At 32.2% G+C, this 973,458-nt stretch overlaps 28 protein-coding genes, 9 long non-coding RNA genes and 1 pseudogene across 97 annotated transcripts; 18 read left to right on the top strand and 20 right to left on the bottom strand.

Moving 5' to 3' along the window:
• Positions 1–28,541: 28,541 nt before the first annotated feature.
• On the top strand, positions 28,542–521,559 carry LOC141453690 (uncharacterized). Of its 13 annotated transcripts, XM_074127180.1 has the most exons (33): positions 142,949–143,083; positions 150,078–150,199; positions 161,439–161,693; positions 205,897–206,057; positions 207,558–207,700; positions 214,788–214,867; positions 218,677–219,040; positions 219,157–223,043; positions 223,597–223,760; positions 279,786–279,851; positions 317,227–317,839; positions 347,171–347,275; positions 387,682–387,761; positions 413,558–413,656; positions 488,037–488,134; positions 504,803–504,867; positions 505,817–505,976; positions 506,551–506,681; positions 507,158–507,362; positions 507,439–507,612; positions 507,707–507,882; positions 507,973–508,087; positions 510,474–510,722; positions 510,793–510,956; positions 511,050–511,196; positions 512,586–512,850; positions 512,936–513,151; positions 513,378–513,528; positions 513,796–514,021; positions 514,569–514,698; positions 514,780–514,912; positions 515,198–515,350; positions 516,875–521,559. In XM_074127180.1, exons 11-33 carry the CDS (start codon positions 317,277–317,279, stop codon positions 517,549–517,551), a joined length of 4,482 nt encoding a protein of 1,493 aa, XP_073983281.1. In that variant the 5' UTR covers positions 142,949–143,083; positions 150,078–150,199; positions 161,439–161,693; positions 205,897–206,057; positions 207,558–207,700; positions 214,788–214,867; positions 218,677–219,040; positions 219,157–223,043; positions 223,597–223,760; positions 279,786–279,851; positions 317,227–317,276; the 3' UTR covers positions 517,552–521,559. The 13 variants fall into 13 exon arrangements, with proteins under 13 accessions (XP_073983288.1, XP_073983281.1, XP_073983283.1 ...); XM_074127182.1 differs by lacking the exon at positions 214,788–214,867; XM_074127185.1 differs by lacking the exons at positions 142,949–143,083; positions 150,078–150,199; positions 161,439–161,693; positions 205,897–206,057; positions 207,558–207,700 and adding an exon at positions 183,317–183,703.
• On the top strand, positions 53,800–55,545 carry LOC141453695 (uncharacterized). Its single transcript, XM_074127209.1, has 3 exons — positions 53,800–53,953; positions 55,036–55,120; positions 55,214–55,545. The coding sequence occupies exons 2-3, from the start codon at positions 55,049–55,051 to the stop codon at positions 55,436–55,438; spliced, it is 297 nt and encodes a 98-aa protein (XP_073983310.1). The 5' UTR covers positions 53,800–53,953; positions 55,036–55,048; the 3' UTR covers positions 55,439–55,545.
• LOC141453696 (uncharacterized) lies at positions 96,235–215,174 on the bottom strand. The gene is made up of 3 exons (XR_012458125.1): positions 215,041–215,174; positions 97,515–97,717; positions 96,235–97,020 (listed from the first exon to the last, which is right to left on the bottom strand). It is a non-coding gene; the product is annotated as an uncharacterized lncRNA (long non-coding RNA).
• On the bottom strand, positions 138,203–142,860 carry LOC141453697 (uncharacterized). 3 transcript variants are annotated; one of them, XR_012458127.1, is made up of 4 exons: positions 142,750–142,860; positions 139,806–140,026; positions 139,520–139,702; positions 138,203–138,373 (listed from the first exon to the last, which is right to left on the bottom strand). It is a non-coding gene; the product is annotated as an uncharacterized lncRNA (long non-coding RNA). The 3 variants fall into 3 exon arrangements; XR_012458126.1 differs by having other exon boundaries at positions 138,205–138,373; positions 139,520–139,734; positions 139,841–140,026; XR_012458128.1 differs by having other exon boundaries at positions 138,206–138,373; positions 139,841–140,026.
• LOC141452281 (uncharacterized) lies at positions 297,274–310,468 on the bottom strand. The gene is made up of 4 exons (XR_012457313.1): positions 308,539–310,468; positions 302,500–302,596; positions 297,647–297,701; positions 297,274–297,420 (listed from the first exon to the last, which is right to left on the bottom strand). It is a non-coding gene; the product is annotated as an uncharacterized lncRNA (long non-coding RNA).
• Positions 521,560–526,987: 5,428 nt separating the features above from the next.
• LOC141452666 (uncharacterized) lies at positions 526,988–529,494 on the top strand. Its single transcript, XM_074125044.1, has 4 exons — positions 526,988–527,143; positions 528,614–528,666; positions 528,737–528,967; positions 529,233–529,494. The coding sequence occupies exons 1-4, from the start codon at positions 527,125–527,127 to the stop codon at positions 529,419–529,421; spliced, it is 492 nt and encodes a 163-aa protein (XP_073981145.1). The 5' UTR covers positions 526,988–527,124; the 3' UTR covers positions 529,422–529,494.
• A 5,664-nt stretch (positions 529,495–535,158) lies between these two features.
• Positions 535,159–538,898, bottom strand: LOC141452364 (low density lipoprotein receptor adapter protein 1-A). Of its 3 annotated transcripts, XM_074124403.1 has the most exons (3): positions 538,530–538,898; positions 537,152–537,279; positions 535,159–536,659 (listed from the first exon to the last, which is right to left on the bottom strand). In XM_074124403.1, the coding sequence occupies exon 3, from the start codon at positions 536,643–536,645 to the stop codon at positions 536,100–536,102; it is 546 nt and encodes a 181-aa protein (XP_073980504.1). In that variant the 5' UTR covers positions 536,646–536,659; positions 537,152–537,279; positions 538,530–538,898; the 3' UTR covers positions 535,159–536,099. The 3 variants fall into 3 exon arrangements, with proteins under 3 accessions (XP_073980504.1, XP_073980502.1, XP_073980503.1); XM_074124401.1 differs by lacking the exon at positions 537,152–537,279 and having other exon boundaries at positions 538,530–538,897; XM_074124402.1 differs by lacking the exon at positions 537,152–537,279 and having other exon boundaries at positions 538,627–538,896.
• Positions 538,899–543,732: 4,834 nt separating this feature from the next.
• On the top strand, positions 543,733–554,459 carry LOC141452549 (U-scoloptoxin(01)-Er1a). The gene is made up of 4 exons (XM_074124828.1): positions 543,733–544,218; positions 549,733–549,799; positions 552,910–553,023; positions 553,509–554,459. The coding sequence occupies exons 2-4, from the start codon at positions 549,734–549,736 to the stop codon at positions 553,686–553,688; spliced, it is 360 nt and encodes a 119-aa protein (XP_073980929.1). The 5' UTR covers positions 543,733–544,218; position 549,733; the 3' UTR covers positions 553,689–554,459.
• Positions 554,460–555,771: 1,312 nt separating this feature from the next.
• LOC141452550 (uncharacterized) lies at positions 555,772–563,662 on the bottom strand. The gene is made up of 3 exons (XR_012457449.1): positions 563,229–563,662; positions 558,323–558,453; positions 555,772–556,679 (listed from the first exon to the last, which is right to left on the bottom strand). It is a non-coding gene; the product is annotated as an uncharacterized lncRNA (long non-coding RNA).
• Positions 562,729–617,696, top strand: LOC141452545 (uncharacterized). Of its 2 annotated transcripts, XM_074124820.1 has the most exons (9): positions 562,729–563,061; positions 602,311–602,344; positions 608,100–608,212; positions 608,284–608,514; positions 609,674–609,807; positions 610,245–610,519; positions 610,836–611,168; positions 612,715–612,888; positions 615,205–617,696. In XM_074124820.1, the coding sequence occupies exons 2-9, from the start codon at positions 602,314–602,316 to the stop codon at positions 617,061–617,063; spliced, it is 3,150 nt and encodes a 1,049-aa protein (XP_073980921.1). In that variant the 5' UTR covers positions 562,729–563,061; positions 602,311–602,313; the 3' UTR covers positions 617,064–617,696. The 2 variants fall into 2 exon arrangements, with proteins under 2 accessions (XP_073980921.1, XP_073980922.1); XM_074124821.1 differs by lacking the exon at positions 610,836–611,168 and having other exon boundaries at positions 562,731–563,061.
• A 1,961-nt stretch (positions 617,697–619,657) lies between these two features.
• trsn (translin) lies at positions 619,658–626,115 on the top strand. Of its 3 annotated transcripts, none has more exons than XM_074124825.1 (6): positions 619,658–622,018; positions 622,087–622,172; positions 622,364–622,457; positions 622,557–622,769; positions 622,855–622,934; positions 624,380–626,115. In XM_074124825.1, exons 2-6 carry the CDS (start codon positions 622,095–622,097, stop codon positions 624,611–624,613), a joined length of 699 nt encoding a protein of 232 aa, XP_073980926.1. In that variant the 5' UTR covers positions 619,658–622,018; positions 622,087–622,094; the 3' UTR covers positions 624,614–626,115. The 3 variants fall into 3 exon arrangements, with proteins under 3 accessions (XP_073980926.1, XP_073980925.1, XP_073980924.1); XM_074124824.1 differs by having other exon boundaries at positions 622,084–622,172; XM_074124823.1 differs by having other exon boundaries at positions 619,660–622,172.
• A 1,519-nt stretch (positions 626,116–627,634) lies between these two features.
• On the bottom strand, positions 627,635–635,010 carry LOC141452548 (uncharacterized). 2 transcript variants are annotated; one of them, XM_074124827.1, is made up of 5 exons: positions 634,865–635,010; positions 633,581–633,690; positions 633,363–633,503; positions 630,813–631,069; positions 627,635–629,988 (listed from the first exon to the last, which is right to left on the bottom strand). In XM_074124827.1, the coding sequence occupies exons 3-5, from the start codon at positions 633,458–633,460 to the stop codon at positions 629,981–629,983; spliced, it is 363 nt and encodes a 120-aa protein (XP_073980928.1). In that variant the 5' UTR covers positions 633,461–633,503; positions 633,581–633,690; positions 634,865–635,010; the 3' UTR covers positions 627,635–629,980. The 2 variants fall into 2 exon arrangements, with proteins under 2 accessions (XP_073980928.1, XP_073980927.1); XM_074124826.1 differs by having other exon boundaries at positions 627,635–631,069.
• A 3,230-nt stretch (positions 635,011–638,240) lies between these two features.
• Positions 638,241–659,477, bottom strand: LOC141452544 (uncharacterized). 5 transcript variants are annotated; one of them, XM_074124817.1, is made up of 26 exons: positions 659,355–659,477; positions 652,356–652,405; positions 651,419–651,588; positions 651,071–651,231; positions 650,229–650,388; positions 649,855–650,080; positions 649,275–649,504; positions 648,683–648,785; positions 648,327–648,457; positions 647,639–647,767; positions 647,020–647,353; positions 646,826–646,941; positions 646,598–646,696; positions 646,321–646,531; positions 645,447–645,627; positions 644,626–644,809; positions 643,333–643,528; positions 642,727–642,917; positions 642,309–642,467; positions 641,801–641,929; positions 641,582–641,715; positions 641,415–641,505; positions 641,168–641,329; positions 640,854–640,950; positions 639,638–639,751; positions 638,241–639,094 (listed from the first exon to the last, which is right to left on the bottom strand). In XM_074124817.1, the coding sequence occupies exons 1-26, from the start codon at positions 659,375–659,377 to the stop codon at positions 639,027–639,029; spliced, it is 3,849 nt and encodes a 1,282-aa protein (XP_073980918.1). In that variant the 5' UTR covers positions 659,378–659,477; the 3' UTR covers positions 638,241–639,026. The 5 variants fall into 5 exon arrangements, 4 of the variants coding, with proteins under 4 accessions (XP_073980918.1, XP_073980917.1, XP_073980919.1 ...); XM_074124816.1 differs by lacking the exon at positions 659,355–659,477 and adding an exon at positions 653,378–653,482; XM_074124818.1 differs by lacking the exon at positions 651,419–651,588.
• LOC141452546 (leucine-rich repeat-containing protein 23-like) lies at positions 656,271–659,963 on the top strand. The gene has a single exon (XM_074124822.1). It carries the CDS (start codon positions 656,424–656,426, stop codon positions 657,528–657,530), a length of 1,107 nt encoding a protein of 368 aa, XP_073980923.1. The 5' UTR covers positions 656,271–656,423; the 3' UTR covers positions 657,531–659,963.
• Positions 659,960–686,151, bottom strand: LOC141452543 (uncharacterized). Of its 6 annotated transcripts, none has more exons than XR_012457447.1 (26): positions 685,969–686,151; positions 681,468–681,517; positions 679,967–680,136; positions 679,120–679,280; positions 678,531–678,690; positions 678,143–678,368; positions 677,374–677,603; positions 676,108–676,210; positions 674,160–674,290; positions 673,112–673,240; positions 672,575–672,908; positions 672,374–672,489; positions 672,146–672,244; positions 670,539–670,749; positions 669,963–670,143; positions 669,426–669,609; positions 667,488–667,683; positions 665,874–666,064; positions 665,493–665,651; positions 664,537–664,665; positions 664,334–664,467; positions 664,159–664,249; positions 663,295–663,456; positions 662,953–663,072; positions 661,809–661,922; positions 659,960–661,091 (listed from the first exon to the last, which is right to left on the bottom strand). XR_012457447.1 is itself a non-coding variant. In XM_074124811.1 (26 exons), exons 1-26 carry the CDS (start codon positions 686,046–686,048, stop codon positions 661,024–661,026), a joined length of 3,906 nt encoding a protein of 1,301 aa, XP_073980912.1. In that variant the 5' UTR covers positions 686,049–686,151; the 3' UTR covers positions 659,960–661,023. The 6 variants fall into 6 exon arrangements, 5 of the variants coding, with proteins under 5 accessions (XP_073980912.1, XP_073980914.1, XP_073980916.1 ...); XM_074124811.1 differs by having other exon boundaries at positions 662,953–663,049; XM_074124813.1 differs by having other exon boundaries at positions 659,960–660,779; positions 662,953–663,049.
• A 4,194-nt stretch (positions 686,152–690,345) lies between these two features.
• On the top strand, positions 690,346–693,146 carry LOC141452540 (uncharacterized). Of its 2 annotated transcripts, XR_012457443.1 has the most exons (3): positions 690,346–690,597; positions 692,230–692,406; positions 692,603–693,146. XR_012457443.1 is itself a non-coding variant. In XM_074124810.1 (2 exons), the coding sequence occupies exons 1-2, from the start codon at positions 690,501–690,503 to the stop codon at positions 692,319–692,321; spliced, it is 189 nt and encodes a 62-aa protein (XP_073980911.1). In that variant the 5' UTR covers positions 690,346–690,500; the 3' UTR covers positions 692,322–693,146. The 2 variants fall into 2 exon arrangements, 1 of the variants encoding a protein (XP_073980911.1); XM_074124810.1 differs by having other exon boundaries at positions 692,230–693,146.
• A 1,325-nt stretch (positions 693,147–694,471) lies between these two features.
• Positions 694,472–702,725, top strand: LOC141452539 (protein Loquacious-like). Of its 5 annotated transcripts, none has more exons than XM_074124808.1 (8): positions 694,472–694,611; positions 694,898–695,034; positions 695,395–695,509; positions 695,680–695,849; positions 697,654–697,757; positions 699,826–699,981; positions 701,011–701,128; positions 702,527–702,725. In XM_074124808.1, coding segments are annotated over exons 1-8 (930 nt in total). In that variant the 5' UTR covers positions 694,472–694,609; the 3' UTR covers positions 702,655–702,725. The 5 variants fall into 5 exon arrangements, with proteins under 5 accessions (XP_073980909.1, XP_073980908.1, XP_073980907.1 ...); XM_074124807.1 differs by having other exon boundaries at positions 697,654–697,769; positions 702,527–702,724; XM_074124806.1 differs by lacking the exon at positions 694,472–694,611 and adding an exon at positions 694,627–694,768.
• On the top strand, positions 699,988–701,001 carry LOC141452542 (uncharacterized). The gene is made up of 2 exons (XR_012457446.1): positions 699,988–700,757; positions 700,834–701,001. It is a non-coding gene; the product is annotated as an uncharacterized lncRNA (long non-coding RNA).
• LOC141452541 (uncharacterized) lies at positions 702,563–705,467 on the bottom strand. Of its 2 annotated transcripts, none has more exons than XR_012457444.1 (3): positions 704,852–705,467; positions 702,775–703,124; positions 702,563–702,703 (listed from the first exon to the last, which is right to left on the bottom strand). It is a non-coding gene; the product is annotated as an uncharacterized lncRNA (long non-coding RNA). The 2 variants fall into 2 exon arrangements; XR_012457445.1 differs by having other exon boundaries at positions 702,828–703,124.
• Positions 705,468–705,685: 218 nt separating this feature from the next.
• Positions 705,686–721,560, top strand: E(Pc) (Enhancer of Polycomb). Its single transcript, XM_074124804.1, has 13 exons — positions 705,686–706,284; positions 707,927–708,065; positions 711,012–711,106; positions 711,255–711,395; positions 711,539–711,810; positions 711,905–712,043; positions 712,264–712,503; positions 713,652–713,809; positions 715,010–715,129; positions 716,119–716,221; positions 716,426–716,837; positions 718,179–718,353; positions 719,916–721,560. The coding sequence occupies exons 1-13, from the start codon at positions 706,132–706,134 to the stop codon at positions 720,004–720,006; spliced, it is 2,238 nt and encodes a 745-aa protein (XP_073980905.1). The 5' UTR covers positions 705,686–706,131; the 3' UTR covers positions 720,007–721,560.
• LOC141453860 (U2 spliceosomal RNA) lies at positions 710,665–710,815 on the top strand (annotated as a pseudogene).
• A 5,442-nt stretch (positions 721,561–727,002) lies between the features above and the next one.
• Positions 727,003–771,529, top strand: enc (R3H domain containing protein encore). 16 transcript variants are annotated; one of them, XM_074125572.1, is made up of 23 exons: positions 727,003–727,281; positions 736,242–736,332; positions 740,393–740,452; positions 743,446–743,522; positions 744,709–744,843; positions 744,993–745,212; positions 746,317–746,461; positions 746,547–746,717; positions 748,327–748,415; positions 750,961–751,031; positions 751,346–751,437; positions 752,452–752,591; positions 752,703–752,824; positions 753,175–753,282; positions 755,499–755,733; positions 760,976–761,343; positions 761,413–761,526; positions 762,529–762,751; positions 763,991–764,090; positions 764,471–764,621; positions 764,742–764,970; positions 765,830–765,914; positions 766,098–767,139. In XM_074125572.1, the coding sequence occupies exons 3-23, from the start codon at positions 740,437–740,439 to the stop codon at positions 766,180–766,182; spliced, it is 2,976 nt and encodes a 991-aa protein (XP_073981673.1). In that variant the 5' UTR covers positions 727,003–727,281; positions 736,242–736,332; positions 740,393–740,436; the 3' UTR covers positions 766,183–767,139. The 16 variants fall into 16 exon arrangements, with proteins under 16 accessions (XP_073981673.1, XP_073981671.1, XP_073981676.1 ...); XM_074125570.1 differs by having other exon boundaries at positions 750,961–751,064; XM_074125575.1 differs by lacking the exon at positions 766,098–767,139 and adding an exon at positions 769,718–771,529 and having other exon boundaries at positions 727,004–727,281; positions 748,327–748,411; positions 750,957–751,064.
• LOC141452965 (uncharacterized) lies at positions 744,287–745,624 on the bottom strand. Its single transcript, XR_012457706.1, has 2 exons — positions 745,301–745,624; positions 744,287–744,467 (listed from the first exon to the last, which is right to left on the bottom strand). It is a non-coding gene; the product is annotated as an uncharacterized lncRNA (long non-coding RNA).
• Positions 756,684–758,490, bottom strand: LOC141452966 (uncharacterized). The gene is made up of 2 exons (XR_012457707.1): positions 758,296–758,490; positions 756,684–756,844 (listed from the first exon to the last, which is right to left on the bottom strand). It is a non-coding gene; the product is annotated as an uncharacterized lncRNA (long non-coding RNA).
• On the bottom strand, positions 766,225–786,216 carry LOC141452962 (glutamate receptor ionotropic, delta-1-like). 5 transcript variants are annotated; one of them, XR_012457705.1, is made up of 11 exons: positions 784,787–784,934; positions 783,816–784,096; positions 781,508–781,701; positions 780,378–780,545; positions 778,780–778,947; positions 777,783–778,049; positions 775,375–775,582; positions 775,084–775,295; positions 774,378–774,482; positions 772,429–774,271; positions 766,225–768,191 (listed from the first exon to the last, which is right to left on the bottom strand). XR_012457705.1 is itself a non-coding variant. In XM_074125587.1 (11 exons), exons 3-11 carry the CDS (start codon positions 783,989–783,991, stop codon positions 773,967–773,969), a joined length of 1,803 nt encoding a protein of 600 aa, XP_073981688.1. In that variant the 5' UTR covers positions 783,992–784,096; positions 785,889–785,994; positions 786,082–786,216; the 3' UTR covers positions 771,016–773,966. The 5 variants fall into 5 exon arrangements, 4 of the variants coding, with proteins under 4 accessions (XP_073981688.1, XP_073981687.1, XP_073981686.1 ...); XM_074125587.1 differs by lacking the exons at positions 766,225–768,191; positions 784,787–784,934 and adding exons at positions 785,889–785,994; positions 786,082–786,216 and having other exon boundaries at positions 771,016–774,271; XM_074125586.1 differs by lacking the exons at positions 766,225–768,191; positions 784,787–784,934 and adding an exon at positions 784,981–785,861 and having other exon boundaries at positions 771,016–774,271.
• On the bottom strand, positions 786,168–793,060 carry Sqor (Sulfide quinone oxidoreductase). Of its 2 annotated transcripts, XM_074125589.1 has the most exons (8): positions 792,700–793,058; positions 791,790–791,895; positions 791,493–791,717; positions 791,169–791,369; positions 790,877–791,086; positions 789,118–789,304; positions 788,579–788,828; positions 786,168–786,336 (listed from the first exon to the last, which is right to left on the bottom strand). In XM_074125589.1, exons 1-8 carry the CDS (start codon positions 792,768–792,770, stop codon positions 786,276–786,278), a joined length of 1,311 nt encoding a protein of 436 aa, XP_073981690.1. In that variant the 5' UTR covers positions 792,771–793,058; the 3' UTR covers positions 786,168–786,275. The 2 variants fall into 2 exon arrangements, with proteins under 2 accessions (XP_073981690.1, XP_073981691.1); XM_074125590.1 differs by lacking the exon at positions 791,790–791,895 and having other exon boundaries at positions 792,700–793,060.
• Positions 793,061–797,893: 4,833 nt separating this feature from the next.
• ND-19 (NADH dehydrogenase [ubiquinone] 1 alpha subcomplex subunit 8) lies at positions 797,894–800,380 on the bottom strand. Its single transcript, XM_074125592.1, has 3 exons — positions 800,156–800,380; positions 799,901–800,079; positions 797,894–798,197 (listed from the first exon to the last, which is right to left on the bottom strand). Exons 1-3 carry the CDS (start codon positions 800,282–800,284, stop codon positions 797,978–797,980), a joined length of 528 nt encoding a protein of 175 aa, XP_073981693.1. The 5' UTR covers positions 800,285–800,380; the 3' UTR covers positions 797,894–797,977.
• A 3,388-nt stretch (positions 800,381–803,768) lies between these two features.
• LOC141453675 (uncharacterized) lies at positions 803,769–817,641 on the bottom strand. The gene is made up of 3 exons (XM_074127155.1): positions 815,534–817,641; positions 806,596–806,754; positions 803,769–806,500 (listed from the first exon to the last, which is right to left on the bottom strand). The coding sequence occupies exons 2-3, from the start codon at positions 806,726–806,728 to the stop codon at positions 806,196–806,198; spliced, it is 438 nt and encodes a 145-aa protein (XP_073983256.1). The 5' UTR covers positions 806,729–806,754; positions 815,534–817,641; the 3' UTR covers positions 803,769–806,195.
• A 2,773-nt stretch (positions 817,642–820,414) lies between these two features.
• Positions 820,415–823,442, bottom strand: Bap55 (Brahma associated protein 55kD). The gene is made up of 4 exons (XM_074127272.1): positions 822,677–823,442; positions 821,986–822,237; positions 820,914–821,111; positions 820,415–820,821 (listed from the first exon to the last, which is right to left on the bottom strand). Exons 1-4 carry the CDS (start codon positions 823,334–823,336, stop codon positions 820,606–820,608), a joined length of 1,326 nt encoding a protein of 441 aa, XP_073983373.1. The 5' UTR covers positions 823,337–823,442; the 3' UTR covers positions 820,415–820,605.
• A 240-nt stretch (positions 823,443–823,682) lies between these two features.
• On the top strand, positions 823,683–832,390 carry O-fut2 (O-fucosyltransferase 2). Of its 2 annotated transcripts, none has more exons than XM_074127274.1 (9): positions 823,683–824,407; positions 824,485–824,593; positions 825,508–825,646; positions 825,724–825,856; positions 827,901–828,029; positions 828,415–828,592; positions 829,933–830,113; positions 831,427–831,556; positions 832,085–832,390. In XM_074127274.1, exons 2-9 carry the CDS (start codon positions 824,543–824,545, stop codon positions 832,233–832,235), a joined length of 1,092 nt encoding a protein of 363 aa, XP_073983375.1. In that variant the 5' UTR covers positions 823,683–824,407; positions 824,485–824,542; the 3' UTR covers positions 832,236–832,390. The 2 variants fall into 2 exon arrangements, with proteins under 2 accessions (XP_073983375.1, XP_073983374.1); XM_074127273.1 differs by having other exon boundaries at positions 823,694–823,969.
• A 2,620-nt stretch (positions 832,391–835,010) lies between these two features.
• LOC141453674 (uncharacterized) lies at positions 835,011–860,947 on the top strand. The gene is made up of 9 exons (XR_012458117.1): positions 835,011–835,247; positions 836,463–836,574; positions 837,217–838,523; positions 838,628–838,819; positions 838,923–839,036; positions 839,110–839,225; positions 857,290–857,486; positions 857,583–857,723; positions 860,182–860,947. It is a non-coding gene; the product is annotated as an uncharacterized lncRNA (long non-coding RNA).
• wit (kinase protein wishful thinking) lies at positions 860,086–873,565 on the bottom strand. The gene is made up of 14 exons (XM_074127154.1): positions 872,985–873,565; positions 872,746–872,828; positions 871,915–872,026; positions 870,086–870,295; positions 868,567–868,815; positions 868,325–868,480; positions 866,314–866,496; positions 865,120–865,289; positions 864,835–865,030; positions 864,557–864,751; positions 863,173–863,283; positions 862,557–862,655; positions 862,178–862,482; positions 860,086–861,868 (listed from the first exon to the last, which is right to left on the bottom strand). Exons 1-14 carry the CDS (start codon positions 873,028–873,030, stop codon positions 861,581–861,583), a joined length of 2,403 nt encoding a protein of 800 aa, XP_073983255.1. The 5' UTR covers positions 873,031–873,565; the 3' UTR covers positions 860,086–861,580.
• A 1,452-nt stretch (positions 873,566–875,017) lies between these two features.
• Positions 875,018–891,149, bottom strand: YME1L (ATP-dependent zinc metalloprotease YME1L). The gene is made up of 15 exons (XM_074125622.1): positions 890,875–891,149; positions 890,624–890,767; positions 889,694–889,931; positions 888,147–888,332; positions 886,372–886,554; positions 886,191–886,285; positions 885,728–885,818; positions 882,882–883,034; positions 880,715–880,847; positions 880,114–880,216; positions 879,648–879,873; positions 878,957–879,108; positions 877,335–877,481; positions 875,665–875,826; positions 875,018–875,369 (listed from the first exon to the last, which is right to left on the bottom strand). Exons 1-15 carry the CDS (start codon positions 890,896–890,898, stop codon positions 875,220–875,222), a joined length of 2,187 nt encoding a protein of 728 aa, XP_073981723.1. The 5' UTR covers positions 890,899–891,149; the 3' UTR covers positions 875,018–875,219.
• A 911-nt stretch (positions 891,150–892,060) lies between these two features.
• LOC141452981 (leucine-rich repeat-containing protein 23-like) lies at positions 892,061–896,720 on the bottom strand. Of its 2 annotated transcripts, none has more exons than XM_074125625.1 (2): positions 896,601–896,720; positions 892,061–895,752 (listed from the first exon to the last, which is right to left on the bottom strand). In XM_074125625.1, the coding sequence occupies exon 2, from the start codon at positions 894,666–894,668 to the stop codon at positions 893,649–893,651; it is 1,020 nt and encodes a 339-aa protein (XP_073981726.1). In that variant the 5' UTR covers positions 894,669–895,752; positions 896,601–896,720; the 3' UTR covers positions 892,061–893,648. The 2 variants fall into 2 exon arrangements, with proteins under 2 accessions (XP_073981726.1, XP_073981727.1); XM_074125626.1 differs by lacking the exon at positions 896,601–896,720 and adding an exon at positions 895,893–896,269.
• A 33-nt stretch (positions 896,721–896,753) lies between these two features.
• On the top strand, positions 896,754–911,890 carry LOC141452980 (alpha-1,3-mannosyl-glycoprotein 2-beta-N-acetylglucosaminyltransferase-like). Of its 2 annotated transcripts, none has more exons than XM_074125624.1 (12): positions 896,754–896,895; positions 898,008–898,122; positions 899,119–899,233; positions 901,363–901,439; positions 903,581–903,775; positions 903,865–904,003; positions 904,980–905,208; positions 906,445–906,549; positions 906,842–906,932; positions 908,340–908,510; positions 909,963–910,085; positions 911,514–911,890. In XM_074125624.1, exons 2-11 carry the CDS (start codon positions 898,024–898,026, stop codon positions 910,074–910,076), a joined length of 1,335 nt encoding a protein of 444 aa, XP_073981725.1. In that variant the 5' UTR covers positions 896,754–896,895; positions 898,008–898,023; the 3' UTR covers positions 910,077–910,085; positions 911,514–911,890. The 2 variants fall into 2 exon arrangements, with proteins under 2 accessions (XP_073981725.1, XP_073981724.1); XM_074125623.1 differs by having other exon boundaries at positions 910,813–911,890.
• A 31-nt stretch (positions 911,891–911,921) lies between these two features.
• On the top strand, positions 911,922–918,206 carry LOC141452221 (uncharacterized). The gene is made up of 4 exons (XM_074124147.1): positions 911,922–911,993; positions 915,394–916,349; positions 916,421–916,510; positions 918,041–918,206. Exons 1-2 carry the CDS (start codon positions 911,922–911,924, stop codon positions 916,231–916,233), a joined length of 912 nt encoding a protein of 303 aa, XP_073980248.1. The 3' UTR covers positions 916,234–916,349; positions 916,421–916,510; positions 918,041–918,206.
• A 139-nt stretch (positions 918,207–918,345) lies between these two features.
• On the top strand, positions 918,346–943,595 carry CycT (Cyclin T). Of its 3 annotated transcripts, none has more exons than XM_074125618.1 (10): positions 918,346–918,743; positions 924,530–924,740; positions 925,949–926,072; positions 929,187–929,232; positions 930,272–930,362; positions 930,800–930,985; positions 933,968–934,025; positions 934,408–934,504; positions 934,863–936,369; positions 942,734–943,595. In XM_074125618.1, exons 1-10 carry the CDS (start codon positions 918,598–918,600, stop codon positions 942,818–942,820), a joined length of 2,553 nt encoding a protein of 850 aa, XP_073981719.1. In that variant the 5' UTR covers positions 918,346–918,597; the 3' UTR covers positions 942,821–943,595. The 3 variants fall into 3 exon arrangements, with proteins under 3 accessions (XP_073981719.1, XP_073981720.1, XP_073981721.1); XM_074125619.1 differs by having other exon boundaries at positions 940,746–943,595; XM_074125620.1 differs by lacking the exon at positions 918,346–918,743 and adding an exon at positions 920,169–920,184 and having other exon boundaries at positions 924,599–924,740.
• A 2,598-nt stretch (positions 943,596–946,193) lies between these two features.
• Positions 946,194–973,223, bottom strand: Tsp47F (Tetraspanin 47F). Its single transcript, XM_074125627.1, has 6 exons — positions 973,032–973,223; positions 951,890–952,078; positions 951,403–951,573; positions 949,539–949,781; positions 947,581–947,642; positions 946,194–947,030 (listed from the first exon to the last, which is right to left on the bottom strand). Exons 1-6 carry the CDS (start codon positions 973,206–973,208, stop codon positions 946,949–946,951), a joined length of 924 nt encoding a protein of 307 aa, XP_073981728.1. The 5' UTR covers positions 973,209–973,223; the 3' UTR covers positions 946,194–946,948.
• Positions 973,224–973,458: the final 235 nt, after the last annotated feature.

Here is a 973,458-nt window from a genome sequence, read left to right as displayed (position 1 = left end):
TTTTTTGTTGTTAAGACTTAATTCCAGAATTCTGCGAAGATTACACCGTGTGAACAGTGTCAACAATAGAATCCCCTAGCCAACAGATTTACTAAAATATACTTAAAGTTGTCTAAGAATTAAAAGATAAATTGCTGGCTAAAATTTTCTAAGTGAACTAGCATTAAAGTATCAGGTAATTATTTTCCTCTGGTTATTTAAAATTTCACAATAGATTTTGCTCTATATTTTAAGTAAAACAAGAATAAATCAAACTATTTTACCTCAGCATTAATTTGTTATAATTTAATATTTAATAATTCTATATTTAAAATTTAAAAGTCAATTCCATTTACGATTAATATTTCCTATTTGTCTTTTCTAGAGTTACTATCGTGCAATTTTAAGGGAGTTTAAATTTTCCTGTTAAATAAATAAAATAAAATTACTTGTTATTGCCATTGGTTGTGTTACTGGAAGATAAAAGGAATTAGAAAAATTGATTTACTTTTTTTTACTAAATCAACGGTTATTATGTTACTAAAAAGTCTTTATTCCCTCGTGTGAAATGTTAAAATATCATAAAAATGTTTGGAAGCGGATTTCTGCAACTGTATGGAGCAATTTTTCAATGTAATTAACAGCTAAAGAAGAAACTGTCTTTTACAGAATGCAATCTTGATTAAAAAACAAAAACTGACAGACAGGAAAACCTGACAGGAGGCAGGAAAAAACTTGTAAATATTAAATTCAGAGTTAAATTCCAAATTATGAGCATCTGACAAGGAGATTGTTTTGCATCCATGAGTTTATCAGAGTAATAATGGGGCTTCAATCAAACATCAACAAGATAGAATCTTCTATATGTTGGTTTTACTTTTTCGAACCTTTAACCAGTAAAAACTACATTTTTTGAAAATTCGGTGACATTGCAACAATTCATGTTCCCAACTATGACAATGTTCAATCAAAACTGATTTTCAACGGTGACTTCTTCCGTTCTTTAATTTTCCTTCAATTATTTTGTACAACTTTAATTTTCATTGAGTTATGTGCAACTTTAAATATTCATGCTAGGATTTTCGGTGAATTATTTATGAGTCAAGCTACCCTCCGATGATTTTATTAAAGTTACATTTGTCTACTTTCTTTAACGTTTAATTTAAGAATAAGTTCTGTAATTGTTTAAATTTAAATAAAAATAAATTTAGCGATGATTCAAGAAAACAGTGTCAATGAAATTGATGGAGAAATTGCAGTAAATGAGCATGGTAAATTGACACTCATCTGGTGTTGTTGAAGGAGGTTGGTTACTAGTTGGTATCAATCATTGACAAGATGGTCGGCGGGGAGTGTGGTGATCTAAGCAGACTGTAATCTCAAGCAATAGTTTGAAGTGTAGTGGAGGCCATAACTTAGGGCCTATATGTGCTGGAGGGTGTTGATATCTTTCTGTTATGTCCTTATCTTTCAAGCTTGATTTCTTCCCATACTTAACTCCACATTGGATGTAATACTTGCACACATTCATTTGCAACTTCATGTACATTTTCTTTTTTACTTCGTCTTAGAGGAAATAGTTTATTTATATACTATATTTATATTCTAGTAAATAAATAATGTTTGTAAAACAATAAATCAAATTAATAAATGAAAGAACAGTAAAACAATTTAAGGCAAATTAATAGCAAAAAATATTTTGTTTTGGCGGGTATGTGGAACATGAAATGTAAAAGGCCTGACCGAAAAAAACCTTGAATTTTTAGCTGAAACGGAAAAGTTTTTCTCACATGTGAAGGCAAGAAATCTCAATCACAAAAGAAATGATATGGAAGAACGAATTTTGAACAAGGATTTAAGGCGTGTGCTCGACATGAGCCAGTATATTACCACCCAACTGAAGCTTGGAAATGCATCAACAAAAGAATAATAATGGCTGTTACACTTCCAGAGAGTACTGTGAAAAAAAAATTATTGTTGAACCTGGTAAAATCCCAATGAAATGAGTCAGCAGAAATTTAAGATGACTTCTTCATGTCTTTCCAGAAGGGTAGTGATCGACGTTGGATATGCCGACAATTACTTATTGATAGGGGATCCGCAAAACGGGTTGGAATTGTTAAGTAAGTTTTGATTGGGTGTTTGGTCCTTGTGACGAAGCAAGATAAACAACATTGGAAAAATGATTCTGTAGTTCTTTGGAACCAATGTCTTTAAATTAAAAATGTTTCATTAATCCATTAAACATTTTAATATTACACTTCTCACTAATAAAAAATGGATTTGTGGAAACTTATTCCAATATAGTGGTAATTATATGAGGTTTTATTAGAAGACTCACTAAGAAGGTGGCTTTTAAGAAATTGATAACCTTGTTCTTGTTTACTAACTGTATATAAAAGTTTAGAAAAGCTAGGACATGCAGACTGAAAGCAGACTAGATAAACGGGGAAAACATTGTCCCAGTCACTCATGTAAGATTCAGAGGTATATTATACTAGCCAACCATTCCTTTTCTCAACCATTGTACAGCACATTGTAAATAATACGGCAACCTCCCTTTTCAAACTCTAACTCCTTCTGCACGAAGATCCACGAAGGCTTGCACACAACATCCTCTACCTTGCCAATTTCTTACTGTCTTCTTTATACCAAGTGAGGTTTATTGGCCCTATCCTCTTTTCGGCCGAGAGTAAATAAATAAACATGTTACTGTCTCCGTGTTGGGATGAAACCAATAATTCTGCATTTCTTAGTACTATAATTGGATAAGAATTACATTTCATTCTATGTTTTATTATTATTTGCTTATGGTTTTATGTAGTTGTTATCTATTATATTTTACTTAAATTATTAGTCTTTAAAATTAGTTTTGTGTTTTTTAGTCTGTATACTTATTGAAAAAGAAGCTTATTTAAGATACTTTTTCTACCTTAAATATTTCTTCCGGAGGCTCTGTGTTTTTTAAAAGGGTTGATTAAAATTAAGTACATTATGCGAATATTTGTTAAGGTAAGTTTTGGTGCACAAATATTTGTCATAGTTCAACTATGTTGCATGAAAATATTGACACCTTCTGATAAATTGAACTCATTCGTAAATAACGACATCTTAGTATGCAAAATCCAAATCATGATATGCTCCGGGCAAGAGTATTGCTTACAACTTGTATCTGCCAGTATAGAAACCATTTAATGAAATGGTAGTTACTTAACATAAGTTAAATGTTAGCTAGAAGCGGTTATAAATTCACTGCGTGCTAAAAGATCAATTGTAGCTCCCTGCGCTTTAGTGCATAGATAATGACTTGTAAAAAGCAATTTTTCTTGTTTTAAGCTATTTTAAACCTAAATTGTTGAAGTCACCAACTAGCAAACACTAAAATCTAGTTCTATTTCCCAAAGGGGTACTAAAAGGACATGACATTTTGTTTTAATTTCAACAACAGCGAAACAAAACATTTTTGCCTTCGTTTTTCTATAACCATTTGATTCATAAATTTAGAAAAGCTTAGACAGGAGGAGTAAATCCATAAAAGCCTAATTAAACAGTAAATAGATTAAAGGCAAGTAAATTCATAATTTAAGCTTGCCGGAGATTTAGTGTCAGATTCAAAAGGATTTATTTTGGAAGACATCTGCTGTGATATTTACGTTTGACAAACAGATTTACTGTTACATTTTCATAAAATTTCAAAGGATATATACATATACTAGTTCTTTAATAAATGATTCGTCCCAACATTTGGTTTTTACGTAATCAGACAAAACACTTATTTTGATACTTAATACTGGAAGCTCACTAAAACTAATGAAACTGAATAATATAACAAAAAGAAGACAACTAATCATCTCAGATTCTGTATTTTAAATCTTTTTTTTTATGTTTTATTAGTGGATCACTTTATGTGGATCACTTTTTTCGTATAATTTCTTTGAAAATCCAACTATGAAGTACAAGCCGCTGTTATCCAAACGCCCAGGTATTTAAATGTGCTGGGAAAGAGGAATCTTTTATGAAAGGACAGAGAGGGATTGATATAGAAATACAATACGAAGGGAGCTTCATAAAGAGAAGGCGGTAGAAGAGGCTCACGATTGTGAAGCTAGTGATTGAGTAAACTGATGGCAATATGTAGCAAAATTAAAGATTTTGTATGATCTCAGGTGGATAATATAGACTTCTTTCTTGATAAGGAGAATGTTTTTTACTTCATTTATTAAAACTGTCCGGTAGGACAGTTGTATAAGGATTGATCGTCAAAAAATGCACGAAAAAGCGTAACGTTGAAAAATAATAATAAGTTTTGATTAATACTTATTGGAATTCGATCTCTTTTGTTGTATTCCTTTTTAACTGTAAGGCATTATTGATTTTGCTCGATCAATCGATATAAATTAGCAGGATTTTAATTATTGAAATGGTTTAGACGGTTTTTTGTTTATCTGTATTTAGGTATAAAAAATAAATAGAAATAGCGGAAAAATCTACATAATTTATTGTTGTATTCAAATTATACCTTTATTTCTTTTAATATACTACGTATAATTAATTTCTTTCATCTCATTTTCTTAATATTTTTTTCTATTTTATCTTCCTTATTAAGAAGCACAACATTTGAGTATGAAATAAGATATTTTACCTTCAAATTAAATTTAACATAATAATAATAAGAGTAACTGATAAAAGTAGGGCAGAATCAAAGTATTAAAGGCTTACTCGTGAATATAGAACTGAGGGCAGCAAAACGGAGAGATCGACCTCTTTGATTTTGGCTATTCGTCCACTGAAAAAGAGAAACATTTATTATATTTATTATTATTTTTTACGAAAAGTTTTCACCATTATGTCACCGTACTTTGTTTGTTGTTTTTTTTTTTCAACTCCCTACGATTCATGTACAAAATTTATACCTGGTATCATCGATCACACGATTATTATTTCTATTCTTGTGGTTCTAACTTGCAGTTTTTTTTAATTTCAGAAATCCATTTCATTTGAAATAAAAATAACCTGTCTGTTAAACTGTACATTGTGTTGAAATGATACCTTTATCTTTCCCCATCCATCCTTAAGGATTTCCTGGAAAATGTCTGGTTCAATGAAGCATGTTCAACAATTAAAGCTGTTAATTATCAATAACTCGTCCCATATCTTACGGGTCTTAAACTGCAAAGAAGTTTAAAATAAAATGGAAACTTAAAACCACAAATAATTAAAACAAAATTTAAGTATTTAAAAATATATAAATGTATACATTTGTTAATCTGTAAGCGACATAGAGCTTAACAGTCAATGTATCCATTGTATCCGCTTAATAAATTGGCACAGCTGTGGTTACTGCCTAGTGTAAGAGGGACATCTGTCATTTTGACATATTAAGTGGCCAGAGATCTAGTTTAAGCTGGATAATTCATTTCATACTCAATCACTGTTCCCTTATCTTGACATTTGATATACCGTCACAATATGGTCCCAAAACTTCAATTGATTGTTTGTAATTTAGAAGTTACTTAAGAAATAGCTAATAATAGATAAATAATAAACAAGTTTTTATCATGTTACGCTCCCAGCTAAAATTATCTCATTATTCTATTAATTTTTGTTTTGTTTTTTAAACAGCATTATTTAAAAAATTATTACGATTATTTGATGTTCCATCTCAAAAAAGCTCCAAGATATTTGAATAAATTAAAAGATAGATTGGATAAAAAAAAATAAGTTTTAGTGATTCACAAAAAAAAAAAGAATATTGATTCAACTCTAGATCTCCTATTAAATGGATATAATTTTCGTCGATTCATCCTAGGCTCAAGGCGGAGATAAAGTACATGGGCTTATGGTAGGTTCAGGAAAAACCTTCACAAGGAGGGGATATTTAATCGAGAATTTCTGTTTAAGCTCCAGCTTCTTATATTCTGTTTGATTGTGTTGCTTTCACGAATTTGCGTTATGAGATATTTGAGACTCTCTGCTACCAGAAGAGATCATATTACTACAATAACTAGTGAGTAAGATCTCGGACCTACTAAGGAGGGAAAAATTTGCCTTCTAGACAATCTAGGGATGGCACAATAAGCCTCTTTGGCTGAGGGTACTGTGGGAAACGCTACCCGTCTCTTGTCTCAATAAAATAATAAGTCTAAATCTGTTCGTCAGTTAGACAGTTCGTCTAAATCAATAAATAAAAACACCGTAGGTTGTAAAGGCATGCCCTTACTGTCTTGGAGAATATGCCAGTGGTGCTAATTCAACTTCACTTTCTCTTACTCATAATTAATCTTAATTACTTGCACTACAATGGATTGTATTAATCATATTTTGACTACAAATAATTTTGATTTCAGTATCTGGGAACTACGACGCTTTCACTTGCCAGCAAATCAAATGAAACTGTAGTATTATCAGAACAGAATGGCGATGACAAGTTACAAACATTATAAGTGTAATTCTTCAAAATGGATTTATGAATTAAGTTAATTATAGGCTCAAGTACTTCTTTTTTATGGTTTTGTATTTTTTTTTTTTTTTTTTTTGGCGCATCAACAGCTGAGGTCATTAGCGCCCGGAGCTTTTTCCAGTGCACTGCCGGCCTCCGGACAGTGTTCTCTCGTTACAGACAACACTGTCCATCACCGGACAGTGAGCTGTAAGAAGCTGGTTTTGTATTTGTTATCCTGAATAATGATATGTATTGTTACGTGAAATTTGTATATTTTACCAAAAATATAAAGAATTGATTTAGGTTATTATTATGGCTAGACTCCCTCGCTCTATTGCACAAAAGCCAAACTAAAAAAAGGGTAAAGTGATGGAATAAAAGTATTTCCACAGAAAGCCCAGTAAAGGAAATAAAGGGAACAATATTCCTTGCATTAGGGATTCAAGTCAGAGAAATTCTTTTCAATATTGAATATCATTGGTATTCGATTGTGCCACATCACGGTCCAACCAAAAACGGCTGTTTATTTGTAATATCAGTTGTAAAGAAGGAGAGGATGGCTCTTGTATACTCACCTAATTCGGAACATGCAGGCATTCCGTGTTGAACACAAATATAAACACATCTTTCTGTACTGTTACGCTCCTACATACCTTGTGTTACGAGGAAAATGGTGTTTATATACAATAAACAACACTTTTAGGCTGAACAAAGTTGTTTTATTTTATTTATTTATTCATTTTGTTCGTAAAAGAAATAGTTCTGTTTGATAACGTTGAAATTGTCAGTTTGTGGTATAAAGCCTTTAGCACTTGGACAAAGAAAAGACGAAGCCTAAAAAAGATTGGGTGGAAGGGATTGGTTATTTCTAAAAAGTAAGAGATTTTTTTTCAAGAACTGTACGAGAAGCCGCAATAGCCTCTAGTAACAGTTAAAAAATTTCAAAGAACCAACAAATCAGAGTTTCAAAATAATTAACGAATCAATCCTTTATTACTTTCAACAGATACAAGATCTCTGTTCTAAAAAGGAATTCCACTTCTGTTCTCCAATCGTCCAATTACTGATTGGCGTCAACGACTTTGATGTATAGTACGATTACTTTTAATTCTTGTACGTCTTGACATACCAAGGGAATCAAAGCCAAGTGAAGGAAAAGGAATTTACGCAGTTCTATTCCAAAGGTGGTATAGAGCAAAATATTCAAAATTTCTTAAATATGTAATAAATTTATTTTCTTAGTTTTAAACTATCCGATGAAAACAAGTTAATCATAGTCAATCATGATTTTAATGAATATTAGTACTAATTAATTTTCATTGTTTATTAGATGTTTCATTGTTTGTTGGTAGATTAATAAACGTTGGTTTACTGCAACTAAAATTAAACTGTAAATTTGTAATGACAAGTTCCGACGAACTGTGACTTGTTATTCGCATTCATTAAATACCTAAATACATAGAGAAATGGTTTAAATGATTGCATATCAATAAAGTAAGATTCTTAATAATGATTTTATATTTAACTAACAAAAAAAAAAGCTAGTCATTAAAAAGCTAAGATATGAAAAAAGATGGAAGATATAAAAAATATAAATATAATAAACACAGATTTGATATGATGTTTAATAATGTTAATTTAATTTTAAACAGCAATCATTTGATTTACCACATTCATCATTCATGATACTCGTTATTTACTCCCAATGAGTGAAACATCATTTTAAACGTGTAATTTCTCTACTCGTAATAAAAACTAGATATATATATATTTTTTTAAAATAACCAACAAAATTTAAATGAAATTTGAATTTAGCCAAATAACATTATTAGAATTAAACCTCTTACTGTTGAAGGTATGTGAGCTCAAATAAATAAATTATGTCGGTTTCATACACCAATCACCGGTCTCATCGGTAGGTAGGTATGTACTATGTAGGTCGTAGGTAGTTGTACAACTTCATTCTATTTTAACTGCTCTTAAATAAAAAGAAATCAAGATAGGCATAGCAACCTAGAATCTAAAAGCTACAGCTCTATTAAATAGAGGTCTATATGAGAGTCTTATGAAGAAATTATAAGTTGAAGTTATTAGTTTGCTATCGGCTTCAAGAACTATCCTGCAAATACTGCATAATATTTTTTAAAAAAACAGCTGCTTGTTTTGTAATCCACTTTTGGCGAAAATTTTTCCGGATTTCAATGTGAATATTTTCAGTAATTCCAAAATCCAGAAAATCGTGGATATGTCGCCTAGTACTTGCCAAATGACAGTGGATAAACATTTTAAAAAAATGTTTGAGCGGGAAGAGAAAGGAAGGAATTTACGGTCGTGGATAAATGAAGTTAAAGAAGGTTTGATGGAAACGGTATCGTTCAGCAGAACATAAAGAATAGGTGTAGGTGGAGAAATTAAACACTTGAAAAAGAAAACGTACTAACCTAATTTCTTTCAAATAAAGTGCTGTTAGTTTTAAAATGATTCTATCTCAAGCAATATGTATGTATGTATATTTAAGCAAATTATCGTTATTATGTAAGCATATTTAGTTCATTCATAAAATATTTGAAAAAAATTCGAAGAGGAAAGTAGCACTTTCGTTGGATCGATTTTTGAGTAACTCAATATTTCGTTACCTGGTGGCATCGAATTTAAATATAAGATTCACTTTTTCCTTCCGAATTTCCGTTTTTAAGTGTACGGCTCTTAATCTTACACTCACACAAAGTCAGACAATATGGTAGAATCCACTATATTCCCTTGGGAACTCAAAATCGAAAATCTGCATGATCAAGAGAGAGAGGAAGAAGTACTTATGGCTTGTATGAGGGGCAAAGAAAAAAACGTTCTATTTTGCGATAAGTATTATTTAAATGCAACTTTGCCTTTTAAGGTTCTAAGCTAAATATTTCAAGAGAAAAATATTTCTTGCTCCAGGCCACCAATTCAGCCACTTTCTGATTTATTGCTGTAATCTTTTTCACAAAAACATCAAGGATAATACCGTTATCTATAGAACTTACACATCTCTTTTCACTACTATAATATTTACGATCTGTTTCTAAAAATAAATCTATGTTCTAAAAACACTTTTGAATCTGCTCATCAAAATTGGTACACTCACGCTTGAAATCTGATCAATTAGATCTAATGAGATCTAATTGAATGCAATTAGCACTATTTTTCTGGATATCCCTATCGTTAAAAATTTTAAATGAATTAAAAATGTAATAATTAAATTAATAAAGGAGAGATCCTAAAGTGAGGCTTTTCATCTAAATAAGACAGATTGTCAAAAAATATCCAATAAACTATTCTTTTCTAAATATGTATTTTTTTTTTTCAGATTTTCAACTGTTTATGCATTTTTTTTTTTGTAACTTTTTTTATTATGCATAAAACTTGAAGTGTTGTTTGTCTTATTTCATTAATAAGTTGATGGAGTTTTAGGTCTCTAACTGTGCTCCAAATAACTAAATGGAGAACCTCTACACACTCCAAATGCCAACAACTTTGTGTTGTCCAGTTTCTTTTGTTTTTGGGGCGTGCAATTTACACAAAAATGATAAATCGGATTTATGGTATCCAAATATTTTTGCATACGACTCAATATCGAAAATTGTGCCCAATCGCAATACCTGCTGCAATCAGATTAAACGAAAGATAAAGAAAAAGTAAAAATGGAAAACCTTTATTAAACTTAAATTTTTTATTAACATTATGGCACAGCCCCCATTAGAAAATGGTGATGATATAAAAAAAGTGATAGATATGTAAACAAAATGAAAGTTGAATAACTATTACTTTAGGCCTGCTTTCTGATTATCTACGATCTTGGACGGAGGTGGATAGTAAATCTACTTTAATTTGTTTAACTCATCGATTAAAATCCAAGGCTTAGACCTTAAATTAAACACAGTACTAAAATACATCTTAGCTTTTGTGTACATCTATGCTCGCCACTAACCGCTCGACTACCGTGGCGCCTTTTGATGGTTATAATATCACTAGGAAGACTAGCCATCCGCACCTCCCACAGAGCCCATAGTGATCAATAGAACGTTTACGTTTTTTGTTTCAAAGATTTGTATTCAAAGTAGTAATAGATTATGGCGCACTTTTATGTTTTATGGGAACATCTGAATGCTAATGTTTAATTAACATTGAGTTTAGGGGACCCAAAAAAACGATCTTATCAAGTAATATGGTTTGTTGCCAAAATATTCATTTTTCCAGTCGAGACCGGCAAAAATAATCGCGTTCAGAAAGTTACGATTTGTAATTGTTTCAGAAGTATTCTTTTTTTTGAATCTCACCGGGGAAGAATCCATTTATTCGTTCTCGGATCCAAGACGGCTACCCAAGTAGCAGCGAAAAACTGTCCTTCATTTACATGTTCTAGTTCTCCTACTCTAATTCTAAACCCAATTAACATCATACCTTCCTGCGGGACTTTTTTTTGTTGGAGTTTACAATTTTTTTTATTAAGAATACTAGTTAATGGTTAATTTGTTATATATGTAAAGTATGTAAGTCCTCCAACTTCGTCCATGATACTTTGTCCAATTAGACGATAAACCGCCTGAAAAAATATGTAATACCTTACTTAGTTTACTATTTATCTGAATGTAACTAACTACATTGAAAGGGGGCTCATTGTATGGGAACGAAAGACGAAAAGTCTTAACAAAATATGGATTTGAAGAACTCATAGATTCTCCAAAAATATAAAAATAAATTCTCGATAAAAATAAATAAAAATGAAAATTCAATAAATTAAAAGAATCCAATTGAGGGGACCCATTTTGAAATATTTTGCAGTTCATAATTGTAAAAAGTTACAATCAACTCGGAAACACCCTCGTAACTTGTAGTTAGTTTTGCTGGACAACTAAAGTACAATCAATAAAGGACAACTAAAATACTATAAGTGAGAAAAACGCGCCCTTGAGCGCGATTTATACCTCGTGATGATATTGGCTGTTAGTAGTAGTAGGAGGTGATCCAGTCGATCCATCGATATCGGCAAGAAGAGCAGCCGAATTTCAACATATAGTTCCTCTCCTTTTTTATGGCTGGATTATTTGACATCTATCTGTAATTTATGTTGCCGAATCCTTCCAGAATGTTAAACAGATATTTTTATCATCAGTTCTTAACATCAATCTATATCTTTTAGAGTTATTTAAGATTGTAATTTGGGCTGATGAAAGAAATATTTTATTTTTTAGGTACTTCTCACATTCTTCTAAAAATCAAAATTTCGCCGAAAGCTCAAAGTTGATTTTCCATTCGTCAGGCGAATGTGCGTTGCAGGCGATCTCTGTTAGCTTGGAAGACCTTTTCTAAAAGAGTTTTGTCCAGTTTAAAGCCAAAATCAATGTGGGAGCTCGATATTTCAGATAACTCAACACCCCTAAAAGGAATTTCCTTGCTAAGCAAAAAAAAAACTGTAAAGGGAAACTTGGTGATATATTTCTTCAGGGAATTTCGAGTTTGATGAAATAAAGGCGAATTTCCTGTATAGTTATAATTTTTTTCAGTTTTTCTTTTTCTCTAGATTTCCTGGTTTTGATCAGTGGAAGTAGAAGGCATCGCTTAACTTTTAAATCCGGGATGAAAATATAAAAAAGTTTGGTTTGCATTCCCTGAATCGGGTCTGTAACGAACTTTGCAAAGAATAAGTGTGAAAAATGTTCTTCGGCTCACATTTGATTCTTCACAAATATTTTAAATCTTAAATTACGTTATCTTCTAATTCTTATATTATAATCATTTCAATGACTTTAAAAAAGTAAATTAATCTAAATTAAACTTTTATAATTTTTATTACAGACTTCCTGAAGATGTATAGATGGATAACAGAAGACCATCATGTGCCAGTTCACTAATGGATCACGCACCGTTGCTGGGGTCAATAGTTTCTCAGGAAAACGAAATATAAAATCTGCGAAATCCAGGTAAAATAATTTTTCAAGATAAGTAGGTGAATAAACATTTCTTAAGAACTGTTTATAATTTTTAAGAAAAGTGTTATAAGTCTTCAAACATGAAGCTCTAGATACGAAACTCAGTTACTAAGATAAGGAGAAAACATAAGGTAAAAACTTACACAAAAAAAAATTTAAAAAAAAAAGCGCAAACAGTATATAATTTAATAAAGCTGAAGATTAAGTAGGTTAAAGTCACGAACCGAACTTACATTTACTAAAATAAGGTCTTGTCTGTACTAAATTAAATTTTGTATGATAAAGATGTTGCAGTACGGGTAGGGAAAATAAAGGTACCCAGCAATATCTTCGTGAAGGAGTGTCCAGGAGTGTGAGTAAGTGGTCTTATGAAACACTCGATTCATCACTCTCTGGTATCACTGGAATCCATATCAAAATTCCTTTTTTACTCACTCATGCAAAGATCTAAAGGGTTCATTGATTTATTTTATTTTTTTCAGATAAATATAAGGTTTATAGTATCAAGTCCACATTCAAAGACATTTTGTTATTACTACAGCTGTTGTAGGCTGTGACTAGCTTAGAGCGATCTTGCAATAAATTGCGCTATAAACAAGGATGATAAGCTATTATTTTACAAGTTTGCAAAAATATACCGTCGCAGTAGCTGAGCGGTTTGATGCAAGGCCTCCAAACCTAAATATTACCTAAGAAATATTGTGTAACTAGATTTTATTCACGGTCTTAGGCTTTAGATTGCTAATCGCTACCGTACACACCTAATTTGGTGATTGGACGTAAAACACGCTAAAACATTTTTGCTTCGCTACTTTTGTTAATTGTCCAAAACTTCGTTGAATACCAAAACATGATTAACTAAAACATATTTTTGCAACACTACAATATAACATATGCTGTAAACAATATCTCAAAGAAAAAAATGCAAATATTTGTTGCCTTATTTAAGTGTACATAATATACTACTTATTAAATACAATGCAATTCGAATATGATTTAGATAAATTTTATATCATAATATAATTTTGCTATAGGGTGCTTTCTTCAGGATAGAAACTCTACCAAAAGTACCTATCATGCTAGCTAGAAGCTATTGTCAGAACTAAAGTTTGTAGTGAATTACAGTAAAGCCGCTAGATGGTATTAACGTTTACTTTTTTATTTTCATTGTCCAAATAATGCCTGTTAATCCCCAAACATTTATATTTTTATCTTAAAGTTCCTTGACAACTAAGTTGGTAAATCCGAAGCAACAACAAAAATTAAATCTTTAAAATGTTTTGGATTAAATCAATCAATAAACTCTAGTTATTAAGTTCCTAAAAAATTTGATAATCCATTTTATACTTTAGAATCAAATCATACATACTGTCGTCGATTAAGATTTCTTGCTGATCTTATCCAACTGAGGTGAGCCAACAATTTTTTTTTTTTTTTTTTAAGTTTTAAATAAAGGAAAGAATTAAAAATTGTTTTTTAATGTAAGACAGTTTGCTTTTTTACTTATTTTGGTGTTGCTAAGTACATCGTCGTCCATCTAAAATCCTAGAACGCTTTTATGTCTTAACTTTTTGAAATTTATAGTTTTTTCCTTATGATGTAGATGAAATATGGGTGAACCTGTCTCTCCATACCTTTGAAAGCAGATTTGTAAACAGGAGTTCTTTCCGGCAACTAAGAGATGTCTCAAAAATGCTAAATTCAAGGTGGATTTTTTCCAGACTCTTCTTTGATCGTAGTGAGATAGGTGGTGAAGTGAGTAATGTTTATAGATATATGTAAAAGTTAATCTAATTATTTTAAATTTTACTGAGAAAAACAGTTATTAGTGATTTTATTTGAAAATATTTATTTTGAATTGAAATTCTTCAATAACATGTGAAATTCGAAATTTCACTATTTCTGTTAGTTAGGAATGAGGTGTTACATAAACGTCACTTTTTCTCAGCTTCATAAATTAATAATGAAAAAGGGAGGCAAATTTTTCAGACTTAACTTAACGTGGTTGAAAGTGGTTAGCTATTAGTCTGTGCAACACACATGCAACATTGAGAACGTGGTTGGCACATCGTTGGTCTTACAGTTTGTTACTCTGTCTTGCACGAGTTTAGAATCAGGTGGCTTAATAAGAATTACTTACTAAGGAAGAATCAATTCAGCCACCTGAACGGAGTGTATGGCTGTCGGAATTTATACAAATTTACTGTTCTGGCTTGGGTTAATAGATTATTTCTATTTAATGAATGCACTTTTTAAATATAAATTTATTACTGTTTATTAAAAATTCTTCAGTTGCGCATTGAGAAAAATGTATGCTGTAAATACATAAAGGAAAATTACGTTTCTCAAGTTTTAAATTGAATTGGTAATGAGAGCCTAACTTGCCGTAACTTTTATTTTTATTATTACTTTTTTTAATACTGCATATTGAATATAATTATTAAAATTTCTTATTAAAACTGTCTGGTGTATTCGTAACAAATAAATTATACAAATTTCATGCAAGGGTAGCGTGGCATACAGACCATAATCGCATTAAATAAGTTATTAGTAATTTAATAAATCACATTTATTAATAAACATTTTTTATTTGAAGGTTGGTCAAACCTGATGTCACCGGCGCAAGGAGCTGTTTTTAGTGCACTGCCATCTTCCTGTCAGAGTTTCCTCGTTATGGATGAAACTGTAGTTATTCATGCAACTGGACAGTGAGCTGTAAGAAGATCTTACTAAGAGAAAATCTAAGGGCCAGCTGCTGAATTCGAACCAGGGATCTCCAAGACGGAAACTATAAACCATTAGGTGATTAAACCATTAGATACCCCACGTTAATTTTTACTTCTCCCTTAAATATTTCATTTTCTGCAGCGCTCAAATCATAATTTAACATCTTAATCAACCTACTTTTAGTCTTTAGTTTATACATATATATATTTTTTAACAAATTTTCCGAAAATACCTAAAATTTTATGTACTGCTACCCCTAATAAGATCTATGGACCATCTCTAGTGCTAAGTGAGACCAACGAACTCTGGGGTGAACCCAGAGATCCGATGATGAAAAAAGTCACCCAGGTATTCTGGGGAAGTTCGAGGAGAAGATGTCGAAGCTGGCAACAAAGGATAACTTCTTCATATTGCTGACTATCGCTCTTACCATTGCCTTTCCGAAAGATAATGAGGAAAGCTTCCCAAAAGCATCCGCTCAACCACCTGGTAACAAATAAACGAAACCGTGAAAGCTTATGAAAGCAATAAGTTTATATAAAACTGGTATCAAAACTTATTTTTTTTTTAAGTTTGAAGGAAGTAAACAGTGCTGTATTGATAGGTGATTAAATAAAAATTCCAAATTTACAGCCCTAAAACCTTTCATAATTTAGTTACATTTAAGCAGAGAATTATTTCAAATTTCCCATAGATTCTGCCTGCTCTATTCGGTCCTTTCGTTACAATTGGACTACTATTTTGATAATTAGGAAATTGCTTTGTCTTTTCCTGGGATCTCTTAGATTCCTGTTTGGATTCTTCGCTGGGTTTTGAGTTTTCACAACTAGATACATCTTCACAATGTTACTCATTTAGTCAATTTTTGTCAAGTGTAGGAAAAAGTGGTTTTCCCCAATGATCTCTGACTTCTAGAGATTTGAGAATATCTGACTTTAGTATCTCTGACTAGCTGATTACCTTAGCAGCAAGAGTATCTGAATAGAACAACTTAATATTGCTTGTAATTTGGATATCGTCTAGCTATCTTCATTTCCAAGAAAAATCGATATTCATGTACCTAGGGAAACCCTGTTCTTTCTACATACATATTTAAAAAAAAAAGTATACTTACTGCAATTAGATTAGTGTATCAACATGCTCTGCATTCTTTTAGAAGCAGTCTAAACTAATAAATCAATAAGTTAGTGTTATAATTTGCACGTAGATGTCGGATGAGTGCATTAAAACAATGTTCTTGTCAAAATTTCCAGAATCTTCCTGTACGGTAACCTGTTGCCGATTTTCTAAAATCGGCTGGTATGGAACGTTCTCAATTTTTAGGGCCTCTTGATAAATATAGCAAGGCTTGCAATATGTAAAGCACCTATTTTGCTGGTAAAAGTAACACTGGATAAGATTTTAATATTTTCATCTAAGAACTAACCACCACAATTTTCAAAATTATTTAGGTATAATAATAAGTCTATCTGTATCTATCAAATGATACTCCTCTAATAAAATACACTTACATTTCAGTCGCAAATACGTGCAACTACTCATTTTATAACGTCCATTTTACGAAATTAAGATATTCCAAATAAGTGAGTTCAAATAGTGTGCTCCTTTTAACAAAAAAAAAAAAAAAAAAAAAAATCAATTTGTAGTCAGTTATCGTTCAATTCTAGTAAATGCTTTAAAGCAGCACATTTTTATGTTCTCCTAGTTTGATTCCTACTTAATGGTCTCGATGCTCTCTTTCACTAATATTAATTTTTCCTTACTCAGTAAATAAAGAATAAAATATTTTAACTTTTAAAACCTAATATTAAATGTATCCTAAACTACTCGTATTTTCATGAAAATTATTTATAGCATTGTTGATTGAAAGAAATAAAAGGGATATATTATTTTAAGCATACTTTTTAATTTCAATTTTACTTTTACTGCGTTTTAATTAATTAAATATATGTTTTAAAAAGTAATGCCTAACGCCTAACTACCAAATTAGGTGTAGTGAGCGGTAGAGGAAGCTTATACTTTGCTATTAACATTTTTCCAATAAAAAGTAGCTACACCGAGACCCGAACAGGATATCTGACTTTAGTATCTCTGACTGGCTGATTGCCTTGGCAGCAACTCAGAGTATCTGAATAATATAAGCATGAAATGAAATTAGTGCAAATAGTTACCTACTCTCTTTGGTATGAGACCAAATGCGGTTGCTGTGGTCTAACCGGCGGTATTCCTCATTTACTTTCAACTACTTCAGACTCCACAAAACATGTATGATCAAACTTTGAATGTGTTTTAATTAAAAAGTTACACAAATTTTGACAATTGATTGTGTAGAAGTGTGAAAGTTTAATTTCCAAAGAATGATGTTACTTTAGTGACATTGTTGTGGTAGTTTTGCATCAAGATTTTTTACTTTCTTGCGGGAATACAATAATGCGGTGATTTCGATGAATACACTTAATTGAATTTTAAAATAATCACTGAATTCTACAAATTTCTTGGTTGAGATAAATTCCGAGGACGTCTAGAACTGTTTTTAGGCTAGCCTGCTGCAAAGCACTGTGTTTTCTTCTGCTGTAGATGTTTTCTTCTTCCATGGTGTAACATAACAATTTCCTCCTACTTAACCATACATGTTGATTTTTGGTTGGACATATTATACTGGTGGCGATAGGCTCATAGGGAGTGGGAGAGGTTTGTACTCTTAAGTGTCCGACACTTTAATTCTACAGAGGAATCTCATCGAAGTTGGGGATAAGAGACTTATGCACAGCTACCAAACATTACCCATTTTTATATATATCCTCCATTACCCATTTTTATATATATATATATATCCTCCCAGATATATATCCTTCTGTGTCAATTGCAGCTATCATTCCTCGCGGATAGCAAGCGGGTATCTGACATTACTTTCACTACTTCAGTTCCTAGGAGGAACATTTTCATTAATATTTGTATTTTAAAACTAATAAAATTAAAAATAAATTGCCTTATCGTTTGATTTACGGCAAATAATTCTTTCCAACGCACAGTGACAAATGCAAATTTCTTATATCTTTTATTTCGTTTAGAATTCAAGGTCTGTATCGCTGTCCACTATAAAGATAAGATAGAACAACTCATAAAAGATAAGATAGAACAACTCAATGCTCATAATTTATTTCTATATTGTATACTTTGAATATATTAATATGAAAAAAAATAAAGATTTAATAAGTCAGAGTACTAGCATGGATGAACAACGCGGTAATCTGGCAGGTGAAATATTAGTATTGTTGAAAAACTACTCATACTTATGTGGTAAGATTTATAATAAATCAGCAAGGAAGGTACAAGAAGTGGTAATGTGCACCATTTATTTGCAAGCCAGATAAAAACATGTAGGACTTAAATCTCTCTGATGACCTGCGATGATGCAAGTTTACTAACCAGTTACAACTCTTCCTTTACTCTTCTTTCCTTACTTTTATTTTTAAATTTTCTCTTTGACTCCATCCGCATTGTTTTTATTTAGTTTTTGTTATTACCATATACATTTTCCCTAGTTCTTCTTGCAGTATGTTGGATTGTTGAACCGGAGATTTCCCTCATGAAAACACATAATATGTCAGTAAAAGGTATAGTTCTTGTGTAACTGTAGATAAGTTTGGTGTACTAGGATAAAGTGCACCCTTCCATCCAAATTTTTTTCTTACAATAATGAATTTATTTAAAACAATAATGAATTATTATGATCAGTCATGAATGTAGAAGATCTTGCATTTACAGTTCTGAAAACATTTCAGGGTTTTCTGTTAACTTTAAAAACCTTACCTAATAAAATTTCAGTTCAAAAAAATTCTGAATTAAATTTCATCACTTAGTTACCTGATCCACTTAGGATACGTATGTATATTTTTTCTTCTTTTCTTTTATTTTAAGTATGTATAAACGTAAGTAAATGAATGAAATATTACTGGAGATAAAGCATGTAGATAAAATTCCGAGATTGAAAAAAAAATCGCTGGTGTGGAAGGGAAAATCTCTTGGACCTATTTCTAGATTTCATGATTTTTTTAATTTCCTAATAATGGCGCGAACAAGTTTCTTTATGCTTTTATATATGTACCTCCTTTACTGCAAAAACTGATTTGCATTTGGGAAGAACTTTATTCAGGGTCAAAAACTTGAAGGATTCTGGAGAAGATAATCAGCTAAAAACTATTTCTGAATTACGAGTAGTTTCGGTTATCTATATATTCTGGAAGGAATATTTTTTTTTTTTTTTTTTTTTTTTTTTTTTTTTTTTTTTTTTTTTTTTTTTTTTTGGCGCATCAACAGCTGAGGTCATTAGCGCCCGGAGCTTTTTCCAGTGCACTGCCGGCCTCCGGACAGTGTTCTCTCGTTACAGACAACACTGTCCATCACCGGACAGTGAGCTGTAAGAAGCTCCTAGGAAGAGAAAATCTAAGGGTCAGCTGCTGGATTCGAACCCGGGACCTCCGCGTGGGAGTCCAGTATGCTAACCTCATAGCTAATCCCTTCCCTAGAAGGAATATTAAGTAATTTACTAAAACTTCCATCTGAAAAAAATTTGTTTGTTCTTCACAGCTGATTTTGTTATTCTTAAACTTTTCTGATAATTATTATTTAGCCATTGCGCACTTTTGAAGCTTTATTTAAAACTAAATTGAAAGCAAGTAATTAACAAGAAATTACTAGAAATAATTAGCAAAAATAAAGGTATAACTGGTAATGTAATAAATAACAAGGATGCGAACGATTTTAGGAAGCGGTGAGACCACTAAACATCGTCATTTCGTTTACTGCCACTCTCCCTCTACCCAAAAGTTGTAAAATACAGATGTTGCAAACATTTCGGGTTTGTGGAACTTGTTAATTGGTTGTAGAGTTGTGTGAGTGTTTCGCACAACATTTCGTACGTTATTATTTGATCTTATGTGAACTTACAAATTGAAAAGTTATTACTATTAATTTTTTCAGTTTAAGCGCGATGATACATATATAAGGTCATTGGCGTCTACAGCCTTTTTCAACGTTCCTTCATTAAAGATATAACTGTTCATCAGAGTGTTCATGGTTTTAACTGTAATAAATGATCACCAGGAAGGTATTTAATGTTTCCAGAATAATACGGTTAGTTTAAACAGTCAATCTCATCATTTCCATCGTTTATTAGTTTTTATTCTGGCATCCTGCCATTAAAAAGTATTTTCTTCATAATTCTTACTTTTTTTGCCAAATAAAGGCGCCAAAGAGAAAGAAATAAAAAATAACTACCTCAAAACATCACCAGACTTTTGCTTAATTTTAACTTAATTATTATCATTTAACAGATAAAATATCTACTAGTAGTTTACTGTACATGTCTTATTATACTTAACTGATCATGGTTTATGTTTGTTTTAAATTACATTAGCAGGATAATTGTGACTAGTTACACTACCTCCACGAACAGTGCAACTTTATGGTTGCAGTATTGAGAGTTACAAACACTCCCTAATAGCGTACTTTACATTATAATAATTTAATATTAAACAGCCAAAACGTGTGTTCAAAAAAAAAAAAAAAAATTATTTGGATTTGAAATTAATTTCAGAACAAATAAGTTTAGATATGGATGTTTGAAAATTAAGGTTTTTTTTTTATTTCGAAATTTCTGTTAATAAAATAAACCACTTATAATAATTTAGGATATTTGTAACAGATATACGATTCAGATAGAGCATGATTGTATCGGAGACTATCATGAAACTCATGATCTGCCATGACATAAATTTAATAATTAAAGCAGAGATAATAATTGAATCTAGTGATTAGGATGTGATACAGCCAGTCAGGACAAACCAGCCAATCCAATAGTATTCTCGAATAAATAGATTTATCTAGAAAGCTCTAGGTAATTCTCTAATAGATAATAATATTTTGTTTAAATAGAAGATGTATGTAAGCCAACAATTGTCGTTAATGGTCCTAAGACAGAACAGTTAATAATCAAATTCTTTCTTAATAAGAACCTTGAAACTGTACCCACTGCAGATCTAGACCCATGGTTCAGTATCAAGAATGCAGTACAGCTTTATAATTCAGTTTCCAAGGTTTATCAACAAATTTTCTGCAAAAATGTTATAAACTTTAGCCGATATAGTCACTCTTCGCGCTGAAGAAGCGAAAGGTGACCATCAAGAAATCACCTTTAAGTTGATAGCTTGATCCAAGAATAGCCCCTAAGAGTTTGGATCTTTTCCCTCGTTAGTACTCCCAATGCCACGATTTTTCCTTAAGACCTGAAAACAAAGTGCATGCAGTGAATACGATACAACATTCAACTGCAAACCTCACCTCACCTCTTACTGCCAAAACTTTGCTCTGAAGTTGACCAAGACTGAACAAAGAGAGTTTAGTAAAGCATTTGTAAGAAACTTGTTTATATTTGTTTATTGTAAGCCATTCTTTTCGAATGGAAAATTCTCCAAAACAAATAGAGAATTGATTGTAAGAAACAAGTTGGACGTGAGAAAAAGGAACAGTTGGCAAAATATAAAATTAATAAGTGTGCGAATGTGGTACAAAGTGGAGAAAATTGAAGCAAAATCTTCCGAAAAAAGGATCAATCAGTTAATAAAAGTTATATTTTTTTAAATAATCAGATCGTAAAACGTAACACTTTCATTTGGAAGCTTCTCGATGGACTCCGCTGAAAAAATGCAACTTCAGATGGTCAGGTCTACCTACTTTTATCTTTTGTTAATATTCCTCTTACTCAAAAAGTAAGGAGTATGGCAATTGTGTATAGTTTTATTTATCCACTTTTCAAAAGAAATGCAATTTTAAGGTCCTGAGAGTCTAACGATTGGTTTTTAGAATATCGATTGCTTGCATTATAAGGTGAGCTAGAGTTCTAGCTCAAAAATAGAAAATCATAGGAAAGCTCAAACTTTATATTCTGTTCGCGTTCCTTCAAGAGACCTGACAAAAACATCACGAAACAATTCCTTCACTTCCCTAAATTTACCACTTACAATCGTAAAAGATCCATTTTTGTTTTTGACTCGTTCTCTACATTTTTCATTAAGGATTTTTCTGAGGGGTGATTTGGTTTTCTTCTTAAGTGTCATCAGAAAAATTTACGGTCCTACATCTATTTAGAATTATTAAAGCTAAAATAAAGGTGAGTAGCTAAAATTCTGACTGGAGTAAAAGTGGCTGACCGGAATGTTTTGTTTTTTAATTTGACGAATAAACCGGACGAACTGAATACTTCAACTTATTTCTATGCTAATTACTCGTAGAAAAGCTTACCAATTTTGCTTATTACATTTTTTTCGTTTATTTAAGCGGGTTCTGGGATTTTATAACTTTTTGGGAGATTCCCTCCGTCGGTATTTTACCAGATTCATTTAGTGATTAAAGTTACAGAATAAGACATATTTTTAACCTAAATAATTAGGGAAAACTATTTCATTTGTTGCTCTCGAATACAACTTACCATAATTTCAGTGTAGATACTGTTAATAGACTCAGTTTACGAATATCACATATAGAGAGTGCGAATAGAATTGAATAATCTGAACAATGAAAAATCTAAAATCAAGCATGTAAAAGGTGGAGATGGCAGGAATACGTGATTAGTATTGACTTTATCCCCTGGGGACACCTTCCACCAGTAACAGGAAGCCACACTTCTGGTGTATTCAGTTGGTGTGGTGATGAGGTGGGGGAATGGGATAGAGTAGTTTGCCAGCGAAGAAAAGCCTAGAGCAGAGGAATCAGCATGGATTCTAAATGTCGATTCCAGCAATGTTTTAATAAAGAGAGCTTTGTAGAATTCTATCCTCTTCAATATATTGTTTGCCTATCGATTTACACACATCCCAAACCCAGAACATTGAACCAAGACCAGAACCTTCTCATAATACTTACGCACCACTCATGTACAAAAACTCGCTACAAATAGCAACTTTGAAATGCTGCATTCTTTTGATATATCAGATATTTGGTATTTTAATTTACGTGATGAAAGACTCTTTTTTTTTACGTTGTTTTCGATTTTATTCAACTTTGTTTCAAATACTTGAATATTTAATATTTCAACTCTATTATTAAATTTATTCAATTATGTTAAAAAAAAAAAATGCACGTTGAACTTTGTTGTAAATACACGGATTGTGCTTTTGTTTGTTTATTTGTTGTTTTTTTAATATTAATAAAAAATGAGGTTGTGCCATTGATTTCATCTGTTACACCAGACTAGTAGATAAACTCTACCACGTAGAGTAAATATCCTAGGCGTTTCTCTTAATCTCTAGTTCGCCAAACTCACGTATCACTCGCTTCCATACTCAGTCCGTTTCAAGTAAGTTGAATAACTAGATCATAGTGCAGGAAGTTCTACTAAAAGTGGCATTGGCATTGCCTACATACTTCAGGGAGCCTTCTGTATCTCTAGCAATCGTAACACGCAAAATGTTGCACTCATTTGTGCCCTTGTGGACAAAAAATAAAAATAAGAAAGTGCTTTAGTTTTTACATGAATGGTTCTCTCTTCGGAAAAAAGGTTTCCATTGCATACTTTGCTTTTTTAGTTTTGGCTCAGAGCGAGGTGCTCGTATTGGTCTCTTGTGATTATGGTTTTCTTCTGATCGTGTTCATTTCTACATTTTGTTCCTCGCTAAATCACTGAATAGAAAGCTATGAAGAAGATGCTATTAAACTTGTCCTCAATACTATAAATTTTAAGCATACATATGAAAGGTAAAACTTAAGTGTTATTGTATATATGCGAATAACTTTGTGCTCACCCTGGTAGCAATGCATACTCTGACTTTGTTGGTAACGATAACAGAGAGTTGATTTTAGAACAAGTCACGTTATTAATAATTAGGGTCCGATATGTTTACCTAAGTCATATGGCTTAGCCATTAGCGAAATCAAGTGTAAACTCAAGATAAACTGAAAGCCCAATAAGAAACTCGAAACATTTCAAAAGCATAGTATTAATTGCTTTAATAATGAAAAGCTGAGAAAACGATACGAGGGGCGTTCACTAATGCATTTCCCTGACCCACTTCTATTTATCACAAGACGCAGATACAGCACAAGTGTACTGTTTTAAGTCTATAGATTACGTGCCAATTTGCAACTCCGAACAAACAACGGTCTTGATTGTACAGTCGCTGAAGTGGTGTGAAGTTTAATAATGGACACCGTGGATCACAGAACAGCCATCAATTTCCTTTACTTGACAATCCGCACACCATAGAAGGGACGTTCGACGGGATGAAAGTGGTTTATGGTGATAATTCCCCATAATATGATGTAGTCAAGAACTGGCATCGTCAATTCAACTAGTAGTCGGACTACAGTGCAAACAGCTTCAATTCCAAGCTCACCGTATTTTGGGACCATCACGGAATAGAATTGATGGATTACCTAACAAAGGGTACCATGCTCACAGGGGCATATCATGCTTCACTGCTGCTGCGGGAATTGCGAGAGGTCATCTAAACCAAGAGACGTGACGTGCTGTCCAAATTCACAACTTACATGTTGCCCAAATGGAAGCATGTTCCTGGGGCTTTGAAATTTTTCCACATCCCCCTTATTTACCTGACCTCGCATCATCGAACTCTTTCCAACAAAGAAGTTATTTTTATAGGGCAAGCATTTTCGAGGCGATGAGACTCAGATTTCCGAAGACACAACGTGGCTTTTGGAGTAACCTGTCGACTTCTACAAGCTAGGTTTTTGCAGTTGCTTAAAGAGATGGGAGAAATGTGTGTCCCTAGGTGTCACCCATGTAGAGAAGGACTAATAACTGGGCCGTTTCATTGCTCTCAATCCACAGGGTGTGGGTCAGGGGAAATCTTTAATGAACGCTCCTCGCAGTCCAATTAAACTATTCACAAAATTTTTATTATTATTAGTAAACTAGATAAAAAAAATATATATTCTCTTTAAACTGATATATTAGCCCGTTCACCAACAAAACAGGTTGGTACGAGAAGCAGTAATTAAAGTTGGGTAAGCCAGTGATTTATACGTGGCCACTATCAGAGTAACAAAAAGTGGTCACGTCTGAAGCCAGTCACATAAACCCTATCAAGATCTTTTGCCAATATTTCAGATGACAAGGGTTTAGTTGGTCTTTTTTAAAGAAGTAATAAAAATATCTGCTCGGAGCGAACTTTATTTTAAATAAATTGTAAGATCGTCTCCAATAGGTTTGTGTCAGCAACCACGCCTTTAAAGTCAAGTAAAAGTAAACAATTAGAAATTTAAATTCAATAATTCGATTTAAAACATTTCTTCCTTAGTCGAATGGATTGTAACATATGGTTGATTCCTTCTGTAAAGCCCTTGGAAAAAAAAATATACATCACACATTCATAAAATTCAAAGGTTTTAGTTCTTTTTAAATTGTTTTGATCATTCGTTATAAATTGGCCAACTAAAATTTTTGCAATAAATGGAATTCATGTGGAATATTTTCTGCTAAGTAATCACTTGTTTTTTTATAAAGTTTTTATATTGATTGAAAGCATTAAAAAAAAAAACTTAATCTGCATTATATCTTAATAGAAGTTATTTTGGTTTCCATCCCATTTGAAAATAAATTTTTGAAAATATTTAGGAGTTTATTTGAACAGTTTTTATGTTTCCAATACAGAAAATGAAAGATGGCTAGGTTTAATCTTTTATTTATTTATTTATTTATTTTGCGACTGTAATTAATTACAATATGCTAAAGAGATGGGAGATAAGGACAGCGCGAATACACATGCATGCATTTACATTTATGTAATCTAAGAACTTTTTTAAATAAGTTCGTATTTATGAATTTAGACCTTTGTTTCTGACTCTACTTTTCACCGTATCTCCTTGATCCCTATTTTTCTGTAAGATTCTGCTGTACCAAGAGCCTCATTATACTCTAATAATTTGTTTTACTTTTTCATTTTTTGTTTTTTATATCTTACTTTTTTTCTGAATTCATCGTATTTACTGATTCCACTCTTTAATATTAATTATAAATGTATTGTTTATTTATTTTACAATGTAAAGCAGAGAATGAGTTGCTGGGAAAAAATATAATGTGTTTTTTATCTCCTTCGTTTCATCGTATGATCATAAAATAATTCTGCGTGTGTTAAACGTTAGATAAATTTACGTCTCAGTTAATGAAATAGGCAAAAATAAATACTTTTTTTAGAGAGACAAATTAAGATAGTCGTAATAATATTTCGGATTTGAAGATTATCTCTGCTGTCGCAAAAAATACATGAAAGAGAAATTCTATAAGCTCCACTATCTGTCTCAATTTTCTACAATTATCTTACACTATTTAATTCCAAACTTTTTAGTAATTATTTAGTAGAAAATTACGACTTTATGCTCCAAATTAATATAAGATTGATAAATTTTACTACCGTTGAATAAGTAATAATTAAACAGGATTTTTTTTAGAAGTTACTGAGCGGAAATTCAATGATTTGCCTGTAGATTTATTGGAAAAAGTTTATATTGAACTAAGTTCACACACTAAATACCAACCACTTTTCCTGTTTATTTTGTACAAATTAAATTCTAAACCGATCTCCACTTTTAAAGTTATTCTCTAACCCTGTTTTAGAGAACTTTGAAGTGAAGGAGTATGTGATATTTATCATAATTTAACGTTGAAATGAAGGTGTAGAAATAGTTTGTAGCCTTTTCTCTTTTGTATGGCAACTGTTCACTAATTGATTTCATTTAAAAAAAATTACTTAGTTTTAGTTTAACTTTTCAACTTCCACATTCTCCTCAGTTTAAACAGTAGTTTAAATATTCATTATAAATCATACACCTACCAAAAATAAGATTCTATCCTGGATATTTTTCAACATCATTATTCGACATTCTTGTCACTTACAAAAACCAGGCTGGCACTAAAAATAACGTAGTTCCATTGACTCACTGATCCTAGATGGAACCTAGCTTATTACGAGTATATCTAAGAAGTCGAAGAAGTTGTAGTGGGTAGCTTTCGAGCTAACAGGAATAGCCAAAATCTTTCCCTTAAACTCATCTGTCAACAACGTCGAGCTTCACAATGATTTCTTCCCCCAAAGACTTCCTCTTCTTGTACGACTGTGTCGAATGCATTCTGCAGGCTAGGATCTCTCTATTCGAAGCCCAGAAGTATGGTTTTGGTCCAAATGAGGCGACATTTCTCACCATTGTACATACATACCAAAATTCTATCCTTGAAAATTTGGTTGTTTCTTCTAGCCTATTCATTTTATTTGTCTCAGCACACATGTTTTCCTTGTATCTGACCGATTTTGGAATTTCATCCAAAAGAAGAGGTTGACTGATTAGTATTTTTAGAATAAACCACCAAGCTTTATCGCGTATTATTTTTTTACTCCCTAGTCAAAATATTTATTGTAAATAAATTTTGTAATTCGCAAGCCAATATATTTTCTTCTGGGAGGTGAACATTTTAGCACGCAATTTATAGACGCACTTACATTGTTTGATTTTTCTGCTCGTTTAGTTTGATTAAAAAGTCTCTGGAGAAATTCACAGGTTCGCGGAAAGTTCGTATCAAATTTGTTGATTAAAGTAACAATTTTTGCAATTAATTGCCTTCAATATTGAACGTCTGGTAGAACCGTTATTGCATTAATTAAAATTGAAAAACTCTCGCTGTTGCCTCGTTATTTACTGCCTACATTTTTTTAAATTTATTTGGATTTCAACAGATTTCAAATGGTTTTTACTTTTCTACATTTTCAGAAAAATCTAGGAAGTTTAAAGAGTAGCTCTTTAAATATTATCTATTAAAAACGACAATCGGATGCAACATCCACCTCCTTCTGTTCCACATATCCACCTCTGTTCTATAACGCAGTTAGGGTTCTGGGACAACAGTTTGGGAAGTTGTTTGACCAACGAATGAAAAATAATAGTAATAAAATTTGAGATTAGCTGACATTTTCCTTGGTGCTCTTTTCTTTTTATCTGAGAGATTCTCAAGCTACAGTAGCATTAAAAAGTCTCAATTAGCACGCTTTGAGTTCAGGAAAATTTTAGTAAAGTCAAGGTTGAATTATTGGATTACTTAAATAACTCTCCTATATCTTCTCCTTAAATCAGAGTACTAGGTCTGTCTTTATCTTCTAGGTAACGCAGCTCTATACTAAAAATAGAAATATCTCAAGTGCATAGTATTAGTTTGGAAGTGATGTACTTCGCAAAAAATTAAAATAGGAAAAATATTATAATAGTATTATAAAATGAGATCATATATTTAAAGATTAAAAGTGAAGAAAATTGTTGAAAGAGCTTGGAATAGAGACGGTGGCTGAATGCTGGATAGAGAAAAGCGCAAGCTCCCAGGACTGAGCGCTCAGCTTCCTACAGCATCACAGTCTCCGCCCGGACTTGGCCCAACACGCTCTTTCCGTGCTTTACTATCAACTAAGTATTAAATATATTTCGAGTCTGCTAGGAATAGCTTTCGCGAAAAACGTTTTAAAAATATTCATCTAATAATTAGAATATTATTGCTGTAAATTTATTAGTTTAAACGATTTTACTTTTAATCTTTCTAAAAAGTAAAAGTTTATTTTTAAAAAATTTATATTATTTTCTTTATTGAAAACATCAGATAAGTGACTTTTTTAAAATTCTCTTTATTGGAAATTTAAACTTAAGGTAAGTGGTGCAAGAGTAAACTTATATAATGCATGTGAGGAAAGTTTAAAATATAGTTTAAAATAAACTGTTCAATTTAAAAAATTACTAGCTCAAATCCAGAATAAAGAGAACAAGAAAATATTGTAACACATTAAATTGAAATATTAGCAAGATGAAGTAACTGCGACTTATTACTAAGAGTAGCCACTCTTAAGAAAATGAAATCATTTTACTTCTGACTTCACTTCTCAAGAAAATGTTGAATTTTATTAGATTTGTCTCATTGACAAACATGATCGTTGCTGTCAGACATGAACTTTGAATTTCTTCAACAATATTATTAATTTCACTCATCAGAATAAGCTCTAGAAAATAAAATTAAAAACTGATTTAAAATAGGCAAATAAGGATAAATTTAGTAAGGCAATTTACGACATACTCTATTTTGAAGAGCTTTATTTAGGTATAAGCTAAATAAAAATTGTTATTTTTACATGTTTATAATCAGCTACTTCTTTTCTTTTTGGTTTTAAGCAAATTTTATAGAATAATAGTAGCCGATCTCATGATGGAATTTTTTACATGTAACTGAGCAAAACTTAAGTACTTATTTTGTGCAACTTCACCGAAATTATTTATTTATAAAATCTGAGACTTCTTAAAGATTTAGAACCATTTAAATATACCAAACTATACATTGAACAAAAAATTTATGATAAAATTGTTCGTGTAAAATTTCTAGATGCAAAGTTATTCCAATATAGTTTATTAGTTTTTGTCTGATTTCAGCTGGATAAAGAGTAAATTCAAAAAAGTAATCTAATCCATAGATTCAAAGATTCTCAACATTGACGATAGTTGTTTCAGTCCTGATTCAATCTTTTATTCTGGCTGGCCCCTTAAGATACACGTTTTTACCCAAGTGCTCAAGTAATTACGCTCCTTGTAATGGAATGATCAATGTAATACCACTGTTTCAAGAGAGTAAATAAAAATCGGTTCTAAGTGAATATAAATTTTCTATATCTTCTTTCATTTATGTTATTGAAAAAATATTTTTCTGCTTTTATATGAAAAGATTAGAGCTTGGATTATTATAATAAAATTTATTTGAATAATTTTACTAAATGAAGTAAAAATAGTAAACATAAGTACTACCATCCACTAACTTCAGGTCTAGCCACTTCTTCAGGATCCTTCGCCTTATCCTGCCTAACAACACAAACCACTCTTATATCTAACTCATGATCACTCTCACACACATTCAAAAGTTACATTTGCTCCCACATCGCACACTTAAAAAACTTGAACCTTCTAAAGTAAAAATACTTGCACTTAAAAGAATCACAATAGAATTATTTAAGTTGCTGTTGAATTTGCTTTTATAAGGCCACACCCTCTTAAATCTACAAAAACTCCCAACGAGGGGCACCAACTGAACCCGAATCGTACATTAACAATGAATATATTTTCATGTATTTCTGTTGACATTGATTAAAAAAAAAAAAAACTTGTCGTTTTAATTTAAAAACAGATGCATAAGAATCAGCGATTGATTTTATTTTCGCTCCTATGTTATTTATAAATAAACTCATTTTATTATGACTTAAATTTTGAGTTACATTAAATAATATATATATGTACCTATATTCTATATATGTATTCTATATATAGTTATATAGAGTTGAAACTGTATTGACTAAGCTAATTTTGATCATTGATTTTAAGCTTTAGATTTTATCACACATTCTACATGTTACAATTTAAATTACATGTACATGATACAATCTAATTTTTGTTTATATACTTATATCTGCTAGCTACCCTTACTTTGTTTTCTGTTTTAATACAACTAATGTAATTTCAAAAATTTTAGAAACCAGTGATGAAGGGCACCAAAAATACTTGAAACTTATACTAAAAATAGAGCAGCTTACAAAAAAAAAAAAAAAATCTCTGATTGTTGACTGATTATATAGTAAAAGTAAAGTAAAGTAATCGCCTATTTTTTCAAGCGGGGCTTAACGTTCAACTACCATTTACTAGGTGTCGTGGACGGAGGCGAATAGCAAACGTACTTTACTATTTCTCATTTAACCATTAAATAAAATCCAAGGCCAAGACCAGGAATCGAACCCAGTACCACAATGCATATTAGCTTTGCAGGTCTCGCCTCTTAACCCGCTCGGCTACCGTGGCGCCTGACTGATTATAATATATAAACCGGTGATGGTTTTTAATTTGATAAAAATAATTGATACAAATTTGAAAATGAAAGTATCTTGAACAATTTCAATATTTACTGCATTCTCTTGCTTCAAGTGAATGTGATATCAGAGTGCTGTAATGAAGCCGAAATTGCATTAGTACGAAGGTTGGGAATGGATAAAAGAGAGCCAAAAGAATGTGTATAAATGTGGAGATATGTAACTTAAGGCACCAGGAGGATAAACTAAAAAAAATAATGTAACATTATTAATACTAGGTTATATTCTGAACCAAATTACTCTAAATGAGTTAAATAGATCCTTATTTATGGTACAATATGATGATATAGATAAATAGAAATGATAAATTATTGAAGATTTCTAAAAAGGGGTTTCTGTGTACACTTCATCAGAGGTGCAATAAGTAAAACACACAATTTTAATAAAGTAATTTTCAATAATGTGAGAAAGACTAATTATTGAATACCCAAATCATCAAAGTTAATTTCAACATAATTACATTTAGAATTTTTATTATCATTATTATAACACTTACTTGACTTTTGAATCTTTGAGCTTTGCATCTCTACACTAAGTAAAAACTAACGACTTTCATTCAAAATGTTTTGTCCTACTAAATTCTATCAGAACCGCATTACTGGCTTTTACAACGGTACATTTGGATCTGTTCTTCTGCTTAGAAAGCTAGCCCTTTTATATTCTAAGACAATGATCTTTTGTTTCGGATAATGGAAGAGCAGATAATATAGAACTATCTTCTGTTATATTATTCCAACATTCAAGAAATTCTAGCTAAGTTTATGTTAAATAAATTCAGTTTGTAATTTACAATTTTAAATTTTATTTTAATACATAATTTCATCTAACGTTATCAATTGCCCAAAGCATGTATATTACGTAGTGTTTCATTCGTTACCTTCAGTTACATTCTCACACTATTCATTTACATATCATTACTCAAATTACACACTTCCTCGCTTTTCTTATATATATTGCAAAGGGATGGGCGGGTGTTGGTCTAGTGGTCAAGAGCCTGGCTTTGTAAAGTGGAAGATTTCCAATTCGAATCCCGCGTATGACTACATTTTATTTAAATAAGTAGTATGGTTTTTTAAGTAATACGAATGAGTGCATACGCGAAATTCGAACAGGAGATCTCCCTAACGCTCTTGACCATTAGGCCAACATCCTGGCAAGATATTCTTACCGAAATCATAGGTCAAGAAGTCTTGCATACTGAGTGCATTAAAATGATTTGATGATTGGTTTTATTTGACGATAAAACAAATTTTATCTTGATTCACCCACGACCATTACATGACACTACATGTTTTAAAATCTTCAATTATTATTATTTTTTTACTTTGCATCACAAATAACATTTTTTGCAATCAGAGGACCTCCCAAAACGTGTATTTCTGGTGGAAAAAATTTTAACTTTGATCTTAAATATCTCGACAAATATTACGGATATCGAAACGGGATTAACGTCATTTTTCACAATTTTTTCTGTAGTTTTCATAACCATTGTCAAAACCAGTGGTCCTTATGAAACACGAACCAGGTTTTTAGCCGTAACTCCGCCAAAAATTAAGATACAGCATCGGGGGTAAAAAAATTTGAAAACTAGGCCCAAAAAAACATATAGTTTACTTAGTGGTTTTTTTCGGAATTCCGCTTTCCTAAAAAGTTATTAGCGATTGGTGCGTTTTAAATGGATCACCGTGTATGTAACAAGTATATTCAGGACATCATAACAGGATTAAAATCGTTTAAATTAATAGTAGCGTTCTTTAGTTGAGATGAAATGAGAATAAAGCTTCAAGGGTTAGATAAATATTATTGTCTTCTCTTTATTCATCATAGTTGATTTATGGAATGGAGTTTCCTCATATAATTTAAAACAGGAAAACAGACATTTTGAGTCAAAAGACTTTCGTCCTTAGCAACCTTTAGCTTCCAAGCTTTTTATTTTACTTGTTTGATTTATATTACTGTATATATATAAATATATATATATATTCCAAAATAATAATATTAAGTATTTTACCTTGTGGCCCAAACATGAGAAATAGCAAGTTTCTATTTTTTTCCAAAAACTTTGACTTCATTTTTCTCAAAAACATTTTGGGCCACAAAGTAAAATACTTAATATTATTATTTTGGAATACAAATTAGCTTATTTAAAAGGAAATTTAACCTTCTTTCTAATGAGCTTATTAAAATAGCTGTAGCTTTAATAGTTTAAGAAATATAAACATCTTTTTGCTAAAAAGTAGTAACACCTTGAACAAACATAAAATTAAAAATATCTATAAAACGGAGCCGAATCGAGCCATAGTGTATATGGAATTTTTTGTTGAAAATGATGCCCAGAATCGCCTCCCGAAGTTACCGTAGTCTTATGCTGAACACTCTGTATATATATAAATTAATGGAGGCAGTTCGTGTTGAAGAAGTTGACTTAAGAAAAACTTTTTGATGTTGAATTATTTCCATTCAATCAGTTTCTTTATCTAGGAAATGAGAGCCAATTTACGTTTAATAGCCAAATATATTAGGGAAGGGATTAGCTATGAGGTTAGCATACTGGACTCCCACGCGGAGGTCCCGGGTTCGAATCCAGCAGCTGACCCTTAGATTTTCTCTTCCTAGGAGCTTCTTACAGATCACTGTCCGGTGATGGACAGTGTTGTCTGTAACGAGAGAACACTGTCCGGAGGCCGGCAGTGCACTGGAAAAAGCTCCGGGCGCTAATGACCTCAGCTGTTGATGCGCCAAAAAAAAAAAAAAAAAATAGCCAAATATTTAATTTTCTGTTCCTTTAACGCACATCTTCATTACCAAAGTTCACATTAACGGAAATTCTGACGAGTAGAATCAGAAATTATTGCCGATTTAAATTTTATTTATTTATTTTTGTTAAGCTTTTGACCTTGAGTTGGGCATTTTTAGGCTAAAGCTGACTAATTAGTATTGCAAATTGGGTTTTGAAATTGCACTATGGATTTTATTTTTATTTTTTCCGTGGTAGTTACTTAAAAGCTATGTGCTTCAATCACAATCATAGAAACCTCCAATCTATCAGCGATTAATTTTTCAGGGTTAACCCCAGTTTTTAACAACTATATTACTTTATCCTACTTAGTCTTTAACAACAGAAAAAATTTATATAGGTAATCAATCAAAAACAAATTGCCACGATAATTAGTCAGCGCAAACCCTGAAGATAACCCATCTCTAAGTGGAAAGCTTGGCAAGAATAAATCAATGCCCTTAATTTTTTATAATTCTAAAACCAAAAATTTCCAAAAGTATTCTCAGTTGTTAGTCAATTTCCTTTTTCTGAAATTTTTTTTAATTACAATTGGCAGATAGACAAACTCACTCACCATTTTTTTATTAAACTTTGTTTTTGACGAGTCCTCAAAACGGTTTTTTTTTTTTTTTTTTCAGAGAAAATCCAAAATAAGAATGCACGATTATTATACTTTTCCTCATTTTAGTAGATTTAGTGAGAATAAAAGAATGAAATTAACTAATTGATTGAATATTTCACTCATAGATTTTATTTTATTTTATCAACTTGTTCAATTATTCTGTTAACAAATTATTCGATTCTCATTCTATTAAATTGACCGTTTTGTGATTTTCCAAATCTCAGGTTGATGCCGCCCTAAAGTAAATAATTCTTAAAAAGACAAGTGAATGACTGTAGTCAACTAGTCTGTTATAACAGACTTTCGACTTCCTATCATCTGTCAAATTTAGCAGATTCGATTGAAAATCGTTAACTGGGTGAGAACCATTCCCACTCTTTTGATGAAATTAAACTTATTCAAATTTATGCTTGAATAATGTATAATAGTGCCATTAAGTGCTGCCTTTTGCTGCATCATTTTCGTCTTATTTAAAAGCTCCGAAAATTTGCAGCAATCTTATTGTAATTTCAATTTAGCTCTTAGATAAATTGAAGGAATGAGCCAAATCACAGAACACCAATGATATACTCGTAATTATACAATAAGAATAAACGAAGTACTTAAAACCTTAATGAAATTGTTTTAGAACAATCAATATCTGGAGAAGATTATTATCAAAGAAATAATCCAATCTTGAAACATTTAGGACAAAAAAAAAAAGAAGGACATTATCACAGAAATAAGATAAAAGCATTCTACAGAATTACGATCGGGTATAATATTAAACTTCTCCATACTGCAATATGTAATAAACTTAGACATCTAGACTACAAAACTTGGAGAAAACTACTTTTAACAGAGATGTTGCAAAACGCAATATACAAACCCCCTTTCCGGCTAGTAAAACTTGTGCCGCCAGTGTCATGTGATATCTGCTGGGCTAAACTTGGTGCTTCTATATCATGGCCAGGGCCATTACTGTGAGTCCACTTCCATTTTCCCCTAGTGAAACTTACTGGACTCATTACTGGAATTAAGCTCATAGTTATGTGGGTTACTTGGCTTTTTCACCTCAATAACGGAGATAGTACTTAATGTTACAGTTCGCGAAGATATTTGCCCAGTTTCCTCTTCAACTATTCCAAAGATTTGTCCATAATCTACTGTTTGTTAGAATAACTTGATATTCTTTTTTCCTTTTATTTTTTCTTTTTTATTTTTAATACTTCGAGACATGATCTATAAGGAAATTGGAAGTGATAGAAAATTCGATTACAGATTTAAGTAACAATAAACTGAAAATCCCACAGCTAGTAAGGTTTTGTTTGTACCGTAGCAATTTCAAACAATTTCAGAGATCCTCTGAATACAAAGAAAGAGGATGTCCGGGACACAGTTTGCTTCCTAGGCTATTCCACTCTCTCCACATTTTTGGGATTTGAGCTAGGCAGCAGCCCTTGCATACAGACTTCCTCTCATCTTCAAAATCTTAATCTTATGACAGAGGTACCTTGTTCGTATTTTAAATTCCAGACGGGTGTTGTTACCCTATGTAGTATACACAACCCAGAAGAAACAAGAAAAAACATTCTAAATATATATATAATATATATATATATATATATATATATATATATATATATATATATAAACTGCTCCACAAAAAAAGTGGCGCACTTTGAAAAAAGCGTTTATTTTTTGTTTTATCACATTTTGGGCAAAGATTATTAGTTTTAATTATTTTCATAAACTGTCGGGGAACAATTAATCGAATCAAGGCCCAAAGTTTCTTGTAAATAGAGAAGCAATTCCTCGTTTAATCCCCTTCAGTCTTTTTGTGTAAACAACAACATGAACTTTACCTCAACAGTAAATAAATTTATTGACCTCTACAGTTGCGTTTCGACTTTTTTCAAGCTGAAAGCATTGCAAACTCTGAATTACTGCAGAGCAAGTGGCCCGTATTATTGCATTAGTTGAGGATGGACGGAGTCAGCGGTACGCAGCTCGAACGTTAGGGTTGCCTGAGACCACCGTCCGTAGAGCCATCCATTGTTACCAGGAGACAGGCCTCTGCACTCGCAGACAAGGTTCGGGTCGACCAAGAGCCACAGAAGCACTTGATGACCGATTTATCAGAATTCACACTCTTAGAAATCGTACATCAACTGCTTCTGAAACAGCTCAAACACTGCTTACTGTTCGTGGAGTTTCACTCAGTGCCGAAACCGTATGAAGAAGGTTAGCTGAAATGAGTTTACGCTCTAGGAAGCAAGCCACGGGACCATTGCTCACCGTAGACCATCGGAGAGCCCGTCCAGAGTTCGCTAGGGAACACCGCAACAGGTCTGAGAACGATTGGAGAAACGTTCTCACTTCAGACGAGTCCCGTTTTGCTCTCTATGCACCTGATTGGTTTACCCAGTTTACCGAAGGCCTGGGGAGCGCTACGCTCCGTGCAATATTTCTGGTAGACTACCATTCGGCAGTGCTGGTGATGGCTGGGATTTTTATGGAGGCTAAGACTGAGCTCCACGTGTTCAACAGGGCAATCTTGAATGCAGATTTGTATGTGAGGGAAATTTTGCAGCAATATGTGATACCCTATGCACCATTTATTGGGGAGAATTTTATTTTTATGCGAGATAATGCCCGACCACACACTGCCGCCTGTGTTGTTCAATATCTACAGGACACTAGCATTCGTGTTTTGAGGTGGCCAGCACGCAGCCCGGATTTAAATCCAATTGAACATCTTTGGGATGAGCTGGGTAGGCGATTAAGATGGAGAAATAATCCTCCCAGGAGCTTAGAAGAGTTGCGAGGTGCTCTGGTGGAGATATGGGAGGAATTAACACAAGATTTCGTGAGAAATTTAATAAGGAGTATGCCGAGGATATTGGATGCAGTAAGCCGAGCAATACACGTTACTAAAATTCTTTTTCTCTTTTTTAATCGGAAGAAATACATTTTTTTTCTAAACTCATATTTTGCTGAGAAGTACGTTTTTGTTAAATTAAAGGTTTTCATTTCTTTTAAATCTTTTTTTTTTTTATTGTAGCCTTCCCGTAACTTTATACTTCTTGTATTTGCTAACTAAAATAAAATGTAGAATAAAAAAGTTACAGAGAAAGAAAAATAACGCATTTTTGAAGTGTGCCACTTTTTTTGTGGAGCAGTGTATATATTTATCTTTATCTAAATATTTATATATATATATATATATTGTCTTTCCCAAAAACTTCACAGCCCAAAGTATACTCTCCATTTATCACCTACTTAATCAAAATACTTACCTATCAAAATTTTTCTCTCAACTTCGCACATTAATCAGTCAATCAATCTTATAAAATCTCTTAGGTAATCTCTTTTGACCTCTCATTCATTACAATCATCTCTTCTTAAACTAAATGAACACATTTTTATTTTCTCTTGCTGGAATCGTGCAGTTTTCCACAATAAGTTTAAAAAAAAAACCTTTTGAAAAATTATCTCGATGTTTGTGTAACAATTTTCTCCAAGATATTGGAGATTTTCTTGAAAATTATTTCCACATTTAAATTTGGTTTACATTTAAACTAAACTCTATTCATTCAGAACTTTTAATCAAAAGGTTTGTCTAGGCTATGGTTCAATTTAGTTCAATAAGGGGGTAAAACGAATTTCTCTAAATGCCATTATTACGCTCCATATAATGGTGAGGATAAATTATGTTGTTAATAAATTCCGTTATTAAAGGAATATCTTTCTGGAAGTATTCAATTCCAGAGAGTTTTTCTGAAATTTTCTCTTAAATCTATTCATTTGATTAACTTTAAATTATTACTAATTATACTAACTGCTCCATATAACTTTTATTTGGAACTATTTTTTAGACCAAATTAATTTTAGGAGAGTTTATGGGGGTTCTCCGAAGGAGTTCTTCGAACTTCTAAGAAGTGTTAATACGAGGGTCGTTTGAAAAGTCCGTGCAAAGTCAGAGAGATAGCACTACTGGCGCGTATCGAGGTTATGTTTAGTTAGTAGCATCTCTTGGAAGAACACACACCGAGTTTCAGCCAGATCGGTCTATTTCTTTGTGTTTGGCATTCGTTTGAATCGAGGAAGTCGAGTGATTTTCAAAAAATGGACGAAAAAGAATTTCGTGTGTTGATTAAACACTACTTTATGAAAGGCAAAACGCCTCAGGAGACTAAAGAGAAGCTTGATAAACATTATGGTGACTCTGCACCTTCGATTAGAACAGTTTATAAGTGGTTTCAAAATTTTCGGAGTGGCCATATGGGCACAAGTGACGCTGAACGTTCTGGACGCCCTGTTGAGGTTACTACTCCAGAAATCATTGATAAAATCCATGATATGGTGATGGATGACAGAAGAGTGAAGGTGCGTGAGATTGCTAGTGCTGTGGGCATCTCGAATGAACGGGTACATAATATTTTGCATCAACATTTAGACATGACAAAGCTATCCGCAAGATGGGTGTCGCGATTGCTCACGCTTGACCAAAAACGAAATCGTGTGAAGTGTTGCAAGGACGGTTTGCAGCTGTTCCAGAAGAATCCGCAGGACATTAAGCGTCGTTTCGTCACTGTGGATGAAACATGGATACATCACTACACTCCTGAGACCAAAGAACAATCTAAACAATGGGTTACCAAGGGGGAATCTGCGCCAAAAAAGGCGAAGACCGTTCCTTCGGCCGGAAAGATTATGGCGACTGTCTTTTGGGATTCGCAAGGAATAATCCTCATCGACTATCTGGAAAAGGGTAAAACCATTACAGGTGCATATTATTCATCGTTATTGGACCGTTTGAAAACCGAGCTGCAAGAAAAACACCCACGATTGGCCCACAAAAAAGCCCTTTTCCATCACAACAACGCACCAGCTCACACCTCAGCAGTTGTGGTCGCAAAATTAATGGAAATAGGGTTCCAACTCGTTTCACATCCCCCTTTTCTCCAGACTTGGCTCCCTCGGACTACTATTTGTTCCCCAATATGAAGAAATGGCTGGCGGGAAAAAGATTTTATTCAATCGAGGAGGTGATTGCGGAAACGAATGGCTATTTTTCAGACTTGGACAAATCCTATTATTCGGAAGGGATCAACAAACTAGAGCAGCGTTGGACGAAGTGTAAAAGGAGACTATGTTGAAAAATAAAAAAGGTTTACCCCAAAAAATTAAGTAGTTTTTATTTTTGCACGGACTTTTCAAACGACCCTCGTACGAACAGAGTTGATTATATAGAAATAGATCTATAGCACTTCTGTCATTGTCTGTCGTTTTATAAATTAGAAATTAAAATAGTGGGGGTTCGCAAATGTCCATTCTCTATACAATTACATGAGGGATGTGAACACTGATTGTTAGATACCGTAGTAATAATAGATTATTTGCTTTTACAAAGAGCCATGATCATAGATCAAAAAAGAAAACAGTAATAAGTCTCAATTGCAATAGCAAAATACATTAAACAAAAATAAATAAACATTTTAAAAAATAGCTACTTTCAAGATATTTTAAAAGTATACATTTACTTTTATTTTCTGTTATTCTATATGAATTTTAACTGTTTTAACACTCTCATAACAAAAAGGACAGAATATTTTATCAAACTAGAACTATTTACAGCGCATAAATTTTAAGTATATACATGATTTATCATTTTCTTATTTAAGTTTTCACTTTATTTCTATTTTTCTCAACTGTAAAAATTGAAAATTTAACATTTTAAAAATATCATATATTATAAACAGACATTTACTTTTATCTTGTACTTGATTTTATTTTTACTAACTTCTTTTTCCTATTTTGTATAAAACTCCAAATTACATACAACAAAACATTTTACTCAGTGGCTGTTTACAACAAAATTTATAATTAATCATTTTTATTTACATTTTATTCAATATCATTTATTTATCATTATTTCTACAAAACTCAAATGAAAAATAAATAGATTCTCTTTAAACAGTAGCAACAGGGCTTACTAGAACACATTCTCTTTAATTTTATTTTTTCATATTTAAATTTGAACTTTACTATTAATGATTTTATTACTACTAAGAGGAGTTTCATTTCCAATAGTTTTATTTAGAATTCAATATATGTTACAAATATTCGCAGTTTGAAGAAATTCGCTGTGAATGTTCTAAACGATTATTTACTTTATTTTTTCACCATACATATGAGGATTTCTTTTGTGAGAAATTATTTTCATTAAAATTGATTTTAAATATTCTTGGTTGCTTATTCTGCGAAGTCACGCTTACTCATAACGTCTATTTTATTTATTAGGAAATCTACTTTAATAATGATAGTTTATAGAAAAGAAATCTTGTTTTCAGCATACGAAAATCTCTCTTAAAGTTATAGAATTAATTAGAATATGCTAGTTACTAAGTTCTATAAATCTTAATGGAAATTTTTCATAAACGTTGCCTTGCTAATAATATTTTCACCAACTGCAGTAAATAAAATATTTTATTACGCTAAAGGTCTAAAATGAATTGTTGTACGTTTTTATTAAACTTCCTAAAGAGGGAAAACACAATATAATATAGCGTTGTTTGTTTTTTGTGAAGGATGCAAAATGTTCTAAAATTTATTGTGTCACGTCCAAAGAGATTTTTGTCTCTAAAAAGGAGTTTTCATAAAAATGCTTGAGCAGCGCGGACATTTCCTTTACCTAGAAGAAAAGAAGGAAAAGTCTCTATATCTTATTTCAACTGCTCTATTCCAGTAAGTCCCTGCCGTTTATGTCCAAGCTGGCTAGAACATTGGAAGGTGCTACCGAAAGAGGCTTTTTTTTTTTTTTTACCCCGTGTCAGCCAAGTGTGTTTACGTGAGAGTCTGTGTTTGTAAGTATGGTCTTTCTCTTGGTATCTCTTTCATTCCTGAGAGAAGCTTTTGTGGCATTTATCTTAATATTTTTGTAAGATTCCTCCAGGGGCATGACCAGCGTGAGAAAACAGTACAGTGTGTTTCTATGTAGGTTGTATACGACGACCAGGGATACAGAGCTACCTTTTTTTCGGGCATATCTCTCGCTGGGCAGACTAAAGGCCAATTTGGAGCATCTTTCTCTACGCGACCAACACCAACAAAACAGCAGCTTGCGTGAACATCTATCCCTCTACACCTACACACAAATCTACTAAACCACGCTGGAGTATTCTCCCACCTCCACTCTGTTACATTTGGTGACCCGAAACCTTTTTCTCTTCTTATCCACCTCATTTCTGTCGTATATTTTATTTTTCATCCGCTTAGTTCTTTTTTTTCTCAAAATGTAATAATGCTGGCAACGAGATTTCTAAGAGTTCATATCATCTAAATAAAATGAAGAGTAAAATTTCCGAAAAATATTCCAAGAAGCAGCAAATAAGTGGTGGATATGCAGAGTAAAATAACGTTATTTTATCTTTAAATTGATTATTGGACTATAACAATTGAATATATAATGTGTATTTATGAAGAGATGAAAATACTTGAAAGTATACCTACTTTCCTTGCGTCTTTTACATAAAAAGTGGAATGTACTTAAAATGTCTTTATATTACCACTTTTTAAAAATAATATTACAGGTTACAAAATTTACTCTCCCTCGGATTTAAAGTTTATATCTTCACTGACTATTTTATATTTAATATCGTCACACAATTATGCGATTGAAGAAAAAATTATATACAAGTTAATTTCAAATGTAATAATAATAATATTATCAATAAGCAAGCATAACTTCCTTTAAGTAATGAAGCATTAAAATATACTGGTTATTTGAGTGCTCAGAATACTTGAGAGAGTTAAAACATGATCTGTCTGTAGCAGTATCATTCGTTTATTACAGCACTAAATTAAAATCCATAACAATAGCTTTGAATTTTAATGTTTTTTTTTTTGAAAGAGACAGGAATCTATACTTCCCTCTTGTTTCATTTAAGTTACCTCATGCAAGCAAACAGTAAGTTGTTCATAAAGTAACCAGATTATTCCCTTACTAGATATATATTGGGAATCTTTAAAGTTGTAATTAACCAGCATTCAGTGACATATGTATATATTTAGGATTCCGGTTCTTTCTGAGATGAATGCTTCCACTTTAGAATAATAAATGTTATTAGATGTGAGGCCGAGCTTTTCCACTCTTAACTCTCATTGAAAAAAAAGATCCAGTTTTGTTTTCAGATCTCTATGCTGGTTTTAGTAGAAGTGATAGTGGCCGGGTAACAGAGGTAGTGGAAACTGCAGTGTTCTTAGCTTTCACCTCAAAATAAACATTGTTATTTAACAGGCTTTGCCTGGCAAACGGGTTGTTTTGAAAGAGTTACTGTTAAGCCGCGTACCGTCCTATCTCGGCGGTACCGTTTGACAGTGCTCCATCTCGCCTTTTTCTATTTCTCTCTCTCTCTCCTTATTCCAATTCTCGTAGTGCACGTTATTTTTCGTTAATCGTTTCCTTTGGTGTCGCCGCCAATATCTTATTTTTCTGCTATTTTGTAGTTTTGTTTATTTCTCAGTTCCCATGGTTTCAACCTTCCCCTTCTCTATCCTCTCTTACCCGTGGGGTTTTTCCGTCTGCTGTAGTTCAGTACGCCGCTGACTCTGTGCAAATTAGTGATGGGCAGAACGAGTCCGTCTTTGGACTCGTTGGATTTGAATCAGTTCCAGGGTTGGAATCGATTCCAACAACTCGTTCACCGATTCCGGTCTCTGTACTTACCCTATGCATTAGTAACATTGTAAAAAATATCATTAAATGTTAGCTTTCCCAGTTAATAACAAAACTATATTTCTTTAACACACATTGAGTACTATCCCTAATTTCCAATTGCACTGATAAATATAAAATTAACAACGTAACCCAAAAATTAACATAAAAATAGACTAGTCAATTATAAAAATTAAAGCAATGCTGTTTAGTCATTATCTAGCTTGACCACTGGAAGACTGGAGTTAATGTGCTTCAAGAGGATCCAAGATAGAGAAACGGAAATGGGTAGGAAATTATTCCCATAAAAAAAAATCTAACCCTTCAAGCAAAATGATAATTACTCATAAATAAAGAAATATTTATTTACTAGGACTTGTATATCAAGCTTTAAAAATATTATCTCATTATCTTACGAAAAGAAAAAGCTGTGTGCTTAATCTTTAACATAGCGCTGGACACTCTTATTCTTATCTTCATTGGGTAAGTTTAACCGTGTACATGACCGTGAGACAGTCAAAGTAACACTGAGCCAAAATTTAGTATTACCTAATTGGTTTACTTACTGCAGTATCCCTCCCACTCTATCACCAATTTCACAAACATTCATCGATTGGAAATAATTTTTAGTTAAATATTCGTTTTATTTGAATACAAAAACATTATAACGCTTTCTTAAGATGATTTTAATTTTTAAAATTTGTTTTTGTCCATTACTCTTATAAAATACGAAGAATTTCAAATAAAATATAATATACAAACACAATGATCTAGTGTGCAGGTGGAGTCAGTCCTCGTTACCATAGCAATGGAACCGTTAAACAACTCCGGTTCCAGCTCCAGCAATTTCTATTGGCTAGATTCAGTGAACGAAAAAATGGAACGAGTCCGGTTTCAAAAGGATTTAAATCACTCCGGATTCGACTCCACCAACTCCAGTGGATTTAACCAATGAAAATGCTAGAGCTGGGCCGGAGTCGTTTAACGGTTCCGTTGTCATGGTAACTACGACTGACTTCACCTGCACACTAGATCATTCTGTGTTTGTATATTATATTTTATTTGAAATTCTTCGTATTTTATAAGAGTAATGGACAAAAACAAATTTTAAAAATTCAAATCATCTTAAGAAAGCGTTATAATGTTTTTTGTATTCCAATGAAACGAATATTTAACTAAAAAATATTTTTAATCGATGAATGTTTGTGAAATAGGTGATAGAGTGGGAGGGATACTACACTAAGTAAACCAGTTAGGTAATACTAAATTTTGGCCCAGTTTTACTTTGACCGTCTAGCTGACATGTACACGTTCAAACTTACCCAATGAAGATAAGAATTAGAGTGTCCAGCGCTATGTTAAAGATTAAGCACACAGCTTTTTCTTTTCGTAAGATAATGAGATAATATTTTTAAAGCTTGATATTCAATTCTTAGTAAATAAATATTATGAGTAATTATAATTTTGAAGGGTTAGAATTTTTATGGAATAATTTCCTACCCATTTCCGTTTCTCTACCTTGAATACTCTTGAAGTAAGTTAACTCCAGTCTTCTAGTGGTCAAGCTAGATAATGACAAAACTGCATTGCTTTAATTTATATTTGACTAGCCTATTTTTGTGTTAATATTTGTATTACGTTGTTAATTTTATATTTATCAGAGCAATTGGAAATTAGGGATAGTACTCAATGTGTGTTAAAGAAATATAGTTTTGTTATTAACTGGGAAAGCTAACATTTAATGATATAATAATATAATAAATTGCGTGACATTTGTTCTTATGTTTAATCGTTCCAAACCTTCTGCTGCCTCATTTTCATTTTTATTTGCCTAAATTTTTTGGGGCGGGGCGGAATCACTTTTTTTAAAAATAGGGATTTGAATCAACTCGTTCCACCATCGGACTCGTTCCAATGGAACGAGTCCGCTCAAATAGCCCATCACTAGTGCAAATAAGTAAGTGCTCCTCAATTCCATACCGCTTCATAACGAGTCGACGTCTGGCCCTGCTCTGCATCAGATATAGTACGCGTCCGCTGGACCAACGCTTCAAGTACAGCTTTTCGTACTTCCGCAACGCTTCATCATCGGCTGCTTCCGGCCCTACGTCACTCGAGTCTGCCTGCTGGTGTACTTCTTACTGCATCTCAGCCTGCTAAGAGACACTTCCGCTGATATCTAGCACTTCGCTTCATCTGCATCTAGTGCATTGATTGTACTATTACTTCTTCCTCATCCGCATCTAGTGCACTATTACCCTTCCCTCTTCCGCTTACCTCACTACCAATTCTAATACGCCTCTTTGGGCTTGAACCCCAATATTCCTTACGCTTCTAGGAGCTCAGCTACACATTACACACACACATCTTTACACACTTGTTTACCTAAGCTCTTTAATAGTTCCTATTCCCTTCTACCGCTTAATTAGAGATCCTTCACCGCCTGGCGGATACTGTGTGCGCTCGCTTCCGGTGCGTTAAAGGTAAGTGTTTTCTTGACCATTTTCATTACTAAATATTTTCTTTGAATTTATTTATCCCCCCCTCCCGAGCACGTATCGATTTAAATTACGTTTACGTCATCTTCCCCTCTCCGCATCTGGGTGTAAGCCTCACGCGCTTACAGTTACTTTATTTTTCCTTTATTTTTGGCTACTTCGTTTCCTCTCATTCAACTTTATCTTAAATTTTAGAAAAGTGGTTAAAAATGGAAAGTCGAAGTGAATTTAAAAAATGCCAGAACATAAATTATACTATTGTTGTTCAACTTGCACCGGAATAGTCAGTTATTTGTTCTCTAGCCTTCTCATCAAAAATAATTATATACATTCTTGACGAGGACGTACTTATTCTGAGATTACAGAAGAGTTAGCATTCCTACAGCTTCTTACATCTCTTAGGATCCCTATTCCCCATACATTTCCCAAACCTCATACCACTTTTATACCAGTTTAAAATTTTCTAAAACTAATTTTTTTTTCATTATTATATTTTTTTTTTTTTTTGCTAGAACTGTTGGATTCACTTGAAATCAGTTCATTTGTTATACTTTATTTGTATTTGTATATTTGTATTTTTATATTTAAATTATTATACATTTATATCATTAAAAACAAGCTTACAAGTAACGAAAAAGCAGAATGTATGTACGAGTATTATTAAAGGATTTTTTGTTGCCAAAATATTTTTAGGAAAACCCCATATTCTGTGTTCTACTTTCATTTTTAATGACTACCTTGTTAAAAGCTAAAGTGAGACTACTTCTGAAGTAATATTAATATTTTATATCATTTGGTTATTTAATATCATTATAATTATGTAGAAAATTAAAAGCTAGATACAAGTAACAGAATAATTCAAATTTATCATTGAATAAAACAGAATTTAAAAAAAAAAAAGAAGGTTATTAAGGAGTTATGATCAATTACGGAAAGTAAATAATTTAATTTTTATAGCGCCAGATAGAAGAGAATTTAGTAAATAGTTTAAATGGAATTATATTGAATTTAATTGGAACATCAGTTCCTTATTTCCAATTCTTTCCATCAACCGGGAAATGAAAACCATTGTGGTGAGATTTGGCTGCTATTTTTAAAAAGGCACAGCAACAAAGGCCATTGAATAACAATAAAGATAAAAAAAATAAACCAACAATATAGAATTTATAGAGTACCATTAATAGAAAATCATATTCCAGTGGAAAAAGAAAGAAAAAATTATTTTCCTTTAGATTTCAATGTTGACAATGTGATTTTAACAAGGTCAAGTCGTGCAACAATGAGGAAGAAAAAGGAGTATATTTAGTAGGTACATTGATTTTGTGTGGAATTCATTGTGCAGTTTATATATTTACATAGTTCAAAAGAATAATCTCGAAGAAAATGGCATAGTTCAAATGAAGTTTTAAAACTTGAATAAGCCAGCTTCTTTAAAATGCGGTTTAATTGTATTTACATTCAGATAATTTCACAATAATAAAAAATAATGAGTTTGTTTTCATTAAAGCGCTGCACGCTTGAAAAGGTTGAACGTTTAGTGAAGGGGATGTGGCAGATTCACAGCATCTTCGTTCTTGAAGGACTTGTAAATATTTAATTTTTATACAATTTGTTTTTGAGCTTTGTTCGTCAGTTGGATGGATTATCTTTTTTTGAAATACTTTTGTGAATAAGGAGCGTTAATAATTCTACAAAGATTCTTGAAAGATAAATTCATGTGAGTGCTTACTCCGGATATTTTATCTGAGCTAAAATGTCAACTTGTTCGTAACAAAAAGGAGGACAGTTAATCAAAACAAAGTTCGTCTTCAAAGTAGCTTTTAGCTTTTTTAATATTCTCTGAGAGCAGGAAAGATGGGAGAATGTCACCCTCTTTATAAAACTTTAATAAAAGGATAATTAGTTAGAACTTTATTAAAGGCAGAAAACAGTTTATTACAGGGAAAATTTAGCTGTAATTTATTCAGAGCTTAAAATCAACATTGTTCATTCTGCCTAACGATGTCATCCAACATTATTGGCCTCCATTATAATAAAGTCACTTTAGTTATCAATATCCAATACTTCTCTAAAATTTAGCTAAAAAAACCAAAAAAAACTGGAAATTTCAATAAAAAAAATCCATTGCATTACAGATTGTTAAAAGATTCTTTAGCCATTTTTATGCTTTCCTGATACTTCACCAAACGTTTCATTACGCAATAACTCCTAAGAAAGTTTCCATCTCTATTTTCATTATTGAAATCACTACAAAACGATTACCTCATCTTTTCAAAGTTACAAGATTTCTGAAATTTATTTGCCACTACTATCTGCTGTGAGAGAAAGAGAGGGCAATTTTTTAAAAAACTTGTTTGGACTCAAGAAAACTCAAGCGTCTTTCGGTGAAAACTTAAATCGAGTCTTGTTGAGTAACTTGCAATACTTTAATTACTTTGTACGAGAAAGTAGAAAGTGATTAATAAAGAAAAGAAACAGAACTAGGGCCCTTTACTAATGAAATATAGAAAAGAAACAGATCTAGGGCCCTTTACTCAACATAATTCAAAGTGATCCTTTGAACTTTTATTTATTTTTATATATATTATAGTTTGTGGAACGAAATCGTACCCAATAGTTTTGCTATCTATTATTGGAGAATTTTCCTACCTTTTATCACTCATCCGTTCACTTGCAGAACAGTGTGAAACAATTCTGTTTTAATCAATATTTTAATATTTACTCAATTTGCTTTGTGTTGATTTTCCTTTCCGCTACATTTACCTAATTAGAGAAATAAAACAGGAATGGAACTAAAAAATTATTTCATACTAAAATATATATAAGTAAAATTTGCAACTGCAGCTTAGAAGAAATATTTATTTTTCAAGAAACGAATCTGTAATTAGAAGAAGGAAGCGAATGCATGAGTTTAGTAAATTAAAGTTTCATTTCCTCAGACTATCGTCCATTTATGCAAATACGCTCTGTGGTCTCCTATCATGTCTTATGGTAGAGCTATCGGCATGGGAACTAGGCCTACTCCGGGTCTCAACCGCAACAAGTTACCAGCTCGACCACTTGGAGGTGTGCTGTTTGTCTTGAACTGCCGAGGCTAATGGGATTCCATTGTTTGACAACTGCTGGCCTTAAGTAATTTACGTCTTCATCTTAAAAGCTTCAGTACAGTCGCCAGGTCTAAGCATAAATGTGCAGAGTGCATGGCTAATACAAGATTCCTGGCGACCACTAACTAAAGCAGTACCAAGTATTCTATATTAGAAACTTCTAACTCCTGCTTCGTGATAATAGTAGTTATCCTCTACTTCGGTTGTATTTTCAGATCTTTTTATTAATTTTTGGCTTCATAAACAGAGCACTCACTCAAGTATTCTCAGTTTTGGTTATTCTCTTTTACTGAAAATGGTCAGCCTGGGTTTGTTAGTGACATTGTTATTTCACCTGATTCAGGATTCGATAGGTCCTAGAACAGCCGGAATTGTGCCGGGCTTATAAGACGCTGAACTAGATTCTAATTTTGCTAGAAAATTTCTGAAGATAAGCGAATGTTGTACAACTATCACAAAAACATGGAGGCTGTAATGTAAAAGAAACTTCCAATATAACATAATTGAAACATGTCAACTCTGCAGAAAACTGTCAGTGATTTCTTTGAATTTAGATGCTGGTTAACTTAAAACATTTGAAATGAAATAATTTTAGTTTTCATTTAATCTGAAAATAGCCAGCAAAAGCGTTCAAACTGGAGTGTGAAAGAGAAACAGAGTTTGAAGAAGTAAAATAAAAAAGTGGAGTCACTGGTGTTTATGACAGCATTTGGTATAATAACTGTACCCTCTCGTTCTGCCATGTTGGAAAACTCGGTCCGTCCAAAAATAATTCATTCGTGGATAATATATATGTAGTAGAGGGCAGTCTAATATTCACATGCTAACGACAGCTGAATCAATTTCATTTCAATATTTCAGTGACTGAGAAGATTTATGGTAGGATCACATTGTTTTATTTCAAGCAGATACAAATTCTTCCTCTTCCATAAAGATAATAAATTCATATTTTTTGAAGACAGAATACTAATTCTTGTTTTCCTCACAATTTATAACCTTGAATGGGAAAAAAAAGATGCATCTGAATTAAAATTCCTGAAGCATTTTTTAGCCTAATTTATATGAAGAAAAGAAAACCTGTCGTGAAATTCTCAGAAAAACTTTTCTGCTTATAAATATTCAAATTAGTCACTTTTCAAGGTTGCCGCTAAAACTGGATCAGATCTGAATCAAATTCATTGGACACAGAAGTTCAAATTGCAACAACATAAAGAAGAATAGCTTTGACTTTCGTCTGGAAACATATTGAAAATAAATGATTCTTTTTGACGAATTTTGGAGCTTGGCTAGCAATGAATATCCAAAGTTAAATAAGAAGAGTTCTATGTTAATGGATATTGTGGCGGTAGTCAAGTCCAAATACAGATCATGAATAAATTTCCAGAATGATTTGCGTCTTGCTATTTCCAAATATTTGTAGATACAGTATGACGTCTTCAAGCTCTAGCATCCCACTGTCTTTGCGAAACATTAGTAAATGTGTACTTATTCACATTAATATTTTGTAATAATTTGTAATAATAATAATAATAATAATAATAATAATTAATAATGAACAGTCCATCAGAATTCGCTGGTAAGGGATGAGCACTTCTCCAATTATGCCGCATAATTCAGAACTTTGTTGATTACTACAAAAATGACAGAATATTTCACAAATATAGTTTATTAATTAATGTGATGTATATGCTGACTTGCGGTATTTCCTTAGAAATGTCACGCACACATTAACATATTTATTCACATGTTTTCTACTTTAAACGGTTACATTCATGCATCAGAACTTTTTTAATTGAAAATAACAATCTCCATAAACAATAACATTTTATAATAAACACATTGTTTGAAGTTATCTGCATACATTAATAATATAATGAAACATGAATTTGATGCATACTAGCTAGTAAGTAAATGGTTATCTCAGAGATATAGGGTAATGTTCTGTAGATAAGCATGAGATTAATAGAGCAGTCCACATGGTAATTATATCACCTTTTGTTTGGATACTGTATTGACATATTAAGACAACTAACTGCGATTAATTCAATGTATTCAGTAAACAACATAATAGTAAACGCTTCTTTCAAGACAAATATTATTGTTCGTTCATGATTAATTACCATTACTAACATATAATACAATTTAGAACATATTCTTTAAATATTATTTTAGAAAAATATGCGAACATATTTCTTGAAGTAACTACATTAACAGGAAGACAATTGTACTAATAACTTCCGATACATTAAGCAGAGGAAAAGAGAAGAGGTTCCAGATCAAAAAGCGAGCCAAACTGTCTAAGAAAGTACTAAGTTGAAAGAGTAGCGGGTTGTCTGGTATAATCGCTCCAGTGTCCATCCACCTTTCCCAACACGATCTCCCAAGATATTTCAAAATTGGTCCCAAAGTAATAGGTTTGGGAGTGATATTAAGAGGATATAGATCTCTTAAACAATGGCACCCACCCAAACGCTCTAAAGAAACACATAGGAACAAGAAGATGGCAGAATACCATAAACCAAGATTTGATTCTTAACCCCATTCTCCCAGAGAGGACATATTCCATTCTAGCTCCTGGAAACCACCCAGGGGGACTTCCAGGAAGACTGGGGAGCCGAAGGATTGGGATCACCATTCATTAAAGCCTTAACTGCCTTCTCTCAAGCGGTAGGTATATCCTCCTTCCTCTGCTATTTTAGATTTACGAAGGCTTTCTGAAAAAATCAAATTTCTGAATAGGCCAAACCCGCGTTAAGATAGAAAGACTACTTACTCCGTGGCGGCGCAAAGTGTCACTAATTCTTCAGCACGAGTCGCATGAAATCTGTAGGATATAAGGTGTTATAAATAAATAAGATATCCTGTATTTTGATTTGTAAACTTGATATCTGATATGTAAACCTGTATAGACAATGTCTAAACATATTTACCTTGTAATATGAATAGATGAGTAGACTCAGAAAGTTGAGTAATGTAGAATTTTGTCACGGAAGGAGACAACTGTAAATGTAAACTTGTTAAAGTATTTGGGAAGCCTGTATGTTTAATAGCTAATAGGTAAATCTGTAAATGTAACATGTAAACCTGGGCTTGTTGTATGTAAACCTGAGTAAATGATTTGTGATCCTCTGTATATAATTTGTAAATCAGTGTATTTAATACAACCTACGAGCTGCCCTTTCTTTCTGATGCTCCTCGGGGCCACTAGGTGGTTTCCAAGTGCTGGTGCTACTCGTCTAAAGTGGAATAAATCTGATAAGTGCTAAAGTTATTAAACCTCTTATTTGTGAGTTATCATTATTCACTATTCATTATTAGATTAATCTATTCTAAATAGAAAAGCATTATTGCTGTAATAAATTGTCCAGATGTCAAGTTAAATAAATCTAAATTTTATATTACCTTTCACTCAAGTCATTGATCTGTCTAGATTGTGAACGCCATCTGTTCTAAATTGGTGGCTCTCCAAATAGTCGATGCTAGCAAACACCTAAAACATATCGACTTCAACAGCGTGAAGTAGGTTTCCTTTTTATTTTAACTTTCTGAAGCAGCTTCAGAATAGCCCATCCTCCAGGTTTCATGCACACAAACGTTTTTTATGTTTTTTTTTTGCTATGCCTTAGAGAAACCAACCCAATTAGCTAAACCACCTGCTTATTCATTTCCTGTTCAAGCCGATGCCTTCCTGGTTCCATTCATTTTTATATCTGTGTAAATTTGTAGATCATCATTGTAAGGGCTTCAATAGTCGTTACTGGGTCGTCAAGACTTGCTGAAACAATTTCTAGAGGCAGCGGTTCTGAACCTCTTGTTCGTACAGTTCCGCAAGTCAATCTACCAAGAAACAGTACTATCCATAATACAGAAAGCAATAATAAATCTAGATGAATGTATGAGAGGTTTTAGAGATTTTCATTCTTCACTAAATTCGACGTTAAGGTTGTTTTTTCTACAACGTTAGTGTGGAGTTTTAGGAAATCAACTAATCGGCCCATGACAAGTGCTTAGGGAATTCATTGTCCGATCCAATGGCCACCTCGATCTCCGGACTTAACCCAAATGGACTATTTTTTGTGACGATGCCTATAAAATAAAGTGTACAGTGTCGTTAATCCCGTGGCTTCAGTCGATGATCTGAAACGTCGAATAACTCTAGCCTGCCTAGATCTTGACTTCACCACCATAAGTGCTGCTACAAGCAAAGCGTGGGAGTCCAGAGTTTTGGCTTGCCTATCCGTTGGTTGTGCCCAGTTTGAACAGATTCTTTTAAAAAAATAACGTAATTTTGACAGTAAACTGAAATTTGTTTTTTATATTTTAAATTACCATAACTTTTGAAAAACCTAACCGATTTCAAAAATGTTTTTTTAGGAGCTCAAATACTATAAAAATATGCAACAAAAAATATAACGTTCCATTTGAAAAACAAAAGTTGGATGCTGTATCTCGAGATACAGGGGTTTAAAAAAAATTGGTCAATCACTGAAAATAAACTAGACTAAAAATGATTAAATACGTGTTTTTTATTTTTTCGAAATTTCCCGCCGTTAAAAAGAAGTGGGTGGAGCATATAACTCTGGTCACCCTGTATATGTACGTATAAATATATGTATGTATGTATATAAGATTACTGTGTAATTGTCAAAACTGAACCAAACACCAGCTCAGTCACCAGATTTGAAACCAGTTGAATATAATATTAAAAATTATTTGTTTGCGAAAACAAAAGTAAAGATTAATTTCAAACATTTCTCTTATTTAGAAAAACTTTCTCTTTGAAAAACAAAATTCGATTTCATTGTGATTACTAGTCGACGCACAGTGCAAAATTAATTTTCCTTTAAGGAAAAAAAAAGAGAAAGTTACACAAATCAATACAAGTCGCCAAGGTTACCGTGGGGATCAAGGTCTTTAAGGCAAATAACGTATTTTTCAGAATTACAGCTTCCTATTCTATTTTTTCTTTTTTTATTCATTCATTATCTGTAAGAATAAAACATTTTATTGCAAAATGTAAATTACATTCTCCGAAAAGTTAAGTTATCTTTCATTATGTGATCTACAGAAATAAATGTAACAACCGAGTGTAATTCACACGTTGACTCTTATAAATACTTGTCTCCACTGGCCAATTCACTCATTCACGCCTGCATACAAACTATAACGAGTGAACTATAAGGTCAGTAATTCTATTTTTTATTCTACAAATTTTCTTTAATCTCAGTATTACATTTTGTATCTTCACTTTAACTAATATAGATTTTTAGTATAATTTCTTTATTTGTTTCTTATGTGACGCCCTCTGTTGTGAATACAAAGTAATTTAAAAATAGTTACTGACGATTTTTCTCAAGAAATTTAGCACCATAGTAGTTCGGAGGAGTCGTAATTTCGCTCTACGATATCGGTTTATCAGTGTAAATGTATCTTTAGTTCTTAGTAACTTTCTTCAGGATGTTTTAAAATAACATGTTTTAACGTGTTGCCTACCATGAGGTAAGCCCACCTTTTTAGGAATTACGAATGAACACGTGATATTACGCTAAAACACCTGCCAAACTACGCTACTGTTGGTTTGTGTAAATCTCTCTTCGTCACCATTTTAGGCTGAATTCTTCTCTTGTTTGATCTTCATACTCTGTCTCCTAGAAGCAAGGAGACGCCATCAAAAGAACTGTCATAAAAATATAGTTTATGTCCGAGTAGTAGAGAAAAATCTACGTGCAGCATCCTTTCTCTAGACCGCGATCTTCTCCGTCATTCAGTACCAAAGATTTTTAAAATTATTGGATAAGATCAAAAATTCATATTGAGTTTAAGGAGGAGATGCAAAACATGAAATTGATTTTAAGGATTAGCGCCATTACTAGCAGGTTTGTTGTGTATGTAGAGAAGAAGCTGATAAAAAAAAAAAAAAATACTTTAAAATTAAAAACAGCTTTTGAGGTTCGTTGGCAGGAATGGCTTCCTTAAGGCAAAACTCTTATCTCGTGATTCTCAAAATGTGCTCACAGAATTTTGAATACTCCTACTAGCTTCTAATCTAGGGTCGGAGTGAGCGGTCTCGCGAATTGATATTTGTACTGTTTGAGAATGACAATTGAGGTCTAAGTGCATTTTTTTTCCGGAGATAGATTCTGAATCTACACTAGATTAGATTAGATTTAACGCTAGAACCTTCCTTCACTTGAATGTGAAATAAGATAACTTTATGTTATGTGTAATAACGTAACTTTGATGATTTATATGTTCATTTCGCAGACAAAAAGAAAAAATGTTCAAAACAATTTTGGTGCTGGTTGTCGCCCTGAACTTGCTTGGCGCATTCACTTATGCAAGTCCGAGGGTAAGTGGTCATTTCTTAAGTAACCATATCAAATGGTATAAAAAAAAAAATCTACAATTAAATAAATGACCGTCTCATAATTTTCTTAAATAGCCTGATGACAAGAAAAATCAAGGAAGTGCCTCAGTAGACGTGCAGAGGGAACGAGGAGAAGGTACCAAAGTTGATGCAAGAGTTAGACAAGAATTGTGGCGAAGTGACGATGGAAGGACCAGAGCTGAAGCTTATGGACATTGGGATAGAACATACGGTGGACGAAACCACGGTGAAAGGAGTCACGGTGGCGGAGTGAGGCTGGAACACACCTGGGGAAAATAAAATATAATTATTGATAAGTACCAAAAATTTAATTGCTTAAGTGATAATTTGTAATTTGTTACCGCCATTAAACACGCTTAAATTTAAATAAATATGTTCATAATAAAGTTTTTTTTTTTTTTTTTTTTTTTTTTTTTCCTTTGTTATTGGCCTCTTGAGCAAGCAAATCAGCCATTATTTAATTTCTTCTTTAGCATCTTGAATATTTACAGAGTTATCCTGTTGTTTGTTATAAACTCAAAGAGCTCTGTGTAAATTCTGCCATCATCAGCTGCCAGAATAGTATTTAAATTGGCAGGTAACGGACATCCCGTCGCTATCACTGCCCTCCACAAACGCTCTCTTCCTTTAGTATTATTAGTACATTCCAGGATTAGATGGTTGGCGTCTGCTATTACTCCTGAAGTACAGGAACACTGGTGAGATGTTTCCACCCCAATCCTGGCTAGATGGTGCGGCGAATAATTGTGGTTGAACCTCATTCGAATGACAGTGCTAACAAACTTCCTATTGTGGTTTTTGTATTTGTAAAACCATGGTCTTTTGGGGACACTACATTGGATGGCTGTGTAAAATTGGCCTTTTCTCGCCTTTGCCAATTCGTATGTCCGCTGCCATTCTGTATAGCACTCCACTTTTGCATAGTTTTTAATATCGGAGACCAACAGTGAGTATGGCGATGTATGTTGTAGGGAGATCGCTTCCTTGGCTTTACGATCCACGATTTCATTTCCTCTCAGACCTGTGTGACCCTTAATCCAGATTAAATGTACCGATTTGCCTTTTCTTAGAATATTATTTAATAATTCGGAAGTTTTTAAGATTAAAGCGGGAGCATTATTTCCAGAATTTTGTAGTTTTTGGAGAACACTTTTGCTGTCTGTGAGAATTAACACCAGCGATTGGTCTATTGAATCTACATACTTTAAACATTGATATACAGCAAATAATTCGGCTGTGAATATGGAAGCGAGCTTATTTAATTTGAATTGTAAGGAGACGTCAGCCGAAAGGTCAATCATTGCACATCCCACACCGTCTTGATTCTTAGAACCATCTGTGAAGAGCTGATATCCGTTGGGAAAAAAGCGGTGTAATTTGTTAAGAAGCAGTGCGTTGTTGCAAGAATTTGAATGGTTTTCGTTGTATTGGAAAAAGTTTGTATGAATGTTCTTAGTATTTTCCATAGAAACCAACAGCTCAAAACTGAAAACAGGGAGCAAATCATAGCGTTTTATTTCTAAGGAGAAGTGAGATAGTTGGCTAATAAAGTTCATAGCTAAAATGTTTTATGTTGTCATCTAAAGTATTTTTTATTTGATCAGTCCTCTTACTTCTAACACATAAAAAATATGTTTACCATTTATAAACAATCATAAGTTACTAAATATCGAAAAGTCCACATGATCATGCTTTACAGTAAGATTAGATCGGCACCAAGGGCATAAATTTAGATTTCTCCTGATAGCGAAAAAGAATGTGTGAACCAAGAGTGGCCTATTCTTAATTAATGTTAGTATCAGCTCTTCTCTTCTTCAAAAAGGTTTCACTAATATCCTAATTATAATTTTTGTATTAATACTGCTCACTGCCTTCAACTTCGTTTCAGAATCAACCCACATTCATTGCCATTTTTCATATGCAGTTCTGTTAATATAACACTTCAGATTCTCTGACCTAACTCGCACCCCTGTTCTGGATGAAATGAAGTTGCTTCCTTGTAGCTTCATCTGTCTTTCTTTACTTCCCACGTTCTCAATGTGACTTGGGATCCAGAGAAATAAATCAATTTCAACCAATTTAATTTTCTTTTAACCAATTCAACTACATAGTTCCTCATTGATCTTACAGATCATGTGGGATCTCTTGAATATTCGTAACTGCCCCGAAAGTGCTCTGGTAATCAGAAATTATTCAGCAATTTCTAAAGTACATTATATGCATGTCTACGTAGCAAAAAAACTAGTAATTATAAAATAAATTTTGCTAATTATAATTAATATGTACAAATCACATAAAATTAAAAGGAAAGTCTATTGGAATGTATTTAAACAAAAATGAATTTCAGTTTTTTTAAAAAACTAGAGTCCGTCGAAGTCTAGAATATTGACAAATTCCAGTACAACTTTCTCCAGATTTATTTCTAAAGCGCTGTATGTCACACATTACCAATTGTCCCCAATGGCTTCAAAAATTTAGTTTTCTGAAGTTTAAACTTTGCCTATTTGAGTAAGTGGTGCCAAGTCCGTTGTTCTGAAGTGTCGCCCCTAGATTCATCATTTTGAGGAACAGGATCAGTGTCTGAAGCTTTGTTTCTTTCGTGTCCTAAAGCACCGGAGTTACTTTGTAATTTATAACTATTGGTGAACGCCAGTGAGGTTTAATTATAGGATATATCTCTTCGGTTAGCTGCCCTTTCGTTTGCTGACCATAAAACTTCCCAAATGCGTAACGTCGACACAGTCAAAATTCTTTTCAAAAGATTTTTAGAAGTTGTTGCACACGATGGAAGGGTAAATCTTGAGAAGATTCTTTAGCAACATGTCCGCTCTTTCATTAATTTCTCGCTGTACATGAGCTTTAACGTGAAAGGGGAATGTATTTTTTGATACTAATCGTGTCTGTAAGTATTTAAACTCAATACGTCAACAACTAAAAGCCGCAGAAAGCCTAAACTTTGTATGTAGTTTTGTTCCAATACTGATCAAATACGAATCGAAATCCGCAAACGTTTGATTTAAACATTTTTTATTTTTATTTTGGTAAAACCGCTGAATTTCTTTTAATTCCGCACATTCCCAAGTCTATTGCTTTTATTTGAAACTTTTTTTCCATTTAATTATTGCCATTTTTATTTTTTAACTAGTAAACATTATTTACATTCATGGTTCCAGTGTGGATTCCCCATTGACAAACCACTCTTCATAACCATTAACTAACGCCGTTCTCAAATGGTTGTGCTAATATCTATAACAAGGAATTAAAATTGTGTTACCAAGTGCTCTAGAAGATTACAAACTTTGGTAATTTTATTTATTCGGCATTGAGAAAGGATTCCCGATACTTACATAGCAAATTGGCCAACAAACTTTGCTGAGTACTTACGTGTTCTCAGTTTGTTGCATAACTGGAAGGCCGATCTATTACTACAGAATTTTGTTGAACTATGAAACATTCACCTATTCTATTCGTTATCCATTATCGTATGTTTAATTATTTAATGCTTTAACTAAATATCTGAAATATTATCTATAAATAATATGTATGTCTACTGATAATAAATTCAAATTATTCAATAAATTGTTGGTAAGATGGAGCAATGTTTCAATGGAAAGTGACACTTTGCTGATTCTTGTTTTTTCAGTACCTTTTAATTACCTCAAAGTTGTCTCTAACTGTCATCTTTTAATTTCCATAAATACATAATCATTTTAATTTTATTAATTTTCATTTTTTATTTATTTATTTCAAGAAATTCAGTATATTAAGAATTCTGGGAAAAGAAACAACTTAGTTTTTAGTCTCTTAGCTAAAGTCGCTACATCATTACATTTTTCGCACCAGGTTTTTTTATTTCAATGCTAAGAGATTTATCCAAATTAATTGATTGAGTAAGTGATTCTAAAGTGATTTTTATTTTAAGAGCATAATTTAATTTTGTATCAATCAATGTAGCTTAAAATTAGAGATTCATTCCACTTCTCTTACTTTCATTCCACAGGCTTACATCATTGACATCTGAATATTATTTGAACATTCTAATCTTTTTAAAACGTGTAATAATATTTATCAAATTTATTGTCATTCCTGTTATAGAAGGAGTTTGGTTTTACCACAAAAATGCATTCAAGTTTATGCAAATAAACTGAACAAGTATCTGGAATGCAAGCGAAATTACATTAATATTCAGAAGATTTTTACCTTTTATCATGTTCCATGGTGTTCCACAGATTTCGTGTACATCAGAAGATCTTGAGATGTTCAATATTGCAGACGAGTGCACATTAGTATAGTTTTTGCTAATACTGAGTGCACAATTGGAATAGCTGGTGATTGTATAAAAGAGTTCATGAAATTTTCTATTTTCCTCCCCGGGCTGGGGGCTGTATTTTGATTTTTTAATAAATAATTTTTTACTTAAAGTGCGAACCTTGGTAATTTTGAACCCATTTTAAAAATGTTTATGTATACTTGGACAAATAATTTAATACTGACTATTCTATAATAATGGATCTTATTTAACATTGCAAATAAAAAATAATACAGGAAAAATATTTATTTAACCTAGGTTATCGTGGTTTTATAAACCCTTCTATGATATGATATATTAACCTGAGAAACTAAAGCTGGTGAATTTTATCGCTAAAATCAACACAACCATGGACGATACTGTCCATGAATCTGGTTAATTGATGTTAGATTTACGATTCGTTGGTGCAATGTGTCCAGTTTAACGGTATGTAATTTATTCATTTGAGTGATTAACGGCTCCTTAATCGACCAGCTGTATAGCACAATTTAGCTGTTTCGTAATACTGTTTCGATTAGCATATCTAACGGATACAAAAAATTTATTTTTAATTTTTTACTAGATTATCAATCATTTATCTAACATCAGTTACTATTAATTATCATTCAGACAGTAATTATCTAAATAATATTTATTATATTAAGTGCAATGCATGGATTGTCTCGCTTATAATGTTCCGCTGGGTTATTCTCTTTACAACAGAAAATATAGAAAATACTGGAACTTTAAAAAAGTGTGGGTACCCTTTGTTTGGCTAAGAGGACATTCATTGATTAAAAGAATGTTCTTAAAGACATGCTTCCAAGGAGGCCACCTATGTAGGATAATGGAAGATTCAAGATAACTTCTTTTATATTCAAAAGGCAAAGTTACAAAAATGACTTCATAAATGATACAAAAATTAAAAGATATAATACAGCAATGATGATTAAAATCAATTAAATTAATGAACTGTTATGAGAACTTAATAAAGAGAGCAAGATTTAAGGATTCGTTGAAATTTACTAATCAAATACCATTTTAGTAAATTTTCCCTTTTCCCTCTCCTTAAATAAAATCTGAGTTCGTATCAAGCTTCCGACCCTTTAGGAGCTTCTTACAGTTCACCGTCTTATACGAGAGTATACTATAAGATAGCGAACAGTTCACTAAACAGGCATAAGGCGCCAATAAACTCTGGGGCGACTTATTTTTTATTCTTTTAATTTTTCTTCTAAGTCTTCATTGTTTCTACGGCGTTGTTGGTATTGTCTACATTATGCATTACAGAAACGCTGCAATTTTGAGACAATGCTAAATCAAGTGGTCAGCTGAACTTCTTAGTAGAATATCTTAGTCCTGATCCAATTCTTGAGGCTGCACTTTATCGTAGGCAATAAATGCGAACAGTTCTACTAACTGACGCTAATGCTCGGAAGCCACCCAGATTAACTGTGACAATGCAATACATTATTTATGATTATCTGATAGAAGATAGCAATTAGTTTCACGTTAGAGAACTCATACGAGACCACTTAAAGTAGGCAATAACATTTCAGACTCAATTCCAGCTTTAAGATAAGATGGTAAATTATTAATCTTCAAAAAGAATTTCAATAATAAATAACCTCAAGTGAGAATTTATAATAAAAGAAACAGTTTTATAGTTCAAATTTATCAATCAAATTTTAGAAATTTGAGATTTAATAAAATGAATTTTTTAATTTCATTAAACAAAATTTAAAATTGTAAGATTTTTAAAATGTAAATACAATATTGTAAATTTATGATAATATACATAATTATGTAAATTTTATTATTTTAACATATGTGGATAGGGGTAATCATTAAGCTTGTTTGTTTACAGTTCGTAGACTATCTAAATATTATTAGTGCACTACCAGCAGAACTTACAACCAAATACAAATGAAATGTTATGTTTACATCGAATGCATTACACATAACAATTAATATATGCCATAAGCTAAATATCAAATGCATTAGGACTCTGGTTTCTACCAACTTCAAAACATACACATTAATAAACCAAATAAATAGATTATGTAATATGATGAGCCATTTCATGTCTACATCCACATTTCATCTTAGGAAATTACCAATGTGAGGATGCTTCCATTTACATTAAGCATTTTTCGTCCTAATTATACCATTTAAAATAAAGAAAGCAGCCTACGAAAATAGTTTTCTCGGCTCCTAATGACAAAACTATTTTTCAGGGCCCATTCAGAAGCCAGTCCTCCAACTCCTCGCAAATGTACGACTACTGCGATGTTAGTCTAATTAAAACAGAGATGTGCGGTAGATTTTCGACCTTTCACAAAGTAGCGATAAAATTGCTGTATCATTCAACTCCCTCTTTCATTTCTAAAACTCATTCGAAAACCCAGACCAGATAAACTAAGTTAATTCATGCCCTCCCATATGAATGTGCTCTAAAGTGAGAACATAGCTTATCATAAATACTGATGTCCTGTTTCAATTGCACAATTGCATATAGATAAAGTTCCATCTATATGCTCTACAAAATATTTATTTAAATTTTACTTACCGCTTTATTTATTGTAAATGTATCAGAACGAGTTTTTCCTTCATGACTCTTTGACAGGTCTTCTACCCTCACAGATGCAAATTTTCCAATTCTCGCCCGTAAAGAGAGCTTTCCAGTAAGAGGTTGTCCTAGTTGATCTAGGACTCAGCTTAAGATGGTGACGCTTTCTATGTCAAGACTTTTGGTAATTGCCTGCTTAGGACTTGGAAGACAGCACTCTAGTAGCCTTAGTTTTGTTTTAGATTTCTGAATGGCTGCTACTCTAACCTCTTCTTGGCCTTTCCTCAAGCCCAATTTACTCTACAGAGTCGACTAACATCCCTTCATCATCAGACATAAATAAATTATAGTAAGTAAATAAAGTAACCTCTATACTATGTTGAAGTCCACTTGCGAACAATTAGTCTAGTGAAAAGCAATACATCACTCCACCGTTTCCTCAATACTCTTTTGAGACCATAATGTATCTTTCTACTACCAGAAACCACTATGCTACTTAGCAGTTATCCCCTCCTTAGCTGTAATTTCTGTCCTTCGCACAATTGTAGTTGACTGATTCCAATTATTCAGTAGTTAGGCAATCAGATAGAGGAAAATTGTAACTCCTTCCTTCGCCCTTTCAACGCATTGTCTATAATCAGCTTCAAATTACAATTTTCCTTCAGTAAATGCATTATTACTTATGCATGCCATATGACAGTATAAATTATTGTAAGCTTGTTATCTTTTAATAAATAAAAGCCATGTAACTTAATCTAATAATTAAATTAACATAAGTTAATTTAACATAAGTAATTATTTTAAGTTGCGTCATCGCATATATACTTATAATTAAGAAAAGATAAATTAAATTAATTAGGTAAATTGAAATTTTTAAAAAAGAAAACTTTTCCGTCGTGAATATTAGTTAGAATGAATTTGCGATAAATAGTAGCTTTATCTTCAAAAGATATATTTATTACTGGACAAGTACATTTCCATATTTTCATTGTCATTCAATTGTATATACATTATTTTTTATTTTTAACGAATGTTTTAAATTTATGGACAAAAACGAAATATACAAAAAGATCTCGGTATCTACATCTGCCCTGTAGCAACAGGATGAAGAGCAACAATTCAAGAATCTTGATGCAAAGAAGTGTTGTGATTTGATTGTCCAATGTGCACGGATAATACTTTTATTTCTTTGATAATTGAAAAATCCAAATCTATACAATGAGGATGTTAACTTGAACAACATGTTTTCAAAAGCCATGTTGTATTAGCTTCACCTGTTGCAGAAGTGAAATTAAATATAGTAAAAAAGAAAAATTAATAAATAAATAACGGTACAATTTGTTACCAAAAAGTAACAATTGGTTAAATTGCACATTTTCAACTTATTCTTGTAAGACAGATACCAACACAAAGATACCACTGTTCTTGAAGTTAAAGTTTCTTTATGTGACTTTAAAAACTTTATGAAACTTTCTCTGAATATGTAATTTTATATCATATTGTTTGTAGAGCAGACAAATATTGCAAAGTAAAAGTGTTGTGTTCATCATAAACTAGGCAATATAATAAGTTGTAAATGTGAAATTAAAATGTGCCATTAATCAATAAAATCCTCTGTTTCTTGTTTGACTTTCGGGTGTTTAAAAAAAAATCATACTTCAAATGTTCTTTTCACCTTGTTAAATATGCTATTTTATAAAATCTGATTATTTCTTTTTTTATGCTGTAACAGTATCGTATTATTTGCGCAAAGCGGGCCTTACCTACTACGTGGCAAGATTCTTTAATTAACTTGCACTAATCTAAACCAGAATGAAATGTATTGAAGGTAGCTGCAGAGTGAGCACTTTGCACTTTAAAGTGTAATCACCTCACACAATTATGTTTTACTTAGTTTTTTCAAAACTTAACGTGAATGTGAGTGGGAACTATTACAATTACTGGCTAAGATTTATGGAACAACATTGGCAGTTAGGTGAAGCACTCCTGCTTCAGCCTTTTCGCTCCCTTGAATTCCTTTGTAAGCAATCAATTAAATACAGATTTCTTAAAACTCTCCAAAATTAGAATTTGAATGGAATGTAATCTTTGCGAATTAAACGATGGGAATATATATTTGCAGTTAGTATTACACACAGAGATACTCAAAACTGTGAAAACTCAGTACTTAAAATTTGACTCGTACTCAGTACTCTCAATAGGGAGTCAGAGAAAGTAAATCATTATTCAACGGAATTTCAGCAGCAATAAAGTCAATACACTTCTTACTAAAAAAAAGGACCAATTCCTTACATGATGATTTAACCATACAAAGCGGTATTGTCCAGAGCCAGGTTGGTACATCAAACCGCTGCTTTTCCAAATTTTAATCTCAGAGTATGCCACCAGTTCAAACTTTTTCTCATGTTGTTATCTCTTAGATTGCTGGAGGTACCAACTTGTAGTTGCTTCAATGCGCCGTAACAACCAAAGCGCACAAGGAAGTAGCTGTCATTCTGACCTTATCAACAACGCCTAGCATCCTGAGATTAGCTTTGGGCAAAAACAAACTTCGCCCATACCTATTCCTCAATTTCCAATTATTAAAAAGATCGTTCTAGTATTATGTATTGAATGGATTAGTAAAAAGTAATTATAATAAAAATATATGTTTAGCTGAGATCCACATTATCAGTGTGATGAATTGATCTACATTTTACTGTAAAGTTTCTGTGTGAAATATATATATAAGAAAGTACTTTTCATATATTATAAAAGATCTGACGTCTAAAAGTAGTCATAAACGTGTAAGAGTTAAGCAATAACCAGCAAGGCAGCTATTACACTTGACCGAAGCAAGTTTAATTTGTAAATCAAATTCAACATCAAATAACCATTAAAGTATGGCTCAGAATTGTAAAGCAATCACTTTAATTAAACTGATTAACCAACTTACTAATATTTAAACGCACAAGTATCACTTTAAATTATTCAACACAAGAACGCAAATTGAGAATAGATATTGTTATTAAATAATAAAGTAGCAAGTGAATATAAAGTGAGTTTTTATGAATACATTTCCTTCAGCATTAAATCAAGTGATGTAGCATTGAATTCTGTTATTAACATTTTAATGACCGATCACAGCAGTTCAAGTTGATGTATTTTGTTTGTGAGTTTGTGTTTGGTGCTTTATTCAATTTAGTGGTTAAAAGTTTGGTTTGAATCCACCCCTTTACCAGCTAAAACACTTTTGTTTATTTCCTATCTGTGTACTTTCAACGCGTTAATCCATAGATACCCACTTTTTGTTATTCCACACTCTACTGGATAAACATCATTCATTTCAAATAATGTCGGGTAATAATGATCACGATTAAATCCAAAGTGAAAAGAAAAACTATCTATAAAATTCATTAGGTTTGCAAATTCATTTTGAAGCTTTATTGGGGTGGAAAATCTAAAAATGGAAATTAAATGCGTATTTATTGATTTCCAGTTTACTATAGGGATACTTAGACCAACTTTTTAGCAGTGACTGTCTTTTTTCTTTTTTTTTGCTACTGTGTACCAAACAAAGTGATCTTGTCAAGTTTGCGAAATAAATTAAATACTTCAAGTTTTGAAAATCACTTGGAAATTAAGCATCAACTGCATTCACCGTCTTAGTACAGTATTAATAACTCTCAATCTTGCTTTATTATTGTTGATACAAGTGCCTCTTTACTCAGTATATAAATATTTATGCAAGCCGATGACGTTTTATTGTCATTGTTGAAATTGCTCTTCACAGTGGATATTATACTGCTGTCGTTTATCTACAAACTTAAAAACTCTTTATCTTTGTTATTTCATTTGTTAATAGCAAAAAGATGGGTTTTAACTGTTTATTGTCTTCCTTATTTTATAGCTTAAATCTTCTCTAATAGGAAAATAAAATATAGGATTTTCAATAGCAAGAGTGCTTAATTATTTTCTTTATTCAATAAAATAAAGAAATTTTTTTAAAGTCTTGCCGTTAAGAGTAAATTAACTTATACAACAGAGACTTGAGAGAAACTACCATTTCTAGGCGGCAACTCCTTGGGATCAGGGATCAGGAAGAAATTAAGAAGACGATATTTTACAAAGAATTGATTAAAAGAGATTGATCGGTTGGAGTAAGGTAATATTGATGAAGAGAGGGTCTCTGAATGCTTTTGGAGAGGTAGGGAAGCGTTAAACAGGAGGAAGAAAAGAATACTAAAAAAAGTTGGGTGGGATTTGTTAAAGTGAAGTTGGGGCAACAGTCTTTGAGCGAGGGATGCGTGTGGCAGGAATTTTTGGGGACTCCTTGAAATCGATATTGTTTGAGGTTACTCTCAGTTGTGAGGAATGGCTTTAAAAAATGTATGCCTTTCATCATGGTCTCTGTTGCTATAGTTGTGAAAAGAGAGAATATCATATCGTTCTAAACTGATAAAAATTCAAATTTACGATCAAGTTTTCTCAGTCGAATTCTTATTATTTTAGTTTGTGGAAATTCATTAATTAAAATTACATTCTTTTGTATAGTTTGAGAGATAGAAGAGCGAACACTAATTCATCTCATAACAGATTGTTTGGTAGAAGAAGAGAAAAACGGTTGAGTATCTTTGGTCTTGAATGGACGAACAAAAAGAAGCTTAAACTGTTTTTCCATAATATTATTATCCGATTTGTTTGGTTTGATTTTTTTTTACAAGGCTCATGTACTAAATTTATTTTTTGGTTTGTGATGGTTTTTCTCTAGAGTAGCCAGAGCCTAGAAGCTAGGTAGGATTTTGTTCCTCTTCACTGATGAATAAAATAAAATAATAACATATGCAGAAAGAACAAATTCAATTTGAAAATTCATTTCACGAAGCTGTTTACAAGTAGGAACAACTCACTCTGCAGGACATAAATATATTGTATCCGCGTTAAGCCTGAAGTGTGTGTCGTTGAGCTGAAATTCTCGCATGTACATTAAATTTCCTTAAGAAGTAGCTTTCACCATGAGGGGTAATTTATTTTACAAATTTGTAGATAAACTGCTGAATCGCAGCAAGCTAAAGAAATCAAAATCTCATATCTAAGAGAATATGATCGTTAAAGAAATTCTGTTAGTCCTAGACCTTTCATAGTTCTGACTTCTTTCTTCTCATAATTTGTCAACTGATCTTCACTGAAGTGTAAATGACTGACTAAGTGAGCAGCTGCTCGTTAGATTATTAATGCTCCACAGTTTCTATTACTCTTCACTAAATTTGAAAAGAGAATTTAGACAATTGTAGAAAGAAATACTACTTTTACATTCTAATGTGAAAGTTCTAAGTTTTAATTATAAATTCGGAGCACCGTAAGAAATTGGTCGTGTTGAGTTGTTCTAGCTCCAGATTTTTTGCATAAACTGAAACGTTGAGACAAAATTTCAAGCTTTTACTCTTCGTTCTTTTAGCTTTAAAAAGAACATGAGGACAATATTATTATTATTATTTTTTTTAATGTTCAGCTCCAACAATACTTGGTCCAGATGTGAGTATTAAAAGGCATCAGACTTATCAGATAGATGAATATGAAGAACAGTTTCCTCTTAGGGCTGACTGAATTCTGTATAACCAGGGATTCTTCCCATAGACATGTAAAAATCAAAAGGATTAACTCCTCTTTATATAAACTTTACATTGTTCCAGAGGAAGGTTCTGCCCGGTACTCTTTGCTTAATTTCAATCGGCAGCCGGTTTATCTATTATTAAGTCTAAATGCTTTTGAAGCTACTTAAATGATCTATTTTTAATTTTATTTTAAGAGGAATCCGAAGTTCACAAGTCTCTTCGAATAAGTAGAGTCATGCCCTCGGTAAGTATTTTAGAAATATTCATTTCACGGAATACCTTCCAAAGGTTAAATAAACTTAATTGAATTATTCATTATAAGTTTCCTCCTTTTTAAGAAAAAACTGTAGGAAGTTTACTTGACAGATTGAATTTAAATAAAAAATAAAACTTTGAAGTAAACAGAGATCCAAGATCTTAATTTGTGGCAGTCTCTAGTATATTAGCGCAATGTGGTCTTGAATTATTTTCTAAAACAAAAATTAACTTTTCCTTTATAATCATATTTCTTCAAAATAGTTGCGGTGTAAAAGTGGAAGAAAAACAGAATTAAAGACACAGGTAGTACTATACCACGAAAACACTGATTCTCTTAGTAAAGTAAAATTGAAAAACTTTTATTGACAAAAATACAACAAACTTTTCCATCTAAACAGAGTTTTCCGTTTTTCCTCTTGAAATCTAGATCAGCTAAACTCTGATTATCTCATTTAATAAATTCCCAAGACTATCTAACAATATTATTTGCTTTAATACTATTTTTTTTTAAATAGTTTTTACGTAAGTAAAAAAGTACACTTTTAAGTGGTATTATTATATCGTTCATCAGTAGAGAAAGTGGGAGCTTAAGAGCGAGCGAGCGAGAGACAACCAGTTTGTTGTTGTGGTCAATTGTCAGTCCATTAACTAATTTTAATTAAGGCTATGGTGTTACTAATATTTCATTTTTGGGAAGAAAAACTTCTTATATTACTTTTAATTATAATTAGTTGGACATTTGTCTTTGCATCTGTGGGTCTCTTGCTAGTAATACTAGAAAAATAGAAATAATAATCTGCTTTAAGCCAATGCAGCAAAACGAAAATAAAAAATAAATCAAAACAACTTTAAGGAAAGCATTAGTTTAGTTGTAACACTCTAGATTAGATGTCCAGGTTCCAAATCCAGAAATGCTTCTTCAGTACCCTCTACAGTTCACTAACCTGTTGTTAAACTGTTCAAATGATGCTCTGTGACGTTTGATGATTGAGTGGAGGCCAGCAGAGCACCAGAATACTTTAGGCTAGAATAGCATTACATGTTGCAGCATCTTAAATTAAAAGTAGATAAGTGCGGCAGGTGTAATTGAAATTCGATAACAAGAAAAAAAAAAGCCTTTTATTTTCGTTTCGACAAAGAAGTTTTTGGTAGCATTATAACAGAAATCTCTCAAGTAATGTTACTGTGACTTTACAAAAGTAATATTAATTTAATGATTTCCAATAGTACACCTTTGTCACCAGTCAGTAGATTTAGTTCAAAACACGAATATTCCATGTTGTAATTTATATGAGAAAAGTCAAGGTATTTGAAAGCAATGGGGCACAGAGTAAAATCTGATTGAAATAAACTGAAGCACAAAGAAATGAGCCTGAAAATGAAATTAATATTCTGTCATAAACGGGCACATCTTTTATTTTCCATTCACTAGATTACTGTAGCGGGAAATCCGATAGTTACTTCAAGGTGTGAGTCAATTGTAAAGATCAGAATGAGGTAAGAGAATAGGTGTCACTGCAGAAGTGAAGGCTATTTTTTGCTGGAAAGGACATAGATGCTGAAGTATATAATATAGAGAAGACCCAAGAATAATACCTGAGAAATGCCAGAATATCTATTGAAAGATGTTATGTCAAATAATTAATGAAAGTGGAATTGAGGTTGCGAAACTAGTAGTGTTCAGTGAGGTAAAATAGGTAGGTTAGTTATATAAATTAGTGAATAGAAAATGTTGGTGATTTGTTGGTGGAAATGAAATTGTGAAGACAAATAACGTCTTCATTTATGATCATTCCGAGGTTGACACAAAATCAAGGTGGCCATACATTTGGGGCTTGACTTCTTCTACAATTTTATATAAATTTAAAGAGGCGAAATAAACTAATCTTTACTTTATTAAGAACATTTAATTTATGATGAACACTTCATCTTGTTTACATTGAAACATTTAAAATAAGAAATACTTCTGTTATCTGTGGTATAAAATTTAAAAAAAAATAAATAACTAAACGAAGATGGAAATAATTTTCTTGTACCCAGTATCCAGCAGTTATCCGTACAATAAGAATAATCCCAGAGAAAAATAATTATTGTAGAAATTGCTTTTATAATTCTGCAAGTAATGTAGAAAATTTATATTTTATAAATAAACTTAACTTTCTTATAAATGTATTTCAACCAATAAAATTGCCTTAAAATATTTATGTAGAGCTCAAGTATTAACAAAAACTTTATCTGCCTAGTTATTGTCGTTCCTTTCCCAACACAAAAGTTTCTGGAATACTATGGTGTTTTCTACAGTAAGTTCAGTAATATAAATAAAATAAAATAAGTCTCAACTTCAGTGCTCTTTCCCTAGACTCTTGCACATTGTATTAAACCTTCTCTCTAAACTGGGCAAAAAATTGAAAAATAAATAAATAAAATAAAAAGAATTAAACAGTTTGTTAATTGAGAAATCGTTAATTTAAAAAATCATTTTTAAATATATCATTTAAGTCAGAAAGATACGTAGTTCAAAATCCTAATGTTTTTTTTTTAACAGACACAGTAATTTAATGGTAAATTTTTGACTCAAGAAAGGTCTTGAAGAACGAAGTTTTTAAGTCAAAAAATAAGACGATCTAACGTTCAATTATAAGTTTCTAAGGAATCTCATAATGGTAGCTTTTACAGTCCCAAAGCTAAGGAATCGCATCAAGTAAGTAGTACACAAGTTTGCTACCTGCTAGGAACTTTAGGAAAGAGTTATATGGAGAAGATTGACAGCAATTTCAGAGCTGAACATGCTTGGCTTATGCGCAGAGGTTAGTAACGCATTCGTATGAGTAGTTTATGTAAATAATTAATCTTTATTTAACTCAGATTGCCCCTCAGTCCCTCAGATACGATGTCTCGGGTAATAAAATTAAGTTTAACACTTGAGGTTCAAATTATGCGCTGCTTATTTTTAACAAACTTTTATTGAAATTGGCCATAATCTTTCTTACCTTTGAATTAATAAATCAGTCACCAAAAAAGATAAAGAATTTTCTAAAATAAATATTAAACGTTAAGAGAAAGTTGGTGAGTTGCAGATAAAATCGTTTTATGTTTAATTTGGCATTAGTATTCCAGAGTTAGCCTTTACTCAATTAACCCAGAGGTAGGTTTTCATGATAGGTCTAGAAAAGACAAAGAATTTGCACATTACGCAGTGTTCATTAGGTGCAAACGACTTAGTAGTTGAACACCAGGTCAAAAATTAAAAAGTTCACCAGACAGCTGTAATGAAGTGTAAAAAAATGTAACTCTACCACTCAAGGAGATGTGAATATCAAAATATCCATTCCTTTTCGAAAATATTTTTAAAACCTTTTAATAAACTAAATATGGATATTTCACTTCTCTTAGAAGTCTCTCATTTTAAAATCTTAATTAAATATATAATCCAAAAATGTTTTTATAAAAAACATTCTTTTAAAATATTTTCCAATCAGAAAACAGGAATAAACGATAAAATATTCCCACCAAATAAACCCTAAAATACAATTTTAGAAAACCTTTCGTAGACAGGAAAAGAATAAAAGCAGAGATTTTTTCTTTTTTAGTGTAGCAATTGTTTCCAGAGCTATTTGTCCTTTTACAGCTCACTTGGTACGGTGCTCACGTAAATATTTTGGAAGTAAATCCTGTTCTTTAAGCCCTCAATTTGTTGGCATCTTTCAAAAGATCAATGTTGAAAATTCATGCAAAGAAAAAGTACATTTCAGTCTTTACAATCACTTTATATTTTCGCCCATCTGACCTATTTTTTATAATTCATTTTTTATTGCTATTTTTTTTCGGTTACATTATTCTTTAGGGTCTCGTTTTTGCTTAATTGAATGGTTCAGGGTGTAGACGAATTAAGCAAATATATATTTAACAATTTATCTAACAATAAACCCTAAAAATCTTTCCCTTCATAAGCTAACTGAAAGTATGGGCCTGTTTGGAAAAAGAATCACGGGAACAAATCAATAAAATTAATTTTAAAAAAAATTGAAATAGCTCTGATTCTTATATCAGTAGTTGCAAGAATCTACTACGAAAAATACCTAAGTTATAGATTTGAAATAATTATTTATGGCAAAACTGAATGGTCCATTACTTAAAGATTTTGTTTCCTCTCACAGCTTTGTTGAGAGATAAACAAAATTGTATAAGCAAAATGGCTTGCAGTGAACTTACTTTTTGATTATAAAATCTTAATTATTCTAAAGTTTTTAATTGGTGAAATCACTTTCGGTGATTATACATCTTAATTGTAGTAATCTAGTTCTACTTGTGCACATACACCAGTGAGTGTGATTATAATGCCTGTGCTGTGTGAACGAATTCAACTTTGTTCTACTTTAACTAAGCTTTGATAATGTCACTTAGTTGTGAAACTTTCCGCACTTATCTTTAAACCGGTAAGTGATTAAGTGATATCTATAATTTTAGATTTCCACTTTGTAAAGTAATTGAAAGTCTTTCGAGAATATCATTTTATTTATTTATTTAATCAATTTATTTATTTATCAGTCCCACTTCGTTCGTGTTATTTGAATTCTGTCTCTAGCTTTATTTAACCATTTTTTATGAAGATGTAGGGCACAGTTTTCCAATACATTTACTTGTGCTTAATTTTAAATTGACGAAATATTTTAAAGCATTATGCTGTTGCTTCGAAGAAAGCAGTCCCTGGTTTTATAATATGTAGCTATCGTTTCTCATTTTTCTCTTTCTAACAAGGGACCTTCTTTAAAAAAATTTGGCAAAGTTCAGGACACTGGGAGTTTCGCTTCCTTCAAAAGTACTATGTTAATGAACACTGACTTTTTAGAGCTAAGCACTGCTTCAGTGTATTACTGCTTTATTCAGTTATTTATTGAGCAAACATGGTGACTCTTTGAAAATATCAAATATCACATCGCTCAAAGCTAGTGAGATTTTGTCAAGCCATTCCAATCAATCTGCTTTAGCTGGAAAAGCAATTATTTAACTATTCGCATTTTAATGAAATTTATAACAGCCTACCATTTATAATAGACATCCCTTCGGGGTCACCAGGTTGATTGCTGAAATGCGAACATCTCATATAATATATTTTATCAAAGTACGATCACAGAGATCCAGCCCCACAATAAATGTAAATTGTTGTGCACAACCAATAACATGCATGTTGATGAAGATTTTTATTTAGCTCAAACAATTCAATAAGAATTATAGTATTACTTCAATAAGAAATTAATATTTTAAAATGGATCTGCCCTCAGTTGAAGATAAATTTTAGTAATGAAAAAAAAAGTACTAGGAATCTCTCAAGTACAAATCTGCGCTTCATAACCTCTCTTAACATTCTTAAGTTAAATTTGTAGAAAAAAAAATTCAAGACTCAGATCAGGAATCGAATCCAGTTCTAAAAAAGTATTGTAATGTGTAATTTTCACGCAGAGTTTACGCAGAGAACTACCAAATTAGGTCATTCAAGTTCCAAAATATTTTCTTAGCTCTCCGTTCTTCGCCTATTTCTCTTCCACATTGGCGCCTAATTTTCTCTTTAATGATAACATATTGGGAAAAGTTCAGAGGTCTGTTTTTAAAGCACATAAATGATTTAATGTTAACGATTTACAAACATTTTTCCACAAAAGTTTACATAGTTTGATTCTAAGTTCATAGAACAATTCTCATAGTTTGATTTGATTTTTAAAAATAAACCACCAAAGACGGACATTACAGTTCGTTGGAAATGTTCACTAAATGAAATTAATTGACACCATTCCGCTCTGATGTACAGTTGAATTGCAATTTTCAATTAACAAATTGTCAAAGTTGGGTGTTTTTCAACGTTAGTCTTTTGGCTAACGTGCAGCTTTTGGACGATCAACCCTTACATAACTGTCCTACCGGACAGTTTTTAATAAAGCATAAAATTTTCTTTTTTGAATCAAAAATATAAATACAGAGGAATTAATTGGTTTTGATCTTATAATTCATTCATTTTGCTTTTAATATTTAAATTAGATTTAAATATTCAAAAAAAATAATTTGGTAAAATTAATATGTATATGTATTTGTTTGTGCAAAATCGGGCTGTACCAGGAAAGATTTGACTGTAAATGTTATTAAGGAAAACTTAATTAAAACAAAATTTCCTTAAATTAAATATTAAATTTGTAAAATAAACAAGAAGGGAATATTTAACAATAATTGTAATTAATGAATTCATTTTAATAAATTATTAATAAAGTAATATTTAATAAAGTAATTTAGTTATCGGTTTGGACTTTCAGTGACAGAGTAATAAGTGTGTTCGAGCGGGAGATGTTTAAAGCGAATGGTTACAGTTTAGAGCTGCCAGTTTTGAGGATTGTTTGGAAGTGATATCAACGGTTCTTTTACGTTCATTTACCCTTGCACGGTTTAGTTAATCTGCTAGTAGCGAAGAATTTCTAAGGTGCGTAAGACGTCTTGCGAGGTTTTCTATTGAGATGTAGAAGCCGTTAGCAATTTTACTATTAATAGCTGCAGTTAAGAAACTAATGATTAATCCTGGCTCAGATCAAAGCCAGTAGTCTTTCTAAGGAAGACTTTTGATTCATTTGGACGGGTTGTTGACTAAGGAAGCGAAAGAGTTATATGTTTGCTCAAACACATTCATATTACATTATATTTTATATACTTTTTATATTTTACATACTGTTGCAGAGGAACAATGTTCGTATACCAGGGGTCAAATTCAGGATAAGAAATTGAATTAAAGAATAATTTTACGAATATTAATAATTTATTTAATTAATTTAATAAAAGATATTTCTTCCTAAACTATTAACTAAATATTATCAATAAATAAAATATGAACTCTACGAATCCGGAAATAAAAGCAAGAAACGAAATAACTGTAGAGTTATTTATTGATAATATTGTTCGCCTTAACTCTCTTTTCTACCAAACTTCCATTGAAACTGCTTGTAACATAAGGACACGAATTACACTTTCTATTCTATATCTTAGATATCGAATTTATTCTCTTTTTCCAATTTATAGCGGTAATTTAGTAAGTCTTGCCCTTTTTTTTCTCTCGCTAGATTCAACTCTATCCCTTTTTTGCTATTTATCGCCAGGAGGAAAATAAACAGTGAAAAATAACTACTTCTTTTATTGACTCTAATGGAATTTGAAATTATTAATTAAAAATAAAGGTAAAGGAAGAAAAGTTATTTATGATTGTTAGTAATTGTCGAATTACACAGCAAAACAGAGTGTCGAGTTCCTAAAAAACTAATAAATAACACTCCCTTAAATTAAATTAAAATGCTTTTCAAGCAGAAAACACAAAGGAAGAATCTAAGAAAAGAATATTGGCACAAGAAGCCTGCAAGTGTGTAAGAGAAGGGAACGCAAATCGAAATTAGAACCTGTGCATTGCTGGAGATTGTTGAAAGAACGTATGATTAGACCTCGATAGAACTAAAACAATTCCGCTTGAACGTGAAGTCCAGCACTGGATTTGTCTGAGAAATTTTAATGAAAAATGCCCTTCTGCTATTCATCTTATTTATTAGATTGGTACAATAAGTTTAGAGGAAATCTTTGTGGCCGATTTAAGCAATCCATTCTTCTTCTTATTTTTGTGCTCTACTGTTGTCACAAGGCCTTCTTTAGTAAAAGTGCATAATTTTTTCGGTCCTGGACCCTTCCTTCATTATCTGAGACCTATCTCCATTAACGACATTCTATGCCCAACGAAATTATGACAAATTAGTCCTTTCTGTGGGCGTACCTCAGAAAATAGTTCCAGGAGCGTGTTAATCACTTATTGAATGTAGGTAAGCCAGCATCATAACTCCAATTCGTCTCAGTGCCACCATTGTACTTGATAATAAATTGAACTAAATCATCTTGCCGAAAGAGCCATTACTGAATTTAATTGAAAGGATTTTCTCAAAAACTACTCTAACGATTGTCTTTTAAGAACATCTTTCATTTTTATTTGAATCATTTTCCCAGGTAATTCAACATAAAGGTGAAAGCATAAATTTGAAGAAAACATCTTAAACTGAAAATGCCATTTAATGGGATAAATTTTCTAGTTTTTAGAGATTTTTTTTATAAAATAATTTTCTGCCTGTTTCATATGTTCCCTCTTTCAACCTCAATTGATTTGTGTGACTCAATTTTGAGCGATCTGGATATTTATAGGGTTTTTGTGTGGTAGGTTAGCTAGTGTGGGACCTCAATCGTGGGAATAGAACAGTTAACCACTTGTACTTGATCTATCCTCGAAACTATTTCTCTAAGAAGAAGAACATTGCAAGGTTATTACTTTTTGTTTAATGTCAACAGCTTACTGCCAGCTGAAAGAAATCAGATGATGATAATTGAGCCAAACATTTTCAGAAATGGTATGTGATTCCTTCTTAACTTTTCTCAAAAAAAAAAAATAGTCTAATGTATCCTCTCTAACACACTAACACATATTAATATAACTTAAAGGATGTACAAATGTTTGATGTTGCATTATTCCAAGTGAGTGAACTCCAATTGCTTGGTTAACAAGAGTGAAAATATTGTAGTATTCACTTTTATACCTTCTGTAAAACATATCCAATTATAAACTTTTAGGAAATTACCTTAGTTGAGATAATGTGTAATTTTAAACCGAGTGAATAAGTATAAAATGCAACTAATGTGATTAAAGAGGATATACTTTACATAATCATTAAGTTGTATGTGATGTAAAGGGAGACGGGCTGTGGCTTTAGGGAAGACAGTTAGAACAAGCTTTTATGAACCGAGTAAAACAAGCTTTTTACATCAAGGAACTTCATAAATGAACATCTGTTCCCGGGCACTCCATGTCTAGATGGTGTTCCATTAATGGCACGCTGTCTTTATAAATATAAACAGCATAACTTATTATAAGCTAATAAACAACTTTGGAATTGTCATAAACAAACATGTTTTAATATCAGCCTAATTAACAGACTTTACGTTATGAGAATGTATAATACATGTTCACTTGAGGTAAAGTATATGCAAACTTGAAGGTTTTAAGTAATTTACATATGCAGAGTGACCAAAGACATGAAGTTCTCAATTACGGTAATGTACGAAAGTTACTCCAGAGGCGAAAATTTAGTTTAAAAGAAGTAAAGTGATCGCCTACTTTTCCAGGAAGGGCTTAAAGTCGAACTACCAAATTAGGTGTGGTGGTTAGGCAGAGGTAATCTTATACTTTACCATTAACATTTTACAAATTAAATAAATAATAGCTACGCGCAGTTACCGCTAGTAAAAATAAATAAAATAAGTTATTAAAAAAAAAGTCAATAGTGGAACACTCGACCTTCTCTTCCAGGTATTATCTGATTTATCCCTTTGGCTAATTGTTCATAAATTTACATAATTACACAATAAAATATCTTTACGTGTTTTATGATGAGAAGTTTATGTGGAAGTCATGTAGAAAATATAAAAACTAAATGTGCTTACTAAACTCATAAATTTCTCTCCATGACTGCAAATGTGAGTTCTGTAATGGTATACGATAATATTCTGTAAAGCAATAGTTTCTCTTTTATTGTAAGCCATCCCAGCTTAGGTTGAGATTCTTGGAGTACGTTATAACAAGAAAGAAGATATCTTCCTCAATGAAAAACTAATGTTCTTCTTATTAATAAGGGATACTGGACAATTTCTTATGGCACAGCAAAGCAAAAGAAAAGGTTGTTTTATATGAGAGAAAGGTGACGTGCTTTAATAAAAAGGTAAGAATTCTGGAAAATTTGAAACCCAAACCCTTATGTGTTGGTGTACTCGGCTGCCAGGACCCACTTCAGGCAGCCTTAATCTAAACAAGAAGTACCAGTTACTGTAAAATATTAGAAAAAGGGCATAAGTATATCGGGGAATAAGTAGTTTTCCGAGTGATTTTCTAAGCAATAATCAAATATTAAGCTTTAGATGTTCACAAAAGACAAAAGGGCTAAAAAATCATTTTACTTCTGGTACAAACAAGAAGCTCTAATACTTTTTTGGTAATTTTGGGATAGTTGCGTTTAATTACTAAAATAAATTGGAAATCTCCTGTAACATATTTTATTGTTCATTATTTTACATTTAAAGGTTAAAACTTATTCCTTAATTTACCAAATAATTCACTTTACGCGGCTCGTGCAGCATGTACTGTGTCTTCAAAGATACCTCCTCTGGCTTGCAAGCCAGGTTAGCCAGGAGCTTATCTATAGCTCTCTGTATCTGATCTGGTGGAATGACTCTGCAGACCTCAAATATTCTTCCCCTCATCTGATGTCATGGGCGTGCATAAACCTTATTTTTTTAATACTCTCCATAAGAAAAAATCTAGCGGTATCAAATCGGGAGTCCCTGGTACGAGATTAGATGAGGAGAAGAATATCTGAGATCTGCAGAACCATTCCACCAGATCAGATATAAAGGCCAATTGAGAATGCAGATGTGCTTGCGAGTACCTCCTGGCTAACAGCTGCACGAACCGCGTAAAGTGAATTATTTGATAGATTAAGGAATAAGTTTGATCCTTTAAATGTAAAATATTGAACAATTACATATGTAACAGGAGATTTCCAATTTTTTCAGTAATTAAACGCAACTCTCCCAAAATTACCAAAAAAGTATTAAAGCTTCTTGTTTGTAACAGAAGTAAAATTACTTTTTAGCCATTTTGTCTATGCTTATGAACATCTAAAGCTCTAAACATTTGATTATTGCACAGAAAATCACTCGGAAAACTACTTATTTCCTGATATTAAGAAAAATACTAGCTTTACTGCCTTGGCAATATTTTCAGTAGAAAGGGAATTAAAAAATTCATAAAAATGACCTACACTGCTCTTGTTTCTCTTTGATAAAACGTTAAACAATTGAAATATGATTAATAAATGTCAGATTTTGAAAAGGCCAGCACCTTTAATTTTGAAGATGTCGAATTGCGGTTTTCGTTTCTTTCATAACTTTTTATACTCTTTAAAACTGTGTATATGAAAATGGGATTCATCTGCAAACCCTTACTTTTGGACGCGCATGCGGGCAGGAATCACATATTCTGAAACTACTAGGGGTGACGGGCAACAAATTTTTCCTCTACCAATTTTAGCTCACATCAACCGTTTAGCATGAAATGCATTTGAGCCGTCTTAAAATGAACACTATATTCGCATTCTTAGCAGAATAATGTGAATATTACATGAACATATGCTGAAGATATTTTGTTACTTAAGCCAAATTATTAAAGTTCTCTTACAGTGGTTGCATTCCTGCAAACGACAACGACGGTATTCCCTTTTGGATTGTTAGATAGACTCAAGCAATAATATACTAATTCTGCAGAGTTTCTCTGAAAACTTTGCTCATTTTGTAGAGAAGTTGTTAACACAATTAGATTTTCTGTACCGCATAGGCTAGACATGTTCATCGTAGAAGTGTTTGTGATAGCAAATGGGTACACATTAAGCATCTACACATTTTATTGCTATCTTGGAAATGCCATTCTACCATCTCTTTATGTAATTTAATAAGAAAAACAATATTATATATTGCTTCAAATCGTTTTAAATATCATTTCAAAAGAGCTCCAACATTATTCCAAACAATTATGATTTGCTTTGCAGGTTCTTTATACTCCTTAAATCTTTAAAAATGACTTCTTATGCTCTTTCATCATTTGGGTTCCATCGATATTCCTTTATATCTTTTATATCACAAAACTTAATTCAAACATACAAATCGCTGAATTTTCTTATTTATTTATTTTAATGTGTCATTGATAGGATGTTCTACAATTAATAAAACTATATTTCAGGAAAAATTGATTTTAGTAGCGTCGAATTCTTCGCAATCTTCCAAAAAAAGCAATCGTTTTCTTAACATACATTTACAACTCAGTTCTCAGGACAACATACTTTCCCTTAACTTGAAAATTCTCTGTAATAAAAATGATACCGAAACCTAATAAACCTTTACACCTTCCAACCTCTTACCGACCTATTAGTTTGCTACCGATTATGGGAAAAATATTAGAAAAACTTCTACTTAAACGCATCTACCCTATTCTGGAATCTGCGACTGTAATTCCAACACATCAGTTTGGCTTTCGACATCAGCACAGCACAGTGTCACAGAGTAGTAGACGCCATTGCTTCCTCTCTGGAGCGGAAACAATATTGCTGTGGGGCCTTTCTCGACGTGGCTCAGGCCTTTGATCGAGTCTGGCACCCAGGACTGTGGAAGTTAAAGAGTGCTCTTCCATCAACTTATTACTTGATTATACTATCATTTCTTACCGACCGCTTCTTTAAGATAAGTTGTGGATCTGCCTCTTCCGACTACTCTCTGGCACGGGCTGGTGTACCTCAAGGAAGTATTCTCGGACCGCTTCTCTATACTGTGTACACATCTGACCTATCAACTGACTCAAACACACTGCTCTGCACTTACGCTGACGATACTGCTATTCTCTCTTCTAACTCAGACGCCACTACAGCCTCCTCTCATCTACAATATCATCTAAACAAACTTGAACCCTGGGCCAAAAAGTGGAGAGTCAAATTCAATACTCAAAAGTGCGAACAGATAACTTTTACTCTGCGTCGTAATTCGTGTCCCACCTTAAATTTTAACTCAATTCCTCTTCCTTCTGCTAATTTAGTTCGCTACCTTGGGATGTACATCGACAAAAGACTAACGTGGAATCCGCACACTAAACTGAAAAGACTAGAACTCAACCGACGAAACAAATTACTGTTACGACTAATTGGCAGACAATCCAAACTTCCACTGGAACATAAACGACTAATATACAACAGTGTACTTAAACCGATCTGGACTTACGGACTTGAGCTGTGGGGTTCAACCAAACATTCCAATTCACAAAGAATACAGTCCTTCCAATCAAAAATTCTCCGACAGATTACAAATTCTCCATTTTATGTGTCTAACTCTACTCTCCATAACGATCTCAAAATCTCATACATAACTGACGAATCTAAATCTAAGTATAGAAAATTCTTTGACTCTCTTCCATTCTGTACCGATCCTCTTGTTCTAAATCTCGCCTCCACAACGATTCCAGATGGTCCTCCACGACGACTGAAACGCTGTTGGCCTCGTGATAATCTCCAGTAATGTAAGAAACTCCAGCGAGAGTGTTGCCGGTGGGCAGCTTCTCTCCTCAAGTTGATCCAGTCAGGAAGACTTCTTTTATCGTATTCAGTTATAACGAATTCTATTCTTTGTAGATTGTGAATAGCAAACAAATTAAAAAAAAAAAAAAAGTAGCGTCCATCACCATAGTGATCCGTTAGATGCTCCTAGGAACGGAAAATTTAAATGATGGTAAGCTTCGAGCTGGGATTTCGGTGCAGTCATACAGGGATAATATCTTATTAGTGTGTCTATTACTGTAATAGTGTAGAAAAGTGTAATTACAATAAGTAACCTAGGATTATACTAATAACATTATTTACATCTGTAACAGCTTGCATTTTTTTAAAAAAATTCTTACTCGTTTCAGATTTATAAACCAACATCAAATGGTGAAAGATGAATTCACTCATAAATATTCATTTATAACCTTTACCAACTAACTGGAAATTCAAAATGATTTTGGATTAAAGATTGAATACTGGAGATTTAAAATGGGATGGTTATTAATTCGATTAGATTGTTAGTGAAGATTGATTGTCCAAATTCTCCACACTGCCAACATGCGTGCTATTTATCTATTTATACAATTCCTCGATAGAATGGAAAAATGGGCAAACCAAGATGACCTACTCCCTAAATAGTAAACTTAGCAAAACAAAAAATAATATTATTAATAAATTATATCTGAAATTGACAATAACCTTTCTTCCTTTCAGATTAATGAATAAATCACCAAAAACGATGAACGATCCTTTTTTTATGTATTTAATAAAAATTCTAATCTGCAAAAAACAAAAATTAACTCCTATAATTTTAGATCTTTAATCACTCCAGTTATTTTTAAAAATGTTTTCTTTCACATGGTTGGCCAATCATGCTCATTTCTGTGATTCATTATTTTAAAGTGCTATACCAAATGTGTAAAATTCATTAAAACTGAACAAATGAATAAAATAAAATAATAACTGATAAGCTAATTGCAGGATGTAAATTAAACTTAATATTACAACACTTTTAATATTGATTACTGTAGTAATTTCTAGTGTGGCGAGCTAGGCAAGGTATCAGTCTAATTCATGTCCCCGAAGGGGTCAACAAGGCCTGTCCATTCCCAGGACAATGGGCAGAATATAACGAAGGTAACAGGCCCCGTTACTGCCCACTACTCTTATCACCAGTTCTAAAACCAAGCTATCAGACCTGTAGCATACAATGAATATGTTCTACAAACAGCTTTTTCCTATAATGTTTTTTACTATATGTGCTGTAAAATTAAGCCAACACATTACACCCACATGTATATATAGATATAAAACACCTGTGTGTTTTCATTCTTTAAACTTTAGAATATTTTTACTCCAATCAGTTAGGATCTTTTTTTGTTTTTCTTATCTTTTTTAAAGAAATTTTAGACCTTTTGTTTTCCAAACTATAAATTTTTTCTTTTCATTGTTGCAGCTAAGATGAAATGAAAATACCTTTTATATTTGTTGACCAAACTTTAACTTACACAGCCGAACTATTAAAATATCTGAGAAGTAAATTAAAATCCCTGTGGTATTATCTGGATCACAGTCGCTTTTAAATGTTGAACAAAAGTTTTATTTTCAAAAGAATTAATTTATTGTAAAATATTTGCGCTTACATTCAAAAATAAGTTTATTGGGTCACAATTTGGGCAATACAAAAACGTGGATTCCCAAATTATTACGATTATTTGAAGTTTTGAGAAAATTAATTATTAAAATAGGCCTAAAATCTGAAAACTATAAAGGCAGTTAATTTAAGATTTATTCTAAAATTGTGATTTGATAAAACATATTGCAAACTGTAAGTGAAAGATTCTTGTTTCAATCTTCTGCTATTTCCTGTTCACGATACCTAATTTGGTTAAAAGTAAAGCCCGCCTAAAGGAAAAGCGCTTACTTTACTGTATTTGCAAATCTCACGGGAATGTCTCCTCACACATTCCTTCTCTTTGTCCTTTCCCAAATGAACTAAACTAAAAACAATGCCTGGTGCAAAGTATTGAATCATATTTTAAATTTAACAAAATCAAAAATCGAAAAATTGGTTGTTTCTAAAAACTTGCATAAAACTCAATTCGATCCAGTAAAGTTAGATTCCTAGTTGATCAAAACCAACCAAAACCTTGTGTTTTAGTGCCTGATGCGCTTAAATGATGTATTAAAACTCAGCAATTTTTATTCCGTAAGCTACACTTACCTTACACAGATCAGTAACTGAAACTCATTTGTGAAAGTAACAAATGTTGTCTTCTTTTGGTCAATCCATAACATGAAAAAATGGAATCATATTAACTTTCACCCTTTCCTTTTAGTAGAAAGTTTTCCCCCCTTAAAAACTAAAACCGAGGCTTCCTGGCATTGATTCAAATAAAGGTCGACACTGGGTCAGGTTCTTGGTTTAGTCGAAAGTCTTTTAATATGAGCTTTACATTTCTTATCAACTAGAAATCTAACTTTACTAGATCGAATGTCTTTCTAGAGGAGCGAGAATGCGGTGTTCTTGTCGACCTGACTGAGTTGTCGAAGTAGTAAGATTTTCAAACTATTAGTAGTTGAATTCATTGAAGATGGTCTCCCTTTTTGTTATTAAGGGTGAGGATGCATTTCAACGCCATGCACACCGTGACATAATACGCACTCTGATCTATGAACTATGCTCTTGGTGGATCTTCAGAAGTTTATCAAAACCATAATTAAAAATCTTTTTCAATAAAACAGAGAGAGAAAAAATGTTCACGTTTTACATTATTGTTAACTTATACTAAATATTAAACCAAGCTGGCATTGAAATTTGTTTACATAATTTAAATTATTAAAAATAATATTAATAAAAAGTAATCGAGTTCCAAATTTAGTTCTCTTTATTTCTCTTCATTTTTAATCAAAACTTTCGTCAAAAGACCTGGAACTTTAGGAGAGTAATGAAAAAAAGTCAACTTTTTTCTAACCCAGAGAAACTTTTGTGGGTCCTGTGTTGCAGTTTCAAAAGGGACTTTTCTATTTTCCACAGAATACCTTTCTACAACTTTTTTGGTATAATGTATATAAAGGAAAATTGAGTAGATTAAATATAATACTGAACGCCCCATTGGCCGCCTTGTTTTCATAGTTACACTTTAACTTCATGTTATCAATAAAATCAGCATTTAAAATTTAAGAGTCGCAGAATATTAAACGTTACCTCTTCTGTTATCCGATGTTATTTCCCAATGTTTGACAGTTTTCGTGTGATTTAATTTCAAATTTTTAACTGGCCATAATAGTTTTCTTCATTTTCACTTAGACCATTTTTACCAAAACATTTTTTTTGTTTCTTCCTAAAAATAAACGTTTTTTAATTTTTGTTTAACATTGTTTTATTTTTTTTCTAACTAATCCTTTAAAAATATAAGGACCATTATCAAAAAGGACATTTCCAATATAAAAGCATAAAATTGAAATTTTACAAGAATGCAATACTTGCTTTTTTTTTGTACCGTGTAGGAAACCTTCTTCTTCGCAGGTCGATAGTTAAAGTTAAGGAAGATAGCTTTGGGTTTTGTGGAAACCTAGGAAGATGGAAATTCGTTCCAGATGTGTTTGGCGCCAACATCTGCATCCAAAATAGGAATCGAACTTACGTTCGGTTTGTCTTGCGCTCTTGATTGAGAAGTTGACTAAGACCGGGCTGAGATATTCATTCGTTGAGTGCTCAATGTATCCACTTGTGACCTCATCCCTCAGCAAGATTGATTAGAAATTATAATGGACAACATGAAATTTTGATTTTGTTTTACACGAGAAATAATTATAATATAAAATTTGCCCAATTGAAAGATATAACCCCCTGACATTTTCTAACAGCGACCTAGAAACCCTTTCAACTGATTTTTGTTTTTGGAAGTCACTTAGTCGCTCCAATCAATGCACAACTATTGCAGACTTTCCACAATATTTCCTCAAATACAGTCCATCTAGAAACCAAGAACAAATGGACAGTAACCAACGTTCCTTTGAATTAAATTATATAACAACAAGAGAGGGAAAATAAATTGCAGAAAATACTGTTATAATGCCGTTGTTGGTTGGAACATCACTCTGCGTGCTGCTGCGTAGACGGTGTCAAACTTGGCTTCATCCACAAAAACTCTTTCACAAAACTAAACGTTGCCTCCTCTCACTCTCTCTCTCTCTCTCTCTCTACACGTAGAAAGTTTTTTGTTTTTGTTTTGCTAACGCTGTTGTTTTTATTTTAGCCCTCAAGGGCCACGTCAAAGTTCACAGTTCAGAACATTAAAAAGTAGAACTTAAAGGTTCTTTCTTCCACGGCTACAGTTTATATCAATAAGAACTTCTTTTTTTCGTCTTTTTTTTCTCCTTTTTCTTTTTGACTGAGTACTGCATCGTTTTTCCACTTCATTTTAACAGGTAATATTTGCCATTATTTTACGCGATTCCAATTATTTTGTTAAAAGGAGTAAAGTATTCTTAAATTACAATTGTAAAATCTGCTGCTTTAAAGTTCTGAAATTTTGCTTGAGTAAATTTTGCTCTGTTAGAAATCAGACGTCTACCTAAGAACAAAATGTAAACTTCAAGAATCTCCTTTTATTTACTCTTCTTGGATGAAAGACGGAGAATAAATATTTATTAAAACTTCCTTTTTCTCATTAATTTTCTACAACCATAGAATTTAGCTTGGCTTCTAATTAAAGTTCTAGCGTTATTAAAAAATATTAATTTGAAATTTATAATTTAAATAGGAAATAAAAAATTGAGGGAGGCAAGTTCTACAAAAATGTATATAATATTCATTAAGAAATAGCTGAAATTCTGTGAAAATAAATTCAAATTATATGTTATTTGCTGCTTTGCAAGCTTTACTGAAAATATTTGTGAAATGCTTATATTTGCATTAAATTATAAGAAATTAAATATTTTAAAGAAGAATGATGGTAATATTACAATTATTATGAGATATTAAAACCTGCAAAGAAGACAGTAATTGTGAAGAAGACTAGCAGAATAATTCCATCAGGACACAGAGAAGAAATCGGGAAAAAAATCCATTTCCTTCTTAATTGGGGAACATAATAAAACTGATAATTTTCAGTTTTAGTGAGGCAAAATTAGACGAATTCAATTTATTGTTCCATTTGCCTTGATAACTTGGTGCTAGATATTATTTAATGGCATAATAAGAAATTTATAATTATGTTAGCTATCCTTCTCCGTCCATTACATCTTATCCAAAGTGGGGGATAAAGCCCTCTAGAAATGATAGGTATTTCATTACAATGCGTTATATTGTTCTAATCAAAAACTTAATATACCCAGTTAATTTAAGAACATAAAATTAAGAAAATTTTACGAGAAAAGCCCCATTTAATATCTCATGAGTTTTTGTTTCTTCATTCTTAACCGAAATTAAGCAAATTGCCTTACTTCATTATTACTTCTTAGCAGATTTTTCAACTTATAACTCAAGTTTTCAACTCCAGTTAAGGTGAAAGAGTAATGTGAGATGTCTGATGGAGAAATGCTTAGAACTTTCTCCTGAATCATGAGGTGGGGGAATTGCTTAGAGATTGAATACTTAGCAAGTCTTGGTTCAACCTTTAAATCAAATTTTTACAAAAAAATTATTTGCTCCAAATATTCAAAATCGTTGCCACCAGTTTCAAGAAAAGTGGAAAAATTCTCATTGTCTGTTTTTGCTCTCAAATCGTAATATGCCCAAAACTAATTAAATTAATCTAATGTATCAAATTTAGAGTTATACAACGAATAATATTGTGTTAGACACGAAATTCCTGACTCTCAGAGGAAACTACGATATAATACAAGAAATATTATTTTCAAAGTTTTCTTCTGAACGTGAACTGGAATACATTGACTTGCTTTACAGCTCAAACCAAAATAAAAAATTGATTTTAGCAGGATTTTGGAGGTGCTACCTCGCTTTAGAATTTCATGAGTATTTTTGGCCTGTGAGAGTTATTGAATCATTAAAACTAAAGAATGGATTAGATTTATGAATATGTATTTGGATGTTTTATGTTGTGTTATACTATTTTAACTTCACATGAACGACATGCCCATCATGTCAGATTATGGCAGGCTATGAACAGACCATGAAATAATTTACCATTAGTGTAGCAATAACTACCACGTTTCAAATACATTTATACAGAGATGAAAATAAAATAAGACTACAAAAATTAGGTGGCATTAATGAAAAAACTTGCCCTTATAAAAATAATAATAAATGTTATAGGTCTTACCAGTGTTTACTATGATTTAGGATAATGTACTCATATTGTTCATTTTAACCGTTTGGTGGGCGCGATAACGTTGTTAACTCAGCGGTTTTTGTTTTAAAAACACAGCGCAATCTGGAAGTGACTTCAGAGGATGGATTATAATATATCCTAATACAAGATGAATAAAATTTCCCAGTTACAATAACATAGCAAGATTGACGAACTATCTAATCATATAATTTTTTCCTCCAGTTATATATCTATTATCATAGAAATATTACGTGGAAAATAATATTTCCCGTATTAGATAATATCAAAAATTGATATTATATTTTGTAAATACCATTTATTTATAGCAATTATTCTGCCGTTTGTGTTTAGATTTTAGAAAAGAAGAGAATAAACTGAAAGGTCAAAGTTTAATATTTTGCTATTTTATTTGCTCCAAATGTCCGTATGGGCAGCAAGGCGTAGTACATTTCGTTTTATGTGTTAACTTTAACTCAGAGCACTTGTCAATAGTCGTTTCAACATTTTGTATCTTTGCCTATAGTCTGTCCGTTTTATTCGATAAGTGGGGATTCCAGGTAAATAGTGTGTCCAGATACAGGCCGAGGAACTTACCTGGATTCAGAATTGCATGGGGATGTTAAATTTAAAAAAGAGGTGGGAAAGTTTTGCGATTCAATTTGATCACTGCGTACTACGGCACTTGTGTGCATTTACTCTCTTGCAACTCGAAAGTTCTAATGCCAAAGGTTGAAATTTAAAGATTCAAGGGAATCCAAGACGTTAGATTTATTAGATAGTGACGTTGTTTCAAAACTACTAATCATGAAGAAAAACTAAATCATCTTGTTCAGTACTGTTTAAAATCTCGAGAGACACCGTTAAAGCTTGTTCGCTCATAGACACAAAAGAAAGATATCCTTAATCCTGAAGTATGAGCATTTTTGGATTAGAGATATGAGGACCTGCAAGCAAAAGATTGTAAAAACGCCATTAAAGGGAAGTTTTCGTTAAAATGTGGACTTCAAGCTCTTGAGACGATGAAGAAAATATTGCAGAACCTGATGAATTATCAGTGTATTCTTAGTTGCACATGAAAGTATACAAGACCAAAAACACAAAAGAGTTCATTGAGAGATTATCCTTAATCATTTAGTTCTTAGTCCTCCACTCCCTTTAAAATATTTATATACTGCAAATTATGGGTTGCAGCTTCAAATTTTTATTAATTTTCTAGTTTAATTAAACAACTGACTTCTTGTAAAACCAGGTTTTACTTGGAGCCTTTTGGGAAGTTATTGGCGATGGAGCAATCAATTACATTTTGTTATACGTATTTGGACAACATTTGCTGTCTCGAATAAAAATACAAAAACTTCATTCTAACCAGTTTTCAATAAAGTAAACTAAAAGAAACTTTTAGAATTTAATTAACAGAACCAACGGTACAGTTTGTCCAAGAAAAATAAAAAAATATATGCTATTTGAATAATTCAAGTCTGCAGACTCTTTTTTTAAATGATTTAAAATCAATTTAATTCATTTAAATATTTACTATTCAGCGTTGTTAAAGTCTTAGAATATAAATTAAAGTAAATACTATTCTTTAATGGGTTATATGCTTTCTTTTTTATTAATAATTACGTTTATAAATTCATTAATTTTTATTAGTTTATTTATTTTGTTTTTAAACTTTTTGTATCCAACCAGCATGTTGATAAATGATCATTTGCTATTATTAATGTGCCCTTTGTGAGGGACTAAGCTCCAAATTGTCCATCGCCTCTCAGGATCTAATTAACGCTCAGAAGAAAAACCACAGCAACATAAAACAAATTCCAGAACAAAAATCTTGGATAGCCGCCAAATATTCAAAGTTGTCTAATCAAATAAAGGAACAATGTTGAATCAAGAAGGGAAACAAATATGCAATATTCCGATCGAAGATCTCATCTAGTCCTCACAATGAGATGAATAGTTGGTTCCTTCTCTGACTTACCAACTCTATAAGGTTTTGGTATTAGCTCTGTAATGAAGAGGTGGCTGCTTAAACCCCAAACTCTGATAAGAGATCCGACCGTATTTGAGAGATGACCGTAACAAGCACATAATCTTCTTACCACCTGCAATCTCAATCAACTCTTATGATTGCTCAACAACTCACCGAGCTCATCCATCCATCCTCCGTCCAATCTTTCTTCTTTATAAGATCTTATAGATAAATCTCCTTTGACCATTTAAATTACAATAAACTTCCATAATTTTATTAAATGTTAACTGAAATTAAAATGTTGATTTTTAAAAAATATTTAAGTAAGATGGTGTGGCTTGTGTGAAGGGGTTGTAAATAAGGGATAGTGTGGCTTGTGTGAAGGGATGACCCTATCGAGCGACCGACAGTGCGCTGGTAAAAGCTCCGACCGCCAATAAATTCAGATGTTAACCCTCCTTAAAGTAATAAAAAAAATAATATTAAAAATAATAACATCTTTTAAACTTTAAAAAAAAAGAAAAGAAAAAAAGGCAGCTTCAAATTATTCACCAGGTGCCAGGTTACTTTGTATTATTATTACTGTTATAAATTTAAGGTTCATCAAAAATCAGTGGTCCTTGGCACCAGAAACTTTCTTCAATGCACTGCCAATCTCCAATTGGATTTCTCTCGTTACAGACCTCACTGTCAATAGCTGTCTTTGTATAATGATGGTTTTATTTATTTATTTACTTATTTGTGTGGCTCTTTGGTCTTCATCTATTGTTAATCAACAATAAATTAATAAAATATATAAAAAAAAATAAATAAATAAAACAAGTATGAACAATAAATTGTGACCAACTTTCAGTCGAGAGGGATAATTCTATGGAGGACGTAACTACATTTTGCAGCCTAAGTGGCCCCTACTGCTGAGGTGTTGCCTTTGGCTGTCCCAATACGTTATCATTACTTCGCTCAACAATGTAGTGCGACTGTCGCTAGTTATACCAGCTTCCAAAGTAGGGAACCAAAATAAACATTTTCGGGGCAAAAATCATCTAGTTGATTTTCCAAATTAGTAACCGCTGTAAAAATCCGAATAATTCCCTATTAATAGATGAAACCTTTTTTGGTTTTGGTTTGTCTTCTTGTTTTACAAAATAGAAGTTTACCATTCAAGTAAGATAAGATTGGAGCTCAGTTATAAGCACGTACGCTTATGCATACAAGTTGGGAATAACCATATTAGATAAACATCAAATTCTGTTCTCGTTTTAGTGGAAGAAGAAAATGTTTATGTACTGTTATGACGTTTAATACATAAAATGTATTTATTGATACGTTCAATAAATTAATTTTGTTATGACTTTTTAATTTTATTATCTAATAAAACTGGAGCATATTGACCAGCATCAAGAAGTAATATGTAGTTTCATTTATTTCGTTTAAAGCTGAAACCACATCATAAAAGTGGTTATGTACAAGTAAAACTTCAGTTCTTTAATAAAAAAAAAAGATAATCTTTTAAATTAAACTTACTCTAACATAATAATTTAGTAGTAGGTCTTATTTGCGTGTGGAGACACGATAGAAATATTTAAGTAATGGGTACAACGACAAAAATGGTAAAGATATAGCGAAGAATAACAGTTATCTTGGTAAAAATAATCTAGTAATTGGTGAAACTTCTCCGTTCTATCAGAAGTTCTTAGTTACCTCACTCGTACGATTTTGGTTAGACATTTTTGAAACTTTGGGTAAATGAGTATGAGCAGTAGGATAGGTACCAAAAGAAAATAAGCTTTTATTTGAGAATCTGAACCTGTTCACAAAACACCTGTGCTCATTGTTTGCTACATAATCTTATGATAGAAGTATGATAAAGTAAAAAGAACAGAACTGCATCAGCGGAGGTGATATCGACAGGCTATCAGGGGTACAGGAGAATATCTTTCACATCCTAGCTGTATTTCCTACTTTAGGTGAGCTCCGACTCCTCTAGTCTTTCTGGCCATTATATTGTTAATTTGCTGTCCATCTCGGATTATTTTCCGTTGATTACTTTTACCAGGAATGCTTGGACATAAAATCACAAATGGACATTTTAAAATTTAACTATCTTTTATTTTAATTTCAGTAAGTTTCATTATTTATTTTATTTTATTTCTTTTGTAAAAGTTTGGTTTGCTGCTCTTCTTTGATTCTACATTGTACTAAAATCCTCATCTTTTTTTTTCTTTCTTTACCTAAAAGTCAACTCCTGCAGACGGCTGCAAACCATGCAACTTCCTAATGTTATAAATTTTGTATTTTTTATTATAAATAAATAGAGAATTATTTATTAATTAATGTTATTGATAAGCGTTTGGCCTGATATCAATGGTGAATCTCAGAAAGAAAACGGTGACATTCTTGAGTTCTATGTCTAGTCTGAGAGACTGGTCAAGAAAACTAAGGATACCCCTCTTAAGGTGGATGATCTTTTGGAGGGGTAAAAGGTTAGAACGAGAAAAGCCTTTCTTATTAATGTAAATAGAAGCCATCATAATGTGGTTAGTGATGCCTTATCTTAAACAATTTTAATGAATCAATTATTTGGAGAGGATAAAAATAAAATTGAAAACTAGAGGTTCTAAAGCAGCCCAATGAACTTTAAAGAAATGGTCAAGCTTGTTCAACCACAGTAAAACAAAATGATAATAATCCAAGGGTTTATTGAATTACAGGATCCAAGACTTGAGCTTTAATTCCCAAAACTTGGTGAATTACAGGCTCTTGAAACTGACTTCCCTTAATAATCCGAGTTTGAGGGATAGAATAATTTTTCTAAAAGATGATACGGTGATATAAATAATACTCTCACTTTGAGGTTTTTCACTCCACTTCAACTTAGTCAGTTAACAAAGTTATTTTCCTATCTAATGGTATATTTCTCAAGTTAATATATAAGTTGAAACATTTCAAAGAAGGTGTTTTAATGTTTTTATTACATTAGTTTAAATTATTTATTTGTTTAATTTACTATGGGCAAAACAAAAATAGATTAAAGTGGTAGAATCTTTAGCCGTATTTTCGTTGAAGGTGTTTACTTTTGCAGGGAAAACAAGCTGAGCTTAAAATATGTGTGTACGTTTAACAGTTACTTAGAGGCGGTAAGTTTCAAGGATCTATTCGTTTTATAAGAAATAAATTGGCTCCGACAACCGTTTTGTCCGTTTTTCCCTTTGTTTAATTCTTATCCTTTCACTAATACTGGTGCTGTTCTCTTCGCCTTCTAAATAAACTTGAAAAAGAACTATCTTTAATGTGGCTTACAAGATGTAATTCTGTTAATAGTTTCTTTAATTGTTTCGCTAACTTTACTTTCAAACAGTTTCAAATCTACTTTTGATTGAAATTTAATGTTTAAAGATGCACAAAAAGAAAACCACGAATAGAATAAACGCTAAAGTTAAATTTTTTTACAAAGAAGTTATTCAAGCTTTCCATGAATTTTGGACAATTTAGACAAGTTGCTCGACGCATGTAACCAAGCTTTGCTTGTAACAGTTCTCAACATAAGATTAAAGATTAAAAATGTATTAAAAAATAATCAGATGAACTGGAACAGTCTCCTGTCAAAAAGTAAGGTCACCAACTGTTTTTAATAAATCTGGACTTAATTGCGTTTTATTTTTACTGTAAAGTTTGTTTAATATTCTTTCACTGACCGAACAACATTTAACTAACCATCTGTTGGAGAAGTCAAATGAATAATTAATTTTTTACTGTTGAAAATATTGAAGAAATATTGATTTGCTATTGATCTGATATTATTATTTAATGCTGTTAGTGATTAATACTAATATTGAAAACAAATAGTTTTGATTGTAGGGTCATTTTATAAGAATTGAATGGTTGTTTCCTTTTTGAAATCTATGCTTTCAGATCTTATGGCCTAGCTAAGATTAGTTTGTTCCTCAATTATTCAAAGAAGAAACGGCTTTGTTGAGCAAAATTTAAAACTTAAACAAATCCTTACTCGAATTTAATGTTATGAATTTTCGGTTCAGAAAAAACTAAATATTCTCAACAGTATGGTTGATGCGGAACTTTTCCCAAGAAACATAAAATATTATTTTGAGATGATTTTTTTAAAGGCTTTTGAATTATAACAAAAATAATACTTTTAAATGGGTTTTTGTGGAATTTAAAGAAGTAATAAATAATAAATATCTGAAGGAATAGAAGATAATTTCTCAGACTATCCTTTTTTTGTACACACATTACAGTAATATTTTTTATCATAAAGGAAGGTTTGCCCTATATTATAAAGAAAATTTGGATATTTTATCTTTTATAGAAAAAGAGAAAAAAAATTGTCAAAGTTGGGTGTTTTTCAACGTTACGCTTTTTCGTGCAGTTTTTGACGATCAACCCTTATACAACTGTCCTACTGGACAGTTTTAATTTTGAAAAAATTTGAGATTCTACCTTCTTTGCGAATTTTTATTAATTTCGCACGTAGATGATTTCCTAAGGTTTGTGACGGGATATTACTGGTACCGAACCAGGATCCGAAAATATCTGGAGCATTGATACTCTTAGCTCTTAGAAACTATTGCATTTGTAGGTGTGATGCGATGACACACGGGCCTGCAATAAATAAAATATGTAAGTTTAATTTGCAATTTCTAAAACTATCTTAATCGCAATGTTTACTCTAGAAAGAGAAGTAAAAGAAAAAATATTTGATTCTTCTTCTATTTTGAATATTTGGGATTAACATCATTGATTGATCCACAATGTTGCAAGGAAGAGGTCACTTTCGTGACAAACATCTCTTCACATAATAAGATACTACAGTGTACATTAGCCCTTCTTAAAAACATAATCAACGTTCAATGGCATTCCTATGAAATTGTCCCTTAGTAATTCGGTATCAAAGAAGAAACAAATATTTGCTATTTGGATGGCTAAAATTAAAAATTAAAATTAGCATATTTCAAATATAAGAAAATCGTTGAATGAATTTCATAAAAAAAAAAATTGCGGAAAATGGAAAGTCTATTTTAAAAAACTACTAAGGCATTAAAAGAAACTACTTTCTTCAATAACTAAAAAACTACTAAGGCATTAAAAGAAACTACTTTCTTCAATAACTAAAAAACTACTAAGGCATTAAAAGAAACTACTTTCTTCAATAACTAAAAAACTACTAAGGCATTAAAAGAAACTACTTTCTTCAATAACTAAAAAACTACTAAGGCATTAAAAGAAACTACTTTCTTCAATAACTAAAAAACTACTAAGGCATTAAAAGAAACTACTTTCTTCAATAACTAAAAAACTACTAAGGCATTAAAAGAAACTACTTTCTTCAATAACTAAAAAACTACTAAGGCATTAAAAGAAACTACTTTCTTCAATAACTAAAAAACACTGTTTCATTAACACAATCAAAAAATATTTAAATGAAATAAATTTAACTGAGACTCCTTAAATATTACTGCTAAGGCAAATAAGTTTCTCAAAGGTCAGGAATCTATATTTGTAGGATTGCCTGGAAGTGTTGCTCTTAATAAGCTGAAGAGTTCAAGCAGAGGAAAATACGCAGTGTTTTATTATTACTATCTATTTATTTTCACTAATATTAGAAATCCTGCAAAATATTGATCCCAAAAGCTGAAGGTGCCTTTTTTAATATAGATATTATAATTAATATTGATTATATTTTTATAGAAACAGAACACATACTACATAATATGGTTTAGGAATTCTTGGATAAAAAAGAGAAAAAGTAGAGGGTTATAAGATTAAATTTCTCTTTGGTTAGTATGCCGTCTTTTCAGCGCTCTTTTGTCATCTCCATCAAATATTAACTCTTGTTTAAACATTTTGTGATATTTTTATTAGTTTTTTTTTCTACTATCCGGAGTACACAGCATCTCTTTCCATCAAAGTATGTGTGTATAATTATTCTGCAATATTAAATATTTCAACCCCCTATATTTAATGTTTAGAAGTAAGGTACTTAGACCATATTACCCTAGCTTGGTTTTAGAGTGCAGACTTAATTACAGAACATTGTACTTCCGATTAAGAATCCTTAAAGAAGGATTATGACTAGATGTTTTGATACTTTTTTTAAAAAATTGAACCAATAAACGGAGAATCTATTAAAGTATCTGTTAAAATTAAATTTTCGTTGCTAATTAAAGTCAAGATCTCTGTCAAACAAATATTATAATATTTCCGTTAGAACTAATTGCATTTTCCTCATGATCATATCAAACTGTTAACAAACTAAATTAAGCACTAATAAAGCTTTAAAAGTTTATCCGAATTGACCATCGAATTTGCTGACAGGAGACTGAACGGTATTTAAAATTAATAAACTTCTTCAATTCAATGATACAGTTTCATTAAAGCGCCCCTCATCCTTTCATCAACTCCCTGAAGTAGCTGCCGAATCTCAAGTCTGTCAAGCAGTGTCCGACAGCTGGTGTGGACTACCAAAGGCTGCCGCAGCCTAAGTTGTATTCTTGAACGTTCAGATTTATTTGTACGTAGATCATGTAATTCAAATTGATTTTTAATAATCAAAACTGCATTTGTATGTAGTTATACAACTAAAAAAGTGGGTGGAGCGTATTTGTTAAGTCTGGTCACACTGTATAAGTGTATACTGTATCTGGAGATAAAGATTTGAGTTGGGTTCTTCTAATACTCTCATTAATATACTTCTTTTGCAATATTGGTTTTAGATATTCCATACTTCCTATCGATAAAATTTTGAAGCTGCAACAACAGTGAATGTATTGTTACTGAAAATATATTTTTAAAAAGTTTTTAGAATTTTCTTGCTTTAATTTTGTCACTTTAGACACCAAATCGAGGCTGCCTAACTGTTTTGAATTTGTAGTTACACTGCTTTGTGATACTGATATGTCTGAAGGTCGTGCATGAATTTAAAAATTATAATTTAAATTATTATTTATTAATTTAATAAAAATTCTTATCTGTTATGGAGATAAGAAAGTAGCTTATACAAAACATCACGGGTAAAAATCATTGAATTTAAGCAACTATCAACATAAGAGAGACATCGAATATAAGCCAAAACGAGTACAAGAAAATCAAGAACATCAAGACAAACAACGTAAATGATTAATTATTCCTAGAGAGTCAACCATAATTGATTCTGCTAGAGGTGACATGTTGTTAAGGTTGACTACCACTCGATCAAGGAAATTCTTCCTTAATTGGGATATGGTTTCTCTCGTTATATTCTCTTGCACATTATATTCTCTCAACCCGAAATCCTTGCTGAACCTTTCTTCGTGTGAAAGTGTACACTTGTCATTTATTTATTTACTTTGCTATCTAGATAGAGATTGGTTGGTGGTTATTGGTTGCTTTTTGTCATTACTTTCACAGTATTGATGGACTAATGATCTTTGTCTCCCTGCCATCGCTCTTAAAAGTAATTATATCAGCATACCTCAACAATCCCTATGTCTCAGCTCAAAATATAAATTTTCTCCTTCAGAAGATCAGCTATTGCATATTTTACCCTATAATGGCGGCAAACAATCAACCGCATGATTAACAAAAACCAGGGAACGTTGGTTGATGTTCACAGATTGTTATTCAGGTCTCTGTCGCATCTGCACCTTAGATATCTAACATTTCCCATGGAGTGTTTAACACTTCGAGAACTCCTGGAAATGATGAACAAATTATGAATTTATTGGTTGGAACAATAACGGATGTAAGAAGTAAATAAACAGATTTAATACAAACGAAATAAACCTATAGAATAAATCTACTTTTGTGTTTTCTTTAAAATCATTCACAGATTAAATATTAGTATGTATTGAATCTGAATTAGTTGCAAAAGTAAAAAATGTAAATAATAAGAATATTGTTTCTGTCCTTGCGGGCGCCAGATAGCCGAAGCTATCAGATACGGGATCCCTAACCAGCCTCAAATAGAAAAATACTCTTAGAGTATTAAGAGTGCCTCTGGCGGGATAGCTCACTGGTGAGAGGAGGGAGGGTCCTGGAGACAATCACCCGAGGCGATAGGGAGTAAAATAAAATTCTTTCTTGTGCTTAATGAACCAACAACAAAATACCTTTACTTAAGGAAAAATTCATACAAAAAGGAAAACTTATTCTAGATACAAAATAATAATAAATATATAGAACTCACAGACGATAGATAACATAAGTAGGCATTGGCCAGGCCGAACGTAAGGTAGAGAATGAATTTTTTTAATTTTTATTTTGGAATCTTGGCTGGAAATAGCACCTGGTCTTGCAGTCCAAAGGTCGAATTTACATTATGCAGCAGCTCCTGCCATCTACGACTATTTTTCGGTTACAACCTTACTCCAAACCTGGAATGTAATTAACCTGAAAATAATATATTATATAAATATATCTGAAGCAGAGTTTTGTAAAATCGAAATAATGATAAGAACTTAATATACATACAATCAAACTTAAAAATAATAAAATAACCACGTTATAATACTACATTTTATTTGATTGCTTTTTTAAAAATATTTTTTAACAAAATTTAAGCTTTTTATAAAATTTGAAATGAAGAGAAAAAACTGAGAATTAAATAGAAGATCAAAGGAAATGCGATAGGGTTTTTTTTCATTAGCTTTCACTAAGCAGCCTGGAACTTCTTAAGTATTTACTTGCCTCTAAGCAACAAACAAAAAAGCCCTTCTAGAGTGGTCGTTTTATAGGCCAGTCTGGCCGCTAAAATCTTTTCAGTCTTTTTTTTTTTTACGGGAATATTATTAACTTGATTTCGTAAATAAATAACCTTGAGAGGTACGTTTTTCATTGTTGGAGGAATAATTAATAGATAAGACTATATACCCTCGGGATCGTTGTTGAAGCCTTTCCGGCTAACCTTCTAGTCTAGAACCTAATAATTAATAGAATTGGATTGAATCCACCTGAATATTTGATCTAAGGAACTTGAATCTAGGATGGGATTCAAGTTTAAACGCCAAAGCTCAAACGAACTTCTATCAACTGCAATTGCCTAAAAGTAAATATTCCTCTTTGTAGAGGAGGATAAAAAGGAGGTTAATTTGATTTACCTAAACACATTCTCTTGATTACCAAGTAATCTAAAAACAAACTTAATAACCTATTTAGGGAGATGACTCCTCCACACTTTTAGAAAATGCACAAAACATTTTGTTTTATTTATTTATTTTTTTCTTTTCTAAATAAAACAATAAGATATAGAGGCTAAAGAAATAAAAAAATCTAAGGGAAGCAGGCCTGAATTTGAACCAGGGACGACCGGCTTGTTGGTCCACTTCATCACTCACTTAGAAATAATTCCCTACCCTTGCTTTATATTTGTATTTTTTACTATTATTTTTATTATTTAATTTACTGATTCAAGGCACACAAAGAGTAAGATTAATGGACACTCGGAAGCTTCTCAAAACACTACTTATTTCCGGATAGTGTACTCTAGCAAAAACTTTGTCCATCACTGGATAGTGATTGTAGGCGCTCCTAGGAAGAGAAAAACTTAGGATAGCTAGCTGGATTCAAAGATAAGACCTCGTCCACATTTCAGTGGAATACTATCTACACAGTTATTTACACGCTTCTATACATAGGAATTTTCTCTTGTTGTGAGTTCCCTCAAATGAATGTAGTTCTAAGGATTGTCTCCTATAATTCCTATTAGACACATTGTCTGCTCAGTGACGAGTACTGCTATAAGCTTTCTGCTTTGCTTTAAAGCCTTGCTTGGTCTTGCTTCACGCCACATTCAATGAAAATTTAAACAAAAACCTGAAATGGATTTTGCAAGGTCAAATTTCAGTTAATCTATCTTCTTCAAGTTGGTAAAATAAATATCAATGAATGGTTAATGAATGATTGAGGATTAAAGTAACAGCTGAAGAAATCCGAGTGAATGTCCCATTACAAGGTAGGGACTTGAATGGAGTATTGGTGGTTGAGAACGAACTTACTAAACGAACTCAACAGACACTTCCAAAAACTTAAAATCTACGTTACAATTATTTACAATCGTTTTTAAAAAATTGTAATCTATAAGTATCTTAAAGCCCAAGATTGGCTTAAAATACTGAACTCTGGAATAGGACTGCACCCTCCAATCCTTAAGCAGAACTGAGGAATTCAATCCTGTAATCTAAAATTCTTTTCCCCATATTTGACGCTCGTTTCAGTTTTTCAATCAAGCTATTTACGCAGACTTTACACTTCAGAGAATCTCTAGTAGAAATTTGTTTATTCAAGACTCCTCCAGATAATACACCTAGACGATCTTCTGAGTAAAAATGAATGTCACCCAATAAATAGCGCAGTTTTACCACTGAGTAACTTCTCCATTCTGTTTTGTCAACGCTAGCTGTGTTTATTTAGTGTGAATTTGCAACAAAATATAAATTAAAAAGAATTCTATTTTCGCCATAAATTGTGTGTTATTATTTTAGTATTGCGAACATATATCAAAAACTTATTTAGTTGGAAACAATCTTATAAGGAAGAAACAGTTTGTATTCTTTACTGTGTTGATTTAATGTCCAGATCAGTTGAGTGGAAAGTTCGGAGCGACAGACCGAGGCGCACTCGTTCGGTCGTACCATCAATCAGCCACCGCTTGCCCCTTCTGGGCCCATTTAAACCATTACTACACTTTGTTCTACCTCTTGTTATTCAACGACACACTGTTTACTGAACCATCTGCCACTGAACACTCCATCATTGGGGAGGTAATCATGTAACGTATTTACCTAAATCCATGAATAAACATGAATTTTAATTAATTGTTCTATTGAGTAAATATGTGTACTGTGAGAGGGTGTACATTCAGCCTCACCTAACTATTTTATTGCACTTAACAGTTTTAAGTGAGTTTTATGAACAATTTCTATTTTTTATATAATATAGATTAATTTTTATATTTATTGGTTATGAAGGATGAAAACTGAATTACCCAAATAAATTTATTTGTTTTCAATTAAATTAGTTTTTAAGTACTCACATACTGTAGAACACATTCTTTAAATAAAAAAGATAAAATAATCATTGGATATCTGTTTCTATTTAAAACTAATACAATGCGTACTCAAGTTTCCTATCCAAGTTTTTCGAACTCGTAATCCTTCAGTAATAATTTTTCTCATCATGAAAGATGATTTTTGACTAACAAAAATCAAATATAAAATCTGAATTTATAATCAAAAGCCCATTTTAAAGAAAAATATATATATACTTCAATATGAGAAATATCTCATTAATTAATGCAAGTAGTACACTTCTTTAGTGAGGCCTGCATTATGACCTCTTGCAGTATTTATTATAATCTGTTTTACAAAGGCGCATTGCGTTATTCTCGGCCACTCTAAACTTCTTAAGGTCGTCTAAACCCTCGCTTGTTAATATTCAAGTTGTTTAGAATATTTGTTGTTAAGTGCATTTAGCTTTCTAAAAGTTTTCTTGTTGATACAAAATTAAAAGTTTAGAACTTTAATAATTTTAGTATTACAAACATTATGTTGTAATAGTTGGTTGTTTAGAAAAATCAATTAAGCCCAAGTTTAGATAACACAAGAAATTAAACGGATTCTAGATAAATCCTATGCATCAATCATGAGGATATCAATGAAGAGAAGCCATGTAATTTTATAAGATTTTAGGGTACCATATACAGGATAATTGGTTCTCACTTACCATCACATTTTTGCAATCTCACTTCTTGAAAATATTATTGCTACATTATTGAATTTTTCGCAGTTGATATTTCTAAAAAGGCTTCGAGTTCTTCAGAAAGTAGAAATACAAGTTATTTTCAGTATTCCACTTAATTTGGAGAGGCTTAAGGAGCATTTAAGTTAAAAAAAAATGCTGATCATGGATTTAATTCTGCAGAAACTAGGGAAGCATCTAAGAAAATAATGTGATTACAGCAACTTTAACTGTATTTTCAATATGGTGTAAAATTACTGAAATACCTATGGTTTTAATCAGTCATTAACATATCTATTTGGTGAAGATATAATACAAGGCGTGTGTTTTGAAATAAAAGAAAAACAAACATACTTTTCTTTCAAAACGGCACTTCTTGTACACTCAATAATACTCTAAAGAATCTAAAGATTTATGAATTTAAACGTGCATTGGGTAGTTTTTAGCTCTAATAACTTCTAAATTAGAAAAACAATGTCTTGTACAATTCACTAGTTAAAGATAGTCAGCGGAACCAAAAAAGATTACAAAATATAGTTTGTATTTATCTATTGCAGAGTTGGATGTCAAGTCGGATTTGTAAATGAGCTTTATCACAAAACTGATAGAGGTAGCAATAGATAGATAGATAGATAGATAGATAGATAAACTTTTATTTACAGCATAGATAATTTACAAAGAAAAAATTTCAGAAAAGTAATAACTGACATAGCCATTGGCTGTCTGTCAGGAGTGCTAATTTAAAATAATAATGTATATATATATTTTTTTTTTTACATTGAACTGAAAAGTGTAATAAGAAAATAATAAAAAATAATAAAAGTGTAATAATAACAAAATGTAAATAAGAAAACAACAAAATTAAAATAATAAAAAAGTAAGTAATTTTTCTCTTTAAAATTATAATTTTTATTTTACATATCATTAGTCCAACCAGCAATTAATAATTGAAGTGGCTAACCAAAAAGGAGCGATAGGCTAGAGCAGTGTTTCCCAACCTTTTTTGTGTCATGCCCCACCTTAACCTTTATAAAATTTTTATGCCCCCCTATGTAACATATATAATTTTTAACATTAAAAAATTGATTCGTTCACTTAAGAAACATAAATGATAGGTTCTAGGAAGAAATCACTCTGAAATTGTTAACAAAACACAGTAAGTAAAATTTCAAAACATATAATGAAAAACTGAAATTCAAATTCCAAATAATTTTAATACAGATTTTTCTATATTAATTTATTATTTTAATTTAGTGAGATCCTTGCGCTTGATGCTTGCTGCACAGAGATTTTATATAAGGTTCCAATTTGGTTAGCTGCAGTCTCAAGTCTCCACGTTGTGTTATATCCAGCCGATTTCTTTTTTTTACCAGTAAATCATTTACAGCACTAAATCCACATTCAGCTAAAAATGAAAATGGAAACGGTAGCAATAGTTTTCTTGCACATTTGGTTGAATTTAGGTATTTGATTTCTGTTTCCTCACAAAGCCATGTCATCGCTCCTTTTATATTAAATAAAGTTTTAACTGACTCATCATTTTGCAATTCTGCGAGTTCTTCTTGATACTGCATATTTGATATGCAGCGATGGGCCAATTAAGTGCCAACAACTGCGCTGTTTAGCGAGTTTTTAAAACGTCCGGGGTTCCCCGCGGCAGACTGCACGCTTCGCGGTGAACCCCGGACGAAGTTTACTTGACGACGCCAATCACCCAGTTGATATTTTGGTCTCGTCAAACGGAATTATACCTAATAATTATTTACCGCAATTATTTAAGAATTTGCTTTTTTTTGTTAAATTTGGCACCGATATCTAGCATTGCATTTAAATGGCCCGGAGCGAAAGGGTTAAAGTCGTGTCGAGTCCATTTTCGAATTGCCCCCCTTAACTATCAAATTGCCCCCCTGGGGGGCGTGGGCCCCACGTTGGGAAACACCGGGCTAGAGCGTCTCTTATAAAGCCAGCCAACACCGCCCAATTTGCGCCATTCAAATACCTCAACATTTCATCTTCCGTTAAGGACTGTGCATTAAAGAACCTCAATCTTATCTTTTTAAGGATTCTACAACGGCCCAAGAAGTGAAAAACATCCTCGGCTTCCCTAGAGGTAGTAATATGTAGCAAGATGATGTAGTCCACCTTTCCCAAAGTAGTTGTAAAGCACAACGGTTTTTTAAAAATTAGTTTTGCAATTTCATTTGGTTGGTATACAATAGGAAATTGGATAGATTTTTCCATCAAGCTTCCATTTAAGAAGAAAAATAATAATAGTAAACTTTGATCTATTTAGTATAAATTTTCAATTTTTCTTTACAATTTATGTAAGTGAAGAAAGATGGCGATATCTGTTAAATTTTCCTTTTTCAACTTAAACAAAATACTCTTTTACAAAAATGATGTAATAATTCAATGCATAATGTCTAAATCTTTAATTGTGTTTTACAAACATGACAAAATTACGCACTAATTCTGCCGAGCACGATATTCTAGGTTCGCCAAAGATAGGATACTGAGACACTACTTTTAGTTGTAAATCCGTAAAAATTTATCCTTCAGTGACCCTCAAAAGGCGAAATTTATAAAAAAAAAAATATTTAAAACAGTTACTTTTGCGTGCTGAAAATAGTTTGAAAATAGATAAAATCATTTTTTGCTGTTTTACATAAAGTATTTTATAATCAGCCTTGGAGTCTATTGGCTACTGATTTCAAGCAACAAAAGTTTTAAATCAGTGATCACAAGGGTCTCATTGCTATAAGAGAGCGAAGGGAAAATTGCTTCACCAACTCCAAGAAGAAGTGATTAAAGTGTTCCCAAAAGGCAGAGGTTTTGGTTGTTTTCTGATTGAACCAAACTAACATGAATTCACTCATAATATGTATGATTTGAGCAAGTATTAAAAGAATTTTATTTATTCTCTTCTTATATATTTATATGGTCAATTATATTTGGAAAATCTGACGAATAATTTTGTACAGATATCTGAATTAGAGCTGGTTCAGTAGCAAACTACTTAAAAGATTTACTACGTTTCTCCAGGGAAAGCTTTGAACTGAATACTACTGGCCCGTCTTGGCATTCCTGCTGGCATTAACGCCCGTAATTACTCGAACAAACTTACAAACTCACGCATCACAGATAGGTCCCTGCAAAGTTGATGTGTGCCACCACTTGGGTTTTGTGAAACCGCTGGTAAATTCCAACTTCAGAACCCATCCTTTTATTAATACACTTTCAGAGTGCACTAATGTATTCTAAGTACAATCATTACAAACATTAAGACTGAAGGAAGTCATTATAAACCTTTTAGGTGGCAGAGGCCGACTTTATAACCACTCCCTTTATACGAACACATTTCATCTACAAAGTAGCGAAATGTATACGAGGTGAGTTGGCATTACAACTAACTTATTTTTAGGTAAACTAATTTTATTACATCATTACCTATTTTTTTGTTGATTAAATAGTGTGTAATTTTACATTGCTGCAGATAACATTAAGATTATGCTTGACAAGTCATAGTCTATACTCGAAATAAATTTGAAGAAGTACAATTATGGCTCATTAATTAAGATAGGTTTAGTTCGACAATCTGACGCAGTAGTATTGTTTTTCTCGAGCAGGTGCAATGATATTTCATTACATTATTGATGGTCCCGGTGTTAGGTAAATAGTCCATGTGGCAGCTGTTAAGTGGAATGCTGCAATTTTGAATCTGTGTAATAAATGTTTTAAATTTTCTACACCCTGCAACAGACTTGGTCAATCCTGAAAAAAAAAACAAAGTCAATGCATTTATTAATCTTGTCGTTTATTTAGGGGAAATACTGACGTGTTTTGCTGTGCCTGGTGAAGTTAGTCCCGTTGTCTTTCAATACCCGCCCGGTTTCTGCTTTGCCATTGTGTTTGCAGAAGATTTACAATAGTAGTTGTAGCTAAGATTAAATATATATATATATATATTTTCCCTAAAGCTTGCTTCATTCATCGATTAGTCCTCTCGTTCCTAACAGTACCTTCTTGAGCTTTAATTGGATTCAGATGGACCACTTCACTTTCTTCCAAACTCTTCTACAAGTTGATAATGAATTTAGCTGATATTTATCACATCAATAGTGAACTTACAATCGATATACTAATTAGAACTTGTTTTGTGAGGAATTCGTTTGTACATTATGATTTTTGCATTGATTTTAACAATTGCCATCATTTCTGCCTGGTTATTGGAGCAGTAAAGCTGCCAATAGAAACATTTCCTCAAAGTCAGTCAGTCAATCTTTATTCTTTCTTAATGACAACAAATGCAAAGACGAAATTTTTGTTTTCTTCAAATCCATTAGTGTATATATTGCTGGTCCACTTCTACATTTGACATGTTTTCTTTGTACTGGTAACTGAAGCATCTAAACAGTGTAATGGACGTGTCTGTCAAGGAGCGTCGGTTCAATGCCTCTCTTCCAGCGTTATTTTCAACAGTTTACATTTTTGTTCTTATAGCAGAACAGTAGAAAATTAGTTTGTGAACCATCTAGTTCAAAACCGGAGCTACTCTTATTTTGTTTGCAAAACTCTTATGGGAGCTAACCATAACGATAAAAATCCATCAATTGGAAGTAGCGAGTTTTCATATGTTGGTTTTGTTTAATGGAATTTTCCCATAAAAGCCCATAGGATTCTCTTGTACACCTATAATGTTCGATACCTAACTAGAAAATTCATTTAAGCGCTTTCAGGAAAAAAGGGTGAGAGGAGATCTACCTGGAAAGTGTAATTTTATTATAATTTATTGTCAGTCTAATCACTTATACGATTTGAAGGAAAATGGGAGTTGAAATGTAAGACTTTGAGTCATTAGAGTTTTAAATATTATTCACAATTGTTTTCACTCAGAGCAATTTGATTGAAAGATCCTTTTATTTTGACGAAATAATACGGTGTGTTGAATTTAATTTTTCTCTAGGTAATGGGCATGACTCAAATGAAATCTCTATACAAATTTATGAAAAATTAAAAATAAGAATAATTTTTGTTTCCTTAGATTCAGTTTTTAGAAATGTTCATTTTCTTTAGTTCTCACTCGACTGAACCATTCAATTCAGTTAAATAATTTTTCTTTTCAATTCTACATAATAGTAAAGTTTTTATGTGATTAAAAGGAAACCTGTGGATTGAAGATGAATATAATTCAAAAAAATGTTAAAATACTGTATGAAAAGACAGCAGCTAGCTTCCAAATTGAGCTTTCCACTTAATTCTATGAATAATACTTACAAAACTTATGTTTAAGAGCCTCTTCAAGTTACAAGAGAACATTCTAACAAGAGAAACATTTACATTGCTCAAGTATTCCTTCCCCGCAATTACAACAAACTTTTGAATATTTATAAAAACTCCTTTTAAAATTAGAGTTTAAATAATTAAATAAATAAAATAAAACATAAATGAAAAAAAAAAGCTAGAAAATATAAAATAGATCAAGTGCACGTATAAACTTTTAAACTTTAATAAAGTTTAAATATTCAGCTTATGTGTCTCATCTTAGGATTGTAAGCAAGGGTCTTTATAGTCGTACCATTTAATATTGGTCGCAGTAGTTTTCACAGTTGGATATTTAAGACCCTAACTTACATAATAAAACATGCCTTTCTTTTAAGCATCTATTTCTATTCCTTGAAAGTGATTCTATACCATCATTATTTTCAATTTTTTGGTTTTAGCTAGGCTTTATTGAAAGAATTCTTAACATTCGTGAAGAAATGAAATATCAAAACATTCCATGTACATAGTATCTAAATTTAGCGCACTTCATGGTGAATCTCGTTGTGACGTGTTGGGCTAGTAGATGAAATTCAAGATTTGAAACCAAGTGCCTAATACTGTTGCTTAGAGTAGAATGTATAAAAGGGGGAGCGAACCAAAGTAACCGCAGTTACTGTTAGCCTCAATAATCTATTGAAACATCAGAAGTCACGCAATCAAATCCAATCTCGTTGAAATAGATTTCATCCTAAAAATATGATTCTGAAAGATGTGCAAAATACCCATATACCATTTAACTGAAAACTTCCAGCCACAAATTCGTATTTTGTTAGGAATATTTGGAAATCAGAGTATCTTCAAATATGGCGAATACTGAGAATCTTTCATCAACACTTAATTTAAATTTTTCAAATCCAACAGTTTTCTCATTGTCACGCATATTTCTGGGCGGGTACTCCGACCTGATGTTAGATAATCGGTTTAGAAAGGGGCACAATTTTCGCAAATAGATTTTTAGAACTGATTTATTCAATAGCTTTTTGATAAACTATCAACTATTATTGAGTAGTGTGACTGTTGTGTAGCTTGCAATATATTACTCACTGTTCACTGAAGTAGCTTTTTTAATTGGTAATTCATAACTAAATGCTATCTTTTGTTCGAATCTGTAACGTCACCAGCAAAGATGTCAACATGTTTTGCTAGTAACCTGGAACAACTAAATAATTGGTGGCCATTTAGGACATAACAATACCACAATAGCAGTTCAGCTTCACGATCTACCCAAGAGCTCCATTTATTACTATATTATTGTCTGGTAAAGGGAGCCATTCTGGGAAAGTCAGCTTGGTCTAAGAAAATCCAAGACACATTATTATTCTGCAGTATTTTCTTCATAGGTTTTTGTTATTAATTCTATGTGTAACAATTACGATAAACATAATCCCTCCCTAAACGGAATGTATCTATTAAACGGATCATTCCATGCACTCAATCTTAGATCATATAGATCATAAACACGACTCGACTCAACTCAACTACACACCCGACTCAAAAATCTGCTTCAGGCTTTCCTTCTCCTCTACACACTCAGCGTAAACAGCTCTAATTTTGTCACTCTCTAATAAAGACTAGGTTCATCAAGATATAACAGGCCGTTTCGATCTGCTTCAGCTCAGAAACATTTGAGTTCATTCTCAGAATCGTAAAGCTCAGTTGGTAGCGTGGCGGCAAAGCATGCCAAATTCGAGACTGGATGTACAGTCTTTGTCTTCTTTTTTTAGGAACTTCTATAACTAAATCACTGGCATGGAAAGTATAAATAAGTATGCATCAGTAACTAAGCAACTAATGCTTAAGTTTTTTAAGTTAGAATTATGGTAATCACAATAAGTAGAGCCAGTTCCTCCTCAGGATATTTAATCGCAAATAATAGCTACCAGCTGAGGTAGAGGACCCCTGCCAAGTCCATATGTTTCAGGAACCACGGTTGGTTTTAACGAAGAGCCAAATGATTCACGTTGAGAAAGTTAGTTAATTTTCCTCATATGCTGTCATTGGCTTTCTAACAAAGCATGACCAGTAACTTAATATAAATTCGTTCCTGATAAATTAATCTTGGTTTCCTAACTTTCATTCAGATATTTACACGTACTATTGACAATTGATCAACCTTTTTTCCCAGCAACAAACCAACGTTTAAATAATTTTGGGTTTTTAAAATTAGTTTTAAAAACTTTAATAAAATTGATTCAACAATTGAATAAATTAATCGAGTTTTAAGACGATTTCTATGGCTAATTATCTTGCCATCCAATTAGTTAAGTTAAGTGAAATCAAATTAATTAATAAATTAATGAAGATATTTTGTATTTTCATAATCAATGTTGTTCTTTAAGGAATAAGATGCAAATTGATGTAAAACTTTAAGATACGACAGAGTTTAATAGTCTGGTGTTATCCACCCGTTTATCCATGGTAACATTCAGTTCGCTTTTCAAGGTGTTTTGTGAAGGGCGTATACATATTAATTGCCTTTCAGCCGTTAAGAGAGTTGTACTAATTAGATCAACTCTATATACGCTTTTCAGTATTACTAGAAAACTTCGAATTAATCAGTGAACTAATAGACACAACTGGTCTGGAGAAGACCTTATAAATATGAACATTCCATAGTAGGTTGACAATAATTGGCGAAGAATTAGGAAATTAAGTTGTTAACGAAATAATAAAAATTATTAACACATCCTTCACTGAACTTTGCCAAGTTATAGATTATTATTTTTATCTTACAGATCAGTCACAGAGATGAAATTGTTAGCAAGTAGTGATCGTTAAATGTACAGGTTGTTAGTTGAAGGCTCTTTAACAGAAGGCGCTTACTTGAAGACTAGCAGATGAAACTAATTATTAGTCACTTCCTTCTTAAGATGGTACTCGTAGAAGTGAGCTTGGTTAACCAAGTGGTTTAGAGTAATAACTAGTGAAACATCTTTCTCTTACTTTTGTATTTGTTCTTATGAAAGCAAAATTTCCTCCTTCTGCCACTTTTAAGCAATGTTCTCCTAGTTTCGGCTGAAGAATTTAATAGAATACAGGTGGGTTACCACATTCGCGAACTATTTCTCTTCAAATGCAACCTCGACATTTCTTCCTATTTCAAAAATCCCATTTTATCATTAATTTTTAAATTTTTGTGTCCACCATTTTCCATAAATATCCAAACCAATTTAGTCTTGTCATTTCTTTAAGATCAAAGCAGGCTATTTGCTCCTATTTATTCTCTTATCAAATCATTTCTATCACACATTCTTGTATTTTTACCTGCTTTGCGTTAAAATTTACATCTTTGTAGGAAGTATTTCCTTCGCTGTTGGAACCCAACGGTACAAATTTGGGATCCATATAACATTGTGCTTTCTAGCAGAAAGCGATAAATCAATCACTTGGCCTCCGAAAGCCTATGGCCTTCTTGCACTCATTAATCTCCTTCAAACTTCAGCTTTAGGCGAATTATTTATTTCTGAGGTTGAAACGAATTATTAACCTGAGGTACCGGTCTTAGTTTGTTCCCACTTAAAAGGTAGCTTTCTGCCAGAAGCCGAACTCACATTTAGAGTGTACTTATGTACTTCGGTCTTGTAACATGTGGGTAACATCGTGGGTGGGATTGCCTTTATCCTGTACGGTAATTATAGTACCTTTATATTAATAAATATTTATTACATAAATGATAATGTTTGAGTAATTAAATTTAAATATTTTTTACATTACAAATGTGTTTTAATCAAGTTTAAATAGTTTATAAAACAAACAGTTCTTCTTAAAAGTAATATAAAGAAATTAATTAATTAGAAGAACAACGAAAGTGTTGAGAAGTACGTGATTAAAACGTCATTTCATTTGAATTATGTAGATTAATCAATTGTAATTGCTCACCTTCTATCTGTAATATGCAGCTACTTATCATTTATAAGAGAAATGACTACAATTTAAGAGTAGTCCTAGAGAAGTTCTTCAGTTCAGTTAAAAATAAGAAAAATAGGGTTTATACAGAACAAAAACTTTGGTGAAAGAAAAATTTAGGTAAATGTAACTTTATATTAATGACTTCCATAAGAGAAAAGTGCTGGGAAGAGAGAGAGATAGAAAAAAAAAAAGGATTTTAAGTTAATGAAAGTAGAGAAAGATGAAAAATAATTTAGAAGTCAGCCGAGAGATAGCAGACTTTCTGCAAATTGTTTTACTTCTTATTTTCTTTTATATTTTCCATCGTCACTGCTTCTTATTTACGTCAAGCATTTCCATTAAAACTTAACAAGCTGCCAGTAATCTGTTTAATAAAGTAGTGTTGCTTTCTGCTGGCGCAATTTATTAATTTTCACAAAATAAAAAAGAATATTCAGATTTTGAGAAAAGATTATAGCAGATTAATGGAACATTATTGATGCAGATTTTTTTTTGCAGCAAATGTAAGTGCTCCAAGACTTTTCCTCAAGACAACTTCAACTCTTCTTGATCGTCAAGAAGATCTCTTAGATCAGATCCTTTGGAAAATACACCTACCCACCTGAAGTAAATCTCGAGTGTGGCAAAAATGACTCAATGCCCAAACATTATCCTAATATAAAAGTTGTTAAGAATATAAACTATTCTTATATTTCATACATGCATCATATATTTCAATACATTTTTTTTTTAATTTATTAAATGTTACAGATCCTTATGCTGAACATTTTCATTTCCATAATTTAAGAGAAATTTATCGCATTATTTATTGATCTGTTGAACAACAATGAGTGACTGAAAGCGAACTTGTTGGTCTATCTAGTGCTGCATTCCGACTTTTTCCTGGGATTTTTAAACAAATTTTATGACATAAAGACGACTCAGGCTGTAACTTTCGCGGCTGATCTGATTAACAGTAATCTAAGATTGTAATCATACTTGTTGGTCTATCTAGATCTAGATATACGTTTGGTTCCTGGGTTTTTTAAACAAATATTATGATACGACGACCTTCCAGTCGGCAACATTTGCGTCACTTCTGGTAAATAGTAATCTATTATTGGGATCATTCTTTTTTCTCTCTCTTCCAGTTTAAAGTTGTAATAGAATATAGCCAACCAGTACCGTCTATGCCATTTTAAAGGGTAGCCTACTTTGACATATCAGTACATAATTGACAATTTTTGGGACCGCAGTGCTAGAAAATATCGTTGAATTTACTCTTTGTAGCACGCTTTTATTTTTTCTGCTTTTCATATGTTTATTTATTCATCAGTTAGGTCAAAGACTTGTGGCTTCCACAATGTTTCTCTGTCATATTGTATTTTTGCAGTCAGCTAGTCTAGTATATGACAGAATTATAATGGAAGATTTACTTCACCAGAGTCTGAAACTAACTACAATGATGGTTGATAACCAATATAGCTAGAAACGAAAAAAAAAAGACAGATAAAATCAATAATATCAGTGCGATTTCATTATTGTTAGAATTAATTATCAAATTATTAAATTTATTATAAAATATTTTTCTTACTTAGCAAGAAAAAGTAAAATATACAAGGCTATCGTTCCGTGGAGATAGAGATTGATCATTTACTAAGCATATACAAATCTTCAGTAGGGGAGGGTTCTTATACTAGATCCAAAAAATGGGGGCTGGCCTCCTTGTGGCTGCGGTGCCGTGGGGCGTAGGCCCCGTCCCGTTTCTAATTCTAATCTAAGCATATACAAAAATAATTAAAAAAAAGTTGTATCGCTATATAGCTGTGAGTTATCAATTTCTATCGCTATTATAAAATAAAAACTAATCAAATCATTTTTTTTCAATAATTCATATTGGAACGTCGCCCATTGGTTGAAAAACACATATCTATAATTTATATCCAATGACTAATAGTTAAAGAATCATTAACTTGTTATAGAATAGTTAAAATTAACAAATAATCATTGGTACTTATGAAAACTTCTTTAAAATTGACACATTTTGATATTCTTCACTTTAAAATTAAGGAGTAAATAGTGGAATATCTTACTTAAGGCATCTTACCTGCAGTATATTTAAAATAAAAAAATAAATAATCTTACTTTAAAAAATTGGCCACCCATTGAATTTACATTTAAATTGCTAAAGTTTAGCAGATAAAATGAGTTTTTTGTTGAGCTAGTTGTATAACATTCATTTAGCTTAGTCAATAAAAAAGAGCCCTCGCTTTCTGCACTTTGATTTTTCATTTTTATTCCAGTTTCTAGGAGGTTGAAAAGCGTGATAAGGAAGTTATCACATAGTTATTAATTTAACTCCAAGTTAATTGCATTTCAAGTAATGAAAGTTTCAATAAAAGGGTTATTAAAATTTTAATTAAGTAAAACTTTTACAAAGTTCAATTTTTGAAAAATACTAATTTGTATCATGGAAACAGAGAAGGAAGGATATTAAGCTCTAGCGAAAATTGAACATGAAATAGTTTTAAACAATAGATAAGCTTCTTAAAAGCGGCCATAAAATCGAAATATATGTTCACTTAGGCTTAACTGTGTTTTTGCTATTTGAGAAAACTGTTTTTAGAATCCTATAGAGATTCTATCTAACATACTAAATATTATCTTAACTATCATTACTGCTTACTAGTTGCAGCTATTATTTTAGTATTTAAGCTTTAAGATTAAAGTCTGAAACTTCACCAAAAACCTTAGGCAAAGAAGGACTTTTTTTGTAAGCCACAAATGAATGGAGGTCTAGACAAAGTGACTATCCATACAGATTTAGTCTGCATGACCTAATTTGAAAGCAACCTTTTGTCCAACATTATTACTCTTCAACAATTCTCCATCTTACAAAATTAAAAAAAAAAGAAGTAAAGTAATCGCCTTTTTTTCAGCGGGGTTTAACGTCCAATTACCAGTTAGGTATCGTGGTCGGAGGCAAACATAGTAAACTATAAATTTCCCATATAAAGCAAAATAAAAAAAAGAAAAAGGTACATACTAATCAAGTATTGAGCATGAGAAAATTGTGGGGTTTAATCGACAAAGCGCCTTCCATTTTTTCCATTTTACATTCCTCTAGTAGATTTCCTATATTTGGAATCCATAAATAATGAAACTCCATAAAAGTTTTACTGTCAAAATACAAATATAATTTTATATGAATAAGTGTCACATCAGTTAATAGTGAACACTTTGTCAGAAGAATGGGGCAATAGCAAACTTTGTTTTCTTACTTTGTTTAGCTTTTGGTTTCTGTCAATTTTCCATGTCAAACTATAATGGGTTTGAAAGTAACTTCCCTCTTAGGTAAGCAAATATGTTCGGAAAATCCTCTACTTATACATAAACTGGTACATATCCTTCACACATTATTTCGTCATTAGCTTGTCTGCTTTGATGCTTACAAAAGAATTACAGGATTATAGCTAAACGTTAAACGAAAATTGCCAAATGTTCTACAAATTAAAAAAAATGAACATAGCGGCATAAATGGAATAAGATTACAAAATTAAAAAATGAAAATTAGTATCATTCTGATCTGTGGTTCATGATTTACTAATTATATTTGTAATAGAAAAGAAGTGCAGTTCAACAGAAAAAAAAAGGAAACCTTACTGATGTAAGACTCTCATAAACATTTTAGAGGCTTTTTTCCTAAATATAAAAATATTTAAATTGCTAAGAAACGTAGAATCACTGAATTTACAGCACTTCCATTACGCAGAATTGAAAATCGAGTGGATTGATATACTTAAATTCCCGTAAGATTTTTAAACTTTAGTAATTATTATTTTCTTTATTAGGAAAAAAAGCAATGCCAATTTTTTCAGGCGGGCTTTACGTCCAACTACCAATTAGGTGTCGCGAACGGAGGAGTATAGCAAACATACTTAACTGTAAATTTCTTTAATTAACTATAAAATAAAATCCAAGGCCTAGATCGAGAATCGAACCCAGTACTACAATACATAATACGCTAAAGTGGCGCCTATTTTACTTATTTTCTGAGGTCATTGTCTTCCGGAACCTCAATAGAGCATTTCCGCCTCTGTTCAGTGTTCTACGTTTCAAACAACACTATCACTGGGCAGTGAGCTATATAAGGCTCTTCAAAGGCAGCCAGCTCAACTTAAACTCTGTATCTCTAATCTCTTTCTATTTCTTTTGATCCAAAACAAAAGTAACGAGTTGTGGACCACCTTCTCCCATAGTACAACGATGGAGCTTGCGGCTTTGAGCTCGATAGATTACTTTTGATCTGGAGCATGACTCGAAAAAAGAAAGATGGCTCATAAACAGTGGTGAATACTTGGCGATTGAGTGGCAAAAGTGGTAACTAAACAGAACACGATGCGGAATAATATGAGTAACCAGGCTAATCAGAGTCTCATTGGTTGCAAGAAAGCATGGTGAGGTACTTCCTCAGTTTCTTCGGGCAAGGGTAGTTTACCAAACAAACACCTTAATAGAATGGGGATGATGGAGTAACCTTATAAATTATGACCTCCAACGTGCATATTACACTTTCATGGATTCGGTAGACGGGTAACTTATTTGCAAAGGATGAAATCGTTCGATTGGCAGTGTGACACCTGAAAATACCTAACGGCAAAATCTTGACATCCTTGGCGGAGATATTCTACGATACAAAAAGCAGGAGTGGGGTAAACCTGATAAAAAGTTGGTTTGGCTAAAGAGAAACAAGATTCTAAAAAAAAAAATCACGAGTCAGCGCCGAGATGAAATGCAATAAGCAGAACCAAAGTGAATTTCGTTCTTCTGAGAAAAAAAGAAGCATTTTAATGGGTAGGAGATTACATCCTCATAAAGCGTTTTTCCCTTCAGTAAATTTACATACTAAATACAGTAAAAAGCTAAGGCGGCACCCTGTATGAATATTTACATTTCAAATTTGCAAGAGTGGGCAAATCGACTTGACAATAATATCGATTGAACGGTTGTGAAGATCAGTGTGTGGAAACGTACTTTGGGTATTGCATCACTCAAAGGACAAAAATGGAGTGGGGAAGAAAAGGAGGGAAAGGTAAGCGTTGTAGTTCTAAGGTGTTTCTTTTTTTTAATTTTTAGGTAAAAAGCGTAAAGGTGTTTGAAAGAAAAGGTATTTATTAAATCAAAACTTAATTACAATTATTATTTACGATTGGTTAGATTAGAAAGAGTGTTGTGAAAGAGAGGATTGTTAGTGCCCACAGACATTTTTTATTGGTGAATACCTGAGACAGCCTACAAGAGGAAATGATTTTTGTTCTTATTTATACATTTATTAATCAACATTTTTGACTAGAATTAATAAGTATTTTAAACATTTCCTCCCAAAACTTAGTTTTTCCTTTAGATATATGTATTAGTTACTTTTAAATTCTCTTTCTTTTCTAGTACAATAAGAGTAGGTATTATGATCGAGTGGAGCACCCATTTTAGGGCCTCCTTAAAATGATATCTGTATCTGTGTATACATTTCTGTACATCTGTATATGTATATATGTATTACATCTGAGGTACGTGTACGCGTTTATCTTGTGTATGTCCCTCTGTATCCCGCCATGAGAACTAGAAATAACCTTATTAGCAAACTCATCTAATGCCACTCCACCAAGTGGTCTTACAGTTTTTGAATTTTCTCGAAAACGACTTCAACAATTATTTTAAACATTTTTTGCTCATTGCACACTTCCAGGTCTATAACTTAGTCTGTTCATTGCGCACTTAAGGTCTAAGACAGGGGTGGCCAACCCAAATCATCTTGTTGGCCACTTAGGAAATTCTTTATAGGCCTACGGGCCGCATACAAAATTATATGTACATCTATGTCATTGTGACGTCTTAAAAAACTTGTAGGAGTGAAAAATCAAATCAAAATTAATTATTATTATTTTTGTTATTATACACACATATATAATATGACAATTATGAGACAATCGGATATTTAATTAAATTAATTAGTGAGATATTTGTTTCTCAACATTTTCATTTATCTCAAATAAGTGGATCGCAATACGCGTACTTACACAACATTCTTAATCTAATAGGATGGGTGGTACAGCAATTCGAATAATCAAGGAAATGCAAAATTCCTCGACATTATCACCTTATATCTCCTACAAAAATTGAGGTAGAAAGCTAGAATCGTTTATAATAGAGGAGGTAAACGAGTACTATAATTGAACTTATTTTCGCGAGGATTACAATAATAGGACGAGAGATATACCAATTCTAATAATGAGGGACAAACAAGACCACTATAACAATAAATAAATAAATAATAATGAGAGAAACGCAAAACTCCCAAAATTTATCACCTTATACTCCTTCAAAAATTAAGATTGAAAGGTGGAATCGTGCATAAGTTTTGAGGTAAACGAGTACTTATCACATTATACATAATTACAGCTTGAATGCTGCGATTGCGCACAATTGTAAATGTAAATGAGTACTATAAATGTACATGTTTTTGGAAAGTATACAAGTAAACTTTATGAATGGAATATTCCATTTTCTAAAATAATAAACGAATCGCAGGTGCAAGTTGATCCAAATTCAGCTTTTTGTGCGAGATTTCCTAAATTAGATTTTTTTTTTTTTTTGGTGACTAATGTCGTATTAGTCTATTTTGATTCCGATGTTTTAGAAATAGGTTTTAGTTTATTATTACATTGTGAGTCAATCAGTGCCATTTTGAGATTTCGCGGGTCACATGTTGCCTGCGGGCGCGGGTTGGCCACTCCTGGTCTATAACTTTTATGCTCATTGCTCACTTATAAGTCAATAACTTTATATGCTCATGACTAGGGAACGGATTCGTATGTATTTACATATTTTTTTCTAGGCAATTTACAGACGTTTTTCAACTAGAAGTATTCATACTGACACTTTTTAAGCCGTTTGAGTCTACTTTTATTTCACATATTTCCACATATTTGGATGTTATCGCATATTTATACATATTTGATTAAAATAAATAAATATTTCTACATATTTAATCAAAATATGTACATATTTTTCATTTTGGGCATATTTTCATAATTGGGAGGTGGTTGACAGGAACTGTGAACCACAGACTGTAGGGCTGTGAATCACAGTGGGTACAATGGTTATTGTAATTTACACAGAATGCTGCTAAACAGTGACGGGCACTTGTTAGTTCTTTGAAGTTGTCTGACGTTGTCTGTTCTTTCAGCTCGTTCGTTGAAATGTCCAATTCATTTCGTTCGGTCACTTAGTGTATTCTTTTTTGGGTGAAATGCCACGAACATCGGCCTCAAACAAACAACTGGTTGCTAAATATCTTCGCGAGTTTCCAGCAGAACTTTTTCGAAGTGATGGAGACATTTTGTACTGCACAGCTTGTGACAAGCGCGTTTCTTGCTCTCAACGTTCCAAGTCATCCAACATATTGCCACCGGATCGCACATAAAGAATAAAAACAGAAAGAAAGAGAGGACGTCCTATCAAGCCTCCCTTACATCTCCATCCACGACCTTGCATTCATTTCAGACAATTGCGTATTTCTTGCACAAGCCATTACCCAACTTGAGTCCCAAAATGTTCGACTGACAGAAAACGTGTCCAACGTTAAAAAAGTCATCGAAAAGGTGGAAGGAATACCTGGGAGTAAGGGAGATCTGATCAGATCAAAACTGGTAGAAGTACTGAGCAAGAACAAAGGGTGGGAGACCATCTGCCAGATTTCTGTTATTATCAGTGGAACAGAAGTCACCTCAGAACATCGTGTACCCTTTACAACCAACGAGATAACTTCTTTCAGCAAGGCACCTATAACATCTGTAGATGTTGAACGATCTTTTAGTCGTTACAAGTCCATCTTACGCCCAGATCGTCGTCACTTTACGTTCCAACATTTGAAATTTCATGTGGTTGCAAACAATTTCGAACAGTGAAGTTTTCAAAATTGAAAATTTAACACATCTTTTTATATATAGTAAAAATGTTCTTTGTTGTATAAATCATTATAACTTGTAAAAAAACAAATTATTTTGTTCCTAATAAATTATTATAAATTGTAAAAATGTTCTTTTCTTGTATAAATAATTATAACTTGCCCCCCCCCCCAAAAAAATCCATTTTCATAAAAAAAAATGTCCATTTTACTTAAATATTCCAGAAAATATTTTAAGAAAATCACATATTTTCCCCATAATTGACGAAAATAAATGCATATTTTAATTAAATATTTGGCATTTTTAAATACATAAAAATCCGTTCCTTACTCATGACACATGTAGGTCTATAACTTTGTATGCTCATTTAGGTCTATAACTTTGTATGCTCATTTAGGTCTATAACTTTTAATTGTAATATTTTTCCAAGAATAAGGTTTTTAAGACAGTTCTGTGGGATAGTTGTTTTAAGCTTCCGTATAAATGATTAATTAAGTATAATGAACCTCATCATCTAAAATCACGTAAAACTGTTTACGTAAGTAGTAGTAAGTGAAAAGAATGTAAGAGCTTCACTGCGGAATAATGTGTTCGCCTTTTTCTTCAGGCTGGCTAAAAATCCAACTCCAATTACGTAGGGGTTTTAGACGAGGGCTGAAGCTCAAAATTTACTATAAACAATTTTTTGTAACAAAAAGTAGTCACACGCTATCTAATATAATCTAACAATTTTTAAAAATAAGTTAATAGCTTCAGTGGAATATTCATTCATTCATCATGGGCGCTACAACTCATTGCTGAGTCCTGGCCTCCTCAATCAGTCTCGTCCATGTTTGTCTCTCTTGTGCAGCCGTCCTCCAATTAGCTACCCGCAAAATGGCTCGACAATCTTCACTAACGCAGTCTTCCCATCGTAGCCTGGGCCTGCCTACCCGCCTAACTCTATCAGGTCGCGCCAGCATCAACTTCTTAGGCAGTTCATCATTGTTCATTCTGGCCACGTGTCCTGCCCATCTAAGCCGACCCAACTTGATCCATTTAACAATATCTATCTCCTTGTAGAGGGTGGCTAACTCTGCGTTCGTCCGCCTTCTCCATTCGCCATCGTCGGAACGAACTGGTCCGTAGATGCGTCGGAGAATTTTGCGCTCGAACACTAACAATTTGTTCTCATCCGCTCTGGTGAGACACCATGCTTCTGAGCAGTAGGTAAGGACGGGACGGATTATAGTTTTGTAGAGTAGGCATTTAGTCTTCCTGGAAGCAAAGCGGGTACCTAACTGCCGTTTTAGGCCGAAATAGCACTTATTCGCTGCTACGATCCTACTTGCTATTTCTGCAGAAATATCGTTCTTAGAATTCACCTGGGATCCTAGATAAACGAAGCTATGAACTGTTTCAAACTTGTAATGGCCCATGGAGATCGGAGTCTGTGGCCTTGTATCTGAATCCGTAACCAAGTACTTTGTCTTGCCCTCGTTAATATTAAGACCCATAATTCGGGCAGAGCGTTCGAGAGCAAGAAATGCTTCTTCTACTGCTCGATAAGACCTTCCGATAATGTCCACATCGTCGGCATACGCTAGAACTTGGACTGATTTATTAAACACCGAGCCTCCAACCTGGATACCAGAGTCCCTTATGACTTTTTCTAGTGCTATGTTAAACAACAAGCATGCTAGCGCATCACCTTGCCTCACTCCCCTTCTTGTCGAGAATTCTTCCGAAATACCAGCTTGAACTCTCACTGCGCAGCTAATTTCAGTCATACTAAGTTTGACCAGGCGAATCAATTTGTTCGGCACATTAAGCTCTTTCATTGCCTTGTACAGCTCTTCTCTGTAGATGCTGTCGTAAGCTGCTTTGAAATCGACGAACAAGTGATGAGTTGGTAGCTTATATTCCCATCCTTTCTCGAGGATCATTCTCAAAGAGAACACCTGATCTGTGGTCGATTTTCCTGGTCGGAAGCCGCACTGGTAGCCACCAATTTCTCTTTCAACATACGGGAGAAGGCGTTGGAATAAAACCAGTGAGAAAATTTTGTAGGCACAAGAGAGGAGGGAAATTCCTCTAAAATTTTCACATACCATTTGGTCGCCTTTTTTGTGGATAGGGCAGATGACAGTTTTAGTCCATGATGTAGGAAGCATTTCTTCTGTCCAAATGGAAAGAATTAATTCATGCAGTACTTTTTTGAGGTTATCTCCACCATACTTGAAAAATTCGGCAGGAAGATCATCTTGTCCAGGGGCCTTATTGTTTTTAAGCCTTTCAATGGCGCTGATTATTTCATCATCATCAGGGGGCTCAAGTTCATCATCGTCAGAGCGGTACATTACTTGATTATTGGTACTTCTCCCCTCCCCCATGCCGTTTAACAGATCATTAAAGTGTTCTTTCCATCTATTCAGTATTTGTCTGGAGTCGGTCAATAGGGATCCGTCCTTTGCCTTACATGCTGACAGTCTAGGTTTGAAAGGTTTCCTGCCATTATTCACCTCACGGTAGAACTTCCTGATTTGATTGTCAAATCTCAGGCTCTCCATCTTCTCAAGTTTTTCGTTTTCCCACTTTCTTTTCATTCTTTGATGAACATGCTTCTCTTCCCTCCTCAATCTGCGGTACTCTTCCATCAATGCTCTCGTCCTTCTTTGAGTTACTTTTTTATATGCTTCATTTTTCCTTTCTGTGGCTACCTTGCACTCATCGTTAAACCATTGGGTTCTGCTGTCTCTCACTTGCTCCCCAATAGTGTCGCCAGCAGCTGATTTTATCGCTTTGCAGCACTCATCCCATCTGTGATCCACGCTACTACTTTCTTCTATTTCCATTTCACGAAGACGGGTATCAATGGAATTTTCAAATTCACTTTGGATTCGTTCATCTTTTAAAGCATCAACATTGTATTTTTTAGTTTTTTGCCCCTGTTCGCGTTTAACAGCCGAGATACGTGCTCGAATATGTGCTAAAACAATATAGTGATCAGAGTCCACGTTAGCGCCTCTAAAGGATCTGACATCAAGCAGGTTAGATCTGCTCCTTGCACTTATCAAGATGTGATCAATCTGGTTGGTTACGTCGCCATTCGGTGAGGTCCAGGTGCCCTTGTGTATATTTTTATGTGGGAACAGTGTCCCTCCAACAACAAGATTGCGAGCATTCGCAAAGTTTATCAATCTTTGTCCGTTATCATTACTAACTTCATGGAGACTATGGCACCCGATTGTCGGTTGGTAAATCTCCTCTTTCCCAACTTTGGCGTTCATATCACCTGCAATAATCTTGATATCATAATTAGGGCATGAATCAAATGCATTTTCTAGTTGATCATAGAAATCCTCTTTATCCTCGTCTGTAGCTACTTCCGTCGGAGCATGAGTACTGATAATGCTGTAATTTTTAAATTTGCCTCTAATTCTAAGGACACAAATTCTGGGATTTACCGCTTTAAAATCTATTACATGTTGACGGAATTTCTTTCCTACCACAAACCCAGATCCAAATGTGTGGTGTCTCTCATCGCAGCTGTAATATATTGTGTGGTTTCTTTTTTCTAGGGATCCCTTGCCCAGCCAACGAATTTCCTGAATTGCAGCTATGTCAACTCTGTATCTATCAATTTGTTCTATGAGCTTGTGAAGAGCTCCGGGTCTATATAGTGTTAAAATGTTCCATGTTCCAAGGGTAAAGTCCGTGATACGGTTCCTAAGTCGTTGCCTTTGAGATCGACCGGATGATACATTCTGAGGTACTGTAATAATTTTGGTTTCAGGTGGGGGGGTTATTAGCCCGACTCCGCACCCTAGACTGATAGTGGGGCTGCCACCTTTGAGCATTCAGACATGCTCCCCCTCCGGGGCGGTCTCCTAGGGGCGGTAGCCCTAGGGTGTGTACTGATATTGTGCTTGTGTCAGTGTGAGTGTTGTAATGTGTACGAGATGTTCAGGTGAGTGTATGCGGTGTTCTGTACTCAGGTACCCGGGGGGTCGTAAAGCCCCAGTAACTGCGCATAACAGCTACCCCTGCGGGTGCTTCAGTGGAATATACAAACAAAAACTATATTTTGTTTAATGTAAAAGCTTTGGTGACGTGTTTTATTGTTGAATATTGAAAATTGGAAAATTAATTAAGCTATTAATTTATGAAGACTACGCTGGGATCACTTGTAGATAAAAAAAAGTTTCTAGACGCATCTAGGATGGTTCTATTTGGCGGAGGGCTAGACAATGATACGGGTGGTTACATGGCGAAAACTAAGCCCTGTCAAATGTAAGGAGGTATAGAACCGTAGAGGCGAAAATGGGAAATCTAGTAATGGAGGAGGATAAAGACCCTGCAATAGCTGATGCGCGAAGGAAGAAGCTGGGTCTAAGAAAAGTTAATAACTGACCAGGTTAAGAATGTAATAAAACAGCCAAGTCAGAGTGTTGTTCTAATCTTTTCGAGGATATGAGCGGAGAATGAAGTGCTACTACTTACAAGATAGGTTATAGAACAGGATGGATTCAGTTCTCTGAGCACTCAAACAGTTTAATACTGAGCCCTTGCAGATCTGGTAGAAGAAACGACTCCATTATGGCAGATAAATGGTTCATCCTTTAGTATTTTTCAAGTGGTTAATTTTCTGGTTTCTGACTGTCAGAGGTATCGTTCTGCAATGTAGCGTTATGGTGTTCTAGTTAGCATTATCATTGTGAACCAAACAGCCATGTTAGTAGTAGCACATTGATTGACTGATACTTTTTTCAATTTCTTAGATTGCAAGTAGTTTTTTATTTTTATTCAATCAAATTGTCAAATCAGGGTACTAAAGTTTTTCTAATGATCTATCTAGTTTATGATCTATAAGAATTATAGTAAGGAATCATAGAATAAGTAGTGACTTTTGTGAGTGTCTGGACTACGAATACTCACTCATTCTGAGTACTAAGAACAGACAAGAACAGAGTACAGAACACAATTCGTTTCTAATCATTTGATCCATCATTGAAATAATTAAAATATATTAACGAAGTTGCATGCATAGAAACTATTTTTCGCGCAAATAGCTTCACGGACATTTATCAGAGTGTCGAGTTACATTAAATTAAGATTTCCAGCAAAAAGTGTGAAAATGATACCAAGTGCCAAGAAGCCTCAAATCGCAAATTAACATTAGGATACAATTTTTGCGGATATCGTACCTTTTAAGAAGGCAAAGACAGATTAGATCGGAAACAGCATACTGCCTGTTATGTTAAAGACCCGCCTTTTGGTTGTCAGCGTGATCAAAAGGATTTGTGCCGTTTGTCTCGACCGTCTAGGTTACTAACTGCATGACGCATGCTGGCAATAACTACTTCCTTAGCTCAAAAGTTCCCAAAACCTCAAGTGAAAGTGAATCTGGCCTTCAAAACAGCCGCTAGGCCGAGTGCGTTTCCGCCCTTCAACGTCTTCCCTCATCAACCCAAAATCTGGTAGCAACAATCCGTACTGGGAATATATCTTCTTCAAATACTTATTTCTGCTACCTCTTTATGACACCACTAGGGTCATGGAAAACATCTTTGAAGGAAGTAGTAGGTTCTTACTGCCAAAAGTATGCTTTGCAGCTAGGAGAGTATGTCATTTCATCATAAATTTTGAAAAATTGGTTATGCAAATTTGAGTTAAAATGGTTCTTGACTATTTAGGAGAATTATTAATGTTTTAAAATTTGTAAAAATTAAACAAAACTGTGCAAAATTCCAATAATTTCTTCCTCGTGAGTGTTGGGATAAAATCAATATTTATTGTGTATTTATATCAAACGGTGCCAGCGTACACGTTACAACTGACGATGTAGCCTTCATAATATACTGGTAAATTCCAACCTTCCAGCCAAGTGATCAATTTGAACGGGTTAACCGTGATTGTGGATAAGCTCCTGCCTGCCTAGCTTCCATTATTTTAGGTTCACATAGTTACCCTTAACAGGGTTACTAATCAACTTTACTCCGACGATTAGGTTATTGGTTTAGAAAGTGAAAATCTTCAATTTCTTTTACAAGACTAGAGATACTCTAAGTTGCACTTGAATTATAAATTGCATTTTTGTTTTTATGTATATGTCTAGTAAGTAAAAATTTAAAAAATAAAATCAAAACCATTCTCAAGCAGTAATCTAATCAGCAATCTATTCTGTTTTTGTTGCAGGTAATCATCCTTTCTGTTCTATTTATTTTAGAAGAGAATAGCAACATTAAATTACCTGAATTCAATTAACATGCAAGGTATGGTGATTGTTTGTTCCTGCAAGTCCTGACTAAATTGCTACCATCATTTGACATATAATAAATCGTATGAAATAAACACATCTTAATACGATATTCTGCAAAGTATAGATGTCTAAAACATGTAAGTGTAATTTAATTGTACTTTTGATTTCAATTTTCTAGATTGAAGGAGTATTTTCTGTATTTATTTTAAAAGTTTTTCTTAATTTCTTTTATTAGACATGTAGTCATTTTTAAATTTGCCTTATAATATTTGTTTTTTCAATTTTAGTTTTATTAGTTTATTTTTCTTTATTCTCAAAAGATTTTATTCCTTTGCTTTTTTCTTTTTCCTAATTATAACTCAGCTTCATTTAATGAAACTAATTAAGAAAACATTTTATTCAAAATCGGTCATACAACAAGTTTTGGATAAAATCACTTGTAAAAATATTATTTGAAGCAGACGAAACCTTGAAAAAGGATATTTTCATTGTTGTAAACCTTCAATACATTTTTATAAAGCCTTATAATAGAACATGCCTATTTATATTAGTTTAGAATTATGTAAAGCGGAGATGTGCAGCGTAGAAATAATAATTATAAAAATAAAATTTGGACAGTTATAATAACGTAGAAGTAGGTGAAGTTAAAGGAGTTTTAATTTCTCTGAGCGAAAGAAAGCAAAGAGCGCAGGGGAACACAAAAGTTTTGTGGAATTTTACTCAATATTTCATCTAAGGAAAAATTAAATTGTCGGTCACATTAAATATTTCTCGTAAACAAATTTCCTAAATTACGATGAATTTGCGAAACAAGTTTCCAATCTTTTACGCTCCTTTTCTTGTGCGTTCCATTTTTTTTTTTTAGGATTCTTTGAACTAAGAGCACTAAAAATGACTTCTTTAAATTTAGGGCACCATTGCTTCCATACAGGCAACGTATTCTCAACAGACAGAGCTGCTATGGTTGCTAGAGACACAATTAATCGATAGCTCTGATGATGCTGGTTGATATAGTTTTTAACTACAGGTACAGGGCACATTTTTTTTTTGTTTATAATTATTAGCAGGAACTGTAATAAGGTGAAATTAGTGCTAACATTTATTATAAATGGTTCTACGAATGTAACAACCAATCGAATAATACCTGGATCAATTCAGAATTTAATCAAGAGACTGAAAACTTCATCCATCAAAATTTTAGTGTAGATCATAAGTTGGTGTAAATTAAATTCTGAATCAATTTGGTTGAAAAGTTTCTAAGTAATTTCTGTGGCCCCATCAGTAACTTGATACTCAAGTTTATTGTTTTACTACTCCGTACAACTCAACGAGTAGTTAGGCAATCAATACACCAAATTTTAAAACATAATTATTTTTATCTATAGTACTTACTCACTGCAGAATATTTATAAGAAATAATATTTAACAAGAAATTAATTATTAATAAGATAAGTTTGTTTTATTTTGTCCAAGTCAATGAAAACTTAAAATTTAAGTACATATCACTGGCTTCTAGAATGAATTATGCTTATGGGATGCCTGCAGCCTGCTCATTCTGTACCACCTTCGGCGAGAATTTTTTTTTTTTTAGTTGTTGACAATTGGCATAAGGTTCCTTCAATATTTATTTTAAAAGTTAGTCGTGAAACGAGTTTTTGCAAGGATTGTGACAATTCCCTCGGCTATTCGTCCTTTTTAATCAATTTCATCAATAATTTTGTACTATTTTTGTTTTTTGTTTTTAGATCAACTTTGTTTTTGTACGATCAGTGCATTTTTTTAACAACGTTTAAAATGGATCGAAGTCTACTGTTGCAGTCCAGCTACTGATGGGCCAGAGAAATTACTGGGAAACTTCTCTACCAAATTGATTCAGAATTTAATTTACACCAACTTATGATCTCCTTGGGTATAAGAAACATGTTTGTTAAAATTAGAGGTTTAGTGGTACTGGATTAAAAGGGCTGTAAGTGACAAAACGATTACAAGGTTTATCGATACTTAACGCAGAGGACGACTAAATATTCAATATTTGTGCCATAGTTACTTTACTATGTTACAAATCTATACCAAGAATTCAAAAAATTCCAGTATACTGTCGTTAATATATTGAAGAGTTATTTGAGTATGAATATTGAATTCTTTTTCTTACATAATATTTTTTATACTTTTATAAAGTGTAATAATATAGTTTTTGCCATTATTTTAGTTTGTAATAAACAATTGCAAATCATCTCTAATATTAAAAATGAAAAAGTAAATAATACATAATTTAAAAATAGAAAATGAAGTGACAATGAGATAGAATAATTTTAATTGCGTGGGATTCACAGGTCGGAGAACCTAAAATGATAAACTCATGAAACTATTTTCTGCGATTGTATTTAGCATGCGTCTAAATGATCGCGAAAGCCATCGGTAGGGATTCGAAGAAAAGATGTTTGATTGGTAGTATTGAAGTATTTCGTGTTAACGCAGTGAGACCATGTTTCTAAATTGGAAGTTAGTAATGGTTTTATTTTTGTTTGTAGTTGATTATTTTCTGAGCCATCTTTTGGTAATGTAGTAACGCAATTCGAGTTCCAAAAAATTGATCCTTGCGTTGGAAAGCTTCAATTTGGGCGTTTGTCGAGGTATAAACAGAGATATAACAAATTACGCATCGTTAGGAGAGGACTAGGAGATTAGAGAGTCTACTGAATGATTGAGATTCAGGTTTACATGTAGCAGATTATTATTATTTGTATGTGTGGAGTGTCCAAAGTCATCAGCTGTCCATAGTTTCTCTGAGGCCATGTGGCGACCCTAAATAAACCAACAGCAATATAAACCGAGTCTAGCACGTATATCCCAGTCCTAGATTGAGAGCCACTTGACAGACACACCTGCCCAAACAAAGCTATTTCACCTTAACCTGTTCCGACCTAGAGCTAGACTTAATCTGGGACTCCAAAATCCAAGCAGTACTGAGATGAATTGGAAGTTTTCTTTTCTTTCTTAATAGCTCTAATAAAGATGAACTCCATTAAAGCAATGTCTTCTTAAACATATCCACGTTGAGATCAAACCAGCTGCCTGACCGTGTATACCTAAATCCTGATACCTAAATCAGCATTTTGTATGTCGACACATTGAGTTCAAATGCTATTTTTGGAAACCAGGCAGGCACGTGTCATGCCACTCACCTAATGGAGTTTTCTCTCTCCACTTTTGTTCTTTATTCGTCTGAATATAAAAGGGTCGGATGGCAATTACGTGATCTTTGTCTAAGTTTGGTAAGTTTAGTGTTTGATGTAGGAACGGAAATTATATTTTATTCTTTTAGTCTTCTGACTCAAGTATGTGTGAAAACCAGTTCTCTTTCTTGATATAATAACGTAGTTAAAAAAAACTTAACTAGAGTTTTAATGAAGTTTTCTGATCAAAAGAAACGCAGGGGTCATAAAAACAAAATGAAGTAGTTTATATATGTACGTATATGAAAATATAAATTTTAACATACTATTCTGTTACAGTTTATACTGAATGCATTTTCAAAAGGCCTGCCAAATATCGTCGGTTGTATTTAGAATTGATAGGTTTGGGCACGTACTGAACTTGCAACCCCTCACCGACCACGCCTGGGTCACGTAGTCCTCAAATATCTGTTCCTTAAGATGGTATGGACCAAACTTTCATTGAACTTCTTTCATCTTAGTACATAAAAAAAACTTCAGCTACTATATATTTTTATATCTTATTTGAATATTATATTGATTATTTTATATTTTATATGTGTTAGAATTACGATTACTTGCGGTGAAATATTGCTAGAAATGAGGCTTAGTTAAGACCTTATCAAGAAGGATTTTAATTTATTGGGATTGAAATGAGGACTACTGATATTTATTTTGAACGTAGCTCATCCGTTTCCTGAAGTAGATTTATTTTTTTTACTGTATTGATCTTTAAAAAAATAATTGCTGTAGAATTGATGCTTTAACAAAGTACCATCACAGAATTCGTGTACAAAACTACTGACGGAATAATAAACTTTAATATTCTGTAGCAATTAACATTTTAGGTAGAAATGCAGTGAGGTGATATAAATAACTACCTCCATGTATTATGCTATCAGTGACAAAATCTAATTTCGATAATTTGATACACAGCTCATAACGCATTCAGTTCTCACTTCCATTTTAACAGTTTAATTATGCATAAACATGAAAATTCATGTCAGCAACTTTCCATCCGTGGCCTTTTTGTTGGTCTGCTCTCAATCACTCAGCAATATTATATATGTATCCAATTAGTAGAAAAGTGGAGACACTTTAATAATTCACCTTTGGCGCTAATGACCACCACCGTAATAGTCGATGCGAAAAAATAATAAAAAACAATAAATTAAAAATAAACAATTAAACAGTGTACTGTCATGAATTAGTCTCTCGGTTTTCTTACAACTTTTCAATCTTGATTTTACGCTGGAAATAAATACATTTTGAGATCTCCTAACATGAAAAAGTTAAAAGCCGGCAGTTAGATCTATCTGTTGTCAACGCATCTCAAAAACTAAAAATCTTAAGTTAAATTCAATATTTGATTTAGATTCTTCTAAGGAATCTGAAAATAATATTTTTGAAAAATCAGCCAAAAGAAATGTGCCACTTAACTTAGTATATTTGTATAATTTTCTCTAAATCACCTCTCTTAATTTTCACTAAACTTAGTGTACTGATTGCATTCGATTAGATATATCACTAAATTATAACACTCTTTTATGTGCTCGTTTTGGGCACTTTTGTGAGAGATTCGAGGGTAGCTTATCACTAAACTGACCTTTCAGGTTAATAACTACTATATTGTTAATATAAATTGAAATTTCAGTGTTGAAAAAAATAGGTTCGCCGCGAATGCCGCTTTATCAAATAGATTGGTAGTTCATTTGTTTTTGTTGTCTTTTTCTTTCAATGATTCCAATTATATTTTACAAACTTTTTATACTTACAATACGCAGATCTGTTATTTATTAATTTAAATATTTTTTAGGATAGTTTATTTAAAGGCTCGGAATTCTTCTCCCAAGAGAATTGTTTATTGTAAAAATATTGCGCATGATTAGGCTTTATCAGCATAAAATCTGTTGCCAATATTTCGTTTTAGAGATTTGCAGAATTTCTTTTTTGATTTTACCGTTATGGTTTAGATTTACAATGATTAAGAGGTTACTTTTGAACTTGGACAAGCGTATTTCAGTCATACATTGATTTGAAACTTTTAGAGAGGGCAAAGAACTTACTCTACTCGTAAGTAGAGTTCTGGAAATGTTATGATCAAGTTCCTCCAATAGAAACATTTCATTGAGTAAGCATATTATATAATATTGAAGCCGTTTAATTTTTTTAAACTATATTTCGAGAAATGTGCTCACTTCAAATTTGTGTTTGTTCTAGGATCCATTTATAGAGAACTGACTGTAACTTACATTTAATATCTTCACACTTACAAACTTTGCTAACAAATAGTTATGTTTACAGTTTGTTGTTAAGCTATTAATCTTGTTTTTACATATGGATAGACTCCCTTACACACTTCCAGTTAGATATTACATCGCAAGAAATGAATATATGGAGAATTTGTGCACATGGAAACTCTGCTCCAGTCATAAATTGTCTAAATGCTAGTTAATGGTCCTTGTTTCAGTTGGTGATGACATTTTTAGGATTATACTCAGCTGAAACGCTTTGTTATTGCTAACGCTTTTTTTAAATATTCTCTCAGAGTAATTTTCATTCGTTTTTCTTTTCTTTTTTTTTATAAGTTCATACAAAAAACAGTGGAAACTTCATTCATTTCGTTTTAATAATCAACTAAGCGGACAGTAGGTATTTCAATTTTAATTTTCTTGTCGAGTGGCATCCTTTTGTATTAAAGCACATTTACTTCCAAAATTCAATGTTTTATTGAAAAATATTGAATTTGATAGACAAAAGTTTAATTTGGTAGAAAAGCTTCGATGCGGATGTTTATAGGAGTAATATTTTAAAAAAGCTATAGCTTTGTTATTAAGAGTTATACTTTATAGATTAATGCTTAGTTCTATTACGAAAATCTTATCTATTTATTTATTAGAAATATTAAATTTGAAACCTTTTAAAAAAACAAGGTGTTCGGAATTGCTATTCGAGAAAGGCCAACTCCTAGGGGTACTCTACCCAAATGCTTCCTCATGCTGCCACGTGTTTCTACCAGTTGTGAATTGTGAATATCCGCCGATTTGCTGTGAGATAAGCAGGCATTCTCTGATGAATCAATGAGTCGCCATCACATCGGAGAGAAGAGAGCATTTTGTGGTGATGTGGGAAGCTTTAAAAAAAAAGCCAATTAACTCAATTACGTTAATGGATAATGGCGAAAGATTGTCTCTATTTCAAATAAGCGTAATTTTTGGACTTATCCTAGGCCATCAAATCCTAAGAGAGAGGGAGAGAGAAAAGCTGAACTGAAGAACTATGGTCCCGAAGATTATGGTTGGACGAAGAGTGGAAGCCCTTTAAAGCTCTTTGTTAAGAAACCAGAAAAAACATTAAAGTTAGAGTGGTTTTACGGCGATACGATGTTTTAATAGGGGCGTGAATCGTTCGTTCCTTACTAGACATATCTAATGAACTGTTAAAAGCCAAAATTGAGGTGCGATGGAAGAAGAACAGAAGCAACGAGGTTAGCAAAGGTTTCTCGGTATTCAAAGTCTGCCACGATAAGTCCTTGGAACAGGGTTCCTGATGGGTAAAAAGATAAAACCTCAAGTAATCCTCTCGAAATCCGGCACCCCAGAACATATTAACTAAGATTGTAAGGCGCATTCTTTAATTATTATCTCATCAATGCTCGTGAACCCATAGAAACGAAAACTGGTGTTGTAGGGAAGGTCGATTTCTAGGATTTGCTAGGCAAAGCGTATGATGAATCTTCTAGAAATGATACAAAAGACTTATCAGACGATTTGAACGGTCAGATTGGTAGAAAAGCCAGGATATGAAAACATTGATCCCTACTGGACAATAATTATTTTTTATTTTCAAAATCTTTTTGTTTATTTATTGGAATATGAGACTAATTTGAGAATCTCAGCCTGAAATTTGAGAGTTTAATTTAGTGGTAGTTGATGTATGCAACTACTCGATTAAGCGCTCCCATAGGGAAAGAAACTAGCTCTCTCCCCGAACAGAATTACTCACTCCACATTTGTGCCCTTTATAGGCACTTAGTACTACAAACCCAAACACCCAGGGGAGTCACAGTAGATTGATCGTGTTGGATTTGGCTTTATACCCATTCTCTGAATATGACTATATCAATTTCCAATATGTAGTACATATGTATTTATTTTATTTTACTTTTTGTTGTAAACACCGATAATACACCAATTTTAATTGGGAACAAATCTTTATAAAAAATATACATTCCTTAAAAGTTAATATTGTATAATACAATCGGCTAACTGGTTGTTAACAACTCTTCTAGACATCGTTGATGTACGTACAGGGTGCATAAAAGCATTATGCAGTTTAAAATTATTAAAAGCAGTTTGTTCGCGCTACTTTGAGCAAAACATTACCTAACACTTACTGCATCAAATAAAACGTGGCTTTTGTACATCTCATTAAAATGCTTTTATTAAAATAGACGATTTTCGTTACGCTACAATAGCGGTTATAGAAACATGTAACAAATTTGTAAAGTTACCCCATTTTAGTAGTTTTACAGATGAATGAATGTTTGGCATTTTTTTCAAAAACACAAGTTAGTATTAAAGTGGTAGATTTGATTCAGTATTCGGATGGCTTGTTCGTAGGAATTCTTTGTTCCAAACCTAGGGATTATTCATTTCTTCAGTAGTTAGTGTTCTGAAACACTTTTTCTGATGCTTAACCACGATTTTTATTGTTCTTTGTGTTTACCATGCAAAATGAAGTTTTGAAGTTCAGTGTTCTCTAAACTTTGCTGCCGATAGTTTATTTTCCTCCTCACAAAATTCACTTCGAAGGTTAGCTGAACGTTTACTTTCTTAGATCTGATTACGGTAGAACAACCTGTTCTTGACATAATAAGAAGATAAAGGTCCAGTTTAAGAAGCAAGGCACTCATCTTAGTCTTGGTCAAGATCCGCGTCATCTTGAGAGTGGTAGGCTATCTGCTAAAGTGATAATTAACTGTAGTGCAACGGATTTACAATTCATCTTCTTTTTGTAACTTATAAAATAAAGTAATGCCTATTTTTTCAGCCGACTTTACGTCCAACTACCAGTCAGGTGTCGTGGACGGAAGCGACTAGCAAACATACTTTACTGTAAATTTCTTTTATTAACCATTAAATAAAATCCAAGGCCTAAGACTGAATCGAACCCAGTACATACTACAATACATATTAGCTTTACAGGTCTCGCCTCTAACCGCTCGATTACTGTGGCGCCTTTTTGTAACTCATTATAGCTTGTTGTATAGAGATTCACCTTACAAAAAATTAATACATAAAATTAACATTCTTACTGTTCTAGGCTCATTTCCTTCAAGGCCTACGGTAATACATAAAAATTTAAAGGGAACCAAAACTGTTGATCTAGAATTATTTCTTGTAAACAGAGTAAATATATTTTTCTTCTCTCCGTTATTTTCTTTGCTTTTGTGCTCTATTTTTTAAGAAAGAGTCCAAAAATTAGCAGAGCGCCAGAACCATAAGGGTTCATAACTGGCAACCCATGCTTCAAATCAAAACTCCGATAAGCTGTTAGCAACTAAAAATCTTAAAACCAGGCCTGTAATTAAATTACAATGTAAAATGAAACGAAATATATAGCCTCTGGTGACTTATTCTCTCGTTCATAACTTTCCTTGGTAGTTCGCACTCTTCAACGTGTGCAGTCAGTCTTAATGCAAAATGAAAACTGAGATGACAATATTTTTTAACTACGAACATCAATTTTACAAAATTGTGGCAATTTTTGGAAAATAATTTTTATTTACTAATATTTTAGTTATTATTAGGGAGACGTGACTTTTAGGCTAAGTAAATATGGCTTCAACTCACGTACATTTCAACATGTAAACTTACTACCCTAAAGGACTGAATATTAATAGAACTTTGCCTAAGGGCCGAGTGACATCCTTTGTAACATTTATTGAGTTAATTAAGTATATATTAGTTCATTCATGTAGTTCTATGTTTCTTTATATACTACATAAATAACGTGTATATATTTTGTTTCCTTGCGTAAATTTAGATATTATTTAAATATTCCCCGTATGTGTTACTTAATGGAAACATTTTCTTGAACTACTTGTTATTTAAGTAAATATCTTGTAATCACTTTAATGAAGTGGCAACCTGAAATATTGATTCTATGAGAAAAGAAAACATGAAAGAACAGAAGATGAAGGAATAGGTGTATACAAAAAAAATTAATCTCTAAATTTTTTTTTTATAAATATGAGTAAAATAAAATCTATTTTGTTAGGCGAGCTTACGTCAAACTTCGGAATTAGGCTTTGTGAACAGAGGCGGATGGCAAAATGTACCACAATAAATCTTACCGCACCTCTAACCGCGTGGCTAGCGTGGAAAAAAATAACCTCTGGATTAGTAATCCTTTTTTTGGAATAAATAAAGAAGTGAGCACTTGATTCTCATGTAAAAGAAAAGCTGAATGAATGGCCTGCTAATATCACTCTGGTGTCCAGAGATAAAATTCAATAACTAACTCAATTTTGTTTGCCTCTGGATAAAGAGTATCTAACTGTGATCATTAAATTATAAACCTTTTACTATCTCATATTTCGGTGTATTACTTACGAATTGATATGTTTTGAGATATCTTATAGACATCAGCTAGGTCTTGGAAGGCACTAATTAGCAACACTTAATTAATATATCATTCACTAAACTGCTAACTGACCTTGCCAGGGCAGGGTAGAAGATTGATGTCCAATGGTTGTTTGGCATCTTAAACATTCCTCTCTCAGTAGGAGGCCTGGAAGTTGGAAATACCAGTTGGCGACAGGTTTTATTGATATGACTGCAAAACTGATTCTATTTCCTTCAGCATCTTGAAAACTTCTAATGCAGTCTTAACAGTCAGTACAAGATATACGAATGTGTTATAACAGCGGCTCGTAGAGAAGGGGAGAAGGGGAAAGTTCAGTGATTAGCGGGTTCTGGATTCCCACGAAGCTGCGAGCACTTAGTTTTCTTTTTCTCTTTCTATAAGCTTCTTTCGCTCACTGTCGGATGATGGACAGTGTTTTCTGAATCATGAGAACACTGTCCAGAGGCAGGCAGTGCACTGAAAATTTTAAGGTAATCGTTTAAGCTTATCTCGCAACGTGCATTTATGTGTAGCTAATTTAAGGGCAGTTATATTTTTATCTTTATTTTTATTACCTTAAGAACTGTTCGTATATAAGAGTTTTGAAGTTTGCTAAATAATGAATCGTGGAGAGATAATACTGATTATTCTTTGTACATTTAAAGTCTAACGAATCGAATGTCTACCTAATGGGGTGTGAATCTTTAAAATGTGATCAAATCTATGGTTTGTGTTTCTCATCGCCTCTGAAAGAATCCGCCATTTATTTATAATAACTTGGATTTTTTTTTTTTATCTAAAGTCGAGGATATTAACGCTTTAATCTTTTTCATTGCACTGTTGGTCTCCAAATATCTTCCCTTGTTATATACAACCCTGCACCTTAAGAAGCTCCAAGTAAGGAACAATCTAAAGGCCGTCAGCTGATTCGGGCCTGGAATCCTCGCGTAGAAATCCATCTAAGCTAATCTGAGATGTACTGAGTTAATTCCTTCCCTTATATAACTTAACATTTTTTTTTATTTTTTAAGTCACACATTAAAATAAAAATAAATGTAATCTTTTACCATTTTATATTTAGAATATCAATTCTGACTTAATATTTCTATCGTAGATTCGCCAGCATTATTCAAATTAATCAATAATCATATTCATTATCCATGAATAACAGCAAGAGTAAAATATTCATAAGCAACAGTAAAAGGCGACAAAATATTTCGATGTTTGCTGAATAATCGTGTTGATTTTGAATAGTGGAAACCTTCAATTGCAGAGAAAACCGCTAGAGTTGGTTTTGTATTTTAAAAGGACGAAACAAATTTACATGGCAAATACAGCAATATAATGTATTTTATTTGTGTTTCATACGACAAATTGTATATACATCCATCCTGATATTTTTTGTTTTTTTAACGAAATATTTTTTCTTGGGGAGAAGTGGATCCATTTTCTTCTTGATATTTACTCATTCTGTGGAGCATACATTATACTGTCTCTTTAATGAAATACTCGTAAATACAGGCAATGATTAATTATCACAATTTATACAGAATAATTGGTTCAAAAAATAGTTTTCTATTGAATTATACTCTGCTATCTAAGATCTCTTTTCTTCTTAAACCTCCTCCATTTACCGGAGGCCCTACAGTACTTTTCCCATTTAATGCCCCAGTTTTGGTCTATTAGACTCCTCTATTTTTGAATGCAAACAATTTCCTGTTCCCAAGTTCTTATTCCTATCATGCTGCAAACCCTCGTTTCAATCGTTTCTCTGGCAATCCTTTCGTTTTAGTAAAAATAAAATTTCCCTCAATTTATAATAATAGCTATTGTTTATTGAGAATTTCCATTTTTATTTTATTGAAAAAGAACAACAGATACTGGCGAATTGTGTTTTTATTGGGTGGCTTCTGATGATAACTTGTTGCAGGCTGATTTATGCTGTCCATCGCTCACAGTTCAGATAAATGGACCTTTAGTATGATGCGGAAAATGATCCAGCATAGTTACATTTAACAAGATCTAAAAAAAAAGCTGTGTAGCTAGTATGATGTGAAATTACCGTAAGAATTGTTTTATTCCTTTCATATATGATTTTTATTTATTTTTTAATATTATTTTATTTCTTGTATTAGCGCTAGTTACCCCTATAATTTTTTTATTTGGCTTCTTTCTACCCGTTGTTATCATAGCTCTAATGCGCTTCAATTGGCTACTATTTCTGGTTAAATGCCATATTTGGTTGAACGGACCTCATTTGTGCTTATCTTCAACTTTTCTGACTAGAACTTTGCTATCAGTTTGGTAACCTAGCAAATATTTTTGATTGGTTAAAAACTCGAAGAGTGAAGGGTGCGTCGAAAAGTGAAAGTAATGTGTTAAGATTTTGTTTCGTTCAGTTTTATGGCCCATTTTTTGAACTATTTTTCTATAGAGATTCCTATAAAGGTGGGACTGAAGGTTTCCATGTGCTGTTTATTAATGGATCTTGGTTGGTAGATCTTGGAGGAGCTTTAGGATGGGTTAGTATGTCTGAAGAGTAGATTGAGCTTGCTGCCTGGCGAAACTCCAACAACTTGAACTCTCGAGAAATAATAGTTTCTATTTCCTCTCGAAAATATCTGTCAGTCAAGTATGATTTCAAAATAACGAAATAAGTGGGTGGAAGGTTCGCTCTTGAGCTTCCATAGAAGTCCAATATGCCACTATGGATTTGAAGGCCTTCTGTACATCAAGGAACACTCCAGAATAGCACTCCTTCTCAAGGGAGATTAAAGTAACATCTAAAACGCGATGATACTGCTAAATTTTAAAATAAACACAAATTTTATCACGGTAATAAAAATTCATATCTAGTTGTCTGCAGTGTTTCTATACATAAATAATTTTTTTACTATAAATAAATATTATTCAGAAATAAATATTAATTTGGTAGAGATGGATCGAAATTGTTAGCGTACTTCTTGATGTTGCTTGTAGAAATGTAGCAGGAAAAGCGGAAATTGCCAAAAGGTTTAATACATAAAAGTTGTAAAAGACTGTTGCTAATGATATGGAGCTCTGAATGGACTTCAGAGCCGCTGAATAATGAACAAGTAACAGAAGAATCAAGCATGTCGAAACTTGTATAACAATTTTTTTTGAAAAGCCCTTCTCTTCTTTTATTTTCACAATTGAAACTCCATTTCCAGGGCCATTCTTTACTTCTATAGCTTTCATCTTGGTAGCAATGTTGATGATAACATGGAATGTAGAGATGTGTAGAATTCAAAAGGGAAACAAGAAGGGTTTTTTTATGTGCTTATGTGTGATTGTGTGTGTATACTTAGTTTGCGACTACGTATATCTACGGTACTTATATACTACATAATATACAGTGTGTTAGTTTGTAAATATGTGGCTCAATATCGAGAAGACAAAGCAGGCTGAGTAGATTTGTTCTTTCAATATTGCGAATTTTATATTTTGTGAATCTGTTTTCAATTGTAAAACATAGAGAACAACTATGACAACATCTATGTGTAAGTGAACTTGTGTCATATTGAGTTGCATCTGCAGAGAATATGAAAGCGATGTGTGATGTGCATGAAAGGAATCTTTATATGATATGTTTGTATTTGATATGTGCAATGCGCTTAAAAGAGTATGCATGTTTGTAGGTAGAAAGTATATAATAGGGCACGGTTATCTGATCAATACCATATATTTCAAACTGCGAACAAAAGTCAAAAATATCAGAAATATAAACTCAATATTGAGTATTTACCCACAAATAGAAATTAAATTCCCTTATTTAATTATACCGTTACCTTATTTATTAATTAATTGCAATAGTATATTTTTGTATTATTCATGTTTCATTTTATTAGTATTTTATTTTCTATTAATATTTTATTTTTGTAGTTGACTAATGATTACTTTTTCTTCATCATAACGCAACAATAGTACTTATGCCGGTCCCAGCCTTCCTTGACTAGTCTGGCTGTTTCCTAGATTAGGGTATCAAATAGAGTTCTTGCAAAATTCTTCACACTACGCGAATAAATTCCTAAAAACATCAAATGCTACATTAGCAGTTTTGCTCATTAACTAAATAATAACTTTTATTCAATGTTATGTATGAATTGCCTAAATGTTGTAATAAATTTAAACATTGCGGTTAACTTTTAAACATGAAAAAATGATAGTATTTTCAATTTATTAATTTAAAACAATTTGTTTAGTTAATTTTTTAATTAAATCGTTAGAAGTACAGCATGGCTGTAAGTTCAGGAGGTCAAAAAAAGAAAAATAATTAAAAATTCATCATTGTACATTTAATGTATTTTTTTTATATTTTTTTCTTATCTTCTTTTTTAACTTCAGAAGAAACTGATGAGGAGTGTTCTCGAAACTATTAGACGCATCTTAAAACCAAATTAAAATTAAAATCAGCTGGAAATACCCCCAAAAATGAAGTTTTAATGGTGTGGTTTCATTATTTCACCTGAGAATCAATGTATCAGCAAAAATTGAATGCATTGTAAAATAAATTTTGTACTTTTTAGGTTTTGTGAGTGTGTGTAAATTGAATGCGGTAGGTGAGAGTTCGCTGCAGAATATTTTATCTGCAGAAATGTTGAGATTTGTTAGCTCTGTTCGTCAATTATTTGGGAGTCTGTTTTGTTAATGAAGCTGAGCTTTTTCCATATTTCTCCTTTAGCCTACAATAAAATTTTAGGCGGTAATTCTTGAGTTTTGCAATTTTTTTGTACATAAATATTAGCTCTGGCAAGCCAAACAAAGGTTACTTTAGCACTTTAGTATTCATTAAAAAAAAAGTTACAAAGCTGTATAGTTTGCTAATATATCTGCTGTTGAACTGAACAGCTTAAAATTTGTCTCTATTTCAAAAAATAACTATATTTTAAAAATATATTTCACTTTGGGCTAAATGAGCACATAAAAAACTGCTCGAAATTCCTAAGTGATACAAAACTTTTCGGTACGAGTAAGAAATAAGAACTAATAACTCCCAATCAGAAAATTATGTATAAAATTTGAAAAGAGGACATCATGTTCCAACATTTTATGTAACAACATTGGTTAGACTAGCTAGCTGAAAGGAAATTGCTATAATACCGCTCATGCTATTGTATAATACTAAACTCCAACTTCCAATCTCACCAATACATAAGAAATTAAATCTACGTACCTATGGACGGAAGTTGTGCGTATGTGTGTGTTTCATGACCAATAACCATTGCACATTCAATAACATCCAATGCTTCCATACAACATAACAAGAGGAGGAAATTGTTCAGACACTATTGGCTCTCGAAGTGTTTCCGCTCTAATGTTCTCTGTAGATTATGTTATTGATATCTTATATTGTCCACTGCAATTATGGATATGTGAAATTCGATAAGTCTAAAAGATCGTGATAAATAACAATGTGTGACTGATTCACTCTACAAGAATTACTAGATATATTTATTTACTTTTAAAATGAAATCAAAAGTTTTATTCAGCTTACTTAGCGAAGCCAAAATTTCTTCAATCAAAAATTCTTTATCAAAATCTTTCCCTCTGATAGTAGCACTTTACTGAAAGATTTTCTTGAAAATGGCACCAATAATTAAAACAATTTTTTTGCAAGTTTCCAGAAAACCAAAAAAGAATTAATTGACAATTTTTGTCATTAACAAATTCATTCGCTGCTCTGTAAGTCGAAAAGTGAATTAGAGGTTACGTGCTCTTTACCCAAAATCGATTTATATTCTTATTAGAGAATTTTTAACTTAGGATATTCATGTGAGGGAAGTATTATAATTATTTCTTTCGATAGAAGAAAATCAATCGTGCAACTAATACTTACTACTTGGTGCTCTAAGTCCTTAAAGTAGGACCTGAACCTCCGCACCAAGTTTTCCCCACGTTGCGGCCTTAAGGCACCATCTTCTCACCCCAACTCTATGGAGATTTTACTCCACATCATCCAGCCATCTATGTCGAGGGCGCCCTCGAACTATTCTGCCTCCTGGGATTATTTTCATTTAATAGTTTTCGGGGCACCCTTCCCGCAGGCATCCTCTCCTCTTGCCCCAAACCATTTCAATCTCTCCTTCTTTATTTGGGCGACTACATCTGATTCTCCAAAAAATTCCATCAGTTCTAGATTCTTTTTTATTTTCAAATCGCCATTGGCGAACTTCGGCATGAATACCCTTCTGAATATTTTTCTCTCCCGTATCCCGAAATTATTATTATTTTTTGCTAAATACCCACGTTTCGCGTTATGACCCACGTGTGGCGTATGTAACGATGGGTCTGTCAACGGTTTTATATGCTGGGCGGTCTAAATCCCTGAACCAACTTGTTCAACTAATTTGCCCTTCTTAGCAAATGAATTATATTTAATAAGAAGTTGTTGGAAGAATAAAAAGTTGTTTGTTCTCATTGCTAAACAAACAAGTGGTTATTTTCTATTAAAACAAAAGTTTTAATAGAAAATGAAATCGATTTGAAATTTTGTTTGTAAAATTTATTTATTTTTTATGAAAACATAATGGAAGTTAATAAAGCTGCCATTTTGTTTTTCATACGTTCCCTCGGGGATTATATTCACTAAATTTTTTATGTGGAGAACGAGAGAATAGAATTGGTGTGAGATATAAGGTTTTGTTACAACAAAAAATTATAATTAAAAATCTCACGCTGCATATTTTTACGCTCTATCTACCACAATTGTTGGTGGGTAAAGCAAAAATTAAATTAAGGTCTTTTTTTTTTGTTTTTTTTATGTTATAACGTAAATGAAATGATAATTACTTTTCATTTAACTGCACAGATTATCTCTAATATTTAAAATTGTACGAAGAAGACTGATTTTTTCTTTTTCTCTCAGCTTTTTACTCAATAAACAATGGTTTTAACCGTCATAATGTGTGTGTTTTCTTTTATTATGAATGATTTCGGGTTATTATTATTATTATTTTTAAAGTTTAAAGAGAATTTGTCGGCTGTGCATTGTTTTTGTATAAATTATCTCACTTTTGGTAGAATTGGGTGAGAAGAGTTAGCAAAATACAAGTGTAAACCCATTTTCTATAATCCTGATGAACCAGCCCTGAAGGAGGTTGAAAGAATTGAAAATGAGATGAGAATTTCATCTCGCTTTGATTGAGCAAGTTGCTCTTGTTCATAATGTTTCACACTTTTTAGTTTATTTTGACTTTCCCTCTAACACTTCATAGTCAGATCAACCTTATACTTGGATTAAGAAGATATTGTTAAATATAATATATATTTACAGATAAAGTAAAACCCAAAGTACTCTTAATTTTGATAAACGATAAATCTCACGCCAATTCGGTGAAAAATAATGGGTGGTCCAATCAACAAAGTCACATTTCTCTTGATGATTTAAGAGGGGATTGTGGTCTGTATTTGATAACCTAGGCTTCACCCTTCCTTGGTGTGCAAGATATGCGTGTGGCAGCTCAACAGGTCAATAGATTCCACCTTAGCTCTGGTGGCTCTAATATACGAAAAGAAAAATGTATAATTGGCGCTAATGATTATAGATTTCGATGCGCCGGAAAAAGAGGGTCAATATAATAATAATCAATAGCTGGGTACAAATATTTATAACTGATGATGCTTTTGCCCAAACTAAAAGTCGGCTGTTGTGAAGCAGTTAGAAAGACTTGTCAGCTGGCAATTGAGATATAACAGCTGTGAAGGCTTGCGCCAGTGCTAGAATTTCAAGTCCAGCTGGAGAACCTAAATTTAAAGATGTCTTTTTTCAGTATTTATTCCTTTGTGGTGTTGAGTAAAGTGGTGACTCGATAATTTGACATTTACATTTTTAAAGCATTAATAAAGTCCATCACGGGGGACGCACTTAAGTTTACCTTAAAGTAGACAAGAACTTTTCACATCAAAGTAAAGTTAGCACTTTACTGCTTATTCATATTAAAAAGCGTTTCCGACCCCCAGTAGGTGTTTCCCTTCCAGGCTCCTGAATGTAAGGGTTTTTATTTAGATTTTTAATGTAAGGAATTTTAATTTTTATTAATTAAATTTTATTTTATGAATGCAGGGATACTGCTAAGCCCTTTGATGGATTTGTTTATATGAGTAACAAACATGCCTTGCATGGTATTAATTGTTTTGTTTGACTAAGACTCTCTGAAAGCATCCACTAGAGCATAGGTCTTTTTATACTTGAAAGAATCTGGAAATTTTCAGTTAATTCTAACCAACACTATACTCATATACAACACAATTACTCAACAATGTTTAGTGTAAATTTTTGTTTGTAAATTTTACAAATATGTCAAACAGTAAAATTGCTTGACTTTGTTTTATCACACATGTACGAGTAGTAAACCTTTTTCTTCGCTTAAACTTAACTCAGTATCTATACTATACGTTACTGACTGAACTTTATTGTCTGATCGATCTTTATTTTTCTGTTCTTGTGCATTTATTCTTCGAAGAAAATTTTCATCATTAATAAATTTTAATGTTTACAGTGCATCATATACAAATGTAACATATGTAATTAATTTTTTGTTTTAATATTTTAAACGAGTATATAATATTTTAAAAATCCTTCTACATTATTTCCATTCTTTGTTTAAACTTCAACATAAATTATTGAAGTGAGTGTCCATGAATTACCTAAAGTTAATCGTTGGAGGCCTAACTTATTGAACAACATGACTCGAAGACTTGACAGCCTGTGATGAACTCCTCCGAATTATTACATTAAGTATTCCTCTCCATTAAGTATTACGGTCAACTTACTTTGACTTTAATTTCTTTTCTTAATTTTATTATTATTATTTATTTCTTTATTTTTATTTTTTTTAAGGATTTTTTTTTTACAAAAAGACTGTCCCAAAAGAAGTTCCTCTGACGTTCTTGGTCTCTAAAGCAATTGTTGCTTCGAATTTAGAATGCAAAGTTTCTATTGTCAATGGTGAAAGCCGTTAAGACCATAAGTTCTATTGGTAGTCGTGAATTAGTTTTGCATTGGTAGTTTCAGTATTTTCATTTATCGGGATTTATAATTTATTTTTTATGTGTGGAAATTTAGAAAATTTGTAAAGATGAGCCAAGCTTAAGCTTCAGTTAGGGGCTCGGAAAGATAGCAGTCTTTTTCACAATTACTTTTATTTACAATTAGTATTGTTTCTTTTATTTTCTAGTACAGTTTATGCAGTATGTTCTTTACCAATTTTTTTATTTCATTTTATTTATTTGGAGTTCATTGTTATGGTTATTATCAAACAATTATTTCTTTTAATTTCAGCTTCTATTTGGATCTATCTTCTTCCAGTCTGTAACTGTGGATATTTTCTCGGACGCCATCCTTTCTTGGGACTGCCGTTTCTTCTTTTTATCCCCCTATCTAGCATCCTCTTAGCCATTCTTCCATTTTCCATTCTTGTTATATGGCCGTACCATCTAAGTTTCTTTTCCTCCACTTTCTGCAGCACATTTTTTGAAACGTTCATTTTCTTTCATATTTCTTCGTTTTTTACTGTTTCAAGGGTTGATTCTTATGTTACCCTTCTCCATTAATTTCGGTAGCTAGAAGCTTTTTTCTTAAAGCCTTTTCTAAAAGCCATGACCTAGGACAGGGGTCGGCGAGCCGCATGCGGCCCTTTTATCCAAATTGTGTGGCTCTTCAATAAATTGTATATTTCAATTTTATTGAAACAAATGAAAATTTCATTTATCAAAATAAAGATATTTTTTCAAAAAGAATTTTAGATATGATAGGTTAGAAATTGAATAGAATTATATTAAAATATAGTACACGTAATAAATAGGACTGTCGTCAAATTCATTCAAACATAGGTTTAGTTATTATTTATTTGTTTATTTACTTTGCAATATGTGAAAATAAATATATAAAACATTTAAATGTTATTGAATATCATAAAGTAATAATTTCTGAATACAAATGATCTACAGAGTTGTTTACACAATCATCCTTGCGGCTCTTGGTAAGATTTATTAAAATTATTTAAGGAGAAAATGGCTCTCTACTTAAAATAGGTTGCCGACCACTGACCTAGGGGCATCTCAGTGTCCAAGTATCGGGATCTTGGCATGGGAATCTTGTTCACTAATCTCACAGCTAATCCACTCTCTCGTTATTGATATTGTGGTTTTACTGCGCTCTTTGTTTTTAAAAATAATTTATTATTTACCACAGAAATAAAAGTAAATAACTCAATTATTTAAAAACAGATTATTTTCGTATACGAAAGTGCATTGTGGAAAAGTTTTGTGATTGTAAATTTTAAATGAAGTTTAGGGTAGAACTCAGCTGGTAAAGTGCATTTAGCTGGAAGCGTACTTACAGCGTTTTTAGCTGAATGTCCATTGAATTGGTAAATACAAAAAAAAAGAAAACAATGTAATGATGTTTAAGCTTGGATAATGGCTAATGTGAGAGAGCTAAAACATTACCGCCTAAACTACGAGTGCAGAAGCTGTTTTATGGTGTAAGCTACATATGCTATTTTGTTAGAACACAAGCACCAATGAATGGCATGGTACCACTTTGCTACAGAACATATAACAGAACCAACGTACTCAATCCACCAACCAGTACCTTCAATAGTAGAACAATTCCTGTTGGTCTGTGTCACTGTGTCTGTGGCAATGCGATTGGTTCTAAGCTATTGGACAAGCTTTTGCCAACATTACTCTGTATTGGGCCAACTGAACTTTTTCCAGACCAGAGTTACCTATCTCCAAACATAATATAAGCACTCCTAAATGTACGTGACTGTGTGTGTAAGAAAGAACACCCTTCTTGCTCAGCTTTGTCCTTCTTGTTCACTGCTTTGCCCTTTTCCTTCAACAGAAGTCGTTATAATAAAGCGCAAGCAGTTTGCTTACCTTGCAATATTCAAATTTTTCCCAAACTTTAATACTAAAAAACAAACAATATATGGCAAAAACGTCAACGTGGAATGTCTACTTACACATGAAATTCTTCTTGTGCTATAATTTTGATAACACCAATAACGTGGCTTTTTTAAAGTAAAACTAGCACAATCGCTTAATTAACTCATAATTATCGTTATTTTGTTGGAAAAGTTGAGTAGAGTATTTATTCTTTAATTCAAGATTTAAATACTAGTTAGATTTTTTCAGCAATAGTTTTTAATTTGTTCTTAAGTTATAGTTTAAAATAAAACAAAAATGGTAAGATGCGATACCTGATTTTATTTTAAATTAAAATAATTGAAATTCAGCCAAAAGTTTTAGAATTGTTAATTATTAACAAAATTATTTTTGTTATTACGACTTTACAAAATAAACCAATAAGAATATAAATTATAGATAAGTTAATTAGTGCCAAACAATAACTAAAAAATTTAATTTTTTAATCCCGTTAGCTACAATTGATAAGTGATTAGGAAATGATGAAAATAATATCTGAATGGCCACTGGTCTTGTCATAAACTCAACGTATATGTAGCTGCACTAAGTTTATCGCTCAGAAAAGCAATGGCGAATAGCCGTGCTATGTTCAAAAGGTTCTAATACTGTCGCCAGATCTGTGAGCTAGAGTATGGTGGGAGTGGACCACATCACGAAGCTAGCCAACTTGCCAGAGTGAATTAGTTAATCCAGTGCGGTGTTTTGGACTGCGTATAAACAGTGTAGCCCGGGCACGACTTACAAGTAACCCAGGATGAGTAGGAGAATGTGGAATGAGAACAACTACTCTAGAGAGCACTATAGTGAATAGAATTGGAGATTGTTTGGAAGCAAACTAGGAAAGGACAAGAGTCCGTCCACCATATCCCAACTTAAGGTCCAAGTCGTGGACTTTAGTGAGATCACATTGCTCAAGTTGTAGTAGAACAGAAGTATGGGCGTTAAATGCGTCAGAGAGAAAGGCCAATCTGATGGAGGAGGGTTGTTCAGCATCCTTTCAAAACAGAACACCAGAGTGTTTCGTTCGACTCACTAGGGCGTTAGCATAGCCGAGTAGAAGCCCATCCTCCTTAGAATCTTATATCTTTATTGTCTTGCTCCTCTCCTAAACGCCCACCCTTTCTCACAGAGTTCTAATTTCCGGTTTCTCTCTTTTCATCAAATTTCTATCCGCCAGCATTCTTTCTGTCGGCGCTAGAACTCTTCAACTCAACTGCATGTAAAACAACCGCCACATTAAATACCAATAACATCGGTATTGTAAACAAAAAAAAAAGATATTATATTCTTTTAATTTTCGGTTTTTTAAAATAAAACAGAATAATTTAATAATTTTTTCAAGTTACATAAATTTTAGCATTCTTATGGTAAATGCTAGGATTTGTTTTGCGCAAGGTGGGATCCGATGCCTCTATCCATGATTGAGGGTAATCATTCTCTTATATGCCACGTTTCTTCGGTATGAGGGTTGGCAGGAAATTTAATGGACTTTACTTTGTTTTAGTAAGAAGTATTGCTATCGTGTCAGTTTTTTGAAAATGTCAATTTCAGCTTTATTGTTCCCAATCAACCCGACTTATTTGTTACAGCTATAAAATTTTATAGCTAGACGGATTGGTTATTTATGTTTATATTTTCCATATTGGATAAAATATTTCATTATATCACTCCTCCAAACCATTTCAAGATCTTTACAGTTTGAAAAAAGTTTAGAATATTACTATACCTTCCAAAAGGCTAATTTTTCATAGGACAATAGATATAAAACATTTTCTATAAAATTCTTTTATTGTCGTGAGCCAAGTTTTTCCAGGTCTTAATACTGAGAATAGGAAAACTGGATTTCTTTATAATCTTTTTATCTTTTTTACATTTATAGTGAATCCGTTGATTTAATTTTTTAAACTTCAAAAAAGAGTGTTTAATAACTTAATTTTGTATAGGAGAAAAACTCCATGGCTGATGTGAAGCATTTACTTAAGATCAAACGCATACACATCTTTTACGGTAGAACGGAAAAACCATCTATTGGAAAAACAAGGAAACAATGTGATTGGAAGGATAAAATAGGAAATCGGTTTTTATAGCACCCACTAAACAAAAAAAAACAATACAGAAGTGGTGGCAATCGATCTACCCTGTCAGGGAGCAAAATGGCTAGATACAGATTGGGTCCTTGGTATACCCTGCCGATCTTTTTCCTGTTTTCTAAAAAAGTAATTTATTTTAGAAGAAATCCAAGGAAAAAAGGGATTATTTTCTACTTAAAGTAATAGTTGAAAATATAAATATTCGGCACATTATTAGGTATTAGGATATTAAAATTTCTATGAATGATTTGAGATTTTATCGATTAGATCGTCCTAGGTACGATAAGACCTTCAGAATAACTTATCAGCAATAAAGTAATTACAATGTTCTGTATTTTGTAAGTAACTCTAGTGAGTTATCACCAGATCATGTAGCCATCTAATAATTTAATTGCTCCGGCCAATTTGAGATCTATCCTCTAAAATTTCCGCTAATCCTGTAGCAGACATATTCTCTTTCCTGTTCTAGGAGGTATTTCTGTCCTTCATATTCCATATCCTTCCACCCTGAAGAGTCTCTCTCTCTCTCTGGGATAAGGTGTCCATACTATCTTCTAGCCTGTACGTAATATTCGCGTGTCGTATTCTTCAAGGGATGCTATCAAGTTAACATATCCACTTTCAATCATGTACTTCTTTGTAGATGTGATACTTATTTTTAGCAGAAGAGCGTCTATGTTGTACATGTTCATAGCAGCTCTGAAACTAATCTACCGCAGCGATATTTTCGAAACTTACATGTCCACGTCTACTCAGTTAATTCTAAGTTTCAAAACAGTTAAGTTAACTAAACGATAATTGAAATTATCGTAATAATCAGTGTCATAATTTTCAAAGATACTATTGATTGCTACATTCTCCAGTACTGTAAAAGTGGCAAAATTGTGTGCATGTTTATTCAATGATTATAATAAATTGATGTGAAGGGGCATTACATAGTTTTAATAAAGAAAGTATAAAATTTCGGAATGTTAGTAAAGCGTAATATAATTTTATGAGTGGCATACAACGGTGGCCTCGACAATTTCGTGTTAGTTGAAGAACATTTTCTGGACAAGCAGATCCCGAGACTTTATTTTTCCACTTCATTTGGAAATTTCCATTCATGTGGAAAATTAATTTCTTAACTTTCCCCAAAGTTATTATTACAACGATATCTGCGCTTTTTTATTTTTATTTTTTGCTTTATTTATTTTTTTTTTTGTTTGTTTTTAAATAACTTTATAACTTTTATTTTCAAGGGATATATTAATTTTTAACCTAATTGTTCTATAAAATAATATTATTTATCAATGATAAGGACCTGTATCTAAAGTCGTCATTACTTAGCGCTCTGCGAAATGAAGTGTGCCTAAAGTCAAACTCAGAGCACTTATAAAAAATTCAAACGTTTCAGTTGATCAGTGTATTAGAATTTTTGACTTTTTCACATTGTAAGTAATTATGTTTAATGAGCAACGTTACTTACAGGAAAATATCAGGGTTTTTTTTATATTGCTGCTTGCAAACATTTCTGCTTAACTTTACTACTGTAAATGTAAAGAATGTAATGCAGTCAAAATTTATTTGTTCCGGAAAATAAATGAAACAAAATCTGAACATGATATTATGAAGCCTACCCATTACAATTACCATAACATATGTAGGTACTCGCCAAGACAATCTCTTAAAATACTGAAATATATAAAGATTTTTTCCGCTAGTTCTTTGATGTAAATTTTTTAGTTAGAGGTTTAAAATAAAGTTAAGACAAGATTTATTTACATAAAAAAAAGTTTAATTGTGGTATCTTCATTTAATAAAATTTGTTCAAGACCTTTTTGTAGTAATTAATGTTTTCTTTTTCCTCTTCGCTTTGTTGAACTCTTTTTTTGGCCCTGGAAGCTGTGAACTATTACGATTCTTGTCTAGAAAACAATTTCTATAAGGCATTAGTTTGTTATTCTGGTTCTGAAACATTGAATAGCTAAAGCTCAATGTTCCTTCGAGGGATTGTACAAATCACAAAAAACCTTAACAATCGATTACAATATTTATGAGAATATTATTTCTTTAAAAATTTGTAACACTCAAATGGGAGCGAATCTATATTTGTGTACATATGTACAAATTCCATTGGTACATAACTTAGGGGAATTGAAAGTAGTGTTCTTCGATTTAAGGGACCCACTGCGCAATGCTTTAAACATAATTTATTAAAATCCATTTTAACTAAAAAATAATAATAAATTAAAAGAAGAGCAAAAAGTAATGTTATTTTTATTATGGTAATTCTATCTGGTTTAATGTTGCAAATTAATGGCACCGTAATGGCCACTCTTACTTAATGGATGAAATTCCCATTCCACTTAACAACTAGCCTCCACAGTTCCTAAATTACACATAGAAGTGGCGGTTGGCTGACGAACACAAGGCATGGTACAACTTTTCCATTTGCATTTAATATTTAAAGAGAGTGTCCGGTTGAATTAGCGAACTGGGTAGCGACCATGCCGACAGACCTTCAGAGATCTAGACAGTTTCGTTGTAATGTTCTAATATTTTTTTATCTCTCCTTTTTTTTCTTTTATTTTCTTTTAAGTAAGAAATTATAAAAATACTTCGTCTAACTCTATACTTTCGCATGTTTTCAATTGTTATTATTTGGTAAAGATAGTATTTCATTATAGTAATGTTGATAAGCTAATTATTGCTTTTCTTTCTTTGTAGCACTTGTGTCTAATGAAAAGAATAATCTCATTGGAGGAGCGTTAGTTACTTGAGGACCTCCAAGGTTTAATTCTTTGGGTCTCAATAAGAAAATTTTATTAGTTGACTTTCTTCGTTATCAGGTATTTGGCTGAAAACTTTAAAAACTTATCAATGATCTTAAAACTATTTTGTGAATGTGGTAGCTCAGTTATAAGAAGTTAGCTATACAGTATTTACATTAATTTATAAATATGAGGCGGCACTGGCCGCTGAAGTTGATGTTTTTCCTTTGGAGGGACACCAATCTAAAGAGCACAGTCAGCCGGAGTTTAGCTCAAACTGAATAGCTTCTCTCTCTTTAGTAACTTTAAAGTAGTGTATACACCAAGAACTGCAGAGCTGATGATTGTCCAGCAACGGACAATTAATTCATCGGAGACGGTTTTAGATAAATGAACGGAGATGTATAATTTTTGTTTGCATCTCTGGCCATAGAGATTTGTCTACGCACTACTACGTCTACGTTACGACGACGTAACTTGTTAAGGGAATAACTAGCTAATTGAGAATGAATGGAGGCCCTAGCTCAGTGATGGCGAACCTATGGCACGCGTGTTAGTGCTGACATGCGACCTTATTTTTGGTGACAAGCATCTTCAAAGATAAAAAATTTCATAATTCAAATATTTGTCTTTCATAACGGCTAGAGTTGGTTATTAATAATAGTGTCAATGAAATATGTAAAACAAGTCTCTAAATGAAAAATCATTGGTTTCATAATTTTGGTTTTTGTATTTTAAATGGCATTAAACAAATAATTAACTTAAAAAAAAGTATAAATATTGTCAAAGTTGGGTGTTTTTCAACGTTACGCTTTTTCGTGCACTTTTTGACGATCAACCCTTATACAACTGCCCTACCGGACCAGTCTTTTTTAGTCTTTACTTTTGTGATGTGTGACACGCCAACGAAAAATATGTTTCGATTTTTCAAAATTTTGACATACCGAGCTCAAAAGGTTCGCCATCACTGCCCTAGCTGATAGTGTGGAATACAAAGCTAAATCGTGGTTCCTACCTTCGGTACAGTTGGCGGAATCTGTCAGCTGGCCGAGAAAAGGATCTTAGGATTCTTACTTTCTCTTTTTGCCGTAAGTGAAGGGCATGTTTTGAGGCGTCTTTAATAATAATAATATTAATAATAAAAACTTTCGTGTAGAAAAATTAATGAAGGAAGAAATAATAAAATAAATTAAATATAAATATGTGAAAACAAATTGAGCCAAACATAAATTGTAAAATAAATTAAAATTTTATGTCACGTTGAGGAAATAACCCCACAAATATCAGATTTTATTCCTCGATTTAATTTCCCTTTACTTAAATAGAAATTATAAAAAAAAATAACTTATTTCCAAATGGACATAATGATATATTTTAGCCAAGATTAACGTGGTTCGTTGAACGTAAAATAATTATTGAAGAGACAAAATGAGCAAATTTGGAAAATTTAACTTCTCTCTTTCGATATTCTGTTAAATCAGTATAAATGGAACACTCCAAATGAAGAGTCTGCGTCATTATCATAATGTAGGGATTATAATATATGCGAGAGAACTGAGCTTTCGTACGTTGGGTAATGTATTCTGAGAAACGTCTAAATATATATATCTTTCTAAAGTTAATCTACTCTGACTCACCCCTAAGGCTTTTCCATTTTAATTGAAATTACTTAGAGTTTATTGTTTGCTATCTTATCGTCTGTTTTATTATTCATTTAGAGTGTGCGCACAAATGTTTTCTTATATAGAGATTTGGTTTATTTCCTTGTTCTCTCTCTTTTTTTTCTATAAAAAGGAAAATGTATCTTTCAAAACTTAAATTCTGTGAATATATTATTATTTCCCAGAATAAATATATTGAATGCATATTTATTTAAATAGAGCCATTTAAGATTAAAAATGCTAAAAATTAACAAATCTCTTCCATAAAAGAGTTCGCCCTCTTTTTTCAAATCTGGAATTTTGGTTACTCATTTAATTCTTAAATTTAACTAATGACAACTATTTTATTCGCCTAGAAGGGGCAGTAATCAAATTTTTCCGGGATATTCTATGATATAAAAGGTGCAGAACTACTTGGGCCAAATAATTATGTATAGATATGAGCCTTTTTTACTCGAACACTGCAAAGTGGTTTCAGTAAATTGATAATTATGTTTATCAGATTTTTTGAAACGTCCCTTGGTGGCGTCTTAAGTCAAATATCAAATTTTAAGTTTTCATTTTTTGAGTTCTATTGTGTACACACATGGACCAATGTGCAATAATCACTTTGTTGGACCCAGGGAATCCTCAATACAGATAATTCCGATGAAACTCAAATTTGACAATCTAAACGATTCCAATATCTTCTTCTTTCCAGGAGTTATTAAATCAGGGCTTATTTTTTTTCCAGTAATTGCTCTGGTTGAAATCAGTTTACTGAACAGATAATCCACAGTGCAGTGAGTATTTGAAGATATATGTTTAGAGAAACGCCAGGTGGGTGACTGCAGCCAGTTTGGAAGTCTTGTGATGTTGGATATAGTGCGGGTGCTATCGACCTGCATGCATTGTTACTACGATGTCAAGCGCCAGCTGTAAGGGTAAATAAGCTGGTCCGTATGGCTGTGTCACCTGATGTCACCCTTCAGACTTTCATAAAATAAATGTGTCCAGCATCCTCCCGATGTTGTCATTACATCAACAATATGTGACCTCCTTGGCAGCTTGCCACCGTTTCTGAATATATAGTTTTTAGTTGCTTAGAACTTTTCCAATTCTCACATTGTCGAATTTGAGTTTCCTTCCAAAATATATGTTTTAGTGTCCCGTGACTATAAAATTGTTGCATTCTTTTAGCTCTTACGTTACTTCACTGCATTACCAAAAGAAGGTGTTCTGATCGTACAGATTTTCAATTTTGTGTTTTGTCTGGGAACATCTGTTTCGAAGTCCCTTTGAGTTTCGAAAAATCGTTTTACCAACTGACTTTTGTCTGTGGCCAGCTCAGGTATTGGATTCAATCTACTAACAGAGATTGAAAAATAAGTTTTTGTCGAAATTTTATAAAATTAAATTCTAAGTTTGGTCTTAAGTAGAATTCCTGACATTTCTCTTAAAAATAAATAAATAAAAAGTAAATAGAAAAATATAAATTTTATTAGCACTCTGATCATATCCTTTGATATGATTCCTCAACATTTTTTCTGCAAATAATTTTAGTATGCTTCATTAGTTTCATGAGGTATAATTAGAAAGTAGGCATAATAATTAGATTGGTTCAGACTCGGGTGGGTCTTGTACCCCAGGTAAGACAGTTACCTTTATCACTCCGATTAGGAGGAACCTCTATTTTTGGCTAAGTCCAGGGTTCACCCACTAGTTTGCCCCATATTATTTTGCAGATCTCAAGGCAAAGGTCTTATATTGTGCACACTCATTCAGACTGCACACTATTTCTTTACACAGTCCAGGACTGCCCGTTTTTTATTGGGCTCGCAGTCCATCGGCCTCACAATTAGACGATTAGAATTAGTAATAGATTAGCATACATAGAGCGTAGTTAGTTAAATAGAGCATAGCCTTAAAACGACGATTATTCTCGATGTGCCCATAAACGCTCTAGCATAGTATCTAAGTTCGAAAAGAATGTAGCAGAAGTACTAATTTCTATCATCAACATATAATTGCAATAGCTGCAAGTCCAATTCACTCTTTTTAAAAAATATTCATAACTCATTCATGGAGTGAACTGCACTTATACAGGAGGACAAAAATGTTGATAATAACGTTCTGTTATTGCAGCGCTATATCAATTTTATTAAAGTTTTTGTCAGAGCACTCTGGGGAAATCTCATAACAGAATTAATGAATATGAAAATGCCTAGAGACTGTTCAACAACCATTAATTTTTACAATTAAAAATAGACAGTTAATAAAAGCCTGCGTTAAAAATTACATAACATCAAAGTATTAAAAATTACTGCAGCACATAATTAAAATGGAAATGTTATTTTGAGCAATTCAAAATTGTTGTAAGAGTAGTACAGAAACTTTTATTATATGTAATTCTTTAAGTGTGTATTATCTCTGAAAAGTTAATTACAAGTTTCCGCAGCTAGTTCCGCTTGTTAGTGCCAGACTTCCGTTCAGATTCTTACTTCAAAGGTGGAACGAACTCTTACCAAAGCAATTACAACTCTTCAACAAGTACTTTCAGTTTCCCAGTACTGCCCAAGAGACTCTATTTGCTTGCTTTACTTACTTTTCTTACTTTTGTGTGTTCATGTGAGTACCTTTTAGTTTAGTGTATGAGAATGTAATATTCTGTGTAAAGAGAGTTTTGCACATTGAAATGTGTTGAGAGTTAATTTCTTAAAACATGACTTAGTTCTGAAATTGCTCTCCTCTATCTGGGAGGTTTATACGTTATATATATATTTTCGAATTAAACTGCCATATAAATTAATTGAATTATTCTAACTATTCAAGAAAGGTTGCTCTCCAAAACTATTTTATACCTTTTTAAAATGGGAGAAGTAAATCAATTAAAATTAAAGCTCTGCCTCTATTCAAGCTTATTTTGAGCCATATCAGCTTTTTTAATAATTTAAATTTAAACTATTTGTGTTTTACTCAAGTTCGTTATCTAGGACTCCATCTTGACAAACGATTGACACAGTACCCTTATACTAGGCTCAAACGAACTGAATTGAATCACTGGTATACAATATTTAAGAAACTGTTAGACAAACGCTCCAAACTCACTTTGTACAACAAACGTTTACTATACAAGAACCTACCTTCTCCAATATGGACTTGAACTACATGTGCAGGTCTGCACAAACATTTAATTTATCGAATTCAATCATTACAGACCTAAATCCTACACCCCGTAGTCAATGTTCTCTTTTACATCTTAAGCAACAATGAATCAATCTAATTAATTTTTTTCTTCTTTTATGTTTAGAACTACTAGTATGAGCATCCTCCAGAAACATGCTGAGATATTATACTCAATGAGTTCATTTTGAATGTTCTGAACTAGGGGGGAGCCAGATAGTGTAGACTGATACCCATGAAAGAGAGAAAATTGAAGGTCTTCTTAGGCTTAACTTTAGAACAGAAACATATATTAACGGCAATATTCTATTTCTTTTTGTTAAATTCTCTAATTTTGGCCAAAACCTTTTTAACATTTCTCTTGCTTTCATTTAATCTCTGTTTTTTAATTTGTTTGTAAATCTAATTTAAAAAAAAGTTTAATTAGTTTAAAGGTCACCCTTACATTTTTAACTTTAATTTTAGTCTGTCTTCTTTAATACGTATACTACATTAAAGATTTTTTTTATTTTCTCTCAATTTGGGTTATCAACTTACAGAATTCTTCTTAGCTTACATTATAATAAACTCTTTGAATCTATTAGCTCGGCATGTTATGGAAAGTATTCATTCTAATGAATGATAAGTAGCAAAACCAACCTATGAGGCAGCAGTTTGCAATAAATCTTTTCTCGTCGGTACTATACCTCATTCTATAATTCGCTTCAGTAACTGTTCGCCATAAACTCCCTTCGCAGCTTTAAACCAAGTACTTTAGTTATTTAGTTTATAATGACATCTCTTTTTTTCACTTCCTGATTTTCTACTGCCCGTTACGGTAAAATGTATACATATATTAGATTTGTTATTGTTATTATTTCTTCATTTTATTAGGATGATAGTAGATTGCAAAATTCTTAAGATTGAAATGAAAGATAAATTATGAAATACATATTTATTATTAGTATACATTTTTATTATTATTACTTATTCACTTTTTTTTGAGCGATTTAACAGTTTTTTTTGGGGGGCTAAAAACAGTTTGAACAGAAAAGCAATCAGCTCTATAAAAGTGAAACATTAAATAAAAGCGAATTCCTCCTAAATGATTGACAACTAAAATCAGACTTATGTTAACTTATAACTATAGATTCTTTCACTAGTTCTATCTCCTATTCGCTTTCCATTAAGTAAGCTCTTGTTGCATCACTATGAAAGGGTAAATTTAAGTCCACTTCGTTTATTTTGAACCGAATGGAAATCATAAGCTGTGAACATGTGAAACTATATAAGACCTCTGAGTAAAACTTCCTTGTTGAATGAACGAGCTAGTGTTATTGTTGGCACCGATATCATCTCTCTAACGCTGATGAGCTGTGTGCTTTGTTTACTGATGAGCTACCGCAACCTTGTGCAGCCAATTAATTAAGTTTAATTGAGAAAGTGATTAAATGTGTACATGTATTAGGTGTTAAATTATTGTTGTAAACTAAATAGATTTTATCAAGTAGTATTTATTGTAACAGGTGTTCATTATACTTAAAGCTTGTTCACATTAGAGGTACACCAGCCATTAGGGCATTATTCAGCCTCTGCTTGACAGAGAGAGCGTGAAAAAAAGCCATCCGCTGGTTAAACTCAAAAGTCTTTTTATAAATTACATTTTTACAGTTGCATTAGAAAATGTTGTCAGACTGACATTGAGATTTCTTGTGTATTATATTTTGTAGTAAGATAACTTTTATAATGTTGCACTGAAATGGTATGTAATAAGCCATTCGGAGGTCCCGGGTTCGAATCCAGCTTCTGACCCTTAGATTTTCTCTTCCAGAGAGTGAGCTTCTTACAGCTCACTGTCCGGTGATGAACAGTGTTGTCTGTCCAGAGGCCCGCAGTGCACTGAAGCTCCGAGCGCCAATAACCTCAGATGTTGACGCGCCTTAAATCATTAAAAAAAAATATCCCATCCCATCTGGAAATGTGAAGAACTGATGTTTGCACCGATTAAGTCGCACGATTAGCTGGTTTATCAAGTTCCCATAATTAAAGACTTTACGGAATGGATGACAAACAAACAAATAACAAATATTTCTAGACAACTTGCGAATTGCAGATTTACCGGATTCTTTTAAATGATATTTTTGGGGTCTTGGCTCGTCTGTAAATTTTGCCTTTGTTTGGGAGAAAGAAACTGGCTGGGAAATATTTCTTGTCCAAACTTTTCAAACCTCGGGTCTTTTTGGAGAAAAGTACTTTTGAGTTTGGTCATTTTTTTTTGCCCCACTTTTTAAGTTGTTTATATGCCATAAAACGCTATCCATTGAAATGCCAAATTTTTAGGGTTTCTTTTATTGATTGACTCTCATTAGAGTTTTAAAACTTCTATAGCAAATTATTATTATTAATTTTGGCTTTTTACAACAGCAGCATGCCTTCCAATCTTGCAGTTGAATTTGGTAGTATTTTGCAACTCATTCAGCTTCTTTTAAATACTGAATACAAAAAATAAATGTGATGCTTACTTCTTATCATTTGATTTTTCATCCTGTACTTTTGAAATCTGGTATGATGAGTATTTTTTTTTGTGGCTATTTGCTTAACGTTTCAACACGCAGTGCTGATATTAGAGAATATTATAATACGGGAGTGGCTACTTTGATAGGAGTACGATCCGTGCAGAGTTTAAACTCTATAGTGTATAGTACAGACTGCTTGCAATAGCAGTCTGTTTGGTGAAGCCTTCTTGGTATAGCATGACGCAAAATAATAATGCAGTCTTTGTTATGTTTTGTTCAAATTTTACGAGAAGACGTTTATTATTATAATTTAAAATCTTGATATGTAGTCAATTTCGTTAGGCAGTCCTGTTTAGTGTTGCAGTATCACCTACCAGTTGTTCTTATTGATTCTTTGCCCAAGATTTTGGCTTTATGAGACCATAGAGCAGACCCGGATGGAATTCGTAGCATTTGGTGAAAAGTATGAAAGAGGCAGAGAGAAGTGTAAATGACAGAAAGCCTTGGTGTTGGGACCTTATCCATTCATCAATCTCTGTTAAGACTGTGGTGAGCTTAATGACTAAGACTACGCGTTCCTTTGTACAGAGAATTGCGCTTATGTTAAAACCAAATGTTTTCTCTTTGAGGGAGATAAGATTTTATTTTTAAGGCTCAAACAAAGCACTGGGCGACTGGATCGCTAACTTCTCTAACTCGTGTTTATCCAGCAGCCTCTTACTGAATGGTTTTTATTATCCATCTCTCCGGTACCACTTTTCGTGGTAAGGGATCTCTAATTAGGAACAATGAGCAACGTTCCTTTCCTAAATAGAGCCTTTCTTTAGCTTAATGATCTTAATAACCAGAGCATCCATGCCAAAATTCTCAACCAAACATTCACCACAACCAATCCTAGAATTGTGAGCAATGTATACATTAAAGGTGATACACCCAGGCCTCCTTCAATTAGTACTCCAACTGAAGTATTTGGCAAACAGAGAACGGCGAGTTTTCAAAACTTTCAACTAGCTACCAAACCAGAGTTTAAAACAGAAGCCAGTCAAGCGAGATCGAATTTTACCACAAAAAGGCCGTTTACAAGCGTTTTCAATTTGGTCTGCTGCTCTTTCGAAATACATAATTGTCAAAAATGCTCTTTATTAAATTCTTTACGAAGTTTTTAGAATCAAAAAATTATTTCATAATTACATTTAGTGATAAAATGTAAATGCCAATGAGAAGTAGCTTACAGAGACGGGTCCTCCTATAAGAGCAAATGGTCATTTTTCAGTTTTCCAACTTCTTTTTACATTAATCAAAACCTTCCTTATAAGTGTCTTCTTTCTTAAAAGTAGGCTAAGAATTAATCATTTTGGAAGTGGAAGAGAGTCACTGTTATCTCGTGGCAGTCATGGAGAAGAGAGAAGTGAAAGAGGCTGCAGAGCCAACTATTCCTTAAACTAACTGAATATTGGAAAAGATAGGGCTGGTGTTTTTCCGCCAATATAATGGTAAATTAAGGCGTTAGGAGCCAACAGTAGCTGTGGATACCAATATGTTGGTTTTTTCCCAGCCCTCATAAACAATATTGGTTAATGTCCAATCAAAACCACAAATACAATAAATAAATATTTATTGAATGTCCAAAAAAACAAAAAACAAATCATTTTGAAATTAATCAGATCATAATTTTTTTAAAATTTTATTTAAGTAACTAATTAATTTACTTTTAATTAACTAATGGTGAAATTAGTAAATAATTGATAAAAGTCTAAATGGAAAATAAATACTTAACCTCTAATTAGGCTAACTCCAAAATTATTTGTTTATTAATTAACTGTAAGGTGTGTTTAATGTGGTAATTACCCGCTGAATTATTTACCATTTCAAGTTAACTGATAAAAGCGAAACCCCAAGTGAATTTAAAAAACATTTGTAAATCGCGAAATAAGAGATGTGAAAATGAAATAAAAAGTAAAACAGAAAATCAACATTTCTCTTCCGTGATAATTCACTTTTATCTCCTTCCCAAGCTTCCAAGCTTCCAAACCCAACACAGACGTTTAAACTACATGCCTGCCCGGTTATGTTTTCATTCCAAATAAAATCTTTCTATTTAATACATTAAATATTACCAGACTCTGTTTTGAAAATAAATACTTTTTAATATTTACAAAAATATTAATAAATAAATATTTTTTCGTATATTTATATATCTACTTTTAAAAGTAAAATAAAGAATGAATTTGCTAAGTGGTTTAAATGCGGACTTTTCAAGCGGAGATCCTGGGTTCGAATCCTAAAAGAAGACAGAAATGTTTTCTGTACTTAGATTTGTTTTTCTTCCTAGAAGCTTCTTTCAGCTCATTGTTCGGTGATAGAAAGTGATGAAAGAACTCCGAAGACCAACAGCACTAAAAAAGGTGCCAATTCATTGAAAAAAAATACAGTTTAAAATTTACAAAAACCGTAAAGTTACTATTTTATTCATTTTCTTTCAAAAGACTTATAACTTTTAACTGTTGACATGGCTAAGTTATATATTTTTTTTATTTAAACCATTTTACTAGAAAGAATTATTTTTGCTAAGGTTCTCCAATAACTGAAAAGGGCCGTTTTATAAAAAATCGATAGTTCCATCTTTTATTTTTGCTAATAGCACTGTTTAAATTGCGAATTTGAAGATTTGAAGCAGCGTAGTTTCCAGACATGGTGCTGGAGTTGCTGTTAATCACACCTCTAATTCTCTTCCTTTATGGTTACATTTTTTTCCAGTTTTTAAACCACCAAAATTTATTCTTTGTTAATGATAATAAAATAAAATATAAAGGAATTGGCTTAAATATTAAACAAAACAGAAGAGTTGTAAATTAACAATCCCTGCAGAAACATAATAAAAATGAGCCTTTGAGTACCAAGTCTCCTAATTAAGAATCAAGGGCTATTGTACTGTTTTTAAAGTTAATGAGAAAATGTTTTTGCAAAAAAAAAAAAAAAGCAAAAGCAATTATCCTGCAGGACTTAAAAATTAAGACATGAAAATGAAATGGAATTAATTGCTATTGTGTTGTACATAATTATATCTACAGACGTTTGTTGTTTGTACGTACTTCAAATTAACCATTCACGTTCCTTAAATTAGCTGAGCTTTTTTTCGTTAATTATTTCCTTTAGCCTTCAAAGTAATCAGGTTTCTGGTGTTTCGATCCATCCAGCTATAAAAATTTATCATTTTTTGTGGCTCGGTATATATTAAACTACAAATGTGATAACAAAACAAAAAAAATTGGGAAACCAAGAGTAGAACGAACATATATCTACAAAAGAGCAACCGCAGATGTTTCCTGTTATGTGACCGGAAATATAACTGGATTTGAATTTTCTATTGGGTTCAGCAGTTTTTCATAAAACTGAGAAATTGATCATACTAGCAGTTTGTCTGTTATAGTATATTTCTTTTATTCTTCTTCACGATTAAAAACTTCTGTTTATCTTATTTTTGTGAGGTCTGAGCACCAACTTTCTGCGATTCTTTGTTAGCCTCTCAAAACTTTACCAATTTACGAAATATTCGAATAAATTTTTTTCATTAAAAATGTTCTTGTGCATACAATAATAATTGTATAAATGTAGTCTGGAACCGGCTTTGATACTTACTAATTGATCTCTTAAAAGGTACGCGGATTAGCATATTCATTTAGTACAGTTTGTAGCAGTTCCTGTGGGAATGCATTTTTTCTTTCTAAATTCAAGTATTACATTCCAAATTAAGACAGATAGATGGTCGATGAAGTGAGTTGCATAGAAAGATGGATGCGTGTCGGGCGCCAAAGAAAATCTGGCAATAACGCTGTCGTGAGACTAGAAATTTGGACCATCCTCGGAATTGATGAAGTGACCAGCAATTTTGAACGCCATCATAAATTTTTTTTTTTCGTTTTTTATGCATAAGATGTTAATTATATTTGTATTTTTTTTAGTTTACTTTTTATTATTCAGTGTGATAATTGTTGACAGCATTCTTTACCGATTTGGAGACATCCTAATTCTCGATGTTAATGATTAATTGGACTCTCGGCAAAGAGAAAGTTGAATACATACGGCCATATAAGAAGGATGGCACCAACCAGTTGTCCTAGAAAAACTTGTAAGAAGTTTAAAGAAAAAGAAAGACAAAATAAAAGAAGGAATCCTAGAAGAAATGACCGGATCTTCTCCTGTCGAGGATTCTGGCAAGCTAGAGATAAGTGGAGAATCCTTGATCAGAAATAGGTAAGAGAACAGATGTTAGTCTAGGGTAGATGAGGTATAGGCACACATTTGTACCGAAGGGGGGATCGGCCAACCTCCGAAATTAATATATTAAAAAACTTGCTTCTTTAAGTCTTTTGTGCTGTGTTGTAATTCTGTTAATATTCACAATTTTTTTATTTTTATAATTTATAATCTCATAATTTAGGTACTTTGTAGATTTTAGATTGTATAGAGTTTGGCTACAAAGCTGAATCCTCTCTGACCAAAAAGAACTATTGTGGTTCCTTTAAGTGATAGTATTTGCACAGCTGGAGTTTTCCTGGGATGTAGTTTTCTTGATTTCTTTCTATATACAGTTGAACTCTCAACTATCTCTGCTGATGGTGTGTGTCAGTATGTGGTTTTTGTTGCTTGTTTACCAAAGTCCACTTCCACGCGGGAATCTCTAGATTACGCACTTCCTTCTTCTACGATTTTTAGGTGACTTTACTTACTTCTCGTAACACATTATCTCGGTGTAAAGTTCTTTAAATGATTATTTTTAGACGACTTAGCAAAATGACTTGTTATCTTCAGTAATCTTAAATTTATTGTGTAATTGAAATATATAATTACTTAGACTAAAGCCATTTAACCAGAGGCGGAGAGACAGTCGTCAGCGTTCACTGATTCTGGAAATCAGTAATTGGCTCCCCTCTTCAACATGGCGAAGCTCAAACTGATGGCAGCAGAAAGTTATATTTATATTAGACAAATTGCTTTTTAAGAATTGTTTTGTTTATTTTGGTATAAAGTTTCATTTATTCCTTAAAAATACGAATCAGAGGAAAAAGATTGTCCAGGTAAAGCGGAGGTCTCTTAATGAAATCCAGTGCTGCTCTTAGATATTCTCTTCGTAAGGGCTTCTTTTTTAGCTCATAGTCCGATGGACTATGTTGTCTGTAACGAGAGAATAATGTCCAGAGAAAGGTAATACAAAGTAAAAGGCTGCAGGTGCTCATGACTTCGTATGTTAACGCATTTTAAATTAAAATATTGAAAAATAATGAATTGTAAATTTTCTACCTAATTTTTAAACCTTGTTTACTTTGCGTACCTCCTTTCGGAAGCTCTATTTTACGGATTTGCGCTAATCATCTTTCTCTTCTTCATTTTCTTTGCAGAGAATAAATCATTGTATTTTTATTTCCGGTTATAACTTGAACTTAAAAAAAAAATAAAAAAGTCACGCACAAAAATCGGGTTAATTAATTGATTAAAACTTCTAACTAGCCATTTTTCCAGAGTGAAAAACGTTAATTTGCATGATTTTAATTTCAGTTTAATTTTCCAATTAATGGTTATTATTATAAAAGCTTTTGGATGAAGAAAAAAATAAAATAAAATTGACTTAAAGAGGAAACAGGCATCCATTGGCCTAGTAATTAATGAAGTTTTCCTGCGTGCGGGCGAAGGTCGCTACTCTCAACGGAATGAACACGTTTACTAAGCACTCAACTTTATTGCAGATATTATAGCAACCATAATACCATTTTCCAAAATAAATATTCCAGGTCTTTAATTATTCCATGAAATCTTTTTTCATTTTTTAACAAGATATTTTGTAGCAAAAAAAAAGGAGCTTGCCCCTGTTGAAGGGTTGTTGATAAACTCGTGGAAGTTAATACCAAGTTCTGATGGAGTTGTGCCCATTATTAACCCCTCCACCCCTGCTACTATTTTTCCTAACTAGACTACAAGTCTAATAACTAGAAAGTTTATGGTAAACTCATCAAACCATCAAAGACACTGCCATATTGGATGCAGAGAAAGTTGTACTAACCAAACCTTCTACTTTCGTTTATACCTTGCTAATAATATGAAACTTCTCGGAGAAAACGAAAAGTTTTAAAAACTGGGGTTCGGTTTAAACTTTTAATTGTAAAACATTAATAATTAATTCAAGTTAAAGCAGCGCGCTTACTTCTGGCACACGGCTCTGTTTTTCAGTACACTGCGGTTCTTCGCATAGTGATGCTATTTCTTTTCCAATATACGGAGCTAATTTTAAGCGTCGTGAAAAACCATTCCAGGAATTAATTCCTAATAGTGACATAGCCAACCATCTCCTAGCTCTTACTGTTGCCGATGTATCATCCAATATGTATAATTCCAATTCCCAAGGAAGATGTTATCAAATCGTAAGACCTAGCAATCGTTAGATGCTCAATGCCGTGCTCTTTTATGAGTACCAATTTCGGTTTTACATTCTTGGGAGATTTTACTGCATCAAGTTGTCATAAAACACTGACATTCAGCTTTAAATTTTCAAATCTATGTAATTAATGTACATATGCCACCGGTAATTTTCAAAAACAGTATATATGTATATTTTGGCTAAATATATACAGTGTATATATATGTATAAATTAAGTTGTCTTTGTGATATATAACTTTACAAGAAAGTTTACCTCATTTATATGCATAGAATATTACATTATACTGATCCTTTTATAGATAAAAATTACAATGGCGTTGTGATCTATATCTTGGGTATTATAAAATGGTTGACTATTAACGCTATAGAATATGTTGATCGGTTTTCAGCTTGAATGATTCAACATGGTATGTTAAAAATAAAATAAAATAAAATACAAAAATAAATCAATCATAATAAATAAAATAAATAAATCATAATAAATAAAATAAATGTTCGGCTTAAAAAATTAACATGAAAATGGACTTTAATTTAAAAGGTTGAACAAATAGTGCCAAAGGAATCCTATTTTCCAGTAGGCATCTATTTTTGAGAAAAATATTTCTTACAAAACTTATAAGTGGAAGAGAATTCGTTTCGAATTCTTTGAAATGAGGGCTGACCGTATAGGAGGACGGCTGTTTTTGTTTTTTGTTTTTGTAATTTGTAAGGGAAATTGGCGAACCTGGATAAACCGTGACTTTTCTAGCAAGTTGCAATATGCTGCAACTTATTTTAGCGAATAGTATGAGCGTTTATACTAATATTTGAACTGAACACAATAATTTGAAGGGAAAGATTAGTTGCAAATTTCAGTCATAATTTTTTAAATTTATTTTTGAGCTTAGGGATGGGCTGATAATTGTATGATATGATTGTTATACAATATAATAATTATAATTTGTTTTTTCATTAACATTTAAGGTTCAAGGGGTCCTTTATCCTAACTATTTTGGTACTGCTAACAACCTTTAATGTTAACAATGTGAAACTAATTATAATGGTCAATCCCTCAAATAAATAATCATTATTTCCTTTTAGAATAATGAGTCAATTACAAAAAAAATAAATAAAAAAAAATATGAACATCACTGTACAGTATAATCATTTTCTATTTTAAGTAACAAATCTTCAGATATAATCGGGGAAAATTTTAATTATTTTTCTTATGCAAAAAAACTACTGTCCTATGATTCTTTCTGTTTTCTACTTATTAACTACATCAAAACTGATCTTATATCTGGAGAAGTTTTAATTCTTTAACTTATTTTTTGAAATATATGTTAGGTGAATATTTTTACTTTTGTGTTACACATAAAATCAACTGTTTATAAAATCAACACCAACTGACATCTACGAGGGTTGTTTGAAAAGTCCGTGCAAAAATAAAAACTACTTAATTTTTTGGGTAAACCTTTTTTATTTTTCAACATAGTCTCCTTTTAGGCTTATACACTTCGTCCAACGCTGCTCTAGTTTGTTGATCCCTTCCGAATAATAGGATTTGTCCAAGTCTGAAAAATAGCCATTCGTTTCTGCAATCACCTCCTCGTTTGAATAAAATCTTTTTCCCGCCAGCCATTTCTTCATATTGGGGAACAAATAGTAGTCCGAGGGAGCCAAGTCTGGAGAATAGGGGGGATGTGAAACGAGTTGGAACCCTATTTCCATTAATTTTGCGACCACAACTGCTGAGGTGTGAGCTGGTGATGGAGAAGGACTTTTTTGTGGGCCAATCGTGGGCGTTTTTCTTGCAGTTCGGTTTTCAAACGGTCCAATAACGATGAATAATATGTACCTGTAATATTTTCACCCTTTTCCAGATAGTCGATGAGGATTATTCCTTGCGAATCCCAAAAGACAGTCGCCATAATCTTTCCGGCCGAAGGAACGGTCTTCGCCTTTTTTGGCGCAGATTCCCCCTTGGTAACCCATTGTTTAGATTCTTCTTTGTTCTCAGGAGTGTAGTGATGTATCCATGTTTCATCCACAGTGACGAAACGACGCTTAAAGTCCTGCGGATTCTTCTGGAACAGCTGCAAACCGTCCTTGCAACACTTCACACGATTTCGTTTTTGGTCAAGCGTGAGCAATCGTGGCACCCATCTTGCGGATAGCTTTGTCATGTCCAAATGTTGTTACAAAATATTATGTACCCGTTCATTCGAGATGCCCACAGCACTAGCAATCTCACGCACCTTCACTCTTTTGTCATCCATCATCATATCATGGATTTTATCAATGATTTCTGGAGTAGTAACCTCAACAGGGCGTCCAGAACGTTCAGCGTCACTTGTGCCCATATGGCCACTCCGAAAATTTTGAAACCACTTATAAACTGTTCTAATCGAAGGTGCAGAGTCACCATAATGTTTATCAAGCTTCTCTTTAGTCTCCTGAGGCGTTTTGCCTTTCATAAAATAGTGTTTAATCAACACACGAAATTCTTTTTCGTCCATTTTTTGAAAATCACTCGACTTCCTCGATTCAAACGAATGCCAAACACAAAGAAATAGACCGATCTGGCTGAAACTTGGTGTGTGTTCTTCCAAGAGATGCTACTAACTAAACATAACCTCGATACGCCCCAGTGGTGCTATCTCTCTGACTTTGCACGGACTTTTCAAACGACCCTCGTAGTAATGTTTTTAAAGGGCGCCTTAATAGCGGAGTAGAGACTAGACCCGCAAAGCTTGGATGTATTGCAGGGCTGTGACGATTCCCCGGTCTTGGCGTTTTTGTATTTAATTTAAAGTATAAGTCTGGGCCAGAAATATCTAGTTTTAATAATTTTTAGTTGTATTAAATGGTGGATGTATTTAAATGAAGTTTGATTATTTACCAGTAATATTAAGTAAGAACAGAGTATTTTTTTTTTTTTGTTCAGCAGATTAGCTTTTATTGATTTCACAGAAAATATTCTTTGAAAAGAAACTTAAATTCAATTATTCATAAAAAAAGGAGTATATATATTGGAAACCTTTTCCACTTGGATAAGTGCTGTCTAGAAGGTAGCCCGTAATTGAATATATATTAGAGCTGGGCTTTGCAGGACGAGAAAGCTAGAACATATTACATAACATAACAAAGTAGAGAGGTCTAGAGGGGCGGATTTATAATATCAGAAGGTACTATCCAGTATCTAGGTCATCTAACGTTGACGCTGAAACTACCCCCTGCTGTTTCCTCCTAGTGAAAAATTGTTCTTATTAGCTGAATATAACCTCCGAGAGGAGGATATCTAGATAATAATAACAAGACCAAAAGGCGAGATTAGCCATGTATGAATATACATATATCACTACCATGAGGCTGTTTCTTATTGGTTCATTTCACTTGCTAATAGTTTTCAATTTACATACTAATATAAAATAGCAGTCTTATCTGACATTTTTTGTTCGTTTTAATTAGTAACTGTGTTCCCAATGGACTTTTTCGCATTATTTCCTCTAAGCACTTCTCCCTTTTCTTTTAATTAGCGAATATTACTTAAATCAAGTTTTCGAAATTTAATTTAAAATTTAATTAAAATTCTTAGTTAAAATTAACACATACTCGAAGAGCTGTATGTAGAAATGTCTGATGTGAATTTAGGTAAGTTGTTCATGTTAATGTTAGGGCTGACTTTTAGAAAAGATTTAACAGGAATTCACATTAATTCTCTTAAGAAAAGCTAAGATTTTTGCTACATTTTAAAAGAAAATTCGGCAAAAATCTTTTGCATTGTGGATGTACTAATGTACTAAATGAGCTCAGAAATATGAATCTGTTTGGAGAAATCCTTTCTTTGTCACTTCTGTGTTTTGTAAGTAGTTAGTGTCTTATAAAAACTCAACCTTTTAGTGCTGACATTTAGGTTTAGTATTTATTTTTGCTGTTCTATACCTCGTTTTTCAATAACACGTAGATTGATATTCCGTGGCTGGCCTTTTTTCCCCCACTAAGGGCCGCTACCGGCGAAGTTCATCGCTTATTATAGCACTTGTTGTGATAGTAAAAACCTCTCTTTCAGTGCTTTGCTAACATTCTATTTTTATTTTAGTACTTTGAGAAACGAGAACATAATTAGTTATTTAGTTGGCAATGTCTTAATAAAAATTAAAAAATTAGTGCTAACTCGAGGGCGTTGGGAAAATTAAAAGTATCATTTAGATGCACAGAAAATTCATAGTATTTCCATAACCTTATTGCTTTGAAAGATAAAAAAATTATTGCGGAAACGTGTTAGAGAAAGCACATAGCTCACGCATTCTTCTCTTGAAGGCTCTGCGCCTAAAACCAAACGCTCGACCTATCGCAAATTTTCTCTCTTCTTTTTATAGCTTTTCTACGTCAAAATTTTATAGAATATATTTTTATATTTATACTTATCTTGAGAGAGCTCCACATAATTTACTAGAGTGCAAGAAGAAATAAGGAAAACAAAACATTTAATCCTATAGGAAATTTTATTAACTAAAACAAATTGGTTACCGTCCAAGAAAATTCAAGTATGTATTTCACTAATTCAAAATGGTGTTAATACGATTTTTGGTCCCATTTTCTGTTGCTTATACAACTACTTTCATCAGTTAGACTTCTTTATATCGGTTTTCACTCGACTAAATCAGAAAAATCAGATTCTAATGTCCAACCATATTACCTAAATCTTTTAACTGTATTTCTAATGGTAATATTTAAACAAGTCAGAAGTTTGAACAAAGGGCATTTGAACGTTCCATCGATTTCAGAATTCCTCCATTTGAGCGAGGTCTCTTGCTTGAACGTAAGCAGCACTTCAGCTCTATTGTGAATCATATTATTCAGAGTGTAAACTGAGACCGACTTGATTGCCTAGCTACTTGATTGAGAAACTTCTCAGATCTCACATAGGAAACAGCCTTAATTATAAGGCCCGTAGACATCTAAGGTCATTAGCTCCCGTAGCTTTTTTTTTCAGTACACTGCTTTGCGGCCTTTGGACAATTTCTCGTCTATCACTAGACAATGAGCTGTAAGAAGCTCCTACGAAGCACATATCTCCGTACACCAAACCACTCTCTCTTCAGACCAGCCTTAAAGTAGGGGTTTTCTAAATAGATAGAACGCTGTTTTTATCTTTGTTTGCATTTTTTTACAAAAAAAAAACCGCTATTTCCCAAATTCTGTAAAAATTGTTCTGAGAAAACTTAAGGTTTTCCTAAAAAACTGTTGAGATCTTTTTGGAAAGCGGGGTTTTCTAGTTTCCTCTAACATGCCAGTTTAAAATTACACATTTCTACTGAATTAATAATGTTAATAATATACTGAATTAATTATATAATGTTCAATCAACTCAATTAGAAGTTTCGAGGTATTCTAGAATTTCTTCGCCCGTAAAAACTCTTTTTCTTTAGAATTATTTCTCAGGTTTCATGTAAAGTTCTTTACGAAACTTAGTTTAATTGAATGAATGAATGATTTATTTGCTCTTAAAAGTACAGATCTCATAGCAAAGGGTTGGCCTTACAGAACTTAGTTTAATTTTAGATAAAAGTCTAAAGTGTAGATGAGGACATAAAATAATTAAAAGTTTTTTTTATATGGGTAAAAACTCAAGCGGAAGTTACTAGACGCTTTTTATAGAAAGCGTAACAAAAGGAAATAAAATGAAAATTAACAAAGCTTTTAATGAAACAGTGTTAAATGTTTAGGAGAACTTGGGGACGTTATAGAGGACTTTGCATTGCCGCATAGCTGTGGGGGCTTTGCGAAGGGTTGATAGGCCATTAGTAGTAGAGTAAGTGAACCTTGCGATAGAAATTTAGTGAAAGAGAATAAGGGCTGATTAGTGTTACATTGCGACTGTGCAGCATCATAGAAGAAGAGCTAAATGGGAAATACAAGTTAAAATGCTCCTTTCAAACCCCCTCATTGCAGGGACATTCCCCAGGACGCTTTAGTAGTTTAAACCAACACTTCTTACAGTGCGTTGTAATTGGTGATCTTTAAATCAGTCGATCAACACCCTGATTTAAATTTGTAAGCACCCTGTTTTACTTTCTTTAAGTCCCGTGTAAGAGGAAGTAGTTGAGAACATGTACAATTTTCGAAAATTTATTTCCAACCGGAATACATGACTGAGATCACCGAAAAGAATATTTTGTCACTTTATTTTTGTGTTTGGGTAGAATATCTCTAAAACTAAAAAAGCGCAGAATCCAAAAACCAGTTTTTCTTTTCTGAATGTAATTTCAAAATTATTTTATTTAGTCTTGCAATTTTTATCGATATTTTCTAAAATGTAGTTTTATTTTTTAACTTTTATATTTTCGATATCTTAAGGTACATCTTCTTAACATACATTTACCTATAATTTTGTTTTCCCTCACTGTAACTGTACAGGTCTACCTGCCATAAATTCTAGCAAGTCTGCCTAATTGCAGACGCCCCTGTTGTTCTTGATAATAATGAATTCTCGAGCACTATGCGTTTTCCAACAGATTTATGATATAAATATTATTATTACATTACTAGTAATTTAAATGGGCCAAGGTAAAGGTTTCTGTTTTTGGTCAAGTTCTTTTTACTGAAAAAGGTAGTCTTGGTAACGGAAAGCATTGCTGGCGACTATGAGTCACAGATTCTGCCATGGACACAGTTTCCTTTAATTCGGGACTAGTTGCTTATATAGATCTTTCGTTACACAATCGATCATTCTCGCTTACAGTGGACGTGTGCCCTTACTTTTAGATAGAATGTTACATACCTTTACAACTTCAATTAAAAGAAATAAACTCATCGATAATAATTCAATCTAAATCTATCAATAGTTGCACAACAGCTCATCCAAGATAGTTCTACTTGGGCACATTTCTTTTCCATTTTTAAACATTTCTTCTGTCCATCAAAATTACTTCCCCAGGTATCAACAGAAGTTATCGCTTACAATACCTTGTCTATTTGCAACAGTTTTATCTTCTAAATCCGCTTAAATTCTATGATGTTGCCAGTTCACATGACCAAATATAATGCTTAATGTTCAAATACGAGCTAGTTAATTCTGAATTAAAATTTATTTAAACAATTTAAACTGTTTAATTAAGCCATATAAATAGTTGTTTTGTTGGTCTGAGCGGTGAACAAGAAAGATGAGTGTGTTAGGAAGTGGTGTCACGTCAGAGGCTGTTCCGCAGCCGGCCCCCTGACTGAGACACTAGCGACGGCACAGCTGCACACACTTGGACACCCGGACTGTTGTGGGACCCGGTCGTTTGTTATCGTCTAGACATCTAGACAGAGTGTCTCTTATTCTAATTTTAACTGTCTTAACTTTGCCCACTTCACTGTTGGATGCCTGTAGCCTGAGGCTTTGTAACAAATTTTAAATGAGTTTTTGAAGGGAAGACAAGCAGAATAACAACATTATATAATTGTGTTTAATTGTTCACTACTTACTTAAATGTTACTTTTATCGGCTGACCTTCATGTATAATATCGTCGACTTTATCCATTTTAGAGCTAACACGTTTTTTATTCTTTCTGACTGATTTTTTAATTTGTTTCAATCGTCAGTAGTTGTTTAACAGACGACTGGTGGTAGATGAGAATACTCATCCTACAGCACTCAAGGAGATATGAAACATCAACCTGAGTTCTCTAGGGAAATTATAAAAAGAGACTCCCAACACCAAACGCTCCTCATTCCAATGCCTTCTCAGGATATTCTGAAGAAGACCATATTAAAAGAAGCTGAAAGGTTTCTAGTTCGATATATTCCTCTCAAACACACATCCTGTTCTCCAAATAGAACAGAAATCGAGCAGTTAGCAATAATCGCTCATACTGATGCAATATCCTCCAACCTCCACAATCTAAAGAGAAATAAATCAGAATTAGGAATGTTTTATTTTATTTTTAAACGGATTACGTCCCTTCATTATCTGGAAATCATCCATGCTTTCCCTCTAGAACCACAGCAAGAAAACAGAAATCGGTAGTTTGAGATTGCCACTTCCTGGTTCCAAAATATTACTTCTAAGTCCTCCAAGAAAATACCTGTTTAACTCATTCCTTGTTTTTACTTAAGCTCTTTAGGGAATCTCTAAGAAGAGGGGTGAGTCAGCTAATAGGGGCAACCAACAACCCCTGTTGGTAAATCTGGCACCAACAAAGAAGATATTTCTTTCTTCTAACTATTGGTTTCCAGCTTGAATTCTTTTAAACAAATCGTAAGAAGAAAGTAGAGCGGCAATCATGAATAGCCAATCCCTAGTGCCATATATTCCTTCAATTGTCTTCCTCAGATGTTTCTAAAGACGGCTCCTTTTTTTTTTCCAAGTCTCATCCACAAGTTAAAGGGGTGTATGATTACCTCATTGCTGGCTAAGGGACAAGTCTTCTTTCAGCCTCTTTTGACGTACTCCTCTATTCGGAGTTGTCAGGGACAGTATGAGGAAGGAGATATCAGATTTGGATATGAAGAAGTTTTTTGCTATCAAAAAATAAAAGGTGCCATTGTTTTTCTAACAATAGCGTCTCCGATTCGAATTTCAGATATGGCAAAGATTTTTTTGTGATTGATAATAATTATTACATTTAATTCTTTTGATGAGTAAGAAATGATTAACGATTGTGATTATTTATTTACTTTATTTCATTTTTATTAAAACATTATTGTTAATATTTTCGGCAACGACCCAAAGTTACAATTATTTAGAACGAGAGTGCATTTATGCTGACTGGAACAACAACACGTTCTTACAGCTGCAAAAGACCCAGCTGACGAGACATCTTAAAGCACAATATCATTATTATTACTTAAAACAAAAACCTTTTGTTATTAAATTTTACATTTCCAGTATTACAAAGTTGTGTAGAAGTTGAAAAATAACGCTATTACGTTAGATGTTGCTGTCAGACAGATGATAGAGTATTGTTGAAGTTGTTCTCATTTTGATGTTGCCATGGAAGTATTTACAACAACTTCCACCCTGACTTATCAGCTTCTTTATCTTGCCTGAATATTTTATTTATTTGGTTTCTTATAAGCTTTAATACTGCATTTTCTTTTTATTCATTTTGTATAAACCTTACTGTCGTCTTACACATTCATCTTGATTATGCTGCTGTGGTACTCATTTTCAACTCTTTTTTTAAATAATTTTGTCTTCAATCTGTTTTTTTGAGAACAAACTAAAAGGCGGCGTGGAATACAATTCTGTATCATTTTACTTGAATCTAATTTTATTTTCTGAAAAAGGAAACTACTTCATCCTAGAACTTATTTAATTCCTTTTAGATTTCAATAAAGTTGACAAAAATACTTATTAGTTCATTACAAACTTTTTAGAGTTTTACACCATTAGCTGGGATTTGTCACTTTTACAATAAGAAAAACAATTTATCAAATGAAACTCGAAACATAAAAAGAACAATGCATGATAGTAACTCCTTAACAAAAACTTACAGTTTTAAAAGTTAAGTATAAGGGTTGATTAAACGCCAAAAGGTACACAAATCAGCAGTTCCCAACATTTCATTAATACTTCATTGATATAATTTAAGTAATTTTACTGCATTAACTTTTCCTTCACATTTTTTAGAATTTATTAGATGTCACAGACCCTTATGCTGGCCATTTTCGTCTACAAAATATTTACTCAAGTAGCACACCATTTAACTTAGATTGACTGTAATATCTATTTATCTATAATAATCAAACTATTAATCACAGGTGAAAAAGAAAACGTTATAAAAAATATAAAAAAAATAAGAGGCTAAAAAATTCATAAACTTTTTTTACATCAATGATTTTATGCATTTATTTTTATTTTTAAATAAAAATCATTGGTTTAAGTTCATTCTTCGATTAAAGTAATTGTTATTTTATGTTGTAGACAAACGTTTGTAATAATAAGTAATAAATAATCTGGCTTTATCGCAAATAATATAGTTTTCTTCAATTACATTCTCAATCTAGGTGTTCTTCCCACAATGTTATATATATGTAATATAAAATAAAGAAAATAAAGATATGCATATTTTTAGGACAGCTAATTATTCCAGTATTTTACCATAAGTAAAATTAGGGGGACTAAATTAAATTACAATTGAGAAATGAGTAAATATTGTTGAATAATCTACTTGTTATTAAATGTATGTTATTTGTGCTCACGAATATTTCGGTAAGACGAATTTAAGACTGAAATATTGTTTTGAATCCTCCGTGATTGAAATTTAAAAAGTGGCCGACTCTAACTTTGTTTTTTTCTACTTTAACATGCATGTATATGTGACTACTCAGAATAATTCATCACTCATTTTATCATAATTATAATAAAAAAATATTATGAATGAACTGGCCAGCATAAGGGTCTGTGACATCTAATAAATTCTAAAAAATGTGAAGGAAAAGTTAATGCAGTAAAATTACTTAAATTATATCAATGAAGTATTAATGAAATGTTGGGAACTGCTGATTTGTGTACCTTTTGGCGTTTAATCAACCCTTATACTTAACTTTTAAAACTGTAAGTTTTTGTTAAGGAGATTTTTGTACCTTTTGGATAGATTTTCCTTTTTGTCTATTTGCAAAGTTACGTCTGCTTTACAGATTTTTTAAAATTTGGAATAAGCTATTCTATCATTATAACCTGATAAGGCGTTAAATCGGAACCGTAACTACCACTGGAGAGATCTTTTTAAAGAATGATTATAGTTGCGGTCCCCAAACCATCCTCAATAACCATTTTTTTGAGAAAGCGTTTTGAATAAAATAGGAAGGTATTTGTACGTAAATAGCAAAATTAAACTGCGATTTCAGTACTTCCTTTTAAGAGGAGCAAGAAAAATAAACTGCGATTACAGTACTTCTCCCTAAAAGGCAAAGAGTTTGAATCGAACGACAATTCATTGATGTAAATCGGTTCACTCATTGATAATTTTAACGATTGCAGTACTTCCTCTTAGTAGGTGTAAGAGCATGATGGCACTTCACAGCCACGTAGAGGAGCTTTAACCACTTATTTGAGCTAAATTTTATCAAAATCGGACTAAGCTTTGTAGAAATATTGGTAATAATAGTTTTAGAAAGGGCCTTATTTGGGTGGGGCGAACTCCCCTCCTTATGAGGCATAGCGTCGAGACTTTTAAAGTACAAATCTGTACAAAATTTCGATTCGAATGACACTTCATTCATGAAAATCGGTTCACGTGTCGATAATTTGAAACGATTGCTATACTTCCCCTTAACAAGTGTAAGAGCAGATCGTCGCTTTATTGTTAGGTAGGGGAGCCCTAACCCTATCATCCTACCAAATTTTATCAAAATCGGGCCAAGATTTACAGAGTAATTAGTAATAATAATTTTGGAGGGGGCCTTACATAAAGGGGGCTAACTCCTCTCCCATTCGATGTACAGGGCCGAGACCCCCAAAAGGCACATCTACATAAAATTCCGAATCGAATGACACCTCATTCATGAAAATCGGTTCACGCGTTTAGGCGCTACGTTGTTTACAAAAAAGGTAACAAGAAGAAGAAGAAGAAGAAGAACAACAACAAGAACAAGAACATTTTTTGAAAAAGCCGTTTTTGCTCATTTTCGGCAACTTTTTTCTCAAAACCTATTAGATCTGGGTTGTTGCAAAAAAATTACAGTTATAAAGGAGGATTTGCCCTATATTATAAAGAAAATTTGGGAATTTTATCTTTTATAGAAAAATAGAAAAAAATTGTCAAAGTTGGGTGTTTTTCAACGTTACACTTTTTCGTGCAGTTTTTGATGGTCAACCCTTATACAACTGTCCTACCGGACAGTTTTAATAACAATTTTTATACATTTTTAGCACCAGATTTTTTTTTTTTTCTTGAGGGATGAAATCAAGAAAAATAAGTTGTTCTTCCAGAGAAAACTGTGAAGAGGAGGAAAAAGTAAATAAGAGTATTATACTATGTACATAAATGACTAATCTGATGTTATAGCCTACCTGTTAAAAACAGATTGCTTGAACTATTTGGAGCCTAAAGAGGCGAATGGCAGATCGGGTGGTTCCATGGAAGACTTGGAATGAAATGGTTGAATAATGTGGTGGACGAGCTGATTAAGACTGAGGGGAGAATGGAGAAGAATTATGAAAATTGGAAAAAGTCAGGAAAAAGAATCAGAAGGAGAACAAGATTTTGATGCAATATCTTTTTGATTTGCTTAAGAAGAGTTTATTTGACCGTAATAAAAATAACTATTGAATGTATTTTCGATGAATGAAATGTACATAATGCGGTTGGTTGTCGAATTTGAAGATAAGAATTCAAGTAGTGAGTTACTTGGAGCTTAAAGTCTTTATTTGTACTGAAATATAGCGATACATCTATCAATGTACAAACAGATCAGACTGCGGGCTCATTAGTTACATTCAAGAAAGATATATTCCAATTGATATTCAAAGATATTAGCATTTCACTTCATTAAACATCAGATAAACACGACATAAATCATTCTGATAAAAAGACATGTTCCTTTAAAATAAGGATGAATAAAATGACTGATAATTCAAGTATTAAGCTTCCGATCGATTCTCTTTTTCGATTGATTTTTATATTAATATTTTTCCGACAATTTTTATAATATATTCCTCTAAAATTTGTTTCTTAAATGTTCTGAAATTTGAAAATGGTAGTACCTATTTGTTTTCTTACCAAAACGAACATTATTAACTAGGTAAATACCAATTTACAAGATCTTAATAATTATAATTCAAGCGTATCATAACCCCGATTTACTTGTTACCTGATACAGCATTACAAAGAGAAATATTTTAACCAAGACATCAAAGCTTCCCTGATCCGCTTTGCCTTCTCAGCAACTGAACAAGTTTAAACTTAGATGGGATATCCAGAGATAAAATTACCATAGCTGAAGGTTTCAGATAGCTTTATTAACACAGATTTGCTACTATTTCACTTACGTCAGACGAGTCAAATATATTACTCTGTTCTTACAAATGTCAGAGAGTATGTTCTTAAAAACGATAATCAAGACATACCTTATTCATTTTCCTAAACTTTATCTCCTCAGTTTTTCTTGGGTGATTTGTCTCCGAAGTTTATCAAAAGGGAATTTTACTTATAAGCCATAAAAGTAAGACAATCCTCGTAAATTGTGAAAGGGAAGGGAATCTATTAGCGAAGGTTTTTCTTGCAAATATCTACTGACAACATTAAGTTTCATTTTTCACGTCAGCGCTTTAAGTTGCGGGAGGACTCTACTTGATGACAATTTTTCCTTAAATCAAGGTAATACAAGTATTAATAAATATTAGGAATGTATTTCGCTTATCATAAATGGGCACCAGCGTGAAATAAGAAAGCCTTAAAACTTCAGGTCTATCCACTACAAATTGTCACCTTAGCAAAAAAGCACAGAGATGAAAAATTACTAAATTTTCAAAAATTCCAAGTGAATTTCGACTTAAAGTCGAATCGTCATTTACGATGTAAAGTTTTAAATATACGGCGATGAATATTCTATTAGATGGCCAATTATCCTACTGCTCGAAGGTTTGTCACCTTAAATGACACGGTTTCATTTTCTAAACAGTATTTTTTAGCTTGTCTGAAATAGTTTTTCCTTTGTATTAATTACTTGCCCTAAGGTTAAAAAGTTTTTTAATTTACTAGCAGATAAAAATAGTTAAAAGGCAGAATACGAAAGAAAGAAAAGAATGGATAACAGTGCTGGCGCACTTCAAAGTGATAATAAACCTAAATACTCGTACATTTTGTTAGTATGTGTTAAGTTAACACGAAATAAATACGTGTATTAGTTTGGCAAATGTTTTTTGTTTTTACTAATACCACTAACACCCGCGCAGAGAACTGTCCTGTACAGATGATTTGTGCTTCAAAGAACAAATTTCAAAAACATGACAAGGCTTTGGTACATATTTACATTGGAAGAAGAAGAGTATGGCAGATATATGTATATATTGAAAAGAAAATGTTGAGATATATGTCACAGGAAACTGAGCCAGAAACTGCTAGCAAGAAATAAATTTCCACATTTCTGCAACCACTTGATATACAAGTCTGCAATGATTCTCTTCTTTTTCGCTCCTTATTCTATTTTTGTTTATACAAGAAAATCTTAGATTCATCTTGTTTCTTTATTTAAAAAAAATATATGGTTCTGTTCCAGAACAAATTATTCTTTGATGTCAAATTGATTCTTTAGCAGCTCGAATAAAAATTAATATTATCCTCGATCGACTATTTAGTAATTTTGGTAAAACATTGCTCTTAACAGCTATAAACAAATATCTGAATGGAAATCTTTTTCACGGGATCAGAGAAACAGTAATACTATTATCACCATTTGTAAATTTAGAATAATAATAACACGGTGCAATTTAAAAATCTTTAGCAAGTCTCTATGCAGTGTTTATATTGACGTTTTGATTGGTATTTACAGTTCAATCAGTACCATCTTCAGCAAAGCTGGCTATAAGACTAGTTACACTTTATGAACATTATAAATTTATAATAATGATTACCAACATTAATTCCTCTTCACACAGGATCTCATAATCCAAAATTCTTAGTGAACTTATCGTTCACCCTCACCTCTCACTCTCACCAACATGTTGCTCTCTTTAGCTGCGAGTTTCCTGCTGAATAGAGCTCTCATGTTGTGCACATCTCTTCAAAAGTTCAATCCACCAACCTCTCTTTGATCATTTGAACCTAGTTAGGGCATTGAAGTACTTGGTGTACAACTCTCTCTTCGGCATGCAGGTCACTTATGGTTACGAGAGATTATTTTGCTCCCTGTTAAATGTGTGAAAATTTTGTGTATTTCCGTAGCTGCTTTGTATGAACAACAAATACACTATCTTAAACACCATTTCTTTCATTAAAAAATAACATGGAGGACCTCAACTCAAAATACTTCTGCCATAGAAATAACTGAAGCTAGATTGAGTGAGAACATATGGATACCCAAAGGCTTGCCAGTGTAATTCCAGCTGGATCGTTTCCAGTTCGTGAGAAAATCTTCGGTTTAGTGGCCGGTATAAATTGCGCTAATTTTCTGCTTCGTGAAACATTATTTCACTGAGATAAAGTATTTCATATCTGATAGTAAAATTTGTGCCAGCATCCTGTAGCATCATGACACATATCTACTTATCAACTTTATATTAAAAACACATTATAGTAGTAGTATTCTGTTATAATACACTAGGTTACCTTCTATCTCGTGAACATTAATACAAGATTAATATTTCTCAGTCTATAAAATACACATCTGAGAAAGGAATGTATAGAAAACATTAACATAACTTGTACCAAACTTTCTGAAACGAACTTAGCCGTTTTAATTAAACAGAAACCCTTCTTTGTCCACAATATTTCACCGCCATTCGTTCGTTTCTATTGCTGTTTTCTCTCTCTGTCTCTCGCTGCCTTTTTCTTAATTATTTTTAATTCTTGCGCATTGTAATATTTAATGCGCAGTAAGGTCGCGTTTAGTCGGCAGCTCAGTTACGCTCGTGTGGATAACAAAGAACTATAGCTGTTAACCAGAGCACTTTTAACCATTAATCTAAACTAAACAACTATTGTAACTTACAGTTAAACCAACTATAATTAAAACTTACGTATTATCTTTGACCAACTCTAGTAAAATATTACTTTATTTTGAATCATTATTAATTTTATTTATTTCTAATTAATTTTAATTATTTAAGATGTAGTCGGACAAACGCCTAACCTGGAATCTGCATACTAAACTCAAACGGATAGAACTAAACAGACGATTCCAAATTATCTAAATGATCGAAACTTTCACTAAAAACAAACCACTTATCTATACCATGATACTCAAACCTGCCTGGACATACGGAAAGGAATTTTGGGACTCAGTCAAAGCTTCCAATATCTACAAAATCCAATCCTTTCAATCAAAAACACTCCGTCGAATCGCTAATGCTCCTTACTTTTAGTGTCAAACTCAAACTTGCACCGAGACTTCCTTGTTCCTTATGTTTCTGAAGTTGTAAGATCCTGTTGTGATAGATTCCATGCTTCAATTTCTCACATCCTAATCCTCTAGTTTCCTAACTTATACATTGCCGAGAAATCCTCCACGCGATCTTCTTAGTGAAGTACCAGTGCACAATAGTGAAATGTTCTTCTTTGGGAGTTTCACCATTGAATTCTCCTCTCAAACTACTCAAGTTCTTATACAATGTATCATGTTGAATCAGCTTCATTTATTGTAGAAATAAAATAAAAAGAAAGATCTAGTGGGATCATTGCAAATTATTACTTCTTATGTAGTTCTTCTTTATTAGAGAAATTTTAATAGCAAATAACTAGTTCTGCTGGTAACTGGCCTTCGCCCAGTTAATGACGAGTTAGGCTCCACTTTATCAACCTGGTCTTATACGCAGTATTGGAGAAGAGCTTGTACAACTTAGGTTACCTTAAGCGAGTGCAAGTTCTGGTGTAAAATTTACATTAGGAGTTGGTCTTTTTGTTAGAAATAAACAATATTGCATAATTTTTACATGAGAAAAACTATAGAACATTCTTGCTCCGCAGTTATTATTGCATGGTTCAAGCCATTCAGACCATAAAGGTGAGGTTGGTGCGTTTTAGACTGTTCATGCACCATTTCATGTACAGTTTGTTAGTTTCTTGTTCTACTATTGTTATAATTTGATGAAGATTCATGTTAAAAATTAAAATTTATACTGTTGGGAACCAATATTTGTTGGAATATTTGTAGCTACTCCTGTAACTTTTTGATTGTTTTTTTTTTTTTAATTTCATTCTTTTTCTAGAATTCAGGAATAGCTACATTCAGAGTAGAAAATTTGGATTCCACTTACATATGTAGTTTATTTCATTAGTTACCCATCAAATACATTTTTAAGAGAAGCATAACTATGCGAGAATCGTTCCTGAAAAAAGTTAAGATTCTTGATTCTTTGGAAATGAACAGTGGTAGCAAAAAGGAATATTGTAAACTGCTTATAGAACTTGAGTACACAATTTCAATTGCTTTTTCCCCTATCTCGTAGTTTGTCTATTTATTATTTTACATCGTTTAAGGTTTCCTAGAGTAATAAACTAGCCAGGCGTTCTCTCAAGCGTGGCAGCCGTGAAACTATACCTTGCCCAAATTGTGCGCAGTAGTCTGTAACTGTTAGTGCGTAGTTTGATCTATAACTATGTCATTGACTGTATTATTCATGCAATGTATTCATGCTTCATGACAGCTACATGCTAATGTACTATTCAATTCCCTCTTTCATGGACTTTTAATTGTTATAACAATTTCGGAAAGAAACAGAACATTTAATGAATATTTAACTGAGAAACCGTATATGTAACTCATTATGGGTAGAAGATAGTGCCTAATTTACATTTCTGCATTGTTTGTTTTTTCACGTATATATTCTGTCGAACATGGATTTTCTTATTATTATATTATGGATGGAAATAACGAAGCGTCGAGTCGCAGTGGATTTATAAAGTCAAATCCTCTTAAAACTAAAAGTTATCTTGAAGGATAAGGTGCAACGTTCTAGGCATGATAGTAAAAAGATTTTGTTTTTGTTTTTTAAATTTTCTTAGTATAAATATTTAAATTCAAAAGTTTTTTTTATCTCTTTACGTGTCTCAAAACTTTCCTAGTGACAATTTTTTATATTTGGCTATAGTTGAAATGTGGAGGGTGCCAAATCAGGGGAATAGAATTGCACAAATCTTTGTGTTCATATTTCAGAGCAGGTTTGGCTAGCCAGCTTTCCAGCGAGAAAGGCACAACTAAAAATTTTATTTAGCTTTCAAAGAAATAACAAGAAGCAGGATAAAGAATTAATATCTGTATTCATTAGGATTGAATTGATGGTAGTTTTTGTTTTAAATTTTGAATAAAGCCACATCATTGGTGCCACACATAACTTTATATGTTTACTCAGAATAGTAAGTCCGTTTAACTGATTCTCTATCAATGTTTTTCGAAATACGTAGTTATCTTTTGCTTGCTGCCCAAAATTGTCTTTTGCAATCGTTGCCTCTTCTCTTGATTTAGTTCATCCAATTGTTCCAGAAGATTTGGTTAGCAATTTGCCTTGTAAGTTATAAGTAAAAAGAAACTCTTTTTCATTCCAGAAAACATTGTTTATGAAGTAACTGGTGGATGCATTTTTTTTTTGTGTGTGCAGAGCTACTAGCTTCCTGCTGTATCGCTATCCTATCGCTATCCACGTTCTCACAATAAATTCAGATTGCCCATTCTTGCCAGTTGAAAATGAAACAGAAGATTCCTTATAAACTATTCACTATTTTTTTTGTTTTAATTCTTTATTTATTTATTTTTATTTTATATTATTATCACAACTGCAAAATTTTGCTATAAGTTATTCAGCTGTTATGTACAATGTTATTAATTAATGAGGAGAAAAACCACCCAATGGTAATACTCCGACTAAGAAAATTTAATAGCTTTAACCAGATATATTCTCTGGAGCAAATCACGAGATCATTGGCGCTTAAGATGTCTACGAGCATTGTTCGGGAAAGGAGAACGATAGACTGAAGGTTCGGATGTGCAGATAAGGTGTAAAATTTCTTATAGCGGATTGTTGTTAAAGGAAAAGAATATGGTTATCTTTGTGAATGGTTCGATTGGACATAGATGTTCATTGACAATTGTGAAAAAGATTTGTGATTGCAAGATTTAGATTCTTTGGAGGTTGGACCGTTTCGGAGAACCCCATAGTACGATATTGGACTATACATGCGATGTTTGTTCTTTATGATGATCTGTGGTCTAATTGTCTTTTGAGAAGTCTGCATCGTGTATTTCTTTTGTTGCGATTCTTTTCATTTAAGCTGTTCTTAAAGAAAACAGATTGGTGCATGCTATTTACAAGCTCGTAAATGTTTTTCTCCTTCATTATATCTTCGAAGTGCACAGTATGAATCATTTTGTAAGCCACTAAAAGCAAAAATTTATAATAATCTTATTATTATTTTAAAAAATAAAAAAAACAAAGAATGAAGAGTAATATTGTGCTGAACATCAGAATTTTTTATGACTCTTATTTTTCTTGGAAAAAGACTGAAGGTACTTCAGGGCTAGGCTACTGGGCTAGAAACTAAGCCTGAAGGCAGTAGGTTCTAAGCTTGAAGGGCTAGATATTAAGCCTCAAGCAGTAAGAATTCTGAACTGATAAAACGGTAAAAATAACAAGAAAAACAATTAAATAATTAGAATAAATATTTCGAAACGTGAATGAAGCCGATGAATAACAGAAATCTTTGGTGGTAATTACAGGTAAAAAAAACCACCAAGTCGATAGGGAAAACATTGTTACTAGTGAGTTGTTGTGAGAGGGGCGGTGTTATTATTGTTGTGCAGTAGTATTGGCGCGGCGAGAAGAAACACTTTTTGGTGGGGACTGTAGCCGCGCTAACTTCTGAGTAGCGCGCGATGTTTATATTTTTATTTTAGTGTTGTGTCGTACATTAACGTGTGTACACCAATGCAAGCGCTTGTTCAAGTGGGTTTGTTTTCGTTAAATCCGCGAGTGCAATAGCGTAGGTTATAGTTTGGTGGCTTATTATTTAATGCATGTGTGCCAGTGTTCAAGTTTTGTGACAAACGCCTTCTTGGGATTACACAATAGTACATCGACCTTTATCACCTTTCTTTAACAACTCAAAGTCAGCCTCTAGAGTTGTCTTTCACTTTCAGCACTTAATTAATCAGAGCTAAACGTAATCTGCAGAAGCCAACTAAAATACATAATAATTTAAACAGGTGAATTTTTATTATTTTTCTTTTCTAATGATTGGAGTTATTTATTGCTTTGGATAGAGTATTAATGATACCAATATTTATTGTAATAATCCAAGCTGAAACTATACTATACTGGAACTGCTGAAGACTATTTACCGTATTTAGCGTAAATTTCCTGCCTCCACGCAGGGAAACATTTCAATACTGACAGTTTGAACTTTTAAAATAATGGAATTAATTAATTTTGATTTGAAGAATTTTTTTTCCATCCTGTTTTCACTCACATCATATTTTGTTACTGACAGCAATATTAAATTGAATTATTTGATAATAATAATGATAATGATTGGGTACAGTTATCTGATAACTGCAAATCCAAGACTAACTGCTACCTCATTTTACTTACAATAAATCAACATAATAATTAATTTTAAATTATTTACATAATAATGATTGCCTAATAGATATAATACGTACTAGGTTAATTTAAGGCTTGGGTAATTTTTATGTTTCATGTACTAAGAATAATGACTCACTAGGTATTGACCCAAATTTAGTATAGCGTATTAGTTAAATATAAACGCTGTTAACATTGTACTCTCTCATTATGTCCTTTTTTTTAACTTGTTTGGGAAAAATCTGTTCTTTATACACAATAAATTATTATAATTTTACAAATATGGAGTTTCACAATCAAATAAAGTAATTTCACTGAACATTTAATTAGTGGTGATCACGGCTTATAATAAACAAGCATCCCATTTTATGAAAAAAATCTAATTTTTCGTTAGTATTTTTATAATAATCACTCTGCCAACTAAACAATTCTGTTTTTCATTTTCCTCAAAGAGGAAAAAGATGTGAAAATAAGAATACCAGTTAGATAATCCGTCTTTCTTTTGTGAAAACTGAAACAAATGTATTAACCATGCGGTATAATAGTAAAGAATAACTGAAATTTATATGCGGCAGAAAGGTGACGTCAACCAGACCTACCTTTATACAATCGATAATACTGTTATATATATATTTTATTGTGTTTTCTATGTTGATATTACATCAGAATATATTGTTTGTTTTTCATTAATAGTTCAATAAGAAATAATTCTTCGCAAATAAAGCTACACTGTCATTTAGTGCAAAAAAGAGGTTTTGCGTTCATGTTAAGTTTTGGAAATTGAAATTTCACCGGAACAGGAAACCCATAGTTTGAGTTCTCTCTCTTAATGCCCTTTTCTGTGTTCTCTCCTTCCTTATTAAGCAATACGTACATTGAATACATGTACATATATAATGAATTTGGATGTGAGAAGAATACTTGTTTCATGTTTAGATACAAGACCGCCTTTCAAGTTTGCGAAAGCTTGGCAAGTTCTTTAAATGAAAATCCTTTAACTCTAAACATTTAACCAGAACGGAAGGGTAGATTAGTCAGACATATGTGCAAGGAGTGGAAGTCTTGAAGATAGCGTGTAAAAAGAGAAATGATTACCGAAATTGTTATTCAGTAATCGTTTGCGATAAGAAATGTGGATTAGTATAAAAGAAGGCCAGGAATTCTGAACTGTGCAAAAAATTTATTAGGTTTAGAAGTAGACAGATCCATGTTTCAACCCTCAAATTAGTTAGGAATCAGATTATTCTGGTAACTGGCCTCAATACAGGAAATGGTATGTAGCCTCATGGCAGCGGTGCCTCCGTCCTGGTCCTAGTAAGAAGGAGTGGATTTTCTTCTTTCTGGGGATGGTACAATAAGTCTCTTGGTTGCAGTGCCTTGGTGCACAGGAATCATTTTTAAACAATTATCAGACTGAATAGTCGACAGAGCATAATTGTAACTCCATCATAAAGGGAGGGGATTGGACCAAGTCTCAGGGATCTTGACGCCTTCAGGATTCACTATGTTCACCGCAAACACTAGCTCATCATCACACACCTTTATTGGTTATACCATGACAAGTTTATTGTCTAATAATAATAATAATAATAATAATAATATCTTTATTAAGCCAAATTAGAAAGAGATGAAAACAAAACAATCACTGACAATATAAAGATAATACTCTTGGTTTAATAAACCATCAGAGGGAGCTGGCATTAATAAACAAAAATAAATAATAAAAATAAAATAAAAATAAAACAACATTCTGCATATAAGTTATAAGATGGTACTTCTGACTCGGATACATTACAAAAATACTCCAAATTAACAAACAAAAATAAAAATAAATACTACATTTTATAAACAAAACCAATGAAATACAAATGAAAGGGAACGTATAGGGATTGTTACATTAAAGATTAATAATTAAATTCCTGTACTAGGAAATACCTGTACTGCCAGGCCGTTTTGCAGTAATTAATCAATGCTTTAAAATCGGCACCATTTAAGTAGTTTATTAATTCTTCCCGTGTAAGTACAGCCTTTTTTAACCACTTCACGCGAAACTCTTTTAGTATTGGACAGATTGCAATGAAGTGGTAAATGTCCTCCTGCTGTGAAAGATTGCAAAGCGAACAGAGGGATGATGCGCTTGTTCCATAACGTTTGTAGTTCAAACAAATCAATTCCCCTCTAGCTTTTATTATCCAGGTAAGATCATTTAAGGAGAGCCACTCATTTATGAAGTTTAAATCGTATTTTAAATCTTTATAAATTACTGAGGTTTTAGACGAGGTAGCTGCATTTACGCAATCTTCCAGAAATTTAAAACTTATTTGTTCTCTTAATTTATTAAAGCTATTATTAAGGGCTTCTGGATTTACAGCACCCACATCAAATCGAATTCCGTGCGAATGAAACAATTCATTTTGAATCTTGAACCAATATAAATTTTTTTTTATAGCAAACTGGGCAAGAATTTTCGGAAATCTAAAGTCGGGCATTTTCAGTACTTTTAAAATATATTTATGATGTAAATTAAGCGTGAAAGTAAATAATGGGCAAAGCTTTGTCTCAAGATATAATAAATAATTTGGAGTATTTACTGGCAATTTAAATACTTTCTTAATAAAGAATACTAATAGTTTTTCCACATCATTAAATTTTTGGCCTCCCCACACTTGAGCTCCGTAGCAGATACTTGCTCTAGATATAGAATTAAATATTTTTAATTTACTTTCGAAGCCAATATCTTTGTTTAAAATAAAACTTTTCCAAACGGAATTTAGACAAGACTTTGAACTTTTTAATTTATTTTTAAAATGATTAGTCAGACAAAGGGTTGGCGTGATATTGATTCCAAGATATTTATAATTGTTTACAATTTCAATTTGAGTTTATTGTCTATCTCTTTACAAACTTTTGCTGAAATAGTTAAGTTAGGTATTGTAACAGCAATGAAACTGCCCTAAGTTCAATAAATATAAACTGAGCGATGTTTTATTTTGAAATTTCCTGAATGCAATACTGGAACATTAAAAGCTAGAAATACATTTCAAGGGAATATCCATTATTTTCATAACAGTAATAATTCTGTAAAGTTGAATCATTCATCACTTTGCGCTCCAGTATGGTGAAAAGGAAATTAAGCATTAACCAGTAGCTCTCTCTCTTTGAAAACACCAACACATAATATTACTACTCAAAGTTATGGATAAACTTAATAACACGGAACAATAATAAAACTGTGTAATATTTGTATTAAAACTGTCCGGTAGGACAGTTGTATAAGGGTTGATCGTCAAAAAGTGCACGAAAAAGCGTAACGTTAAAAAACACCCAACTTTGACAATTTTTTTCTCTTTTTCTATAAAAGATAAAATTCCCAAATTTTCTTTAAAATATAGAGCAAACCCTCCTTTATAACTGAAATTTTTTTGCAACCACCCAGACCTAATAGATTTCGAGAAAAAAGTTGCCGAAAATGAGCAAAAACGGCATTTTCAGAAATTGTTGTTGTTCTTGTTCTTCTTGTTGTTGTTGTTGTTGTTGTTGTTGTTGTTGTTACCTTTTTTGTAAACTACGTAGCGCCTAAACGCGTGAACCGATTTTCATGAATGAGGTGTCATTCGATTCGGAATTTTATGTAGATGTGCCTTTTGGGGGTCTCCACGCTGTACACCGAATGGGAGAGGAGTTAGCCCCCTTTATGTAAGGCCCCCTTCAAAATTATTATTACTAATTACTCTGTAAATCTTAGCCCGATTTTGATAAAATTTGGTAGGATGATGGGGTTAGGGCTCCCCTATGTAACATTAAAGCGACGATCTGCTCTTACACTAGTTAAGGGGAAGTATAGCAATCGTTTCAAATTATCGACACGTGAACTGATTTTCATGAATGAAGTGTCATTCGAATCGAAATTTTGTACAGATTTGCACTTTAAAAGTCTCGTCGCTATGCCTCATATGGAGGGGAGTTTGCCCCACCCAAGTAAGGCCGTTTCTAAAACTATTATTACCAATATTTCTATAACGCTTTGTCCGATTTTGATAAAATTTAGCACGAAGAAGTGATTAAAGCTCCTCTACATGGCTGTGAAGTGCCATCATGCTCTTACACCTACTAAGAGGAAGTACTGCAATCGTTAAAATTATCAATGGGTGAACCTATTTACATTAATGAATTGTCGTTCGATTCAAAATCTTTGCCTCTTTGCCTTTTAGGGAGAAGTACTGTAATCGCCCGTTTATTTTTCTTACTCCTCTTAAAAGGAAGGTCTGAAATCGCAGTTTAAATTTGCTTTTTACGTACAAATACCTTCCTATTTTATATAAAAAGGCTTTCTCAAAAAAATTGTTGTAGAGGATGGTTTGGGGACCGCAACTATAATCATTCTTTAAAAAGATCTCTCCAGTGGTAGTTACGGTTCCTACTTAACACCTTATCAGGTTATAATGATAGAATTGCTTATTCCAAATTTAAAAAAAACAGTAAAGCAGATATGTAACTTAGCAAAATAGACAAAAATGAAAATCTATCCAAAAGGTACAAAAATCTCCTTAACAAAAACTTACAGTTTAAAAAGTTAAGTATAAGGGTTGATTAAACGCCAAAAGGTACACAAATCAGCATGTACCCAACATTTCATTCAAGCTTAGTTGATATAATTTAAGTAATTTTGCTGCATTAACTTTTCCTTCACATTTTTTAGAATTTATTAGATGTCACAGACCCTTATGCTGGCCATTTTCATCTACAAAATATTTGTTCAAGTAGCACTGTAGATTGACTTTAATATCTATTAATCTATAATAATCAAACTATTAATTAAAGGTTAAAAAGAAAACGTTATAAAAAATAAAAAAAATTACGAGGCTACAAAATTTAAAAACTTTTTTAAAAAAATGCTTACACCAACATACATCAATGATTTCGATTATTTTATTTTTAATAAAAATCGTCGGTTTAAGTTCATTCTTCGATTAAAGTAATTGTTATTTTATGTAGTAGTCAAACGTTTATAATAATAGGTAATAATTATCTGGCTCTATCGCAAATAATATAGTTTTCTTCAATCACACTCTCAATGTAGCTGTTCTTCTCACAATGTTATATATATGTTATGTAATATAAAATAAATAAGTATTGCATACTTTTAGGACAGCTAATTATTCCAGTATTTTACTATAAGTAAAATTAAATTACAATTGAGAAATGAATAATTGTTGTTGAATAATCTACTTGTTATTAACTGTGTGTTATTTGTGCTCACGAATATTTCGGTAAGACGAATTCAAGTCTGAAATATTGTTTTAAATCCTCCGTGATTCAAATTTAAACAGTAGCCGACTCTAACTTTGTCTTTTTCTACTTTAACATGCATGTATAAGATGTGACAACTTCAGAATAAAGGGCATATTAAAGATAAATCAGAAGAATAATTTGGAATAGAGTTAAAATAAAGTACCTATTTAAAAACGAAGATATAATATACACTTTATCATAATTATAACCAAATAATATTATGAACGAACTGGCCAGCATAAGGGTCTGTGACATCTAATAAATTCTAAAAAATGTGAAGGAAAAGTTAATGCAGCAAAATTGCTTAAATTATATCAACTAAGCTTGAATGAAATGTTGGGTACATGCTGATTTGTGTACCTTTTGGCGTTTAATCAACCCTTATACTTAACTTTTTAAACTGTAAGTTTTTGTTAAGGAGATTAGTTATTGATTTCATTTTGTACCACCATATTAGTATTTCAAAATTAATTCTATTTATAAAGTTTCTGAGTCGTTGAATGTAATGGCGAATAGAATCCAGGAATTGTTTTATTTCCCTAGAAAATTAACTATCTGAATTTATTTAATGTAATCTCTATATTTACTAAAATTTAATCAAATGATTACATTTTACGCATGTATTTCTTCCAATATTTACATGGCTGTTCAAATAACAGAAATGGTTATAAAACTGATTTATTACTTAGGAAAAAACTAATAAAGCTTGAAAGTATCCCGTTTTCACCATATAAGCACAACTGTTTTATTTGTAAATGCTTGAGTTTGCCATTGGTTCGGAGCTATCAGTAAAGTGGTTTTGGGTTATTAGTTGAACATTGCCAAAGAAACTCTGGACTAGTTCATAGATAGAGGGACTGTCTGCAATCCTATTGGCGAATTAGAAAACTATTATTTGACAAGAATTCGCAGGTTCTTTCTTGTTGTTTTTTTGCCCATGAAATCACACACTTTTAGAACAAAAGTATTGATTTAAATCAAGAACGTTATTGAATCTTTTTATATCTTACCGCAGAGTGCTACGAATAAATAGTTAAAGACAGAAAATTTTATAGTAACTTTCGAGCGGTTTATCAAAATAGCAATATTCAATACTGGCAACAAGCTTTTAGAATAAATTAGGGAAATGTAGGAAAGACTGTAAATTCAACCATACAGTCTTATCCGAGTTTTAACATAATTTATTACTTAAACGTTAAGTACGCAATAAAAAAAATAGACATTTCTTGTTTTACTTATCGGGCTGCCTAAAATCACAATAGATTGTCTCTCTAATACCTAGCGATTGAAATAACGCTATTTTATAAAACTACATCAATTAGTGATTACATTAATTTTGTATGAATTAAAGCGTTGTTTTTACATAAAGTTAGTGTGTAATAATTCATTTTGTTAGTCATTATCAAACTGGGAACCTTTTCAGAACAATAGCGATTTCAATCCAAAAAAAGTTTAACACATTTAATTTAAAATAAAACCCAACTGAGGTAGACATCTGTAGAAAATTAATTATTTACCGCGGCAGTGAAAAGTAGGCGAGTGAAATCATTGTAGTCTTAGGCTCTTTGAAGCCCTGATAACAGGCTTTATGCCCTCTATTCAGGCTAAATGATTGACTCAATCAGAATACATAGTTACTTTTGCCTCGTTTCACTGATAAGGAATTTCACAAGCACATTATCTGTGGCAGAAAAGCCTTTTAATTCCACGTTAGATTACTCCCATCACAATTTCTTTCTTTTTTTTTTGTTTTTTATGCTTACGTTTATTACTTTTAAACTGTAGGGAATGTCTGGCTTCAGAGTGTCCCTGCTGGCCACTCCTGGAGAGAACATTATCCTTATGCTAACTGCCAGGGAAGGTTTAGAGAACAATACAGGCGCCAGATCGATTCATTGTTAGACTTCCAAGTTATCACTGTTTCAGATATGAAAGTCGTATTTGTGAATGTATTTGTTTCTACGAGAAATGTGAACACATTTTCCATTCGAATGAAGAATTTCCTCTTAATTTATTCCATATACACCTCAATGAAGCCTCATTAATGCTAAATTTTTCTTAAATTTTCTAGCACTAAATTTATTTCAATAAATTGCCAAACCGAACGTAATAATTTAATCAATTTAGATAATAGGAATATCTTTGGATCAACTTAAATTATTATTATTTTTTTTTTTTTTGTCAAAGCCAGGATAGAGAGTGACTGTGGGTCGAACAGGAAACAGACACAATGAGTAATGTGGGGTAATTTTTTGTGAATCACAATTCTCGCCTTCTTGGTGTGCTCTCCTAGATTGTGTGATCGATACTCATGAACTATTATAAATAAATTCAAAACAAATATGAAGCCTTCGTAAAAAATCTATAAATATATTTATATTTTTAGTGTAAAATTACCGTAAATATTATTTGTCATAATTATATATAAAAATAACCACTCTATTGAACAGGACCACGTATTATGTATACCAACTTTAGATAAATTTCCGTTGGCAATAAAACCCTCCAAGGAATAATTTTATGACGCTGGGGTAATCCAGTTTGTTCATCTCAACGAAATACATCACGTCTTAAAAAAAAAAAAAAAATAGTGGGAAGAATATTATTTGACAGATCAAATCGAATGAGACGTGTAACAACATAAAAACGATACTTCATTGATAGCAACCACATCTCAATGGAAACCTTGGCCAATAAAGTAAGGGAAATTAACGGATTAAAATGAATAAATTCTATTTGCAATAAGAAAGCAGAGGGATTTATTCAGAGATTATTAATAATCCAAGAGAGGAAAATTTTAAATATCTTAAAATTTGTTTTTCAATTGGGGTGAGGCATTAATATAAACCGCAATCATAATTGCAGATGGTATTAAATTATAATTTAAATTACAAATAATTCATTTAAAATTTCAGTTTGTTTTTGTTTAAATTAGTGAACATCTAGATTTTGCTAGAGTTCACAGTTAAATATTCAAAATTAATTGGATGAAACCATATATCTAGCTAAACCTGATGATCCAGTCCAAACAACTACAGCTTTGCTACAGGTTTCAGGGCTTTAACTATCAGAAATGGTGAAGTTTCTGTTGAATTATTGCTGCAGAATATGTTTATTAAATTTGTTTTACTTCTGGCTAAAATTGTTTTTGCAATTACGCTTACTGCAAGGGTCATATGGAACTCTTAAATTTGAAGATTATTTACCATAAGAAGTAAGAGTAGTTCTAGTGTTAAGAAAGTATTATAACATTAGTTCGTTAAGGTTACCACGATATCTTATCTTCAAACTCAGGTTGGGCGTGCATATTACAAGCGTTTGACAGTTCAAAACAGAAACAAATTGTCGATAAAATCAATATAACAAGAAACGTTTTTTCTACAAAAATGGCGTCATGTTATTTATTTCTTTTTAAATATGTTATTTTTATTCGGACAAAATGAATTTTTGAAGAAGGAGGTGAAGAGTATGGGTTCTGGAGTGACCTGCTAGGACGGAGACAAGATTTGTGTGGGAAATTTTATTCCGAACAGATCTCAGCTGGTCTTGGACTGAGTAAACATAGGCTACGCATGGTGACAAGTAATCTCACATTAGATAAACTGATTATCTGGAAGGCCCTTGATGAATCTAGACCCCAAGACGGTGCTTAGCACTATCAAATTCTGAGAGGTGATGGATGAAACTCTACTTCACCTTCTAAGATCGACTAAGCCATTATCCAAGAATAATTTTGATGCCTGCGTAATCCAGCAGGTTGTTGTAAGCTCCTACAATAACGTTGTATTCCCTATACAGCTTGGTGACTTATTCAATGAAAGCAATCAATTCCCAGTTCCAAAAAATGGAATCTGGTACGCAATTTCTGAGTAAGATTAAAGAGTTACTACTAGTTGCGGACCCTGAATGCGAATAATCGAAACATTTGCTATTCGGGTGTTAATTATAATAAAAATTGCAAGAGCTAATTTTGGGATTCCGCCTAAATACCTCCTACCTCATGTGATTTTATTTTTGCTTAGGTAGAAATCCGAATTTGTTTAGTAACAGCATTTAGGTAGTTGTAGTTTAATAAATTTTAATTGAAGCATTTTTATAGAAAAACTAAATAATTATTGGCAGTTCTGATGATATAGTTCTGAATTGTCGAGTTTAATAGGCGAATAGAACTGGACAACTGAACTAGTACTCTCTTTTTAAACCCCAATACTTGCATTAGAAGAAAGGGTTGGGGGTTCGCCATGAAATCACCTCAGCTGAAAATAAAATACGATTATAGATGAATTAGTAAGGCGGGTTTGCATTGTTATTGTAATTGGATTAGTTACTTTATTTAATTATAATCCAGTCATTAGATAGGAATTCATATTCATTTTTGTTAATGTATAACTTTTTAATTGATCCGCTTTTCTGTAATAACCTTTTAAGGTTTATATTTATAAGCACTTAAACATTAAAAATTAATTATGCATTTGGATTTTCGTTGTGCTCCAAATTATTCCCAGACTTTTAATATTTATTTCTAGGCTTTAAACGAATATAATATATTTATCCCAATGGTTGGTTCTAAATTGAAAATAGAAATGTTAAAACAAATAGTATAATGGAAGTTAGTTCGTAGATCAGAACAGCTGGCTACTACAGCCACCCTGCTCAACATGTCGTCATGTCGATCTTCATCCTCAAAATTTCAATGGGAAACCTAAATCACCTCCTACTTCGTGTTGTATTCTTAATAGTCAACATCTTACTATTCGTTCTACCTGCTAAAGTAACAAAAGTCAAAAAAGACTTGTTTTGGACATAGACTGCTAGCCTCTAGTTTTTCTTTTTCTTCTTCGTATGAGCTTCTTACAGCTCACTGTACCATTTTAGAGGGCGTGCTCTAATTTCGAAACCTGCCTTCCCACTGGCCAAAGAAACCATCTTCATTTTTTATACCACCTTATTTTATAGTTTTTTTTAAATTGTGCAAGTTTTCGAATATTAGAACCACAGTTTTTTTATTCTAAAATGGCCGCCCTTTATTATCCAATAAAAAAACTGGCTGTGAGCCACTAAATATTGTACTCTTAAAAGCAGTTCACATCTGGTGAAATCTTAAGGTAATCGATGAACAGGCGGGCTTTCTAGGCTTCAAAGGTGGAATTTCAACAATGCGTTTAATAATAAACCATATAACATGTATAAAGCGAAGAAATGTTTACTGAATTAAAATCCACTTTAGTTTGCCGTTGAACTTCGCTGGAATTTCAAAAAATAAATTTTCCTATTATGATAAAAGTTATAGGAAAGTTTAATGCAAATAGAGTTGTCTTAGATTTATTTAGATGGTTCTAAAGGTTGTTGAAATAGTATTCAGGTATTCTATCCGGATGAACTTAACGTATTGATCACCAGCTCCTATATTCCAACTATCTTTTTATAAATATTTTCATGCTCAACTACAGCTGTTATTTAGAGATTGAAGAAAATGAATAAGTTAAAACTTTTGAGTACTTCAGTTAGTGAAAGTCATGAGAATTTGACCCGACACTAACTCGGAAAACGCTTCACTTAACTCTGTAATCAATTATATTTGATAAATGTTTAGAATTACTGAAATAGTAATTTTAAAGGATTTCATCCATTTATAATTCCTATAAAAGTTAATCAAATGAATGAAATTGCGGTTTTGCTATGGTTCGGTGAGCGGAAAACATTAGATTACAATGTTGTTGGCCACGAGTAGTACCGTTTAGCAGGTTTCTACGAAAACCTTTTCGCTACATATAATTTATAAATAAAATGGGGTTTCAGGACGCTGAATAGGCACCACCTACTGCAAATTATTTACGTCAATGAGATTAGTATTAGCTTTAATTGAAATTTCTCTCAAAATTTTCTAATTATTTGCTACATCAAAGATTTGCACATTTATTTTAAGATATATTCTAGTATTTCCCTTAACTTTTCGATTTTAGATTTTGAGTTTGTGGGCGGGGGTTAAGTCCACTGAGTACGAAAATTCATAATTTAAAAACAAAAAAATCGCAATTTTCAATTTTAAGTTTTGAGGGGGGCTGAGGACTACCATAGGTTACGGCGATAAACTTTTCTACGAAATCATTTTGTTGTAAAGATTTCAACTTCACTCAGCTGAAGCAGCAAGTGTAGTGCGAGATGGTAAAGTAAGTGAAGTTGAAATCTCTACGCTAAACTGAGTAATCTACCTGAAATGATGAATGAATTTTCGAAAACGATCAGGGTTACAATAAACATGTATGCCACGACGGTTAAAGATAATTTCCAGCACTGCAGATCTGAACTAATCTTCAATACAATTGCCTTGCAGATCTCTCTAGTACTATTTCAACAATAAATCCAACTTAGCCTCAATTACTTGCAATTAAGCTTGAATAATACTTTTATCGTATAAAATTGGTAGCAAAATTCATTTCAAGTAGTTCTAGCAGATTCAAAGGCAAGCTTTAAGCTTTATTCAACTGAAGTGCACTTCATATCAATAAATGCATCGCTGGAATTCTACCTTTAACACTAAACCTACCGACATTTATGCATAACTATTCCTACCATGACCGGTCAAATGACCGCACTTTAAAATCACTTAAATTTCTTATTTTAGAATGACGATAATAATTAGTTAACAATGAAAAAGCATAGTTTCTTTTGTTTAAAAATAAATCTCGTAGATTTTACTCTTTTTTGCATCATTTTTTATAATTACAGGCTTCTCAATTGCAAATTTCCCCACATACTTACTTTTTACATTTTAGACAGCATTTTTTAGTCTTATTGCCTTTGCAGTATCTTATTTGGCTATTTTCCGACCATTTGTTCTTGTACTAGTATTTGTCATGCTTTTGCAATGGTAACACAAATTTTGCCTTGAAATTTCACTTCCGGTAGTTTTTGATACAAAATCCATGCATTTATCCCGGGGCTAAGTCTAGGATATTGAAAACTATTTTTTGAGGCCATCTCCGAAATTTTCTACGGTTATATTTCTTCCACGAGCTGTATTCATTTCTGCTAATTTCAGAGCGACAAACTCCCCAAGCGGAACTGAAGGTTTCTCTGTTTTCACGTTTTTCCAAAAATGGAAAGCCTTTTATTGCGTCGAACGCTAGCCAAGATTTGATACCAAATTTATCCGGTTTATTTGGCATGTACCGAGTAAATCTGCATCTTGACTTTGTTGGGAACAAACGTCCTTGGAAGAGATATATGTTCTTAGTTAGAACAGTTTTGACTGTTCTCAACGAATTTGTTCCAAAATTTACAAATCAAAGCAAATTTATCGGTTTGTAAACGATTATTTCTTTGATCCACTCGAATAAACCTCGAAAATTTCCGTCTACACATTTCTGCTCACAATGTTTGAGAAGAATGCTCGTCCCTATTTTTGTTCCAGTGAAAAATCGTACATTTTTCGTCTCATATGCACCACATGCAAACAATAATCCGATAAATGCATTATCAAATTGAGTTTTTGAGAGAATTCTGTTACAAAAATAAATAAATAAATAAAATAAAATATTAAATAATAAGTAAATAAAATGAAAATATTCAGCCGGTCAAATGACCGGTCGCGGTAGTTAAGAGGGACTACAAATTTTTCTCAAAAATCAAATATTAGGAAAAGAAGTGAGTATTATGAAAACAATTGTATACACATTTTAGGAAAAGTCGTGAAGTTTAATGGCGGTATGATGACGCTGTAATTAGAAAATTTAAATCAAATTTAAAAAACAGTCAATTGACCGGTCGTGGTAGGTTTAGTGTTAAAAGGATTTTAGCGATTTTTTTGAAAATGTTTTCAACTTTATGAATACACACTTGATAATTTTATTGATACTTGTAGTGAACTTTTTAAAATTTAAATTTAATAAATTAAAAGAAAAAAGAAAGCGTTCTAAAACCAATAGCTGCATCTCATGGTGCGTAATCAACCCGAATCCGGTCTTTGACTTCCACAAACTTGTGTGAAAAAGTAGTACTCCGATTAAACTTGGTGACACGAACGGGAAACTTCTTGGGAGCTAATAACCTCTCCTAAGTAAAACTGAGCGAAGAAGGTAATTTTCAAATGAGGACAGCTTAATGGAAAAAGTAATTTCCTCCATTTCAGTATTTATCCCTGCTTTAGACTGGGTAAGGCTAGCGAAATCGAATTCTAAATCATTATGTTGTCTAAATAATGAAATATATATTAATATTTAAAAGTGATCCTGGAATCCAAAGCTTTATTTTTTTATTAATATTATTTTTATTCTTTAATTCTTCTTTATTTAATTTACAACTGCCTATTGGCAGCAAGTAAATCGGATTACAATGTATAAATAAAAATGGTTTGAAACATTTAAATGAGGGCTATCCAACGATAACCATTAGGAGTCAACTAACACAAGATGCCGTTGAAGACAATTCGAAGGATGCCTTTTTTTTTATCATGCGATCAGATTATCGCGAAGCCATCGTCGCTGTTTTTAAAATTATAGTTGATTGTTTCTTTTTTTAAATTTAAATTATTTTAGAAAGGAGATTAAACTCAGTGGACAGCATTCTGGATTCTCAACTGGAGATCCCGGGTTTGATTCCAGCTGCTGGCCCCTTAGATTTTCTCTTCCTTGGAGCTAGTATTGTCTGTAACGAAAGAACACTACCTGAAGGCCAGCAGTGCGCGGGAAAATCTCCGGGTGCCACCAATAATCCTCAGATATTGACGCGCCTTAAGTTAAAAAAATAATAATATTGTGGTGTAAAATTAATAAACCTTAATAAAGTTTCAAAAACTAACAAAATGCCCTCCGCTAGAGAAAGCTTTAAGATTGATTGCTATTCATATTTTCTTATTTCCAATTCATTGATTTTATGAGAAAATTCAAAGTAGAAGTGCATATCTAAAATGAAATAAGGACTTTGCTTTGCAATCAATTATTGACGTGAACAATCTTATAAATATATTATAATGATCACTGTACATTTATCCTCCACATTGATAAACATTAAATTTCTTGAATCCGTGTTAGAAACTTTTAGACATTATCTTCATATTGTAAATGTCATCCAGTTCCGAGCAGCCAATAATAGCAAATATCTCACGAACATTAATCAGCGTACATATCAAAATCAGAGCACATATCTGATTTGCAAACTAAATCAGTCTTCATTATTCGCTTCCTCATTACAGTATTTAAGCTGATTTAGCTTAATTAAATATGATTGAAATGAGGGCAGTAAACTGTAGAATTTAGGTAAACGTAATGCTTAGATTTGTCATATTTTGCTAGAATTGTTTTATTATTATTATTAGTTTAAGAAGCGGGTCCCGTTTTCAGTAAAAAAAAAGGCTTTTTTGTACCATTTCCTGGATTGCCAAGAAGATCCAGGATCTCTCCAGGTAATTGTTGTGCTATGACCACAGAAAGCCAGTTGTCTCATATTACAACCTCAGAATAGCACTTCGCAATCAAACAGGTTGTTAAAAGACATTGCCTTCTTTCTGGGGAAAGTCTGCATAGAGTTTCTGGGTCTAAATAATCCCATCCTGTGCACAAGTTCCTTATACTAACCACTGCCTGCAAGGCATCATTCCCAAAAATCTATCTGATTGGTTAATCTAGCATCATTTTCTGGCTACCAACTGTGATTGAGTTCCACCAGGAATATATTGTACACTGTTAGTTTAGTTTTCTTTCATTTTGGTCACTCGTACTGGCTTTACTCTTATATTTTCATTTAAAGTTGCCCTTTTGAGTGTTTATTTCTATTTATTAATACAGCTGAAAATTAGAAAATTCTATATTTCTCTTTTATAAATTTACGTTAATTTTCTTTATCATAGAAGGTTAGTATTATATTAAAAGCCCCTGGTTTGGCAGTGATTCAATTTAGCTGATTAGTCGTCTACCCTCTAGCTTAGTTTCCCTTTCTCTGGGTCCACAGTTCACTAGAGCCTGTCACCCAGTTCCACCTTCTGTTCGCACAGAAGCTTTATTCCGTTCCTTTGCCACTTTAACACACAGTCTAAACTTACAAACCATTAATTTCTCTTTTATTTTTATTTTTTTTTTAATCTTCAATTTCTAATTTATTAACTAAAACAAAATTAGTGTCGGTACGGATCATTTTTTTAGTGAACATCAATATTAGAAAGCTTATTTATTTAATTCTGGAGGTCTGTGCGGAGGGTCTGAATGGTGCTCTCGTAAAAGCGACCTAAAACCAATAAAAAACAAGTTACTAAACTAAATAAAACAAAATTATTTTTATTTATATTTCTTCCTTGGCATGGCTCTCGCCGTTCAGCTGGCATCATCTGGGTGTTTACCAACAGCGACTACATATAGTTAGATATGTCACACTAGGCGATTCACATATACTTATAGTTATACCAACAAAAATAGTTACGTTACAATTAAGCAAGCAAATAGAACTGTCAAATTAGCTAGCTAACTACTTTCATAAGTTATACCCTTTACTCACACATATATTCAAGACCACTTAATACATACTCACTGGATGCTGGGGTGCCAATCCCGGCTCAGCCCACCCACCAATTTGGTGGCTAAAATTATTTTGTTTGTCTTCTGAAGACGTCATATATCCTTCGAGCTGGTATATGAAGGAGAGCTCTAAGTGAATGTATCGCTTCTAGTGTAGAGCTTGTTGAAGTGAAACTGAAAACGTGTTTGTTGCCCTACCGTCTCAGTTCAAGACCTTATTGTGTCTCTGAACATTGTGAAGATGAGATTGAATTGGAATGTCAAACACGTAGGTAAGAAAATAGTACAGCAGTGGATTTCCTAGACTCTGAATCCACGAAATTCAGCAGGCAGCTTGCGTAGCGCAGTTGAGCCATCCAAGCCTCGCTTTCTGTGTCTCTTAAAATTGGAGTGAGCAAGGTGTAATTATTCTAGAAAACTGTAATCTATAAAGCAAAATGTATTTTAAAACTAGCAATCACTCCTTCTGAGGAGATAAAAAAAAGTAAAGTCGTCTAAGACTATTGCAGAAGCGTTTATTTAGAATAGTCAGCAGTCATTGGCTCGCTTCCTAGGCCTTACAAATGAAATGATAGGAGAGCGCTAAATTTCTGACCGAAGCTGTACGACCAAGCTAGATTGGTGGAAGAAGAGAGATTTACATGCAAGTTTACAGGAATTTATTGGAGTGCAAGATGGCAAAAGATTCTTTGCTATAAAGCTTTACTTATATCAGAACAAGTTGAAAAGAGTCCTTTTACAAAGCTTTATCAAATATTTAAATTAGGAACACTTGTAGTTGCAATAAAGAAAAGATATCTTCTTATAATAACACTATCGCTGTGCAATTAAACCCATTCAATTTGCAACAACAGTGAAATGCAAATTAAACTTTTTTGCTTTTATTGTACAACTAATCTAAGAATGAAAATCGATGTAAACAAAGTTGTTGGTGTTTTGAATATTAAAGAGTTATTTAAAATATTGTGTAATAATTTTGTTAATGTCAGATTAATAGAGTTTTATGGACTTGGTTGATTTTCCATTCCATTGATGTGGGATTTTAAAATTAAAGTTCTTATTCTTACTTGAGAACTTTATTATTAATGCAATCAAATTTGCATTCATTAATTTCTCAGGAACTAAGTTAGCAAATTAAAGTGGTTTTGCCACTAGTTTGCTGTTGCATAATGAAATTGCAAGACGACAATTATACTACAACAATTATACAATTATACAACTACTGTACCCCTGCAGATCTTTCTTCGAGCTGAACAGCTAAATAAAGAACCTTATTTAGCGTAATTTTTAGAAATTCCCATTGGAAGAAATGGACCAATCTGTACTAAACCATATTCTCCAATGATTTCCTTCGATACAATTACTTTTACTTTGCACTTTCTATTCTATGGCAAATATAAATATTTAAAGAAGCCAAAATATATATTTTCGCTGTGGATTTGGTATTGTAACAGCACCCCTCTACAACTATCTATTTATCAATTGTTTCTATTCGTACTTGTATCTTATAAAAGCAAATCTCTAGGCAGAGCCAAGGAAATTTGAAATGGCTTCCTCGAATTATTGATTCATCATTGCTGGAAAGTAGGTTGCTACCGGTTTAACCCGCAACATTCAATACAGTAGAAACGTGGAACTTACTGTTGTGTTTAAACAAAATCCATTATTCATTGTAGATTTCAAAATCTCAATTTGTAAGTAATCAATAAATGAGTTTTGAAAGATATTGAAAGTTAATTAGAACTTTTTCATTTAAAATTCAAATAAGTCGTAATCATTTCTTACTGAATTTGATCAAATATATTAAAAAAGAACAATTCAATGTTATTTAGAAATCAGTTATGATTAAAGAACTTTTGCTTTAAATCCATATTGCTAATTGAAAAATCATTTTACCTTTATAGTTAACCTCACGTATTTGATATGTAGACTGAAACAAGTGAGAAAATCCTATGTTATTAACACAAATTCATTAACTTATTTAATTAAAGATCACAGAATACATTTAATATTAATTGCGGGCAAATTCATTATTCTGTACTTCTCTTTTGGTTGAATTAATTTATAAAATGTAAAATTAGAATTTTATTTTGATGGTGTACTAGATGAATGGAATTAAAAAAAGATTCCTCTTTTCAACGTTGATTTTCGAAGGATTGTATTTTGTTAGTTTGAGAAGCTTATGCTAAAATTAAATGTGAACCAACTTCTACCCTCTGTTTGAGGAAGAAAAGGGACTTTTGAAAGTCTGTTGTAGAGGAGAATATTGACGCGGATTGCTGTTTTAATGATGAGTGCATCTCAATTAACTAAGAAATTCGGTTTCTCTTTTTTAAAATTACTCTATGAAAGAAAAACTAAGCTAGGAAATCATCCTTAATCTTCCATTCCAATTCAGCTGTTTGCAAATTAGAAGGCCAGTTAACTGAAAATGGTTTTAACAGTGAGGGAATCAGTAGAAATTAAATCTTTTATAATGGGAAGAAATTCTTTCAAAGGATTTGCAAATGGAGAGGAGCAAGTAAATCCCATTCTCCGCATGGTCATGAAAGAGAAAACTGCAGATGCCAAACATTCATCCCATTTTGTAAAAATCCACAGTTAAACTTAGAAATTGAAAACAGTCGACAGATATAATTTGAAAATATACTTCTGAATTTGTGGATGGCGCTTGACAGATAGTTTCATTTCACATTTCTGAAGTGTGAGAAAATATAGTCATTGAAAAGTGAGCATTAATTGACATAGGTGATTAAAGTAAATTGCAAGAAATATAGAAGGAAGTTGCTACGACAAATTCTTAACCTAAGCAGTAAGTAAAGCTTTATCTGCATCAAGGTGTAGAAGTAAAGAAGGGAAAACAGCCTCTTTCTCTAGACCAGAGCAATTTCTTTTCGTTTCCCACCGAGGCTATCTGAAGAGGAAGCTAAAGAAAATTTAAAGGCCGTTAAAGCCTTCAGTAAGACTAATCGCTTACAAATCACTCAAACTTTCTTGAGACCAAAACTAGCATCAACCGCTCTGCTAGTCACATTCTCAGCTCGTGCAATAATTTTTTCATTCACAATGCTGCAAATAGTTATTTTACTTTTATGTATTGTCTTCTAATTATTAATTTACAATCTAATTTTTAAATTTAAAATTAACTATACAAAATTTAGTTAAATGTTATTTTATTATTGTTTTCGCTTAGTTACCTTAATCTACCTTTAGCTTAAGTAGTATTAATCTTTAAATCGTAATTCCTTTCTCTATAGAAGTAAAGTAATCGCCTATTTTTTCTTCTTCTTAACTGGCACTACAACTCGCTTGCGCGAATCTTGGCCTCCTCTATCAAAGTTTGCTAGTTGTCCCGGTCCAATGCTGCCACCATCCAGTTTCGGACACCAAGGAGTGTTCTTGAATCCTTCGAAACACCATCAGTCCATCGCGTCCACGGTCTGCCCACTCGTCGCGTGCCATATATATTTTCTATTTTTTCAGGCGGGCTTAACGTCCAACTACCAACTAGGTGTCTTAGACGTGGGCGGAAGCTCATACTATACTGTAAACAATTTTTTCTAATGAAAAGTAGCCATACTGGGGATCTTACACTTACAAAGCCACGCTCTTGACCACTAGACCAACATCCGCCTCTCCTTTCTCCTATATTTACTTTTCTTCTCATAACTTTTGCAGTATAAGTAAAACTTCCTAATGTATTAAAAACTTGTAAACTGTACATGTCAATACACTAACACAAAGTTGTGCAGAGTAGATTTTTTTCAGTATGCTTTTATTTAATTAAAATTTGTCTCAGTGTTTTTTAATGCCATTCTTTGCCGCATGTTTTTGCAAGCGCTAAGCTAGAAGTGGCTAAGCTTTTTTAGCAGAACAAAGTAAAGTGGGTCAGTCGTTTTTTTCAGCTCACTCATTAATCTGCTCTTTTTAAAAATCCTTTGATTAACTTTAAGGTATATATTTACACAGCTGAAAAACGATCTTGTTTTTTTTTTAACCTGCAACCATCATCCGATCTACGAGGGTCGTTTGAAAAGTCCGTGCAAAGTCAGAGAGATAGCACTACTGGCGCGTATCGAGGTTATGTTTAGTTAGTAGCATCTCTTGGAAGAACACACACCAAGTTTCAGCCAGATCGGTCTATTTCTTTGTGTTTGGCATTCGTTTGAATCGAGGAAGTCGAGTGATTTTCAAAAAATGGACGAAAAAGAATTTCGTGTGTTGATTAAACACTACTTTATGAAAGGCAAAACGCCTCACGAGACTAAAGAGAAGCTTGATAAACATTATGGTGACTCCGCACCTTCGATTAGAACAGTTTATAAGTGGTTTCAAAATTTTCGGAGTGGCCATATGGGCACAAGTGACGCTGAACGTTCTGGACGCCCTGTTGAGGTTACTACTCCAGAAATCATTGATAAAATCCATGATATGGTGATGGATGACAGAAGAGTGCAGGTGCGTGAGATTGCTAGTGCTGTGGGCATCTCGAATGAACGGGTACATAATATTTTACATCAACATTTGGACATGACAAAGCTATCCGCAAGATGGGTGCCGCGATTGCTCACGCTTGACGAAAAACGAAATCGTGTGAAGTGTTGCAAGGACGGTTTGCAGCTGTTCCAGAAGAATCCGCAGGACTTTAAGCGTCGTTTCGTCACTGTGGATGAAACATGGATACATCACTACACTCCTGAGACCAAGGAACAATCTAAACAATGGGTTACCAAGGGGGAATCTGCGCCAAAAAAGGAGAAGACCGTTCCTTCGGCCGGAAAGATTATGGCGACTGTCTGTTGAGATTCGCAAGGAATAATCCTCATCGACTATCTGGAAAAGAGTAAAACTATTACAGGTGCATATTATTCATCGTTATTGGACCGTTTTAAAACCGAGCTGCAAGAAAAACGCCCACGATTGGCCCAGAGAAAAGTCCTTTTCCATCACGACAACGCACCAGCTCACACCTCAGCAGTTGTGGTCGCAAAATTAATGGAAATAGGGTTCCAAAGCGTTTCACATCCCCCCTATTCTCCAGACTTGGCTCCCTCGGACTACTATTTGTTCCCCAATATGAAGAAATGGCTGGCGGGAAAAAGATTTTATTCAAACGAGGAGGTGATTGCAGTAACGAATGGCTATTTTTCAGACTTGGACAAATCCTATTATTCGGAAGGGATCAACAAACTAGAGCAGCGTTGGACAAAGTGTATATGCCTAAAAGGAGACTATGTTGAAAAATAAAAAAGGTTTACCCCAAAAAATTAAGTAGTTTTTATTTTTGCACGGACTTTTCAAACGACCCTCGTATTGTGCCTCTCCGCTTTTAGGAGAAACCCAAAAATAATCTCCTCTAGTCCAAGATATCTTAGAAATCTCAGAATCTGATAGCTGTCTAAATTTTTCTCGAATAATGGTATCGCAATCAGTTGTTTGATGATTCTGCCAGCTTCCTAGTGGAGAATCTGGCAGGTGCATTAGGTTCCAGACCTAACTTATGAGTGCCCTCAGAGTCAACTGTGGCTCCGAGAGAAAATCTAGTCATTTGGATACACCACTTGGTAATGCCCAGGCACTAGTAGAAACGTGGGAGTTCTAAATACATCGGTGCTGAGCTCCCCAACGGTTTCCTGAATTTCTGAGGTTGACTACTTCCGTCCAAAGGGAACTAGACACTCTAGGGAAGTTCTGGGCAGAGGAGGAAGCTGATAATTTCTGGTATAACTCCATGGTGGTAAAATTCACCTGATTCTTTAAAATATGATTTTAAAGTGAGGACTTACAAGCTATGTTTTTAATTATTATATTTCATACGGTAATGGCTGAATTTAGAAGATGATGTTTTAGCAGAAAGATCTTACATAACCAGAATATTTTTATTCAAAAAGTAAAAAAAAAAAAAAAAAAAAGAATTTCAATAAGTTCTGTTTTAGAAAATTACTATAGAAGTTTATTTTATGTCTCGTTCTATTTTTCTTAATTAATTATTTTATTAATAGAAACAATTTTTGTAGGTATGTCACTGTAAGCAAATAGAAAGAACTGTGCAATTTATAAGACGTGACTTGCAGGAGCAGAAAAATATAGATAGGTTAATAAATGCAACGATAAATACATATTATAAGAAAAAGCTCATTCGACTAACTGAACGAATTGTATTGGATGCCCATTGTATGTAAGTTCTCTGTTCTTTTAACTAAGGTTAATAGTTCCAATTAAGATGGCAATTGTTTCTAGTCCTACTGCTGCGGATTTTTAAATTATTTTCTTAATGAATGTCTCTATCTTAAGCTTGTAAAATAAGTTCTTGCATAAGACCACAATCTTCTCTGCAAAGTGGCCAAACTTATGCTCCTTTTTTGTAATTTTGAAAGAAATTAAAATTAATTAAACAGGAATTTTCGCGTACGCAACCCTAATGTTCCGTGGAGAGGCTAAGCCCTCAAACAAAAGAGCAAGAGGCCGGCTCCCCGAAAAATCAGTGAAAAATAAAACTTTTCGCGAACAATCAAGACTGCACTTAGTTACAATTAACTTAGGTATGCATTTCTATTTTCGAATATCGATTATCGAAAATGGGTTTTTGGATTAAATTACTTAAAGCTTGTTACCGTCCGTGGAATATTTCTAATATATAACTGAATAAACTTTGCAATTTTTTACATCATAAATCTCTTCTTAATAATAGCAGTAAGAGAAAGTAAAAATTCTGAAAAGAAAATTGAAAGATTTGTAAATCTAAACAATTTAATCCATTCTGAATATCTAAATAACACATTTTCATCGGAGGGTTGTAGTGACTAAATTTGCAATTAGGTGCTTCCACCCTTTGGTTGGCCTTACTTATTAAGCTATATGTTCTACCACTTCTGTCTTATTTGTGATTGGCATTTATTTATTATTTGTTGCCAATTATTTCTAGAAATATGCAATTTATGTTTGAATTCATTCGTAAATGAATGAATGGTTGTGTCATTCAGAACTCATTCACTTACTGGAATTTTAAACTTTCTAGCCAAACAATTGAAGGACCGACCTATATTCCTAAATAATTCTAACGGCAAAATACTCTCCTCTCTTTCAACTGAACCTTACAGATATATCAAATTCTCACAGAACTGGCCAATAAAAAATGTGAGCCAGTCTTACTCTAGGCGCCCTATAAAAAAATAGGCGGCGGGGTCTTTCAAGTAATCGATAACAAAAGAATAAAATGTTATCAGTTATATTACACATTTAATTCTACTTTATCAAATAATCAGTTCGGTACATGTTGACAATTTTAGGTTTTTGGCGTTCATGTACTTTTGTGGCTTTTTTTTTCTATTCATCTAGCTTATTTTCCTTCCCCGCAGACCCTAAAGTTCTATCCTCCATTACTGTCCTCATGGCTAATTTCCTCCTATTTTCAGGGATTATCGCTCCATTGGAGCCGTGCTCTTCATTAAGTTGAGTACGGTTCACTTTTCAAAGTTACCACGTCCGTATTTCTCATGCGCTCATATGCTTGAAATGTGAGATTTGCGAGTGGTAAAGTGTAAAGTGGTAAAATTGAGATCGGTGGCTCGGAAATGTGTTTGAATCCATCTAAATCCTTGATACGCTTCTATAGATTAATTTGACTTATCTTATTTATCACCCGCAAATGGTTTAAACAAGATTCTGTTTCGTTTAGTTTCAGCTTAGCGTGCCGTTTGGAAACAATTTACATACTCCTGGTTGTACATTTCAAAATAAAAGAACTATGATCAAAAAAGTTGCCTTTAGCCGTACATTAAACTGCGTTGCTCCACAGGGCTTAACACTTAGTCAAAAAAAGTAAATATAATATTTATTATTTTAATTTTTTACATTATATTGAATGAATTTATTAAAACATAGATCCAACATTTGTGGGGTCGATGCTTTTTCATTTTTTTGAAGTTACGACACGCCAAGCATGGTCAGTCTCCCTAGTTGATTGATTGAAGTCAAAACTAGTATGACCATATAATTGGTTAATTTTTCTTTTCTATAAACCATCTGTCCCACACCATATGCTCCCTGCCAGAACTGTAGCACCTACTATTGACGTCAACGCTTTTTGAATTATCTAGTTCTCGTAGCTGTAATTTTCTTTTTCATTGATTTGAGGTTTTGGACTGTCAGAGGTATGTTCATTGTACTTAAGACGACAAAATTTTTTATTGTAAAGGATATTGGAGCTTCATGACTGCAATCAACTTTTCTTGTTAATCCAAATAGAAAAATTATTTAAAAAAATTTGGTTTGTCCGATGATTTAATTTTATGAAATGAATTTTTTGTGGCGAATAGTCGACTAACGTTTTATTTTTATAATTATTTTGCATTGTCGACGAAAATCCAAGTCGCTTTGCTAGTCCTGAGTAAGCTTTATGTTTGGCTCGAAGTCAACAACTATTTTGAAATAAGATACAATTTTAGAATTATATTTTTATGATTGATTCTCGGCCTTTTTTGTCCTACGATTTAATTCTTTTTTTTTTTTTTAATAATCTCCCTAAAATAAAAATGAAGAAGTGAATCCAGAATCTATTTTATTTATTCAATATTTTGTTCTGTTTTTGTTAAACTTGAATCAAGATATAATGTAAGAAAAACCTTACCTAAATGCGAAGATAATATGTTGCTAAAAACCAGTTTGAAAAAAATAAAACTAAGTTATGTAATTTGATGTCCTTGTAATTAAAACTGTAAAGTAATAGTCATTGTGGGAAATGGCAGGATTGTGACAGCAGTGCATATGCACACTCCATGAATTTAGCTACTTCATTCAATTAATTCAATATTCCTTTTGCCACACATCCACTATTCAAACAGTTTACAACATCCACAGATGCAAATACTTAAGCCTTAAGGTTGGTACAGCACTCCCCATAAACCCCAAACTTACTCGTATATATAATTCTTATTGATACTGTACATGAACATCAACCAGTAAATTACTAACACGGAAGTGAAAAATAAACTAAAAATTAAATTGTTTTCAAAGGGGGGGAGAGGAGGTAGAAAGAAACCAAAAATCAATTTTACAAAATAAATATCTCTGCCAAAAATATTCAGGCCGGTGTTTATAGCTTTTACTTTATGTAGGGTAAAGAAAAACCTTTAGGGAAGGTTTAAAGGGCACTGCAAAAAAAGAAGAGCTTTTGAGAGACACAGAGTTCGGGCAGAGCAAAAAGTGGCGTTAGTTCTCCATAACATTCTTCAAAAGAAGACAAAAAATTCTGATTCCTTTTTAAAATTTTTTGTTTGATACTCTGTCAAACAAACAGACAAAAAGTAGATAATTTTAACAGAGTTTAGAACCATTAAAAGGTTTTTATTTAAACAAAAAAAAATTGTGAAAGTAAGTAGGAAGTAAGAAAGAAATAAAGATGCGTCAATCTTCAGTTTTTAAAAGTAATTATCTTGCTCTGCCTTAGTCAAACTTTTGATGAAGGTTCCTTCGTAAATTAGTTTATTAATTCTACCGGAGAGAAAATTACTATTTAATCGACCTAGATTTGATTAATATAATAGTCTACAGCTTTATGTTTTCCTTCCCCTTTTAGTTGTTCAAAATCAATTTAATTGTTCTTCCCTCAAGTTTCACTTATGTTCCCAGTGTAGGTGTAATAATATTAAAGATTTTATGAAGGTATTTGCGTTGAATGGGATTATTTTATAATGGCCTCACTAATTGTAAGCCATCAGAGATGGGATAGCTGACCGCTGGAGATCAGGTAATCCCTTCTGATTTTTTTACAGTTATAATTTATTGATGCCTTTGTTTATCTTTGGTTTAATTAAAGATTTTGTAATTAAAGCATTCATTTAAGTGGTTCCTGTTGAGAGTCTACGATAGCTTTAAGAGAATTTCAATAGCTTATCTAGAGTTAGAATTAGAAACGGGACGGGACCTACGCCCCATGGCACCATAGCCAAAAGAGGCTTATTGTGCCTTTCCCCTTTGGATCTAGTAGACGAAACCTCCCCTACTAAAGAGATTGAGGGCTTTCCCTATTAGTTCTTTTTGCGCTAGTATCTCCTTTGGAATCAAGATTCCAAAGATTTCATAGCACAACTACTCGATTGCAACACAATCGAACAACAAGTGGAAGGCCGTTTCCTCCTCTTCCTGACACAATCTGCACAACGGTTCCGAGCTAATAAGCCCCACCTTGTGCAACTGCTTCCTGAACCTACCCTGCTAATAGGCCTGTAATCAGAGTAATTTGTTTTTTACCCAATCACAGGGTCTCTTTGGCTCTTTACTTACACAGCCAAGGCATAATAGTCTTGATGTGTTTAACCCCAGGACACATCACCCACTTTTTTTCGTGCTCCCTCCAGATCCAATCTCTGATAGCCGCACGAATCAGTAGCTTATCTAAGTAGGACCTAAGTTTGTGCGTTGTAAACAGTATAATATGATCTGTTTAATTGAGCCTAATGAGAAAAACCTAATGAGATGCAAAATCGTTTTCTGGAAATAGTCTTAAGTGTTTGCAATAAATGGTAGTTTTTTCCTCAGCAATTTTGATTTATTTCTTTTTTTTAATATATGTTGCTTCGAAATCAGAAGTAATTTATGCATGCAACTCTTTTAAGTGCACTGCCAGCCTCCAACAGTATAGTATGCTTTCGTCGAAGTCAACACTGTCCATTGCAGGATAGTGAGCTATAAGAAGGTGCTAGAAAGAGAAAATATAAGGGCCTGCAGCTGGATTCTCTATAGGGATCTCCGCGTGGGAATCCGGTACGCTAAACAGCTAATCTTTTCCTTTCCCTCGACAATTTTAAATACCAATTGCTGTTATATGCGAGTACATTGACCTTCTCCCACCCCAAAAAAAACTTCATTCTTATTACTTCCATTTCCACTTCGATAAACATTTTCGCTCAATGCGAAAAAAAGTGATAAAATAATGAAATACTTTTTTTAATACGTAATTAAATTTTAATTGCTTCAAAACAGAAAAAAGAAATATTTAAAAGAATGTAAAAGGAAGGACTATATTTAAAAATGTCTGAAAAAGATGAAAGTTAAAAGCATAAAAGAAAGTACTTCGAAAAAGTGGGTGTCACATTATTTTACAGCTTTCAGGTTGTCCTGCTTTTAGGCAGTAAAGTGTCTGTGATATCGATTGAACGGTAGACTTCCTGATGCTCTTGTAACTTGACATAAACCCTGGCCAAACTTTCCTTCTGAATAGCAGGTCTTTGACAATGTTCAACCATCGATAATAATCACAATCAAATTTAACGGTTGTTGCACTTAGTTAATTCCTTCATTATTTTATTTTTGTTTTTTGAAGTTGTGTTCATTTTAGTTGCTTCGAATACAAATTTAAAATAATTTAAGTTTGCTGATGACATGGTTTTGCTGTCGGCAACTAGAAAAACAAACCTCAAGCTTGTATTATCTACTTAAACTTATTTAAGTTATCTAATAATTACTGCCAAATAATTCATTTGATCAGTAAATGTATAGAAAATAGTGGTAGTTCCATTATAAAGAGGCATGTGCTTAGGGAAAATTAATAGATAGTTTATATTTCATGCAAATTCAAAAATTGAAAACTACTAGATTATTTAATTATTCGCTTTTCTAGTTCATTGAAAGTTTTGGCTAGTTTGTAAAGAGCATTACTGTAAAATAGGCATTGCATTATGTGCGTATGTGTATGGGTGTGTTATATAACAAATAACAGGAAAAACTATAATGGCTATTTGCGTTTTCATTCATTCACATACTGGGACACCAAGAATTATGGCGCCGAAAATAGTATACTGGTAGAAGATAAGAGTCTTGGACGCGCAAGACTCTAGTAATTTATGCATGCAACTCTTTTAAGTGCACTGCCAGCCTCCAACAGTATAGTATGCTTTCGTCGAAGTCAACACTGTCCATTGCAGGATAGTGAGCTATAAGAAGGTGCTAGAAAGAGAAAATATAAGGGCCTGCAGCTGGATTCTCTATAGGGATCTCCGCGTGGGAATCCGGTACGCTAAACAGCTAATCTTTTCCTTTCCCTCGACAATTTTAAATACCAATTGCTGTTATATGCGAGTACATTGACCTTCTCCCACCCCAAAAAAAACTTCATTCTTATTACTTCCATTTCCACTTCGATAAACATTTTCGCTCAATGCGAAAAAAAGTGATAAAATAATGAAATACTTTTTTTAATACGTAATTAAATTTTAATTGCTTCAAAACAGAAAAAAGAAATATTTAAAAGAATGTAAAAGGAAGGACTATATTTAAAAATGTCTGAAAAAGATGAAAGTTAAAAGCATAAAAGAAAGTACTTCGAAAAAGTGGGTGTCACATTATTTTACAGCTTTCAGGTTGTCCTGCTTTTAGGCAGTAAAGTGTCTGTGATATCGATTGAACGGTAGACTTCCTGATGCTCTTGTAACTTGACATAAACCCTGGCCAAACTTTCCTTCTGAATAGCAGGTCTTTGACAATGTTCAACCATCGATAATAATCACAATCAAATTTAACGGTTGTTGCACTTAGTTAATTCCTTCATTATTTTATTTTTGTTTTTTGAAGTTGTGTTCATTTTAGTTGCTTCGAATACAAATTTAAAATAATTTAAGTTTGCTGATGACATGGTTTTGCTGTCGGCAACTAGAAAAACAAACCTCAAGCTTGTATTATCTACTTAAACTTATTTAAGTTATCTAATAATTACTGCCAAATAATTCATTTGATCAGTAAATGTATAGAAAATAGTGGTAGTTCCATTATAAAGAGGCATGTGCTTAGGGAAAATTAATTGATAGTTTATATTTCATGCAAATTCAAAAATTGAAAACTACTAGATTATTTAATTATTCGCTTTTCTAGTTCATTGAAAGTTTTGGCTAGTTTGTAAAGAGCATTACTGTAAAATAGGCATTGCATTATGTGCGTATGTGTATGGGTGTGTTATATAACAAATAACAGGAAAAACTATAATGGCTATTTGCGTTTTCATTCATTCACATACTGGGACACCAAGAATTATGGCGCCGAAAATAGTATACTGGTAGAAGATAAGAGTCTTGGACGCGCAAGACTCTAGTAATGTACATGTATGAGTGAAGATGGTCTATTTATCCTTCCTTCTTAGTGCACCCACCACAAATAAGATTTCAGGGTGCATTAGGCTAACAGGTCCTTGTAATGACTAGATATTAATATTCCTCGCGATGTTCTTACAGTTAAAGTAGTGTTGGAAGGATGTGGAGGGCTTTGAAAACACCAAGCTCACTAACACAATTTACACTCACTGCGTTTGTGATAATTAGTGTGTATTAAGACTGTTTTGTGTACGAGCGGAGAGTTGTAGCGATGTTGTTGGTATTGCCTCGTACAAGTGTTAGTTTGGGCAAAGTTTAATATATTCTACTTATACGGACACTAATAATTTCAAAATTTAGTAGCATATAATGTAGCTCGCTAAAACCTTCTACATACTAAAAGCTTGCTAAACGGGAAGAGGAATTTTCTTAATTTTCTAACCTTGCAAGACTGGCATGACACATGCTCATTTGCTTTAGTCAGTTTATACGGTGGAAATATTGGAATACTTCGTTTAGGATCAACCAACTGAGTAGCGGCGATTGATTTGATAACTTATTAAATGTCCTGTGACATTAGTAGATAGTAGACTTTTTTCTGGAAATTTTAAACTTTGTGTATTGCATTCTTAACAAGTAAATTTGTATTGTTTAGTAAAAATATGAATAAAAAAGTTGAAAGATCAATAGCTATTGGAGAAGTTAATTGACAGGATATCCTATTAGAGTTCATCATATAGATCGTGTGAAGGTAGTCGAGGAAGTCTGATTCATTGGTTGGCTATGGCATTGGTTGGTGTATTATATCCTTTTTAAGAGTGTTCTGACATTGATAGCTTTCATTTGTAATTGAATTACTCACAAGGATTGTAATTCTAGTTGTAAAGAGGAGATCTTTTAATACAAACAATTTTTATAATTTTTTTTCTTTTATTTTTCTCTAATACAGTTTCCGTTTCAATTCTGCCTTTTGCAGTCAACTCTTCCACTATTTTCTGTTGACGTTGAGTTCTAATTTTTCTCATACTTTCAAGAGAAATCAAATTCCTGGACATTCTCAAGCGATTTGTCCGGGCTGCTTGGACGTACATCCCAATTATTTCTGCTTTTCATTCTTTAAATCAATACAAATATATGTGTTTTTCTTTTTTTTTTTTTAATTCGATCAGAGTTTTGTGTTTTTTTGCATAATTTCTGCAATATTCAATTTCAATTAATTTTAATTTCCACAGCGAAATTTTGTTAAAATTGTTGAAAGTTTCGGATCATTACTTTATAATGACTTCAATTATGAAGTTAAAAATTGTTTCTCGAAATACTGGTAATTAAAAACAACATTTCACCTGCTACATTAACCGCACTTATTCAACCTTCTTGTAGATTTTGAGTTATATATTTGATGTTAACTGGCCTTTTATCCATGTGAACTGATACATATTTTTTATAATTTTTTTTTTTTTTGCGGTAACGGTTACAAGTAGTTAGCAGAGTGTGGTGACCTTACAATTTGCCACTGTTTTTGTGGTGGAAGTGAGGTAGGACTGCAGTGCCAGAAAATCGTAGCTTGCATGTGTTTATGGATCTCTTACATGTTTCAAATTTCCACCTATAACCAGAGGTTGATTAATCAGGTTAGTATAGAGACTATGGTATAGTTCAACTATGTATTCGACCCTAGACTGATCAAACAATCTCTGACGGTGGATTAAATTCCTAAATGAAATACCTGTCATGATAGCTAAAAATATGCATGACGGATAAATTCAGCGGTATTGCTATTCCCTATGTAATCAGCTTGTTATTGTATTATTACATTCTCTCCCCAGTGACGCTATGGTCTCTGAAGAAGGAAGTGGTCCTTGTAAAACTATGAAAGGAGGAACTAGATAATGGGCTAGTCAATACGGTAAGATATTTTTCTCAACAAACAAAGAAAAGAATAGTTATTTGTTCATCATTTTTGTGTTCTAATGTATTTCTCCTTTTTGTAATAAAACCAGGCGAAAGGAATGTTAAAGATTAGTTTAGTCAAATACATTCAGAAGAGTAGTGAAACAACAAAGTACATATACATACAACCTTAGCAAAAACACTGTAGCATTTCACAAGTTGTAGAATGAAGAGGTTGACGGCCTTGTGAGTGGAGTTAATGGTCTACTACTACGCGGTAGACCTCCCTCAATACCTGCATCGAGCGTTATCTGCACTACGGGTCTGCTGTAGCGAACATAATGCAACAATGAACTTCCGCGCCGACCTTGACTCTCCCTACCTCGTTCAACATTGGTTACGGTAACGGATATAAACCGCCACAAGAGTTTCGTCATGTTTCTTCTCCATTCGCAACATACCCGGACATTAGGTAAACTTTAATATCATAACATTATTCACATACTTAGAGTAAAAATGAATAAACACCTTATAAATGCTGTGTCGCTCAATTATTTATTTAATTGAAGTAAAAACAAAATCATTAAATTAAAATTGATTTACGAAATAATCGCCAGAAATCGCAATATTAGTGAGTAAAGAGGCATTTACGATTTGCCGATTTTCTACAAAATTTGGAAATATGGTTAAGATGGTGTTCTTACATACATTGAAAAAGCTCTCTATAGAGATGTCTAACCATTTTTTCGCTAAGAATTGCTCCCAATCAAAATTTTGAACTTACATGCGCCCATTTCGTTTAGCGAATTTAAAAGAAATCATAAAAGCTGTTTTGAAAAGTTCTCATAAAATCAATTTTTACTGGCTTTTGTAACTTACGGTTGATTAAAACAGTTATAGCACCAGAGCGACATGCCGATACCCGATTTTCTGTCAGCAGGCGACGTAAGTTTCATTTGAACCTGGACTTAAACCTTACGTTAGGCCGACCTGACACTTAGGTTTGACAATTTTATTCTCAAAGAATATTGATTTTATTGGGGGAGCGTCAAAATTATCGTTTTATAAAATACATTCTTATTAATTATACCTCAAAACGTCAAAATTCGATCTAGAAAATTTGAAATATTAAGTCTCCTTCACAAAAGTTCTTATAAAACTGGCAAATGTGTGTTTTATTTTTCTGTAAATTGCATTTTGTTTAAAAATTCAACTAAAATTTCTATTTAATTTTATGCATCCACAGAATTTATACGTATCTCTAAAGAATGTCAGAGATAAATACCTGTTTCTATTTTCAGCGGTGCTTCCTCGGAAAACCTATGTAAAACATATGTACCCTCGGGATACAGAACGAACAACCGAACTTACAAACACACCCACATAAAACTTGAATGTTTGCCCTCGTTGGAATTCATATGAGGATATCTCTATAGTTTTCCTTAACTAGTAGTGGCCGAAAAGTATTTTTTTTTTTTTAATGATTTAAGGCGCGTCAACATCTAAGGTTATTGGCGCCCGGAGCTTTTTGCAGTGCACTGCCGGCCTCCGGACAGTGTTCTCTCGTTACAGACAACACTGTCCATCACCGGACAGTGAGCTGTAAGAAGCTCCTAGGTAGAGAAAATCTAAGGGTCAGCAGCTGGATTCGAACCCGGGACCTCCGCTTGGGAGTCCAGTATGCTAACCTCGTAGCTAATCCCTTTCCTGGCCGAAAAGTAAAAAAAAAAATTATTATCAGTGATATCAAACCAACTTTTTCTTGTTTCAATTCTTCTTAAGAAAATTCTTTTATTTTTAACATTCCAAAAGGTTGTTATAACGTTCTTAAAAATTCCAAATGTAGTCAAAAATTTTACTCCCCTACATTATTGTATACTTTACTTATTTTTCAACTAAAAATACTTCTAAAACTACTTCTAAATACATAGTTTCTAAAAATATTTTTGTTTTTAAAATAAATTCAATTTTTCTTTTAATTAAAATTAAGAATAATTTCAGTTCAAGGAAGTATTTCCGGTAATTTGCCGCCAATATTAATGCCAAGTCGTAACGTATAGCCCACCATTAATTAAGACTCTAATTACTCCAAAAACCATTGCGCCATCTTATTCAAACAAAAAGGAAGTGAATAGTATATTTCAAGCTGTCAACCTACAATTAACTAGTATATCTCCTTCAATTACGCTAGTTTCTAGTCTTAATTATTCAGCAACATACTCGTACGTACATACACACCACATTCATTTTATATAGAAAAGAAAATCAGGCCTCAACATTAATTGTATACTATCTTCCATTTTAAGTTTTTTGTTTTTGTTTTAATTATTAACGTTACGTCTGTAAATCTTCATTTTGTCATAATTAATTACTTAATCACTCATTTTTTCCCGCTTAATTCACTCTACTGTGTCTAGTCTTTTTTCAACAATCTTTCCTGTTTTCTATTGCAACGCTGAGTTGCTGGTAATAATTTTATTTATTTATGTTTTTCTTAGGATCTTGTTTATTTTCATTATAATCAATTCTTTTTACACTATGCATATTTTAATGTAAGTACTCCGAATTAGAATCGTAATAAAAACAATTATTTGCTCATAAATGTAGAAAAATTTAAGGAATAAAAGTATTCTGATGGCACACATGTATATGCAAATCGCCTCTGAAGGCTTCTAAATATGGCTACCAACCACAAACTTAATCAAAACGTAAGGTTGATTATATTATACTGAATATCTTCCTGGTTTATAAGACCCTTTACGGGACCCTAAGATTCAATCTCCTTGCCATATGTCTATTATGATAGTTTGCCATTTAATATGATAGTAAAATCATCAAGGAAGAGTCGTCAGAGGCGGAGGTTTTGCTAAAAAGAAAAGATAAATAAATGAATAATACAAGAATAAAAATAAAATAAATAATTTGGTAAAATAAAGTTTTAATTCCTGAGTGATCATTTAAATTAAAAAGGTAAATTAGTATATGGTATTATATAGTTGTGACCGAATTCAGTTTCCTAGGAAAGAAAAAGCTGTCCATAGCGGTTTTTACAAGGGGATATTCCTGCACATTTTAATGTTACGAGTTTTGGGCACTATCATCGAAACTAATCAGCCAATTCCAAGCGCTAGAAACACACCATTCCGGGAAAATGCTGTTAAAACCAGGAGGGATAGAATTAGAACACATGAAGCTCCCTATAAAGAAGGTTTTAGAGTCTCTGGCATTGACACGTAAGCAGACTGCTTGAAATCGCATCAAAAAGGTTCCAGAGTAGGAGGGAGAAGTAAGGGGAAAGTTTATTTCTTAAGCCTTCAATGGCAAATAGGAGGAAGAGATTAGTAAGGGATGAGTGGAAGAAATTCTGCTATAACTCCACACTGTCTTCGCGCTAGATGAACGCAAGCGAAACATGAGCATGGACCAAATTGTCTAAATGTTCTGTGCGAAAGTTTAAAGCAAGAATTATCATACAATTACGGAATTTATTAAGGTCTGTGGTGAAGTGAATTAATATATTCTTACCATTGAGAAATGATTATGGTTACAAGACGGTAAGACTAGACGGTAGAATTGGAGTTACAGAAATACCATTAAGGATAAAATGCCTTCTATTGTGGGTCAATAAAACTGTCAAGGAACGGAGCAGCCAGGTTAAGAATAAGTAATTTCGCAATCTAGCAATGACGTTCCACTATGTCGAGGCACTACTTCACACTAGCTCAAATCCATATTTCATATTATGTATCTTGGTTCACATTGTATTAGTTTTAATTTAATTCATCACCTTATCTCTCTAATCAAATTTATCTCTAATAATCTCAGGTACAAAGCGGAATGGTTGCTTCCATGCCCGATCTCGTAGTTACCATTAAAGAAGGAAGTTTAGATGATATTTGAATGGAAATGGAAATACTACTGAAGAAACTAAACTGTGGGAAGACACCGTTCAGATCGCTTGGTTTGAGACAGGAAGAATTGTGTTCGGCTAGTTGAAGCAGAAAAAGGTATGAGGAAGGTGGTGATTAGAAGGAGTTGGGAATCAAAGGAAACCGTTGGTGGAGGGAGCTATTTGAGGAGGCCTAGCTTCTGTTGGAGGAAAGGCAGAGCAAGGGAGAACCCTGATCTGTTAGTTCTTTGCATTTTAAGCTGTAAGAAACATGAATTCGCTTTTTTCAGTCATCTATAGGTAAATTTCATCAACAACCTTCTTCATTATTTATTTGGATCATTTGTTTGAAAAATGAATTGTAAAATGAACATGAATATTTATTTCTTTATGAAATGAGAATTGGTTTATTCCAGATAATAATCTCAATAACAGTTGAACTACGGGCAATTAATCCTCATGGCGGTTCAGAATTCCTGGGATGAAGCAGTGATCTTGATGATTATATGTACAGATCACCTGCAACCTTGAGTAATAATGAGGAAATCAATAAGAGCTGACCTGTCAGTGAATTATTACTGACAGGGCTTGTTGCAGTTCACCATTTCGTTTGTCGTTTGCATCTGCATGCGCAGTAATTGGATGTTATGTTGGTGTCTGCCCTTTTGCTGTTTTGCCTTCATATAACTTAATCCCACCCACGAATTGCAAATGGCCACAATTCTCATTGGAATAATTCAATTCACCACCAACTACAGGTATAGTAAATTTCTAATGTTAATCTGCAAACTACAGCCCAAGATAGAGGACTTTTTGAGTTGGATAGCGAATAAGCTGTCATAGATTGGAGAGGTACTTCTACGACCGAGAGTTAAAGTAATGTTTCTATATTTTGTTTAATTTTATTTTCTTTAAAATTTACTGATCTGTGGTCTTTGGCTCTAATACGAATTTGGAGCTTTTAATTTGTTTGTACTTTTTGTATCCACAAACTGAAACTTCCTGCGTGATCCATCGCGTTGATGGTATTTCATGGAGCTTGGCTTGTTGATGAACAAATCCAGTCACCTAAAGAAAGACTTGGAAAGTATGCTTGATGTCTCTAACGATTGGGCAAAGATGTTAGGTTCTAAGCAATTTTGATTAGAAATGGTAAGAATATAATATCTATGCATGATAGAAATTGATTAAACATTTGAAAATGAATGCTTCTGGTTCGATTGGGATGAATAGTTGAATAATGATTGAAGTAAGAGTATATTAGAAATGTGACAGGTTATGGTTAGGCTGGGGAAAAGGTTGCTTTGAGTTTAGAGATCCAACTCTAAGACATCCACCTCTGAATATATTCTAGTCGAGACAATACTTATTAATATTATTAGCTGGATAAAGGGGCTTATAGTAGAAGAATTTTCAATTAAATAGAAGCCTAAATTAATATTATTTGAATAAGGGCCCTAGCCGCTGGGGTTACTTAAGAGCTAACTAGAGGACATCTACATTAATCGACTGGTTAAAGCAGAGTGCCCGGTCTTATGTGCAGATTCCTTTAGTCTTTTCACTACAGTAATGTTTCTAGATTTCGTTTAATTTTATTTTATTTAAAATTTACTGATCTGTGGTCTTTGCCTCTAATACGAATTTGGAGTTTTTAAGATGTTTTGTACTTTATAAGTTGTCTGTACTTGTAGAGAGGGAAAAAGAATAAAGGAATATGAAAGAATGAAGTCTTTTTATTTAAACAGCTACATCTTCTTACGTAAGTTTCACTGTTATACTTTATGCTCGAAGGTTTCTGGGAATCCAATGTGAAGGTGAAATTTCATTCGCTTATTGTTATTAATTAATTAAAAAAACATACAATTACTCAAATTTTATTAAAAGAATGGTTTAATTTACTGAATAATTAAATGTATAACCTACATATAAAATGTATAAATGTATAAAAACTGTATTTAGTTTCGAAAATAAAACTAAAATAGAAAATTGAATATGGAAACCATTAATTGATTTATAATATTTCTTAAAGGATTAATAAATGTACAAAGCGAGTCCTTCGATTAATCATTGGAATACATTAGTAATAAATCGGATTAAATAGTTATTAAACTTCTAAATCTATTCACATAAATTCACATCTAAACTGAACTAATAAAATTAGATGCAGTTTTGTGGATTTCATTGGAACAAACAGGGTGAAGTGTGAAGTTAAGGTTTTCGAATGAATTGCATTTATGTAGGAAATAAAATTGTAACACTACTGTAAGTTCCATTGACGTATTCCAGTGATTAATATGTTTTTGTAGGTCGCTATATCACTCTTTCTTTTAAATAATAAAGATATTCTTTATAAAACTAAGACGTTTTAGGATGGTATTAACGTAGCTGTATAACAATCAGCACAAAAATTCTAGTCAATCCCATATTTTCAGTAACTATGTATATAATTTAGAATCAAGAAGTGCCAAAGTTGACATTAGTACTTTTCTCTCAAATATTACTTCGGGATTACAAGTCTAAGTCATCTTTGGTTTGTCTACAAAATAAATAAATAAATAAATTAAAATATCCTAAATTTTGTCATTGTCAGTAGTAAATTTCAATTACTCAAGTTACTATTTTGAATATGGCACTTCTTGAAAGAAAACTTCTGATGGTTAATATTTCAAAATAGATTTTAAGTCATTTTTGCCAAAATCTGACATTGGCTTACGTGCACCAAGCGACAGATATGCACATATATGAATGCAAATCCTTTGCTGAAGCTTGTTCTTGGTTATTTGTTTAATTGTATGTTGTACTTTCTTTTAGTAGATTAGTAAAGATAAGTTGCAGATGCAACTTCTTGAACACTAGTGAGTTGTAGTCGAACGGACGATTCTAAGAAATTGTTGAAATGCACTTGTAATATATTACTACAATTTCTTAATTTGAAGTTCACCGTAACTGCGATTTCCTTTTTTTACGATGTTAACTTTCCTTCAACTCCAATTACGACATCTCTAATTTTCAAAATCGAGTTTTACCGGTAATATAAATGTTTTGAAGCGCCAGGGATTAGTGATGAGGCCCGCAAAACTAATATCTAATGTGGTACTGGGTTCGATTCCCAATCTATATCTTGGATTTTATTTAATAGTTAATTATGAGAATCTATTAGTAAAGTATGTTTGCTAATCACTCCGACCAAGATACCTAATTTGGTAGTTGGACGTTAAGCCCGCCTGATAAAATAGATATTACTTTCCTTTTTTTTATGTGATTTGAGGTCCTCACAATGCAAAAAATAAATTTTTGGGTCATTGATCGTGAAATTGTGTGAGTTAATGAGAGTGAAAGGGATTGTGATAAAGCAGAATATCTCAAAGTAATATTCTCTGAATCTTAAATTTGGCATTCCGTTTTGATAACCGAATTGCATCAATTGTAAGCGCCTAGCATGTGGCAGTGTGTATGAGCAGTTACTTTCTCATATTACCTATTCTACGCATGGTTTTTGGCAGAGACTGATTTAGTTATTTGGACTACTAAATGTTCACTAAAATTTAATGGTTGTAGAAAATTTGTCATAAATGACCAACATTTTATTGATTTCTTCGGAGGAGGGTTAGTAGAATAGATATGTGTTAAACGACCAGTCAGTTTTCATTAAATCTTTAAAAGTATCTGTGCTTAGAAGTTTGCTCGAATGTTCCGCTCAGCCTCGAAGTGCCACTTCTCTTTGTGCTAATTTGAAGGCAATTAATTAAATTTTGGTGATATTTAGAATTTAAAGAACATTTGCCATAAAACAATAAGAATAACAGTAACCAATAATATTTTTTTATTCAAACGAGTGAATAGAATTTTTTAATTTTTCTACAAGTAAAAAATTAAGTGAAGCTGCTATCCGGAAAAGCAACGTATCAGGCAAGAAAATTTATCTCTTATGCATTAATCCATGCGATAAAGCTAAAGATTATAATTCGGTATAATCATATGGAATACGTTTACCTTCTCTAAAACTAATATATTCTGTACGCAGGCAGTTTAACGGCATTGTCGTGATAGTAAAGGTGTGAGTGACGGTGCCTGAGAGGAAGAACAGCGGAGGTTGTGATGCGGCTGCCGCTTGGAGGCGGATAGCTGTGCAAGCCTTGAGGGTGTTACAGAACTTTGTTATTTATTCCCTGGATAGGAGCGCTATCAAACAATACATCTGACAAGAACACTCCCTCTAACGGCTAAATTACCAAGTTCTCTACTGCTAGCAGTCACCGAGCTCTTCCTTACCTTTCTTCTTCCTCTTCATATCGGCGACAAGGTGAATGTCTAATTTACTTTATATCACAAAAGAACTGGTCATTCCTATTTTTTCTATTACTACCAACAAAATGAACCCTAAAAAACAAGTAGCAAAGTTGTGGTGAGACGAAGTTTTTAACAGCTTTATCCTAGGATCAATTTGTTGATACATAATGGTTGAGCTATTGTAATATTCATTGCACAGAGTATCACTTCAAAAGCAAAATTACACTTAATTACTGGCACAAAATGTTACATTAAATTACTAATGCATTGATCTTCCTGATTTCAGTATTTTGTATTTAGTGAGAGTGGTATAATTTTTGTCTGGCTAATTAGATAGCATTTTCTTTATTCATTAATTTAATCAAATTAGATCAGTATTTTTTAATTTAATATAAGAAAGAATCGATGAGTAATTTGTTAAATATAAAGCAATATTATGGTTAGTCTAGAGAATACAGTACGTTTTGACAGTAATGAATAATGAACAACTTCTGATCAGTAGTCTACCAACTGATTTGACAAGAAATAAAGGATATATTCTGTCAACAAATTTTCAATAATTTCAGAGGCTTAGTTGCTCTAGTCGCAGCCTGTATCCTGACTCAGAAAGATTAATTCAAATAAGATGTGATCGATGGATTCTTGTTACTTCTAGCAGTAGGCTAACAATCCATTATTCACACGTAAGGAAACAGCATGAAGGAACCTTTACCTGTTAGAACTTGATTAGGTAAATATAATGACGATCTACTAATAATTCATTTTCATTTCATTATAAATAGACCTGTTAAATAAGGACTTTCGCTAACCTAGATCCGAAAGTCTAGAATAAATAAGTTTTAACCGTTCTTTAAAAAAATCTAGTTAAGGACAATCTCGCTACATTTAAGCGAACAGTAGCGAGGAGGGCTATAAAATTCACCTAGATTAAACTTTATGAACTTACTGTGGTAACCAGTTTATAATGTATGAGAAAACAACAAAAATGTTCAGTAGGCGCTAATGACCATAGACGTCGATACGCAAAAAAGGTGTGACTTGTATCTATTCTTAGTTGTTGGAATGAATTATTGTTGATATTCATTGAAGCCTATGATAAGGTTCTATATTCATTCGCTGCGGCCTAACTGCAGAAAAAGAACTTTATTAGGGCGAAAGCATCTTTCATTCCTTTTCAATGAGTTGAAAGGTATGTTTTATTGGAACGATTACTACAGCAGAAATAACTGTTAGCGACTAAATCTACTTTTCTGTCGTTGTCTAGATCTTTAAATATATACAGCCAACAGTAGGCCTAAATGAAAATTCGAGAATCTCTAAATTGTTCTTTCTGAAAGCAAGAATGATCTTGCCAATTCATTTCTTTTATCTCGGCAGTTTCTTAGAATCTAAACTTACCTATATTTTATTAAATCTCCCAATTGGAAATCGTTTAATCCTGCGATAAATTCTGATAGTTCCGCCTTTAAGTATTTGACGGACAATATTTTACAGCAATATAATGCAGACGTTGAGAAATAGCCGTCAGGCACAGTAGCGAGGAGGTCAATATACAAATCACCTAGATTAGCTTTTATTTACTTGGTGTGATAACCCGTTTAATAGTGACTTATCTATTCTTGGTTGTTGATGGATGTACGAAATCTAACTTCTTCAGGCAATGGTTAATTTATGTGTTATAGGTCATCAATAAAATACCTCTATTTCAATTCTTCAAACCAAATTCTAATGCCAAAGACTTTTCAGCGGTTTAATTTTGCTTGATCTGCCTTAAATTTCTGCATAATGTACTTTACGAGGGTCGTTTGAAAAGTCCGTGCAAAAATAAAAACTACTTAATTTTTTGGGGTAAACCTTTTTTATTTTTCAACATAGTCTCCTTTTAGGCTTATACACTTTGTCCAACGCTGCTCTAGTTTGTTGAATAATAGGATTTGTCCAAGTCTGAAAAATAGCCATTCGTTTCTGCAATCACCTCCTCGTTTGAATAAAATCTTTTTCCCGCCAGCCATTTCTTCATATTGGGGAACAAATAGTAGTCCGAGGGAGCCGAGTCTGTAGAATAGGGGGGATGTGAAACGAATTGGAACCCTATTTCCATTAATTTTGCGACCAAAACTGCTGAGGTGTGAGCTGGTGCGTTGTCGTGATGGAAAAGGACTTTTTTGTGGGCCAATCGTGGGCGTTTTTCTTGCAGCTCGGTTTTCAAACGGTCCAATAACGATGAATAATATGCACCTGTAATAGTTTTACCCTTTTCCAGATAGTCGATGAGGATTATTCCTTGCGAATCCCAAAAGACAGTCGCCTTAATCTTTCCGGCCGAAGGAACGGTCTTCGCCTTTTTTGGCGCAGATTCCCCCTTGGTAACCCATTGTTTAGATTGTTCTTTGGTCTCAGGAGTGTAGTGATGTATCCATGTTTCATCCACAGTGACGAAAACGACGCTTAAAGTCCTGCGGATTCTTCTGGAACAGCTTCAAACCGTCCTTGCAACACTTCACACGATTTCGTTTTTGGTCAAGCGTGAGCAATCGCGGCACTCACCTTGCGGATAGCTTTGTCATGTCCAAATGTTCATGTAAAATATTATGTACCCGTTCATTCGAGATGCCCACAGCACTAGCAATCTCACGCACCTTAACTCTTCTGTCATCCATCACCATATCATGGATTTTATCAATGATTTCTGGAGTAGTAACCTCAACAGGGCGTCCAGAACGTTCAGCGTCACTTGTGCCCATATGGCCACTCCGAAAATTTTGAAACCACTTATAAACTGTTCTAATCGAAGGTGCAGAGTCACCATAATGTTTATCAAGCTTCTCTTTAGTCTCCTGAGGCGTTTTGCCTTTCATAAAGTAGTGTTTAATCAACACACGAAATTCTTTTTCGTCCATTTTTTGAAAATCACTCGACTTCCTCGATTCAAACGAATGCCAAACACAAAGAAATAGACCGATCTGGTTGAAACTTGGTGTGTGTTCTTCCAAGAGATGCTACTAACTAAACATAACCTCGATACGCGCCAGTGGTGCTATCTCTCTGACTTTGCACGGACTTTTCAAACGACCCTCGTATTTATTTTTTGTATTGCATTTTTTTTTTTTTATTTAATGTATTTGCATTCAGTTTGCATTTATTTAGCAAATGTGTATTTACAGATATACATTTGGTTGTGTCACAGAGCTAGCTCAGAGCCACAACCGGGAGCAATAAAAATAATAATAAATGTAAATATACAAAAAATTAAATAAATATAAAATAAATAAAATGAGGGGTTCCGATTAACCGTTGTAATTGGGGATTAATGGTCCTTGGAAAATCAAAATCCGCTCATAATCCGTGCTTATTTGGATTAATGGATTTGTTTTTAACCTTTGTTCCCTGCAATTTTCCATTTTTTTTTTTTTTAATTAAAATTTACAAAATTTTCCATCGGTTATGTGAATAGAACAACATAAAATATACATATGTACATTCTTTTTGTTTAAAAAAAAAAAAAATCAAAATCAGAAGCTTGTTTCTTTCTTGAGAGCATTCATAATTTCCCTTACATTTTTTCTATCGTACTTTTTTTTCTTTTTTTTTTTAATTTAATGGAAAGAATTACAAAAAAATACTTAACTTATTCAATTCAAATTATAAACTTATACATATTATATGGCGATATTCATGTTCATTGCATCCAAGAAATAAATTTAAAAAAAAAAAACACAAAATTACAGAAATGTTAACTCTTTAACAGTGTAGAGTTCAAAAAGGTGAAGCTAGAAGAGAAAAATTTACATAAATAATTAGTTTTAAGTAAAGCCAAAACTGAAACTAGTTAGATAGAAAAAAAGGAAGGCTGACTAGTTTGCGTGCAATAAGAAAAATTACAATTTACATTGCAAATACAAGTAAGAGAAATTGTAACTAAAAGCGCCGCCGTTCCATTCAAATTTAACTCTCAAATATTGCTAAAGCTCACTTTTCCAAACAAATAATCCATTATTTCTCTTCTAGTTAGTTATTTCTTGCCTAAACGGAGAAAGCAGAGTTCAAAAATTAATTCCCCCAAAACTGGTTCAGATTCTCTCACGTCAGTTATATTTGTTGAAATAACACGTTTCATTATCCGGACTTTTTGTGGCTGGAAGTTCAAATGTAAGAGCTCTCTTCAAATATTACAAAAGCAGAAGCGGTAGCCCGCCTAATGACCTAAGTTGGCTATCCTCAATAAGAGTTGGTGGAGATTTTTCCAAGAATTTACCAAGGACTAGAATTTTTTTTTTTTTTAATGAAATTTTATTTTCTGTAGTTTCCTTAGCTGAAGGCTGAGACTTATAGAAAGTCCATCCACGGCTAATCCGGAGTCTGCTAAAAAATTAATTTCTTTATTTAATTACAAAACATAGTACATTTTTTAAATTATTAAAACAATGCAATTAATATTTGAGGAAGTCTATCTCCGTCAGACACATGAATTGTATGGTTGCATCTACTTAATTTAGAATTACTGATAAACCGACGTACGTTCTAAGACCAGACAGACATATTCCAAAAACCCAGCTTCACTTTACTGGTGTAGTTTTCTAATAAAGTTCAGTAGTTGCTAATCTATATCGGGCTGTAAGTAGTAAAATATGAAATTTTAGTCTGATTCAAGCAGGTAAGTAATGGGTTTGAATACAAATAATACATTTACTCTTCTTTAGAGCGACGAAATTTACAGTTTTCACTGCACAGCTTTCACAATTGGTGAAGGGGTGACCAGTCCGAACAGGATTCGAATTTGTAAGGCATTATTAGTTTGCGTATAGCTGAACTTTAAGAGTCATTAGTTAGTGGAAATCTAATTATTTCCTTCCAATTAGATTCTCGCTTTTCAATTGAAAGATCTTAATTGAAAAGGTTTTTGTAATATCTAAAAAAAATGCTTGTTTAGTTAAAGCAAAAGGTTTGCTGATCCACTCTTATTTCTACTCCTATTGGAAAATCTGCTGCATCCTTCTACTACCATTACTAATGCTACATCCTTCGAATGATGAGTCCTTTCTGTTAATTCTGTTAATCCGGCACCATCTCATATTCCTTCAGCAATGCCCTGTACAAAAATGTTCCATTACGTAATATTGTTTTAAATTGTTCTTTTAAACAATAGCAAGTAGCTCTTCCAATGAGAATGAATTTATCATCAGATTTATGATTTGTTGCTATTGACGGATTAAAGGTTTATAACCAGTTAATGCAGAAATAATTATATTTTAATCGTTCCTCCAAATGTCCGCGACGCTTTTTGGAATTTAGGTTGTAGACTATCTTGATGTCAAAACTATTGTAATCTCTAGGAAATATTGAATACTCTATCCGTTTTCAGAAATTTATATGTACTTTGTTTTCACTTCTCATTTCCTTTTGTTTGGTCGTTTCTTCTACACGATTCCATGACTCCCAAAATCCGAGTTATGGCCAGAACTATCATCTTTTTTTTTTATACAGAGTCTTGGCAAGGGTCCACTCCTATAATTGCATATTTTTTCAGCTTTGTAGAATTTATTTTAAAACTGCGCTATTATTTTTCTGTAATGTTCGTTTAGTTGCTGCATTCAATAAAACATTATAAGCAAGTAACAATAAATAAAAAAAATATTTGCTGCATTAATAAAGTCCTATCATATAGATGGATTAGATCGACTACAAGCAGAGAGGTTCGGGTTAATGTTGTTTTGAATAGATGTGCACTCCCTGCTCAAGAATAAGAGAGGTCGGCATTCATAAAATCTGATAAGAATGTAATAAATTATGTTAAGATTGTTCTTATTTATGCATTTTTATTTAATCCGTCGTTAGCATTTCAAGTCATTGGTGCCTGGAGCTTTTATTAGTGCATTTTCGGCCTCAGGATTGTGAAATGTAAAAAGTATGATTTTGTGAAAAATTGATGTGTTGAACTCATTTAGATTCGATGCCATGAGGCAAGAATCCTGGTGTTTAACAAAAAACTTTATCCAATCTAAATCTATTACCATCAAACATTTCTGCCAATCACAATTTCTTCATTTACTTCAGAATGTAGTTACAATCTAAAGTTATTTTAATTACTTTGAACTAACTCCTTGAAAGTAATGCGAGGTCGTACAAACTTATATAGTAAAAGGAATAGTTCCCTTTTAGATAAGAAGCCGCCGTACGAGGCAATGTAACCTAGTCCCAAGATAACGTTAAACACTTCAGAGTGGAATACAGCCAATTTTTGCGAAGTCACGTAGAGTGTGGTCTGTGTACTTAGCCTAGTAGCTGAGTCACTTCCTCGACTAAAATTTTGTTTGCAAAACCTTATGGGTTCCCCCAGCTTCCTATCATCAGTTCCTCCTAACATATGCGCCATATTTTTATTCATCTATTTTTTCAAGGATTGTTTACACTTGGGGAATCGTAATGTTTTTTTTTTCTCTAATTGAAGCCTTATTTGTTACTAAAATTCAAATTTCACTTTTAAGAATTTTATCGGCTTATTACTCAAGAATTTAAAAAAAATTAATTCATCTTGCGAGACCTGAAGCTTACTTATCATCTCCCATTTTTACTTTTACTTCCATGTACAAAAATCTGACCTGACTTATGTAAATTTGGTTTTGTCATCTTAAATATCCATCTTAAGGTGTATTTGGTTTGTAGCCTCTCTTTTGCCACTTCCCTCGAGACTAGTTATAGATAATATACCACTTTTCTTTTTACCTGCGGTATTCAAAAAGATAATTTTTTGTGTATTTGAAGTGCTTCAACATCTGAGGTTATTGGCGCCTGGAGCTTTATTCATTGCATTGCGGGCCTCCGGTCAGTGTTCTCTCATTACAACACTGTCCGTCACTGGACAATGAGCTGTAAGGAGCTGCTAGGAAGATTAAAATTTAAGGGCCAGAGCTGGATTCGAACCCCGTTGGTATCCAGTATCGCTTAACACTGAGCTAAACCCTGTCCTGAGGGATTTCCTAATTTGCTTTTTGAAAATCTGAAGTTGCCGTTAATGCATTTACTGTTTCTCTTATTCTTGTAATTCTAAGTTGATCCAACTTAGAAAAATTTTATAGATATCGATTTGATGAGATTTTTACTATTCTTGTTTTGCTCAAATTTAGTGGTAGCTCTTAAGAAATGTTTCCTCACCTACATTGAATGAAGATATTGGACATTTATTTTTCGTAAGTCTTCCATTTAGAGACATTTTTGCTTCTTCGGGTTTAAATCACCAGGCTTACTAATCCGCTCATTTAGATCTCCATAACACACTACGCTAGAGGTAACTTTGATGCCCCTATGGGTATCGCAGCTCAACAGTTACAACAATCAAACAACAACACACGGATCGCTTGTAGAGATGGTTGATTTCAACAATTTCGTTTTAGTGACCAACTGGCATCTAGCTCATCTCTAGTATTCACTATAAACATCTTTGATTGCAAAATTGAATGAAAAGATGCATACTTTTATGACTTTGTGACTTTTAAGGGGAAGCCATTATAGAATCTTAGGCTTCATTAAATTTGACTTCATTGTCACCTTACACATTTAACAAATCTAATGTAACTCATATTAACATTTTCATATTTTTACAATAGCTGTTTTCTGGGGGTCATATCGATTGCTGTGGCCATTATTATTATAGCATACATACATTTTCCTCAGCAGATGCATTCCAACCGCATGATCTAACCTAAATAATCCTTTATTGATTTAAATTTGAATTAATAAATTCACAATTAGTAATTTTTATTTTCTTTTTCAGGTGAGTGAATAAAAGCTTTTACAATATGTGTTCCAGACAGGTATTTTACTTATTATCTTTAGTTTTAAAAAGGTAGTAATATCTAAGGTAATCTAAGAAATTACATTTCTTAATTTTTTTCGGTATTGATACATAATATTATTGAAATAATGTAATATTTACATAACGCAATAGTTGATAAAAAAGCTAAACTTTAAAAAACAAATATGAAAGTTTTATGAAAAAAAAAAAAAAAATTATTCAGATCTAAAATATCTTAAAGCGAGCGAATATTCAGTCAAAGTAGGGTAGTTTGTCATGGTAATTTTTAAGTTTCGTGTAAATGTAATACTGAATGGTTTACACCACTAGGCTAAGGCTACATTTTTGGCTGTTATTGTTAAACTTTTGTGAGTTCGCTACAGTTCTTATAGATCTTATTTTGGGCTACCTTAGTTCAATGGATTTTAGTTTTTGACTCTCTTTCTATAATCGTTCCTTAAGTGAGTGAGTAACAATCTGAAAATAATCTTGTTCGTGTACATTTGGACTTTATTTAGGACCCTTCATTGATTGTTAGGAAAAGAATTTATTGAAATAAAATAAGTGGCTTACATTGAATACAATAATCGGTTGAAAATAAAGTAAATTTAGTATGCAGTTCATTTTATCTGCTTTTCATCAGTTTAAATACCTGTAACCACAAAGGTGATGTAAAAGTATTAAAAAGAATTGCACTATCTAATTTACTGAAGTTTTTCACTTCTGTTGTTTATTTAAAGATTAATATTTTCCATAATTATTTCTCAACATCTAAGATCATTGATATCCAGAGCCGTTTTTAGTGCAATACTGGCCTTCGATCAGCGTTCTCTCGTTGAAATTACCCTAACCATTGCCGGGCAATGACATTGTTATTTATGAGCGTAATTTAAATGTTCCTAATAAAAGGTAATTAGAAATACAATAAAATTATTTGAAAAATTTCAGAAGAATGGTAATCCTCTAGACTCTAGAATATAAATATATATTTTTTAAACCCTGATTTTTTTTTAATTTAGTTCAGTTTATAGATTTCGTGTGACTGATTTCTCGCATAATTAATATAATTTCTAGTATAATTGATTGCTCATAGCCTGGATCCAAGTTACATATTTATTTTAAACAAATCTGGAATACTTTTTGCCGAAATTCTAATAAAACCACAACATTGCCAAAGGGATGCCCTATTTTTTGAAAAATTATCTCTTTTTATCTCCTTTGCTACTTAATACTTAAATTGTTAAGTTATAGTTAAGTCAAAATAAGAAATGAGAATTACAATTATCTTTGTAATTTAGTATTTCAATTAAAACATAAAAATAATAATTATTATTATAGAAAAAGATGTGAAGAAAACAAAATTTATTAAGAAAACATTGACTAATAAGGAAGGCTGAACAGATTCACTAATTCATAAATTCACTCATTATTACTACATGCACCTTTTATAAGTATATACTCCATGTGTGCATTGAACTTATTCAATTATTTTTGATGTCTTTATTGTCGTATGAATTATCAATAATTCATGTATGCAACTATATCAACGCTCTAACTGGAAAAGTTATTGATAAAAACCGCACTTTTATACTCGCGTAGAATGTAATTGCACAATAGTGAATGACAATTGTACACAACAATGGACGCAAGTTTTGTTATACAGGTATATCTAAAAAAGTCCACTCTCCCATTTTATTACCCGTTTTGGCTGCACTGTTTGGTCGCATGAGTAGATTTCCTATGTATTATACATGCATAACGTATGATCTTCACCACTTTCAATGTGACTTTCTGAACAAAGAATGCTATTTCGCTTCTTTTTTTTTATCTTTAAGAACACAAATCGAAGTTCCAAGGCATATAAGGTTCCATTTTAGGCCCTTATACCTAAAGAAAAAAAACTCCCTTTAAAAATCGCAACTTTTCTTTATTACATTTCAAATATAACACTAAAGTATATACTAATATAGTAATAAAAGAAATCGCGGCACGTAAGGAACATTTATATTTTACGCTTTAATTTTTGGATCTTAAATAATGTTTGTTTTCCTTTCTAAAATGTCATCGGTTTGAAAAAGTTATTGTCTTGTTAATGTACACTACAGTGTCGGTTGTCAACATTTTTTGTTTCCTCGATTTAATGTTGCGTGAAACAACAATGTAGATTTTGACAAAAGACTTCAGCAGAACTGAGCCGACTCTGCACAATTTAACGCTATACGATTTGTTAGTCAGATTAAAAGAATTTACTTTTTGGTTGGGTAAATCTGTTGGAAATTAGGCATCCATTTTAAAGCGCTATTAACTATTGCGATATTTTTTTTGTAAATAAATTGTTAAAAATCTCAATCAAAACTTTTCCTTTTCATTGAAGCAATAATCATAGTCGATACAAGAAGGATTGTTATAAATCCATCCGCCTAGTTAGACTGTAGACAGCTACATTTATTCACCAACTCTTGATGAAGGCAGAAAATTAAAGTTTATAGAGAGAGCGCGTATGTGTTGTGAGGGCACGTACATGTGCGGGTTTAGTGACTATGTAAGAGTAAGGAAGTCAAATAGAAGATAATATGGTTGCGATAAACTAACTGTCACAATAAGAGAGGAAACTGTTCTGGCTGCAGAATTCCCTTCTTGGTACGTTCCCAGTATAATTTCAAGTACACGTGGCTGCGGTAAACCACATTACTTAACATATTAATTGAGTTAGCAGTCAGCTAGTGGAACAATGGGCTTGTTGACGTAGTCGTCTGCCCTTCATCGTAGATAATAGAATTCGCGTAGGGAAGACAGCAAGGGAAGTACATTTGCAGTAGCAAGTGTCTCACTGAGAAAGACAATTTGTGAATGGATGTGTCTTTCTAACCTTACTACACAATCGTACACACTTAAAACTATGGTACAAATTGACCAGCAATCCTTAGCGCACAAGTGACTATGTGGTCTCTTTAGTGACATCTACGATCTAAATTATTGTTACCTTACAGCTTAACACTTTCCATATGTGAAACTACCAGGCAATTGTTAAAAGTATTTGTCTTGACGCCTAAAAGATTATCTTGATTAAAGTTAAAAATAAAACAAATTATGGGTTTAATGTTTAGTTTTACGGAGAATTTATACTGTTATCCTAACGGTGAAGCATGATATTCTGCTGATTTGATTATTCTATTACTCCTTTATGATGTAATTTGTAAGGAGTCTTCATAAGTCCGTTTAGATTTATATGATAAAGTGAGAGTGGGATGGATGTTTACATTTGTATTCTATCGTGCATATTAGACAGTCCATTTACTATTTAATGCCGAATAGAGTCAGAGAAAGGATTGGATTGTGTACTGCTAGACCTCGAAGTTTTCATCTATATTAGCTTCATAAAAATTCTTCAATATTTACCTCAGAGACTATAGTAATCTGAAAGACGGCAGTTTTGGCGGAAAAAAAATGTATATATTTGTCGTAAAAGTGATTTATAAAGTGACCTCTAAAAAAGGAAACAACTTGGTGATGTGTTAGTCCCAATTATTATGGAAAGCTGCAAATATTTTAGAAAATACAGCTGGCGTGGCTGAAAAAGGCCTGCTGGGATAATTGACAGCGATAAATTCGACGTGCTAGCATAAAGAATCGTGAAGTCAGGGAAATACATTCTTGCTCTCAGCTTAGGGAACTTCGAAAGTGCTTTGAGAAAACGTTATTTTAAAACTTCGAAATAGCTTTATGATCAGAAAAATGAAAATAAAGGCAAATATAATGAGCATGCTTTGAATCTACAAGAAGCCATTCTTTGCCGAAGAGTGAGAGAGCAGCAGTACAGCAATAATGTCACTTAGGTTCTACCATAACCTCACGAATCCAGAACTGCAGAATTAAATTTGCATTTAGAATAAAATTCGATTAAAAATTTGATTTAAGTTAAGGTGGATTTTCCCATATTTTTGCATTATAAAAAGTTCCAAACTTAACTACTTAATATTTAACAGAAGAACACTATTAATGTTTGTCAGTCATTTTATCACGTGATACCATTTTTATTCCTCAAAAAATATTTGGAAACATTTCGTTAAAGCCCCTACCAGATGTTGGATATCGTACCTTTAAAAGAAGGACGTAAAAGAAAGAAGTTTACTGTTGATAAAAATGTATATTATTTTATGCAACCTGTCTAATGAACGGCATAAATTACTTTTATTACCCGAGACAATTATAGAAAAACGCTTGCGACCTCCTTAAGTCCAACATTGTAATAAATGCGAGTTTAGATTAAGTTATTTGTTTATTTATTGATTCTGTACTTGAGATTGGTTCTTACTCTTTTAAAGTATTAATATATTTTTATACTAAAAAAGTAATTTTATTTTTATTTTTTACATTAAAATTAACTATTATAATACTCGTTAAGCTTATACATCTACAAAAATCTCAGACCGGTTTGATTCCAAACGCATATTCAAAATCAATCAATCCTTGATGTGACCTGAAGTTCGATTGTCAGCCTTCGCGTCCAAAGCTTCTTTCCTAAGCAAAGAATTGTAAATATTGAGATACAGTTTATCTTTCCATTGGGCATTGAGCTGATTGTTATCTTTCTAGAAAGCTTTCAATACGAATTACCTGGTGTACACCATGTAAGAGTCACTATTTAATAAGATTTGTGTTGTATGAAATACCATATGATTCTTTCCCTTGCATTTTACATTTTGATGTGAGTAGTCACTAATATGAAAATTTGCTTTTTTGTTGCAGTTTAAACGGTTTAGTTATTTTCCAATAGATCCCAGTACTTTCCTTGCTACTGATTTGATTTATTAATATTTCCAGAAAGTTCCCCATTAGTGTATCAGCAAAGGATTTTTGAAGGGATCTCTCCAAAGTCAAATACTCGGCCTTGCTATTCGCTCGGAGCTCCACCGCAATCTCGGGCGTTAATTCAAGTTATTCTTAATCAAAGTTTGATGTTTCAGTAAGGCTAGATCGTCAGGCTGTGAAACCAGCGCTAGCACTGTCGATAAAAAAATCATTCAACTGCATGATTCTTTTGAGTTTTAGACAGCTAATTCCACAGCGGTTGGTTTTCTTTCTTAGTTACCTCAATCTTTATCCAATACTTCACAAGCCTTGAATAACTCGGATAAAATTTCAGCTCTAGCTTATTCTATACCAGTTCCACTCATCTAGGGAAATCTTGGAATCGTTACAATGATATCGAAACTTAACGTTTGACTCACGAATGACTTAAAAAGTACTGTTCTTCGAAGAATTAAGAATAGTTGTAGCGATTGATGAAGCGCATGTTTCGTGACTGAACAGACTACTGCTAGCGTAAATGAGATTCTATTCCTTTTGAATTTATTTTGTTTATATTAATTTTTGTTAGTGATTTTTTTTTTTTAATATAAGTTGCATCTGAGATTATTGGCGCCCGGAACTTTTCATTGCACTGCCTGCCTTTAAAAAGAGTTCTCTCGTTATAAATGACACTGTCCGCTGGAAAAAGCTAAAAAGCTTTTACGAAAAGAAAATCTAAAGGCCGGTAGCCGAATTCGAACCCATTATCTCCGATAGAAGTCCAATGCATTGGACTAATCCGTTCTCTAATATTAATATTATAAAACATTATGTATATTTGTATTATAAAAATTCCCTGTCAAGGGTTCTCATTTAAACAAAATCAAATTTAATATAGAAAAAGAAAGTGAATTAGTAAAAATAATAAGGCAATGTGAAATTGTGAATTATGACTTCAAAATCACATTATATGTGTAGCTCCTGTCCTTAAGTAGGTAGATTTAAGTCCTAAGTAAAGCCATTTTGTCATCTGCAAGTCAAATCTTGAAATGTATCAATCTTGTCTACATATAGGAATTGAGTATGCGTCTGTTGTTCATTTATGTTTGTGCCGATGAGTGTATTCACTAGCATGTGAAATTCATAACAACATTGAATCGAATCAAAATCTAAGTAATATTTCCACTAATTATTCGCTAACGTTGAAATTTTCATTTTATGATTTAACTCTATCAGCATTAAGTGTGTCAAACTTTAAACTGCGTTTATGATTAAGTTAATTAAGAAGATTGACCAATTAAGTGAAAATGTTCTCACGGGACGTTTAATTATTTAATGATTTCTTAGAATTATTTCTTCACAAATTTATTGTGGTACAATTTAAATAAAATAAATCGCTAAAAAGTTAGTAAAAAAAAGAACAAGTTTTTTGAGCTTGCGCCGATGGTCTTTGTCCGGTTTTTGTTGGGTTTCTTCTTTAACAATGTAACCCAAGCAACGCTCTAAACCTAGAACAAGCCCTTGTTTACTGCTTCAGAAGCTTTCTACAAAGCTTATCAGATTTTCATCTCATATTTTTTTACTAACTTTTTTTTTTGTTTTTTGTGTTTTCACTGGAAATATCAGTTTTCAGTTTGTTTGATTAGTTATTTTCTCAGCGGTTCAATCAATTAATTGTAACGTTGACTTTATTCGTAGTAGTGCGCATGTTTATTGTATCTCTGACCGTATTCGGACTTCCGCCATCAGATTGATCAATTTAGTGCCGTAGAATTGTGTATTTCAACTAGTTTCTGTATTGCTCTACATTAGTCAATGATATTAGCTAGCACTGCGGACCCAAACACATTTTCAGTCAATTGTCTGCTTTATAACATACTCGTAGATGCCCAAACATGGTAACATGGTTTCACGTTTCTGTAAAGCAGGTCTTCAAGAAAGTAAATGTTTTATTTGAAGCCAGTCTATGCGATAGTGGAACACAGACTGGTGTAACTTTTTTGTGAAGCAGGTGATTCTAGACTACTGCATTAAAAAAATCGTTAAACTTTGTTAAGACTACCTTATTTTATCATTCGTTTCGTTTTGTCAATTAGGTCATTTACAGTTAGTTAATTTAACACTTCTCTCGGTCTCTGTAAATTTCAACTGTTTTTGTAAGTATATTATTATTACCATCTTTCCATAGTTCTGAAGCTAAACAATTTCATAACACTTATATCCTTAATAAAATAAAAGGGTTTAAAACACCGAATCTGATAACAGATTTTACTGTTTCCTTTAGGAATTAATTATGTTTTAATTAATCTAACGTTAATCATGATTATATAGTATATAATAATTATTTATAAAATAAGAAAGTTTTTGTCATGTCTTTTGTTCAAGAAGCCCCCAAACTTTTTTTTTGTAAAAAAATGTTCATTAAGAAGAATTTTCACACCTTCGCATTCTTGCTATCTCTGAATGTAGATTACTCTTAGAATAATAGGGTGGTTGGGTCGATGTCGAAAATGAAAAGAGAATATTAAGAAACATAAGGAATAGGGAAAAAATAAAAATAAAAAATGTGCTATGCAATATAGGGATTTCAAGAAATATACAACACTGTTTATACAATCATGATTGCTTCACTTAATCTTTGAATAATTCATTTTCTCTGTGCTGTCTTTTTTTTTCTTTTAATAAAAGTTCTTGTTTGATCATCTTTTTCTTATAAATATTTGAGAATTGAATGATTCATTCCAAACGATCTGGATAAAAAAAAATTGTTGTTATTATTATTATTTTGGTTACTATTCGGATAATTATGTAATGAAATCACTTGTATCAGCTAGTGAAACTTCTAGCTGTAATATCTTAAAAGTTACCGTAGAAGATGTTGGGAAGGGGCATACTAGTTTTCCGCAAACTATAACCGCCTCTCCGATGGAAAAGGCAGTAATCGCTATCGAAGACCACAGGCTAAGTGATGGTGAATTGGCCTATAAAAGCAGGAGGAGTTTTAGGGAGTTTTGTACCTTATAGATTCTATTATCGTTCATTCTAAACCCACTCTGATGTTATTATCCTTGACCGGTCGCCTAGTGACACTATGGCCTAACACCAGGGATGGCCAGCATCTATATGTATATAGGATAGACTTTTTCTCTGAAAAATTTGTCGTGATCTACTTATTAAAATAATGGTTTTTAATACATACAAACTTTTAATAGGTAATAATAGTTCAATAAGTAAGTAATATTAAATCAGCATAATATATTATACATTATTTGAGAAGTAACTACAGAAAAAGTACCGATTTATATTTTATTTTACTGGCAAAGATAAAGATTAGAAATCTTCAGTATCCTTACAGTTACCTGTCGGCTGTGATCGACCAACAATCGCTTGTCTGGTCGAATTTGGTCTACTCCTCTTATTACTCTTATTTCCAATTATCTGAAATCCTAATCCGTACATTTTCATCCGCTCTTTTCTCTCTCGTTTTCTCTTCGCTATCAGGACCACCATTTCCAGCAGGAGATACAATTATCTTCCCCTTACACTTTATATTTAAATTTGAATACTTTCTTCATATCATAGCTCTAATTCAAACTGCATTTCATTTTTAAGTTTAGCTCCTCAGATATAATCGAAAAAAGGTATAGATTTATCAGAAATTATTTTATGATAGTGGAATGTGTTTTGACTTGACGTAAGGTCTAAAAATAGGCAAAATTCTTTAACTCTCTAATACACCGTTTACATAGACTGTCGTATGAAGAAAAGATAGCTTTATGCGCCCGCTGGGCTTTGTAATATCGGGTTCTCGCCGCAGAATGTTTGTGTCTACGGCTTGAGAACATTGGTTCAGGACTTTTTGTGGATCTGGCAACATTAAGTAAAAAGACTTCCCCTTTTAGTTATTGTCCTCTTTGAGTTTTTACAATACATCCTTAAAAATTACTCATTTCTTAAACACCTTAGATTTTTTGTTTTGTTTTTAGTTTTCCTCATCACTAGTTCAAAAATAAATTCAATAAAATTAAAAAATGCCATTAACAACCATTAGTTCAAGAAGTCAATTCACATTAAGAAGAGAAGGTTCACTTTTTTGGGAAAAACAGCCAGAGTTTAGAAAAGATTATTAGCTCAATGTTTCGTTGATTCCCCTCTCGGCTCCTGCTTCTTCAGATTCGACGGTTGTTGGGTATACATGGAAACGACTGTAAAGAAACCAATGTTAAAGGCATTAGTGTTTAATTAATCGTTGAGTTACATAAAAAAAAAATATTTTTTTTCACTGAGTACCTTTCACGAGTATTTAGAAATTACTTTTTATTGCAGTATACTCATTATTTGCTTTGAGGCACTATTAAAGTTTTATTTTAGCATCTATTGAGGGAGGGTGCATAATTTGTGTATCTTTAATTACTTATTTTTTCACCTACGATAACTTCAGGATTATCAGAGTTTATTTTGTTACGCCTATCTCAGAGTTTGACATTTGAATGTCTTTTCTTTTCTTTTTTTTCTGTTTATTAATCACTGACTTCCATCTTTTTTGCACTCAATATTATTGTGGGTTAATGCACAAATTGGCCGGTTTAATTGACGTAAATTCTATTAAAACACGGCCAATTCGGCCCCGACAACCTTAAGCGATAATCAGCAATTCTTATAACAGGTCGAAATTATTTTTAATGGTTTACTTTTTTTTAAGGGTTCCTACTTCCTTTAGTTCCCCGTAAATCAGAAATTAAGTAAAAACTGTATTTTTTAATAAATTTTTAACATTAACTCACAAATAAACTTTATCTACAATTCTTTATTTGATTGTAAGAGAAGAGTTTTTTTTTTTTATGAGTAACCAGAATTTTCAATTCTCAGCTGTTTATAACGACATGTTCGTTCATTCGGTAATTTTGATAAATTCACTTTTTTGTTCATTTCCACTCATTTTGAAGTGCATTTATAAGAATTTTTCGAAGCCCAAATTTTGAATTTCCCAGCATTGAAGTTAGAAATAAAAGCTAGAGAAAATGTAAAAAAAAAAGTGTAAAATCCTCAGTTTTAGGGAAGTTTAAAGACTTAGGAAAAACACATCTCCATCTCTTTCTCTAGTTAAGCCGATTTTTTTTCAACACACTTTTTCAAACATTCACAGAATCAACTTCAAGTATTTAATCTCTTTCCCAATAATGGAAAGAAGGCATTTTTTTTTTTTTCTTTTAACAGCTTATTTTTACCTTTTACATAAATAAATACAATAAAAAACATGATATCAGACATTTTTCTTGGCAACCTTGCAATTTTGGTTTACAGTACCATCAGTTTTATCAGCATAAATAAGGGGAGTTCAAAATTCTGATGGTTTTGGTCCTCTAATATATTGATCGAATTCATATTATTATTATATACTTTATTTAATTAAGGCGCCCCAACATCTGTTCTCTCGCTACATTGACTAAATTGAAGTTCGGGCTTGAGTAAAGATCTGGTGCACCCAAGTATGTTTTGTTTTTTTCTATTATCGTATTAATAATAATTTAAACACTATTTAATCGCCTAATTAACTTTTGGTCTTCAAAGATCTTTGTTATTATGTATTTTATAAACTTTATAAAAGTTGAGTTAAGGATATCACTTTTCACGTAGCTAGTATTTGTAGCATTAAAAATCAACGGAAATAGTAATTTTATTAGCAGTCCGCAGTTAAATTACTCTCATCATGTTAGTTGATAAATCGATATATTCGTATATCTGCTGTAAGTGTTGTAATATTTTTAGAAAATAAAACGTTAGTTGATTAGGAAGAGTTTGTTGGTGAGAGAATTCGAAAATTTGGAACAGCAGAAGAAAAATTTATTGCTTACCCGTACTTGATTAAACGGGAACCCTCCCCTCCGCCTACCATCCCTTTCTTCTTTCTCTTTTTTCAAATCCATTCTAATGTCTGCCTCTGTATCGACCTTCAAGCAACATGGATTGAATTGGTTGAAAACCTTTTGATTTGATTTTCTTTAATCTTAACATCTGCTTTCACAATATTTTTGATTTAATCACTTAGGTACTATTTTAGATAATTTCTCTCCATCAGTTTAGTTCATTAAACAAATTCAGACAATATAAAGAAATTCATTCTAAAGAAACTTGTTTGCAAATTAATTTATTCATCTATTTTAACAATTTCTTTGAAAATACAATAGTTGTAGTTATAACTGTTTCGTAAAGAAAAAGTCAGCGTTGTTGAATTTTAACTTAACATTTTCAGTCTAGGAAAAAATTCATTGAAGGGAGTAAATCATTGAATTTTCTGTGTAATCAAAATTAATTTTTATGGGAGTTCGTGTTGAGTTTGATTTTTTTAATCATACACAATCGCTAGTTTGCAAAAATTTGTGTAATACTCAAATTAGGTGTTACTCTCTTGTCAGATTGTTCATTACAAGCGCCACTTTTCAACTGTAGTTGCTCTCTACTCATCGCACTTCTTGCTGTGTTTATCTAAATGGTCTAAATAATTTTCTCATCATAGTGATGTTACAGCTCTTCAAATTGTAATGGTTCTTTTGTCTATAGTCAAGCGTTTATGCATTCCCTATAACAGAGAAGTTCTTTTGAACAGATGAGATGAAAGTTTAGAACTATGATTTCATCAAATGGCACTTCTTATTGATGGTTTTGAGGATGATCGATGAAAAGAAGGTTTAGCAAATGCCTGTTTTGTCGTAAAAAAAGAAAAAAAAATAATGGTAGATTAAAAGTAACATACACCGATAAGCGATTGAGAAGATTACTTTCGTCTCCATTATATTTGGAGACGTTATAATCTATTTCTCTTACATTTTATTTACTTTACTGATAGGTGACAGTTACCCACAAGTAACTTCTGGAATAAGAAATGAATATTTATGTATGAATGATTAGTGCTTATATAGCATCTAGCTTCTACAAAAGAAATGAGAGTAAAATATGATAAGTATACTCTATAGAACTGGATGAAATATTTTCATGAACTAAATTGTTTGGCCTGGAATACAAAATACTTCCTGTGCTCCAATTATTTGTCAGTCGACAACGTTAAAGCGGCATGTCTCCGCTACTGTAATATTAAGTATGTCATAAAATGTAAGGTACATTTCTTTTTATTTACTACTTTTTTTTAATATTCTGCTTTTTTATTTTAGAATTCCTCCGTGGGTAATCTCTTCTTTTGGCTCGTTTAATTTTATTTCGTTAGCTTAAAGTGATCATAATCTATTATTCTATTAAAAATTTGTATAATTCTAGAGAATCCCATCCGTGATTTATTCTTTAAGAATTCGGTCTTAATGTGGATCCATGCAAATCTCATCCTCTTCTTCGACCAACTTCGCCACACTTGGTAACATCATTATACTAAATATTTCGCTCTGCACTACCACTTGTATAATGAATTGCTGATTGAATATTACTTGACCGATATGTAAACAACCTGGATAGTCCTTTAAATAAGTCAATGAATAAGATTAATATTTAATAACATTTTCGACCACTGAAAGATAAATGAAATATGGGCAAGAAGAAAAATAGTAGCGTCCGCATCTACGTTATTTTAGCCTTGTCGACATTATTTTTTGTTTTTCTTCTACTTCTACTAAATTATTTATAAGCAATTTTGAGAAGAGAAGTAGTTTTCTTTACGTAAAACCTTATAATACGGTGAAGGTGGCTAAGTAGTGTGACGCCATCATCTTATGAATGAATGATGTAAAGCTAACACGTTTCAGAGGCCCCACTTCTTCGTCGACATTTTGTATTATCTAATTTAGCAAATAAGGACGTCGTAAAATAATAAAAAAAATATTGTTCTATTTCTAGTTAAAATTTTTAATAAAATATAGGTTCAGCAATTCTCTCTTGCTAGTTCATTGTTAATATGTTTTCATGCCTTAATTGAGCTTTATATTAAAACTGTCCGGTAGGACAGTTGTATAAGGGTTTCACTATTACCGTTAGCGCCGATATTCTCGTATTAGTATTCAAAATATTTAAACAATAAACCTTGTAGTTATAAACGTTACTTAAATGATACAATAATAATTAAATTTTAAACAAAATAAATTAATTTTCTACATTATTATTCGAATGGATAGGAGGTCCTCGTTAGGCCTACGTTTCATATAAATTAAAAACATCCATACTTATTTACGATCTATTTTAGTTGAGTTTGTATTCTAAAATGGATGATAAGTGGCTAAATCAAGCTAAGAAATGTGAATCCGAAAAAGAAGAAACTAAAGTGACTTCGAGTATATCGGAAAATAAGTAGAAAATACAAGAAAAGAACCAGATTCGTTCAAAACAAAAAAACATTGAATCATTTCAATACGGGTTTACTTTAAATAGTTATCACAATAAACAGCAACCGCTTTGTTGAATCTGCAACGAAACTTCGGCTAATGAAAGCTTGAAGCGCACAAAATTAAAAAGGCATTTTGAACGAAGCATCCTCGCACTCAAATAAAACAATCGAATATTTTGAAAGGCTTTTGCGAGATTCAAGAAAAGAAAAACTTAAGTTTTGAAAAATATGTCACAGTCCAGAAGAAATGCTTATTAGTATCCTACGAAGCATCGTTTGTAAACGAATAAAAAATTTGTTACAATTGGTGAGGAACTTGTAAAGGCGCGTAACAATCGAAGTTACTCAGTTGATTCATGGAAAAAAGTCTGCAGATGAACTGCGTAAAATTCTAATTATCAAATGATGCAGTTTGTAAAAGGAATACAGAAATTGCTGAATACTTGTTTCAAAGCAAAGAAGTAATCAAAGCCCAAAATTTGTCATACAGCTTGATCTATAGTTCTACAGACATTCAAGATTCAATTCTATTGTCAGTATTTCTAGCCTAATCATTAGGTGTTAGAATATATAAAGAGGTCGGCAAGAAATTTTTACTTTAAAAATGTGTCGCGGTCCCAAAAAGTTAAAGAAACACTGAGTTAGAGCAGCCAAACCTAGAAGAAAAGGAGGTTACAGTACTTTACTATTATATTGAAAATCTTGAGGAATAAAAAAAATGTTATTCAATAATTTGATAAATAGCACCACCATTCTTACTGGTCACTTTTTTGAATGTTAGAAATCAAAGACAGAAAACACGGGCAAGAATAGAATAATTGATTATTTTGTTTATCCATTCATGAATGTATCCTTGAAGTTTGACATTGTAGATAATTAAACAGTCTTTGTCTTGGCCGTCATGTTGAGCTTGCGACTAATTTATTGATAAATTTATTTAATAGTCATTGTTTACCTGTTCATACTTATTAAATAAGGAATTTTGGTTTTTAAGATGTTTTAGTGTGATTGTTACTCAATAAAAGTTATTAACTTTTACATAATTTTATAAAGTAAAATATTTTTGAATGGACAAACTGTTGAATATTTAGAAGTTAAATTATAATTTCAATATATGTACAGGCATTTTGTATTTTTTAGCGAGAATAGGTTACGTCCAGGGGGTACAGTGAGCGAATAGAAAGTTTAATCAGTTTAATGAACAAATATTTACAGCTGAATGGCGAATTTTAATAATGGCTAATTTTATTTTAATGGCAAATTTTAACTAAGAAGGAAATGGAGGTAGGAACGTAAAAAGACTAGCTGTTGACTGTTCTCGATTGTAGGCTGTTATTAAAGCGGTTTTCTTTTTCCTTGAAGCATAATTTTGTGCCCGTTTGAATACCTTACGTATGAATTATGGTTTCTTATTTTAGATAAGTTTTCAAGAAAAGTAAAATTTTGATGTCCGCTGAGTAAGAAAAAAGTGGGTAGGTAAAGTGAATTGATCTGCACGAGTACGGTAATCAGCACAACTTAAAAACGGAAAATTGCCGTATCTTCAAATATGTGATTTATTATATAACCGAACATCAGCTTTTGGACCAACTTTATCTACCAAAAGTAAACAATCGCTTTAAAGAAATAATTTATAGAATTTTTTGAAATTTTCCTTGAAAATTACGGTAAAGTTTTTTCTAATACTTAAGGTAGGGGTTGCATGTACAGAGAGTCAGTCATTTTGTGGCTGGATAAAAGTTTGGTCAGAAATTTATAACATTTTTTTTAAGATCGTTTTTGTGTAAAGCATGGTTCTATCACTAATTTAATATTATGATTAAGTATAATAATTAAAATCACGGCTTGAATAGCTATTTCCTTTTCCGAGATTTTATCTGCGATTTTCTCGAAATCCAGCTCTATCGTGTTTACTAGAGTAACATAAATCAGTAACTTCTATTTGAATACTTTATCCAATAAAATTCTTTTAGACGTTTCCAGGTTTGGCTGTGGCTGGGTTAAAAGTGTCTTTGTACATCATTACGCTCCATATAATGTTGGCCAGAATTGAATAGTTTTAATAAAATGTGAATTCTAGTTAGGGAAAGTCTATGTGTGTGTGTGTTTATACCAGATTTTTGCTTTGAACAGAGGTAAATATTGTGTTCAAAAGTAATCAAAATGAAAGATATAATTCAACAATTCTAGTTATTTTGTTGGAAATCCAATACCCTTCAGTACAACACGCTTATTGTATTACTTGAGAAATGTATTTGGCAGTCAGACTCGGTATAACATGTTAAGCCTGGAGCCCTCGCTTTCAGAGCTCCATTCATCACCAATTACGACCCACTGTGCGCGGTGGGCCGACTGGATGATGGATTCAGCAATGGCAGGAATAACACTTCACCCATCCTATATATATCCATATTTCCCACGACCAATAACGTTGTTACTCTTTCACGCACATCACCGCACTTAGCAAGTGAACGTTAAAAAAAGAAATCCTTGTTACTGCACTGTTTAAATCCTAATTAAGCTTTATAGAAAAAATCTAATTAATCGAAAATCTATTAAAATTAATTTGGTTTTCTAATTGAATGAATTCTAGATGTTCTTTGAATCTTAATCATATTACTAAAGACGTTCTGTGATGCAGTGCCATAGGCTTTCGGGTCAATTCCCGTGGAATCTCATGAAACCAATGACAGTCCAATGCAACTAATGACAGTCTCATTTTATTTCTGGCAGGGTGTATCCTACGACTAGCAGATTGTGATAGTTGCGCCTCTGCAAACGGAGGCAATCCTTCGACGTTGTAAGGATATGGTCGTTTACATTTAAGTGGTTAGAATTTACATGGAGAATGCTGTTGAAAGTTCCAATGCCATTTAAGTTTTATATTTTATGCTAACAAAAGAACAAAACAACTGGGATAGTTCGTACTGAAGCGGTTAGTCAATAATGTTTGCAGTCAGCTGTCACCTATTGTTTGCAGTCAGCTATGGCTAAAGTGTGTCTCCTACAAAGTATACGTAATATGTTTGTGGTGTAGTACTGTTGATAGTGAATGTGATAGTTCTTCTTTATCACCACCGTTTCACAACGAGAGACCGTGCCAAATGGCTTCCATGACTTAGTGTGGTGGCTGAAAAGATCTTTTATACAGTATTTGACTGCCCAAATTAATTTTCAGTGGAACCTAGAAATTCTCATATTGAATGAAACCCTTTCTCTCGTCTATTTCATTATCTAAAATGTTTTTTAAGCAAACTTACTTTGATACAACCCGAAAGAATTTTTCACGGATCGAGGACGGTCATGGAGGATGAGAAGTTAAATATTTTACAATTTATATAAATTACTTAAAAGAGATTTTTGTACGCGCTAATGCAAAACAGTGTAGTAATATATACAGATTCACCCAGGATACACTTGTATCTTCTACTCAATGTCACTAACACTCATCGAAAGGAGATCATGAACCCACTAACGAGCAAAGTTAAGGAAGAGATCTTTCTGGTTTTGAAATTAGTATGAAGGTACAGGATTTTAAATATTTTCTTATATGTAGAAGGAAAAATCGATGTTATTAAATGGGATTTTAAGGTCGCAATGGATGGTGAAGTTAGTGATAAAATATGGAGCTATAACAATGGTACAAAGGATTTTAGGGGCTAGAGATTGGTTTTGTTGAAGATTGGAACGTTTAGCTGAACCTGAAAGTTCTATACCTCTGATCCAGATGGGTTTTTAACACCGAGTTATAAACTCGTCAGTTTAGTAATTTCTGTTTAGTGAAGTCTTTTGAAAGTCGTGTAGCGTATTTCAATTATTTATTAAATTAGAACCAGGAAAACATGCACATAGGTTTCAGTTCTTATCTAACTGGCGATAGCGGAGTGCTTTCTGCCCACTCCTCACTTCCAATATTTATTTATAATTATGTTACAAAATCTTTACTCTGAATATTTTGTCTCCCATTCTTATTTATTTCACTAATGAAACTTTTTTCATAATTTGGCCAACCATTTTGACTGTATATTAATATTGTTTTAAAATACTATTAGTTAAAACTTCTTTTTAATACGATTTAATTGCGTGAATATCACTTCACTATAATTTATTGATTGATAGAATGTTATCATATTTTTTTACAAGTTCTTGAAAGTAAATCCAAAAGGTGCATTTCTCTTCTTGGCAAATTATTAGTTCTTAAGTTATATCTAAATGATTTTAGATTGATTTTTTGAAGTCTAGGTAGGTGATGTAAGTTTCATTATTACTTTTTTTTATTTATAGTACTGACTTAAGGTTTATGATCTGTATTATTAGTGACTTTCCTACCATACGGCCTTATCCAGTCGCCAATTTGTGCTGGCTGTGGTGAGTCCGATGAAACTGTGCGGCACTTCGTTGAGATGTGCCCAGTTTATTCTAAAACTAGATTCCTCGTCTTCGGTAGGGTAAATGTTTCTCTACCGGAGATTGTGGCATCTGGAAATCTTAACGAACTTTCTAGGTTTATTCAGTGCACTGGGCGATTGAGTCGTCATGCTTCCTAGTGTCCTATTGCTACTTTATTCGTTTATTATATTAGATCTGGCAACCTTTAGCCGGATTTTTTTTTAAACCCCGGTATCTCTGTTGAGATGAGGGGTTGGGCGGGGAACAATGGGCATTTTGGATTGCCTGTGTTCCTTCCCCTTTCTGGTGGAACCGCCCGTCTAAAGCAATCTAATCTAATCTAATCCTACCATGAAGATAGTCGTGAAATTTCCGAGTAGTGAATATTTAGGCTAAATATTCATTTTCAATTTGTAAGAATTGTTTTTCACTATCATAAAATAATCGCGATGTAAAAGAAATGGGTCGCAGCCTTGCATTAAACCATCAAGGTATCACTTTTAATTTCGACAGGGATGTTTTCGTTAAGATTTGTTAATACTATGTTACCTACAAGTTTTTTCTTTAATTTAAAATAATAATTTCTTTGAACTGATAACCATTTTCAGTCCAAATACTGTTCTAATTTTTTTCACTTTAAGATTGCTTATGTATACAAATTCGGAATGTACCTTCTTAAATAACTAATCATGCCTAGTTATTGATTGACTTTACATTTTGAGACTTTGGTATATCTAAAAGGGAGTTTACAATATCTTTATCACGTTGCATACCTTTTCGAGTAAAACCAAGTCAAAAATATTTGAAAGTTTCAATTTTAAATTGAATTTTGTTCCTGTTTAATTAAACACCCATCTTTCTGTATCAACAACATTTTCAAGAATCAAGTCATGCTCATGTTCCGTTTTGGTAAATATTAATATTTCGTCAAAATGAATTACCATTTCATCAATGTTAGGGAATATTTGTTTCAAAACTTTTATTTTCAATCCAATTGGGCTGGAGATTGTACAATATTCCGCTTACGGTGTATCAATATTTACATGATAAAATCGTTCCTTTAGATTTCATTAAATCAAAAAATCCGATGATATACGAGTTGAAAAATTCCCCATCTAAAAAAAAAAGAAATAAATTAAAAAAATCACAATTTGAGGCTGGGATGGCACTTGTCTTGCAAGATAGAAGGAGCCCTAGATTGGAATTATTACCCTCACTTCCACTCATAAGAGTTCTATCTTCCAGTGAAGATTTCTCTTGGGTTTAACATGCTCTGCAAAGTGGTTTAAGGCACTATTTCGAAATTATACTTGTCTTTTGCAGCTATATTAAGTCAATTGAAAAGTTTCCTTCCTTCAGTAAAGATAAGATCAAGCATCTATCTAGGCTCTTGAATCATTTTTACTCCTAGCGTTCAAAATCAAATCTAATACTGATTTCTGTTTGAAAGATCGTAAGCCTGCCTGAAGTATACTTTTTTAATAATAAAGAAGATCTGCCTGAAGTAATATTTATGACTCCACACAGAGTTAAGTGAACCATTATTAAATATTAGAGGCATGTATGTACCTTTCATTACTTGATTATAAAACCAGATTCTTGTTCTAAATCTTGCAATTAACTTTAGTAACTTAAGTTATATGGGCGTCAAAAACTGTTCAACACATAATCCGCCTAATTATTTTCAGTAATAATAAATGAACAATGAGTGGTTAGGTGGAGAGGGAATATGTAACCTTTTGCTACCATAATAGAGTGTAGTCAATATATAGGCCAATCTTAAATCTGCATTATTAATTACAGATTAATTAATTAGCCCATTCCTTCTAATTATCTTTAAGATACCAGTTTACTGATTTATTTAATGAAATAAAAATTAAGTTATTAGAAACTGTTTTAACAATTGTACAGTTGGTGGTTATCTCCTCAAAATGGTAAAAACAGAAAATTAAATTATAAAAGTTGGAACATTTTAACTCAATAATTCACTGCCTTTCATTTTGTTAGATAATATAATCCAGTAATAAATAATATTCCAAGAGAATCGTGGAGAACAAGTAAAACTCCTGTCCCTTGAGACCCTGTTATAAGGAGCCTGCTTTGCCTCCTTTTACAGACCTCTTATTAGAATAACTTCATGGGCGGCCGTCTACAAAGATTCGGTTACTGATATATATATATTAATTTAAAGACTGATAAACAAAGTTGTTCAAGTTATTCTTGATAGATTTGTAATGTAATTAAACTATTTAAACACCTGTTTCTTTTTTAATTTTCGGTATTTCTAATATTTATGAATATTACTTTTTACTTTTTAATTCTAATTGAAGGAACATTTGTATAAAAATATTTCTGTAGCATGCAAGATTTGCACACTTGAGCGCTGGCTAGAATTGACGGTGAAAAGTTTAATTTTCCTTTTAGAAAAATTTTCAGGAAATCTCTAAATTTGTACATTTGTTCATTCATTATTTTTTAATCAATTACAAATAAGAACATCAGGAAAAATATGAACATATAATATTTGAATGTTAAGAGTGTACAGGTGGGAGTTGCAGATTTGGTCTTTCAAACTATAGCTCATTGTTATTACTCAAGAAGAATGAAAAAATGTTATTGCTAACGTTTTTCACTATAATAACAAAATTGACCAGGAAATTTGAAAGTCGCAATTAGTGTGTTGTAGGGTAAATTTATTTTTAATCCTAAGAATAAACTATCCTTAGTGAGGGAAATGCTCACATGGACACTGGACCGGAACCAAAAATGTGTACTTCTACACATCTACTGGGTTATTATTTCGTTAAAATAGTGAAACAGTTGAATATGTTTTTTTTAAAAATTATTTTAGCGTTTATTTATACCAATTAAAAAAATATATGGGAGAGCTCACAACAAAGTTTCTCTGTTGAAAAAGAAATACAAGAGAAAACATTTCTAAAAAAGGGTGAGAAAGAAAGAAGAACAGAATGGTGTATGGTTACTTTTGTCGTAATTTTCACAAAAGTTTTTTATTTGATTTTCTCTTTCTTTGTAGTGGCCGAGTAGTAACCGTGGGAACAACCATAAAGTTACATGATAGTCATTGGTTACTTCAATGTCTATGTCTGGTAGAAAAGTGACTATTACATTTTAAAATATACACATTTATAGCTTGCGAGTTTTTAATAGCGGTTGTTATGAACGCAATAGCAGGGAAAGAAAAAACGTTGAAAGTATAGAGAACGATTGCATGTTTAATACTGAATTGAAAAGGCGACCAGTTGAAGAAGGCAATGCTATCTTGGAGAGGAATTCTATATATTTGGTTTCTGAAAAGTAAAACTGAAAATAATCTGTGATTGTAAACTCCGCGGAGAGTAGTTATACAGATCATTTTAAGAGAGTAGTTATACAGATCATTTTAACACTGTTACCTTTAACGGGCAAGTTTTATGAATTTAAAACTTAATCGCTTGTGCCTGTGTGTTTTACATTTGAACTTTGCAAGGCTTGGTTTGTTTTGTTACTACCTTAGTTGCAAAGGGAATTCTCTTCTTCCGCAGTAAACTTCTCCTTGCTTCCTGCTCAACTATCTACTAACTTTTCCACTATTGATGTGGCTCTGTTTCCTGGCTGTTTTCTATAAAGGAATTTATCAGCTTTTTTTTGGGAGAACATTTTTTTTTTTATTTATTTATTTATTTATTTCAAAGAATATTCATTAAATGAATACTTCATTGATCAATATTTTTTGCCTCTCTTTCTGCTGCACATAAAAACATTTATTAAAAGAGCAACAAAACTAAGTTGTTTTTATCACTATCATTCTAGATTTCAGGAGAATCATGAGCAAGTTACGGTGTAATTCGAAGTTTATACATTCATAAATAATTTATTTTTACATTCTTCTAATAATGCCGAAGATTAAATTTTTATTTCTTTAACTTGGCACTCCTGTGTGCGTTTCCTCTTTCATCACTTCTCCCAGGTTTCCTCCTAATTCTGGGCTTCTCTTTTTCTTTTCACCTCTTATCATTCTTTAATATGTTCCTTAAAATGTCGTAATTTATTTCCGTTTCTGCTGTGCTTACTTCTTCATGGTACGATTTCATGCTGCAGAAATGTTAAAAGCCATAATTTCCTCAGGGCGTAATAGTTAAAAAAAGTTGGATTATTTAAGTATTGGCAACTACCTGAGTGAAATGGAAAGAGCCTCTAACGTAATCTGATGGAATTGTGAGAATGATAGAAATTCATAGTAAATCGATGGCATATTTTATAGAAAAATCCAAACGAATTGAAAAAATGATTCTTTAAAGTAGCACTTCCGTCTGGCTAAATTGGCTAACAATCGTGGCTAACTTGGCTAATAATCGTATACTTCCGGCGGCATCGTGCTAGATATTAAATTTTAACTATTTGCGAGCTTCCGTTGACCACAAACAGGCAAACAAACATACTGCTTTAAAACCAATCTGAGGGCCTCCTCTTACAAATATGTATTTTCGGTGTAATCTCGAAATCGAAAATTACATGATAACAGTACTTCTTTGTACATAGTAAGAAAAAGTTCAAAAAAAAATAAAGTGGATATTATTTATTAGTGTTAGCTATTAAAATATTTGTAAGATAATTACCTGGTCTAGTTAATAATTTAGTAAATAACTAACATTAATAAAGTTCTGTGTGGAGAAATGCAGAGAATATTATTCCACGAACACTCTAAATGCGGGGCTGAATTTTAATAAAAGGAAGTGATTTCAGAAGATGAATGACTTCTAAAACACACACACAGACATATTGGTCGAAATTGGAATATATACGTTATAACATTGTGAGAATAAAAATGACTCTAGACGTGGGGAATATTAGTGGTGAAGGAGAAAAGGAATAAAACAAGAATATTAATGAAATATGCCAAGGAAGGTTCATTTTGGGAGTCACGATGTTACATTATTATGTGTGGAGAACTGGGTCAAAATTTACCCAACTCTGACTCACTCCACCCAAAATAATGTTTTCATATTACATATACATACATATATAATTCCACGAATTGACCAACATTTACTTTATTCTATAACAATGCAAGAAACATTTTGGCTTCTGCACTGCTGAACTCTTTAATGAACTGTGATATTCGTTACTTTGAAAGAATCCCAAGTCCCTAATTTAACTTGTGAATGAACATGTTGTTAGCATGGTATTATTGACGAATTCTATCGCTGTATTGATGGAAAATATTGCAATGGTGTCAGTGAAGTAGACTTAATTTGTAAACAAGGTTCTCAACTTTACTAAAGAACTGGCTAGTTTTTATTTACTCTAAATCGATAGTCGTTAGCCAAAAAAGTTACTTTTTATATATATTTGATTTTCCTTTAATCGACTGGCAACCAAAAAAAGACTCTGGTGCTTTTTATGTTTGGTTTCCCTAAATCGGCTGGTAACCAAAAAAGACACTAGTGTTTTTTATATTTGATTTCCCCTAAATCGGCTGATACCCAATTATTTTTTTTTAAGAAGAGGAAATGTTGGAATCATTTTTGACTTCTTCAATGGCATTGGCTTTGGCCAAATTAATGGCAAGTTGGCTCGATTAGCTTACCACAACCGTTAATTCAAATAATTCATAATATTTTTGCTTGACTGAAGATGATGGAAAGTCTAAAACATTCCATTTTTAAAAATATATTGCAGTAAGGTCGAAAAGGTTTGACATTCAACCTACCATTGTAAATAAAAATATAGTTTCTTGCCCTCAGTCTGTGGTGAATCTTCGACATCCTTTGATCTGTCTAGTGGAAATCTCACTCGTAGAAGAGGGTAACATTCTTTATCGATACAAAATTTATGTGTGCTCTGACGAGAAAAGGTATTCTGAGAAGACTAAAACTTAAGTGATTTAAAAAGTAAAACAATACTTTCTTGTTTTTAATTGTTCAGTTCAAAATATGAAGTACACAATTTTTCTAGGACATTAGGATTACTATCAATGTTGATAAGTGTCCTCCATAGTCTTGGATTTATCCCTTGAATCTCTTACGAGTCTTCACTTCAGGTTGACTGATAGAATGTCATATCGAAGGACGTAGATATTGCATTTTAAGAAATGAAATAACCTTTCACGACAAGGGATTCTGACAAGATCTTTCTGACTTCCCCAGAAACCTGACGTTGGTGGAGGATGTACCCTCCATCTTGTGGAGGGGTTGTGTAACCATCAGGAAATGATTATCTTAATCTGACGGTACCCATGAGTCCTTATTAGAATCCTGGTTTTAAGTATTTATATATATATTCTCTATGGATGCATTAAGGGGAGGAAGTCTAACACTAAGAATTGGTTATCTCAATCTGCCAGCTCCTGTTCCTTGGGATGTCCATAGAATGTTTGGTTAATTACCAGATTAGAAGGTTCGTAAACTCTTCCAATATTTTTATTTGGGTTAGCTGGAAAAGATATGGTTACGCTATTCTTTATTTATAGAACTTTCTAGAAGAGCGTGGTTCCCTCAATTCGTAAGCGTTTGGAGGTATGGCTTCAGTTGCACCAGACCACCATCAATCTATAAAAATAGTGCAGTTGTTTATTTTTTACAATTTTTGTAAGTAATAAAACTAATTTTCAGACTTTCTTCTTGTCGTATCGTTCAAAATTTTTCAGTTTTTTGCTTTTTCAATATAAATTTGAGTTTTTTGTTCACTGGTTGAGCTTTTAAAATGTTAAAATAGAAGCTTCAGTTATCTTGAAAACATTGTATTTTAATAAACAATTACACCTTAATATACCAGACGGGCATATTATTTTACTTTTAAGATAATTTAATTTGTTTCTGCCATGTTTTAACGTTGGCTTAATCTTTCTCCAAGAAAATTAGACAACACTGAAGGAATAAAGGAATTTTTAAGTAGGTCACGTCTGTTATAGAGAAACAGATGGTTTGATGACTCAGGAAGGAAGTTAGTTAATGTGGAGAGTACCTGGGAGGTGTTTGCTACGAGGAGGTAATTTAAGGGGCTATTTAGGGATATGAGAGCCCTCATTGCCCCAGCCGCTCGTGTCAACACACGAGTTATAATACTACATGTTACCTCTACCAACACGGATTACCCTCATCATCATTAACGCTCATGTAACATTAAACCTCTCAGATACAGGGATTTAGAAACGCCCATCAAGTATACAGCGCTTTTTATGGATTTTCCCTTCCCTTAGGTATTTTTCCTTCAAACAGAATTTTAAACGAAAGAATCCAGTTTCAGTATTACCTGACTTGGCAGAAGCAATTTTCTTTTAGTATTGATTAAAAATAGTTCTGGATCCTTTGGCTTTCATTTAACCCCATCGAAAACATGTGCAAACGTAATGAAAGCAATTCTGTTTTCATTATTCTTTTGTCTTGATTAAGTTGATTGCTCAGCCTTTTCCTTATGGGTAGAGGTCACTTGCCTCTTCATTATTTCAGTTAGTTATCAGAGATCCTCTTCTTCCACTATATTTGATTTGGGAATCAATCACAACAGAGCAAAAGGCCATAAGCAATATTACCACATTTGAACGCCCACGTTACTATCGATTGATAAAACATGAATTTCTATTTTATTGCAATCTTCTTCAATGTTTATTTACGTTTTCTGCTTAGTGTTATTATACATGTGAATTTTAATCTTGCCTAAATAAAGCATTCGATTAATCTATTTTAAAAAGCACACTGAAACTATAGCTGCCATTTCAAATAGATTTTTTTTTTGTTTTATGTGACAGAAATATATTGGTATATTTAGTTAGTGTAGTGGCTTACTTTGCGGTTAATCTAATTTTGCCGATGAATAAGCCCGACCAATCCCCCCCTAACGAAGTCCTATTATATACCTACATATTATTTTGTTTCTTTCTTCAAACGATTTTTTTCCTGGTAAAATTTCATTCATTATTTTTAAACGATTCAGGGCATTTTATTTTTAAAAATTTTCAAGGCAAACATTCTTTGTGATCTCTAAAAGGTTAAACGTTAATAGCATTTTGTTAGTGATAAATAAGCTGTATAATGATGAGATAAAAGAAATATTTAATAGCGAGGACTAGCAAAAGTGTACTCGTGAGGTTTTTAATTAAGGGGACGACAAGTTTGAGATATAGGTTGTCTTTTCTGTGAACTGCCCACTTCTCTCTCGATACAGACAACTCTGTTTACTGTCGGATAGACAACGATTGAGGTCCCTAAAAAAGAAAGAAAAGAAAACTAAAGAATCCTTATTTAGTGTCTCTTTTTAATAGCTTCTTTGAAAAACTAAAATAAGAGGTAGTTAAGTAACCACGAAATTTAAATTAGTAAAACAAAATAAAGCAAAAGAAATGTATTGAAAGAATGCTGTCCGGGAACTACCTAATTGATGAAAACAGCTAAGAATAATCAACTTCTAGATTTTTGTTTTATACTATTTATAAAATTAAGTATTCATAATACTGTATTTAACGAATTAGGAAGCACACAATTGAAAGGAGTTTAAAAATTTTGGAAAACTTGTTTATTTCTTTACTTCAGAGAAGGTTGAAAAGTTAGTAATACCAACTACACTTTTAGGTAAGCAATGTAGATCGTATAGAGCGTATAGTTGAAGATGATGGAAAAGTTTTCTGCTGTATATAGTCTAGATTGCCCGAAGACTATTTTGACTGTCCCTTCCTTAGCCTGTTCTTTTGCTAGAACAGGAGCAATTGCGAATTCTTTATTTCTTAGAGAAGAAAATGCGAAAGAGCTTAACTCATATTTAGCATTGTACTACCTCTTCTGTGGTAAGTAAGTGGGCTGCTACCTGGGTTCGAAATCACATTCTTACTAAATGAACTGTAAAAATCTTGAGTGAGAACAGTAAAACTAAATTAAAATGCTTTGCAATATTGTTTAATTAAATATGCTGTGCTACGCATGGAATTTCAGGCAATTATTTCGCTCATTGGATAAGAAATTTATTGGTTTAATTTGCCAAGTTCTCTACATACTCATTTAAGGCTAATAATGTTTTAGAGTAAATGCTAAACAGACACGCCTAACAAGTTCATATATACAGCGTATAGAGCTACTTATTACACAATATGTGGCCTACGGGGAAACAGGAAAGCCCTCGGCTGTTTCTGCTATATCCTTTCAGTAGGAACGATCCTGTTCTCGCTTGTAGCCTCAAACCCTTCTCAACTCATTATTACCACAAACACAAGCTCTTCGCATATACAAGAGAGTGAGAGAGTGGTTGTTTGAGAGAGAGAGATCATAGTGCTAGATGTACATGTTTAGATCGTAATGCTCTAATCCATATCTACACCTCACACATTCATACTAGAACCGTATTTGTATAGAGCGTGCTGTTGCTTACGTACACAAACCTACTAATAGCATAACCTCCATATTACGACATTCTCTTACTACTAAATACTAATTCTCAAATAATATTCATTTAATTCAGTTAATATCACTTTAATGGATCACAGAGTGGTAATGTTCATTTTGTTTTTCAATTAGTCAAAGTCACGTTAACAATGCTCCAATATATAAGACTTTTATTTTGATTATCGATAATTTCTGTGTTTGATGTATTAGATGTACTAACCCTGTTCACAGGGAAATTTCCCATTTCTACAAATTTATGTATCTATCTCAATAACTTAACAAGAAAGCCAAAAACTAATACGATTCTCTACATTATCTCCTCTGATTTTATAACAAACCTAGATATTTGACAGGGAGTTGTATCTTTAGACCCCATTCGTTATTATTAAATGTTCGCTCTGAAGATTGGTATATCAATTCAGGCCAAGTAAGTTCTCAATTTTGGTAGTTATTGACGGTATCGTTGTTTAAAGATCTATAAAAATTAGCAGGTCATTAACGGAGACTCCTGACGCAAGACAGTAAGAAAATAGTTATCCAAGATTTGTTAGAAGTAGCGTCACCCCGCAATATTTGTTTATTCAGTAGATTAACCGCGATAATGAAATAATAATTATTACCATTACTCTAAGTATACTTGAGACCAAGATGGCATCAGATTCCGGTTTGCCTACATCATAAGATATTCTTGAGCACAAGATGTCTTAAAATATTCCCATTGTGTCTCCTGAAGAATTCGATTAGACAGTATCACTTATACATCTTTCTACCTCATGCAGGATATTTATTTGTATCAATGAAATCAGCTAGTCAGCACACATACCAGCACTCTTAATTGCGCCGCTAATATTCATAATTCCTTTTATAAACATTTTATCCGAAATACTCTCTCGAGTGTGCTTCATTTCTCTCATCTGACCATCCTTAATCTCCCTGATATAAAGTGGCTTTGACAACCCTAGCTCTAGGATCTGTGTCGAGTTTTCTATTTTATCTCTTCTGCTTTTTCGTTACTTTCTTTCCTAACATGTCCTGTTACCCAAAACAGCTTAACTATAATTCCCTCTTGCTGGCTGTAGGCTATTCAGTCTTCTCCTACATTCTCCCACTAATTTGGAGTTCCAGTAATCACTCCTCAACATACAATATTACATCAACGTTATGAGTAGAATTGTTAACAGAGAACTTATATCAGTAAATAATGATTTTGCATAACCTAAATCCTTGAGCAGGTGAATAAGTGAAGTATTATTAGTACATGTTGTGGCATACTCATTTTTAAAGTTAAAAATCATGATTTACCCCTATCAGCAGATGAAAATGAAAAAGGAGAGATTCTGCTGTGAGAGGAGAGTTCAGTGGGAGGTGAAGTTTAGGTAATCTGCATCCCTTATCTCCCTATTGTCACCAGCTGAATTTCCTATCTTGGTTTTCATATTACTTCTTATTATTACTATTTTTTTTTCTTCACTATTTTTAGGTGTTTTTCCTTCAATAGTTCATTGTTCAAGTGCCATTTTGTTTTTTTTTCTCTTTCGTGGTTGCCAAATTTTTTAGATAATTATTTGCGTCCAGTTTGGTAAATTTAATTATTCTAAAGAGAAAAGAATATTAAATACTTTCCCTTCGAATGAATGTTCTGGTAAATGAAGGTAATGACGTAAATATATTTATTGCATGATTGTATTTGTTGGGATTTGGGAGTAAATACGTTCCTAGGTGAGTTATATTTAGTTTACATAAGTAATATTTAAATATTGGGTATCACTGGAATACAATGATCTAAAAATGATCCAAAGAATGTCTCTGTAGAAAAATGTTTTTGAGGTGCCTGAAATCTGTGTGGCCGAAAAGAAAATCTAGATTGTCATTCCAATTTTACTAGAAGAAAGAAAATGTTTAATTGAAAGTTTTAATATTGCTTAGAATTCTTAGCAAAACGTAGAAGTCTTCCACTGCATAATCATGGTATCAAGATGAATACTTAGTGGGTAAAATGAGCATTGTAGTGTAGTTTCTTTCAGCAACAGCAAGGAAGTTCATTATGTTTGAATTTTTTCATTATTTTTTTATAATATGTGTACTCTCCTGTAAAATTGTGTATGGATACCCACCATTTTTATTACATTCTTATTTATGAAAACATTTTCTGTACATGATAAGAGTTTATATAGAGGAGAAGAACAGCTCATTAGTTTCTTATCTACCTCATTAAAATTAATGGGAAGCAATTTTTTAAATTGAATGAAGTATTTTAGCTTCTTTGCAAACTGCCGTCCTTTGACAAATTGTTACAATAACATTTTTGCTCATATAATTTATTATTATTATTATTATTATTATTATTATTATTATTAGAAGGGAAGATTTATTTTACTTTAGTCCACAGCGCTGCCGTCAATTAACTTTATTTTAGATTTATTTTATTTGTCCTTCGTACAGTTCTTAATTATTTTCGAGACCGTTGATTGGAAACTATCGTTTGATCTGTAAAAGTTTGAAATACGTTAGATATTTATAAGTTTTTATTAATGTGGATGTTAAATGAACAGAACCATGGGACAAGCCATTTTGATGTAGAAGCTTCTTATGTCTGTAAGGTTTTTGATCAAGCCCAAGGGTGTTGGCTAAACCATTTTCCTGTGAGGTAAGAATGGCGAAAGAAGAACTAAAATATTAGTATTATAGACCAAAAAAAAATACTCAATACTGAAATTTTCAAACTCGTTATGTGAACTTTTATCTCTTTTTATGTGAACCAATAAAATTAAACAATAAAAGCAAAAATCTAAAATAACTTGAACACTCTACTATTAACAAATAATCTAGTTAATTACAGTGGATAACTTATACCGGATAAAAGTATTAAACTGTGCGGTAAGAAATGAATAGTTTGTGTTGATCCTAGGGGGCTTGATGTTGGGCTCTACCTTCGGGATTAGCACACAATAAGGTCTTCCACTCGTCCTGCTTCCCTAGCTTGAGATCCGTTGCATTTTCTGGTTCCAGTACCAGCGCTGGAGGAGAGAACCTTTGCCGGAGTGGCCTGAGCCCTTCTTAATATCCTTCTATCCTCCTTCCCATCTTGGAACTCTACTGCTTCTCCTCCTCCCTACGTACATCCTATTACCCTTCTAAAACCAACAACGATTCCAAAACCTTACTTCCATTAAAAACTATATTTACTTTCCCGGTTTATATAACATTCTATCTTGAGGTATTTTTTTTCTAGTTTATGAACAGAATAGGTAGTGAATTAATTCGGCCTCATTTTATATATATTTCTGCGTTATTACATAATATAAAACCAAATTTTTTATACTTAATCGTCTAAAAAAAATGTATCCTTTTTGTTTAGCGTTTAATAGTAATTTAAGAGCATTCCCATAAGAAACGAACGCAGTACCTTCAATTCCAAATTGTGTCAGTATCTGTGATTTTTATTTTCTATATTTCAGAGATTGTGTACTTTAACTTCGGCAGAAAATAAGTTATGATTTCCTCATTTAAATTATATTCAACTCATTAAAGAATAATAATTTACATTTAAAACGAACACATGCGAGAAAATGGTTTTTCTCTAGTTCTGTTGTTCTATATTGATTGCGCGTTATTTGTTTGGGTAATATATTTTGGATCAATATTAATGTTAGACTCTCTCCATCTTTTAATTGATCACGTTATGAGGCACTTTATTGGGTCATTACAGATATATAGCAAAACTAGAAAAGGAAGTTTTTAGCTTTTTTTTTAACCAAAAAGTTCATGTTGTACCTTGAAACGGGCCAATTTCCATTGTTTACAGACTGCCTTAGGTTCCTATTAAATATTGCAAAGCCCTGCATGAGTTTTCCGTCGAACAGATAACCTCAAATTAAACAAAAATAGCAATAGAGAACATATTGTTTTAAGGAATGAGAAACGTTAAGTAAGATTTCAACGACTCTGTTCAATGCAACCAAAGAGCATGGAAAAGAAAGTCTGCCCCCACATTAAGTGATATTCATTCGAGTTATTTCATTAAAAAGTATTAGTAAAACAATGAATCTCTAGATTAGGAAAAGTAGCTAAACTTAATTTTTGATTTACTAGATGATGCTGTAAATATATCTTCACAGACGCTCTCAAAATGGTGGAGCTGCTGCGTCTCTGTGTATTTGATTGAAACAAATGTTTATTTCACTCCGTGACAAGTGTCTGTCTCCCCCTCTCTCTTTCTCCATTAAAGAAATGCTTTTTATGGAGGAAAACATTATCACGAAATGACTTGAACATATTTCCAAATTAATGTCGCTGGCTACGATGTGTTTAGTGCTCATTTTCAGAACTCTTTATGCCCATGAAGATAATTTCTAGTTAACAATGTTAGTGTAGAAGTTAATATATGTATTAAGCTATTCTTTGTCATACAGCAAAATAAATTTAATTTGGTTACCACATGAGATGACTTTATAAAACTTTACAAAACAATTTACAAAACTTAGGAAAACTAAACTAAATGTAATCTAAGGTCTGGCAAAATTCTGGAATCTTCTTGCATCTTATATGGCACATAGATAAATTAGAACATAATTTTTCTTCCCCAGATTGCAATTAGCGAAATTCAGTAACGGAAATAGCTGAGGCCACTCTTTAGAGCCTTTCTCTTTTTACAGTTATTTCCTCTTATTTCAAGGAAGGCAAACAAGTTTCTTCAGTGTCGCGATTTTGTGGACGCAATGAACTTATTGAGGTTGTAGACGAATTAAACTTTTTGGGAAGCCTTAATATTACCTTAACGCGAATTAAAATGCGAATAAATTAAAGATGCCTACAAATTATAAACAAACGGTTCAAGAGACCCGCATTACATCTTTTAGGTTTCGGTAGATAGGCTTTGTGGCCTTTCTTTCGGCAAAAACTTGTCAACATCTGCCATTGACCGTAGAGCCTTATCAGTGTACAAAACCTCCTCTTTACCTCTCGTTGAGACAACAGTTTTCATGTTAGAAATAAAAGTCAATAGTTATTACACCTTTTTCCAAGAACTATTTAAAGGACAAGTTTGCCAAATCACACTACATAACCTTGACACTCACTCAATCACAAACTATCTAAGGCAGATAAAGTGTGATATCTTGGACTCTAACTTGACAAACGCCTCACGTAGAACCGCCTTACCCGACTCAAGCGTTATGACCCATGACTTACGCTACCAAATGATCATATGACAACTTGACAAGCGATCCAAATCACAGTTACAATTGCCAGTAGACAGTTCGTAAATTAAATAGTTTAAAAAAAACATTGAACCTTCATGAGCGAATTTGTATAACTCATCTTAATGGGAAGTTTTTATTAATTTATTAATTTCTTTGATAAAATGGTAATGGAATTTATTTATGAGTTTTATTGGTACTTTATTAAAAAGATATTTTGTGTTGTTAACAAATCTGCCACTCATTTTTTCTATACTTAGCGAAATACAATGAGAACCAGGCGTTTGCCACGTTGGAAACATTGTGATGCTTACCAATTGTGAGGTCCTTTACAGCCAGTTATTTTAACTACAACTTAAGATCAGTTAATGGATTACAACTCAAAATTTATTTTAGAAATAAAACAGTTCTATAGAGCAGTTACTAATCTTTTGAACGAGGTTTGCGTGACTAAAGTGCAATGAACACGGACGTGAGAATTTCACCTGTGTCTAGTTTCCCATCTTATTATGAAAATATATCTTCTTTTTTTGCTTTTTCTTTATATAATTAAGTGTGTTATTAGTTTTAAATTATGGAGATAACAATTGAGGAAATGACAGTAAAAAATGTAAATTAAATGTTACTTTTTCCTTCCAGGAATATATTTCTGGAATATGTAATTATTCACTGAGTACAAGTATTGCATATAGTATCGTTAGCAGTTTAAAGGAAATGCAGATGCATTTAATAACCGATTTTTTTTTTATCAAGTTTTCTCGCTTAGAAATAATCCTTTTTTGCTGCTGATTTAAGACGTGCTAACTAACATTAACAAAAGTAGCAACGAAAATTACTTGAGGATGAGCAAAAAACTCTCAATAAAAATCGTTGGACACAACAAGAAGTTGACAGTTTGTGGAATCATTCATGCCCACCAGCTGCAAATTTATCACTTCGATTCCTCAAATTAAGGATTTGCAAATAAAAGATATGTCCTCTCATTTTTTATCAATTGTCTCATGAAATCTTGAATATTTCACTTATTACTTACACTTATCCCAAACATCGTGTTGGTTTACAATTTGAGTTTTTAACGGAAATCCAGGTTTTAAGGTTCTTTGAGAATCCTTTGGTTTCTATTGGTTTGAAAGTGTTTAATTCTCTCACCAGGAGAGAGTGTTCGGACACTGTTATTCTGTCACAGCAAATCATATTTCCGAATAGGAGGTCTTCATTTTCCTTAATTCTCTTTCCTATTCGGGACATTAAATCTTTCGTGTAAATTTCTTATCGAACTCAATAGAACAAAAATGAATGAATGAATGAATAAATGTTTTTATTTACAAATTATATAAATACAATTGAATTTATACAAAAAAAAGCCTACAAGACAATGGCTTTTGCCGTCTGTTAAGTTGCCTACTTTAAGTTATTTAATTTAATTCATTTTTAGCTTTACAATTACAGTTTTTATTATTAATGCAGCAATTAATTTAATTGTTATGTTGGAAATGCTCAACCAGGAACTTCCGATATTTTATAACTGTGTTTAGGTATTTGGCGAGTGTTGTCCAGTTGGAAGTTGACCACCTCCTCTTGATTTAATTTAATTTTACCAAAATATGCCTTTCTAAATTCCTCTAGAATTGGGCATATTCCTAGGAAGTGAACCGTATCTTCAGGGACATTTAGATTGCATAAGGAACACGTAAACACCCAATTCTTATTCTATGGTTGGTAGTTTAAGTCTAACAGTTTTTCCTCTAGCTTTTAATATGAGAGATTTACTATATAAATTTATTGCATTATTGTGGATATAAAATTCTGCTTGGTGTGGATCTAGTTTTGAATTTAATTTATGAAACTCACTTTTATCAACTCTGGTTAGCATTTCCATTTCATTATTTAATTCCAGTTTATTTACTAAGTTGTCAGGATGGAATGTTTTGATAATTTCTATTTGAAACTGATTACCTAAATCTTTAATTTGCTTGTACCAGGATATTTTTTTTTCTATTATTACGTTGGCTAAAAAATTAGTGAGTCTGTTTGTGGGTTGATTTAGTACTTTACGGATATAGTCTATGTGCATTTTAAGAGTGTAGCCATACAATGGTGGGATGTAAGTTTCCAGGTATAGGACATAATCGGGTGTGTTTGGAGGCAGATAAAATAACCTCTTTAGGAAGTATTTCTGTAGCTTCTCTATTTCTTGCAAATTTAAGTAGCCCCAAACCTGTGCGCCATAGCATAATACCGCTCTTATTGCACTAATTAAAACTTTAATTTTATTATCTAATGTGATATTTTTATTCATTATTACTTTTCGCCAAACACTATTAACAGCAGATTTAGCTTTAGCTACTTTTTCTTTACTATTTAATTTGAAGATAGCACAAAAATTTAGAGCTTTCGGGAAAAAATAAATACGAATCTCCAATCAAAACGAATCCAACTTACCACCGAGTATACTGAACCAGTGAAGAGAGTAGAATGTGGAAAAATGGTTCCAGAATTGAACAGGTCACAACCACAGAATTTAATTAAATCTAATAAATAATTCGGGTAACTAGTGTATTGGTGTCAAAAATGTTATTTGTACACAAAATTTAGCGTAATTTAAATTACCATCTAACTAAAAGCGCCCCTTGTAATGGCTAAGAAGTTTTAGTTTATCCAGATCTGTCCAAATAAATATTCATCGAATGATAAAAGGGTGAATACGAAGCAAGAGAAATAAATTGCCCGACCGACGGGTTATGTTCATCCCGGCGGGCTAATATTCACCAAAGTAACTTCTGTTAAAACTAAGTGCCCTGCTGGCAATCATTAAAACTATTGCTTGTACATTGTATTTATTCATTTTGTATAATATCAGCATAAAATTATAGTCTGTTACAACATTTCAAAAAGGTATTTTCTAGGTCACTTGTAGTTTGCCACAATCTATCAATCTACTAGAATATATACTAATTATACCATTAAAAAAAAGTATCGTGAAAAGTTATAAATGTAAAAGGGAAACTGAATAAAATTAGCAAATAACCGAACTGACGGACTAAGTAATAAAGTTACTCTTCCTAAATTAGATTTTTTTTTTTTTGTTAAATGTTAACACTTAGGTTTTCTCTGGGTATTCCAGATGTAGTTTTAGTTGGCAACATGCAGTCGGTTGGGAAGTGTTAGTGAAGTTAGTCTTCAGGGAAGGGCGAAACCTTAGTGAATCTTATCCGGTGGTAGAATATTTATCTGCGTGTTTGTGATGAGCTGGAGTTGGCTAAGTCCAAACAACATACTCTTGTAGATCCTATAAGCATTATGTTGATGTGACTGTCAGTAAAACTGCATTATTACGCTGAGATACCTAAAGAGAAGTAAAGTACTCAGAAGAACTATTATAACTAATCCACTTCGACTGGCAGGATAGATTAAATAAATAAATGAAAATCGAGCTGAAAGTATAGTATATATATATATATATAATTTGGATGAGATACTGCTGGCCAGTAAAGTTCGAGTATTCCCCAATGCTGTAAAATTCACATTTCCCAACTCTTTACCAAATTGATAACGGCTAGTTGCAAACATTCCTCTAAAGACTTCTTTACCCCCTTTTTGTTTTGAAACAATAATGGCATCACGAAACTCCAGTAAAACAAAGAACAAACAGGGAACAGTGCCGCCTCCATCTATTTATAAACCCTCTGGTCGAATGATAGTTGTGCAGCAGATGCTGGTTCAGACGAGCGCAGCGCCTTCTCTGTTGGAAAGGTTGGCCCGTCTGCGTAACTTCACTTTATTACTACTACTTTATCTATCTTCCAGTTATATTAACTTCCTGTTCTCTGGCATTCAGTACTTACCAAGAACTTTTCGGCTTTCTTTTTGCTTTTTCTTTTGCATTTTATTATTATTTATTTTGCAGGATCTTACTTTCACTCCAGGAATATTTTCTTTTAGCTTTCATTTGTATTTTACATTGTGCGAATAATGTTTGCGTTAATGCCTTGTTTGAAACTTTTAAATTACTTTAAAATTACTCTTTTTTTGTACTTTTAATTACTTTACATTTTGACCACACTTTATTACTTTCTTCCTTTGTTTCCTCCCCACAAAGGAAGTATTGTTTCTATTGAGATTTTAGATTCTGAGTTTTTATTTTATGAGTTAAACGTTTCACCATTTGTTCTAGCTCTGCTGGTGTTCCTTATGGGAGCATTCTAGTTTCCCTTCTGTACACTATATACACTGCTGACGTTCCCATCTCCTTTTTGCACCCATTTCTACCATTGTTATCCTCTGGCCGCGTGACGCTTCCGTATTGATCTTTAGAAACTTTCAAAACCTTGTAACCTCTCTAGAAAGTTGATTAAAAAATGGTTAATATAAATTAATTAAATAAAAAGCATATACGTAACTATTATTCCAAAATGTGGCTACTTTACCTTTTCAATATCTAAATGGTATTTCACTGCCTATTAACAAATTAATATTCACATTAAAGTTGTTCTTCTGAAGTTGGTCATATGTGCAATAGGTTGGCCTATAACTTTAGTTTGAAACTTCTCAGGGAAAATTGATTTTAATGAGACATTGGGGAGATCTACGTATCGCTTCCTTCATCACTAGCACTTTATTGCAGTTTACTCTATAGTAAGTCAATTCTTAGTAAATTTAAGTACTCCATGTGCAGTTGGTCGTGTAAATTGTTCAAACTATTACTTTTCGATTGTTCCTATTAGTTTTATTTATGGACGTAACGCAGGCGCTGGATATAGCAATAAAACAGCATGTTCATTCATTAAGTAAATCATAAAATTTACATAGCAAATTATGCAGAGCACCATGTATTGCTAGGAAAATGTATATTTTTTAGTATTTTTCTTTTTTGCTTACATAATTTTAAATGAGTTTTAAAAAACATTAGAATATATTAATTTTACATTAATTTTATGCGATTCTCATTTATATGGATACATATTTATTTTTGGAGTAGGGATCTACTGCCACAATTTATGCGGTAGTTTATTATGCACAGAATTGTGTATTAATTTAAAGTTTTCCATGGACAACGATTTGTTTTTTGCAGCAATACAAGCGGCGTTCATGTTGGATGCATGATTGGACATTCTAAACTTTTCTATTGGCTTTGATGTAAATAGAGTTTTTTTTTTTTTGTTCAAACTTTCCTCATTCTTTTAGTATAAAATTATTTACATTGCAAAATTAAAAATTGAACTTACATTTGATTTCATTGACTGAAAGAAATATCTCTGAAGCTTTTCATGTTACTTGAAATGTTTAAAAAAAGACATATTTGTACTTAATTAAGTTGAATGTTCTATTTTCTTTTGCTTTGAAGAAAGTATCTTCAGAAGAATAAGTTCACTTTCTCCAATTTGGCTGCTCATTCGGTCTTAAATGAAAGATAGTTTGACTGTCTAACTCTCCAGCGTATTTGGAGCGGTAAGCATTAAAAAAATAAGACCTCAAAATTATTTTTTGAAGTTAATTCATGTAGCCTATTATTGTGACTGAATTTTTTTTTTTCATCATGAAGGTTCTTCGAAAGCGCAGAATTCAATACAAACTCTTTTTACAGCTCTACGTAATAAAATTTTTCCCCTCTAAAAAATGATAAGTGAATCATAGAGTAAACCCATAGTAGCACGAAGGAGCTGTAAACAGAGTGAGGAAGAATTTTAAACTTCTGTTTATTAATTTTGAAACAGTCTGGACACTAAGTTTATGGTCTTGCAGTATCTTGATGAATAAGAACTTCTTTTTCTGTTAACTATAGAGGAATGAATACTTTGGAGTCTAAACATTGGACCGCATGGAGATCCCGGGCTAAAATCCAACTTCTAGGAATGTCTTCCCTGAGGTCTGAAACTGTTGAAAAATTATTTTGGAGTTAGTTTAATTTTATATCTGAAAAGTTCTAAAAAAAGTATATTGACATTTCTTTCAGTCAATTTTACCAAGTCAGTTCTATAAATAGACGCTCGTGTCAAGTCTTCATAGTAATGCTTTTACTTGTCTTTCATGATTTTGTTTGCTTTTAATAAAACAGGGGCTCAGTTTGAGTGCATAGCATGTATCTTAAGGTTTACATTATTTTAGTGAAACTTCCTCTATGAAATAATAACAATAGTAATAATATTAATAATAATAACAGAGGGAAGGGATTAGCTATGAGGTTAGCATACAGGTCTCCCACGCGGAGGTCCCGGGTTCGAATCCAGCAGCTGACCCTTAGATTTTCTCTTCCTAGGAGCTTCTTACAGCTCACTGTCCGGTGATGGACAGTGTTGTCTGTAACGAGAGAACACTGTCCGGAGGCCGGCAGTGCACTGGAAAAAGCTCCGGGCGCTAATGACCTCAGCTGTTGATGCGCCAAAAAAAAAAAAAACAGAACCACGGAATTTGTTTTGGTGCAAAAATAAGAAATATTTTCAAAATGTTCGATTTCTATTAGAGGGTGTTACAAAATGTGATTAAAGTTTAATTCAAACAGAAGATTGTTGCTAACCAAATAATAGTATTAATAATCAAAAATATGGCGAACTGGTTGCCGAATAGTGCTAACACTTGGGAGGATATTAATGGGAAACTTTCATTTGAAGCCTGTAGTTTTTGTACAATTCTACCCATTCGTTATCAATTGAAGGCGTTTAAATTGGTTTTCAGTTATTTAGCGCCGCAGGACATCACAGTTCACTTCAAAGCAAATAATTTTTTAAACAAAAGCAGTACTACAAAACTGGACGAACCATGAACATTTCAGTAGCCCTGTTTTTTAAGAGTATTGAGAGAAAATAAAATAAAAAAATGTTAACTATCATTTAAAATGAGTCAATTTAGAATCGAAATACTTTTTGAAGTGTCATCAAGCTTTGCTCTTACAGCTGTAAGTACGATGGATAAGATACTAGAGTCTTCTGAGTCCATGTAAGTGGTTTTTCAGAAATAATTTGCTGGTATTGATTAAAAAAAAGGGAAAATCACTACGAAGTCCGAATCAGATGGAGTATGTTGTTTGCCTCAAGCAACGCGCCACCTAAAGAAGTCTCATATCGCAAACTAATATTTAAGGTATTAGGAGGTAACAGACCATTTTCTGTTCTTTATGTCAAAATTTCATACATCCTCTGAGTAGATTCGTCCTTCCCATTGAGAAGTTTTCTGCCCTGTAAAAACAGTTTAATAAGGCAAGAGCACTTCTACTCAGACTGGTCAGTGTTGTGTATCTTGGGCCAGTTGTTGGCGTGGTCTCTTGAAAGTGTGTCATTTATCTTGACCCAGCTGTGGCTTTGCGACTTACTCCTGAATAAACGTATTTCCTGTCATTCAGCTCCGAGCGCCGAATATGGCCGGATGGTATCTGTTGCCAATAGCCACCAGGACTTAACTGCTGCACTAGTCATGAGAAAATGCATAAACTGTATTCTCTAGAGAAACTTATAAATCAAAATACACCTAGTCTAACGGAAGTACACATTTAGGAAGCGGGATGTTTTTTCCGGCCGGATCTACCATTCTCTTCTGTTACAATGGTGTATGAGTTCGTTCTAACCCAATAGTGACTGCATTTAGATCATCAAGTAAATCCTGTTCCCTTTTGTATACATCTTTTATAAACATCTGGGGTTCTAATCTCAATTTAGGCTATAAAGAGTGGAAAATTTGAAAATAGCTCTGTACTGTTTGAACTACGATTCGTGCGGCTCATTTCCTATACGATATCCTTCTGATTGAATTAATATAAAGGTCTTTTCCATTTTCAATTTTTTGTTTTTAATCATTCTCTCAAGTAAGTTTATTATAAGAATGTCACGCTCCTAAGTAAGCGTTAAGTATAAAGTCTAGGAATTGATTAAAGTAAAAAAAATAATTTTATCATTTATTTAACTCATTTATTTTATTTTAAACGAATAAGGTTTAAGTTTGTATTTATTGACTGAAAAATTAATTACAATTATTCATTTTCAGAATAAACTTTACGTGGAAATTTATGATTAAAATTCAAGTACCACAGCATTTCTTCGTCATAATAATTAACTTTATAAAGCGTACCGTTAATCTATTATTATATCATAAATTTAATTTTGCAAATAAACCTGGAAATATTGTAATTTAGTTCGAATGAGATATTAATGTCTAGTAGATACATATAACTGCGATCTCTAATATGTGATTAGACTGTTACATAACATATTAGCTCTCCTTCCTCTCGCATTGTAAACTCTGAATCGTACATTATATGAATATTGAACTACCCTATGTGATGTATGTGGACTACCCTATTTTCTGAATTTATTGAATATGTTATTAAAAGTAGGGATGATAAATTTTAAATTAATAGTATTTAGTTTTTTGTTTATTTAATTATTTAATATATGCAGTTCTTCTTTCCCTACCCCCTTCGAAAGAGAAGCATTGTGATCGTGGAGAGGTTTTATTCCAATTTCTAGAATCCGAATCAACAGCAGAAATTCTCCTGAATATGAAAAAATTGTTTTGTGAGGATGTGTGTCTGGCAGTACTAACTCAAACTTAGAAGATTGAAGTTCTCATTTGACATTGGTTCAATAATAATATCGCTTATTTAATGCAAAGTATTTACATCGGATACGCAGCATAACAAAAAACACTTTTGTTTTTTTTTTTTTAGCGCATCAACAGCTGAGGTTATTAGCGCTTGGAGCTTTTTTCAGTGCACTGCCGGCCTCCGGACAGTGTTCTCTCGTTACAGACAACACTGTCCATCACCGGACAGGGAGCTGTAAGAAGCTCCTAGGAAGAGAAAATCTAAGGGTTAGCAGCTGGATTCGAACCCGGGACCTCCACGTGGGAATCGAGTACGCTAACCACATAGCTAATCCCTCCCTTGTTACATGGACTTCTATCCGTCTGCATGATTTGACATAAAAATGATAAAATTAATTTTTTTAACAATAAAATAACAGAAAGAAAATTAACTGAAGTTTACGTTATAGATACTACATAAACTGTGTGGTTAGACTCCACGCCATTCTTAGGTGTATTGCGGGTTTAGTAGATTCGAAACTTACTGGCTTATTCTTCTGTTTAATGCGCTATTTGCTGCATTTTATTATTTATTTCTTATCAACGTCTATGATGATTTGCTCCCTTGCAATTTTCCTCCCTCTAAAAAATGATAAGTGAATCATAGAATAAACCCATCAGTGGATCATGGTAGATCGAAGGAACTGTAAACAGAATGAGAAAGAAGTTTAAATTTCAGTTTATTAATTTTGAAATAATCTTACACTAAGTTTATGGTCTTGTAGAACGAGAACTCGGAAAACATACATTGTCCTGTTTTGTTCTAATACTACAGGTTAGAATCTTGCCGGAAAACATATAAAGTAAAATAATGACTATTTTTTCAGGCACGCTTTATGTCTAAGTACCAAATTAGTTGTCGCGGACAAAAATTATTAGCAAACATGCTTACTGGTCTCACAAACGTTTTGTCGATTCCAATAATCCTTATATTTTCATTAAAAGATCTCAAATCTGTAGTTTGGTAATGTTGACTACTATATGGACAGTGTTTCTACGTTTGTCAATTTTACGCATAACCGTTTGGATTTGTATTTTGGTTAATGGTTTAGTACATCTAAACAGTCATCTAAGTGATATTATTTGTTTTAATTCTTAACAATAAATCATTTACAACTAATTGGATATCCCTTTTTTAAGGATCCCTTGATTCCAACCCATAATATGACATCGTACATTCAGTACACTTATTGTACATTTTGAATAAGCCACACTTAATTAGGTTAATACTTCATTTATATTACATGCTTCGGGATGGTAATACTCTTTACTCGGGATTTATTTAGGCGTTGGTGTGGTTTAAGATGTGGATCAATATAGCAACACATCAAATAGAACTCTACCCTCGGTTAAAGCTATTTATATGTATATAAAGCTATTTAAATTATATGTGCCACACAGCAATGCTGGAAATCCCGATTATAAATTATCCGAGAGGGCGTACAAATATTATCAAGCTGGCTGCAAGCTTAGTAAGTCAATGTAAAAGCTGCATTAAGTTCTGTTGGAAGGCGTATTGCTATTTGCAGTGACTTATTCTACCACTTATTCTAGTGTCCATCCAGTGAATTTAGCGTTTAATTTGAGTCTCAGAGTTGATTTGAGCTTTCCGGCTCACTTTGGCTTAAACCTCACTAGTACCATCCAATGACAGGGCAGCAGTATTTAGAGGAAGACTGACTCAGTAGCCGGGAGTTCCAGATTAATCTAAGAGGTCCCTTTTGATCCTCTCCTTCAACGCTCTACCATTGACAATGCAGGATTACTTTTCTCATTTCACACACGTACAAAGAACATCAGCTTATAAGCGTAAGCTTGGTTTTGAGTTGTTCTTTGTTGGTCAATTCTGATAAAATTATTCTATTCACGTTCTCAGAAGTAATTTCCTGAATGAATTTAAGATAATAAACTTAATTTTTTTTTTTTTATAATAAGCCACTCCGGACTAGGAAATAAGATTAGTTACCCCCGCATTGGAAATACAATCCACTTTTTTTGTTATTTCCTGTACAGATTAGATTTCCTTAACATTATATGAATTTATTGTTCTCTTTCTACGCTGATAATTTGAAACAGGTTTCTAGAAAAGATGAAGGACGTAGCGAACACTCTTTGTTTAATAATCCTCTACAAAGTTTTATCATCTTTATAAATGCGGTTTGTTCGAGTTCTCTTGCGTAAAGTTTCCTTGAAGATTTTATTATATTATTATTTTCCTTTTTGAATTCCATCAAAAGGATGTTAAAAGCTGTATCATTAATAATGTGTAAATAATTTAATTTATACAGCTAAGTTATATTGTCATTTTTATTCTAAGTGCGTGTTATAGAATTTTATTTGCCTATTAATATTTGTCAGAGTTTGTTTGTTTTTTATGTCAGATCTCTTAAGTAAGAAATTGTTTGTTTGTTGTTCGAATTTCGTTTCTTTTTTTAAAATATTTCAGGTCAATGTCAAACCCTAATTGTGTACTATTTAAATACCAATCAATCCATAAATATCGTCAATATAAATAAATTTCTAATATTTTCCAATGTTTTTTGATTTTGATGAAATAGTTTTAACTGATACTTTAGATCTGGTATGCAATATATCATATAAAAAAGAAAAGCACCTAGTAAATAAATCCTTTATTTTATACTTTTTAATAATGAAGTTTAGTAAGATTCGGGGAGGAAATACTTAAGAAATTTGGCGCTACTGATACGCCCAAATTGTGCGGTTTTACCCCCAGCAATTCATCAGTGAAAATTAAATATTTTACTAAACTTTAGTTGGTTGGAAATGTTAATATGTTAATATAAAACAAAATTTTATTGAGCCTAAAAGATTAACTATCAATCTCCTAATCGGACACAATACACCAGTGTTTATCTATAACTTTGAACTTTAAACTTTTGTCGAAAATGGCAAGAAATTAACAAATTTAAGATCGTTTTTACAGACAGTACGATAGAATAACGAATGTAACTGGAGCATGTCTGCCTGTGCGAACGGAAAAACATTGTAAAAGCTTATCATAAATAGTTACTTAAGGGATTATCTCTTACATAGTTAAATATTACTGTATCCCGGACAGCCGGTATTTGAGCCAGCACACTCAACGTACAATATTGGCTAGAATAAGTGAGGAGAATTCCATTAAAACAGTATTGTTAATATGCAACAGCTTACCACCTGATTATATTTATCTTTATTAATAAACAAAAGTACCTAAAGTTCAAGGAATTAATCTGGGCTCAGTAATATTCACATTTATACAGATCTATCAACGAAGGGTTTCGAAAGGCATTTTGTTACATTTTTGCATATTATGTATAGTGAAATATTATATTTTAGGGGTTTTTAGAAACTAAAATTATTATTAGGGTTTTTTTAGATAATATTAAATTTAATACATGTTTCATCCCAGCTCGAGGTTCACAACGAGAATGGAAAACTTTAAAGAGTTCTAATAAACCGCCTAATTTGCTACCCGATCCCCTAGAAAAAATTAAATCTAAAAGTTTTTTTCTTTTTTTTACAAAAAAATTACTGTTTAACGAAAACAAAATTCAAATTAAAATGCATTCTTTGTTTATTTTATTCAAAACTGAATCTGCAGAAGGTGAAGTGTAGTCAACTTTCGCCGCTTGGTCCATGTATTTCTAATTTCATACTCATAAAAAACGATCGAGGCGTGCGAAGAAGAAGTAACGAGCATAAGAGATCCCTCGTGAGTTAGGTTTCATATATTTATAGTATATATGAATGTGTATAAATGTAACATTAATGTTTACTTTTTCAACATGTTAAAAGTTTGGTAAAAATTGTACTTTAAAATGGAATAAAACATTACATGTATTTCAACTTTCGCGTCCTTATTTTGTTTCTAAAAGTTAATAAATATTCTATAATAACTAAATTGAATTTTGTGCAGTTTAAATCCCTAAGCACAAAAAAATAGATAAATAAAACATTAGAATTTATGAAAGAGTATCTACTGACAGCTATAGTTTCGTGGTAGATTTCTCTGATACGAGATATTCGAGATTGATTCTATAAAATTATTGACTACAAAGCTTATCCTGAAAAACGTATTACTCAGTTTTCAACAGCTAATCGATGGATCTGATATTTTAAATTTTAGAATAAAAATGAATTCTTATCACAAAAGGTAGTGAAAGAGAAATTTACTCAGGCTCTTAAAACATGAGGAAAATTCCGCTCTAGTATTTGGTACATTATTCTTTTTTAAAGCGACATGGTAGAGACGCGGTTTAGAGCCGAGGCACGCAAAGCTAAGAGGATTATGGTACTGTGTTTTATTCCCGGTACAGGCCTTGGTTTTTATTTAATGTGTTAATATGAGAAATTTATAGTAAAGTATGTTAGCTAACTTGCCTCTGTCCACAACACCTGTCCAGTTGGATGTAATAAAGCCTGGCTGAAAAAAAAAATAGGCCTTACCTTATTACTCTACTTGAAGGGGGTCAAAGAAATTATTTCAGTAGACGGGATTTGAGATAGACCATTCGACGAAACCTCTCCTCTAGTTGATAAAATATGATTTAAAGATCTCTTGAAGAGAATAAAAATAGAATTTTAGATTTCTTCGCATCTTCATTAGAGGATTGATTTGTAATCCTGCTATCCTGATAGGCAGTAAGTGAGGACATACTTCTGTTAGTTCAGGATAACTTTTTCTGTTAGATTTAGTTAATTGATTAATTAAATTTATTAAACCACGGCCGGGTTATTTAATTATCTCTCTTTCTCTCTCTATCCCTTTTTGGTTGTGACATTGTTATGTTAAGGAAAGGGAATTTTCTCAGTAAAACTGGGACTTATTAATTAATAACTCTTATATGGATAGAGGTACAAGATTACAACCTCTCAATTAAGCTTACATTAACTGAAATTTGCCGCAAGAGCATAATGGTAACGACACTCAAGTTTAAACTAGAAGCATTTAAATATTAATGTGACCCGTTCAGACTGGTTGCTTTATAAATGTCAGATAAATATATCAATTAATATTGAACATTCTAGTTCGATTAAAATTTCATTGTATTCGCAGTTAGAACTACTAATTTAAATATATAAAAATTATTGAATTTAGATTGGTTTGGATGGTAGTCAGGTATTTCATTATTATTAGTACTTCATTAGGGAAGGCTAACGATAGCTTAGCGGTTAAAGGCGAGGCCCGCAAAGCTAACATGTATTGTGGTAATGGGTTCGTTTCTTATCTTTGGATTATATTGAGCGCAATGCAACAGTAAACCAGGTGAAGAAGAAGAAGAAATAATTCATTATAAAAGAAAACCAAAAAAGCAATGTTATGTCAGAATAAGGAGCGGCTGGTTAGGATCAGGTCCAGAAGACGCTTTAAAGTATTCTAGGATTTATATTCTATATCTACACTCTCCAAAAAAATTCTTGACCGAATTAAACTTCCATAAGGGAGTTCCGGAAGAGATTTTGGCAAACGGGGAATTACATCCTTTTCTCTGATACCTCTTCATTCTTTAACCTCTTTGCTATAACTCCTATTTGGAACGTTGGATGTTACGATAAAGAACAATTTAAATATTCCAATAATTCGAACTTCGGGGACCTCAAACTGATATTTTTGGTAGTGGTCTGAAGTCGAATGTCTGATTACAATATCAAAATTATTTGAAATAAAGTTCTACAGAAATATTTGGTTTGTAATATTATTTAATAATATTTGTAAGTCTTATTGTTAAAGCGGACTTCCTGGGTTATTCTGTTGTCTATAAAATCAGATACATTCAGTTAAACATTATAGCTATGTTTTATTGCAAAACAAGCGTAGCGCCTAACTGTCAACAACTAATTAAGAAAGTTTAGCAAAATTCTTTGTTAAAAGAGTTTTATCCTCCAAATTGTAATGGCTGCAGAAAGTCGGGTGAGTGAGCCAATCAGATTCTTATTCTGTTTTAGGGTAAGATCCCTAATCAGTTAATTCTTAATCTTTAAATATTTTTGTTATAAAATCTCGTACGTAAGAAATTGCCAGTAAGAAAGTAAAATACGAATAAAAATGCTAAAATTCATCAAATATTCAAGACATCATCCCAAAGGTGTAGTGAAGTTGAGATTTTTCCATAAATATGCAGTAAAAATTCCTCTACATAAATCATATTTGGCTTCAAAGAGTCAATAAATGGTAAAAGTTAGCCAGCTAAAGATGTACGTGCTTGGTGTGTGTAAAAATGTAATTCTTAGTGGTAAAGTGTGTATATTTAGTGTTAATGGTTACACCAGGTGGCAGAGCTGTAGCCCAGGACTGATGCCATCTTCTGAATACTAAGTTACCCATTGGAAATCCTGTAAGAGTGAAACTAAATTCGCAATTAGTCAAAATGATTGGTCAGTTGGGTTTGAAGCGAAGTGACTTTAATACTCTACTTTAATTAATATCGAATAAAATTAATCATGAAAATTATTTTTCTTACTTGAAGAAAGTAGAAGTGTTTTTGATGTTTTGCTAAAAATCTTCATCTGAATTTATCATGAATTTCCGCCGCTGCATTGCTTTAAAAAAGGCAATCGGCTGTGTTTCATTTTTGCCCTCTTGCAATTAGAAATGTCATTCGAGAAACATTGTATCAGGATTTCTCTTACAAATCCACTTCTCATCACATTCTTTTGTAGAAGAGCATGACGAATCGATTTCTTAGAGAAGCTGCTGGTAGGTTTTCATTCCGCTTGTGGTCTGATGACTTATAAGTTCTTTGGCATTATCCAATAACACTTTTTTCATCTTTTTCGTTATCATGAGGTTGATGTTAACATTATCTATAGAGACTGTCACTTTTACAAATATATATCCGACAATTCATGTTAAAGTCTCTTTGTAACCACATGATAGCTGCCAGAACATGTCTTTCTTTCGAATATCGTCTCATCTGCATAGAGTTTTGGAAAGTGAGTACTTGGCAGTTCGCTGATTAAGGACATCTTGTACTTTGCTTTCGTCTAGAGTCCCTTCTGGTATAACAGCAGCTGTTATTCTTTTTCTCCAGTTGAGATTTAAAATATTTGATATATCAGAAGTCATAGTTTTCTGAAATCGATCACAATTAAATAAATATCTGTTTGAGACACACAAGTACATTCCAAAATGTAAAATTTAATTTAATTAATAAAATTATCCACTGAGAATAAAAACAAAACGCAAGTTTCCGATGTGAGCGTTCTGACATTTGGAAATCAGAGAAGAGGATACACAATGCGACTTGTGTGGAAATCCGGGACCAAATTGAAAAGAGAATGTTTCTCCTACTAGCTGTCTAGACCTGCAGTGTATCCATACAGCTAGCCTACATTTTGCTGCATTGGCTAATGGAACAGAACCAATCTAATCTAGTCTATTCAGAATAAATTTATAAAGAGTTACCATGGAGAACTAACCAATAAACATGTTTTGAGCATTCAACTTCTAATTATGGTAATAGATAATCACAATTCACAATTTCGCAGTACCCAAGATTTATTTAACATACCTGGATTTTGGGTTTGTCCAACTCTGCAGACCAAACCATATTATCAAAAACATTTGCCCAGCTATTAAATTTTGTTATTGGACGAACATATGAAGACAGAATTTTTTTTTTAAAGGAAAGAATTATAACAGACAGTGTACCCTCACTTGGGATATTTCCTATTGTGGATTTGAAATTCAAAGGTAATATGTTCTTTTCAGCTTCCATGAATTGTGCGTAAGAACTAGTGTTCTTTAATCTTCGATCGGGATTATTATGTCCTAAGTAATCGTAATTTTTTATTGTATTTTTCTTTAATAAAAATAGGACAGAAAGGCAACTCATCCAGATAATATCGTAAGCTAGACTTTTTTGGACATAAATTATAAATCAAGCTTCAAAATGATTTTAAATGTTAAAAAGAATTTTCCAATTTTTCTTTTCCATTTACTGCGACTTCGTGAAATTAGGTTACCAGGACATGTATGTTGAATGTGCATTTAACCTAGATAACATTTGTAGTCAAGCAAAATACATAGCCTGCCGTTCTAATATAGCTCTTCTCCACGCTATCTAACATGGATACAAAGATTATTGGCTGCAGTCCAGCACATTAATCTGATAAAGTTAATATTAGATTGGATATTTACTTACATTCCATGTTTCTATGTATTATTAACAACATATAAAAATAAAATTAAGCTATTTTCATCAACTAATACCATAGAATATCAAGTAACATTCTAGTCGTTCCACTTAAAAATTTTTAAAGTTAGTCAAAACAGAAGACACTGATCCATTTATCGTTTTGTTTGTTTCAGGCTTCGCAAGAAAACTTTTCGTACTTCTCTGATTTTGGAACGGAGCCAGGGCATCACATGTTTTCTGTAAGTTTTACAATAATCAATCTAGAGATGAAAATAAAATGCCAGATAAAGAAATTAGGCATAATTTTTGGAAATCAAATGTCCAAATATTACTACTATTTACTGGTCTTGTATGTGTTTGTGTGAACAAAATAACCCAAAGACAAATATCTCAGAAAGCTAGGACTATATTTTTCGATTGAGACACTTCAGAGTTCTCCTATAGGTTTCAGTAGGAAAAGTACATTCCTGGAAGTCTATCGCGCTCAAAGTTTTGCCTAAAGCCATTTTTTTTTTTTTTTTTTTTTAAATAAATGTGCTCGTCGAATTATTCAGTTTAGCTAAATCTTATAGTTTTACTTACATTATATGGGCACATGTATTACCAAACTTCAGCAAAAAAATAAATTACTCCTCGACGAATAACTCGAGAGTATTTATTTTGATCACCATCAAAAAAATAAATCGACTGGAAGTAAAGGGAGCTTATCTAAAACAAGAGTTTACTGCTGGTCAATAAAAGTAATTGATAAATGGGATAAACTTCCAGAAATGGTGGTCTAGATATGACTCCACGAAGCAAAGCACTCTTCGTCCATGGAAGCAGAGCGTGGTCACTCCTGTAATTTCGCAGGATAGCTCTTAAAATAGAAAAATAAAAGAAAATTATTCTTGTTGTGGCGTAGTGCACAAATTATGTACAGTATAAGATGGACTAAAAATTTTTCACTTAAAAAGTGTTAGGGAACATCCTGAAATGGAGCAACAGCCTCACGCAAGGCAATGGTATCACGCAAGGCCTCCATTAGATGGCCATCTAATTAGTACCGTTAAACTCCTAAGGGTGATGATAAACTTGTGCTAAACAGTTGGTGATGATAAACAGTTGGAATTTACAAGACGAAGAGACATGATCTGTGGGTATTTTTGGGAGAATTGACGATTGTGATTTCCTAGGACTCCAGAGAAAAGCTAAATTTAGCTAAATGCTATTTGATTGGTTATAAAGCGAAGTATGCCCCAAAACATTAAGTATAGACTATAGACAAGTCTGCTACAGTTTGATAAGGTTAGTTTTGAGCCAATAATATACCTAATTTAGAATTTTAAGACATTATTTTAAAACCTATTACCAAAAATATGTAATTAACAAATAAGAAACATAATAAAACAGAACTTGACTCACCTAAGTTGTTCATTCGATTAAATATACCTGAATCAGGAGATGGGCAATCCTGACTAAAGGAGAGCTCGAGAAATAGCGAACCTTAAAATTACTTGACAAAAGCAGAAATATGCACGAATGATGCGGCAACATCAATGAATGTTCAACAGAATGATTACATTTAAATATATTTGGGAATCGCTCGGTTCAAAAAAAAAAAAAAAAAAAAAATGAGAGGCAGCTTTAGGGATTTAAATGTGGAAGATTTGTGATGCTTAGATTAGGGAAGCAAATTCATCTCCTTTTTGTTCTCCAGCAGATTGGGGTGAATAGATGAATTTGAAGTGCTTTCCATTATTTGGAGTGAACAGGGTTTGAGTTTGCAAGGTTTGAGATTCTAACGAAGACCTCAATGACGTACTCGGCCGGAAATTGCTTTGACATCCCTCACAATACTGTAGTTGAAAATTTTTATTAATTTTTTAATTAAAATATTTAGTAAATACGGTTCTTCGCTTGATAAAGATTGGAAATTGAATTAAGTTTTGTTTAATTTTAATAGAATTATAATGTTTAACGGCTTTATCAGTTTATTAAAGGAGAGAAATGATAAAGTTATGAAATGAAATACGTAAAATACTTCATTGAAAAACTCCTTAATTATCTAAATCAATTACATTTTAATGAAATTAATGCAAGAGTTAGCAGTTTTAGTTTAATAACAAATTTAGTTAAATTATGTGTTATTTAATTTAAAAAAACTATTTTAATTTTAACTTTATTTCTTTTACAACTAATTTTATCTGAAGAGGAAATTTTGTTTCAACTTATTTTTATGAGAAGAAATTTTCCATTTTCTTCATTTCCTTAAAATGAAACATTCTTTTGCTACTTTTTAATATTTATTTTTATTAATATCTTTTCTTCAAAATCAATAAAAAGAAAAGTGAACTTTCTTTTAGCTGCTCTGAGAAAGAAAAAGTATATTTTTTAGTGAAAATCCTCATCTAAAGACATAACTTTTTTAAGCATCCAAATTTCTAGCCCAAAACGTTACTGATCTTTACTTCATTAAACCTTGCTGGTGACAGCAGTAACATTGATCTTTCGAGACTTTCTAAATTTCTCCCATTCTTCTATACTGACGTCAGGTGGTTCGACCAATATATCTTTCCAAGGGCTTCCATATCCACATGTTAGAACACGTTTTATATCTGTATACACCTGCATTTAGCGTAAACTCTCCTTCGTTAATTATCTATTGATAACATGTACAGGACACATAAAGCAAATGGCCTTGAAAGGTTTTTGAATAAGATACATTTAGTGATGACTATCAGAAGCATCTAACACAGATTAGCAATAAAGGCGTTGAACAGTATCACCTCTAATACGTGGCCGTCAATCTGATAAGAAAATGTATGTGTTGCATTTTTCCATTTTTTGGTCTATGCCAATCAAATTCCATAACTTTGATTACTAATTTTAATTGAAAATTGGTCGTAGGAAAGTTTTCTTTTATTTTCTTTGGTTAATTTATAGATATAATTTGAAATATTTTCTGTTTTTTTGGAGAAGGAAGTTTTAGAGAATCTGAAAGCTGAGATTTGAGAGGGAGAAATAGGACGTCTTTGCTTCCCTGTCAATCTATGAGACGTTCATGGATCTTACAAAATTTTAAATACCATAATACTACTTGTGCTATACTTTAAATTTTATTTTGAGGAGAATTTTAAAATTTTAAATTCCAATGAGTAGAGTAAAAATGTGTCGTGTGAGTGTGTGATCTCATAAAGGTAACGAAAAGGACATTCTTTTAAATCACACATCTTAAACATTGGGGTTTTTCTAATATTATAAATTTTCAATGTTTAATTTAATTGATTTTAAATTTTTAATTCAAAGTTTATTCTTAAAACGTGTGTTAAGTTCTGTTTACCAAACATATGTTTCTCTCTACATTTTTTTTTCTAAAATATATCACAATCCGGAGGCATGATGGTTCCCTAGATACGAGTATAAACTGCTGACCTCGGCGCAGGTATTTATTAAACAAACATGTTGCGTTTTATTTACGTGTTGTTGCCAGAAGGCGAGACTGAATGTGTCCATATGGCTAATAACTGCAATAGATAAACTCAACTCTCTCAATCTTTTGTGTCCATATTAATAATAATAATAAAAAATCCAGAATTTGATTGAACAAAATGTCAACCTAATGAAGATTTATTTATTTTATAGTCACAAACTGACGGTACTCTTCATGATTGACATGCAAATAATGAGCGGAATAATTTGATAGTTCTGTTATTATGCTAAGGATACCATTCTCTCCAGTTGTCTTATTTTCCTCTTCATTGATTTCATTTGCCTTACATTACGGCCCTCAATCCTGCAAATTAATTGGTTTATCAATAAAATGAAGGTAATGGCAGAAATAGTGAATGCAAAAATTAACTATAAGATTTATTATTTTTAAAATACAGTTAACAGGTATTTCATGGCAGACCAAAGTGAGACCAATAAATTTCATTCATTTATGCAATTCAAGGCCACAACGTCTTTTTAGTGGACAAAAATAAAATCTTTTTTTTTTTTTCTTTAGTTGTGTAAAGGAAGGGAATAGCTTAGTACTAGTCTGGCGGTGTTTCCTGTATAATTTCTTTATCTTGGAGTTCGTTAGCAGAGAATACCTGCGTTTTTAGGAGAAAAAAAAAATACTTCAGCGTCTGAGAAAGATCAAAAGAACATCTAGATTGAAGATTTTTAAAACAAAAAAAAAAGCTACAATTAGAAACTGAATTCAAATGTTCAATTAGGTTGATTGAACTGGAAAAAGATAAACGGATTATAAAAGGGTTAAATTTACCTTTAAATGATTGAAAACTGTTTCAACGATTAGAGTGAAAGTAATTAGATTATTTTGTTGTAAATTAGAGTTCAGCCTGCAAAATGTTTCATGACATTTCATGACAATTCATTAATCGTAACTTCCTAATTCTAGAGTAGCATTTAATATCTGCTTAACTGTATGCGCCCCGTTTACACTGAATATTATTAGCGATTTTCATTGTCATGTATTTTAATAACGAACTCAAAAGCTAACCACATTTCACCGCAACAAAGTTTTCAACCAGTCATGTGCAAAAAGAGATAATGTAGTACTTTACAGTGGTGTAACATGATAACAAGTCGATTTAATTTTGTTTTTTTCTAAATTTGGCGCATAAGCCCGTGCAATGTAAAGCTTGCCTTGCGATAGTTTTATATTTGAACTCGTTTTTTAATAATTACTGAAACGGTGCAGCGATGGATCGTCTCACACTGTGGATTCTCTTTTCTTTCTCCCAATACTGATTATATAAATAATTTCTTGTAAATAATAATTTATTTCTAAATTATAATTTAGTATAGCACCTTTAATTTAGTTCTCGTAAAGAAGTTTTATAATCAAATACATTGACTGTAATTGGAGGTATCAAACTATTCTAATAAACTATTTCCCTTGCGAATCTCTTATAATTTTTATTAAGGAACGTTATCATCTGAAGGCTTTAGGTCCGAGGCGATGTAGGATTGTGCTATTATGTATGTAGGTTGTAGTATTATATTTTGTGAAGCAAAATACCGACTGTCTCCTCTCGCAAAGTAAGACTTCTCACTTAGTAATAAAATCTCTACTCTACAGTTATTAATGCAGTTTTACAAAGGTCAAGTTTGTATTGCTGCCTGACAATAAGTAGTTCGAACTTTCTTAAATTTACTCTTTTGTCATATTATTTATCAGTTATACGAATACGATTACGATTGCAGCAATTGATGATTTCAAGTAATTACAATTTACATGAAAATTGAATAAATGGATGCAATATATTCCTTAATTTTCTTACGACTTTATTAAATTTATTCAACCGTTTTAACAGATAATAATTAGAAATATTGAAATAATTAATTTTGTTATTGTCTCTGTTGTTTTAGTTGTGTCAGTTGGTCGGGTATATTAGCTAATAAAACAATATGTCGGACAGAAGGGAAGGCTAGTGGGAAACAGGGGAATAGAATATAGGTACGCCTTTCTTATATGAAGTAAAAGTGGAAAACAGCCAGACAATATTCTACGGACGGGTGACAATATTCCCAGGGAATTTCATTCAGAACCCCCTTCTGCTTTAGGGCTATCCCTTCATAACATCTCTTACACTTCTTCACCAACATTGTGCCTTCCTCTCTTTTATACCTTATTTCTTTAACCCTAAGCGTAAAATAGCTTTAGATGACTGCCATATCATTTTGTTTCTTAGTTGACAAAAGATGTTTTTTTGACAATGAAGTTATTGTTTTTATTACATGTTACTTTATTAATTTTATTTAGAATGATCATCAGCTTGACTGGACGATTAAATGTCTATAATAATTTAAAGAACTTTTATCTATTGTCAAGTTATCTGTAATGTAGAGAATAGACATTTTGTTTATCAATTTGTAAAGTTCTAGCTTGCTACATTAATGAAGTTTTAAAGCTGACAAAAATTCTCTACTAAACTCATTTTAGTCCCTATTGTTTTTTATATGTTCTTTTTTTATTTTTAATATTTATTTATTTTTATTTTTCAGTGTACTCATAATTTTGTTGTGTGTTTCACAGAATACAAATAAATTAATAATAACAATAATGAAATAATTGCAAACGTACATATGTGCCTTACCTTCGGCAGACTTTCGATTTATTTACGCTAAATTTGGTTGATTGGTTGCGTAGAAGAACAGCTCTAATTAAGAAAGGAATGCATCTAATACCGAAGCATCTATTAAGAACTGTCCTTCAGGAAGTCATATAAATCCTAAGTAGTTTAGTTTGATCAATTTGACTGAATACTAACTACTTTTAGCAGATTAAGAGACATGACAGATCAGTTTCCCAGTACTTAGGAGTACGAACTTAAAGAATTCATTTGACGTGACGGTCTCGGAAACGGAGACTTTTGCTACTAAACCAAAGATAACTAATCTGTTACTAAAATAAGCGCAACAATTTCGCGCTTAGTTCTCATTAAATTCAACAAATTAATCATGCAGCGTAAGGCGGTGATTGGGGAAAGACCAATTGAATAAATGGTGTACACTAGGGTAGAGTGTCCACCAACACATGGACTACGGAAGATCTGGGACCAGCTAAAAGTGAGCGGAGGCGCTTTAGCCTCGCTAAGAACTTTCCTAGCTGATGAAAATCTTTGCGGGATCTCTGCCGCTTCCGGTGTTTTTTAAGACCTCTTGTTTCACCTCCTCAGCTCTAGTTTTGTACGGAATGAGATTCTGTCTGAAGTCTTACGTGTGCACAGCTTCCTGGCTGGTATGTTTAGCTTTCTCGGTGTAACCAAGTGAGTGGAGTAGAATAAAAGTTTGGAGATAGGGTTTGCCTGCGGATTCGTTTAACCCTTACAATTGGAGCTACCCCTTTAGGTCCTACAAGTATTAGTGAATTTTCCAACTGACAGTATAATTGCTGTGTGGTTTGTTGGCCTAAGTTACTCGCAAAAGAGGTCTGAAAAACCAAGATTATTGAAGAAAGGCCAATCTACTTTCCACAATGTTGTTTGTTCCTGCGTGCTTGAATTTAATCTACGTTAGTAGATTTTTTGTTTTAATTTTGAATATTCCGGCTTTTCCAACAACATCCTAGACAGAGCAAGCATGGCTGAAGAAACTGAGTAATTGGATTAACTCGCGGTCAATATAAATTTTCAATTATACTTAGTGATCTCATTTTTCTAAATAACCTAATTTCTGCGTTTAACAAGTTTTGTTACACTAATTGATTTATCATACTTGTCATTGCCAAAATATAGCGCATTAACTAATAATATTTAAATGGCAGGTGAAATGGTCAGATGATGGTCGAATATACGTAATGTATTTGATCGGTGGTCATTACCTCAACTCCCTCCAAGTACTTTTAACAGGCTGTCGTTTTCATCGTTAATCCAATTACCAGTCGAGAGTTCTTCCCTCTTAGGTACAGTGGGTTCTTTTTCTTCCTTTTTTTTTATTCACCACCCAAGTCTTTACAGCAACATAGTCCTGCCAATTTTCTTTGTCATTTGTAAGTCTGACAGCAGATGCCCCATTTAGCTCTTAACAGCTTTAGCCTAACTTTCTACTAAAAAAGTATCCCCCTACAGCTTTCTCTGACATCGCATCTATGATTCAGGAATTAGAGTTAATACTTTCAATCGAGGTAAGGAATTAATCAAACGGTATCCCCCGATTTGGTTAATGAAATCAGCTTTATAATCGTACAGCCCTAAAAATGTTTTCATACCATGTAATAACATTTTGAAAAGGAAAACATTTAAAAAATAATTAATAAATCTTGACTAAATAACTTGTAAAATGATCTACGAGAAGATAATTTTGTTTTAATATTTTACAACTTTATGGCCAAAGCTAAAAGTAGGTTATTCTGTTTTTTTTTTTTTAAATTAAATTTATGTTTCGGCCCAACTCGGTCTTAATGATTAAAATTGACTCTTGTGTTCACAACGAGGGAAAATGAAGTGTGGACTTAAGTACCCTCTCTTTTTATTCTTCTATCTTTATTTGCCTCCATTCATTCTCTTATTAAATAAGAATATCCACTTTTCAATTTACTTTGAAATAAAAACCTTACAAATTTAATTTAAATAATTGTAATAATAACATGAAATGCTTATCAGCATTATTCCTATTTATGTTAGCCCAGATAAATGTAACTAAATAAAAACTTGTTATTGGTAAAACTGATTTAAACCTTTTTTTTTTTTGTTATGAATTAACAAAAATATATTACTATTATAACTCATTCATATCTAACTTTCATGTCCTACTTTTCTAATCTCATACGGTCAGTGTTCCCTGCATTTTTTTTTTTTTTTATATATGAAAACAATATAAGTATCTCTCTAGCTGGGCTATTCATTAGCAGCCAGTTTGTTGTTGGGTAAAATTTAAATTTGTTTATTGTTCTAATATTGGTGATTGGGAAGTGTTATAGCTAGCATGTCACTGAGTCCTCTCCGGGAGCACGTGTTTTGAGATATTCTGAATGCCAATTAGAAGTTATAAGGTTAATGAAATTGGGATTTCGGTCATAGCTTTAATTTTAATAGCATACATAACTCTAACATACAAACAAACCGCAATAAGACATTTTCTTGTATTTATAGGGTACCAAAACATGCATTTCTTATAAAAACCTCTATTTTTTTTTTTTTTGCACGATTGTAATTCATTTCATAGGCTGTAAGAGAAAATGAAAATATTAATTTATCAAACGGTCCTTAACTGGTCCTTGCATGAAATCTCAATTAATGCTCCATCTTCTTAATAATCTTTTCTTGAAGAAATAAAATCTTCTAAATTCCAAATAACTGTAGAAATATATATCTAACAATCTCTTTGGTTTATTCATTTTGGATCCAACCATCACTTAGCGGCCAAAATCACTCGACCAGATTCGACCACTTTACAAATAGGATTTTCATTGATTCACTTTTTATAACCACGGTAACCATGTGGATCTTCCTTAAAACTTCTGATTGTAAAGCTAGATCTAATACTTCCTGTGGGAAATCATAAAAGTTATAGATCTGCGTGTAGAAAATGTGCTAAATATAGTTTAAAGAAATTCGTTGGAACTGTTTTTGAAATAACTGAAAAATTGATTCACAGGTTTCTATCTATTTTGAAACGATTTGATTTCTACAATTTTTTGATTTCAAGATGTGGTGGATACATGCACATAGTCAGATAGTTTAAAGGAAGAAGATAAATTAATTTGGTTTGGAAGAAGTTTATCTTAGAATATTTTGATCTCTTGTCCTGTTTCTTCGTAAAAGAAAGAAATAAGATTGGGAAGAGCTGACAGCCAAAAGGACTGTTGATGCAGCGCAAAGAATAAGAATAGGAAGTCGGTAAATAATTGAGGACTGCGTAAACAAATTCACTTGTTTAAGTGATGAACGAGGTCTCTACATTGTGGCAAAGTTGTGTGTGCTATGATTCGATCAGAATACTGCATAATGGCCTAGATCTATAAAATATTTTCATAATATAAGAACAACATTTTCTTCAGTAAAAACATGAAATATAATTGAAGAAGCGAGTTTTGTAAAGGACATAGAAAATCTTTCATAAAAATCATCATAGTTTCTCTATGTTTTGGGTCCATTGATGGCCTTCTTAAAGGGCTTCCATCCTTCCTGATGAATTGCAACATTGCCACCAAAAACGTAGAATAACTATAAAGATTTATTTCAAAAGTACAGTTGCAATTCTCTTCAAATATAAAACTAAATTAATATTAATGATACTAAAGTTATGAAGTTATGGATTCAATATAAATAATAATTTAATTCTAACTTTTAATTTAATTTAAGTTATAAAATTAAGGACAAGTAATTTAATTTTCCATTTTAGAAATGTGTTTAAATTAATAAACTTTTATTTTTTTTGGTGGTTGTGGAGCAAAGAATGGTTTGAGTAAGTGTGGGTGCAGTTGAGAAAAAGTTTTGACATGAGATGAAATCAATCATTAGTCAGATGGAAAAGTATTCCTTGAGTGTCAGTTGTGTGTCAGGGCGGTGGGAGGGGGGAGAAGAGTAGAGAAAAGTTTCCAGATGAGGTAATAAGTGAGCTCTGAAGAAAGTAAGAGACTCCAGACAGCATAAGTTTGGCTGAAGATGTCATAAATAATACTGAAATGCGCTTGTTAAAAATCTTAAAAGTCGCATCAGGTTTGAGTTTTTATTGTTTTGTTTTTTTTAAAGTTCGGAATTTCTGATTTCTATTTTGTTTTTGTAGGACAGAACACAAATTTGCCTTTTTTAAAAACGGTTAAGCTGGGAGCAATAAAGATTTAAGTATTTATTTTCTTAATTACTGCAGCGTCAGCCAACTTTCTGCTTTGACAAATGAATGATTGCTAAATAAAGTCCATTACGTGTCATTTTTCTTGAAGTGCAAACAATTGTTTAAAGGTTATTTCCTATTGAATTGTAATTGTGATGGTATCTTATTTCAGACATAAAGTAGCTAGTAGTTTCGAACTTTAGAAAACTTTCAACGCAAATATTTCAACCAGCAACTATAGCCGTCCTTCCAGTTTTGGCTGAACTCTATAAATTAGTCTCCTCAGTGACGAAGAAGTGAAACTACTTAGGATGCACTTGACATCACTTTGGTATTTCATCATCTTGAAGATTTCTGTATCTGTAAATTTAACAATTTTTAGTAAATTTGTTGCCTTACACTATATTCATTTGGCAATAACCTCAGTTCAGAATTTTATTGATTCTCTTGCAAGATTTTGCATCTCTGATCTATTGTACCTACCTATATTTCTTCAGCAATCGCTACTGTGATAAAAAAAATTATTTTGAATTACCTGCGCTAAAAATAAACGAAGCCTTCATTTCAAGAATTACACTAATTTAGCGCTTTCGTAGTCTCCTACACTTTCTCAGTTGTCCGCTCCTGCTTGTTAGCATTGTGTATCCAGAAACTCTCCTTCTGGCACCTCCTGGAGTTGTCGGAGAGATCATTACATGCGTTTAATCTTATCACTTTGAAGAGAAAACTTTATTAAATTTAAATTTCATTAATTCCATAATAGAGTATCATGCTTTCTTGCTTATTTTAAGGTATATCTGTGAGTGTGTATGTGAGACAAAGAGAGATTGAAATTAATTTGCTTTTATAGTCAGGTAGAAAATGAAATTTAGTTCTAATTGAATTATTACATTATTTATGTATGAAAGAGAATTCAGCTTACTTGAAAACCAACATTTAACTAATCCTTTAAAATCTCTGTCTTTATAGATAAGTCTGTATTATAATTGAGAAGGAAGATATTTTGGAGAAGTTTTTTATGAATTTAAATGGACGATTCACTTTGGCTACCCAATCCATGCTTCACTACTATGATGGAGCATTCATTCACTCTGGATTAATTCACACGCTGAACATTAAAAAATAAATTATGAATATGAAAGTACACCTTTTGACACTGTTATGAGATCTCACTCCAGAAATAGTAATCTATGAAAGAAAAACAAAAATAATAAACCATTAAAACTGGCGAAAATTAGGGAAAAAAAAAGAAAAGCTTAAGCAACAAGTGATGGATTCCCTAATCGGATATTACTAAAACAAACAAGAAATGAGAAAAAACATGTCCCTTCCAAAATTGAATACTTTATAGATTTTCATTCTTTATTTTCAATGAGAAAGAAAATCCTAGTGTGTTGCCGTTAACGGAAGGGCGAAAACAAGGAACACTGACTGGATGTAGCAGGATAGCTGCAGGCCTAGGAATAACATTACAGCGGACACATGTGTTCCAATTTAGTGAAATATCAGCAGCGCAGATTATTTCACAGGATAAGGATGATTTCCTTTTATTCTTCCTGTACTGATCCACTTGCCAATAATATTATCCTACTTTTCCTTCTAGAAATCTTATTGGATACTTCGCATTTTAACTATAATCGAGTTTAAAAAAGAAAAAAAGTTTAACGTTTTTGACAGTAAAATTGACACTAATAATGAAAAATTCTAAAAATATTTTCATTGTTTTTGGTGTGCAATTATTTACTAAAAATATTCTCGATGAACGATGGAAACCATTCTCTCTGCAGCTCCTATGGTTGTTGCTGGCTGGTCGGTAATCTGATGATACATATATAGATTTGCAAACAAATTTTCAATAATTAAGTTATTTTACGGGAGAGAGGATTAGATAAGTGAAATTATTAACTCAGCCTATTGCAATCTTTAACCAGTTATCGCCAATGTGATGAACTAAAATTTAAAGCAACTAATGTTACCCAGATAGAACTTTAACTAATAGTGAAAACAGGTGATAAAAATAAATTTAAAAGAAACCTGAAAAAAATATTATTCAATAATGAAGTACTCTGTAGCTTTCAGCCACTGCAGCCTCTAACTTCCTAAATTCTAAAAAAGGGATTTGAAGAATCCGACTTGAATTTTGGTTTTTCATTCGTGAATGCAATAAACAATGTTGAAGATTACGCGTCACAATTTGGTCTCCTTTCAATTAGACCAATTTTAAAGTTAATAAATGAAACACATTAATAATATAAATGCAAATTTTCTTAAATTTAATTCATATTTTAATTAAAAAAATAAATTTCATTTTTGCGATGAATTCTTAAATGTTTTCTACCTGATTTTCGCTTTCATCATCTTAACTGTTATGGTAAGACACTATCACAGAGTTGCTCCCTCGATTTTCTCAGGTCCTGAGTTCGAGCCTAGCCGGTTAACTTTACATTTTCAAAGAGCCACTCCAGGTCACTGATTCACAATGGGCCTCTCCTGCCGTTAGGACGCTGGAAAATCCCAGAACACTCATGTCTACAGACGAAAACTTTGAATGACCATACTCTTAAATATGTTTACATTTTTAAATTAAGTATTTGGGGTTCAACCAAACGCTTAAATCTGCAAAGGATCCAGTCCTTGCAGTCTAAAATTCTTCGCTCTATAGTAAACGCTCCTTTCTACGTCACCAATCAAACCTTCACATAGACGTGAACATTTCTTTCGTGCAACACAAGTTGCAAAAACACGTTACAGAAAATTCCATATTAACATTCAATCACATCACAATCCACTTGTACAGCATATATCCTCCACAACATTTCCAGATAACACTTCTAGACAGTGGCCTCGCGATCTCCTCTCTGATGAAGAGAGTTAGTAGAATGTAGAATGTTATTGGAGTGTTACAACTGGGTAACTTCTCCACTCTGATGTGTGTGATATGTTGCTTATTGTTACTCTTGTTGCTTATAACGCAATGCGTTGATTGTAACTAAATAAATCATTAAAAAAAAAAAAAATTAAGTATTATTAATAAGCGACGTTAAAACTTTAGTTTTATTATCACATTTATATGTAGTCTAAACGCTTTTATCTAAGCACTCAATCCCTTGTCGATTGCATTTATGTTAAGTTTGTGCAGTCAACTGGGATTAGAGTTAAGAGGACAGTTGAACTAACATTACGCAGTACAAACAGCCTCAATGTGTATTTAAGCAATTGTAATTTAGGCATAACATCACTTTCCTAAAGCCATCATCCATTGTCTTCCAGTTGGATAATGTTCATTGTAGCAAGTCTCTACTGGATCCTAGAAAAACCTTAGACTGTAGTTGAAGAAAGTCTCTAGGAATTAAATGTTAAAATAATTGATTTATTGATATTTTATTATATTAAATTTAATATTTATATTTTTAATTTCTTATAAACACTTTCAATGTCTTGAATGGCAGATTGACAAACTGTGCTACTTAGCTGACGTTTCCTGTAGAGGCTGCCTCCAGAGCAAGTCCATTTCACTACCAAAGTTGGAAGCAACCTTACTCACAGGTTCCAAAAGTTAGAATGATTGACTTACGTTTTTCGAAGCATTTACAGCCTAACCATCAGTATAGACGTGGTGTCTATTTTTATTGCAAAGTATCTTTCTTGTAGATGCACAGTATGATTTCTATTCAAACTGATCCGAAGTGTGATGCGTAGTGGTTTCCTATTTTTTGGGGAACACTAGCAATCTTTGTCATATTCCCAACACCAATTATTAGGAAATTCTAATGGTTTCCGCTTAAGCTTGTTTTTTTTTTAGCTTCGATGCAAATACGTAAATTTGTCAATTGTCCTAATCGTTTTTGGCTGTCCAACTTGATTTTTAACTATTGATTTTATATCTAAGAGCGGCTTAGGTGAACATTCATGAGATGAAAAGAGAACTTTTAATCCATTAATATGAACATTCAAAAATCTTCTCAGGGACATTTACACTTCGGCTCTTAGGAGTACGTGTCCAAGTGCATGGTTTGTATTTCTTTGTTATTGTGGATGAAGTTTAAGGAAGTGCGTGAGAGGGTGTCGAGATGAGCTATAGTTAGCCTGCGGATGCTGAAACTGTAGTAGCTGCTTACGTCAACTATTCATTTTTTATAAAAATAAAATAAATAAACAAAAAATTTTGAAAATATAATTTAATTGTTCTATAGAAATTTCCAATTTTCCAACAATTACTGTTGACAGTATCGATTTATAAACAAATAGATGTATTGAACACAGACTGGCTGGCTGCTTTCTGTTGGGTTGTTGGGTAGAAGCTGCTCTCTTAAGCAGAAACGCCATTAACTACAGTAATTTGAATAGACTGTCCTCTCTCTCTGTCTTCCTTTCACTCACTCACTCATCATTGTCTAGCTGTAAACTAGCCGTTAAATTCGTGAGAGTAGATACTAATTACAGATAATTATACAGTAAATCAATTGGGATTGTGCGCTAATTACCTTGCAACAGCCAATAAGCTGTGAAAACGGCCGGCATCTTCTATGTGACATCATTTAGTACCAAGCACGCTTCTGTTCAATTACCACCATAGAAAGAAACAAAATCCTTTAACCAGCTGTGAAAGATGGTCCTTGAAAGAATCATTTCTTTAGATCCACATTTAAGGCCTATATAGATTTTATATAAAAAGCAATTAGATTGGATGCATATGTTCCTAAAAATCAGGGGATCAAAAAAAAAAAAGTAAAGGAAAGTGCTTGTTTTCAACGATTGAGTTAATTTCTGTTAAGAACTTTAAATGAAAGGTTGTCATATTTCGGACATCTCGTGAGCACGCATCTATGAACTTAATCTCCGCCAGCAATTTAGTGATCTTTTCCAATTTAATTTGCATAGTTTTTAAATAATCGAGTGTCTTTAAAAATAGCTATAGAGTGCCAGAATGGTTAATGAGCAAGCAATATCTAAAAGATCACAAAAATAATGTAGTTGAAAAAATATATAATTTATTAAAGCGAGTCAAATCTGAGCTTTTTTAGTTTACCACCGACGGTGATCTTTCGTTACAGACTGTCTCTGGAGTGTGATCTACTGGCTCCAAGAAAGAGATAGGCAGCTGGACTCGAAACCTTCGCGTGGGAAATCTGTGCTCTAACTACCGAGTTAAATCCTGTTGAGTTAAGAATTTCGTAACGTCTCATTCGTAATATTGATTTTTCTTAGCAAATAAGTTATAAAATTTGAAGTTAGTTGCCATTTTTCTCCTGTTTCCTTTACATTTTTGGCAGCTTCAGACCTTGGTTTAGTTTATTATAATAAATAATACAGTTAATTATTTTATGTTGGGCAGTTTTGTTATTTTTATTAGAATTAGAAATTTCATTTAAGTGTTTTCATTTAAACTTTACTTGTTTTTGGCCTCAATAAAGAAAAATACAGTTTACAATAATTTAATATATTAACATATATTTATTTTCTCTCCATTTTTTATTATAACCTTACGCTACTTTAATAACTCTCATCAACAATTAATTAAAAATGAATTAATATTTGATGACTAAATTTTCCAAGAAGAAAAGTCTTTTCTCCCTCTCTCTTGAAAACAGATGTAAACTTTTTCTTTCTACCATTATCAAGTATTTTCAAGTAAGTTTTTAGAATCAGTAACGCGTTCCAATTATTAATTCAAAAGATCAGTAATTGTGACAAAAGTTGATATTCAGACCACAGTCATATGTCGTTTTAATATCATACATTGAATGTACCTTTCATCTTACTAATTGACGTTAACAAATTATTGATTTCAATAAAATTAATTGCATTTTAATTAATTGCAAATTATTGATGGGTGTAGAGCAACCCTGGCAAGTTGTACACTTTACATTCACTAACCATAAATATTTGTTTTAATGAAAGTGGGTTGATTTAATTTTGGATTTTCATAAAATAAAAAAAAACTGGGAGTAAGCGCAGCACTAAAACCTGCCATTATTTTTGAATATTCGGCAAGAATTCCATAATACGAGAAATGTTGCATCAACCGCATGTCCCGTTGAGGAAATCACAACTAGGACCTGATAAAATCTGTGAAAGCCCCGAACAAGAATCACTATCAGCACTGATAGGATTCCCAATCTTGTTCTTGACTGCTGACATCCTACTGAGATTAACTATCAGAATGAATATTAAGAAAATGTCCAGGGCAAAATGACACGTCGATGGCAGGCTCGGGTTTCATGTAGAGGAGGTCGCCTGACATGGCGAACCTATTTATTTTCTCATTTCAACACACTAGTTTTTTCCATATGGATCATTCGAAGTTCGATTTGGAGGATAACTTTCAAGTACTTGTTTTTAATTCAGCGTGACTAATCGATTGGTCTACACCGTTTTTTAATGAGAAATGCAAATCCGCTAATTTGAAATTGTCTAGGCAAACAATGGTACATTCTCCAAGAAAGATCGTCTAGTGATATCCAGTGTCTAGGTATCTTCAGTCATTTTAGGTATAAATAGTTTTGTCTCGTCCTGTTCCTGAATGAATTTTCAATATAAACATCTTTCTTATTAATTATTCATTATTGTATTGGACTGAAGGAAATGGCAAACGCCATTTTATTTTGTTTACTTGGATATTTTTTCTTAGGATGCTTTTTGTCATCGAATGAATAATTTACTGGTGAAGTTTGGAGAAAGTGATATAGGCTATAGCCTGGAGAAAGATAGTGCGCTCGGTGGATGTTGAGCTTGCTATTGGTGGATAGAGTCTGAGTGGGGTTGCTTGCGAAGGAGAGGCGGCGGTATGTTTGACTAGAAGACCAAACCAAAAAGCAATGTGGCTCCGGCCATCGCTTCCTTACGTACCGCCCTGCAGCACGCCCGTACGCGCACCCCCTCTCTTGTTCACACACTACCACACAGGCACACTTTCAACCAGTATCCACTTGATATTCCTCAGCGGACATATACAATCCACTTAGCTCTCACTTCCAGATCCCCGTTGCCATCCTCTTTTCAGACAACTTCACCACCATTCCCCATTCCACATGGCTATTTCCGTCCGCGTCCAAACTACGCCACAGGGTTTACACATTTACCTAAATCCAACCCACACACGTTCGTGAAATTCGTTCATTTCAACGCATACATACACTTAAGCTTTCTAAGACCTCATGTGAAATCTCTGCTTCAAAGTGCTTCCACTATACTTTAAAAGTACACATCACTGAATCCATCCATTTCTTTATGCTGCTGTATGACATTACTTACCTTGATTTCACAATGATCTCTTATTTTTTTACTTCTTTTTTTTCCATAAATCAATCATCTTGATATCGAAAATAAGATGTATTTTTAAGAGGAATGAATATTTTGCAATTTTACCATGATTTTTATAAAACGGTTTTATTTGAGTAAATATTTCTTTATTAACAATTAATAATACGGTAGAATTATTAAATGAAGTGCAATTTCATATTTTTTTCACTTGAAATATCATCTATAGTCTAGATTTGTCTGTCCAAACGGCTCTTCTAATATATCCATTTGTTTGTTCTACAATTTATTTATATGAAAATTCCAAAAAAGATTATTAAAAGTATTAATAACAAAATTATTAATAATTAAAAATAAACTATGCCTATTACTTCAGTCTTGTTTAACGTTTAACTACCAACCAGGTGTAATGTGGGAGGCGAATACCTAACTTATTTACAATTAATTTTTTATTTTTAAGCATAAAATAAAATGCAAAAACTAAACCAGAAATGGAACCCAATACCAGAAATCATCTTGACTTTGCTGTCCTCGCCTCTACCGTTCGTCCTCCGTGGTGCCTTAAAAATGAGAAATTTGGTATTAATTATTTTGATATTGTTTTAATATCGTAATTTTGGTAGTAAAATAAAATTAGAACAATAACCATTGGGGGGAATTATTTTGTGGTTTAAATGATAATATCTCCCACTTTAAATTAGTTTGGACTTAAGGTCTTAAGCCAGAGATTACCTGGAACAGTTGGAACAACAAAAGCAATCCCTTGGGAGATGAGGAAAGTTGGTAGGGGCGAACCATAGTAGCCCTACAAGATATTGCTATAGCGTTTACGAATCCTGTACGGATTGCTATACAACTGCAAATGGATAACTCTTCTACAATAAGGAAGACTTTAGAAAAAAGTAATAAGAATATTTATAATCATAACGTGGCGGTGCAAACATAAAATTCATGTTTTTATTAATTAAAAAACAAAAATTAAACATTTGGGTATACCGACCTTCCTTCGAAACCAGTTTTATGTTTTTATAATATTACAAAATCTTAGCATAATGTGCTATATATTCTTTTTAATTATTTCATAAGTTATTATTTTAAAAAATAAATATATAAACACAAAAGATGGAGAAGTACTTGAAGCATTGAAAAATAAGTTGATATTCTTCTATCGATCAGTGTTTAGTAATATCGGCACCAAATACAGGCTCCAAGGTTTCTATGTTTTTTGATGGAAATTAAGACTTATCTGTTTTTATTGCCCGCGTCTTAAATAAATCTCTTAGAAAGAAACTGTTTAAATTTATTCTTAGAAAACATGCGGATTCCGTGCTGAGGAAAAGTAAGCTGTGAAGGACTTAGTTTGGAATTAGATGGTCTTGGAAAAGATTAACTTTATTCCAGGAATACAGGATATACGTACATCGGAGAGGCTTTCAATTTCACAAGAAAGCCAAGGAAGGGATGGAATGCTGCCTTGTAAATTTCAGGTTGGTTTCCTACATTTGAACTGAAGGTACTCTACTACCTAATTCTGGAAAACTCGAGTGCCCAACTTAAATACGTAATCATACTTGCTCCTTTTTCTCGTGAGTATTTGGAGCGAAAAATACGGTAATCAGTAATGTTTTTATTTATTGTTCACGCGTAAAATTCGCCTGCTATCATTTGTTTAATTAAGAACAAGTGAATCTTTAGCTGACAAGTTTCCATGCCTTTTAAATAATGCAGCTACTGTGAGGAATCCGTTGCAATCGCTTGATGACGGTGCTGGTAAAATATTTAATATCGTTGTGGTTTTGTTCATACACAGACTGTGAAATGAGAAGTTTCTCTTTAAATTTGTTCCTTAAACCTTTCTTGATGGAGAATCACTTTACCTTCTTTCTCAGCATTAAGGAGTTTATGAAGGAACTAGAAAGGAATAATTATAAATCGATTGAATAAGGAAAGATGAGAAGAATTGGAAGGGCTTTCAGGAATGGAGATGTTTGAAGTAGATAAGCGTGGTTCTATGCGGCCTCCATTGCACTGTTCTGTTTGCTTAATGCCTCGCAAGGCCCAAGATAACGATAACAAACCGTGGGGCCTCTCATCGCCTCTACATAAACCCTCTTCTTCCATCTCATACCGCTTTCATTACATCCCCGTCTACAGGGAGCTTGCTTGTGGCCTCCAGTGCACCATCCCATCCATAAACTTTAACCCGCAACCCACAATAACCTGCCCTATAGCTGGTTGAAATACTAAGTAGGGGACAGTATTGCTTCCTTTATTCCTATCATATAGATAACGGGATAAGAATATAAAGAGATTCTCTACTCTATACTTGTTGGCATTAACTTTATACATAAATATATGTATATTGCTGATTTTATTTATCGTAACACGCATTTTTTTCCCCCTGACGGTTTCGGGCTTCAACCATTTTCGAAGTTGATAAATCTTTCCGGTAGAAAATTTCACTTCAACTGTGCTTTGCTCTCACACGACATTCGCCAAATTTGTAGATCTTAACTCTTTGTTACCAAAAAAAAAAAAAAAAAAAAAGAAGTATTTCTTGCTTAAAAATTAATTCTAGAAGATTTTAATTTCTTATCCGAAACCAATAACTTGCTTTTTATTTATATAGGATGACACCACGTAAAAGCGTCCATACTTCTTTTACTTATCGACTAGAACGATGGGTTGAGAGAGAAAGCGGAATTTTTCCAATCACCTGGCTCGCTGTAGTATTAAATGAAAGTAGGGTGTCGGATGCCATACAAGTAGAACATTTTAATGCCCATTCAGTCTTGAATGAACTCTGCATTTGATTTACAAAAGCTGTGGGCCACTAATAACCAAGGTAGTCGATGCCCCCCCCCCCCCAAAAAAATATATATATATATATATATATATATATATATATAATAAAATCGATCAGTGTTATGTTAGCGTTGAGAATAATATGATTCAATCTGTTAATTTTTGTGGAAAACGTAAAAATAAGTTACATGAATTTAATCCTCTTTTATTAGTTCTTTAAACACAAAAAACGGAAATATTCTCAATATAAAATTCCAGGAAAGTTGTGATTCATTTATTGGTTTGGTAATTGGGGTTCCTAGGGGGTGGAGCCTGTATTCATTAAATTTGTTATCTTCTTTAATAGGCGAAATGAATGTAATAAATCAGTTTTAAGCTGATTTAATTCCTCGGACTCTACGATTCCGGACAATGCCGAATTCCCAGGAGTTATGCTCTTTCTGCATTCGTATTTAATGATGATTTCCCTTGGATTAGTGTCTCTCATATTTCATTTGTTTTATTTTTGGCTTTAATTAACATTAAAACAACTTGATATTGATCTAGACTGCCGCTTAGCTTTGAAACTAGTTAGTTCAATAGAAACGATACCCTCAATGTACGATATGTAATAGTGATGCAAAGCATAAAGCTAAATTAGAGATAAAAGCCACAATGAGACAAATAGAAAATTAGTCACCCACTGACGGAATATGTAAAATTGTTTGCTGATGCATGCAATTAAAGCGATAAACTATTTCTACGCAAAGCTAGACTTTGTACTAAAGTAACTTTGTATTAAAGTTACCTCTTTAATAGTTCACAATGAACTATTTTCAGCATAAATATATTTAGATTAGGGATCCTTAAATTTGACAACAGTATTTCAAATTTGGAATTTATCTTAAATATTGAATCCTTATGGGTTTGACTTTTTAAGGGGCTAAGTTTGTTCTAGTGACTGTAGGTAATCACGCCTAGTCATAATGGGGTTCAGAAGTCTGTCTAATTACATGAGTGAGTGTCAAAGATCAGTTACAAAACGTTGTTCTACAGTTTTATTTCCTTCTAATTCTTGTAGTTTTGGCTGTTCATTATTATATATTTTTTTTTAGTTTTGCGTTGAAATATAATTTAATTAAATATAGTTTATTATTAATTTGAACCACTTCCTTACAGTGTTATAAAGGTTGCGTGGAAAATGCGTCAAATAAAAGATTTATGCGTTTGTGTGTGAAATGGTCATAGAAACTTCAAAAAATATCGTACTAAGACAATGTAAAAGAAATGAAAAATTTAAAGACATAATGTTTTTAACAAAGAATTGGATTCAACGCTCAGTCTGCTAATAAAATTTAGTTTTATTAGCATTTTTTGCACTTATTTTCAAAGCAATAATATATTTATTTTGTTCTTTATTATCTTTATCCGGAATACTTTAGTCTTTTGAGGAAGTTTGTTTGATCACAGTGCTGGGGCTGTCATGTTTCCTGTTACCCCACAACACTTCACTCTTGTTGTTATTATTTTAAAAATTAATGACAAACTGCGCAATACATTGGATCATTATTAAAAAGTTTGTCTAATTTTAAAAATCAGACAAAACAGACATAAGACGATAATCACTTTCATTAATTTGACCAATTTTGTTGAGCAGCCTTTTTGCTTCCTTTAGATTGTGGCGTTCGTTTGTACGTCTGTGTCGAAATTAATCTTAAAATTACGTTGTAAACGTTAGGTAAAACATGAAATTTGGCGATAGTATGACAGGAATTATTTTGATTTTTCAGACTATCTAGTGGAGTGTAGTATTCATTATTATAGAAATGCCAGCTTACGTACTATTCATAAAAGCTTCACATTTTTCCAGCTAAAATATTTCAAAATATTTAGATAATAAAACGAATTTTATACATATTAGTAGAATACCAAACGTAATAAATAAATGGAAAACGAGGAAAAGTAAAAAATATAAAAATAAGAGGGAAAAATTAGATCTTATGTAAGATACAGTATAGGCTTGTTCTCATATCCAATGGCCTACAATCCACTTAGGGCACTCCAAATGTGTGGGAATCTGTAGGTCTTCAATCAATGAGTACTTCACTGCACTCCCTGCTTCGCATTTGTAGGGAAGGGTTGTTTTTAAAGAAATTTATTGCAACTGTTTATTGCAATTTAGTAAACCTATTTCAACAACTTATTTAGTAGATTGCTTTTGGAAGAAAAGTATTTCCATTCCAATTTTTTATATAATAATTAGTAAACATTTTAGTCTTTCGGTTGTTTAAATTGATTTAAAATTATTTGTCTTCAATTTTTATTTGTAAGAAGCTTTGGAAATTATTCAGATCTAGCTTGGCGTGGGAAATAAAGAAATGACATCCTTTCGAAGGAACTTTGTCCTAGAAATGAAATATTTTTATGTCAAACGATTTTATTTACTTACTATTGCTAGGTCCACAGCTTTCAAACCGATTGGAACTTTTGGGTTACCTTAAAACTATGTTCTGTGAAATTGTTGTTCAGTAAATTGGATCTAGAATAATTTATTTATCAAATTAAATTACATACCAGTTAATGTTTTAAATAAAGCAACAATTCTCCTAGACACTCCAAAGATGGGATCCTGGCAGAGAATGTTTTTTACCGCAAGTTTAAATTCATCTACCTAAAGTAAAACAAATTTTAAGTTTTTATCTGTGCAATTTTACAGTTTTTCTCAACTGCATCAGTACTGCGTATAATACAAGATATATATGTAAATTTTTACGATTAACAGAGCTGGAGTTTGCCAGCGGTTAGTTTTTGCATACATGCATTACTACCTCTAAAGGCGCTAGGTGTATAGTTTGAATGTTATAAGTGGTGCTTGCATACTTAGGCTGGGCAATTCGCAGGGACTCCAAAATCCTTAAAGAAGTGGCCAATTTCTTTCTAAAAGTTTTAAAGAAAGTCATAGTAATGAAAAGTAAAATTGTAATAATCTATATTTATATTTATTTATTTTTGAGCGTTTCCTGTGTAAGTAGCTGATCAATTTTCTAATAATTTTTGGTGAATCATGGTTACTTCCAAAAGAGAAACACAAATATGGCCATTTTCAGCTTAATTTATTTTTTGCCAAGCTTTCTACTTAGGGACCAGGTCATTTTCAGGATATTTTAAGATTGAAATTGTCTATAATTTCTCTCCCAATTTACTTAATTATTATTTATTCATCACTTTATGTAAAGCTCGTAATGAACTGGAATACCTAAGTATAATTCCTAATTTAAGTTCTTAAAGGAGTCCTTCTCATTCCCCTGAATTCTCGATCCAGTTTTTTATTGACTTTCACCCTCCCAAGCTTTACCTCGTCGAAGCCGCTTTTCCTATTATACGTACATCTTTCATTCGAAGAAAAGCCACTGAGATTGGTCTTACTAACTTAAAGTCACGTTCAATTAGCAGTAATACTTCTTATTTTCCTGCTACATAGTACTTTCTATTCTGAAGAGATGCTCCTTAATAAATTGATTTCTTAGCATAACGATCTTCTCCTCTCTGTACATGTTTTTTCGCGCTATCTTCTCCTAAAGATGGAGAAAATAATCTTAATAATTTATTTCTTGACATGCTAAGCATTATTTGCTCCATAATAAATTTTACCATTTCATGATTTAAGGTTACATAGCTTATGTACCAGTTTTCAAATTCGAACTATTTTGTAACTGTTTCTGTTCCAGGACTTAAATTTGTACACAGTATTTATGTAGAGAAACAATTTTACAAATTCCTTTTCAGTATTTAAAAATTAAGAAACAAATCGATAAGATGCCATGCCACCACTTTACGATCAGCAGTTTATTAAAAACCACAACAATCACAAAGTTTATTGGTATCAAAATTATTAAATAATAATAAGCTGTATTTTGGGAAACATTATGAAAATATTTTTTTTTTTTTTTAGATCTTTTATTGCAATTTACCACTGCAACAGTTGTTGCAACAAGCAAATACGGTGAAAGGGAAAAGAAATAACGGGAAATCATGATTGGAGAAGGCACCCAGTGGTGCCACTCCAGTAACGTGCTTAAGATAAGAGAAGATCACGAGGCCATCTTCTCTTCAATCTCCTTAGAGGATTACCTGGTAATGTGGAGGAAGATAGGTGATCTATGAGAGGGTTAGGATGAGCTGCTGTAGAGGAATGAAATTTGAAGAAACGAGTGTTAGCAAGATCTGTAATGAAAGGAATTTTGAGGTCATTATGGATAGTGAGGTTAGATACATAGAACGGAGCGTTAAGAAGTTTTCGAAGTATTTTTGACTGTAATGTCTGGAGGCGTAGTGAGTTGGAACGCTTAGTCGATCCCCATACTTCGATGCCGTATGACCAAATGGGTCGCAGTAACATTAGATATAAGAGTCTTTTGTTATGTAGGTTAAGTTTCGAACGTTTGTCAAGTAGTCTGGCGAGAAGTTTGTAGCGTTGGTTAGTTTCTTGTCTTTTCAGTCTAGTATGGGGATTCCATGTCAACCGTTTGTCTAGGTGCAGTCCAAGGTAACGTACTTTGTCCACAGCTGGTATAGGAGTTTGGTTCAAGATGACAGGAGGTAGGATTTTCCGTCTGAGAGTAAATACTATAAACTTAGACTTCGTAACGTTGGTTTTGATTCTCCATTTGAAAAGCCAGTCCTGTAAGTGGTTGATGTGTGTTTGTAGAGTTCGTGTAGCGATAAGGGGATCGGAATGTGGAGATAAGATAGCAGTATCGTCAGCAAAGGTGGAGAGGATAGTATTTGGATGTTGAGGTATGTCTGCTGTATACAAGGAGTAAAGAATAGGACCTAGGACACTGCCCTGAGGAACACCAGCTCGAGCTAGACGGATATCAGAGTCTGCTGCTCCACAGTTGACTCTGAAATATCGATCTTTTAGGTAAGATTTGAGGATGAGGTAGTAAGTATGAGGAAGAATCTCCCTCAGCTTAAACAGTAGTCCCTCGTGCCACACCCTGTCGAACGCCTGAGCGACGTCAAGGAAAACACTCGGGCAATACTGCTTTCGCTCGAGGGAGGTAGCAATAGTGTCTACAACGCGAAGCACCTGGTGAGAAGTTGAGTGATGTCTCCGAAATCCGAATTGATGATCCGGAATCATATTTTGTTCTGACACTAGAGGATAAAGTCTTTTAAGAAGTAGCTTTTCGAGGATTTTGGAAAGAAGTGGTAGTAAGCAGATTGGTCGGTAGGAAGTAATACTAGTGATGGGTTTCGTCGGTTTTGGTATCATTTTGATGATTGAGAATTTCCACAGAGTAGGAAAGTGCGTCGTTCTGAGGACAGAGTTGTAAAGCAGTGTGAGGAATAGTATGGCTTTTTTTGGAAGTTCGTTTAAGATGGTTGAGGTTATGAGATCGTAGCCAGGTGATTTTTTAGGTAGTCGGCGAATTTCGTTCATTACGTCTGCAGGTGTAAAAGGTTTTGGTGGTAGGCTGAGTTGGAGGGGGATGTCCAGTCTGTTGTTAACGTCTGCGGCATGTCGCTGGTCTAGTATGTCGATATGTGGCAAGAATATATTTGTAAGGTGGGTTGCAAATAAGTTGGTTTTCTCTTCATCGGACTTGGTCCAAGAGCCATTATCCTGGCGAAGTGGAGATGATATCTGCTTATACTTCAATATTCTTCTAGTAACAGTCCATAGAGATTTATTTTCAGTTGTTAGTTGCTCAGTGAAGTCTGCGTACCTGTCATTGTAATATTTCTGTAACTCTAGTTTTAGTTGTCTGGTTAGTCTGTTCAAAGTTCGTTTGTTTGATGGGTACCTTTGATTTTGCCATTGGTTTCTAGCTCGTCTTTTGGCTGTGATTAGCGTGCGGATGTGAAGTGGTAGATTGTGGGTTGGTAGAGTAGTTGTAGAAGGTCGTATGTAGATTGTAGAATTCCAAATGCTCTGCTGTATTGCCACTGAGAAGTCATTTACTTTGTCGTCCAGTTGTTGTGGTGTTTTCAGTGAAGTATGTAAGTCAAGTTTTTCTTCTAAGTTGGAACGAAAGAGGGCCCAGTCAATTGGTCCGTTAATCAGAGTGGGTCTACGTGGAATGGGTATAGGTCGTACGTCTAGAGTAAGTAAGACAGGACTATGGTCAGATGAGAGATCGTTAATTCCTTGTATTTCTGCGTGGATGTTTGTGAGTGAGGAACAGACAAAAAAGTCAAGCAGGTCGGGAAGTTTTCTGAGAGATGTTGGCCAGTAAGTCGGTTGGTTGGGTGAAAGAGTACTGAGTCTATTGGAAGATATAGTATTAGAGAGCGTCATACCTCGAGGATTTCTCACTCTGCTTCCCCATTGAGGATGCTTCGCGTTGTAATCGCCACCAGAAAGAAATCGAGGTCCTAAGGATTGAAAGAATCGGTGGAATTGCTCTTGGTTTATTTGGTGATTGGGTGGGCAGTAAACTGCTGAGATAGAGAACTGGAAAGGATTACTGGGTAAAGTGATGGTAGTAGATTGCAAGAAGTTAGTTGAGTCGCTAGGAGTGTAGTTGTGTTGTATAGTTCTTCTGATTAGTATGGCGGTCCCTCCGTGAGCTGTGTTGTCTGGATGGTCAGTTCTGTGAATAATGTAGTCGTTTATGAAGAAATATGATCTGCTTGTAAAGTGGGTCTCAGTAATCAGCGCAATGTCAATTCTTTTCTCATGGAGAAGAATGTCCAGTTCATGTCGTCGTGAAGTTAGTCCATTAGCGTTCCAAAGAAGAATAGTTAAGGAATGTTGAGTGTGAGCCATAGTAGGAGTTTAAGGAAGTAGTTTATTAATTAGCGAGGTGAGAAGCGAAATTAGTGGAGTTACCAGGTTTTTCAAGTCAGTGATGAAAGAGTTGAGTGTTGATGTGATGTCAATTGGAGAAGTGGTTGTGACTGGAGCTTGGGTTTGAGATTAAAGAGAAGATGGTCCAGCTGCTACATCAGCATAGCTTAGGGTACTGGTGTTTGGCAATGAAGCCTTTCTTCCAAGCTGCAGAGGAGATGAAGAATGAAGCTGAGGAGCGTGGTTCGATTCCTGTTGCCTTCTCAGTGCAGACGGGTGATTATAGACTGGTTCCGGCTTTCTCTTCTGTTGCAGTTCTTTGTGGACAGTGCATCCTTTCCAACTCGCCACATGTTGCCCAAGGCACAGAACGCATTTCGGTGGGTCTTCTGCTTTTTTGGTACATTCAGCTGTGAGATGGGCTCCTGCACATTTTACACAGCGGGGGGCATGTTGGCAGTAACCTCTGGTATGGCCGTACGTTTGGCAGCGTTTGCATTGCACGATATTGTTTTGTTTGTAAGGTTCTTCGACACGGATAATAGTATTCAATACTGCTCGAAGATTGAATATTTCTTTGTTGTTAGTTTGTGGTTCTAAGTCCACAAAGAACAGAGGCAGCGGGTACTTTGTTATTGGGTGGTAAACTAATGAGACATTTCTCACCTTATGTCCTTGCGCTTCAATTTCTTGTTTAATATCTTCAGCTGGGACACTGTGGTGAAGGTTACGAATCACCACTCTGAAGGGTTTGCCCTGTTTTAGTTGGTAAGTGTGGTATGTATATTTCTTATCTTTCAGATAATGAACAATGCTTCTGTAGGATTCTACGGTTAGCGCTGTCAAAATGGTTCCTGAGAGGTTCGTTTTGCATGTGTAGTTGCTGGCTCCAACTAAAAGTGTGATTTCTCTACAGAATTCCATATAATTCTGTAGGTTTTTGATGTAAATTGGAGGAGGTTTGTATTCTTTTTGCGGCTTTTCCGTGGTATTTGTTTCCATAGTGTCGTCGTCTTTTAAGTTTTCGAATTTATTTTCGGAGATAATGCCCGGAGGGGCAGATATTGCGGTGGCCGGTAAAGAGGTGACACTTACCTCGGTTAGCATTGCAGTGCTCATTGCAGTCGGTTCATTTTTTGTTGTCGATTTAGTTACTTTTACAGTAGCTGTAAGCTTCTTCTTTTTCGTCTTCTTTTTGGGCGGTGAGCACCCAGTCGCGCTAACTCTTTTGGCCTCTTTGGTGATCGCCTTGGTGGTCATTGATTTTTTGGTAGTAAAACTATCGTCTGATTCACTTTCTTCGTCGCTGAGGCTCATTTTGCCTACAGCTCTTCTCTTACTGTGGTTGTTTTTAAAAGGCGCTATTTTTAACTTTGTTCTTAAGATAACAATCAAATTGTCAATATAATAGCAAAGTTAATACAATAAAGTCTCAATTTACCTCAAAAAAGTAAATTAAACTCAGCACAAAATTTTTAGTGTCTAGTTTACACAATAGCTAAACATATGACTTATGAAAATATTAAAATTTGAAAGTGAAAATAATGTTTTCCTCCATTACCTTGATTACAATCAAAATTTATTATTTTCTTTTAATTAAAAAAGAAAAACAAAAATTTATTTACGTTCGGATACTTTTTCCGTTCTCGTCAGTATTTAAAAATGTTGGTTTTTCTACTTAAAAAATATATTTACGTTCGGAAAATAAACCAAAACTTTTTTTTTTCTTGTAAAAACTTGATTTCCTTTTTCACTCTATATTTTATTAATCTGTTGAATACTATTGTAAATTTGTAAAACTTAAGCCTTCGACCTACCTGTGGATACAGAGTTTTCTTTGTTTCCCATTATTTTCTATTGTGCTCTACTCATCCAGATTACTCCTTATGAGGAGGCATACAATTTGAAGGAATTCTTCGTCCCAGTTATGGGATGATCTTCCACGTTTTCTCGTTGGTTTATACTGCTTAGTTCCATTTTCTTTGCAGCTTTAATTTTCTTAAGTCAGTTGTTAATGATTCTTCCTCAACTAATCCTTACTTTACCTATCCTTTTTCTTAATTCCAATCATTTTTCTTACTATCGAGCTCACAACTTCTTTTAATTTTTTAATAATTTTTGCTATCAAAGTGCATTTTTCAATATTCGTTCAACTGAATTGTTATTTTGTCATTGCTAACAAAACAACTTCTTTGCGCGGACATAGGAATGGGCGAATATGAGAGGAAAGTACTCATGAATGAAAATTCGCAATCACAGGGTTCAGGGGAAAGGTACTCATCAATGACGTCAGGTAACTGCTGCAATGAATGATGAATGCTGATGCAATGATAATACAAGTGTACGATACGGGACGATGTAGCCTTTTCCTACACACTTTCATTTTAACACCGCAGCAAACTCCTGCAACCTTTTAAGTTTTGAAATCCACTTTGTTTTAATTTTTTTTATAAATTTCAATTCCACCATATGGCACAACAGTGTAAATAAATAATTATATGAATAAATTAAGTAAATAATAAATACAACTCAAACAGGTATTAAAAGCTCAGTACTTGTATTAATAACTTAGTGGAAAACATACTAACACCTTTATGATTTAAACTTGGCACTCCGGACAGATCTTTACTTAAAATTGAAATGATAATAGCAAATTAAAATATTGAATTCAAAGGAAACTTTTAAGCTAGCGATGTAGATTTAGAATTAGTTTCAAAAGTAATTTAGTGAAAATAAAGATAAATCTTTGAACTTTAGTTTAAATACATTACTAACTCTCTGCGACTATGCTGGTAATTTGTCTGCCGTTGGATGGATTAATTTTCACACCTTTATTAGTTCACATGAGTTTAGTTTTTATGTGCATACATTCACACAGGAATTAGGTAAGATCATCGTAATTTGCAGTCTAAAACTTAAAAATAAAACACCAAAATAAACATTACAAATTAAAAAGAAATAAATTTATTGCCGTTAAATTAAATTATCATTTAGTTTTAACTTAATTAAGTGATAAATAAAAATGGGAAACTTTATTCATTGTAGCCCACGATATTAACTATTCAAAATTTACTAACACCGGTGCAATTAACCTTCAACCTTTAATAAATTAATCCTTGTCGTTAAAATTTACTAATTCCTTCACCAACGGCTGCGTAGCATTTCGTGCTATTTCTACTTTGCAGTTAACGTTTGAAATATTCTTGGTTTTTTATGGTTTTGAAGATCTCAGAGTACTGTAGCTTCTCATTGTATCTCAACTCTATTTGCAAAGATTTAATAAGGATCAACTTAAGTTACCGGAAACGAATAAATAACTTAACCCTAAGCCAAATAAACCTCAACAACTACCGACGTCACACCGTCCTCTATAGCTGATTGTCAGGGTTGTTTGTTGTTGTTAATCTGTTTAAAAAATGTATTTAATAGAGGAAAACTTACATTACTACAGGAGATTACATCAAGGAGATTCACTTCAGAAAAATAAGAGATTTTGTATATTCTGTAGAGCTTTCCTATTGTTGAGCATGAGTACAATGCTGTAACTCTGGTCACCCGACAGTATTGTGCCATTTAAGTTTTATTTTAATTGACTTGTTAATATGGGTTCAATAAGAGGTACTACAAATAAAAATATTAATGTTGATGTGAATTAGAAAATTACTCTCATCCACCAGATGCCACATACAGTACCAAAATTATCTAAAATTATGAACGGTGGTGAACAAACACACAAATTCGAACACATGTTCAAAACCAGCCATTAAAAGTCCGGTAAATTCAATACTTTATTCCATTAAAACCAATTTTTGAAGTTGCGGCTGTTATTCGATTTCATTTATGTACTAAATAAAATAACATTAAAATTGTATAAAAAAATTGCAGTGAATAGTATGCTAGTTGTTCGATTTTCAAGCGTAGGGGCGTTTCCTGCACACGTTCGAACAAAGGGTGTATTAACACAAAACCCTAATGAATTTTCGGCAATTTTAAATATATATATATTTCTCATTCTGGTGAACTTCATGTCCTGGAAAAAAAAAAAAGAAATCCAGGAAATAAATTTAAAAACAAAACAGAAATTAGATGAAAAAGGAGGTTGTGTTATGGAGGAGATTCTCTAGTTGGTCGACGGGTTAAAACGCTAACAGTTTTGAAGTTTTAATTAAAAATTTAGCAAAAACATTGCCAAGAACCAAACACATTTCAACGTACTTGAGCAACTACATCAGTTGGGAACATGCCTAGTCTTATTATTTCCACAAGTCTTATCTTTCATTAATTGTAATTTATGACAGCCAGTCACAAGTTGGGAATGTCAGGTTAACATGGTTCTCATGCTTAATAATGCAGCTGACAATGTGAATTTATATTTATATTGTGGAGAGAGCATTTTGTATGTGGGATTAACATTAATGATTGCAAACTTGGCAGGCTTCTACCGTAAATATGTCCAAGAATTCATCATGCAATTAGATGAAAGACATGTACTGTTTTACTAAACATTATTATAAAGTAAAGTTCTGGCCTATTTCTTGAAAGGCGTAGTACCTGTTTGTGCTTGTTAAGGTACTGTTTTTATTGAAATCAGTTAATAAAAGTCTCTTTATCGAACCTCGAAGTTATTAATTCCAGTGAAACTCAAAATAAATACTCTAGATGACTACAATAGTTTCTTCTTAGCTAAGCCACCGGATTTGAAGCGCTGCCGAGAAACAAGCTTGTAATGATGGTATTTGAATACTATTTGATGCTATTTGCAATTTGAATTACAATCATGCTATTTGAACAAGCAGGAGGTCCTTCCAGTTATGCGAGAGATTCCATGAACGCGAGAATTTCTGTCATAGTAAGGCTCTCAATGTCACTCAAAATAGTCAAACAATCTCCATAATATTTGCAACCTTATTTACAATGTGAGCAAAACAAATTTTGACAAAATATAGACGCCCCGATTCTGTTATAAAAATTCGTATTCAATCCTTCATTATATAAATTCACTCTCAGTACAGAGTTTAAAGAGAATAGAAGATATTACATTATTGTTATTATTATTAATACTATTTTTTTTTTTTTTTTTTGCGCATCAACAGCTGAGGTCATTAGCGCCCGGAGCTTTTTCCAGTGCACTGCCGGCCTCCGGACAGTGTTCTCTCGTTACAGACAACACTGTCCATCACCGGACAGTGAGCTGTAAGAAGCTCCTAGGAAGAGAAAATCTAAGGGTCAGCTGCTGGATTCGAACCCGGGACCTCCGCGTGGGAGTCCAGTATGCTAACCTCATAGCTAATCCCTTCCCTTATTAATACTATTATTATTATTATTATTATTATTATTATTATTATTTAATGATTTAAGGCTCGTCAATATCTAAGGTTATTGGCGCCCGGAGCTTTTTTCAGCGCACTGCCGGCCTCCGGACAGTGTTCTCTCATTACAGACAACACTATCCATCACCGGACACGATCCATCACAGTGAGCTGTAAGAAGCTCCTAGGAAGAGAAAATCTAAGGGTAAGCAGCTGGATTCGTACCCGGGACCTCCGCGTGGGAGTCCAGTACGCTAACCGCATAGCTAATTCCTACCCTTATTATTATTGTTATTATTATTATTATACTTCATTTTCTCATGATTTTCTCTTACTTGCAACTATTCCGAGTGAACGATGGTTATTTCTTAAAAAATTAAAAAAGGTTTTGTTGAATTCAGCGACCAGGTGAACGCTGCTGAGGAAGATCATTTTCGTTCTTTAAGAGTTACTGCCAGTAAATAGATCTCAATGCGTCTATCTGTAAGACTTTTTTAAGCTTCATTTGAGGCCGTACTAGCTTCCAATGGTCAGCCTCTTCCATGATGATTTTTTCATGTAGCAGAATAGTCATTAGTTATTGCGCGAAGGAAGGTACCAAGCCTGTAAACATATTTATTAAATTCCAGTAAGGGCTTAGTTCCAGTTGTTATCGAAAAAAAAAAAGTTCAAATAAGTTAAGTGAATTGCCAGATCATCTTCGTACCGTCAAGAAAACTTATTCCACACCTACACAAAACTTAAAAACTTTGCCTACTTAAAAGGCATACAGCGTTCTTAAAAGGGGGACAAGATTATCGCACTCACTGCACATTGAACCCAACTTGGTAGGAAAGTTTGAGGTTGTTTGGCGGAACACCTGGCATGACTGGTAAAAATCGTACTTCTCCGCGTATAAAAGTAAGTTTGTGGAAGTAAAAAGAATATAATATTAGCTGGGTCTTTCCATATTTGTTGAAATATATATAATAGGATAGATTATTAACTTATTAATCACATTTTATCTCACTTATCTGTGTCCAGCAAACACGATGCTAACGATAATAAATCTGATGCTAGCGACTTTTTTTTGCGTTAAACAATAAACGCATTTATTGCGTTATAGTCAACAAGAATAATTATATAAAATATCAACTAACGCATAGTGGAGAAGTGGTAATAACACTAACTACAATACATTTCACTCTCGTCTTCAGATTGCGATGTCATTGTCTCTTAAGACGTCTAAAAGTGATAACTGGAGGTGAGACCATCAGCAACTCGATGGCACTGCTTTATGGTGGAGTGATGTCACCTGAATCCAAATCGTTGGACCGGGAGCATACGCTTGGAAGACAATGTCTAAGCAGGAGTCTTACAAGAAACCTTTCCCAACCCTGGACAGTAAGCTATATGGGACGGTGTGACGTCGGGAGTCGTTGAGTTTTATTTGGCTTAGAGATCGGAAGTATTACAGAAAATTTCAAAAAGTAATGGAAAGTAGGTGGTGCGGAGAATGGCTTTGTAAATTGAGGTTTTTTAGGGAGTTTATCTCTTCGTCGGAGGAGCCGTCATCACGACGAAGTGGAGATGCTACTGACTTGTATGAAAGGATACTTTTTTTGTATCTTCCCGCAAAGACTTGTCTTCAGTCGATAGAAATGAAGTGTATTCTTCAAAGCGTTCTTCTTTTAGTTGTCATAAGTTCGTAATTGAATTCTCGTATGTCAGATGGATAGCGCGGGTGCGTTACCATTTGGGCTAGCAACATTTAAGACATTAAAATTTATGCTAGGAAAAGAAAAAACAAAACAAAAACATAAAAAATCTAATGGAACGAGGCTGAAAGTGTACGAAAACAAAAGTACAGCAGATTTAAATTGTAATTTATGGAGTTTTCAGTACTTTTAAGAGTTAAAATATTTCTCTGTTAACTTTTCTAGAGTAATTCTGAAGATACAAAAAATACAGAAGAATAACGAAAACATATTATTTTTAAATTATTCTTAACTGTTTTAGCTGTGATAAATTCTGAAAAACAACTTTATAGAAACTTTGTATGTACATAAATGCTCTGTTTGGTTTTATTCAATATTTATAGTTACTTTTTTTCCTATCAGAAGAACTAAAGTTCCGCTGGCAAGAGCGTCGGGTTCTAGACCTCTCAACAAACTTTTACAATAAATTTTCTTTTAAAAAATTTACGAAGTTAGATTAAATTGATCTATTTTTATGGCTTAATAACAATAAATACGAGGGTCGTTTGAAAAGTCCGTGCAAAGTCAGAGAGATAGCACCACTGGCGCGTATCGAGGTTATGTTTAGTTAGTAGCATCTCTTGGAAGAACACACACCAAGTTTCAGCCAGATCGGTCTATTTCTTTGTGTTTGGCATTCGTTTGAATCAAAGAAGTCGAGTGATTTTCAAAAAATGGACGAAAAAGAATTTCGTGTGTTCATTAAACACTACTTTATGAAAGGCAAAACGCCTCAGGAGACTAAAGAGAAGCTTGATAAACATTATGGTGACTCTGCACCTTCGATTAGAACAGTTTATAAGTGGTTTCAAAATTTTCGGAGTGGCCATATGGGCACAAGTGACGCTGAACGTTCTGGACGCCCTGTTGAGGTTACTACTCCAGAAATCATTGATAAAATCCTTGATATGGTGATGGATGACAGAAGAGTGAAGGTGCGTGAGATTGCTAGTGCTGTGGGCATCTCGAATGAACGGGTACATAATATTTTGCATCAACATTTGGACATGACAAAGCTATCCGCAAGATGGGTGCCGCGATTGCTCACGCTTGACCAAAAACGAAATCGTGTGAAGTGTTGCAAGGACGGTTTGAAGCTGTTCCAGAAGAATCCGCAGGACTTTAAGCGTCGTTTCGTCACTGTGGATGAAACATGGATACATCACTACACTCCTGAGACCAAAGAACAATCTAAACAATGGGTTACCAAGGGGGAATCTGCGCCAAAAAAGGCGAAGACCGTTCCTTTGGCCGGAAAGATTATGGCGACTGTCTTTTGGGATTCGCAAGGAATAATCCTCATTGACTATCTGGAAAAGGGTAAAACTATTACAGGTGCATATTATTCATCGTTATTGGACCGTTTTAAAACCGAGCTGCAAGAAAAACGCCCACGATTGGCCCACAAAAAAGTCTTTTTCCATCACGACAACGCACCAGCTCACACCTCAGCAGTTGTGGTCGCAAAATTAATGGAAATAGGGTTCCAACTCGTTTTACATCCCCCCTATTCTCCAGACTTGGCTCCCTCGGACTACTATTTGTTCCCCAATATGAAGAAATGGCTGGCGGGAAAAAGATTTTATTCAAACGAGGAGGTGATTGCAGAAACGAATGGCTATTTTTCAGACTTGGACAAATCCTATTATTCGGAAGGGATCAACAAACTAGAGCAGCGTTGGACGAAGTGTATAAGCCTAAAAGGAGACTATGTTGAAAAATAAAAAAGGTTTACCCAAAAAAATTAAGTAGTTTTTATTTTTGCACGGACTTTTCAAACGACTTTCGTAAATCTGTTTTTTAAACTTAAAGTACTTAGCATTACTTTCACTTACTGAGAATTTGAGATATTTTTACTTTATCTTACAGCTGGTATTAAGAAGGATTGCAATCGTACGAAGTCTTCAATGGATAAAAATAATAATCCATCGGATTACGACAACTTGGTATTAGTATGTACGCGTCTAACAATCTTTGACACAATCTTCATATTGGTCAAAATCTATAAACTGGATGTACTGGAGTTTCATTTTTCAGTTTTTTCAAAAAGGCTCGAGCGATTTACTTTTAAGTTAGTGTACATTCTACTACATACATTTAGTCAGCGAGCCTCAGGGAATTGGCATATTTCGCCAATTGTAAAAAGAAAAATTCGCTAAGTTGTTTTTCCTTGAAAATTTTGAGAAAAAAAAAGTGTTGACTATAGACTTGGTACTCTAATGTCTCACAACTGGTTCTACACCTTTTAGTTTAAGAAAAAGAAAAAGTAAATTAAATATTATTCCAGAAAATTGATTAGAAACTTGCTTGCCTTGAGTAGGTGCTTAGGCTTCCACCAGAATGTCACTTTCGGTTAATCTATGGATCTGTCGCTTGCATAATATTAACTAAATGAGTTGCTATAATGCAGAGTTTGTACAAAAAATGACTGCCAAAAGTTTAAATTTTCTAAACGATTTTACCAATTTTTCACGAACTTTTTAAACTAGAACATTTTCAAGTTCTGGAGGTACAATGTACTGGATAAGTTAATTAAAAAAAACTCATCACTTCTGATTAAAACTTAAAACTTCCTTCGTGAAGATTGATTTAAGAAGTTTTTTGGGAGAGGAAGTTATCTGCTCCACTTTAAAAAGCCATTTCTAGGAAAGTTCTACGGGGTTCTAAGGAACGAGTACGCTCATGAAGCAGCGCGTGAGAGAGCTTCGTTGGTTACCATGTCCCCTCAACCCGATCTCCTTAAAGTGTTGTCGCTGAAGAAATGAATTGGATCAGTGGATTTTAAAACCTCATTAAAATAGGTTATTACCTATCTTAATGAATAGGTTTTGTCCATCCAGTAAGAAAGAGCATTAGATGTTATAAAATTGGGTCCTTGTGTAAGAAAAAATGCAAAAATTAATGAAATGTATTAAATTAAAAGAAAATACAATTCTTCTTTAAGATAAAGTAGGCTCTTTCGCAGCATTTCTAAACGCTCTATTTTGCTGGATATGTACACTTGCTAAATAATGAAGGTCTACACAAGTTTAGAACTAGGTCTATTGCAATAAATGAATTGCAAGACTTAAGAATGATTTCAGGGCTTTTCTAATGCCCAAACATATCGTAAAGTTATTACCATTGGGAGGTAGTTGAACAGAAATAAACTGCAGTAACTTAAATTACTTAAATCTTAGATTTTAAACAAGAAAAGTGAGGTGGATAACGCACTTAAGTCCATGTAGTTAATAGTTAATTTCTTGAACCAAATTGTATTTGCATGACCTGGAAGATTTTTATAATTTATGAAGGCTTATTATATCTTTTTAATAAATTTCTAATGGGCTAATCTTCATAATGCCATTATTTCTGCCGGAAGTAATCTGCCTAGATGGATTCAATTTGCTTAAAACAACCATTTCACTGCCATATGTTATCTTTAATATTTTATGAAGAATTCTTCTTGTTTCTGTTGCAGATTTTGAGAGCAGAAGAATGGGTATAGAAAACCGAAGGTCGTGTTAAGATATGGGTCTGGTGTGGTGGCTGCTGTGGGCACTGTGCTCATACTTCACGCGATGGACCCTAGCCGAAGAGGAATGCGGCGGCCTACTGACCGACAGAGCAGGTCTACTACAGACACCAAACTTTCCTAGACCGTTTCAAGTGCCATTGAAATGTCGTTGGACAATTGATTCATTGATTGAACAACAAAAACAACCAGTATCCATTGTTGTATATTTAACACAACTGTATGTGACATCAGGTCTCACGTTCACCGAGTACGCCTATTACGAACCGGACTCTTCATTTCAATTAGAACCGAAACTAGTATTCGCCGTGAGTGAAGACAATGCCATTACCACTGAATGGGTGTATACGAGAAATCAATATTTTGTAATTGAATTCACTCTGGATCGATTAGAAGGGAATCATGTACGTGTTTTGGATGATCTATTGGATGTTTATGGATTCAACATCACTTATGAAATGGTACCAGATTTTGAAGGTGATACACCTGTCAGAAATAGCTCGTGCAATTTATTGGGTTGCTCTTTGGCTGGAAATTGTTTTGCTACGGAAGATTTCACGTAAGTATCTTAGTGTAGATTTAGAAGTTTTTTTATTAGATTACTTTAAACATCTTATTTTTCTCCATCATTACACTTGAGGAACTATTTACCGAACTTATTGCAGTTAAGGGTGTTGTAAATTCATTTTGGACTAACAGAATTCGGAATAATGTTATTCTATTAAATTTTAATTACTTTCTTGAGAAAATAAAAAAAATTGACACCATAGCAAGGTTAGCTGGCAAAAATTAGTAAAGCCCATAAATTCGTCCATTTCCATCATATAAGAGGATGTGTAAAATAGTAAACTGTAATTAGTTGAATTCTTTTTTGGGAGACATGTGATGCTGTATTAGAGTGTTTAAAACAATGTTCAGCCTAGAATGGTCCGCTTTTAAGAACAAATGTTATTCATTGGTCTCCTTCAAGCTTGAACGCTTAATATCTATCAATTAACAGTCTGTGATGAAGATCTTTGCTATAAAACCTTAATTTATTCTTATTATGGTTGTTACTAAAAATATTCTTTAAAACTTTGGCCTCATTTAATGTCAATACATCACCTGAAATGGAAGTTATGAGAAGTAGCCTGAAGTCACTTCCTTTCTATAAGTATTAGGTTAAGTCACACTTGATGTAGGATTTTTTTTTACATTTTTAAAATCATATATTCTGGAGAAAAGAAATAATAAGCTAGAACTCTCTAAGAGAATACTATGCAATCATATATTCTGGAGAAAAGAAATAATAAGCTAGAACTCTCTAAGAGAATACTCTGCAATTTCTACTCTTAATTCATTTTTCTTAAAATAATGAGTGTGGAAATTTGCAAAAAAAAAAACTTTGAAAAAATTTTAAGCGTTTGAAAAAACTTTTTCAAACGCTAGTGTGCATGAAAATTTTCAGTTAGTTGAGGCCAGAAGGTGTCCTGGCTGCTTTCTTAAATAATTTGTTCAAAATTCTTTATTTAACAAAGGAATGAATGACCAACGTTAGTTTTCAAAATTCGATTATTTAATGTTGAATTTCAGAAAAAAAGAAAGGAAATTAGCTCTAACATTCTTAAATGGGGCTTCAAGGTACATAATTTGGGATTTGTTCCAAAATTAGATACGCAACTTGCTTTATCATCTCTCAGCTCGCGATAAATAGGAAAGCACAAGGTTGCAGAAAGCAACATTCCATAATTTATTATCTGTCCAGCACTTAGCCTCTGTGTACTGCATTTCCAGAAAATATAGTCGATTTCAAGCTGAAGAAGTCTCTTTTGAAGAAAATGGTTTTTCCGAACAGCTTATGCTAAACTGGCCAGCATTTCTAAAGTGCCTAGTTTAGGATCCAAAAGGAATATAAATATATACGTCAAAACACAAACTTGAATAACAATCCAATAATACAGTTTAAAGATTATTCGCAAAGAATAAGTTGTGAATGTAACAAATAGTTCAACACTTTATATACCAGTATTGTTGTACTGACATACGTCAACGGTTATCTCAATTCGTGTCACTTCTTTTTAACCTGCTGACTTTCCATGAAGGATTTCCTTTTTTAACGTGTCACAAATAAATAAAATCACCTGTTCAATTTATGGCAATCAATCATTGTATTCAGTGATACAAATATGTATAGAATAAGAGTAATATTTTTATTTACTTATTTGTGTCTTTCTTATCCGCAGTCTCTCCCTGGCAATCTTCTAAAAAAAAAAAAAAATTAAATATGTAGACTAAAGATCGAATATGATTCCATGTTGTGGTTATAAACATCCTACCACCACGAAAACACGATGGTGAAGTAAACAGCTTTATTCTAGAATAGGTCTACGAACTTGAACAAGATATGTCGGAAATTCCTAGAAAGGAATTCAGTGTAATGTGCCAGTTGTTTCCTCTCTGAGCAGATCCAAGTATGTTTTCTAAGAAGTCAATAAAATTGTCGTAAAACTTCTTAACTTGTTTGAATTTTACAGCACAGCATGCCCAGCACTATTAGCTTTAAATACGTTTACAATCCTAGAACTGGTTTAGGGCGTACATATAACTTCAAATATTTGTGTTTTAACCATTAGAACTGAACGTGCAAGTTGATAAATGAAACTAAAACAGTATGAGTATGGGAAATAATTTGTCTCAGCCTATTTGTTTGTTTTTTGTAGGCCTTGACTAGGTGTTCCTTTTTTCGCTGAACATACTTAATTACAGACAAGATGCTAGAATATTTATGAATAATTTCACTCTGTACATAAAAGAGGGTGTTACTAGAAGTAAATTCGAGGAACATTTCAGACCAGGTACCGAATTTATTTCCAAATCCTACTTTAATCTAATCAATGGCTTCAATTTTCAAGTGCGTGCTTGTGGCAAATCTGCCCTCTGTGGGAGCGATGCTATGGCAAACTGAACGCGGAGCATTTTTAGACGTTAGATTATTGCTACATTTTATTACTTTTTTCATTTTATCACAATGTTACACTGTGAGTGAATGGGAAGTGTTTTTTATTATTATTTTAAGGCGCGATAACATCTGAGGTGATTGGCGCCCGGAGCTTTTTTCAGCGCGCTGCCGACCTCCGGACAGTGTTCCCTTATTACAGACAACACTGTCCATCACCGGACAGTGAGATGTAAGAAGCTCCTAGGAAGGAAAAATCTATGGGCCAGAAGATGGCTTCGAGCCCTGGATCTCCGCGTAGGTATCCAGTAGACGCTAACCACTGACCTAATCCCTTCCCCGGAGAATTGTAATTAATAGTCGAACTGTTATTTTGAAAATTTTCCAAAAGTAGGAAATAGTAAACAGTTAGGTCATATAGTTCGCCAAAGCGGATGTTGTCACTGTTAAACCACGACTTGTCTGTTTAAGAATTGAAAAACTCGTCCCATGTGCTCCATATTCCAACTTTTTTATATTCTTTTAACATACTTTCAACAATATCTGAGATCTAGTCGCCCACAGTCTCCGTACTGTCTGTTTTCCAAATTCATATCTAATTGACTGTCCCGGAAGAGGTTTAATGAAGTCTGTAGTCATCAACATTTATTCCCCGGAATTTGCTTTCTCTTTTGTTTAAAACTTGTCCCAAACAGCTCTCTATTGATAAGGTTATTAATTTTTTTTATGATATCAAGAACCATTAACTTGAATTTTTTTTTATTATTACTAAAGTAACACTTACTAAAGTTTCCTTAAATCTGGGACTTAGATAAAAAGTGAAAAAGATAGTTATGTTAGGAAGATTCTGAGGACGATGACCTCCAAAGCGGCATCATCTTCGTAATTCCCCTTAATGTTGTTCACATTCCAAAATGCTGAGTTAGATAATTCAGACTTCCTCTTTTTCACCTTTTCTTGGGATCTGATTGATTCTCGGTAATAATTTACCTGAGTAATTTTACCCACATCTCCGGACATTCCTATCATTTGTTTAGTATATTGCAATTTAAACTCTGTATTTATTTCAAGACGCAGGAATAGATTTCCCTCATATTACTCACTAAATTGTGCCTTTATATTTATTTTATTAATTTTTTTTAAATAATGATTCACTAACAGATGATCACACCATTTTGAGAATTCTACGTTGTTATATATTTGGGAACAACAGGATTTGGTATATCATATTTTTAAATATAATAAACAAAGCTTTTCATTTGTCGATATCATATTCATTTTTTCCCCAACGCGATACTACTAAATTTTAGATTTTACTTTTAATTGGGTTTAAATACAGCTATATCTAAACTACGTTGCTTGCCTTTGCAGGTGTTTCAAATTTTAAATAAAACTAGATTTAGAGTTATAAATGATTTTCATGCTAAATGGAAAAACGAAATCATTTTTTTCCCTGTTGACAGCAAAGTTAATTTAAGTTTTTCTTAACATTGCTAAGACTCCCTGGGCCCATTGCTGAGGGAGAACCTTCTCTCTATTTATTTATTGAATGATACGGAATACATTACTTGCAAAAATCTTAATGAAGAGAAGGACTCCTATCAGGGAAGGAGGGAATATTTCTGTTGAAAGATTGATGACTTAATGGCAATGGCTCCAAGTTGGTTTAGGGCTGACACTCCCTTAATGTGATGGTTTTGATAGTGAAGAAAATTCTGAAGAATTAATTTCTCTCTTTTTTTGCCTTCTTTTATTAAAATCTTCTGTGACCCACCGACACTCAGTGTTCTCTCAAAACTCCTGTCTCAAGCAACCTGCGCATCATCAAATTTTCGAAGTCCATGAGAAGAGGAAATCCAAAATAGCCTGAAGTAGAATTCTTTCTTTTATTTAGAAGAATGTGTTTCATTTACGTGATGTTTACTTTGGGTGGATAAGGATGATTTGCTTCCTCTGCTGGAGTATATTGTAGACAGAAGAAAGAACGTCTGGAATTTAGGACAATTTCTTCGAATGAATTTATAGTTGTAACATCTGAATTATCTGCATACTTTCCAGGTTTTGATCTAGTGGTTGTAAAGGTGGCTTTGTAAGTGGGAGATCCTCAGTTCGAGTTCCGGTGTAGCAACTTTTTATTTTTAGAAAAAACAATTTAATAAATTATTGTATTGCCTTCGCCCCAAACAACGTCGTAGTTGACGTTAAAGTGAAATAGAAAAGCTAATAATGAGTGAAAATAAAACAACTGGAATAAACTAGATTGAGTAGTCAATGCTTATCTGACCTCAGTCAATGTCAATGCAATGCTGACATGAATAATACTGGTTATTGTTATAATACTGGTTAATACAAGCGACCGTAGAAAATGCAGTACTCTAGAATAAACAATACTATTCTAGCATTCACTATATAGCTAAATATATTATACTAGCGAGGTACTATGTGTAGTATACTTACATAGTATCTACCTCATCTACCTTGCAATGTAAAGGTTTAACAGAAAACACGCCATCATTCTCCTTCCACTGGCAACTTCTTCGACTCTGCCCGTCCTTATCCTAGACCATTGATTCTTCTCTTAACATTGTCCAACCAGCAGATCCTTCTTCTTCCCCTGGGTCTCCTGCCGGAGATTCCAGTCTCTAACGCCTCCCAAGGTAGCCGGTCCTCTTCTATCCTGCTTACATGTCCGTATAGAGTACATACTATAGAATATTTGGAAAATGTGATAAAAATAGAACTATATAAAGACATGCAAACCTTTATTGACATGCAGGCAAGAATCAGGGACACTATTACCTATGTATTGGTGACCTTGTAAATTTCTTTAACCATATGTTTTAAAAGAGTTTACTAATTCATAGAAATATATTCTTCTCTTTGCACCTAGATATCCTTGACCGTAGGCTCGAAATGTAGACAAAATTAATATGTTCGTGTGTTAGACTAAAACCGTCTTCTAAGCTGGAACTGATCAGCTAAATAATTTTCTTCACAGATATCTACCTAAATATGTTATGAGTACTTGATGTACAGGTTGATTGAAAATTTCAACTAAGCACCGATAAACTTCGTAATATTGGCACCAAGTATTGGCACAAAAAACTTGACATTAAGGTGTTTTTTTTTCATCAACATAAAAGAACTGACCAGACTACTTTGCAGACTTTTTCACTGCAATATATATATAATTACAAACGCTTAATTTATGTATTCGTTTCGTATTACATCAGTTCCTACCTTTTTTGGGTGCGCCTGTCCAAAGCAAAAGGTATTACTTTGCGATATTACTTATTAAGTTAAAATAACTGAAATCTTTCATCTGAGCACGCTTTTGGAACTTGTTGGAGATTAAGATTAGTATTTACTATAAGTGGGGACATTTGTTTCGATTACATTGTTTTACCTGTCAATAAACACCACCTCATTCGATCAGAAAGAATCGTCCAGATCTTCTAAGTTTAGAAAATCTTTTTTGTACTAAGACTGTAGATAGGAGAAGGGTAGCTGGTGTACCCACAGAATTATGCTTTTCCTTAGGTAATATCAATAACAATGGTCAAGACTCTTGAATAAAACTATTGAGCAGTAATTAATAATAATATAATAATAATTGTTTTATTTTTAATTAATATATAAATAATTTTAAAAACAGCAAAACATATTTACACAAAGCATGGACAGCATTCCGTCCGTCTGTTTGTCCTAATTCTATTTAAAAATTTAGAATATAAAATAGCAGCCAGAACTTATCACATAATTTCCATTACATTCTAATATACACTAAGTGTTATATTCCTGTATGAGGAAACTTCTGTATTTCCAAGCTCTAATGTGATAATTATATAGCTTATCCCAGTCGCGAACATTTAAATATTCTATACACTCTGATTCAGATAGCGCTTTCTTTCCTAACCATCTTACTCTGAATTCAGATAATACAGGACAGACACTTACATTATGAAAGGTATCTTCAATCACAGACTGGTTACTCATGGATCACAAATGTACAGTTTCATCTCTGGCAACATTGAAATTCAGATTTAACAACCTCTTAATTTGAAAATAACTTTAATAAAATTTATTTTAAATTTATCCGAAAAATAATTGTTCTGCTCTAAGTGAATATTTAGTTTTTTTATACAATGCGTGATAAGTAGAGTTTTGGGCCCTTCTAAATTAAATCATTTCTAAATTTAGTTTTAATATTTTCAAATAAACCATCAAAACCTTGTTTATTTCCATTAATTAAGTAATCACTGTTTTCCTCTTCCCAATCATATTTCTATTTTAAAGTCTTTATGCCAAAAACAGTTTCTCATAATAATTTCCTCCGCCAGGATCTTTGGCAATCTGTTATTGGGGAGTAACAGAACGTTTTGGATATAACTGAGGTGCAATTGTAACATGTATAGGAAGAGGGGGTTTCTAAATAGACTATATAGTCTGGCGTACCTAGGGGCAGCGCCAAAATCTTCTTTATGAAATAAGTATACAACTTTTCAGCCTTCTCTAAACGCGTGAAACTCCAAACCTGTGCCGCGTAACAAAGCATGAATCTACAGACGCTATTAAACACCTCCAACTTAGAGGACAACGGAATGATATTATATTTTTAAAACTTATCGTACACGGAGTGTATTCCAAATTTTGTTGTCTTTCATCCAAATGCTTTACGAAGGACAGTCCCAGAGTTAAAATGACCCCTAAGTATTTATACCTGCTAACCACATCAATTCTATTGCCATCGTAAACCAGCATTCGTTTCCTGCCTTCCTGCCTCCTTTTTTAAAAACTATAATTTGTGATTTTTTCAAATTCATGATTAAATTCCATAGTTTGCAGTAACTGGCTAATCTGTTTATCATATGTTGTAAAATGGATGGGTGATCGGCAATTATCGCAATGTCGTCAGCGTACATCAAACATCTGACATTCATTCCTGCTACCCTAATACCTCCTTCTAAGGCGTCATGCATATCATTGATAATATAAATACAGAATAACAAAGGTGACAAGAGACATCCCTGTTTAAGCTCCATCTCATTTTGAAAGCTACTTGTTGTACCTCGCGGTGTCCATACACAGGATTCTGTTTTGTTATATAATGCCTTAACAACCTCAATAAATTTTGTAGATATCCCAAGGTTATGCAATTTATAATAGAGGGCATTCCTGTCCAGCGAGTCAAAAGCCGACTTCAAATCAATAAAGAAACAAAATAATTTACCCCCATCCATTGATGAATTAATTTTAATAATGTTAGCTAAATTGAAAATATCAACAGTTGAATAGCCCTCTCTGAAGCCAGCCTGAAATTCGTTTAGTACACTATTGTTACTCGCCCACCTACTCAATCTTGACAACAAAAGACCTGTAAACAGTTTAGCAATAGAATCAAAGAAGGCTATTCCCCTGTAATTACGAACATCTCTCTTATCTCCCTTTTTAAATAGGGGAAAAATTATAGATCTGAGCAGTAATTAGTTCTGCCTTTCTTTTTCAATTTCCGATAATCTACACTTCCATGTTAGTTTACAACTTAGGATAAGGGAATAACAGAAAATGAATTTTCTAGATTGTTAAATAAACATATTTTCTTATTAAAGATATAAATAAAAAAGTTGTTCTAAAAACAAAAAAAAAAGAGATATAGAGAGTGAGGGAGGCGAGTTTAGTTAAAAAGTTATGAAAGATTAAAGAACAGCAGTTAAGTAAGGAGTGAGGGAGTGAAGCAGCAGCCGTTGCTCTAAGTAGCAGCCAGGCTGGGCCACTGTGTCCTAGACACTCTTACAATGCTTAATTAATCTGGCTTCTACTTTAAGTCTACTTCATTAGGAAAACTTGTGCCCTGGCCCATCTAGTTGGCTGGAAGAGCGGCAGTCATTCATTAGTGCGCAACTTCTGTCCCTTTATACCTTCTTCATCCCTATATATTCATTGATTACATTGTACTTCTAGTTCAAACATGCAACATTACATCTGACATGCTCCCTTCACCATTCATAATTGAACTAATTTTCTTAAATTCACTGATTATTTTTTTATATGATCATGCTGACGACGTGGTTAGTAACGTATTTTTCCCGTAGTTTGATAAAATTGGCAATTGTAAATTGGAGCTTACTTAACTATACGAATTATAGTCGTAATATATCCATCTATTTCAAAGTCTATCAAACATTTTCGTTGCCTCTTTCGTTAGTCTGTGATGATATGGCCCTCAGAAATAATAATTACAAGCTAACAGAGCTTATTATTCCGATTTTTGGATTATCATAGTTAATCTTATAAAAGATCAGATTCAATTAAAAATTCTATTCGTGGAAAATAGATTTAATTAAGAGCTAAAAAATTACCTTCGGGCTACTTTGAGCATATACTTTTTTTTTTAACTTTTTCCTACGAACAACTCTACTCAGTTGGGTTTGAAAAGAACTCATGCAAGTAAAGTAAGATAAGAGTGCTGCTAAAAAGAAAGAAAGATTAAAGGATTGGTGAAGTGTTCGCAGCAGCAATTTAAAATCTTAAGCATATCGCACCCTAGCAAGATTGATGAATACAAGTAAAGTAATACCTACTTTTTCAGGCGGGCTTTACGTCCAACTACTAATTTAGGTGTCGTGGACGGAGGCGATTAGCAAACATAATTACTTTACTATATTCAATTTCTCATATTAGCCATTAAATTAAATCTACGACCAAGACCGGGAATCGAACCCAGTACCACAATGCATATTAGCTTTGCAGGCCTCGCCTCTAACCGCTCGGCTACCGTGGCGCCTAGTTTGATAAATATTTACAACCCTGAGAGAACGTTGGATGAAATTTATGGCCGCAAGCAGAATTTAGGAACTTTAATTACTATTAATTAGGAAATTATTGCTGTTGAACTAAGAATATTTTACAATACGAATCAGTAATAGTTAAAGAGAAGTATTGTGTAAACTAGAATATTGATCAAACACGAAAGTTAAATCAATAATAAACTTGAATTATACTATTCTCATTTTATTCAGAAAGTGAAAATTAATTTTAAATTCCGATAATCATTAACTTGTAAAACAGATTGAATTGATTTATTATCATTATTATTATTATTGAAGTGTTCTTTTAAGAGAACTGCTCTCCTGACCATATTTCTTATAGAGTAGGTTTTGTTCTGTGTAGTAATTTAAAAGGTCTTATCCAGATCTTTTTAAAAAAGAACATGCCTTTTAGGGAAGAATGTCAGAGTTGTTAGATTCTAAAGGGCTTAAAATTTTATAAAATCAAGGAATTACCCCCTTTTTTTAAAAAGATGAAGTGTTTCGATTTAAATTAATTTTATAATTTTCTTTTATTATAAATACAAATTTCATGGCGACCAAATAAAATTTTAAAAAAGTAACCTTCTGGCAATTTTGACATCAACTGTCTAATTAGATAACGCTGTATTGTAACCATTGCATCTCGTTAATGTGGGAACCAATATGTTCAATTTCAGTTAATTCCTTCCGGCTGAAGCTGAATATAACACAGTCTTTAATTAACACAGTTAACTTTATTGTGCATTGATGTTGATAATTATTTTAACATATATTGAAGGAAATTTAAAAGCAAGACTGCTACATTTTTGAAAATGAAAAGAAATAATATTTAAAACAGAGGAAAAATAGTTCTCCTTGATTGATGAGTGATGATTAAAACTACCTCAATATTTTACTGCTTTGTTTTAATAATAATAATTATTATTATTATTTAATACTAGTATTTCAAAGATTCTGTCATTCAGCTGCTTCTTCGTTCTTAATTTTTCAGTAAAGTGAAGTAACTTTTTGTTTCAACCAGGCTTTACATCCAACTATCAAATTAGGTGTCGTGGATAGAGGCGACTAGCAATCATTTTATTATAAATTTCTCATATTAACCATTAAATAAAATCCAAGGCGTAAACTGCGTGGCGAGTTCTAAAGACTGCCGATCTTGTTAATAAATTTGAATATTAATTAAAGCCCTTAATTGTTTTTCCTTTGTCTTTTGAGAAAGTAATACCTAAAATATCCTATGTATACATATATATTTTTTTGGAATTGGTTGATTAAAAAGTTGGTGCAATCTGCTGATAGATTTCACTCGGTATTGAATATTTACTTCATTTATTATTGTAATATTTTAACTTGATGCAAAAAATCATCTTCAATGAGATTTTCATTTTATTAAAAAATTGAGGCTCTATATATATAGGGTGAACCAGTAACTATTGTCCATAGGCCTACTATGTGTGAAGTACATCTAAAGTGGAGTTCAATGACATATTGGGGCCAACTTCATATTTTCCACCGTTCTTGAGTGACGTCACTTCAAATTTTTTTTCCAAAATCACTACTTTTTTCCAATAAAAATGTTATTACTCAGAAAGTCCAAATTCGATCCTGATAACACGGTTAGAAAGACAGATAAATTTTCTACAAATTGATACCATTTTGAAGCATAAGTTATTCTCCAAACAGCCTCAATCTTCCTCCGAATGCTGGAAAAATAAAAGTAATCGAAATTTTTAAGAAAACTCATTACGCCCTTACGTGATCATTATCAGACCTAGGTGCTGGCACTTTTTATAAAAGTTTCCTTGTTTAATGGGCTTTCAAACGGTATATCATTTTCCAGGATTCCTTTTATCTTCGTATGAGAAATTACGTTTGTTTTACAAGAAAACGTGTTCACGAGCACTCAAGAGTGTTAGTTATCAAGTTGTTTAATTCATTGAAAACTCTTTTAGATGGGCCAGTAATCAATTTTGACAGTAGATTGTCTTAAAATAAGAAAGTCCAAGGTCACAAATAGCACTTTAAAAAAAAAGAAAAAAGTTTAAGGTTTATTCACATTCATTTCTTTTTCAACAGTGTAGTTGTGTGTGAAATTGTAATTTGGAGTAAGTACATTTGAATTTTTGTTTATAAAAGTAGTACTTGTTTAAAATATTTCCTAACATTTTCTCAAATATTTCAGAGTTTAGACTTTTTTTTTTCTTTTTTAGTGCAATTTTTAACCTTTGACTTCCTTATTTTAAGACAATCTACTTTAAAAATTGCCTACTGGTCCATCTAAAAGAGTTTGCAATGAATTAAACAGCTTGATAACTAACACTCTTAAGCTGACCCTTAGATTTTCTCTTCCTAGGAGCTTCTTACAGCTCACTGTCCGGTGATGGACAGTGTTGTCTGTAACGAGAGAACACTGTCCGGAGGCCGGCAGTGCACTGGAAAAAGCTCCGGGCGCTAATGACCTCAGCTGTTGATGCGCCAAAAAAAAAAAAAAAAAAAAAAAAAAAAAAAAAAAAAAAAAAAAAACCACTCTTGAGTGCTCGTGAACACGTTTTCTTGTAAAACAAACGTAATTTCTCATACGAAGATAAAAGGAATACTGGAAAATGATATACCGTTTGAAAGCCCATTAAACAAGGAAACTTTTATAATAAGTGCCAGCACCTAGGTCTGATAATGATCACGTAAGGGCGTAATGAGTTTTCTTAAAAAATTTCGATTACTTTTATTTTTCCAGCATTCGGAGGAAGATTGAGGCTGTTTGGAAAATAACTTATGCTTCAAAATGGTATCAATTTGTAGAAAATTTATCTGTCTTTCTAACCGTGTTATCAGAATCGAATTCGGACTAAAACTTTCTGAGTAATAACATTTTTATTGGAAAAAAGTAATGATTTTAGAAAAAAAATTTAAATCGACGTCACTCAAGAACAGTCGAAAATATGAAGTCATTGAACTCCACTTTAGATGTACTACACACAGTAGGCCTATGGACAATAGTTACTGGTTCACCCTGTATATTCTAAATTTGCAGACTAAATTGCAAATTCAGTTATGGTAATGTGAAGAATGTTCACCATTAACCGTTACGTTAATCAAGAATAGAAAAAAATAAAATGAAAATAAAAAATAGCTTTTGGATTACTCAGCAAATAGGTTTATAAAAAAATGTAAAGTATCGATAAATTTTTTTGTGATTGCTTTCGGCTGTTGGTCGCCAATTCTTCGTCTGCAGTAATAGAAAGAGAAAAAGTAGCTGGCAGATTGCCCACGCTTGTGCTTCCCCCCCCCGCCGCCGCCGCCGCTGCAAAGAAGCGTTTTAAGAGCATTGAGTTTGCTATTATCTCTCGCGAGATTTTTCGTCTCCAAACAAATGCAATAAAGAAAATTAGCGAACAAACAGAAAGTAAAATATCCCATGTTTTCAATTAAATTATCGTGTTCTATGCAAATTTAAAGAAATTAACATGAATACTAATTAATGTAATTAGCCAGCGACTTAAGTAGTTTTAACTATTTCCATTATCCGTTTGATAAAGAATTATACAGTTTCTTCTAATGTGAATCCACTATGAATCTTCAATGTGGACATGTTTTATGCTTAGATAGTTTTCTATTTATAACAAACATACCTAAACTACTTGAAATTAGCCCTAGGTAGACTTAGAACCAGAGATTAAGAGTTAGTATCATTTTAAAGCTTCCCTCTGCTTCAAACGCCACCTACATTCACTTTCTCTTCTCAGCTCATCTGACGGCCTTTTTCTTGTCTGCTTCCTCAAATCTTGCATCGAAACACTTCTTTAGTCTGGTAAGCTTCATTTATTCCGCCCAAGTTGTTTCTGCACTAGGTTTCCTAACCTATCTCTTTCTTAATTTTGCTAAGTAAAAGTATTTTATACCTGCAACTTTGGTTAAAATTTTTACGTGAACTTAAAGTCCCAGATTCGCCAGAGAATGTTAGGTGGGACTATATACGAGATTAAACTTAGAATGCCAGTTTTTTCTTTTTTTTTTTTAGTATTTGTGTTTGTGATGAAGTTTCTTTTCTCCTACCAACTTTTGGACAAGTGTTCAGCTGGCTGATTCTTCTCTTAAACGGAAGTTCATCCTTGTCGAGATTTTTCCCCACTTACTTTTCATCCAACTATATCATTCTGGGCTTCCCTCCATTTTAGCGTTATATGCTTCCAGTTGCTAGACTGAGACACCTTAGGTTGGCAGCGCAGCCTACTTTACAACGATAATTATTAGCCGACTTGATGGCGTGGCTTCTTATGGGTGGTATGATCGTTTTGACTTCCACTCCTTGTAATAGTGCATCGGAAACTTTGATTTGAGACAATTATTTGGTACTTAAGGACCTCCATTAAATTAGGTTAGAATAAGAAGAAAGTATATTCTTCTGTTGCACAGCACATTTCATAACTTCACTAACTTTCCAAAGATTTAGGAAACTTCTAACAGCTTCGAATGCCCTGCCTGCTGCTCAAGGTCTCTCGATGGTTACTTGATCGAAAAAGTCGTCTTTCTGAAAGATTTCTTTTTCTAAAGAATTAGAACTTTCTGTTATTCCTTCATTCAACCGTACGTATCCGTTGATCACTTTCATTTTATCACGTTATTATTACCCTTTATTAGCGTCGGTTCTTCTTTTAGTATCTACATTCTTTCAGAAGAGCTGTAATGTTTTCTGCTAGTAAAACCTAACCTTTTGTGAACACGAGAGTTGTTTGCCTGCAAACCATAAAGTTACATTGGACGGTCTTTACTGCTAGGATTTATATTTACAAGGTACAGTTGTATCTGTGCACTTTGACCTGCACACAAGGGAGTTTCGAGCATGTATATAAGAGAATTAGAGAGTTTACAAAGTATAATAAATTATGTTGTACATTTTAGTTTTTAGACGTTGAGAACTATTGCTAGTAGTTGAGACGGGATAGCTGGGGGTGCAGGAGGTAGGGCGGTACAATTAAGTGGCAGGAAAGGGCCAGCGGAATGACTGATGGACCCTGTGAAGCCGGAAACATTGGCAAGAAGAAAAACTAGACTGCGGTGTACATTGTGTAATAAAGCCGTCATTTTGGCACTAGTAACCACGCAAGTCCAAGATTATCTGTTTGTCTGTATGTTTGTTCACCCACAACGCTGCTTACTGTATTTCTTTTTTCGTTTGAAAATGTTATTCACTTTGTCAAGGAAGAGCTTTCATCATTTTATATGAAAGCTAGAATTTCACAGTTATCTGCAAACTTTAATTGCGTACCCTGTTAAGAAGAAAATTACTTCAAAGCTCCTTTATTACTCTATTGTTATTAAAGTTTTATAATTATTTAGTCAAAATTACTTATATACCTACTTCATTGTTGTTTTAATGTGGTTAATAAAAATAGCAACCTGATTAAAATATAAAATTATGGATTTATTTTCAATAAACTCATCGAAGAGGGCTCCTTCAAGGGCTGTTCTCCTGGCCACATTTCCAGTAGGTTTTGTTATCGGTGTAAAAATTTAAAAAGTACTTACCAGATCATTATAACATAGAACATGCCCAAGCATTGTCCGTTCTTTCAAGGAAATTCAAGAATGGGTATTACATTCTCAAGACTTAATTAGAGAAAACTAAGAGTCTAAAATTTGATTTATTTTTGTGGATTGTGTGCTGAAGGACACAGAACTGGCCTACGCGGCTTTTTCTCCCTCCTATCCAGAACTGACCCAAAAAAAGGTACTGCTGAGGGTCTTTCTATATGAGTTGGGCTGTATGTTTATCTACATTATCATGAAGTAAATCCCTGACGTCTTTCTCTTGTCCTGACAAAACTGGAAAATTGAGTTGGTAATGGTACACCGATTCCTAAAACACAGAATTCTACGCTTGTAGCGATCAAATACTCGTATTTCTATTTTGTGCAATTGGATGGTTAGACGTTCCGAGGGATTATTCTTATCTCCCGTATTCTTTTTAAATCTTTTAACTGAAGGTAACCTTCCATCCCATAAACTCATAACCGCAAATTATGAACACAGCAGTTGGGAATCCAATTTTTGGGAAGTTCTGTGGACAGGCAGTAGCTGGCAGGATCGCTAGGAGTTCAGCTGCTTTTACCTTGACCAGCAGACAGCATCGCTTATAATTAAATAAGCAGAAAGGATTTTTATCATAGTAAAAAAAATATTGTAATTGTCAGGAACCTAAGCCCTGAAGATGACCTAGTCCCTAAGTTTGCGTAAAAAGAATAATGGCTGAAATTGGCAATCATCTTTCTTCCTCTTGTATGTAATGGTGTTTGAGGAGGATGTTGGTTGTAGATGTTGATGGATAAATAACACCTTGTATTGGTATAAGATATTATATATGTATTTGACTGACTGCCAAGGACTGTATACTTTACACTACAAGAACAGAACAGACTGACTGACGTGGCTAAAACGATGTGTACAATTAAAGTGCAAGACTTTGAACAGAATCACAGAATCCTTTTTGACTTTCCTCTCGTTCTTATATACATTCGCCGAGCCTCCCTTCTCTGTGTGCCGAGGGGGCTGTCTCTTTCTCTCTGGCTAGAGTGGATGAGTGGTGGGGTTTCACTACCCCTACGCTAGAGTGGATGAGTGGTGGGGTTTCACTACCCTTACATGTATTACTGAATCAGTCACCAGAAATAATTAACATCACTCAACAATAACTTGATTGCTTAATTTAAGAAAATCTAATGAAGCGATTTGAGTGTGTGTGGCAATTAAAAGAAAAAAATGACATTTTGAACATTTTTCCAGAATACTTTAGAGAATAAGGGAACTAGAAGCCATAAAAACGCTTTTATGTTTGGTTATTTCTTATCTTAATAAGATCGCATTTTGTTTTGATGTCCCCGGAAAAGATTTTTTTTTTTCAAGTGCTAAGGTTGAAATCGTAAAGGTACACTTCTATGGTGAAAGTATGGTGGATAATATCGCCAATTTTGTCCGTAGTAGCTTTCACGTTTATTGCAACCTTGCCCGGTTCCGACTACCATCCGTAATCAGATGTTGATTGATCGTATAACCATAGTTAATATCGAATCCTCTACACCCAACAAATTAATCCACTCCTATTAACCGATGAAAATCTGAAAAACATGCTTGCTAAGGCAAATCAATGGTATAATTGTAGTTTCAGTTAATTAAGTTTCTCAACTACTACTGAGGCTCTACTGTTACTATTGTTAAGTTGTTGTTCGATTGCCATTGGCGTATAATGCAGAAAGCTGCATCGTGTGAAAGCTATTGTCTTTAGAATGTTCATTTTCAGAAATATCTTGTAGTGCAGACATCGTCCTTGGATAATAACCCTGGATAGTTGTAGTAAATTTAATAGTTCTTGAAAAGAACAATATTAATAATAATACTGCGAACCGGCGCTAATGACCAAGCTGTCGATGCGCCGGAAAAAAAAATTCTACAAACCTAAACACATTTCAGTTATAATAATGATTCAATGTCAGAGCTTTATGATAGTGTGCATGAATAGTTATTCATAAATATAAAAGATTGTGTGCATGAATAGTTATTCATAAATTTAAATCAATATAGGTAATGTACGTCACTTGCCCTCAGGCCGCGAACTGGCTGCTGGAAAGGCTAAAATTCTAGGGAAATAATAGCACTAGTATCAAATGGAATTGTCAATACCATGTAGTATTTACGTCATAACAATAGCGGCTGCTTGAGTTTTACGATTATATAACTAAAAACAAAGATAGATGGAAGCATTTAAATTATTACTAACTAAAATAATATATTTAATATGAAGAATAAGAAGAGAGAAAAATAACTGAAAAATTAAATTATGTTTTAATAGAACGTCGGTAAACCAATCAAATCCTTTCTTCTTCGTCCTTTAGAAAAAATTAGTAAGTTTGACGGCAAAGAACTGTGAGTTTCAGATCGCATAAAATTTGTTTCAAAAGTAAAACAAGTGCACTATAACGAATTGGACATTAAGGTAAATCAGAATATTTAAAATCTAATCTACCACTTTATAGCAAGTTTTATTAGATAGAGAGGAAGAGAAAGAAAGTTACACTGTATAAAGTGACGCAGCTGAGCCGAAACGTTGGAGTACAACTTTTGATTGAATGAAGCAAACTTTATTTATTGAAGAAGTACCTCATCGTCAACTAAGTCTCGGCCCATTAGCCCATTTTTTCCAATAAAGGAATTATCAGTTTTCCTTTCAGTACAGCGCACTCTATAAAACAAGCCTATTTTTAGAATGTGAAATTAAAGTCGCCAGCTTCTTTACGTATGTGCAAACTTTATTATTTTATTTTATTGTGACCGAATATATTGTGAACTAATGACTTCGATGTACATTTGCCTACTTTATCAATGTATATCAATGTCTACTTTTATTGATTGATTTGTAGTTGATTGATTTACGCGTCCTCTGAATGATCGTTCGATTAATATTGGTAGTTTTATTGAGCAGAAGTTCTGACGCAGTTTATAGGTAAACAAATGAAGTTTAGGAATTACTTTTATAAATTGCACTTCATTTTATCTCTAACTTCGTTCCATCTAAATGCCATAAATAAAACTGCTCTTCTGTTTCACTTTGATCATTAAAATTCAATTCTTCGTCTACATTTCAAGATTATTAAAGATTTGACTAACTATCCTCAGTTGGATGAAAAATTAAATAATAAAAAAAAATAACATTTTCAAACAAGATTTCATTCAAAAACCACAGAGTTAAATATTAGGAAATTCAACATATCCCTGTAGAACGACAATTGTAAACGACAGGAGTGAGATGGATTGTCAGTAGTGAAAGAAAAAGGAAATACTGACTTTAGTAAATTTCTACGATACATGAAATATTATAAATGCAGGGATTTGACTTTTTTTTGGAGGAACATTCCTAAAAGTACAGATATGGGAATAATGCGAAGGATCTTGTCTGAATACAAGATATTGTATATGTTTGCGCGAGATTGGGTATGTTAAAGTAAAATAGACATTCAATCCCCTGGAGCGACATGACCGACAGTTCTATTCTTCACATGCCCTTAAGGTATACATAATAGATCTTGAAGGACTTTACGTATTATATGTATATATTGAATAAGGAAATAGCTGGAACCCCTTCTTCAATCAGCAAGCAAACCCATCCATTCAATTGCCCAGTGGTCCAGTGATCTGTGTAATAGAAATGTATTAATCCTATTCAGTTTTTTATTCATTGAAAATCCATTTTTTTTGGATTTTTCGGTTTTTGTATTTACTTTTAATAAAGGAATTCGATTCTGAGCTTTGAAAAACATTATTCATGCTTTGAATCTTTCAGCTGAAATGATTCTTGCGGAATACCAATTTTAGTGGTAGGTTTCCCTCATTAAGATCAATTCAGATTAATGTACGGTTTCATTGCAAAATTTATTATGTTAAAAAGAATTTTATTGGAATTTGAAGAAAATGCTAAATTGCATTAGATCGTAGCGGAAGAATTTTTTTGTTTTTTTTTAAATTTCACTAATTGTTAGTAATGTGCGAGCGTGCAGATCGGGGCCCGGAGCTTTTTTTTGTGGCCCTGCAGCCCCCGGGCAGGGTTTTGCAGACATGTCCATCACCGGAGAGAAAGCCGTGGAACTTTCCATGAAGTGAAAATCTAAAAGCAGAATAAATATTTATGTTTTTTTCTCATAGTAGCGTACCCATAGGTAAAGGGCAATATCCCAACAAGAAGATAAGAGAGATGTGCTATAAAAAAAAAATGCCCACTAGCGCTGCCTCGAAAATCGAAAGTACTGAAAAAATTTGAATAACCCTATAAAAGTAAAGGATAGGGTATTGCCCAGAAAATATATATAAGTATTCTTTTCAATAACGTTTATGTCCACGAAAGATTAAAAGTTTTTAGGATTTGCCATCCATATTTTTACTGAAATATTTTCAATTTCATTTTCGTTTACCCGTTTTCCTTATTTAGCTGTAAATAACCGCCTATAATTAAACAACGTATCATTTCCTGTTAGATATAGAATTCTTTCGTTTTAACTGTTGAATGATGTAATAAATGGAAATCATTGCTATAAGATGATCTGAGTGGCTATTTTTCAACGAATGGAGTAGAAAAGTTAAGTATTAAGTGCATGTCGATTTTAATTGGTTTTTAATTATTCATTATGATGATAATAGATTAATTTATTGCCTTAGAAAACAATAATTTGAAAAAGTAATTGGAAAGGAAGAAATCAAATCAAGGTCTTTTCCTTCCTCCTTAAGTCAAATAATTGGTTCTACAACTGTGAATTAAATTAACCAGAAGATGAAATCTAAAAGCAGCTGTTATCCCATTCCAATTTTCATTCCGTCTCTAAGCTTTTTAGCGCTGATGACTTTGGGGTATTATTGAGTGCCCAGACTGCTTATGATGAAGTGAGTTTTCTCAATGTATGGCCTGTTCGGACGTTATCCCTAACTCCAAGTAATTATACCATCTATTATAGTTTCAGAGCATTTCCGTACCCACTACGGTCCTATCGACATTTTTTTATTTTGTTAATCTCTATTTTCTCTTTTCCTTTAAGAAGAGGAGGTATTGCAAGCTTGTCAAATTTTTTAAATAACACTTTTACCGAAAATACATATCTTTAGATATCCTCAATTAGAAAAGGTTTTATCACTGGTCTACAAGATTGTGCCAATAGAATATGGCGCTAAAAAGCAAAAAAGAGGCAAGACGTTTAGATTTGAAATTGTTTTAGCATGATTATTGCTTCCTACTAAGGAATCTACTGAAATCATTTGACTGTAAATGCTAAAAAATTGACTCTGTAATGATTTTTAAGGTATTTCCATTCGGATTACACCTGCTAAATACAGAACATTTATAATTGAAACACTGGAAAATTGATACTCTTACTAGTAAATAAAACACATTTGTATATAGAAAATTGGAGCTCTTTGTATACCTATGTGTAGCTCGCCGTGTTTGGCTAGAAAACCTAGAGGAATTTCCAGCCCCTAAGTTGCGGTTTAACCACTTCCACTTATGGAAAACCGTTTTACTAAAATAAATGACGACGTTAATCAGGTCTATCTTGGTAGTACTCTTTTTGTAGTATTTCACCCCTAAAAGTTGGGAGGAATTTTCAAGTCTTGTTTAATAATTGACATGAATTCTATGAATGCGCCTTAATAATAATAATAATAATTATTATTATTATTATTTAGGGAAGGGATTAGCTATGAGATTAGCATACTGGACTCCCACGCGGAGGTCCCGGGTTCGAATCCAGCAGCTGCCCCCTAGATTTTTTCTTCCTAGGAGCTTCTTACAGCTCACTGTCCGGTGATGGACAGTGTTGTCTGTAACGTGAGAACACTGTCCGGAGGCCGGCAGTGCACTGAAAAAAGCTCCGGGCGCCAATAACCTTAGATGTTGACGCGCCTTAAATCATAAAATAAAAAATTAAATAAAAAAAAAAGTTATTATTATTATTAATGTATACAAGTGAAAAAAGTACTATCTTTTTTGTATACTGAATATTTATTTATTGTGATTTTGCCACAATGTATTTATTTGGTAAATTTTCTAATGGGAACCATAAGACCTGTTGGGATGTTTTTTAACCCGTGCCCACGAAATTCACGTTCAGAATGAGCTCATAAACATATAATTCAGATCATTAAAGAATTGGACTGCTTTTCTTAAAAGATGAGTCGAAATTCCAACCTCTTGACTTAAATTCGACGTACTGAGTGTGGAGAGAGTGCCAATCCTAAGATATCAAGTAGTTATGACGGACTTTAGACCCAAATTGTGAGCTGGCAGCGTTCAAAGGCATGGCATACGTGTCCCTAGAGAAAGTTTCATTTTGATTAACCAGATTGTCTGACCTCATCGGGCTCAAAGTTCCAGGAGTTAGAATTTGCAATCCAATTAATTAAATTAATTTCAAGCAATGCAAAACTTAGAACTGGCCAATGCCAGTTCAATACATATAAGTCTGGAAATTCAAATGTAAAAAGGACAAAAAAAGGTACTACTTAAAACATAAAGTGTTATTAGGTAGCCAATACTGAGCAACCTTACTAGTTAGTTGCCTTCAAGTTGAACACAAAAGGGGCTGAGGGCTAATGAGGAACAGGTAACCGCCAATTAGTACCTTTGACTGGTCTAGCCAACAGTTTGCAAAAGCATCCCTCTTTTAGTTAATCTAATGGCGTGCATTCACTGTCCTTAACATTAAGTCTTCTTCAATCCATTTAAGTACTGCAAAGAGAGAGACTGAGTCCTCTGTTGTAAATAAATGCTTGTTTCCTTTATTAAAGCCTTTCAAACTATTTGCTAAAGAAGTTTTAGATAGGATCGATCGCAGCAAAATTTTGATGGCAACATAAATCACAAGAGTACACAGATAAATTTAATTTTTCTGTTTTGCTTCATGCAGTTCAGTCTTTTATGCTCAATTGCTCTATATGGTTTCCGTACACATTGCTGAGATCCAGTATGTACCCAACATAAATAGGGGCTCGCAAGTTTAAAGAATACCCATCAGTAAGAATAGTTTCAATTTGAATATGACGGTGTTAGGGAAGGTCCTCAAACCTAGTTGAATCCATATGCCAGCCCGCATATTTTCTGATCATAGGATAAGCAGAAATTGTTGTGTGTTTTTGCGCGCTTTGGTTATAGGTTTAACGCAAAATTTTTTTGAATTGCTTTCAGTCAAGAGCTCAGCTTTAACTCTCTCTCATGATGTTGCAACTTAATTTGATGACGTGTTCCTAATTGAGCTGCTTTAGCTTTTATCTGCTCTCTGAAATGGGGAGATAATCTTTACAACTCCAAAAAAACAAAACAATTTAGTTGTAAACTAATCTTAGCAGCGTATTTACAATCTTGGCGGAGAGAAATATCTTGCATAGTACAGAGGTGAATGTAATATCTCACTTTATTGTATTCACAAACTGTTCATTTGAATTCCACAAAAAATACATCATTTCTAAAATACCCAAATTGTTAATTACTCCTTTAGACTTTACTGCCTAGTTCAAAAATAAGTTGTGTTTAAGTACGTCCAAGTATTTTAGAATAAGTTTTTTGTTATCCTAAAATATGTGAGTAAAAAATATAGTAATTTGAATCAAAATTTTTCAAGAAAATTAAAATATATAATTACTGATGATAATTTTACCAGTGATAAACTGGGGCTAGGAAATCCAAAACTTGACACAAAACTGAAATACCTGGCCAGTTTTGTAAAGTAGAAATAATACTCGTAACAAGCGTTAATAGATTATGTGAGAAATATTACCTGCCATGAAAGTTGAATCAAATAAAACGAAATCAGCGGTGATGTCATCTAATATAGGGTACTGTTTCACGGTTTTGCGAAGCCATTTTATCTAAAATCTCTTTCTAATGGCATGCATTCATTACTCAAGTGAGTACCACTGTTAAACCTTAAGGAAGGTTTTATTTAATTCAGTAAAATCATATTTATCACGATAATGGACTGCAAAGTCTACTTCGAAATAGACTGTTTTTATATTATATACTTTATTTTAAAGCTTTGAACATTGTTAAAAGTATACTTATTATTTTTAGTTAAAAGATTAAAACTAAAGAAAGGCGTTACTCTCTGGAAGGAGGAAAAATATTCCTTAATATTTAAAAATATTAAAGGGTTGAAATCGTATCGGAAGCTTGATAACATGTAAAATTATTTCTTCATATAAAACTGTGCCTCCGTCGTTGAATGTTTTTTACTTAAGATTCACTAAAGAAAATTTCAAAAGAAAACAGAAATCGAGTATCATAAAAAAGAACAGACGAGAACTGTAAGACAGCTGCTGACCTACTTTATATAAGCAGAGTATGTGGCTTAACACTAGATAGAGCAGGATAAGCAGCGCTGTATCTATCAAACCAAAAGAAAATGATTGATTTATAATTTAACTTTTGTTCAGTTGATAAGAATTTAATGTGAAAGAAAAACTAGAATAAACAACAAAAACTAGTGCATAGACAACACAAAAAGAAGAATGATGACCAATAAAGAATGTCAGAATGTGGATCTATGCTAACTTAGACACAAATCAGTGTTTTCCTGTGACCGCCAAAAGCAAAAGAAATTGAGTAACCCATTCTGTGCGCTGTTATGCTTGAAGTTACGAGTAGTGATTAAGAGGCTTTATGTCAGCATTCCATCATTGTGTTCGCTTATGCGGAAATTTTGACGATATTTCATTTAGTTTTTGAGAGTTTAAAAAATAAAATTGACTTTTTTTCTTACCAAAATTCTTTTTATTTATTCGTTTTTGATAAATCTTTGACCCACATACTTTGCTCGGTGATGTTCGCATCTACATTTTGGTTACTTTCTGTTGACAGTTTTGGCTCCTGTAGAAGTATTACGACTTAAACTATTTGTCAGAGAGTTTGCTTATTGGCCATTCCTATACATACGTATTGGTGTGTGAATATACATATATTTTTTTGCAGTACAATTGTGGAGGGAATTGAGTGGTAAAACTGTTCCACTTACTGGATGGCTATCACAGTGGTGCGAATACTGTTATGACCTGCTATAAAAGCCAGTTATTGCCTTTATAAACTCGTGAGTTACTTGCACTTAACTAATACATATGACTGTTTATTTCTACGTCGGTCGGTCTGTCTGCAGATATAGGACTGTCTCTGTCCATCCTATCTCGTTCTGAATACCCAGAATGTTCCAAAAACTCCCCCTGCTACGCCATATATCTCTGTTAACACCATTTCTGTACAAAATAAATCCCTACTGTTTTAGCCCTATCGTTTTATGGGCGGACTAGCTATCGTTACTTCATATGTTACTTTATTTAATGATTTAATCATAAACTCTCATCACGAGTTTGATTTTTCTCTTTGAGGTACCATTAATTTCACATTTTGCTCTCCAAACGCATTTTTAAATGGTACATGTAGATACATTTATTTTGAGATAGTTACTTTTATTGATTTCAAGAAGCAATTAATTAAGAAGACCAACGGTCTGTATGTTGAAAATTCATTGATAATAATATTATTCTCTACGAGAATGTATCCTTTGTTATCCGGAGCTCCAAGCAACCAAAAGGTGACTATTTATGTGAGCAGTACTGGTGAGCTAGAATTTCCCTTTGGGTGTACTGAAACATATTAGACCAAATAGTTATGCAGACCAAGTGTGAAATCTACAAATGGCTATGTTGAAAATGCTGTTTGTGTTTGCAGGATGGATATTTGTAGGGCTTCAATATCCCTTAAAAAGGCTCCATTGTAAGATGAGAGATCCTAGGTTCGCTACCGCTACGAAAAACAATAGCATTACTAGCTAAGTATATCCTGCACCTAATCTTCTTACACTTCAAACAGATCAGTCGAGATTAATGGATGTTATCTCTCCTAGTTCACGCACGCTCTTCACAAACGGTCTGGTACCTCTTTTGTGTGGAAATATTGTACTACACAGCGTGGAAGGATTTAACCAAAAGTCGGAGAGATTTCAGGGTTATTGGTATTGCTTCTTGAGAAAAGATCCACATAGACTGGGACTAGCTGCAAAACCACCGAGTAGTGGAGACGAAACTACGTTCCAAGTTAAGTCAAAGACCTAGTGAGTTACTTGCACTTAACTAATAATACATATGACTGTTTGTCCGTGCTTCGGACGGTCAGTCTGCGGATATGGGACTGTATCTGCATCTCCTCTTTCGTTCTGAATACCAGGAATGTCCCAAAACTCGCATCTGCTCTGGTGTTCTTGAATAACACTAGGCTGATGTATTCTATGTAAACCAAAATGTAAGATTGTTGCATTTTTGTTTTTTTATCCAAGTGCATATTTTACTTCTTTAGTTATAATTTTCTATTTTGACACTTTCTGTAATGTCGTAAAAAATAGAAATCTATGTAGAACCTTCAAACTTAATCTTCGGAGACGCTGCAGTATTGTAATATTATGTAAGAGTGAATGTATGAGGTGTAAGAGGTGAACACATTTCTTACATTATTCTATTTGTGGTGTGTGCTTGGAGTATAGTATAGCATGGAAGACCCTAGAGTACGGTACGGAGAAGAAGAGTCCCGTGAGGCTTACAGAATGGTGTGGTTGGCACATAATCTGTATGGGTCAGGTAATGGTGCAGAGTAGATCCTGCAACCTTCTCAGACCAGAGCATAGACTGAGATTAGTGTTAGACACCTTACCCGCTGCTCCACTCAGTTCACTTTCCTCCATCCTCTGTCCGGTGGATATGCCAAAGAAGAGAGAGTAAAAAAATCTCTCTCACTCTGTGTGTACTTTACATTTAAAGAAATTTCCCGTCTTTCTCACAGCTACCTCTGTAATGTTATACCCACTAATAAAGAAAATCAGATAGAAAACCCTCTTGTATCCTTTAACTGGATTTCCAGGATCTCACAAGTAAGGTTACTTGTTGAGTGGACGAGTAGACAGACAGAAAGTACCTTTCTAGAAAAAACAACCGGTTGGCTTTTCTTTCCAAATCAGAAAATCTTAACCACTACAATGAATTTATTTTGGTTGTAAGTTATTAGCACATGGCCAATCATGATTGTGCTGGTGGAAAAACCACGCAGTTGTATTTTTGTCCAATCACTTACTGGGAAATCGATAATTCAAACTGGCTAGAATTTCTTATAGCAACTTATTGTGAATTCACTTCCAGAGTGACTAGTTATTTCGTATTCTCTAAACACTGAATTATCGCGTTACTTCGGCTAAATGAAAGAGCTGAGCTGTTCTCATTAAAAAAACGTTATTAAATCTAAACAAACAAAATTTAACAAAATGTATGAAACTTACTTCTTTATTAACGTGCCTAAAAGATAATAACCGTAATTGAAGCGAGTTCACATTGTTTTTTATACATTTAATCTGTATTTCTTTATAATTAATAATTTATAATTGTATAATTTGTAACATCAAATATGCTTTTTATCTGTATTTTAATAAAGTCAGGAATTTCTGAAGTTTGGGACAAAATAATCGAATATTAAGGCAATTGTTAGAATTCCACGAACTTTTGTTCTATCTGTTCAATAAGATCAAAATTAGTTATTGTAGCAGAAGCTACGTTTCCCTAATTGAGATCAAAATGTGGTTTTGAAAAGCCAATAATGCTATCCGGGTGTTCATCCAATAAGTTGTAAATCCCAGAAAGTGAATGACTCTAGTGCTATTCTGCAAAATGATTCCAAATCCAATCTTCAACTACGGAATTATACAAATATTATTATTATAACGGAGATAAAACAAAAACAAAAAAATATATAATTCAAATATGAATTTATTATATAATAAAATTCAAATTATAATAATTGTTGCCATTCAATAAATTAACCACAAAACAGAGGACTTACTAAATTTGAAGAAACAATATATATGTTATATATATCAATATATATACTCGTTAATCCAATCTAGAGTACAGTCTCCAGATTGGTCCACCTCTTACAACTAGCCATTTCATTTATTATTAATTGTGTGTGGAAAACGCTCTGTCACTTGTTGAATATAATTTATGAATATTTTCATTGAATTTATAATTATTTAATTTTTTAAATATAAAAAAAAACCACTAGCTGTTCTGTATGTATAATTAAGGGCATATTAATACAAAAAATTATGTTTCATGTTTATATTTTTAAACAATTTGAATATTATATAAATCTCGTAGGGATACCTGTTTTTATAATGGTATGAATATTAAAGCACGTATAAACTGTATCTGCATTAGCGCCCATGGTAAAAGCGCAGAATAGCCACTCAAATATTTACATAGGCTGAATCCAATCTGGAGAATGGACTGACTGTACGGCCCATCTATTATTAATTGTGTATATATATTGGAAAGCGCTCGCTCTATCTCCACTAATTGTGGAAATGTTTTCATAAAGTCTATGTATTTAATTTAATTAGAAACTTAAATTATTATTCTAATATTCTAGCGATACATCTAGAAATAATAAATTATTTTACAGTGATGGTTTGATAGATAACAGTATTATTACTATTATTTTAAAAAGTGGTTTGATCCGTCGAATCAGGCTTCTTTGTTGTATCCATGAACGGTTCCAGACTTTTATCTAATGTCTTGAGGTAGATTAATCACCATGAGGAAGAGATTTTCTCTTCAGCTAAGTTTCCCTCTCACACAACACCACTCCGATGTACACTTTCATTTTTCGGTTTAATAAAGTTACAAGAGTTTGAAGTTACAATTTTTGGTAATTTTTAGTTTTCTTTACGTTAGTAAACTTTTCTTGTTGCAACATTCTGAATCAAATCTTGGTTTACTATGTCGACGCTCAATTATTACTTTTAATTATTGTAGTTATTGATGGCAGCATATCAATTTTTATAACCTTTATTAATATTTTTCTTATTTTTTGATCTGAAGGAGTAACATCATCTAATACCTTGTAATTTTTTAATTGAAGATTGAGTTAGTTTGTTAATAAATTAGTCCAATAGTAAGAGAGATTGCTCATCCATACATGTTATCATTATGGATTTATTAATTATGAACTTGATCGAGACCAGATCTACATTTGAACCATGGGGAATATTCTATAAACTTGTTCATGAATTGTTTTAAAGTGCTTAGTCCACAATTAAAAACTTCTCCAATAAAAAAACAAACGATTTAAAAAAATTAAGCTTACAATCTTCTATGGTGAGAACTAATTTTTGCCAAAATGTTTTCTTTATAACCAGCTGGTTTGAATTATACAAATCCAATAATCAAAGGGGAGACACTTCAACAGATATATAAGTCCAAAAGTTAGACATACATAAATCAGAGACAATCGCTTTCTTACATATTGATGATAAGCCCCAACCAGGCCGTCAGTTATTTTTTATTGCGATTCAAAAATAACATTCATAATAATTATCAAAAATTAAAAAATAAATAAATAATAGGTTGTTAAATGAAGAAACTAACTAGCCAGGTCACCATCTTAAAGCCCAAAAATCAAAATTAACAAAATTATTTTATTTAATAAGGAAATTATTAATTCCATGTACATTCCAAAGTTATATATTAAACCCTGAGGCTGTTATTTACAAACCTAGAATCAGTATTCATAGACAAACATGGATCAGCTGCCGTTGAGTGGCATCGATCGTTGCTATTCCGGGCTTAAATAGGTCTGCTTCCTTTTAGCATTTTGTTAGCCAGAATCGTTATAATTAAATATAGGGGATTTGCAGATTTCACCTTAGACGATTTGTTCGCATCTTGGATCCTCTTCTTTGAATTTTTCTTTTTCTTGTCTGTCTTAAGTCACTTGTAGATCATTAAAGAAAGTCTAGTGAAGTGTATAAACAACATTTAAAACGAGTATACATTTTAAGGAGTTTTATAAAATATATGTGACAAACAAGTCTGTTTAGAAGAATTGATAGGACAAAGGATTACATATCAAGCATTCACATTGGATGAAGGTTGATAAAATGGCCAAATGACAAGGGGATTTATACTGTTTATTTAATTTAGGGTTGTACGGCCTTTGAAATTGGTTCTATTCGATACAAGAATACTTCTATTCTTCTTTCTTTGATTTTCCCTACATGGAATGCATACCAAAGATACATCATGATGATATGTAGATCAATAACTGCGGCGATAACCGACTCAACTACAGTGAAAAAAATCACCCTCAAAAAATTGTAGAATGTTTACTAAGAAAATAGTTTAAAAATGGTTATTGGGGAAAACGTTAAATTATTTTATGTTACTACAACGAACACTTACAATAACTTTTTCTGTACTTGTGTAGACAGCTAGTGGCATGGTCTTTTTTTACACAAGTAAGCTAAGGCGTCTTAAGAAGTCAACCATCCAGCTTGAATAGAAAAGAAATAAATGATTATTTGCCCTTAGAAGTTATTAAATCCAGCATAACGATACACAAGAAAACCTTAATTGGATATATAAATCTAATTCGACAATGAGGAGTTACGAAATTGCAGTATCTTCACAAATCTTAAGTTGATTGTCATATTATATAATGACGCTCCTTATAATTTCCTTAATTACAAATTCTTTGTAATAAGCAAGAAATCAAGAATAATGTATTGATTTTATATTTATTTTACAGGAAATTCTGGTGCGACTGCTTTCCTGGTTTTTCTGGTGAAAACTGTATGCAAGGACCACTTTGCCAAGATGATACAAATGTTTGTCGCAACGGTGCAACCTGCAGGTGAACAATTTTATGCATGCATTTAAATTTATTAATTTGTATAAAATGTGCACTCCAGTAAACAAAATAATTTTTAAATGTCTTATTAAGTTCTCCGAAGGAAGGATTATTTTCTGTGGCCTTTTTAAACAGAAATAAAATAGTTTATAAATTATTTTGAACCAGAGTTTGTAGTGGACGTAACATTTGTGATCTTTGGGGAAATCCTATTATTGTCCTTTCAGTTGCATTAGATTGGCAATATAGGGAGAGGTTTCTAGAAAATTGAATGCCAATCCTGCGTCTAGCTGGAGGCCCAGTCATCCGGGTGACTGTACCTCTTTTTTAGTCGTTCTGAATAAGCTTTGGCGATGGATACTTTACTGTTGGTTGTATGTCTTAGACCGGTGGTTTTGATAATACTTACTGTGCCCCAATACTTTATTAGCTTATTGTGAAACATCATGCTGACCTGAAAAAAGAGTTTCATTTCCTTTGAGTGACTCATAGAGATTCCAGCTAAATCCTTTCATACTACGCTACCATTCATTTCTTTGATTTTATGCCCACGACGTCTGGGTTTGCAAATGAGAAAAATAATTTTATTCGTTTACCAATTCATCATAAGGTCTAAGTACTAAGCACTTACTTGAATGGAAATGGCCTGTAGAGAACTAGTATTACTGGTTTACAGATTTAATACTTATCTATTAGACACCTATCGCAATTCAAGTCAATTATAATTATCATTATCATTATTAATACTATTCAATTTGCATCTGAGTCATCGACGCTGGCAACCTTTTTTTGGGTACAATTCCGATCTCCAGATACTGCACACATCATTTTTAATCTTAGTAAAGCAAGCTATAAGAGTCTTGTACGATGGAAATAAATCTAAGGGTAGGTGACTGGATCGAACCCAAGATCACCGCGAGATGGCCCAGTGCAATAACTACTGAGCTAGACACTTTCCTCATTATTAATTAATAATTTTATTAGGAAAAAAACAAAAAAAAACTATGATTCTGAAATTATATCACAATGGGGAAAGGTGATATTTGAATAGGTACAGTTAGTTTTAGCAAAGGTAAAATGTGTAGCATGAATGGTGGAGTTTAATTAAAGTAACCAAGATACATCCTGGATGTAAAAATGGGCACTACAGAGACCGTCGGGAGACTACTGTTCTTTGGTGACTCGATGGTGTTCCTAACGACACGAAAGCATTTTGTGTTGTGAAACGACAGCTGCAACTAACACAGACAGCTGAATTCGGGCTGGCAAAAGTGGGTTGGATCTAGTCAAAGGTTGTAATACCGTGAGGGTGGCTAATAGTTAGGAGATGAAGGTTTACCAGGAAGGATATCAGTAGATGTAGAATAGAGATGTAACCAACCTGCCCAGCTTCATATTGGACAAAGAGAAAAGTCCGTACATGTTTTCAAATATTTATTTTGGCTAATAGACCTCATTCCAAATCTGTTTTGAATTCTTAGCTTCCAGCTGAATTACTAATTGTGATTTATTCACTGGTTATTTATTTTATTTTCTTTTTGTTATGAATAGGCTTTTTTTACAAAATAAAAATAAAAATTTTAAATAAGTGTAAAAAGTAAATCTAATGAAAGAAAAATTGATTGATAATGCTCTCTCATAAATTATTTATTCCAATATAGTAAGTGGGTTGAAACGCCCCTCCTCTTCGTTCTATTTTCACTGCAATAATGTCCGTGGCTGTGTGGAAAATTGAAAGCTGTGGAAAATGGCGGCTGGGCCGAATGGAGAGATGATTTGGTCAATATTGGAATCTATTTGAATTATCTGATTGTGAATTCCAAGAGTGAGAAATTGTACAAGCGACCAATCAGAAGTTCTGAGGGAGGATATTCTGGGAATTTTTCCATTTTTGCATGTTTAAGTCATTCCCATTTCATATAAATCAATTTATACTTTCAATACATACTGTAAACAGGGACTGTAACTTCAGCCAGTAAGAGAAAAGCAATATTGGGGAATGGCAGGGGTTTCAAACTATTTTCACAAACGCATTTATTTCTTAGATTTGCGTTTATTTTGTTTTACTTTTTATGATCTATTTTTAAAACTATCAGTTTTTATGTTTGAATTCATTTTTATTTAACCCATTTTTTCCCAGTGTTCCATTTTTGGAACGTGAATTTTTTCTGTAAAACTAGCAGGTCTGAGCATGCTCTGAGCGTGCGATCATGTTCTGGTTTGTTTTTGGAAACCTTTAGGATTGGGGACAGTGTAGTGTGCAGAAGAGATCATTGTACTTTTGCTTTTTAGCGAGATAAGTGCGGATTATTAAACCTCATTTTTGTTGCCCGTTATGTCTGAAAGAAGGTAAGACAATTTAACTATTTAACATTTTATTTCTTTTATTATTTTATTTCTTTTTATTCAATTATAGTTTAATAATTTGAATAGAAAGTGTTTGAATCAATTTAAACTTATTTTCAATTTTTTATGGCTACATAAATACAAATGTTCCAATTCTGGAACACTAGGCTCTAATGTCACTTTTGTTTCTGTCAATTTAATTTTCATTCTAAGGTTGATTTTTCCATTTTTTATTTATTATAGGTTTGGAACCGCGGAGAAATTAATTTCTCTTCTTGAAGAAGACAAAAATTTCGCTTCAGCAGAAATTTATTTACTGCCACCTGACGATGGAATGGAAAGTGATAAGGATAGTGAGGATGAAGATGTTGGAGGAACAATAAACAATTTGTCTGGCCGACAACTTAGAAGTGAAGCTGAAGTTGAAATTGTTCGTATTGAAGAAAGCCTACCTGAGAAGGAAAATGAAGAAGAATTTACTTCCAAAAAGAAAACCGAAGTCAGGAATTGGGTGAAGTCTGATATAATGGCAGCTAAAATCCCTTCAAAGAGATTAACTCAGCCATACAGTTTCATTTCTGAAGCAAACTGGGGGGCCGAATATCTATTCGTTCAAAGAAATGGTGGTGGCCATTGTTTATTTTCTTCATTGATGCATCCACTCAAAATGCTTGGCAATACCATAGAAGAAATAATCCAAATTCACTTGATTATTTACATTTCAAAAGAAAAATAATTCAAACTTATCTAAGGAAATATGCTAATTTACCGGCTGGTGGCGTAAGCCCAAAATACAAAAGAGATATTAAGCCGTACACCTGAAGGAGTGAGATTTGATGAAAAAGATCATTGGTTGACTGCAGCAGCAAACCAAGGCAGATGTGCTATTTGTAAGAAAAATACCACTAAATTATGTGAGAAATGTAAGGTTAGATTGCATTTAAATTGTTTTAAAAGTTATCACACCACTCTTTGTAAATAATATTATTTCAAATACAATTAATTGTTGTAAATTTGCGTTTTCATAAAAAAATACTTTTTCTACTATTGAAAGTTTAGTAACATAACCAAACCCCTTTATATGCCTGGAGTTCCAAAAAAGGATCACCTGTTTTTTCGATAACTATGGACAATTTTTAATTAAAAAAAGTATAGAACACTTATTTTGGGTCAATAAAACAACAGAAACATGAAATTTAAAAAATTATTTGAAAAAAAATAATTCGGGCAAAAATGGGTTAAATTACAATTTCTTACTTATGATGGGTTACTGTAATTGTGACCCATTAATTAAGTATTGTAAAATATGTGTATTATCACATTTAATTATTCTTGAATCAAAATAAACATGTAAGAAATCATTCAAACCAAACATTCAGTTTCTGATGAAATTATCTTAAATGAATTGAAATTAGTACTCATAATTGGACATTTATTGAAAACTGAAGTGTCCTCTTTTATCCAGCAATTTGGAAGAACAAATTTCTGTATTATTAATCCATTCATCATTTCTCTCTGTCACTCTCGCACACACGTTATTTCTTTCTCTCAACTTTTTATTGTAAATGGGCTATTATTGAATGAAAAATAAATTCTTCCGATTTGCTGGACAAAAGAGGACGGCACTTCCGTGTTCTAGAATGGCCGAAATTCTAATTTAAGTTCGTTTACGGTACTTTTAATGGGCTGATAAAGTATGAATCCTAGCTGATCTTTTTATCAGACCATATCCATGACTTTGTCATGCAGTTCTCTAAAGGAACCGACCACTACAAGTTTATTGTTACGTAAGTACATGTTATTAAATAGACACTTTTTAGTGTGCTTTGTTAAACTTGGCAATAAAATTTTTTTAGCAAGCAGTTAATCTCTTTTGCACAATATTTCTAATTTAAACGTTGTATAAAAGGTTTGTGATTGTGTGGTAAGGGAGTTCGGGAGGTCTTTGATGGCAGAATTCTATCTGATCAGACACAACGGGAATGGATAGCTCATCATGTGGGGGTTTTAATGGGGACATAATATGGAGAATTGGATGAATTTTCGAAGGATTTTGGATTGTAATGTTCCGTAGATTCATGTCGGTCGCTGCAAAGTTGATAATGTGCTATAAGATCGTCCTTTAGCCTGTATTCTTTTCAGTCTGTTTTGAGGGTTCCAAATTCGATTGTTTGTCCGTATGTAAATCAAGGTTGCGAATTCCGTCTGTTGTAGAAAGCAACGTATTATTGAATTTAACACCAAGACCAAGTTGAATGACGGAGTTTAAAAGTGGTTAATCAATTCAAAGATTAAATAGGTTAATAGATTAATGGAGTAAAATTGGTATTGTTCATTCAACAACAGTCATTGAGCATAACAGATCATCAGCAAAGGTCAAAGATGCAAAGGAAAGGAAATGCTGAAAGTTCAAATGATGATAGATGATGGAAAAGTTATGGGTAAAATAGATCATCTGGAAGTGCCGAAACTATTCTTCAGTTTTACAATTTACAGCAAAATGGATTCAATGATTTTAGCTTCAACTAAGCACACATTTTACCCATCTATTATTATTGCCTATTATTTTTTGTTTATTGATTTTATGAGAGTTTCGGAGGAAATGCCACGTCCAGCTCTCCTCTGAAGTGTTCCTGCTTTGACAGTTTGCCCCCTAAAAACACAAAGTTTCAATCAGGCGGAAATAATGGTCATAAAAATGATACCACAACCAAATATTGATGTTATGTTTGATTATTAATTCTTAAATTTGTTTTTTAAGTGCACCCTACAAACATTACCATCAACAGACGGTTATAGGAATAGTAGTAATAAAAAGAATTAATAAAAGATATATCTGTCATAAAAAAAAAAGAAAAAGGAAAGCAGTTTGCCAGTTGAAAAATAATATCTTTGTCTGTGAACCGAGGTAGATATTTTATGGTCTTGAGATGGCTTAAGGAGACTAAAGGGTGGGGGTGTTCACAGCTCTCCGAGCTCATATGACATTATCTGGAAAATTCTTCTCTCGGCCAGTAGTTCTCTTCAGTGGAACTTTAGTATTATTGTTGTTGTTGTGTAGAGTTTCCGGTTCCAGGCGATAAACATTATTTCTCACAGTTAATCGTTAACAGTTCAATTCGGGACATCATATTGTTCAATGGTGGGTTACACTTCTTTATAGAATATTTCAACATTCTTTGTTTTAAATTGTTGTTTCTATTGTTTAGATTTGCAAAAAAAAATTGCTAGCAATTTGCTTTTATTTATTTTAAATAAACTTTTTCCAAACCATTTGCGTGGCTAACCAAACGAATGGTTTGAAAGAAATTACAATAATTAACAAATAAAAATTTTGCACAGAAATATAATGTCATTACTTACATTTACATATATTATATCCGTTTTATATAAAATAAAATTCATTTCGAATAATAGTCAGTAACGATTGAGAAATTTGTTATTTAATAAATAATTCTACCAAATATTTGTGTTTTTTGTTTAATGTTATAAATTCATTGACATCCAAATCTGCAATTGTAATTTGCAAGCTAAATTGTTTAACTAACTTTCTGACGGGTTACTTCGCCGTTCTCTAAACGTTTAAGATGACTCTCCCCAGGACCACCCGACGAGTTCTGTTGCATACCCAGCTCCGTCTTATATGATCAAGAAGAAGCAGAGAAGAATCAAGTCAATGTGAGAGCGTTGGGCTTAGCAGAGTGACAAAATGTGACACCGAGTTTCGACTTTGGTTCGCCGCACTCAATCGCAGATACGCACAGCCTAAGAAATATATCTAGCAATGTTGATTCAGTCGAGGAATCAGTTTATAAGATATGAGGAAGCTGAAATTTAATCACCTATAGTTCGACATATTCTCGTACATGCGAATAACTAACGCAGAACATTGAGTCTGTTAGCTGATAGTCAAATTGGTTAGCACTGATGGAAATAATTCTTATACTGGACACTAACTGGCTTTCCTCTTCTCCTTGACTTTTTTGAGAGTTCGATCCAAGACTTGTTGCGCTTTTGCAGTAAATTCCTGTGTTATTTATACCACTCGTATTCCACTCCTGAACTTGAACAATCTCTCAGAGCCAGCTTGGATTAGGTGTCCACTATCCAGGTAAATTTTATGGCTTCTTCCTTGGTTGTGAACGAGTAAAATTATATCTAAGTACCTGGTTGTAAAACTGCTTTCATATTGCTTCAGCTGCATATTAACAATTATTCTTGCTGCTACAACAGTTCCACTAGATTCATCAATGCTCTTTAATCCGTAAATAATCGGCAATTAATTAAATTGTATAAATGACAGAATAAAACATGCATCAAAACTTGAAACTCTCATGCATGTTTTGAATTGACGGATAATGAATAGGCATGTATCATGGATGTGTAAAGGAATTACGAATTAAAGGAATTATCATATGGAATAGAGCAGTTTTAGCAAGCAGTTAAAGAAGTTTGCATGGATTGGAAAATGCAACATGCACATATTTTACATCAGATCGAAAAAAGGTTTTATATAACATTCATTGGAAGGACCTTTATTGTAAAACAAAGCGTTAACCTTCCATAAAGTAAAACAATGAAATGAAACACATTATACGGCATACTATCTATGTTACAATATTCCATTTATGTTATTAAAGTGAGATTTCAAAGTATTATCTCATGATTTTTATAAATATACTTGGGAATTTTAAAAATATTTAACAGATATTAATCAATTGAATATCTGAGGTACCCGAGGGCATACCATTGAAAAATTAAGGAAACAACACATTTTAAGTAAGGCTTTATTTTTACATATATTTATTTGATTTAAAATGAATTCATTCAACTATAATTGTGTACCCAATAATTTAGAGATGAAACTACAGAAGCAAACTGCAACTAAACTAGGAGAATTAGTCTTTAGACAGTTTTAGAAATTCTTCGCCTTTCTTTTATAGTAATCAAGAGTTGCAGATTTTTGTTTTGAATGTGATCAGAACGCTTGTAGAAGTATATCAATTCAGTGGGCCTGACGATATATTTCACTGAAAAGGGGACACCAAGGAAAAGAGACTAAAGAAGAGGATATGTGGTATATACAGTCAAGATCTAGGCAGGCTAGAGTTATTCGACGTTTCAGATCATCGACTGAAGCCACGGGATTAAGGTTACCTTACACTTTATTTTTTAGATATCCCCACAAAAAGTAGTCCGAAAATGAAGTCTGTTGAGAGTCTCTCAAACCTTTTGCTGGAGGATGATAGCAGATTTGGAGGAATTAATAGAAAGAGAATTGTTCAAACAAGGAAAGTCTCTATCTCTTTTGGAATCGCCATGGAGAATTAGATAAGGATGTTCCTAGCTCCGTCGAATGTATACTCACGACAAGAACAGAGAACCTGGGCAATAACTTGTTGAACCCCTTATCGGATTAATCTCTGGAGTTAGTTAGCTCCTTAAAAGTTATAGCTCTTTGGTGGACTGAGAGAATGAAAAAGAGTTGAGGCTTCAGCTACTACAAAGAATGTACTAAATTTATTGTGTTGAAACGGTACAAGTAAGAAGATGTGTCGTGATAGCATGTAATGGTGGTAGTTCGTGGCTGGAAGGCTGGAGTAATTAAAATTATTTGGAATACCAGCTGGAAAGCTGGAGGTAGCCCCAAAAGAGGAATAGAACAAAATTTATTTTTTGATTCATTAATGTATCTTTTGTAAAAAGCCTTAGATAATCGAACTGACAAGATAACAGCTTTCTGCACTTAAAGTATTGAAGATTCATAAGATGGAAGATATTCAAGTTTAAAAAAAATGGAGCAACATTTACTAAATATAACCTAACTTTATTCTTTATAACTTATTAAGTAACATCTTTAATGTTATAAACTGCTTAAACTCATGTAAAAGTTTACTAAACTTTGCTTTTTCTCTTTTTATTTATTTTAAGCAGCTCGCGTCATTGTATTTTAATAAAGGATACAATATTACAAAACTTTTAAAACTACACAATAAATACATGCGGAAACTGATAATATATGCAGATTTTATGTGAGCTTTCACAGTTTACGTAGAGCCCATCTTTTCAAAAAAAGGAGTTGTTAAAATCACAACATTGTCACTCAGCGTTCTGACACTGGAACCGATCGAAATTTAGCTATAAGATTCGCTGTAGAAGTCGTACCCACATTAAGGAATAGTTACATCTCTGTATTCCCTCTTTATCTTTGCTAACAACCTGTTAAATATGAGGACTGGTCTTTGTTTTAGCTTATTTACCTATTTTTACTCTGAATTTGTCCAGTAGATAGATTTGAAATGCATCAAATACTCTACTCAAGTCCAAAAAAAATTCTTGTTTTGTGCACAAGTTCCAACTTAAAAGCATGCACTCTAATGAGGACCACATTCCCAAATTTACCTTTTATCGTATAATTCACATCTTTATTGTTGCAGTCTTCCATCTATTATTGTTCACAAACAAACAAACAAATTATTGTTAAAAAAACAACTTCCTAAACTGTTTTTTGTATTCTTATTGGTGCAAACGACATGATCACTCAAGTGCGTTATTCTGCTTTGCGAATTACTTAGCATTTCCAAAATATCTATTTCATAATTTAGAAGCTCGCTTTTAATTTATGGCTCATGCCAGACGTATAAACAAACTTCGCATTCCAGGTACAAATTGTCTATAATCCATAACGAAATCGTCGATTACCATTTATTTCCAGCAGTTTAGTTTATAGATTTTGACGACTTTTTCGTAGTCAGAGGTGTTGATTTTGGAGTTACCTTGTTCTAGGTGATAATGAGGAAGGCTGTTCTTATTAATTTACTTTGCATTTCTTCCTCTCCCTCCGGATATATTGAGGAACCTGTCTTATACTCGGGGTAGAAAATGCCCCTCCTAGACATAATAAAATATTTATGTCTTCTTTTATTATTTGGAAATATCACAATTTAAAATACTTCAGAAATTTCATTTAAAAGTAGTATTATTTGCAAAAACATTCTTAAAAAGAAAATATGGCTATAAATTCTACAAGATCTGAATTAAACAAACAACTTTGTTTTACAAAGTAAAATCACTACTCGGCTGATATATGCTGTATGTAAAGCTATATTAATACAAAACACATAGAATAGGTTGAACATAAAAGGATATAAATAAATGTGAAGTAAGTATGCATACACAAGTATTATAGAAGTAAGTGATATTATAAATCAGGGAGATTGGTTTAGAAATTTGCCAACCGCAGTGTCAGCCATGTTGGTAATACAACACCAACTACAACCCTCTAGCTGTATTTCTCGCACAAATTGTGGCACAGTAACAGATGTATATAACGGTCTTATCGGCTTGCACGACTACACTCTTATAAATGACATATTCTTCATGAAAATACTCATTTAGAAAAATAAATGATTATATTTATTTAATTATTATTTTATAAATGAACAATTATTACGCCCAGCTTTACTAGACAAGGTGCTCCCTCTCCCAAAATGTGGATTTCTCTGCCCAAAGTAATCCTAAAAAAATGTTGAATCACACCCTCACATAGTTCCCACAAAGCCCAACAAACCCTTTCTGTCTCTGTAGATATATTTACGTATTATTTTTATTTCTCCCAATTCCTTTCTAAAATGAAGTTTAAGTGAGCTGTACTTAAGGTTTCAACTCCCAGCGCATCCATTCATTACACGACAAATTCTTAATCCTGTTTTATGTATCTAACCTTAACAGCCATAATGACCTAAAATAACTTCCATAAAAGGATTCGTTTTCTCAAATTAGATTTTTCTACAACTGCTCATCCGAATCAAACAATTATCTTCTTCTGTTTTTCTAGGTAATCCTCTGAGGAGATTGCCTCGTGCTCTACTTTTATCGTGAGAGCAATATAAATAAATGTTCATGATTATGGAGTAACACCACTAGGTGCCTTCTCCGCACAAATAATCCTAATATTGTGTAATTATGTACCACTTTAACTTGTTGCAACCATTGTACTCGTAAATTTCAATAAAAGATTTTTAAAAACTTTTGCCACTAAAAATACTCTTACATTTAAAACAATGAACCCAAGACCTCTAAAGAAATGATAACAGACATATTACTTACCATTTCTTTGAAGAATTTTCGTAAAGAAATGATTTTAAATATGCAAATACTCTCCGAAAAGAATTTGTAGAACTTCTAGCAGATAAAAGGGATGAAGAACGGCTTTTTTTCTTTTTCTTTTTTAAGTAAGACGACCTTTTAGGGGTGTCCCAGGATGTGAGAGTTTCAAATAAGAATGAATAATACAAGTTTTTAAAGGCTACACGTTGTAATGGCGGCTGAGTTTTTAGTGGACTTAACTGAGTAGAAGCGGGCCAAATGAGTCAGTGAGTATGCTTATGTTTTGCTCGTGCGTATGAGCAAAAGGCAAAGTTTTATCTTAATGTTAAACTTTTAGTTTTAGTTGCATCCACCATGCTACACCCTTCACCTGCGCTTCTTGATAATACTTTCATAAGTGGTCATAAATTTCTGGTTTAGTAACCGCATGTTACTCTTCTCGCCTACGTTCCTGCTCTTCTTAGAAGGGTCGCCCTGGATGGGAAGTTTAACCAGGAGAGTGGCAGCAGGCAAGTGTGTTCTCTTCTGCCACCTACAATATAAATATACTCAGGCAAAGGAAGCACATGTTGGTTCTTCAAGGTTTATTCTCCGATACCCGTAGATGCGAAGATTCTTAGGCCGGATAGCTGTAAATCTACTATGGTGCGGTTAATAACTACTTTCTCTGCATGTAATTTCTTCTTCTTCCGGATAGAGGAGAGGCTCGTCTAGGACCTAAAACTTGGGTGAAAAGTTTTAAGCGGATATTGTAGAGGCGGGAAATAGATGGCGGGGAGAGACTAGGTTTTTTTGCGGCTGAAGGCATCACGAAACATTATTATCCTCTCTTAGATTGTACGCTTGTTTATGTCTAAAACAAGTTTAGTGGTAAATTAGTTTCCATACCCGTGTGTGTATCATTTATCAAACGAACGCGCTTTTGAAGCCTGATAGCCAAATTAATATCGGCCATAATCCAAATACCACGCAGGCAAAATATTTTTATTTCAGAATAGAATAGAATGAATAGAATAATTTTATTTGTTTTAAGGGTTCTACCCTATACAAATGGAGTTTGGTTAAATACAACAAAATAAAACCTTATAAAACATATATAAAAACTTGAATTGATAACTAAAAATATACATTCCAATCGAATGAAAATAAAAAGAACCAAAATTTAAAAACATAAAAAATTATAAACAAAACAAAATTATAAAAGTATTTTTATAAACTTAAAACGAAATTCCTCATTTTGAAGGCACTTGTTATAAAATAAAATAAATCATTTAATTTGTTAATATCGGCTACATCTAATAGAGCTTGAACTTGAACATCTACATCTGAAATACTAGAGATGTATTTATTCAAGTATTTATCTCTATAAGATTGCAGCCTTAAACATTTTAATAAAAAGTGCTGTAAATCTTCTCTTTCGGGAATACTGCATATAGGGCAATTGGAGGTATCTGTTTGAAAACTGTTTCTGAATCCAGAGGAAGTAATTTGAAATGAACGAGGCTGACATAACCTCATTTGACTAATTAATTTATGCTTTATAATTGGCACCCTAAGAGACAAATATTGCTCACCCAGCGTTAGACTACTTATCTTTCTGAAGTCTGGATTGTAGTTTGAATGCAGAACAGCGTTAATGTCTAAAGAAAATTTATTATTCTGAAATTTCAGAATGCTACTGCTGAGTTCATCCTTAAATTGTGACATTTCGCTAGTATTTAGCAAGCTAACTGCATCAATAGAATCCAATTTTCCTTTTAACTGAGTATACCAATTAAATTTAACCATAGATATTCTGTCAATACTGAGGGATTTTAAAATATTCAAACATATCTTTGGGAGGCGGTTACCATCCATTAGTTGAACTTTATGCCACCATCTAACCATCTTTTTTAGAACCTCAGTTTCAATAGACTCTAACCCAACTTCTATACGTACATAATGATTAGGCACATTTCGTGGCCAATGGAAGATGGATTTAAAATATCTGGTCTGAACACATTCTAACTTACTGCAATATAATGGAGCCCAAATTTCTGCGCTGTATAATAAAACGGAATTAATCATAGATTCTAATAATTTTTTTCTTGTCACTAGCGAATCCGATTTTGACTTTATTAAAATTTCTCTAACTTTACGGGATGCTAATTGTGATTTTCTAATAAAATGGTCAGCTGTAAGTGAAAAAAGGCCTGAAGAAGAGAAAAGCACTCCGAGATAAATGTATTGTTTTACTATTTCAATTTTGAAGTTATCGTAAAAAAGGGGTTTCATAGATTTCACTCTACCTCCCCTTTTAAAAATCAATATTTTAGATTTATCAGGATTTACTGTTAAAGAATTTTGGTGACAATAAACAGAAAGTGATTTTAGTTTTTTATTTGCTGCTGCCCAATTATCATCAAGTAATACAAGATCATCGGCATACATTAACGCAGTAATCTCAGTATGATGGTCAACATTAACGCCATTGCAATCACTACTTTTTAGGTGAACAATCAGGTCCGAGATAAATAGGGAGAATATTAGGGGACTCAACGAATCACCCTGCAGGACACCCTGAGTCACGTCTACAGTTTCCATTGTAGAATTATCTTTTAGGACTATAGTTGCCCGGTCATATAAACTTTTTAAAGTTTTGATAATTTTAGCGCTCAGACCAATCTCATGAAGTTTGGGCCATAACTTGCTATAATCAAGCGAATCAAACGCACGTTTGAAATCGATAAATGCTGCAAAAATATTCTTCTTATTTCTATAACCCAGACTAATATTTACTATTGAATTTAAGACAAAAATACAGTCAACGCATCCCCTTCCTGGTCTAAACCCGCTTTGTTCCTCAGGAAGTATCTTGCTATTATTTGCCCAATTCATTATACGATTTGCTAATATCGACGTGAAAAGTGTGACAATACAATTTATTAAAGCAATTCCCCTATAATTACCAGGATCAGAAGGATCACCTTTTTTGTACAAATGAAACATTAGGATTTCAGTCCATTTAACTGGTACTATTTCAGTATGCAAAATGTTATTAAATAAATTTAAGACGTAATGTTCCCAGTTTGGGGGCATTATTTTATAGACTTCGTAAGATAAATTGTCAGACCCTGGCGTTTTATTCAATTTACAGTTACCAATTGCTATTTGTAATTCTGAAAGTGTAATATCCCCATCTAAAACTGGGTCTGAAACATAGAATAAATCATTATTCAAAGTAATTTTATCCATATAAAAATCTTTGTAATAGGAGCTAAACTGTTCAATAAAAACTGGGATATCTGTTCTTTTATTCTTATTAAAAAATTTAATAGTGTGCCAAAATGTTTTGGAGTTCTTGACGTCAGATAAACAGTTTAATTTCTCATCATAAAATTTCTTTTTCACTTCTTCTAAACATTTTCTATACTGTTTTTTACTATCGGAAAGTAAGATATAATTGTACTCAGAATATCCGTTTTTCTTTAAATTTTTATAACAAGTTTTGACATTATTTTTAGCTGTTCTACACTCTTCATTATACCATAACTTATTTTTGAAAATTAAACTCGAGCATACATTTTTCTTCACTTTTATAAGACCGGACGAAAGTGCACAATACATAAAACAGTCTGCCATATTATTATACAACAATTCAGAGCAGTCAGAATTAAAGTAAATATTATTTGTTTGAGCTAATATAGATAAATAATTTTTGATATTTGTTTCATTAAAAAATAAACAATATTTTTCCATTCTGTCATGAACCTTACATTCTATTAGATGTTTATTTAATTTATTTAGAGAAAGAATTACAGGTAAGTGATAGCTGAGTTCTGGAATGGAGGAGACTTCCATATCATGCACTAACTCAATTAAATCAGGTGATAACCATACAGTATCCACGATACTGCAACCATTAGCTGTAATATTAGTAATCTGAGCTGGGCTATCACTAATTGTCCTACCATTCAACAGTATAAAACCATATTCCTCCATACATCTTACTAATTTCCTTCCTCTAGTATTACAAAATGCATCTAAACTACTCCTAAAGCCAGTAACATTATAACCTTCGAATATTGAATCTTCTATCTGATTTAAATCGCTAACCTTTGCGTTCCAGTCACCTCCAATTATTATGTGTTCCGAATTATCTAGAAATCTAATAAATTCTTCTAACATCAGAATACACTCATCCGAGTCCATCAAAGGACTCCAATATATATTTCCAATAGTTAAAGAGAAAGAGTTAATTCTAAGTTTAACAAATAAGCTTCTCTCTGAAGAAAGTAATAAACTCGCGTCATCGCAATATAGTTTGTTAACAAGAGTAATAATACCTCCACTAGGTCGGCCTTTTTTCAATATTTTAATAGCAATAGAATTAAATTCCCAAAAATTATCTAACCAAGTGGGTTTAATTATAGACTGACTAGTTATAAAAGTTTCCGTGAAACATAATACAGCACTACTCCGCAAAAAATTAATTAAGTCCGAATCTATATTAAATAGTTTGTTAAATCCTTCAACGTTCCAGAAAATTATTTTAAATTTATTACCTGAGAGAGGCTGGTTTGTTAATCCTTCTTTTAATTCACATTTACGTTGAACATTTTCCCCCTGATTTTTCCTTTTCTTCAACTTTGTCTTCTTTTCCGGATCCTCTTTCTTCCATTTTCTTATCCCCTTTTTTTTTCTTTGCTGAGAGAGGTTTCGATGTCTGTGGCCGACGAAAAGTGTGACGTTTCTCAGGAGATTCTTCTGCTTTTCTTTTCTTGAATATTCGCCTTTTAATCAATTTACCTTCTTTTAACCAATTTCGAAGGGTCCCGTCAGATAAATTTTCAATTCCAGTACTGGCGGAATCCTCTTCTGACCCACTTCCTGAAGAACAAACCGAAGTTGCTCCAAACTTACTCCGCAACTCTTCCAGACTGTAAAGTCTACCTTCCATCCATAATTTATCATATTTCATGTATTTATCATATTTTATCATTTTTATTTCAGTTTGAACTGAAAAGAGTTATGTTTTTCACTAGGTGGTTGGTTGTACATTGAACCACTCTCATACGTAACAGTGCGGTCGGTCACACTTATTTACGTTGGCTGACACATTGCGAAATATACTAGAGTTATTTCAGAAAATACAAATGAAACTTCCTAAACCTAAAAAAATAAAAAGAAAAAAAGTTTAAAAAACAAAAATAAAGTAACACTCGTGGCTGATTTACTTCTGGCTTAAGTCATACTCCCAGCTTTTCTCTTAAAACAACATTATAAAAAAAAGCTCCGCCTAAACAATGGGTTAACTTTAGAACTCGCCACAGCTAATGCTATTGCATCCTTTACAGCTCTCCGCCTTTTTATCTCTAATCGCATTCTCTTAAAAAAAAAAAAAGAAGTTTACAGAAAAGAATCGCAATGTTTATTACAATTGTAAATTTCAACTTTTTTAAATAATTCGAGGGATCGTTTTTTGATATTAAAAATCACCAAGCTTGCTGAATTGACTAATAACTAACATTGAACGTTTCTAAAATGACTATCTAGTAATATGTAGTCCCTAATAAACTTCTCACTCATATTCCTCACTAATGACACGTAGCTTTAAGATCAGTTTCGAATTATAGATTTGAACTTTGGCGTTCAAATGCTAGGAATCTGTGCTCAGCCACTGGTAAGTTTCCAGGCACCACTAGCCTAACTCAGTAACATCTAAAAACAACAATATATTTTAGTTTAACTCCAACTTGTGCCCAAATATCAGTCCCTAATGATTCATGTCTTCAGCGGGAAAATCACAGACTTAACGTCATTAAAACTTGATAATGTCTGGGTCACATCTTCTCACCGAAATAGAATTTTCTTATCAGTTCACCAAAAGAAGAAATAGCACAAATAAATAAATGCCCTCATTCGGGAAAACTAATATAAATAAATTAATAAATAAACGAACAATCGAACAAAAGCATAAAATTGAGCAAACATTGGAAAATCCCCTGATAACGAAAGTGTGTAATATTGTGCGTACTTGGACAAAAGAAGTTTGAAAATAGAAAATACCAAAGCAAAAATGGATTTCGAAAAGCCATTCAAAAGCTACAAAACCTGTTTAAACACTTTGCAAGCATTTCTCTCGCAAAGGCAACGCATTCTATAATGATGTGAAAGCCTACACAGGGGTTCTGGGTTAAATCCTACCCTGAAGATGTTTCCGGAACCTACATTGCCCTGTAAGGAGGGCCAGTCACCAGAATAATCTTGATTCTACTCAAATTTAGGTCTTCTCAGTACTGTCCTTTTCTTGTTTTGCTTTCTTTGCTAAAACATTTTAAGATAACCACTTTTTCGAGTTCTAGGAACTTCAAAACAGAAAAACGAAGGAAAATAGAGCGTGAAAGCAGTTGAAAATTGTGCTAAAAATGTTAGCCGTACAATAAGCTAACGATTCAAAAAAGAAAAAAGATGATATTTGTCGCAGAAAATTAACTACGTTCCGAAGAACCAGCGGAAGAAATCCATCAATGTCTTTCTAGAACTTGCACCACCCCAAGTTTGTATTACTTTAAGATATAGTTATGAAGACGGAATAAATCGCCGAAGAATTTCTAGTTTGCAAAAGGCTAATTTCAAATTTTAAGGAACACAAAATCTCATCACTTCAGTCGTGTCGGCGAAGAAACTTTTCATGATTTCCTTTCAGTTCATAGTTAACTAAAACTGAATCACCAAGCGTTCCGTTCAAATAAAGTAGGTTGAATGAGGTTTTTCCCTATAAAAGCTTTGAAAGTTTGACTAAAATTAATGTTCTGTGAAAGAAATGAACATGATAAATGTAACCTGTGTGCAATGCTAAAGAAACCGAAAAAAAAATCTGTTCTATATCAATGTATTTCTCTACTATTTACAAACAATTTTTTATTTCTCATTTCTCCTGAGTTTATGTTAAAATCTCCCTCTGATTCTAAAAAATTGTATTGGAAGAATCAGGAGGCGAGTTCTGTACTGCTAAAAGAGGTTAATGTGCCGACACCTTGAGTTAGCGAGAAGGAAAACCTTGTACATATTTTTCTCTAGTAGGAAAAACAGTTTGTTTTCTAGAAGGTCCATTGTTTTTCCAGCCTTTTCTTGCATTTATCTCCTGTGATTTCTAAGTACTACAGGTCTCAAATCGCGAGCTAGTGATTAAAAGTCAGCATATAAGGAACCGTTTCTGCTTTTCCAACTTAGTCTGCACAGAGGCTGGACCAAAATACTTGGGCACCTGTGGAAATTTTTTTGAGCCTAGTTTTTGTTGTTACAAAGATGAAAAAAGTCAGATTAAGTCTGCAAGGGCAATGGGCTTGGTCCTCCTTCGGCCCTCGGCTATTTACTCATAGGACTGCTTACTTGGATTGGTAATTCCTAGTGGGCGCCCTTGACTTGGCCACTGGTCTGAATGAATAGAATCTCTTTGTTGGATAACCAATGACAATCCCCCCTACACTTTGGTCTAAATTTGGGTAGCTACTCCAAAACTAGTCGCTACTATATGTCCGACGTGAAATCACAGTCACAGAAATAGTGAAGAACTTGGGCTAATTCCTGTGATATATTTAATTGCTCAGGATCACATGAAATTTGGTTTAGCCACCCTCTTTTGCAGCTGAATTAAATTTTTCAATGTTATTAGTTTCAAAATGGTAACCCAGAGAAAATGTGGTGAATTTCAGCTTAACGTTTATCTAATTTAATCATATTTTTGAAAATTTTATGTCCAAAAAATGTTCTCTGTAAAAAACCAAAACCATAAAATGGTGAAAGGTTTGTTTTCCTGCTCAATTATTACCGTGATACAACCTGGACAGACAAATCTAACGTGAAATCCAAATGGCTAGTGGAAATAACAGGGTAAAAAGCTGACCGAGCAGGTAAAGATAATTGAATACGTGACAGGATCTTCTGGTATTTATCTGGCTCACTAGAGTATCAGTTAACGTTTTTAGAGTTAATACCACGTGCACTATGTTGAAGCATTTTATCCATTCCTGCTTAGTGTGACAGATTCGTACATAATTAAATTCTATTTCATCCATACTGTGAATATGTGCTGTAACTGTTAAATATTTATCTTTTGCATTAAGGCTATTCCTCCACTAATCAAGTTAAAACTCGTTTCGATCGTAGCAAATTAGTATTCTGCTTATGTAATACAAAATTTTCTTTAAAGCATTCGTATGGAAAAATTGTCTTTTAATGGCTTCTGGCTAATATAGATTTTACTTTGAAAATTAAACAACACACTACCAGGTTTAATGGAACGCTGCACGAATTAGTAATGTAATACGCTGCATCACATAACATGTAATTAATGGCGGGCCTTTAGCTAGATGATGTAGTGTTCAAAAGAACTTATCCTAAACGTGTCAACGTAAGAAAAATGTCGGGAAAAACGGATTTCCTCTTTACTACAGCTCCCCAAACTGTGGTAAAGCTAACATATTAACATTATATAGTCTAAACAGGCTCTCAACCACATAACCACCGCAATCCACAAATGTTCACCTTCTTGTACCTAATAATTAAATTGCTTGGTTATAATTTATCTCAAGAAAGAAACTTTATTCTCCTCAGTCATTTCTACCACCTTTTATTCATCTATTTCTCATCTGAATACTATGTGTACGAATTAGTTCGGCCTGCTATAAATATATTGTTACATACATTCTATATTACTGCCTAATCAGTGATTTTCGGGAGTGTTTTTCGATTCCTAATTTCTGATCGAATTCCTTCACCTCTCCTCTGTTTTCCTCCTTCATAATCGGCTGATGTTTTTACACCAGATTTTTTTTTTTTAAATCATCTTATTTTTCCTAATATTTTCGAAACAGTAAAGTATTAGTCGCGATTCCTCTGAATGACTCAATAACTGTGGTAAAGTTTAGGTAATTTTAGCACAGGAAAATGTATATGCTCCACATTCTCATAATATTCAAGACCATTTAGTATTTTATTGAGTCATTTTACCTTATTTGGATGAAGCTAAGCTATTAAATTCGATTAATTTTCCTTCATTTCTTAGCACAATAACAAAGCAAGCGAATGAAAGTCCCTCTCTTAAATTTAGCATCAAATTTCTGTAATCATTATATTATCAAAAGAGATTATTACCGAAAAATAAAAATTTGCTGTTATTAAACTTAAATTTGATCTTTGCTTTTGATGAGATTCTGGATAGAGCTTAAAGTGAGTCAATCTAAAGAAATATTAACTTTATTTTTTATTTATTTTTAATATTGGTAACAGTTTAGGCGTGAACGAAGTGATACGATTTCATTACATACAGGGGTTCTGATTGGATTCAATATATCAACTGAAGGCTTTTCATTGTGGCCTATTTTTACGGTACGATTTCTTTCTGCTTAATATTCCTTTTAATCGGCTTAGAGCTAATCATTTTAGATTAATTTCCAAATACCTAATAATAAAAAGAATTCTATATTCACCTCCAAGGCATTAATCCGGAAGAAAAAAGAGGATCTATTTTACTCAAATTCCCCTCAGTTTTTGTTTACTTGCTGTAAATTTCAAGCTTCAATAAAATTGGTATTTGAGGACTAACAACCGAATTTATATGGGCTTAGTTCTTTGTATCCAAAAATACCAGACGATGGTAACGGAGCCTCAAACACTGCTATTGTCTAACTAGGAACTGAGCCAACAAGATTAGAAATTATGGTTCGAGAACTAACTTAAATACATCAGTACCTTTCGGAATGAGTTTTTTACTTAGTTTGCAGCTTAGAATACGTGTAATTTGTTCTAACAATCACTAATCTACTCTAAATCTAAAGTACAAATAGGTTTTTAAAAAAAAACTTTCAGAAAACCAAATGAAAAGAGGGCATTTTCTATTCATTAGGACATTCATTAAAGTTAAATTGTAGAGTAAAGAGAAGAAATTGTGTTAAAAGCCAGACCTAAAAGATCCTCTATTGTGGCTCTCTTTAGTTTCAAGGCGTTTGTGCAGAGAATAGGGAGTCGTCAAATGTGTTAATGTGAAAGTGAGTATGTGTAGATGATGTGCTTCATTTCCTATTTCCTACAACTTCCGGCAATGAGTACAGAATAATGAGCATCATATAACTTTTTCTTTTTTTTTTACTCACTTCAAATATTTGGTTTCCCTCAAATAAATTTGGAAATGGAGTTGAGTTAAAGATGATTGTTGCAAGGGTAAGCTAAAAAAAAAGAAATAATTACAATAAATTAAGGTTTATCTGATCAAAACGTGTGGTGAGTCCTCAGTGCTGGATTAAATAAAAATAAAACAACGTTATCTTGTTGCACTGTAATCCAGTAGTAAAGAAGGGCTCACATGGAACTTTAAATACAGATTCTCAATATTACAGACCATTTTAAGAGTCCAGAATTCTCAATATCACAATTCAGAAAAAGTTTAAACAAAAAATGTAAGATGTTAGTAAAGTAACACCAAAAAAAAATCGTACTATATTCCACAGAATTTAAAATAAAAGAAACTTCAATGTTGATTTAGTGATGATGCAACTTTGCTTTATACATTTTTCTCAAGCATGGATTTCCCACCTAGGCTAACAAATAATGATGAAACAATAAAAGCTCTTCGTAGCAAATCCCCTAGAACTAATTAAATTATCAATTAAACAAAAAGTATTGTAGCCCTTTTGCGGGGAAACCTGAAACATTGTTCGTATTTATATTCTGCGACATCTTATTTATTTAATCCTTTCGCTCTCCAACTTCCTTCTCCCCTATAAACAACTAGACAGAAGAATATCCTGTTAAAAACATTTAAAAAACCGAATGAAACCTAAACAATTCATTCTGCAAAATGAAAAAATATTGCCTGCCAACAAATTTAAGCTCTCCGTCGCAAACTAATACTGTAGAAAACTCCAATTACGTAGCACTTGACAATTTTTTTTATAGAAATGAATGGAACTTTTCATCTTCTTTTTTTTCAGAGGCATTTCTACTGTATAATGGTCTGCCACCAGTAATTAAGGCCATTCAAAAAATGTTAACTGTAAAAAAAAAAGCTTTGTCAGGACATTCTATAAAAACATGTTAACATTAAAAGTACAAAACATAAGCAATAAATCTTGTTATTCAAGAAAGCAGGAGAACTCCACGCTGTTAATTAACATTCTTTTATCAAAGGTTTTACTTTTAAAATATTATTCTTTTATAATTCCAAAATTAGTTAAATTCTATAATCTATCCTTTCTATTAGTTTCCTTAAATAGATCCGTGATGTCTGAGTGATGCGTCCCTGAAATAAAGTGACTGTTCCGTTATTCTGAAGATGTGCAGTTTTTTTTACAAATATTTTTCGTAACCACCAATTTATAAAAGCTATTTGCAGATGGAGTCAAGATGCCAAGCGTCAGACCATCTTTCCCCACGTAAGTTCTAATAGATTTTAATCGGAGAAAGAGAAATCAAAGAAAAAAAAAATCCTAAATCTAACTACTACAGAATTACTTCAAGATCTCAGTGAATAGGAAATCTGTTCATTGCGGATGAGCAAAACTTCGGGCTGGTATACCCCTTGCAATACATTATGAGGTAAAGCCAGAAAAATTAAATCCAAACACCTAACTTAGATAATTTAACTAGGACTCTTTACTGAAAGTAAAGAATTCAATTTTTGTTCCATTACAGCCTTCTTGATACTATACAGAACATGAAATCGCGGTAATGTGACCCACATGTGGTCCCACAAGACTGACTAAGAGCTCTGCCAGGTTGTTCACTTAATCTGTTTTAATAACAGCCAAAGGGCAAACCTCTTCCTCATGTTGACATTGTCTTCCCGTGAATGAATAATGAAAGCATTCATTTTCAGAACGATTGCGCTAAATATCCTATCAGCCTAGAAGTAGTGGATAATAGTTTTGGGTGCACAACTTTCCCAATAACGTCTACCCTTTCAAGCACACTTGTTGCCCTTCAGAGTGGTCTTCGGTTTCTTTCATTGATGTTCTGAACGAATTACATTCTTTTGTTTATGTAGAGAAATTTGATTGCCAGGTTTAAAGCGTTTACACTTTGTCTTCATCTAACTCCTTCAACTTTATAATTAGGCACTTATAACGAAGTTTTGAAGTATTTCACTTCAATGAAATAGTAAAGAATATAATAATTAGATTCATAGGTGTGCACATGAGTCACTACTTTGTAGTGATCACATAGTTAAAGTGTGAACACATTATGCTCTACCAAAGCGAGTAAACTGACACTTGTTGAGTTTACCGGTTTAATAACTGCAATATTACTTCTAAATGATGGTATTAGTTTTCTTTAACTGAACATCCGGCATTAAACAGCTGTCAATGTTATGGGCATTCAGCTCTACGAATGTGTTCAATTAGAATGGTTTGCTGATCATTTTGTCTATCTCCCTAATTTAGCTTTTATCATAAATCAAATTCAATTGTAAATTACTGCATTGTGAATATAAGAATGATTGTTTTTATGAGGTAATCTTGTATATGTTACTTCTATTACGACAACAATAATATAATTTCAGTTATGTAGTTTGGTTAAATTTAATTTGCATAATTTTGCGGATGGAGACTGGCAGTTTAATGGAGATTATATTTGCTAGTGCATTCTTGCGTGCACATAAATAACTTGCTGCGCATCCCAGTGCAGCTTCCTTGATTCCAGGAATTTCTGAAATCCAATTAACAAATTCCAACTTCTTCGAAACACCTGTAATATAATTGTGTACATGTACTCACCAATTTTCTTTTTTATGCTTTTATTTTACTTTTTGAAGTGTCTACCATTTTAAAAATCGTACTTTTTTGGCTTCATTAATCTTGGATATTTCTGTGGCTTGGTTGGTGATGGTTCATTAATAATAATCCTCCCTCGGAGCGGTGTTTGAGGGAGAAGTCCTCTCTCCTTTGACCCAATAGTAAAGTGGCCTGATCGCCAGATCATGTGAACATTTTGGGATGTGAGGAAATGAATAGGTTAGCCAAATTATGCGCCATTTTCCCATTTGATGGTCCCAAAGCTGCAGTTGACGCCTCACGGGACATATATCTTTACAGCTTGTTCGGATTCCTCACGGATGAACTCGAAACAAAGTCGGAAATGTAAAACTTTTATTTGGTTCTAAACAGGTTGGATAGATATTAATATGATAGTCATTTCATAAGACTACGTGACCAATCCCTTACTGTGCTATATGGTATAATGTGAGATTTTGAGACAAGTTAACAGTGGAAGAGTTGTCTCTCTAAATCTTATTGTAGGGTAATTCTTTGTCAATTCCTGTCTGGTTTTTTGTCCTTCTCTCTTCTTATGTTGCTGATTTCTTTTTCTTTTTTAATGTGGTGACAAAGTGACGGACGCTTGACAAGTCTTAAAATGTCAGAATGAAAGGAATTAGTATGCGGTGTTAATCATTCAGAAATTCCTATATTTCATACCATTTTTCCCTGATAACGAGTGCAGTGTGAAACATTACCTCCCCATTCAGAATAACAGGAGAAACTAGTGATAGATTCAGCAAATTTATTGATGTTTTTATCATCAAATGTAGAAAATCAAAAAAAGATAACTGAATTAATGTAATAATTCTGAGATATTATGAAATTAATGTGTAATATACAATAACAATACTCAGATTAACCACAATTTACAGCTTATATCATGATACACTGCAGGTAGTCCATAATATGTGCTATTATCTATTCTACCGTATTGTTGAACATCAAATATAATAAGATCGCCGTAATGCCAATCGATTTATCCGTTACAATACATGGTGCAGCATAATGTTCCGGGAAACAAACCATTTCAACAGCATATTATTAGGTATCAGTAATTAAATACATTGGCTACACGCTGTGTGCATATTATTGGGAGAATCGTGAAGAGTGCTCGTCCCTCATGGGTGGAGGTGGGGAGCATGATAGAGGGTCTGCAGTTCAGTTAGAACTATTATTTAAAAAAGTGTGCATTGTTTAGATGTGTTAAGTTTTTTCAGTGTGTTTCAAGTTGAAATATCTTTGTAAGAGTTAATATTAAAGAATTCTATTCTTATATAGGATCTGTTATTATAATATTTTGATAAACTTCGTAAGTATAAATAGACGCCAATAACAAATTAAAAAATGGTATTTGCAATAGATTCATCGCTATTTATTTTAAATAAATTGTAACTAAGTTTTCAATATTTTTGTAAAAAAACAAAAAAACTACCTCTTTTATTTAAAATCACACATAAATTTTGTTGGCTCGTATCCGGATAGAGGTTTAACAGAGAGGGTAGTGTTTAGTTGTTTTATTGGTAACTGTTTGATTAAATTTAAATTGTTTTTATTGAACCCTTTTTTGATATTGCCTAGGAATAGAATAACTCTTTTTTTATTTTATTTTTTTTGTAACTTTGATTAAATTTAGAAGTTTTTAAATTATTTTGTTATTTTATAGGCTTAGAAACCGTTTATTTCCAAAGAGTGGTTCAAGATTGAAAGTTGATTGTATGCTAACAAAAGAAGGCAGAATTTAAACTGAAGAAATGAGAGTAGGAGATGATTGAACTGTTTGTTGGGAAATTGGGTAAGAGAGGGGAGTGGATTAATTGATGGGGGTTGCCCTGAAAAAGAATTTTGTTGATCCATAACAAAATCTTTAATTCATCGAGATACGTGACTCTCTCCGCCTCCACGGACGCTCAAGTGGACCTGGTTACTATCCGGCTGGGCCATCATACCTCGATATAGCCCGGTGCTGCGAAAGTCAGCGTTCCCGACCCGTGTCCTCCCCCTTCCTGCCCCTAGGAACCTGTCTGAGGCAGTGTTCCCTAGCCGATTTCCCGAAATAGGGGTATCCTCCAGGTGGGGCTTTTGGATAAAACCGAGGCCAAAGACATTGTTCGGATAAGAAGCCCGCAGATTAACGTCTCCCTCAATGCCCAGGATCCTCTTTTCCATCCTAGCCCCAAAGCCTCGACACGGCACGCGAGGGAGAGATATTTTTATTCAGTCTCTTGACGAGTGTCCTTGTTCGTGCACTGAGTGTAGTCGTCTGTAAAGTGTGAATGTTAAGGTGTAGGTGAAGTGTGCGGTGGGGAGCTTGAGTTTATTTACTATTAATCTCAATCGTTACTTTCTCAGCCATCCCTAATTCAACTAGCCAATACATTCAATACGTTGATATTGATAGGTAACTTTTACCAAATGTTGGTTGGTGTTAAGTGCAATCTTTTACAAAAACAATTGATGTACGCCATAACCCTTTACGTTTAGCCATTGTCCATGGTTATGTAGATGCGCTAAATATACCAACACGTGGCTAAAAATTACTAAACAACCTGTATAGTATTCCTTTATGTACTAAATTTAAGCCGTTGGCTTATTGAAGGAAGTTACTGTAATACATAACCATGCAGATACATAGACGGGAAAAATGTATATTTAATATTGATAAAAAATTAACAATAATATGAAATGTAAAGTTAAAAATGTCAAGTGTAAAGTAGTTTAAGTCCGATATGTTCCTTGAACGAGCAATTATGTCTGTGTGCTAAATGTACTTATTGATTTGGGAAGTGGTTAAAATAAACTAAAGATTAATTACGTGCTCCATAAAGATACTTATGTGAAAACATAGTATGGTCAACAAGTCTGTAAAACATAAATTGATAAATTTTTAGCACAAAACAATAATCTGGTTTGTAATTCAAAAATTTAGTTAATCCATCACTCTTACACGAAATTATTAATGAAACGCATGCAGGTTCTTTAAAAATTAATAAGATCTGAGGCTACATTCCAGCTTTTTTATTTGATATATGTAAAACTTATAACAGCAGTCTAGATACCCATATTAGTCAAAGAAAATTTATTAAAAGACAAAAAAAATATTGTTAAGAATGAAAAGTACGTTGTTTGAAGTATTGTACAACTTGAAATTTAGTCCCGCAGAGTATGTCTATCTGTGTGTCGTCATTGCTAAATCATCTTTCATTTTCTAAGTAATTCTGTTGTCTAATTAGATCTACTATACACGAAATAATAGGACTCAATAGAAACCTGATCAGTTTAATAAGGATATTTTGTTTCTTGATTTAATATCCGTTTAAATCAATTTCATGTTTACCCGTAAACTCATTACTTTATTAAGTTTTGAAGTTAACATTAACATGGCAATAAGTAAAGTTCTCGGCATTAAAATTAAACTGTCATCCTTTCCATCCTCGTTAAACTTCTTTGGCATAATTATTATTTGTAATGGTGGGGGACAGGAAGTATATGATCAATTATTTTACAGACTTTAAGCCCATTTCCGGATTCAGAAAATTATAAAGCAAAAATTAAATATTCTCGAAAAAAATATCTAAATAATTCTCATTTTTAATTTTGGTTTTTGCAATAATCAGGCGAAGTAGCAGCTTGCTGAAATTACTTGGGATGTTCTTGTAAATTTGAATGCCGTAAAGAAGTCTAGTAATGAAGGGGCACTCTAGGGGTGATTGATGGCGAATCACCAGTTGATGTCTCACTAATAGGGGCCAACTCGACCAGCATGAAGGGAACCTCAGACTTAGAAGAAATGATTGAATTTTTTCATTTCGCGGGTTTGCTTAAGTTTATATTTGCTAATCAATCACCTTAATAGAACCGTGATCGGTAATGAAGACTCCAAAAAAGGTCACAAGTCAATCTAAGTGGAAACAAAATAGAACAGACTCCCGGTAACTTCAAAGCATTATTCTCAGTAAAAACTTTATATAGAAATTTACACACGGTTGCTGTAGTTCTCCTTACCAGAAATGATCTGGTGCAAGGAACTCTGACTAAAGACATCTTCAAGAAGAGAATTAATTGAGGATACCCACATAAATAAAGATGTTTCTAATTTCAGAATAATAAGAGATATTCAGAATCATGCCAATTTTCACTAACAATAACTAATTCACCTCGTTTTCTGTTCTGTTTTAAGCTCCAAGCGTAACTCTTTTTACATTCAAGTTACAGTTAAACAATTTCTAGGGTTTATACTTTTTTGTGCATTAAGAATAATGTTTACATAATCCTATACTTCGTATAAAACAGGATTTTTTTAGGTTAATTTGATTTCTGAGAAGTTAATTTAATAGTACTTATTTAAAACTTGATTGTTTGTATGAACCAAACCGTTGATCATTTGTGCTTTCATTGAACGCAGGCCTCAAATAGTTCTAGTATTTGAACACTGTATCCAATCGATACTGAATGAAATCACCATACCATAGGATACGGATGGACGTGTCCTCTTCAGATTCTTTACTCTTATCCTTTTATAGGACAAACACAAACAGTTTGGAGTTTCTCATGTTTACTAGTGTTTGAGTTGGTTGCCTTTTATTCTGTATACTTGACTTTATGCTACAATTTTGGAATAGATCATTTGAATTCACTTCAATCATTGTCTTTTCTTTGTTTAATCAACAAAAATAAAACGTTTCTTTTACATTGGGAAAAGATTTCCTTTGAGCTATAATAATAGTGGAAAATTGCCCTGAATTTTGGTTTTTCACAACATTTGATGGCTTCTAAGGAATACCTGTAGTTCCTTCGAAATTCCAAACTGATGGCTTTTAGGATGGTTTGTAGCAATAATATTCAGGATATTTGCCTAACAATGTAAGAGATATAGCGGTAGAAGTTATACAAGCCAGCCTTACTTAATATTGGTGGAGTCCTTCCATTACTTCCTTTATTGTGCTCCCTTCAAAATGAGTCGATTAAGTTAGAAAACTCTCGTATCATTAAAAATGTTGAAATTCAGTTTGGTCAGCTCAATGCAGTTTTCTCTTTCATGAGTACCTTGACAAACCTTCTCTCTTTTTAAAGAGGCGGCGAGGAATTTGCGCACTTTGTACTGCCTCCAGCGTAATAGTGCGAGGGGCAGGGAGACAATGATATTGAGGTAGTGTAAACATGTAACAGTAGTTGTTTTGAAGGTGCCAGTTTGTGAGTAATAGATAATTTGTAACATTAATATTTCGCTTATTATGGCATCCAATAACACAAAAGTAATTTTATCACTTATTTGCAGACCATATTATGTTGTGCCACAAAAATGTGAAGAAAATAGCTAATAAGATTTTTCCAATTGCGTTTTTCTCATTTTGAGAAGCGCTAAATAAATTTAAGTTTGTAAAACACAGACGTCGGAACTCACTTAAGTTATATCGTAAACAACCGCTTCAACTGTTTGACAAACGCTGATGATCAAAGTTGGTTTTCGATGAATTGTGGTGAATGTAAATAATTAAAATGTTTGATCTTTAACTTCTAAAATGTTAATGACAATCTGGCTTAACCAGGTTCAAAGTAGGAGCAAAATTAGAAGCTGATTTACATGGACAATTTTTTCCATCTCAACAAAAGCTTACTTTCTTCAAATAGAAGTAAATAACTAAAGAGAAATTGCTACAGATCGTCAAAACATTTAGTTTCGATTGACTGTTTAATTTGAAGAAAAATGTATTGATTAAAAACGGAAATAATTTTTACCACAGAATCTTTTAGCAACATGACTGTATTTAAAATATTAGTATGCAATAGTAAAATTGTTTTCAGGAAGTTTGAAGGTAAAATTTCAACGGTATTTTAGTTTTTCCCTTGAAATTTTTCCACGCTTTATAAATGTTTTCCAGGATTGATATCTATCCATTTTACAGACATGTTAAGCCCTTCACTGGGACCATTGGGCTCTCTCTACCAATTTCCTGGCCTTGTTCCAATTCGGCCACAGCTCGACTAAAAAGCCCAACCAACGCCTCTCATTACAGCTTTCATTTATCCTTGCCAAACTGTAGAGGTTTTTCCTATATTTTTTTTTCTTCTTCTTTATCCTAGGACCTATGACATGTGGGAGTCTATAACTAATCCCGACTTCATTTTTGAAACTCTATGCCATATTGCACTTGAAATAAGAAAATTAGGAGAGGTTCCTTCCTCTTACATTTTAGCCACTGACATAGGTGTTATTAAATCGCTCAAAAGTTGTTGGTAAATAATAATATTTTCATGTAGTATTTTTACTTTGGGCTACCTTGGGCTTTACTTAGACCGCAGGCTTTCTTGGAACCCCCACACTAGACTTAAAAGAACAGAACTGAACAGACGCTATCGACTACTTAAAAGACTCTTAGACGACAGATCAAAACTCTCTCTGGACAACAAAATGACTAATTTATACATCTATTTTAAAACCCATCTGGGCGTATGGAATAGAGCTGTGGGGTTCAACCAAACGCTCCAATCTCCAAAGGATCCAATCTCTACAACCTAAAATTCTTTGAACTATTGTAAACGCTCCTTTTTATGTCTCCAACTTGACTATACACACTGACCTTAACATTCCTTTTGTCACACAGGTCTTGCTAAAACAAGATACAGAAAACTCCACTTCAACCTGCAATCTCATATAAATCCTCTAGCTAAAAATCTTTCTTCTAGAACTCTTCCTGACAACCCGACAAGACGCCTTAAAGAGACAGTGGCCTCGTGATCTCCTCTCAAGTGAAGAGAGCGACTAATAGCCTATTTTGGAGTGTTACCGCTGGGTAACTTCTCCACTCGTATTCTTCTGTTATTTGTTGTTAATGTTATCACTGTTACTTATAGCGCCAACGCGCTGATTGTAGCGAAAATAAACGCAAAAAAAAGTATTTTTAAATAAATTAATTTTAAAAAAGTGGACTTAACTGTGATTTATTTATTAACGCTTCGTGAAGGTAAAATTATAATATATTTTTTTAAGCATTTGAGAACGCATTGTTGAATACTATCTCTTGTTTAATCCGTCAAAAGGTGTTTTATTTCTTGGATTTTGGTGAGTTACGGATTTTCGTCTAACTTCACAGAGTTCAGAAGTTCAAATTCGTAGTGTGGACAGGAAATTTGTAAAGAAAATTCAATTCCCATAGGGGAAAGAAAACAATTGGGAAAATCATCTATTTAATATGCGAAAAGTACTATATTAAATAGCAACTTGAAAGAAGTGGTAAACTTATTGCATCGGGATCAATTGTAATTGACAACCAATTCGGTAATTCATTGAAATTGCCAAATTCGGCAATTCTAGGGCATCATTATTTCATTTATAAACTTTTTCTATTCCCGTACGCCCAACTCATTATGGTACTTATTACTTCAATTGGGCATGCACTTAGTCAACTAACTCGTTTATCGAATTAATCAAGATATAAGATTTGTAGTTAAGAATGTTGTTTTAACTTTTTTATTGAAAATTTCTGCTTTTTCTAGCTCTAGCCTCCATCGCTTCTGGACTTTATTTAGAATTTGTTTATTTTTCTAAAATCGCCTTAAACAATTCTATTCTAGTAGATGGTGTGAAAATACTTAAGAAAACCTTTCTTTCAAACAAACAAATCTAGACTAGGTTGAAAATCATTAAAGTAGGTTGTTAATAATTCAGAGAAATATTTATTTTACGTGTAATTTATATATTTTATTTATAATTATTTCAGTAATTTTTAAATAAATAAAATGCCATAGCTTGAAAATGTGGATGTAGCATCCACGGCTTATAGTGATGATAGTGGGAACATTAGGGTACCCTCTCTGGTGTGCCCTCTCTCGGCATCTCTGAAAAGAAAATCCAGTAATGGAATCAGGGAGTCTGGGAGAACATGCCTAGGAGCAGGAAAATATATATATCCCTAGCCTTTTAACCGTTTTTCGCCCTATTGTACTGTTTGCTCTTTAGGGACGTTAATTGATTAATATGGTCAGTCAACAAATAGCCAATACTCGTATTTAATTCAGTACTCACTTTTTTTTTTGTTATTGGTTATGTACAGCTTAATAGTGAAATAGTAAAAATGTAGCTAGAGAGTGGCAGTATGATCCTTTATTATCAAACAGAAACACTCTAGCGATAAACAAGTCACAAACACTCATGATCACTTATGGAGGAGAGTAGGTAGACTGTCAGTACTTGTAGTCCACAGGCGGCGGCAAGCTTATTGACCTGAAAGTCATCTCACTCACAATTATCTCACTCTCTCTATCTCACTCTTTCTCATAATATATATATACAGAGAGAGTGAGAGAGCGCATAGAATCCCTGGGTTACCGACTACAACCAAAGCGCTAATCAATCTTAACCCTACCACAAATCAACATTACTCGACACTCCCCATTTCAAACCTAATGGTTAAATCAACACATTATTACAAATGTCAACGGTTAAATTTATTTATAATTCTGGGGTTTATATAACATTTTAGGAAGTGAAAAAGTACAGCCAAAATCTATCAATTGTATCCCTTGGTTAGTATTTAAGTGGTCAAGGAACAAGGAACTTATTAATTTCTCAGACAAAAATATAGTATATATCCGACTATTAAAACTGGAGATAATAGCCTACTTTATATTGCGTTGGAAAAAAAAAACTTAATTGAGATGTAATACACGTTAAATTTTGCAAACATTTGTTTTTACGCAGATTAAGTGAATTGAGTAAATTTCTGAAAATATTATTTTTAATTTTCTGGATTATTTTTTAAATGGACCTTTGTTATAAATGGATTTTTGAATAAAAACTCATTATTCTGACCTTCTTTTGTTTATTTTATTTTTGCGTTAATCTTTATCGTTGGAAGTTTTTGCTTTTTTTTAGCCGTTTCCATCTTTTATTAAAAGAAAAATGCTGATCGAACATGTTTTGTATATTTTCTCAATAGATTTCATTCTTTGGTAAACAATATTTCTTCTTTTCATTTGATTCGTTTGTAATTTAATTTAATTTCACAAGAGAGCCATAAAAATGTTAATTTTAAAATCAAAAAAAGAAACGTCCAACAATAAAGTCTAATAAAAAAACTAAAATAAACAAAATTATTCCTTTGCATGCAATCGAATAAAACATTACTGCAAGACAATCACTACATGTTCTATCTCCAATATGTCCAACAGAACAAACACGATGTTGATAAGAAGTGAAAGGGCAAGAGACCTCGGAACTGAAGAAAGAAGTTGCTATTTTGCCGACGTGCAGTTTAGAAATAAGTTGGAATCTCTCTTCCACAAACATTTCACGAGAAAGCCCCACGCTCAAATCAAACTACATGGAGACAATGAACAAAACACTACGCAACAAGCTCGCTCCCGTTGGATAATTACCATCTAGGGATTGAATTTCGTACGTATGGAATTACAAACTACCAACTTTACAGGTCTTTATCTATCTTTTGTTACAATTCTGGTTAACCTATTATCAGCTTTGTTACGTCAGACCAATAGCAGGCCGCAAGGAACTCTCTTTGTTTAAAAGAATATTTTCCTTCCAATAGAGATTGTAAAAAATCTTGAATGAAAATGTATTTGAAACAGGTATCACACAAAAAGCTGAAAAAGATTATTTAAAATACTTAAAACTCAAATTAAACGAAAATTGCTTGCGTTGGCAAATGGAAGAGTCCAAAGGATTTACGCAAGAACCATCTGTACCAGAAGTACGCTAAACAATGACTCTACAAAGCAAACCATCTGTCTATCTACTATAGTACGATACATTAAAGATATTAATTTATTTAATAATGTATTATTGTATAGATATTAATACTCTTATCTATTATTATCCATTATTCTATCTATTACTACTGAGCTGTGACTCCAATTTCTTAGCCTTTTTATATTTGTTCTCAACTTGTTTTATTTGAAATTTATTGAATAATTTTCTCTGTTATGTTTAAATCTTTATTTCACTCTAGTTATTATTCATTTTAAAGAATATCCACTTAATAGTAACATAAATTACATCCGTTTTATATCAACCTCACTTCTGGCTGTTCGAAAAACAATCTACATCCGTGTAGAAGGGAGTCAACGAGATGGAGACCATAACCCACAGAGTACTAGTGAGTAACCTAAATTCTACTTTTGCATTCCTTTTGATTTATTATTATTATTAGTAAATTTTTGAAGTTTTATTACGCATTGAAACACCTATTACCAGTAGATGTAATTTTTATTATTTATTTATGTCTGTACCGTATCACATGCACCTATTTTATTTCAGCTTAATTTTAAAATGCACTACTTTTTATTAAATGGAACATAACATCATTAAGAAATTTGTGAATGTTACTAAAGATGTGGCAGGATAGGACAGAACATTCTTCAGGATGAGCAATCAGACCATTCACATTAGACTTGTTGCTAAACCTCTTCGCAGTTGGGCAACTGCTTGGTATGTACATTTGATCCGACTGGATGAACCCAGATTCCTAAAGCAAACCTTCGAAGCTCGTCTACAAGAATGATGCCCAAGAAGTCGCCGCAGAACAACGTGGTTGTACAACATTAAAGGTAAAGGAAATATATGTTGGCCTTGTTTTCTGCACGCAATGTTGCCATAAATCAGTCTGTGTGGAGAATGATTTGGCGCCTTCTTTCGCTTGACGGTAAATAGTATTCGATTAAATAATAAAAATGTAATGTAATTAATTAAGAAATATATCTTGTAATTATTCAAAGCAACACTGCTTTGCCACCGAATCAAACTCAGATCCGGTTTATTATATTTTCTAGTAAACAGTTGCTGTGGCCGAAAATGATCAAAAACGGCCCCACAAATTTTCATTGATCTCTAAGCGTCTAAATAAATATGTTTCAATTATCAACGCTTCAAGTCAAATTCTCGATCGATTCCCGCTAGATACTAGATCTCGTTCTCTGATCTCTATATTCCCTCACATCGTACTTCATCCTTTGACAAATCTTTCTTAATTCGCGCTAGCTCTTTCTGGAACTCCTTATCTTCCGTCCACTATGCTCTTACCCTTTCCATCTTTAAATCCCTTCTGATCAATTATCTCCTTTCCACTCATCTTCTTTCGAAATGAATTCATTTATTTCCTTAATTTTTATTCGTATTTTAGTAAATATAAATATCTAAAATACAGGCCGCACCAATAGGGCCTCCAGTTGTACATGTATTTATTCCAAGAGGATAATAGTCCCAGGGTGATAAATTTATTTTCTTTCTATCTTTCTTTTTTTTAAATAGATTTTTGGAAAGAATTTGGAGATAATAGCTTCAATAATATAATGAAAATTGTATTGGTTCAATGGTGACGCGCTTTATGAATTGTATTAGAATTAGTTAAGAATTTCTTTTTATTTTATTTGAAGTGCGTCAACAACTGAGGTCATTGGCGCCCTTAACTTTTTTCTGTGCACCGCCGGCCTTCGGATAGTGTTCTCTTGTTACATGCAGCACTGTCCATCACCGGGGGCTGTAAGAAGCTCCAAGGAAGAGAAAATCTAACGACCAGAAGCTGGATTCTATCCCGGAATCCAGTATTCACTAACCACTCAGCTAATCCCTTCCCTATTTCTCATAATTAAAATTCAAATAACATCACAGGAGAAACTCGTTAAAATTTGTGCTAGAACTTGATATTTTTAATTGCTAAAGGCACTTCAACTGAATTGAGGAAACAGAAATGAAATGAAAATTAAATGGTGTAAACTTGCCAGTTTAATATAAGTGCTCTCTTAATTAAATTCATTATGTTCTTCTCTTTCTGTTTCTTGGAGAAGTTAGGCAGCTAGAATTATCAGTTAAGTAAGGTAGAATTCGGAAGAATCTCTTTTGAAATTGACTTGAGCCACAATGATCTGTCAATTAAGGTGATCATCCAGTAATAAAATCAGTTGTAATCTAAGAATAATCTGTTTTTAACTAATCAAAATTCATTGATCCATTAATCATTCGGGTCAATTTATTACATATCACAGATATATTTTATTAAGTATCACATTTCACTTGTCTGGAACATCTCCTTTATAAAATAATGATTAATGAGAATAGCTTCCTAAAAGTAACAAAACCTTCTTTTTCTTAGTATCAGCTGAGTATGGCAGTCCAGCAATATTGATGAGCACTGGCGAAACTATCTTTGAGGCGAAATACTTCTTACCAGCTCCTCTGGATTTTCATATCGGTTTTACTTTGAACTCAGTCTTACTCCAGCAGCCTTTTCAGCGATTGTAATAATTGTAATGGTGAAAAAGACGAGCTTCAGAGATTCTGAGGATACGAAGAGGGTAAGCAAACTGAGAATTCCGGATTATAAGTTCAGATGAGTTAAGTTTTCTCTTTCTCTAAATAAAGGGCTCCTAAATCTCTCTCTTTCGACGGACGAAAAACACTAAGATTCTTAGGTAATGAAACGTTGTAAGAAGGTTGCGTTACTTTTAGAATGCCATCTTTATTGGTGATTATTGTATTATAAATGATCATATATTATGTTAAATAAAAAAGAAAAACCTCTTGTCTAAAATGAAGCATTGTATTTGTGTGCGCTCTGAATACTTGAAACTAATTTCCCTTAGGTGACCCTCTACTGAGAATGTGTACCTTTTCCAAACTAGTACACAATGTGATCCCACTAGTACAACAATCATTTGAGCAGAAGTTTACATATTATAAATAATAAACTTTTTCCTCGCTTCATGGTTCAGTAGATGTAATAACAAATCCAGTTTGAAGCTCAGAAGAATGTTGTTCGTATTTAAATAATTCACAGTTTCAATTATTTCGATTGAGTGAAAACGTTGCCTCTAAAGTTGTCGTTTAATATTTATCTATATTTATACTATTGTTATTTTGTGCGGAACCTTCATGATATAAAATTTGTATTGCATTCAGGTCATATTTTGCATTTCTTGCATTTTTCTCTCTTGATAAAAGTAGAACTTATACCAGATAAATGTGCATCACTTGTCCACGCATGGTTGAAGTGAAAGTAATTCATATAATAAAGGCTCTTTTCACTCAGATGGGAATCCAGTTCTATATTTAAAGAATCCAAAACTGGAGTTGGACGTTATCTGTCTCAAAAATACCTAAGTTTAAAATGTGGCGGTTGGACTGATTATTTTACTTCGTTCATATTTACATATTAACCAACTAACATATTTAATTAAAATCCAGCAATCTTGAAATGCTTCTTGACGCGTCTGCAAGTAGTTATAACCCAGTTCTAAATTTAAAAAAGCCAATACCCTAAAGGTAAGGATTGTTTTATACCTTCAACCGTGAGAATAATCGTATTTATTTCAATTCTATAAGATCATGTTCATACAAAAGAAACACATTTTAGAAAAAATTAAATTTGCCAATTCTCATACAGTTATAAGAGAAACATTGATGAACTTGCAACAGCTTTCACTTAATTTTTGGAACCTCCCAATAAATGAAACAAATTTGGACAACACTGTCCATCCCCGGACAGTGAACCGTAAGAAGCTCCTAGGAAGAGAAAATCTAAGGGTCAGCAGCTGGATCCGAACCCGGGACCTCCGCGTGGGAGTCCTTTTGTTATTATTAATAGCAATAATACATTTAGAATAAATCGACAAAGTCAACCCTAATATTTACCGTTCAGAGTTTTTGTTTAGTTTTCCACGAATTTTTCCAAAACTAGCCTATCTTTTCTATACCAAAGATCTACCCATTTCCATTGTTAAGTGTAACGTTTTAGGAGGTTCGTTACTTTTATTTTTATTCAGGCAAAGCTACCCTTTTTACATGTCTTAAACATAACCGTTTAATCAAATGTTAGCAATTTTACTAGAGGAACAAACATTTTTTTGCTTATTCCAAGTTTATTGGAATTGATCGAATTTATAAATCCTACTAATTCGAACTATATTCGAGTAAATTTAATTGAATTTTAGGTAAATAATTAAGTATGCTTTTAAAAATGTATCAAACATTAAATTCAATTTATACCTCTCTATTTTGAGTTATTAATTTTGTTTTTGGGCAATTTTCTAAATTGAGAAAACGGCTTCTACGATTTTCTATTAGCTTTTCCCACCCATTGCACTAACATCGGTCTATACTTTTACCTATTTTTATTTATACATGATTTATGAAGCCACGGATCTTACAAATGATAGCAGGATTATGAATACAAAAAATAATGTAATAAAAAATAACTAGTGCATTTTCTTTGAGCAAGAGTTCAAAAATCAGAATTATAAGCTCGCCAAACATGGGCTTCCGAGTCAAAAAAACAAAACTACTTACAAAAATAAAATTAACCAAATAATGGAACTCTTCTTTCTCAAGGAGAACAATAAATGGAATTCAAAAATTTAGTGGATTAAAATATTTACTTTTTTTCATTCTTCTCCGTTTATTATTGATATGTTTATTTTATTAATGTATTATTTACATTAATGCAAATATTATTATTTATATGTAAAGAAGGATCTTAATTGGAGCATAATAATGAAAACAAAAACAAATTACCTATGTGTGTTCTCTGTCAAAGGCGGATAACAATCGATTTGCTTCCTACACTTAACGAATAACTCTATTTCTGTTTAACCAATTGCCTTGTTGTTGAGAATATTGGCAATTCTTACAACTCGGCTCAAATTTGTTAGTCCACCATCTGTTATTATATTTTTTTTCATGCTTGTTCCTACACGTTTCCAGAGAGGTGATAGAAATCCAGTAGACTTAGTCCAACTAAGTCCAATAAGACAGTTGTACAAGAGTAAAAATAATAACATTAATATAAATAACAAAAAGCTGAGAAGGGATTAGCTGAATTTTTAGATCCCTAGATTTCCATGCCCTTTAAATGATTCTTCCTAAGAGTTTCTTACAGTTCATTGAACGGAAACGGACGTGGTTGTTTTTTAAAAAAGCCGTCCGCATAACCCATGCATAATATGCTTCAATGACCGGGCCGAATGATGTGGACGCGCCTAAATTAAATATGTATAATAAATAAATAAACAGATTTGTATGATTTTATTGAAAAACGTGCCAAATGGTTGGAATTGGTTTTAGAGAGAATCGTAATCAATTGAAGAAATGTTTTTTTTTTTTAAAAAAAAAAACACGTCTGTTTTTGGTCAATGAGCTGTAAGAAACTTAGGAAGAATCATTTAAAGGGCATGAAAATCCAGGGATCTAGGCTTTAATAGGTATAATTTCAGTTGATGAATTTTGAAGGGAACCTGGGTGTTAAAAAGGGATGATATTGAGCCTGATAATAAATTTAGAGCCTCTTGTGGTTGTTTCTGTTATTCCTTTCTTCTCTCTCACACTCACACAAAACTCAATTAGGAAAATTTAATTCTATAGAAGTACTTAACACTAATAGCAGAAGAGGAAGTGAAACCTCTTCAACTCTAAAAACAAAAATGGCAATAACATTATGGAGTTAGAAATTGTAGAAGGGCAGCCCATCAGTAATTTTCTTACAATGTTGCTTTCCACCAGATGCTGGGGTTAGTAGTAGTGGAACACCACAATGTTCCCTGCCCACAATGTTCCAAACCACAATGATTTATGACCATCTCACCAGAGTCTCTTCAGCTGTCAAATACTCTGACCTAATTTTTCATCTAGATTTTTTTTCCCCCACATCATCACTGGCTATCAGAAAGTTGACTGTTTCACTTTATTGAAAGCTAGTTATATATATGTAGTTATTTAGTAAATATGCATCCTTTCTGGTTTCACAGTTGTGGTAATACTTGGAAGAAAAGCCCAGGTTAAACCAAATCCCTTGGTTCCACCCACCATAACATCAGCCCACAGTAATCAAGGTCATCATTATCAGCCCCTTGACTGGCTTCCAATGACCGATCTTTCCTTACTGCAGCCATCCCCTGATTGCAAAACAGTTAGGGCGTAATCATCATTAGGATGAAACTAGGTAATTCAATGAGCACCATCCAGATGAGGGTATTGTTTTACTCTTGATAATAACAGACAGTGTACACCCACCGAACCACAAATAAAATTAATTTTATGGGTTTTACTCCTTTGGCTCTACACTTACTTATTCTTCAATTTTATCCATAATTATTAACAACTGCAGGGTTTTTAAGCTCTCGTAGGAAATACTCTGCTATCTATTTAAATAATAAGCCCTCACTTTAAATATTGCCAATTTATTGGTTATAAAAAAAAAATTATATTTTAACTAGTATTCATTTAGAGCTAATATTTAATAATAATAATACACTTTATTGATATTAATTTACAAATTTTACAATGCGGGGATAAAAAACAAAAACTATACGGCTTTGTAATCCGTCAGCCGGGCTTATATTTTATATATAATTACAAGTTTGTGCGGTTATTTGTAGATGAGGTTGATGTCCTTGAGTAAAATCACGAAAATGAGATTTGAGTAGCTATTAATTTATGGAAAGGAGCGGTATATTGTGATTTGATTAGGAAGGCTGAAGGGCTGAATAGAATAAAACAAAGTAAACCGACGTAAGGGTTTAATGGCTAATATATTAGTAATAACTTAGGAACGAGCGTAAATTACAATAAATAACTAGTAAACTAATAAATATAAACTATTTTTACAAGAATTGGGTAAACTGAAGGACCAGTAGAGTATCATCGTGAAGAGAGTGTAAAAATGAATCCTCAGAGAGAGGATACATTGCCTGTATATGATTGATGTTTCTTTTCTATTCTTGATCTTAAATAGGCTGAATCCTAAAAGCTACTAATTATATTGCAACGCAAACATTGCACAAGCCTACTTTCCAGGAACAGAGTAAGTGGTTAACAGCACAAAATCGTGAACTGGGCGCCAGTTCTATTTGAAATATTGAAATAATAAGTAATTATGGTTCTGACTAAGATACCTCAGGATCATGGTAGCTGCGTGGCTATCCGTAAAGAATTCATAGAGTTTAAACAATCCTCAAAACTGCCATTATACTGTTCGGTTCTAACATTTGTGTAATTATTATGAGTGTGAAAACCAAAATCAAAGTTATTTTTAATAATTCTGTTGTCTTTGGATTAATTAAACAATATTTAAAATACTACTGTTCCTCTAGTGTTGTTTATTGTCTATAAAAGAAATTTTAGAATGCTAATTAAGATTTTTCTCAACTTTGCAGACACGTGGGAATGCTGGCTACCTGTTATTGCAGTGCTGACTACACTGGATCCAGATGTGAAGTGCCCATCATACGTAACGGTAACTAGAAGTAGAGTAGCTTATTATTTAGGTGTAAGGCGACCTCTTTGGATATACTTATAGTATATCTCATAGGTATAATCATATCCGGTCGGACAGTTGTGTAAGGGTTGATCATCAAAAACCGCACGACAAAGCGAAACTTTGTCAAACACACAACTGTGGACTTTTCTTTGAATTTGACTAGACTTTGATTTTTCTTCTTATTTTCTATAAAAGATAGTTCTCAAAATTTCTATAAAATATAGGGTATATCCATCCTTTATAACTGTTATTTTTTTACAACGTATTTATAGAAATGGGGCGGAAGTTGTGGCTATGAAGCGTGGTTTGTAATTATTTAAAAAATCTTGAACAATTTAATGCATCTGCTTAAGGTAACCTTTTATCACAAAATAAAATTTAAAAAAAATACCAAACAGAGGTAAAACTAACCCTAGTAAATGATTTAAAATTAAAAAAATTTAACACTTGGAAAAGTAGACGTGTATTAAAAACATATTCAAAACTTTGTTTAGCTAGTTTTGTTTTAAATAGTTCTGGGTTAGTGCAGTTACAGAAAAAGTTTTGTTGAGAAACAATATACTTGTGAATGAAATTTTAGTAACAAAGTTAACGTATTGACTAACAGAATTGAACAGAATTGACCGAAACGGTTCATATCTAAATGTATCTAAGAGAAGAAAATAACGAATAGAGACTGGTTTGGCTTTTGTTTTTACAAGATATATTTTTTTATATATGTACGAGACAAATCTATGGTTAAATAGGGGGTAAAGTAAACACCTACGGGAAGGACAGATTACGGTAGTTAGAAGCCTAAAATCTAGTTTGTGGATTTTGTAGTTTAAAAACGACTCACTGTCTCTGTTATGTCATTTTTACACATTGCCGAACATTCGCACTTTACGGAATAATGTTTGAAACTCCAGCGTTCAACATCGAAATCATGCTATTGGTTTATTTTACAGTAAATGATAGTTCAGTGTCTTAGTTTAATTAGTGTTAAGCTTATTTTGCTCTTACTTTATATTAACTTAAGCTATCGGTATTCACAATCTCATTAATCATCATCCTCTCCTCACACCAGTTCTTTCACTGAATGTGAAACAAACGAAACTGAAGGAAACGAAATAATTAGCTAATTAAGCTTGTTGCCTTGTGAAGATTTATAAGCTAATGGTGTCAAATGTTTTTTTCTAATCTTTTCTTATTTCCTTTTTCAAAACAAAACGCAAGTCTAATTATGAAAAATTAATTAACACAGATTCATTTGATTGTACTAAAAATAAGTTTATGTCCCTTGTGTATACCGGCTGTGAACATCACGTTTGTTGCGCGTGTGATTGTGAAGTGTCAGAAGGGTAGGTAGACAGCTTAGCCAGAAAGTTGTAGAACTAAGGAGCGAAGGGACATGTCTTATTACGCGGCCTTTAGTAAGGGTAGTAAGTCACTTTAAGGGATATGGAAGGTTGTGTAGGGATACAGTAACTAGGATATGACAGGCATGTACGTTGCTGAATCCGTGATTCTCCATCGCAAATAACTTTATTTTATTGGCAAAAAAAAGAAAAAGAAAAAGGATTGGCATCGGCTGAAAGTCAGGATTTTATGAGACAAGCGTGTAAAGAAAGGTAAACACCGTTGGAATCTAAAAACCATCCCTAACACTTCTTATACACTAGCGTAACCATAAATTTATTATGTTACTCAACTAGGATTTATGACGTCTTTCCAATTATCTGCTCACAGCTGGGTTTTTTTTCTTTTTTGCGTCACTTAAGAATGTGTTCGTGTGTAACTCTAAAGTATAATGTTTGCGGACCATCAGCGATGGAGTGAAAAGCTAGCGAGCACGGTGCATGAATGAGATATGTACCCCTTCTCCTTTCTCCCTGCCGCCGTCGGCTACATGATATATACTTGCTCTCACTCCTGCAACATACATCATTGCTATTTGTCAATTTACCACTTTACTTCTTTAAATATCAGCATTTTTTTAGATAAAAAGTTTGAATCCTGATAAAGATGTCAACTTACATGTCATATTACCGCCATTCCCTAATTATTATTGTTGACTTCTAAACGCTGATTTTATAGAATTGCCCCAGTACACCTCCAGACTAAGCCATATAGTGGAAACTTTACTAAGTATAATTTTAATTCAAATATTATATTCGGATGACGCTACCTCTTTTGATTACTCCAGCTGACCTAACATCTTTATAGACCTCCATCTTTTTCTCTCTCTTTTACCGGACAGTGTCCTTTCTTTCCCAAAGAAGCCACTCAGAGGAAGTTATTCTACAGCAGTTATTCCATATCCACTAAGTTTATATCCTTTCCAAAAGATAACCACCCTTCGCTAATGGGTGACTCTTAGTGGGAATATCAAAATTTTGAGCTTCGCACATACAAACACACTCTCACACAAACTGATCTTTTGCCAAAAAATAAAACATATTTTTCCATCTGGAAATCTCATGAAATCTGTTTCTGTTGCGAGTCGTAATTTCCATATTTTATTCAAATCTCCTTTCTCGAATATTACGGAAAACAGTATAATGAACTTTCGATCCACCTGCCATTGAAATAAAATTTTTAAGTGAGAGTAAAATGTAATTAAAAAAATCACAGGTATTATTACTCCCTATCTATGAGTTGTTGCAAAAAAATTACAGTTATAAAGGAGGGTTTGCCCTTTATTTCAAAGGAAATTTGAGAATTTTATCTTTTATAGAAAAATAGAAAAAAATTGTCAAAGTTGGGTGTTTTTCAGCGTTACGCTTTTTCGTGCAGTTTTTGACGATCAACCCTTATACAACTGTCCTACCGGACAGTTTTAATTATTTGCCAACTCCTTCACGTTTACAATAATAGAAATGTGGCAAAGAAAAGTTTTCACAAGTATGTAAAAAAAAAATAGAAGATTTGAGCTGTAAAACCGAAATCTCTTCTTTTTTTTTTAGCAACAGATGATCGTTAATCAAATATTCAAATCTTGGTAGGGATTCTACTGGTGCATATTCATGATCCAGAAGGGCGTCGCTTTCGCTTCAATAAAAATAAACTGACTGCACGCCGGACGGTATACTGGAGATGGATTCATGAATATACTCTCTCAAATCATCATATTTATTAAATAGACTTACCGCACAAATTTATTGCTCCCTTTAAAAACAAATATATAACTTTGACACTTAGCTCTTTGTCATTTCCGTTGATAAAGTATTTCATTTCAGATTTAAATTTTTGATGTAGTTGTTGTTGGTAGCAACAAGAAGCGTCCTCTAATTCACATTATTGAATATTTAATAATAATATTTTGTGAGGTAAAATGCATCATCACGAGTAGTGCGGGAGTGTTTCCCAAATCTAGGAAATTCTATTTAACAGTGGTTATTTAGGTGGGGTGAAGGGCTCTCTACTTAGGTGCCTTTTCAGTATATTTTGAGCTCTAACACTTGTTTTTTTATTTGTGAGTATGAAATATCATTCAAATTACGAGTTGGAGGAATACCAATCAACTACACTGTAAAGAACGGTTATCTATGGTTTTATTTAATTTTCTAGGATGAAACTTAAGGATTTTATTTGAACATGGGCATAATTTAGTTGAAACTTATTTTCAGAGATGACGTGTGAGGTTCCATAGAAGCTAAAATGTCTTGCTTTCTTTAACAATTTCCTTTATTATAAGTAGACATGTGAAAAACAACTTTTTTTTAAAAAATTGAGGAAATTTAATTCATAAATTAGCATAAGTTGCTTCATTTTTTTTTTTTAATATTTACAAATAGATTATAATTTATTTTGTAAATATTAATTATATTCAAGGATAGATGTCTTTTGGTTGTTGAGGTTTTTAATGTATATTGTAATTAATCCACCACTTTAAAAGTCTGAAATTAAAGGGCGTTTGTAAAATTTTAATTTTGTTTTTCATTGGAATATTATAAAACGAATATGATTTATTTATTTAACTAAAAGGAAAAATTAAAATTGGACGATGTACCACATCAAAGAGATTTTTAAATATTGAAGCTGCAATAATTTTTTTTTTTTTTTGTCTCTTGAGTCCAATATCGTTTCAGGTGTATTCCAGAGAATAAAAGTAACGTTCCCATACAATATTACTCTGGTCTCTGTTTAATTATTTTTTTATTAAAAGTACTATGTAGCTGTACTGTTAAATTGTGTAACAACGTTATTTTATTGAAACGTTGATGGCAGAGCCCCCGATTTATTATCGAATTAAATAAAAAGAATGCCCACTTTTATTTCCTTGTCTGATTAATGGAAGTCATTTTGAGGTAGAATTAATTCTTCATCCATTACCAAGAGAGATACTATTGGGGAAAGTGGATTAGTAATCCTAGTCGAACAATACTAACACAGATAGCCCCAATGATCACAGCACACTTAGGATTTGTAGAAGTAATTGAGGTCTTGTAACGATTCGTGGAATACTGAACCCTTAAACCAACTCAATTTCACAAAATCACTCACAATTCGTATGCCACGGACACAGTGAAAAGCTACGTTATGTGCCAATAGGGCTTTGAATAGCATAATAGTTCGTCCCTTTCTATTTCTACAATAGTTGCAAGTTTCTATATCTAGTTTTCACTAATAATAATTCAATAATTATTTCAAATAATAATAATCTCGTGAAGGTTCTATTGGTTTCGATTGAGGTCCTAGAATATTGAAAGAGATAACTAGTTCATTAAGCAGATTTACATTCTTTTCTACTGTCATTTCATTATTGGCTTTAGTACATATTTCAGAGTGCATTTCTGTAATGTAGGACTCTAAATACACTAAAAATTATGTCTACAATCCAAATTTTGATAGTTTTTTAAAGTGACGCCTCATTCAATTAAGAGAATGTCCAGTTGATTATGTTGAATGTGGAAAATCAATATGTGACATCATTGAGATACGATAGGTGCTACAAAAAATAGTGAATGCCGCACAAAGAAAATTATGCCTAGTTTTAGGTCATTAGTCTGAGCACGATTTGATGTTGGGGCCTGGAAGATCATTTACCAAGAATGAAATTATTCCAAGTTAGAGAGAGAGAGAGAATCGAATCCATTACCGTTTAGCAACATAATAGCAAAAGCGATCATATTTCCAAAGTATCGGCTGCAGGAGCTCCTAACAGACGTAAATAACAGTTAAATGAATTCAACTTGCCGAAGACCCCTTGTAGATAAGATGTAGGAGACAAAAAAGAAGTGATCAGATCAACTGTATTTGCACATTTAGTACTTCATATTTGTATATATTACTTATGGAAAGATTACGACAATAAAAGATGAGGAATAAAATTGAGCTGATGAATTTCAGAATAAAGGAACCAGTGGACGAACTCACCGAAAACGCCTTGAATTAATTGTTCACACGAATGAATTTACTATATAGTACAAATAACTAATTTACGTACAGAAGGTGATTTTTTATTTATCCTTTTAATGAAATTTACACCTGTACCTACAGGGTACAATAGGTAAATGTGATAAGTTTATATGAATAGCGTGTCAGACGTGAATGACGGTCATCCAGTGATGGCCGCCATTAGTCACCCAGTTGGCCACGGGGCCAACGGCGCCTCAGCCGACTTCCAGGATTGGAGGGTAGCGTAATTGAAGATAAGTTTGCAGCTAAAGGGTTGTGATGATGTGAGAGTTTTTGGTGAAAATTTTTATATCGAATTTTGGCAAGTTCGGAGATGAGTGGAATTTGGAGATCTGTATGAATTGTGTGGTTGCTAACATAGAATTGTTGGGGTAGTGAAACCCCACCACTCATCCACTCTAGCCAGAGAGAGAGAGAGAGACAGCCCCCTTGGCACACAGAGAGGGGAGGCTCGGGAATATATATAAAAACGAGAGAAAAGTCAAAGGGAGGATTCGGAATTCTGTTCAAAGTGTTACACTTGAGTTGTACACATCGTTTAGCCACGTCAGTCAGTCTGTTCTGTTCTTGTAGTGTAAAGTATAGAGCCCTTGGCAGTCAGTCATATAAATATATAAAATCTTATACCGATATTAAAAGTGTTATTTATCCATCAACGTCTACAACCAACATCTCCTCAAAAACCATTACAGAATGGAGCGTCTACTATGCGGCGGAGTATTTTAGATTGGAGAGTTTGCAGTCTATTGATGTTGGAATTTTTAGCTGTTCCGTAAAGTCCGAGTCCGTAAGTCCATATTGGTGTGAGAAGAGCTGTATAGAGTCGTCGTTTGTTCTGTAGTGAGAGTTTTGAGCGTTTGTCGAGTAGTCTGGCTAGAAGTTTGTATCGTTTGTTTAGTTCGGTACGTTTAAGTCTCGTATGGGGGTTCCAGGTCTAGGTACATTCCAAGGTACCGCACATGGTCGGCTGGTGGGATAGGTGTATGATGTAAGAAGACAGGTGGTGGAGTTTCACGTTTGAGTGTGAAGACTATGTATTTAGACTTAGTTGGGTTAATTTTTATACGCCAGTTTTCTAACCAAGGTTCTATTGAGTGAAGGTGGGACTGTAGTGAGCGTACTGCGAGGATAGAGTCAGAGTGTGTGGAGAGAATGGCAGTGTCGTCAGCGAAGGTGTAAATAGAGGTATTAATGTGATTTAAGGAGGTATTAAGGGGATTTACGTGCAGAAAAATTACAATTAAAGTTAGAAAAGAGGTTGAGATAACTCAAAAGGCAATGCCTTCTTCAAATAATTCCTGAAGAATTATATCTGGGCAACCCATTGGGGCTGATCTCTGACGAAGGCTGTAAGTTGACTTGCTATGTACGGACGTTGCTATTAAATCCAAAACCATAGATCGTTGTAGGTTTACGAGCGTTTATGGATTGTTCGATATTAGATTAGGTTTTCAGCTCCAACGCAAAGGTTTTTGACAAGTAGGCTGTTGCTATTTTTAGACCGACTCTTGTTTTGTGGTCAATCCTTAAGATTACTTTGTAAACTAATTTGTATGTAATCTGTAGGCTTTCCGGTAAGATGGTAGCTTACTTTTCTTATCTCTTGGCCAGTATCCTGCAGCAATAATTTTATTCTAAATATTCAACAGAGCTGTAAACTTGAGCGGTTTGCTATCTTAAATATGTATGAGGTTACTGGTAACTGGTAAACATACACAATTCTTGTAGAAAATGGCTTCGCCCGACAATATTATTGATCCAACGTGCCCACATTTTAGAAACATGCTTTACACACTTAAATCTAGTATGCGCTTACTAGATACAAACACAGACAAGCGCAAACACACAGATCACTTGGTTAAAACTACTTTTCCAAGGGAAACTTCAAAACGGTTTTTCCGCTAAAAAATAAAATGGAAAATCTACATGATCGCTAATGCCTCCCCCATCATATTGCTCTAAAAAAAGAAAGTAGAAACAGTTTCTAGTGCCTTACATCAGTATAATTATTTTAATTATTGTTTAAAAAGTTAAACATGTATGTAATAGGTTTTGGTGGTGGACTTCCTATGTAGGGAACTTATTTCGCTAATTACATGTTTCACTTTAATTATGAGGAAGTGAGTAATTTTATCTGCTGGTGAGTTATGGTAGCAAACAGTTCGATATTATGCATGTAAAATTAAAGAAAACTTTGAAACCTACTTAAAATCGTGTATCGTACAGTAAAGTACTGAAATGCTTAACTTCATTTTCTTTTAGATACTCTTTCCTGAAGGGCAAGGGATAATAGCTGAATAACGTTTACATTTTTGTTCCCGTAAATTTGATTGGTTATAGTTTTAATAGTATCCATGTGGGAACTGAGTAAAGCAGCTGAAAGAAAATCGTTGTGTTTAGATCAGAAAGCTAAGATACCCGAGTTCAGTGGTACCATCCTTCGCAAACAATAAGTTTGAATTTCCTGTTATTTCGTTTTTGAGGAATTTTCCTCTCACATGCATTCCAATATAAGAGTGTCCCAACGAGGAAAACCCCCCGCTACGAAGACTTCCCCGGATACCAACCTGCAGACCCAAGCCATGAACAAATGTATGTCTCAGTCTATCTTTTCACATACTAAAGTCTAAATTTCAGCTAGAGGAAATTAAAAAAAAAAAAAAATATTAAGTTGTAATGAACTTAAGCTGGAGAGGGCGTTGGTCTAGTGGTCAAAAGCGTGGCTTTGTGACTGGGAGATCCCCAGTTCGAATCCAGCGAGAAGCATCCAAGGATGGCCCATGAAGGCCGAAACCTAAAGCAAAAATAAAAAAATAAAGTCGCCAGAAAAATGTTAATGTCAGGGTGTTTGACCTCAGCGGAAAACTTGGGCCCATTTCCTCTTAGGCCCTATACCCCTTAAAAAAAAAGAAGAAAAAAAAACAACAAATTTTTCCCTAAAGATACAATGATCTGGACGTCGGTATCCTTTATCTCCCAATCCCCTAAGCATTTTTAAATATGTCTCCTCCGAGCACACTAAACTTTTAGACGGTATAATAGGACTCTGGCCTTAGTAGAGATACGCCTCTTCCCGCTCATTGCAGTGTTCACTCTCAGCACTCACCGCCTTCCCCTCCGTTTTGATAAGTGGCTGGCCACCCAAGTGTGTACTTGGAGTACTTACCAAAATTGCTGAAATTGCGACGAGAGAAGATACACCGAGTCTCCCAGCCTTTTTAAACCTTTTAGCCCTCTACCCCTTCACAATTTGCTGCTCTACGAATTATTTTTACTTTTTCATACGGCCTTAATGTCTCATAAAATAAATTTACTTCATACATTTAAACTGAATTAGTTATATAATTTAAGGTGCATCAACATATAGGTCAGTGGCGAGTACTTCGGACTGCGGACTGTGAGTGGAAGAGAAGGAAAGGGCTGTTTCAAATAGTTTTATTCATCAAATATTGCGCAATTTAGGCTAATATTTTATTAAACCATAAATTGGACCATATATGTATAATGCAAATCTAACTTTAAATGGTTTTAATCTAGCGGATCAGTGGAATTAAATTAGGCTTGAATTAATTTTAAAAGATAATACCTAACTTTTTTTTATTACTACCACAACAATTTAGATTTCAAAACAAAATCAGAAATTGTGATGTATCTGAAAACATGAAGTTATGTACACACAGACTTCATCCCCCAGTGCTCACGCTTTGGTTCTGCTTATTACATTTCCAGTTACCAAGGTAATTGTATTTTCTTGTTAATACAACCGTCAGAAATTTCAATTAAATTGATTACACACACTTCTACATGATTTAATTCCGAATGTTCCTGATAGGCACTAAAGAATCCAAGAAAAATATACCAGAAAAATTTTAATTAGCGAAAATATATAAATATATAAACTCCACTTTTCATTTGTTAGACAAAATAATGATCAGACAAGACGATTTTCATCTAGTAACATAAAAGTTTTCTGGTAAAAATTTTAGTAATAAATCTTTACTACACACAAGAATAACACAATTCAAGAATGTATCCAGCTCTTTAATTTCTACAAATGCATACTATGTGGTGCTCGTGCAGTTAAAGATATATATATATATATTTATATACATAAATGCAAATTCTTTCCTCAAATTGAAAATTTACACTCGAGTAAAAAGATATGACAACAGAATTTGATAAAAGAAAGAAATGATTATTAATTTACTTTGTTGTATATTAATGTAATTAACACCTAGTTCCTCTTTAATTTACTTTCTTAATGCAAAACGGCAAAAGTACTATTTCCTATTTTATTCTGAATTTAATATATGCACTTAGCATCTTATTAATTCTATTCTATACCTTATGCATTTTTTTAATAAAAATTAAAAACTAATTTTTAAAAAACTACCTATCATACTTTTTTGGGGGTTTCCTGAAATTCCTTATTTAAATTAATATTCCAGACAAATGTGTTCAGTAAAAGCGATAAATTTATACAAATTGTACAACATCAATTAACTAAATTTTGTTAGGAAATATTCAAAAACTAATTCATTCAGTAAATTGCCGGTCAAGATTTTATGATCTTTTAATCCACTCAAAAAAATACCTGTTTGTTTGTTGAAATTGAATAGTATTTAGAGTCAGCTTTTGAAAAAGAATATAGGCGAATTTTCATGCTTTTGGAAGCATGTTATTCTTTGAGTTAGAGCAAATTTTTGTGGTGCTGCAGGCAATGCATACATTTGAGAGGGAAATTAAAATTGATCTTTTAGGAAACATATTTCTTTTAATAATAATTTATTGTACCTCAAATGATTGCATTATTACATCGATTTTTTTTCAGTTTGTTAAATAATCCATTGGTAAACTATTAATTCAAATCACTTTTATTAATGTAAACAACAAATAAAAACACCCTACACATCAACTTGGTAAATTAACGATGCAACAAACTAATAAGCTAAAACAGAAGGTTAAATTAAATATTAAAGCCGAAGAGTACCGACAATAGCCGACTACATTCGGGTAGTTGCAGTTGAAACAGATCGTGGAAGGTAACAGCCCGCTAAGGCAGCATGGGTTCTGACCCATGTAAGATCTTTGTGTGTGTGAGGTAATTCCTAGAAAAACGGTCACTAACACAAAGATCTTACATGGGTCAGAACCCATCCAGCCTTAGCCGCCTGTTACCTTCCAATAACTGCTTCAACTCTGTACATCTACCCGAACGTATTCGGCTATTATCGGTATTCTTCGGTTCTGTTGATTTTATTTTATTTAACCTGCTTTAGTTTACTAGTATAGGGGCGAAGGAGATGTAATATGTGCATTCAAAATTTGTCTTAAAAAGACACATTTCACTAGTTCCACTCGTATTTAGATTACTCAGTTACTTAGATAACTCTCAATTAAATATTTATTAATATTTTATCATAATATTATTCCAATTACTTTTTTAACAGTGATTAGAAGATAAATAATTCCAACCCAGATAATGCTTTCAACATTTTACTTATTACGCTAAAAGAAAAACTGCTGATTATACTTTAATTTATTTGCACGTAAGTTTTTTAGTATTTTCTTCTCTATAGTATGTTTTCAAATATCAAGAGAGCTACAACGAGGATAATTAGATTAACTTATTATTGGACTTTTAAGTGACTGACTTGAGAGAATAAGAGAAAAATTAGAGTGTACTAAATAAATTTTTATTAAGGCTTAATACAAATTACTTTTATTTTCTCTCACTATCTAAGCAAAGTGTTGCAATCATACCAAATTTTCATTACCGGTAATATCCGTTTTGAACCCCTAAAAAGTGTTTTATGGTCTGCGTGTCTATGGTTTGAACAAAATATCTAAAAAAAACTATTTTTTGTAGGAAGCTGAAACTTAATACTTAAATTGGGATTTACCAGGGTATCTGACTGCAACCAAGCGATTAAAATCCGTTCTCTGGCGTAATAACACTTAACACTTAAAATAGCTTCAGAATAGCTCTAACGAATTACATTAAATACGTGCTCACACCTACTCATGGTACAGTTTATACTATGGTAATTAGGTTAAAACATGTTAAGGGCAATCCAGGGAGAGAAGGATGGGTAGGCTTTCCTAAAAGACCATTGGAATATAAAGTAAGGTTTTGTCCCAGATATACTCGTATATATATATTTTTTTTTTTTTGACAAATTTTTCAGAACAATTCCATAAAAGGGACTCTTTGTTGAAGAGGTGGCTATTCTTTCCTCTAAAGTAACATTATAGTACAATATCCAACTCGGAGTGTTTATATTATAAAGCGTAGTTTGATGACTTGATTAAATTCTGAGTTAGCAGAAGATTGTATAAGTGCAAGAAATAACATATCATTCAGTGGATTTTAATATAACAGTTCAAGATATCCCACGCCTTACCTCTCTATCCCTAGCCATTTATGGATATTTTACGGTCTCATTCGCGACACTATCCACCTTTCTCTTTTTCGACTTGTCAATCTTTCTTTTCCCTTCTGACAATGAACAGCACTTTTCAGAGAATGGCAGTTTTTCTATCGATTAACCTGCCCATTACAGTCTCGTCAACTGGATATACTTGCCAGTTGCTCGTAGTATCCTCTACTGTTCGTTTTCCTTAACTACTCGTATGTACCTTTCTTAAAATCTTTCTTTCAATGATGAGTAGCTTTAGCGATATGCTTCAGCTCTATACAACAGCATTTTGTACAAAAGGCTCGTAAATACTTTTTTTCTCAGTTTGACTGGTATATCCTGAAGCGCCAAGTTGCGTTTTGATTTAATTTTGGTCACTTATTCAAAGCTATGGAAAGTGGAGTTATAACTAATTACAGGAATTAGTTATATTTGGTCATTTTTTCTTCTTTTTTTTAAGCAGTTATTGAGAATCATACCTTTCATTCTATTGATTGCATCTAACTTTAAAAAATATTCTTTAATTTTTGACTAAACATAATAAATTTTTGAACTTCTTTTAAAAATTGTAATTTGAAAACATTTTCTTTAGAATATAGAATGTAAAAGATTACGTACGTAAAAATTCATTCTATATCTTGCTTATACAGGCGTAGCTGGAGAAGATAGTTTATACTGTATATCCGCGGATGGTATAATAAACAGAATTTAAGAGCTGTTGTTCATCCTTACATCGGATATCTGGCTTATATAAACTTCCATAATTTGTAAAGCTTCGTAAACACAATTTATTCACCACTTGTACCTTATCTATTATACTATTCAAGATATCAGCCAGTTACTATTCATTTGAAAATCGTACAGTTGATGCTTTTTTCTCACATACTATTGTTCGTTTTACTACTGATTCTTGTATTAGTTATCGAAAAAGCTTTGATATGATTTGAAGAAAAAAGAAAGAAAGTTTTTTAACAAAATTTCTGTAATGAAAGACTATTTCCTTTCGCTTCATTATCAAACGAAAATTTTTCCTCAAATGTGGAGTTTTTATTGGCCATCTTGTGTCTTAGTCTTTGTTATGGCTCGAACCTCTTAAATTTTGTTTGTTTGTTTTGTAAAGTAATAATTTAATTTTCCAAATCCTCTAGCACTCTCCAGCTTTCTCTATAATTAACTCTCCAGGAAAAGTGGTACAGCAGAAATAAGTAAATTTGGAGGAAATGTATTAGTGCCAGTATGATACAAAGTTGAGTATTAGCGCTAAATAAATTTACAAGCAAAACTTCATTGATGAACATTTTATAAAGTATAAATTTTAGAGTTCGTATATAACCACTCAGGCATGAAATGGACGTGGCAGAGTGTACAGCGTGTGGGACCAGAGACGGTGTCAGTCGGTGGGAAATATAGCTGCCGAGTTTTTCAACAGTGAGTGCCTCTCTTTTGCTCTGCACTGCCTCGTCCGGAGGCCGTTCTACGTGAGACCTAGACCAGCGTGCAACCTAACCGCGTGTAACGCTATACCTCACCTAAATACATACATTCAAATAAATACGTATACACTTCCACGGCAGTATTCTATGCTATAACTGGCTAGCTGGGGATTCCGTAGTAACCGACGCTCACATTTGCCGAGTGTACTGTCTCCTATATTCTCACATATCACGCCCTACTGCCCATCTCGTACAAATTGTATGTAGAGAGTGATGAAAACAAATTTGTTTCACCTTACTGGTTCGTGTGAAAATATACATCGGCTAAAACCAACAATTGCGTTTTAAATACCAGTTGTAGCGTAATACCTGTTTGTGCATGTACATGTTAATTTGTGTGGTAGAAATATTTCCTCCACATCCTCCATGTTGCGTTCTGCTCAACGTTACATCTGGAAATCTAAGCTTTAGTATAAAGCTTTGTATGAAGTATGATGATAAAGATAATTTGCTGACTTTAGACGATTTTGCTTGTGCATAAACAAAAGTTTATTATTGGTTTTTTCTTGTTAAGAATGTAAATAATCTTCTTGCAACTTCTTTAGGAAGTCGCTGGTCTTGAGGAAATAGTTTTTTTGTTGACATCGTGGTTTTTTTTTGTTACTGCGCATGAAACCAGTTACTTAATGTTGGAAAAATAACAGCACTGAACCTACACCTTATTTGTCCTTCTTTTTGAGTAAGCTAGCTATTAAAATTTCGCTAAACTAATGGACGAATGGATGGAAAACTCGCTGTAAGAATGGATAGATAAATGGATGTAAAATGCCTATAAGGAAGATTTCACTAAACTAAGTTTTCTCTCTTATAAAGTGATTGTGAATTCCAACGGTAAAATAACCATTGCTTTAGGGCTGGAAAAACTAGAACTATAAAAAAAAAAGTGAAAGAATCTAATAATAAATGGTAGCGTGCAAATCCCAACTTCTCAACTCTAGGCTATAGTTAACATCTTCAATTTTGCCTATTTCCTCTGAAGGGTTTCTGCAAAAAGAAAATAGTGGACTTAAAATGGCATCTAGGCTTCAGTATCTGAATCACCTTGTTTTTTGTTTTGTTTTTGGCGATGAACCTGTTGGTTATTGTGCCTGGCAAGAATCACCTTGTTGATCAAGATATTATATTTGAACGAACATCAAAGTTGTGCGGATTTGCATAAAATCTTTGGGTTAATAATATTTAAAAAACTTGAAAATAAGATCGCTGTTACTTAAACAGTAAAAAATATTGATTACTTTTTTATTTATATTTTTTTAAAGGCGCCAGCAGCCTTTTTTTTAGTGCATTTGCTGCCTCCGGCCAGTGTTTAGCCATCAGTGAGCTGTTAGAAAGAGAACATCTACTGGACGGCAGCAGGAGTCAACCTTGGATTTCCTTGCGGGAATCCAGTGCGCTAAACATTGAGCCAATCTCTTCCCTACTAGTTTTAATTCTTACTAGAAACAATGGAATTTGAAAAGAGTCAATACAAGTACCGGTGATATGAATTATTCTGACAGTAATAACTTAATTTCTATTTCAATAAGAAGTTGTACTTCTTTAATTTCTGAATTATGATAATTAGAGGAAATTCATCTGAATTTGGCTATGCGAATTTAATTTCTTAATTTCCGCACTTCGACTTAAAACTTTTAAAGAAATTCATTAGATTGTGACAGATCTCCAAAATTTTAAAAAATACTCTTCAGTATTTCTGAAAGCTAAGCGTTAAACAATTAGTTGCTAATAAGATAAATTGAAAATAGATATAAATATTGAATGAAATCAAATCTAAGAAACCTGCACAGTATCCAATACATGACTCCAGCCCAATAATGAAATAGAGTTGCTGCATGCAAACCGCTGCCAGCAGGTCAGTGGTATTCTTTGCTATCGTCTACGTCAGGTTCCATCCTAAAATCCTTTCTTGCATTTGTTTGCGTTCCTTTCCATTCCCTTCTTTCATTCGATCCTACCAACCTCGTTACTACTTGTAATTGACAGTTCTAACTCGGATTTACTGACGTGTTACTACAATTTTCTTCTTTAGATTTATTTATACCTTCCCTTTAGATTTTTAAATATTTTTCTTATGTTCAAGCTCTTTCAATCTTCACTCTATTCATGGTATTTTTAATTTTAGTGCTAACATTTTTTTTTTTTTTTTAATGGTATCTCAAATTATTTGGCGTCTCAGCTGTTGTGTTCGTTTTCGAGAAATTAAAATTAAGTGAGAAATTTCTCAAATATAGAAATGTTAACAAGCTTCATCTAAAAAGAAAAAAAAAAGTTGATATTTGCAAGCTTTCTCAGTTTAACTGCCAGATTTGAAAATTTTCAGCTATCATTCCAAAGAAATAATTGTATTTTGATGTGTGCTCTTCTGTTCCATCACTTTACCAGAAACAATCTTGCTGTTTCTGATGACTCTTCATTTCATCTGCTTATGAAATTCTCTTCTTCGTCCAACTGACACATTATTATTATTTTATTATTCCAATTCTTCGAAATGCGACGTGCGCTAAAAAGGGTTCGCTGTGGTAATAGAAATCAATATAGTAAGTAAAAGTAATCGCCTATTTTTTCAGGCGGGGCTTAACGTCCAACTACGAATTAGGTGTCGTGGACGGTGGCGGAACCTCATACTTTAATATATGCAATTTTTTTTAACAAATAAAAAGTAGTCATACAAGGGATTCGATCTGGAGATCTCCCACATACGAAGCCACGCTCTTGACCACTAGACCAACACCCGCCCCTAGAAGCCAATATAGTTTGCCTTGCATAAACTGGAGTTTTTCACTTTACGCTAAGAAACCTCTCTATCTATGCGTGCTGCATCCAACATCATAGCCCTCTACTCAATAATGAGAAAGTGCTTTCTTTTAACGGTGATCCTGACCTCTAATACGAGGAACTCAGTTTGAACCAAAAGGTTTCTCGAGATGATCAAGGGCGTCACCTGGACTACCTTCAATTAAAACTCACACTTGCGCTAATTTACTTCTGGTCTATTATTATTATTATTATTATTATCGTTATCGCTATTGTAATTACTTAATTTAAACTCACAGCTGATGAACATTTTTTGCGTCTCCATCAAGGTGAATTAAACTTCATTTTTGATTGCATGAGGAAGACAATTAATCGTAATTATTTTTAGTATAATTCAAGCATTTAGTGCTCAGAATTTCACGAATTCTTTGAATTGAATTTCAAGAATTGATTTGGTTAAGAATGCATTTCTTGGAGATTTACGTTTAAGGGCAGAAATCTATAAATTAATAGATTAATATATTAATTGTAGATTAGTATATTAATGAAATGATCTAAACGCCTTCTACGACTGTTTTATGTTACAAGTTAAGCGTTGATAAACAACTCCCTATGCCGGCGCTCCCTTTGTCGTCGGTCATGTTACAAAAGCAATTTAATTTTTCCTTTCCTTGCTTTTACGAAGCTTTTCTTTTATCTTCTCTCAGCTTCTGAGAAATTGAGACAGACTCTATTTGTTAATAAGGAGCATTAATGTTGCATGATTGCCAGTCCTTTAATCTCTTTAATCTTCAATCTCTTAATTAAAAAAATAAAAATAAAGTTACAGATAAGTCTAATATTATTTTTAATGAAGTTACATATACATTTTTTTGTAGGTTTAAATCTCGTTAAAAATCTGTATTCCCGTCTGGAGTATACCCAGTGACATGGAGGCAAGTCAGTATTCTCATGTAACAGACAACGGAGTGAAATCTTGCGACGCTCGTCTAGAGGCTGCAAAGGAGAGAAAGTCTACAGATAAAGGCACTTGGTTACTAAGAGGTTATTCAGTTTAGCAGATAATATTTACTTTATGGTGTCCTAAGATTGGAATCACCAACCTGGAAATGCAAAATGTATCATTTAAAGAACAAACATGAACCGAGATAAAAGCAAGAAGTGAAAAATGGAGAGGACCATAATAATTTAGCAGAAATACTAAAATTTAAATGCAAATGCAAAAATGTAAGTAATGTACTTTGCACCTAATTAACCAAAAAAAACTACTTGGCATGAAAAACTATCTTTGCAGAAACGAGTGGGTATTGCAGAATTAAAGTTGCCTGTCTAGAAAAACGTTATGAAACTCTGACTTTTACGATTTCCTGCTGAAGAATGAACTAAGATTGCCATTCAACTTATTAAATTTTTGTGCCCTTTGAGATACAGTTAAACACTTTAACAACTACAATCGGAAGGTAACTGAACTTATGGTAGCCTTGATAAAGAACAAAAAAAGCCAGCAAACTGTAAAAACCTAGAAGATCAATGGGTCACCTCGCAGAATACTTAAACCTGATATTGTGATCAAGTGCTATCTAGCCATTCATTAAGCTATAAATTCCTTTGGCTGCAGTACCAAGAAGATCAAATTTACGGCAAAATTTATATGTAAATTGTTAGTAACTTCTACACCATAAAGTTTTAAGATGAAGTATTATAACAGCAAGAACTTTAGAGAGTCTCAGCTCAAAAGTTCCTGGGGTTATAGATCAGAGCTATTATTATTAATATTATTATTACTATTATTATTATTAGAGGCATTCATTGTCCTCGTTTAAAAAAAGATCCATTAGAAATAAATGTTTTTTTTGGGGCCTCTCGTACCAAGCGAATCAGCCAAAATAAATGGTTAAAAATTACTAAATATCCGTGTCAGAAACTTTTCTAACTTAAGAAGTGGGTAACGCAATTTTACGTTCGACGCGATCGAATATATTGAGCTGTAATCCGTTTAATTATTTGATATAATCAGAATCAGAAATATTCATTCCTTGAAACATGAGTGAAAGAATTACTTAGAGTCAGAGTTTGGCTCTAAGTACTTACAAGAGTTTCGCGCTATATTTGGAGACCATCAATGGGCATTTTGGATTGCCTGCGTTCCTTCCTCTTTTTGGTGGAACCACCCTTTTGGAGACTGTGCCCTCGTTTATCATCCTCTTACATTGCTGGCCTGGCTTCGGAACATTTTAAGAAAAACATTGAACTCTGTGTGTGTAAGAAACAGAATAAAATAGTACATTAACTTTCCATGTCACATTACACAACTTTAGCTTCAATACCAACAACTCTAGGATTGTGGGCAATAAAATAAGTATTAATAACAAAAGAAATAGAGTAGAGGCGTGTCTAAGACGTTTTCAATCAAGTACAGAGTAGATTCCATTTTTTTTAACCTAATGTACATATAATCACTAAATCAAAATCTAATCACGAAGGGTATGACAAACCGTCATTATGGTAACTTGTAACTACAAGAAAGTATAACACCAATAATCATATTCTCCTTACTAAGCACACCTCAGTAAGATATAATCAATGATGAGGCCACACATCCTTGCAAAACATTAGAAGGAAGGTAACAAAGTAATCGCCTGTTTTTTTAGTCAGGGCTTAACGTTCGACTACCAATCAGGCAAAAGCATATACGTAACTTTTAAATTGTTTTTCTAACAAATAAATAATAGCTACATTCAAGATTCGAACTTAATTTGAACAAATCCACCCTTTAGAGAACTATGTCCAGAAGAAATTTACGAATGACTTGCATTTAACATTTCACGAAACGTAATTCTTTACATAAATCGAGCAAATTTCTGAAGTGAGAGACACTGGTCAAACAAATTGGGCCAAACTATGAATTTTTTATCTTATATATTTAATCTGTCCATAGTTCTGTTCAGTTCTCCTCAGAACTAGGGTGGACTGAGTGCGAATTTAAATTTTTGGACTCAAAGCAAATAATTTCTAAGACCAGCTTGTCTCGTTATTATTCGTCCTTTTACAATCAAGAAGCCAGGGGGAACAATTGAAATGAAGTGCGCCTTGCTGAAAGGCACCTTGCTAAAATAAAGCAATGGCTAGTGTTGTCTATAGAGGAAGAGGAAATAGAATTTTTTTAAGAATAAGTACCCCAGAGCCTTTAGTTTAAATTAGTTCTGAAAAGTAACTGGTGCGGTATGTGATTCGGGAACATTCCAAACGGAGATTTCCTTTGAAAACGGCACTTGGTTGTTCTAGGGTTGAGTAGAAGATTTTCCCTAAGAGTGACTGTAGTATTCAATAAGGGGAAACTAAGCAGCTCTTCTTAATAATCTGGAACAGTGGGGGGTGATCGTTTTATAAGAGGAAAGATAACATCAGATAGACTTGGGAAAGCAGACAGAATATTAAGTTCTCGTTCAGTGGCGGAAGTAGATGGATTATTAAGTTTTGGGGCTAAGCTAAATGTGGATCGGTCCAGTTTAAGGGAGTACACTAATACTAAACATTCTAGGGCTTCTTTTAAACATATTCACTTTTTTGAAAGTAAATACCATTTTATTGGTACATCCAAGAGAAATTTCTTCAAATAGAACTGTGCATTGTGCAACATGACGAAAAATAACTTCTGAAAGGTTTTTAGGTAAAAAATTAGAATTCTTAGTATGTTGTACTACAGACTTGAAAGAGCTGATACATGAACCAGCAAAGATAACTTTTTGAATAGATTTTTTCCCCCCTATACCTAGTTGCTTAATTATCTTCTAGAATGAAAACTCTCAAAAGAATGAAATATATTTAAAAATTATCAGCAGTTCTTCCGCCATCTATTGAATTAAAGCAAACAAAAATTTCTCTTGACAAACCATCATTTACCTATAGTCTTTTTTTTTTTTATACATTCCACAGGTATTGATGTGCCCGGTTAAATAATGTATTGTAAGGGTTATTTATGGAGGATGTGGAATTGTCACGTCCGTGGCTGCGGGTACCGCAGTCTAACAATCCGCACAATCCTTCACTAGCGATCGAAACTAATGTTCTACGCATACTGCTGTTAATGTGGTTGATACATGTATACAAAGATTTGGTTCAGCTCCCACTGGCAAATTCTCTGTCACACAAACAACAATTTCTGTTTTTTATAAACAACCAATTCAAGCAATGTATATTTAAGTAGACCATCTTATGTTTATCATTGTCCATTAACTGTTGTAATTAGTTTATAATTACTGGTTAATGATTATTAATTTTTCTTATTAGCATTTGTAATTTTTTAAAAGTAATTGTAACTATTTTGTCTCTATTTATTATGAACTTTAAATCATTAGGACCGGAAAATAAGATATGTACATTGAGTACATGACAAATATTTTATGTTAATATTTCCCTGGGAAGGGCGAAAAACCGCTGCAAGTTCACTTAATGTAAAGAGAAGCTTAAACCCATACAAATTTCAATAAACTTCTGTTTACACTTGGTTAGCTTTATGCGGCTTTTCCGCAAAATTCTGGCCCATACTATTAGCTTAGTCTTCTCATACTTACATGTACTTAGTAATTTAAGAAATATGTAGTTAAAAATACATGTTAGAAATTTACTTTAGTATGTTTTACAACTATTTAGTTGTCAATTTTTTGCGTTTTAATTTTTTTTATTATTATTATTTGAGATCAATTAAATTTTATTTTGCGCATTAAGATTTAAATTTATTGCAACATCAGTTAAAAATATATCACAATAAGATAAAAGACAATAAATACTAAATAATAAGTTTATAAATTCACAATTCATTTTCTATTATTTAGAAAACAAGAACAGGAATAGAAAACTTACCAGTTATTTAATGATAAATTACAAAGCTTGCTTAAAATTGAGCTGAAAAAATTTAGTTGGCTTTAATATGTCCGATTTTTTTCTTTTTTTTTTTTACTGATTGACAAACTTGAAAAATCTTTAAAACGTATAATTAAGGAAGGTGTTAGGTAAGCGGTAAGGGCAGTGGAGATCATAGATTCGAATCCTGCTACTTGTTTTTAAAGTTTTTCTTTTTAGGGTACTTTTTTGCTGTTGTTCGGTGATAGAAAGCGTTGACTCAAACAAACGAACTCTTTCCAGAGGTCGTCTGAGCCACTATATACGTATATACTGCTACCCAGCAGTAACACTCTACATGATACAGATGCTGATCTTCAGTCCCCAAAGAAATCTCAGGACTATTGGTGATTCAGTTGGTTAGGTGGATTGTCAGGAGTGACAGAAGAGGCGAGTCACTGAACAGATGAATTAGATGAACAGATCAATTAGTGAGATGAGTATGGAAACTGAAATATTTTGTTCTGGTGAATTATTCTACGAAGAGGATATAAAGGTCATTTTGAAGAGTAAGGTTTGAGGAGTAAGGTAGAAAAAAAGCATCATCCGCCCAAGTAGTTTATATTGGAATGTCTGTATTGTTCGTAGGAATGGCTCAATCACACAACTCCAGTTTAGTAACACTGACATTGCTTCAAAAAGAGTAATGTGTATATGTCAATCTTTTAAGGACTCTGGGTTATTAAGAACATCGTTCAAGAACCCGTAAAGAAGTTTAGTGAGGATATTGGCATATTAATTGCCCACTAACCTGCAGGACCAGTCATTTGTTGCATTTCAGGCTGATTTAAGGAAAAAATTGGTTTGTAATTATTGGATTTTATTCTTTACTTTAAAATAGGATTTGTTCAGTATTTTATTAAATTATTGTAACATTTAATATTATTTCTAATAATTAAAAAATACTAGTAAACACGGTTAATTTTTATCACATGGTCCTTAAGTAACCGAAATGAACCTAACATTTTCACTTTCAGGGCAGTTTACTGCTCTCCTGGTAGGGTCAAGTCTAAATAAAAACATATTCACCTTCTTGCGACTTTTAATTTTTGGGATATTCGGTTTAACAGGAAAACTTTTTTGAAAAATGTGTGTACAAACGGGTACTTGAAAAGAAAAAAAAAACGAATGAGAAAAGAATTTGAAATAAAAGAAGTAGATAATAGTGGTAAATAACTTTATATATTTGGTGTTTTTTTTATAAATTTCTGAGAAATTTTATAGGGGGCTCCCAGTATTGAAGGAAAATGGGCGAGGCTTCTTTGTATGTTTTTGAAAGTTATTTATTACAGAAAGTATAGAGAAAGAATGCCTTAAAATTACCTACAACTTCTTCACTCACTCTCGTAAAGTGTTTTGTCTATTGTTTGAAGTTGAAATATCTTCCTCTGGCTTTGAAAAACTTTTCGCTTCCACGGAGAGAAAAAAACTAAATAGTTGAGTCTTTTGCCAAGTAAAACTCTAATGCTACTTCCGAAATGATAGTCATCTTAGCAAAGTTTATTTTTTTAAAAAAAAAAAATGTAAATTCGTATTCTGCCGGTCATGGTTTGCTTGGATACATAAGTTAGAGGAGTCCGATTGAAAGTGTTAAGGACTAAATACGTAAGCAATTAAGATTCAACCCAAAAATTATTCTTTATTATAGTAACAGTTAACATAAAAGTTAATAAAGTAAAATATAAATCCCTACGGTATTTTCATGTAATATAAATAATTGCTCAGCTGACATAAGTAAATATGTACATAATACCTTCAAAAGGCTCTCTTCCTAAATGCGATTTTAGTACGTCTAGTTGAGTCTGTTACCCCTGTCTCCAACAAATTATTAGTTATTTAGAATAACAATTATTAGTAAATCTTTATAATTGCTTATAAACTATAGTAATGACTCCATGAATAATTTTAATTCGCATTAAAGTATATTTGTAGAAATTGCCCATTAATACAATCAAAGATATTTACTTAGTAAATGGGGTGGCGTGGAAAACCTGCTTCAGAAAAGTTCTGCTATAATTAAATCAGAAAAACATTCTTAAAGAGAAAAGTCCATATCCATGGCAAGAGCTTGAAAACGAGAGCACAAAGAAAGTGGAAATAGGGTTTTCATTTTCTCTTTGTTGTAAGGAGGGAAATGTAAGCACCAACCAACCCACTCCGTAGTTTTTCTTTTTCTATTAATATTTCTTTTACGCCGAGGAAAACCAACATCGTCCCGTTTTTAATACGATCTCCTTATCTCTTGCTCGTTAAACATAAATTAATTTTTTTTTTAAGAATACATTAAAATATGCATTCTTTTACCTTGAACTAAAAATAAAATTGAGTAACTAAATTTTTTGGAGTATTTGTCTTCTGAAGTTGGAATACTGAATGATAATTGGAGAAGTGTACGTAGGTTCTACGAGGGTCGTTTGAAAAGTCCGTGCAAAGTCAGAGAGATAGCACTACTAGCGCGTATCGAGGTTATGTTTAGTTAGTAGCATCTCTTGGAAGAACACATACCAAGTTTCAGCCAGATCGGTCTATTTCTTTGGCATTCGTTTGAATCGAGGAAGTCGAGTGATTTTCAAAAAATGTACGAAGAAGAATTTCGTGTGTTGATTAAACACTACTTTATGAAAGACAAAACTCCAGAAATCATTGATAAAATCCATGATATGGTGATGGATGACAGAAGAGTGAAGGTGCGTGAGATTGCTAGTGCTGTGGGCATCTCGAATGAACGGGTACATAATATTTTGCATCAACATTTGGACATGACAAAGCTATCCGCAAGATGGGTGCCGCGATTGCTCACGCTTGACCAAAAACGAAATCGTGTGAACTGTTGCAAGGACGGTTTGCAGCTGTTCCAGAAGAATCCGCAGGACTTTAAGCGTCGTTTCGTCACTGTGGATGAAACATAGATACATCACTACACTCCTGAGACCAAAGAACAATCTAAACAATGGGTTACCAAAGGGGAATCTGCGCCAAAAAAGGCGAAGACCGTTCCTTCGGCCGGAAAGATTATGGCGACTGTCTTTTGGGATTCGCAAGGAATAATCCTCATCGACTATCTGGAAAAGGGTAAAACTATTACAGGTGCATATTATTCATGGTTATTGGACCGTTTGAAAACCGAGCTGCAAGAAAAACGCCCACGATTGGCCCACAAAAAAGTCCTTTTCCATCACGACAACGCACCAGCTCACACCTCAGCAGTTGGTCGCAAAATTAATGGAAATAGGGTTCCAACTCGTTTCACGTCCCCCCTATTCTCCAGACTTGGCTCCCTCGGACTACTATTTGTTCCCTAATATGAAGAAATGACTGGCGGGAAAAAGATTTTATTCAAACGAGGAGGTGATTGCAGAAACGAATGGCTATTTTTCAGACTTGGACAAATCCTATTATTCGGAAGGGATCAACAAACTAGAGCAGCGTTGGACGAAGTGTATAAGCCTAAAAGGAGACTATGTTGAAAAATAAAAAAGGTTTACCCCAAAAAATTAAGTAGTTTTTATTTTTACACGGACTTTTCAAACGACCCTCGTATTTACCGTAGTAATGGAAAGCGTATTAGGTACTAATATTATTTGATTACAGTAAAAAAATAATAATAATCAAGAATATGAGGAATTAAAGTGACGAGAAACAATACATTTTGGAATTTTTTATGAAAGTGGAGAAAATTACTGAGAACTGTTGTGACAGTTTAGGTCAAAACACATGTGGTTTCGTCAGTGCAGTTGACAAAACATTGTGAAAGTATCCAACCTAAACCACAGATCTGGAGGGTTCAGACTGGGACCAGAGCTGTAAAAACACAGAATTAGTTGGACTTTTGTGCCCATTCAGAACTTATCTTCATTGTCAGTTTTTCAGTTTAGTCTTCGTTGGTCAATTTTTTTTTTACTTAATTTCTTGATTTGTTATTTTATTCAATAATTGTTTACTCGTTTGTATTGTTTACATCTTTTTAATTTTTCTGAAATCTTAAATGCATTATTATCGAAATCTGGGCGGGTCCTGAACCCAAGGAACTGTAGCTATAGAAGTTTAAATTCAAAAGCCTCATCTATTTACGAGGTCCAGGATTCCACCCATTACTAGTTTTTGGGATTTCATCTTTGGTATCATTCCATGGCCTAGCAATGGCATTGCCGGCTTCTTTAAAGGTTAGTAACCATTGTGATTAACAGTTGAGATTCTCAGTCGCCGAGTCAAAGAGAGCAATAGCTGAAATTTTGATTCATTCCGACTTTGTGGCTAATCCAGTGAACTCTACATTTTCCTTTTTTCACAAAACTCACTCATTTTGACATTTTCAGAATTTGCTACCAATTTCGTTTCCTGTTAATTATTTTTTTGTGTGATATTGTGAACTAACTTATAAATAAATAGCTGTTTCATTAATTATTAAAACTGTCCGGCAGGACAGTTGAATAAGGGTTGATCGTCAAAAACTGCAAGAAAAAGCGTAACGCTGAAAAACACCCAACTTTGTCAATTTTTTTCTCTTTTTTTATAAACGATAAAATTCCCAAATTTTCTTTAAATTATAGGGCAAACCCTCCTTTGTAGCTGTAATTTTTTTTGCAACAACCCAGATCTAATTAGCAAATCGAATGTTTATAGTTGATGTCGCTCTTACACTAAAAGGAATTTTGATTTTTGAAAATGGTGGACACGTAAAAAACATGTGAAATTGTGGGCTATATCTGCCTAAATTTAAGAGATTTTAAAAATTAAATAAATTTTTATTATATGATTTGTTAAATTGTGTAAATTATTATGTTAAAATGTTATTATTTTTCAGATTGCAAGGATGAATTGGAGTGTACCAGTCAATGCAGATACGATGGCCGAATAGAAAATGCCTGTATATGTGATCATTCTTCTGGCAGGATCTCTCAAGGTATCCTTGTCTTCATATATATATTTATATATATGAAGTTTAAATCACAATGAAAGGAGAAAATGGTTATCTTTTGTTTACTTTCTCATACAAGTTTTTATTTAAGCTAACCGAAAATTAATGGTGCTAACTCACTGATAAGTTACTTCTCTCTCGTTAATACAGCAAATTTGATAGAATATATAAAAGTAGTGCTGGTTATTGTTTCTGACCGATATATTCATTAGTAACTTAAAAACATTTTGCCCTTAATTATAGGATAGAATTGTTTTTTGTTCATCCTCAAGTGAAACTAGAAATATTTGATTGAGAATAAGATTTTTATAGTTGCGTGAAGAGCGTTTTACAGCGCATTGTGACCTACTCGTCTGTAAGGCGGAATTATTTTGTCTGATAAATGGATTTCAAATGAACGAATGAATCTCTGTTAGCTGGGTGAATGTCTAGACTGAAGGACATTAGGCAGAAGTAGCTATGTAGGAAACAATAATATTTTGGGATTTGGTATATTAATCTTGTCCAATTTTCCAAGTATATTCATTACTCAAATCAGAAATTTTGTTTTACTGTTTTGAAATCAGACTTCATTGCGTAATCTTTCATAATTATTCATTCCATCTTGTTTAAAATGTATTGAATGTAGGAGATCTGCTCTTGTAAGTTATCCCTTTCAATCTCCTGTAAATATCTGGTAATAGGGGATTGAGCTGCTAAACTGGCTTAGTGATTAATGATGTTCATTTTCACTAAACCTGTGATTCGAGCTTCTCTGGGCATTATATTTCGTTGAATAAAAAACACGATCTCAGCTTTCTCACTTCTGTATATAGTTCGTTTGTTGGCCTAAGATGATTATATATTATGATTATCGTATTTGAACGAACTTTGATGTTTGAATTGCCTAATTTCTGTGAATTAACGTGCCTCCACTGGTGACGTTTTTTTTTTTTCAAGGAACTCAGTTACACCCAAGTTATTTTAGTTATGAACATACTAATTCTTATTACAGACTAATACTAACAACTACTAAGCTTTCAAAAAACTTTAAGCTTGTTAAACTTTTGCCTAATATTATGAAGTTATAAACCAATTTTTTAAAGCAGTCAATTATGTTTCTATAAAAACATCAACATTATAGAAAGAAAGTTGGTTCTATTATTTACAAAAAGGCTGACTTCTAGAGTTCTGGGAAAACACATTCATTCAAAGTTAAATTTTCGCCTTAACAAATATTTCTTAAAATAAATTATTTAGTAGGACTTAACATGAATTTGTAATATAATTTGTTCAGTAACGTAAATCACTTCCAAGTCAACAATGTCAAATACGCAATTCTCTGCTGGGTAGGAACGGTGCTCTTTCTAACAGTACGCATCGGCAAAAAGTCTAGCTGCTGGCTCACGGCGAGCCCCAGCCTCGCCGCAGAATAAAACTGAAAACTATCTCTAATTAAAAAATCTAATTAATGTTACTGGCAGCGGAATGGCTCAACCTAATCGTTAACACCTCAATTGGGACATTCAAATCCTAGTGCATTTACAGCTATCCGTCAATAGGTGCTATTGGAGGTAGTAATTCTTAACTATTACATTTTAACAACTAGAATCATAATTGCTGGCGAGTTCTAGTAGTTTATGATTGTCCTGTTCTGGCTAATACGAAAACCACTCGCCTGTCGCTGCTTGTTTGTAAATAATATACATTCACAAATGCAGTAGGGTTAATTACTATGCTATTACTGTCTATTAATTAATTCATTTTAACCAACCTACTATCTACAATAGCATAAAGAAATAATATCAAAGCACCCGTATACTAGCTACATGTAATTGTACATTAGGTAGTTGCATCTAAGACATGTTAATCAGATATAAATTTGCTATCAAGTCCTTTTGATTGGAGTATTAAATTGCAGTAGCCTACTCTGATTGCAATCATACTAAGTAATCAATCATCTAAATGCAATAGAAGTACTTCGATTTACATATTATAAATGGAATGATGTTGACTAGAATCACTTTGACTAATTAAAGCGTAAAAATTGAAAAATGACTGGCATTCTTCCCTCTAGCCAGCTAAGCAATAAATTTTCATTAATAGAATAAAATTGCTTTTAAACATACAGTTGTAGGTAAAAGGTTTTACAAAATAAAACTTTAAACAGTGGTAAGAAATAGAAATAGAAACATTAAAGCATCTAAACTACTTTTTCACCATAGGACTTCTTATAATATCTCTCGCAGATCCAGAACGCAGTTTAAAGGGCATCTTCTAAGATACCGGGGCATTCGGAGGCCTTAAAGCTTATCTTAATCGGTCAACATTGTGGCCTATAAACTTTGATATTGACAGCAATTTAGAAGAGAAATCAGATGATTATTATTGCGTGATCAGTACTTAAGAGAGGAAAGCTATGTGTTTTCAATATTATTGACATTTATTTAACAATAATATTGACCATGATAGAAACGTATAGGGTGAAGGGAGATTTAAAATAAAAAGTTGATCTCATTAATTCAACGACGAGAATCCTAATAATCTATTTTATTAAGAAGAAGTAAAATAACTCAGTAATTGTTTTTATTGATCTATTTGTGAGAAAAGAAATTCTAACAAAATGATTGATAGAGCGTTGCTGGTTTAGAAAGTAAGCAGGTACAGAAGTAAAATTTTCTATCTGATAGATGTTTGTGTATAAACAGGATGATTACGATAAAGATTTAGCGAAAAAATTTTACTACGAAAGCTACTTATCAGTTAATTCTACGCACCACTTATAAACTGTTCTAATCGAAGGTGCAGAGTCACCATAATGTTTATCAAGCTTCTCTTTAGTCTCCTGAGGCGTTTTGCCTTTCATAAAGTAGTGTTTAATCAATACACGAAATTCTTTTTCGTCCATTTTTTTTTGAAAATCCTTGATTCAAACGAATGCCAAACACAAAGAAATAGACCGATCTGGCTGAAACTTGGTGTGTGTTCTTCCAAGAGATGCTACTAACTAAACATAACCTCGATACGCGCCAGTAGTGCTATCTCTCTGACTTTGCACGGACTTTTCAAACGACCCTCGTTTATCTACTTATAATTAATTCCTAATTCTTTTGATTAAATTATTGGCAGTTTCTCTCTCTTTTGCAAATTACAGAAATAAAATTACTAAGGTAAAAATAAGTTTCGCTTTATATCATAAAAATGTGTGGGAAGAGGACTTAGCCTCTGGGCCTGTTCTTGGTTCGTGCCAATAAATAAAGCAACGGTATGTAATACAAACATTTAGTGCAAACAACATTTGTACGTTACGCATAATTATAAATTCTTATAATTATATTGATCTAATAATGTTACTCTTAAAATTATATTGTCCAAGTCTGAATTTGTTAGAAATTGCTTTTATCTTTTCCTGAATTGAGTTTAAAATTGCGGCAGAGGAAATTAACTGTCGAGTTATTTATTTATTATCGACTGCTTGGCCATTACCGCCTACTGGCAACATTATTTTTGGCTAATATTCGTGTGAGGTGTTAATAAGTGATAAATAGGGATTATGGAGTTCATATTTATGGCATAATCACCCTTTCAAATCCTCCAAGATTACACAAATTTATCTGTACCCCGGACTGCTGAATTCATTCATAATTCAGCTTTGTTCCAATTCTGCACAATACAATCATCCGCCCTTTTGTGCCGAGTGAAGTTGCAAATTTAACATTCTATTTTTTTTTTTTGTTTTTTTTGTTTATCTCTTTAACCTTTGAATTTGGTTACTGTCTTTAGCCAACAACCTTATTAAGGTTTAAATTCTATTTAAATTGTCATTTAAGGGTAATGTACGGCCTCAGTATGTTCGGAGAAAGTCGGATAACAGTTTATAACAGAGAATTTTCCAATAACTGGAAAAAAAAGCCCTCAATCCACTTTTTCTTTGTCCAGAACCTCCAATCTTCATGACAGGTAAAATCTCAAAACAGCACAATATTTGCTCACAAAAAAAATTGTATAACGATATTAATATGCCAGTTTAAAAGAGCACCTACACCAGACCTTATATGTAATATATATTAAATGTATATTATTGTATATATAAGCAAATGTAGGATTCATATATTATATATTCAGTTTAATGAACATTTATTTCTTATCTTCTCAGTTATATTAAAAAGTTAGTCCACCCTGAACTTCCTTATCTTTCCTCATTTCATTAATCATTTTCCTTTTCTCTCTCACTATCTCTCCTATTTTCTATTTTCCTTGGGGATTTCATTGATTTCCATTGAATTATTAAATAGATTCAATAAATAATACTCTTCTCTTTTTTTTTAATTTAGAGAGAAGAGTTTGTGGTGAAAATCACATCTTTTATCTCTCCCTGGTGAGTTTTCCAGTGGAAGCACTTTTAATGTTTTATTTTTTTCTAAAACACTGCCTTTTTTACAAATTCATTTTTCCCTAGAACAGTGAGTGAATATAATAATTATTCATAACTTTATTTCCATCGTTTTAATAAATTCACTTTCCCTAAACACGAACATCTTTATCTCCTCTTTTGAAATAACGTTTAGAATAAATTTATCTGGGTAAAAGTTTTATCATTCCAGACGAGTACAAAGCAAATTAATTTTACTTTTTTGATGCTGGTAAGTAGAGGAAAGGGTATTGTGATCTTATCAAATTCTCATCAAAAATACCACTTATGGGACTCTCTCTGTATGAAATATATTTTAGCGGCTATTTATCTGTAAATAAAGTAACCGAGAATGGTGCTATCACTCGAATGATTTTCTCTTTCCTCTATTTATGAATTTACTTTTTCTCTAAAATTTAGTGCAAAAAGATAGTTGTAGGTGTTGTATGTTAGAAATGTACCAGGTAGCGTTGAATAGGGTACTTAAGTTTTTGGATTGATGTGATTGGATGCGATAAAGGTTCGAGTGAGCGGTTAGTAGTGAGTAAATACAACACAGATGTTTTTTGTTTAGTCTTGTCAGTTTCTAAATGTTTGTCTAGAAGTTTTTTCATAAGTTTTTTATTATTTAATCGTTATGTTTATATTTTCAAGCTCATTTATTTTGGCGTGTTTGGGCTCTGTTAAAATGTGGTGAGAACACTTACTCTTTGGCCTTTTCTATGCACATTTGCTTCATTTTTGGACGCGAAACCAAATATAGTTACAAGTCAGGAGTTTAATAGATCCTCTCATTTACCGCAGTTTATGTATTTAATTTTTTTTCTAAATATCGTGGATTAAAAACGTGGCTACTTAGCACTTGAACAACTTCACTATTCTTACTTCAATGATACTGTTAAGGGAAGCATAACATCTCAGATCCTCCTTAAAATCTGTTCTTTCGGAGGGAGAAAAAAAATCAAATGAAAGTGATGGCCGTAATAACACATTTCAAACCCAAAATACACCCTTAGTGGCTGTCTAAGAAATTGCAAAAAAACTCGGCCAAGCTGTTATATGTTCGCTGCAGGGAACTGATATTGTTTCATCACGGAATTTCGACAACGGTTGAAAACTAAACCATCATCATTATCAATATCACAGAGGAGAAATCAAACTGAAATAATGAGAAAGTGGGGAAATGTAAAAAAATCAAACGATAAAAGAAAATTTTGAAGATATTTTTTCTTTAAGGAATAATGTGAATGATACAAAATGGCTAATAAATAAGCAGTAATATTTCCTTGCTAAACATGAAAGAGGCAACATTCCCCAACAGAAGGTCCTCTTTTTTTTGTCTAGCAAGGAATTGATTTCTCAGGATTGATTTTCATGAACTTGTAGAACGAATGTATAAACTGAAATTTTTATTTATTAGTTTCTTATTATTGAGAGTTCTTTTACTAACTTTGCAACATGCTTTCAGTGCAATTGAATAATGATCATGGTGGAGTTCAAATGATTAGAATAATCAAGGCGTTTTTCAGCATCTCTAGTTTTATTTTTCTAGTAATTATTCATCATTTTGTGGAGAACGAAAACGGGACATGATAGTAGTTATTAATTTTACTAAGAAATCTAGAGAAATTCTTTAACAAACAGATTTTATGGAAAGTTAAATTTATTATTTCTTGAACGCTTCATTCCTTTAGAAGGCGAGCCCTTTCTTCTTTTTTTTAGATAAAACTTGTTTAGTTTGGCCCAGAAAGGAAAAGGGTCGCGGGAAGGGAAGCTGCAAGATCTTATTAACCATCCCCTCACATTATATTACGACCTGTTTCCAAAGTGAGATTTTTTTTTCCTCTCTCTCCAGATGAGTTGCTTTCCTGTAGGCCCTTTCTCTTCTATCACCTTCGTCAGCGCTTCCCCACCACTGGCCTCTCCCTCTTTCGGCAGCCATCCAAACGTCTTCTCATCCTCTCGTTCATCTTTTTCCACCGCACAGTAATTCTATCGAATCTGAAGAGCCAGCCCAACAAAGTTTACCTTCCACAGGACTGCAGGTATTAAATCATAGCCGGGGGTAATCACGATCTCGCAGATTTAACAAACACTTCTTCCACCACTAACATTTTTCCTAGCATCTCACTTTCCTCCATTTCTTCGTTCATTCTTTGATCATACAAGCTTTCTAATTTTCTTTCTGTATTTACAAAAAAATTATTTAAACATTATAGCTGTTTTAAACAAAGCAATCTTATTTTCAGTAGTTATAAATTGAATCCATTTAATAGTAATTATTACAAATTTTGCCAGTTTAGACAGTAGGTGCAATAGTGGATGGAGTAAGTGAAGTGAAAGTGAAAATTATTTCATACTTTTAATAATTACACAAAAACAAAAATTATCTGTAAATTATTTTAAATTTCGAATGCACCTGAAGGCGCTTAATGCAATGATCAGGCATGCACCTTTGCCTAGTTCAATCGTCGAATTTTTTCAGAATACTTTTTAGTGCTAGTTTTACCTTTTTAATGAAATTAACCAAAAATCAAATAAATATGATGATGAAGAAGGAAGGGATTAGCTGGGTGGTCAGAGTACTGGATTCTCGCGCTGAGTACCCGGGTTCGAATACCGTCCCTTAGAATTTCTCAATCTAAAAATTTCTTACAGTCTTGTAAAATAATCCGGTTATTATTTTATTGAATTGAATCTGAAGAATTTGTTTACCAATTTTTATCTTTCCACCCTAAAATATAGTTTTTAATTTTTCCCAAATTATATCATTTACCAAGTTAATGAAAATAAAATTTTGTATGTAAATTTACTTCTTTTGGTTAGTGCAATCTTTTCTCATTCACTTAGGTTTCGGTACAAAAGGCGGCGGATATATTGTGAATTTGCTGGTATAAATGTTATCGTAAATTTCATAAACTCAGTAATTCTTCTTCTATGAAGGGCCTTAGCTTCCTTAATTTTTTATCTGAGACATTTTAAGGTTTCGCAGGGTAGGGTTATTGATCTTACGCCCAACCGCCAATACAATGGAGAACCTTGGATTTAAAGGATTTACTCTCTTTCTCCAATTACTCATATTACTAGGAAAGGTGTGTAGTGTATGTGCCTTGGAGTGCTTGTTTACGTCAATGTAATGAAATGTATTGTGTACCTATTGGATGGTGAAAGTGCATAGAGTATGCAATATTAGGAACCAACCCGTGGGATGCAACAGCGACCAGGACTTCATACTTCCTTCAAAAAGATTTCTAGATTTTATAATAGTTATTTTTCTTTTTCGTCAGCTCTTCATAAACTTTTTATTTTTTCATGAGAAATTTGTCTGGACTTCAGGAAGAGTATCTGCCCCGACCTGCTTCCCTCGTAACGACGCCCATGTGGCATAGTATTTAAAATTATGGTAAAGTCAGTTAACATTATTTTTTTTTTTAGATAGATGGCGCTCCCTATACCTAACAACGGTACATGCAAGAAGTAAACATTAGCCCCCAGTGGAGGTTTTAAATAATTTATTTCTGCAAAAATTTTATTGTTTTTCCAAGAATGGTCTACTTGTTATTCATATCTTGAAATTACAGTTTTACTCGAGTTATATTATACTAAAATATGCGATACAATTTAATGTCTTCTTCTTTCTTACTTTCTTTGATGGAACGTTTGGAGAGGAGTAAAGAAAAGACAGAAACAGAAGAGTAGCAGCATGGCTGACAGAAGTAGTAATGCTCTAAGTGAACAAGCGTGCATATGATGGCAGCTTGTTTTTTGTTTTGTTTTTTGTTTCTTTTTTTAATGTATAGTATGTATATTTATGCTGGAGAGAATGGATGAGTGCATCAACTCTGGGGCGACATTGGGGCTGTGTCCTTTCCACATATAGCAGTTGAATAATTGCTAGTTCCGGGGATTGTGTGACTCGACGGGCAGAAGAAGAGCCTTATATCGTCAAGCAGGCGAGCTGAACCGCCCGAGTCCCGATAAAATTATAAATAGTCCCTTCCTCTCCTCCACACATAAAACACCCACACAGAGCGCAGAGTAAAATGTGTCTCGTTCCCCGCCACGTCCGAAGGAACCGTGTTGTACCATAGCATGAAGCTGCCTAACCCTAAAGAGCATCCCTTGTTGAATTTTAAAAGTGTCCCACCTCCATCACTGAGGGAGCTCTGTATTGTAGGGCATTGCTGGGTCCTGCACTATTGGAGGATGAAGAACAAGGCAACATCACCACCCGAATGTACCTCTGCCACCAGCCTTCTTTATCACTGGTTCCCTGCCTCTGACTCCCTTCTCCTGCGTCTTCTTGAGGGAAAAAAAAAATCTACCAGCAAAGCCACCATGAGCTGTAAATTTTTTCGTCCTTATAAACTTTTTTTTTTATTAGGACATTTCTCAGAACTACAAGAAGGAACACTATTTTGAATATATTACTCATATTACGACAGTGTTAGTATGTACTTCGGCAATCTTCGCAACTTTTCATTGCCATTAAATTTATATAAATAAAAATTAATTAACATTCAAAACGAACAAGTTACGCGAACGAAAGAAGAAAACATTTTATTTCATTGATAATGTAATAAAACTTTCCGATAGGACAGTTGTATAAGGGTTGATCAAGAAAAAGCGTATCGTTGAACAGCGCCCAACTTTAACAATTTTGTTCTCTTCTTATAAATCTTTATTTAAATATCAGGCCTTCTCAAATTGTGGCTTGCCGAGTTATCACTATTCACCGCCATGAGAATAAACAAAAATGCAATAATTACTTCAATTATTCAAGCAACTTTTAGATCTGTTTTCAAATTTACTGCTTCAGTCTGAACGAACCTCAGACATTAAATTCTGTAAACCTTTTTAACCGATCAAAGACGCGTGCGCCATTCCTCTCTGATTCTATAGATTTTTCCTGTTGAGGTAAGTTACCTGTAAAATGGCTTTTAGGTAAAATTGTGAATGTGTTGGCAGGGGTGTTTAAATGACAGTAGAGGTGCAGAAAACAATTAAGCTTGTGTCTAGATTTAAACATATGCTATATGGAGGTGAATCTTAAATCGAAATTCAATAATTATGGACCTGATTATTGAATCATCTTATTTGCAAGTTCTTGTGCTATCTTCAACAAAGGGTTGGTGGCCATCCTTATTGATTTATATCCCCCAGAAGTCTGTCCGGTCTTCCAGGAGGTCTCTTGACAAATATGCTCTCCCGCATTCCTCCTAGACTTGTTGCCTTGCCTTTCTTTTTTCGCTCACTGCCTTCTGGAATTTATGAATTTTTATAGGTTATCTTTTCTTTCCATTGAGCATTAAATGGTAATATGAATTCAACTTAGGAATTTCTCCTCTTCAGAACTCCTCCTAGAAATCCATCTCTAAATGTGAATAGTTTACGCTCAGGTTACCGTTAGTTGAACTGAATATCTACTCAACGAAGGCGTGACGTCCTTTTTTCTCATTGCTGCCCTACCTTTTAATAGATAACATTAATTTTTTATCTATTGTTCTGAACCTTTTCTGTTTAACAATCCTTATCACCTGAGTTCAGATTTAATTAAACCAGTAATTAAACTCTCGCAGTACACGTGTTATCTACTGTATGGGTATTTGTTCGATTTCCTGGCCTCCAAAGCCCCATTCTGAATATACCCCTAGCGATTTTCCATTAAGTTTACTAAGTCATGTTCTAAGCAAAATGGCACTTCTGAGTTTGTCCAAGATCCCATTGTATCGATTTGAATACAGACATGTGAACTGAATACGGCAACTGTTTCGCTGAAGATTAATTTCTTTTGAATTAATTTATTCTTTTGTCAATTTCAGTATAGTTGTTTAATTATTTTTGCCAAGCTTTCTGACCATGCCATTTTCAGAGCTTATGCTGATTAATTACATAACATGTTGGTTTTGATTTCTTGTTTAAAATAAATATCAACTTTTTTTAACCCGGGAGCTTGTTTGGAAACTGGTGCTTTACTCAAAGAAATAATGCCCAACCAGAAACAGTCAACTGTTAACCTTCCAGGTTAACACAGTTTTCAGACCAGCTATCGTATACAAAAAAAAAGGGAGTAAAGTTTAAATTGGTAAAAAAACAATGTGTAATTTTATTAAAGTTTTAACAATATAGATGACCTAGTCCCTAGGTCAATCTGGTTAAATAAATAATGACTGAAATTGACAATAATTTCTCTTTATTCTTGGATGAATCAATCAGTCACCAAAAAATGATGAATAGTACTCTATATCTGTCTATTATACATGACAGTTCACGCGCCGGATATTTATGTTATGGTCTAACCAGTCTAACAATCAATCTTTCGATATTCTCAGTCTACCTCAAGTACGGTCGATTACTCTTCAAACTTGGTCAAATCTGTCTTTTACATTATTGTTCTTAATTCATAATAATATTGGTTTAGTTTGATTTATGTAATTTTTTATAGCATATAGAATAATGCCGTTTACCTTATTTAAGATTAGTGTTGCTTTATGTTACATTCGTTCTTTTGCCTTATCAATGCCTCCATCGATCACCTCATCTCTCTCACATTTCATCACATACGATTGAAAAGGGCCTCATAGGCTGGGCAACTTATTTCATAAATCTTCTCTGGAGATCTGTTCTTCATTTGAATTTAATAAATAATTTTATTATCTTGCATCTAAAATAGAATTGTAGCACAATATCCTGCAATGATATTGTTTTCGAGTCGGGCGCCCATTGTAGGTAGATGGTAACAAACGGTAGATACATCAAATTGTTGTTTCCTCTTCCAAGAAACGCTCCCAGCAATCTTGTCATGGTAGAGGTTCAGAGGATCTACCTTTTTGTAAGATTATTGGTTTGGCGCAAGTTCATCTGGTGGGATAAGTTACTCAGAGTAGATTTTGATCGCATTCAACGCAAGTTATGGGTAGCCTTGCACTCCTATTCTAGAAGTAGATTATTATTGATAAGTTATGTGAATCTGTGATTTGTTTCTTATAAAATTTGAACTCCGAATGACAGGTCAGTTTAAATCTCTGCCTCAAACAAAAAAGAGTTCAATTATTGATATTTTTGCTGAGTTTAGAATCCAATGGTGTCATTAATAGTTGAATTTGACGTTTGAGGACAGCGATAACTTTAATATCACTAAGACTTGGAATCCACTCCAAGATCACGATCCATCGAACCACTAACAGTTGTGCCTTCCTAGGATAAAATAGCTTTTATGGCCGCTTGCGAATCTATAAAGATGACTCTTTCTCTACAGATCTCTGGTATTCTAAGGACAGGGCCATTTAATGGACAAAGTTGAATGCTGTTCTCCTGTCTTGTACCAGTAATTGCAAAATTTGAGGTAAAACCTTTGCGCATTGCAGCACACAAGCTGTGCTCTCAGAGTTTATGTAAATTAAGTCCGCGTGGGACGTCTCTCGTAAATCGTGGCCAGTTTAAAGGCTTTTAACATTGTTGGTGGTAACTCATTCCTACTAACGGGTTGAACTAGGTTATCCTTTCTTTTCTTTTCACCAGCTGGTCAACACGTTTATTCCACTGAAGCTTCTCGTCCTGTCGGTTTACCCATCCACTGACAGAAGTGTGTTCTTAGAGGATTGAGAAATAACTATAATTCTGATTTACCAAGATTAACAACTGGATCATTTTTTCAACCCATTTCAAGAGGCGTGCCAGGGTTTTGATTAATGCTGATTCCAGCCTTTTACGTTATTGCTGGAAATCCAGGTCACCCTTTGTCAGCGTAGAACAGAGCTGGGAGTCTTAAACAGTTTTAACAACGTTAAGGGATTGTCGGAACCTTGTGGCAACCCATGTTTTGTCTTTGTAAAGAAGGGTTGAGACTGTTTATACTTTGAACTTAATAATTAATTTTGCCCAGAATTGAAATTATTGCCTTTTACAAGTCTCCCTTTAAATTCTAAGGGTTTCAGCTTGTTGTAAAGTTTCCACCGCCAAATCTTGTCAAAAGTGGTACGAAACGTCCCTTATATACACATATAAGGGACTAATAAGTAAACTGTTGAAACAAAAAAAGTAGTGGCATAATGTAGCCTGGTAGTATGACTATTTTTAAGGGATGCCTAATGTTGTAGTTATTTTCTCGTATATAGCGAAACATTTATCAGCTTTAGAAGGGAATTCTTGTATCTTGTAAAAATACTAACGCGACTAAAAGATTCTTGCAAATCTTCACTATGCTAGTAGCATTCATACTGTCTACTGCGCTAAATTAATTTATATATACAGTTGGATATCGTAATGATTTGAACGACAGTTCGCTTTGTTCATTTCAAAACTGTTGACTATTCAACACTGTAAGGAAAACAGTAACATAATTTTGGTTTTTTTTATATTAAGGGAGAAAGTCCATATTATAGGCCCTTATTTTAAGGTTATGGAAAAAAGCATGGCATAGAATGCTGATTATTACTTTTACGAATGTCCTAAGTAAATTTGTGCATTGCCACAAACTCGAAGCGTGATTAAGTGATATTGAAGTCAAGGAGAAACATAGTTTTAAATAAATTGCCCAGAATCAATATGTGTTTTAAAATTTCCACTTGATTCATCCTTAAACTAATTAAGTCACCCGCTCTTGATTCACTTAAATCCTGCGAACATTTACTTACTCATTGTGCCGAAAGGTTAGTTGTATTAGTTTCCGGGACAAGTTCCTTGCAATTCCCTAGGATTGGAATCCATTTAATATCCACCTACACTTCTTTTCCGATCCCTCAGTCTTAGAGTCTGACTACATTTCCTTCTGCGTGATTAGTTTCGATGATACAAAACGTGAACAAGGTCTTTGTTTGCTTCACAACTTCTTCTTTTTTTATGTATGACTAAACTATTAGACTAACTATTGAACGTTTATTTTGGGTTTTTGTTATTTTAATTTCGCTTATTTATCTAAGAATAAGTGTGGCGATCGTGTCAAATGTCGAAATAGAGCTCACAACTAAATTGCGTATATGAAAAATATGGATGTGAAAATATAGCGGTTAATGACGAGGTCCAAAAAGTTCAAATTTATTGTGGTATTAAGTTCGATTCCCGGTTTTTGCCATTTAAATCATATTAAAAAAAAGAAAAGTTGTTTTGTATGTTAGTTATTTCTCTTCATCCAGGACAATTGGAAGTAAGGCCCGTTCTGAAAAATAAGTTTTTTAAATGATGTGTGCGTTAGAAAGAGAGAGAATCTACATAATCAGGATATCTCAAATATGAAGCTTAATCATCCGTCACCTGAGAGCTTTCTCCAAGTTTGTATTTTTGGTGAAAACTTTATTTTAAATTATTGATACCTTTCAATACTTAATAAAGAAGTGAGAGGGAATAAGATTATTGCCCTTTTTAAGAAGTACACTTCCATTATTCTATATATGACCGCTACTACTAGGTATGTTAACGTTTTGGCCCTATTATTAGTTTCCACCCATATATCAAATTCCAGATATAATTATACCGAATCAGTTCTAATCAAAAATTATTCGAACAATTCTCTTTATTCGGATTGATTTGCTAAGATATTCCCTAGTAGTATTTTTATTTGCTTGCCAACTTTCTTATTATTTCATTAGGGAGACCCGGCAATCCTGATTTCCGTAAAGAGATCCAAGAATCTAAAAATGTTTCTTCTCTCACAGCCAGTTGCTAGTAGAAATCTTTAATGCATGCTAATTCTAGATCAGTATTTCTGGATTAATATCTAACCCTAAAGGTTGAAAACCACTTTTCCAAGTAAATCTCTGCAGCAGAGTGAGTAGCAGTTCTAATAATTTAATCCTCACTGAAAACTTTGGGCTCTATCTATCGATTTTCTATCTATCAACTTCTTAACTCTTAGACGCTCAATTAAGGGTGTTAGTTCCATTCTTCAAGAAGTATCTTTGATTTCTCTAAAAGCGAGGGAATACACTCTAGAAAGGTATTAATCCATACTCTTCTAAGGTCTAAAAGACATAAATGTTTGTTTCGTTGCCACCTACTTAGCGAGTCTGGATGTAGCTTTTTTATTTCTGGTTAAAACTCAATTTCAAAATTTAAATATGATTCAAATTCTTAAAAATGGCCAGGCGCAAGCTGACGAGAACCGTCTAATACCAGCGAGTTGATGAGCTAAGGCGCTTTTTTTATCAGTAGTAACTGAACATTTATTTATATATTTGTATATAATGTATCCAAAAATATGAATTTAAATTAAATTTGATCGATGGACCTCACGCTATTTTAGAGCATAATAAAGAGGGAAGAATAAAAACCCCTGCCAAGTAGAACACACTTAATTGAAATTCAGTTGATATGTTCTGCTTCAGATTTTCAGTGATAATAAATAATTGAAAGTTAATGTCTGCCTTATCACCATCTCTTTATTCTATTGCACCATAAATCTCCCTAACATAAATATTAAGATTATAATTTAGTCTTTATGAGGACCAGTCTGCAGGAATGAATCACATTATCGCAGAGATTGTAGAAACTATTGCCATTTTTAAAGAGAAGGGAGTCTGCATTAATTTTTTGTGGGTAAGGGGTCATTGTGGTATAAAAGAGAATGAAATTGTTGATACACTTGCAAAGGAAGCCATCAATAGTGGGGAAATGGCTAATTATAAATTACCACACACCGATATCAAGGGTATAATTGCAAAAGCAGCACTACAAAACTGGCAGACAGATTACAATAATGGTGATAAAGGTAGATTCTATAAAACTATGGCAGATCAGTTACCTAGACAACCATGGTTTAAGGGAACTGTCACTAATAAATGGGTTGTTACGACAATAAGCAGGCTGAGAGCGAACCACGCGGTGTGCGGATCGTATCTACACAGGATCAACAAAAGGTCCTCTCCTCTTTGCGTAGATTGCAATGAGGAGGAGGATTTCAAACATGTAATAATGATATGTCCACGTTATGTGGTAGAAAGGAAACGCATGTTTGACGATATATACAGGTATTTAGATGCACCATTTCGCTACGAAGACATTATATTCTCCACCAACATTTATGTGCTTAAGTCGATAGCAGAGCTAGCAATGAAATATGAATGTATTTAAAAGCTATAGCCGAATTAGAATGAATGGAACAAAATGCTTAGAGAAGGATTACGTGATTTTAATTTTGGTTAAGCTCGTAGAAGGATGGTAGGAGCACAGAGTGCTGCTCCATCCATTAGCAGTAGTTTATGTAAATAGCGGTATATAGTAGAATGATGAATGTGTGAAGCGAATGTATCTATAAGTAAGAATGGAGAGTGAGTGATATTCTAGTGATAAGCACCTAGACGATGCTGGCTGTATGGCGGAAGCCAATGCCAAAAAATAAAAATAAAAAAAAAATGAGGTCCTTTGCATATCGATATTTGAATACTAGTGCGTATTAAAATTCTAGAATACACATAATCTGTAGTTTTCCAGAAACTCTTTGTACTGACTGCTTCCTTCTTAAATCTGATTACCAGCCCCTTTCTGATACATTTTATGCCATCAGTTCAAAACTGCCAGATTTATTTAGTTGCAAAGTTTATACGGTTATTAATTCTTAATAAATAAATAAATTTAAAATAATAACTTTATAAATAATAAATTGTTAATATAATAAATAATATCCAATAAAATCAATGTTACAAGAATTACTTGGAAGCAGGAGTTTCTTTTATTTCATACATTCTTCAAATTTGTAAAAATAGAATTTAATTCAAAAATAAAATAAAATAAAACGGGAAGTTATGGCTATAACTTAGAAGTGCTTTGCTTCCTACTGCCAATTTAATAACACGCTTTGATTTTAACTGGAAAATAATTTAATTAAAAATTCTCGCAGTTTAGAAATCAATTACAATGTACTTTAAAGTTACTCTGATGTTTCACTAGTTTTAGGGCAAGTTTTCCTTTATTCTCTCTAACCTTTGGTATAAAATCAAATGTATCTCTTTGATGAATGTTTTATGCAAATGTATTTGAAACATTCTCATTTATTGAATATTTATTTTTAAAGTTATATACCTAGTTTATTTTATTAGTGAGATATTACAGTTTTTATTGATTTGAATCTAGCTGCTGACGCGACCTGTTTTCCCTTGGGAAATTTCAATTTTTATTATGACCAATACGCTGAAACAATGTTACTACAAATCTCACGCGTGTTTTAGCTGAAAAGAGCAATTCTATAAGTTCAATAAATAAATATAAAAAAATATCTGGCGTGAAATAATCATCTTCTCCCATTCAGTATTATTACAAATATAATAACACATTTTTATTGTACGCTTTCAGGCTTATAGAAGTATCTGCCAGTTTCAATACTATGTTTCTAAAAAGTCATCGACCTGTATACTTGTAATCATCCTCAGGGAAATCGTTAGGCACGTTTTCAGATTTTTTTAAATATTATAAGACGAAATTTGCGATGATGATAACTTAATATAATTTCAAGTCTTAGTTTTCAAAAATGTAAAGGCACACTAAAAAACACTGAAAATACTTTTTGAGTTTGCTGATCTCTGAAACTTATAATAAAATAAATAAATAATTAATCATAGAAACAATCACTCGGCAGCAAAGTTAATGCTTTTCAGAAAATGTATCAAACTGAGCAGATTATCATCCGTGCTATTAATCCTATTATAGGTAGTAATCCAGCCTTTATTTGTCACCGAGTTTCAGTCGTTTACCTCAGTTATTTAGTCATCGGTTACTGTTTGCAGTTTGCCGGTCCAAACAGGTACAAACTGTGTCATTGAATTGGTAACTCTTAATACTACTTAGTAGTAGTAATTTACAATTGGAATTTCATTGAGAACATTGGTTTAATCGAATTTTGATTTATTTTATTTCCTCATATTTTGCTTTTAATGCTTCAAAGTTTTGTTTCTAATATGGATTCTGAATCTTGAATGGAAAGAAGGAAGACAAAATTCTTACTTAATCAGCACCTAAGATTTCAATTGAATTTACTTTTACAACTTCTTTATGCCATTAGTTAGGGGTTTTGGCTTTTTCAATTTGATAAATAATCCGAAACTAAGTAAAACAAACTTTACTGACTTTAATAATTGAATATATTAAGTTACGGAACAGTAGACAGTCAGGACGCAATAAATGTTCTGCGAATAAAATACATTTGAACTATGATTGTACTGTGTAGTGCTTAAATGGTAGCAACGTCGGTAAAGAAGATAGCGACAGGATCACCGTGCAGCAACGTCGAGAAAAAATACCAGCCGTCTAGAAAGACACCATAATAGAGACACGATAATAGCGGCAAGCAATAGGAAATACATGCTTCAAACTGGATTGAAAATGCTAGGCTAGAAGCTGAGTAAAAGCCGCGCTTTAAGGCCAATTTATTCCGAGTGGCTAAAAATGCATTTGGTAAGAGCCAGTCTGAAAACAAGCGAAAATCCAAACGAGAGCTCCCAAAAAGAACTGTCTAGGCTCCAAAGCCGTGGTTACCGTTGTACCAGGCAAGGCTTCAGAAAAAGAAAAATATAAAGCCAAAGCAAGGCAAAGCAGCGTTAATCACCACGAAGCATAATTATTCAGTAGTAGAGTTTACACTTCCTCGCTAAACGGTCTCGAAATAAATTTGTTATTCAAGTAATTTTAAAATACGTGAGTGAATTCATGGTTTCCAAGACAAAAATAACAACTGAATTTCTCCAATTTTTTGGAAAGTTTTTCAAATGACTTTAGAAGTTTACTTTAGATTGCGAGGTTAAAGAAATAATGAGTGGATTAGGATTAATTCTAAACTGGTGGCAAGTCAGATGATTTCTAAATCGCCGTATTGCAGGTCTTATAATCATTTTTGCTCCTAAACTATTGAAAATTTTTCAGTCAGCTTGTAGTCCTTGCTAAATTTCTATCTAAATTGGAAGCAACAATTGTCAGATTTTTCATTTGTGAAGGCAAGTTGATATTTTTAGGTTAATGTCATGATTTTGAATTTATTCTTTTTCATTTTTTTTTAATAATTCAATATAATTTAAATCATGAACACTCTTTCTGTCTCTCTCTCTCTCTCTCGTCCACCTCCATTAATGCTGTCTCTCTTCTAGAATTCTAGATTAATCAAAGAGGCCTTCTCTGACACTTTCTGTGAGGTAATAATTTTAATGAACTTATTTAAAAGTATAAAACTGTGGACTTAAATGGTGACTGAACAGTCTTTCTGAGCCCATTTTAGTAATTGGTTGAGATTTATACACTCCTCACTCCTTCATCCATTCTACTGCTGCTGGGTTTCCACCCGAGCTGCGTTGCTGTCTCAATATTTCATGGTGGCCCCAACTGAGAGTGGTATGAGAGCATTGTCACCACCCAGTCGTTCAATAACTCACCGATACAATTCACAATTTCCTTCACAATTATCTATCACATACTTTTAGACGTAAACCATTTTATTTCTGTTGATTATATTGCCATTTATCAACTTTAAAAATTCATAGAATTTTATTTTTGTGCTTTTCTTCTAGTGTTTACGAAAAATACTAACAAGAAGATCACCTGTGCTAAAAAATTATTATGTGACTGCTAAGAGAATAAATAATTAGTTACTATGTAAGGGTACAAACAAACGAAGAATAAAACTTGAAGAAATAATAAAAGAGAAGTGCCAGTCGGAAATAGTGATTCCTTTGTATACTTAATAGGTTACTTTTGATTGGTGTTCACCTAGTTATTTTTATTACCAGAAAATCTTACGCTATAGATTGGTTCTGGTATTGAAGAGAACTGCCATCTTTTATAGATTTCTCAGCCTTTTATCCTATTTACAATGTGTGCAACAGGCATATCTGAGGCCATGTTCAGTAGACTTAGGAAATAAGACCTAAGTTAAGTAGAAGTATAAGTAGACTTATATAACTTGTGATTTCCTTTACTTTCAATATTATAATTATAATTCTGTTATTATTTTAATCAATAATAAACAAGATAAAATCATTTGACAAATTTGCACAGAGTAGAAAAGTTCTGTGACTGTATATTCCCATTACTTGTCTCTCTAAGCACAAACAACAGGGCTTTGTTATTGTTAAGCACGGACTAGCAACTTACTTAAAAGTACTCGCCTACTTAAACTAAATAAAAGTTATACTTCATTTTTCTGTGAGGAAGACGAAACTAGTTAAAGCTATAAAGTGAAAACTCTATATAAAATAACTTTTTTTTATGCTGTTACTTAATGAGATTTGGAAAACTTCGAAAAGCTTAATCAGCTTACTCAAGCTCATGTCATTCAGCCAATCTAACAGAACTTACCTAACGAGCTCTTTCAAAGCCTCTCTTTCGCAGGTAATTCTTTTGTCATGCATTTACTGAAAATAAATAAAATAGCAGCAGAATTCAGATGATGTTGAAACTTTTTGTTTATTTAAAATCTCCTTAGTTTCCCCCCCCCAAAAAAAAGAATGGGGTTTTCTGCAAATTTTCTTTTTGCAATTTTGAACGTAAATAAACTTTTTGAGACCCCCCTTAATTACGTCTAGTTCTACAAATTGTAGGCAACTTAACGGAAATTTATTGTCCTTTTAGATTTGATATTTAATTTAGGCTATACGGTAATAAGGCCGTATAAAAGATTGATCAGTTTCTTTGTTTTATCGATTTTTAGTCTTTCGCTATTTTATGCAAAACAGCTTCAATATTTTCATGTACACATTGCATATATTATTATGTGTGTATATCTATAACTATTATTATTATTACTATTATTAGCCATTTATTTTCCAATTTCAGTTGATTACAATCATTTCCCTCATAATCTTAACGAACGTTACGACTACGACTACGAATCCATGTACACTGTACTAGAGATTCCTAAATTACTACATCAACTTAGCCAATCACCTTAATACATAATTTACCTTCAAACTCATTTCCACAATTTATATGTGTGCAAGTTCAGAATATAAGAAATTATTAATATAGTGCACAGAGAATGAAGCACCTAATGAAGCAACCTATTAAATATTAAAAAGAAATTAATAATAAGTGAGCAGTACATTTTTTCATGAAAAAGTTTCTTTCAGGATTGAAACTAAAAGACAGCTTTTAGTAAGATCAATTTTTTTTCTGCTTGGTCGATTAGAGAGACCTGTAGATTACCCATTCGGGTATATCCTTGTAGTCGATGAGTGTGTTGCATTAGAATCGAATGGATATCCCATTACTACCGCAAGCCAAATGGGCCAACTCCATAGTCAGTTCAAAGGAAGGACTATACTTATTACTTAGCCACTCACTATTTGCATTAATTCAGAACTTCAGTTCATGAACCTATATCATAAAATCAAATTCCAATTGCAAAACCTCATTACACTGCTTGAGAATGAGCTAGAGTACTCGCAGTCTGAACTTTTTTCAAAGTAATTCATTTCTCCTTTTACCTCATACTAACAAAGAAGACATCCAGGAGGTGGAATGAAAACCTCTCTGAATTTTAGAAGCTTCTATTCAGATTGCTTAAAATGTCGGAGTTTACTACAAAGCATATCATTAACTAAACATCTTTAAATTAAAAAAAAAAACTATACATGTGTATATTTATGTTACACTAACGGATTTTTTTATAGGAATGTTTATTATTTTATTATTATTATTAGACGTAGACATAATTTATTTGTTTCAAGATACATAATATGAGATAAGATATTATCTCATACAAAGGAGTTCGGTTTAATAATTAATTAAACAAATTAATTTTATTCCCTCAATTTTCAAAAGAAATGATAAATAAGTAAATAAAATATACATCACAAGTAAAATAATTAATTAAAATAATGGAAATAATATATATATATACAACAAATTAAATATTTACTTTTAATAGAAATAAAAAATAATAATATAGATTACTATGATTAAAACTATTCATTTCTTATAAATGCTCTCAATTTGAGCGACCCTACTATATACAAGTAAATATTATTCGCCTGATCTTTATCTTGGATTTCCAGCCATTTCGTTATTTTGGCCACTTTGTCATACACCCCATTCATATATTTAGCCAAATACTGCAAAAGTTCATAATTTTTATAGGAATGTACAACGCATCCCTAGAGCACTTCACATCGGTCTGAATACTGATCTGTATAGAGCATGTTTGCCTGTATAACGTATCGTCACGTTAGATTTTAGTTCCTAGAAGTCTGTTGATAGTTTTACTCACTAAAGTTTGGGACTGGGTTGGGTTTTCTCTGTGTCTAATGGAGAATATTGGACGAGTACAGTGCCCTGCGGCACGCCGGTTTAGAATATTAGAGGAAGGAATATTTCAACATTGCATTTCCCTCTTAAACAGAGGTTACCGCAGAGGGTAAAGGGAATTTTGTTTAATTTAGATAGATAGCCCTGGGAGCCAAATCTGGCTGAAAGCATCTCTAAACAGATACTAACCGTACGAAAAAGTAAAACAAAACTGTTTACCACTTGTAAATATTACACTTATAAAGTATAATTGCTTTCATGTTGAAAAAGATGAATAAGTTTAACGTTAGGGTATTATGTAACTTGTGAGTGGTTGAATGAATAACTTATTCAGTTTCAAGTGCATTACTAAAACTGGGCGAAGTGAAGGCTATGTTATGGTACAGCGCGCGCGGTTGAATTAAGCGAATGAAAAATGAGATTCTTTTGTTAGGTGGCGCCGAAGAAGGTAAGACTCTGCATTTACCGCCTCTTCATTGGTGGAGAGGGGTCAGCGCGGCTGGTAGGACATTTTCTGGCTTGTAAAATAAACCCTCTAACTTGTCTGGTTTAAGTCACTGATCTCTTCTTTTTTTCTCACAGACATTTTTATGAGATGCTGTTGTGCAGATGCCCAATCATGCTGCGTACATTCATCAATACATTAAGTGAAAAAGGGTTTGCTTATCTTATGTTAATGAGATTCTCTCTCTTCATGAATGTTTTTTAATTTCAGATTGGATTTTACAATATATATAATTTAAGTACTTGTAAGTAGGGATCAGTCTACGGTTACTTGTACTATCAAATATTCTATTTATGAAAGTATAGAGATGTGCTTATCTACTACGTACAAATTAGGAACAATAATGTTTATAAACTTTGATTTGTGTGATATGTTTTACTTCTTGAAGTTGTTACCGAATAAAATTCGGAAACAAAAATTGGTAACCATTTTAATTTCAAATAATGTTAAATAATTGGATTTAATGACAAGTGCATGCCAAGAATACATTTATGTGTACGTATTGATATGTACAATAGAGTATAATAGAGTAAAGTTGGACTTAGGTTTGTCGGCGAAGATGTAAACACAGCGGCGCGCGGGGGGGTGCGCGGAGCTCGCGAGAGAGATAGTGTGAGTGAAGTAGCGCTTGAGAGAAGTGGTGCACTGGATTCCCTTTTTATCGGCTTGCCGGATGTGATTTTCTAATTTTTTTCGTATTAGGAAAATTGGGAAAATTCCGTAAAGTGAGTGCGTTACTAGTGGCATAGGACAGCCCTCTGGTAAGGTTTCCCATCGAGGGGATTACGCTCTACGGAAGAAACAACGGAAAGGGAAGAAGGAAAAGCACAGGAAAATCTTCATGTGGGATCCCGAAGAAAGAAGACGGCGCTTCGGAACACTGTAAATAGTCCTTTACTCTATTAAAGAAAAAAAAGTCAGGCTTGGGGTGAGTTTTCTGTTATTTTGAACATTTAAATAAGATAATTTCCCGTGTAGGAGAAGGGTTCTTACAGGCTATTTATAGTTACAGAATTTTATTTCTTTTGTTTTATTCTGTATCATTTTTCCTAGTTTGATTTATTGTGTTGTTGTATATAATTTTTTTTATATTAGGCTTTTCTTTTAGAAAAGTAGTTTCTTTTATTATTTGTAATTTCTTTTCATTTTGATTGGTTTAAAAGTTTCAGGAAGCTTCCGGTTGTGTTTTTTTTCCTTAAGAAAGGTTTTTTTTTCCAATGATAAATAACAGTTTTCATGTAAATACGTTTTTTTTTGTAAATATGCTTTTTTTTTTATTTAGGGAGTAAGATTATTGTTTCCAGATAGATTATTAAATACCTAGTTACGTAATTAACGTAACGTTCGAACTGAACCAGTAAACAGAGCTGCATTTGTCATTATTTTTGTTTTTTTTATGCTTAATAGTTTTTTTTGTTATTATACGTATTACTTACTCCCACTTGCCTTTTTGTTTGTTTTTTTTACCTTCGTCCCCTTACCCCGTGGATTTCGCCGTTTGCTGCGGAAGTCTATTTTTAAACGGCGTGGCGCCCAAGCACCACATATACACCTATATATTTTCTTTTTTTTGTTTTTGTTGATCTTATTTTACTTTTCTTGGTTTATATTTTTTTTGTGTGTGTCTACACCTCGGCCCACCCCCGTCTCCACGGAAGCTACGCCGGGGCAACGGAGTGTAGGGTAACAAAGTAGCATTGAAAATTTTTATGGAGTAGCGCATTGACAGCTAAGTCCATTAGTGCCTATTGAAGTCATGTAGAGGCGAATCTCAAATACTGATTAAGTCGAAATATAGCCATTTAGAAAGACTAATACTTCGTCTTGTGTTTAAGATTCTCGGAGGTTTCCTTTGCCTACAGAGTTTGCATTATTTATGTCCCGATATTTATTAATAAATTCACTTTTTGAAATTCAGGTTCGTTGTGCTGGAAAGTGTCACTGATTTTATCAGTCGTAGCACGCATATTTTTTGTATTCTTGACCTGTTTGAGACTTGAGAGTATGAGACGGAACCATAGTTGAAGTCCAATTCTCTGCAGCAAACTGATCAATGGATAAAAGTCCGAAAAACCATGCTTCGATTTATAAAATTAGAGAAATTCATTATTATTTACTTGCATAGTATTTATTTTTTATCACTTGAAGACTACACTTACTTAGGCAGTCGCCACTTATTGTGTTTCTTGTCAGGAAGTAATTTGTTGTAAGTTGTTTTTAGATAACTTGTTAGCTACACATAACCAGTATTTTAACTGTAACTTTGCCTTAGAAATCCTTTTTTAATTATAAGCAGCATTGTTTCAAAAATCTGTATTTTTTATATTTTTTTTTAACAATGGCGACGCAGCATTATGCTGCTATTAAAAAGTAAAATTTTTTTTTTACTATATATTTTCATTATAATAATAAATATTTTTGTGGTAGCTGGGGCTAAATGAAAAACATTGACTTAAAGAAATATTTTATTTAGATATGGTAAATAAACCATTGCACATTGACATGATATAACTAAACTCGCTAGTAAATTATAAATTAATAATAAAATCACCTTTTTCTTTTTGTAAATCCAACAAATTACACATAATATTAAAGAGTAATTCAGGTTCCGTGGAAGCTACAGTAGTCTCAAATCTCAATACTATTTTATGTGTAACCTACTCTGTTTAATTTGAGTTTGCAGTAAGTGCCACTAGAGCGCTCTCATAACGGGAAAATTCAATTTTTCATAAAAATCTTTAAAAAAAAAGCTGGATTTGTATCAGGAAATAGTTCGTAAAAGGAGCTAAATTTGTTTAATTTGTATTTACAACCAACGTCATCAGTGCGTTCTTGTAACTTGAAATTTTTTTTTTTTTTTTTTTTTTTTTTTAATCATTTATTTAGTTACAATCAACGCATTTTGCGTTATAAGCAACAATGATAACTATAAATAACAGAATAAAAGAGTGGAGAAGTTACCCAGCGGTAACACTCCAAAAAACAATTTACTTTCTACTGACTCTCTTCATCAGAGAGGAGATCGCGAGGCCACTGTCTTTTAAGACGTCTGGAAGTGTTGTCTGGAAATGTTCTTGAAGATAGATGTTGTACCAGTGGATTGTGATGTGTTTGAATGTTAAGATGGAATTTTCTGTATCGTGTTTTTGCAACTTGTGTGACGAAAGGAATGTTCAAGTCTGTGTGAATGGTTTGATTGGTGACGTAGAAAGGAGCGTTTACTATAGAGCGAAGAATTTTAGATTGCAAGGACTGGATCCTTTGCAGATTTGAGCGTTTGGTTGAACCCCACAGTTCGATGCCGTAAGCCCAGACTGGCTTTAGTATACTTACATATATTAGTCTTTTGTTGTCCAGAGTGAGTTTTGATCTGTTGTCGAGTAGTCTTTTCAGTTGTCGGAAGCGTCTGTTAAGTTCTGTTCTCTTAAGTCGAGTATGAGGGTTCCATGTGAGTCTTCTGTCAAGGTAAAGCCCAAGGTAGCGGACTACGTTGACAGCAGGTAAAGGAATAAGATTGTAAAAGACAGGAGGAAGAGTGATGCGTCGAAGAGTGAAGGTGATATTTTGAGATTTAGTTTCGTTCAGTTTGACAGCCCATTTTTTGAACCAATTTTCTAAGGAGGTGAGGTGAGTCTGAAGGTTTCTATGAGCTATTATTGGGTCTTTGTCAGTAGATAAGATGGCAGTATCGTCAGCATAGGTGAGAAGAGTAGTTTGAGGATGAGTAGGTATGTCTGAGGAGTAGATTGTGTACAGAATGGGGCCTAGTATGCTGCCTTGCGGAACTCCAGCGTCAGCATGGCTGAATGGAGAAAGAATAGTTCCTACCTTCACTCTAAAATGTCTGTCAGTCAAGTAAGATTTCAAAATGAGGAAATAGGTGGCTGGAAGGATGGTCTTGAGCTTCCAGAGAAGTCCAGTGTGCCACACCCGATCGAAAGCCTGCTTCACATCAAGGAACACCCCAGAACAACACTCCTTCTTCTCAAGGGAGGTGGAGATTACATCTACAACTCGATGGCACTGCTGTATGGTGGAGTGCTGTCGCCTGAATCCAAATTGGTGATCCGGGAGAATGTCATTAGATTCAATTATTGGAAGAATACGTTTTAGCAGGAGTTTTTCAAGAATTTTTCCTAGCCCTGACAGTAAGCTAATGGGACGATGTGACGTCGGGAGTTGTGAAGGTTTATTTGGCTTAGGTATCGGAAGTATAATGGAAAATTTCCATAGTAGCGGAAAGTAGGTGGTGCGGAGAGTGGCGTTGTAGATTGAGGTGAGTAAAACTAGAGCTTTTTTAGGAAGTTTTCGAAGGATGGTTGGAGTAACGAGATCAAAACCGGGTGCTTTTTTTAAAGGAAGGTATCTAATAATATGTTTAACCTCTGAAGGGGTGAATGGCTTTGGAGGAAGCGAGAGAGGAAGAGGAGTATCAAGATCTTTTAAGAGCGATTCTTGGAACTGAGGATTGACTAATTCAGAGTGAGGAGTAAAGACAGAAGTTAGATAAGATGCAAATAGGGAAGCTTTATCTTCGTCAGAGGAGGCCCACGAGCCGTCATCACGACGAAGTGGAGATGCTACTGACTTGTATGAAAGGATCCTTTTTGTGGCTGTCCATAGAGACTTGTCTTCAGTCGATAGAGATGAAGTGTATTCTTCAAAGCGTTCTTCTTTTAGTTGTCTAAGTTGGTTTCTAAGTAGGTGAGTCAGTCTGTTGAATTCTCGTTTGTCAGATGGATAGCGGGTGCGTTGCCATTTCGCTCTCGCACGCCTTTTATCCGTGATGAGTGTCCGAATGTATAATGGTATGTTAGTCATGTGAGTTCGTTGTGCTACAGAATGAGTCGAGGATTCCCAGACAGAAGTCTGTATAGAAGTGGTTAAATGTTCTACTGCATTGTCCAACTCTTCAGCCGTTTTAAGAGAAATCCGTAAGTTCAACTTGTCTTCCAGTTTTGATTGGAATTGCTCCCAATTTACTTGTCCACATATAAGAGAAGGTTTAGGTATGGTAGGAAATGGCCTTATGTCAAGTGTAAGAAGAACAGGACTGTGGTCTGAGGAGAGTTCAGTAAGTGTAGAGATGTCAAAGTGATGAGATATGTGAGAAATTACGAAGAAATCGAGAATATCAGGAAGTTTAGATAAAGATGTCGGCCAATATGTAGGTTGATTAGGTGAGATGCTGCTGTAGTTTTTGGATAATAGGACATTAAGAAGTACTTGACCTCTTGGATTCGTAGTGCGACATCCCCACTGCTGGTGCTTTGCATTGTAATCTCCCCCGGAGAGGAACCGTGGACCGATGGTGCCAAAATAGGAAGCAAATTGCTCTCGGGATATTGATTTGTTTGGTGGGCAGTATACAGCTGCAATACTGAACTTGTATGGAAGAGCAGTTAAGGAAATTACAGAGGATTGGAGGTAGTCAGTTGCTGTTGAAGGAAGGCTATAGTGTGAAAGGCTGTTGCGAATTAGGATCGCCGCACCTCCGTGGGCTGTGTCGTCCGGATGGTCAGTCCTGTACGTTTTGTAGTCAGTGATGTAAAAGTGAGATCTACTAGTGAAGTGAGTTTCTGTGAGTAAAGCTATGTCAATACGTTTGTCGTGTAGTAGAGTGTCTAGTTCGTCTCTGTGGGAGTTCAAGCCATTGGCGTTCCAGAGAAGAATAGTTAATGAATGTTGAGAAAGGATATTTAAGGTTTGAGGCATGGTAGAAGTTGAGTTATAAGAGTGTTTAGTAAGCTAACTAGAGGAGTAAGAAGTGATTCAAATCTTTGGAAAAATGAGTTTAGCACTGTTGTTATGTTGTCAGGCTGTGAGTTTGGAAGTTGAGAAGGAAGTGAATTTTGATGAGTATGAAGTGAATGTTGATGTGAAGGATGTGACCTCACGACCTCCGAGTAGGGTAGTCCTCGAGTAGTAGGTTGGTAAGAACGGCGCTGCTGAGGTAGCTGTTGTTGTAGGGGTGGCCCTTGCACTGTAGTCTGCTGGAGTGTAGGAAAATCCCTTTGTGTTGGTATTTTCGAGATCGGAGCAGGTGCCCTTGAGGGAGTCCTTTGGCCACGAGCAATCTGCCTTTCTCGCTGGATTCGTTGGAGTTCTTTGTGTACCTCACAACCACGAAAGCTAGCGGAGTGCGGCCCAAAGCAGAGAGCGCATGTTGGAGCAGTATCTGGTGGCTTGTTGCATTGATCCCAGAGGTGAGGTCCTGCACACTTAACGCATCTGGGCGCCACATGGCAGTAAGCCCGCGTGTGCCCGTACTGCTGGCACCTTTTGCATTGTACTATCTCCTTCGTTTTGTGCGGTTCTTCTACTTTAACCACGGTGTTGAGCAGCCTGGTGACATTAAATATATTTTTGTTGTTGGAGTCTGGCTCCAAGTCAACAAAGAATAAAGGTAATGGATTTTTATTTAAGGGGTGACGAACGTTGGTGATGTTCCTAACCTTAAATCCTATGTATTGTAGTTCTTGTTGAATTTCCTGTGGGGGAACAGAATGGTGAATATGTCGCAGGACTACTCTGAATGCTTTGTCTTTCTTTAATTGGTAGGTGTGATATTCTACGTTATTTTGGTTCAGATAGTGAACAACTGCCCTGTAGGCTTCAGATGTATTTGTCGATACCAAAATGTTTTCAAGCCTCGATTTGCAAGAGTAATTGTCAGAACCTATTAGGTTTCTGAGGTCGTTGTTCAGACCAATATAATTATTGATTTTATAGATATATAAGGGCGGTGGCTTGTGGTCACTCATAGATGAGTCACCAACCTCAGGCAAAACACTGAACTTATTATGGGTAGCGAAATCGGAGACAAATTCTACTTCCTGTGGTTGGGGCTGGCCTTGTTGTTGATGTTGTAGGGGGCTTTGTTGTTGCTGAACCTGTTGGTGCTGATGCTGTAACTGAAGATGTTGTTCTTGTTGTGGTGGTAATAATTGTTGCTGCGAAGTTGAAGCCTGAGAGGGGTGTGAGCTTCGCAGACGAGTTTGAGCCGTTGAAGCTACTAGAGAGCTCTTCTTACCCTGCTTTTTTGATTTACCTTTCCCAGGAGATAAATTCGCCATTTGTGACGATCTTTTAGTTTTATTAAGAGAGGAAGCGGTGGATTCGTCTCCTGAGGTAGAAAACCCTGTCATATCAGTATCACTTAGACCCATAGTCTAAGCTCTACTGTAATCACTTTCTTTCCCTCTTCTGCAAGAGCAGGTGTTTAACAAAAAAAAAAAAAAATTTTTTTTTTTAAATTCAAAATAACTTACCTAACCTAAGAAAAAAGTAAATTAATTAAAGCTAAACTATTTACAAAATTGTCAAATTTTCATCTCACTTCAATGTCAAACAAAAGATCCAATAACAGTAAATAAAACAAAAACAATTTAACATTAATTAGTCACTTAAAACACTTCAAAATAATTAATAGTTTAAAGAGCAAAAATTAAACACACTGACGCGAACAATAGCGAACCAGCTGATCCTTGAAAATTTAATTTTTATTTAATAATAATTAGAAAAATGCTGGATTTGTATCAGGAAATAGTTCGCCAAAGGAGGTTTAAAAAAAATGTAATACATTTTTAAAATAATAAATCAACTTGATGTAACATTTGTTGTAGTTGTAAATATGGCTAATAAAGTAAAAAATTAATAAATCAACCATCTATTTCAATAGCTTGCACTAATTTATTGTTATTAATTATTTAATAACAATTATAATAATACAGTACTTAAGAAAACAGAATTCACTATTCTGCCCATACAATCTATTCTCACTACAAACTATTTTGTATTTATGTATGTACAATACATATATATATTTGTATCATTTTAATTTCCCGGAAGCAAAGAGATATAGAAAACTTATCTAGCACTAAAGTAAAAAAGGACAACATACGGCCAACTGCACTTGTAGCAATGTTTTTCTCGGCTTCCTCCGATATCTTGCGAAAAACATTTTAAATATAATTCACTAACATTTTAAATGATGTTGTGCCTAAATTTATGCAGGAGCACGGTTTAATTTAATAAATAACTGAATATTGTTCGTCATTTTGGAGAATCCCAGTCTGTTCTAGTTTTCTGAGTAAATTTGACGTATTTCTCGTACTGAACAGATAAAAATTGAAACACCAAGACTTTATAGCGGTTTTATTAACTCAATATTAAGAATTCGAGGAGATCGCAGTACTTGGTCTGCAAAAAAAGAGGGGGTAGAAAACCTAGGATATCGAATCTCACACTCGAATTATTGACTAGTTGACTTGTATTCTTTATTCTTGAATTTTCCTCTCCAATTATTGAAAAAAAAAAAAGCTGCAATTATCTAATAATTAATTCTAATTGTACACAGTAGGTACAAAGTAAAGCAATTGTTCCTGACTTGAAGCAGCTCTCAATCTTATTTTTCCCTTTCACTTTAAATTGATTCACAAACCAAGTTCAAATAATTTTCTCCCCAGAAAGGACTCTTTTTCTTTTCTACAGACAAACTTTCATTACAGTTGAATTTTTCCCTCAGCGAACAGCCCTTAGGGACTTTAGACTCAAACTCTATGTCAAGTTTTCATTGAAGTTTAATAACACCTGCTCCATTTGGAGGAAATTATTTCTTTGCTGTAGAAACAGTTGTTATCATCATTAATTAAAAGATTCTTTGTTTAAAAGAGAATACTGAAGAAGAAAAGAAAAACATTGGAGGTTCGCAGTTTCAGTTGAATAATTTAAACAAAAAACGAATTCATTTCATTTTAAGCGAATTTATTTTCTATCCAAGAATCAGCAAAAGTAAAAACAATGAATAAATTGTGATCTTGCTGTTTCTAAGTACCTCTCATCACGTTTTTTTACGATTCTCACAATTTCAATTAACTTTCTTATAAGATAAGATTTCTGTTAATGTAAACCGCTAAAAGAAGATAACTCCTAAGACAATCTTTAGGAATTGATAAATAAAAATGCTTTATTAACTTGGTTTTTAATGAGGTGACGCAAATAGCATTTGAGCGGATATAGGCTATCCCCGGGATAAGGCGACCTTTAATTTCCAGATTTTTTCCCCTGGAATTAATGAGCTGAATCATAATTAAATGGGAAATTATTAATAACCATTGATAAACAATATTCCTCCCTGAATAAATAATAAATCTTACCTGAGTATGAGCCTTAAACCCGAAGTTTTCAAAATAATCCCCTAGGTTGCTCGAGGACTGGCTGTTTATTCAGAGAACTTTGCGTTTCTGCAGGTATTTTAGCTTTACAAAATTTGAGTGCTGATGTACGCAGTCTCTAGTTCATCGTCTCACATACATTAATACCCACATATACCTATAGTTACATATATAGTAGCAGAGAGTGAGAGGAGATTACATTTTTACATATTATAGACGCCCACACTCTGAGAGAGAATATTGTCCTTGAAGGGAGGAGATAGTTTTTTAGCACAATAGGTGTCGCACAATAGGATTCATTTTTTATGATTCTACTCTATTTTCCAAAAATACATTAGCCCAAGTTTAGGTCTTCTCCGAATATTAGTAAATCTCCTATTAAGATTTGCAAAATTTATTAAAAAACCTCGACTCCAGCAAAAATGCTATTACCCTGAAGAAAAAATCAAAATAAAAAGATAATTTTGTTTTATTCTAAAAAATAAAAAAATACTGAGCTAATGGCCGGTCAACATCGTTCAAAAACATAAAAATTAAATAATATTTAATAATCTAAGAAAGTGATTTTGTGTACAGAAAGAAAATTTATTTCATCTTAGAAGATTGACCAAGTACTTGATGCTGTGATTTTTTTTCCCTTAAGATATCATCTCATATCCTACTACATTAACAGTCAGATTTAGATAAAAATATCTATTTTCGAAGGTGAAAACTGCGAGCTCTTAGAGCTTTCTTTATTGTTGTTGCGGGTATTTTCCAAAAAGCGAGAAAAATACTGAATACATGAACCATAAAGTGGTGATGGTTAATGTTTATTTAATAGCTAAAGGTAAAGGAGTCTAAGTAGACCATCATCACTCGGTAATATTGAAGAGCATCCTGTACTTTGGGAATTGATTTATTATTTTTATCAAAAGATAAAGACCACAGATAAAGGGGTTGATAAACTTGGTTATTTTTAAATGATTGCCAAGTTCGGTAATTTAATTGATAATACTTAAAAAGCGATTTGCAGGCGGTTCAGTGATAAATTTAATCTAGAAAAAATAAAAAAGCAAACAATAAAAAGTTCGCTTTGTTTAAAGTAAAAGTCTAAATTTGTTCGGGCTAATCTTTCTTTTTCCAAGTTTCGCTCTCTTTATAGTACAGTTTCCCTGCTGGACCACTTTTTATTTCAGAAACTCCAAGGCATTCTGAAACAGTAGAGACTGCTGCTTTTTTTTTTTGTAAATTAAAGAAAGATTGGAAGGGCGGAAAAGAACAAAAAAAAAAAATAAATAAAAATAAAAAAAGGAAACATTTTCTCCCTATTTCCTGTTACAATGGAAGTAATCAAACCGTTCCCAGTTAGTCCCCATAACTAAGTTTAAAATTTATTTCAATGGACTGCGTAGTAGTAGAAAATTACTAAAAGGTAACAAGGAGGAGAAATGAGAAAGTACTCCTGATTAAACTCTGCCTGTTAGAAAGTAACCAGCAGATGAGAAGTTGGTTACTAAAAACAAGTGTTAGCTTTTCTTTTTTTAGTATTAAAGGAAGAAAGAAAGAATTGGTTTCTTGGATGATCAGAAATCTAATTAAAAGAAAAGTAATACGTAAGCGAAGATAATACAAAAAATGTGGTTAGAGAGGCTTTTGTTTTCCAGAAGCCTTGAAGTTCGATAAATATGAAGACTGGTTTTGTGGAAACCAGTCTTGCGGCTTGTTGATTGATTATTAGGGAGCTAAATTAGTGTTTGATTCTAATTATGGTTAGGTTTACTGAAGGTTGGAAGGAATTTTAGTTTAGAAGTGGTAAAAATATTAGTTATCTTTTTTGCTAAATCCAATATTCTCTTATTATCGCTTTCATTAAGTTGTATTTCTGAATATAAAATATTAATTGAGTTCTACGTGTATTGACCTGAAACTATTGGCTCTCTGAACTCTGCCTGCCTTGGAATAATGGTTCCTTCTTAGGTTTCGGTTTTGGTGTAAAAACAGATCGACTCCACCCTTCTCTGATGGCAGGATTTACCCAACTAGGTGATCAAAAAAAATTAAATTTTGTTTTAAAAAAGAGTTGTTCCCTAACCGTTATGGATAACTTTCTCTGGTGCCAATTTGCTCTTTCATTCCACAGCTCTCGTCGCCAGATATTCTAATGCAGCCATCTCCAATACCGAAATAGGATAGAAGGTTCTAAGGATGGTATATTCTTTTCCAACACATAGTAACCACAAAAGCTTTTCAGTTAGAGTGGAAAGTTGGCGGATGGGAATAACCATTCACTGTTGCAACTCGCGCAGTCTCCTGTGACCCAAAATGACTTCTCAAAATAGTTTTTAAAATTAGAAAGAATAAGAAAATCTGCCTCTAACAGAATCGTCCATCAAGAAACCAAAGCCGGCCGATTGGTAAAACTACTCTAATGTCTAAACACCTACCGTCTTCCAAGAGAGCAATATCCTTCTCCAATAATCACGAAGGCATAAAGATCACACCGAGAAGATTGTCAAGAAAGGCTACTCTCCTAGAGGAGCCTGATGCCGTCTTTCACAGGCTTATCGATATAGTCACCTCTGAGAATCCATCTATCCTTAAGCACGTGCAGCATGAGACTTCTTGGAAAGGGCGGAGTTAGAGTTCGCTAAACCTAGTTGTACACTTCAACAATCTCTGCAGGTGCTACGCTAATTAAAAGCATTAAAAAGTGTACATTAACAGTCGTGACAGGAAGAAATGTTGTTGCTCTGTTATACCCACAAGGACGTCTACAAGGAGATATCGCGTTGGTTTTGGATTAGTAACTAACATCCGTTTGTTGGAATGCCAACTTCCGACCAAAAAATAAAATAAATAAATAAAACAAAATATTGGCAGCCTTTCCACATTAACTGCATTATTTTTCATTTAAATACAAAACTTGAATTTTATTTATCAGTGAATTCGATAGAACATGGCTCGTATAATGTAACAAAGTTAATAATTCTAAAGTAATTTTGCAGACATTGAAAGAGCAATCAAATTTCCTCGGGAACAGTGGTAATCTAGTTAGAGTGCTGCCAAGACGACCTCCCACTGGAATGGGATGTTGCCTTCATTCTTGACGAAGTTGTATTGAAATAAGCCAACAAGTGAGTCTGAGGAGGTTCGTTTTGCTAATAAAATCATGGCTCCCTCAATTCTGTTTTGGTGAATTCCCAGTTATCACACTTTTAGAAAAAGTGTATTCCTTTAGTAGCCCGTGTTTTACTACTCTTTATAATAACAATAAATTAAGTGCGCTAATGAGATCAATATTTGGGGATTTCATTTAAGAAAATTAAATAAAATGTTGTTACATTGTGACCAGGCTGACTCATGTAATCTTGGCGGATTACAATAAATAGTAATGATCTGTTGTCACTCAATTACCTTATATGGAAGGAACTAAAAATTGACTTTCAGCTTTCTTAGTATCTCCATTGGCTGATTTAATCTCGCCCAGAGTTCCCTCGAGGTACTGGGGAAGATTTCTCATTGTAAGACTATGAATCTCTTGGTCCAGTCCAAGATTCCTTGCTTATAGCAGTAAACATCGTCATAGGAGGCTCTAATAATTTGAAAATAAAAAAACCAGACTTTTAGAAGTAGATCTGTCCTAATTTAGTCAAGTAAGCCATAAGTCAGTAAAATGTGTTAATTAATACGAGTAGTAAGTCCTCAATTGAGATTGCAAGTTGATAGTGTTCGTGTGACAGCCTTCATTTCTTCTTTACTCTGCTTCACTTAAAGAGCGATGTGTGCTGTAGCAAAAACCTCTCGACCCGGCATACTAAATGTGCTCGCAGCCTCCTGTTTGCCAACAATGTCGCAGTGTATGGGGCGTCTGACTAAATCTGGCCGTAACCATATTTTGGGAAAGTGATTTGTTAAAATCGAAGACACTTCTTTAAGGTACACGTAATGTAAAACATATTATGATTGTTCATAGGTAAAACCCTGAAGTGACCTAGTTCCTAGGCGAAAACTTGGCATTATTATCTTTAAAAAAATTATGACTGAAATTGGTAATTATTTATCTTTCTCTTGGATAATAAACTCTTATGAATTACTGGGTTACTGGTAAAAATAATGTTCAAAATAAAAAGTCAGATTATGAATCAGAATATATAGCTAAGCTTTTCTATGTGGGAATAATAATTTTTAGGTTTTATAAATGGCAATCATTTTGGAGAAGTAAATGCTTACGGCCGGAGAATAAGAAAAACAAAGTCATCACAGACTTCAGACGCTCCTTTTCCTGCAAGAGGTAATAAACAGATTTTTATAAGGAGGAGACCAGAAACAGGCAGTAAGCAAAAGGGTAATGGATATAAATTGTAGATTTATATCTTCATTAGCCTTTATCTTGGCTATTCAGTGCAGAAAAAAATAATATTTTTATGGCTTTTATATTTCGATGGGGAGAAGATTATCTGTTAGGAAGACTCTATTTCTACAAGAAAATATTTTTATTTTTTGCTACTATTTAAATAGAGACTGGAGTGGAACCCCTTTATATCCCTCCTAACGATTCACTTTTTATCTAAACTTTCAAATATAACAAAATGTACTTGTTTAATTTATTAATATTAATTAACATTTTCCACGGATTGGCCGGAAATAAGCTTTGGAAAAGTGTATGGTTACAGTTAATTGATTAAATTATATTGTTTTGGAAAATGGAACATTTGGTATAGGCAGTGTAGGAAAGCAGGGTAAGGTTCGTTTTATTGAGAGTTTCGTCCATGTGAGGACGTGTTTGCATTTGCAGGAGGGTCAGCAAAATACAGCGCTGGAAAGTTAATTAAGTTAGATTGCTAGGCCTCTAGGCAGAGATTGTTTTAATACGTAATATATTAAAGATACTTCTTATGAATTTAAATCAATACAAGATTCAGCAAACCAAGTCATAGCATCCAATATGATTTTTTGTATCTATCGATGTATGTATGTATCTATGTATCTATCCGATGCGTCTGGGAAAATATCACCTTAAACATAGTCTTATTTTTGGAGCGATACTCAGGATATTGTCAGGGATCTTGGATCTATTGAAACAGCATTTTGAAATAATTGGTAGACTAAAAGGATACGAAGCCTTGTGGGGCGAAGGGGTAATTTTGGTGAAGAAGGGCAAAAGTCATTGTTGGTGACGGAGGTTAGGTGTATATTCATCAGTTTAGGAAAACAAGAAGCGCCCTAAACAGTGAGATTCTCTGTGCCATGATGTAGATAGCCAGTCGAGGAGAGTATTCGCTGTAAATCACCGACGGTTGAGAGACATCGTTCCCTTTACACCAGGACTACCAGACTGCCATGCTGATATATGCTACCTTCCTCTGCTTCTCGTATTCCAATGGCGCTTGTGTTTGTACCATCTCTAGCCAAGCGATACCAACGTTTCTAACATCTCATGAATTATTAATTTACCTTACGTAATTGTAGTTAATTTGGATGGCCCATCCAGTAGGATCTACTCTCCTTCAGCATACATCGTAAACTAAACTAATCCCCACTGCCACTGTGGGGTAAGCATGCTGTGTGATATAATATTAATATGATCTCCACACTTAGTAATCTAACTTTAGAAGCAATAAATTTATACCTATTAAAAACGGTCATACTTAAAATGTTTTCTTTGAAGAGGAAGTTCATTTTACAATTGATCAAAGTTTTAAGAAATAAATACTTTTTTTGCCATTGAAATATTACATCTTTTTTGCAACTGCATTAACAATCTTCTTAAACAACATTGGTGTAAACAAATGAGAAGAAACAAGAGTTCAGAAATGTAAAAATACTATTCATATTTAAATCATATATATACTTATTAAAATAAAAAACTATTCAAAATATCTAGAAGGGAACGCCAGGAATTCATAGAGGAGTACTTTAGCAATTCTTCTCCTCCACAACACCTGAACTTTAGTTGCATAAAATGCATTCATGGTTTTTTTTAGCCAATTCAATGTGTTCAGATTAAGTAAAGAGATATTTGTAAGTCTACTGATTTAGCACGAGCTGAAAAAGTTTCCACTTTTAGCATTTATTTCATCTACAAAACTCTGCGTAGAAACAATTTTTTGGCCGTTTTTGTATTTCTGGCTTTTATACTTATATTTCATCCATTTTCCTTCACCCAGTTGGCCATCTGCCCTTCTCACCAAAGAACCAGCGGCGTACAACAGCCAGCATGCCTTTATACAAACAAAACCATCCCAGGCGTAGACTTGATTTATTTAACAACTTTCCCAGAGATTTTTCTATTTTTCCTACACATCCCATACTAAAGGTTTAAATATAATAGGGAAATATTCACAGTTTTGTCCTTAACTTTTATATTATTTTGGACATAAATTCATGGCGAAATTTTTTAAAGTAGTCCCTAAAAGGTTTGGAACTGCACACTCCCTCTGCTCATAGTCTGAGCTTTCCCAAAGAGACGTCACTAAAGAATATGGGGAAAAACAAAATTGTGTGCAGTTTAATAAGTGAGCATAAAATATCTCTTGAACTGAAACTTGGAATTCCATTTAGGTTTCGGTCAGACAGTCAAGTTTTTTCTGTTCTTCTTATGAGTTACTTGAAGCCCTTTGGGGTACAATGATGCCTGCTTAAATTCGCTTGAACACGAAAAGTTCTTTTACTGCAGTTTTTAACAAACATTTTTACAGAAATATGGAAACGAAAAGTCCCACGTATACTGTTATCAATTAAACCACCTATATTAATAGAGTATAGATAGGATAGGTAGAATATAAAATTTGATACCAGACAAAGTGAATCCAGGTATATAGATAGGAAAACTGGCATCACTAATTTTGACTGGTATCAATAATCTCACCCGCTGTCAAAGCAGAAGCTTATGCGCTAAGCTTTTGATCATCATTCATGCGATTTTCTATTGATAGATGTTTCTAGTAATTTGCCCAGAACATTTCTGGCGGTTTAACTACGCACATTTACTTCATGTAATCCCAAAATTTACCCATATTTTAAATTAAATGATTAGGGCACTCTTACAATACTATTTGATATAAATAAATATTTTTAATTAATATCCTAAAATAAAAAGGATTTAAAATATTTACTCGTGAGAAAAAGTGGGAGAGAACCACTTTCTCTTCGTGAGAATCCAACTTCTCTACATTTACAGTCAAAAATAAGAGGATTTAGAGGACAGTATTTTGTTGGCCATGCCAGGGTTTAATAAGGTTGTCGCTGCCTCACAACTAAGTTTAAAAGTTGGGGGATTCATAAATTAAATAAATAAATACCTAAACAAAAATACAGACAAAGAGGGGTGTTGAAGTCAGAGAAAGAGAGAAGAATGGACGTTTCAGAACGATGTAATAAATTCTGTACTTCTGATTTCTTCAGCTTTAATTATTTTAATGGGCACAGACGAATGCTTATTAATTGTTACAATAATTACAGGAATGTTTATTATCTTCATCTTAAATATTTTGCTGAGACAATTCAGTGCTGTATCACTGAAATGAATTTTGTGACATTCGGTTTTAAAACTACAATAGTTCTTGGTTTTACAAGATTTGGTGCCAATGTTTAGGGCGTAGTAAACTTCTTGTCCTTTTCTTCTACCAGCGGATTCCATGATTACTTATGGTCTAATTGTAGCCCAAAATTACGTACTTAGTCCTCAGAAAACGGGAAATATTCATACTTTATTATTAATATAGATTATTGTTATATTTTAACCATTGTACTACTGAGTATCAAGAAAACCTTTGTAAGTGAATGCCGTCCTAAAATGCAAACAAAACTAGTTCCAATCCTTTCCGTTAATATTCCTTTATTTCCTGTTTAGAATGTTCAGGCTTGTCGAAATACCTCCGTAAGAACTGAGCACGCAGCAAGAAAATGAATATCGTCTTCCTTAGCTTTTAAATAACGCATGGTTATTATGACAGGTTAACATGACAGTAATAACTCTGTAAAAACGATAGGGTTTCGAACGAGATGTACCCATTCTCACGGATCATTCCTGGACATTACCTTTAGCCATTTTCTATCTCTCCATCGTAATTCCCCGCGAGTCCTGTGACAATTCAATTTTCTATTCATTAGTTAAATTGTTGGTTGGTAATCTGCTGCGGAAGCCTGGAATTAGAGAGTTTCAATATCTTTAGTATGTACCTAATGGGAATCACAGGGGAGATGTAGGCTTAAGTGGATTTTAGCCCTGTATCCAAATAGTGCATGTAATTTGTACACTAATCAGCACGCTGGAGCAAAGCGAAAAGCTTCTTCATAAAAAATGACGCTGTTATGTTTCCACTATTTCATACTTTTCGAATCCAGCTTTGGGCACCGCAAGAAAAAACTGACCGTGATACTCTGAATAAAGAATATTTAGCCGATATAGGATATAGGAATTTCATTTACACCCTTTTCTCCACGTGTAATTAATGCCGTATGCCGTGGTGGATAACTTATTATGAAAATGCCAGTTCAGTCTGAGCTGCGAAGTGACTCCTATGCCCAGGTATTTGTAATAAATGAAAATTTTAATACTACTCCACTCCCAAAAGCAATTTTCATTCCGCACAAATCAGCTACTGTTTCTAAAAATCATAATTTTGCAGTTTTGCTAATTATATTTTGAATTCCATTTACAGATGTATTAATATAAATCGGTATGTTCCTCGGTAAAATAGCAGTTTTCGAAACCAAAAATAATTACTTCGGTATAATTTAATATCGCAACTTATACGTATATTGATAGCGGATGGTGGTTGTTGCAATGAATATTGAGATTAGTTGGATGAAGAAGTCTGATATCAATATGAAAGGATTGTGCTGGCATTCTTAAAGGAGAGGATGGTATTTGTTGATCCTGCGAAATATTGGCGGTACACAACTTGAAAAAAAGTGGTGAGAGATTACTGCCCTTTGGGCGATACCCAGCTAATCCTAGAACTAAAGCAATTTTGCAGTATGTTGTTCGTATATGGAAGAAGGTATGTGGTAACCCTTGGCTTCTTCAAATAAGCCGTCACGCCCATCCTGTAAGCTTCAGGAACATCCAAAATCAAGATTTCTGGCTACTTTTCCAAAAACAACTAATGTAATATTTCTCAAAATTATTTGTACTTCACCTTATTTTTATTTTGTTTAATATTAAAATATAATACTATATTATATATTATATAAACTGGAAATAAGATGCGCCCTAAAACCTGAAAATTTATCTAGAGGAAACTAAGGTCTGAATAGAGTCAGTGCTGTGGGAAATAGTTGGTGAAGAGAACTAATAACAAGCTTCCGAACTGACACGGGTAACTACTTGGCGGAACTAGATTATATCTATTTCAACTAAGGGTTTCCTAAGTCACCTCAAATAGTAGTTATAGACTGTGGACCTGTCTTCATCTTGTTTAACAGAAGTTGGAAAATTACTTCAGTAACCTAGTCCTTTTTTTGTTTTTATAAACTTTATTTTAATGATTTTACTTTATTATTAGAGAACAGCAAATCGAGCGCTCGCTCCTTTACTCTTTGGGAGTCGATTATTTTCTCTCACACGTCGAAATGCTGTTTCTCATTCTAGTTATAGTTAGTTCATTGAAGATATTTCTCTCTTCTCCTATTTCGTTTGTAGGTTCACATTATATTACTAAATTTCCATTGATCCCGCTAAATTCATAACTTACTTTTTAGAGTGCAACATAAATGTTAACCTTTAAACTTAATATTTTGTGAATAGTAACTCAAATTAAGTCAGAATTTTTAGTGAAGTTAGAAGTCAAAGAGTTCTTCAAAACAAATTAGGTTAAATTAAACTTGCCTTGACTATAAATAAGATAACGAATAATTTGACAAACTGGAAGTGAATTCATACTGAAACAGTTCTCGACAGAAGTGCCACTTCACGTTTTTCAGCATTCAAAACAGTATAAATGACTGACTTATTTATAAATTAGACTGAATGGAGTACTTCTCGTTTACAAGACAAGCCATAACTTTATTTCTGTAGGAAATAACATTTAAGGTTGGAATAAATCAACCAAAAGTGCTCCCAGAAGTTATTAAAGCTGACTCATTTTTTGTTTTGTAGTATTCAGAATCTAACGCCTCTGTTTGTCAGACGTAATCAACTTTCTGAAGGTATGTGTAATATAAAAATCATATTAGACAAAAGATCAGTTTGGTTTTACTAATGGAAACGACCTAAATTTATATGTAGACAACACAGGCAATAGCTTTTTCCGTACTTTGCTAGCATCTAATTAATTTTTAAAAATTTATAGTATCATATGCAGTGGGAAAGGGCAGACGAAAACGTAAAATATCTAGAATATTATCTTAAAATATCGACGCAAAACTATGGTGCAAACCAAATTAAGACAGTACTGACAAACATTTGGTGATGCCCAAAACCCATTAATTAACCCCTGAATGCCCCAGGTTTCTCTAAAACAGAATTTTTATAGACACGCTAATTCTGATTGGAAGGCAACAACTAAAGTAAATTGGAAGACCGCAGTAGACTAAAGTAACTACTAATAAACATAGTCCTAGATATCGTATGTTGGTTTTTTACACGGAATCTACAAATTATTTTTTATGCAGCTGAGTACCCAAAATTTAAGACTTCAAGTAGATCAACAGCCCCATTTTCCATCTGGAGTATAATATTTCAATTGTCCAACAAAAATTATAAAGGTTAATAAATGTGCTGAAGTATTGTAGACATTCCCCTGTCTTCCAGTCTAGGTATGTATGCCACGCATTGTACTGGTGTATTGCATGTGTTGCCTAACTCTATTCACTTCTCTTTAAGAGTTCAATAAGAAAATGTAAATCTTTCTCTTGTTACTAAAAACTAGCTTTGCTTTGTGCTGTATTATTATTGTTCTTTCTTGTTTTTTTTTCTCTCAGTTTTAGCTTATGTTTTTACTTTCTCAGACTTCTGAGGAATTGCCAAGAATAGCTACAAAGATTTTCTCCAAACTTGTTACATTAATCACACACCTGTAGATATAGTAACTATTATTTAGAACTATACCCAGATAAAATCGAAGAAGGGCGGTACCGCTTCTCTCTTATGTTTTTCATTACAACGTAAGAAACTGTCCTGTTTCTTGTACGTATGTATCAATTGAATTAAATGTGAGGCTAAAAGTGTGAGTTTAAATAAAATCCTTTTCAGCAGGAGATTGGACTTTATTGTTCCTGTCTTTTTAATTACAGAATGCAAGCTAATTATTCTCTAGTCTAAAATTTCTCGAAAATGATATCGTCACTTTATCAGAAATTTTCTATTGAACCGATATTTTTCTCGCCGTGGCACGCATGATTTTTGTATCCCTGACCAGTTTCCGATTCAATACATCATTAGATTAATCAGTTTGGTGTTAAAATGTTCATTAACCTATTACTTTTAAGAAAGGGTGCGACTCCCTTTAGTGAAATTTCTGTGTGATTACAGTTGAAGTCATCTGATTCGTAAAAATTGTTTAATTTAATAAATAGTAAATTTAATAGCTTTCCCAGGATGTTTACATAAATTACCATATAATGTTTAATTCGTTCTTAAAATATATATAGAATAATCGTACATAAATCTCCCCGTATTGTGTACTTTTAACTTGTAGTCTAATTTGCGGGAGGTAAAAATAAACTACCGTCGAATATAGATATTTATTTTTGTCTTCTCCTGCTGTAAGAATTGTACATATTTACCACGAAAGGCCTTAGTATTTATAAAAGTATGGTTTAGGGTTGTTTGTTTGTGTGTTTCTCGTCTAATGTGTTGTTTGAATTGCTAACATATAAATTAATATTGAAAAGCCGCAAGAATTTAAATCCTAATAATTTAAAAAAAATTCTTCTCATCATAACAACACCCGTTTATCGAAATTTCTGGTCACCGAAAAAAAGTATTTTTATTCATTACAAAAGTTATTTGTGGAGTTACCTTTAATATAAGGCACTTGGGGCGGGAGAGGCATTGTTTTATTAGACAAAAATGGAACAAGGCTTTTGATTTCTGTCTAATGCCAAAAACCATTTTACATAAAACAGCAGACTTATTAAGAATTCATCGCTCATTATTCCGAACTCCTCCAGAATCGAACTAAAACAAGCGAATAAAAATATAGATTATAGAAGGAGCCCGAAGAAATGGAAACGTGGCAAGCACATTATACCTAATTTGTATTCTTCGGCCGAACGTTCGCTGTCATTTCATGTTCTGTTCCCCTGGCTCTCCTCCCCATTTCTGAAGTTCACTTTCTCCCCTTAAGGGGAAGTAAAAATAAGAATAACAAATAATACTAGCGAAGAAGTGTTGAATTACAATGCTCTTATAGCAATCAATTTCAATTCTTTTCATTCATTTCATCTTTAATTCTTTCTATCCAGTCGTATCTTTACGATTCTATCCGTCACAGCAGGCCAGTTTTCCAGCTTCCTTTGTACGGACGGCTTTAGATTTATCACTCTACATTTAAAGGAGGTTACTCGACTATTATACGCGTGCCTGTTTCGTAACTACTGCAGGCAGCTAAGACGGTGAAACTTCTATCAGATACAAATGTGACTCTTTCTTTGTAAAAGACAAATTTAAATGATATATGTATTATGTGCAATATTTAATGGGTATTTAATTAATATATTGCTTATTTTACAAATAAATACAATAATTTAGAAAATAAAAAATATTTAAATTTATATTTTCTCAAAATGAAGTTACGATGGTACACAAAATATTGGATATGCTAATAAATTGTGAAGACAAAGATGTTCTGCATCCCATTGTTTTCATCCTTGAATAGAAGTTGGGAATTAATAAACTTATCGTGAATCAGAATGAAAAGATACTGCTGATGAGAATTACATGGTCTCCAGTATTGATTGTAAGTAACATTTAGTACATATCGGATTCTGAACAGTTACCGCTAATTATTTTTGTTTTTGTTTGTTTATAACATCATTAGTTGCTCAAATTTTTTGGAGTTGTTTCATTACAAAATTGGTTGTTATATTTTCTTGCATATTTATAAACAAGTTTTTACTCTTATAACTTATGCACTTGGTCAGTTTCAAAGTTATGTTCTGCATCATTGTCTACACCGGTGGCGATTATTGAAGCAGATTAATGGAAAGTAGAATAAAAGAAAATGTAAAGGAAAAAGGAAATTCAAACTTTCTAATCAGGTTTTAGAAGCTTATGTAGAAAAGCTTGCAGGGGAAATGCGCGTGTGAGGCTGATACAGTAATTGGCCATGCTTAGTATGTACACCAGTGCTTACGTTGCTTAATTTGATTGAAGATTTTAGTATGCAGTTGCCAAAAGCATAAAACAGAATTAGAATTCACTGTGGCCACACTGGAGAATATCCAGGATGTTGGGACCGTGGACGTGTCACTGTTAGAAGTTGAGTGGTAAGTTGGGGCCAAGACAGTCAAGTCTGTTGACAAAGACAAAGGCGGTTTGATCTATTCTCCGATAATGTGGAAAATAATACGAACATTACAACTGACTATCAAGTTTACTAGACCAACCTGATTAAACTGTTCACCGAAGATGGATGAAAAATCCATTAAATTAAAGATAACGGAAAAGTACTGATTTGATTGATTGCCCTGCAATCAGTTTGTTGAACAATATTGATTAGAAATCTTAATTGGTTTTTAGAACCTAACCAGTTAAAATATGAAGTTTAATTTGAAACCATTTTGGAGTCGTTTTCGTGGAAATCGCAGTAAAACTAAACGAAACCTTAAAATACCATATAGTTAATAAAAGCCCAATTCCACCGTTCTGATGGGACGATTCTTCATCAAATCCAATATTAATTTTGTGTTTATTAAAATTGTTCTTTTACAATTTCTTGTTTTAACCATTTTACCTTAAATTGTTTGTACCATGGTACTAAATAGTTTTTTCATTCACTTCCAATGTAAGTTTTATGTGTAATGGATAGCGTTTAGGTGTGTAAAAAAAGGGCCTTTTGAGTTTTAGAAAATAATTGAACATTTTGTGGAAGAAGAAAGTTTTTTTTCCGTTTTCTTAAACCTGCATCTGAAATGTGACATCTCCTCGACAACTTTATTGTGGAAGGAGTCATAATAAAAGAATGTTGAATGAGGATATTTTCTCTCTCTATACCTAGAATTTATGTTTCTGCAGTTTTAAGTAAATTTTGTATTGAAATTGTGTGAATTCATGTGCGAGATGTCACAATTTTGATCAGTTTTGAAGTAAATGTAGGTTAATAAATTCAATACCAGACATTGTGTGAAGTTAAAAGAGCGATGACAGATCTGCCATCCACAAACTAAAGTTGTTCAGCTCACATTGATTGATGCCAGCCTATTCTCATCCATTCTTTTTTCAATTAATCAATTAATCGCGTTTGTTAATAGAATGAAGTAGTTCCATTGAACAATCAGAGAAATTGTTAAAAATAAAGAAAGTCCTTTAAATAAATTCATTTGCCTATACCAGCCTATTGCCTCTATCCTAGGCTTTTTAATAGAAGTCCTGGCCATTCTGTGCCAATCTGTCATTTACTTCATTTAAATATTTTATTTTAGTTATTTTATTTATTAGCAGCGATGTAATTATACGAGGGTCGTTTGAAAAGTCCGTGCAAAGTCAGAGAGATAGCTCCACTGGGGCGTATCGAGGTTATGTTTAGTTAGTAGCATCTCTTGGAAGAACCCACACCAAGTTTCAGCCGGATCGGTCTATTTCTTTGTGTTTGGCATTCGTTTGAATCGAGGAAGTCGAGTGATTTTCAAAAAATGGACGAAAAAGAATTTCGTGTGTTGATTAAACACTACTTTGTGAAAGGCAAAACGCCTCAGGAGACTAAAGAGAAGCTTGATAAACATTATGGTGACTTTGCACCTTCGATTAGAACAGTTTATAAGTCGTTTCAAAATTTTCGGAGTGGCCATATGGGCACAAGTGACGCTGAACGTTCTGGACGCCCTGTTGAGGTTACTACTCCAGAAATCATTGATAAAATCCATGATATGGTGATGGATGACGGAAGAGTGAAGGTGCGTGAGATTGCTAGTGCTGTGGGCATCTCAAATGAACGGCTACATAATATTTTGCATCAACATTTGGACATGACAAAGCTATCCGCAAGATGGGTGCCGCGATTGCTCACGCTTGACCAAAAACGAAATCGTGTGAAGTGTTGCAAGGACGGTTTGCAGCTGTTCCAGAAGAATCCGCAGGACTTTAAGCGTCGTTTCGTCACTGTGGATGAAACATGGATACATCACTACACTCCTGAGACCAAAGAACAATCTAAACAATGGGTTACCAAGGGGGAATCTGCACCAAAAAAGGCGAAGACCGTTCCTTCGGCCGGAAAGATTATGGCGACTGTCTTTTGGGATTCGCAAGGAATAATCCTCATCGACTATCTGGAAAAGGGTAAAACTATTACAGGTGCATATTATTCATCGTTATTGGACCGTTTGAAAACCGAGCTGCAAGAAAAACGCCCACGATTGGCCCACAAAAAAGTCCTTTTCCATCACGACAACGCACCAGCTCACACCTCAGCAGTTGTGGTCGCAAAATTAATGGAAATAGGGTTCCAACTCGTTTCACATCCTCCCTATTCTCCAGACTTGGCTCCCTCGGACTACTATTTGTTCCCTAATATGAAGAAATGGCTGGCGGGAAAAAGATTTTATTCAAACGAGGAGGTGATTGCAGAAACGAATGGCTATTTTTCAGACTTGGACAAATCCTATTATACGGAAGGGATCAACAAACTAGAGCAGCGTTGGACGAAGTGTATAAGCCTAAAAGGAGACTATGCTGAAAAATAAAAAAGGTTTACCCCAAAAAATTAAGTAGTTTTTATTTTTGCACGGACTTTTCAAACGACCCTCGTACTAGCAACTTATTTTTACTGATTACTGGCGTTTGTCGATATCTGGTTGGACCATTTCATTGATATGAATAATTATTTATTATTAATCACTGCTATTTGGAAGCAAGTTCAGCCACTTTATTTAGGGATTTTAATTACAATATGTAATATATAACGTAACAGCTGAAAATGTGCGGTTTAATTATTTAGCCTACACCAGCCTATTGCCTCTATCCTAGGCGCTTTAATAGGCGTATCAGCTGCTGCATAGATCGATATCCGATTTTTCCCTACCGACTGAAGGGATTGTTCACGTAATGCAACGTTCTGTTATCTACCTTAACAAAAAATAAGGTGAACGCTTAAAAAAATTAAATACACTCGTGAGTTTGAGGCACTAATAAACATTCTCATAAGTTTCTCAACAGCAATTTAGAAGTTAAGTGATGCAATCGTATCTAATTTTAGTTTTACTTTTTTAAAACTCATTTAAATATTGCAAAACTAAGCTCGCATATTAGGTACTAGCTAAAGCATTAAAAGGGTTGTAAAAGTGGAAACTAGTTTTGATGAGAAAGTCCATTACACTGAGTAATGGACAGCTGGAATGTAGCTAAATTATTTCAAAGTCCTCTTTCAAGGGCTGTAGCATGTACTAATAATAAATAAAACAGAGCTTACAGAAGCAGGCAGCTTGTAGTATCACAAAGTTCCACCTGCCGTCAAGTTGCTTGTCTTGACTACAAAAACAACCGCAACTCTTTTTTTTTAAAAAAAAACAAAAAAAAACTCTTTAACAACAAAACTGGTGAATTTATACTTCAAAGTTTCTTCATGATTACAACTAATATTAAATAATTTTGAAACAAGTTGTAAACTATTTCATTTGATGTTTCCCATTTTAGTAATAGTTGGGCTTACATAGTTTACTAACTGGTTGCAAAAACTTCTCTTCCGTGAACTTTCCGTTAACTAATTCAGAAATTGCATAAATTCAGGAATTTACAAATGCGGAATGGCTAAAAATACCTTTAAACCGTTAGTTCCATATTCGTGGAATTCCTTAGAATTGAAATTAATATAATCGGATTTAATCAATTGTTTAATTAATTTATTTGTAAACATAATTCTCGATTTTACAATTGAATGGTCTTCCTTAGAAGCTTTCATTGCTAATCAATAGAAACGAAGTATAATTTTAAAATAAATATAACACAATGTGACTTATGTTTTAGTTTTTTTCTGGTTGGCGCTACGTCCAAATTGGATTTTGGTCTTCCGAACAATTCATTCTTTCTGTGGCATTTTCAGGTGGTCACACCATCCTGGTTTTGAGCAATCTCTTCTTCTTTTGCCGGGTTAGGAACTCATCATTTTTGTCAGGCAATCGTTCTTTTAAAGGATTTGATGAAGCCTATTGTTCAGATTAAAAGGAAAGTTCCTCGAGTTTCGACAAAATTATTTTGCGAATGAAATATTTACCTAATCTGTTAGCAACCTGCTCTTTGAATGGTTTAATGTTATTTTGAAAGGTGAAAAAAAATCTTGTAAAGTGAATACGTAATCGTTTCATTTGGAGCTTTGTTTGTCACTGCATCTGCGCAACGAAAATGACCAATCCTTTAAACCTAATCGTGACTTTTAACGGAAATTGGATCCTTTAAGTAACAGAAAACTGATTTCGAACGTAGTTGGGAAAGTCTGAATCTCCCAAAAAAACTTCCCAAAGGTAAAAAACCAGTTTAAAAAAAAAAAACTTGGTCATGTTTTGATGCTGGGATATTGGTACATCCACTAGACACTTTTTAAAACCTGTAAAACCATCAATTCAAAGAATTTGCCTCAATAAACTAACAAAATTTATTGGAAATTATGCCAGCATTGAGCAACAGATAGGGTCCATTCGTATTGCATGATACTTTTCACAAAGAATTGACCAGAAATTGAATTAATAAGAGATTTCATTTTGGCCTTATCCACCATACTCCCCGGACCTTTCACCAACTGATTTACATCATTTGTTAACCTTTTCAAGAAACTAAGTAATTCTACTTATTGGTAGAATCTTTACCAATAAGGATTTATCAAATTTTCGATTCCCGGGCACTTGAATTTTACAGCGATGAAATAAATTTTCTAGCAGACAAAGTTGTGTGCTGTTAATGCTGATTTCCATTAAATTGAATGAGCATCAGGTGGTTTAAAGAGTTTTTAAGTTTACCTCTGAACTTACGAAACTTTCCTGCCAACATCATATTCAAGATTTACAGTTTGTTCCAAATAACTGAGGCTATAAACTCAGTCCTTATTTCGAAAATTTTACTCGCTACGAAATCTGAGGCTTTAATTATACTGTATTTAGTCAGTAGCAGGCAACATACAATTTTAATTAGGCCATTTAAGACTCTTCCCTTTTGCTGTTCATCCTCACTTTCAGGTAAATGATTGACGCCTCCAGAGTTTTGCATATCATAAGGTCTTCTTCTTCTTGCTGGCACCTGCCACCACCACCACATACTTGTTATTACTCAATTAAAATATTTTCGTTAAAATTTATTTTTAATATTTCTTTAATTTGAATAAATAACTCGCGCTAAAGTTATTATTTCTATTTTATTTATTATTATTGTGTACATAATCGTAAATAATAATTTGTTATTTCAATTAAAATTGTCTTCCACGCCATCCACAGTTTATATTTCAAATAAACCTCATTATTTACACAAAGCCACTACAAAAACACATCAACCTGGTATTCTGACATGTACCAGCCATAATAAGGTAGCATAGTCAAGCACCAACCATCACATTAAAATTGCTCAGAACCATTAACCAGTTGCAGAAAAAGCAAACACCAATTATGATTATAATTATTTTTATAAGAATAGAATATTGAAAACAAAATGAAACGTAATTATTTTAATTAGTTGTACAGAGAAAATGAACAGAAGAAAATTTCAAAATGGATCATTAGTTTCCCAAATAATCATTAGTACGAGTATAAATAATAATTTGGAAAGTAAGTTACGAATATTGCAAAGTGTTCCTCGCACTGAGAAAAGCGTGAATGCTATTACGATATATCGGATCGTATATCGGAGTTTCAAAGTTAAGTTTTCACGCCTTCCGAGTGAACTTCGCTATTTATAATGGTTCTAGCTTCAGGGATTCCAAAAAGGGAAAATAGATAAATAAGGACAAAATATAATTTAGTTTTACATCTTTATCAAGGGAGGTATTGTGATTCTACCGTATGCTCTAAATTAAGAGTTCATACATAATGGCCAAGAATGAGGAAGAACTGTTTCTAGCACATGTTCCCCTGTAAACTGATTTTTTTTCGAAATCTAACATCCGGTGCCCGTCATAGCGCCTAAATAATCAGATTTGATGAATACTGCCGGTTTTTTTTGCGGATACCACACACCCACCCAACATATAGAACAGTTTGTGAAGTTAATTTTCTATTTTATTGAGAAGTAATTTTTCACCACCAATGTGGAAAATGATTATTTTGCTGAGAAAATCTAGCTAGTTCCATTCTACTCCTCTAACATTCTTGATTATTTAGCTTAATAACTTAGTACTAGTCAAAGAATTTTTGATAAAACAAGAATATCATCCTTCATTTGGATAATCAAGATTACTGAAGTGAACAAATAGACCGAAACCTAATAACCTTGCGTACATGTCAATATGGGCGTTTTATACATAGTTATGTACTAAGGTTTTTAAAACATTGTTTCCACTATATACAGATTTTTACAATCTGTTGAGAAAGAAAATAAAGGGAAAATACTTTTATATTTTCTCTGAAAAAAAGAAAGAAAAACAATATAACGGTGGCAGCAGTAACTAAAGGTCGTAGTGAATATTTCCTTTCTATTTTCCATACGTTCTCTTTATTCGCCTCCGGGGCCCAGTTCGAGCATTTACACTATAAAAGTTGTTGTCGCTTTTATTGTACATACGGCCGTGACTACAGTTTCCTCTCTACAGTTTTTTTCTCTTGAAATTAATTAGATCATATGAATTAACTGCCATCAATTTTTTTATTCCGCTATTACGGCTTTTCGAGCTTATTTTAATTTGAAAAAAGAAATATACGTGTTATACGTTGAGAATAAAAGATGCATCGTTTCCATCTATTTCTGAGTTGTTACTTTCTTACTATGGAAACTTTACCTGGAGACAACTTCTGATTTGAAAGAGCCAAATCTGATTGGAGGACGCTATTGTGCTGTCATTAGTAGCTAATTCCCCCAGCTGTCTAAGGTTATTCTTCTCTAAAGCTGTTTCAAGCACGATGTAGTGACATCTACTTTGAAGGCTACCTTTTCTACATCTGAGTTGTATTGATCGGGCGCTTCATATTCCATATGTACTCCTTTTATACGACTCGATGATCCTTAAAAATATCTGGCCATTATTATCTGGCATGTTATCCTTGGCCATTTGTTCCTTATCCTGGACTATACCAACTAAAAGTATTAGCAGTAAATCGTGCAAACCAGGACAGACGTTCCTTGCCCTGAGACAATAGGGAAACTATTGTGATTGTATCATTGTTTCGAATTTTGAGTTTCCAAACCTCGTTGATCTTGGCCTATGTATGTATCTTGCGGAATCCCAGAGAATGTAATAAAAAAATTATAAGGATTGACCATAGTTTATATTAAGGTTCAATTTTACATCTTTATTACATTCTCCAACTTCAAGGAAGGGCCCAATATCCCCTTAATGGTATGTTATTATCTAAATTGAAACGAGAAATGCATGTTTGGATGCTCCAGAATGCGAAAGAATTGGTATTAGGGCATGTTCCCTCTCTCATTTTTTTTTTCTTTCTACTCCCCGTTTGCTTTCTTTTTACCCCTATTTCTTTCTTCTCTTCCTCTCTCGCTCGTATGTGTGAACAGAATATCTAAATCATAGAAAACCATAGGAAGCTCTATTATTTATGCTTCCGTGCAATTTTACTAATGAATGCAAATTATTTTTAAATTTTGTATGATTTACTCAGAAATGGATTGCTACGATTTCCTTTAAACTGGTTCATAATTTGCCATGCCCTAAATTACGAGCTATGTTTGGCGTTTTGGCTGAGAAATACTTAAAAAGAATTGGTGCTCCACGATTCGAGCAAAATATCCTTCGCACTTTTCACCCACTAAGTGCATCAATAAAAAAATGTCAGTCCAAAAGACATTCTCTGGCCGTTGCTCTGAACATTCTTCCTTCTTATTTTCATTTTCATCTTTGAATAATAGGAATATTCTTACATGAAAGCCTATTACTTTTATTTGTTAACTTATTCAAGTAAATTGTATTAAGGATTTTGAGACGGTGTAACCACTGACATTCTTCTGAAGAGCTCCATCAGTACATGATACCATCCCCCCCCAAAAAAAACTTTAAAATAATAAAGTACATTAAAACAATCCCTGGAATTCAAATTTTGACTTAAATCAAATCACCAGAAATGCGACTTCACAGAATAGGTTTCTAAGTTTCCTCTTTTCTTTTCGAAGAAAATCAACATTTAAACAGGAGTATTTTAAAGGAAATCAGATATTACTTCCCTCTTGCTTGCATGGGCATAATGGTAGCGGTGATGTAGCGACATTTACACACATTTTTGTCAGCTTTGTCCACCATCTAGTTATGAAGGATAACTGAACATTCAGTAAAATTCATTGTAAAAAAAAAAAAACTTGTCAGCTGAAAGGTACTCGTAATCGCTGCAATAAAAAAACTTCCAGACTTTTTAAAAATATCTCCACAGCTACATAAAAAGAATTTTTTATTGTACTTATTAATTAAGTCATAAATTTTACCTGATAGGGGTACTTAGCTGAAGGGCTACTTAGCCTTGGTTATGAGCATGCCAGAATGGGAACTTCTATCCGTAAATTACAAGGGCAATATTAGCTCAACTATAAGAACTTTATATTGTTTATACCACACATGGTGCTGTGAACATGCTATCCACTTCTAGTATTACTGCTAACCAATAAGACATCAGTTTCAGATCCCTGCACAAACACCTCTCTTCTCCTTTCTAGTTTATCTCAGTGGATGCCTCTCACTATCAGCTGTTGGAAGGGCTAAGCTTGTTCTGCACCCTAAGTACTAATGGCGAGGCTTACTGTAAAGGGCTTATAACTTGCTCCACCACACAAAAACATTCTGATACTCTTCCATATTCTAGGCAGCTTCTCTTATTTTCTTTAATCTATACACACACAAGTCTAATGCTTCCATCAAGAATTCTTTTTTTTTTTGTTATATATAAATCTTTAATTTTCTTGTTTCTCTATTAATTAATATTGATTGTATTTTTAATATAACCCACAAATATTAATTAGTCCATCAGCATTAGTTCATTATAAAAATTCCAATTCTACTTTATGTATAAGCTCATAGGGTTCAGACTTCACGTTATATTTTGAAACTATTCATATACGTCCTTAACAATCTCTTTAGCTCTGCTTCAACTTCACACAGAAGCGATGAAAACCTGCATTTCAGTCATCTTGGCAAATTATAAGATCTACGTCGTCAAAATACTGTAAATCAAGATCGCTGCGCTCATTTCAGGCTATTTTGACAGTGATAATATGATGAACTCTTATTGAAGTCAGACGAATGCTTCTGTCTTAAGTAATGGGATGGGTTTAGTATGGTTTGGATACATACAGCTAGGTGGCCGGGACCTGTTGTTCTAGCCTGTTTTTCTCATGGTCTATCGCCGTTATTGCTTGTCCCCAGCCATTCCTACACACTATGTAAGTTAGTATATTTAAAGTTATAAATTGTAGAATTTTCTACTTTGATGTTTCTGTATATTATTGAGATACTAACGACTTAATAATTAGTCGTTGTTGGCTCTACCATTAAAAGCGAAGACGTTTATCTGATAAATGATTGGAAAGACTATTGAAAATTTAATAAACTCTTGTTATAAACTGTGATTCTAATAAATTGCCAGCAATAATTTAATCTTAAATAGAGAACAAAATTAATAACCAGTTTTATTTAAAACCTGTGTGAATTATGTGACCCTCGTTCAAATTAGTTAATTTTTTATTGCCATCGCTTTTTACATAAATGAAGATTAAAATATTCACTCTATCTACGAGTATTGTTGTAGACGCCACCGGAAGATTGATAAGAGAAATTTCCAATAAACAGATTTAATGGGAATTCCAGTCATCTGTAAATAATGAAGGATATATATCGGGAGTAATAAAGTGAAAAACAAATCGTTATTCTGTCCCGTTCACAATGATGATGAATAGTGATGACGTTACCTGATAATATCGTCATCAAATACTTGATATCAGATTACTCAATAACTCCCTCCTCTATTTCAGTAAACGTGTTAAAAATTCAATTTGATTGTTTATGATTATTTCTACTGTTCTTTTAATTGAAGTATGTTACGAATGAAATAATTATTTATTTTAATTTAATTAATTTATTATAATACAGTATTTAAGAGCCATCATTCTAATTTGTTAAAACAATTTTAAAGAGAAAAAGTAGGCTCAGTGCTGATGGTCCAGTGTTTAGAACGCAGAATTCCAAGGAATCACTGCGCGGTTGTTCTCTTTCTAGATTGATAGAACTGTGTCCGAAAGCCGGTAATATAATGGGTGGCAGCCAATGATCATTACCGCGCCAAAATTATTATTATTAATGCATTATTATATGCAATTGTTATAATAAATATACTAAATTTGGTAATCTATTATAATCTGTCTTATCTGCATTGTAAACATTGTTGTGGTTGATCGTAATTTTTACTATTATTTAGTTGATTGTTAGATTTAAAGATACCTTTTAACGCTTCTATATTACTAGAGCAACATACTCAAAAAAATATGAACATTCAGGATATTATAATGTAATATTTTGGTGTAGTAATTCAATTAAACTTTGCAAATTATTTCAGAACAATTTTATTAGACATTTACCTACATTTTAAATGTATTTCATTTGATTATGAAGCCTCGAAATTGCTTAGAATGGAAATAATTCATACTCTTACGCAATCATGTCGCCCAGGGGCAAACAGTCACCAACAACCATTCTGTAATTAAATAACTTCAGCTATCAAATATCAACATATAACCAAGTTTAACCATTACCACTTTGTAAACGCCTGCTGTTTTAATTAATTTGTTGACATTACAAATGTTTAAACAGATTGCTCAATTTATCCAAAGGAAAAAGTTGAGTTGGTGAAATTTTAATAATTAGGGTATAAATGTAAATTACTTCCGTCTCATTTCATTCTAACGTACTATTTGCATGTTTCGTTGCTGTTCTTAAAAAACCTAACGAATATGCAATTGTGTTCGCTTTTCCTACCATGCTATGCTCCCATGCTGAATATTATTGAAACTTCACAACAAAATCTTGTTGGTTAATGACTTTGTATGTAAATTATCCTTCTGGAATGTAAAGTATGAGGAGCTATGTTCACTATTTCTGGTTTCTCTGTAAGTTCTAATCTAGCGCTTTGTTCTCGAAGGTACCCTTCGGATTCTTTAAGAAATCTTCTTTATGAAAGAAGCCCAGTCGACTTCTATAAGAGATGGCTGTTAATATCTTTGTGAAATTTATATTATCTGGTGAGAGTGCAGGATTCTGGACTGCAGGTGTTTGTTAATGGGAACGGTACTCCCTGGGTAATTGGATTTGCTGGTTTCTTTTTAGTGTAAAACCTCGTTTTATTGAATCACATTATTGCCAACATATGATCTTTGTTGAGCAACTCTTTACAATGATAAGTTATTTCGACATGTTCAAATGCTGCTGCCTACACATGTCGTGAGTGCAACAATTTGGATTCAGGCGAGTGCGGTAGAAAAATCGAAGTATTGATTTTTGTACTAGTCCCTTCGCTTATTAAACTAGCTATATCGGAACTTTTGGTTGGTTTTTTTAATATTGATACAGTTTTAATGTACGGATCGGAAAATTTATTAAGTGCGCCAGCACTCTTCTTAGTTTATGACTTGAATGAACACTGATTTAATCGGGGATTCATTTAAGTATATATTACTTTCTTATTGAGGCCTGTTTTAAATTTCGTAATATTTATTAAGTATCAGCAGTAAAAATAAATAATTTGAGAGAAGCTTTAGAATAAATGGTATGTTCAATATTTAGGAAATTATGAAGTTTTACAAAAACTTCTTTTTATACTTTCAGAGCTACTACATGCATTTAAATTATTAAAAATTACTGCTTAGGCTTTAATTTAAAAAATATTATGGTTAGTAAATTTTTGTTTAACATTGCTATCAATTAAGGCAGCAGAATTGAAGTCTGTAATATTGGGTTGTATAAGGATAAAGGTGAATAGTGAACCATTGTTTGTACTGTAATTTGCTTGGGAACTAACAAAAATTAAAAAGAAAAAAAAAGGTTATTTAGTTACATAAATATCATATTTATATGTAAAACTTTGAGTTCTTTGCTTTAATTTATTCCAACTCTCTCGACTAATTTTGCTTCTCTGCTCCTTTTCCCCTAGTTCTCGGTTCCTGGTGCAGATTACTCCTGCCTAAGTCTATTTTCAATGTGACTGTCATTTTACTGAGCTGCCTAAAGAGTCTAGTTTGCTATAAAAACTGTAAATCCATTTGTAAATAGATGAGAGATTTTTTGTTTATTTTAGCCTTAGTCTTGTCACAGCATTGTGTGATTTAAGTAGCCATATACTGACCATCTTTAATCCTTGAAATCAAATTGATGTTTGGTCTACAATTTTTTGTTCCCATTTTTAGTAAACATGATTTTTTTCTTTTTTTACTTTAAGGCTCGCGAACATATAGGTGCATTAGAGCCTGGAGATTGTAGATACTGGCTTCCTGACAGTAATCTCTCGTTACAAACGTCATCTTCCTTCAGAAGTCAGTAAGCTGTAAGTAGATCCTACGAATAAGAAGTGAAAACCTAAGATCAAAAAGTGAAATTCGAACCCAGAATCTCAGCATGGAATTCAAAGATTTAGCTTATCTTTGGCCTGAAAAGTGCTTGATAAAACAATACCTTTGTTTGGCCATTCTCAAGTATGGTAAAGTAAAGTACGAAATAATGGTGTTCATTTAATAACGAAAATATTTAAGGTATAAGCATTCTTTCATTCAGAACGAAAACTTAATATTTTATATTTAAAGCATACTGCCTCTCTGTTGCACAACCATTGTGAGATTCTCTATTGAAAGTATCCCTCTAGTGGAAAGGAAGTATTAGAACATTCTAGAGAAAATGCTCACTCGGATTCCCTGTTTTGAATTAAATGAAGATAATTAGTGCAATAAATTTTACCCTTAATTGCTTTTTCCAGCTTTTCATATTAGTATAGAAGTAGTCACAAAAGGGCAAAGCTATTCAGGTTTGTCTAATCTAAATAAACATGCATCATAAAGAAACCCCATTCTGTCCTATGTGGATCCAAATCTACTGAGAAAAGTGTAATGCGGTGAAAAGTCATTCTATTTTACGATAATTTTTTCTATTCTACATTTCTACATGATCGCTTCTGTTATTATTTGCAACAATTTCCGCTAGCGAGTAACATTAGTAAATTAGATGCACTGACATTTTGAGCAAGTATAAAAAACAACCAAGCTCTGTTTAGTTCAAATAACGCAATGTTTAAATTGTTTACTGTCAAATATGAAACTAAGCTAAAAGTAAATCACCTTTTCTATAGCTTATTAAAACTGTCCGGTAGGACAGTTGTATAAGGGTTGATCGTCAAAAACTGCACGAAAAAGCGTAACGTTGAAAAACACCCAACTTTGACAATTTTTTTCTATTTTTCTACAAAAGATAAAATTCCCAAATTTTCTTTAAAATATAGGGCAAACCCTCCTTTATAACTGTAATTTTGTTGCAATAACCCAGATCTAATAGGTTTCGAGAAAAAAGTTGCCGAAAATGAGCAAAAACCGCTTTTTCAAAAAATGTTCTTGTTCTTGTTCTTGTTCTTGTTACCTTTTTTGTAAACAACGTAGCGCCTAAACGTAAAAACCGATTTTCATGAATGAGATGTCATTCGATTCGGAATTTTATGTAGATGTGCCTTTTGGGGGTCTCGGCGCTGTACATCGAATGGCAGAGGAGTTAGCCCCCTTTATGTAAGGCCCCCTCCAAAATTATTATTACTAATTACTCTGTAAATCTTGGCCCGATTTTGATAAAATTTGGTAGGATGATAGGATTAGGGCTTCCCTACGTAACATTGAAGCGACGATCTGCTCTTACACTTGTTAAGGGGAAGTATAGAAATCGTTTCAAATTACAGTCACGTGAACCGATTTTCATGAATGAAGTGTCATTCGAATCGAAATTTTGTACAGATTTGCACTTTAAAAGTCTCGACGCTGTGCCTCATAAGGAGGGGAGTTCGCCCCACCCAAATAAGGCCCTTTCTAAAACTATTATTACCAATATTTCTACAAAGTTTAGTCCGATTTTGATAAAATTTATCACGAAGAAGTGATTAAAGCTCCTCTACGTGGCTGTGAAGTGCCATCATGCTCTTACACCTACTAAGAGGAAGTACTGCAATCGTTAAAATTATCAATGAGTGAACCGATTTACATCAATGAATTGTCGTTCGATTCAAAATCTTTGCCTTTTAGGGAGAAGTGCTGTAATCGCAGTTTATTTTTCTTACTCCTCTTAAAAGGAAGTACTGAAATCGCAGTTTAATTTTGCTATTTACGTACAAATACCTTCCTATGTTATTCAAAACGCTTTTTCCAAAAATTGTTATTGAGGATTAGTTGAGGGACCGCAACTATAATCATTCTTTAAAAAGATCTCTCTCGCGGTTGTTACGGTTCCGACTTAACACCTTATCAGGTTATAATGATAGAATTGCTCATTCCAAATTTTAAAAAAATCTGTAAAGCAGATATGTAACTTTGCAAAATAGACAAAAAGAAAATCTATCCAAAAGGTACAAAAATCTCTTTAACAAAAACTTACAGTTTAAAATGTTAAGTATAAGGGTTGATTAAACGCCAAAAGGTACACAAATCAGCAAGTACCCAACATTTCATTAATACTTCATTAATATTTAAGTTATTTTGCTGCTTTAATTTTCATTAATATTTTTTAGAATTTATTAGATGTCACAGACCCTTATGCTGGCCACTTCATTTATAATATTTTTTTGTTATATTTATGATAAATCACATATATGTACATGCATGTTAAAGTAGAAAAAGACAAAGTTAGAGTAGGCTACTGTCTTGAATTCGTCTTACCGAAATATTCGTGAGCACAATTAACACACAGTTATAACAAGTAGATTATTCAACAACAATTATTGATTTCTCAATTGTAATTTAACTTAGTCCCCCTAATTTTACTTATAGTAAAATACTGGAATAATTAGTTGCATTAAAATATGCATATCTCATTTATTTTATATTACATATATACAACATTGTGGGATAAATACCTAGATTGAGAATGTAACTGAAGAAAACTATATTATTTGCGATAAAGCCAGATAATTATTACCTATTATTATAAACGTTTGACTACTACATAAAATACCAATTACTTTAATCGAAGAATGAACTTAAACCGACGATTTTTATTTAAAAATAAAAATAAATAAATAAAACAAAATCATTGATGTATGTTGGTTTAAGTTTTTTTTAAAAAAGGTTTTGAATTTTTTAGCCTCATAATTTTTTTATTATTTTTTATAACGTTTTTCTTTTTAACCTGTAATTAATAGTTTGATTACTATAAATAACTAGATATTACAGTCAATCTACAGTGCTACTTGAACAAATATTTTGTAGACTAAAATGGCCAGCATAAGGGTCTGTGACATCTAATAAATTCTAAAAAATATGAATGAAAATTAATGCAGTAAAATTACTTAAATAATATCAATGAAGTATTAATGAAATGTTGGGTACTTGCTGATTAGTGTACCTTTTGGCGTTTAATCAACCCTTATACTTAACATTTTAAACTGTAAGTTTTTGTTAAGGAGATTTGTGTACCTTTTGGCGTTTAATCAACCCTTATACTTAACATTTTAAACTGTAAGTTTTTGTTAAGGAGATTTGTGTACCTTTTGGCGTTTAATCAACCCTTATACTTAACATTTTAAACTGTAAGTTTTTGTTAAGGAGATTTGTGTACCTTTTGGCGTTTAATCAACCCTTATACTTAACATTTTAAACTGTAAGTTTTTGTTAAGGAGATTTGTGTACCTTTTGGCGTTTAATCAACCCTTATACTTAACATTTTAAACTGTAAGTTTTTGTTAAGGAGATTTGTGTACCTTTTGGCGTTTAATCAACCCTTATACTTAACATTTTAAACTGTAAGTTTTTGTTAAAGAGTTAACTTTTTGTTTTCATACTTTAAGATATGTTCAACATTAAATATTGAACTGGAAGTCCTGAACATTTCTTTCGTAACAAAGCACTTTCAACTTCAGTACAAATTGAGATTAGGTAGATGTTTTTTACTCTAATTTCATTGGGTTCTATCGCCCTTTTCATTACTTTCGGGGTTTAGGAAGGAATACCCAAGTTTTTTCATTGAAATAACATTTTACAAAAAAAAAATAAATAAACAAGTGAGGCTGGGATCTGGATCTGGGTTTTATACTTGAGTGAGTTATAGTCACCTCACCAATGGTTTTTTTATTTAAATATATAATTTTTTTTTTTAGACGCGAAAAGAAGGCTCAGAAAGTTGTTGATAAAAAGATGGCCACGGAGCATTTAATTATTGCTAATTATGTATAATGGTACTTAAGAAGTGGATAAGAGAGAGAAATGATGAAAAGAAATCGGGAAATCTGCTGGAAAGAAAACAGGATTCAAGCTTTCCTTCTAAAGAACCTTCCTTGCATCAAATGATTGCCAACCATAGACACCTGCAGAAGCTCTTGCATCGCGTTGGGATTGTGGTCACACCACTGCCTGTTCGAAACCTTTTTTCTCCCACTTTAAGCGCCAAAGCATCTATCTGGCAATTTATATTCTCTACTATGGGTCCATCCAAAAAGATCACGCTTTAGTGGTTTTTACTTTTTTTTTTATCTCCCATTGTAAGCGTCAACTCATTTATCTGACAATTTATTATATTCTCTAATGTGGTTCCAAGCACAAAATCACGCTTTAGAGGTTTTTAAGGTTTAATATAACGGTGACACCTAACATTGATGTAAAAAAAAATAACTGAACAAATACAGGCAAACAGTATAAATTTTTTACTGGGTAAAACTGAAATTGGGAAGTGTTAGTGTAACAAGCTCATCCCCTTCAACTTCACGAAGGGAAGAAGTCCCTAAAATAATTAAAAAATAAAATGCTACTTTCAATTTCAAATGCAAAAAATAAAAATAAAAATCTTGTAAAATAGTTTCAAGCTACTGTATTTTCCTTCTTAAAATTTAACAATTGTTCAACTCCTTGATTAATTACCAGGAAGCTATTTTCAAGAAATACTATTACAAGAAAATAAAACCTTGAAAATAACGGCTTTTAAGCTCTGAGAGTCTTTTAAGATTGCGAATAGCCAGACGAATATTTTTTCAAGTTTTACTCTAATCAGTAGTTTGAAAAAAAAACAATAAAAAAAAAGTAATAAAAATGGTATTATTACTGTGAGAAACATCTTGAAATTGTTTTTAAGTGATGGCTGAATGAATAGATATTACGATGGTAATGCAAAAAAAAGGAAGTAGTTTGTACTGTCACAGACAGAAGTTTATTTAGCAAACAATGCTAGGAAAATATCTCTTAGATCTGTTTATTTCCTCACAGGCTTCTACGGAAATATTTATTTTTTGCAACTTCATCTGAAAATGTTTATTTTATCTACAATACAATTCTCGTAAGAAGGCTTTCGTAAGTAAGTAAAATTCACTGTAGTGAGAAGCCCAAAATACCACCGCCCTGGAAAAATTAAGTTTCGATAGATTTTACGCATTTCCAAAATAAATTTTCTTCATTATCAAATAATTTTTGTTAGAAATGGATAAACTTAAACATAAGTTTAAAGAAAAGCAGAGAAACAATTTTTGATCAAGAGAAAAAAACTTAACATCAAATATGAATGCACCACAATTATCCGATTTTTATTACGCTGACCAAAGACAGACCAATCAATTTATATTAAACGACAAAACGTTTTTTTGTTGATGGTGTCTCAAAAACTGTATAATACAAAATCGAAAAGCTGCATCAAGCACACTTCCTTTGATGGAAAGTTGTAATCACAGAATAATTAAAATTTTCATTTTAAAATAAAAATATAAATTATTTATTTATTATAAGTGTAGGCTGAAGCCTAAAATTGACGAATATTACAACAAATATTTTATTATGCATATACTTTAGAAATAGACTAGCTACTCGAAACATATTATGTATTAAATTTTCAATGAGCTTAATATTGATTTAGATAGTTAATTAATTTAGTTGAATAATAGTACTAAGTGGGTATTGTTTTTTTAATACCCATTAAAGTTTTACTTTGGAAAATGAAAGGGTTAAAGGAAAAAAGGATGAGCTAGGTTTCCTTGGAAGAAGCAGTTCCATTTAAAAGGATGATATCATTTTCTCTCTTTCACCATATAAGTTTTTCCTCGATGAAATTAAGTGATAAATTGCAACAGCACCGTGGCTTTTTCCTCGCACTACTACATGTACTTATTTATAATTTATATACTTTATTAAATATAAATATTAAAACTACTTCATGTTTAAATATTTATTTCCGCCCTGCGTGGAAAGTGCTGTACAATTTGAAAAAAAATGGTTAGACCCAAAAGTACGGGCCGAACTGCATCCTCTCTTTAAGTTCTTGTGGCGTGGTAAACATTTATTGTTGTATGTGGAGTGGGATAATAGTGCGGGTAACAGATGCATTCTCACAATCAGTGCAACAAAAATGTTGAGAAAGTAATCACAGTAAATAAGGAAAATAGATGAACAAGTCTTCAGAAAAAAAGAACGTGTCATTTGAAGAGATTATTCTTGTAAAGTTTTGTAAAGACAGGAGCAAGCTCTTTTTTTTAAAACCTTGAGTGTTAATAATTGAGTGGGAAGACAGGATAGAGGATAATTTACAATGAATGAGCTGGTATTATTTATCGATTTGGCTGAACTGACGATTTATTTTAGACGATTAAATAACTAAAATGAAATATTGTGAAAATTGAGACAAAACAATTAGCTGTTTTGCGAAGAACGTTTAATCCGATTTTTTTTATATTTTTTTTTTAAGTTTATAAAGCATATTTATTAAAAGGAGTAGTAATTTATAAGAATTACATGGGTCCTTCATAATATGTATATATTTTTGAAATGACTTCTCTGCGTTGTTCAAGAATTCGTTATTATTTAAACAATGATACTACCTTTAGCAAAATTAATAATAAACAAGAGCTCCCCGTATCGGCTAAAGTAAACACACCATGAAGAGTTTCATGTTTAAAGAGTGTTTTAGCACCAAAATTAATTATAATAATGTTTTATACACGTCCAGATGACAGAACATTAATTTGAACATCGTACCTCCACTTTAATTGTAACTTTCTCAAGGAAAAAATATTCTTGAATTAAAAGCACTCATTAATTAAAAAGTACGTTAAAGAGACCGAGTTTAGAGCATCTTGTTTTGAGCTTCGAAAACGAACATTTTTTGCTTCTTGTGTAAACAAATTAATGAATAATGTATTATGTACTTTTTCAGTATAGGGGCGGCATCAATATCTAAGGTCACTGGCTTTTATATGGAGTTGGGAACCTATTTCAGGGCACTACAGCTGTCCAAACTGTGTCCTTTTGTTAAGGACAGTGCTGACCTTCTCCCCAAGAGCTAAAAGACACCGTAAATGTAAAAATGTAAAGGCATGCAGAACTTTATCCTGGGATTTCCGAATGGGTGTCCAATGTTCTGAACTGTCAGCTTTCTTCTCTAATGTTACTATGATTTGTTTAACTTCTTTTTTAGAGCATCAGCTATAAAGGCTATTGCCGCTTTAGTGTTAGAATTACAGCTGCTATACATTGTGATCACTGCAGTAATCTAACAACTTCCTATCCTGTATCATTGGTGAGTCAAACCTATTCCCCTCGTCCTGCACCTAATAGCATAGCATATTTAAGTGTTCCATATTCGTCATCCGCCATCTCCATGCATTTAGGGAGCTGCTGGATTGCATCCCAGGTTTTGATTAAAAGTCACCACTCGAGACGTTAGCCGGTTGCCCAAAACTAGTTAGGTCTTGGGCTCATGTTAATATTAATGCAGAAGCAAATTATAGTTATGTGTTGGATGATGCATTAATACGACATCATACGCCCTCCTCTACGTCTAGGATTATCATTCTCCACGCACGGCAAAAACTTGGATTAGCATTAGGACCATTCGGAACCCTATCAAACCCAACTGTTGATAGGATATGCCGATTAAAACGGTCCATGTTGGTCATCCGCCGCTATCTGACCATGCTGGCTGGCACCGGCAACATAGCACGGCCCAGCGTTTTCCAGAGGGCTCCAATTGGAGCACAAACCTCACCCTCCTAATGTTATTATTATTAATATTATTATTATGGTATTATTATTATTATAAAAAGAGGTACCTTTGTAGAGTATTAAGAGCGAATATATGCTTGTGGTTTATTAGTGGATATTAATTTAGTAAAATAGCTACTTTTGGGAGAGGATTACCAATTTCAGACCCCCTATCAGTTCTAATTTCGGCCATGTCCGGTACTTGTCCATTAATTTACTATTATAGATTGGTTTATGAATAATTCACCACAAGTTATAGTAGGGCACCCAGTAACTTAAAATGTTTCTTTTCACGTTCAGTTTAGAAATGAAATTACATTTATATCTACACTTAAACTATTTTCGTGATGCGCAAAATTAGTCTCCAATAAACTTACAGTGACATTATTTTCTCTTCGACACATTTCAGATAATTTTGCTGCCATGGATATGTTCGTTAAAGCGGAGCTTTACTTCAACAACTGATCGTTGGGACTTGCTGAAAACGCTTTAAACTGTGTTTAAGACAAATTAGCACATTATATCGCTTTAAGGGCACCAATTTAAGTGTGAGGCAAAATTTTACTGAAATAATAAACCTTGTGCAATTTAAATTTGAAACATAGTGGATGCTGCAACATTTGCATTTCCTTAGATGAGTTCAATGATTCCTTTTGCCTGGCCTCAGCAAAATCCTGTGACTCATTTTTTTCAGAAAACAATCCAAATTTTTCTCACCAGCAGATTCTTTCTAGTAGTTACAATTACTCATTTTATGATCTGCCAAACAGAACTCAAGATGCGAAGTGTCCTTTGTCCTTAATTACATTGTAGAAAAGGTTGTGCGGGTCATTTATTAAGTAGTAAAGTCATTCACAAATGTAATAGAATTTTAAATCAGCCAAAAAAGTATTTTCTTAGTCATCAGTTATACAATCTTAAACACCACAGATAACGTTACAACTCACATCAAGGAGATAATTTCCTAACTATAGACCGGCCAAAAATTTTTAAAGCAAAATACAGAAAACTCTCACCATAAACCAAGAGAGTCCCAAGAAGACAAAATATAAGAGCATCCAAGACTCGAACCCGGGTTTTCCACTTTGGAGACTATTGCAATAACCAATTCGACTTTCTTTTTTTTTTTTCGAAGGCAATTAAAGTACTACCAAAATTCCGAACTTGCAAAGTGCTTACAAATTCAAATTGTTTGTTGTTCAAATAGTTTTAAATCTGTTTTCATTTTCCGTTGTTTTAAAAACTTTCGGACCATCTGGAAAAGTGTTATCCAGAACAACGATTCTACGGATTCTGGATTAATTATTCTTCGTTTTAAGATTACAGCAGCCCAAAAGTGCATTGTACACTTTACTCAGGTTCCCTTTTTGTGCAGTAGCATTGAGTAAGGGGCCAATCCTTTCGAACCCCCCTTAAAGACTTGTTTTGAAGCAGTACTTCTTTTTACAAGGGATAAAGCCTCTTTTGGCTGCGGTGCCATTGGGCACAGGTCCTGTCCCGCTATTTTAACCCTTAATCCTTACAAGGGATAGAGGGATTGAGTATGCAATAAGCTTATATATATGTACATATATATAATCCAGATATCTTCTATTATAAAACTTATTAGCTGATTATTATTCTAGAAGCAAACCACCAAATTGTTTGAGAATATTTATTACACCTGTTGCGCTGCAATAACAGTGAATCGTTGGAAAATTTAATGAGGCCTTAAGATTAATGTTTATTAATTTTCTTTACAGCACCTTTGAAATAAATGGATAACAGTTAAGTAGCAGCGGGACATTGTTATCATATTTATCAGCTGCTTGTTTTAATTTCTGAGAATGAGATTTGCTATTAACTTCCAGTTAATTCGGTCCTGAAAAGATATTGTACATAGTTTTAATTAACTCAGATACTGAACGCCGACATTAAAATAATGTCCTATGATTTTACATAGAATTTAATTACTTCAGCTTTGAATTGTGGTGTAGCAATTTTGGTTTTGAAAGACCGCAATAAACTTCAAAAATAACCAATATACAAAATATTCAAAAAACCTCTTTGGCTTCGCACAAAAGCTGATTAAGACGATTAATGAGCTACATCAAGTTTCCGGCCAGTTCTTGTTGGTATGTTAATTAATAAACAAGTAGGTAACTAGTTTATAGTTTCCAATGTACTACATGTGCGTATTATATAGCTACAAACATTTAATATTCAACCTTAATCGCGATTCATTATGGCAGATTCAGAATTTTTAATTAAAATTTCTTGTTTATTTTCTTTTTGCTTCTTTCTGTGTGCTCTGAAAGCGCTACAGAAGGTATTTATAGTTCTAAATGTAGAATGAAGTTTTTAATAATGAAGCCAGAAACGTAACAGAAGGACCAAAAGGCAAGGGTGAGAGTACAACTTTTGCCCTCATTTTGTTTCTATATTTAGTGTGAGTATAAAATACAAACTTTGTTTCATAGTTTTTGCTTTTTTAAATAATAATTTCTCAAGGACACTGTTAAGTTCACCTGCTCAATTCATTTAGAGAAAACAAAATTCTAATATTCTACTAATTTAAACTCTGTTAGTGTCGTCTGAGAAACAGTTTGTTTATTCATGAGACACTTTTTCTCTGTTAACAGTCTTAATCTGTTGTCAAAAAGTATGTGTGGGAAGTTCAGCTCTTTCGTTTAATGGGATTCCAGGTCTGCCTATTATCGAACTGTCGCCCAAATTAGAAGAGAACGGTATCAGATGTTTGATTATTGAGATGAATAAGTGTTTGGTTATTAGATCAGTATCAGAGGAAAGGAAAGAGTACCAACTGCAAGGTTGAGGTGGTTGTCTTGGATTCGACAGCTTATCTGTTACATACAATGAACATATAGGGTCAAGAAATCAGAAAGATTACCCCATTTTTTTCCTAATATAAAAACTCTGTGCTTCCGCCATTTCTTCCAAAGCAGATCCTGTTTATTCCTGCCGATTGAAGTCGAGAAATACTACTACTTCTGCTGGACAATATAAGCAGTGAAAAAGTAAACAAGAAAGTTGAAGAAATTCTTTTTTTCATACAAGAACTCCTCCAACTATATATTAAAGAAGCTATTTATGAATGGAATTTATAAGTGTAGGAAAGTCTGGCGCTGATTTTCATTTTATTTTTGAATTACTTGTTCATGTCGACAGTCGCTAATGTAATGCAGCGTTCATGCAATTTTGTTTATGCATAGGTTTCTTTTAATTAAATCAGTACATAAATACCGGAAGCGTGCTAATAATCACCTAATTAAGTTATAATTTAATTTAATATGAACACATTGTAATGTTGTAATCCCAATGATAATTTGTAATCTTAAGTGAAATGTACATAATGTTTCAACCAGGATCTTCTGCCTAATTACTGTTACAAAGTTACATTACTGAAGTTGATGTAATTAAATATTAATCTGAATTAGTGTTATTAAATTCAATCCTTCGCGTGTAAACGTCATCATGCTAATGAACAGTTAAAACTGGAGTGCAGATACCATTGGCCCTTATTTATATGAGTCCTCGTTCTAAATGAGTAAGTCACTTGTTTGTACATTAATTAGAAATAAGAGCCGTTAAATGAATGGTAACACGTGCTATAACTAGGACGTTCAAACTAAAAATGGCTGACTGAATATTTTCACTATTTTATTCTTTCAGCGAGTATGCGCAGCAGAATCAGAATCAGAAAGTACAAAGTATTTCAAACCATTCTGTTTGACTCACATCAGTAATAGTTGGGCATATTCTCTACATCATCTACGCAGCCGATTCCACTGCCAGAATCTAACCAATCCTAATCAAAGATACGGCGGTCCTTCTTTTCTCATTGATTCTTCTCCCTATTTTATCTTATTACAGGAACACTTTGAGTTCCCCAGAAATTGGACGAACAAATGGCAAATTAAACTTAACTAATCCCAATGTGAACTGATTACAATTTCCGTTTTTTCAAATAAATAAACCTGTTGACCTCTACATCAAATTCTTGTGAATGTTTTATTTGAGATTTGCCAGTTTTGTTTTTTGTGCCATTTAGTTGTTACAAGAAAGGACAATTCTACTCGAACTAATCAGCTTTCTTTTTAATCCCGATTTGAAATCCCAGTAAGAGGTAGAGAAAATCTTCTAGAGAAAAGATTTTTAAAAAACTTAAATCCTCTGCACAAACGTAAAGAAAACCGTTCTGAGACAAGTAACCACCCACCACTCCTCAGTGGAGAGGAGTTTTTGCATTTTAAAAAGAATTCAGAGGACATTAATCAAGACAAGGTGCTCCCAGTTCTGCTCTGTCTCCTCTCTCCGAAAAAGTCCTCCCTCCTACGCAATTCTAAACCTTGACAGACACACCCCAAGCTAGTCGTTTCTTTCTCCAGTTTTTCCCCACATTTTCTCTTCTTCTCTTGCTAGTTGTAATTGTGAACTCTGTTCCTAAATTCATACGCATGGAATTATTAAAACGCTAACCTTATTCCAAATATATTTACTACTTTGAAACGATTTTTGTCTGTAAGCATTGTTTAAATTGTTTGATTAATTATCATTGCAACTTTGCAATTAACTTTGAATATTTGCAAATCCTCTAGATTTAACTCCTTTATGTATTGTACCTGAGGTTACTTTGATTTGTTGTATTTCTTTTGCTACTGTAGAGGAAAAAACGTGTCAATATCAATTAATTGCCAAAAATTTAAAATTAAATAAATTTTAAGTGATAAGTTTGGGAAGGGTATAAATTGGGAATTTGGGAACTAGCAAATGCGTAAAGATAGTTAGGTAGTCGCTAATAGATATCGTGGTAAGGACTTCGATTGTTTTTGAGTGTTTTTTTTTTTCAAGTATTCCTATGGGAGCCTCAAGAAGGTTTGGTTTTTTTGTGTTAAACTTAGAGGAGTTAAATTACACGACTTAGAGGAGTTAAATTACAAGACCAGGTTTATTAAAAATGTTGCAACCAGACCAACCAATCACTTGTTAAATATTGGTAATCACAAGTTACAAGAAGAAACAGATCGAAAAATTCCTCATTTATTAGATCACTCTAACAGAAAAGATCCCATTTTGAAGAGTTGTTATCGAACTCCAAATTTACAATAGTTCAAAAAGTTCTCTGTTATCGAAAAAATGTTTTAGGTCTGTATAAGTTTTTTGCCCTTAACAATACTAACATTATGAGCAAATAAAAATAAACTAAAGCGATTTTTTTTTTTTTTTTCATTGGCTTCCGCCATACAGCCAGCATCGTCTAGGTGCTTATCACTAGAATATCACTCACTCTCCATTCTTACCTACAAATACATTAGCTTCACACGTTCATCCCTCTACCATATACAACTATTTACATAAACCTTACAACTAATGGATGGAACAGCACTCTGTGCTCCTGCCATCCTTATAGCTTAACCAAAATTAAAATCACGTAATCCTTCTCTAAGCATTTTCTTCCATTCTGTCTAATTCGGCTATAGCTTTTAAATACATTTATATTTCATTGCTAGCTCTGCTATCGACTTAAGCACATAAATGTTGGTGGAGATTATAATGTCTTCGTAGCGAAATGGTGCATCTAAATACCTGTATATATCGTCAAACATTCGTTTCCTTTCTACCACATAACGTGGACATATCATTATTACATGTTTGAAATCCTCCTCCTCATTGCAATCTACGCAAAGAGGAGAGGACCTTTTGTTGATCCTGTGTAGATACGATCCGCACACCGCGTGGTTCGCTCTCAGCCTGCTTATTGTCGTAACAACCCATTTATTAGTGAGAGTTCCCTTAAACCATGGTTGTCTAGGTAACTGATCTGCCATAGTTTTATAGAATCTACCTTTATCACCATTATTGTAATCTGTCTGCCATTTTTGTAGTGCTGCTTTTGCAATTATACCCTTGATATCGGTGTGTGGTAATTTATAATTAGCCATTTCCCCACTATTGGTGGCTTCCTTTGCAAGTGTATCAACAATTTCATTCTCTTTTATATTAAAGCGATTTCATCAAGTAATTAATTAGTAATAATTTTTCTTAGCAATGTTAAAAAAAATCCTTAAGGAAAATTTTTCTCAATGTAAATTTACATATTAATTACTATGGGAGAAAACCGTCATTACACATACATATGTTAAATGTATGCAAATTATGAAATAAAGCGAACGTAGTAATAGATTATAAAATTTTATTAACATTTTTGTAGTATGCAGTTTGACTTGAATTTCAGTACAAAAGTAAATAAAAATAAAAAAAAAGAGCGGAGTTGAAGCACATGTAAGGTTGTAAACTTGGGAAATAAAGAGCAGTACATCTTAAACAACCTAGCAAATATTGCAGGAACTTATATTACTGGACCTTGTAGTAAAGTGCACAACTTAAAATGAAAACTTTTTTTTTCTATGTATTTCAATAGAAACAATAAGAACGTACCAACCTGCAGGTCAGCACTCTAATCAAAATTCCTTTTCTAAATGTTCATACTGTTTTATTTTATTTTCTTTTTTAGTAATTAATGCTCTTCCGCCAAGCCAAATATTAATCAACAACATGCGGGTGTCGCATTTATTAAACTCTTGCTAATACCGTGGCAAGGTCTGGGTCACTGTAAAAATGATCCAACAACTCTGTCCAATTCTTTTAGACGAATGGAAATCTTCGTGAGTAGAGGCATGGATTGCAAAATGAATACATCATCATTCGTGAAGACTTGCTTTCAATTTAACAATGGGAAAACTCGAAAACTGAGGGATTTGAACCATCCTCTCAACTATCAACTTTTCCCAAATCTAATGAAATTTGTTTGGAAGAGGTTTTGTGTGAAATGAAGAGGTGTTAGTAGCCGCAGATGGGTAATTTGAACACCTTTTAGAATTGCATTGCAGTGATGGAGTTCTATACATTGGGTAACTGTACTGTTGGAGAGAAAGATTGGTTTAATTGGGTTCTGCGCAGTATCTGAAGGTTCAAATTAACAAAACATTTTCGAGCATTACCATTGAGGAGTCACATTACTAAGGGTTCTACTCCCCCAAAACATTCCTCGAGAAACGCCCACAAACGAATTTTTCTAGTATAAAAGTAATAAATTTATCTGTATGTAATGTGTACGATATATGACATTTACGGTAAAGGGTGGGAGCCATTTTTTTCTAAGGGTTTTTTGTTTTTTATTCGCTGCGGATATATTCTCTCTCTCACACACACTTCTATTTGTAAAAACAAATTTTTTGTACTCAGAAAAAAAAATTAAAATTTAAAATCTGCTTAAATACGATCCATTTTCTTACTTTCTTTTTGTTTGTATGATCTTTTGAGGCCATGGGCAATATATGTTAGAAATTCTATTCATAAATGAGAAGTAAATAATGAAATAAAAATAAGAAAATAATATTTTGTATACAAATACAAATTTACATTTCATATATGTAGCGGCATTCATCCTCACATTAACATGTGAACCGGGGTATTCAATCCCTTACTCGGTCTAACTTCTATTAAGACGGTGGCTCCCAGAATTAACACAGCACACAGCAGGAAGTAAGAGAAAGTAACTTTATCTGCCAGGCCTAGAACTTTTCACCATCCCTCGTCCGGACGAATACAATTCTCTGCACTTGATATTCCAGGTGGCATTTCTGAAATCCTAATATAATAAACCTAAATCTAAATGTGTGCTAATGACAAATGTAAAATTGATACAAACTATAGATTGAATCCAATAAAATCTTTCATAAATACTAATCAATCCAACTATTCTTCATCCATCACTAGGTACACAGGTGCTAAAGTGCCAGAAAGTTTCATGTGCAAATATTCTCCACCTGAAGCTTGATAGACTATGATGGGTCACGTTAACTGGTTTTGGGGCGTAACATTCAATCCCTGTGCTCCCTGTGATGATGGAACACAGTACCACAATACTCACCCCCAAACTGCTCGGCTACCGTTGTGTCTTTTATAAACTACTTACTTTTGGAATATATTTTCTACCCTCTTCCGCTGTTTTTGAAAAATTAAAAAACTAATAAACAAAAGTCCTGGTTCAGCTGTGGGAAATATAACTCATAATAATAAAAATAGATCTAGTGATCCCACCTTTACGAAATTTTAATATAATTATGAGTAACAATAAATGCAATGAAACATGAATTTGTAGAAGGAATTCCCATGCTGGTAAACTATACAAGGGAAGAAATTACTTTTATCTTCCAAGTACACAATGTATAAAATAAAAAAGAATTCACTACACAGTTATGTTTAAGGTACCTACTGTAAAAGCAAGTAACTACTTGGAAAGTCTGCCATTGAAAGGACAGCAGGTTGTAAATGTTGACAGTTTATTCCTTATTATTGCACATGCAAGCGTTTGTTAGAATTATTTGTAACTCTTGCTTTCTTTGTTACTTTTGTTTTTCTTCGCGATCTTTATGTTATGACTTTCTTTTACTAGTTTTTATTTCAAAATTTGACTGCATTGTGAGAGCCATCAAGCGGCAGGTCGTCCTAGAGTGCAGAACACCATTGTTCATAACCTAGAGCTGTATGGTAGTTAGAAATTTGTTTGGCAAATAACGAGTTTCAGTTTTAAGTATCTATTTTTATAGCTAAAGTGACCGTGACCAAGAAATAGAAAACTAAAGACTGTATTAATTTACTTTCTGTAGAAAAAGGGTTGTATCTGCCATTTAATGATTTGCTCTATTCATCGATTATTCCAAACAACGTGCAGAACTTTTCAGTGAGCTCTAAAATTAACATTTAGATGTAAAACTTTGTTAATTCGCTCTTGATTGAGATGATGGCGTTGCCAGCTTCCAGCTAGAAGGGAAACTTACTTTTATTTATTTATTTCAATTTATTTTGTTATTTACAATCTGTATACATTGTATACAATCAGTAAATATGGAGAACTTACTTTTATATATTTATTTCCCCAATTCCCTTAATTTTGGGATGGTGCTAGTAATTATTTATTCATCTCACTTACCTTCATATTATGAGGGATATTACACTCATATTCCTTTTAAATTTGAATAACATGCTAAAAATGAAGTATAATACATTGAAATAAGTTTTTATCTGTAGATTTTCTTTATTATGGAAAAAATTATTCTTTGGTTTCAGCAGATCCGTTGTTGGAAGCTTTATTCAGCTGGTCACAAACTTTTCCTAGCTTTCTCGTTTAATAATGTTCTGCTTTATTTCAGGATCTTACTGCTTACAGTAATGTACAATGCCCAATATTTGTTATAAATCGCTTGCCTTCAAAGCAGAGTTAGATCCCTAACATTCTGGGTTGTGCACATCTGAGATTTTTCGCATCTGAATTAGAAAAAATTTAGCCTTTTAACATTTTCCACTGTGAGCTTTCTCTAGACTTCATGAAAAAAGAAAAAAATCCATGTAAAACTCATTAATACAGGCAGTCAAGATTAGTTTCTATTAAAAAACTATCATTCACATTTTCCTCTTTCTTTGTGCCAGTATTGTGTTGCCAATTTTGTTAATAATACAGTAATGTGCAACTATAACTAAATATAACTTATAAATCACCAACACAACATGTGTATCATTCAGACATGTAAATATTTATGTTACAGACCGTTGGAGGTATGAAGTGAGAGTACGAGTGGCAAACGTGTCCGCGTTAAGCATTCAGCATCCTGGTCAGACCCTCTTCAACTTTCTGGAAAGACAGGTACTTCATCTGGCACATATAAAAACTCTAGTCAAATCTTTTCATGCACACATTGACGCTGTGTACGTTACCAGTCTACACATGTAAATGTAATAATTTATTTGTAGTTCCTTCCTTTTCTTTGATTTGTGCAGTTGCTTGGGAATAATTTAATCATTCTACCTGATTGCAGATTATTGGGTATATTAGCTAGTGAATTTAATTTTATAGTTAGGGCTTATCTTCGATCTGGACAATACGGCGCCTCTAATTTTATTCTATGCCTCGTCCGCAGCCATCTATGGCAATCTTAGACTAGCAGTATGCTTATTTTGATTGTTTAGATGTTCAGATAGGTTTGCATATTATTGATGCTTCTTCGTAGATATTTCTGTGGCGTCTTCAAACTTAGTTTCGACTTACAATCGTCATCTTGAGAGTTCTATATTGATATTAGCTCACATTATTTCGAAAGATATATTTTTTCCAAATAATATTCAGCGAAAGTAAAAAGTTAGTTTACATCCTTGGAATGAACAATGCCAGTACAAGAATTCTTCAATAACCACACTTCTCAAAGAATTGTCAACATAAATATTTTTACCAGGAATGAATTTAAACAATCATTTGAAAGGGAAATAGCTTTGTTTCCTACCCAATTCACTTAGGCTTATTTTTATTTATTTATTTTTTGAAATTAAATTAAGGGTTATCTTAAGTGAGAACTTAAGAAAGGACTAAATTTAAGAACAAAATAGAGAAAATAGCTCTATGGGGATAAAAAGAAAAGAAAAGCGGTAACTTAAGTGGCAAACTGGAAAGAAAACTAATTTCGACCGTTACTAGGGACTAAGGATTAAGGATGCAGTGCAACAGGCGGCATCGTTATAGATCTCTTCTTAGCAAGCATCCGCCCTTTTATATAGTTCTAATTAAAAGTGACTTTTTTTTTAAATTAACGATAGTATTTCATTTAAATGCAGTTTAACTTTCAAGTTGTTCTCCTCTTGAAATAAATAAATACGTATTAATTTAATTAATAAGCTAAATTCATTGTCTTTTTTTTCCCCTTATATTTGTTTAAAATGTGGTTAAGTCCGTGATGCTGATAATATCGTTGAGTTTATTTCCGTTTGTTAAATTCCTGGCTGGTTTCGGACTTTCATGCTTCATCATATGTAGTTTATTCAGAGTCAGCAAGTGCAGTACGAGGTGGAAACAGAATTGTATACAAAATTCTCTACGCCGAACTGAATTATCTACCTCTGGTAACGGATAGAAGTCCGAAACCGATCAGAGATACAATAAATATGCATGCTTCGACGGATAAAATCATCGTTTTTTATTTATATAGATAAGATTTTATCGGCTCTTCATTTTCTCTTTAGGAAAGCGTTTCTCTCAGCAGTTGGTCATGCTGATCAGCATTCGGGAGCAATAATATGGAAGATTCTACGGTGTTTATATAAGACATTGTTGCTACCGATTTAGGCAGTCCTTTTTGTGGTCTGTGATAATATTTAATTGTTTAGGAGAACTAAATTGCTGACTTGATCATTGCAATGGAAAAAGGCTGCAGGTGTTCGTGAAGTGTTGGTTGAGTTAGTGAACTGCTGTCGTTCTAAGCTTGTTGTGGTAATTCCTGATGATCTTGACATGTCCATTCTGTGCTTCCAAGTCTTCTATCATGAGGTGGATCTGACGGTCTGTGGAGATGGTGTATTCCTGGCCCCCCTATTATGCATCCCCATGGCTGTTTTGCACCCTCAATTATTTTCATCCACTTCACTCGTTCCTGATCCGCCCATCTCAACTTCTTATTCTCCAACCCCTGATGTCTTTCTCATTACCTTCTAGGCTATTATGCAAGACCTAGCTCTCCTTATTTTCATCCCGGGCAGACTCTTAGAGATTTTTCTATCCCTATTTACAAGTTTTGTTCTACTACGATAAATTGATCTTTGATTTATTTCTCTGAGAACTGAATAAACTTTCTATTCCTCTTTTATTATTTGTTTAATACTGTATTGTTGGGAAAACCATAAATATAGTATAAAGCCAGACACCCTGCTACAGCAATATAAATTGTGGGCTATACGTGATTTGCACGCACAACTTAGCCTCTCAACAATCATGAACTTAAACAAATAAAGGATGTTTTTCAGATGGTGTTTATTTTGGAATTACCAGATTTGTAGTTCATGTAGGCGACTTCTAGATAGGATAAAATTTATTTTATCACCGATCTGATTCCATTTTAAATAAAATATGTATGCCAATTTTATTTGAAAACTATATGCCAGGTAATGGTTCTTCACGGCCCATTCTTATATTATTACTCACACACAAAAATCTTTTAACTATATTTTAATAAGGCTGGAGTTGAAATAATTTTTAATTATAGAAAATAAAGGCTGAAAAATTATATTTTAATACGCCTTATAGTATATGAAACTTGTCTCTATAAAATACTGTTTTATCAGAACAAGAAGAAGTCAAATGTTCGTACTTTCCACTACGTCTACTTATTTCTGCACCCCTTCCGAATGTAAGTATTCGCAAAGGGAATATAAATCGATCTGTGAATACTTCTGGGAACACTGACCCAACCTGTAAACTTGAACGCACTCTAATATATCAACTGATATTATAAGAAAGTCGCTGCTGTTTTCTGTTTTACTTTAAATTTTTTAATTAATTCGGACACATTCCTTATTATTAATTTATTCACATGGATAAAAAATTTAAAAAAGAAAAGTGACAAGTTTAATAAATTAATTGCTTTTAGATGCTGTATTATTCTACAGTTTTGTGTTTAATATCCATTTATAGAAGAAATTGCGACACGAATAATAATTGAAAAAGGAAATAGATCAGCCATTTTTTTAGGGATCTTGGTCTGTATCCCAGCCTAACAACACATTAGTATTTTGGCCAAATATATGAAAGTTTTAAAATATTCCATTCCTTAATTTTAAGAGAAAAACTCTATCCTCTACTGGTTTCGGTGGCAAATTACCTCCTCAATTTTTGATATATTTGACGCCCTTGTTTTATTTCTTGAAATTTTGATAAAATCGTCAGCCTCTGCCTGGCAAATTTTGTACATAATAATACAAAATACCCACAAATTTACCGTGTCTCTTTGAAAATTAGTTTTGCTGTAAAAAAAACAACAAATGTTGAGTTGTGGTAAAGTTACTAAAAGTGATAGTTGTTAAACATTGTTATTATACTTGGGATTGTAGATTGCAGTTTTGGCCAGTTTATACACTAAACTATTGTTGCAGCTGTTAAAATACAATTATGAACACAGTCTAGAGGCCAATTTGGTTAAGTGAGGTGGAAACAGTGTTGTAGTAATACAGTATAAGCCAACCATATTGCGAATGGACTTGGAAGCACTGCAGCTATTGGAAGGCTGGCCGTTTGCCCTTCACCTCTTGTTTGTGGCTTATTAATGCTTGGTTAATTAATTAATGCTATTCATTTCATTAAAATTACTTTCACAAATAATTAATCATTCATTCTGCTGTCTAATATAAACAGACAGAAGTTTAATGCGGGCATTGTTTTAGATAATATGAATTTACAACTATTCATGTTAATGCTTAGTATTAAAGGACATGGTAGAAGGCGCATTTCCCTTTGCTTGAGATGTCTAAGCGATTCCAACTTAATTAACCATATTTACTTGTAAGTACTCTCGAAAAGGGTACTCGAACGATATACTCACATTAAGACAAGTTTTGTTCTGTAAGTTGGTGGGTTGCTGTATAAGATCTTGGCACAAGAGTATGCCCTTACCTTGCGTAGTAAATGTGTTTGCTGGATAAAGGTAACGACTGTAGGCAGTTTGATAGCGATTCTCAAATAATATTAGTCATCATCGAAATATAACAGCAAATCGTTTCTTTTAATACTATTTAAAATGTTTCAAAAGAACTGTGTAATGAGTGCCAAATCAGAAGCGGAGGCTATTTTTGTGGATGAGGAAACGTTGTATTTTCGTGGCTGGTCATCTGCATCTAATTTTCTAATTTGGGAAATTTTATCGACGCCATGTTTTCTTTTCACATCCTGAGACTCCGGACTAAATGCATCCTTAACGAGCTCTTTTGCTATTCTAGAATCATTGCTCTTCAAGTTAGTTATCAATCGTAATGATTCATAGTTCGGGCGTTGGAATTCCTTGTTCCAGAAATATAACTTGGGGTTCGATATCTTTCCAGGATAACCTTCTAGTCTCTAAAAGTTATGCCAAAATAAGCTCTGCGTACTGGAATAAATAGGTGTAGATGATAAAATTAATTGACCTAGTTTCTAATATGTAGGGAGTAATCTCTCTTTAAAAACCTCAATAATGTAAGTTATGGCACCTTCCTCATCGAATTTAACTGAGCTAGGCTAGCTATTTCAACTTAGAAATTATCACTACCTGTAGCTCATTGTAGGCGTTATAACTCTCTCACGTAAGGGGTTGTTTTAGAATAGAAGACTTGCACCCTATCTAGTGAAGAGAAATAAAAAGAATATCTGACTGATTCTTCAAACAGCATTTTCGATGTTTCGATTTGACACTCGAAAGTATTAAAATTCTAATTTTTTTAAATCGCAGTTAGATATCTACAGCCCTGTTTTACTGAACTTTTGAGTAGAGCACTCTGTATTTCCTAAATTTATTAAAAAAAAATAATGAATTCAGTCTTCTAATTTGATAATAATAAATCCTCGGAGAAAATTTTTTAGAAAAACAAATACTTTAATCATGAAAATATAAACAGTAAGCGCTGACCAACTGAACATACATATGTTTCATGAAGCAAAAGTTCCTAAGTCATATGGACGAATCATAAATCAGCTGAGTTATGTTCTTTCGAAAGAAATGTGAAAGGCAAGCAGCTTCTAGTATCCGTGTATATTTTTAATACAATACTAAAATATAACTGACGAGGAATGGCAGCGTAATATCTAAAAATTTTATGGTTTCAAGTTTAGTGACGGCGAAATAGACAGTCATCATGCATTGTCGTGTAACAAATCTTTCTCCTTTACGTTCCTTACAGCCCATAGGGTCTTCGCCTTGCACTAATACTACAGGAATAATAGTGAATAACTAAACAAAAATCGTGCAATTTTAATGAGCTTCCAGGAAATTTGTGAACTATCTGTGGATATATCCAGCTGTGATGGGCACCCATTCTTCAGGAATATATCCTCTAACACTATTTTTCCACTTTTTTTGAACAACAGAATGCATGTGGCTTAAAACAATTAAGAAAACTTAGACATTCTGGCTGATGGAGTTTATTTCAATTCTCATTACAGACCTTCGACTATAGCCCAGGAAAACACGAGATAGTGATTATACATTTATACACATTTATTAACAAATAACTGAATCCAGAAAGGGGGAAGTGAACTAATCACTTCTTCAGGGATCTTAACGCCCCCTCAGGGTACCCAAAAGTCATGGACCACATTTTACAGATTTAAGCTCCTAGAAAAAGATGTTAACATCGTCTGACAGAATTCTTCGCTCCGACATATCCAAATTGTCACCATTGCCTTGACTAAACCCCTAAAAATGCGGTGTATTACATATCTGGCCTCGAATTATACTGAAGGAAACTTGTTTTCGTTTTTCCTCAAAGTGTTTAAATTGCAAAAAGTAGATTAATGCAATGGCTTCCTAATTATAGGACTATGCTGAGAGGTATCAGGAGCAAATTGGAAAGAGATGGAAGTGAAGCTTGTGTAACTTGACCCCAGCAGTTCGCACTCCAAAAAAGAGAGAGAAAAGAGAGATATCTCTATATCTAAACAGTATTTGAAAGCATACAAAAAATTGGTAACTTTCTATTGAGGAATGAAGTAAATGTCTGAATGCGATGGATGTGGATAAAGTTACTTTAAAAATAAATTATGACAAAAGAAAATATGCCGTCTATATCAAGAATTCTTTACGAGGTAAGATTAAATAAGTGTTTATGTTTGGGGATAAAAGCCCTTCTATGTGCCTTTATAAAGTTGGCCATTGGTTGTGTGCAAGTCTCTAATCGTATTCCACAAATAGATTATTACTTGAGTTGTTGGGCTTGTTCTGGGCAGAGCACTTCTTAATGCAGAGTATCGCTGGGCTGCTGTTCCGCCGAGCCACAAGGTTGATGCCTCTCTCTTATTCATGTTATATTAATGCTCTACCTCGCGGCCCTCGCCAATCTCCTCCGCCCTTACTCTACACTGAGCTCTTCTCTCTTCTGCTTGTTTGCTAGCTTAACTCTTACCTCCTTACCTTTTGCATAATGGAGCTCCTACAAACACACCCACACACACTCAAAACAAACAGTGAAAACGTGCGCATATTAAACATACATACAAAAGCTATTTCACCACAAACAATCATCTCTAAAACGGAACTACGTTGGTAGGGAGGGAAGTAGGTTGAAAGTAAAAAAAAAAAAGTTAGGGTAGAACGATATGAAAGGAGTTCAAAAAAGTATGAAAAAATTATTATCTGCCTTCCAGGAAATAATTTTCTCGTACAACTCCTCTTTTTGATTAGTTTATAATTCTAGCGAAAAATTCGTTTAAACTTATTTTGAACTTTCCGCAGAAGCTGGAGCTCCAGGTCTAAGATTTTGATAACCGCAGTGCGTTCTTTAACAGAAGGTAACCGTTAGATCAAGTGGGAATTGAATCATTCCCTCGTTCCGTTGATTTCATCTTCTTAAATAACTAACTGCCTTTTGGTATGATTTGGGGAAGGAAATTGGATTGTAGAACCAACTACTGTGACAGCTCCTCTCCAGCTTTAAACTAAAATTCACCCTCAATATCCAATAAAAGTTCCCATTTCATCTAAAGTTGTTTGCACCTCCTTTTCCAAATATTATTGTGAGCTCCTCAGAGGCTCCCTGACGACAGGCCTGTTGTGTATTGAGTTGATTTTTTTGAAAATCTAGAAGCATCCTGGGGAAGTATTGGGGTGGAACCGTCCCCCTAAAAATTAAAATAAAAAATTTCCAATTATATTCTAAAATATATGTAATTGTAATGTATCTATAATATGTATATTTTATTAAGGGAATTCCTGCTCCAAGACAAGCTTAATTGCTTAACTCTCCTAGAACTAATTACAAATAAGAATCCATCTGTTGTCTGCTTTCAAAACATAATTCTTTAATATAAAAATTGGTGATAAGTTTTGATTTTATTAGATTCTGTGAAGGTTGGCCAACAGCCCAGCAGTCTATTTCACCCTGACCCAGAAATCTGTAAACGACACCCTTTATTGGATTACCTCACCACTTCTGTTTGTTTGATTAGACTTTTGAGACCTGGGTTTGCTCCAAAAAAGTGCTGAACTCTCAGCCTTCGCATGCCATTAGCACTGACGTGAAATGTTCAATACGTGAAGTAGCAGTTCTTCTTCTTTCGATCAAACCAACACTAGCTATTCGGGCTAGACTATGCGATGGATTTATATTTTAAAGGTTATATCATCGAAAGCTGCACATTAAGGGGGGTACTACAACAACTCATCCATTAACTGTTGCGAGAAGACACCCAGCGGTGGAAATCCCTAAGTAATTCGGAAATAATTGCTCGATTCACCAAAATAGAGAAAAATCGCGAGGAAAGTAAGATGTCATGCGATGATGCGAGATGACTAAGAAAGAAGAATGTAGGTTTAGTTGAAAATTTATTTAGGTGTTCGGGCGACTTGATTAGTTCTTAATAATTAAAGATTAAATTTGTGGTCTAGCTAATAGCGAAAATTAACTTCAGTCCTTTTAAATTCGTTTATTCTCGAAAGTAAATTTAATTTAATTTAACTCATAATATCTCTTGGAGTTTAAAAAAAACTAAATCGAGTGTAATTTTAAGCGAAGCTCCTAGGCCAAGGCTATAAACTCTGAAGTAAGTTGTTGGCCTTCAAAAAGAAGTTACAAATTTATTTACTTAAAGGAATGCTAAATAGTCGGTCTAATTAATTTACTTCTGAGTTATCTTTTACAGGTGTTGCTAAACTTTGAGATACTATTAAGGCCACCAAATTAAAGTATGCATTCTAGAACTTAGAATTTATTGTGGCCTAGGAGTAAGAGTGGGAAATATTAACAAATAACTGCTCCACTGAAACTAATATTAGTTACGAAAAAATAAGTTAATTAAATTTCAGCCCACATATCCGCCCCTAGCATTCATGAGATTGGTGGCGGGACGCTTGCTAACAATAAATTATTTTTCATTTTTCACTTGTTTTTCTCAGTTTTTGGTTTACTGAAAGATATGACAATAAGTTTTTTCTTCATTGTTTTGTCTTTCTGAATTAGCATATTAGTCACAATTGACTAGAACTTGGTATAGTTGCTAATAAAAAAAATTAAATCTTACAGCGGTCATACTCCCTTGATAAGACTAAAAACTTTTTGAAAGCATGTAGTTTGATTTTCAATCCACCATTACAAAATTTATCTCTCTGAGATAAACAAAACTAAAGAGAAATTAAAAGACATTGGCCTTGCGTCTCCTTTCTAACGGGTTATTGCTGTCACTAGTAACTCTAGGTTTTCTTTTGATAAGTTTTTTAGTGGAGATTTCATTGTGAACTGTGTTGCGTTTAGCACAAGACTTCTGGTTAAAACAAAATGAAAAAAATTTAAAAAGCAAAGTTGAGGGACAAAAATATTTCTATGAAAATCATCGTTCACATTTTCATTTAAGATTACAAAATGGATGCCTTAGTAATGAATGTATGAAAACTGAAGAGAAGCGTCTAAACTCGCGTCACTTCTTTACTTCATTAAAGTTGGGTTAAATTGTTTTGTGATCTGCGCGCAAGCTCCTTCCATGATTTTCTTCAGTGTCCCTGATTCGCCAGCCTTATTTCATAATCTCACAAGCTTACGCCAACAGCTTGAAAGACCCCCTCTCTCGCTAAAGCACGCTCTCTAACGAGCATCCTTCTGTAGCCATTCACGTCGTCTAAAATTAATTGTAGTCTAGCGAGTACAGCCGCAAGCGTGGCCAAGGGTAGTAACAACACCGTTTCTAGACTCTGTGCTTATGCTTTGGCAAACAACCGCCCCCGTACAACTAAGAGGTGAGTTAAGCCCGAAATGTGGTCTTGCCTCCGTCTCAACAAGCACACACCCAAACAGCAGTTTATATTGTTTACTACTTGCAAACTTACCTTGTGGTTTCAGTGCTCACCACTGTAGCAAACTAACTCATTATGGCCCATCCACCGAGCTGATGAATATTATTAAACTTCCCGTACTTATTCATTTTTAACATATCTTTATGAATTTCTTGTCCAGCTGTAATGCAATTTTACTCATTGCTCTAATTTCTATTAATACTAGTGTACTATTATAGAAATAAAAAAATTCATAATGATGACATAGTTATTCCCTACAGAGTTCCTGGATTCATATGTAGTTCCTGCCATTAGATTTCTTCTGCTTAGAATCCTTTATTATTCACTGTGCGATAGAGCAGCGTTTTCTGTGCTGAAAGAACACGAGATCGGTAATGAGCGAATAATGAAGTCACTTTTCTTAATCTATTTCCATAATTAGCCAACATCATTCGATTAATTTAATTATTTCGAAAGGAATATTATAGTATAGTTTAATCGAATGTTTCCAGTCCTAACAAGATATCGCTTCTCCTTTACTTTCGAATCCAGTAGCTCGTACAACCCAAATAAAAGTAAAAAATTAGCAATGTAATGGAAGGCCTAAAACCTGAATTTGAATCCTTCACATTCGCGTTTTATCAAACAGAATAAATACACATTTTTTATTTAATTATTACGTTCAATGTTTGTTAAAGAGGCTCAAAACATTCAAGTTTTTGTTATTTTTAAAATATTTTACATAAATAGTGAGCGCCGAATAGAGAGAGAATAACAGTTAATTGAAAAGTAAGAAAATTAAAGTGATACCTTTTTTCAGGTGGTCAAACAACCAAATTAGGTGAGGCAATAGCAATTCGTTAAATAATAAAAAAAGTGTCGCAGGTAGATTAAGTTAGAAAAAAGAGTCGCAGGTAGATTAAGTTAGAAAAAAGAGTCGCAGGTAGATTAAGTTAGAAAAAAAGAGTCGCAGGTAGATTAAGTTAGAAAAAAGAGGCTAATATGTAACGGTTAAAAAATGGTCGATCTAAAGAAAAAAATATTCAAATTATGCGTATTATTTATTTACTAGTTGCCACATTTATTGCCATTAGGGAACTTATTGGGGAGTAAAAGGTTTCTGAGATATGAAGGCAAAAAATAAAATAAAATAGTAGACAATGGGTCACACAAGATGAATTACGGGACATTACTAGGCTCCTAAGAACTATAGAAAGGGAACGCATTTAGATTTGAGGTTATTACCTTAAAGGAATGGGAACAGAATAAAAAGTCAGGCGAAGGGCAAGAGATGAAGGAGGGAGAAAGGAACTCTACCATTACTCTGCAGGCAGAAGAAGTCAATGGAAATGACGGTCTGGGACAGAGCATAGCCTTTTAGGCCAGCGTTGGGTTGGGTAATATAAAGATCATTTGAATGTAGATGCAGCGTTGTAAAAGTCAGATAAAGTATTGGCGAATGTTTTAGTAGACATTTGAAGAATAGAGATGTAGTGGACTTGGGACGGATAGTTGTTGGGAGGCAACCAACTAACTTGGACTGTTGGTCCATTGTACTCTAACATACTAATTTATCTACACACTTCTAGCACTGAAATCCTATACAGTTTTCGATCTCTTCTTTCGACCTCCAGGGTAGTCTTCCAAAGAACTGCGTCACTTCTAGCTCCTCCTCTTCGGACGCTCACTTAATAATTCAAAAGATCTAATTAGCAGTGAGTTCTCTATCTCTCTTCTTTGAAAGGATACTTCTTGTAACTCTTAGCCCATGTTACTTCGCCAGCAAACAGAAACACTCGCCAATTCCACTTGTTTATTCTACATACTTTATTTTTAGACCTGTGTTTAAAACACTTTTACAACAAACTTAACCTTCTTGTAGCCAACTTTGGCTTGCCCAAGTACTTTGTAGACCTTAGATGACGACGATTGCATTTTAAATTAAAGCAGGTGCGACTTTTTATCTTTTATAACAATAATCTATTTTAATACTTAATCGCAAAATTAGCTTTAGGACTCTGCCAGTTATGGGTATTTTGATGAAAAAAACAAATACCTGAACCGGAAGATAGGTAATAAAAAACGTTAATAAAGAAGCGTGTGTCGATCTTTTTTAAAGAAATAAATATACTGTAAGTACGCCTTTACTTTATAACTTAAATAAAATTAAGTTATACATCTTGCAATGCAACCTTTTCGCCTGATACAGCAGGCTACAATCTTTACGATGTTCTGTAAAACCTGCCACAAAGTCTTAGATTAAATCTCTCAGTTTATCTCTAATAATTTTTGACGAATCCTATTCGCTTTAAATATCGCCTGTTTAAAACAAATTTATGTCCAATATATTCTAATGAATACTTAACAGCGTTGTTTAGAAGAAGCTTCTTCTGCGATGTACAATCTCGATTTGGTAATACAGGCTTTGTTTAAAAAAATATTAAACTGAATATAGTTTATTCAGTTTATTAGCTGAAATCTTAGCTGATCCCGAAGCTCGACGGAGTTTGTCCATTAGTTTTTTCAGTTGGCCTTTTCGGAGGAAGCTGTCGGTGTCTGAGTGAGATCAAGGCTTGTTTCGAAACTCAACAATGACAACGGACAACAGACCATTTTACAATTTAGTGGAAAAAGTGATGTGATAAGACCAAGGGCAGAAGGTTGATTGAGAAAGTTTGAGTTGAGGGTCATTGAATGAATAAAAAGAAGGTTGGTCTTGATTTTGGAAAAATTAACTTTTAATTAATTTAGAAAAAAATTCTCTAAACTTTTTTTTCTAATTGTAAGAGGTGATTAAAAAAATATAATCGGAGTAGAATGAAAAAAAAACGGGAAGAAATAGTCGAGTTTTATATTCTTATCTCCTTGTTATACTGCGAAAGAAGTTGGTGTGTTTTAAATTCTGATCTTAAAGCTCTTTGGTAATTAACTTGCCCATTAGTTCGTTTTAGGTTCTTCTTATATTAAATTAGCACTCAGGAATATAGTTTTCCTTTCTTAAATAGATTGTCCGCCCGAAATAGCTTTCTTTGTCACCATTATTTGTTAAGTTTAATTCTATTTTTACGATCAATTATGATTAGATTGACTTAGTGTTTCGTTCAACAAGATAATAGTTTCAATTATTAATTTGTGTTTTCATAAAAGTTTTTTATTAAAATAATTTAATTAGTTACAATCAACACAATTATTGCATTATAAGGTACAAGGGTAATTGACATGTCATGTGAAGAAGACACCCAGAATGAAGAAGTTACCCAGTAGCCTAAAAACTTCTGAGTAAGGTGGAGTTCACTTCCCTCTACAGGTGGAATCTGCATACTGCGGCAACGGTAAATGATTCGCATGCACATTAAACACATTGTTTATTGAATGATTGGTGAACTTGAGGTATTAAACATTTAATACTTAAATAACGGCTCACCTTGTAGCGCCCGTCCACGTAAGCATGTTGCCTGCTTCTTAAAAGATGAGGGTTGGCTGTTCTCAAGTATCATTTCAACAAGATATTGATCCATCTGAACTGCATACCAAGAATGAAATGCGTGGTTAAAATGCTTCAACCAAAAGCAGGACTAAAAGCTTTTTTCAAAAAATATGCCAAAGATTTTCTTGAAAGATTTGTTTGAGTATGCTATTAACTACATTTACAACTTCAGTTTTTTTGTGATAGCTTTCAGGAAATTGGTTGGAAAATCCTTTCCAGAAGAGCTCTTTCAGTTTTCCACAGTTTTCTCGCAAAGCACTTCAGTCAATTTGTCTAAAATTACTTCACTAACTACTCTTAATTTCGGTTGAAATTTTTTCTGTGATAATTTATTTTGAGGGGGTTCTAGAACCCTTTTTACTAGTAAAAAGGGACTTTTTAACTTGCAATGAGGTGTTACTTTCAGTGCATTGTACTTTTTTAAAACTAACCATGAAACTAGAATTCGCTGTTGGAAGAAAATTGCTTGATCGAAAGTTCAAAATCTTAAACAATTTTTGTTGTTGTAGTTTTCAGTTAGACTTGTGATAATATTTGTTGATTATTTTTTTTTTTTCTAGATGAATTGATGATTTTAGCGAGTTATCTGGGAAGATGGTTGTTACATTAAAAGAACCTTTTTCATTTCACCTGTACTCACCTGCTAACATTTTTGTAAAAATTCTTAGATTAAAGGAAAAAAATGTCTAAAATAGAACTTTGGAAATTATGGCAAAAGGAAGTCTTGAGAGTGATTTTTTTATTTTACTATGAAGACCTTTCAATGGATTAATGATCAACCAAAAGTGGGCCAAAAGAAGATCTCTCTACTATACGATCCAACTATATATACCCGTGCCGTTCAGGAGATCAGATCAAAGAGATTCCTATCAATGAGATAGCTCCCTTTTTTCGGACTTATAATTTGGAACATTTTTTATTTTTATATAAAAAATGATTTATTTCCCGTGTGTTACTTGGAATAGTAAAATGAAAAGAACTTTTCCATTCATCCGAATTATCAGGGATCTCATCTCCTCTCTATTATCATACTTTTTCCAGAAGGTAAATCTTTTTATCCAAAACTTCATTTGAGTGGAGTATGTAACTTTGGAAGAATGAAGTAGGCTTTCCCCTAAGTACTTTTCAGTGGGTTGGAAGAAATAAATGTTAGCTTACTAGCAGTGAGTATAGCACGGCAGACAAATTCTATGTCTTAAGAAAATTTAATCCCTTAAGGGAAAATTTAAATTTAAATAATTAGCTGGAAGAGGAAATCGTGCGAATGTTTACATCCTGTTATAAAAAAAAAAATCGATAAATATGCAGTTACCATTTATGTTTGACCCTTAGATTTCCTTTATATCAGTTTGCTTAATGTCGGGAACAGAGCCTTACCAAAAGAATTGTTTATTAGTTCTAAATGAAATTAAATTTCTCTATCTGTATTTATTCATTTATTTTTAAACTATAAATTTTTGAAGTTTATTTCATTTAAAGTACGCAAACTTTTTACATTATAAAAGATTAACAAATATACAGCAGTGTACATTTTATTTTTTGTACTACGCCATGTAATCGTTTACGCCAACAACTCTAAGTAGGGTGCATAGTTGTTCAAGAGTGTTTTGCGTTAAAACGAGAATGAACGCCTTACAGAAATTTCTCTTGAATTGCTGTGGAGAAAGGAAGGATTATGACAAAACAAAAGGGTTATCCAGTTGGAGTTTAAACCGTAAACACTTTACTACTACACTACATCCTGGGTAAAGTGTCGTGGATATTAAATAAAGGGGCAGTTAGCCGGACGAGCAGTTAGTGTGAACCATCCCTGGTATTATAATTCTTCAGCGGTCCTACCAGAAACAGTTTCCCATCTACAAAACTCCCAGTTTATACCAGACTTGCTTTTAAGAGCAATATTTTAGAATCTCATTCTCTACTTTTAAAGAGGATCTTTTGTCCACCGATCCCCCCCCCCTCTCCAGAAAAAAAAGAAGTAAGTATTAAAGAAGAAACTAGGCTGGCTAAGTGGCAAGGATTACGTCGGGATAAAGGCGCCCCGATAAAAACATTTTTCCTTCTTTCTTTTTCAACTAAACATAAAACACTTGCTTATTTAAGACGTTCTTTGCACTACAACCTAAATATCTTCGTTTTTCTGGGTTGAATTTAAACAGCTCTCTTACCCTACTACCTTGTGAAATTTCAAAATAATCTAAACTTGCACATAAAATATTTTTCTTACTAATTCTTCATTCTACTTGATTAGTGTACGAATACGAACATGGCGCACACAATAATTTGTAGACACAGTGTTGTCGCACCACTGTAAAAGAAAACATTATAAAACATCATTTTCTCGTTTTAGAATTATCGTTATTCAGAATTCCAAATATTCTTCTAGCACTGAATGTTTCTAACCGTATTATTTGAAATTACTAATATTATATGCAAATTCCCCCCATTGTATATTTATGATAGGATTTTTCGTAACATGTTTCCATTTACAAAGGAAGATAAGAGACAACTCACACTTCGTAGAAAGGCCAACATTACTGCAACCACTTTGGGGGGCATCTCCTCCTACCGACAACCAACGACTCTGCTTGCAAGCCGCAGCTTCATATTAAACTAATAATGTTAACAATAATCGTACAAAACAGAAGTATAAATAATATCTTATTTTGAAACAATGTGTAAAGGACTAGTTTCATTAAGAAAATAATTCACTAAAAAAAAAAAGATAAAAAATAAGGAAGATTCTCTCCACAAAATTGATCAAGTCGTGAAAGCAGAAGCAACTTACCTCATATATAAGTTTTTTTGTACATGAGTCCCTAGTTGAGCTACACATGCCTGGTCTGATTTTTATTGTCTTTGTACTATTATTCCACCACTTCCTGCTTCCTCTACGGTACCTTGTCCTTGTCCTTGTCCTTCTGTCGAGGGGATTAAATTGACTTTCCAAAAGGATGTGGCAGTATTGACCACTTTCTCATTCTTGTTGGATGGCAAATCATTAGTCGCTAGCTTGTCCAAAAATTAGCTGAAATTATTTTAGCTCAGTTGTTTTTTTCTTCTTTTTTTTATTTTCACTAAAGACTTCTCAGTGACGTTGAGTCGATTTTCTTGACTACATACAGCCTTCTCTTGGTTGTTTTATGGTGCTCCATTTTTTTTGTTCTTGGGGGTAGTAAACAACTAACAGGAGCAGAAGCGTTAAACGGATCAGTTGGATATTACGGAATAAAATGGTATATCCCATTTTGTCAAATATCTATCACCAAGGAGTAACATATTTAAGACTTAATGGACTTTTATTTAAACTTTCATTTCATGTCCAATTCTCGAGAATCTTACTAAGGGAAGAATTGATTTTTTGTCTCTCTCTTACAGAATGGATGAGCTAGGTCTAAAAGTCATTTTATTTGAGCTCAGTTCGTTGCAAAACGTGCTGAAAACTTGCTGCGAAAAGAAAAATTCCAATTATTTGTTAGCGCTTAATTAAAATATGTCTTAACTACACAAGTAAACGATATCTAACTTCTTGTTTATCAGTTCAATCTTTATAGCCTTTCTGTAACGCCATTCTCTCAGGGACCTTGAAGTTCAAGAGATGAACCGAAGTAGACCAATAAATTAAGGGTATGGTATAATTAGGAAAACAGGGCAGTATTAAGAATTGAATCTGTTTTATACGCATTTCGAAAAGTGTTGAAACATTTTTCAATAATAGTAAAATAATTGCTATCTCCTTATGTTACATGTATAAATGAATACAATACAATCTGTGTATACAATAGTATACATAGATGATCAAAATAATTGTGATCAAAAATTGCTACATTCTATTTGGTGAATGCAGGTGCAATTATTTCTCGGCAGCGGTGAGGGAACCATGCTAAAATTAAGAGCTAGCTAACTGTCAAATTAGTTTGTGCCTAATACCGACATGAAGAAAGTGTATCAACTCATGGTGTTATTTAAGGCTGAAAAAAATACTGCCATTCATCCCAAAATTGACTTTTACTCGAAGTACGGTTTGTTTTTTCATAATTTTTTTTGTTTGTTTCAGATTGGGAGATATTTTAGACCTTTTTCCTTAAGAAAATTTGAGGATCTTCGAATTTTGAACATAACGTAAGTTAGTTTTTTAGAGTTAAACTAACAGAATGTTGATAGGTAACTTACAAAATATTATTATTATTATTATTGTTATTATTTTGAGTCAATTTAAAAGTCCAATCAATCAGCTTCAGTTACACTGTCTTCTCCTCTCCTCCTTTTTGGCCCTGTTTCTCGCTACAGCAATGTACTTCAAAGAAAAAAAAAATTAAAAACAAAAAAATGGTTAAATAGAAAATCTGTCCATGTTGAGGTACCCAAGTTTTTTTTTTTTAATTTATTGTTCTTACATTCCAGTTTTATAATGTAAAGTAATCGCCTATTTTTCAGACGGGGCTTAACGTCCAATTACCGATTAGTTTTATTAATTAGTTTAATAATGTATGAAGTTGTAAATTTTTCACAATAAGCTTGCTTTTTACTGCTGTCAACTTATGCACTTCTTTCGCAATTTATTTTGGTGCAGAAAATTGATTAAAATACATCAGCTGAAATAAATTTATATTAAAGATATAAACGATTAGCAGATTGTTTAAAAAAATCATTATTCTAAATTTGATGCGATCTAATGAAGGAGGATTGTAATCTTATGACAACGTTTTCTTCTTCATTTAATTCTATCCTCAAATTAACTGCCAGTTGATGAAAGCTATTTCACATATAATTGAAACACAATGGGACTTCCGATACAACACATCTCGACTTAAGTATAATACTAGACCGAGTGTAGACTGAGCGAAACGGAATTCAAGAAATTACTGTTAGTAATTTAATATTTACTGCCTTTGTACTAATTTATAAACTGATTTTCTCTTCAGTTTTCTGTTAAAGAGAAATTGGAATTTAATTTATTTCAGGCTTCTTCTTCTTTAAATGTGCCCTAATAAAATTCTACTTTGCTGCATAATCTTATATCTTACATCATATTAGTTTGTGGTATGTATGTTTTCTTGATTGTTTCCAGAGAAAGCGGTAACGTAACGTTTCATTTTTTTGGAAGTGTAATGGATGCCAGTAAAGTTCGCGATGCTAGCAACAAACTTTTGGAACGAGGAAAGTTGGGAGAAATCTCACTTTTACCTTCTGAGTATATCTTCTATCAGGAACCAGGACTTAATTTAAATGTAAATATACACTTTTCTTTTCTTATAAAATAGATTTATCCTTTAAGTAGGAAGTGAACTAAATGGAAATCTTTATTAATTAATTTTATTTATAAATTAAGTTCTCTTAAGTTCTGCAATATCTTTAAGCGCAACGTAGTTATTTTGTCTGGGTTAAGCCGCTTGACACCATTGTTACTGTACAACTAAGACTGAACTGCAATTGTTACACTCTTAGAATGGAATACAGATCCAAATAACATTTACAATTTCCTAGCAGAAATATAAAGTAAACTGTTTTTGGAAATTAGGATTAGATTTCCCATCAAGCTTCCTTAAAGAAAGATTAGGTGTAGATTATTTGTTTTTAATTTACACTTGAAGAAAGACGAAGATTTTCATTAAAATTAAAATACTTACTTACTACTCGTATATCTATTGCCCAAAAGTAGTTGTATAATTATAACTGAAAAGTAAAGTTGCACAAATTTGCATTACATTTTCTTTTAAATATTGTTCTGATTTTATCATAAGCGCACTTATACATTGGTATTTTTTATTTCGTTTCGTTAATTTAAAAATGTTATTCTTTAAGGAAGTAACTGGTGATGAGGTAATAAGAGAAGGACATCAACTGGTGTTATCATGTATAGCTCAGGGATCTTCGCACATGTCATTCAGATGGTTAAAAGATGGAGATCCTATTAATGTTTCCAAATCAGCTGGGTAAGTGAAATGGACTGAATACATATTTAATTCCAAATTAATTATTACTGAAAAAATTGAGCCATGAGTTTATAATGTGGTAATTAGATTTTTGTCAATATGTGCTCTTGACATTTGCTACGTTAATATTGCAAAACTTGTTAAAAGCTGTGTTTTTATAACAAGGAGCTCTGTTTTAATAAGCTAATTAATAAATACGTCTGCGTTTTTTATTGATTATTAATAAGAAAATAACTGTATTAAAAATATGACAGATAAAGTAGATTATTTTTAATTTGAAACCTAAGGCTCCTAGAAAAGGGTTTTTCCGCTATTTGTAGGCTCTTAACTTCTTTATTTAAAAAAAAGGCTTGATTCCATGATTAAGAAAATAAGCATATTGATAAATTTATAAAATTTATTATCATTTTAATTCTAAAGAAATTTGACTTCAATATCTTAAAGATATTAACATTTGCACCCGAACTAAATTGCAGGATAATGTGGACAAAATTAATCCCAAAGACAGATCGCCAGCAATATACAGCTGTTTTAGGGATTGAGAAAGTTGATGCTTTGGATGAAGGACATTATACTTGTCAGATATTCGATTGGGGTTTACAAGAATGTAAATCAATTTATGTTGAAGTTGTACAAGCACCTCAAGTGCAAGTATTACCAATGAGCGCTTCATTGCAGAAAGTAATTTTTTTTCAATATCCAAAGTTAATTATAACTTAATCATTTCAGGAATCAATTATTCAATTTTCCTTTTTAGGGTGAGAGTATTAATTTGAAATGTGTATCGCCAAATGAAGGCAGATGGTCGGACCAAGATCAAATTGGATACAGCTGGGCTCGGGATAAGAAACTTTTTCCTCTCAATCCTGGACAAGAAGTGTGGGAAGATCTGAAACCGTCAGGAAGTATACTCAGAGTACAAAATATTCAGGTTAAATTTAAATTTGATTATGAAGATTTCTGTTAAAAACCATATTCTGTGTTAAGTTTAAAAATTATTTTTTGTTTGTATATTTTATTCTTAGAAATCCACAACGTATACTTGCAAAGCACACACATCAGCCGCTACTAGAGAGCAAAGTGTTCGTATAGATGTGATTAACCACACATCGGTGGCAATGTGCAAAGAAGAAATACAATATGGTATAAAGTGGAGTATAGCTTCACCAGGCAGTACTGCGCTCTCTGAATGTCCTTTCAAGTAACCAATCATTTTTACAAAATGGAAAAGAAAATTCAAAAAAGGAATGGATTCCGTTCTATAATTAAAATAATGGTTTATTCTTTGCAGATATCTTGGTGTGGCCAGAAGACAGTGTTTAATTGATCAACCGGGTATTGCTTTCTGGCAAAATCCAGATTTTTCTAATTGTATTTCAGAAAGATTTGATAAAATCATTCGTGATGTAAGTTTAATATTTAACTTAAATTACTTTTTCCTTAAATATTTAAACATATTACTTTGTTTACCTTTAGGTAAATCAAAATATACGGACAATAAAAATCCAAACCTTACAAGTATCACTCATTTCTTGAATTTTGTGACGAAACTTAGATTTTTAGTTTCTTTTACTGATAAGAGAGGTTGTTAGTTGATTCCAATGAACTCTGTGTAGTTATTATTTTTATTTTTAATTCTGAACGCTATTACAGTTTATAAAGAGCAGAGTAAAAGAAGGAGAAATCACTTAGCTAAAAGTTTAGAGCTGCAGCAGTTCTTTCATTTCACTATGTTAGTTAGGGATCTACCCAAATCGCATTGTAAGATCAAATTAAAAAATAAATTACTTTTATTATTTATTCTTCATTAAGAATTAAATGTAATGACCTCCAATTTTTACTTCTGTAATAATATTTGTCTAAATGGCCGCAAAGTTTTTTTTTCTGCTCTTTAAAAAAGAACAGAAAAATCTTTAACGTGAAGTAAAGATTAATAAAAAAAGTAACAGGTAAATAAGGAAGACAGTAGGTTCGGCCATTTAAAGTCCAATTTATTTGTTTCTGTTTTCGCACCAAAGGTATCATTATTCAACTTGTACATTAAATCCACTCTGTGTTAACTAAAATCAAAATAATGTTTTTTTTTTTTAATATTGTGTCACTGAAAAATTTCAGATTGATTTATATTCTCATCAAATAAGGTAATTATTGTCTGGAATTTTGCCTAATAGTCGTCAAATGGTTAAGACAATTTTAAAAAACATTGATTCAATAGGATGAAAAAATTAATGCCAGTTTCAGCCATTATAAACTTTATTATGCCACGAGCTTTCGACCTAGGGACTAGATCATCTTCAGGGCTAATTTACAATATTCTGTTTAACATCATTAGATAGTTGGTGTGTCTTCTGTCTTGTCTGTACATGGACAAGTTTATAATGACTGAAACTGGCATTAATTTTTTCATCCTATTGATACTATGATTCAGAAAACCAAAAATAATGAACAGTAATTTAAAAAACATGTAAAAACTTTTATCCATTTTTTTCCTCATTAGAAATCCTAATGTAAGCCTGTGCATTTCTAAATGTCGAGGATAAAGTTTGTGAATGGTAAAACAAGAACTTTAAACAATAGGAATCATACTTTAGAGGTAATTGTTACTCTATTTACTGAGTGAGTTGAACTTGTTTGTAATTTGATTAAAACATATATAAAACATGATCTCTAGAGTATGATTACCATTGTTTAAAATTCTTTTTGTGCCTTTCACATTTTTTTTGTTTTTCGTGTCATTTAGAAATTTCGAATTATAAATACAGATTTCTGAAGAAGAAAGAAACTGTTACGACAGGTGTTCTGAAAAGAGCGTTTCTTACCATTATATCGTTATTTAGTTAATTTACACTTTACTTAAGACCTTCAGAGATTTGATGCTCAAAATTTAGTTATGAAAAAAAATAGTTTAAATATTTGAAATTATTCTTTTTGAAAGTTCAGTTGGACTTCACTGGGAGGTTAGAGGCGGAATTTGAATTAGCTGCAGTCTCCTTGCTTAATTATCTGCACTTCTGTGACTATGTTAGTAGTACAAAGAGGTGACAGGTACTAGATTTTAGAGTTATATTTCTAGTTTGAGTTCCCTGTTACCTAAGTTGGTCGAAGTGAAGGCGGCTGCGGTCAGTCATCGGGCATGGAACACTAAGTGTTCCCACTTTCATTATCCCATAAGAAAGTCCTGAGGGCGGCAAACCCTTCCACCTATTGCATCTTTTGAATTGAAAAAAGATATCTGCATAGGGTCAGCATGCGACTACAACCATACTACTTACCTCTGCTGGTCATACACACTTCCTCGCCATACCGCCGTTAACTGGCTGCGATTCTAGATTCGGACTGCGTTGAGTGCTCAAGCCGAGTTAACCGGATTGGCTCAGAAAGATCTCCACTGGGTTCCCCCAGTGAATGTGGCAGTTTTTCTCCCTGTGCTGAGCTGAAAGTGATAGGTGAACAGGAATGGATCCTTGTATCTTTTCTAATTGCGATTTGAGACTTTTTGTCCTTGGCTACCGGGGGATAAAAAAAAATAGAAAATAGTTCAATAATGTGTCGTGCAATGCATGTCTCAAGAAGCTCTTGTCCATGCAACCATTTGAGTTCAAAGGACAGATCTCTTTGTAAGCTCTAATCCTGAAAAGATGTGTCTGTGGTGAGGAGACGAAAGTGGGCACTAAATATTATAATAGAATGAATTTCTCTTTTTTTCATTTAATGTAAGTTTTGGTTTCCTTCACTTCAATTTTCAATGTTAGATCCAATGTATTGCATATTCATTTATTTATTTTCTTTCAGTTTAGAATATTAGCCAGAGGGTTTGTGAAAACATCCATTGAACGGACATTGTCAGAGCTAGTTCTATTCCTAGAAGAACAAGGGGAACTGTATCCCGGTGAAGGGGAGCCGATAGTAGAATTTCTTCAAGATATACTGAATTATATTAACCGTACCTCATCCTGGAATGACCTAATTGATAGTACTATTTACTTTTACAAAAGTATAAATTTAATATTAATATATAATGAATCTATAATTAACGAAAACGTAGGTATATAATTATTATTTTGTTTCAATTGTGTTACTTCAATTTATCCATGATTATTCTGTTTTTTAGAAACTTAAGGATTTGCAAATATTGGTTAATCGATGGTCATTACTGTTCGGAGAACATATGAATGGAACTATGAGTCATTTCTCATTTGATGCTTTTGTTATTGATATTATGAAAGTTATTGATGTAAACCATAACAGTTATTACATACCTACCTTGTCAAATAGGTAACTTTGTTTGGATATTGTTACCAATTTTTACGCATTAAATATGTATATTCTCTTTAATAAAAACACCATTATCACATTTATTTGTTGCAGTTACCCGTTGTGGTATAATGTCAGAATTGCTGTTCATGTTTCTACTGACGATCAAGAAGATAGTTTGTATACGACCAATAGAATTGCTATTATTAACTATAGAAATATTTCAAAATTTCTTCCTGTAGCATCAACACAAAAAACTAGGTGAGGATATTGATATGGATATTAATATTGGTGAGGATATCATGTTGAAAATGAAGGTGTGATACAGGCACAAACTTTCCCTTATCGTTGAGCACATAGTTCTTTAAATCTCACCAGCAAATGAAAATGTACATTACAATAGTCGTGCGTGATGTAGTGTGCCCTCTCAGAACTTAAAAGAAATTTGATAGCTTTAAATTTGGGAGAAATGATGATGCCTCAAATCTTGATGAAATTCTTGGCTTTATGCTAATTTCTATTAAACTGGAAAATCATTTTAATTAAGATGCAAGTTTAACAATCGATATTTATATCTTACTGGTGTTTTAAATGTATTAGTTGTTAAATACATGGATTGAACCTCATTAATACGATATGTCATGACTGAGGAAATCATTGATATTAAGATATTATTTTCGCTATCATTGAGTTGTTGATAATTCCATTTATTGTTTTTGTATGATTTATTAGCCTTTTAAAGAGAAAATCTTACGGGGAATCTCTTCACAATGCTGTCACTTAATTTATTCAATTGAATTTTGAATACAGAAGTTGCTTATAACAAAATAACTCAATGGGATGTTTGGTTGTTGAATATAAACTACGTGCCGGGAAAAAAGGCTTATAGGAAAGTTACAGGCTTGAGAATTTTAAAGTTTTTATTAAAAAGAAATATTGGAATTTATAATTAATTAATTTTTATTTTTTTTAATTAAAATAGATTTTTTTTAATCAAATGTACTACATATATCTTCCTATCTGCAGTTAGCATTAGAAATTCAAGGGAAATTGTTTCTGCCACTTTTCAAAAAAATTGCGAGAAAGTGAAAAAGAAAAAAGTAATTAAGTAAACTGCTTACAGATTCAAAGTTGTGTTTTTATAAAAATCACCATGTTACTTACCAACTAAGAATATTTATAGCTCGATATTATAATTACTAATGAATTTGCGAAAGGAGGAATATAGTAGGAAACTTTATTTCGAAAAACTTGAATTTGACGTTGTATCGGTTGAATGGGGAGTTAAAAGTTGATTGAAAATACCATTAAAAATTTTTTAAGAGAAAAAACAAAAATGTTTACAAACTTTTAGTAAAATCAAGCAAAATATGTTTTTTATAAATTCTTTCTTCAGTTCGCTAAGTGTTGAATAGAATATCTAATTTAAGTTTGTGTTACTTTGATCATACCGTAATTTCTCAACCCTGCTATTGATTTGGGTGTTTTTACTGATTATACATACAAAAAAAAAAATCTTAGCTGTTCGCAAAACATTTGTGGAGAAAATTCACTTATAAGAGTTAGACTAGCAAATTTCTCTTAGGAAATTAAAAATGACTTTGGAAGTTAGAATACCAGCGGAAGAGTTTGATTGATTTTGTGTTGCAGTGATGGAAGTGAAATTACTTACGAAATCCAGTCAAATATTATCAGTGTAGCTATTGCTGGGCAATTAACTATTCGATTAGACATAGAACTACAACTCAGAAAAGTTAAAGAGGGTTGGAATATGACTTGTGCGAATGCTCCGTCGCTCGGAACCAGCTGGGATATATCTTCTTGCCATTATTCTGCTAAAAAATATAATATTACTCATTGTGTTTGTCGATTTCCTGGTGTTTATACAGCTCTAATTACTAAACATTCCTCATTGGTAACTCTCAAATTATTTATGTTTTTTATTGTACATCTGCATATTGTTTAAAAATTGCAATTGTTCTTTCACTGATATATTTTAGAATGCTGAAGGTATCTATAAAAATCTTCGTCTAGCTTCAATAGTTGTTATCGGTTGTACCTGTTGTCTAATACAGTCTTTGTTGGCGTTAATTCTACTATTGATCAGATGGTGGTATCGAAAGACTTGTGTTTTGTTTCTCAAATTGCAATGTTGTACTTCAGTGACCGCTATCATGTCCATTTTTATATACACATCGAGGTTTGCAGTGCCACAGGTAATTAAAACTGTTGAAATTTTATTTATAGTAATTTAAATGTGTTTTGACTTTAAATAAAACTTCAAAAGTTATTTGCAAAATTCATAGAGACATTAGGCTCAATAAACCTACTTATCTCTTTGAGATTTGACAACAAATCATTGAAATTAAAAAGTTTCAGCTGCCCAAGAAAATTAAGCAACTTTTACAGTTTAACCATCACTAAAAAAATTTTTGTTTATAGTCTAGCTTTACATATACAACAGTATTAATGGAAGCATTAATGTTACTTGGAATTTCCTCACATTTAAGTAAACTACTGGTAGTTTATACAGAAGTTGTAAGATTACCTAACGTTAAAAACATAAAGAAAACTGTTTTCGGAATAACAACAGGTTGGTAAAACTTTTAAATCACAATTTTATAATTTTTTAAGCCGTAATTTAATTTCTTTCATTTTTTTTATTATAAGAGATCCATCTGGTTCCGAAACAGAGATTTTAACTAATACAGAAAGAATGATAGTTAAGATACATTTTTTTTAAACCACAAGCTACATTTTATGTCTGTTTATCTTTTCTAAAATTCGTTATTTAAAAAAAAAATTATATAAATATGATATATAAATTTATTAACTGATTTATTTTGTGGTCAATTTCTAGGTGTCACTCTTTTGGCTGTATTGTGCAGCCTCCTCGCCCACAAGATTAGTGGTAATACCTTAAAGTCTTGGTGGTTGCCTTATGATTCGGCAATATTTTTTATTGCCGTAACTTGTGGAATTTTAATCATTGTCATGTTTATATTTCTATTTTGTAACTTATTAAGACGATTGAAGTTCTTACTTTGCGTCCAAGATGCAAAAACAAATCATATCATAACTCGAAGGTAAATAACAAACAAATTTTATTAAATCTTTTTTGTAACTGTGTAATAATTTTAGAGCTTCTAAAAAATTTTAGGGTTGGTTATCTAAAAGTAATGCGAAAAGACTTCTTTTGGAATGTAAAATTTGACTGAAAAATTTCTATTAATATATATGTATATTCTTCAGTATAATATAGACTCAAATCTAAGTTCTAAAATGTGCACAAATGACAAAATTAGATAACTTCATATACAAAATTAGTCGAATAGTCAAAAATAATAAAATCATTGTTTCCATTTTTCTAATTAAGAAGAAAATAAATAATTGTAAATTTTACCGAAAGAGAGTCAGTCAGGAATTTTTTGCACAAATACATTATGTATCCAAAAAAAAAGGCTAAAAGTTGGACTGAACTTGTGAATAACTACTATTGCAGTGAAATTGACTTCTCTATTTAGAAAAATGAACACTTGTTATTTACAAACTTACTGTTCTACTTTTAAATACAAGTACTTAATATCAAATATGCTGTTATTTTTATTTAGAATCTATGTTATACTTTTTTAGAATTGGTTTGCTCAAAAGAACTGCTGTTCTATTCACTTCAGTAGTCAGTGTAGCAGTTTCAAGTATTTTATACGTGAATTCTTATAGTAAATTTTATCATTATTTGTTTAGTGCACTATGCGCTCTATTGGTAAGAATATTTCTATTGTATAATATAAAATTAAAAAATTCTTTTAAGTTTTTTTTAACACCACTTTCCATGCTTTTTCAGGGTTTCATAATATTTTTATGTTACGTATTGCACAGCGAATCTTCCTTAAACTTACATCTACTCACGCAGCTAAAATTACAGAAAGCAAAAGAACAAGAATTTAGTTCAGAATCTGATAACAATTTATTTAATTGTAAGTACTGTTTAATTAGTACTTTACTTTTATTTTACTTGTATTATTTTTTTTAAGAATAAATATTTAAAAGTTTGGACTTTTTTGAAACGTTGCTTTCATATTTAGATCCTTACACAAGATCTATTCAAAACTGCAATTAAGAACTTTCTAAGAAGAACCCTAACCAGAGACCTTATTTTGTCTCTCTTAAGCGTACTTATGTAATCTATTGCTTAAAAAATAAAACACGCCCATTTCATAGCATTAAGGATAATTAAATTATTTGTGTTTTTTTGTTTCCAGTCTTCACAAAACAGGAAGCTGAAGTTGAAAGCGATTGCGCCCCTCCTTGCATAAAGAGCACTCCAACGAAGTTAATAAGCGAATTAACACCAATGAACGAGAAACTTATTACTAAGCCAAAAATGGTTACATTTAATGGAGAAGACGTAATATGTAAGTATGATCTTTAAATAAGCCCAACCTTGCAAGACAAACCTGTTTCCCTTCACTTGTCATGTTCACACGAATTTGCAATAAAAATTAAGTTTGAGAAATAGCAAGCTCAAACGTAAAAATACCCCTGTCTTTCTCAATTTTGAAATGAGGTGACCAGAAGATAGATTTAAAAAAAAATTAAGATATTTTGATATTATGGTGCAAGATTCCTATGTTAATGTGGAATTGGATTTAAGAAACTATTGACGTTATATTCACAAACTCACTCGGGGAATAATTATGGTTGTACCACTTGTGGAAGATAGGAGGGAGAGGATTGAAGACGTTAGTGAGTGCGACTTTGAAGGAATGTTTGAATTATGTTTAGAACTTATTAGGAAGGAATCTGCACGTTCTTTAAGTAAATGGGATAATTAAATTATTTGTTCTCTGAAAGTAGATGTGTTTTAGAACTGTTATGACAATAATGTAATTTAATAAAAAATTAAACTGTCTCTCTGTTTTACTGTGCCGCTTGAAAACATATTTATAATTCAATACTTCCAAATAATTTGAAATATAATAAATATAGTAGAATAGTGTCGCTTTTTACATGATGCTGTACACAAAATCCAAATAGCAATTAAATTAATTTATGCTTGCTTGCTACATTTCAATTAATTCATTGTTTGAGGTATGAATCTAAATATTCAAATAAGAAATAGGTATTCATGCTTGAAAAGAGCATCAAATCCGCATCACCATCTCTTTATTAGCTTCTTGTGTCACATCTTTGTATTGAAGTATAAACCAGTTTTGCAATATCGTGTAAAAGTTGTCACAAACTAATCACTTCTTGGAAGAATCAAACCAAAATCTGTTATAAAAGATCCACCTTATATTCAAAGCCTTGATTTACATTCTTAGGTTAGCTTCAAGTGTGTTAAAACAAAATGTAGTTCAGCATTTTCTTTTTGCAAAATACTGTTTTCTTTTTCGAGGCACTTAGCTTTTTCTGTTGTTAGCTTATATCTATTTTCTATTAACTCCCGTAATACCGTTTGCTATAAAAGTTTGTGGTAAGCCCATGCTGCTATGAAATTAAAGAAAATCATCAGTTAAGCAGTTTAGGGCAAGCCATTTAGGGCCACTAAGATATTTAGTAAGGAACATGAAGAAAGTTATTTTAAAATCAAAATTTTTTGTTAGTCTCAAATTATTTATTATTCCTTGTTCTCTGGTTTCACCACGAATTCCAATAATAGGAGTGCATGGTTAGTAGGAATTCGGGACCTTTTCGTCATCTCACCAATGGCTTGATTGTAGATAGTTAGTCTGCCTTAAAGTAAAGCTGATTTCTTAAGGTGGAGAACTTACATTTGGTTCCTGAGTTGTTGGAAGTTATAAATGTCTTAAAAAAGTAATACAGTAACAGTTTCAAAATTAAGACTGATATTGACTGAGTTTTTCATCGATACTGTATCTCTTACATGTATTTCATGTACTTTCTTTTGACATTAATCTTACTTATTAATATTACAGGTGAAAAAAAAGAGGTAGAAGATGTCGATTTAGAAATATACCCAAATAGTCCAAAGAAATACAAGTGTATAAATTTAGCAATAATGCCAAGTTCCATTGATGCATCAAATGAGGAAAGTGAGGCTTTAAATCCTCAAGTAAAAGAGACTGCCTTTAAATTAGAAAATATTCATCCAGTATGTGATGTGCCAGATGTATTAACGACAAGAGCTTGTGTTGAACTAGATTTAAAGATGCCTAATTTAATTATAACCAGTGAAGGAACTAGCCTTCCAAATACTGGAATCATTTCACCAGTTGTAACCCCCTCTAAAGATACATCAGTTCTTCCCCAACATTGTTCAGAAGTAAGTAGTGATGTGCAGATGATTGTTGCAGAAGAAGAGGAAGAAGAAGAAGAAGATGACGATGAAAATTCATGTTATATTGATATGAAACAATCAGAGGATCCGTTACTGAATCCTTTACAAGTAGGTGAGGCCCTGCCTACAATCTTGGAAGTAGAAGATAGTGAAGATAAAGATGTATTAGATAGGATAACCCACGATCTTGATTATCTGCTCAACAGAAGACCAGATAATGAAGTGTTATCATACCAAAGACATAAAAAGCAAACCACGAGTGATACAACTAAACCAATTCCAAGTTCCACTTTTGTTGCCAAAACTACTTTATGAGTTCGCCTATTTATTATGAATAAGTATTGTAAACAGAATAGATATATAAAACTTCGACTTATTTTTCTAATGAAATGTACTCGGTTTTTAAATATCATGTTACTGTTATCGTTTTACTTTGCGGTGTGAATTTGAATGTATGTGAAACATTCCTATCTAGGTAATCTCAGAAATAGCAAAAGGGAAGTAATGTGGTTATTCATTCACTGAATTACGCAATTCAAATACGAATTGCCGACAGTTGATCGAACTTATAGTACTTCATTTATTAAGGGTCGCAAGCTTTATTGATTAATTTCTTTCTTTCCCCTTTATAACCCGCCAAAAGATAATGTTCTTCTATTATATTTTTACAAATTTAAGTATACTTAAGAAATTTTGTTTAGGCACGATTAATCTTTGATAATTTTTCATATTAACTTTAAAATTAGCTAATATTCTTTTCTATAATAATTTCTTCTAATATATTAGCTAATAGACTTTTCTTATAGGAATTTATTTGGCATTTGCCTGTTAAGTTTCAGATTTCGGTTTAATGGGGTACGAATGTTTTGTTACAAAATTGGATAATATTTTGTTTGACAATAACTATTAAAATATGATAAACATGTATTAAAACAGGAAATTCTTTGAAGTGTTACAAGTCATGTCATTTTCGGATTTACTTTTAGAGCCAGAACTGCCATAGATGACTTAAAAATAAATAGAAGCCATGATACAGTCGAAAGTCTGTTAAATCAAGTATCATCTTAATTTACTCCCCGCACCTAATAATGGCCTTATTGTTATTTTTAAAATTATTACATCATTTCATTACTTACACTTGTTTTTTAATGTAAAATTTATATTTGAGAAAATTTATTCTACCGAATACATGTGGACCATAATCGTTCTTCCAGATCTAGAATTACATTTGGTCATTGTCCCTTACTTAATATCCTTTGTACAGGTATTAAATGTAATTTTAAAACACAGGTTCCTAATATTTAAGAGACTTCTAACCTAAATTACCAATGGCTGAAACAGTTTTAATTGTGTACAAGTATTACTTGGTTAATAATGTTCCAAGCATTTTGAGCTCTAAAAACCCTTGGAATGATGAAAGTGCATCTGATCATGAAAAGCAAAGATTAAATATTTTGCAGTTGAAGTGGAAGGATAGAAAAATTCTCACACGATATGAAATTACAAACTTCCTTCCGTTTATTCTTGAGATTTCCTTTAATGTATAGCAGTATAGCTGAAAGAGAAATTCTGTTTTATGATTGTGTCTAAGGATCTCGTTATTTAAGACGCTTATTTGTAAATATTGATAAAAACTGAACAAGTTTTTAATTCAAAACCTTTAGGTTCTTGCCTACAATACGAATTATCTTTAATTAAAAAATAATTATATGTAATAATTATGTGATGCAACCGTCCCTATTTTAGTTTCAATGATTATTGTAATTTATTTGCATTTCTCTTTCATAATCTAATTCCATGTTCCTATTTGTAGTTATTTTCTTTTGTAATGTGTTATATTTAGTTAATGTTTTAGTACATCCACGGTTAAACTTGTTTAGTTTATAAGAAGTTTAATGAGTAATTTATGTTCTTATAAGAACAAATATAATTTGCACTGCCACAATAGTAAATTTTTTGATGTCACTTTAAAATGTTCTTGGCCATTTCTATCTATCTTTTTCTTTATCTCACAATGGCAACACCTCCGTCACCAACTGCTCATCGTGAGATTACCATTTATTTACGAGTATTTATATTTTGTATTTAATAAGATTCTTTAAATATATCTTTTGTACCTGAATATTAAAAGTCATCTATTTATTATTTCTAGTTTGTCAAAATGAAATGATACCCTGTATTTTATACTTCCTTTTTTATTGTTAAAGAGCCTTAACTAATTATTATCTTTATTATTTCTGTGTGTGTGACCTAAATAACGGAGCATATGTGTACAACAAATCAGTATTGAAGTATTATAATTAAATTATTATTAATATTTATTTATTTATTTATTTTAATTATTTATGTATTTATTAGCATTAAAGACGATATATTCAAGGCAAAAACAAAACAAACTATAACAAAAACAAACAAAGGTGTAAACTAAAATTTGTTACCTTAAAAAAAATGGTGTGACAATAAATTTGCTGGTTTGGACTTTTACCAAGTTTTTTTAGGTTAAAAGAGAATAATAATGACCACTTAGATAGCCTTGCGTGAAAATGAACGACATGATCAACCTGGAACTAAACTGGCTAAAAAAATGCAGACTTTTTTTTCTGATTACTGATAAGTTGTGCGATTGAACTGTTCCGGTTAGTTGCAACATGATCTAGTGAGGTCAGAACAGATGGAGAATATCATCTAATATGGTGCGATTTACTCTCTATAATCGTAATTTCGTTCGAATTCAGAATTCAAGTCTAATTGCTTTTTAACCAGCCTAGATTAGAAAATCTTCTGTTACCATAGTATCTGATTTATAATTATCTATAATAGTTATTACAGATTTTTTGTTTATCACTGCGTCTAAAGATCTATTATGCTCTTCTTTTTAAACAACACTCCCTCTAACCTGAGGAACCTCAGAATCTGCAGAGGTTCTAGAGAGAATATGTCATGTCCTCCAACTTCACCTGGGTACTCCCTTGGCTTCTTTCTTGTAAGATAGTTGGTTTTGCTGTTAGTTAAGAGGTACGTGGCAGCTTCCTTCATCTCTACAGAGAATCTACTAATGCCATAGCAAACCCAGCTTCTTTAGCCTCGCTAGGAAACAATTGCAAAACTTGTATTAATCTGGTGGCACTCCTGGGATATATTTTAGATTATAATGACCCAGATAAATATATCTTTATCTTCTTGGAGGCTCTAGTGTGGCCCAAAGCTTCCTAAAAATATTTATAAAAGTTTTGGTTACTCTACTCTGATCAAACTAATCCAACTCTCTAAAATTTGAAAACTTTTCCTAATTTGCTATAAAAAAAAAAATAGATGACTGAATGAACACTTGGTTTTGATTCCAGTCTTTCTGAATTTCCGACGTCAGCTTATAATCGAAAATTGTTAGTTTACCTAAATCAAAGTAGTATTATTGCTGTAAACAAAAATTGGTAAAATATTGCAATGTAAGTGCTGTTTAGATTCAGCCAAGAGTTGAACTTTTGTTAGCGGCTTAGTTTTTGATGGATTTTTAGTTTCCAAGACCTAATTATGATAATATGATTGCTGCTACTATTAAACATGTTACATACCCCAAAGAGGTATAATTGATAATTCAAGCCCCTACTATTCGTTTTAAAGCGTTTGTGCTTTAAATAAAACTTGTTTTCAAAACTTTGAATTGAATCCAGCACCAGTTCACTTATATTAAGGACCCTTTTCAAACAATGACCGCAATAAAAATCTATCAGAATTTCCTAACTCCCGCATGTATATAATAATTAAGCTAAAAATTGGCGAACCTTCAATTGTAATTTTAATAAAATACTTTGCAATTTACACTAAAATAATGTTATTTACTCAAATTTTCCAGAAACTTTATTGTCCATCAGTTATTGTAAAAGTAAGAAATTCCATCCCTCATTATGGCCACAAACAATGAAGTACATTTTTGACTGTACCTCTATATTTTGTAAAGTACCTCTCATTTATGATTTAAAAAAAGGATCATTGTTAAAGACAAACCAAATCATCACTAATTGGGCATGTTGCCATTAAGTAAATAATATAATGATATTTCCTCTTTTGCAAATAAGTGTAACTAAAGTAAAAAGAAAAATATATTTTTGTACAATTCTAATACATAGTTTAATTTTTAATAGCTCATACGAACTGTGTTATAAGAAATAAGATTTTTAAAAATGAGATAAAGTTTTGTAGTGCCTTATGAGAATATATGTAAAATAAAAAGTAAAAAGATGTTCAAAGTGTTAAATGTTGATTAAAAATAAAAATTGTCTTCTGATTTATAAATTTTATTAATAAAAGAGAATTTTAAAGATTTATTTCCTTTGATTTCAACAACTGCCTAGTAAAATTCTACAGAATACTTGCAGTTATTGCCACTGATTTTAGTCCATTTACTTTCACTTTTTACTCAGGAAAGACATCAGAACGAATTTAATGAGTTACGCATTTTAATACTACTTCTGATAGAATTGCAAATAATTCCAGATACGTATAGCATTTCTAGGAGGAATTTCTACATCTGGGTAATAAATAATTAGAGGTGCACTATTCATTTCTGAGTTTCACACCATGATCATAGAATTTTTTTATTTTTTATTTTCAAATGGAAGTAGGGACCTAGGTCACTTGAAGTTTTTCATTTAAAAAAAAAGAAAGACTTCAAGATCCTAATACAGTCAGGATTTTCATCTTTGAAAGGAGAGGGCTGTGTGAGAATAGCTGAGAAAAGTGTAGGAAGAGTATGAATGTCTCAGTTGGTTTAGACATGAGTTCGAGAGTGAATGAACATCTTGAATATCGAGTTCTTTTTGCTTCTTGTCTCTGGGGTATACTTAGCTTGAATCAGCTGTAATTAGTTCTCATTCTTGGAAGGAAACAGCTTGATATTAAGTCAATTGACGTCTGCAGATCAGGTTTGTTAATTTATGTATTAGACGCAGCTAACATCAATCGTCCGGTAATGTAACTGAAGTCGCTAAGATGGATGGAACTTATTCCTTTAGAAATGATCGAATAATTAATGATGAGCAAACCCAAACGTTTTCGTTCCTACATTAGGAAAAAGACTTCAAAAAAAACTGCCAGCGGAACGAACTGAAGTTATTTTTTTTTTTTTTTTTTTGGCGCATCAACAGCTGAGGTCATTAGCGCCCGGAGCCTTTTCCAGTGCACTGCCGGCCTCCGGACAGTGTTCTCTCGTTACAGACAACACTGTCCATCACCGGACAGTGAGCTGTAAGAAGCTCCTAGGAAGAGAAAATCTAAGGGTCAGCTGCTGGATTCGAACCCGGGACCAGTATGCTAACCTCATAGCTAATCCCTTCCCTATAACTGAAGTTATTGTTGATGTTTTTTGTTCCCTTTCAGAACTCAAAATTCAAATCCTCCTCGAAATTCGCAATTTCCGAGGAAACGATTGATTAATGCTCGCCCATGCAGATAGAAATAAAATGATGATAATGTTTTACAATATCTGTTGATAAAAAATTGATTTACTCTTACGTTTAACAATATCAAGCGATGAGCACTCGTAATTTATACCTACATAGCTAGTTGAATTGGTTTAAAGGAAAACATTGGTGCACATTTTTCACCATCAAACTTTGGGGTAAAAATATCCATCCTCTAGAAGGAAGTGGTTGTGTTATTTTGATTAGGATTTAATTTTCAGAGAATTCTTTTTTTTTCTCGTCATGTCCATATTAATCAAACCATAAATGAGTGATGTAAAACCAGTATTATTATTGTAATTATAAAGTTTTTCAAATTGAATCCCGATTTAGAAAAACTTTTTAATAAATAATGCTTTCATTTATTAAGAAATTTAGTTTAAAAATGCTGCTTATGCTTATTGAACATTCTATATTTTTGTTAGTTTCAAATATGCCCACAAATCATTGGCATATAATTAAAATCGTGCATGCTTATAGTTTCATAACAATCCGCTAGATCGCAGAAGCTTTTAGATTTGCAAGCTCTGAAGCTATAAAAATTTCACTTTGTGAGATAAATATATTTTTTTTTATTACAAAACAAATGATTGGCAACAGAATTGCACATCCCAACGGGAGCTCAAAATTAGTTCATGCTTCTTGTAAACTATGCAATTCTGGTACAAATGTATCTTTAATTTCGCTGACGGATTGAGTGTATTTGTCATTAACGCAACACGTATGAGTGTTGAGAATGGACTGTAGCCACTAGAAAAAAAAAAGTAGTCCCAGAAAAGAGTTTTCTTTGGCATTAACTAGTGTGCACAACCTTGGAATTTTGAGAGCAAGAATTTGAACTAAAGAGTTGATGATGTGTTTTTTAATCTTCCAGCACTCTGAGTAGGAGAATTCAGGTCCTCTACGCAACTTGCAATTTCGATGAAATTTTATAGTTTCAAACGATCACTGTACGGAACTTCTAGGACAGTGGTTCCCAACTTTTTTAAGACCAGAGACCATTTTAATATTTTTTTGTTAGCAGGTGCCACAGGTTCAATATCACAATAAACTACTTTTAGATTTTAAAAATAAACTTCAATTAACATTGTGATTATGTTTTCAATTACATTAATTTGCTTTTGGAGCTTTCTTAACAAGATGGGTAATCCTGATTGATGAGATTGCTCAATGCGAACACGCACATCGTCATTTGCTTTTAGTCGACTCCAGGACTTGTTTTTAGGCGCTCTAAGCTCGCTCGAGGTCCCACTCACCTCGCCGTCGCCGCACACACGGACGCATGTTAAATAAATATATTATTATTTTAAAAATGTTAAGTGTTTCGCGGACCATATTTTAGTTCTTGCGGACCACAGGTTGGGAACCACTGTTCTAGAAAGATAGGAATGACAAATAATAATTTACAATAATTCTTGCGCTCCCATTTTTGGAATAACAATAACAAATGTGGTTTTTACGTCACTTGGAAATCGGATTTGTTGTTTAAGTTGTTAGTCCGGGCATTTATTAGGGTTGAAATAGAAGAGGACATTTTCGATCTCATGGAATTATGTCGTCAGATGTTGAGAGTGAGTGACTGTATATTTGAGTGAATAGTATATGGACAAAGGTGAGTAAATTTGTGTAAGTGCGGAAGAGAGAGTGGAAGAATAAATTGTGTTTTAACATCGATATTTTACAGCAATCTAGAAAATTTTGCACTTATGTTAATGGTATATAATAAAAATATATCTTTTAGAAGTATTTCATATTTTTCATTTAAATTCTGATTGGGCGACCCTAATGTATTTTCCTGTTATTAGTTTAATTAAATTTATCGATTGAAATTTGAAAGACACCTCTGATTTCCTATCTGCAAATATATTACAGTCCTGCATAGTTAAAAATAGCTTCAATCGATGTGTGAAATGGTAATAATAATAAGAGGCATGTTGATTGATGTGCAAGTAAATACACATGTGCTGTCAACATGCCAACCGAGCTATGGGCCATTCTGGGTCGAACGCGGTCGGCGACCCTTCTCCAATACTTCATAACACTTTTAGCTGACGAAATCTTAATAAACGGAGAAGATCCCTCAAAGGTTCCACAGTCATAGATACTAAGCAGTACTGATCTTTATTTCACAGTTTTCCTTGTATGAATGTTTCAAAATTACAAGAATTCAGGCGCATAACTTTCCAGTGTAATAGATTCTTGTTAATAAAGACTGATAATATCTTTATCTAATAATAAGATCTTTTTAACGTGGCATTGGCCTTAGGTTTTATTTAAGTGTACTTATTTTATTTAAATTTTGTTATAACCCTTAATTGTTATTTAGTTAAATAAGAAATTAATGTGAAGTATGTTAGCCATCCGTCTCTAACCACGGCCCCTGATCTGGACTTTGAAGCTCGTCTGGAAAAGTAGACATCACTTTACCTTACTGCTAGCTAAACGAACTCGTATGTAACGGCTAGGACTTAGAGATTTGAAGCCTACTTCTGAGAATATTAAATTTAGTGTTGTTTTGAGAGGAAAGTTGTCATCACGATTCTTTCAACAGGATCATTTATTGTATTGAACATGTTTAATACTGAAGCTGTTTTCTGTAAAACTTCTAAATTTCAAGGAAATAAATAAGAGAAAGTCCCGTGAAAATTAACACCAAATTTGATTTTGTTATATTTTAACCGTTTTCTATTTTTTTTTTTGCAAAAACATTTTCTTTAAAGGAACGCCATTCCTGCGGAGTTAAGCAAGAATTTATTTCCGTAAGTGTCAACCAATGTAATGCTTTACTCACCTCTTAAAAATAGGTATTTTCTCCTCAGCTTACAGTTTTTCAAAACCTCAATACTTTCCAGAAGAAGCTGTAATAAAAAAAGTAGTTAATAAAATGGTATTGCAAGAATACATCACTCATAAAACTCCACACTTCTGAGGAACACCGGGGTGTAATGAATAGTTTCTGATAGATCAGCAATTTAAATTTGGATAAAGTCTTTCTAACAGAAATTTTGCTTCAAAATTGGTAATTATAAATGATAAGCTTTTCCCTATGCTCCAAATTTCAGCAAGCAGAGTAGCCAATTGCTAAAATTGATTACCCATTAAATGTTATATAATATTTCAGTAATACATAACATCTTTAGAAGTTTTTTACAAGCTATCTATTAGACCTAAGTAAACTTAATTTTAAGGGCTACCTTTATTTATTTATACTATTTATTATAAAATCTTTTTTGAAATTATATTTTTTTAACCTAGTATTCTACTCCGTTTCAAATTTATTAAGTATTATTACGTTTTAAGAAACCTGATTTATTTTATCTGCGCAATTTACCTTGGCAGTAGTTGATGTCATACAGAACATGTTCCGAATTTTGAATGGTTTCATAAAGAGAAAACAATCCAAATTGAGCAATGAATTTTTTATTTTGAGAGTTTACATTAAATTAGCACAGATATAGAGCTCAGGAATCTCTCGGAGATCCTGGTTTTGAATCCAGATTTCTGCTCTCAGTTATTAGGTTCTAGGGGGAATTGATTTCTTGTCTGTTACGAGTAAAGACTGTAAAGGTAGCTGTCCTCAAATTTATGCACATATAAATGGAAATTATAAATCTGTATTATATACAATTGCTTAAAAGTTTTGTCTGTCTTGGTATTTTTAAATTTATTTTTGTTTTTCGTTTCATTTAAATCTTTGATATGATTTTTCATTCCAACCAAATAAAATTTCCTGGAGAGACTGAATAAATATTACCGAATCCTCCTCATAAATCTCGATTTAAATATCTTTGAATATCGACTTTAGATTTAAGAACAAATACCTCTTTACTCACAATATTTATGAATTTTAAGTATATTTACGTTTTTATTTCATTTATAAAGTTTATTTTAACTGGTGATTTTATCTAATTATTTTATTGAAACTAATGAGCCATGCTTTATGCTATTTCTATCACATTAACCTTACAAACCTTATTTATTTTATTATTAGCCTCATTTATTAAAGATATCTTTACAATGATGTGTGAATGATAGAGAATTCTGATTGATTGCATGAATAATAGCCGATGTGGCTGTATGTGATTGGGTCAGAGACAATAAGTTTCCGCATACTTGAAGGCAACTTCCTCTGGGAAGGATTGCGTTCCAGCCAGAACGCTATTGTCTATGGATTAATCAAGTATGCTGGGGAAGCCTCTTCAGCAATACGGTCCAGACTTCTGCCACATTTTGCATACTAATTAAAAGGACCATCTAACACTCATGCATTAATATATATGACGTCACGAACACAACTCCCCCTTTATAACCACCCATACATATATATAGATTTATTTATAAATCTTGACATTGCTATGGTTTGCTGAATGTTACATAGTTATCTTACTAGACATCTTTAAAACGTGCTCAACTATTCTCTGCCTTTAAGATGTTTCAAGTACTGTCAGGTAAGCCTATTTCTTATGTTTATAAGCAACATTTGCAGTATGTATGGCATTTTCCAAATTGAATACTTTCGTAAATATCCAAATCTTAAGTTTTAAAAAAATTATCCAAAGCTTAAGTTTCTCAAAAGCAAACCAACGGAAAAGATACTTATAGTTTGCCTGCAATATTTTTTAAAATCCAAAATTCACTCATAATCTTCTCTTTTTAAACAATAAATTGATGCAATTACAACTCTTAATTTACTAAATTTGTTACTAACTCGACCCTTTAACTTGTTTATTTTTATTACATTTAGTCTCTATGTAAATTATAACAATCAACTTTGTTACTCATTTTCTTCCAAGAAATTTGTAGACTTCAGTTTCTCTTTAAATACCAATCGGCAAGAGAATCTGTCTAGGTCTCAACAACCTTTCGCTCCCACCTTAGGAATTTCACTCAGGGATCTTCCCCATTTCTAAAAAATAACTTTTGGGTTGTCAATAAAATCGGAGAACGTATAAGCAATGCAATTCTGAAATCTTAACGATTTATAATCGAAAGTTATTGTCCTATCGTCTTCATTTTGAGTCATTCACTTATTCCGGAGCTTTTAACTGCCATGATATCTATAATATATAGAATGTGTAGTGTTGTACCATAACGCATAATAAGTTTTAATTCTCTATTCTATTACTTTCTTTTACTAAGTAACGAATTTACCAGGTTCTAAAATGTATCTTCTCCTCAGGATGATCCATTTCTAAGGCCTTTAGTGAACTTAACAGATGTGAAAGCATCTCGAAGCTTTTCAGATGATTCATTTACAAAAGAAAAAAAAGAAAAAGAAAAGAAAGGCATTCGCCCTTCTTTTAAAATTTCTTCAAAGTTGACATTAATCCACTTTCCTAATGCATTGTTTTAAAAACTTTTACTGATATCTTTTTGATGTTTAAGTAAAGAAACACAAAAATTTGCGCAAGAAATTTAAAGATACTGAATTTCCCGGAATATAGTTTGGAATTGGAGCAGAACTTACAGCTGAGAGGATTCTTATCCGCTGAAAATTGAATTTTAGATAGATAGGCATCCTGTTTCAGGAATACTCACTACGATTTCTATTTTATAATTTTCGTAGCTGATATTTCAATACTCCAAAAAGATACTGTGTGATAATCAATCTAATAAAACCTTTATGGATCCATTAACACAAAGCGATAATAAATACAATCGCAGGTACTTAAAGATTTCTCCAAATATCGCTATTTGATTTCTCAATTTTCTGAACGTGAAGCCGTACTTACTCGCATGTTTGAAGAAATTAAGTACTTTTTTTTTGTTTTTGCAACACGGTGATAGAAATTGATAAAGAACTTTTGTTTAAATAAAAATAAATAACAATTTAATGAGATCGATATTTAATTAATGATCTTAACAAGTTTGGAATCCAGTGTGCTTCTTCTCTAGTAATAAAACTTTATTGCACACAGGTTTCTTGTTAATGCAGACGATACTAACATCGGCAATGGCCAGACCAAGGGTGGTAAGTTATCATTAAATAATAATGGAAACGCAACTATGCTAGAATCTAATTTAGACAATTGCTTTAACAGATCGATAGGGATTTACCAATTGGGAGGTTCACCTTACCCGACAATGCCACTTCAATTAGAGAGAACATAGACACAACATTTAGATGCACCGACCGTTCTTATGGATACTACGCAGACACTGAAAATGATTGTCAACTTTTCCACGTTTGTCTGCCGGTTGTACTGCCAAAACAACGCGTGGAAATGTTTATGTGGAGTTTCATCTGCCCGCAGGAGACTATGTTTAATCAGGTATAATGTCTAAATATTAAGAATTTTATCCAAAGTTGAAAGGAGGGAACGGATTAGTATAATGGGTAGTGTAACTCCTCCCAAGAGGAGATCTCGGGTTCGAGTCTGATAGCCTGTAGTGTAACTCCTCCCAAGAGGAGATCTCGGGTTCGAGTCTGATAGCCTATCTCTCTTCATGAAATAAAACTCATAAAGGATATCTAAACGTTTTCTACCAAAAATGTTAGAACATTGATCATTATATATAAATTCATTATCAATATAGGAACGATTCACATGTGCAAGACCAGAAGATTCAATACCCTGTCACGAATCATTTAGATTTTACAATTTGAATGATAAATTTGGCCAGCCAGAAATGGAAGATCGTCCTGCACAAGACAGTAACGCCACAGACAACACCAATGATGAAGAGAACAGTCTGGAAAGTGCTACTGTAGCAGCCAGCAGGTGACATTTATGAAATTCAAGTCTCTGTGTACAGTTATTATAGTCTATTATAAATATAATTTCTTTTGTTTAGTGTAGTTGTAAATGTTTCTTATCCATTTATAAACAAAACGAAACACTTTTTAATTAATAAGGATGTTTCAATGGTTAAACATGACTGGACGTAGACATTTCATTTCGAATTTCATGTCATTTTACAATGACAAAAAGCAAGAAAAGAATAACGAAATGTGATTGATTACCAGTTGACTTTTCGTATTAGTTAAGATTCGGTTTTTACCAAAGCTCATATTGAAATTTGTAGAGGTGTCTATTTTTATTGTTGATAGCATTCCCCCCTATAAAATACTTCAATGTAATTATGGTAATTGATTATTAATTTGAAAAGAATAGGTTTTGGTACCCGTTATTTGTGAGGAAATTGACGTTCAACAAAACTAAAGAGAATTTAAAGATTTTTTTTCTTCCTTCAAATTTCTTTATTTCCAACTGGAAGTTTTGATATAATCGGAGTAATTTCAATGGTTAAATCATATTCATTTTTTTAACCAAATTTGGACTAAGATTTTGAGAGTCCAATAATGATAAAGCTCTTGATGAAGTTACGCTAATTTTTTGAGTAATTTATGTTATCTATTTATTCTTCCTAATTTTCGTTTTCAACTTGTAAATAAAAGCATGATCCAGAAGCATGAAGAGCCAATAAACATAATATTAACTTAGGCAGATACAGATCTGCAATATGATATACAATATCATCATAAAGATGATCTATTAGAAGTGGTTGCTTAATTGATCTACAGAAGATCCAAACATCTATCAGTTGTTTCTCATCTTGCTGTTCATTGCATCCAATTCGTTCCTTTCTAATTTATTTTTCTCCTTACTCTTAGATAAGATGCGTCTTCTGGCTCAATGGATGCAATTTACATAATTAAATTTTATACTCAAGAAATGCAAGAGAAGAATAACGAAATACCATCTGGATTGTAGGAATTCGATTCCTGTGTACCATTAGTTGATCAAACAGAGGAGCAGTTCCAACGGGAGCTTCAAATAACTCGGCAAAGATGGGTCATCTACCTAGAGGTTAACTGGCACACAAAAACGAAATGGTTCCAATTAAGCACTAGGAAAAAGACTAAGAATCGAGAATGCTCAAACCTGAATAAAAATTTTGGGAAACCAATCGTTAAAATCTTTTTTGAAAACAAACACTGAGTAAGAAAGACACTTAATTTTTTTTTGCTCAATTAAGTTATGCCATTAATCGTCAAATTTAATTTAACTTATTACTAAAAAAAAAGAAAAGAAAAATTGTGTACCAAAGTAAAAAGAAGTTAGGGAATCACCTTTGTCTGGACATGGAATCCCCATACTAGACTGAAAAGACAAGAAACTAACCAGCGCTACAAACTTCTCGCCAGACTGCTTGACAAACGATCGAAACTTAACCTAGACAACAAAAGACTCTTATATCTAATGTTACTGCGACCCATTTGGTCATACGGCATCGAAGTATGGGGATCGACTAAGCGTTCCAACTCACTACGTCTCCAGACATTACAGTCAAAAATACTTCGAAAACTTCTTAATGCTCCGTTCTATGTATCTAATCTCACCATCCACAATGATCTCAAAATCCCTTTCATTACAGATCTTGCTAACACTCGTTTCTTCAAATTTCATTCCTCTACAGCAGCTCTTCCTAACCCTGCCGTAGAACATCTATCTTCCTCCACATTACCAGGTAATCCTCTAAGGAGATTGAAGAGAAGATGGCCTCGTGATCTTCTCTCATCGTGAGAGCAGTGTAGCTGAGCACGTTACTGGAGTGACACCACTGGGTGCCTTCTCCAATCATGATTTCCTGTTATTTCTTTTCTCTTTCACCATATTTGCATGTTGCAACAACTGTTGCAGTGGTAAGTTACAATAAAAGATTAAAAAAAAAATTCATTTTAATTATGAGTATTTACGGTACAAAAAGTTATCAAATTTAAATAGACATTAAGAATGGCAACATTTAATTAAATAAACCTTTAAACAAAATATTTCAAAACATCAATCAGTGTGCGCTATTTATAATTTTTTTTATTAATGAATAAAACAAACTATTTCTCGTGAGAAACAATTACTTTATGGCCAACTCAATAACTAATCTAGCCTTTACCTGTGGAAATATCTGGTAATTAAAAAGGAATAAAAATGGCGCAATGCGGCCACGGAAATTAAAAAAAACTTTGATTTCTTTTACTAAACAATCAGGAACAAGAGAATTTTGCTAATAAACTTGTCACACATTTAATTTATTTCCCAATTGATTTTCTTTTTATTAAAAATTATTTATTTTTAAGACAATGGGCATTTAATAGATTGTGAACAGTTGCAAACTTTATTTGTATGTTATTAATGAAGTATTTTCATTTATAAGCGGTATTTTATATTTAAGGAAAGTAGTCTAAGTGATTTTACTGGAGTTGGCCTGCTCAGATCCCTCCATAAATTTAAATCAATAAAGAATACAGTTTACGATAGTTGCCAAAAAAAAAAAAAATGCAGCGTGATTTTGTTGTTTGAACAACTCTCTGAAAGTTTGCAGCTTTATTTATATTAATGGTTTATCTGTGTATACTGGAATCTGCACGATATAAAATCATTGGCACGGAATAATAAAGGAAAAAACCTTTTCTATAGGTAATTGTGATGAATCGAACCCAAACAACCATCCGAGCAGGAAGTTATTTTCTTTCTCACTGTTAGGTCCATTCAGCTTCTATTGGAGCCAAGAGATTCAGAAGGATGTCTTGTTTTGTTTAGTAGCATTTGTAATTAATCTGCAAAGGGTTATTTCTTCAAAGCCCTACTATTTAAGCCCTATCAGTTTCAACTCTGTCTAAAACTGAATTTTTCTTTTACTTTAAAAGTTTATCTATAGTGTGACTATCTGATATGCTGAATAGAACAGCAAGAGCAACTTTCAGTAACATTGATGTCACTGGAACCTATGAATAATCTGTCAAATATTTGCTGTTCAATTTTTACAGATAATCAGTACATTTTTAGTTCTCGTAAACGGGCGGTTTTTGCACGTGGTCTGTATATGAATGTGCTTGTGCAAGCAATCTGGAAGTGTGACTTCAGTTTCTAGTAAAAACTGATGGTTTTGTAGGGTATTTAAAAGAAAAAACAAACAAACATGTATACTTACAGTATATCTGAGAAATTTACACAGGATTTCTCTGCAATGTTTCCTTCTTTGAAAATTTTAATGAACACTATTTTTTTTTAGATAACAACTGACAAAAATATAAATAAAAAAATGGTCGTCAATTATGTAAGAAGTTTTGGTAACCTTTTGTTTGGCCAGAGAACGCTGGCACTATTTGGCCAATGGAAGTACTCCCATTATAAGAATGTTTTGTCACGTAAGGCCACTTCGCTCTTGTTTTGCATTTACTGTAATTTATTGTTTTTCCACTACACCCAGGACTCGCTTGCAACAATTAAAAATTATTTTATCCTAATTTTCTTTATTTCGAAGTCATTTATGTTGATACATTAGAGAATAGAGTGTTTAATAAAAATCCTCATTTAATACGAACAGGCAAAACTATGGACAAGATTAGAACAAGAATTTGGTCTGCACTCTCATACTCATTCGTACTGCAGTCTTCTCAAATACACTAAAGTAAAAGTAAAGTAAAGTTAAGCGGGGCTTAACGTCCAACTACCAATTAGGTGTCGTGGACGGAGGCGACTAGCAAACATACTTTACTGTAAATTTCTTTTATTAACCATGAAATAAAATCCAAGGCTTAAGACCCAGATTCGAACCCAGTACCACAATACAAATTAGCTTTACTGGTCTCGCCTCTAACCGCTTGGCTACCGTGGCGCCTTTCAAATACACTATTTGAATTGAAAAGATAGTTGACCAAGCCCAAAACTTGGTTTATTCGTACAAAAACATTACATTTCTGTGCTAAAAACTAGAAATTAAAAGACAAGTAAAAGTTTAATTTTTATAAAAGAGCCTTCGAAGATAATTGTGCATCAGTTCAACAACAGCTTCAACTTTGGGTATATATTATATTTGTAAGCAATTTATCTCAAAACAGCAAAAACTATGTATTCGTTTGGGCACCTTTATTTCATGATTTACTAAAAATTCGGTCAAAATATCTATGCAAAATGAATCTTTTCAGTGGCAGTTATTCTGTTTAACGCTATTTTATATTTATGGAAGACCATCATTTTTGTAAAATAGTTTTTCAGTTAGATTGATCTAAGGGCAATGATCAATACAGGGAGCATATTCACTAAACCAAAGATACGAGTATTCACGAACTACCACAATTACCATTAGAATCACAATGTTTGTGTTTATCAAATAAGTTGAACTATTTGTTTATTTAAACTAAGACTGCAGTAAACATTCCAGAATTACCTGAAATTTTGTTACTTAGGTTTTCAATTCTATTTGGAATTGAAATAATCACAGTGAGAGAAAGTAATGCGAGCAAATCTTCTCATCCAAGATTGTTTTTTGGAAACTTCGTACTTCTGTTTAATTGGTTCTCTGATTTAAAATACCTACATTTTCGATTTTGATGACTGATTTATAGAATGATTTATATAATTATAAGGTTTGGACCAACAATCTTTTCAAGAAGATATTGATTATTTTCTACGGTTCAGTTTATTGAAATACTTTTTCATATGGCTCAACAGAAAACAATCTTTTATTAACCGTAGTAAACAAAAATGTGAAATTTTGATAAGATAAAATTGTAAAAAAAGGTGAAATTTTGATAAGATAAAATTGTAAACTAAAATGCATTTATTTGGCAATCAATTCCATAGAATCGTAATCAGAAATTAAAAACATCAACCGCTTATTAGTAATCCGTCGGTTATTTGTACGTCACCCTCTTTGAATTTAAAAGACCCGTGTTTTATTATTTTTTAGTATTCAAAATTGACTACAAACAGATCTGTGAATCTTAAATCAAGGTCTGTGAATTACAATAACAGCAGATTTTTTCTAGAATACTTAAATATTGAGAACTATGGACCACTTCAATTTATGTTCAATGGGTTCTTAAAAAGTATTAGAGATTTAAATGAAACTATATCAATTTTAAATAAAACTTTAAAAACAGACTTTGCTATTTATTTGCTGAAGCTTTTAGATGAGAAGAATAGCCTTTTAATTTTGTTTCTAGCTTTATCTTGGTAAGAAATGTAGCCTCAAATCCAAGCCAAAAGAAGTATTTCCTTAGAACAGATATAATTATTTATTGATTATTTTAAACAAATAATTTTTTCCTAAATATAACTATATATAAACATGTAAGATCAACATATATGGATAAACGTAAAGGAAGGGAAACTGACAGTTGGTTGGAATCACCAGGGCGTAACTAGAGCCTTTATAATTGAGTTCCGGTGGAGGCGGCCTAGAACGGAAGTTAGTTCACCCAATTTAACAATAATGTTAATTGTCCGATACTTTGTTAAAAATACACTACAAATAATTGGGTAAAATACAATAAAAAGTGTGAAACAGATTTTCATTGGCTGGCTGAATTGGTTTTATCTAAGTCACAATAATCTAATCGTAGTTATTGTAACATTATTATTTCAAAAGAAATAACTCTTGGTTCTAGGATAGTTTTTTAAGAAAAACTTCCTTCTTTACCAAGCCTTACATTGCCAATGGAAAATAACAAGAAAAATTATGCTTGATTTTATTTTTATTGTAAATTATAATACAAAGAAAATATAATAATTAAATTTAATTACAGCCAAATGTAAATACGACCATTCCATCTTAAAAATGTCAATGCCGTTCTAGCTCATCATTTGTTCAACAAAATCTAATGTAACAATGTCTTGTTACTATATGATTACCGGAGCTAACCTACATTCTCTAGTTACATAATAATTCTTTGTTTTCTTTGAGTTCAAAGAGCAATAATTTCAAAGTAGGATTGAATATATTTAAGCAATACTTAAGTTCGTCAATAGCATAAGTTTTTACATTTAAAAAAAAATCTTAAACGATACAGGATATAAAGTGAGTATAAAATTAAATTAACAACAAATATTTACAATAAAAAGTAAGTATTAAAATGGTAACATACAAGCAAAATTCCAAAAACTCATTGCTTGTTTTATAAATATTAGACTTTTTCAGATTCCTTGGTATTACTTTCGAAAATTAGATTTAACAATAAATAATCTTAGATTTCCATATTTTAAAGTTTGGAAAGCCCGTTTAGCAATAAAATGCTTCAAGCTCGTAGTGTTTGAATTTCATTGAAAAAAGTCTGCCTGAGGAAGTCTTATTGAAATTTCTTCAATAATTACAAATAATTACGCAGATTCTATATAGACATTGCAGATTCACTTTAAGGAGTTATAATCAAACCTAATAGTAAAGTAATAGACTTTTTTCCAGCTTAACGTCCAACACCGATTAGGTGTTGTGGACGGCGTTCGATTACGTGAGTCAAAATTAATATTGAAAATGACATGCCGTACTATTTCCTGATCAAATAAGCAATAATAAAATTAAAAAATCCATAAAAAATTATCAAAGAAAAAATGCATTTGGTAAACATGCAACTTGTTTTGGAATGAATGAAATAATCGCTCTTCCCAAATGAATCACACCTTAAGCTTCACTATCAGTTCTCATTTCTGCTTCAATTTCTTCCGGAGTTCTTAGATCAATTGCAAACTTAGGAGGATCCCAAACACGATCTCTCCGAGGAGCTCCCAAGCCAGCGGCTCTCACGCGCTTTGAGTACTCTTGAAACGCAGCGGCTAAACAGTAAGTCAAACGTCTGGCCGATTGTCGTGATTCACACACAAATCCATGACATTCAAATGGATTTCTAGGATCGCCTGCGTCCCTGACCACGATCATTGAAAATACCCTTGTATACAGTAAGTCTTGAACGCCATAAGATATAACTTCTATAGGAAATGGACGACGTATTAAAGTTGACGTAGGGCTGTACAATGTACAGCCTTCTGACGTGACAGTTAGTGACATCAGAGGTAACGGTGTGGCACCTGGTGTTTTTGCCGCCGACACCAATGAATCAACAGGTGCTCTGGTGTGTTTGATGCCCCATAAGCCCTTAGCCTCACGACTGCCTAAATATTTTACTGTGAACGTCTGAGGTAGCTCTTCTTTTGGTACTTCTCGCGACATTACTCCCACTGTCTCTGCAAAATACATTTATAATTTTCATCACATTAAAAAATTTGTAAATATACATTTAATTTTATCAAAAAGGACGCCATGATTTACTTTGACTAGTTTGTTCTGAGAAACGAAACTGTTCAATACACATTTTTGAGAAAGACGCTTAAAGCAATAATGACTATTCAAATTTAATTTGAAGGTTTGAGCATAAATGCTTGGTTTGTGAATTCACATCAAGTGAATTTGATCATTTCAGATTTCAGTGAACACTGAATAGAGAATTGGGATGTGAAGAAGCAAACAATTTAATGTGCATTGGTAAAAAGTTCATGAGCAAATTTTATTAAAACCAAGTAATGTATAGAACGTCCTTTAAAAATAACAAAAACCAAAAAAAAACGTAAATTGCTTTTTGCACAATTAACTCTGAAGAGTCATGGTTACTTTACTATTAATTCATCATGTGAAATCGTGTTGCTTATGCCATTCGATCCAAACACACAATTTTATACCATTAAAATGAAATAAAATCTGTTGAATTCTCCGGATGTTTGGCGTCTCAAGGTTGGCCGATAAATTCAAATTCAATACGCATTAGTTAGTGAACTCCTTCCTCATCAAAATGCGAAGCGCCACAAGTCTGTAATAATTTACCTTATTAAACCAAGAAAATAGTACGAAAAGTAATCTTGCTCAGTTAACACCCTTTATTTAGTTAAGATCAGCTGAGAATTTAGTTGGCCAATCATCATCGCAAGATTTACCAATTCCCTGTTTATAATAAATTATTCACAATTGCATTTGTCTCAACGTTGCTAAAGAATTTCACAATAAACGCACGATAAATAGTGAACAGCAAAAACAAAAAAAATAAAATAAAATAAACAAAACAAAAGATGGTCTACAGACAATGAATAACGTCTACATCGTTGGAAAGTGTATCCTGTCTATGTATAAAACTGTTATCAACTGATCGCATCTTCATCGCCGGACTTTGTAATCGCTTTTAATCTTGAAAGATGAGAAGATCTTATTCTCCCCACGAACTCTATTAGTACACATTGCCAATTGCTTCGTATTGTGGTTTTATTCATGCTTACGTTTTTGTTCTAAACTTCAAAATTTGAGCATAAACCGGAAGAAACAAAATATCATCTTGATAGGAAATTCCTTTTCTAAAAATTATCTATAACTTGGTTTATCCAACAAGTTTATTTAAAATAAGTAAGCAATTATTAATTTCTTGAAGAAAACCTTATAATCTTAAAGTTAACTTCGTTTCGATTCTATTTTATTTAGGATGGCGCTCATCACAAAGAAAAGGATACAAGAGAACAAAAGGAACCTCTTTGTATTAAATTTACAGTATTAACTGTGGTTTTGCGACCGTTCGACTACAGATAGTTTTCGTTCAGTTAGTACAATCTTACACCAGCTTCTCTTTTTGTTCCAATTATTCGCTGAACATTTGCTTTCCAAAGATCAATCGTCAATAAATACTAGGTCTCTCTGGATGTTTTTTTTTTTGAAAATTATACTTAATTATATTAAATACTAAAATCTGGTAAATTACCTCCCGAAAAATCTCAACAATTTTTTAAAATATACATGACGCTGAACCAAAGAATTTGGTGCTTACTCCTGTCTAATAATAAATTGATTAGAATTTATTATATTTGTGTAATGTATACACTTAAAGCTGAGAACGCAAGTAACAGTTACACTTCTGTTTAACGTTTTTCAGCTTAAAACTTTAATTCTCTGTTACGGCAGAAAGTTTTAATGTTCAATCTAAAGCAAAAAGCACATCCTGTTTGGATAATCTCTATGAATTACATTCTAGATACTTGCAGCATGCAGTAACATTAAGAAATCAATTGTACAACTTACCGAATCCCGAATTCAGATAGTGCAAGCCATAAATGAAAATGAAAAAGTTGTATCCTTACATGCAAACGTTACACTTGAATGTAGATTGTAGACTAACCTGTGTACAGTGTTCGTTACTTCCGTTTAGTTCGGCCGGAAATCCTTCCTGGTCACCATTGTCTGCTGCTAACTCATCCCTCCCCTTTTACAGCGGCTTATAAACAGCTTTGATGCGGCCAGAGTAGGGACACGGGTTAATTCATGTTCTCATTTTAACCTTAAAAAAACGGAAACATTAAATTCTTCAAAAAAAAACTACAGCATTTCATTTAATATCCAAGAATATCTTTCTCCTTGTTTGTAATAGTGGCTGAAAAGTGCCCTCCTTATCGAGGTAGCTGTAAATTGTTATCAGGTAGTTCGTTGATAAGACCAATAAATTTTTATCTTGTAGTTTTTATGAAATTATTAATGAATTTACCTAGTTTCGTGGGCAAAGGTAGTTAGTTGTCTTGGAAACGCATTTAATACCTCCAGATCTTCTTTTGTCAAAAGCCTTGGAGGTCCAGGGTAATCCCCAGCTAAGTGTGATTGCGTTCCTCTCAATAAATTACCCCACTTGCTCGCACTGTTACAAAATGAAAATCAATATAATTAATTTATATTTCTCATTTATTTATTTATATTCATATAACTTCTATTAGCCAATCATTGAATTCAAAGCGAGACGACCTTCTTTTAGAAGAGAAGTTAGTCTCCACATTATGATGTGACCGACAGTAATAAACACAAAAGTTATCTTCCCTCCAGATCTTTGAACGGCAACTTGGTGGAGAGAGTCGTTTATTTTAACTATTATCCACAGCATGTTGGTAGTTGAATTCCTTTCAGCGGATGCTGTTTTGAGGCCTACTTTTTTGCAATTAATCACAGATTTCTGCATCAATTTTAAAATAACCACTATTCATGATATACCTTTCAAAAGGTGATTGTATGGAGATGTTTTTCATGAGGAGTGTACGTTTTAAACTTATATAATATTTTCGAGAAAAATGAAGTCAAATTTTTTGGAAAAAATTAGAAATTTGCTTTTTCTTATGTTTGGGCCACAAAGTAAAATACTTAATATAATTATTTTGGAATATAAATTAGCTTATTTAAAAGGAAATTTAACCTTCTTTCTAATGAGCTTATTGAAATTGCTGTAGCTTTAGTAGTTTGAGAAATATAGGCAACTGTTTGCTAAAAAGTAGTGATACCTTGAACATAAAATACATAAAAACATAAAATTAAAATTATTTATAAAACGGAACAGAATCGAGCCATAGTTTATACGGAATTTTTTGTTGCAAATGATGCCCAGAATCACCTCCCGAAGTTTCGACCATTCCTCCGTAAACACCCTGTATTAGGCCCCAGTAATTGAGATAACTGCGTAAGAACTACATGTAGTTTTGCTGGGTAGTCGCAAGAGAGTTCAGGATCCCTGAAGAAATGTCTAATTCGATTAGCTGAAAGAGGAGCGACTTGTAGTAACTGAGTCTATAACTTCTCCACCCCACCCAAACAAAGATAGCGAGTGAGAGAGAAAGCGCTATTTACTGCGAGAATAAGGTTAGATTAGGTGAAATTGAATAAGTAAATCAACTAAAAAAAAAAATTACATTATAAATTAAAAATATTACATGCTACCTGTGCAATCGGTCACAGGAAACAGCTAACGGGCGGCAACAAAGGAAATGTTCCAGTAGTGGTAATACAATAATGTCAGCCTAATATCCACCAGAAACAGTGCAAGGACACGGAAAAAAAAATGTAACTTTGATTATATATGCTGCTGTTCGTGAGTTTTAAAAAATTCAATTGTTTTAACACAGTTCACATAAACATTACAACACATTTACTTCTTGAACTAATCAAAACATCTTGATGTGCTTATCTTTAGTTTTTTATCAATAGAAATGAAATTAAAGAGTAAAGCAGATGGAGTGAGAGCCGTGTGTGAGTGTTGAAGAATAATATTAGCAAAGAGTTCCGCAAAACGCAATATTTATTTAGAAAAATCTTTAAAATAACTCTAAAACCTTTCATTTTAAAAGCAAAAGACTCTAGTAATCCTCATCAATACAAACTTGTACCTTACCACATCCCGCCTTGTCTGAGGGTGTCCAGAAAATATATATACTCGTATATATTACGTTGTAAAAGAGGAGGATGCATCTATATTTCGCTAGACCAGCGGTTCCCAATCTTTTTTCATTAGTGTACCCCTTTACCTGATTGTTTCCTTAGTGTGTGCCCCTAACATATATATATATATATATATATGTATATACACATATATATATTATATATATAATTTATATATGTTAATATATAAATAAATAAATAAGTAATAATCGTATTCTTGATTTTACGTATTGTAACGTTAAATTAACCAAAACAATCTGAACATAATGTGTCTTGTAAAGAACATATACATATGATATGTTCCTATTAAAAAAAATCATTTATGAATAGGTAAACACTTCAAACCAATAACTATTTGCAGGGGTCGTAAATTGAAACAGCAAAGCGTTAATAAAGGAGAAGTAAATTATATGCGCGCCATGTGTAATATTAGTCAAAACTAAAGCAGCATTTTTTCGAATTTTTACATTTTCAAGAAATCATTTAATAATTTTTGATATACAAATATATTTATTTAAAAAAAAAAATACTGCAGTATCGAATGAGTACTTAATTCTTGTCAATTTATAAGTTATTCAGTTTTATTATAATAATTTTGTAATTAAGTTGTAGGAATCATTTATTATATAATTTTTTTCTCATTAATAATATATCTGTATAATTTTTATATCTTCCGCCCTAATAACTTTTTTTTTTGCGTACCTTTAAACAATCTTTCGCGTACCCCAGGTTGGGAACCGCTGCGCTAGACAATACAAGTCCACCAAATGCTCCGTTTGACTACCACTCATATTCGTGAAACCCCTTCACCAAACCCACCCCAATAAGCATCGTACCGTTTTCTCTCTCAAATGAAACTAACTAAAATAATTTCAGAACTGCAACAAGTTCAACTTAGATTATGTGTTCCAAGTTAATTGCAGCTACCGTCCTCTGCACACTTTTTTGGGGGGCAAAAAGGAGGCAAGAACTTTAAATTAATTTATTATCAAGTACACAAGCTAGGATCTAGCGCATTACTATAACGCAACTACCCTAAAATACAAATTTGAATTTCAATCGAGATAAATATCTGTCGTGATTTAACATTAAATTATTACAGTTTTACTATAGCAATTAATTTAATAAAAAATAAAACAAATTATGAAATAGTCAAGTTAGAAGTTACTATGGAGATAGTGTACGGGTTTGACGATAATTTCCCATCTGAAAAATATGGTGACGTAATGTCAGTAGCGATATTAAAATCTCACGGTCTGCTCCATATTTGTGTTTGCTCGTGGACAACAACACTTTTAGTGCACTCTTTGTACACAACACCGAACTACATCCCCCTAATTTATTACAAAATTTCGTTTTTTTTTGTTTTCTCTTATTTCTTGAAAAGAAAGTTTTGTAACTTGCAAAATGATAGAAATTTTGTTTTCATTGGTAATGTAATCTAGAGACTCAGGTTATGACAAATGAATTAGCGAATGTTCTGTAAATATTAATTTGTTAAATAAATATTAAATTTAATTTACACCTTCAAGAGTCAATGGTCACTGAACATCTTTACTTCGTAGTTTTAGCCAAAATCTATCATCCGAAGCAGTTTGTCTACACTAATGATATTCTGATTCTTTCGTTCTTCATGCTTATTTTCTCTTCTTTGTGGGTGCGTCATTATCCTTTACTTCCCAAAACACCTTTATCAATCATTCCTTGTGATCCCATCTACTCTTTAGCCAATGTTCACTCATTGAACTTACCTCTTCCAGGATTATCTTCCTAACTTTCTTTATTGAATCTTTTGGGTACCCTGCGTCATTCTTTTTAACTTGGTCTAAAAAAAAATAGGAAGTAATGAGAAAAAGTTTTTGCAACTTTAGAGAAACTATTGTACTTCTTAAAATCATATTTGAGAAAAAGACCAGTCTAAGTGGCTGTAGTTTTCCTGAAGATAATTAGCAACGAATACCATTCACCTTTACTTAATTAAGTGCACTTAAAAAATCAGCGCAAGTATATTGTTCAAGGACAAGGTTCATGGCCAGACAAACATTTTCCAAGATTTTAATTATTTCCTAAGCTAGAAATAGGAAAAAAAGGAAGGAATACAAGGACAAGCCTGGTTAAAACATATTTCCATTGTTTTTAGAGATCTCCTGGAATATTTGGAATCGAGAAATTGGTGCTGAAAGAAATGTATACTCAAGAGATACATTTCTTTAACAAACACTAGAAGTTTTTTTTTTTTCAAATTTACATTTGTATTTGACAAAGACATACGCGGGTCCCAGCCTCCACCGACGTAAGCTTATTCTCAAGTTTAAGGTTCTTCTTCAAAAGAAAAACTTTAAATACTACTTGCTGACCGTAATCGTGGACGGACTTCTGCCAGAGGATTTATTCTTCGACGATTTCCTTGAATTGCTTTTTTCTACACATAAAAGCAGAAGTAATCATTAATTAAAAGTGTTCCGGCTCTTAAATGAAAGGAGCTTCAGCTCCATTATTCTTTCTGAAAAAAGTCATAATTTAAATTTAAGAATAATAATAATCACAAATTTATGAGTTTAGTTACGTCAATAATATTAATTCTTTAATAAATTATTATGTAATGATTATTCATACATTTCTGCGAAAAATATTGGCTATCGGTAATCCAAGGCGTTAGTCAGGAAATGTACGCATATGTTATTTATTTGGGAAGATTCCTAATCAAAAATGAACCCAGTGTCATACATTATGCCGTGGTTTGAGACAGAAAAGATGAAAGTACTTCAACGCGGACGCTCTGTTCTCTTTGTGTTTCCTCGAAAGAAATAAATAGCAGCGGAACAGAACATAGCTAGTAAGCAGCTTTTGTACTGAGTGAACGCTATGAAGTGAAAAGAGGGACAGTCCTAAAAAGAAATAGGAACATAATTCCTCAGTAAAATTATTAGCTAGACATCACAGGGTATCTTAATCACACTGGTTGTCTTAATGGGCTGAGAACACTGTTGCTGCATAAAGAATAATACGTTGGTGCATCTTTTGAAAGGACATTTCAGGAATTTGTTATTGGCTAAAAAAGAAATTGAGGAATTACTGAGTAAAAAGTTTGCAATAGCAATTTTAAACTTAGAAACTGCGAATCACACCATCAGGTTCTTATGAAAGATGGAACGGTAAGTAATTTATTGTAAATATGTCTAAAGTTATAAAGAGATAAATGCAAACAAATATATATTGCTACATTTAGGGTGTTGAACATTAACGTAGAGGGATGAATGTAGTGTGTATAGGGTTGTGACGAAGGGGGGATCTGCGCTGGAGAGGAAGAGGTGGCACGCAAGATAATCAGGGGAAGGTATATAAGCAACAATATACTTCAGAAAAGTGGCCAATTCATTGTTCTATCCTCCAGTTCAACTGTGTTCACGTAAAACTGTGTTGAGGATTATTATCATCTTATCAACTAGCCTCGGACACTTCGGCTGTTCATCAATCGCAGGTTCAAGCAGCTACCAATATAAGCATTAACTTGATCAATGTAAGTTGTTATATTTTCATTCTTTTATTTGATTAGACCAATCTTTTAAAATTTCTTTAGAAAAAATAAGTAGTACGTATTATAATACTGAGATATATCTCGCCCTCTTAAGCCCGTATTTATTTGATTTGCATAAAGTTCCAAATATTTACATTTTTACTCACGTAATCTTTGCAATCGTAATAAGAAATGACCATGGTAAGAGAAGTTAATGTTTCGGTCCAATCAGCATATTCAGATTCTATAATAACGATTCTAATTTGCATGTATTTTTTTTTTCTAGTTTTGATCATCTCTTTTTTTATTTAAACTATTATCCGTCACAATGGGCTAAAATTAGACGAGATACTATCGGCAGCTGTAATCACAAATAATCTTAAACAGTTCATTGTTTCTCGTTAACTTCAAGAACACTGTTTGTTTATAGTTTTAGAACGGAAGTAACCAATCAATATGGAAGCGGTGCGATTTACATTTTTTCTTACCTTCTATTTAATAAATCTTCTTTCATTTTCTTTAATAGCGAAGATTATTAAAGGACAATAGGTGACCTTAATCTAAGGTAGATAGCAAACCGGCTGAATAAAGGTTCTTCTTGATCATTGTTTTCTTATATATGAAATTATTTTAGTGACGTATTTGAAACAAAATCATATTCAGATTTATCATAGTAAATATTGGTTTTTCCTTTTTTTGCTATCGCAAAGTTTTTCCACTTAAATCGGACCGATTTTTCATATTTATTTCTTAATAATCCATTCTGCTGGGCAATAAATCGCCTACGAATAAATAAGACGATTAAAGAGGCGTGAATGAAACCATTATCCAGTGAACTCTCTTCAATAACATTGTGTACTGACCTAAGTCACAAAGGATATTGATGGAAAGAATCACAGATAAGGATTTATTGATTGGGCTGCTGACTAACTGGAGAGTTTTGAAAGTATTGGTGACAGATATTGGCTTTGACGAATGGTAAAAATTCAAATCATTTGGTGGAAGCTGTTCTGATGCAGCCGAAAGTTCTGTTTCATTGGTATGGGTATTCAACCGGAATTTCACGCTTTTAAAATCTGCTAAATCCGAACGCTTTTACAAATTGTTCTGTTTGTGGACTTGCCTCTCTCTCATCCCGACTTCTAAAGGGTTTGCTAATAAGGTTAGTGAGTTGAATTTTGATATTTGTGGCCACTACAGAGCCTAAAATTACTAAACTGATCGATCAGGTTTCGATGAACATTTTGAGGGTATTCATTTTATAAATGTAATGGATTTAAAGCATCCAGTGTTGTTGGAAGGTGTTTGAGGTTGTTGAGTTCAAATAAGCTTCAATACTCATAAATAATTGCTATTTCTTATTTCAATGATTCGATATCCTAATTTGTATTTAGAAGTTTTAACAGACTGAACGCAGGCTCAACACTAAATTGTAGGGTTCATAGAATGCCCATGTAAGTAAATCTTTCCTCATTTTGGATCATTCATCACTTGAGTGAACTTTTTTTTTGCATAGAATATGAATTGCCACTCATTCATAGAAGACTATAATTACAGCAAACTTACGCCACAAAAAGTTGCTATTTTTCTAATTAGGATGAGAAGGAAAAAAGTACTTGCAGAGCACAAATTAGTAATATAAAATGAAGAGAATAAAGTTAATGAGTGAGAATAGAAGAACTAAAGTAATGAGCCTGAAGACATGAATGGGCCACTTGGCTCGGGGCTGCGGACTAAACCATTGTGCCGGCAATTAGGCAACATTTCGTCATCTCTCATGTCCAACTCGATGGAGGTGCGCCTGTTGGTTGGTCATGTTGGGCAAATCTCTGGGAATATTCTTACCATGCACAACACACAACTTGATTTAATTATTTGCAAACCTTTTCTTTTTTATTTGGTTAGCAAATAAGAAAATTATTTTTAGGTACACAGATTTGTCAGGTATATTTCTGACAATCAAATGGATCACTGACTATTCATTTTCATTCTTTTCTTTCTTTTGCTACTTACTAGTAAGGGGAAGATTGATTGCAATTATAAAAAATACTGAAAGAGTTTACTGTCCAGTTTTATGCAAAAATAAATCCACTGGATGAAGAACCAGCAATTTTATTTGAAGTTTCTTTCTGGGAAAATTTCCTTTTCGCAGATCCACGGAGTACTGCTAAGTTATAGTTTTCTGTAGAGCACCCGTACAAAATAATATGTTCCTCTGCTTTTACAATAACAAGTAATAATCACATCATTTATACCAACTAGGATAAAGATCTAAATTAGTTTTGTGTATTTGTGTGGAATCGTTTCTAATGTTTGAAAGCCCACAAGTTGAAAAAAGGGGAAGAAAAAATATAGGACACAGCTCAACAGATTAATGTAATTCCGAGTGTAAATACTTTATTTGTGAGATTACACATTTAATTTTGTAATGAAATTTTTAATTAGAATTGTAGTGACTGCAGTAACTGGAAGACATGTTCTGGCGTGTCCGTATCAGATTTACCTTTCTCTCAATTCAGTTTAAAAAAAAAAAAAAAATCCAAAATGTGGCTTAAAAGAACATTACCTCTCATTTTGAGGAAGTTTAGCGACTGCACTGTTTTTTTTTTTTTAATATCTCCGTAGTAACATTCTTCCGTAGATGAAAACCTCGAGATAAAATTCTTTCATAATATTTCCTCTTTTTGGAAATAACATGGAAAAGTATAAAAATAGCAGAATGTTAAAATTTGCACATTCCCTTCAATCTAACATTCTATCTTAGACACTTCATATTAAAGCACATTTAGAGGAGAAACTATTGAGGTAATTATGAACAAGTATATCGGATTTACAAAAGATAAGATTCCATAATTCATTTTTTGATAATAAGCTAATCCAAAGAGGTTAAAAGGTCATATTATCACAGAATCCAAGAAACAAACGTATAGTTTCATCACAAGATGATTTGGCACGAGCGTGACAAAAGAACAAAAATCTTATTCACAGAGCTTACAAGTAAAGGCAACAGATATAAAGGATGTCTTCTAAACTTCTTACACCCCCTCTGCTGTATAGCTGTACTTTGCATGACATCTAGATTTTGCAATGACCATCACACCTACTTTGTCAGTATTACTTACGACAGGATGAACTTTTAATAGCTGGAGTTTAATTTAGATAGTGTTATCTAACGTATACTCGTATAACGCTCTTCCAGAAGAAAGTTCCTGACTCAAGGTTCCACATTCTTTCCCTTCTGGATGTTTGTTCTGTTTCTGCAGTTGTAGATGATGGATATTCTTACCATTGTGAGAGAAATAACGTTTTCCTTCAATAAACTTAGATAATTTGTTGTTCTGGCTAGATTTATTCTAATGTTTTGAATATTTTGATATTTACATATTTTATATAAATAAAGTTGTATTATAAGTATATTCCATAGATCGTGAATGTAGTTAGTACCGCTTATACTCGTAGCAGTAACAGCTCATCAAACACCAAGTTTAACTTTAAGTTAACTTATTCCACGTTTTCTTGTATCCAGCGAGTAATGTTGTTAACATCGAGATGCAGATTATTATCATTGGGAATAAGATGATAGTTATGCAGGCAATGTTGATGACAAATCCTAGGTAGATGTACCACTGATTTGTTGTATAAATCTGTTTTTTGGTAAATAACGAATTTTAGTTTTATTACAAGTTTTATAAACCACTTTTATACCTGCTTCCTGTAAGGAAGTAAGTGTATTTGCTCTCACCTCATTTACTTGAGGAAACTAAACGTTACAAGAGAATTTATCCTAAATTATATTGTAATACCAAAGTAACAGAAAGGCGTATGAGTGTTAAACCAGACATCAGATTTGTGGGTTATTCTGTATATCATTGGCAACATTATGATGGTCCATGTACGCAAAAAAATATTTTTTCGTTCTTAAGTTATTGTTCCCATGAAAATTTACGTGTCGGAAGTTTTATATTATATTTAAAAATTTATTATTATATTTTCTACTAAGTTTTGCTCAAACAATTAGTGAAAATATAAATAAACGTGTTATTAATAGTCTGCTCTAGTGAATAATGCTACCGCCTTTAGGGTTCCCGTATCCCCTAGAAGTTTCTTAAGATACAGAAAGGTTGTGGGGGGTTTAAGGCGAAAAATTATCCTCTAGATGTGTCGGCCCTTTCGGAGAAGAACAATTCTTTTCAATGTTCAAAGCCAGTTGAGGTAAACGTCTTAATCTTCATCATTTCTTTAGCTTCAGAATTTCTTGCTATTTTTGCAATTATTACTATCATTATAGCGTTTGTTTTTTTTTTTTAAATATGCAGCAACAAATAACAATTAAAAATAGCTTTTTAACTTTAGTTGCGCTATGTAATTCTCGTAACAAAGAGTAAGATAAGTTATTCATACAAATACAAAACGTACAAAACACATTACAGCAGGCACTCCACAAACAATTCAATGTGAAGTTTCTTCATTTCCTTCTAGGCTTGACATTAGTACGTAACTGTGATAATAGATGGACAATCTGCTTTTTTTTATTTAAGTCTTTTTCTGCTAATGCTGGAAATAACATCCGTCGGTTAGTTAACTCTCTGTGGAAGTTTTGTTTGTTAAAAAGAACCATGAGTTATCAGTGAATTATTGCTATTTTGTTTATTTCATACATTTGTAGTAACATCATACAATTAATTTCAAATATAAAGTATAAATTACATTGCGATTGAGAAAAGTGTTTTCTATTATCATTTTATCTATTTCTGTTTAAGAAAAAAGATAGTCTTTTCATTTGTAACCCATATTTTAGCTTACTACTTTATACTTTATAATGATTATTATTTTAATTGGGGTGCCTACGCCAACAATATTGTAAGATATTCCTAAACACTAACGATAGAGTACCGATTCCTCAACTTTCAATTCTTGCACTCTGGGCTAGGTAGTCAGACAGGTGGACTTGCCTGACTAGGGCTACACAGGTACCAAAACTCTTTATTGCTCTCTGTAACTTAAGCAGAGAAGAAACTTTACTTCTCTTTGCCTCATTACTTATCCTATAAACTTTTCACTTTGGAAGCAGGCATACGTGCTTCTCAAATACTTCTCTATTTTTTCATCCTCTATTTTTTAATCTCTCGGCCTCAATGTAGTTCCTTAATGGCGACTGCTGGTTTGTAAAAAAACAGGACAATGTCCAGGTGTCCATAGTTGCCAGTTTATCCGGTTACAAATTGCCTTCTATCCTGGCACATCCAGGTACCAAAAAAAGAAAATTTCTTCATAGTTTCAAAAATATTAAGATCTTAATCAGCGGAACTGAATACAATAGAATTTCACTTCTTTTAAGTGCCCTGCGCTTGTACGGTTCAATTGTTCAGAAGAAGAAACCTCGAAGGAATGTTGTTGCAATCTTCAAGTCACTTATAATTGATGCTGAAATATATTTTATTTAGTTTAATTTGTTATAATAGTTTTAGATTATTGTTAAAAGAAATATAATCACTAATACTTGTCATTTCTTTACAGAATGACATCGACAAGATGGACAATTCTTACGTTTGGCATATTTGCCATTCTGTACTTCAAATGGACGGTAAGCACTGCATAGATGTAAACCGTTTTCTGTGACCTTCTTCCTAGAAACATTTCCTGAACTTTATCCTTGGAAATTTTGAGGAACAGTAAATAAAATTTTGTAGACCAATTTCTTTTTTTTTACAACCGACGCTTCGGAAAATTTATTGCCTTATTCAGGGTATTATAAATTTGTAGAGGTATATGTTTAGCTACATCATCATAACTGTTATCACAACAAATTTGTCTGCAAAATTTTATTGACTACTCCTCAAAATTCCCAAAGATAATCTATCAACATCAGTCGAAAACCAAACTACTAATCATTTTAGCTAATCTTCTAGAATTTCCTAGATAGGTGGCATCTTTTCTAAGGCAGTGTCCCCTCGTTAACCTTTCTTCTCAGTAACGCAACTCGACGGCTCTAATTCTGCAATTGTGCTTTCCAAGCACGACTTTAAATAGTGTGAAAATTAGTGTACTAATTTCTTTTTACCTCTACCCGTCACTGTTGTACTTATTACATGGAAATCGCCATGAATCCAGCAGCATCAGTAAGACGGTGTTCAATTCCATTAAATTACATTTTTGCATTTGTCTACATCTTTAACTAATCGTGTCCCCCAAACAATGCAGTCTCACTTCTGTTGCAACCTACTGCCTTCACTTTCCTCTTCACAACAACCCCTCATCCTACTGCATTTCCACCCTTCACATTAAACACTTTAAAGTCGTAATCGTTTATTGCAAAATTTAACAACCTTAAGTCGTCATTGTTTTCATCAAATTTTACTCCAAACAAGATAATTTTAACAAAGATCTATCTATTAGATAAAACCCTAACCAAACATAAAAATGACCCATATATTTTTAATGAGAAAAAACAAATTTTAATCGAACTTTTTTTAGAAGTATAAATTATATAAACTGAAAGAAACACGACAACAATCACTGAATCAACCCTGAACAGATCACACGAAAATAATCAACGTGTAAATGATTAATAATATATAATATATAATAATTAATATTACGAAACACGATAGTTGAGTAACCATAATCAGGGAAAGTTAACAATACTTGGTTCTCACAAATTATTGCAACTTCAAAACCTGATCACATATGCATATATTGTAAAAGTGTTGTACTCGTAAGTGCAGAGTGAGTCTATGAATGGTCACTGATTTAAAATTTGGTAATTTAACATTTGTTTTATTTCTTTTTCAAATTTACCCTTATTATTTAACTCTTTAAGCATGCATCATCTAATGATTATTTCAAATGAAACAATTAATAAATAACTGGAATAAAACAGGGACATGAATATCTTTTTCTGCTTAATTAAATGAAATTATATCGCAACTATTTTGAGTGAAAACATCGCTAAAAACATAAAACTTACTATGTAAAGTGGCACTTCAGCCACTACAAGTAAATTTCAGATTTATAACTTGTCTTTCATGTTCAATATCTATTATTTATTATTACACAGGTGATAAGCCGTTCATTAAACTAAATAGCATTCAGAGGGAGGCTTAACCCTTCTTCCCTCCTCAAAATTGCAGAATTGTTTTCGTAGGAAAACGTGGTAAATAAAGGTTATAGAGCTACTTGTGGGCAATGAACTTGCTAAACTTAGAGAAAGTTGAAAAATCTATACAGCAAGCTAGCTGTATCAGCTGGCTGAATTTTTCCAAAATCTGACCACACTAATGTAGCTTTCGATCTATTTCTACTGGAAAATGTCTATAGGAAGAGTGCGACTAAACTGATACGATAGTTCAATTTGTCTTCTTTCCCAAGAAATTGACTTCACAACTGCAATAAATAAAATGGGGCTTCAAGTAAACGAGCTACGAAAAGTAACGAGTAACATTGTCTTTTACCAGCGCCGACGTACGAGTGTTAGAGAAGAGTCCTCTGCTGGATTTATAGGCCGATATGTGACAATGCTCAGAAGCGTTTACTTATCTACGAGGAGCAGCAATAAATTTATGAAGAGGCGCACTTGGTGACCAGAGTGAAGCAAGCAAGATTGAAATGGACTAGCCACTTAATAAGATTGGAGGAGTTAGAGTGTGCCTCCAGGATAGAGAGGGGTGTCAAAAGAGAAAGATGGAGGTGTTTTAAGGACCGTTGAGCCATAGAAGAAGAAGAAGAACACCTTCAGATTTTTGAAAGTGTAAAGTTGCATCCCTGTTAGATGAAAAACGTATCTCCCTTTATTTAAATCATGTTAGGTTCAGAATCCACATTTACTTACTTCAAATACGGAAACAGTATGAAATTACATCCTTGAAAGATAAATTAACTTCTTTCTTAATTCAGTTAAAAAAAAGAAGTTGAATATAAGGCAATTATATATGTTGTTCATCATAATAAATGTGTGAAGATACAATTATAACAATGGTAAGTATTAACAATAGAAGAGTAGGCAGGCTAAATTGTCGGAGCTCACTACTGGAAAAAGTAAAACTTCCTCTCACAACCAGTTGTCCTTTCAATCTGATTTTCCATACACCAGCGATAAGGAAAATATTATGACAATTTAATTACAGGAAAAGTATCTTTAACCTCTACTGGTTATGATCGTAGATCGGTCGGAATCAAGAATTTTAATTGATCTGTTACACAGTTTAATTAATTCTCTAAAACTTAGGATGCTTTCAATAATTTCTAGAATGATAGGAACCTAATTTATAATTATTTAACTAACATAAATGTAAAAAGCTTAATTTTAAAAATGTCTGTGCTATAATTTATAAAGGAAAATTATTATTTAAAATAAATTATATTTAAATAGACACGTTACAAATTGTACTTAAAATATTAGTCATGTGAAAGAAACAAGGATGTTCTTTACATTCATTAACAGCATTCACTCTTCACAAAATTAAATAATAATATTATTAGAGATTTATTTGCTCTAAATATGGCATTCATAAGTTTATCATTTTTATCTAAAAATGACTTTATTTCTTCAAGTTCTGCCCTTCTAATGACTTCCTTATTCATTAATTTACATTTATCTATTTTACACAACAATACAACTTCATTTAACATTTAACTTTAAAGTCCCCACTAAGGCGAAATAAAATTCAAAGTTAATATTTTTGTAACTTGCTTTAGGTAAGTCAAGATGCTGTTGATTATCCCACCTATAATACAGTGCCAAAAGGTTTATCTTTCACCTGTGCATCACGACCTCCAGGATATTATGCAGATCCACAAGCTCAGTGTCAGGTATTTTAATTAATATTACCTCATACTAGAATATGAATGAAAAAAGAAGCGGAATGAAATATTTGGTATTTTTTAATTTCATCATACTTTAAATTTTCTTAGCAATCAATTAAAACTAAGAAGAATAAGGTATGTATCTAGAACAATTTAACATCCAGTACATCTCTTTCAAAACGAAATACACCCAAATGAAATATTGAAGATGGCTAATGAGATATATTGAGATAAATAGTAAATATATTGCTAATTACAACAGAGAGTTGAAAGAAAAAAAAATCATATTTTTTTTGCGTTCTAGTATTATATATAGAATTTTATAGCAATCTATGAATTTGTTGAATTCTTAAAACGAAAACAGTAATTGGATATTTTCACTTCAAGTTTAAAAAAAAAAAAAAAAATTAAACCCAAGTTTGCTGGAAATGGTGGCGCTTTTTCTTTTTTTTATAATTCTGTAATTTGTTTAATTTGTAATGTTTGTAAAGGTTTGGCACTGGTGCCTACCAACTGGAGCAATGTATTCCTTTCTCTGTCCAAATGGTACGGTCTTCAATCAACAATTTCGAGTATGCGACTGGTGGTTCAATGTGGATTGTCCAGCATCTCCAGACTACTATAAAGTGAATGATGATCTGTACAAAGATCAAAAAGGAAACTATATTTAACATCAGATGATTAAAGGGTCCTGAGTCACACTGCAATTAAAGGTGTTCGTCCAGTTAAATCATGACCTTATTTCTTCTTATTTATTTATTAGACAACAGAAAATACAATAAGCATAATATTTTGTAAGTATTTATGTGTAAAACATGTAAATATATACGGATTGTCATCTGGGATGAAACAGGATTGTTTCGTTTAGCTGATAATTTAATATGTTAATGGAGGATAATCTAGATTATCTTCTACTATAGAGGTGAAACACCAAAGATATTTATTTTTTAAACGCAGTGTTTTTAACTAATGCAGAGTTTGAGAAAGGTTTTTTTTTATACTTTTTCAGTCTGTGAACAAATGAATTTGGATGTTAGCTTAGAATTAAATTGAGAGCTATAATACCCTCGAAAAATCAAAGAAATGCTTTATTATCTCGCTATAGACCCTTCCACTTGTTCAACAATAGACAATTATTTTTTTAATATACAACAAAAGGAGCCATGTAAAACTGCTTAATAATATTAAAAAAAAAACTTTGTTTTCATAAAACTGTAGAGTTGGTAAAGCGCGAAATTGCGCATAATTTTTTATTTAATGTAAGTTATAATTAAGATTATTGTTATTTATAGTTTCCATTATTTATTATTATTTTTATTATGAAAACATAAGAGTATTGTGAATATTTGTGCACTGTAACTGTCTACAGTGGAAATCTTTTTCTTTTTTTTTTACTACATTTTATTTATTATTTTACCAGCTGCCTTCGACTTGCCAGAGTTTGCAATCATAATGTAATTTATATTTTATACTTATAAAAAAAGTGTTTGTTTTTTTTGGCAAATTATTTTCATTTCAAAAATCCTTTTATCAATCTTGTTCCCATTAATATTAAAAATTAGTCTAGGAATTGGGACTAACATCGGAAAATCGCATGCAGAGAAAATTCTGTGCACTTCTGTCCGAATGCTATCATTCAGAAAAGTTAACAGCATCATGACACAGGAGCTGAAATTAGAAATGCCTTCTTTTGCCCTAAGATTGTTGGGGAACTTAGGCTTGGTCCGGTTGCTGTGGTGGTCGCCGGCTCTGATGCCAGGAATCGCATAAACTGTCTTTTTGGTCGTAGCGTAAAGGATAGATCCACACTTTATGAAGAGCTTTAGAAAAATTAACCTTTTGCCTCGTAAAGAATGAAAAAAATACCAGAGTTAAGTGTATATATATTTTTCTGAATTTATCATCCTTTATTGCAATTTATCAATCTTAGATTGCAATACTATGCCCTGAAACTGCATAAAGATAAAAGCAATTTCTTCAGATTCTTTCCCTTTACTTCGAGAGCCTTGACTTTTTAATACCAAAAAAAAAAATACCCGATAGTGAAAATTAGTTTTTAAGGTGCAAATTTCCTATTACATAAAAAAGTAGGGCAATTCATTTAGATATAGTTTATAGAGAAATGCCTTCTATTTGGAGCTCCTTACACTAGCAGACGGGGACTACCTAAACTTCAGATCTTGACTTGCCAGCGCAAAGCCCTGATCATTAAAGCAGCCACAATATTTAAAAGAGCATTAATCGATCTGGATTAGAAAAGAATTTAAAAATAAAAGATCCCACGAAATAAAGCAGCGAACAGTCTATGCACTCAAGAAAAGTAAGGTATAGAACAGAAGCAAGAAAAGAATAATTTAGTTAAAAAGATATGCAGTTTTGACAACAATATATTGGCCCATAAAGCAAATTACAACCAAAACAAATAATAAATATGAGTTCAAAGCTTTTCTTAACCAAAAAACCAGTAGGTACATCCTATAGTGTAACTCTAATTCAAACTAAATGAAAAATTCAATTATCTTGTATAAAAATGCAATAAATTAATGTTTCAGAAATCGTTTACAGGATAATGTGAATATTTAAAATTCGTTTGATATTTTTTGTTTTATTCTGCTCTAAATTATAAATATAATTACAAGTCTGCAAGTGAAAACAAAATCAAAAAAATAAATGAGAAAAAGTTTATGGCATGCTTTTGCTCCTTATGGTATACTTTTTTTTTCAAACAAAATGAAAACTCAAATATCTTTCATATAGATGCAAAAGATTAAAGCTTTCAAATCATAACATGAAAGATTTCTACATAATAAATAATCTTGAATTTGTTCTGATGTTTTATACAGTTTGGTTTTAGTTAATTCTTCACAAAATTACAAGATGTCAGCACTTACTCGTACCTAGTCCAATTTATATTTAAAACAAAATCTGAGGTTTATTATGTAGAAATAAGATAGTTTTTCGAGCATTAATTTTTAAATTTTACAAGAATAATCTTGATCATCGCATGATAAAAAATATAAATAGAATATTTTCTAGGTTTTTTAATAGGTGATAGAATGTTAGTAGAATATTCCCAAATGAGAATCTTATGCATAGAAGGTCAATATTTTATTTATTTATTTATTTTTTATTTTATTTATTTATTTATTTTTTGAGCACAAGTAATTAAAGTAATTAAATTGTTTTATAGTTGCAATACACTTTTATTCTTGTTGTGACTCTATGCCGAAATAGTCTAATTAAACTAAACTATAACAAATTTTATTACTTCGGCGATGCTTTATCATCAAAAGAAAACTTGAGCCAATTTGATTTTTTCAAAAAACTTTTTTATCTTAGTACATTTTTGAGAGAACATATACAAAAACCGTATCAAAAATTGAAAAATAAATAAAGCACAATTTCAAAGATGCACAGTGTGCATAATTTTCAATGCATAAAATAATCATGATACTATGCTTTTCTAAAAAAAAAAAAAAGGTACATAACTTTAAAACTACTTTTTTTAATGAGCGCTTTAATTTATATAACTTTACTAAATTATGCAAGCATTTGTGGTCTAGTTTTTCATGATCTGTCAGTAATATCTAAGGAGCTAGACCAAGTTTTAATTCATTTTCCTTCCTTCTTACTGCTAATAAATATTTCCATACTCCGTCATTCTAAAAGTAATAGCAATAAGTTTGAATAAAGTTTTTTTACATCATATTATTAAAACTAGAGGAGGTTTGGCCATATAAAACCATAGAAGATTGGCAATTTATCCAATTCTTTAGTTTTTAAGTTAATAGACTTTTTACTAGACGTGTTGCAAGTAATATACCTATGTACAACTTCATACCAATGATACAATCGTTAATTTATAATATTGATCTTATTTTCCTTAATCTTCATCCCTATTAGAGTTTGTCGGAATAGGAAGTTACACTTCCAGTCTTGGTAGATCAGTGGCTTGAGTAATAATTTAAAGTTAATAGTTTAACTAACAAATAAGGGAAATTAAACAAATATATAAAAGATTGAAGAAATAGATGAGTTGGCCGAGGCACAACACATGGCGAGATGCTGTCAGACAGGAAGATCGACTTGACGATAGTGAGAGGTGTATTGTGCTGTTGAGAAGGGCCTTGCTTTCATTTCTACAACAGCACACTCAGAAAGAAGAAACAAAACAATAAAAAGCAGGCCGCCTGCCAACTTTACAGCTCAAGGCAATTATACAATGTTTTTTTTCATTCAGTTATTTCAACAATAAAAGACAAAACTAAACAACGCAATTCTCATTTATTGAATGAATGTATGATCATTTAAAAACAACTATGAAATTTAAGTTCTACTTTATAGATTCAAAAACAGTATTATTATTAGTCAAGTGAACATATTTTTTATTGATACATGAGCGCAGCGATGCAGTGAATTACAGGAGAGATAAAGATGATGCTTTGCTAAAGAGTTTCAATATTACATTATGTATAAGTGCATTAAAATTTTTCTTTTCTCACAGAAATTAATAAAAATAAAAAGAATGAAAGGGTTTATGCCAGGATAATTTTATTTTTATCTTTATGCATTTAAAAATATATTCTTTAATTACTTTTGAATTTATAAATCATGTAAGTTATCCTATAATCGGTTCTACTATTATTTTAAAGGCTATTATGGACTTATTATGAAGTTTTTTCCCCAATAAAAAGTGCAATTAAGAAAAGTACTAATTAAAAAGTACCACTTATGCTTTTAGATGATAGATTATATAGCCCTGCTGCAAGCAGTTAGATTGGCTCTTTTTGAAGTTTATACCCGTACAGCTTCATCAAAACCACATGATAGCTACCCTGAACCTTTATTTCCATCTTAGAAACATAAAATTTTGGGAACCAGTATCTAGACGATTTTCTTCTACGATTTCATTTACAGCAGACCTAGCTTTGGCGACAATAAGCATAGTTTTTCCCAGTGATAGAACACAATTTGTATATCTTAGGATTTACTCAAGGTTTAGCCTGCCAATTATGCACACTAGTTCGATGTGGATATATATGTATAACAGCCTGCAAAGTTTAGATTCTCATTAAAGGGTAACTTTTAACTAACTTCATTGTCAGATAAATGAATTTTTGTTTGTTTTTAAACCCCTATTAGAAATAAAAGAAAAATTACTTTATGATTAAACAGAAACCATAACACACATTTAATTATTGATTTACCAAACTTACAAGTCACTGGTGAAGCTGATGTAAAAAGTTAATTAAGTTAAAATTTATTTTAAGTGATGAATTGACTTTACCACTTCATTCCAACTTACCTTGTGTGATTCTTGAACTTCTGTTCTAGTCTATCTTTGTTCCATCCTCCAAAGTACTGCCTTTTAATCCAGATTTGACTAAATCCACATCTGAATTTCCTCTCAACATTATTGGTACAGCGTAGAAGGACCTAGTCAGCCAAAAACTTAAAAGATTTATGCGTTACTTGCAATGACAGTTTTTTTGTTAATTTACAGCAAGTAATGTATAAATGAATGACGCGAGAGATAAATTGGTATAATACAATGTACAAGTACTTTGGAAAAGAACAACATTTAAGTTGATTAAGTCGAAACGTAATCATAAATATTGAATAAATCTAAAACGGCAAAAGACCATAAGTAATAGGAAATTAGCTCGTATTTGCTCGTGGTTACTGGCCTTAACAGGTGCTCCAACCACTTGCTGCAACACTTCCGCTTCACTCTAACCTCCAGTATTATGTTGGCCAACTTTCTGGAACTATCTCCCAACATACACCACAACTAGCTTGTATGGTAAACAATAATTACCGCATCGAAAAAATATTTTACACTTTAGAATATGTTTGCCACAGTTGAACAGAGAACTGTGCGGTTTATTCCATACTAAGGTCTGTTGAAGAAAAATCATATCTGCAGTATGTAATGGCAATTATAGATGTAATATTGTTAAGATATGTATTTGATTTACTGACTTAATATGTTTGTTACCTTTCGAGACACCTAGCATGGCACATCGAATACTAGAGAAATCATAGAAAAAATTTACTCTTAAGTTTTAATAATTATAAAATATAATTTTTAATTAAAATTAATTCATTTTCCCTTTCTTTTTCTCTCTTTTCAGACACTCTTTTTATGATTAAATTTTAATTTTGGACTGTGATTTCATTTCCGTTTAAAAGACCGTCTTTCTTCTCATTGCCTCTTCCTATAATAAATTTATTTTCAAAATAGGTTATAATCCAGAAGTAGAAACAAAATTCTTTAAGTTTTCACAATAGAATACGAAAACTGGTTCTATTTGATAAGTTAAAGACATCAATCACTGCCACTGTACAAGTTATGCTGAAATTGGAAACCTCTATTTTGGTTGTTGATATTAAGTAATTAATTACTTACCACTCATTAATGACGCCAAGATTTGGTAAGATATTAGATCGAGAAAAAAGTTTCTTAAGAGTTTCAAACTTAAACCTCAAAATACAAGAAAGATCCGCATGATTATGGTGTGCCAAGAACTTCCCCATCCTTATTGATCTTTCACTTTATGCTTATGAACACTGGGCAGTTTGCTACTTCCGCAACTCTTAGTTTTTGGTCTTTTAATTTTAGTATAGGCTCTCATTTACCGGAACATGTTTCACTTCACAGATTTAGTTTCCTCTCTTCTTGGTCAGTGACGTAAACATCTTTTTTTTACGTCTCTTTTTTGGGGAAAAATCGTGTAGTTAATTTGGAATCCGAATCTGTACAGATATTCAAATACCATTCGAATGTTTCGGCTTTCTTAATTAGGACCTCCAGGGATGTCATCATTCATGAAAGGTTCCCCTTTCTGAATATTCCGTTAGTTTCGTTAGTGTCGGTTAGTTTCATTGGCACATTTTATAGTCTTACAAAAACATTCTTAATAAGGAGATCCGTTCCAACTTTTCTTTTCCTCTTTGAAGTTTAAGTCCTGGGAAAATTATCGAACATCTCTGTTCTTGAGGAATATAAATCTTAGATAAAAGTATAACCTTTACGTTTCGTACTCGAAAACCAAAAAGAAAAAAATGAAAAAAAAAGCACCTGACATTTACTGTAGCAACGTCGTCGTCCTTGCAACATTAGAAGGGGGTGGCCGACCTGTTTTGCAAAAAAGAAGATCCACTGACATTTTGATCTTGCGCTTGTTGGCTTGTAAATCAACCTCATCTTCATGATGCATACTAATCAGTTTAGATTCGCCTCCAGCAAAATGTTTGCTCTCAATGTAATAATACATTTTTTATAAATCCAGGGTATGATGAAACAAATTTATTCACCCCACTTCCCCTTAAACTATTCAATTTCACGATATTGATTGTTCAAACTTATTAAACTAGAGAATAATCAAATCAATCATGAAAATAATGAAACATTCAAAACAACGTTCTACATCAATACACCTTTTCTCTTTGTTTAATGTTTTGAATCTAATTTCAATTTTTCACACTTTTCTCTAGTTTATTATGTCTATTTCTCGATTCTGCGAGAAATATCAGTAACATGTGCAATAAGCAAGCGATTTTCTAAAATCATAAAATATCGCTCCTATTAATTATAAATTTACTGGTATTTATTTCTGTTTTCTGTTGAATTAAGAATTAACTAAATTAGCATTATCTATTGCTTCTCTGTTTAAGATTTCCTTCTTACTGGAGACTACCTTAGTAAAAATATCTGAAAAATTGAACATTCGTAGATTTGAGACTTTTAATTGAAAGATGCACATTCATATATTAAGTTAATGAGAGTTCTGAACAAATTGTGATCTTAATATATCTTTTGCCGACCTCAGCCTATTTTTCCTAAATTTAGTGGTATTAAATATCACTGAATTACTTATCAAATCCTGGCGTTCGTAGCAACATTTAAACACAACGTGAAATAAACGTGTTTTGTGATTCCAACTTGAAATTCTTTACTTTTTTTTATGAAATATTATTCAGTGATGATTCAGTGGGTTTTGAACTCTTTAAAAATTGGATAAAAATCTTTCACATAGAGAAAAAACACATACCTACATTGATAAACTAATCTCACTTTATTTTGCAACTTATTATTTTATTTCCATTCTGTTTATGTCTATTTAGTTTAGTTAGATCTAAAAGAAAATGGTGATTGCCACATTTTGTAAAACAATAGACAATTTGTAGGTGGGTAATTCTATTGTGTTCATGTTGAGGAGCACGACTCTCCCGAGTTAGCAGACAGTATTGAACTAGATGCAAAAAATAAAAAAGATTTGTTGTTAACACGTCTATAAGAACAGTTTTTATATTCTAAGCAGGCTGCGACATCTTTCAGCAAACCAAGAAAACTTTCACAAACAATAGACGAAATCAATTTAATATTCAATTGAATGTAAGTAAACAGAAGTATGTATTACACAACACTAACATAATTGTAATTATCTGACCAAAGATACATACATATCTTGTGTTTTCATAGCTCAAAATAGTTTCATAAAAACAATCCTCCCTAACTCAGATCTCAGTACTTTCAAAATAATTTTTCAGAGAAATAAATGTAGGCAATAAAAAAACTGTAGGTTTATGGTAGATCAGTTTAAAATAACCTGCATAGAAAACAGTTGGAGGCCTTTTTCCAGCTACTTCTGAAAAGTACAGAAAACTTTAAACAGGATTTTCTACAAAATATGATTCTCTAATGTTGCTTTTAATGTCCATAGATATTTTGTTAAGGGAAGACTATTAAATTTTTCAAAAGGTTCCCTTTAGAAGGATAAGGACTTTAGTTCATAAGTATCTCAATGAAATCAATTTTCCTGGAAAATAGTTTCAAATGGCTTATTAAGTCCACATGATTACTGATGAAAACAATGGTGAAAGAAAAGTGGAACTATTTTCAACAAGATAAGGAGTAAAAATGATGCGCATGTTATGCACGCACACCTGACCAAGGTATATTCAACATTTCAACCAGCAACCATTGCTGTCTGATAAGAAAGGGCTTTAAAAAAAACTGATTCTATTAGTGAGAAAGGAATAGGAAATCTATATCTTAGAGTCTGATTCAAAAGATGCTTCATAAAAACGGAATTAGTAAACTAATAGTATACATAGCTTTGTAAATTGCTTTTGAGAGAGCAAACCAAAGAAATCAACAACAAATAAAATTAGATTAGAACAAATATTCAAACAAACAACTATTCTATAATATTATATTTGCATTACTTTTTTTAAAGGTAACTATTTTAATAATTAAGGGTAAAGGCTTTATTGAGAATCCTTCAATTAACTTAAAAATATCTTTGGTTTGCAGGTATTCAGAGTGTGAGGGAGAATTCTCAGTTACAGTCTCAGACATTCAATATCATTCTAATCTTCAGGAAGAGAAGTTTTTTGTTATTGTTCTTGAGAACCTGTAAAATTTGAAATTCCTTTGGCTTCCTGTTCAATGTGTTTGAGTCTCTTGTTACTCACTGTTAAGCAACAACATTCTACAAGGCTAAACGCAGAGATTTCTGTTTCAATTTATAGACCATGTCCTTCCCACTAACATACCAGAACGAAATTCGAGGGATTTATCGAGAAAAAAATAAAAGGTAGCGTCTAGAAAGGATTTTAATAACAAGAGGGGGGACTGCGCGAATGGCTTTAGTAAGTAAATTGCCGAAGAAAACCGAACTGAGCCGATCACTTTAACGGTGAGAGTTCTGCAGCGAAGTCAGTCAGCTCAGGAGAGCAGCTGGATGTTGGTGTCAAAGTAGTGGATGGTAATGTCTGCTCTGTGTAGTTGTTATTAGTGCCTGTGGGTGTGATATTTATATTATTAAAGTTTATGTGAAGATAGGTAGCTACAGCAGTAGTTAACGACTGCTTTGTTGTCACTTCGCGCCTGACTAGTTCTGCGACCGTCGGCTTTTTACAGCCGCGTTGCGCCAACAAGAAAACCTATAGGTATTTTCATTAACATTATATGTATGTGGTGTCATAGAAGAAATCTTTTTTTGCATCCCTCTGCAGCCGAGCGCCTACTGTCACTACGTAAGTGAAAATGTTACTATTTATTTTAACACTACCCTAAGGTATTTCAAGTTTTTAATTAATAACAGGAGCTAAAAGAATGTAATAAAGCAGACTGATATGGAGCGTCAATGGCCCGGAAGAATTCTCAAAGTAGAATCGAGGAAGTAAGTGAACTTGGTACTTGCCAATTGAGTGTTACAGTTGATTTCTCTAAAGAAGGCGGACTGGCGATCAAATTCAAACGAAAGTTGTTTTGATATGTTATGTCCATTCTGTACCAGATGATCGTCTTATCTACCGTCTGCCTCTCACATTTGTTGCAAATCTACTGTGGTAATAGAAAGACTACAACGAGTGGGCAGTAACGTAGGTGCACAATACTTTTTATCAAGGACTACCAACGTTTTTAGATTTTCTTTCTGGTAATAAATACATTTTTAAAAGGAACATTAGGTGATTTAAGTGAGTGCTGAATAGCTGTTTCCAAAAAATTTAAAAACAATTTAAATTTTAACAATATGTTCTGTTTAAAGGTAAACTATTTTTACTAATTAAAAACTTTTAAACGATTTTGCGATAAATAAATATGGCAAATTAGTGTGCCATTATTACAATACATAGGCTGAGTAAGGATGAGTTAGAGACAGAAGATGGTGAATGACCCTGACTGGGTCATCACCAGTCAGAATCTTGGGCCCCTTCAACTTCTTCACTTAGCCTTTTCTTTGTTGACTATTCTCTGACACTTCCCCAAAAAATTGACTATATCTGATTGATTCTTAAGGTAGATATTACAATACACTGTGCTTACCAGTCCTTTTCTGGGCAGGGTAACTTTTATTATTATTATTCTTTTCAAACATAGAACATATTACCAACAGGTTCTATATTACTTCGAGACAAAATGGTTTTTGCATAGTACCTCAAATAAAAAAAATCTCTCAGATTTTAGCCACAGTTAACCAAAAGTGCTATTCGTATAAATGATTTTTTTAGTTATTAGCGATTTATTTTTGTATTCGCTGGGGCTCTAATCTTCTATTTTAGATTTTTTTTGTTGCATAGAAAAATTGACTTGTGGTGAACACAAACTTGTTCATTACAACTCCACAATTACCACTAACTTATACATTACTGAAATGCAGTAATTGTATTGCTAAAATACCAAATTTAAAGTTAAAAAATGTGAATTTGGAAGCTTGGAGCTTATTTATTCAATAGGGTAACTCTTATTGATGCCTAGCATCGCTTTTATTTCCTTCTAGTGAAGGGATAACTGCAGTTGAGCAGAAATTCCAATTTAAAAGGCAATTTGTTTTAATAAGAATACGTGGAGATTCAGTAATTTCCCAATCTGAAGCGAAGATTCATAAATACAAAATATTGCTCTCAAAACATGTACGTTCAAAAATTGTAGAAGATAAAAGAAAACTGGGCTGCTTCTGGGATGATGGTGTCTGTGAGAACCTAAAGTTAAAAAAGAACATAAAATAATGTTCCCAATTTGCTATTTCATCCTATCTTAAATACTTAGATTGCGATAATACTTGGAGCTGGTGAACCAGAGAACTAGTTGGTCAGTACAAGAAATTGAGGAAGGAAAACCAAAATTTATCAGATTAAGTCAAAAGAAATGGACAACTTAAGCAGGTATAGCTTGCCAGCGGTTGTATTAGGCCCGTAAAGGCTATGAACTTAAGAAACTGAAGGTTTTTAGTGAGGGGTACAATCTAATATTACAAAAAATTTTAATAGAGAATGTAGAACTCTTTCATTACAACTTCTATTCCTTTAAAAATTGGTATGTCTGAAGTTGTAATTGAATGTTTAGAATGTTGCAATTACTGAAGATAAGTTCTCTGTTAGAAATAGTACAGCTTTTTTGATATTCAAGTGGAAAAAGTATCATAATTGTTTGTTATAAAATGAAAAATAAAAAGGTAAAGTCAATTTGTTCTCTTCATACTCCATCTACACAATATATACTTAACATTAATTAAGCATAAGTAAACTAACTTTTTAAATAAAAGGTTAATATTACAGAGGAAAAATTACGTAACTTTTCGTGATTTAAGGAAAGTTAATAAAATCCGTAAAAAATTATATCAGCCAGGAATGTAGAGGTTGCAATGCCCTTAATGACAAACCGGCCATGGATGTCGTACGTAATGTAACTTCCCCAAATGGTGTAACCCTTTAAATCTGTTCTTTGTCGGCTTTCTGAACAAAAAACATGAACATCCTTATTTAAAAATATTAAATAATAAACAACAAAAAAGTTAAAAGCAAAAATGTGATCATTTCCTCACTTCTTTTTATCGATTTATTTCATCTGGCTGACTGTTTTATTTTTATATGCGCCAATTTGAATTCTATTTAAATACTAGTAATTGTATAAAAAAAAAACTTTCAAAGGGGCCCTGACCGACTAAGACTTTTAACACATACCAGTCTTTGAAATAGAATGTTATGTACAAACAGATTTATTATAAAAAAAAAAAAAAAAGAATCCAGTTCGCTTTGAAAGCAGCCTAAATGAACTGGTTGTTTCGAAACTCAGCAAATAGTGACAAAATACATGTATTCATAACAAATAAGGAATTGTGCATTGAGATTAGGTTGGGCCTGTCCCAGTTAGTGAACTTTTTTGTTTTACTAATGAGATGTTTATCAATGAATTACAAGAAGTTAGGATGATTACAATTAATTCTTCTTTTATTGACTTACAAAACGGCCACAGATATTTTCATTTAAAGAGAATAGGAAGAGATTAAAAACATTTTACGGGCCTTAACTGAGTAATGTTTTCATAAAAATGGTAACGGGAAATTATAGTTGGTTAAAAATGTATAGAGTATTGTGTATGCTCGCACATAAGACCATGTTTTCTTATGAGTGGGAGTGAAAACAAGATAATATTGTGCAGGCAAAATATGTTACATAAATTGTTTGAGAGCTCCACACCCGACAGTTCGTTCGGCCGTCCAGTCTGAGAGCTACCTTTCACCAACTGTTTCTTTATGCATTCCAACTCTTCAAGCAGTGTGGCCACTATTTTTCTGCTGTCGCCGTTCCCTTTATTTCCTCTAGAAACTGTTTTTGCTTTAGTTCACCTAATTTTTTAAATATGAAATCTGTAATAATATCTAAAATATAGCGAATACAGAATCAGCTAGCTTTAGGCTGTTCCTAATGCCAGTTAGACAACTTTATTTACTGAAGGAGCATAAGGTAAAACTGAGAATATCGATGTTAGAGAACCAAAAAATGCTTAACCACTATCCAACTAATACTAAATCCAACTAACATTAGTTGAAGATCAGAAAGTGTTCAGTATTTAAAAAAGAAAAAACAGTGCTGTGGTATAAAGGGAGCGGAAGGAAGCTTAATGGATCTCCTTGGTCTAGACTCTAAACTATAAAAGTTTATAGATTAATTAATATGGGAATGTTTCGTTCCTCATTGGCAACATTCTATTTGTTTAGTATAACCTTTGATTCTTAGAGAACTGGCTTTAAACTGAAGAGGATCGAGATGATCTAGTGTGGCTACTTCCCTCTGTGATGGTGATTTGTACCTTAATTAAGAATCTGGAGAAAAAGGAGGAAAATACAGTAGTAGTAGTAGAAAGGGTTTTTAATTGATAGTAAATCTTATTTCCACGCTGCAAGAACCTTTCTATTAGATTTGCGGTGATTGATCTTCAAGAAAGCAAGTCCCGTGAACCTGAAAGACTGTCTGCGACTGCAAGTGCTGCATTGAGATTAGCTGAGAAACTAAAAAAAAAGTCAGAAACTGTGTCAAGGCAGAGGGAAGATTCTCTGGTTAGTGAAGAAGTAATTACAGACCATTGAATTGTCACTAAAGAATTTCTCATTTAAAACTTGTAACAGTTAATACCATTTCATAATAACAAAAAGTGCTGTGGAGGTGGGATAGACGAATAAATAATACTATGGCCATATACATTGAACTTAAAAGAAAATTGATGAACTTATCGTGAGAAATTGAGCCTCTGGAAGATATTTCATAACCCTAACGAGTATAGAATAGTTCAACATGCAATGGTGAAATGAATTTACTTAAGATGCAACTCCATCTGAGAAAATCCCAGAATCCATAATGAAACAGTTGGTATTAATGCAATCGTATTTTTAGAGAAATTTAATCGCCGGCATGGAAAATTAACCTCCTCAAAACCATTATTCGAATTGTTAAAAAGAAATTAAGTATTTGCTCAAATTGTAATGGTCGGAAGGGGGTTGCCAAGATGTGAGGAATATTTTCTGAAACTTGTAGTAGCCGAAACGTGAATCCATAAACTCAAAGGAACCTTTAAAAGTCGACTTTCAAGCGAAAACTTTGGAGGAGGCAAACCGTACAACTTACGGTCAGAAAAGAAGTATCTATTGTTTCCGTGATTATCTAGGATTCCCGCAGGAAGCCTGAAGCCGAAGAAGGGGCTAATCTCCTTCTCTCTGTGTGGAAATTAACCTAAGATCCAATGATCTGTCGAAACTATGTTACAAATTTTACCTACTTATTTCTGAATAATAGGCAGATAGTCTACCAAATTTGCTAAAGAAGGCAAATCACAAGGTTTTATTCAATAAGTCATTAATAAAATTCGCAATGCAATTATTTTCAAGTTTTAACTAATTGATTTGCCTTATAAATCTTCTTTCCCAGTTCTTCTAAATAAAATTGTTACGAGAATTTTATTTTTAACCTTTTTCTAGCTTCAAAGGTTTACATTCATCATATTTTCTTAGATAAATCGCAGTCTCATTTAATTTATTTCTAAAATTATGCTCAGAGCATTAAATAGATTAGGATTAAAACTACTTTTCTAAATAAATAATGGTAATTTAGGAAGTCACTTTACACAGACAAGCAGAACTTAATTTCTATTAATTAAAGCTGCATAATTTCGAGATAGTCTAAAAGAGAGAATTCCCAGAGGCTTGTTGAAGGAAAAATACGAACAGAATTCTAAATGAAATGATACTAAATTGAAGGAACACTGTTTATTGTTGTTCTTAATTTTTTCACATCCTTCTGCACCCATAAATATAAAGCCTTCAGCTAAGAATAAATAAAGATCTGAAGATAATATCTTGTGGGGAAGAGGAGGGGCTGCTCATGCTGTGATCACCTGCGAGTTCAGCGGGAGCAACTCAAAGTCAGCTCTCATATGAAGGTCGTCCTTTACATTAATAGATGTAGGTCCAGCCCACTATAGGTGTGACTCGCATATTGCCTTAGCTTCAGGTTGAATTTGTCCGCGGTTGAACTTTCGACCTTCAAGCAATTTAACTAGCATTCTTAATCATCTAAGGTTACTTCTTCAGCAAAGAAACCTAATTCACAGACAAAACAGAAAGATATTTCTTTCTTTGTTTTAAAGACAAGTCTGAAACATGACATTCAATTGTACAGGTTCTAAACAAAATGAAGGATTAATATTTTCATTTAAGAAATTTCCAAATCATCGAGAAATTATAAGATTTCAAATCATAGAAGAAGAGTCATTGTTATTGTACAATAATCACCGTTTAAAATTCTCAACCATTTACACTTTTACAAAATATACCCTATCCAAAGTGTTTCGTAATGCAATAATAATTTCGTTTTCATTTTACTTTAGCTAAATTTTATCGAACTTAGATGCCTCTTGAACTTTCTGCAGTGAAAAATAGATAAATCAATAAAACGAATTATCCATAAAAGGGGCGGTGAATTTTGTACTTCATTCAAAAATCAGATAAATGAAGATATTTTGTAGAAGATCCCAACGAAAGCCATTGCCAAAGATTAAATAAATTAATACAGCAAAGTAATCTACTGCAAAAGTCCATCTTCTCCTTTAACAATGACGATCTCTCTGCTTAGAGTTAGATTTGATTCCTGGGAGTTGTCTCACTCTATTGGCTTCCTTAAGCAATCACTATAAATCATCATGAATGATCTGATCCACTGATTCCGCGAGTTTCAAGTAGAATTAGAAAACTTCTAGGTAGAATTACTTTGAGCAATCAAAACAACCCAAAAATATATCTTTTACTTTATTTAATTATTTTATCATTATTATTTTTTTAAGGCAGTTAATAACTTAGTCGTTTTATCTGAATACCTCAATTTTTTTGTCTGAATACGAAGTAACACCATTAATTATGTAGAAAATGTTTTTAATAGTTGAAGTTTAATTTAAGAAGAAGGATAATTGAAGCCTTACAGAACTAAATATTTATCAGGATTAAACCCAGAAGAGATTTATGAACATTAGCTGAATAAAATGATAGTTATCCTGGAAAAGATAAATAACGCGACAGACAATGTTCAGTTCGGGAAGTCACCACTCCTCGATGTGGATAGTCTAGTTGAGTTCACTTTTCGATTTAATGAATTTCACGAATTCAGAAGTTTCCCTCGTTATGAATCCTTAATAACTCCTGTAATATAAAAGTATGAACAACCTTCAAAGAGATTGTTTCTTTATTGTTATATATTATGATAAAAGTATGATTCCTCAAAGAGATTACTTATTCTTACAGAAAAGATAACAGTATGTTTCTTCAAAGGAGCTTGTTTCTTCATTTTACATATGAAGATAGGATGAGTCTTTAAAGAGTTTACTTCTTCATTTTACATTATGATAATACAGAAAAAGCCAAATCCCAAGTATTAAAAATGCTAGCATTCAATTAATTGGCCACTTTTACACAATGTAATTACTTCCTGTTTTCAAGATGAAAAGACTAGAAAAGTTGACCGGAAATCTGAGTGATCTATTGATAATTGTCTAGCTTAGTTAAGAGGGGGTAGAGATAATAAGGTAGTTGTTGGTTTATATATGAACAGGGAAACTGAAGTGGGAAAGGTGTAGTGGCTGACGGAGAAGTGGACGGTTCGGTGTACTCAATAATTGGTCACGGTACAGATATACTGGCATCTAGTTAGTGAACTGTTCGGCCAGTTTCACCAGGCCCTCATATGTCGCTATTGCCGTGTGGCTGGCCTGCGAGACCGCCTTGTCTCCTTCAGACCTCTCATACACCATAAAATACCTCACCTTCAAAATTACGTAACTTTTTAGTTAGCCACTACCTCATTTATAAAACGCGTCCAATTCATTTCACCTAATAGTTCCAGTTTTCTATAGTTTACCAAATCCTTAAACTCTGTAATCTACGATTGAAAACACAACTACATATTAAATGAAATAACTCGAGTCTAAGTGTTATTGTAACACTTTCCGTTCTTTGGTGAATGATAATAATTTGGTTAGTTTACACGCTTGAGGTTAGTTACCACTCATAAAGTTACCAAATAAGTGGATGATTAGATCTTACAAAATATCAGCTCAACAGAAAGATTTATTTATTTTATTGCTAAACCCGTCGGAGGTGTAATTTATTTCTAATGTAAATTTGGACCCCCTCATGGAAGTTGATTACATATTATTATTACCGTTTTGTGGTGCTTCACAACGGCTTTAATGTTTTTTTGGTTACTCTAAACTCCTGAATAATTTCTAGATATTTTCTGTAAATTGTCAAAGAGAGGCTGAACAAGTGAAACATTTCATGCTGCAATAATGTACTATCTATCTACTATTCAGATTCTAACCCATTCACACATTAGGACTACGTAAATCTCGCATTATAAGTCTTGATATATGTATCCAGCCAAGAAAAACTGCGTGACAAAAACTGTAAACATGGAAGTTGACATCACTATATGATTTTGAAGAACTGCAGCCTGAAGAAGGATGTTTTAAAAATTCATTAATCAATACAATTTAAAATGAACTCTTTCAAATAATTGCGATGGGTTTTTGAGATGTTTATATTCTGAGAAAAGCTACAGAATCTGTTGCTTTCGAACAGATTTGACACCTGTTCACTGTAGAGACTAATTTCGAAAAAAAAAATCGCTGCATAATTAAAACAAAATCTGTTCATTAAAATTGTTGTTCCTGTCTAACAATTCTCTTCAAATTTGTTACATAATTAACCCTTCAATTAGTTAAATGCTTAATAGATAATAAAATTAAATTAAGTAAACTGTCGCCTACTTTGTTAGGTTGACTTTAAGCGCAACATTTGAATTAGGCTTCAAGGACAGAGGTGACTGGTAAACTTATATTACTTTAAATTTCTCCATCAAATAAATTGTTTCCCTAGACTAGGAATCAAGCCCAGTATCACAATACATTTTAGCTTAGCGGGCCTCGCCTCTGATTGCTATCGTGGCACCATATTTAGTTGCTAATAATATAAGTCCATACATCTGAATTGGTACTTTCAAGTATGCCCAAATAACCCACTTGTCATGAAGTTCTGTTATTTTCATGCTTGAGAATTTAAAATAAAGACAATCAAATAATAACTTGTCACAGAGAAAAGAAACTAAGATATTGTGATCAAATAGAATTCCTTTGCCTTGTAAGTTCTGGTGGGTTATGTTAATTCTGGAAATGAATGGATAACTTTTTGTTGAACTGGGAAACCTTTCACTCACTTTTCCAAAAAGATTTCAGTGTTTTTGAAACAACCAAAAAAGTACTCAATAAATTGAATCGGATTGATTGAACGCTCATTTCTATTACGTAAATTGTTGTAATTATTAAAAAAAATGTTCATAACAAAAAGGCAAAAGCAAGCGAAGGAAGTAATTACGTAGCGGTAGTCACGTTTACTTGGGACAATAACCTATTGCGACTGGTGAAGAATTATAGACTTTGAAATCACAATGCTCCTTTTAACTGAATTATTTCCAACATTTTTCATTAACTTAACTGTGTCACAGATATATGAAGATCTACAAACAGAAATTTTGTAAAATGACGTCATGTATTCTATTTAACTTCATATGAATGAAAACAAGACCTGGACATTTTTAAAGGACATCTGGATTTTAAGAATGGTCATGAAGTCACTGAGAAAGTTTCTTTCAGGTGTAAATAATGATCTCTCGGCTAAAGGAAGTTTACAACCAAACATTTTCAATCTTTTGAGGAGATTGTGATTTTCTTACAGTTCCTTTACACTGGTGTCACGGAAATAACTATTGTAAAAAGATAAAATAAATTAAATTATAGGCCCAAAGACACAGTTTCAGACAACTTGTAATAAAAAAGGTCCTGCAGTTTGATTGAAAGTACTGACACCAAAAAAGTTAGAAAAATTTAAGACAATTCATGTGGGCAATCAAACACAAACACCTATGATCACTTTATAATGAAATTTTGGTATAGATTACAAGACATTTTTATAGATTATAGACAAAAAACATAATATTGCGAAAAGTTTAAAATTGATTCTGTTCATGCTACCGATTGTAAGCTTTGAACCAAATCGGATCGAAATCGAATCGTTAACCGAATTACTGAATAGATTTTCCCTTGTTTAAAGATTTTCAAAAGTACTTTGAATTTTTTCAATTAATATTTCCACTCACTCTGTAGATTGTTCCTATGAAACGTTTTTCTCGGAAAATTCACTTTTAAGTTGAATGTTGTGTAAAACAGGACTGTAGAATTTTCTTTTTAAATCTTTGTAGATGTTTACATCTACGTTTTTGTTGAATGCAAGGTTACCCTTTCTAAAAGAAAGATTTAACTCTCTAGATTTCTTTAGATCAACTTAAGCTGAGAGTAAAGAGTTGGGTTAATTGTTGCTTTAAGGGAATGAAGTAAGCGTATACCTATATATTTATTTCTAGTAACAATAGCATAAATAAGAATCTAATTATCTTAGTACTTTTCTATTATATTATCATTTTATTTTGTTTTTTAAATTTAAGTCCCGTTAGCATCTGGGGTCATTGGAGCCCGGAGCTTTTTATTGTGCACCGCCGGATTCCAGACAGTATTATTCATGTTACAAAAACACAGAGTAGGTATGGTAAGTAGCTCCTGGGAAGAGAAAATCTAAGGGCCAGCAGCGAATCCAGTGTACACTAACTACTGAGCTGTCCCTTCTCTTGTTTTGTTAATTCTTATTATGTCAAATTCATTAATGCAAAGGGAAGAAAGAATATTTCCACTTAAGACTGAAATTGATAATATCCTTTCTTCGCTTTTATAATTTTCAATAACATTTCTCTAAATTCACGAAAAATAATAAACTGAAAAGTACTAGTTCATAAAGAGGCTGCGTAAAATTTATAAAGTACATTTTAATATGTAAAAAATTGTGTTTATTTTAAAGAATTATTAAGTGGTCATACTATGATGAAGTGGAGTTGCAGATTGAGATGGTCTGGTTGCCAGCGAAAGTGAACAGAGATGCTCGCAATAAGACAGCCGTTCACCACGGGCTGGCGGCATTGCGCACCGTCTAGTTTCTATATTTTTTTCTACTTGCTGCAACTTCATTTCCATCTGTAAACTCTCAGTTCTCTTAAATTAATTGTAAAGCTTAAGAAAAAAAGAGAAATAGTAGATAATGATCCAGTGTAATGTGCTGTTTCACCGTCTTCATATGTTCTGCTCTAAAATTAACTAACATACTGAAGTGTCGAGTTTGAAGACTTATACTTTACTTAAATTTCTCATTAAAATATTAATGAAAACTCAAAGCAATGAATAGGAATCGATTCCAGCACTAAAATCAACCTCAGTTTTGCTGTTCTCGCTTCTAATAGCTCACCTAATGAAACGCCTTATATTTTAAAGTATATAAGAGAAAGCATTTAAATAATAAATGTTTCTGCATGTATTATTTCAACGCTTGGATATTGTAAAAATAATTTTAAATTTTCCTCAGATAACATTGTTAACAAATAAACACAAAAAATGAATAACAAAAATTCTCTATGAAAGAATTGGTTGGTGAAAGTTCAAATTTAGTGTAGAAACAAAAACATAGTCAATATTGCAGTAGTGTATTGTTTGTTAATGTCGCAAGTTTTTCTTGCTTACACTCCCTAGAGTGTAAAAATAAGTTTTTAGGTACGTGTTGCATGTAATTTGACATTCTTACAGAATCAGATAATCGTTTCTAAAGAGTTTGTTGTTTTGTTTTTAACCACCATTAATTAAATTTACAGTTGAGATGTTGTAGTCTACTTAAAAGTCGAATTGATGGTGCATTAGTTGTCTATTCTTTCATAAAACAATTGATTCAGCCAGATGACTGACAAAAAACTGGGAATGAAACATCAAAATAAATTCGCAATTGTTCTTTTACAAAAGTTCATGCTCTATATACACGTTAATTTCTAAATACTGTTTTATTCTGTTACAATATACAACTTACAAATTTCCTTAAATATGTTTTATATAACCGAGTGATTAAAGACGCAGACCGCAAAGCTATAATGTATTGTGAGACTGCTTTGATTTCCGGTCTTGGCTTTTGAATAATAAAATATATTAATTAGAGCTATTGAAGCAAAATTAAAGATTTTATTATGAACAAAGTATATTAGCAAATCCGTCCCCATCTGCGTCAACTGTCAGATGTAAGCCCATCAGAAAAAGTAGAGAATCCTTGAATTAACTGAAATATTGTGAATACACATTCCATTAATATATTAATTTAAAAAATAAAAATAACAATTCGTAAAAAAAACTAAATTCAAATACTAGTTTCTGTTGCTCGGAATTCTCTAAATTGGAACATTGCAATCCTCTAGCTCGGTAAGCTTAGTAAGTACGTATCTCAGACTAATATTGCTGGCAGTAAATAGTAGAATTGATGGAAACTTTTATGTGTTTATTTTTAAACAGAATTGCTAATTTTATTGTTGTTTTTCATTGACTTTCACTTTTCCATTAAGATTTTATTTAATACATTCGGCGTCAAATGTAGTCATCATTTAGAATAATTTAACGCTATTTTTAACATAGTTAAAGCGGTGTTGCAAAATCGAATGTTTTTTTTTTGGTTCATATTTAATTCCTATTTATGGTTGTAAAATAGAATTTAGTTGTACATTGTTTTTAGGGGAGGACTTCCTCTATAAATGAAGCTCCTTCATAAAGCTTCATGAAAAAGAATGATTGTGGAATCAATTAAATGTGCGCAAGTTGCTTGACAAGATAAATTATAGTAACTGCCTGAGGTAATATTAAATAATCTTGTAGAAGGAACCTCTCAGACTGGCTACAGAATACTGCTACTCAAAATTACTATTAAATTGATTAAGATTTATAGAAACGATTCTTCAAATCTGAATAAAATTCAGATGTCTCAGGTTCAAGAGTAAATGGGTTTTGGAGTTGGTGTACGTTACGTCACAGAAATTACTTTTCAACAAGAAGAAAGACCTTGCCTTTACATTCCAGAGCAGTGTGACCTTAATAAGAAAAAAAAAAAAGATTAACTATCATTAAACAAGTTTTTCTGGAAAGTAAACCTTGAACTAACGTTAGGAAAACGATGGAAAGGTTGAAGAGAAACGTGATCTGTACAGTTAATTGTTTTCTATGCAATCACATGAGTGTTTTGCAATGCAGTAGTTTGAAAAATAAATTAACTTAATTCCTCGTCTCTACTTTTTTGAAATTTTATGCATAATTCCAATGGTGGTTCTTCATGAAAAAGTTTTGATAAGGGATTCTTCAGAAATATCTAAAATACATTTTAGTTTTGTTACTATCAACAAAAGCTGACTTAATTAAAAAAAAAAGCATTTTCATTAAAACGTAAAAAGAAAAAACGAACATTTATTGTAAATGGTTGCTTTCAATGTATTTCTCTATAATCTGTGGCCGCTTGGATGGTTAATAATCTCTAATATTTCTCATCTCAGGAAGAAAAAACTTATGAACATTTTACAAAAAATTATTTCATTGCCTCGACTCCTTGTCTAATTTTAGACATTACATTTTTGCAGGAAATACACTTTCTTAGGCTTCCTGAATTCCCAAACATTTTTAGCAAATATGTCCAAAAGAGAGGTTCCTTAATGACTCTCTCACGAAGTGTGTGTACAAAATGTACATATCTTAAACACGAAATGTTGTCCGTAATTCTTGCGAATTCCTACCGGCGGCCTGTCACTTGAAAGTTTCAGTCAAAGAACCGGTTAGAAGTTTAGCTCTAATGACTCCAGATTTCTGATCTGAAAAGAAGTGTGATATCAAATAACTTTGTTTCGAGCTCCTTAGAGCTGGTTTCCATTCTGAGATTAATATTGATTTCTTAAATTAAATGTGAAACTTCCAAAAATTATTAGAATAAGTTCAGTATTTTTGGGTTGCCTAAATTAATCACAATTAATTTTGGAACTCAAAGACTTATCTCTTTACAGTAAATCTTTATTTTTTGAAATGTCTGAAACTATTGAGATGATTTTGTACTTTATTTTGTACTTTGTGCTTGATGTGAAAGTATTTTGAAATGTTTTGTAAACAAAAAATCTAATATTTGTTAGTTAGAACTTGAGAATGGCAAGGCAAGGACTTAGTGCATGCTCTCACTCAAAGCAATCGTTAGTTTATTCTTTAATTTGTATTGTTCCTTCCAACCTAATGATGACCTTTTTTTCAATCTGGAATTGAATTCTAAAGAGAATTATTTCTTCCCGGTTTCATAAAAACATAAAATCATTTAATACTTCTATTAATGCGCCACCAACCCCCAAAATAAAGAAGTTCTTTTAAAAGTCAAGATAAAAGAGAGTTTCTTAAATATAAAATTAATTTCGGGTACAAATAACAGCTCCATAGTTATTAATTTTCTACTGATAATTAGTATAACTGAACTAACTTAGCGTAGAGCAATGCCAAGAAGGAAGTTAACTAAAATTACGCGCAATAACCATGTGCGGAACATTCCTACATAGTCAACGAGGGTGTGGTACTGTTAGTACCGAACGTGTAAGATACAGTAATATTGGAACAAACAAGGACGTCCAGCGAACAACAAGGGCGTTATACCCACAAACAAATGGGCTAATTTCACTTCCTTTTACTATCAACACAACCTCAATGTTACCCCCCACCACCTCAGCAGACAATCACAAATAGCTGCGATTACCGTAGAAGACGTCATTGGAGATAGTTTTTTTAAAGAAATCTTTTTTTAAAAATGTATTTTGATTACTGTTTATTAGTTATTACGTGTTTATTGCTAAAAAGATAACCAATCCTTCAATAAGTAACTGATCTTGCTTAGTTGAATGTTACCTTTTTTGGTATTGCGGTTTGCTAGAATAAAATTGTACTTTTTTAAAATCGAGTCTTGCCAAATATCTCTCAAAACCTTTAAAATCAAATTCCTGATGTAATAATTCAAATAACAGGTATAGATATGCATGTATTTTGGAGTGACCTTATACGAACTTTGAAGAATTTCGTTTGAACCGTCATCATGAAAAGCCCTTCTTTATACAGATATTTTATCAGAACTTTATTCCTAGGTTGCATCAGTTTTTAAATTTCGGTAATTTTCCGCTATTTTATTTATTCGTTTTGAGTTTTAAAATACTTCAAAATATGGTATCAAACTCTGAATCGAAGATTTGCGTGACAACCACAGAGGGCATAAGAGAAAGTACAAAAATAAAAAATCCCCGTCTAGAGCCTTGAGATATTTCCTAGTAAGTCTTGCTTTAGAAGGCCATTCTCAGGAAACCTTTCACATGGCTTCCGCTCAGAACCCTCTCCTATCTACAATCGGATTACTGGACAGTTAATTTACTCTCATATTGGTTCACATTCGCCGCTACTTATCTCCGGCCTCAATTTCCTGAAAGGTTTCGATTTTCTCCTTTAGCAATTACTGCCTTCAGGCATAACCTTGCACTGGAACACATCCTTATTTTCTGCTAATTATTTGGCTTTATTTCTACGTTCCCACCACTAATGACCTGAATTATGATTATACCTGATGAATGTTAAGATACAATTTGCAATTGATTAATCCTTTTAAGTAAGTTCTTTTGAAGTAATGCCATTTGCTTTTTGTACAGTATCCTAGAGCACAATTACCCTTACTGAAGTTATTTTTGTTAACTCATTCGATGAGATTATAAAGTCGCATCTGCTAAATATAAACCTAATATTAATTAAAATTGAAGACATTGTTTGGAATAGAAAGAAAGTTTTAAACATGCTAGAATCTTATGAATGATTTAAATTAGAAATTAAGCACTCTGTGAAGTAATTTTATCTTCAATATTCTAAATTGAATAAACGTCATCATAATAATAGCTGAGCAGTTGTGATATCGATAAGGACAGCTGAAAAGTGTAGACCTTCTTCAAGAATAAGAGGAACCTTTTATAAAGGAAAAGAAGGCTGGGATAGATATGCAATGATTTGTTGAAAGAAACAAACTTGATGAAGGACTTTGAGTAAAATTTTTGCGTACTTTGAATTTAAAATTGTGATCCCACGCGTTTGGTTGATTCTAAAATATAAAAGTTGTTAACGATTAAATTTGTTTATCGTTTCTAACGGGATTAGGCAGAATAGTAGCGCCTAATGCAGTAAAATAAAAGTGCACAAAATAATCACTTATCATGCTACTTCAGAGTCCAATCATTAAAATTTTGATTGTTAAAGGTGCGAATTGTGATTCCATTAAAATTTAGATGATTACAAAAGATGCTATTAATACGACTTACTGGTTTTTACACTTTGACATTTTTAATAAATTGATTATTGTTGATATACTAGGCGTGCCTCTTGTACACAATAATAATGAGGGCATGGTCTCCAGAACTTGCAACATTGTTGTTCACTATTTGTATACTATTGGGAAATATTGTTTCAAAAATTGTTTTTATATAAATCATCCAATATTGATTATAATTAACTAATTCAAAATTAGAAATTTCTTAAATGGTATTTTCTTCATTTCTGCTGTTCAGGTGAAACAGTGCTCAAGTGCAACATTACTTACTGATTTTTTAGTTGATTGCAGTTAATTAAATCAGATCGTTAAACATTCGTTTAACTTATTTAAAAATGATGAATGGAAACTTCAAGAAGATCTTGTAGTGCGTAAATTTTACGGTTAATCGCTGAAGGCGATTTTGTAGTAGAGGATTGGAAGCATTGAATTAGCCAGAATTTCCTTCTAAGCCTCTCATTCAGCCTCTGAAAGCATTTACATGTTACAAAGTATTTATTTGGGATCATTTTTTTTTTATGAAAGGTAAACCACATCCGCTTTTTTAAACAACAATTATATGATATTATTTTCGAAGTAAATCTATTAATATCCGATGAACATTGGAAAAGAAGAATTTACTAAAGATAAAAAGCAACATTGATTACAACTACTTCATTCAAATTTTCGAAAAAACTAATTTACCGGAAACAGAATCTTTTGCCTTTAACTTAAACCACGTTTATTGAACTAATAATCATAAATTAAAACATTAAGATGAATAAGAACAACAAACAAAAGAGATTAAATCACAATTAATCAAATCATTTAATTAATACATCAGTTAATGTGCTTTGTTTCATTAATGATGTGCGTCAAGAGTTATCTTTATTATATTTTAAAAGACTCAATTGTAAACCAGAAAATTATTCTTAAAAGAAGTCTATATAAAATAGTAAAATCCAACGATAAATCAAAGTTGATGAATATTTTCAAAAGATTTTAGAAACAGAATAAGGTAACTTAAATGCATGGAGAAAAAATTGAAACCATAACCCAAGCTCCACAAAAATCTATTTAACCTAATTTAAAATTAGTACATTAAGCTGGGTACCACGACATTTGGGAACCTATTTCCATAAATTACTCAAATTTTCTATCCCCACTCTGCAAAAGTACAAAATCGACGCAAGGAAGATCTTTTCATTGTTAGTTTTTTTTAATAGTGACCCACCCAGCATATTTCCGCTATTACTTTGAGTAGCTTCATGCGAAAAACTTTAATGAATGGACATATTGAATGAAGATAACCTCTACTTATAAAATTAGAAGCTGAAGTGATCACATCCAGAAAGAAATATGTGGTGTAAAACCCTTACTTTACTTATCTAACTAATCTGATAATTTTTAATAACAATCTTGAGAATAGATGAAGAGTTATCCGGAAAGGAATAAAGCTTAAGTCAGCCTATGAGTCCTGAGAAATGCAAGAAAAACTGTGGGACCACCAGATAGTGAGAGTCTAGGTTACGTTCCTTGGTGTCGAAGAAAAGATAGAGCGCTAAACAATTTAAACTAGCCGCATGCTGGAGTTAGTAGTAGTAAAGAGAAATGGAAGGCTGTCCCAGAGGCGGCCAAGGGCAGCTAGTAGGGAGTCAGGCACCTCGACAGGAAAAGAAACATTTTAATTCCAGAATTTATTCAACATTATCTTTCTATATTTCGATACATTAAGCTGGATGCACAATATATTTTTTTTTATATAGATAACACTAAGTCGGCTAACTTGAACCTTAAATTGGAACTAGAGTTCGCTTTCCGAACAATCTTTGAAACTCTTCGATTGTTTCAAATTTACAGCCTAGACATCCTGTATTCTTAAAATTATTGCACATCATGTAATTGTATGAAAACAGTCTATTACTGTTTATGTCCTTTACATTTTACAAATATAGATAATGCAATATCCGAACAGTGCTATACATTCTTAGAAAGCAATGGCATGTAGGTCACACCTAAGGTAAACTAAATGCTGGAAAACCCCTAAGTAATTCACAGTTAATATTTTTAATAAACAAAACAAAAAATCATGGAGGTTTGAAGTGAAGATACGGCCTTGAAGAAAGCGGACTGAGTATGGAGGGGTATTCAGAGGAGAGATCATTGGAGTAATCAGGACAGAGAGTTCATTCGGTATAACCAGTGTCGTTTCTCCACATCAAAAAATAGATGACGTCATAGATCATATGTCCAGCTATATTCTTTTACGTCATCATTTGCATTCTCTAAGAACATTTTATAAATTTATCACTCTGTTTTGCTTTTAATTTATTGTCCCGTAAAATGTGCACATTAAAATCCTGTTTGGTAGACGTGTGCAAGATACATTTAAACGCTGTTGAGCTATAAGTTTGGAAGCAAATAGTAAATTGCTCACTTTGGGTAACTATTGTGGATACGCCAGTGAGGTAGCGGTAGAATTAAATCTATTACTCAGTACGTGTTGGACTCTAGAAATATGTTACATCATTCTTATCTTAGGCTGGACAGCTTGAATATTTTATAAACTGTTGGGCAGGAAGTTAGTTAAGGACTAGTCTCTATGGTCTATCAGAACATCCCCATCTTGATCCTCGCTTTGCAAACCTCCTGCAGTAGAAACCGTTTCGAGAGGATTCCATGTTTGAAAGCAATCTTCATTATTATTGGAAGGAGGTTCTTAACGCATTGAGCAATCACATGCATTTCTCTCTGCAATTTAAGAGAATTATTAATTTTCTTCATGAATTAGTTAATATCTGTGGGTGTTGAAAAAAGAAGTGAATCTGGTAGAAGGGCCAAAATGTAGGACATCTAAAGTTAATGAAATGATTGATCGATACCATAAACTTAATGATCTACGGTAGTAGAAGATTTATCAGTCATTCGGTACAATTATTAGTTACAGACATCGAAACAGACCAATAGCTAAACATTATTTAAGTGGCGGATATGCATAGACAATATTATTAAAGATGATTAGTATAATAATGATTATTATTACAAAATCATAAAACATGAACCAATATCTTCCTTCAGAAGACAAGATTGAAATAACCAATCTTCTAACAACTTCAGAAATAAACAAATTACAAAATATTTATAATGGTTTGTTTAAAGTTCTTTTTAAAATCATTATCATAAATATTAAATAAGTTCAAACGAGTATGTAGAACATTGCTCTTATTTCCATCAATAAAATTACTGAAAAATTAAAATATTCTTTACAGTGCGCTTATATTTCTGATAAAAGGTTAGTGGGACATTAACGGTGTTATTTTTATTAAAAAACGCTCCGTACCTTTATTAGGAACCAGAATGGACCACTATAGACCGTGTTACTTAATTTCAACATTGCCAGGCTTTCTATATTGCAGAATTATTTACAAAACAAATTATTAATTTCTAAAAGATTTTAGTGATGAAATAACTATAAACTAAACACTCCTGTAATTTTCCGTAACACCTGTAATGTTTTTAAATGAATGAAATGTTAGACTCATATCCTAAATCTTTTTCAGTCTTCATCCATCTTCTGATGTTTAAATAAGTTTTCTTATAGACCTCAAGTAAACTGAAGCACAACTTTAACATACATATTTTACTGTTATATTCTGTGTTAAACTAGTTTGAAACAAGAATAAGATAAATAATAAAATATACCTGAACAATTTAATAAGTTATTAAATCAAAGATTTCTTTGCGTCTCTACCTGTTGTTTCGAGTTTACCAGTCTTACGAAATCACAAATGAATGTGAAGGGGCTTCAATTAAGAAGAAATATCCCATAGATACAGATAAGAGCATTCTCAAACGAATGATATAAAATAACTTAAGTACACACACTGCTGAGGAAGGGAGTTAAAGGTAAGGAAAAGGTCATTTTCTCAACCAGCCTTGGAAAAACCTCATTTATTGTTTGGAAATGTAGGAAATCCCTGAGGTGGCTTTCCCGGTGCAACAAAGTAGCTGTTAAGTGGCCTCCACAGCTAACCTATAATGAACAATGTTCATGCCTGTAACTCCCTGGTGGCCGGTAGGCATAGAGAAGGCTGAGGGCCGAAATCACCGTGAATCAAATTTAGAAAATAGTAATAAAACGTGGTGAATATAATAGACTCTGAGAAAATTCTTTATGAAGTTCTGCATTCATTACACCCTGGAGATGACCCTGGAATAAGAGAAATAGTTTAGGTACATACTGCCAGCAGCACAAGAATGCCTTACTTAAATTGCGCAATATCAAAAACTAACGAATTCTCTTGCATAATTAAACATATTCAAAACTGTTTTATAATTCACAGTGTATGCTCAGCTTTGTATATAACGGTACCAATTGTGTTCAGGAAATATATTGGACATTCTTGAATGTTAAGCTGGGCATGACGATGTTGTTGGACTCTTATTGAACATTGTTAGATATATAGACTAGAAAGTAAAGAATTTATGAGTATAATTGGATTCAGCAATGGGATACCGATTGAAGGATTGAAGGCACTTCATCGCAGTAAACGAATAAGCTGAAATGGTTGAAAAGAAGGAAATCGCCGAAAGCTGGAAAGAAAGGAGCAGAATTTGAAAAGGAGGTAAAGAAGGACTGTAAAGCTCAAGGAAGAAAAAGAAGATCGAATGAATCGAAGAGTATGTGGAATGAGCAAAAGAAGCTGGATCAATTTCTACTTCGTCCAGTGAATCTGAGCCGATTGCTGCTGCAATTAAAAGAAGTACTTCTTAATTTTTGTTACAAGTTGGAAGGTCTTTGTAAAACTTCATTAGTTATAGTTTCTCTTAATTCAGATTGCAATCGACCGAGCTTTCACCACAGGAACTAGTTGAGCTTCCCTTTATTACAAAAATGTTGTTAAAACTTAACTTTAGTAAAACACTAGCAGTTTTCTGAATTTAAATGTTAGAAAAAGTTTAAAGTTGCTCGTTTAAAAAAAAAATGAAAATTGTTAATTTTTTTTCTCACCTAACTTTATTTGATTTATTAACTTAAGTTTTATTCTAAATTTCTTTCTACAAAATGGAAAGGCACAATTTCAAATTACGATTTCAATAATGGTTTTGCCATCGAGTTTGGATAAAATTTGCCTTCTGCATTAAGAGAATTTTAATTAAAATTATTAAAATCTAATAATTGATTAATGCTTTAGACTTTGAGGTTGAAGTCCAGAGTACGAGCATTTCTTAACTTTACTCTTGTTTAGGAGCTTCATAGCTCTTGTCTTGTGATGTCAGTGTTGGTTGAACACTATCCGGAGGCTGGCAATGTACTTCGGGAGCCGTTAACGCCAGATATTAACGCGTTATAGAAAAACTACATCCGTTTTTTTTCTTTTCTTTTTTTATCGCCTCGCATCTACCACTTGCAGTTATCATTTCATGCCAAAAAATTAATATAATTGATATTCAAGAAATCATTTAAGTGAACATTACATAAAAAAGAGGCAAACAATGAATAACTGGAGATTAAAAGAGTTATGCCTTGTAATACTAAATAGTTTGCCGTTTTTTTGACGATAAGATGAACGCTCAGCGATATGCAAAACACTCCTGCAAGGCGGTGCTTGCCATTAGCTCTTAAGGCGTCTAAGTAACAAGTGAAAAGTATAATAAAACATCTCTAAATGCACACAATACCTCCAATATGTGTTATTAACTGACACGTCATATAATTTTGGATTGTGACTGGAATGGGTGAGGCTCAAAGATTACGCAACACTAATCTACCCTCTCCGTACTCCCTCCGGCGCCGAAGTTTATAACAAAGGCCCCCTAACCGTGCCACTTAATAACCAAGTTATGTAAAGACCTGCAGCACTAAACTACTATACTTTATATCCACTGTCCACAATCCGTACTTTAAGAGTCTTAAGTTCTATTCTCCAAGTTGGGCTTGCTTTACTAGATTATTCCCCTCCACTTGTTTATTTCAAATATGAAAGTTGTGGGTTACCATGGTATTGCGTATCTAAGTAACTATCACTGAATTGTTCTAAATATTCCTTTCTACAGCTCTTTTTGAAGGGCGCTAACTTCCAATCGCACGAAGACCATTGGAGATGCATTAACAACAGAAATAACGTCTTAAGAACCTACAGATCGCTTCGTGTTATTTAAAGTCTTCTTCTTTCAATGGCACAACAGTCGCATATCCTTACATCTTCCACAATTACCAGCAAGTTCTATCTTAGACGTTAGCTTCAATTTTTTTTTTTTTTCAAATCTTGCTGCACGCTATCCTTCCATCTATCTTTGGGGCTACCTCTTGGTGTCTCCTCGTCAGAAGAGGTAACATATAGTTTCTTAGAGGTCCTATAATTCTTCATCTTGTGAAGGTGCCCCAGCTAGTTAAGTTGCTACAATCTAATAATATACCCGTAAACTCCTCTTACAAATCACTAATTTTCATTCGCCACGTCTCAGTACTTTTCCGGTCAAGCGAATTAGTTGACGTTTTCTTTAGCATCCAGATTTCTGATAAGTAGCTGACGACTAGCCTTATTACGAGGGTCGTTTGAAAAGTCCGTGCAAAAATAAAAACTACTTAATTTTTTGGGGTAATCCTTTTTTATTTTTCAACATAGTCTCCTTTTAGGCTTATACACTTCGGTCAACGCTGCTCTAGTTTGTTGATCCCTTCCGAATAATAGGATTTGTCCAAGTCTGAAAAATAGCCATTCGTTTCTGCAATCACCTCCTCGTTTGAATAAAATCTTTTTCCCGCCAGCCATTTCTTCATATTGGGGAACAAATAGTAGTCCGAGGGAGCCAAGTCTGGAGAATAGGGGGGATGTGAAACGAGTTGGAACCCTATTTCCATTAATTTTGCGACCACAACTGCTGAGGTGTGAGCTGGTGCGTTGTCGTGATGGAAAAGGACTTTTTTGTGGGCCAATCGTGGGCGTTTTTCTTGCAGCTCGGTTTTCAAACGGTCCAATAAAGATGAATAATATGCACCTGTAATAGTTTTACTCTTTTCCAGATAGTCGATGAGGATTGTTCCTTGCGAATCCCAAAAGACAGTCGCCATAATCTTTCCGGCCGAAGGAACGGTCTTCGCCTTTTTTGGCGCAGATTCCCCCTTGGTAACCCATTGTTTAGATTGTTCTTTGGTCTCAGGAGTGTAGTGATGTATCCATGTTTCACCCACAGTGACGAAACGACGCTTAAAGTCCTGCGGATTCTTCTGGAACAGCTGCAAACCGTCCTTGCAACACTTCACACGATTTCGTTTTTGGTCAAGCGTGAGCAATCGCGGCACCCATCTTGCGGATAGCTTTGTCATGTACAAATGTTGATGCAAAATATTATGTACCCGTTCATTCGAGATGCCCACAGCACTAGCAATCTCACGCACCTTCACTCTTCTGTCATCCATCACCATATCATGGATTTTATCAATGATTTCTGGAGTAGTAACCTCAACAGGGCGTCCAGAACGTTCAGCGTCACTTGTGCCCATATGGCCACTCCGAAAATTTTGAAACCACTTATAAACTGTTCTAATCGAAGGTGCAGAGTCACCATAATGTTTATCAAGCTTCTCTTTAGTCTCCTGAGGCGTTTTGCCTTTCATAAAGTAGTGTTTAATCAACACACGAAATTCTTTTTCGTCCATTTTTTGAAAATTACTCGACTTCCTCGATTCAAACGAATGCCAAACACAAAGAAATAGACCGATCTGGCTGAAACTTGGTGTGTTTCTTCCAAGAGATGCTACTAACTAAACATAACCTCGATACGCGCCAGTAGTGCTATCTCTCTGACTTTGCACGGACTTTTCAAACGACCCTCGTACTACCAGTCTTGTAAATTCTTATTGTATTACAGCGATTCTTAGGATGTCTCCTTATCTTTTCTAAACTGCAATCTCATTTTCAAATAAAAGAAGTTAACTGCTACTTGTATGTTCTTAGTATACGAAATTTGACGTTTGAATCTTAAAAATTAGACAGAAAGACGTATCCTTATTTCTGATTTGTATTTCTGTTTTGAGCTTAGTAAAAACAAATGTTTTCTTAAATACAAAATTTTAATTATTTTTCTTTTACAAAAATTCATGTTTGTACATTAGAATTCATTCCGTAAATTTCTAAATCAATAATTAATCCAACATTTAATAATTGATTACTTACGAGTTAAAAGTTTCCATTATTATTCATTATTTTAAATGAAATTACTTTAAAAGATTGTAGTTTAAATATTTTTGTAACAAGGACTTATTGCCAGCATAATTGAGTGTGTTCATAGATTTCTTTTGTAACTTCGTGCTTTAAAATTAAGTTTCTTTTACTTTTTTGTTCACTGAACAAATTGAAAGATATTATAAAAAATTAATTAAGTAGATGACCATAAAACTTGCTGGAATATTTAAAACATTCAAGTATAATTTTCACACTACATGATTTGCCAGAAAACATTTTTAGCGTAGCAGCTGTTGCATTAGTTTGCAAAAACAGCTAAATAGGTGTAATATTAACACTCTGGTTGATGTCTTAAGCTTTACTTTCTCTCACTGTTTTAAACGCAATATTCCTATTATAGCACATTTAGTTCTTGTGCAGGAAAATAGAAAAAAAAAAATAGAATGCTTAACTTTGTATTAATCAACGTTGGTCCAAAAGATTTCAGTAAAGATACATCAAACAAATGTATGACTTGACTTCTTTTTTGCATCTTCTCGAAACTGACTGCATATATTTATTTATAAATATAAATTACAAATGACTATTTGGAAATGTATTTGTCAGAGATAAAGCGAACTTCTCAAATTTCTATTTAAGGCCATCAAAACAATTTAGAACTATTTAAACTTACAAAGTCATTTAATTTTTTTTAGCGTAATCTTAATACTAAATTCTAGATACAAACATACTCAAGTCTCTTGTACACCAGCTTAGAGCAATCTGTACCTCGTATTTATTATGACAACTAGACGATGAAAAAAATTTGACAGATATAACCCAATTAACTGCAATAAAGAAAGCAGTATGCATTCGTTCACACCTGTCCTTTTTTGTATGAAACGTAATTCTACCAGGAACATACCTTTGGATGCAGTCTTTGTAATAAAGCAACTAGATTATTTATTGATGTCAAGCTATGATTGATAATGAGAAAATTAAGATATATATAAGCTCATTCTGATTGGCCGAAGTAGGTCTGCATTCTGATTCGTTAAGGACTGCAAAAGTATGAATGCAATTGAATGTTTCTGTTAAAATAAAGAAGTGATTAACAAAAAGTTATATTTTAAATGAAAACGTCCGGTTTATTTATTTATTAGGTAAAAAGAAAACTTAATACTCAAAATATAGCCCATCACTTCTAAGTAGTTGCTCATCTTTCGGCTAAGTGTTGGATTTTAGAAGCAAAGAACTTTCGGCTTCGCAGAAAATAATGGTTGCAAATGATGATAATCTGATGATGATAGTAGCTAAATGCAAGCGGCGTACTGCTCAAGTACCTAATTCTACCAAGTTCTTGAACGTTCTGCTTGGTTGATCTTGCTGAATCGGGAGCATTAACCTGTTGCCAAAGTAATTCTAGATTTTCCCGCAGAGATTTGAATGAATGGTCTTTACAACTGGGATGAACAATATTATTGAAAATAACTTTTTTTTCCATTATTTTATTTCTTTTTGTAACGTAAACTCGATCTTTAAAAAGGCTTAACTGATAGACCACGGCTATTGACCAAAGCAATGAAGATTATAGCAGTCTATTCATCCATTAGAAGTTACGTTGATTAGTGAAGATACTATTACCCAGTAGATGCTGAGTGGTTGTTGCTAATGAACTTAAATAAACTCATCACAAGTTTTTTTTTAATCCTCTCCAATATTCCTAAACTAGTGAGCACACTTTCTTTTTATTGGCACTATTCTTTTTAACCAAAAACTTATTATTTTCAAATAATTAAAGATAAGGTGAAGTCTGATGAATAACAAATCAAAAAGAGATAGTATATTGAGAAGATAATGAAGAATGTATGTCAGTAAAATATGTCAGCTGAAAATAAAAAGGTAAAATTACAATCGTGTAAGAAGATTCCCAGCCCTTGGCCTACTATTGTCTTCTTTACTCATATCCAGCCTATTCTAGACGCAACTTTCGTGAAAAGAACATGCCTTCTTAATTGCACATAATTACAAACGAATTAATTAGAGGTAATGTCATTTCTTTTACTAAATCTTCACGTTAAAGTTCTCTTTCTTTGAGTAGAGGTAACGATCAAAGTTCATCATTTTCATTGAAAATTCCATTTGGAAATATGACAGAAGGGAAAAATCTGACTAAACCCTCGCACGACTTTAACTTACTAAACTAAGAATATATATTAGGTTGGTTTTCACAAAGATGATCTACCTAAAGTCCCGAAACGTAAAGTGCTTTAGAGGGAAACGAGACTCCTCAATAAAATAATTTGCATTCATAAGTAAAAGTTTATTTCATAAGTTTATAGTTTATTCTACTTATAGAAAGCTAAAAAGAGATCGTTCAAAAGTTTCATCTTTCTGGTTAAGCAATTTCGATCATACTCGGCATTTTAAATACGTATGCAATGTTCACAAATATTGCAAAATTACCCAATAGAGTTTAGAAAATGACACTATAGAGGAATGTATTCCCACAACCACTTGGAAACCAGCCTAAATCGTTTCTCAGAAAATACGATTAGTTACCGAATGATTTTGAGAATCGTTTCGAATATATACTAGAACTGTCATTTTTACTTGTTATTTCTTCTGGAAAGATGAGTTCCAGAGTGGCCGTCAAATATTTACATATTACTTGCGAACGGGCCTTGAAGTCTCGTTCCAAAGAGTGTTTAACAATCTAGCAGTTGTATATTATTACACCAACTTAATACCTAAAACTATTGCCTAAGAATTTGATTTTTGAAGTACTGTATTCCAGTAAATTTTATGAGCATTACCTGGTTAAATCATTGCTAATAAATAAATAACTGTATTTTTAAAATAAAACTGTCAATAAACCATGAAGTTGTGAAACAAACCTACAATGACACACAATTATGCTGGCAATAAATAAATGATCATTTAAGGCTACTTAAGGCATGATTTTTAAGAGATGACGCTTAATTGTCAAACTCAATTGTTTTTAAGGAATTTTTTCTTTATTTAATTGTTAATAATTCTGGATTTATTGTTCATTCGTTAAAATACTGGATGAAGAAAGATTTTGAAATTTAGAAAACTATTGCAATTCCTGCTCTCAGTAAATTTATGGAGAAGTTGTGTTATGTAAGTAATAAGTTAAGAAAGATATCAAATGAAAAAGAAATGTAAACAAAATTTTATAGCCTTCACAAAAATCTGGTTAAGATAAGTGGATTATTTTATAAAAAGAAAAAGCAAAAGTTAAATCTGGAGTGGACATTCACACGACTTTAGTTCGACTAGTCGAAGGAAATTTTCTTTCAACTCCAAAAAATTGATACATATTAAATACTTACCTGCATTGCTCGGTCTTTAAAACCTTTCATTATACTGAAATCTAACTTATAAGCCAAGTCTACCTCAAACTCTCTCCAAAACTGATTTTTACTCCAAAACACTACCTATCATTTAAGAGTTAATTTTAGAACTGTTAGTTTACTCTGCAAAAGGCCAAGTTCCAGTCGAATTAGGAAATTTACGATGAACTTTTTAAGCTAAACTGAAATTTGCTTACCACTGTTAGGTACTCTAGGTACTCCCGTACTCTAGGAGAAGGCGTGACTCTAGTTTGGGAAATGCTGAATTAGTGTCAGTTTGAGAAAGAATTTAGTTGCTCATAAAGAGTAAAGAGTTCCTCAGTTATAGATTACGTTTGTGTTAGCTCAGGCGCAATTGTTAATGTGAATTATTTCAAAGTAGATTCTCAGATTTTTTCGGATCACCTACCCATTTTGTTGTCAATTAATATTAAGTGTGAAATTTCCGATCATAATTTGCTTCCATTACCGAAATTAATTTGGCGAGAAAATATCAAACAAAACTACCAAAGGAAATTAACAATCTATTTAGATAACACATTATTATATACCAATAGTATTTTCTATTAAATATTATAAAGTCAGTCAAAACCCAAATCCAAAACGTAAAATAGTATTTAGAGAGAAGTGGTTTGATAGGGAGTGCTTCGATTCTAGGAAACTTTCTTACAAGCTGCTTAATAATTTTAGGAAAACAAATAATATAACTGATAGGGAATTATATTTAGAACATAATAGAAATTTTAAAAATTTATGTCTGCTTAAGAAAAAACAGTTTTTTAATGCTATGATTAAACGTATAAATAACAGTAAAGATAGCAAACAGTTTTGGAGTGGTGTCCGATTGGTTAAGGGTGCAAAATGGGCTATACATGATGCTATAACAGTTGAGGAATGGAGAAATTATTTTATTAATTTGTATAATCCCACTATAGATGTGGACAGGATTAAGTATGCCATGCCGCTCACGCAGAATCATAAAACTGACCATCCCTTTTGTATGGATGAGTTGTTGTATGTCCTAGCCAAAGCTAAGAATGGAAAAGCTCCAGGTGTGGATGGACTTCCATACGAGTTCTTTAAGAATGCCACTTTAGATTTTTTAAATATATTATTAAACATTTTTAATGAAATTTTTGAAACTGGTAGAATTCCTTCTAGTTTTCTAAACGCAGTAATTTTTCCTCTATTGAAGAAAGGTAATGGAAATACTGCTTCCAATTATAGGGGTATTTCATTTATTAATGTTATAGCAAAATTATATACAGGTCTAATGTTGCAGAGAATGTCTGATTGGGCGAATGATGGTGTACTGAAAGAGTTCCAAGCAGGATTCAGAGTAAACTATTCCACTATTGACAATATTTTTACCTTGGTAAACTTGGTCAAGTTGAAACTTAGTGTTAAAAAACAGAAAGTATATGCTTTCTTCATAGACTTTACCTCCGCATTTGATACTATTGATCGATATTCCCTTATTTTGAAACTTCATAATTTGGGGGTTTCCACAAAGATTATTCGATCCGTTGAGGGTTTGCTGACGGATACTGTTGGATCTGTTTGGTGTAAAGAAGGAAGAAGTACTGAATTTGAAATAAAGATGGGTGTAAAGCAAGGCTGCCTCCTCAGCCCGCTCCTCTTCTCATTGTTTATCAATGATATGGAGGAATGTATGGATGGGGGAGGAATTTCAGTAGGTTCAAAAAGAATAAAAATCTTAGCGTACGCTGACGATATAGTACTTCTTTCTTCTGGACCGCAATCAATGCAGAGGATGATTAACTGCCTGGCCAGTTACGCTGCTTTGTGGAATCTAAAAATTAACATGAACAAATCAAAGATTATGGTTTTCAAAAATGGAGGAAAACTGGCAAAGAATGAGAGATGGTTTTTTAACAGAGAAAAGATAGAAGTTGTCAATAACTATAATTGCTTAGGAATAACTCTGTCGTCTAAATTAACTTTTCACAGCCATTTAAAAGAAAAACTCTCCAAAGCGAAACAGGGAATGAATACCTTATGGAAATATCTTATAGAAACTAATAATGTAGAATATAACTCTAAACTTAGATTTTTTAATGCTGTTAGTCGCTCCATAGTTTGCTATGGTGCACAAGTGTGGGGAGGTGTTTACTATGATGAACTCGAAAAATTATTTCGCTTCTTTGTTAAAAGATTGTTTAGATTACCGATGTTTGTTCCAACGGCGTTCATTTATAATGAACTTGGTTACCTCCCAATTTTCACACATACTTTCAAGTTACACTGTAATTATATTCTTAAGGTTTTTAACATGCCGGATAGTAGACTCCCTAAACTTGTTGCTAAACATATTGTTGAGAAGCAGCTCTATTGGTTTAAAGATATCTTGAAACTAATGGATCAATGTGAATTAAATTTGGAAATTAATTTAAGTAATATCAATAGGTGGAGTGATATATTTGGTCGGCTGCAAAATAGGATTAGTTTAAACTTCAAAGCGCTAAGTTATTGAACATGATTCTTATCCCTTATATAGAGCGCTTAAGTTTGATCTTGGGAACAATCATTACTTGCGTTGTAACCTGCCCCTGGAACACACGCGTTGGCTAATGAAGGCCCGAGCGGGTATATTGAAGTTAGGCAGCTCTGCCTCTTACCAAAGAGTTGAAAATGATACTTGCCAATTGTGCAATGATATTGGAGCTGACGGTGTGTATCACTTTATAGCAAGCTGCCCGAGATTATCCGACATTAGGCTCGGATATTTTGGCCAGCTGCAACTATCTGGAGAGGAAGCATTGGCATACATGAACGGTCGTAACTGGGTCTCAACTGTTAGTTACATCAAAGCTGCGTATGTGCATGTTCTAAATTACTCATAGACTCTTATTTATTGTATGATTTGATCTCAATTTATGTAAGAATTTAGAATTATACAGTAGTATTTTTACTTGATTAGCTCACTCTCTCTTAATTCCGTAATAATTAATATTAATACTTTTATTTTATATTTCTGCTGCTCATTTAGATTAATATTGTTTATAGTTTATTTAGTTATCTTGAAGCATATTTTCTTCATTTCAATGGAATTTTTTCTTTTTTTCGACTCCACCGACGGTCTATGACCATGGTAATGTCTTTTGAGATGATGGTTTTATTTTGAATTGTATTTTTCTTTATTAAGCATGTAACATTTATATTATTATTATTGTGTTCTTTTTAAAGGTGCTCAACAACTAAGGTGGCTGTATGGCGGAAGCCAATGCCAAAAAAACAAAAACAAAAAAAAACAACTAAGGTCCTTCGCACCTGTAACATTTATAAATAAAGACTTTAATAATAGTAAAGAGTTGCTCATTGAGCGAGTTACATATCTCTTGGTGTTCTAAGTTGCATCATAAATTTACTATTTACTTAAGAAGTAATTATACTAGCAACAATTTAAAAAGTGAATATTCCTTTTCAGCTGTAAAACTGCACTCCTTTTAGAAACATGATCTTATATTTAGATAATAATATCACAAAGAGATCTTTAGATGTAGATATTCTTGATTATAGTTTTCCATTTAAAAGTTGCAAGACTTAGGAAGTTGGAATTTCCTTTTGCAAGATTAAGTACTCATTACTTGGAGAGGAAGTAAGCACTTTTTTTGTTGCAAAAATAAAACAGGAAGAATCCTTTGATTAATGATACTATAGTTTCTGTGTTTTCCTGTTATTCAATGTAATCCTAAGAGCGGAAAATTTCTTCTTCTATATCATCATCAAAATTACAAAAGACATTCATTTCCCTCGCATACTTTCAACATATGAACCACTTCAAACAGCTTTATGCTTCGCAGTTTTCTAATTAATCTTCGTGTGATCATTCCTCAACAAATTGATATCACATTAACTAATAAGTTATTAAATCCTATTTCTTTCTGGATCCTTGGCAATAACTTTTTTTATAAATGTAATAAAAATAATCCGTTAATTATCCAAATTTAATTGACTATTATCATCTTTTGATGTATTAAGGTGGAGAAAATAACTGTTATAAAGATTTATGGGAAAAGTTCAAGCTATTATTACCTGAAAAACTGTCTTAATTAACGTCATCCAAACAATAAGGTGTTTAGTTTTCTTTTGCAAATATTTCTTCTTCTTTCAAGGAGTTTCCCTATCCAGGGTTCCTTGCGCCAAGCATCCACCTTTCTCTAACCTGAGCGTCGCTTTCGCATAGACCTCGCGCTACCATTAGTTCCTTTACCTGAGCGAGCCAGCTATTCATAGGCCTTCCTCTTCTTTGTCTGCCAGCAGGTTGCCAGCAGAGAGCCTTTTTTGGGAGGCGCGTATCGCTCATACAAAGAACATAGCCAAACCACGACAGCCTTCTTTCGTCCACCCTATCCAGTATGGTTTTATCTATACCGACGGCTTCCCTTATAACCATGTTTGGGACTCTATCGAAGATAGTTTTCCTTAAACATCTTCTCCAGAATCCCATTTCTGTCGAATTAAGGGTTTTAAATATTTGCAAATATTTAAAAAAACAAAAATTATAATTAAAGACTCTACTGCTTTATTCGCCCATTACTGCAAACTATCCAATGTTTCAGTCAAATTTACTGATTTTTTTTCTTTTTTTTTCAAAATTGGCGTTATGCATACTTAAAAGTAGCTATTCGATAAACTTGAACTGTGGATCTCCCAGTTACTAGACAGAACTTATAACTAAATAGAATAAATATAACTAGACCAAACCCACCTCCATTAAATGATGTTGCTCAAATTCTATGTTGGAACAAGTCAATTAAGCAGAAATGTAATTGTATCTAAAATTATTGGGAAAGGGAGCCTCACTCACTCGAAGTAAGTTAATATCTTTAGAAAAAGTAAAAAAGTCTTAGTGGAAAAGATAAATAAATAAAAGGAAATGTTTAATATTCCCAGGAGAATATTATTTCAAATTTCATTTTTATTTAAAACAAAAAAATATCCTTTCACTTGATATCAAAGAAATCTGTTACTTTCTAAATTTTCAGTCTCTATTTGTTTTGCAATTAGATCTATTACATGCGGTGGTCTGATGTGCTCCATCTAATATGACATAAAATTTGTTAGTTCATTGTATTTGTTAAGTATAAATCCGGTATCAATGGTTGGAATGAAATCACACGGGCACGATATGCTAAACTTCTTATCAGATCATTTGAGATAGAAAGGAAACCATTTTTTTGAATTTAAATTTATACAATAAGGCTTTCCTTGAAGGAACTAGGTAAAATGTTGCAAGTTGCAATGAAAGCGAGTTTACTGCCAATGTGTGTCTAACGCAACAAAACACTATTGTTGTGTAACTTGTTCACTTTCAATCAATGTTACTATTCCTGATACTACTTTTAACGACTAAATATTGTCAAACGTTTGCGTTCGTGTTATACAATTAATGAACAACTTTCTTAGAAGTAAACACGTTTTTTTATTATTGTTGAAAAGATCAATAATAAAAAATTAAAAGTTTGCATTAAATGCTCACACTATCTATTGATCAATCAATGAACTACTTTTACATATCAAATTCAATATTAACATAAATTTAATCAGATTGATTAACTAAAACGAGAGTCTGGTGATATAGATTCCAGATTCATTTTCAAGGATTATAAATTCACTTTTGATTTTTCCAATCTCTGCATACTTTGTAAATAATTTGGGCGAGGCAATGTCGCCCCATTTCTTTCTGAATTGTGCACTCCTAAGAATTTACTGACTCCACTTATTTTCGTGCTGAGGTTAATGAATTTGAAAATCTACTAAACCGAACGAATATTGAAGAAGTAAATAATTTTCTTCTCATTTACAAGCTAATGATGATTAATACCGTTTTCACAGCAGCAGTAAGATGAACAAGATGAAGATTTTCCTCAGCTTTCTCAATGTTTGCTTCAGATTATGCTATACTTAATAGACGACTTTTGCCCTGATTTTGGCTGCTATAATTATCTTCGTTGGTCTCGAGCGTGCTAATATCTAAATCACTGCCAATTTTTCTCTTTAACTAACTTCTTAATCTTTCAATAATTATTCTATTCTCTACCTGTTTAAATATTATTTGTACTTAATCATTTTAGATGAATTTATTTTTATTTAATTAGCTCTTTAATGTTTGAGGTAGTTATGATTCCTTTTTGGTATTATGGTTTAATATTTCGTTATTTAAAATTAAATCATTTATTCAAGCCCTTCGCTATAGAGGTTTTTGTTTAATTTATGTTAAATAAATAAAAAAGACTAACTCGAGAAACTTCCTACAGCTAATACGGATGTATTTAGTTTATTTATTTGTATTAATGAACATTATATTTGCGATACGCTCTAAAAGCTATTGTGCTTCCATTAGCGACTTCAGATTATTTTTTTCTAAAATTTAATTATTTAATAAATAGAACATTTTTTAAATATTCAATGATTAATTAAAGAAATCATTCTAAAGTTCTTTAATATATTAGCAGGTATCTAACAAGAAAGCAAGGTTATGTGCAACAGATTTATTTATGCGTGTCAGAGATTTGCCCAACCTTACAACAACTCAACGTGAATTGAAATTAACTCACTCATTACTTAATTACTAACTTTCAAATGAAATAACAGAGTTTTTCTTTAAATTCTCTAAATTTAAGTAGGTTTGCCATTTCAATTTCCCTCTTTTTTTTTAAGTTAGGTAGAAAACCTGGAAAATAATTGTGGCTTACCCTTTTTAAAAAATAATGGGTACTTTTAAGAAGAGTCATTGATCACCTTGCACAGAAAAGTATGTTATTTTTGTAGCACTAGATATTTAAGACAAAGGAAGAGCTTGTGCTAACAAGGGGAGAGTTATTCTATGACCCAAACATCTGACGGGATTACCTAGTAGTGGAGACTGGAACGGATTGGAGAGGCTCCATTGTGGACAAGAGGCCTAGAGATTTACAAAAGGAATTATTGCGGACACTACAAGATGCTTGTTGGATCGGAGAAAAAAAGCGATTGTTCTAGTGTAGGTGATGGCTGGGTATGCTCCAAAGACTAGTCACTTAGTTACTCGCTAAGGAAGCGAGACTAACCGTACCATTTCTTCTTATGGGTGGATGGGATGCAAAAGACCGTGAAGCTCAACTTTTAATCCTCAATTCAGAAGGCCAGGTACAGGACATTTCGTACTGGGCAGATATTAAAAGAAAATATAGGTCTGTATCGATCAACGACATTCTTAAATACTTCAAGGAGAGATTATTAATTATTAAGGATTATTAACTTTGAGTTGCGTGTCACGGTAGCCGAACAGTTAGACGCGAGACTTGTAAAGATAATATGTATTGTGGTACTGGGTTCGACTCCCGGTCTTAGGCCTTGGATTTTATTTAATGGTTAATAAAAGAAATTTACAGTAAAGAATGTCTGCTAGTCACCTCCATCCACAACACCTAATTGGTAATTGGAAGTAAAGCTCGCCTGAACTTTGAGTTGCAAGTGTTTGTTTTGTTTTTTCCTGGAGGAGATAATAGCCGGAGGCTCGGTTAACGCATTCTGCGGCACTTTAATAATAATAATAAAATAGCTTTCACCTGGAATTTCAATTGAATGATCTTCAATAAACAAGACCATTACTTTTGGAACATCTCCGAATCAAACCTAAAAAAAATAAACCGTCGAATCCATTACAAGATCCAGCTTACCATTTAGCGGCTAAATGATGTTGGTCATCGACAGTTGCACACTTGCACATCACTACCGGTTACTATCCAATGATTTAATTTTATGAAAAAAATTAACATGAAGAAGCAGTATAGCAGTGTAGAAGGAGGAAGTATAGCCTAAGTTAAGCAAAAAGTTATTCGAAGAGGATCAGAATTAAATGTTTTACTGAGTGAAATTCATTCTATTTGAGCATTTAGTGCCAGTTTTTACACTACATATTGTACATTTAGCTTTAATTGACGAGAAGTATTTGAGAAAGTTTATTTTCGGAGAGGGGAACCAATTTTGTTATGTCTAGTTGACATTTGTTGAATTCCAATATACCCGGAACAAAATTGTCTCATATTGTTCTCGTCGCCAGTACTGCAACGTGATTGTAATTTGAATTGTATCCCGTTCATTTTTTTTTTTTTTTTTTTTTACCTGACATTGATTTTTTAATTAATTCAAAATGTACTTTGCATTGATAACTAACCATTAAATCAACTTTTCTGCGTTTATAGACATTTCATTTACACAGTTTGCAAATAATTTACCAATAAATTTCTTATTTAAATTACAATAATTAGTCAACTTCGCTTAGCACTTCCTAGTACGTCACAAAAGAACAGAGTAAAGAGAAGGAATGGTCGCCCAAAGAAATCAAGGTATTCCATGGATCTGCGTTTCTACAGAAATCTGGCTAACAGTAAGAAAAAAAAAAATCCTACAAGGCTACACACTTCATATTTCGGTATCAAAGAATAGTAATGTGCAAACCTACATTGTTAATATTAATCACCTGAGATATGCATATGATTTTACTTTATGCCATTCAATGTGAATTTCTAAAGGTGAGTTGTTTCAGATATTGTGATTATTCAATCGATCTGATTAATTGACTTTCTACTCACGTATATCGGAATTTTCTAATCTTTGTAAAATTTATCATAATATTTTTCCAAAGATGTTTTGCTTCTTTGAAAAATTGAAACAAATCCTAAATTTCAGACTTATTCTTGAGAAGTTAACGGCAACATTATGGGATTGTCTGGAGCATCTGGAACTCCTACCAAACAGAAAAAAAAGAGACTCAAAGTTATTTGTTAATTGAATTTCAACTCGAAACTTTACATCAAGGCTATCTTTGATCATTTGACCACGTTTTGATTACTAGAGCAATAGTTTTATGAAACCTTAGGGTAGTCAGCATTGTTGAAAAATGCCAGAATTGCAAGAGCCATTCTTAAATCTTTTCCTCACTTTTCTAGTGCTGTTTCCTCTTACCAGAATCTAATAATCCACAGTAAACGGTGGTTATCACTCTGTGAATTCCATTATACATTCTGTTAACCAATTTTGTAAGAAGTATATTGATCTGAAAGGTATTCTATATAGATTTTTGAAAAGGAATTCAAGGAAGCGACCGCGCTTTGCTGGAAACAAATACTTTTTTTTGACAAAGGGTAGAAATACTTTACTTCAAAGCGAAATTTAGTTACTGTTCTCCTCAGAAACTATATCCACAAAAGATAAAGATAGCATTGAAATGAAAAATAAACTGCATGGAGAATATGATATACGTAAACTGCTTTCATGAAAATTAAGGATTATTGCTTTAGTCCTGTGGTAAGATGAATTATTGGGTAAACGATAGAGTACTGAATATATTATTTTGTCTTCAACATTTTTAACAACGATCATTTGATTTTTTATTTTAATATCTACAGTATTATTTACTAACAAAATATGTAAATATTACTAACAAACATATATGTCAGAGATGCCACCTCTCCATTACATCTTTGAATCGCTAAACCAGTTACACTTGTTCTGATCAGTAAATGATTCTTGTCTCTTTTTTATTCAACTAATATCTTCCGTTCTCAGTTTTTTTCTAAATATTTCCTAAACAATAATTCGTTGGTGGGACCTTATATAATTTTATTTAAGTTCAATAAGTTAGCATCTTAAGCATTTTATTGTAATGTTAATGATGTAGTTATAACACAAAAATATTCCCAAACACAGGATAGGCTAGCTTTCTTAAAAACTCTTAAAGGATAGAATAGAATTAATTCCTGTGGACTTTTCTACGCAGACGTAACTGGCGTGCTGCAAGACAATACCGACAATTACAACACTCGGGTAGACACGCAACAATTCTGACTACTTACGATACTGACATTCTCGCATCACGTTCTTTCAAATTTTCATGTCAATATATAAATACATATAAAATCAGTTGTTACAACATTTCAGAAATATAAATTTCTTGTATTCCTAAGAAAGTATTGTAAGTCAAGAGGTTGTATTGACTCATCTTTACTTTGTGCTCCAAAGAATTTTTCAAGCCGAAATCACTGCAGAAGTTAGAAAATTAACTTGGGTTCCTGACTGATTAGGCTAGCAAGACGATGGCCAATTGGCTCGCTTTTGTGATGCCCCCTTCCAGTTTCTGGCAACTAGACTTACACCTTTTGCCATCTCAACTTAGACCTGTCCCTGTCTCTAAGTAGATCAGAAATTCCTTTTAGCAAAATTTTTAGGACTTTTTGACTTGATTTAACCTTGACTGGACCTTTCTTGTTACATGACTTATATTAAGCCTCTCCAGTTCAAAAAAACGTATCGTTTCTGTTACATTAAATAATTTCTTGTGGTTACTGCGCAGCTTTTAAAATGTTTTCTCCTACCAACATAATATCTGTTGGTGTCCATTATTCTTTGAGTAGTTTTAGCACTTATTAGATACAAAAACAGGCAAGTTGGAACGAGTAGTGACTTAAACATTCCTGTTTGAATACCATACGTTCCCTGTACTCAGGTATATTAGTTTCCAGTTTCCAACAACATCTAAGTCCATTGCAAAGTTTATTTAATAAGTGTAAGGAATGCTTCTTTGAAAGACTAGAGACAAACCTAAAACACCATCCCTCACACGACCTTCCCTTAGAATTCTAAGTTAAAAAGTTCTTTCAACTAAGCATAAAAGTTAAGCCAAAAGAAAGTTTTTGAACATTTATGATTGGACCCTTAATAGGTAACGCGCTTACCATCGGCTGTCTCCCTCCTTGATCATCGACGAAACTTTACGCGTACTTCCAGATTTTCGAAAATTCTCCAAAAAAATGTTTTGAGAAAGTGTCTCAATGAGAAAATGAGCCTGTTTTCCAGCTAATTCCAAAAAAAAAAACTCAGAACCCATATTCTGTAGAATTAGACTTCCGTTTTACCGATTTCTTCATAAGCTCCAGTTCCTTGCCATTGTACAAGCTACGGAACAGTCAACTTATACAAAGATGTAATTTAACTTAAGCAAAGCTTAACAAAGCACAATCCCCGAGAACATCCCATAAAATAAATTATCCTGGCAAAAAGTCAAGCTTTTATGTGAAGCAGCAGTTCACAAAGTTTAAAGAAAACATGTTTCGCAATATCTTTAAGAAAAACGAAAGAAAAGCTGGAAAAGTTCTTTGAATCGAAGAATGAAATTAATTTTCTACCATTTTAAAGTAATTTAAATTTACTTTTGAAGGTCGATAACAACTACGGTTCTTGTGATATATTTTGAAAATTTAATTTATCATAGTTTATTATTATTATTATTTTAATGTAATCACTTTAACTGCAACATAGTATTATTATCCAAATATTACATTATAGTAACAGAATAAAGATCTGGTACCTACCTACACCATCCAACTGTCATATAAACTTTATAACTATGTATATGTTTGTATGTGTGGAGAAAGTGTAGCAAGTGGTGGTGGTGTGTGTAAGCGCGACGTTACCTTCCCGCTGGGCATCTACTTCTCCCATAGTGTATAGAAAGTACAGTATTACTTACCAAAAGTAGAGTGTCTACATGCAGATTCTGTTGGCCGAACTTCTCCTCTAACAATTGTACTTAAATTACTTAATATTTTTTGCATGTCAAAATCTTGTATAATCAATTGAATAACTTAAGCGATATATTCAGAATGACTTCTCTCGAGGATACCCCATCACGTGTTCGTCTAAGTTAGGAGCATCTGGCCCAGAATTTGTGAAAAAACTTTGCTTTCTCTTCCGTGTTGTAAATTGGCTCCATTCAAGACTTTAGTATTATCTGTCACCTGGCAAGACAAAAGCACTATCTTATCCCTTTGCAATCATTTTATAAATGCTAAAACAACCCTAATATTCATGAGGACCACTCTTTTTCTTGTAGCGCAATTAAAGTCTAATGCGCCAGCATCTGGACTCAAACTTGTGAAGTCCGCTTGGGAATATAGTACCCTAACCCCAGAGCTCTTCTCTCCTAATGCCTGTAAACTTAATTTAAGTGAGAAATTTTGTTAGTTAAGAAACCGAAATTATTCTAGAATATTTTGCAATCAAACAAGTTGGAATAAGCTGACTGCTATTTAAAGCTGATTTTTTTTAATCGTACTATAGCAATAATTATATTACTTTTTGTTGCAGATCATGCGGTGGCATGAAACATGGATAGTGACTGGTAAGTGAACTGTTATTCAGTTTATTCTCTTCTGATTCCCTATTACAATATTATTGTAAAAGAACTAAGAACTCTAATATATTATTTTTAACTTGAGAAGCAAACTACCACTGAAATTTATAAAGTACTGAGATAAACAATCTTAGCCGCTCTGAATTCCATATTATATATTTTTTTTAAATATATTCTACTTATATAAAATTTATAGAGACAGCACTCAGATGGGTAACTCATCTAAATTAATAAATACTAATCATGTGTAGCTGTAACAATAGCCTAACCCATGTGATCAAAAAGAATTCAAACGGAATTACAATGAGTGGTAGCAGAAAAAGAATTAAAAAATGAGAAATTCAGGTCTCGGCAATAATCAATTTTTACACTTTATTTTTCTTTAATGTTAGTGAAACTGTACATGAATTATGTTAACTATTAGAATAAAATGAATTATAATTTCAATTTTCATTAACTGAAATTTTATATTTAAAACAAAAATCACCAAGAATTGATATTAATTTTGATACACTTAATATTAAGAGGTACTTGTGATCCAACTTATATAAATGATTATTTTAACCTCTTATTTAAAATAAATCAATAAATTGTATTGTACTGAATCAAAATTATTGATTGTTGGTTTAGATAAGGAGCTATTGAATCAGGGCAATGATTACATTTTATTTTATACAATACTCTTTATTTTTCTCCCCCTGTAAAGATAGTCTCTAAATTTGGTTTGGAATAATTTGTAATTTCCTTATTGTAATCTGTTAAAATGGAGTTGGAATAGTCGGTAATAACCCTGTTATTTATTTCTGTAATTAATGGAAATTGTCTAAGAATGATCTAGTTAGTTGATTCTAAATAATCCTTCATGTTGAGTGGAAAATCATTCAAATTAAATAATTTATTTATTTCAAATTTTTGTTTATAAAGTATTAATCATACAAACAATGGAGTCGAAGAGAACCTGATAGCAATTCCTCGAGTTTCTTATAGAGTTCTTCGTTATTTTACTGATCAGTCTATGAGGGAATCTCATAGTGCAGGAGATGGCCATAGAGACCTCTAGCATGTTGGCGAAAGAAGAATAAGATCTCAAAAAGAGAGGTCAGGTAGCATTCAGAATCAGCAGATAAACGCTGCCGTGGAACTGGATATTTTGACAGTGAAAATGGTTAAAGTAAAAATGTGGCATTAGGAATTTAAAAAAAAATAAAAAAAAAATGATAAAACCATTTTGACCCTGCTAAGACTTAGATTACATTTCTGGACGAAAATGTATCCTAAATTTAGAAAAAGAGTAGAGATTGTATTAACAGAGATGAAATATTGAAAGTCGAGAGAAATATTGATGAGATCTTGATCTTCCTAGATGTGGACTCCTCGAAACCATGTTTTGCAATCCATTATTACTTTAAGTTATTATTACTTTTATTATTACTTCACTCGTTGCAACAAATGAAGAGTGTTCTCGATTTGTCTCCAGGTTCTCTACAAACATGAAGAATTTGATTTGTCATTTTTTAATTAAATATTACATATTACGATAAAGTTCAAGTATGCCTTTCACTAAAATATACTGAAAATAAATAAATTCTTCAAAAGTTATCAGTAACTCTTGTTATTAATTACAAATAATTTGGTATAACTATAAATTAAATGGTGAACAATCTGGACGAACAAAAAGAGTAAATGATAATTGTAGAAAGTGATGAGAGAGCATATAATATTGCAATGTTCTCACTACTCTGCGCTGCTTATCAGACCGAACTAACTTATTACTCTCAATAGACGACTGTTCTCTCTTAAAGAGTTTTATAATACCCTTTATTCAAGTTTGTTATATTTCCTTGAGATAGACACCGCAAAGGTTGTACGTAATTTAGTTCACTTCAATGAGGTTGTTTATGGGCTTGCTGCAGTATTTCCTAATTGCTTTTGAACTATTCAATTCAAGTTAAATAATCAGGTAAAATTGTTTATATCTTAGTAATACATTTTTCTACATAAAAATGGGGGATATACGTGCAAGAAAGAACTAGGATATTCTTCTATACAATATGTGCTAGAAAAAAGAAGATTCACCTAGCCAATGTGTGCAAGAGGAAAGTAGGAGGCCCTTCTACCCAATATGTACCAGAGGAAAGTTGAAGAAGGACCAGCTTAAGTTGAAATCAAAAGTGCTGCTTGGGTTCACATTATTCCATGAGAGCACACCCTTGCGGGGGTCAATCGAACGTGTGAAAAAAAAATGGAATGTTAGAGTTTCAGTTCAGTTTAACAGTTTAGTAACCATTTATTGTAGCAAACAGAAGCAAAAGTTTTTGAATGGAAGGCAGGAGTAAATGAAGAGCATGTTTGAGGACGAGGACGTTTCAGTGAGAGAAAAGTCACGAGAATGATGCTAACGTCCTCTTCAGATCGTCTCGCTTCTATTTCCTCCACCTCACATTCTTATTATTATCTTATTTGGAAGATATAAAAATAAAATTTCCTTAAACTTCCTTAATATTTAAATATTATGAAGACGCGAACTCGAAAAAACACTAGGGTTAAACGTTTCCTACATCGTTCGTTTTATTTTTAACAAAAAATAAATTAATAGAATTTATAAAAGAAAACAGCAACAATTAAGCTAGTGAAGGACACTTTAGAGGTGAGAGTGGTGGACCTTTCTGCTGGACGGTGGTAGGGGGTGGTGACGAGATTACAGAAGGCGTAGATGCAGTTCAGTCCGTTAGGTAACGGGTCCTTCCAGCGGACTGACGTAACCTTTGCACTATTTGTTAAATATTTCTCACTTATGTATTAATACTAACTTAACAATTTTACCACTTCAATGGCTTAGTTACCAATTTGTTAATAAACACTAAACTATAGTTCAACTGGATTTCAACACTAAAGGTGATAGTGCGTGTCTACAGTGTACAGCACTCAACTCAGTAACCCTGAACTATATTGTTAACAGTGACGTTATGATCAGGGCCGAATAGTTTACTCTCTAGTGTAAAATTATTTCTCTCATTCTCTCTTCATTCTCGCAAGCATTGAAAAGTTACATTTTCTACTTTCTCTTACTCTTGAGTATCGCCAACGAGTTCTCACCGGAAAATTACATGTTTTTAGTTTCGAGATGCAACAAAAAAAGATGTTTTTAAAACATGGTCTGTAGGTGTGCATAGAATACCACAAATGTTAAAAATCGCAAAAATATAAGAATTCCTTATTCCTTTGTAGGAAATAACTGCAACGATTTTCTTGAACTCCGATAATTGATTCCACATTAAGGCTTCATTGAGGCCTCCAACAATATCATCTTTATGGTGTCATTAAAATTTGTACCGTTTGAAAGTAACCGTACAACTGGAGACCTTACTACAAATTCCCAAGTTCTGTTTAGGTCATGTCTTCAAATCTTTGTTCTTTGAGGAATCACGCCGTACATAGTATAATTTTATTTACACTTACAAAGAAAACTATTTTAAATTATGAAACTTGTTTTCTTCTTTTACATTTCTTTACCTTGATAGGTTTGTTACAAGAGCAACATATATTAATCATTACATAATAAAAATATGAAATTAAAAATGCTTTTGTTGTGAAATTAATCTCCTTGCCGGGTATTTCCTTCCATACAAATTGAGTTTTCCATACTAATCATCAAAGTTCTTAAATAAGTCTAATGGTTTTACTCTAATAAATATCTTGGCGAAACATTTGATTAATTTAAATTTATTCTGATGAATAATAATTCTATTAAATATTAAATATCTTGCCTCAAGTGCTCTAAAATAAGGCTGTGAGATAAAGATTTATTTTTGTTTAATTTATTCAAAGTAATTAATTTTTACGATGGAGGTTCCCAAAATTCAAAATAATAATTATTGGCCAATCCTTAAGTTCCACGATTTTTTTTAAGGTTCGTCCATATATTCTATTAAAAAAATTCCGGACAAAATCTGTAATGTAGTGGTAATAATAATTATGAATCAAGGTCTCCAATCAAGTTCACGTGGAAAAAATTGTCTAGCACGCCTACGGGAAAGTAAAGACAATAATTATAATTGAAATTTACTTAATATTATGAGAATTTAGAAGGTAACAATATTTTTGGATCTTGTTCTTGTACTAATTCGCCATTTTCTCAAAAAATTGAGAGTTAGCAGCCAAAGTAGCTAACACTTAACTATGCTGCATCTTACGCTACAAGTTGTTTTGTAAAAAGTATTAAAAAACTTATGATACTTGCTGTGAAAGTAATTTTAAGTTAAAAATACATTTGTAATCAATTGTTATTAACATCCCTACTAAGCCAAACCAAAGAGCCAAAATTTTGATATTTTATCGTCTACCCACGTTTTAAGTCTGTAAATCAAGTGTAGTGAGTGATAGAATCATTAAAAGTCATTTTCTTTTCAGTGTACTAATTAAACTCTTAAGGGTGATGCATGAAATCCAGCAATTTAACGTTCGATTTGCAGCTTATGAATGGACGGTTAGTTCAGTTGCAAGGTCTAAAAAAAGAGCTTTGAGTTCTTACAAGATGTATTCTGCCAGATTTGGGAGTTACAAAATCGGTATTAGGCAACTCAATAAGAAATTTTAAGACGTAAGCAGCGTTACTAAGATAATCTGAAAGATAATCTGTTTTGGCCTAGAAGTCAAGATGGTCCATTTAAACAAAGAAAAAACAACAAAATACATAAGCACTCTCCAAACAATAACAGAATTTGGTCAAATTCACAGGGAGTTATTTAATTTGTTAAAGTGAAGATGGTTGTTGTCGCTGTGTATCGAGGAAACTTCTAAACATATCACTTTGGCATGCAACTTGTAAACTTGATCTTAGTCTGTGGCAAAAGACTAGATTTTTAATTACAATTACTACTGAGGTCATTAGCGCCCCCTAATCATACTTCTCTCTTTAATTACAATTGTTTTCGATACATTTGTCATTAAGTTTTCATTCTCTCCAGGGAAAGTTTGAGTGTTAACTCTACTTTTTTTAAAAAAAATTGTTAATAAAATAAGATCTTTAAGGAAAACCTCAGATTTGACTATAATTTTCTTTTATTCGAAAAAAATATATTGCTAAGTGCAGAAGAAATAACAGAAAATAATAATATACGTGCTGTAATTGTTAAGAGTGAAAAGTTCACTTTCTTGAGAGAATGAAAGTTATAAGAACTGAAATGTAAACATATCAATAAAGAGTGAAATAAATTTTCCTCATGTTAATCCGTAGCTCTTTTATTGCATATGTGAGAACTAGTTCACATCTGCATATTAAATTTTTAAATTATTTTTTATGTTTATTCTATTAATATTTTTGTTTTCATTTTTTGTCACAAAAAAATTCACTTCAAAACTAGATTTGATATTTTTGTGTGCATTGAGCTAAATTCTATCTTCTGGCTGTTGCTCTCTCCTCGTTAAGAGAATTCACAGTTCGATTATAGTGACAGCTCAACCGGCCCTACCAACACTACTTTCACCATACAGAATTAAAAAGGGTCAGTATTATCTAATAGTGAGGGCACGAAACCTTTCCTCGTGAGCTTGGTAAGAGGAATCTATTGGATGATCCAATATCGTTTAGTTCCTCTTTCATTAATCGGAAACGAGTGTCTTAAGGACCTTGAAAGGTCGCGGACCCAGAACTATAGAACCAATGCCTATTTCTTTACGCTTAGAAAACTATTTCTTTTGTGATTCTTCGAGCAAAATATCAAATTAGTTGTAAATTTTGCAGTATTTGTGCTGTACATATTTGCTGGAGCTGCGAATGCTCTGAGAGGATCAGAATTAGTGTTAGCAGCAAAGGCTAAAGCAGCAGAGGAAAAGAATCATCCAACCACTGAAGAGGTAAATAATTAGATTTTTATATTAATTGATATCTTTCTTGAAAAATAATATCTTAACTCTCTAATTTGCAGGTAACTGTAGTAGTTAATGAAGATGGTACAAATTCAACAGTAGTTAAAGCGAAACCTCTGTTGACTGGTATTCCTCAAAAAGACTACATTTACGACCCTAATTTACCCCGTGAACTAAAAGGGCATAACCTAACAAATTATCCATTTTACAACGCTGTTCCAAATGATATAGAATTTGAATGTGACGGTTTACATGATGGCTTTTACGCCAGCGTACCTCATCAATGTCAGGTAAAAAATATTCATTTTGATTTATACTTACAGAAGTTATATTAGGTAAAAAATACTATAATTTTAAAATTTATAGGTAACTAATATTAATTAAATTGATCCAAATTCAAAAGTAGTTTAAATTCTTGTTGGCAAACTTTGGTGCAAGAATTTATAAAAAGAGAACTGGTACATATTTCCAACTTTTCCTATAGCACACCAAGAAGTGTAAGCCAATGATTGGTATACGATTATTAAAGAACATTAAAATAGTCTTCTAAAGGAAAAAAAAAAAATATTTTCTCTTAAGCAAAAAAGTACTTGCAAAAAAATGAGGCAAAAAGTAAATTTACATCATTGTCATTATCAAATTCTAGATAAGTGCTTAAATTTTGCACTTGAAAATCATTTCGAACAACATATTTATGAATCTTCTCTTTAGAAACTTCTTGTAAATATAAATTGGAAGTTGAAGACATTTGCTGAGCAATTGCATTCACAGAGTAGAAATGCTAGCTAAAAAAAGAGCAAGCTCATACCTTTTATTAAAGAATAGTATAATCACTAGTGAGTGTTATATCCAAAAATTTTAATTAATGTGTAGCATAAAAAAAATACTATATGTAACAAATGTGTTCAACCAAAGAACAGTTTGGGAACCACTGGTCTAAAGAATTATTACCTGCTTTTCAAAGCTAATTTGTATATTCATGGATAATGTATCTCAGCGTTAAGCACAAACTCGGATCAATTTGATGCGATTTCGTTGTTTCATTTTAATATAAACACTGCACGAAAGCATTGAGTAATAATAAAAGAAAAATCTGCTGCATTTTTACTTTTTGAATGCATATTTTAAGCAGAAAATTTAACAATGCTCTTTTTATAGAAAACCATTGTAAGGATCATAAAATGATTTAATTTTGAGTTGATATGTAGAATTAATTCTATATTCTGATTTTTTTTTCATCTATTGAACAAGTCAGTTCACTCTGAAGCCTTAAATTCTTAAAGTCTCAAATTAAATTTCTCATTTTAAATTTACTATTTTAAAATGAAATAGAAAGAAATAGTCAAGTTGACATCGCTAAAATAAATGCTATTTACTGATTATAATTTTCTAATAAAATAAATACCTATATAAAAAGTATTTATAAATATATAAAAAAAAACGTTTCAGTTATATCATCACTGTCTATTTGGCACGAGGTACGACTTCTTGTGTGCCAACTATACTGCATTCGATCAGAAGACTTTCATCTGTCACTTTGTATCAGAGGTAGATTGTGCCAACTCACCAAAGTATTACAAAAGGTAAAAAATATTATTCCGTAATTTAAAAAAAAGAGTTCAGTTAATAAATTTGTATCAATTAAGGCGCACAGAAGTTTTTTAAAAGTTTACATGGCGCTATTACGAGGAAAACTCACAAGAATAAAATCCTGCGGAGTAGATTCGGTACTGTGAAGGTGTAACGGATTTTCATTAAGTTAGCTGTTACAACACTTTTGGTGCTAGAGTTCCATCTAGTACAGTGGGTAACCATAATAAATCATGGTATTTCGTTCGATACTCTCTATATTATAATACAAATATTTTATTCTTAAAATTTTTAAATCTCTCCACCATTGACTTCTGAATTATCACGCTCCACGCGTTATTTCACAGTTACAAGAATTTTATGATAATGAATCCATTTTTAGCCACAATTAATTTTATAGAGATCTGAATATTTTTAAACAAAATTACAGGAATGAAGCGCTTTATAAACAAGCAAGTTCTCCGGCTCCTCCAAAAACAACGACTACAAAGGCGACAACTACAACTACCACTACTACTACATCAGCACCGACTAGAAAATCGGGAGGAGGCCGTAGAAGACGACCTCCGTATCGCAGACGGCGACCAGTGTATGAGTACTACTACGATGACGAAGAGTATGATGATGAATACTATGATGAAGAAGAAGAAGAACTTCCTCCGCCAAGAAAACATGCAGGACGAAGGCATCATCATCGACCACAGGGTAATTTACTAGTAATTTTTGAACACCACTGTGACCCTGGTAAATGAAGCTATCCAGTTTCCAACATCTTTTCTTTCTTTTCAAAAATTAAGCCATCTATTCAAACAATTTTTCATTTACTTATAAATATAAAACGATTAACATCTGACTACTTTTCCCAGAGTATTGGACAATAGAGCCAGTTAACAAGGAAGAATAATATTCTGATGATTTTATAATCAAATAAAAACCGTGTTTAATACAGAAACGGGATTATAATAAAATAAGGAAAGCAGGGTAGCTTCTGCTCTAGGGTCACGTGGAATACATGTTTCAGGCGGACGGAAAGAAGACCATACTACGACAACTACTACCAGTACCACAAGTCCCACACCACTGCCTGCTGATGCTCCATTAACTAGAGCACCTTTATCAGTATACGCTCCTAGGGCTCTTCCGAAGATCAAAAGACCAGTGCCTATCAATGAAAAATCCAAGTACGACTATACCACAAAGCCTGGTTCAAACGTAGTAAAACCAACTACTGATCCACGGACTGTGCAAGATGAAGACGAAGAAGAGGAAGAAGAAGATGATGATTATTATGAGGATGATTATGAAGATCTTCCTCCGCCTCAACCTCCACCACCTCCAAAAAAAAAAGAGTCAGGTACGGGGCAGTAACAGTGTGTTGATGGACATGGAATATGGTTATAATGTGCATGGTAGAATCTATCTCTCTCAGTATTATGAATTGCGCCTGCTCCTAGTTCTTTTTTTAATTAAGCACCGTGAATGTCAAATCCACATAAATCAGATTTAAATCTGGTTGGAATGAAATAATAATAAGAAATTGGGGATGTCACGATCTCTGTAAAAAGTAGATAATGTACGGTGGTGGTTGAAAATTGAAATCTAGGTATTTGGTTACAATAATAGAAGTTTTCCTGAAACCTTAAGTAGATTTTATATGTTTATACAAAACATGTTTTTATATGCACTATTATTGGAAATCGTTTTGAATCTTCACTGAATAACTAAAAGGTATGTATATTCGATGAAATATTTACTTAAGCGAATCGACAAAAAAGGCACACGTAATCTCTCAAAAGATCTAAATACATCTACTGTCAATGTTTAATGGAATTAATCTAAAACTGAGCAGCAATAAAAGAAAATTATATTTTAGTCGATTTTCGGTTATTTTGCGAAGGAAGAAATATTTTAGAAAGAAGTTGAAGTGCTACCACTAAAGAACCATACTATCACCATAGTACTATCACCATGTTCTTAGCGGCGGCCTTCCCCTCTTCCCACAGGTCAGTCCAAGATAAGAAGACAGCTTCAGTATTCTTTAATATCTTTAATATGAAAGCTGCTTTTTGTCATTTCTTCTTCCTTTTGGTACACTTCTTTTTCAATGTGTCCTGGTTTAGTCGGTAGGAGGCTTCTTCCAATGACATGCGACAAATTCTTAATTCTGGTTCTTTGAAAAGAAACAATTTCCAAGCATGCTTACTGTGCTTCCAATTTATTTTAAAAAGACCATAAAAAGTACCTTTTTATTTATTTTTTGAGCGTATGCTTTTGAATATTTTTCCTGTACACTTTAGTGCTCAGGTTTCCACTGAAGAACGAGTTGCTTTTAATTTTCGAATATCCCAGAGTTCCACGTATATAATAAACTCAAGTGATGATTTTCTCTGACTGATGGTGGTTCAGGAAATTATATTTTTTGAGAAACAAAGAATGAAACTATGATATCCGGCAGTGGCTATTACATCTAGGATAATGCTTAAAGAAGGTAACTCATTATCCTAGTTGACTGGCCACTCAAAGACTTCTGTAGCTGAAAAGATCTTCAATAGAAACCTGTACTCTATTATTATCGGTACTATTTTCATAATCATCTACCTTGGTCAGCGCGAGAGGTCGAGATTACTTTCCATATCACTGTTCTTAAGATAACCTTGGGGTAATGGGTACGCCTTCGAAACTATTTCATGTTCCGCTGGTTAAAACTGAGGCACAGAACTAAACCAATTACCCTGAAAACTTTCAGCAGCCCAAATGTCCAGGAAGTCAAAATAACACAAGGCTTTCTTTATTTTCAAATCTTTACCAAGTTTGGCCAACAGAAATAATTAAATCTTTTGTAAAAATGTTTTTTTTCTTTAATTTCTTAAGCAATTTTAATTTGAATCAACTATTTTCAGCTAAAAATGGAAGGCGACGCGTCCACCAACAAGAACGGAAGAGACCTGTTAGATACGATGATGATTACGATGAAGAAGAAGAACGACCTAGATTAAGAAAAGGAAACAGAAAGGGGAGCGCAGAAGATGATTACCGTCCTCGTAGCCGGGGAAGTAATAATAAGGGAAGAAAAGGTTAGTTTTTGTTTTTTAACAGTTTTAATGAATTTGAGAAAACTTTGTTACTTCTGACCCTCTCCAATTGCGCATCTTTGATTATGATGTTCTCGATACATACTTTGCACAGATACAGATCTATTGCTTTTTTTCTATCACCTTCCTTTAAAAATTCGTTAAAGGACCAGTTTTGGAGAACGATTGAGGTCGGCTTTTCTAGTATGTTCAATTTCATTAAAATGAATGATTAACAAATTGTATCATGTCGCTCAGAATTTGAATTTCTCCAATGTTCGAGGTTTGAACCGTGAAAATAGTGTATCTACGAATGGAATTAACGGTAGGACAGTTGTATAAAAATTGATCGTTAAAAAGTCCTCGAAAACTCTCAACTTTGACAATTTTTATTTTTCTATACAAGATAAAATTCCCAAACTTTCTTTATATAGTATAGGATAAATCCTCCTTTATAATTATAATTTTTTGCAACACCCCAGATCCAATAGATTTCGAAAAAAAAAAGTTGCTGATAATGAACAAAAAAAGCATTTTCAAAAATTCTTCTTCTTCTTGTTAACTTTTTTGTAAACAATATTAAAGCGACGGTCTGCTTCTACACCGATTAAGGCGAAGTATGGAAATCGTTTCAAATTATCGACGCGGTACCGATTTTCATAAATGAAATTTCATTTGAATTGAAATTTTTTATAGATTTGCATGTCTTTGCGCCTCTTAAAAAGTGAAGTTTGCCCCACGCAAGTAAGGCCCTTTCTAAAACTATTATTACTTTAATTTCAATAACGCTTACTCCGATTTTGATAAAATTTAGCACGAAGAAGTTTCCTCCAAGCAAAGTGGTTAATGCTACGTCACTCTAAAGTGCCATAATGCTCTTACACCTACTTAAGGAAAGCATTTGAAGTTTAATTTCTCTTTGCATTTTAGAGAGGAGTTCTGTAATCGAAGTTTAATTTTCTTACTTCCCTTAAGAGGAAGTACTATATTCACGGTTAATTTTACTATTTACGAACAAATACCTTCCTATTTTATTCAAAAAGTTTTCTCAAAATTGTTTTGGAGGATACTTTCGGGGCTGCAACGATAAGCATTCTATAAAAAGAACTCTTCAGTTAAGGGTATAGGGGTAAATCAACTCTTATAGTTAACTTTCAACACTGTAAGTTTTTGTTAAGGAGATAGTTAATAAGATATAGGTTTCAAATTCATTCAAATTTCAAACCTTTAAATCTCTCTTTCTATTGTTCACATTCCAATGATTTCTTTACCGGATTGTAGAGAAAACTTGGCTCTATAACTGGTATTAGTTGCAATGTTTTAGTGATTATAGTTTAGGAGATATATTATAGATGGTTAAATTTTAAATAAAAGATATGTCTGTTGTCGGTCTTAAAGCTGAACACAGTTAGGGCTTCTCTTCGTGACATTCAATTGTCATCCAGCTCTTACACCTACTAGGGAAGTACTGCAATCGTACATATGCTACTTGAACAAATCTCTTGTGTATGAAAATAGCTAGTATTAGGGTCTGTGACATCTAATAAATTCTAAAAAATATTAATGAAAAATTAATACCGTAAAATTACTCGTACATTAGTATTAATGAAATGTTAGGTACACGTACTTGCTGATTTGTGTACCTTTTAGCGTTTAATCAACCCTTGTACTTAACTTTTTAAGCTGTAAGTTTTTGTTAAAGAGATATCTACCAAATTTATTTTTTAAAAAGCACAGTGAAATTCTGTTATTTTTATATTTTTAAGTGAAATAAATAGACCTTATAACTAACATTACATTTAAAAATCTAATCAATATGATTAAAATAACTTACATATTAATTTATTTATTTAAGGGGAAGAAAGATAATTGCCAAATTCAGTCTTAAAATTGGCATTTTTTATTTGTATTATAACCAACCTTTCGACTTAGGGACTAAATCAAATCATCTTCATGGCTTGTACTTATGAATAGTTATAATCGGTTTACATTGGGGATCGGAAGTCGTGATTGTTTATATACTTTGTGGCCGTTTTAAAATCTTTTTGTTTGTTCACAATTGCAAAAGATGTAAATCTACAATTTTTAATTCAATAATTTTTCTAGAAAACTTGTTTTATGGCAGTACTAGGGAAGAAGGTTGTAAACTTATGTGTAAAAACTTTGTGAATTACATCAAGAGAAAGTTGATAAGATTTTTCTTATTACGTTTTTCTCTTTAAATAAAGAAGTTAATTGCACCTTTTTTAAAAAAAAAAAAAAATCTATTTTAAATGCCTGTGTAGACATATCAACCTTCTAATGTAACTTCTGTTGCAGGGCACAGAGATGAAGATGAACCTATTCCTTCTGAAAGACCAGGATTCATCAGTGGAAGGGGAAGTTCTCGTAAACGTTACCAAGAAGAAAGGCTAAAGAAGCCTGAAAGGTGGCGATCACAAGAATATGAATACTACGATGAAGAAGAAGATGAATCATCAAGGTATGAAGATGATAGGCGACGACCTATGAGACCCAAAAGTGAAAAGATGAGGGCGAGAAGTGTAAAGAAAACAACAACTACCACAACTTCAACTACCACATCAAAAACAACTTCAGGACAACCATCTTTTGAAGAAGAAGATGAATACGAAGAATATGATGATTTTACACCAGTTAGTGAAGAGATCAAAACAAAATATCGCAACAGTGGCATTACAACAATAGAGCCTCATCGTTTTTCTACATCCAGTTATAAAAATACTAAACAGGGTTTGCAAACAACAACTGAAGCTATTACGCGACAAAAAACTCAGCCTGTTACTTATCGACGTCCCATTTCGGATTTCAGAAGGCCATCGACAAAACCTTCGGAAACATTCTTATCATCAGTGGGCACGCCAGCTGGATTTAAGAAACAAGAAGCAGAAGTTAAACTTAAGAAAGAACCCGTTTTATTATCCAGAAGACCATTTACTTCGCCTGAAGATACAGTATTTAGAAGACCAATCAAAGTTGAAGGAACTTCGAATAGAGAAATTAAAAAAGCAGAAAGTTTGGACTTATCTGCAGAGGTTCAGAGATCTAATTTAAAACAGAATAAAGAAGTAAAAGATACTACTGCGTTCGAACCAGAAGGCAATGTCAGATTTTCTCCGGAATCACCTAAAGTAGCGAAGCCAATGAATCAGGAATCTTACTATTCAGGTGATACCTCTGTTCAACTAGATGTTAGACCAGAATCCGAAGACACAAATCCAAGAAGAGTTGTAAAACCAGAATTTTCATTTCCTGCAACTGGCGTAGACAGGCGTCCTGAGGAAGGCTACAGAAAATTTCCGCGGCCAGCAGTATACACTCCAAGTGCGCCAGAAAATGTGCCTGCAGCACAAGTGTATAGAAGACCGTTTATCCCTTCTCCTGCCGATAATAGTCGGCGTCCTGTTGATGAAATTATTGCAATCAGGAGGCCATCAAAACAAGATAATTTTTCTCCTTTCACTGCATCTGTAGAGAACGGATTTAGGAGACCTTACATTGCATCCATTTCGGGGGAAGGGGATTTCAGCGTCCCTGAAGATCAAAATAAACGACCTCCAAAACAAGAGTCAGTTAATTCAGACGGGTCTAGAAGACCTGATGGAATGCCAATGACAGTAGCTGGATACAGGAGAGGAACCAGGCCCACTGATAAAGAAAAAAAGAAAATTTTAGAAGAACTAGCTTATTCGGGAAGGAGAACAAAAGAAAATCCCACCACTCCAGAAACTGTAACAGAAAGGGGTCCAAATTATCGAAATCCTTTTTCGGTGCCACCACCGGTGAGGGAAGAGTCTGAATATTTTAAACCACCCAAAAGCGTAGAATTTACAGCTCCAGGCCCTTCAGGAGAAGGTTCCACTCAAAGGCCACCGCCTGTTTATGATATCGATGAAGAGTACGATGTTACGTTGAACGACGCTCTGCAACCATCTACATTAAACCCTACTCTTCATTATGCAAGAGTAAAAACACGAGGATACCAATCTGCTGTCACACACCCTTCTTATCACAGTTTGCTAATACCATCTGCTTCTCAAACTTTCTACAGTAAAACACCTGCACATAATAATGATGATTACGACACTGTTGTACTTCCTGCAGCCAGATTCACGCAAGCAAGGTATAAACAGCGACGACCTGCCGAATGGTATTGGTAGGTTGTAATCCAACCGAACAATTTGTTAACACACAATAAAATATATTTTTTGTTCTACCTTTTGAAAAACCAATTGACAGAACTCATAAGAGTATATCATCTTTAAATTATTGGTACTATCTGACTGAGAAACTATTAACAAATAGATAATATTCATAAAAATAAAGCCACTCTTTAAGGTTTTTTGACGGCATTAAAAATGAATTAATGCCTAAAATTGTTTACAGATGGTGATATGAGAGATTTATTTGAATTAAAAAGTATCTCAAGAAATTTAATGTATTATTTACATGTTGGCAGATGTGAAGTATTTCACAAGATAGACAAAATCATAATTTTTAATTTTAATTTCTTTTTTACGGAGAAAACAAATTCTGTGTACAAATAAAAATTGCCATTGTATGCAATGAGGCTGTAGCGTGAAGGTCAAGTGCATGGAAGCTATTCATAGATGACACTCCGGCGTTGAAATGGTAGTTAGTTATCTACCAACGTTTATCTTTAGGCCACTTCCTTTTCATCATTATAAATTATTTAAAATAATAAATTAAATTTATTGTGTACCAACTGTGTAAATGTGTTTTTAAATTTAGTCTGTATAAAAGTAAAATAAGAATTACAAAACCTACTTTAATTTCTGTTTCTTTTTGTATCCTTTAAAAAAATCTGTAACCAAATTTTTCTCTCAAGAATATCATTCAAATCTACAAACCTTAACTATTGTTGAAATGGAGCATAGTACATCAATAATATTTGTATTGATTGATATTTCAAAATGTTTCAACAATATCGTGCTTAAAACAAAAACTTTTTTTGCAACATAAAATTAATCAAAACCTAGAGAATTAGTTTAAATTTCCCAAGTCTGACCTTTATTCTGAACTGAAATAACTTATTACCTAGTCAGTCAGTCGTACATTTTTAAAAAAGAAAAAAGTTCTAACTTCTTTCTTCTCTAATTGTAGAAAAGTATTTGAAAATTGAAAAACAAATTATAAACAAATAAATTCCTTCAAATTATTCAAGGAGTAATTGGAATATCCTCAAATAAACTTACACTCTCCACTAAATCTAACTTTTTAAAAAATCGAATTATCCTTTAAAACTCTAGCTGTAAACTATTTTATATTTTTAACAATGTAAATAAATACATGCTATTCGAAAACAATCAGATCTTGTTTGATGATCAATAGTGTGTTCACTCTTTCAGATGAGTTTTTCGCTTCGTCAGGTAAAGTCCCAGTACCCTACCTAATTTATCCTAACGGAATATGAAGACAGCTTTATTAATGATCAATACCTGTTATATGGGAAAGAACATTTACCTAAGATCATAAACAATAATATTACCGGGTATGGCTGAAGAAAAAGCTGCATAAAGAGTTTATTACTATGGACGACCTGAGATAAGACGAACCTCTTTCTCCCACTCAGTCTAGCATTTCCCGAGAGAAGGCAGTACATGCTATTTTCATACTAGTGACCTAAAAATTCGAAACAATAGAAGAAATAAATGCACGAGTGGGGCACAATAGGTGTTATTTGCTTTTCAGAAGCCATTGAAATTCAGGAGGCTGACAAGCAAAGTAAAGTCCACATTTTCAATATTAATTCGCCCTGGACAATGTAGATTGTGGAAATTGGTTAATTAAAAAGGTTTGTGATAAAATTCTTAATACATAAACAGTTAAAATCACAAAATATTCTAGAAAATATATGAACCTGTATGCGAAACTGAGCCCTGTAGAATAAGAAATGAGTAGCTTCGGGAATTATTCGGGGAACATATAAGGTGCCTTTTGTAATCCGAAACCATTAAAGCGGCTTGGATACCATATCGAAAGAATGCATGAATGCAGGATTTTGAAGGTAAGCTGAAACAGAGGGAACCTCCTAAAAGGTAGTTGGATGGTATTGAGGAAGTTTTAGAGAGAATGGAAGCCAGGATGTCGCCCTTTGGGTAGGTAGGTTCTTAAGAAATTTGAAAAGATAATTTTTGAAGTAGATTTTTAAAAAAAGCAAAATGAACTATTTCATAAATTTTAGATGAAATTTCATCAGATGTTGAATGCCATTTTTTTCCTAACCAGTCGAATAACAAGTACTAGAAAGTATGCGGTTAGCGAATTTGAATCCACGCGAAGGTCCTGGGTTCGAATCCAGCTGCTAGCCCTTAGATTTTCTCTCCCTAGCTCACTGCCCGGTGATGGACAGTGTTGCCTGTAAAGAGAGAACACTGTCTGGAGGCTGGCAGTGCACTAAAAAAAGCTCCGGGCGCCAATAACCTTAGATGATGACGCGCCTTAAATTATAAAAAAAAAATTAAAACAAGTACTATTTTCACTCAATACATTCAATAATTAGAATATTTAAAAAGAACAGTCACCATGTTCATGAGTTGTGCAAAATGAATTTTAAATGTTATTTGGCATTTTATATATTACTAACGTTTAAAACCAAAACTCATATAATAAAGATTTCTTATCAAACATAATTTTAACCATTTATTGAAGAAGTAAGTATTGCATAAAACAATCTTTTATTTATGAAAATTTTTGGAAGAATGGAAGGTGAGAAGCTTTACGAAATAAGTCTAGAAATAAAGCAGGAATGTTTTACTCTTGAATATTTGGGTACATTGTATTGATTAATTATTATTTATTTACCACCATATTTTCTTTTTCCAGTGGTGCTACGATCCTTAAAGAACCTGGGCCTTCTCAACGATTCGTTGCCACTCATATCTATCTATCGCTCTAGTTCTACATCTCCTCACTCCCCTCATTCTTATATCTTCTTCCAAATTGAACATCATCCTCAAGCAGGGTCTTTTGTCTCTTAGCTTCTCCTAATTTGCCGAACAGCATACGTCTGGGGAATCTCATGTCTTAGCCTTTTTTTACTTTTAGCAACTTTTATTTGAAATTCTTCTGGCAGCTTACTTTGGAACTTAACCCTGCACTTGGTATTAGTATGATAAAGTATACGTTGTACTCGAATGCCTTTTCCAGCATTTATCTGATAGTGATTGATCTGATTGGACACACATTGCCTAAAATCTGCATCCACACATCTCATATTAACCTACATATTTGTTCGCATAAGATATCTCCTCCGAATTTATGCATTTTTTCCTGAATTCCATCAGGACAGCCAGATTCTTTCTACAACAGATCTTTCTCCTACATGGTTCACTCTTCATCTTTTTCTGTAGCATCTAGAAGTTCCTTAAAATTCTAACCCATCTTTCTACTATTGCCAGATAGTTCCCAAGTAGTTTCCCACTTCAACACAACAAAAATCCAGTCTTGGTATAGAACCAGCCTTGATTTCCTTAATACCTTTATAAAACTTCCTACTATGTGAGGCACAAAAATCTTAAAATCTTTCCAGTTTCTCTTTTCAACTTCCCCTCTATTTTTCGTCCACAGACAATTTTGGCAGCTTGTCGTTTCGACGTAGAAACTTTATTTGTCGCCCTAGTGTTCCTCTGAGAAATTCTCATCTTTTCTTGGTTTTTCTCCTGTATTAATCCCTCGCATTCTCCATCAAACCAATTATTCTTTTCTCTTTTCTGTCTAACATCCTCTACTTCCTCCACCGCTGGTAGAAGTGCTTTCTTTATTCCTTCCCACCTTTTCGATCCGTATTAGGTCTTGCAAATTTTAGAAAATACCACTGGTATCCTCCTCCATCAGTTTCTCCACCTTTAAAAATGTAATTTTTTCTGCTGTTCCTCTGAATTTTATGGATAACTTTGGTATAAATTTTGCTTTAACCAGAAAGTGGTCTGTATCGCAATCTGCCCCTCTATAACTACGCACTTCTTGAATGTCCTTGCAAGCCGGCGTTCAATTAAAATGTGATCAATCAGATTTCGACTTCACCCCGTCCAGAGAGATACTGCTTTTCTTATGAATTTCCGCGAGGAGAAAGTACTTATCTTATCCATTACGGAAATTCCTTCAGACATAGCAAAATGTATTACTCACAGTCGATTTCATTAGGAGGTTCATGTTTGCTATGTTTGCCTTAATTTGGTCTAAACTCTTCCTCTTTCCCTGATAGAATTTAAATCTCCCAATATTATTTTCAAATCATATCTTGGGTGGTTATCGTAAGTTTTTTGGAAATTTCAATTAAATATATACTTCTTATCAGAGAATGTACACTTAATATGGATACATTAAAATGCATTCCTTTAAATCTCACCCTGCAAGTCTTTCATTGATGCCTGTGTAATTCACTATCATGAGTCGAATAGTTTTCCTTCTCATAAGCCGGTTTCCTGTGTATTTTCTTTATTTCTGCTGATCAGTATGTGTTCTCTTAAATTCAATATTATTAACAATTTCTGATGTTATACTCCCGTATTAACACTCTAACTCCCGTTTGGAACTCTCTTCTCATTTTCCATATTACCATTTCAAGATGTAATCCTTATCCGCGCTAGTGTTGTCTCCTTTTATCCTTCTTTATCCTTAGATCTTCAGGTCTATGGGGGACCATAGCCCATAGCCTACTAGAGGGACAACCTCCATTAAACTGATCAGCAAACTTCCCTTTCCCGGGCGGTCTCCAAGGGACGGTAGCCCTATAGTATGTACTATATCCACAGCTTTTTGTCGTATATGATGAGTAATGTAGCCTTGCTTATGTTGAATCAGAATTATTGTGCAAAGAGCACTGAACTGGGGTAACCCGTGGGCACGTTACTTCCCAACTGACATCGGTCAACCCTTGCGGAGTTACATATTACATTGTAAATTTGAATTTTACTAATGGGTGGAATCTAAGAGGAAAATGTTAAATTTTTAAAGATGATTGATTCAATATTCAAATAACAAGCGATTGTACAAATTGAACTGTAACAGTCAGCCGACCACATCGATGTAATATAAACATGGGAAGGTTACATTAAGGTTAAGATTGTGCTTATGCCGCAAAGTGGGGAAGGTAATTATTGTTGTTTTGTATTTATTAATCTCAGTGATTTTTTTAAAGTGTGTTTTTTCTGCTAGAAGGTTAGAAGATGACAACTGAGAACAAAATAGTTGATTTGTTTGCTGGATTTCAAAAAAATCTTAATGAAGAACAAAATTTAAGAGAAGTATAAATTTACATAAGTAACGTTAGAATAAATTTTATTATAATTTCCTTACTCGCACACTTGTCAAGAGTGAACATTTCTCATAAATAAACCTCTTATGAATTAACAACCTTCAGAGAAAAATAGCCTTTTGTCATATTTGTTATTTCTTGTTGAAAAGTAGTAAACTAAATGTGTACCTTAATTTTCAGAAAATTAGAGATGTCATAAAAGAAATTGAAGAAGTAAGCAGAGAATTAGCTACTGTGTTGCAAGGAATACACTTAGAAAAGAGTGCTACAGAGGGTACAATTTATTTAATATATATTGAGATAATAAATACATTAGTTTTCATATAATTAATATATTTATATATGACCAGATTCTTCTTTATAATGATTGCAGTGCCACAAATATTAGTAAAAAGTAAAACATTATTAAGTGATGCAAGCAAAAGGTTCGTGGAACTTAGTACTATTATTCCTAACGGTGAATATTACAAGTATCATGATCACTGGCGATGGGTTGCACAAAAGTTAGTGTTTGATATTGCGTTAATACAGTTTCTGCAAGATGGAGAACTTGCAACAAAAGAATTCGTGGCATCACAATTAAACCGTTTGTATAATTTTTTACACTATGTACTTTAGTAGTTAAATGTCGCAGTGATGGATTAACGTTTCTTTTGTCTCTTAAATTATAGTGAAAACAGATCGTTTGGAAGGTTTTCATCTTGATTTGGAAGATTACCTACACGGTTTACTTCAATTAGCTTCTGAATTGGTTAGTATGAATCCATTAATTTCTGTCGTGTCCTACAAGGAAGACGACCCCGAAATAATGTCGCTGAAGCTTATACGCTTGCAGAGAACCCAAACACGTTAAATGGCAATCCATAAAATGAAATCATCTAAACTTTGAACATGAAAAGCAATTACAAACAATCGAAGTCAAAAATGCCTACCAAACTCTTACGACAGTTCTTTTTTGTAATCGTAGAGGCTTGAGAAGTTGGACGAACTAAGAAGTTCTAACAAACCTATTTGGATCCGCAACTTTTTTGTGGCAGGCCTAGGATTTTGACGAAATCCGTCCTAAGGCTGGGTTGTAACAAATTTAAGGTCTGGTAGCCTAAACACTAAAAAAAACCTCGTCAAAGTTATCAGCAGACAGATTAGCTTGCTTAGAACATATTTGACTGCTGGGTCAGGTCTAAAGTGGTCATTGTTCATTTGCTTGAAAAATTTCTCCACATATTCAGACATCCATCTTTTAAATGCCAACGGCAGTGGGCAATACGGAGGTTCCTCTAAGCTAATGGTTAACTCTGACTAACCAGGGAATAGTTAGAGATCTTTATGGATCAAGGTGATGTGACTCCGGCTATCTGCAATTATCTTGTAATTAGCCGAGAAACACCCCTGAAACTACAATGTGTCATACATTTCTATTCTCAGATCTTTACTGATCCACACTTGTCCCGTAGAAATGGACTTAAACTTAAATGGATTTAATGCACAACTTGAACGGACTTAAACTTAAATAAGTTGCAGTTTCTTCAAAGTAAAGCGTTGCGCATCCCCTTGCATGCGGTTTATAGGGAATGTAAAAATACTTGGGAGTGCTACGAGTATAAGTATCCGTAGTTAAATACTTCGCAGGAAGGACCTCACACATTTTTAAGGTATCCGGAGCAACAGACGCTCGACTATTTCGTTCATTCGGTCAGAAAACATACTGAACAAATTGATCATACTGATGACAAATTAAAGCTATTAGCATCTGCATACAACACTTTTAATTAAATCTCCTCTCTGGAGATAGAGTGTGGTAAAGTAACGATGTAAATACTTCAGATGTCCAAACTTAGTTTTCATTTTAATAAGGCGAGGTATTAAACTCGAATGTTTCTGACAGAATGAGTTAAATCGCAATATATGTTTGTTTTTATTTTTTCGCAATACGTTATTTTCTGATCTTTTGAGTAATACTGTCGGTTAAATCAGAGTCAACCTTTTTATAGTTACCGTTAACTTGTGTATCTGTTTAAGTAATATTTTCTCACTTCTTACCAGTTCCAACAATAAATTATCCTCATTAATACAGGACTGTTCTTATCGTCTATGGTTGATACGTTATTCATTTTTATTGTAATGGAATGATTTCTAACAGAATTTAAAACTTTTAACTCATTTTTCATTTATCTTTTCTCATTTTTTTCTTTTTAGTCCCGTTTAGCAGTTACGAGTGCAACGTCAGGTGACTATTCTAAACCTCTACAAATTTCGCAGTTTGTCACTGAACTTAATGCTGGATTTCGACTGATAAATTTCAAAAATGATTCATTGCGTAAACATTATGATGGTCTTAAATATGACTTGAAAAAAATAGAAGAAGTGGTGTATGATATTTCTATAAGAGGTTTAAAACCTTCCACAAATAATGATTGTGATAATGTATAATCTACATTGTTTATTCTTAAGCAAATTACCAAGAGATCGTTGATAAAATTTTCTAGATCTCTACTAAAAAGAAAGTTATTTCATTTTTACTGCCTTCTTAAAAGCTCAGAAGGTGTACTTTTTATATTGTTTTTGGTTATTGTTATTACCTTCTTTTTTGTTAAATTTTGTAGAAGAGGTACAACAATTTTTCGCCTTTTGCTAACTTTTTTACCGATGAATTTTTTTTAATACGAATTTACAGTACAGCAAACGTGATTAGTGGGTTGATTAAAATATGTATTTATGAAGAATTTTACTAACGAATTGTCCGTCGCAACTTAAAAAAGTCGCTGTTATTAATACTAGCTCATACTAATAGCCAGTAAGCAAAAAATTAAATTCATTTACAGAAAATATCCAATAAGGATTATCTCTGCAGATTGATCCTACTTTCTTTGTAAGCATAAATATTATCCAAATGAGCCAGCCATAAACCATGGATTATAAAATTATTATTTTCTTCCAGTTAAATTAGAATGAAAATAAACTTTAATAAAATTGGAGAAGTGCTTTGCACCTTTAAAACCAACTTTTACCTCCAATAGTTATTAAATAAATAAGAAACTGAGTAAGAATTTGATCATAGCTTATACAATAAGTACGGCATGTAGATTGGACTATAATAAACATAATTGGTAGGAAATAGTAATTAAAGTAAAAAGTCTATTCATAAGCATTAAATGTAATAATTTTATTTTCCTCAACTTGTATGTTAAATTAAGTTTTAAGTTTAGAATTTCAGAACGGTCTAAATATTTCTTCAAGAAAAAGTTATTTCAATTGTAAAGCTTTAAAATATTTTATGCCTAAAAATATGAACATCCAACGAATAATTATTCTTAGTAAACTTTTTAATTTTATATGTCCAATTTGTTTATGTTACTCTTTGTTTCGGTAACATTATGCCCATTTAAGAATCAGATTCTTTTTTTTCGGAAGATTTCTATGTTGTAATCAAGTTACATTATCTATGTCTTTAATTTTATATTACCTATTGCAATTTATTTTCTTAATTTAATCTTAAATTTTTACTTAGAATATCTAATAAAGGCCACGTTTCACTGGAATTTAGCCTGATACTTTCCTTAATTGCTTTTCTCTTATCGCAGGAGAAGAGATTAATTTAATGTAATCATCTTTATTGAATTTGCATTTCAATCTTGCAGTTCGTTATAATTATCCATATCTTACTATCCATAAAACATTTGAAAATTTGAAGGTGGCCTAACGCTTAAGACATGTTTTGTTCAACAGAATATATATATGATCTTGTATATAAAAAACTTACTACATTTATGCGCTACGTTTTAAAATACATAAAAAATCAATAAAATAAAATAGGAATCACGGTAGTAAATCAAGAATGATTAAAATAATAGAATTTAATTATACAAGGTTTCATTAAAAAATTGTCATGTAAAATGCAAATAAATCTTATGCAGCCGTACTTTTTAAACATACATAGATTTATTCTTTGTTCTCCTACAATTAACATGAATACATAATTTTTCCCCCTTTAAAGAACCGTTTTATAGACCTGGTATGTCGTTTGCTATTTATTATCAATAATTAATTATTTGAATACCTACCTAGTGTAAAACCTAGTGTAAGCATGATGCAATAAGTTTATGTATGATTTTTGTTTTAGATGATAATTTCTTTTTTGGAAGATTCTGTTGAGTTAGAATCCCCATTTACTTCTATTAAGGGTGATTGGAGTCCAGTGTTTGAATGTAAGAAAGTTAGTTCTTCAAATTTTGGAGGAGCTTTTGTTTTGAATCTTGAAAACAAAAGAATTTATACTAGAAATTTGAAAAGCTCTTGGCTGTGCTCGAAAACATTACATATTATATACGGCATCAAAAGAGATAGTAAAAGCAGTGTGCAACATTAATAACATAAATTTCGTACTGGGGATTTTGACCTTAAAGGTAGCCAAGTATTGGTTGACCTACTGCTTTGATAATGCTTCAAGAATTATTGTGGTAGCTAACCTTTCCCAAACGTTGGAAATATCGTAGAGTAACTGAGGTTACTGCTCTGCTGAGGAGAATAGTTTAAAGCGCATCGGAAAGGTGAAAAAATGCGAAAGTGGGTGGGTTAAATCGAATTCCTGGTACTATTATAGAGGCCGTAATGATGTTTGAATAGAAGCTTAACCAACGCTTTCTCCCCAGAACTAAAGGTCGAAATCTTTAAAAACAATACCAAATACAGTAGTGGTCAAAGGCTGGTATTGTCTACTAAACATTTTTAAAAACCATGAAACCATTAATGCAAGTGGTATTGTCAATACATCAACAAGTATATAGGAAGTAACGCCAACTACCGCCGGCAAATTCGCCCGCCCACATATTTCATAAAAAGTCTCCAAAAATTGAATTAGTTTTAGATCGCACTTCTGTCTCAACCGTCTAACTTTGAAGAAAAATAAAAAATAGTGATACAACTAATCTTGCTTTCTCAAACTTCAATGAAGATACCAATTTCTTTTTAAGGAAGTTAATATCTTAAAAAATACAAATTAAAAAAGTATTCCAATACCTACTTTCATCAGTTCCTTTCTGTGGTTACCTCCTTTTCCTTGGCATTGATGTATTATCATCATACTGCCAATTTATGTGGTTACCCACACCATTTAAATCACATGTCTTTACCACTTTCAAATTAGTAAGCTAGCAGACATTTCTCTTTCTTCAAATAATTCCAGTCTCGTTTTGCTTAAAGGAAAAGTCAACAAAGCTTTATCCCAAACAACTGGTATCTATGTTAGGTTGCCACAATTTTACAGCACTATTATTTATTATTACTGGCTCCTAATCTTCAAATTTTACTTTTATACTTTGATTATACTCACTTTGCCGAGAAATATATTTCTTATACTAATAGGTAATATTTACTCATTACAATTCCTTTCAAAAGTACAGAAAAATACAGCTTTTTGCCATTGTTATCCACTTAAAAGGAAACAAACACAGATTCTCAATAAGCCATTTGTATTTATTTATATTTATAATTTAATAACTGTAAATTAAAAAAAAAAATTGATAATTTCTAAATGGAAGACATAACATTTATGTGATTCTATGGTTCCACCTTAAATTCATTAGAAGTAGAGGTGGAAAAATGCAATCTTAAACTAACTTGTAAAAACACCGCTAGTATTAAGAGAATTAATGATAAAACAATTGTAAACAATACTATTTACAAAAGTGTGATGAGAATTGATGATGAAATCTTATTCAATTTAGTTTTTAAGATGATAATTCTGTTTTATGGGATTTACTAATATCAATTTAAAACCAAATTAACTTTATAATATCCTTATGCTAGTTAGAAATATAAATAAAAGCTAGAAATTAAAAGCATGAGACAAAAAGTGAACAAGATTTGAAACAATCCTAATAGTCAGTTGAACAGCTGACATTATTAATAAAAACTTCTTCACTAGTTTACTCTCTAAAACGCTTCTAAAAGAAAAATCATGGACCGAACTGAGTACTTGAAATTAAAAACATAAATGGTATGGCTAACAAAATAATAAACGAAGTTGGTAATGTTAGTTTTGATTACATTGTGCTACTTTCCATTGCCTCCTTTCTAGAGAGCAAATTCCAAAATCAGGAGAAAGTTGTGGACTATGTTTTTTGAAAATAGTTATCAGCTCTTTAGCGCAATATTTTTCCTCGTCAACTCTAATTTTCAGGTGTTCTTAAAGGATCGTTTCTTACCTTCATTGGATGTACCAAACAATGAGTGGTGCTCGTAAATTGAATATAAAAAGAAGGCGCCTTTCTACTGCTTTAACAAAAATATAATTAATAAACAGACCTAAATAACAATTAAAAATATCTCGTGAGTTCTTATTCCAGGAATAATAATAATTATTAATGAGGCTTGTTCTCATTTTTATCAATTAACAGACATTTATTTATTGCTTGTACTAATTATGCCATAAATGAAATATCATAAAGACTGACGAAAACTGAGGTAAGAACAGACCACTTCCTTACATCCTGTTTTCTTCCCAAATATATTGTTTACGCTCATTTAAAAAAAATTAAGAAGTAGCTCTCTTTCCTCCGAATGTATCAGTTTTTTCGACAAAATTGTATCTGCGAAATTGGTAGGTTTTATATGAGTTTTCAGATTGGCAAATTGAACAATAATGATATTTGAACATATTTATGCATCGCAGAATATGTAATTAATAGTCTAAATATAATGGTTTTAATTACTTATATTATGCATTTGAGTTTAGAAATTTTAATACATTTGAAGAGAATGTTCAATAAATAAAGTTATAACAATCATACTTGCGTTAATGCTAAAATGTAAGTTTTAGTACAAAGCAGTATAAAAAAATAGGTCACTACATCATAGGTTGATCTCATATTATCTTGATTTCATTTTTGATTGAAATTTTGTTGTGAAGAATCTCATGTCTATTTGTTATAAACATGGTATCATAGATATCTAAAGAAAAAAAAAAAATACTTTTACGTGACCCATTTTTCAATCTCATCTCTGACCAAGCAGTACATTCCGCTTTCTCTTATTCTCATTCACACTAACATTATTAAAGGTAATAGCAATCATACAAATAACTATTTTAGTGTCCAGCTTTTTCTTTTTGAAATGACGTTTCTTTTCAAAAATCCTGCGTTGTCTTATATGTAGGTACATTGATCAATTCTATATACATATATAATTTTTTTTTTCTTTTTACATAAGCAAATATCTTTTAAAGTTCTTATGGAGATTCTTTATTTAATTTCGTAAAGTTTTATTTACGAGTTATTTGATCTTCACAATATATGTCAATTCATAGGTCAGGAAATTCGGACAAAAGTAATAATTTGGGAAGTCTTGGCCCTACTTCACAAATTTACTCCTTATGACATAATCAAGTAAGATATTTTTATTATTATTAACATTATTATTATTAATTAAGGCGCATCAACATCTGAGGTTATTGGCGCCTGGAACATTTTAGTGAAATGCCAGCCTCCGCACAAGAGAGTTCTCTTGTTACAGACATTGTCCATTTCTGGACAGTGAGCTGTAAGAAGCTCCTAAGAATAGAAAATATAAGGGCGTATCCAATAAGTTAAGTAAGTACATTTTCAGATAAATAAGTAATACAAATAGAAACAAAAGAAATTGTTCACATTCTTAATCTATTTTGATTAATTTAGGTTGATATTGAAACCAGTTTACCATTCTTCATAATAGTTTAACACAGCCTCATTATAAAGGAATTATACACAATGTGCAAGTTCTTTCTTTTCAAATCCTACTTCCTTGTGTCATTACATCTAACTTTTAGACTCCTACAAAACAAATAAAATGGAAAATAAATAAATAAATAGTAAAATAAATAAGCTTCTTCTGTAACAAATATATAGCTTATTTTCCACTCACATTAAGATATTCCATCTATCATTAAATATAAGTAAATAATAATAGTTACATTTTATAACGCAATCAGAAGTATTTTAATTCATCTAAGTAATAATCCCTTCTGAGCTTACCCCCATTCAGCGTTAGCTAGGTAGCGCTAATTTTGCTCTTTATTTTCTTTTAGAAAAAAATATTTGTATTATTATTTCTTTATCACCACCCTTTTATTTAAAAATAGAATTCAAAGCTTCTCTCACGATTAGCCTTAAAAGTTGTCCCTCTGTCCTACCTTTATAATATCAAAATACTATTTAAATAATACACATACTTTAATCACAAGAAGCCTAAACCTTGCTTGGTTTCTATCACTTGGATTAACCACTTTTGCCAAATATTTCGAACAAAAATATAAATTAATTTAATGTATTTTTTACTAACATTAGTATTTAGTAGGGCTTGTTCGTACTCAATATTAGCTACCTGTGCCATTGATCTGGATGTTTATCTTTGCGATGATATCCAAAGTTATAATATTTAACATGTTCACCTGATCTTGGTCCGAAAACCATATTTCTTAAAGTTAAAAATATGGCAGCATTTAGTGCCATCATATTAACCATAAATGCTGACATAACCATCATCTTCAGCTGAGATAATAAAAAAGGAGCCAAGCCAATACCTATCATTGCCGGTACAAACATAAAAGGTCTCATTTTCTTCATTAAGCCTCCACCTTTTTTCTTCTGCTTCTTACCTCCTTGTTTTTTCCTGGCATCCGATGAATTCTTAACATTAGCGGCAGATTCAATCACCTCATTAGTGACATTTACTTCCGCAGACCTGCGTTGACGGACTAGAGGAAATCCTTTAGGTGGTCCTCGAACAAACAGAGGAGGCGACAGCACTTTAACTTCCCCTTGAATCTGTCCTGCAGCAGTAGATGCCATGACTAGTTTATTTCTTATTGACAACGGTAGAGAAGGATTTAGCGGTGTTACCGTCACAAAGGCACTGAAAATGGATAAAATCACTAAATAGCGGAACTTGATCATTACTAGCAGGCGGTCAATTCCACACTAACGCCACATGAAGCGGGCATTCCCCTTTCTCTCTTCTACCCACTCTCACATCTACTTAATAATGAAAGCTTGATTCACCATACTTGTATCATTTCCAGAATTGTGCCAATTATCCAGATGAACACGAGTAAAAACATTTTAAGAATGATTATAAATACTATTTAATACCATCTTTTTACTTTTTTGTTTTTATGAAATGAAGACCATCATGCAAAATTATCTATACTACGTTTTAATCGGAAATATTAATTTTGAGGTCCCATGAATCTGATAAAGTGGTTCCTCAACAATTTTAAGTGAGTGTATTGAACGAAATATCTCAACGAAAGCTCTTAAATTTAAAGAAAGTTCAATTACTTTAACCATTGAAATTCTTGTTAGTGTCGTTCACTCAGATGTTTAATGTATCTTACCCTTCAAGGAGAAAGTATTTTGATCGTGCTGATTTGGAGTTTGCCCTGGAAGTAAACTTTTGTGATACCTTGAATAGTGTGTATATTTGTTTGTAGATTGTGTGGATGCAGAATTCAATCACGGAAAATTCAAATTCCATGTTTGGTTTAAGTGTCAGGATTAGGCCACACATGAGCTTTGGATCAGAACTGCCACTCAGTATCAGTCAACTTTTCTTTGTTTTTACTTTTTATCGCGTATTTATCCCATCTTACTAGGTGTCGTGGACGGAGGCGGAAGCTCTTACTTTACTATAAACAATTTTTTCTAACAAATGAAAAGTAGTCACACCGGGATTCGAACTGGGGATCAATCTCCCACTTACAAAGCCACGCTCTTGACCAAACAAACATCCGCCCCTAATATAAATAACATCAGGTTCTTATGCTTCTTACTCATAAAAATTCTTATTGTTTGTTGTTGATCTTATTGAAACTCTGGAAACTCGACACAAAGAAGATTCCTTTAGGATAAGTATAACAATTAATTTGAATTAACATTAAGGAAGTTTTAGTGAAAATATTTGCAAAGAGTTTCTATTTTTTTATCATTATTATTAATTTATCGTATCATATATCCATTAATACAAAATGCAAGAAACAATTTAAACTCACAGCATGAACTTATATTTAGTGCTGGTCTGTTGATACTACTAATTAGAGCAAAACTCCCTCAGTATTCTTTTCCCTAATACTTTCTAATTAAAAATAATAATACAACTGAACACTAGATCATAATCTTCAAATTCATTAAAATAATAAGCTTTATTAGGGTATGAATTATCAATTTCATTGGTTGTTATTCATCTTTAATTCATTAGGTATATTAATTTATTATGCGCGATGCATTGTTACTAATTAGTTCGTCAGTAAGATTTCTTGGATACTGAGATCTGTTCCTAATGATGGCACTTGGAACCAAATTTCGATAATTTTTTTTTTTTCTTCTTCTTAAAAGGTAATGGTCATTTAAAATTGTAATTGGGTTTTTACGAAATATATGTTTTAAGGTTCCTCATTTAGAAAATTGTGATAATAAATTATCTCAAAAACGAAAAGAAGATGAACAGTTTCTGGAGTTGAACTGGAACCACACATAATCCAAAAGAATATAAGCCACATTTCAATAGTAAAAAAATAAATAAATGCTTATCTGTTTGAGAAAAGTAGATTAGATTTCAGTTAGAAGACTCTATTATCAGAGTAAGAATAAGAGGTAATTTCATAGAAACTGTTTTTGCTTAGAGACTAGATCGTCTTTAGAGCTAATACTTATTAGCAATTATAACTTGTTTTACATTTGAGTTTCAATCAAAGTAAAACAAATTGGCCATAATCTACCATCCTTAGGATTAATGATAGTAACCAATAAGGTGAACATTATTCTACAATTGTTAATATAAATGAAACTTACGACTAATTTCTGTAATTGTTTCGTCACAAGCTTTTTTTTTTTTTTTAATGGCCAATTGAGGTTGGTTGTAATACAAAAATTTCAATTGAGAATTTACTGTTATTTTGGCGACATTCCAATTCAGAGTTCAATTTCACTCCATTTTTTTCTTTATCTATGTAACATTCAATTTGTATAATTTTTTTTTAATTTTACTTATTACAGATCTGTGCCACCTCTTAAAATAATTAGAACTTAAAAAAGACGAAGCACTTAAATTTACTGAGCAATGAATTTTGCGAAGAACGATTGTCATCAGTTAATAAACTTCAAGAATATTAAAGGAGAATTAATGATTGGAATATTGTTTTACTACATACCCGGATTGAATATACTCTTGCACAACTATCGCCATTCTTTGCACTTGTTGAGGTGTAGGTATCCTTTCCCCACAAATTATTTGACATTGCTCTTTCATTTTTCTTGCTTGTATAACCAATTAGGGTGATCAAGATACATACCTACAAAATTATTGATAAATTTTAATTGCAGTTCTTCTATTAATTCTCAAATGGAACTTCTTATAACAATTTCTTACCACTGAAAACTATTCCAATACGATCACACATTATCTCCATCTTTTGAATAGTAAGTCCTTCTAAAATAATTTTTATTTGTTTTAAACACAAACACTGACACCGACGAATGCTGAAAAAGAGTATATATATTTAATCTACCGGGAAGTTTATGTGAAAATAAACAGATCTTTTAGGGACCCTTCGTCCTCACTGATTTCACGTCTACTGAACTAATATAAAAAAAAAAAAGTGTGGAATACAAAATACTATTTGCTATTGACACAAATAATAATAATAATAATAATAAGGGAAGGGAGGGAAGGGATTAGCTGAGTGGTTAGCGAGCTGGACTCCCACGCGGAGGTCCCGGGTTCGAATCCAGCTGCTGACCCTTAGATTTTCTCTTCCTAGGAGCTTCTTACAGCTCACTGTCCGGTGATGGACAGTGTTGTCTGTAACGAGAGAACACTGTCCGGAGGCCGGCAGTGCACTGAAAAAAGCTCCGGGCGCCAATAACCATAGATGTTGACGCGCCTTAAATCATAAAAAAAAAAAAAAAAAAAAAAAAAAAAAAAAAAAAAAAGGGAAGGGTCCCACGCGGAGATCCCGGGTTCGAATCCAGCAGCTGACCCTTAGATTTTCTCTTCCTAGGAGCTTCTTACAGCTCACTGTCCGGTGATGGACAGTGTTGTCTGTAACGAGAGAACTCTGTCCGGAGGCCGGCAGTGCACTGAAAAAAGCTCCGGGAGCCAATAACCTTTTATATTGACGCGCCTTAAATCATTAAAAATAATAATAATAATAATAAACCTTTATTAAGAAATGTTTTTTCATTAAAATAATTCTTCCCCTATACCGCAGATTTTCAACCAAAATATGCACTGATGGATCACACCAAAATACAGTCGGTTTGCAATCCACCCAGTCGCAAATCAATAGTAAGGCCCCCCCAAAAAATAATTCCTCTAAAATCTGATTAAAGGAATGAGGAAATATAATCTTTTGTTTTTTAAAGTTATTTCTCCTTCTTGGGTCCATCAGAAATTTCTGAATGTCATTCGGTTATCTTCTGAAGTTAACTAAAGACAGCCGAAACTCACTGATAAAAGATAAGAATGGAACTAGAAACTAAAAAGAAAATACCTGACATTTTTTAAAAATTTTCGGTTACAGACCAAAAACTCACATAACTTAAGGGGTAAAGAACTAGTAACCAATTGCATTATAACAGAGAATTATTTATATGTATAAACTTTAATATCAAGGTCTGATTTCAATACATAAGAATGGGAATCGACTATAACCTGTACACTTGTTTTTCAGGAGTTTAACAGGAACCAAACTCTAAGGCACTCAACCCAGATAATTATTATCACATTTCAATAGAATGAAATAAATAAATGCTTCTCTGACCGAGAACAGTGGATTACAGTATAGTTAGAAAACTAAATTATCGAATTTTCTATTCTAACTAAATATTGGCAAAAAAGGGAAGGTTATTGTTTACATTTATATTTCCAAAAGTCGTCACTGGAGAGCTCTGCAAAATGGAAAAAGATAAACATCCTTAAAATATAGTCAAAATATCAAGTTTTGTATCAGGATATAGAAGTGCGTAGGAGCTCATTACTGTTTATATTCCTATTTTTGTTTTTTTAAACTTTACTTTTCATTTAAAATGTGTATGTATAATAAAATTATTTTTATTGTTTAAATGTAGGTTTTTTAAATGCTATTTAATAACATTATTGTGAATTCCAATCAATTTTTAAGCTAAAAGTAAGTCAGAGTGCTTTCTTTTTTTCATCATTTTTTATGTAAATAAGAATATAATGTTTCTGTTACAGGCCATCATTTTCTTAAAAACTATTGTTTTATTAACTGTTAGAAATAAATTTTAGAAAGAATTTAAAAGAGTATGAGAAAGCACAAGGTTTCTGTAAGTATCATTTAGAAACTGGAAGACACAAGGTAATTCTTTAGTTTGTTGGTTGTTACTTTTAAATTTGAAAATAAAAATGTGCTTGGTAAAAGTCGTAATACACTAAATAAATAATTAGTGATCCTAATCCATCACAGATGACTTTCAAATGCTGAAATGATGTGGTTTTTGGTTCAATTTTTCTAGGGAACGCAGCTCACTTTGGGGAAACTGGGAAATTAGTGTATTATATCTCACCACACTCATTTATAGGTTCAGTTTTTAAAATCTTTTTTACAAGAAGGAAGTCAATTATGAAAACTTTTACTAGTTCTAAAAAATCAAACTGTGGAATGTTTTGGTGTCTTTAACTCTAAACGTTTTCTAAAGGATATTTTAAGGGTCATATTATGATCAAAATAGATGGGCTCTTGTGCCATGTACAAGAGAGATTTCAAATAGCTGTGTAAAAGCTAGTATCTTTTTACAGTAAAATAACAACAAAAGCCAGAACTGTTCAATTTAAATGTTTAAAAATTTGTATGCCTCAACTTTTCAATGTGTAAGTTACATAATCTGCAAGTTAAAGAATCACTTTACTTTATTATGTTGTGAAATCAGATTAAAGTAAGTTTCTAAAAATAATTAAACTAGTATAGATTTAAGAAAAAAAAATCTGAAATTTCATATTATTTAAAACAAGTGTAGAGACTTATCCATTTTTCTTTTACCTGTAGCTCATGTAATTAAAATATTCCACATGCTAAAACTCCTAATTTTTAGAAAATAATGAGGAAACTTAGTGAAAAAACAAATTTTGCTGCAGTTTATTGCCATATTTTACTTGGAATTTATAAATTATGTAAAAATTTAACAATTTTCAAAAAGCGTTTTAAAAGTTTTATTTTTTTATATCACTCTACTTTCGCTATCATCTTACTTTAGGGATATCGTTAAAAATCATTTAACCTTTATTTTCTTTTTTAGATTGATCCTATCTACAATTAGATCAGAAAGGCGGATACGGGATCGCTCCTTTGTAAATTATAAGGATTTTCAAATATTTAAAAAAAACACTTTTCGCATTATATTGATCTCATGCATTAAATTCCTCTTAGGATGATTTGCAACGTGGAGTAGAACTTCAGAGGCAAGTATAGATAAATCAAGATTGTTATTAGCTAACTTGAGCTGTGCTGTTTAAATTGATGTAATTTATGAGAAAAGTAATCAGTTATGTGCTTTAAGCATTCATAAAAAAGTAGAGAAGAAAGAAGAATAAAAAAAAAAGTAGAGTTTGTCTCTGGTCGATTGTACTTTACCTGACTAAGAATGAAATATCTTCCCGGTTCTGAGCTTAGTCAAGCCAGTTATTTGGATCTTTTGTAAATAAAGTATTGTAAAGTCAAATAATTCAGTATCAGATAATCAAATAATCCAAATATCAGCCCAATATCTCATGAACTTTACTCTGTAAACTGCATTCAAAAGTATTCTTTAATTTATTTATTAGACTATAAATTATTTTTGGTTTTAAGTATTTTTGATTTTATATTATTTTGATTTTTTTGTATTGGGTTTTTTGTCCTTTTTCCCAAAATATAAAAAGAAAAATTTTTTAAGCATGAAGAAGTTTAACTTATTTTTGTCAGAGGAAAAGAACTGGTTCTGGTACTCCAATGTTTATATCAAGTAAAAACTATTGTATTATTTGGACAATAAAAGCATTTTATTATTATGAACTTTACAAAGGGACCAGTAATTGCCTGTCCTATTATGTAACTTGTTGCTCCGTAAATGTTTTTCACTGTGCTTATATATTTAATACTATTTACACAATAAAGTAAAGTGATTTTTAAAAATTAATGTTTTATCTCTTGACGAAATTAATTTTAAAATTACATTCTCTTTATAATTTAAATTATAATTAGCTAACTTTATCTATCAGAGACAATTAAACAAATTATTGTTAATCATACGAGCAATAAAAACAGATTATCAAAGTTTTAGAGATTTCTTGTTCCTCATGTAAACTTCATTTATTTTTAACATTTGAATGAACATCAATGTGGAGAACAGAATATTTACAGGCCTCAGACGTGCTGCGGTAAGTAGGCGTGAATGTTTTAGTTTCTGAAATGAGCATGAGTATTTTATATTTGAAATATAATTAATGTAGCTTATATATTATAAAATTTGAAGTATGATAGATTTATCTACCATGACTGAAAGAATTCTACCAGGACTACTGGCACAAATTGAACTCTTTACATCTACTAAGCTTTTAAATGAAACAAGTACCCAGACTCATCAGCTAAAACTAGCCGACATTGTGTATAATGCAAGCCTGGCTTATTAAAAAACGCTTAAAGAAGAGAATAAAGAATTTCCAGCAAAAATAATATAGATTTTCAATTTTCTATTTTTTCAGAATCTCTTCAACTAGCCAACCTAATGTGTATAATGTACTCCTGGTTTAGAATTAAAATGTTAAAATCAGAAAGTCCAGTAAAACTAACTATAAAATCCTATTTTTCCATTTCTACTGAACCTCTGCTTCCAAAACTAGCCAACCTTATGAGTATAATATACTCCTGGCATAAAAATAGATTGATAGAAACTGAAATAAGGAAATTCCAGTAAAAGTTACTGTGATCAGCATCTTTCAGTGAATCACAATATAAATTTGAATGCATTACTGTCAGAAAAGGGCTAAAAACTATATCTTTTTTAATAAATAAACAAATAATAATACAGGATAAACGTGATCGGAAAAAAATTATTTTATTTTAAATGATATCTTTTTACACAATATATTTTTCCATAATTGTCTTATCTTAACATTCTGAATGATTAGATGTACAGAAATAAGTTTACCTAGTAAGTTATGATTAAAATTTATACAAACTAAAAGATGTTCTCAAAATGATTAATTGAAATTTTTCATTTACAATTACGATATAATTATAATTATCATAATTACAATTATAATTAGGTGTATGCTCCATACTCCTAAAAATATAAAATAAGTAAAAGGAGGAGAAAACTCTTTGGTTTTTCATTGCTGAATTTAACAGCTTTTTTAACTATTATCAAAAAATATTTTATTTTCCTGTATTTCCTTAAGTAATTATATCACAACTTCTTTTGTATCCCTATTCAGATATATAATAATTTTTCAATATTTTCTTAAAGCTATTTCTTTAATAATACAAAAAAAAACATTAAATTAATTGTTCATTATCAACAAATCATTCTTAGTGTTGGGAAAAAATGTTGAGAAAACTCAAATACTATAAATTGTGTAAGAATAGGTAAGTTCTTGCCAGGAACACTAGTTAACAATAACTACAAAGAAATAAAAGCTTTTCATTGAACGTTTTGAAATTTCCATAATGGAGTTATCTGATTTGAACGTGAAATCGTATTCAACGTGTGTATTGTATCAATAATCAGTAGAAGATCAAGTAAAATTCTATTAGAATTAATTTGTGATAATCATTAAACGTTTAAACACGATTTACACTTGTAAATGTGCATAATATTCATAACAAAAACATTTCCTTTTTCGTGAGTGCTCCAAGCCAGATTCGTTCTCCGGTAAATGGTGGATCTAGAAGTTAATTGAAACAAATATTAGATTAGAATTATAAATATTAAATTAACAAATATTAATAACAGAAGGGCTGATTTTATTTTTATTACACGCTTGAAGAAGAAAATGGTCATCATAAAATGGTCTGTGACATCTATTAAATTCTAAACAATATTAATGCAAATTTAATGCAGTAAAATTCCTTAAAAGATATCAATTTTTATTAAAATTCAAATAAAACACAATCTTTTTCGAAGTTTCTAAATGGCCGAAATTTTGAGCTGTGAAGTACGAATGAAATGTTCGGTACTCGCAGATTAATGTACCTTTTGCCGTTTAATCAATCTTGTACTTAATTTTTTAAACTAAGTTTTTGTTAAGGAGTAGTTCTGCCGTAATTTAAGATGAACGTTCAATAGAAGAAATAATACTCTGTACATTTTTGCATTCACTTGTTGCACCTGAGAAGTGATCAATTATATGACCAAATAAAAACACAATATGTAACTGTGAGTGCATATGATCTTTGTATACTAGTACTCAAATTTTATTAGCACTTACCAATATCAAACCACGTTTCGTCATATTGACCTGCATCTTGTCTAGCTGATTTTAAAGCATTTCTTATTGCAAAAGTTACAGAACAGCTTAAACAGAAAGGTGGCTCGCCAGTTGCTTAAAATTAAAATAAAACAAAATACATTTAAAAAAAGTTGTTATTTCTGTTAATAACAATGGAATAAATTAGATAGATTTTATATATCAGAACCTCGGAGGTATTCAACACTATGTCACGTTTTTATTTTTCACAGGAGAGCAAATGAAAGATTTTTTGCGGTTTTTTCTTACTTATAAACCCACGAGGGTTATTTTTCTTAAATCTTTAGTGGATAATAAGTAATATAGATGCAAGTTAACATCCTATAACTCCACCTAAACGTTTGTAGAAAAAGCAACCTGAACGTCGAATTACTCTAGCCTGCCTAGATCTTGACTTCGCTACCATAAGTGCTGCTACAAGCAAAGCGTGGGAGTCCAGAGTTTTGGCTTGCCTATCCGTTGGTTGTGCCCAGTTTGAATAGATTCTTTAAAAAAAATAACGTAATTTTGACAGTAAACTGAAATTTGTTTTTCATATTTTAAATTACCATAACTTTTGAAAAACCTAACCGATTTCAAAAAATTTTTTTTGTTGTTTTTAGGAGTCAAATACTACAAAAATATGCAACAAAAAATATAACGTTCCATTTGAAAAACAAAAGTTGGATGCTGTATCTCGAGATACAGGGGTTTAAAAAAATGGGTCAATCACTGAAAATAAACTAGACTAAAAATGATTAAATACGTGTTTTTTATTTTTTCGAAATTTCCCGCCGTTAAAAAAAAAGTGGGTGGAGCATATAACTTTGGTCACCCTGTATATATATATATCATATATAAATTAAAGCGCAATATCTGAGGGCACTGGCCCACGGAGCTTTTTTGAGTGCACTGTCGGTCTTCGAATAATGATCTCATCACCGGACAGTGAGCTGTAAGAGGCTCCTAGGAAGAGAAAATCTGTGAGCCAGCAGCTGGATTCGAATTCGGGATCTCTGCGTCGGAATCCAGTATGCGTTGACCACTAAGGTAATTACTTCCCTAATAACACTAATTAGGTCAAAAATGTTTTTATAAAATAATATAAATGAAATTATGTATGATACATTACATGTATGATGATTGATGTATGACATATTATATAATTATGTATGACTAAAAAATTTCAAAGAATTACCTTTCGATCTGAGAACTCCAGTAGGATTGCGAGAATTCTTTCTCAGTGTAATCCTGAAGTCTATGGGTATATCTTTCACTCCAGGTGGTTTGTAATTCTAAATAGTAAAAATATATCAGTAGTAAATTTTTCGAAGTGAAAATCATCAACTGAGGAGATATACTGTGCTAAATTTGATACAAATTTAATTAACTCTAAAACATTTATGTTAAACATTTTCCAGGAAAATTTGACAAAGAGCTTTTCTGTACAGTTTTGTGACTACACATTATAATTATTATTTTTATTTTATCTTTTTGTTATTAGATAATTACCCATGTCCTGTTAGTGAGCAGAGCTCCAGTATCAGAACGATAAACAATTTCTTCACACGTGAAATAGCCAAGTCCCATAATAAATGCTCCTTCTACCTGACCAATGTCTATTTCTGGACTTAAACTTTGACCTGCATCTTCAATGATGTCCACTCGCCTGGTCTGAACAATTAAAAATTACGTATTCATATTTTTTTAAGATTCATTATTTCGCATGATTTTCTTAAAGCGAAGAATTAAAACTCACTTGGTACTGTCCGGTGAGTACATCAATTTCAACCTCTGTAACAACCACCCCGTATATTGGGTAATCCTTGACATCATCTCGATTTGAAAACCTGAAAAAAAATATATATATATTTTAGTGGGAAGAAGAGAATTCTATTTTAAGAGTAAACTAAGAAACTAACTTACATATAAGTGGAATTAAGATTTACATCACTTTTGTAGGCTTCGTTAATTATCTCTTTCCAAGTGGCTTTAGAACCCAACTGTTTTTTTATAGGGTCTAATCGTTTATTTAATTCTTCACAGCACATCTTCACGGCCTGAGATATTATTTTTACCACAATTATTCTGTATTTGGAAAATTAAAAATGCTAATATTATGAAATAAAAAAAATCGGCGCATACATAACAAATGGCTTCACTTCCCAAACTGCCTCCTGTACTTGTATTATTGGGTGCAGTTATGGTTGTGGTAGGCTTTATAGAAATAAGTTCTAAATCAATTTTTAAAATATGAGCAGCTACCTGAGCTACCTGCAATTCATAAAAACACTATACAGAGGCAAATAACTTCAAACAAGAAAATATTTTTAAGGGGGAAAAAATTATTTTATTAGAGCACAAACAACTTTTACATATATCTGCAACTAGTATACCAAGTTTTAAAAAAAATTATTAAGAGTATTTTCGAGATAAATACGAAAAATCAGTTCAGAAAAGTAGTACTTCAAGTTAATCAATTTTCTTCAATTATTTTTGAATTGTAACTAAATTGTGGCAATTACATTAATTATCAAATTTGAACTTTTTGTGATTTTCCGTTCAGATATAATAACAGACCACACACTGTATCAACATTTCCTCTTAGTAAAGAAATGCGAAAAAGGCGAGATATTTAAATAAGGAATCTTACTTTCGTATTCAAACCTTGGCCCATTTCAATTCCTCCATGAGATACAGCTACTGACCCATCCATTCCGAAAATGCTCACCATCCCGTACCATGCACCCCAATATTTAAAAGGATAATTCATAGGAACAAGAGTGATTCCTCTTTTTTTCCAACGGTTATTCTAAACATAAAAGATAGATTAAAAACTTAGAATCAAACTAAAGAACATGAATTTTAATTTCTTCTTTTACTTCAATAGAAAATCTTAGAAATAAAGTTACAATATGATAATGTACAAATATATAAACGGTATAAGTAACCATCAGAAAATTCTTGTTTTGCTACTCTATTTTGCTTTTCAATAATAGAATTGTTAAATTTTTATACCAAACAAAGACGCTATTAGGAACTTAAAATGCAAATATTTTTCTGGAACCTACCTGGTTAAACTGATTAACTTTTTTTTTGCGATTATCATAATCTGCCAGCTGTTTAACATCTTTAATCATCTGGGGGATTGGATTTCCTTCTTTTTTCATGTTAGCTAATCTTACATCAATTGGATCTTTGTTAACTACACTGGCAATATGTTCCATTATTGTTTCAATAATTGAAATACCTTCAGTTGAACCTACCGTCGAAATTTATGTAACAATGGAATTATTTATCACTAAATATTTTACTCAGTCACAAAGTAGTTAATTTTTAGTTTTTTAGATAAATCCCACAGTAGCACTTTAACTTGTTGTAGTGCCTTCTCTAGCTGAGATTTTCCACTTGAAACAATTTTCCCACATCAAAATCAAAATAATTTACTAAATTTATTAATTTTTATTCTATTCCAGGGGTTAAACTGCATTTTCACATGTATTTCAATTACTCCTGAGAAGTAATTTTATAACGATTAAAACATTTGCCGTGAGAGAACACTTACTAGAAATCGAAATGAATGGAATAGTAACAATTTGTTTCTTTTCTGCTTTCATATCTCAGATGAAGCTTACATCATTTTATTTTATGCATTATAAGTATAAGAATATACCAACCAGGCGATCTACACCATGTATTACTAGCTGAATCTGTAGTTACACCATATCCCTTCATATTCCAAGTACTAGGATTGTATGCATTAATAATATGAAGAAATGTATCTTGAATGGCAGGATCATTTGGACAATGGCCATCATCTTGGTATACATTAGCATTAAGATACTGAATTTCACCCAAATCATTTACTCCAACCTGCAACAAATGGACTCTAAATGAAGTGATTGTTTGGAATTTTATTTATAAGTGTTAAATTGAAAAATATAGATAGCTTGTTAGCTTTCAGCATTTGTAGCCACACTTAATATAGTTTTAGTAAGATCCACCTAAAATAATAAACTAAAATAACTATGGTAGTGGGCAGTTTGCATGATGTTTAACAACTAGATCACCACAACATATACGGGGAAACCTCTTACTAAGTAAGACCTTTAAAATTAATAAATAAATAAAATCTAAGATGGAACTAAAGATATCACCATGGGATACTAAACAAGCGATATCAATCATCAGAATGTTAAGTAAACAATGCGAACGCCGGAGTATACTCAGAAGGCTTCAGTGGAGAAGGAATGTAAGTGCTTTTTTTTGTCGAATTTTTGTTTAGCTGATGTGGGTCGCGCAGAAACTTCATTTTAATAATGTAGAGTTGCGATTATAAGATACAAAAAAGTATAGCGCTTCAATGAATACCGTGTGTTCGGAATGATGAGGCTGATCAAAGAGAGGACTGAAGTTGATCAACCTGAATTTCTGTCGTCCATGCACTCCTTCAAAAGAATAACCGCTGCATGTCTCCGATGAAGATTAAACTGTGTACTGTGCAAAAACCAAAGATAAGTGATGGCAGGCCTTGATTGATCCAGGTACGTGACTTTCTCCTAATCTCCATAAGGTTTACAAGCATTCGACTCCTCACTGTGAACGATTATTCCCAGGCTTAACTATACCGCATTTGGATAGTGATGTATCCATCCTGCATTCTTTGAGGAAGCAAAGCCACGACTTCAGACCAACTTGGCTCTTGGTTTTGGCTCTTGGAGGTGGAATATTACTTTAGGCGACGACTTCAGCAAAAAATCGAAATGATGCTGGAAAGCGTAGATTTTCACCAATTTCCCCCTTGAGTTTTGGCCAGGTACTTATGAGGTAAAGAGTAAATGCGAGACATGATGTGTATAGATGAGACTTAAAAACCCCCTTTATTGAGCATTTTACTCCATAGGCTTGAATAAGAAAACTTGATCCTTTAGTGTTTTAAATAATACATCAAACCAAGCATATCTTCATACCTCATAGTCACTGAAAACTGGAAATCTTTTTCCACACCATTCCATATTCGTCTCCAAGTTAAGCACTATGCGTACAGGACGTTGTAAAAGATGGGCAGCTAAAGCGCAAACAACTCCAACATGATTTGTTCTAGTTATTTTTGCTCCATAACCTCCTCCTAATCTTCTCACCTTCATGTTAATTCTTGAAATACAATTTTATGAAATTAGCAATATTTTTAATAAGAAATAAAAGAGATAGTAAACGTTATTCAATATTAAAAGAGGATAAACTATCTTTTTTAATAAGGCTATTTATTATTAAGCCTTTTTTTTTTTTTTAACTCAAATCTATTACTAAAACATAGTAATTAATTAAATCCATCACGTAAAGAACATTTAATTATTGTTATCAATTTTAGGTGGCATAACGTACGAGAACAGTAGCACTGGACTGTGTTCTCTTGTTAAACGAAAAGATTTCTAAAAAGAAAATATCTGAGAATTCTATTCCACTTTTAAAATTTCTATCACACATTAAAAAAATAAATAAAAATTTAAAAAAACAGTATGTGTATCCTCAAAAAAAAAAAGAATGAAAATAATATAAAGAGATTATTATGTATTTTATTTTATTACTTTTTTTTCAATATTTTATATTCTTGTTATTGGATCAGTTATCAGAATTGGATTTAGTTATCTAGCATCCTGCATTGCATCAATTCACAGAGTTTAATTCATTCATGAAATCTAAAAGCTTCTACTGTTCAAATATTTTTTACATTCGTTTAAGAAATGAAGTTATAGTTATCAGTCCTAAAGTTATGTGGAAGCCGTCGTACCTATGTTCTGGAATGTTCAGGGCGATACTGATGGCTTCTTGCACACCAGCAGGCCATTGTGAACATACAAATATATCTAAATTATCTTCAACAGGAACAGCTACACAGGTTTGGGTTTCCATTGTATAATGATACTGTGCTTTTAGATCCCATCTTCCCGTAAATTTATATTTAATATTACCTGTAAACAATTGAAAATTCATTCACAGAAATAAAACATATGAGAGTAGTTTTTGAAAACAATTAATTTGTTATAGATAAAATCTTTTGTAGTCGGAAACTACGGTCTTCAGTAAATGCTACGACTTCTTTTAAAGTTTATGAAAAATATATCTTTAACGCAATAAGCTATATATTTACTAAGTTCTATAGGAAAAGAAATAAAATAGCATTTTAATAAAACGCCTAAACTCCTTTCTTGAAAAATAAATAACTTAAGCAATCATTAATGCTTCTCGAATGTCGACTAATTTCTTGGCGATGAAAACAAAAGAGAAAATTTACTTTTGAGAGTTCGAGGGTGATATGTTCTTTTCTAAAGTAAATTTCAGTTGTGTAGCTTCTAAAAATAAATTGTTGAAAACGAATAATCATTACTTTGAGCGTTTCACTGCCGTTTCTTGGATCTGTTATTTATGTCAAGACCAAATCTTGTAAAAGACATTTGAAAATTACTTACAAATTTAAGTTTTACCAAAAACGTACTCTCGCATCGTATTCATATTAAAGAAACCACGCCTATTCCTTCATTGAATCCAAAATAATAAATTAATTTAATAAGATAAAATCTTTTATCGAATTAAATATTAAGATGATTTAGAAATTATTTCCTCTAAATACGTGATTAATAATAAATTACATTTGCGAATCATACCTTTTTTTTCTGTAGGAGTAATTGTTTCATATAGCTTGATTCTTTCTACAACATTATCATTTAAAATTTCTCTCACATTAATTAGAACTTTTTCTGAATTCGAGTAGTTTATTTTAACTTTGCTAGCAGCTTTAACTGCAAGAGCATGTGATTCGGCAACAATAACCCCTACAGCTTGGCCAGCATAATCTGTATCCTTTTCTACGAACACCTATGAACAAAATCTTAATTACAACATACTTAAAAATGCCCAGAAAAATGTGTAAATCAACTTTACCGGCTCATCTGCGACTGTAGATAGAAATCCCTTCCACACGAAAGTGTTTTTACCAGGGATATCTTTCGCAGAGAAAAATGTAATTACTCCAGGCAGTTTCTGCAGTTAAAGTATATATGATTAAAAAAAAAAGAATCTAGAATCATATCATTGTAAAAATTATTAATAATAAAAAAATTTAAAAAAACTAAATGTGTACTGCATTAAAAAAATTCAATATGTACCTACAAGTGCTTCAGAGGGATCAATATTTGTTATAGTACTACGAGCTCTATCGCAAAGTACGAGTTGGGCCCATAATTGTTCTGGGTAACTGGGAATATCATTAGTATACTCAGCTTCTCCTGTAGTAAAATTTATACTTTAACAATGTTATTTACTCATTTTTATTTATTTTTTTCTTAGAGTGGAAAAGTGGAAACCTGCACACTGAAGAACAGCTTCAATTTTTGGGATTGGTTTATTCAAAGGCCACAAATTCCTATCCGTATCAAATTCTTGATTTCCCGAAGATAACGGACGTTGTAGAAGGGCTCCACCACTCTTGTTTCTTTTATCAACAACTTCAGGGGAAATTGAAAGCACAAATTTGTAAAACAAAGACAAGGCGAGACCATGTCGGAATTTCGGACTAGCGTCAGGGAGGACATGGTCAGGCTTTATTTCTGCATCTAGAGTTTTCAAAGCACCATTTAAAGAATTATTATCCAGTAGTCTTTTCCCAAAAAGAAATTCTTCAGTGTTATTGGCATGTAACTAAAACAATGTAAATATATTTACTAAAAACAAAAAATTCGAATTTTCATGATATAGAAAAATAGTAATTCTAAAAATAGGCACGTAATGTACCAATCGTTAAAGTTTTTAAAATTTATTTTAAATATTCTAATCAGAACAGAATTTCTGAAACGAGAAAACACTGACCGTAGACATTGATAATGCTTCGGGCGCCAATTATTACAATTATTACACTCTCAATGACTAAATTATTATAACTTATATTTACATTTATTTATATTATATATATTTATATTTACTCACAAATTTTGGATTGATACCACCAAACAATATTGTCGGTTTTTCCAGAACAGTATAAGAGTTTTGTTTATCCACTTTAAACAAAAAGCCAGCATTGACATAAGCATGAGCATTTTGAGCTCGTGGCATAATCTGAGGAAAATTAAAATGTTATTTATGTTAAGAATAACAAAAAAAAAACTCTTTTAGGTTCATATAAAAATCAAGTACGAAGTGAAAAATGGCAAATGAAAATTGGGCCCATTTCATTTATCCCACAATCGCGTTAACAGCATTATGTGATGTTCACATTTGTTATGGGAAAGAATTGAATGAATCATTTTAAAAGATGAACGACAAGAAAAAAAATTATTACAAATTGCAAATTACAGCACTTCAAAGAATAGTGTTACGTCCTTTTCAAAGTTTGTATTAAATAAAAACCACAAAGTAATCTAAAAAACTAATTTTTATTAAATTGTCAATTTATTGATCCTACTTTCAGTTTCACTGAAACCGCACTAAGAATCTGAGACTGGTAGAAGTTAGAAATGAAATGTAGGAATTTACCGCGGCAACGGAGCCGTTTATACGGGTACCATGTATAAGAGAGAAATCGCCACCACGATCGTGTCTTCACACAATGCCGCACACCAGCCTGCTGGATGTGTGAAATAGATGTTAATAGGAAACACATATTCCTCACAAATACCTTGTAAGATCTTGTAATGTAAACATTATTATCCAGCACAGGGAGTATCACTTTAACTATCAGTTTTTTGTACATATCTATGCTTAAATATTCCAAAAGGCTCATCGTGTGATCAATTCCACTTCCATCCGCTAAAATATAAATAAAATATAAATTTATTGAACAGATAAGAAACCCAATTTATTAATAATACTAATAAATATAAAACTTAATATTTATTAAGCATACTTAAATTAAATATACTTCAATTTAATAACTTCTTTGTTTTTCATATCTCCAAAAGTAATGTAATAAATCTCACCAAGTTGAAATAATGTTATACAAAAATTTTAAGATTTATTATGTTATTTGCATACCAATTAGAAGTTTGGATCCCACCATTTCCAAAAACAGAAAGAGATCAGAAGGAAAATCTTTATTTTCATGTTTCAATGCAAGATTTCCAGCAAATGTACCAACCTGTTCAAACAATTAAATTAAATAATAAATAGCTAAAAATTCGTGGAAGCACAGCTTTGTCTTTTAAACATCATTTGAAATGATTCTTATGAATGTAACTTTACTTGATACTTAAAATTCTTTACGGTATATGTTTTTAAGCATTAAACATAACAATGAAATAGAAAAATAACATTCCTTTGGAAAGCTATGCATTTTGTGCCTTCAACTACACTTCAGAAAAATCTACAGAAAAGTCCATAAAAAATCATAAGAAACCGTAAAGGTAAACTTATGTGGTTTTAGTTAAGTCAAGCCCGATATTTTCATTTCTAGAAAACAATAAACTTAAATCAAACTGTTCAAAATGGCCAGTATCATTCACTAGCTTTTGCCAATATCTCAAACAACTTTTTTTTATTAATTACAAACTTTGTTTAGAAAAACTCAAATTACAATAAAGAATTTTCGGAGCCTTATTTAAATGATTCATTATTATTAGAAACTTACATTTCTGACAGGAACATTAGCAATGAGATCAATATGATCAGCAAGTGTCTTGCAATAAGCGAATTTAGCTGGTTGCTCCTGAGAAAGCTTGGAAAATAATTCCATGGCTTCTGTTAGATTGATGTTAGCACCCAATACAATACCATCTGAATTAACTTCATATCCGTGTAATTCTGGAACTCCATTTATATCAATGTAAACTTCTGGTTCTTTTTTGATGCGATAAACTCCTAAAAAATTAAAATTGTATCAATTCATTTTTCTTCAGTACCGCTCTTCACTGAAGGCTTTGTTTATTTTGATATTTTAAAGTTTCAGAATTTCAGATTTCAAGTATGCAAGTTCTTTACGATATAATAAGCTATTTAAAAACCTCCCACATCCCTCCTTAATAAAAAAAAGCTGAAGTCAATAGCCGAAAAATTAGTTAAATTCATCAGATATTCTGTCAGAGCAAAGATACTTGTGATAGTGACACACATGCTTCCAAAACACTTAGCAATTACGTAAAACGCTGTTTTTTAATACATAATTCTACAAACTCCATTTAATCAACACAACTTTGAAAAATTCAACTTACCTTGTCCATTATTGCCAGCAATGTAACGAGAAGACTTCGATCCAATCATATCCATAATTTCAAAAATTTCTTTGACAGATTCTGGGCGATACCAACGTGATCCATCTTTAAGAACAAAAGCCAATGATTGTGCTAGCGGCGTTAAATCATTTTGCAAGTAAACACCGCAAGTTAGTGAACAACTCTCTCCATTACAGCTTTTTCCATTTTTAGGGCAGACCGTGTCCTAAAACAAAATTAATTTTAATAAATCTTATAAAACAGATTTTCAGTTCTTTTTTGTGGTTTTAAAAGTTAATAAAATTTAGATCCAACTGACAGAGAAAATCTATCGTAGAAGAATGTTAATGAAATGTTCGCCAAAGAAATCCTACCTCAATGTCTGTTAATTTTAGTACCAATTTGTCAGGAGCATCACTCGCTAAAGATTTAAAGGCGTCCAAAATAGGTCTGTAACCTGTGCAACGACAAATGTTACCACCAAACGAATTCTCCACGTCTACCATTGTTATTTGTGGATTATGTTCAAGTAAGCTGCAACAAAAGCATTAATAGTTCTTGTTTTTTTTCCCTTTTAGTCAAAAATACGAGGAATGACAATATTAACGATACGTACTAAAGAATAAGTTTAACGGAGTGATGATATTAAATGTGGATCAAATTGAAGACCTAATCATTATTTAATGAAAATAATGAATGGTATCAACGAATAATTAACGATTGTTCAAGGAATTATTTCTAATGGACAACCCTTATACAACTGTCCTACCGGACAGTTTTAATACAATTACTTAGATTCCTAATGAACTTTACAAAAAATCAAATTATACTATCTACAGTTAAAATGTATTGGCTGGGTTTTTATTCTTAGTAATACAGCGGCGTAACAAGGCGAAAAAGTCTCACTGGTGTGGTGAGATAATTTTTCGCTTCAGGGACAGTGGTCTTAAATTGTTACTTTCTCTATTTGGATAGAGACCATGCAATAACATTCCATAATAGTTTAATGGTGTAATGTTTTAAAGGAGTTAATTTCAACCAGAGACATAAAAAATTAAATAATAAATAGGTATTTATTTTATTTTAAACATGTACGCTTATTATATATCACTAAATGTGCACTGGTTTAGAAGAGAAAACCTATAATGCTCCTCTACTTGTGATTGGAATTTTATTATTTTCATATTAGCTCTATTTAATTATCTTAGTTTCAAACCTGTTCATATTCATAACCATTCCAGGAGAACAATATCCACATTGTGAGCCATTGGCGGCAGCTAATCTTTTCTGTATTTTATGATAGCCAGCCTTCTTATTTCCCAAACCTTCAATAGTGGTAATAGCCCAACCATGACAAGAGAATACTGGCACCATGCACTATGAAGATAAGATTATAGTATAATTATGGCTAATGTTGTTCTTTGATCACTATAGCTTATATATTATAGCTTAAATATTATCTCTAACATTCTCTTAATATATGGAGTCACAAATTATTAGGGAATAGAGCCTAAAACCATAAAGTATTCATAGGAAAGATTCAGTATCAAAATAACATACGAACCGAATTTACAGCGTAGAACACAGGTTTCTTGTGAGTAGGATGTATAAATTTTACCGATACTACGCAAATCCCACAACCACCTTCTAAACACATAAATTTTGTGCCTTTTAAATGAGCGTACTCACGTATAAAATCGTTTAACGTGGTATTAGCAGGAACTTCATTGGAAGCTAAAAATTAGAAATATACAGGGTATAAGAAAATAGAACTAACATGCAAATTATAGAACATAATTTGGATTGCTTTATTGCCTGTTTATCCTCATAAAATATCGCAAATCTACTAAAAAGTAAAAAAATTTATATTCACCAAAACAATGAGAAAACTTGCAATAAAAAATATGTAAATCAAAAAATCAAAACATGCGACCTACGACCTGTTGATAAAATCAGCAGTCATTATATTATTTAACAATTTTCAATGTCTAGGCAAGTTGCACTTCTAATGATAGTAATGATAATGATGGTTTAGTTTTCGACCGTTGTTGAAACATGGGAAATATTGAGGAGAGGTCCATAAAATTGTTTTTGTAGGCAGATTTATTTTTTTAAACCAACGTTTCGAAATCCTTCGATTAAATTTGGAGACACATGTTTCTGTTTTGCATAATTATACACTTCTCATTACAGAATCATACATCATGATGGATCAGTACTGCCGATCTTGATATTTTTTAAGGCCTAATGCGAAACATAAGTGTAGATATACAAATGAAAAAATTACCGAGCTTCACAAAATGTTTGAGAGAAATTTTGGGATGATTAAATAGTTTAATTAGATTAAGCTACTAACCCATTAAGAGTCGTAATGAGAGAATTAAAGTTATTGTTGCGGAATCACATTGCTAGTGAAGAACGAAATTATAAATGAAACTCTAAACATTAGGTAAGCAAGGCAATGAAAAAATGACAAGACAGGATTTGAAAATAAGTAGTACCTCTGTATGATTTTCCATTTATGGTAAATTCTGCTTCCCTCCCATCCTCCCTGCAATAAGAAATTTATGAATTAGTAGTTACCACAAAGTATTTTTTCTTTTTTTTAATCTTCTTGTTTAGTTATATAGGATGATTTTTTTAATATTTTTGCAACAATAAGGCTCAATTTGATAAAGAAGTTTGATTGGTATATTTCTTAAATCTTACGTCTGCTATATGTTAACTTCAACATAAGATTGTGTTATATTGGTTGATGGTAAGCTGTATTAATTGAGTATTCAGAAACCTAGTCGAAAATAGCGTAAAATCCCCCAATTTATTTGCAAATTAAGAAAAGATATCTGTAATGTAAAGTGAGTAATGTTACTTTACATTAATAAAGTACTATTTGAATATTGAAGAAAACAAATACACATAATCATAAACTTACAAAAATTTTAGCTTGAACGCAAAAAACAAAGCACAGAAAACTGTACACGAATAAGTAAGATGATAGTGTAGCTTCTTGTAGTGTAACTAACTAAATTTTACATCAAAGAAAAATACAAAATTTGAAAATTCTTATAATATAACCTTATATATACATATATATAATACTTTAATAACCTTATATTCTTATATATAATACTACTCATTAAAAAAAGGAAAAATGAGAATAGTTAGAACAAGCGTGCAATGTACAAGTAAAATATAAAATTTTCTATTAGCTTTAAAACATTTTAAAGGTCATCTATTATTACAGAAACAGAAAACCTCTAAAATCAGTTTCTTCGGAAGAAAAAAACCTATATTGTTAATTCCATAAGCAATCGGATTACAGGCTAATGAAAATTATTGGGACGGAACAATAAAAACTAAAAAAATTATTTAGTAAAAAGAACTGCTAGCTAAACCAAATTTCTTCAATTCGATTTTCACTTATCTGCTTCATTCTATTAGTTATAACATTAATTCCATTTTTGAAGCAAAATAAACTAATTTGATAAAGTCAACCAAAAAGGAATAATTAAGACATACTCACTGGACTTTTAGAGGAGTCATTTGATAATACATTCATGTATAAATCTGCAATAAATTCGTAATTATACAGATTCGTAATTAATGAGGCCGCAATTGACAGATGATACTTTAAAACTTAACCCCAACTCTTTTTCCAAATACATAAAAAAAAAAATGTCTATTCAAATGATTCTAATAAAAGTTATAGATCTACCGAGTATCAATGTTTAATATTTATATTAAGTTAAATATGTAATGAGTATCAATAATATCCTTTAAGCCGTTTACAAAATAACCTATTCACTTACAGTTAATAGATTTTACCAAAAACTTATCACTTAATATTGTCGCTTTAGGTGGCGCCTTAACCAACTATTAAATTTGAACTTTCCGCAATTTCCTGTATGAGCTGACTACACACATGTACAGACCATTCAGTAAAAGCCATTTTTTCGGACTCACGAAAACAACTCAAAATAGGTATTTCCTAGAAAATTATTTTATAAACAAATTTGAGAATTAAATCTTAAAAATTATGCCACAGACCCATGATTTCAGATGTTGATGTACCTTAATTTGCATAAAAATAAGTATAATTATGAAAAATGAAATTACAAAACATATTTCAATATTTATAACTGGCAAGTTCTTGTAGTCTTTTTAAATTCAACACTCAACAATTGCTAGTGACTATTACTTAAAGAGCAAACTAAATAAAATTAAGGCCTAAAATGCCCCTTGATATATCAATACTGAGGGTATTTGAAATTACTATAACTCAAACCGCCTTGATGGAATCTCAAAAAAACTAGACTTATTTCGCGTTATTTGAAAGGAAACGAAAAAGTTTATTTTAAAGAATATAAAAGATTTATCAATAATAAATAAATACCAATCACATACTAGATTCACAGTTACTTTAACACTACTTGTCAGTTCCTAATTAAGATAAACTATTTATTTTGATCGTAGTTTTCCTCTTATGAACCTCACTTTATTTTTTTAAGGCGCGTCAACATCTGAGAATATTGACGCGAGATTTTTTCAGTGCACTGCCGGCATCCGGACAGAATTGTCTCGTTACACACATCAGTCCATGACCGAAAAGTGAGCTGTAAGAGGCTCCTAAGAAAAGAAATTCTAAGGGCCAGCAGCTGGATTCGAACCCGTTATATCCGCTTTTGAAGCCAGTCTACGCTAAAAACTCAGTTTATCCCTTCCCTACCTCTCTTTAATGATTTTTTTCTTTTACAAGTAAACGAAGTATACCAAATTGTCAAATATTTAGTGATTATTTTGGGAAGACTACTTTGCATTTTATTATAATTTTCTATTACCAGGGAGGCTTTGCTTACACTCTTTATGATTAAAATATGTATATTTTTATTTCCATTTAATTGATATTATTAGTCTGATGAGTGTTTGAGACATCTGAGAATATTGGCTAGATATTTTTTAAGCAAAACATAGATACTTATTTCCTTGTAGTGTTAATATGCATGAAATAAAAATGCTATAACGTAAAATTGATCATATTCTTATATGAATGAATTTAATGAATTAAAAAGGTTAACATGATTGCATCACACCATGTGATTAATTTATTTCATTTTTAGATTCGAACAAGACTTTTTTCGTTTTATTAGGGGGACGAATTCTTGTTTTTACAAATCCTGTTCCAAAACCCTATAGTACCTAATTACAGAACTGGAATTTATTAAGTTATTGAAATTCTGAATTACACCTCTTTTCACAAAAAGTGAAAAATTATATAATAAAAGTTTAATACCAATATTTTTTTAATGGACAAAGGTATTGATGGGTATACCCTTAGTATCTACATATGTTATCACAATATCTTAACATGATAAAGCTAAAATATTATTGCCCCTTGAACTTGTCTGGTAATCACTCGTCCAAAAATTATCTTTTGTCTACAATTCTTTAAATGTCTGTTCCCACGACTAAAAAGGATTCACTCTTACTGTTATTTTTATCAGACGTCTGCATTGAGAGCGATTAATGGCCTACTTTCTATTCGGTTATATTGTATTATGTCCTCTTTTATCAATTTTTGTTTTTTCTTTTCTTCTTTTTTGGGAAACTTGGAAACTTAGCTCATATTTCTAGAAAGAAATCTAGAAGTAAAATTGAAATTTTAAAATAGATCCATTTTATGAGATTTTATAAGATATACATATGTATACGTACACTTAATGTAGCAGGCAATGCCTATTTTTTCGATCGGGCTTTACGCATAACTTTCATATAGTAAAAGTAAAGTAATTGCCTATTTTTTCAGGTAGGCTTTACGTCCAACTACCAATTAGGTGTCGTGGACGGAGGCGACTAGCAAACATACTTTACTGTAAATTTCGTTTATTAACCAAAGCCTAAGACCGTGAATCGAACCCAGTACCACAATACATATTAGCTTTACAGGTCTCGCCTCTAACCGCTCGGATATCGTATTTCGTCATTCAGTCGTATACTTATCCTTATCGTATACTTCCATACAGTTCCCATATACGAAGAAGGATATTAAATATATAAGTTATAGAAAAAAAAATACAAATTTTCATTATGTATAACTTATTCAAACTCTAAACTTAACCAGGCATTTTACATTTCTGTCTCAATCGTCAAATTTGCTTAAAATATTAATGAGTCCATGGAATGATAATCACAATTATTCCGTACGATATTTAATTACTTTCATTAAAGCCTTAATAATATTGTTAATACGTAATTTTCAAAAGAGCAACGATGTTTGTATCTGATATTAAGCTACGGAGTTATTGAACAGAAAGTACGTGGCCGCAGGTTGGGCTTTTAAGATAAGATTAAGTTCTCGTCAATGCTTAGTATTTAATAATACAATATTTAATCATATGTAACTTAATCCACAGGTGATAAACTCTGTAAAAGTAAAAACAATTTGTTATTCGTTCAATAGATCAGTACGTTAGTTTACGTTGCTACACAAAAATGTAGATAATACCTTCAATGCAATCTTGATATTACGAAACTGACGAATTACAATAATTATTGTTTATATATCAATCAGGATGGAAAGCGAATCTGCTTTGACGACGCAATATGAAGATAGTGAGGAGCTAGGAGAAAAAGAAATTACTACGGATGCGGAAAAAAGCCACACAACTGGAACTGATACAAGCTCCAAATTAGATGACAGTGAATCGTTTAACTTACGTGGCATTATGCTGCAACCTGATGCATTTGGGGAAGGCAGACCTTCTTCGATATCGGTAGATTACAGAAGACCAAAGAAAATGATAGGATATCTATCGAAACAAAGATTTGGTAAATTTGGTAAAGACGTAGAAACTAAACAACCGTATCCTTATCTGCTTGATTTAAGAAGTTTATATTTGACTGAACTCACAAACGTCGAACAGTATAAACACATTACATACTTGGACTTAACTTACAATAAAATCACAAATGAAGGTCTAGATATTCTACCACAATTAGTTCATCTTCTAACATTAATTTTAGATCACAATAAGGTTAAATCCATGACGTTACCAATAATGAAAAACTTAATGTATTTAAGTTTAAATAAAAATTTATTAACTACAATGAGCAGTATCAATCAACCAAATTTACAATTTCTGTTTTTAAATGAAAACCGAATCAGATTTGTAAGATTTGTTGATACTGCACCAAAATTACATACACTCTCTATAAGTCATTGCCGTCTGAATTCAATGTCAGCACATTATGCACAGTCTTTGGAAAAGCTTTTCCTTTCTTACAACAATATTAGTAGTATAGAAGGACTTGATGGTTTGGTAAACCTGAAGTGGTTACATTTAAGAGGAAATAAAATTAAAAAACTGACAGGATTTAATGAAGAATTATCAAAGTTATATTATGTTAATTTGAGAGATAACGAAATAGCTGAAGAACAACAACTGAAACAATTAAAAATATTACCTTTATTAAGAATACTGATTCTAATTGGAAATCCAATTAATGATGGAGAAGAAATTCGCCAAATGGTGTTACTAAATTCACCTAATATGAGAAGGATAAATAAATATTTGGTGGAAGAAGAAGAAGCGGAGAATGCAAAAAAAAAAATGGAAGAAGCAGATGAAGAAGAACAGGAAGAGACAAAATTAAGTTCTTTAAGCGAAGGAAGCGCTTGAGACCAATGCTATTTTGTTGGTTACACTACAGTTAAAGATCATAACAAAAAAAAAAATCAAGATTTTTTTTTTTTTCAATTAATAGTTTTAATTTTGTTTAATTCCCTGGATGATTCAATGGGGGATTCTAAGGCTCAACATTATTGCCAAAAATCATTTTTGAATTTTGACAAATTCGGTTTGCAAAATATATGAAAAGCTATTTGACGCAACCGAAATATTGTCAGAAACATATAACTTTTATTTTTTACGTTTAGGGTTAAGAAAAACTACAATTTTGTACTTTAATAATAGAAAAATTTCAATAGTTTTTACTCTTAAATATTTCCCTCAATTTTATTCTGGATAAAACATTTTAATATACACTATTTACTAAGTAAATAATTTTTCCATATCAATTTTTAACCGAAATATGCGTATTGAGGTCTCAAAAAAAAAAATCCGTTTTAGGAAAACGAGGTATGTGTGCCGTGTGTACGTGTGATGTAAAAATTCTATTTCAAAAAAGAAAAATCGCAGGGGCTCAGACTTTATATTTCGTTTGAATATCTTATCTTTACGTTGTACATTTCGTTTATTTCTTTTATTCTCTGTATTGAGATTTTCGGAAACTCAAATTTTACACTAATATTTTTCCATCAAATTAAAATTAGCTACTTGAATTATTACTCTCACTTATTAGTTCGTAATCATAATTTCTACAAATCAAAAACCAACAAATTGTAAAATATGACTTTATATTTGTAAGTAAATATTTACAAAAATAAAATCAGCGTTTGAAGAAAGTGGATATCGACTTTGAAAATCATCGCTTAAATAATAAGTTCAACAGGACAAAGTTCATCATATTAAGTGAAGTGAGATAAGAAAGGTAAAGTCAAACTTCCAGGGCCTACCTGTAAATGTAAAACGTGCAATATTCAATTTTTTCCTCTTGAAAGATCTCATATTAACCCCAATTTTTTGTAACAAATGTTATGAAGAAATATTTTTAAAATCTGTAGACATTCATTGTATTGAAATTGAAATATAAAAAAATCGAACTCTCAAGAAGATAAATAAACCATTTAAAAGAACTTTATTCCTGAAAACTGGTTCAATAAGCAATTATATTTAAGTATAATTGCAGGGGCTTCCAGTGGAGGTTGCAAAGGACGTATGAAACCCACTTAACTTTCTCTAACTAAAATTTCGAGGCTCTAATATACATGTTCTACATCGTTAGAATTCTGGAAAATATTTTTTCAATAACATTAAACATTAAGTCAAATTATATTCATAACAGAAAGGAAAGTTACGCAGTCCCTTTCCTCTGAATTGCCAAAAATTCTGACTAAAGAAACGATTCATCAAAATATTCAATCCAAGAGTATAGTGTGTATATGTATGTATATGAGAAAAACTAAGAAGCTATTTTCAATAAAATATCAGAAAAGAGAAAAACACCTTCTTCAACAATGGTAGTCTCGATGAAGAATTTTCTCCACAGTCCGAACATATTAACCATAATAGAGACCATAAACTAAAGAAAAATATTCCAAAACCAAGAACCATACATTTCAGAACCGCTGAAAAGCAGATTACAGAGCATTTATCGACAAAAATAAGAGAAAATAAAAATTTGTTCTTGAAATGGAATGAATTTTTTTTTACCACCCAAAATGAAAAAGTTTATAGATATTCAAATCACATAAACGTCGTCACATCAATGCTTAAGTGTTCCTTAAATTAGATATATATGCCTTAACTCTGATTAAAATTTAGTCTGTTATTCCAATTTACATTCATATGTTAAGAATTATAAAAGTTTCTTATACAACTTACAAATGGTAATAAACAGGCGACATTCTTGCTACTATATCAATATCTGTGGTTATTTAGTTATGCACTACTCATTGAGACTACACTGAATTCTACTGATCGAACGATCTGATCACTCTTTAGAAAGGACAGAGCATTATCCCCACTCAACTTGCTTCCATCTCTTTACAATATATTCCTTTCAGAATTAGTTGACCACAACGAATTACTTGGTGGAAATTACGTTTTATTTAAAATTAATGTTACAAACTTTATTACATGAAATTAAAATTATACCTTAAATTATCAAAATTGTTTAAAAAAAATTAAAATTTTGATTACTGTCTATTTAATATGCTAACAAAATTATTAAGACGGAAATATATTTTTTCTGGATTGCTAATTTTTTTAACTGATGAAATTAATAGTTGATGGAATGCTATTGCATTGGTTTTCTTCATATTTGGCCAGCAAACTTCTATCTTCTCAATCATGTAAATAATCCACTTTCTAGTGTGTTTCAAGGCTATCATCTTTGTCCGCAACTAATAATCATCTTCATTAATTGTTCACTTCCTTTTGTTAGCTGATTATTAATCATGTTAAATTAAAACAATCTTAAAATAATGAAATCACCTTATGATCAAAACACTTTATATTACTTTTTTTTTTATTTAAGGCGCATTAACTTTATTGTGACGTCATTTGCGCCTGTATAGAACTAATATTGTTAATTGATACCTACAGAACAATAAGAATTAGAAGAAAATTGGCTGACCGGAATGTGCCATTTTACTGAATACATTTTTCAGTGTTTGGAGATTTTGTTTACAAAGGATGATTTTATTCAAACTAACATAGTGATGAAAAACATGTACATATATCTACAAAAATTCAAGAAGAGATTGAAGTCCTAGAACCACTTGAAAATAAAATGATTTTTTACATTAGATTTTTATACACAAATAGTTACAAGTTTTAGGCCAGACTTTTTTTAATAAAACATTTATTATTGTCAATATAACACAATAAATCAAGGAATTCTTTTGAGTTAATTGGATGTATCCTTACAGAAAATAAAATAATAAATTATAAGTAGGTCCTGTGTGCAATTTAAATATATTAGGTATATTCATTAATTTAAAAAATCACATTTCATCTTCATCTGTATTTCTCTTATTCTGATAATTAAAATTGTAATGGACAAATTTAAAAGTATTTCTTTTTTTTCTTCTTCTTTGCATAAATAATAACAATTGAGTATGAGGAATACGATGTAATCATTAATTCTTAGAATAAAAAGAACTTATTGTGGGACAACTTGTATTTTTACCTTTTATATCTATTTTAATTAAAAGTTTAAGTTTTCCAAAATGTGGTCACAATTTTTTTAATAGTTTTTTTCAATCAAACTAGGTAAATTTGAAATTTTTCTTTGAAGCTATATTCCTAAAACACATTAAAAATTAGTTAAATTTAATCTCATATATAGAAAGGCATTTCTCTAAGTTAATTAAAACTAACTTGTACGTTTACACAAAAATTTAAAATTCTTATTGAAATTTTCAAATATTGTAATGTATTAAAAAACAAAAATAAAAAAACTAATACAGATATGAAAAAGTCTATTGAGTATTATTTTTCAAACTGTATAACATTTTTATAAAAGTTTGCGGTGAATTTGCCAGAATATTCACAATAAAAACATTTCCTTTTTTGTGAGTGCACCCAACCATATTCGCTCACCAGTAAATGGTGGATCTAGAAATTAATAATAAATATCAGTTTTTCAGTACAAGTAAAAAAAGAAGTATTTTCTTTACAATTGTTACTTCCCAGAAAAGTTATACTTTTCTAAGATTAGCTCGTTCTGAACTACCGAATTAGTTGACATCAAAAACTAATTACCTAATCAATTTTTTGATAATGAGATAAGCTAACCCATTCCTTCAAATCACCACTAAAGATTTCATTTCATTGATCCGCACTATTTTATTTCTATTGTCATCCACTAGAAAAAATTACTTGACTTTAATGTAATAAATAACCTGCAAATCTCTTCATCAGAAGTTCGTTAATTTGGCCCTTGTTATAAAAGTTTTAACTTGCAGCATCTTATTTCAAAGCGAAAGTATATATGTATATTGTTTTACCATATGAAATTAAACGATTTATCATAAATTAGTACTTTTTTTGTCAAAATATAAACAAAACGTCAAGAAATTTGAATAACTATAAGTATTACTAATGTTTCTTAAAATATTTTTTACTTTTTTATTGACAAATTCATATCAATTGATGTTTTAATTTTTTGATAATTTCCTGAATGCAAGCTTACGCCAAGTTTAAGAAAAATATAATTTTTTTTTTTCATTTTTCATTTGTACTCTAAAATTCTTTTTCAGGTGATTTCATGATTCCTTAACTCTCTTTTTAGAGCTTTACCACATTAGCTTCCATGTTTTATTCGAAACTTACCAATTTCAAACCAAGTTTCATCTCTCTGTCCTGCATCTTGTCTAGCTGATTTTAAAGCGTTTCTAATTGCAAAGGTTACGGAACAGCTTAAACACAAAGCAGGCTCGCCAGTTGCTAGAAAAAAAAAAGAAAAAAGGTATAAAACAAGCACTTCTTCTATTACTGCAATTTTAAACTGTTCTAAATTTTCTAGATTTCTTAAAACTAAAGATGGTAAAAATGTACACCATATAATCGTAAATTACGTAATTGTAGTTTAGTTTCTGAGTAAAATGTGTTAACATTGGCGGTTGCCTAATTTCTCTTTTCCTTGAACTTGTTCGACAATCAAACAAACCGAACTCTCAATTATTTAGTGCTGTTCAAAAATTTACAGATTTCGAATGAAATTAAAAATATATATCCTACTTTTGCACCCTTCTGGTTAACCGATTTTCTTTAAACTTGAAATCCCAGTTATGCTTTTAATATCTAATACCGCAAAGATTTAAACCAACTTTTCTATCGGTCCTGTACAAAACTGTAGGGGCGCTTCAGAGCGTACTAAACTAAAATCAAATTTCCTCCAAAATAAATATTTTTCCAAGGTAAACTTTTCAAATAAAAGTGATAGGCTTTTTTAAATGAATCAATCCGGCCACTGCAGGCTCAGAAAACACATGCATCGCATGGGCCTGGCGGATGACAGCCTTTGTAGGATCTGATTTGTAAGAGGAGGAAACGGCACTGTACGTGTTGTGTCAGTGTGAGGGGCTTGTCTGGCTAAGGATTTTACTTCACGGGGAGGAAAAACCAAGGCCCGTGAGCTTTACCCATGAGTCTTAAGAGAATTAAGAGTCTGATTAAACGGACGGGTCAGGAGAGCGAGCTCTAGAGTGGGGGAGCCACGATAGATCCAAAGGGGTCGCAGGGGCGTAGGCCTTGGGCCGCCCTCAAAATAACAAATTAGTGCTTTCAAAGACTTTTGATATCGTGTACCCACTCTCAGCCACACGCATACATTCAATGTAAGCCAAGCTAAATAAAAAACATTTTTTTTTAGCACCAATGGTTCCTCAAATCATATGTTTCGGGTGAAAAATCAATATAAAAAGATTAATCAAGTAAGAGCTTTTGTTTTAAATTAATTTCAGAAATATATTACCTTTTGACCTAAGTACTCCCGTAGGATTGAGAGAATTCTTTCTCAGAGTAATTCTTAAGTCAATGGGTATATCCTTTACTCCAGGCGGTTTGTAATACTGGAAATAAAGATGATTAAATGCTGTTTTTAAAAATAAAAAAATAAATTTTATACTTATCAAAATTTGTTGCTTTGAATTCATACGATACTGTGTTAATATTTTGTTGAACATTTATCTTCATTCATTAAACATCAGCACAAACAATCAAAATAATATTCCCGCTATGAAACAATACTAAAATTTTATCTAAAATATATTTATTTAGTAATTTCTATGGGTAAGAAGTAGTTATTTGATATTACCCATGTCCTGTTAGTGAGCAGAGCTCCAGTATCAGAACGATAAACAATTTCTTCACAAGTGAAATAGCCAAGTCCCATAATAAATGCTCCTTCTACCTGACCAATGTCTATTTCGGGGCTTAAACTTTGACCCGCATCTTCAATTATATCCACTCTTCTGGTCTGTAGAATAAATAAGTGACTGGTTAATGAGGTAATGAATTTCTGAACCAAAATTTAATACTTTCAAAATCAAAAAAGGTACTTTCGAAAATTCAGTATTCGCTCAATTATTTCTTCACTCAAGTTTCTTATTAAAAAATTTCGAAATATCTATGTTTAAAGTTATGATGATTTTTTATGAAATTGTGTCAAGTTTCGTACAAGTTGACCATGTCTTCCAACTAATAATTAGGTTCTTAAACAATTGGTTAAAAAACTGAATGGAACCTGTTTTTTTTTCTATTATGGTTCAAGGAATCATTATTTGCAGGTTAAATTAGCACAATAAATTCATATTCATATCGCCGTTATTTATAGATCTCCATGATGCTTTTAACCAACCCACAGTGCAACTAAAATATTTACTTTATAGTATATACAATTTTAAAAGTTCTGAACTTTCTTCTTCTTCCACTACTTAAAATAGAGAATCTATAATTACAATTCCACTTCCTTGCGTTTCAAATTTTCACTGATTTTTATCTTCTTTGAACTTCAAATCCCTGTATAGCTGTATACACTACCTATTTTATATAACAGCATATAATAATTCTTAAATCTAAATCAGTTATTGCTGTAGGAAAGATTCCAATTCTTTCCAAATAAAACATCTGGTGTGACCCTCACATGACTTTCTCTTATACAAAATCCATTTGAACTCACTTGATACTGCCCGGTGAGTATGTCAACTTCCACTTCAGTCACTACTATACCATATATATGATAGTCTTTAACATCATCTTTGTTTGTAAACCTGAGCCAAAAAACAAAGGGGCATTTTCTCTTAGTTTGAAAGAAGGTATAAAAGTAATAAGAAGAAATTATGTCATCAGCTTACATATAAGTTGAATTAAGATTGACTTCATTTTTGTATGCTAGGTTAATTATATCTATCCAAGTTGCTTTTGGACCCAATTGTTTCTTCAGAGGGTCTAACCGCTTATTTAATTCTTCACAGCACATCTTCACTGCCTGAAATTTTAATCTCATAACAATTGTTTGGATATTAGAAAAAAGCACATCATCAAAAATTGGTCATACATAACAAGTGGCTTCACTTCCCACGCTGCCTCCAGTACAAGTATTATTTGGTGCAATTAAAGTTGTGGTGGGCTTTATAGATATAAGCTCTAAATCAATTTTTAAAATATGAGCAGCTACTTGAGCAACCTGCAAATCAATTCACTCATTACTACTTTAGTAGGCGAATTTCATTAAACAGTGAAACAATTTGTAGAGTATTTTCTGGGAATTTCTTAAAAAGCAAATCTCAGCTTTCTAAAACTGAATTTATGCAATATAAAAAATAAATTCTTACTACCAATAAACAGCAAAAGTACTACTGGTTTGATAAATTCATACTTATTTCAAATTGATTGTTAATATAATAATCTTTTAATAATTTTATTTAGTCTTACATCCCCTTACCTTAACGATTTCACTATTTGATCAAGAAAATGTTAATGTTTTGGTTTCGTATATAATTAATTTGATTTGTATTCATTATTTTTTGGGGTATTTCCAAAAAATATAATATTTTTATTCTCTAGAATCTAAAATTCGAAAATATCATTGTTTTTAGAATTTATAACGGACGACAAATGTTGCTTACAACGTCTAAACTCATACTGCAATAGTATTAGCAGCTTTGTGAGCTATCACATAGCATATCCTATTTGTAATACAAGGATTTATCTCTACTACTTGGTGCATATCCAGTCCGTCAGTTTTTAACAAATTAAGTCTGTTAATGAGGTTAAAAGAAAAATAAGTCTAGAACATCTGCAGCATTTTGTAACTATGGTTATTAGAATAATACCTAACCTTAAGTTTAACTATATTAAAAATGATTAAAGACTGTTTCAAGAAATTCACATGTAAACAGTTACATTATTTTTAAAAAAGTGTAACTGTTTACATGAGTATATTTATACTAGTCATCTATTTATTTATTTTTATATTCATCATCTTGAAAGTAATCAAGTTTTGAATCTTACTTTTGTGTTTAATCCCTGGCCCATTTCAATACCTCCATGAGAGATGGCAACAGTTCCATCGATTCCAAAGATGCTCACCATCCCGTACCATGCACCCCAATATTGAAAAAGATAATTCATAGGAACAAGAGTGATTCCTCTTTTTTTCCATCGGTTTTCCTGAAACAATCGAAATATGAACATGGATTTCTCTTTATAAACAATCTGAGAAAAACGCTCTCTGTAAAATCCTAAAATTATATATATTTATTAGAAATTTGATTAGCAAAATTAAACATTTCTTTTAGTGTCAATTGCTTACAGAAAAACTGCAAGATTCGAAGCAATTTTTTAAAAGTCTACAACTGCCATGTTAAAAAATTCAATTAGTTTTTTAATTACCTTGTTAAATAAATCAATTTCTTTTGAACGTTTATCATAATCTGCCAATTTTTTAATATCAACAATCATTTGCGGAATCGGATTCCCTTCTTTTACCATGTTAGCCAATCTAACATCAATTGGATCTTTTTTAACCACATTGGCAATATGTTCCATAATTGTTTCAATAAGGGAAATACCTTCAGTTGAACCTTTAAATGAAGAACCAATTACTGGCATAAATTGTATTTAGAAATGGAAGAGTGTCATCGTTAATGCACATCTCAGATTCCAATGAATTATAGATTTTATTTAAACTGTAATTAAGTAAGTCTTATACCTACCAGCCAGTTATTGCTAAACACACATACAGTTAGTTGTTGATTGGTTAATAGTGTAAGCACTGATACCATTAAAAAAAAAAAAAAGTAAGTCTTATTGTTGTTTGGAGCGAAACAAATTATAATAGGGAAGAAACATCAACACTTTCTTACCTTTCTTAAGAAGAATCTTCCAATTAATAAAAATTATTTTATATACGTAATTACATATAAAAAAAAAATAATCATTTTTATAACCCAACACCTTTGCCTAAAATCTGTTGATGACCCGAAAGTAAAGTTTAATTTTAAGCAGAGAATTCTAATATGAGGACGGTACGATTTAGACTCAACTAGTTTGAAATTTTTAACAATTCATTTTTTTTGGACAATTCATAACAGAATTAGTGCCCAATGTAGAAAGAAAATTATTTAGTAATGTTAACTAAGAGAACGAACCAAAAATGCTGAATGTCATAAAATCAACACTCATAGCTGAAGTATAATAAACTGCTTCAATTTACAATCAAAAAGAAGTTTAAGATAAAATCGGATGATGTATAGGACCGCAAAACACACAGCAGGTTTAGGATTCGATTCACGGTCTTAGGCTTAAATTTTATTTAACGTGCAATGTGGGGATTTATAGTCAAATATATTAGCTATCGCCTCCGTCCATAGTAGATTATTTTGGTAGTTTATGTAAAAAAAAAATTTAAGATAAAATTAAAATCATATTTACAAAATATAGTTAGCTGTAACTCATGAGAGTAGTACAAAATAATTTAAACAAATAAATAATGTTCTTTTGCTCTTTATGTAATGCTCTTTACCATTGATGTTCATAAATAAAGAATCTATCTGTTACGTGCGAGTAAAAGATACCTAAAGTTTGCCACTTGCAATCTGGAGCTACGTAATTGGAGATACCACTTATCCCTTGACTGAACTACTTTAATGAGGCAGGGATGATGTACTAGTTGCCTTTGGGGCACAGTGAGCTTTTTCGAGGCCTAAGATTACTTCTTCCATTAGTTGGTTCCGATTTCAGATTAGATTTAGATTCAAGTGAAGCACCAAAAGATGAATGTTTTATAAAAAAAAAAAAAAAAAAACAGTGCGGTAACTGTCTACAAGTTCCTCATTTCCAGTTGCAGTTACATCTATAAGAGAAAGTAAAAACTGGATATTTAGTGAAGGATTGCAAATTGTAGGCTAGAAATGCTCTGTATTTAGAAATAATAGAAGAAAAATTGACGGGCCTTAAATTAAATTTAAAAATAAAGTAACTCTAAGAGAATATGTGTTTTCCTACCAGGTGCTCTGCACCAAGTATTACTAGCTGAATCAGTCTTTACACCATATCCTTTCAAATTCCATGTACTGGGATTGTAACCATTAATTACATGATGAAATGTCTCTTGAATGGCAGGATCATTTGAGCAATGGCCATCATTTTGGTATATATTAGCATTCAGATACTGAATTTCACCCAAATCATTTACTCCTGCCTACAAAATATTGGTGAATTTCAACAAAATAATATTCTTAAAATGGTAAGTACTGTAATTCAAGCTATCAATTTATTTTATAAGCCGCTTCCTATTGACGTTTTTCTTCTTTCTTGTACTTCCGAAATTTGTTTGCGGAGAAGGCGTACATGCATGCCGAAACTTTTAAAAGATATATAAAAAGCTGTATTTCTAATCATATAAATAACTAAGCAAGAATGAATATTTGGGAAATGTAAATGCAGTTCAAGGTTTTTATATTGCTTTTATATACAGGGTGTTCAGCATAAGATTACGGTAACTTCGGGAGGCGATTCTAGGCATCATTTGCAACAAAAAAATCCATATAAACTATGACTCGATTCGGCTCCGTTTTATAGATATTTTTAATTTTATGTTTTTTCAAGGTGTTCCTACTTTTTAGCAAAAAGATGTTATATTTCTTAAACTATTAAAGCTACAGCTATTTTAATAAGCTCATTAGAAAGAAGGTTAAATTTCCTTTTAAATAAGCTAATTTGTATTCCAAAAAAATAATATTAAGTATTTTACTTTGTGGCCCAAACATAAGAAATAGCAAGTTTCTAATTTTTTCCAAAAACTTTGACTTCATTTTTCTCAAAAACATTTCATATGAAAAAACCGTGCACTATTCAGGAAAAACATCTACATACGATCACCTTTCGAACGGTATACAATAATTGGGGTTATGTTAAAAATTGACGCAGAAATCTGTTATTAATTGCAAAAAAGTAGGCCTCAAAACAGCGTCGGCATTAAGAAAGGAATTCACCTACCATAAGAATATAACTGATCAGAATCATCAAATCCAGTACGATTTTTTGCAAACGTGTAATTTAATAATTAATTAATTTAAGAACTATATTCAAAAGTATAAAATTTACATTATAAATAATAAAATAAAATAAAAATAAAATAAAATAAAATAAAGATCTTCAGTACCTGTTAATTCCAAAAGTTTATTGAGTAGTTCAAAATGATGATTTATTCACATTATTTGGCATATTTCTTTAATTAACTAAAGAATAACACACAGGTCTAAACGAAAATCCTTTCTTTTGAAATTGGTACCTAACACTCATTTAACATCATATTCATTTTTCTTCTTTTTATTTTATTTTATTATTTATAATGTAAGGAGCCGAATCGAGCCATAGTTTACATGGAATTTTTTGTTGCAAATGATGCCTAGAATCGCCTCCTGAAGTTACCGTAGTCTTATGCTGAACACCCTGTATATACAGGGTGTTCATTTTTAGACGGCTCAAATGCATTTCTTGCTTAAACGGTTGATCTGAACAAAAAATAGTAGAGGTAAAATTTGTTGCCCGTCACCTCTAGTTTCAGAATATGTGACTTGATTTTAGATTCCTGCCCGCATACGCGGCTGTCGCGCGACCAAAAATGAAAGTTCGCTGTTGATTCCCATTTTCATATACACAGTTTTAAAGAGTATAAAAAGTTATGAAAGAAACCGGAAACCGCAATTCGATATCTTCAAAAGTAAAGGAGCTAGGACATTTCAAAATCTAGTATTTATTAATCATTTTTCAATTTTTTAACTTGTTATCAAAGATATCTTACAAAAAAAAAAATAATAATAAAATAATATTACAAATCATTTGTAAATTTTTCTTTGTAAAAAAGTGATTTAAAAATAAAATGCAATTAAATAATTCAAATTCGTCACTAACAATTTTTTAGAAAACACATCTTTATACCTCATAGTCACTAAAAACTGGGAATCGCTTTCCACACCATTCCATATTTGTCTCCAAGTTAAGCACCATGTGAACTGGACGATGTAAAAGGTAGGCAGCTAAAGCGCAAACGACTCCAACGTGATTTGTTCTAGTTATTTTGGAGCCATAGCCGCCTCCTAATCTTCTCACTTTCATATTAATTCTTTAAAACGTAATTTAATAATACAATGTTAATTTTCTTCCCTTAATTTAAAACTAAAATATTAATATATTGGGGAAAAAATCTATTAATAAACTAAATGTTTTAAACATTCAAAAAAACAATATCATTGAAGCAACATTTTTAGAGTAATGGCTAATACGCTTATCGATATCTGATAATAAACTTTAAAAAACTTAATCTAGTATCTTAACTGATGTGAAATCAATGATCAGCAGCGATTTTAATTCAAAATATAAAAGTTTATTGCAGTTACTTTTTCTATTTAGTTTTTAATTTACTTAGCTAGATGATTATTATTATTCTTTAATCTTACAATCACATGGACAACTTACCTATGTTCTGGAATGTTAAGTGCAACACTAATGGCTTCTTGCACGCCAGCAGGCCATTGTGAACTCACAAATATATCTAAATTATCTTCAACGGGAACTGCAACACAGGTTTGAGTTTCCATTGTATAGTGATATTGTGATTTTAGATCCCAACTTCCCTTCAGTTTATATTTAATGTTATCTGTAAATAGATGACAATTCTTTAGATCACAGAAATAAGGCATTCAAATGTAGTTATCTTTAAAGAATGGTATTTAACTTTAAACCAAACATGTTTACTTTTGTAACTCAGATAATCTTATAAGGAAAATCTAAAATCCTAATAATCAAAATTGAACTTTCGGTTGACGATAATATACGAGTACATAAATCTTTTTTAGAAACCTCTCCGTGCATTAAAACGGACTTTTGTATTAAAGTTTTTATTGAGTTTAATTTAAAAATTACAAAAATCTCTCAAGTAAAAACTAACAAAAAAAACAAAGTCCAGTCAATAAAGAAAAATTAAAATGGATTACTTTACTACGACTTATCGGTTAAATAATACTAAAGCTATTACACAAAATTATAACAAACCTTTTTTTTCTTTAGGAGTCAAAGTTTCATGTAATTTGATTCTGTCTTCCAGTTTATGATCTATAATATCTCTCATATTTATAAAGACTTTTTGCGGATTAGAATACGTTATTTTAACTTTGCTAGCAGCTTTAATTGCAAGAGCATGAGATTCGGCTACAATAACTCCTACAGCTTGTCCAGCATAATCTGAATCCTTTTCTACAAATACCTTTGAACCAAATATTTATTATTTAAGTAATTATTCCTCATAATATTGCCATTATTCCATCTTCTAAAATCTCAGCGGGGGATTTTTATCATTAATTTGAACCCACTTATTCTTAATATGTACTTAATAGTTAATTTTGAAGTTCACAATAAGAGAGAAAAAAAAAAGAGAAACAGGAGTAAATTTGTAAAAATAAAATTATAAAAGCATACTCATTTAACATCTTATATTGTCATAAATTTCTTTCAAATTTACTAAAACCATGTACCATTTTCTCTATTCATCTACAAAATCATGTGATTATAAATACATAAAAAGGTGACCTTTAAAATAAATCTAAATAAGAACTAATTTAAAAATAATATTATACAGGGTGACCAAAGTTATATGTTCCACCCACTTTTTTTTTAACGGCGGGAAATTTCGAAAAAATAAAAAACATATATTTAATCATTTTTAGTCTAGTTTATTTTCAGTGATTGACCCATTTTTTAAACCCCTGTATCTCGAGATACAGCATCCAACTTGGTTTTTTCAAATGGAACGTTATATTTTTTTTGCATATTTTTATAGTACTTTTTTTAGAAGACATTTTGCGAGTTCTGCTTGAAGATGTTCCTCTACAACGTCGGCTAGATATGTATTTTCAACAAGATGGTTACCCGGCACATAATGCGAGAGTTTTTCGACGTTAACTGGACAGAAATTTCCATAAAAAAGTGCTTAGGGACTCATTGACCTATCCAATGGCCACCTCGATCTCTGGACTTAACCCCAATGGACTATTTTTTGTGGGGATATCTAATAAATAAAGTGTGCAGTAACCTTAATCCCGTGGCTTCAGTCCATGATCTGAAATGTCGAATAACTCTAGCCTGCCTAGATCTTGACTTCGCCACCATAAGTGATGCTACAAGCAAAGCGTGGAGTTAGAGTTTTGCCTTGCCTATCAGTTGATTGTGCCCAGTTTTAACAAAAAAATAACGTAATTTTGTCAATAAACTGAAATTTGTTTTTCATATTTTAAATTACCATAACTTTTGAAAAACCTAACCGATTTCAAATTTTTTTTTTTTTTTGTTTTTTGTAGGAGCTCAAATACTATAAAAATATAACGTTCCATTTGAAAAAACAAAGTTAGATGTTGTATCTCGAGATACAGGGGTTTAAAAAAAATGGGTCAATCACTGAAAATAAACTAGACTAAAAATGATTAAATACGTGTATTTTATTTTTTCGAAATTTCCCGCCGTTAAAAAAAAAAGTGGGTAGAGCATATAACTCTGGTCACCCTGTATATATTAATTATTAATATATATTAATTATATATTATTTATATATATATATATATATATATATATATATATATATATATATATATATATATATTAATTACCGGCTCTTCTGCATCTATTAGGAAGAATCCCTTCAATACAAAAGTGTTTTTCCCAGGAATATCTTTAGCAGAGAAAAATTTAATTACACCAGGTGTATTCTGCAATTAAAAATTTCTTTTATTATAAATATTTGAAAGAAACGATGGATATATTATTGATGAAATCATGCAGGAATGTCTCTAGAAAAACAACAATTGGATAATTTAAATGTTTAAAAATACACCCACAAGGGCTTCAGAGGGATCAATATTTGTTATAGTACTACGAGCTCTATCGCAAAGTACGAGTTGGGCCCACAATTGTTCTGGGTAACTGGGAATATCATTAGTATACTCAGCTTCTCCTTAAAAAGAAAAAAATAAATAATAAAATAAAATAAAAATTAAACATTAAAATAAATTTTATTTGATAAAAGCAATTAAATGAACCTGCACACTGAAGAAGTGCCTCAATTTTTGGAATTGGTTTATTCAAAGGCCATAAATTTCGATCTGTATCAAAATCTTGACTTCCAGAAGACACTGGACGTTGCAATAAGGATCCTCCACTCTTAATTTGTTTACTAACAGCTTCAGGTGCGATTGAAAGCACAAATTTGTAAAACAAACTCAATGCTAGACCGTGTCGGAATTCAGGAGTAGCATCAGGGAGGATGTGATCAGGTTTTATTTCTGCATCTAGGGTTTTTAAAGCGCCTTTTAGAGATTCAATATCCAGTATTTTCTTTCCTTTAAGAAAGTCTTCTGTGTTAGTGGCATGAATCTATAACATTCAGATGAGCTTAAAAGAATAAACTCCAAAACTTACTAGAGTGTAAAACTAAAAATATTTTGTGAAACAGCCCATCAGTAACATAACAAGGTAACTTTTACACGCTGTTAACGAATTTGCTGTCTTTTAACAATTAACAAAAATTTGTTTAATTTAATTATTAAATTACAACAATTTAATACAAATATACTCACAAATTTTGGATTGATACCACCGAACAAAACTGTCGGTTTTTCAACCACAGTATATGAGTTTTTTTTATTAACTTTAACCATAAAAGCTGCATTAACATAAGCATGAGCATTTTGTGCTCTTGGCATGATCTGAAGAAATAAAGAAAGGTATCAATGTTACAAAAAAATCAGTAAATTCGTCAGTGGGGTGGGAACCTCTATTCTAAACCCTAAAGAAAAGCAACACCAGCACATGACGTGGCGGCGAAAATCTTGGAACCCTAAGATTACAGTTTTTTCAACCGAACTAAAATTGTTACATTATCACGCTTCAGAAGAAAAGGTACTGTGATCGTACAGTTTTTCAATTTCAAACTTAATGTGCTTTATTTGAGAAGTAAACTCAATACCGTAAACCGCACAAGTTCAAAATTGACAATTGCCACCATTCTTAATGGAAAGCTTTTGAACAAATACAGCCAACTAGAAGGTTTATTTATATAAATCGAATTTTAATATTTTAGGTATATCTTCGAAAATGCCTACAACGATTTTCTCTTAAATTCATTTGCTTCATTTAATTATTTCTTCCTCAGAATACCCTAAAATTATTTCCCTATAAAAATTACACAATTACAAGTTGGAATCCACGCATATCTATTGTATTGTTGAGACAAAATCGTAGGAGCTATATCTCAGAAAAGTGAACAAACTATTCGGTAAAGAGTTGTCTCCATAAAATCTTCTTGAAACTCAGAATTTAGCAAAAAAATAATAATATACAAGACCATATACTATGCGTACACCGTACATTATATTAAAAAGGTACTTTAGCTGGTACTTCCTGAAATATTTTGTTTACATACACACACCAATAAATTTTAAAACCCTTCTAAAACCTTCTTTTTCGTGCTTAGTGTTCAAAACGAACATTTCTGGTAAAAATTCCAAATAAAAAATTTGATAGGATGGTAATTTTTCTTTATCATGTAAGTGAAAGTAAAAATGTTTAATTTAATTAATAAAAATTTTAATTTGAGTGAAAAATGACATGAATACTTCCAAATACCTTGTAAGATCTTGTAATGTAAGCATTGTTATCCAGCACAGGGAGAATCACTTTAACTATCAGTTTTTTGTACATATCTATGCTTAAATATTCCAAAAGGCTTATCGTTTGATCAATTCCACTTCCATCCGCTAAATAAATTTATAATATATAAACGATTAATCAAGAATAAATAATAATTTAGGTTATAAAAATAAATATTCCTGAAGCTATGTTGGTATTTATCCAAGCAAGAAATAGTTTCTATCCTGAGGTTATTCCATTTTATTTTTGAACAGTTTTTCCCGGTAAATCAAAGAAAAAAGTAGACTTAGGTAAAAAAATATACATATAACATAACAAAATCACTATAGAAAACCGTCTTTGGAGAAAAAAAACTTTAAATTAATAACAACACATAAAATGAACATAAAACCAGCAATATACCTATTTATGAAGTTTTGTTTTACGACCGTTGTTAATTGATGATTTTGGGAGAATTGAGGTGCGGTCAATCAATAAATAAAAACACAAATTGAGGTGCGGTCAATCAATAAATAAAAACACAAATTTTGTTGCATCTCACTAACGTTTCGGTAAATCTACGTATTACCATCTTCAGGGTAGTGTAAAATTTGTGGAATTTAACTTTAAGCTACATCATCATAACTGTTCAACAGCTACCACTGGGTAGTACAGGATATAATGATTTTTAGGTCTTCAGACAGCTAGGAAGTCGCGGGGCCACTGGCGATTCAGTCGGCGAGTATTGTTAGGGATGTCACAGGAGGCGAGAGACAGTACTAGAGGATTAGAGTATGAATTTTTTTGGGATATTATTTTTAAAACTCAAAATAGAATGAAATGTTACATAATCGCACTTAATCTGTACAATCATATTTTCGACAAAATAAATACATAGATATGTTGAATTTAATGATATAATTTAATTTTAGTCAATAATCTTTCAGATTTTCAAGGACGAATCCCTTTCAAATACTAACTTAAGCTGTTCTTAATTTGACTTTTTTTCACATTCTTTTACTGTATGAGAGGATATTGTTAATTTTCGATTTTAAGATTTGACCAGAAGTCAAATTGAGGTTCCTTGTATACAACAATGTGTTTTTTTTTTCTAATTTTTCTGGGGCTGGGTATGTTTCTGTATACGCCGCATATTAAATTCAAGTTTATATTTCGACTCGTCATGAAGGGGCGCGACATCGAAGTTTTGTTCGAAATATGTCTCTGGAAGTGCCAATTTCCTGAATGATTTTTTTTTTAAGATTTTGTCCAAAATTGGACCCTGAATCTGCAAGTGTAGTAACTGACTTAACTTAATAGATGGAAATCAAATCCTCAACATCAATTTGTTGAATTTACTTCAGATGACAGACTAAACGTGAATACTAACACACAGATAAAACAGTATTTATGACAGATAAAATCAACAATACAAATTATATCAGCTGAAGCATGAGGCAAAATCGTTTTGGGGGTAGTGTTGGACATGTAAAATGAATTACAGACTGAAGATTTAATAAAACAGTTTGGCAATATTAAAATAAGAGGAGCTTTATCATTTAAATTAAAACAAAAATAATAAATTAATTATTTTCCATGGCAAAAATGGTAGATAATTGTATCTCATATTTATGAATATTTTTTAATTTTAGTTTTTAAAAAGCTTTATTTTAATATTATTACGGAACCTTGTGATTGCGAAATCTTTATTTAATACATGTAGCAAATGTTAAAAACGATAAATTGAAAAACCCCTTTTACTTTTCTTCTCACTAGTGACTAGCATAATTTCATAATTGCTAGGCTTGAGTCTGATTAGGAGCAAAATTACAGTACAATAAAAAAACTCATTGGCTACGGCCTTGAGTGCAAGTATTAAACCTATAATTCAATTAGTTTGTAGCATTCTCCGCCGTAGAGTCAATAGTTAATATAAATTTCTTACCGATAACTAATTTCGATCCAACCATTTCCAAACTTAGAAAAATATCTGAAGGAAATTCTTTATTATCATGTTTCAGAGAAAGATTTCCTGCAAACGTGCCAACCTGTTGAACAATTTAAAAAAATACGGTTAGTCAATTCGTAGAAATACATTTAAATTCTACGAAATTATTCATTAAATTACAATTTCGAAAATATCTTAAAATCCTTAGTATGTCATATTCCTTAACTGACTTAATCTCAAATTGGCTTTCTTCCAGAACTATGCCAGTATTTTCAAAAAAAGATTTAATGTTTAAAAATATTTAATTTTTCTTACTCATATTCTCACAATTGTAAATAAATATTCTTTTGATAATAAGTAATATCTGAATTTACGATATTTAAATCCTAGTAACATCCAAAGCTGGTGAAACCAAACTTCAAAGAAATTTTAGAGGAAACCTAAGTGGGATGTCCACCCATGGACCCATCTAAAAACAATTTTCACAGAATAATTAAACAAAACTGTTATGTCTTTACATTTTTAGGTTTTCAAGGAAATTGTGGTAAACTAATGTAATGTCATTAGTAATATGGTAATGCCATTTTCATCAAACTCGCATTTGAACAACTCATTAACTTCTTACTAATAATAAACAGTTTTAATACAAAGATAATAATAGGTACGCTTCACTGAAATGGTGTTTAATCACTTCCGCTCCACAAGTCCCACAATCGAATTTTGCTGGGAAAATAATTCAAATAAATATTAGTAGATCTACGATCACATAATAATTATGCAGTTTTTGAAAAAAAAAAAAATTGAACCATTTTTGTGAAAAATAAAAAGTGGAAAAAACTAAATAAAGTTTTTATTTTATATATTTTATATATTTAATTTACAAAAATTAAAGTTTTTGAAATATTTCTATCGATTAGTTACTGCCGGATACTAAGGAGGTACGCAATCGAAATTTAATGTTTTTGGGTTATTACACCGAAACCAAAAAACCATATGAATCCAATACTTTCTTCTTTCAAGCATAAGAAGGAAGCAAAAAAGTTAATTATCACCTTTGCATCTTTTTAATTTATTTATAATTTAATCCGAAATTCTAGCGTGTACCAAGTTGAATTAGTACCCTATCATTACTATTGTCTGTCATTTATTGCAATATTTCTTGATATAAAATCATAGGAGAATTTCAATAACCATATTTGCAAAAGTCACATAAACTTTTCAACTCTTATTTAAAACAAAAAATGATTACTTTGGCAAACTTACATTTCTGACAGGAACATTAGCAATAAGATCAATATGATCAGCAAGTGTCTTGCAATAAGCGAATTTAGCTGGTTGCTCTTGAGAAAGCTTGGAAAATAATTCCATGGCTTCTGTTAGATTGATGTTAGCACCCAATACAATACCACCTGAATTAATTTCATGTCCGTGTAATTCTGGAATTCCATTTATATCAATGTATACTTCTGGATCTTCTTTGATGCGATAAACTCCTAAAAAGCAAATCCCGTTATAATTTTATTTATCTTGGATTCTATTGCTTATAATATAATTCGCATCGATGGAATATTCTTTCTGATTCGTTAATATTAGGACTTCCGCATTGGTCTTTAGTGTAAGGTAGCGAGTAAGAGAAATTTTGTGTTCAATCAATGAATGATGGTATGGCTTTCAAGCAATGAGAGTGGGCAATGTTCAATATTGAATTGTTTTTAAAAATATTAAAACATGAGCCACTTATGTCGAGCCATCCATTGATTATTTATGTGGCAATTTATTTAAATTATCATACTTAAAAAAATCACTGATTTGTTTTCTTCTCCTCTCAGATAAATTCAATCTTTAATTTCCATTTAGGAAATAAAATATTTAGCCATAGTCTATTTATTGGTATACTCATTGTGAGCCCAGAATAATCGCCATGAATACAAATTGATTTAATTATTTAAAAATAATTCTTTTTTACTATAATGACTTTCCATCTTTCAAGAGTACCCTCATCTCTGCCAAATAATAAGGAAATTCAACGTACCTTGTCCGCTGTTTCCAGCAATATAACGATAAGAGTTCGAACTAATCATATCAAATATTTCAAAGATCTCTTTGATTGACATAGGACGATACCACTGAGCTCCATCTTTAAGAATAAAAGCTAATGATTTTCTCGGTGAAATTAAACCGTCTTCAGTATAATCTTTGCAATTCTTTAAACATTCTTTTTTTAAGCAGTTTATTCCAATTTTTGGACAAACCATGTCCTAAAAAAAATTAATTTTTCTAACATAAACATTCATGCTTCATTTTATTTTTTTTATTAAAAGGGAACAATTTAACAATACATATGTATCTAAAATTACCAAACTTTCTACACCAAAGATATTGTATTAATTAAGATAATAAATCTGCCAATAAATTCCTACCTCAATGTCCGTTAATTTAGATACTAGTTCATCAGGAGCGTCAGCGGCTAAGGATTTGAAGGCATCCAATATAGGTCTGTAACCTGTGCAGCGGCACATGTTACCACCAAATGAATTCTCTACATCTTTCATTGTTATTTTTGGGTTATGTTCTAATATGCTGCAACCACGAATGTGTAAGTTTTTTTTTTCTCTCTCTAACTTCCTTTTTATATTTATTTCATAACATTTCAAGAAAAATAATTTGCATAGCCACAACCCTTTTTTTTAATTTCATGAGGTCAAAACGCTTAAAAGTTATTAAGGGAGAAAACTAACGCATTATTTTTTTTTAAGCGAATAAGCTTGCAAGCTACATTGCATTAAAAACAATTATTGACACTCCAAATTTATTATCAAACATCATAAACCTTCCAATGTGATCTAAGTAACATTGCATAGGCCAATTATCCAATATAAAATTTCTGTTATCAAATTTTTGGACATTAGAGAATTTAGATTACAATAATTTTTTTATGAAGATGATATTACTTCAAAACTTTTAAAATTAAATATTACTTATTAAAATGTTGAAACTTTAAAAGCAAACCTGTGCATATTCATAACCATTCCAGGAGAACAATATCCACATTGTGTGCCATTGGCGGCAGCTAATCTTTTCTGTATTTTATGGTAGCCAGCCTTCTTATTTCCCAAGCCTTCAATAGTGGTAATGTCCCAAGCGTGGCAAGAGAATACTGGCACCAAGCACTGTGATTGTAAGATTATAGTACAATTATGGCTAATGATGTTCTTTTACCGCAAAACAAAAAAATGGACTGCATAGTACAAAATGACTCCACCACTACCCACTACCGATACTTTGGCCACTTCTACTAACTTAGCTTCGCTTCTCAAATTCGTTTCATAGTGCGAGGGAGTTTTTGAGTAAAGGGATCTAACTTTTTGTTGCAAGCTCATGACAAATCCAAATTATTAGATTCATTCAAATTCATTAGATTTTGTTATCACTCGGTTTCACAATATGTAATTAGGTTCAGGTAGAAATAAGTGCCTAATATTAGGCCAATCGTAAGTCTCGTTTTGACCGAGTCTGCCCTCTTTTGATGGTGCGTTCTTAGCCATTTTATTTTGTATCAGTTAATGATCAAAAATCGATGTAGCCATATACTCGCTGGCATTTGATAATAAATTTCAAAATAGATTTTCAGCTCTCCAGCAGAAGTTTATAGTGTGTGAACAAAATACCTCAAAAATAATATTTACACGAAATTTGGATTCATTTGTAGTTACTATCTTCTTTTTACTCGTTTAGCTCGAATTCAATGTTGTGAGAAAATTTGTGAAACTAATTGCAGTACAATAAAGTTGTACAAAAGTTTGCTATTAGATTTCAATAATGTACAATAAATATAAATTATTGTTTAAATGCATACCGAATTTACAGCATAGATTACTGGCTTCTTGTAAGTAGGATGTGTGAATTTTACGGATACAATGCAAGCACCACATCCACCTTCCAAGCACATAAATTTTGTACCTTTGAGATGTGCATGTTCCCGTATAAATTCGTTCAAGCTGGTATTAGGCGGTACTTCATCAGCAACTAAAATGTAATAGGAAATAGCAACTATTAGATCAATAAAAAAAAAAAAAAAATCTCGTTTAAATGCTCTCATGACTTTCTCTTACTACTATTGCCAACGTTCCTAATCACAAATTTTCTTCAAACTCTAAACGTTCGAGTCATATTAAAGTTTTAACACTTTAGAAGAGATTTACTCACCCTCTATAATAGAAGTAATCAAATTTCCGGGAAAAAGTTCCCATTGAAAATTGTAGAATTATGAGCTTCCAATCACACAACAAAGTTTAATTAAAATAGATTTAGAGAAAATCTTTAAAAAACTGAAAATTATATAGTAAAAGGTTACTTCTACTTTTAGATTTCATTTTAATCAAATTTAGGAATTCACTCTCACATATGATTCTTATTAAAATTATTCAGGTAGCAAGCTAGAAGAATAATCAGTAATAGTACTTTAGAGACGAGCCTAAACACCATTCTCTCCTGAAGTTCTATTAACAGTTAAAATAAAAGTTGTATATCTATGTTGAATAATTAGCACTCTAAGATAGAAGAATGTTAGAAGTTAGAAAATGTAAAAATTGTTTTTGAGAAAATCCTAAAATACCGAAAAATCTCTTCGGTAAAGTGATACTATCGGTTGACCAATTTTGATCAAAATCACATAGCGACATCTTAAACTTAATCAAATTTGAACTTTCTGCAATTTTTCGTTTTGAGTTGCAGTAGATACATGTGTACACACACCAAGAATTAAAAACCAATTTGTTAAAAAAAAAACACTTTCTGCCTCAGGGGGTCTGGTCTCAAAGCGGATATTTCGAACGAAAACTCAAAATAGATAACCTGCACGAAAAGAATACCTTCTCTTACTTAGTGGAGTAAGAGAAAATAAAAATATCTCAGCATTATATGCTTAAGAAATTAAAAGTTCCGAATCATATCCAGATAAACCTTATCCTGGACTTATAACAATAATGGGATGTGTCAGTTGCTGATCCGAAATTGGCCAAATAAAATGTTGATATTAAGCAAAACCTTTCGATGAAGTGGATTTTGAAGAAATTTTGTACGAAGTCAAACAATCAAAAGCTGAGTTAGTCAAAAATTCTCTTAGAACTGTTTCGGATGAGAAGATAACAACAAACAATTGGGGAAAATAAAATGAAATTGCAAAAAATAAATAGAAAATTTTTCATTTTAATATAACGGACCAAAAACTATAAGCAATAGCTGAAATATGTAAACTCCATAAAAGCACGCTCATAACACTCTACTTTCAGAATAACTCTACATTTTGTAAATGGAGGAGGCTAGAGTGATAGTCTTTTAAACATTAAAACTTTTACCTTTATATGATTGTCCATTTATGATGAACTCTGCTTCCCTCCCAGTGTCCCTAAAACCATAAATTAGTTAGTAATTACAATTCTAAGTACCCCTAAGATACCCCACACTCGCGCAATTTATGTAAATAATATTGATTGTCAATCATTACTCTCTAAACTAAATAAAAACGTTAAGAAAATCTATTAATTTCTGACTAATTCGATCAATAGATTATAAGGTTTGGGTGAAGCAGTAGGAACATCATTCATTAACGAAATATTGGGTCTGTGGATGGGTCAGGAAACGAGTTATAAAAACCTTTACGACAGCATTGGGAATGAAAGAAGGTTGCCACCTTTTCACAATTCTCTTCTCATATTGTATAAATTATCTCCTATAAAATGTTGGAGGTGGAATTCATCCTGACGATTTAAATGCCAGGTATCTCATGTACGCTGACGATCTGGTGCTTAACAGTTCGGATCCCACGACATTTAGAGAAATGAAAAATAATCTACAGGGTGTCCCAAGCTATATGGATAATGACTTTTTCTCGGAAACTAAGATAGCTAGACAGAAACTCAAAAATACGTGTTCCCTTAGTTTTTTGTTAGGAATCCAAATTTACTTTGTAAATTTTTTTCGGTGCTTCCAGAAGCGAGATACAGGCACCAACTTCATTTTTTCAAATAGGAAGGTGCGGTTTTTATTTTAGAAATAGATTCCTCTATTTTTTTTAAGAAAAATTTACTTGAACGTTTTTTTTCTGTGAGCGATATTTTAGAAGTTATGAATGAAAACATGATTCTTATAAGAAATGTCAAAATGATAATATTATAACGGTTTTTTGATTGAATAAGAAGAAAAGTACTATTCTATTATAAATTTTACTCCTCATTAATATTACAGATCATGCTCGAAATGGCCTCCACTATTAGAGATGCTTAGACTTGCTCTTTCCTGCCAATTGCCCCTTACTGCCAAAGAAATAGATTCGGCTTTAACCGAGTTGCAGACATCTATTATTCTCTGCTTTAGTTCATCTACAGATGCCAACCCGGCTTGATTCCGATGCACCTAGATTCAGAAATGCTTTTAGATAAGCAGAAATAAGGAAAGAAAGAAAAAAGTTATGAATAATCACCTTGTTTTTCCGGTATCCCCAAAGGAAATAGTCCTTAGGTGTCAAATCCGGTGAGAGAGTTGTCACTGAATCGCCCCCCGAGTCGATATAACACCATCAGGCATGTAAAGAGATATCTCGGTAGGCAATTTGATGAGCGTGTTATATCGACACGGGGGGAATTAACCACCTCGTTCACCGGATTTGACACCTATGGACTATTTCCTTTGGGGATACCTGAAAAACAAGGTGATTATTCATAATTTTTTTCTTTCTTTTCTTATTTCTGCTTATCTAAAAGCATTTCTGAATCTAGGTGCATCGGAATCAAGCCGGGTTGGCATCTGTAGATGAACTAAAGCAGAGAATAATAGATACCTGTAAGTCGGTTAAAGCCGAATCTATTTCTTTGGCAGTAAGGGGCAATTGACAAATGTCTATGCATCTCTAATGGTGGAGGCCATTTCGAGCATGATCTGTAATATTAATGAGGAGTAAAATTTATAATAAAATAGTACTTTTCTTCTTATTCAATCAAAAAACCGTTATAATATTATCATTTTGACATTTCTTATAAGAATCATGTTTTCATTCATAACTTCTAAAATATCGCTCACAAGTAAATTTTTCTTAAAAAAAAAATAGAGGAATCTATTTCTGAAATAAAAACCGCACCTTCCCATTTGAAAAAATGAAGTTGGTGCCTGTATCTCGCTTCTGAAAGCACCGAAAAAAAATTACAAAGTAAATTTGGATTTCTAACAAAAAACTAAGGGAACACGTATTTTTTAGTTTTTTTCTAGCTATCTTAGTTTCCGAGAAAAAGTCGTTATCCATATAGCTTGGGACACCCTGTATATGTACTCGTACACCCCTGTAAATGGAATTCAAAAGATAATTAGCAAAACTGCAAAATTATGATTTTTAGAAACAGTAGCTGATTTGTGCGGAATGAAAATTGGTTTTGGGAGGGGAGTAGTATTAAAATTTTCATTTATTACAAATACCTGGGCATAGGAGTCACTTCGCAGCTCAGACTGAACTGGCATTTTCATAATAAGTTATTCACCACTAAATACGGCATTAATTACACGTGGAGAAAATATATAGGGGTAAATGAAATTCCTACATCGGCAAAATATTCTTTATTCAGAGCAGTATCACGGTCAGTTTTTTCTTACGGTGCCAAGAGTTTCAGAAATTGGATTCAAAAAGTATGAAATAGTGGAAACATAACAGCGTCATTTTTTATGAAGAAGCTTTTCGCTTTGCTCCAGCGTGCTGATTAGTGTACAAATTACATGCACTATTTGGATACAGGGCTAAAATCCACTTAAGCCTACATCTCCCCTGTGATTGCACATTATGTACATACTAAAGATATCAAAACTCGCTAATTCCAGGCTTCCGCAGCATATTGCTAATAGAAAATTATATTAGAACAGGCTGGACCTCGAAATACTATAGTGAGATAGAAAATGTAAGAGGTGGAAAGCACAAAAAGTATGAAATAGTGGAAACATAACAGCGTCATTTTTTATGAAGAAGCTTTTCGCTTTGCTCCAGCGTGCTGATTAGTGTACAAATTACATGCACTATTTGGATACAGGGCTAAAATCCACTTAAGCCTACATCTCCCCTGTGATTGCACATTATGTACATACTAAAGATATCAAAACTCGCTAATTCCAGGCTTCCGCAGCATATTGCTAATAGAAAATTATATTAGAACAGGCTGGACCTCGAAATACTATAGTGAGATAGAAAATGTAAGAGGTGGAATGCATTGTAGAGCTGGTTGGTTGAGGATATTATGAGGATATCTTGGCTTTGGCATTTTGTTTTGAGCGCTATAGTCTTTATAGAGTTGTTGTCTAATGTAGACTGTGTGAAATATATTTCTGAAGAGCAAAAGTTATCCATGATGAGGTTGGAGTTCCGGACGAGGTGTCATGGTTTACAGAAACCAATTGGGACTGCACTATGTATGACTTAAAAGGTAAAGAAAACAGTTTCCATTTTCTTGCTGTGTGCTAAGCTCTGACGGGGGTATTTTGACAAGCCTTAACATTCTAAAGAATTAAGGATTCAAAATTGGCAAGGAATCGGTCAAATAAAAACAACAACTCGACTTTTTGCCAACGTTTCGACAAATATATTGTCTTCTTCATGGCGTGGCTATGCGGGTTGGTTGAGTTACAGAAAACTGAAGAATAAATAAAGAAATATTAACGGGAAGGATTGGAACAAGTTTTGTTTGCATTTAAGACGGCATCCACTTACAAAGCAATGGTTAAATATTAATATGGAATATATATGTACATATAATATAAAGTAAATATTAATAATAGAAAGTATAAATTAATGTTAAATGTACTGTATAGTGAGCAGGATAAATTTTTGAGAGGGAGTTAGGAGGATTGTGGTAAATTAAATATTTCTGGTTTGTTTTTGTTTCTATTAATTTCTTTTATTATCTATGATATTTCTTGATTAATTAAGAAGATAATTTGAGTTTTGTATATCTTAATTAGAAGTCTAAGGCTAACTAGGCAAACGGATGTAAATCTAACGTCGAGCAAATTTATTTTCCTTTATGAAAATATCATTAATATTGATGAAATAAACCCTTATTATGTCTTGGTAAATGCCGAGTTCATAGAAAATTCCAAATATGCCACATTACTGAATAGCTTTTTTTATTTCCTATAGAAAAGGCAAATCTCGATTATTGGTGATCTTGGAGTGGTTTTCCCGAAAATGTCTTCTAAATTTTCCCTGAACCTCATATTTTGATAAGTCTTTATTAGAATAACATTTGTAGGTAAATTAGTTTTGAGCATTTTGGGTGCCTTAAAAAGTTCCTGTAAGTAAACAACTTAAGAATTGCAGTAAGAGAAAATCGAGTGAGTGTTGAAACTAGATTTTTTTTAATTGCATTTTAGAAGGTGTAATTTTAGTAGATTTGTAAAATTTGTGTAATGGTGCAAAATCAGTGTAAAATAAAGGAATATGTAAAAACCACTCCAAGATCTGCTTTTTTTATGGGACAGCATTTATGTTATAAAGTACTTTTTATAAAGAGGAACAGTAACACATTTTTCGTTATAGTAAACAGTAAAAATAGAAATAAATTTAAAAATGTGTATATAATATGCAGTAACAATTCTAATATGGCCTGGAAGAATTGGACTTCTGCGGACAGCAGGACAGATTCCAATATATTATATAAATATAATATATAATCTATATATAATTTACGAGTTATGAGGTTTGTTGCTACAGAGCCCAAAAAACCTTCAGTATATTTTTTTCCTGGTATCTAGCGAACAAACCTTTCTTTATTATCTAGAAAACATTTTAAAAAAAATAAAAGGAAGTTGTGAAAGACTACTCACATATTAAAAAAATGAGGCGGCATTCTGGCAACAAATTGGCTTTGGGTGTTATTATATACATCAGAATGGGATGAACCCATAATATACCATTCCGGTCATATTGGAGAGGGTAGAGAGTTATCCCCACTCCTCTTAATTCACTCACTTTTTTTTTCAGAAAATATTGTTCACTTGCCTACATTAAACTCCTTTGCAGAAAAAAATTAAACCTTCTGAATAAATAAATAATACAAATTATACTCATGAATTAAACATTCTAATAGGGCGGCCCAAGGTACTCATGAATTTAAAAAAAAAATATGATTTTTCTTTCCCGTTAAAGGGTAAGGGTTTCTTTTACTTGTTCTCTCTCGTTTCACAAAGATGCAGGTCTTGTAGAGATTAAAAAAAAAAAAAAATTAATAATTTTACAGTACTGTTTTTGGGAAAACCACACCAATAATCTAGAATTCCCTTTTCTATAGGATTTTTTTTTTTTGTAACTGATTTATTAATCTACGGAGCAGAAAGATTATTGCCAATTTCAGTGCCTATATCAGCACTTTAGATACAAATTGCACTTCAAAAATATATATATACATACACATTCTGATCTCTCTGAAATATTTGAGAAAATGTTAGGAAATATTTTAAACAAGTACTGTTTGTATAAACAAAAATTCATATAGTTTGTATTTACTCCAAATTATAATTTCACATACAACTACACTGTGAATAAACCTTAACAGCCCTTTTTTTTTTTAGGTGCAATTTGTAACCTTTGACTTCCTTATTTTAAGACAATCTACTTTAAAAATTGACTACTGGTCCATCTAAAAGAATTTTCAATGAATTAAACAACTTGATAACTAACACTCTTGAGTACTCGTGAACACGTTTACTTGCAAAACTTTCTTTCTCTTTGATAACAAGTTTAAAATTTTTTTTTAATTGCATTTTAGAAGATGTAATTTTAATAGATTTGTAAAATTTGTGTAATGGTGCAAAATCGGTGAAAAATAAAGGAATATGTAAAAACCACTCCAAGATCGCCAATAATCAAGAAGTTAAAAAATTGAAATATGATTAATAAATATCAGATTTTGAAATGGCCTAGCACCTTTAATTTTAAAGATATCGAATTGCGATTTCCGGTTTCTTTCATAACTTTTTATACTCTTTAAAACTGTTATATGGAAATGGGGGTCAACAGCGAACCCTTATTTTTGGACGCGCGTCTGCCGCCTATGCGGGCAGGAATCTAAAATTAAGTTGTATATTATGAAACTAGAGGTGACGGGCAACAAATTATTTCTGTACCATTTTTTGCTCAGGCCAACCGTTTAAGCATGAAATGCATTTGAGCCGCCTTCAAATGAACACCTGTGTTTATATATATATTATATATATATATATATATATATATATATATATATATATATATATATATTATATATATATATATATATATATATATATATATACATATATATATATATATAATATATATATATACATATATATTTATATATGTATATATATATATATAGTATATAATAGTGTTTGATCTAGGATTCTCCAATAAATACATATATTATTGTAACTAACATTGTCCATGGATGCATAAGCCACTTAATAACTTATTTCCACAGCAATTTGTGTAAACGATTCTCTATTATTTTCATACAATTGCCTTAAATAATACACCAACGTTTTCTAAATTGTTGAAATAATGAAGTGTGGATCATTTTAGATTATTAACTTCACCTCATTTACCTTTTATTATGTGTATCTTCCTGTTATTCTTCTTTTTTAAAATGAAAATAATATTACATTTATAAACTATGTTTTTAAATTTGCACGGTGTTGCGGGTTACGTCCTTCTACTAGTCAGAAAAATTATTGCTTTCGTGCAGATTTTCGGTGGTGATGTTAACTGGAAACATCATATTTGATGTCCACTTGATACCCTGACGCAAATGTATATTTCCGGCACTCCAAATATAAGAAAAACTGCTTTCTTAATAGCTTCAGCCACATTCTTGGCAGTGGCAGTCCATAGGGGCACCACTACACTATACTTGGTAAAATAATCCGAAATCACTATAAATCTTTTATGGTTTTTGATGCAGGGAATGGTCCCATGATGTCTGTGGAAACCAACTGCAATGGCGGTCCTCTTTGCATTGGTCTCTCATCAATCCTGCTTGTGGTCGCTGTAATGGTTTCCGGGAAGCGTATACTTCACATCACTTTCTATGACTGTAAAATGACCAAATGTATGACCAAAAATATTGCTCTTTAACTATGTAGAGTTTCAAAAATCCCAAAAGTCCTTCCTAAGCTTCATCATGACTATCTATCATGACCTTTTGAATTTGATACTTGGGAACCACTGATAAGAGATTGTCCGTGCCTGATAGATTTCGTGCCTATCTCAAATTCGTTTTAAAAGCATGTTGCCTCTGCCGCCAATTGGGGAATCTTTTAAGGTATCTAGCCATCCTTTATTCAATGGTTCAAGCTGGGTGATTTTTAAACTCAGAGTGGCAACTGGCGAATCCACATGAAGTCATGAGTATTTGGCATCTGCATCTGCAAGCATTGTGTTGTTGCAGTTTGAGAACCCATCTAGTTCGCCTCCACTGCGGGTCCTTCAGGTTATTTAAATCTTTTTATTAAATTTAAAGAGAACTCAGTTCGAAGGCCAGCAGCGCACAAAAACGTGAGGGCGCCAATGTCCTTAGTTGTTAATGAGTTGTTTCTTAGTTGTTACTCCTCTTAGAAAAATTATTTATAATGCAATCTACAACTATTCAGACAAACTGTCTCCATGTTGTTCTTGTTTTTTTGGAGGTGAGGATAGGCAGGGAACGAAGGGCGTTCTTCCTTATCAACAGGAGCTAGTGTGATGCACTTATTTGTTAAATGCTGACTCTAAGATACCACCTCACCGCCTAGAAAGGTGAAGTAAGTGGTATGCTAGAAAGGCCATAGCTGGAGATGTGTCCGTCGGACGAGTTTTCGCCACTGGGTCAAACTTAGTGGGACTGCCTTGTGGTGGATCCCAGTGAACAATGCGGCCCAAATTTAGGCAGCCGGCATCCTAGACAACAGACAATGTCGTGAATCATGTTTAAGTATACCAAAATACGTTTTCTGAAAAACAATTTTTTCGTGATATATTTACATTCAAAACGTTTTAGATCTCTAAGATCTTATCTTCAGTATAATTTTACTAGATTCATAGATTTTTTCAGAGCCTTTATCGCCTACTTTATATCTATTTTGTAGTGCCTTTTTTATGTATTCAGTTTTATATTTTGAGCTACCTGGGTTAGCCTGTTGTACATGAACTTAAGACTTACTGTATGCAACATTTTCCTCATTAGGTCGTTTATTTGCCTTTAGAGTATTTTTGTTTGTATTATTATCATTATCAGCATTAGTACTTACCACGTCCATCAAGTTAGCAAGTAAGTTAGTATTATTATAATTGATTGATTGATTGGTAACATTCGGTTTAATGGTAGTATTATTTAAAGATGACTTATCTTACTTTAAGATGGTATTATCCGGAGACCCTTGGCCCCTGCTGTCTGCCGACATTTCACTTTTCACTTCTTAAGGTTTATGAGGGAGAATGGCAATATATTATGATCGGAAAATAACTACACAAACACAAATAAAACCACAGCGCACTGACAATATCACTCACAACCGGGTCTCAATTTTGGTCCGCCACACTCAATCGCAGACACATACAGTCTCAGAAATATAGATAATAAATGTTTTAAACTCAAAATCAGGACAAAAGCGATTAAACTGACTGAAATTAAATATTGAACACAGAAATTTTTTTCTGTGAATTCACTATTATATCAAACCATAGAAACTGAGACTTACGTTGTGTTAATCTTAATTTCTCTAAATTAATATTAAATTGGGTTTAAATTTAATTACACTTTTAGCAAAAATATCTATTTTTTTAAGAAAATGTATAGTCCAGAAACCAGTTTATATTCAACAAGTCTAAAAGAAGCCATTGCTAAAATGACGTTCCAATTAAATTCAAAGAATTAAAAGCGCCACAAAACTATCCCCACTCTTTGTATGAATTGAAATAAAATATAGAAATATAATTACATAGTTGAATGACCAGGATTATTTTGTTCTTAATTTATTTACTCTCTAGCACATTAATTAATAGTTTCTGCAGAATGGAATAGGTTTCTATTCCAAACTGATTTTTCTCACTTTTTTTGTTTGACTCGTTGTAGTGCCATGTTCATGTATTTTTTTATTATTTAAAGAAATATGTGTTAATTATTATACATGTATTTTTGTTTCATGGTTCTGAAATTCTAAATCGATTTTATGAAGTTGTCAATATTTGTAAAAACAGAAATCAGTTACGTGGGAGTGAAGGGGCGTGCCGTGTTTGCATTTGCAGCTGCTGTGTTTTGCCTTCGTACCTTTGTCAACATATTCATGTCAAGTTTTCAATTTTGTTTGCATGCCACTTAAGTTTTCATCTCATTTTGCACCTTAAAATGGTCGATTTGAGTGGAGGCCCCGATGGACCTATTGAACATGGGTTTAGTAATTCAGTATTTATTGTTCCTGGTGCTATAATTTTTGGGTTATCAGGTAATTGATTAAATTCTGTTTACTAAGATCTGTACTCCTATTTAATTTCAAAAGCAGTAGATTTAATACATTCAGCGTGTGTTATGTCAGAATGCAAATAAACCCTGACTTTTGAATAAAATTGAAATAACTTTTTGTTATTTTTAATGGCAACATCCAGGGATGTGGTCATTTGATTATCATATAATTAATTACTTATTGCTTGTTATCGTATTTAAACAAGATAAAAAAAGACTTGTGTGCGTAAGTAATCCAAATTTTTCATTAAAAGCAAATAAATTGTTGCAACCTTTTTTGCAAAATTGTTTATATTTCATAATTGAAATGACCTGAAACTGAATTAATCAATTTCTGTTATTAGATGTTTCATTTTGCAGTTGACTCTAAGCCTCTTCATTCTTTGATAAATTAATAAGGAAGTAGGAATATTCTTAATTGAATTTCTGTTGTCGTAAAGTTCTGAACCTACTTCGATTTTCGGAGTTTAAAATTTCTATTTGAACAATTGCTTTTTGTTAACTTCTTCCTTAAGTATAAGTATGATGGGCAGATTTGAATGGCAGTAAGAACTAAGGTAACCAGATTATGTTAACATTAATGATCGTGACAGTATTGCTTTGGTAGCAGATTTTATACCATTTATGCTTTGGTAGATTTCCATTTAATTTGTTGCTAGAGTCTAGATTGCGTAAAAAGAAAAGAAGATTGTAAAAAAAAAAAACGTAGATTGTGTGAAAAAAAGAGTGATCTGGAAGTTCTCGTTATCAGTTGTGGTTGGGAAGTCTATCACTTCCTAAATATAAGTCATATATAAATATGTCACTCATAGGAATCTACATCCGTGAGAAGTTCAGTATCTAAGACTGTAATCTATTGAGCAACTTTGGCCGTGGATTTGCAGAACCGAAGCACAACGCATTTGAGGTCCTATGAATGTGGTGGGCGGGGTATCCCCTTTACTGAAGGTGTTCTGCTTGGCACTGATGCCAAGATTCTCTGAGAGTATTTGTTCATCTTTTTCGGCCTGAGAAGTATAAAGTCAAATACAAACTTAGCACTGTTAACCACAATAACGCCTGAAAATTATGATCCTAAGAGGTAGTTAACTGTTAACCACTTCGATGAAGCTATTTGTATGTAGTTGCAATTCATAGGAGAGTAAAATAAGGGAAGATATTTCTATATGAAAAGGTTATCGTACAATTGGAGTATATTATTACGCGAATAGCGTTGCTTGCCTTGAGTTCATGATTGATCTCGACGCGGGGCAATATCAGTGATCTTGCCAAAAAATCAAATTAAAGCTTGAAGTGAAATTCTGTAGGAATCGGATGTACAATCTCTGAATTGGATGAAAATTCAGAATAAAAGAACAAAGATAGATGAAATCGTTACCTTTTCTTTAGGATTAATAAATTCCTTATTTTTATTCCTCAGTTCCAGAATTTGTAACCATGTTTTTTACTCTTAAACACGTAAAATAAGATATCTTATATCAGGCACTGACATTTAATTAACGCTGCACATTTTATCAGATTTTTATCGAAAATACACCTTAATATTACTTCACTTACCTACTATCTTCACTGTAAGAACAGTATATTACCTTTTCATAATAATTATTTTTTCCAGCTTTCTTTGGGTGGAAATTGTATCAGAGCATTAAAGATAAGGAAAAGAAAAAAGAAGAGAAGAAGAAACTTAAACAAAAGAAGAAAAAATAAATATTGCATCAAATAAAATGGTTGTCGGACGATTATTTTAATAAGAAAAGACTGCGCTTCTTAATACACGAATAATATATGCTAGGTACATTGCATAATTTAGGGTATTTTATTTTATTCATTGCTAAACAATCAAGTTTAAAGACCTTTAATATTTTTGTTTCCTAGCGCAAATTCAATCGACATTAATTAAAAAAGAATCATATTATGTTAAAGGGTTTTACTTTAAAAAAAAAAAAAATTAGAAACAGAAAAAATAAATAGCAATGTGTTTTTTTTAGAAATACATTTTCTGTTCCTAAAGGCTTGAATCCTATTTGTAATTTGATTAATCAATTACTTCCATGGAGCAACACAAAGGTAAGATATAAAAAATTAAAATTGTCATGAGTCTAAGAAGGCTTTCCAGTTATTTCGCTCTTCTATTTTTTTGTTTTTTTTGTTTTCATAAACAGCCAATGAATTTAAGATTGTAATTTTCTCTTAGATGGAATTTATTTTAGCTGCTTCTTGTAACACATGTAGCACTCATGTTCTACTATTTTGCAATATGTGGAACAGCATTTTCTTCTATCGTACCATAGGGATTACTTCCACACAGCAATTTCTTCTGCTGACTACTAGAAAAATTAGTATTTTCTGATTACAATTATTTAAATTTTTGATGACAGATGTTACTAGCTAATATCTTAAAATTGTTATGCAGTTAGACATAATATATTCTTGTATTTCAATCGAGATCGTAAATAAAGTATACACAACATCAGGTTCATCGCTGATTCTGTACTTTAATAAAATAAAGTTGATTAACTTTAAAGATTAAAATTTCATTTCCTGTATACAAAATTAACGCTTTTAAAGTGAACCACTTTAAAACCTGTATCTTTGAGTTTAATTAAAGGTAAGAAAGAAGTCTCAAATTACTGATCACTAACTGTTGAAGAGTGTTAGTAGGCAAGTCACTAATTACTTTCTGAAATTCTGATTAGTACAATACAAACCATCTTTGTTGTAACTGAATTAATTTTCTGTAATATCCCTCACACTTTTCTCTACAAATGCGTTAGTACGAATTCTAACGAGCCTACAGTGATTAGAGCTATCTACGATTTCTGAAGGGGCAGTTTCATGGGATAGCTGGCGCACACCTCTCAAAGAAAAGCTGTTGAAGTATGGAAGGTCAGTCTTAGAGCGTTAAATGCTTATTAGGTTTGTACACAAGTAGAACTGGTTAAGGAGCTCCCGGTCCTTATCTGAATGAGTAAAAAGTAAAGAACATCTCTGACTTAACACTCTTAGAATGATTTCCAAATCAGAACCCTGTCCGTTCAGTTATGCGAACCCTAGACGAATTATCTTTCAAACCGTTGCCTCGCTATTTAGAGTTCTCTAAGCAAGAAAAGTCCTTGAGTGCGCGTTTTACTATCTCAACTTTTTAGTAGATTACTTGATTTTTTTTAAGTTAACAGCAAAATACCTCTCAAAAATGCTTCTTTGAAAACATTTTATGTAAAAGATTAATCCTGATGTCTTGCGAGATTTTGTCTTAAATTGTGTGATTATGTACTGATTGCATCAGTTTGAACAATATATTTTCGTCAATATTATTTAATGAATAAAATGATAAGTAATTTGTCACTTAAACAAAAATGAATGTGTACTTTTGATATCCGACGAGTTTCTGAATTATGTCCATTATCCACAACAAAATTTGATTATTAATTAACATTACTTTTCGAGAAGACCAACTTTTATTATATTAGAATATTACGATTAACTTCATTACCAGTCAGCCTGTTACTGACACGGTTCACATCTTAATCTGAATTTCTGAATGATTATCTGTGATAAGGCGGGCCTATTACCTAACCTTCATGTGTTAAGTCTGGTTACACTTGGGAAGAGGTTTCATTGTCAGGTGTGTGTATTCCGTGTATCCATAATGCAGCATTCAATTGCTAGCTAACTTTTATATTTATCTGTAAATTTATATTTTTTACGTGCTTTTCATTTATAGCTGTACTTTTATAATTGGTAGGGATAATTTTAGTCAATGGACAAGTTGTTTGTTTTGTTGTGAAGGGCTACTGTCACGATAGGAGTATTGGTTCGTTATTATAAGAGTGTACCCTGTACTTAGCTGGAGATTAGAAACGTCAGCGTGCATTTGGTGATCTTTATTTTTCTTTTGTGTTTGTTAATGCAGTAAGCAGATTGCTGTTTATGACGCAACTGGAAATTGAACCAACAACAAATTCCTTTTCTCTTAAAAGTCAGAACATCATAACATGTAAGAATTCATATTTCAACATCCGTTATATGAATATGCCGAGTATCCAGGACGTCCAGTAAAAAATAGCGTGTTAAAGTTGAACAAGCTTAACTATGATGTTATTTTCTAAAGCCATGACACAATATAAAAGCAGCATATTTATCTGCGCAGAAAAGTTAAAATTTTTTTACTTATTAAAAAACAATATAGTGAATATTTTTACATAACCGAACTTAATATCAAGATATCAGGATTTTGGAAATATTTTTATCTGGAAAATTTTACGTTTTATAATTGTTTTTAGGGATAAAACTCCCGTCACTCTTTTGCAAGAACTTCTGGTTAAACAACAGCAGTTACCAGCTTATAGTCTCATATTAAATGGAACTGGAACACATCAGCCTATATTTAAATTTGAAGTATCTGCCTCTGGGGAAACTGGTAAGGATAGAATTCCGATCGTACTCACTAAATCTAAAGCATGTCTGCATTAACTCAAGTAGACCAAAATATTTAACTCGCATTGCGTCATTAAACTTTGTTTTCCAAAGAATTGCAAATTTGGAACTCCATAACTTTTGTCCAGTTGTCTTGCTTCTTATATATTTTTTTTACTTTTTAATCTTTGCCATCTCCATCCGAAGGTGTAGAAATTCCAAATAAGTTGTTTCTTTATCTTATTTCGCGTCAAGTTTTTGGCTCTTGTTTAGTTTCACAACAGTAATAAAGGTGACCATCTCTGACCCCAATGATTACTACTTATTACATTACAATATTACTAAATGTATATTACTTTTTCAGCTATAGGGACTGGTAAGTCTAAAAAAGAAGCTAAACATGAAGCTGCCAGACTTTTATTGGAAAAGTTACGTCACGGTAACGACGTTAAAAACGATGATATCATAGACATAAATATGTAAGCATACTTCTCTTATGATTTTTATCTTGGTTACTCCCAACTGATTTTATTGCAGGGCTTTGTAGACGCCCTCTATATAAACTAATTTAATAAACTCTAAACTGAATTTACTACGTTCCTAAAATATAAAATGAAAAGTAACTTACCTGTACTTATTTCTTTTTTAGTAATTCGCCTTATGCAGAAGTAGTTAAAGATAATGCTGTAGGAATGCTGACTGAATATTGTGGTGAAAGGAACTTGAAATCGCCAGTATACGATTTGATAAGAGATGAAGGTTTACCCCATGCAAAACTATTTTCATATAAATGTTCGGTTTCTTCGATAACAACAGAAGGTAATACAATCCGATTTTATATTTTACACTATTAAATGCTGTATGTACATTGGAAACTTTCAAATACAATTGCCCATAAATTTATACAGCTCGGATCTCTATTTTTTACAGATTTGTGTTTTTTGATCGAATGTGAAAGAGTAGCTAAAATACAGAAGCTTGATTCTTTATTTCTTCATCAATGGAATATTGAAAAATGAGTGCCCCAAAATTACAAATCTAAAAAAGAAATAGTGATCCGAGCGAGGGCAAAATCTATATAGAGTTTGGTTAATTTTATTGGAAGGGAAGTGTAATGGGTCGGTCATCAGAGAGCCAAGGGCGAAGCCTTGGAAAAGCAAAAGCTAGTGAAAACTGGGATCCATAGAATTAGGAATCCAATTACTTAATTTTTTTTAACCAGTTAGTAAATAATTGAGCGCCATGATAGTTAGCGATTAGAGATGCGCAAACTGAGATGTGCTGTTTACTGTGTGACTGAGTTTGATTTTCAGTTTAGCCATGGATTTTGTCTATTGTATTAAATGCAAAATTTAAGTAAAGTATGTAAATAGTGGTCTTTTGGCGCTAATGACCAAGGCAGTCGATGCACCAAAAAAAAATTAAAAAATAAATAAATAAATAGTGATCTTAGATTGTATTTCTCTTAACAGTTACGACAATTTATTTTTTTAGTAATTTGAAGTCTCTTCTAAATCGCACTATTATGAGTAGAAGTAAACCGTTTATTAAATACACACCAGCCTTCAATAACCCCGTAAAATTGATGAAATGCAGTTTAGCAAATTTTTCATCTTTTTGGGGAGGGAGTAATTCCGAGATCCATGATCCCTCGTTTAAGCGGAACTTGAATTTTTAGTGCATTCAAGCGAGCTAGAATGTCACCCACGTTATGGTGAATTCAACAATTTTCTAGTATTACACTTCAAACTGCTCCTCACTTTTTAAAGTTTCTAAGTCAATCTGAACTACCTTTATTCGGTGTATTTCTAAACATTTTCAGATTATGTTAAGTCTTGAGTGTTCTTTAATAATTTTGTGTGCTGTGCACCATAAGATTTTAGCATTTGCAGGTCCATTTTTCACTAATTTCCGCTTTCGGTACTTGTAGTTCTTTACTGAAATTCGTTACCATTAACAGACACCCAGACTCGTAAAATTAGGCAACTTTTAATTCAATAAAACACCGTTTATACTGTAAGCAATAACTCGTTTATTGAATAAAACAAAAACGAGTTTTTACATATTTTTATTATAATTTTGTCATGGATAGAGGCGACTAGTAAGCGTACTTAATTATAAATTTCTTGTATAAACCATTAAATGAAATTCTAGGCCTAGACCTGAAATCGATTCTAGTACTTTAAAACATTTTAGCTTAACATTTGCGGCCCTCGTATCTAACCGGTCGGCTAATTAATTGTGGCTCTAATTATTTACTAATTTATTTTTTTTAAAAAAAGGTATAAGTTTTAAGGATCCCTACACATCCAATAATTATCACTAGTTTCTACGTTTTACTAATTCACCTGCATTCGCCTAACGTAAATGGAACGCCTGCTTGAAAAAAACAAAAAATAAAAACGCATCACTGTACTCATTTTTGTTATAAAAGTTGTAATACTGATGACTAAATAAAAGTGAATTTTGACTAAATGAAAGTGAATTTTGAAAATTAAGGAGACTTTTCTAGTGCCTACTTACATTTTCAACTTGTATTAATTATTCATAAGTTATTATTTAGTTGTAAGGTCTTTATTTAATTTCCTATTTGCTTTTAACTTTGTAAACGTTTTCTCGGCAGCTCAAGCCCGTACCAAAAAGCAAGCCAAACAGTTAGCAGCACAGGAGATGCTGAACAAACTGAAAGAATGCCTTCAAGGAATTGCCAACTCACCACATAATAAAGTAGGAACAGATGTAAGTTAAGATAGTTCATATATTTAATTTTACTTAAGGAAAAGTAATTATTTTAATTAATTTCAATTAGTTCAGAGTTACCAAGTTGCTTCTAGATCGTCTGGGAGATAGTAAAGTTCATTTCAGAAACTTTTAAGAAAAATTTTTAATATTTATTTATTGATTTTAAACTTTTTTTTTTGTAATTATTTATACTAGTTGAAATAATAAGTTTCGATACTGATAACAGCCCAAATGAAGGAATATCACCCAGCCGTTCTACCATATCATCCTAGAAATAATGGTTTAGCCGAAAGAACTGTCAGTAAGTTTAGAAATATCAAATGAGGTTGAGAGAGATTTTATAGAAAATTTACTAATAAACTTTAAATACATTATTTTATTTTTATAAAAACATCTAAGAAGATGGTTACGCAGAACTTTTTTTTATTAAACTGTCAGCCTTGGGAATATTATTATCACTATAAAATGAATATGTGGAGATCCTGGTGTAAGCAGGGTTCTAGAGTCCTAGAGGTTGTAATATCGCTTGTGTGGAAGTGATATGACGTTGGCAGTGTCCGAAGAGTAAGGAAGGTTGCCTGTCAGTTTCGACATTTATGTATGAATATCTGGATAATCAAGTTCCCTTAAGTATTTGTAAATTCTTTATAAACCATGAGGTATTTTCTAAATAATTGTAGTATTTTTTATTTATATAAAATATTGTACATTTTTATTTTTATAAAGTTTTTGAAAAATTCTAGTTATTTCGATAGTGATTTCTGGATGTTATTGAATCTGGATAGGGTTTATATCAGGTGAAGTCTAAGGATTATCTTGTAGAGCAGTAAGTGCATGAATGATTGAGTTAAAGTATTTCTAGTAATAAGTGAGTATAACTTTTCCAGTTGTGTGTATGCTTGTTACAGTTTTGTGTTGATGTATAGTCTCCAGGATTACGCCCAAGTAGGTAGCGCACTTCTTGATCCTTTGTTTCCACAGGTTTTCCTGGTTGTTAATTTTTGAAGATTGGAGGTCTGTAGTTATGAATCGGCAAAGAGAGAAAATTTGGGCCTCTCTTTTAACAGGACTTAGTCATAGCTTTACCTTTGAAATATGAATATAGACGTTTCTAAGTTAGTGTAACATTTATCGAGGGCTATCATTTTGTTATCTGCGTATATAGTCATCAAAATAGGTTCAGATGGGTCGGAGAACTAAAGATTGATAATAAGGGGGGATTCATGATTGCCCCCTGGGGTAGTCCAGCTTGGATCTGTTGTCTAGTAGTGTAATTGTTGTTCGGTATAATTTGAAATGTTCTGAAATTTAAGTTGATAAATTAGGGGTGTGTTGATGTTTCTAAATTTGTGGAGCAATCCAGTGTACTAAGTGTGAATTGTGCCTGAAATTGTGTTAAATTTTTTTCTCTCAAATTAATGAATCTTAAATTTATTAATGGTGTGTGTTTCAGTCTGAATCCGAACTGCTGAAGTGGAATTATGTTTAAGTAAATTATTTTTTATAGAATTTTTGCGAGAGTTAGTAGACAAATAGGTCGGTTTAAGTGTCACTTTTACGTTTACCAAAGTTTAAGGAATATACTTGTAGCATTCTCAATAAATAATAAGAAAATGAGTATGAATATTTAAAAAAAGAGGTAAATTAGAACGGACAAAAATTAAGACAAGTATTAGATTGCCCATAGATTTCCTTACTTAATATTTAAGTTTTAAGTTGGTCTTTCTTGCTAGTTACGAACAACTATATTATTTTAGAATAGATAATAATGTTTTTCTCTGTTCCTATTCCTTCTCATTCCCTCTCTCTTACCAACTTTTCAGCCACTAACATTGAGTTTTCCTGAATTATGTAAATATTTTAAGTTATTTTGTTTTCTTTTATTGGAGTTACTCTGAATTAATGCAAATTTTCCATTATTTATATTTCCCGGACCAAGATCGGGATACGTGTTTCAAAATATTTCTTGTCCTGAAAGTGAATTTTATTAGTTGAGAATTTATCTTTGGAAATTTAATTAAACTTGATTTGTAGAGATTTTATTTTGTTTTAGTTCGAAGAGTCTAATCAAGTGGTGCTGAAGAAATTGGTGGAAATAAGAAATAAAACAGGAACTTCTTCAGAACAGTTAGGAATCAAAATTTCTGATTACTATAAAATATTTTTGGATGAAGCTTATCCAAAATCTAAGTTACTGCAATCATTCAAAGTAAGTTCATAAAACTTTTTTGTACATGCGTGTGAATGCAGAGCACAGGCCAAGAAAAAGTAAAGGCAGGGAGTTACAATATGTTCCTTATTGCAATGGATTTCACTCTAACGTAAATAATTTAGGGAATCCAATTATTTCAATGCTCAGAGAGTATTATTATTTTCTCTTATAAGTCAAGTTTTCGATTTCAGTTTTCACCAGTTTGAAATATCCGTTTTGAAGTCCTCTGAGTTCGAAAAAATGGTTTTTAGAAAATCAAATTAGAAGGTACTTCTGGGTGAAGGCGTGGTTAGATTTTCCTATAATGGAAATTGTAATATAGTGAATGGTTTGTGTTCTACTTATTATAATGGAGGGTTTAATTGGTTGCAAAAATTCCGAATTTGACGAAAATTTCTCAATTGGAAGTACCACTTTAAGTGGTTTTTTAAAAAATTATTTATTGAAAAATTTACAACTACATAAACATGCATCTGGTAAATATGATATGTGCAAAAGATGAGTGCAAGAATTGAGCAGTTGTCCAGTGACAACCCTCCGAGACAATTACAAGCAGTGAGAAAAGAGAAATGTGCAGGCGATTGTTAGTGAATGAAATGAAATGTATTTATTTACAAGTAGAGTTGATGGAGAAGACAGTAATTAGAAGAATAGTAGCGTTGGAGTTTAACTGTATGAGAAGAGCGAAGGATATTTTACATGTTTTCAAAGAATTATAGATCATTTGATTGGAATGTTCGTGGTCACTGGTTGAGCGCTTGGTAAAGGCAAAGGTAAATATTATGCTTGAAATATTTCTGTGTCACTTAATCTATCTTCAGAAAATTAAGTGGATGAATTAATCAACAGAATTTCAATCTGAGTTACAAACGCATAAATACCTATGAAAGTATGAGAGGGCTGAATGAGGGGCTAGATAGAGAGACTGGTCAGACCAAAAATTTTTCAAGCATGTCCAACTTTTTCAGAAATATATATTTACTTATATAAATAACTATAAAAATTAAGAATGGATAATTTTTTCAGGAAAAAGATAGAGCTTGGTTTGAAGAGCAGCTAGATCCAGAAGACATTTGTAAAACTATATTTACTGAATTAAATTTTCATTATGAAATAGAACAGCTTGAAACAAAACAGAACATAGGTATTTTAGTATGACAATTTAGCCTTATAAATTTATAAATAATAATAATGATGTTGACTCCCGTTTCGATATCCCTAATATTTGTCGAGATATTTAAGATCAATTTTACAATTTTATCCTATTCGTGAACGGTTTTCAATATTAATTTTCCACCAGAAATACACGTTTTGGATGGTCCTCTGAGAGCAAAAAACGTTATTTGTGACGCAAAGAAAAAAAAAAAAAATTGAAGATAGGGAAGGGATTAGCTATGAGGTTAGCGTAATGGATTCCCACGCGTAGGTCCCGGGTTCGAATCCAGCTGCTGACACTTAGATTTTCTCTTCCTATGAGCTTCTTTACAGCTCACTGATCAGTGATGGAGTGTTGTCTGAACGAGAGAACACTGTCCGGAGGCCGGCAGTGCACTGAATAAAGCTCCTGGCGCCAATAACCTTAGATGTTGACGCGCTTTAAATCATTAAAAAAAAAAAAAAATTAAATGGGTACAATCTCAAGTATTAAAGCATACTTGTTTTACGTTGGAAACGTAATTTAGAAATGTAGAGGAATTTATCTATTTTTAAAAAGGATTAGAATTCTTGGATAAGCAATAATGCTGGTAATTGAAACCTCGGCATTAAAATTCAGTAATTTATTGGTACATCAATGGTCCATTTTGATGTTCTTAGTTATTCAAGCTTTTAGCATTTTAATTTAGTAATGACTTTGATGTAATCAAAATATTTATTTATTTTTTTATTTATTTTTTTTTTTGCGCATCAACAGCTGAGGTTATTAGCGCCCGGAGCTTTTTCCAGTGCACTGCCGGCCTCCGGACAGTGTTCTCTCGTTACAGACAACACTGTCCATCACCGGACAGTGAGCTGTAAGAAGCTCCTAGGAAGAGAAAATCTAAGGGTCAGCTGCTGGATTCGAACCCGGGACCTCCGCGTGGGAGTCCAGTATGCTAACCGCATAGCTAATCCCTCCCTAATATTTATTATTATTATTATTATTCATGCTTCCTTTTTTTTGCTCACGTTTCGATCTTCTCCAGAGCTATGTTAACAATAACAAAGATATTTTATTAGTTATAAGTAATATAATTTATTTTACAAGCAAATAAAAAATCTGGTCACCAAAATCTTACACTTTTTTAATACTAATCAAAAATTGTATTTTTCTATGTACACTTTATTGGTATTGTCATTTTTAACGAAACCGTACTTTGTGTTCTAATTAAGTCTGGGCGAGACTAATAATTTCTTTTTATTGTTGTTAACAGAGTTGTATTGAAGGGATGTTTTGAAATGTTGGTGAAAAAACAGACCAGTAAAAGAGGTTTTAATTTCATAAAATCATGCTTTACGTAGAAAAAGAAACGTAATAAAATTAGTTCTGAATTTATGTTGGCAGTTGCTGTTAGTTTAACGATACTGGGGACTCCAACCTGGGCATTCTTTGGAAGTGGAAGCACTTACGACAACGCAGCTAAAGAAGTGTTTACGGAAGCGCTTACCTTCATGGCTGAAATGGCAAACTAACTTCTTCATTTTGTTAACATCTTCAGAAATAAAATATATATATTTATACCTACCAAAAAAAAAAGCAGTTATTGTTTTTGTTCTTACATTAAATTATTTTATTTAGTTTCCAGTTAATACCTCTTTCAGAGAACTAGGAAAATAGAACAATTTCTTCTCTTAATTTGTCTTACTTTAAGTCGCAATTGTTTACTTAAAACTTCGCCTGCCTGTTGCAAAAGGTTTTATCTACCATTGCTCTGAGTGTTCATGCGTTCTTGCTGCAATTCTGTAGTGTTTTGCTCTACTGCCAATAGCTCAGATCTTTTGATAGTAAAATGAGATCCTTGTCATACCTAATAGGCTGCCGTCTGATTACTGTTTTGCCGTAAACGCCTGGCCATCCAGAAAAATATACCAATTCTCATCTAATATCCAGGAAGTCTCCCACTGTCTTAAATTAAATTCGTAGGAATATTTTGCCTGGAAATCTGAAAACATTACTATGAATTATAATTCCTTTTTTGATCAACTTAGCACTAATTATTTGATGCATATTGCTCAGTACGGCGCTGTGTCCAGTGTTTTTGGATTACCAAGTTTCATCTCGATTAGCGTAGGCGTCACCTTTGTTCTGTCTTAGTACCGTTCAGGAACCTTTCAGAGAGTCATAAGCTTAAAGTAATTTAATGAAAAATTCTGTTACGTATTTCCAATCTATAAGATTGATCCCCATATGGTTTAAATAAAAAATAAAAAACCCCTGGATCCGCCTCTGAAATAGTTATTTTCTTTATCGTCACGTAAATTATCTTTATGGATCCATCATCAGAGTTAGCAATCGGAAAAAAAAGTTAGGATCTTGATTCTTTTTAGATTGACTGTTGATAGGACCATGAAGCTCCAAAAAGTCTAGGAAAAATAAAAAATAATGCGAATATTTTTTTTAATGAAGTAATGCAATTACTTCTCAAACTAAGACCTCCCTGAAAAACATTCTGGTTGCGCTCCTACGGACATTATATCAAAACTTTATTGCATATTGAAAAATATGCCATCCATATCCTTTACTATTAGTTAACACTTAAGTCAACGTTGAGGAACATCTAAAAACGATTTCAGTAGTAGTGATATACATAAATTTCGTTTCAAAAATTACAAAACAAATATCTCAGAAAGAACCCTACTTGGCATTTATTTTTTACAAATGTACATATGTGAGGCAACTTTTTGTGTCACTTAAGGTATCTCCTTTTTGGAAGGGCACTAAATTGTTGGCTCCAAGATGGCTAGAATTGCTGGAAAATTGTGGCTTATACATAAATCGTGGAATACGATAAATGTATTCTTAAATTGAAATTTTTAAAATTAACACAATGCAACAAATACATACACATGTATATTGATTTTTTTTTTATGTTAACGAATTCATACACCCAAAAACATTCGCATTGTTCGATAAAAGTATAAAGCAATGCAAGACATAGATAACATATGTAAGTGTTCCAATATCTCAATATGCCAAAGGTGGTATCAAATTCTGAATCACTCGCAACACTTGGATACAACAAGCTATCACTTCACTTGCTGACAAGTGCGAGAAGGTAACGTACTTAAGTGAAGTCCTAATCTCTACACAAACTGCTTAATCGACCTCTGTTAATGGATTGAAGTCCAAATCCAGTCGTCAGAGATATAATAAAAATGCTTGCTATGGATAAAATCAGATATTCTCTAGCACAGCGGCATAACCACATTTTCACTTCTTGTTTTGTGCTTTGCATAAAGTTTATTTATCAATGGATGAAGGTCTAATTTCAAAATTTCATCGGCCAGGATCCAAAATTTGATAAAACTTTGTAAGATCTTTCTAGTTGGCAAGAATATTAGAGGCAATATACGTAGATCAGTGTATAATTTTCAATGAAATGCGTGTAATTCTCGGTATTAACGACATAATGCTCAATAAAATTAACGATGTCGCTTTTCAAAACTTGTTTTATTTAGATTAATGTAAATAAAACAATTGCAAACGTAAAAAATTGGTGTTATATTTGTCTTAAAATACATTATAAAACTCTACAAAAACATTATAACACCTATTTTAAACTATTAGTAAAACGTTTATTACAATAAATTCAAATGTGCTTAAAATATGTAGGTACAGTCTCTTGTAGGAATAATTTACTTTATTGCAATGAACATACGGATAACTTACAATTTGACTTCGTACCTCCTGCTCGACAAAACTTAACTTACACATGTAGCCCTTACTTACACATGATACCCTTTAAAAGTAGAAAGATTATCATTACCTAAATTTGTTGTTACTTATTGGACAAAGCGTTTGTGGTTCATTTATATTGTTTTTATTATTGAATAAAAACGTTCAACGAAAGAAAGTAACAGCTATTTACTTATTTTGCTAAAAAATTTCCTAAATATACTTTGAATTAAATCAATATCAGCCTTCTTATCAGCAATTTTACTTTATCTCTCTTATTTGGTTATCCAGTATAATGAGGTCTGACTACAGCCTTCAAAAATTATTCGACAGTTATAGGCTTAAATTTCATTTGTATTTGGTTGCTTTAGCACTCTTATTAAGAAATTTTATCTACATATATTAATTATTTATCATAACATAATAAATTAATAATTTTTTGGAATTTATTATTTTCATTATCTCTTTTGATGGCAATTATTAAATACTAATAAAAGAATTGATCGCACAAGAATTAAAAACTAAAATCTAAATTTTTGCCTACAATTAAATAACAGCTAGATCTTTTCATCAAAATTAATAAGGCCATGCAAACAACCCACTCAGGACTCAGGTATAGATTGAAAACCAAAGAAACCATTATGTGGAAAAAAGCTAACTGGCGTAGCTAGACCAGATTTGCAAATATCCAAAATTTAAGTTAAATACAATAAATAAAGTTATTTCGTTCGTGTTTCTACCGAAATATTAAAAAAATTAATGTTCATTTCAGTACATTAAATGATTATTACAGGTAGACACTGATCTCATCTTTTTTGCAGCCGCCATTACTACTGGTTGGTTCGACCGTGGCCGATTCTAGTGCTGTGCTCTGTATACGTTGTGAACACATTTCAATGAAATGCGTGTAATTCATTATATTACTTATCGACTTAATGATCATTAAAATTAACGATGTTGCTTTTCAAAACTTATTGTTTTAAAATTGTGTTTAAGAGCATATGAAGTCAACATGCGTCGATTCCCGCGCGTTGCATGTTGGTACTGAATTGTATAGATCCGCCATGATGCCTACAAGAGGGCAGGCTTCTTTTTTACTTTTCAAAGTGAATATTTTGTTTTTGTGAATCTGTGCGGGAAAAACTAAACATGGGAACGAGATAGGGGTGAATTGGTTATTATTCGGACAGGGTAGTTACCCTCTGGGACCCTGTAAAGGGAATGTATAGGGGTTTTTCAGTGTAGTGCCAATGTGCTCTTAGGTTGTCAACAAAATGAGCAAGCTCTCCTTCAGGGCTAGAGCGCTCGATGCGACCAAGCCCTTGCCCATATATTTGGCTGAGGAGCTTCCGGATTTGCCAGAATATTCGGCAATAAATAGAGCAGTTCCTCAAATGCCAAGTGGAATGGAAAAGGAAGAAGAATGTGTAAGTTTTAATTACAAAAACATTTAAAGGGTCCTCTTTGGCCTCCATGTTGAATGCGAAGGTTACTCATTTATATAAAGTACACTTCTATGAAAGAAAATGTAACATTTCTACGTTATTCGAAATACCGAGTAGTTAAAGTTTTTTGAAAATACTAATACAAAAATTCGTTGATCGTTAATGGCACCTATGAACAAGTATTCGTCAAATCCTGATAATAACATAACCTTGGCTATGTAAACATAACTTTTAACTAGAAACCGTAATTAATTCACAGTTCTCTTCTGTTCTTAAGCATTTATATTGCCTATAGTTAGTTTATGTTCAAACTTAAATAATTACTTTTTGCTTTTATTTTTAATGAGTATAAGTATAAAAATACGTCGATATAATATAACCTTCTCTTCTTTAGTATACATACATTTAATAATTGTCACTTCTTTACAATACTTCTATGAAATGCCAACAATTACTATTTTATACTTTAAATAAAGGGAGATGATTTTTTTTTTTTAAATAGTTTGAAATAGAAAATACATTTAAACGGCACAGAAAAAGAAGTAATTCTTTGTTAGATGTTTACAACTTTTATTGAAATAATTTGGTAATATAATATAATGCTCTGAAACGAAAAATCTTTCAATATTAAAAAATGTTTTTACAAAAACGAAACTGTTGTTTTCAATTTTATTTAGACGGAAGTAACCAAAGTATAATTCGACCACCAAGTTTAACTAGTATGTTTTCCAAATGCTTCTTCTTAATAAATTAACTAATTAAGCCCTTAAGTTAGTGAACTATCATTTCCAATTCTTTGATTTAAAGCAGAAAAGATAAATCACATACAGCTATGTGAGTTTCTGACGTCTGTCAGCACTAAGTTGCCTATTTAATAAATATTTTCAATTTTAGATTATAAGGAAAAATTCGTAATTAATATGAACTAAAATTTATTATAAAAATAGTTTTAAAATAAAAATATTAATCCTGATATAATTATTTTATCTTCAGTTTAAATGATGAACGATTTGAGCAAGCGTAGCTATTTATGTTCAGCAATGATTGTCTCAGTATAATTTAAAATCACTCACCATTTTGATATTTGAAATATGTACTAATAGGTTTTCATCTTTAAATGCATGATAGTTTGAATTAGTTTCTAGTTAATGATGCAGTAGTCTTGTGAATTAAGTTTTGGTTGAAATATTTTTGTTAAGCCTTTTTTTTAAGCCAAATAATATATTTTTTTTAAGTTTTATATATAAATATATATCAAGAAAAAGAATGCTTCTCTCAATATTAATCTAATTAATCCAGAAACATAATCGAATTAATTTATTTTGATTAAAGTGAATATTACATCGCCCAATATTTATTACATTTAGCACATTTAAACTTGTAATTTCATATCAAATTTAAGTCTACACTTTTTTTCGTGAAATGACACATTGGATAAATGAGTTTGATTTGTAAACAAATATTATTTTAATTATTGTTTTTTCACAGTTTTAATTTTATTTTTGAGCTACTCTCTAGCTAGAGCTAGACAACATGTCTATTCAATTTTGATCCTCAAATGTTATCTTAAAATAAAATATTCTTATATTCCAGTTTAAAACCTATACATGTTTTATGCACTTAGGAGCACCACTTACAAAGAGCAATCATAACAGGCTTAATCATTCCAACTCCTGAAGTGGAATGCATGGAAGATAGGTTGGCTTACGACAGACTATATCCTGCCAATTATAAACCTCCTCGCCAGCTTATTCACATGCAGCGTAAGTTTTTCATGGTATTATTAAAATTTAATATCTTTTGTTCGTAAAATTGTTACCACTTAAAGGGACCCATTAAATGTGCGGCAATATTCAACAGTACGTTCTTCTGGAAAGTCTCTAGCAATAAACGATAAATTCACTTAAATACGTCATAATTGCCGTGGCCATACTAAGATTTCTTGGACCTGACTTTGTCAGTAGGCGAAATGTTCAACTTGTTTAGGAAGCTGAGCCAAATCTTCTTAAAGAGGTTTGACATAATGAGCTTTTTTTGGGGGGTAATTAATTCGTGCTCTCTTTGTCTTAAGAGACAACCTGACGATTGATTGCTTCCTCCGTAGCTCTCAAGTTTTATCATTCTCCCATTGGTTCATTATCCAACTATTTTTTAAGAAAAATCCATCACTGATCAATTATGTAAAAACCCTTGTATAAGACATCCCTGTTTACTTGTAAAATAATAACTTGTTTTACAAGAATTGATTTAATTACGCGATTTTTTTTTGTCTGTAGTAGGTTAAGAAGTAGTTTGTTTCTAGAAAATTTGCTAACTACTTTCAGAACTATGCTTCTCGTCTTCAATATATAAATTATCGTTCAGTTATAACTATAATGAAGTGCTGGGAAGTGTTAATTGTAATTTCTATGATGCGTGATTTGTAAGTGAGAGTTTCCCATTTTGAATCCTGCGAATAGCTACTTTATATTAGTTAGAAAAAACAGTAGTTAAGTATGTGTTTTCCTCTCGATCCATGAGACCTAATTTGATAGTTGGACGTTGAGTCTCACCTGAAAAGTAGATGACTGCTTTACTTTTAGATAAGAATGACTGTTTTTAAAAACTAGTCAGAACAATTAAAAAGTAAAATAAATAATTTATTTAAGCGTTAAATCATTCTAAGATCTACTGATCAAACTTATTCTATGATTTGATAAAACTTACTGTATAAATTATTTAAAACTCCTCCTTTTATATATAAAAAAAAAACTTTAATCCTTCCATTACTAGCCCCAAATTTACCTGTTTACAGTACCAATAAAAGATTCCTTGCCCCTGTCCAATCAATATTGTTTTGATAAGATCGTCTGTAACATAGCTAAAATCGTTCACTTGTAAGCGTTATCGATGACTAACTAAGTGGCACAAGAGGAAGAAATATATTCTTTAGGTACTTACATTTTGTCCGGGAAAAATGAAATCAGTCGTTAAGCAACTGGATAAAAATGCACTGGTTGGATACTTCTTTATTTTTTCTCGTGTTTTGTATTGCTTCCCGTCTACTCTTGTGATAACCAAAATAAAAGCTAGATCTTTGATTATTCTCAGAGACAATCATAGCTTTGGTATCTTACTTCATCTTTGCTAAGCCCCCCGCCCCACGATAATACTCTTTTCCATTCGTTTCAAATGTTCCAGTCAGCATAGGTTGCTCAGTCTTATCACTTTCACTACCTATGGTTCCTGTGGATAAATTTTCCATTACTTCAGTTTTAGGGTTGCAAACGTTTTCATTTTTGGGTAAGAAAAAGTACTACGATCGTTGTCAAATTTTTTACTTTGCATTGGAAATATCCATTTTAATGTCCACTGAATTAAAAAAAAAGTGTTAAGCAAAAGATAGCTCCGGCTGGCTGTAGTTTAATTTTGCCTTCGATAGCTAACTGTCTTGTGACGGACTTACGGCGCTACCACTCGCGGCGAATCCTGCCCTCCCTAATGAGCATCCGCCATCCTGCTCTATCTTGTGCGGCTGCTTTACAGTTAAAAATTCCCAAAAGTTATCTATGGAATTTCTTTTGTAGTAATCTACTGCCGGACCAGTGAATCTCGTGGATTGTAGTTTTGGCACATGTCCAATCTATAATTGTCAATTTTTTTTTTAAGTATTTGAAATTCTCCTGGTTTATATAAAGTTAAAACGTTCCAAAATCCAATTCTGAAGTCCATCTGGCGGTTCTTTTGTCTTTGATCATAAATCAATCCGGCGTTATCTCTTTGGGGTTTCATAATTAGTAGTGATTTAAGGAGAGCAGGTTATCACCCTACTGCCCCCGAGCCAGGTGAAGGGGCTGCCTTCTTAGAGCCTCCTGACTTGCTCCCCCGTCCGGGGCGGCTTCCTAGGAACGGTAAACCTAGGGCGTGTACTGTTTATGCCTTAAAGTTTTGTGCACATGTGTGTAGTGTAAATGCAATGTGTACTGTCGTGGTGAGTGTGCTTTTAGTGTGAGCTGTGGTAACCCGTGGAGTCGCTGCTCCCCAAGTAGCAAGCAACAGCTACTCCTTGCGGACAGTTGACTTTAATGAGAAAAATGGTACAGAGTCAGGCAGTGAGCTGAAGAAGGCTATGGGCATCTCATGTTTAAATAAGTCAAAATAATAATAAAATTATTCAGTATGAGTGTCCACCTAACCTCGTTTCCCGTAATGCCTATTTTTTCACGCGGGCTTTATCTAACTACCAATAGGTACTATAAGTTACTATGTAATTCTCATATTAATTATTAAATGAAATCACAAGGCCTATACCGGGAATGGAACGCACTACCACATTGCCTCTTAGCTTTGTGGGCTTCCCCTCTAATCCTCGTTGCTCCTGCCATCGCTTCTCGGCCTTTTGGCCACTTTAAGATTAAAGTGTATTATCTGTTCTTATCAGCTTGAATCTCTGGTACGGCCTCCATAGCGAATTCATCTGAGGACATCTTTAAAGAAATGGATTCCGCCGTTTTAGCTTTGTGTTTGAATCTTACGCATTCTAATGTTATTCTCGTTTTGTTGGGACGAGCTTTATATATATTAAAATTGTATATATAATTTTACCTGGTATAGAATATGAAGTTGTAACATTATACTGATAAAGTTTGTTGTATTTATTCTCGATTATTCATGCGATTGCTTAAAAACACTAAAATAGTATTGAAAGTAATCATTAAAATTTCATTCAGCTTTCTCTATGGAAGAGGATGTTCCTGATTATGATATTGATTCTGAGGATGAAAAATGGCTGTCAAGACAGAAGTTAGATATAACACCTCTAAAAGTAAGCTTCTAATTGATGTGAATATGTGTAATCAAATTTTTTAGTTTATATGACATAGTTAGTTTTATAGTTAGTTTTATATGACAAAAGCTAGTGATTTACAGAGCGGCTAATTTATAATTTATTTCAATTTTTGTTTTGTTTGCAGTTTGAAGAAATGATGGATAGGTTAGAAAAGAATTGTGCTCAAAATTTTGCTTCACAGAACCATAAAGAATTATTACTGAAAGATGACGATGAACTGTCGATTGCCATTTTCGATTACTGGCTCAGTAAGAGGCTAAGTACTGTAAGTATGAAATTATATTACATAAGAGTACTTTAAAACTAATTGATCTAATATAAACTGAATTTATTAAATTGATCTTATTCATTCCTCTTTTTAAATATTTTTGAATAAATTTTGCTGATATGATTATTTAAAAAATTAAGCAACCCCAGCCATTGGTGCCATGTGTGAAGACTGAAGCTAATAATAGGGGGCCAGGTAATATGAACAATAGCAATCCATACCTGGCATTTAGACGACGAACTGAAAAAATGCAAACTAGGAAAAATAGGAAAAATGATGAAACGTCTTATGAAAAAATGGTGAAACTCAGAAGGGATTTAAGTAGAGCATTGCAGCTTTTAGAAATGGTTAAAAGGCGAGAATCTGCAAAAAAAGAGTTACTTCACCTGACAATACAGCTCTACGAGAAGAGGTATAACTTTTTTAAAATAATAAGATAGATTAGAAGAATATATTTATATAAAATATATCTTGTTCTGATGGTTGAATTGTTGTTTAAATTCAAGGTACCAAGCGAATGACTTCAGTGGTCAGATGATCGCTGATGTTTCTACGCCTCTTAAAACGACAAGACCAGCGTTTACTCCAATATACAGCAATCAGTATACAGCCAACCATAGTCCATGGCCTCTTAAACCTCCTAAGGTACTTTTTTCAATTGTCGATGTTTATAAACAATTTGAATTTGAAAAGTTTATTTACAATTTAAATTTTTTTTATACAAATATATATAAAAGGAGGTTTCAGGCTGCAGTGTCTGAACAAATTGTAATTTATAAACAAAAAGGAGTTAAAATATATTTCATAAAAATGTTTGATTACGTTGAAACATACAGAGTTTAGTAAATATGTTTATCTGTTGCAGGAAGATATTGGTCCGGGTAGGAAAGAGAAAAGACAATATAAAAAACGAAAGCATAAAGTTCCAACAGGAATTGGTGTTGGCACTGGAAATGCATTATCTGTTAGTGGATCCGTTTCACTCACAGGTAATGGTTCTTCAGGAGAAGATGAACCTCCTCAAAGTTACGGTCCGGCTTCTCCACCTTCATCTCCTCAAGTTTCTTTTCCGTTTTACAGGAATAAGAATTGCTCTTACCAAGCAGTAAGTTACTTCCATCATTTTTGTTTTAAATAAATAAAACAGCCTTTTATTCAAATTAAATACTTATGATACAATTAAACTTTGATTTAGGCTTGTTAGCATAAACAATTCAAATTGAATGTTTCATTTAAGGCACATCACTATTTAAGGCATTGGCGTCCGGAGATTTAGTCTTACTCAGCTCCGCTAGCTTAAGGGCAGTTTTCTCTCAATACAGGCGACACTGTACATCACCGGACAAAGAGCTGTATTGTAGAGGCATCAAAGAAGTAATCTAAGGGTGGATACTAGGTTTTGAACCTGGGACCTCTCTCTGATTTACTAGTTTACCACGCTACCAGCAGAGTTATTAATCCCTTCCCTCTTAACAAAAAAACACTGATTTTAAAGTTAAATCACTAAATTGCAATTAACCGTAATTGGTTTCCAAATAAAAAAGATTCTTATGGTTCAAGAAAAATCTTAATTTGACATTATATGGTAGTCATAATATATTTTAATTGCAATTTGAATCACAGGGAGGCCAATTATTTTATTTATTGTGATTATGATTATTTTTTTAATTTTCAGATAAAATGTTGCGACATGTTAAAGATTAAATAAATTCTAAATTTGTTTCAAGAAAGTTCTGAAGAACTCTGTAACTTAAGGAAAAAATTTCATTTCCGGTCAATTAATTTTTTATCTGCACTGAACCAAAGCGTTGCAACAAATGGTTTCAGAACCTTAAAATTGCTTTGTTGTCCTTATAAGTTAATCGTAAAATATTATTCATTGCGTACTGTATTGTTGGTAACATTGTATACGTAAAATCATTGTTGAATGAAAATTGCGAGAAAAATGCAGTTCCAGCTGACGAATGTTTTCCGGAACTTTCGCAAACAACTGTAGTACATAAATGGAATATTGCTCTCTTAATTCTGCTCTGCTAAACTCAGTTCTGAATTAGTTGACTCTCAAGATGTGATATGTGTGTTTTAACCTTTACTTTTTTTTCATATCCAACGCGAGTTACTATTTACAGCAGAACGAAATTATTTATTAATCATTACGAAAGAGTTCCTATTTTAATACAGTGACATAATTTGCATACTGCCTATATCATAAAAGTATTTGCGTTTGTAAATGTGTGAATGTTCTCATTTTAGGCTATAAGTGGTGGCGGACTTGGAGGTGGTTCCTGGAGTGAGAATGAATACGTAGGTTCCGTTAGTGGGGAAAACTATAGGTACAGCTTGGCATCTGTTAGCCAACCAAGGAAAAAGTCTGTTGGGCTGGTACGACGGAGAATCGGCAGAGGCGGACGGTAAGATTTACTCATTTCATTGAAAATTTTTAAATATATAGTCATTCTAGACCGAATAAAAAGAAGCTAAAGAGGGCAAACTTTTTTTTTGTAATTTAACTAAGAAAATCTAGATCTACGAAGAAATATTGTTGGAAATAAAAATTTAAAAACAACAAAACTTTTTACGGAGGACGAAATGTATTTATCTTTGAATTTGTATCTTTATTATTTTAGAATTTTTATTGAAGTTTAGGTTACGCTTTTAAAATTGAGAAAGTAGGGAATGGAGAAAATAATTTTATAAAGGTTGCACTTAAGACTATTCCAGAACCTTGCTAAAATGCATATTTTTTAAATATAAAAAAGTAAGGTGATAAATTTGTATAAGTTAATTTCCTATATAACTATTTCAAAGAATTTATGTATATAATATATAAGCATAAAAAAAAAATCTTAGCATTAAAGTGTCACTTTAGTAGAAACATAAGCTTACCCTAAATGCAGAAAAGACCCAAGCAATTGTTATTGGCTCCAATTCACTCCTTAAATCATTGGCTCCTCTTTTTAATATTTTTCTCATGGCATCTCAATAAAATATTGTTTCTCTGTTAAGAACCTCGGTATCACTTTTGATCAAAATCTCTCCTGGGAATACCATGTTTCCCAAATCTCTAGACGCTCCATCTACATCCTAAAGCAGTTTAATAGTTCTCGTCACCTTCTTCTAATTAAGACCCGGCAACTCCTAGCTTCCTCCTCATTTTCCCCCATTTCAACTATGGTTGCTTAGTATGGAAGTCTTTCTGGTGATATTGAAGCTAAGGTCAAGCGCCATGGATTGCTTCATACGATTTATTTTCAGCATTCCCAGGGACTCTCGCATTTCGAACTACTGCGATGAGTTAAAGTGGCTTTTTTCTGTCTGCCGCCACCAGTATTGTTTGGCTTCAATCCTTTTCCAAGTCATCCAATCTTAAAGACCATCTTATATTTTTCAAATCTTCTTTTTTTTCGCAGACGATTCTGTTAATTTTTAATCTTAATATACTAAGCAAGAAAATAGTTGATTTTCAGAAGTCTTAGAATAAGCGATTTCCTGGTCACTCCAAAATTTTTATTATTTTTTAGATGTAAAATAAATAGAAGAAAGGGGGGAATTGATATTTTTTTTATAATAATAGTTCTGCTTACATAGTTTAACTTTGGCAATCATTCCAGAGTCATTCTTGACAGAGCTGGTCCTTCAGTGGATGACTTTTGGTCCTCGCTCGATTTTAAAATTCAAGATAGTGCCAAAGGTTCTCTGTCACAGTCTCTACATTCTTCGTCCACTTTTCAGTAAGTGCTATTATTTTATTATTATTTTCAATTAAACTTCATTTATATTTTCTAATATTATTATTGCTTTTTATTTAATCCGTTTGAAAGAACGATTGTTGCAATGATTTAGAAAAGGAGAAATGGGTTGAGTATAAGTGCTTCATTTAGAATACAGAGGAGAATAGGAATTGATCGCGGAAATCATCTAAAAGGTTGGAATTTAAAGTTACCGGAAAATATTGTGGGCTCATAAAGTGGGACTTGTATAGAGAAGTTACTGAAACGTTTTCAAAAGAGAACAAAGAAGATCGGTAAATACAGCAATCACTTCATTGGGTGAAAGAGGCATGGGTGCTACCAAGGAAAAAAGGCTGACAAAGTTTCAGAAATTCCCATATTCTTGTAAAGATTGTAGTAAGAGAGGGAAAAATAGTAGGATGTAGCGAAGTTCCGGAAATACAATAATGTGTTAAAAGTTAGTTGGGAAGTACTGGCGGAATTCTGCACATTCATGGCGGACGTGGAGGGATTGGGTGGTGACGTAAACAACATGAGGAGGATTCTACTCCTGGAGGAGTGAAAGACCTAGTGGAGGTATTGGTACGCAAGGCAAACTGAGATTACAAGAAAATATAATGTTATCAAAGAGAAGCATCAAGAGAGCAAATTGAGCATTACATTAAGTTAAACAGTGCTTTAAAAGAGTCAACACTCTCATAATAATAAAAAAAAAACTTTTTGTTGATGAAAATGAGAAAAGTAGACAACGGATGTTTTAAATAAGGCGAATTACACAATTTAATGTTGTAAGTTACCCCGTTAGCCTCTATTATGAAATGATTGTGACTCCGGTAAAATCGGTTACAGTAAGTTTCACAATAATGTTTTATTCAGTACTTTTTACAGTTACCATAAATACCAAAATGTAATTTGGTATAAGTTTTGCATTTTTTTTTTTGTAATTCTCTATTTTCGATTTTATAATTTGCTTTATTTAACAATTTCAGATATAGACATTACAGGCCGAAGACACCACCTCCAAAAGAATTGGATATTAGTGAGTCGGAGGATAATTTAGGGCTGAGTCAAGGGTCATCGCTCTGTTTACAAGTAAATTGCTTTTATTATTCTTACTTCTTTAATTTTTATATTTTTGAAGTGATAATTTACTAGTCCAATGTTTAAAGTTAAGCCGCCAATAGGTAGAAACAAATATGTTTTCTACAAAATACACTTTTAGCTTACTTAGAAGTAATTTAAGTTTAATCCAATTACTGTTTCGAAATTCTGAAAACATCAAATCACTTTTTATAGGTTGAGAACCCATTGGATCACGAGGCAATGGCAGTCGAGCTGGAACTCGGCGAGCTATTTCCGGATCTGGATATTGAAGTGGTGAAGAGCGAATTACTTGAAAAACGACCAAAGAGGCTGAAGAGTCAACGATCTATCTCTCCTTTAGAGGTCATTGGAGCGTCTCAGTTTAGAGTGTACGATGAACATTGTGTTGCGGTAGTTAACTCGTCCTGTGCACGACAGAGTCACTTAAATATTACGACTCAGAGTACTCTACAAACAACATCTATTCTCACTTCTCCCGCTTCCTCTTTTTCTTCTTTGGCCACTACCTTTAACCACCAAAGGCTGCCAATGCTTACAACTACCACCTCTGTTTGTGAACGAGTACCACCTCTGCTACCAAATGGGCCTCTCAATCACATTGAGCGTAAGTTTTTTTTTTATCTACTTTTCGTGAAGTTCAGAAAGAAAGAACTGATTTAAGATAATAAATTGAGAATGTACCGCTATCGTTAAATTCTTTAAATTGAGTTCTCCCAAAAATATTTACATTCACACAGTTCTTAGCGCTTGGTATGTATTATGAATAAGATACTTAAAAATCTTTTTTAAAAAAAATTGGCTGCAACGATTTTATTTTGTGCTATGTAACCATGTTAGATCTACTACGTAATTTAGATGGAACGTCTCAACTCTATCACATGTTTTCGGGTATTTAGAAGGTTCTATCCACACTCTGCGAACAATTAATGTGGTGTAGAGGCTTTTAAAGATTCTACCATTTTTGATCTCAAAATAGATTAGCTAGTGCTTTTTGGATCGTTTTACCATCGGCAGGAAGTCTTGATATATCTTATCTTTATAAAAATAATAGAATAATATTATACTACTATCATTAGAATGTTAAATCTGGTATTGTATATGGCTACAGGAGCCTTACAACACAAAAACAAAAGTTAATAGCAGATAATAAATAAGGTTAAATATTGAAATAGACGTAAAGTTCTTGTCTCTCTCTCCATAGCTTATCATAATTTAGAAATGTGGTAAAGAAATGTTTATTTAATTGTGTATCTTGTTAGAGCATGGTTTTGCTTGTGAGTAAGAATCTAACGGGTCAATGTTTGTTAGAAACAGCGGGTAAAATGCGTGCATATTCTAACAAAGTATCTCCACAGTGCTTTTACATTGAAGAGCAAACTTATAATTGGACATCCAGCTTTCTTTTATTTTAAATAATATATCAGACTCCCATATTTAATTTGAAGCAGAAAAGGTTTCTATTAGATTAGATCACTTATTAGTATTAAATTAAGAGCGACTCTTTAATCTTGATAAAGATTTAAGAAAATAGGAGGAATAACTGGTATGTTTCTTTTAATTTCCTCCTAACGTGAGTTGGTATTAGCTCTTACGTTTAAATTGCTGATATAATTGAAGTATTTGTATTCATTTAACACTTAAAGGAAATGTTAGGATTTGATTTAGTAACGAATAAATTGTAAACACTTCTGTATTAACAGTTCTAGAAATTTCTGGAACATTTACTTAGTAATCAATTTTACTGTGAAATTCTGCAATTGATTTCTAGAAATATTCTGAGATTTTCATCTATCTTCTGAAATTTCTTCAGGTTTTGTGGAGTACTTTGTAAGTGAAAGTCAAAATCTCTCTCACGAACCCACAAATAATTGAATTTGGTTAAATTCTGAACCCGCAAACTTTATAAAGTTGAGTTGTAGATTGCATAGAATCTTTTGAATTTTAGGTGGTGATAGGAGTGATGTTGAAACATCAAGTGGTAGTACCGTTGTACACAAGTGGAGCAGTAGTAGTAGTGGTATTGGCTGCACAGTTGGAGGCCCAACTAGTAACGGGGCACAAATCAACTTGCTCAACTCAAAACTAGCTGGACGAGCTGCTTCAAACACTTCTCTTAGCAAGTAAGTTTTTTTATTTATTTATTGCTCGCTTATACATTTTCCGATGGCTATCCCAGTTTATTTGAAACTATCAGAATTCTTCGAAATTTTTGACAAAAAGTTTCTACTTTAAGTTATCTTCGCTGCAGTTTATTTATTTTGTTTGTTTAAATGACATATTCTACTTCAGGGGTGTCAAACTAAATTAAACCACGGGCCACTTGGTACAACAGGCAAGATTCACGCGACCCACAACATATTAGACATTTTTCCTAGTTTTTCCAATATCTGGATTCAGAGACTGAGAACAGACAATCTTCATTAAGATAGATAGATGTTTATCAGTCAATCTTGATCTGTATGCCGTTTTATTTAATTTCATAGACAGAAATAGTTACTCTCACAAAAACGTACTCCAATAATAACACAAAATTTGTACAGCAAACATTTTTGGATATTTCTCACTTAAATAATATATTTTGGGAATTCCTACAACGTCTTTTAAAACCGAATCATTCTGGAATTCCACTGAGAGTGGCAGGACATATGGCTTCCAAACTTCTCTGGAACAAAGTCAGCGCTTTTATACAAGCCCACAGTCCCCCAGAAAAGGCCCTGGGCCACGTGTATACTCGTCTTCAGTAGTTAACGGAATCTGGGAATTGTGTGTACGATAGTGCCTGCCCTAAGCGCTATTTCCATCAATAAAACTTTTTCTATTTTCATTTTATATCAATACATCGTGGGCCACAAGAAATTACCTCGGAGGCCGCCAGTTTGACACCCCTGATCTATTTATTTGGTCATATCCACCTTGTCTCGTATTTGGTTAATGTGAAGTAGATTTTTCTTTAATAGTTAGCAAAGTTTGCTCAGAAAATCATGGTTACTTTTACTGAGCTTACAACTAAAGACTGCTCCTTGCCTTGATTTGTTTTTATCAGTGGTGTTGATTCTCCTCCACACGTCTGAGACACAAATATACGAGCCCTGTAACCACTAGCTATACCACCAACACCACTAGCCATTTTTTTCATATAAAGTGGTTTACCTAGTTACATAAACTTTGATCAACTGAAATCACAAGATAAACTCTTATTTTTCGTTTAACGAGAATCCCAAGTTTCAAGTGGCAGATTTTATAAATGATCTCGATAATGTGAATTCATTTATGAATTGTAAAACAAAAACTAAAATTTCACATCAAAGGAAATGGCATTATTGTAAAGAATGTTTATACGAGTAATACTAAATCCACTGCATTCAATTGTGGTTCTCCATTAAGGGTAAGTGTTGGTACATATAGTGTAGACGTCATGAGGTGAAGTGTGTAATGTTATATACGTCTACATCTATGCGTTACTCACATTATATTTCTCTACATGTTGCTTCTGAATGTCAAAGGAGTAAGAGTAGCATTTGTTTGGTTGGAGCTCTGCATGGCGCCAAGAAATGATGCTAATTCTCTTGCAAGAGCTAAGAAGTTAAAAAAAAAAAAAACTTTCTGCCCATTTCTCACCCTTTATACAAAAGTTTCAATCAAAATTATGTAATCGTGCCAAAGCATAATTAACCATTTACAGTGAAGGTGGAGGTGGTCACAAACGTGGTGGTGGAACTGGCGGACAAGCGACTACAACGTTAGTTCATAGCACACCAATGGAAGTCACCTGACCAAGAAGAGTTTCCTGTTTAGTAGAGGAAAAGGCACCATCTGTAAGAGGTATAGCTGCGACCCCACTTTTATGCAACTCTTCAGTGCTATTTCTTACATACATATACATATATGTATACGCTTATAAATGTCTGTTTCTAAATTTATTTATATATATTTGTATATGTATGGGCTTAAATGAGTACATGACACTCTTCTTTAAAAAAGTAATAGTAGCCTGTGATCATTAAGTTTTAGTTAAGAAGAATCAAGCGAGATAATTGTACATTATGTTGTATATGTTGTTTGGGTGTGTATTTTCCTTACTGTGTATACTTATACATAATATGTATATATATTATATATATATTTAATAATTATTATTATTATAAATGAACGAACACATTCCTTCATTTATCAGAAAGGAAATAATTAAATTTTGGTAACAGATATGTGGTTGTAAATAATTATAATCACTCCAGTTATAAAGTGCATATCATAATTTGGAAGAGGAAACCTTACAGTACCTGCCAGAATGAATCATCTTTCTTCAAAAATTTAAACCTTTCCGATGTATGTATATGCACTGCAATTACAGATGTAAAATATAGTATAAATGTATTATTTACTTATATTTTATATATATAGATATATAAATGTATATTTTATGTAACTATTTATATATCTGTATATATACATATATATATATTTATATTTATAATATGTCTTGAGAAGCTTTCAATATAAGTGACATATTTGTTTTCCTTCAGTATTAATGGACTATGTATAGTTCCCCCAGCAAATTTTGATTATTATACATGGATTTCCATTAATATATATGGATTTTTACATGTGTAAAAGCGTTGTGTTACTTGATAGTCTTGTATGATCAACTTATGCCTAAGAGATTTTTGCTGTGTTCTTGCAAATACATTGTAAATATATTTTTTTCCGAAGTAATTTAAAAATAAGTTGGAAAACGCTTACCTAGGAATGGATACCGTCTCCATTTTATAGTTACGAATTTCTTTTTTGTATAAAATTTAGATGTTTAATTAAAAGTTAAATATGTACAAATACGACATCAGGGAGTTGTTAATAAAAAAAAAACAAAAACCTCCCTTTGGTTATGTGAGAGCTCTAAGTTGCAAAATGTTTCTGTTTGAAAACAAATTAAAGAATACCACATTTTTTTAAAGATTACGTGTGCAAATAAATGAAACGCTTAGTGTAATTTTAAAAATATAATAAGATTGCGCAATATTTATTCTGAAGTCATATTTAAGATGTAATTACGGGTTCAGTTTCCATACTGTTGTATATAGTACATCTCTTCATGTTTTTTATCACTTTTAAGAAACAGCGTCAAAATTTTTAGAAACAAACATACAAATTTTAAGAACTTGGAGCATGGTGATACTAGAGAGAATTAAAAGATCAGTAAATGTAAATAGAAGGGAAACATTTTATTAGTAAATATTTCGTAATTGATGTAAATAGTCATTGTCAGTTTCATTGGGAGTATCTTGAAGTAGAAAGATGATTTCAGTGAAATATACATCATAATAACCGTACATATCAATCTTTTATTTCATTAGATTTTAATTATTTCTTCCTCTTCATCTGATTTAAGTGGAACTGTTTCTTTTTTTCTTAATCGTGTTCTTTGTTATTTCTGAATAACAAACAATCTAGAAAAAACAGGCACAATTAACAAATCTCTTGTACCTGAAGAGAAAAGATGAAAGAGAAGATGAGAAATGATGATGAATAAGAATAATTAAAATTCCCATGCATTCCTTCATCATATAAGTCTAATGTCAATACCGACATCTATCTTGTTTTCGGAGAGACAAAGCTTCTTTATCCGAACACATATTGTTTCATGTGTTAAAATTTATTAGTTGTTTGAGAAGTTTACAACTTTAAATGTAAGTGAGTTGTATGATGTGAGCTTGAGTTTATTAGTGGGAGCGATTAACCCAAATAGGTACACAACTACAAAAGACCCAGTGGATGTAAATGTGCAAAGTGTCGCCAAGACTACTAAAAGAATTGGCTAGCCTACCTTCTCCTGGGGGATTAAATAAGATGAGTTTTAAAAAAAATTATTTAGTTATAAACAGCGCGTAATTGCGCTATAAGCAACAAGGATCAACACACTCAGAGTAGAGTTTTGTAGTAGTAACTTTCCGTTTTTGTTGTAGCACTTATCTATACTCTCTTCAGAGAGGAGATCTCGAGGCCACTGTCCTTTAAGATGTCTAAGAGTGTTATCTGGAAGTGTTCTATAAGAAAATGGATCTACCAATGGATTGTGATGAGACTGTTAGTTGATTTTTTTTTAACGAGTTTGAGCAACTTGAGAATGTTTAGATCAATGTGAGTACTTTGATTGGAGACTTAGAAAAAAGCGCCATTTAAAGAGCGAAGGATTTTAGGCTGCAAGGATAAAAGAGATCATATTTATCTCATCACGTGGATTTTGACATAATTTTTTATTAACGACATTTTCTTTTTGATAGATGAAGATTAAATTAAATAGAATCTGTTATATATGTTTAAAAAAAACAGATATCTTAATAAATTCTGTCATTGAAAGTCTTAATTCTAAGCTAAATTCATATTTAACAATTAGCCGGCCTAATTCTGCATAGTGTGTGGACTGCAGAAGTAGTATTTATGTGGTTATAACCCAACTCCCACATTAAACTCAACCTGAAAAATGCTTCCAACTAAAATCATAATTATAAAATCAGTGGATCCGTTTTTAGACTGAGAAATCAATAGATAACAGAACTTTCTGAGAATTATTAAATATTAGATATTTAAAAAAAACTTCCTTAAATATTACTGTATGGATTATCCAAAAATGAAATAATTCGTTTTAATAATGTTTCTATATGTTCGAATTTTCTATCTTATTACTACATTGTTTATTACGGAAATTAGTCATAAATGAGAAACTTTCCAATCACAATTAAATATCTTGAAAGGTTTTAACTTATACCGAGTTTCGTTACATGAAATTATAGAATCTCTGAGAAAAAATTCAATTTTTAAAAATCTTTGACCGTTATTAGAAAACATCAACAAATATTAAACTAAATTTTGAAAATATAACTCTAATCCCATTGCAGCAATAAAAGAAATTAAATGGTTTAGAACATACGGCGGTCTGTACTCCAAGCAGATAGGTCTTTTTTGCAGAATTTTGGTAGTTTCAGTAAGAGAAACCTATTACAAGGCTTAAGGCTTTCTCACCTGACGTTTTTGATATTTTCTTTTCTAGCCTCCGAGCATTGGGGTCCTTATATCACTAACTAGCGATTAAAAAGCAGTTATTTGTGATGTATGAGAGCATTTTCTATTACACTCAATTTAGCCCTGGAACTAGACCCGCGCTCTGAAAGACGCTAGCGATCATTTTTCAGAATCAATTGCAAGCAGGTCTCTCAAGGCGATATATCAAACGCCATTACTAGCGGAGGAAAGTTCATCAATGTTGCGTCATGATGATTAATTACCATATGTAATTTAATATCCAACCCAAAAGCTAGAAGAGCCGAGCCGTACATTGTGATTGAGCCATTAGATATTTAACATTGTGATTCCTATTCCGAGAGCGTACTGTCGAACTGTTCTGGATGACCCCTTATCGCTTAATAGATGTAAAAATAAACTTTAAACTACAATATTGTACATATTCGAGATTTTCCAAGGAGTTCTACTAATTTTATTTATCTTTTAGAGTAATGATGTTTCCCATCTATTTGCCCATAACCTCTTATCTATTCTTTAGGCCGTCCTTATCCTGCTGTCAATTCTTCAACCTGATTATGTCCCCCTTGACGTTTCTTAGGCCATCCGCTTTATCGTGTCCATCAGTATGTTGCTTAATTTTTCTGAGCCCTTTTTGCTCAGGAAATTAGAAGCTTGACTTCCATAAACTTCAGGGCATTTTTCTTCCTTATCCCGACGTTTCTAATTTTATCTCGCCTTGAACCCCCGCTGATCATCGTCTTAAGTCCATAACTACTTCCAGGAACCTCTCTCCCAATTTTTTGATAATAACCAAGTTTTGGTCTTGCAGCGTAATAAATATTTTGGAAATTGATAAACAGAACATCCTCTTATTATATTAATTTATTAAAAATCAATAACGTTACAGAGAGAAGAACTATCATTCGTATAGAGAGGATAAAGTTCACTATTTATTATTTACTTTATTACACAAAATATCTTAAGGTCATTACTCGAAAGTAAGAAAAGTAAAAATACTTTAGAGAAGGGATTAGCTTATTGGTTTCCCACGCGGAGATCCCGGGTTCGAATCCAGCTGCTGACACTTAGATTTTCTCTTCCAAGGAGCTTCTTACAGCTCACTGACCGGTGATGGACAGTTTTATCCGTTACGAGAGAACACTGTCCGGAGGCCGGTAGTGCTCTGGAAAAAGCTCCGGGCGCCAATAACCTGAGATGTTGACGCGCCTTAAATCATTAAAAAAATAAAATAAATAATTAAAAATACTTTTATCCTCTAATATGTTTCTTCTATATTAGGGATGACAAAGTTAAAAATCATATTAGAGTACACGTCTTTAGAGATCTTGATGATAATTAAATAGAATTTATATATTTAATTATAACGAGCTTGATGAAAAAAAAATCACGTTCTATGGTCAAGATGAAATAAAACTAAGGTTGTCTTGTTAATTTTCAAACTTTCCTGGAACTGCGCAAGGTAAGATTAAGATTCATTTTAAATAAAAGGGAAATCATTTGTATCATTAATACGTTTGACTCACTAACTCTTTATAGTCAGTTTTCTTTATTAAGGATAATTTGTTATCCCTGCCGCAATGAACTATAAAACTAAGATTTAATTTAATTAAATAAATATATGAAAAAAACTGTTGAAGATCATTCTTTTTTTATATGTTAAAGAAATGATAAATGAGTGAACTAGGCTGGGTGGATGCTCCAGTTCTATTAGATAATTTACAAACATAATTTTTGCTAATATTTTAATCTGTTGAATATCCAACACTACAAAACCTAGGTAAGTGAGTCAGTTGAAAAAGGTGAGTGAGTTTGTAGATTTTGAACGAATGAATCGTACATTTCACCTCTTTTTATGTTGTTTCATACTCTGTAAAAAGAGTTTCAGTTTGTTTTAAGACAAACAAAAAATATAGATTGACATTAAACCCGAAAATAATATTTATAACAAAAAGAATAGAAAATCACATTGAAATAAAATGATTAAAAATTTATTTAAAAAGTTTAGTACAAAAAATTAATTTCGCAAGATGCACAACACATATATGCAGAGTTTTATAATTATTTTCTTATTATAAATGAAAGGAGAGGAAAATGACATTAGCCCAGCTAATACGTCATGAAGTCCAGTTTGGTGAATGTTTAACCCAGTGTGAAGAGTGGTGCTCACTTAAGATGGCTACATATCCTAGTAAGTCATATATAGAAAAATACTGTATAATGTTCAGGACAACTTGGAGAAGATGGGCAAGCGAAGGTGGAAGAAGGAGGCTTAGGATAGGAAAGGATGGGATGGATTTGTTGCGCAGGCCCTTCGTCATAGTTCCCGTAGAGCTAAAAATGGCATGGAATTATAAATTCGGATGTGCCTGCGGACAATACTTGCTTTTATGAATCATGGTTGCTCGTTTTCCTTTGGAACAATCGAGTATTTATCAGTCTTTTTAAATATACCCAAGCATGTATATTATTACATACAGTGGATAATATAATAGTTTTATTGGAGGATTGATCGACATGTGCAGAAAATATACTTACAACGCTCTTCCCTGCAACCAATTATTATTGAATTAAAAGATTGGGATTTATACAAAGTTCCATGGCCTAAGGTTTCTTGCTTTTGGTAAACATTTTATTTAATATCCTCAACTATTCATCAACAGCATGAACTCTATAAAATACAAGTTGTCTGAAGTGTTTTTAAGTAGGTAGTTTTTGTAATAGGATAATCTTAGGTAACCTTTTACGCGATTCTTACAGTACATTTTTATACTTTTCAAAATCTGAGTTATAATCTCTCGCGAGTTAGAAAGGTATTAATGGGCGACTATTCTAGGGAGTAAAGTGGTACTACATTATTAAGTAGAAGAGCCACTAGCAGATGCAAGGCGATCACCTAATTAGGAAAATACATACTATGTATATAGCGAGAAACGGATAGTTAAAGTAAGGTAGGATAGGATAGGATTAAAGTGGGACAAGGTGCAAATATTTTCCCACTCTTTAATTTTTTTGACTTGCTTTACCTGGGGTTCTTTAACCAAACCTTTACTCTTACATTTACTTAAAACAGCCAAGATCCTAAAAGCACTTTACTTCTTGCACTCACGAAGTCAGGATGCTTTTGTAAGTTTCGTTAGTAGAGTTAATAAAATATAATTTTTTTTTTTTTGTCAAAAAGTATGTTCCAAAATTCCCTACAAACCCTAAATGTGCTTTCAAATTTAATGATCCCGGGTTCGAATCCAGCAGCTGACCCTTAGATTTTCTCTTCCTAGGAGCTTCTTACAGCTCACTGTCCGGTGATGGACAGTGTTGTCTGTAACGAGAGAACACTGTCCGGAGGCCGGCAGTGCACTGGAAAAAGCTCCGGGCGCTAATGACCTCAGCTGTTGATGCGCAAAAAAAAAAAAAAAAAAAAAAAAAATTTAATGATAAAAGTAGAGACTTCCATCTGAATCTGAGTCAGGTGAAAATTATTGCTCTTGGCAAATTAGATCTTAAAAATTACTTCCATCTATAACCAAATCTTTCGCATAACTTTCACATGGCTATCATCAAAAGAGAAACTCATAAAACAAATTATAGGCTCAAATAATTTATGAAAAGAAGTTGAATTTTTTTTTTTTTTTAATTATTGGACATTTAATAGATATAAAAGGAATAAAAGGAAATGTTTTTTAAACAAATTTGGGCGCATGTGCAATTCAGCATTAGCGCTACAGCGTTGAAAACTGAAACCATTAAAATCAAAACAATTGGGTGCCGCTTCTGTACTCCGTTGAGTTGTTTCGAAACATAAAAGTGGTCAGTCGTTGGTTTGCTATGGATAACTAATGTAATTTTCAGTTTATAAAAACTATGTGCCATTCAAATGTGAGAAGTTTTCGTGGACTTCACACGATTTTTGTGTCCTTTTGTGGGATCTTGTTTTGATAACTTCAATCACTGCCTAGAAATCTATTTTCGTACACCTGACCCCCGGCCCTCCATTGTTATTCCTTTTCGTAAAGGTAAGTATTGCGGTCTTGTTCTTATTATTAGTGCGTAAGGTGATTTGCCATTTGTTTTGTTAATTAATGTTTTTTAAAACAAATATCTTTCAATGTATTGATCTGAGGAAGTGATGGCAGTCATAAGATTTGCTCTTTTATGAAGTTTTGGATGGTATTTTCTTCTCTTAAACATGACTACACTTGCACGTTTTGCGTCTGGTTTTTATTTAATGATTTTTTTTTTAAATTCCATTTTGGTTTTGAATCTTACTTTTATTGAATGTATGAAGTAAATTAGGTTGAATAATAGATTTCTATACAGTTTTTTCTTTTTTTTTCTTGGATTGCGTAAATGAGTACGAGGTAATTTGAATGTATTTTAGAGATTATCGGTGTTGGAAGTTATGGTGGTACAAAAAATTATACTTCGTCTGTTTTGGAAGTTTGCAGTTTTTAATGTAAATATATTACGACATTGATTTAATTTGTGCAGTAAGGGTCAGTGATATTTAATGCTCGAAGCACAAAATTTATTTCAAGGAAATAAGTGTACATTTGCCTAAGGTTTTAAGAATTAAGATTTCGTTACCTTTAGGTTAGAATCATTTCAAATATATTTTAAGTAAATAAATATTTTAATTTTTAAAGAAAGATTTGTACCTTTCAGTACGGTTACATCTAATTTCACTCATTAATTCCATTTTTATTTTTTAATATTTCTGAATTTTTCGAATTATTTAGAGCTAGAGCTTTTTGTCTGATGGATAATTTATATATAAGTTCTCAAATATTTCTTTTCTCATGTATCAAAATTCTTCATATTGATCTATATATTATAACTTTTTGTGTGGCTGTGATCTTTATTCACTGACGGCAAGGGATTTTGATTTCTGATTTAATGGAGTTATTCATTTTTAAAAAGATCAGTTGGATGTTACTTCAGTCTTCTTTTTCTCATAATTAAGTATGAGAATACTAGATGAAATTAGCTTTCAGCACGTGCAAACCGAAGAAAAGTGAGATATGTTGCGAGGGAGGAGTTAGAGTACGCATCGTTAGTCGTAGGGGGAAGTGAGGCACAAGCTTGGTAAATGGGGTGGAGAGCTCGCTGGCCACCTGATATCGACCGTACGCGTAGAGCACTACTTCCAACAGTATAACCCATATTGTACTACACACGCGACCTACGCCACCCATAGGCATCCACTCACTTTCCTCTTAATAAACAATAATACTTGTTGAAATACTGCGGGGGTTTTATTTTATTCTATTACTGTACTAATAAGAAGTACTCTGATATCCTCAAATTTTCAAATATGAGGTTTCACGGAGAATCTCCGTTTTTGGGAAACCGAAATAGATTTTAGTAAATGTTTGTGCCCGCGTAAAATATCTCAAAAACCATAGAACTTAGGAAGCAAAAACTTTATTTTCAATTGTGCCACACTGGAGGACCTGAGAGTAACTTCTGACTTCACTGTTTGGATTTTTCAAGAATTTCTCAAAAGGGATACCAACGATTTTCTTTTATTTCACTGTATTCATTTTGACGTACAAAATGTGCTTGAAACATTTTAGATGAGAAATTTAATTAAATTAAAGGTACTTATAAAAGTGAGATAAGTGGTTCCCTCTTGATTAAAGTTTCATTTTGGTGAAATGCATTATGTATAATAATACTAGTAAGAATTTTATATATTAAAATTCAAAATCTGAAGAAAATAGGCTACTCTAGACGGTGAGAATGATAGGAAGAGAAATCCTGTTTCTATTGTGCTAATAAAGTTGTGTTTGAAGAGGAACCTTAAGTCCACCTCTCTCCCAGAATTTCTTTAAGTAGCATTTCCCAGTAAAATGTTGCAAACAAAACTTACAGATCTATATGTGTGCCATGAGCATTCGAAATTTTATGAAAATCGTTTTTAGAAAGTCTCATAAAACTGAAAAATCTATTCGGTAAAATCATAATATAAAATAAATTCAGTAAAGTTGGCTGACTTTGACCAAGCAGTTTATCAGGTACCAGTTACATAGTCCTCTTTTGTGGGTCTCAAAACGGATGTTTCTGTTAAAACTGGACAATTGTGGTCCTTAACAATTACTTATTTCCAGTAAGTGAAATTAAAAATCGTGTAGAACATTCGAATGTAATCCTGGATTCCAGTCCTGCCTGCCCTTTGATTTTCTTTTCCTAGCAACCTCACTGTTCACTTAGTCTGTGGATGCAGATCCTGCACTTTTTTCTTCAGTCAATAATTTGAAATCAAAATTAACACTTCAATCATATTCACAGATTCGTTTTCCTCCCAAAAATATCGATATCTCTGGATAATGGATTCAAATAGGTGGTCTTTGTGACTGTAAATCGCTTGAGGTTTGTGTAATTCCAGAATTTTTTTTGCATCATATTTTATCTAAGCAAAGTTCATATTGATTTTTCATTTTCTTCAAGAAAAGAAAATTTACGGTTGTTTGTTGAATCAATATGAGCTTTTAAGTTACCGTTATTGGGCAGGCATTTGTGATAATGGACTTTTTAGAAATCCTTAGAATTTATAAATTCAGAAAACGCATTTTCTAATGTTCTTTGGTCAATACATTTTTTATTTTATAATTAGCGGTCCAGGTGTCTAAAAAAATGGTAATTAGTAGACGAGAGGTCCGGTGAGTAGGGCGGGTGTGGCAAAGTCTCATAGCCTAGCTCCTACAATTTTCGGGAAGTCAAACGTGAGATATGTGGCCTTTGCGTTGTCATGCAACAGAATTGGCCCCTTTCGATTGACTAAAAGATGGCTTAATAATTTCCAATTTCTGATGCATTACGTCAATTTGGTTACAATACGATTCGGCATTGATGGTTTCGCCAGGATTCAAGAAGCTGTAATGAATCAGACCAAATGAAGCCCACCAAACAGTAACCATCACCTTTTTTGATGATTTGTGGGCTTTGGAAAATGTCGTGCTGTTTCTCCTTTGTCAAGCCACTGTCCAGAGCATCTGCTGTTGTCGAAGAGGATCCACTTTTCATCGCAAATCAAAATTCTGTACAGAAAAGGATCGCTGTTGTTTTGGCAAAGAAGTGCAGCACAAATTTCATACCGCTGATCTTTTTGGCGGTCGTTTAATGTGTGAGGAACCCAACTGTCAGCTTTTTCACCTTCCCAATCGCTTGAGATGGTCATCGACAGTTGATTTGCTGACTTCGAGTTTCCCTGCCAGTTCTCGAACAATTGCTCTGGGATTTTCTTCCATCAAAGCTCGGAGAACATCGTCATAAAGTGCAGAACTTCTTCCACGGCCTTCTTTGTCTTCAAGGCTCAAGTCTCCCTCTCGAAATCTCTGGAACCACCGTTGAAAGTGCACTCACTTATACTACCTTCGCCTCAGACATCGTTGATATTTCTGGCCGGTTGAGCCCCGTTCCGGCGGAGTTTGAACTCGTAAAACAGAATTATGTTAAAATCACGCTTTGACATCTTAGTAAAGACTGCATTATTTCCAAGTAGTTTCAATGTTACAGAGGTAAACAAACATTTTTGTTTGAAAGAGGATTAATAATTGTTTACATTTATAAAAGTCAAAAGTCCAACAAACAAACAGTTTACTCTTTGGATGGGTATTTTAAAGATATCCTGCATTATTTACCGGACAACCCAATACCAAACTAATCAGAAGATAATTTTTGTAGAAGATACTTAATTGAATAAATTTGTATGCGCAATCAGCTAAAAAACAGCATTAAAATCCTTGAGTAGAGATTTTGAAGATTTAGAAAATTAGAAAAACGGTCTTGCAGTGAATTGAGTGGCAGTGCACTCTTTCTAACGCACAAAGAGAAAGAAAACGTTTTTTAAGACCGTTTTTGGGCTCTGAAGACCGCAGGTTGTGCTTCACAATGTTTCCAGGGAAAATTCAAAAAATTAAACACAATCGCAATACTTTCTTATATTATAAGTGAAAGAAAGTCAAAATTTTTCTCTTTAAAGCATCACGTCACGTACATTTTTGTTTTAGATCTCATCGAAAGTTATGCTCTCGGCTCTTATTTTCTTTTATAATTTGTCTAATATCTGCAAAATTTATGCTTCTCTCTGTTATGATGTGGAGATGAGCTTGCTTTCCTGGGGAGACTTATCGTGTAACTTTGATAGTCATCTCTATAACTTTAAAACTCGACGTTTTTATTGGTAATTCCCCATTATAAAAGTGTACATCATTGATTTGATGTGTTTTTGTGCACGTAGCACAAAATTTGAGCATCCGTACATAGTTCGCAAATTGTGATACTTGTCAAGTTCTATATTTAGTATCAATAAAAAAATTGACTTTGATAACTATATTTTAATCGTGTGCTACGGCAAGCATGGTTACTACAGTAACGTTTTATCAAGGTTTCTTTCTGCTTCTTGCACTATTAAGTTTTTCTTTTTCAGACTTTTTCCTAAAATGTTTCCAGCATTAGTCTTTAAACTTACCATGTCAATGACCTCTCAATAAAACCGTTTCCCCCTCTGAGAAGATTGATTCTTAGAAAATAAAAGAAATTGTAGTATTCAAAAGTAAATTGAAGGAATAAAAAACAAATTTATTCTAAATTTCAAATTTGTAGAATATTACAATTTAAAAACTGATTGGTTTCTTTCTTTTAGAAGTCTCGAAAAAAGTTTTGGACAATTTTCTTAAAGCAAAAATACTAACAGTAAATAGATATAAACCTGTTATAAATATATATATTTTGAACATTTTTAGAGGGAAGGGGGTATTTGTGAATTAAGTTTATCTAATCTGGGGTATCTTACTTACTTATTCTCTTCCTCTTCTACCTTGCAGTGTAGAGGATTGCAAAAAATGTTTCCATCCGTCCCTATCTGTGGCCATTGTCTTGGCTTTGTTGACTGTTATTCCAGTCCTATTAAGGCTCTCTGTCACATTGTCCGACCATGTCGTTCTTCTCCTTCCTCTCGGTCTCTTACCCGAACATCTGGCTTCATAGGCTCGTTTAGGATGTCTTGTGTCCTCCATTCTGTTCATATGTCCAAACCATCTTAGTTGGGTGCGCATAATCCGCTCCACCACTGCTTCGCAACCCAGATTACTCCTAATGGTAGTGTTCCTTACGCGATCCCTTCTTGTTTTTCCCTCAACTCTCCGGAGGTATCGCATTTCTGCCGCTTGTATGCGGTTTTTGCTATTTTTTGTTAGGGCCCAGGACTCACACCCATATGTAAGGGTTGGGAGGTATATTGAGTTGAATATCCTAAGCTTAGTTTGCTTAGATACCTCTCTTTTGCTGACAAATTTTTTATTGATGGCTTGGAATAACTTCCCCGATGCCGCACATCTTGAGTTAAGCTCGTCTTTAACTCTACCATCCGAGCTAATCAAAACTCCTAAATATTTATAAACACCTACTTGTTCCAGTGTCTTTCCTTTTATTCTTATCTTGTGTCTCTTTTCCGATCTGCATACTACCATGGTTTTACTTTTTTCTAAATACACTTCCATATTTTTCTTTTCTAGCTCTTCCACCCACACATTGATGTTATGTTGGAGCTTCGCCTGAGAGTCTGCTATTAAAACCAGGTCATCTGCATATATCAGGGAAGAGAATGTTACCGGTTGTAAATTCCGGTATCCCAACTGGAAATTCTTGGTTTTATTTTGGCAGGCTTTTAGTATGTCGTCCATAAATATTATGAAGAGTAAGGGACTTAAACTGTCTCCCTGTCTAACTCCTGCCGTAGTTGTAAATACTTCGGATGACAGGTTGGATGTCCTTACGTAATTGCGGCAATTCCTGTAGAAACTTTTAATCCTCTCTATTAAGGCCTTATTAACATTCCTCTTCGCCAGAATTTCCCATATCATTGACCGTGGTACTCTATCGAACGCTTTACAAAGGTCTATGAAACACAGATGCACCTCTTTATCATATTCAATATTCTTTTCCATAATCTGCCTTAAGGTGAATATAAGGTCTTGGGTGCTTCTATTTGAGCGAAAGCCACACTGGTCCTCTCCCAGCAGATGGTCAACTTTCCTTCTCAGTCTTGTTTCTAGGATTCGGCCATAGAGTTTGCCCGGAACGCTTAACAAAGAGATTCCTCTATGGTTGTTGCATTCTCGATTGCTTCCTTTTTTGAAAATTGGGACTATTACTGAGAGTTCCCAGTCTTTGGGGATCTTCCGTCTATTCCATGCTGTTTCCATTATTCCATACAACATCTCTTCACCTTCCTCACCCATATGCCTAAGCATCTCCGGTGTAATACCATCATGACCTGCGGATTTCCCAAGCTTCATCCTACTCAGCGCAACAGTCAATTCATCCCTATCAATATACTCATCATCCTCTTCATCCTCCTCCACAGCCTCCTCGTTCTCCATGTTTCTTACCTCCTCTACATATCCTTGAGATGCATTGTCTTTCTCCGTCAATAATTCCTCAAAATATTCCTTCCATCTTGCCATTATTTTCATTTGATCTGTTATAAGCAATCCGTCCTTTGAATTGATATATTTTATTGGACATTCCTTTCCCTTCCTCATATCCTTTAATATTTTATAAAATAATTTCTGGTTCGTCTGCGTGCTTTCCTCCATAAATTTTCCAAACTGTTCCCAGGTTTCCCTTTTTGCATCTCTTATCACTTCTTTCACTTTCCTCCGTTGTTCTTTGTAGAGAGTATATGATTGTTGGTCTTTTATTTGGAGGTATTGTTTCCACAGCACTTTTTTAAGACATACTTCTTTCTTTCTGGGGTATCTACCTTTACAAAATGTTTGGAAGTCAGGACTGGTCAGGACAATTTTTTTTTTTTTTTTTTTTTTTTTTTCTGGCATTGGCTTTTCACCATACAGCCAACTTCAAAGCTTATTCCTTCCTAGGATATTTGATCTTAACTATGTAACTTCCTATCCACAAGTATATTTGTTAATCAAATCTTCAACAGGTTTCAGGGCATAGACATTATTAGAAAAGATGATGTCCTCGTATCTAAATGGCGCACTCAAATTTTTGTACAGCGAGATGAACAGCTCATCTCTTTCTTTCTTATAAAGTGGGCACTCCATGACGACATGTTTAAAATCTTCCTCCTCCTTACACTTTTCGCAAAACGGAGTAGCTCGTTTACCGATTCGATGTAGGTACGACCCGCAGACTGCATGGTTCGCTCTCAATCTGCTAATTGTAGTAACCAATCTTTTGTTCATGCCAAGACCTTTAAACCAAGGACAAATATGTTTGAACGAGTAAAATTGTGTTTTAATAAAAATTAGGTGTTTTTAATAAAAAAACTGTTCAAATTATAATAATTGGAGTAAGAAGTTGAATGACTGAGTGACTCTATCCAATATTCCAAAGTCCTTGTACTTTCATCTATTTCACTAGAATATCGAAAAAATACTCTTCTTGTACATACTTTTCTGAATCGACGCTCCCAATAATATTTTATACTATTAGAATTCTTCGTAGCTTGTTCTTTAGGCCTAAAAGTCTGGATTTATGACTTTTTTTAAAGATTGTCAAACGATAAGTCTAAAGTAGTTCTGTTATAAAGCAATTATATGTACTACGTTACATGTAGTAAACTACCACACAATTTGCATAACAAGTGCGGTTCTGTACTGTTCTAAAAGCTACATTTAAAGCCCTGATAGAATACCAAGTTTGAAGAAATTGATTCATCTGAAAGCAATTAACAGGCTAGATTTATAAGTTTATTCCACTTTTATGAAAAATTGTTACAGCGTTATTTTTTTTAAAAAAACCTGTAAACCAGCAGTTTCTCATTGAAAATTTATATGGAATATTATTTTTGAGGAACCCGAGTGTTACTTTTTAGTTGATGGGAAGGAAGTATATGTACCAATCAAGGAGAGCAGAAACAGAGAGCCCAATTATAAAGTCCCTATCATAACTAAATCTTAGTCAAATGTTAACTGCAGGCTCCGCAACTATATTTAAGGGGTTTTCAAAATTTGGTTAGTTTAAAGAGGTAACTTACAATTCAGTAAATTAAGGAAAATTAACTTTTGAGAGTTCCTTGCAGGTTTTTTTAGTAATAAATTTTGTACCGAAGCTCTAACTCTAACAATAGAAACTAGATAAAATATTGACTGGATTTTTTTTTACTTAATGCTTTACTTAGTACTGTTTGTCTATAAAAAATAAGTTATCACAAGAATAAGATCAACTCAATGGTTAATGCAGTTAATGCAATAGTATGACTCGGTTTCGATTTCAGCTAGCTGGCTGCTCTTAAATTTTCTCATCCTATGAAATCTGTAGAAGTTCACAGTCCCTTAATTATAGTAAACAGTGAATACTGTCCGGTGGCTTGCTGCGTGTTATGAAGGCTCTAGTACCAATAACTTTAGATTTTAACGCATCTAGAATTAAAATAAAAATAAATAACATTTCGGATGAGAAAAATTACAAAAGTAATCATCTCTTGTTTCTCACACAAAACATTTTTGCTAAAAACTATTCATTAATTGTTTTTATCGAAGTACCAGAGTCGATGAGAGTATCGTCAATTTTTAGCAGGTAGCAGGTAAATAAGGCATGCTCTTAAATGTGATTGCACTCCAACTGTCAGCTCAGTAACAGTTGAAACCTGGTTTGCTTATTCTGATCGATTAAGGATTTTAGTTCACCATCAGTTTTGCGTAAAGAATTATGACTTAATCTAAGGCAATGTCTATATGACTAAAACGTTTAAGAGCGAAGTCAAAATTCTCTTCAAAAAACTAGATTCCGCTTAGAATGTAAAAAAAAAGAAAGAAAAAAAACCTTCGATAAGACGGATAATAAAGACATTGTGTATATTTATTTGCTAGTCCTATCGCGTATAATTCAATAATTTAATATATTGTGAAACTCTTTATTTAACGTAGAGTTTTGGTAGAATTAAACGAACCATGTATACAACTTATTCTCCAATTGTTTATCAGAATTATTTTAATTGTTCCAGATTGAAGAAGCCATTTAAAGAAAAAAAAATTGTTTTATATAGAATGAAGCGGCACCAATCAAGCACTTATTTATCTTGGCATTTTACTCAGGTACGTGTTAATCTTGAATAATAAATTGTTATTGAATAATTTAACTTTTCTATATTTAATTATTTCACCTTGTTTTGAGTTGTAAATGTGATGAGAAGTTGAGATGTAAATATAGGAGACGCTGATGAAGAAATTATATGTACTTTTTTGTTTGATTTATTAGAGAATAGGTCTTCAAAAAATAAATAGTTCTCAAAATTCTTGCTCCGGCATTTCAGAAATATTTATTTTCATCCTTAGGACAGTAATAGTATATGTACACACATGTGATGAGTGTGTGGTGTTTATACCCTTAAGAGAAGTTTGTACAGGAAGACGGAATGCAATAGTATAGAAATTGCAGTAGATAAATAAAGATTGGACAGGAAGACGTAAGGAGAAAGAGCGAAAATAGGTCACTATACCATGAGCAAGTCATGAGATCAATACTACGGTTGGTAGAGGAAGAGTCGGCGCGATCTGTCGGCTAGCGCGCTATCCGTTACCACAGCAACATATTCCACCCTCCCTCCATCTTTTATAGTACTATTATATTTATCTGCCTGCGCCCTAATCCCCTTCGCCCCAAAATTAAGCAATTTATTTTTCACTTTTTGTAAAACGGTTTAATTAAAATTGGATCATTGTGATCGTTATGTTGAGATGAAGTTTCAAAAATAAGAAATAGAAAAGCAAGATGTATAGAAGAATCTTTAATTATTGCTATTGTATCTTTTCTAAACTCAGATATCGTGATAATAATGTACAGGTTACCTAACCAAGCTCATTACTTTTGGTTATCAATTATTTGATGACAATAAGGCATGTGTTGTTCAAGACCACGGTTTTTTCAATTGGATGTAAACATTTCGTATCAACCCAGGGTTGCTATACTGGTGTGCAGTTCGAATGGAACTATGCAGATGCCGAGGGTACCGCACTTGTCAGTCTCTACTTTCCACAGCTTCTTTATTTCGCACCCCAGTTCCGCATATTTTTTCCCGCCTTAAACTTGAAAATGGTTTTTATTGTACTGCGGTTTCCATCTTCATTACCGTCCTCCGATCCAAGACTTGAAGCAGAACATCAGATCGATGGTATTGAATTGTTCTGTCAATGAGCACCGTCCAGTCGTAGTACAATCTTACTATTACTGACGTATCGCACCCAGACGCAGCTAATGTGACGTGCGTATATTAAAAAATAAATAAATAAATTTGCAGCTGGGAAAATGTCATCAATTTGGAGAGGGATTTCCAATGAGGAGTTGGTGCTCTTTATTATTTATTTATTTTTAATTTAATAGGCGCGTCAGCGTCTTAGGTCATCGGCGCTTGGAACTTTATTCACTGCACTGCCGCCCTCTGGACAGTGCCTGGCCAAAATTTTTCGTTTAATCAAGCTGTTAGCTGTTGTTTACTTCATGAATAGATTTTTGACGATGTTCTTCGATTTCCGCTTTGAGCAGTGACCATTGTAAGCCTGCTTTCCTCTTCTGTTCCAAAAAAATGTTGGCAGTCAGAGATATGTAACTCTTTTCACTAACTTTCAACAACTGCTCGAAATTCAAAATTTTTATTTTTCCATCGATATGTAATAGAAAAAAAAAATCATTCCGTTTTATTGCTTCGTACAATAATACTTAGCCTAACCTAAGTGCCTTATTTATTTATTTTTTTTAAACTTGGTACAAAGTTCATTGTGAAGATGTTTGTTAAACATTTATACAATTTCTCATATAAAATGACTACCTGAATTAAATTTTTAAAGAATTTCAGAAACAATTTTATAAGCAAATATATATAAATTTTTATTTAAAAACGCACTTTTTATTATTTATTATTATACAGCTTTTAGTTGCCAATAAATAAGTCGACTATATGTTTTCAATTACCTCCTTTTGAACAAGTTATTGTACTACAGTAACGTCGGGAATACATATCTGAAAAATCAAGTGCTAAATGAAACAGCGTTAAGCCAAGCTGTCTGCATACGTATATCAATTCCTTTACCATAATGGGTAAGGAAGGCAGGGCAAAATATTAAAGTTATCCAATTTAATTTAAATTGCCAAGTTAAAACAAAATATATTGCTTTATTTTATAACAAATAATATTTTTTAGTATTTTTGGATAGCCATTGAATCGCCTTGAGTAGTGAAAAATGTGTAAATTGTTCATCATTTCCTTCGAACTGGTTTGTAAAAACGGATTAGTCTTAATTTGTTCACTTCTGTAATAATGTAATGTAGGCTTGGTAAAGCTTTTTCACTCTCCGTGTAAATTTAAAGTAGTATCTAATTAATCCTCCTGTTGCTATGATTTTTACAATCAAACGGCATACTTTATTTTTTTACCTTGCCCAATTTAATTTTTGTCTTTTGAAAAAATATGTAGGGCTTTTATGTACAACTGTTACTAAGGCTTATCACCCAAATTTGTCAGCAATTGCTCCGGAACAATCTTGTAATTCACTTTCCCCTCTCAAGTGTTTATAAACACTCACTATAGGCGAAATTACTTACGATTGGTACCATTGTTCTATACAGTGGTGTACAAATTCTATCACAGTTCCACTCTAGAAGAACCAAAACTTTTAAACGTCAAATTAGTACAGTTTTTTTTTTAAGTGTTTTTTTTTGTTGCAGTTGTGACAACATCCTTTGGAATATCTCTTCTTAAGCTTTTAACTTGAAATGCCATTTCTTGTTTGTTTACATTCCTTACATTGATACTACTAATATTAAAATAAAAATATTTTGTTACATAGAGTAAACGTTACGTTTAAATCCGATCACCGATCACTAAACGTAAAGCGAACTGAGTTTACAGCAAACTTCCTTGTGTGGTAAATAAAGTCCATCTGTACAGCGAAAATTGTGAATTGTCGCTGGAGTAAAAAAAAAAAAAAATAGAGAGAGAGTAAAAAGGAACTGGATTCAAATTACGTACCAATAGATATGCTTTTAGAGGCGCGGTTCGCCAATCTGAGATGATGACTTGTCTTATGTTTGATACCGGCTTTTAGTAATTAATATTTTTGATAACAACTATTGTCTTTAATATTTTAAAAGAACATGGATGAGATTAGGTCCCCCGCCGATTGTCGAAGACCAGGAAGCCTTTTTTTTAGTCCTTGAACTTTGACAATCTTACCTCTTTCTACCATTATCTAGGTTTTGGAAGTTCACAAAGCCATTTTCAGCTATAAATCCGCTGATCTGAATAAATTTCACAATTTTTTGTACCATTTTTTAATGTTTTAATGTTAATGTAACATTGATCAGTTCACCCTATTTTTTACTTTTTCTTCAGTAATTTTGAAATCATTTTAGGAAATAAATTTCAATAAATTTTGATTTTGCTATTTAATATCCTCTCTCCTTGAATAATTGATTAGAAGCAGTTTTCAAAAAGATCGTATTTTATTCGAGACATTCATTAATACAAACACTTGCAGTATACTGCCTCTTGACTTTCAGAAATTTTATAATTTTTATCTTAAATGAGAAAAATTGTTACAGAAACTTTAATTGTGAAAGTTTTCACAATAGTTATTAAAAACTCATGTTCTTTCATCAATGAAAATAATACCATACCTAACTAGAATTTAAACTGCTATCATTAAATCGTTAATCTGTATTGTTTTAGAAAAAAATATTAATAAATGATCTGAAGACATAGCCTAATTTTTGGTCTCTTGTTGCTTACATTGAGATATCTTAACTGTAACCTACATTTTTCTGTTATTATTTATATGATTTGCTGTTTTCGTTTTTAAACAATCAAAATGTATTGATATTAAGATTGGTTAGCTCAGACAATATGAATATTAAAATTCTAATAGTGTTCATTTTCAGCTTCCATTCCTCCCTTTTAATTTAAATTTTTTTGTATTAAATATGAATAAAAAAATCAGATACGATGAATAGTTTTCTTTTAAAATGATATGAAAAGATGCTAATTTTAACTAATCGCCAGTGATATTGTTTTATTTATTTTTCAATTTTTTAAAAATAAATTTTAAATTATTTTCAACATTTTATTTTTATTTGGCTAATAGAAGTATCAAATGTTATTAGATTGCAGGTGATTGACTATCTCTCCATGTAAGTGTACGACCGAAATGGCTAAATTGGAGAGTGAGTAACTTTTAAAAAAAGAAATAATGAAAATCATAAATAATAAAGTAATGTTCGAAACTATATCCAGTCTTGCAATTCCTAATAGAAAGTGCACTATTTTTCATAGCTTCCCTGTTTCTCTCTGAATTATTTTCTATATTGATTAAATAGCTTTGTTCTGAATAATGAAAACTTTTAAATGTGTATATATTAATCAATATTAAAAGCTAATTATATATTAAAATCAGATCTCTTCTTTCTTTCTCTCTTTTTCTTCTTTAAAAATACTGATTTGAGCTTTTTATAAGTCTTTATATATTTATATAATCTCACTTGTAGATATTTTCCTTCTTATAACGCATGAAATGTATCACTAGTTTCATGAACAGTTGCCAGGCATTTCTCAACACTTTTTTTTTTATAATAACTTTTGTATTTTTTATCTTGTGATGTGTCCATTTTGAGATAAAAAAATTAAAATTTATTTTTATTTTTTGTACATACTTTATAGTAGTTCTCTCTTTTAACTGTAATATAAAGTTATTTATGCAGAGTTACTATTTTACTTCATCGTAAGCCTTCTTTTGCTACTGCATACACTTAGTTGATTTCTAAAGGTGACAACTGTTTTAATTCTTTCCTTAGCCATCTGGCTGGCTTTTGGCAAAGCTTTCTGACAAAGTAATCTCATAGAGTATTTCCAGCAATTGAAGTGGCACCCTCCAAAAAAAACTTTCAACTCCGTAGAATTCAGTGTATTTAATAATTTCTTTTACGATATCTGAGACTAAGATTTCATAAACATTTCTTTATTTGTCAAAAAATAAGTATTATGTTAAAAATATCTTGATGTCTGAGTGAGGAACAAATGACTGTGCAATTTAAAAGATCAATCGCCCAATGATATAAATTTTGTAAAGCCGTGTTTGTGGATGCATAGAAGAGTGAAAATAAAACAATTTAGAAATTAATTTTCCTTAAACATTAGTTGTTGAGTAGGAAGATCGGGAAAATGGTGTAGGAAATGATCGGGAATTTAGGAAATGTGGATTCAAAACAAGATATCATAAATTTGTTTACAGTTTCATTAGTTTTCTTTCTGTTTTTAATTGTCTGAAAAATTTTGAGCCCAGCTCAAGGTTTATAAACTCAAGAGAAGGTTAAAAGTGTGGGATGACGATTGATCAGCATGAAATTCCTGTGGCCAATTTCCTTCTAGAGAAGGTTTTGATTGGAAATGATGAGAAAGCCAAATAAATGAGTAAAGGAACGCACAAATTAATATTTAGATATAGTATACAGGCGACAAGTGAAATGGATGAGAGTCCACTATCTGAGAAAGACTCATTATTGTCGTTAGTATAGACGTTTGGACGAAAAGAAATGGGTGCGGCTGCTAAAGATTTATGGGTAGTCGTGTTCACTTTTAATTTCAAGAATTGCTGGTTGAAAAATGTCTTATTCAAAAGACGAGAGTTATGATCTCTGAAAACCTTTAAGAACTGTGGAGAAAACACTTGCCTTTACCAAAGGTATACTGGTGTCTCTAAAAATAACGTGATTGCAATCAAGATGTTGAGGTTTGATGCCATATCTTTTTTTAAGCCTCTTTCGGAAACATGTTCTATCTCTGGTTTATAAAGCTATCCAGAGGCAGAGAGAAACTGATGAAGATAAAAGTTGATTACGTATAAATGATTGAAACAAGCGTCAGAACGCATGCCTAACTTTTTCAGAAAATTGCTGAGTTATTATCGTTTCTCCTGTTTGATTTCTCTTTATTTTTTGAATATTTCTCAAACGTATTTTAACAATTTTTCACATTTACTATGAGGTGATCTATTATGAAAATTAATAAACAATGCTACAACTTGCTGACACGGGATGGAAATATTGTTGAAATCGAGTTCTCTTCACCAAACTGATTAATCAATATAATCAGCGGTAGCAATGTTAGAAGACTTCACATTTTTAGATTTTTTTTTCTTATTATATTATTCTTTTAAGTGGAAATATTTTGAACATTAATCAACTTTTAATTAGTTTTTCGGATTATCTAGACATCTAAACATATTTGATTTCCACATTTGTTGCAAACATCTATTTGACAATTACTTTTAAGTGCTGCTTCAATTGTTGAATAGTATAAAATGCCCATAAATAAAGTAATTATAATTTTGAACATTTAAATTTAAATTATTCTTATAAACTTTATGCCACTATTTTTATTTTAGTAAGTCATCTTGGTTCTCTGCATCAAACGTTTTGCGTGAATATTTTACTTTTGAAATTGAATTTAAGTATTCGAAGAATGTATGAGAAAGAAAAAATAAAAGATGCAGATTGCGATCAAATATTGTTTTTCGGTATTGCCTCGTTTTTCAACTAAGACTTCAATACATTTCTGATATAAGAAAATTATAGTTTACATATGTTCTCCGACGTGGTATAGTTTTAAAGAGGCATTATTTTAATTACGCGAGAAACAGTCAGATATTTAGATTTTCTTTTTGTATTTTAAGTTTCATTTTTACTCCCCCTTTTTGTATAAGAACCAGAAAAAAATCGATTTACGTCTAACTATTAATATTTGTTTTCAGGTATAGCTTATAATGTTAATTCATCTCTTTTTATTAAAATGACTGACAAAATGAATGTCGAGTGATTTGAAGAAGAATTTCAATTTAATATTTTTTGGAAATAATGCTTGCTTAAAATGAATTAAGCAATTAGCTTTGCACGAGAATGCTTGAAAGACTTTGGAATAGCCTTCGACTGTACCTTTCCGTTCATAAGAAAATTAATATTTAAATTAAAATAAATAAATTTCAAATTAATCAAATAAGTCTACACGAAATTAGAAACTAAAATCTCGCTGAATGTTAGTTAGTTTCATAATTTAAACTTCATATTGTTATTGCTACATTCATTTTCTTCAATTATTAGTTTTTAGTACTTATATCTAATTTCTTTATTATAATATTAATTCTATTTTATTTTAATTGTAACAGTTCCAAGTATAGTTGTACAGAACGGGACTAAAGCAATGGAAAGGACCGTAAGAACACAGAGATCACTTTCTAAGCAGGTTAGCAAATTTATGTGGTATTCAATAGAATATAAGTGTTTATTAGTCAAGTTTTACGAAGGTAATAAGGATTTTTAAAAAAACTTTAGAACTGGTAACATTAATTTGCTTTTTTTCCTTCTCTTGTGCGCAGGAATTGTAGTTTCACATCAGATTTACCAAAATGAATTATCACTCTCACCGGAATTGAATGCTTTTAGAATCCCCAGAGTATAAAACAATATGGGGATTATTGGGAAAACAAATAACTCAACGAAATAAATAGCAACGTAGTTCGAAATTTATTGTATAATCTGTATGACACAAGCTTTAAATTGCTTGTGTGAAGTTTTCGAACAAAATCTGAAAAACAATTTTTTTTCTTTTTTGCATGTGGTTGATATTCACGTGGAAAAAAGGCAATAACCATTCACTTTTAGTGTATTTGATATTACCATCAGTTCTAGAGTTATATTAGAAAAAAAATTTCCTAGAAAATTTATTTTAATGGATTTTGTTCAACCTTCTGTTAATTAGAGCTCTTCTAGGGCACCATTTCTCATTACATTTTGTTTTTACCAAATGTAATCAAATATTCTTAGTAAGAGGAAAATCATATCTTAAAAACTGAAGCACCATTCTCGTATTCCGGTTAGTTAGTGTGCGCTCTTGATAGATCTTCTGTCTACCCGGGACACGATCGCTATTTTTTTTTTTCTGGTCTTGGCCCCTCAGTTAAATAGTTCAGAATCATAGTAAGTATAATTATACAATAGTAACTGGAATCAGATATATTTATATATTATATTGCGCATCGCCTTTTTCTTAATACTATTTACAGTTTTAGACGCGACATGTTAGGTCATTGGAGCTGGAGTCTTTTCCAGCTTGCTGCCGACTTCTGGCTTATATTTTCTCTTTACAAGTAACACTGTCCATCACAAGAAAGTAAACTGTAAGAGGCTCCTGAAAGTAGAAATAATCCACAGCAGTATAATTATTACCGTTTTTAATTTCTGTAAATCACATGAAAGGACAAATTTTATGATTTTGAACAGTATTTTACATGTTTTAGATGTTTTCTTCCAAACGACTTCAAGTGAAGTTTTGAAACACAATTTTCGCTTACATAATCGAAACTATTTCTCTTTAGTCCTTGAAGCGCATGACAGCAAAAATAAAGAGTTTAACAATAATTTTTTTTCAGGAGGGAATTCATGAAGAAAATGATTTGGAAGCTTATGAGGAAAATTCTCAGTGCGCTTCAGAAGTTCCTAATTCAAAATCTAGTGAAGATCAATCTTCTCTGCCACTAAATAATAACACACTTCACAGATCTAGAGTATGTTGCACATTTTAACTTTTTACCGAATACTTTTGAATTTAAATTTAGGAAATACGAAATATATTCTAAATTACAATTTATCTAACTGTTTTTGTCTCAATCGTCTAGAGTATGTCATTTAGTTAACTGAAGGTTTAATTTATTAGTCTCAGAACAAAGTCAAATTATTGGTGAGAAGTCATGCTGTCCGCGAGGAGACTTCCCCGCCTCCCGATCCTCATCAGGACCAATGCAATCTTTCTTTGTCTACCTCAAGTGAGCAACTTCCCCAACCACCGCAACAACAAAGCACAAGTAATAGAAGACATAAATTGAGACGGGAAGGATCCTCTTCCGAAACTTGGGAGCATCCATCACTTTCAAGAGGTAATTTTCAACTTCGTTTGAATCCTAGGATAAATGTAAACTTTTTCAAATGAACGTTCTCTTATTATAGTACTACATCACAACATACCTGCAGCCATGCACGTACTACGTGGTAGCAGTCTCTCTCTCCATCCCCCGTCTAAAGTACATTATAGTTCTTGAAAGTGTATGTATAAAGTCCAAATTGTAGAATTATATCCTGTTTACAACGACTGATTCCAGGGCAGCTAAATAATGAATTAAAACCTCCTGTTTAAGGCATAATTTTTACTAATTATTTGCCCTGTTATATTTTGCATTTAATTCAGCTCTTCTTAGATTAAAGTATGTTCTAATTTTTAATTTAGAGCGTTATTAAGGATATGGGTTATCTTTTTGAAGTAATTTAATTGAATAAAATAAAAATGTATAATGTAACATATGACTTTCGAAATATGTAACAGTTGAATTTTTTTATATGCTGGTCTATCAATGAAGGACGAGTTAATGTTAAAACCTGGTTTTAGTTAATTACATGGTATTTAGGAGAAAATCTCAACCTAGAGGTGCCGTTTATTTCCTTTTAATTTTTTAATAGATTGTTTTGTCTTAAAAAAAAACTCTTATGAAGTTTTTGAATAAAATGTTACTGCTATTGATTTGGAAAACTTACAAATACCAAAAAAAGGTAAATAAATTAAATAAATACTCAAATTTATTCTAATATAAATTTTAGGCTAAATGCGGTTCTGTTTAATAAATGCCTTGTTTATGGTTTCCTAAAGATTTAATTGTGCGAATATCTTAATGGAGTCACGCCAGCCAAGCCAGAATTCATTAATTATTTGTTAGTATCAATTTAAAAACAATTAATTTAATGTATTGTACTTTGTATTATATAATTAAACAAAGATTACTTACTATTGTCCGGTAATGATAATATTTTTCTTGAACAGTACTCGTATCACTAAACTGCCTTAAAATACCTTTTCAATATTGAATCTCCCTGTCCTAATGATATTGTTTGGTTTTTCAGATTCTATTTAACTGTCATCCTCGCACCAGTTAGAGCATTAATTAGTGATGATAAATGTTAGTATTACCTAACAGTATTTTGTTTGATAGGGAACAGCAGGGAGCAGCAGTATGATGGTAGCAATCAGGTAGACTTACATCAGTTTATAGTTGATACTCTCAACAGGAATCATAAAGATCGCATGCTACTCTTGAAAATTGAAAATGATCTTGTATCACTAGCAAAAGATCCCAAGTACGTAATCTACTTTACATTGTATTTATTTTTTTATTCCTTTAAAGAAATAAATATATTGGTTATTATTTTTGTTTATTGTTAGACGCACAGTACACAAGTTTGCTCAGATGTCATCTTATCAGAGAATGCTGGTGCACAGGGTTGCTGCTTACTTTAGTATGGAGCATAATGTCGATACATCGGGCGTTTCAGTCATTGTTAATACCACTAAAGCAACACGTATTCCAGAGACTAGATTCCGAGATTTTGTCAGGTATTTACATAAATAGTAGTACAAGTTAAAACTTCATAAAAACGTCGCTAGAAATGCCTAGAACGCTGATGCACAAAATTGCTGAAAATGACTGTATTAAATTTTAAAAGTTAACATCTTTGTTACTGGGTAAAGAAGGTGATTAGTGCATAGTATATTATTTCCTTTCAAAACTTTTTAAACTTGAGGGAAAACCAATTTTTGTATTTAGGAAAATGACTGAAAAAAATATACGTATTTATACAAATTTTTTAAACCACTTTTATTGATGTACAAAACTGCCTTCTGACATATATTTGTCAGTTGTTATTTTATTTAGTTGAAAGTTTAGTATGAACATCTGTTACCAAGAAAAATTCCGTCATGTTGTTTATTACCCTCCAGGAGCTAGTATGTTAATGACAAATTCGTTCTTTCCAACAAATTCTCGAACTGGTTTGTGATTGTATGGAGCATTACGTGTAATTATTTACTACTAATTTAAATTTTCAATGAAGAATCAAACTATTAGAAACTGGTTTGCGGTTGATCAAGGAACCAATAAAACCTAGACCACTGGAAAATGGCTTTTGACAATTTGCTTTGACAAAAAGTGCCTCCTCCAAGAAGAGTGTTAAAGGCTTTCAGCGACATTGAGAAGACGCGATGAAGTTTAACAAGATTATGAGTAATGCAGCAAGGGTATGGATGTCAGAGCATGGACTTTCGTTGATTCCGTCTCAAACAGAGATAGCGGTAATCCACTCCACTCTTGGAATACACCCTCGTTATTCGAGAGGTGATTAAGCAGCCAAACATCTTGGTTTGATGATGTTCTATGCAAGGCTGAAGTTTGGGGGAACTAATGCAAGAGAAGAGAGACGCAACACCTTCTTAATCTGGCAGTCGACGTAGATTGCTGAACAAAAAGGCCTTTAAATAGGAAAGACTTTAAACGGAAACTTCGACAGAGAGTGGGGAAGTCGTCTTCAAAGTTCGTCACTTATTAAGTAGACGTGGTTCTTCTAAGGAGTAGGCATCTAAAAATAATGCTTACCTTAAGTTGAGAATTTCCTCTTCCCTGCTGGTATTTGGGAAGATGCTGTTCCATTTTTTTGTTCTGTGGTCGGTTGGAGCAGCAAAGAAAGAGTTAGGCCAGCAGAACAGTGCTGGATTATTAGCAGCCTAATAACGTCGAGACATTGCTGGATTATGAACTCAGCTGGAACTTTGTGGTTCGCTACATAAGGTATGTTCTCTATCGCAAGATGCCTGTTTTGGATACCAGCTAGGCAGATGTTTTAATATTGAATAAGGGAGTTTAACGTAAGGCGTAACTCTGAAGTAGTATTGGTAGCTCCCAGAAACCAAACTAATACTAGAAGGAAGGAACTAGTAGTGTTACAGTAAAATGAACAACTGTTATTCAATTTACGAAAATAATTTTAAATTCTAGGAAACGAAATTTAATGTTTATTGAGACTTTTCTTTTTTAGAATATAGAAGTTTTTTTTTAAAGATGTTAATTTTTTAAACTTTGAGAATTTAATTGAGGTTGTAACAAATTATATTTAAAAAATTTACTATTTAAATAGATAACATAGATCAACTTTTGTTTTTGTTTTTTAAGGGACGATTTGCTTTTACCTGAAGAACCTAGACGTTCTATATTGAAAAGAGATTCCTCTTCATTTGACGAAACAGGGTCTTTTAAGGCAAGTTTTTGAGAAATTATTCTTTTTATTTAGATGATATTATTTATAAGTTTCAATACTTTTTTTAACTTATATTAAATTTGTTCTATCACATACTTATTTAAGGGAAAAACTACCCCTTATTTGATAAGTTTCATTCGGTCGAAGTGATTGTATATTACTGCAAATTACGTTCTCGCATGTTCTCTACGTTTCACCTAAAATTATTAAATTTTTGCAAGGATTATATAATATTTTCATTTGCTTATTTTTCTCTTTTTAAAAGACATTATATTACATGGTTAGTATATTTTGAACGATCGTAGCGTAATGTTGCTTTTCAAATGTTTATTAAATTTGTTAATAAGAGAGATTTTTTTTTACTATAACTATTAATTTTTACTTTTTTATTAATTCATCAAGTGGGGTCATTAGGGCCCGCCCGGAGCCTTTTTTTTTGCATTATCTACTTCCGAATAGTTTACTCTCGTTTTAGACAACTGTCCATCTCCAAACAGTATGCTGTTCCGCATGAAAAGAAAAATCTAAGGGCAGGCAGAGCTGGACTCGTGGCTGGAATCTTTTCGTATGGGAATAAGTGAAATAACTTCTTGAGTGAATTCAGTCCCTCTTATTATCATTATTACTTTGTTCGGCAAATTTGCCGGAATAACGGAAACATGGCGGCCTGAGGAACTGTATTTGTATCTGTATTTGAGTATGGATTGTGACTGGATTTATTTAACCTTCCCCCCATTGGGGCATTCGGACGAGTATACGATTTAGGCAAGTTCGCGTAGCATTATCTTGGCCATTTTGTTATGCATTTGTAAATACACTCGCTGAGAGAGCGATAGCACACCGTGGAGAAAATTTTTCAAATTTTTACCTTCATATTCAGATAATATGGCACACAGTTTCATTTTTTATTTTTATTATTATAAATTGTTTTTTAAAATAGATATCTTTTTTTTAACTGAGCCTCAATATTTGAAAAGAATAATTCCTTGTGCTTTTCGTTATATAGTAAAGCGTGCGTCACCTTGTAGCTAGTTCTGGTATTAAGAAGTCCAACCGCATTCTGAAAATGCTGCCCAGTAATAGTCAGTCCCATAGTAATGTGTGAGAATGCCCGATATCTAAGTGACTACTCCCAAATTATTATTACTCGTATTATTATTATTTTTTCTTGTGCCTTTGAAGGTGTTCATATCCCCATACTTAGCCATTCGAACTAGGATAGCGTGGGAATTCGTTTTTTTCCCCCAAAATTATTTGCAAAATAGCTGACAATTATAAAAAAACAAACTGGTTCTTTGTTTGTATACGCTGAAGCAATATCCGGCAGTCTATATTTTTGTAAGATTTTTAAATTGATGATCCGGCTTGGCGCAACCAATCTTTAGATCGATTTGACTCTTAGTAAATAAAAATTAATGATAGCCTATAATTTTCGATCACTGGATAAATCTCATTGTTCGATATTTAATTTAATTATGTTTCTAATATTTCGAAATGGAAATAATAAGATAATGTATAATTTATATAAGAATCAACAGACAATACTAGAGAGGTTGCTCGAATTAATGGGTGCTCTAATCAACCCGCTGGATGTTTCTTAATGGCGTAGGTCCACTTGGGCCCACCTATAGACCAATTTTAAAGAGTTGCAATGGCCTTGGTATGAAATACAGAGCAGTTAGTGGAATATATGTCGGCCACAAAACAAAACAAAATATATTATTTAATAAATGTGAGTTCCAAATCTACAAGCCTAGATATTCTCAGCTCTGGTGTCAGTTTATTGCCTACTTATCTTCCTAAAAATAGCTGTATTCTTAACCATACTAGCGTTTACAGTTAGCATCGTTAAGTCGTAATCATCTGACTCCAGCAGAGCGCTTGGATTGTAACTATAGCGTGGGATCTTTTTTTTCCGAAGTTTTTATTTTATTGCAATTACTTGTAGGGTTAATTCTGCAATCGTTGCATATTTAAATATGCCCTATGGATAAGCTCTTACAACACTGTTAGTTGCGATGTCTGACAACTTGTAGTGATTCACCTTCCAGTTTATTCTTAGCAAAAAATCTTTTTTGTAGATCACATAATCTTGAATTGATTTCCTAATTCTTTAGTTTATTGGTATTATTATTATTATTATTATTATTATTATTATTATTATTATTATTATTATTGCTGTTGTTTTCTTCAACATACTTATCTTGCATTCCTGGGATGTTCTCTGCAGTGAGGCAGGCCTTCACAGCTCTTCTCCATTACTAGCTATTGCGTGAATCTTGTTATTATTGTACTGTTATACTAAACTGGTTCTCTTTTAATTCGTTTCTGCTATTTACCCGACCTGAGAACCAAAGAAATAAGGCCCGAAATATGACTAAAATCTTTTGTTATATATTGATGTTTCCCTAGAAACGGTCTTTATAAGTAAGTATCACAACGCACTTTTATTCAGTTTTCCCTTAGATTAACCAAATATTTTGAGAGTTCTGTTATTTTAACTAAAAAGATTAAAGCAGCCGCTGAGAAATGTTTTATTTTCTAGTCAGGAGAACGCATGCTAAATGGTGATTCAAGAAGAAGCAAGAGTTTTGAAGAAAGAGAAGAGGAATATGAGAAGGCAAGACGAAGGATTTTCAACCGTGAACATTCTGTTAGTTTTTCCGGTTTTCAAATGATTTCCCCCTTTCATTTTACAAGCGGGAAGGAACACTGTAATATTTGGGAAATTATTGATCAAATACTTATTTTTTGCAGAACCTTTCTATCCGATAGATTTTTAGATTAACGAAAAATTAATTAAGTTTCATTTTCATTGAATAAAGATTTTCCGTTTTTGTTGCAAACTTTTCTATCCAGTCGTTACTTAAAAAAGTTAATAAATATTGGTTAATTTTTTTTTCTTTTATTCGTTAATAATAAAATTTTCATTAGGGCGAAGGTGATATGGTGGACTGCCTGGACGAACTTCATTGGGAAACTGAAGACGGTGTATGCACACAATGTGAGCACCCTGTTAGAGAAAGGTGAGAGTTTTCTGAAACCTTCAGGCTTCTGTGATATCGCCATAAATACTAGATTTCGGGTTGTATTATTTTAAAACTACGTTAATAAGGCAACAGGCTTCTTCAGAGTTTCATTATTGACGAAGACAGGCAAGTATCGCAGTCAATTGTACAAAAACAATAAAGTAGCAGATATTTTCTCCCTCTCTTCAATGCACAAGAATTGCTTTTAGAATTACGCACCTGCCGTGTGTCAACTTTTAAGATGCTCCAATTCCATTGCCTGCTTATGTATCTTCAGGATACTATTTCATTTCCCAAGAAAGATCTTCTTTCTTTGTTCATTCTCATAATTTACAACGGAACATAAAAACCTGGAATTAATTTTAATGGAACGCAAAGTTTCCAATTTTAGAAATAATAGAATTTTGGAGGCGCAAAAAAAGATCTTAATGCCAAACAACCAGCCTCTCAGAAAAATAGAAATAAGAAAGAATTAAAAGAAAGTAGAGTTTATGTTATTTTCCATAACCGCAAAGTTTCAGAGATTAAATATGAATCCTAGATGAACATTGTAAGTTCAACCAAACAAATACAACCAAAAATATCCCTTATATTTTTTTAGTTAATATCTTCTTTAGAAGATAAGCCCTATAGAGGATAGAACTAACGCATAATCTAATTTCAACGTTAAAACCAAATCGTCCTTGTTTTGCTGTTCTACCAACTACTGCGATTCTTTTCAGTTTTAGTTTTAAGCGATAATATAAACTTCTTTACTCAAGGGCATTCTTTTTTATTTGGACTTAAATTACATTAGTACTTCATTATCACTTTTTCGATTTTATTTAATTAATACCCCATCTTGTTTTGCGTATTCTTTTCCCTACAAGAAGAGTATTGCGATCATGTCAGATTTTTTTTTTAAATTGGATTATCTTTGGAAACCTCTTGGCACTTTTGACAAAATTAAAATGGGTTATTAACTTGATTGATTCCTTTAACTGATATTTTAATATTCTGATATTGTACTAGAAACCCAAGGCTTCTCAAAGTGGAATCTTATGAAAGTGGTGAAACACTAAAAGCTAATTCACTTCGTCTCTCAGTATCAAAATCTCATAGCTTCAGTGGGTATGATCCTCCTCAACAAACCAGGATACTTACAAAACAGGGTATGTGAAGTTATTTTCATTCCTAATTTTTTTTTATGAACGAATATACTTTTAAAAAAAGAGAACAATGGTATACGTATTTTTTAATCATTTTAAATAAATACACTTCAGATTCTGGAAGCAGTATGTCTTCACGTATTTCTCCGTCTAGTTCAGGTTATAAATCTCAACGTTCGGACGCAACATTAAGCGCTACCCCATCTCCCACAGCAACTCCAAATCTTCATACTCAGGTATTATAAAATTAGAATACTTAAGAATGTTGAAAAGAAGTGTTTACAAACTGAAACCTATGCGTACTATTTACAAAAATAATTAATTCCAGAATATTTTGTCAATTGTGAAAGTGTCTGCAAAGAATTGAAATTAGTTTAGGAATAAGAATTTTCATATACAAAATACTAAATTGAGATATTTATCGAAATGGTTGACTATAATTTTAATACTCATTATACGCTTCTTGTAAATGTTGTATCTATTTCAATTAATGGTCTATATTAGATTCAGATCTTGAAATGATTTAAAAACATAACTGTTATTTCTAAATAATGTAGTATTATGTTGGCAATTGTATGGTGTGTAGCTGTCAGGACAGAGTGGTGGAGCACTATCTCCTGAGCCAGAGACTGTAGTCTGGGCTGTGTCTGATCTTGCTTCAGTGCCACCCGGCTCTATGCTCATTCATCCTCAGGTAAATCCCATCACTGTGCATTAGCCACCACTCCGCCTTGTTTTTTTTCCAATTCCCAGTTTTACTTAATCTAACTTAAACAAACGAATAGTGTTAATTAATTGTTACGTACACATTCTAGAAATAACAATAAATCTTAACAGAATCATTAAATACGTTTGAATTCATTCAATCTCACCAAGCTTTTTAGGTTTTGATTTGAAAATCTGATTTATCAGTAGTAGTTATGAGAATGTTATATTTTATTATAATTTAGATGCTTGACAATATTGAAACCTAGAAAGCAAATAGTTAATAATAACGATATCAATCCACTATTACTTTTCAGATGATGTCGTTTGTAAATGTATACGTTCTGCTCTAATCTTCAAAATTTAAACAATTTAAATGAAAGTGATGCGGAGCTAGAGCTCAATTTAGGTATATGCTAAACTTTAAAACTAAATTCAGGCCTAGTTGATTATTAGTAAGTACGAATATATGGGTATTTTTAAAAATCTAGGAGAAATGAGAACTCTTATTTCAAAGGGGCCCAATTGATTCATTTAAAAATATGTTATGAGGCAACACACCTTGTTTGGCTTAATGTTGTACCTTCACTACGATGCTAGTGATTGATGCTCAAGGTTGAAGTTTACATAAAGAGATCGATACAGACCGATTAGTTAAGTTTTATTGAGGGGGATAGTCCATTTTTGAATCAGTTCTTCTAGGCCATACTTCGGCATGGGTCGCGAGATACCGTAAATTGACCTAGGGAAGGGAGGGGAGCATCCCCTGGGATGTTATGGTCCGTTCTCTTAACATCTTTCCCAGATGTTCTCAGGAATGGATCCCATTGCCAAACTTTCAGAAAGATTAAAAAGTGAGATATTGCAATCCTGTTTGTGGGAAAACTTTTCAAAGCGCCTCTGGTGCATCCCGTAGAAGCTGTTTAACGGGGGAAGCTTGCACTGTAATTAGTAGAAACCAGATTTTGCCAAATTCATTCCTATTACTATTTTAGTGTTTAATATTGCTTTCGCATTCATATTCAAAATTTTGTTCTAACACTGGGAATTCTGGGAATGCATACTTTGACTCAAGTATCAAAAAAAAGTTGAAACCTAGAAAGCAACTTCTAAGTTTTTTACGCAAATGTGTGATGTGTCATTTAAGTGCGTATATGATGCGTGTAAATTAAATGTATGTGGCTGTTCTTCTCATTTCCACTTTCTATTTATTCCTAAAGAGCAGGGGTGGGCAAACGTTTTCTGTAAAGGGCGACATAAGGTTATTGGTTTATTACCGAGGGCCGCAGTATATATATATATATTTCTTTTTTTAATGGGTTAATTTATATTTATTTCGGGTTCTTATTTATTAATTGTTTTTATTTATTTATAATACAGATTATTAATTTATTATAATAAAATTTATTAACAAATCAACATAAAAACGGCATTAGGGACTTCTATGAAATTGCTTTAATATCTTCCTTAATCATTTTTTCTATTAAAAATTAAAAAAACAGACGAAAAAAAAATAATGTGATTGCATTCTCATTTATACATCAACTGTTGCACCATAAAATAAATAACTGAGAAGAAGCGAAAATCCGTAGCTTTCGTCGAAGCAATAACACGCTTTGTCTGATGTAAAAGTGGCGTACTAAAAGTGAGTGGTCATACAAAGAAAGAGCGCGGATTACAGATATAAGATTTGAACGCTGGATTTGGACAATAATTGTTCCAGCGAAAATTACCAAACTTTATTAACATCAAATTTGAAATATTTTATGATTTCAATTTTTATTATTTGCCGTTTTGTGTCGCTGGCCGCAGGAAAATGTTAAAAGAACCGCACTTTGCTCACCCCTGCTATTATAGAGGAATGAAAATATGGTACAAATCTTCAAAGTGAGAGGACTACTTGTTTTTTGTTTTTTTTAAAAAAAAGATAAATTTAAGGAATTTTTAACAACTCAAAGTAAGATAATTTTGGCTGTTTATAAAAATTTAATTTGCGAAAACTCCTCTAGACAATTAAAAGAAATAGAAAGTACTTTGTTAATTCATCAATTTCAACTATTCATAAGTGACGTTGAGTATCTGTCTAGATCATTTACCACAACACAATTTTACCTACATTGCGTTAAGAAAATATTCAATCTTATAAAAAGGAAATATAAAATTCCTTATTATAAATTAATTAATTTTACTTTTTTTTTTTTTTAGACGGGCCAGCCATATACAAATGCGGATGGTAGTATTTATCATTATGATCCGTCGAATCCACCCAGAGTGTGTGGGAGCGGAGAAAGTGTGGGGGCGCAGGTCGCTCACCATGTCTCTTCTGCAACAAATAATATCCCGTCCTCAGCACTGCCTACGCAACAACAGCAACCACCGCCGCAACAACAACCTCCTCAGCAGCAACAGCAACCACAACCTCAGCATCAGCAAAAACATGGTGAGTTATGTGAACCACATAGCAGTGATCCTGGTGATGGGCTTAATTTTAATATTGATGAAATTCAAGAAAGAAGTTCAGAGGCAGATAAGCAACAAGAAGTGAACATATCAACATCAAATCTTCAATATGATACAACCGACCTTGTTGAAAACACGTCTGTCCCTTGCATGTTAACATGTAATACTTGCCATTCGGCCGCTGATCAAAATCAGACGAAACATGAAGCAAAAAATGGTTTTGTTAAATCAGTTATAAATCAGACCAACAGTGTTTCTAGCAATTCTTTTGTATATTCAATTGAAAAATCGGGCACTACTTACTTCTACACGGCTTCACCAGTTAATCAGCCAAATTTTGATTGGTCACCTATAATTGAACCGCATAAACTAGAATATTATAGTAATGAATATTGTGTCCTTCAAGAACCAACTACTGCGTCCATACTCTATGGACAATGTTTGTACTTTTAAAATTACACATAAATAAAAAAAGGTTTCTACAAAAATAGAAAATAATGCGTTAACATTAATGAATTTAAAAGTATAATTGTTTGTTTTTGTCAAGAATGTGTGCGATAAAAGGTTTAATAAAAATCTATTTCTTCTTAGGTTATTTATTGTTATGGTGTTTTTACAGTATTTAAAAGGAAAAATCAACAATATATTTCAAATTTTATAAAACTTTGTCCCATCAATAAATTTTTATTTTATTTTTAATTAAGCACATTTAATTAATATTTTTTGTACTATTAAAAACTATTTTATCGGTCTGTCAATATAAATACATTTTTCATTTATTTGTTTGTTTATTTAGTAAATCATAATCATGCCAGAAGTTATAATTACACAATGAAATTTGCACTGGATTTTTGTTAAGAGTTATCATTATGAGAAAAAATAATGTAATTTATATTAATTCACTCATAAATTTAATTGGAATATAACATATTAGATGTACTAGTATTTATTTGTTTGTTTGGTTAGATATACAAAGAATAATTTTTAAATTTGCACAAATCAAATGTATGCTTCAGATTTATTTACTTTTTGTAATTGGTTATCGCTCATCCGCAAGAAATGTGCCACAAACACTTTATTTGCCAATTATTCTAAAAAATAAGGCCGATTTAGGTGCGTTCTTCAACAGGGAAAGTGTCATTTAAATCTCAGCTGTTTCTAAGTATATTTTGGTATAAGACCTGAAATAACTACCAAACCTTCACCTAATCGTGTAAAAAATGTGAGTTTGTAGTATCACAGCCCAGCAAAGAAAGCAAGACGTACTTGAGCGTCGTACAGAAGAGTTTACATGTTTTGAATTATACACACTCGCCGGTGCATTTCAGTTAATGAAAACAGGGGAGACAAGATTTTTTCTTTTGATATTAGCACGAGCGGTTATTAGACTTGCTGAAAAAGAGAAGCGTTTAAGACAATGGGCTGCTATAGAAATCGAAAATCGGGGAATAAAATATCTCTCTACGAGATAAACGTATTTAGCAGCTTGTGAGATTAGAAACGGCTTATAATTTATCTAACAAGAGTAGTTGCTATCTAACACTAAAAGATTAGCGAATCGCGGTAGGGGAAAAAATGGTAATTAGAAATTGGTAGCTGCTTTATGTTGATGTGAGTTAAGTATACGAGTTTTTCAATTTTTGATTTTTCAAGCTACATTGGTGATATTTAGAAATAGTAGATTTTTCAGTAAATAAGTTATTCATCCATCGAATACGGAGAGAAATACGAAAGTAACGCGTAGGTTTTGAAATTGAGATATCCGAAGTTGTTAGAGTTTCTAGGGTGTTAAATAGTTATTAGACTCTTTCCAAACCAACACATACCTGAGCTTTATTTTATGTCTCTATTTTCTCTTCTTTTTTGTGTAATTTGTGGTTATATTCGTTGCAAGTTTAAGATTGATCTAATTAAATAAAGAGTAGAAATTTTGGGTTGTCAATTCTTCCTGGTGAGCGATATATTCAACCGATGAAGATTTGTTTGTAAAGAGGTAAGAGGAATATAAATAACAAAATAATAGCCATTAAATAACGAAAAAAAAAATCATTTGTCTTAAACGAAGAAAAAATAAAGTTTGCAAAAGAGTAAAAATAAGAAAAGAAGTTACGGGAAAGGATTAAGTATGCGGTTAGGTATTGGATTCCCACGCGGAGATCCCAGGTTCGAATCCAGCTGCAGGCCCTTAGATTTTCTCTTCCTAGGAGCTTCTTATAGCTCACTGTCCGGTGATGTCTGTAACGAGAGAACACTGTCCGGAGCCGGCAGTACACTAAAAAAAAACTCCGGACGCCAATAACTTCAAGATTTTGACTCGCCTCAAATCTTTTTTTTTTTTTAAGTTTCTTACAAGTTAATGAACGAACATTTAAAAAGTTAAGATCTCAAAATCTGTACATTGACTTGAGTCTGTGGAACAAAGTGGAAGAAACCATTAATTTTACAATGGTACTTGCACATTAGAATACACTGTTGAATTTTGTCTCTACTTGGCTACCTCTTCTTTTTTTAAATCACTCTACTCAAACGCAAATAATCTTACCTCTTTGAAATTTACTCACAATATCCTTTACTTCTTCGTTGCGAAAGTAAATTTATTTTAATTAATTTGCACAATAGCTATTCCTATAATTTAATAATCTTATGCAGAATTTCCGTCAAGCAAAGTTGGGCTTCACAATATTAATAATTCACTGGCTTATCCAACAAAAGGGACATGACTTTTTAAATCACTTGGTAACAGTGATTTCAAAAAAGTTGAATGTAATCTTTTTTAACATCCTGATTAATTAAATTAACTGCTTTAGATAACTGTTTGTTCTTAAGCTGGATTTATATTTGTGCTATTTGAAAAAAAAAACAGCAACTACGAAACTCTTGAGTGGAAAAAATTAACCAACTACCGATTTGTAAAAACCAATTGTATTCAGTTTGTCATGATCTATCATTCAGTTCGGGCAAATGTTTGGAAACTTGCCACTTCCATTTGTTCATCTTTTAAAACCATCAATATCTCCTGAAAATCGATGGACTTCGTTTTAGAGTAAATGATTTGATCGTTTTTGGGAGTGAAACAATCTTTTAAGAAATCTTTCAATTAACGTGAACGATTTCTCGACAGAAGTGGTGATGAATCAAAAAGTGTTGGAAGTATTTTCAGAACATTTATAGCGAAGTGTGGAAGAATGAAGAATATTTAGAAATTAACAATTTTATAAGCTAAACGAAGCTAATAATAAAGCAATGATTGCTTTATCATTATCCAAAGGCTGTTGAGACACCAGCACAACCACCAGATTTAAGTCAAATTAAACGAATGGATGCGGGCAATGCATGAGGGGGCCAATTACCTTAGATATTGGCGCACCTTGAATTAAAAAGAATTTGTGTGAACAATCATTTAACTTTCTCTTATTTCATTGCTTGAGGTTCTAAAAGTCCAGATGAACTTTCATATTTCGAATTTATTCATTTAGTTATTACTAATGTTACTTAAGATACCTAATTTTATGACATTTTAGTGGAAACCTACTTTTAAGCGTCTTTAGGATTTTACTCAGGCCTCCTTAAAATGAATTTAGAAAAATTATTTAAATAGATATTAATCTATTATTTTTATGTACAAATATAAGACGTTTAGAAACAACCACAGCCGGGTAGTTTCTAAGAAGCTCAGTAAAATGAAAAATTCATTTTGTACAGTGGTCCTCCCGTGTTGGAAGTTCACTCAGCACTTTAACATTAATCGTTCTTTTGTAATAAATTACACAGTACGGTTCAGTAAATATTGAACTGCAAAAGCCATTCAAGTTAATTGAGGTATCTTGATCGCTAACTTACTGCTGAGTCCCACATTGGGACCATATTAAAGTCTAAAATTCATCTTTTTGCGATTTTTCATTTTTGAGATATATTGTCAAAACATTTCTAAAAATCGTATTTCAGTTTATAGAGATACTATTAATATATATTAGAAAAAAGACACCTGCCAATTATAAAATGAAAAAAGTAGTTTTGTTAAAGTTATAGTTTCCATTTTGTAATATGTTTTAACAATTCATTTAATTTACTAGAATACAGTGAGTGTGTATATAAGTACCTGCTAAATCGAACCACTTTTTTTATTGGTAAACTTTTACTTCTGAGCTTGTTATTTTCTTGTTTTAGACCAAATTGAATATTGAAAATAATAAAATATAGGAAACATAGAGGAAATAAAAGAAAGAGACTAACGAAAGTGGTTATCAAAACTTTTGAACAAAATTTCTATGCTTATTGAAGCGCAAGTAAAACAGTTGATATTCTCTGATAAGAGAGAATATATGAGAATATTTTGAAAAGTTGACTTTCTCACACGACGCTTAACTCACAAAGGTTCATAGAAGATGCTTCAATTAGCCAAAATACGGTCTAAAATCCATGTTTTTCTTGGTTATTACCCGGAAGAATTCTAATTTGAATGTTACAGGAAAATGAAAATGTGCGTGTGAAAAGGCTTTAGTTTAAAATTAGGATTGAGAGCTCAATTTTAGGTGCTCTTATAAATTTTGCTCGTGTGATAGTGAACTGCTAATCTTAAAAATGGTAATGCTTGAAAATTAAAAGGTTCTTAAAAGAGTTGTCCTAGAATGGTCCATTGTTAAAAACGTTTTCAACATTAGAGGGTAATACAAATTAACTATTAAGGTACTAGTCTAGTATCCATAGTCTTTCATTTCCCTGCAAATTGTAGTAAAACATGGAAAAGCAATTTACTAAGTTGAACTTTTATTAATTGTGCCATGTTCATTAATAAATTTAAAAACTTTTCCTTTTTTTTATTTTATTGTGGCAATAATTGGTCTTTATACAAGGTAGTGGAATTATTATTTTACAAATGAATTTTACTTTGAATAATCAAATACAGATCCAACATATCAAATAGGAAAGATGAAATGGATGTTTATTAAGAGAGTGTTAGATGTAAAATTACCTACTGTGATGGAAAATGGTGAGTTTTACAATCATTTTTCGGACCGTTAAGAAATGGAACAAATAATCGTTGATTTATCTGCGGGCCTAACGACATTCACTAAAAATAATTATAAATTCTAATTTATGTCAACGATATAGTATTAAGAAACACCTAACATACTTATTGTGATCGGATGTTAAGGTGAAACCCAAATTGTACCAACTTGCATATCAATTATGTTATAGCCTTTTTTAAAATTTTATTTCAGATATGATGGAAAATCATGTGCCAGTGAGTGCATCTAGTCAACCCTTGCATGCAGAAATTAGTAAAGGTGTAATAGATAGCGGATATGAGAGTGGAGGTGGAAGTGGGAATGGAGGAGGATATTTAGGTGGTAGTGCAGCAGCTCCTCCTTCAGCTCAAGTAACGCAACAAGCGTTATGTCATCCACTTCCGGCTCCCGCTGCTTCCCATCAATATCATCAGCAAGCGCCTATTGTTCATCCAGCTTCAGAGCCACCCCATCCTCCGCCTCCTCCTCCTCAGTATCATCCAGTAGTATATCCATTGCCAGCTACACCAGGACCGCCTCCACATCCTCCTTATCATCATCAGTATGATCCCAGGATACAGGTACTTCTTGAAAGTGCATATTATATTCTGTAATATTATTTAATTAAGCTAATGAAAAATTAATTAAAGGATGGAGGAGTAGCAGCTAACGACTTGTCAAATTACATGATGGGTCTCAATATAGACAATACTAGGCAACCAGATACCAGGCAAATAATGTATTGGCAGCCACATCATATCCAGGTTGGTATTAGTACATGAAATTAATATAAATAACTATTCCTTTAAAAATTTAATCATTATTATATTTGTATTTTTCTGTACCTACTGAAATTTATTTATTCTTCAGCTTGTTGCTTTTATTGTTCAATTAAAATATTCATCGGATCAGACTAAGCCACATATGTCAGTTCCGTTTAATGGTTGAAGTTCGTCTCATTTCCTGTCATTAATGGTCATGTACTAATTATTGACAAGTACTTTTTAATAATAAAATTCCCTTTCTACTATTAATTAAGCAATCAATCTTATTATTTCGAAAATTTCATCGAAGTAGTCTTGCAGAGCTCATAATAAAGCAATATAGCAACTCCGAACACACGACCCCATACGCTCGAATTACGTTTTGCCAATGGAAAAAAAGGCGCGAATATAACTTCAAATCGTCTACATGACCAATGTGGCCAACGGCCGCTGAAAAAAAGAGTATAGTTTCTTAGGCAAGGAGACCTATGCAAAATATTCTTTAAGAAACTAATTTTTTAAAACTTTCTCAAAGATTTTTAGACTTTAAATTTGCACATTTTGGGCGTACAAAAAAAAAGTCCTGTTTTTTTTTTCTGTTTTAGAGCTATTTGAGCTGAACTTTTTGAATTAAAACTAAAAAATTATGTAAGGACTAATCAGTTTTCCTTGAAACGTTTTTTGTTCAGGTCGATTGGGAGGTGTAGGTATTTCCGAAATAGTAGGGTTTTTATAGTAGGCTTCCCCTCTAATGCGCTATTTCTGGGATATCTGCAGTTTACCACCTATTATTTATACATTAATATGTTGCACAAATTCCAAGTTGACGAACATCCACTGGATATTATCTCCATGAATTTGAAAGTTGGGGTTAGAGAAAGTTTTATAATATTTCACAGCAGCAGTTTTTTTTATTGAAAATTATAAATGCAAAAACTTCATTTGGATGTAATTTTATTGGACGCTAACATTTGATTTTTGACCATGTATGTTTTATTGAAGGCGCATTCTGGAATGCCGGTGTACTATGCTGGAAGCAACGGCAGCAGCACAGGACCAAATGCCATGGGAAGCAATGGTGTGAGCAGATACCAAGGAGCTCCTCCTCCACCCCCTCCTCAACAGTCTTGCCCGCCGCCGGCTCAACCATTTATACCTCCTCCCGCGCCGCCTGCCCCAGTCATTCCTCAGCAGCCGCCTCATCTAACTTCTTCTGAACATTCAGGTACACAGCTGCAGTATATCTTCTCCCAAAAGTACTAATTTATATATCTTTGTATACGCAGGCGCAAAAAAGAAGGATCAATTGCACATTTGCGATATTAGTTTAAAAATTCCCACAAATGTCTTGTTTTTAATTTATGACTTCCGACATAGAAGGGTAACAAGCGTGGTTAGTAATTGTTTCCTGGTGTAGGAAATCCTTGGAGGTTGCTTTTAGATATTTTGAAGGATTGAATAAGTTTATTAGTCCAAAATTGTAAACTAAAGATACTTCTAAGGCGTTCGGCTTTGTCTGTGAGTAGGATCTGCTTACGGGCTCTGAGTGAAAAAAAATTTATTAAGATTAATGTTAATTGCGCTCCTATTCAACAGAAGTTGATGATTGGTTGAGGCAAAGAGAATCCTTCGACCCCATGTTTTTGGACAGTGTCCAAACAATGTGTTTTTTGTGACGCATTGCCACACTGAATTAATCATGCATTGATTAATTTACTAAAAGTATATAAATTTTTGAGGAATTCTGATGGCCTTAATGATTGTCGATACAGCCTGGTTTTGAGGAGAAAGGGAGGTTCAACATTATTTATCCTCGAACCCACATAATCATAATGAAAATAATGATGGCTAAGAGGGAGAAATATGGACTGACAGTGTTCTGTTTGCGATTGCAGTTTGGGGAGAGAGGGACGACACCATTGGCAAAGTGGAGTTTTTTCGACGAAATTGAAAAAGGAGATCTGAGTCCGTCAAAATTGATTCACGTTCGCACAAGTGACATACATATATAATCGGTTTGATAAAATCTTTATTTTGTCTTGCCCAACGTTTAATCTTTTTAACTTCAGTTAAAACTTATTGGTGAAAAATATAAAGTACGGTTGAATATAAAAAGAGAGCGATTGGGAGATTTTATTTGCTAACCCTATCCCTTTGAATACTAAAACAATATAAATTTTAAATTTTCTAAGAAATTTTGTTTTTGAGCTGGTATTGTCATACAACACACGCAAACAGCCATTTATAAAAACCACTTTCTTGGGCTCTTGGGCCCTCAAAATGGTCATTTCACTGAAAAGAAAAATTTGGCATCCCACTATGAGGGAAAAGTGATATTTATGTATTTTTTTTTATACTAATTAGTACATTAAATTAATTGGGCGCTTGTTAGTCAGTCTATACTAACACGGCAGCATTGGGAGGAGTCCTGTGTATGTTGTCTCTAATGTTTTTATTGTTTTAGGAAGCTGCTATTCTTCAGGCTATCCAAGCACTGGCCCTCCAGAATGCATCCCTTACTCACCATCAGCAGTTCACATGTATTATACACCTCCGTATAATGGGTAAATTTTACGCTTTAAATCCTTGAAAATTATTTCTTATTTTTCAAAATATTGCGGTTGGGCAAAAAAAAAGAAGAGTTTTTTTAACCATAATTTATAATTGTCAAAGGCTCGACCAATATTACTTTTTTCAAGGAAAAAAAAAAACAGGTTTTTAACACAAGAACAGAAAATAAAATAATATTTAATAGTTAGATGGATGATGACAACAATATTTTGAAAAATAATCAACTATAGTCGTTATATAATTTTTATTCTTTAATATTTTCATTCAAACTCTAAAAGTTATTTGGAGTTTTTTTTTATGTGCAGATATAGAAAATTTGTTGATTTTAAACATTGGTATATTAATTATTTTTAATACCATTTTTGTTGGAAAGAAATCAAAGCAATGGTAGCAGTCAGAATGGAGCAGTTAATGGTTCCAGTCCTGGGTATTATGGCGCTAATATAACTAACTGCTCAGCTCCAATTCTTGCCCTCCAGTATCAGCAGCCTTGTCCTCATCCAACACCTCCACATACCCCACAGGTGCCCCATAATTGCACATATTAGAGATGATATCTCCAAAAAGTAGAAATTTGTTTTAAACTACTTTTCAAAATATTGAAAAGACAACTCATATATAATTTTGTCTGTGATCAATTACAGGGTGTGTGTGGACAGTTCGCGGTATACAATAGTTGTTATCCAAGCCATTATGCTCAAGCTACATCTAGTTTACCAGTACCCCAATTATTTAGAAAACCCACTTTAAATGTTGGTGTACGATGTGGTTCTCCTTTAAGACCACAATATTCAGTTTCTCCAACTGTTAAAGATCGACCGTCTGATGAAAAAATCCAACCAGTTCCTGTTTATGGCTTTCGTGTACTGCCAGGTTTGTATAATTATTTTTGTTATATCTACATTACATCAAATATACATACAGCACTTAACAATAGAAACCAAACCAATAAATTTTTTTTACTAAGTAATAGCAAAAGTATAATTTTAAAATAAATTCGCGAGCACAATGTTCTTTCTTAGATAGAATTAATATTTGACGTAACAATAGACGACAAAGTTGAGGTAGTAGAGGAAAATGGCAAGGTAAAATATGAAGTAAGGAACAAAGTTGCTGCAGCAACAACTAAGTGGAAAATGCAAGACTAATGAATAAGAGGTCTACGATCCTTAGTTTGAGTCTTGGAGCATACTTATTAATTGAAAAAATTAGGTTTTTATAAAGCATCCTCTTGAATTTCTTTAAGTGATTGTTTCAAAAGATCTGAGTTATTTAAAATTAACGATGATTTAAATGAATTCCCTAGTTTTTAACAGCATCGCATTCCCTAGGTTTTGAGACGAAAAGTAGATATTAATTTTTCTATTTCTATTCACATCAACGGATAAGCATCATTGCCATTCACACCATTCTCTTAAATATATGAGCATATAACTCTCTTATGAGGAGAGGTAAACAACGACTAACACAACTAAGTTGTGCCTAATTTAGCTTTTGTGATTCACGAACAAACAATTGATATATGAACATTCATTGTTTGGGTTTAATTTGTTACAATTTTAGTTTTTAAGTGGGTTTACGGTTCTTGTATTTATTAAAATAAAGTGTAAAAAACTATTAAAAAATTGTTTATTTTCTAATTCTGATTTTTTTTTTACAAATAATTACTCTTTTGGCAGAGGCAGTATAACAAACTATTGAGCAAAAGGTTATTAATGTGATTAATTTTTAGGTGACGTAAGGATACTTGGAAATACTGGAAGAATTCCTTTTGCCCTCCCAGCTCCTACGAAAGCACCACATACTCGCAAACATAGGTAATATTGATTATATTTGTTAAGTGTAAGTCGGGAGCGGGACTGGAAAGTTTCTTATGATACAATTAAAATTAATAAAAATGTCTATGGTACTTTCTTCTAATATTAAATAGCAGATTGAATTTTTTTTAAAATCAGATGTACCAAATTTACTAAATTAGATGAATATAAACATTGTCTTAGATCCAAAATTGGGGCGAGCCAGGGCCGTTCAGGGGGTCAACAGTCAATTGAAGTTCCCTCTCTGCACACTGCCAGCAAAGCATAATGTCTTCCTGCAAAATAAAATGCATAAGTATTGGAATCTAGATTTTCTCTTTTAATTTTGTAAACGAATTACTATATACATGTTATATATTTAAAACAAACCATATATCAAAGAACGTGTTCGCATTCCAATATAAGCAAATTGTCTTCAGCTGCTGTTTCATTAGATTTTTTTTTCCTAGTTAGTGGTAACTATTTTCAAGGAAAAATTAGTTATAACATTTTTTATTGCGAATTAAATCATCTCCTTCTCATGTATCAGATTTCAATGGTCAGATCACAGAATTTTTCTTTTCTTATGGAACAATATTTCCTGAACTGCACGTTTCTGCTCAAGCAAACTAGGAATTAAAGGTGGTTGCTTATGTTTCACTTGTTTGAAGATTAATTTATATTTAACGTAAAGAAAGAATCAAGAAAGGCAGTCTGCTTGCACATATTTGGGTATAAAAATGAAAGTTTAACCTATAACTTGAAAATAAAAAAGGTGTGACATGTTATTTACATTTGACAATTTAGTATGATTAGTAAACATTCTATCTGTAAAGTGTTAGTTCTTTGCCCAATTGATAATATCTTTTCGAAATATAAAATGATCCCCAGTTCTTACAAAGAATTTAACTTTTACAATTGTAAACTGTTAGATACTATAAAATTATTTCGGTTAGAACATTTAGAAATTGAAATTTGGCTTATCATATAGTAAAAATAAAATCGCCATTTACTGAACACATCCTTAATGAAAATAATAGAGAGTTGTTAGGTTACTTACTTACAGAGAATGTTTAGATACTTTTTTTGACCTCCATTCTCAATTATAAATTTATAACATATCGTTATATAATATATATACTGTATATATGTAAACCTAATAAATTAATATCTCACAGTGATATACATATTTTTTCTCGTGTTTGATTTTTTCTGTTTTATAGAAAATACAAATTTTTGAACATTACTCTTGGATCCTTGTCATTTAATTTATTCGAAGAATAATCCTACTTCTTTTTTCATAAAACCATTAATTAATATCTTGTGTTCAGATCTTGAAAATTTTGGCAGTTTACAATCTAATATTTTGGTGCAATAAGTTTTACATTGTAGCAAAAGCCAGTTATGCTTTTAGGTTCCAAATCTCTGCTTAAGCTGGTAAGTGCCATTGCATTTTTTTACGAAAATGAATAATTTTGAATCTATATTGAGTAAGTATGCACCTTCTTGACATTTATTTGACGGCTTAGGTTTTTTTTTTTCAATTTGTTTTTTATTAATAGTAATATGGTGCGAATACTCGCACCACTTTTACCACAATTTAGCTAATGAACGTTTCTTGAATTTCTCATTTATTCAGAAAAGCGTCTCTTCCTCGAAATTTGGAAGTTCACTTAGAAGTTGAATTCTCGAAAGTGTTAAAAAGGTAATGAGGCACTCCAGCGGGAACTTAAATCCACCTCTTTCCTAGAACTGTCGTAAGGAGCATTTTCCTGTGAACGTTTTTTTAACGTAAAAGTTATAAATCCTATTTAGAAAGAAAATCGTATGAGCCGTTTTCAAGAGAGAAAAAAACAAACTGAAAAATAGATATAAGAAAGTCATTTAACTGATTTTAACCAAAAGTTTCTTGCCGAGTCTGCCATTTGTTAAAAAATTAAGTACTCTTTGCCGGCAAAATATGAATCACAAGTTTATCCTTTATTAAACTAAAATAAAATTAGTCTGATTAAATTCCTGGATATGAATAAAAGTTGTATCGTAATTTTAACTTACTTCATGATTTGTAACTTACTTGATGGTCAATTGTTTAGGGTACTTTAGCTTAAAATAGGCTCTACAGCTTCAACTAGGATAAACATATCTACCACTGATCTTTCTCTCAATGTTAGTTCCCACCTCTTGATTTTTATAAACAACGTCCAGTCACTTAATCTTCCTAGATGTTCGCCTGTGTTACTTCTTTTTCCCCAATAATGTCTTAGAATTTATAAAATTCTGTTTCCAAGCCATATTAACCTATTAAAATATAAGTAAGGACCTCTATCATCAGAATTTACATTATGTTTAAGTAATATTACACAAAAAGTAAATGATAGAGATAATATCCTCAACAACTACTACCTTAAATTTACAAGGAAAATTATTAAATAGGAAGGCCTTAAAAAAGTGTACTTCTCTTATTAATAGAACCTTAAATATAATTAATTAAGGTTACAACTAAAAAAAACTGCCAATAAACTTTCTGGAAACAATAAAGGAGATTTTTTTTTTTTTCAAGTAACGTTTTCTGAATAAAAGCTAATGCACTTACTTACGTTTTCAACAACTGGATGACATTATGGTTTGCCGTGCAGTTTGAGGACCATTTTTCAAATCATTTACCTATACATTATTTATTCCATTTACATTTAATTAGCATTTGTGACTTGTTACGAAAAAGTAGGTGCTAAGGAGTAGTACGAAAATACAAATTTTGATGCAAATGTGCTAGAATAAGATAAGGTTTAAAGCTTTTTCCCGTACAATGGAATATTTTTCTCCGAATATTACACCAAAATGATCTCTTTTAGTTATTAGCGCTGAAAATGAAAAAATGAATGTGTGAAATGAATGAAGGTCACTTAGTTGGGGCTAGTTTTTTTTTCATAAATTGTTAAATATGTAATCATTCTTAGTATGAAATTGTATTTCTATTATTTATCGGAAAAAAGTTTGGAAATATTTTATTCGTTTCTTCGAATCAGTGTTACTGAAGACTGTCCTTAATGGATAATATTCTTCAGTTTCCTAACCTCAAATTATTCGGATTACAGTGAATCCAAAATTGAATTAATAAATTTTGTAATTTATTAATACCAAGAATCTGAACAATTATAAGATTGTCTAAATAAAATTATTGTTGAAATTTATATGCCGATTCTATACTCTCACTCACTAACTTGCTTTCAAAAGTTAAAACGTGTTCTTGCAAACTCGAAAGTAGTTTGATGGGATTTTATTATTTGTGTAAAACCTTAGTAATTATCCCGCGATTAACATTTTAAAGATTTAGCTAAAAGTAACTCCTATTTTTCAATTTAATTCAGAACCAGATGGTCAAACGAATTAATATTCCATTGGAACACTTTCGCAAGTTTTATGTGGCCAGTTTACGTCTGGTATAACTGAATTCACTTTTGTGAGTCAATCAGATTATCAGTCAATTATGACCATTAGTCTCCTTTTCTAATCGGACATATTTCACACTTCGTTTGAATATCTCACATAGCTGTATATGAATTTAAAATAATTACTACGTATTCCTTCTATTCATCATTTTAGAAATATAGAATACTCCATTTTCATCAAAAATTAGCGAAAGCTAAGTTTAGAAGTTTTAAAATGAAAAAAATATGGTTCAGCCATTTTCAAATTAATACAATTAATTTATTGGTCTATTCTTAGGATTTTCCTAAATATTTTGGATTGTTCAAATATAGTATTTTTAGTAAACATCTGAGTTAATCTTAAATTATTTCTTAATAAATTGTATAATTTATCAGGTACAGTTGTACTAGAAGATGAAGGCTCTTCATAAAGAATCCTGTGTAAATCAGGTAAAACACACTACATCTATTTTTTATTTTTTTTTGTTTTGTTTTATCTAAACGGCTCCTCACGATGTTAATGAGGGCGAAAAATATACATCCTGACATCTGTATTGGAAATAGGTTGCTAAGAACGATAAACCCCGTAGTGCATCAAGTTTAAATAATAGTTAAAGAAGCTTTCAGAAGATAACTATTGATGAATCATTTTATCCTTAGACTAATAATTATATCACATTAATTTGTGGACAGGGTCTAAATAAAATAATTATGGACCACTTATCTGGTTAATGGTTTAAATGTTAGCAATGTCTTTCATCATCTGAATTATTCAGTAAGTACTAAATAGAGTAACAATTATCACGTTGCGTTTAAGATTTGTTCAAGTAATTGTAATTAAATATAAACTGTAGGAAAACTGTTATAGATGTCAAAAAAAAAGCAAATATGAATTAATGATTTGGTAAAACTATACTGAAATTTTACAAGTAACTTGACTCCATGACATTAAAAAAAGGTAAGAATATTAAAAAAAAAAAATGGAATTTTTACATAATCAATGATTTTTTTTTCTATGTAGGGTTAAAGATAAAAATAATAAAAGAAAAAAATAGAAGCGTCCTGTTGATATTTGTATTAGAATAAAGTATAAAACTGATGATTACATATGTTACTTAGAATAACGTTCTAGTTTCTTATTTTAAATCCATAAATCAATGATATAACATTTTCAAAAAATAAAAATAAATTAGTAAGTACGTTCACAGTTGGCTTAGTAAAGAAAACGTAAATAAAAATACTAAAAATGAACAGCTTTTTCCCCAAAGTCTCACCGTATGATAAAAATCATTAAAGAAATGGGGACGAAGACGATCTATAATTAGTCAGTGATTGCACATTGTTTCTGTTCATTTATTATAATGCACTTTGTAAGGCAGGAAGAAAGAGTAAATTTATGCCGAAATATATGCAATCATATATTCAAAAAATGAAAGTTTTCTACATACTCTTTTTTTATTTAATTTTGTGTTGGCAAAAACAAATTGACATTACTTATGATTCGAATGAAGCTGTGGTTGTAGTATTTTGCTCAACATTGTTCCTTTGTTAAAAATGAACAACAAAGCCGATAAAGTAAAATATCTCAATTGTAGAAATAGAAATATCTCCTCCATACATTAAGGACAGATTACCTAAAAGTGCATCGATCTGAGTTTACTTTGCATTCTATAATATAATAATAGTTGTTAATGTTTTAATATAAATAAAAAAAAAAAAATTAATTCAGAATTTTAAATACCCTGATTTTATTATTCCTGAAGTCATTTTGAAATTTAACGTAATTTATATAAAAATTCATTAAAACAAAGCCCATGTTGATCCAAATCTCCGTTATTAGGGCCGAAAAATGGTTGTAATGCCTATAATTTTCTTTTCATTTCTCTAAATAAAAGCGATCTCAAAGGGATAACTAAATTATAAATGGTATCACAGGCTTTTCAAAATAATATTACGATTGTAATAAAAAAAAATTGTTTGAAAAAAATCTCTAAAAATAAATACTTGATTACATTTCTTATTTACTTTGACTCCTTTTTGGGTTTAGGGTTACTAGTTATTCCTATTTAAAGATTTGTATTATATGACATTCTACGACCTCTCCAATTTTTATCGTAATGACGTTATTAAAATCTAGTCTTTATTTTCAATTTTCTGAGTGCAGTCTTTCTTTTATTATTAAATAAGTTTGCAGTGACGAGAGTTAAATTGTTAAGTACGGTAGAGAAAAGAAATATATTTCCTTGGAAGTAAGGGAGCAACAAAAAATCTGTTGATATATGTATAAAGAATAAATTTCTTATATTAAGTAAAAATTATTTTTGTAGAATAACAATTTTGATGGCTTGTTCCAAGATGTCGATGCGCAAAAGAATAAAATTTTAAAAAATTAGTATTGGGTAAAGATACTTAATATGTAATGACATAATTAGTTGGCCTCCAAAATTGTTGTACTACATAAAATATCCTAAATAAATGAAATAATATGTTACACAAAAATGTTACTTTAGCTCGCAATATATATTTTTCTTTGAGAAAACTGTTACATATATATAGATATATATATCATACACATATGTGATATATATTTAACATATTTATCACCTGTAAATATTTATTTAGTTTTCCAAAATACGCTCCTTTTGTTATAAAATTAATTATTGCTTCAGAATTCTTCCACATTTTATTTTCTTTTTTCTCCTTTACTTATTACTTTTAATTATTGTAAATTTTATTATTAAATAATGATAAGTCGTAACTGTATTTTTTTTTTTTACCCTATGTCTTTCTGCTTCCTTTTTTTCATTTTTTGCAATAATCACAAATCTTCTGTCACATAGCATATTTTAGATAACATTAAGTAAGCTAGTAAATCTTATAAGATAATTGATTGTAAAAGTGTGGAAAAATAACAATTTGGGAAAAGTTATTGGCCAAATTTCTTTTGTTTTGTTTGTTTTTTTCTATAAAATACCTCTGAAACGAACAGTCATAAGCAAAGTAATAAACAAAAACGGAAAACTACCTCTAGTTAGTTGCAATAAGTATTGTTACTATCAACTATTATTACTGGAAGCCCATACAATTTACTAATTTAATGAACATACCTCTATCATTCTGTATCCATCGTCAGCCGGATAACTGGGAAGCTGCTGACATTCCAACCAAGAAGCCAAGTGGGCAGTTTGGAGAATATGCAACTTCAATAGGGTGTATGAGCTACTGCATGAAGTCTGCCCAGTCAATAGCCTGTAGGAGGTATCGTTGGTCGAACAATGTAGCTCGTTGGGTATTTAGAGGTGGTGTCCTTCTTTTTCGGTATTTGCACTCTAGTTTTTCAAAATATTTCCTCTAATTCTTTTTCATGAAAACAACACTTTACTGCCCAGATGCGATACCACATAAGTGGAGGATAGCTTTTCATTTTTAGGCAGATTTCCGACAGTGGATGTAGGATTTCTTAAACAAAGGCAGCAACTGCAGCCTTCCTTCCGTTTTTTTTTTGATTATTTTGATTCAGTGACTTTTACGTCAATGCGAAACCAAGTCATGCTTGTTTATTATCTGTTCGCTTGTGCTGGTAATTGCTATTGCGTACTTTTATGAAAGATTTACAGAAAACCTTTTTTTATTTATTAATTTAATATTGTAATTTATAACCTGCATATAAGTAAATATGATGGTGATGTTAATTGTGCGTGAAGACAAGAGGTGTGAAACTAACTATCCAGCGGTAGCACTCAATGATGATGATGATGATGATGACGATGTCAATTATCATACCTCCAGGAAATCTCGTGGCTATTAACGATTTGGTCGGCGTGGATTGCCAAGTATGACAGAGAAGGCGAGAAAAAATTACTAAAGGATTAGGAAAAACAGAGAGAGCAGAAGGAAGTTGTGGTAAATTACCTTTGCGAGTTGATGTATGTATGGGATGATGAGGTCGTAGAAAGCGTCCACTACCTTTCTGACTAGTTTTGAATGTAATGTCAGTATGTGTGTAAGTTTAGCTTTACCCCACATCTGTAGACTGTAAGACCAGAAAAGTCTGAGGATGGTTTCATCATATATTAAGCGTTTATGTACCATAGACAATTTGGAGCGTCGTCCAAAGTAAGTTTAACGAGTTTTAATTTAAACAATCACTAAATCAAGTGAATGTTGCAAAATTCTCACTCAACTTTTCAAATTTCACAAAGAATATCTGTGTTTTCTGTTAAGTTTTGATTTGGTGTTATTATTTGTTGGCTTACATTGTACGTTACTAATATTGGATGAAATAATATTGCTTTTATCATTTTGACTTTTATTTTTACTATAAATTTTGAAAGATGAAAATTAAGCTTTCATTTTTGTTTTGTTTAATGATTCCAAATCGTGGAAATTAATAGCCAATCATTATTGAAGAATATATATTCAGTAATTACATAATAAAAGCTCGTCAATAGTGAAAATGACTATATAAAACGTCAAAATGCAATATCTCTTTTGATAAAAAATACCAAAATTCATTGTAATATTTTAATACCTTAATATCAAACTTTTATTTTACTAAATTGGTGCAATTAAGACTTATGAATGGTGAAATTTATGTATAAATAGATGGTTATTTTTCTGTACGTTATTTGCACTAACCACAAAATTAATGTTTGAATGTATTCTCAAATCGCTGATGTTTGTTACAAAATAAGTGAATATATTTTTCTCCTAAAAAAATAAATACAGAAATTGTAGAGCCTATTGCGAGTATAATGAAAGCACCTTGTACGTGATTAAGTTTTAATTTTATTGGTTGGTTCAACTCATGGTTGCTACTTTCAGAAAGTTCAAGCGCAGTTTGTAGCCGAGACGAAAGAAATTTCAGAGAAATATCTTCCCAAAGTAATAGTAATCCTCCATCCAAACATCTGTGTATGAAGTCTGTAAGTTGTTGAGTGTACGGTGAACCTTAATAAAACAAATTTAAAATTGTGAATGATTTAGTCGGACAGCAATTAGATAGTTATTAGCTAGGTTTCAGAAACGAAAAATAAAGTACAAGTAGGATAACTACCTTTCCTCAAAACTGTCACAGATGGAGTGCGATATAATTCATGTTTCATGACGTGAAGCCCAAGAATCATTTCACCTGATAAATGTGCTGTGTGTGTTACATGTCCTAAAACCATTTTATTTTATAATTCAGAGCTGATTTTAGAATATATATAATTTTATTTTCAATGATTAGCAATAGTTTTAAATAAAAATTATAGAATAAAACGTTTTCACCACTTCAATCAATTATCAAGAATTTCATATTAATTGGCTATTTTTCAAACGAAATTTTTACTAAATGTTTAGATGTCCTTGGTACACTGTATATAAATGGTTGATGGTGCTAGTGAACTGTGTTAGTCGATCACAGTGAATTTAGCGAATAGAAAATCAGTATTGCCCGATACTTTTTTGTGGGTGTGTGTGTGTAAGAGAGAGAGAGAGAGAGAGAGAGAATGTGTTTGTATATGTTTGAAGAAGTATCTTCAAAAAACGGAAGTTCAAACTTGGTAATCCCTTGGGTTAGTAATCGTCTCCGATACTTAGTTTTCGAGCTACAATCAGTAAATAGTAAATGTTTTTTCTCAAAAATGTTGCCAATGTTTTATACAGATAATTCTTAGCACAATATAAATTTGATTTCAAATTCTATTTAAAAATTTGATACGATCCTCTTGAAGAATAAGTGAAATATTAATACAAAATATTAATTAGAGAAAGTAAACCTCCTGCCATGATCTCAATGGCAAAACCGTAGCCTCCTTTCTTCGCCAGTTCTATAAGAGTCTCCGTGTCATGGGCTTCAAAAGTTTTAACAAGCCCCTTTAAATAGCTTACAGAAGTCCCTTTTAAAGAATATGTCCAAGCCTCATGATCTGCTGCCCAAGGTATGCCAGCTTCATACAAATCTTTAGGATGATCAATTGGTGGATAATATCTAAAGAAAAAAATCTATTGTTCTTTTCATTAACTTCAAAAATTTAGTAGCCTAAAAAGTATAGATGCTTTGCACTTACTCAGGAACGGTTAGAATAGATGAAAGAGCGCCACAGTATATGGTTGTGAATAAAAGAAAGAGGACTTCCGAAAGAGTAAAGAACCGTTGCAAAGGAGATCCAGAAGATAAACGCCCGGCTGGAGGTTGTAATAGTGCCATCCCTACAGATCTCATAATAACTCCAGACCAAGTGGAAAATTCACCCAAACGTTCTTCCCAAAATCCAGCTTCAAACATTGGTTTATTGAAAGTATTTAATTGACTCTCGAATGTTTAAATTACATGTTTCTAATGCATTTCATAAATTAAATAAGAACATTTTCTTTAAATTGAACTATGACAAATAATTCTCATTTAGGTTAACCAGACAGTTGTCATTGTCTCTCAGAGGATCTGTTGTGGACCCCTCCAGTTGAAGTACCTTTCATCACTGATAGTTTGATTCGGCTTAAGGGTTTGACAAGGGATTCCTGACAAGGAAAAGCACGCGTTTTTTTCTCCCAAGCGCCAAACTCTCAGCCTCACAATTTTTCAAACTGCCAAAAAATACGTACACCGTACATGAGCTGCGTTTGGATTTCTTTCTTATGCACCTATGTAAAAATAAGGTAACCGATGACAGACCATACCAAGCGATTATTTACTTAGTCAACATTGGTCCGTCTAGATTCAATCGTCAGAATAGCATCTTGGTTTATTGAATTCAGGGAGTGGTTAATAAAAACTTTTTCAATTTCCAGTGCCCTAAATTTTTCACCATCATAAATCTTTGTGCGACCATGCTTCAATAGCTGCACTTCGGTGGTATTTGTAATGCCGTAAATGGTTGAGATCCTTTGAGAATCCAGTGCAATCCTCTAGGAACAGATCTACTGCCATCTTATTATCTTTTCTTCATGAAAGTCCGGGCACCCAGATATTCATCAGAATAATGGTTGGTAGCGCCATTCAAATAGCTGAGAAAATTGTTTTAACCTTAACAGCACAAATGTTTTGCAACTATTTCTTTAGAAAGACTAGCGAGCGAGTTTCGCTAGGTTTGCCAAAGTATCTATCATAACTCACACATCTGTCATACACCCCAACTTTCTTCTGTCGTTAGGCCGTCTGAGAATCTCCCAAACATGTTAGAAAGTAATTAATACACAGATCGTCAATCGTTACATTTTTTTTTATATATAGCTATAGAAGTCCTAAATTAATTTGTAAACAAATACTCTGGAACAATCTCTCTAAGAAAGTGATTTCGGTGATCGTAAGTAAGATCAATAGTTTTTAACGAAAAAATTAAAACATTTACTTCTTAAACTAAACTCCGAAAAAGAAAAGTCTAGTTACTACACTTTATGTACTAATATAATATATTTATACAGAGCTATACACACAAGGCATTTTTTTTTTATCATGGGTTTGTTAAACGGGATCAATTTGGCTAGAAGGATTTTCGTAAATTTTATAGCATTTCATTCATAATGTTAAAAAAGGAGTCTCCCAGTTGGAGGGTTGAGCATAACTTTTGCTCTATGCAAGATTGCCCATATCAAATAATCGTTAAAGCAAGCAATAAAATTGTCAACATGCAGCTCATATCTAGAATAACCCTCAATATTTATCACTATAATAATGATAATAATAAAATTAAGACCACCAGCTGTGGCCATTTAAATTAAATAACTTTGGGCTTCAAAAGTTTTAACCAGCCCCTTTAAATAGCTTACAGAAGTCCCTTTTAAAGAATATGTCCAAGCCTCATGATCTGCTGCCCAAGGTATGCCAGCTTCATACAAATCTTTAGGATGATCAATTGGTGGATAATATCTAAAGAAAAAATTCTATTGTTCTTTTCATTAACTTCAAAAATTTAGTAGCCTAAAAAGTATAGATGCTTTGCACTTACTCAGGAAAAAAAGAAAAGAAAAGTCTAGTTACTACACTTTATGTACTAATATAATATATTTATACAGAGCTATACACACAATTAAGGCATTTTTTTTTTATCATGGGTTTGTTAAACGGGATCAATTTGGCTAGAAGGATTTTCGTAAATTTTATAGCATTTCATTCATAATGTTAAAAAAGGAGTCTCCCAGTTGGAGGGTTGAGCATAACTTTTGCTCTATGCAAGATTGCCCATATCAAATAATCGTTAAAGCAAGCAATAAAATTGTCAACATGCAGCTCATATCTAGAATAACCCTCAATATTTATCACTATAATAATGATAATAATAAAATTAAGACCACCAGCTGTGGCCATTTAAATTAAATAACTTTGGGCTTCAAAAGTTTTAACAAGCCCCTTTAAATAGCTTACAGAAGTCCCAAGGTATCCCAAGGTTTGCAGTTATTACATTTTTTTTAACATAAATGTTATTGCCAATTCTGTAATTCTAGTGCATATGTATATATGTATTTAAATATTGCTTACAAGTCAATATTTTGGTGTTTTTATTCAAGAAGTAAATCAAAATTGCTGTAAAAGCTATTGACATCATTTGAACAGCCCACATCGATGGTGAAAAAGCATTGAATGGAATTCTCCATTCAGGTAACTGCTTTGGCTTAGGAACTAGTACAGTTACTTTCGATTGCAAATATGGGTAAGAAAAATCCAAGAATTTGTAATCATTGTACCATGAATATACAGCGCCAGTTCCAAAATCAGCTTTGTCCATGTATACGTTCCCAAGAATGCCTGCAACGTGAAAAATGTATTATAAGTTAAAATGCAACGCTTTTAGATTATGTACCAGAAGTAAATATTGTTAAAAAAGTACCCATCAAAATCAATAGAAAAGTTATTTATTAAATAAATAATTCAAGGATTTTGGTGTTAATAGAAAGAATTATTAAATAAACTTTGAGACACTTTGTGGCTTATGTTAATTATTGTACATTTTAAATTCGTGGATAAATTTGTAATTAATCTCCACTAACAGAACATTATTTGAGAAAAAAAAAATGACTATCAGTGCTTGTTTTTTCTCACTTAAAGCCATCATCAGATTTGTGATGAGAATTGGAGTTATGCTTTCAAATATTCCTTATTATCAATGACTTACTATACAGTCAGTCTTGTATGTCAAACTGAAAATAATCATAGATTTTCACGGAAACTTACATAAATCTACGCACATAAGCTCGAGCTATCATTTATCCTTCATGAAAAATTGTTATTTAGAGATAGATCTTATGTTAACTTCCTATTAAAATACAAAATATTTGTAATTTATTGGTATTTATTATAACTTTTAGATATTCATTTTCATACTTTTTAATTAAACCAAAACTACATGTCCACAGATTCTTCTTCTTAGTCACACCTTTATTCACACGTTTATTTATAATAGAAATCTCTCTAAGTAATCTAGAGGAAATGTTGATTAACTATTAATATTATGTTGACATAATAACACATATCTTACCATTTCCAGATTTATTTTCCCATATTTCGCCCCACATATAGTCATCGACAACTGTCCCTAATGAGCAGTTGTAAAACTTACAAAATTCTTTGAGTAATTTAAATTCCATTCCTTCTAAAGGTTCAAGAATTGTATAAAGAGGATACTCCAGTGTCGCTACCCTTATTGCTGAAAAAAAAATACTTTCTAAAAATGTTACCTTTTCTAATAAGTAAATCCAATATGTACAAGTAAAAATTATGATAATTATCGTACATAAAAATTGACATTGCACATTATAATCACAATTTAATAAGAATCAAAAATAATTTTGGAATCTAAAACTTCAGTTGCATTAATTATTATAAAGTGCACTTGCTGGAACTAGCCCTACATAATGTTTTATTAAAAAAGTAAAAAAAGTCTCCTTTTTGGATTGAAAAAAATAAAAAAAAATTGTTAATGGAAATCTGTATGTTCTCAATGACAACTGTTTTAAAAACCAAATGTTATCACCCTTAGCTCTTAATAGATAATCATCATCTGAGTTGCACAAAATTTATGTAGAAAATAACGAACTTTCCAGAATTAAAGACTCCTTTAGGCTCTTTAATCTCATGTACTGTCTGTAACAAGCTGTTCTAAAGAATGTAACCCTCTAGGCCAGAGGGCTGAGGCCTAGACTTTCTGAGGGTCAATCTATAGTACTAATGAACAATATTGAAGCTAGTCGATGGGCTACTGACACACCTAACATCGAAAAGTTGAAAAAAGATTTTGATCAGTAGGTAGATTTTTTTTTTTGTTGAATTTTGATATCAGTATTTTCAGTAGGGCAAGGAACATTTATTTTTGACGCTGTGTAGTCTTTCACTTTGATATATGGGGAAAACAATTTAGCAGAGCGTTCTTTATACTTTAATAACAATTCTTTATACATTATTTATATGATAACACCATAACGCAATACATAAATGTCTTGCATGTATAGCAGATCTAAATGAGAACAAGGGGCGGTTCTAATTCTGATTTTCAGAAAAGTAGAACTAAATGACATTGACACTGGAGGTGAAAGAACTCTATACAGGGAGCTATTTTTGGTTTAAAGAGTATACTTTAACTAAAGCTGTGATAAACGTTAAGAGAAAACCATTTTAAAAAAACCTTATTGATCTAAATATAAGGCCGACATCTTCCAAGCTTTAACTTTTACGGCAGTGGTTCTCTGTTCCCTGTTCCAACTTTTTTTTTATCCTTGTAATAATTGAAACAATCTCTAAAAGCCTAACAAACAACAATTGAACTTCGACTACAATAAGTGTATTAACTCGCTTAGAGAAAGAATTGTTGAAATTCTTATTATAGGAAACCTAGATTGCGTTTTCATAATCTTTTAGTTCATGACTGCATACACAAAAGAAGATGGACAACTAAGGGCAGTCTAGGAAAATCACAATTAAACCTTCTTAAGGAATTAGTTTAATGGCCATTTCCATTGAATTTGATCATGATTTCAAATTAATTAAACTAAAATATTGTATAATCCTTTTTTCTTTCAACTTGTCAGTAGACTTGTTGATTGATTTAAAATATGTAATAATTATGTTTATTTAATATACTTTTCCCATGTAGATTTGCGATTTTGTCCGGAAACCAAACAACATCTTCATTTGAAGGCCAAATTCCTAGTTCAATTGAACTTATTCTATTTTTTATCTCAAATGGTTCGTAGAAATTATTAGTAAACATTTTAAAAAAGATGTCCTCCTCTTCCTTTTTTTCTGAGCCTAAAAAAAAATAAATATTAATGATTGACGTTATCTTCAAAACTACATGTTCTTGCTTTGACACTTCGTACTTCCTGCTTCCAAGAGAAACTGCCTTTTTATTGGTTTATGTCCTAAAAGGCTTACCAATATAAATACAAGTTTTAAAACCCCGGAAATTTAAATTTTTAGTTACCCTCAGCAGGACTTCTAAGAATTCTGAGATATACTGACAGGAGAAGAATTTTTAGGCTTTCTTTCACTATAATTTTTGAGTTAAAAATTTCCTAATTCATATATTTTCTTCAAACTCCGATATTTTGAAACAAATTTCATAAAGATTCTTAAAATAACATGGTTAGCTTAAAACTCTTACCTAAGCAAACCAGATCCTAAGAGGAAAATGAGAAGCCAATGTGAATCAATCTTCTTTTATATGTGTATTATAGAAGGGATGGTAATTTTGTGGATCTACTCCGTATGTTGTGTTGTTGATGGAATTGCATTATCGAGTAGTAACTCGAAGTTCTAAACTGAGCGAGTATTCTAATAAAAGGATAACGGAGTGTACTGTATGAGGTAATTTTGCATTTCTTAGGGTTTGTACATCCGCCACTAAGTGTGTAAGGAGTAGGCAGGTCCCTCGTACAAAGTGACGGATTCAGTACAAAGTAAGCTTGCTGAGTAAAGAGTATGTCAATGTTATTGCAAATTATGACAATATACGTAGTTAGAAAAGAAAGACCGAAACATAAGTGAAGTCGAAATTTGTACACCGTACTGATTAATCTATCCTTGAAGTTGGATGATAGACCAAAACTAGACTGGAATGCGATCGATATGCCTACTACGACGAGATCAACGATTTTAACCAGCATTGCACACTGTTCATTACATTTTAAACATTTCTAAAGTAATCAGACTTCGAACAATTTCTGAAATTATTTTATAATGCAATCTTATTAACCCAAAAAAACAATTACCTTTCATTACTTCTACCAGCAAGAAATCACTGTTAAATTCTGTTTGTGGTAAATTAAAAAATTGATCTGCCACTGGGGATGATTGGTTCCAAGGGAGAATCAAAAAGCGAGGTTTGTGACGGTCTAATGATAATCTCCTTTCTTCCTCCCAATGATTAATAAAATATCCAGGATCTGAGATTTGTATTACGTATCTAAAAGAAAATAAAGGAGTTTCATTATTAGTCCAAACGTACTTAAACAAAGGTGCCTGTAACCTTTATTTACAATTTAATAAAGCAAAAAGGTAACTCACCTCGACTCTAAATGGAAAAGCCATTTACAATTTATTTTTGTTGAGCTCAATCGGTAAATTATAAACAAAAAAATAAAAATAAAACAAGAAATTCTAGATTGCATGAATAATTCTGTTGAAACAATAATTATTTCATCACCATTAAATAAATTTCTTTAAATGATACCTCTTTTTTTAAGTTAAGGTGAGTCAACATGTGGGATCATTGGCGCCCGGAGCCTATTTCAGTGCATTGATGGCCTGAGTTCAATGTTCTCTCTTTCAGACAACAATATTTATCACAAAGCAGAATTTTAAAAGACTCCTAGGAATCTAAGGACATGAAGCTGGATTCGAAATTGGGTACTGCCCGTGTGAATCCAATTGTGTTAATCCCTTCACTGACCAATTTTATTATTTTAATCGCGATGACAAGTAACAAAACCGATTGTAACTCAGTATATGTTACTTTTCTGAAATCGTCCAATAATGCTCCCAAATTCTCACTTTCTTTCAATTTGCGACTCTATTTTCTCTGTAATATCTTACGAAAAGGAAGTAAAGTTCTACTCCCCAATTCTACCACAATCAAATCTCTCCTCTTCCTAAATCTGTATGTTCGTTAGCTTCATCAATGTACCTAGCAAGTAATGCAGATGTAAAAAAAAAAGCTGGAGCCTCAAGTTAGTAGCAAGAACAGAAAGGAATTACTAATAAGTTCCTTTCCTTTGAAATGCTGTTCGGTCTTTGCTGCCAAAAATTATTATTGTAACTTCAGCAATCTTCTTATGCCGCTTCCTTATCCACAGATTACTATCCACTAACCTCTGTACAGTTGGATAGACTAGCATAAGTTCCACCTGTTGTTTGTCATTCAAACACAATAACAGTCATTAAGCACAAATGAGTTGTGTTGAGTTTTTTTGGTCTCAATGATGAAGCCATCCGGCCCTCCTGATGTGGTCTCAAATAATTCAAAACTGATATGATGATAAAGTAAGAAATGACCCGAAAAAAAGTGAAGATAGAAAAGGTAAGCGGAAAGAAGAATTAGAGCTAGTTTTAGAAATAGCTGAAATCGAAGAGACTATCAAATAATGTTGGTCGCCAAAAAAAAGGAAAGTGAAAAATACGATTTGAAAAATGTTGAATGCAGAAACACTAAGTTCTGTAAAGAAGTTCCAAACTTTCAGGACTCCAAAAACTTTTTAACCCAGATTATAATGTGTGAAAGGAAAACATGGGGATTTTTTTTTTGCTGAGAAATAAGATGTTCTTACTTTCAAGAGGCCCCCTAAAGAGAAGAATATGAGAATGGAGCTAGACTCCTCCTAGGAAAGAATTAAAAGGCTTCCTGAAAAGTAAGAAAGTACACAAGACCTCAGGAAATAACAATTGTGTTAAAATGTTAAAACAAGGAATTGAGAGTTTGCTGGAATTGGAGTTTGGAGAAGAGGCATTTGAAAATTCATACAGATACATATGAAGGTAGCGACCATTGAATTCACTCCAACCCTCCACTGAACCAAATTATATATACTTCTGACAACCTTTTAAGCTTTTCCCTTTAAGGTAGCATACCCCACTCTAATAAAGGCTTAAAGTGAAAAACCAGTTAGAAATCGCCTAAAAGCAAACTAATTCCTTCATTGTGGACTCTAATAATTTACAGCGTGACTTACATGCAGAGCTACGCTCCATATTCTGGTGAGGAGCGAGTAAGGGCGATTCTAGTTCCCCGCTCAGAACTAGTAAGAAATTTTAGGATATCGAAGATTCTTTTTGTTTTCTTCTATTTATGATCTATGTAATTAAAACTGTCCGGTAGGGTTGATCGTCAAAAACTGCACGAAAAAGCGTAACGTTGAAAAATCTTATATAGACAACTATAAACAATATACACCAACTTATTGTATTTTGTACTTTAAATAGCAAATTTTCGTAACCTCATAAAATTATCTTAAGTTCTTAAAAGAACAGTTTTAGAAATTCTGCTTTAATATAACTAATTGTAAAAGAAAAAGCGTAACTAACCCAGAACATTTAAATTTAAATATGTCCGTCATAAGAATGCTGAGATTAACAGATGGGCTAATAGTAATAATTGGAGGTGTGACATCGGCGCTGTTCAAAGTGACTGGCCAAATAGATTCTCTTTCTTCAAATTCTCTTACCCAAACGACACATTTGTAATCGTACATGTAATTCATAATTATGTCAATAGATAGATGTTCTAATTTTTTTATAGTATTATAAATTTGTATCTGATCAGCTCTCCCTTCAATTGATCTTAATAAGCAAATAATAATTATGACCTGCAAAGCAAAATGCAACTTAAGTTCAATTTAACTATAAGAAAACACATGATGTAATAAAAAAATTACTGAATTCAATTTTGTACATATATGTAGATCTACAACTTTTAATAGAAACATTTTTAGGGCACTTCTGGAAGAAGAGGGAGGATTAGAGGCAACCATTAAAGTGCTATTTCTACATATTGCGATGATTTGTCACCTATAAAATTTTAATGAGAATCAAATGTGGGAACAAATTTTCAAATTTGAAGAGGTGCCACTTTATTGAACAGATTTTTTAGTAGTTGAAATTTTCTCGAAAACGGTTCTATGGGTTCATCCAGTGGCTGGCCCTTAGATTTTCTCTTCCTAGGAGATTCTTACAGCTCACTGTCCGGTGATGGACAGTATTGTATGAGACGAGAGAACTGACATTTGAAACATTTTAAGAAGGGTACTTCTGGAAGCGGGAGGGGGTAAATAAAGTCCCTTTAATGTGCCATTTTTGTAAAATGTACGATGTTGTCCTTTATGCATTTAAGAGGGTTAAATATATTGCTAAAATGTTTGAATAATGCGTTTTTGGGAAGGGGTGGGAGGAACATTTCTGTTTTAAGTATTTTAACAAATGGTTTTAGAACTGTATAATATTGTCAATAATTAGATTTGACTCAAATATTCTGTGTTTGAAGAAAAAATGTTAGAAACCTTGACAGTAGTAGAAACAAAAAAGTCGCTTGTGGGTTCAGTGGGTGAAATCAGCGATATTATCCAGCACGAATCATCTAACCACATTTTTCGAAATTTAAAGTCATAAATAGTTGTAAAATTTTCAACAAAAAAATTCTAACATTTTCAAATAAAAATTTCTGAAAATAAATGTTAAACAATTACATACGTACTTGAGTTATATACATTTTTTACGTGCAGAAAAAAGTACGTTCTCAAATGTCATCAGTGTGCCTTGTGACAGGACTACTAAGTATACTTAGTAATGTAAAAAAAAGTATGCATAATCATGCAAATAATATTTCAACTTCTTAAGTCGTTTGTCCAATAAAGAATTCATCACTAACAATTCATGTGTCATTCATTGTCATTATGAATGACAGTATAATTTCTGTTATTCGATGCTCTAGCATTCATGAAACATTCTTCTTTATTTGCTTAGTTTTCCTCTTCATAAATTTATAATTCACTTTTGTTCTATTTTATTACGTGTGCTATTTTTAATCAATCTGATCTTACATCTTACAATAAAATAATAATTTTTAGATGTTTTAATTTTGGAATTTCTAAATTTTGTATTATGGAGGATTCATAAAATAAATACGCATCTTTTTATCTAAATAAATCTTAAAAATGGCAAAATTTCTTTGAGTAGTGGAACTTCTGGTTTCGGAATTGCTTCAAATTTGAAATTTTGTTAATTTTTGTTAAAAGAATAAGTGATAAGATTGTTTCATAACAGTTGAATGGCTCTTTAGCGGAAAGTTCACGAAAAAAAGTGACATTTTAAAATTGTATTAAAGATCTACAAGTGAGCAATGACTGTGTCAAGTTTTTTAAAAAATCGTTGGTGACGTTTTCGATAAAATTTCAAATAAGAGACAAAAAAGATCAGTAAAGTAACTGTTCTGGTTGAGCGATTCTCTTGTGGGTTCGCAAAGGAAATAAAAAGTTTCACCTTCCTTAGTTTTTCGTTTTTGAACTAGGGTCAACCCACATACATTCATTATTTGGGTTCAGAGAACCTCAAAATCTGTATTCTGGTAGAAACTAGAAAATTTTAAACAATTGGAATTCTTACTCTTTAGAGAATCACAGACGTCTGAGAAGCACATTGTTTTATTTTTGCCGGATAGCTTTTCTAAATATGTAGAATTAAACTTTTTAAATCTACACTTTATATCTCACTGAAAGAATGCATTGAATACATCTTATTATAAATAATTACCAATTATATTAAGAAAATATATAATTATCTCAGTTGTTAAATTTACATTATTTCATTTTCCATCTATTATACGGTAATGAACTAAAACATTTAAAAACTTCTTGCCTAGACCATGAAATTAAATAAGCAGTGTAAAACAACTTTGTTCTTTATTATGAAAATAAATGTTTTGGTCTCTAACATTATATAATGATTGTCTCTTATGTCAGTTAAATATTTATCTTCTTCCACAACTTGCGGCTAACGACTCAATCCAAAATGTAATAACTTCCGCACAATTTTCGGACCACTCCAAAAGCCCCTAAAAAGTGATTTTATATTAATGTAAAATCAAATTAAATTCAAAGAAAAAAAAAATCTAATAAAATAAAATGCTAACATAATTATTAGAACTTCTGAATATTAAGTTAGATATACTTCTTTATACAATATTAAATTAAATATAACTATATTTATAAATGTATATAATATATAAATATATAAATCACAAAATTGTTAAGTATTGAAAATGTTTTATTCACCCCCACAACGTCCCTCCACCCAAGACTCCCCTTATGACGTTTTTTACGTCATTTTTCACTAATTAGACCCGACATAAAACAGTTACAGTTAAAAACCATTTTATGTTTTGCAACAGTAACATGTCTTTTTACGTTCCGTTACTTTTTTTGCCAAATCCACTCCTATAAAAAATTGTCAATGTTATAAAAATCTTAGATGTGGCTTGTTAGGTTTATTGTTTTTGTACAAGTATTGTAATAAAAAAAAATGCGTCACTTTACATTAAATTTCAAGTATTGTATACTAGTGGTAAGTGGAGTTTCATTCCTGTTGTTGTTACGTTTTAGAACCCCGTAGGGGAAAGTGGATTAACCACTTCTTCAGGATACTTGGCGTTCCTATCCCAGCCTAACAACATGAATATGAGCAACATACTCTGTAACACCCCAATACATTTACAGTTTACACTCAGGGCATAGTGGTGGTATACCCCCACCGCTAATCCTTGCTTCTATCCCTACTTTGATCCTGTCTATCCGTTTCCTGAACCCACGGATCCCTACCCAAGCAGAGATGAGGACTCGTGTCGAGGCAGAATGCGTACAGGCTAGTAATATTTATGTGCGGTAACGATCACCTTGGGGCAACGGGCAAAATTCCATTGTGATGTAGCCTTCCTGTTGCAGTGGGGGGCTGCCCGTTGATCATCCCTTACCACACGCTGGAATTAATGTCTTCCAGGGGTGCCCTCAGGGGGTTTTAACTCGGCTCCTGTGACACATGATCGCAGAAGACTAACTTGAGATGCTATACGGGCTCTCGGTCCTAGATTACGCAGATGATATTTCTGTGATGGTCAGAGGTAGGCACAAGACAATCGTTGCTGAGCTCATGCAGAAAGCACACGAGATCACCTGTGGGAAGACAAAGGGTTTTCGCCCCAAAATGACCTATTGCCTCCATAACATACATGGAAAGTCATTCCAAGAATCCCCTACCAGTGGTACTGGTATTGTGGTGTAGGAAGACTACAACAGACGGCCAACAAGGCTCTAGCCAGCGTGCAGATTGATTACGGGGGTCCTTAGCAGTGCCCCTACTGCCTGGAAAGCACCAAGGGTGAAGTTCGTGTGACTCTCAGAGATTGGATCTGGAGAGAACATGAAAAGAACTGGGTGATGTGTCCTGGGGTTAAACACAGTAAGGCACATGATGCCTTGGCTGTCTAAACAAAGAGCTAAAGTGACTCTGTGCTAGTGCAGAAATCAGATTACTCTGATCACAGGGGATGGTAGATTCAGAGAGCGTCTGTCAAGGTGAGGCTTATCAGCTCGGAACTGTTGCGCAAATTGTGCCAGGAAGAGGAGGAAACGGCCTCTCACTTGTTGTTCGATTGCATTGAAATCGAGTAGTTGCATCCCTTGTAGAAGAGTAACGGTTATTTTGGCGATCTAAGAAGTATAATGAACCAACTCTGAAACTCTCCAAAGAAAGAAGTTCACCTTTTTCCGCGAATAAGTAAAGAAATAAGATTTGTGTTGAAGTCCAGCCTCTGATTAACTTAGAAGCGCTATTCTAGGCTTCTATTTAATCACGAGAGAATCCGTAAACATGAAAAAAAAATCAATTCTTTCCGATAATTACTTGATTAATGTTCATACCCCAACAGAAGAGAAAGATTATCCGATGTTTGTTTCCCCATAAGAGGTTGGACGAAAAAGGAAAACGATTGAAGTGGCAGGGCAGAAGTGCTCCCCAAAGTTGGAAAAATTACAAAGAAGCCAAAACAAAAAAGGTGCCAAGGATGAAAAAGTTATTCTCAGTATAGCGTCGTCTGTGACTATGAAATCACTACTCTTAACTTTTATATTCTTCGGGACTCTTAGCTCACTACGTGAAGAACAATGTTGTCTGAAACTAGAGGCCAACATGCTAGACAACGGCTTCGCTCGGAGGCAATGACCTCAGATGTAGACGCGCTTTAATTTTCATTGCATATTATTATTTATTTAAGAAAAAACAAAAAAGTACACGTAACTTACCTGAGCATTAGGTTCCAATATAAAAATGGCATCATATTCTTTTTCATCCAATACATTGCAAAATGTTCTTTACTTTGATCAATAGGAAATGTTTCCAGAGGTTGTAAATTATAATCAAATTCAGCCATAATACATGAACCCACGCCAGTTACGAGTGGACATGAAGTGTAACCATCATATTTGGACTTGGTTTTATTTGATCCCAGCATATCACACGACAAATTCTTATAAAGCACACTTGATTGCGCAGCTGAAAAGTTTTATGCAAAAGTTATTTAATCCACTCATGAAACTTCACTTTTAAATTAATGTACACTCTAAATATCAACTAAGAAAACAATTTATAAATAAAAGCCTTCTTAAAAATTCAATTGTAATAGTTTTATTAAACTATCTCTGATCATTGAATGGTCAAAAGATGTATGTCTAATACTACTGTGAGATATTGATGAACTAAATTAGTTTTCCAAACAATTATTGATCAAAATACTACTTATTAAGGATATATAAATAGTAAATTCAGATCCAAAAAGTCTTACCAACAGCAGCTGCAGTTTTTGATGTAGGTAGGTTTGTACAGTCACCTAATCCATAAACGTTTGGATAATAGTCATGTTTTAAAGTTGATTTATTCACACGTAGAAAGCCAGCATGATCTACAAAATCTGGATGTGATTGCATTACAGCAGGAGGACCCATTGGTGGTGTGACATGCAGCATTGTATACTGAAAATTTCAATTGGCTTAGCTGATATTTGTAATGCTCGTGTCACTAAACTGAGAGATTTTCCATTTTCATTAAACAGTGGCAATTAAGAGAATTAATTATTAATATGCAATCAGAGAAGTACCGGTTCATATTTTGTTTGCTGGGAGATCAATATCGAATAAGAAGATCAGAGAAAGTGAACTGGTTCAGATATTTGATTCCACATTAAATGCAGTTACTAGTTACGGCAGTGGAATTCAACCCTTGTAACTATAAAAGTATAATTTCGCGAAGTTGTAATTTATTAATAGTGAACTTCAAGTGATATTTTTGAGGTCTGAAGGCAGTCGTGTATTTCGAACTGGGTTCTCACAAGATATCGCCAATTGAGTTTTTAATTTCACGCCAGCAACTTTCGCATTAGGTCACGATTCCCACTTAGGAAGCTGCCGAGGTTGCTGAGAACCACAGAGGTTGAGGAGGCAGGAGAGAAGCAGGATGTAGGAGTTGAATGGAATGGACCTAACCAGCACACCTCCTGTCACAGAACTATTTTTAACTACTGTCTCCAACATCAACCACCAGTAGCAGCTCATAACAAGAACAACAACTACTAATACACAACACAGTCTCATAAGTCCAGGTGGCGTGGCAGGCCGTACCTGAATAGATCACTGACATCACTTCTTTATTTGCTATCTTCATCAAAGAATTTAATTCACTTAAAAAAAAAAAAAATCTTTCATTACTTTTCTTACCGCACAAATCACAGAAATCCGTCCTATGCTCACTGGATGAACCTTCCTACTCGACAGTTTCTTATCATCATTTTCAGAAATTAAAAAGGTTTTGCTTAGGGAGAGGCAGCACAAGCGCATTCATTGAGCAGCTAAGTGAAGCAGATGTGGAGGGTTACCCTTATGTTTGCTGTGCTATTTCTAATAAAAATTATTATTGAAGTACAGGAGTTGTTGGTGCTGGCTCGCTTGTAAAACTGGCAAATGAGTGGCTGATTGTTCCGCACAAGCCCTCAATATTTTAAGTTGTTGATGGCGACTCGTCCGTATCTTGAGACTGGACTATTTTATTGCTCAATCGCAGTAATCACGAACTTTACCGTATCAGAGCTGCTGGCTTATGCATATAATTTAATATTACTTAAAAATTGGATTATATTTCTATATTTGAATTAAATTATTATTAATTGTTTAACAAGTAATAAACTTTTTATTCATCCTATAGTACCGTTATATAATAAAGGTTATTGTTCTAGATGTCTAAGTATGGAACGTACTTGCATGTAAAAACTGCGCCGCAATAAGCGCATTGCCACGCGGAGTTCAAGTCATAATGCTTTAGGATACTGCCAAATTACGTTTGACATGCGCGTCAAACCTAAGAGAAAATATGAAGACTTTCACACCATTTTTTTAACTCAATTCTGAGAAGAGAAGTTAAAGTGGTTTAGAAATGAAGTGACAGTATTCTGTATGATAGAAAAACTAGTCTCCACAAATAATAATAATAAGTAATGTATAAAACATCTTAAGTGCTATTCATTCCCTAAAGATTAATTAAAATTTACTCACAGGGATTGCTTCTATATTAATTGGTCTTTCTATATCTTTAAAAAATGCTTCTCGGTTTATATAATCAACTTCGACAAGTTCTTGTTTCATAGCAACATCTACGTTTCTCTTAGCACAAATTTCATGCAACTTTGTAGCGTAATGTTTCACAGAAAATATTACAGGGAGTGCAGTTCTATAGTAGAAATTAATCTTATCTCTTTTACCTGTCTGCAAAAATAAGTTGAACGAAATAAAATAAGCAAAATGACAGAAATATTGTAACATGCATTATAATATAAATTTTAATAACTTTTCTGATAAAATCTTCTGATATAAGGCATGCTTTCAGTGGAGCGCCAGCACATTTCACCGGAGTGTTAGGAAACGTAAATATTGCATTTCCTTCCTTTATTTTGGATAAAGTCTCAAAAGTGCGTAGAACATACTTTGGAGAATAGTTGGAGCAAACTCCGCTTTCAGGTGAATTAAGAGCCTCCTCTAAGCCTTTGATCTGATAAAACAAAATCGTTCATTATGATTAAAAAAATTAATAAATAGTTTATAAACTTATAACTAAGTTCAATGGGAGTACTAAAGTAAACTACAGATAAAGAAAGATCATTAAGTTGATTACCTTATTATATTGCAGTTCTATGCCTAGTGCCACAACAAGGTAATCATAAGTAATTTCTGTACCTAATTTAGTTTTAACAACCGAAGATTCAGGATCAATACTGGCTACGGTATCCTTAACCCAAAGAACTCCATCTGGCAGAACGGATGATTCCGACCTACTTGTTTCCGCCATCGGTTTGATGCCTCCTCCCACAAGCGTAAACATTGGTTGATAGTAATGTCTCTAAAATGAAGACAGCTTTCAAAATCAATCTTCTGCTAAATGTTTGAAAAAATGGATTGTTTACGAACATACATCATTGGGTTCTACAACTATGATCTTATTTTTTCCAAGTTTGTGCCTGAACTTAGCTGCAATTGTACATCCTCCAGTACCTCCACCCAATATAAGTAATTTGCAACTGATTAACAAAAATTATAAAAATATATAATTAATACAGAAATGAAGTCATTACTTTCTAAAGTATTATTACATTTTACAAGCATTTTAACTGATTGCAAAGGAGCCATTTGGCGAGGCAACGGATTCCCACTCAGAGAACACGATTTGAGTCAACTTGCTTATCTCTTCTTAGGACCTTTTTTCACCTCAATTTCTGGTCAAGGGCTGCGACTGTGACGAGAGAACCCTGTTCGGAAACTGGCATTACATTAAAAAAGCCTCCGGATTATATCAATGATGCTGGACGACTTGCTTTAATTTAAAAAAAAAACTACCGTACAACAGATGCATCCCAAAATATAATAAACGGTATTATATGTGCTCTATTTACAAAAATAAAAGTTTAAAATGTTTGAAAAGCCAATATACAGCAAAAAGAAATTAGTGAAACACATGTACAATTATCGTTTGGCTTTATGTACTCAGATTAATCCACTTGTTGATAAGACGTTTTCCGGCTGGTTTGGGGAACAAAAAATAATATTTTTTGTATATTTATTTGTGTATATTATTTATGAGTATTGCAGTTAATTTCGAAGCAATAATTGAAGACAATTTTGAGCTATGTACCTCTTCGCTCCCTTAACACTTTGAAATTTGATTATTTCTTCTACAGAGATATTTATTAATATTACTGGACTAAAAAAAAATGAAGCTTAGTTATAAGCACTTGCATAATATACAAATGAAATTAAACACACACGTCTAGTCCAAAAGGCGTATTGTTTTAGTTTCTAAGCCATTAACTGAAAATAATGTTTACCTTTGTTTATTACTAGAAGTACCAGCATATCTCACAGCCATCAAATACAAGGAATTCCTTAAATTCTGCATAATTTATTCTGTTGGTTAGTTCAAATCAGTTAGCCAATAAAGATTAAAACATCTATTCAACAAAAATTATCCTGTACAATCTGACTCATTTATAACATGGCCAAACTTACACTAACGGCAACACTCAAAATGATAAACTTATCAGCTGATAACATACAAGTTAATTTCCCATCTCAAACTCGAACAATAATCCTGCGTAATTTTCAAGTGAAAAAAAATTTTCACTTGAAAATTACGAGTGTTACCGATAGTATGAATTTCCAAGAATATTTTCCGGGAATTACAATTGTTATATAACCACAAAATTCATTAGCATTCGGTAATAAAACTTCGATTTGCTTGCTTGGAATGACATAATTTATGTGTAATACTGAATAATTTATAAATGATGCTCTTTACGGGTGCGAATACGTCTTTGATGTACATTTTATTTAAATTTTATATAGAATTTATTTTTGGTCAACACGAAAGCCCAAAATCGATTTGGGGCTAAAAGGAAATAAAATTAATTGTAAATTAGATTAGATTAGTATAGGAAGTGGCTATTAGACATATGCGCCTTGTTTTAAAATACTTATCGCATCTCTCTCACATCATGCTTTTGCTTAAGCGTGTGTTTCTCGAGTGAAACTAGAGTTTGCCTGGGGGTTCCAAAATCCAAGTATTTGTAAAAACCTCTGCGGGCCGCTGTGAGCAAGATGAGTGAACCGCAGAGGGGAAGAAACCCATAATGATTTGTCTGATACTTCTTACGGTGACAAAGTTTTCCTTATATACATTTTCAATTTATCGGTTCATTCCTTTAATGTCGACGGTAAAACCACATTTAATTTATCAACAGATTTTAATGGAGAGCAGTAGGAAAATCTTTAATGAATAATTTAAAATACTTAAAACATGTTGCGTGGAAATATTTTAAGCCCTGAAATTCAGTTAATACCTGTTTCAATGATTGATAAGATAAATTGCAAAGTTTCTTCTAAAGTTTTGCGATGTGCTCAATTCAAAATACTATTTTTATACATGAAATACATACTTGTTTTTTTAGTACCCGTACAAAAATTTTAGGATGTTTAAAAATATGGGAACAAATATTTTTTCAAAAAATGCATGTGAAATGACTAGGTGGTCGGATTTTCTAAACAGTAGAATAGTGTGGTGCGATACTCTCCAATTCCAAAACGATTGGTATTTCTATTTTTAAATATTAACATCCTAAAATGTTTGCTATAGGCACTATTACGTTGATAAATTTTAATTAGTATGCTCATATAATTATTCTAAGGCCGCACCGTTGACCGCTCCCTGCAAAGTTTGGACCTGGATTTAATCTGACTAAAACGTTTGATAATTAAACTTTTTTTTTAGTGTTTGTGAAAAAGTCGGACCCTTTAATAGAGCCAAATCGAAATATCAAGTTTTAGTTCAATGCGATTTTTCAATTTTGATATATTTGGTAAACACAAACACAAAAAAAATTCTAAGACTTAAAAATTGATTTATAAAATTTAAAATGATCGCAATACTTCTCTTGCCATAAGACTGGGCCACAGCAGCCATTTGCCCAATTTATAAGCAATATAAGCTGGAATGTAACAATTATTGAGGTATTGCCCTATTGGGATCTATGTATAAGGTACTAACAATACTGTTGAGTCACAGACTATCATTATGGTCTGAGGAGATATTGGGCGAATATCAATTTGGTTTCCGGAGTAATCGGTCAACTATTGATATATTTTCTCCTTGAGGCAAACCCTAGAAAAAACGTATGATTATGATGTAGACTTTCATAATTTCTTCATAGATATTAAGGAGGCGTAAGTCTCGGTCAATAGGAATGAACTAGTGAAAGTTCTGGTTAATCTGGGTATTCCTAAAAAGTTAGTACGACTCATAAGGATAACACTAAATAACAGTAAGTGCAAAGTTAAAGTACAAGGAAGGCTGTCTGAAAATTTCGACGTTGATAGTGGCCTAAGACAAGGAGATCCTCTGTCACTATACTTTTAAATCTTGTATTGGAGACGGCTGCAAGAACCATTCGTACCAATCCGAATGGCACGATACCAAATAGATTGACACAACATTTAGCCAACGCGGATGATGTTGTAATCACAGCAAGGAGTAAAGCGGCATTAGCAGGATCTTTTCAGGAATTTGAAAGAGCAGCCAAAAAACTGGGACTACGAATTAATTTCGAAAAAACTTTGTACATGAAGTCGTCTAGATCCTCATTTAATGGGGAGAATATCCAACTGGGAGATTCAAATATTTAGGGACCATTTTGACTGAAAAAAATGAAATTGAAGAAGATATAAAGGCTAGGATTGCTGCAAGAAATAGATGCTATTTCTCCCTACGGAAAACCATCTTGTCAAAAATGATGTCGCGAAGAGCTAAATTGCTAGTTTACAAAACCATTATCCGACCAGTAGTAACCTATGGCTGTGAAGCATGAGTATTGACCAAGGATAATGAGCGTCTTCTAAATATTTGGAAAAGAAAGATATTTGATCCCATAAAGGTAAATAATATTTGGAACTAACAATGAGCTTCGTGATTTATATGGCGAACCAGATCTGGTCTGTTTCATTAAAGCCGCCTGATTAAGATGGTTAGGGCACGTAGAAGGATGCCCGAAATAAGAATTCCAATAAAATTGTTACATGGAAATCCAAGAGGAAGCAGAAAAAGAGCACGTCCTCGCTTGAGATGGCTGGACGATGTCGAAACCGACATCAGAAGGCTTGGAGTCAAAAGATGGAGACTCTGTGCTTTGGACAGGGACAAGTGGAATGCTGTGCTGAAGGAAGCCAAGGTCCTTACAGGACCGTAGCGCCCTATAGTAAGTAAGTAAGCAATACTTCTCTTTACTAGAAAAAGGAACTAGAAAAGTTGGAAACTAAACTATTTGATTAATTACAATAAGTATGTGTGTGTGTTTTACGATAGTGAGATAATTAACCATATATTATATTTCATAAAATAAAATTCATAATTTTATATAAGAAAAGTATTAAGATATCAAATTTTAAATCTCAAGTTTTCACCGGAAATATTCGTTCTGAGTTCCCCCTGAGTCCAAAAAGTGATTTTTAAAAAATGACGTGAGTGTAAAGAAAAAAATCTCAAAAAATAAAAAATTTCAGGATCATTTAAGTTTGTATTTAGGTAAGTATTCTCCACAATCAAAATGTATTTTTCACTTTTCTTTGATGGTTTCTAAAATTTTTATGATTGTGTTTAAATTCTACTTACATGTTAGATGATCACAAGTTTTTATTTAATTAATCGTTCTGGGCAATAAGTTAAAATAAACCTGTTAGTTTTGAGAATTGTAGTCTTGACAGTCTTGACTATAGTTTTGTTTAAGCAACAACACTTTATAGAAATTCCAATTTTGTTTTTATTCAACCAGCATAAACTTCGCCTCTTGTGACTTCTCCTAGAAGAGTCATTTTCGTTAGTTTTATATCGAAATTATTTTTAAGATTTGGAACGTTTTAGCAGCTACGCTTACCTGGTCAACAAAAATGTTATTTAATGCGAGGCAGCACGCTTTTTGGGAGTGACAAGTTTTTTATAATCAAATAATTAATAAATTTTTAAAAAATGTTACACAATTAATTTAGAATAGATAAAGATATTTATGATTCATAGTTATTTATACCATAATTATTTTATCTACGGTTTTCAGATGTGATACATAGGCATTTAATGTTTTTTAGTTTAATGCATAAATAAATAATCAAATCAAAGAATAAGTTCATTTCTACACTTCCTTGTTCCACTGTTGTATTTACTTTAATTTCATTTTTTTGTTTTCCAATTTTTTTTCTAACTGCAGCACTATCACAGGTTGGCATGATATTTTAGAAATTAAGGAAAATAATCCAAATAAAATGAATTACTTTTTTTTATCTATTTAAATCCTCAAGACTAAAACACTTCTGACCCGATATTGTGTGCTACACCCACATTTCAAAGTAATTCTCCAATAAATACATTACTCTTAAAACAACTACACAGATTTGGTAATTCGGTCATTTCTTTACTTGCAAAACTACTAAATCTACATTACAAGCACAAAATACTCAACAAAAGTCACATAAGAGAATCGCCTCTCGAATCTACTTCCAAAATTCTGAACGAAAATTTAGTTTTTACTATTCCTTTGGAATATTGAGGAGTAGTCAATAAAATTTTTGTTAACAAATTTATTTTTTATACCGACGTTTCGGCAAATTTATTGTCTTCTTCGCGGTAATATAAACTTGTTGAGTTATTTGACCAACTACATCACCGTATCTGTTTCAAAATATGTCATTTAAGGAAACTTTTTTTAACATAGGCTTTACAAAACCTCTCTGATTTTGATTTGAAAAAAATAACACACTTAAATTACAACTTTTTTTCGAAAAATGCTTACGGCCTTTTCATAAAATAATGTTTAAAATGAAGAAAAAATGTGAACAAGCTGAAACAAAAAATCCAATTTGGAAACGAAATAGACTATTTTTAAGGCAGTGTGAAAATGCACGGCGCTAAGATAAATATTCCAATTCTAAGACACTAGAGAAAAATAATTTTAAGGGCAAATAAAAATAGGCAGATCAGCCTATTTTTTTAGGCGATTTTTTTTCCAACGAGTTTAGGTGTCGTGAATGAAGGTAGGTAAAATTTTATACATTGCTATTATTTAAACGTTAAACAAAATTGCAAGATCGGGAATCATAGTAAGTACCAGAACTCAGAACTACTCAACTTTTCACCTTTAACAGCTAAGCTAACCTAACGCTCTAGCCTAGACAAATTTATACATTACTCTGTTTTCGTTTTACAATAAAAACTGATGTAAATCCATTTAGATCTATTTAACAGAAATATTTTTCGAATCGTTGACACATTAAAAAAATAGGAATTGCTTGTATCTTATTTTTTGTCCAGTAGACAACAATCTTAAATAAAAATAAATCAAAGCCCAGCGAAAGTAATTAACATGTCCCTTATGTGAATCTCAAGTGTAAACTATGATGTTGCAGAAGAAATAAATTTAAGAATTTCCCTGAAACCCCACAAGTAATTTCCCTGAATAATAAATATCAATATTAAACAGTGAGAACATTAGAACATCTGTTTATTAACAATAATTTATATACTATAAGTTCGTCTAAGAAAAAATATTGCTAGATACACTTTTCATTTTAAAGGTATTGATGGCGACCACCATACTTCGGAGGGTAGCGTGGATAATCATCAGGAAGTCCAGGACTATAATCAGGAAAGACTTGAACTTCTGGAGGCGGAGGTTTAGGGCGCTTGGTATCATGAATTTTAGCCTCACAAAAGTATCCATAGTAAGGTCGTTCGATACCTAGCTTTTCTAACATGCATCCATCATAAACAGCTTGAGTCTTTCGGCAGCTGCAACACAAAGCAAAAAGAAAATTATTTGAAATATGTCTACAGATACTCGAAGAATCAGCTCAAACTTGTAACGATTATAATTTCGACATATAAAAAGTATACCTCTATAATATTAATGTAAGGATTAAAAGTTGAACATTGCGTTGACGACCTTTCGCTAAACTTTAAAGTTAAAAAGAATTACTTCATTAACTAATTTAAATGACTAAATTGATTTATTTAGCAATCTAACAATAAATAAATAACGAACACTCTCGTCAAATTCATGTCCTGAACTTGAACCTATTTCAAGTTTAGTTCACACTATTAAACACAAAATTTAGTTGGTAAACTTAGAACAAAGTAACGAAAAGTATCAACAGAAACTAACAATATTAATAGCGGACTAAATATATCATTTCAGATAAATTTCTGGACATAGTATTATATTTCTGAGATCCTAAAAGGTAATTAATTTGGCAGAGCATGATTCAGCAATCCAGAATACAATATTTTTACATATCAAGTCTTCAGAAATACGTGAACAATAATGAAGCCTTCCGACCAAGAACCGAAGTAATTATTTTGCCGTGGGTGAGCCTAGTCGCTAAAATGATACACACGTTTAAAGATAGCAATAAGAAATTTATAATCTACATTGATTCTCAATTTTAAGAATGCTAGACGCTGAAAATATAAATGATTTTATCCATCAAAGCACACGCTTTGATTCTCATTCTTTTCTTTCATTCTGAGGTGAGGTAGCTTTTCTCCTTTCTAATTCCTCATCCTAAAATATATTGTAGCTTTAACTCACCACTACCATATTTCCAAATGCAATTTCATTTTACATGTGAAACTAAAATGTATAAATAAATGTATGAATGTATGGATTCAGTACCCTAGAACTAATTCCATCTCCAACCCCCCTAGTGCCCTGGGTATTTGTTTCCAAGAATACTAACCAAACCCTAACCTACTATCTTACTCGTAAACGCTTGCATATTTTTTGAATACCTTTGTGTTTGTTTTCAGTTCACACTTTTGTCACGATAACACAAATGCACATAATCTACCTAAGCTAAACTGTGAAGTGTTAGTCCAGTCGTCTTTCGTAGGATATAGATTGCTAAAAAATACAGTTTAAGTAGCTCTCAAGAAAAGTAAACAAACATTAATCTTCCAGGAAACGTCAGTTCTGAATAAAGATGTACGTTGCCTCTGATTTTGGCGATTTTCCGCAAGTTTTCAAAACCTAAAATATCAATTTAAACCTTATTATTCTTAATTAAAATACAGACAGCGGTAACTGAAACAAAACCTACGTTGTTAAGAGACATTCAAAAGGAAGAAGCAATCACACTTCGCACTTCTATCGACATTTTTTGAGTCGAACTCTCAGCATCCAGTTTCTAGGCGAAAGCATTAGGCTCAAAGGCAAGCCATATTATTTTCATAGCTACAAAAATAACTATAAAATACTGTACAACATAATTAAAAGCCATATATTTTAGGAACCTAATACCACAGAGACCTTTCAAGATTCCATTTCATTTTGAGGGAGAACAAGAAAATTTAATGTCTGCATGATTTCTGTTTATAAAAAGTGTTTTGTCATCAGATGCCTCTAATCTGGTAATGGGGGGAATAGTCCAAGCCAGAAGGTATTAAAAGATTGTAGCATTTATAATTCCAATTGTCCAGAAAAGAGATATACTTACGGTGTAAAACTAAAATTTGTACTAGATTTATCAACACATTCAGCATGAGCCTCGAATTCTGGGCGACAATTCTTCTTTAAAGCTCGAAAAAACTCAAGAGAACAACTTGTAACAATTTTTCCTTCAGCAAGGCACTTCCTCGGATCATCAGGATACTCTGTTCTGCATAACATGAATTCCTAAGAACCAACAGAGTAATGATAGTAACAGATTCCTGCCTTATTCTAATTGCATGAAAATCTATAAAATACATACATTATTAACATTTTCACAATATTTTCCCAAATGGAAAGAAGCTGTTCTTAAAACTGCCGAACTAACATTAACCTCAGGAACAGTTAGTTCCTCTTCAGTGGGTAAATTTAACTCCTGTGTCAGGACCATTTTACAAGTACTATTTTTTTTAAAACCCTTTACCAAAGTCCTAGACACTCCACTACACCGTACGACAGTCAGCTGTCAGCTGTAACAAATTTATACTATTTTTTTAACATCGCAGTTGTACCAACTATCAGATCAGAAATTTTTTGTTCTTCAAATTGTTAGTCATGTTGTATAAATCTTGAAATATGTCATAAATGTGAAATATTTGTAATATAAGAAAAAGAAAAATTAAGCCTTTAAGCCACTTTACCTTTACATCCACTATGTCTGACTCAATTAAGCATAAATATCAAACAGGATTTCGTTAATAGAAAACTGATTTTTCATTCTTAATATTATGCCATACTTTATCAGGAATGTGTGGCTTCATCAGTGACTTATTTGATACATGGAAATGCTCTCTGAGAGGAGTGTAATCTAAGTTGGATGCTATACTAAGGAGGATAAGCACTTTATTTTGAGTTGTGAGGTGTTCGATGGTTTTGATGATATCAATTTGACATTAAAAAAAAAATCAATTTTGTTTTACAAATTGAAATTTCCATTTTGAGATTTCCTTAATGGAAAAAGTGATAGAAAATCTAAGTTCTAGGTCTACGTCAGTAGTCAGTATAACTCAAAACGGTAAGTCACAGGTAATTCAAATTTGATATTTCATTTAATCGATCAAAGTACCACTTTACTGAACTAATTTTATTTAAACGTAGCAAACTAATTGCATAGCAAGGATCTTTGCGCTTTCTTCGAAACATTTTTACAGAAGAAATTATTAGTACATTTCTGAAAATAGAGAGTTGATAAGATTTCTCTTCCATGTTTGTGTAATCTACAGTTTTTTACCATAATATTAATAAGAATAAAATGGGTTTTTAAAATCCCAACTTTGATGAAAATGACGTGGCCGGAAGTGCGAATTTTGTTTCATTGTTTCTCAATTTTCCCGTAAACCAATTCTGTAGATTTCCTATACTTAATACATTGACACTACTCTTAAAATAGATGTTTGTTTCAAACCTTTTATGAAAAATTTTATTATGGTAGAACAGGGATATTTTACGGGCATGATTTCGTTCAAAGGGTATTTACTTTTTCTTTCTCCTAGCGACAGGTCGAGTTGAGTTTTCAATGCTTTTCGATAATGTATGTTTTGAGCCTCCCAGGCGCTGAATAAAATGTTTTATCGCACAGACAAAGCGTTCTCATAGGCATATAAGCGTATGGGTATGAATGAATTTTCTCTAAACAGAATAACTCTCAAACCATGCTATCATTATCATTCATCTGTTGCACTACCAAATGAATCTTAGAAAGTTTGAGATTCAACATTTGAAATAATTATAATATAATAAAAATTGAAATAATTATAATTGAGAACAATTGAAATAAGAAGAAGTTGTGGCTAATTTTCTCACTAGATTTTTTTGTTTCTTTTGCCCATTACTTTCTCGTATTTGATTGAAACGTCCTTTTTAATCTTTGCCTCCTTCCGGAATGAATACTCGTCATTTTATTTACAACACAATTTTTCCAGTAAAATAGTTATATTTTAATCTGCCCAATTTCTCTGCAGCCCAATGATACTTCATATGTACTTGTATCATCACCAATGTTTCTTTTTTTTCAAGGTTACGGCTTTTTGTACATAGATTATGTTTGAATTATTCCCCCTACTCGTTATTCTTGCCTATTTTTCTTGGCTCTCAGATTTCCTGAAAAGTGTTGGCTGCCTGGCTTCGGTCAGCACGCCAATATTTTGGCAGTCAATATTTAAACTAATAATCATGACCTTATTAGTTAAATTAGGATCAAAATAAATTCAATAATTATTTAAAAGGGTATAGTACACTCAGTGTCTAAGTTGCAGAAAGTTGAGGAATGGTCTCAAACTTTTGCGAATTGCTTTTTCTTCTCTGTTACAAAGAACCTATTAAGATAATAAAATGCGTAATCCAAAGAATATACGATATATTCCAAGTTAAAGGTTGCTTTAATGAGTTCTATCAATAGTTTGCCTTTCATAGATCGAGGTCATAAGACTATATAATTCTGATTTCCATTTTATTAATTTATTTATTTGTCAAAAGTTTTTGCTAAAGCATTCAATAGAAAGTTATAAAGAAAGCTTAGAAAATAATTATCTTTTTTAAATTAGTATTCATAGTCTTATCTCAATAGGAATGTTGGCTAGATTCCATATTTATAAATGTAATGACTGATATTAATTAAAAAACTCAGTATGTTCTGTATGACTTCAAAGGTACCGTATTCCATAAATATTATTCAGAATTATAATTCAATAACTAAATGAAGCAAAAGTTATAAAATTATCACTGAATTGGAGTTTAGAAAGGTCCTAAGCTAGTAATAAATTCTTTTCCAAAATATTGTATCTATTAAATAGAAAACATTGTTTTCTTCAGTGTTCATAAATATGATCATTAATTTTAATTATCTATTGCATCCCAAAAAAGGTTTTGGCGCGCGCCCATAACAAACAGGCTGTACTATTCTTTGAAATTAAACACATAAACCCAATTTTTTGTTTTTGAATGTAAATAAAGGTTGTAAGGCGCCACGGTAACCGAGCGGATAGTGGCGAGGCCTGCAAAGCTAATATGGGATAGTGGGTTCGATTCCCAGTCTAGGCCTTGGATTTTATTTCATGTTTAACATGAGAACTTTATAGTAAAGTATATTTGCTAGTCGCCTCCGTTTACGACACCTAATTTGGAGGTGGACGTAATGCCAGTTTGAACTAATAAAAATAAATAAATAAATAAAGGTTATAAAATTACTAGCCAAAATTCTGATAGCTAAAATGCAAATCAAAAATAAATAAGCTACTTATATAAATGAAAATCATTAAAATCTTTGAACTTGTAAAACGCATATGAACTAAGTAGTCTACAGACCCAATAAGGTGAAGTAGAAACTTTCTAAAAATAATCTAAGTGTCAGTTCCTAAATTATTAATATTGGTTGAAATAAATAAATTGAATAACTGTGTTAATTTTAAAAACTGACATTTAGAATATATATACGAATTTCTCCTTCAGATCGAAATATGTGCTAGAAAAGTTTAGTGGCATTTTTTGCTTTAAAATCAATAGTTTTATTTCCTATAGATATTTTTCAAATAACTATTAGTTTGAAGGAGGTGCACTAGGATTCGACAAAATTTCTGAATAAAATTAATTAAAAAAAAGGTTTTATTGAACTTTAATGGTAGATGCTTATAATAAAAAAAAATGGAATTCCTAAAAATGAAAATATCAATAACAGATACAATTCAAACATTTTTCAATATAAATAATAATTTATTAACTTTGTTAATTTTACAAAAGGAATTATGAACTTCAATAATATTTAAATTTATTATTTTTTCCCTCTAATTTTTAACGGAGCAAAAAATTTGCTTCCCGTAGGACATACTGAACATTCTTCTAATTGGTTTTGTATCAGGTTGGAAGTTTACATTATGGAGTCTTTAGAATCAATCAAGTAAAGTTCATTTAATGTTTTATTAATTTTTTTTTCTGTTAAAAAAATAAATAAATAAATAAAAAATAATAAATTACAAAATTCGTTCAAGACTTTCAGAAATATTAACAAAAGCAGTGTCTTGACTGTAAGTGGATGAAAAAGTTTTAAGAGAACTCCAGAACATTAGATTAGACGACAGCTCGAATTCTTTTAAGTAAACTTGATTATGCGAGACATTATCTACAAATGTTACAAGCCCGTGCGTTCGTGGTATAAATAAATGATGATCAGTGATCAATGTTCGGACAGGATTACCACGAAAATCATTGTTATTTGTAATTAATAAATTATCATAATAAAATATTTTTTTCAGCATTATTCATTTGGCACTACGGTCATAAGACATTCCAGAGATGAACATATACAATTAAAAAAAACATACATTTCAATTATTCGTTAAATTAAATCTTCTATACCAGTTAGAGTGAAATATTTCACAAATTCAGTTATTTCCAATTTGAGTCTGTGTTGTATTTGAAATATAAGAATTAGCAAAAAAAAAACAACTTAATTTTGTGTCAAATATGTACACTTTATGATTACATAGTAAATGTGACTGGCTAGTGGAAATAATTATCTTCAATTTTTTTACCATTTCTACGACTCCCACACATTTTCCTGACATTCTACTTTAATATTAAAATAAGAAGGTCAATGATTGACCTAGAAATATTAATATTGAAGTTTCAAGTTTACTAACATACTATTTTTAAATGATTAATCAACAAACTAAAAAAAAGTGTTTTATAGAATAATAGAATCAAATTATTTTAATTATACACTAAACTAAAGTCTAAAATATGTACAACTTTACATTAATTTGTTTTTAAATTCATCAAAAATAATTAAAAAACAATTAATATTCTCAGTTATTCTACTTAACAGCCTAAGAAACTAGGATGGCTGCAAATAAATTCTTTATGCATCCATTGTAATTCTGTTGGCTTTTAGGTAAAAAGTTTATTGTATTTTTAAAACAAGAGCTGAATATTAATATCTTAAGAAAACAATAAGTCATTAATGAGAGTATGCAAGTTATTCGTCAAACAATAAATAGTTTTAGTGAATTGAGTACGTTCCAGGCGCCAATGACCTCAAAGGTAGACGCGCCTGAATAAAAATAAATGTAGCTGCTTCTTCAACAAAAAATCTTTTATATTCTCTGCTATTTATTTAAAAAAGCAACTCTAGGTTCGACCAACTTGATTTCTTTCTAGAGTTTATCTATAAAAACCAATACAATTAACAAAAAGACTTTAACTTACCTATCCCAGAAACAACCATATTATTTGAATAAAGTTATAATTAAAAAATATTATTTGTTATCATTACTTATTTTTTTTTAGAATCATAATGTTACACATATTTTTAAAATATCTAACTTATTCATTTAATATTGTGACCTTATGTTAAATGTCTTTTCAGTTACTTGTAGTAACACTCACTAAAAATTGACCCTGGCGGGTCAAATGATAGAAGAATAATTATTTCTTGAAATGAAAAAAGCTGCGCGTTCTTTTTTTTAATTAGAAGAAATACCTAATCATACCAAAAGAAGATCTTATTTTTAAAATAAATATATACACTTTTCTTTTCTTTTTATTAAAGTACTTTACAACTGCACAGCTTGTACAAGTTGAGAAAATACTTGTACTTTCCTCTTTTTTAGGAAGTATGCTAAATTATGTATGTTGTTAGCACCAGCGCATCTTCAGAGGCTTTATTTCATGAACGGCCGCCATCCAGTGATGGCAGTGATACCCCTTGAGGGGTTAGGGAGTGCTACTGACTCTTTAGATAGCGGACGTCAGGCATTCAGATGGTCGCGCGGCCACGGTGCCTCAAACGGTTTAGGACGATTCGGAGCTAGGATAAGTGGATTAGAATGAGGGGATAGTTTGGAAGGAAATTTCTGGTAACAGAGTTTGGCTTTGGCGGAAATAATTAAGATTACTATTTGGGCCTTAATGTCACGAAATCTTGGAAACCCAAAAACTCGAGATATGTACATTTTTTCTTTATGTTACTTACAACTACCTATTATCAACGAGAAAATAAGATAACTTAATAGGTGAGTCAAAATTCATGAAAACAGAAAAACCGAAACTAACCCAGAGGAAGACAATCATATGCAGAAATAGATGAATAGTTACAAAACAAATTGATTGCAGGTAAATGAATGACGGCATTTAACAGTAACCAACATAAGTGGTTATTAAAAGATACCTATGAAATTTAGTCGAAAAATAGCCTTTCTCTTAAAACGTTTAGTACTCGCGTGGCCATTGGTGCTTTAAGCTTCGGATGGAAAGGCTCTTTAAGAGAAATTACGGGTAAACATGTTTGTAGGGTTGGGACACATAAATTATTAATTTACTGTTTTATATGAGTCAGGTGCAGGAGTAGGCCAGAAGTTATAAGGAGCTACTGTAATTGTTTTATAACTACTCCAAGTGTCTGCTGACGGTGGAATAACATTTTTTTTGTTTTGTGAATCTTTATATTGTTTTAATTGCATTAGAAATCGTCCAGCGTTTATTAGGGTTCCGATGACCGAAAGTCCAAAACTTTTTATCTGAATTATTGGTGATATAATCATCATTATTGTCGATATAAACGTTTTAAACATCATAAAAGCCATATACATTTGAGTCATAGCTTCGGCCTTCTTTCCTAAAATACAAAATTTGTAAGAAATAATTTTTATTTATGAAAAATAAGTTCATTAAAATATAAATTATATTCATATAATAATAAAATTAACTTACGTTCTTCAGAAGTATCTTCAATCATTTCTGTCATTTCTTCTGACATCATCATAGACGAACTTTCGGACTCTGCTTTAACACATGGTGATGCTAATAGTAAGCAGATCATCAAACAACTGGCAAGTACAGTCATTTTACTTCCCTTGCACTGTAATTAATCTGGAACGGACATAAGGTTTAGAGTTCTTAAGATCAAGAAGTGTTATGAACATTTAATTACAAGACGGCGGTGTAACAAGGTCATGTGTGTGTTCATCAGAATTTTAATAATGTTAAAATTTACTTATAAAATAATAGAAAGAGACACATCGTAGAGAATGTTATTCAAAAACCATATAGTAACAGATGCAAAACAAACAAAATTATACAATAATATGAAAATATATATAATTTAAAGCGAATCGTTTGAGTTACTAAGGAAAAATCTTATAAAATTGGGGGAAAACATCAGTAAATGGTTACACCCGGTTGAGGGACTGTGGCCTCCAAAAGTGTACCCTAGTGGGTTCCAAATGAAATATAAAGTTTCAGCTTCTAGCGCTTTTGCGTCTTTGATACATGCATTTTGTTAACAAACAGAACTATAATGACTGAAACTGGCATTAATTTTTCATCCTGTTGAAACTATGATTCAGTCACCAAAAATAATGAACAGTAACAAACAGGACATTTTCTAAAGCCACTTTTTCGGACTTGCGGGAGTTTGGAACAGATATTTCCGGTATATCGAAAATTTGACTCGTTGAAATAATTTCCTCTAAAAAAGAAGATTATAATAGTGAAAATTTTCTATTATGACTTTACAAAGGAAATATACTTTCTAAGGTCCCCTGAATCAAAATCACCATTTTTATAAAGCCAAATTTAATATTTTGTTAATAGTGATAGAGATAGACACAAAAGAGACGGAACCATAATCTTTTTGGCAAACCCAGCCATCCGGAACGCCACGTTACTGAAAAGTTAATCCTATTTTTTCCGATTTTTTTCGAAAGTGATGCAAACATTATCTTTTAACTACGAACATGTAATTCTATTAATTTGCAACAATTTTCTAGGAACTGTCAAATAAGATATACATTTTAGTGAGACTCGGGGCGGGTGTTGCTCTAGTGGTCATGAAGGTAGCTTAGTAAGCGGGAGGTCCCTAATCCTGCGTATAGATTCATTTTATTTGTTAGAAAAAATTGTTTATATGAGCTCCTGTCCCCGTCCTCACCACCTAATTGGTTGTCGGACGTTAAGCCCCGCTTAAAAAAATAGGCGATTACTATACTTTACTTTTAAAAAGACTGGCACGCATTCTTTCACACAACCACCTCAACATAACGAATATTTATAATATTAATCCCTATTAATACCTAATTTTGTTAAAGTACTAATGCTAACGTTTTTGAAAAAATAAAAATCACTTAAAAGGGTCAGAGTTTTTAGAGTAGTCATACCCAATTTTTAAACAAGCATTCCTTAAAAACAGGTTCTCAGAGTTGGCGATGAAACGACAGGGAAAGTGGTAAATTCTGCTTTATTCTGGAAACGGGTTCTAAACAGTGTGGGGAGGGTGTTAATGAAATGGATATGAAGCGAGGATGATTTGTAAGTGGGAGATCCCCAGATCGAATCCCACCGTACCTGCTTTTTTTTTTTAAGAAAAAATTTTTAATGGTAAACAAATACTTTCGCCCCCGTCACCTAAATGGTAGTTAGGTGTTACGCTCTGCCTTAACTTCTTACTTTTCTAAGCTTACTATTCTTTCTTTTACTTTACTTTTCTAAACAAGAAACGAAAGTTAAAATTCTTAATCAACGCCTAAACAGATCATTAGATAAGTCATTAAAGCGATCAAAAAAATCAAAAGCATTTTCATTAAATGAGTGGTTTCATTTCTTGCTTCTCATTCAAATCCTTCGGTTGTCAATGAGGGCCAGTTTGCATCTTCGACTCGAAACTGGAGTTCTTAAAAATCATATACATCTTTTACAAGCGTTAAAATTAAGTAACAACTATAACAAATACTATTCTTTCGGTAACCGACTTTCATCCATCATCAGTGGTAGACTAATCAGTTTGGTGTAGAGATTTCAACTTCACTTATATTTCCGTCTCTTACTACAATTGCTGAGCCAACACGATTAGTGATTTCGGAGTAGTTTTTCCAAAGCATTGCCATTTAACAAACATATTAATATCCTTAATCTAAGGACAATAATCTTTTAGACTTATTTTTGAGTGTGGATCTATGATTTGGTACGAATACTATAAATCTTCTCCTATTAGTAAATTGGAAAGTATTAAAAAAAAATTTGAGTATGATTAACACGCCTATAGGTTTCGAAGCTTTCTGCATTTTACATGAAGATTTAATAGGTATATTAATCCTGCAATCTCTCAAATTTCGTCCAGCACTTTTATATACCTAACTTTTAATTTTTTAATGTATAGTGTTCTCACAGTTTAGCATTTTGACAGATTATTGTAATAACAAAATAAAAACTGAAGTAAAAAACTGCCCGCAAATAAAATTAAATGATTAATACGAGAAAAAGACGAGTTGTGTATGTCCACATGATGATTATTATTATTTTATTTATTAAATTCTTTTTAAGTGGGCTAGTGCCGAACTGGCGCTTTAGAGAGGCAAATTTTTCTCCCCTGCCGGTGAAAACCAAATTAAAAATCTCACAAGGAGCAAGAAAGTTAAAATATTGCTTCCTTAATTTAGGAAGAATAAAAGACGAAACGTTCTGCATTTCTGCATTTATTAGTACTTTTGTTTTATTTTAATAAAAATATATGCGCGTTTACTCCGAAAATGTATTTATAACTGTCCAAAATGATCCAAAATTAGGCATTTATTTTATTGCATTAAACAGTAGTTAAACAATCGCTGAAACGAAACGTAGCAAGGATAATGATGTACCCACAAAAAGAACAGTTCAGTGCACAAAAGGAAATGAAATAATGTCAGAAACACGCCAAGCAGAAAATCCGAGAACGCTTCATTAATTACAAAATTGGAAGAATGCATTATGAATTAGAATAGCTTAGAATAATTGTAAAATTTATGAATTGAATTTTCATTATTTATTTTGCAAACATTTTTCAGTGATAAGTAAAAGATATCTTCTTATTTTCGTTTATTACTGAAACAGGAGTGGAATTTTTATTTTCTAATTTGAACTTTCATAAAATTACGATTTTCTAATTTGGATAAGGCTCCTTATGAAACTTTTTTGTTTTAAATTCTCGCGATCTTTATAAACTAAAATTTGAAAGTTTTTTGTTTTTTCTAATTCGCTAGCTTAGGAGAACGTTTATTATGGTGAAGCATTAGATGGATGAAAGAAGTGTCACGCATCTCATTGACAGGGGCACAATCAAAAAGACTCAGAGCTTGATCCCAAAAATTAAACTTTTCTAATATTGTGTAACACAAAAAAGTTGTAATATGGACTGTACTCGTTATTTAGCAAATTCTACGATTAGTTAGAAAGGCTCAACTCTTTTACAATTGTAAGGAAACATATTACACATTACATTCTAAACGTAATTTTCTTTTCTTAAAATTGGAAGTACATCAGAATAGATTTCATGGGTGTTGGCAACAAAGCCTATATGTTCCGCGATTAGGGAACTGTTGAAGCACCCCACCAGCCATGCCTATTTGATTAAGTAGTGAATTGTGATATCTGGCCAATTTTCTTTTCTAAGACCAGAGCTCTCAGTATAACTGCCTTTTATGCCAAATAGAAATAAGTAATACTGATAATAAATTTTATACTGCTTCTTCTTCTTTCTGATAAATGAACGCAGGCTCACCAATCAGTACTGTACGAGAAAAAAATTCCTTAGTCTGCTTTGGCCTATCTTCCGAATGGTGTCTCGCCCTTGATGGAGTAAAACTCCAATAAATAACTTGAGCCAGTTGATATTAATCAGCAACATCATCTGCCTTTGACTTATATTTTTACATACATTTTTTTTTTTGCATCCACGCTTTGTTGATAGAACTACTTTGGTATTTAATAGCTAATGTTCTTCAAAGAAACATTGGAAATCTCACTGGGCTATGCAGGCTGCGTCTCATTGCTCACTGTCCTGAATGCTCGGGTACCCATACAACATATAAAATATTAATTATTCTAAAATTGCCTCTAATTAATACAGTTGAATTAACAGCCAATAGAACCACCCAGTTATCTGAGAAAATTATGCCCTTCGAACTGATTATCCTTCTCTTACAATCGCACTAGAATGTTGTAATTAGCCCAAACTGAAAAACTGTAGCCAGATTTCCAGAAATACCATCGCTCAGATTACCGACTTACACACGTAGCTTCCAACTATTGATTTGGAGACGTTCAAGAACCCCATAGAGCGTCAAATCTAAAGTAATTCCCAAATCATAAATTGCTTTTTACTTTTGTTTATGTTAAAGTCTAAAGAGATAGTATTGTTCAATTTGTTTCGTGAATATTTCAAAGAATATTCCATTGAGAAAGCGATTGTGTTGTATTAAAACTGTCCGGTAAGACAGTTGTATAAGGGTTGATCATCAAAAACTGCACGAAAAAGCGTAACGTTGAAAAACACCCAACTTTGACAATTTTTTTCTCTTTTTCTACAAAAGATAAAATTCCCAAATTTTCTTTATAATATAGGGCAAATCCTCCTTTATGACTGTAATTTTTTTGCAACAACCTAGATTTGATAGATTTTGAGAAAAAAGATGCTGAAAATGAGCAAAAACGGCATTTTCAAAAATTGTTCTTGTTCTTCTTCTTCTTCTTCTTGTTGTTGTTGTTACCTTTTTTGTAAATAACGTAGCGCCTAAACGCGTGAACCGATTTTCATGAATGAGGTATCATTCGAGTCGGAATGTTATGTAAATGTGCCTTTTGGGGGTCTCGACGCTGTACATGGAATGGGAGAGGAGTTAGCCCCTTTTATGTAAGGCCCCCTCCAAAATTATTATCATTAATTACTCTGTAAATCTTAGCCTGATTTTGATAAAATTTGGTAGGATGACAGGGTAAAGGCACCCCTACGTAACATTAAAGCGACGATCTGCTCTTACACTTGTTAAGGGGAAGTATAGCAATCGTTTCAAATTATCGAAACGTGAACCGATTTTCATGAATGAAGTGTCATTCGAATCGAAATTTTGTACAGATTTGCACTTTAAAAGTCTCGACGCTGTGCCTCATAAGGAGGGGAGTTTGCCCCACCCAAGTAAGGCCCTTTCTAAAACTATTATTACCAATATTTCTATAACGCTTAGTCCGATTTTGATAAAATTCAGCCCGAATAAGTGGTTAAAGCTCCTCTACGTGGCTGTGAAGTGCCATCATGCTCTTACACCTACTAAGAGGAAGTACTGCAATCGTTAAAATTTTCAATGAGTGAACCGATTTTCATCAATGAATTGTAGTTCGATTCAAAATCTTTGCCTCTTTGCCTTTTAGGGAGAAGTACTGTAATCGCAGTTTATTTTTCTTACTCCTCTTAAAGGGAAGTACTGAAATCGCAGTTTAATTTTGCTATTTACGTACAAATTACCTTCCTATTTTATTCAAAACGCTTTCTTAAAAAAACTGTAATTGAGGATGGTTTGGGGACCGCAACTATAATCATTCTTTAAAAAGATCTCTCCAGTGGTAGTAACTCCGACTTAACACCTTTTCAGGTTATAATGATACAATTAAAATTTATTATTCCCAATTTTAATAAAATCTGTAAAGCAGATATGTAACTTTGCAGAACGTACAAATAGGAAAATCTATCCAAAAGGTACAAAAATCTCTTTAACAAAAACTTACAGTTTAAAATGTTAAGTATAAGGGTTGATTAAACGCCAAAAGGTACACAAATCAGCAAGTAACATGTCGTTAATACTTCATTCATATTATTTAAGTAATTTTACTACATTAATTTTCATTAATAAGTTATTTTTTAGAATTTATTAGATGTCACAGACCCTTATGCTGGCCAGTTCATTCATTTTCTTTTTCTTTTTTTTTTATGATTTAAGTCGCGTCAACATCTAAGGCTATTGGCGCCCGGAGCTTTTTTCAGTGCACTGCCGGCCTCCGGACAGTGTTCTCTCGTTACAGACAACACTGTCCATCACCCGGACAGTGAGCTGTAAGAAGCTCTTAGAAAGAGAAAATCTAAGGGTCTGCAGCTGGATTCAAACTCGGAACCTCCACGTGGGAATCCAATACGCTAACCGCATAGCTAATCCCTTCCCTTTGTTTATTCATAATATTTTATTTTTTTGTTATAATTATGATAAAATGTATATTATATCTTCGTAATTAAATAGGTACTTTATTTTAGCTTTATTCCAAATTATTCTTCTGATTTATCTTTATTATGCTCTTTATTCTGAGAAGTCACATATATGTATGTACATGCACGTTAAAGTAGAAAAAGACAAAGGCAGAGTCGGCTACTATTTAAATTTGAATCACGGATTTAAAACAATATTTCAGTCTAGAATTCGTCTTTCCGAAGTATTTGTGAGCACAAATAACGCGTAGGTAATATCAAGTAAATTATTCACCAATAATTATTCATTGTAATTTAATATAGTCCCTCTAATTTTACTTATAGTAAAATACTGGAATAATTACGTTAGCTGTCATAAAAATATGCATATCTTATTTATCTTATATTCCAAATATATAACACTGTGGGAAGAATACCTAGATTGAGAATGTAATTGAAGAAAACTGTATTATTTGCGATAAAGCCAGATAATTATTATCTATTATTATAAACGTTTGACTACTTCATAAAATAACAATTACTTTAATCGAAGAATGAACTTAAACCGACGATTTTTATTTAAAAATAAAATAAATAAATAAAATAAACAAAATCATTGATGTATGTTGGTGTAGGCATTTTTTTTAAAAAGTTTTTGAATTTTTTAACCTGCGATTAATAGTTTGTTGATTAGATATTACGGTCAATCTAAGTTAAATGGTGTTCTACTTGAACAAATATTTTGTAGATTAAAATGGCCAGCTAAGGGTCTGAGACATCTAATAAATTCTAAAAAATAACTTATTAATGAAAATTAATGTAGTAAAATTACTTAAATAATATGAATGAAGTATTAACGACATGTTACTTGCTGATTTGTGTACCTTTTGGCGTTTAATCAACCCTTATACTTAACATTTTAAACTGTAAGTTTTTGTTAAAGAGATTCTATTCATATTAAACGCATAGTTTTTAAGTGATAAAATAATACACTTATTTTTCAAACCACCTCCGAAAAGGTTTTTTGTGTGATACTGTTCACTGATATAATATCTTTATTCAACTATAGTAGGCATTGTTCATCAGTAACGAATTTAAATCAGGATTCATTAAAAGTGGAAAAACTAATTATAAGAAATCTAGATACCCAAATCATAATAGGGTACCATTAACAGGTACAAACAGCCGTACCTCCATATTCAAAAGTTCATCTATGAGTATGGTCAGAGTACTCTATAAACATTAGTACGATACAGATAAGAAGTGATATGTACGTGTGATCTATATCAGAATCTGGTGCAGAAATGGAGGCTCTCACTCTGTACATACCAATTTGTTATGCACGAAGAATCCCTGGAATTTCTCCTGTGCCCTATTTACTCTTCAATTAGAGAGTATTTATCTAATACATTATTTGGTTTTTAATTGTGAAATTATTATGTCTAATAATTAATTGTCTAAGCAACTAGTTTTTATCTAATATACTATGGAAATTTTAAGAACGAGCTAAATTGGTTTACCTTTCATTAGAATTTATTTCTAGCGTAGAGTATTGGATATATTGGTATAGGATTTTAAATTTTATTGACATGATTGGTCTATCTAAATATTTCATTCGTGTACTCTCAATGATTCTGGCAAAAAGTTAGCTTTAAAAATTCTTCAACCGGATGTTAACTGAGAGCTTTTTTCGCTTTTTCAAAAACCGCTCCAACGACTTTCTTTAAAATGGGTGCACTCATTGCGCGTATAGATGAAAAACTATATTTTCAACAAACTTTCCGAAAATTAGATTAGAGGCACTTCTGAAGTGAAGTTGTGAGGCATTCTCCTTATTTGCCACTACGATGAATTGTATTATCCATCGCTGGTATACCGATAAGGAGAGTTAAAAGTGTAGCTTAAATTCAAAATTGAAAAAATCATTAATTTTCCATTTTTTGAGATTTTCACTACACAAGTATACATAGCAAAAACTCAGATCTATAACTTTTCTACGATCACTTTTTCTAGTAACGTTGTTTCAAGGAAGTTCTGTGGAAGGTCTGTCACAAATTTGTAAGGATTAATTATTTTCAAATATTCGGAGTTAAAAGAAAATATATGAAAAAGAACACAAAAGTTGTAGACTTAAGAATTTAATATATGTAAAAAATATCACTGGTACCATTTTTTAGACAATCTCAAAAAAATGAAAAATCTATTTAGTAAATGTTACAACCTATCAATGGATTTTGAGCGCTAAGCAACAGTCAAATCTCCTGCAAATACTACTTTTAACAACCCTTTTTTAGACTCACGGGGCCTCAAGACGGATAAAAATAAATTTCAAAAATTTGTCAGCATCACAATACTGAAGTATAAAAATGAAAATAAAGTACAAATTAACATAATCCCTTATTGTTAATAAAAAAAAAAGTAAGAAGACACAAGATTTTAAAAATTTATTTTAATAAATATAATTCGGGATAGTAAATAGATTTTTTAATTTTTCAGGAATTTAAATTGTATCACACTATCAGAAATTGTAAATTCAGTTTCTATAACAATCTTGATCTACTGTTATAAACCTAGGAAAATATAGCTACTATAACTTCAAATTGAGTAGAGTTTAAAGTAATTGAGCTGGTCAAAAAAGTGATATAAAAAAAAAATTAACATACGCACCTGTTTGCGAAGTAGTCAATCCTAGAGAATGTTTGTTGATACTGAGGTGGTAGTCGAACTGGATCCACATTAGAAGGGGGATCTGTTTATAATGTAGGCCATACTGTAAAAAACGGTCAATTTCGCTTACCCTAAAAAGTTTAAAAATATGCGACAATATTTAATAATTTTTTTTTTTCTTATTCTTGTTTTCAAGAGGCGCTAAAGATTATTTCGTCCATGAATTCAAAGCAAAAATATCATTTCAAACGAATATTTTCAGATATGGTTCATATTTTTTATGAAATACCAATATTATTATTTCTAAATGGCTATATGTATATTTTACAGTAAGTAAATAAATGGGAATATTTTAAAATACATCTTCATAATTCATTAGAAAAATTTTCTATTTTCAAATTTGATGGAAAGTTGGAATTATTTTTATTACGTTTGGTTTGTTAATAGATTTTTTATTTGCAAGGAAAATGTGCAAGAGAGTTATTCGTCCGAAAGTGTTAGTCTGGATTAAAACAATCAAATTTTTCCTACTACAATTTTCTTTTACTTGTCAGAAACATATTTTAATCGTACTTTGAATTATTAAATAATTAGTTGCTACAGTGTATTAATGGTGAAGAAATGTACATAGTAATTAAAATAGACCACAGCATGAATCATCATCTCTTCCAGAAACCCTTTTAAATCACTTTTCACGGTTACAATTTCAAATAGGTCCTAAACTAAGTTTTTGCTGAACCAAAATAAATAAATAAAACTCCAATAATTATTTGAAAAACACCGCGAGAAACGAAATAACTTTCATAAATTCGCCCTTCTGGTCACGTTTTAGTGTAATGTGTGCCTCGCCACCTATTAATAAATATTCATACCAAGTAAATATGTATGTAGAATTCTAAATATGTAGAAAATGGGCTTATCGGAAGTGCCACTTTACTGGAAAAGGTTTACACTTTTTAGCAATTTTTTTCGCAAATATTTCAATGATTTTCTTTAAATGTATTATAAGATAGTATACACATCGGTCTATCATATTTATTAGAATCCTTATTCTAGGTAACTTTATTTATGCGGAGTTTTTAGTAACGGATAAAGTAAGGCTCTCTTCTAAAATGCTACTTGGGATATTTTATATAAATATATTTCTAACACTTCTGAAATATTTGATTATGATACGTGTAATCAAAATTTCGAGTAGGAAGAATATTGGACACAGAAAGTGCGACTTTACACGAGACTTTTTCGCAATAATTTTCAAGGCAGTTGACCCTCAATACAATAGGAAGTGGGCAATAAGAGTAGGCTTATATAAGAATTTTGTTTGAAACATTTTTTTCAGATAATATAGTGTTCCCTTCCAACAGTAAAATTGTATTGTTGTGGGTATACAATATAATGAAGTCAACTATCTTTTTCATAGAAATAGTAAATCTCAAAGAAAATTTAAGAAACATACTATATAGTTGTCAGAAACACATTTTCAAACGACATTGAATGTTTGATGAATAGTTAGTTCTAATAAATAATGTAAAGTGGTGTAATACAAATTCATTGTTCATTCAGATTTTTTTTTTTTTAATTTTGAGATGTGTAGTTCGAAAACTGGGATGCAGAACTTGACACTAACACGTTCTCTTATTTTCAATGTTATTTACCTAAAAAAAATTGTTTTGTTTCTTTTTCGATGCACTTCTAGAGATCTAAAAAGTCCTCAACGAAGAATACATCGTTCGACAAGATATTGATTGATATTTCCTCTCGCAACCAAGTAATTTTCTTTAAAATGAAAATGAAAAACTTAACCGAAGATCTCTAAGTTGAATTTTTAACCTTTTTACTTAAACTCGAACATGAATTTCACAAATACATTTTTTAAAAACTTGTTAGCTTTATTAGATTGTCAAACTCGCAAAACTTCGTAAATCTTGGCATTACCTATCACTTTTTCTTTAAATCCAGACGATAAAGAAAAATGTATTCACTGTTTTCTGAAAAATCTTACTTTCGAAAACAATATCTAGAGTGCAATATGTTTCGGCCTAATTTAGTAAGATATTGCTTAACGGAAAAGTATATATACAGGGTGAACCAGTAAGTATTGTCCATAGGTCTACTGTGTGTAGTACATCTAAAGTGGAGTTCAATTACGTATTGGCCAACTTCATATTTTCCACTGTTTTTGAGTGACGTCACTTTTATTTATTTTTTTAAAATTCTTACTTTTTTACAATAAAAAATGTTATTACTCAGAAAGTTTTAGTCCGAATTCGATTCTGATGACACGGTTAGAAAGGCAGATAAATTTCCTAAAAATTGACACCATTTTGAAACATAAATTAGTCTCCAAACAGCCTCAATCTTCCTCCGGAAGCTGGGAAAATAAAATTAATCGAAATTTTTAAGAAAACTTATTAGGCCTTAAGTGAACATTATCAGACCTAGGTGCTGGCACTTTTTATAAAAGTTTCCTTGTTTAATGGGCTTTCAAACGGTATATCGTTTTCCAGGATTTCTTTTATCTTCGTATGAGAAATTACGTTTGTTTTGCAAGAAAACGTGTTGACGAGCACTCAAGAGTGTTAGTTATCAAGTTGTTTAATTCATTGAAAACTATTTTAGATTGACCAGTAGCCAATTTTTAAAGAAGATTGTGTTAAAATAAGGAAGTCAAGGGTTACAAATTGCACAAAAAAAAAGAAAAAAAGTGGTTGTTAAGGTTTATTTACATTCTTTTCTTTTTCAACAGTGTAGTTGTGTATGAAATTGTAATTTGGAGTAAATACAAACTATATGAATTTTCGTTAATAAAAATAGTACTTGTATAAAATATTTCATAACATTTTCTCAAATATTACAGAGAGATCAGATTTTGTTTTTTATGTGCAATTTGTAACCCTTGACTTCCTTATTTTAACACAATCTTCTTTAAAAATTGGCTACTGGTCAATCTAAAATAGTTTTCAATGAATTAAACAACTTGATAACTAACACTCTTGAGTGCTTGTCAACACGTTTTCTTGCAAAACAAACGTAATTTCTCATACGAAGATAAAAGAAATCCTGGAAAACGATATACCGTTTGAAAGCCCATTAAACAAGGAAACTTTTATAAAAAGTGCCAGCACTTAGGTCTGATAATGTTCACTTAAGGCCTAATAAGTTTTCTTAAAAATTTCGATTAATTTTATTTTCCCAGCTTCCGGAGGAAGATTGAGGCTGTTTGGAGACTAATTTATGTTTCAAAATGGTGTCAATTTTTAGGAAATTTATCTGCCTTTCTAACCGTGTCATCAGAATCGAATTCGGACTAAAACTTTCTGAGTAATAACATTTTTTATTGCAAAAAAGTAAGAATTTTAAAAAAATAAATAAAAATCACGTCACTTAAAAACAGTGGGAAATATGAAGTTGGCCAATACGTAATTGAACTCCACTTTAGATGTACTACACACAATAGACCTATGGACAATACTTACTGGTTCACCCTGTATATATTTTAGAAAAATAATGATGGACATATATGCAAAGTCAAAGCTCTAATCCCTATTCCAATCAATCAAAAGTTTGCTCAGAAAATAATAAGACAACAGAGACAAATTGGTAACAAAAGAATCCAATCTTCTAAGCGATTATATCGTTCTGGAAAAATTGTATGTTTCCACGTTTTCAAACTTATTTGCCAATTTTAGATCAAATTCAATTCTTAACGGTGAGTAAAAGCCAACTAGTCCAAATCATATTATTTATAATAAATAGGTCGTTAAGAAAGAAGGGTTGCTAAAATTTCAGAAAAATAAATTTAGTGGTAATTCTAGTCATTTCTAATTTTTTTTAAGTTTAATTTTGTACCTGAGTTTTGTGGGAATTAAAAAGTTGTTGAAAATGCAAATTTAAGAAGCATACAATAATCGAATGAGAAAATCACTTTAGTTTTTTTTTTTTAATTAATGAAATGTAAAAGTTGATAAAATGGATAGTACTTGATTTTTAGCAATAGTATTAATTTTGAAAAATTATATCAAATATATCTCTCAAAACAAAAACAGATATATTTCCAATACTTGAAATTCTTTGGTTCAAATGAACTTCTAATTTTTGCTCACATTTATCTTATTGGTGTGAGGTACAAATGAGTAACCACCCTTACAATTCTAAGCGTTATCGAACTCATATCATTTGATGACAGTCAAAGATGTGATTATAGGCAAAAATCTGAGAAATATGTATCAGAGAACTCTCATTAGAATTACACAGGTTTCCAAGTAAAAATAAATAATAAAAAGATATGTTACGCGTTTCGCATCCTTTTAGTCCAAGAAATATTTAAAGGGAACAGAATTTTCAGGTTGCATACTTCCTCCAAACCTAGACAACATTTTAATTAATTACAATGCACAACTTCGGCTGTGCAAATATATGTTATATGTGGCAATAATGTAGGCAAATGAACGCTAGCAAACACACCATTATTTAATATGAATTATTTTCAATGAATTATTTAATTTTTTGTTAAGTTCTAAAAACTGATTAGAAAATATTAATCATATTTAACTAACTTTATCTTAATTTCACACAGAGTATTGAATGTATTAATTGGTAAAAGGTGTTATGCTAATTTGTCGGATTCGGTTTTCATTTTATTATTTTTTAATATAAGGTATTATGCTAAGTGCTAATGCCTTCTCAAATTTATATATAATACAATAAAAAATAAGATAGTTGAATTTTTTTTTACACCGAAACTAACAGACTGTGATATCAATCAAACTTCAAATATAGTAGGATATTTTTTAATTGAGTTAAATATCTCAATACACTTAGACATACTAATAAAAATTAGATATTTGAAATATATTTTTTTAAAATTAATAATTTACTAAATTATAATTTAATAAAAGGTCTGCTTTATTTGGATCATTATAATTCGTCCCAAAATTCATTTAACGTTTCGCCTCGAAATTTTTGAACTAAATTGATCTGTTTTTTTTTTTAATTTTGTGTTTAGATATTGGAATCATGGAACACAATAACAATATAAAAAAGATATAAAATACAAATGCGAAAATAATCTATTATGGGCATTTCCGATCTATTTGCCCTTTTCCTCCTTCTTCGTATTCTTGACTACTAATCCACATCTGCTGAAAAGTTCCTATTGAAGCTAATATAGAGCCCCCAATCCATGCTCCAAATCTCCTTTCTGAGCATCCATTTGCAGAAATTAGTTTTAAACGCATGCTCGCTGGAATGCGCATCGACAAATCCCTATTTAGCCGTTCTGGAAATCCCTTTAATGAAAATTGCAAGATTAAAAAAATTAAAGTACTTTTATTTAAGAGTAGTACATCCTCTATGGCAACAAATTTAAATAACAACGCACCTGAATAAATGAGTTTCCACCAGTTATGACTACACTTCCATAAAGAGCTGGCCTTACATCAACGTCGCACATTCCAACACTGGTGGTAACTATGTGACCTACACCCAGCATCGTATTTCCAACTAATCCTCCTCTCGTCTGTACTACACTCGGATCAAACAGAGCTTCAGGTATTCTAAATCTCTCGCTGCCAAAATCCTGCAACATGATTAATTTCAAAAAGTAAACAAATAAGGGTGAAATTAAATAACGTTTGAATCTGCTACTTCCTAACCACAAGCTCTACAGAAACCTAATTTAATTACAAAAGAAATTACGTTTTTTAAAATTCACTGAATCATTAAAAATTACAACCAATTCTGAAGGAAATCATCAAATAGAGGTATTGAACTTTCATTATAAAAAGAAGTACAATCAAACAAAATCACAAAAAAAGAAAGATGCTCGAAGGATACCATAATTACCATTGGAATAGAAAACGCAAATTTACATAGCATTTGGTAAGAATGAGACAAGTTATTTAAAAACAAATACAGTTGCAGTAGCAATACGGATTCTGATGGCAGACATAGTGCACTGTCGAAAGCACAATGTGGTATAAGTATTTTATGGCCGGCCCACTTAATGCTCAATACTACAAAAGAAACCTAACGTCGATGAACACTGACTAAAAATTGAAAATATTTTTAAAGAAGGTGTCTTACAATAGTTTTCAGTTAATAGACAAAGCTAAACTTGAAATATTTTCGACTACTTTTTTCACAATGTTGAGGGCACGCCCCCTCGCACCCTATAAGTACTACAATAAAAATCTAAATATCAAATTAGAAAATAAGTAGATCATTGGAAGTCTACTTTGTTTATAAAAGATTTTTTAAATATAAATACAAAGTTAGCTGCAAATGGCAAGCCTTGACAGGTTGAAGGATTGGCTTAAAAATGGTAGTTGTGTAGTCCTGCCAAAACTAAGCTCGTAGCTTATACATAAGTTTTCAATAAATTTATTTGCGAATATCTTATTAAATAAAAAACAATTTTATACTACTAAAATGAAAAAAAAGGGACGACATACCTGATGGTAACCATGAGGAAACTCATAATGTACTGAAGGTATTGATGAAACAGTCTTTTCATCATATGGTGTTTCTGAGACTTGTAAAACACTGTTCTGAAAGTCTTGAATTACTCGTTTCACCATGTAATTATGCCACGATGTTGTAACCTCAGGTAAATTTCGTTTTTTTATCCATTTACCTTTTTCACGTTCCTTCACTGGTTCCTTACTACCAATCATATAGGTAGGCACTATTTCAACATCGTTTTCCTTAAACAGATTAAGAAAACATAAATAATTTTCTTCCTTACTCTGTGTCTAAGAGAGGTCTTAAGGAGACCTAATAATGTCTGTTTTAAAGTCATCAAATAAACCAAGTAATGATATAAACTTATTAAATATATATGTTTTCAAAAATATTTTACACAGATTATAATTTTTAAGTTTATTTGCACTCGCACTTTTAGGTATCTCTTGGATTAGATTCCTCAAAGAGTTCTTCTCGTTCCAGTACAACTGTTTAATTGTAGCTGGTTACTGACCATTGGATTGCAATATCTAGTAATTTTGGGTACTCTACTAAAACGGAATCTCTTTCCGTGATGCTTACATGATCGTCTGGAATTTGCCCAAGGGAAAATCCAAAAAATGCAAGTATGTTTCAATGATGATCATGTCTATTATGCGAATTAATTGCTTTTGAACATACCTGAAGCAACTGCTTACACTGCATGGTAATATAATCTCCTCCTAAAGGAGATTTAACAATCGCCTGAGTTAATACAAATCCATCTTGTACAGGAACTGCCGATGTATGAGTTGCACCACTATCAACGACTAGACCAGTGGCTCTCCCATTCGCAAATGCAGCCAGAACTGCATTTTTTACAAGGAAAAATGCAGGCACGTTATATTTTTCAAACATAAGTTCAGTTAATTTTTCTCTTTTGTGGCGTATATTCCACGGTGCTTCGGACATTAGTACTGGATGAAATTCGGACTCTGATTGTATACATTTTGAATAAGTATAATCCAATACTTTTTCAAAAAGATCCCAGTCTTCAATCATACCATCTTTCATATAACTAGCAACTTCCATACCTTTCCTGGCCACATTTAGAATTGTAGTATCTATATAATACTTGGTGTTGGAGGTTGTAATATTATTGTCATTTTTCTTGTCAGGTTCCAAACTTTCAGTTTTAATATTGGCATTTTGATTAGCGTCTTCACAAACACCTACTGCCGTTGGTATTTCTGCTTTAGGAGTATCTTCTTGAGCGTATCCTACTCTGAAAGAATGATGACCGACGTCAAAAACTAAAGCACCTATTTCATCACCACCATACAGCATGCCACTTCCACTCATTATGATTAAAAATTGGACACAAATACCACGTTAAATCTTAAGGAGTCATTCTCGAATCCCATAAACCATGTAAACTTCAAATAAACAAAACAAGCCAACCTGCAGGTTAGCCAACTCAATTTTAACATGCATTAATTTTTTTTAATGTTTTCTGTTTCCTTAGACTGTAAGCAAAAATTTACTTCTAATTAAGATTTTCGCCTAAGGAATAGCGAACTGTATTGAAGAAAACGAATTTTTTATTTGGTCCTATTTCTCTAAATTTTGCGGATAACAATTGGAGGGAGCGAATAAAAAAAAGTATGGTTATAGTTTCCCATATATATAACAGTATTCACGTTATGGTAATTTTGTGTTAAAGCCCTATGCAATCGGAAAGAAAGTTCAAAACAATGGTTTATTTGAGTTCGTAGGGGAATTATTAAGTGGAAGCGCACTATTATAGTTCAGATTACTGGTTTACCGCTCTTTTCATTTAAAAATGCAATACTAATAGTGTTTACGTACAATGTATTTTGTGGTGTCGCGTGTTTTAATGCTGATGATTAGCACACATTTTTACCCTCTGAACGGGGAGGATGTATGCTTCAGAGAAGATGTTAACAATTGTGAAAACTCATTTAATGGTCCAAGGTATTTTATCTTAGAAAAAGGGCTTAAGTATCCTCTGCCTTAAATTAAGTTTTATAAGCTTTTATATTCCCTTCATGTTAAAAGTAAATGCGAACATAATATTGCAACATACAATATAAAATATACCATTGAACAACTGTACAGTAAAATTCCGTCCCTTGGTTTACTTAAGAAAAAGTGATATACTAGGCTTTTACTCTGAAACTTCGAAAACCTATGATTTGCTAAAATGAAAGATGGGTATATATGGTTAGTAAGAATTTTCTAGCTATTAGGTTCACCTATTTATGTTACTAAAATTAACAAGTGTAAATCTTTAAATCTATGGTTTCCAACAATCCCAACAACTTGTAAATTTTAGCTTTAATATTTCTTTGTTGTTAAAAACCAAACAAAAACGGTTATTGGATGTCACCAGTGGGCTCCAGATAGTTCAAAGTAAATAATCTAAAATCTAAGTATAATAAATGTAGCATTTTTTAATCAGGTATTACAAATATTTTGTTCTCTCGTAGATACTTATTTTATGATGTTAATCAGTCAGAAGGATTTAATCTTCGCAGAGATGTTTACATGCGACTGGCAATATTTATGCATAGATTTTCAGGCAAAAACTGGAAATTGGTAAATAAATAATCTTTTAATTATTGCAATTTTTTTTCCATCGCATTGACAGCTTGATCATTAGTGCCGAATTATTGCTATTGTTGTTTAAGTTTAAATATATGTTTTTAATAATGTCTTAAACAAATTCAAGTTCACGTTTAGGATACGTTTATTACAACTTTGTCACTATTAATGCATCTAAAATATTGGGCACTTGAAGAAGTTTTTTTTTCTTTCTTTTTTTTTTTAATGAGGAAAGCTTTATAAAAGCTACATTTAGTGGAAATTTCAGGAAGAGTAATGTGGGTGTAGGCCATCAATCATACTTCTCTAATTGGTCACTAATTCGCTGCCTCGACACTAATGTTGTTTGCATGCAGACATGGACATGCTCACAAGCTTTTACTATAAGGAACCTTCTACCGTACATTAAGTTTTAGGAATTCAATGAGATTGCATTGAAATAAAATTATTTCAAAACTTTTCATCCTATAGTTGTGAAACGATGAAAGAGGTATTACTGCATTATGGGTTTCCATATCGAAATGCCATTTTATGTGGTGAATATTTGCAACATTCGGGTAGAACTTGATAATTATGGAATCGCTTAGTCTGCGTCCTCGAATTGGAGATGGATAGCATTCCTAGCCCTGCCTGAGGCTTTTTCTTCTTCACGTCCATAAACAGAAGGATGGGTAGTTCCTTAGAAACTCCAAAATTTGTAGAATGTTAAACCATCGTCAGGCGGGCAATCTCCACCTAGATACGAAGCATTGATCTAGAACGAATTGACCTCTATTAGAGACTTCAGATGTTTATGCGCCTTCAATTAAGAAGTAAATTTGATTAATCATTTCCTTTATTTCCTTTATAAAACTTGATATTATATTTTAAACAAATAATAGTTTATAAATAAAAGTTTTCTGTTTTAGGTTTTGCCACCATGGCCACATTTATACCATTGGAAAACAACATTAATAAATCAAGACCAGCTACCTTGGAACCGCTTTTTTGATTTAAATAGTTTGAAACAATTTTCTCCAGTTATAGAAATGTATGAATTTTTCAAAGGTACTTCGTTTGATTGATGCAGATAACGCAATCATTTAATTGAAACGTTTAATAAATGCTAATTTAATCAATTTTAGAGAATGGAGCTCATTTATTGACCATAGATAATGTCTTTGTTTTACAACATTATAAAGATGCGTTCATCCAAAAAAACTGGAATTGGAATGATAAATGGTCATTTGAAAGTTGCAATAAAGATCATGACTATGAGTAAGTTTACTTTTTAAATTATAGTATTATTATTAATTAGGTTCATTAGATTCGCTTAATTGATAGTGTTTTCCTGTGTTCTGACTTTTTTGACTGTCTTTAATCAATATTAACATTTGATGACCAAACTTGGTTATTTTTCAGACATTTACATAATATTTGTAATTTAACGCAATACGCATTAACTATTTTAGATCAGCATAACAAGTTTTATACTTCGTGAGAAAATTTGGAACAGTTGAAGTGAAATGTCTTTAGTCTTTTAATATTATTATTGGGGTTATCGTCTCCCCGAAGAATGAATTGAGAGTCCTCCCCCAGAAGTTTCTCTTGACTAGTAATAAATACCTGAGCTACAAATATTCTCTACAGCATGCTCATCCAAATACAGTTAAACCTGATGTTGGCAAAGGGAGCACGCGGACTTGAATTGTGGAACACTTTTTTCTTTTTTCCTCCCCCACGTCACAATAGATGCCTTAGGACAGTCCTCCCTGCCTTCATCTACAAAAACCTCTCACTAGTCGTCTACTCTGGGAGTGAAGACACCTCGCACCTTCCTGCCTTTCATCAGCTATTTGCTTGGAAGGTCCCATCCACTTCTCTCGAATCTCTATCCTATCCTTAACAAAAACTTACAGTTTAAAATGTTAAGTATAAGGGTTGATTAAACGCCAAAAGGTACACAAATCAGCGAGTACCCAAAATTTCATTAATACTTCATTAATATTTAAGTAATTTTACTGCATTAATTTTCATTAATATTTTTTAGAATTTATTAGATGTCACAGACCCTTATGCTGGCCATTTTCATCTACAAAATATTTGTTCAAATAGAACACCATTTAACTTAGATTGACTTTAATATCTAATCAACAAACTATTAAACACAGATTAAAAAGAAAAACTTTATAAAAAAAATATGAAGCTAAAAAATTCAAAAACTTTTTTTAAAAAATGCTTACACCAACATTCATCAATGATTTTGTTTATTTTATTTATTTATTTTTATTTTTAAATAAAAATCGTCGGTTTAAGTTCATTATTTGATTAAAGTAATTGTTATTTTATGTAGTAGTCAAACGTTTATAATAATAGGTAATAATTATCTGGCTTTATCGCAAATAATATAGTTTTCTTCAATTACATTCTCAATCTAGGTATTCTTCCCACAGTGTTATATATTTGGAATATACAATAAGAAATACACATTTTTATGACAGCTAATTATTCCAGTATTTTACCTACTATAAGTAAAATTAGAGGAACCACATTAAATTACAATTGAGAAATGAATAATTATTGTTGAATAATTTACTAGATATTACCTATGCGTTATTTGTGCTCGCAAAGACTTCTTAAGACGAATTCTAGACTGAAATATTGTTTTAAGTCTGTGATTCAAATTTAAACAGTAGCCGACTCAAACTTTGCCTTTTTCTACTTTAACATGCATGTACGTATATGTGATTTATCATAAATATAACAAAAAAATATTATAAATGAAGTAGGCGCCACGGTAGCCGAGCGGTTAGAGGCGAGACCTGCGAAGCTAATATGTATTGTGGTACTGGGTTCGATTCCCGGTCTTAGGCCTTGGATTTTATTTAATGGTTAAATGAGAAATAGTAAAGTACGTTTGCTATTCGCCTCCGTCCGCGACACCTAGTAAATGGTAGTTGGACGTTAAGCCCCGCCTGAAAAAAATAGGCGATTACTTTACTTTTACAAGCCATTCATGATTCGTTTAACTTTACTTTACTTTACGTTGATTCGGGACGTCAACACGGTGTGTATGATCCCTCTCTATCTAGTCCGCTTACTTTCTAAATCTATCATATCTATTCCCCATAAGTGCTTCTGGTACTTTTGGAATTCTTGCACAAATGGCAATTGAGTATTCTGCTGCATTCCACTAATGACTTGCTCAAAACTTAACTATTAACAACATTTTTAACACTTTATGATCTCCATGCAATTCCTCCAACAAGGTTACCAATTACGAATGAAAATTAAAAGTAAAATATCGTGCTTTGCTTCGCAGGAAATCAGGAAACCTAATCAGAAGTTGGTTTTGGGGTTACAGTAATATTTCAGCAAAAAATATGAGGTGCGTATCATTTCAAGGAGGAGCTAGTTTATTGATTGAACTTTTGGAGTCCACAAACGATAGGTAATTTAATATAAATTCATTATTTTCAATTTTTACAATGAAAATAATTCAGATAAATTAATTGTGTATAGATCTTGAGTAACGAAGGTTTTTTTTTCCTCATAACTAATAATTGTCTTACCTATTCCCATTTGTTTGATTTCACTTCTGTTTAATGTTTTCACACTAAGTTATAGAAATAATTAAATTTATGTTCATTACGGTTCTTTTGTCGTATGAAAAATAATGGCACTTAATTTATACTTTTTTGCTAATTAGGACTTATTGCTTTTTATATAACAGTAGTTGATGAATTATAGTCTACGTCCGCAGAAAAGTTATTTTTATCATAAAAATAATTAGAATAACTTACTGAATTAAACTTCTTTTTTTTTTTTGAGATTAGATTTGTGATGTTAGATAATGCAGAAGTAGTGCTTCATGATCACTTTGGGAATAACGAATATTGGCAGTGTAGACAAAGCATGAAGTTTGCTGAGCCACTAGTGCAAGAAGCCAAGAGATTTATGATAAGTGTTCTTAATCATTCTTCTGTTGAAGAAAATGATATTAAGAATGAAAAGGTATTAATTACTAAAAATGATAAGCAATATAATGAAAAAACTGATATGTTCTTCACTATTTGTAATTGTTTATATCTTGTATCAAGGGTAAAATAAAACTTGGCGTGTTAATATTCCTTTCTGAAATTTGTATGAATGATTGCTGTGAACTAAAAGGTAATCAGCAACTATATGCTAATAATCTTGTGCTAATAGGAATTCACTATTGCATTACATTTCAAATTTAAATTTGGTTGAGTGTGCCATTTTACTGATTAAATTGAGTACTTTTTAGCGATTATTTCGCTCAAAATAGTTTTAAATAAATTTCTTTATGCAAATTAAAGTAAGAGAGAGTAGAGTGTGTACTTTTTGAGTGTTTATTTTCAATTTTCATGATTTACCACTTTTTGGTTTTTCAAAAAACAAGTTCATTTTTATAAAATGTCAGTGGGCAACCAATTAATCATCAATCAAAAGGGGATCCTGGATAGAAAAAGGTGAATAACTCTAGTAGTTTGGAATAATTACAGTAACCTAATCATTTTTCTTAGAGGAACGTTTATTAGGCATTTCTTTAAAAACGCAGGACAAGTAGACTTTTTTTTAACCAACTGAAAACCATTTCGATGTCATGCAACTGAAATCATATTGTTTTTCTTCAAACTCTTTCTCCCACGATCAGCCTTTAGAAAGCAGAACTTGCTTCCAAATGACTTTAGGCAAGGCCACCAGTAATTTAAGTTCTCTCGTTACAGACAAAACTGTCATCAGTCAGCTGTAATTCGCTCCGCCAAGAAGAGAAGTAAAGGCTTGTCTAGAACCACCCGGAATTCCTACTTGAAGTCAAATGCACTAACTGCTAAGCTAGTCCTAAGTGTATTTTAGAATAAAGTCCCTTTTCTACCATTTTGGGTGCTAATAATTTTCATTTTCCTAGCTTAAAGCCAAACTATGGCGAGAGTGGGGGAAAAAAATTAAGGCGCGTCTCTGAGATCGTCAGCATCTGTAGCCTTCTCAGTGCGTTTCAGCCTTCAAAAGGTTCTCTCGATTCAAACAAGGCTCTGATCTTGGGCGGTGAGTTGTCAAGGTTCCAAATATATATATCCAACTGAATCAGAACCCGGAATTTCCATGTGTGTTTCCAGAGCACTAAGCCCTTGGCCGTTTCTTAATTAACTGGGTATTAATATCCATATCTTTGTGTGGAGTAAAATATAATAATTGCAGCAATGCTAGACTACGTGGGCCTGAGTAAAACGATTGGGAGTGGGACCTCGTTATGTTTTATTCATTAAAATTTTTTGGTTCAATTGGCAGTTTAATTCAGTGAGCTAATATTAATTATGTTGCACCACTAGAAGGGAAAAAGGAATGCAAAAGGAGGTTCATATCTAGGCGTACATTTGAGGCGAAGAGATTTCATAGAAGGGAGACCAAATGAAATTCCTACTCTAGAATATGCAGCTGAACAAATTTCGGATATTCTTCTTTCACAGAATCTAAAGATAGTATTCATTGCAACTGACGCTAAATATGAAGGTACTTATGTATTATAAACATTGTTATAAGAAATCTTATTTCTTTCTCTTATTTCTCTAAAGAAATTATTGTGAACAAGTAAAATTTTCGATCGAGTTTTTTTCCGGAATATCAGTTTTGAGGTACGTTCATTTTAAAGGAAAATATTTTTCACTTCAAAAGATTTTATCAAAAAACGACCTCAACGTGATCTTTAATTATCGCACTCGTTTAGAACTAAAACTTTTATTTTAAATATTTAACTAGTGATAACTATTATCACTAAAACATTGAAATTTATACCAGATTATAGAGGTAACTTTTCTCTGCAATTAAGTAAGATTGCAGTACTCCTCCTTAGTATTTGTAAAAAGCATGTGATAATGGCACATAGAGAAGCTTTATCCACCCTACGAGCTAAATTTTATCAAAATCGGTTTAAGATTAATAGAGCTATTGGTATTAATTGTTTTACAGAGGGTCTTACTCGCGCGGAGGCCAACTCCCCGCCTAAAGATGCACGGCATCGGCACCTCTAAAATGAAAATCTATATAAAATTTGAATAAAATGATTCTTCAATCCCGAAAGTTGGTTGACGCGACGATAATTTGAAATTAATGCAACACTTCCCCTTAGTAGGTGTAAGATCAGAACGTCGCTTTAATGTATGTACGGGAGCCCTAATCCTTTCATCTTGCCAAATTTCATCATAATCGGGCTGAGATTTCCAGAGTTATTATTAATAATAATTTGGAGGGGCCTTACATATGTTACATGGGGCTAACTCCTCTTCCATTCGATGTAAGGGAACAATGGGCATATCCTGGATTGCCTGCGTTCCTTTCCCTTTTTGGTGGAACCGCCCTTCTAATACAATCCATTCGATGTACAACGTCGGGACCCTCAAAAGGCACATCAACATGAAATTCCGAATCGTATGACATTTCATTCATGAAAATCGGTTCTCGCGTTTAGGCGCTACGTTGTTTACAAAAAAAGGTAACAAGAAAAAGAAGATTTTCTGAAAACGCTGTTTCTGCTCATTTTTGGCAACTTTATTCTCGAAATCTGTTTATCAGCGTAGTTGGAAAAAAATTACTCTTTTAAACGAACTTTTGCCCTATTTTTTAAAGAAAATTTAGGAATTTTATCTTATAAAGAAATAGAGAAAAAAATTGTCAAGGTTGGTTGCTTTTTCGTGCAGTTTTTGACGATCAACCCTTATACAAATACGCTATTTCGTGCAGTTTTTGACGATCAACCCTTATACAACTGTCCTACCGGACAGTTTTAATGTCCTACCAGTTAATTAATGAATTTTATGTTTTTATAGAGGTATTGGAATTGAAGTCACTGATACAAAATTATTCATTGGTTCAGTACTCTCCAGATACTAATATCGTATTCAAATTTAAAGATGGAGGCATTGCTATAATTGATCAAATCATTTGTTCAAACGCCAGGTAAGTACAATTTTTTTTAATGCTTAAAATTTAAATTTCTTTTTCTTTAATTAGATATTTTAGTTAATACTATTATATGCATTATTTTTTCACATCGATAATTCGAAACTTTCATGGAATCCTATCTAATGTTTCTTAAAAGCAGTTGCCTGAATAAAGCGTCACTTTTAGTTGAAGGAGGGAGGTATTTATCAAATAACCAAGATGTGAGAGCATCCAAGATTTCAATTGATTTTTGTGGTTGCCTTAACTTTTTTGAATGTCATTTGATTATGCTTCTCCTATCAACATTCATCTATCTAGTTAATCATATTTAAAAATATTTATTAAATAACTTACTTTTCCACCAAACATTCTATTGACATTTGATAATGTTTGTCTCAGATTATTTATTTGTGGAATGCAGGTTACTTACCTACCTTATATGTAGATTTTTAATTATAAAGCATCCTTTCCATGAATACAAATTTTGAACATGAATCGAATTGAAATACGTATTTGTTTTGAAATAAATGTAATAATTTGCAGGTACTTCATTGGTTCTTACGAATCTACTTTTTCTTTTCGAATACAAGAAGAAAGAGAGATTTTGGGTTTTCCTGAGCACACTACTTTTAATAGATTGTGTGGAGCCAAGAAAGATTGTGTGCAGCCTTCAAAATGGAAAATCCAATATTAATTTATTTATTTTATATGTTGTGATGATGTCTATCAGCAGTCAGAAATAATTATGTTGAAACTATTTGTGAGGTTTGGCAGTAAAAAAAAAAATGTAAAAATGTCGATATATTTTATATCTTTTTGAAGGCTTAAAAATATACAAACAAAAAACAACTTAGAGTAGATTTTCTCTTCCTAGGAACTTCTTTCAGTTCACTGTCTTCCGATGATGCGACATTGTTGTCTTTAACGTGAGAACACTGTCCGGAGGCAGGCGGTGCAGTTAAAAAAAGCTCAGGACGCCAATCACATCAGATGATGTCGCGCCTCAAATTAATTAAAAAGGGGGGGGAAAATAAAATAGCGTGAATTTAAGGGGGGGAACCTTTGTGAGTAAAAAGTTATAATCTCTGATTTGTTCAAATAGCATTTTAGCAGCATTTGTATTAAATTATTTTATAGTTGTAAATCTTCTATTCTGGAACGAAGACATTGCATCGTTAAGTGGAACAGCAACTGCATTCGACACCATGGACACTTTTTCTCCAACTATACCAAATTTAAAATTTCTCCGATCTTCCATTCCTGAGATATAGAGGATAAACTAACAGGCACATATAAATAAATTTAGTACAAACCTAAGCTATCAAAGACCAGAAGGTGGAGGAACAAACGAAACGAAAACAGCGATACGAGATGGTAACATGACGTCTTGCCTTCCTCAAAAAAAGTAAAGCTATTTCGTTTTATAGGAATTATTGGATAGTAAATGCTTGTTAAAAAGTCCAAACTTAACAATAATAGATAAGTCGTAACGACAACAAATGGATTTTAAAAAATAAGCTAATTAAAAGTTGACTAGAATGCAGACAATTGTATTTTTACAATGTCTAAACGAAAACTGTGTAAATGTCTGAACCAAATCAAGATTGTTCGGGTATCGAAATAAATATGCTATTTTATAGCAAGTGAAAATTTTTTTATGGGTCGTGATTTTTTTTTTTTTTTTAGACAAAGTCGGTGTGCCGACTTAGTTGAGCCTAAGATAATAAGAAATGTTTTAGCAGCTTTTCGCAGTTAATAATCTAAGAATAAAAATTGTGTGTAGGCTGCAGAAGCCTACTTGCTTCACTCATACCATTCATAGCAGGACAAGATGATGCTAGTGCAAGGATCCGCCTCTTCAGCTATCGAAGAATGATGATTTCTTGGAAGAAAGTAGGCTTAATTTCAAGAAACATAAAAAACTGCCAGACTTTTTTTTAAATAGACCTGGGGCAGATGTTGTCAAAAGCATTTGGATAAGCACATACCACCAAATTAGAAGAAAAAACTACATGCTCGCAAAAATAATGAAAATTAATAAATCGTTTTACCTGAACTTTTGTTTTAATTTCAGTTCATTGAAAAATCTAATAAAATTAAACAAAAAAGCAACTATATGTTAAATGATACTAGTGTGTGAAGGAGTTTCTAAAAAAAAACAATGCGAAAAATATTTGACTATTCTATACAAATAATTCATATTTGACTATTTTTTATTCAATTAAAAAACTGCAAACATATTTTTAGGGCTTCCCTGATTTTCCTTAATTGAAATCAGTTTTCTAGATAAAGGTGATAGTAAAAGCGATAGAGATATTGAACACCAATTAAGTAAATTGTACGGAAATATTCATAAAATAAATCATTCAGAAAAAAGATATTGCCGGTTTAGAGATTATTTTAATCATCTTTAAAAAATACCAATTCTTAAGTTGAAACAGCACCTGTAAAATATCATGATGGTTTGTTTTCTCGTGAAAATAAAAATCCGAAACAGCTCAGAATGGCAGATAATATGGTTAGAAATCATTGAAAATCTTGCAATACTTGATTGATTAATATTTATATTAAGTAGTATCTTCTTCATCAAAATGGTATGTTCCATTGCATTAGAAATCAGTCGAAACTCTTTCATAACATGAACTAATTGACAAAAATCAATTAACTGTCAAAAAGAAAAGGTTTTACATTAAGCAAATTAGCGCAAAAAACCAGCAAAGAATTATGAGAATATTATTATCGAAGAAAGCGTCATAACTTAAGAAACACCACAAATGGAGCAAAATGAAATACATTATTCAATTTCTGTCCTTAGAACCAGATATTGTAAAAAAAAAAAAAAATTATAGGGGCCTCATTGAATAGTATTTAGAGATCAGCTCATGAAAAAGAATATTTTGCGATGCTGCCGGCAATTCATACGTTGAGAGAGGAATTAAAATTAATCTAAACACATTTCTTTTAATAATAATTTATTGTACCTTAAATGATAGTCATTATAATAGCAAATTATCGTCAGTTTGTTAAATAATCAAGAGGTAAACTAATTATTGAAATCACTTTTATTAATCTAAACATCAAATTACACCCTGATCACCGATCTGTTTTAACGATGGAACAAACAACAAACCACTAAACTAAAAAAAAGGTTAAATTAAATATTAACCGAGCCGAAAAATACCGATAATAGCCGACTACATTCGGGTAGATGTACACAGTTGAAACAGATATCGGAAGGTAACAGGCGGCCAAGGCACCTTGGGTTCTAACCCATGTAAGATCTTTGTGTTAGTGACCAATTTTCTTTGTATTAGTTCACTCACACAAAGATTTTACATGGGTCAGAACCCATGCTGCCTTAGCGGGCTGTTACCTTCCACAATCTGTTTCAACTGCAACTACCCGAATGTAGTCGGCAATCATCGATATTCTTCGGCTTTGTTAATATTTTATTTAACCTTCTGCTTTAGTAGCTTAACTTGTATAAGGCGACGAGGGTGAAACGCGTTCAATGTTTTTTAAAAAAGAGACTACCACTAGTTGCATTAGATTACTCAGTGCACAACTCCCAATTAAATATTTATTAATATTTTATCATAATATTATTCCGATTACTTTATTAACTATAATTAGAACCCAGATAAAGCTTTCAACATTTTACTTATTACGCTAAAAGAAAAACTGCTGATTATACAGTTATATGCACGTAAGTTTTTCTAGTAGTTTCTTCTCTAAAGTATGTTTTCAAATATCGAGAGAGCTACAACAGGATTATTAGATTAACTAATTTCTGCACTTTTAAGTGACTGACTTGAGAGAATAAGAGATAAATTAGAGTGTACTAATTAAAATTTTCTTAAGCCTTAATACAAGTTACTCTTATTTTAGCTCACTGCCTAAGCAAAGTATTGTAATCATACCGAATTTTCTTTGCCGGCAATATCCTCCATAAAATGGTTTTTTGACAATGGTCTGTGAATGTTTATGGTTTGAACAAAATATCTAAAAAAAAACTACTACATGCAGGAAGATGAAACTTAATATCCTTAAAATTGAATGAATTCTACAATTGTACATAATAATTAAGACTTTCTTGACTTGAATCAATAAATAAGTTTGTTTTTCAGTTCTAAAAATCACGAAAGAATTGTATGCTTTTTATAAGAATTACTATATTTTAAGCCAATCGAGAAAGTATGCAACCAAATACAAACTTATAGAACTTTAACATTATAATGTTAGTATGTAAAAGTTTTTTGGAGCGCTCGTATTCTTTGCATTGAAAGTTGAAGATTTAATTTGCAAAATAATGCAAAAACACGAATTTTAAATTCACAAACAATTTATTGAACGTCCATTGATGATTAACATTATTAAAATTATTAATGGGATGGGTGGGCTTGATGTTCACTACACAACTTCTCAAATCTCGGAATAAAATTAGATATGGCTACCCCATTTCTTGTACAACGTTAATTTTCGAGCGATATTTGCTTTTTATTAACGCGACCGCCGAAAACCCAGCTTCGCACAAATAGGATGTTGCAAATGGAGTTAATATTCGTAGAGCTTTACCACTAAGCAGTGGATTTTCCTTTTTTACTGATATCCAAAAATCAGAAAGTTCCATGCTACCAAATTGCTTAATTGAATATTTCGCGGCGCCCTTATGACGGCACCGCGGCGCTCCGGGAAGCCGCGGCGCACACTTTGGGAATCACTGATATAACCAAACTAAGTACAGGAATCCCATCTACGTATATAACAGTTATAACTTTAAAAACAACAGCAGTCATTTAATTTCTAATTGCTTATACTTCATTTGTTATTTCAAATGAAGTGATTGAATCTGGCTATTTCATGACTAAAAAAACACTTCAAATGATACTACAATTCCAACTTGCCCACTTTTTTATTTTAGAAGCAGGATTTAGAGTACTGGATCCGATCACGAAGAGGCTGCCTTCCAAACATTCCTTAAGAAAACTGTAATTCTGCCAGGAAAATATTTCTTCATCTGATAAAAGTTTGTTGTTAGTATGTTTAAGTATAATTTGTTTATTTGTTCTCTTATACAAATATACAGTTAGCTAATCACAATTTAAATTTAAAAAAATAATATTATTTGGAACAATTACTTTCGTCTATAGATAAAACATAATTAATTCTTAAGATCATTAAATAGTTAAAAAATATAATTTAAAAAACATTTACAGAGCAACAAGTAATATACTAAATATAATCATGGATTCCTCCTGAAATTGATCAGAAATTGTACATTTAATATAAATTGCAAAAGTTCCAATGATATTTGGAATTAATATATTATTTATTACAAGAATTTATTTGCAAGAGACCAATATAACTGGTTTGACTAAGTAGAACTATGTATATATTTCTTTTTAACATCGTATGAAGTGCAATCGAATAGAAAGAGACAGACTCCAATATTTTTGATTATGTAGAGTATATAATTCGTTACTTTTTACTATTCTATTCTATTTAAACAGCATATCATGTGTTCGCTCATTAATCTTGACTAACCAATTCTTGTCTTAAGAAACATTCCTACCCTAAGAAGCACATTACTCTCAACCTGGTATTTTAAGAGGCATTTCTTGCACAAGAGCGATATTGCTTCAAGATATTGTTGAATTATTTGGAAATCCTTACAGAATACTCAGGAGCAATCCCATATCCGCCTTTTCTTCACCAGCTCAGGATTGGATCAGTCTAAAGAAGAAAGCAAAAGTTTAATGATTTTTAACGATATTCTTAAGGCAAGATAATAGTGAAAATAGAGAGAAAGAAAAGAAGAAAACTGTTTAACATTTCTTGAAAATTAGTAAATTTTTTTACCGAATATGTGCTTACAATAATTGTTTTTCTGAAGTAAAATATGGCAATGAAGTCTTGCAAAGGTGTTTATGTCAGTAAAAAGTAGGTTTTAAAATCTTTAGCATACAAAACATTAGTAAGAAGGCAAGTAAGTAATAATGAAAGTACATTAGTTAAGGGTAAAGAGTAATGTCTCTCAACTAGTTCTGAATAAAATGAAATTTTGCATAATGTTTTGAAAACCTATAGAAGTTTATATATATAGAATTGAGGATTTTGATAATTAATATTTGAACCTATAAAAATTAATGATAATAAGAATCTGAACCTATAAATGAGTGTGGAGAGATACTACACTAATTTCCCAAAGAGAGCTGCATTCCATTGAAAAATATAAAACGAAAGCCATATCTTTTCAGCTGATGAAACTTGGGCTCACTAATTATTTATTTAGTGAATTCTTTTTTACTACGCACATTTTTATTTTCAAAATTAAAAGTAAAAACAAACAAACTAAACAATAACCTTGTGCCTGGAAGCTTGTGAACGATGCAGTAAAACAATGTGTTTTACTTATCCTTTTAAATTCTTTCTACACCTTATAATTTCAAATAGGTTTTAATTAAATTATTGCCTGTAATAGATACATTATTATTTTTAAGCAAACTAAAATGATAAAAAGTGGGCAGCTCTCTTTCTTTTAGCCTTCAAATTGATTAAATATCACAATACTGTAATTAAATAGCATTTTAAAAAGCCTATATTAAGGAATGACAATTAATTTGTTTTTAAATGTACCTACATATATGTTAAATATTTAAATAAAATTAACAATAACCAAGAAAATGAATGTAAACAAAAAAGAGCTCCTACGCTGGTTTGTATCCTATTACAAAACTTGATATTTTGACCCTGTTTTAATGTTGTTTTAGCTTTTTTCAGTTTGCAGAGCGCTCAGGTGGCGACTATTGGAAACATAAATAAAACAATAATTTTTTTATTTAGTCTATATTTGGATGGTATATTGTGCAAAATCTGTTATTTGAGGACACGATTTTATTATTTTTTGTGTATTTTTTTATTTTTATTTTAACTATTAAGTTGGATAATAGCAAATTAACATTATTCCAGGGTAATTCATCAGGTGCATATTATGCTTTGAAAGCATCTGCAATCCATAATTATGTTAATGTAATATGCTATGTAAAACATAATTAAAATATTTTCTTATTATTTTTTATTGACTAGGTAGACAGGTTGATGTAGGGAATAAAGAAAGCAAAATACCGCTTCACCTGAGGGATCTTTGGATTTTAACACAAATTTCTCTAGAGAAGTTTTTAGGGAAGTATTACTGCCGTTCCTGAGATTTCAGTTATTTTCTTATTAGTTTCTCGTTCCATGGTTATCCGTGGTTAACATTAGAAGATAACAGAATCGGTACATCAATACAATTAAGTTTTTTAAATACAATTTAAGGCATTTCTTGCACAAGAGCGATATTGCTTCAAGATATTGTTGAATTATTTGGAAATCCTTACAGAATACTCAGGAGCAATCCCATATCCGCCTTTTCTTCACCAGCTCAGGATTGGATCAGTCTAAAGAAGAAAGCAAAGGTGGAGATAACAATATCATATTGGAATGGATTATAGTGGTAAGCATTTTTTTTTAACAATTTTGCAAGACAATAATAAATGTAAGTTAAAATTATCGATAATTTGTTGTAGGTTTAGGTCCAAATTATCGTTTATTGTTTATGTGAAGGCAGAAAAATAGAATAGCAATATAAATTAAAATACTATGAAAAGATATACATGCCACAACTTATGCTACGGCAGTGCAGGTGTATATTCAAATAACGTATCTAGTTAAAATTTATTTAAATACTTTTTCAATGCAGTTTAACTATCTTCTAAAATTATAGATCTGTGAACAAAATAACTATAGTTTATAATTGAGAAAAACAAAGTGTATAAGAGAACAAAATTCCATATCAATACGTGGTTCACAGTGGGAGATATAGAACGGCCATAATTTTACAGAATTTCATGACCCAACAAATTTTCAACCCTTTATAACTTCTAACTTTTTAGATCTGTGCACAAAATAACTATAGTTTATAATTGAGAAAAACAAAGTGTATAAGAGAACAAAATTCCATATCAATACGTGGTTCACAGTGGGAGATATAGAACGGCCATAATTTTACAGAATTTCATGACCCAACAAATTTTCAACCCTTTATATCTTCTACCTTTTTAGATCTGTGCACAAAATAACAATAGTTTATAATTGAGAAAAACAAAATGTACAAGAGAACAAAATTCCATATCAATACGTGGTTCAAAGTGGGAGATATAGAACGGCCATAATTTTACAGAATTTCATGACCCAAAAAATTTTCAACCCTTTATAACTTCTAACTTTTTAGATCTGCGCACAAAATAACTATAGTTTCTTATTGAGAAAAACAAAATGTACAAGAGAACAAAATTCCATACCAATACGTGGTTCACAGTGGGAGATATAGAACGGCCATATATTTACAGAATTTCATGACCCAAAAAATATTCAACCCTTTATATCTTCTACCTTTTTAAATCTGTGCACAAAATAACGATAGTTTATAATTGAGAAAAACAAAGTGTACAAGACAACAAAATTCCATATCAATACGTGGTTCACAGTGGGAGATATAGAACGGCCATAATTTTACAGAATTTCATGACCCAAAAAAATTTCAACCCTTCATATCTTCTACCTTTTTATATCTGTGCACAAAATAACTATAGTTTATAAGTGAGAAAAACAAAGTGTATAAGAGAACAAAATTCCATATCAATACGTGGTTCACAGTGGGAGATATAGAACGGCCATAATTTTACAGAATTTCATGACCCAACAAATTTTCAACCCTTTATATCTTCTACCTTTTTAGATCTGTGCACAAAATAACAATAGTTTATAATTGAGAAAAACAAAGTGTATAAGAGAACAAAATTCCATATCAATACGTGGTTCACAGTGGGAGATATAGAACGGCCATAATTTTACAGAATTTCATGACCCAAAAAATTTTCAACCCTTTATAACTTCTAACTTTTTAGACCTGTGCACAAAATAACTGTAGTTTATAATTGAGAAAAACAAAGTGTATAAGAGAACAAAATTCCATATCAATACGTGGTTCACAGTGGGAGATATAGAACGGCCATAATTTTACAGAATTTCATGACCCAAAAAAATTTCAACCCTTTATATCTTCTACCTTTTTATATCTGTGCACAAAATAACTATAGTTTATAAGTGAGAAAAACAAAGTGTATAAGAGAACAAAATTCCATATCAATACATGTTTCACCGTGAGAGATATAGAACGGCCACAATTTTACAGAATTTCATGACCCAAAAAAATTTCAACCCTTTTTATCTTCTACCTTTTTAGATCTGTGCACAAAATAACTATAGTTTATTATTGAGAAAAACAATATGTACAAGAGAACAAAATTCCATATCAATACATGTTTCACCGTGAGAGATATAGAACGGCCACAATTTTACAGAATTTCATGACCCAAAAAATTTTCAACCCTTTATATCTTCTACCTTTTTAGATCTGTGCACAAAATAACTATAGTTTATAAGTGAGAAAAACAAAATGTACAAGAGAACAAAATTCCATACCAATACGTGGTTCACAGTGGGAGATATCGAACAGCCATAATTTTACAGAATTTCATGACCCAAAAAATTTTCAACCCTTTATATCTTCTACCTTTTTAGATCTGTGCACAAAATAACGATAGTTTATAATTGAGAAAAACAAAGTGTACAAGAGAACAAAATTCCATACCAATACGTGGTTCACAGTGGGAGATATAGAACGGCCATAATTTTACAGAATTTCATGACCCAAAAAATTTTCAACCCTTTATATCTTCTACCTTTTTAGATCTGTGCACAAAATAACGATAGTTTATAATTGAGAAAAACAAAGTGTACAAGAGAACAAAATTCCATACCAATACGTGGTTCACAGTGGGAGATATAGAACGGCCATAATTTTACAGAATTTCAAGACCCAACAAATTTTCAACCCTTTATATCTTCTACCATTTTAGATCTGTGCACAAAATAACTATAGTTTATAATTAAAAAAAACAAAGTGTAGAAGAGAACAAAATTCCATATCAATACGTGGTTCACAGTGGGAGATATAGAACGGCCATAATTTTACAGAATTTCATGACCCAACAAATTTTCAACCCTTTATATCTTCTACCTTTTTTGATCTGTGCACAAAATAACGATAGTTTATAATTGAGAAAAACAAAGTGTATAAGAGAACAAAATTCCATATCAATACGTGGTTCACAGTGGGAGATATAGAACGGCCATAATTTTACAGAATTTCATGACCCAAAAAATTTTCAACCCTTTTTATCTTCTACCTTTTTAGATCTGTGCACAAAATAACTATAGTTTATTCTTGAGAAAAACAATATGTACAAGAGAACAAAATTCCATATCAATACATGTTTCACCGTGAGAGATATAGAACGGCCACAATTTTACAGAATTTCATGACCCAAAAAATTTTCAACCCTTTATATCTTCTACCTTTTTTGATCTGTGCACAAAATAACGATAGTTTATAATTGAGAAAAACAAAGTGTATAAGAGAACAAAATTCCATATCAATACGTGGTTCACAGTGGGAGATATAGAACGGCCATAATTTTACAGAATTTCATGACCCAAAAAAATTTCAACCCTTTATATCTTCTACCTTTTTATATCTGTGCACAAAATTACTATAGTTTTTAAGTGAGAATAACCAAGTGTATAAGATTACAAAATTCCATATCAATACGTGGTTCACAGTGGGAGATATAGAACGGCCATAATTTTACAGAATTTCATGACCCAAAAAATTTTCAACCCTTTTTATCTTCTACCTTTTTAGATCTGTGCACAAAATAACTATAGTTTATTATTGAGAAAAACAATATGTACAAGAGAACAAAATTCCATATCAATACATGTTTCACCGTGAGAGATATAGAACGGCCACAATTTTACAGAATTTCATGACCCCAAAAATTTTCAACCCTTTATATCTTCTACCTTTTTAGATCTGTGCACAAAATAACTATAGTTTATAAGTGAGAAAAACAAAATGTACAAGAGAACAAAATTCCATACCAATACGTGGTTCACAGTGGGAGATATCGAACGGCCATAATTTTACAGAATTTCATGACCCAAAAAATTTTCAACCCTTTTTATCTTCTACCTTTTTAGATCTGTGCACAAAATAACTATAGTTTATTATTGAGAAAAACAATATGTACAAGAGAACAAAATTCCACATCAATACATGTTTCACCGTGAGAGATATAGAACGGCCACAATTTTACAGAATTTCATGACCCAAAAAATTTTCAACCCTTTATATCTTCTACCTTTTTAGATCTGTGCACAAAATAACTATAGTTTCTAAGTGAGAAAAACAAAATGTACAAGAGAACAAAATTCCATACCAATACGTGGTTCACAGTGGGAGATATCGAACGGCCATAATTTTACAGAATTTCATGACCCAAAAAATTTTCAACCCTTTATATCTTCTACCTTTTTAGATCTGTGCACAAAATAACGATAGTTTATAATTGAGAAAAACAAAGTGTACAAGAGAACAAAATTCCATACCAATACGTGGTTCACAGTGGGAGATATAGAACGGCCATAATTTTACAGAATTTCATGACCCAAAAAATTTTCAACCCTTTATATCTTCTACCTTTTTAGATCTGTGCACAAAATAACGATAGTTTATAATTGAGAAAAACAATGTGTATAAGAGAACAAAATTCCATACCAATACGTGGTTCACAGTGGGAGATATAGAACGGCCATAATTTTACAGAATTTCATGACCCAACAAATTTTCAACCCTTTATATCTTCTACCATTTTAGATCTGTGCACAAAATAACTATAGTTTATAATTGAGAAAAACAAAGTGTAGAAGAGAACAAAATTCCATACCAATACGTGGTTCACAGTGGGAGATATAGAACGGCCATAATTTTACAGAATTTCATGACCCAAAAAATTTTCAACCCTTTATATCTTCTACCTTTTAGATCTGTGCACAAAATAACGATAGTTTATAATTGAGAAAAACAAAGTGTACAAGAGAACAAAATTCCATACCAATACGTGGTTCACAGTGGGAGATATAGAACGGCCATAATTTTACAGAATTTCATGACCCAAAAAATTTTCAACCCTTTATATCTTCTACCTTTTTAGATCTGTGCACAAAATAACGATAGTTTATAATTGAGAAAAACAAAGTGTACAAGAGAACAAAATTCCATACCAATACGTGGTTCACAGTGGGAGATATAGAACGGCTTTAATTTTACAGAATTTCAAGACCCAACAAATTTTCAACCCTTTATATCTTCTACCATTTTAGATCTGTGCACAAAATAACTATAGTTTATAATTAAAAAAAACAAAGTGTAGAAGAGAACAAAATTCCATATCAATACGTGGTTCACAGTGGGAGATATAGAACGGCCATAATTTTACAGAATTTCATGACCCAAAAAATTTTCAACCCTTTATATCTTCTACCTTTTTAGATCTGTGCACAAAATAACTATAGTTTATTATTGAGAAAAACAATATGTACAAGAGAACAAAATTCCATATCAATACATGTTTCACCGTGAGAGATATAGAACGGCCACAATTTTACAGAATTTCATGACCCCAAAAATTTTCAACCCTTTATATCTTCTACCTTTTTAGATCTGTGCACAAAATAACTATAGTTTATAAGTGAGAAAAACAAAATGTACAAGAGAACAAAATTCCATACCAATACGTGGTTCACAGTGGGAGATATCGAACGGCCATAATTTTACAGAATTTCATGACCCAAAAAATTTTCAACCCTTTTTATCTTCTACCTTTTTAGATCTGTGCACAAAATAACTATAGTTTCTAAGTGAGAAAAACAAAATGTACAAGAGAACAAAATTCCATACCAATACGTGGTTCACAGTGGGAGATATCGAACGGCCATAATTTTACAGAATTTCATGACCCAAAAAATTTTCAACCCTTTATATCTTCTACCTTTTTAGATCTGTGCACAAAATAACGATAGTTTATAATTGAGAAAAACAAAGTGTACAAGAGAACAAAATTCCATACCAATACGTGGTTCACAGTGGGAGATATAGAACGGCCATAATTTTACAGAATTTCATGACCCAAAAAATTTTCAACCCTTTATATCTTCTACCTTTTTAGATCTGTGCACAAAATAACGATAGTTTATAATTGAGAAAAACAAAGTGTATAAGAGAACAAAATTCCATACCAATACGTGGTTCACAGTGGGAGATATAGAACGGCCATAATTTTACAGAATTTCATGACCCAACAAATTTTCAACCCTTTATATCTTCTACCATTTTAGATCTGTGCACAAAATAACTATAGTTTATAATTGAGAAAAACAAAGTGTAGAAGAGAACAAAATTCCATACCAATACGTGGTTCACAGTGGGAGATATAGAACGGCCATAATTTTACAGAATTTCATGACCCAACAAATTTTCAACCCTTTATATCTTCTACCTTTTTTGATCTGTGCACAAAATAACGATAGTTTATAATTGAGAAAAACAAAGTGTATAAGAGAACAAAATTCCATATCAATACGTGGTTCACAGTGGGAGATATAGAACGGCCATAATTTTACAGAATTTCATGACCCAAAAAATTTTCAACCCTTTTTATCTTCTACCTTTTTAGATCTGTGCACAAAATAACTATAGTTTATTATTGAGAAAAACAATATGTACAAGAGAACAAAATTCCATATCAATACATGTTTCACCGTGAGAGATATAGAACGGCCACAATTTTACAGAATTTCATGACCCAAAAAATTTTCAACCCTTTATATCTTCTACCTTTTTAGATCTGTGCACAAAATAACTATAGTTTATAAGTGAGAAAAACAAAATGTACAAGAGAACAAAATTCCATACCAATATGTGGTTCACAGTGGGAGATATCGAACGGCCATAATTTTACAGAATTTCATGACCCAAAAAATTTTCAACCCTTTTTATCTTCTACCTTTTTAGATCTGTGCACAAAATAACTATAGTTTATTATTGAGAAAAAAACAATATGTACAAGAGAACAAAATTCCATATCAATACATGTTTCACCGTGAGAGATATAGAACGGCCACAATTTTACAGAATTTCATGACCCAAAAAATTTTCAACCCTTTATATCTTCTACCTTTTTAGATCTGTGCACAAAATAACTATAGTTTATAAGTGAGAAAAACAAAATGTACAAGAGAACAAAATTCCATACCAATACGTGGTTCACAGTGGGAGATATCGAACAGCCATAATTTTACAGAATTTCATGACCCAACAAATTTTCCACCTTTTATATCTTCTACCATTTTAGATCTGTGCACAAAATAACTATAGTTTATAATTGAGAAAAACAAAGTGTAGAAGAGAACAAAATTCCATATGAATACGTGGTTCACAGTGGGAGATATAGAACGGCCATAATTTTACAGAATTTCATGACCCAAAAAATTTTCAACCCTTTATATCTTCTACCTTTTTAGATCTGTGCACAAAATAACGATAGTTTATAATTGAGAAAAACAAAGTGTACAAGAGAACAAAATTCCATACCAATACGTGGTTCATAGTGGGAGATATAGAACGGCCATAATTTTACAGAATTTCATGACCCAAAAAATTGTCAACCCTTTATATCTTCTACCTTTTTAGATCTGTGCACAAAATAACTATAGTTTATAATTGAGAAAAACAAAGTGTATAAGAGAACAAAATTCCATATCAATACGTGGTTCACAGTGGGAGATATAGAACGGCCATAATTTTACAGAATTTCATGTCCCAAAAAATTTTCAACCCTTTATATCTTCTACCTTTTTAGATCTGTGCACAAAATAACTATAGTTTATAAGTGAGAAGAACAAAGTGTACAAGAGAACAAAATTCCATACCAATACGTGGTTCACAGTGGGAGATATAGAACGGCCATAATTTTACGGAATTTCATGACCCAACAAATTTTCCACCCTTTATATTTTCTACCATTTTAGATCTGTGCACAAAATAACTATAGTTTATAATTGAGAAAAACAAAGTGTAGAAGAGAACAAAATTCCATATCAATACGTGGTTCACAGTGGGAGATATAGAACGGCCATAATTTTACAGAATTTCATGACCCAACAAATTTTCAACCCTTTATATCTTCTACCTTTTTAGATCTGTGCACAAAATCACTATAGTTTATAATTGAGAAAAACAAAGTGTACAAGAGAACAAAATTCCATACCAATACGTGGTTCACAATAAGAGATATAGAACGGCCATAATTTTACAGAATTTCATGACCCAAAAAATTCTCAACCCTTTATATCTTCTACCTTTTTAGATCTTTGCACAAAATAACGATAGTTTATAATTGTGAAAAACAAAGTGTACAAGAGAACAAAATTCCATACCAATACGTGGTTCACAGTGGGAGATATAGAACGGCCATAATTTTACAGAATTTCATGACCCAAAAAATTTTCAACCCTTTTTATCTTCTACCTTTTTAGATCTGTGCACAAAATAACTATAGTTTATTATTGAGAAAAACAATATGTACAAGAGAACAAAATTCCATATCAATACATGTTTCACCGTGAGAGATATAGAACGGCCACAATTTTACAGAATTTCATGACCCAAAAAATTTTCAACCCTTTATATCTTCTACCTTTTTTGATATGTGCACAAAATAACGATAGTTTATAATTGAGAAAAACAAAGTGTATAAGAGAATAAAATTCCATATCAATACGTGGTTCACAGTGGGAGATATAGAACGGCCATAATTTTACAGAATTTCATGACCCAAAAAAATTTCAACCCTTTATATCTTCTACCTTTTTATATCTGTGCACAAAATAACTATAGTTTATAATTGAGAAAAACAAAGTGTACAAGAGAACAAAATTCCATACCAATACGTGGTTCACAGCGGGAGATATAGAACGGCCATAATTTTACAGAATTTCATGACCCAACAAATTTTCAACCCTTTATATCTTCTACCATTTTAGATCTGTGCACAAAATAACTATAGTTTATAATTGAGAAAAACAAAGTGTATAAGAGAACAAAATTCCATATCAATACGTGGTTCACAGTGGGAGATATAGAACGGCCATAATTTTACAGAATTTCATGACCCAAAAAATTTTCAACCCTTTTTATCTTCTACCTTTTTAGATCTGTGCACAAAATAACTATAGTTTATTATTGAGAAAAACAATATGTACAAGAGAACAAAATTCCATATCAATACATGTTTCACCGTGAGAGATATAGAACGGCCACAATTTTACAGAATTTCATGACCCAAAAAATTTTCAACCCTTTATATCTTCTACCTTTTTAGATCTGTGCACAAAATAACTATAGTTTATAAGTGAGAAAAACAAAATGTACAAGAGAACAAAATTCCATACCAATATGTGGTTCACAGTGGGAGATATCGAACGGCCATAATTTTACAGAATTTCATGACCCAAAAAATTTTCAACCCTTTATATCATCTACCTTTTTAGATCTGTGCACAAAATAACGATAGTTTATATTTGAGAAAAACAAAGTGTACAAGAGAACAAAATTCCATACCAATACGTGGTTCACAGTGGGAGATATAGAACGGCTATAATTTTACAGAATTTCATGACCCAAAAAATTTTCAACCCTTTATATCTTCTACCTTTTTAGATCTGTGCACAAAATAACAATAGTTTATAATTGAGAAATACAAAGTGTACAAGAGAATAAAATTCCATACCAATACGTGGTTCACAGTGGGAGATATAGAACGGCCATAATTTTACAGAATTTCATGACCCAACAAATTTTCCACCATTTATGTCTTCTACCATTTTAGATCTGTGCACAAAATAACTATAGTTTATAATTGAGAAAAACAAAGTGTAGAAGAGAACAAAATTCCATATGAATACGTGGTTCACAGTGGGAGATATAGAACGGCCATAATTTTACAGAATTTCATGACCCAACAAATATTCAACCCTTTTATATCTTCTACCTTTTTAGAGTTGTGCACAAATTACCTATAGTTTATAAGTGAGAAAAACAAAAATGTACAAGAGAACAAAATTCTATACTAATATGTGGTTCACAGTGGGAGATATCGAACGGCCATAATTTTACAAAATTTCATGACCCAAAAAATTTTCAAAACTTTATATCTTCTACCTTTTTAGTTCTGTGCACAAAATAACGATAGTTTATAATTGAGAAAAACAAAGTGTATAAGAGAACAAAATTCCATATCAATACGTGGTTCACAGTGGGAGATATCGAACGGCCATAATTTTACAGAATTTCATGACCCAAAAAATTTTCAACCCTTTTTATCTTCTACCTTTTTAGATCTGTGCACAAAATAACTATAGTTTATTATTGAGAAAAACAATATGTACAAGAGAACAAAATTCCATAACAATACATGTTTCACCGTGAGAGATATAGAACAGCCACAATTTTACAGAATTTCATGACCCAAAAAATTTTCAACCCTTTATATCTTCTACCTTTTTAGATCTGCGCACAAAATAATTATAGTTTATAAGTGAGAAAAACAAAATGTACAAGAGAACAAAATTCCATACCAATACGTGGTTCACAGTGGGAGATATAGAACGGCCATAATTTTACAGAATTTCATGACCCAAAAAATTTTCAACCCTTTATATCTTCTACCTTTTTAGATCTCTGCACAAAATAACGATAGTTTATAATTGAGAAAAACAAAGTGTAGAAGAGAACAAAATTCCATACCAATACGTGGTTCACAGTGGGAGATATAGAACGGCCATAATTTTACAGAATTTCATGACCCAACAAATTTTCAACCCTTTAGATCTTCTACCTTTTTTGATCTGTGCACAAAATAACGATAGTTTATAATTGAGAAAAACAAAGTGTATAAGAGAACAAAATTCCATATCAATACGTGGTTCACAGTGGGAGATATAGAACGGCCATAATTTTACAGAATTTCATGACCCAAAAAATTTTCAACCCTTTTTATCTTCTACCTTTTTAGATCTGTGCACAAAATTACTATAGTTTATTATTGAGAAAAACAATATGTACAGGAGAACAAAATTCCATATCAATACATGTTTCACCGTGAGAGATATAGAACGGCCACAATTTTACAGAATTTCATGACCCAAAAAATTTTCAACCTTTTATATCTTCTACCTTCTTAGATCTGTGCACAAAATAACTATAGTTTATAAGTGAGAAAAACAAAATGTACAAGAGAACAAAATTCCATACCAATACGTGGTTCACAGTGGGAGATATTGAACGGCCATAATTTTACAGAATTTCATGACCCAACAAATTTTCAACCCTTTTATATCTTCTACCTTTTTAGATTTGTGCACAAATTACCTATAGTTTATAAGTGAGAAAAACAAAATGTACAAGAGAACAAAATTCCATAACAATATGTGGTTCACAGTGGGAGATATCGAACGGCCATAATTTTACAGAATTTCATGACCCAAAAAATTTTCAACCCTTTATATCTTCTACCTTTTTAGATCTGTGCACAAAATAACGATAGTTTATAATTGAGAAAAACAAAGTGTACAAGAGAACAAAATTCCATACCAATACGTGGTTCACAGTGGGAGATATAGAACGGCCATAATTTTACAGAATTTCATGACCCAAAAAATTTTCAACCCTTTATATCTTCTACCTTTTTAGATCTGTGCACAAAATAACGATAGTTTATAATTGAGAAAAACAAAGTGTACAAGAGAACAAAATTCCATACCAATACGTGGTTCACAGTGGGAGATATAGAACGGCCATAATTTTACAGAATTTCATGACCCAAAAAATTGTCAACCCTTTATATCTTCTACCTTTTTAGATCTGTGCACAAAATAACTATAGTTTATAATTGAGAAAAACAAAGTGCATAAGAGAACAAAATTCCATATCAATACGTGGTTCACAGTGGGAGATATAGAACGGCCATAATTTTACAGAATTTCATGACCCAACAAATTTTCAACCCTTTATATCTTCTACCTTTTTAGATCTGTGCACAAAATAACTATAGTTTATAAGTGAGAAGAACAAAGTGTACAAGAGAACAAAATTCCATACCAATACGTGGTTCACAGTGGGAGATATAGAACGGCCATAATTTTACAGAATTTCATGACCCAACAAATTTTCCACCCTTTATATCTTCTACCATTTTAGATCTGTGCACAAAATAACTATAGTTTATAATTGAGAAAAACAAAGAGTAGAAGAGAACAAAATTCCATATGAATACGTGGTTCACAGTGGGAGATATAGAACGGCCATAATTTTACAGAATTTCAAGACCCAAAAAATTTTCAACCCTTTATATCTTCTACCTTTTTAGATCTGTGCACAAAATAACGATAGTTTATAATTGAGAAAAACAAAGTGTACAAGAGAACAAAATTCCATACCAATACGTGGTTCATAGTGGGAGATATAGAACGGCCATAATTTTACAGAATTTCATGACCCAAAAAATTGTCAACCCTTTATATCTTCTACCTTTTTAGATCTGTGCACAAAATAACTATAGTTTATAATTGAGAAAAACAAAGTGTAGAAGAGAACAAAATTCCATATGAATACGTGGTCCACAGTGGGAGATATAGAACGGCCATAATTTTACAGAATTTCATGACCCAAAAAATTGTCAACCCTTTATATCTTCTACCTTTTTAGATCTGTGCACAAAATAACTATAGTTTATAATTGAGAAAAACAAAGTGTATAAGAGAACAAAATTCCATATCAATACGTGGTTCACAGTGGGAGATATAGAACGGCCATAATTTTACAGAATTTCATGACCCAACAAATTTTCAACCCTTTATATCTTCTACCATTTTAGATCTGTGCACAAAATAACTATAGTTTATAATTGAGAAAAACAATGTGTAGAAGTGAACAAAATTCCATATCAATACGTGGTTCACAGTGGGAGATATAGAACGGCCATAATTTTACAGAATTTCATGACCCAACAAATTTTCAACCCTTTATATCTTCTACCTTTTTTGATCTGTGCACAAAATAACGATAGTTTATAATTGAGAAAAACAAAGTGTATAAGAGAACAAAATTCCATATCAATACGTGGTTCACAGTGGGAGATATAGAACGGCCATAATTTTACAGAATTTCATGACCCAAAAAATTTTCAACCCTTTATATCTTCTACCTTTTTAGATCTGTGCACAAAATAACTATAGTTTATAATTGAGAAAAACAAAGTGTACAAGAGAACAAAATTCCATATCAATACATGTTTCACCGTGAGAGATATAGAACGGCCACAATTTTACAGAATTTCATGACCCAAAAAATTTTCAACCCTTTATATCTTCTACCTTTTTAGATCTGTGCACAAAATAACTATAGTTTATAAGTGAGAAAAACAAAATGTACAAGAGAACAAAATTCCATACCAATACGTGGTTCACAGTGGGAGATATTGAACGGCCATAATTTTACAGAATTTCATGACCCAAAAAATTTTCAACCCTTTTATATCTTCTACCTTTTTAGATTTGTGCACAAATTACCTATAGTTTATAAGTGAGAAAAACAAAATGTACAAGAGAACAAAATTCCATACCAATATGTGGTTCACAGTGGGAGATATCGAACGGCCATAATTTTACAGAATTTCATGACCCAAAAAATTTTCAACCCTTTATATCTTCTACCTTTTTAGATCTGTGCACAAAATAACGATAGTTTATAATTGAGAAAAACAAAGTGTACAAGAGAACAAAATTCCATACCAATACGTGGTTCACAGTGGGAGATATAGAACGGCCATAATTTTACAGAATTTCATGACCCAAAAAATTGTCAACCCTTTATATCTTCTACCTTTTTAGATCTGTGCACAAAATAACTATAGTTTATAATTGAGAAAAACAAAGTGCATAAGAGAACAAAATTCCATATCAATACGTGGTTCACAGTGGGAGATATAGAACGGCCATAATTTTACAGAATTTCATGACCCAACAAATTTTCAACCCTTTATATCTTCTACCTTTTTAGATCTGTGCACAAAATAACTATAGTTTATAAGTGAGAAGAACAAAGTGTACAAGAGAACAAAATTCCATACCAATACGTGGTTCACAGTGGGAGATATAGAACGGCCATAATTTTACAGAATTTCATGACCCAACAAATTTTCCACCCTTTATATCTTCTACCTTTTTAGATCTGTGCACAAAATAACTATAGTTTATAATTGAGAAAAACAAAGAGTAGAAGAGAACAAAATTCCATATGAATACGTGGTTCACAGTGGGAGATATAGAACGGCCATAATTTTACAGAATTTCATGACCCAAAAAATTTTCAACCCTTTATATCTTCTACCTTTTTAGATCTGTGCACAAAATAACGATAGTTTATAATTGAGAAAAACAAAGTGTACAAGAGAACAAAATTCCATACCAATACGTGGTTCATAGTGGGAGATATAGAACGGCCATAATTTTACAGAATTTCATGACCCAAAAAATTGTCAACCCTTTATATCTTCTACCTTTTTAGATCTGTGCACAAAATAACTATAGTTTATAATTGAGAAAAACAAAGTGTACAAGAGAACAAAATTCCATATGAATACGTGGTTCACAGTGGGAGATATAGAACGGCCATAATTTTACAGAATTTCATGACCCAAAAAATTTTCAACCCTTTAATATCTTCTACCTTTTTAGATCTGTGCACAAAATAACGATAGTTTATAATTGAGAAAAACAAAGTGTACAAGAGAACAAAATTCCATACCAATACGTGGTTCATAGTGGGAGATATAGAACGGCCATAATTTTACAGAATTTCATGACCCAAAAAATTGTCAACCCTTTATATCTTCTACCTTTTTAGATCTGTGCACAAAATAACTATAGTTTATAATTGAGAAAAACAAAGTGTATAAGAGAACAAAATTCCATATCAATACGTGGTTCACAGTGGGAGATATAGAACGGCCATAATTTTACAGAATTTCATTACCCAACAAATTTTCAACCCTTTATATCTTCTACCTTTTTAGATCTGTGCACAAAATAACTATAGTTTATAATTGAGAAAAACAAAGTGTAGAAGAGAACAAAATTCCATACCAATACGTGGTTCACAGTGGGAGATATAGAACGGCCATAATTTTACAGAATTTCATGACCCAACAAATTTTCCACCCTTTATATTTTCTACCATTTTAGATCTGTGCACAAAATAACTATAGTTTATAATTGAGAAAAACAAAGTGTAGAAGAGAACAAAATTCCATATCAATACGTGGTTCACAGTGGGAGATATAGAACGGCCATAATTTTACAGAATTTCATGACCCAAAAAATTTTCAACCCTTTATATCTTCTACCTTTTTAGATCTGTGCACAAAATAACTATAGTTTATAATTGAGAAAAACAAAGTGTACAAGAGAACAAAATTCCATACTAATACGTGGTTCACAGTGGGAGATATAGAACGGCCATAATTTTACAGAATTTCATGACCCAAAAAATTTTCAACCCTTTATATCTTCCACCTTTTTAGATCTGTGCACAAAATAACGATAGTTTATAATTGAGAAAAACAAAGTGTACAAGAGAACAAAATTCCATATCAATACATGTTTCACCGTGAGAGATATAGAACGGCCACAATTTTACAGAATTTCATGACCCAAAAAATTTTCAACCCTTTATATCTTCTACCTTTTTAGATCTGTGCACAAAATAACTATAGTTTATAAGTGAGAAAAACAAAATGTACAAGAGAACAAAATTCCATACCAATACGTGGTTCACAGTGGGAGATATTGAACGGCCATAATTTTACAGAATTTCATGACCCAACAAATTTTCAACCCTTTTATATCTTCTACTTTTTTAGATTTGTGCACAAATTACCTATAGTTTATAAGTGAGAAAAACAAAATGTACAAGAGAACAAAATTCCATACCAATATGTGGTTCACAGTGGGAGATATCGAACGGCCATAATTTTACAGAATTTCATGACCCAAAAAATTTTCAACCCTTTATATCTTCTACCTTTTTAGATCTGTGCACAAAATAACGATAGTTTATAGTTGAGAAAAACAAAGTGTACAAGAGAACAAAATTCCATACCAATACGTGGTTCACAGTGGGAGATATAGAACGGCCATAATTTTACAGAATTTCATGACCCAAAAAATTTTCAACCCTTTATATCTTCTACCTTTTTAGATCTGTGCACAAAATAACGATAGTTTATAATTGAGAAGAACAAAGTGTACAAGAGAACGAAATTCCATACCAATACGTGGTTCACAGTGGGAGATATAGAACGGCCATAATTTTACAGAATTTCATGACCCAACAAATTTTCCACCCTTTATATTTTCTACCATTTTAGATCTGTGCACAAAATAACTATTGTTTATAATTGAGAAAAACAAAGTGTAGAAGAGAACAAAATTCCATATCAATACGTGGTTCACAGTGGGAGATATAGAACGGCCATAATTTTACAGAATTTCATGACCCAACAAATTTTCAACCCTTTATATCTTCTACCTTTTTAGATCTGTGCACAAAATAACTATAGTTTATAAGTGAGAAGAACAAAGTGTACAAGAGAACAAAATTCCATACCAATACGTGGTTCACAGTGGGAGATATAGTATGGTCATAATTTTACAGAATTTCATGACCCAACAAATTTTCCACCCTTTATATTTTCTACCATTTTAGATCTGTGCACAAAATAACTATAGTTTATAATTGAGAAAAACAAAGTGTAGAAGAGAACAAAATTCCATATCAATACGTGGTTCACAGTGGGAGATATAGAACGGCCATAATTTTACAGAATTTCATGACCCAAAAAATTTTCAACCCTTTATATCTTCTACGTTTTTAGATCTTTGCACAAAATAACTATAGTTTATAATTGAGAAAAACAAAGTTTATAGGAGAATAAAATTCCATATCAATACGTGGTTCACCGTGAGAGATATAGAACGGCCACAATTTTACAGAATTTCATGACCCAAAAAATTTTCAACCCTTTTATCAGTGGTTCTTAACCATTTCATAGACGCGGAACACAATTATATGTATATATTTTTCTCGCGGAACACTAACATTAATTAATATGAAATTCGGTATTTAGCAAGAACTTAAAATTAAATTCAAATTAACAAAAAAAAGGAACAATTTTTTGTTTTCGTATTTTTCTTAAGTTTCTAAATTTCAATATATTTAAAATTGAAATTTCGCGGAACACTTGGACCGTATTCGCTGAACACCGGGTAAGAACCACTGCTCTAGAACTATATAGGACCACCTTACACTCACATTTAAACATGTTTACCACTCACTAGACTTAGATAGGACCACCTTGCACTAACATTTAACCATGTTGGCGACTCACTAGACTTATATAGGGCTACCTTACAAGCACATTTAACCACGTTTACGACTCACTAGACTTATATACCGTCTACCGGAAAGTTCTGTCCGTTTTTGGAATAAAACAAAATACAAATTTTTCTTACCAATAAACTTTATAAATAAACTTTATTAAATAATATAATTGCCATTATTATTAATGATATCTCGCCAGCGTGAGCGCAATTTATGTATTCCATTTTTGAAAAATGTATTTTTTTTTTGATGCGAGAAATTGAACCAGTACTTGTTTGATATCTACTTCATTTTTAAATGTTTCGCCCTTCAACAAATTTTGTAAGGACAAAAACAAGTGATAGTCGGAGGGTGCTAAGTTCGGGGAATATGGTGGATGCGACAGAATTTTCCAGCCTTGTTCTGCGATTTTTAGACAGGTAAACATGGTTAAATGTGAGTGTAAGGTGGTCCTATCTAAGTCTAGTGAGTGGTAAACATGGTTAAATGTAAGGTGGTCCTATCTAAGTATAGTGACTGGTAAACATGGTTAAATGTGAGTGTAAGGTGGTCCTATCTAAGTCTAGTGAGTGGTAAACATGGTTAAATGTGAGTGTAAGGTGGTCCTATGTAAGTCTTGAGAGTCACCAACATGGTATAGATGAGACACCAGACTGGTAGAATGAAGGTGCCAAGTTTGGGAAAGGTGATAATATTGATAGAGAAGAGGCACCAGCTAGGCGGAATAAAGATGTATTGGTCCGATTCTGGTTTAACCATTGGCAATGTTTGGTTTATAAATTTAATCTCTCATATTTTGATTAAATTAAAAAATTTAATCGTCCAAAGTGATTAAAACTAAATTTGGAATTTAATTCAATCAATTAAAATTCTGATTATTTAATTTTAATTTTAATCTTAATTTTTAGTTATGATTAAAAATTTTAATTGATTAAATTCCGATTAAGTTAAAAGTGAATTTAATTTTAATCAACTAATTTTGGCCGATTAAATTTTTTAATTTTAATCATGATTAAAATTAAATTTCGGTTTAATTCAATTGTTTTTTAATTGATTAAATTTTTGCCCAACTCTGATTGTGGGGTGATACTGATCAAGATGAAGGCAAATAGTTGAAAGAGATTAAAAAGGGGTGAATTAGAAATGGATTTTTGCTATTAATTGTTTTGAATGCAGAAGTATAGAATTAAGAATTAACTGCCCTGGTTTGTCTTAAGTCAATGTTCATATAAAATAAATATTGCAGGTGTTCATTCTTGAAGAGAAGTTACCATGGAAATACTTTTGTACTTCACACACAGCAAATTAAGAAATATGAAGTGTGGGGTAATATGTTCATCTCTCCTTGCATTCAAAATAAAACGCACAAAAATTAAGAAACCTTTGCTATTTTTAATTCAGCTCTACATTAAAATAATTATTCATCAACGAATAATAATCAAGGTATGGAAATATTGAGGTTGCGACCATCTGTTTTCTTAGAGAAATAGGCATCATGTTTAGGGCCTTACTAATGTTCATATGAAATAAATATTGCAGATGTTTATTTTTGAAGATCTTTACAAGGGAAGTTACCATGGAAATATTTACTTCTGTACCTCACACACAGAGAATCAAGAAATATGATGTGAGGGGTTAATATTTATAAAACCAAAGCCATGATTGTTATGTACCAGATATGTATGTCAACAACATTGATTACAGATAATTATTCCACCATTTTGAAAATGACTACAAATCCCTATTCATCTCTCCTTGCATTCAAAATAGAACCGATATAAAAATTAAGAACCCTTAGGAATTTTAAATTCAGCTCTACATTAAAATAATTATACACCAACGAATAATAATCAAGGTATGGAAATATTGAGGTTGCGGCCAACTATTTTCTTAGAGAAATTGGCGCAATGTTTTTAATATATTTAATTGGTGCATGTATTTAAAATTTTGTATTTAACACAGAAGTTAGGTTTTTCCGATGTTTAGTGTTTAAGGTTTTTGTTAATTGTTAATTTTGTTAACTGTTTTCTACATTACTTATTCTCTAAATTGTTTGTATTTTTGTATTTGTTATATCCAGGCCCTGAAGAATTGGCCATCTATCCCTACTGTTTGATGGCCATCTGTCCCGAATCCTAGAGAGAGCTGGCCAACATGATTAACATAACTCAACGCGTACTTTTTGACAGTTTTAGAAGTTAGGATTCATTAATGTATATAGTACTTCCTTAATATGTAAAAACGACACTAACATTTCGACAATACATTTGCTGCAGCACGCAATATGCAACTATCATACAATTTTTTGTTGAGACGATAATGTTTTTATTCTCTGAGTTAATTAATAACGCTTTGAAGCAGACCAAAATAAACTCACTTTAGTCAAACATGAACGTTCATCACTTGAGAGGTCACTCAGCGCCGTCGGACGACATTTCGGTTAAATTTCGGCTGTTGGCCATCTCTCCCGATTGGCCATCTCACCCGACTTTACCCTATAGAAAAAGAGAAAAAAAAATTCAAAGTTGGATGTTTTTCAACGTTACGCTTTTTCGTGCAGTTTTTGACGATCAACCCTTATACAACTGCCCTACCGGACAGTTTTAATAAAAACAATTTTTGAAAAGATTATTGATAACAAACCATTTTTTTATTCATTTTGATTGCCTCAGATATTGGGTTCATTTTTTTTTCATTTTTAATACTTAAACAAAAATTAAAAAAAAAACGAGATATCTCGACGAGACCGAGACCGAGTTCGAGACGAGCACTTGTCATACGAGACCGAGACCGAGACTGCATAAAGTCTCGCCTCGTCTCGGTCTCGTGCAGCACTAAATGCCACCCTGCACTTTGTGTACCAATGAAGTGTGAATGTACGAGTAAGTGAGGAAATATTAATGTTGTGACCAGCTGTATTCTTAGCAAAATTATGCAGTCTGAAGACCTAAAAATCATTATATCCTGTAGAGAGTGCTACCACTTGGTAGTTTCTCTCCTCCTGCCTTTCACGCATCCATTTATCTTTCATTCTTCCTGTTTACTTATTGTACGTATATACAGATTGTAAATAACGAAATAAATAAAAAAAAAGGATCGTACGTTTATATAAAGTCATTGGAATTGTATTGGGCTGCGTTAGTCAGTTTGCCTTGGTTATGCTGCTTTCCCCCCTCCTTTTTTTTGTAACTTCATTTTTGATGACTGCCATCAATTTACAGTTTTTATTTGTGTTGAAACATGAATGTGGAAGGTCAGATGAAAGTTGTGTGAAATGGATATCGGTTTGATAGGTGTTAGGTATTCTGGTATACATATGTCCTAGGTGTGGAAAGGAAATTTAAGAAATTTTATTTTAATAAAATAAGGAAATTTAAAGAAAGAAAAAGATTTGATGATGTTTTCTATGTCACCTCAACCAAATACAGGAATTCGTTTGTTTCAAAATCTATGAGTGAGAACAAACTAGGAAAGTCAGTTCATTCTCAGTTCTGGAATCGGCTAATTACCAATTTAAATGTACCCGTCAAAAGATCTCTTCTGAAACATAAAGGCATAGTTTACCTCCACTATGAGAACATTGGTGGATTTGGAATTCATAGAACCCAGGCAAATGCGGATAGCTTTGTTGAATTATAACCAACTGGTAAACTATAATAATAAAAAAAAAATCTAGGTGACAATTTCAAGAATCTGAAAAATCTAGTAGTAAAGAGGCTCCAACTACGTCAACTTTTCCATGCTTTCAAGATGTCTCAACCAAAAAAACCTCATCGCTAGATTCTGAACACAACAGGTTTCGCTCTAAAGATGGATTTCGCCCTTTAATTAGGGATTGTGAAATCCGATAGTTCTCAATCTGAAGGACACTTCCTGCGATTCTTGAATTTGGCTATGCTGACAAACCACCAACTTTGAACCAATTTCTAATAACTGACTTTTCTGATTCAGGGAACCGTACTCCTGATCGCAACTTAATTTCAAAAACTTTTCACAATCGTATTTTTTAACAGTAAGCAACTAATTAGCTAAGTAAAAAAAATCATGGTTCGAAAATTATTTATTAAGTGATAAAAGTCATTTATTACAATAATTGAGTACTAAAATTCGAATATAAAGTTTATGATAGTTCTTACAGAGAGAGAGTGACAAGATGAGGTACATAAAGCTTGGAAACAGTATTTTAAGCTGAACATAGAACAGTATTAAGTAGGACACGCTTGAAATTACTAAAACTAATTTTACAATAAAAAAAATTGAAATTTTTGATGAAATTATGCTTGTGGGCTACACAATAAATTCTAACCAAAAAAATCAAGATGTTTAAAGACAGCAATTCAAATTTCTGATCCAAAAAAGTAATCTAGCTAAATTTACAAAAAGCCAATAAAGTAAATGTTAAACAATTTTTTTAATCCACTTAAGCAAATATATATATTATTATCTCTCATGATTGGAGACTTAACATTTGACTTCAAGAAAGTGTGCAACCACTTGATTATGCTTAATTAAACTGAATCCAAAATTTGGATTTTTTTTTTACAGACGTGAACGAAAAAAGTAACATTATAAATAAAATTAGCGAACAACTAATACAACCATACAACTATGTACTTTACATGAGTTATAGTCAGAGGCGGACAAAAATATTTTTGATATAAATTACTCACATTAACACATTAAATAAAATAAAAAAAAAAACGGGCACAGGACTTAGTAATCAATACACCGGATCTCGCCCGATAATTGCTGAACCATAGTGGTGCTTCGAACTTATAAGAACTTTAATTGGCAATTAAGATTATACGAAACAAGTTTATTCTAATTTATTTAAGAAAACTACAAAGAGTTATGTTTCTTAAGATTAAGTTTCTAACTAAACAAAATTATCACAAAATTAAAAACCAAAACATAAAACTCGCCGCAGGATCAATCTTGGTCAATCAATCAATCAATCATCTTGAGCTTACTACTCGAAATTTAATTAAAATAATAATACGAAACCTAGTTAAATACTGGGATAGGGATTAACAAATTATACCACGCAAATTATATGTTAGGCATAATCACTTTTGCTTTCGAAATGATGTAAGATGTTAAATTAAGTTTGTTAGGATAAAAACACAGAAGGACATCACTTTTATTATATTTATAGCTATTACTAAACTTTAAATTTATACGTTGAAAAAGTAACTAGTTTGGCTCTTCTTGCTTTAAGGGTATAAATTAAATGATACTGGGTAATTTATAACGTATAAATATAGTAACGTCCTCTTCTGAAATATTTAATTCTACAGAAACTTCAAGGCCCCTTCTTCAAGTAGAAGTGCAACTTAAATATCAGTAAATAACTACAAGGTGGTCTGAACTGTCTCACTCGTTAGTTAATATTTATTTTATTGTCCAAGAATTCTGTATTCACTGAGTACTGATTAATGGCACTAAAACCTTTGAAATATATTTCATAAGAGCATTTCAACAAAAATTGACTACATACCAATTATATAGTAGAATAATTATACTAGCGACAGTAACATCTAAAATGTAGTGTCTATAAGTCGAGAACATGTCATAATACGATCGTCATATAACGACAATCTAGCGGCCTGGCGTGAACTTCTTGCACGACGCACAGACGGAGGTAGATCTCCGGGAGTTCGGATCCTGCCAGAAAGTTCTTTCAGTCTCTTACTATCTTCTTCGTCTTCGTACAAATTGGAATTGTAAGACGTCGTGGTTAATACGTCCAAGGAGGAAGGCCTTATGGCATTTACATTGTTACTGTTATTTACTACTCGGGCATTTTCAAATGGTGAAACGATTACCTGCAACAGAAACAATATCGTCGGGTAAACAATTACTAAAGAGAGAGAAGGAATTAGCTTGTGCGGTTAGCATATTGGATTCCCACGCGGGGACTCTGGGTTCAAATCCAGCTGCTGGCCCTTAGATTTTCTCTTCCTAAGAGCTTCTTACAGTTCACTGTCCGGTGATAGTGTTGCCTGTAACGAGAGAACACCATCCAGAGGCCAGCAGTGCACTAAAAAAAGCTCCGAAGTCATTAACCTGATGTTGACGCGCCTTAAATTAAAAAAAATATTAAAATAGCGTGAAATTTTTTTTAAAGAACCTACCCTTGTGAGTAAAGAGTTATAATCATCTCTTATTTGTTTAGATTGCATTTTAGCAGCATCCGTATTGACTTGTTTTGCAGTTGTAAATCCTCGATTGTGGAACGAAGACATTGCATCGTTAAGTGGAACAGCAACTGCATTCGGCACCATGGACACTTTTTCTCCAACTATATCAACTTTTCCATGCTTTCGAGATGTCTCAACCACAAAAACCTCATCGCTAGATTCTGAACATAACAGGTTTCGCTCTAAAGATGGATTTCGCCCTTGATAAGGTTGAATAGCACTCCACAAATCTTTTGCAACTGCAACACAATGAGTGCTATTCTAAATTTAAGAAACAGGTTACATTTTAGTGGCCAATGAAAATAATACGTACATGTATTAACGTTGGTCGTAAACGATTCGCTGGGAGACATTGTTACCATTGTTTCTACCGTTTCTTCTGAAGCCCCTCCATCAACCATTTCCCGTTCACCTGTGACACAATCAAAATTCTTTTTTTTGCAATGAAAATTTTAGAAAATTCATGGCTTTTTACTAAAGTAGAGAGTATTCAAATCGTACTAGTGAATAGTTTTCATCCAAAAATAGAGCAAAATAATTAAAACCAGGCTAGTAGTAAATCATAACATATTCACATTCATTGATATTCAATTTCGCCTTTATCTTAAAAGTAAAATAATCGCCCATTTTTCAGGCAGGGCTAAACGTCTAACTACCAATTCAGGTGGCTAGACGTAGGCGCTTTCACAGTCGACTATACTATTAAAAATGTTTCCACGCTTCATAACCAATACAAAAACAGCTTTTTACTTAACTAGTTAACCTAACGAAACTGCTGGAGCACTTATGTACTCGAAATTTGTATTATTTTTTAAAGACAAAATGAACTCAAGAGAAAAAGAGATAACAATTTATATATATTTGAATATTAAGAATCAATAAATATAAATAAGTAATATAAGGAACATGCAAAAAAAGAGGGTTTCAACCTTTAAACGTGTCTGACGATTCCAAATTGTTATAGTTGCTGTAACTACTATTTTGACTGAAGAAACCATTTTGGTTCATCGTTGGACTGACACTGCCCACTTGGGAAGAACCTATAAAATTAATGTATTTATTTATCCACAAATGATGTTTACTTGGAATTCATAAAAATTAATGTTGGTCTTGTTTCGGAGATTTTTATTTGCATTGCACACTTCATACATGTGTCCAATACATAATTTATTTAAATATCTAATCTTTAAAGATAGTCGCATATTAAGTATTATAGTTTCAATTCTCAAGTCACTAGTTATAAATTCATTTTAAAATTAAAATTCTATACAATTATTGCTAAACAAGCCTGGCTATTTAGCCTAATTATGTTGTCTAACAGTCAAGTTACACACAAAAACAGATAGCTGATTTGTTCCATTCTAGCTCATCATCAAACATTTACCGCACTCTAAGTGGGACCTAGGGGACATAATAGCTTTAATAGTTTTCTAACAAGACTGAAATTACTACATGAACGAATAATTTTTCTGGCGTTAATTTTATCAATCATGTGTTGCTTAAAAGTTTTTGGTATTTTACATTTATCCAGTTTGATTTTTTTTTTGTAATTGACATTTTCTTATACAGCCAAATATACTTAAATACTGATATATCAAACATGAAAGAGCCGAATTATTTTTCACAAATTCAACCACGAAATTGACCGATCGCATCCATACAATAAATACTCGCTCTGGCGAGTATATTGGCATAAATACATGCACATTGTAATTCTAAAGAAACTAACATAACTAATTTATACCTATCACGCCAACATTCGTATTGGTTCAGCTTATTTTTTTCTAAGGCAATACACAAAAAAATGGTTATTAATAAAAAAAAAAACAAACCAATTCTTTGCTGTTAATGTAAATAATAAAATAAAAAATTAAGCAATTTTGCTCACTTATGTAACATAAGTAACTATAGCAACTTAAAATACTACATTCCACAAAAAAAAAATTATTAAAAATTTATTTCATATCAGGATCGAGAAGTACTTGATTGTGTTACATCTGAGTCCAATCATTATTAAATAGAAGTTACAAGAGACAGTGAGAAAAAATAAAAATATTTCAAAGAGTTTCGATAAGAATTAAAATAGAAGAAACTTATTTATTGTAGTATGCCGAATAATTGGTACGATTGGAATTTAAAATATAAAACTCTGGGAGTCAATACAGAATCACAAAAATAAGAAAGTAAATCCAGTAAAATGAAGATTAAGTTCTTACTTAACTGCTGTTCTCTCACAATTAGTTAAGCGCTTTTTTTTTCTTTTTTTTTAAGAGAGTAATAAAACAATATTTTTAAAAGGAAAACACATCTTACCTCTACAAATATGGCTTATTCTTTCTTGAACACATAAAGCTGTTAATCTAGCCTCTCCATCTTGGTCGGTACAATCTTCAACGGTTTCTCTTAATGTTCTTGTAGCGAGCGTATTTTTCCATTCTAATGGAAACAGTGGACGCGCTTTATTCCTACAAACTAATACCTGCATATCTTCTAAAGTAGGATGCAGTCCTATGAACGAGGTCAAAAACAATATAATCAAATTATGTTAAGAGCGATTTAACTTGTAGTGAGTACTTCACACAACTAATCACCTATTTCTTTTTCAAAAGGTAACGCATATTCTGGTACATCGGAAGCTTTACTATAAAAATCTACAACTCTTATTGATAATTCCCATAATACTAAACCAAGGGCATAAACGTCAATCTGTTTGAGTGATGATTCACAATCCCTGAGATTCACTGCACCTTCGAGAACTTCTGGAGCCATGTAGCGAAGAGTACCTACCTAGAAGTGGGCATGTTCATTTTTAATTATGTCTAGTTTTCCAGTGAGAAAATATGGTGTAAAGTAAAATTTTTGATAGCGATACCAACATCATTTATGCTCTTTGCTTCTGCGTGCTGTTCTTCACCAAGAGTATAGTAATGACAACCTGTTATTTTAACAGCAAGTCCTAAATCAGCAATACAACAGCTGAGATCATCTTTTACAAGAATATTTCTTGTATTAATATCACGGTGTGTGACACAAGGTTTCCATTTACCTAAAGACAGAGTAGAAAAAATATTTTACTTTTTTTAGATAAACCGCAATGTTTAACTACTTGACGAAAAATATTCACCGATTTAAACATTTGCCGTTTAAACTTTGCCATTTATTTTATTTTTTTGCGCAGACCGAAAAGTATTTTTTGCCATTTCCTCGGATTTTATTTACTGATATTTTTTGGCGTGAGTTATTTAAAAACATATATATCTTACCTTAAAGATATTTTCTAAAAATTATTTAAAGATATTTTTTTACGAAGTCAAAGCCTGAATTGGTGTATCTTTTAGCAAAGTTGACGCAGGTCGGGACTGCTGGACATTTAACATTAAATTTTAAATAAAATATGGTTTTTATTAAATAATAAATATTATATACATTTAAATTTTTTTTTTTTTACATTAATTACATTATGAGAAAGTACTTTTCAGGCAACGGTTAGAAAAAGTATTTTAATAAAATTATTTCAAACTTGACAAAATTATTATTGCTGTACTATTTTACAGATATAGGTGTAATTTGATAATGCTTCCTTTGATTTACCAGTAAGCACACTAAATAAAACAATGACACCAAATCGAGCCTAGCGTCTCTCAGAACTCTTTAAAATTAAGTTTCGTGGTAACCATCTAATAAAAGGATATTTTGACATGTGTAGATTAGGAAAAAAAAACAAAGAAAATCGTAGGAGCTATTTTTAAGAAATGATAAAAATAAGATGGACCTATTACTGCAACTAGTCACTCGCGGTTGATGAAATTTAACAAAACCTTAAACTGAATGCACTACATGAAATATTAAATTTGAAGTTCTATAGCAATACCATCCCAAATAAAACGACTTTTCCTAATTCTGAAAACTTTAAAAATTTGATATTTTCGGTAAAAACACAAGTTCATTTTTAAGTTAAAAATTTATTCTTATAAGGAAGGAAAATTATGGAGTAAATTAATTGTCTTTAAAAAGATTAATTGATTGATTAATAGCAGTGCCTAATAATAATCACACAAAATAAAACATACCTTGTTTATGTATTTCTGTGTGTAAATATGCTAATCCTGTTGAGACTGAAAGAGCCATTTTCGTAAAAGTTACTAAGTCGACTGTATTTTTCCTTAAATATTCTTGAAGATTTCCTAAGGGGCAATAAGAGAGGACCAACATTAAACGTCCGTCTCCGTCCTTTCTTTTTATTTCGTCACAACCTAGAAATTTTAGAATATTTAATTTCTCTAAAATAAAACATAATTCAGCTTTTAAGATTAGTAATACAAAATTCGTGAATGTTCTTAAAACAAAGCGATGAAACCAACTGAAACCTATAGCCATTTTAAATCTTAAACACTATGATTTTAATAAGACGCTCTGAACTTATTAAAATATTCTTACTATTGGTAGCTTGAAAACACAAAAGGTATTTTTTTTTATGAAGCTACGAGTACTCCTTGATTTTCTTTTATAGGAAAACGATGTTTATAACTGATAAATAGAAGTTTTATTGAGCTCTAATAAGGATGCTGCAAACTAGATCTATATAACAGTTACCCTTCCGTACTAATAAAGCGCCCTTTAGTGATGTCTAAAAAAGATTGAAGATAGTATCCTCTATAAGACTGCAAAATTAAGGATTAATTAATTACTTGATAATGATATTAAGTTAACTGAGAATTTAGCCAAAATTCAATAAAATTATAAAGACTGCAGGGCCAATTTACTGATTATGCAATTTAGATTATGATCCTTGGGGATGAGCCAGAAAAATTACGGCATCCCAACCCAGAGGGACTATTATGACTCCCACTAGTTCTGTCTGTTAAACTATACTAAGCATTTGTATTCTTCAAGAACCAAACCCTGACACCATCCCTTTGCATTTGTACAATACGTGCAATGCAGTTTCTCACTTCTAGCTCACAGAACCTACATAGATTATTCTCTACCAGCCGGGCGATGCATGTGTTTCGGTATACTATGATGACCTGTGGGGAGGCCGAAGATCATACGAATGGCTGCCAAAACTTATTGTAATAGTGTCGCAGTAATTTGGGCGAATTGATAAACGTTTTCGCCTGCTTCTGTCCTGGGTTCCATGCACCACTGCTGCGACCTGTAGGGCATTCATCTTCCGATTACTCAAAAGCAACGAAAATGTTCGGGTTCCGTGAAAGGTTTAGTGGTCTAGAGGAAGGAGACAAAGAGCCCAGGTTTATTGGTAATAAACCTTGGCTCCTTGTCTCCTTCCTCTTTGAAGGGCTGGCCTCTTTGAGCTATATTTAGGAGCTGTAGTATCAGAAAGAAGGCAAAAACTGTGGCTGGGACTAATGTAGTGTATGTGAGCTTACCCGTTCAACAGCCTCATTGCTGCTGCTCAAGATTAAAAATAAATTCAAAGAACGATTTTGAATAAAAAAAGAATAATACAACTCAACAGGGCTGTTGTTTACTTAAAGGAACATCCAATGAACGACTCCAAGGAAGAGTGATGCAAAGTACTTTATTGTGAAAGATATTAATTTTAAGAAAATATCTATAATTATCTTTATTTGCTAGCATTAGTACACTTATACAATTTTTCCATCACCATTATTATTACTGAAAGGTTACCTGTCCAGTTTTTGAGTGGAGACAACGGTCTGAATGAATATTACTCCTGATGGCTTGTTTGCATCCAACATTCATAAAAACTGCCTAACTAAATTTCATACATTAATTTTAACTTAATTTTTGAATAAGTTATAATCTGAGTTTAAAATAATTTGTAGTTTTTATTTTTAAAAAACTACATTTATAAGAGAATAAATTTCTAGTTTAAAATACCTACTCCAAAACAACTAAACAACTAGTATAAATTTCACAACTAGTTCAATGATGCTTAAATTTTGCTACTGTCAGCCTCATCAGAAAAATGAGTAACAAACCGAAAGATTCGCTCGCTTTCCACCTCATAAAATCAAAAATTATCAAACAAGTTCCGCAATTAAAAATAAAGTACAGGTTTATAAAGTAGGGAAAAAAAATCAGTAGTATAATTACCGAAATAGGTCAAAAAAGAAGGGTGTTGCATAAAAGGCAAACTATATATATCCTTCTCATTATAAAAGTAATTGCTTTTATGTATTGGAAACATTTTGACTGCTACCTGCTGGTCTTTCACTTTACCTAACCAAACAATACTATACCTTCCCTGTCCTGAAACAAAATTTTAACAGTAGTAATTAGTTACACAATTTCACGAGAAACATTAGTTGAATATGTATAAAGTTAGCACTACTAACCTACGACTCTATCGAGATTTAAATGCGCCACTGAATAAGTATTGTTTACACCCTGTAGAGATTTATCAGGAGACATCCGAAAAAGTCGTTGATCTTGACTTACATTATTTTTGGCATTAGCTGGAGCTGTCCATCGACGGGATAGCAATATTGATATAACAATAAGCACCATTACGAGGGCGGCACATCCTCCAAAAACTATTGCTTTCCTTTCATTACAGCCAGTTGCAACATCCTCCTCACTTTTATCTAAGTAGACAATAGATTATTACAGATTTTCGAAATTAAATAAAAACAATATTCTTTATTTCCATTAATGCAACTACAACAGGTCACATAAATAAAAATTCAGTCTTAAGTAGTCTCAGGACTAAGATTTTATAAAAAAAAAAGTAAAAACAAAATAAACTTAAATAACTAAGTGTTAATAATCCAATTTGAAATTAAATTTCCTATAAGCAAAACAGTAACTAATTAAAATTCAATTATTTCCTCATCATAATCAAATTCTTAAGAGGTGTGAGGATAAATTGCAACACCAAAGTAATAATCAACTAAATTAAATCATGTGATAAGAGGGCGGATTTGGTTAAGAAATCAAGCTACTATATATTTGTAGCTAAAAAGTTAATAGTTTATAGCCCCTTTTTCACGACACTCAATTTGATGGTTGGACGTTAAGCCCGCCATAAAAAAAGTGTACGATTAATATACTAAATTATGTGGATAACAAATTAGGATAACATATCTTCAAATGTGAAACAGATTAAACTTGATAATGATCATTGTTTTAAATATGTTTTCAGTTATACACTAATTAATATTGTTGTTTAGCTTTTATACAGCTTTTATTTCTCTTATTTATTTATCTTTAAAAAGAAATGAATGAAATTTTATCTACAAAGTTAAAGTTATCTTGAAAACAGAAATTTCAAACGTCCTTCTTTCTAGTTCTAATTAATTGCACACAAGTTGGATACACAATTTCATTTTTAAAAGTACAAACATTAAATAACTCAAGATTGTCTAGTATGCACAATGCATTACTCATAGCTTCGCTCCAAACGATACCAAAATAGTTTCAAACGATTGAACAATTCAAACTATTGAAGAATTAATTGTAAATTATAAACGTACGATTAACAAACATTAACGTACTTTTCAGTAGCGATCATCAGTGTTAGGAGTTCCGACGTCACCTGAAAAGATCGTCAGCTTACGCCAGTACATTAACCGGACTTGAACCAAATCTGATTGTTGTTTACTACGTTTCGAAAAGTTGAGAAGACTGTGACGCTTCTTCTTATTGCAAAAGAAAAAAACAAGGAGTAACAAATATCGTTTTAATTTGTTTGCTCTCTAAAAGACCCATGTATCTTACCAGTTTCAGCAATCCATTATCCATTAGCACCACACACTTGCACAGTAATATTATTTGGAAAATAATCTACGATATATTAAAAAATGCAGAGTAGGAGCCCGAATTCTATTTATTACCTTTTAGTAATAAGTCTATTACCTTTTTGACTATTTGAAGTTCCCTCTGAGTTTACATCACTATCAGCTTTATTTGCATTATCCTCTACCTTAATTGTGGTAAAGTTTATATTCCCATTGCAAAAATCACCAATGCAACAGCAGAAACCATTTCTCCGTAATTCTCTTTTAGAAGGTAGCGGATTACACACACCAACAGAACAATCATTTATACCTGAAGCTTCCCAACATCCTAAAAGCCAATTCCAACTTATTATCTTTTGAAGATGTAATTATATTATCATTTAATCAAACTTTAAGAGGAAGCATCTTAGTTCGTTGTTATTACTATTATTCGATTTAAGAATGCAGACCAACAATAAACAGTGCCATAGAAATCTTAAGAGCAATCGTAAATCATCACTATCACCTCACATAAGTGAGACTGAACAGGCTATTACAAAACATAAAAACCTAACTGCTCAGAAAGGAGACTTGTTTATTACAATAAAAAATCTATAATGTTGCGCTAGGTTTTGGAAATCATAAAACCCTATATCGTGATGGTTGATTTTTCAACGATATGAACTTATATATAGACTTTGAAATGGCATACGACACTGTCTCACGGATAGGACTCATGTAGTGCTTGAAAAACTTGGGAATTCCTTTCAAGATAATTTAGGCTTCTCAGAATGACATTAAGTCACACATATGAGAAGGTAGCCGTTCAAGGAAAAGTTACAAAGGGATTCTCTATTAGTCAAGGCCTGAGACAAGGTGATCCGGTCTCACCAGTCCTCTTCGACCTGATACTGGAATCAGCTATAAGAAACATAGAGGTGAATGCTGGGGGAAACATCTACAACAGGACCATCTAATATCTGGCATATGCTGATGATGTAGCAATAATCGCAAGATCAGCTGCGGATTTGAAAAAGGCCTACACTGAGCTGGAATATGGGGCTGCTACATATGGGCTTAAGGTGAATGAGGGTAAGACAAAATATATGGTGACAACTAGGAGAGCAAGAAGATTTCGCAGCCTACAAGTTGCTCAGCACGTTTTTAATGGCGTATTTGGGTGCCACCCTTACTTCAAAAAACGAGGTAAAGGAGGACATAACCAGTCGGATTGCAGCTGCAAATGGGTGCCTACGGACATTAAACCCGATCCTCCGAAAAAGGGACATCTCAAGAAATGCCAAACTCACCATTTACAGGACCCTTATCAAACCAGTCCTATTATATGGCTCAGAAACATGGACGCTAACCTCAGCGGATGAAAGTACGCTGAACTGCTGGGAGAGAAAGGTATTGAGAAGGATTTATGGCCCGGTGGTGGAGAATGGTACTTACAGATGTAGGAAAAATGCTGAGCTGAGGGAGCTTTTTAGGGAGGCGAACATTGTAAAGAGCATTAAGCTGGGAAGACTACGCTGGTTGGGGCACCTCCACAGAATGGACCAAGGTAGAGCACCTCGCATCGCCTATGAAGAGCATCCTGGAGGCAGAAGGCCTAGAGGGAGGCCAAGACTAAGATGGTTGAACAAGGTGGAGAAGGACCTCTCCAAGTTAAATGCGGGAGGATGGAGAAGGAAAGCGAGTGATAGAACGGCTTGGAGTGAATTGTTGAAGGACGTCAAGGCCGTACAAGGGCTGTAGAGCCATGGAGTAAGTAAGTAAGTAAAAGACCAATAATTGCGTGGACCTTTATCTAAGATTGCTACATGAATATTCGTTCACATCTTTCGATGTAACAGATATGAATTAAAGGCCACTATTTGGATACACCAAATATCTGAACAGTAATACCTCCGATGATATAAGTGTAAAAAATAGAAGTTATTCCTCATCAATGTGCTCACCTACCTTGATAAATAATAACGATTTGAGTGCCATTGGGTTTAATATTTTCCATTCTCCAGAAGGTATAACAAGAACGAGTATCTCTCTGACATTCTACCTTTTGATTTCTTCTTTCCTGTATAAGTGTTTATATTAATTTTTATTTTACAAAGCTCGCAAAAATAAATGGAACAAACTTGCAACTAATTTTATCTTAATTAAAGATTAGATTTATTAGAGAATAAAACTTGATTTTGGGGGGGGCATCGACGTCTATGGTAATATTCGAATTCTGTTTAATTCTTACTAGTAAAACGTACATTACACTGAAATGGCATCTTTATAGAGAAAACTGTAATATATTGAAAAATAATACCTAGAACGTGAAAAGGACTTTTCTGAAACTTCTACATAGTACTGATTCTAAGACTGTACTGTTCGTTTTAGAGGAAAATTGCCAAAGAAGTACTAAACTCTTTTCGGCATCAGAAATGTGGGGGAAGGTCAGCGTCTGCTGTGTTCGAATGAAAGTTGCATGTTATAACCTGCGGCCAGAACCAAATGAACTTTCGTTGCGGTACATTAAAATAAACCAGCAAGTTGGCGAGGAAGAATGCGGCGAGATTTCCTTCCAACATCTGAACGGTTCGCAAGGCAGTGAAAAAAGAATTGGAAGGCCATTGTTGCTGTGACCGGATAGAGAGTTCAAGAGGTCAAATTTGCCTCCAAATCCGCAACTGAATAAAGCAGTAAAAATAAGGACGCCTGGAGCAAAAATGAAGAGCAGGATTGACTCAAGTCCCACTCAGTGGATTGTATTATTTTATTGTTTTCACAACAAAAGTGAACTTTTACCTCTTTGTGTTGCAATATATCTCCTATGTCATCAGATATGTGGGTCTCATTGCTGTAAGTACAGAATCTCGATATTACCGTTCCTGTTAAAATAAATTTTAGCATTTTAAAAATTATTTTTTAATACATTTTTTCTCCTTCCAAATTTAACGACATAGAATCTATATTATTAGAAATTAATGACAGAGTAAATGTACAAAATGTTTTTCTTAATTTAAACGTAAGATAAAAATAATTACCTTGGGTCCAGAACAAAATAGTTGCAATTAACATTAATCCAAACATTATGTGCACATACTTCAGATTATGAACTTATTAAGTTACACTTAGCATTAAAATATAATTCGAAAATTCTTAGAATATATTGTCCATTCAACAATCAGGCACTGCGTTATCTTACTAATTCAATTTCAGCAGGCATCAAAGCAGGATATTAACGATAATTTGTAACATTCTTATTAGTCTACTACTGTTCTCTTCATTTAATGTATTCTTATTTAGTGAGATTGAAGTTACAACAGATGAAATTCACGGAGAATAATTCTGTATTAATAAATGCGACATAAGGCCTCAAGTATCAATTATGGGACATTCACAACCTCGACATGGCGAACTAAAACAACAATCAATTATCCGAAATTATAAAAACAAATTTGCGTTAACAGGATAAATTTCAAGACCTACTCAAGACAGAGCATAACATGCACATCTATTAAAAGCCGATTTCCGAAACTAAAACTATCTTCTATATCAGTATTCATTATTCTCCCCATGACAAACCTATCATACTTACTACTACTACTTCTACTTAGTATCAAACTGTTATCACTTTGTGCTACCTACAGTGAAAGAAATGAACTAAATGAAATCGACAGTTGCGCTATCTTTACCACAAAACTCTTACTTTATCCTTACCTTGAAGTGAAAAATTAAGTTGACTGTAAATCGTTTTTATTTCAAACGAATCGAACTTAAGGGCGCAGTATCCTTGGGAATAAAAAGTAACAAACTGGGCGATCTAGTACAATGAAAGCTGTTTCATTTGCCTTCCAACACAATGTAAAAAAATGTCGAACTCTGGGTCAAGAAGAATAGCCAACACTTTGGGAAGTTTTTTAGAGAATGAATCTAGTACCCGTCAATATTTCACAATAGTTAAGGAAAGGCTCGCTGTACACTAAGTCAAACCAAATTTTGTTCTTGCTTGATACATGACAAGTCATGATTTTCTTAAGGCAGACGACAATCATTAAGATAATCCAATCATCCAGCTGTTAGTTGATAATGATGCGTCGTAGTCTCCAGATCTCCAGTTTTTTTTTTTTTAGTCCTCTCTGGGAACATTAGGAACAAAATTAGTTAAAGAAACTTATTAACTGGAGCTATTAGGCCTAAGCAATCTTATCGAAGTGAACAAGATGTTTAAAAATTTCTATAAGGAATTAAATTAATTAGTTTCTTTCTACATAAGAGCATTCGAAATTAACGTAGTTATTTCGTCATTGGTAGAAGTCCAAGTTTATGATGATTTGACAATCTTCTTCTGTCACACACGCTCTTGTCTGCTGTATTCACTTTGCAATACTATACCATAAATTGCAACACAACTTTTTTCGGCGAATAGAAAACTTGGCCATTAGAGCCGCCCTGTCATTAATATTGACACTACTATTTGCTTAGTATTTTGTTACTGCATTTCTTTGTACATTTTATTGTCCTTTTTTAATTACAAAAAAATGTAAATTGTATGATTGTCCACTTAAATTACTGTTCCTTACATTCATCGCGTAAGTTAACAATAAAATTGACGTGGTATTACCTAGTTAATGGCAACGCTGTGTGTGAAAGGCATATTATGCAGAATTTTTTAATAAATTGGCACAACATTTAGGTATTATCTAGGCATTTATGGAAGCATACAATATGTTACTTCAATAATATTCAAAATGAGAAGAAAAATTCTTTTCTGTAAAATAGAATTGTAGAAACTGAAAGTTGTTTGGGTTTCCAGTTTTTCCCAAATTGATATCCATTGAGAATCAATTAAGAGAAATTTTAAAATCCTAAGCGTACAACTTCAACGAACCGGAAATTTAGCCCTAAAACTTTTAAATACATCTTTTGACAACCGAAAAGCATTTAAATCAATGAATACAAATTTCACAAAGAATTTCATTGACCTGAGAAGAAAATTATTGTGCATCGAAAAACAGTTAAAAATAATGTTTTAAGGATACTTCATTTTAATTGGAAAATGAAAAATAAATTACAATTTCTTTGGAAGATCCTAGTTTTATTCATATTATAATTTATAATAAATTTACTATTTGAATAAGGAAGTTTTTATGCCGGTTTATTATAGTATTATTATTTACACAATTTATGACTCATTGATAACTTAAGAACAAAAAGTTATATATCCAAGATGTATGAGCGTAAATTGATTTTTATTGCTGTTATAATTATTTACAAAGCTAGGCTTTGAATTTTTCATTTCCATCTCCAGTAAGTATTGCTCTTATATCGTCAGCATCTAAAGTTTCGTATTTTAAAAGTGCTTCTGCCAATAATTTATGCTCTTTTTGATGGGATTTCAGAATAGCCTTTGCTCGTTCATATGATTCCTGAAAAATATACATTTAACATTTCTAAAAATTAGGTAATCGTAAATGGTGTATGCTTAAATTACACTTTTAAATTGCTTAAATTATTGGCGTATGTTTACCTCACTTATTACTATTTTTTCTTAATGTGAAAGAGGCAACCTTAAAAAATAAAATATGCTTCCTGCGGTACTTACTGAGAATAACGGAAATGATTGTTTTTAAGCATACTTTTATTAATCGTTGTCATGAGAAAAGCAGGAAGAGAAAGTCTAGAGAGAGTATAAAGACTGATTTATATAATAAACTCCTTTACCTGAAGAATCTTTTTTATTTCGACATCAACTTGATCTGTGGTATTGGGTGATAGTTCATTTACATTAAAATATGCTTTGGCATTTCCTTCGTATGTTCTTAAACCAAGCGCTTCGGACATACCCCATTCTTTCACCATAGCGGTAGCTATTGCAGTTGCTTGCTATAATCAAATATAATTTGTAGTCAACAACTAAATAATGTTACTTGACAAATGCATAATATTTTTCATTTTCGAGTTCATATTGGCGCATAAGTAATGTATATAAAGCTCAAATATTACATAAAGTTACTCAAAAGAAAAATGTTACTTTATTTTCAGCATCAAATTTTAAATTGCTTCTCAGAAGAGTTTTAAGGCTGACTGGTCGGCAAGTTGAGGTTTATTTGGATGTAGGAACCATTTTATAATAGATAATTACCAATAATGGTTGGGAAGCAAGTGCTTCTCAGGAAAGAATTATGAATAGAAGTGACAAAGGCTATTGCTTTTCTGGATAATTTTAAAAATATGTCAGCAGTATTTGGTTGGACACTTAATAGTTTTTCATACATATTAGAAGTTAATGGTTTAATGAAGTGAAATTTGTAGAAACATTTTAATTTCTTTGAGATATATTATTCAACTTTACTTATACGACAGTTCCTTTAGTTCTGATCCCACAGAAACGGATCACTGAATTTAGCTGAAATTGGTGATTATATTTTTTAAATATGTTGCCACAACTTAAGGCAATACTTTATTGTTTCAATTTTTAAAATTCTCTAATGAATTGAGCCCAATGCTACTTTATAATAATTTTCATTGGATTTTTAAAGAAATCTAATTTAACCCTTACAAACATATGTCATGCTATTAAAAAAAGAGGGGAAGTTTGTCAATAGTTTATGAGGTTCCATACAGGGGAAAAACATTATATTGTATATTTGAATTTGCGCCGAAATTTTGATAAATGTTTTTTAATTTTAAGTTCAAAAATAAATTATAGATTTGTTCGGTGTGTAATTGTTTGCTACATCACATTCTCAACCAAAATAAACAGAATCACACGTAATACTTCATTCTACAATTACGAGTATACACCTCTCAAATTAAAATAGTTTGAACTTGAAATTCCTTGTCAACTTATGTGTAAAAAGAGATACCATCTTTGTGGGCAGACCCAAACAATTAAGTTTAAAAAATAAAGCATATCGGTCAACAGAATCAAAGGCAGCATCAGCGAAATCAACAAAAAAGGCGTGGACTTTCTGCCTCTTAGCACTTAGCTTCAGCTTTACTAGGTTAACCAATGTGAAAATATTGTCAATAGTGGAGTAATTTTTCCGGAATCCTGCTTGAAACTCATTTAGAATACCGTCGTTAGCCCACTCTGTTAGCCTTTCTAGGATTAGACCAGCATATACTTTGCCAACAACATTATTAAAAGAAATTCCTCTGTAATTTGAAACCTCATTACAGTTTCCTTTTTTTCTTCCGATTATCCGATGTGTTGAGGGACTTCTCTCAGATACGGTAGGCTGCGTTTGGGGTCCGGAGGGAAGAGGCTCTGAGTTCAATATGGAGATACCATCTTGCTCCTTGGATGGCACCACGTAAAATATACATAATATATATGCTGTTTCATAGCTAGATCTATTTCTTCCTCAAGCAGAAGAGAATTCTATTACCTTAAGGTCATTAGAGGCTCCACTGGTAATTTTATCTGAACCGAATATAAGTTCTTCAGCAGCTCTACCTCCCATCATGGTATCCATCAGGGCAAGGAGTTGAAATTTCGTCACGTGGTACGATTCCTTTTCTGGCATGTATGCTGTCTGAAAAATGTTACTAAGCTCTTAAACATGAAAAAATAATGGTTAAATAAGAATTGAAAACAAAAAATCCGGTTTAAATCACTGGTCTTTCTACAATTCTCAAAGTTATAAATACATTTTCTTTTAACTAGAAATTTCAAAAATATTTTTCATTTCAATTCTACAGTTTGTGAAACCGTACTTTCACCGAAATGTCATTTCTGAAGGAAGCCATCATTCCCCAGAATAAATGTAAGACGAAGAACATTTCTAAAAACAATTTTCACATTCAAGATAAGAGATACATCTTGAAGTTTAGAGCAAATTATAATAGCCAATTTCGAGAACGTCTCAGTAAAGTTAGAAATAAAATTAGTTAAAGAGAACTTCTGGTTGAAGAATCTTGAAAAACCGTTCTTAATAATGCATTAAAGTATATTATTTAGATAGTATTGAAATAGCGCTTTAGAGGAAAGAATAATCCCCCTTTCGCGCAGAGACCAATATTCGAATTTTCCTGACAAAATGTTTTAACAAAAATTGTTACAGTCTATTAATTAGAGTCGAAGTAAACAAAATTGTTGAATCGGCACCTGGTACCCAAAAATTAAAAACGATTGCAATATTTTCTAGTAATACTAGTAGTAAGAGAAATAAAAAAATACATATAGTATAATTATACAATATTAGACGGTATTTATTTATTGATTTGATAAAGAAAAGCAGAAAATATTTTCTACTCTTGGTACACCGTAGGGTGTATTAAATTTCCTCCACTTGGAAGTTCAATGTTCGATGATGTAATATGGGGGCTCTGGCAGTGCAATTAGGAGGCTACTTAATTACCTGGGAAAACACTAAACAGAGGATTTAAAAATTTAGATAGAGAAAAGAGTATATGAATTTTGAAGAAGATCATTGGATCCAATTTCGAGTTAATGCCACATTATTTACAGAGAAATAATTTACGTATAATAATTTAACTAACTCATTAGTAGGACAGGGTTATAGAAGATAGTAATAAATGTGACACCAGGCGCTAACATAAAATTCGATTACGGCCTCTGTAAAGCGGGATAGATAGATTCCCTCTTGAGTGTCACTTCAAAAATATAATTTACAATTATGAAGGATGCTGCTGAAATTTTTCAATTGGACGTACCTCTTTAATAAAAAGATTTTCATTATTATCAATTGCTCTGAGATTTTCTCGAAAACGGCGTTAGTAAACCTCTATATTAGCGAAAATCATTTATGTTCAAAATCCTTTTCATGAAAGCTGATTTTTAAAAAAATCCTGGGATGCCATCTTCTTTCAAAATCATTCTAGTGTAATGAAAGCATCATTGAGTACAAATTTGAAGTTTGAAAAAACCTTGAGAATTACAGAAAGAGAAAATGTGTGTGTTTATTTTATGATTTATAAATTCAGTTGCATTAATAGAGTTTTTAATTAAATAATACCGATCCTTAAAAAATATAATGTAAAAACATACATGTCCTAGTGAAGGTCCTCTTGGAATAATAGTTACTTTATGAAGTGGATGACTTCCTTTCGTATAGTACGCAACTAAAGTGTGACCACCTTCATGATATGCTGTAATCTGATTAGTTTCTTCATCTGGTATACGAGACTTCCTTTCAGGGCCTAAAATTAAAAATTAAATAAGAAATTTCATTCAATTAAAAAAAAAATTTTTTTTAGATCTTTGAAGAAGTCACTTAAGAAGAAATAAATTCTATCGCTAGCATTAAGGGTTATTTTATGTTTTTAGTTTTTTTTTGTTTTATGATTGCATAGACTAAAAATAAATTTCATATATAAGATTTTGCCCTTCTTCACCCACAACTTTTTCTTCTTGTAAATCTGATACAGGGTACAGTGTTAATTTTAAGAACGGTTTTGCGTCGTAGAGGCTGCACAAAATGTAATTCATTTTGAACTTTAAAATAAGACATATTTTCAATTACTTTACATAAATTCTAGGAATTCACTAAGAAATTGTTTAGTGCACCATCTCCTAAGGAAATAGAACTCAATTAATGTGTGTTTATAGATCACTTATGATAAATTGAAAACGTGGATCTGTATTCTACAACATAACATAAATACGAGTGGGATTTTTTTCGGTTGATAACCTTTCAAAAATAAAAATTAAGTAAGCTAATGTATATTAAGAGACTTACCCATCAATACTTTATCGCGTGCACTTTCCAAATATTTCATTGTTACACATTCTGCACCGTCAATGGCGGCCTTTAAGGCAGCTTGATTAACCATGTTTTCTAAGTCGGCTCCAGTGAAACCAGTGGTACCTCTCGCAAGTAAATCAACATCCACACTTTTCGTTAAAACACGACTTAAATAAAGGGACAATATTTCTTTTCTTCCTAACAGATCAGGAGTAGGTACCTAAATGCAAACAACAATCAGATTGTTTTAAAGGCCATAGTACTGTAATAATAATAAAACAAAAAATTAGGAACTTATTAACTTATATAGTTTAATATAGTATGCAATAGGAATTTGACACACACTTCTAGAGGTACTTTTTATTTATTTTTTTAATTAAAACGTGATAACATCTGAATCATTGATTCTATTTAAAATATTGTTCAGTTATCCCTAATTATTGGATATGAAATAACTTACATTTACTTCCACATCGAATCTTCCTGGTCGAAGTAGGGCCTTATCTAAATCATCACGTCTATTTGTAGCGCCTAAAACTATCACTCCGTCGTTTTGATGAAAACTGAAAAAAAAAAATATATATATATATATTCCCATGAAAATACCTTCCCATGAACCCTCCTAACTGTTTGAGGCCGCTCATTTGATGCCTCACTCGGCTATCCAGACAAGCAGTAGCACTCCCTAACGCCTTAGGGCCTATTACGGCTGTCATCACCAAATGGCCGACCTTCTCGAAATGCAGCCAGTGAATGGTCTGTCGCCTAGTTTTATGTACATTTCATCTATTTCACTAGTTGTACTACTAACTGTACAGTAGTAAAATTCGTAAATAAAAATAAATAAAAAATATTCTTTGAATATAAAGATTAATTAATCACTTTTAAAGAAAATATTTCCCACATGTTTTAAAACTTCTCCAGCAATGAATTATGAAAAACAAATTATGGTAAACCTTCTTCCTGTCCAAAAGTGAGCTTAAATGAGTAAGTAAACTCTAAAGGTGTAATTTGTAAAAATAAAATGAATTAGTGAGAAACGATGAACTGTTAACACTAACCCATCCATTTCGGAGAGAAGTTGATTGATAGTCTGATTGGCATAAGGATGTAGCACTGAATTGGTTCTTTTAGCACCGACTGAATCTATTTCATCTATAAATATAACACATGGTGCTCGGTCTTTAGCAGCTCCTAAAACAAATGTAATAGAGAAATTCCTACTTCTTTGATTTTATGCAGGAAGCAAATTCAGTAATGCTTGTACTTTAACTATTCACAGTAAATAATTTAACAAAATAATTTAATGGAAAATAATATGTTAATTTATTGCTGAAGTTAACAACAATAAATAATAGAACAGAAAGGAAAGCGTAAATTATTTTTGTGGAATGAATCTAGAACCATTAATTTAATTTATTTAAAGGTGAGGAAAGGTGGTTTTATTTTTAATAAAAGACTATTTATAATTGCAACGCGCGCAAATGTGATGGTGAATGTGAATAATAGTCACTAATGATGATCATAAGTCAAGCAGTTAATCACGAGGGCAACGGCGATTCAGCCGACTTCAAGGATTGGACGGTTGTGAATGGATTTGCCTCAAGAAGAATGGTGTGAAAATAGTTTCAGTAGAATTTGGTATGTATAAAAAGTTAGGTTACTGCCATAAAAAGGAGCATTAAGACTTCGACCAAGATTTTTTTTATTGAAGAGTATGTTTGCTGGATCTTTTAGGTATCTCTTGTAATTTAGTCCGCAAGAAGGGCTGTACACAACAAGCTATCTTAGTTTTTTATTGTAAGTTTAGCTTTATCAAGTAGTATATCTATCAGTAAGACTTAACCTCCTGTTAAGTTCAATTTGATTAAGTTTTGCAGTGGTTCCAAGAAAATTTCGTGTCTAGGTGCAGTCCAAGATACCGCACCTATTCAGCTGGATTTTATCGCAGCACATGGCAATAAATTTAGATAATAAAGTAACCATTTCCTAGGTTAATTGATTCCCCATCTAGACGTTAGGTTATATTTAAAAATTTATATCAAGGAATGTATGAAACGTTGCTAGTCGCCTTCATCCACCTAATTTGGCAGATGGACTTGAAAGTTCACCTAAAAAATAGGCACTACTTTACTTTAAACATTAGATTACGTATACTAATACTTCCATGGCATGAATGAAATCAATTCTAATATTCAATAATATTCGTTTATTCAATTCCATTTAACAAGTAGTAAAAATTCGATTGGGATCAAGGAAGGATTTTGTTCATGGAGAATTAGTTAGTATAGGACTTTTTTTGTTACTTCATCAAGAGCAAAGATTAATAAAAGTTTCTGTGAATCTTCTCCAGAAACGTCGTATAAAGTGTCCTCGGGAGAGCATTATAGGTGGGTTTTGATTTGCCATCGTCAAGTATTTTATTACACTAATTTATAAATAAAGTTTTCAACAGTTTGTCTTTATAAACAGTAAGAAATACTCGACCGCAAAAACCTCAAGATTCCTTATTTCCAAAAATTTGTACATTCCTTCACCTGACATTTGTTTCTGTTTCCTTTCCTGGTATTTTTATTATGTAAAATAAAGATGTGGCAAAGTTAGTCGAAATCTGAGTAATGGTAAAGAAACAATTACGGCCCACACTAATGACTTTTATTTAAGTTGGATCATTTACATTTTTATAAAAGTTGAATTTCCAAGAAAAAGTTTAGACTACAATTAGTAAACGTTCTACTTTTTTTTCGCGCTGACCTCTTAAGGTATTCTAATGTTACTAATACATATAAAAACAAAGAATATAATAATTAATATTATTAGTATAAACTCGTAATTAACTCATTGAAATCAAGTGGCATGACGCTAAATTTTTATTATAAAGTTATTATTATATCCTTTTTTTTCTATAAACTCGGGGCTCGAGGGAATAAATAATTTTATATTTTTATTTTTTCAAGTTAGAAGGGTAAACATCTGAGGTCATTAGCAAACCAGACGTTTTAACGAGCAACTAGCTTAACTTTAACGAACTGGCCTACAAAGAGTTTTCTATCACCGACTGAGAGATGTAGGAGCTTCTAGGAAGAGAACTATTATTATTAGGAAACAAGTTTATAAGTAAAATTCCAATTTAATTCTTAAGCAATGTTAAATTTCACCTATCATCCTAGAAATTATTATTTCAACTTGAAAATTTAAAAAAAGAACTAGACGTTAACATTTACTTACTAAAAAGATCCCTTACTCTTCGAGCCCCTTGGCCCACTAAAATTTCATCGAATTCAGGACCCGCTGCATGGAAGAAAGGCACTCCCGCTTCACCAGCTACAGCACGAGCCAATAATGTTTTACCAGTGCCAGGAGGTCCAACTAATAGAACACCTAAAAAATAAAACGAAAAATAATGGCAGAACTACAATCCATGTTTTGATTTTAATTTTTCAAAAAATTAAGTTAGAAAATTAATGCAATGAATTTCAAGGATATTGAGAAGGAATTTAGTCATTCAATAAAATTGCCACTCAATATTACATATATTCATCACTGTAAATATAACTGAAATGAGATTTAAATATCGTCTTTTCAGTAAAATTAACGGTTTTCTGGTTTTTCATTCGTCTTGAGAGATTAGATTTTCAAGTTTATATAAACAATTTGACACTTTAAGCTCATGCAACATAATTAGCATATTTACTTATGAAGGGATTAAGTCAAATCGTGTGATATTAAAGTTCGGCGGAAACTTAAAAGTAAGCGATTTTTTTTGTCTTAAAACTGAAGAAATACTATAAAGACTATAAATTCGTCTGAATGAAAGGAAATGTACGTACATGAGTAATATATCGTCAGTTTCCTCCTACATTGCATGTTGACTATAGATTATAGGCCCAAATTATAAGGAACATTTCAAGAACGTAATACACATTTTCAGAAACATTTTCGCAGCTAATCCAATCCTATGTAGATGTTTCATCAAATGCTCTATGACTAGATTAATTATTTTCCAATGTTGTCGGAAAATGTGAAAATTATTTTGCCTTTAGGGCACAATTTAAAAGGAGATGAAAATAAAGATAACTTTGGTTATATACCGTTAGAGAAAGCTGGCATTGGTAAAAATGAATTAAAATTCTGTTTTTTAGTTGGTACTGAGCACTTAAAAGAGTGCGGACATAATTTACTGTTCTGTTTTAGTTTCTGTAATTCGATTAACTGGGTTAAATTTAATATCAGTTTATTCAGTTTTCTCTCTATAATTTAGTGATAATAATGTCCTAAATAAATAGTTTTGGTTTTCTTGATTAAAAAGGCAAAGTACGACCAGTCACTAAATCTAATTCCGAAGCTCAATTGGAAAATTCAGAACAAATCAGATTATCAATTTAAACTTGATTTAAATACCGAACAATTTATTTATAAAGATAATTCTATGAACTTAAGAGTCTATCTATCAGCTAATATTTACCACTTCACATAATAACCTTTTGCATACAAACAATAATGAGATTAAATACAGCAGAATGAAAGAAGCCCTGCTTTAATAAAGAATGTTTTCAAGCTAGTAAAATTTCTTTAAAAGTAGAACATTTCAGCATGATAGACTGATTGGGTGTTTCCGAAGAGAAATGGTAAGGCGGCACCTAAGGGTCTAAGACAACATTCCCAACACTAACACAGGTTTTGAGCCGTTTGTCTAAGTATAAATCCATTTTTAAAATTGGTTTAAAAGAAACTGAACAAAAATAAGTAAGTTAAATTCCTTGTCATTATCCTTAAACTTTATTTACTATCAGCCGATAAAAAAAAAAAATATTAGCTGTACCCGGCTACGCGTTGCTGTGGCCGCAGCGAAGCAGCAACAGATTCCCATTTGATTGTGAACTTTTTCGCGATTTCTTGACACAAATCTTCAATCATTATCAATGCTTCGTTGTAGATTTCTGCTGTGAAATCCATGTTCAAATTTGAATTTTCCTTGCGTGTTTGAAAATCTTATTTTGCTTCTTGCAAAATATCTTCAGCCATGTGCGATTTATATTTTTCCTATAACACTGTTGGAGATGAAAGAGAGCAGGCGGACAATATGATTGCAAACAATGCATGAATTTGATTTGGACGTGACGTTTTGCACGCGTCATTAATTCATCCCAGTGTTGGCCGTTCTCCAAAAAATTCAGAGCTCCACAAGCACTGCGGAAAGTGGCGAGTGAAACGCCGTTGACAATTCTCAATTGCTGAATGATGTTGGACCGGGCACATTTACCAACATCATGCGAAAAAAGAAGTATTCAACTTGATTGGGATGCACGGTGTAGTCTATCTATTGTAGGTTCTTTAAATATGCCAGGTTGTCTGTCGACTTGCTCTCCTTGTTTGCGTGATTCAAATGGTTTTCTACTCGCATTCCATGCAGGCATTACCGAATACAACAGTGTTTTCGCAAACACGTCATTTAGACAAAACGTGAAGAAAGTAGTTAACGCCGGTGGATTCAGAGCTAATAGTTGTACCTTGAAATCTATGAACATTCAATTTAAAATTGCAATCGGAAACACTGAAATGGAATCGTAAAATATTTAGTAAAGCGTGCGTTGCTATTACGTCTAACAGATGGCGCTGTTTTTCAAAAAATGCATGTTTTATATTTAGAAACATCTACATAATAGGTATATAAAAACACGTTTTGAACTAACGAACATTTACATTTTTTATATAAATAGATGATTGCAAAAGAATATTAGACATTTAAGTAAACTAATATATATTAGCTACTGTCTCTGCCTTAGCTCCCAATGACGATAGAACTATGGATCAATAAAAAGGAGAACTCATTTGAGAATAGCCAAATGTATAACTCTATTATAACAATATTTGAAGTATGTTAAGCCATAAATATGTTGTTATAATAATTCGAAAATCTTTGTTTTTTTCTACCCCATTCCACATCATTATTGACAAGCAAACGAATTAGTTTTTGCTGGCAAAAACGACACTTAGCACAGAAGACAAAAGAATAATTAATTCTACTTGAAATAGATTAAAAGCCGGTATAAGTGTAAATAATAATGCAATACCTTTTGGAAGTTTACCACCAAGAGCTGAAAATTTATCAGGATTCTTGAGAAATTCTACAACATCCTTTAACTCTTGCTTTGCTTCATCTGCCTAAAAAAAGAAAGAAAAAGAATTGATTTGTTTGTGAGTTCATTATATAAATAATTATATTATTTTTATAATTTTGCATAAATGGTTTTCAAAATGGATTTTTTGCCCATTAAACTGTACTATGGTACTTTTTTTTCTTCACAATTGAATTACAAACAACGAAAAATTCAATATTTTCTCTGACTAAGAACAGAATACCTGTAAGTTAAGTTGAATAACTTAGAATGACTATACCCACTGTTCAATGACTTTCTCAGCACATTACTTACACCCCCGAAGGTACTCATCACTTTATTAAATTTTATTTTTAAACTCCCCTTACGAACAAATCTAAGGTTCGCCATAAAACCAAAAAAAGATAATTTAACTTACACCTTTAACGTCGTTAAAAGTGACATGTATTTCTTCTGGATCAACTTCCACTTGGTTACCAAGTTGAATCCGAAACATTGATCCGTTTGCACTGGCTGAAACAAATTAATAGCTTTGCTGAAGAAATAACTACAAACCACCCTCTTACTATCAGATAGAGTATTATTTAAAGAAAACTAACCCATAAGAGATATAAATATGGATAAGAAAAGTACTATTGTTAAAAGTTGCTGAACCAGCTTAAGCCAACGAGCTGATCTGCCAACACCTTTAGCATTTTGCTGCCCTGCTAAATAGCCTTCCGCAAAAGCTATCTTCAATTTATTGACTTCCTCTGGATTCAATGATTCGTTTGTCAAAAGACCTGAAAAATTAATAAAAAACATACGCTAGGAGCATAGGTAAAAGAACTTATTTAGGCATTGAAATTAAAGTTATTAAAAGAATTGAAAATAAGATTTTAGATACTCATCATAATTAGGTGCCAACTATCTAAAATATCCTACATTTTACACAAATTTAAAAAATGAAAATAACATAAAGAAACTAAGAAATGTACTGGGCATACCAGCTTGAATAGGATCAGGATGGTGGTTTTACAAAAATCAGATAAACAATGTTCGAATATCCACTTTTTTCAAGAAACTGCATACTTTTCATCTTTCATTTTTTTTTTTTATCCAAATAGTCATGTACTGCTTGAAAGTTGGAGCTAAATAATTTTAGCTATCTAATTAAAATAATATGCAAGTTCCATAATATGTTATTTTGCCTGAACAAATATTCTCAATTATTGCGTTCTAATCAATATTCTCTTCATATTTTTGTATCAATGGTTGGCTGTTTGCAAGTTTATACAAAAAATAAATAAGAATCACTTCTTGTTTAACTTGTTTTATTTATTTAGTCTTTTTAATATTTACGAAAGAAAATAAGATAATAATTCTGGTAACGTACTGAGCTCAGGACGCGAGGAGCCCGGATTCAAAAAGTCTTTTCTTCAAAAAGCAAACGATCATGTGACAGTACGTACTTGAGCGGTTAGAAACTAATCAACCAATTAGCAATTTTTTATTTAATCATCAACTCAAATTTGAGTTGAATAATTTAAATTGATTATGAATTATCAGTGCAGCTTTACTCTCTTTTATTAAAATTTCTTTTTATAGCACAAACTTACTTTTTTTGGCGTTAAAAAAATAAATGAATATTAATATTTACACCTCTTTTCAAATAAAAAGTTCTTTCTTGTGTTACCTCTAATCGTACTACTGCCGAAGCTTCACCTACTATTAATGAATGTACATAGAATTCTTTTTCTTTTTTGGCATTAGCTTTTACGAAGGGCCTTAGCCCCCTCAACTACATTCCTCTACTTCTCTCTCTCATTCTTTCGAGCCACTCTTTATTTTTACTCCTACTTACACGTAAACTAGCCATCTTGTTACATTCTCTGTTTTTTCCTCCACTTGAATGGCCGGCAAACATCTCTTTGGTACCAAATCTTGCCACCTCAAATTCTCACGTTTCATCTCTCCTACCGGGTCCAGTTCACTATATAATTCTTTTAAGTTGATTTGAACACATATTCTATATTGCTTCTTGCCTTACCGGGACAAAATTTTTCTCAGGGCTTTCCTTTCTCACAAAACTGAGAAATCGCTCATCCTCACAAATCACCGTACAGATTTCGCTACCGTAGCTCACAACTGTTCTCAATACTATCGTACACAATATTCATTTGATTTCCTTGCATATTTTTATTTTTCTACCTCTTTAAAATTATGTCCACGTTAAAAAACCCCTGGTAGTTCTCGAAAGACATTTTTACCTTTTTTATGAATTGGGTACATGACACTTATTTTTAAATGTGGTGTAGATCACCTCCTTAAGTAGCGTGAATTCAACCTGGTACAATCTGTGCAATTACGTTTAGTAAAAATAAATGTAACTTACTTTTAATGATTGGGGACTCATTAGGATCAACAAAATTAGTTGCGGATTGTTGAGAAGTTGGATTTACATTTATCTGAGCAGACCTATCAAAGCCAAGCGCTTGTCGCATCCGTTGGTATAAACTTGGACTACGTTGTATCTCCGCCTTAATGGAACGTTCTGTCTTGAACCCTCTAACTTGTACATCTTTAAGAAAAGTAAATTGTTACCATATATTAACATGAAATTACTAATTCTTTAAATTCAAAATAATATTCCTATCAATTATTGAAGTAATTTGAAATGACTTCCTCATTCTTATTGTTCATTTACTCCCTATAATAAAGTTAAAAAATAAGTTCTTATAAAATTATTTTCACTTTTCAGAATTAAGCGAAGTCAGATACTACGAAAAATTCTCACAGATAATCAATTCGCAACCCCAAACCTACAAAATCAGTTCCAGATTAGCGGTTCCCAAAATAGTTAGCGAACCTCTAGTGCTACTCTGCGGAAAAAAACGACACACCGCTACTTTTAATTGGGAACTAATCGCAAATCCATGTAATTTTTTGTAAGAAGCTAGATCTGGGAATCGCATTTAAGGCCAACAATAAAAAACAGTAAATAGTCAAGACAGAGGACACACCAACCTTTAATGTTAACAATGTAAAAAAAACACTGTCAGCTCTAAAGATGACCTAGTCTCTAGATTGAAAGTTTGGGGGGTGGGGAGAATGAAATTGGTAATTCTTCTTCTTTCGAAAAACTATTGAACTTGTGCTTACTGTAGGTAGAGAAAGTTTTGTTAAATTTTTAAAATAGAATTTTCCCAGAAATATCGTTTTGAAGTCTACTAAATCAGAAAAATTGCAAGTTATCCAAATTTTATATTCCGTTTGGTTACTATCTAGCGAGCTTAGGCTAATAATGAACTCTTTCAACTCTAGTCTAAGGTTTTCACACACCATTTGCTACGACTATTTGTTGTATAAGTATAAGATTGGGTTTAGGAGGTAATTTAGAAAGGGTATGAATTGGCTGAAAAGAAAAATTATTTTCGTTTTCGCAAAAAACATGCGCCTGGTACTATGTTCTAACTGTCCGGTGATAGATGGAAGGTGATGTCTATTGCGAGAGAACACTGTTAGGAGGTCAGTAATGCGCTAAATAAGCTATGGAGCAAGTAATCTCTGATGCCTTAGATTATTAAAAAAAAAAAAAAAATGTTCTAAAAACAGTTATCACCAAATGGAAACGAAATACAGAACAGGCTCTAGTTCTTTTGATATATAAGCATTTTTTATTTTAATATTCTTTCGGTTTACTAATTGTCTAAGCACTTAAATGATTTCTTCATTTTGTACTCATTTAGAATTATAACTAAACACCCATACAAAAAACCTGAGAAGGATGGAATTGCGAAAAATTGTACTTAAATAAAATTTGTACAACCTCAACTACATAATTGTTAATGCAGAAACTAATTCACAAATATGTTAAACAAGGTGTACTAAAGGCTTGATATCTAGAATTAAAATCATATCGATGAAATTGGAATTTCTTACCAAATATAAATGGTTTAAATTGGTTGCTTTTAATATGTTCCAAAATCTTATGAGTTACAGAAACTGGAACATGTGCTGAGAATTTTCTTCTATCATAAAGTGAGAAATTATTCCCATCAACGCATAGAGTCCAATTGGAAGATTTCCTTGAATGTACAGAAATAGATCCTAAATTGGAAACGAAACTGGTTGAAAAATCGTTTTGCAATAATCCACTTTCTCGTGCACTGTTAAATGCCTGAAACATGTTATATATGTATACAATTATTGAAAAAAACAATCTTTTGTTTGTATTACATTTAAGAAAATTAAATATAATTAGCTTCTTTCATTTTTCGTACTAAATGCTTTGGGCAATAAGTAGGTCGTTTATGTAGCCTGAAATTTATGTTTATCATAAATAATAATATCTTCACAGTTCTAAGAATCGTTTCTGTGCCACGACGGAGGATGTTGAATCTGGCTCACTTATAAGCTAATGAAATGATTCATTAAATTATAGTACGCCCCATTGATTTGAACAAAGGATTAACCATAATTTTTTCACAATATAGAAGGACTATCAAAACAGTAAGCCATCTTAAAAAAAACTGCTAAATTAATTTTGTAGTGCATTTCTAACTAATTTGTTTTTTCTAACTCAGATTCGAACTACTTGTATTTCCCATGAAATTATAAAATGAAACATCAAGGACTAACGACCATTTTTTTTTAACGTACCATTTATTTATAATAATATTTTTACGCATTAGGCATGCTCATTAAATGTAAGTTAAGTTTTGGGTTTCATCCAAAACTTTTCGTTCAAAAAAAAAAACTAAAAACTACAAAATAAAAAAATTAAGTTGCGTTTGTATTTCCATTACGAAGGATGATTATAATGTGCTAACTTAAAATTGTCTTATCACTCAAAAATTTTCAAGAACATACCAGTTTAAAGCTATCCACACAGTTGAAATTTTGATGAAATTCCAATTCATTTTCGAAATTTTTACTAGATTTATTTGTCACAGTTCGACGCTTAGGGCTTGCTGCAACGGTTGATGCTAACTGTGTTAGGTGGCATAATAACCCCTAAATTCGTAAAGAATAAAAAAATGACAATTTTTTAAACACTGGTTAGATGACAAAATAATCATAATTGTAAAAGATTAATGATAAAAATATCACAAATTGAATACCTGATTGTGCTGCAATGGAAACATTGAATGTACTTGTGCTAAGCCAAAAAAAAATATCAAACTTTAACAACACCAACTATAAGGTACTTGTGATAAACAAGCATATTTTTACTCCTCGATTTGCCTATTAGTCCCTCATTTTTGCTAAAGAAATTTAAAACTCTATCTAGCACACAGCTGATTTGAAACCGACTAAAGGGTAAACGTTACGCACAGATGCTCTTTTCACCTTACTTGTAAAATTACTAATTATGACAGTTCATCCTCCTCAGCAGGTTTTGACGTAAGCATTAAGCAATGTCTCTTTTGACTGAACAAATCGGTTCTCATTCTTCGATACTTAAATCGTTCGATTCTTAAAGCGATTATTTACTAGAATGAATAAATTATTTTGTTTGATTTTGTAGTTTATCAAACTGTTCATTGTTCATTAAAAAGCTCTACAGATTGACAATTAACATATTTTGTCTTTGTTTACGTATAATTTATGTTTCAGACTTGCGGAAATTATTTTTCTCATTGCGGCTAACATTCTTAATTACTTTCTCTTCATAGCAATGCACTTAGCATAAGTAATAATGCGAATTGATAACAATTTCATGACTGTTCGACTTGCTCAGAGGATTTTTATCGAAGGACGGCACAAGCCAACTTCCCTGAGGATGAGTAATGCCCGATGATTGCTATTAATAGCTGTAATTAAACCATTTTAATTATTCTTCTTTTTTTAGAAGTCCTAAAGATTCTGTTTGACTACAATATGGATACATGAAAGGGTCAAATTTTCGATAATTTTTAATTCGATTTTCATCTTTGCTTTAAACCTTAAATGTTAGTAACGCTGTTTCTTAATCTACGAAATAAACCTCAGCGCAATTAAAAATCCAGACAAAACTTGTAAGTGGAACTGTGAGAGTTGCTTTCTACCAAAAATTTTTTCTATGAACATATTTATATTTTATTTTAGGCCCGTCGACGTCTGAGAACATTGGCGATCAGATTTTTTTTCAGTGCTGATTTGTCTTTCGGTCAGTAAGCTGTTAGAAGCTCCTAGGACAAGAAAATTTAATGGCCAGTAGCTGGATTCATTTCCGTGAGGGAATCCAATACCCTGACTACTTATCTAAGCCCTACCCAAAATATAATTTATTACTTAGAGTAATTGTAGTTGGAAATAATAATTTTTAATTAGTGCATTCAACTTCTTGTGTCAATTGTGTGCTTCATTAGAATCGCCTAACTCGTTTCCAATAGTCTATGACTAAGATTATTAGAGTATACATATGTATATATATATCCATTTACTAACACAAAATGCTCTTTTGCATTTAAATTTGACGTCCAAAGAAAAAGAAATATTACTCTATGAAGTAGGACCAACCCATCCAACATTTTCACCAATTGGAATTAAGACCTTTTTTTCTGCAAAGAAATTAATAGAAAGCCTTGAAGATGACCTAGTCCCTAGACTAGTGCTTTGCGAAAAAAAAAGGACTGAAATTGCCAATTATTATATTTTTATACTTTACTGGCAATTATATTTATTTTTATCCACCCTTAATGAATCAACGTCAAGTTAGAGTAGTTGAAGATCAAGACGATTTTTGGCAAATCATTAACGTTAAGCTTTGTTCGTTAAGCTGAACTCAAAAGTTTCAGAGTTTTGCACATAACGTATTAAGAATGATAAAGAAAAGCATGTGGTTTCCACGACTTGACTTCAAGTTAGAGTTGTCACTTTTTGTTGAAATTTTCTTAAAATTTAAGAAATTTTTTTTTAAAAAATTTGTTCTTAAAATTGTTCTTTCCCTTCATAAAATTTTGTGTTTGCAAAGTTAAGAACTTTGTTTTGCAATGTTAAGGAAAAAGCATTCGAGCACCCCCAACTAAAAATTATTTTAGAAACAAGGTACGCTGCACTTAAACAGTAACGTTTAATCTATAACATTACACATAAAGAAATCATCTAATAGTTACTACAGGACTTAATATAGATGTTAGTAGATATCGTATAGTACAGCAAAAATAATACAAGTTTGCACAGAAATGGCACGGCAAACATATTGAAGCTGGAGTTCGTCCCTTTAGGTAATATATTAGCGACAAATGCTAAAAAATTGACGTATTAGGAAAACCAAAAGCACGAAACTTTTGAGAAAAGAATGTTTGAAAGTTGATAACATAAAATAGCATTTCCGTCAACTAAGTTAAAACTAGTAACAAATATAAGATCTGTTTATGCGCTAAAATGAAAACTTCACTACTTGTTTTAAGGAGTGGCCACCATGTCTGGAAACAAATTATTTACTCGGAGGTGCTCGACAATGTTTCCTTAATAGTGCCGTATGTATGAAGAAATTTTGCATTACTTCGGAACAAACGTGCAGGTCACCAAATAATTTCCTTGAGAACTTATTTAATAACGTGTTAAAAATGCTGAAATTTTAAAGATCAGCGGTAAAAACAAGGCATTAATTATGTGTCAAAAATTGCCCTACAATTCGGCCGTAGACCACTCTAATTTCAGCATATAATGAATCAATCACTTAAGAAAGATGAATAATCCTCTTAAAATTGTATTTGCCTAGCCTAATTTGTATAAACGAAGAGCAAATTTTTTAAAATTTTGTATTTTTATCTTCAAGTTTTTTTAAATTTCTCTTGTTCTTAATACTTTACTGAAAGCAATAGCGCTTTTCCTTTGTGAAATTGAATCATTGAACTTTTTTTTTATTTATGCAAAAAATTACGTTTTTTTTAATGAAAACGTAATCTTATTCCTCTCCCTCAAATCTTACATCATCTCGGGAAAACGCATCTTTTGATTCCAAATCATATATTAATTTTCTTGCATATTCCACTTCTTCATCATCAGTCAGTTCTTTATTGATACGTTTGATTTCTAAAGAATACATGAGAATCATTGGTCTGATATCGCTTCCCATCTCATCATCAAGTGGATTATCTTTTGTAATCAAGACTCTTAAACTAGGTAAAGATTGAATTTTTTTCAGTTCTTCAGGATCGGTCAATTCATTTTCCCTCAGGTTAACGTATTCCAATTTTACAAGTCCTACTGTGAGTCCACTTAATCGACTTATCCTATTGCTTCGTAAGTGCAAAATTCTTAAATTGACGAGTCCTTCTAATCCTTCTATTCGTCTTATTTCATTGTATGAAAGGTAAAGATTTCTCATTGTCAAGGCGTAATCGCCCACCATGCTTTTTAGATAGCAATGACTGGCAGACAAAGTAAGTAATACTGGTGTAGAGTTGATACCAACATACTGTAAATTTTTTATTTTTGTCTTATTCAGAATAAGAATTTGCAAGTAAGGCTGATCAATAGGTTCTATTACACTTATAGGATTACCTTCAAAACTTAATTGTTGTAAATACTCTAACTTCGGAATGGTGGTAGAAGTTATCTCATTTCGGTCTAAATATAGGGATACAAGTTTTGGTAAATATGATAAATTTTCAAGGTCCTTATTTGTAAGTCTGTTGTTAGATAATCTGAGAAAAGTAAGATAGGGATGTGCAATTAGAGGGTATATATCTGTCAATCCCATGTTCGAAAGGTCAAGAGCACGGGGCAAGAATACTTGTTTCTCAAAATCGAATTCATACGTCATAAACCTTTTCACTTCAATTTTTGTAATCGTTTTGAAACCCTTGATTCTTCGACGACCTTCATCTTGTAATTCTTCATGTGCTTGCTCACCAAGGTTTTCTTTTTTCTCTTCTTCGGCTTCGGTTCCGCCAGATATATCACTGCTGTTATCATCAGACATTTCTTTTCTTTGTTTTTTTGTATTTATGGTAATGATTCTTCATTATAAATTATCATAACATATGGTTTAAAAAATAATGTTACTTGTGAAAAGTATCATGTGAACTCTTACACGACTTTACGTGATAACAATTCTTGAAATACAACTTATATTTTTCTTCAAACTGGTCTTTTCCTAAATGTTGGTTTGTTCACTCTAATAATTGATATTATTATGGTATATTTGAAGGAATTATGACAACCTGACTTCCTGAAATCCCCCGAAAACCAACATTCATTTTAACCAAAGACTGAGAAAACTGCTAGAATAAAGAATATTCGAAGAAAAAAACAAACTGATCATACAAAAACCTTTCAGGCCACTATAGAAAATTTTAACAAATGAAAAATCCATTCAGAAAAAGTGGTACTTCAGATGGAAGGATTTTGATCCTTCATGATCCTAAATTTTACTCAGGATCCCTCGTAGTAGAATAAGCTCTGCTCCTTTTGATCTTTTTATTTTTTATTTTTCCATGTTTTCTTTGAGTTTATGCAGTTCCTTGCATAGGCTCTTTAAATTAGGATTCCTACAAGCGTTTCATCAACTCTTGAGGACTCAATATCCTTTAATCCTTATATAATTTCAATGATTTACTTTTTGTGGAAATACCACGCCTTTAACAAAATTCTTTTATACATTTTTCTAATCTTTCTTTTGCAGAACTTTGAAGTTAGCCGGGGATGTATTTGAAAACATTTTTCCTACAAAAAACACACTGTCTGTAACAATTGCTAGTTATGGTGAATGACAGTCGAATAAAGATTTTTCTTAACAAGATTTTTTTTCAAAAAAACACTTCACACTTTTGTGTTTTCCTATACCAAAAGTGTTGCTTATTTAAATCATACAGCCTTTTACAACTTTCAAGAGGTAGTTTACACATCTTTCAACTGTGTTTTCACGGCCTGCAACTTCTTCTCTGGGAGATTACTATATTCTAAGACTTGGGAGAGAAATTTACTAACGTCACAGAGTGCATCTAGCCTTCCATGGAGTTTCTCCGTTTCAATCAGTTCCAACACGATTTCTTTTCTTAAATTTGCTGCAAAAAAAATAAGCACTTAATAGCAAATTGTGGTGACGGTATTTTAAAAATGTTTAAGTTTACAGATTCCTAAGCTTTTCAAAAATAAATTTTCCTGGGAAAATTGTTTAAAATATTAGCCTTTGCGAGATACTTACTAGTAGGGAATATTTTGAGACTTATGGAAAAATGAAGAAAGTGAAGGAAAAAGTATAAGGACTTCGCTCTTTTGGTTAAAGTATTTTCATAAAATATTGGTGTCTTATTTGTAGGTCCTAAACGGAATATCAAGCTTGAACTTCCGCTACAGCAAATTTTGTACCTAATTTCGTACATCAAACAAATTGTGCCCACAGTTACTTTTGAAAGTACAAACCAAAGACACCTCATGCTAAACATTTGGGAGATCTAAAATGCTTCGGTTCTTTCGGGACCAAAGTTCGACAAGGTTAGATATGATTAGGATACTAGTCAGCAAAATCCTGGTCTAGGTGGAGAGTGATAAGGGCGCTATTTCTTCTTGTCTTAGTCCATAAGATTTGATTCAGGAGACATAGGAGGGTATATGCCGTCTATTTTTGCTATCTCTAGACAAGAAGAACGTTTCCCTATCAATTGATAATTACAAATTTTACATACACTTTAATTGTAGTAATTATATAATGATACAGTGGAAATTTTAAATATTGATTTTGTTGTTACTGTATAAAGAAATCTTAAGTGTGTAAAATTTACCTGCTTTGACCTACACAAATGATGTATTAGTTTTAAAAATGAAAATTACATTAAGATGTAGTTTTTTTTATTTTAAAATAAAATGTTTATTTTTATATTAATTAGCAAAATTACTTTCTACAGTAACTTACCTGTTCAATAATTAACCTTCGTTAGTGATTAATGTTTGTTAACCTGCAACTTTTAGTACGTTCAGATTTATTATGCTATTTTTTATAGTAACATCTGGTCTCTGGTGATACGTTGTTTCGGTAAACGTAGGTTAATTTGACCAGTCTGAAGAAGTAAGTGTAAATGGTTCGGTGGATTGTATCCTGTAACTCTGTATAGAGCTGCTATCCAGATTTTCATGTTTCTTAATGTTTCTCTGATTTCTTAGTGCTACAGATTAGTTTTCAGACATTGAAATAGTGGAATAATATCAGGGTAATTTTTGTCTTTACTTTCTATTCTTATTTCTCATTTCACTCAATTTGTTCAGAAAATAAAGGAAAACTAGAGTGTTCTTCCAGACTCAATTTTTCATTAATTTTTCCTTAAAAATGATGTAAACTATTTGATTATTGAGAAGGGACATTTTAGTTTCGTAATTTCTCGGAGTGGCGTTGAAAGTTTATCAGTTTTATATTTGACTGATTAAGTTGCGTTAAAGCATTTTAGTGTTGCTTAAAACAAAAATAACATTTCGGCACGTCTCACCTTTTATAATTGTTAACTTTTAAACTTACCTATATTGATTTCGGCACTACTCTATAAGTAGAAATAGGTTGACCCTACACATACACAGGTTTTCTTTTATATACATATATATAATTTGTATTTTATGAATTTTACATAGTCTGTAAATAACTTAGGATTAAAAAAAAAAGATCAGCTCATAAACTAATAATTGGAAGAATTGTGGCTCGGTTCTATGATAATGGAAATAAGCGATCATCAAAAGATACTGATATGATCTTGAACCTAATTGAATTTACTTGCATCTTTTACGTGGTAATGTATTTGTTATTTGTCAATAAAGAGTGGTCGGCACCTTTGATAAACATTTTCTCATTGTTTTCGGAAATATAAACTGTTGAATCAATTGTATAAAAAAACCAAAGCAATATCTTTAATGAAGTTGTCATTAAATAAGTATAGCGAATTTTGTTTAGTTTTGAATTTTTTTTTCATCTAATTATTGTGGAAATACATAATAATAAAAGGCTGAGGAATAAGATTTAGTTAAATAGTACAAAGTAAAGTAATCGCCTATTTTTTCAAGCGGGTCTTAACGTCCAACTACCCATTAGGTGTTGTGGACTGATAAATAGTATTACGTACGCTTTAAAGCAGAAATGAAAAACACCAATGTTTTTAAATAACATGCCTTTTGACCAAAATTTATTTTCTCCAGTTGAGATTATGTGATGTATTCATGGCTCAAAATTATGAATTAGCTTTGTATTACTTGTTTCTATGTTCTGTACTTGAGGTTGAATCTTGGTTGTAATTTTTTCTTATTCAACTTTGCTTTAGTGATGATTACTATTTTTTAGATGTGATGGGAGTGAAATGCGGCGGAACCACCTGGCTGGAATTCTAGTCCTTTCAGTGTTTACATGGGTTGTTATTATATATGTATTACTTTATGATCGGCTTTTGCACAATTCTGTAAGTTTTATACCTGTGTTTTTATGTAATTATTCTATTTCTATTCCAATCCAATAATAGAAATATAATGTGTTCTTTTTTGTATTTTTATGATATTAACTGTTTATGGCCAATGACGAGTTTAGAAAAAAAGATGGAAGTCACTATCGTGCATTCATCTATATTATATTTATTTATAGTCACTATATTCATCTATGTTATATTCATTTGGGCAAATATCATTACATCTCCAGAGTACAGTTCTAAACAACGTTTCCTTTCCAGATTTCGCTTTTTTTTTCTTTTTAATCGTGCATAAAATTGTTGATTAAAATATAGAGGCTAGTGCGCCCGCGTAAGGTTTTAGTGTGATTTGTTTTATAGCATTTGCAGAAGTTAATTTAGAATCCCATTAACCTTCCCCTCTGAATAGATTATCCAATTCTAGAATTGAGCCCTCTTTAGGAAGAAAATCCCCTCAGGTCGCAAGTAGTTAAGCAGACTAATTGGCTTTAGATATTAGACAGTAATATAACCAACTATGTAAATCACTCAATCCAAAATAAAATCAAAACATAAAACCTTTCATAAAGTAATTTCTAGAACTTAAGTTACATAGTTCCAACATTCTCATTAACAAAAGACATTTTTCACAAGCCCGTTTATGTAGTTAGCTTAAAGTCTATGAAGTATTTTAAATATTTTTGCTTAGTCTCTTAAACAACGAACAGACAACTCGGATTCCTAATAAGGCAAGCCATTCTTATTCTTCTTTTGAATCTACAATTTTGACCTGGGTTTAGCTCAATTAAAATAAGAATAAATTGGTATTTTTGTTTCGTTCCAATGATTAGGGATTCACTTTCAAAACGTTTTAAAACTGCGTTTAGGATAATCTAAGTAACTAAATTGGGGAGTAGAATGAACCAAAAATTTAAAAATTCAGATCATCTAAGTAAAATCTTCCGAAATGTATAGTGTATTCACTTTCTGATTATATTTTATGTCTTTTTCCAGTTTGCTTCCCCAGATCCAAGTTACAATTTAGGAAAACTTGAGACTCAAATTAAAGAAGAATTTAAAGCAACTGCAAGACTTTTATCTGATGTAAGAAGAGCTATTGAAACACAAAGTGAGTTCGCTTAAGATTAAATTTCAGATTTTCTATTTACTAAGTGTTGGCAAATTTCTAGTATCTAATTTTCATAACATTGTTCGTTAATATTTTTTTTTTTTTGTATAGGCCAATTTCTTAATAAAATAAAACAGTTTTTTTAGTAATTTTTTACATAGAAACAATGGAGTTGAGCGCAGTATAAATATTAACAAATTCACGATACATAAATTAAAAATGTAAAGGATCTAAAATGAATTCCTATAAAAAAAACATGTCATTCATATTTTAGAGTGATAACTACATTAGCCAAATTTAACATCCCTATAATTTAACAATTCCTATAAAAAAAACATGTCATTCATATTTTAGAGTGATAACTACATTAGCCAAATTTAACATCCCCCATTTTGTTAATAAAATACATAGTATTTGTTAAAAAAGAAGAATATATAATACTAAACAAAATAATTTTCATAGTACCTCAACAAATGTTTTTTTTTTTAATACTTAAGTAAAGCTTTTTGGTTTATATTTCAATAAGTTGAGTGCCCTCTACTGGAATACTAAGCTCATTTGAAAATTCCACAAAATGAACAAAACGATAATTCAATAAAACCTCTTCAAATTTTAAGTTACAAATGTCTCCAAATGTTTAAACTTCGACCTTAGAAAGTCAACACCTTTTTTTTAGTCCTCACTTCTAGAACACTCAAATGGCATTCCTCTTTCTTAAATTACCCTTAAATCTAATCATTTGTTTAAGAACGTTCAATATATAGTTAGGAAGTAGTTTAAATTTAAAAAAAGTCAAGAACTATTAAGAACTAATATGTAAAAAAAAGTAAAGTAATACCAATTTTTTCAGACGGGCTTCTGCCAAATTAGGTATCGCGGACGGAGGCGACTAGCAAATAGTTCTATATTAACTAATCCTTTACAATTTTCCATGTGTGAAAAGTATGATATATTTATCTTGATCCTCTACTAAGGTGTAGTCAATATGTGTTTCATGTCGGGATCTTTAAACTTGTAACTGTTCATGTTTGTCTCAATCAAAATTATGTGCAGTCCGTGAGACCTCTTATAAAATTTTTTTGGCTAAATGAGTATAAAGAGTGATTTAGCAATTTTTTTAATTATTAAATGAAATTATAAGAATTATTGCACAACTAAGATTATTCAATAAAAAATATCCCTCTCTGTACCTTAACTTTAAAAATTATAAATTTTTTCCAGACAGAGTATGTTCTCTTTGTTCGTTAAACCATAAAGATAATATCTACCACTTTCTTTTTTATTGTTGCAAATTTAATAAAGTTAGAGAAAAATATTTGGCTAAATATATGAATCCCTCTCCTGTAGCTCAGGGAGAATATGTGTCTATGGAGACTTTGCTGTATAAAATTGATATTAGCAAAATTAATGACATATATTTATATATTTTAAAGGGATTGGAAGTTAGATCAACGAACCATATTAATATCTGAATTTGCCATTTTCAAAATTTGAATTGTAAAAGAAAGATGTTTTTTTTTAAATTTGTTATGGAGTCTATTTTATTTATTTATTTTATTTTTATTATTATTATTATTTTTTTTTTTTTGACTAGAACTATTATTTTTTGATAAGGAATTGATATTTCAGTATTATTTATATATTCTGTTTGTTTGAGAACTTAGATCTTTCTGTTCAGTTTCTTTTATGTTTCTGTTTTTATGAACTGTAATGTTTATTGCAACCACACCAACCCTATGTATAAGTTAAAACTTGAAACAAATAAAAAAATTATTATTAATTATTAAATGAAATTTAGCAAAATACAAAAACTCTTTTTTTAAACGGATAAATAAATTGGATGTTTGGTCGTTGTTACAATACTAACATCCATGGTTGGCTGCAAAAAAAAAAAAATTAACTTTTCCGTTCAACCTTTTGGAAACCTCAATCGAACATTTAACAAAATTTATTTTGTTTGGCTTCAGCCAATCATTGCAGTTTATATTGGGTTTAAGTTTCCTCGCTACACTTTAAATTCCTTGTTTTTTTTTTGTTCCTAGTAACATTTAAAAAACCTGTTCTATCCAATTTAAAAAAGTTATTTATAATTTGAATTACAATCTACTTAGAAAACAACTTCTTTGCAGGGGAGGCGCGTGAAGCTGAAGAAGAAAGAGTTGTTGCTGATGATGAAGTAAGAAAAGAAGATGAACGGCGCCTTCAGGTAATACCCATAATGAGCGTCAAAATTGTTTTGAAAATGTAATTTTTTGTATCTTCAGTTTAAAAAATAAATCAGTTTAATAAATTTCTCCGGATATTATAGAAAAAATAATTTTAGATATGATATTAGATAAGATATGGAAGAGAATCATATACTTATAAACGAATAATTGGGGTTAAAAAAAAAAGTCACCACCACTATGCAATTAGCTCACTGACTACATAAGTAGAAAGGTTCAGTGAAAAAAAGTTTGCAGTGTGTTTTTACTTGAAATGAAGAAAGTGTTTGACAGAATGTAGCAAGAAGAAATTTTGTACGATCTAAAAATTGATAATTATTCTTTTTATTATTGTTTATTTGATAAATACAAACCGAAATACTTCTACTTAAATTGTATTAAAAAGGCGGTTCCACCCAAAAGGGGAAGGAACGCAGGCAATCCAAAATTCCCATTGTTATTCTTTACATAAATACTCTACATATTGAGTATATCATATATGTTCACAAAATCAGCAACTAATATATCCAGAGTGTAAAGAAATATTTAGGTTGTCATAAAATTATTGTAGAACGAAAACAGGTGTAAAGTACAAAATAAAATATCTCGCTCTTTTTTATAAACTACTTTAGCAAGAAAAAAATGGACATACAAGGTGTGATAGAAAAGTAATGAGATTGATTTCGTTTTTACGAAACTTTTTATTTTTTTTTTTAAACAATAGTATTATCCCCTTCAAAGTAGTTCCCCTTGGGCAGCTATACGTACATCGGCGGAGTCGTTGTTCCCAGTTTTGGTAACAGCGCTGGAAGGCTTCAGTATTGTCTTCAACAGATCTGCCACATTCTTTTGGATGTTCTCCACAGTTCCAAATTGAAGTCTTTTAAAGAATTTTTTTTTAGTTAGGAGAAAAGAAAAAAGGTACAAGGACTGAGATCAGGTGAATAGGAAGGGCTGGAGAACCACAGGGATGTCTTTTGAGGTCAAAAACTCCTTGATGGAGATGGCCATGTGACATGGGGCATTGCATGATGGAGCGTCCAGTGTCTTCAATGTCTGGTCTCACAGCCTTTCAAGGACATCCCTGTAAAAACACTTGGTGGACAGTTTGATGTGTAGGTGAAAATTCTTTGTGAAGTATACCCCTACTGTCAAAGAAAGAAAACCAATATTGATTTGCTCATTCGAGCAATTTTAACTGGTCACTCATTGTTAAACGACAGTCAGGCCTCACTAGAGCCTTCACACGTTCGACGTTTTGATTGGTTTGTGAAGTTAAAGGCCTCTTCTTGGAGAAGTTCATCTTCCACCAATTCTCGGCCTTCCAAAACTGATTTGTGCCAGCGAAAAACTTGGGCTTTTGACAAGGAATTTTCCCCATATGTCTGATTCAACTTCTCATTGGTCTCACTAGGGGATTCCCAAGTTTTTTTTTATTTATTTATTTTTTAATTTTTATAAATGATTTAAGGCGCATCAACATCTGAGGTTAATGGCGCCCGAAGCTTTTTCAGTGTACTGCCGGCCTCCGGACAGTGTACTCTCGTTACAGACAACATGTCCGTCACCGGACAGTGAGCTGTAAGAAGCTCCTAGTAAGAAAAAAATCTAAGGGTCAGCAGCTGGATTCAAACCTGGGGCCTCCGCGTGGGAATCCAAACTCTAACCGCATAGTTAATCCCTTCCCTGATTCCCCAAGTTTTTCACAAAACTTAATGGCATACGTTGCTCTAAATTTCACTGTTTCATTTTGCGTGACACACAACAAAAATACAACTTCGCTGATAGTTGGCTCATAAACAACGTGGTAACAGTACGGACTTGATACTCGGACTGTGCATCTGGAAGGGATTAACCAACATGCCTATTGAAAGAGAACAACAGAACACCGACAGATCGCTCGCAGTGGAGCCAGTCTCATTACTTTTCTAACATACCTCGTAAGAGGGTGAGGTGCCAGCCAATTTGCAGTTCAACCGCTGGCTAAATCAGTGCAAAATTCTGATGGAAACAAAAATTATTTGCCGTTAATAATCATATTTGATGAAAGCCAAAATCTGATTGTAAAATCTTCTTTGCTTATTAAAAAACGTTATTGCTTACAAGTATTCGCAGCTAACTTAAGAAATGATTTTTGTTTCAGGCGTTATCGGGTCAAGGTGCAATAGCTGTAATTGTATTCGCATGCTCTCGCGTAACAGTTAGAAGATGCCTAGATCAATTAATTAAACATAGACCTGGCGCTGAACAGTTTCCAATTATTGTTTCACAAGATTGCCAGCATCAGCCAACTTCTGATATAATTGACTCATACGCTTCCCAAGTCTTTCATATTAAAGTATGAACACTTGAATTTTTCATTTCATGGATTAATAACTGATTGGTTTGATTTTTACGTGTTTTCATTCAAATGTTTCTTTTTTACAGCAACCAGATCAGAGTGAAATATATGTGCCTCCAAAAGAAAAAAAATTTAAAGGCTACTTCAAGATAGCAAGACATTATGGATGGGCTCTTAATCAGACGTTCTTCGTCTATAACTTTTCAACTGCTATTATAATAGAAGGTAAATTAGTTTTTCTGAACTCTCTAAATAATAGGCTCGTTATGTTTATTACGACATTAAATTTAGTGAAAAAAGTTCAAATATTTAGCACTATCCTACATGTGCTTATTTAGTCATTTTTCATGTTTACTATGTTCACTCACATAAAAAATATATAAACGTTACAAAAGTTGGCAAATTCAGTAATAAATACTATTTTACATTATCAGAAATCCCATTTAAAGCTTAAGGAGCACTTATACCATCTCTGTTTTATAATCTAGGAAACCAATAAGCTAACATTAACAAGACATCGTGAATCTTCACTTCTTATTGAAGTATATATTCTGATTTCTCTTAGTATTAGCTTGACTCTTGCTGTTACACCCTCCTATCCTAGAAGTTCCCACAATCGCAATTTCCGGAAAAAAAAATTCAAATAAAAAGAGCTTTATATGTTTATTATCGTTATACAAAGTACAAATAAATTCATAGCTGTGGCTTTGAAAATAATCTCAAAAGACTGAAAAGTTATTTAACAAAATGGCACATTCGGTCAACTAATTTATTTCGTTCGTGCTTGGAAATTTCATGCTGCACTAAATTTTTAATATCTCCCGACCATCAATGTCCAGCAATCATCTTTATCTCTAAAAGTACACTTTGAATGCTTTCATTACGATGTTTCATTATGTTTCGTGAGAAACATCATATTAAACTGTTTAGTAATTCGCCAAGCCTTAAATTTTGAAAAGGGCTTATCGACAGTGGCCATGGAGAACTTCTTAGTATACTGAATGCTTATTTACTCTACAATCGTAATAAAGAAATGAGCCTTTAAAAAAAAAATTTCTACTGTTCTTTTCATCACATTAAATAAATGTTGGCTTAAAATTTTGACTTTCCTGCAGATTTAAATGTATTATGATGAATTCATTTCTAAAATAAAATCTGATCATCAAATACTCTTGAATGACATTTTTTAATTTTATTTTAGATGATCTAGATATCTCAGCTGATATTTTTTCATACTTTCTCGCCACTCTTCCTCTACTTCACCAAGACCCAACATTATGGTGTGTGTCTGCGTGGAACGACAATGGAAAAGTGGATTTAATTGATACTGATTCCCCTGACTTGCTACATAGAACAGATTTTTTTCCTGGTCTCGGGTGGATGTTAACTAAAAATACTTGGAAAGAGCTTGCTTCCAAATGGCCATCTAGGTACTAATATTTTTTAGCATCTTTCCTTTGAATATTTTGTTGATTTCTCTAAGCTATTACCTACGAAAGAGTGTATTTCTAAATCTTCTTAAAATATGTTTTCAACAAAATATTTAGATTGTCTTATTTAATCGATGACCAAGAAGAGAAGAGATAGCATGCAAACAGTTTCTTTAGGTAGTAAGCTAGAAAGATAATATCTTGGTACTTTTTTATAAATATTTATTTTTTGGTTAGGTAGATAGTATTTTCCTATGTGCTCTTTCCATAGCCGAATGAGTTATGTTTTACCCTTTTTGGTTAGGAGAATGGCTTTTGTTATAATGGTTTTATTTATTTCATGACTGTGCAGCTAAATAATCTACTAAAATAACTATTATTTTTAAATACCATACAATGACGTTTTTCAAAATAAACATAAAAGGGTGATTACATATAGGCAGACCATAAAAATGGTCATAATTAAAAAAGTGGTAATCATTGTGTTATGTAATCTGTCAAATTTCATTAACTATTTATCAATTTGTAGTTTTCAAATCCATACCCTTTTTCAAATTTATTTTAAGAATGGCTATACCAAGTGCAACTTTATAACAAAAAACAGTGCAAATATTTTTTTAAAAAATATTTGTTTTCTGTTTTAATTTGTTCGTACAAATATGAAAGATAGTCTAGAAAATCAAAATGAATTAAAATTACTAACATATAATACCTTTTACGTCTTTTACCTTTTACGTCTCTTTTACTTTTAAGTTTTCTTCATGTTTTGTAATGTAAGATACACCTGGTTCAGATATCTCTTGAGCCCGAAAAAAATTGAGATAGTGTAGGATGAAGTTATTAAAGACATTGAAAATTATATTAACTAAATTTTAAGCCCTCCCTTATAATAATGTGCACAAAGTCAGTATCGTGTTATGGAAAGTTAATTATTCCTTTAATCGTTATTCCTTAAATTATATTTAAAATTTGCTAGAGCTGTTGTACCCTTAAGATATTACGAGTTCTTGAATTCTAAAAAAAGGTTTTACACAAAAGTTGAAAAGCATTAAAAGGTGATCAAATGGTTGAATTAAACCGTGTATTTTTAAAAATAGTGTTTGTCCATTTTGAGTTTAATCGCCCCCTGAAATACCAGCACTTATTTATATATTCACTTATTGTCTTAAAAATTAAGTTCAAGGAAGTTATTTATAAAAAAAAATTCTGTCTTATTTTCTAATACTACTGTAACAGCTATTGGGACGACTGGATACGACAACCTGAACAAAGAAAAGGTAGAGCATGTATTAGACCTGAAGTGTCCAGAACAAGGACGTTTGGAAAAATTGGTGTGAGCAAGTGAGTATATTAAGTTTTAAAAATATTTGTACTAAAAATACTATTTAAGAAGGTTTCATTTATAAATTCTTGTGGTAAGCTTGATTTAAAGAGTGTGCCCTAACCTAGATCTGGTAATTGTTTGATTTAAAAGATGTGAATCTGTATGTTATAAAGTCTTTTCTTTTCTCTTGAAAAAAAAAAACCATAATTTTTTTCTGTCCTAAATTTTAAGATAGATAACGTGTAATAAATTTTATTTTTATTTAGTCAAACGTGCTCAGGCTAATTATTTGTAATCTTATTGTTTTAGTGGTCTCTTTTATGAAAAACATCTCAAATATATACACCTTAATGACAAGTACGTGGAGTTCATGGAGCGAAATCTTTCCTATTTGCTCAAGGTATTTTTAAATATTCATAACTTTCGTTTTAATTTCATTTGAGAGTGTTCTTTTTTAACTTTCGAATAAATTATCTTTGGGAATGTTGAGGAGTGGTCAATAAAAGTTTGTAGACAATTTTTTGTTTTTTTATATCGAGTTTCGGCAAATTTATTGCCTTCTTCAGGGTATTATAAATTTGTTGTAACTGTTGAACAGTTATGATGGTGCTAAATAATAATAATAATAATAGATTAGGGAAGGGATTAGCTATGAGGTTAGCATACTGGACTCCCACGCGGAGGTCCCGGGTTCGAATCCAGCAGCTGATCCTTAGATTTTCTCTTCCTAGGAGCTTCTTACAGTTCACTGTCCGGTGATGGACAGTGTTGTCTGTAACGAGAGAACACTGTCCGGAGGCCGGCAGTGCACTGGAAAAAGCTCCGGGCGCTAATAACCTCGGCTGTTGATGCGCCAAAAAAAAAAAAAAAAAAAATGCTAAACTTATAACTCAACAAATTTATAATACCCTGAAGAAGGCAATAAATTTGCCGAAACGTCGGTATAAAATGAAATTTGTCTACAAAATTTTATTGTCTGCTCCTCAGAATTCCCAAGGATAATCTATTAACAACGGTCGAAAACCAAACCATTATTCTTTCAAATAAATATCAAGAATTAATTAGTCTAACAACTTTTCAGATTATGTTAAATAGCTGCTTTCTAGCTTCTAGCCTATACATTTCTCCTTGAATAATTTATGTTCATATTATTAAAAGAATTCAACAAATTGTTAAATATTTAACGAAATATTTAATTAAATGATTGACAATCAAACAACCCTTTAGAAGTTAAATATGTAATTCATTGTATATTATATAGGAATATTTTGTTACGATTTTGTAATGTCTTAGTTCCTTCAGGAAGAAAGAATAATGCCAATTTCAGTCAATTATTTTTTTTTTTTGCTTAGCTTCGACCTGGGACTAGGTCATCTTCAGGGCTTGCGCTATTGACAATTACTATATTTTTTACTTTGTTATATGTAAGACTGGTGTGTATTCCGTCCTGTCTGCTTATGAACTGAACAGCAGTCAGGACTTACGAGTTCATAAGAAGACACACCAAGCTTACATTTAACAATGATGGTAAATATAAATAACGGCTGAAGTTGGAATTATTCTTCCTTCAGTTACATATACCAATTATAATGCCAAATAAATAACCAAAATAAGACGTTCATATTTTTTTTTTTTAATTGAATGATTAAAAATAATTTTCGTCTATTCTCTAGCAAAGTAAAGAGCTTAACGATTTCTGAGTAATTTATCTCATTCTTACTATTTTTGTGTAAAAAACTGCTATATCTCCAACTTTTGATCTGCATTTTGGAACCAAGCCATTTTAACTCAATACTATTTTTTACAGGATAATTATGATAGTGTTTTCGTGCAAAAAGTTTATGAAAGTCCAATTGTAACGCATCAAGAATTAAGATCTGGCAGTATAGTACCTCCAGGAGCTGTGAGAATAGCATATCAAACTAAAACCAAGTACCGTTTAGCAGCTAAGGCGTTAGGTCTAATGGATGACTTTAGAGTAAGTACTACTCTGTTTTCGTTTTAATAAGGTCTGGACTAGCTAGAAGTTGAAAAAAACAATCAGATTCATACATTACTTATAAGTGAAACACTGGCCACAATTTATATTTAAAACTGCACTGTGAAGGTTTTCAGCGCAATTATTTAAGACTTGTACTAATTTTTCAATGTTGCAAATACCTGGAAGAAGGTCAGAAACAATTTTTTCAGTTATCGGTACTATCATTTTCAAATATCCTAAAGTAGGGGTGTTTACTATAAAAATTTAATTTTATATATGCAAAGGATTTAAAATTGGTGAGTGTTTATAAGGCTTAAATTAAGGAATAGCGATTGTTGAAAACTCAAGTTTTGTAATTCCAATTCTCACAAATTCTGGCATAAAGTTTTCATTTAGATGTCTTATATCATTTTTTTCTTCCTGATTTGCACCAGAGGTTAGAGGAAAAATTTCTCCAAACAAGAAATCGCTCGAAACTAGAAACTTATGTAAAGTTCATTCTAACCTGTGATTTGTAGTAAAGATTCTGTCAAAATATACTAACCAATGATGCAGGCTGTTTTAAATAATTTTGTATTTATTTTTGCTTTTTTTACCTTCCCAAAACGACCTCTCACGATTTACTTTAAAATTTTCTTTCTAATTTCACGCTTCGCAATTTAACTTATACGCTTCAATTTAACTTATATGTTTTGCCTTGTTAATCGACGTTAATAAATACGTAACAATCGCCTTTAGTGATTTGCTACTTAATTATTTTGCTTCCGCTCCCGTGCACTACTCGGATACCAAATTTAGTTTGACTTAAGCCCCCTGTAACCATAGGCGATTATTTAACTGAAAAGAGGTGGAAGTTTTTTTTTTTCCAATTTAGTATGAGGCGCGTAAACATTTAAGGTCATTGGCGCCCGGAACTAGTTTCAGTGCAGCAGCGAACTGAAGAGACAATCTAAGGGCTAACAGTGGAGGTACTGTTTCCACCTTTTTGTTAGTAAAAATATATATTTCTGTAAAACCCTTTCTATAGCTTAGCACTTCCCTTCATACTGGTGAGAGAAATGAGGAAGTAAAAACGTTTTTAGATGAGTGAGGTATTTTATTAAACACAAACTTTTAATAGATCCAAATTATTTTATAGCAATTTCCACTGAAAGATTGATTTACATTTTTTTTAACTTGGTAATGTTTATTTTTTTTTATAATTGGTTTGCAATTCTCGCAAAATGCAACTGAAACAAAAATTTCTCTTCAGAATGAATATACATATAGAACTTTTATTTAGACCAAGCCTCGTATCTTTTTGGCAAAATTTATATTATATAATCGAGCCGATCAGAAGTGTACATTTAGCCATTCACTAAATAATCTACTTTGAAGAAAGAACGTAAAAAATTAATTATTTTATGAAATTATTAACATTTGCAAGAATGAAGGTTTTATTTTTTCTAGAGTGGCGTTCCTCGTACAGGTTATAGAGGAGTGGTGAGTTTTTTTTATAAAGGAAGAAGAGTGTACCTCGCTCCTCCTCCAAAATGGAAGGGATATGATTTATCGTGGAGCTAGCAACCAAAGGTAGTTTCGATTAGTTTTAATTGTATCTTTCTTGTATCTGATTATTATTATTTTAATCTATTAAATAACGAATAATTTATTTGTTTTTGTACATGCATTTATCATCCATTGCACTAACATTAAACAAATTAAAAAAAAAAAAATCTTCACATTTAATTTAATTGAATTATTTCCAATCGATAATTATTTAAACAAATCAATTTGCAGAAATGTTTTATTAAATGAAGGATTAGTATATAAAATTAGTTGTAGTGCTGACACTTTTAATTACATTTAGGGATGCCTGATTTATTCATTGTAATTAATTATTTGACTACCATAAAAGTTTTAAGTATTAATAATGATGGAAAAGAAGAAAAACTTCAAATTTGTTTAGTAATTTATACAACAGTATTTAATTTTCCAATCAATATGCGGTTTGCAGAAGTTAATTTTTCTTCAAAATTGTCCGGTAGGACAGTTATATAAGGGTTGATCGTGAAAACTGCACAAAAAAGCGTAATATAGCGTAAAATAGCCATTTAGAGGAATAAATTATGGTAAAATTTTCAAATTTTCTAAAATAAAAAGCATATCCTTTGTTTTTTGTTTTTTCTTTTGAAAAAACATTGCCAACTGAGAAATTGTTGCTGATACCTTTTTTTGTAAAAAATGTAGCACCTAAACGCGTTTACTGATTTTTATGTATGAGGTGTCATTTGAAATTTCATACAGATGTGCCTTTTAGGGGTCTCGAAGCTATCATCTTATGGAAGAGAAGTTAGCACCACATATGTGAGGCCTCCTCTAATGCTATTCAGTATAAGTCTTGGTTCTCTTATCTATAATGAATACAAAACTCCTCTAACTAAAAGTGGCTGACCATTTAGAATTACTTTTATTTTCTGAGATGGTTAATGTTAATTTTAAATTGGTTCCTTAAGGACTTTTGTAAATTGCCTTTTCACAAATTTAGAAGTTAATTTTGTAGATTTTTGTTTTTAATATACATGAACGGGAAAACAAATGTTTGCCATTGTTTCACTAAAACACTATTATTTTTGTGTTCTTATTAAAATCAATGTATCTTAACGTTTAAGTGTATTTATTGAGTAGATTAGTAATTACTTACCTTTTTTTTTTCTTACTTTTACGTATACTGTAAAAAAAATCAAAATAAATATAGGATATGAACATTTACTTCACTTTTAATTTGTTGGAATAGTGAAGGATTAAGCAAGTAAGGCTATCTATATACTTATTTATTCTTTTGCAATAGAAAGTATTTTAGGTTAGTGTTTACAGTTTCAAAACTAACACACACAAAATATTTCATTTATCTGTAACAAGCAATTTCAAAATAGCAAGTTATTTTTCAATGGACGGCAATTACTCTGGATGAAAGTTGGCTGATAACAAGATAATTAAAATGATCAACCACTTTTCCAGACAGTACGAGGGATAATCCTTACCACTCTCACTACAAGAATGAAATTCACGCTGCAACCCCTCTACTGGACCACATAAAAATGAATACAAGCACAATAGATTCCTCTAGAAATGTAGAAAAACTTGGTTTGGACAAAGACAACCAGGGCGAAATTTTCAAAATTACTTATGTATAAGCGCTACTGAACCCGATTTGAACTTCGAAGTCAAAACTTCTTCGGCGAACAACCAATTATCAAGAATATGTCTCAAACAGATATATTCACACAGATTTAAAAGTCCCTTTCATTTTAGATTTAATCGCCTCCCAATACAAGAAAATACACTCTCGCTTCACTGCTCATGCTAATCCATCCTCTCTTTAACTATTCTAGACTGTCCCCATCGTTAAATGAGTCGGAGATAGACATGCTATTTACTCGATATTGGACGTCAGTATTAGATTCATATATTACAAGGACATTCGATTTACTTGCAACCGTAATTTTAAATTTCCATAAACTTATGTTGTTTTCAATTCAATTAGGGGTTGGGAATTCTCGTACCACAGTTTTTAATATTTTCAACAACATATTTATATGTTTAGTTGAGATACAGGTCTAAATGTTCAGCCATTGTTATGTAGAGGAATTCTCCTTATCCTTTGTACATGAATCATAAGTTTGAACTTCCTTGAAAACAATGTACTAATTGAGAAAATAACGCTGTCTTCATCATTGCCAATAATTTGCAGTTTTTCTACTTGAAGTAGAGCCTATTCCTACGTATAGTTAGAACAGTAACAGTAAAGCCTATTCTAGTTTTTTAAAAGTTATGAATATTTTCTTTAAATATTGGTCATTAAAAGACGTTTCAGAACTCAATTGTAACATCTTCAAATACACTAACGGAATAAATAATTTTTAGGAACCTAAAATAGGCTTTATTTCCAAACATACTGTCTCTAATCCAATCAATCAATTGTTACTTCTTTTACTACTTTATTAAACAAAAACAGAATCTTATTTGGATATTATTATTATATAAATATTAATAAATAATCTAAATGAAACAATAATTATAAATTTTGCTTTTATAAAATTCTTTTGTCACTTTGAATTCGAAAAATTGTACAGTTTATTATCAAGCTCAGCAGTTGTTTGTATGAAAGGAATGCATATGGTATAGTTCATTCCTTATCTTCCTGGATTCTGGCTTAGTTAGAATTATAAGTACATTTACCCCGCTTTGGATGTGAGTTGTCAAGGTAACTTAGAGTGTTGAAAGGTATACACTTAATCTAAATGGAAAAATTGGATATAAAGACTGAAAAAATCTCATACATCAACTAAAGGTTCACACGTTCTTTGAATTTATCCATAACCTAATTATAGCAACTAACTTTTGGGGAAGTATTAATTTATTTAAAAGAGTGTCTGTTAAAATCCACTGATATATATGTATTTTTGAAAATCTTTTTCATTTTGCTAAATCTCTCAAAGCAGTTTTATTGAGAAAGTTCGTACATTTTTTACTTCTTTAATAATAAAATGAAAAAAATCATTAATTTTTTTCAAGTTTATTTCTGCCTTTTATGTTAAAAATTATAGAACCAATTTTTAGTTTTCATGTCGTGACTGAAGCACTAATGAATACTATTATAATATTACCTTTGAGATAAATATAGATATTAAATTGAATGAAAAATAACCGTTTCTGTTTCAAATTAATAAACACTATTTTATTGTTTCATTATTAATGTTATACATTTTTTTAAAGGGTATTAAATGGAATGAAGTAAGTAGATACCATTTATACTACGCTCTTTCATTTATACTATAAAAGTTCAAAAATAAATATTATTTACATCCTGAATAAAAAATAATGTTTATTTTGTTATGTACTGTTTATTTGCATGTTTTTATCAATTGAACGAAACTCTCCCTAGTTTTTTAAAAAAAATTTATTCATCTTATTCATTGCAATTTAACATGCGTATTACGAATTTCGTTTTTCATGAGTGAAGACATTTATAAAGGCACACCTAAAGTCATCTTTTCCGTGCAATGGAACAATAGGTTCGTTGTAACTTTTATGTTAAGTTGTTCTGTTCGAATGAATTTATACAAAGCAATTCATAGTGTGTTTTTCTGAAAGAAATTCTTATTACTATTATGTATATTTTTAATTAATTGTCAAATTTAATTTATTGTAAAAAAAATGATTGAGGGATGTATTACAATTTTTTATTTATTTAAATTTTTGACAGTACATATAAAATGAGTGAATTAAAGGAATTCTTAATAACGGAATGGAACGCTTACTTACATATTAACTGGATTTTAGTACAATTTAGGTTATATGGTTAAAAGTTGTATTAATGTAACGTTATGTGTATACCCTTCTAGAATACTCCTAACCTTTTAGTTTAGGGTCATTTTTGGAATATCTAGGAAGGGCTTTGTTGGAAGAGGTAATTATACCTGACCACCGGCTATGTACACCATTTTTTCTAGAACTTTTCTAAGAGCTTGGCTCTTTTTTAAACTTCTGGGAAGCATGGCGTCTCCACGCTTTTTGGAGAGTCAGGGTAGTTAGTTACCAAGTGATAGTGTATAATATAGCTTTATGTAATTCTCTTTTGGGTGAGCAAACTTTATAAGGAAGATGGGAGATTATAAAAGTATCCCTTTCGAAATTCCCTAGAAAACCTGGGTAAGTTGTTTCATCACCGGGCACTGGAGCTAGTTGGGGTACAACAGATCTAATTGAAGGTCCCAGTTCAAAATGCTCTGAAAAATTTACAAAAAAAAAAGTTCTGTACTTATAACAATTTTTTTTTAGCTATTTATTTTTAGAGTTATATTTTGTTTGTTTTGTTTGATATGGCTTCCACTTTATGCACTTCACAATAAAATATTTGAAAAATAAAGAAAAAGATTTGCGAGATTTAAAAGCTGTGAATATTCACTATTGAACTAGTAATTATAGTTTATGTTAATTAGTTCTGTGATAATAAGATTGTAAATATCGATAATAATGTTAAGTTTGAATTTTGTATTTTAGAGTATGCATTTTTTAATTTTTTTTTTAAGTAATATTTTTTTTTTAAGTTTTCAATGTTATGATTATGAATTGTCTTCCTTTTAATTTTCATAATTTTGTACAAAATTAAATTGCTGCCTTGTAAAGAAAAGAAAAAAGAAGAAAACTACTGATACATTCCAAGGTACTCAAATGTATTTTGGACTGGCCTAAATTGGCTTTGTGTATAATCTAGATGTAACTAATTGAGTTTGGCTTATAAATTATCAGAAATTTTTAATGTAAATAAACTTGCCATAATGTAGATACAAAATTGTGTTGCGTGTGAAATAATGTGATGACTAAAAAATTGATTGTGTAATTCTAATATAAATTCATTATTTTTTTAAACTAATTTATTTCACTAATCAAAAAATCATAGGAAGCAATCTTTCAGGAAGTATTTTGTTTCGTATATATATTTTTGGCTCTTTATTAACTAATTTTATTTCTTCTGTAAATTAATCATTAAACCATATAATATTTTCAATTTTTTCAATCAAAATGATGTTTAATACACATTTTAAATTAAAATATAATTTTCTCCTCTTTTTTTTTTCATTTAGGTTAATGTATCTAATTTATTGCATCACTAATGTTTTTTTTCTGTTTTATTCTGATTACTATTGATTTTCTTTTATGGAAGTAATATGAATTTCAGGATCTACAGTTACTTTGTGATGAAAATTTCCTCCTTAAATCTGAGACATTTTTTATTATTTTCATTTTATTTATGCAAGTTTTTTTGTGTGTTGCCTTTGAAATTTGTTAAATGTTTAGGTGAGCTCTTACTTCATTATAAATTAATAAATGATAGTGGAAAAAATCTGTGAAATTAAATTTGTATTTATTATTAATTTTTTTTATAGATAATAGTTTTCAAGTCTCACTTATAAGTGGATGCACAAGCGTTGCGGTGTTAACAATTAATTCTCTTCACATATACGACAAATTTTGTCGCCTTCGTTCATGTCAACTAAATTTAGAATGCCCTCAGTCTTATATTGGTTTACTTGATGCTTGCTATTCCTTCAGTCTTATATTTGTTTTAGTTTTCTTCAATACTCATTTACTTTGTAACCTTATGAATGAAATATTCACATCAATCACAATTAGAAAAAATATTCCATCAGTTTTAATTTATGATCAACCAGTAATTCTTTATACGCTGTTAATCGCAGAATTTTTGAGAATAATGATGACCAAGCTGTGGGAATCTTCGTTCATAGAAATAATGTTATGGATATTTACAGTTTTTGAAAAAATTGTGGCATTTTCAGTGGATGGGTTTGTTACATTGGTATTTTTTTCTGCGAAATTAAACCTCTATCATTTAAATTGCCAATTGAAAAATGTATACAATACTGTTGATGCGAAAAAACAGCTTCAATATTTGCTTATTGCTTATATTCGTTGCTTTGAACTGCTTAAAAAATTATCGTGTTGTTTTGGACCCATAATCGTTGTTATTACATTATTTAAATTATTGCAATTATTTGGTATAGTCTATTTTACTCTCTTATCAAATAGTTCTAACATTAATGGAAGTGATGTGAAACACGAATCAGACCTTATCGCTCCTATATTTTGCCTTTTTTATATTTTTTCTGCAGCTACTTCTTTGTTCAACGAGGTAAGAAATGATGACATTGTTTGAGACTCACACATTATGGATAAATATTAAATGCTCAATTTATTTTTTAGGTTCTTTTAACAGAATTCATCCTAAGTGGTTTACTAAACAAGAAAAACTATTGTAATGTACAACCGGAGGTACATACAAAAATAAGTTTTAATATATTCATTGATTACGATATTTTATCTCATGTTATATTTCTTTTTAGGTTGAAATGTTTTTTTGTTTAATCCGCTACCGAAAACGTTGTCTTAATGCTAGTAATTTGTTTTTTATTCACTTAACAGTCTTTATTAAGGTAATGTATTCTCATTACAGTTTGTTAGGAATTAATTACCAGATTTTTTTTTTTTTTTAATGTAAACTGCAAATTTTTTTCGCATGTCGCAGATGCTTTTATTACAATTCTTCATTTTTTAAGCGCTAGTCAAAAAAAATATTTTTCCATTTTCAAGAAGTTCCTTCTTAAAAATTTTTGCTAAGTGCAAATTAAGTATATACTTTTCTACTTTTTCCTAGTCATTTAAAATAACGCATGTAAGGCCTTAAGCTAATAGGCAAGAGAAAGAATTTTAAAATATAATATACAATAATATTTTAAATTATAATAGTTCTTTAAACATCTTTTTGAACAAGTTGACACATATAGCTTTTACTTTTTGTACAATACTCAAGAAAGGTGTTGATTGTCTCTGCGTACCACCTCTTGCTAAGTAGTATAGGGCTTAGATTTTCCTGAATATCTTCATGGTAAGTAACATTAAGAAAAAGTGACCCATTTTTCTTATGAACCTATGAGCTTGGATTTTGTCTTAATTCCAGGCACTACTTAGTCTCCGCCAAATTCCTTAAAAATTTCAACTAATCTGGCTATGTAAATGGCGAAAATAATTTTGTTTCTGATTTTTTGACCTATTATATGTTATCATACCGAAAGCAAGCGGAATATCAAATACACTATTCACTAGGTGGTTGTCATTGAAACAATTTATTTTAGGAGGAGATACAAAGCTTTCTACCTCTTAAAGAAACGATGGTGCAGTCTTACGATATTTTAGAATGGTAAAACAAATGATGTATCATAGTTTATTTACGATAGTCAGCCTTCAGCAAATTAATTAGTATGTATAGTTGGTAAACCTATCTTCTTGATTCTGCGGGCCTCATAAAGTTTTGGAGACATTCAACAGGGAACAAGCAAACGCACGTTTCTTTCACGCCTCAGAAGCCTTTATCTACTTAAGCTGTAAAAAGCAAAATTACAAATTAAAAATGATATTTTGAGTGGTCTAATATTAGTGAGTAAGTAATTATTAGTAGTATTTAATGTTAGTAAGTAAGCCTGATTATTTCTTCAAAGTACTTGGAATTAATGCATCTAAAGCGAAAAATTTTAGATCGTTTTTATCAGAGATAAACTATAATTACGACTAATCTTAAAGAAGGTGTTCACGCTAACTCTTGCACAACTATAATTTTAGTACATGAACCATTTATGTAAATTTGATATAAGAAAAAAAGTGAAGAATTCGCTATGATTAACACAGAATTTCAGTAAAATGCAAATACAGTTTGAGGAATGATCATTTTTCATTTTCCTATTATAAAAAAAAAATAATGAAAAATTTACTAAACGAGATAATTTTTCGATATTTTATAGCAATACTAAAATATCTTTTATACTTCCCGAAAAGATGTTTTACAGCTAGCCACTTAAAAATGAAAATAGGGTTTCTTAAGTTTTGAAGTAGGAAGGTTCTTGATGCATTTTTATTATATTTATCTTTAATATTTAAAAATTGTTCTCACATCTACAATTACTTTTCAGATCTGTAGTTTATCCTTTGTTTACATACTAACCATGCTACAAATTCTTCAGATCAACGATTCATAAACAGAATGAGATGAATTCTTTATCGAGAATTTTATTGCCCAGCTTTGAGTTCACAAAGAAATGAAGATTAAATTTAATTTTGGCGCCATAGAACTGGTCTCAGATTAACCCTTAAGAATTTGATATAAATTATCTAAATAAATTACTTCAATTTTAACCAATGTTATACTTTCTTCATTTGATTTCCTACAGTATACTTTATTTATACATAAGAAAGCTGGTCCCGTTATAACCGGATATGTTCAACCTGCTTTGTTATAGTTATGTGCACTGCAACTTCAGTGCTTTCGATGTTTGAAAAGCATGTGCAATTTTGTGAGGTATATTTTTTGCTGTAAATATGTAGTGTTTTAGTGAAGTGGGTATAATCAAAGCAGACCATTTTCAAGACTTTAGATATAATGTAGTTCCATAAGTGCAGGTAAATAAAGAAGGTTTTGTTGTGTGCTAGTTCCCATCCAGGAATAGTGACCGTCTTTACATGTAGTTAAATGGCGGCTGAAGAAAAATGGTATTTTACACGGGAACAACTTGCAAATACTCCAAGCAGAAAATCTGGTTACGATGCTGACAAAGAATTGTCGTGTAGACAGCAGGCTGCAAATTTTATTCAGGACATGGGGCAACGTCTTCTAGTGTATCCTTTTCGTTCGAAGATTTGATTATTCTCAATTATGCAATACATGTAGTGATCTCATAAAATAACTTTTATTTTGAAAATAACATAATAATCAGGTGCGACATGGTAGGATTAAACGGAATTTATTAGAATTGAGTGCAATTTCTTGAATTAAATAATAGTATAGGTTATTTTTTAGTAAGTTCACCTTATTGTTTCGAGGTTTTTGTTGCAGATTGTTTAGCATTATTTCTGTAGAATTAAACCCCTTTTTCTTTTTTCATTTTGAATGCAGTTTGATTTTTCTTGAGCGAAATTAAAACTTCATGCTTTCGATTTAGAGTTGTTTGGTTAAACTAAAGCGAATTGTTTTGGTTATTGTAACAACGGCCTTCTCCTTAAGTTGCACCAAGTATTTTCATTTAAACATGCAGTAAAATATCTTTGATTTGATGAAAAGTTGATTTAATATATTTTGAGGAATACATTTTTTAGAAAGGCTATTGATATCATCTAACCTTATTTGAAAGTTGAGCCTATTCATTTTGAGAATAATAGCCTTTAAGTGTTTTGAAAGAACTAAAACTTAGAATAGACTGGTTAAAAATTGTTTATCTTTAAATATTCAAACTTGAACTTAGAAATTGAATGGTATAGAATTTTTTAAAGACATTATTTTCTAATGTCTTTCTAAACTACTTTCTAGTAGTTTTTGATTTTGTGAAAGGGTTTAATTGATTAAATAATTTGAAGCGCCTATCATTTCTATGTGATTTAATAGTTATTTTGCTTTAATGGTTCTTAAGTAGCATATGTTGTGCACACACATGTGAATTGTATAAGAACACAAAACAGGTATCTTCCATATTTAAGCTATAAAATTCGTCCTTAAAAGATGAGAATCGCGAAGTGGATACTGAAAATTGCAGCACACCTAAATAAAGTAAAAATTATGCCGTTGCTACAAAAATTCTAGCGCTCCTGTTCAAGTTCCTGTTAACATCAGGAACAGCTACTTTATTATTGTCTTAGAAAGAAGTTCATACTCTTAAAATGCAATATTTATTCAGTTTCTTTTAAAATATTAATTTCGTTAAGCATTTTTGCCTTTTTTTTTTATTAGAAGCCATTTATCGTGAAATTTGAAGGTTAACTTGCACACGAAAAAAAGGGTAACTTTTTGCGTTTTATATCTGGTAAGGATAACTTGATAAAAGTAGATTTCAGGTTACTATTCTCTGATTTTTTAGTATACATAACCAAAATTGCTATTTAAGGTAAGAGAAATAATAAAAGAAAATTGTTTAAAAAGAAAAGAAGATAAGCTGTAACGACTGTGCATTGTAGGTAAATTAATGAATAATTAGTGAAAAGCTAATAATGGCGAAAATTGAATTTTATACAATAAAGTTGTACGTAAATGAGTTTCATGAAAGTGATTGGTTTGGATTAGGTAAAGGTAAAAAAAAAATATACTTATAAAAAATGTTTTGAAAACTAATCATTGTTCTTGTTTTAACATCTTCGTCGATTTGATTTTTTTATTCAGATCGCTGTTGATTGAAACTGATTGAATCATAACTTTTTTTAACCATGAATAATGCAAATTAATGGCTAAAAAAGTAATTCATTTAGTATTATTTTATTATTGTATTCCATTTTATTATTATGTAGCACTATTTCTGGAACATGCCTTTCTATACTTAATATAGTAATCCTTAACAAAAACTTACAGTTTAAAAAGTTAAGTATAAGGGTTGATTTGATTGAACGCCAAAAGGTACACAAATCAGCCAGTACCCAACATTTCATTTATACTTCATTGATATTATTTAAGTAATTTTACTGCATTAAGTTTCATTCATATTTTTTAAAATTTATTAGATGTCACAGAACCTTATGCTGGCCATTTTCATCTACAAAATATTTGTTCAAGTAGCACTGTAGATTGACTATAATATCTATTTTATATATAACAATCAATCTATTAATTACAGGTTAGAAAGAAAAACGTTAAAAAAAATATGAGGCTAAAAAATTCAAATACTTTTTTTAAAAAATGCTCACACCAACATATATTAATGATTTTGTTTATTTTATTTATTTATTTGTATTTTTAAATAAAAATCGTCGGTTTAAGTTCATTCTTCGGTTAATGTAATTGTCATTTTATGTAGTAGTCAAACGTTTATAATAATAGATAATAATTAATCTGGCTTTATCGTAAATAATATAATTTTCTTCAATTACATTCTCAGTCTAGATCTTCTTCCCACAATGTTGTGTATGTGTAATATTAAAAAAATAAGATATGCTTATTTTTAGGACAGCCAATTATTGCAGTATTTTACTGTAAGTAAAATTAGGGGGACTAAATTAAATTACAATTGAGAAATGAATAATTATTGTTGAATAATCTACTTGTTATTAACTGTGTGTTATTTGTGCTCACGAATATTTCGGCAAGACGAATTCAAGACTGAAATATTGTTTTAAATCCAAAAATATTGATTCAAATTTAAACAGTAGCCGACTCTTAGTCTTTTTCTACTTTAACATGCATGTATATGTGTCTACTCAAAATAAAGATAAATCAGAAGAATAATTTGGAATAAAGCTAAAATAAAGTACCTATTTAATAACGAAGATATATTATACATTTTATCAAAATTATAACAAAAAAATATAATGAATGAACTGGCCAGCATAAGGGTCTGTGACATCTAATAAATTTTAAAAAATATGAATGAAAATTAATGCAGTAAAATTACTTAAATAATATCAATGAAGTATAAATGAAATGTTGGGTACTTGCTGATTTGTGTACCTTTTGGCGTTCAATCAACCCTTATACTTAACTTTTTAAACTGTAAGTTTTTGTTAAGGAGATTTTTGTACCTTTTGGACAGATTTTCCTTTTTGTCTATTCTGCAAAGTTACATATCTGCTTTACAGATTGGATTTTTTTAAAATTTGGAATAAGCAATTCTATCATTATAACCTGATAAGTTGTTAAGTCGGAACCGTAACTACTACTGGAGAGATCTTTTAAAAAAATGATTATAGTTGCGGTGCCCAAACCATCCTCAATAACAATTTTTTTTTGAGAAAACGTTTTGAATAAAATAGGAAGGTATTTGTACTTAAGTAACAAAATTAAACTGCGATTTCAGTACTTCCTTTTAAGAGGAGTAAGAAAAATAAACTGCAATTACAGTACTGCTCCCTAAAAGGCAAAGAGGCAAAGGTTTTGAATCGAACGACAATTCATTGGTGTAAATCGGTTCACTCATTGATAATTTTAACGATTGCAATACTTTCTCTTAGTAGGTGCACTTCACAGCCACGTAGAGGAGCTTTAACCACTTCTTCCTGCTAAATTTTATCAAAATCGGACAAAGCGTCATAGAAAAATTAGTATTAATAGTTTTAGAAAGGGCCTTACTTGGGTGGGGCAAACTCTCCTCCTCATGAGGCATAGCGTCGAGACTTATAAAGTGCAAATCTATACAAAATTTCGATTCCAATGACACTTCATTCATGAAAATCGGTTCACGTGTCGATAATTTGAAACGATTGCTATACTTCCCCTTAACAAGTGTAAGAGCTCATCGCCGCTTTAATGTCGCGTAGGGGAGCCCTAACCCTATCATCCTACCAAATTTTATCATAATCGGGCCAAGATTTACAGAGTAATTAGTAATAATAATTTTGGAGGGGGCCTTACATAAAGGGGGCTAACTCCTCTCCCATTCGATGTACAGGATCGAGACCCCCAAAAGGCACATCTACATAAAATTCCGAATCGAATGTCACCTCATTCATGAAAATCGGTTCGCGCGTTTAGGCTGTACGTTGTTTACAAAAAAGGTAACAACAAGAACAAGACCAATTTTTGAAAATGCCGTTTTTGCTCATTTTCAACAACTTTTTTCTCGAAATCTATAACATCTGGGTTGTTGCAAAAAATTACAGTTATAAAGGAGGATTTGCCCTATATTTTAAAGAAAATTTGGGAATCTTATCTTTTATAGAAAAAGAGAAAAAAAAAATTCAAAGTTGGGCGTTTTTCAACGTTACGCTTTTTCGTGCACTTTTTGACGATCAACCCTTATACAACTGTCCTACCGGACAGTTTTAATTAATTGGGACTATACTTATTTTTATTTAAAATACGAATACAACGAAAATAGAAGTACTGGAATTGAAATAAATTAGAATTCAATTTATTGAACTTTTTGTCTTAATGACGTCTCTAGATTGCATGTAGATATATATTTAAATTTATTAATAACTGGGTTCAGTTGTTGAAGTTGTCTGTAGAATGTAAAAGAAAAGAGAAACGTTACACAAATGCTCCCTTTAGTATTAGTCGGAATCTTGCCCGTGTTAGCTTTCTGATGTGCAGAACTTGGCCTCCTCAACCACTCATTCCTGTCTTGGGCTCGAGTTTTCCATTTCTTTACGCCCTTTTTCCCCCTACTTCATCCATTGATTTTTTTCTCTCTAATATTTAAGAAATCGTTCGTCACTTTTCAGTAGCCCCGTTTTACGTCCATAATGGTCTTATAAATGAGAAGTTTGGCCCTTCGACTTATGCTTTTGTGTTGAATGGCTTTTCTTGTGGAAAAAAAGCATATGTTTGTTTCTTTTTTTGTTTGATTTTTTCAGTATTTCTTTTTATAGGACACCATGTAGTATGCGTTAATTTGTTTGTCTCGCTTTTCCAACCAGAGTTGCTGTCCAAACATCCTCAACCGGTTGTCTAGATGTTGAGTCAGTCTGATGAAAATGGTACCATTAGGATTGGTAGAATGGCGCAAATAGCAGTCTTAAACATTAAAGAGTGTAGGTGATAGCGGATTGCCATGTCATGTCTGAACCCAAATCCAGGAATATTTCTGAAATCCTCCTCTGAAGCTCCAGTCTTCCATTTCCTTGTGTCACGAGTCACTTTGACAAACTTCGGTAAATCTTTGGTATCTCCGATAGAATCTTAACCTGAAATTAAAATTGGGATTGAAAAATGCTGCGTGTCCTCTGTTTTTATGGAGGAAGACGATTTTAGACGTCTGGGTTGAAAATACAATGAGAATAAAAACTTTTAAATATGACTCTTATCACGTAAATTTCAAATTCACCGTTTTCCGATCACAATATTTATAAATAATTATGTATATATGTTTATGTGTATTATATATTGTTCTTATTAGATTTACGTGTTATATATTTTTAGTCGAAACATTAATTAAGCACTTTTCTAAGGCCTTTGATATTCGTGCTTTTATGTTCGATAGATAACTATAAAATATTCGGAGTTTTTGTGGCCCAAAAGTTTTCAAAGTCCTAGTACTTTATCTCTAAATATTGTTACTTCCTTCAGACATGATTCTGTTATCTCTAGCTGATAGTTTCAATTTCATGTGAGTTCGGTATGTATGATCAATCAAAAGAGAGTACACCCCTCAAATAGAGAAAAATGTGGTAAGGTCCGCATTGTTGTATTTTTTATTTCATCCGTCATAACACGTTTATTGTATCTTATCGATTCGGACTTTAGCCCATCACTAGAGGAAAATGAATCAGTTTGGTTATAGATTTCGACATTATCGCCTTGCAGAAGTCAGCAATCCGCTTCTGATGGTGGATGAATGTCTTTCAGAGATACAATAAACATACGTGTTACGGCGGACAAAAACAAAAAAAAATTGAGGGAATTCAGAATTAAGATTTTATTTAGATTCTGCGGGAACTTACTTGTTTTTCATGTTTATGTTATTATTTTCCTTAATTTTCATTTTTAGAACTCAACTGTGCATAAATACAGCGATAGTGTACATGCACAGATTCTATATGTTTCATTCCTTCACCAGATTTCATCGAAATGCTATGGCAGCTGCTGCTCTTTTTTTAGCAGCTAAAGTTGAAGAACAACCCAGAAAGTTAGAACATGTTATTAAAGTTGCACAAATATGCTTACATCGAGAGCAACCACCACCAGATGTTAAATCAGAGGTATATTTTTGTTCAGTTTCATTTATTATAGAATGTTTCGTGCTTTTATGTTCGATAGATAACTATAAAATATTCGGAGTTTTTGTGGCCCAAAAGTTTTCAAAGTCCTAGTACTTTATCTCTAAATATTGTTACTTCCTTCAGACATGATTCTGTTATCTCTAGCTGATAGTTTCAAAATTAAAGCTGATACTTTATTGAGGTTTACTTTGAATGACCATTTCATACTCTTAATGATATTCTATTCTGGAATCAGTCATAGTTTAAGCTCCTATAATTTGCCTTTAAATTTTTATTTTTTTTATTTTTTTTTAATGATGGTTTCGATAAGTCAGTGCAATTATTGAAAGCGAGAGAGAGTGAGTGAGTACTCACCATAGTAATACAATGAGGGAGAAAAGTTTCTCTTTTTTTGGCAACGATCAGAGAAAGTTTTTTGAATACACTGTTTATTGCTGTTGTTGCGTTTACTATTGAAGGTGATTACCAAGGTCCAATAATTATATTTAAAGCATATATACTACAAAAATTCAATAATAAAATAAGTCTGGTCTGTACAGTTCTCACCTTAGATGCAAAATCATGGAATTTTATTACCTAAACACATTTTCAATTCTGATAATTACAGGAACCTTCATCGGTGCAAACGTCTTACCCAAAGACATTTTATTTGAGAATTTTTTTTTATTATTATTTTAAAAAAGGAATACATACAGATTTATTTATTATATTATAAGTTACAGACTGCCAACTAAAGCAATGAGTAAATTTACCAACCTATAGAAATTGAATTGACATGGGGGATAGACTAGTGCTTACTGTTTCAGTACTTACTGGATTCATATGTTTTATTTAGTATTATTGATTTCCTTGTTATAAATTTAATGGCGAGCAAGTGTTATTTTACAAAGAACCAAAAAGTGGACTTAAACTCTAATTAAATCCTAAGAGGAGAAAGTGTTCTTCTTGGCAGTTGCATGACTGTGGCGAACAGTCGTAAAGGATTTAAGGCCAACCAACCGTAGACATTCTCTATTAAAGCCAGCAAACTGTAGTTCGTGGTCAAAAAAAAGTTTTGTGCAGGGTCTTGGGATCAAATCAATGTCCTCGACTTACTTGACATCGTGCTACCAACTAAGCTAATCCCTTCCCTAAAAATATTTGTTATTTTCGTAAAACATCTTGGCTGATCATTCTTATTAATGTAGGTGTATATAGAACAAGCTCAGGAATTAGTCGTCAACGAAAACATCCTACTACAAACATTAGGCTTTGATGTAGCCATTGACCATCCTCATACTCATGTTGTTCGTTGTTGTCATCTGGTCAGAGGTGAGTAATCAAATTTTTTTTTAATTTTATACGAGTAAAAATTAGCTTTCACTTCTCAAAGTATGCTGTAAAAGAAAAGTCCTAAGTTGGTGTACAACATTTGTGTAGGCTTAGATTATAAATATCCAAATCTCAATTAGAAGTACTATTTATAATTCGATTTGTATAAAGTGGAAAAATACCATATTATATCTTAGTTTATTTCATTGCAAAACAATATATTTGCTTAATTCAACAGGTTGAGTCCTTTTTATTTTTTTTTCCAGCAGAATAAACATTGTGACAGCTTGTTTATTTAATTTTTTTATTTTAATTTAAAGCGCGTCAACATCTGAGAACATTGGCACCTGAAGCTTTTTTCAGTGCACTGTCGGCCTCCGGATAGTAATCTCTTATTACAAACTACACTATCCATCACCGAACAGTGAGCTGTAAAAAGTTCCTAGGAAGAGAAAATCTAAGGGCCAGCTGGATTCGAACCCGAGATCTCCTCGTTGGAATCCAGTATCTACTAACCACTAGCTTTAGTTATTATTTGAAGTTTGCTTCCATTTTGCACAAAATTTCAAAATTAAAACATCTCTCAGAGTTAAATACAGATATATTGTACTAGCTGGAAGTTATTCTACCAAAATTATAAATACTTGATAAGAGACAATTTTCCTACCAAGAGGATCATAGAGAATACATATGACGAAGGAGCAAAAGAAAGTAGGCTTACTTTTATGTGTTTGGATTTTTTTAAAAAGAATTATTATTAAACCATAAATTACCCTCTAAAAAGTACAATATTATTTGTTACAAAACAATTTTTTTCTCTTCATATTCAATTTTATGCAAAACTAAAAAAAAGAAAAGTTGAATCTCTCATTGCGCATGCTCTGTACAATTACAAACCAGTCCTAGGTTCTCTTGGAATAAAGCTCATTAAATAGAAATTAAAACACAACAGAAATTATTTTAGTTTCTATTTAGTGATGTAATCCCCTGCAGTATTTTACAACCAAACAATCCTGACCGTTTTTGGAATTGTCATTTATTTGTCACTAATTTATACCATCTGCTGATTTCACTATTACTTTTCTTTTCACCTATCAAACGCTTTTATTATTATTATTACAGTAATATTTTTATTATTATTATATTTCTTTCAAATGATAAGTCTTTTCTCAGTTCATTGCATTTTTTTTAGATTTGCTAACTTATTACTTCCTTATTTTAAATTTATGCTAACAAGATAATATTTGGCCCTTTAATGTTTTCAAACAGCTCTCGATTTGTAAGATTTGTTTATTTTATTTCTCTGAGTCATTTTATAGCATTGCTATATTTTAATGATACAAACTATGTTCTTCTCCTTTTTAAAAAATAGCATCCGGAATATGCTAACAACATCATTTATGATACAATTGGAATGCGAGGAGGGTCCTGACTTTTTCTCCATAGCATCCATAGTTTATCGTACCATTCCCTTGAAAAGACTAGCTTCCTCTATTTTTGAGATCTAGGGTCTTATGCACGAATTCTTTTAGCGTTATTATCAGTTTTGGTCTCATTATGCAAGATGTCTCATGGGTCGCCGCAAACTGATAAGCCATTTTCACCTCTTCCAGACAGTCTGCAATGGAGCTCTAGAAATAATTTCTACCCTGTAAAAAAGGGGCTTGTCATAACAGAGTCAAAGGGCTCAAAGTCTCTTGCTTAATTATGGTGCAAGTGACATGAGTTGAAGAGAAGTTTTCTCTCCTTCCTCCTTTGATCAAGTCTGAGCCCGTTATAGCATAACACTGCGGTGATGTTCGTGATTGTAATGCCTTGTGCAAGTAAGCTTGGGTTCCCGGCATAGTCAGCTACAAAGTTACCATCACGACCATAGGTGTGCCGTTTTTCTTAGAGCTGGTGGTATGAACTTGTAAGACCGCTTGGTTCAAAGTAACTGCTCGCCAGCTCTACTCTTCCAAGGGCCATTGATGGATAGCATCCGTCCCTTTGGTCAGCCGCCAGAACCTCGTAACCGGGCCAAGATTTATGCTAGCCCAGTAGTGGACCCGTACGACCTAAAAGAGACATCCTATGTAAATCCAATATTAGGTAGCAAGCGTTTCAGGTTAGAAATCATTCTGCCCCATTCATTCTTGCTATCTCTTCGTGGCACATCCAAAATCCTCTTGCTATGGTCTTTGATAAAAGGCGCGTAATAACTTTCTCGTTATGCTATGCTAAACTCGCTATGCACTTTTAATATCTTAATGTAACTTTTTGGTAGCCTTGCATATCAATTCGCCTATTTCTGTCGGAGGGGACTACGAAGGGGATTCTTATACAGACTGATAGGCGGTTTTACCATTTTCTAACTTTCCGGGGGGCTCCTCAACTTGTCCTGGCCCTTAGTGTCTTTACCTATGCGTTTCTCCTTTAAAAAAACAGCCAAAACTCCTGTTTTTCGAAGATGTTAACGTTCGGATCACTATCTGTACAGATTCACGCTTTTTCTGCCTCCAGTTATGGCTTATGACGAATCAAATCTTTTATTTTAGTTATTTCTGTTCGTATTTTATATATGTATAATTATTGTTTATTAACATTTTTATATTAAACTTCTGAAAAACTAAAAATATTTTCACTTGATAAATTCATCTGCAGTGTTTAGATTTGTTGCAATTTTTTTTAAGAAGATGAAGAAAGAAAATTTATTTTGAACACATATTTTACCATTCATTTATTTGCAATACTTTGTGCAGAACATAATATTTTTTTTCTTGTTTTTCCTCTGTTTGATTCACAGAGAAAATACGCCATTCAGGGCCTCTAAAACACAGTTCACTCAACGTTCCTTTGTTTAACACTACTCTTCCATTTAAAGTTTTCCGATACATTTGTGAAACTTTTTTTTTCTTTTTAATTTACGCTCTCCTAACATTATTTTCTCTTGCTTTCTTTTGGCCCTTTTCCCTCATTCTCTTTCCCATACTTAATCCAAGGACCTCATATTATAACACATAAACACAAAATGGCTCTGATTGAATGTATTGTTTTCTTGGGTCTTCTTCTGCTGGCTCTGAACAATGTGCCTCTCCACATCTGTGTGCTGCCTACATTCGGTAACGCCTGTAGCAAGTAAAGACCTCGCTCAGACCTCTTACTTTATGGCTTCAAATAGGTAAGGTAACTTTACATTATTTATGTATAAAAAGTTGTTTTGATACCGCTTAAAACTTTTGATCTCATTATTTGCAAAGCAAAACAAGTAAAAAGTACACAATGAGCTTTCATGAGCCGAAATCATTTAAGACATATACTATCTTTTGATTGTGATCATTATTATTTGGTAGTGAAGAGTGACGTATACTATTTCATAAAACTGAGAAAGTGCGTGGTGTATAAGAACGTGTAAAGGCGAGCTAGAATTTTCAGTGTTCGAATTTTTCACGTATTAACTACCTCTGTAGGCCAATCTTTTATTTCACAAGGTTTTTTATTCAGGCTGAGATCTCTGAAAGGATGCCAAGCTATCTGAAAAAGTAGCAAGTAAGTCTTCTGCTATGGACAGGGAACGCTAACTATAGGAGTTCTTTATCATTTGACACTACTTCTTTAGCTTAAAGATGATGGTTTAGTTATCATTGACAACTACTTTGTTCCTATAATTTGATCAAGATGGCGCCTACTTAGGGAAATATGAGAGTAATACTTGACCTGCACATTTAAATGTTGAACCCGGAATAATATAGCATGCTTTCACTCAGCTAATCCCATCCTCTTTTAGAATATTTTATAAATTAAAAAAAAAATTCTTCCTAATAAAATTAGTCAGTCTAGAGGTGATTATAATTTTTTTTTTTTTTAAGATTAGTGCAATCTTATCAGGCTTATCAAAATTGTGAGTTGTGAGAGTGATGCAACTTTCTGAATGTACTTTTTTAAAACCTTATATTATTATTTTTTTTTTTTTTCATTATTGGAGCTTTGCTGTTGCAAATTCCTTGAATACTTCAGGAGCTTACCTATTACAATATAATTGCTTTTTGAAGGAGACTACCTCATATTTTACTTTTTTTGTTTTTCAAACATATGGAAAAATATGTTGTGAAAGTCAAATCTTGGATACTACTTTGGAATGAAAAATTGTTACCTTAGTTCTATCTGTTGTATTTTGTTACCTCTAATATTAAATAATTCAAAAAAAAATTATGTTGTAGCCTTCATTTGACAACAATGTGTCTCCAGTACAAGCCAACAGTGGTGGCATGTTTCTGTATTCATTTGGCCTGTAAATGGTCAAATTGGGAGGTTAGTCTTAATTTAATCTTGGTTTATGATCGAAAAGTTCATGGACACAAATTCATGGTCTGGCAGACTGTACTTTTGTTCAATGCATGAGTTCAGAAGGTTTAGCAAGTAAAGACGAACGACATAATATACAAATATGTTATTTTCAAACCTGAAAACGCCAACTCTGGGGGTAGAAGACGACCGACTCATTCTCAAGAGCGAGCATGATTGGAAATTTGTCCAGACAAACAAGGAGGTTGCTCAGCAATTCATCAAAGATTCATGGCAATATTATGCGTATTCCATCTACTTGCTGTACCTTTTGACATTATTTAAAATCGTTCAGAAAACAAGTATTTTTTGCTACCCGACCTTGAATTATGTTATTAATCTAATAAATATTATGTAAAATATTTAATTTTTATGATTATAACAAATATGTACGTTTTTTCTAGATCCCGCAGAGTACTGAAGGAAAACCTTGGTTTTGGTATGTAGATAAGTCAGTAACACAAGAACTATTGGAACAGCTCACCGAAGAATTTCTTGCTATTTTTGAAAAATGCCCATCCAGATTAAAAAAGAAAATAACCAGTCTTTCATCCAGTCAAAATCCAGCAATACTATCGGCCTTCAGTAACGTAAGTTTTAGACGCCATCTATGCTTATGCATTGCTTACTGTTCACTATTTATTTAAATTAATCCTTTAATTTAAAAAAGTTGTTGAATTAGTTATTGGATTTCAAGCTGAATTTATTTGTTAAAAATCAGTAACCATGTATGTATATTCGAATAATGGTCATTCTTCCCAGTAAAAGTAATTGTTGCGCATTTATTAGTGTTTAGATCCAAGAAATTCTTCTCGGTCAATCACTCAGGTAATTCTGAATGATATTATGTAGTGAATTTGTTACATCTGAGTGTTCTAACGACGTTATTTCTTGAAAAATTTTGAATCATCGACAAAAAAAGAAAAGAGATCTGGCATTTTTGAAATCGTCTGGCAAATCATTTATAAAAACTAGAAAATCCAAGGTTCTAACTTAGATTCTTGTGGAACATCTGAAGAAATAGCTCCATTCCATTTGATGAACTCTGTTTTTCCCTTCAAATAGTTTTACAATCTTTAGTGAATCACTACCCGAGTTATTTTCTTCAGCAGCAAGTCATGGGGGATCAAATGCCTTGCAAAGTCAAATTGTATCATGTCAACCTCTCTTTAAACGTAAAATTAGTTTCTTAATTTGACAAGTTTTTAGTCTCCGATGAATGACTGACTAGATAGAAATCCGTGATGCTTTTCAGAAAAAAAAGAAAACGTGACTATCTAATAGATAGCTGAAAATACACAATCTCCAGATTGGGTGAAAGTTATCGATTGAGGGTGAATACTTATTTTTAGGAATTGGGGTTGCATTTCTTCTTCTTTACGTGGGAAAATCCTGAACTTACAGACTGGTAAAATATTTTACTTAGAAGACGACATTAAGATGATAGACATTTATAGATGGAAAAGCGAGGAACACCATCAGGTCCAGGACCAGCCTTAACATTCACACGGCTAATCTCTTCACTAACTTCTTCGGCTGATAATTCAAATTATCAGTATTTTCTTCCCAAAATTACGTTTTGAGGGCTCAAATAAATAAGAAATTGAAGAAATATGATAGCAAAGAATAGCTGGCTAAAAATGTCATGTGTACGTCTTTCTGATAGGAACATACACTGAAATGACGCTGATTATAAGAGTACTTTAGTAACACTCAGGGATATATAAGCCTTGGATATACAGGGTGACCAAAGTTATATGCTCCACCCACTTTTTTTTTTAACAGCGGGAAATTTCGAAAAAATAAAAAACACGTATTTAATCATTTTTAGTCTAGTTTATTTTCCGTGATTGACCCATTTTTGTAAACCCCTGTATCTCGAGATACAGCATCCAACTTTTGTTTTTCAAATGGAACGTTATAATTTTTTTTGCATATTTTTATAGTATTTGAGCTCCTAAAAAAAACAATAAATTTTTTTTTGAAATCGGTTAGGTTTTTTAAAATTATGGTAATTTAAAATATGAAAAACAAATTTCATTTTAATGTCAAAATTACATTATTTTTTTTAAAGAAACTGTACAAACTGGGCACCATCAACGGATAGGCAAGCCAAAACTTTGAACAAGCACGCTCTGTTTGTAGCAGCACTTATGGTAGTGAAGTCAAGATCTAGAAAGGCTAGAGTTATTCGACGTTTCAGATCATCGACAGAAGCCACGGGATTAAGGATACTTTACACTTTATTTTTTAGATATCCCCGCCAAAAATAGTCCATTTGGGCTAAGTCCGGAGATCGAGGTGGCCATTGGATGGGACAATGAGTCCCTAAGCACTTTTCATGGAAATTTCTGTCCAGGTAACCTCGAATCACTCTCGCATTATGTGCCGGGCAACCATCTTGTTGAAAATATATATCTAGCCGACGTTATAGAGGAACATCTTCAAGCAGAACTGCCAAAATGTCTCTTAAAAAAAGTTAGATACCTTGCACCAGTTAAGTTCTCTCTGTAGAAGTATGGGCCGATTAGTTGATTAAAGTAAAACTCCACACCAAACGTTTGTAGAAAAAACAACCTGAACGTCGAATAACTCTAGCCTGCCTAGATCTTGACTTCGCCACCATAAGTGCTGCTACAAACAGCGTGCTTGTTCAAAGTTTTGGCTTGCCTATCCGTTGATGGTGCCCAGTTTGTACAGTTTCTTTAAAAAAAATAATGTAATTTTGACATTAAAATGAAATTTGTTTTTCATATTTTAAATTACCATAATTTTGAAAAACCTAACCGATTTCAAAAAAAAATTTTTTGTTTTTTAGGAGCTCAAATACTATAAAAATATGCAAAAAAAAATATAAAGTTCCATTTGAGAAACAAAAGTTGGATGCTGTATCTCGAGATACAGGGGTTTACAAAAATGGGTCAATCACTGAAAATAAACTAGACTAAAAATGATTAAATACGTTTTTTTTATTTTTTCGAAATTTCCCGCCGTTAAAAAAAAAGTGGGTGGAGCATATAACTTTGGTCACCCTGTATATAATAATAATATGACTTACAGAACCTAGTAAATATTTGTGAGGGTAATTATTTAGTTTTATAAACATTGTTATATCTTTGTTAAGTTTTCTAGTGTTACATTTACATTTTACTTCTCCGTGTGATATGTATTTATTCAAACGTTGGTAGAATATTAAAGCAATATCGTAATTTTTGTCTTGAGATGTCATATAATCCGTTCTATTGTACAAAATAATAAATATGGTAAAAGTTCTTTAAAAATTATTGTTACTTTCATTACTTACTAACCAAGCATCTGAGAGGGTCGATTAATTCGTAGAAATTTTCTGTAATTGCTTTGATTTGTAACCGTATATTGCGTCCTTAAGAATCGAGCAATTATTATTCCTTAAATACTCGTCTCTAAGTTGAAGGTTTCTGTTTCTGCCACTTAAAAAAAACATCTGGGGCATATGCGTTTTTACATCAGATTTGTTTATCCGTTTCTTAGTTAAATTTACATGGTAAGTACTGAGATTTTTTAAATTGTATTTATCTATTTATTTTTTTCAGGAGGGGGACAAAAAACGAAATGGAGAGGGTAGTTCTTCCAATCCAACTTCCGCCACCGGTAATTTTTTATTAATTTCCACAGTAAAATGCAGCTTAATGTAAAAAAAAATCAACTTTTGTTGAAACATTCAAGGAAATTTCAATTTTTGGAAAAATCAATTCATTAAAGGCACATTTGTGAAATTATTTTTCTATGGATTAAAAAAAAAAAAAAGAATTTTTTGGTGATTTGGAACAATTTTTATGGGCCTGATGTAAAACTTTTCTATTAGTTATACTTAGTTAATAGTTATACTGTGATTTTTTATTGTTAATATTTGGATTAGACTTAGTTTTTCTTTTTAAAGAAAACTTTCCATATTTTTATTGCATTAAGACCTATTTAATAAATAGTTTAACTATTCGCGTGATAATTGGATAAAAATGATGACTTTCTGCAGGCCCAAGTTTCAGTGGCATTGACGATATGAAGAAAAAACAGGAATATCTTAGGCATCATCCAGAATACAAGAAACATCACATCCCACATCATGCGAGGTTTGTATAAAAGTATAATATGGGTTTCTTGCCTATATTCTTATTATCTTCTTACTATAAAAATCCTTATTAGTGCTACTTTAAACAAAATCAGAGTCTAAGGCCAAAAATCATATCCGAAATAAAATCTGTGCTAGAATGCGAATCGAATGTAACATACATATTAGCTTTGCTATCTGAGCTTTGCTCTCGTGACTCATAATTTAGTTACCCTGAATTTTCTTACTTAAAATTATCATGCATCGAATTAACATAAGTCTAGTTCGTTAATTTTTTCTGCAAAATGTCATGCTTAATTCCAAATTATTTTCATTTTAATTTAGAAACTGTATTTTAATGCTGCGTAATTAATTTTCAGGTCTGAAGGTCACAGTATCTCAAAATCATCATGCATGTTTGGTCCTCCTACAAGACCTTTGCCTTCCAGCCATGTTAGTGGCACAAATAGCAATGCAAGTGGTACTGGAAGTGGTTCCGTGTTACGCTCGGTACCAAGTAGTAAACCATCTGTAGTGGATCCTGGTTCTGTACTAGGGAAACCAGAACATCTTCATCACCGGCCCAGGAGGCCTGATGAAAAACACTCTAGGAATCATGAACTTATACCTTCTCAATATAAAAAATATGACAAAGTGTCCAGTGGAGTGATAAGTGACTTTATGCCAACAAATGTTGGTAGTAATAACAGTAATAGTAATAATATTAGTAGTAACAATAATAATAGTAACATTAATAACAGTTGTAGTAGTAGGGTTAATGTGGGTGCAAACAGCAGTAGCTTTATGAATGTGCCCCTCAGTCATGTACAGTCGAGTTCAAGTGTTTATCTTCATCAACAGCAGCTTCAAACGCAGCCCCAAGTGACAAGTCAAACTCCAATTATACCTCTCCAACAAGGACAAAATGTTGATGTGTTGGGTAGAATAGGAGCTTTAGAGGCGAGTAGTAACAGTAGTATTGGTCAGTCGTCACACGTGTTGTCATCAATAAGTAAGCATCAGTTACTTACTCCTCAACCATCTCAAACAATATTGCCTCATTCATCTGTAGCAAATACTAGAGTGAAATCACCTCTTTTACCTGCTCATTCAAAAGTTGAACGTTCCATTTTTAGTCCAGAGAAGAGCACACCACCATCAGAAGGTACGAAACTTCCTCACTCTTCATCCCAGTCGCCATCCGCTTCTTCAGTTGTAACTGCAACACCTCATGCTGGTACCAACACCACTGTTACTACTTCCCAACCTATTGCCGTAGCTAGTATATCTTCAACTGTTCTTAGAAAAAAAAATGAAATAACTGATACGATAAGTAATTTGACTAATCCTAAAACCGATGAGACACAGAAACCTAATTTGCTAAACCAGTATCATTCTGCTCTTGGAGAATCGGTAAAATCTGAAACTACACCTAAAGAAGAAAAACCGCCTGATGTCATCCGACAAAATGAAGGAAATATTTCTCAGGTTACAGAGGCTATCGTCAGCGTACCAATCTCTTCGATAAATCAATCTGAAGAACCTCATACGAAAGAGCAAAAGAAGAAGAAGAAGAAGCATAAAGAGCATAAAGAGAAACACAAAGATAAGCATAAACATAAGCACAAAAATCGGGAACCAGAACCAATTGTTATTACAATTCCTAAAGAAAAATTGACTTTGCCTCAACAAGTTCCAGAGCAAGGATTGTTAAAAATCAAAATAGCCAAGGATAAAATAGCCACTTCAATTTCAGCCGCGCCTTCAGGTTTGAAAATCAAAATACCCAAAGAAAAAATTAAGGAATCAAGAAAAAGAGACAGAAGTGAGGAGAGGATGCCAGGACTTCCTGGTAAATTTCATCGACCAAATGGGACCACACTTCAGGTAAATAAAGCAATTGATATCATGGAATGTTCTGACAGTGAGAATGATAAACCTAATCTTAGTTTAGAATCAACTAACTCACCACCTATAGTTCTGAATGACGCCTGCCCTAGTTTTGATGTAATATTGCGACCTGGAACACCACCCGGTATGTCTGATGTTTTGTTAGAATTAATTCAACCTAAAGCCTTGAATTCCGGCACTGATGCTAGTTCTGTGCATTTTGGAGACAGAGAAACATCACGTCCTCAAGTAAGTGTAGCATCGCTAACAGTGCCACTTAAAACGGAGGCCACAAAAATTTTAAATGAGTCTAAATTAGAATTAGAATCCGGTAAAGGAATGTTTAATGAAAATATACAGAATAAAAATCAAATCCAAAGTAGGCAAAATGGAGGCTACAGCCGGGGCAGATACTCTGGTGGCAGAAGGAGAGGCCGAGGATATCATTTAGCTTCAAGAATAGCTCTCCCTCATCCTCCTCCTTCGCAATCAGCGTACATGGGAGGTAATAACTGGGAGGTGATGAGGCACGGACCACCTAATGTAGGCATTGGAGGGCCGCTACCTCCTCCAGGGTACATGCTCGGGCCCCCTCCAGGTATGCACCCATCTCATTTTTTCGCCTCTACGATGATAGTTCCTAATTTTCCACCGCCTCCACCATTACCAGATGATCCTCCCCCACCACAACCTCCCCCACCACCTCCTGAATGAATAATTGATTCGAATCAGTTTTCCTACATCAAATAATTTTAAAAAATCGTTAAATCATGTCATTTTAAAAGAAAACATAAATGTTAAAATTACTGCATTAATAGGAAACATTAATTTAAGAGATAATTAACACAAAGTAGAAGTACCTTTCGATAGAGTGGCCTTACAGTTGAAAAAAATGTATACTAAATTAATAGCCTAGTGACCGGTCGTTTAGATGGTTGTTGTCGTTGAATTTTGTTGCCTAAATTCAATTAAATATTGCGTGGAGGCACTTTTCTTTATTGTTTGCATTTATGAAGAAATTGATGTTAGGAGCTCCCAAGAAAAAAAAAACCTTTTTATTTCGCCCAATCTGCGGCCTCCTTAAAGCTGTTTGATCGTGATATTTGTGCCGAAAGTAAACTGTGAGTAGAGAACATTACTTTTTTGTTGACGTGAATTGATTATGATTAGGTTTAAGTAACAAGTACTTTCAGGTAATAAATAAATAATACCTGTTATATTTAATAAATGTTATATTATAAGCATGAAATGGTAGTCTTAGTAAGAGTCGTAAATGTGGATGCATGTTTATCCTAAACAGAAAAATAATCATTATAAAACGTATCCAATTTTTTTCAGTCTTTGTTTTATTCCATCAAATAATATTTATTTTAAAATAATATGTAAAAAAAAAAATGAAAAATCAACTAAATAGTTATTTATTCCTGTATAATTCGCTGGGGCATAATAAAATTTAGAGTTTTGTGCCATTATTAAGCGCACTTTTCAATTATGTAAATAGGACATCACTAAATTTTCTTAGTTTTTAAGAATTAAGTAAACAAATAATTTTTCTCAGGTTGATTATTGTGGAGATGGTGGCTTTAGGCTAATACATCGTTACCATAATTTTCTTAAATTCACTCATTTAAACCACTTGCTTGATTCAACTTGTTTCCTTCATAATTTGATTAAATTTTCGTTCTTACTCACAATTTCTAAAACGTAATTAAGATTCAGTTTAATAATTAAACAAACCATGTACCAAAAGCATTTTCTTTTTATTTGCTTTCGAAAAAGTTGAAGTATTTAAGTGACAGTTAGTCTTTCACAAAGTGTGGCAAACGACATTAAAAATCCCCTTTTCAAAATTTAATTGTATTAATTTAAAAAAAATATAATTCATACATATTTAGAGCGATTAGAGATTTTGTCTATTTAATAAAAATCGTCTAATTAAACACACACACACACACTTTTATTTATTTTTACGAAGATTGTGTGTTGGCAAAAATTAGAAAGAAAATTTTTAAATTTGTTCAGATAACATTGTCGATAAGATGATGATCCCCTTTCATTAATAGTCAATAAAATTGTAATTCGAAGTTAGCGTTGAACAAGTTAGAGGCATTATTGGTGGAGAAAATATTTTAATATCAGGTTTTCATGAATTCTTTAAAAATATGTACTGGATAGTAATTGGATAGCCTGTTCTGTAACAGAATTTATAAGAAATCATTGGGTGCCCAGGCTAAATAACAAGTATAATATTTGTTAAAAAAAAACAAACTAATAATTACTTTTAAAAAAACAAATAGAATATAAATAATAAATACATTTATAAATTTGGAAAAAGTCATCTGTATGTTGCTGCGAGAATTGTTCTTTATAACTGAATTTACTTAAAATAAAAAGTAAAAATTAAAATTCCTTTTCCTTTTAAACAGATACGTTTGTTTCGGTAGCTAGCCTTATCCGATTTTGTAATTTACTGTATGGCAGAATTATTGAAATTTTAATGTTTTGTGTACAAGTGCTCTCTCATTGTAATAACAGACCGATTAGTAGATGTAAAAAATAAATGTTATTTTATCTGTAGGTGCATTTTACACCAATCTATTATTGCATACAATTAAGGGGCTCTAAACGATACATACATAAAAGGAGCTCAGTTTAAAAGTGATAGAAAAAAAGCTGGAAGTGAAAATCCTTTTTAGTGGTAACAGGGTTTAAAATTAGTTAAAATGTTCCATTTCTATGTAGAAAAAAAATCAAAAAGGGAATACTTTTTTTTCGCTAAAGCAAAAATAATTTTTCTATAAGTTTTTAATGTAGTTGTTCAAATATAACTAACTTAATTCACACTATCGCCTAATATTTTTTTAAAAAATTGTTTTTGTGCAAACATTTTTTTTGTGTGGTAATTGTGCTGGAGTTTATCCCTGCTGGGAGACCAGTATATTTCATGATTGCATTGTAATATTTTTATTTTACTTTTGAAAGTTCCTATCAAACTCATAATGTATGTTATTTATATTTTATTTTTTAATTTTATTACTCTAGATTTTTGCAATTGTTACTTTTTTTCTCTCTCTAGTGAGAATTGGAATGAACAAAATGATGGGGCTTGAAGTGTGATATTCAGTAGTAGGGAATTAAATGTAATTAAACTTGCCCAATTTTTTTCCCCTATCATAGAATGTAGACAGGAAGCAATTTTGTTTTGTTTTTGATTTTTTTTTTTTTTTTTTTTTTTTACATTTTGTTTGCATTCTTTCGGTTTTTTCTTTCTGTTCTCTTGTTTGTGTTTCACTCACATTAATTTGCCAAATTTCGGTGGTGGTTAGTGCTTTTTTAAATTTAAAAACAAAAAATCCTATTGTAGTTTTTCTTTTAATCTTCTCTCGATTTAATTTTTCTGTACTACATATATAAATATGTTTGCTCATAGTCAGAGATGATAATGTTACCTTTGAATGTATTAATAAAATATGTATATATATATATATTTATATATACAATTACCTATTTTATTTTTTTTTGAACTCTTTATAGTTATGGTTATTTTTGTTACAAGTGCTGAACAGTGCCTTTAATACTGTGTAATATTTAAATATTCACAAACATATATATACATATAATATATATATATATGAAATTATTGTTATATTTATAAATAAATAAATTCACTAATTAGTGAAAACTCTTGTGTATTAATTTCATACACCTGTTTTTTATTTTATTTCTTTTTTTTCAACAATCTAATTATAATCATAAAATACAAAAATTTAAAAAAGAACAGTAAAAATAAAGAAACCAGTTTTGAGACCATTAACTGAAAACTAAAGCAAAAAAGAAAAAAAATGATTTTTGATATAAGCTTGAAGAATGTGAATTTATTTATTTTTTAAATTAAAATTTATTGTTTTTTTATTAATTCAGTATAATAGGCAAATTTAATGTTTATTATTATAACTATGAAATAAAAACTAAACAGAGAACCGTAGGTTTCTCTTTATATATAGTCAATGGAAAGTTTTTGGAGTTTGAGGCTTGCCAGCATGGTGTACACAAACTTGCACGACGCATGAGTATGCTTTAAAAACTTCTTTTTTCCTTTTTTTAAAGATTCTTACTTTCCTCTCTTCTTGAAAATTTTCCCCACCTTTCTAAAGTTCAATCAATTTCAACCTTCAGACAAAAAAGTTCAAACATTTCAAAATTCTTTCTATCTTTTCATGTATTTGGATCTATATATATAGATATATTTTTTCACCTGTGTTGGCTTTTGCTTTGTTTGAGGTATTTATACTTAATTATTAAAAAATTGTATGGTTATGATTTTTTTTTTTTTTTTAGATTACTGCAGGTAATTTTTTTATTTACTTTTTTAGGTAGGAATGGAACAGGCCGGGCAGCATTGATGGATTTGTATTTGTGGAGCCAACAGATTGAACCCATTACTGATCATTTATTTGAAGATAACCGTACGAAAAGAACACAAAAAGCCAACGTTTTATTCGTTCAGCTTTCCAAATTTATGAGATTGTGCTAATCTTAAAACGTGAAAGAAAAACAATATTTTTTTCTCCTAAGCAACTGCATGCGAAATTTTTTTTTTTTTTTTGTACAAGACTGATTTTTTTTTATAATATATAAACTAATTAAAACAAAATTTTGAAAGCAAATAAATAATCTACGCAGTTGTGGTTTTCGTACAAGATATTCCAAATAGTTAAATATTTTCTTTTTCTTTCTCTTTTTTTTTTTTTTTTTTGTTAAAAACTTACTCTAAAACTTTGTATTGGTCTAACCAGCTCTGAGGCAAACATGTTGCTCGATTTGGACTGTATTTTGTAAAAAAAAAAAGAATAATAATTATGTAAATAGTGAATCCCTCTTAACTAAGTATCGTATAATTTTAAGGTTGTGAAGAGTATGCTAATGAATAGCATTATATATATTATACATAAGAATGGATATATTTATATCTCCATTAACTAGTCCCGTTGAATTAAATCGCAGAATTCAGTATCACTTGATTAAATATATTAATATAACACATTAAAAATACAATAATCATTGTATAAGGCTTTATGCATTTTATTCCGGGTAGAATGTACGTTGTAAAAGAAAAATATAATTCAGCCTTGTTATACGAAAAGATATTCTTTTAATGATCTCAGATATCAAGAATTTAAAGTAAAATAATCAGAAAAAAAAATGCTGTAAATTGAGTTATTATTCAATTACTTAATTTTTTGATGGTTCAAACATGCTGGCCATTCCCCACTATTCACTTTGCAGATATGGAAATGGTGTTTTCTTTCTTACTATATAAATATTAAGAATTTATTATATACTTCACGATATATATTGCATTAAAAACCTGTTTTTTAATAGTGTTAACGAAGTTCTTTGTGTCATTATGAAGATTTAAATAGTCAATCCTATAACTAAGAACTTTGCTCAACAATTAATTTAATTTATAAAACCATATTTTTTTGAATAAGCGCATACAATAAAATACAATTTTTCAATTTAAAGTAATTTAAGGAGAAAATAAAACTATATAAAAAATAAAATTTTAAATAGAAAGGAAAATAATATGTTTTTAAATTGATGAATAAATTGGATTTTTTGCTGTTACGTTACAAACTTTTGTAATATATCTCTATTTTACTAATTGTTACTTTCTGTTGCATTTGGATTTGCTTGTATCAATGGTAGAAAACAAAAATCATACTAATATTAAGATTTGAAAAGAAACCCCTTGCGAAAAATATAGTAGTGTTCACTTTGTGAAAACTTTTATTGACAAAACTTGCTAATTTTGTGACTAAAATATTCACTTCCCATTCTAAATTGATTCCAGATCAAACCTACCTAGGTTCAGTAATTTAAATCATTTGCTATAATATATGCAAGCGCGCAAGGTTTCTAATGAAAATTGAACCGTCACTTTTGTGTCTCGTAATTGCTTTTTAGTCTAAGAAGCCTGGTCTTAAGAATAAATTAATTGGTTATTTTGTCCCCTTGTACTCATTTTGATTGAAGAGCTTTGTTAACATTACCTTTGACGAGATAAGTAAAAACAGATTTCAGAATTGATGCAACAACTTCCTTTTCTTCTATTTGGTATAGTATATGTAAAAAATAAAAAGGCCTTGTGAAGATAGAGAACCAACTAGGCATTTTCGAAAAATTAGAATTGTGTCTTCTTTTTTTCTTCAACTTGTTTGTACGAACATTGAATATATTGCCTTTTTTAACTTAAACTGTTGCTAATAATTTTGTGATATTGTATAGTTTGCAAATTAGTATTATAATTTTAATTTTTTAAAAATTGTAATAAAACTAATTGAAAAATCTTTGGTTTTAGTGTATTGATGGAGTAACATTGTTTGTAGAAGAAACTGGCTTTGTAGGGAAAAAAATTACTTGGCCAATCAAAAATCAAAAAAAGTGACTGGAAATAACTGGATACAAGTGGCTAGTGCAGTACAGACATAAACGTATGTAATTACCAGAAAAAATAGTTTTAAAAACTCTGGCAGACGTTTGATGATAATCTTCTCTTAACCTGATAATTTTTTTCAAGTATATAATAAAGAATGAAAAGAAAAATAACTTCTTCTGTAACTACCTCATATGTAGTCCATTTTTACAAAAATAGTGCTTAAGGTAGAGGCTAACTCTCCTGCGGAGCAGTCTTTAAAAACAAAGGGTTTTAATTTCTTTTAATAGTATATAACAAAAAAATATATAAAATATCTATATATATAATTTTTGAGGCCGTCCATACTGTATTAACCAAAATGTAAAATAAACTTTTAAATTTATATTCCTTAATTGCGAAGAAAGAGGTCTCTAAAACAGTGATCTGCTTTAAATAAGTTAAATAGGTTCCTTTCTTTTTGTTCAAAGTTATTTTTTAATTAAAACAAATAAATGAGAACTGATTTGTATTGTAAATTAATTCTCAGTAAATTATTCGAAATTGATCACCTACATGTTTAGATTTTAAAACATTTTTATAGTTAGTTGAAAAATATGAATCATTTAATTAAATATTATAAAGAGAACTAAGAACAAATAGTATTTAAGTTTGGATTTGGAATGGATCAGTGTATAATAATTCTATGGCATATGTATACAAATGTTCCCATGTTTTTTGTGTAACTGCGGATGTTCATTGATGAATGGAAGCGAAATTTCCAATAAATACTTTGTACATAATGAAATATAGGTTTGTTAATACAAAAAAAAAAAAAAATTTTATCTAGATAAAAAAATCTAGATGGTCTCTTTTTTTTACGGTTCTCAGGTAAGTAATTTACTTAACACTACTTATTTTGCCTTACCAAAAAACTGCTTTTGTAGCACTAACCACCGAATCGATGGATTATTTAATGAATAAGAACAAAAAAAGTAAGAAATTCTGATTAGCAGAGAGCTAAGGTTAGGTGGTGTCCAAAGATCTGGAAAGGTCTTAGGAACATTTCAGAATGGACATTAAAATTTATATGAAGGTACAGAAACCATCTAAAGGTTTATGCTGACTGTTCACAATATTCTTCATTCTGATGAAAAAAAAATTGGATGGATAAGTTGCGCGATTTTTCATTATTCATAAGGAAAAGAGTGGTGTTGCTTAGATGAAAATATTATTGGTTGGTCCCGAGCTGTCGATGCAATGCTAGTATGGATAATTCTCTCGCTAATCTGATACTCTATAAATTCTTATGGCCCCAGGACCGGACTGAGGTAATTCATAATTTGACGATTTTGGCGTTTGGCGATAGGTAATAAATTTTTAATTTCTTTGATAATATAATAACAATAAATAAAATATAACTATATTACTTTTAACTAGAAAGGGGTCCTGATTCCAAATACTGATCTGAAAGCCGCTTACTTTAGAAGATTAGCCGTCTGTATTTATATCCAATGGGCTTGCAGTATTAACTGCCCTGTCTCAAGGTGTTTCTATTGCGAGACTAGCTAGCAATACTTCCTTAATTATCGAGCATCGCTATTTAGCTGAAAACTGAACGCTATTAAACTAAACTGAAAATTGAATCTTGTAATGTTTGTTTGAATTATGCAACACATATGACGACATCTTCAGCTGATTATAATAAATTTCATCGAATATACTATTACATGAATGAATACAAAAATTTTAATGAATTCCAAATGAACGACAGATACAAGGAAAGTGTAAAGTGTATTACATATTATTTATTCATAAAAAGAGGATTGATTATTCAATTAACTTGTTATAAACAAATTAATAATACGATTTCTATCCGTGGCCGCACAAAAGTGATACGCGGCCTCAAGCGACCCGCGGGATTTGCATAAATGTAAAATATCTAGTTTTTAACCGCTTTGCTGTCAATTTACTTGAAACTTTTATTTAGTTGTTTGACGTGAAGTTTCGGTTGTATTTTGTGGATTGGACTAACTAGTTCTTCTGTTCAGTTGTCACTCTTAAATACTGGATATAGCGTCAACATTTGGCTACTGACGCCCGGAGCCTTTATCAGTGCCTGCGCACAGTTTTCTCTCGACAAATGGATTCGAATATATATAGTTTAGTTTATGAAATTCTTCCAAAATAGACTTTCAAACATCGAAGGAAAGAATTTACAAATCACATTTATCATTCTAACAGTCAAACTTTTAAGCACCCGCGGTGCCCTTTACTCCAGGTCTAGTATTTAAATGTTTAATAAAAAATAAACTCTATAAAATCAGTCTTTGAAAGATGTGGAAGGGCAATCTGGAACCAATTTGTGCAATCCGGGGTCGCATGAGGTCGCGGATAGTCATTGCATTAGAAACTTATTTATAACAAAGTTAATTGAATAATCAATCATCTTTTTATTAAATAAATTTAAAAAAAAAAAATAATAAAAAATAAAATAAATATGTAATACACTGTCGCTTGTATCTGTCACCAGTAGGTAAATGAGTCTACCAACTTGTTTTTTTGGATTCTGTGCAGAATCGAATGGAATTCAATTAATTTAAAAATCAATTTACTTAATTAATAAATTAAAAGTGGATCCAAGCGTTCCTTGTGCCATTGTCTTCGGGTATTATACAGGTTCACCACATTATGGTACTTGCTAGGCGCCACGGTAGCCGAGCGGTTAGAGGCGAGACCTGTAAAGCTAATATGTATTGTGGTACTGGGTTCGATTCCCGTTCTTAGGCCTTGGGTTTATTTAATAGTAAATAAAAGGAGTTTTACAGTAAAGTATGTTTGCTAGTCTCCTCCACCCACGACACCTAATCGGTAGTTGGACGTAAAGCCCACTTTGAAAAAATAGAAAATTACTTTACTTTTACTTAACTAATAAAAAAATAAATTTAAAAAATAATAAATTTTCTGAAAAATTATCTAAAGGACTATTTTAGCTTGAGTTATATTGGTTTCCTCCTTAGTATAATAATGAAAGCTTTTAATATTTAATGAAAATTAAACAAAAGAAAATCGTTATCGCTTGAATCATGATTTTTTTGTGACATTCAATGTTCTAGTAAATTCTGTTTTAAGGAAAACAGCAATTTAAAATATATTTTAAATATATGTTTCACTTACAATAATAATAAAATGTTCTCTTTTCTCAAGGCAATACATGGAATTTTCTTCATTTGCGGATACTTCATATAGACAAAAATAATTTTTTTGAAATAATTTATGTAATTAAAAGGTTTAAGAATTATAATAAAAATTAAACAGCTTTACTTATAAGTTTCATAATCAAATATAAGGTTTCATTGATGAATTATTATGTGTATATAAACATTAAAATCGCATTTCATTCATAATTTTGAAACAATTTCTTTTTTTGAGCATAAGAGGTTTAGAACATAAATTCTAAATGATTCGTTAAAAAAACATACTGAAATTCATTTCTGGGAAAAATTATTTTGCAAAAAGGAACGTAGATTTCAAATTCTCAATTGGTTGCTCCTTTGGCTTATTTATTTGTAACATTTTAAAAAAGAGTTATTTGGTCAGAAAATTAAAGGGGAACTTCATGAACAAACATGACACGCTCCTTAGAAGCAAAAATGAAATGGTTTTCCACTAAAAAAAATATGCTGGTTAATAAAGAAATTATTGCAATACTTATTACGTATGTTATAACATATTTATATTACAATTTTATCTAATTGATATATTAAATTCAGTCCTCTATCTAATCACTTCTCTTGTGTGAAAACATAACAAAAATTCTAAATCGGAGTTTCTTGAAATTAATGTACAGGAATTACTTCATATTTAAAAAAAAAAGAAAAAGCAACTTCATTTAATGTTGTAATTGTTCAAAGTTTATCCAAGACCAAGATACTTAAATTTTTCTTTTTTTGGGGGGTGTAATATATTTATACTATCCCAATCTTCTTGTATTTTTATTCGAATTCTTCACTTCTATAATTTTACCCACCTTTTTTGTTATTCTTTTGTTTAATTTACAATTATTATAAAATTTTATCGTCAATATGTAATAATAGTTCCTTCTGTAACATACACCTTTTATACATCAGATAAAATAAATAAATATATTTTTACTATTTACTAAGTATTTATTGTTGAAATTTCTATTGTAGGTTTCTCCTCACCGTTCTTTTCCGTCCAAATCTTCAAAACTGCTATCTTCCTTTAACATTGAAAAATTAATCAATATAAAGGAAATTATGATAAGCGCCGTGCAAATAGTAAAAAAGAATTTTTTTTGTATTCATTAAAAATGATGTGCAATTGGCGGAAGCTGCAGCGTGTCTTAAAATCTTGATATAAATATGATTCCTGCAGTGTAAGCAATCATTATAAAGAAGCACTTGCTGATCATTGCTTCGATTACAGTTCAAAAGATACATTAAAATTACAAGCAAACATTTTTTAACAAATGTTGTTTTTAAAATTATTTATTCTTTCTCAAATGAGATTTATCTAGAAAGCAAATAATTACAAACAAAAAATGAAGAAAAATTAAAATATAAGTACATTGAAGATGCTATACTTATTTCTTCAACTATAAATCATGAAAGCATTCATTTTGCTAGAAAATAAATTAAATAAAATAAAAAAGTAATTATTTTAGATGGCAGGTATTGCCAGTCAAGACAAAGCTTCTCCATGTCGATTAAGGAGTTGTCGCTACTTCTTTTACATTAATAAAGGATACAATAAAGGCATTGAGCCCTTACTTTTCCTCCTGCTCTTTTTTTATTGTAGCAGCCAAACATACTGCTAATACGATTCCAGCCAGCTGAAATATGAAAAAATGTCAGCAATCACATAGAAATGTTAAAATCAGGTGACAAAGATTAAGAAGAAAATAGGAATTAACAGTTCATTTCCTTAATATTGATATAATTATTATTAAAAAAGTAGAAGCAATTTGTATGATTAACTTCTACATTAATTTTTAAGACCGAAGAAAATCCATTGAATTAAATTTTAATTCGCCTATAGTTTGCTGTGAGAACTTATACATATCCGATTAACACTAACCGATAATTTTAATTTAAATGAGTTTTGCTCTTTGTGGAATGAAAAGGAACTCAGCCTTATCCAAATGCTGTTCAGAATTGCTAATATCGTTCAGGATGCACTTTTTCGTCACAAGCTACAATTCTATTCAAAAGTAGAATATTTTTTGCTGCAAGTGCAAAACAGTAAAACCTCCAAACGTTACCATTTTTTGCTGATTGCTCAAATCATGAGGCACCCACTTTCGAGTTTTTTTCAGCTTTTCAGTGCATTTTAAATATAGTGTGGCTCAAGTCTAGTTGTCCTCCGAGCCATTAGAGACTGATTAACTTTTACTTTTGCCCTTAAAGCATTGTTTTGATTATAGCAGATCTCCAGACAAAAGTTTCTGGAACCAACGTGGCACAGTACTTTTTCCATTTCTACTGGTGATCTTAATAGCTTTAATTTTTCGAGCCTTTCAGCCGTCACAGGTTGTTTGGTTATAAGATCAATAAGTGGCCTTAAATTGTTTTGTTTCTTGGGTGCAGAAATTCAAAACTACAGACTTATGCTTGAAAAAGGTGCACATACATTCCATTGTTATTTGTTCTACTTCTATTCCTATTACCTCACCGCCAATCACATGACCTACTCTTTTTTAAGTCCCTCTCAATTAAAATCTCTTGTCAAGCAGGAATCTTTTCAGTTTTATTAAACATCCCCACAAAAGTTTAATTGAATCTCTCTCCTAAATATTACAATTTAAATTTTAATAAGAAGCTCCTAATCCTAACTCCTAAGAACTTAATGAAATCCTATTTTCTGATCTTATTTTTACGTCTTTTTCTAGCTACAACAGCCTCACTAGCCTTAACTTTTTTTTGGTTCACTCCAGTTACAAATATCTCCTTCCAACAGCTCGGTTTCATTGCTCTTCTTTTTAGCTCCCTTCTGTACATCTTTGCCCATATTACACTTTTTAAAAATCCTTTTGATGACATTTATGTCATAGAAAAGGTACCCTTTATGGTCCATTTTCCAAAAAATGTATTGCGTAAACAATTTCCTAATTTCCGTTTAAATTATCTGAGTTTATTCTATTTGGCCTTTTAGCAATTTAGATTTTTTGCATTGGTTAAGAAGCAATTTATTACAGTTGAAGTAATAATATAATAATAATAACAGCTGCTGACCCATAGATTTTCTCTTCCTAGGAGCTTCTTTCAGCTCACTGTCCGGTGATGGACAGTGTTGTCTTTAACGAGAGAACACTGTCCGGAGGCCGGCAGTGCACTGAAAAAAGCTCCGGGCGCCAATAACGTTGACGCGCCTTAAATCATTAAAAAAGAAGAAGAATAACAGTAATAATATTAATATTAATAATGATAAAATACATATTTTTTCTTACATTTTCAACTAATTTAAAGTATTATTAGAAAGCATACAAAATTAGTGCAGCAGATACCTGAGGATAGCAAAACAGAAGTTGAACAGTTAGTTCACATCGCTGTTTGTACAGTAAACCTAGTACATACTTAACTTATAATTTATTTGCTTAAGCAACTTATTTTTATTACTTAGGTACATTTTTATTAATCTCTTACATTAAGTTCCTATCACTTTAATGGTTTTAAGGCTTTAGGGCTTAAAACTATAAATGAATTTCCAATTATTACATTTTTATAATTACCTCAATGAAAGCGATTCCAATGCCCACTCCCATTATAACAATGATGTTATCCTTAATTTTCAGTTTTATTTTATCGTAACAGCCTTCTTGAAAGACAAGTGTTTGGTCCGTGGAAAAGGGGCATGTTGGTGGGTTTGAGGAGGGTGTTGGCGCAGTACCTTCACGGCAACAAGTTATTGGCACTTGGCCATTTCCTACTACTTTCTCCCATCCTTTGGGATTTGATATTCCGCAACATTTCAGCTGTGAACACACGTAAGTTGAGTTTTTTTTAATCAAATAAAAAATTATACAAGAAATCTTTGTTTACACACAAAAAAAAAAATCCAAATAAAAAATTTCTACTATACATTATTATAACTCATTCATTCTAAAGTAGTAAAATTATCAACTTAACTTTTTAAAAATAAATTGATTACGTTACTGAACAAGCAATTATTAGGTTTGTAAATTACTGATTTTGCTTTCAATTAAAATTTCTTTTAATAAAAGAAAATTATTCAAAAAGTATTTCTTGTTTTACTTCTAATTACAGGCTAAAAGCTATATTCTATTCTAAAAAAAAAAACAACACATTTTTCCTCGTGGATTCTCGTTTGACTTTTAACGGGTCATCGAACAAGTTCATTACTATTATATGTAACTCATTACTACACTCTACGGACCAAAAGCGAAACAGACCATTCTTCTAATTTTTTAATTCACGAATGAAGAAGATTAAGGAACGGAAAGGGATGAAATGATAAGAAATGACGAAGCGGGTGTTGGTATAGTGGTCATGAGCGTGGCTTTGTAAGTGGGAGACCCCAGTTCGACTCCCGCATATGGCTACTTTTTATCTGATAGAAAAAATTGTTTGTAGTTAAGTATGTGCTTCCGCCCCCACCCATGACACCTAATTGGTAGTTGGACGTTAAGCTCCGCCTGAAAAAATAAGCAATTACTGTATTTAAAGAAACTTTACTTATAAGAAATGACAAAAACCTTTTTTTAGCTGTATAAGTACATATCTGCAAATTGTACTACGGTAAACGATTAGGATATGTGAAAAAACAAGTTTCCTTACAATATTCTGTATAAAATTCATTACTAAGAAAATTCTAGCTATAAGTTTTATTTTATAAAATTCCGAATCGAATGACACCTCATTCATGAAAATCGGTTCACACGTTTAGGCGCTACGTTGTTTACAAAAAAGGTAACAAGAACAAGAACATTTTTTGAAAAAGCCGTTTCTGCTCATTTTCGGCAACTTTTTTCTCGAAACCTATTAGATCTGGGTGGTTGCAAAAATATTACAGTTATAAAGGATGGTTTGGAGTAAGATTTAAAGAAAATTTGGGAATTTTATCTTTTATAGAAAAATAGAAAAAAATTGTCAAAGTTGGGTGTTTTTCAACGTTACGCTTTTTCGTGCAGTTTTTGATGGTCAACCCTTAAACAACTGTCCTACCGGACAGTTTTAATACTGTGTTTCTTTATGTTTTACTCTCTTAAACGAAATCCTCTGTAAAGATTCTGGGTCAGCGCAACGATTTTATACTTTACTGCATGGAAATATATGTAACTCTTACTAATAGTGAAGTAATCTTTTATTAAAGAGGTAATATCTATCGCTCTAAAGGAATCCTCTTTATTCTTAATCTCTTCGATCAATTATTTTTATAGGAAGAAAATTTGTTAATAAATGTTATTGTCTTCTAGGAGGACGTCAGCAATTCAAGCCACAGTCCTCTTATCATCACTATCTCTTTGCCAAAGGTTTATATAAACTCTAAAATCGCCTAAAACAATACAGATATAGTTTTCTAAACTATATGCAATTATTTTAAGTTCCAGCTTGGAATTTTTCAAGTAAACTTACAGATTTCTGTATGCCATCCCAGGATTCTTTGTCTGCTTTCGTAGCTGTATAATTAGTCATGGAACTTTCAAGAGAACTTCTAAGAGCTGTTGTGAAATCATCCTTGGCCACACTTGCGGCGATTCCTACAGCAAGTTCAATGATGAATATTACGCCTAGAAGGACTGCAAACTGAAAATGTGGATTAAAAAAAAATCATTAATTTGATGTAAATAATAATAATAATAATAATAATAATAATAATAATAATAAACAAATAAATAAAAGTGGATAAGTTATGGGACATTAAAATATTTACTCTATCATACTATATAATACTCTATGTCTCTCATCTAAGTAATCCAAATCAAATATGATGGAAAAGTTTAAAAAATACTAATTTATTTACAATTAACATTACTTTTTAATTATGATATATTAATAAATAATCACAGATTTAAAAACAAAAAACAAACTGTAATAATAGCAAATGTAATTATAGTTTTACCGCAATCAACATGTAGTAGTTTTCTTTTATAGCACCACAACATCCGAGAGACGCTATTAGGAAGATAATTGCGCCAACCACAATAAGCACTATCGGAGGTCCAAGAACTGTGCTATCAACATATCTCTGAAATTCGCCAACATTTGCTAGTACTACACCACCAATTATTAATACTGCAAGTCCAGATATCTGAAAAACAGATAACGCGAACAAAGTTCTGGTTAAATCCTTTCTATTAATTAAATAAAAAAACTTAATAATAGTGTCGTTGATTAAGTATTTTCATGTTTGATTAATCCGATTTACTTGGATGGTTGGTTCCTCTGACAACGCATGTAGGAAATGGTATATAGATTGAAAATAGAAAATGATTTATCTACCGATAAGCAAAGTAAAAATGTTAAAATACAAATATTAGCCTATTTATAACTGGTATTTTTTGAACTTCATAACAGCCTAGACACATATAAAGCATATGGAATTCATTTTAAGGGTCAACAATAATTTAAAAAAATATTCAAAAGGTTTAATTAGTAACATCATTGTTTATAATAAATCTTTTCTTCCTGGTTGCTGGGATTTTATTTCCATTATTTGACGCAAATTTGCTTTAATTGTTGATAAACAGACTTGATAATAAAAACCCTAATCCACAATTGCCTTTTGAAGAACTCCTTATATTAGTTAATTATAAGGATACAAAAAAAAAATCCATTTATTTATTTCTAATCTCCAAGTGTTGTACTCCGTTGATGCGAGTCGAGTAAAAGTAATAACAATATTATCTAGCGCTAAGGAAAAGAAAATTTGACACAACAGCAAAGCTTTCTCTCTCTTGGAATGAGAATACAATTGTCCTCTGTCCGTAAGAGGTAAAACTCGTAACCTTTTTATCCTGCCAAATTTCATCAGGATAGATTAACTTAGTTATAAAATTTTATTTTACTTTTATTTTTTGGCGCTACGACTTTTGGGTCATTAGCCCCAGAATTATTTATTGTCAATAATTTTAGAGGGAGCCTTTCAAATAAGGGGCTAAATCTTACCTAAAATTGTACATCAGCACCTCCAAAAAAAAGATACATTTACATAAAGTTTTGAATTGAATGGCATTCCATTCATGAAATATGTTCACTTCTTTGAGTGTCCTTGGTTTACAATTATGATTATTAAGTTTATTTTACTTTATGATTTTAATAACTTTTATTTTTTGTCGGAGCGGCACTAATTATTGGCATCTGTCAAAGTTCCTTGATAACAGCTAAATTATTCCGCAGTTTAGTTATGAAGTTATGCAATAAATTTAAACACAACTTTTAAAATATTAGGGAGAAATATTAAATAACTATGAGACGTAAAATATTTACCCGACTATTCTTAAATGAAGATGGGGAAAGTGAGAGAGAAAAAGATGTAAAAGAAAAACTGGCCAAGGAATGACCCTTTCGTGTTATGAATCAATTTTATAAAATATAATATCTTGAAGCAATTGTTTGGCCATAGTACCTTACGATTTTTTTTTCAAATCAGATAAAGAATGCAATTCTTGGCATATCTGATGTACAGCTGCAACGCTCTATTTAGAAATTATTATAGATTTCTTATCTTTTGACTGAGTTTTATGTCACACAACCAAAATCTAGTAATGATAAAAAAACTGCAAGCTTTTTGGAAGTGAAAAAAACCAACGATATTTTTTTAACCAATCGCTAATTCGCCTTATTACATCTTCTTAGCGAAATCCATACTGTTCAGTCTGCTAAAAGTGTTTTTATAAATTTCCAGTATTTAAAAAACGCCAAGGTAGCATAGTAGAACATTTATTTTTTAAACGGTTCTCACAAACAAGTATTAATGTTTTCAAAGTAAGTATTGATCTTGAACATTTCAATTGGTGCACATTAATTGTTTCTGAGGTGAAAGTGTTAAAAAATGAGAAGAATGAGAATTCTATTTTGCTATTTTATGTCAGTTTGAAAAATAAAGTCACAGTTTTTAGTTGCTCATCCGTTACTTTTTGACTGAGGGCTAATTTACAACCATCTCCTCCTTTTCCTTATTGCCACAATTGGTCAACGAAATATGAGACAAACTACATTTGTTTTCTCTTATTAAAAGCAAGGAAAAAGTCAATAAAAAGAATGGAAATTCCATCCTTTTTTACAATTAAATTTAGAAGTTTCACTGAGGGTCCCTTCTTTATCGAAAGCAAGATTAATTTATTTGTGCTACGAGTGACACTAAGCGTAAAGGAAATGCTGTTGGCTGCTGCTTCTGGGAAGAAGTCATGAAATAAGGGATTGGGAGATGTAGGGCATGCAAAAAAAAAAAGAAATACAGGATTCTTTTTGGTGTCCTCATTTAAATTAACTTAGATGAAAATATGTTTACTATTATTTTTCACTTAGGTTGCTTACACCAGTTAAATACAAATTTTATTTAAGAGAAATAATACTAAACCAATTTAAACAAAACAGATTGGGAAATACATTCAAAAGTATTACGTTTTTTTAATTTTAAATTTGCATTGAGGTTATTTAATTTGAATACAATCAAAAGCGGAAATCGCAAAAAATAAATATTTAAGTTAATACCTATTTGGAACACATCATTTTATGAAACCTAAACAAAAAACATAACTGATGTCAATGAAAGTGCCAATTAATATTAACTTTGTAAAATTTACAGAGCAAATTACTTCAATTTTACAACTGAATTGAGTGTTAAGAAACTAGTGTAATTATTAGCATTACTCAGTGAACAAACACCGCTAATGGTTAGTTTTACTAGAATAACAACCGTTGGACAGAACCTGCTTATTACAGAATTACACTCTGAAGTGCTTACAATCCTAGAGAATACATGTTTAGCACGCCTAAAAAAGCTATTAAAAGCTCATTAGAATAATACAAATCTAAATCTAAAAATATCATAAAGGTCTATATTTACTTCTATCAGAACTCTAATTTATATACATGTACATATATAAATTTATAAATTTTTAGTAAAATCTAAAGTTAAAATTTGTTCACAATAGAAAAACTGTTATTGTGCATATTGTGAATACTATTTCTTACTCAGAGATTTTAGACATCCTGTCTCTATCTCTGTAAATTTAAAATTTTTATATTAATCAAATAACATCTGAAGCTTTTTTGAAACATCCTGCCCTGCTATAATAAATGCATATTTGGTATTAAAAATCACCTTCTTTTTTCTGTGAAGTTAGTAGAAACTGAGTTTGCACTCAGCATTCATGAGTTAAGTTAGGCTTGAATTCCGATACATTTCACTGTTTTTTTTTTGTTTTTTAAATAAAGTAAAGATGACTTAGTCTGTAACATCCAGCCCTGTACTAGCAAATTGTTATTTGAGATTTATTCCGGAATTTATCCATTTTTTGTTTGCACTTATCTTATGAAGTAAGGATTGCAATGTCACATGAACTCAGCCTCTAAGAGATTCAACCTGCTCTTCCTACTGCTTTTTATATCCATTTCTATTAATCAAGTCGTGCTTTCTGTACATTTCCTTCTTCTGTTGAAAAGGACCTCATTCTCCAAAATTTTTCTTGTTTCCAAATAATGTCTAAAGCCTTTTCTCTCCCTTACTCCAAGTGACGCTCATCTTCCTTGTTTAGCGTCCACGTTGGAATCCACTAAATTTTAGAATCAAGCTGTCTGCTCTTAGATTTTTTTCTTCTTAAGCATTATATACAGTCATGTTCAGAGGCCAGCAGAGCACTAAAAAAGTCAGATCTTGATGCACCTTAATAAAACAAAAAATTATATGAAATATAATAAATTTTGGGTGAAACTTTTTTTCAGGAAAATGTATTTTATGGCAGATTTAAATTGTTACAAAAGTCTGAGTTTGACTGAAATAGTAAATCCCTTGATCTTTATTTGATGTTGATCGTTCTGTAAGATTGCAAGGAGATGCTTAATAAACAATATTGCAGAGAATAGTAGATGTGTAATTGTTTGGCAAAAGTTGTAAGGTCAAACGCTTTTCATTAAATTTTCTAAAAGTACTTAATATATTATTTAATGTTAACGCAATCGCTATCATTACATTAATGAAAACGTTTGATTTATCCATGTAGTTGAAGAAATTTTTATTCATAACTCTAATAAATGATTATCCAATCAATAGTTCTTTTTTTCATAAATTCACTGAATAGCGTGAACAATTTTCGTGAACATGTCGCAATTATAAAGTCAATAGCGTTTTTATATTATAGATTTCTATATAATTTTGTTTGTTTTGTTTTCAAAACAAACGAACAATAATCTGCATTACCAATCAAGAAGAGGATCGTTAAATACTAATGCAAACTAAAATAGCAAGTTATACAAAATAAGAATGAATAATTATTACTTTCTCTGTCATAATAGTAAGCGGAATCCAAAAAGATGATTTTAAAAAAATGAACTTGGTGCTTGTGTGAGTAATTGAGTGTAACTATATGTACTTATATGGATGATAACACTGTAGCTCAAAACCGAAAAAGCAGAAAGCACAAACTTTAAATTTCTTTCAGATATCTAAAATGGGATCCAACTGGAACTTACTGCATAATCCTAAATCTGGACTGACTCTTGATTGAAGAGTATTTTTAACATTATAACACATTCTATTTTGGATAATTCAGAGGATTCGGACGGTTTAGCTTTTGTCACAAGTACCTTTTAAGGGTAACTACGGCCTTAACACTTACTTTAATAGGACCGCGATGAAGAATCATTTCTTTGATTTTATCCGACCTGCCACGAATATTTATTTCTATCCCTGACTGGTTTTGGACTTCCATCCATCATCTCTACACTAAACCGCTTAATTTACCTCTGTTAAGAGATGAAAGTCCAAAACCGATCAGGGATCCAATAAATATGCGAGCTATGGATAAAATCAAAGATACTTATTAGGATTTAAGGTATCCCACGTTTGAAGAAGATTTCTTAAAGGGAAAATACCAATTTATCAAATAAATTTTTCACTTTTTTTTACAATTTTTTCGAAAATCACTCATATATTTTCTATACATTTCGAATGCATATTACTTTCAAACTCTATTACTTTTCTTCGGACAATTATTATTTATTTATTGTTTATTATCATTATCCCGTAAGATATTTTTTTTCTTCTTCTTTTATTCCAATCTAAACGTATTTTATTCTAGTTGAGAGAATTTTTTGCCGTTTACAAGTAATTGAATGAGCTTTCTTGATGCTTTATTTATTTAGATGTAATTTTCTCCAACTAGTTTTTCGTTTTCACTGACACTTTATTAACTTTAATAGAATTATGATCTATTTCTTGATTAGGTCTAATTTCACCTTTCAATTGATTTATTTTTCTTATAGTTTATTGATAGAATTTCTTTATTAACAGAACTGTAAGGGTAAAACCGATACACTATATGGGGGAGCAATGTTTCACAACAGCAGAAATTAACTCTTTAATATAAATTTTCCGTAATGCATTAATTTGAATTAATAAAAGAAAAAACTACCGTACCGGTGGAATATGAGTATACAGTAAATTATTGTTCTAACTACGTAACAGATACACTCCATTACATCGAAACGGTTTTAGCTTCTTATGCTTCTATTCGATCATTATTTACCTACATGGTAGAGCGCTAAATAAAACTTTTAAGTATCACTCTCTTGAGTGCTTACACAAAAGCTTACCACTTACCTAAAACGTTTTTAGGAATTTGAAATTTTGGAGGTATTCGATAATGGAAGGGAGAACTGTAGCGTTAAATTATCTACGCAATATAACTTCATGACTGCAATCACAGTTAAGAAACAAAATTTTAATTCTAATTGTAATAACTTCTTTAAGAAGTGAAGGAAGATTCCACATTAGATTTTATATTATCATTAAGATTACTAATTACTATAATAGGGTTCTTCAGCACCTCGAAATTACTTCCTTTAAGTAAAAACTGTGTTTAATCAATAATATTCTATTTAAATTCGCTTAGTTCGCTGGATATAATTTCCAATCGCGTTATTTACAAACGCGAATTTCTTAATTCCATTTGTAGGTTTAAATTAACAAATATTTGCGACATAAACGTTTAGGAGCATCTCTACTAGAAAATACTGAAATTTTGATTAACTACAAATACATGTATTTCAATTAAGTTAAAATATCGATAGTATTTTAAGTATTTGTTTGAAATACGTATTATGTTTTATTTTTCAGTAATGCATTTTATTAGGCAGTAATCCATACAAGAGAATAAAAGAATAAAGTCCTGACATCATAAGAACTAATAATACCTGTCATCTGTTGTAAATCATCGTTCACTCAATATACCATAAAGGTGCGATGTTGTATACAATGCTATCATATTATTGCTCTATTGATTTCTTCAACTATAATACACATAGAATATTCACCACTTTAACTTTCAAAATGTAACATTACCAGCAAATATAACATTGCTTTTCATTCTTAAATTTATTTAGGATAACTTAATCACGTGATAAAACCCGTCTTTTCCTGTCATTTCAATCCAAATCCTCCGCCGATTTGCAGGGACTTCCTATTACGCTTCCAAACATTCCATCCTTAAAATATTTCACTACCCTTTTCGTTTACAATCTGGTTAACACTAGTTATAGGAAATCCCACTTCAGCCTTTCCAGGAAAGCCAATCCCCTGATACCCTCATTATCATCTCCCACATTTCCCTAAAACCCTAGGCGTGGTCTAAAGCGTAAGAGCCCTAGAGACGATCTAATTAAATTACGAAACTTTTTAATTAGGAAGACACTTTTATGAGTGAATGAAGAATGAAGAAAGATCTCAATATTTCAAGTAGACTAGACGAGAATTCTTTATTTTTCCATTATTTCTGCAATCATAAATCCATATTCAGAGTTCGCTGTTTGCGCACTCCATCTGTGGCTTAGTTTACAATATTATAAAGCAGAAATCTTAATCTTACTACTCCAACTAGACCAGTATTTCTTATTTTTCTATTAATTAGGCAATGGTAATTCCAAACTCAGGCTACTCGGTCTTTACAATCCTCTCTTGACTTATTTATAAATCCATTGAAGCACAAATAACAGAATTTTCTATCAAACTAGACGGAAATTCCTTATTTTTCCATTAATTTAGCAATCGTAACTGCTAATTCTCACCTAGTTTGCCAGAAAGGTAGAAATTTCTGCTAAAGTGTGTAAATAATTAAGACAGAAGTAGAATGTATACAAAGGGAAGCCAGAATTTTGAGTTACGATTGCAAAATTAATGGAAAAAAAAGGAATTCTCGCCTAGTTTTTCTGGAAAAATAGAGATTTTTGCTTCATTCATATTAATAAATGAGCCAGAGGTGGAATGTATGCAGAATAGCCGAATTTTAAACTACACCTGGGAAATGAATGCTAACATAAGAAATTATCTAAATAAAAATAAGAAATAGGAAATTCAAAAAAGGTTTTGAACAATAGAAAGAGAAAGATTGCGAAATAATCTCAATTGTTCATGTCAAACTAGAGGAGAAAGAGAAAACTGGTCAAGAATAACTTATTTTACCATTAATTTTGTAGTGGTAATTCCAAATATAAGCAACTCTTTCTGTAAGTTCCACTTTTGTTTTAGTAATTAAAGGTTTAGAGCAGAAACCACAATGTTTGCCATAAGACAAGACGAGAATTCTTAATTTGTCCATTAATTTGGCATTCGTAACTTCCAATTCCGGCTACCCTATTCGTTCATTCCACCGATGGCTTATTATTAATTAATACTCTGAATAGAAATTTCATTGTTTACAAAAGTAGTCAAAAATTCTTTCTTCTTTTTTTTTTTAATTATATTGTAATAATTCGAAATTCATGCGTTAATTGGATTGAACAAACGGTACAACGAATTCGCCGATACGATTGCAAAATTAAAGGTAAAGTAAGGAATTCTCGTCTAGTTTGACCGGAAATATTAGGATTTTTGCTTGAGAGGATTAATAATTAAGCCAGAGCTGAAATGTATGCACAAGGTAGCCTGAAGTGTGAGTTACGATTGCAAAATAAAAGGAAAAATAAGGAATTCAGTATTAATAAAAACATTTTGCAAGGTTTTTAGGTCATCAATTATTTCAAAAATAGTCTTTCAACTCCATAGAATTATTGTAAAAAACTAACTACATCATTATTATTAGCATCTTGCAATAACTATCATTAGATTGTTTTTACATTCCGAAAAGTTGTTCGGTATAATTTCAATAGTTAATAAAATTCCACTACTGGGTAATTATTTGAAGTAAACTCATCAATGTCATCGGCTTGGTATTTTTAGTTTTGTTTACTTTTTGAAATACATTACGCTCCTAAGATAGTGGCTACAAAAAAAAAAAAATGGAATAGTACGTTGCATATTAAGTTCTAAAATGGCATTCCTCCAATTTTGCTAATTAAATAAAACATTTAATTTTTTGCAATTATAATCTTAGCTTAATCAGTTTATACCTTTTTTGTTTAATTATTATTTGTCACAATTTAGTTCGTTCCAACTCTCTTAAATTTTTATAATTTAAATAAAAGTAAACTCGAGACTAGAGTTTCTTTAAATTTTGTCATCAGCCACATTTGGCTACACAACCTTTTTTTAATTAACCTTTCATAAAAAGTATTCAATTAATTAAATTGAACTTATCAATTATTGAATTATTGAACTTATTGCACTTATCTAATCTTGTATAATGATGAGAGGATCTCTCTAAATATATTATTTTCTTGCTTATGTGTCGTCATAGACATTTGATAAACATTTCTAATCACCTATTATTTGATTTTCAATGACTACTAAATTCTTATTGTCTACAATAATTCCATTCTCTCATATACGCATTTAAGGTATTTCAATCTCCTGGAAGAATTACCAACTTTCACAAATTCGCTAAAAGAAAAAATTAGGAAAAAAATAACGTCCAACAATGTAGTAAGATAAAATTAATAATTTCCGGGGGTTTTGTGGTAATATATGGGATATTAATTCAATTAATTACTAAGTAAGACCCGATCACCTTCATTTTAAGTACTTTGTAAATGAGCTTTCAGGATTTTTGCACATGAAAAAATTGTGTTTTAACATTAATACGGATGTATCCTTGAAAGCTGCAACGGTTTGCTAGCGTTTTCCTTGCAGTATTTTTAGCCTCATTTAAATTACTGCGTTTTCAAACAAAACTTTCCGTGCTATAACGAGAACGTAACTGTCAATAATTTTTATTATATTTTCGAATTTAAATTTTCGTTTCTGAAAATTCTTCTTCTTTTTCATTTCTTTCTCTCTTCTAGAAGAAAAGAAGGTATTGTGAGCGTTTCAAATGTTTAAATTTGATTTTTATGAGTAGGCTATTGTTGTTACCAAAACTCACTAGGCTGGTGGCGATGGTATTCACGTCCTCGTTGAGGTAGCCAGTTTCAGTAACCTAATTTCATCGGCTATGAAAAGTAAAAGTAACTCTCTCGGAATGCTTTCTACGTCATGCCTAGAACCAAGACAACATGACTTCAAGTCCTAACTTCACTGCGAATCTTAGATTTTAGAGGCGAAATATCTAAGTAGGCGAGAGAGTTAATTTTTGAACCAACACTTGCAAAAACTATTCTTAAAAGCAAATTTGATTAACGAAAGCCGAATGTCTACATAGCAGGTCTGTTTATAGCAATGTAGACTTAGCAAGTCCTAGAAATCTAGAAAGAGAAACCACTCTACATTCCCTCGCAAATGGAGAGTCTGGCAACAGAGAAGATTCCACCAATTAGGATTGACTCGCCAGCCACTTCGAGTTATTCGCTCTAAACAGTCTCCTTTTGGACTAGAGCATTGGATAATTTTGGTTGCTAGGTACATCACAATAGATCCTTGCATCTTAATTTACTTCTCTTGTTTCTCCTGATTTAGTTAGAATATATGTTTAATGCTGAAGTCGTTTTATTATATTCTCGAAATATCTAGTTTTTATCCAGTCAATAAACGAAGAGTTACTTACAGAAATTGGTTTTTATGCAATTAATATCCAAAATGGCTCAAAAGATTTCAACAGATATTTGCATAAATTTGGCCACAATCTATCGTCTTTATTTTATACATACATCAGGCATCAAAGAATTTTTAGGCCCTAGTTGTTGGACAAGAGGATATGCATCCCCTTTACTGTCTTCACTGAGAAATGTTTTGCCAACAGTTGAAAGTTGAGTATTAACGCAAAATTTAATAAAAACTGTAGAGAAATTATATTGTTGACTACAGAGAAATGTGAATCCACAAAATAAGACTCCTACGAATTTACCCCGTTGATATAATTTTTTTCTCGATCAATAACCTTTTCTGGACCTTTAATCCTAAAATTACTTTACCATCTTTTTATAATCAATTTAATTTGTTCAAGTATACCTATAGATCACAGAAGTATTTTAAATTTGGCTTTAAACTACCCTCCCACTTTCAAAATGGCTGTAGTTCATTTTACTAGCTGAAAAATATTAGCCGATGCAATGGGAAAAATTTAATTTTCTTAATTACAAATTAAATGAAAAAAGTAGCATCACATCTTTTAGGTGTGCCGTGTAGAGAAGAATTAAATACCGTGCATCTTGCGATAAGCAAATAATTACGGTAAAAGAGCGCCCAATTTGACCTCATGACCTGTTTGCTCTAAGTAAAAATTATCTTGAATATTAATGACATTGTTTAATGAACCACTAATTTAGCATAACATACTCCTTCTAAAAATATCTGCATTAGAATTTTTCAATGTATAATCACAATTATACCATATTTTTTATTTTATTTTATTTTTTTCCACTATTAGAATAGATCATGGAGCCTACCCGCTATGAGGCTACCACTCGTAGTTTTCTTAGGAGAAATCTCTTCATTTTCTTTTCCTTCCCATAAGTCTCAAGTCTTCTGGTGTCAATCTGACTAAGGACCTCATATGCTCTGCTAAAGAGTAATCCAGGTTAAATTTACTCAGGTCTTTTTGCAACAGAAGGCTCCTAAAAATAAAAAATAAGTGGGCTTTATCCCAAGGTTTACGCGGAAAATGTACTACACCATTCACTGAGCTAATTTTTTTCCTTTTCGGGTCAGTGATCGTAGATTTTGCTTTAAATTATTGGCATTCCAGGACTGAAAATGCGATTACAAATGTGAGTGTAATGGGCAATTATACATTTTGTATCCCAATTTCTGAAAATAATGAAATAAAAATGCCTACCACCTCTAGCCTACCACCGTAAAATCCGAAAATTAAAATTGCCATAAATAATTTTGCTGGGCAAATGTAGCTAATAATAATTATGATCTATACATATATAATTTTTTACTAAGTTTCAAGATATTTAATATTTTAGCCAAACTTAACTAAGTCCAGTCAGCAGCTAAGTTACCATACTAAGTTATAACATTAGCCGCGTTATTTTGTTTTTAAACTAAAAGTTTAAACTCCTCTAAAAAAAACATAAGTATTTTCAGGGCCCCCATTGCTAAAACACACTTTTTCTCTACAGCCTGTAGCAATCTTTTAAAAATATTATTTGTAGAGAAACTGTATGGTAAATGCTGTTCGATATTTCTAATTATTCTTTAACATGCTTTCAAATTTATCAGCATTTTCTGATTTACTCAAACTAAATACATATATCAGAGTGTGGATCTAATTCAATAAATTACAGAGTATCTCATTTTTTTTTCAATAATTTTAAAGAGAACGACTATAGTTTTATGTTGAAGCTGCCTTAATATAGTAAGAACCCTTGAAGCAAAATAATTTGTGAAAGCCATTTTTACATTGATTTTGTTTAATATCTCAGTGCCTATCTCTAAAGGTAACATTTTAATAACTTCCATATTGATTGTACGATTTAATCTTATAACTAAATTACATTTACACGATGAAATATTATATTACTAGTAAGAAAAGTTATTGCGATCATGTAAATGTTTGCTTTTGAGTTTCCAAAGGAAGGTTAAGAGATGCCCTAAGCTCAAAAATAAGTTCCCTCCCTCTCTTTCTTTCTGTTATGTGTGAGGCCATACTAGTGATGGGCAGAACGAGTCCGTCTTTGGACTCGTTGGATTTGAATCAGTTCCAGGGTTGGAATCGATTCCAACAACTCGTTCACCGATTCCGGTCTCTGTACTTACCCTATGCATTAGTAACATTGTCACGCAATTTATTAAAAAATATCATGGTAAATCTTTACAATAGCCCACGGAGGTGTGGCCTAATATCGAAGTGATTCTGATTCGCTGTTACCATATAACCCGCCAAATTCAAATGTAAATATAAAAATATTTCTTTATTTTATATTTACATTTAAATCTGGCGGGTTATATGGTAACGCGAATCAGAATCACTTCGAATTATTAATTCAAGATTGAAAATTTTATTTAAAAAAAAAACAATGCTGTTTAGTCATTATCTAGCTTGACCACTGGAAGACTGGAGTTAATGTGCTTCAAGAGGATCCAAGATAGAGAAACGGAAATGGGTAGGAAATTATTCCCATAAAAAAAAATCTAACCCTTCAAGCAAAATGATAATTACTCATAAATAAAGAAATATTTATTTACTAGGACTTGTATATCAAGCTTTAAAAATATTATCTTATTATCTTACGAAAAGAAAAAGCTTTGTGCTTAATCTTTAACATAGCGCTGGACACTTATTCTTATCTTCATTGGGTAAGTTTAACCGTGTACATGGCCGTGAGACAGTCAAAGTAACACTGAGCCAAAATTTAGTATTACCTAATTGGTTTACTTACAGTATCTTACTTGCAGTATCCCTCCCACTCTATCACCAATTTCACAAACATTCATCGATTGGAAATACTTTTTAGTTAAATATTCGTTTTATTTGAATACAAAAAACATTATAACGCTTTCTTAAGATGATTTGAATTTTTAAAATTTGTTTTTGTCCATTACTCTTATAAAATACGAAGAATTTCAAATAAAATATAATATACAAACACAATGATCTAGTGTGCAGGTGGAGTCAGTCCTCGTTACCATAGCAATGGAACCGTTAAACAACTCCGGTTCCAGCTCCAGCAATTTCTATTGGCTAGATTCAGTGAACGAAAAAATGGAACGAGTCCGGTTTCAAAAGGATTTAAATCACTCCGGATTCGACTCCACCAACTCCAGTGGATTTAACCAATGAAAATGCTAGAGCTGGGCCGGAGTCGTTTAACGGTTCCGTTGTCATGGTAACTACGACTGACTCCACCTGCACACTAGATCATTCTGTTCCAAACCTTCTGCTGCCTCATTTTCATTTGCCTAAATTTTTTGGGGCGGGGCGGAATCACTTTTTTTAAAAATAGGGATTTGAATCAACTCGTTCCACCATCGGACTCGTTCCAATGGAACGAGTCCGCTCAAATAGCCCATCACTAGGCCATACTACTCTAAAGTGGGAAAATACAGAACTTTGAGATCTTGAATCAGTTGCCTCCTTAGAACCAAGTTATGGTTTTGGAAAAAATAAACCAACCCGTAGTGCCACTTTACTGAACAAAGGAACATCTATAAGTTTTATTTTTATGTAGTTCTAATGGCAAGGTGGGTTAAGCTTCCCCTCTAAAAAGTCATTTAAGTGGATTGAGCGGCCTCGTTACTTCACCAATATTAACAGAAATTAAGTAAGTAAAATATCAAATGCATCGAAAATCATTTTAGCGGACATTAAGCGTCATTGCTGAATTTTGTGATTTTTAACGATTTTTTTTCTTCACAATCTTGTTTCAAGAAACTTTATAACGTAAATTACGGTAAGAGAAACTCATCTCAATGAGTACAAATTTCTTGTTAAGTTAATAGGGCACGGAACTTTACATGTTTAATATTAAACTTATGGTAATTAATGAACAGTATTAGGCCACGCTTTCCATACATAAGAAGCGCCAAAGATGTAGTAAATCAATAGAAAAGTTCCCTACCGTAATTGTTTTAATCTTTAGGATACTCTCTAGAATTGTTGCGATTAGCAGTTGAAATTGATAAATTAAAATTAGAGTATTAGAGCAGTGCTAAAAGATGATTAAAATCGCCGCTTCTTAGAGTAATAAACTGCTAATAAACGCTGATTTAATTTTCTTGTTTAATTTTGCTATCAGTTTACTTAGTTTAATTAACAAATAAAAATTAAGTGGCATCATATCATACCACCAAAATTATATAACCTCTTTCATCAATATGTTCCAATACATGTTAATCGGATATTTAAAACCTATATTCTTTTATTGTGTTTAGACGTGTAGAGCATCAAGGTTAAGGCAGATCTATTATTTCCCTACCGTTCCCAGGAAGAAGCCTTCCAGGATGGAGCAATTTCTAGTTTGTACCAATAAGAAGAAATCGTACGTCCTGGGAAGGATAAAAATAGGTTAATTTCTCTTCCATCATTTGGTAGGAAATCAAGCTTCTAAAACTTAATAGGATGATATCTACACAGTTCATCCCTGTGATACGTCCCTTTACCTCTCCTCAGACTAGGACAGTGAACTGCATTAGGCTCCTAAAAATAAAAAATAAGTGGGCTTTATCCCAAGGTTTACGCGGAAAATGTAGTACACCATTCACTGAGCTAATTTTTTTTCCTTTTCGGGTCAGTGATCGTAGATTTTGCTTTAAATTATTGGCATTCCAGGACTGAAAATGCGATTACAAATGTGAGTGTAATGGGCAATTATACATTTTGTGTCCCAATTTCTGAAAATAATGAAATAAAAATTAATTACTTAGAAAAAAATTAATTATTATTTAAAATAAAGGAACTTTAGAAACTGGATCTAACAAATTTTGTTTTGTGTCGAATATTGGGTGATTATGTGCTGTAAAGGAATTGTGTAGACTTGATAGATATTGTCGTTTACCGATCCAGCGAAGTTTCAGATTGTATACGAGCGCTAATTTACAAGGAATCGACTAGAAAAGGGAAGTACGATAGATTGAATATCATGTTCATTAATGACTGGCATTAACAAAAACTTAAAACGAGACATAATAATTTCTAACTAATGCAATTTAAGATTAAGAGAATATGGCTAAACGGGAAATAATTGTTGAATGTGCAAACTGGATTGTCAAACTACGCGTATAAAGATAATCTTGGATTGCATTGACAGCATGTGCATACTAGAGACAGATAACTATGCGATTGTTATTATCCGCCGTTTGACTTTTATCTACTTGGGTCTTCGTTCTTTCCACGTCTTGCAAACTTTTTCTATTTTTATAATTTTGTCTCTCCTTATCTCTGCTTTTCCTGAGTATAGTGCCGATTGCCCTTTAACAATTCCGTTCTAATGACGCAAAAAAATTACATCATTTTTCTTTTAATAATATATTCACATCATAGAAAATCTTCCTTTTTAGACTCGCAACACGCACTAAAGTTGATGTTTTAATTGTATCGAAGTGTTCAAAGAACACAGTTTATGCCCTTTAAAGAAATTAGGACATATCTCCATTATAGCACATTATTTATGTAAAATTGTTGATCTTATCTTCCAGGTAGTTTATACAGGAGGGTTCAGTTTCATTAAATAATTTTTTATTATCAATGACATTATTAGTAATTTCAATTCTAATACTAGTGAAAAACTAAATTACTTATAATTTCAAATCAAGTAATGTGAAAGTGAAGGAATTAGTTCAGTGGCTAGCGAATACTGGAATCCAAAGCGGAGATCCCGGGTTTGAATCCACTGCTGGCCCTTAGATTTGCATTTCATACAGATCACTGTCCGTATTGTTTGTAACAGGAGACCAGTGTTCTGAGACCGGAAGTGCGTGAAGAAAAGTTTCGGACGCCAATAACCTTTGTTTTAAATGCGCCTTAAATAAAAAAAAAAATATACGAGGTCATTAAAAGAGACAAAAAAGTGAAACTGAACATACTTTAAGCCATCAAAGAGAAGCAACTGAATAGGTACAAGCACTTGATTAGAGTAGGAGAAAGCCTGAAAGCTGCATTTAACTTGAAAATTAAAGGTAGACCAGAACTAGCAGATAAGAGGGAGCAGAAGAAGTCGTTCAAAGTATGACAAACTGAATTTGCAAAATTACATAGTGTACTGAATTAAATTGGTTCCTTAAACAAGTAAAAATACTGAGCGAATTGTAACAAAACTCAGAAAGTACCACACCAAATAGGGTACTAGTTCAGGAAGAGAATAGTAAGAGTAGGAGATCAGAGGTGAATAACTTATAACTTGAAAGATAAGATATACAGTATTTGCTCTTATCTCACTCTAATCACATTTTACAGGAACGTAAAATGTAGTCATTATTAATGATTTCGTTTTGTAAACAGGTAAGATGCATTGCTCCCGGACTTCATAAAATGATACATCGCCTTAAAGAATAAGCATATGGAATTAAGTCCATGTAGATGTAATTGAGTAACTGTATAATTAAGCAAGCTAGATTTACATAAGCCAAGAGTACATGACGTAAAAGCAACGCATTACATTCTACAATCTTCTATTTTTTCTAATACCAAGATAATAGTGGCTATCACAATCAATGAGAAGGAGAAAACCGTTGAACAATACTTACAGAAGTAATATTATTTCAAAGAATGGTAGGTTTCACAAAAAAATAAAGTATAGTCAACTGTAATGACTAAGGTAAATTTTACTCAATTTGTGAATGGAAATATGCAAATATAGTCCATGTAACAAATTGTTATTTGCTCAATTATTCCTTGGCATAAATTCAACCATTTAATGACTTATGAGTGGTAAATTGAATTAAAAACAAATAAGTTAGAAACACACATTAGTTAACTGTTCACTATGATTTCCTTAACAAAAAATTATAGTTTAAAAAATTAAGTATAAGAGTTGATTAAATGCCGAAAGATACACAAATCAGCAAGTAACCAACATTTCATTCATACTTCAGCTTGTAATTTCAGCTATTTAGAAATGTACGAAAAAGATTATTTGTTTTATTCAAATTTTATAACAACACTAACATTTAAATAATTTTACTGCATCAAATTTTCATAAATATTGTTAAGAATTAATTAGATGTCCCCTATGCTGGCCATTCCCAAAATATTTGTTCAGCAAAGTGTAGCACACATTTAATTTAGACTGATTGTAATAGCAGGTATTAAAATAAAAAATAGATGAAGAAAGGCATATTTAGGATAAGTATTAATTGTTAAAGTCCTTTACTAATTATTTGAGAATAAAACTTCTTTACAAGTACTCAAATAAAGGGATTGCATTTAATTATAATTTAGAAATGCGTTATTGTAGGTAGTTATTTATTTGTTATTAAATGTGTGTAATTTGTGATTCGTAATCTTCTGTAGCAAATAAAATTCCTAATTTAAATAAAATTGCTAAATACTTTCGTTCGCCAAAAGTAATAGAATGTAGAAAAATAAAATCGTAAAAGATATTCCATTTTATTGTGGCCCAAAAAGGGCATGGGAGATAGGCGTGGTTAATAAACAGTTCTCGCTTTTGATTGGCTCTTAAACTAACCTACTTTTCACACTTCCATTCATCACTGTGATTGGCCAATTCTTTATTGCCAATAATTTCTATGAAAAATATGAGTATAATTTTTTTTAATAATTTTTCCTCCGTAGGTATTTAACGAATTATCAAATTACGCAATAAAATTTTTCCTCAATAAAAACATAAAAAATAAAAGATTTTTCTCGCCTAATGTCTCGTTTTCTTTCCTTATAATGTAAGGGTTAACAGAAAATTGAAAATAATGGTTATTTTCTTGCGAAGTAGGTGAAAGAAAATTTTGAGTCATGTTTACCTATTACTCCCCGCCATTTTTTATATTTATTTGCTTAGGGCTGTTATTTAACGATTTGTAAAGATATAATGATTAACAGTTTGATACCACCTATTACAGTCAACGTTATAAAAGAGAAGTAAAGATAAGTATAAAAGTTGTATAGCTTTCCAAGGTCACTACCGGCTTGGTGTTGATGTCTACCCCTCTCTATACATATACATTCATTACTTTCATACCAAGCCAGTAATCAAGCAGCGTACACATTACCACTTGAGTTAAGTAGTGCTTTTCGTTTCAGTTTTTTCTGCGCTAATAGAACTTTCTAAATAGAAACCCAAATATGAATAGAACTATTCAGCTGAGAAAATAGGTTTTCAATTTCTACCTCTGAGAGTGTTTTTTACATAGATAGAGAGAACATGAAAAGACTATGACTTCTCCTTTCCCTGGCTAGATGATAGAAGTAATCAACATAAAAGCTCTCTGACAAAGACCTGACATACTATACCTGTATCTGACTAGTCATAGTAGGAGAGAACGATTTAAAATTTTACTGCTCAGTCTTAGTAGAATCGTACGTGTTTTGGAATAGACTTTTAATGGGATGTCTATGATTCTTTGAGAAACACCCAAATTTACGTTTTCATAGGAAATAGTATCCCAAAATTTAAAGAAAATTAAATAACATGTGTTTGCTTCACTTCTTTCATTCTTATTATCATTAGTTTTTTTTTTTTTTAATTACAAACGAAACAAATTTAAATCTTTACAAATGCTAAGTGAAAGTTTCTTGTTACGTCATGTTATTTAACAAGATTGTCTTGTTTCATCTAGCATTTAAAAAAAAAGAAATATCCTTTATAAAAACATAACACTCTGAATTCTAGTATATCTTTATAGTGGTAACTCACTTTTGTTTTTATGTAAGCATATTAACTACTTGATGTAGACGGATATTTGCATGTATATGAATTTCTTTACCAAAAAAAACTCAAATTCTCTTAAAGCTTGCACATGTCTTCATTTGAATATCTATAAAAGTATTAGTGTTTTATTTTTGTTTTCCTATTTGAATTGATGAATTAAAGCCAATTAATATATTAATTTAAATATAAATTTAAATTCATGAATCTGTAAACGTCAGAATTCAGATTTCATAAATAAGTTAAGAAAGAATCCATTGGAATCCGTCTCATAAATGTTACATTTATTCTTCAAATTTGATTTTAACATAAAATAATAAAATTTGTTCAACGTGTTTATGGCATGCTTTTAAATCTTCAGGTGGTTAATACAGTAATTAATAATTTTTGTTTTTTATTATGTAAAATTTTATTGTTTATTTAAGGATGCTACAGGTTAATCGAGAACATCCTGCATTTAAAAGATTTTATATAGTTTTGATAAAAAGCTCTAACCTTTTTGTTTTTGTTTTAAACTGAGCATAATTATTATGCGCTTAAAGTTAGAGGATTTATCTGAATATTTTCCGGGAGCAGAATATTGTCTCTTGATACTTAGAAATGTTATTTCTATAAATACAAAACAAAAGAACATATGGGGTTATAAGGGTGTTAGGATTTTCCAAATTTTCTTGAAGGCAACTAAAATAATTTCTGAAATTTTTATCTAACTGCCTTAAAATCGAGACAAATAAACCAAGGTGTAAATTACTACTATTTGGGTGCATCACGTTAGACTTTCTAGTGAACGTCATTTCTTTAGATTGTTCGGTTTCTTCATCTTAACAAAATAAATGAGAAAATGTTAAAAAAATAGATAAATCAACTAATGGATTTGATTTCATTTATTTGACCATTAAATCAATTAATTTAAAACTTTAAATTGCATTTACATGAAAGTTCAGGAAGAATATATAAAAATACCATATCTTGATGTAATAATAATATATCATTTATCTTGATGTTTTTTAGAGTTAGCGATCCGAGTAGTGAGTCTCTTACAAACTCTACGATCTATAGATGGTTGTTTGAACAGAATTATTATCAGTAAATCGTGCTTTATGTTTCGTATTTTAGGAGCTCTGATCATTTATCAATAAAACTATCAGATGTCATTCAACCCAAACGAAATAATGCGTTAAAAATTATTTTCAGGATTTTCTCTGAACGTTTCTAACTACTTTTTCGAGAAATATTTTGGAGTGCTTATCAGAAAAAGATTCCTCAACTCAGCTTTATTTTTATTTTATTTTGTTTTTAAACATTCAATATTCACCCAAAAGTTAATTACGTTCTTTTCTGCAATAGAGATTTATTATATGAACGCTTGCCCTTCGCCGATTTTCAGAGCAAAGGCTAAAGAAATTATCGCCAAACCTCGAGTTTCTCCGAAGTTTCCTTTAATTTTTTTATTCAATTGATGAATTTAATAGTTTTATTGCCAACTTATAAGCAGATTAAAAGATTAATAACTTCTTTTAATGTGGCTGTGATAAAAACTATTTATTTCTAAACTAATCAGATAACATAGCGTAATTAATGATCTTATTTTGTCGGCTTTAGATTTTTTTTTTTTGAAAGAGAAACTCAGTTTTCAGGATAATAAATTTTGTATTTGCGCTCAAATAAGACGGAGAATTTCGTCAAATCCTGTTTTCAAATGCAATTCCTGTTAAGAAGGGCTCCCCTGAGAAAAAAAAAAAAACCTATTTTCTAACTCAGAAACGTCCAGATTTCTTGACAGAAAGTTGAAACGTTCATCAAAAAGAAGGTTTTAAAAAATAAATAAATGAAATTACATGTTTAAGATGATTTGTTGAATAGTACATACGCGAATCAAGGGAAACAAATTTAATAAAACAGTTGTTAGATAGCTGATAATTTAAACGCCATTTCTAGGGGCTCAATGACAACGTTTCAGAATTTTTCAAAGGAAAATACTCTTCAGACAGAAACTTTGTAAGAAATAGGATTTTCTTGTGGTTGAAATAAAAGTTTTCATGAACGAAATTGCAGCAGTTGCTGTAATTACAAATTGTCTTTTAGAAAAGTCTGTACTAATTAGTTACAACTTTAGCACAACTTTTATTAAGTTGGCTGCCAATATTTGTCTTCTGAGGAATTTGATTACCAAAGAGTTTGAAATAAATTAATTGGGGCATCTAAATTTAAATGTCACCGTGAAAGATAATAAACTCTTTGAATTAATCACAAAATGTCACATTGAAACGGGTTATCAATTGTTCTAAAGAATATTTAATACTAGTTAATAATTTCGAGATCAGTGAATAGTTATAGATTTAAGTGAATTAAAATTGTATTAGGTTTTTTCGTTTGAACTAATATTAAATAAAATATGGTTAACTTACAGCAAATATCAGATTAAAAATGAAGAGTAGATATTTGATAAAACTCATACCACACGCCTCCATCTCAGCACCGAGTCTGGGCGGGAATGTAGCACTTACTTCGAACTTGGAAGTGGACGGCAACCAGTGGGTTGTATCCACGGCAACTGGCGTAGTAAACAGGACACTCAAAGCCATTTAAGAGGCAAACACTAAGGTATTCCTTCAGATCATCAGTTAAATTGATAGATTGTGTAAATATTATATTTTCTCATTATTTTGAAATCGACAATATTAGTTTACAAAACTTAATAATCATAGTGGCCAATATTATATTACATTAACTTATCAAAATATTATCGAAGCATGAAACATAATCAGTATAACGCTTAAGAAGTATTGTTATTTATCCACCTTCAATTAGTTCGTCCTACATGGAGCATTTTAA

This window comes from Rhodnius prolixus, unplaced genomic scaffold (assembly GCF_049639745.1).
Source record: "Rhodnius prolixus isolate KJV_2025 unplaced genomic scaffold, Rpr scaffold_3, whole genome shotgun sequence".
Lineage (NCBI taxonomy): Eukaryota > Metazoa > Arthropoda > Insecta > Hemiptera > Reduviidae > Rhodnius > Rhodnius prolixus.
This window is presented reverse-complemented; position numbering and strand designations above follow the sequence as displayed.

Coding starts and splice junctions, on each gene's coding strand:
- LOC141453695 (XM_074127209.1), top strand. CDS start 55,049: ATGTTCAAAACAATTTTGGTGCTGGTTGTCGCCCTGAACTTGCTTGGC. Junction 55,121..55,213: donor TCACTTATGCAAGTCCGAGG/GTAAGTGGTCAT, acceptor TTTCTTAAATAG/CCTGATGACAAGAAAAATCA.
- LOC141453690 (XM_074127187.1), top strand. CDS start 317,277: ATGGGTCTGGTGTGGTGGCTGCTGTGGGCACTGTGCTCATACTTCACG. Junction 387,762..413,557: donor AGTGCCCATCATACGTAACG/GTAACTAGAAGT, acceptor ATTATTTTTCAG/ATTGCAAGGATGAATTGGAG. Junction 511,197..512,585: donor GCATCAACACAAAAAACTAG/GTGAGGATATTG, acceptor TTTGTGTTGCAG/TGATGGAAGTGAAATTACTT.
- LOC141452666 (XM_074125044.1), top strand. Junction 528,667..528,736: donor CAATGGCCAGACCAAGGGTG/GTAAGTTATCAT, acceptor TTGCTTTAACAG/ATCGATAGGGATTTACCAAT. Junction 528,968..529,232: donor AGGAGACTATGTTTAATCAG/GTATAATGTCTA, acceptor TTATCAATATAG/GAACGATTCACATGTGCAAG.
- LOC141452364 (XM_074124403.1), bottom strand. CDS start 536,645: ATGTCGCGAGAAGTACCAAAAGAAGAGCTACCTCAGACGTTCACAGTA.
- LOC141452549 (XM_074124828.1), top strand. CDS start 549,734: ATGACATCGACAAGATGGACAATTCTTACGTTTGGCATATTTGCCATT. Junction 549,800..552,909: donor TTCTGTACTTCAAATGGACG/GTAAGCACTGCA, acceptor AACTTGCTTTAG/GTAAGTCAAGATGCTGTTGA. Junction 553,024..553,508: donor ATCCACAAGCTCAGTGTCAG/GTATTTTAATTA, acceptor ATGTTTGTAAAG/GTTTGGCACTGGTGCCTACC.
- LOC141452545 (XM_074124820.1), top strand. CDS start 602,314: ATGCGGTGGCATGAAACATGGATAGTGACTG. Junction 602,345..608,099: donor TGAAACATGGATAGTGACTG/GTAAGTGAACTG, acceptor TAAATTTTGCAG/TATTTGTGCTGTACATATTT. Junction 610,520..610,835: donor GCATCATCATCGACCACAGG/GTAATTTACTAG, acceptor TACATGTTTCAG/GCGGACGGAAAGAAGACCAT.
- trsn (XM_074124825.1), top strand. CDS start 622,095: ATGACAACTGAGAACAAAATAGTTGATTTGTTTGCTGGATTTCAAAAA. Junction 622,173..622,363: donor AAGAACAAAATTTAAGAGAA/GTATAAATTTAC, acceptor CTTAATTTTCAG/AAAATTAGAGATGTCATAAA. Junction 622,770..622,854: donor CGTGGCATCACAATTAAACC/GTTTGTATAATT, acceptor CTTAAATTATAG/TGAAAACAGATCGTTTGGAA.
- LOC141452548 (XM_074124826.1), bottom strand. CDS start 633,460: ATGAAAGAGCAATGTCAAATAATTTGTGGGGAAAGGATACCTACACCT. Junction 631,070..633,362: donor CAAGAGTATATTCAATCCGG/GTATGTAGTAAA, acceptor ATCCATTTTCAG/TGCCTTTGTGACGGTAACAC.
- LOC141452544 (XM_074124816.1), bottom strand. CDS start 653,409: ATGTATTATCAAATGACTCCTCTAAAAGTCCA. Junction 650,081..650,228: donor TAAAATTAACAGACATTGAG/GTAGGATTTCTT, acceptor ATTTTGTTTTAG/GACACGGTCTGCCCTAAAAA. Junction 641,716..641,800: donor GAAGTGAAGCCATTTGTTAT/GTATGCGCCGAT, acceptor ATAATATCTCAG/GCCGTGAAGATGTGCTGTGA.
- LOC141452546 (XM_074124822.1), top strand. CDS start 656,424: ATGGAAAGCGAATCTGCTTTGACGACGCAATATGAAGATAGTGAGGAG.
- LOC141452543 (XM_074124811.1), bottom strand. CDS start 686,048: ATGGGTTCATCCCATTCTGATGTATATAATAACACCCAAAGCCAATTT. Junction 677,604..678,142: donor TGCTGGAAACAGCGGACAAG/GTACGTTGAATT, acceptor TTTGCTTTTTAG/GAGTTTATCGCATCAAAGAA. Junction 661,923..662,952: donor GGGAGTACTTAGGTCAAAAG/GTAATATATTTC, acceptor TTTTTTTTCTAG/CAACTGGCGAGCCTGCTTTG.
- LOC141452540 (XM_074124810.1), top strand. CDS start 690,501: ATGGTCGATTTGAGTGGAGGCCCCGATGGACCTATTGAACATGGGTTT. Junction 690,598..692,229: donor TATAATTTTTGGGTTATCAG/GTAATTGATTAA, acceptor TATTTTTTCCAG/CTTTCTTTGGGTGGAAATTG.
- LOC141452539 (XM_074124805.1), top strand. CDS start 694,707: ATGATGTTATTTTCTAAAGCCATGACACAATATAAAAGCAGCATATTT. Junction 697,770..699,825: donor ATAATAAAGTAGGAACAGAT/GTAAGTTAAGAT, acceptor ATTTTGTTTTAG/TTCGAAGAGTCTAATCAAGT. Junction 701,129..702,526: donor TGAAACAAAACAGAACATAG/GTATTTTAGTAT, acceptor TTATGTTGGCAG/TTGCTGTTAGTTTAACGATA.
- enc (XM_074125570.1), top strand. Junction 751,065..751,345: donor TTTTCAACCGTGAACATTCT/GTTAGTTTTTCC, acceptor AATTTTCATTAG/GGCGAAGGTGATATGGTGGA. Junction 764,971..765,829: donor TGGCTTTCGTGTACTGCCAG/GTTTGTATAATT, acceptor ATTAATTTTTAG/GTGACGTAAGGATACTTGGA.
- LOC141452962 (XM_074125585.1), bottom strand. CDS start 784,873: ATGTGGTTAGATGATTCGTGCTGGATAATATCGCTGATTTCACCCACT. Junction 781,702..783,815: donor TTTAAATTTAAATGTTCTGG/GTTAGTTACGCT, acceptor ATTTTCTTTTAG/ATACGTAATACAAATCTCAG. Junction 780,546..781,507: donor GCTGGTAGAAGTAATGAAAG/GTAATTGTTTTT, acceptor ATTTTTTTTTAG/GCTCAGAAAAAAAGGAAGAG.
- Sqor (XM_074125589.1), bottom strand. CDS start 792,770: ATGCAGAATTTAAGGAATTCCTTGTATTTGATGGCTGTGAGATATGCT. Junction 791,896..792,699: donor ACTTCTAGTAATAAACAAAG/GTAAACATTATT, acceptor TTTGTTAATCAG/TTGCAAATTACTTATATTGG. Junction 789,305..790,876: donor TTAATATAGAAGCAATCCCT/GTGAGTAAATTT, acceptor TGAAATTTTCAG/TATACAATGCTGCATGTCAC.
- ND-19 (XM_074125592.1), bottom strand. CDS start 800,284: ATGGTCCTGACACAGGAGTTAAATTTACCCACTGAAGAGGAACTAACT. Junction 800,080..800,155: donor ATTGTGAAAATGTTAATAAT/GTATGTATTTTA, acceptor GTTGGTTCTTAG/GAATTCATGTTATGCAGAAC. Junction 798,198..799,900: donor ACAAATTTTAGTTTTACACC/GTAAGTATATCT, acceptor TTTGTGTTGCAG/CTGCCGAAAGACTCAAGCTG.
- LOC141453675 (XM_074127155.1), bottom strand. CDS start 806,728: ATGACTGTACTTGCCAGTTGTTTGATGATCTGCTTACTATTAGCATCA. Junction 806,501..806,595: donor TGAAGATACTTCTGAAGAAC/GTAAGTTAATTT, acceptor TTTGTATTTTAG/GAAAGAAGGCCGAAGCTATG.
- Bap55 (XM_074127272.1), bottom strand. CDS start 823,336: ATGAGTGGAAGTGGCATGCTGTATGGTGGTGATGAAATAGGTGCTTTA. Junction 821,112..821,985: donor TTCCTCATGGTTACCATCAG/GTATGTCGTCCC, acceptor ATCATGTTGCAG/GATTTTGGCAGCGAGAGATT. Junction 820,822..820,913: donor GTGGAAACTCATTTATTCAG/GTGCGTTGTTAT, acceptor TTTTCATTAAAG/GGATTTCCAGAACGGCTAAA.
- O-fut2 (XM_074127273.1), top strand. CDS start 823,845: ATGTATTTTGTGGTGTCGCGTGTTTTAATGCTGATGATTAGCACACAT. Junction 825,647..825,723: donor AATGTATGAATTTTTCAAAG/GTACTTCGTTTG, acceptor AATCAATTTTAG/AGAATGGAGCTCATTTATTG. Junction 825,857..827,900: donor AATAAAGATCATGACTATGA/GTAAGTTTACTT, acceptor TTTGCTTCGCAG/GAAATCAGGAAACCTAATCA.
- wit (XM_074127154.1), bottom strand. CDS start 873,030: ATGTTTGGATTAATGTTAATTGCAACTATTTTGTTCTGGACCCAAG. Junction 872,829..872,984: donor TATTTTGTTCTGGACCCAAG/GTAATTATTTTT, acceptor TTATTTTAACAG/GAACGGTAATATCGAGATTC. Junction 865,290..866,313: donor CACAGAAATACATAAACAAG/GTATGTTTTATT, acceptor CTCTGTCTTTAG/GTAAATGGAAACCTTGTGTC.
- YME1L (XM_074125622.1), bottom strand. CDS start 890,898: ATGTTTCCATTGCAGCACAATCAG. Junction 880,848..882,881: donor AAGAGTAAGGGATCTTTTTA/GTAAGTAAATGT, acceptor CATTTGTTTTAG/GAGCTGCTAAAGACCGAGCA. Junction 875,370..875,664: donor AAATAAAAAAGATTCTTCAG/GTAAAGGAGTTT, acceptor TATATTTTTCAG/GAATCATATGAACGAGCAAA.
- LOC141452981 (XM_074125625.1), bottom strand. CDS start 894,668: ATGTCTGATGATAACAGCAGTGATATATCTGGCGGAACCGAAGCCGAA.
- LOC141452980 (XM_074125624.1), top strand. CDS start 898,024: ATGCGGCGGAACCACCTGGCTGGAATTCTAGTCCTTTCAGTGTTTACA. Junction 899,234..901,362: donor AAGAGCTATTGAAACACAAA/GTGAGTTCGCTT, acceptor ACTTCTTTGCAG/GGGAGGCGCGTGAAGCTGAA. Junction 903,776..903,864: donor CCCAAGTCTTTCATATTAAA/GTATGAACACTT, acceptor TCTTTTTTACAG/CAACCAGATCAGAGTGAAAT.
- LOC141452221 (XM_074124147.1), top strand. CDS start 911,922: ATGCTATTTACTCGATATTGGACGTCAGTATTAGATTCATATATTACA. Junction 911,994..915,393: donor CATTCGATTTACTTGCAACC/GTAATTTTAAAT, acceptor AATAAATGATAG/TGGAAAAAATCTGTGAAATT.
- CycT (XM_074125618.1), top strand. CDS start 918,598: ATGGCGGCTGAAGAAAAATGGTATTTTACACGGGAACAACTTGCAAAT. Junction 924,741..925,948: donor CACCAGATGTTAAATCAGAG/GTATATTTTTGT, acceptor TTATTAATGTAG/GTGTATATAGAACAAGCTCA. Junction 930,363..930,799: donor GTAAATGGTCAAATTGGGAG/GTTAGTCTTAAT, acceptor CGTTTTTTCTAG/ATCCCGCAGAGTACTGAAGG.
- Tsp47F (XM_074125627.1), bottom strand. CDS start 973,208: ATGGCTTTGAGTGTCCTGTTTACTACGCCAGTTGCCGTGGATACAACC. Junction 949,782..951,402: donor GGGATGGCATACAGAAATCT/GTAAGTTTACTT, acceptor GTGTGTTCACAG/CTGAAATGTTGCGGAATATC. Junction 947,643..949,538: donor TTGGAATCGCTTTCATTGAG/GTAATTATAAAA, acceptor TTCATATTTCAG/CTGGCTGGAATCGTATTAGC.